The sequence below is a fragment of the Macaca nemestrina genome, chromosome 2 (assembly GCF_043159975.1).
Source record: "Macaca nemestrina isolate mMacNem1 chromosome 2, mMacNem.hap1, whole genome shotgun sequence".
NCBI classification, from domain to species: Eukaryota; Metazoa; Chordata; class Mammalia; order Primates; family Cercopithecidae; genus Macaca; species Macaca nemestrina.
The window spans coordinates 37095146-38248578 of NC_092126.1; the positions used below are offsets into that span (position 1 = coordinate 37095146).

Here is a 1153433-nt window from a genome sequence, read left to right on the forward strand (position 1 = left end):
CTGGTTACTTCTTGGAGAGTGGAAAAAAAATCACAGACAAAATTAGTATTTCAAATTATGTGTTATAAAAGCTGCCAATCACAAGGTCTCCCCTGGATTATTCAATATAAATCAGATCCCCTCCAGTCATACTATCCTATACTGCAGTAGCACTGTCAGTACCCATCTCCCCAGCTACTGGGGAGCCGTCAAAGGCTCACAGCTGTAGTATACTCTGCAGAGGCGTGTCGCCTGGCAATGCCTGGGAGGTTACGCTGTCACTGGGGGATTGTGGGAGGGGTCAAGCCAACGACTGACCAATTCATACTCAGTACAAGGGCCTAACCCCTTGCCTCAAGGTGAGAAAACTCTTGGTGTCATCATGGTCCAGAAATCCCATCGAATCAGACTGAAAACTCTTGGTGTCATCATGGTCCAGAAATCTCATCGAATCAGACGGAAGCTACACTTCAGCTCAAACCACATCTTGGCTCAGCTTCTTTCCCTGCCCTATCCTGTTTACCTCACAGGACTCTTCTGAAAGCACCTCAATAAATCACTTGCACAAGAAATCTCTGCCTCAGGCTTCGTTTCTGGGAACCCAACCTAAGTCACATCTTCTATTTCTCCTTCCTAGCATATGCCCCAAATTGAAATTATGTGTTTGTATGGCTAATGGTTTAATGCTTGTCTCCCCAACTAAAGGCTCCACGAAGGGAGAAGCCATACTTACTTTGTTCACTGCTATATTCCCAGTGCCAGCCATGGTGCCTCCCACAGAGAAAAGCAATATGCAGGCTCTAAACTGGAAAGCTGGCAGGAACCAATAGGCCACACAGCCTCTCGGCCTCCCTCTCCAGATACTTCCCTTTTTGGGTGTTTTGGTAGAGACAATTGAAGAAAGCTACCCTGTAACAGCAACTTAGCACTTCTTGTGCCCATCCTCCTCAAGCCAGTCCTAGACAAAGATTTCGAAGCCCTAGTTGACAAAAATCTGACTAGCCCAGATTAGGTCACCTAATTCCTGATACAATGAGTTTATGAACTTGCCCAGAGGCTATTCGTGGGGGTGGGGGCAGTTATCAGATGAGTGTCATAGACACAAACCAATGGCTGTATTCCAGACATCATATTCTGGTTCAGCAGAAATCAAGAATAGCTTTCATATTTTACTGGTCTACTAATATTCCAGGGAAAGGCTAGGCAGCATTCACATGAACATTTGTCAAGTTCTTAGATGTGTCTCAGAGATTACATACCACAAGAAAGCTGTAAAATCCTCATTTAACAAGAATGTGAAAGAACTGTGGCATTCTAGGCACTTTAATTTTTTGAAAAGCTTTTTCTCTTGTATAATTTTTTTGAAATATTGTAATTCTCTTTTGTATTAGGTTGTCTTTCTTTGCTTATTGAAGGGACTGGGGTCTTTATTCTGAAGATCAATGATTTCAAGGTAGAACTACTGATGCAAAGAGAAGAAATCAGCCTGGATGTGTTTGGATTATAGGATAGCTGCTAAAATCATGTTTGTGATTGAAAATCTAAAATAAGCTAATTTGTTTTTTCACATACCTCTTCCTCCTAAAAGCTAAGTAAACAAAAAGACCCAGCATAAAAAGGATGAGAAGAGATTTTAGTTATTCAGTGTTTTCAGAGTTTCAACAAGGGATACAGATACAGGCAGCCAGGGCTGCTTCTTACAGCGTTTACAATCTGGGGAGAGCACACGAAAGACACTGTTTAACAGGCAAATAATTCCAGGAAATATACACAAATGTGTTTTTCAAAATACAGGTTCTTATACAAATGTGTAACTAAATACTGATTCCACAGTGGGGTGGTTATAACTGAAAGGGCTTTGAGAAAATAGGAAATGCCACTACTGAATAAAACTAATGGTCCACCTAGCCAAAGATCCTTTCCAGCAGCACAAAAGGAAGTTGTAGGGAGAACAGAGGTAAGTGTCAGATATCTTTCTAATCTGTAAATTTATCCAAAGTTTGAAAATACCATGAAGAATCTTAGGAATGCCAGTAACCAGGGAATGGAATATTTGCATATCACAACACCTACAGGCTAAATACACTCCGAATGCTTCTCAATGTGGGGAAGTATGAGAAGTTAGTAATTCTCCCAGTATCTGGCTTCCTTTTTCCTTTGCCTTTCCCTCTCATACGTTCAATCCCCTGTGTTACAGGACACACATGAGTAGTTGGAAGGTGTTAAACTTTGACAGTAAAGCAAAATCAGAAGTAAAGGCAAATGTTTAACCAGTCTTGTTCAAATACAAGCTACTCAATGAAGAGTTTTAGGTTTAAAGAGCCAAATATTCACCATTACTGACAAATCTCAGTTTCTCATTCTGGTGAACATTTTCACATCGCACTTTGCTACCACAAACTAAATGGGTATACATTTTTGAGTGCTGATTTATTACTCAAAGATTTGATTTAGGAGACTGAAACAAAACATGCTTTATCTGTGTGCTTTTAGAAAATCCATATACAAGAAAGGAGCCAAGTGTCAGTTTCCAATGGGGGGAACATTCTCATGGAGGTACTGTAAGGCTAAGTCTGTCCACTTCATTTCTTGTTCTTTGACAGATTCTGTGGTGCCACCATTGTCTTGTTCAGGTTCAGGAAGCTCATTCTGAAAAGGTACAATAGAAATTCAGAACAGTAATATATTCTGTATTTTCTTGGAACTCAAGAACACTTAGAATTAAAGCTTGTGAGTTCCTAGGAACAGGCAACATAACTGATATGTGTATTCTAAAAAAGCTAAAATCATACACGTGAGGAAACGATCAGAAGTATCACTCAAACATGGCCTGGGCCTTCTTCAATAGGGAGTGATGGGCATTTTGACTCTGACATTTGTGAAGGAGGCACCGTGGCAGAAGGGTTAAGGGCAGAGGCTTTTGGAAGCCAACTAGGATCCAAGACCACAACTCTCCCATTTGCTGGGTTACTTGGGCAAGGTATGCAAACCCTTGGGGCCTTTGTTTCCTCCTTGGCAAATGGGAGAAAAAAAGAGCCATCACCTCACAAGACTACTGTAAGGATCAGGTGAGGTTAGATCAAGTGCTGAGCACTGTGTGGGGTATCTGGTGCTCAAGGAATATTTGCTATTATTATTAGCGGTTAGGAACACTGAGATGAGCCAATCCTAAATCTTCTTTTGGGGGAGCGTGCTTTAAAAGAATACTAGTTTGCTGGCATATTCCTTAGACACAAGAAATGTATCCAAAAAATGACCTTGGACCAAACAGGTCTTTTTTTTTTTTTTTTTTTTTTTGAGATGGAGTTTCGCTTTTGTTGCCCAGGCTGGAGTGCAATGGCGTGATCTCGGCTCACCACAACCTCTGTCTCCTGGGTTCACGTGATTCTCCTGCCTCAGCCTCCCAAGTAGCTGGGATTACAGGCATGCACCACCACTCCCAGCTAATTTTGTATTTTTTTTTTTTTTTTTAGTAGAGATGGGGTTTCTCCATGTTGGTCAGGCTGCTCTCGAACTCTCGACTTCAGGTGATCCACCCGCCTTGGCCTCCCAAAGTGCTGGGATTACAGGCGCAAGCCACTGCGCCTGGCCCAACATGTCTATATTATAATAAAAATGGAGGTAGGGCAGGAAACACTGAAAATGTAACTAGTAGATGATACCTCCCCCTAGTGGTGGAGCAGGGCAACAAAAACCCCAACAAATGACCACTTCACACCCTACCAGCAATTTTCATAAAACGGTAAGTCATGGGCCACACTTAGTATAGGATCTGGGATCATTTACTTGTATTTCAAATTTAAATGTATTACTACTGAAACTCTGCTTTGTACCAGAGTTCACAGATACCAACATATTTCTTTTCGATTATCTTAATTTATGTTTTGTTTTACGCTTAGCAAACTGTTATGCAATATCCAGACTTAAAATTTTCCACTGGATTCTAATTTGTAGTATGTGAATATGTTTTCCCCTCTAATATTATGCTTATCTATATTTGAATCACATACATCTTGTTCTACAAGACAGATTCAAACATACTTGAACAGATTGAAAAGAGCTATCATTTATTGTAAAGCAATCAGTCCTAATAATTACTTATAGATGACAAAGAATAAATAGTATCCTTAGTTAATGAATTATTTAATTCAGAAGCAGACAACTTTGCTTAATTTCATACTATCTGTGGTATGCTTTCTAAAATAATGTGTCTTTTGTTTGGTATCTATCGTCCCGTTCAATACATGCCAACACATCAAATCGCATATATGCCTGGAAAACAAAAACAAAAGTGTCATAAACCCAGCTATCCATTATGGTGTACTGTAAAATGCCCTTAGTTCTTTGCAGCTACTCTTATCAAAAGGTGAAACTGATTTCCCCAATCTTGGATTTGGATTGGCCCTGGGAGTTATTTTGGCCAACAGAATGAAGCTGTCATGCCAGTGGGCTAGTTCTTGGCCTAAGCTCCACGAAGCTCTGTGGTCTCCTCTCAGGTTGCTCTTGGAACCCTGAGACTGCGAAGTCCGGGCTAGCCTGCTGGATACCAGAGACCATGGCATAGTCACCCCATCACCCAGCGGACAGCTTGTTAACTGCCAGACATGTGAGACAGTCCTTGATTACCCAGCCTCCAGACAGTCTGTTGGCTGGCTGCACAACACAAGCAAGCCTGGCAGGGATCAGCTGAGCTAGCACAGACTAGAAGTCCCTCCCAGCTGAGCTACGAAATCATGAAATATAAACAGTTGCTCTTTTAAGTCACTAATCTTTGGGGTGATTTGTTATGCAGCAAATCCTAACTGGCATACACACTGCCTTAGAATGACAGGACAAGCGAAAGGTATGGATTAGCAGCAGGGCCAAGCCAACTTCGCCTAGAAGTTAGCAGGGAAACTTCCCTCTCCTTCATCTCCTGCCACACAAATGTTCTCCAATCTGAGCCATAACATTCTCCAGAAATGGACGTCTCCTTTATTTTCTTGACTTTGTTCAGGCCCTCCTCCCTTGCCTAGACCACCACAATAGCTTGCCAATTCGTCTCATTTGCCCCTTTTTCCATATCACACCATCTCTAACAATGCTGCTAAACCGATTTTCCAAAAGCCAAATCTGAGCATAGCAGTCTTGCTTTTAAGATCATTCATTCCTGGATCTCCTGAGGATGAGGTCTAAGTGTGGTATCAAATACCTCTCTCAGTCTGATCCAAGCCCAACTTTTCAGCCTACTTACGTGACAAACGTATTCTTCATCCACAGTGAATGACTCACCATGTCCCAAAACCTTTCAAACCTCTGGGCCTTTACACATCTATGCCCCTCTGCAGCAGTACCCTTGTCTATCTCCACTAAACTTCTGGTCCTTCCTTATGACCCAGCTTAAACATGACATTCTCTCAGAAGCCTTTCTGATGCCCACCAGGCAATCAGTCACTTCCTATATGATGTGGCTGTTTATGCCCCCACCTAGAATATTATCACAATTACTTATCTATAAGTGTTGCTTTTCTAGACCCCTCAAGGAGCAGGAACTGTATCTTATGTTCACATAGTCGTATGGCACACAGTAGGCTTCAAAAAATGCTTGTGGAATGAATGAACAAAAGTTCACAAGACAGGATCTGGAACTTCACAGACCTCAGTATATGTTATATGAAGCCCTACTTATCTGCTACCAGACTTTGGGCAAGTTCCCCTTTCTGATCCTATTCTTTTCCTATAAAATGGGACTAAGAGCACCTCCCTCACAAGGTTGTTTAAGAATTAGAGATAATGTATATTTCCAACCTCAGTCCATGGCATAAAACTGGTATTCAATAAATGACATCTATAATTCTTATTATGCTCTTTCTTTTGACTATTTCCCTAAGCTTGAACTAAGCTATGACTTGTTATTTGATATGTATATTATTCACTGAACATATTACTATCTCTTATTCGTAAATGAAAATACAGATGAACTATTTTATTTCTTTGTAAACAGCAGCAGCAGATATTCTAACTATAAATTATATTTTATTTAATACTAACTACTCTTCTCAGGGCAGCTGGCATGCTTTAAAGAAAAACAGTCCCATTTTCCCTTTTTTAGGCCTCTATGACATAAATAGGATTGTAAATAAACATTTATATAAGCAAACCTTTTGGATCACTTATTACATGAGGTTTAACAAACTCCCTGCAGCAGAGTTTTCCAAAGATAGGGAAGAAAAGAGTATTCTAGAAGGCCGCTGGCCTAAACACAAAAGAATGCCCAGGTATATTCTGAATATTTTCCAGGGAACACAAGATAGGTGTATGTTCCAAGAATGTGAGTTTCTAAAAATGCCAAAAGACTGATGAGCCACAGGCAGGGAAGTAAGAAACAGAGCTCATATGCTGCTGCTTCTCGTTCCTCCCCATCTTGTGCATTAAACTCTCATTATTTGGTTTTTCTGGTTTTCATGTGGTGGACAGACAATGGCTCAGAAAATCTGGGCTCTAGTCCTGGCATGACTCCTAACTGACCTGGCCATGCTAGCTCCCTGAACCACATCTTTCTTCACATGAAACATACAACTAGATGCTCTCCAGAGGCTTCTAGAGTTAGAGAATTCCACAGCTTTGATTTCTTTGCCACATTAGTTTATCTTCCATTGATATCCCTCCTCCACTAGTTACTGCCAGATCAATACCTTTAACCCACCCTCAGCTCAAATCATAACCTACCAGTGGTATTGCGACATCTTCATAAGGCAGCTTGTCTTCTCGCCAAGCATCATCAATCAAATCCAAGATCCTTCCATCTCTCTGAACCTCACTGTCCATTTTCCTGCAGCTTTGATCTTATCAAATCTGTAAGCCAAAGAGGTTATTTCTTAAACACAATGACTGAAGCGATGCTATAATCCACTATAGGGATTCTCCAGGCTTTATAGTCTTTATAGTCTGGGGCTACCTTTTGGGAAAAGGTTCATTTTCTCATATGGGCTGGGTGACTACTTTGATCATACTTCCTCTCTACAACCCCAGCTGATACATATTTTATAGTGTATACTGGACAGGCATGGCCAGTTGACAGACCAGTGTCATAGAGTGTGACAGGAGAGAAACACGTTCTTAAATGAGGCCCTCAAATATTAATATGTTGCATCTCAATGTAGCTCTTCTCTTCTAACTTGAACATTCACCTTTTCCTGTTTGTGATGCCTTTGATGAGTCCCTGATTCATAATGGCCTGCTAAGTTTCCTTTCTAGCCCCTGGCTCAAACCTCAGCATTCTTAGGCACAGGAGTCACATGAACATACTGTAAAGGAAATGACTTCCTTCCCTAAAATAGTACCCAGGCTGCGATCTGAACAAAGCACTTCTAGGTGAACACCAGTGGTAGAACCTCATACTGCTGGTTTCTCCAGTTTCTGCTTCCCTTTGGGATAGCTCCTTCCTTGGAGGTTCCTTCCTCTAATTCTTAATGCTGCACTCCCTTTAATTTCTGGCCCAAATGGCCAGGATACTTATTTAGCTCCTTGACCATGGCTGATTCCCCATTTTTCTCTGAAGCTGCAATAAAAACCCCAACAAATGACCAATTCACACCCTACCAGCAATTTTCTTAAAATGGTAAGTCATGGGCCACACTTAGTGTAGGATCTGGGATCATTTACTTGTATTTTAAATTTAAATGTATTACTACTGAACTCTGCTTTGTACCAGAGTTCACAGATACCAATATATTTCTTTTCAATTACCTTAATTTATGTTTTGCTTTATGCTTAGCAAACTGTTATGCAATATCCAGACTTAAAATTTTCCGCTGGATTCTAATTCGTAGTATGTGAACATGTTTTCCCCTCTAAAATTATGCTCAATATATATTAAATGATATTTACTTATCTATATTTGAATCACATACATCTTGTTCTACAAGACAGATTCAAACATACTTGAACAGATTGAAAAGAGCTATCATTTATTGTAAAGCAATAATATATTATCTTAAACTTAAAAAGAAAGTTCAGTCTTAATAATTACTTATAGATAACAAAGAATAAATAGGTCCTTAGTTAATGAATTATTTAATTCAGAAGCAGACAACCTTGCTTAATTTCATCCTATCTGTGGTATGCTTTCTAATCCAAAAGGCTGGCTAGCTTGGAGGATACTTTTGGATTCCCTGTTTCCAAGGTTGGGCCCTGATTCATCATAGGCGTCATCCTATGGGTGCTCCCTGTTACAAAGTCACAATCCAAAAAGCCCAGAAGCCACTGGCATCAAAGGTACTCTCAGTTATTCTCAGTTTCTGAGACTATGGAGACTCACACAATAAGCAATTTTGGCGGGGGCGGGGTGGAACCCACCGTCTTGAGGTGCTTTTTTCAGAGCTCAGCCTGGGTGCTATTTTAAGGAAGGAAGCCTTTTCCTTTACAAGGTCAACTTCAGACATCGTCTTGCCTTGAGGATTTGTGTCAGGTCTGTAGTTGGTCCCTTCCCATAGTCCATTTTAGTGTTATCTCAGTATGTTCATGAGCTCCTGTGCCTAAGAATGCTGAGGTTTGGGCCAAGGCAGGTGGAAGTTTTTGTAAAAATGGCTCACATGGCCGGGCGCGGTGGCTCACGCCTGTAATCCCAGCACTTTGGGAGGCCGAGGTGGGCGGATCACGAGGTCAGGAGATCGAGACTATCCTGGCTAACACGGTGAAACCCCGTCTCTACTAAAAACACAAAAAATTAGCCGGGCGTGGTGGCAGGCACCTGTAGTCCCAGCTATTCGGGAGGCTGAGGCAGGAGAATGGCGTGAACCCGGGAGGCGGAGCTTGCAATGAGCCGAGATCTGGCCACTGCACTCCAGCCTGGGTGACAGAGCAAGACTCCGTCTCAAAAAAAAAAAAAAAAAAAAAAAGACTTGGTCTCAAAAAAAAAAAAAAAAAAAAAAAAGGCTCACAGATGTCCCCCATAGGATAACTGCAAGATATCCCCAACACCTTGGCAAAAATTATACACAGATTGGTGTGTAGGAAAGGGTTTAAAAGATCTGGGCAAAACTTAAGCAAAACGCGCCCTGCTACTTCTGTCACCGGTGAGCCAGGTGAGGGCTTAATTAATCCAGTACTCAATAATTAACCCCCTACTACCCAGTGGATAACTCAAAGCAAGACGAAGTTTTGGTTATACTTTTGAAGTCCCTGTCTTATAAGAGCTCCCCACTTCCCTGCTGCTACTCCTTTGTCCTTGCGCTGTGTCTCCTCGGATACCCTTTTCACTTTCCTCAGCTGATCCAAACCTGACTTTCCCAGGCCCACATAGGTTTTCCACCTTTTAGTAAGGTTTTCTCAGATCACTCGAGCTTCAGTAGGCCTTCTATCCTTGAACTCTTGCTTCTTGTCCTAACTTAAATCTACTAAACAAGCTTTGTGATCAATTGCTCAGGTATTATTGTCTCCAACTGTTATGTGTACATTTTGTACCCAGGATTCCTTAGTAGATCTTTCTACAATTTGGCCTCAATCTTTTTCACCTGTCCCTTCTCCAAACACCTCAAACCCTGTCACATTTTCCAGCCTTGACAGTTAAAACCCCCCTTTCCACATCACTAATGCCACTCTTCCTTTCAAGATCAACGCAGGCGTCAGCTCTTGGAGGTCAACATCCCATTTCCGGGGTTAGGCGTGAAGGTGCCTTCACTCTTAAGGGGCTGGAAGGATGGAAAGCAACAAGATAATCAACGCCCAAGGCACAGCCACCGTCCCAAGTACTCGTCACACAATACGACCACTGTTTCCTGAACAAACTTTTCTTACACGTGACAGTCCCGATGCCTGCAATGCTGTTTGTTTCTTCCTTTTTATTCCAGCGAACCCATAGTCAGTCTAAAAATCTCAGGTCTCAAGTCGCTTCCTGTAGGAGGCCGCCTCCAAACCTCAGGCTGAGCGCGGTCCCAGTACCCACCGGGGATCTCATAGTTCCCTAAGCACAGAGCATGGCACCAACTAGGGAGCCTGTCGAACAGCCCAGATGTATGTCTTTCCAGACACGCAGTGCCTGCGTTTCCCGGGACAGGGACATGTCTTATCCATTTCTATACATTATAGCTTTGTAAACATGTATTTGTAAGGTCAAAGCGGGAAAATATTGTTCCTTGCTAGAAATGAGCCTCGCAGGCCACCACACTGTACGAGAGGCCGCCCCTCAGCCGCGGCTTCCGGCCTGAGGCAGGATGTACCAAACGTGGAAGCGGAGACGGGGAGGTCTGGGGTGCCAAGCAAGTCCCTTTCCTCCCGACACAGCGTGCAGTAAAGAAAATGGTTATGAGCGTAAAGTGACAGCCTCGGCCGATGGAAATAGGGGGAAGTCCGACACTGAGCCACGAACGCATTCCCGCGCCTCCAAAACCTAGGCCGGGGGCGCTGCAAACCCTTACCGTTACGCGGCCCAGCGCGGCAGACGCTTCCTCCTGCCACGCCCCGCATCACGTGTCTGCACGCTCTTTCTCGGATTCCCGGATGTGGGTGAGTCCATTTGCTCGCGTGCAGGGGAAGTCTGGAGAAGACATTGATTCAATTATTAAAAGTGTGGGGGCAGTGGGCGGAACGAACGCTCCGACTGCTGAGGTTGGACTTAAGCTTAGTGGTGGCGCGCGTGCGCAGTGCACGCCCGAGGTAACGGCGGGAAGGCTGAGGGGTGCGCTTGCTGCAGCCGTGTAACCGCCCGTGCGCAAGACGGAAGCGCAAGGGGCGAGCGCGTCCTGGTCTGGAGGCGGCCCAGGCTGCCTTGGTGACTCTGGCTTCGCGGCCTCATGGCTTGCGGCCGGTTCGCGCAACAGTCTGCGAACCACCAGGCGCCTCCCCGCCGGCTCGCGTCCGCCCCGGAGCCCCGTCCCACGGCCTGGCCCGCTATGTCCTGCACACCGGCGTAGTACGGCATGGCGCAGCCCGGCGCGCGGTTCGGCCCCGCCAGGTGGTCACAGCGTTTCCTCGGAGGCCGGGTGGCTGGGGGCGCTTCGGAGAGTGGCCAGGTGGGCGGGCGAGCTGCGCCCAGTAGTCACCTTTCCCGGCGGACCCACCTTTCTTTTCAGCGGAGGGACCCCTGTGCGGCCTCCCGGCCAGGGCTGCTGTTTAGCTAGCGCTGTTAGGACTACTTCATTCACGGCACAAGGGGACCCGCTCATTTAGGGTGGCATGTTAAGGTTGGCAGCTTTTAAAATAGTGAGTTGGTGTAAACGGTTATGTTTAGTACAGCAGGTACGGAAATATGGCAGAAATCGTGGACTGAAATTGGAGAACCCTGAACTAACTGCTCCATGCACACAGATCAGGGATAGAAAGAAACAAGGACGGTTTCTTAGGAACACTTTAATCATGGAGATACTTGAAGACAGTACATTTAGGCTTATAATGCGGTTTTTTTTATGTCGTTTACGACATCAGGAGAGTAAAGATGTGTATGATGTCAGAGACTAGTCATCTTGTATAGTTTAAGCACCGTACACTAATATGCACAAAGTAGTTTTCCCTGAGCTTTATGTCCGGTTAAACTTATTAAAAGAATTTATTCTTTTATAAAGCAGTATTGTAGGGTAGATGCTCTGTATTTATACAGTTCCTCACGTGCTTGCGTTTATTTTTTAGGTAGGAGAAAATCATAAGGATCGTTGATTAGATTTCTGTTAGCTGTAGCTTAATAGTAAAACAAAGTATATATATTTTCTTATTTGGAATGCAGTACCATTTTTAGATTAATTTTTGAGATTGCCTTTTGACTGTGGCATGATCAGTGATCAGGGTAGTAAAAAAGGCTCAAAGTAAAATGGGGTAGAGATTTATAAACAGGCACACTGCCTTTTAAAATGTATGTAGATGCAACTCTAAAAGTTGTTTGTAAAAATTGTATATGTTGATTGTACTGATGCCATTTTCTCTCTTTAAAAGGTGGAATGCCTTTGCTTAGTCCTTTCTGTTCTAATTTACGTTGTGCTGGCAGATGGTGACAGCATCAGTAGTCCACTCTGTCATTGCTTCCTGCTTTCAAAAAATGTCAACTTGATTTGGAATTCAGCTAAAGCCAACATTGACACAAGGTTTCAGGAACTGAATTTCCGATCTTTATGTTATTTTAGTCCCCTGCCCGCCCCCGTCAGGAGCTAGGTTTTTCAGTTTTGCAAAGCCACACTACTGTCATTACACATACACAAATTAATAAAAATTCTCTAATGTCAATGTCCAGTCAGATTACGATTTCTTCAACTCTCTCTTAAATGTCTTTTTTGCAGTTAGCTTGTTTGAACCAAAATCCCACAGGGATCTGCCTGTTGTGTTTGGGTGATGCACATTTGACATCTTTTAATCTATAGCAGTTCCCTCATAGCTATAGCTATGGGATTAGCCCCTGTTTTTCCTTACAGTTCTAAATTTAGCAGATTACATTGCACAGTATCCTTTAACAGGTATCTCTGTTGCCTTTATGGCTTCTAAACCAGGGGCCCCCAAACCCGGGGCTGCAGAGCACTACCAGTCCGTGGCCTGTTAGGAACCAGGTTACAGAGCAGGAGGTGAGTGACAGGCGAGTGAGCATTACCTACCACCTGAGCTCTGCCTCCTGTCAGATAAGCTGTGGGGTTAGATTCTCCTAGGAGCATGAACCCTAATGTGAACTGCGCATGCAAGGGATCTAGGTTGCATGCTTATGAGAATCTGACTAATGACTCATGATCTGAGGTGGAACAGTTTCATCATGAAACCATGCCCCTAACCCTTGCCATGTGTATTATTCATATTACTGAAGAAGTGGTTGGCCGGGTGCGGTGGCTCACGCCTGTAATCCCAGCGCTTTGGGAGGCTGACGCGGGCGGATCACGAGGTCAGGAGTTCGAGACCAGTCTGGCCAACATAGTGAAACACCGTCTCTACTAAAAATGCAAAAAAATTAGCCGGGTGTGGTGGTGTGCGCCTGTAATTCCAGCTACTCGGGAGGCTGAGGCAGGAGAATCACGTGAATCCGGGAGGCGAAGGTTGCAGTGAGCTGAGATCACACCGTTGCTCTCCAGACCAGGCTACAGTGTGAGACTGGATCTCAAAAAAAAGAAAATAAATAAATAAATAAAAAGTGGTTTGGCCATTCCTTCCCCAAAACATTTCATATGAATGTTAACAAAAAGATATTTACAAAATTTTTTATTTCCACCCTGTCCATGTTGAAAAATTTTCTTCCGTGAAACAGGTCCCTGGTGCCAAAAAGGCTGGGAACCACTGCTCTAAACCAGTAGTTAGATGTAGAATTGCACTGTCCAGTATTGTAGCCACCAGCCAGCTGTGGGTAATTAAAGTGAAATAAAATTAAAAATTCAGTTCCTAGGCTGGGCACGGTGGCTCATGCCTGTAATCCCAGCACTTTGGGAAGCCGAGGCGGGCAGATCACGGGGTCAGGAGTTTCGAGACAAGCCTGACCAACATGACGAAACCCCGTATGTACTAAAAATACAAAAATTAGCCGGGCGTGGTGGCAAGCGCCTACAGATTGCCTAGTGGCTACTTTTTGAACAGTGCAGTTATAAAATAGTTTCATAATTGCAGAAAGTTCTATCGAGCACCCTGCTTTAGAAGCCTGATCAGATTTCACCTTTATATTTGTTTTTGTTTTGTTTTTTGGTGGGGTAGTTGGGGGGTTGGGCAGAAAATTTCATAGGTAATGCAATACACTTCCTATTTCATTAATTATCAGGGAAGCAGTGTCTTGAGGTTTTTTTTGTTTTTTTTTTTAATGATGTTAACATTAAACATTATTTTGAGTTTAGGTGTAGTTAGCTCCATCCACCCATAATGAAATTCCCCGAGATTCTTTCACTTAATGGTGAAGTTCTTTTGTGGGGTTATATTGCCTGTATCCGTTACTGCATTAGAGATGCAACGTGGTGATTATCTATTTCTGTTGTTTCTTCAGTATTTGTTAGCTGAGAGTCTTTTATGAAAACTTTCCCTTACCAGCTGTTTGACTACCCTGAAATACAATTTGCACAGGAAAGGCAAGAAAAATGCTTAATTCTTTCCCTCTATTTTCAGACCACAGTAATGAGTTGGTGGCCTAGCAACCTCCAAAGGTAACCATGAGGGTTTTTGCCTTTTTGTAAACCTATCATCATGAACTTACAGACTTTATAATATATTTAAACTGTTTCAACATATGGCAATTGTGTTTTTAATGCTCAAATTGTTTCATCTTTGGCCAGTGGGAGCTCCTTAAAGTTGGCTCCTGTTCCATTTGATATGACCAATAGCTTTGTTAATTTCCTTGCTTTCTGATAAATAATTTTCCTGGCTCATTTATAGATTTCTGGTCTCCAAAGAACCCTGGTTCTTTTGAGTCTGAGATAGTATTTGGAGACCACAGTCTATCTAGGTAGGAGAAGTGTTCTTGCTACTATGTTAATCATTGGTTCTAGGATTTATAGTGGCCAGAGTTAGGAAATATACATTAAAAAAACCACAAATATGCAGAGTTCACATTGTTTCCAACATTTAACATTTAAATTTCCAAAATTTAAATTTAATTTTTCAGTTTTTTCACGTTTGATTTATGTTTGTATCCTTTTTTGCTGAATCTTGGTACCTAGTGCCATTAATAGAATTAGTTTTTTCCCTCATCCTATGTTATATATAATGGTTTCAAGTTAACAGCCTATTTATCAGTATGATTCCTGAACAGTGCTTAGGATTTCTTTGCAATTCTCTTTTATCCTTATTTTATATGTCTCTAGGGAAGGGTATAGTAAAATTATTGTATTTTAAAGGCATATGAAGTAATTTATTGTATAGTTAGCCTGTCAAATTGATATCTAGTTGGTAGTTGATTTATTTTATTTTGTTTCCAATTTTTCAGTACTGCTTTTTTCCCCATTTTGATTTGTTTTATTATATGCAAAACCTAGCATAATTCCCATAAAACAAGTACCCATAAAACAAGAACTCATAAAACAATTTAGCTTTCATCTCTGTTTCTTCCACTCTGGTTATTTTCCTTCCTTACAGATACTGTTTTTACTAGTTTTGGGTCTATCCTTCCATTAAAAAAACACATACCTAGAAGCAAATGTACATGGACAAACACACCTTTCTTTCTTAGGTAAAATGTGTCATTATGTATACTGTTTCCATCTTGGGTTTTTCACCTAGTAATATATGTCCTGTAGATCCCCTCCGTAGGAGTATGTGGAGATTGTTATTCCTTTTTACAGTTTCATAGTACTCCATTGGTGGATGAATATTTAACTTGTCCCCTCTTGATAGACATTTGTGTTATTTTCTGCTATTACAAATAGTCCTGCAGTGAATATCCCTGTGGATATGTTGTTTTGCATTTTTGCCAATGAGCCCATGGGATAGATTCTTAAAGGTAGCATTGTTGGATAAAAGGGTAAATGCCTACATCAGTTGTTAGGTATTACCAAAGTCTCCTCTATAGCAGTTGTATTCATTTTGCATTCTTACCTGTAATGTATATGAGTGCCTGTTGTCCCACAGTCTTGTCATCAGAGTATATTATCAAACATTTAATTTTTGGTTAATCTGGTACAGAAGAAAGGGTAACTTAGTGTAGTTTTAATTTATATTTCTCTTATGAGCAAGGTTGATTACCTTTTCATGTTTTTACTGTCATTTGTATTTTTCTGTGCATTGCTTCTTTATACCTCTTGCCCATGTTTCTGTAGATTTTTTTCCCTAGTCTTTTATAAGCTCCTTATATATTTGGGTAATTAACCTTTTGTGGTAAAACTTTCAGGTACTGTTGTCATTTGTCTGTTAGCTTTGCTTATGGCGTTTTTTCATATAAAAGTTTGTTTTTATGTACTCCTATTTCTCAGACTTTCATTGTTCTTCCTGGATTTTGAACTATAGTTTGGACAATTTTTTAAAAACGTTAATATTTTGATTGGGAGGCCGAGACGGGCAGATCACGAGGTCAGGAGATCGAGACCATCCTGGCTAACACAATGAAACCCCGTCTCTACTAAAAATACAAAAAAATTAGCTGGGCGAGGTGGCGGGCGCCTGTAGTCCCAGCTACTCGGGAGGCTGAGGCAGGAGAATGGCGTAAACCCGGGAGGCGGAGCTTGCAGTGAGCCGAGATAGCGCCACTGCACTCCAGCCTGGGCGACAGAGCGAGACTCCGTCTCAAAAAAAAAAACAAAAAACAAAAAACAAAAAAAAAGTTAATATTTTGAAAAGTTCCTCTAATATCTTTTTACTGGTATCAGTTTAATTAGGACCCTTTCTGGAAAATGCTTAGTAATACTGATTGTTCATTGGGAACAGCCATAGTTTATCGGCCATGGTATATTTGACACAACCACAGAGCTTTGTAATTAAAACGACACTAAGCAGGGAAAGGGACAGAGAGCATTGTTATCCTCCTTTAGACTTGAAGGTTAGGCATATCCCTTCTCTTAGTATGTACACATTTATTCATAATTCTGTCTGGAGTTTTTATTTTCTTCCTGTGTCCCATTTTGTGAATAATTTGGTCTTGGGCATATACTCTGATATTTTTCCTGATCTGTAAAATAAGGTTAAATTAGAGGCCTGAAGTGCTTTCTAGCTCATAAAGTCGATGTTAATGAATTTCAGAGATTTGCCTATAAGACATTCTATTTGTATTCTTTTTCCCTTAAATTTAAAGTGTGTTTTCTTTGCTCCCCAAACTTGATGTAAAAGCTTATATTTCCTTTCACTATCCAATTCCAGGTTTCATTGATTTAAAACAGCCTTCATTCCAAAGGAGAGTTATAATTAATAAGTTTTGTTTGTTGATGTTTTGTTCTAACTGCAGAAATGAATAAGATTGTACCAATGGTAGAGGTATACATTTTCCATTTAATCACATTAGCTTTGCATGTTAGTGGCAAGGAGTAGCAGATTATCAAACATTGTTTTAATTTGTATTTAAAATTTTACAAAGAATATCTAATTTTATGTAATTATATGGCACATGCAAAGAAGAAATCAAAGTGACATAGTGCATAGAGTTGAATGAGGGTCAGGTTGGTTAGGAAAAGAATCGGTGATATAACTATGAGCAACTCAGATGACAAACATCCAGATAAAATCAGCCCTTACTATTTGCCTGATCCTGAGGATTCATGGTGTTTGGCACTAAGGCAGATGGTGAAGGAATTACAGAAACACATTGCACATTAGTAAGTTTATTTATCACAGAGGATATTACTGGTCCACTTCTCTCTCTCTTTTTTTTTTTTTTTTTTTTAACAGGAATCTCTCTTAGACCATTTTGATTTCTAAAATAGCAATATTTGTTATGTGACTATTTCATTATTGTGCTGCTGCCACCTGGTGGCTATAGTAGTGATGTCATACTTCAGTTTAATTTCTTTTTTTATTGCAAAGACACTATTAAGCCAAAAGATACGCTGATATATTTTAAGATATAGAATACTGTAAAATACATAAAGGTTGCACGTTGATTGTGACTCGATAGTCACACTGTCTAGATTGAATCCAGAACTATAATTTGTAGTTTATCATAGTCTAGTTATTTAACTCTCTCAGCCTCAGTTTTCTCAAAGTAATAGTATCTGTCTTTTTTTTTTTTTTTTTTTTTGAGAAGTAGTCTCGCTCTGTCGCCCAGGCTGGAGTGCAGTGGCCGGATCTCAGCTCATTGCAAGCTCCGCCTCTCGGGTTTTACGCCATTCTCCTGCCTCAGCCTCCGGCGTAGCTGAGACTACAGGCGCCCGCCACCTTGCCCGGCTAGTTTTTTGTATTTTTTAGTAGAGATGGGGTTTCACTGTGTTAGCCAGGATGGTCTTGATCTCCTGACCTCATGATCCACCCGTCTCGGCCTCCCAAAGTGCTGGGATTACAGGCTTGAGCCACCGCACCTGGCTAGTATCTGTCTTTTATGAGTGTTGTGAAGATTGATTTAGACAATGTGTACAAGACAGCTATTGAACATTCAGTAACTTCTATTATAAATATATTATTAAATAATAGTCATGTAGAAAATATATTCGTGTATATTACTAAATATACTGTTTGAGAATAACATGACCTAAATAAGTATAATTTTACTAACGATAATTTTGAGTAACTGTGATAGCACTGTCAATAAGAATAGCACTTTCCTACATGTTAATAAGTGTCCATGTATGGTTGTCAGGAGCTTGCTACTTACAGTGGACACTTAATTGGCTATTAGAACCCATGAAAAAGCTGGAAGAAACCTTAGAAAATATTGTTCGTGCCCCTCATTTTACAGATGTTAAAACAAGTCCAAGAATATAAAGCTATTTAGTTGCAGAGTAGGACTGTATCCTGGGTCTCCATCTAGTGCGGTATGGACCATGTACTGCCTCTCAGTTCTCCTAGAGTGGACCAAAACATGGAATCTTGGTTGCATTGTAATTTGACTGTATTGTGATTTGAAAGTGGAGTAAAACATGGGAACCTTTTTCTTTAGGTTTTAATTTTTGCAATTTTGGTGTAATGTGTAGGATAAACCAACTAGAAAAAAAATCCTCCCTGTCATGTTTGTGCACGAATAGTTTAATACTCAGTTTGTTAGTATCTTTAGAAATAGATGCAAATAAGATGCAGTGGTTGTATTTTCCAGTCTTCTTATTCTCCTCTGTGTCTCTGGAACACCCTGGGCATGCCTCTCACTGTATCACACTGGGAAAGCCTTTTTGTCTCATTTTTTTCTGTCCCATACTAGACTATTAATACCTTGAAAAGGGCCATATCGTTCATCACTATATATCTAGTTGTTAGTACAACACTGAATTATGTGTTGAGTAAAATAATCTACTTCTTACAGCAGTATAATTTTTAGATGAGGATTAGCCCAGGGGCAGAATGTCTACACCACAATCTTTGGTTATTGTCTAAAGGTTTAAGGAAAAAGCATTTTGGAATGAAAAGTGGTTTGACATTGAACATTTTGAAGATTTATTATAAAAGACGAGAAGCATACAGCACATATTAATCAACACTTCTGAGTTTAAGGGTCTTCTTTCCTTTCTCACTGTCACCTTTCTTCATGGTATATATTACCCTTTATTTTATTTATTTATTTATATATTTATTTATTTATTTATTTAGTTGAGATGGAATCTCTCTCTGTCGCCCAGGCTGTAGTGCAATGGCATGATCTCGGATCACTGCAACCTCCGCCTCCTGGCTTCAAGCAGTTCTCCTGCCTCAGCCTCCCGATAGCTGGAACTACAGGTGCACACCACCATGCCTGGCTAATTTTTTTTTTTTTTGGTAGAGTTGGGGTTTTACCATGTTGGCCAGGCTGGTCTCAAACTGCTGACCTCAAGTGATCCGCCCACCTCAGCCTCCCAAGTTCTAGGATTGCAGGCATGAGCCACTGCACCTGACTGTATCTTGCCATTTATATGGCAGTCTTCTATCTCCCTTTCCCTCTTTCTCTGCTAGACTCTTCATGTAGTCCCCTAGCTATGACCAGTTTGCATGCGGGAGAGGGTAGGCAAAAGACAGAGGGGAGTTAAGTTCAGCCAAAAGAATCTGCCACGTACCATGTTGAAATGCTACATTGAGCTCTGAAGCTGCAGAGATGAATAAAATTGGGTTTCTGCCCTGGAGGGATGAATAGTCTAGTAAGGAAAAATAGTGTGTAAAAAACTCACTTCCAGTGTGGTGTAACTCCTATGAAAGAACCTGTTAAGCACTGGGAGCAAATCAAGTGCAGAGGCAGGAGGGCCCTGTGGCTGCCTTTCGGTGAAGAGAGGATGTTGCATGCAGGAACCTCTATGCCTTTCTTCAGGGGTGAGTAGGCTTTCCCATGGTAGACTAAAGAGTTTAATCTCGGTGCACTTCACATTTTTTATACTATCTCTTTATTTAAAAAAAAGCTATGCTTTCCCTCTGACATGTGTGAACCCAATTTCTTTCTCATTTTGTAAGGGGGTTTGTGTACTATCCCTCTGCTAGAGAGATCCCAACTCCACCCCCGCCCACCCGACATTAGGAACTAGACAAAGAACAATGAGGTATTTAATAGTTACACGGAGAGAGTATCAACAGCAATTCAGATATTTTTAAGTTATTCTGTTTTAATCTGAAATATGTTTGTTCCTAGTTTTCCTGAAGTGATGTTCTTTGACTGCTTCTATAGTCATCCTAAGAAGTGCTGCATTTTTTCCTTGTTATGTGTGCTTTCATTCACATTCTTAAGTTGTAAGTTAGAATGTTAGAACTGAAGAAATGAATTTTCTCATGACTGATATTTTTTCTTTGTCAGTTTCCAGAACAAAGGGGATTTGGTGATGGAGGCTTTGTTAGAAAGAATGCAAAATCGAGGGCATGGTGGGTAAGTTTGCTTTTATAAAAATTAATTGTTTGGTTAATACATAATAATTATACATATTTATAGGGTCCACGTGATACCTTGATACATACATATAATGCGTAATGATCAAATAAGGGAATTTAATATACCCATCAGCTCAAGCATTTATCATTTTTTGTGTTGGGAACATTTCAATTCTTCTAGCTACTTTGAAATATATAGTAAATTTTTAAAGTTTAAGGGACCTTACTGTGCTAGTCACCCTACTGTGCTAGTTACTTAACTAGTCACATACTAGTTACTTACTAGTCACCTTACTGTGCTATTTAACGCTATAGCTTACTCTTCTACCTAACTGTATGGTTTGTACCCATTAACCAAACATTCTTCACCCCCAACCCCTTCCCAGCCTCTGGTAACCATCGTTCTACTCTCTACGTCTGTGAGGTGAACTTTTTTAGACCCCACACATGAATGAGAACATGAGATATTTGTCTTTCTGTGCCTATTATTTCACTTAATGACCTCCAGTTTTATCCATGTTGCTGCAAATGACAGGGCTTCATTCTGTTTTGTGACTGAATAGTACTCCATGATGGATATATATCTGACATTTTCTTTGTTCATTAATCTGCTGTTGGACACTTAAGTCATTTCCATATCTTGGTTATTGTGAATAATGCTGCAGTAAACATGGGGGTACAAGTATCCCTTTCACATATTGATTTCCTTTCATTTGGATAGATTACCCAATAGTGTGCTTTCTGGATCATATGTGTTATGAGTGGTACAAAGTCAGACATAGCCAGGTCCATACATGTTTGTGTCTTTCTACAAGAGCAAACTTTTAGTGATGCCATTTCGGTCATAAAAACCACAGTCTACATGGAGTTCCCAAGGAGGCAATTCCCCCTAGTACTACCAGTTCACTTGATAGTCAGAGCCATGGGCATACAGGCTCAAGCCTCTCCACAAGTCAGTCAATATTGCAAACCACACATAATAGCGTATTTAATTAATATATGTAAATGTTACAGCGTAAACATTCCACATCAAACAGAGTAACAATTAACAGGAGAAAAGGACAGAAAAAAAAAGGGGGGGTGCTAAAGAACTAGTCCAAAGAGAGCAACTGAACAAAGAACGTATTCTGGCCTGATCTGGACGGTGGTCAACATCTTGCAAGGAAGAGCCTTTGGCGACAGATGCCAGGTGCTGATCACAGATGACAGCAAGACAGAGTCTTATCAAGACAGCTGTTTTGAGCTGGCAAAGTCTTGCTTTTTTTGTGGCCACAGAGTCTTCTGGTGAGAACTGATAGTGAAATATTTTGCCTGTTTATGTCATTATGTGATTGGGTGCAGTCTTTATTGATTAGGTCCCTGTGGGCATGATGTCTTTTGAAATGTGAGATGCAGTCTCTTTCTAAAATGGAGTTACTTATGTTAAGGATGCTATATACAATATGGTAGTTCTATTTTTAGTTTTTTAGAAAACTCTATTTAGTTTTCCATAATGGCTGTACTAATTTTACATTCTCACCAACAGCATGTAAGGAGTTCCCTTTTGTCCACATCCTCCCTAGCATTTGTTATTTTTTGTCTTTTTGATAATCATTCTAACTGGGGTGAGATGATATTGTGGTTTTCACTTGCATTTCCCTGGTGATTTAGTGGTCTCAAGCATTTTTTCATATACCTTTTGGCCATGTGTGTGTCTTCTTTTGAGAAATGTCTATTCAAGTCCTTTGCCCACATTTTAATAGGGTTTTCTGTTTTTTTGCTGTTGAGTTGTTTTTCTTGTATATTCTGGATGTTTAATCCCTTGCTGAATAAATAGTTTGCAAATATTTTCTCCCATTCTACAAGTTGTCTTTGGCTCTGTTGATTGTTTCCTTTGCTATACAAAAACTTCTTAGTTTAACTAAGTCCCAATTGTCAGTTTTTGTTTTTGCTGCCTGTGCTTTTGAAGTCTAAGCCATAAAATCTTTGCCTTGACCAATGTCCTGAAGCATTTCCTCTATATTTTCTTTCTTTCTTTTTTTTTTTTTTGTAGAGACGGGCCTCTCATTCTGTTGCCCAGGATGGAGTACAGCAGCACAGTTGTAGCTCACTGTAGCCTCAAACTCCTAGGTTCAGGTGATCCTCCTGCTTCAGTGTCCCAAGTATCTGGGACCATAGACATGTCATCTGGCTAATTTAAGAACAGTTTTTTTTTTTTTTTTTTTTTTTTTAAGAGATGATACCTCACTGTGTTGCTCAAGCTGGTCTTGAACTCCTGGCCTCAAGTGATCCTCCTGCCTCAGCCTACTGAGTAGTTGGGATCACAGGCATCAGCCACCGTACCCAGTCCGTTTGTTTTCTTCTAGTAGTTTTATAGTTTTGGGTCTTACATGTAAGTCTTTAGTCCATTTTGAGTTGATTTTTTTTTTAATATGGTGAGAGATAGGAGTCTAGTTTCATTTTTCTGCATGTGAATATCCGTTTTTTCCAGCACCATTTATTGAATAGGGCATCCTTTTCCCATTGTATGTTATTGGCACCTTTGTTGGAAATCAGTTGGCTGTAAGCACGTGGATTTATTTCTAGGTTGTTTATTTTGTTCCATTGGTGTATGTGTCTGCCTTTATACCAATACCATGCTGTTTTGGTTATTATAGCTTGGTAGTATATTTTGAAGTCAGGCAGGTAGTGTGATACCTCCAGTTTTGTTCCTTTTGATCAGGATTCCTTTGGCTATTCAGGGCCTTTTATGGTTCAGTGTGAATTTTAGGATTATTTTTTCTATTACTGTGAAGCATGTCATAGGTATTTGATAGAGATTGCATTGAATCTGTAGATAGCTTTGGATATAATCATTTGAATATATTAATTCTTCTGATCCATGGGCATGGATGTCTTTTCATTTGTTTGTATCCTCTTCAATTTCTTTCATCAGTGTTTCATAGTTTTCTTTGTAGAGGTCTTTTATGTCCTTGGTTAAATTTAATCCTAGGTATTATTTTTTTTCTTGTAGCTTTTGTAAATGGGATTGCTGTTTTGATTTCTCTTTCAGCTAGTTCGTTATTGGTGTATTGAAACAATACTGATTTTTGTATGTTGATTTTGTATTCTGCAACTTTACTGAATTTCTTTATCAGTTCTAAGACTTTTTTGGTGGAGTCTTTAGGTTTTTCTGTATGTCAGATTATGTTGTACACAAAGAGTAACAATTTGACTTCCTCCTTTCCAATTTGGGTGCCTGTATTTGTTTTTCTTGCCTGATTGCTCTGACTAGGACTTTCAGTTATGTGTTGAATGGGAGTGGTGGAAGTGGGCATCCTTGTTGTGTTCAAGTTCTTAGAGGAATGGCTTTCAGCTTTTCCCCATCCAGTATAATGATAGCTGGGGGTTTGTCATATATGGCCTTTATTATGTTGAGGTATGTTCTTTCTATGCTTGATTGAGAGTTTTTATCAGGGAGAGATGTTGAATTTTATCGAGTGCTTTTCCTGTATTTGTTGAGATGATGATATGGTTTTTGTCTTTCATTCTGTTGATGTGATGTATTACTTTTATTGATCTGTGTATGTTGAATCATTCTTGCATACCTGGGATAAATCCCACTTGATCATGCTGTATTATCTTTTTGTTTTGTTGTTGGATTTGGTTGGCTAGTATTTTGTTGAGGATTTTTGCATCTGTGTACATCAGGGATATTGGCCTGTAGTTGTCTTCTTTTGTTGTGTCCTTGTCTGCTTTTGTCATCAGAGTAAAGATGGCCTTGTAGAATAAGTTAGGAAAATTTTTCTCTTCTTCAATTTTTTTGGAATACTTTGAGAAGAATTGATGTTCTTCTTTATGAAGTTGGTAGAATTCAGCAGTAACGCCATCAGGTCCTGGGCTTTTCTCTCTTGGGAGACTTTTTATTCCTGGTTCAGTCATGTCACTCATTATTGGTCTTCCTGGTTCAGTCTTGGTAGGTTATGTGTGTCCAGGAGTTTATTTCCTCTAGGTGTTCCAATTTGTTAGCATATAGTTGTTTGTAATAATCTCTAATGTTCCTTTGTATTTTTGTGGTATCAGTTGTCATGTTGCTTTTTCTCTTTCTGATTTTATTTATTTGGGTCTTCTCTTTTTTCTTGGTTAGTCTAGCTAATAGTTTATCGATTTTATCTTTTTAAAAAACCAACTTTTTGTTTCATTGATTCTTTGTATTGTTTTTTAGTCTCTTTTATTTCTGATCTGATCTTTGTTTTTTTTCCTTCTACTAATTGGGTTTTGTTTGTTGTTGCTTTGGTACTTGAAGTGCATCGTTAGGTTCTTTATTTGAAGTCTTTGTACTGTTTTTATTTTTTAGATTCAGGGGTGCATGTGCTGGTTTGTTACATGGATATATTGTGTGATGCTGAAGCTTGGGCTTCTATGTATCCTATCACCCTATGTATTACATCTTTGTAATTCTTTTTGTAGAGATCTTTCACCTCTGTGGTTAGATGTATTCTTAGATTTTTTTTTTTTTTTTTTTTTTAATGTGTGGCTATTGTAAATGGGATTGTGTTCTTGATTCAGTACTCAGTTTGAACATTATTGGTGTGTAGAAATGCTACTGATTTTTGTACCTTGATTTTGCATTCTGAAACTTTACCAAAGCTTGTTTATCAGGTCTAGGAACATTTTGGTAGGATTTTCAGGTTTTCTAGGTAAAGAATCATATCATCAGCAAAGATAGATATTGCTTATTCAGTATGATATTGGCTGTGGGTTTGTCATAGATGGCTCTTACTATTTTGAGGTCGGTTCCTTCGATGCCTAGTTTGTTGAGGGCTTTTAACATGAAGGGATAATATTAGATTTTATTGAATGTTTTTTCTGCATCTATTGAGATTATCATATGGTTTTTGTTTTTAATTCTGTTTATGTGACGAATCACATTTATTGAACATAGTACGCAAAAGGATAGTTTTTCATCCTTTGCCCGCCCTCTGCCGTTGCCTTCTTTTGGAGTCTCCAGTGTCTAATTTTTTTTGTATTTTTGGTAGAGATGAGATTTCGCCGTGTTGGCCAGGCTGGTCTCGAACTTCTGACCTCAGGTGATCCCCCTGCCTCAGCCTCCCAAAGTGCTGGGATTACAAGTGTGAGCCACTGTGCCTGGCTTATTATTCCCATCTTTATGTCTGTGTATAGTCAATGTTTAGCTTCCACTTGTAAATGAAAGCATGCAGTATTTGGTTCTCTGCTTCTGTGTTAATTTGCTTAGGATAATAGCCTGCAGCTGCATCCACATTGCTGCAAATAACATTTTGTTTTTCTTTTATGGCTGTGTAGTATTCCATGGTGTATATGTACCACATTTTCTTTATCCAATCCACCATCAACATAGGTTGGTTCCGTGTCTGCTATTGTGATTGGTGTTGCAATGAACATGTGAGCGCATGTGTCTTTTTGGTAGCATTATTTATTTTCCTTTGAGTACATACCTAGTAATGGGATTGCTGAATCAACTGGTAGTTCTAATTCTAGTTTTAGTTCTTTGAGAAATCTCCAAACTGCTTTCCACAGGGGTTAAACTAACTTACATTCTCACCAACAGTGTTGCCTTTTCTCCAAAGCCTCACCAACATCTGTTATGTTTTGATTTTTTTATAATGGCCATTCTGACTGGTGTGAGGTGGTATCTCATTGTGGTTTGATTTGCATTTCTCTGATGATTAGTGATGTTGAACATTTTTCAAGTTCGTTGTAGTTTATGGATATTAGCCCTTTGTTGGATGCATAGTTTGCAAATATGTTCTCTCATTCTGTAGGTTGTCAGTTCACTCTGTCGGTAGTTTGTTTGTTTGTTTGTTTTTCTGTGCCGAAGCTCTTTAATTAGGTCCCAGTTGTCAATTTTTGTTTTTGTTGCATTTGCTTTTGAGGACATAACTTTTTGAGTCATAAATTCTCTGCTGTGGCCAGTGTCCAGAAGAGTATTTCCTAGATTTTTCTCCTAGGATTCTTACAGTTTGAGATCTTACATTTAAATCTTTAATCCATCTTGAATTAATTTTTGCATATGGTGAGGAGGTGAAGGGGTTGAGTTGCATTCTTCATACAATTAGCCAGTTTTCCCAGCACCATTTATTGAATAGAGTATCCTTTCTGCATTGTTTATTTTTGTCAACTTTGTTGAAGATCAGTTCGTTGTAGGTGTGTAGCTTTATTTCTGGTTCTCTGTTTTGTTCCATTGGTCTGTGTGTCCATTTTTGTACCAGTGTCATGCTGTTTTGGTTACTATAGCATTATAGTATAAAGTAAGGTAATATGGTGCCTCTAGCTTTGTCCTTTTTGGGTAGGATTGCTTTGGCTATTTGGGCTCTTTTTTGGTTCCATATAAATTTTAAAATAGTTTTTTTCTAGTTCTTTGAAGAATGACAATAATTTGATAGGAATTGCATTGAATCCATAGATTGCTTTGGGCAGGATGGCCATTTTAATTGTATAGATTCTTCCAATCCATGAGCATGGAATATTTTTCCATTTGTTTATGTCATCTTTGATTTCTTTCAGCAGTGTTTTGTAATTCTTTTTGTAGAGATCTTTCACCTCTGTGGTTAGATGTATTCTTAGGTTTTTTTTTTTTTTTTTTTTTAATGTGTGGCTATTGTAAATGGGATTGTGTTCTTGATTCAGTACTCAGCTTGAACATTATTGGTGTATGGAAATGCTACTGATTTTTGTACCTTGATTTTGCATTCTGAAACTTTACCAAAGCTTGTTTATCAGGTCTAGGAACATTTTGGTAGAATTTTCAGGGTTTTCTAGGTAAAGAATCATATCATCAGCAAAGATAGATAATTTGCCTTCTTCTTTTCCTATTTGAATGCCTTTTATTTCTTTCTCTTGCCTGGTTGCTCTGGCTAGGACATCAAGTACTAGGTTGAGTAGGAGTGGCAAGAGAGGACATCCTTGTCATGTTCCAGGTCTCGGGGGAATGCTTTTTGACTTTTGCTTATTCAGTATGATATTGGCTGTGGGTTTGTCATAGATGGCTCTTACTATTTTGAGGTCAGTTCCTTCGATGCCTAGTTTGTTGAGGGCTTTTAACATGAAGGGATATTAGATTTTATTGAATGTTTTTTCTGCGTCTATTGAGATTATCATATTGTTTTTGTTTTAAATTCTGTTTATGTGATGAATCACATTTATTGATTTTTGCCTATGTTGAACCATCCTTGCATCCCAGGAATAAAGCCCACTTGATTGTGATGGATTATCTTTTTGATGTGCTGCTGGATTCAGTTGGTATTTTGTTGAGGATTTTTACATCTATGTTTATTAGGGATATTGGTCTGTAGTTTTCTTTTTTTGTTGTTGTATCTTTGCCAGATTTTGGTATCAGGGTGATGTTGGTTTCATAGAATGAGTTAGAGAGGGATCCCTTCTCCTCAATGTTTTGGAATAGTTTCAGTAGAGTTGGTACTACCTCTTCTTTATATGTCTGGTAGAATTTGGCTGTGAATCTGTCTGGTCTGGGGCTTTTTTTGGTTGGTAGGCTTTTTATTACTGATTCAATTTTGTAACTCATTAATCTATTGAGGATTTCCCTTTCTTTCTGGTTCAATTCTGGGAGGTTGTGTTTTCCAGGAATTTTTCCATTTCCTCTAGATTTTCTAGCCTGTGTGCATAGAGATGTTCATAGTAGTCTGTGAGGATCTTTTGTGCTTCTGTGGAATTGGTTGTAGTGTCACCTTTGTCATTTCTGATTGTATTTATTTGGATCTTTTTTTCTGTTAATTTAGCTAGGAATTCATCAATCTTATCAACTGTTTATTTCATTTGTTTTGGTCTCAATTTTGTTTATTTCTGCTCTGATTTTAGTTACTACTTTTTTTCTGCTAGCTTTGGGTTTAGTTCTTATTTTTCTAGTTCCTTTAGATGTGACGTTACATTGTTTTAGGTTGTTGACTTGAGATCTTAATGTAGGTGTTTAGAGCTGTAAACTTCCCTCTTAACACTGTGAAGAATTTTTTGATATCTGCCTTTGTTTACCCAAAAGTCATTCAGGAGCAAGTTATCTAGTTTCCATGTATTTTTGTGGTTTTGAGAATTCCTCTTGGTATTATATTTTTATTCCACTGTGGTCTGAAAAGATGCTTGGTGTGATTTTGATTTTTTTTTTTTTTTTTTTGTCCTTGTACTGTTTTGATGTAGGCATCTATTGCTATAAACATCTCTCTTAGCACTGCCTATGCTGTATCCCATAGGTTTTAGTATGTTGTATTTTCACTTTCATTTGTTTCAAGACATTTTTGCGTTTCTTTTTTAATTTCTTCACTGACCCAGTGGTCATTCAGGAGCATGTTGTTTAATTTCCACGTATTTTTACAATTTCCAAAGTTTCTCTTAATCTTGATTTTTAGCTTTTTTCCATTATGGTTTAAGATACTTGATATGATTTTGATTTTAAAAAATTTGTTGAAACTTGTTTTGTGGCCTACCTATGATCTATCGTGGAGAATGTTCTGTGTGCTAAAGAATGTATATTCTGCAGCTGTTAGATGAAATGTTCTATAAATGTCTTTAGGTCTGTTTGGTCTATAGTGTAGAACAAACTGGATGTTTGTTGATTTTCTGTCTAAATCACTTGTCCGGTGCTCAAAGTGGGGTATTGAAGTCCCCAATTATTATTGTATTGGAGTCTGTCTCTCACTCTTTAGCTCTAATAATATTTGCTTTGTATGTCCGTGTGCTCTGGTGTTGGATGTATGTATATTTATAGCCTGTAATATCTTGTTGCTGAATTGATCCCTTTTCATTATATAATTACCTTCTTTGTCACTTTTTTATGTTTATTTGACTTAAAGTCTATTTTGTCTGATATAGGAATAAGTACTCCTGCATGCTTTTGGTTTTCATTTATGTAGGATATTTTTTCCCATTTCTTCATTTTCAGTTTATGCGTGTCTTTACGGATGAAGTAAGTTTCTTTTAGGTAGCACATAGTTGCGTCTTGCTTTTTATCTATTCAACCATTCTGTATCTTTTAATTGGGGAATTTAAACCATTTACATTCAGGGTTGTTATAGATGGGTAAGGACTTAACTCCTGTAATTTTGTTAACTGCTTTCTGGTGCTCTTGTATATCCTTTATTCCTTTCTTCTTCCTTTATTGTTTACCTGTATAATTTGGTCTCTCTCTGTTTTTTTTTTTTTTTTTTTTTGTGATAATGTTTGATGCCTTTCTCTTTCTCATTTGTGTTTCTGCTTTACCAGTGAGTCTTACACTTTTTGTGTGTTTTCACGACAGCAGATATCATCCTCTTGCCTCATGATGTAGGACTCCCATATGCATTTTTTGTAGAGCTGGTCTAGTGATGATGAATTATCTCAGTTTTTTGCTTGTCTGGGAAAAACTTTATTTTTCCTTCATTTCTGAAGGATGGCTCTGTTGGGTATAGTGTTCTTAGATGCCAGTTTTTTTTGTTTGTTTTTTCTCCTAGCACTTTGAATATATCACCCCATTCTCTCCTGGCCTGTAAGGTTTTTGCTGAGAAATCTGCTGTTAGTCTGATGGCAATATCCTTATATGTGAGGAACTCACAGAACATTTGATATTTTTCTCTTGCTGTTTTTAGAATTCTGTGTCTTTGACTTTTGACAGTTTGACTATAATGTGCCTTAGAGAAGACCTTTTTAGGTTGAATCTATTTGAGGATATTTGAGCTGTCTTTATTTGGATATCTATATCTTTTGCAATAATTGGGAAGTTTTCAGCTATTATTTTGTTAAATTGGTTTTTTGTTCCTATGCCCATCTTTTCTCTTTCTGGATTTGCAAGAATTTGAATATTTGGTCACTTTATGGTCTCCCATATGCCATGTAGGCTTTCTTTATTCTTTTTTATACTTTATTCTTTTGTTGTTGTTGTCTGATGGGGTTATTTCAAAAGGTCCATCTTCAAGTTCAGAAATTCTTCTACTTGTTCTACTCTGTTGTTGAAACTCAATTGTATTTTTAAATTTCATTTGTAGAATTCTTCAGTTTCAGGATTTCTGTTTGGCTCTTTTTAATGATATCCATCTCTTTGTTGAATTTCTTTTTCAGAACATACATTGTTTTCCTGATTTGTTTTTATTATCTGTGTTTTCTTGTATCTCACTGAGTTTATTTAATAACATTGTTTTGAATTATTTTTAGGAATTTCATACATTTCCTTTTCTTTAGGATCTGTTACCAGAGAATTATTGTGTTCCTTTGAGGTGTTATTTTTCTTTCCTTTTTCATTTTTCTTGTGTCCTTATATTGATTTCTGTGTATCTGGTGTAATAGTCACTTCTTCCAGTTATATGGATTGGCTTTCATAGGGAAAATTTTTTTCCTGTAGGTGTATCTATAATGTTGGTCAGGTAGGGTGCTTTGGATTTGATTCTCAGTGGGTGCAGGAGTGTAGTTTATATGATTTTTCCAGCCATAATCAGTATCATTGTTTTCTATGAGTTCTTCAGTGACTTGGACTGTAGTGGTTAGTGGAGGCTATGGCAAGGCTCTGCTGGGGATAGGGACACCAGGCAGACTGGTCATCACGTACCAGTCAGTGATGGCAGTGGCAGGCGGGTTGGGCCTGTCCTCAGGCTTCCCAGATGGCATGCACAGGCACCGGTGGTAGCAGGCAGGGCAGATCAGTCCCCAGGCCCCTGGATGACATGCACAGGCACCAGTGGTGGCAGTAGTGAGTGAGGCAGGCCTCTCCAAGGTCCCTGGATGATGTGCATAGGTGCTGGCAGTGGTCAAGGTGGGTTTTTTTCCAGGGCACCTAGTGGTGGAAGGAGGGGCCAGGCCGATCACCAGTGCCTCGGACAATGTGTGTGGTAGTAGTGGTGGGCCCCTAAGTGGTGTGTGTGGACTCCCAGTGGTAAGTTTTCTTTTGACCTTAAGCTTCTCACTGCAGTTTAAAAAGCTTATCTGAGTTATGTCTCTGACCATATTGTGCTTTGGGTACAGAAGCAAAAGTGTTGAGCAAAAGCTAAGTTGATCCATGTCATGGTCACAGTATTTTGGGGGGACTTTGTTTGGGTTGTTTGCCTCATCACAGCAGTGTGAAGCTAGGTGTTTGCCTACATCCTATCTTGAGTTTTCTACTCTTAAGAAGCAAAAGTACAAAGGTTCTGTCACACTAAGGAAAGGTGGTTTTTGAAAGTATTTAAGCCTTACTGATAGCTGTCTGTGGCCATTTCTGGAAACCTGTTTGAATCTAGTATGTCCGTGTCCAGTTCTGTTTCTCAGCAACATCTGGCATCTCCTGAAATGCCAGGATATCAGTAAGTTTACAATAGTAAGGTAGACTACAATAAGTTTCTGACAAAAAGATGGGCAGAAATGGTTGAAATAAATCTGGCTGAAGGATGAATTTCTTGAAGCAGCTCTTAAAATTGTATTATCACTTTCCTGCATGATAGTCTACTTTCTTCCAAGGCTTTTTCCTTTAGCTAGATGAAAATGTGACATATAGGCTTGTCTGGATCCTTCCTGAAAGCTTCCCTAATATATTACAGAGGCGCTTGTTAGCTGTGGCAGCCTGGCTCCACAAACCAGACTTAAAACATCAGTCTTGTGCCTAACCAAACAACTTGGGCTTTAGGTTGGCTATGAGGGGAAGACAAGATATTCTGTGAAATAAGTAATCATCTTAATATGAGCATTAAAAGTAAAAGCTTAGGCTGGGCACGGTGGCTCACACCTGTAATCCCAGCACTTTGGGAGGCTGAGGCCGGGCGGATCACCTGAGGTCAGGAGTTCAAAACCAGCCTGGCCTACATGGCAAACCCCATTTCTACTAAAAACAAAAATTAGCTGGGCATGGTGGCGCATGCCTGTAATTCCAGCTACTCGGGAGGCTGAGGCAGGAGAATTGCTTGGACCTGAGAGGTGGAGGTTGCAGTGAACCGTGATCGTGCCACTGCACTCCAGCCTGGGCAACAAGAATGAAACTCTGTTTCCAAATAAATAAATAAATAAATAAATAAATAAAAGGCAAAAGCTCAGAAATCCTATTATTTGCTTCTGGTAATTTATTAATTGACATTATTAATGTGATTTATTTACTTCAGGTAGATTTACATCTGCTATATGTTTACAGGAAAAAGATGAAAAGCCACTTGAACATATCTTCTGTTTTCTTAATGATCTGTTCTTCTTTATAGGGGATTTTTGACATCGTGTGAAGCAGAACTACAGGAGCTCATGAAACAGATTGACATAATGGTGGCTCATAAAAAATCTGAATGGGAAGGACGGACACATGCTCTAGAAACTTGCTTGAAAATCCGTGAACAGGAACTTAAGACTCTTAGGGGTCAGTTGGATGTGACACATAAAGAGGTAAAGCTATTTATTTGTTCTTCTTTTTGATATTTTTATGTTGTCTTTTATATTAAACGTGTTTCTTAAATATTTGTTGAAGAAATAATTTGTATACCAAGTTAGTTTCTTTATTGTTTTTTATTATACTTTTGCTGTTTTCTTTTAGAAGAAAAATTCATTGTGAAAATGTGTAAGAATATTAGCATTTATTTCAAGGATCATTTTACCTTGGTTACATGTAATATATACATAACTTCTTTTTTTTTTTTTTTTTTTTTTTTTTGAGACAGAGTCTCGTTATGTCGCCCAGGCTGGAGTGCAGTGGCCGGATCTCAGCTCACTGCAAGCTCCGCCTCCCGGGTTTACGCCATTCTCCTGCCTCAGCCTCCCGAGCAGCTGGGACTACATTAGCTGGGACTACAGGCGCCCTCCACCTCGCCCGGCTAGTTTTTTTTTTTTTTGTATTTTTTAGTAGAGACGGGGTTTCACCGTGTTAGCCAGGATGGTCTTGATCTCCTGACCTTGTGATCCGCCTGTCTCGGCCTCACAAAGTGCTGGGATTACAGGCTTGAGCCACCGCGCCCGGCCCATAACTTCTTTAAGAAAGTGTAAAAGGGTACCACACATTGTTTGTCTAACCTTCATCATATTACATGTTCATATTAACATTCACTGAGTTTCATGAAACTTGCTTTTGGCTTCACTGTGTGGCTAGTATTACACAACAAGTTCCAGATTAAAGAATTTGCCTCTTTTGGTTAGATTTGAAGTAAAATTAAGAGAACCCTTTAAAAAAAAAAAAACCATGTTTACCCATGTTGAAAATTAGGGGAGAAGAAAGAAAAGAAGAAAATAAAAATTACCTGCAGTCCCACCACTCATTGATATTGGTAATTTGGGGGAAAAGTTTAATAATATTTGCTGGTTGCCTTCTCATAAATTTAGCTGGTAAATTAGGAGGAGTACTCAGAATATTGGAAGGGAAGTAGAAAGCATTTATGTGTGAGGGTTGCCTCTTAATTTTTGGTGTGGATGTCAATCTCAGAAGGATTGGAAGAGTTAGAGTTATAGGGGAGCACTGGTCCCATTTCTCACTCTGAAGACCTTTCCTACCAGTAGGATCACCATTCATTAAGGCTGTCATCAGCTTATTCAGGTACACTTCTGTGAATGGTACACACTGAGATTGTGATTTTGTTGAGAAAACTTATTAAGAATACTTTAGAAATGTTTCCCGTAACAAGGAAAGAGTTTGACTTGATAAAAATGTTATTACGCCTACCCAGAAAATTTCTCCTTGGTTGGCCATTTGTACTTTTGGTCAAAGTAGTACATGGTAACGCTGACTGTATCAAAGTTTTCTGCTTATGCTGTTTGCTAAATTGCAATTAATTTAAAATTTGAGTAGACCTTTGAGAATATATTTTTAAATTACACACAATGCAAAAATACAGAAGGTGATGTAAAAGTACAGTGAATAATCATGTTTGATTTTTAAAAAATCATAATTTAGGCAGGGTCAGTGTTCCTTTTATGGTAGGCTACTTAGCTAGCACTTTGTTTCTCCTAGGGCAAAACAAAATTCTGTTTAGCAAGTTGAAATGAAAGTGGTTTTCTGGTTGATAAATAGATTGTTTATTTTGTTAGAAACTCATTAAAGAATTGTGATTATGATAATATTTAGTCACTGTGATGCTAAATTTGAACTTATTCCTGTGGCTTAGTTTTAATGTCATGGGCATTATTGCCATTACTTAATGCCCTCGACATCAAAATTTCTCTTAAAGAGAAATTCAGAGAGATTAAGGGATTAAATGGATAGATTCCATGGTAAGGATTTGAAGATTTTAAGTTTGGCCTGGGGACATACAAGAGATTTAGAATTGCAGCTGTCTGGTCAATTTGCTACTTCATTGATTGGGCTGCTGAAAGTTGATTAAGTTTCTAGAAGTAGGTTTCTGAAGATAATCTAGTAATGGGAATCTATTCCATAGAATTCGTCTGGGAGATTGTGTTGCATTACAACACTTCTTTCTTTCTTTCTTTCTTTCTTTCTTTCTTTCTTTCTTTCTTTCTTTCTTTCTTTCTTTCTTTCTTTCTTTCTTTCTTTCTCTCTCTCTCTCTCTCTCTCTCTCTCTCTCTCTTTCTTTCTTTCTTTCTTTCTTTCTTTCTTCTTTCTTTCTTTCTTTCGGAACAAATGTGTTTATTATAGTGCTGAAAAATTATGACCACCAACAACCAGTGAAGGGCAGGAAGGAACAACACTATGAGATCATGAAAATGTCTTGCTTCTTGTATTAGTCTGTTCACATTGTGATACAGAAATATCTGAGGCTGGGTAATTTATAAAGGAAAGAGGTTTAATTGGCTTATAGTTCTGTAGAAGCATAGTGGCTTCTGAGGAGGCCCCAGGAAACTTTCAATTATGGTGGAAGGCAAAGGGGAAGCAGGCCTGTCTTCACATGGTGGAGCAGGAGAGAGAGAGTGAAGGGGGAGGTGCTACACACTTCTAAACAACCAGATCTCAGGAAAACTCACTATCACGAGAACAGCACCAATGAGGAAATCTGTCCCCATGATCCAGTCACCTCCCACTAGGCCCCACTTCTAACATTGGGGGGTTACAGTTCCACATGTAATTTGGGCAGCGACACAGACCCAAACCATATCACTTGTCAACAAACTTTCTTCTCTTGCTTTAACATTTTTGGGATTCTTTCCCAAACCTATTAAGTAATCATGATGGTTACAAATTTTCCAGTTCTACCACTCTTTCCAGTGCATTATTTTTATATCTTCGTTAAAGGGGCAAAGCAAATCCCCTACTTGTAATAATAAGACAGTATTGGAGACTGCCATTAAAACACAGGACAAGTAAAAAACAGATCTGTTCCAAGACACACAGGACTATCAATTTAGGAAATACACAGAAAATTAAAAGTTAAACTCAGTTGGATACATTAAATATGTGCCGCTTTTTGTATGTCAATCATACCTAAATAAAGTGATTTTAAAAGCAAATGATTCAACCTGTACCACCAACAGGTTTTGAGTGTATATACATTTAATATGTATTTATGAGTGGAGAACAACCTTAAACATTTTAAACAGCAGAGATACACAAAATAATTTTAGGTGGAAGTAATACAAAGTGCCTTGTGTTTCTGTCCTAGAATCAAATCATAGAAGTCTCAGGTTATTAATAAAACAAATATTGTTTTGAATATTAAAAATCATGTGTTTTGGGGAGGGAGAGAATTAACAGCCTTTCTCTGCCTTAAAATACTTTGCATTTTATGAAATTTACAATTGGAATGGAGGTGCTCCTAGAGTTGTTGGTATGCTAGGGAGGGAAATTGAGCACAGGAGCAAACTACTGTTTCTTAGTGCTCAGCTGAAGAAGTTTTCACTTAAAAGAGCTGTTGAAGTCATTTCTATTTTAGAAGTCTAGTATAAATGACTTTTTCTATGTATTAACTAGAATTAATGGTAATTTGTGAAATGTTTTATCATTTTTAAAAATTAGAATCTATATCTCAGCCAGTGAAGCAGCAGACACTGCTGCGTGTCATAATCTAACACCTGTAGTCTACCAGTCTGCATGGACTGTAAGCAGGTGTGGAGAGAACCGGAGTTCACTTATCAGCAACATGACCATGAAATTGACTGTTGAGTCTTTATACTATTAATTACCATATATGTGCCTTTTTTCTGGTATTTTATTCCCACTGGATGCTTTTTATTAAGACCTTATACCTGTGAACACATTTGGAGCACAACTTACTGTCTTTAAGGTGCAGGTGGAAAATTGGGAGGCAGTAAGCAAGAAGAGTGCACTCACTCTCTGTTCTTACTCTTCTGGAGCCCAGGCTTGTCTAGCATGAAACTGGAGGTGAACCCAACCATCGGTATCTACAGGGAGACTTCTCCCATGGTCTTCTCTTGTGGAGATTCCTCTGCCTCTGGTGTCCCACCCTGGCTGCAGTTCTGGCCCTGGAGGCCAGCAAAGCACCTGGGGTAGAAGTTGTCTTACAGCCGTATTAACTTCTTCAAGGAGAGCAGCAGACTCTTCCACGGCAGGCAGCACCCCCCCAGGAGGAAGAGCCACCTCAGGAGGATGTGTCTCCTCAGAACTTTTCAGGGATGTTTACCCCTTGTCCACCTTTGATTTTTTTTTTTTTTTTTTTTGTAATGATTTCCGAATTCTGGCCTCTTTCGCTGTGCTAGGAATGTCCTTTTGTTTTGGGTAGGCGAAGGCACACGGGTGCTTATGTGCATCTAATTTCTGGCCTTTGGTGCTCAGCTTTAATTGTTGGCACCAGGGACACAGAATGTTCTGGCGAATCAGGTTAATGGGTAGCAGTTTAGAGGGTAATGGAGGGATTGGTATCTTCTGAGGTTTTAGGTTGTTGTCACTGAACTCTGCCTTCCTCTTTGGGCAGAGCACTTTGTCACCTTTGACAGGTATTTTCATTTGGTCCCCTTTGCTGATGCTCCTGGCAAAGCAATTGTGCTTGGTTAATTAGAAGTTTGCTGATCTTCTTCCCTTGACTTCTCTGTGGAGTTCTACTCTTTGCCTTTTTGACTTCTCCATACTCAGAAAAGAGGTGGAGATTGATAAAATTTTTCCAGAATCAAAACACTTCTTTCAAGTATGTGTTATAACACATTCATACTCCGATTTGAGCAGTATATGATATAGGAACTAGAAAATAGGGCTTTATGTTTTTGTCATTGTATTAGTTCATTCTCTCATTGCAATAAGGAACTACCTGAGACTGGGTAAGTTATGAAGAAAAGAGGTTTAATTGACTCTCAGTTCCACAGGCTGCACAGGAAACATGGCTGGTGAGGCCTCAGGAAACTTAATCGTGGCCTAAAGTGAAGAGGAAACAGGCACATTTTCACATGTCAGAGGAGGAGACAGAGCAAAGGGGGAAGTGCTACATACCTTTAAACAACCAGATCTCATAAGAACTCACTATCACAAGAACAGCAAGGGGGAAGTCTGCCCCCTGATCCAATCACCTCCCACCAGGCCCCTCCAGCACTGAAGACTACAGTTCAACATGAGATTTGGGTGGGGACATAGTCAAACCACATCAGTCATTCTTATTTGTTTGAAAGGTACAGACCTAGAAGCAGTTAGTCCTACGGTGTAAACCACTGCTAATCAAATGACAGGTCCCTGATGAGATTAAAAGCTTGCACCAGAATGTAAATCAGTGTATATCCATCTTTCGCTGAGAAAATTTTGCTTGTAAGAATGTCAGTTACACTGAACGGTGTGTTTCATGACATACTTGATTTACACTTTGCCTCAGGCTTCTTATGCGGGATTGCTGTCTGTGAATAACTTCAGCCCACCTGCAAATCATACTTGGTGGATCACTAATATAAGCAACTTATTTTGTAAGTTAAGGCTTTCTGTGTTTCTGGTTACAGTGTTGGCACTGGGTTGGTTTTAATGGACATTCCTGCAGTTATTATCTTCTAGCTCCCTACAGGGCAGGTTGACTTTATGAAATGAGTAAGAAATTTGGAGTCCTGGCCCTGCCTCTTTTCAGCTGAATGGCCTTGGACAAGTAGCTTCCATCATTATTAGCATTTAATGTTCCTGAACTTTTCTTCACCTTTAATATTTATACTTGTCACAGTAAATAAAAAGAAAAATAATTCTACAAGGCTCATAAGAAAAAGTAGTAATCTTCCCCACCCCTCTGAACCTAGGATTCTTACTTCTGTGAGGAGTAATTTCAAGCCTTTAACTCTTTCTTTTGGCATTTTCTCTATGTTTCCAAGGAACCTTTTTTACTGCTATATTTTCATTTATAATTTTAGCTGTTTAATGACTTGGTACTATGAAAGATGAGGGGTTTTGCTGTCTTACATACAATTATCATCCCCTCATCCTTCCAGGAGTGTATATCTTAATTTTTTGTTAGATCAGTATTCAGCATTTGTATCATTAAAATGGTAAATATTATTCACAGTTGAGTCAGGTAGTGTAATAAGCAGACTTGTTTTTTGTACTGTTTTTTTTGTTTTCCTGGAAGTTACTAATTGTCTCACTTTCAATTGTTTTTTTAAACATACCTACCATTGATTGTTTCTGAACTCTCTGACACAGGTGTAAATCTTCTGTCGTTGTGTTTAGACATGGCAAGTAATCTGTCCATTTTCTTTTCTTTCATTTCTTTTCCCTGTGAAGACATCTCTCCTGGAGCTTGCCATTCTCCAATGTGGGTAGGTTGCTTTCAAGGATATAGCTGTCATCGTGAGAACTCCCTTCACCATTATTCTGGAAGTTTTCTGTGCTCCTCTATTTGTGTTTCTTTGCATTCTCTGTCACCATATTTATATGTTTACGTTTCCATTTTGATAGAGCATAGTTTTGAGATCTTGTATATCTGAAAATAATCTTTATTCTGTTTTCAGGCCTGATTGGAAGTTTGACTGGCTGTAGAAATCAGCTTTAGAAGTAAATTTCCCTCAGGATGTTTACAGTTAAATATGAATTATTTCAGACTTTAATTTTTGGTAATGGCAGAGTAGGTAATTTGGGCCAGTCCACTCACCGAGGACAAATATTACGTTAGATTTAAAAAAATTTTGGCTTGAAGCAAAATGCTATCAGGATGGTGAACAATTACCAGGCTGGGATCTGGGCTGGGCAAGAGGTTCAGGGAGGTGTGTCCAGGGTTTGGGGCCATTATTAACTGAAAGTAAAGAAAGCAGCCAAGAGGATAAAAGATTGAGTGGTATTTTTGATAACTTTAAGGGGCTAAGGGTCTGTGATGGTTCTGAACGCCTCCTCAGTTTGGCTAAAGACCCTGAAAGGCTGCATCCTAGGAGTAAGGGTGGACCAGAACAGGCCCTCTTGATAAAACCATTCAGCTTCAAACATCTAAATCCCTGAAATCAGTTTAAATTAAACTTAAGAGTGCTACTGTCCCCAGGCATCTCCAAAGTGCTAGGGCTTCCAGGAACCTGGAAGAAGCAAATGTAAATTTTCTCCAAAGGAAAAATCACCATTCTAGGTTTCAGATTATTCAAATAATTTTGCAAATATAATGCTTGGTACTTGCTCAGAAAATAACCTCAGACAACATGGACCAGGAGACAAGACAACACAAATGAAAAATAGTAGAAGTAGCAGAAGATAGAAATAGACCCGTGATAAATCTAGATATTTGTCATTATCATGCACACAGATTACAATTACAATGTTTATTGCGTTCAAGGAGCTGAAAGATAAGCTTGAGCATTTCAAAAAAGAATTAAAAACCGTAAAAATAAATTAGTGGAAATTTTAGAACTGAAAAATAGAATGACTGAAATTAAGGGCTTAAAGATTAAGGGATAATTAGTGAACTAGATGATGTGACAGAAGAAAATGTCTAGAATAAAGCACAGGCAAAATGATAGAAAATATGGATGAAAGGATATGAGAAAGAGGATACAACAAGAAAGTCTAATATACGTGTTTTTGGAATCCCTGAAGGAAAAAAAAGAATGAGAATGGGCACAAGCAATATTTGAAGAGATAACTGGCTGAGATTTTGCCAAAGGTGAGGAAGGCCATGTATTTAAGAAGTCCAAGAATCTCAAGCAAGATAAGTAAAAAGAAACAGTTACCATGGTTGAAAACTAAAGACAAAGGGAAAAATCTGAAAAGCAATCAAAGACAAAAAAGATTATCTACAAATAGCTCTTAACAGTTGACTTGTCAGCCAAAAAAGTGAAAGCCAGAAAACAATAAAATATCTATAAAGAAAGAACATGACTTTTTCCTCTACCGAACGAGAATTCTGTATCTAGAATAACGGTAAAATAAAGACATTTTCAGATGAACAAAAATTGAGAGAATTGGTCACAAGCAGATCTGCACTAAGGAAATATTAAAAAATGTTTTTTAGGAAGAAAGAGAGTGATCCCAGATTGACCCTCAGATCTGCAGGAAGAAATGAAAAGCAGTAGTAAATTTATGGGTGAATCTAAATGGATATTGATTGTACAAAACAACAATAATAAATGGAGTTTTGCTATGTTGCCCAGGCTGGACTCAAGCTCCTGGGCTTAAGCAGTCCTACCTCAACCTCCCAAGTACCTGGGGCTACAGGTGCACGTCACTGTGCCCAGCTAACGGTAATTGCCTTTTGAGTTTAACGTATATATAAAATTATGGTGGCAATGGTATTATATTTAAGTCAGGTTGGGATAAATGGAATTAAAGTATTTCTAAGTCCTTGGGTTGCCTGGAAATTGGTAAAATTACTAATTAACATTAGACCTTGTTAAGTCACAAATCCATGTCTTTATCTTGAAACCATTAAAAATATATATTAGTAGAGAATATCTTACATGCTAATAGAGAAAAATGGAATGATAAAAAAAGTAATCAGTCCCAAAGAAGGCAAGAAAGAAGAGAAAAAGGAACAGAGCTTATTAGTACAAATATTATGTAACAAGATGACAGCTTTAAATCAAAATAGGTTTGTTAAATGTAAATGCAGTAACTGGCTTAATTAAAAGATTAAAAACTGTCGAACTGGATCAGATAAACAAATGCAATTATTATTTAATGTTTATAGAAATACAAAAACATTGAAATTAAAAGGTAAAATATATAACATGCAGTTTGAGTAGAAAGATGGTATAACTATATTCTTATCAGAAAAAGTATAATTGGAGCAGAGGCCAAAATCATTACTCAAGGTGAAAAAAAACACTTCATAATGAGAAAATGTGAAATTTCAGGATATGTAACTTTAGCAGACATTCTTTGTGCCCTGTAGTATGTCCTCTTTGCCTCCTGATTTCATTTTAGCTATTGCATATAGGTCCTTGTGCGCTGCCAGTATGTACTATAACGGGTATCCAATCTTTTAGCTTCCTTGGGCCAGATTGGAAGAAGGATTGTTTTGGGCCACACATAAAATACACTAACACTAATGCTGGCTGATAAGCTAAAAAAAAAAAAAAAAAAATCTTGTGATGCTTTAAAAAAGTTCACAAATTTGTGTAGGGCTACAGTCAAAGCTGTACTGGGCTGCATATGGCCCGTGGGCTATAGGTTGGACAAGCTTGTCGTATATTATGTTTCTCTGGGGCCTTGGAAAGCTGCTCAGATGAAATCTGGAAGTGTCAGGGAGTTTACACTCTTAGGTCTTAGGTGAAGGTTCAAGTAATTGAGGGACTAGATGAATTCTCCAACTTCCCATCCCTCTGAGGGACGATTCTGAAACATACCATCTGGTTCCTTAGTGGGTTCCCAGTGGAATTCATCACCAGCTGCTTACTTCAGTAATATGCTTACTGTGCTCAATAGCATACCCTTTATTAGCTTTCCTTCCTTCTCTGCCTTGCTCTCCCTGTGTCCTCACTGTGCTTCCTGGGGTCACCTTCAGTTACCCTGAAGTCCGTGTCTCAGCCTACACTTTGCGGGGGGGACTCAAACCAAGATGAAAATATCTGAGTATCTAATGTAAATATCTAATTAAATAGTTTTAAAAGAAAATCCTCTTTGTCTTTTATCTGTATGTGAAAAGTGACAGAACTAGGAAAAAACAGATGAAGCCACAATCATAGGGGGGAATTTTAACACATTTTTCTTAGTAACTGATGGAATAAGAGACAAACATAAGAAAGAATATAGATTTGAACAGCATGATCAGCAAACTTGACTTAATTTATTTATATAGAATATAATACAACGGAATTTCAGAGTACACATTCTTAGCTGGCACAAACAAAACCCTTTCCAAAATTGACCATATGCTGGGCCATAAAGTAAATCTTGATACAATTCAAAAGCTTGAAATCACAGGTATGTTCTCTGAACATACTGGAAATAAGTTAGAAAAAGATAACTAGAAAATCTGCATATATTTGGAAATTAGGACATGAAGTTCTGAATAATTCATGGATCAGAGAGGAAATCACAATGGAAATTAGAAAATACTTTGAATTCAAAATGGAAATACAACATCAGACTTACAGAATGCAGATAAAATATCTCGGAGGGACGTTTATAGCCACAAGAGCATATATTAGAAAAGAGGAAGGGCTGAAAATCATTAAGGTAATGATTCATCTCAAGAGATTGGGAAAAGAACTTGCTAAATTTGAAGAATGTAAAAAGAAGGACATTTTAAAAAAATGAAAGTAAAAGCTTGGAAGTGATATGACATGAGAAAACTTCCACAAGAAAACCGATGTAACTGTATTAGCATGAGACAAAGTAAACATCAAAGCCAGAAGCAATACTAAAGATCTAGGGACACTTAAAAATTATGAAAGGATCAATTAACCAGGTTGCTTTATTAATTCAATTCTGTAAATACTTAATAACATGACCTTAAAATATACAAAGAAAAATGGACAGAATTAAGGGAACAATTAAGTACGTGGTAATCATGGAAGACTTAACACATAGCTCTCAATTAATACAACAAGCAGAGAAAACCTCAGTTAAGGTGAAGATTTGATCAAGATTAACAAACTTAACCTAATTAACAAACTTGACCTAATTAACCTAAATAGAACATTGTACCTAATAACTGCTGAATCCACATTCAAGTGAATATGGACCATTTACCACTACTGCCATAAAGCATGTCTCAACATATTTCAGAGGATTGGAGTCATGTTTTTTGACCAAGGTGGATTTAATCTAGAACTCAGAACAATGAAAGACAACCAGAAAATTCCTCAAAAGCTTGGAAATTAAGCAATATGCTTCTAAATAACCCATGAATCAGAAGAAATCACAATGAAAATTAGAAAATATTTTGGACTGAGTGATAATAAATATGGTACGTATCAAAACTTGTGGAATGCATCTAATGTGGTGCCTAGAATGTTAGCTGTGTGTGTATACATATAGCTACATTTTATACATTTTATATATAGCTAAAATTATATATATTAGAAAGGCTGAAAGTGATCTAAGTAGCCATTTCAAGAAAAACAAAAAAGTCCCAGCAAATTAAAACCAAAGAAAAGAGAAAGAAAAGATATAATAAAGATAAGACAGAAACTAATAAAAAACAAATGTATAAGAGGATGAACAAAGCTATTCTCCTTGAAAAAAAGTAATTAAATTGATAACCTTGGAAAGACTAATTAAGAAAAAAGGGGAGAATAACTAATGTTAGCAATTAAAATGAGAAACCATAATAGAGCCTCTGAATAGTAAAGGGGTTATAAAAAGATACTATGACCATGTACCCCCTCCCCGCAGTAAAACATTTAGATGTAATAGAAAAATCCCAAGGAAAGCACAGCATACAAGAAAGGTTGAAACATGTGAACAGTACCCTATTAAATTGATTTTTGATTGTTTTGTTTTGAGATGGAGTCTCACTCTGTCTCCCAGGCAGGAGTGCAGTTGCATAATCTCGGCTCACTGCAACGTCTGCCTCCTGGGTTCAGGCGATTCTCCTGCCTCAGCCTCTCGAGTAGCTGGAACTGCAGGTGCGCACCACCATGCCTGGCTAATTTTTGCATTTTTTTTTTTTTAAGTAGAAGTGGGGTTTCACCATGTTGGTCAGGCTGGTCTCAAACTCCTGACCTCAGGTGATCTGCCTGCCTCAGCCACCCAAAGTGCTGGGATTACAGGCATGAGCCACCATGCCCGGCTAAATTGAATTTGTTATTGAAAAACCTGCTCATAGAGAAATCTCTTGGGCTCAATAGCCTTCATTGGTGAATTCTACCAGATATTTTAAGAAATAAGTAACACCAATTTTTTATAAAATATTCCAGAGAACAGAAGAAAAGATTAGATTTTCCTAACTCCTTTTATGAAGCATCATAATCTTCATTTCAAAACTTAACAAGGACATAGCAGTTAAGGAAAATTACAGGCCAGTCTTATGTGAATGCTAATATAAAACTGTTAAACAAAATATTAAACTAAATCCAGCAATATTTAGAAAAGATATTACATACTAACTTAGGTTTATTCTAGGCATTCTAGGTTGTTTCAGCATTCATAAGTCAATATAATTCATCACATTATCAGAGGAAAAAACACCATAGTTATCTCAATCCAGGAAAAATATTTAATAAAATTCAGTTATCCATTTGTGATAAAAATATTAAAATCCCTTAGAAAATTAGAAATGTAAGGGAATTTCCTTAATCTAGTAAAATGGTATATAAAAAACTTAGCAGGTAGCAATTAATGTAACCCATTAGAAGCTTTCCTTAAGAGACTGTGAATGAGACAAGGATGCCCAGTATCACCACTTTTTTTGTTGTTGTTATGGTAGTGGAGGTGTAGCTAGTGCAATAAAGCAAGAAAAATAAATACAAGATATAAGGATTAGAGAGGATTAGAGATATAAGGATTTAGCATGTGCTTTGTTGGTGTACACAGAAAACCCAAAAAATCTATGTAGACAAACTTAGAATTAACAAATGAAATAGTAGGTTTGCTGAGTTAAAGGTTAATATACAAAAATTTATTGATTCTTTATACCAGCAAAAAGCAATTAAAAATGAAGTTAAAAAAGATACCCTTGACAAGAGTATCAAAAAAACCACCAAATACAGTAAATCCAATGAAAGAGGTACAAGACTTCTATACAGAAACCTCTAAATTATGGAGAGAAATTGAAACTGATATAAATGGAAGAATAGATTATGTTCATGGATAGAAAGACTCAGTATTTTAAAGGTATTGGTTTCTCCAATTTTGATCTATTAATTCAGTATTATTCTAATTAAAACTCCAGTATATTTTAAAGTGAAAATTGACAAGGTTGTTTCTCAAATTTATATGGCAGTAGCCAAAACAATCTTGATGAAGATCAATTAAGGTGGAACACTTAGGGTACTAGAAAACAGGATTTATTAAAAACTATATTAAGACAGTGTGGTATTGCAAGGATAGAAAAACAGACCAGTGGAACAGAGTAAAAGAGTCCCATAACAGAGATCCCACATATATGAACATTTGATTCATGACAAGATGGCACTGCAGGGTGGTGGGGAGTCTTTTCAATACATGGCACTGGACCAGCTGAGTAACAACACGCGGGAAAAAGGAAGATTTTGACTTCTAGTTTTATATCATACACCAAATTCAATTCTAGATGGATTATAAATTTAAATGTGAAATGCTGAAAATTTTCTAGACGACATAAGAGAAAGTGTCTTGGAGTAGGGAAAGATTTCTTAAAAAAATGATAAAAGGTTACTAATTTAGACTAGATTAAAATAATAAACTTTTCATATATTTACAACATGTGACCAACAAAAGATAAAGAACATCTATAAATTATTAAGTTAACTGAGTAGAAAAATGGGCAAAAGACAAATAGTCATTTCACAAAGGAAGATATCAAAATGACCAGTGAGCATGTGAAAAGGTGCTTGGTTTCACAGGTTACTAGGAAAATGCAAATTATTTTATACACCAGAATGGCTAAAAGTTAAAAGACTAATAATACTAAGTTACTATAGGGGTATGAAACAGCTCAATGTTTTATCAAAAAGAGAACTGTAGTTTTCTGTGCAAATATTTACTTTCAATTTATTTTAAAAAGCAACAATCGGTTCCCATTTTGAGTAGTAGAAAATATACATTTTGTGTATTTTTTCCCATGGGTATTCTGGATTGTTCCCCTTTGGACCTGAAAGTTTGGAAATGGTTGAACATGACTTAGCATGTTTGCTTTCTGCTTTAAACACTAAAAGTCCTTGTCTTTTCACATTTATCTTTTTACATTTACACAAAGTGCATTTGTATTTTTATACTTCGCTTATTTCTTTTATATTAATCTATTCTGTTTACATGCATTTTTTTTCCACTTTGTTTTATTCTAGAACTCTTGTAGTAGGAAGTACTAGAAGATCTGTGAATGTCTTAGTTTTGTTACCTTCATTAACAGCTAATATTCTCATTTCTGTTTAATGATCAGTGACTTAGTATTGCATAAGAATCAATAGTCTAACTAACTGTAAATTGAAGCTCTTATTTCTCCCTTTCAGTGTTACTGAAGTTTTATTTTCTGGGAGGGGGATATTGAATTCCATATTATTGTTTTTAGTGTTTTTTCAGAATCATTTTTCCGGAATACTTTTTACCTTTTTGAGGATGGACTTTTTGCAGTTCACTTTAACTATGTAGTGTGTACAAATGACATTTCAGCCAGACTTGGAGGAGCTGTTCTGGCATTTTGATTTGCAAATCAAACATGCACTCTATCTTTTAGTCTCTTTTCATTGTATTTCTTCTCCTTGTTTCTTTTGGATCTGGTACTGTCATCTGCATTTCTTTATTAATTAACAAATTTGCCTGGAGATCATTTTTACTGCTCCTTGTCTTAAAAACATTTTACTTCCTACTTTTCTTCTTATCAATAAACAGGATATATGTAATTTGGGATTTATCTAATCTGTTAGTGATGGATGAAAAGACTCAAAGTGCCAAGAGATCAGGGAAATTCAGATCAATCCAGGAAGGAGGAATCATTAGGTGTGACTCTCAAGAACAGGGATATTCAAGTGGGTCACAGGGTCATTCTGGCAAAGCGTTTTCTTCTGGCTGTGGGTTCTCAAGGGATATAGGTGATTCTAGTGAAAGAAGAGAGCCAAATGAGAGTGATTGTGAAGCGTTGTAGTCAGAAAGGTGATGGTTTTCCTTTTTTTTAAATTTAAATTTTATTTTAAATTCAGGGGTACATGTGTAGGTTTGTTATATAGGTAAACTTGTGTCACGGGGTTTTGTTGTACAGATTATTTCATCACACAGGTAGTAAGCCTAATACCCCTTAGTTATTTTTTCCTGATTCTCTCCTTCTACCCTCCAGTAAGCCTCAGTGTGTGTTGTTCCCCTCTATGTGTCCATGTGTTCTCATCACTTAGCTCCCTTTTGTAAATGAGAATATGCAGTATTTGGTTTTCTGTTCCTGCAAAGGACGTGGTCTTATTCTTTTTTATGGCTGCATAGTATTCCATGGTGTATATGTACCTCATTTTCTTTATCTAGTCTACCATTGATGGACATTTAGGTTGATACTGTGTTTTTGCTCTTGTGAATAGTGCTGTGGTGAACATACATGTTCTTTCCGATGGAACGACTTAGTTTTTTTGGGTATATACCTAGTAATGGGATTGCTGGGTCGAATGATATTTCTGTTTTTATAACTTTAAGGGATCACCATCATCTTCCACAGTGGTTAAACTAATTTACACTCCCACCCACAGTGTATAAGCTTTCTCTTTTCTCTGCAGCCTTGCCAGCATGTTACTTTTGAATAATAGCCTTTTGACTTTTTGACTTTTAAACAATAGCCATTCTGACTAGTGTGAGATGGTATTTCATTGTGGTTTTGATTTGTGTTTCTCTTATGATCAATGATGTTGAGCATGTTGGCTGCCTGTATGCCTTCTTTTGAAAAGTGTCTGTTCATATCCTTTGCCCAATTTTTAGTGGGGTGGTTTGTTTTTTTCTTGCAACTTTAAGTTCCTTATAGATGCTGGATACTAGTCTTTTGTCAGATGCATAGTTTGCAAAAGTTTTCTCCCATTCTATATGTTGTTCATTCTGTTGATAGTTTTGTTTGCTGTAAAGAAGCTCTTTAGTTTAATTAGATCCCGTTTGTCAAATTTTGCTTTTGTTGCAGTTGCTTTTGGTGTCTTTGTCATGAAATTTTTGCCTGTTTCTATGTCCAGAATGGTGTTGCCGAGGTTATCTTCCAGAGTTTTTTATAGTTTTGGGCTTTACATTTAAGTATTTAATCCATCTTGAGTTAATTTTTGTATATGATATAAGGATGGGGTCCAGTTGCAATCTTCTGCATATTACTAGCCAGTTATCCCAGCACCATTTATTTAATGGGGAGTCCTTTCCTTATTGCTTGTTTTTGTCAGTTTTGTTGAAGATCAGATAGTTACAGGTGTGCAGCCTTATTTCTGGGTTCTCTATTCTCTTCCATTGGTCTGTGTATCTGTTTTTGTACCAGTGCCATGCTGTTTTGGTTACTGTTGCCCTGTAGTATAGTTTGAAGTTGGGTAGTGTGATGCATCTAGCTGTGTTCTTTTTGCTTGGGATTGCCTTAGCTATTCAGGCTCTTTTTTGGTTTCATATGAATTTTAAAATAGTTTTTCCTAGTTCTGTGAAGAATGTCATTTGGTAGTTTAATAGGAATAGTGTTGAATCTGTACATTGCTTTGGGCAGTATAGCCATTTTAATGATACTGATTCTTCCTTCCATGAGCATGGAATGTTTTTCCATTTGTTTTTGTCATTTCTGATTTCTTTGAGCAGTGTTTTTTATTTTTTCCGTAGATCTTTCACCTCCCTGATTAGCTATATTCCTAGGTATTTTATTCTTTTTGTGACATTTGTGAATGGGATTGCATTCCTGATTTTACTCTCAGCTTGACTATTGTTGGTGTATAGGAGTGCTAGTGACTTTTGTACATTGATTTTATATCCTGAGACTTTGCTGAAGTTGTTTATCAGCTTAAGGAGCTTTTGGGCCAAAACTATGGGGTTTTCTAGATAGAGGATCATGTTGTCTACAAACAGGAATAGTTTGACTTACTTTCTTCCTATTTGGATGCCCTTTATTTCTTTCTTTTGCCTGATTCCTCTGGCCAGGACTTCTAAAACTATGTTGAGTAGGAGTGGTGAGAGAGGGCATCCTTCTCTTGTGCTGGTTTTCAAGGGTTTCCAGCTTTTGCCCATTCAGTATGATACTGGCTTTGGGTTTGTCATAGATGGCTCTTATTATTTTGAGGTGCATTTTTTCATTACCTAGTTTATTGAGAGTTTTTAACATGGAAGGGTGTTGAATTTTATCAAAAGCCTTTTCTACATCTATTGAGATAATCATGTGGTTTTTGGCTTTAGTTCTGTTTATGTGATGAATCACATTTATTTATTTGCATATGTCAAGCCAACCTTGCATCCTAGGGATGAAGCCTACTTGACTATGGTGGATAAGCTTTTTGATGTGCTGCTGGATTAGGTTTGCCATTATTTTGTTGAGGATTTCTGCATCAGTGTTCATCAATGATATTGGCCTGAAGTTTTCTTTTTTTGTTGTGTCTCTGCCAGGTTTTGGTATCAGGTTGATGCACAACTTATAGAATGAGTTAGAGCGGAGTCCCTTCTCCTCAAGCTTTTGGAATAGTTTTAGCAGGAATGGTACCAGCTCTTCTTTCTACCTCTGGTAGAATTCAGCTGTGAATCCATCTGACCCTGGGCTTTTTTGGGTTGGTAAGCTATTTATTACTGATTCAATTTCAGAACTTGTTATTGGGCTGTTCAGGGGTTCAGTTTCTTCCTGGTTCAGTCTTAGGATGGTGTATGTGTTCAAGAATTTATCCTTTTCTTCTAGATTTTCTAGTTTATGTGCATAGAGTGTTTATAGTATTCTCTGATGGTTGTTTATATTTCTGTGGGATTAGTGGTGATATCTTCCTTATCATTTCTGATTGTGTCTATTTGAATCTTCTCTCTTCTTTATTAGTCTAGCTGGTGGTCTGTTTTAATTTTTTCAAAAAATCAGCTTCTGGATTTGTTGATCTTTTGAATGGTTTTTTGTGTCTCAGTCTCCTTCAGCTTAGCTCTGATTTTGGTTATTTCTCATCTTCTGTTATGTATGTCACTGCATGTGAGATGGGTCTCCTGAAGACAGCATACCAATGGGTCTTGATTCTTTATCCAGCTTGTCATTCTGTGCCTTTTAATTGGGACATTTAGCTCATTTACATTCAAGGTTAGTATTGATATGTATGGATTTGATTCTCTCATCATGATGTTAGCTGGTTATTTTGCAGTTTTTTGTGTGGTTGCTTTATAGTGTCACTTGTCTGTGTACTTTAGTCTGTTTTTGTAGTGGCTGGTAACGGTCTTTCCTTTCCATATATGGTGCTTCCTTCAGGAGCTTAGTTTGGCCAGATAATGAAATTCTGGGTTGAAATTCTTTTCTTTAAGAATGTTGAATATGCCTCCAATCTGTTCTGGCTGGTAGAGTTTCTGCCAAGAGGTCTACCATTAGTCTGATAAGCTTCCCTTTGTAGGTGACCTGATCTTTCTTTCTGGCTGCCCTTAACTTTTTTTTCCTTAATTTTGACCTTGGAGAATTTGATGATTATGTATCCTGGGAATGATCTTGTGAAGTATCTTACTAGGGTTCTCTGCATTTCCTGAATTTGAATGTTAGCCTCTCTATCTAGGTTGGGAAAGTTCTCATGGGTGATATCCTGAAATATGTTTTCCAGGTTGGTTGCATTCTCCCCATCTTTTCAGGGGACACCAGTGAGTTGTAGATTTGGCATCTTTACATAATCCCATATATCTTGGGGATTTTATTCATTCCTTTTCATTCTTTTTTTCTCTATTCTTACCTGTCTTATTTCAGAAAGACAAGCCAGTCTTCAAACTCTGAGATTCTTTCCTCTGCTTGGTCTATTTTGCTGTTAATGCTTGTGATTGCATTATAAAATTCTTCTAGTGTGTTTTTCAGCTCTAACAGGTTGGTTATATTTCTTTCTATACTGTCTATTTTGTCTGTCAGTGACTGTCTTATTTCAGAAAGCCAGTCTTCAAGCTCTGAGATTTCTTTCCTCTGCTTGATCTGTTTTGCTATTGATACTTGTGATTGCATTATGAAATTCTTGTAGTGTGCTTTTCAGCTCTATCAGGTTGCTTTACATTCCTTTCTATACTGCTGATTTTGTCTGTCAGTTCCTGCATTGTTTTATCATGATTCTTAGCTTCCTTGGACTGGGTTTCAATATACTCTTGTAGCTCAATGATCTTTGCTCCTATCCATGCTCTGAATTATATTTCTGTCATTTTAGCCCTCTTAGCCCAGTTCTGAACCCTTACTGGAGAAGTGATATGGTTGTTTGGAGGAAGGAAGATACTCTGGCTTTTTGAGTTCTTGGAGTTCTTGCACTATTTCTTTCTCATCTTTGTGGGCTTACGTTCCTTCAATCTTTGAAGTTACTGACCCTTGGATGAGTTTTTTTTTCTTTTATCATATTTGATGACCTTGAGAATTTGATTGTAGTATAAGGTGGATTCAGCCAACTGGCTTTGTCTCTGGAAGATTTTAGGGGACCATTGCTCAGCTCCCAACTCCTAGACTATGTGGTGTAACACTGAGGAGCTTGTATTGGGCCCTAACTTTTTTCTCTGGCTCCTTGAAGTTAGGAATCCACTGCATTGGGGGTTCAGGGTGCTCCTGGACTGCTGGTCACTACACCCCAATGGGTGGTGTCAGCCAAAGCGTTTCATAGTGTGATGACAGTGGGATTCATCCTTGCTTGCATGTGCCGGCAGCAGTGGTAGCAGCAGTGCAGTGGGGGACACACTGGTCAGCTATGGCAGGGTTCTAGTGGGTGCCAGAGTGCTTGCCTCCCTGAAGGTGTTCACCACAGTGGAGGAGGGAACACAGCTGGAAGGTGAGCGGGGGCCCCTGCTGGCAACTGCACAGTGGCACTGGTGGTGGTGTTGGCTTGGGGGCAGGGCACTGGCGGTTGCAGGTCTGTGTGCCTTCTCTGTGTACTGCACACAGCAGTGGTTGCTCTGTGCAGGGGAGGATCTGCTATTCTCTGTGCCTAGTTTCACTCCTGCGGCAGTGTTGATGCAAGAAAGGGGCACTGGCAGAGGCGAGACTGGCTGGTTTTGTGCCCACCAAGGTTCTGTCTGCAGTGGTGGTCAGTGGGGACATGGGGGATGAACTGCACTCCCGCCACAGCAGTGGCAAGGTGGATACATGTACACTTGCCTGTTGGTGGGGCAAGAAAAGCAAAACCTGCTGGCATAGGCACATGCCAGCAAAGCCATGTGGGGAGTTGCTGTGGGCCCAGAGAAGCTGCAGTATGGGGACAGAATGTACAGGTTGGTGCATAGCCATAGAGGCCACTCCTCTGGAGCTCTCTGCTGGTCAGGCATAGTCTGCTAGCACAGAAGCTATGATGTAGTCCCCCAGGCCACCCAAGGCTGCCCTGTAAGCATGTGTGGCCACGCTGGGGCCCTGGGAGAGGCCGCCAGCAGGCCAAGGGGTGTTCAGGTGAGACTGGCCCCATATGATGGGCAAGACCACTCTGCACAGTTCGGGTCCAACAGTTGCCTTAGAGCTAAAGTCTCCTGTGGGAGCCAGTTAAGCCTAAGGGGATGGCTATCCCTGGCCATGCCCCACCACCCCACCACAGATACTCCCACACCAAACTCTCTGGTCTCCATATCAGCTGGCTTGCTGCTCCTATCATTTCTCTTAAGTGGCTCACCCTGTCAACTTGAGTGTTCATGGTGGTCAAGGGGTCCCCTCCTGCTAGGGTTCCAGAGGCCCGTGGGAAAAGGGGGTTGCTTCTTGCTAGTTCAGCTCATCTGTTTTTCCAGAGTTGTTTGGGCCAGCAATGAGTCCAGGTGCCTAGTAGTCGCCTCGTGTATGATTCCCAGCTTCCTCCCCCTTCATCTCAGCTTCTGTGTCTTCTCTCCATCCACTCTCAGTGACCACCTCTGAAGATCTGTTAGGAGCACACCAGTTGTCTCAGTCCCTCATTGGCAGCTTTTCCTCCTGGCTGTGTCTAGTCAGCCATCTTGTCCTCCCCCTGCTTTTTTTTTTTTTTTTTTTTTCTCCCTCTTTGTCTTCAATTTTTAAAAACCTTGGTCAAAGAACTATTTAGGCTAAGTTTGAGAACTCCCTAGTCAGTTCCCATGCTGTCAGCGGACCTTATGAAATCATTTAAAGTTTTTATGATTCTGCAGGTGTGTCTTGTCTAACATGTGATAGAGGGCCAAAAGGCCACACTACTGAAAATTTAAGGAAGGGTGTGTGTGTGGGTGCGGGTGTGGTGTTTTGAGGGTTGCCTTTTCTCTTGGTTGTGGTATGTTAGGAGTAATGGCTATTACATACTGATGTGCTTGATGTGCTTTGTCTTTACGGGTTATAGCAGTGTAGACACGAGTCTACTTTTGGGATAATCTGTTTTCCTTTTTTCTTCTGTCTTTGCTAAAAGCTATTGCTCATTTCTACTGATCATTGTAGTTACCCCTTCTACCTACCATACTTTCTAATTTTGCATCTTCTGGTGGATTGTGGGCTAGGAAATATGAATAGTTAAGACTGTTCAACTTGTTTTAATCAACTTGTTTTAATCAAATAGATGAGTCCTGATGATCTTTATCAAAGCAAAATAGGTAGACTTAGGGTCAGCCTCTTGTCTTTTCTTTTTTAAAATGTTCTTTTCTTGCTGGTAAAAGCAGTAGCCATTGGAGAAATTTTAGAAAAGACAAACTATGAAGCAAAAAATAATCATAATACCTTGAATCAGAGTTAATCTGTATTAACATTTGGTGTATTTCCTTTAAGCTATGTAAGTAAACTTCAGTAAAAATCCTTCCCAAAATTGGGATTTTAGTATAGTATACTTTTTATATCCATATGTTTTTTAAGTGGTAAGCATTTTGCATGTTAACTGTTTTAATACAGCTTAATGTTTGCGTATTTTATTATGTACTTTCATTCATTATATTCGTTCACAATTTATTTATAAACATTTAGATTTTTTCCAGTTTGTCCAGTTTTTATAAAAGAACAAATCCCTATTGACAATTTCTGTGTTTTTTTTGAGACTGAGTCTCACTCAGGTTGGAGTGCAGTGATGCCGTCTCGGCTCACTGCAACCTCCATCTTCCGGGTTCGAGCGATTCTTGTGCCACAGCCTCCCGAGTGGCTGGGATTTCTGGCACCTGCCACCAGGTCTAGCGAATTTTTGTATTTTTAGTAGAGATGGGGTTTTGCCGTGTTGGCCAGGCTGGTCTCAAACTCCTGACCTCAAGTGATCTGCCTGCCTTGGCCTCCCAAAGTGCTGGGATTACAGGCATGAGCCAACATGCCCAGTCCCGACAAATTCTTAACATCTACATTTATTTTCTTCTTTTCCTTTTTTGTAGAGACAGGGTCTCACCATGTTGCCCAGGCTGGTCTTGAACTCCTGGGCTCAAGTCATCCTTCTGCCTCTGCCTCCCAAAGTACTGAAATTATAGATGGGAGCTGCTCTACCTGGCTCTACATTTATTAATTAATTAATTAATTAATTTATTTATTTATTTAGAGATGGAGTCTCGCTGTGTCTCCCAGGCTGGAGTGCAGTGGCGTGATCTTGGCTCACTGCAAGCTCCGCCTCCCAGGTTCACGCCATTCTCCCGCCTCAGCCTCCCAAGTAGCTGGGACTACAGGCACCCGCCACGACGCCCGGCTAGTTTTTTGTATTTTTAGTAGAGACGGGGTTTCACCATGTTAGCCAGGATAGTCTCGATCTCCTGACCTCGTGATCCACCCACCTCGGCCTCCCAAAGTGCTGGGATTACAGGCTTGAGCCACCGCGCCCGGCCTACATTTATTTTTTTTTTACATGAATTTCTAAAAGTAGTGTTTACTAAGTCAAGGTTAAGAATATTTATGAGTGTTTTAATATACACTCCCACATTGCTTTCTGGAAGTCATGTGCTTTGTATTTCAACACTTTATGGGTCTTTGATTCCAAATAACTTACCCACACAAGTCTTATTTTATAAGATCTTTCCTAATTTGATAGATGTAAAATGCCGTTGGATGTTTTCCTCTGATTACTAGTGAAATTAAGTCTTTTTTCATGTTTATTGGACATTTATATTTTTGTGGGAATCATTCTTGTCCTTGAGTTATTTTTCTGTTGAGAGCTTAATACTTTTTACAAATTTGTAAGAGTTTTTTGTATACTAAAAGTTAAAAGCCCTTTGATTTTTTGTAAATATTTTTCTGTTTATTTACCTTTTAATTTTGTTAATTGGATTTTTTTAAAATAGAAGTTTTACATGGTTAAATGTATCATTTTAAAATTACTTTTTCATTAGTTTTAAGCTCAGAAAGTTTCCTTTCATCCAGAAATTCAGTTACATCATTCACTTACATCTTTTTTTTAAAAACTAGACTTTTCCATTTTATTGCCTGTATTTACCCATTCTTCCAGTTTGAACTTTAGAATGACTTTTTCAAGTTCTCTTACAAAAATAAATTCCACTATAATTTTTTATTGGAATTGCATTAACTCCTCATTCTTTTAAGTAGTTTATTTCTAGTACTTTTAAGAAACTTACTGTTCTAGATGGTGTTTGTTTACTCCCTCCTGTTCCCTGTTTTCCTTCTCCCTTCCTACTTATCAGTCAATGAAATTCTAGCTGGTTATTAAAAGAATTACTTCTGGATACTTGTGGAGGTGAAGGCTTGGCAGAAAATAGATGTCTTTGGTATCAAATCATTGAAAAGTGGGTTAGGATAACTTCCTTACCATGGTTGGTGGAACTTGTTTCTCTGAAGATGGGCAAATGGTAAAGCAGGCACAGGCCTCCTTTTTTTTCCCTGTCTGACATTACTATTCTGTACTTTATTGTAGAGAAATTATTCTTAAAGTCTTCTAGATTTTTAATGAAGTATTGTTGGTTTCCAGGGCTCTCAAAACTTTATATTTCTTATTTTCATGAGATTTTTTTTTTTATGAAAAGGGTTGAGTAGAATAATCAGACAGAGACAGTTTCGGCTGGGTGCGCTGGCTCACACCTGTAATCCCAGCACTTTGGGAGGCCGAGGCAGGTGGATCACGAGGTCAGGAGTTCAAGACCAGCCTGGCCAAGATGGGGAAACCCCGTCTCTACTAAAAATACAAAAATGTGCCAGGTGTGGTGGCATGCACCTGTAATCCCAGCTACTCGGGAGACTGAGACAGAGAATTGTTTAAACTTGGGAGGCAGAGGTTGCAGTGAGCCGAGATTGTGTTACCGCACTCCAGCCTGGGTGACAGAGCGAGACTCCATCTCAAAAAGAACAACAAAAAAAGAAAGAGTTTTCATCTAAACCTAGAAATTCTAAAAACTAGTTGTTTGTTCACTATTTTTTGGCAATGTTAAAAATTATTAAATAACTAGGTATTTGACTTCCTAAGAAGTGGGGTAACCATATATATGCATTTGAGAACATGAATTTACAAATAAATACAGAGATTATTTATATTTTTATACCTCAGGGATGTTGTTTCAATGCTAATGAAAAATACTACCACTTATCTGCTTTTAGGTTGGAATGTTGCATCAGCAGGTAGAAGAACATGAAAAAATCAAGCAAGAGATGACCATGGAGTATAAGCAGGAGTTGAAGAAACTACATGAAGAAGTGAGATTTTAGTTTTGTTAAATGTCGTATATGTAGTTCTCTCTCTTTCACCCTTGAGAACTTTGTTAACGAAAGCCACTTTCTACTTTGTGAAGTGGGAAATATATAGTGCATGGAAGATACAGGAGTGGGAATCCATTTCTCTGTTCTTTAATCCAGGTGAAGAGGTTTGCCTAATTGTAGGTTTGATGCTACCTAGAAGAGATGCTAAAATATGTTTCTTGGTTGAGTACCTGAAAGAAGTTAGGGCTGTTTTTGTGTAATACTGTGAAATACTTGATACCAAAAATTACATTTAATATTTTAATTTTTATCAGTTACTAGATTATAAACAATGGAGGATCCAAAATTTAAGAAGCATTTTGGGATAAATAAGTAAGAAAATTCTGTCCATTAACTCAATTTTATTCTTCAGATTTGGAAAAAACTGCTTTTATTCTGATTTAATTGCAAAGTATTCTTCTCCTGCATCCTAAATATCAGTGCTCTGCAAGAGCATAGCTTTGAGAATCACAGACCTGGAGGAAAGAAAAAGAGTTTTAATTTGCTGCTTTTATTGTGGGGCTAGGTGGTAGGGTCTTTAAGTGCAAGGCTATTGTAATCAAAAACTTTTGTTTAAAATTTTTAAAAAATTTTTTCTTTGAATGTATTTCTTTACTAATGTTTGTTTTACATATTTAATTTTTAGTTTCCTTTTGTGTTTTAGTTTGGAAATCTAACATGTTCTCAGTAATACTGGTTAGCACTGCTCTTGTTTTCATAATACAAATTTTTCTCACCACTACTCTTTTCAAATTCTTAAACTTTAAGTATAGAAATAACTGTTTCTACAGTTAGGCATACTGAAGAGAAGCTACGAAAAGCTTCAGAAAAAGCAAATGAGGGAATTCAGAGGAAATACCAAAAATCACAGGGAAGATCGGTCTGAAATTGAGAGGTTAACTGCAAAAATAGAGGTATGTTCATAGTAATAATTTGTTCATAGTGATTGTCAGCCTTCATGTAGGAAAATGCTGTTTCTAATGGCACTATTTTCTTTTTTTTTTTTTTTTTAATGGCACTATTTTCTGAAACCAATTTTCTACCATCTTTAGGACTGCCACTAAGCTATTTCAAAGGTGAGAGGGTGATCCACCATACATCCTATCATCATCTGGTTCCCTATGGTTAACGGGATTACTGGCCATCAATAATTCTCAACAGGGCACTACCACCCTTGGGGAGCATTTGCAAATGTATGGAGGCCTTTTTTTTTTTTTTGGTTGTCAAAATGACTGAGCATAATAAAACTGGCTTTTAGGGGACAGGGACCAGGGATACTAAATATGCCTAAGATTGTTCCACACAGGAAGGATTATTGTACCTCAAATGCCAATATCTCTCCCATTGGGAAACATTGACCACTAGTTACAGACAGTCCTCTGTGGGCATTGTTCTTGTCTTATATATCATTGTATCTCAAGCACCTAATAAAGTGGGGGCTTAGTAAATGTGGAAAGTACATAGCACTTTTTGTACAAAGTAATCTCTGTATCAGATTATTCTCAATTCCCATTTAGATGTAGTAAGGCGTTCACTTCCTTCTCTGCTGACTTTGTTTTTATTAAGACTGAATAACTCCATGGTTGTTGTATATATTGAGAACTTAAGGGGAGGTGGTGAGCTAATAGTACCAAGAGTAGATGAAGGAGCAGCACAAAGCTGTCACTCTCTTCCTTTGTCCTTGCCATTAGTTTTTCAGTGGACATAAGAATTCCCAGGGTGCTTTTAGGCTCTCAGAAATGCTGATCCAGCAGTATGGCATAGGACCTAGGATGGCATAGGACCTACAATCTGCATTGTATCCAGCTCCCCTAGCTTATTCTGATTTGAGAAACATTGTTCAACATCTTTGTGTGATCACTTATAAGTTTTTACTCTCAGTGACCTGTCACCCACAAATGCCAGTATATTATTGTTACTTAAAATTATAATTTCTGTGTTTAATATTCCTTTATATCTCAATTTTTTTTACATTTGAAGAGCTTAGAATCAGAAGACTGCAGATACTGCTTCCCTTCCACCCTTTTCAGCAATACCTTTTCCCCCAAACCCTATATCCTTCTTGCTTCACATTGCCACTTCCTGACTATTTTCTTTCCTTGCTACCTCAGAAACCCCATCTTTGATTTTCATGTTACCAGCCTATGCTGCCAGCCAATGTACATAACAACCAAAGCAGTCATCTTCTGATCTCTGGGTTATTTCCTTGGCTCATTGATTTCAGCACCCAGCTCACTGTCAGTTCTCTCCAACATTACTCTTACCATAACTTTGAGGATCTCAGGATCTGGAGGGATGATGCTTATAATACTCTGACCTTACAGTTTCTTGTCTTTCTTTCCTCCATAGATGGTTTGATTATGTCTCTGTCTCATCTACTTATTCCCATTGCCATTCCTCAGCTCTTGTCATTACCAATATATGCCACCCCTCTAGAATCTCATTTTCAAGCATTTAATTATCAGACTACCAATCCCTATCTTTTCAGCTAACTCTCTCTAGTCCTTTGACTCTCAGTAATCATTATCCATCCCTTAAAATGATTGAATTCTGCCGCCTTTTTACTGCTCCATTATCTACTTAGTGTTCTCACTTATTGGTCTTTAGCCAGCTTTTGAATTCTGTGATTACATTTTTAACTTTCCCTTTCATCTCGTGTGCTCCTCTCTTGCTTCCTCATATTTGCTTGGCAGAATCACAGATCTGCTTAAGTCCACCTTTCTGCCCACTCTCTACCTGTCATGTATCGCTGAACATGGCTGGAGAAAACCCTAACTATACTGTCTGATCTCACTTTAAATTCATGGTCCCGAAACTCAAATGGGTCCTAACGCTACCTGGAATCGTACTGTATTTCCTCCCATCTCCTACTTTCCACAATGAGTATTTCAGACTTCTGCTTTTCTCCTCAAACTCTCAACACCTATCCCCACATCCTCACCTTTGGGTTATATCTTTATAACCCAAAGATATATAGACTTCCAGCTCTGTGTATAGACTTCCAGCTCTGTGTCCACCCACTTATCTGCATCTGTGCCCATGTACCCTGCCTTCTTTCCTGGAGGAACTACCCACGCCCTCCCCCTTTTCTACCCAAAGCATTACTCTAGTAGTTCAACTTCTCTTTTCTGCACCATTAATTTTTTCTCTCTACTGGATATTTTTTACCAGCATCCAAATTTCCCTCCTCTTACATATCCTCTCTTGACCTGTCTCTTCCTCCTCTGCCCCATTTTATTTCTTTCATTTTATAACTAAAAAATTACCTCCGTTATCTATACTTGTTTCCAGTTCCTCTTGTCTCATTTTTTCTTATACCCACTCAAGGCTTTTGTCCCCTCACACTGCAGAAGCTGTTCACATAGAGGTCACCAGTGACTTACACATTCCCAGAGCCTGTGAGCCGGTCCTCATCTTCCTCATCCTACCTACAGCTTTGTAGGAGAGCTGGTCTCTCCCACCTCCTTACCCACTTTCTTGACTTGGCTTGAGAAAAACCACATTTCTCTCATTTTTCTCCTTGTTCATCACTCCTCAGTCTCCGTTACTCCTTAACCTAGCATCATGTCATTGGACCTTTCCTTTTTTTTTTTCCTGTCTACGCTCACTCCCCTATTGGTCCCATTGAATTTCATAGCTTTAACACTGTGTATATGTTGACAATTCAAAATTTATATATCTAGCCGAGACCTTGCCTCTTCATGACAGAATAACTTTCAACTGCCTGTTTCCTATCTCCACTATGATGTCTGAAATGTGTCAGACTTAACATGTCCAAGCTAAAGGTCCTGTCTTTCTCTTCCTCATCTCCCCAACACTGATTCATGTTTTAGTTGATAGCAACTCAGTTTGCTCGACCTAAAAACCTCGGAGTCATCTTAGACTTCTCTTTTCTCAGCACAATAGCCAGAATGATTCTGCTGTAATGTAAATCAAATTATATCACTTCCTATACAAAAACCTTCCAGCAGCTTCAGGAAGGGGATCATCACACACCGGGTCCTATTGTGGGGAGCGGGGGGAGGAGAGATAGCATTAGGAGATATACCTAATGTAAATGATGAATTAATGGGTGCAGCGCACCAACATGGCACATGTATACATATGTAACAAACCTGCACGTTGTGCACATGTTCCTTAGAACTTAAAGTATTAAAAAGAAAAAAAAACCTAAGTTATCCTAATGGCCTACGTGGTCTCATTCTCATACCTTGTCTTCTCCTGTTTTCCCTTTCATTCACTTTATTCCAGCCACACCAGTCTCCTTTCTCACCCTTAAACACACCAGGATGCTCTTATTTCAAGGCTATTCTTTCCACCCAGAATATTGTAACTTCACCCTCATCTCCCTAAGTGTTTACTTAAATGTTTTTCACTCAGTCTGGCCATCCCTTTTAAAAATTACAACCCCAACTCTGAAGACTTCATGCTCTGTTTTCTCCAAATTGTGTATTACCGTCTGCTATACCATACAAGAAATGTGTCATCTGTTGCCCCCATTTGAGTGGGACTAGGGTTTTTGTTTGTTTTGTTAAGTATTGTATCCCTGACACCTAAAGCAGTACCTGGCATATATAGTAGAATGATTGAATGAATGAATGAATGAATAAATGAATGAATATCAGAAATTTGGTTAACAACAGTTATCTTAAGGAGCCTGAGACTTCTGGAGTTGAGGATCCTGGAAGACAGTGATAGAAAGATTGAGTTTCCTTTCCCTTTGATTTGCCCCATTTTCATAAATATTGAAATCATTTTCTTGATCATGCAATTTGATGTTACTATTGATCCATCATTAATTTTGAACTGTTCGGCTTTGGGTTACAAATATCTGTTAAAATTTAGTACAGATTTTCTTTGTTATTCAAGCCTTTGCAGTTCCTCTTTTGAGATAATAAAAATTTGGACATCAAAGGATATTGTATTGTCTGAATCTACTTGGTTCTTGAGTTTTAGATACTGAGAAGTAAGATTTGGGTTACCAAAGGACTTATCTGAAAATTTAATCTGTTCAATTCCTGGGTCTGGATATCAAGAATTTGGATAGTGAGGGATATCTGTAATCATACTTTAAAATTTTAGTTATCTTAGCGTCAGTTTTCTGAAAATTCACTAGAAAATTATAACAACCCTTAGGTGGCAGCAAATCAATGAAAAACATCTGAATCCAGTGCTTAGCATCTGCGTTTCATACTCCTCACCATTAGGGTGTTAAATTTAGAAAGACAGATATCCAGAGGCACAGTATGTGAGGAATTTAGTGTTACTCTCTAGCTCTGTTAGCTAAGTGAGTAATGGGTCTCCTGCTGTGGAGAAAGGTGCGAGCGTACCCAGGGACATGGGGAGAAATTAAAGTAAAAGGGAGTCTGGGAAGTAGTGACAGTGAGGAGAAGCACTCAGAAATTAAGTACTCTAATTGCTTCCTCAGGAATTCCGTCAGAAATCGCTGGACTGGGAGAAACAACGCTTGATTTATCAGCAACAGGTATCTTCACTGGAGGCACAAAGGAAGGCTCTGGCTGAACAATCAGAGATAATTCAGGTAGGCCTAAGACTTTTTAAAATAATGAGAAGCAGATAGGTTTTGATCAAGTTTGAACTACCTTAATGCAGCGTCCTGGTACCATTTAGCCTCTTTCAGCTTCCCTCCACGAACCCTGCTCTCTTTCTTGTTTAGGTAGCCTCTCCTCCTCAGCATCTAGACCCAGCTCCTCCTTCCCTCCTGCCCTCACACATGCGTATATTCACTCTCCTGTCCAGGCTCATGTCTTTGTGCCGGCTTGCCGCTTTGCCTCCTTGCTTGTTTCTGACTTGCTCACGCACTCTCTGTCATTGTCTTGCTTACTGAGGCTCTATGCTTGCATCCATGTTCACTGTCCTCATCTTGGTCCCTGGCTTTGTCGCCCTCTCTTCCTCTCCTCTCTTTCTTCCTTACCACAATCCCATTCCTCCCTCTGTCTCCTTTTCCATGTCTTTCTGTCTCTTGTTAGGTGCCTCAGCTCTACTATAGTCCGTGCCTTGCACCATCCCTATGGTCACTGGGGTGTCTTGGCCGAGGTGCCTCAGCCGGGGAGCTTCAGTTTGTCTGCCCGTGCGGACAGATGTGGAGAGAGTCACATGGCAATGGTGTGCACGCTAACTAAAAGTGGTGTCTTTGTGGTAACAAAAATACTTATTTTAGAACACTGATAGAAACTTTTCTCTTAATGACTTAAGCAAAACCAAAAACCAGACACCTACTTTAGGAATATGTCTTGTAAGAACCTATTCAGCTCATTCCTTTTTCAGTTAGAATCAAGAACATAAAGGAAACTAAAAAAAAATTGCGATCATCTGTTATGTGCTAGACATTGACCCAGTGCTTCTAGACAATTTTTGTGTGTGTTCTCTGTTTAATATTATGATAATCTGTCAAGGTTGGTAGTTATCTTAGTTTTATAGAATGAGGGAACAGACTGGGTAAGTTGAAATAGCTAGAAGGGAGGTTTTTTTGTTTTTTGCTTTTTTTGGCTTTTTGGATTTTTTAAAATAATCTGCATTTATATGCTGTTTTAAGTCTCAATAATGCATTAACTTTTTGTTCGTCTCTCTGAAATATCAGCTGTCTGATAAACTACCGACAGTGGCTCTGCTGTGAGTAACTTCATTCAAAATGATAGGAAAAGTTCACAACAACTGCAAGGAAGAAATTTATTTTTTAGGCCACAGCAAGCTACGCAGCCAGACAGACCAGTGAAATCATGAGATGTCTAGACCAGTTTTTTTACTTGAATGCCAAAGCACTATACAGACCTAATAACTGTAAGGTATTGTTTTATATATAATATATGTTTTTTTTTTTCTTAACAACAACAAAAAATTTGTTGGTTTTCATGAGATGAGGTCTCGCTACATTGCTCAGGCTGATCTCAAATTCCTGGGCTCCAGCTATCCTCCCACCTTGGCCTCCTAAGTGCTAGGATTACAGGTGTGAGCTACCACACTTGACCAAGATATTGTTATATTCTAGTTGTAGGCTTCAGATTGACAAAAAAACAAATTGAGTCTTAATTTTTACAGTTCTCAATTGTTTATGCATGGAGTATTATTGATTATAGAGTCTCTTTTCACATTACTGTTATTCTATTCCAAATTACTATTGTGATTATTGACTCTACATAATAAAAACTTCATTGTTAGCAAAAATGGGATTTTTACTTACTGTAATTCAGCTACGGCTAGAGTAAGAAGTCTTTCAACAGCCAACATTTGTTTTCCTACTAAGGGTGTTTGAATTCTTCTTCTGATAGTTTTGTTTAACCTAAAAGTATCTGATTGTTTAATAAAAATGTTACCTATAAATGTATTTATCTTTCTCCCTTGGCAAACTAAATAAAATTAAATCTTTCAATGATTCAGTATATACCAGTGCTGTATGATCATCATTTTTTTAAACGTCTAAATAAACTTATCTATATCCATTAACGAGCATTAATAGTTGTCATCTTGTAAATCTTTATTTTAATTGTGGTAAAATACACATAAAATGTTCCACCTTAACCATTTTTAAATGTATAGTATAGTAATGTTAACTATATGTACATTGTACAACAGATCTCTAGAACTTTTTTATCTTGTCAAACTGAAACTCTATACCATTCACTACTTCTTATTTTTGGGTAGAATATTACAGAGCAAATCATAGATATCATCTTATTTCCAAACAGGTAAGGACTTAAAAAATAACTACAATATATCAGTATCACATTAATAGAATAATAACTTCTTAATGTAACTTAATATCCAGTCTGTTCACATTTCCCCAGTTGTCCGAAAAACTATCTTTTTACAATCGGATGTTTGAGTCAGAATCCTGTCAAGGTTGATATATTGCATTTGGTTGAAATGTAGGTCACCATTGAACAATAGCAGTGGAAAACCTGGGAGACTAAGTGGATATTAACCTACCCTTCATTAAAAAAAAATCTTTGTATAATTTTTTTTCTTGTATGTTTTTAACATCTAAAAGTATAATTCAGAAACAACTTCTCATTCTTTGACATATATTTGCTTGAATTCATTTCTTTTAATAAGCTATTAAAATTACATAATACATGCTTATTTTAGAAAAATGAGAAAATGCGGATAAAATGAGAAATAAATAAATCACCCATAATTCTACCATTTAGAGATTTACCATGAATAAAATTTTGGTATAAATTTCTTCTGACTTTGTGTATGCTTACATACAGTGTGCAATACATTCATGTACTTTTGGTAGGAAAAACCTATATGCACTGTGAATGGGAAGGGAGGGGTAGTTGCAAACTTTAAAAAATACTGACAGTAGCAAAGTGTTGATAATTTTTGAAGTTGTGTGATAGGGGTTCATCTTACTCTCTCTATATTTGTGTATGCTTGAAATTTTCCATGAAGTAATAACTTTAAAATATATAGAATGCTTACTATGTGATCAGGTACTATGCTAAGCACTTCACAGCTTTAAAATTTTTCCTTTTTAAATATGATATGTCAACAAATTTGTAGTCATAATGATTACATAGAAGTCCACCCTATCGTCAAATGTATGATGACATTTGTAACCGGTCCCTTACTGTAGAACATTTAGTTTTTTACTTTTCACTTTTGTAAATAGTGCTTAGATTAACATCCTTATATAAACATTTAGGAATATTTATTTTCTTAGGAAATGGACCCTGAATTGGATTTGCTGTATAAGAGTACATTCAAATATTTTAATATACGTTGCCAAAGTTTTCTCCAATGATGGATTGATAGACTTTCTTTAGTAGTATGTGAGAATATCCATTTCCTCATATTTTCCCTACATTAAGCACTATTATTTCTTTTGACTTTCCCCACTTTTAGGCTTGTCTTTGCTAATCTTATAAGTGAAAAAAAATGATATCATTGTTTTAATATATATTGTTGTAATATGAGTGAGGTTGAGCACTTTTTTCCTCTGTTTATGGCCATCTTCATTTTTCATAAATTATTTGTGTCCTTGATTCACCTTTCTTTTAGGATTTTTTTTTTTTAATCTTATTTTATTTTCTTTTTTGAGTCTCTGTTGTCCAGCCTGGAGTGCAGTGGCCTGATCTTGGCTGACTGCAACCTCTGCCTCCCGGGTTCAAGCAGTTCTCCTGCCTCAGACTCCTGAGTAGCTGGGATTACAGGTGCTCGCCACCACGCTCAGCTAATTTTTGTATTTTCAGTAGAGACGGGGTTTCACCTCTTTGACCAGGCTGGTCTTGAACTCCAGACCTCAAGTAATCTGCCCGTCTTGGCCTCCCAAAGTGTTAGCATCACACCCGGCCAGATGTTTATATTTCACTATTCTGAAAGAGCTCTTCATACACTTAAGTATGAAGTATAAGCCCTTTGCTATTATGTTACAGTTGTGTGTGTGTACTCAATTTACCTTAATTTTTTTATGGAAATACAATTGTTTTATAAACAGTTAATTAGAATTACTTAATTCTATCAATTTTTTCTTCAGCGTTTCTATCTTTGATATCATACTATAAAGTCTTACCTAAGTCAAATTTCTTCTAATGCTTTATCATTTCTTTTTAATGCATTTTATCTAAAAATTATTTTAGTATAAAGTATTTGATAGGGATCTAAATTTGTTTTTTAAATGGTTATATAATTTACTGAGTATAACGTTTTCAGGAACAAAATGACTCTAAAATTCATATGGAATGATAAATGAATGATACTAGCCAACTTTTTTTTTTTTTTTTGAGGTGGATTTTCGCTCTTGTTGCCCAGGCTGGAGTGCAATGGCGCAATCTCGGCTCGCTGCAACCTCTGCCTCCCAGATTCAAACAATCCACCTCCTCAGCATCCCAAGTAGCTAGGATTACAGGCATGCACCACCATGCCCAGCTGATTTTGTGTTTTTAGTAGAGACAGGGTTTTACTATCCTAGTCAGGCTTGTCTCGAACTCGTGACCTCAAGTGATCCACCCGCCTCAGCCTCCCAAAGTGCTGGGATTATAGGTGTGAGCCACCGCGCCTGGCCGCCAACATTTTTTAAAAAAGAGTAATGGGGGATGTTTGTTCTATCAAATATTAAAATGTATTTTATTTAAAAGTACAGTTGTTAAACTATAATGCTAGATGTAATAACAGAATGGTGGTTATATAGTATAAGAAAAGGATCAGTACAGTCTAAAACCAAGGTCATTTATGTTTAGAAGGCAATAAATTGCCTGCTACTTTTTCTCTTGCCTACATAATGCAAAGGAAATGTTTAAGGAAAACTTAGTGAACATTAGGAACATTTGAAAAAAATTAAAATATTAAGCCAACATAAAATATAAAATATTTAGCTGATAAACAGTATGTGAAAAAGTAGAGGTTGCTCTATGTTTTCCTTTTGAAATACTTAGATGAGCTGTAAGATATTCTTCAAGTTAATTTTAAATCCACTGTTAATTATATGTATATAAATGTATTTATAAGTATATATGTTATATTTTTAAAAGCATCCTTTTGCTGTCACAACTTTTGAAGAAAAAAATGACCCTAACTCAAATGTTAATCTGTTGTCTTGGTAGAAATATCAGAGTTAATTGAATTGACTTAGACTTACTGTTTAAAAGTTCGTAGTAGCATAGACACAACAGTGATAACAGGATCTTAGTGGGAGCTGTGTTGTTAGCAGGTTCTTTAGGCTGCTCTCTAGTGGAAATGCTGCAAGGCTGTGGCCTGCACTGGCGCATTTGGAGTTGACAGTGATGGGGAGCTTAGTAAGGGATTGATGCTTACAATGGCCATACCTTTATACTGGGATTCTTTGGAAAATAAAAAGCCCTGTTGCTTCATATCACATTGTTCATAGTAATCTCACTATCTGGGAGAGTCCTTTTCTTGAAGCACCAGGAAGTACCTATCACACATCCAGAAGAGGATTTGAATTCAACCCCCAGTCCCCAATTTCTTCTCCACTCTCCTTCACCCTTTAGCTGCCCACACTGGCCATTTGTTTCAGTTTCAATTTCAGTCTCCCTGATGTAAATTGCCTTCTTGATTGCTTCTTTTAACCACCTCTGCTGTGATTTGTATTGTTGAAATAACTCTCTACCCACTCCAATAGAATGCTAAATGTTAGATTAATAAGAGGAATGCCTGTTTCTGGCTCAAAGAATTAGTGGTTACTGCAAAAAAAAAAAAAAAAAAAAAGTTTAAAAATATGCCAACCTTAAAATACCTCTAAAGCCAGATAATTATCAGAAATAATCATTATTTTATAAGTATTTTAAATAATTATTTTTGACTTTCTTAGTATTGATGAGGTATTCTTGAGATTATTGTAATGCTAATATTGGTGAGTCACATGTAATTTAAAATTTTCTAGTCACATTAAAAAGTAAAAAGTTGAAATTAATTTTGATAACTCAATATATCAAATATTACAACAGTTACTTTACATTTTTTTAACTGTGTCTTTGAAATCTTTAACTGAATTTGTGTTTTACAGTTAAGAGCACATCTCAATTCAGATTAGCCACAGTTTAGTTGTGCAGTAGCCGCATGTGGGTGACTGCGATGGTAGTGCAACCCTAGTGTATTCTAGGCAATGAAAATTTAGAGTTTGTACTTGAGTTGATTATGTACTTTTCACTGTGCTTAAAAAAAACTGTATTTTTGTGTGACCAAAATAGTAAATCAGTGGAAGAAGGTTATGTTCTTCATTCTTCAAAACTGAGAAGTTTATTAGTATTTAGCAAATCTAGAATCACTGGTTAAAGTATACCTTGGTTTGACTATTAGTTTATTATATCAATACTGAGTTTAAGATCACAGATTTGAGTTGATAGTATTAGGTAACTCTTGCAGTATTAGGAAGATAGTGTTTTGCAATTATGTATTATCTGAGTGCCCATTTGGGCAGTGGGTTTCTAGCTGTGTTTTGCTAAGACCCAGGGCTGCTGTACAGATTAAGGGTAGGACTAAGGGACATTTCAGCAAGCTGAGCTCTAACCCTTTTCTCCTTCTCACCCTCACCCATTCTCTGCATTTATTTATTCTGCACAGGAAACCTTTCCTCTTTGAAAAAAAAGTTTATATTATATTTAAAAGTTTGGAGACAGTTCCATGCTTAGCAATTGTTCTAGTGAATCTAAACCTAAATGTTGATGTTCTTCCTTTATACCGTTGTAGGAATCTGGTTTTAAAAAAAAGGCTCTGCACTGAAATCTTGATCAGTAATTTATACAAACAGTATTTGTCTGTCTCTTCACCTCTCTTCTACCCTCTCTCTGGCTTATGGGAAGTTTTTAGCATCTACTTTATTTGACTACAGTATACAGTACAGGATTTGGACCTGTACTGCAAATAATAAAATCTTTAAATCTGCAACAGATAGACTTCCCAGAGATATTTCTACTTGTATTTCTAAAATAAAAATTGTGTGCTTTTACCTTTAGAAATATTTAGAATAAGGGAAGTTTACCTCCACAGATTATTTATATTCATCTTCAGTGTGTAGATGAAGTACCAGCCAGGATGCTGGATTAAAACTTGTAAATACTAAAAAGTTTGGAGCTAAAACCCAATATTGCTGGGATGCATAGCCTAAAACATAGTAGTCAGTAGATATATCATTGAGAGAAACCAATTTGAGATGCACTATATTTGTCTACCTCTTTTAACTCAGGAAGTGTCCAAAAACTGATGACAGAACCAATCTCTCCTCCCTTATAAGCACCTTTTCCTCCAATAAACAAAAATCCACAATTTCCCCATTTCTCTGAATTTAAAGAGCATTTTATGGTTACTTTGACTAATCTAAATATGAATGTTTATAATGTTAAAACAGAATAATTACAACATGCTCCAGGTGGCGGGGGTGGGGGGCGGAATTTAAGCTACAAATTTAGTGATTTTGAAATTCTAATTTCTAAACTTCCATCAGAAATATAATAATGCATTATAGCTCCTGTTTCCTATGTTTTAAATAGGAAATAATTCCAGCCAGGTTGCGGTTGAATTTCTGTGTAAGTAGGTAGAATACTGTAGCATCTCTTCTCCTGAGGAATCCCTTTACTTTATCCATTCTTTTCTATTTATTTATTTCTTTGAGACAGGTCCTCACTTTATCACACAGGCTGAAGCGCAGTGGTATGATCTTGGCTCACTGCAACTTCCGCTTCCTGGGTTCAAGTGATCCTCTCATGCCACCATGCTTAGGTAGTTTTTGTATTTTTTGTTTCTTTGTTTTGAGACAGCGTCTCATTCTGTCAACAGGCTGTAGTGCAGTGGCGCAATCTCGGCTCACTGCAACCTCTGACTCCCTGGTTCAAGTGATTCTACTGCCCCAGCCTCCTAAGTAGCTGGGATTACAGCCACGCGCCACCATGCCCAGCTAATTTTTGTATTTTGATGGGGTTTCACCATGTTGGCCAGGATGGTCTCGATCTTCTGACCTCGTGATCCACCTGCCTCAGCGTCCCAAAGTGCTGGGATTACAGGCGTGATCCACTGCACCTGGCCAATTTTTGATAAAGACAGGGTTTCGCCATGTTTCCAGGCTGATCTCCAACTCCTGAGCTCAAACGATCTGCCCGCCTCAGCCTCCCACAGTGTTAGGCTTACAGGCATGAGCCACCACGCCCACCCTCTCAATTCTTTCTTACCCCTTCTCAATGTATATATATTTTAGTGAGCCAGTGCTTTATGCTTCTATGGAAATAATAGTTTCATTTTAGTCTTATTCATTGATTATTTTATAATTTCCCTTTTACCTATTGATTGATAGTCTGTGTTTCTAGGCTCAGCTCGCCAATCGGAAACAGAAATTAGAGTCTGTGGAACTTTCCAGCCAATCAGAAATTCAACACTTAAGCAGTAAACTGGAGCGGGCCAATGACACTATCTGTGCCAATGAGTTGGAAATAGAGCGCCTCACCATGAGGGTCAATGACTTGGTTGGAACCAGTATGACTGTCCTGCAGGAGCAGCAGCAAAAAGAAGAAAAATTGAGGGAATCTGAAAAACTATTAGAGGTCTGTTTTAAAATCACTGTAATTGGGGGAAGCGTGTGTATGTGTGTTTTAAGAGACTGTTATTAAGCTAGAACTAGGTTCTACAATCTATACTTTCTTCCCTGCTTTATAAATGATGGATCAGATATTGATAGTTTTGTTAATATTGTGACTGTTTCATAACTTACAGTCTGACTTCCTGGCTTCTTATGAAATAGAAAAATTGTAATAATAGCTGGCTTAGAAATTTCTGGGTATTTTGCAGGTTCTGCAGGAAGAAAAAAGAATTGAAGGAAAATTACAATAATATTTGACTTTTTCACAGGCTCTGCAGGAAGAAAAGAGAGAATTAAGGGCAGCTCTTCAGTCTCAAGAAAATCTCATCCATGAGGGAAGAATGCAAAAGGAGAAGTTACAAGAAAAAGTAAAGGCAACTGACACTCAACATGCTGCAGAAGCTATAAGGTAAATTTAATCTTAAATATTATTCATCTTAGCCACTTAATGGCTAGGCATTAAGCACTAGGCTTATTTTTATTTTTATTTTATTTTCAGATAATCTCCTTCTCTTGCCCAGACTGGAGTGCAGTGGTACAATCTCAGCTCACTGCAACCTCCACCTCTCAGGTTCAAGCGATTCTCCAGCCTCAGCCTCCCAAGTAGTTGGGACTACAGGTGCACGCCACCATACCTGGCTAGTTTTTTGTATTTTTAGAGATGGCCATTCATCATGTTGGCTAGGCTGGTCTTGAACTCCTGACCTCAGGTGATCTGCCCACCTCGGCCTCGCAAAGTGTTGGGATTACAGGTGTGAGCTGCCACGCCCGTCCAAGCACTGGTTTTAATATTGCATATTCATAATTTTATGTTTGATCGTATTGTGGATTTTCTTAATTGGCTTTAACTTCTGAGTTAGGTTTTTAAAGTGTTATAAAATTTTGTGTGGTTAATTTTCTTCTGCCACCAGTTTGGGTCCCTAACAGAGACTCTCATGTTTAGAAAGTTAGAAGCCAAGGTCAGTTTGCATGCTTTGTGAAAATCCAAACATGCAGGGAATTGTTATTCACGTCTCCTGGAGGCCTCACTTTCTTGGTGGAGTAGGTCGTGATTAGTAGCTGCTTATCAATAATAGCAGCCAGCCATTGGGCTAGCCCTCTTTTTTTTTTTTTTTTTTTTGAGACGGAGTCTCACTGTGTCTCCCAGGCTGGAGTGCAGTGGCGTGATCTCGGCTCACTGCAAGCTCTGCCTCCCGGGTTCACGCCATTCTCCCGCCTCAGCCTCCCAAGTAGCTGAGACTACAGGCGCCCGCCACCACGCCCGGCTAGTTTTTTGTATTTTTAGTAGAGACGGGGTTTCACCATGTTAGCCAGGATAGTCTCGATCTCCTGACCTCGTGATCCACCCGCCTCGGCCTCCCAAAGTGCTGGGATTACAGGCTTGAGCCACCGCGCCCGGCCTGGGCTAGCCCTCTTGAGCTTGATGTAAGTCTGGTGCACATTTTTATTTTTGCCAGAATTCTCCTGTAACTTTTCAGTTTTTTTGGTACAAGGTTTCAAGTGTCACTGAAGTGATTTTGCCGTTTTGTCTTTTTCCCTTGAAAAAATAGGCCAAATCCCAGTTAAGAAGGGAGTAAATTGCTGCTTTTTTAACTTTCAGCATCTCTTGACTGTCTTTCCTCTCCCAATATTCTTTTTATAAAGCAGGAGACAAACTGAAGAGTTCCAAAGAGTTTATCAAAAATGGTTGGGAAACACAAACTAGATGTGCATTGTTTGTGTTTGCAGAGATAAAGGCCTTAACAGTCATCCTATGTCTTTCCATAGGCTACGGGAAGAATCTCTGGCAGAAAAGAAGTACACCTCTCAAGGGCAGGGGGACTTAGACAGTGTGCTCTCGCAGTTGAATTTTACCCATACTAGTGAGGAACTTCTGCAGGCAGAGGTGACTCGTCTTGAAGGCAGGTACATAATTATACACACATTTCAAAAATTTCGAGTTTTTAAAATGAATTTTTGATCATCATATTGATAAAGTAAATGAATATAATAGTCATAGTGAAAAAAATAAGATTTTTTTCTAGCATCCACAAACGGCCTGAGTTCTTATTTCTTTTTTTTTTCTTTTTTTTTTTTTGAGATGGAGTCCCACTCTTTCACCCAGGCTGGAGTGCAATGGCACGATCTCGGCTCACTGCAACCTCTGCCTCCCGGTTCAAGCGATTCTTCCTCCCCAGCCTTCCAAGTAGCTGAGATTACAGGTGTGTGCTACCACGCCTGGCTAATTTTTGTATTTTTGTAGAGACAGGGTTTCACTATGTTGGCCAGGCTGGTCTTGAACTCCTGACCTCAGGTGATCTACCCGCCTCAGCGTCCCAAAGTGCTGGGATTACAGGTGTGAGCCACCACTCCCTGCCCTAAGTTCTTATTTCATTGAGAAGACAGCAGCAATTAAAGGAGAACTTCTTAATCTTTCTGTCATCAAAACTACCAGTCTTCCCACACCTGTGTCTTTCTGCACTTCTAAGACCAACTACTCCACTTGTGTCCTTTTTCTGTAGTTATATCCTTTCTTTTCTACATCTTCAAGTTCTTTCTCTCCGCTGAATTATATCCACTGGTATAAAATATGCTATAACGTCACCCATCTGGGGGAAAAACCATCCCTTAATCCTATATCTCCGTCAAGTTACTTCCACATTTCTGTACTTCTCTTTAAGACCAAATTATTCAAAAGAATTGTCTGTACTGACTCTACTTCTTTACCTTTCACCTGTTTAGCAGCCCTTCACTTAGGTTGTCCTCCCTGCCACCTTGGAAGCAGGGTAGGAAGGGGTAACAGTTGACACATGGTGATCCTCCTTTTTGTTCTGCTGTGGTGTTGTTACTTCCTTGGGTGTTAATTGAATCCTGACTAATGCTATACCATACCCACCTAAACTCTTGTCATTGTCATACTTATAATTTTTTTTTTGGTTTTTCATACCTCTAAACTTTTTGATTGGGAAGAGTGTGATATTTTGTTTTAAACACATGACTCATGATCATTTGTACACTGGCATTTTCTGTATGTAAAAGATAAAATTACTTTTAACATGAACTGTTAACCTTTAGGCAAACAACAAGATAAATATCATTTTACACTTTTTAAGTTATCTTTAAGTAATACATTTTTTGTTTTTATATTTATTTCTGGTTTTGGAAACCAGTAAGTATTTTCTTTTATCTACATGTTAAATACACAAACATACATACACACACATATTTTCTGCTTTATTCCTTTTGGAATACTTGGAGTACTTGAGATAATCTTTGTTATCATTGAAGTATATGTGTACTCTTCCATTTGACTAAAATTAAGTTTATTATTTTTGACATTGGGACAATAATTTACATTTTTATCACAGTTTTTTTATTGATTGGCTTTTTAGTGATATTTAAATGAGTGATGTGATGTTTAAGATATTGGCTGGATATTTTTTGGACATCAAGAATGTAAATTATATAGTCCAATTTATAGGTTTCGGGATTTTGGTTTTGTTTTAAATATGGGACCTTATTTTTGTCATACAGTTTGGAATCTGTGAGTGCAACGTGTAAACAGCTGAGTCAAGAACTAATGGAAAAATACGAAGAATTAAAGAGGATGGAAGCACATAACAATGAATACAGAGCAGAGATTAAGAAGGTAAAAATATGCATACCTAGGATTGCAAAATTGTATGTGTTTATGGACTGAGCTGTGGGTTTGGAGATTATAGGGGTTATTTTTAATGAGAGAAAAATGTAGTTCAAGGGGCCACTTGATATTTAGGAGTGGAAGAGTACGTGGAATGTGCATAGGGAAAGTGCCTTCTTTCTCTGGCATCCCCCCGATGCCCAATAAATATTTTTAAGATAATTGAAGGCTGTTCCCTTTGAACTTAAAAACTTTATTTTAAACATGTTTTAATGAAAAGTTTTCTAGAAGACATACACTTAGTGCTTGCAAAAAAATATGAACTGTCATTTAATATTTTCTTATTGCCTAAACATAGTATTTATGGATTGTCTCCTGTGCTATGATGTGGTTGGTATCCTTGTCAGCTATTGAGATATGCAGAGTTGTTTGTGTCTATATATAGAGTAGCTCCTAACTGTCCTATTTGTTGTTTTGTATTTTTTGTTACTTCTTGAAGATTACTTCTAGCTCGTTTCTTCCTCTTGTTCTTTCTGTTTGTTATCCTGTGGACCAAGACACCATATGAGCAAAACTTTTAGATTCACAACTAAAAAAAAGAATGAAGGTCACAAGTACTGTCCTCTAAATAGTGTGCATGGACCCTTGATTCTGGTCCTCAGCACTTGAATAACCCATCTCTCCCTGTTTTGAGGTATAATAAATGATTGTAGATATAACCACCTGACCTTCAGTACAGATATGCAACTTGGTAAATTGCTAATTTTTCTGCAGATTTAATTCAGGAGAAATTTAATGTCTTGAGATAAGGTAAGCTTTTATTTTATTAGCTGGTAACATATTATTCTATCTAAATGCTTTCTCTTTTGGTGCTTTCTTTTCTGCTTTCTTTATAGTTGAAAGAACAGATTTTACAGGGTGAACAAAGTTACAGTTCTGCACTAGAAGGAATGAAGATGGAAATCTCCCATCTAACTCAGGAGTTACATCAGCGAGATATCTCTATTGCTTCCACCAAAGGTTCTTCCTCAGACATGGAAAAGCGACTCAAAGCAGAGATGCAAAAGGCAGAAGAAAAAGCAGTAGAGCATAAGGTGAAGCCTGAACAAAAACTTTTTTAAATTTGAAATTTGTTTTAAAGATGGAATTGATTAAAGACATAATTTTCATAATATTTAATTCAGTGAATTTTTATTAGATACCTGCTTTGAGCTGAGGGTATGCTGGTTAACAGAGAGTTTAGTGAGGGTAGTGCAGAGGTGAGAGTAGACACAGACAAGTAAAGTGACTGTATCAGTGGTGTATGATGAGAGTCACTAGAGATCACAAGCAGCCTGAATCTAGACCACTCGCTGCAAAGGCCTTCCAGAAGGTGTGATAGCAAAGCTAAGTTAGGAGCGAGCTGGGTAAGGGGAAGGAAAAGTACAGAGGTCTCTAAGAGATAGTAGAACATGCTTGCTGTGGTTGAAACTAGAGTACACGTGGGATAAGTGGAAGGTATGAGACTGGAAAGCAGGGACTGGCTGCTGAAAGGCTCTGTTAGCCACATAAAAGAGTTATACTGTGACCTTGAGGTCAGTAGGGAATGGCCACAAGCAGGAGTAAAATTCAGTGGTCTTTAAATGGAGAATAAGCAGGGAGACAGAGCACCCAGATGCTGTTACAGTGGTAAGATGGTGGCCTGAGCAGTGGGTCAGGGAGGGAGAGAGAAATGGATGAATTCTGGAGATACTGGGCTGGTAAAAATGACTGGGCATTGTATTTGATTGGCAGGGAGGGTGAGGTAGGCAGAGTTAAGGAATGGTATTCCACAGGATTTAAGCTTAGGCAACTGATGGAAAGTGATGCTCTTTAAATAAATAGAGAAAAGACAGGGATCTAGTTTGGCGAAGGATGATGAATTTGTGTGAAAAGTACACAGACTGGGGAAACTGGTGGAGAGGACTTTGGTTTAACACATTTGTTTGGAATAAAGGCTGGAATTTTGTGTGGATAATAGTCATTTCCACAGAAGGCCTGGAGTTAAAGATTAAAATCAGGATTAGGTATTTAGCTGTGGCTGTCCTTTCTTCATGGTGACATTTGAAACCCCCTGAGAGACTTAATGATTATAGTGAGAAAGCATAGCATAAAAAGAGAAGTGACTCAAACCAAACTTAGGATACTTCTCATTTAGCGTACAAAAGATGTTGGAATCAAGCTTAAAAAAAGGGAGCAGTGAGGAGGAAAATCAGATAGTTTTTGCCAAGCCAAGGAAAGAAGGAATGTTTTCTTTTTTTTTTTTTTCTTTAATTTATTATTATTATACTTTAAGTTGTAGGGTACATGTGCATAACGTGCAGGTTTGTTACATATGTATACTTGTGCCATGTTGGTGTGCTGCACCAATCACCTCGTCATTTACATCAGGTATAAATCCCAATGCAATCCCTCTCCCCTCCCCCCTCCCCATGATAGGCCCCGGTGTGTGATGTTCCCCTTCCTGAGTCCAAGTGATCTCATTGTTCAGTTCCCACCTATGAGTGAGAACATGCGGTGTTTGGTTTTCTGTTCTTGTGATAGTTTGCTAAGAATGATGGTTTCCAGCTGCATCCATGTCCCTACAAAGGACACAAACTCATCCTTTTTGATGGCTGCATAGTATTCCATGGTGTATATGTGCCACATTTTCTTAATCCAATCTGTCACTGATGGACATTTGGGTTGATTCCAAGTCTTTGCTATTGTGAATAGTGCCGCAATAAACATACGTGTGCATGTGTCTTTATAGCAGCATAATTTATAATCCTTTGGGTATATACCCAGTAATGGGATGGCTGGGTCATATGGTACATCTAGTTCTAGATCCTTGAGGAATCGCCATACTGTTTTCCATGATGGTTGAACTAGTTTACAATCCCACCAACAGTGTAAAAGTGTTCCTATTTCTCCACATCCTCTCCAGCACCTGTTGTTTCCTGACTTTTTAATGATCGCCATTCTAACTCGTGTGAGATGGTATCTCATTGTGGTTTTGATTTGCATTTCTCTGATGGCCAGTGATGATGAGCATTTTTTCATGTGTCTGTTGGCTGTATGAATGTCTTCTTTTGAGAAATGTCTGTTCATATCCTTTGCCCACTTTTTGATGGGGTTGTTTGTTTTTTTCTTGTAAATTTGTTTGAGTTCTTTGTAGGTTCTGGATATTAGCCCTTTGTCAGATGAGTAGATTGCAAAAATTTTCTCCCATTCTGTAGGTTGCCTGTTCACTCTGATGGTAGTTTCTTTTGCTGTGCAGAAGCTCTTTAGTTTAATTAGATCCCATTTGTCAATTTTGGCTTTTGCTGCTGTTGCTTTTGGTGTTTTAGACATGAAGTCTTTGCCCATGCCTATGTCCTGAATGGTACTACCTAGGTTTTCCTCTAGGATTTTTATGGTATTAGGTCTAACATTTAAGTCTCTAATCCATCTTGAATTAATTTTCGTATAAGGAGTAAGGAAAGGATCCAGTTTCAGCTTTCTACTTATGGCTAGCCAATTTTCCCAGCACCATTTATTAAATAGGGAATCCTTTCCCCATTTCTTGTTTCTCTCAGGTTTGTCAAAGATCAGATGGCTGTGGATGTGTGGTATTATTTCTGAGGACTCTGTTCTGTTCCATTGGTCTATATCTCTGTTTTGGTACCAGTACCATGCTGTTTTGGTTACTGTAGCCTTGTAGTATAGTTTGAAGTCAGGTAGCGTGATGCCTCCAGCTTTGTTCTTTTGACTTAGGATTGTCTTGGAGATGTGGGCTCTTTTTTGGTTCCATATGAACTTTAAAGCAGTTTTTTCCAATTCTGTGAAGAAACTCATTGGTAGCTTGATGGGAATGGCATTGAATCTATAAATTACCTTGGGCAGTATGGCCATTTTAACGATATTAATTCTTCCTATCCATGAGCATGGTATGTTCTTCCATTTGTTTGTGTCCTCTTTTATTTCACTGAGCAGTGGTTTGTAGTTCTCCTTGAAGAGGTCCTTTACATCCCTTGTAAGTTGGATTCCTAGGTATTTTATTCTCTTTGAAGCAATTGTGAATGGAAGTTCATTCCTGATTTGGCTCTCTGTTTGTCTGTTACTGGTGTATAAGAATGCTTGTGATTTTTGCACATTAATTTTGTATACTGAGACTTTGCTGAAGTTGCTTATCAGCTTAAGGAGATTTTGGGCTGAGACAATGGGGTTTTCTAAATATACAATCATGTCATCTGCAAAGAGGGACAATTTGATTTCTTCTTTTCCTAACTGAATACCCTTGATTTCTTTCTCTTGCCTAATTGCCCTAGCCAGAACTTCCAACACTATGTTGAATAGGAGTGGTGAGAGAGGGCATCCCTGTCTTGTGCCAGTTTTCAAAGGGAATTTTTCCAGTTTTTGCCCATTCAGTATGATATTGGCTGTGGGTTTGTCATAAATAGCTCTTATGATTTTGAGGTACGTTCCATCAATACCGAATTTATTGAGCGTTTTTAGCATGAAGGGCTGTTGAATTTTGTCAAAAGCCTTTTCTGCATCAATTGAGATAATCATGTGGTTCTTGTCTTTGGTTCTGTTTATATGCTGGATTATGTTTATTGATTTGCAAATGTTGAACCAACCTTGCATCCCAGGGATGAAGCCCACTTGATCATGGTGGATAAGCTTTTTGATGTGTTGCTGAATCCGGTTTGCCTGTATTTTATTGAGGATTTTTGCATCGATGTTCATCAGGGATATTGGTCTAAAATTCTCTTTTTTTGTTGTGTCTCTGCCAGGCTTTGGTATCAGGATGATGTTGGCCTCATAAAATGAGTTAGGGAGGATTCCCTCTTTTTCTATTGATTGGAATAGTTTCAGAAGGAATGGTACCAACTCCTCCTTGTACCTCTGGTAGAATTCAGCTGTGAATCCATCTGGTCCTGGACTTTTTTTGGTTGGTAGGCTATTAATTATTGCCTCAATTTCAGAGCCTGCTATTGGTCTATTCAGGGATTCAACTTCTTCCTGGTTTAGTCTTGGGAGAGTGTAAGTGTCCAGGAAATTATCCATTTCTTCTAGATTTTCCAGTTTATTTGCATAGAGGTGTTTATAGTATTCTCTGATGGTAGTTTGTATTTCTGTGGGGTCGGTGGTGATATCCCCTTTATCATTTTTAATTGCGTCGATTTGATTCTTCTCTCTTTTCTTCTTTATTAGTCTTGCTAGTGGTCTGTCAATTTTGTTGATCTTTTCAAAAAACCAACTCCTGGATTCATTGATTTTTTGGAGGGTTTTTTGTGTCTCTATCTCCTTCAGTTCTGCTCTGATCTTAGTTATTTCTTGCCTTCTGCTAGCTTTCGAATGTGTTTGCTCTTGCTTCTCTAGTTCTTTTAATTGTGATGTTAGAGTGTCAATTTTAGATCTTTCCTCTTTCTCTTGTGGGCATTTAGTGCTATAAATTTCCCTCTACACACTGCTTTAAATGTGTCCCAGAGATTCTGGTATGTTGTATCTTTGTTCTCATTGGTTTCAAAGAACATCTTTATTTCTGCCTTTGTTTCGTTATGTACCCAGTAGTCATTCAGGAGCAGGTTGTTCAGTTTCCATGTAGTTGAGCGGTTTTGATTGAGTTTCTTAGTCCTGAGTTTTAGTTTGATTGCACTGTGGTCTGAGAGACAGTTTGTTATAATTTCTGTTCTTGTACATTTGCTGAGGAGTGCTTTACTTCCAATTACGTGGTCAATTTTGGAGTAAGTACGATGTGGTGCTGAGAAGAATGTATATTCTGTTGATTTGGGGTGGAGAGTTCTATAGATGTCTATTAGGTCTGCTTGCTGCAGAGATGAGTTCAATTCCTGGATATCCTTGTTAACTTTCTGTCTCGTTGATCTGTCTAATGTTGACAGTGGAGTGTTGAAGTCTCCCATTATTATTGTATGGGAGTCTAAGTCTCTTTGTAAGTCTCTAAGGACTTGCTTTATGAATCTGGGTGCTCCTGTATTGGGTGCATATATATTTAGGATAGTTAGCTCTTCCTGTTGAATTGATCCCTTTACCATTATGTAATGGCCTTCTTTGTCTCTTTTGATCTTTGATGGTTTAAAGTCTGTTTTATCAGAGACAAGTATTGCAACCCCCGCTTTTTTTTGTTCTCCATTTGCTTGGTAAATCTTCCTCCATCCCTTTATTTTGAGCCTATGTATGTCTCTGCGTGTTAGATGGGTCTCCTGAATACAGCAGACTGATGGGTCTTGACTCTTTATCCAGTTTGCCAGTCTGTGTCTTTTAATTGGAGCATTTAGTCCATTTACATTTAAGGTTAAGATTGTTATGTGTGAACTTGATCCTGCCATTATGATATTAACTGGTTATTTTGCTCATTAGTTGATGCAGTTTCTTCCTAGCCTCGATGGTCTTTACATTTTGGCATGTTTTTGCAATGGCTGGTACCGTTTGTTCCTTTCCATGTTGAGTGCTTCCTTCAGGGTCTCTTGTAAGGCAGGCCTAGTGGTGACAAAATCTCTAAGCATTTGCTTATCTGTAAAGGATTTTATTTCTCCTTCACTTATGAAACTTAGTTTGGCTGGATATGAAATTCTGGGTTTAAAATTCTTTTCTTTAAGAACGTTGAATATTGGCCCCCACTCTCTTGTGGCTTGTAGAGTTTCTGCCAAGAGATCTGCTGTTAGTCTGATGGGCTTCCCTTTGTGGGTAACCCGACCTTTCTCTCTGGCTGCCCTTAAGATTTTTTCCTTCATTTCAACTTTGGTGAATCTGGCAATTATGTGTCTTGGAGTTGCTCTTCTCGAGGAGTATCTTTGTGGCGTTCTCTGTATTTCCTGGATTTGAATGTTGGCCTGCCCTACTAGGTTGGGGAAGTTCTCCTGGATGATATCCTGAAGAGTGTTTTCCAACTTGGTTCCATTTTCCCCCTCACTTTCAGGCACCCCAATCAGACGTAGATTTGGTCTTTTTACATAATCCCATACTTCTTGCAGGCTTTGTTCATTTCTTTTTCTTCTTTTTTCTTTTGGTTTCTCTTCTCACTTCATTTCATTCATTTGATCCTCAATCGCTGATACTCTTTCTTCCAGTTGATCGAGTCGGTTACTGAAGCTTGTGCATTTGTCACGTATTTCTCGTGTCATGGTTTTCATCTCTTTCATTTCGTTTAGGACCTTCTCTGCATTAATTACTCTAGCCATCAATTCTTCCACTTTTTTTTCAAGATTTTTAGTTTCTTCGTGCTGGGTACGTAATTCCTCCTTTAGCTCTGAGAAATTTGATGGACTGAAGCCTTCTTCTCTCATCTCGTCAAAGTCATTCTCCGTCCAGCTTTGATCCGTTGCTGGCGATGAGCTGCGCTCCTTTGCCGGGGGAGATGCGCTCTTATTTTTTGAATTTCCAGCTTTTCTGCCCTGCTTTTTCCCCATCTTTGTGGTTTTATCTGCCTCTGGTCTTTGATGATGGTGATGTACTGATGGGGTTTTGGTGTAGGTGTCCTTCCTGTTTGATAGTTTTCCTTCTAACTGTCAGGACCCTCAGCTATAGGTCTGTTGGAGATTGCTTGAGGTCCACTCCAGACCCTGTTTGCCTGGGTGTCAGCAGCAGAGGCTGCAGAAGATAGAATATTTCTGAACAGCGATTGTACCTGTCTGATTCTTGCTTTGGAAGCTTCCTCTCAGGGGTGTACTCCACCCTGTGAGGTGTGGGGTGTCAGACTGCCCCTAGTGGGGGATGTCTCCCAGTTAGGCTACTCAGGGGTCAGGGACCCACTTGAGCAGGGAGTCTGTCCCTTCTCAGATCTCAACCTCCGTGTTGGGAGATCCACTGCTCTCTTCAAAGCTGTCAGACAGAGTCGTTTGCGTCTGCAGAGGTTTCTGCCAAGTTTGTTATTGTTTACTGTGCCCTGTCCCCAGAGGTGGAGTCTACAGAGACAGGCAGGTTTCCTTGAGCTGCTGTGAGCTCCACCCAGTTCGAGCTTCCCAGCGGCTTTGTTTACCTACTTAAGCCTCAGCAATGGCGGGCGCCCCTCCCCCAGCCTCGCTGCTGCCTTGCGGGTAGATCACAGACTGCTGTGCTAGCAATGAGGGAGGCTCCGTGGGTGTGGGACCCTCCCGGCCAGGTGTGGGATATGATCTCCTGGTGTGCCTGTTTGCTTAAAGCGCAGTATTGGGGTGGGAGTTACCCGATTTTCCAGGTGTTGTGTGTCTCAGTTCCCCTGGCTAGGAAAAGGGATTCCCTTCCCCCTTGCGCTTCCCAGGTGAGGCAATGCCTCACCCTGCTTCAGCTCTCGCTGGTCGGGCTGCATCAGCTGACCAGCACCGATCGTCCGGCACTCCCCAGTGAGATGAACCCAGTACCTCGGTTGAAAATGCAGAAATCACTGGTCTTCTGTGTCGCTCGCACTGGGAGTTGGAGACTGGAGCTGTTCCTATTCGGCCATCTTGCTCCGCCCCGGAATATTTTCTTTTTTTGAGACGGAGTCTCGCTCTGTCACCCAGGCTGGAGTGCAGTGGCGTGATCTCGGCTCACTGCGAGCTCCGCCCCCAGGGTTCACGCCATTCTCCTGCCTCAGCCTCCCGAGTAGCTGGTACTACAGGTGCCAGCCACCACTCCCGGCTAATTTTTTTTTTGTATTTTTAGTAGAGACGGAGTTTCACCATATTAGCCAGGATGTTCTCGATCTCCTGACCTCGTGATCCGCCCGTCTTGGCCTCCCAAAGTGCTGGGATTATAGGCGTGAGCCACCGCGCCCGGCCAGAAGGAATGTTTTCAAATGGGAATGGTTAAGCACAAAAGCTAAGGGGAATGAGAACTGAAAATAAGTTATTTTTTTGTGAATAAAGTACAATTCTATGTGATGTTGCAGGTAGAAGCCAAGTTGGAGGAGTCCAACACAGGAGAATGGGTAGGGATTTAAGGGATTTACCAGTGAATTGAAACTTTGCTGCTTTGTCACCTGATTTATCCTATTAGAATGATATCTTCATCCCATTCATGTTCATTCACCTTAATAACACCTTATAAATCTTTCTAGAAAGTCCATATATATATATATATATGTATATTTATATATGTTTATATATAAATGAAGAATATGACTTAGCCTAATGAAAATTCCATGTGGAAAATTTTGTAAGATGCATTTGATTTACATATTATATTTATTTTTTTCTGCTTTCCCCTTTTCAGGAGATTTTGGATCAGCTGGAGTCACTCAAATTAGAAAATCGTCATCTTTCTGAAATGGTGATGAAATTCGAATTGGGTTTACATGAGGTACATAAATAGAAACTTAAGTTTTTCTACTATCCATGCCTTAAAAAAATTACTTTGTAAATATTAACATTTTAAACAGAGTTAAGATCAACTTAGTCCTTTTGCAGAAATTTTCTCAAGGAAAGGAAGGCAAAATGCTGGAAGTGAGCAAAATATGACTCTCCACTCCAGCAGCAGAAAGGGTTTTTGTTTATTTGTTTGTTTTTTTGAGACGGGGTTTTGCTCTTGTTACCCAGGCTGGAGTGCAATGGCGTGATCTTGGCTCAACTTTCACCTTCCGGGTTCAAGCGATGCTCCTGCCTTAGCCTCCTGAGTAACTGGGATTACAGGCAAGCTCCACCACACCCGGCTGATTTTGTATTTTCAGTAGAGACGGGGTTTCTCCATATTGGTCAGGCTGGTCTCGAACTCCCGACCTCAGGTGATCTGCCTGCCTCAGCCTCCCAAAGTGCTGGGATTACAGGCGTGAGCCACCATGCCCGGCCACGAAGGTTTTTTTTATATTATGTATGTGATAAAATATACCTACAGTCTGTGTTCTTAGTTGGAAGAATGTATATGAAGGACTTAGCATAGTACCTGGCACTTAGTAAGTATGTAATACATGCTAGATGGTGGTATTTTTATTATTATTGTTAATGATTATTATGTTTATGTTATCTTTTTAGAAAGTATATTGTCTTTAAAATAATTTAGCTTTAATTTTTTTTCTGCAAGATATTCACATCGTAAAATATTTTAGAATCTTTTATATTCACGGACTTTTAGTAGGTGCTGTAATGAACACAGGATGAATAAGATAGCATTCTTGCCTTTAAGAGAGATTTTGGATCAGCTGCAATCACTCAAATTACTCTAGCCTTTAGGAGACTAGAGTAATCTAGTAGCAAGGGTAAGAAATGCATACAAGCTTCTGTGAAACTGGAGAGAACATGATTAGCCAACAGTGAGTTACAGTATAGATGCTCTTTTAACTGTTTTGTTACAAAGGTCCTATAATTTGTGAAATGACTCATCTATTCTGACCCATCTTTTCTGGGTATAGGTCAGATGTCTGAAAATTGTATAAATGCTTTTTTCCTGCATTTCCAGAGAGTATTCCTCCAAAAAGATATATAATTCAAAGGTGCTCCCTGTTTGCCCTGAAAAGTTCTAATTTCACAATCCAGGATTGTGGATACTGGGGTGGAAGAATGTGCAAAAGACTATTGTAGAGTACCTTATTTCAACTGGAAAAACGGGGGACTATTTTTGTAATCTTTCAGAAGGGTAAGATTCTCCAAACATCATGAAGCCATAGAGGATTTTACAACATAAAAATGTGAAGTTTCTGGAAGGTAAAAGGCCCTATTAAAAAAGGCTAATAGGGAGAAAACAATTTATAATCAGACAAAAGATTAATGTAAATTATTAATACATAAAAATTCCCTACAAAGATAATAAGGAAAAGATAATCCAGTAGAAAAATAGGCAAAGGATATAAATAGATACCTCACAGAATTAATATAAATATCTGGTAAACAAAGAAAACTGTTCAACCTCTCTAATAAAGCAAAATAAATAGACATTCTTTTACTAATTGGTTTGATATTAACCTTTAAAAACTAATATATAGCCAATGTTAGAAAGATGTAAGGAAACAGACTGATTGCACTGTCAATGAGAAAGTGAATTGATATGGCCTTTCTAGAGGACAGCTTAGCAATATCCATCAAATGCGTAAATATGTATAGCCTCTAAATTCCTGGGTCATGTGTGTTTCTGATTTTGATAGTCATTGCTGAATTGTTTTCAGAATGGTGTTATCTTTTTACATTCCCTTAGAAACCATTCTCTAGGAGCAAATGTGCATAAAATGGTCATTGCAGTATTGTTTGCAATGTCCAAAATTTTGAAATAAACTAAATGTTTATTTCAGTGGTTAATTTGTGATTTTATGACTATTACGCTGTCATGGAAGGTGGCAGGTGAAAACACTCATCTGATCTTGCTGTATCCTCAAATCCCTCTAAAACTATCATGAAAGGATTTATTTTTAAAGCACAAATCCACAAGATTGGGAATAATAGGAGAGGAGACAATAGCTAAACATTTTATAAGGGGGAAGATGGGAAGGAAGGAAGGGAGGGAGGGAACTTGATATCCCCTAATAAAGCCAATATTAAGCTCGTAGTGGAGAACTCTTAAGAACTAAACTGATTTACACCACAGAATTCTATAAAGGCTTAGGTTTCGGCAGTACTTGATTGAGAGACTCTTATGCAGTGATTATCTGTTCATATTTAAGAATTGAGAACTCTTGGGGAACTTTAGCCAGACCATGACCAGAGATGCTGTTCAGCTTAATGTCTCCTGAAACTTCCAGCTGTCAATAATAGTGGTAATACTGTTCTTTCTTTACACAGCTAGATGTGTGCTTGCTACTCAGTTTTCATATTACCTTTCATATTCATTTATCTATAGTAATTGTTTATAAAATAATAACAGAAATTTTTAAAACATACCTGAACAAAGGTAAGCATCATCATTTTTTAATAAGTATGTTTAATGACATCAGACATCAAACTGGTGAAAACCGTGTCAGCAGTTTAAGCTTTCTCTAGTTTTGAAATTACATACAGTGTGAATATGTTGTACATATTATGAAGAATAATTATTAGAAAGTGCCCTTTTGCATTTTACCATGTAGAAAGCTGAAGTTACTTGTACAAATGAATGTTTGGGTTAAATGTCTATTTTAATAAATTACCTAATTATCTTAGTAACGAAAGCAACAGCTCTGATAAAATACGTTATTTACCATGTTTTAAAAACTGATAATAGTTTCATTTTAGCTCATATGTCCTGCAGATGTTCTTCTCTGGTATTTTATCTGGCATTTACAACTTGCTGAAAGATTTCGTAGCTCTTAGTCACTACTTGTACACAGATAGTTCACAGATATATTTTAAAGTTTATGTTTTTGTTAGGAAAATTATGTTTGTTAGACCACTCTTGACGAGCTTACTTTCAGAATTTTTTTTTTTTTTTTTTTTTTGCAGAAAAGACCAGGCTAACCATGGTATTAAACTCCAAAGATTACCATAACTTTGCATAATACTAATTAAAATATTTTGTCATCAGAAAAAAAATCACCCAGACTACCATTTTTTCAAGTAGTGTCTTACCAGGAAACACCTCGAATTGAAAAGCAATCAAATATATGATACCAGATCACAGTAGTAATTCCCACTATGTACTTGAATCCTGCCTTATCATGTCCAAATTTATATATGAGTAGATATCAAAGTTGTAGAAAAGTGTTTAATATTAGAGAGTATTTATTTTAAAGTTGTCCCTGCCAGCCAGATTTTTTTCTCAGAACTTTTTGTTCAAATTTCTTTCCTTGAACTAGGTCTGTGTTTTCTTCCACTGGTATTCTCGGGCTATTCAACCTTCACCTTCTTGCAGAAGAAACATGGCCGCTATTTTCCTTCTTTTTCCCTGTTTCTGATTCCCTCTTACAACTTTCCTCCATCCTGGTTCCATCCTTCCTCCACCTCCTTGGAATTCCTTGCCACACAGGGAAGCCCATTGTGCTTCTAGTGTTCCACCAGCATTTACTTGAAGAATTCTTTATCTCTGTTAGTCTTAGAGGCCTAAAAACAAATCTTCACTTTTTCTAAATTAAAGCCATAGATTAACTACTTACAACTCAAAAATACTGAAATTTCCAACCAGCAGTATCACAGATCACAAGTATTCTTGTACAGATTAAGTGACTCTAGTATTCTTTTTTATTAGGCAAAAGAGATTTCACTAGCAGATCTCCAGGAGAATTATATTGAGGCATTAAATAAATTAGTGTCTGAAAATCAACAACTACAGAAAGATTTGATGAATACCAAATCTCAGCTGGAGATTTCTACTCAGATGTGCAAAAAACAAAATGACAGGATCTTTAAACCAACACACAGCAGAACAACTGAGTTCAAGAATACAGAGTTCAAGTAAAATTTCTTAAAAGTTTATTTAAAATGTGTATTGGTACAATATAATTCTCATTTCTTTGAGAATAATTTCTGACTTATAGAAATTAAATCTTCATCAAAGGACTCCATGTTTAATTCTGAAGTATAGTGTACACAAGTAAAGCCATGATCATGTTAAAAAATGGGTGGGGGAGGTGTATAGCATTTTCATTAAAGCTTTTGTTTTGTACACTCTGGATGTCAGTGTAAACAACATGTGTATTACCTGAGACTTTTCATGCTGCCTTCCACCTCTTCAACCCCATTTGCCCATAAGAAGTAGAATATGGCTTTTTATAAACAGCTTCCTTTGTGTTTTTAGTCAGTTTGTTATAGGCTGTTACCATAAGAAATAAGCATTCAGTGAAAAGCCACCTGGCTTCAGCTCATACTATATGGCTTACATGTTTTCCTACCCAAAGCTTTCGCTGACATGCTCACCTCTACTCCTACACCAACCCAACCCTCTAGTGAGGTTAGGTGCCTTCTTAGGTGCACAGCACTTCTCCTGTCCCAGCACTAACCACACTAGATTACCTGGCAGCTTGTTTGTCTTTCTTGCTATACCATAAGTGTGTGAGGGCAGGGACCTGGTAGTGGGGATTGGATATTTGGGACCTGAATGAATGAAAGAACACCTGATCTCAGTAGATTGCTCATTTTGTAAATTCTAGCCTTATTAATTAGGCTGTTGGCTTAAGCAAATTTCCTACATTTCTGTTGGAGAAAGAAAAGTTGCTACAATTTTTTATTTGTTTTGTTTTCTAATCTACCATCCAGGCCAACCCATGGCCAGCACAGACATGATGGAATAAAGACTGAGCACTACAAAACAGGTCTTCATTCTCCAAGAGGACAAGCGTCGGATAGTATAGACCCCATGTCTAGGGTGCTAAGCCCCCTGAGTCCTCAAATCAGCCCTTGCAGCTCCACCAGGTCTTTGACTTCCTACTCTCTGTGTAAAAGTCATTCTTTGCCTTCAGCGCTAGATACAAATGAAGCCAATTTTTCTGACACTGTGTCTGAGAGTATGAATGACCAAGAAGAGTTTATGTCTTCGGTATGGAAACTTTCTGATCTTATTAATTTATTAGTTTTTTAGTTTGATTTTATTTTTTATTTTAAGGGTGAAGAGGGTGATTTTTTTTTTTCCTTACTGGTTCTTTTATCATAAGTACTCTTCATTATTCTCAGGTATATCCCTGTCATACAGTTTTTGCTTGTGAAGAGACTTTCAGCCAAGACTACTTTTCAAAATGTTCTGAAATGTGTTATAGTTATTCATTTGTCTTTAACACTTATTGGAAATTCCCTTCCTGCCCTTTTAAGAGATGCTCAATTTTCTTCTGGAATGGTTAGTTCAAGAAATGTCTCTGGATGCCAACATAGTCCTGAGGCACAGGCAGTGAAGGAAGAAAAGAGAAGCTGCTGGAAAGGAGAAAGGGAGTTGAGAGGTGGAGGAAGTGTGTGCCTCTGATGTGTGCAGAGCATGGCTTGGGTGTCACAGATGGTGGCCCTCAGAGCAGAATGTGCCTTGGACACCATGCTGGTCCCTTGCTCCTTCCATTGCTGTGCAGCCTGCACCATCTTTTTGCCTTCTGCACCAAAGCACTTGCCATGGGCCCTTCATTTCCTATCACCAGCTGCAGCTGTATAGCCATGAAAGTGCAGTATTTTTGACTTATTAATGTGCCACCAAATCCATGGAAAGGTTTTCTTTTATTTTTCAAAATAAGTCCTCACTTCACTTTCTTCCTAAGTTTAGCAGCAAAATTATTTTGGCACCAAAACTTTCCCTGGCCTGAACTGATGTGTTAATTTGTATAGACTTTCTCTGTTCCACTTAGTGTGAATATCCATGTGTTTTGCTTCAGAAATATCAATGTGTTTGGTTATGGGATGTTCCCTCAGACTCCACTGGGGTAATACAGTTGATCCTCATTGTTCACAGATTCTGTATTTGTGAATTTGTCTACTCCCTAAACTTTATAACTCCCAAATCAGTATGTGCAGCACTTCCACAGTCATTCGTGGACATATACAGAGTGGCCAAAAATTTGAGTGACCGACTTACACAATCCCAGCCAAGGTTGAAGTAGGCAGCACTCGGCCTTCTTGTCCCTGCTTATGCAGAGGTGACCAGAGGGTGGAGATGGATGGGGCAGCGCAGTGTAGGGAAGAAGCTCAGCTCCATGCCAGACAGAGGAATGGGTGGAGTCTGAATCCCAGCCTCGGCACCAGTTAGTGGGGCGGCCTCAGGAGAGTTACCACTTCTGATCCTCATGTCTCTCATGTGAAATAAAAAATACAGAATCCACCAGAATGAGTTGTTCTAGGATTTAGGATTGTACTCTCTGTGTGGGGGGTGTGTGTGTGTGTGTGTGTGTGTGTGTGTGTGTGTGTATTGTATGTGTATATTTCCCTGGGCCAAAAATTCTGTGTTTGCTAATTCAGTGTTCTGGGTGACTTTATAGAACACAACGACTGCTGTTGTGAATGAGTATTGACTGCATATGGCATATGTTCTGTACTACCTTTCTAAAAATCAGAATTCTGAAACACCGCTAGCCTCAAGGGTTTCAGATAAGGGACTGTGGACTGAAAATTTGGAGGAGAAAAAATATTGATTTTAGGTGGCATCTAATTTATTTTTGTTAAATTTTCTGTGCTTTAAAATGAAAGTGACATACTCAGGTTTTTAAAGTGAGTTTGAAATAATAGGCATTAACTATGGAAGGATATATAAGTCTAAACTGAAACATTCTTCAGACCAATAACTAATATATGATACTTTACATGATTACAACTTGGGTCAGAAAGGGACAGATCTGTGTTAATTTTTACAGAACTTACTGAGTTTTGTTCTTTTATTGCTCTTATTATTAGGATGAAAACCAAAAAAGTCTCTTCAAAGGAAAACAATCACCTTTTAATATTGCTAGTTAGAAAATGTCATGAACAGTGTGTCTTAGAAATATAATATTCTACTTATTTACACATGTCAAAATTTGTCTCTCTTCCAGTGTTCCTTGCCTGTTTCTCCCCTTGGTTCAATAGCTACTAGATTTTTGGAAGAGGAGGAACTGAGGTCTCATCACATTCTAGAGCGCTTGGATGCCCATATTGAAGAACTAAAAAGAGAGAGTGAAAAGACAGTGAGACAATTCACAGCCTTAAAGTAGCCTCTTAAAAAAATCACAATCTTGGAAATAAAAATAAACACCAAAGAGTTACTGTCATCTGAAGTAGCAGCTCTTTAAAAACATGAAGAGATAAAATTATAAAAATGATACATCTAAAGCAGTGGTGAAGAAAGCTGAAAAACCAATACTTTTGATAGGCGTTTTCTCTGCACTGGTTTGTTTGAAGGACTTCCTCCAGCGATAAGTTGTGAGAATAAACCACTTTGCTAGACTTTTTTCTCATACGAATATGTATTATCATAAAGTGATACTTATCTTGCTGACTTAAATGTGAATAGCTGTGTACTAATTGAAATAAGGATTTTATGATACATGTTGAAAATAAAGTAACTGCAGGAACTTTCTTTAAGAGAAATGTGTAGAAGCATGGATTTAGGGGTCAAACTTACTTGGATTGATAGACTGATTTTGCCACTTACCATCCAACTGGGCTGGTTATTTACTAGGCTGGTAGCCCCTCTTAGCCAAGGGGCTGGTGGTGTGTAAAGTCAGGCTGGCAGTGAATAAGCAGGGTTGGCTAAAGAACCTTAGCAAGCAGTCCTCTCTTGCTCAGCACTCATGCAGAGGAGAGAGGCAGGGAGGGCAAGGGACTGGCTTTCGTGCGTGGTGCCCATGGAATATCCATTGGAAATAAATGTTCAGCGTCTGTACTGCTGAGGACAAGTTTAGATGGGAGATAAAGATCTGGATGTTGATGTGCCAGAAGCATTTGAAATCATGGGAGTTGATAAGATCCACCAGGGAGGCTGTGGGGAGAGAGAGAGGAGCAGGAGGCTGGGTTTGGGGCCCTGAAAGATGCCAGCATCTGAGGATCACAGGAAATAGATCTAGCAAAGGAACTAGAATGTGCAGTTACAGATGAGACAGGTCAGTGTAGTGTACTTGCCAACTTAAGGGTATGGCCCCTGTGAATCCTCTTTCTCTAGTGGATCTTTCCCATTAGCATAAAACATCCTGTTATTTCCCCTTTTTAAAAAACCTCACTTTTTTTTATACCTCTCTATCTACTGCTCTGTATGTTTATTTGCTTCCCTTCACCCAAACACTTCTGAAAAGAGGTGTCTGCAGTGACTCTTTCCAGTTTCTCACCTCGCCCCACCGCAGTTCTCTTCCTAACCCTCTCCACCACCATTTCCATCCCCAGACTGCTTTCTTGCTCTTGAGTTCACCAGTGACCTAATCAGCGTCTGAGTATCATTCAGCACAGCTGGACTCTCTCTTGGCCTCTAAGACGTGGAACTTCTGGTTTCATCTCTACCTCATCCTCCACTCCATCTCATGGCTTTTCCTCTTCTAACCTGTAAGTCAGAGGGCCCCCTAGAGCTCTGTCATGGGTTTTCTCCCTCAGCATTTTCTTCCCTAGAAGTTTCCATTCCAATCTCAAGCTCTTAATGCCACTTATAGGCCAGTGACTCTTACATTTATTACTAATCTTGACCTCTCCTGATGCTGCTGTCTTAGATACTTAGCTGCTTATGCGATGTCTTCACTTGGATGTCTGACAAACATCTTGTTTCCAAGAGAGAACTCTTTATTCTCCCTCTTGCTAAGATTCCATATCAGGACATAGCATTATGTTTGCCTGTTCCTAGGAGTTGCTGATAATTCCTTCCTTACCCACGTCTGCATATCCAGTCATTTGGGAGGTCCTGAATCTTCCCCCAGAATTTTATCTCAGACCCAACCATTTCCCTCCTGCACTTCTACCACCTGATCCAGACTACTACTCTCTCACCCTGATTCTGGCAGTAGCCTAACTGATACTACTCACACCAATAATTCAGGGAACTTCTGGAGTTATCCTTTAGAAATGTAAATGAAACAGTGTCACCACTGCTTCCCTTTAGACTCTTCCAAGGCTTCTCTTTGTTTTGATTGAGATGGAGTTTCACTGTGTCGCCCAGGCTGCAGTACAATGGCAGGATCTCGGCTCACTGCAATCTCTGCCTCCCGGGCTCAAGTGATTCTCCTGCCTTAGCCTTCCGAGTAGCTGGGATTACAGGTGCATGCCACCAGGCCCAGCTAATTTTTGTATTTTTAGTAGGAACAGGGTTTCACGATGTTGGTCAGGCTGGCCTCGAACTCCTGACCTCAAGTGATCCACCTGCCTCAGCTTCCCAAAGTGCTGGGTTATAGGCGTGAGCCACTGTGCCCAGTCCCAAGGCTTCTTACTGCACTCAGAATAAAATCCAAATGAATTAGTATAGCCTACAGGGCCTCAATAATCTGGGCCTAATCTCCCATTGCATCATCCTTTACTGTGCTCCACCCATGCTGTCCTCCTTTCTGTTTTTTGAGTACAACAAGCTTTAACCTCTTAGGGTCTTTGACTTGCAGTTTACCCTGAATATTCCCTTTCTCTTACCTCACCTGTGATTGGCATTTTCCCCTTGCAGGCCTGCACTCTGGCATCCTCTCATGAGCAAGCCTTCTTTGACTGCTGCCTCCCAAACCTGCTTCTCCCCATTTCTCTAGCTCACTGGCCTGCGTTATTTCCTTCATAGTGCCCACCACTATCTGAAATCATTTCATTACTTGATTTATGTTTGTATTGTCTATTTCTGCCGTTAGAATTAAAACTCCTTGAGGGCAAGGACTTTGCTTATCTGGTTCATGGTGGGATCCTCATTACCCGGCACAAGCCCAGCACCTAGGAGAGGCTCAGCTAGTTCGAACCAATGGAAAATGCCATTCCTGAGGTGCACCACATCATTTCTTTCGTGTTGGTGTGCATGCTGTCTTTCAGTTTGCCTCCTCTTCCTACACCCTGTCATGTGCTCTTGAAACTCCCCATTTACTTGGCTACTTTATCTGGCTTGGCAAAGCTTTCCCCTATACCCTGACCCACATCAGGGAACGTTTCTCCTCATTGCTCTCACAGCACCCCGTGTGTGGCCCTGACCAGACTGTGCTATCCTCTTTGATTTCTATCTCTCAGGGGCTAGGTCCTGCCTACATCCTCAGTCAGCATGCTGCCTAACACGTAACATCCTAAGCAAATACTGGGTGGATGAAAATCACTACTATTCAAGTCTTCATTGTATTTATCAGTAAAACCGAAATAATATCTAATGGGGTCGAGAAGATTTACTGAAAATACGTATCTGAAAGGGCTTTGCAGATTTTCTAAAAGTACTGTACTTGTGTGCATTGCTATTATATTCAGGAGATTTTTAGTTTTAGACAGTCCCAAGCTTCAGCTTAAAATCTGTAGACTGCAACCTGTTTCTGAAATGATTGTACTATGTGTTGACTAGGAGGAACAATGACAGACTCTGTAGTCACCGGAAATACTTAAGGAATCATGAGGTACTATGTATTTCCTTAAATTTGTACTGTTTTTTAAAGCTGAAGTATTTAGTAATTAATGGGTTATCCAAATTTGTCAGAAAATTCGACTGTAATTTAATGTCTGATCTTCATTTTTCAAAAAGATATATTAATACCAAATATTAAAATGTGTCAAGACTAAATCTGAGTTAGTGTCTTAACACACATTTTCCAAAATCTCAGAGATCAGGGTACCCAAATGAGATGAAAAGTTTAGGGATCAGTAGTCTACTTTTGGTGTTTACAGATAATGTTTTATTGGGCAAGTCATCTCATTCCTCTTGTCCTGGATTCCCAATGAATTTTCATCTGTATTCCTATGCAGATTTTAGCTGAAGAGGGCAAAGTTGACTTCCCACGTGGGCTGGACGTTACCTTCCCTTGCAGCCTCATTTGATCTCAGCAAGTGTAGAAAAAAATACTACAGCACTCTGTGTTTCTATGACATCTGCTTAAACCCAAACAATTCTTACCTTCTCTGTCTTACATACACATAACACCTGGTAAACTGCAGGTGATGATTTTCTGTTTTCAGAACACTCGAGTCCAGTACCGAAAAGTTACAGATAAGAAAGATAACTATAAAATAAGCTCTATGGCCATGAGAACACAGGTTAAGCAAACAGTTGTCATGAACAGCATTGAAATATAGAAAAAGTTAGAAATGTGTCAGCTTGTCCCAAAACAGCTTGAAATAGTATAAATGCATCAAAAAGAAACAAACAGAATCAGGGCAGAAGAAAAATGAGGGCCGTAAACATTGATTCACTAATGAATCTAGTTACCTGGTTCAGTTGCCAGAGGAAGGCAGCCAAGTTACCTCTGAGCTTTAAATGGGGATAAGCAGAGAAGACAACATTTACCTAAAAGTTTTATGGTACTCATAAGATTAAAAAAAAAAAAATCATAGACTTAAGAAAAGCACAGTTTTTTCTCCGTGTTTGAATAAGCATTTTGTAAAGTGTGTGAGCATCCAGAAGAGAAGTCCAACATTTTCATAACTGGTAATAATAATCTGCACAGCTCCCCCTACAGTGTGCTTCACTGTGGGTTGATGGCATGAGGCTGACTTCCAAATTCAGAGGAAACTGTTCTGAGAGGGCTCCAAACATGATGGTGTAAAGCTCTCATGGCCTGGAAAGGGAAAATTTAGAGGGATGATGGACTGCTTTAAACCAATCTTTTGTAAAAGCTATTTCTCCACGGTGCAATTTTGATAATTCAGACAATACAGTTCGCATCTCTTTTTTTCTCTCTGTGAGGAACTAGAAGTTGGGAATTTTATGTTGCCCATTAAGGCCAGGTTCAATTATTTGACAATCATCCAATCAGAAGAACTTTTGCACTCCTCTTACAAAAAGAACGTAAGGCAGTAGTTGATGGGGGAAGGTCTAGAACTCCTTGGTATTAAATGCAAAACATTTATTAATGTTAATAATATATTAATAATAATATTAAATGCAAAAAATGTGCATGTGTGCATTTTTCTGGGGAGAAGATTCATAATTTTCATTAGAATCTTGAAGGTGTCTGTGAATCAAAAAGAGATTAAAAACCATAGCTTTAGGGACTAGAGTTCTCCCAGAATGGTATCCCGTTTCCTGGGGAGAGACATAAAATGTCTTCCGGGGCTGAATTTTAAAGTGCAGTTGAATAGTCATTCAAAATTTAAGCTTTTCAATAATAAAAAGACAATTCAGTTCAAAAATGGACAAAAGATTGGAATAGACATTTCTCTAAAGATATACAGATGGCTAATAAGCAAATGAAAAGATGTTCAACATCATTAGTCATCAGAGAAATGCAAATCAAAATCAAAATGAGATACCATTACACACCCACTATAATAAAAAAGATGGACAATCACAAGCGTTGAAGACGATGTGGAGAAATTGGAACACTCATATTTGCTGTGGGAATGTAAAATAAAATAGTGCAGTCACTCTGGAAGACAGTTTGGCAGTTCCTCAAAAAGAGTTAACCATATTACCCAGCAATACCAATCCTAAATCTATGACCGAGAAAAATGAAAACATATCCATACAAAAAGTTGTACACAAATGATCTTAGCAACATTATTCACGATAGCACCAAAGTGGAAGCAACCTAAATATCCATCACTGATGAATGGATAAACAAAATGTATATCCATGTAATGGAATGTTATTTGGGAACAGAAAGGAATGAAGTATTATTGTACCACTGATGCCACAGCATGGATGAACCTTGAAGACAGGAAGAAAGCAAAAAAAAAAAAAAATCACATATTGTATGATTCCATTTATATGAATTGCCCAGTATAGACAAATCTATAGAGACAGAAAGTAGATTGGTAGTTGCTAGGGGTTGGCAGAAGGTTGGGGTGGGGAATGGGGATAGGACTGGGAGGTGAAGACTAAAGGGTATGGGGTTTCTTTTTGAGATTATGAAAATGTTCTAAAATTGATTGTAATGGTTGCACAAATCTGAATATAACAACTAAAAACAACTAAATCGTGTACTTTAAATGAGTGAATTATATAGTATGTAAATTATATCTTAATTGTTACCAAAAAAAAAAACAAAACAAAACTCTGATGCATGGCAGCTCCTTAAAAATATCAAGTTTATATTAAGGAAATATCACTTCACATACAACACAAGCTATTCTAAAGTTTTCTATTTTCAACTCTCAGTTCACATTCAGGAGTAACAGTGGTACCTTTGTTGGAGAAAGTGGATGATCAAGCTCTGTCAAGCATCGCTTGTGGTGTGGGGCAGCTCTGCACTGCAATATTGTGGGGCAGAGGGCCAGGGACCTGCACACCGCAGGGGTTCCTGCTCCTCCAGGTGGGAGTTCAGTCTTGGTGCTGCTGCCTGCTAGGTGAGGGTGCAGGCAGCAAAGGCCACTCATCAGCCAGGCAGTGTCTTGGCTGAGTGTATTCTAAGGAGAAGCGGCAGGAATGCTTGGCACTAACCTCAGTGCTTAGAGGAAGACTGTTTACAGAACACTTTAGAGAGGGTTACAGACCACTGATGTGGAAATGTGAGCTTATTGAAGTTTTGCCCTAAGACTGCTTAGCAAGTCCCTCAGTATCTCTACAAGCATGACTGGGCAAAGTAGAGAAAGAAAAGCCAAGTACTTTACCTAAACCTACTTTATTTCTTTGGCTGTGAGAAAGAGATCAGCTAAGATACGCTTTGAAACTAGTCTTTCTGGAGTGGCTATCCCTTTGACAGGCATCCAGTGTGGATGGGCTAATCCCCAGTTCCCAGAGCTGTCCTGATTTCTGTGGCACTGGCTTTGGGAGGCAATGGGGGCCTCTCAGTAGGTCAGCTGTTGGATTTGTCTTGCCGTTGATGTATAGCATAAACCCAAACAGCCCACCAGTCCCTGACTTTTCTGCAATCTAAGACATGTGTTTTAGATCCCCGACTTAAATGAAATACAATAAACAAGACCACAAGTGTTATCTCCCAGTTAGTTTCTTCAGCCACAGGCAAGCACAGCCCTTGGTCCCAGCAGTAGAATGCACTGCAACCCTGCAGGTCCCTGTGTAACCCAATAGGGCAGTGGCTGGGGTAGGAGCTCAGTGCTTCTCCAAGGATCCCCTCTTCTGGAAGACAGGCCCCTCAGCCTAGCATGGAACCCCAGCAGTAGCCGTTCATACTAATAAATTCTGGACCGTGAGCAAAGGACGGGTAAGGTTCCAGATTGCTGATATGTTCAACCTGCCACCTCCTGCATGAGCTATGACTTGTAGACTAAGAAGGCATCACCTGATTTGTTTATTTTGTTCCAAAAAGGTTTAACATTAACACATTGTTTAACAACAACAAGCAATTCCAGACTCTTCCCCAGGCAAAGTCATTCCTTAAATCCACATTTCTCAAGCTCTTTTCCAGAGATTCAAAATATTTGAAGTGTTTTAAGTGCTTTATTGGTCCATTTTCATGCTGCTGATAAAGACATACCTGAGACTGGGTGATTTACGAAAGAAAGAGGTGTAATAGACTTACAGTTCCATGTGGCTCGGGAAACCTCACAATCATGGCAGAAGGCAAGGAGGAGCAAGTCGCATCTTACATGGAGGGCAGCAGGCATAAAGATCCTGTGCAGAGAAACTCCCCTTTTTGAAACCATCAGATCTTGTGAGACTTATTCACCATCACGAGAACAACATGAGAAAGACCTGCCACCATGATTCAACCACCTTCCACCCGATTCCTCCCATAACACGTGGGAATTCAGGTGAAATGTGGGTGGGGACTCAGGCAAACCACATAATTCCACCCCTGGCCTCTCCCATATCTCGTGTCCTCACATTTCAAAACCAATCATGCCTTCCTAACAGTCTCCCAAAGTCTTAACTTATTTCAGCATTAACTCAAAAGTCCATAGGCCAAAGTCTCATCTGAGATAAGGCAAATCTGAGCCTATAAGCCTGTAAAATTGAAAGAGTTATTTCTCAGATACAATAGGGGTATAGGCATTGGGTAACTATACCCATTTCAAATGGGAGAAATTGGCTAAAACAAAGGGTCTACAGGCTGCATGCAAGTCCGAAATCCAGCAGGGCAGTCAAATCTTAAAGCTCCAAAATGATCTATTTTGACCCCATGTCTCACATCCAGGTCACGCTGATATGAAAGGTGGCTTCCCATGGTCTTGCACAGCTCCACTCCTGTGGCTTTGCATGGTACAGCCTCTCTCCCAGCTGCTTTCATGGACTGGCATTGAGAGTCTGGCTTTTCCAGGTGCATGGTGCAAGCTGTTGGTGGATCTACCATTTTGGGGTCTGGAGGACAATGGCCCTCTTAGCACAGTTCCACCAGGCAGTACCCTAGTGGGGACTCGGGGGGGGGGGGCTCTGATCCCACATTTCCCTTTTGCACTGCCCTAGCAGAGGTTCTGCATGAAGACCCCACCTCTGCAGCAAACTTATGCCTGGGCATCTAAGCATTTCTGTACATCCTCTGAAATCTAGGTGGAGGTTCCCAAACCTTAGTTCTTGTCTTCTGCACACCTGCAGGACCAACACAACATGGAATCTGCCAAGGTTTGGGACTTGCACCCTCTGAAGCTATGGCCTGAGCTCTTTGTTGGCCCTTTCTGCCACAACTAGAGTGGCTAGGACACAAGGCACCAAGTTCCTAGGCTGCACACAGCATGGGGACCCTGGGCCCGGCCCAGGAAACCATTTTTTCTTCCTAGGCCTCCAGCCCTGTGATGGGAGAGGCTGCTGTGAAGACCTCTGAAATGCCCTGGAGACATTTTCCCCATTGTCTTGGGAATTAACATTTGGCTTCTCATTACTTATGCAAATTTCTGCAGCTGGCTTGAATTTCTCCTCAGAAAATGGGATTTGCTGTTCTAGTGCATTGTCAGGCTGCAAATTTTGCAAACTTTTATGCTCTGTTTCTCATTTTAAACTGAATGCTTTTAACACACCCAAGTCACCTGTTGAATGCTTTGCTGCTTAGAAATTTCCTCTGCCAGATACCCTAAATCATCTCCCTCAAGTTCAAAGTTCCACAGATCTCTGGGATAAGGGCAAAATGCTTCCAGTCTCTGCTAAAACATAGCAAGAGTCACCTTTGCTTCAGTTCCCAACAAGTTCCTCATCTCCATCTGAGACCAGATCAGCCTGGATTTCATTGTCCATATAGTTACCAGCATTTTGGTCAAAGCCATTCAACAAGTCTCTAGGAAGTTCCAAACTTTCCCACATTTTCCTGTCTTCTTCTGAGCCCTCCAAACTGTTTCAACCTCTGCCTACTACCCAGTTCCAAAGTCGCTTCCACATTTTCAGGTATCTTTTCAGCAACACCCTACTCTACTGGTACCAGTTTACTGTATTAGTCTGTTTTCATGCTGCTGATAAAGACATACCTGAGACTGGGCGATTTACAGAAGAGGTGTAATGGACTTACAATTCTATGTGGCTGGGGAAGCCTCACAATCATGGCAGAAGGCAAGAAGGAGCAAGTCACATCTTACATGGAGGGCAGCAGGCAAAAACAGAAACTGTGCAGAGAAACTCCCCTTGTTAAAATAATCAGATCTCTTGAGACTTATTCACCATCACGAGAACAGCATGAGAAAGACCTGCCCCCATGATTCAACCACCTCTCACTGGGTCCCTCCCACAACATGTGGGAATTTAAGATGAGATTTTGGCAGAGACACAACCAAATCACACCAAGTGTTTTTTAAGAATGTGCCAAAACAGAATGGAAAACGGCAAGTCAAATTCCCCAGAGCCAGGTCAGCCTCTGAATGAGATTAGGAGAGCCCTCTCTCCCTCCCACTGGCAAGGATCTTGCCTCAGCCTCCTCTGTTGCTCCCCAATGGAATGGGAACTGATGGCTTAGGTAATTAGAGGTTCTTTACCTTCTGTGTGTCAGGAACGCCTCTGGCAGAGTTGAGGAGCCTATGGACCCCTCAGAATAATGACTAAGTGCATAAAATAAGATACAAATCATTAAAAGGAAAATAAATTACATCATCATTCAGTTATGAAAACCTAAGAAAAAACAAATTTGTGATGTAGTATTATATGCATTTCTCCGGTTAATGCATTAAATAACAACACTGAGTGGTAGGCATATCACCTATCATGCTTTTGAAGTGGGGACGCATGAAAGTAATGTTTTAAGATGTCCATGACAATTGTAATGAGCTATGAAAATATCTGTGATTTCTATTGGAATAAAGCTATGGGTACTGCTAGCACTGTGGCCTATACTCATAATGGAAGAAAAGTACATTTCAGTCAGAGGTTATTGAAAGTAAGGATGTCAGTTTTTCCCACCCAAGTTCACGGAGCCCTAAATTGTATCCTTGGATCCCTTGGAAAGTGTCTGTGAACTCCAGGTTAAGAATTTAGAGGCTTACTTATGTTTTGTCTCATGCCGGTCATGTTGGTTCCCTGTGAACATTCACTTGTTTACAGGGGGCAGTATTTGTGCTTAATGTCAATCATGACTCTAAGAACTTAGTCTTTTTTAAAAAAATATTTTCAGCTTTTATTTTAAATTCAAGGGGTGCATGTGTAGGTTTGTTACATGGGTGTACTGCATGATGCTGAGGTTTGGGATATGAATGATCCCAATACCCAGGTAGTGAGCATAGTACCCAATAGGTAGTTTTTCAACGCTTTCTCCCCTCCCTTCTTTTTCTTTCTGTCCCCAGTGTCTATTGTTGCCATCTTTATGTCCATTACTATCCAATGTCTAGCTCTCACTTGTAAGAGAGAACATACAGTATTTGGTTTTCTGTTCCTGCCTTATCTTGCTTAGGATGATGGCCTCTAGCTGCATCCATGTTGCTGCAAAGGACATGATTTTGTTCTTTTCTATGGCCATGTAGTATTCCATGGTGTGTATGTAGCACATTTTCTTTATCCAGTCCACTACTGATGGGCACCTGGGTTGATTCTGTGTCTTTGTTATTGTGAATGGTGTAATGCTGAACATATGAGTTTATGTGTCTTTTTGGTAGAATGATTTATTTTCTTTTGTGTATATACCCAGTATTGGAATTGCTGGGTCAAATGGTAGTTCTGTTTTAAGTTCATTGAGAAATCTCCAAACTGTTTTTCACAGTGGCTGTACTAATTTACATTCCCACCAACAGTGTATAAAGCATTCCCTTTTCTCTGCAACCTCACCAGCATCTGTTGTTTTTTGAGTTTTTGATAATAGCCATTCTGACTGATGTGAGATGGTATCTCAGTATGGTTTTGATTTGCATTTCTCTGATGATTAGCGATGTTGAGCATTTTTTCATATGTTTGTTGACTGCTTATATGTCTTCTTTTGAGAAGTGTCTGTTCATCTCTTTTGCTCACTTTTTAATGGGGTTGTTTGTTTTTTGCTTGTTGAGTTGTTTAAGTTCCTTATAGATTCTGGATATTAAATCTTTGTCAGATTGTTTAGCTTGAGAATATGTTCTCCCATTTTGTTTACTCTGTTGATAGTTTCTTTTGCTGTACAGAAGCTCTTTAGTTTAATTAGGTCCCACTTGTCAATTTTTGTTTTTGTTGCAGTTGCTTTTGGGGACTTAGTCATAAATTTTTTGCTCAGGCTGATGTCCAGAATGGTGTTTCCTAGGCTTTCTTCTAGGATTCTTATACTTTGAAATTTTACATTTAACTTTTTAATCCATCTTGAGTTAATTTTCCTATGTGGTGAAAGGTAAGAGTCCAGTTTCAATCTTCTGCATATGGTTAGCCAACTATCCGAGCACCATCTGTTGAATAGGAAGTCCTTTCCCCATGGTTTATTTTTGTTGACTTTGTTGATGATCAGATGGCTGTAGGCATGTGGCTTTACTTCTGAGTTTTCTATTCTATTCCATTGGTCTATGTATCTGTTTTTGCACCCGTACCATGCTGTTTTGGTTACTGTAGCCTCATAGTATAGTTTGAAGTTGGATAGTGTGATGCCTCTGGCTTTGTTCTTTTTGCTTAGGATTGCTTTGGATATTCTGGCTAAGTAAGAGCTTAGCCTTTAAATGGGCTGAGATAATAAATCAACTTACCCAAGCAAGGTAATATTCATTTTTTTAAATTCATGACATACTTTTTGGAATTTTGGAGAACTATTGTTCTGCATCTGACAGATCAGAGCATTCTACCTGTGTTAGGGTTAGGCCCTGAGGTTTTGGAAGCCCTCAGCATTTAGGGCAGTGAGGTCAAGCCTGGGATGGTGAGTGCCCTTCTCCTGGGGCTTCTTGGAAGAAGACCAGGTTTGAACAAGCACACCACAGTCTCTATAGGTCACAATCCCAATGCTTGACATGCAGCCTCATGAACTGGCCGCATATGACCAGGGAGAAGCTGGACCACTCAACCATTTCCTCTGCAAAGTTGCAGAGTATGCTACTGTCCTCTGTGGACAAGAGGCCTATAGCACTATTGGAGGAGCTGGTGCTCTGTGTGCTCCAAGATAATTGCTCACTGCCAAAGTGCAGCCCGTTAGGACTGGGGAGAGAAGAGAGATGGAGGAGGGGCTTCTGCAGGGAGACCAGACAGAGCTCAGGTGGGCACAACTCTAGACCACAGTCCCAAATCTATTTTTACAAAACAATCTAACAGTTTCTGAATCTTTCTGAAGTCTCAAGATACATTTTGGATCCTTGGCCTAAACTTAAACACTACAAACAAGGCCAAAAGTATTATCTAGTGATGTGTCAGACAATTATGTCTGTCTGCTGCTGGCATGCTCTGCTGCCTCTCATGCCAAGCTACAGGGTGCCTGCTCCAACAAGAAATATAATTCTTTAAATTAGGGTTTCTCTTTATTTTTTAACACTGGATCTAAAAATATTTGATTAGATTCAAAATTTATCCATAATATTGCTATGTTTTTTTTTTTGTGGTTTTTTTTTTTTTTTTTTTTTTTTGGTTATAGAGTCCCACTCTGTCACCCAGGCTGGAGTTCAGTGGTGCAGTCATGGCTCACTGCAACCTCCACCTCCTGGGCTCAAGTGATCCACCTCAGTCTCCTGAGTAGCTGGGACTTCAGGCACGTGCCACCACACCTGGCTAATTTTTTGTATTTTTTTTTATAGAGGTGGCGTTTCCATGTTGCCCAGTCTGGTTTTGAACTTTGGGCTTCAAGCAATCCGCCAGCCTCAGCCTCCCAAAGTGCTGGGATTACAGGTGTGAGCTACCACCACTGGCAGTTAAGAATTTTAACAATTTTCCAATGAAAGAAGTAGAATCTCAGTTAGAGTCTTTATATACAATCTGTACTGTTGTAACTTTCAAATAAATATTGTAAAGAAAATTAACAGTATTTTGCCAAAGGTTTTCATCAATATGGACTATGAAGAATTTAAAGACTGTCACTGAAAACATCAGGAATTTTCATGCTAGAAAGCTTAAGATCTTCCTTCCTCCCTCCCTCCCTCCCATTCCCCTTCCTTCCTCCCTCTCTCTCTTCCCTCTCTCTCTTCCCTCTTTCCCTCCCTCTCTCCTTCCCTCCCTCCCTCCCTCTTTTCCTTCCTTCCTTCCTTCCTTCCTTCCTTCCTTCCTTCCTTCCTTCCTTCCTTTCTTCCTTCCTTCCTTCCTTTCTTCCTTCCTTCCCTCCCTCCCTCCCTCCCTTCCTCCCTTTCTTCCTTTCTTCCTTTCTTTCTTTTTTTCTTTCTTTGGAGACAGGGTCTCACTCTGTGGTCCTCTTTCTCCCTCCCTCCTTCCCTCCCTTTCTTCCTTTCTTTCCTTTTTTCTTTCTTTCTTTGGAGACAGGGTCACTCTGTGACCCTCTTCCTCCCTCCCTCCCTCCCTTTCTTCCTTTCTTTCCTTTTTTCTTTCTGTCTTTGGAGACAGGATCTCACTCTGTGGCCCAGGTTGGAGTGCATTGGCACAATCACAGTTCACTGCAGCTTCAGCCTCCTGGCCTCAGGTGATCCTCCCACCTTAGCCTGCTGTGGATTACAGGCATCTGCCACCACATCCGGTTAATTTTTTAATTTTTTGTAGAAATGGGGTTTCCCTATGTTGCCCAGGCTGGTCTCAAACTCCTGGGCTCAAGCAATCCACCCTAGGCCTCCCAAAGTGCTAGGATTACAGGCTTGAGCCACTGTGCCGGGCCATAGGATTTTCATCAAATATTTTTGCAAAGGTTGTATTAGAAGTTTCATATAAATTCAGTGTTTCTTAATACTTGCATTTTATTTTCATCATCATAATTACATATTGCAGAGAAATGCAATGACTTTTACATATAGACCCCCTTAAATTCTCTCCAGTTTACCCCACAGGTGTAAATATAATTGTTTATGCTTTTCACGGGAAGTCGTCTCTTGAATGTTGGGTCTTTGGATGAAAGAGCCTTGGGGTGAAGCCCTGGTATGGTTTCTGGGACATTGCAGGCCAGCCCTTTCTCCTTTTCCTTTATGCTTCCACTAAAGTATTTCTGCAGTTAAAATTTATTTTGATTAATGCTTAAACATACATGGGTTACTCAGAATGACAGTTTATCCATTTATTAATTCATTCATCAAACATTAATCAAGCAAAGCCCTCATCTTAGAAGACTGAGTTCCTGCTATTCCCTGAAGATGCCAGCACAGAAGACACAGATGCCAGCTTCCTTCCTGCTCCAAGAACCTCTGACAAGTGCGCATGGCAGGACTAGTAACACACCTGTGCCCTTAGCAATTTGCATCACCAATGCTTGAAGCCCCAGTGCCCAGGGCAGTGAGACCCAGTGAAATGAGACTGAGAGCAGAGAGGTAGGGCCTCAAAGCCAGCTTACCACTTAGCAGCTGTATGCCCTTGGGCAGTTTCTTCATATGCAGAATGTGGACTATGATCCTAATTCATCAAGGCTGTCACAAGGCCAGGCGATATGCTGAAAAGGGAAGACAATAGAAAACCTGTAGATGGGACTCCCATGTAACATCAGCCACCCAAGCGGGCAGCTGTAGGAAGGCATCAGGGCAGGAAGTTGACCCTGGCCTCGGAATCTGGGAGACAATAGAGGGGCACATGTGGGGTGACTTGGAGAGCCAGCCCATCCAAAGGGAGGAACTAAAATAAAACGTGGCTCCCTGTGTTCAAAGGCTTCTCATGAAAAGCTGGCTACTCAATTTTTTAATGCCGTTTTCCTGGTTTTCAAATGTTAGCACCAATTAAATAAATAAAAAGCAACACTGCACAGGCCGAACAATAAAGTTTGTAACCTCTGCTCACACTGGTGTTGGGGTAATAAAGATAACCTGGGACCATGATGCATCACTGCAGGTGAGACTTCCAGGAAAGGGAGTGGGGGCCCAGCAGGAGGAGAACCATCTTCCCCTGTCTGCAGGGCTCCAAACAAGACTGGAGCCACAGAAACTGGCCACCCATCGCATGTCCTTTCAACCAGAATGGGGCTCATTTTGCAAGAGAGGGCCATCTATAAAGAACCAAAGCCAAAAAACTTCTAGGAAAAAAAAAATAGGAGAAAATTGTGACCCTGGGTTAGGCAAAGCTTCTTTTTAAAAAATAGTAGCATGGATGATTTTTTTCTCTTGGATTTAACAAATGTCAGCGTTTCATCATATATGCTTCACACTTGTGTGGAAGAAAAGCTTACCAAAAACTTTTTTGTGGCCTTTTCTAATCCACTTTTTTTTTTTTTTTTTTTGAGATGGAGTCTGACTTTGTCACCCATGCTGCTGCAATCTTGGCTCACTGCAAGCTCTGCCTCCCAGGTTCAAGCAATTCTTGTGCCTCAGCCTCCCCGAGTAGTTGGGACTACAAGTATGCGCCACCATGCCTATTTATTTTTGACTTTTTTTTTTTCTTACTTTGAGTTCCAGAAACATGTGCAGAATGTGCAGGTTTGTTACACAGGTATACATGTGCCATGGTGGTTTGCCGCACCTATCAACCAGTCATCTACGTTTTAAGCCCCAAATGCATTAGCTGTTTGTCCTAATGCTCTCTCTCCTCTTTCCGTCCACCCCCGCGACAGGCCTCAGTGTGTGTTGTTCCCCTCCCTGTGTCCATGTGTTCTCAATTTTCAACTCCCACTTATGAGTGAGAACCTGCAGTGTTTGGTTTTCTGTTCCTGTGTCAGTTTGCTGAGGATGATGGCTCCAGCTTCATCTATGTCCCTGCAAAGGACATGATCTCATTCCTTTTTATGGCTGCATAGTATTCCATGGTGAATATGTGCCACATTTTCTTAATCCAGTCTATCATTGATGGGCATTTGGGTTGATTCCATGTCTTTGCTATTGTAAATAGTGCTGCAATAAACATGTGTGCATGTGTCTTTATAGTAGAATCATTTAAATTCCTTTGAGTGTATACCTAGTAATGGGATTTCTGGGTCAAAAGGTATTTCTGGTTCTAGATCCTTGAGGAATCACCATGCTGTCTTCCACAATGGTTGAACTAATTTACATTCCCACCAACAGTGTAAAAGCATTCCTATTTCTCCATAGTCTCACCAGCATCTATTGTTTCTTGACTTTTTAATAATCGTCATTCTGACTGTGTTGGTTTTTTTTTTTTTTTTGAGTCAGAGTCTTGCTCTGTTACCCAGGCTGGAGTGCAGTGGTGTGATCTCAGCTCACTGCAACCTCTGCCTCCTGTGTTCAGATGATTCTCCTGCCTCAGCCTCTTGAGTAGCTGGACCTACAGGCACGCACCACCACGCCCGGCCAATTTTTGTATTTTAGTAGAGATGGGGTTTCACCATGTTGACCAGGTTGGTCTCGAATTCCTGACCTCAAGTGATCCACCCGCCTTGGCCTCCCAAAGTGCTGGGGTTACAGGCGTGAGCCACTGTGCCCCGCCCTCATTGTGATTGATTTGCATTTCTTTAATGTTCAGTGATGTTGAGCTTTTTTTCATGTTTGCTGGCTACATAAATGTCTTCTTTTGAGAAGTGTCTGTTCATATTCTTTCACCACTTTTTGATGGGGTTGTTTTTTCTTGTAAATTTGTTTGAGTTCCTTGTAGATTCTGGATATTAGACCTTTGTCAGATGCGTAGATTGCAAAACTTTTCTCACATTCCATAGGTTGCCTGTTCCCTCTGATGATAGTTTCTTTTGTTGTGGAGAAGCCCTTTAGTTTAACACCTGGCTAATTTTTGTATTTTTAGTAGAGACATGGTTTCGCCATGTTGGCTAGGCTGGTCTCGAACTCCTGACCTCACGTGATCCACCTGCCTTGGCCTCCCAAAGTGCTGGATTACAGGTGTGAGCCACTGCACCCGGCCCCCACACCATTTCTTTAGCAGAAACAACTGCTGTCCTGGTGATGGTGTTAACACTTGACAACCGTATTTTTGTATGTATACATATTCACAAACAACACATAGTGTGATTTCATGTATTATAAGAAGTATATAAGGCAATACCATACATAAAATTTGCAACCAGTAAATGAGAACCTTACAGGGTAACTTATGTGTTGTCCTTGGGGTAGGTTTGGCTTATACAGAGTTGGTTTTTGCACTTTCTCGGGAATAATGTGCTTTCCCAGGAATTGCTGGGTTTCTGTTTAACTTTTAAAAATACCAAGCTGTTTTCCAAAGTGGCTAAGCTATTTTACATTCTCATCAGCAACATTTGAGGGTTTCGGTTTAGCCACAACCTCACCAATGCTAGATAGCAATTAGTCTTTTAGATTATAACCATTCTAGTGGGTGTGTACTGATAGCTCATTGTGGTATTAATTTGCATTTCCATAATCACTAAAGATGTTGAGCACCTTTTCATGTGCTTATTAGCCATTCATATATTTTCTTTGGTGAAATGTATATTCAAAACTTCTGCACAGTTTTTAATTGGGTTGTTTATTTTCTTATTTTGAAAGGGTAAGAGTTCTTTGTATATTCAACCCAGTAATTCTACTGCTAGGTACCTAGAAGTGAGAATATATATCCATATATGTAGGTTGGTATGAAGACATCATTTGAATGTCTATAGCAGCATTACTCATAATAGTCAAAATATAAATGTTTATCAACTGGTAAATGAATAAAAAATAGTATATCCATGCAAATAATACTATATAGCAATACAAAGGAATGAAGTACTCATACATGCTACAACATGGATGAAACACTAAAACACACTAAGGGCTAGGTGTGGTGGCTCATGCCTGTAATCCCAGCACTTTGGGAGGCCAAGGTGGACGGATCACCTGAGGTCAGGAGTCTGAGACTAGCCTGGTTAACATGGTGAAACCCCATCTCTAAAAAAATACAAAAATTAGCTGGGCATGATGTTGGGTGCCTGTAATCCCAGCTACTGGGGAGGCTGAGGGGAGAATCGCTTGAACCTGGGAGGCAGAGGTTGCAGTGAGCTGAGATTGCGCCATTGCACTCCAACCTGGGTGACAGAGTGAGACTCCGCCTCAAAACAAAAAACAAAAAACAAAAAAACGACGTAAAAGAAGCCAAAAGATTATATATTGTATGAATCCATTTATATAAAATCAGAAAGGCAAATCTGTTAAGTAGTGGTTGCCTGGGGCTGTGGGTGGCTATATGGAAGCTTTTTGGGGTAATTGAAATGTTCTAAAACTGGATTGTGGTGATGGCTCTACAACTCTAAGAATTTATAAAAATTATTAAGATGTGAACTTATACAGAGTGAACTTTATGATCTAAAATTTACATCCCAGTAAAGCTGTTTAAAAACAAACAGAAGTAATACCAACCATAATTAAATTCATGAAGAAAGTAGAAGAGAATTCCCTTCAACTTTTTCTATTAGGCTGGCAAAACCATGATACCAAAAGCTGACAAAGACATTATTAAAAAGAAATTTATGGACAAATATTCCTCATGAACACAAATGCAAAAGTCATTAACAAAATATTAGCAAATTAAGTCTATTAATAAAGAACAAGCTGAATACATCATAACAATATGGAGTTTATCTCATATGAATTCAAGGTTGATGTAACATTTGAGAAAAAACAGAGTTCACAACATGTGAACGACAGCCCTCCAAAAATGTCTATGCCCTAATAATCCCTGCAACCTGTGATTATCTTACACGTCAAAGGGAAATTAAGGTGCCAGAGGGAAATTGAGGTAGCAAATGTAATTAATCAGCTAACCTTAAAATATGGAGATTATCCTGAATTAACCTAGTTGGGCCTCATGTAATCACAGAGACCCAAGTGTGGAAGAGGGAGGCAGTGATGTGGTATGAGAAAGACTCCACTGGCCATTGGTGGCTACGAAGATGGATGGGGGCCATGAGCCAAAGAATGCAGGCAGCCTCTAGAAGTTGTAAAAAATACAAAAACTAATTCTCCCATAGACCTTCCAGAAAAGGGCACAGTCCTGTTAACACCTTGAGTATAGCCCAGTGAACCTCATTTTGTACTTTTGAATATACAATAAATTTGTGTTAAGTCACTAGCTCTGTGGTAGTTTGTTACAGCAGCAATAAGAAATCAATATACCACATTAATGAAATAAAAAATTATATAGGCCAGATGCGGTGGCTCACACCTGTAATCCAAGCACTTTGGGAGGCCAAGGCAAGTGAATCACCTGAGGTAAGGAGTTCGGGACCAGTCTGGCCAACATGGTGAAACCTGTCTCTACTAAAAAATACAAAAATTAGCTGGGCATGGTGGTGGGCGCCTGTAGTCTTAGCTACTCAGGAGGCTGAGGCAGGAGAATTGCTTAAACCCAGGAGGCAGAGGTTGCAGTGAGCCGAGATCGCTCCATTGCACTCCAGCCTGGGCAACAAGAGCAAAACTCTGTCTCAAAACACAAACAAGCAAACAAGCAAACAAAAATTATATAATCACTTTAATAGATGCAGAAAAAGCATTTGACAGAACTCAATACACATTCATGGTGAAAACATTTTTTTAAACCAGAAGTAGAAATAGCAGACTTTGTGATAAAAACATGATCAAATAAAAAAGGAGAGATTTAATGATGATAAAGTGTCCATCTGTCAGAAGATATCAAATTCTAAATTATATGCCACTAATAATACAGCCTCAGGGAAAAAAAACCTGGAAGAAATAGAAGGAAAAGGAAATTATAACTACAGTGGATGGTTTTTTTTTTTTTTCAATTATACTTTAAGTTCTAGGGTATGCACAATGTGCAGGTCTGCCACATAGGTACACATATGCCATGTTGGTTTGCTGCACCCATCGACTTCTCATTTACATTAGGTATTTCTCCTAATGCTATCCCTCCCCCAGCCCCCCATCCCCCTATAGGTTCCAGTGTGTGATGTTCCCTGCCCTGTGTCCAAGTGTTCCCTCTGATCAACTCCCACCCATGAGTGAGAACATGTGGTGTTTGGTTCTCTGTCCTTGTGATAGTTTGCTGAGAATGATGGTTTCCAGCTTCATCCATGTCCCTGCAAAGGATATGAACTCATCGTTTTTTATGGCTGCATAGTATTCCATGGTGTACATGTCCCACATTTTCTTAATCCAGTCCATCGTTGATGGACATTGGGTTGGTTCCAAGTCTTTGCTATTGTGAATAGTGCCACAATAAACATATGTGTGCATGAGTCTTTATAGTAGCATGACTTATAATCCTTTGGGTATATACCCAGTAATGGGATCGCTGGGTCAATTGGTATTTCTAGTTCTAGATCCTTGAGGAATCGCCACACTGTCTTCCACAATGGTTGAACTAATTTACACCCCCACCAACAATGTAAAAGCATTCCTATTTCTCCACATCCTCTCCAGCATCTGTTGTTTCCTGACCTTTTAATGATTGCCATTCTAACTGGCATGAGATGATATCTCACTGTGGTTTTGATTGCATTTCTCTGATGACCAGTGATGATGAGCATTTTTTCATCTGTCTGTTGGCTGCATAAATGTTTTCTTTTGCGAAGTGTCTGTTCATATCCTTTGCCCACTTTTTGATGGGTTGTTTGTTTTTCCTTGTAAATTTGTTTAAGTTCTTTGTAGATTCTGGATATTAGCCCTTTGTCAGATGGGTAGATTGCAAAAATTTTCTCCCACTCTGAAGGTTGCCTGTTCACTCTGATGGTAGTTTCTTTTGCTGTGCAGAAGCTCTTTAGTTTAATTAGATCCCATTTGTCTATTTTGGTTTTTGTTGCCATTGCTTTTGGTGTTTTAGTCATGAAGTCTTTGCCCATGCCTATGTCCTGAATGGTATTGCCTAGGTTTTCTTCTAGGGTTTTTATGGTTTTAGGTCTAACATTTAAGTCTTTAATCCATCTTGAATTAATTTTTGTATAAGATGTAAGGAAGGGATCCAGTTTCAGCTTTCTACATATGGCTAGCCAGTTTTCCCAGCACCATTTATTAAATAGGGAATCGTTTCCCCATTTCTTGTTTTTGTCAGGTTTGTCAAAGATCAGATGGTTATAGATGTGTGGTGTTATTTCTGAGGCCTCTGTTCTGTTCCATTGGTCTATATATCTGTTTTGGTACCAGTACCATGCTGTTTGGTTACTGTAGCCTTGTAGTATAGTTTGAAGTCAGGTAGCATGATGCCTCCAGCTTTGTTCTTTTTGCTCAGGATTGTCTTGGCCATGCAGGCTCTTTTTTGGTTCCATACGAACTTTAAAGTAGTTTTTTCCAATTCTGTGAAGAAAGTCATTGGTAGCTTGATGGGGAGGGCATCAAATCTATAAATTACCTTAGGCAGTGTGGTTATTTTCATGATATTTATTCCTCCTATCCATGAGCATGGAATGTTCTTCCATTTGTTTGTGTCTTCTTTTATTTCGTTGAGCAGTGGTTTGTAGTTCTCCTCGAAGAGGTCCTTCACATCCCTTGTAAGTTGGATTCCTAGGTATTTTATTCTCTTTGTAGCAGTTGTGAATGGGAGTTCACTCATGATTTGGCTCTCTTTTTGCCTGTTATTGGTGTATAGGAATGCTTGTGATTTTTTTTTTTTTTTTTTTTTTTGAGATGGAGTTTTGCTCTTGTTGCCCAGGCTGGAGTGCAATGGCACGATCTCGGCTCACAGCAACTCCACTTCCTGGGTTCAAGCAATTCTCCTGCTTCAGCCTCCCAAGTAGCTGGGATTACAGGCGTATGCCACTGTGTCTGGCTAATTTTTTTTGTATTTTAATAGAGATGAGGTTTCTCCATGTTGGTCAGGCTGGTCTCAAACCCCCAACCTCAGGTGATCTGCCCACCTCGGCCTCCCAAAGTGCTGGGATTACCAGCATGAGCCACCATGCCCAGCCTAGTAATGCTTGTGATTTTTGCACATTGATTTTGTATCCTGAGACTTTGCTGAAGTTGCTTATCAGCTTAAGGAGTTTTTGGGTTGAGACCATGGGGTTTTCTAAATATACAATCATGTCATCTGCAAACAGGGACAATTTGACTTCCTCTTTTCCTAACTGAATACCTTTATTTCTTTCTCTTGCCTGATTGCTCTGACCAGAACTTCCAACACTATGTTGAAGAGGAGTGGTGAGAAAGGACATCCTTGTCTTGTGCCAGTTTTCAAAGGGAATGCTTCCAGTTTTTGCCCATTCAGTATATCAGCTGTGGGTTTGTCATAAATAGCTCTTATTATTTTGAGATACATTCCATCAATACCCAGTTTATTGAGAGTTTTTAGCATGAAGGGCTGTTGAATTTTGTCGAAGGCCTTTTCTGCATCTATTGAGATAATCATGTGGTTTTTGTCATTGGTTCTGTTTATATGATGGATTACGTTTATTGATTTGCATATGTTGAACCAGCCTTGCATACCAGGGATGAAGCCAACTTGATCGTGGTGGCTAAAACTTTTCATGTGCTGCTAGATTTGGTTTTCCAGTATTTTATTGAGGATTTTTGCATCAATGTTCATCAGGGATATTGGTCTAAAATTCTCTCTTTTTTATTGTGTCTCTGCCAGGCTTTGGTATCAGGATGATGCTGGCCTCATAAAATGAGTTAGGGAGGATTCCCTCTTTTTCTGTTGATTGGAATAGTTTTAGAAGGAAAGGTACTAGCTCCTCTTTGTACCTCTGGTAGAATTTGACTGTGGGTCAGTCTGGTCCTGGACATTTTTTGTTGGTAGGCTATTAATTATTGCCTCAATTTCAGAGCCTGTTATTGGCCTATTCAGAGATTCAACTTCTTCCTGGTTTAGTCTTGGGAGGGTATATGTGTGCAGGAATTTATCTATTTCTTCTAGATTTTCTAGTTTTTTTTTTTTGCATAGAGGTGTTTATAGTATTCTCTGATGGTAGTTTGTACTTCTGTGGGATCGGTGTTGATATCCCCCTTACCATTTTTTATTGCGTCTATTTGATTCCTCTCTCTTTTCTTCTTTATTAGTCTTGCTAGTGGTCTATCAATTTTGTTGATCTTTTCAAAAAACGAGCTCTTGGATTCATTGATTTTTTTGAAGGGTTTTTTGTGTCTTTATCTCCTTCAGTTTTGCTCTGATCTTAGTTATTTCTTGCCTTCTGCTAGCTTTTGAATGTATTTGCTCTTGCTTCTCTAGTTCTTTTAATTGTGATGTTAGGGTGTCGATTTTAGATCTTTCCTGCTTTCTCTTGTGGGCATTTAGTGCTATAAGTTTCCCTCTACACACTGCTTTAAATGTGTCCCAGATATTCTGGTACATTTTGTCTTTGTTCTTATTGGTTTCAAAGAACATCTTTATTTCTACCTTTATTTTGTTATTTACCCAGTAGTCATTCAGGAGCAGGTTGTTCAGTTTCCATGTAGTTGTGTGGTTTTGAGTGAGTTCTTTAATCCTGAGTTCTCATTTGATTGCACTGTGGTCTGAGAGACAGTTTGTTGTGATTTCTGTTCTACTTCCAATTATGTTGTCAATTTTAGAACAAGTGTGATGTAGTGCTGAGAAGAATGTATATTCTGTTGATTTGGGGTGGAGAGTTCTGTAGATGTCTATTAGGTCCGCCTGGTGCAGAGCTGAGTTCAAGTCCTGGATATCCTTGTAAACTTTCTGTCTCATTGATCTGTCTAATATTGACAGTGGGGTGTTAAAGTCCCATTATTATTGTATGGGAGTCTAAGTCTCTTTGTAGGTCTCTAAGGACTTGCTTTATGAATCTGGGTGCTCCTGTATTAGGTGCATATATATTTAGGACAGTTAGCTCTTCTTGTTGAATTGATCCCTTTAATATTATGTAATGGCCTTCTTTGTCTCTTTAGATCTTTGTTGGTTTGAAGTCTGTTTTATCAGAGACTAGGATTGCAACCCCTGCTTTTTTTCTTTCCATTTGGTTGGTAGATCTTCCTCCATCCCTTTATTTTGAGCCTATGTGTGTCTCTGCACGTGAGATGGGTCTCCTGAATACAGCACACTTATGGATCTTGATTCTTTATCCAATTTGCCAGTCTGTGTCTTTTACTTGGGGCATTTAGCCTATTTACATTTAAGGTTAATATTGTTATATGTGAATTTGATCCTGTCATTATAATGTTAGCTGGTTATTTTGCCTGTTAATTGATGTAGTTTCTTCATAGCATCAATGGTCTTTACAATTTGGCATGCTTTTGCAGTGGCTGTTCCTTTCCATGTTTAGTGCTTCCTTCAGGAGCTCTTATAGGGCAGGCCTGGTGGTGACAAAATCTCTCAGCGTTTGCTTGTCTGTAAAGGATTTTATTTATCCTTCACTTAGGAAGCTTGGTTTGGCTGAATATGAAATTCTGGGTTGAAAATTCTTTTCTTTAAGAATGTTGAATATTGGCCCCCACTGTCTTCTGGCTTGTGGGGTTTCTGCTGAGAGATCTGCTGTTAGTCTGATGGGCTTCTCTTTGTGGGTAATCCGACCTTTCTCTCTGGCTGCACTTAACATTTTTTCCTTCATTTCGACCTTGGTGAATCTGACAATTATTGGTCTGGTGGTTGTTCTTCTCAAGGAATATCTTTGTGGCATTCTCTGTATTTCCTGAATTTGAATGTTGGCCTGCCTTGCTAGGTTGGGGAAGTTCTCCTGTATAATATCCTGAAGAGTGTTTTCCAACTTGGTTCCATTCTCCCTGTCACTTTCAGTTACACCAATCAAATGTAGATTTGGTCTTTTCACATAGTCCCGTATTTCTTGGAGGCTTTGTTTATTTCTTTTTATTCTTTTTTCTCTAATCTTGTCTTCTTGCTTTATTTCATTAGTTTGATCTTCAATCACTGATATCCTTTCTTCCACTTGATCAAATTGGCTATTGAAGCTTGTGCATGCATCACGAAGTTCCCGTGCCATGGTTTTCAGCTCCATCAGGTCATTTAAGGTCGTCTCTGCACTGTTTATTCTAGTTAGTCATTCCTCTAACTTTTTTTCAAGGTTTTTAGCTTCCTTGCGATGGGCAAATTAAACCTCAAGAAAATAGAAGAAAGGAAGCTATGAAGAGTAGCAATTAATAAATTAGAAAATGAATGTACAATAGAGAAAACAACAAAATTAAAAGTTAGTTCTTTAAAAAGACTAATAAGATTGACTGAACCTCTGACTAGATTTATTGAGAAAAAAGTAAGGATACAAATTACAAATATCAGGAATAAAAATAATAAAAAGCAAACAAGTGCAGATCTTACAGACACTAACAAAAAGGCATAAACAACTCTGGCAACAACTGTAAACATTTAAGCACAATGGATACTTTCTTTTAAAAACTCATCATACCAAAATGGACACAAGAAGAAATAGAAAATCTGAAGAGTCATATATAATTTTAAAACTGATCCTTAATTGAAAAACTTCCTACAACAAAAATATCAGGCTTCACCAGTAAATGCTTCCAAATATTTAAGGAAGAAATAAGCCTACACAACAAACTCTTTCAGAGAATGACAAAAGGGGAAATGATTCTCTTCTCATTTTATAAGACCAGCATAACCTTGAAACCAAATCTGACAAAGACATTTCAAAAAAAGAAAAGTACAGATTCTCTTATGAATATAGATGTTAAAACCCTAAACAAATTATGACCAAATCAAATGATTTATAAGAAGTGATATATAAAAAGAATAATCTATTATGACCAAGCTGAGTTTATTCCAAGCATGCAAGTTTTGTTTAACATCATCTGGAATAGCGAAATACTGAGCACTTTCACCCTGAGATTGGGAACAAGAAAATAATACCTACTACCATCATTACTTCTACCCAGCACAATCGTATCAGGAAAAGAAATAAAAGGTAGAATGACAGAGAAGAAAAAAATACTTATTCATCACCTCATACCAGTCAGAATGGCTATTATTAAAACGTCAAAAAATAACCGATATTGGCAAGGATGTGGAAGAAAGGGAATGCTTATACACTGCTGGTGGGAATATAAATTATTTCAGCCATTATAGAAAGCAATTTGATGATTTCTCAAAGAACTTAAAACAGAAATACCATTTGTCCCAGCAATCTCATTGGTGGGTATATCCCCAAAGGGATATTAACTGTTCTACCATAAAGACACATGTATGCATATGTTCATTATAGCACTATTCACAATAGCAAAGACATAGAATCAACCTAAATACTCATCAATGGTAGACTGAATAAAGAAAATGTGGTGCGTATACACCACGGAATACTATGAAGCCATAAAAAAGCATCAAATCATGTCTTTTCAGAAACATGGATGGAACTGGAGGCTGTTATCCTAAGTGAACTAACATAGGAACAGAAAACCAAATATCACATGTTATCACTTATATGTGGGAGCTAAAGATCGAGCACAAAGAAAGCAACAACAGACATTGGGGCCTACTTGAGGATGGAGGGTGGGAGGAGAGTGAGGATCGAAATACCTGTTGGGTACTATGCTTATCACCTGGGTGACAAAATAATCTGTACACCAAACCATCATGACACTCAATTTACCTATATAACAAACCTGTACATATACCTCTTAACCTAAGACAAAAGTTGAAAAAAATAATTTTTCACAGGCAACATGATTCTGTGTGCAGAAAATCCAAAAGGACCTCCCTATGAATGATTAGAATTAATTAGTAAATTTAGTAAGATAATTGGATACTAGGTCAATGCATGACAATAGTTCTATTTCTACTCATTAGAAATAAGCAATTAGAAAATGAACTTAAAAATTTATACCATTTACCACATTATCAAAAATACACCTGCAAATACCCAGAAACATATCTAATAAAAGATATGCAAGACTCCACAAAAATCTACCAAGCATTATTAAGAGAAAGTGGGAATTTGCTCACTCTAGAGTAGAAGACGGGAAAGGGAGAATGGGGCTGGAATGGCTCTCAGACGTCCACACACAGTGCCTAACACATCAATACTTGGCATTTACATTATTATGGCCATGTAAATGTCAACATATAGTACACTACAATTACATTTACTTTCTTTGTACAACTTTTCCCCATGGAGCTTGCATTTGCTTAGTTTTCTGCATACCTTTCACCAAATGGTCCTCTAAAGTCCTTAATGGCACTATACAATTCCCTCAATAATGTCAACTACATCAGGTAACCACTTTATCAGTCCCATTTTATTTTTCCCTATGACATGCCTCCTGGACGGGTCTGCCCTGCTCCTGTCTGGACTGTGTTCATCCTGTTCACTGCACAGCTGTTCTCCAGACACATCCTATTACTATCCTCTTAGGAATTTCCTTTGTCTCTTCTGTGTGAAGGAGCTTCCTGGTTCCAAGCAGACCTCTTTCTTGGTCTCTGTCCCTCACTGGGTGGAGCACTCCACCAGAGAAATGGCTCATGAGAGGCAGATTTTCTTTGAGATCTTGAATGTTTCTAAATGTTCTTATTCTACTCTCACCCTTGATTGAGATTTTAACTGAGGATAGAACTCTAGGTTGGAAATTATTCTGCAGAATGTTGAAGGTATGGTGCCACTGTTTCCTCACTTCCAGCATTGCTAGTGTGAAGTCATTCTGATTCCTGATCTGTTGCAAGTTACTTGCTTTATTTCTTCTCTGGAGGACCTGTTTGTCTCTAGTGATCTGAAATTCGTAATCACAAGCCTTAGAGTGGGTCTGTTTTCATTCACTGCTCTGAGTGTCTCACAATCCTGGGAAATTCATTGAATTATGTCTTTAATAATTTAATTCTCAGCGGATTCTGGCACAAACTAGGCATGGTGACAGTGTTTGCTGGTGTTATCATTCTCTTTGTGGAGCTCCTGTATGTCAGACATTTTCCTCAGGTCTGGGGATCTTTGGAGGTCCTCTCAAAGTCCTTTTTAATATTGAGATACAGGACAGGCACAATGGCTCATGCCTATAATCCCAGCACTTTGGGAGGCCGAAGTGGGCGAAGTGCTTGAGCTCAGTAGTTCGAGACCAGCCTGGGCAACAGAGTGAGACACCATCTCTACAAAAAAACAAAAACAAAAACAAACAAACAAAAAACCCCTCCCACACACACAAAAAACATTAGTCGGGTGTGGTGGTACATGCCTATAGTTCCAGCTACTTGGGAGGCTGAGGTGGGAAGGTGGCTTAGGCCTGGGAGGCAGAGGTGTCAGTGAGCTGAGATCATGCCACTACACTCTGCCTAGGCAAGAGAGCCACAGCCAGCCCCTGTCTCAAAAAAAAAAAAAAAAAAAAAAGACTGAGTGAGATATTAAAATGCTCTATTAGCTGTCTATGGCTGTGTAACAATTATCCCCAAATTTAGCAGCTTCGAATAATAAGTTTTTTATGACCTCACAATTTTTTGGGGTCAGGAATTTAGGAATGGCTAAAGTGGGTGGTTCTGGCTCTGGGTCTTTCATGAGGTTCCAGTCACGAAGCTGGCCAGGGCCGCAAAAATCCTCACAGGAGCTGCTTCCAAGATAGCTCACTCACATGGCTGTTGGCAGGAGGACTCAGTTCCTCACAATGTGGGCCTCTCCAGAGGCTGCTCGAGCATCTTTACAACATAGCAGCTGGATTTGCTGAGAGCAAGTGATCCGGAGAGAATAAAGAGGAGGCTATAATGCCTTTTATATCCTATTCTTGAGTGTCACACACCATCATTCATTTCTGCCACATTCTATTTGTCAGAAGAGAATCACTAAGTATGGTCTCCACTTAAGAGCATGGGAATTAGGCTCTACCTTTTGAATGTAGGAGCACCAAAGAATCCATGGACATTTTTTCAAACAACTACAAATTCTATCTGCAAACTGTGGGGGGTGTGTGTGTGTGTGTGTGTGTGTGTGTGTGTGTGTGTGTGTATGGAAGAATTGACTGACTGGCTTCCCAAAGATGGGAAAATGGGGTGCTGGTCTTTTCACTGGGGTGGTGGTCACCGATGGTACCTGTAGGCCTTTTTTCTTGGGTTGATCTGTTTTCTCAGAGTGATACCCTCCAGTTTTTGCTTTGAGGACCAAAGTCAGACAGCCAGGTTTGGGGAGTTAAGTAACGTCAGGGTTTGAGGTGGTCTCACAATTCAGTATGCAGATTGTATTTTTGAAAAACCATTCATTAATTTTTTTAACCATTAATTTTCTTCATGTGGTTTCATATGTTGATTTACAGCTGTCTCGAGTGGGAGGTTTTATTTTTCTTTTTGTCTGCTCTTTGGGCTCCCTTCATTGTCTGAGTATATTGCAGTTGCTCCTACCCAGTCCCCGGAACCCTCAGACTAGAGCCAGGCTTTGTACTGGTGACTTGGGGCTCCCGCTACACGGTTGTCCCAGCATATAATAGACAACTCACTGAGCCTAGTGGGTGGGTTGGCTCAGCTGCCCTAATTTAAGGCAGTTTTGTATAGGTAAGGCCTTAACATAGGTGTCCAGTAATGGACGGCTGCCTCATGGAGTGGAGAACTCCTGGTCCCTGGAAGGATTCTAGGAAAGACTGGGTGGTTGCATATTGGATATGGATTTCTGCATTGAAATCAGTGATTGCTACAATTTTATGAGGGGCTTGAGACTTTTGGATTCCTTAGGGAGCAGCACATCAATGTCATCCTCATCATGCTGACAGTGACTGATGTGTCGTGATGGTAGCCAAAAGTTACTGAGTACTTACTATGTGCCAGGGACTTTTCTAGTCATTGTACCATATGTTAGCTCATTTAATCCCTATAAGAAGTGTACACAGTAGGTGCTATGAGTATCCCTATTTTACTGATGAGGAAACAAAAACAGGGAGGTTCAGTAATTTGCACAAATCAGTTGGGAGGGGGCAGAGCTGGGGTTAGGAATCAGGCGGTCAGCTCCAAGTGTGTGCTCTTAGCTGGCACACTCTCCTACCAGCTGTCAAACTGGGGCTGAGCCACAGGCCTCCCCACCCTCATGACAGCCAACACTGAGGAGGAGGAGGGGTCCACAGAGCTTCTCCAAGTGAAATCAATGTGTATAGAGGAAAACTCAAGGCTTCAATCATACATTAATGGCTCCTGACCACACAAGACAGATTTCAGTCAAACAGGGGACCAGTGGCTAAGAGGCCATCTTCCCAGAAAGAAGCCCATTTTCTTCTTTTAAAGATAGACTTTAACACTCTTGTTGAGCTTTAAAAATGTCAAGTGAAGCTTTTACTGCCAGAGTGGATGCCCTCCCACAATCAGGTTAACGTGTTCTCTCCACTGTGTGGCTCCTGGGAGATGGAGAAGGGGATCTGATACTCATGAAATGAATACCAAAAGGTTCATGGTGCCCATGCTTGCCCAGTCCCTAGGGTGGGGCTATCCCAAAGGGCATAGGAGGAGGAGACAGCCTTCAAGTGCTGCCAGTATCTTGGCTTCATTTAACTTTTTAAATATAATAAAATGATGGATGTTAATTTCCAGATCTCCTTGGTGTTCATATACATTCAAATACAAATATAAGTATGAGCAAAGTGTTCACTAGGCAATCTGTAATCCCGCTGTCATTTTGTTTTAAATAAACGCTTCCTCATTTTTCCTCACCACCATCCTTTCCCCAGATGGGAGCTGCCAGGGGCTCCCCACTCCTAATATCTGCAGTTCATCAGTCATGCAGCCCAGCTGTTCTTGTGTACTCACAGTTGTGGCTGCCCCTCTGCCCTCATGCCACCAGCCTCTCCATAGCTGCCCCTGCTACCATAAAGGGGGACGTCACTGCCTTGGTCCCTGCACAGCTGGGGCGAAATGATGGCTGATTCCTTGTGTCACAGAGGCAGTCAGCCATTCCCCCTGCTAGAAACAAAGCAATCTCGGCACATGCTTAGGGCGGGTGGATTCCCTCGAGAAGAACGCCACTCCTCCCATCGATTGGTTGCCTATGCCCTGATTGTTTCCCAGAGGCAAACACCATGAGCACTCCCAGTCAGGTGGCAATTTTTCTCTTTCTGTAAATATACATTTCCCACAGGGGCAACGGAGCACACTGCTGTGCATATGCTTTCCTAGTTGAGCAAAAGAAGGAAATGACTATTTAGGATGTTGTAACTCAACAGCTGTTTTGGTCAACAGCCATGTAAACAACCCAGAGATCTATCATTTTGTTTTTGAAATGACAAGGCAATGTTCACTTCAAAAATTTACTGATCACTTATTCTAAATGCAAGGCACTGTTTAATCATGGAGATAAAAGAGCAAACACACTCAGCCTGGGCTCCTTCTCCCTGGAGTTGATATGCCTGTGCGCATTTGTGTCCTCTGAGCTGGGTGGCATGCATATTGAGTGGAATCCTCCTGGAGCTCAAGGGAGGTCAGGAGGCCCCCAGCACATCCTGAGACCTTTGGTTTGAAAGCTGACTGGTTGTCAGTCCATGGGCTAGCTTATGGGAAGCCAGTGCTCCCCACTGGTCTGAATAGCCTCTGATATGGTTTGGCTGTGTCCCCAACCAAATGTCATCTTGAATTGTAGTTTCCATAATCTCCACGTGTCATGGAAGGGACCCAGTGGGAGGTAATTTAATCATGGGGTGGTTACCGTCATGCTGTTCTCATGATAGTGAGTGAGTTCTCACAAGATCTGATGGTTTTCTAAGGGGCTTTTCCCCCTTTTGCTCAGCACTTTTCCTTGCTGCTGCCATGAGAAGAAGTATGTGTTTACTTCCCCTTCTGCCATGATTGTAAGTTTCCCCAGCCATGGTGAACTGTGAGTCAATTAAACCTTTTTCCTTTATAAATTGCCCAGTCTTTGGTATGTCTTTATTAGCAGTGCGAGAACGGACTGAACAGTCTCCTTCATTATTTTGGTCTGAGCCCCGATTTTCATTGTCTGTGGATCACTAGCTAGTCATGACCCTCTTTCCTACTGAGCCCAGATGTGGCCTCAGAATCTGTCTAAACCCAGTACCCCAGGCAATGGTGACTAAACGTCTAGAGTGCTGGTTTAATTGGAGAGAGGGAATCTCTTGGTGGGCCCTGTCTAGGTGGCCTTCTCATTCTCAAACCTTCATGGCTTGGCGTTGCCACTGGATACACCAAGCACTTCGTGGTTCTTTGTCTTTTTTATACCTCGTCCTGCAGGGGCTCCTCTTCAGAGGACCAGCCTTGAGGATAACTGTGCTCAAAGAAACCACGAGTTCGAGTGTTCCCTGGAGCATTAGTTTCCAGCGTATCAACGGGCTTCAAGACAGTCCCACATACTTAGGCTTTGCTATAGAAAATGTTTATGCCTTTAGACCCTAAATAGCTGTATTTGCTATTTTGCAGCTCTTTCCTGAGAAAACAGGTTCTTCTGGGCTTTAGAAGCTTTCCCGTTGTTTGTTGGTCTCTGTTTGGGTGGGAGTGGGATCAGCAGGTGCCCTCAGCTAAATGTTTATGTCACTCTGGGTTAAACAGAAGCATCAAGCTTAGGTGATATAATCTTCAAACAGGGCCATGGGGGAAATTTGGAGCAGGAACAAATCTAGATAAAGGAAAGAAAATTCCATTAAAACTGTTCACAGCCAAAGAATCCCTGACCACCCTCTGCTACCCACCTTTACAGACAGGATGGCCATCCTTCTCTAGTCAAGACCAAGTCCTACTTTCAGGATTTGTTCTATCTTCCAAATAGTCAGTACGTGTCCTCTTTTAGATATTGGACTTGGTAAAGGGCCTCTTCCTTTGAAGACCACCATTAGCTGCATCCTCAGCCTCCTCCAGGGTGGTTACTCCACCCCACATTCCCAGCCCTCCCCAGGATGTGGCCCTCCTCTGAGAGAATCTTGAGTTTACTTCCTCAATGTCCAGGATGTGGCATCCAGAGTTGGGCAAAAAGCACACAGGCCAGCCCTGGTGAAATGGGAACACGTGTTGACAAATGCTCAGTGGATAGTTATGGACTGCTGGGCCATAGTACTTCTCTGGCCCTGTCTTCCTAACCTCTCTTAGTTTTCCCAGTGAAACACTTGCCAAGCATTTACCAAGCACCTACTGTGTGCCAAGGGGCAGAACCAAAGCATGTGTATTCAAGGAATTCACATCCAAGGGGCAGAACCTCCAAGTATTTCCTCAATCCCAGAATCTTGTAGAAGGTTCTGGCTTAACAGATGAGTAACAAAGTGTGACATGAACGTGGAAGATGGGCAGATAATTTCCCATGGCTTGGGCAGTGGGAGGACTAGGAAGGTCTGACAGAGTGGTGGGCTGGCCTGAGCCACGAAAGCCAGGCAGGGCTTCCTCAGGCAGGAAAAGGCGTCCTGGCTAGAAGGGACAGCACATATAAAGCACGCTGGTGGGAGGTACATGGCCTGCCTGGTGTCACATGGTTGATGATTCTAAGGGGCTCTCAGGGAGAGTCATAGGAGACAAAGTGAAGAAAGCAGTATGAGGCCAGAGTTAGGGTCTAGTCTCATCCCTGAGCAATGGGGAACCATTGGTCGGTTTTAAGTAAGAGTGGAGCGTGGAACAATCCTCTTGGCTGTTGTGTTGAGGTTTTCCTGGATGGCAGGGGTAGGAGGGAGAGAAGGAGAAATAAGAAAGAAGCTGCCTTTCATCAAATTAGTCCACAGCACCTTGCAGGTGGCCCTTGGAGTACATGTTTATCCTATGTCGAAGCCCCTGTCCCTTCCACAAACCATCTTGTGAAGCCCCTTCAGTGACTGCCGGATCCCAGACGGCTTTGGGTGTGCTGACTCCACACATAGAACCCTCACCCAGTCTTTCCTGAACCCTCCATAGCATAGGCAAGTTAACTTGTGTGTGCTGCACAGGTCTCCCTTCTGGAAGAAGTTGCTGATTCTCTGCAAGGAGTGTAGGTAGCGGAGAGTCTCCAGCTGTCAACACCTTCAGGGTCTGCCTGAGCTTTTGAACTGAGACCAAGCTCTTGCTAGGCAGCCCCTGCAAATGACTGAGCATGATGGTTTCTCTAGGGCTTGGCCATTTCTGTACAGCTTCAGACACCTCTAATAAAAATCTTTGTTTTGGAACTCCCTGTTGGGTTGGCTGGGACTTGGTCAGACTTGCACCATTGTCTGAGCTGTCTGCCTCCTCCTGCTTGCCCCCTCCCTTTTGCCTTCCACAGGTATTGCCTCCAGCACACTGTTTGCATTCCTACTGTGTCTCAGCATCTGTTTTCCTGGGAATACAGCTGGCCCACCTGAACATATGATCTGTGCTGCTGTTGGTGCAAGAGGACAGGAGGGAAATAAACTGGAAGCCATGGATGTGAAGAGTCTGGCTTCGAGATGGAGCTTGTTTACCTGCAGGTGGGGCTCCACTCCTGCACCCTGTTGAGTCCCCCGCCTGGCTGTGGTACGAAGAGCTACCCTGCATACCCTCACCCAGTAGTGGAGTAGGCCGAGGCAGCCAGTATGGGGTCCGGCGAGTGACATGCATCATCGAAGGTGCTTATTATTTTGATGAAACACAACACATTTCTTTCAGCCCGTAAAATCAAAGATGTGCAAAAAGGCTGTTTTCAGGGTGTAAAACGCCCCTTGTTTCCCTGTGGTAGTGCATAGCTATTATGCCTCTGGAGCCTTTGTGCATTTTTCAGGTGTGAGTGACACGAGGCTGACTGGGTGGCCTTGGCATCTTGTTTCTTTAGAGAAAAAGGAGGAGACAGGGCTTCTTCCCGATTCCCTATAGAAACCAGTTTTTCTTTGAAGACCTACCTTTCCCACTAGTACCTAATACCAATTATGTCTTTCCAGAGATGGTGAGCTGCTTCTGGTAGGATTTCTTGGAAACCTTGTCTTAATAACCTGATCATCCTGGTGTGATAAGAATATACGAATGGGAGGCCAGTGTGGACAGTAATAGGGCCGAGAGGCTTCATCTCCCCATAGAAAGTATAAGACACAGACAGTATAGCTGAGATGATGAGGATCTGGGCTGTAGCGGGTCGTGGGAAAGGAGAGAAGGTGGAGGTGGGAGAGCAGGTGGAAGGTGGGACACATCCAGAGGGGACTGGGTTTTATCACCAGTAACTGCCATGAGTCTAACTTAGTTATCTGGTTGGATAGGGATGCATTTACTGAACTGGGGACCCAGGAGGAGTTGGGAGTAATTTGAGGGAGAGAAGTAACTCCAGTTTAGCATCTTTTGACTCGGAGATGCCTGAGATGTCCCAAAGAGGACATCCCAGTTAACTTTCAGTTTCCTTTAGTTCTGCTTGCAAAATCAGACAGAAGCAACATCCTGTCAGAGGCTGTTCTTCCCCTTTGGTCCCTCTGCTGGGCTTTCTCCAGCCCCTTGCCCTCAGGCAAGAGAGGAGCCAGCAGTGCAGTCTGCCAGGGGCTCCAGGGGCAGGCTCTTAACACAGCAGGGCCCTTCGGCTGTTCCACAGCAGGGCCCTTCAGATGTTCTGTAACTGACAACCCCAGGCCCACTGCCTGCCAGCATCTGTTCACAGAGACACGGCATCACAAACTCTCCGGACTGGAAGGGACGTTGGAGGTCATCCACTCCAGCTTTGGGGATGGCATTTTCAGACTGTTCTAATAACTCAAGAGTTACTCCTTCTTTTGTGCGGAAGACTGTTTCTTCTGACTTCCTCTTAATATGCTGTCAGGTCTCCTTCCTAAGGAGAAGCATGCTGGGCCTCGTTTTTGTGGATCTAGCAGCGAGAGACATGACGAAGCCAGATTTGGGAACACAAGTTCTTTTTGTCCTTCACACTACAGCTACGAGAATGGTCTCCATGGTTACAGCAGCTTCTCAGAAATGTCTGGATTTTTCATTTTCTGTATTTCTCTAAATATCTAATTTATGAATAATCTGCTTAGGTGAACCCTGGAAAGTTTCTGCATGTATATGAATATCAAGAAATACATATTTATATACATTCAAAATAAAAGAAAAGTAGGCTGATAGGCATTTTTGGTAAATTTTTTTCTCCCACTATAAAAATAAATTAGGATTGACTTTAAAATTTTCAGGTTAAACAAGATTCAATGAAAGAAACAGTGTCTTCATGTTCTTCAAAGGCATGTGAGCCATAGAGTGGCTGAAGCTAACCTAATTATGTTTTCTTTAATGTGAAATAGCTATTTACCCGACATTCCATTTGCATCTCACCGTCACATTCAACTGGCTGGGACATTGATTTTTTTCTAAGGCTTCCTTTGAACCTGAAAGTGTTTTTCCTGTTTCTCTCCACTCCCCACCTTGTGAGATCCATGATAAGAATGAATCAATAATTACATCATTGGATAAAAATGAATATAAATTTTATTGAAAAACAACACCAGCAACAACGTGGGGAAAGCATACTTAACAGCCACCGGCCCACACAACTCAATGCACACATTATGAGAAGTAATCACCTCTTTCAATTGCTGAATGAAAAGAAATTATAGACCTAAGATAAACCGAGGTGGGCTATAGAGGCACACCATCTTTGAAAACTCTGCCAATAGCAAATGATGTAGTGATGCTGTTAACTCTCTGTTTGCTGCAGACAGACCAGGATATCTCAGGAATTAATTGGTTTCGAGAAGAGAAAACCCACTCCTTCTAGTGAACATGGCATCTAAAACCTCAGACCACTGGGAAAACTTTTCTCCTTTTCAAGTCCTTTGAGAAGAGGATTTCACAAACTTTCTTGGCAACTCGTTCCTCCCGCTTAACAACAGGAAATAGTTCTTTATGTCTAGCCGAAATCCTTCATGCTTCAGTTAGTCTATTTATTTCCTTTTAATCTCAGCAGGCAGTGAGGAGGCTGTCCTGGTAGGACAATGTAACATATGGGGAACTCACAATGATCATAATCGGATTGAAAATGGAGTCCGGCTGAGCTGGTGGCACTTCTGAAACAAGCTGGAGAGAAGTGAACTGCAGTCATGGTGGTAGTGCCTCTGCCCACCACTCCTCCACCCTCGGTTCCCTTCTGCCCTGTGGCCTGGGGGCTGCCATCCCGAGAACTGCAAGCAGATACCCTCTGAGTTTTATCGGTTCCAATCCTTCATTGGTATAGTAATGAGTGTAGTCACAGCTGTTCCATCCAGTCCTACGTCCAGTGCTTCTGTTTCAAGAAGTGATTTCCAGGCAAAACCGTCCCATCACATCCCTTGTCTTTTCAACACACCAGGTTGCCCCCCAGGATGCCTTCACAGCTTGTGCGTGACAAAGATGTCCTCCGTGTACCCATGAGGAAGCGCTGAGAAGCCACGAGAAAGCACCTAGTGATTTTAACATAAACATTTCCACAGCATTTTCAAGTTCTGCGTAAAAAGCCGGGTGATAGAGCGACCTCGCGGCGTATAGAGCCGGCAGCTCCGCACTTCGGACACCTGGGGGCGCCCGTGCCATTCCGCCGGCTACTGGGACTCGTCGCCCGGGAAACAAAGATGGGGATTTGAAGAAAAGCCTTCAAAATGCAACTCCGAATGTCTACCCTGAGCAGCATGCGTGTAAAAATTCATGAAGATTAGATTTCATTTCATGTATTTTTACTTCAGTGGAAAGAAATGCAGGTGATTTTCTGACTGCGCCTATAGCTGTCTTTACAAAGGGGGTACTTGGTTAAATGAGAGGGAGGGGCTTGCCGATGCCCTGCGGTGCTTTGAGAGGCGGGGCCTCCCTCTCTGGTGCTGGGGACAGCTCCTATTTTGCTGGGTGGCATTCTCTGCATGCTCCAGGATGTATTGATTAATTATATTACATATCGAAAAGGTATGGGGTCTCCAGCAGGACTAGGCGAGGCAGCCAGCGCGGGGTCCAGTGAGTGACATGCGTCATCCAAGGCACTTATTATTTTGATGAAACAAACACATTTCTTTCAGCCCATAAAATCAGAGGTGTGCAAGAAGGCTGTTTTCAGGGTGTAAAACTCCCCTTGTTTCCCTGTGGTGGTGCATAGCTGTTATGCCTCCGGGGCCTTTGTGCATTTTTCAGGTGTAAGTGACACGAGGCTGGCTGAGTGGCCTCGGTGGCAGAGACTGCGGAGGGCGCAGGACCAGCCCAGGACAGTTCAGTCCCCCAGGGGTGACACCCCTTGTGCTCGATGCCCCCGGTCTGTTGGATGATGGGCACCTTTGTGAGCTGGCTCTGGGCTAGGCCACCCTGCTGGGTGGCAGTGGGGACTTTTAGGGGAGGGATCCCGTGGGATAATGAACAGAAGTGTCCAGAGCCTGGATCTTCAGTCAGGACCTGGGCAAGGGAGGCTGCTGCCACCTGGCAGTTTCCTCACCCTGTGCTCTGGATGGCCAGGCCCCCTTTGTTCACCTCTGTAGCCCAAGCATCTGGCACTTACCAAAGCACCCCATGGACATTTGTTGGATACAGGGATGTGAGGGTGAATGCCACGGAGGAAGCTGTGAGGGTCCCAGCTGGCCCTGGCTGTGGCTGAGCCTGGTGGCCTGAGGAGGGGCAGTGGGGAGAGGTACCAGGCAGTGCTGGCTCTCAGGGGTGGGGGGCACTGGGACAGCCAGGGGCCATGGAGCTGGAGAATCCAGGAGTTCGGCAGGGAGTGTGTCTGTGTGCCAGGATGGTTCTGCAGTAGCCATGTGGGGCCTCTCTCGCCTTTCCCTCTCATGTGCCCTCGCTGAAGCCAGCCTTTCCTCCGTTGCCATGGCAACAGCAGCCTGAGGCGCTGCTGAGGGCCAGCTGGGCAGCCGAGGCCTCTCAGTCTGGCCTGAGCAAGCAAGGGGCCGGGCCCTGAGCTGTCCCCATGCAAGGTGAGACTGGAGGTGGGTATCTTCTCAGAGAAGGGATGAAAGGAGATGGGATGGGACGTTTGCTCTGAGACAGGCACAAAAGCTGCTCCCGTGCAGCTGGAAGTCTTCCCAGCCCTGGCTTTGCTGGTAGAGACGCTGGGGGCAGGCAGAGCCCTGTTAAGGTGTGAGTCTCCTCGGCATTGCCGCACTGCACTACTCACCTGATCTGCGGCCAGGTCCTTATTCACGGCTATCTGCAAGGCTCCCCAAGGGCCTGGCCAGCCTCTGGAGGCTCCCTGTGGAGGCGGGGCAGGGGCCTGAGACCCAGGCTCTGCGAGGGCCTGGAGGGCACTCCAGGCCTTAGACTGAACTAACTACCCTGTGCACTCCTCTCAGAGCAGAGCTGGAGGTCTTACACCCTCAGACACAGGCTGCAGCTCTGCCGACAGTGTCCCTCCCACCTGCACAGCCACAGCGGGCATGGGCTGCTCTTTGCTTTGGAGTCTCCTCACAACTTTCTGGTTGTCACATTCCTGACTATACTTAGGGATGGTGGAGATAATCAGCTTCCAGCCAGTTGTGGGTCAGCTAGATTCCTCACCACACCCTTTTACTAGGGGTCTCGAAGAACAAGAAGTAGCTAATGAAGAAGCAGCAGGATGCGGAAGATGATCAGGTCTGGGAGGAGAAGATAGTCCAAGATTCCCTCGGGGCCTGGAGCTGTCGAGAGGCATGGTGATGTTGCTTGAAAGGGGCTCTGTGATTCAAGGACAACTCAGCCTTGCAAATCATGTCCCCTTGGGCACGGAAGAGAATTCTCTAAGCATCATGTGAAAAGCTGTCAACCTGGGCAATATCCCTGCTTTCCCACATCAGCCCTACAACAACAACAACAACAGCAGCACTAACACGAGAAGGGGCATCTGGATGCAGGTGTACAGTTTACAATACCTTAGATTTACATAGCACCTTTTTCTTCTAAAGAGCCACTGCTTCTGTCCCCTCAGTCACAGCCACACCTGAGTGAAGCCTTCGGAACACAAAGATCACAGCTCCTGTTTCAGAGGAGGGACACTGAGGCAGAGGCCTAGAAGGGATTTCATGCAGACTCAGTGGTGTCCAGGGCTCCCTGCACTTCCCTTGAGCCCTCCCTGGGGAGGTCTGGCTTGGCCCTTTGGGAGGGTAAGACCGGGGCACAGGCCTCACTGGGCATTCACCTTGTATTTCAGGATGTAGGAGTAGAAGTTGTGGTTGGCATTCTCCAGCACCATGACATAGACTTCCTGGCAGCCAGCTGTGCTGCAGCTGCCCTCCCAGTAGCCCTCGTGGTTCAGGGTCAGGGGCCATGTGTCCTGCCCCTTTACCAGGACTTTGGCAATACCATGCAGCTTCAATTTGAATGGGATGTTCCGGTTGGCAGGAAGCACACCCGACAGAGGCTCCAGCAGCTCATTGTCCTGCCCCCAGTTGCCAAAGCTCTCAGGGAACATGGGCCAGTTCACCTTGGTGTTGGCACAGCATAGGAGGTAATTAAAGACGAAGATGTAGTTTCCTGGTTCCTGCCTCTTCTTGACAAAGATCTTGAGGGCAAACTTGCCGGCATGGGGCAGCTGGACTTTCAGCTCGGTCCGCTTCTCCCAGTGCAGCTGGAAGATGTAGCGCCGCTGTGTCTCCTCAGTGATGGGGCCATCATCCCCATGGAGGGAAGCCAGGACGTTAATGCCCTCCTCTACGCTGAAGCTGATGGAGCAGCGCCCATCGCTGGTGTGGATGATAGGGTCAGGGTGGGAGGGCTTCATGATGCCCATCTGCTCCGAGAACCAGCTGGGGCCCACGGGCTGGTGAAGCTCAGCAGGCAGCCGGACACCCATGTCCACATAATTGCACTTGAGCGTGTACTCCAGCACTGAGCTGTAGATGTCGGAGTTGCCCTTGGCAAAGATCTGCAGCTTGTGAGTGCCCATGGTTGGAGGGTACACCTCCAACTTCATCCCATTCTTCCTGAGGCTCAGCAGCCCATGCTCTTGCTTGCCGTTGAGCATGAACATGAACAGTGTTGGGGCGCAGCTCTCAATGGTGACCGTGGCCTTCCCGTTCACTGTGGAGAGAAAGTCGGGGTCAACAGAGATGGGTCCAGCATGTGCTGATGTGCTGGTAAATGTCTAACAACTGTCTCCCTGGGAGAAAAACGTCTTGACTTATAGTGCTTGCCTATTTCCATGGTGTCAATACTTTCACCACAGTCCATTTCAAGCACCCAATATGACTTCACTGAGCGTGGCAGCAGCCAGTGGCAGCGCACCGCTGGAAGGGTTCCCTACTCCCTTCAGGTAGTTTTCTTTGAGATAAATGAAAGCTAAGGAGCCTCTAGAAAAATTTGTCGCCAGCGGTATGTGTGCATCCTGCCCATTTGATTCACATTAGATGAAGGTTGCCTATGTCCAGAGAGGATCATGGGGCAGGAGGGGCACCTTCTCCCCCAAGTCTCAGGTCTAGCTTTCACCTTACTCCCTCCAGCATCTATCTAAGTGTCAATGCTGTCATGTCAACACATTGTCCTTAAAACTAGTGAGAATGGGTTCACTCCCTGAGACTGTGCACAGGAGGTTGGGGTGGGGCAGTTCCCTGATCCCCAGCTCCCCCACCCCATGCTTCTCACATAGGTGTATCTTAGCCATGTTTCAGGAATGGGTCCCGAAAAGCCAGTGTGTGCACAGGAGGGTCTTTTGCAACCCCCACACTGCCACACGCCACCACCCCCACCGCCGTCTCTCCCTTTGCTCTGCGGTTTCATCTTCATCTGTCCTGGTCATTGATTTTTCAGGGAGAATTGGTCAGTTCTCTAGTCTTTGTAGCCCATGAGGACCCACCTGCCTGGTCCTTCCTGGCTCCCAGGGCCACAGGGAGGGGCAGTGGCTTCTTAGAGCCTGGCCTTACTTCTCTCAGAAACTGGTCATCTGCTCCCAGCCCCAGCAACCTCCCCAGCCCTGTTCACAGTTGAGCGCAAAGGAAGGAGAGAGGCTGTCTGATCCACGTCACCAGGAACGTTCCCCTAGCTTGGGCTCTTGGTGGGGGAGGCAGGACACTGTGCCTGGGCTCTAGGATAACGTCCTGAATACACTTCCCATTGAATGTGCATTCCATGCCAACTCCCACCTCAGGAATGGGAGAAGCCCACACGGGCCAGCATGATGGGGAGGCTGCTTAGACAGCTCCTCTACCTTCTTCACGGCTGTTCTACCTCGAAAGCTGTCCCAGCCTTCTCAGATGCTGCCCACTCTGCACCTGCCCTGCACTCCCACATGTCCCCCCCACTGCCTCCGTTTCCTCTCTGCCCCTCAGCTTTCTGGCACCCCAGTGACTTCCCTCTGCCCCCACCCTCCAGTGACTTCCTAATAATGAGGCTCCTCAGACCTTGGAGGACCTAGGCTGCTGGCCTCCACGCCTTCCTCAGAGTCCTCTCCTCCCTTTGCAACCCCCACTCTTTGAGGCCTGGCCCTCATCCCACTCTCTGAGCACTGCTTAACCCCAATGCCATTGCTTCCCCTTCTGTTACACTGAAATCGTGTGACTCTTGGTGCTTGAGTGCTATTTTATTTGCCTACTTGCTTTCTCTACTGCCTTCAGCCACTGCATGCCACATCTGTCCCGTGGTAACTTCCAAAGGAAAGTGACCAAGATCAACAGACTTGCTATCTCCTCTTGGTGAAAGCCCCCTGTCCCCTCACTTCTGAACTAGCTCAGCGGGCAGAAGCTACCTCAGCTCCTCACTGCGCATGGCCCCTGTCCTGTTCCATCTCACAACTGGCTGTGAGTCCTGCACAGTGAGGCCCAGATCCCCCTGCGATTCACTTTTGATTGTGGAGCACCACCCAGCACCCCACAGAGCAGCCCCAGGGCTCCTTTGAAAATGTTTGCCTGGCTACTCCCGGGCTCATGGCAGAGCCCTGAAGCTGGAGACCCATGCAGAGACCTGTCTCTTCCTGCCTCGCCAGTATCAAGCACTCTGGTAGATCCTCCAAGGCCACACCCTTCATGCCTCAGGGTCCTCCCACCCACTCCTCCCTCCCCACCACTTCCCTCAAACCTGGATAAGGCCTCGTGGTAATGTCCCGATGGCAAAGCAGCCCACCCGGACCCTTCAGCTGAGGCTGAGTTCCCTGGCAAGCTCTCTCCTAGCCCTGGCTCTCCTTCAGAGAATGTTCCACTGCTGTAATTCATCACGTGAGCACTTCTGTGTAGTGTCTGAACTCCTTGCCGGGCTGTGGGCTCGGTGGGGAAGGGGCCAGCCTGCTTCATTTCCTGCCATGTCTTAGTGCCTGGTTGCGGTGTCTCACCCAGAGGGTTCTTGCCAAAGGTGTGTTGAATGACTGGGAAGACTTGAAATAAAGGACTGGTCACCCCTGCAGACCTCTGTGGGAGCCCACGGGCTCTTCCAGTCCCCCCGCCTCCTCCACCTCTCCTTTCCCCTCCGCGGCGCTCTCCTGGAGCCTGGCAGCTTTCCACCCCCTTATCTAGGTGCCCTCTTCCTTCCCTTCCTTTCTGCTCACCTCAGTTTCCCTATTTTGCTTCCTTCCCCTCCCCACTCTTAACTAGCTACCACAAAGAAATACTCTGTAAATATGTATCAGATATATGGAATCATATTTAGGTTTAGATTTCTATAAATTAAGGAATCTGGTGTTTATATTTTTATGTCTCTTAAAAAGGCAAACTCCACTCAATGGCATCAGTTTGGTATTGCTTTGACCTGGTCAGTTCTTTCCGATGGTTCAATGGCCTATGATACATTGAACAAGCCCTCCATCTATTGTAAGTGCAGGAAATGGATTCCCAAAGTGAGCAACTTCAGGCTGTTATTTTAGCCACAGGAGCTGCCAGGTATTTGGAGATGGAAGAGTATGCAAGAGCTCAGCAACCTGGCAAAGGAAGCTCTTGTGTGGTGGAAGGGACAAGTCAGTTGGAACTAACTTGGGGGCACCTGTGCTTCCGGCTGCCCCATTGCCCTGCAGTGTGGGTGGGAGCTCCCCAGGGGCTCTGGGCCACCCACAGGCCCTTTGTGCTAATAGTCAGCATGATCTCAGACCTCCTGTCCTGGGTGGATGGCGTCCCCAGTGGCAGAGACAGTGCCGCCAGGCAGTCCTTTGCTGAGGTGTGGAAGGCTGGGCTGACCTGACTTACAGGGCTCTGCAGTGTGCCCAGGCTGTGTGCCCAGCACTGGATCAGGTGCCAAGGCCTTGGAAAGGCATAAGAGACAATCTTCCAGAGAAGGCCCTGCATTTTTGTGACCAGTTCTGGCCCCCCCAAGGTAACCCCCATATGCCTCAGAGTATGCAAACATACTCAGATGCTATGGCTCCATGGTGAGGGTTGGGGGAACAAATGTCAGCCCAGGCCAGCCATGGGAGATGGCTAAGCTGGGTATCCTATACTGCCCCAGGGGGTGCGCTGGAAACCGCTGGGTCCCGCCTCCAGAAGGGAGGGGTACTGAGCCAGCCAGACAGAGGTCTGGAGCCTGGCCCTCATCTAGGGGTGCCTGAGTTTGGAGGCTGGGGGCTTACTGTGTCCCCTCTTCTCCTCTGCTGCCTAAAACATGTCCATCTCTGTCTAGCTACTATGCCTGTTCTCTTCTCCCAAGACCCAGCTCAGAGGCCACCTCCCTAAGGAAGTCTGCCCCAAGTCTCTGTCTTGGGTGGGACTGCCCCTACCTGTCCTGGGAGACCCCAGCTGCTCCCCACCCTTGCTGGTTGGACCACCAACACCCAGACTGCAGCTCTGCTGAGGCCATGTATTCTCTCCAGCAGGAGTTGGGGAAGAGAACACAACAGGCCAGTAGCTTCTGTTGGGCACCTGAGCCCAGAAGCTATGTGTAGTGGGGGTGATGCAGTCCTTTTCCCTGCTCTGTGAGCTGAGAGAGACTCACCCAGCTAGGAACCACTCAGCCCTGGCTTCTGTGACAGGCCAGGCTGTGTGTCCAGCCCTCAAGTTCTAGGAAACCTTCAGCCTTCAGACACATCCCTTTCTGGGTTTATGCTAGTGTGAGTGAGCTTCTGTCCCTGCTGATGTGGCCTATGGCCCTTCCCTGCCCTGATGGCCTGGGCTGCCTCAGCAGCCCCCACACATCCACATGCACACACAAGCTTTGTGCTAAGCTCACAGGCCATGCTCCTGGAAGGGCATGCCCTGAAAGCACAGTGTCAGGCGGGCTCCTGGAGGACAGTGCGAAACGCTCCATCCCTGCTGCTAGCACACAGGCACCTGCTCCGGGCTCACCTGTTCTGATCATGGAAGTCTCCGGGTGGGCACTCAGCATCCCTTTGTTGTAGAATTCACTCTTGTGATACATGTTGTTCTCAAACTGCCTCAGAGATTGAGGAGGTTTTAGCAGCTGCCAGTTCTTGTTGTCTGGGAAGTGGTCCTCGATGAACAGTGCAGGATGGGTGAGGAAGTAGAACTCATTGTAGCTGGAGCAGAGACAAACTGGTTAGCAGCCAGCTCTGTGTAGAGGAGGCAGGGGCCCAACACACCCACCGGAGCGGTCCTGTGGACACCCTGGATGGGAAGAGGTGCCATCTCCAACTCTAACATGGGCACTGGAGACTCCTCCTCAGTGGATGCTTCCAGAAATTGTAGCCAAGGCAGGGTCTGAGGTCGCTTCTAAGGGAAGCCACAGTGCCCTCAGTGCCCTAGGGTGTCGTGGGGAAAATGGACTCCCTCATGCTCAAAGACAATCCGAAGTTCAAAGGGGGCAAAGGCATAGCCTGTGGAACACGCAGTGGGGTTGTGGGAAGACAGGGAGACAGAGCGCTTGAATTCACTGCCTCCATCTACCACAGCCTGTTTCTGTGCTGTGCAGCTGTGCTGGTGGGGACCTTTTGTGGCTCTCCAGGACCGACTGGAGTGCTGACTCTCCGGGTGTCAGTAATGGGGATCAAGAGAAGAACAGGGAGGCCCTTCCTGAGACGGGGGAGGCTTTGCTCTGCCTAAGAGGAGCAGTGTTGAGAATAACAGTGGTAAAGAGGGCATCTGTGAGTGCGTGAGCCCTGCGTGTAGGATGTGTGTGCACATGGCTTGTATTTGTCCCATGTGTGGGAGTGTCAAGATTTAAGCTGCAAAAATCAGACAGAGCACACTCATGTTTCTGAATAAAAAGGGATCTGAGCTGCTGATAGCATCATGATCCATGAAGAATATTGTATGTAGCCTCAGGTTAAGGCCAGGGTTGGCCAGAGCCCCAGAGGACAGAAATGCTCCAGTCCCCTGCACCCCAGCCGCCCTGCCCCACTGTGCCTCACAGTGACCCTGCACCGCCAATAGCTCCCCTTCCCCCAAAACCACAGCCCTTTCCTCAGAAATGTGATATGGTCTCACGCAGACCAGAGAGGAGAAGGAGCCTGGTGTCTGGGCAAAGTAGTAAGAGAACATTCTGGCATTTGTGCCTGGTAATGCGGTCAATGGCCAAAGTCTGGAAGGGAACCTGCCAACAACTAAAGAAGGCTATTAGCCCTGCCTTTCCTCACATGTGACCTGGGGGCAAACGCTCCAGGCTTTCAGTGCTTTGGTGGAGGGAGTTACAGGGAGTCAGAGGGGGGTGTTTGTCAGTGGAGGGTGAGGTGACAAAAGGGTGTGGGTCCTCACAATTGGCCTGGAGCCAGCCCACTTCAGAGCCGGGGAGGGGTGGGTGTGGGGCCTCCTGGCTCTCCTTCCCCTCCCCCTTGGCCTTCTCTACCTGCTGCTTCATGCAACCCGGCACCTCCTCCACTTCCACCTGCTAGACGCCCAGCAGAACTGAGACAAGTACTTACAGGAAGGTGAATTTGGAGGTGGTGGTATCCACCAGGCCGCTGCCCCAGGTGCTGTCCACCAGGTGCCATCTTCCCTCCAGGTACACAGCATTCCAGGCATGGTCAAACTCCCCCGAGAAACTCTGCCCTGTCTGGTAGCCGAAGCCCTTGGAGTAGCCAGGCACGGTCATACACTGCACTCCAGCGATCCTGGGGGCAGGACAGGGGGTCTGAGAGGAGGATCCTGCTGCGACTTGCCTCCAAGTCTGTCCATGGTCTCAGGTTTCAGGCATGTTTGCTGCCCATCACTCCTCCCTGCCTATCCTTTTTCTTGCTTCCTATACTCACATATAAACAGCCTTGAGGACTTTTATCTCTGGGCATGGGGGACAGGGAGATACAGTGCTGGCTGGTCCTGTCGGTACAGACTGGCTGCAGTCTCCGCTGTCTGCTCCTCCCCTGAGACCAACACCATTCAGATCACTTCTGAAATGTTCATCCCTAGAGCCTGCTCGACACGCTCCTCAAGCAGCTCTTCAGCAGGAAAAAATGGGGGCAAGCGTGAGGTTGGCTTCAAGAAAATAGGAGCTGGGGAAATGACAATGTTCCTGCAACAAAACCTACACGCAAGGGGTGAGCACAGCTGCTGGGAGAACCAGGGCACTCTGGACATGTGACTGAAGAGATGGGTCTCGTGACACGCGTGAGATGTTGGGGGGTTGCTGGTTGTGAGGGTACAGAAGCCAAGCCCTACTTCGCTGCTATTCCTCCCAAGGAAGCCTGCACGGGAACCCAGGGGCAGGCGGTGGGTGTCTCCAGTCCTGGCCCAGGGAGGACTGGCCAGCTGCCAGCTTGCTCAGGTCTTACTGGTGGGCCTGTCCTTTGTGAACATGGTGCAAGAGCCATCATGGTGCATTCAGGTCATCTGCTGACTGCCTGCCCTGGCCACAATTCTGGAGTCTTCTGTGGCCGTCCTGAGGGGAATGGAAACGCTGACCAGTCAACCTGAGCTTTGGGGTCCTTTTGACATTGTGCTCCCCACTGCTTATGGTAGAGATGGCACCGCTTTCTGGGAACCTGGGTGGGAAGATGGGCATGGGTCATCTCTGGGGATGACATAAAACTAGACATTTGGAGCTGAAACCCTGAGGCCCAGGCCTGGGCTGTGGGCACCAGCCCAAGGCCAAAGCAAGACCCCGGGTATCCTTTCATGGCCAGCTAGTCTTGCTCCTCAGCAGCCCTGCTCCCCCGAGGACAGCCAAGGGGGTGGACTGTGCAGACAATTTCACTGGTAGTCTGACCTAGGGACATCCCATGCTAGCCCTTCTAGGGCCTTTGTGTAAATTAGAAAAGGTGCCGCTTCCTCAAGACATTTTCCTTGCACTCATGGAAAATTGGTGTAATAGATACACAACTGTGAAGCCAAGGATGTGCTTGATGCCCCTTTGATGGGGCTCCTTTGAGCACCACGCAAGCTGCTCAGTCCCAACTCAGTGCTGACCCTGTGCTCTACTCTGCTGAGCTGAGTCTGCAGACCAGGATGTTGGTGGGACCTATTTCAGCGAGATGGGCCCATGGGGGCGGTGCCCTTCCACAGACCAGGGCTCCAGCCTCAGTTGCTGTAAGCAAGAGGGCCATGGAGCCTTCCAGGGTAATGGGGTGAAATGGCCATGCATCTACTATAGGAATAGGGGGAATCTTCGCAGTAAAAATGAACATGTAATTTAAAATTAGCAAAATATTACTAATTAATTATTTAATTATTACTAATAATTAAATATTACTAATATATATCACTTGCTGAGAGAGTAATTGGGATCAAATGTGATGTCCTGAGGGTTAACAGATTCTACTTTCCCTGCCCTCGTTGTTTCTTCACATGCATGCAATGAGGACGTGTTACAATGTCTGCCTTAACCTCTGCTCACCTGCGGAAAGTCCGGGTCACTAGTGCTGAGGTTCCTTAGGGGCTTGGAAGTTTTCCAGACCCTGCCCTTTTGCCTGCTGTTTCACAAAAGGAGGTTCAGGCCTCCTAAGCCCTCTAAAGAATCCCGTGAGAACATACCAGCTAGGCTCTGTGAGAAGGCTTCTTGGAGCACCTGGGGGCATGGGGACAGACTGCAAGAGAAACTAGATCCTGGTGTCATGATTTTCTGCTGGCAAAGGCCATAAGCCACTCCAGGGCAGAAGGAGGCAGTAGCTGAGGAGACCATGGAAGGAAGGGGAGCAGGTGCAGCCTGCATACCTGGAGTGCCCTCTCCTCATTTCTCTGCAGTGCAGAGTGGAGGGTGGTGGGGAGTGCTGGGGGATGCAGGGCTGAGGGGGTTGTTCTCAGGATGAGGAAATCTGGATGTGTTTATAGTCTGAGAGGAAACAGCTAGCAGAGAGGGACCAGTGGAAAGCAAGGCCAGGGGAGTGGGTGGAGGTGTAGGGGTGGGATAGACATTCGATAGGAGGTGGGGTCCCATCTACTCAGAGACTGGGTGAGGAAAAGAAATGATGTGAAAAATACTTAGTGAGCTAAACAGTGCCCCTGACACAACATGAACTGACAACAGCATGTCAGTCTCTCCAGTCAGTGCGATGTCATGCCGATGCTGTGTGTGTGTGTGTGTGTGTGTGTGTGTGCGCGCGCTGCCTGCATGCACAGAGAAGGAGGGGCAGGGAGCGAGAGGGGAAAAGATGGCACAAAAGGCACCTGGTCTCTTAGCAATGGGATTATAGGTGATTTTAATTTTTTCTTGAAACTTCTCTATATTTTCTAAATTTTTAATAATGATTATATGTTACTTTGAGAATTGGAAAAAAAACCCATAAATACTACTTAAAATTATATTCTTCAGGAAATTACTTTCCATTGCTGCCTAGAATGTCTGTGCATATCACTTTCTAGGATTATGTGGAGGGATAAGGGGAGTCCTGGGAACAATGGGGCTTGGAGAATGGCTCATTTTGCATTAAGGTGAACTGATTTAGTGGAGCTGTGGGCCTCTGGACACGCTGCCCACTGATGCTTGTCCTCTGCTCAGAGCCACCTGGAGTCAAGGAAGGAAGGAGAGGAATTTAGCATTTGTGCAGCTTCCAGGTGGTGGGGTAAATCAGAGTGGGTATGGAATGTCCTTCTGGGAGAAGCCATGTGTCCAGGGGGACATCCTGCCCTCAAGGGGGTGAAGTGGAGGCAAGATTGGAAGAATGAAGTCAGGGAGCAGCAGCGAGAGTGTGCCCCAGTCCTGGAAAGGAAAGGAGGAGGAAGAAGCGAGGGGCAGGGATGTCCACCTGTACTGCTCTGAGTGGGGGTGGTGGCCCCAGAGCCAGGAAATAAGGTCACCTCTCAGGTCTAATGGTCACCTCATGGGTGGCCTTGCCAGGCTCATCATGGGCAGTGAGAAAGGTTGGCATTAAATGATCTCCAGGGGTTGATTCTTCTCTGGCAGGCTGAGGAGAAGCTGGGAAGGCTGTGGGAAATGCCTGGGGCAGAAAAAAGATGAAAATATAAACTCAGCTATAAGCTTATGCCATGCTTGACTCTGATATGAGGATATTTTATTACCTGGCAGCAATGTGCCAGATGAACTGGACAAAGAAGGTCATAATGTAAAGCATTATTGTAAATATGCCATAATTCTCGTGCAAAATAATCTGTATGTATAAGACAGTGATTGTGGAACTCACAGGAGTTTCGTCTCCAGCCACTCTCGCTAGCCAGGATGAACCACAACTCTTTCATGTCATCAAAAGATCACTGGCCGCACACGCTGTGTATAAAGCATTGTAGCAGGGAATACTATAACATGACGTGGCACCATACAATGTAACACAATGTAACAACATAATAAAATATGATATCCCAAAAATAAGGCTCAGTGGCTGCCCTAGATGTGCTGACAGTTGGAAGGAGCGTGGATAACTGTCACTGGAACTGTCTCCAGAACTTTGCTTATAAAATGCCAGTCTATAAGCAAAGTCCCAGAGAGCCCAAAGGTGGAGAAATTAACTTTGCAGGCAGGAGCTCAGAGAGCATTGAAGGAGGGGCAGAGCACAGAAACATTTCCACCTCCTGAAGAGCTCCGACCAGCCACCCCAGAGCCTAAAATATCACCCAAGGAGATTTATTTAATGACCTCAGACTGCAGAATCTTCGCTTCTACTTTACAGAACTGACAACCTCAATTCCACCTCCATAGTTCATGGCTGATAGGTATCCCAAGCCACAATGAAAACATGGATGTAAGATGCCCTGAACAAGCTTCCAAGGAGCACCCTGGAGGATTTGGAGAAAGCTGCAGCCCCCTCTCCAGCAAACGTCAGGGCTCAGGGACTCAATCAGAGAAGCCCCGAGGGCTGCAAAGAACCACATGGCCACCAAATGTGACCTGATTTGAAGAGACTGAACAGAGGGGCAGCCAAGCAGAAGGCAATGTCATTACCTGGGTACCCTTGATGAACCCTGAAGCTGCTGAGTCTTCTATGAATGCATTATCCTTATTATTTAAAAAGATCTGCGTGTTCCAGTTTGGTGCAGTGTATCCTAGTGTATTAATTTGGTATTATTTTATACTGAGATGGTCCAGGCCCTGCCGTAGGAACTGTGTGATGCTGCTACAGTCAGCACCAATGCCAGGCCCCAGCAGCAGTGTGGCTGAAATATCTGGGTGGGCAGGCGCACCCTCCACCAATGGGCTCTGACCATGGTAGACTCTCCCAAATCTGATCACCTCTCCCAGAATGTCTGAGCCAAGTGGGGGAAAAAGGGAGGGAAGGTGCCTGTAGGAGAGACAATGAAGTATGCTTTTCTTTTGCTCTTTTGTTGAAAATACTGTGGTTTCTATACTGCAGCAGGACAAACAAACCATGGCTTATCTTTCACAATTTATGTACTTGATTTCTTATAATCTGACAGTGTGTTTATATTTCTCCCATGTGCTCTCTTTTCCCTTTTCTTACACATTACCCTTACAGCTAGGTCAATAACAAGTAATCTTGCTAATAATTCTCTCTCCAGGGCCCTGTGCAGAACCTCATGAGACGTGACTTCAGAGGCCTCCTCTCCGACAGGTGAGGGAGGAGTCAGCTATTCAGAGAGAGAGGCTGCCTTGCCTGGGGACACACAGCTAGCCAGTGGCCGAAGCAGCAGTGGATGCAGTTGTCCTGATGCACCTTTGTGTTACACCAGCTCTTTTGTAAATCAAGATTTTGTTTTGGTCTGTACATTTATAGGTGGTACAGAGAGTGAAATGAAAAGATGGTTTGCACTAGTGACATAGCTTATCTTTGTGAGTGCCATCCTTTGGTGTAGCTATAAGAGTGGGGGGCTAAGATGTCCCTTTCAGAGGCCTTATACACCAGCATCAGATTTGGTGATAATTTAAGATTATCCAATGAATCTGCATTTCCCAGAAGAAGGCTTAGATGGCCACTCCCTATCTTCTGGGGCCTTTGGAACCAAGTGATGTTTTAGGATTATAGGGGACATACTGCTAACCAGAAGCAGCCATCTGACTGTACACACTCCTGCCCCTGCTCTTGGTGACAGCTAGAGGATGGGTGGAAAGCCAGCTGACATCTGATTGGTGACAACCAGCTCCCTTAGTGTCAGGGCTCAAACTGGTAATAAGCGCCTGGCTTTATCCAAAGTCTGAAAAACCTGCTAGCTGGTGATGTGAAAGCCATGCTAACGGGAAGAGAATTTACTGGAGGCTGACTCAGGGGCAGCAGTCTGGGGAATTAAGCTAGGCTCCTGCAAGGAAATTAGGCAGAATCAATTAAGGATGCGGGCAATTGAGGCAAAGAGACATTAATATTGGATGATAGAAAGTCAGAAGGAAACTGGACCAGCAGTTACAAGCTATAGCACTAACCAAAAAACCCCACATCAGTGACTTGGGAAAGACAGAGGAAATGAATGAAGTTGTGAAAATATCTGAATTTCCCACCAAATTACTTTATTAAATCAGTCTTTAATGAGGCAATTTCAGGGAGGTAGAATGGACTGGCAAAAAGTAATGATGTCCGTGTGGGTACAACTCTTTCTAAGAAGCCACCCTGACAACCAAGCAGGGATAAATCGGCAAGTGTGGATTACGTGTCCTCAGTTATTAAGGAATTAGCTAATTAATTTACCAAACTTTTGGCAGTTATTTTAAAGGTAAAGAGAGTTAGTAGAGGGATGCATAGATAGGTTACTGATCTTTAAAGAAAAAGTTAAAGGAATTCAGGGGACTGTGAACTATTGTTACGTATCTCAGGCGATGTGAGGAATTTTGCACGTGGTAATCACCATGTTGGAACTAACTTTAAATGATGCAAAATGTTAGCGAGAATTTCAATGATAAGCTGCAGGCCAGAATGGGGCCATTGTTAAGTATCTGGACCTGGGCAAAAAGCTGACAGTTTCACTCAAGGCAAGTGTCAATTTTCTGAATCTATGCAGGCTGGCGGAGTCTGTAGGAAAGTTCCACAGAGCAAAAGAACTCCAATCAATACTCAAGAAAGACAAGACAGGTTAAAAAACACCCACCCCAAAGTTGGGTTGGTAAACCCCAAAACTGCAGTCTCATTGAGTCCTATAGCCCTGCCAGGTATAGATGAGAGCACTGAGGCTGCAAAAGGTTAAGTGCCTTACCCAAAGGAACAAAACGAATAGGTGGTAAATTAAACACTGGGAGCCAGGTCTTTCTGGCTTTAACTTTGGCACTCCTTCTATAGGATGCTAGGATGCTTATACTGGATCAAGGAGGCGATACCACTGTACGTGGTAGACCCAGGTCTTTCTAGCTTTGAATCTGGCATTCCTTCTACAGTATGCTAGAAAGCTTATACTGGATAAAGGGGGATATATCCTGGAACTTGGAAAAAATGCTAAGCATTTTCAAATTTGCAAAATCAGATGAAAATAATCATGTTCTGAAAGATGCTAGGCACAAATGGAGCTAAGACTTGTGGCTATTTCATCAGTTAAAAGAGAATAAGCCCCATTCCACGTAAGTCTGCTAGGAATATCCTGTCATTTCCTGTCATTTCTACATGACAGGGAAGGTTGTGGGCTGTCCTGGAGTGGGGCCTGGGAGGAGCACTGGGGAGAGGGAGCAGGTGTGCATGCAGAGGTGGATGGGAAGGTGGTGTCACACAGTGCAAGGCTGGAAACTTGGCTGAGGTCAGATTTTGGAGGACTTTGCCAGACAGTGTGATCCTTTAGCGGTGTTAGGAACCCAGGACCAGGGGAGCCTGGGTAGAGAGGCCAGTGAGGATCCAGGCTCCTGGAGAGGCCCACAGGCAGCAGGGGGTATGCTTGGGTCTGGAGTAGGGGGTGGGAAGCAGCCAGGGTGGCATCTTCTGTACCCTGACCCACTGTGGCTGCCTCTGGGGCTGTGGTCTCAGGAAATGGCCTTGAAAGTGAGAAAAGGGAAAAACAGGGAGCAGAGCAGGAGGTCGTTAGAGCAACTCAGCAGCCGGGTGGGTGCCTGTTCTTGGCAGTGGTGATGGGGGGCAGGAGGCAGCACAACAGGGGGTTTGGGCCAGGAATAGGTTGCATGCACCCAGTGCCCAGCAGCTGCCACCTCTGCACCGCTGAGGCTATCAAAACTGCCTGCTGTGGACTAAGTGTTACGCTTGTTTTGATGAATTGCCACCTGCAGTTCTGGTGGACTGACATCTGGGTGCCTGAGAAGACTCACTCCCCGAAGCCTACAGAGACAGTGGGCAGCCGTTCATCCACCCCCGGGGAGGGGTTCTTTGATGGCCCCAGGGCTAGCTGACTGTTTTCTGGGGGAACCCAGCAGACCTCAGAGAGTAGGCTCAGGAAGCTGTGGAGGTCAGTGGCCATCCCCTCCCCCCACCCCACATCTTAAGCCTGTTTTGAGTCACTGGGAACCGGCAATGGCCCATTCTCCTGCTCAGGCCAGAGCTGTCTCCCACCCCAGCAACCTGGCCATATGCCCACTCCCAGAGTGCTGAAAATGGAGCCCAGCGACTCCAAGAGAAGCTGCTTCCTAGTGATTCAGCTGTCCAACTGACAAATCTTTTCAGGTGGGAGATCTTTTGTTTCCCCCAAAAGAGGCCCCCTGTGTCAGCCCTGAGGACAGCCTTTCACAGTCCCCTTGGCATCTGCAGCCACTGTCCTCCCGCTCCCAGGCCTGCTATTCTTTTACCCTTCAGCTGCATAGAGATGGGAGAAGGCGGAAAAAAGGCTTTTTATAACCAAATTATCTCTGTGCATTCATCTGCCATTATGTTAATGCATCGCGAAGCCCGGCAGATGGTACAAAGTCAATTATGCTGGTGTTAAAAAGGGAGAAATTGACCTTTCCAGGACTCACTTGGGTTCCAGAGCAGAGTTTGCAAACTCAGGTTTCAGGCCTGGCATGTGGGCAAAGGCACGTGGCACTGTGGAAGAGGGAGAGGGATGGATCTGGTGGTCAGCATGGGGACTCCTGTCTCTCGTACCTGCACATTCTCTCAAAGAGGCCAGCGTAGCCGTCACAGTTGGTCTTCTGGGTCCGCAGGATGTCAGTGGGTTTGAAGGCTTGGCGGTCCTTCTCCTGAGCAGCTGCAATGTCGTACTCTACAGGGCGGGTGAGGGGATCATGAGGAACCTGAGCCTGGGAGGCGAGAAGACTCCACCCCCACCCCTAGCTGTGCTCTGGCCGCCACCAGCCCCAGGAAACCACAGTGGGCTGAATGGAACTACAGCCGCAGCCCACATGGGATCTGTGGAACTGTCACCTCTTTTTGCAAGTGGCGAGAGGAGGAGCAGGCCTTGGCAGAGGGTGCCACCTGGCTCCCCAAACCCCTGAGGAGGGGCTAGGAGGAGAAGGGAGTAGGACAGTGCAGGGGCATGGGGCTCTCTCTGCTAATCCCCACCACACAGCTCTGCACACAGTTCCAGTGAAATCACTGATCCCGTCTTCCTACAGCCCGGAGGCCTCACGCTGACCCATAGGGCACACAGAGCTCGTCCCCAAGTGGAGAAGGCTGCTCTCCCACAGCCTGTCACTTCACTAAGGAGGGGATGAAGACATTGCAAAGAAGCCTGAGGCCTGCGGTGAGGCCCTAAGGCAGAAGTCTCTGTAGCCACTGAGGACCCCAAAGGGACTGTGTATGTGTGTATTGGCATGGGGATAGGAGCGGTAATGAAGTCCTATAAATGTCCTGTTTCTGACCCTGCCTCTTTAAGGCACAGGCACAGCTGGTGGAGTTGGGATGGGAGCTGGGGGTCTCTCAAATCCTCAGTTTGGACCTCCTACCTGTGCCTGGCAAGCTCATTCTCTAAGCTGCATTCCCAACTGTTGTTCCAGAAGAACAAAAGAAAAGCCCAGTGGCAGCAGGCTGAGAAAGACCCAGCTGGTCTTTATGTCAAAGGACTAGGAGTCCACCTCGTGATCTGGCCCTGTCCACTCTCATTTGTGTTTGCAAGGGGGCAAGGGGCAGCATCCCTTAGCCACCACCTCTGCAGTTCTGCTTGACCTGGGAGCTTCCCAAGGCCATCCTGTGGAGAGCTGTGGGCAGCTGCATAGGCCTACGTCCCTCAGGTGGCTCCAAGAACCTTGGAGACTGAGCTGGGACTAGTGGCCAACATTGCTAGTGTAGGAGCAGGAAGTGGAGAACCCACTTTTCCTGGCTCTGGTATTTAATGAACCCTCTGATATTGCAATCACTTTTCAAACAGCTGCAAATTCTCCCCACCAATGATCATCCTTCTTTGAGATGACCTGCTGCTCCGGGCTCTCAACTCTGTGGAGATGAGACAGAGGGAAGGCTGGAACAGAGGGAAGGCTGCTGCTGGATGAAGTTTCCAGCTCTGGGCACTGGCTATGGGCAGAAGGCTGCAAGGGATTCTCCTCCAACTAACTTTCATGGAGACTAATAGCACATGGTAAATTTTATCCTCCTTGGTAACTCTCTGGTTCATCAGTCCAGTCTCCTGGGTCCCTCTCCCCGCCCACCTTTCATGTCACTCTGCACACGTGAATAACCTGATAGGAGCAGAGGCCTGCGGGGAAAGGAAGCAAGGGATTCTAGAGCCAGCAGTGCCACAGGTGGGCCTACCTATGTGATGGCAGATCCAGATCCAGATGGCACGGACCCTTTCCAGGTCAGTATGGGCCTCCTGGAGCAGATCACTCACCAGTTCGTCTAGGCCACTCTTGGCTGTCACCTGGGGAGCAGGAAGGGGATGCTGTATTAGGGCCTCAAGGAGGGGCTGTTGACAGCCCAATACCTTGCACCTATAGCCCGTGCTGCTCTTCCCCCAGGCAGAGAAGCTGGAGGAGAGGCCCTGAGGGGCAAAGGCTGGCTGAGGACCAATTGGGAGGAGGTGGGGGAAGTTGGACAGGGCAGGTGGTGCTGACCAGCTCAATCACAGGCACTAGAGCCACCACAGCTTTTCTCTGCAGATCTGGGGGCTAGCCAGGCAGGCATCTGGACAGCTGTAGCAGCCCCTGGTCATGGTCAATACTAAGGATTTAACATAATCCTTATCAAAATTCCAATAGCTTTTGGTGCTGAAATGGAAAAATCAGTTCTCAAATTCCTATACATTCCAAGTAGCCAAAACAATTTTGAAAAAAGAACACATTTGAAGGACACAAATTTCCCATTTTCAAAACTTACTGTAGAACTACAGTAATCAAAACAGTTTGATACTGCCATAAAGATTATATAGACAAATGGAATATAACTGAGAGTCCAGAAATGGACCCACATATCTATGGTTAGCGGATCTTTGACAAGGGTGTCAAGTCCATTCAGTGGGGAAAGAAGAGTCTCTTTTACAAATGATGCTGGGACAATTGGGTTTCCACATGCAAAAGAATAAAATTGGATCTCTACCTCATGCCATATACAAAAATCAACTCAAAATGGATCAGTGACTCAAATATAAGAGCTTAAACCGTAAAACTCTTAGAAGAAAACACTGGGGTTAATCTTCATGACCTTGGATTTGGCAATGAATTCTTAGATATGGCACCAAAGGCACAAGCAACAAAGAAAAAAACAGATAAAAGGCCATTCGTGAAAATAAAAAATTTCTGTACATTAAACGATATCATTTAGAAAGCAAAAAGATAACTTACAAAATGAGAGAAAACATTGCAAATCATATATCCAATAAGGGCTAAATATTCAGAATATAAAAAGAACTCCTAGAACTCCACAAAAACAAAACCAACCCAATTCAAAAAGGGGCAAAGGACTTGAACAGATATTTCTCTAAAGAAGATATACAAATGGCCAATAAGCACATAAAAATTGCTCAACATCCTTAGTCATGAGAGAAATGTAAATCAAAACCACAATGAGATACCACTGCGGACCTAATGAAATGACTATTGAAAAATGAAACCAGAAAATAATGTGTTGGCATGAATATGGAGGAATTGGAACCCTCGTACGATGCTGGTGGGAAGGTAAAATGGTGCAGCTGCTGTGGACAACATTTTGATAGTTTCTCCGAAAGTTAAATGTAGAATTATCATATGATCTAGCAATTTCAGTCCAAGGTATACACCCCAAAAAACTGAAGGCAGAGACTCAAACAGACATTGTTTCCCCAGTGTTCATTGCAACAAATCCACAATAGACAAAAGGTTAAAAAACATCCATCCATGAATGAAAGGACAAATAAAATAGAGTATATACAGTATGTATACTATATAATGGGAATATTATTCAACTATAAAAAGAAGGAATTTAGTTCTATATATGCTACGACACGGATGAACCTTGAAAACATGATGCTAAGTGACATAAGCCAGACACAAAAGGACAAATATTGTATGATTCCACTCATATGAAATACCTAGAGTAGGAAAGGTCATAGACAGTAAGTAGAGATTACTGGGGGCTGGGGGAGGAGAAATGGGAATTTCATTGCTTAATGGGTACAGAGCTTCTGTTTTGGGTGATGAGTAGACAGCATTGTGAATATAATTAATGCTAGTGAATTGTACATTTAAAAATTATTAAAATGGCACATTTTATGTTATTTTATGATAAAAAAGAACAAATTAGTTTTCTTCCTAGGGGCCCTCAGGGAAACAGGGCTGAGATTGCTGGAAAGGTGGCCCTGACCATGTTTAATCTCTATAGAGAAGCTGGGGCAATGGGTCCTGCAATGGTGCCCACATTCCCTGCAGCCCCCACCTTGAGGGTACTCCAGGACCTTGTTTTCAGCTGGAACCATCTCACTGCTCACAAGGGACTCCAGGACCCACCTGCTGACCACTGGCCCAGCACACTGGCACCCTGACCTCTGGAGACCTCTGGGCCCCTGTTCTACTCTCTCAGCCGCTTTCTGTTTCATTTTCTTCTATGTCCAGCTCCAACGCCACAGACTTTGTCCTTGTCCCTGTCCCAGGGCCCCGAATGGTACTCAGCATTGCTGGCCTGCACTGCAGCCTGGCGTCCTGACTTAGCCTTCTACTTCAGTGCCATGGCTTCTGGTCCTTTGGTCCCCACCTCCTGGCCCCACCTGGGCCTGGCTTGCTCTGGCCACTCCCTGCTCTGTGGCTGGGTCTCTGGCCTCCGCTGGCTTCCTGGCACTGTTTTCTGAGTATGGCTAGCAGCCTGACCCATCCCTTCTGATGGCCATTACAAAAGTCCGGGCACTTTGCAGACTCCTGACCCCACCGACTTCCCTCAGTCACAGGGAATGGCCTGGCCTCCACTTCACAGCAGGCCAGGTGGGACTTCCTCACTAAGAGCCTCATCCTTCCCTCCTGCTTCAACTATCTCTATGTCTCAGATCTTCAGCCTTTGCAGGGACTTCCCCTCTTCAATCAATGGCCTCCTTCTCCTATGCCCTCACCTCCTCCCTTCCTTTCCTGGCTGCCCCATGCCTCCTTGTTCCCCCACCTTAGGATGCCCTCCCAGTCTCCTCAGTTCTGCTCATGTCTAGCCTCCCCTTCTCTGCAGGCTCCTGTGGGATCTTCTCCTCACTCCCCACTACTCACCTCCTGCTTGCTCTTCCACCCACCTGAGGTCTGAGGCCTGAGGCTCCAGCCCCTGTGCACTGCCCCTCTGGAGGTAAGGTGCACTTTGATGCTGCAGTAGCCAACATGAGTCTGCCCTGATCTCACTTGAGCAGATAGCACAGCTCACACTGTTGACCACGCCTGCCCCAGGGAGCCCCTCCCTAGACCTTCCAGAACTCTGACCCTTCCTGGCCTTGCCCCAGCCTCTTTGATGGCTCCACGCCCTATGGGCTTCCTCCGCCCCTGCAATATGATACCCAACCTATGGCTTCAGCTCTTAATGAAATCTGATGACTCCCAATCAGTGTCTCCAGCCCAGACCTTTCCAGGCTTGTATATTCAGCTGCCCAGGGGGCAATTCCCCCGGATGTGCCACAGAGAGTAGGGCCCCTCATATCCCAAACACACTCACCCCCTAAAACCTGCTCCTTCTCCCTTGCTCCTCATGGGGAGGCACTGATCCACCCTCCAGGAGTCAATCCAGCCATCCGGGAGTCCCTCTCCCCCACCTCCCACCCACTCCACACCTACTGGTGATGGAGTTCTTCCCCTCTGCCCCTAGCTCAGGATTGGCCTTTCCACTCCTCTGTTTCCTCAATGTCTCCACTTAATCCAGGTCATGTCTTCTGCCAGGACAGGAGGATGCCCTCAACTCATGTCCTTACTTCTCATCTGGCTTTCTTGATCCATGCACCCACCATCCACTCATTATTTCAACAAACAAGGTTCCTGAGTACCTACAAGGTGGCCTTTCTAAGATCACTTAATGTCCTAACTTCACAAAAGTGTTCAGCACCTTGTTCCTCCTATCAGACTCTCCGTGCTGAAGCTCCTGCCTGGCTCCAATGACTCCCATATGTCCCTAGTGTTTCAGCTTTTCATCTGCCCCTCCCACCTGCACCTGAGACATGCTCAGGCCCAGAGGCGTGAGAGCTTGGCAGCTCATGCACTTCGGAGGTGAGCACGGCTGTGATTATAGTGGTCATGGCCATCTACATCCATGGTCCTCCCATCCTCTCCTCCCTTCCTCCATGGACTGGAGGTGGGCAGAGCTTAGAAGCAGAAATGCCAAAAGGGGCATGGAGAAGGCAGGTCAGGGCTGGCCAGAGGGGCCCGCCAATGAAGCGCTCCAGGGTGTGTGGTATTGGGTGGGAGCAACAGGATCGTGGGTGGGGTGGGGGATGGAAGGGCCTCTGGCCCTGGGCAGGGGCTGCTGCTTTGTGCCTTCTGTCCCCATCCATATGCTATGAAAAGGCATTCCAGGGCCATCCAACCAAGCCACTCAGGTTATGCTCAGGAGGTGTCTGGGGAGAGGCTTTGCTAGAACTCTTGAGCCACCTCGAAGGGGCCCATGGTCAGAGCAGCCAGCTCTCCTACCTGTGAGGCGTGGAGATCCAGTTTCTCAAACTGCCGCAGGTCCAGGGACATGGATTTCAGGCTGGATCGATCCCAAGGGTAGGCTGGAAACACAGGGCAGCTTGGTCAGCAGCTGAGACCCACTGAGGAGGGCTGTCTGGCCTAGGCCTTGCTGTCTCTTTGAGGAGCTGTGGCTGTCCAACTTTTAAGACAATTCTCAAAGCCTGAAACATTGAGCCTAAGAGCTATATGGGAACTTTCCTAGAAGGGTCCCCTGATCAAGTTAGTTTGGGAACTATGGCAACTCCCACAGTCCTCTTAGAGGCCTACAGGGAACATACGCCTACTGCAGACTCTGAGAAGTCAGAAGTAGGAAACAGGCTTAACCTCAGTTAACCCAGCAGTTCCCAGACATATTGATGATGGAATCTCCTTTTTCCCACCGTTTGGTTTTCCGTGGATTCCCTGTTATTTTTCCCGGGAATGAATGCTCTTTGGGGAGTGTCCAGGCAGTGCTGCTCATGCTCACAGGCTCAAGGAGGGAGGTCTGTGCCACAACCACAGCGCTGGGGTGGAGGTGCCAAAGGACACCTGGGTGGAGAAGGAGGGCATGGAAAGGCCGGGCCATCTGGGTCCTGCAGGGTAAGGTGCGTTTGGCACCCAGATAGGCTTCCTCCTTTGCCCTTGGTCAACTGGAGACTTGAGCATCTCAACCATGTGTGATGGCATTCTGGTAACAGGGCCCTGAGAAAGTCTGGGCCTCCAAATCACTCATCTATGCTTAGCCTTACTCACAGGGAGCCTCCTGCCCAGAGACCAAGCCATGAGTCAGGTCTCTGAGACAGAGCTATAGGGAGGGGAGAAAACTCGAGACCAGTGCTGATGCAGGGCCAGCAATCATGCAAGCTTCCCACTGGACACAGGACAGCTATAATCAGCTGCTGCTGGGGGGCTGCTGCAAGGCTGCCTGGCCAATGGTTAGACCAACAGATGCATGGACAGCAGACCGCTGTCCCAGCCCAGAAGAGAGCCTGGGCTCTGGCAGATCCTTTCTTAACCAAGGGTCCCTGAGTCAGGCAGATCAAAATCAGGGAGGCTGGGTGGGAAGACAGGATAGGAGTAGGAAGAAACTGGGACCAAAGAGGAACTCAGCCCCTGACCCAGGTGGACCCACCCACCTTCAGCCTCCATGTCCGGAGCCTCTGGGTGCTGGGCAAGTGAGGTGTGTTGGAGAGGCCCCAGGGTATGGTAGGAAGTCTGGGACGAGTAGGGCCATGTGAGAAAGCACCGGATGGGCCTGCACTTCTACCTTGGTTCCAGTCTGGTTCTGACCTCCACCTTGCTGGGAGGGACTGGACCCAGCTCCCCGGCCTCAGGTACACATCTGTGGGATTCCCGGGAGCATGAATGAGATGGCAAATCATGTGATGTTAGTGACACACTGCTCTCTGGGAGGGTGCAGGGTGTGGGGCTCCTCTGCAAGTACATGCAGGGAAGGACATGCGGCCTCCCTGCCTGGTGGGGGACACTGCAGGTGCATTTGCCCACACATCCTCAGGGCTGCCACTGTCAGTGAGAGTCACTTAATCTGGTGCTATTAGACCTGAAAGATGTGGGGAGGGGTGTGTGTCACCTCTAGACCTTGCCCCAGCCCTTTTGTGACCCTCTTCTGGGCCAGCATGGTTTGAGAGGCAATGCCCACTTACTGGGGAGCTGACCAATATTTGGGCCCAGGGGTTTCTTGCCTGGCCACCATGACTTATGTCATCAACCCCTGCCCTGTGTGGTCCAAATGCAGCCAGAGAAGACGGGATACTCAGGCAGGCCCCTGCTGAGCCTTCCCCCTTCTCAGTGCCCTCTCCCTCTGCAGAATCTGTTCCTATCATTCTCTCACAAGAGCTATCAGGGTGACCTAAGTGCATTCAAAGTGGACTCACACATCCAACAGATTTCCACTCAGTATAGCTCTGCAAATGAGGCCTCCCTGCACTCCTATTTAGAATAAAGATGGCATTTCTAAAATGCTATTAAAAACCCTATTACTAGTTTTCCCCTTTCTTGGTTCCATTTTCCAATATCTGAACATTAAAAATGCCCATGATTTATGCCTCATTAAATCTACCTGTGAGGAGATTATATAAGATCTAAATATGATTCTACATAAATACATTTAATATATCAGTGCCATTAAATTATTCTGATTTTAAAGCAAAACAATAGGAAGAAGTATGGCGCTGCACCCAGCCTTAGATAACATCTGGTCTACTAAGGGGGAAACTGAGGCAAAGGGAAGGCAAATGAGGGGCAAAAGCAGGATTCCAACACAGGCTGTCTATCATGCCTCTCATTCCTCTGCCTCACTCTGCTTATTCACATGCCTCCTACCTTACAGACATTTGGCATTCCATTTAAAGTTAACATAATCCTGAATTATGATTTTAATATGTTTCCTATAATGGTCTGCCTTGTTATTGGCGGAGGTACACTTTAGCTTTAGGATGACATCTGGTGCATGAGCTTTTTCCTTCTCCACCTGTATCCATGGCAGACATTGCTAATCAATCATGACACTCTTCCCCTCCTGAACCCAAAGGTGGCCCCAGCCTCTCAGCATAGTGACCCAGGAAGCAACTGCCAATTGGAGATTAGTCTATGGGCTAACCCCATGTGCTCTCTTGAGAATTCTCCTGGAAGACTCTGGAACTTACCATGGGCATCTTTCCCTCCAGGTTGCCGGGGTCTTGTGTTTCCATTTTTATCACCTTGTAAACCTACAATATTCCAAAGATTAGAAGTATAGATACTTCAGAAGAAACAGAAATGCAAGCACTGATGACTCATCTTCTGGTGGTCCTTGCTTTTGACCCCTCCTCTGTACTCTCCTTTTCATAGCCTCCTTGTTCCCACCCCACTGACCACAGAATTGCTGCTGGAATTGCCAGGAACTTCCTAGTATGGCAGAAGGAAGACTAAGAACCAGGAAGTGGCTGACAAGAAAGGGAGCTGCATTCTGCAACTGGAATTAGTATTTGCTCTGACCTAACACTTTGGATGATTCAGTGGGTCCTCCTGGAACCTGGTGTTCCTGCCCTCTTTTGGATTTTCCTGCTTTCTTGAATCCACTGCCAGATAATGCTGGGATAAGAACTGACCATGGATGGAAACAAAGATGCAGAAAGGGGAAAGCAGTTCTAATGGAGGTCAAAACCTAGAAGGGTCAGGTCATAATTAAATTATTCCTTGGGAGGATTAAAGGCCAACTGAATCCCATAAATCTAAGACTGTAAAGGCAGAATCATAGCCAATAGTTATTAGACTCCCTGGGCAAAAGGAAAGGAACTTTTCCTGCTGATCTGGAATCAGGTCAGGAAGATTTGGGTCCCTGATGGGATCAGGAGGAGTTGAAGGTGGGGATGCCAAAGCAGGTAGTTTTATGCCCCTGAAGGCCACTTTAGGCTATAAATATAACAAAGAAGATTGCAACCACACGCAGGTCATTCTGAGAAACAGTGCTCCATTTATTTCTCACACCTGCATTTTGTATTTCGCACCTACATTTTTTTCCCACCTAAGTTTTTGATAGAATGATAAAGGTTCAAAATGATAGCTAGCATTTGTTACACACTTACTCTGCCTGGTTTGGGCTTTACATTTACTCCCTCATTTAACTCATTATAATCTTATGAGGCAGCTTCACTTATTTTCCTTCTTTTATAGATGAGAAAACTGAGTTTAAAAGAGGGGTTAGGCCACTGGCCGAAGGTCACACAGCTGAAACATGAACCAAGACAGTCGACCCTAGAGCCTGCCCTCTTTACAGTAGACTACTCTCTTGAGATCCTGACTGCTGACAACTACAGGACCAGACAGTTTTGGAGGACTGTGGCTCACTGCATGGACCTAAAAAGGACTTGAGCCTCAGTTGTTCTGCAGCCTCTGTTACTTAACCTGCATTCCTCCTGAGGTCCCTGTTTAGCAATAAGGTGGACAGATGCAGGGAGGGGACTGAGAAGGGAGTTGGGGAGACATCATGGTCCTGGGCCTGGGCCTATGTGCACTGCACTGAGGGCTGAAAAGTATGCTGGTTAAGACCACAGGTTTCAGAGTCATACCTGGGTTCTGACCCACTTCCTAGCTGGGTGACATGGGTAGTCACTTCACCTCTCTAAGCCTCACTTTGCTGATTTAAAAAGTGGGGATAATATTAGTATACATCAAAAGGTTAAAAAGTTAATAAATGTTAAAGTACTTAGCATTTTGCATGCCACTTTTTGGGCAGTAAACAAATGGTATCTAAAAGCCACAGCAACAACACTCTTGTGATGCAATGTGTCTTCAGCTAAATGTCTTGTGTTACCTATGACTAATTCCAGAGATGCAAAATCAGTGGTAGCTGGGTGTGGAGAAAAGAGTCTCCAAGGATGAAGCTGTCATGCTTCTGCCTTTTCCCAGTTTGCAGGCCCATGTCACTCTTCTCCTTCCCTCAGAAGATGCTTGCGCTGGGATCTGGCCCAACCAGCTGCCTTCAATCCTCTCTGCCAGCCCTCCACCATGAGTACCTCTGTCATACATACGTTTAGCCAAGGAGAACTTCTTGAGTAGCTGGGGCATGGCATCTCGAGGGTGGACTTCCACAGTCAGTTGTGTCCCTACAAAGGAAAAAGAGATGACATTCTCAACCAGATGCTGCCAGGAAAGGGTAAATGCCTCATGACTGATGATTGAATAACAAAACAATTAGTTTTAGAACTTTCTTTTGTGTGTACAAATCATCCTTGCTTTTTTCTTTAAATCAAAACAACAACAAACCAAGCAGATAGTTTCCAAATTCAGGCAAGATGGAGTAAAGCAAACTCAGCCCTGTCTCTCCCACTGAATGCAATTATAAACAATGTACTGAATGTAAGGGGCAACTATTAGAGGATTCTGCAAAGTAAATAATAGAATAACTGGCAAAGACTGGGAAGAATTTTTAAAGCATTAGCAAATTGACAGTGAATTTACCATTCTTCTTCCCCCTCTGGTATCATCTAGACTGAACTTAAAGGCATTCTCAAACCCAGAAGGGTGCAGTGGATGCAGAAAAAGAGCACACAAGAGAAATCCTCTCTTTCTGGCCTGCAGAGTGAGAAAGGGAACCCCTAAGAGTCAGAGAGAGCGAAAGAAATCTTTTGTTGGTTTTCCCCCTCTTTATTCTGTTATTTCCCAACTCAGTCCCCAGGCAATTCTGTTGGTAGCAATGGCAGCAGTGATGTTGGTGGCCATGCAGGCACCTACAACTTTGGGGCAAGGATAACTATTTTCTTCTACCAGAGAAGTTACAGTCCCAAGAAAATGAGGGCAAATATTTATTGTTTTTTCTCTCTGTTTTCTGCTGATTTGCCCCAGATGCAGACACAGTTGTGAGGCCCATATGGCAGAGTGAGGAAACTGAAGCTCCAGCTTTTTGGGTAGAGGAATGAGAAATGGGTCATGAAGAGGGGGGAGCTCAAGAAGGCAATTCCATAAAGTTGTAGATGGACTCCTGTGGTCACCTCTGAACTGTGCATGCATGGATCTCATCCTAAACATCATACCACAGTCTTCAGGAAGTAAACTATGGGGTAGATTAATGCCCAGGTCCCAGACTGGCCACTGGGTAGTGCACATGCAGGGCAGATCTGTATAGCATTGCAAAGTCTACAATTCAAAACTACTCAGCTACAAAGACTCAGGAAAATCTTAATTTGAAAAGGAAAAGATAATCAACAGATGCCAACTCCACACAATTCCACACACAAAAAACCAGCCACAATAACATGCTTTAACAAGTAATGGCAAGCAGTTTTGAGATAAATGGAAAGATATAAAGTATCAGCAATAAAAAGAAGATATAAAGGAGAAGTAAGTGAAGATTTTAGACTGAAAAATATGGTTAAAAATCCTCTGGATATACTCAATAGCAGAATGAAAATGACAGAGAACACAGAGTACTTGAAGATAGATCAGCAGGTATTGTCCAGTTTGAACAACAGAAAATGTGAATAGTGCCTCAGGGATCTGTAGGTCCATACCTAAAAGTCTAACATTCATGTCACTGAAGTCTCAGAAGGCAAACAGAAATAATGTGATGCAGAGAAAATATTTGAGGAAATAATGAAAACTTCTGAAATCTGGCAAAAGACATAAAACCTTACTGATTCAAGAAACTCAGTGAATTCTAAACAGGATAAATGTAAGAAAATCCAAGTCCAGATGCATAATCAAACTATTAAAGAAAAAAATATGGAAAGTAGCCAGTGAAAAGTGATGTAAAGCCAAGAGAATTTGGTACCAACACACTTGCTCCAAAAGAAATGCTAACGGAAGTTCTTCAGATGGAAGAGAAATTATACCAGAGGAAAACTTGGAAGAGGGATAGAAATGGTAAATATCTAGATAAATATATTAGTCTGCTCTCCTCTCAAGTTCTTGACAATATGAATAATAATTGAAAGAAATAATTATAACATCTGATAGGTTTTTGATAGATGTGAAATATATGACAACTACAACATGGAGTAGGAGAGTGAATGTACCTATATGGAGGTAAGATTTCCTCATTCTACTTGAAATATTAATATTAACTATAATTAGTCTATGAAAAGTTAAGTACATATAATACATACAAAAATAGGTATATATAGAGATATAGTAAAAAACTTAATAGGCAAATTTAAATGTAATTCTGAAAGGAAAGGAAAGCAGGAAAGAGGAAACAGAGGCACAAACAGAAAACAAATAATAAAGTAGAAAACCTAAATACAAATGTATCAATAATTACATTAAGTGTAAATGGTCTAAACATACTAATTAAAAAAAAGAGATTGTCGGAAAGGGTAAATACATAAGATTAAACTACATTCAGTTTCCAAGGATCCAACTTTAACTACTATGATATAGGTTGGTTAAGTGAAAAGATAATAGAAAGCTGGAGTTGCTATATTAATATCGGACAAAGCAAACTTCAGAGAAAGGAAAATATCGGGGACAGAGGAATATTAGCAAGAATACATAACAACCTTCAATATACCTATGTCAAACAACAACAAAGTTTTAAAATGCATGAAACAAGAACTGATAGGACGAAAAGGAGGAATAGACAAATCTATTTTCTATATATTTGCTGATTTTTCAGTCATTGAAAGAATTAATTGAAAGAAAATCAGCAAATATATAGAAGAAATGAACCACACAATGAATAAAATTTATTTGATGTTTATAAAAGATTCCATCTAATAACGGCACAACACACATTCATGTCAAATGCCCATTGAATAGTCACCAAGATGGACTACATCCTTGGTCACAAAACAAACCTTAAAAAGTTGAAGAGAACTGAAATCATACAAAACTCTTCTCTGACCATAATGAACTAAACTAGAAGTAAAAATCAGAAAGCAACTGGAAAATTTCCAAATATTAAAAATTAACATACTTTCAAATCACACATAGATCAAAGAAGAAGTCTCAAGGAAAATTCAAAAATATTTTGAACTCATTGAAAATGAAAATAAAACACATCAAAATGTGTGAGATGAAGCCAAAGCAGTGCTTCAAGGGGAAATTTGTAGCATTAAATTCTTATTACAGAAAAAAGAAAGGTTTCAAATCAACAATCTAAGCTTCCATTTTAAGAAAGTAGAGAAATGAAGACTAAATCCAAGGCAAGCAGAAGGAAGAAAATCATAAAAATGAGAGAATAAATCACTGAAATTAAAAACAACAGCAGAGAATAATGAATGAAACTAAATGCTGGTTCTTTTTAAAATAATACTGATAAACAGATCAGTAAAAATTTTACTGATCTGACCAAGAAAAAAAAGAGGTAAGACACAAATCAGGGGTAAATACACCAATATCAGGAATGAAATGAGGGCTATCACTGTAGGCCCTCATAAGTATTAAAATAATAATAAAGGAATGATACAAAACCTATGTGTACATAATTTCTACAACTTAGAATAATATTGGGAACAAGTCATAGATGTCCACTTTCACTGATCCTAATAATATTGTACTAGAAGTCCCACCCTGTGTAATAAGACAAGAAAGAGAAATAAAAGGCATACAGATTGGCAAGGAAGAAATAAAACTGTCCTTATTCATAGTTGATATGTCTGTCTACATAGAAAATCCCAAGTAATCTCCAAGAAAAAGCTCCTAGAACTAGTAAGTTAGTTTAGCATGGTCACAGTATACAAGGTTAACATACAAACATCAATTGTATTTCTGTATACTGGCCATAAGCAATTGGAGATGGAATTTAAAAATAACCATTTCCCATAGTTCCAAAATTAAAATATTAGTTCTAAATCTAAAACAAACAAAAATCCCAAACATGGGTAATAATCGCGTACTGAAAACTCCAAAATATGATTAAACACATTAAAGAGGACTTAAATAGATAGGGAGACATACCATGTTTATGGATTGGAAGACTTAGAATTGTCAAGTGGGCAGTTCTCTCAAAATTGATCTATAGATTTAATACAAGTTCAACCAAACACTTTGGGGGAACTGTGCAAATACATAATTATAAAATATAGACATCAAGGCACAGGAACTGGAATAACTAAACTAATTTTGAAAAAAAAGATGGGAGGACTCCCACTCTTTGATTTTAAGATGCATTAATGAAGATGCTGTAATCACAACGGTGTGATATTGGTAAGAGGATAAACAGATCAATAAACAATAATAAAAAATAGACTCACACAAACATGGCAAAATAAATTTTTACAAAAGTGCAAAGGCAATTCAATTGGAAAAAGGGAAAAAGAACAGATATTTTACCATAAAAGAGATTATGGATGGAAAATAAGCACATGAAAAGATGTTCAGCATCATCAGCCATTAGGAAAAGGCAAGTTAAAACCAAAATGAGACATTACATCTATTAGAAGAGCAATAATATACAACTGGCCCTTGAACAACATGGTTTTGAACTGCACAAGTCCACTCATATGTCCTTTTTTTCTACCAGATGCAGATGCAGAGTACTGTTCGTGGAGTGCAAAACTCGCATGTAGAGGACCAACTTTTCCTATATGGGGTTTCTGCAGGGACGACTGTGGGACTTGAGTATGCCCACATTTGGTTATATGTGGGTGGTCCTGGAACCAATCCCCCATGTATACTGAGGGGTGACTGTAATTTAAAAATAGTGATAATATCATATGCTGACAAGGATGCAAAGAAATTGGATCTCATATATTGCTAGTGGGATTGTAAAATAGAACAGTCACTCTGGAAAATTGTTTGGCAGTTTCTTATAAAACAAAACATGTACTTACCATACAACCTAAAAATTGCCCTGTTGGGCATTTATCCCAGAGAAATGAAAACTTATGTTCACACAAAAACCTGTACACAAATGTTTATATAGCAGCTCTATTCATAATCACCCCAAACTGGAAACAACTTAAAAGTCCTTCAGTGAGTGAACTGGATAAACAACCTGTGGTACATCTGTATCAAGAAATAGTTCTCGGCTGGGCATGATGGCTCATGCCTGTAATCCCAGCACTTTGGGAGGCCGAGGTGGTTGGATCACTTGAGGTCAGGAGTTTGAGACCAGCCTGGCCAACATGGTGAAACCCCATCTCTATTAAAAATACAAAGATTAGCTGGGTGTGGTGGCAGGCACCTGTAACCCCAGCTACTTGGGAGGTTGAGGCAGGAGAATCGCTTGGACCTGGGAGGCAGAGGTTGCAGTGAGCCAAGATCGTGCCATTGCACTCCAGCCTGGACAACAGAGCGAGAGTCTGTCTAAAAAAAAAAAAAAAGTACTTTGCAACAACACAAGGGAACTCTTAAGAGTGATGGGAGGATTAGAGTCCATACAAGATAATTTTAAAGAGGGTAATAGAACTGCTGTATATTCTGATGGTGGTGTATTCTGTATATTCTGATGATGGTAACCACCATGGTGGTGGTTACACAAATCTATGCATGTGTTAGCAATCAAAACTGCACACTACAAAAATTCAATTTTACTGTATGTTAATTTAAAATAAAAATAAAAGCAAAAATACCAACCACACACAAAAAAAACCAAGCAGAATTAAAACAAAAACTTGGATGGCACAGAAAGATATAAAGTAGAAAGTGAAACTCCTTTAAGACTTCATTTCTACATTTAAAAATCCAAAGCAGATTACAGTAAACATATTTTTCATAACCTGCTTTCTTCATTTAAATCTTTACATGTCAGTAAGCATAGCCATATGTTATCATTTCAAATGGCTGCATAGTATTCTATTTTGTAGATGGTTTATAATCCATATAAGCAATCCCTATTTGTTGAATATTTAGCTTTTCACAGTTTTGCTATTAGAAACGATGCAATGAACACTCTGGTACATACATCTTTGTATGTATGTAAAGTGATTTGCACACATTGCAAATCAGTTCCTTTGAATAAATTCTTAAGTATGAATCAAATAATATGGATATTTTAAAGGCTTTTGTTAGATATTGGTGAATTTTTCTCATGAATGATTTTATCAGTTTATGAGCTCATCAGTACTATGCAAGAGAATGCCCATTTTGCACATTCTCGCTGTGCTTGATTGCAAAATTGGTCACAAAGTGCAATACTTTGCACTTCCTCCCAATGAGAGGTCTTTTGTTCCACCCCTTGAATCTGGGCTGGGCTTTTGATTTGGTTTGGCCAATTAGCACATGGCAGAAGTGATGTTGCACAAGTTCTGAGTCTAGGCTTCTAGAGACTTTGAGGTTTCCATTCTCATTCTTGGGATCCCAGCCATAACTGCCATGTGAATGAACCAGGTTGTAGATGAGAGCCCACATGGAGCAGAGCATAGCCTCTCGGGTGAGGCTATCCCAGACCAGCTGGTCTCCAGCCAACCCACCAGCTGACAACAAGCACATGAGCAAGCCCACCCAAGATCCAAGATCAGCTGGGTATGGATCCAATGAGAGTTTCTAGCCAAACTGCAGATTGGTGAGCTCGTAAATGCTTATTGTCTAAAGCTGCTAAGTTGTGTGGTGGTTTGTAACGCAAAAGTAGATCACACATACACTCACTGATGTTTGGTTTTATCAACCCTTTAAATTTTTATCAATGAATAATAATACCTGGTTGCTTTGTACATTTAGTTTTATTGTAGTATTCTTTGCATATACTTATTTACCATTTTAAATTCTTATGTTGTGAATTGGCTATTTTCCTATTGAAGTATTATTTTTTCCTCGTTGATTTTGTAAAACCTCCTTTTATAACCCTTTGCCTGCTAAATGCGTTGCAATTATTTTTCGTAGAATAACAATACTGTCTTTTTTGTGTAACTCATAAACTTGTTCTGCATGCCAAAGAGGGTCATTCTCAAACAATTTGAAAAGATACAATGTGGCCTCTGCCAAGCGTAGCTTTGAAGGGGTTAACATTCATTTTGAAGTGTAGTTTCTAGCATATTCCATGTTGAGAGAAAATCAGCTTGTGAGTTTATAATTAAAACATTAAGTATTTCAGAGTTCAAGGCATAATTCAGTTCTGGTCATAGGATCGGGTGCTGTCACCATCAGCAAATACTTCCTGTGTGTCTTCCCATCATGAGTGAGGCATGGGCCTATTCTTCTCCTTTTCACTTTCTCCACCTCAAACCCTCTGAGGCGTCTTTTAAAGCGGGTGCTAAGTGGTACTTGACTTCAAGATGCCTTGTGAAAAATGAATTGAGAAACATGTTCACTCTCTCCCCTCTCATAGGTCACAATACACAATGATCTGAGTAGTCCTGTAGTAAAGAACTCGATTTGACCCAATACTATTTTGTCAAACACAATTTGGAGAATGCTGGACTGGAACAATCTCCATACGCTTAGAGAAACTGCAAAAGTGAACAACTTACCGGCCTAGGGTTCAACAATGAATCTCTTCCCCAAACTTCTCATAATGCCCAGGTACTTTCACACACACACCTGACAGTCTGTTAATTAGTTGCTTCCGGCAGCCACTTCCAATCAGTCAGAGTTAATGAAAAACATGACACCTGTTTGCCACCCTGTGTTAGGTGTCCTGAGCCATGTCTCCATGGGTATTAGCCATGTCCCACTTCTGCCATGTCTCTCTGTGAAAGAGAGATCAAGCTGAAAAACAAACTGCTGTTAAAGTCCCTCCAGGGCGGGGTGTTGAGGTGGGCTCATGTTCGGAGCATGGCCCTGGCCCAGAAGCTCCAGCCATCACTATTTCTAATCCCTTCTCTCCTTTCTGTGATTCCTCTTCCCTCTTGGACAGGCGTCAATGTCCAATATTTTCCTGAATCCCACTTCCTGGTTCTCCCCCAAAGCTGTGCTGCTGCTTAGCATTCCCTCAAGGAAAACAGCCCATTTCTCGGCCTCCCTGATCTTCGTAGGAGTGTGATTCCTGCTCTCACTTACAGGTGTGTGAGGGCACCACTGGGAGGCTTTGCTGGCTCCAGGAACTGGGCCTGGGCTGGACACGCTGTTTCAAGGGGAAGAGCATTCACAATATAGCTTTATGCTTCCTTAGGGCATGGAGTGGAGAGAGTTTGCTGGCTATGACACTCCTGGATCAAATAAAACTCTTAATTTAAGAAACAATATTAACGTGGCCAATCTCTAACAGAGAGTAGATCATTTGGAGCAAAATTTGCAGTCAGATCTAAACCCTAAGTACAGCCTAAGTACAGCACAGTACATTATTCTAATCTTGACTATGAACCATCACAACCAAACCTACAGGAGGCCCTTCCTGGGATTCCAGGCTGCCTGGCTGACCTCTCTCATCCACCCCTCCCCAGCTCCACCAGCTGTCAACAAAGTCACATTTCTGAAGCTGCAGTTTTGACCATCTTAGTTAAGAGCTTGTTAGAGATTATTTTCTGCTAATCCTCAGAAGTGGCTCCCTGGCCCCTTTCCTAGACCCCGCCAGGTCTCCTTGCTTTTCCCCCACCTTCTCAGGAACAGAGCACACAGGCAAGCACGAGAATGTCCACATGCTTACTGCCCTGCACCTGCCTTTCACCCAGTCAGGTTTCTCCTACCTGACAGCTGCTCTCCAGATCTCTTCAGGTTTCAATCAGGATTTATCTAAAGGCCTAATTGGCTCAGAACACCTAACGCAGTATGGCAAACAGGTTTCATGTTTTTCATTAACTCTGACTGATTGGAAGTGGCTGCCTGAAGGGATCAATTAACAAAGACTGTCAGGTGTGTGTGTGTGTGCATGTGCACGGGTGTATATATGTGTGCAGGGGTCATGGGATTTATGTGAAATACTTGCCATCATTGGTTTAAGGTGTTTGTTAACTTTTTCTATAACAGGTTGGCACTTTTACAGCCTTTTTTCTTCTACCTTGGAGTTTTTGTTTTTTTTTTTCCTGCAGTAGCTTAGAGTCAGAAAAACAGCTAAAGCATTGGTAGTTTAAAAAAAAATACCCTTAAATAGTCCCTGGTTAGGTATTCAACAGAGACATGCTGTGATTCCACCCAGGATGCAGTAGTCAGGAAGTGGAGAGCAGTGACATCCCAGGAACGAGCATGCTAGATGGTGACAGGGACCGTCTAGCTCTGTATAACATGCTGGAACACCACCCTTAGGGGGTGCTGCCAGACACAGCATGAAAACCCGGCTCAGCAGCTCTCACTGTGAGATGACAAGCTAGTGTTCCAGAGCTCAGGGCTGCGACTAGGCATCTGCTGGTGTGCGTGATGAAGGTCATCACTGGCAGCCCTGCCCCTGGCTTCCATTAGGAACTGAAAACAAAGGACTGTTCATGATTCCTTCTATGGGCTGGAGCTCCACAGGGAGGTCTGAGGTCTGGAAACTTGGCACTTTGACCCCAGTGCACGCATGATCAAAGAAGGCTACTCTACAAAGTGTTTGCATGGGAATAAGGGCTGATGACCTCGAGGACAGAAGCCCCAACAGAAAACTGACTCCCCAAGAATGTCCTTTGGGGTCAGGCATGGTGGCTTATGCCTGTAATCCCAGCACTTTGGGAAGCTGAGGGAGGGGGGTCACTTGAGCCTAGGGGTTTGAGACCATTCTGGGCAACATAGTGAGACCCCATCTCTACAAAAAAAAAAAAAAACCCAGCCATGTGGTGGCACTCGCCTGTGGCCCCAGCTACTCGGGAGGTTGAGGAAGGAGGATCACTTGAGCCCAGGAGTTTGAGGCTGGAGTGAGCTGTGATCCAGCCTGGGCCACAGAGTGAGACCCTGTCTCAAAAAAAATAAAAAAAAAAAAAAAGTCCTTTGCAGGGGCTCCTTGTGATTACCCACCTTCCATTCATTCAACCCACATACCCACTACAGATCCATCTCCAAAGCCCCTTCCCTGACCCAGGATTCCAATGTTCCTTTGTCACCTGTTGCATAAAGTCTATCATTGAAAGAGAGGCTGAGGAGGAGGGACAATGTTGAAGCATTCCGAGCAACGAGTTCAGACTGAAACCTTAGGCTGCACGTTGAGGGTGGGGGTTGGGTGGGGGTACTGCACCCAGATCAACACCACCAGATTGGTCCCTGCCCTGTATGGAAGGGACAGTATGGTGGAGTAGTTAAGCCCGCCGGTTTCGAGAGCACACAGACATGGGTTCCACTTCTGGGTCTGGAATGTGCTAACTGTGCGACTTCAGGCAAGTTATGTAAATCTCTCTGAGCTTCTCTATCTGTAAAATGAGGATGAGAACCTTCCACAGAAGGTGGGTGTGGAGATTGAATGAGGTGAGCCATGAGAGGGGCTTAGCTTAATATCTGGCACACACCAAGCCTCTGGTCACCGCTATTACTGTGATAGAGCTTCCAAGAAGGCTTCTCTCAGGGCTGGTGTGGTTCTCAGAACAGAGCCCAAAGGTTGGCAAGGCTCATGGGATGAATAAGAAAGTGGCACATGGAGTAACGATTCTCTGGCCACTGCTTTCCAAAATGGCAGGTGCTGGCACCAACCTCCACAAAGCCAAATTTGAATTCATGTTTCTTTCCCAACCTGCTCCTCCTGCATCTCCCTCACCTTCATCCTCCCCATTGCTCAGGTCCCAAGCCTTGACTCCTCTCTTTCTCGTATACCCCAAATTCACACCATGGGGGAACGTCTCCTGCTGGATTATCATGATGCCTCTTAAGGGTTGTCTTGTTTCCAACCTTGCCCCCTCTGTTTATTCTCTACGCATTGGAGGCTGTCATGTTTACAACCATCTAATGGTTTCCAATCGCACTCAGATTAGAAGCCTCCCAGGCCCTGCCAACTCTGCCCTGTGTCCTCTCTGACTCTTCTCCTGCTACCCCCACCTTGCCCATGCCCCTCCCTTCCTCTCCACAGCACAGTTGCCTGCTCCTTGAACACGCAGACACGCTCCTGCCCCGGGGGCCTTCACGCTCACTGCTCCCTCTGCTGGAAGCCCTTCCCCAGATACCCACATCATTTGTTCTTCACTTCTTTCCTTGCTTAGATGTCACTTTCCCAATGAGACCGTTCTCACCTACTCCACTTTAAATTGTCCCCTGGGATAGGCTGAAGAATGACCTTTAGAGATATCCATGCCAGAATCGCTGGAACCTGTGAATGTTACCTTATACGGCAAAGAGGACTATGCGGTTGTGATTAAATTAAGGATCTCGAGATAGAGAGACCATCCTGATTATCTGGCTGGGCCCTGAATACAACCACACATATCCTTATACAAGGGAGCACGGGGAGATTCAGCTATTTATAAGCAGAGAAGGCAATGTGACAATGGAAGCAGAGATTGGAGTGAGGCAGCCACAAGCCATGGTGGGCCTGCAGCCTCTAGCAGCAGGAAGAGGCAAGTAACGAAGGCACCCCTAGAGCCTCTAAAAAAAGCCGGCCCTGCTGACACTTTGACTTTAGCCCTGTAAAACAGATTTTGGACTTCTGGGCTCCAGAAGTGTGAGAGAACAAATCTGTGATATTTTAAGCCACCTCATTTGTGGAAATTTCCTATAGCTGCTATAGAAAATGAATACACACCGCTGCACAGTCCCAGACCCCCATTCCCACATACACTCCTTATCATCCTTCCTGCTTCACTTCCCCTCATGCCTTATCTGGATCAGGGTGTTTGACTTGTCAGGATTGTCTGTGTCTCCTCACTAGGATGTCAGCTCCACAAGGACAGCGGCCTTTGTCTGTCTTCTTCACTAAGTGAGGTAAGTGGTGCTAATCCACTCTCATTAGAGCCAGATATCTCTGAGTCCTTTTTTTTGTGTTGAGCCATGTGTAGTTGAGTTCATTTTCGAGAAGCAACAGCATGTGGGCTTTTCCTTGTGGTTTCTAGGGCTGGTGGCAGGTCCTGCTGGGCCCACAGAGGTCTCTAAGGCCTGTCCTAGAGCTGCACTCTCAGGAATTCTGGCCTAAAGGGACATTGGCCTGCACTGTGAGGAGAGCCAGCTCCCCCATGCTGGTAACCCCAGTTGGCTGGCCTTTCATCACTACCTGCCAGCGCCTTCCTCTAGAGAAGCTGGTCCACCTGTATTTCAGAGAGCAATTCCCTGAGAGGTTCCAATCCTCCAGGGCCTCCAGAGTCCTCCTGCTTCATGTGGGGCATGGGGGAAGTCACTGCCTCTGAATTTGATCAGATAATTTCCTTGCAGGTTAGGACATCAACTCTCAGAGCAAGCGTGATGAACTCTTACGGCTGAGCCTGTGAGAGCACACAGACACCAGGGCCCAGTATTTAATGCAGAGCAGTTAACCACGGTGGGAGTGAGACTCTCTAACCTGGCCTCCCGCCACCACTGCTGTGGGGCCCTCCTGTCTCTATCTTGTCATGTGCTCAGATCCAGTCAACTGTAGAGTCAGTGATGCTCTTGCCTGCCTTCCCCGAGTCCCCAGAGTCTGTCCCCAAAAAGTGAGGACTCCCAACGACGGTGCCTCTCACTCTGCCTTGCTGTGGCAAACTCACTGGATAGGATGCCCTCAGAAGGCTCAGTCTCAGCAGGAGAGGCCGAACAACTGCTATGGGTCAGGACAAGGGAGGGCTTGGATGCCATGAGCCAGCAGGAGGGAGACTGGTTTCCAGGGGAGATGAGGAAGCAGAGATGTGTGAAGGTTAACAGCTGAGACTTGCTGGGGGTCAGGCTGCACAGCTCTGACTCTTGCTGGCCATGTGATCTTGGACACATGACAGCCTTTCCAAGCCTCAGTTTACTCATCTGTAATTTGAGGATGGTAAACAGGATTACTGTGAAGCTTAATTTACATGAGAATAAGTGCACAAGTCTGGCACATGGTTAGCATTCAACAAATGCTGAATGTTGAATGTTGAATAGTGATGACAGTAATAGTGAAGATGATGACAGCAGCGGGCTCTGAGGCCCATGGGCTTTATTTCTTGATCTCATGGTGAGGGGAAGACTCAGACTGTGCGGCCTCTTGCTGCTTCCCGTGAGACACAGGGAGAGGAAAAGGGTTTTCCAAAACCCATGGGCGCAGAGAGGACCCTGCTCCCCATAGTCTGAGCTCCACATCCTGGGCTGTCACTGGCCAGAGCATCAGGTCGGGGCACACGTCTGTAGGGGAGGTCATGGCTAGCAGTGAATCACTTACCTTGGCTGTTGTAGGAAGTGATCACCTGGGGCTGCTGAGGGTGCTGCTTCTCCACCAAGTTTTCTATTTAAGGAAGACAGAGAGGCCTGCAGTGACCACTGGGGAATTGACCCCAGGCAGAGCAAAGGGCTGTATGTGTTTGCAGGAAAGGTGGGCCGGCGAGGGCCAAGCACATCCCCAGGCCTAAATGTGTGTGCACCCTCACAGTGTGCACATGTGCAAACCAGCACAATGACACTGTGCATGGAGACAAATGCCTGGAAGCCCATGTGCACATACCCCTTGTGCCCCTTATCATGTGCCAGCACACGCTGGGTTTCTTCTGGAACAGGCTACCAGTCTTCCACGGTCTTTGTAGCCATAACTCCCAACTTTGGCGTCATTAGGCACAGTTTCAAAAGCACTGTCCATACACAGACGCCTCACTGATCCTCACACCTTTCTGTGGAGCAGGCTGGGAGGTTCTGACCTGGGACTTAAACCCCAGGTCTTCTGACTCCCAGTTGAGCCTTCTGCTTCTTTTTTTTTTTTTTTTTTTTTTTTTTTTTTTTTTTTGAGATAGAGTCTTGCTCTGTCCCCCAGGCTGGAGGGCAGTGGCGTGATCTCCGCTCACTGCAAGCTCTGTCTGCCTCCTGGGTTCATGCCATTCTCCTGCCTCAGCCTCCCGAGTAGCTGGGACTACAGGCGCCCGCCACCACGCCTGGCTAATTTTTTTGTATTTTTAGTACAGATGGGGTTTCACCGTGTTAGCCAGGATAGTCTTGATTTCCTGACCTCGTGATCCATCCGCCTCGGCCTCCCAAAGTGCTGGGATTACAGGCGTCAGCCACTGCGCCCGGCTGAGCCTCCTGCTTCTCCATGAGAAGCAGCAGCCTAGGAGATGGGATGATGTGTAGTTTGGTTCTGTTTCACAAGCATTTGCAGGGCATGCACTCTACGCACATTCTCTCCACATGCTGGGATATTTCTGTCCCTGGGACACAGAGTTGTCCTCAGTGCCTAGTGGAGTCAGGCTGCCATGGAGTGATGCCTAGTTCCTGCCATTGGCCAAGAAGTGGGAGGTCACAGGCTTACTTGCCCTCCTACGGGAAGCATGACCTTTCCTCCCTTCTTTACAGTTGCTGCTGTGGCCTGCTCTTAGTGAGGCTGCCCTTGAACCTCTGCTTCAGAGGGGTGGGGGAAAGGCTGGGCAAGGGGAGGATGGTGGCAGCTGGAGGTTCACCCACCACTACCACCCTGGCCTGCCATCTTCTCTCTATAGCTTCCTGCTGGCTTGCAGTGGGCTTGTCACTGGAGGTGACCACTGGGACCAGTGCCTCAGTGTGGAAACAAGTATGCCTCTGGGGCATTGGCCTGAACAGGTCCATTTAGATGATTCTTCTTGTGCAGATGAGCCACTCAGTGGTTCCCATGCCTGGGCCCACGCAGAAGCCAATCAAGGTAGGGGGTGAGGTACTGAGCCAGGCTGGATTTGTGATCCACCTGACAGGGTCTTGCCCTGGAAAGCCTGCCTGCTCCAGCCTTCTCCTGTGAACAGGCGCAGCTAGGTCCCTGAGCCCCACACTAGTCAGCCGAGGGCCAGGTCCACTGTGTATTCCAATACAGGGTGATGTGGCATGCAGGGCTGGAGCCCCAGACCAGGCGAGGACAGGGAGGCCAGGGCCGCCTCCTGCAGGCACAGCTGGCAGTGCCTCGGCTGGCTGAGGGAGGAAACAAAATCCGGGAAGGGAATCCTCAAGGAGGGTGATTGGCTGGCATAGCTGCTGTGGGGTATTTATAGTCAAGGCTGCACAACTGGTTTCCCTTTAGCTGTGGAGCGTCAGTCCCTGTGCTACTAGGCAGACTTTGTCCAGGACCAAGGAAAGTAGCCAATCACAGCAGGGGAAGCCCGTTGCTGGGCAAGCTATCGGGGTGGGGTGGCGGGGGTGAGGAGGCGGCTGGGCCCAAACACCTGCTGCTTCGAAAAGTTTGGAGCTCTCTAGTCTCAGCACCCTGCCAATGCCCCAGCCCAAGCAGTGCACGGGGTAGCAAGAGGGGGAATATGCGCCCTTCTGGATCAACCCCATGCTCAGCAGCGTCTGTGTGCACTCCACCAGCACATGCCATCAGCCACTTCCTTCTAAGATGGAAGCCATCCAGTTACCAGGGCTGGGCAGCCTGCTGGTTACCAGGGCTGGGTGCCTTGGGCACCAGTAAGACAGGTATGAGAAAAGGTCAGCTTCAATACCTGCACTCAGAATCTCAGCATCAGAAAACACAGAAAGAAACTAATTTTGATTTCTGCATGCATGTAAACGTACCATTTGAAAAATAAATGAAATTTTGCTTTACACATGTTGGTGGAATGGTAGAAGTGTCATTTTTTTTCTGGGCTCAGGGCCTCTGGAGAGCCTCTCTCCAGCCCTGCATGTACCTGAAACTCCCAGTTCTCATGGTGGTTTTGCAAGGACTATTTTAATCATCTTCTATCAGCTGACACATAGTGCTAAGACTCACTTCATGTCTTTTACAAGAGTCTTGTAATGGTCTTGTAATAGTCAATGTGTCACTTTGTGTTTTGTGATATTTTTCCACTAACCTTCTCCTAAATCAGAAACCCAGAAGATGGTAAAAATAGAATGAATTCAGTATATTTCAATCTTCTCCTGATGTAATAACATGCCTGAGAAGCCCTAAGATGAGTGTCAGACAACTCAGGCAAGGTATGAGAGAGCTGCAACCAACAAGGATGCTGTGCTTCTTTGCTTCCACCTGTGGCTTGCTTGCCCGCTCACCCACTCACACATGGGCCGAGCATGCATACCTTCCATGCCCTGCATGGCCATTTCTGTGGCTAACAGGTCTCTGGGGGTCTGATTCTTATCAAAATTCTCAATAGCCCATAGCAGAGTTTTGTTAGCTTTGGTGTCTACTTCAGTAGAGCTAAAGCTGGCATGTCTACCAACTGATGGCCCCTGTAGCAAGGTTACAGGGAAGCCATTGCACCCATGCATGTCTATAGGTTAGGTCACAGAGGGGGTGGTTCCCTGGCAGTGGCAGGGTAGGGGTGGAGGGTGTGTCTTGAGGACTCCTACCAAAGGCAGGGAACATAGGAACACTCTTCACCTCCAGGGTGTCGAGACTCACCTGCAGTGCATTACAATTCCAATCATTTCCACACAGCTCCCCTGAGGGCAGTGTTCTCGGTTGTCTTTTTCACTGTTTCATTTCCAATATTTAGACTCATGCCTGGCACAAAGTAAGCACTCTAGGCATTTGTGGACAGAATGAGTGAATGAATTCACTTTTAGAACTTCATCTTTCCCTTTCATTATTGTCAAAAGGATGGTAGAACATAGCAGTTTAGTCCTATTCATCTGCAATCCTATTTCCACATTTGTGTCATGGAGGGTGGTTCCTTTAGACTGGCATTTGATAAACCAGTCATCTGATCCCAGGGCTCACTTAGCTGGGAGCGGATGGAGTTCTCTACTGGGGTTCTGGGAGTAGAGGTTTGGTCTCTACTAGAACCCTCATGTGCCCACTGTGCAATGTCCCTGATGTTTGTCCCTGGAGGCTGGGCTAATGAACTCTAAAGGGAATAGAATAAAGCCTATTATAGTTGGCCCCTTAGTGTTCCCAAAGAGATCCTGGGCCTGGGGTGGCAGATGCCTGGCACCAGAAAAAAGAGGCTTTGGAAGCTGACTTCTTATTGTATTTTGGGTCCAGGCCAGCAGGAAGCTATAGAACCCTTAAGTGGCATCTTCTCAGGCCTCAAGTCATACCGTCCCAAGGCAGACCACTGTCCTCTCTGCTGGGAAACATTTTCAAAACATAGATGACTGCCTCTCATAGGAGCACACTCAAACCTCACCATCCCAAGGGATGTTAAGTCCTCCCCTACAGCTCAGCCAGCAAACAAATGGGTGCTCAAGTTCCTGTTCTTCAGCCATAGCCTCCAGGAGAGCAGGGGACCTGACACCAGGGACCACTTCCCACAGTCACAGTGGTCCTAGAGGCCTGGCTGGGTCAGGAGCAGCCACTTTCTGTTCAGTGGTTAGATATCTAGGGCCAGTCTTCAAATGAGTGAAACCCAATCCTTCCAGTTATTATTCAATGTATTAAATCCTATAGGTTGAAAGGAAAAAGAGAATTTACCGTGAAGGTCATTTCCTTCTAATTTCTGCCATCTTCGGACTCCATTTCCAATGCCTTGGAATCCTGCAAAATAACAAGTTTCTCTGAGGCGGGAGACCCAGGGCAAAAGAGTGATGTGCCAGTTGCAGACTTATCTGGGTTATGGTAGAGCAGGTGGATCTTGGCTCTCTTGGAATCTGAGAGAGGTTACCCATGAATCAGATGCCCCTGAGGAAATGAATGCAACTCTCAAAATTCAAAACATCTAAAAAGTGTTAAAACAGTTTTCAAGGGCAGTGGGGTTGGTTATCAGGATCATTTGGGGAGAATTTTTGTAGTAGAGATGCCCATTTTCCACTTCCACCTCTCCTCTGCATACACATGAAAGCATTATTTTAGAAGTCATTCGCTATCCATGTTGCCTGCCTATTTCTGTAAGTGGTGAATCACTCACTTTTAGAGTCTTGATATAGAGTGGGAGGAGTGGGCTAAGACCGTCAATCCCAATGGGAACGGAAAATGACAGTTGCCAGTTCTCTTGGCCTCCCTTGCAGCTAGAGGGTAAACACGTATGGCCTAGCCATGGCCAATCTGATGTACCTGTGTTTCACTCTGCCTTGGGACCTGGTGATGCAACAGGGAAGGGAAGGAAAGCTCTCACTCTGGCTGCGGCTGCAAGTGGTAGCCGCAAGGTCGAGTTCCTGGCACAGCACGGGGATACGTTCTGGCAGCGGGTGCTGCTGCAATAAAATTGAGATTCTGGCGCGGAAGGAGTATTCAGGGCTCCTTGGTGGCCGAGGAGGTTTCCTCACTAGACCAGCTCTGTGGTACTGCTGATGGCACTGTTCCTGGAAGTTCAGCCTTGAGTCTTATTCTCCAGCCCTCTCAACCACTCAGGGGCCGCCACTCCCTTCTTAACACCCTTCTTTTCTGCAGAGTCCCCCATAGCCAGGGCCAGTGACTTACCACTTGGAACCCTCATGACACACCTATGGAGTAGAATACACAAATCACATAGATTTTTGGGATAAGGCCTGAAACTTCGAAGCTCATTGGGTCTTGCTGTAGGCAGCTATAGGCTATATCCTCTACTGCCGCAGGAATATATGCACTTTACTTTCTGATAGGAGTTGAGGGCTTTCAGGCACGTTCTGGAGAAGAACTGTTCGAGGGAAATGACTGGGAGGATGACTTACAGAAATGGGAGAGAACATCTGCTGGCTCTGTAGCCCAAATTCCTAGTGATCTAGCCTGTCCACACTCTCCTTGCCTTCTTGTCCCCCTGACTCTTTTCTTCCACAAGGCCACCAGCAGAAGGGCCACCGGTTACAGATTACTCCATCCTCTTCATTGCAACAATAACTGAGCCTTGATCTTTTCTGACATGGAGTCTAGGCCCTCTTTTACATAGCCAAGGAAGATCCACTCTCCAGTGGAGGACCTGGAGTGCGGAGGAGAAAGGAGGAGATACCTGAAAGTGATCATGGGTTTGTTTTAGATCTTTGCACCCATGGGAGGCTTTGGAACAAGCTGATCTTGTTGGGCATTTTCCTCCCTTAGGCTGTTTTTTGAGGAGGGGGTCTGCAGGCTGGCTTACCCTGGGGTCTCCTGAATATCATTGTTGACCACCAGGCATCAAAAGTCATGCACTTTCCCTCCTCTCTGCTCTGGTTGTGAATAAGTGACAGAGATCTCTACACTGTCACTCATAGCATCTGTGAGAAACGGCCATCAGGAAAATATTTGGAGAAAAAGCTCAGCAGAAAGGGCCCAGCCATTAGGGGTCTTTTTTTCTCTGTCACAGTCACAAGTGTGCATCCATTAGTCTGGAGTCATGGCGAGTTTGTGCTGGGTGTTGGGCACCTCTCAGGACAGTCCTGATGCCTGGTATTTCCTGGGCTTCTCTGCATTCTTTGCCCTTTCTAGTGTCAGAGTCTTTAGAAGTGACGTGATCAGAGAGGATCGTGGGACTTGTGGGCTGACCTGGAACTAGGCCTCACCATACACTGGAGAAGACATTCTGGACTGTGGTACATGTATTCAGAGCAGTCTCATTTCTATCAAGAAGTTGATGCCCTCTGCTGATTTTCTAACTACAAATACCCTGGACAGGCCATTTCCCCTTCTCCCAAGAGCAGCTCTGAGAACTAAAGAGCCAATGAATCCAAACAACTCCTGCTTCAGTCAGGAATCAGCCCTGAGACTAGAGTGCCTGTCAACATACTCAGCCCTCCAGATTCTGTTTCTTTCCCCTGCCTGCCTTCCCAGGAAGTCCCCAGGGCTCCGGAGGCAGCTCTAGCCTATGTGGCTGGTAGTGGCAAGGCCATCCACAGCAGCATTACTTTAGCAAGGCAGGTGGAAGGTGGATGTTCAATGTGCACAGAGGCTCTGGGGACAGAAGAACCAAGGGCAGAGCAGCAGCAGGAATTCCAAGGAGCTCCAGAGCTGGAGGGGAGGAGAGAGGCAGAAGTCATTCTCCTGCATGGACTGTCAGGCCTAACTTCTAAAGAACTGGCCCACAGTCCGCCTAGTGCATCCTCACACCAGCCTCGGAGACAGCTTGCCATCCAGGACCCTGAGGTTCTCTGGCTTTTCAGGGGCTTATTTAACCTTCCTTATCATCCATCTGCACTCTATTCACATTGTGTTCTGTCGTCTGGAGAACAGAGAGGCCCGGATCCTGCTTTCCACAATCACTCTGTAAACAGTCACTTTATTTTACCAATCTACAATTTATAAATTTACCCAGAAAATATGTAGGACAAGTAAAATTGATGGATAAGTTCAAGTGGAGACAGCAGGTTTCAAATCTTACCCTATCCAAACCTGCGTTCCTTTTACGCCTTTCATGCCTGCCATCTATAGAAGGCTAGGAGAAAGTCTCAAGAAAGGAGAAACTGAGGCTGTAAACTGTGCAGGGCCACACAGGGCGCTCCCCATCTCAAAGGCTGACTCAGCACAAAGGTTTCCCAGCGTCCCCTGTGCCCTGCAGTGTGCTGTGGGAGGGGAGCAGGCCTCTGCTACCGGTGAGTGAGCTCTGAGGCTCTGGCCGCCTTCCTCCAGGGTATCTTCCAGTCTTGCTCTCCCCGTCAGGGAGTGGCTGGGAGGAAAAAGACTCCCAGGGGTGACGGAAGCACCCACAGGCCTGCACAGGGAGTCAAACTGGGGCAGTCACGGGGCTGCGCGTTGCCACGGGACTGCGCGTTGCCACGGGACGCCGGTGCCACTGCGGGGAAGCGACGGCAGCCATGGGGGAGAGGGTCGGGCTCGCAGACCTCGTTCGGGGGAGCAATGGGCGCCCCCCGGCGGGCGGGCCCTGTGGCAAGGAGGCCGAGGTGCCGGGGGACCCGGGTACCCGGGTCGGGCGCGCGTTACCTCCTCGGCGCTGCAGCAGCGCGCTCGGGTCCGCCTGCTGGTCTGAGTGCATACCCTGTGCGGCGCGCCGCTTCTCCGAGTGCACGATCAGCAGCATGTCGATAGATACGGCGTTGATGTCCTTCTTCAGCTCCATGATGCCGCCTCCCTTCCGACCTGGGCGCCGCGGCCGCACACTAGGCTGCTTGCGCTGCAAATGGCCCCGTGCGCGCAGCTGCCCCACACGGGAGAGGGCGAGGGCACGGGAGAGGGCGCTCCCCCGCCGCTGGAGCTGCAGGGCGCCGCGTTTCGCTGACTCTGCCAAACACGCCATTAGGGCCCTCCTGGGAGGGCGCTACCCTAATGAAGCTGTTCTAAGTCACCTTTGAAAGGAAATCCCCAGGCCCAAGCCTTGACCTGCACCGGGGCCATAGTCGGCAGAGGCGGCCGGTCCAGAGCCTCCCTCCCTGCGCCCCTGCCTCCCGCTCGGTGCACTTGAAGCGCTGGTCCTGGGCTCCAGGACTTCTCTGGCTGAGCGCTGCCTCATCCCCACGGTCTCCGGAGGGTTTCCGAGAGGGCCCGGAGCCCACCTCCCACGAGAAGCCTCTGGCAAATACAGAAATCGCACAGTGCTGTCAACATTGAGAGTAGGTTCAGGAGAAGGAAAGACAGCAAAGGGGCTCCAGATTGAATTGCAAGATGTGCAGGAATTCGCCAAGTTTTGGCCTCGACCTCCCTCGTTCCCCGGGTGGGTTTTGGAGGTTGACAGCTCTCTCCCTAGGAGGGAGTTGGGTGGGGTTTTGGAGTCAGGAGCTCCCCCCAGTTACGGCCCCTCTAGAACTTGGAACATGCCCATTGAGTATCAAGCTAACGATCCTCTTTGATCTGAAAGGAAAGTCTTAAAGTCTCTGTTCCTTCTAGAAGCCTGGCTCCTGCCCTGTAGGGAAGGAGGGAGGGGGAGAGGAGGAGGCTGGGCACAGGGAGCTGGACCTGAGAAGCCTTCTATTTTTAGCCCGGCCTGGCCTGCCCAGCCAACAGCAGCAGGGGTTTGGCTGTAGGTCTCAGGAGTGTTTACATAGGCTTCTGCCCGGTACCCCGGGGCACTAACGGCCCACCCTGCTGGGGGCGTTCCTCTAATTCGAGTTTCTACTGTTAATAAATGCCCCCCACATGGAGGCCTTTGCTCTGGGAGCCCTCCCCACATTGGAGTGTATGGACCCCACCTTGTAGCATGGCCCTGAGAGTTCCCAGATCCTCCTTGGAGGAGCCAGTGTCACATAGACTGCATTCCAGTACCAGTTCCATCACTTCCTGGCTGTGTGACCTTGGACCAGCCATTTCCCCTCCACCTTCTTACCCTTATCACTGGGTTGGTAAAAATTTCTCACATGGCTCTTGTGAGAATGGCATGAATATAAGGCACCTGGTGTACAGAAAGTGGTCTTCACATGGTGGGTAATACCTTCACATGTAGGTAGGAAATACTTCACCCTTACTTCATTTTAAGGATAAGTAAAGGGACAGAGGGAGTGAGAAGTGACTGGTGGAGCAGAGAAGCAGGAGACATGTCACAGCCACACCCTGAGATTCTGAAGGTCTTCCCCCAATAACAGTGGCTCAGAGTTTGGTCGCATGTGGAAAGGCTGTTGTCTCATTGCATTACCAGCGCCCCCTGCCACCCTGCCCCCACCTCACCCACTGGGCATCTGATGAAAGGAGAGGTTATTGGCTTCCAGAAATGTTGAACTGGAGTCCCCAGAGAGCTGAGGCCATAGACAGACAAGTGGAGATGGGTGACTCCCAAGGCAGGTTTCCTTCTGCTAAAGTGAGTCTTGTCCTATCTGTATGTGTGCAGGTACACACACACACACACACACACACACCCCTGGGAGGCTGGCTGACACTTGCTCTCTGTGTGGCTGGGGAAGTAAGAACTGTGAATTACGCAAAGCTCTTGGGGTGTTGGAGATTGCTGAGGCAGATCTCAGGTCCCAGAGTTCCCCCAGCTACCCTGGGCCAGTCAGTGTTGCCTAACTCCTTCAAGTGTCAGGTTGTCTGAAGTGCTGAAACCAACGAGAAGCCCGTGTGCAGCACCCCTGGTTGCTGGATGGGTCTGAGTGGTGGTGATGGTGGGGGGAGCTGAAGTCTCATTTCCTTACACTTGCATTCCCATCTCCCAACCCCTGCTCTCCTGCTGGAAAGTGTCATTGCTAGGAACTCACAAACTCTGGGGCCCCCTCCGAGAACTGCCTCTGGAGAAGGATATTCTGACCTGGGAATGGGCTGCCAGGGGTCTGGGGAGATGGTGTGGAGGCCTCATGTCTCTCTGCTATGTCTGAAGACAGCTTTGGAGCAGGGCCTCTCATCTTTGGTGCTATTGACATTTTGAGCCAGATAATTCTCTTTTGCGGAGCTTTCCCGTACACTGTGGGATGTTTAGCAGCATCCCTGGCCTCTACCCACTAGATGCCAATCACATTCACTTCCCGATTGTGACAACTTAGAATGCCTCCAGACATTGACCAATGTTTCCTTTGGAAAGAATTGCAGTGTGGACACCGCTTTGGAGCAAACTCCTGAAGTTGGAGTCACCTTGACTGCTCTGGGAGATGTTGCTGCCCCTGGATCCTGATGCTGCCTGACACCTAGACCCTCTTCCTAGAGGTTTACCCATGGCCATCAGTCCAACAGCCCAGCTTCTGGGGCCTGCCAGGAGCATAGATGAGATGCTCTTCTTAATGCCAACTCTATTCCCATCCTTGGCCTGGGTTGACCTAGCTGCCTCCCCTCTTCCCCACTATCCATTCTTGGGCGGAGAGGGAGACACCATGGGGAAGGTGATGTGGCTGAAGGCATTTGGATAGATCAGGACAGGAGAAGGAGAGACAAGAGAAGACTGAGGTGGCTGGGATATCGTTCAAGCAGAGGCTCTGTCCCTTCTGCTCAAATCCTCCCTGCAGCTGCTCACATAGTCAATGAGACAAATGACAGAACCCCCAACCTGCAAATCTCCAGACCCATCTCTTCCTTTTTCCCTACCAAACCCACACACGCTTCAGCAAAAACCATGTCCTCTACACCCCAGACACACCATACTAGCCCCTCCATCCTGCCACTATCTTGAATAAAAAAGATGCAAGGCTCTCTGTATTCTGACCTAAATAATTAATCTGCCTCCTTGTCTTAGGATCTGACAAACCAGGGGCCTTCTCCATTCTTGAGCAAAACTTTATTTTAATCAAAATGAGTGGGAAATTCCAGGATCCAAAAAGACAAAGAGCAGTCAAAATAGTTGTATTGTCACCTTCGTCAAATTCAACACTTAGACACATCCAGCTGTCAGCAGCCCTGCATCCACTCCTTTGCTAGAAGGTGAGATTTGTCAGTTGTCTGAATGGTTCTGGGCCCTGAGTTGGTTCTGCTGTTTTGGAGATGAGAAGTGTTCACCAGGGGCAGCTTCAACCTGGCAGTTGAAGCTGTCACCAGAGAGGAGTGTGTTTTGACCCTCACAGTTCCCTCAGAAGTAGTTTTGCAGGGACCATCAGTCATAACTGTTTTTACCACTCTTGGGATTCCAAGAGGCAAGTTTCTCTCTTCCCTATAGAGATAGAGTAAGTAAGCCAATGCAAGAAAGGCTTTTGGCAGGGAATTTTCTCCATTGATGATGTGGGGAAGAGGCATACAGAGAGTGGTGTGGGTTGGTGAAGAGTAACAGACCAAATTCCAGTCTCCTAACTCCCTCAGCCTCCCCTGAGATGAGTGAATCCTTACATGGGATACGGGATACCTTTCCTAGAAACCTTTCCACAGCCAGTGTAGGCTTCCCATGGCCTCTTGGCCGGCCTGGCTTAGCTTGCTTCTGCTTCTGAGCCTTTGCTATTGCTATGATTTCTGCCTGGAAAACCCCTTTGGACTTCCCTGGCAAGTACAGTTTAGGCATCCTTCAGGATCCTGTGGGTAGGGTCTCATGAATGTGGTTTCACAGTTGGAGGGCAGGTATAGAAGGAACTGGAGCCATTTCCTTCCCTCTACTTTGAAGCCTTCCTGGGTACCCCAGACCTTGGAGGTTCTGGGGAATGCCAGTTCTCTGTGGTGCCTCTTTTTACAATCCCAATAGTTAATTTGGAAGCTCACCCCTGCTCTTGTCCCACATCCACCAAATTTGGAAATCATATCAATCCCCTCTGGAACAATTATGCCAGGCAAACCTGTTTCCAGACACTGTCTCCCAGCAGGGTAATAGTGAACAATGTACTTAACCTCTCTGAGCCTCAGTTTTCCTCATCTGTCAAGTGGGTGAGAGTGTTGCTGGGATTAAATGAGATAAGGTACTTAGCTATGGGTCGTTATAGCTATGGCAACTTCCTGTATTCCGGTCAGACCCCGTGCTGGGTCCTGCTCTGGGGAAGGTCTCATGGATGTGGTTTCACAGTTGGAGACGGAGTATAGAAGGAAACAGAGCCATCTCTGACCTCCACGTTGTCTTCCTTCCCATATCACTGCTCTGTGGCCACTGTTCTACAATCACAGAAAAACTCAGTGAGCCACAGAATCCATTCCTTGAAGAACTGACATCAGATCTCTGTGGCTGCAGCCTGTTTGGCAGGAGTTACGGCACAGCACAGTTCTGCTTCTTTCCCACCCCGATGACACTTGTGAACTCTCTGTGTGCATTCAGTAGGATAAACCTTTGCATCATCTCCGTTTTATAGATGAGAAAACAGAGGCTTAGAAACGTAACGTGACCTACCCAAGGTCTCACATGTGTCTTACAGGTAGCAGGGGACACCCAACCCTTGACACCCCACCCAACTCTGTATGCTCCAAAGCTCATGTGCTGAACAACACCTGCCCCCCCCAACCTATATGACCATAACATGCCCATGAGCTGAGGCTGCATAGTGCCCAAGCCAGGGAAAAGATCAGCTGTCAGCCTGTGGGGAAGGTGGTCTTAAGAATCATGATGAACACACCTTGACCCGGGGTTTCAAGACCTCTGTCTTGGAAAAATTCTTTGAGCTCAAGCCCTGAGCTGGGCTTTTGGGGACAGATTTTACAGTCTCTGTGGCATGAGTTGTTTTGGGTGGGGAGAGAACTGGTGGCAGTGGCAGTAGTGAAAAGTTGGTGGCTGGGAGCATTCAGCAGTCTTCAGGAGCAGTGAGGTAGTCCTGCCAGGGATGGAGGGGAAGGCCGAAGACTACGATTTTTGTAGACAGGAAAAGAAATTTTTGTGTTGTGATAGTTCCATACCATTCTGGGGTGAGGATGGTTACACTGTAAAGAGAGCTTTCCACCTCTGCTAGGTTTGCCATGAAGATGTTTCCCAGCACAGATGACGGCTTGTTCTTGAGACCCCACTGTGTGCAATGCCATAGGATGAAATGAAAGAGCAAATACAGGGGAGGGGCACCTGTCCTCCCAGAGAGGAGAGGCCAAGAAAGCTACATTCCCAAACAGTGTCCTTAGGGATGAATGAGTAGGAGAGAGGGACCGGGCTTTCCAGGCAAGGAGGAGCCTGGGCAGGAAACAGGAGGGGCTGGAAGGAGTGCGGGAGGTGAGAGAGAAAACGGCGTGTCTCAGGAAGTGAAACCAGGGCAGTCTGGTTGGTACTATGGTGCAGGGGAAGAGCTCTGAGAGGAGCAGAAGAGCAGCCAGGGCCAGTCTGCTGTGGGTGAAGCTTCAGCTGCCCATCTGAGCGGTGATGCTGGTCCTGGTCAGCAGGGATGGGAGAGCAGGGGCAAGGATATTCACAAGGGCGAGGGTGCAGGTCCCACGGTTGTCCTAGGCATGATCAAAACCACTGTCACCTGAGACTGGCCTTCTGGGGAAGATGCTAGGCAAGGGTGGTGATGGTATGAAGAGACAGTCAAACACCACATACAGATGCTGTGTAAGAAAAGGAGGATCTTTTGGGGTAGTGTGGGGTAGAGTGCTGGGTGAGGTGGGAACTGGGCTCAGATGGAGAGGGCAGGCAGGGGAGACACAGGGCCTCCACCCAAGCTGAAGGGCCAGGCCCAGCTCAGTCCTCAGACTCAGGAGACCCCTCTGGGTGAGCTGGGTCATAAAGTCCCACAGGGCATCAGGAGACAAGAGACTGTGTCAAATTCAGGCTCATTACTAACAATTTAGAAAGTGCAAGAACTATGTAAAGAAGAAAATAAAGCCACCTAAATCCCATCATGCCACCAACTAGAGATAATCACTTTTAAACATTTTGTTATTTACTATTTCCTTTCATTATGACTACCACATAGGGTAAAATAAATGAACATTTATTATATATAGGTGTATTAGTCTGTTTTCATGCTGCTGACAAAGACATACCTGAGACTGGGAAGAAAAAGAGGTTTAATTGGACTTATAGTTCTACATAGTTGGGGAGACCTCAGAATCATGACAGGAGGCAAAAGCCTCTTCTTACATGGTGGCAGCGAGAGAAAATGAGGAAGAAGCAAAAGCAGAAACCCCTGATAGACCCATCAGATCTCGTGAGACTTATTCACTATCGGGAGAATGGCACGGGAAAGACTGGCCCCCATGATTCAATTGCCTCCCCCTGGGCCCCTCCCACAACACATGGGAATTCTGGGAGATACAATTCAAGTTGAGATTTTGGCAGGGATGCAGCCAAACCAAATCAATAGGTGTAAACTAAAAATGAATATTTTTATTTAAAAACTATAATTGGTATTGCACCATATACAGTTTGGTATCATGATTTTTTTTTCACTGAACATGTAATGAATAGTTTACCAAAAACTCTTCAAAAGCTAATTTAAAAGAAGATTGCTTAGTCACTTTTTATACTGACATGCCACAATCCATTTTTCTATTTTCTCATTGTTGGACTCGTAGTTTGTTTTGCATTGTCTACTTTTATAAATAATGTGATAATAAATATCTTTGACTGCATTTCTGGTTATTTCCTTAGAATAGATTCTTGGAAGTGGAATTACTGAGTCAAAGACTATGACTATTTTAAGGATTGAGATATATATATATATATATGAAATGTCAAATTACCTACCAGAAAGATTGTGCCTATTTACACTCACTAGCTGTATATGTCAACCTCTCCATACACTACCACAAGCATTGAAAACTATCGGTACATCAACCTTTGCCATTATGATAATTGATACATGGTAACCTTTTCTTTTTATTTTATTTATTTATTTTTTTGAGATGAAGTCTCGTTCTGTTGCCCAGGCTGGAGTGCAGTGGCGTGATCTCGGCTCACTGCAACCTCCGCCTCCTGGGTTCAAGCCATTCTCCTGCCTCAGCCTCTGGAGTAGCTGGGACTACAGGTGTGCACCACCGTGCCTGGCTAATTTTTTGTATTTTTAGTAGAGATGGGGTTTCACTGTGTTAGCCAGGATAGTCTCGATCTCCTGACCGTGTGATCCACCCGCCTGGGCCTCCCAAAGTGCTGGGATTACAGGCATGAGCCACTGTGCCCGGCCGATACATAGTAACCTTTTCTAATTTTCATTTTTATTACCATGGAGATTGAACAATTTTTAAGCATAAATTTACCTTGTGTGTGTGTAGTGTGTGTGCATGTGTGTGTATTTAAAAAATTCATATCCTTAGTTCTTTTTCCTACTTTAACGGCACAAATATTTAAATATTGGTTGGAAAAAAATACTCTTCCAACCTACCTCAGATCTGTTGTATTGCGTAGCAAAGTCTATGGCAGAGTCGTGCTCATAGTTCTGATTACTTGAAGCTCTTTGAGGGCCAGGGGGCCAGGTCATGGTCTTACTCATTCCTGAATCCCCCAACACAAGTGCTCAACAAATGTTTGAATCAAATTGGACAGAATGAATCCTCCCAGCAAGCTGAGACTTCTTCCTTTAGCCTGGAGCTAGAACTGAGCTTTCCAGAGATGTGTAGCATTTGCTCTTCTGTGTCTCTCGCACAGACCTGCAGGGAACGAAGAAGAAGGTTAAACGAGGACAAGCAGCTCTGAAGGCACCATCCTCCACACTGACAGAACCATCTGGAGCATGAATTTGGGGAGAGCTTGGTTCTGAGACAGCGCCGCTCAGTCCCATGCAGACACCAGCCCTGCCCCCTGCCCCCATCAGAAGTCACAAGCCGTGATTCATGCTGTTAAGAGCAATTTTCATTCTTAACCTTTCTGGTGCGTCTCTTCCTGATCAGTTTGTCAGCCACTCCCTTTCTCAAAGTATTTCTGTTCATGACACCTTAATTTACTTTCCATATTTTTTCGTCCAGAGCTCATTAAAATCTCATCCTCTTGCATATAATAATGTGCAAGTGTGGGAAGCACTGCTTTCCAAATTTCGGGTACTTTGAATTTTGGAGTCTTTACACTCCATGGCATTCTTGGCCCTTTGCTGGGGAGGGAGATGATGAAGATCAATCTGTCTCTCACCACCACTTCCAAAATATCCTGGGCAATGCCAAGAGAGGTATCCAGTGGCACATGAGAGTGCATGGAGAGATTACCTCTTTAACCTAGCCAAGTGTTGATTACCCAGCTATTGAAATGCTCCTTGCATATTCCTTGACCCGCCCCTCTCTCTGACGTAAACAAGGACTCACTCCTCTGCAGGTCAGGCTTCAGAGTCTGCTCAATACCAGTCACCTCCTTCTGTGCAGAATTCTGCATTTCCATTTCCATGAATTCACACAGTCTTCACAATAGCCCGAAGCCGGGCTGATGCCTTTAAGCCCATTTTACTGACAGAGAAAGGATTGAGAAATCGGTTCACACAGTTCCCCAGTAGCTTCCGGATGGGCCCAGTCCTCCCCCAAGCCTAATGTGCTTGCCATTCTGCACGTTTCAGTGAAAAGGCATTTTTCCAGGAGCAGGCTGAAATGTGGGCCAGCCACTCACAGGGCCCAGGCAGTGAGTGCTCCTAGTGGTGGGAGCCCCCTGAGAGAGGACCTCTCCTAGTGGTTCAAGATTGTCTGATCAGGTGGTGAGGAGGAACACAGGAAAGCGCTTTGGCGGATCTCAACAAAACCACGAGATGAGCTAAGAGCGGCCTTTTGATGATTACTGTCCACCCCCAGGGGCCTGGTGGGAGGATGTTGGTGTTCTTCCGCCCCAAGCAGGAGGAGCCCAGTGGCCTGGATCCCAGGGGGCATGCAGGAGCGTTTTCAGTGTCAGTGCAGACTCCAGCTTTGCCCGTCCCTGGGGCAGAGCTTCTAATAGGAGCCGCGGGTATTTTTAGTCTCACGTGTGCAGGCACAGGACAAGGCGAGCTGGACAGGAACAGCTAATAAGCCGTGGTCCTTATTAAATTGGAAAGGATGAAATGAGGGGAAGAGGGGGAGCCTGGTGGAACTTTTCACACGTCTCATTTTCAGAGAACTCTCTTTCCATAATTCACAGAGAAATATTGAGGTCAGGGTGATTATGCGCAGGCCTAGTAGCAGAAGCCTGAAAGTGGGGCATATTCAAGTCCTGTGGCCTGCCGATCCCTTCCCCACAAGGCTCCGCTCTGTCCTCCGGGCAAGGAGGTTGACATGGAGGGATGAACGGCTTTGGGGCTTGGCTGTCAAGGCTCCTGGGGTGGTGGTGGGGGCTTCGAAAAGGACTAGATTAGAAGCCAGTTCCTAATATGATCCTCAAAGCCACAGGGGATAGTTGAGTGGTATCAACTATTATCCTGAGTTCACAGATGAGGAAATAAAGGTTCGGGGAGGTGTGGGGCTTGGTAAGGTCACATAGTTCAGAAGTGGCAGAGCTAGGATTCACACTCAGTGTCCTAGACAAAGGTCTATCACTATTTGCCCCTAACAACAGGCAGTTGTGTGTAAGACTCATTGTTCATTTTACTTAACTCACAAACATCTTTTTTTTTTCTGTGCCAACTCTGTACCAGGAACTCTATCACTGGAATGGGGCAGTGAGGATGATACAACTCCTGCTCCCAGGGAGTTCTTGATTTAGTGAGGGCAACATAGCATCGACTCCCAGCTGAACTTTGGTGCAGTGAGTGTGCAAGCTTGCCCTGTGGGCAAAGCAGACTGGGAAGTGAAATTGGCAGCTTTCCAACCTTTGGTGTTGAGTGTGAGGACAGTCAAGGCTCCACCAGTACAGTCAATTTTCCTTCAGTATAGCCTCTTCTGAGGGTGAGAGTGGAAAGAGGGCTAGGAAGGGGTAAGTCAGTCCTCAGCCCTTTTCTGGGTCCTGTGGCTCTAAGCATTGTGATGCCTGGAGTCTATGGCAGGACTCCCTTAGTGAGGGTATGGGCAAGGCTGGAAGGCAGGTAGCACCCGGGCCCGGCTGTTGTCAACTACCCACTTCCTCACCACCCCCATCTTTGTGGTTTGAGAGCAATGGGAGAGAGAATGAAAATTGTGATTTGGGGATGAAAACATTTTAGTGAGTTTCTTGCAGCCTTCCTGCCCAGCCCAAAGCCAGACATGGCATATGTGCTTCTGTCCATCTGTTTATCCCTCCACTCTAACACATACTTGATTGAGCACTATGCTCTTTCATATCCATCCATCCACTCCATCTATTCCCATCCATCCCACTTAGCTATTCCTTCCATTGCAACCTAGACACCACTGTGCAAACCATCAGCCAACCCCACCCTTCTATACCTTCCATCTAATGTGCTTTGTCCATTCACCCATTCTTTATTCATTCAGATTCCCCCCTCTCCCATTCCCATCCAATTATGATTCCTTCATTCCACCTGTAACCAACATTATGTTCTAAGACTGTGTCTGATGTTGTAGGGACACACAGATGAACGAATCTCTTTCTCGTAGTTGACCTAGAAGAGAGCGTGTAGATCCACTTATGAAGATAACAATGGAATTGAAGAGGGTCCTAAGAGAAGAAACACAAAGAATCTGGATGAAGGAGAAGAGAGAGAGCTGAATGAGGAGCAATTGAAATGCTTGGCACTCTCCTTTCTGGGAAGATATTATGAAAAGAGAGAGAGAGAGAGGATAAAGGGGAAAAAGGGAAGGAAGGCAGGAAAGCTAGGCTGGAAAGCTGGAAGGCAGGAGGCAGGAAGGAAGAGAGGAAGGAAGGAAGGAGTAGGGAAAGAAGGTGCTATGGGCTGAATATTTGTGTCCCCCCCAATTCATATGTTGAGATCCTAACTCCTAAGGTGATAATATCAAGAGGTGGAGCCTTTCGGAATTGATTAAGTCGTAAGGCTGGAGCCCTCATAAATGGAATTAGTGCCCTTGTAAAAGCAGTTCAAAAAACCTCCTTTGCTCCTTCTGCTGTGTGAGAACATAGCAAGAAGGTGCCGGCTGGGCATGGTGGCTCCTGCCTGTAATCCCAGCACTTTGGGGGGCCGAGGCGGGTGGATCACCTGAGGTCAGGAGTTGGAGACCAACCTGGCCAACTTGGCAAAACCCTGTCTCTACTACAAACACAAAAATTAGCTGGGTGTGGTGACGCACACTGGTAATCCCAGCTACCCAGGAGGCTGAGGTAGGAGAATCGCTTGAACTCAGGAGGCGGAGCTTGCAGTGAGCCGAAATCATGACATTGCACTCTAGCCTGGGAGACAGAGTGAGATTTCATCTCAAAAAAAAAAAAAAAAAAAAAAAAAGGTGCCATCTTTGAACCAGGAAGTGTGTGCTCTCAACAGACTCAACAGACACAGAATTTGCTGCCACCTTCATCTTGGATTTCCCAGTGTCTAGAGCTGTAAGAAATAAATTTCTGTTGTCTATAAGCCACTCAGTTAATGGAGTTTTGTAATAGCAGCCCAAACGAATTAAGACAGTGGTAAAGAAGGAGGGAAAAATGTGTATTGGGTACCCACTCTATGCTGGGCCCTGTGCTAGGTGCCTTTGCAATCTTAATCATCCCAACAACCTTTTGAGGTGGTTAGTTGCCTGCATTTTAGAGATGAGGAACTGGGCTCTGAGAAGGCAGCTATTCAGCATGAATAAAACACAAAGAGCAGGGCTAGTTCAAATATGTTTGCTAATACAGAGCATCAGAGTGGAGTTTAAAGCAAACGTGTCTAGGACAATTGAAAAGCATGCTACTTGACAGATAGCTTCTGGGCTGTGCTGCCTGAAGGTGTACGTGGATAGGAACCACAAAGTCTATCACTCAGTGAGAAGGAGGTGGTGGGCATGCACAGCTGTTGGAGTCTGATGCCAGGTTGTGCCTGTTTGACAGGGAACTAAAGCATCCCTTGGCAGCTGTATCGATCCAGGGTCCTACTGGACGATTCCTGACCCTGGGCTCTCTGGCCAGAATTTGCCAGGTAACCTTAGGCCAGATCTGTGGGCATTCACACAGCCAGTTTAATGTCCAGCTTCGCTTTTCTGATCCAGGATCTCCTCTTGGGGATGGGAGTGGAGGTAGAGCAGAGCCCTAGAGAGGAGAGGTCAGCTTTGCCTCCCATTGCTAAAGCTTCAGCCATGGCTCCATGTGCCCCAGATACAGGCCCCTCTGGCACCCAGGATGTGCATGGTTTTCTGCGGGTACATCATTCCTGGCACTTTCTAGGTCCACCCCATGCTCATTGCTTGGTACCACCAAACTGTACCCTGACCATTCTGATGGGCCTCTGAGGACTATTGATTGACAATCGCTGGCCCATGGCTGAAGTATTCACAAATGGTTAGGTAGGTGGCTCAAGTAACCAAGAGCTCTAGTGACATCCCAGGGGGAAGGGCTTGGTTGAGGTGAGGCAGACCAGCAGATCACTAGACAGACGCCTTCTCACTGCTGCAGAGCCTGTGGAGTAAGGATATGGCAGAGGCTAGGGGAGAGTGTCAGTGCTAATTAGATATTCTAGAATCATAGAGATCTCATTCACGTGAGCCCCGCTGCTGCCCACAAACCCTGGGGGTCTGTCCGTCTGCTCAGAAACCTACTTGGCTTTGTCTTTGCCAATTCCAGAGAGCAGCGTTTGGGGGAAAGGGAGTGCAGGTTCTCAAGTCTTGGTGCTGGGTCCAGTGGATCATTCCCTGGCATGCGGGGGCCCAGAGGGGCCAGGAAGGAGGGATATGGGGATGAGGAGAGTGGCTGCACCAGGCCTGAGTTACCTCAGCCGTCCTTCCTCCCCAGCTTTCCTCTTGGCATGGCAGGGCGGCCCACTGGCCAGCTCAGCTGTCCTCCTTGCTCACCATGTAATCCCTGCCAGGAAGAGGGGAGGGAAACCTGAGCCAGGCCTTCTCACACTGCATCCTGCCATCCTGTCCTCCCTACAGCCAGAAGGGAGAGTAGGACGGGGTGGGGACAGGGAAGGGCAGGGCTTGGGGAGAGCTTCTAGGCCTAGCTGCTGCTGGGCCGCTGCAGGGGTGGGCAGACTGTGGGGTGTGTGCGAACCACAAGACTTGGGCCTTCCCTCTGGAGCCTGCGCCTAGGGGCTGCCCTGGCCTCCTCCAGCATCAGGACACCTGTTAGGCTGCTTCAATTTGCCGCTTGCCCTTTGCTTCCCTGTGTCTTGGAGGGCCCCTGCTGGGTATTTTTATTTTCATCCTAAAAAGGCCATCTAGGAACCAGGGAGTTGAAGTCGCAGCATTCCCAAGCGAGTCAGAGCCTCAGCCTCCTTATCTGCAACCCAGCAGCAATCATGCCCTCTGCCCAGGGTGGAAGGCAAAATGAGGCAATGCAGAGTGTGCCCTCAGCACAGAGGCAGGCACACAGTAGCGACTGCTCACAGGCAGCACCAGCCCAAACCTGAACCTAGGACACAAGCGCAGACATGCAGCCCTGTGGCTGATCTCGCACTCAGGGCATCTCTGGCATTTGGGGTGGGAAGAGCAAGGACAGAGACAGCCCCGTGTGCATGCACCTCACTCTAGGATCCCACCTACATCAGGGTGGTGATGTGTGCACAGGCATTTGTGTGCGACAGCTCTCTATGGCAAGGATGGGGCCATTTGTTTGCATTTTCCTAGATCAGCCTACCTCCTGGCACATGACAGGTGTTTCTTTAAGCAGTTCTGTGTGTGTGTGTGTGTGTGTGTGTAACCAGGCCATTTGAACTTTAATACCTACCCTACTAGTGCCATGGGATGTTGGAAGAGTATTTCCCGTTTTGTGGGCCTTGGTTTTCTCATCTGAATAATGGGTATATTGATTCCCACTTGAAGTGGCTGCTCTGAATTCAGCACTGGCCCGCTGCATGGCCTGCAGGAAATAAAGGGCTCCTTGACATCTGTTTCCCCTATCCCCCAGTGCAGAGATTTTTCTCAGGTTGCTCTGGGGTCTGACCCAGGAAAGAAGAGAAGGGAATGGTGGGGGCAACAGGAGCAGGGGAGGGAGTCCTGGCTTCTCAGCAGACGCTTACATGCTCTGTAGACTGAGGTGGGCAGAGCCACCCACAGGACAGGTGCACAAGGCTACTTCTGGTCCCACCCTGTAGGTCTGGGAGAAGTCAGGCAGGGAGCTTCACAGCACTCCGGACTGGCTTATTCTCCCCATCTCCTGGTTTGAAGAGGATTGGGCTGGGGGAATGGGTCCAGGGCATCTACGCTGCAGTGACCACTTCCTCTCAGTGAGAAAGGTCAGGGCTGGCCTGGTGTCCATGAGGGACCTCTACCTCCTGGTGCTGCCCTGGACCTGGGAAAAGGCTACTGCGTGCAAGGCTCCCCCTGCCCCATCCAGTTCCCTGAGGTCAGGCTTCTGGCCCCCTATTGCACAAGCAAGGCGGGAGCCTGGCCTGTCTCCGGGTTACTGGAGGCAGGCGGGCCCAGGGCTGGGCCTGGACCTGGATCACAGTGGTGACAGCGACCTGTTTGTGACAGGACAGTTTGCACTCCCCAGGTGGTCGCTGAAAAGCCACCACTGTGGGAGGGGCCTCCGCGATGAAAAGGGGCCTCTGGCCAAGGCCTGACAGCCATCTGTTCCCGGCCGCCAGCCTGGAATCCTCCAGGAAGGGTGAAGACAGGGGAAGAGAGAAGGGGGGAAACAGGCGACACACACACACACACACACAGACACACACACACACACACACAGAGACACACGCACAGCGAGAGAGAGACATAGGGACAGAGAGAGAGACAGAGACACTGAGAGACAGATAAACAGAGAGACACAGAGACATAAAGACAGGAAGAAAGAACCGCAGACAGGCAGAGAGACAAATATGGAGGAAAGATAGCCAGAGGAAGGGAACAAAGAGACTAAGATTGAGGATGACAGAAGTCGAGGGGCAGAAAGAGACAGACATAGAGACATAGGGAAAGAAATAGAAGGACAGGACAGTCAGAGAGAGAGACAAAGAAAGAGAGAACAACAGAAACGGAACAAAGGGAATCAAAGGGATCAAGAGACAGAGAGAGCGAGACAGGGAGAGATGAGAGAGAGATAGAGAGACAAGGAAATTCCCTGAGACAGATAGAGAGGGTGCTTGTGGTGATGGCTGGCATCAAAGTGAGGGTAGAGAGACAAAAATGTCCTGGGCAAGCTCTCTGATGGAAGGAGGACCCTCATGAGCCAAATCCCTTCCAGCCTCAGCACGTTCAGAGGGAAGAAGCCACACAGGATCACAGCCTCTGGGTCCAGGGTCCTGACAGCAGTTTTCAGACCTTAGTAGTCAGCAGACTCACCTGTGGGGCATGTGCAAATGCAGGTGCCCGGGACCAACCCAGAGTCTGATTCACAGGTCGGGGAGACCAGAAATCTGTATTTCTAACCTGTTCCCAAAAAAAATCTTTCGTAGGGATTGTACCAATCACAATGAGAAATGCTGCACCAGGATATGCCAAGCATTGGTCCCCCATCTCCCTCTCATCTCTCCCCACACTGTGGAGCCCCTGAGTGGACAGGGGGCAGGCAGGAGCCAGGGCACGAGGTGCTCTGAGGGTACTTTCTCCACAGTTGCTGGAGACTTCCTACACCTTTTATTTCACCAGCTAACAATCCCCCAGGAAGGGGTGGAGGCCCTCCATCAACCCCTGGATGGGCAGCCTGGGAGACACCTCAGAGGTCATGACTCAGTCCCAGCCACTCTGCACTGTTGGAGGAGTCTCTGGCCGGGCCAAGGCAAAAAAGACACATGCCACATTCATTTATCCAGCTCCGTTACATGCCAGGCTCTGTCCTATCAGTTCATTTCATTCTCTTAAATAGGTGAGGGATCCTCATTGACGCCACCTTAGGGATGAAGAAATGAGGTCTAGCGATGGCAAGTAACATGCCCAAGGTCACAAAGCTAGTCAGTGGCACAGCCTGCACTAGAATCTGGGTCTGTCTTACCGGAAAGCCCATGCTCACTCCCAACTTCCCCTGTCCCCTGTGTCTATTAATGGCTCTATTGCCTCTCAGGCTAAGATCCCAAACTCAGCTCTGGGCTCCTCCCCACGTCCTCCCCATCCAGTCAGTGTCCGAGGATACCAGTGCCAGCTCCACAACAGCTCTCATTCATCACCATCTTTTTCCATGGTATGCCTCTTCCCAGATTCAACCTTCATACCGCTGGCCCAGACCTTGGCAGTCATCTTGCAGCTCACTCCCCACCGACTAATGTTGTTACATAACAACATTAGTGAGTGAGATGATTTTAAGTGGCTATCTTTCCAGGTACTCTAACAAAACAGAGCCCGAGGTAAATTTCCATGCTAACACTTTACAGGAGAGGAAAGGTCAGGGTGGGATGAAATTTCAGGGCAGCAAACTTGAGGGGAATGCTGTGAGGTGGTGGAAGGAGAGTAAAATTCAGGGGGTGCATTACTGAGTTGGTCACAGTCTTCAGAACAAAGCTTCTTTCTTTGGACACTTGGGTTGTTTCCAGAAAAAGAATCATGTAAACAGTATGTGTGTAGGGGTGAAAGGACAAGGAATTTATCCCCTCCTTCCCATCTCTTAACTGGCACTAGTGAAAGTTCACCTGGGGGGAGACATTAATTTCCCTGCACTTCTGGGTTGTTGCTTGGGCAACCATGAGACACACTGGCTGGGTGTTCAGCTGTGACCACTCCCACGGTGGTGGGCATGATGGTGGCTGTGCCATGCCCAGCCCTCACCCCTTGAGAAGGCGGAGATGGCTGGTCTGTTGGGAGATAAAGTGAGGAAGCCAGTGGCCAGATTCTCTTCTGGGCAGGCAACCAAGGCCCTGGGGCAAAGACAGCCAAGCAGCTCTGCTGGGGATCATCGACTGAGTATGATACAGGAGGGCATCTTTTATCAGTGAGTAAGATGATACAGAGTAAAGTAGGCAACAAATATAAATCAGTTTGGTCAAGTTCAAATTATATTAAAAGATATATAGACTTGATAACAGGAAAACAACAGGGTCAGTGGAACCCTCACAGGTCTGTCTCCAGATGTATCTGCCCTGGTGACACATCCTGGGAGGGGACTCTTGGCTCCAGGTGTGGTGGATGGCATGCCTCATGCTCCAACCAGCATTGGGGTTCTGACTGAGGACAGACTTGCAGGAACTGCCCTACATCAGACCTCAGGTCTCTGCTCAAATCCTACTGATGGAAATACTTGGAACTGGAAGTGTGGACCAATCTGGGTCAGTCTGGGGGTTGCACTGAGATGCTGCCCCGGAAGGAGGAGTTGGGTGCCTATAAAACTGTGTAAACCCAAGTCTATACTTGGAGAACTCTTGAGTCTCTCTGACCTACTGTTTCTTGTGCAACTCTGGCCAGGTTAGGGAGGGAGGAAGCCATGAAGCCTATGGTCATGAGAACTCCTTGTCTGCCAAGCTGTCTACCTTGGCCTGAGGAGGAAGCTGAGGATAGAGAAAGGCTGTCCAGGTGTGAGCTGCTCAGGAGGGGAGCTTGCCGGCAGCCCTTGGCCCCCAGAAATTGAGCCCACCTAGAGTTGAAAGCAGAACTTGGAGGTGGCATTATAAGGTAATCACCTCCTTGACCATCAAGACAAGTCAAGAACATACCATGGAGCTGCTTTTAGCAAAGCAGACTTTCAGTATCTTCCAAGTCACTTTCTGTCTGGGTGGTGTCCAGTTCACCCTCCTGATAAAATCACTTATATTTCTTCTTTTAACTGAACTCTATGGTTCTTCAGGTTGACTCACATCTTGTAGATTTCCACGTTTCCATTTTTCACTTTCCATTTTTCCCTTGGATTGGTTTCTTAGTAAAGTACATCTTATTATCACATTTCCATCAAAAGGCCACCATGTCCACCTCTGCCATCTCCACTACCTCCACCACCTTCACTCTCAACCCCAACCCTCAGAGAACTCGTCTTATATTTCAGAGAGAGATGCTCAATTTTCAAAGTAGCAAGCAATGAAAGGGAAACTGACTGGTGCAGTCTAAGGAGCACAGATGATGGATTTAGGGCAGTATGCTTCCTTCTTCTTCTTCTTCTTCTTCTCTCTCTCTCTTTTTTTTTTTTTGTTTTTGTTTTTGTTTTTTGAGACAGAGTCTTACTCTGTTACCCGGGCCAGGCTGGAATTCAGTGGCATGGTGGTCACGGCTCACGGCTGCCTTGACCTCCTGGGCTCAAATGATCATCTCACCTCAGCCTCTCAAGGAATTTGGACTGCAGGCGTGTGTCACCACATGCGGCTTAATTTTTAAAATTTTTTTTGTAGAGAGAGAGTTTTGCCATGTTGCTGGCTGGTTTTAAACTCCTAGGCTCAAGTGATCCATCCACCTTGGCCTCCAAAGGTGCTGGGATTACAGGTGTGAGCCACCACACCTGGCCCCACTCTTTGTGAGCCAGTTCTTGGGGTTCTGGTCAGATACTGTGTTGATGTGATGTCCTGACTTCATCCTCTACCCACTCACTCTGCCCTGACCCTTGTGGCCCATATAATCCAGAAGTCTGGCAGTGCAGTAATGAGGAGGAAGGTCTTGGGCCCAGGTTGCTCTTCAGCTGGTTGGCATAGTATGGCTGCCCCAGGCTGTTGACGGGTACTATCAGCTCTGATTGATCAGCTTCCACATGGTGTGGATCATTAAATATTTTGCACAACACCAGTGCTACCCCATGAGAACTATGACTCAGTTTATGTTACTTATTGAGGAGGCTAATGGTGATTTCAGTGATGGCAAAGCTCTTTAGCTCCATGGTTTCTGTAGGACTAAAGCGTCTGGTTAATTGAATCCAGATTTTAAGTAAAAATAGAGCCAGTGCATGTTAAAAAGATGGAATCTGGGGTATGACAAATAGTTTCTGTGCACAAGAAAAGGTTTTAATGGTTACCAACTGGATTATTGCTATAGACTGAATGCTTATATCCCCTCAAAATTCATATGTTGAAACCTAATCCCCAATGTGATGATATTTGGAGATGGAGCCTTTGGGAGGTGATTAGGTCATAAGGACAGCCCTTCTGAATGGGATTAGTGCCCTTTTAAAAGAGACCCTGAGAACCCCCTTGCCCTTTCTGCAATGAGAGGATCCAGTGAAAAGTATCCTGCAACCTGGAAGAGGGCCCTTATCAGAATCCCACCATGCTGGGACCCTGATCTCAGACTTTCAGTCTCTAGAACTATGAGAAATAAATTTCTGTTGTTTATATGCCGATCAATGATAATTTACTATAGCAGCCTAAATTAAGATAATAGTCCAAGTCAAATATGATTTTTTAGGCTCTCTGAGCTATTTTCACAGAAAGTTTTACAAGCTGTTTGCCTCCAATATGAACACACTCTTCCCCAAACCACACACAGCCCCTCTGCATATAAAATTTAAATTCTGATTAAAAAAAGAGTTGCTAACTATGGGGGTCCCTGACTTGATGGAAACACTTGAGGAAATGCTCTGGGGGAATCTTAGATGGCCATAATCAGAGCCTCCAGTGTGAGGAGAACAGAGTGGGGATCAATGGAGAAAATAAGGCAGTGTTCCATTATTGCAAGAAGGAAGTTCCTTAGGGAGTCAGCCAGCCATGGAACAAGAGACGGTGCTGCTGAGAATAATGGTAAATTACTAACTCTTATATTAGCAGGACAGTGAAGTCTGATGACACCGTGGTTGGCTGTGGATGAACAGACTACTTATAAACTGAATATAAACTGTTGCCATAATTTTGGAGAGCTATTTGGCAACATCTGATAAAACTGAAAAGTATATACCTCAGGAACCAGGTCAGATCATGTACATGGTTGCTTATCACAGCAGAGTCTATAAAGCTTAAAAACATGGAAATGTCTATGGCAGGAGGTATTGTATAAATCATGGAGTCCTCTCATACTGAATACTGTAGAGCAGTTACCATGCATGCACTAGATCTACATGGAAACGTGTGGATGAACATCTACAATACAAAACTCAATGGATAAACTACAATTAGAAGGATATTATAATATGACATCATTTACCTATAGTTTTAAAACACACAAAACAATATGTATTGTCTACAGATACATACATTTGTGGTAAAAGTCTAAAAAATGAATAGAATGCACCACAACTTCAGAATAGTGATTCCTCTGGGGAAGAACGGAGAAGAAGGCATTGGAGAGGTATTCATAGAGATCATCAATACATGTGTCATATTTACTTTTTTAAAAAGATCTGATTATACAGCCATAAAAGAAAATGAAATCATGTCCTCTGCAGCAACACGGATGCAGCTGGAGTCCATTATCCTACGCAATCTAACTCAGAAACAGAAAAGCAAATACTGCATATTCTCACTTATAAGTGGGAGCTAAACAATGAGCACACATGGACATAAAGATAGGAACAATAGACACTGGGGCCTCCAAAAGAGGGCAGGGTGGGAGCGGGCTGAGGGTTGAATAATCACCTATTGGGTACAATGTTCATTATATGGGTAATGGGTACATTAGAAGTCCAGTCCCCACCAGTACTGCAATATACCCATGTAACAAATGTGCACACGTATGCCTTGAATCTAAAATGAAATAAAATTAAAAGAAAACCTGAAGCAAACATAGAAGAAAAATGTTGACCTCTGTTCACTTCCAGTGGCGGGCATGTGGGTATTTGTGATATTACCAACGGTACTTTTCTGTGTGTTTGAAACATTTCATAAGGAAAATAATAAATGTGCAAAGAAATAGGAAAATCCAGAGTCCTGCTTTTATGGAAGTGTTTAAACAAAAAGCTGTAGGAGTGTCTGCTGGGTGCAGTGAACAAATGCTTTCTACACAAGGGTGGCAGAGTGGTGGGGGTGGCCTGAATGACTGAAAAACCAGAAAGAGGGTTTGAGCCCTTGCCCTGACTCTCATGGCTTGTGGGACATTTTAAGTGGTGGGGATGGGTTGCTGTGAGCCAAGGGAGACAATGTGTGTTGATATGGGCAGGGAACAGTGAGTCACACACAGTGAGGGTGAGGACCTGGGCTGGCCGGAGCTGTCCCCCGGAAGCCTGCAGTGATAGATGGTTGTCAAGTAATACCTTAACAAGTGTGTAGGGTGGAGTGTTGAAATCACTTTCAAAAATGACTCCCCTACCTCTCCAAGGACTGCTAAACCCCCTCTGTAAAAAATGGGGTACACTGATTACATCATTAGCCACCAGAGTCAGACTGAGTTCATACTATCACCCAGTCACTGCCATGTGTTCATGTGTCACCTCTCTGAGTTTTTTCTTGCTGCTAAAAATGAGTAATAATAGTAGCATCTGCCTCGTTAGGTTATTCTGAGGAATAAATGAGATTTCACATATAAAGTGCTTAGCGCAGACCTCAGCACTTAGTAAGTCATCAGAAAATGTTAACTGGTTATTGTGACCATTGTTACTTCTGGGTCTGAGCCTAAAAACAACTACCAAGAAACATTTTGCTAGCTTAGATTCAGTGATATTTATGACTTGAAAATAAGGCCAAGGAGAATATGGTTGCTAAATTCAAAATTGTCATGATTCTGGTTTATTTTCTTCCTAATTAGATATTCTGTCGCTTTTATAATTATGCCTCTGAAAAAGGGGGAAAGGCAAATAATCAGAAATCTGGCAAAAGGCAGCTGATTTTGCACCTCTTTCTTGAACTACTCTCATTTTGGGGGCTCCCAGTTCCATCATAAACAGCTTCTCTTCCCAATCTCTCCCTTGCTTTCTCTCCGTGCTGGCTCTTGTCTTCCTCTTACTGTTGGTCCCTTCTGTTCTGGCTCTCTACCTACTCATTCTGTCTTCTGGCTTCAATTCCAATTAATGTGTTGTATACCTGGCCCCTTGCCCCAGCCCAAGCCTCCATCAACCATTGCCTGGACCACGTAGTAGCTCCCTCCCCACCTCTCTCCACAGCACAGCAGAGTGAGTGTTTAGCAATGCAGCTCTAATCATGTCATGTCCTGGCTTACATTGTTTCAATAGTTTCCCTTTACTTATAGGATGAAGCTCCAATCCTTGGTAGGGCCTGTAAGGCCCTGCATGGATGGTCTTAGCATCAAGCCTGAGCTCTCTCATCCTTCATAGTACTTCCACCCCTCTGTGCAAACTCCCAGGATTAAACTGCCCTGAATGAAGTGGATCACATTCTCCTTTACTCTTCACCAGGTCTTCAGGAGTAAATTTTGTGCTTTTGTTCATACCTGAAACCTGCAATCATTAAGGAAATGCCATCATCCATCAATAACCTCATCCCAGAAACCCTGACCTCTGTTAACTCAGGTGCTTTTTCACTCATCCTGTCCTAGAACTACCTCCTCTCTACGATCTTCTCCAACCACAGTCTGAGATACCCCCTCCAACTGTCTCATGGCCTCACATAGAAGCCATTGGACTTCCTGGAGACCTCCAGTCCGAAGTCCCACCCTTTTCCCTGGCCATCAGCTCCTTTTGGCCTCTCTTCCCTCCCTGCAATGCGTAGTGCCTTCAGTGGTCCATCCAAATGGCTCTCTCACTACCTACCAGGATTCCCTCATATCTCTCCTTCTGCCACACACGCCTGACAAAACATCAATCCTGGCTCAGTGTGGTAGCCAGCCTGGAGAACAGAGCATGGCCTGCCCTGAGGGTCAGGACCTCCAGTAGCAGCTGGGCCCTTGGGGCTGCCCTTTGTCCTTTTGCGTACCCTGGATTGTCTCATCTCCATTCTTCTCTGGAACACCTCAAACCTTCATCCCTTTCCTTCTGAGTCCTCAATTTAACCCCTTCCCCACCCCCTCCACCAGCAGATGACCTCATCTCCTACTACTCCTGCACACCACCTACAGACTTATGCACAGGCACACCATTTTCTCCCTCCTGCAGGACAACCCCCCACCTGGGCTCCTTGGCCCCATTCTGTGGTGAGCACCTGTATTTTTGCTACCTATCATCTATCAATCACTGTTCTGGTAAAACAGAGCCCCAGGGTTTATTTGGGGGCCCACGTTCTCTTACTCTGATCCCAGGTTTTGCTGAGGTTGATCCTATGTCCAGGTGCATGTCTAAACTACTCAGCAAAACTCATTCCATTGGACACTTGTGGTTGTGCATATGACTCAATTTGGATCAATGAGAATCTGGCCCTGACTTTTATTGTACTGTTGGGGTGAGGTGTACTGTCTTTCTTACAGAACACAAACTTCCAGGTGTAGGAAGTCATCTCACAGTGTCAAGAAGTGAGTCTGTCATCAACAAAATACAGGCAAGCCAAATCTAGGAACATATAAAAAGATAATACATCATGAAGAAGTGGGATTTATTCTAGGAATGCAAGGTTGGCTCAACGTAAGAAAAGCAACAAATGTAATATATCATATTAATAGAACAAGGACAAAAACCACATGATCATCTTAATTGTTAGGAAAAAGCATTTGACAAAATCTGACATTATTTCATATTAAAAACACTCAACAAACTAGGAATATAAGGGAACTTTTTCAATTTGATTTTAAAAATCCATGAATATCACACAGCCAACATAAACTTAATGGTAAAAGATTGAAAGCCTTCCCCCTAACATTTGGAACAGGACGTGCATATCTGCTTTTACCATTGCTACTTAAAGAAGGTTCTTTTCAGGGAAATTAAACAAGAAAAAGAAACAAAAGACATCCAAATTGGAAAGCAAGAAGCAGAACTAATTGAAGATGATGTGATCTTATATATGAAAAATCCCAAGGAATCCATGAAAAATCATTAAATCTAATGAGTTTAATAAGGTAGCAGGAAACAAGATCAATATATAAAAATTAATCATTTTCTATACCCTAGCAGTGAACATTCCAAAATTGAAATCAAGAAAATAGTTCCATTCACAAATGGCATCAAAATTAATAAAATACTTAAGAATAAATTCAACAGAAGAAGTACAAGGCTTGATACTGAAAACTTCAAAAGATCTTCAAAAGAAATAAAAGGTCTTTAAATATGAAAAACATCCTATATTCATGGATTGAAAGAATGTATATTAAGATCCCCAAACTGATCTACAGATTAACACAATCCCAGTCAAAACTAGCTGCCTTTTATTGTAGAAACTGGAAAATGCTGAGCATAAAATTCATATGGAAATTCAAGGGACACAGAGCCACCAAAACAATGAAAAAGAACACAATTGGAGAACTCATACTTTACAGTTCAAAACTTATGACAAAACTTCAGTAACTAATATTGTGTAGTCTGGCATACGAATAGACATTTAGATAAATGGAATAGAATTGAGAGTCCAGAAATAAACCCATACATCTATGGTCAATTGATTTTAAACAAGGGTGTCAAGACAAACAGGAAAAGAATAATATTTTCAACATATGATTCTGAGACAACAGGATATCCACATGGAAAAAAAAATGAAGTTGAACAACTGTCTCACACCATAACAAAAATTAACTGAAAATGTATGATAGACCTAAATGTAAAAGTTAAAACTATAAAACTCTTATAAGAAAACATAGGCGTAAATCTTCACGATCTTGGATAAGCAATCATTTCCCAGATATAACACAAAAAAGCATGAGCAATCAAAGAAAAAATAAATGAGTTGGACTTTCTAAAAACAAAATGTGTTTTGTGCTGTGAAGGACGCTATCAAGAAAGTGAAAAGTCAACTCATAGAATGGAAGAAAATATTTTAAAGTCATATATCTCATCAATGACTCATACCTACACTATATAAATAACGAATACAACTCAATACTAAAAGACAATCTCATTAAATAATGGGCAAAGACTTTGAATATACATTTCTCCAAAGATGGTATACTAATGACCAGTAAGTACATGGAAAGATTCTCAGCATCATTAGTCATTAGGAAAATGCAAATTAAAACCACAGTTAGATATCACTTCATGACCACTAAGAAGGTATATGTAATAAAAAAGATAGATGATAACAAGTGTTGGCAAAGATGCAGAGAAATTTGATCCCTCAAACATTGCTGGTGGGAATGTAAAATGATACAGCCACATTGGAGTACTTCTGGCTATTCCTCAAAAATTTAAACAGTTACCAAATGCATTACTCAGCAATTCCGCTCCTAGGTATATACCCAAGAGAACTGAAAATGTATTACTCAGCAATTCCGCTCCTAGGTATATACCCAAGAGAATTGAAAATGTAAGTTCATCCTAAAATATATACTTAAATAGCAGCATTATTCTTAACAGCTTTAAAGTGGAAACAACCTAGATGCCCACCAACTGATGAATGAATAAACAAGCTATGGTATACCCATACAATGGAATATTATTTAGTCATAGAGAAGAATGGAGCAGTGATACATGCCATGATATGGATGAACCTTGAAAAAAATCATGCTGTGTAAAAAGAACCAATCACAAAACATGACATATTGTATGACTCAATTTGTAGGAAATGTACAGGATGGGCACGTTCAAAGAGATAGAAAAATAGATTCTGGTTGCCAGGGGTTCGGGGTGGGGAAAAATGGCAGCGTGACTGCCAATGTGTGCAGGTTTTCTGGGAGGTGACAAAAATGTTCTGGAATTAGACGGTGGTGATAGTTACACAAACTTGTTAATATAATAAATAATGTTTGTAAAGAAAAACAAATTGTAAGGGTGAATTTTATGGTATATGAACCACATCTCAATTTTTAGAAAGAGAATTTTAAAAGTGAGTCTGTCTGAGAATGGGGTCAACAGTGAGGAATTGGGGACAGGAGATGGAGAAGGAGAAACAGGATCCTGTGATATCACTTGAGCCCCTGTAACCAGTTGTGCCAGAAGCCAGACTACCTTGGAATGTATCAGTTATGTGAGCCAACACATTCCCTGCTTCTTAGGTTGGGGTGGGTCAGGTTTTCTATTGCTTACCCCCAAAGGAACCCAACCTGGCAGACATGTCCTGTGTCTTCCTCCAGGCAATGTTGTTTCCTTCTGCATTTCCATCTCCATGTATTAGCTCCTCGCTCATGCTTCTTCCACTAAAACGATAGTTCTCCCAACCAGGTGCGGTGGCTCACGCCTGTAATCCTAGCACTTTGGGAGGCCGAGGCAGGTGGTCACGAAGTCAGGAGTTTGAGACCAGCCTGACCAACACGGTGAAACCCCATCTCTACTAAAAATACAAAAAAATTAGTCGAGTGTGGTGGCGTGTGCCTGTAGTCCCAACTACTCAGGAGGCTGAGGCAGGAGAATCACTTGAACCCAGGAGGCAGAGGTTGCAGTGAGCAGAGGTGGCGCCATTGCACTCCAGCCTGGGTGACAGAGTGAGACTCCATCTCAAAAAAAAAAAAAAAGTTCTCCCCTGACTTTACTTCGCACCCTTTTCTCTTCCTCATTTTACTCAAATCTCCCAAAGAGTAGTGGTCCACATATGCTATTTTTGTTTCCATGTGTTTACCTCTGAACTCTCTCCTTCTAGGTCCTGCCTCACTGCATGGGCACTCTACCGCCCCCCTGTGGCCAAATGCAGCAGGTGCCCCTTCATGGTCCTCTTGGGCTTGTCCCACAGAGTTGGTGCCCACCTACCTCCATCTGGGAGAGCTCTGAGTTCTCTGGGCATCCCTTTGACCTTGCTCCTCAGCTTCCTCGGTGGTCCCTGATTTCTCTGCTCATTCCTGGACATTTGTGCCTCACTGACTTTGGCTAGGGCTAGGGCTAGGGTTAGGGTTCGGGTTAACCATAACTGCTCTCATCTTCTCCTCCCTCTCCCTGGGCTGCTGCCTCCATGCTCAGGACTTTGAGCTCCATTCCTCATAACTGAATCCCTTGCCTGAGATTCAGATTAGCCCTCCCCTGTTCCCCATTTGTTTGGAAGCACCACCATGGACGCAGTCACTCATGCTGGCAACATGCCTCCTCCCTCTCCTTCCCTTCACATAGTCATGCAGTCACCAAGTCACGCCGTGTCCCAAGTATTCCTGGCATGCTTCCTCTCTCTCCATGTCCCTATCACTACCACCCTCTATGCCCGTCTGCTTGCTGGTCTCTTTGTCTCCAGTGTTCTCCCCTCCAGTTCCCCTTCTTGCACTTGATTTTAAAACACAAATCTGAGTATGCCACTCTCTGCTCTGCTCCAACCCATAGGGGTTCAAGTCCAAGCCTTCGGCAGGGCACCTGGGCCACCTGGTGCTGGGCTCCCACCTGCTTCTCAGATGCCTTCCCACTGCCTCTGCTCATGCTGTGCTCCTCCAGCCCAGAGCAGCTTGTTGGTAGCCACAGGGAACATGCTGCCCTGTTTCTCTCTGTGATGTGGTGCTCTCCTACCCTCCGCTCCTTCCTGACACGTTCCTACTTCCCTTATGACTGGGCCAGGTGGCAACTTCTTGGAAATACTTTTCTGGACACCCCACTCCAAGTCCATCCTCTCTGTACCCCCACCCAGGCCAGGTCATGTGCTCTTCCTCTGGTTTCTACAACCCTCTGGACTTGTCTCTATGAATCTATAACATTGTTTAAATAGGCTTCACATCTGTGCTGTGTGCTTCTGGAAGGAAAGGCTGTGCATGTTGCTAGTGCCTAGTATAATGCCCAGCCCTCACCAGCTGCTCAGTGAGTGTTTAATGAATGCAGGAGTGAACCGCAACAGCTAATACTCTCCGGCTACTCACTGTGTTTCAGGTACTGCTCCAAAACCTCTTTATATATTAACTCATTTAAATCCCTCAACACTTATGAAGTGGGTACTATAATTGTCCTCATTTTACAGATGAGGATACCAAGGCACAATGAGGCTAAGCAACTTACCCAAGGTAGTATAGCTAGATTCAAACCCGGCTCTAGGGGCTTGACCCATACCCACCTCATTGTGCTGCTGCTACAGCTCTGCCTGCATCCCACGCTGACTTCTGCTCATGCACCCCCTCCACTTGGAATGTGAGTGGTTGATCACTTTCTCTACTTGGTTCAAGACCCAGCTGAGGCCCTACCTCTGCATGAGCCATGCGGAGGTAGGCACAGTGCTGGCACAGTGCAAATGGGCCCCTAACATATGACATTCATTATAACAAAGAACGGTTCCCCCAGAGCTCATTCAGGTCTCAGCACAAATTGTCTTGCAACCTGACAAAGAAAGCTGGTGATGTATAGACCCATTACATACTGGCTGTTGAGAGACATCACCACTGACATCCATGCTTTTGGAGATGTCATCTTTTTTGTTGGAGGATGGTAGTTTACTCAAAAATGAAAAAATATATATTTTAATATTTTTCATTTATTTGATATAATTATAGTTTATATAATGCTGCCATTTATTTGCTTTATCTTATTTAATCCTGTACATTTTCCTGTGCAGTGCTCAGGACAGGTTAAACCCATTTTATTGAAGAGAAAATTGAATATTAATGACACTAAGTAACTTGCTCAAGGCCCCGTGGCTCATTTGGACCCAGGTTTGTCCACTTCTAATACTTGTGCATATTCCTTGCTTGATGTAAGTATCTGAACAATATCTGGCCACAGAGCGGAGCTGCAGTGGAGCATCGTGCAGGCGGTGGGTGGCAGAAGCAGTCCTTAGGAGTCTCAGGAGCAGTCCAGCAGCACATCTCACTGCAGAACAGCACGAAGGGCTTCTCACCATGCTCTTACTTCACCAAGTTAGTTAGGTTTTTCTCTTTAAGAGCATACATACCATTATGGACTGGCTTGTATCTCCCTGCAATTTAATATGTTGTAGTCCTAACCTCCAGTACCTCAGACTTGACTGTATTTGGAGATAGGGTCTTTCAAGATCTAACTAAGTTAAAATGAGGTGGGCTCTAATCCAACATGACTGGCAATTTTGTTTGTTGTTTTTGAGACAGAGTCTGGCTCTGTCACCCAGGCTGGAGTGCAGTGGTGTGACTTCGGCTCACTGCAACCTCTGCCTCCCAGGCTCAAGCTATCCTCCCAGTGCAGCCTCCAGAATAGCTGGGGCTACAGGCGTGCGCCACCACATCCAGCTAATTTTTGTATTTTTTGTAGACACGAGGTGTCACCGTGTTGCCCAGGATGGTCTTGGAACTCCTGGGCTCATGCTAGCCACGCGCCTTGGCCTCCCAAAGTGCTAGGGATTACAGGTGTGAGCCACCATGCCTGGCCGACTGGTGTTCTTATAATAAAAGGAGACTAAGACACAGACACACACAAAGGGAAGATCATGTGAAGACACAGGGAGAAGACAGCCACGCGCAAGCCAAAGTGAGAGGTCTCCGGGGAAACCCACCCCACCAATGCCTTGATCTTGGACTTTCGGCCTCCAGCTATGAGAAAACAAATTTCCGTTCTTGAAGCCACTCAGCCTGTGATACTGGCAGCCCTAGCAAACTAATGCACACATACATTTTAAACTCAGTTTACTTCTGTGATCATTAATTTATGTTCAGTTTTTTAATAGCCCTAGTCTTATGACCACTGTTAAGTTCACCAAAACAAAGGCCATTGGGGAAAGGAGCCTGTAACTGTTGACTGAAACAGCCATTGAGGAGGCTGTGCACTGTGAAGCACATTGATGAGGCAAAAATTCTGGACAACCATGTGCACATCTAGCTGGGCCCATCACTCCCCGAGGGGTCTGGGGCAATAAGTAGACTTTACCGAGCCTCAGTTTCCTCAACTTCAAGTTGAGACATGTGACTTTGAGGTCTTTTCCAACCATTCTCTGATGGAAGAGGGCGTAAAATTTCTGGCTTAGTGATGCTGTGAAGCATACAGGTTTTAGTTTGGGGAAGTCTAAAGCCCCCACCAACCTTTTCCTATTGAAAAACTTAGATACAAAAGGCTCTTTGGTTCCTTTGCAGGATAGTTCCTTGTCGAGCTAGTGGCTCGATAAGAAAAGAACTCAAAGAGATCTGAAAGAGCCTGGAACTGCCAGCTGATGGAGTGGGTGGCAGTTTTACAAGGACTTCAACGAGGGCCTTTGAAACTTTCTGCTATTCAAGTCTGTTTAGAACTTGCTTCTGAAGCCTGATATCTTTCAACTGTGGTGTCTTAATTCTTGCCTCCTGCCCTGGCAGCTGAGCCCAGAGGAGCTTTGCAGGACAGTGGCACTTGTTAGTGAAGCCACAAGACAGGTGGCACTTGGGAGAGGAGCCTCTGAACACCCCCGGCAGGCCTTGGAACAGGACAAGGTTCACGGGCTGCAGAGAGCCAAGAGGGAGGGGTGGACCCTCACAGGGCCCCATTCCTATAAGAGGCCCTCTGATTTTGAGGAGAGAGCCAGGAAAGCAGACGCCATGAAAAGAGAGCTGGGTGTGGTGTGTGGGTGGGGGCGGGGGGAGGGAGTGGAATTAGCCTTCTGTGGCTATTCAAGTGGGAACATGTCACTTTGCTCAGTGGCATTTTGTAAACTGTGAAGTGAGGGACGGTGGCCTGGCACCTTCAGAGATGACCTGTGAACACGTGACCCACAGGAGCACTGGCCCAAGTACAGATAAGAAGGCCAGGAGCTGCTGAAGGTCAATTAAGGCAGAGAACCATAATCTCAGGGTACATGGTGCTCCAGGAGGCCCATGGGGAGGCATCGTGAAGTCTATGAGGCTCTGACCCCACAAGCAATGTGTGGTCTTGATGACTTAGCATGTTAAGAAGCTGTGATTGGTAGTAAAATACAGTGAAGGTTAAACCAGAGCCTGCTCGACTGTTTGTTAGTGGAAGGACTACTGTGAGACTATGGCAGGAGATGGAGGAGCCTGGAAAAAGGGGTTTAGTATGAAAACTGTTTGGAGTTTATCCATTCCTGCGGAGGCGTGGGGGCGGGAAAGAGCGAGTAGATCCAGGGGCTGGTGCCAGCTCCTAACACAGAAACACTTCCAAGAGGAGGAAAGAGGTTCAAAACAAAACAGATGTTGCCATTTGTTGTTGTGGCAGGCATTTCACGTGGATGATCTCATGCGGTCATCACAACCACTCCATGATGTGAGTATCACTGCCTCATCTTATAATATTTGAAGAAACTGAGGCTCAGATAAGTTAAAAATGTGCCCAAAGTCAACTAGCTAACAAACAAATCTTGCTGGAGTAGCAACTCAGCCCTACTGGCCCCCTTGGCGGCTCTAGTTACACTCTGCAAGCCATCTGGAGAGTTTGTGCCTCTGGATCACCCAGCTCCCCTTATTCTAGTTCTGCAGGCAGAGAGCAACCGTTTGAGAGCTTGGAGGGTGAATTTTCTGAGTGGCTAAGCCTCTGCGAGGAGTTCTCTGAGCAATGCCATGAACTGGGGCTCTGGTCTAATGTATCTTCCATTACACCTGATAAATGGTCTTTCTGAGCCATCAGCTAGTTTCATTTTGCAGCGGGTCAGGAGAATTAGTTCCTAAAGACTGTTACTTCTGAGTACCCTGGAGGATTGACTTCTGGGGTTATCCAGTCACTCTGGGTACCTTTTTAGCTAAAACAAATATAATTGAGAAATGAGTCTGCAATCGTATTGAGAGGTGTTCACATCGGATACCAAGAAGAGTAAATTACTAAGAGCTGCAAATCATTAACTAGACATCCTAGGGCCCTGTAAGCCAATAGTAAAAGCTCTAAAAGAAGGAATTTGTTGGGGACTAGGGAATGGGCAGGAATGCAGGAAGGGGAGCCCGCTGTGTGATTTGTTCTTTCTGAATTGCTACTTCTGTATCTCTGGAACACTATTGTTAATAAGTATAACCTGTGGGATATGAAATATTTTTGAATACTTTTGCTTTAATCCATTTGTTCATCCACCCACGCAAGCAACCATTCAGCCTGCATTGAGGAGTCTGTTAGGAATGCTACTGATGAAGATGAGAGCTGGCGTTTGTCCCATGCTTACTTCATACTGGGCACTATTTTGAGTGCTTTACTCATTCAGTGCTCACAGCACTACTCAGAGGAAGGTACTATTATCCTCACTCAGAGGAAGGTACTATTATCCTCATTTTACTGATAAGGAAACTGAGGCACAAAGAAATTAAGTGATGCACCTATCATGCTCAAGGCAGCAGGAATGGGAGAATGGATGGGAACCTGTGGGCAAGCATCAGACTTGGAGTCTTGAGTGACAGAGCGTCATTAAAGGGCATTTAGTAGTGACCCTAGGTTCTATGAACAAAGCAACCACAGTTCTGCTTTTAAACTTTTTCTGAAGATTATTAAACTGTTATGCCTCCCCTACCTCTGAAAGAGTTTGTGGAAACGATGAGATAGACTAGCTGCAGCTACAACTGGACTTTACTCATTGGAAGTGGGAATGGAAGTTTTTAGGCACCAGAAGAAATTAGCAAATGACGTATCTGCACCATGAATGCTATTATATGCTTTGCTAAAGCAAAGAGGCCTTGCATGGTTTTCATCATCTGACACATGATTAAACTTTGTAAAGTTATATTTTAATGTTTTGAATCCATGCTCTTGAAGAAAATAGTTTTGTATCTAATTCTGTGAGCGTGAAGGTTGCTAAGAGACTATTCATAGAAGTATACAATTTCAGAGCTGGAAGTGACCTGGGAGATTGGGTCCAACATCCTCATTTTACTGAAAAGGACATGGATGTGACTTGTTCAAGGTCAAACAGCATGAATTTGGTGTACATTAGGAATGATTTAAGTATTTTATATAGGGCCAAGAACTAAGTAATAAGAGAAGGAACATCATTCTTTTCTAAGGTTGAGATTTGTTATCAACACAAACTCCATCAGTTACTAGTGATAGGAAAACCATCTACAGTGGTTAAGTCAAAAATCAAGACTATATTCCTCATTCATGTAAATGAAAAGTCCAGGACACTGGTTTCAGACATGGGGCTTGAATGATGTAATCAGGACTCAGTCTGCCTCTCATTCTGCTTGCTTCTTTCCATGTTTGCTTCCTTTTCCAGCATGTTCTCACAAGCCACCAAAATGGCCCTAGCAGCTATGAGATGGTTCCCATCTTTATAGGTTTAGCAGACAAAAGACCCTCCTCCTTCCCACCACTACCAGTTCCATTTCATTAGCGTCGATTGACTGGGTTGGGGTCACTTGCTCACTCTTGAAGTGAGCACTGTTAGTGGTGAGATGTGGTATTCTCGTGGGTTAGAACCCAGCCACATGCTCACTTGTGGATCTGTGAGCATGTGGGGTCAGGCCCACTGCAAATCATATACTCCAGGGAAGAATGGGGGGCATAGTAACAATCCCAGGAGAAGTGGATGCCTGGGAGGTAAAACCACAGATGTGCACTGCAAGGTTTCATGAGAGCAAATGGTCCTAAGATTTTTTTGTTCTTCTTTAGCTTTTGCAATGGAAAGAGATGTAGTGTAGACTGAGGCCGTGATGAAGAGTTAAGAACATCTTTTGGGTTGAGGGTAAAGAACTTTTCCCTGACTAAGGAGGGGACTAAGCTGTTCCGGGCTGAGTGTATGGTTCCAACTGCAGGAAACTATCTCTCTATTTCAACCTTCCTTCTTTTCCCCTGAGAGCATGCAGCCCAGATAAAGTCTTCTTTTCCATCTTTTCCATGGTTCTCTGGCCAAATAATTCCACATGGGGTCATGTCTTTCTTGCTTAAGCACAGGCTCCTTTCTTAATCCTTTGTCTTCTTCCACTATCTCTTTTGACTTTCACCTAGCTATCTTAAGAGAGCCTTTCTCATTCAATTCATCTATGGACATACTTCCTGCCATCACAAGGACGCTTTCCTGCTGCAGATAATAGAAAGCTCCCTCTAATTCAACAAAGGAATTCACCATCCTGCAAAGCAGGAAGTGCAAAGGTAGCGCCGACTGGGCCAGGCACATTGAAGTCAGGCTTGGTTTCCCCATGGTCTTCCTGGCTTTGTGCCCATCTGTTGCAACTTTGTCCCCAGGCAGACCTCAGCTGTGCTTGCAAGGTGGTCTTCTGCAGCAACAGGGACAACGTGCCTTTGGGTTTGTATTTGGCAACACAGCAAGGAAACCTTTTGCTCCCAGTTCACCTTCAGTTCAACTGGACCAATTTAGGCCTCATATCCCTCGTTGGACTCTGACAGTTGTCAGAAGGATCCCTGAACCCAGTGTTGGCATGAGATGTGCTTATTGTGATGGCTTCTCTAATCTGGATCCTTGCTGGGGCTAGGGAGAATTCAGGGTCCCTAGGGTCACATGGCCTGATGGAGGAGGGTAGAAGGATTGGATGGATGCTGGGTAGACATTATATTATGTTTAGTTAGGCTGCACATGTTTCATATGTTCTAACATAAATATGTTTTTCATTAAAAGACAGTATTTCTGACTTTATGGTTTAAACAGAACTTTATGGATTAAACGTATAACCTAAACATCATGTATAAAGTTGTTTGTTTGGAGAAAATACATATCTTCATGCCAAACATCTTATTCATAAGTGTATTTATACCAATTTAAACTACATTGAGATGAAGCAATGATGAAAATAATTAAGACTTTGGGGGAACTCTGGCCACCCAGACCCCTTGCAGAGCTTTGGGCAGCACCCTGTTGACCCATAGCATCCAGGTAAGTGCACACGTGCGCACAAACATACCGAAGGCTTCTCTCTGGGGATGCCCATCTCACCCCTTGTATGGGATTCTTATCTGTTTTTATCTTTTTCTTTTTGTTCCAGAGTCTGGGTATAGGCATATGGCTGGTAGCTCTGTGTGTATGGATTATAGTTAGTGGTTGGAACAAAACAACTTGAGGTTTCATCTCTATGTGCCCATCTTTATCCCTTTCTGAAGAATGTCCTGGTTTGGGGACAGAAGAGCTCGGGCAATAAGAAACCACAGATGATGCCACCCTCATCTTAGCTGGTGCTTTTCACCCTCCTCTGGCTGGTGATTTATGTGATTCTCTGGAAAATGTATGGAGAAACTCTAACTTTAGCTCCTGAACCCAGGAGTTCCCCTCTCCCTAGTCTCTCCACCAGAACAGTTACCAGGGCTGGGAACACAACGCAGGGGTGATGTCATGTACGCAGAGGATGAGAACAGGAGCTCGTCAGATCCACTTTTGGGTCTGGCCAAATGGGCTTCAGTGGCCTCCTGTATAAAGTGGGGGCACCTCTCCCAGGATTTATTTGGCTGCCACGTGTTTAGGGCCTACTCCATGCCAGGTTCTGGGCTACCAATGTTACCTACATTTCCTCCTCTAATTCTCAAACACTGACTTGCTGCAAGTCAATCAGCTTGTGGCAGGGCTGGGGTCCAAGCCCTGGTCTGTCTGACTCCGATGTCTGTGCTGTTAGCAACTCCTCTCCTCACAGGTCTGCACACGGGAAGAAGTGGGAAAGAGCGTGGAAAGAACCTGACGCAGTACCTGGCACTCACTGGGTGATCAACAAATGGTGGTGGCGGCTGCTGCTGCTGCTATGAAAAGCAAAGGTCCTAGATAATCCCCCAAACTGACAGCCGGCTCTGCACAACCTACAGCTGGCCATGGTCTCCCTGAAGACTTGTTTATTGGCCTTGTGGTTGTCCAAAGAAAGAGTTATCTGTCCTCTCTCAATTTCCCAGGCCTTCAGAAGTTAGGCTCAAGTTACTGAGCATGCACACCTGTTTTTCTGGGCCCGGAGGGGCTGAAGAGCTCAGGTGACCAAGCACACTTCTGTCCCGGGCTGGGGTCAGCAGGCTGGGGTACTGGCCAAGAGTCTTCAGCCAGGGGCAGTAGCCAGGATCCCACAGTTAGAAGCCTTGCAGGGGAAGTGGGTGTTGCTCTGGGCCTTAAAACTTCGTTATTTTATCCTGATCCCCCACTGTCCACAGCGGACATAAGCGTGACTCATCCTCATGCCAGCTCCATATCAGCTGTGGTAAGAAGGGCTGCTCCCAACCCAGGGAAAGGTCACAAAGATGCAAGTAACTGCAACTGCAAACACAGTGAATGCTAGTGGGTGCTTCTTCGGCACCAGAAACAGTGCATAAATGCTTTGTTTATAGTCTCATGTGAGCCTCACAAGCAGTCTATGGAGTAAAGTAGTATCAATGACACCATTTTAGGGATGGAGAAACCGAGGCCCAAAGAGATGGGATAACTTGCCTGACTGCACAGAGCATGTACAATATGACTTGCACTAAATACATCTAGCATGGAAGTTTGTTTTCTGCACCATGAGGCAGAAAACTCCCTCCTCCACGCAAAGGCTGAAGGGTCTTCCCCTAGAGCAAAATACTGGGTGAGTACTATTTCATTTCACTTCCTTTCAGTAAACTTTAGAACAATGACAATGCTGGGAAAGGTGGCTGACCATGCTGGTGCTCACTTCATCTCCAAGCCTCACAATGGTCCTACAAACTATAGCTCAGAGAGGTCAAGCAGCCCTCTCCAGGTCACACAGCTCTCTGTGCTTTCATTGCACCAACTTTGGTCACCAGAAAAAACGCACCATGGAGACATTCTTAATACACATCAGAACACACATTTTCTGATACTCAGCAAGGGTGCCTTTATCTTCATCAAATTTCTCAAAGGTTACTACTGCCCCGTCTCACAACTTTATGTGATTCTCTGGAAAATGTACGGAGAAACTCTAACTTTAACTTGACTCAGACTGCAGCAAACACAGAGAGGCGAGCTTCAGCCTGGATGAATGTGCAGCTTATTGCCTAGGTGCCTGAAGAGCTGGGAGATAGCACCATTCTTATTGCTGTGGGATTTTCTCCAGTGGCTACCTCTGTTAAGAACAAATCCTGACCCCCATGGTGCCTGCTGGTGCATCCCTGGTAGGCAATGCTCAGATGAGACCTTGGATGTGTTTGCTCTAGCAGAGGTCAGGAATGGAGGGCTGTGGGAAGTGTGTTACTCAAATGCATGTGGCTGTGACAGAACCCCACTCTGCTTAACCTAAAGTTTTAGAAAACAATTTTACTGGCAGGATGTAGGGTAATCTACAGACCCCACCGAGAGTAGAATAATCAGGCTTCAAAAAAGACAAGAATCCAGGTAGCCCCACACCTGTGGCAGGATGGAGGCAGCCTCCTCAGGGCACTGCCCCCAGGATGGGTCAGCCACAGCTGTGGACTGTCCCTGTGTTACTTGGCTCAGGATTCAAATTTACAACCCACAAATAGCTCAAATGAAACAGGCAGACAATACCAAGTGTTGACAAGGTTGTGGAGCAAATGGATTCCTCACACTGGTGGGGAAGTAAAATAGTACAGGTATTGTGGGAAAACATTTGGTAGTTTCTGAAAAATTAAACATAAATTTACCATGTGATAAAGAAATCCCACTTCTGAGTATCTAAGAGAAATGAAAACCTAAACTTAACATAAAATCTTGTATGAGAACGTTCATAGCCGTATTATTCATGATAGCCACAAGGTGAAAGCAATCCAAATGCCCATCACCTGGTGAATGCAGAAACAAAATGTGGTATATCCATATAATAGATTACTATTTTGCAACAAAAAGGAATGAAGTATGGATCAACATACTATAACATAGATGGAATTTTAAGACATTATGTATATTGTGTGATTCCATCTACATGAAATACCCAGAGAAGGCAAATCTGTAGAGACAGAAAGTAGATTAGTGGTTGCCTTGAGCATAGGGAGTACCTGCAAATGGACACAAGGCTACTTTTTGGGGTGAGAGAAATATTCTAAGATTAGATTGTGGTGATGTTGTACAGTGCCATAAATTTACTAAAAATCATTGAATTGCCTATTTAAAACAAGTGAACTTTATGGTATATAAACTACAGCTCAATAAAGCTATTTTTTAAAAGCATTGAATTTGCAGTAGTGAGTCAGAGTAGACTCGTGTGTTGCCCCTGCTGTGGTGCCTTATTTGACAGGTGCACCAAGTTGATCACAGGGAACTGAGATAATCTGGGCGCTGTTCTATCAGGAGCAAAAGTGGGAAGAAGGGTTTCTGCACAGATAGGTACCTCGTAGACTCCCCCTCCTGCCCCCCCACCAAGCACCAGGATGGCAAGTGGCTGAGACCATCATTTTGGCTTCCTCAAATGTCAGGGTCCCTGGCCACTGGGTGCTCTCCTCTGCAGCTGAAGTCTCAGGCTTTGTGGAAACCTCCCCAGCATCTGGATCCTCATGACAAAGGCCTTCGTCCACCAAGGGTAAGCCCCTGGGGCTGGGATTGGCTTCTGGTATGGAGACCCTGGTGATCTCTTCTAATGATGAGCATTGAGCCATTGATTTCATATAGGTGCGGTTTTGCTCCCAAAAACAATAAAAGGTGTTTAGCGATGGTTGGGCACAACACAGCTATCTCCAGCTTGTGTATGAAAGAGCACATGCAATGATTCCTTTGTAGTCCTCAGCTCTTCAATCTCCTGTTGGCCTCATTTCTCTCTCTCTCTCTCTCTCTCTCTCTCTCTCTCTCTCATTCTTATAAAGCATCTAACACAGTGCTTTATCTTTGGCTTATTATGACTTCTTGTGGCCTCTTTTCTATGCCACAGCCAAACTGATGAAGAAGCCTAAACTAGGAGAAAAGAAAAGAAAAGCTATGAGACAGAAAAAAAAAAATGTACATAGCTGAATACAGATGTCAGCAGGTAGCAAGATGAGAATTGAAGGACTTCCAGAAGGCAATTGAGTCACATCAATGGTGGAGTCTAAAAAAAACAGAGCTTCACAAACTGTGGTTTGTAAATAATGTAAAGGACTTTATTCATTATTATTATTATTTGAGACAGAGTCTTGCTCTGTCACCCAAGCTGGAGTACAGTGGCGTGAGCTCACTCAGCTCACTGCAACCTCTGCCTACTGAGTTCAAGCAATTCTCTCACCTCAGCCTCCCAAATAGCTGGGACTACAGGCACCTGCCACCACACTCAAGTAATTTTTGTTATTTTTTGGTAGAGACAGCATTTTGCCATGTTGGTTAGGCTGGTCTTGAACTCCTGACATCAAGTGATCCACCCACCTCAGCCTCCCAAAGTGCTGGGATTACAGGCTTGAGCCACTGTGCCAAGCCCCATATTATTTATTAATGAACCTGTACTAATGATTTTATTTAATGCATTAATGGAAAAGCCAGTAAGATGTTACAACTAAGTCAATGGAGAATCCAAAATCACGTATAATTATAGATCAGGAACACTGAAAGAGTGAGGAAGTGGGGGCAAACTGGCCCCTTCCACAGTGAGGAAGGGAAGTCAATTGCCTAACAGAATTTTTGCATGTCTACAGGCAGAAATTATTTTTCATTGCTATTATTTACTTACAATTTACAAACTGCAAAATAGCTCAATAAAAGGCTAGAATCAGGTAATCAGGAAAGATGTACTCTAGACAATGCATAGTTTTCCCTTGAAGCACAAATCTTTCTTTGTAATACTTTGTTCTCCTTGGATAACTAGTATTTATCCCTTACATTAATCTCAAGCTTGAAAAGGCCATATTTTAAAAATTTCTAATGCATCATGGAATACTTTTATAAAACACAGTAAAAATAAATTGCTAGAAAAATAAAATGACAGAAGATACACAAAATACAAGCCTAACTTTTAAAGTTTAAAAGTTAAAACTGAACTTTTATTAGTTTCAACAGACATGAAGTTACTCTGTCAAGTTGTTAAGGAAGTTTCTAAAAGCTTCCCGTATTTCCTTACTTTTTCCAACAGTAACTTGTGGTGAAGAGTTTGCAGCCTGGTCCTGGCCCACAAACCACTTTCTAACCTGCGCTGCAATAGAGCGTTTATTCACACACATTGCTGCTGAGGCTCATAGGATTCTGCCTTCTGATGCCGGTTTCCACAGGGTCCAGCCTTCTTCTTGTTCCCATTCTTTAACTGACTGGAGATTTATCTTATAACTCTCCACTCCATATCCTTCCTAGTCTAGTCTGGGACAATAGATCTCAAACTCTTTGGTCTCAGGATCCCTTTAAACTCTTAAAAATTAATGAGGATGCCAAAGAACTTTTAAAAAATGTAGGTTACAGATATCAACATTTATCATATTAGAAAGGAAGACCAAGGTTTTTTTTTGTTTTTGTTTTTTGTTTTAGATAGAGTCTCACTCTGTCGCCTAAACTGGAGTGCAATGGTGCAATCTTGGCCACTGCAACCTCCACCTCCTGGGTTCAAGTGATTCTCCTGCCTCAGCCTCCCAAGTAGCTGGGATTACAGGCTCCCGCTACCATGCCTGGCTAATTTTTGCATTTTTAGTAGAGAAAGGGTTTCGCCACATTGGTCAGGCTGGTCTCGAACTCCTGACCTCAGGTGATCTGCCTGCCTCGGCCTCCCAAAGCGCTGGGATTACAGATGTGAGCCACCGTGCCCGGCCAAGATATTTTTTAAATTATTTATTGGCTAGGCATGTTGGCTCATGCCTGTAATTCCAGCACTCTGGGAAGCTGAGGTGGGCAGAGAGTTTGAGCCCAGGTGTTCGAGACCAGCCTGGGTAACACAACAAAACCCTGTCTCTACAAAAAATACCAAAAAACTTTAGCTGGGTGTGGTGGTGTATGCCTGTAGTCCCAGCTACTCAGGAGGTTGAGCTGGGAGGATCTTTTGAACCCAGGAGGCAGAGGTTGCAGTGAGCTGAGATCATGCCACTGCTCTTCAGCCTGGGTGACAGAGAGAGATCCTGTCTCAAAAATATTATTTTTCAATTCATTAAAAATAGACAAAACAAATCATTACATGCTAATATATTTCATGAAAACAAATTTATTTTCCAAAACAAAAGTAAATAGTAAAGAGAATGGCATTTTTTTTTTCTCTGTTGCCCGGGCTGGAGTGCAGTGGTATGATCTCGGCTCACTGCAACCTCCGCCTCCCGAGTTCAAGCGATTCTCCTGCCTCAGCCTCCTGAGTAACTGGAATTACAGGCATGCGCCACCACATCTGGCTGGCATTCTTTTGCATTTATTGACTATCTCTTTGGTGGTTTGTGCCTCTATTTCGTTTTTCTAACAGAATAGAAGGCAGCTAGATTCTTATATCTGCTTTTGCATCCAATCTGTTGCAATATCACGCCATATAACCTCTGCAAAACTCCTTTGTTTACTCACGAGAGAAAAGAGAGTAAAATAGGCAAATAATACCTTAGTTTATTAGAAAACTAGTCTAACATCACAGGTCCCCTGAAAGGCTCTTGGGGGCCTTCAGGGATCCTTGGACAACAACTTGAGAAGCACCTGTTCAAGATATCTAGTCTCAAAAGACCCCCTTCTTAGGGCGGCCAGCTGTTTGCCTGGGACTGTCCTGGTTCCAACACTGACAGTCCTGTGTCCCTGGCACACTATGGCTGTTGGTCACCCTAACACTCTTTTGGGCACATGCGTTCATTTGGGTTAGCCTGGCATTCCCACTCTGCTTCTCTCCCTTCTCTTCCGCCTCTTTCTTCCTTCTCTTTCTCACTTGAATCCATTTTCCATACCCTTCAACAACTGGTTGAAGCCAGAGCTGTTATACAGGTGCCTGGTGGAGACTGGCAGTTGCCTACCCCATATCTTTTCTCCCCCCTTTCTTAATTAACAGAGACCCTATTTTGTTGGGACAGTGTTCAGGAATAAAAAAAGTGTTTCCAAGCCTCCCTTGCAGATGGGATGGTCATATAACACAGTTCTAGACAATAAGATGTTCAAGAAAACTGTTGGGTGGGGCTCCTAGGAAAGCTCATTTAGAATAGAGTGCATTTATAGCACACACAGTTTGCCCTTTTCGCTTTTCCACTGTCCTGCCTAGAACTCACCTATGATGACTGGAGTTCCAGAGTCATCTTACAGACATGAGGACCAGAGTCATACCTGGAGATAGGACAGCAAAGCTGAGGGCCAGAAAGTCACTGGTTCCCTAATGGCTTTGTGGAGCTGCCAAAAAAGTTTTCGGTTAATTATTTCCAGATTTCTTCTGTAAGCAAAAAAGGAAAAATAAAAAAGCCCATTGTGTTTAAGTCACTGCCTTTCAGATTCCTGTTGCCAAACACAATTGATAATCAATGCAAGATGTTTTTTGTTTTCTTCATTGGATAGAAAGATTCTTTATATAAAATGGAGGGAAACAGAAAAATATGCGCTCATTTATGGCGGATGTTTAGCTGCAATTGGGGCTCAGACGTTCCCAGAAGACAGGATCCTCTGTAGAGAAACTGTACTTCTTGTTTGGGTTGGCTTCGGAGGCTACTGATTTCAGTCCATGGTCACCAAACTCTTAGAAGCCTCATGGCTGAAGAACGTAGAGAACCTGAGCGCAAGGGCTTGCAGGGGCAAGGTTGTCCTTTGGCTGCTCTCCACAGGAGTTTTTTGCCTCACTTGCAATGGACCGATTTCCAGGGGGCCTGGTGTTGAGTTCAGGGTCCATGCCCTCCTGGCAGTGCGTGAGAAGCAGCCCCTACGTGTTACCACTCACTCTTCACGTTCTGGGCTCAGGAATCTGGGTGGAAGGCAATGACATCCTGCAGGAATGTTGGCAGCCATCCCACGGGCATGTGGGCAATGCTCCTGGCCATGGCCCTGATACTAACCTTCTCCACCAGTTCACTGTCCTCTGGCCCCATTTCAGAAAGGAAAGTCTCCAGCCTCCAGGCCCCTGAGCATAGCTGTCATTCACTGTGAAGGGCAGGGGGCTCTCAATAGCCCCTCGAGGTTACTGGGGGTAAGGTGGGCTCCATGCTAATGACAACTCTGCAGACAGGCAGGATTAGGCACTCCCGTGCTCTAGGCTGCAGCTGCATGCCTGCTCCCCTGGTCCAGAATAGGCCTGTGAGCACTGTGGAGCCAGGCACCCTCCCTCCTAGCCCTCAGTCCAGGCTCCTCATCTGGCTGCAGACGATGCCTACTTTCAGTTGACATCCTGCTCAGCGAAGTCACTGTTGTTCCCCAAACCTTTCCCCAAGTTAAGTAGAACAGCAGCCCAGAGTCCCTGAGCAGAACTGATCTACCTTGGTCATCTTCTCTCTTCATTCCAGCGTCAACAAGCATTTCCTGAGTGTTTGTCTGTGTCTGGGCCTGTGTTGGGTGTGAGGGACATGCAAGTGTGTCGCTGTCCTTCAGGGCTCCAGGCTAGGACAAGGGACAGGCTCACAAGCCAGATGCCAGGGGCTGCTGCTTCACTGCACTCTTTCTTACAGAGCATTTTTCAAGGATTCAGTATTGAGTGTGGTCTCATTTTGCTCTTCTTTTGAGCATTCAGCTCCCCCTTCATTTCTTTCACGGAGGCTCCGCTGGGTTCTGACGCCCTGCAACCTAGACAATAAACACGTTTTTCATTCTCAGCAAGTGTGGCAAATTAGCACTTTGCAAGGTTTGGGTGCCACAGATAGAGAACCAAGCATTTGCTCTGTGGGTGTACGCACATGTGTGGGCATGGGTGTTTGCATGTGTGTGTGTGCATGTAAGGGGTTCCAGCACATTGTGGCGTGGAAGAAGGCTGGACAAGACCAGGGTCTCGAGGGAAAGTGATGTGAATAGTGACTGTGAAGCAGGTTCTTGCAGAGATGAGTTAGTCAAGCTCCTGACCAGATAGCACAGGGATCTGAAATACCAAAGAGTTCCAGGCCAGCCGGCCGGGACCTGCCTGAGCTGTGCGGTGTGGGAGGTGGGAGGGACTGGGCTCTCTGTGCTGCGGGTGTCCTTGCAAAGTCAAAAGCCACTAATGGAAATAACCACTGGGGCATGATTTTTCATGTCCTGATTCCAATCACAGACCTGTCATCCAAGAAGAATATTGAAGGGGAAATCCCATTTCCTTTGAAACCAAATGTTCCCCACAGAAGCCAAAGGCTTGTAGAAACAACTCTGATTGGAAAGACTTGAGCATACATTGCCTGGCTTCTCGAGTAAGAGGTGGCAACACTCATCATTTATTGAGAGATGAGTTTACAGAGAGAGGGGGCCTGCCCATACATGGCGATGACCTTTCTTGCTTCCTTGCATCAGACACCCGACTCACAGGAGGACATTGTGGCCCATCTGGTCTCTGTGAGCAGACGGAGATGGATCCTGGCAGTTGATGGCTATGCCACACATGCTGGCTGAGGTGGTGAAGTTGGGCAGAGGCACTGCAGTAGTCTTACAGACTCCTGAAGAGAAAGAAAGGGCTCTGGACCGTACCCAGAGAAAGGCGTAATGGCTGGTGCACATGTCTCTCTACTTCTGTAACTCACCCGCACCTAGGAAATTGATTAGAGGGCAGTGGGCATCATGTTCTGAGCACTGGAGGTAGGGCCAAGCAGCCGAGGTCTCCCTCCTGGTCTGCCTGTGTGGCTTGTGAACGCAGATGGCTGGTAGCTACGGTTCAAAGTGCTTACATGTACTAACTTAGAGAATCCTCACGACAATCTGGGGACACAGTCCTAGTAGTATCTCCATTTTACACTGGTGAACACTGAGGCTGAGAGAGGTTAAGTAGAGCAACTTGCCTAAGGGCACATAGATAGTAAGTGGCCCTGGGCTTTTCGCCACCCTGGTGTACTCCCCACTTGCCCACCAGGCATTGCTTTTCACCTTGCCTGCCTCATATGACAAACAACTGGATAGGCTGTTTTAGAGACACAGAGGAGCCTGTCATGTGGTTGAAGTTAGTCTACCTTGCCACCCTTAATATATGAAAATGGCCTGGTAATGTCTGGTTCCAAGGGGAGTATGTGAAAAGCAGACCTGTTGCTGTGGGCAGTGTTTTACTTACTCTCTAAGCATGATTTACCCTTGAATTGCCGCCTTCATCTTCTGTTGCTTGTGCATTCTCTGCCTGGGACAAGCTCTGTACTATGGCAAAAATCATCACTCACACGGTGTCATCAGCAGAGAGTGCTGGATTAAGGGCAGCTCCTGCGAAATGTCTCAGGGCTGTTGGCTGACAGTGAGTATAAGAGGAGTCAACAGTGCCTGTTGGACTTCTGGACAAGACCACACCCTGTGCTGCTCAGACTACATGGGGCATCCTGCATCTGGTTCTGGGTATCATGTTTTTAAACAATTACTTTTCTTTGTGTGAATTAGAAGTAGTATAGGTTTATTGTGGAATATTCAAGAAATGCAGACAAAATGAGAAAGAATGATCGTCCATAATACCACCAACTAAGCATTGGTGGTATTATGGTGGGAACTATTCACATTTAAGGGCATTTCCTTCCTGTGTGTCTGTGCCCACGTGTGTGTGTGTGTGTGTGTGTATATGAGTAAGTGTGTGCAAGAGGGTATGCATGTGTATAATATTGAGTATTCAAACATGTATATTGCTTCTTTCCTTACTTGTCAAAAATATAGTGTTTTATGGTTGTACAATATTCCATCATAATGTGGATGTGACATACTTTGTGTCCACTTTCCCATTATTGCATATTCTTCCATAATAAATGCTAATAATTCAGGAAGGAATTGTCAGAGCAAAATTTGGCTCTTCCTGATGTTTATGTGATCATTTCCTTAGGATAAATTTCAGGAGGTCAGATCATGGAAGTAAAACTATGAATGTTGTTAAGTTCCTTGACATACATTGCTAAAGCACCAGCCCTTCTTCAAGGAGGTTTGACAAAATAGAACCTGTCCAGGGGTAAGTGATTGGTCTGGTCAAAATACCAACTCCCTTGAGGAATTATTGAGAGTGGGAAAAGGGAGGTGGTGTGAACACAGCAGCTGTCTTCAAATGTTTGAAGGGCTCTCCTGTGAGACAGGGAATGGATTTCTTAAGAATGCCACATATGGTAAAACTAGCATCGAGGATAGATGTGTAGAGAGTAGCATCTCAGCCTAACATAAAGAAGAATTTTTTTAAGAGATAATAAGCTTAGTGTTGGGTGGAGGCTTTGTCATAACACTGTGGGATAAAACTTGACAGGGTGTTTTGAATGGCAAGACATACACACACTGCCCTCTAAAGCAGCGGCAGACCCTCTGACATTTGGTTTTGGCACGTGGCTTTCTGAAAACATGCATGTAGGTCCTATAACAGAAACCCATTTTAGAAAGAGGTATGGGGAGATGGAAGTGTCTGGAGGACTACACCTTCCATGGCATTCCTATGAGACACAGTGTTCAAAGGTGCCGGTGTGTTTCCAGCACTCATGCTTTTTGCTCGGCCCTCTTCCCTCATGATTGTACCTACACATGCACACACACTGCTCACAGGCCTAAGCTAATGGGCCTCAGCTTATGGGAGGCAGATTTGCTTCTTTCAGTAATGCCTACTGATTCCCACGTTCACGTCAACTGTGTTGAGCTTTTGAGGCCTGTTCTTATCATTAGCACTTAGATTTTTCTTCTAATTTCCCAGTCATTTTTAGAAAATGACAAGAGTAACCGACAGTAAACTATTCAGCCACTTGGGAAAATCAAGGGGCATGAAGCTGATGGGCTGGGAGTAGAGCTCCAGCTGGCTGGCAGGCGGGGCCTGGAGCAGAATGTGGGTTGTCCCCTGATGCACACGTGTCCCTCCGTTAGGACAGGGGTGTCAGATGCACAGCATGAACATGCAGGTTGTGCAGACATGGAAGACTGCCTGTACAGGCTTGCATTCTGCTCAGGGTGTGTGCTGGGATGGTGGGGACACGGGCAGATGCCCCGCCAGCCTGACCCCCCACGGCACAGCATGGATGGCACACTTTCCAACTGCTTCACCTTCAGCAGCTCCGATCAGGATTTGTTTTCAAACCAGCAAGTTGTGTATCCGTGCAGAGGTTCCCAAAGCAGCTAGGCTGCAGTGGAGATCAGCTCTAGGGCTCGGTAGGATAGCCAAATATAGGTACCTGGACAGCTGACTCTGGAAAGTTCTACAGAGCTGGCAGAGGGACGTGCCAAGCAGCACTTCAGTAGAGCCAGAGACCAATAAATGGGATCTTTCATCAGATAAGCTAGCTTCTCTGGCTTCTGAGTGAAGGGGGGCGGGATGTGAGCAAAGGCAAAGGCTGCCAGTGAGGGCATGGAGGGGCTGCTGTCTCCATCCTCCACCTCCAGGGCCAATTTCCATAGAGATGGGATTGGGAGGCCAGGAATGACCCGCCAAGAATGCAATCTCTTGCTGGAAGTTTGCAGCTGCTGCCTGTCAGGCAGAGATTATTGAGAGGCGGCTCCAAACTGCTGCTAAAGCCTCATGCTCTGGAGAACAGGGTGCTGGGCCAACTCCAGGGTGGAGTGGGGAGCAGGTACATGACCTCGGGCTGCCCTCGCCCACACCTTGTCTCCAGGTGGTCTGATACTGCTCTCTCCTTTCTCAGGCTACCTCCATCAATGTCTCTCCCATGAAAAGACTTTTTATGTCTTTGTTTTTTGTTTTTGCCAAAGATCATGTGTATTTTAACACAGGGTGAGCACTTCATTCATCCTTCGTTTCACACATCACTGGGATATATACGTATTCCAGGCACTGTATGAGGTTCTGAGCTGGATGGGCACGTCACCAGCTAGCTCTTCTTCGGCACATCCTGAATAGGCCTTTTTCCAAAGTGGATGGTTCTTTGCTCCACTGAGGCTGTACCCATAGGAGAGGAAATACTCAGGCCTCTCGTGACTTGGAGAGGGTCCAGTGGGCTTGCTTGGGGCTCTAGACAGTGGGCTTGGGCCAAATTCAGACTCAGGCAGATGAGGTATTTTATCTATCTAAAGGGCCCCAGAGCAGGAAATGTCTCAGGGGAGTATGGACTGCCCTGGAGAACAATATCTGTCCTAATCACCTCTGTAGCCCCTGTGCCTGGCACCATTTGGATACATTATGTGCTTAATAAACAATTGTTAAATGAATGACTAAAGTCCAGTCCTTAGAAAGCAGCAGGGTCAAACCAGGAGTCACCAAGCTGGATGGATTGGTCCTGGGATGAGAGAAGCTGCAAACTCTAGGGACAGGCTGTGGCCTGGAAGTTGGGAGGGGACAGGATTGACAGAAAGGTGCCACCATAGGTGAAAAGAGAGTGCATTATCCAAGTCCCAGATGAACACACAAGGGGCTAGCCTTGGGCAAGACAGAAGCCGGAAGCATTTTGCTCCTCCTCACAGTACAATTTCTGTCAGGAGAGGCGGGGCTGAAGTACACAGGACAGGCTGTCTCTTGGCAAACACTTTGTTCTTGGCTTCTGAAACATCAGCTTTTCCTGGCCTCCCTATGCTCTGATGGCTGCTCCCTGTCTGTCTGTCTTGTCGTTCTCATGGTTCTATGTGGGAATGTCTCTGACCTGGTCCCTCCTGTACATATCACAATCTCTCTCCAGGCTATCCAATCTTAGCTCATAATTTCAAGCATTCAAGGATAGATTTCTATCTCCAACCTTGACTGTCAGCCTGGGCTGCAGACTCGTCATGCTTGACAACTTCATGTGGATCATTAACAGATGTCTTAATCATGACTTGTCCAGAAGAACACTTTTTCCTTCTTTGTCCTTCCTGGTGAACCCCATGCTTTGCCACTAATTGTTCCCAGCCCTGATGCTCAGTAAATAGCACCAGAACTGACTGAGTCAAGGCTGGGCCCGTGGTGAGGCCATGAGATGCCAAGAGCACATGTCAAGAGGCCCTCACTTTCAGGTGTCCGCCCTGAGCTTGCATGCTGCCAAGAGTGAGCACCTCCTTACGTGTTGTGCCCTTGGTGGCTGGCTTGTGCCACCCTAGTGCTCACCCTGCCTGTACTGAATTCCTCCAGCCCAATGCCTAGAAACTGTACTTTGATTCTTCTGATTTTTTTCACTGCCAATATTCAGTCCTTCAGGAAGTTCTGTTGACTCTGTCTTCCAAACATTGCGAACACATCCTGTCCTCTCCACTTCCATTCCTGCCATGCTGGCCCTGGCCCTCATCAGCTCTCCCCTGAACCACTTAATGGGTTTCCCAGTGCTACCCGTGTCCTCCTCCAATCTATTCTTCACACAGCAGCCAGAAATTCAATTTTTATTTTTATAAAAGTAATACATGGACATAGTTTAAAAAGACAAATAGTCCTATAAGGCTTATAATGAAAAACAGTAGGTTCCCATCCCATCCCTCCTCAGTCACAATTCACACTTCCCAGAGGTGAATGCTTTCAATAATTATACTGTTAGCATTTGATTTTTAGGTTTTTAGTTTTTTTTTTTTTTTTTTAACTGAATTCCAACCACGGAATATGAAGATTTATCTTCCTTATCATCCTCCTCCATCACACAGACATTTCCCAGTAACATCTTTCCAATACAGTCATATCACAGATTAGATCAAGCCCCTAGTCCAGGTGCAGTTGCTTGTTTGTGTGGGATGGGGAGGGAGATGGGGGGCTCACTGTCTCTTGGGTTGATCTTCATCCCACTCCCCTGTTTTCAGCCCCACTTGTCCCCTACCTTCAGAGTCTTCCATTCTTACAGTTCCAGGTTTGCAGAAGAAACCAACTCCTTCTTGGTTCCCTTCCCATCAGAGGTGCGTTGCTCTCCCTTGGCTGGTCTGCCAGTGTGCTTGTCCTTGTCTGCCCGCTTTCCATAGTACATTTCACTCACACATCTTGTTTGCTATCATCTTCCTCCATTCTTTTTCTCCCTATGGGTTAGTTCTGCTTTTATATTTTTTTTGTGTGTGTGTCATTTTGTTGGGGTTTGAAGAGGACACGTGTGTTCAATCCACCATGAGCAACTGGAAGTCCAGGTAAGGCATTTGTGCTTGGCATACAGTGTCCCAAATGTATGTATGTGTGTGTATATATATGTACACACACACATACACAAACACACACACACAAACAAACACATATTTAAAAAACGTCCTTCTTTCTTTCTTAAATGATTGAGCAAAATACTATGGACATCAAGGGTACTTGAGTGACAAGAATAATAAGATCCATATATAACAAACCCATGGCCAGTATCATACTGAATGGGCAAAAGCTGGAAGCATTCTCCTTGAAAAATGGCACAAGACAAGGATGCCCTTTCTCACCACTCCTATTCAACATAGTATTGGAAATCCTGGCCAGGGCAATTAGGCAAGAGAAAGAAATAAAGGGTGTTCAAATAGCAAGAGAGGAAATCAAACTATCTTTGTTTGCAGATGACATAATCCTGTATCTAGAAAACCCCATCGTCTCAGCCCAAAAGCTTCTTAAGCTGATAAGCAACTTCAGCAAATTCTCAGGATAAGAGACAATGAGACCCCACATCCCTCCCCATCCCACAAAAACAAGCTACTGAATCTGGGCTCAGGGTTTGGTCTAATCTGTGATGTGACTGTATTGGAAAGGTGTTATTGGGAAATATCTCTGTGATGGAGGGACAAATCAATGTGCAAAAATTGCTAGCATTCCTATACACCAACAACAGGCAAGCCGAAAGCCAAATCACGAATGAACTTCGAATGAACTTCCATTCACAATTGTCACAAAAAGACTAAAATGCTTAAGAACACAGCTAACAGGGAAGTGAAGGACCTCTTCTGGGAGAACTACAAACCACTGCTCAAAAAAATCAGAGATGACACCAACAAACGGAAAGACATTCCATGCTCATGGATAGGAAGAATCAATATCAGGAAAATAGCCATACTGCTCAAAGCAAGGTATAGATTAAATGCTATTCCCATTAAACTACTGTTAACATTCTTCACAGGATTATAAAAAACTATTTTGAAATTTATATGGAACAACAACAACAAAAACAGCCCGAATAGCCAAGGTAATCCTAAGCAAAAAGAACAAAGCTGGAGGCATCACGCTACCTGACTTCAAACTATACTACAGGGCTACAGTAATCAAAACACCATGGTACTGGTACAAGAACAGACACACAGACTAATGGAACAGATTAGAGAACCCAGAAATCAGACCATACACCTACAATCATCTGACCTACGACCATCTCGTAAATTTGTTTAAGAAAAAAATTTACAAGAAATAAAAAACATAAAAAGTGGGCAAAGGACATGAACAGACCCTTCTCAAAGGAAGATAACATGCAGCCAACAAACATTAAATAAAGCTCAACATCACTGCTTATTAGAGAAATGCAAATCAAAACCACAAAAAAATACACCAGTCAGAATGGCCATTATCAAAAAGTCAAAAAACAATAGATGATGATGAGGTTGTGGGGAAAAAGGAATGCTTTTGCACTGTTGGTGAGACTGTGAATTAGTTCAACCATTGTGGGTGACAGTGTGGCAATTCCTCAAAGACCTAGAGGCAGAACTATCATTTGACCCAGCAATCTCATTAATGGGTATATATACCCAAAGCAATATAAGACATTCTGTTAAAAAGATATATGTGGCCGGGTGCGGTCGCTCATGCCTGTAATCCCAGCACTTTGGGAGGCTGAGGCGGGCTGATTATGGGGTCAGGAGATCAAGATCATCCTGGCTAACACAGTGAAACCTCGTCTCTACTAAAAATACAAAAAAATTAGCCGGGCATGATGGTGGGTGCCTGTAGTCCCAGCTACTTGGGAGGCTGAGGCAGGAGAATGGCGTGAACCCGGAGGGCAGAGTTTGCAGTGAGCTAAGATAGTGCCACTGTACTCCAGCCTGGGTGACAGAGTGAGACTCCATCTCAAAAAAAAAAAAAAAAAAGGTACATGTATGCATATGTTTATTGCAGCACTATTCACAACAGTAAAGACATGGAATTAAACTAAGCGCCCATCAACAATATAGACTGGATAAGGAAAATGTGGTACATATACACCATGGAATATTACACAGCTACAAAAAAGAATGAGATCATGTCCTTTGCAGGGACATGAATGGAGCTGGAGGCCATTATCCTTAGTAAACTCATGCAGGAACAGAAAACCAAATACTGTATATTCTCACTTATAAGTGGGAGGTGAATGATGAGAACATGTGGACACATGGCTGGGGGGAACAACACACACTGGGGCCTGTTAAAGGATCAGGGGTGGGAGGAGGGAGAAGATCAGGAAGAATAGCTAATGGATGCTGGGCTTAATACCTGGGTGATGGGATGATCTGTGCAGCAAACCACCATGGCACATGTTTACCTATGTAACAAATCCACACATCCTGCACATGAACCCCTGAACTTAAAAGTTGGAATAAAATTTAAAAATAGAAAAATATATATATTTTAAATGTATCCATTTACTTCTACATGTTGCAGTAGAAGTATTTGCCTGCCAAAGCCTTCTAAACCCTGCTTGAATGCTGAAGCCTCTCTTAGATAAATTTGGTTACGCTGCTCTCCTGCTCAAATTGTGCTTTCCCATTGGCTTCTGGATTAATCTTACCTTAGCACTCATGGCTCTTTGTGATCTCTATTTGCCTGTGCAGCTTCATCACCTGTTTTTATCCTATAACTGACTCTGGCAATGCCATGTTGCCCATACTTTCCCAACCACTGCTTATTCCCCCAGGCCTGGAAGACTTTGTCTCCTAAAGTGTTTTAGTCTGAAATGCCTTTCCCTGGTTTCACACCTTACAAACATCTATTAATCCTTTAAATTCCAATTCAAATGCTATGTCCTTTGAAACAGGCTTGGGTATCCCATTTCCTGTGCTTCCCTACTGCCATGTACTTCTGTGTATGCAAATTTATGATTTCTCTTTCCAGTCTGTGAGTTCCCTGAGGAAGAATCGGACCTCGTTCATGTATGCATCACCAGCATCCAGGGCCACACCTAACATCCGGTAGACATTTAGTGGGGAAGGGAAAGAGGGAGAGAGAGAATGAAAGCAGGAAGAGAGAAGGAAGAAGAGAAGGCAGACAGAGTCAGATAAAGAAGGAAAAACAGAAAAAGAGGGAGAGAGAAAATGATGGAAGCCATTCTTAGAAGTTTGTTCCACTTACATCCAGAGGTCATCATGATTAGGAATTGTTCCAGCCCCAGCCCTGTCCATGGGGTGACATTTCCAGCAGTCTTTCTCCTCTGGATCCAGGGCTTGCCCATGCCTGCTATTTGCAGAGGGAGTCTGCTCCCAGACACTGGGCAGTGCACCTCTCTTGTGGGCCTGTGAGCCAATCTGCCATCATGGTCCCTATGTGCTTTATTTGGACTAGCTGGACAAGCTGGGACTTGCTCATGGGCTGGGAACTTCTGCAAATAGTGTGTGAATCCCAGAATGGAAGAGCTATGGCTTGCTGAAGAGGTGGGGCCTGGCAGGGGTTTCTGAGCTCTCCTTGAAGAGAGAAACTAGACCTACAGAAGCAGAGCTGAATCAGCTTGATTCTCTTCTAACAACTTAGGTCTTATAACCAGTTTCCAAGAACCATAGGTCCCAAATGGCATCCCCAGGGTCTGCCTTCCTTTTTATATAAAATACTTTAGGAGGAATATCTGCAGTCCTAGAAAAGCAAACAAAATTAAACAAAAATAACCTGCCAGAGGCTATGGGTCCCCAACCCTTTTGGATTCTGTCTTAGTTCATTTTGTGTTGTTATAACAAAATACAAAAGGTTATGTAATTTATAAGGAAAAGAGGTTTCTTAGCTCATGGTTCTGTGGGCTGGGAAGTTCAAGTGGCATGGCACTGGCATCTGCTCAGCTTCTAGTGAGGGTTTTTGTGCTGTGTCATAACATGGTGGAGAAAGTCAAAGGTGAGGCAGACACACGAGGAGGAGCAAAACCTGAGGGGGTTTCTTAGGGGAGACTCCCGTGGGAAATCATCCATTCCCATGAGAACTAATCCAGTCTTAACAGAGCAAGACCTCACTACTCCCAGAATGGCATCATGCCATTCATAACGGACCTGTCCGCATGACCCAAACATCTTCCATCAGGCCTCACCTCCCAACACCGTCCCATTAAGAAACCAATTTCAACATAAGTTTTGGTGGGGATGAACCATCTCCAAACCATAGCAGATCCACTGTGAGATCTAAATGTGCAGGGCCTCAAAACAGCCAGGGTTTATGTTTGAGGTTGATTCTCTTTCTTGTCACCTTGGTGAGTACCTGACCAGACTCCAGTCCTTCTTCTGGGGAGCCGAGTCCTCAGAGCTGGTGGTGGCTGCTCGTATATACTTTGGCCTGAATGCCAATGGGGAGCTCACACTTACCACATTTGGTTGGCTCTCATTGTCCTGGAGGCTGTTGGTGGGACAAGCTCAGGATATAGATGGAAAGAGGTAGGAATTTCTTCTTTTCTTCAATTATGATTTTGATAGTGTTGAAGTCTTCTGATTCAGGACCTTACATAACTTTCTGTGTGTTAAGTGACTTCTTCAGTGAAAAATCCATAGAATTGGTTATCAACCAGGAATATTTGAACTGGAAAAACCAGAGGCCACCAGCACTAACTCACCATTTTACAGAGACTCAGAGAAGTTTGGTGGTGGTGGAGGGGGGCACTAACTCAAAGTCACAAGTTAAGTGGAAGTAGGGCTTAGTGGGTAGAGGGGAGAGGATAGAACTAAGTGGTAGAAATTTTAACATGTTGATTAGAAGTTCCTTAACTTTCCTAACCCATTTCTTTCCACCATGTCATGAAAAATTTGGTGTGGTAGTGGGAGGCCTTAGGCAAGCTATTGACTGTTTTCTCAGGAATTGAGGGGGTGGGAGTTTTGATCTCTAGGGTTCTTGGCAGATCTACAGGCTTAAAATCAGCTTGTAGTCTCGGATCTTCTATTAAATGGTTTCATTACTTAGGGCAAGTCATTTTACTTATACAGGTCTCAGTTTCCTCTCCTACAAAATGGGTATGTCTAGACTTGAAGCCTCTCCAGCTATGAGATGCTAAGATGAGAAAGAACATCTTGGCAGGGGACTGTTAACTCTAGGACTGAGACTAGGAGGATGTACCTGTATGACCCTGAGAATGACTATCTCCTTAAAGGTTGTTCCTAGGGACCTACCCTGCCTCGCCCTATTCAAGTCTCATTAACTCTCCCCTTGATGATTGACATTCTCAAAGTTCACCTCTAAGTCTCTCTATGAGTTTCCTAGGGCTGCCTTAACAAATTATGAAAACATGGTGGCTTAAAACAACAGAAATTAATTTTCTCACAGTTCTGTAGGTTAGAAGTCTGAAATCAAGATATTGGCAGGGTTGGTTCCTGCTGGATGCTCTGAAGGAGAATCTGTTCCAAGCCTCCTTCCCAGCTTCTGGTGGCTCCAGCAATCCATGGTGTTTTTTGGCTCGTAGATGCATCCTCCATTCTCTACCTCTCTCTTCACGTGACATTCCCTTCTGTGTATCTCCGCATGTCAAATCTCTCTCTACTTTCTCTTATAAAGACACCAATCTTTGGATTTAGGGCCCACTCCAAATCTAGGATGATCTCATCCTAAGATCTTTAACTTAGTTTTATCTGCAAAAACCCCATTTCCAAAAAAGTCACAATAACAGGTACTGGGTGTTAGGACTTGAACATATCTTTTTAGGGGACACTATTCAACCACTACAGTCTCAAATTCTGTTATTCATTCAAAAAAAAATTTATTGAATGCTCGCAGTATGCCAGGATCTGCACTAGGTTCTGTCCTAGAGTGGTAAGTCCTACTCAGTCTCTTTCCTATAGAGGATAAAAGGAGACACATACATAGGCAACTACAGAACTCCATGTTAAGTGCAATGGTTGAGAGATACAGAGATTTTTTTTTTTTTCTTTCAGGAGCTCAGATGCAAGACAAATAAGGAAGGCAGATAAACAAGGAAATCCTACATAGCTGAGTAGGATTTAGGCTACCAGGAGTACAAGGTACTGGAGCCAGAGGGCTACACAATCCTAACTGAATGGATAGCACAAGCAGTTGGATGATCAAAAGCAAGAGGAGATAAGGGATCTCTCTGTCTTTCCCCTTGGCTTCAGATGTCTTCCTGTTCCTTGATATTTCACTGGAATCAGCTCTACTCCTAGTTCCACTATTATTGTCCCCTCTTGCTCTTCCCCCGGCAGTGAGAGAGTAGAGTTTGCAACAGCTGTTAGGCACAGACTTGACTTTCAGGTTGTACAACGGTGATGCTGAACAGTGCAGGCTTCTCCTCAGTAGCAGGATAAATGCACCCCTGGTAAAGAAGATGTATTTGTGCACTTTGATTCTTTTCTTTTTTTTGGAGAACATAATTAATGATGCTCATTGAGGTGAACTGGAATTGATGGATGACCAGTCCTCCTCTTACTCTGGGTTGAAGCCCTGTTGAAGGCCCCGGAGACACTGCTGGTAGTTCAAGTCTCCCCAGTGCACGGAAACGGCTGTCCCCAAAAGAGCTGGGAGAGTTCATCTGGCCACAAATATCCTCAAGGGCTCACGGTCTTTCACTGGCTGGGATAAGACCTCCTTCCTCCAAGGACCATGCCAAAATGCACATGTGTATGCAAGGGAGGGACAGGTTAACCTAGGGCAGTCACTAATCCTAGGATGGCAAACAAGCAGCACTTACAATGCCATTGTCCCTGGAGGGCTCAGGGCAGACATTGTGAATCAATCCTGGCACCCTTGCTTGCTGAGCTAAGCTCTGGCCACCGTCCTTCTCAAATGAGCATTCTAAGAAGCCCCTGCCAATCAATCACAGTTGGCAGCAGAAATGAAATCCATTTGCCATCTTTGCAGTAATCTTTTATCAGAGATTAATTTGTTCAATTAGTCAGGGATTTTCAACAACAATAACGCTTTGCCTGGCAGAGACCAGGGTCCCAGGGGAATGGGTTGCAGAGGGGAGTTTTTCATTACCTTGATGGTTCATTGAGGAAACGAGCAAGAAGTCTGGAAACTTACAGGCTGTGGTGATAGAATTGGTCATGAAGGGCCCTGTCAGGCCTCTCCAGGCTTGGAGGGGCCGCCATACTTCCCCTGTTCTGCAGTTCTGTCTAGCTGTTGAAAAGTTTATATAGCTTTTATTCCATCACAGCACAAGCCCAGTTCTGGCATTTTTCTCCATATTGTACTTCGTGTTCCCACACTATGGTGTTTTATGTTCTGTTGCCATCAATTATTAAATACTTGTATCCTTTGAAATTTCAGGGCTTTCTCTGAGATGTAACAAGAGAGGATATGGAGAGAAGCACATGCCTTCCTGCCCACTTTTGTCGCCAAATGATAAGGTTTAAGAGTGCTGGACCTTGATCACGGAGGGATGACCAAGCAAGATGATTCAGGATGTGGTGGGGCCACCATGCGAATGTCTATGTGTGTTGTGGGGGCCAGCCAATCACAGTCGCCCAGCCCTGTGAGTGTGTGTCTGGAAGACTAGTGGGGGTGGGGGAAGACTATTATTATTATTATTGTTATTATTGTTATTTTTTTGAGACGGAGTCGCGCTCTGTCGCCCAGGCTGGAGTGCAGTGGCGCGATCTCGGCTCACTGCAAGCTCCGCCTCCTGGGTTCACGCCATTGTCCTGCCTCAGCCTCCCCAGTAGCTGTGACTACAGGCGCCGCCACCACACCCAGCAAGTCTTTGTCTTTTGTATTTTTAGTAGAGATGGGGTTTCACCGTGTTCGCCAGGATGGTCTCCATCTCCTGACCTCGTGATCCGCCCACCTCAGCCTCCCAAAGTGCTGGGATTACAGGCGTGAGCCACCGCGCTTGGCGGGAAGATTATTTTTATGAGAGATTAAAGAGTTTCCTGGGAAGAGGGAGTCAGGCAGGACTTAGGCTCAGGAACAAAACCACTGTCTTCATATGGGTTGTCACTTGGATTTGCCCACAGCTCAGTGTCCTGTGAACACATATAAGACCCAGGGTACAGATGAAAGGATATTTTTTAATGAAGACCTTAATAGACTTTTGGCGTAGGAACCACCTCATTTTGGCACCAGGTGATAGAGCTTCCCATGAGAGAGGAGGCAGAGGAAGAGGAACATTTCCTCCCTCTAGGCACAGAATGCAGTGTGGCTTCAGTTCTCATGGGCTCCAGATGCTGTAGTCCCAGTTTGGCAACTTCAGGATTCCAGAGCATTGGACATTGCTGTGGGGGTGGAGGTAGGAAATGATGAGGTGATTGCACCTGGATGACACTGTGCTTGGAGATAGTCAAGTTGATAGTCCTAGAAAATAAAGAATAGAAGAGGAGAGGAATGACTGCTGCTATATGATCAGTCATAGGACATGTTCACAAACACATGTGAGACACATCTGAGGACTCCCAGAAATAATTGGCGGGGGGAGGGGGCGGTGGTCAGACACAGTTATCAGGGAGTGACAGTTATTTATTCTGATGTCTTCTTCCCACATTGGACTTGCCCTCTTTGAGGACATAAACTTCACCTACCATAGGTTCTGCATAAACAATTCTTACGTGAATAAATGGACACTTGTGCAGTGCAGCACTTGCTCATAAATATTCTCCCAGTGAAACTTTGCATCCCTTCTGGGAATCAGATATGTCCCTCTCCATTTATAGAGACAGTCTGGAATGGTGGAAAGAATCCAGACTTGGGGCCAACAGAGCTGAGTTAGCAGTTATTATGAGTCACTTGACATCTTGATTAAGAAAGGTAAGATATTTAGAGTGCACCTGGCATTAATAGAGTAGGATGGTGATCTGTTAATGGCAGAAAAATGAACAATCTGTGATTATTCATCTAGTTAGATTGGGCACAGATTTGAACAGAGTCTTTTCACTCTAAATTCAGTTTTGTCTTCTCCCCTGTCCTCCACCCTTCACTGCATTGGCAAGAAGCAGGGGCAATGTGGAAACTGTTGTGGCCACTTGGTGTTCAGAGGTCTGGGGCCAGATGGAGGGGTGGGGACCCACGCTTCAGTTCCCAGCTGGCCTGGAGCCTCAGCCACAGTCAAGTATCTTTCAAGAGAGTCTGAAGGTCTAAGGCTGCCTCTAAATCCTGGGGCTGGCCTCACCAGCTCTCAGACCCAGCACAACGGGCCTGCTGCTGGAGGTGTCAGAGACCAGGGAAGGTCAAGCTGGAAGTTTGAGGCCAACCAGGAAAACGGCTGGCCAGTCCCTCCCTGGGGTTTTCAAAAGCTTCAGTAGTGTCATTTGTTAGAATGAAGAGTTCTGCAGCAAGTGAAGGGAGGCTGTATGCTGTTTGCAATGAGAACACGTCCACCCTGACCCAGCACTCCACAGGCTCACTGCAAGAAGCCCAGGTTCCAGTGGAATCTCTTGGAACAAGCGAAAATCATTTCTATTTTCAAAAACATGTTTTTACAGAAATAACATGAACACAGTTGAACAATTCAAACAGTGTGGCCTGGTTTTGGCTTATGATGAACAACAGCCATCTCCTCCTTCACACCCCAGGCACCATGCCTTAAAGAGCTGCCGCTGCTTTTTCAGTTCATCTTTGTATTTCTAAATTACACAATCGTACTTTGGTTTCTTTATCTTCCAGTTTTAGATTTATCTATTGCCTTCTTTTTTTTGAGACGAAGTCTTGCTCTGTCGCCGGGCTGGAGTGCAGTGGTGCAATCTCAGCTCACTGCAACCTCCGCCTCCCGGGTTCAGGTGATTGCCCTGCCTCAGCCTCCCAAGTAGCTGGCACTACAGGCACACACCACCACGCCAGGCTAATTTTTTGTATTTCACTAGAGACAGAGTTTCACCATGTTGGCCAGGATGGTCTCGATCTCCTGATCTCGTGATCTGCCCACCTCAGCCTCCCAAAGTGCTGGGATTACAGGCGTGAGCCACTGTGCCCGGCCTATCCATTGACTTTTATTTTGAGATTAGGATTTAGCCCCAAATTTTGTATATATACAGGACCCTCCACTCTTCTCTTCCCCCAATCTTTTTATTTCACCAGATTTGATTAAATCAATATTCAATATTTACATTAGTATGACTATAAATATAATTGACAACTAAGCAGATTACTGTTCTATGGTTACATTACTTTTCTCCAAAACTTATTGCCCATTCTTTTCCAGGAGAGTAGGGAAGTGGGGATTATTGTCTCATTTTTAATTTGCTTTATCTTCATGTCTTTATCACTAAATTTACCAAGTCTCCTTCCTAATGTGGCAAGCAATCTATCAGTTTCACAGCTTCCTTGGGAACATCCACCCTGGATTCCTCTATGTTTGTTGGTTTCCCTTCAGGCCTTCTGCATACTTGTGACTGTCATCCTGTGACCTCTCTTCACTGTCGTTCCAAGAGGTCCCTTGTGCCCCGTATTTGATTTATTCCACTTTCTTAGGTTATTCCCTTGTTTGATGACTCATGACCTCCTGTGGCTTCCTGAGAAAGGGGGCACCACTTTGAGACTCTGAATGTTTGAAAATGTCTCTATTGGTAACTGATAATAATTAATAATTTGACTATTTATGGAGTTCCCATTTAAGTATCATATTTCCTTCTTATTTTGAAGGCTTTGCACCATTGTCTTCTAACTAGCTATTAGAAATTTCTGTTTAGAGAGGTCTGATGCCACTCACTATTATTCTTTTCTTTTCCCTTTCCTTTCCTTTCCTTTCCTTTCCTTTCCTTTCCTTTCCTTTCCTTTCCTTTCCTTTCCTTTCCTTTCCTTTCCTTTCCTTTCCTTTCCTTTCCTTTCCTTTCCTTTCCTTTTCTTTCGTTTTGTTTTGTTTTCTTTTTCTTTTTTTTTTTTTTGAGACAGAGTCTTACGCTGTTGCCCAGGCTGGAGTGCAGTGGTGCGATCTCGGCTCACTGCATCCTCTGCCCCCTGCAACCTCTGCCCCCGGGGTTCAAGAGATTCTTCTGCTTCAACCTCCCCGGTAGCTAGGATTACAAGGACGTGCCACCATGCCCGGCTAATTTTTATATTTTTAGTAGAGACGGGGTTTCTCCATGTTGGTCTCAAACTTCTGACCTCAGGTGGTCCACCTTCCTCGGCCTCCCAAAGTGTTGGGATTACAGGTGTGAGCCACCAAGCCCAGCCTGATGACACTCATTCTTGATCATTACGTGTGACTTTTGTTTGTTTCTCTCTGGAAAATTTTGCACCATGTTCTAAAACTTCATGATCATGTGCTTTGGTGAGAGTAGGTTTTTGTTGTCTTTGTTTGTTTTTTTAAGTCCATCCATTGTGTTGGGCAGTGGATAAGCCCTGTTAATCTGGAAACTCTGATTCTCAGTCCTGGGAAATGTCCTTGTATTTTTTATCTGGTAATTTTTCCCCCTCTTTCCTCTGTCCTATCTTTCTGGAACGCCTGCTATTGGATTTTAGAACTCCTGAATTAGTAATTTTATTTCTTAGGGGACCCCCTAAGTTTTTGTCTTTTAAAAAAATTCTACCTCCTGGGAAAATTTCTCAACTTTATCTTCTATTCTTTTCATTACATTTTAAAATTTCAATTATTTTAACAAATTTGGTAAAACTCTTTTTCTCTCTTCTCTTTTCAAAAATAACATCATATTCTTATTTGTGTATGAAACATTTTCTCTCCTTTAAGTATTTATTTAAAAATATTTTTTCTCTCCCTGGATTCTCTGTTTCCTCCAAGTTCTTTTTCTTTTTTCTTTTAGTTTGTTTGTGGTTATTTGATCTGGTCTTGGCTTTTGCCACTCTGGAGATCCTTGACTGGTGCTTCTCTTTGGCTGTGTGTGGCTCGGTGGCTAGAGGACTTTGCTGCAGGGAGGTCAGGCAGGTATTTGATGTTTTCTGGGGGGAACTCAAATTATACAGTGTTTTCTCTTGGGGCAGTTTTCCAGTGAATACTTTTGCAGTTTCTTGCCTGAATATAAACCTGGCTGCCTGAGAACCAAGAGAGGCAAGGAGAGAGCTGGGACTTTCAGTGAGGCCTTATCCCCACTCATTGGTACCCTTGGACTGTTCCAGGCCACAGCATGTCTGATTCCATTTCTCTGCAGTAAAATGCTCCAGTTTTCTGTCTATGCAACATAGGAGCAGGGATTCTATGTCGGTATTACTCAGGACAGGCATCTGTAACAAATAACACTGAATTCTCAAAAACTTAACAAACGTTTGCTTTTCCCTCTTTTGGGCAGTACACTAGGACAGTCTTCTCCTACCCCAAGGTCCTGGCATGGGCTCCAGGGACAGGACTTGGAGCAACCATTCTCCCTCTTTCTTGTTGGCTGAGTCCCAATTTTATTTGTGTCTACACCTCCACCATGGAACCCAGGGGGACATCTGGACTCTGCTAAGCCAATCAAGTCAGTCTCATTTCCCCTTGCCAGCTATTGGTGTAAAGATGGGCATGTCACCCAGTTCCAGCCAATGACACATGTGGGAGGTCTGCTCGGAAAGGATTCCTTGCTCTTAAATAGGCGGAATAACCTCTCTTCTTACTACCTGGACACAATGCCAGGAGTCTTGGTTGACGCATTGTGACCACGAGGGGAGCTGGTCTCTGAGGCAGAAAGGTCTAAGCTGAGAATAGCTGAAAGGAAAGAAGGAAGGAGCCTGGATCCTAGATGGCATCATGGAACCTCTTGTGAACCCATTGCACAGCCACTCTACCTGAGGACCTCTGAACCTTCTTAGGGACTTGAGCTCAGAGGTCCAAGCCAGGTGCAGGCTTGGTCTGGGGCATGAGATTGGTCTTGGGCCACATAGTCAGAGCCAGACAAGGGGCAAGAATGTAAGGTGGTGGTGCCTGCTGATTAGGAATGCTCTGAAATCCTGGCTTCACCACCTACTCACTAGGTGAACTTGGTAAGCTACTTAATGCATCTAAACCCCCCTTGTAATAACTTCCTCGTTTGTAAAATGAAAGTAATCATGATAACTTCCTTCTAAGTTCTTGAGATTATCAAATGAGATAACACCTGTTCAGACCTTAGAACTGTGCCTGGTGCCTAACAAGTGCTCAGACTGTCTGAGGCTGGATCCGCTGGGTACTGAGCCAGAGCAGCCTCAAGTTGTCTGTGTAAGGGATGGTGAGTCCCAGAGCGGGCTGGGGCCAAGTGGACGCTGGCACCCTCTAAGGCAGTGGGGAGAGGGCTCTCAATAATTTGAAATAGCACCAAGCTGTGAAAGTCACGATACTGCATTATGGAGAAAATACATTAGACAAGTGGTTCTCAAACTTGTGCATGCAAATTGGCATTTCTAATGAGTTGTCAGGTAATATCAATACTGCTAGTCTGGGGACCATTTTGTTAGATGAGGTCAAAGAAAACAAGACTCCGAGGGAAAAATCATTTGAGGTTGATGTCTTTTTTAAATATAAGATTTGTTTTATTAAAAATTGTTACTGTGGAAGATACAAAAGGACATAAAAGTAGAGAGGAATATACTGAGCCCTCATGCACCCATCACTCAGCCTCGACATGTGCTAATTCATGTTACATCTCATATCCACTGTGCCTTTTGAATGTGCTCCCTCTTCCTCCCCACAGGCAACAGCACAGGCCCTGGCCCCACCTCAGGCCTGCTCCCAGGGCTCAGAAAGAGGCACATTGCTGGGGTCCAGCTGCATGGAGAAATGACTGAGTCAGTCTGATTCTGAAGAAAGTCAAGGCTGGGCATTTCTTGATACTTATCAGTCACACAAACATTATCCACCCCATCATGTGCGGGTAGCAGATGTAACATCTAGCTATCCCCAGTCAGCCGCTCAGCTGGATGTCTAAGACTACAGGTGGTTGTAACTACCACAGTCTTGGGCTCTGAAGATTAGCTCTCTTCCAAATGAGCCAGTCTCCTGGCCAGCCATTCATTCAATCAGCCACAGTACATTGTCCAGTTCTACATTGAGTGCTGGGGAGACTAAGATGAATATGATCCACTGCAATAGAGAAGACAGGTAGGTAAATGGTGACCATAAGACAACAGGCTAAATGCCCAGGTAAAGCCCATGCATGAAGTGTCATGGGACCACAGAGGAGGGTGTCCCAAACTCAGTTAGGCAGGCAGGCCATCCAGGAAAGACATCCTGACTTGATGCTGGAGCATGGTTTCTGGACTGATGAGAAGCCCTCCACATCTTTGTTGCTGGGCTTCCTTGTCTCTTGCTATTTGTCCCAACTCTTCTGAGCTCATGGTTCCTGTAATTTGCATGCATTCTTCTTGTCCAATTATCAGGATACTACTGTCCATCTCTCCTCCACACAGAGCCCAAATCCAGCTGTGGCCTTCTCTTGTATGAGCCCATGTGGAGTGGGGTGATCAGATAGCATCATTTGGGGTCAGCCAGAGGTTGGAGGTCAGCTACTCCAGGATGAAGCATCACAGCTCTCCATCCTGAATTTCCTCACTTATTACTCTGAGTCACCTAGTGATGAATTGCACACCTTCTCCTGGTTCCTGTATTGACTGGGTGATTCTGGGGTAGTCTGCATTATGCGTGATAGACATGGGGTGGTTCCTGTGCACTTGCACAAGCAGGGATGGCGTTGATGCCAGAAGGGCTGTGCAGCCAGGAAAGGTTTTTTTTTTCTCTCTCTCTCTCTCTGGACTGGGGTGGGAGGCAGATAGGCCTGGGGTCTCACAGTGCATTGCACATCGTGATTTCAATGCAGTCTCCTAAGATTCTGAGAGCAATGCTGGGCTAGGTCTTCCTTTAAAGGGGGCTTTGGCCCCAAAGGGGTCCTGGTACTGGTATCTTACAGGGAGCCTCATGGGGAGGGGTAGAAGGAAGCTCACAATTGATGCAATTCAAATTTCCCCTTTACAAAAATTTCTGTTTACTAGCCCTCTGATCACACCAGAACCCTTTGTTCAAGATCTCTCTTCTCACAACTAGACACAACCCCACAAATTTATCATCATCTTTATATTTAATTAAATTGTTGTCTCCTATTTAATATTTTCAATTAAGCTCCTAAAACCAGATCTTACTTATAGATCTAAGTTTTCCCTTGTAGGTTCTTTCAAAGACTTTTTTTTATTACTATTAATCCCCTATAATAAATAACATCAACTCCAATAATGCTACACCAGATACTTTCCCCGACTCTTGTCTCCCTGCACATTTATTATTGACTCAATTTATGTTCCTTTAAATCAGTTTCAGTCTGGGTGGCAATACTCTCATTTACTGACTGATCAATTTGAATTTGTTTTATAAGATTCCATTAATTATTGTGTCCAATTCTCTTGCAGTGCCTGGAAACAGTGCATCTCTTAGAATTCCCTGTAGCTGCTGTGGCTGTATATTTTCATGGAAATGGTCTTTAGGTTAGGGCTAGTGAGTCCTCAGATGCTCATATTATCAAACGTTTTCAGTCTTATTCTCAGCAAGAAGCAGAGGGCTGAATTGCTCTGTGGTCTGGCTCTTTCTGATAGCATAGTCCTCTAGGTATGACTCCTTCCACAGTGAATCCCCTGGAAGTCTTGCAGGGAAGAGGAAGTAAAATTTGAGAGGGGGTGGTCAATCTCTATATGGTGGATATTTGGGGGCTCATGTGCCCTTCCTGTCATGCATAGTTTGGGTTTTCTAGGGTCTGTCTAGTCTGCCATATATCCAAGCCCCTCCTTGGGCAGAGCACGAATATGTAGACCTGAACCTCCCCTTCTTATTAGCCAGAGGTACAGAGGACACCTGTGTTTTGATACAAAGCCACCAAATCCTTTTTCACAATCCAGACTCCTCTCTTGGCACTGTCTTCGGAGTCATGCACAATAGCCGCCACCCCACCCCAGCCTCCTGTGCTTCTATCATTTGAAAAGACAATAATTTTGTTTTTCTCTGATGGCCAATTACTTTACACTCTTTCAATTGGTTAGTTACTTACAGGGAGAATGCTAGGCAGGACACTCAAATCTTCTCTGCAACACTCAAGTGCAAAAGGACGGATGCAAGTGACAAACTTAGGCTGCTGGTTAGGTGAGCACCACCTTCAAAAGGTGCTGAGCATAAACTTACTGAAGGGAAGGCTGGCTGTCAAATCTGTGCCAGGTGTCATGCCTCCCCTTTTGACCATGGATAATTGGAAAAAAGGCGGAGGCTTAAACTAGGTCTGGCTTATTGTCTGGAGCAACACAGGAGCTGGTCCAATGAGATGCTTCTTTCAGGACATGGGAATGGGACAGTGAAAGCGGGTCAGTTGATACTGAGTATGGAGATTCAGACACGTGAACAATGGCTGAGGAGGGTGAATTATGGCAGAGCACTGGATGAGGCTGTTTAAACTCATATTGTTAAAATCCCATGGCCATCCTGACTGTGGAAACTCAGTTAGTTTTCAGCTTCCTCGAGGTTGGCAGTGATTTCTGCATCAAACTCCTCAAACACTGCATAACTGGATAGTGTTATCCTGCTCCATCCATCCACACATGTGCATGTGTACACTCACACTCACACTCACACACACACACACACACACCACTTTAGTTAGCTTGAGTGATCTTATCTTTTTGCAGAACAAAACGCCTTGTCTCAAATAAGTGGTAATTTACTAGAGTAGTGTAGAAGAGTTGATAATGTTGTGTTGGAGCCTCATTCTAATGTCTCCCAGGAGCGTGTGTCTTTAATGAGGGCGAAGACATAGACAGAGGCCAGTAACGTAGTGTGTGTACATTTAGGCCACAAGGCTGATTCAAGGGGGAAAAACAAAATAAAATAAGTCTGTTTCCACGTAGGGCCTGAAAAATTCTATGCAATATGAATTAGGAGGCTTCTTTATGATAAAAAGTATTTTTGAGGCAGAAGCAATTGCCTGACAGCAAGAATGAAGACAACAGAGACGATAGAGAATCATTGCCCTTAGAAGACGGATGATTTAAGATTTGACTTTCTTTCACCACACCTTGCTGGGCAGAAGTGATGGTGGTCATTCAGCCTCTGCTTGGATGTCTTTGGTGATAGCAGCCCACTCATCCTTCTCTCCGAAAGGAACCTCTTTAATTTACAGATTGTGGAAATCTGTTGGCTTTACTGACAAGTTTCCATTCTGGAATGAACACCCAGGTTACTTTTTCTTTGGAGAATCACCCTCCTCCAGTCTCAGTCTTTGTGGTTTGGTCAGGGCTGATCCCACCTCCCAGCTTTGGTGGAGAGTCTCTTAAATCCAAGCCTGGTAAATCATCATGTTTCACACTATGTTCATATGATTGGTTCAAGAATGGGCATGTAACCCAAGCTGTCCAGTGAAAATCAGTTTTGGGAGTTTTGATGGCATCCTTGGGAAGGAGACATGTTCATTCTCCTGGTTATTATAGTAGGTGCTGCCGGTGGCCCTCTTGCCACCACTGAAGGAGAACATGCCTAATGATGAAGCCAATATGGAGAAAAACAGTATGGAAAGATGAAGTGCTTAAAATCTTTCTCTGGACTTTCATGTTAGGTGAACAAACAAACTTTCCATCTGGCTTAAGCCTATTTGGGCTTGATTTCTGAGTCCTGAGTTATCAGGAAGCTTTAAGTTATTATAATTTTATTGCTTTTTTATTTATCGGAGTGACTTCTCTACAACCTAACCCATTCAATTTTTTTTCTGTCCTCTGCACTAGACAGAAAACATCCACATTCTCTTTTAAAGGATAGTTTTTGTTTAAAGACATGCTTCCTTGCCTGAATTTTTACTTCTTCATTTTAAACTCACCAATCATTAGATTTTGATCTGTTTACCTTATGATAAGATTTCCAGTCTCCTCACCATGCAGGTTACCTTCTTCTAGACAAACCATGGCTTGTCCTTCCAATTCCCCTCTTAATTGTGGCTCCCACATCTGAGCCTTGGATTCCGAAGGCGATTTGATCAGACTGGAGTGCACAAGGCTACACTTTCCTCACTGGGATGGACACTCTAGTAATTCAGTTTAAGATTCCAAGATACCATTCATAGTTTCAGTGGCTGTGATATATTGAGGTTACGGTTATATAAAACCCCTGTTTTTCGTAACAGTTGTAGAGAAGCCAGGTCTACTCTGTCCTTCACTTAACCACTAGGTATGAATTCTGTGGCCACAAGAATTTGAATCCAGGCTTTCTTCATTCACTAACTGTGTAATCCTGAGAAAGCTGCTAAACTACCATAGGGCCTCGCTCTTCAAGGTGTGGTACAAGGACTTGTTTTCATCAAGCAGCATGTTAGAAATGCAAAATCTTTTTTTTTTTTTGAAATAGATATAGAGTCTCTCTATGTTGCCCAGGCTGGTCTTGAACTCCTGGGCTCAAGGGATCCTTCTACCTTGGCCTCCCAAAGTGCTAGGATTACAGATGTGAGCCACCACACCCAGCCCAGAAATGCAGAATATTAAGCTCCATCCCAAACCTATGAATTAGAATCTGCATTTTAACACAATCCTCAGGTGATCCGTGTGGACATTAAACTATAAGAAGCACTTTCCTAGGATACAGATTATTTTCTCACCCATGTAGAAAGTTTATTTTTTAAAGAGCTTTATTGAGGTATGTCATGTGGCACATAATTCACCCATGTAAGTATACAACTTAATGTTTTTTAGTATGTGCGCATGGTTGTGACATCATCACCACAATCTAATTTCAGATTTTTTTTTTGTCCTCCTTAGTAAAAATTCTGTACCTAGTAGCAATCAATTCCCATTTCTTTCCTAACCCTATCCCAGACTTAAATAATCATTAATCTACCTTCTGTCTCTGTGTGTATATACCTGTCTGGACATTTCATAGAAATGGAATCATAATGTATGTGATCTTTTATGCCTGACTTCTTTTATTTAGTATAATGCTTTCAAGGTTCATCACGTTGTAGTATGTGTCAATACTTCATTTCCTTCTTACTGGCAAATAATATTTCATTGCATAGACGTATCACATTTTGTCTATCAATTCATCGACGAATGAACATTTTGGTTGTTCCTACATTTCAGTTATTATAAATAATGCTCTATGAACATGTATGCATAAGAGTTTTTAAGGATATATGTTTTCATTTGTCTTGGGTATATACCTAGGAGTAAAATTGATGGGTGGTATGGTAACCCTACATTTATCGTTTTGAGGAACAAACACTTTTCCAAAGTGGCTGCACCATTTTACTTTCCAACCAGCAATACATGGGGTTCCAATTTCTTCAACTCTTTACAAATGCAATTGTCTGTGTTTTGATTATATTTTCTTAGTGGGTGTAAAGTGGTATCTCATTGTGGTTTTGATTTGCATTTCTCTGATAACCAATGATGTTGAGCATCTTTTCACATTCCTATTGGTCATTATACATACTATTTGGAGAAATGTCTATTCGAACCTTTTTTTCCCCTTAAAAAATAGGTTACTTTTCTTTTTACTGTTGAGTTATAAGGATACATTATTTATTGTAGATTCAAGTTCTATATAAAATATATGATTTGCAAATATTTTCTCCTATTATTTGGTTTGTCTTTTCACTTTCTTAATGATGTCCTTTGAAGCACAAAAGGTTTTAATTTTGACAAAGTCTAATTTATCTATTTTTTCCTTTGCTGCTTGTGCTTTTGGTATCATACGTAAACAATTCAGGGCAAGCATTAGATAATAAAGATTCACCACTATGTTTTCCTCTGAGAGTTTTATGGTTTAAGTGCTTTTATTTCATCCATTTGATCTATTGATCCATTTTGAGTTAATTTTTGTATGTGGTGTGAGGTAGGATCCAACTTCATTCTTTTGCATATGGAAATCCAGTTTTTCCAGCACTATTTGTAAAAGAGGCTATTCTTTCCCCATTGATGGACTTGGCACCCTTGTCAAAAATTGATCAACCATAAATATAAGAGTTTATTTCTGGACTCTCAATTTTATTTCATTGATCAATCTGTCTGTCCTTATGCCAGTACCACACCGTATCGATTACTGTACATCGTAGTAACTACTGAAATCAGGAAGTGTGAGTCTTCCAACTTTGTTTTCCTTTTTCAAGATTGTTTTGGCTATTTTGGGTCTCTAAAATTTCCACATGAATTTAGCTCTCATTTATGCAAAAAAGGGAAGTTGGGATTTTGATAGGTATTGCATTGAATCTGTAGGTTGATTTGGGGAGTATTGCCATCTGAATAATATTAAGTCTTCCAAACTATTAGCATGGTATGTCTTTCCACTTATTTAGCTTTTCCTTAATTTTTTCACCAACACTTTGTAGTTGTCAGCATACAAGTCATACGAGTCTTGCATTTCTTTTGTTAAATGTATAGCTAAGTATGTATTCTTTTTGGTGCTATTGTAAACAGCCTTTTTTAAAAAAAAATCCGATTTTGGAGTGTTTATTACTGGTATAAAATACAGTTGATTTTAATATATTGACCTTGTTTTCTGCCACATTGCTGAACTCATTTATTAGTTCCAGTTGTGTTTTAGTAGATTTCTTAGGATTCCTGTATACAGGATCATGTAATCTACAAGCAGATTTTTACTTCCTCCTTTCTAATCTTGATGCCTTTTTTTCTTTCTCTTACCTAGTGGCCCTTACTAGAGCCTGCAGTACATGTTAAATAGAAGTGGTGAGAACAGATATCCTTAACTTATTCCTGATCTTTGAGGGCACGTTTTCAGTCTTTCACCATGTGGTATAATGCTAGCTGTGGATTTAAAAAGAAATAAATTTCCTTAATCGGATTGAGGAAGTTCCCTTATGTTTCTAGTTTGTTGAATGTTTTCATTATGAAATAATATTGATTTTTGTCAAATGCCTTTTATGCATTTATTGAAATACTCTGATACTTTCTGTCCTTTATTTTATTAGTGTGATGTCTTATATTAGTTGATTTTTGGATGTTAAAACAACCACCATTCGCAGGACAAATCCCACTTGTGCATAGTATATCATTCTTTTAAAATATTGCTGGATTTGGTTTGTTAGTATTTTGTTGAGGGTTTTGCATCTATAGGAGATCTTGTTCTACAAGTTTCTCTTTTCCTTGTGATATCTTTGTCTGGTTTTGGCATTAAGGTAACATTGGCTTTATAGAATGAGTTGAAAAGTGTTTCCATCTCTTCTCATTTTTAAGAGTTTGTAAAGAATTTTGTATTAATTCCCTTTGGAATATTTAATATAATTCACCAGTGAATCCCTCTGGGCTTGGGCTGTTCTTTTGGGAAGTGTTACTATTATATATTTGATGTCTTTACTTGTTACAGGTCTATTCAGATTTTCTATATCTTGCCAAGTCAGTCTTGGAGACGTGCATCTTTATAGAAATTTGTTAATTTCACCCAAGTTATCTAATTTGTTGGCATACAGTTGTTTATAGTATTCTCCTATAATCCCCTTTACTTCTGTAAGGTTGGTAGTGATGTCCTCTCTTTCATTCCCTATTTAATAATTTGAATCTTCTCTCTTTTTTTCTTGATCAATCTAGCTAAAGATTTGTCAATTTGGTTGATCTTGTTAAAGAACCAACTTTGGTTTTGTTGATATTGTTTTTCTAACCTTTCTTTTATTCATTTCCATTCTAATTTTTATTTCCTTTGTTCCGCTTGATTAGGATGTAGTTTGTTATTCTTTTTCTAGGATGTCATTTTTATGTAATCTGAGAAAAGAGAGTAATAATATCTGCTTCAAAGCATCGTAATGATTTTAAAAATGTGTGCCTGGCATGTAGCAGGTATTCAGTAAATGTTAGTTCCTTTCTTTATTTATTCACTCTTGTTGTTTTAGGCCCATATATTCAGCCTGTTGATACCAATTTGAATTTTGATATTGTTATCAGGGCACTAGTCATGCTGCTCAGCTGTGTATCTCTGCAAATTCAATAAAAAATGATTCCAATGCCTACCTCCAAGATGTGGATGAAAACAGTAGAGCAGAGCAAAAGCTGATAGCATGCCACTGCAAGCCTTTTCCAGATGGACAACTATCTATTAGTCAATGTTCTTTGGGCACAGTGAACATTTAGCAATAAGTCCACTCGGCTGTCCACATTTGCCCTTGCCAAATGCCCTGCTAAAGCTGTGTTGTCTGTGGCACTTCCAGTTACCTCATCCTTATGGCTGTTGGCTTCACTCATCTGTCATCTGTTCTTCTTCAGAGGTATGGTAGAATGAATTATTGGCCCCAGTTTTTCACCCCTCCCTGCATCCACACCCTTGCAGTAGTCTCCTTATGAGTGGAGTATACTTTTCACCCTTGACTTTGAAATTGGCCATAAGTTTTGCTTTGAGCAGTGGCATGTGGATGACAGCCATAGTGTGCTAGTTCCAAGCCCTAAGACTTAAGAGATTTCACCTGTTTCTGTTACTGTCTTGTACCCCTGCCATCACTCTGAGACGAACATACTTCTAGTCCTCTGGTACAAAGAAGGGTAAGAAATACATGTAAACAAACTAGGTCCATGATTCTGCAGCACAAAACTAGCCTATCTAGTTCACTCATAGATCCCTGAAAGTAAATTATAATTGTTTCAAGCCAAAGAGTTTGGACTAGTGGGCTACACAACTTTATTAGAGCAATAGCTGACCAATATGCTAGGAAAGACCCATTTGAAGGCTGTGCATGGTGCATGTGGGATTTCAGTGGGTATGAGAAGGAGTCTCACCTTAAAGTTGAGACTCTGCTCTGAACTAGTGGTAAGATCTTTGGGGTAAGGAGGTCTTAGGAGGTATCTAACCCTGGCTCAGCAATCTTGGAGAAGCTCTCACCTCTCTCTCTCTGTAATATAAAGGCCTCCCACAAGCACAGTAGTCCTCTGCCATTTTTCTGGGTGTGGGGCATATCTGGTGGACAATGACTGTATGTAAGATGCATTTCCTCCACAAGACACAGATTTGAACAAAACTCTAAAAGACTATTTTGGAGAACCAAGTCACTACAATAATTGACAACCACTACCACAACTGCAGCACAGTGCTCACACAGGGCTGTGGCTTAGATTCTAAGTGCTGTGGGTGAGGTGAAAATCCAGCATCTCTACAGGTTTTTCCAACTCTTTATTTTCCATTTAAGAAAGCGGTGGGGCGAGATTGCTATTATCCACCAGCAGAGGCTGATTCCATGGGATGCGAGTGAAACTTCAAATTCAGGCCCCTCACTAACCAGGCCACTGTTAAGACCATGGGAGGGACCTTAGATGTGCCTGTGTGATTCGACATTTCTTGTTGAATTTGCAAAGGTAAGAAGTTTTAAATATAATTGTAAGACCCCACTGTCACTGTCCATTCTCTCTTCTGCTCTGTCAAACTTCTCTTTCTGTCAGGTGGCATTAGAATGGCCAAAGGCTTTTCTGGTATCTGCTAAGGGGGTTTGAGTTGGGATGTATTTAGTTTAGGTTTAGTGGGATATATTTCTGTGGTTTGCATCACTCTCAAGGATAAGTCATTGCTGGCCATGTTGGTATAGAAATGGCTTCCAAAAATATTCTCACTGCCCACTCTGCAAACTCTCTCAGCATCGTGACATGAATGTGCCCATTGGCACCCAGCTCTAGAAGTAGGTGGGTAATGCAGTAAAAACAAGCCTTGAAATGTACAGAACCTGCAGCATTCTGTGGGATTATCTTCTGGCTATTAGGTATATAAAATCCTAAGTGATAGCTTCAGCTCCCATGAATGCCTAGTCAAAACAGAAGTTCATTTATAGAGGAGCATATTAAATAAGGCAGAACATAAAGTCATATTTGTACTATAAGTCCTTTTTTCATTTTTGAAGGGAATAATGTAAAAAAGAATTGAGTAGGATTCTTATGTTACAGGTACAGGCCTATTGCAGTTTTTCAAAGCACAAATACAACTGCAATAGCTCATATATGAAAAAAACTTAAAGTTCTCCTAAATTTGACAACAATCCCGAAATGCACATGATTTACCAATAATGAGAGGCAAGGTTTTAAAAAAAGCTTTTCTAAACTCTCAATAATTGAAAACAAGGTTCAGCCAGCTGATTCGGAGGAAATAATACATTTCTATCTACTCTCTATATAATATCTAAAATACTGCAAAATCATTTTCATATGGAAACATTAATCAAAGAGTATGCAACCAAAACCTGTAAGAAAAAAAGCATTCTAGAGGTATGTCAGGCAATGAAATTTTTAAAAAATATATAATTTTTCTGAATTTTGCAACTTATGTGAATGTGTCATCATTCTGTGATTTGTAATTGTCATTGATATTTGTCATCCAATTTGTAATCATCTATAATTTCTTTTGTCTTTCTAAATGAATATTCACTTTGCACCTAATTTGTGATACAATTCTGTATTTTTTTCTTTAAAATGTGCTCCCCAAACTGTATAGGTTTCAGAGCCAAGGAAATTTTCTTCTGCCCCTGCCTAACAGAAGTCTCACCCCAAATACATATGAGTGCTGTGGCTGTTCAGGAACCCACGTGCCTCTTGAAAAGCCCTGCTCCCCACCGAAGGGGCAGGGCCACCCAACCCCCAACAAGAGCTGACATGTGGGAGCACCAGTCCTAAGTTGCCAGGTTTTTACTTTTCCAAAACGAGCTGACAATATGGATTTTTATGTGCATTCTCCTGAGTTTCAAAAGTTAATACATACATATCGTGTGGGCTCCCTTTTTGCACCCTCTCTTCAGATTACTCTACTTTGCTCTAAGTTACTTGGTAAAAATTAACTGACTTGTAAGCACCAGAACTTTATTGCTGATAATAAGAAAGTTCTGCAGCAGAGACAGGCCTCAGACTTGTTAGGGTCTTGTTGGTTTGGTGCTCCAGTGTCTCCCTCCAGCAGGCTTTCTGCTACCTGGCGTTAGTGCAGACAGGGAAAGACCCTCAACAGTGGTGGTCAAGAGGTGCTCACAGGCCCTGGCAGACCAGGGGGCTCAGAGGAGCAAGGGCAGCAGAGGCCACAGCCACCAGAGCCAGGACGGTGTCCTCTGTGGCCCTGAAGGACAGGAGTCTGTGGAAGGACAGGGGGATTGCAAGAGTTAATGTGATAATGTTTGTTGATTATTTTAAGCTACATGGAGGAAAAATATATTATAAATAGCAAGGGCCATAACGGATTCAAAGGGTAAGTGTATTGATAGCCTTTTTCCTCTTCCTAAGATTTCTGATGTTTCAAAACAAGATTATTTCGGGAGTGCATCTATTTTAATTCAAAAGATTCTTCTTTAAACACGTTCCATGGCGAGAGAATCTGTCTCCTTCTTGTTCTCTCCTGGCTTTTTCCACGGAAAGGCAGAGCTCTGGTTTCACACACCTCGTGCCGGCCTCAAGCCTTTCAAAACCTTTCTGGGTGCCACCGGGCCACCATGCACATTAGTAAAGGCCCGGCTTTGGGTCGGGCTTGACATTTTAATCCCCCAGAATCCTCCTTGTTTACCACTTGACAGTAGGCTTTACTTTGAATGAGGTGCTCTGTAACTTCCAGCTCCTGAAGCTGGACACAGGCAAACACAGATACACACACACAAACACACACACACACACACACACACACACACACACAGAGCAAGAATGTACCCGGATATAGGAAGGCTGGGCTGCCTTCCTCCCTCTCTCTCCCTCCTTGCAGCACAACACATCAGCCCAGGAGATGCTAGGGGCTAGTGCAGAGCAGAAGCTTGACCTGAATGCAAGTACTGGTCAATAAAGGGCATTTAGGCTTTTCTGAAGAAGGCTTGGGGTCCCGGTCACGGCTGGTGCTGGACTTTGACAAGCAGGTATTTCTTCACCCACACGACATAACTTCCCCCGATCCACAGTCCCAGCCTTCAGTGCCAGATGCTGAAGTCAGGCAGGCAGCTCAGATTCCTGCGGCTCCTGTTGCTCTCACTGGGATTAGCACAGGGAACTGCCGGCCGGAGCACGGGGCTAGCATGGCCTTCTCCTCTTCCAGCCTGGCTGCAGTTATGTCTTTGCAAGCACTTATTTTTTAAAAACTACTTTTGCTATCTTGCAGACATGTCTTCCTCATGATCTCTCTCTCCCTCCCTCTCCCCTGTCCCATTTCTCCTCCTCCTTCATGCTGCCCTCCCAAAGTCTTCACATTTGAGGCAGCCTGCTAAGATTCTGATTGCCACTGAAACTTGAAATTGCATAAATGGTTCCAGTAGAGGAAATAAAAATATTGCCACCATCTTGGAGTTCTGCTTAGAACACCAAGCCCAGTCTGCAAAGGGGAGGGCAAGGGCTTTCACTGCTTCGAGGATGGCAAAGAAGTCCCCATTTAACAGGGAAAGGAGGAGAATTTTCTCTCTCAGTGTGAACTGTTATTTAATGAAGATGAATTAAGATTTGATAGTGTTAGTGCAATTGAATTATAAGATTGATTAAAGTGGGTGATCAGTTAGCAAAAACACTGGCCTGGGAGACTAGTTGTTTATGTGTTTGGCAAACACAAATAGATGATTCTCCTCTCCTCCAGATCTGGGTGACTTTGACAAGGCCTTGATTATTCATTTGTCCTGACAGCATGGCTGTGATATTTTACCAATAACCATGGAGTACGTGCAAGTGGGCTAAAGAAGGATAAAGGCCACATTTTGTATAAAAAAGAATCAATTAAATGTGGAGGCATGACAGAGGGCAGGATTCTCAAATGTTATAAATAAACTCTTTGTTGAGAAGTCAATCTATAGACTTCTTAAATAGAAATATTCATACGGTAGCTTAAAAATTCCTTGGATATTTATGGGTGAGATGCTATGATGTCTAGGATTTGCCTAAAATACTCTGGGTGAAACAGAAAGTGTCTATATGTATGTATTAGGGAAGAAACAGATAAACAGATAAAACAAGATTGCCCAAGGGTTTAGAATTATTGAAGTTGGGTGATGGGAATATGGGGGTTGGTTGTACCATTTTTTCTACTTTGGGGTCTGTTGGAAATTTTCTATGCTGTAAATCTTCCACGGAAAGGCAGAGCTCTGGTTTCATACCCTCGTAATGGCCTCAAGCCTTTCAAAACCTTTCTGGGCACCACCAGGCCACCATGCAGATCTAAAAAAATCCCCTAGAGACAATTAGGTAACTTATATAAAATGAGAGAAAAACAGAGAGATTCAAAATTTAAAATGATAAGATATAGAAAAAAACATGAAGGCCCAAGTAGATCGATGGACAAAGTATAGGAGCAAACAACTAGCAAAAAAGAAAAAATCGTGTCTAATAAAATTTGAAAACATGTTTAACCTCACTAAAAAATTAAAGAAATTTACCATATGACCCAGCCATCCCATTACTGGGTATATACCCAAAGGATTATAAATCATGCTGCTATAAAGACACATGCACACGTATGTTTATTGCGGCACTATTCACAATAGCAAAGACTTGGAATCAACCCAAATGTCCATCAGTGACAGACTGGATTAAGAAAATGTGGCACATATACACCATGGAATACTATGCAGCCATCAAAAAGGATGAGTTTGTGTCCTTTGTAGGGACATGGATGCAGCTGGAAACCATCATTCTTAGCAAACTATCACAAGAACAGAAAACCAAACACCACATGTTCTCACTCATAGGTAGGAACTGAACAATGAAATCACTTGGACTCGGGAAGGGGAACATCACACACCGGGGCCTATCATGGGGAGGGGGGAGGGGGGAGGGATTGCACTGGGAGTTATACCTGATGTAAATGACGAGTTGATAGGTGCTGACGAGTTGATGGGTGCAGCACACCAACATGGCACAAGTATACATATGTAACAAACCTGCACGTTATGCACACGTACCCTAGAACTTAAAGTATAATAATAATAATAAAAAAATAGAATTATTATAATGGAGTTTAAGTTATAACTGATGTCCGAGTTACAACTATAACTGATATTAAAACTTCCCTTTGGAATTCAGGAAAAACTGACAAGCATTAACATTAAAACAGAGATCTTAGAATGAAAAAAAAAAAAAAAGAAATTTAAATGATGGCAGTTGGATGCACTTTCCTTTCCCATGTGATGAGCAAAAGTTAAAGGAGCAAAGTTCTTAATTTCAGTGAGCATCAGCACCCAGCCTGCCCTAATCAGCTGCTGAGAGTGCATACTGGGACAACTTTTTGGAAGGCAAATTGGAAATGTGATTTCAACAACTTTAATTTTTTTTCCTAACGATTGAGCCAGGAATTTCACTTCTAGAAATTTCACCTATGGAAACAAGTAAAGATATGCTTAGTAATTTGTGATTCGTGTATAGGAATGACTGTGCTAGCATTATTTAGAGGACTAAAAGCAATACGAAATCACCCAAATACTCAACAATCAGAAGCTACCTAGATCATTTTCAGATAATTAATTTGTGCATTTATTCAACAGTCAGTGATCAAGATCTCTCTACATACCAGATACAGGGTACACAAAGATGAATAAGGTATAGCTCCTGTTCTCAAGGAGCTGGCAGGGCAGTGGACACGTGGACAGGAAACAGGTGACAAACGTCATTTATGTGATGGAGTATACTGCAGGTGTTAAAAACAGAAGTTGCAAAGGATGCTTTTGCTTTAAGGTAAACACAGGATAAAAAATTATGTATGTTGCCTTATGTAAACATTACATAAAATATAAAGATTGATAAGCAATATACAAAATATTAACAGATTTATCTTGGAGTGCTGAAATAATAGGTTATTCTTTTTTCCTGAAACTTTTCTTTAACTTGCAAAATTTTCTCTCATAAAAATTATATAAAATATAATTTTATAGCTAGAAAAAACTATATAAAAGAGAAGAATGCTACATTTAATGATTGCTTATTATATTCCATGTACAATTCTGGGTACTACACACAGACACACAAACACACAGGCACACACACATGCACACATACAATAAAAACACACTACACAGTCTCACTTATCTTACAACATTATGTGGGAGGGTTTATTTTTAGTTTTTAAAAATGTTCAACTTTTGATTTTTGTAACTAATGAGTTTTATATTCACATGATTCTAAAATCAAAACAATACAAAATGGTATATAACGAAAAATCTCATTTCCAGACCTGCCCTAAGCCACTATATTTTGCTACCAACAACTCCCATCCTCACACCAGGGATAATCACTTTTATTAAGTTCTTGTGTACTGTTTATGTAAAACAAGCAATTAAAAATACTTTTATATTCTCCCTTTCTTATACAAAAGGTAGCTTGTTATACATACTGTTTCCCATCTTTCTTTTCTCACTAAAATAAAGTCTACCTCTTATAATCACGAGGATTAAGAAACATGCTCATTTTTAATGTCTGCATAGCATTCCACTGCATGCGAGTGCTGTAATTTGTCTTATCAGTCCCTAGTTCTGCTGCAAGAGAAGTTTGTAGCTCAAGCAGACACAATTTTTGTCCTTTAATCTTTATGGCTCTAAAAGGGTAAGATCTGGTTGAAATATGAAGTTTGCATTTTTTCCCCCCATTAGTTTGAATGGTTTCTCGTAGAATAAGGTCTGGTTCAAAGGAATTACTTTTAAAAGTCCCATTTTATAAATGACGCATAGAAGTTTCAGAGAAACTCAGTGAATTGGTTAATGTTACACAGCAGGTAAATGAGAGCTCTAGACCTCAACACCAAGCCAGTCTTTTCGCAGTCAGAGCTGTACTGAGGGGGTAGGGTGGGTTGTGTGACAATGTTGGCAAGGGACCAGGTGGGAGTTCTAGGATGTCAGCTCTATTAGTTTGAAAACCACATGGCAACAGTGCCCTCATTCCCTAGATTAAATGCTGAAAGGGCCCCTGAGAAAGTGCTGGCAAAAATGGGATGATGAGCTGGGTGTCTAAAAGGAGAGCACACATTTCTCACCCTTCTCAGGCACATTCAGCAAGAGAGGTCAGGGGCTTGCAAGGAAGAGCCACCTTGCTTCTCGGCACTCTCCTGTGAAATGAATGGGGTCTTACCCATAGCGTAGGGTCAAATAAAATGCAGGACACCCAGTTATATTTAACTATGTATAACTTGGATAAACAACGTGAAATTTTAAAGTATATTCCATATGATAATTTTATTTGCTAAATCTGGCAACTCTACCATAGAGGCTCAGCTCAGACACTCCTGCCAGCATCCATTCTTGCTTGGCAGCTGTTTGCTCATCACAGGTAACAATATTTAGGGGAGGCAGGTTGGGGATATTCTGCCATGCCCTCAGACCGCTTCCACTGTATGGCTGTTGGTAAGTCCACCTGGTTGTAACAATAACATATAAGCATTATTTATTTGTTCATGTCTATATTAAACTATCTCCAAATAATTTTTAGAATACAGAAGTAAAATATGTTCATTGTAAGAAAAAAAGATATAAATAATGTGTATACATATACATACACACAAGTATTTATCAAAACATTTAATGTTATTTGGATCTGATAGAAGAAAATACTAAAGTGTAATTGATAGAGCAAGTGAACTCTAGATAAATGTTTTTCATAACAAATCAGTTTATTTAAAAAAACTCTAAACTTAAAAAAATGAAAATAGTAAAAGCAAGGTAACTATAAAGCACGTGGTTAATTAGATCTCTATACATTTCAAAGAATCAATGATATAGAGACAACATATTTGATCTCAATGCAATAAAATGAGAAATAAACAAACAAAATAATTATAAAACTACATACATTTTGAAATTTAAAAACACACTTCTAAAAGCACATGGTTAAATGTGCTTTATAATATAAATATCACTGGGGAAATTATTCTATATAAATATCTACAATCACAACATAAAATTACCAAGTTCTAGTTACAAGATAGAATTATCACATTAAATTTTAAAACTTATTATACCTCAATTAAACAGGGAAAAATCAATACATATTCTGCCTACAAGAGCTACATTGAAGTCAAAAGACCTGAAAAGGTAAAAAATAAAAGAATGGAAAAAGATATTTGCCAGGTAAAATAACCATAACCAAACTGGTATAGCTATATTAATATTATATTTTTTAAAAATGAAAATAATCAAGATATAATGGTAAAATCTTCAATTTACTAGAAAGAGATAATCATTATAAACATTAATATACCTAATAATGTAGTCTCAAAACATATAAAGCAAAATTTGACACATCAACAAGGATAAATTGACAAAAACACATCGCACTGGGAAATTTTTGACATCCCTCTCTCAGTAATTAATCGCTCAAGCCAACATGTGTTTTTAAGGATATTTGAATAATACAATAAACTTGATTCAGTGAACATATGCATAGAATTCTATAGCAAGAAATTGGGGCATATACCTTCTTCTCAAGCACACAAGGATCATGTATAAAAACTAACCAAAAAACACTTCATTAATTAGATCTCTATACATTTCAAAGAATCAATGATATAGAGACCACATATTTGATCCCAATGCAATAAAATGAAAAATAAACAAACAAAATAATTATAAAACTACATACATTTTGAAATTTAAAAACACACTTCTAAATAACTCATGGGTCAAAAAAGAATTCAAAATGGACTTTTAAAATACTTAGAGCAAGGGAGAATTTCCAGGTCTGAAAAATAATGGCAGCTGCCTGAATCTGTTTAGTTTTATACCTCATCTCCAAAATCACTGATTTGAGAAGGCAAGCAAATAAAGCCACCCACGATCCACTCCTTCATATTACCAGGAGACAGAGACTACCGAAAACTTTAACTATAAGTTAAAAAACAAGCACCACGTTCCAACAGAGCTCTTGCTGCTGCTGAACATCTGTAGGGTAAAGTGTAAAAAAGAGAAGACAAGATAATCTATGAAAAGGGAAAAAGGGAGAAAAGGGCATAGACAAAACGCTACAAAACCATTGCCAGAAAAAGTTTGACAATAAGTGCAAAATACTGAGCACAGATCTGGAACACAGTAGCTCATAGCATCAGCCAAGGGAAAGGGGCTTAAAAATGATCAAGACTGGAACTGGCAGTTTCAGAGAAGCAGAGCTTATAAAAGGTAATTAGATAATCAGATAAATAGAGATTAATAATGTCTTTTGTAGTTGTGACAATGAGGGAAAAGCTTAAGTTAGAGAAGAAAAATACTGATCCAGCAGAGATAAAAATTGAACAAGATATACCAAGATATTCCATTCCTCTCATCATCTATAAAGAAACTGAACTTCACTAAACTGACAGAAGAGGGTACACTTAAATTATGCACCTGTATACATGATACTTTGGGAAAAATAAAAAATGAAAAATAAATCAAACCAATGCTGTGCAAGACTACTAGCAAATAGAAATTCTCCTCCTGACAAAACCCACCAAGTAGAAGAAACTAATAACAAAATGTTTCCTTCTGAATTAAACACACTTCAAAAGCCATCTGAAGACTCCAAAGTGCTGGAATCAGAAATTCAAAAACTAAAAACAGAAATGAATAAAATGTGAGAAGAAAATGTAATAAGAGTTGATTAAACTGAGGAAAGAAATGGAAGAAAAAGGCAATAGCATTTTATAAATAAAGAATAAATTACTAGTTATGCAAGAAGAAATACATTTGAATGAAAAATTTCTTAAAAACTGAAGGGCAGAAAAAACCCAAAATAATAAAAATGAAATAATGAAAGAAGTAAAATAATTTTGAAAAAAAGTGATAAAAATGGAAGATGGTCAAAGAAAGTTCAGTCTGCATATAATTGGAGTCCCTGGAAAAAGAAAAACAAAGCATAGGAGCAAAACAAAAACTTAAAACAGTTTCCAAGAAAGTTGTCCTGATATAAAAGAAAATGAAATAATTGAAATGGCCCATCATATTGTCGAGAACTGTGAAGGGCCTTATATTTTATTCTACTTATAAGCTAACAAATTAGCTTGCCACGGTTGTGTGGATATCAGCAGAAAAGGAGAGACTCCTAAGTCAGAGAGAAAATAAAATACATTACTCACAGCAATAGCAGTACACAAGTAATGTCATTTTTATACTTTTTTCCCCAAGCCCCAGTGTTCACAGAGCAATGTAAAGAGGGCCAGAGGACATTAGCACAATGTTATAGGAGAGAGCCCTGCACTTAGGGAACCCAAATCTTTTATAATGGGTAGGAAGCATTTCTTCCCTTTGCTCCATTATATTACACAGTAAGCTTGTCTTTCCTTGGTTTTGGACAAGATACCATCTCTATCTTCTGAGGCTGTTTGCTATACAAACTCCCTTGAAAAGACAGACTGAGCAAATAATAATAAGTGCCTCACTCACAATCTGATGGAACCATGAACAATCCATGGAGAATTGTCTGCCAGCACACATACTTGGAAACTTACTCCAGAATTATAAAATCGCAAACCTGAGACATATACTAGTAAAACTACTACTAGACTTTTAAAGACACACACACACACAAATCCTCATGGCTTCTAAGCAAAACTATCAAATTATTCAAATACATGCAAAAAATTTAAGCTTCATGTATCCTTAAGAACAGCATACAAAGGGAGGCAGCAACAGAATGACATTATTTGGAAAGAAGATCAATGCAGATATAATCAGTTAAGATAAGGTTATACTGGGGTAGGGTGGGCCCTTAAGCCAATATGACAGGTGTCATTATAGAAAAAGGAGAGGCACAGAGACACAGACACAAGGAGTGGGGGAGAATGCTATGTGCCAGTGGAGGCAGAGACTGAAGGATGCAGCTTCAAACCAAGGAACATCAAGGATTGCCAGCAAAACACCAGAAGCTAGAAGGAGGTAAGGAAGGATTCACTCCTACAGATTTTAGAGGGATCCTGGCCCTGTTAAGACCTTGATCTCAAGCTTCTAGCCTGCAGAACAAATTCTGTTGCTTGAGGCCACCCAGATTGTGGTACTTTTTTACAAAGCTCAAGAAACGCATACAGATGGATACTTCCCTAACATAATAAACCATATAAAGCTCAAATCCAAAAGCCAGACTCTTACTCAATGGGGAAAAACTAGAGGCATTCTTGCTAAAGCAAAGATGCCCACTAACTTCAATATGATTTAACATGGTCCTTGAGGTATTAGCCAATGTGATTAGATATGAGTAATATTTAAAGGTGTAAGAATTAGAAAATAAGTAAAACTATATTTATACATACTTACTCTAAGACAGCAATCACACTCTAGGACATTTATTACAGAAAAATGAAAACGTGTTAACATGAAAACCTACACATGACATGCATTGCAGCTTTGTTTGTAATAGCCAAAACCTGGAAACAGCCAAAATGTCTTTTAGTAGGTGAATGGTTAAACATACTGTGGTATATTTGTACCTCTTTATACTACTCAGCAAGAAAAATAAGCAAACAATTGATACACGCAACAACTTAGATGAACCTCCAGGGCATTATGTTATGTGAAAATACCAATCTTAAAAGGTTGTAAGATTGGTTCTTCTTATATAGTATTCTTCAGATGACAAAATCAAGCATTGTTCTTTGGAAAGACGACCAAAATAGATAAAATTTAGGTAAGAATGATCAAGAAAAAAGTAAGAGGCACAAATAAACAATATTATTAATTAAAAAGAGAACAATTACAGACTCTGCAGATATTTAAAAGATAATAAGCACATGCTATGAATAACTTTATTCTTATTGATTTGAAAATTTAGACAAAACTGTCAATTTATTGGAAAATGGCACTCACCAATACTGACACAAGAAGAAACAGAAAATCAAAATTGTCTAATAATCATTTAAGTTCAGCTAATTCTAGTTGTCATGGTATTTGTGTTCTATAAAGTTGCCATAAACACTGAAATAGTGAATACTGAACAGGGAAGACAGAGGGTTAGGTTCCTGTGAGCCTTTGGTCCAGCATTCTTGTCAACTAAAACTCCATTTGCAGTATATACATTCATTCACCATTGTCCTTTTTAAACAAGCTGGTCTCATCAACATTGAAAACCTGCTCTGCCAGGTGATCATTTTCCTGTATAACACTTGGCAGGTGTTTTCAAATTTCTTCTACAGGTTCCTGCTCTGCAGAACCTGTCTTATCTGCAACTTTAACATTTTTTACAATGTGTTGTCTTTTGAAATGTGTAATCCAATGGCAAGGGTTTAACATTTTCTTGACATAGATGACATGACTATATTTTCTTTTCCTTTCAGCCTTACAACAATGCTGTAACTAAGCTTTTTTAAAAAATCCATTGTAGTGACATGAATCCACAAATTTAGCTTCTTTCCATCTTTCCTATAACTTCATTAAGCGTTATAGATGTTACTTTAGCACTTTCTGGGGCAGCATCACACACAGATCAATGAATTTCCTCTTCCTTTTTTTTTTTTGGATGTACTATTTTGTTGATTTAGTAACACTGAACTCACAGCCAACAACCTACAACTCATGCCTGAATGAAGCTTATCTAACACATGTATTTTCTCTGTAATGCACATAACAGCTCTCTTGCACTTAGAAACACTAGACAGCACTTTAATGCCATGCTTAGTGGCCATTTTAAACAGCAAAATCAGCAACCAAAAACCCCCAAATGTGAAAAATGTGGTACTAAATTGATTACAGAAAAGGTATTTGTTTATAGTATGACGGTTGAGACAAGAAGGTAGGGCATCACCTTGTTCAACTTCAGCTGGGAGTATGTGTGTTGGGTGACTCAAATTTTTCACCACTTTGAACATGTTTATAAATGACCACAAAAGCACTACAAATATTGATTTGGGGATTACAAATGCATTTTAGCAAGTAGTCAAATTGGCAAATACAGAGTTTGCAAATAATGACCATCGACTGTAATTGAATCAGTAACTTAAAATCTATCAACTAAGAAAACCTAAGAACAAAAAGCCAAACCAAGCTCAGGGGATTTTATAGTAAGTCTATCAAGCTTTTCTGTAACATCAGCTGTTCCAGAGAAAAGGGTGGGGAAAAGGGACTAATCCCCCAACTCATTAATGAGACTGGTATCACCTCAATACTAAACAAGATAAAGACTGTAAAAGAAAGAAAAATTACGAGCCAGTAGCACTCAAGAAAATAGGTTGAAAATTTAAACAAAATACTAGAAATCTGAACCCAAAGGCAAGTAGGAAAAAATACAGCATGATCAAGTTAGTTTTATCCCAAGGATGCGTGACTGACAATGTTGTAAAATTATTTATGAAATTTACTACACTCACAGGTTAAAGGGGTGAAAACATATAATCATCATGCATATATTAAAAATCCTACAAAAATCATACAGAATATGTATATATGTATGTATGTATGTTCAAAACACCTACTGGAAGCATCGTGAAATCTGGTGCAACATTAGAAGCAATACATTTAAAATTAGGAATGGGAAAAGGATGCCCCATCACCACTTTTATTTAACATTTTACAAGAGGTTGTGGTTCACACATGAAGACCAGCAAAAGAAAAGGTAATTGTAACAGAAGAAAAGAAAATTACTATTTGAAAGTTACGTAATTATCTACATAAAAACATTATAATTAATATGATGGATGGCTGTTAGACACAAATGTACAAAAATTAGATGCACTCCTATTTACCAGCAACAAATAGTCAGAAAATGCAATTTAAAAAATACAAATTTCAGTGGGAACAACAACAAAAATGTAAGATATAAAAGAATAAATCTAAGAACAAATGTTTGTGACCTTTCTGAAGAAATTATTAAACTTTATTCAAACACATTGAAAGGTTCCTAAATAAATGGAATGATACATCACATTCGTGGATAGGAAAACTCAATATCATAAATACAAATTATCCTCAAAGTATTCTATAAATCAGATTCTTTATAGGGTTAACTTTGGAATTTGCTGGCTTGATTGTATAATTTACGTGGAAGAACATTCATCCCAGATAATGGGATAAGAATGGGCCAAGAATAGTCAAACTGACTTTGAGGAAGGATAAGTGGTGGCAACTCATCCTAGCACATAACAATAATTCTTAAAAAGTTACAGTAATAGAGACAGTTTGCTATTGGTGTGGGGCGGAGCAAATAGACTGATGGAGCATGCAGCTCAGAAAGAGTCAGACATGTATGGGAAAGTTGCTTTGTGGTAGAGGTGACATTTTTGATCAATGGAAAAAGGAAAGGCTATTCAATTAACAATATGAAGTCAATTGTTATTTATATGGAAATAAAGTGAAATTCAATTCCTACTTGACAATATAACCAAAAACTATTCTAGGTCAATTTAAAACAAAAATTTTAAAAAACACATTCAATATTTTAGAAGGAGATATAGAGAAATTTTTCATGGCTTTAGGGTTGAGAAGGATTCCTGATGCAAAACACAATAAGCACAAAATCTAATAAGAAAGATTGGTGATTTCAATTCAATTGCAATTAAAAACTTGTGATTGTCAAAAGATCATACAAAGGTGAATTGATAAGCCAGAGAAGATATTTGTAATATACCCAAACAATAAAGGATTCAAATCCAGATTATATAAATAACCTCTACGAACAGAAAAGCAAAACACAATCCAAGAAAAAAAGAAGATATAAATAAGTAATTTACAAAAGAGTAAAGCAAAGCAAGTGGTCAATGCATATACAAAAAGGTGCTCCACCATACCAGAGGGCAGATCATTCAGTTATCACTTGTTGTCTAGTGGCTCAAAGAAACCACTCTTTTACTCTTTTTCACTATTCTGTGGGTTAGAAATTTGGAAAGGGCTTAGTGGGGACAGCTTATCTCTGCTCCACACAACATCTGCTGAGTCTGCAGGGGCAATGTGGCTTCTTCTCATGCCTGGCACCTTAGATTGGATGGCTAGCAGCAGGAAGACAGCTGGAATGGCTCAATGCAAGTATCTGGCTGCGGCTGCTGTTAGAGGTTTGGGTTAGGTTCCTCATTTCTCCACGTGGTCTTGGAGCCTCTCCTTCCCCACGTCACCTCTCCAAGTGGCCTCTCACTGTGGTTTTCCCATGCGGTCTCTCAAGGCTTAGACCCAGCTCTTGCCCTGTGTCATTTCTGCCATATTGTACTGGTTAAGGCAGATCACAGAGATCACCTAGGTTTAAGGAGAGGGGTTTAAATGAGAGCAAGAATGCTGGAAAGTGTGATTCCCTGGAGGCCACCAAAGTGACAGTCTACCAAAAACACAAAATGAAATTGTGATCAGATAAAATTTCACACCACCAGGATGGCAAAAATTAAACAGAATTTTAAGAGTTACTGAGTTGCTTCACTTAGAATAATAGTCTCCAATCTCGTCCAGGTCACTGGAAATGCTGTTAATTCATTCCTTTTTATGGCTGCATAGTATTCCATTGTGTGTGTGTGTGTGTGTGTGTGTGTGTGTGTGTGTGTGTGTTCTGTCTCCTCTTCTGCCATTACATTTTGGGAAGTGGGGTAGGTATACACACACACACACACACCACAATTTCTTTATCTACTCGTTGATTGATGGGCATTGGGGTTGGTTCCACGATTTTGCAGTTGTGAATTATGCTGCTATAAACATGCATGTGCAAGTATCTTTTTTAAATAATGACTTCTTAACCAGTAGTGGAATTGCTGGATAAAATGGTAGTCCTACTTTTAGTTCTTTAAGGAATCTCCACACTATTTTCCACAGTGGCTGTTCTAGTTTACACTCCTCAGGAATGGAAAACAAAATATCGTATGTTCTCACTGATATGTGGGAGTTAAGCTATGAGGACACAAAGGCGTAAGAATAATACAACAGACTTTGGGGGCTTGGGGGGAAGAGTGGGAGGGGACAAGGTATAAAAGACCACAAATACTACTCAGGTGATGGGTGCACAAAAATCTCACAAATCACCACTAAAGAACTTACTCAGGTAACCAAACATCACCTGTACCCCAATAACTAATGGAAAAAAAGAATAAAGAACCTATAAACTTAGAAGACATATAACCCAATTTAAAATGGGCAAAAGATCTGAATAGCATTTCTCTAAAGAAGATGTGCAAATGGCCAAAAAGCACATGAAAAGATGCTCAGCATCATTAGTCACTAGGGAAATGAAAATCAAAACCATGTGACATACCATTTTATACCCTCTTGGGTGGCTATAATAAAAAATAACCCAGATAACAGGTGCTGATGAGGCCAGGGAGAGTTTGGAACCCTCATACACTGTTGGTGGGAATGTAAAATGGTGCAGCCACTTTGGAAAACAGTATGAGACTTTCTCAATAGGTTAAATATAATGTTACCATGTGGGCCAGAGATTCTTCTCCTAGGTATATACCCCAAATAATTTAAACAGATGTTCACACAAAATTTATACAAGGATGTTCATAGCAGTATTATTGATAGTGGCCTTAAAGTGGAAACAGCCCAAAGTCCATCAACTGATGAATGTATAAGTAAAGGTGATATCTATAGAAAAAAGAATTATTGAGGATGTGGAGTCATTGGAACACTTACGCGTCATTGCTGTAGGTATGAATTAATTCAGTCACTTTGACAAGTTATTTTAAATTGAAGATGTGTGTACCCTATGGCCCATCAAATTCTTCCACTCAGCAATAAAGAAACTCTTATATATATACCGGGAGATTATAAATGTTCACAGTAGCATATTTATAATAGCAAACACCTGGAAACAATCTGTATGTCCATCAACAGAAAAATTGATAATGCACTATACATACTATAAAATGATAAAAGTTAATGAACTAGTTACACACATTGACAGGGATGACTCTCATAAACATAATGTTGAACAAAGACAGCAATCTATAGAATATTTATGTACAATATGATACCATGTACACGAACTTTAAAAACATGCAAATCAATGCTTTTTTTTTTTTTTTTTTTTGCTAAGGGACACATGCATAGCAAAATTGATTCATGAGAATGACATATACAAAATCCAGGTTGTGGTTATAGGGGTGGAAGCAGACACTCAGGAAGTCACACAAAAATTGTACAAAAACTGCACTAAGTAATTCAGTAGCTGGGTTGTCAAGTGTTTTTCCACAGCACGTTTCAAGTGTTAGACAATGCCCATCACCTCCTATGACAGATGAGGACACTGGTGCACTTGCTCTTTTTCTCCTTCCCTTTCCTTCCAGAAGGAAAAATTAGAGGCACCTCCCAGCTGTCTCATGGATACCCCATCCACTGTCCTCCACTAGCCTGCAGATTGCTGTCTCCTGGGCCAGGACATTGAGCATTTGAGGCTCAGATCCCCAAGTTACTCCCTAGGGATCTCTAACACTCCTGCCTTCCAGGTGCCCAGGGTACACAGTCCAGTGACCCCTTTCAGGGTCTGATATTTATCTTGCTCTTCTGTCTCCTCTTCTGCCATTACATTTTGGAAAGTGGGGTAGGAGCACATGTTCTTATCTTTTCTTTTCTTTTGTTTTTTTTTTTTCTTTTTTGAGATGAAGTCTCTCTTTGTCGCCCAGGCTGGAGTGCAGTGGTGCAATCTCAGCTCACTGCAAGCTCTGCTTCCCCGGTTCACACTATTCTCCTGCCTTAGCCTCTCGAGTAGCAGGGACTACAGGAGCCCACCACTATGCCTGGCTAATTTTTTGTATTTTTAGTAGAGACGGAATTTCACCGTGTTAGCCAGGATGATCTTGATCTCCTGACTTGATGATCCGCCCACCTTGGTCTCCCAAAGTGCTGGGATTACAGATGTGAGCCACCGTGCCCCACCTCTTTCTCTTCTTTCCTGTCCTACATCCGACCTTGGATTCTTACCACTCAGTGTGGTCAGCCAGCCAGCAGCCTGAACATTTCCTGGGAGCTCTTGATCCCCAGGTTGTTCCTTAGCACATTAAAGTTGAGAAACACTGATTTAGAACTCAAAGCCAAGATTTTGTCTTCTTTGCTCACAGGTCCCTCCAAGCTGACTCTCCTAAAGCAACGAGGGCCGACCTCAGGGAAAAGGTTCAAATGAGTACACCTCAGAGGAGAAGGAGTTCAGCAGTGGAGGGGTGTACACATAATTTAATATTTTTCAACATCTTCCATCATATTTTTCTCCTTTCATCTTGTTTCTTGGTGCACTTTTGTCAAGGTCCTGTGCTGGTCCTTGTCTGGAAGTTACTCATCAACCTTCTGTGTTATTTAAGGAAGAATGGTGGTGGAAAGGGTTGGGGAGTGCAAGCTGAGGGCAGCTGCAAATTTCAATTTATATATTGTAACATTCAAAACCCTCTCAACAGATGGGTGGTGGCTGTGTACTCCTATGTCCCCACTCAGTTTTCAGAGGGCTGTTTCTGCCCTTCTCTGCCCTTCTTCATCCCTTCTGCCCCACAGGGCCAAGACAACCAAGACCCATAGTCCAGCCTGAAGACTTGGTTTCTTTGGTCTGCACCTTGTTTTATCTCCTGTGAAAAATATAAGCCAGGAGGTTTTACACTCAGTTCTCGAGCATCTGAAGATCTAACAGCTGATCTGAAGAGCTGAGGCCCCCTCATTCCTTCCTAGCTTTAGTCACAGTTGTTAGGTGTAGAGGGTGAGGCACTATCTCCTTTAGTTGGTGGTGTCCTCCCCCTGGTCAGTCTCCCTCACACACCTGTGCACAGCTCCCTGCTCCTGCTTCCCCCTATGCCTGGCCAGCCCCTGTGGATGCTTGAGTCCTCGCTCTGATCCAATTAATCAAACAGTGCCATGTCCTTTCAAGGAAATGTCTATCAGGTGTGTGTGGTTCTCAACATTCACACTTGCTCCAGCCTTTTTCATTTTTAGCATTGATCTAAACAATCGTTGTCCTTTGAGGTTTATGCCTTTACTGCATGTTTAGAAAGGCTTAACCAACAAGTGATTTTAAAAAGATATATTTACCTCTTTTTTCCAGTCATGGTTTTGCTTTTCCATTAAACACATCTAAATCCTTACGGATGTTTGTGTCCGTTTCTGGGATTGTTTGCTCCCGTCTGCAGTGTACACCTCAGACCCTCAGGGGCTCAGCCTCACCCTAGCCCCTCTGAGGGGATCTGTGTTTCTTTCCAAGGAAGCTCACACTTGGCTGGAGGAAGACTAGCCAGAGACTCCAAAGGGGAGTGGGAAACAGTGAGCAAGTGGCCTGTGGAGAGATCTGAGAGACCTATGTGTGTGTGTGTGTGTGTGTGTGTGTGTGTGTGTGTACGTGCGTGCAGGGGTACAACCATTGCAATGCAGTTTTAACTTGATTCCATGTATTCCTTAATTTAGATAATAGGAGGCCATGCTAGGGAAGTGGCAATTTGGGAAGAAGCATTCTGCTAGGGGCCTAAGCAACTCTGTAGGCTCCACTACTTCTCTCTCTTCAAGACAAAGCATCGGGAAGGAAAGGAAAGGAATGAATATCAGGCTGGAGTACAGTGGCATGGTCACAGCTCACTGCATCCTTGAACTCCTGGACTCATGTGATCCCCCTGCCTCAGTCTCCTGAATAGCTGGTATTACAGGCATGTGCTACCATGCCTGGCTAATTTTTAAAATTATTTTTGTAGAGATGGGGTCTCACCTTCTTGCCCAGGCTGGTCTTGAACTCCTGGGCTCAAGCAATCCTCCCTGCCCTGCCTCCTAAAGTGCTGGAATTAGTGGTGTGAGCCACCGTGCCTGGCCTACTTACATACTCTTTAACGAGTTCTGTGTATTTGTCTAATGCACGTTATCCTCTGTTACCTGGACAGAAATACCAACACCCTCATCTTTTCTAAAAAACCAGCCTTATTGAGGTATGAACACATCCAATAAAATGCATACTGTAAAGCATATAATTTGGGCCGGGCATGGTGGCTCAAGCCTGTAATCCCAGCACTTTGGGAGGCGGAGACGGCAGATCACGAGGTCAGGAGATTGAGACCATCCTGGCTAACATGGTGAAACCCCGTCTCTACTAAAAAATACAAAAAAACTAGCTGGGCGAGGTGGCGGGCGCCTGTAGTCCCAGCTACTCGGGAGGCTGAGGCAGGAGAACGGCGTAAAGCAGTGAGCTGAGATCCGGCCACTGCACTCCAGCCTGGGCGACAGAGCGAGACTCTGTCTCAAAAAAAAAAAAAAAAAAAAAAAAAAGCATATAATTTGATGTTTGATGTTTTGACATATGTATACACCCATGGAATCGTCTCCACAATCAAGATAGTGAACATACCTATCACCCCAAAGAATTTCCTCCTGTCCCTTTGTGATTCTCCCCTCCCCTGCTTCTCTGCTTTTCCTCCTCTCACCAGCTAGCACTTCCCACTGTTGCCTGGAAACTTTCTCCAAGCATTAAACTTGGATGATCATAGGATGGCCAAAGTTGTTTTCGGCCTCTCAGGGATAACCCTTCTTTGTTACCCAGTGCCCAATGTCCCAAGTACCATTGTTTTGTATATGTTGTCTGGACTTTTAGTTGTTTCAGCTCAGAGAGCAAACCTGGTTTCTGGTATTCCATCCTGAATGGAAAAGGAATTCCAACGTGTTCATCTTGTATGATTCTCTGTAATTTCATGAGTAAATGGTGCATTCTCTCCTTCAATTCATAAAGTCTGAACAATGTTGTGGCTGATCATCCTGAGTATCCGTTATGGGAAAGATACTTTTACTCATCCAGTCATCCAACAAAAATCTTTGAGAATGTCTGCATTGCAGAGTTTTCTTTATTATTATTATTATACTTTAAGTTCTAGGGTACATGTGTACAACGTGCAGATTTGTTACATAGGTATACATGTGCTATGTTGGTTTGCCGCACCCATTAGCTAGTCATTTACCTTAGGTATTTCTCTTAATGCTATCCCTCCCCCAGTCCTCCACCCTACAACAGGCCCCGGTGTGTGATGTTTCCCGCCCTGTGTCCAAGTGTTCTCATTGTTCAGTTCCCACCTATGAGTGAGAACATGCGGTGTTTGGTTTTCTGTCCTTGTGAGTTTTCTCAGAATGATGGTTTCCAGTGTCATCCATGTCCCTGCAAAGGACATGAACTCATCCTTTTGGATGGCTGCATAGTATTCCATAGTGTATATGTGTCACATTTTCTTTTCTTTTTTTTTAAATTATACTTTAAATTCTAGGGTACATGTGCACAACATGCAGGTTTGTTACATATGTATACATGTGCCATGTTAGTTTGTTGCACCCATTAACTCATCATTTATATTAGGTATTTCTCCTAATGCTATCAATCCCCCATCCCCCCACCCCACGACAGGCTCCAGTGTGTGATGTTCCCCACCCTGTGTCCAAGTGTTCTCATTGTTCAACTTCCACCTGTGAGTGAGAACATGCAGTGTTTGGTTTTCCGTCCTTGCGATAATTTGCTGAGAATGATGGTTTCCAGCTTCATCCATGTCCCAAAGGACATGAACTCATCTTTTTTTATGGCTGCATAGTATTCCATGGTGTATATGTGCCACATTTTCTTAATCCAGTCTATCATTGATGGACATTTGGGTTGGTTCCAAGTCTTTACTATTGTGACTAGTGCCTCAATAAACATAAGTATGCATGTGTCTTTATAGGACTATGATTTATAATCCTTTGGGTATATACCCAGTAATGGGATCACTGGATCAAATGGCATTTCTAGTTCTAGATCCTTGAGGAATCGCCACACTGTTTTCCACAATGGTTGAACTAGTTTACAGCCCTCCAACAGTGTAAAAGCATTCCCATTTCTCCACATCCTCTCTGGCATCTGTTGTTTCCTGACTTTTTAATGATTGCCATTCTAACTGGTGTGAGATAGTATCTGATTGTGGTTTTGATTTGCATTTCTCTGATGACCAGTGACGATGAGCATTTTTTCATGTGTCTGTTGGCTGCATAAATGTCTTCTTTTGAGAAATATCTGTTCATATCCTTTGCCTACTTTTTGATGGGATTGTTTGCTTTTTTCTTGTAAATTTATTTAAGTTCTTTGTAGATTCTGGATATTAGACCTTTGTCAGATGGGTAGATTGCAAAATTTTTCTCCCATTCTGTAGGTTGCCTGTTCACTCTGATGATAGTTTATTTTGCTGCGCAGAAGCTCTTTAGTTTAATTAGATCCCATTTGTCTATTTTGGCTTTTGTTGTCATTGCTATTTTTAGTCATGAATTCCTTGCCCATGCCTCTGTCCTGAATGGTATTGCTTAGGTTTTCTTCTAGGGTTTTTATGGTTTTAGGTCTAACATTTAAGTATTTAATCCATCTTAAATTACTTTTTGTATAAGACATAAAGAAGAGATCCAGTTTCAGCTTTCTACATATGGCTAGTCAGTTTTCCCAGCACCATTTATTAAACAGGGAATCCTTTCCCCATTTCTTGTTTTTGTCAGGTTTGTCAAAGATCAGATGGTTGTAGATGTGTGGTGTTATTTCTGAGGCCTCTGTTCTGTTCCTTTGCTCGATATCTCTGTTTTGGTACCAGTACCATGCTTTTTTGGTTACTGTAGCCTTGTTAGTATTGGGGATATAGTGATGAGTGAGACAGACATTGTCCCTGCCATCAGGGAAACCACTGCCAAGTAGCAGGCAGTGATCACTAAACAGGCAATCCTAATTCCGAAAAGCACATTATAGGCAATCGCAATGTTCTATGGGAGTGTATGTTCACAGACTGTGGCAGGTGTGTTTAGAGCCCCACTTCACACCCCTTGCCCACCTGATTTTGGTTGCAGCAGTAGTGAAAAGTTCCACGTGAGCTCAGACTCAAGCTGACAGTCCCACCTTTAGTGCACCTTGTACTTTTCTGCTTCTCTGCTTCAGGCCTTCCCTGAAGTTTCAGAAACCCACACACCTGCAAACAAGAGCAACTCTGAAGTGCAGTCTGGAAGAAAGAAGGAGAGAGTTAATGGCCATATCAGCCCTTAACCTATGGGAAGTGGGAACTGTGATAAATGACCTTCCTTCCTTCCTTCCTTCCTTCCTTCCTTCCTTCCTTCCTTCCTTCCTTCCTTCCTTCCTTCCTTCCCTTCCTTCCTTCCTTCCTTCCTTCCTTCCTTCCTTCCTTCCTTCCTTCCTTCCTTCCTTCCTTCCTTCCTTCCTTTTCTTCTTCTTCTTCTTCTTCTTCTTCTTCTTCTTCTTCTTCTTCTTCTTCTTCTTCTTCTTCTTCTTCTTCTTCTTCTTCTTCTTCTTCCTCTCTCTCTCTCTCTCTCTCTCTCTCTGAGTCTCTCTCTGTCACCCAGGCTGGAGTGCAGTGGTGTGAATTCGGCTCGCTGAAACCTCTGCCTCTTGGGTCAAAGCAATTCTCCTGTCTCAGTCTCCTGAGTAGCTGGGACTACAGGTGCCCACCGCCATGCCCAGCTAATTTTTGTCTTTTTAGTAGAGACGGGGTTTCACCATATTGGCCAGGCTGGTCTCAAACTCCTGATCTTGTGATCCTCCCGCTTCAGCCTCCCAAAGTGCAGGGATTACAAGCATGGGCCACCACTCTTGGCCCCCACTTTCTATATTTTGGATGATAGTTCAGTGGGGGTAGGGTGGGAGTTAGGCAGCATTTTGTGTACTTCTCAGAGGTTCCGCAAGACATAGTCCCACTCCTTACAGCAATAGTTATACTGGTGTTTCCTGTTTTCTGTCTTGCCTTTACCAAATCTTCTCTCTCCTACTCCCTAGGATCACTTCCTAAATAAATTTCCTGTACCCAAATCCTTGTCTCAGGCTCTGCTTTCAGGGAGGCTCAAACTAAGACGTATATTTATCTAAATTAGTACAACAATTCCTGGGAGGTTTTCTTAAGAGCCCATTTTACACATGATAAAACTGAGTCTTGGAGTGTTTTTTCTTTTTTTTTAAGATCAAAGGGCTAGAAAGTAGTAGAACTATAATTCAACACAGGTCATCAGACTCCAACTTTACTGTTCTTTCTACATATACTGAATGCTGTGCAGAAGACATGCCATCATGAGCATGGGTCCAGGTGAGCTCAGTGAGCTTGCTATGAGACCTCCAGGGGCCCAGTAATTCCACTGTAGTAACAGTAAACCCAACAGTAAAAAGAAGCCCCCATGCCTGTATGCTGGTGTGTGTCCAGGGATCTTGTGATGACTGATGGGCAGTGCTGAAGTCCTGGCTTTGAATCAGGTGCCACATATATGCAGGGTACTAGGGTTCTGAAGTGCAAACATGTGACCCTGTCCTCAAAGAGCCTGAAGTCTAGAGACAGAGAGCAATAGGCTGACAGCTAAGTACAACGGGGATGTGGGCTAGTCAGGGGGTGATGGGCACCCAGAGAGGGAGTGGCCAGTGGGTTCTGTGGGCAGATGACAAGGGCATCTGGGCATGAGGGAAATGGCACAGTGTCTTAAACCAGCCCCTGTTCTGGGAACCACTTGCAGGTGGGAATAGCTGAAGCAAGGTGTGCTGGGAAGGGGCTGGTGGAAAGGGCAGGGAGGAGGACTCAGGACTCAGGACTCAGAGGACAGGCACGGAGTAGGTCCCAGAGGTCCTGCAGGTTGGCCTAAGGAATCTGGCCCTGGTAGTGGGACTCAGTGAAGACTGTTAACTAGGTCACTGTTTTTTCCATTTTAGCAGGTAACAACCAGTTGGAGAACTTAAGGAAACACAAATTGTTGGGCCTTCCCCCAAAGTTTCTGAATCCATAGGTCTGAGATGTATCTGGAGAATTTGCATTTCTAACCCGTTCCCTGGGGATGCTTATGCTGGTGGCCCAGGAGCCACACTCTGAGTATCACCAGAGCAGGCAAGGGAACTGCTCGGATTTTGGCTGGGGTGGACTGGGGAGGAACCAGCTGCAACAGGGAGGTGGGTTAGAAGGCTGTTGCTTGCTGCAATGATTCAGCGGAGAGTCAAAAGAGCCTGAACCAGGTGTATGGGGTGGGGAGGAGAACGGAAGGAAAAATGTTTAAGAGGAGAATCAATAAGACTTCAATGGTTTGGGAAAACGTAATATAAAAATCTGAGTGGATCTTATCACTATCCCAGAGTCTCCAGATGAAGGGTCTGTGTGTGTGCAATCAGAAGAACTATACAGAGAGAGACGCATAGACCCTCCCCACTGCTTTGCAACTTTCCTTTCCCCTCCCTAGTCAGAATAACAACAGGGATTGTTCAAAAAAAAAAAAAAAAAGGAAAATGCTGCAAAGAAGGTAAAGTGGGATGATAAAATGAAATCAGAGACCAGCAGAGAATCGATCATCATCTAGAACCCAGAGGCTAGGAGAGTTGGGCAGACAGGGGTGGAGCAAGCAGGACAGACAGACCAGAGCTTCCAGCCCCGGGCCTCACTGGTAGAGCAAGTGCCTGAGTCGCTAATGGGTGTGAGCGCCCAGGGTAGAGTCCAGTCTTTTGAAAGTTAATTAATCCCTTGCTACAAGCCCCTATAGTACGTGAGCTTGGCATTGAAAGGAAGGGGCGCTGGTAAGCAAAGGCTCCCTTGAGCTGAAAAACACCTCATTTCACCTGCCTTTCCTGGGCTGCTTTCCCTGGCTTCTGCAACCTGCCGTGCTTTGGGGACTGAATTATCATTAGCATCCCCTGACCAACCTTCCTAATGTGAGCTCTTCAGGGCTTCTTCAGGCAGGGCATTTTTATCTGTGATCAGGCTAGGTGTTGAGTAAGGCTGTCTGGTGTGCTGGGAGGGTCCCTGGCTGTAGTCTCTGGCCTGCTGCTTTGGCCAGAGCCCCTCCCTCCCTGCTAGTGTATGTCCCAGCCCCTGTAGGCACATTCTAGAGGAGTGGCCCCATAGAACCCATTCTTCTGCTCCTAAGTCTGGGAGCTTCTAGAGTCGGACTGCTTCTGGAACTCTGAGTGGAAGCAACTGAGCCCAGGGCAGCAGGGTTCCTCCAACTGTCTCTCTCAGCAGCTCTTAGGATAGGATGGAGTTGCCTCCTGCTTTGAGGATCAGAGAGTGGCAGGGCTGCTCTAAGCCTTTGTGTTGCTGGGGTCAGGCCTCAGTGCTAGTGTCTGTACACATGCAGGGAAAGCCCTCTTTCCTCGGCACCCAACCCAACACAAGCAGAACTGCAGCCTCCCCATGGAGGCAGGTGGGGGCAGCCAGCTCATCTGCGCATGGGTCTGGGGAACAAAGGGACTTCCTACAAGCCATGTATTGATCCTCTGGCCTTATCTTTTCCACTTAGCCTCCATACCATGAGCCTGTCTTGCCTAGAAGTGCTGGGCATTTCTAGGCTGGCAGAAGAGAGGGGTTTATGTTCAAAATCAACAGATTCTCCAGAGAAAGCTGGCATAAAGACAGCTTTTTAAAAAAATTGAGGTGAAATTTCTATAACATAACACTATTTAAAAGTGAGCAATTCAGCGGCATTTATGGATTCCAAATGGATTTCCTATGGATTCAGAATGGAATTCCTATGGATTCACAATATTGTGCAACCACCACCTCTGTCTAGTTCCAAAACATTCCTGTTACTCCAAAGGAAACTCTTTTACCCATTAAATGGTTGCTTCCCATTTCTCCTTCTCCCCAACCCTCAGTAACCACCAATATGATTTCTGTCTGAATAGATTTGCCTATTTCATATAACTAGAATCATACAATAGGTGACATTTCATGTAACTAGAATCATGAAATATGGACATTTCACATAACTAGAATCATACAATATGTGACCTTTTCGATCTAGTTTCTTTGACTTAGTGTAACTATTTAAAAGTCCATCCATGCTGTAGAATGTATCAGTACTTCATTCCTTTTTATGGCTGAATAATATTCCATTGTAGGTACATACCACTTTTCATTTATCCACTCATCCACTGGCTAACCTTTTGGTTATCGTGAATAGGGCTGCTATGAGTATTTGTGCACAAAGATTTGAGTACCTATTTTCAATTATTTTGAGTAAATATCTATGAGTATATGCCTATAGGCTAATTTGATGCTTAAGTTTTTGATGAACCTACATGCTTTTAGTTCAGGGGTTTTCATACCTCAGCCTGACCCCGCTAGAGTTCCCAGGGCACTATAACTGCTTAGGTGGGGGTGAGAGATGGCTCCGAGGTTCTAGCTCAGGCAACTGGAGCCATGGGTGAATGGCAGTGCTATCACTGTGGGGAGCACTCGTAGATGGTGGGAGACAAGTTCCACTGGGACCTGTAGGATTTGAGGTGCCAGCTGGATTCCCACATGGACGTGGCTGGGGGACGAGGTAGGTACGTTCATCTACAACCACAGGGAAAGGTCTGGGCTAGAGACCGAAGAGGCTGAGGATATTATATTCACGTGTCTTTCTTCACTGAGCCCTCACCATTTTCCCAGGCACCGTTCTAAGCACTTTCCATTATTCAATAATCCCAACAACTCTATAAGGCTCTACGAAAATCCTCATTTTCCAGAAAAGGAAAAAAAGTTTGATCTCCCTCAGCATTTCTTATAGTCCACAAAGACAGAGCTCATTGGTTTTATTGCTGTTGTGTTTCTGGCTGCATTCCTAGAAGACGGAGCTCCTTGTGGGCAGGGACGGGGCTTTCCTCACTGCTCCTCTGAGCCTGACTCAAGCCAGCAGGCTTGCCCAACATGTGTTGAGGGTGGATGGACTTCCTGAACTAGTGCTTTACAGTGAGCAGAGAAGAGGGCCAAGAGGGACATCTGGAGAACCCCAGCACTTAAAGGGCAAGAGTGAAAAAGCATAATCAGTAAAAGAGACCAAGAAAAACTACTCGAAAGGGCAAAAGGGAACCAGAGAGAACCCAAGAGGAGATGTTTTTGGGTGAGTTAACCCATCTCCAGAACACTTTGCATATGGACATTTGGGAGCAATTCCCAGGATGATGGAGGCATTACCACATGTGGCCATTACCACAACCAGCCCTGTGCCTGAGGAAAGTGTCCAACACATACCAGCTGCGTGCATGAGACATGACTGACCTCCCTGCCAAGGAGAGGGAAGCCCGAGGAGGGTCGGCTGCACTGGGCATGCTCCAGCCTCATTTCTCCCGCTTTGCCCTCTCTCTGTGGCACCCTCATTTTGCAGTGGTGGACAGCAGCCAACTCCTCCTGCAGGAAATTACCAATGGGATGTCAGATGATTACATACATAGACAGCACACTCATTTATCCCCCTTGCAAAGAATTAATTACAATCATAAAAAGAAGGCAGAAAAGATGTCAGCTGTGCTCCCCTTCCCTGACACCGAGTGGGCAAAGCCAGGACAAGGGAGAGGTACAGGTGCACAGGACCAGCAATCATAGAAGAAAAGCACCTTATCCGGGGAGAAAATTGCATGAGGTCTCATTAATACCATTAAAATTCAGGGCTGACAAGTGAAGGCTCCTTGGTAATTGCCTGTGGCCACACTGGACCCTGAACTGTTTGAAGCTGCTGTGTCTCCTCCTCCCCCTGCTTCAGCTTGCTGGTGACCTGCTCTGCCCCACTCTCTGCCTACTCCTTCCAGGCTCTACTGCTGCCCGGGCACGATGTGGGTCTGGTGGCCAGCAGCCTGGCAGAAACACAGCTGCTGAGAAGAAAGGGCCTCTGGGGAGTTCAGGCACGAAGTGGACACGAAGGTCATAGGCGGACGGGGATCTGTGTTTTCATCTTTTTTTCCTCTGTCCTCAAGTGTGGGTGTCTGTGCATGAGCAATTACTCGAGCCCATGATCCTGGAGAATGGTCTTTCTCACTATGTGTCTGTCTGTCCGTCAGTGGGTCTCTGGCTGTCTGCCTCTGTATGGTCTTCCTAAGCTGAGCTCTATATACAGACCATGTCTACTCGTTCTCTTTGCATCTGTCACCACTCTATTTAGAGTTTCTCCTCTATATTTATCCTAGCTCTCTTTCCCTCTTATTGTCTCCCTGCGGTCAGGGCCTGCCTCCATGGGGATTTGTCATTGACTCCTGGGCCTCCCAGCAAGCAGTATATGGGCTGAAAGTGCCCCAACGCTATCCCTCTGATGGCCCACGTGCTGCAGGTCTTGGGACACATAGTGAGCTAAGGATCCTTGTTCTCCATAGACTTCTGGAGTTGCAAAACTGGCATAAAGACAGCAACAGCCACCAGGGCCAGGGCCCTCACCTAGAGCATAAGACAAGCAAGCACCTCCTGGTTTACCAGAGTCTTTCCTCCCCGGCTTAGCCTATCATGCTGGGAAAACACACACAGTCACATTCCAGTGGTCAGGCACTAATCTCAGGCTGAGAGTTTGCAGGTAAGTTTTTCAGCCCATCCTCATAATGCACCTTGGAGGTAGATAATTCTGATGTATGCGTTTTTTCAAATGAGGAAACAAAAGTTCAGAGAGGTGGGGTAACTTATCTGAGGACACACAGCTAGACAGAACAGAGTTCTCTAGGCTCAGCATCCACACTCCTGACCGTTTTGCAATACTGCCTCAGTGTATTGAAGTGTGGGACACAAACATGTGTAAGCCACACTAGTGCGCATCTTGTATCTGTGAGGTTTGTGCATGAACATGGGGGTTCTATGCATGTGTGTTGCTCTTGTGTTTTAAGATCTGGCTCTTCTTTTCAAGAAGTTCCTGTGGACAATTACAATGTCCCTTTATACATTGTTCAGTCTTTGCCAAAAATATGACGAAATGGCATCCCTGAGCCCGAAGGACCTTCCTGGTGAATGGCCCCTGCTGGGGTGGAGCACATGCCCTCCTGCCTTGGCTTGGCTGCATCACACACACGGTGATGGCGCTACACACCACCAGCAGGCGAGGTGGTGCTATGCCTCAAGGACTCTCTTCCTTGTCCTCCAATGCCCTGAGGCTGCCTGACTAGGCCAAGCAGCCATGGGAGCAGTGGGGCTCATGCTTAGAGCCCTGGGCTGCCCATATTCACCTGCCAGGAATCTACTCAGAAGGCCAGTGTTTTCTTCTGGGGTTTTGGAGGATGATGCAGCTCATCTCGTCAACAGAATGGCTGCCCAGTGTGAGGAGGGTCTCCTCTTGCTTCACAACTCCCTTCCGTTATCAGATAGGAACACACGCATTGAGCGGGGGCTGCCTGGGCTTACGGTGATGCCCAAGGCTTCGGGATGCCTCGCCTGATGATTTTCAAACTGTACCTGAGACTCTTGGCTTCTCCAAGAGGTGCCTCAGTGGCTGCTCAAAGCTGGGGTCAGGAGGGTGGGTGTCTGCGGGACACTCAGAGGTTGGGAGTCTGTCTACCCTCCTCTAACTAGGGCAGCTCTAATTTTCTGTGTTCTACAAAGTGAGCTTTCTTGTAAGAGCTCAGTTAGTCCACCACCCAAATGTGTGTCACACTTTGTCTTTTTAAAAAGGGCTCCAGATGCCACGCGCCCATCAGCTCCACTCCTAACCATGACTCTTAGATAGGGACAGGCAAGCATTTAGGTCCTCCCTCCTAGCCCAGTGAGTAAAGGGGAAACAGACCTCCAGAGGGCTATGAGGGACATTTGGGGGTTGCATGGACAAGTCTAATAGGACTTTCCCTATCTCAGCTGCACCCTGGGCTCCCTCTTCACTGCAGGTATCTTGGCCAAGACATGTGGGTCCCTGGGTAGCTGGGCTTCATGTCTTGGGGTTCCTCACTAAAGGTAGTGGTGCTAAAGCCACAGGAGTCATTAGGTCATTCTGAATTCAGAGGAAGGGTGCTAGACCATGTTGCCTCTGAGAGCTGATTTATGGAGGACAGAGCAGGTACAAAGAAGGGAGATGGGAGCACTTCAGACTTCACCTATCTCGTAGCCCCTTCCAGAGGCCAGAGGCCTGAACCCTGAGCCCTGAGCCCCTTGGAGGCCCTGCAGCTCCCAGCCAGGAGAAGGGGCAGAGCCCTGCGTTCACCCAGAGCTGACCTCTAGTGGAGAGTCTGTGGATGGTGCCACAGCTCTCGGGTGATCAGCATCTCAGATCCCAGAAAGCATCTCCAGGGGTCTCAGCTGGAGATAAGGGGTGAGTCTACCACATTATATGCACAGGGCACTTTGGCTCTAGGGTGACTGCAAGGCTCCTCCTTGGCTGATTTGGCCTCTGAGCAGGAGAAATCACCCTACTCTGTTCGTTCATCGTGCCAGCTGTTGAGGCTGTGGCATCTCCACGCCAGAGGGTTTTCTCCAGCCTTGCTCAGGGTGCATCTTCTGGACTGGGGCTCAGTCTCAGCTTCTCTCCCCATCCCTCCTTCAGCCTGGCTCCTTTCTGTGGAGAAGATTCTGAGAGGAACCACAGCTTGGTAAGTCCCCTGCATAGCCCGGATACCTGTTGCTAAGCAATGATCTCTACACAAAGGCGATAGGGAATTGTCTCCAATCTTGACCTGAACTCAGGGAGGCTACAACATAGAAGTTCAGAAGTTCTGTTTTAAGATGCCATTTAGACCCAAAATACTGAGTATTTAACTTATAATTAAGTTAAATCACCTGGTCCTCTGAGTGATGGCAGAAAGAGCTGTGAGAACTGACTGGTGCTTTGAGTTTTCCAAAAGCAATGCTTAGGTAACCAGTGACTGATGAAACAACACAAAATAATACTCATACTTTGCTCCCGAGGGATAGTGTCAGAGGGGTTTCCACCTGGTTTGGAGAAAGGCGCTCACACAGGTCCATAGCAAGACCTGAGCCCCATCCAGGGGACAGGGGAAGCTTTATTTAGACCCTGCTGGGAAGCTGCAGCCAGAGGGGCTGGAGGCAGGTTGGGTAGAGCAGCTTCTGGCAGTCATCGAGCCCTTTGTGCTGGGAACTTGCCCAGCCTGAGCAGGGCACTCTCCATGTAGCACCCCAGGAACACTTCAGTATTTTGGGTCTAAGTGACATCTTATAACAGAACTTCTGAACTTCTATGTTGTAGCCTTCCTGAGTTCAGGCTAAGATTGGAGACAATTCCCTATGGCCTTTGTGTAGAGATCATTCCCAAAGGGACTCTCCATAGACAGCTGGGAAACTTTCATCTCAGCACTGTACCTTTGGCGAAGTGTTGGGGGAGGCCCTTACATTGTTATGAAGAGTCTCCTTTTTTTTTTTTTTTTTTTGAGACAGGGTCTCACTCTGTTGCCCAGGCAGGAGTGCAGTGATACGATTACAGCTCAATGAAACCTCGACCTCCTGGGCTCAAGTGATTCTCCCACTTCAACCTCCCAAATAACTGGGGGTATCTAAGACTACAGGTGTGTGTCAACACATCTGGCTAGTTTTTGTATTTTTGTAGATATGGGGTTTTGCCATGTTGCCCAGGCTGGTCTCAAACTCCTGGGCTCAAGTGATCTGCCCACCTCGGCCTCCCAAAGTGCTGGGATTACAGGCCTGAGCCATTGCACCCAGCCCCAAAGTATCCTTATTGACAGCCTCATGAGGGGAGTCTAGTCCTAGGTGTGCAGGGATGGAGGGTTGCTATCTAATACATTTGAGAAACCGGTACAGTGTGGGGTCTGGAAACCAGTCCTGCCCTGACAGGCTGAAGGTCCAGCTGAACCTGAAGAAGAGGAGACTCCAGGGACAGGGGCACCTGTCATATCTGAAGGTCTGTCACACATCTTATTCTTCCAGCTCCAAAAGGGAGACCAGGGCTAGTAGGGCCCAGAGTGTGTTCAACGGCAGAGAATCTTGTAGCAATCATAGACCCTGCACGTGTTTGGGTCTCTGAGCCAGACAGAAATAGGGACCCAGTGGACCCCAATGTCTGTCCTGCTCTCAGGTTCTGAGCCTCTAGGCACAGACCACCATGTTCCCATGGAGACATCAAGCAAGCAGATGCCTTCCTTTTTCATCTTTTGCATGAAGAACCAGCTACTTACCCACAGTCAGTGATGATTCTGTGACCAGGAGGACACACAGGATGCAGCAAATGCCATCCTTAGGGTAAAACTGGATGCTAGGGAGCACCAGGGTTTGTGGCTGAGCATATCACTTCCCAGGAAAGAATCAGGGTTTTGTTAAGGAATGAAAGGAGAGTGGATAATGGGTAGACAACCAGCAATGTTTGCCAGAGTCCTTAAAGCTCATCTAGCTCAAACTCCCATTTCACACACAAGCAAAATGAGTTACATAAATAATTTCATAGTCAAACAGTTAGCCTCTGGGCTGAAACTCAGAACTGTGGACTCTCAGGACAAGGTTGTTTTATCAGTACTGCAATTCAATAATATTTATTAAACATGCACAGGATTTGATGACTGGCAGAATACTGGAGATAGGAGTAGAAAAAGAGGAATCAAGAATTACTCCAAAATTTTCCATCCTAAAGAGAGAAAAAAAGTACAAAGTTAGGAAAGAGATGAGAGGTAACTGAGTTTAAGTCAGATGCGCACATGCATGTATAGGAGATTGTGGGGAGACACACTGGGAGTGAGGAGCTAGGGGCCCTGGGTGGGGAGGTGCATGGCACAGAATTGTAACCGACAAGTCTGGTTGGAATACAAACCTTGGGGGTCCCCACCAAAGGTAGTGGTGCTAAAGCCACAGGAGTCATTAGGTCTTCAGGAGTCAGTGTTAGAGAGGAGCAAAGTTCTGGGCACTTCCATGTGCCTCTCCGTGGAGGGGAATTTGGGGGGAATGGGAAGCAGAGAAGGTGCAGCCAGGTGAGAGGAGGGGCATCAGGATGGCAGAGACGATCTAGTGGAGAATACAGTGAAAGCACCTTGGAAACCACAACGTGTTCATCAGAATCTGCTTGTTACCTCTCCTGAAAATCATCACGATGATGTATGTAAGGCGCCCATCCTGCTTCCGATAGAACTGATAATTATTATGCCTGTTACAGGCTTCTATCACATATAACTATGTATTTGAAGCCTGGCTTGTAAACCGCACAATTGTAAACTGCAAATGTAAATTCTAGGACTGTTAACAACTCTGACTGTAAGTGCCATGAGGTCAGGGACGGGGTCTCTTTTTCTCGGCTCATACAGTACATATGCAGTAAATATTCATTGAATACATGAACGATTCATCTTGCAATTACTTTTAGCCTCTGGACTTCTCAATGGCAGGGACTCATGTCTTGATTCATCAGTAGCCAACACAATGCCTGGCACAAGGCAGCCCTTAGGGTGTTGTAGTCGTTTCCTGTGGCTGTTGTAACAAACTCCCAAAAACTGGACGGCTTACAGCAACATTTGCTCTCTCACTGTTCTGGAGACTAGATAGTCTCAACAGCCCAGAAGGTACCTAGGGTGGGTGTTCTTCAATTCACACATGCGAAACCTAAGTAAGGCCGAAGGAGCGACGCCAAGGCCACTTAGCCATTTAACATTTTGCGGGTATTTATTGATCATCTCCTGATCTAGGGCTGCTGAATTTTTGTTCAGGGATGCTTAAACTCCCCTCAGATTGGCCCTGATCTAAGATAGTCACTTCAAGTCCACATCTCAGGACCTTTCGGAGGGTTCACTTCCTATGAGAACTGCCCTTGGCAACTTGAGTTGAGATCTGTGGGTGTCCAGAATTAATCTCTGTGGTACACTAAATAATGGCCCTGCCAAAGATGTCCATATCCTAATCCCTGGAACCTGTGCATGTGTTACCTCCCATGGTAAAAGGGACTCTTCAGGTGTGATTAAATGAATGACTGTGAGATGGTGAGATTACTCTGAATTACCTAGGTGGTCTGATGTAATCACAAGGGTCCTTATAAAAGGGAAACAGGAAGGTCAGACAGAAAAGACGTTGACTTGTTGGCTTTGAAAGCAGAAGAAGGGACCACAGGCCAGGAATGCAGGTGGCCTGTAGTCGCTGGAGAGAGCAAGGAAACAGATTCTCCCTTAGAGCCTTCAGAAGGAATACAGCTCTGCTTACACCTTGATTTTAGACTTCTGACTCTAGAACTATTCAGGAACAAATCTGTGTCATTTTAAGCCACTAAGTGTGTGGTAATTTGTTCCTGTGGCAATAGGAGACGAATACAGTCTCTGACCCTATGCCTCATTATAAGATTAGAACTTTGAGGCTGGACCTGTGACTTCTTAGGAATCAGGGCCTTCATTTGCCAGTTCATTGGCATTTCTGCATAAACTGGTCCTGTCTTACCTTTATCTCTGGTATCATCACCCATTGGATTTTCCTGGCAAGAGAAACCGTGTTCTTGTCTTTGGCCACCTACAGAAGACTAATCTAGCATCCCAACAATGGGAAACTCATCCAGGTGAGCAGGAAATAGGCAGGCCTTGACTTTGACCTGTAGCACCTGGATTTTGAAACTCAAAACCAGCAAAGCCTGGCTTGTAGAGCTATGGCATGGAAAGAACCTGGCCGAAGTGGTGGCTGCTATGGGAGAAAGGAAAAACCAGGTGTTTCTTCTAAGGGGCAGGGGTCTCTGGCAGCGATGTGTAAGCATGAGGGACTTCTGGGACTAGCAATGCTTAAAGAGGAAATATGACCACAATTATTGCATATACTGCTATTGATAGCAATGACGACAATAACTGTAATCATGAAAGAAGGAAAAGAGTAACAAATATTATTTATTGTGTTTGCAATGTGCCTGGAACTCTTCTAAGCATTTTGCACATACTTTTAAATCTTCACAATAGCCTATAAGATGTTTGCTTTTCTTATCCCTGTTTTGCAGGTGAAAAACCAGAGCATAGAGAGGTTAAGTAATTGCCTAAAAAACAGAATTAGAACCCGTGATTAGATTAGTCTGATTCTAAGGAGTGTACTCTCGAATCAAATGTAAAAATATGAATCTGTGTCATCACAGATACCAGAGCACTTTCTTATTTGTGGTTTCACTTTGGTACACAGCGCAGCAGGAAGGGACCCTTATCTCCATTCTTCAGACAAGGAAAAGGAGGCCAAGTGATAAGGTCCAGGGAAAAGTCAGCACCATCATCCCTGTTAAATGTCTGTGTGGTGTATCCACAGACAGCATGGTCCCAAGCTACTGTTATGGGGAAGTAAATGTGGTAGAAGAAAGGGTTACCATTTATTGAGCAATTCCTATGTGTCCCCCAGGGTTGGTGTTAATGCACTATCTCTTGTGTACTCAATCCTCACGACAATGTCATGATGTTGAGACCAGAGAAGTTAAGGAACTTGTTTCAGGTCACATAGCTATAATAGTTGGTGGCCACACCAAAGCTAGAAACATTCACGTGCTCTTGGCTTGAGAGAAGCTTCATTATAGCTCAATGCAAATAGCTTTCTCACCACTACTTGCAGATGTCAGTGAGGCTGTGCTGTCCTGGGGCACCTCTGGAGTTGGAGGGCACCTCTGCATGTCCTAAGGGCTCAGAGTTGTTTAGTACCTCAGTGCCCACCAAGCACTTCCCCTGACCTCCCCACTCAATTGTCACACCAGGACTCTTTCAGGTATTCGGGTTTAATCCTCTGTAATGACTAAAACATGTTTCTCAAAAGACATTTGTTTAAAAAAAAAAAAGAAAGAAAGAAAGAAAGAAAGAAAGAAAGAAAGAAAGAAAGGCTGAAGAATCATTTTTGCTGTTAGATGATATATTCTAGGACAAAAGCACTTCAGCTTTATGTCTGAGGAAGAACCTGGAAGCAATTTCCATTGTCACTGGGGTGATTCCTCTGCACATTCACTGTTCTATTTCATTTAAATGCTCAGATGCCCCTACTCCCTGAGCCTGCAAGCTTCCCTTGGCCAGCTACCAAGCTCTGCCCATTTGTTCTCCCAACATGGTCCCCTAATTAAATCTTCAGGGTTTTTAATTTTCATGCACATGAATATGTAAAATGAAGGAGGCTGGGAGAGAACCTGGTGTGGAACAAGGCCTGGTGCAGCTCAGAGGGCAAGGTCAGGATGTGGACTCCCTCCAGGAGAAAGGCACGCGTGGAGCCCCGGACACCGCCTTGGCATTGTGCAGTCCTTGGTTTGAGCATTCAGGGAGGATGTCTCTGAGCAGATGTCCCCTGGCCTCGTCTGAAAGCCGAGGGAAGAAAAAATCATTTTATCCAGGAGAGTAAGGAGGAAACTTACTGTTTTCACGGACATGGCCATCAGCAAAGGCACTGCCTCCACTCCCCACCCTGGGCAATGAGGAGTGAGAGTGCCCTGGGATAGCGCTAGGACAGCTTTTTTGGCACTCTGTCCACCTGGCCCTGACACGGTACTTCAAATTTGTCTAGGAAATTCACAACAGAATTTGTAAATATGTCTCTCTCTCTCTTTCTCTCCTGAATGTTAATCTCAAGAGAGGAGAGCCCTTCACTTCTTTTCCTCCTCTGTCTCCCAGGTGGAGAGGCTGCTGGGGAGGTTTGTCTGACACGTCCAGCCACTAAACCTGAAAGCAAGCAGAACCTTAAGGATTTTCTTTCCACATTTTACCCACAACACTGGACTTCATTTACTTTACCTGCTCCTTCTTCTTCCTGCAGGAGCAAAAACTTCCAGCAGTTCTTATCCTGAGATCTAACAGAGTCACCACATTTGGTAGCTTCTTGGGCAGAATGAGAGGTGGGAAACCTTGACATCAATCCCTCAGCTATATATAGTATCTGATGTGTGAGACCAGAAGACACATCAATGCCAGCGCAGTGAAGGTCTTTGCCAGCATGATGATTAATATGGCCATGAAGATAGGCCTAGACTATAGGTTCAGACTCTAAAATACCAGTCAACCGAAAGGTAGTCAGCCTGAGGGAGGAAAAGCGCATGCCTTCCTAGTGGGCCACCCTGGAATGGACTTCGCTGAGGGTGAATAGTGTAGCAAGAGTGGGAATTTCTCCCCTTCGCTGTGGAAATGTGCTATTTTCCGGGGCGGTGTATCAGGTTACATTGCACTGTCATCCTCCAGATGCCAATAGTGCGTGTGAGTGGGGCTGGGGGACATTATGGATTGAATTGTATCCCCTAAAATTCATATGTTGAAGTCCTCACACCTAGTACTTCGGAATGTGACCGCATTTCAGGATAGGTCTTTACAAAGGTATTCAAGTGAAAATGAGTTCACTAGGAGAGCCTTACTCCCATCTGACTGCTGTCCTCATAAGAAGGGGAAATTTGGACACACACAGCTGCCCAGAGGGAAGACTACACAAGGGTGTAGGGAGGAGACGGCCATTTGCAAGTCAAGGAGAGAGGCCTGAAACAGATCCTTTCCTCGAGGGAGAAACCAGCGCCACTGACACCTTGATTTCAGATGTCTAGCCTCCAGAACTGCCAGACAAATTTCTGTTGGTTAAGCCACCCTCTTTGCGGCACTTTGTTACAGCAGTTCTGGCAAATGAATACCAGGGACTCCTTTAGCCAAAAGCCCCCACAGAACAAAAAATAACAAAACAAATGAACGAACAACCAAACACACCTCTAGCAAAATTTCACGACTTGGTGGATAAGTAGAGATAAAAAGTTTCTTCCAGGGGACCCAGAAGCTCACCATTCAACTTCTAGGGCCTGCAATGGTGACACTTCTAACTGTGAATAAGAAGGAAGAGACCGTTTGCCAAACCAAATCAGAGGGCGGGAGTAGTGGCATCATTATTTTTTAAAAGTAATCAGCAAAGCTCATGAAAAACTGTGGCTTGTCTGTGGTTCAGGGCTATGTTATGGAATGCCAAATCTGCTTTTCTCTTATGAAATAGGATTCAGGACAGGCCAGCCCTATGTGATCTAAGAGGTAGGAGAAGATCGGTACATCTCACATTTATTAGGTGTCTGTAAGGGATAAATACTTTTTTATCTTGTTTAATTCCCCAGGCAACCCTGCCAAGTACGTTTTCATCCTTGATTTAAGATATCATGGAGAATCAGAGGGCTTGAGTAACTCACCCAAGTTCACCCAGTTAGCTGTGTTTTGGAGGAGTATTCCTCCAATGCACGTATTCTTTCCGGAACCATAAATTTCCTTCATATCAAGGGTCTTCATTAGATATCTGAGATGTTGACCTTGGTGTCCCCCACCCTGACCTTCGGCCTGATTTAAGATAAGTACTTATTTTAAATAACACTTAGTTCTTAGTGATTCAGTGAATGCTCTTCAGGCTCCATGTGGCAATTCTGCTTTTAGTGGAGCCTCTTACCCACTCGCTGCTCATTTCCCAGCATACCACCTCAAGGGGCAGAAGGAGGAGCAGCAAGTACTGTGGATTGATGCCTCCCCTTTATACTCCCTGGGTCATAAGGATAGCCCAAACCTAGCTTCGTTTACTGGGTAGAATATATTCTGTTGGCATGAAGAATTTCTAAGAGCAAACTGTACAAGACATGGGCAATTTAGAAGCATATGGTAGAACTATAGGCTGTAGCTTGTCATGGTTTAGAAAACAAGTTTAGTTTTGTATTTCCAGTTTGCCTCAATGCCAAGTAGCTGCATGAGTCCTCACATTCCTAGTCTTTAAAGAAAATGAGTACTTTATGGTGGGATTTCGGGGACCAGCTCCCAAGTTCAGGTTGGGCTTGCCCTTTCCAAAGCCTTCTGAGGCATTCTTGTTCTGCTCCCAGTGGACTCCAGCCCCAGGATCCTTTTATCCTGGCTTTATAGAGAAGATGTGACAACAGACAGTTTCTTGCCTCACAGTGTAGCACTAACTTGTGTTTTTCTTCCAGGTTTAATTTTTTTTTTTTTTAATAATTCTGATCCTTGTTAATTCTGATTGTGGGTTCCAATCCTGTCCTAGCCCCTCCCCTGAAGACCTGAGACACCTGTATTCAGTCAGTCATCAGTTCTGCTGCATTTGCCTCTCACACCCAGATGATGTTTCATTGATCACAATGGGACAGTACATAGACTTTGGAAAGAGCTTGCTCACTGGACCCTGCCAGTAAATTGACACCTTCCCCATCACAATGCTTCTTATGCTAGTCACCAAATTAACTTTTAGCTCGTCTGGTTTTCCCTATTGTCGCTTTTCAATTTTGTCTTCAAATTATTCACCTGACAGAGTAATTGTCTCTCCTCCAAACTGTCGTCTGCAGTGACACCTTCATCCTTGGAGCTCTGTTTTATAAATATCCATAATTTTGAGAATAAACTCAGCTTAACTACTTTGAGGTTACAGCCCCCAGGAGAGTAAACCATCCCCAAGACCTCTGTTAGCATACTCCGAGCAGTTTTCACGTATCATTGACTTCACCAATACCAGAGAGTCCTATTACCTTCAGAATCCTTTAGCATTTTCACTCCTTTGAGGTCTCATTATATGATAGTACAGTGGTTCTCAAACTTGGAGGAGCATCAGAACCACCTGGAGGGTTTATTAAAACCTGATAGCTGGGCCCCACCCCCAAAGTTTCTGATACTGCAGGTCAGGGTGGGGCCTGATAATTTGCATTTCTAAGAGGTTCCCAGATGATGTCGATGTTGCTGGTTGGAGAATCATACTTTGAGAATGACCATGATAGTGTATGTATAAGGTATTCATATTCTGCCTATTTTAGAATGTAGGCTAATGTCCCAATAAGACAAATGATCAAATTCGTGTAGTTCATTCATTCATTTGGTAAATATATACTCATTACCTGCTGATCACTGACCAGGCCTTGGGGATGAGGTGGTAAACAGATGGACTTGATTGCTGTCCTTACAGAGGAGGAGACAGAGCAGCTACGAGGATACAACGGACCAAGAGGCACCCCGGGGGAAGCACAGGCTGCTCCTGAAGCCCAGGGCAGGGACCCCAACACATCTGTGAATGAGTGAATAAGGGGGAAGGGAGGAGGCATGCAGGGTCTCCTGGAGGAAGTGCATCTATGCTAGATATTGAGACAGAGTAGAAGAGAACCAGAGGAAGTGAGGGAGAAGCGTATTCCAGGTAAAGGGGACGGCATGTATACAGATCTGGGAGGGCTTTGGTATGGTGTCATATGGAAACTGGAAGGAGTTCAGTACTTAGTGGGGAGAGAGTCTGTGTGAGAGAGGAGTGGGGGGGCGTAACGAGATACTGGAGGCTGGGGTTGGCCATGACAGCTGGTGAGGCTAGGCAGTGGTTCTCCAAGTTGTCCTTTGGCCAGCAGCATCAGCATCACCTGAGAACGAGTTGGAAATGTAACTCTGGGGGTGAGGCCCAATCCGTGTTTTAACAAGCTCTCTAGGTAGGGCCAGGAAAGACATACTAGGGCATCTGGATTTGATCCTACAGTGCCCACAGCACAGAATCAGTTCCCAGTAAACACAGGGAGCGTTGTTTCTTCATTGAAGGCGTTGTATTTACAGGGATCAGAGATAAAGGCATTAGCTGAACCTGGTTCCTCATGATTTCCAAATATATTTATCAACACAACAGAATAAACTCAATCAACTTGTGTGGGAAGAAGGAGGGTGCTCTGGTAGTGAAAAGTTCTGGACAGCTGAGGTGGGGCTTGAACATGCTCATACCGTGAATGTATTTGGGCGCAGGGCCTTGCCATTTACTTTAATGTTAGGATCTACCTCTCCCCACGGCTTTCATCTTCTGATAGCTCTGATGGTAGAGGGTCAATGCTGCAGATGTGTGTAACCCTCCAGGATTCAGCAGTCTCTGTGGCTGTGAGTCAGGTATTGCTCTGCCTTTTTCTGTGCCCAATTCTGGTGCCTGCTTTCTGATTTGGGAACCTTCCTCAGATTCTTAGGACTCTGCTTTACCCCTGGCACTACTTCCCTGCATCCTCCAACATGAGCCCCAGCCCATTGCCTGGGACAGCAGCTCATGGCCAGGCCTCCCTGGCCTGCCTGTCTGCCTGGATCTTTGGTCAGGGCTACCTTGTAGGGACTTGTACTATTCTTGTAGTAGAAAGGTTCCTAACCATCTGCCTGCCCACTTTCTCCTAGCGGAGGACTGACAGAAAGAATTGGGCTGTGAACATAGGAACTGGAGAAGCAGAGCCATGGTGTAAGGAGAGTGAGGCCAGAACAGTCACAAGGTTTGTGCAGTCCACACCAAGGGCAGATGGAAATCACATGCAAGTGGAGAGTGCTGGTCAGAGGAGAGGGGAGGGCAGATGGAGCAGGCTCCAGGGAAAAGAGGAGCAATGAAGGAGAAAGCCGTACTCATTGTTTCTTTGCTCCTGATAGCCTTTAAATTTCAGTTTGCCCATGACCTGGCACCCACATTTCACTCCAAGAGCTCTGAAACCCCCTGACTAACTCTATTTTTAACAACTGGCTTGAGAGGTCCCTGTAGCTCCTCAGTGGGACTCTCTCTGTCACTTGTGTGCTTGGGATTGATTAAATTTGTCCAGAGGCTACAGAGCCCCTTGGATACTCACCCTACCCACATAGACCAGGCTTTGCTCTGAAAGGGGATCTGGTTTGCACTCCAGCCCTCCCACTTGGCTTCATCTTGCTACCTGGTACTCCCTGGGCCGAGCTGTGGAGAGAGGCTGGCTGTTGGCCTGTGCACATTGGAGTGATGTGGCCTTTCAAACCAATGTATTAAAAAATGGGCCACAAGGTGCCCAGGTCCAAGGCTGTTGACATAGACACGCTTTGTACAATGTGGCTAGCATTTTAATGTAGGCGGTTACCTTCCTCTTTTCCAAAGAAAGAGGCCTCATTTGGAGGCTGAATTGCCTTCTCCCTTCAACTGAAAGACTGTTTCAATAGGTTAATATCATAGACATTTACAATCAGGCTGGAGGGTTTTGGGGAAATGGAAAGGAAGTGTTCTGGCCTTCCAGGCTCCACACTTTAGCCCATATCAAGATTCCAGACTAGCAGGTCTCACTTTATGGGCATGGGACCTGGAAAGTCACATAGGGCTCTGCACTTATGCTCTGCCATTTAAAAATTCTGAATAGCTGTTTTGCAAGGAGGCCTACATTTTCATTTTGCAATGGGACTTGTAGGTGAAGTAGCAAGTCCTGCAGATGGAGTCCTAGTCTGGCCTTTTCCTGACTCCCACACTGATTATTCCAAGGTAACTTCAGATGCACAAATCTGGGTCTGGTTACTCTAAGTTCTTGCTGAAGGCTTTGTTGTTTGAAAGGAAACATTTTTGAGTGTCTATGCTGTGCCAGGTGCCATGCTCTGTTCAGGGAGCTCTTCCTTTAAGGGAGGAGATAGTTGCAGAACTGGATTATCAAAATTCAGGAGCAGCTATTCTGACCTAGCTACAGAGAGATAAGAGCCTTCCTGAAGGTGAAGACACTGAGTTGAGTGATAGATGATTATTGATCAGTCAAATAAAACTAGGGGAAAGTATTGTAGGCAGAGAGACAGCCAGAACAAAAAGCTGGGGACGCAGAGTGTCAGAGTGTGCTCCAGGAGCTTCACACACGTGGGGAGGACATAGCATGAGACCAGGAGTTACCGGAGATGAGGCTAGAGGGACCAATGGGGTCCAGATCACAGGGCCTTTTATACACTCAAGGAAAGTGGAATCAGTAGCATCAAATGGGGAGCCACAAAAGGCTCAGAAACAGGCAGGGACATGATCAGATTTGTGTACTGGATAGATTCCTCGAGTGGCTGTGTATGGGCATGGACTAAAGGCAGTGTGCCTGGGGGTGTCTGTAACATGTGACTCCATTATTGGGATTATCTTTAGTCAGGCAGGCCCGAATTTTTCAGGAACAAGGACATCATTTGTCCTGCTGCAGACTTTGCCTACAGATTTGAATGTCCCAATCTCCATTTTAAAGTTACTGGAGCTCTAATTAAGGCCATGAAAGGCTTTCACTGTGACCAGAGGCATTTTTACCTTTCTTCCTCTTCAAGATGCCAGAAGCACTGAGAACCCTTCTACCTTCTCAGTCAGCACTGGCATACCTTCTCAAGTCCGGGCTGGTCCAGGCATGGGAAACACTGGGATTTCAGATGTCCAAGTACCAACTACTTGTATGGCTGACTCTAAAATGGAATGTCTTCTCCAAGTGCCTGCTCACTGGAAAGCACGACTAAACAAGTAGGGTGGTGTGGAAGGTGGAAGTCTAAAGATGTCTTTTAACATTCTATCCCCTGGTTATCCAATGAAACATTAATCTAGACACTGCTGTCAAGGAACTTTGAAGATGCAATTAAGATTGTTAATCACTGGGCTGTAAGATAGGGAGACTATCCAGACTTGGCCCAGTGGGCCCAATATAATCACGTGAGCTCCTCCATAGCAGAAGAGGGGTCAAAAGAGCTTCAAGCATGAGAAGGCTTTGATGTGCTGTTGCTGGTTCTAAGATAGAAGGGACTAGAGAGAAGTTTCTAGGAGCTAAGAGGAGCACTCCAGCGGACATCTAGCAAGGAAACAGGGGACTTGGTCCTACAACCTGAAGGAACTGGTCAGGCCAGGGAGCTCAGACTTTGAGACTCACAAAGTAGAATCACTTTGGGTGGCTCTGTAGTGAAGGAAGTGTGATTTTTTTGTGGGCTCCAAATAGGCAAGAGAACACATTCCTAATTGACTGCATGTCTCAAAAGACGCAGTACCGAGTTGCTCGGTGATTCTGAATATGGTCCGGGACCATCAGGATCAGCATTACCTGGGAATCTGTAAAACAGCAAATTCTTGGGTCCTACTTCAGACCACTGAATCAGAAAGTGTGGTGGAGGCAGAATTGTGTTTAAACAAGGTCCCCCAACCCCAGGTAATTCTGGTGGTCACTCCTGTTTGAGGGTCACTGCTTTAACTCTAGCACGGTGAGTCTCAACCTTGGCCACACATTCAGGTCACCTGGGAAGTTCTCAGAATAACAGCTGCCTAAGACTGTATGTGAAACCAATTTACTTACAATTTCTGGGGCGAGGCTTGGATATTTGTAATTTTTAAACAGTTCCACAGGGACTCCAATATCCACTGAGAATTACTGGCCAGGTGCCTGGCACATAATTGAAGCTTGATAAATATTTCCTGTCTGGATGGACAGTTAATAATTACTCTGAAACTCCTTGATGTTAGTGATTGTTCTCCCATTGGAGTAACCCTAAGGCCTAACCCTAAGAGGCCCCAAGAAGCTGTATGCATTATGGGAGGGACCAGCCTTTTGGAAGATTACAACCTTAGTCCTGGTTGTCATCTTACCTCTAAGCCTTATTCTGATCTCTAATCTGGCCTACTTATGCTTACCCTGAAAGGGCAGAAATGACATACAGGTGTATGTCAAGGGCTTATGGTTATTTCTCTTCCCTCTCATATCATGTGCTAGGCCTAAGGGCAAGGAAGGTAAATAGGCTCATTTCTTAGACCTGGGGGATCTCTACCAGGCCAGCTCCTGTATCATGCCCAGAGCTTTCTCTCTGTCATTGTGTTGGTGTGCAGCACTGGCACATCAAGTCTACTTTTCTTCTCTTGGGATGCTTCCTCCATTAAGCTAAGCTGCCAGCAAGTGCGTGGTGGGTCTTTGTCTTTGTAGTCCAAATGTCCAGGGTTCTCCAGAGGGTGGATAACAGAGGCCCAGATTATGGGACTGAGATCTGGCTGCCCACTGAAATCTCTTGGGAAGAGGGTAACAATTCCTACTACTGTTTCCCATCCAGACTGTAACTCAGGACATTCAATAGCAGGAATCTCAAATCTATGTTTTTTTTTTTTTTTTTTTTTTTTTTTTGAGACGGAGTCTCACTTTGTCGCCCAGGCTGGAATGCAGTGGCGCAATCTCGGCTCACTGCAAGCTCCGCCTCCCGGGTTCACGCCATTCTCCTGCCTCAGCCTCCGAGTAGCTGGGACTACAGGCGCCCGCCACCTCGCCAGGCTAATTTTTTGTATTTTTAGTAGAGACGGGGTTTCACCACGTTAGCCAGGATGGTCTCGATCTCTCGACCTCGTGATCCACCCGCCTCGGCCTCCCAAAGTGCTGGGATTACAGGCGTGAGCCACCGCACCCGGCCAAATCTATGTTTTTTTTTTTTTTTTTTTTTGAGACGGAGTCTCGCTCTGTGGCCCAGGCTGGAGTGCAGTGGCGCGATCTCGGCTCACTGCAAGCTCCGCCTCCCGGGTTCACGCCATTCTCCTGCCTCAGCCTCCTGAGTAGCTGGGACTACAGGCGCCCACAACCGCGCCCGGCTAATTTTTTGTATTTTTAGTAGAGACGGGGTTTCACCGTGGTCTCGATCTCCTGACCTTGTGATCCGCCCGCCTCGGCCTCCCAAAGTGCTGGGATTACAGGCGTGAGCCACCGCGCCCGGCCAAATCTATGTTTTTAATAGAACCCCAGGTGATTCTGAGGTAGCCAGTCCATGAGAGTCTGGGCATCACTGAATCCTAACATACTTTTTCCACAGTTATGCTTTTTCTAGGAAAAGAAGTCTTGAGGTTGTTAAGCTGTCATTAGCAAAAGGACTGCACAAATAATTTAAGTAAAAATTAAAGAAATTTTTAAATAAACACTTTGGAAGGGCAATTCTCTCTATTTCTGGTTTTTTTTCCCCCCACTCACTTGATTCAATTCTCAGGATTTGGTGGTGTTTCTTAAATGAGTCTCTGATTTCACAATTTATCTTGTTTCTCCTTGTGATTTTGAAACATTAAGCTAGTTTATTGTCAAATACCATTCAAATTGCTTTTACTTTTTTTTACTCCCTCGCCGCAATCATCGCTTCTCTGTGTTATAGTTGATGAGGGGTGAGATAGCTTGATCTCCCTACTCACAGTATTTTTGCCATTCCCCCTCTGAGATTCCACCTTCTTCTTGTCAAGTGGCAAAGGAAAAATATAAATGGTTAACTAACAGTATCATCAGGCCCACTCCTGAGTTCTCTTGCGTCTGTTTTGACTTAATCACTAGTACATATGCTGACTAGCTTCAAAGTCTTTCAGAGTTACAGCTTGTGTTGATGCTAATTTGGAAAACAATGATAAGATTTATACAACAAATACTTTTCTCCCGATTCCCTTAGCAACCATCTCCAAATTTGACAGGAAATTTCAATCCATGTTGTCAGGAAGGTAACCTTAAGAATACATTTGAACGATGCCAAGGAGGGTAATTGATGTCCTTACTTCCATTCAGGGGCGCCGAGACCTTACCTCACTGGAATGAGGTTCTCAGCGCAGGGCAACTCAGATTCCTGTTTTCTCTGCATCCACTTTGCTAGCTTCCTGAATACAGTGAAGAGAGTCTTTTCTGTCCTTTCTCTAGGCTGAGTGGAGGTAGAAGGACTGAAAGGACTAGCAAAAACCATGAAATGCTACGCAGCCATAAAAAACGATGAGTTCATATCCTTTGCAGGGACATGGATGAAGCTGGAAACCATCATTCTCATCAAACTAACACAAGAACAACAGAAAACCAAACACTACATGTTCTCACTCATAAGTGGAAGTTGAACAATGAGAACACATGGACGCAGGGAGGGGAACATCACACACTGGGGCCTGTCAGCGGGTTGGGAGCTAGGAGAGGGATAGCATTAGGAGAAATCCCTAATGCAGATGACAGGTTGATGGGTGCAGCAAACCACTATGGCACACTTATATCTATGTAACAAACCCAAACCTGCATGTTCTGCACATGTACCCCAGAACTTAAAGTATCATTTTTTTAAAAAAGGAGAAAACACCCCCATAGAAAAACAAAATGTAAAATAAAAAAGGAGTCCCTGCCCATCTTTACCCTCAGAAGGTACTAACTAGATCACGACTTTCTAGCTGCTGTCCACTGACCCTTGAGAAATAACCAGATTATTCTTAAGAGATATTCCTAAAGCCATATATGTATTCTGTATCTCCGGCTTGGGGTAGAAATTGCCATGGGTGAGGGGTTAGTTACAAACAAGCAGGTAAGATCAAGTTGCAGACATCTTCACGCTGGAAACTAGATCTTGCCGCCCAGAGTGGGTGGGGTTACAGCAGACACAGGCAGGCTGAGCAGCAGTATCCCAGCCAGGCCTGTCTGAAACGTCAGTCTTGGCTGCCCCATTGCCCTCTCCCTTGGAGGCACCATGAGCATTATCTTCTTTTCGTGCCAGGAGAGGAGGTGGGTGGGAGAAACCTGACCCTTTAATGCCAGACGCCCCGTGCAGCTGACGCAGGGCTGGATTCTCTTGCCAGACTTGGCTGGCCTCCCTCTGTGTTCGAAGCAGCATGAAGAAGATTGATTTCTGTTAGCCGGCCATAATGGGAGACTATAATGGCTGCGAGGGAGACATTTGGCTTGTGGACACCTTGTACAGGTGCCAGTCGCTTTGGGGGTGAGCCAGGCAAGGTTTCTAGATGTTTGGTTTGATCTTCTCACCTCCTCTCCTCTCTTCTCCTCCATTTTCTTTTCCCTTTCTCGTCCTCATTATCTTCCTGTTGGTCTAGAAAGGCTCCATGTATCTAGGACTCAGACCCCCTTGGCTTTGGACCCAGTGTGTTCTCTCATTAGATATTTCCATTTGTCTCTGCCAACTGCACAAAGGCGAGGAGTCTCTGCCACACCCCAGAGTAGCGGCCTCCCCACACATTCCCAATGATATTCCAAGATGGCCTTCAGGCTTGCAGGACAGTGCAAGCTTTTCCTTATGGAGTTTGACTGCTCCCAAGAGGAAGCAGAGAGCTTGGCTGCCACAGGAGCTGAAGGGGGGTTCCCGGGAGCTCAACTTGCCTGTGATTCAGTTTATGCCACTTGTAGACCTCTGGGGCAAGGAGAAGGGAATTTGGCTTCTGGTAGGTTGGGAGAGCTATTTGGGCTGGTGTTACCAAGGCACTGCGGTCAGTTAACACCTCCTGGGAGGGGTTCTACAAATTCCAAAGCATGGGAACCCATGACCTCTTCTGTCAGAGACCCCTGATCTGCCGAGGGTGCCTGCAGCGTTATTTGCTAGTCTCAGCCTCCCATCAGCTGCCCTGTGCTTGTAGAGGCAGCAGGGCAGAGATCACCGGCTGGCCAGGTGGAGAGTAATACATCTCCTTCCTGGTTTTCCTCCCTGATCCAAGGCTGCAAGATCCTGCTTCTGTTTGCTGCCACCAGCACTCAAACATGGGACCAAGGCCTCAGAAAGATGGTACGCTTACCCTCAGTTATGGGTGGGCACTATGTTGGACTTCTTTCCTGGAGGAGCCGGAGCCAGACTCCTTTGGAGCAGGCAGAGTCTTCTATTATAGCATGGCTGGGAAGGACCTTTGGAGGCCACTCAAGCTATCCACTTAGTACAGGCAAAATGGCACGCATAGAAATGAAGTCTATTCTAAGCATTAAGTTCCAGACACAGCTATTACTAGTGGGAAGGAGTGAGGAAAAATTCAAGTGTACCCTGCTATGTTACCTCTGACCCAGGTTCTCTCTCAGAGCAAACCATTTCCGTGAACATCATTCTTAAATCACAACTCAGAATAAAGAGGACACAGAAATGAGCCTTGCCATTTCTCCAACCTCATGTCTTACATTTTCAGCAATTTGCTCTTCTAGGAAGCTAGACTTCAGCCCCACAGCCCACCCCCTCCAACCTTCTCTGACATTTCTGTTTACATCCCCTGATTAAATGTTGCCTCCTCAGCAATGCCATCCCAAATGGCTCTGGATGAAGATGTATCCCTCACTCCTCCAACAGTCATCCTTCCTGTCACCAGGTGTTTTCGTTTCTTCTACATAGCCTTACTGGAATCATCTGAAATGATCTTACTCATCGTATTTCTGTGCTTGTTTTTATGGGGAAGGTCTGTCTCTCTCACTAGAGTTTAACATTCCTGAGAACAGGGACCTTGGCTGTCTTGCATGTCCCCTTTTTCCCAGTGTCCATCAAGCAACAGGTATTCAGTAGATATATGCTGAATACAATTGAGTAACAGCAATAATAGCCCTGCCTTACTGATGCAGAGGCTTTCCTGGGGGTGGGAAGCACATCCCTCTGGGGCCAGAGAGAAGGAAAGGGGGTCCCATTGACATGCCCTGGGGCATTATTTTTTAACTGACTCTTTGTCCCCTATGTGGCTCCCCTCCTCACCTTCCTCTTATTTCCTCCTGTGGGGTCTCTCTGGGTGATGCTGATATCTGCATTCATGTTCCTTCTACTATGCTCAGTCACACAGCCAGGAAACAACATAATGAACACTTTACTCCTCAATTTAGCATACAAACTTAACTCTTAACTCAAGGCAATACAATGGCATACCGTGATACTAATGTAACAAAGAGTAAAATTGCCTATTGATCCACAAATACCTTCTAAGGAGAATCTTGTAAAACAAAAGACCCTTTTGTTCCACTGAATGCCTTGATGGGCTCTTATCCACATGGGAAGCCTGGAGATGAGGCAGCCAGACAGGGTTCCCCAGGTGGTGCAGCTGGAAGACTTTTAGGAATAGAAACGTGCAATGTTATCTTTGAAGATATGTGTATCTCAGCAAAGTAAATATCTCGATCACCTGAACCCTCAGTGAAGCCAACCTCATATATAAATGCTGTGTGAGAGAGTGTGTGTGTGAACAGAGAGGGGGTTCAAGCCCATTTGCGTCAGCATGGCATCTAATAGAGATGTTTTAGCGGTCCGTGCATTGAACTCATTAAGCAGACACAGAAATTTGGGGCTAGAATTGAGAATTCATATACCCTGCCCATATTACCTCCCCCTTCAATCCCAGTTATCTGACTTCCAACTGCCAGCTTTGGAGCCCAAGGGCTTTCTCTGAAACCTAGGAGGGCTTCTCTGTCCACCTTGGGCAGGCTGGAGTGCTGCGGGGTTGATGTAGTCTGGCAGCTTTTGACCAATGTCTGGTGAGAACTGATGTATAAATACCCCAGCCCATTGGATAGGATAACTCAGAGATCTGTGTTCTACATTGGCCTCCAGTTTTGCCACAGGATTAATTTCCAGTCACCTCTGGTGGTGACTGTCTTAATAACATACCTTTATTATCTTCTTCCTTATCTCACTTCCCCACTCACCTACCTATGTTTCCCTCACCTCTGGTCACAGCGAGGTCCCCATAAACAGAGCCTGAGACAAGGGTCTTGTTCACGTGATTTAGTGGAGGAGTGTCCTCAGGGAAGAGGAGAGAGGGCTGTAAGATGGGGCAGGGAAAGGAGCTGAACAAGGATGCAGTCCTGGCTGGGGCCTGGCTTCAGCCCAATCCTTTGGGGGAACTTCCAGAGCAAAAATTGTAACAGTTAGTGTCCCCTTCAGGTAAGGGGGCCAGCCTTTGGAACCCCTACTTCAGTTGGACATTTTCTGAGGCTTTTCCCTGAAGTGAAGTAGCATATAGCCTCCAAGCTGAGGCAGCGCCCGTCTGGCCAAAGGCAATTCTCCAGAAAAGAGGTCAACTGTGAAGTGTTGGCGGCCAATACTCACAGCTGGAGGATGGATATACCTGCCAGTATAGGGGATCCCAAGGAGCCTCACAGAGTTCAATATGCTCCCCACTAAACTTGCACCTTAATCTCTGTCTCAGGGTCTGATTCTGGGATAGAGAATGGGAGACAGGTTTATCCAGATATTCAGGAGAAGGGAAACCTCAGATTTCTTGACATTATATTCAAGTTCCTGTTTGTCCATCTGATTCCAGGGGTTATTTTGGACAACTCGGGGAGTTACCCAGTCAGTGACCCTTCTCTCTCCATCATTCATTTGGTGTGGAATGGTGCCTCTTCTTTTCAGCCGTCTCATTCTCATTGTCAATCAGCTGTGGATGTGGGGCTTTCTGCTTTCTGCCTGCATGCACCCCTCCTGGTCACTGCATCAGGTCTACACACTGAACACTAATAGCAGAAATGACAAAAATTGCCAGGTATTACCAATATAGCCAGCTGCTTTCTCAGAAAGCCACCTCCCCACCCGTTAGTCTGTGGGAAGAGATATCTGTGGTGTTGTAGGACTGTGTCTCTGACTTATATTTTCTTCCTGTAGCCTAGCCCCTCTGGGATACCATGCACCACAACCCATCTCTATGGGGCCTTGACATCCACCTAATTTTTGCTAGTCCCTGGCCGCAGACAGCCAGATTCTGTTTCCAGTAGTTCCAGTCAGCAGCTGGTTCTGGGGAAATTCTGCTCAATAGAAATATAATGCAAGCCACATATTTTCTAGTAAGCACATTAAAAAGGTAAGACAAACAGGTGAAATTCATTTCAATATTAGTTAACTCAATGTATTAAAAACCACCATTTCAACATGTCAATACGAAAATTATCAACAAGATACTTAATTTTTTTCGTATTAAGTCCTTGGGATCTGGTGTGTATTACACTGATAGTACCTTTCAATTTGGACTCGCTACATATCAAGTGCCTAATAGGCACATGGGGCTAATGGCTGCTGCATTGTGTGTGTGAACAGAGAGGGGTTCTAGTCTCTGGTAGTAACTTGGTTTTGTTGACGTGGCCTACCCAGAGGGTCTAGGCTGGACTAGAAATCATGTGAAGCCAGAGTACCTGCTCTTCTTGGTTCGGGGCAGCTGGCTGAGGCTGAGGTCATGATGATGCTGAGGTATAGTGATGGGTACAGGTGCTGGAGGCCTGGAAGTCCTGTCCAATGGGGATTCTCCAGAGTTGGAGGTCCTGGGAGCCAAGCAGTTTCTGATGCTGGTGGCATTCAAGAGGTGGTGAAGATATGACACTTACCTGAGGTGCTAGAGGAACTTTCAGACCAGTGTTTTTAACACTTTTGAAACCATCCCAAGATACTAGCAGGGGTTGGGAGAGATGGACAAACTATTAGGCTGAGGCTGATGCTTTTTGGGGATCCAGGACTGCCTCATTCATGTGAAGCCAGATTACAGCAAATGTTGCTGATCTGTGGCTTGTCTATTAAATATTAGGAAAGCCAACCATTCTTAATTCTAATTTTTTAAAAGGAAGATTTCAAAAGGGAAGAAGTGACAAACACACATTTAACCGGCATGCTTTCTATTGCATTAGTGAAGTCCTCAGTGAAGGTGTTAAAAAAGGCACACGTTTGGTATTGACCTCTTTGAAAAGCACTTCTGGATTTTACCATTAATAAGTCGCCTTTGGTTCTCACTCTCCAATTAGTTATGTGATCACCTAACAGTGTTTTGATCTGGACTGTATTTCTTGTTTTAATGATTAGCATTTCATACTTTAGACTCTTTGTGAAAAGGAAGATAAATTGCCCTTATTTCTTCTTTTGATCAGCCACACATACTGCTCCATAAAGAAAATGATCATATTTTTTTTACTCTCAAATGCCTATTACCTGACTTTTGAGCAAAATATATACTCACCTCATTTTTCAGAGGGGCCTTCAGCAATTACTGGACTTGTCTAATTGACTCACTTAAAAATACACGGAAATGGTGAGTATTGTGGTTTCTAACTTTCACTTTTGGTTGACTTCAACATTTGAAAGAATAGATTTTTTTTTTTTTTTTTTTTGAGACAGAGTTTCACTCTGTCACCCAGGCTGGAGTGCAGTGGCGCGATCTTGGCTCACTGCAACCTCCGCCTCCTGGGTTCAAGCAATTCTCCTGCCTCAGCCTCCCAAGTAGCTGGGATTACAGGCGCATGCCACCAAGCCCAGCTAATTTTTGAATTTTTTTTAGTAGAGATGGGGTTTCAACATGTTGGCCAGGTTGGTCTTGAACCCTTGACTTTGTGATCCGCCCACCTCAGTCTCCCAAAGTGCTGGGATTACAGGCGTGAGCCACCGTACACGGCCTTAGGCTTTTAAAAACCACAAATTATTTTTCTGGAGGAAATTCAGAATAAATAAAACACACACACACACACACACACACCCCAATCACTATAGGAACTATTACAGTCTTCTCTCATTTGTTCTGCAAGTTGCCTTTTCACAGAATGCTGTATTGAAGACCCACTTATGTTAAGCACAAATAGTTCCATGTCACTCTTTTTTTTTTTTTTTTTTTTTTTGAGACGGAGTTTTCCTCCTGTCATCCAGGCTGGAGTGCAGTGGCGTGATCTCGGCTTACTGCAACCTCTGTCTCCTGGGTTCAAGCAATTCCCCTGCTTCAGCTTCCCAAGTAGCTAATATTACAGGTGCACACCACCGCACCCGGCTAATTTTGTATTTTTAGTAGAGACGGGGTTCCACCATGTTGGCCAGGCTGGTCTCCAACTCCTGACCTCAGGTGATCTGCCCACCTCGCCCTCCCAAAGTGCTGGAATTACAGGTGTGAGCCACCACACCTGGCCCACATCACTCTTTTTGACTATTTCATGATATTTGGTAGTATGGCTGAATCATAGTTCAGTCACTGCCTTAGTGTCAATGACTAAAGGTTAGTTAGTCAGTGGCTTAAGTAGCATCTAGGTTATTCTCAATGTTTTTGCTGTTTTAAGATTTGCTAGACTGAACACCTTTGCACATTGGCTTCTTAGTGGCTCCATGGTTGTTTTTCTAAGTTGGTGCTGAGCAGCAAAATTGTAATTTATAGACGTGCCCAGTTTAAGCTTTTGAAGATACTTCCAAAATGCCCTACATAGTAAAAATTTATTCTACTACAATTCATACTTTTGCTATCCATATCTTTGTCTACATTTAATATTAGTGAACATTTGCTTTTACCAGCCTGTTGTGTGAAAAATTATATCTATTTTATACTGGTAAGGTAATTTTTCTATGGTAAATATGTGCAAAATAATAAATATAGTATACATATATATGAATACACAATTCAAATATTAATAATAAAACAGGCATCCAAGTCCCTACCACTCAGCTGAATATTGTGATCCTTTCCAATTGTGCAGCAATAATTCACTCATTTTTGCTCCAGTATAAGAATACACAATGATTTATTTTTCTGTTTTACAATGATGGACATTTGGGTTATTTCCTGTTTTTTCCTGTTATGGATTGTGAGCCTATAAGCTTTCTTATGTCTGTCTCCTGGCATACATGTGCTAAGGTATTCCCAGTCATGAAATTGCTGACTTCTAGGTGTAGTGGAGACTGACAAAAATGAATTTTGTCCACCCAAAATCATTTTCCCCATCTTACACATGGGTGTTCATCTAGACTGCATTTCCCAGTCTCCCTTTTAGTTGGATATGGCTATGTGACTAAGTCCTCACTAGTGGAATCTAAGCAGCTTTCTATTCTGCTACATTAGGATCAGAGCCTTAAGGTGGTGGGCGTACCTCCTCCATGCTTTCTTCTCTTTCTCACTAGACAAAACCAAAATGTGGTGGTGAGCCAACTTCAATTTTGCAGAAACTGACTTGGAAAGAACTGATTACCTGAATGACTGTGAGAATCAAAGTTGTCTCACTGACCAGGCTGTAAACTTTGGAACTGATAAGTGAGAGAGATAAGGTAAACTTCTTTACCTTTAAGCCATTTATTGTTAGTGTCTTTATTATGTCTAATTAATACATAAAGAAGCACATGTTAAACTTCACTGAGTGATGCCATACTTCTACCCAAAACCTTTGAAGCAATTTACACTCCTACCGGCATTTTATGACAGCTCTTGTTGCTCTATATTCTACCAACCCTAGCTATTGTCTGACTTTATTATGTTTACCTATGGGGGTGAGAAGCATTATCTCAGTGTTGTTTTCATTATCAAATGAGGTTGCACACTTTTTCAGATATTGTTAGCTTATTCAGAGTTACTTATATCTGAAATGTCTTTTGTCCTCTTTTTAACACTTTTTAACACTGGGTGTTTTTTTGTAGTCAAAATATATAATATATAAATATATATATTTCTATAATATAAAATTTTCATGTTAGCCATTTTAACTGTATAATTCACAATGCTATGCAATCATCACCACTATTTATTTCCAAAGCCCTTTTATCATTTCAAACAGAAACTCTGTACTCTTTAAGCAATAACTCCCAATTCCTCTTCCCCTGTCCCCTGGTAACCACTAATCTACTTGCTATCTCTGTGAATTCACCTACTCTAGATATTTCATGTAAGTGGAGACATACAGCCTTTGTCCTTTTGTATGTGGTATAAAAATATGGAGTGCTTCACAAATTTGCATGTTACCTTTGCAGAGGAGCCATGTTAATCTGTATCATTCCAATTTTAGTATATATGCTATCAAAGCGAGCACTTGGGTGCTTTTGACACATTTATTTCATATTGATTTGTAGAAATTCTTCATATAGTCTAGATACTAATACTTTTTAAATTAAGTTGCAGATATTGTCTCTCAGTGTGTGGCTTAACTATGTTTATGGTGTCTTTTTGCATCAAAGTTTTCATTTTATTAGTCAAGTGTATCTGTATTTTCCTTTGTAGTTTGTGCTTTTTGTGTCCTGTTTATGACATTCTCCTCCTTACAGCCCAGTTCATTTAGCTATTCTCCTATGTTATATTCAAAAAGATTATGAAGTCTTCCTTTTAGTATTGGTCTTCAGTCCACCTGGAATTGATACTTGTGTGAGAAAGGAATCTAATTTTATTTTTCAGATTGTCTTGGCAACGCTTATTGAATAGTTTATCCTTTCTCACCATTTTGTAATGTTTCCCTTGACATCTATTTTTCATTATACATTGGTCCTAAATCTCTATATCAATTCCATATTGTTTTAATTATGGTAGCTTTATAATAAGTTTTGATAGCTGATAAGGCAAGGCCTTCCATTCTCTTTGTCTTCAAAATTGTCTTCGTTATTCTTGCCTTTGCCTTTGAACTTTAGGGTCAAATTGTCAGCCTTCAAAAATGTTATGGGCATTTTTTTGTATTTGTATTGAATCTATAGGAAAAATTGGGGAAAATAGTCATGAGATTTCTCACCCATAAACATAGTATATCTCTCCAGTTATTTAAATGTTGTTTAATAAATTTTTATATGTTTTTTATAAGTCCTTTAAAAACTTCCTTAAGATTTGTTCCAAGATATATTAGAGTTTGTATTGCCATTAAAAATGCTGTATTATTCACATGGACACAAAAATGGGAACAACAGACACTGGGGACAGCTTGAGCGAGAAAGGCGGACGCAGTGGTGGGTTGCAAGGCTACCCATCAGGGTACTATGCTCACTACCTGGGTGATGGATCATTTGTACACCAAGCCTCGTTTACCTATGTAACAAACCTGCACATGTACTTCTGGAACCTAAAGTAAAAGTAGTAGGAGAAAAAATGCTGTATTGTTAAAAAATTACTTATTCTTATTTGTTGCTGATGTTTAAGAAAGCAACAGATTGTTATATATTGACTTTGTAACTAGCAAAGTTGCTCATGATTTATGTTTGGTCTAATGATTTGCCTGTATAGTCTCTTGAGTTTTCTACAAAATTTTGCTGTCTGTGGCCTAATGTAGTTTTCTTTCTTTCTGTCCTCTCCTTATATTTTTCATGTCTCTTTTATGTCTTACAGTGCTAGCTCGGGCCAGCAGTGAAACGTTGACTAGAAACGAGGAGAGTAGGCATCCTTTCTTCTTCCCAGCTTTAAAGAGAATGCTTCCGATGTTTTGCCATGAAATGTCATGTTTTCTCTGGGCTTTGGATAGATACCGTGTCTTAAGTCCATTTCTATTATTTTATTAAATAGTTTTAAGTTGTGAAAATGTTCTGATTTTTAATCAAATATTCTGTCTGTGCCTATTGAGATGATCATATATATGTTTTGTCCTTTAATCAGTAAATGAGACAATAGATTTCTCTAAAATTAGACAACTTTTTCAATCCTGGGACAAGGATTATGTCAGCTTCCTAATATCATTCAGGAAATACATCCTTGAGTGTCTGGAGTAGAAACCATTAACAAAACTGTTTAGAGTTAATGTTGTTTCTTTTTTTGGTGGGTAGTTTTTTAATTACCAATTCAAATTCTTTCATGATAATCAGTTTACTCAAATATTCTATTTTTTATTGTGAATCAGGTTTGATATATTGTATTTTCTTCTCAAGAAAAATTGCTATTTCATTCAAATGGCTCACAGTATTTTCTACTGTTTTAAAGTTTTACTCTAGCCATATGCCCTCTTTTCCACCCATAATATTATTTATTTTTGTTTTGTCCCATTATACACTCCACCCCACCTCTTGCAAACTAGCACAGTCTTGTCAGAAGCTTTTTTGTACTTTATTAATTTATTTTTTTCAGTGAGTAAGCTTTGAGATGTGGGGGCCTTGTTGATAATTTCTTTATTTTTCATTCCCGTGTTTACATATTTATCTTATCAATTTTCTTCTATTCTAATATTCTTTCTAATATTCCAAGGTAAGGTACAGATTTCCTGTAGATACCACTTTAGCTGCATGCCAAGGTTTTGAATGGTAGTGTTTTAATTATCATTAAATTTTAAATACTTTTCCATATGCATTATGATTCCTTACTTAAAGTTTATTTAAGTGCATTTTTCAAAGTTTGTTTGGTTATTGATTTCTGATTAAATTGTGTTGAGGTCAGAGAATATGATCTGTATGACAAATTATTTAGTCTTTATTGAGCCTTGCTGTTTGGCTGGTAAGTCGTCACGTTTTGCAATTGTTCTACATCTACTGGAGAAGAAAGCATAATTGCTAGCGGTTGGATAGGGCTCTATAAACCCACTAAATTAAATTAAGTTGTTGCTTTCTTCCATTTACTTACCAATTTTCATCTGCCTGATTTATGAATAACAAAATGAATTATGTTAAAATCACTTTCTGATGATAGATTTGTCCATTTTTTCTTGAGATTCTGCCTTTTTATTCTTTACATAATTTGAGGCTGTGTCTTAGGTACATAGAAACTCAGAATTTATTGTGTTCCTAAAAGAATTATTCCATTTACTATTATGTAATGATCCTTTTTATTATTAATAATGCTTTTATCTTAATATTTATTTTGCTTGGCATTAGTCTAGTTATCCCAGTTTTAAAAAACAATATTTGCCTGTTTTCTTTTTCCTATCTGTTTACTTTGAACACATGTGAGTCATTATGTTTTTGGATGTGTTTCTTCCAACAGTATACAACTGGATTTATTCTTAACCAATCTGATGTTTGCTTCTAAATGATGAGTTTATTTCTGTTTTTATTTATTCTGATTGCTAGTAATTTTAGATTTATTTCCATTATCTCTGTTTGTGCTTTATATATACTATGCTTTTTTATTCCTATTTCCTATTGTACTGATTAATTTTCGTTAATCCTCTTTTTTTCTTCTGCTTATCTAGCAGTGGCCACTTTTAACAGTTTAAAGCATGGTTGATTTGACAACATCTAAAATTATTCAATGTTTCTGCTTGCTTTCAGAATGGTACCAGGGTATTAGAAAACTTTCAGCTTTCCAACTCCCATCTTAAACACTGTTATTCAACATTTTAGTGTTATCTTGTTTTTAGAAACGCTAATGATTTACCCACATGTTTACCATTGGGCAAACAAGTAAACTTTCCTCTAACTTTGCTCTTCTGAATTATTTCCTTCATTCCTGAAATAGTTCCTTTAGTAGATCTCTTAGAGATAGTATCTTGGTGGTAAATTCCCTCAGTCTTCCTTTAAAGTGTCTTTACAACCTTTTTTTTTTTTTTTTTTTTTTTTTTTTCGCTCTTAGTCTTGAATACAAATTTATCTGGATATAGAAATTTAGGTATATACAATTTTAGAATTTAAAATTTTATATATAATTTTATTTTCTTTCTATATATACATCTTGCTGCTGAGAAGTCTAACTGTCATTTCATGTGAGCAACTTCTCATTTCTCTCTGATAGCTTTAAAGTTTTTTTTCTCTATCTTTGATGTCCTTTAGTTTCATTATGATTTGTCTAGTTAGGAATTTTTTTTTTGTTGTTTATTCTGCTCAGAACTTCTTAAATCTGCTTCTTGAATCTGAATAATTCATTTGTTTGTCAGTTCAAAAATTTATCTGCCATTGTTTCTTTAAGTATTCCTTATCCTCCCATTCCTTCCATTATTTTCTCCTAAGTATTAAATAAATTAAACATCACCCATATTTCTCAATGGTTTTTAAGATTACATCTCTTTGTTTTTCTGCCTTACATTATAGTTAATTTGGAAAAATTAATTCAAAGTTCAGTAGACCACTCTTCAAGCATATTTAATCTCTTGAACCTATTCATTTAGTTTTTAATTTCAATGTCTATTTAAAATTTTTCCTGTTCTATGTGGTTCTCTCCCAAATCTATAGATTCTTTTTATAGTGTCTTCCTTTATTATTTAAAATACTGATATCTAAAAGTCTTTCTTTGATAGTTTTATAATAGGGGTCTAATCTTGTTTTGGGAATTCTGTGGATGTTGTGTGCCTCTTGCATTTTCTTCCCCTTAATGTTCCCAGGGTATTATCTACTTATAAGTGCTTTTTTCAGCTGAGTTCTTGGCTTGGGAGATCTGAGATTATTCAAGTAGCATAAATTTGAATTTGAAATCCATATGAGTGAAGGCATATGACAAGAATTCTGAGCGGAGATTATTTTATCTTACCCACTCCACCCAAGCCAAGAGTGGCAAGCATCCTTGTTCTCGTTTAGGACAGTGAGTAAACTTTTCCTTTCCTCCATTCTTTCAGTGAAGGTGTTGCAATTTAAAGCTTCAGATTTATGCAGTTGTCTCAGTTCCAACTTTCTGCCTTGTATTCATTCAAAACCTTGTATCTATTAAAATTTAAGTCATTATGTTTCCCAGATTGGGGATCAATCCCTGCAGCGTAAGCTCCCAGATTCGTCATTCTAGCTTTTTGTACCTCTTTGTTTCTGTGCTCTTGGGGATACTTCTTATGGCTCTGCAATACATTCACAAGAAGCTATTTCACATGTTATTGAATTTTTCTAGATGTTTTTATTAAGAGTTGTGTGGGTTATTTTGTCTATAATATTAGCACAAATGCAAGGGTTTTTTGTTTTTTTGTTTTTTACTATTTATTTTTCCTTTGAGGTATGATACATAATGACATTATTTTTTAGCCAAAAATTGCTTATCTTTTAATCAAGATTCAATTCATTCATATTTCTTTTTTTATTTTCTTTTTCTTCTTTTTTAAAATTTATTATTATTTTTTAATAGAGTCTTGCTCTGTTGCCCAGGCTGGAATGCAGTGGCATCATCTCAGTTCACTACAACCTCTACCTCCCAAGTTGAAGCGATTCTCCTGCCTCTATCTCCCGAGTCACTGGGATTATGGACGTGTGCCCCCAGGACCAGCTAATTTTTGTATTTTTAGTAGAGATGGGGTTACACCATCTTGCTCAGGCTGGTCTCGAACTCCTGACTTCAGGTGATCCGCCCACCTCAGCCTCCCAAAGTGCTGGGGTTACAGGCATGAGCCACTGCACCTGACCCAATTCATTCATATTTCTTATTGGAAGTGATTCTGTAATTTCTTATAAATTTTAATTGCATAAATAGTAACTTTCCTTCTATTTGTGTTTTTTAAATTTCTTTCATTCCTTCTTTTCTTTTTTTAATAGGGGTTGGGGTTGGGCTCTGTCTGGTGGCAGTAGTCATCCCTACAGCCTGGCTTCTAAAAACAATAAATAAATAAAATAATTTTAAAAATAGGAGTTATATTTTGCTTTTATTTTCTCTAGTATTTTCAAAGGTATATATATAATTCTTCAGAGTATATTTGTAAAAGCCTTTAAGTATTTCAAGCCACTTTTAAACCAAGTTTAGCTATTTTAAATCAGTATTTCTAAGAGTCTCAATTCCTCCTAAGTAAACAAGGAATGTCAGATAGCTTTCCTCTTCTTTTCCTTCTCCCCATATTCCTCTTCTCTTTGGTCCTAATTAATGTAATTTAAAGCACTGGATCTAGGCTTTAGTAATTAGAATTTTAACAATATGAGTATTCTTTATTGAGATTACTTTTTACATTTTATTTTAATTTAAAGGGACACAAAACTAACATGCAAAAATCAGTTGTATATATTCACACCAGTAACAACCTATCTGGAAAAGAAATCAAGAAAATCCCATTTACGATAGTAAAAAAAAAAAATGAATAAAATACTTAGGAATAAGTTTAACTGAGAATGTGAAAAATCTGTACACTAAAAGCTATAAAACATCCATGAAAGAATCTGAAAAAGACAAATAAATGCTAAGATATCTCATCTTCACTGGATGGAAGAATTAATATTGTTAAAGTGTCCATACTACCCAAAGTAATATATAGATTCAACACAATTCCTATCAAAATTCCAATGGCGTTCATCACATAAATAGAAAACACAATTCTAAAATTCATATAAAACCATGAAAGACCCTGAAGAGCCAAAGCAATCTTAAGAATGGAGAACAAAGTTGGAGACATCACATCTCCTGATTTCAAATGATATTACAAAGCTATAGTAATCAAAACGGTCTTGCACTGGCATAAGAACAGACACACAGACTAATGGAACAACATGGAAAGCCTGGAAATAAACCCAAGCATATACGGTCAACCAGTTTTTGACAGAGCATCAAGAAGATACAAAGGGAAAAAGGGAGTATTTTCAACAAGTGGTATTGGGAAAACTGGATATCCACATGCAAACAAACTAATTTGGACACTTACACCACACACAGAAATCAACTCAAAACGGTTTAAGGACCTAAACATAGACCTGAAACTGTGAAACTCCTAGAAGAAAACAGAGAACAAGGTCCCTGATATTAGCGTTGGCAGTGATTTTTTGGACATCACACAAAAACTTTTGGCAACAAAAGTAAAAATAAACAACTGAGACTACATCAAACTAAAAAGTTTTTGCACAGCAAAAGAAACAATCAATAAAATAGAAAGGCAGCATACAGACCAGGAGAACATATTCATGAACCATATATCTGATAAGGGGTTAATATCCAAAATATGTGAGGAACTCACACAATTCAATATTTAAAAAACTTCCAAAAACCAAAAAACAAATAACCCAACTAAAAATGGGCAAATAACCTGAACAGACATTTCTCCAAGGAAGACATAAACGTGGCCAGCAGATACATGAAAAGGTATTCAACTAATCAACAGGAAAATTGAAATAAAAGTTGTGAGATATCACCTCGCACCTGTTAGAATGGCTATTACCAAACAAAATAAGGGGGAAGTGTTCATGAGAGAAAAAGATACACCGTTGGTTGGAAGGTAAATTGGTGTAGCCATTATGGAAAAATGGTTGCTCAAAAAATTAAAAATAAAACTACCACATGAACCAGAAATCCCTCTTCTTGGTTTATACTCAAAGGAATGTAATCAGAACCTTGTAGAGGTATCTGCACTCCCATGTTCACTGCAGCATTATTCACAATAGCCAAGATATGGAAACAACCTGTGTCCATCAATGGATGAGTGGATCCATTGACAAGAAATTGTGATACACACACACACACACACACAACACACACTCACAGAAATATTATTCAGCCCTAAAAAAGAAGATCCTGCCATACGTAACAACATGACTGAACCTGAAGGACATTGTGCTAAGTGAAAAAAAGCAGACACAAAAAGAAAAATACTGCATCATCTCAGTCATATTTTTTTTTTGAAACAGTGTCGCTCTTGTCCCCCAGGCTGGAGTGTAGTGGCATGATCTTGGCTCACTGCAACCTCCGCCTCCTGGCTTCAGGTGATTCTCCTGCCTCAGCCTCCTGAGTTGCTGGGATTACAGGTGCCCACCACCAAGTCCAGCTAATTTTTGTATTTTTAGTAGAGATGAGGTTTCACCGTGTTGGCCAGGCTGGTCTTGAACTCCTGACTTCAGGTGATCCACTCGCCTTGGCCTCCCAAATTGCTGGGATTACAGGTGTGAGCCACTGCGCCCGGCAGTAGAATCTATTTTTAAAAGTCAAATATGTAGAAACAGAGAGTAGATCAGTGGTTACCAGATAGAGGGGGGAGAAAATAAGAGATATAGGTCAAATGGTACAAAGTTGCAGTTATGCAGGATGAATTAAAAGAAAATTAAAAAGCAATCTGCAAATATTTAGACATCTCTTTTAATTGATTTTATTGCTTGACACCAAATTTCATCTCTTTATCAACTGGAATATATTTTTAAGTAATTTTTTTCTAAAGTGTTGCAAATTTTCTGAGACCTGAAAATGTTTGTTGTTTTCAAATTGCTGGATTTATATGTATTTTGTGCTACAAATTTTCCCTCTTAAAAACTTTATTGCTAAAAAACCAAACTAAACCAACAAAACCAAGAAAAACCCAAACTCTATAGCTCTTGCTTCATTTTTTCCCTAGAATTTAGTTTTCTGAAATTAATATTTATTCCACTATAGATATCCTGTTTTTCTATGTGGTCATGAATGTGTCTGTGTGTGTTCTTGAATAGATGTAAAATTTCTTTTAAAAAATCCATATGGTTCAAAAACGTTATCTAGATGAGACTATCACGTCTTTATTCAGCTAAGAAAAATGTTATGCTTTCATGGCTTTGTCTTCACTTTCACAGCATTTGTACTGGTTTCTTTTTAAAGAACTCTGAACTCTTCTTGGAACTCTTTTGGGGACCCTTTAAGGTCCCCAGCACCTTGCAAGCAACTAGCACAATTTTATATAAGTTGGTTCCCCATTTTCTATCTTGTTTGTTTTGTATTCTCTGTTTCCAGTTTTCTTTTCTGTTTATGTTGTATGCATTTTTGGAAAGCTTCTCCAGTTTATCTTTTATATCATCCATTTAATGTTCAGCAGCAACAAATGTAGTCTTGACTGACACACCAATGCGGAATTGAATTCAGACACTGCATTTTTGCTTCCTTAAAACACTTCCTATCCCTTTCTCCTCCCCTCTTCTTTTATTCTGTTGTCTTTTCTGTTTAACTTGTTTTCTCATAAGTTTGTTTCTCTATATTCAAATTTACATCTTCATGTGTGCCAAGAAGTTTTCTGAAAATGTCTCTAGATTCTGCAGAACGTCATTTTCAAAAGGACGCTTCTCATCTGGGTCTTGAAGGTGCTGCGCCTGGTTTTGCAGTGTTCTAATAGGTCCCTGAAGTGTCCTGACTTCTCTTCACTCCTCCTTGAGAAGGCAAAGACTCATTAATTCTCAGTGTATTTTGGTAGGCAGGATGAGTGGGTTGGCCTTCGATCCTCTAGCTGTCTACTTGCTTAATCACTGAATCGCCTTTATAAACCTACGGCAATGCTTAATTGCCAGTTGCCAGCAAGCTTCATCTAGTGTATGTCTTCTCTACTGAAGTAGCATCTTTCTCCAACCACCATCCCAATTCTCTGGTGCTCTGACCTGCTGTATCCCAGGAAAAACTCTAGTCAGCAGGCTGTACTGTCACAGTACAGTCATTACTGTGACTGTTCCAGCCTCTTGACTGTTTTTTACCTGAAGAATGCATTGTGTCTTCATCAGCCCATCCATCTATCCAGTTGTGTATTTCATTTTTAAGCTCTTCTAGATGTAGAAGACACTAAGGAAGGGAAGAGGAAGACCAGGGAAACTGTTCTTTGTTTGGCTTGAAACTGAACAACAATGGTGATGACAGATATTTACTCCATTCTCTGGTTAGTAGAGATCCTGAGTGTCTGAGTCAAGTATCGACAGAGAGGGAATGACAATATGCCTTCCTAGCTATGTCTTTAAAGCAGTTTCTCTTTTAAAAAAGAGAACTTGGCATATGTCATACATATGCTTGATAGATTTTTCTCAATCCAGCTTGATGTACCTTTTAAGTATTGTTAGTTTCTTCCACATCCTGGCAATTAGGTTGTCTATCAGTGTTTGTTCACCTTGTTTTATAATTCTTCATATTTGTCTGCATTTGCTGGGGTATTTTCCTGAGAAGCAAGGAGAGGCTTGTTGGAGGCCTCTAGTTAGAGACCATTTATGGATGACAAGTCCCATAATACCTTTCACTTTTTAACCCAACTCCACTGGGAGACCATGAGATCTTTAAAGGGAGAGACTGGGTCCCAGCCATCACTGGGTCCCTAGCACTTTGCCGACAACTGGCACAGAATTGCTGCTGAATAAATGTTGGAAGAAAGAACAAAAGATGGAAAGGAAGCTTTTTGTTATTTGCCTATTATCCATATTAAAGTGTTTCAAATAAATCTTAAAGGATTCACCTGCCTCTCAAAAAATAACTACACTTGATCTTAGCCAAAAGGCTGAGAAGTGATAAAAAAATAACTGATGAAAATATGTTTTGCAGCTTAAGAATCTAATTAAAGGTCACCTGGGTCATGGAATGTGTAACTGAACCTTTTATTTATGCAGTAAAGCAATATGTCAAAAGGAAAGGATAGGACGGGGCAACAAAGTCTTTTCATGTACAAGATATGCATGTGATCATATTCAGGATGGATGCTGTTTGTGTACCCTTTTCACTAATAAGTAGTGAATGAAAAAAGGTTATATATATATATACATATATACACATATATACACACATGGACATATATATATACACACATACATATGATTTGGGTTATAAGTGAGCAGGAACATTCTAATAGAATAGCTTTATATTGAGTAGAATTATCAGGGGGAAATTGTGCAATTGTTTTCACTAGAAATGCTTTCCAAACATTTAGATACAAAACTGTTTAGAGGTAGGGAGTGAACTGGTTGACTGCCCCAAAGCCTTCTAGTCAGATGGGCCTCTGAGTCTTAGCAAAAGAGTTCAGTCACCCTTGGGTGCCTGAGAGCCCTCAGCTGCTGGCCTTAGCAGCAAGCATCTGTCGCTTTGAAGGAGTGATTTAGTGATATCAAATAGCTGAGTGATTAATCAAGAAAATAAGCGAGCATTTGACATCAGACACAAAAAAAATTGCCAAGGAGATGCTCTAGGGGAAAAGAGGCACCCGGGCTTGGAATCCCAAACCAATGGTGCCTTCAGGGATATTTACAAATCATAACCCATTGCTAGAGAAAGATCAATCTTCTGCAAAGCTAAATTAATATTTAACTTGCTCAAGAAAAGTCAATCCCTTGAGTTATTACGGAAATTAGCAAGCAGCCCTAAACTGACACTATTCTTGCCTGAGCCATCAGCATGTTCTAGAAGTCATCAATGAGTTAATGTTCCCTACCCCACCCCAATCAAATCCTCTCCTTGAATTCCTTTTACTCTTCCCCTCCCTCCTTCTTTTCCTGCTAAAGAACACTTCCTTCAAAACAAACAAACAAAACCTGATATAGATGCCCAGTAAAAAAGATAAAAAAGCTACTGGAGTAGAGGTGAGGTCTGAAGCCCCAATTCCTTGGCCACTTTCATGAGTATCCCCTGAGGAGGCCTCAGGGCAGTTGTAAGCTCCTGGACCAAGAACAGCAGCTTCCAAGCCTCATCATGCAGCAGAGTCAATTGGGGAGGGGAGGATATGAAATCACATTCATGGGCTGTATGAGTCTGTTCTCACGCTGCTAATAAAGACATACCCGGGACTGGGTAATTTATAAAGGAAAGAGGTTTAATTGACTCACAGTTCCACATGGCTGGGGAGGCCTCACAATCATAATGGAAAGCAAAGGGGAAGCAAGACACGTCTTACACGGCAGCAGGCAAGAGAGAGCGTGTGTGTGTGTGTGTGTGTGTGTGTGTGTGAACTTCCCTTTATCAAACTATCAGATCTCATGAGACTTACTATCACAAAAACAGCATGGGAACTCCCCCTCCCCTGTGATTCAATTACCTTCCACCAGGTCCCTCCCAAGACATGTGGGAATTATGGAAGCTATAATTCAAGATGAGATTTGGGTGGGGACACAGCCAAACCATATCACGGGCCTACCTCATCCCTACTGATTTAAAATCTTTACTGAAAGGCCTAGGGATCAGTATTTTTAGAGGGCCTAGTTGGTGACGTTCTTGTAATTATCCTGGCACAAGTTCAAAGTTCCTAGCAGGGTTGTACTTGAAATCCCTGTACTTGGTGGGCTCCAAGCACCCCCCACCCAGGTGTGACATTCTGCGGTTAGTTGGATAATGGTCAGTTCTATCTTCAGCCATGTCTGAGAAAGGCATTCAGTACCCACAGAAATATAACATGAGGGTATCAGGGAGAGGGACAGAAGAAAAGGCTTCCTAGGAGAGGTGGGATTTGGGTCAGGAAATTCAGTTCAACTCATTTCAGTTGTGCAAGTAAACATCCAGTACAGCGCTTGTGGCAGAAGGTGCTCAGTAAACAGAAGGTCTTCCCAGCATGTCTAACTAGCCACTGTCACTCTCTCGCTGCTTCCTGCTTTGTGATTCTCCAGAGCTCTCCTCAGCACCTGACATACCACTGCCTATTTGCTTATTATTGCCATCCCTCCACCACACGGTAAGACCCCTCAGAGAAGGTCTGTCCACTGTGTTCCCATAGCTAGAACAGGGCCTGCCTGAATACATGGGTGGGCACATGACTGACCTGGGTGTGGCTGTGGAGATGACAAGAGAATATCCTAGGCCCAGAGAAAGACTAGCAGAGTCTGGGCTGAGAAGGCAGGTTTCAGGGAGCTTACAGAGCAGTCTGAATGTCATGCTAGAGTGGTCAGTCTCTCTTCAGCAGACAGTGAGGAGCCACTAGGTTGCTATGCAGGGAAGAGATAAGATCAAACTTGGCTTGGGAAGGATGAGTTTGGCAGCAGAGTGGAGGGATTAAGGGGAGGGAGGGAAGCTGGACCATCGTTCAGAGACCCTCCAGTTGTCCAGGGGAAGGTAGCATGGGCTCACACTGGGTCAGATGCACAGGCATAGGACAAGGGCATAAGAAGGAGGACGTCGCAGAGTGGGGACTTTGCTAGACATGCCTGCCAAGTGACTGTGATGTAGTGAAAGGGGGAGGGAAGAGTGTGAAACTCACCCATCCATCCATTCCCCTGTCCATTCGTGAGAGGATGGCTGGGGGTAAAACAGCAAGTGAAGCTGCCAAGGAGTTGCCCATGTATCCCAGGAGGATGAACTCCAAGGATGGAGTTTGGGGGATACCTCTCTTGGGAGCTGAAGAGGTAACAGAGGGAACAGAAAGAAGAGACAAGATGGGTAGGAGGAGAAGCAGGAACATGGAAACTGGGGCCAGAGCCCCAGAAGAACTACTGGACACCAGTGTCAGTGGGTGCTGACGGTGCAGGAGGATGATGGCTAACTAGGAGCAGGTTGTTGCCCAGAGTGACATCAAGTGGCTCCAGGGACATCAGGACACAGTTGGTGGTGTGGAGGCGCAGAGGGCAGCTAACCTGGCATTAAGGTGGATGATGAGGAGGTGGAGGTTGGTGACATCTTCCCTTCAGGCACAGAGGTGGGGTGGAAGGGAGGGGAGGGGAGGAGGAAGGCAGCCTGAGTCAGAGCCAGGGAAGGAAAGAATTGTCAGGATTGGGGGACTTGAGTCTGGCTGTGGTGGAGAGGAAGCAGTCCCAGCAAAGGAGAGACTAGACACGCAGAGGCGGGGGTGGGGGGGTGGGGAACTGATTTAGAAATGCCCAGAAAGGAGAGTCATCCCAAAGAGAACCATCACATCTGCCCGCTGTTAACTCATTAACAGACCGGGGAAAGGCTTGGTGCCTCCAAGGTGAGAGGCCTAGGAGGAGGAGGGGGGTACCTAACGGGTCATCCCTGACCCTGTAGGACCAGACTATCATCAGGTCTGTAGGGGGGCGGGGGAGGAAGGAAGGGCACATCTCCAGTATAACATATAACAGCCTCAAGGTGAGTTTCTGATTTAGAATCCTTGACCATCTCCAGAAACAGGAAGATAAAGTGCAGCTGTGAGAGCTGAGCCTGGGAAAATTGCTCCTATCTCCAAGGCTGCATCCCGGGTTGCTGCCTAAGTCTTTCCCAGCCACACTGAAGGCCTGGCCCAAAGCAACAGTACACCTCGCCCTGCGCAGGCCTGGGAGAGCCCTCTTGCCGGCTCTGCTGTTTTAGAGCTGTGTGACTCCTGGTCTCCCCCCGCTGAGCTGTCCTCTGGGGTCAGGGCCCTCTGTGGAAGTTCACAATGCATTGGTAAGTGAACACTAAAGGAAACCAGAGGTTTCTGCAGAAAAAGAACTGCGAAATGTTGGACAGGAAGCAAGTTCGGTTCCCTGTGGACCCTGGAGCAAGGGCCCACAGGTTATCTGAACAGTATTCATTCTTTCAACGGACATGTACTGTGCCTCCCACAGGCTAGGCACTGTTCTGTGAACTGGGGATTTTGTAGTGAACAAAATAGGCAAGAATCCGAAAACGGTGACCCCATTTTAATAAGGGGGAGACCCAGCGATAAACAAAATTGATTAGTAAATACCAACCCGTGCTAGACAGTTAAGAGCTCTGCAGGACAGGCACTGGTGCGTCCCTGGAGTTGCTATAAACAGGGTAGGCAGGGTGCTTTTGTCACAGAGAAAAGGAAAGACGGCTCATTTGATTGTTTAAAGCGCATTCGGTCCTGGGTGGGATGTAAGGGCACGAGGCCTCCACAGCTCTTTCGCTGGGCCCCCTAGGTGGGGACAGAGCGAGCTGGGCGGGCCGCTGCGGTTCTCCGAGAGCACCACGAGGGGGAGCCCGGACCCCTCCTAGCGCCTTCCGAGCCCTCCCGCACAGCCTCGCAAGCAAAAGTTTTTCTTAAACTAACAATGCCAGTGTAAGGAGGTGCTCGCGCCTGATTGGCCGGGGGAATTTTGCAGGTTTGATTCTTTGATTGGACAGGAGGTGTTAGGGGTGGGGAGAAAGCTGATGGTGGGGGATCCCGCTCCCTCCCGCGTCAGTCTGGCCGGCTCCGTCCTCCCGTAGGCTCCGCTGTAGCTCGCAATGTGACACCAGGACGCACTCGCTCTCGCAGGCTCGTTCTCCCTCGCCCTCTCTCACACACGCACGCACACACCCACCTCTCCCATAAACACACACACACACATGCACACCCACACCCACGCGCGCCCGCACCGCCCCACGCGCGCACACTCCTGCCCACGCCCACGCAGCGCTCCGGGGAGTCCGGTCCCGGCGAGAGCGCGAAAGGATACCGAAAAACCACCCGCGGGGAGCGCAGCGGCGCCCCGGGACGCGGCGCTCTCCCGGCGCTGCTGCCTCAGCTCGGGCTCGGCCTGGGGGCCGCCGGCCAGCGATGGCCCTGGATTGTCTGCTACTGCTCCTCCTGGCTTCCGCAGTGGCCGCGATGGAAGGTAACGTACCCTCCACGGAGCAAGTTGGCTGCTGGTACCTGCCGCCTCAGGACTGCTGTGCTCCGCGCCTGGCGGGGTTTCTCTAATTGCTTTGCAGTGCCGGACCCGAGGGCAAGGAGGTGTGGGAGCCTCGGCCGCTGCCGAGCGCGGGGCTTGGGCGGCACCCACCAGCGCGCCCCCGGCTGGCTCTTAGCGCCCGAAACTGACTCGCTGAGTCTCCCGGTTTCCTCGCCCCAGCACTCGCTGGCAGCGAGTCTCGGTCTCCCGCAGCCCCCGCTCGGAGAGCGCGGAGCCCGCTGCATTGCGGTGCATGCTCCTTAGCTCTGGGCAGAGCCGGAGCTAGGCGTTGGGGAGAAAGGGGTGCCTCTTGCCATCCGGCTCCTGGAGTACTGGCGCCCGTCTGCTCCCAGGCACGGATGCGCTTCTGAGCAGCCGCGCGCCACCTCCCTTTCCCCGGCTCGCGGTCCACGGGCTCGTGGACTCTGCTCGGCGTGCAAGCACTGCGCGCGGGGGCCAGAGAAGCTCTGCCCTGGTACCCCGCAAGTGGCCGCCGAAGGAGAGGGGTCGAGTTCGTTGGCCGTACCCTTGGGGACCAGTCTGGAGGTCCGGGCGCCTGCGGGACTGCGCGTTTCCAGGGTCACTCGGGGAGAGGTGGACAGCCTTTTCGCCTCTTGAGCCTTGGAACAGGAGTGGGTTGGGGTGAGTGGTCGGTCCTACCTAAAGTCTCCCAGCCTCTCCACCACGCCGGAGAGGAGGCTTGGCGGCCGGGAGTCGTCGGGCAGCCTCACTCTCTGCCAGCTCAGACTTGGCGGTGCCTCCGGCCGGTGGTGGAAAGCGCGCTCCAAAGACACCGTGCCCAGCGCAGCGGGGAGCCTGGGCGCTCGGTAGCGCTCGCGAATCCCTGTGGGAAATCCCGGCCCAGCTCCCCGCCTACCGCCCCTTCCCCCGCCCCCATTCTTCGCAGCCTAGCAGCGGCCGCGGCAGTCTCCTGGGAACACAGCTCCGTGGGAGAGCGGAGTTGGAGTTGTCGGGAGAAAACCAACTCTAGGGGTGATGCGCTGCCGCAGTCCGGCTAGCAGCCCCACTTCCCGGTGTCCTGCGCCGGGTGGAACTCCTCTGGGGGACTCCAAACCGGGGACACGCAGCTCCTGGCGCCCGTACAGCGTTCCTATCTGGTAGCTCGCTCCGCTTGTTACCCGTTCCTCGCAAAACTATGACCGGTTGCCCAGTGTAAACTCCCCCAAACACGATGGTTTGGTGCCCTCCGCCATTCCGGAAAGCGCTGCCCTTCTGGAAGGGAAGCTGGAGGGGCATTCCGGGCCCCGAGGCGCGGCTAAGATTCCCTACCCTTTTGGCGAAGACCACCGCATCCCACGTTTGTTCTGGTGGCAGCGTGGGGGTGCGGGGATTAATGCCTAGAAAGCTCTCGCTGGCTTTTCCGAGGGTGGCTTTTTGTCTGCCCTCCGTCTCCTGCTGCCCTCAGGGACTGCTGGGCTTTGTAGGGAGGGGAGCAAGGAGGGGTTTGCTTTTTGGAACGTGCAGGAGGAGACTGGAGCCGTGTGGAGCGCCGTCAACACCCTGGCGCAGGGATGCCTGGGTTTGACTTATTGAGAGACACGTGTGGGAGCAGTTGAAATTGGAAATTCAAGGGGATATATACCCCCAAACCGGGCAGGAAAGCCCGGTGAGCGCATTTGCAAGGCCAATTCCAGACTGGACTTACAGCGTTGGGGCGGCGTCATGCCGGTCCGAGGCTGGGTCCGGCCCGCTGCTCTTTGCGCCCCCAGAGGTTCAGTGGCCGGGTCTCTGAGAGGAGATGGGTGCCCACTTTGGGGAGCGTGCTGTCGGCATTGGGTTCCTGTGCATGCAAGCGAAATAGTTTGGAGAGCAAACGTATGGAAGCACAGCAGGCATCAGAACGTGGGCAGTTTCCTCCCTGTCCCTCTTCTTGGCTAGCCAGAGATCCCTGTCTGTTTGCCGGAAGCTGCCCACGGGTGCCATTGTGTCGGATCCCAACCAGGTATGCAGGGCCCTGACGCCCAGGCCTTCCGGAGCCACTTACCCCTGGTGCTGTGGCTTCTCTTGCTGCAGCCGGGAAACTTTGCCAGTGGCCTGACAGTAAGGAGCCTGACTCTGTGGGCTGAAAATATCTCCAGCAAGGGTTAAAAGAAACGCCACATTCAGCAGAATATTAAAGCAGCCCCCTGGTCCCTACTCAGTACGCAGGGATATTACGTACCATTCACTCCCTCCTCTCCTAGAATGAACACAGGCAGGCTCATTTTCTACTCTCTACACACGGAGCCGCCTTCCCGCCTGCCTGGCTGGGCTGGGGCCAGCGTTATTTGGTTCGTGATGAGTGAGGAATAGTGATTAGAAAGTGGATCAATGAGCTGCCTACGCACAGCAGATCCTTCCCAAACTCGGCTGTGGTCAGGGGGCGCCTCTCCCGGCAGATTTCAGACACTCATGTGTCTGTCTGCTTTCTCCTGGGGTCTGCGGTGGAATTTCAGTGAGGCCTTGGCACCCAGGGCAAATTGCTCTGAAGTCTGGCGGGTCCTCAGCCCAGGCCAGGGCAGGGACAAAGGGACAGTGACAGTCATGGGCCAGGTGAGGAGATGTGGCCAGAGGAAGGCAGGGCCTTAAGACACCCCCTGCCTGGGTGGAAGGCAGGAGGACAGGGTCTGGTTGTTTCTTGGCCAGAGGGCCAGAGGAGGGGAGGGGAGGGGGCTCAAATTCCCATCATCAGGCAGGAGGACTGTTGGTTTAGGGTGTAGGAAACGCAGACTGAAAGAAAGCTCCTCTTCCCTCCTTTCCCCCCACACTCCCGCATTTCCAGCCAGTTCTGCTCTGTGAGGAGGGAGATGCCACTACAGGGAAAAGGTTCGCTGGGGCTAAGTCTGTCTTCAGAAGGGAGTAAGGCAGGCTGTGCTGGCAAGAATGCTGACATCCTTCTGCCTCCTGGACACAAAGCTAGGCCTCTTTGCTCAGCGTCCTGACAAACAATTGCCTCTTCAAGCCCACTGGTGCCTTTTCCCACCTGCTCTGAGAGCTTGTTGAGAATGGGCTGCTGGTGTCTGAAGTGAAGGCAACGGCTTGCATTCTCTGAGCTGCCCCTTGTCTTGTGCCCTTTGGGATAGGATCTGGAAACATGGGCTTCTCTGGAGGCTCTGCTACAGCAGCAGAGGACACCCATCTTCAGAGAGAGGCCTCCCTGGACTAAGCACATTGTCCGTCTTGGGAGGCAGCAACCTGGAATTGCTAACTGCTTGAAGCAGTCTCCCAGTCCCTCTCCCTGTGTCCAGGGAGTACCCGTGCACCTGCAGAAGGCCTCAGAGTGCGGCACACTGGCTGATGGGAATACTCCCAGGAGACCTGCTCTTTTGTGTAGCCTAGAGTGAAGGCCTGGCCCTGGCACCCTTGGATGTTCACATGTATTTGGGTAGTAGATTTCTCAAGGTTTGACAAGTAGTGGGTTCCCAGTAGGCATTGTTGATGCATGAGTGCATGACTAAATTACTGTGCCCCTTTGTGGCATGCCCCAGTGTGAAATGCTAGGGCACTGAATTTCACTGCACACATTTTGGACACAGTTACATTTCCATTACCTGTTTGTGGTGGAAAACCCCAAACTAAGCCCACGTGTCTTCAACAGGCCACAAGGCTAGACAGTGATTGGCTGTTTCTGCATTTTCTGTTAATATTTGTTTGCTGTGTATGCATCTGTTTTGGGTGTCCATGAACGTGCTTGAGCCTGTAAGCATTAGCAGGCACCAAAGATTTTTTAAAATGTCTGAGAAAGAAAAGTAAATTTGAGAAAATTCCATGTATTAGCTGATTTTATTTTCTGTGCAACGTGGAATGATCACCATTACTCAGTATTTGTGGAGCTGCCTCCTCAAGCCACGCATGGAATGCTGGCGAGGGAAGGCAATGCAGCTCTGGGCAATGGCTTGGGAAAAGTCTTGGCAATGTAAACAACTGCAGAGGCCCAGACTCAGTCCCAGCTCAAACCTTCTGGGTTGGTGGAAGCCAGCAGCTTGTGATGCTCCCGAGCATGGGGAGGGCCTGCTACGTCACACAGTGTCCGGCTCCAGCCCCTTCTGCATTCTGTTGACTTGTGCAACTCAGATCCAGATCTCAGAGCCCTTACTTTGTTTACTTACAAGAATGGGTACCGATGACCAAGATGTGCTTTAAGAAAAGCCCATGAGGCAGAGGCATGGTATGGCTCTCATTTAATTTTACCCATTGAGAAGTAATCTTTGATAAAGCAAATAGGACCAAAGAAGAAGGGCGATGCTAGGGGACACAGAACAGCACCATGACCCCCTCCTCTGGATCTAGCATGTGTACTTCCTATTTAGTAGAAACTACATGTTCTTTAGTTGCTTGAATAAATTTTGTGATCTCGGGGCAATGAAAGGAATATATGGGTCAGGAGGGAGGTCTGGCCATGAGGATAGAGATGGAATCAACATGGGTGGTGACAGATAGTAGGATCAGGAAGCCAGAGTACTCCACTTGCCTTTTCATCTCCCAGCTCTATTGCTTGGAAAAATTACCCAGTCCACCTGGCCACAGTGTCTTTCTGTGTTGAGTGGGTCATGACACCCACTTATTCTAACTATAGGGGTAGGGACAAGTAATAACCAATATAAGGACACACTCTGTACTAGATTAAAAAGAAAGTAAGTTGCTATTAAAATAAAAAATACATGTATATTACTAAATTTAAAATAATATATAGTTAATCTTTAAATGTTCTTAGTATCACTAAGGCTTAGATGCATAGTGCTTTTCTAGCATGGGCAAAAGGTAGGGGCAATTTTGGAAGCCCAAAGAGGGGAATACCAGCTCAAGTAGTGTTTCCCAGAATTCAGGTAGTATGTTACCTGGGCAGTTTGCTACAGACTCTTGGGTCCTAACCCTAAAAGCTCAGCAGGTTTGGATGGATCTTAAAAATCAGCATTTTAAGTGGGCTTTCCTGAAGATCCTGATGTGCTTCCTGGAAACACTGCCAAGGGGAATGTTTCTAAACCAAGTTGCAGTCAGAAGTCCTGGTAGGTCTTGCCCAACTCGGCACTTGCTGAATCAGAACGGCCTGGGGATCTGCATTTTACCGAAGGGCCCCAATGATTCACATGCAGACAGCCTGGCACCAATATATTTGGAAACTGCTAATGAGATCTAATTCACTTAAGCCTTACCAAACCTATCAGGTGGGTATTATTATAATCAACTCCTCTCCCATTTTTCAGGTGAGAAGACTGAGATATAGAGTAGTTAAGTAATTTGATAAGGTCACACAGCTAGTAAGTGGCCAAGCCTGGATCTGAACCCAGGCAGTCAGGCTCTGTAGTCTATATTTTTAGTCACCTTCCTCCACCACTTTTGAAGGCTTTGCATGAAGGAAGACTCATATCAGCTGGAATCCAGGGGTGGGAAGGGTTCTAGCGCTGACTCTGCCATTGGGCACTGGGGACTTCATTGGCTACTGGGGGCTTAGGTTTCCATGATCGTGCAAGAAGAGATGAGCAAAATGTTCAGACAATCTCAACAATTCAGATCAAGCTCCAGTTTCTATATAGCTCTCTCTCTGCACCTTCCTCCTACCCCACTATTCCCACCCCTATTGCAGCCCTATACGTTCTTAGATACAGGGCTGGAGACTTGTCCTGCAGCACACTTTCTAATAACGACTGGTATATTTGTTCCTCTCTCTGCCCTGACCAGCCCTCCCAAAGAAGAAATGATCGTCAGAGAAGTGTCCCCAAAGGAGATGAACCTGGGACCCCATGTGTTCTGGGGGCGGTGGAGGGGGCACACCAAACACTTACCTATCCTCCATTGACTGTCGAGAGCGTCTTCCTCCACCTGGATTCCAGGAGTCTGCATTCCTTGGAAGAGCTCTTTTTATGTCTCCCTCTTCTGCACTAGCCACTTAAGCAACTTGAATATTTCTGTCAGATTTCGATGTCTCCAAAGATGGTGGAGAAACAGAGCATTGGATGTCTGCCCCTCTGAGGAAATTACTGTAATAATAAAGTAATGCCTTGGGAAAGATTTCATATTTAAAAGCAAAATTTTGCATGAGAAATTCCTCAACTTCTGCAGATTCCATTTCAAGCGGTATCTGTAGGTGGGGCCCTCATGTCAATATGCTTAACTATGCTTGGGTGGGGGGCATTGAGGGGTGAGATCGGACCATCTGCTCCATCAGAGGTCCCTGATATCTGATGTATTAGAGCCACTTTGCTGGCTTTTGTTGATCATTCCCCTGGGGGTTAGAAAGTTGATAACACTTTCCAGGGAGGCCTGGAGGGCGATGGGTTGGTTCTTCTTTGTTGATGGAAAACCACTTTCTATCTGACTTAAAGTACAGGAAGCAAACAAGTGCAGGGTTAGCTCTGTCCCTCCTTATGCGTCGCTTTTCTCGTTGTTGAATAGACTGGAGGAAGGATCGTTATGGTAGAGAGAGTAGCAGGGACTTGGAGTGGATGCACACCCCAGGATAGAAGCAGTTGTAGAAGCAGGGGCTGACAATTGTAGATAAAGTCCAATCTGAGGCATGGTGACCCTTTGGCAAATCATGGGTGGGGCATGGATCTTCCTAGCCTGTCAGGGGTTCTGTAGGAGGCAGCTCAGCATCTGATTTTCAAGTATCAGAGATAGGAAAGAGTGAGCTTAGCCAACATCAAGAAGGCTAAGTGCCCTCCATGAGAAAGCCTAGTGCCCTCCGTGGGGAAGACTGTACTCTAGGGACCTCCCACTGGCCGGCAGCAGGCCCAGGATTGTGCAGGTGGTGCAGACAGGATTGGGGTCATGGTCCCCACTGGTACCATGTAGCATTATCTGCCAGATGCCTCTCACTGTAACTGACTTGTATGTTTACTTCCAACTTTGTGAGTGAGAGGATTTCATTTCGACAGCCTAGCAAATGGTTCATTATGCTCTCAGCCTTCTAGGGCAGGAAAAGCATCTTATTCGTCTGCTCACTCACTCTCCAGCAAGCATGGAGTGTTAGCTCTGTGGGAGGATGCCCAAAGCTAAAGACCCGGGGGGCCCTTCACTACACTACAGTGACCCTGCTGGTGATTCGAGTTTCAAGATGATCTACTTGTGAAAACAGGGAAAAGGGGATAAAGAAGGTCCTGTTTCCCACCCCTCATCACCAGTACAGATGTTTCTCCAGATCAGGCAAAATCCCAGCACCTGCAGACAACACCACTAGCAGCTGCTTAAGGAGGGTGCTCATGGACGGTTCCCCCAGAGTTCTCTGTAGCAGAACTGGGCCAATGTAGAAACACATAGGAGACTTTCTGAGAATTACCAGGACTCATTTCTGCCCACAGATTGCACCTGAGGCCTTGCGCCTCTCATCTCTCCCCTCCCACTTCCTGGCGGCAAGTGACAAAATGACCGATTTGAATTTAACCTCCTTGCTCTGCTTCTCCATTTCCCTGTGAAGGTGATAATGAACAGAGAAATGGGCAGAGGCAGGTGGTCAGAAAGGGAGGGGACAAGCGAGGGGAGCAGGGGCCCAAGGCTGTAGCTTGGCAGTGGCTTCTAAGGTCCCTGGGACTGATTACAGGGGCCGTGTAAGCCTGAGGGAGCCAGCAAGGGGTCAGGCTTGTCTGCACAGTTTTGACATGTCAGAAGCAGGACTGGAGGTCAGTTTCAGGGAAGGGAAGAAACTTTCCAGGAGCCCTACAGGCTGGCAATGCAGGATCCAGGATTAGATTATGCTCCCAACCACTCACTGAGCACTGTCGTATGCTGGTCCCTTTATACGTATTGGTCCCCATACCCTTCGCATCTAAGCATTCTTTCTCCCATTTTACAGATGAGGTAGCTGAGGCTTTGAGAAGTTAACTGGCTCAAGAGTGAAGTTTCAAACTAAAGTTTGCAGAACTCCCTGGGCCTCTCTGCCTCCCAGTTCAGTCACCTTTTCCATTTAACTTTGCTTATTTGTGAATTAAATCAGTGAGCATGTGTTAACCAGGAGCTGTCTATCCTTGTCCTGCCAGGTGCCATCAAAGGTACAGACAGTCCTGCTCTGGTGTCAATGCTTGGACCCTGTGGCCAGACTCTCTTCTCACTCTTTGGAGTTGTCCCACCTATTCCACAGCTGGAAGAAAACTTTTTCCTCCTGTTGCACATTGCCTTTCCCATGTGCCCCTGCCAGTCAGACCCCCACTGTGGTCATTATTGCCTTTTTTTTTTTTTTTTTAACTGCATGTCTGTATTAGTCCATTTTCATGCTGTTGCTAAAGACATACCTGAGACTGGGAAGAAAAAGAGGTTTGATTGGACTTACGGCTCCACATGGCTGGGGAGGCCTCAGAATCGTGGTGGGAGGTGAAAAGCATTTCTTATATGGCGGTTGTAAGAGAAAAATGAGCAAGAAGCAAAAGTGGAAACCCCTGAAAAATGCATCAGATCTCATGAGACTTATTCATTAGCACCAGAATAGCACGGGAAAGACCGGCCCCAATGATTCATTCAATTCCCTTGGCCTAGGTCCCTCCCACAACACATGGGAAATCTGGGAGATACAACACAAATTAAGATTTGGGTGGGGACACAGCTAAACCATATCAATGTCCATCTAGATATTGTCTTTGATAAGCTGTGTTGCTTAGATGGCTGCAGTTGGCATCTGTGCCTGAATGTTGGTGGGTGTGTGTTGGCGGGGGGAATCAGGGCACAGTGCAGGTCTTCTGGTACTCCCTTCCATAGGCTCACCTTTCAGAGGAAGGACCAGCTGCTGCTGTTTGTCTTTGGGCACTTCTGCGACTTCTTCTTTGTGGACTCTGTCCTGCTTACCCTTGACCTGGGGCCATGTTGTTTCTTGAGCTCTGACTGCTTTTTTTCCGTCTGGCCAGGTGCAGACTTATGACATTAGAGGAGGACACTAGGATTTAGCATCAGCTTTGAGCATGGAAGAACATGTTGGGGGATGTTGAGGAGAGAAATCCCTTAGTATCCTAGTCCCACTGGACAGTGGCCAGGCCCCCTTGGAGCCGTGGCAGTGGAAAGGGCTGAGCAGAAGGATGAGGAATAATTGCAGGTGGCTTCATTGACGGTGGCAGCAGAGAGAATGCCTTATCTGTGAAAGGCAGCTGGGCCCTGCAGTTAATTGTTCTGTTGTTTTCCTCTTGGTATTTTTCCAGCACATCAACATAGGACCTTTACCCTTGGCTTTCTCATTGATGCTGAGGCTGGAGCCGGGAGGTGAGCTGGGGTGGGGGATTGGGAAGGGGCCTCATTCCAGGTGGTTTCACATGAATTCTTGCTCCTGAACTATCTGTGCAGGTTCCTCCAGGGCTGTCTGCTCCTGGGGCCATTGTCACAGGACCAGAAAGTCCATCCGGGGATGCTCTCAGCTCCTTTGACAATGCCTCCAAATGGTCTGGGATGGTGGAATGCAGGCTGTAAACTAGATGGCAAGGAACAAGGTGTTAGTATCAGAAAATCCACCACATTTTGGACAGGTGCTCAGAGACCTGGGGTAGGCACTGGTCAGAACACACTTTGGGTGTTGGACGATAGTGTAGTATTTGGTTTAATCCCGGTCACACCACAGGTGTGAATCTGTTGCTGGCTCCCTAGCACCTTCAGGGCCAATCATCACAAGACCCTACATCACCTGGGTCCTCCTTGCCTCCTGCCCTCCTGCCCAGCAGCACCTCCTTTCCCAGCTCCACACAGGTACATGTGTACACACACATGTCCACAGGTGCACATGCTGCACAGATACACATGCCCTGGGCATCTCCTTCCCTTCATCCACACAGAGGCCATTCTGACTCATCTGCCCCATGGGCCTCTGGGTCTGCACCTGCTTGCTCTGCTTGTGTTGCAAGTCTTACTGTTCTTTTCTGGCTAACCCTAAATCATTCTTCAGAATTCACCACAGTGATCACTTCTTCCTGGCAGGCTTTCTCTCCTGCCCCACGCTGGATTGGGTTGCCCTCTGCGTGCCCCCACAGCCGCCTCTGCTTCCCTCTATAGGATCACATTCCACACTGGTCTCCAGTTGTGTGTTTATTTTGCTGGATACCCTACAGCTCCATGAACCTCTGAAGCATGAGTTCTATCCTGATTGTCATGGCATCCCCCGCACATAGCACCCCCAGCACGTGGCACATAGGAGGTGTCAATAAGTGTGACATAATGAATGAACAACAAGAAGGAAAAGATCAGCAAACACTTAAAAACCTGAGATCATGTCCTATGTAGTCATTTAAAACATATCTGCAATTTTTTTATACTTTTCCTATCAAAATGTGGAGCCTCATTCCTTTCCGCCTTGAGTATGGGTTGGCATTAGGACTCACTGTAATGAATGGAATATGGCAGAAGTATTTCTGCATAACTTTGAAGTGAAGTCATAGAAGACAACACAGTTTCCACCTAACTCTCTCTGTTTCTCCTGAAATACTTGCCCTTGTCACCCAGCTACCATATTGTCAGGAGACCCAGGTAACATGAAGGGGTCATGTAGAATTTCTAGCGCCAGCTTCAGCTCAAGTCCCAGCCCACAGCCAGCATGAGAGGCCAAGTGTGAATGAAAGAGTCTTCAGTTTGTTGCAACCCCATCCTTCCAGGCACCCCTGCTAACTCTGAGTAGGGAGAGACAAGCTTTCCTCACAGAACACTGTCCAAACTGCAGATTCCTGAACAAAATAAATGTAGTAATTGTGGAAAACCACTAAGTTTGGGGTTGGAACAATTAATAACTGAAATATTTTAGGAGAGGTAGGAGAACAATGATTTAGATAAACCTAGAAAGGGACTTAGGGGAAGGGTGGGAAGGGGGTGGAGATATGATACCTCATTCATTCAATACTTAATAACAAATATTGTTTATCTCCTACTATGTACCAGGCAGTATGCAAAAAACCAGAAATGTTACAGCCCTTGGGAGCATACATCCTATTGGGGGAACCGACAGGCATGAAAAAGACAAATAATGTATATATAATTTCAGGAAAGAGCTATAAAGGGAGTAAACAAATGATGTGACTGAGAGTGATGGGTGCAGGCTTGGACAACTTAAAATAGGGGAAGGGAGGACCTCTTTGTGAATACTCGAAGTGCATTCTTAGCAAGTGGCTTAGGTTTTATTCTGCATGGGAGATAGATTTTGGCTTGATTACAAAATTCTTTTCAGTCAAACTGAACCAAGATGGAATAGGCTGCCTTGAGAGATGATGTATCCCCATCTCTGGGGTGTCCAAGTAAGGCCAGAGCCACTTTTAGACTTGAGAGCTCACATTTTACAGAGGCAAATGGGGAGTGAGGGCAGAGAGACAGAACTGTCAGCACTGCCTAGGAGCCACCAGTGTCACAAGTACTCACTCAGAACACATTTATTGAGCATCTACATGAGAAGCGTACTCAGAACGGAAAACACCAAGGTAAAGAAGACACAGACTTTCCTTCAGGGAGCTCACTGATGAGTAGACTGGTGGGGGAGACAGAGCCACGCAGACTACAGGCTGTAATAGGGCATATGATAGACTCTGATGGATGTGGTATAGCGGTTACACATCAGCTGCTTGGGGAAACCAAATGAGTGGGTCAGACTTAGAGTGGGAAGGATTTGGGGAAGAAGTGTGTGTGCGTGCGTGTGTGTGTGTGTGTGTGTGTGTGAGAGAGAGAGAGAGAGAGAGAGAGAGACAGAGACAGAGACAGAGAGAGAGAGAAAAAAAAGTTTAGGACTTTGGTTATGATTATATCCAGGGCACCAGTGCTGTCTCAAGACTGACTCCCTGTTTTCATTCCTTAGTTCTGTGTCTGCATCTGCCAAGGTCCCGGCAGAAAACAGCACTCTCACAGGGTTTACTGAAGAGGTTTTAATGAAGAGACTCTGCAGAGGTGTGAACAACATTAAGGGAACCAATAAGGATGGGGATGTACCCAGGGACTGACAATAGTGGGAAGCTGATACTCCCCAGTGCTCTCAGGACCCAGCAAGAGCCACAGTATGAGAGAGCAGCTCCCTGACAGGAGTGAGACATAGAGGAATGCAGCTGCTGCCCAGATCATGCATGGAGGGTGAAGGAGGAGGGTTTGTATTCCTTGAACCCTTTCTCCTCCTCTTAAACATCATCTCCTGCCAACACCTCACATGATGAATTCAACAAGAAGGCAGAGGGCATGAAAGTCTGGTTGATGTGGTTCATAGAGGTCAGAGGCATAGAAAATGGCAAAAAAAAAAAAAAAAAAAAGTAGAGAATGGATCTGTAGGGATGAATGGAGACTAATCAGCACAGTCATTTATGTTCACTTCATCCTCAGACAGGCTTTCCCACGGGATGGTCATGTGGCTGCTGGCAGCCTCAAACTCATATTCTCTTGAAACTTCAGCAGAAAGATAAATTCTCACTCCTTGTAGCTCTAGCAAACGCTGAAGAAGTTTTGCCTCCTGGGCTTCCCTTGGGTCCTGAGCCTCTCCATGAACCAAGCTCCTTTACCAGGGTGATTGAAATACACTCATTGGCCAGACTTGGGTCATGTGTCTATGCAATTCTATAGCGGAGGGGGAAGGGCTAGCTCAGACCCATCAAGCTGCCTGGCCTGAGATAGGGGAGAGCTGGTCACAAAACTGTCAGGGTGCTTGTCCAGGAGAAGCAAGAATGGGTGCTGGGAAGGCATTCTTGTGATTGATAGGCCACACCTATCAATCTTCCTGGGACAACTAAATTATGCAACCAAGTAAGAGAGATGGTATGTCCAATAAAGGAAAGTATATGGATTCTGGACAGAAGAAGGAAGTTATCTGTGGCTGTGATGGTCCTGAAGATGAAAAGGCAGGGAAACAGAAAGTGATGGGAAAGTTAAAAATCCAGGAAGAGAGGTCTGGAGACAGCTGGACAAACAGGTTCCTTCTTGATGGGATGTCCTCTATCTTCCTGAGCATCATGATCAAATTTAAAGTGATGAATAGGCCGATAGCAGGGGTGTTTGGTTAAAGGTAAAGTGATCTTTAGATTAGGGCATCTCAACTAGACTGAAAGAGGAGGGTTCCTATTTAGGGGCAAGATGAGAAAAACGATGGGTGAAGAGCCGTAATTTCTCACTGTAATCCCCTGATTCCAATGTAGATACCAGAGCATCTGAATTTAACCACTGCATTTAAATTGGATATCCACTGGAGAGCAAGAATGAAAGAAATGCATACTCATAGGTACAACGAGCTGGCTCATTTCCCTTCTTTTTCACTATTGTCAATCATGGCCTAGTCTCACCTGGAATTTCCATTTTGCATCAGTAGAATATTTGTTCACAGTTTTTGATGTACTTTTTCCGCTAGGTTTTAAGTCTTGTATAAGATGGTAGATCTTCAAAGTCATTTGCAGACTATCTTTTTCATACCTCAGGTATCTCTTTCTCATTTGAGAGAGAGAGAGTGATCTGAAATGTACTTAGAGTTTATCAGAAGAAGGCTCCATTTGCCCTTCCAACTTCCCTGCTCTTGGCTCCAACTTTCTTCTACTCCCAGCTAAGCAGAAAAAGAACAGATTTTTTTTAAAAAACCAGTAGCACAATGCTGCTGAGCTGCATGAAAACCCTTGGCTTTCTTTTCCCAATCAGGAGAAAGTAATTTTCCTTTCACTCACCTGACTAACTTGTTCAGAGCATCTCCTCCCCACCCTTTTCTGATATCTTGCTGCTAAGTATTTGCCAGTTCATTTGCATTTCAATGGTTCCTTAGCAACTATCATGCCCTCAGGATTAGGTACAAAGCTACTCTCTGACACAGACTGCCAGGGCTACATCGCCCTCTTTTATGGTGCCTGAGTTACCAAACCAAGCCCTGCCTAGACATGAAGCACATTCACTAACAGCATCACACAGGTTCTGAATTATAATGCCATTACTCCCTGCCTTATCTGAGCATGCAGACTTCTGAGCAACCCTCACACTGAAATGCCCCAGATAATCCAATGGTTCCTGAAAGCTGCCCTCTGATATGTTTTCAGAAAGAGTCACAGATCTTAGCATTGGAAGAGAGTCCTGTCTTCAGACAGGCAGCGAATTAGGTCCATTTAATGGATGTGGCAGCTGAGGTTCACTGAGGAGGAATGACTACCACAAGATCAGGCAGGCCATTGGAACATGCCAAGGAGAGATGAGAGCTCAGGGCACTGCTGCTTCCTAGTCCTTGCTCACATACTGCATCCTGCTAAGACAGACCCATTTGTCAACTATTGTGAGCTTTCAACATAAAGAAGGTTTTAACATAGGTATGTGACTCTGTTGATCTGAGGTCCTAGGAAATAAATCTTCTCACCTAACCAAGCACAAGAGTAACTGACCAAGTGAGTATGCAAATATGTATATCACCTGGTTTCTTTGGTTTTGGCAGTTAACATTCTTTCCATTCATGGGTTTGAAGCCTGGGTAGCACAGGAGGAGTGTGTGTGTATGTGTGTGTGTGTGTATGTGTGTATTTATGCAGATGATATAGAAAGACAGTGACACTGGACCATTTAGCAAACTAGAATATTCTGCCCTGAGTAGGTGGTGCTGCTTCTTTAACAGCACCAGGCCTCCACCAGCAGGGCTCACTGGTATAGAACAGGCTGGCAAACGGAAGATGCTATTCAGGAAAGGACAATGAGAAGAATGCTCATTCTACAGGAGGACTGACCTTTGCAACTCCCACTTCACGTTGTTATTAAATATCTGGGAAAAGACTGAGAGAACAATTATAGTATTGTCATAATGTATCAGCGTACAAAGCAAGTGTTTCCAAGGAGGCTCTGGTTCAGCTGAGCTTGACAAAGCCAGGGAATCAACTACAGCACTTAATTTCTTCTAATTTAGAAGTTGTCTTCATTACTTACACCAGCTGAAAACTCCAAATGTTTTGGGTACAGTTCTGCCATCATGAACTCCAGATAGGAACAGAAAGATAAGATGTTGGGAGCAAAGGGTAGGAGCCCTTGGGTTTCTATGTGTCTCTCTGCCAGACTTGAGTGTGCCGTCCTAGTTGCAACCATCTCTCTCTATATATTTAGCCTAAGCTTCGCAGGGTACTGGTCCTCAGGGGTCCTCCTGAGCATTTGCTGAGTTGAGTTAGGTTAAAGGCTTTCATAGGAGGGAGAGTGAACAACTGCTTTTCCCCGGAAGGGGAGTCCCATAAAGGACTGCGAGGGCTCGTGTGGCCCCTCCCCCTTTCCCACATTCCCAACTGACCTCCTACTTCCCACCTAGACATGCCCACAACACCCTCTGCACAGGTTAGCCTCCCAGGTGGGAATTCTACCCTCAGGTCTGGGGGCTGGGGCTGTGGTGTCCAGGTTCTCACTATCACAGAGTTCTTGAAGCTAAACCAGCATTTCTCAACCTGATTCCTTATTCTCATAGTTGCTGCTACTAAGGAGGTGTTTGTTTGTTTTTTTTTTTTTTTTTTTTTTTTTTTTTTTTTTGGGTCTCGCTCTGTCACCAGGCTGGAGTGCAATGGTGCGATCTCAGCTCACTACAACCTCCGCCTCCCAGGTTCAAGCAATCCTCCTGCTTCAGCCTCCCGAATAGCTGGGATTACAGGCGAGCACCATCATGCCTGGCTAATTTTTATATTTTTGGTAGAGACAGGGTTTCACCATGTTGGCCAGGCTGGTCTTGAACTCCTGACCTCAGGCGATCCACCTGCCTCTGCCTCCCAAAGTGTTGGGATTACAGGCATGAGCCAATGCGCCTGGCCTAAGGAGCCTTTTTAAGACACTTTTTTCCTGACCACCCCACACCCTGTGAATGTTAATAGCGCAGATTTTGTGGACATCTGTTGATGTACTGAGATCCTTTGGTGGGCCACAAACCGTTATAAGATCTAAGACTTTTTAGTCTTCTTCCTTGCCAAGAATCAGTTTTCACCTTGCTGAGAATGCATGATCTAAACACAATAAGCCTGGCAATGACTTAGTGGGCCCTCAGCCGAGTTAGAGCTCAACTCTGCACCATCTATTTTTTCCCAAATCAGTTTTACCCGGTATGGCCCTAAACAGTCAGAAAGGATGTCCACCTTAGCTGGTCCAGGAGGCTCCCTATTGAGCAGGTATTAGCCCTGCTGTTGGATCTCCTAGGGAGATCCAGGAGAACCCAGAGAAGGACTAGAGCACAGGAGTAACTCAGAAGCCTCGGGCAGGAATGACTTGCCAGTAGGTGTGGAAGCATTTCAGGATTTTAACAAGTATGGCTATGCCAGTGCCTGCTCGCTGAATGTCTGCCCTGACTTCAAGGGATGTGAAAATAGTTACTTGAGTTGGGGTCCATTTTTGGAAAAAATAAGCTTTCTTGAAGCATAATTTACATATAATACAATTCCATGAGGGTTCACAAATGAGTGCGGTCGTGTAGCCACCCTGCACACCTGATATAGATTGTTCTCATCACCCTCGTGTCCCTTCCCTGTCATGTGCCTCCCTTCGCTGCTCACCCTTGGCAACCACTGATAGAATTTCTGGTTCGATTGTTTTGCTTTTCTAAAAGCTCATAGAAAAGGAATCATAGAGCATGTACTCTTTATTTGTTTGACTTTCACTTAGCATAAGTATTTGAGATTCATCCATTTTGTGGCGTGTTATACTTCCTTTTTATTGCTGAGTAGTATTCTGTTGCATAGATATATCCCAATTGGTTTATCCATTTCACAGTTGGTGGACATTTGCTTATAGTTTTTGGCCTTTATAATTAAAGCTACTGTGAATATTTGAGTACGTGTCTTTATGTGAACACAGAATGAAAAATAGGTGTTCATTTTGTTTGGGGAAATAACTGGATAATACGGTAAGTGTAAGTTTATTTTGTAAGAGACTGCTAGTCTGTCTTCAAAAGTGGCTGAAGCGTCTTGCATTTCTGCCAGCAGTGTATGAGACCCCCAGTTGTTCCACATCCTCACCAGCAGTTGGTGTTGTCAGTCTTAAATTTTAACTACCCTGGTGGGTGTGTCATGGCATCTCATTGTTTATTTTCATTTTCATTTCCCTAATGTGCTTTTCATGTGTTTATTAGCCACTCATATATATTCTCCAATGAAATGGATGTTTAGATATTTTGTCCATATTTTTTTGCTGGGTTTTCTGTTTTGGGTATGCTTTCAACGTGGATGGTTGTCTGGAGGTGACAGAGTGACCTCACTCGCACTACTTCCAGACAATTTGGGTTGCCCTGTTGTGCTGAGAAGACCATAATTGGTAGCTGTGCTGGGTGGGTCTCATTCCTGGAAGCGGGGTAGGGATGGGCCATGATCATCTCAGCATGGATGGTGGTTTATGATCAGGGAAGAAATGTGCCCCAAAACAGGAGCCAGGACCTCAGAAAGTGGGCTTTTGTTAGGGCAGTGTGTGAGCCTCAGCAGGAAGCCGTAATTCACATGACCTGAGATTGTGCTACTCTGTGTTTATTTCCCATACTTCCCCTCCAGTTCCAATCTCATCTCCATCACACTCCTCAGTAGGAAGGAAGGGCATGCTCCTGCCTCTCCCTGGCATTGCAGGAGCAGTTGTACCTCCGTGGTAGTGGCAGCAGAAATCAGCTAGAAATTCCCAAGGGTCCTGCTTCTCCAGGAACAGGTATCTTTTGGTTTTGGGCTTTCTTTTACAGGAGAAAAGTGTAAGTTTTCTGTGCAGGATGTCCTGTGAATGGTGGTCTGAAATCATGCACAGGAAACACCCCCAAGCCCAGCCCTGGACTCTCAGGGCTGGGCCCATTTGATAGGACACTGAGTGTCCCAGGCTGTTCATCACCTTTTTCTCAGCTGCTCTGACTCCCAGGAGATTTCTAGCTTTTCTGGTTCTTGTTGCAATCAAGCCATAGAGAATGCCTTTGGCTCATTTCTTAGCTTTCAATGACAGGCTCAGGATTGTACAGGCTTTCCAACACTGAGGATGATGTAGGCACTTCAGCCATGTTTGCTGTTATTTGCATGATGACAGTCAGTGATCACAGTAATCATGGGGGAGGTGACAAATGACAAGGATGCAAAGGCTGCAGTGGTGCCATCAAGGCCCATCAGCTGGGCCCTGTGTCACTTCTCACAAGCACCTTTTGTGCTCAAAAGCAACGATGCAGCTGATGCTAACGCTGCATCACATCTGGCTCTGAGAAAAGCAGGCACCCCCACTGTCTGTGACTCCCTGAGGGCCCCTAGAGTCTACCGCAGGGCCTGGCACAGAGTAGGCACTTAGTAAATGACGGATGGATGGACTGAACTACTGTCACACTGCCCAGGATCACTCAGGGAGAGGCCGATGCACATGCCACTGTGGCAAGAAAACCAGGGACTTGTAGCAAATGAAAGCAATGGAAGCGTAGGAAACCTGAATGTCTGGTTGTGGAGATCAGACTGATACATCTGCTGCTGGATGGAGATACTTGAAGATGGTTCAGGCAAGGAATCTGCCATTGAAGAGACTTTTTGCTGGGGTACACTTATGGGTAAGCTGGGCCTTGAACATATAGAGGGGAGAGTAATGAGGATGCATATCATGAGTGAGAAGTAGCAGAAGCAGAAGCATGGAGAAGGGAAAGAAAAGGTACCTGGAATAGCAATTACATTCAAGTAAGTGCTCGGTGATATAGCCAGGGGCTCGGTGTTGTAGGAGGTCTGAGGACAGAGAGTTTAGAGTGGGTATGGTAACCAGGATGGCTTTCTGGAGGAGGAGGAGGTACCTATTGAAGATATAGTGGATTGGTGCTGATAGAGAAGGCAGGACGTAGGAATTCTCTTCTCAACAGGCTTCCCGGCCCTGGGCCAGAATCATCTGAAATGGGGAGTCCGCAGAAAAGCCTTCCTCAGTGACTTGTGTCTCTCTGTCTTGGACTTCCTGGCTCCAGAAAGCCCAGGAGGTGTTCCTGTGAGGGAAGGCTCTGTGTCATGTTGTGTCCCAAGTCCCAGGGTCCAGTTGCCGTTGCAGACAAAGCTTCATTCAGAGGAAAGCAAGATGCATCTTGTGATTATCTGGACCACCTTTTCACAGACGGTCTTCTTTGGTGTCATCACTCAGTGTGGGGCCTTTGGGCCAGGGCTTGGGTTCCCATGGGAGCTTGTTAGAAATGCAGACCCTCAGGCTTCGCCTCAAAACAACTAAATTCGGCTGTGCCTGGATCGAGAGTCCAAGTCTGTAAATTTCTGCATCAGGGAAGCAGCCTCTTTAAATAAATTAACAAACTTATTTTGAGTATTTTTAAAAAAGAACTATCTTAGATTAAAGAATACTTAAGAATCATGACAAGTTAATGTAACAAATCCTATACTAAGAAATTGCTTTAAAGGATATGATTTGGACAATAGACAAAATTGTAATATAGCCTTCTGAAACTCAGGGAGTGAGTCTCCTTAGATGAAAGTATTATAACAAAATGTTAATATTTCCAAATTTCTAACTGCACTGTGGTCAAATAAGAGAATATTCTTGTTCTTAGGAAACAAATATTGAGGAATTAAGGAGTAAATGGACATGAAGTATGCAACATGCCCTCAGCGGGCTCAGGGAGGAAAATAAATAAATGTGTGTATATGATATAATAAATGTGTATATAATAAAAATATATATGTAATATCATATTATGATATATCCTATTTTACCATAAAATATATGTGGTGGGGAGAGAGAATATGAAGAAGCAAATGTGGCAAAATGTTAAAAATTGGAGAATCAGGGTAAAAGGAACATGGAGGTCTCCGGTTCCATTCATGCAACTTCCTTGTGTGACTGCTATTTCTTTAAAATAAAAAGTTTAAGAGAACAGTGTGCCTTGTTTCAAAGTTTGATGGATGTTGCAAGTTGCCCTCTAAAAAGGCTGGACCAATTTATATTGCCACAATGCTGTGGAGGATTGGTGCAGCTGTTTAATGTAGCTATTTTTATTCAGCTATTTTGATGCCAGGGACTTTCTTTGATGGGGTCATATATCAGTTTTGACCTGGGGACATTTTGTTTTTTTACCTATTTATTATGAATATTTCCAAAAGTACAGAAAAGTCAAAAGTATGCTGCAGTGAACACCCATGCCATACCCCCCGCCCCTAGTTTCAAGAGTTGTTGTTATTGTGCCGTATTTATTTATCAGTGAACATTTGTTTTTTGGGGGACGTGGAAATTGGGACACAGAAAGATTAAGTAACCGCCAAAGGTAAATGCTGGGGCCACACGCCGTGTCCTCAGCACGTTGTCCTTCTGCCTCTGAGGTGTTTCTGAATGGCTTCCTGAACAGATAGAACGGCTTTTTTTTTTTTTTTTTTTTTTTTTGACAGAGTCTCGCTCTGTCGCAGGCTGGAGTGCAGTGGTATGATCTCGGCTCACAGCAATCTCCACCTCTTGGGTTCAAGCGATTCTCATGCCCCAGCCTCCTGAGTAGCTGGGATTACATGTACACACCACCATAACCAGCTAATTTTTTTTGTACTTTTAGTAGGAACAGGGTTTCACCATGTTGCCCAGGCTGGTTTCGAACTTCTGACCTCAAATGCTCCACCCACCTCGCCTCCCAAAGTACTGGGGTTACTGGCGTGAGCCACCACGCCTGGCTGGATTTTTTTTTTCCTGAAGCAGTTGAGTGTTGGATTCAGACAGGTCTGGATTTGAATTCCAACTCTGACACTGAACAGACTACATAACCTCCCAGTTCTAGCCTCCGTGTGTTCATCCCGTAAGCGGGGATGGTGGTACTCACCTCACATGATCGTTACGAGATAAATGAGATAAGGTGTTTAAAACCTGTGGTAGTTATTAGTGTTATCATTTCTTCTGTATCTCTCTTTTCATTTAAAACAGATTCCCAGGCCCCCTCCTCTGGGAAAACTGATCCCTAAATCATTCCCCTGCTTGCCAATGCCTTGTCTGGCCCATCTATTGCCGGTGTGTAGTCCTTGCCTACTCCCATAGGCTTGGAGGGCCAGTGTTCAAGCAGCTTGGAAAAGCTGATATTCAGGCATGTGTGCTGGGGCGATGTTCAGTAACCTGACATGACGCATCATGGCCAAGAGTCGCAGGAGTCCCAGTGGTTAGGCAGCAGGGCCTCCCAGGGCACTCACCCTCAGAGTGAGCAGGTCTGGACGAATTCCCAGCTGACCCAGCAGAGCAAGGAAAGGGCCTGTGGACCACTGCTGCCGTCTCCAGGACTTCCTCCCATTTCACTGGGATTCCAGTTTGTGGGGAAAGGGAGGAACAGGGACTAGGGTAAGGTGAAGGAGGCAGTCACTTGGAGCAAAGTTTAAGGGGGCACCAAAGATTAATAATATTTGAATGTAGTATTTTTTAAAAAAATCAAATTCTGTAAACCATGTACTATGGGCTGCCTATTTTTGTAAATAAAAATAAAGTTTAAAAATAAAGTTTGAAGGCCTCAGTCAGCCCATTCCCCTCTCTGTGGCCCCAGGAATTGGGGAGCACTGGACAGTGTACCCGCTGACATTTTCTTTCCTCAGTAGAACAATGTAGTATTGCCTGCAATTCTAGTCGGCACAGCTCTTTCACCCTTTAAAGGGCCGGGTGCCATGGCTCTCCCAGCACCTGGTTCCCAGGCTTCTGGCCAGCATGGCAGAGCTGAGGCCATGTGGAGGGCCGGAAGTGGGTGGCACGCTTTCCTGTCCTGGCAGAGAAGTGCACATGGAGCTCTGTAGTTTCTGGCCTCACCATGGCCTTAGAACTGAAGGTATGAATCCATGCAAGAGGCTGCTACTGGGAGTCAGAGAACTGGCTCACATTTACCAGCTGTGTGACCTTGGAAAGCTACCTAATCTCTCTGAGGCTCGGTTTCATTACCTGTCCATTGGGGATGATGTGGTCCAGCCCCTTCCCCTTTGAGCTCATCAGTAAGAGGTTGTTGAGTAGGAATTGGAGCCCATGTATGGGAAATGCTTTGTACACTGGGAAGTGCTCTGGAAACATAAGCTGTTCTTATAATGGTGGTTACCATTGATTCTGGTGGACAGCTCCTGGCCCAAGCCTGGTGGAATGGTCATCCATAGAGGGAAATCAGATTCAATACCCCAAGCCCCTGCCCAGAGGGGGAAAGTGCAATGACCAGCGGTCGGGGGGAACTGTCCGCCTCATGCAGCCAGGTTCACAGAACCTCTTGAGGTCCTGTGCCTATGTTCCTACCCACTCTTCAAACAGGTGGCTTCTTAATGTTTTTTCCCCACCCCATTCCTGGCTCAGCTTGTGGAGTTCTCCATTCCACTGACTTTCCTAAGAGCCATGTGGAGAGGAAAGATGTGAAGAGGGAAGGCATGTCCAGGTACCAGGATAGGCCCCTTAGGTGACCATCTCACACTTCTAGGTGATTGTAAGGCAATGATTGGGGAATTCACTTTCTCTACCCCACTTTCATTTGACCCTTCACTCAACAAGAAGAGAAACCTACAGCCAGCTCTTGGATAATGAGGTTGAAAGTCCTTGGAACCCTGTTTAAGAGGCCGACAGGCAGGCAGCCTCCTTGGCTTAGGATGTGCGACCTTATGGTATGTCCATGCTGCTGGGGACAGTCATAGTGTCTCTTTTTAAAATTTTGTTTGTCCACAAGTAATTGGGGTACTGGTGGCATTTGGTTACATGGGTAAGTTCTTCAGTGGTGATTTGTGAGATTTTGGTGTAACTATCACCCAAGCAGTACACACTGTACTGTATTTATAGTCTTTTATCCCTTGCCCCCTCCCACTCTCCCCTCCAAGTCCCCGAAGTCCATTGTATCATTCTTAGGCCTTTGCATCCTCATAGCTTAGCTATGATATATATATATATAATATATGATATATATACTGTGATATATATATATACTGTTTTATATATATGTATATATTATATATATATATATCTCACAGTTTCTTTATCCACTCCTTGATTGATGGACATTTGGGTTGGTTCCACGATTTTGGAATTCTGAATTGTGCCGCTATAAACTTGCACGTGCAAATATTTCTTTCAAATAATGACTTTTCCCTCTGGGTCTCTTGAGAGCCCTCCAAGCATCCGGCCCCTCCCCTTTCAGGACTGAGTTTTGGGGTGAGCAAGGGAGACACAGAGGCTGAGGGCAGCCTGGCTGGAAACAGGAGGTGGAGGTAGGAGGTGGGAGCTGATGCAATCTTCAGACTACAATGAGAAGCTTAGTAGCCAGTTTATGAGTGAAGGGGGCCATTTAAGCAGCGTAGAAAGGGGTCTAAACATGAGTTATAAAACAAGAGAATGCTTTGGCAGGTGGGATTTTTGCTGTATGCAGAGGTGAACTTCTGAGCATAGAGAAGTGGATGTTAGGCAGGCGTAAACGTACCTCTGTCTCATCACTTTAATCAGTTGGAGCCCCCGTTTGATGTGTGTCCTCCCTCTCCCTATGACTTGGGGGATGGCAGGCTCCCATTTGTGCACAGGTGTCTTTCACAGGGCCAGCAGGCAGTATGGGGTCCCTGCTAGTGAATTCCCGTTTCCTACGAGGGAGGCAGAGAGGTGCCCCTGTGGTGATCTCCCAGACCAGGTTCCCATCTCCACTTGACCAGTCTGTAGGTATATGCCTTGGAAGGAGCTCCTGCTCTATAAAGTGGGAATAAATCATATACCATTATAGGGGCTCGGGAATAAGTAATTGAGATGACGTAGATGGATTGCCTGGTACAGACAAAGCTTGGTATGTAGCAGACACTCAATAAATATTTCCTCCCTTCTCTGTGCCTCTTCTTTCCCTTCTCAATGCAGTAGTGTGGGGTTCTGCTCAGAGCAGCCGAGTCCCTACCCTGCACATGCCTGTGCTTCCCCAGGCTGCTCAGACACTGCCCTTGCAGCTTCTTTTTGTGGGAAAGGTAGTTGCCCTTGGATCTTATGTTCCCACAGCCAAAGCTTCTCTCACTTTTGTCTGCCTGGGGGGCCTCTGTTGCCTTCTTTTCTAGCCCGGGCTTGCCTACAGATACCCCATCCCATACTTCCTGCTCTGCTGCCTTGCTGGGGTGGGCCCAGCTCAGGGGACACATGGACACCCGTCATGCCAATTTATTATTTAGTCAGTAACAGCTAATTGCTGTAACAACTGATTCCAAATTTTTTAGCCCACAAGATAAAAGTTTATTTCTCACTCCTATTATAGTCTGCTGAGGCCCGTGGTGGGGTTCTGCCCCCTTTGCCTCCCTCACCCACCGCTCCCGTCATTCAGGGACCTGTGCTGGTAGACCCTGTTGACGGATGCTGACAGAGGAAAAGGCACATTTACTCCTACCTTCCTACCTACCTCAGCCTGGGAGAGAAACATCACTCCCTCTTTCTTCCATTCCATTGGCAAAGACTACTGTCATGGTGCCACCTGGACACAAGCTGAAAAATGGAGTGAGCCTCCATGTCTGGGAAAAGCAGATTTAGAGAGCACTTAGCAGTATCCCTGCAGGAAAACCACAGCCTCTCCATAGTCTAGGCATGGAGGCACATGCTTCTCTGCCCCTAAGGGAGGCCTCTACCAGAGGGCTCAGAAAATTCCTTCCTCCCTCCTTTCTTCCCTCCCTTCCTTCTGGTGTTTACAGAATGCCCCCTTGGACCAGAAACTGGCTGCCTTTATGAAGAGAAGAATCGGGGGGAAGAGATTCTTAAAGGTAACTTTGTAGCCCCCAGAGGCTGGGCCCTCTCATCGCAGGCATGAAACTATTAATATTATTCCTTGCAGAGACAAGCAACCAGAGTAATTAGAGCTCAAGTGATTCTTTCATAGCAAGTTCTCCATATTTTATTTTATTTTATTTTGTATTTATCTGGGTTAGTCTGGATTGCCTACAGTGCACACTCCCACCACTCGGCCCCAAGCTGCCTTCTCTTTTCTTGAAACTGTCCATGCTTGCTCCTGCTCCAGAATGTTTGCACCTGCTGTTCCCACTGCTGGTCAAAAGAAACAAAAACCAGATAAGCTTTAAAAGGGAGAAAGGATTTGTATTAGTCAGAGTTTTCCAGAGAAAGAGAACCAGTGGGATATTTATTTATTTGTTGAAGATTTGTTATAAAGAATTGGCTTACATAATTTTGGAGGCAGGCAAGTCTCAGGATCTGCAGGGTGAATTGGCAAGCTGGAGACCCAGGACAGCTGATGAGTAGTTCCAGTCCATGTCTGAAGGCCTGAGAATCACGAGTGCTAATGGTGTATTCCTGTCTGAATGAAGGCAGACTAAAGACCCAGGAAGAGCCAGTGTTTCAGTTTGAGTCCAAAGGTGGGAAGAAAGCTGACGTCCCAGCCCAAAGGCATATTCTGGGGAAGGTCAGCCTTTTTGTTCTATTCAGGTCTTCAACTGATTGGACGTGGCCCACCCACATTAAGAAGAAACAATTGGCTTTGCTCAGTCCACTCATTGAAATGTTAATCTCATCCAAAAACACCCTCATGGAAGCACACAAAGTAATGTTTGGCAGTTACTTGAACAACCATGTTCCAGTCATGTTGACACATAAAATTAACCATCACAGGATTTTTAAAGTTAAGGGAAAAAACATTAAAATTAAGAATCTGTAAAAATAAAAATGATAATAAAATGGTAAAACAAAAACAAAAACAAAACATATCCAGGCAATTAATTGTTTAAAGGAATTAGCCAGTAAAGTGAAAAAGTTAGGGTAAAGATAAAAGGTGGATGGGGAGGGGAGACAGAATTAGTGGTGAAAAAAGGATAAACCCCTATGGAACAGGTAAAACCTGAAATCCAGAAACCTAAAATACTCAAAGGCTAGATTGTATAATAAAGAAGAAAAATTCAGAAGAAAACACTCCCAAACCATAGGCGATGAAGGGCAGAAGCCTGGCTCTGATGTTCGAGGAGGTCTCCTATGTCTTTCTCTGCTGATTCTTGGGTGTGAAAAGATCTAATACAAATAGAAACGTGTTTGGGAATGGCGACACTGGGAGGCTGGGGGAGCCTGTGCTGTTGTGATGCCTTTGGGATACAGCCCTTCTCAGTCTCCCTTTTTTCCAGCCTGGGTTTGGTCCAGCTGGTGAGGGGGAAGAGACTGGGGAGGTTAGAGCTTGAGGCCACACACCAAGTGGGTTAACAGCAAAGTGGCCCTTCCCTGGATAACTTTGGTTAAACACAAAGTGAAAGACAATGTTGAAATGGAGGAGGAGGAAGGGAGCCCCCCATAAGTCCTTCTGCTGCCTGAGATGAGTATAGGAGGTAGCAGATATCCCTGCTTCATATCTAATGCTGGCGATGTGTTCCAGCTGTAATGGAGTGCCTCAACTGGCAAAGACATCCTCTTCCCTCTGCCTGCCCACTGCCTGGGACCCAGCTTTAGCCTCTACAGCTCTTGGCCATGCTGCTACACTGACTGTGCCCTGTGTTGCTGTGTCTGAGCGGTGACTCAGCAGAGTAGCTGCTGTCCAGGCATGGTCAAACTCCACACACCACACCCCAGCCTAGGCTTCCCAGGCCCCTGGCCTCTCTCAACTCCCGTGCTCAACCACCCTTCACTGAGATTTGGCCGTAAGTGAGCAGAGCTGGTATAGGCTGATGTGGTATGCAGGGTGGTGGGGGCACGAACCAACATATGTTTATTTATTTTTCATTCCCATTGCAAAAAGGACTCACTTCCTAAAGTCAGGAAGTTGCCTACACATTTTTGAGGAATGCCCACAATTCTCATTTAACATATTGCTTGAAGTTGTGGAATATAGTTCTGTTCTATTGGTGAGCAAAGACCGCTCCGAGCCCTCCCTGGAGAGGCTTGCTCTGTGCACCATCCTGCCCCAAAGTGCTTTCTGTTTGCCCTTTGCCTCATTTTGCAAAGATGACAGATCTAAGTTACATTAGAGACTCTTCTATTTTAAAATAGCATTCTTTTGCAGTTCAATTTAAATTTTCTTCTGGTCACCTTGGAAGAGATTTGTGTCTGTCTCAGAAATGCTGGGATTGCTTGTGGGAGTTGGGGTAGCAGATTGTAGCTTTGGCTTGGCATAACCCAGGCAGTTCACACAGGGATCAGGCGTGGGTGACTGGCAAGACCTGCACCCTTGCCTCAGATCTGGTGGAAAGGGAAGCAGAAGTGATTTTCCTATCTGGAAAATGGAAATGATAATGCTGAGCCTTTGGAGTTGTTGCGAGGGGTACATGACCCCTCAGGACCACAGGACCACCCAGCCTACTCATTCCCTGCACATTCCAAGCGCCCAGACCCTGGTTTAAAAACTCCACTGGCTTTCCAATGGGCCTGAGGCCTCTCAGATAATTGCTTTTGCTTAAAAGCCATTAAATCACTCAGGAGAAGGTGTGAAAATGACTCACCTGCCTCCTTATTGGAGGCAGTCAGTTCAGAGAGAAGCCCTTTCTAGATAGAACTAGCTTAGCTGACAGATCGCAGGAGCAGTGGACAGTGAAGACAGAAGGACAGGAGAAAGAGGGAGGTGACAATGAGGGGAGCAGAGTCCATGTCGTCGTGGTCCTCTCTGTTGCTCTCATCCCCCCTAATGTCTGCCAGGATTCATGCTGAAACAGGTCACACAAACTCTCCAAGTTTAAAGTCTGGGGGTCTTGGGGAAGGAAGACCTGCCTGGTGAGCACCTGCCTTGCCTCAGGCTCCATAACAGGAAACTCTCATGTACCCCTCACAACAACTCCAAAGGTTAGGCACTAGCATTTCCATTTTACAGATAGGAAAACCAAGGCCCAGCTTGGCAGAGTAACACCAGAGTCTCTTGTAGGTCCAGCCAGGTTTCTTTCTACTCTTCCCATGAGGCAATTAGCCATGCGGATCTCAGTCAATATTCAGGAAGCTGTAAGTTTTCCACTCTCATTCATACACGTGAAGATCCGTGCTGATGTCCTCTCAGGAAATTGTCAATACAAAGAAATTTTATTGCCTAAAGTTAGAAGTCTGTGATAACATCAGTTTCCATGGCAACAGGCTATGATGTCACAGATGCCTGCAACAGCAGAGTGAGAAGAAAGCAGGGAAATGGGGAGCCAAGGTGGGGAGGCTGTAAGACATGATCTATTAGCACAGATGCGGAAGGCCTTCCATCAGCCCTCCCCCTGCCCAGCATCTGCTGCTGCACAAAGGGAAGCACACTGACATTTGGAACAAATACATGGGTTCTGTGAGCCGTGAATGCCTCAGCTTGCAAACTCAGAGTAATCAAAAACAAATGCGATTTCTCTGAGTTTTCTCTGAATGTTTACAAAAAGGATAATGCCTTTTGTTTTTTGGTAATCCTAGCTCTTGCAATTGACTAAGTGGTAGTTCCTTGTGTGCCCAGCATGGTGAGGCTGTTAATTCCCATTGATATGGCATGTCAGGGTGGAGATGACAGTGGGGCGGAACCTGTTGGGGGTCAAGTACTGGGAGGCATGTGGGTCCCTGGAAGGAGAATAGGAGACAGAAACTCGATGTTGACTGTGCTGGGCACAGTGCCAGTTGGTCCACACTGGGTTTGAAGGGCCTAGGCCTGCGTTCCTAGGGTGTGACGCACAACAGCACATCACTAACTGATGACAATACTTTTGCTAATTGGAATCCTTCTCATCACATTGCTCCCTGTTGTCAGAAGCAGAGGCCAGTTATATTTTTCTTTTTTTTTTTTTTTTTTTTTTTTTGAGACGGAGTCTCACGCTGTTGCCCAGGCTGGAGTGCAGTGGCGCGATCTCGGCTCACTGCAAGCTCCGCCTCCTGGGTTCACGCCATTCTCCTGCCTCAGCCTCCTGAGTAGCTGGGACTACAGGCGCCCGCCACCGCGCCCGGCTAATTTTTTGTATTTTTAGTAGAGACGGGGTTTCACTGTGGTCTCGATCTCCTGACCTTGTGATCCGCCCGCCTCGGCCTCCCAAAGTGCTGGGATTACAGGCTTGAGCCACCGCGCCCGGCCTATTTTTCAAAGATGCTACAGCAGGTACCTCCCATCCAACAAGCTCTTTGGCGATGGGAACTTGCCAACCTAGAGTCTAACTTTCCTCCCCTTAAATATGGATTGGACCTGATGACTTGCCTGACCAGTAAAATGTGGCAGAGGTGACAGTCTGGGACTTTTAAAGCTAGCTCAGAAGCCGCTTCACAGCTTTTACCTGGATCTCTAGGGATTCCAGCTGTTGGAACGCTCACTCTGGGAACCTAGTTGCTATGTTGTAAGATGCATGGAGACACCATGTATGTGTACTTCAATTGACAGCCCAAGGTGAGCTTCCCGCTGACCGCCAGCACCAACTGCCAGCCATGTGAGTGGACCATTTTGGCATCAAGCAGTAGTGCAGGCTTTGGATGACTGCAGCCCCTGCCAACATCTGACTGCAACCTCCTGAGCCACCAAAGTGAGAACTCTCCAGCTGGGCCCAGCCAACCTGCAGGACTGTAAGAGCTAATAAAACATTACTGTCTCAAGCCAGTAAATTTTGCTGGTGATTTGTTACACTCAATAGATAACGGGAACACAAGCAGTCCCTTGAATTTGCTATGTAAGATAAAACCCAGACAGGTCCAGGGTCAGCAGTCACAGTCCTGGCATGTGACTGAAGACCTCTATAATGGGAAGGGGTTGGCCAGTGCAGGCCTACCTCTTGGCGAATCCTGCTCTAAAGAAGGCAGGCTGGAGATGTTACAATCATCTGTCTGTCAGTTTTAGAAGCTTGGCCAACCTTCGGTTTGGCGACATAAATGTCAGTCAGGCCAGATCTATTGTAGCTCTGATGGGATGGTTTTGAACCTAAGTGTGCAGAACTGTTCATTTCATCTGGTTGGTTTTAGCCAAGCATCCCAGCAATTGAGAATGAATGAGTGTCCCTTGCAGGGTTTCATCCAAGCCTGATAAAAATGCCAGAGAGGACAGAAGTAATATCCCACAGGGGATGCTCCTTCTGTTGGACCCTCTTTGGGTACCATTTTTCTGCCAGCTGTGAATTCACCGGTTTGTACTTGCCCTGGCCTGCAGTTCTTCATCAAGTACTTTGCTGAAATCTAGGTACACCATGATCTTGTGTCCTAGGGAAATTTTCAAGAAGGAAAGGGAGTACGTTTGGTGGGGCTTGTTCTTACTCAACCCATGATGCCTCCAGAGCTCTCTATGCTTTCTCTGCATATTGGTATACTCCAGTCTCCTTCATCCACCATGGTTTGGCTCATGGCATCCTTTCACGATCCTTTTCTTCCTGAAAGAAGGATTAAATTTCCCCCTCCCAGTTTTCTACTGTCTTTCTCATCTTTTATCATTCCTTGAAGATCCCTTTCTTGTATCATATCTGCATTGTCTTTCTACATTTTATTTTACTTCAGCTATCATCTATAAAAGGCAACTGAGGCTGGGTGTGGTGGCTCACACCTGTAATCTCAGCACTTTGGGAGGCTGAGGCAGGTGGATCACAAGGTCGGGAGTTTGAGACCAGCCTGGTCAATATAGTGAAACCATGTCTCTACTAAAAAAAAAAAAAAAAAAAAAATCAGCCAAGTGTGGTGGTACATACCTGTAATCCCAGCTACTCGGGAGGCTGAGGCAGGAGAATTTCTTGAATTCGGGAGGTGGAGGTTGCAGTGAGCCAAGATTGCACCACTGCACTCCAGCTTGGACGACAGAGCGAGACTCCATCTCAGTAAATAAATAAATAAATAAATAAATAATACATAAATAAAAAGGCAATCGAAAACATGTTTTAGATGCTGAGCTAAGAGTCAGTATACAATTAGGAAGTTCTTCCTGTTATCTGCTTGATATCTAGCCTACACCAGTCCAGATGCATTGCTGTCTTTTCCCGTTTCTCTTTCCAGTCATCATATGGGGGAAGATATGAGGCTCTCCTTAGCAGTTCTGCTTTGCATATAATCAATGGATCTTGCTGTGTCCTTCATTTGCCTTCTCTGGTTGTGAATAAATAACCCTCAGTTCCTTGTACATTTCTTCACCATTCCTGTTTTTCAGGGCCCTAATCAGTTTTATTTCATTCTCCACTATAAATGATTTTTAAAGCCCCTTGAAAATATAAAGGTTGTCTAAATAATAAATCATCATTTTGGCAAATGATACTGAGACATTTAGAGAGATAAAATTAATCACCCCCTTGTAGCGATATAGCAGCTTTTCCACAGGGAGTACAAAGTAGTTTGTAGAGCTCATAGTTAATTCTTGCCCTGTTCCCGAGGGAAGAGGGTAAGAGTCATCTTTCTATTTTGTAGGGGGAAAGGCCAGGGCAACATAGGTGACTTCTTATTCGGCACCCCCTGGTGAGCACGGTACACAGTGTGAAAGATGCTACAGCTCTCTTCTCTGAACATCTGATGCAGCATCCATGGGGTATGTTACCGCTTTTCAGCCTGGATAGCATAGCACACGCAATGGGTTCCCTGGGTGGCAGGGACCATTGGCCCCATCCTGCCTGTACAGGGCCTGGAGTAATCTTCTCTCCAGTGAGTTCTCTGCTTAGAATGCTGCAGCATCTCCTGCATCAAGTACAAACACCACAGATTCCAATATTCAAGGAGCTTGCACTTTCATGTGGGTCAACTCCTGAATTATTATGCCCATTTTATAGATGAGGAGACGGAGGTTTGTGGAACCTAAGTGGATTACTTCACAAACACACAATTACTATATTGTAATGCTGGAATCTGGCCAGGCTTCTCTAACACCTTAGTCTAGTGCTTCTTCTCTATAACCTAAGCTTCCCATTACAATTATTTTGGTTTTGAGTGATAGGAAACAAAATCAACAGATGCACATGCGTGTGCCCACACACACACACACACATACATACACACTTCTTATGGGTTCCTGTGATTGAAAGTACTGTGCAATACTAGTTTCGGGCATGACTGCATTTAAGATGCTGTTGGGACTGTTCCTCTGTCTTCAGCCCCACTTCCTCTGGGTTAGCCTAAAGCTCTCCCATCATGGTCATCAGGTTTATGTTCTGACTACAGCAGAAACAGGGAGACTTAATTTCTTGGTAGTTCCTGCACAAGTCCTGAGGGTTATTGTGATTGATCCCAGTTTCAGTGTGTAGCATGTTTAGTTCTCAACCAGTCAACATGTGTAGGGGCAAGAATTCACTGATTGGCCTATATTGCTCCTTCCCCTGGGGAGGTGGGGTGGAGGCGGCACTTTAAAGGTAGAGACTGAGAATGGGGAGGGGTGAAATTGCAAATCAAGAATACACAGACAGTTAGGAAAAGGAGGGTGAGTGGGTATTGGCTGGCAGAAACCGACCTGCAAAGCCTTTCATTCACACCCCCTGCATTGCCCGCCTCTCTGCCTGGCATCCTCATTGTCTTGCTGGGCTGCTCCTCAGATGGGCAATCCTCTCTCCTCACCAGCATCTCTTTGCTTATGCTTTTTTTCCTGCCCTCATTTTTCACCCTTTCCATCTGAACCGTTCCGTACCCTTTGGCCTATTTCAAACCTTCCTGAACTGAGGTAGCCATCCAGACCGCCTGGTCCACGGGTGGCTTCCTTCTTTGAGATCCTGTGCTATAGATTCCTGCCTTCTCTTTTGTGGTGCCCCATTGGATAGTTTCCACGAAGTTGGAATAAATGTGCAAAATTCACATGTTAGTGGCATTTGGGGCTTTTCGTGAAGGGTTGGTGAAGATCACTGCAGCAAAGGTTGTAGCTAAAACCAACAATGTGTGAGTAGGAGCCAAAAAAGATCATGGAGTCTTAATAGACCCATGATGAATATGACTTTGAATATAGTGTAACGAGAAGTTTGGCATGGTTCTCTCAGCTTCCCAAGTGGAATGAGAAAAAAATGGAGCATTTTAGGCTAAGAGACTGTCCTTTTGCTCTTTTCCTGGTTAGTTACAACTTTCTTGGAGCCTAGTCCCTAGTTGAGCCGTTACACTCGAAAAATATGTGTTAATTCCTAGCATCTGCCTCTATCTATCATTTTATAGATCAGGAACCTGAGATCCCAAGTGGCTGAATTACTGCCCCAGGGTCAGGCAGTGAGTTTGGGGCACATATAGAAGTGAAGACCCTACCTGATGCTCTGCCTACTGCTATTTCCATTCTCTGCAGTTGACCAGCAGTGACTGGCAAGGATGGAGGATGGAGAATGGCCCTTTGAGGGACACTTGGGGATTGCAGGGCATCCCCAACCAGAAGGAGGCGGCAGGCCAGGGAAGGGGTCTAATGGTGCTTCCTGGAGATGCTCAGTGCAGTCCTGGGCATGTATGGGCACCAAATCAGGGCATAGACACCTGGATTGGTTTGGTGATGCTTCTCAAGTATGAGAAGTTCCTAGTTAAAAAGATGCCACCCCAAGATTTCCTGTATCTGCAGGGACCCGTCCCTGGACATGATAAAGGAGGATGTCTGAGTGACTGAGACATGAGCTGCAGGAGGCTGGCGGGGTTGGGGCCCTCTGATCACCCAGGTCATGCCCTGTTTTGGGGAATGCTTACCAATTCCTGGGGCTCCTTCCTCCGCTGAGTAGATGAAGTACTGCTGTATAAATGCACTCTTTCTCAGACATGATTTGAATAAAAGGAAAACTCTCATATGGAGTGTGCTATTTTTAAGAGATACAAGTTAAGGAATAAAATTCTGTGAGACACACAATTATTTAGCTGTCTTTGTTTAGCAACATTCTTTTAATTAACCACTACTAGCATCTATTGAGATGCTGGGCAAGTGTGCTCTGCTCCAAGCTTGTTTTGGAGGGAAAAAGTAAATTCATGTTTTCAACCCAAATCGTGAGAGTTTCCTCTCCAAGGTAAGACCTTGGGGGTGGGAGTGGTTGAGCAGAGGACTCTCTCTGTCCTGGGGCCGTGAGGACCTATCAGGAGAAGGCAACTTGGTACCTCTCAAAAACTGTCTTGCTGGTAGGCTTTTAGAACCATGCATCTCTGAAAAGGCATCCCTTCAATAATGCTTTCCTCCCCTGCACACCTTCCCTTCCAACCTTCTTAGAGCTTCTTTCTGTTTATCTTTGCAAAAACTTTTAATTTTGAAATAATTTCAGACCTACAGAAAAGTTTTAAGTATATTACAAATAACTCCAGTATATTCTTTTTAAAGATTGAATTGTGTCCCCCTAAAAAGGTATGTTAAAATCTTAATCCCCAGAACTTCAGAATGTGCCCTTATTTGGAAATAGGGTCCGTGCAGAATAAGCAGTTAAATTAAGATGAGGCCATACTGGAATAGGATAGGTCCCTATTCCAGCATGACTGAGATCCTTATAAAAAGGGGAAATTTGGACACAGACATACACACAGGGAGCGTGCCATGAGAACATGACAGCAGAGATCAGAGTGATGTGTCTGTGAGCCAAGGAGCACCAAAGATTGCCAGCAAACCGTCGGAAGCTAGGAGAGAGACCTGGAACAGATTCTGCTTCACAGCCCTCAGAAGGAACCAACCCTGCCAACACCATGATTTCAGATTTCTGCCTCCAGAACTGAGAGATGATAAGTCTCTGTTGTGAAAGTCACCAGTTGGTGGTACTTTGTTACAGCAGCCCCGGGAAGCTAATACAGCCCTTCACCTGCATTTCTCCAGCGTTAGCATTTTAACACATTGCACTCATTCCTCCCCTGCACACATATGTGCCATATACATGTAATTGTTCTTTTCAGAATCGATTGACAATAAGTCGCAGACATATGCCCATTTACTCCTAATTACTTCAGTGTCTGTTTCCTAAAAGCAATGAAATCTCTTACCTAGCCACAGTACAATAATCAAAGTCAGGGAATTAACACACATCCAGTACTCTAATAGTGCTATCTCACCTATAGCATGTCACATTTCGCTAGTTTTCCTACTATTGCCTTTATTGCAGAATGATATTTCTTCTGATCTCTTTTATCTTTAAAAACATTTTAAATTAAGATTTTAATTTTTTTTAACATACATGCACATTGTCCTGAGGATGGCGGGGGAGTTTTCCAAGGAACTTTGGGGAATTTTGATCCGAAGATGGGAATCTGGGCTGACGAGCATGACAGGTGAGGGAAGCGCTCAGAGATAGGCAGCATGGTTGAAGCCACTAGCAAAAAGCATGGGCTTTTCTGGGAAGGGGATGCTTATTATTATTTTTCCCTCTCAAAAAGGAAACATGTGTAGGAGAGTGTTCTGGGATTCCTTGGCAGGCTGATGGGCTAGATCGTGTTCAAGGGTTCCCTTCTGGCCTGACCTCTGCCTGGCCTTGGGCCACAGATGCAACCTTGCCCTCCCAGCTGGTGTCTGGTGGGCCACAGAATGCTGAAATGCCTTCTGCCCTGGAGAGTCTGACACCTTTGTCCTCACTAGGAGGGTGCTACAGACCGAGTAAAGAAAGGGTAGAAGCCCTGGATGATGAGTGCCAAGTGGAAACCTCAGCAAGGGCCTCGAGGAAGGGATTTTAAACTCCTCCTACCCTCCATCAGCTTTCTCTCTGTTCTTGAAATGGACAATGACTTCCTACTCTCATGCAAACTTCCAGGAATATGTAGCTTCTAGCATCTTCCATGTAACCAGAGTGCTTCCCCTAAACCCTTCCAATAAAGAAATTCCAGAGTAGTCTCTGGTTAGAAGATGGATCAGAAGGGGGCCATTCATGGGTATAACTGGGACCCAGTGTCCTGCCCCCGGCATATTGCTTCCCACATTTATGAAAACACTTGCAAGTGTGGCCTCTAACCTGCCCTGGAGCAGGGGAGGGCAACTGGGAGGCCAAGAGTGGGTCCACAGCATTACAGATTCCCACAAGGGGAGCTATGGCCTGTTGAGCAGGACTCTGATCCCTCAGTTCTAGAACAGCTGCCCAATCCCACAGCTGGGCAGACTTAGATACTCTTGGGCCATGGCCTTTCACCCTTTCTCATCCTCACTTTCCCCAGCTTTCCTTCCTCAAGTTCACAAAATTTAGGGACCTTTCTGCCCTATCTGATTCCAAAAACATAATAGAAGTTTGCTTCTGCCTATCCCACCCCTCTGATGCCTCCTCCTTCCTTTCAAACATCTCCACAGAAGTTCCCACAAGCTGCCGCCATGTCCTCAAAGACCCTTTTCCCCCTGTGGTTAGGCTGACTCTCCATCCCTTCACTTTCCTAAACATTGCTTCTCTACACATGGAAGGACAGCTACTTTCCCTGCCTTCAGGCCATTGTGGCTTGGCCTGGTAGCTTTTTGTCCCCTGTTTTATAGCAAACTGTGATTACAGAAGCAATACATGCTTCTGAGAATTTCTGATTTCTCAAAGAGGAGATTCTATATTCTTCCTTGGTTCAACCCTATTGAGGGAGAACTGAACCTGTTTGGATGTTTCTATGATGTGCTTGAGAGAATGTGGGGCTGCTACTCTGAAAAAGAAAAATATCAACGATGCTTTCAGAAATTGTCCAGTTGTGCTAACGTCTTGTGAGAGCAGCGTTGTTCAGAATCATGGCAGGGTGGGGTTGCTGGATAAAATACAGGATGCCCAGTAAATCTGAATTCCAAGTAAGCAATAGATACTTTTTAGTTTTAGGTATTTTAAGCACAGAATATTGTGTGGGACACACATTGACATATTGCATGCGATATTTGAGGCACACTTATTCTAAGAAAATTATTCACTGTTTATCAGGAATTCACATCTAACTGGGTGTTCTGTTGCTTGTTGGCTTGCTGAATCTGACAACCCAATGTCAACATGCAAGACAGAGCTGGGAAGGCTGTAGAGGGCCTTCAACAGGGGTGCACAAGGGCATTTGTGAAAGTAACCAAAGGCCTCACAGAATGGAGCCAAAGCCAGGCTGGGAGCAAGGCAATGGCAAACAGAACTGAGAAGAAATCTGGGACAGGTCATGAGGTAACGAAACTTCCAAACTTTCAAGTGAGGTGTCTGAGTCCTTGCATCACCCTGAGACCTGTTCATGGTTCGTCTTCTCTCTTCCGGCTTCAGTCACCCAAGTATCACTGCTATGAGTTCCCCCTTACCCACATACAAACTGTACCATTATTATGTAATATTTTTCCTTAATTCACTGAAAATCTTAAATACAGGTATTTTTGGAAGGAAACTTGATTCCATCATTGTCAGTGGAAAACAATCTCACTTATCACAAATTGAAAGTGACAGTAAACACGTGGACAATGAAGTTGATGTCATCGAACTCTAACTTTCGACTGAGTCTGAAACCGGCTCTCAATTCCTAAAAATGAAATTAGCGAGTGGTAGAGAAGAGCTAATGATATACAAGTCTCTGGCTGAAACTTTCTTCTGTCATAATCAGAGAACCACAAAGAATTGAAAAGGAGACAACTTCATAACCTTGCAATTCAGCATATTTAATGTTGTGTTCAGTCACTCATGGTTTATGTGATTCTCACTTTTAGAAGGTACTGGTATTGTTTAGGTCTTAGCCATGGCCAGTAACGCTGTTTTTTAAAAAGCGCTTTATAAATGAATTTTTTTCTGGTTGGAGAAGAAGAGTCTTGAATATTTGCAGGTGGAAGTCTGAGTTTCAGGAGTGCATGCCCTTGGTGACCTGATCCCAGCCCTGTGTGCTCAACTTCAGGGATAATGTCCTAGAGACCGTGAGTCAACATCAGGCAAAAGCCATCCTGGGGTGGCATGGGACCCTCAGCGCCCCCATGAGTGAGGCCTTAGGGACAAATCCACCTAGACTCCTTAGCTTTGGTCTGCTGGGGGTGCAAAACTGACCCTGTGACCCTGTGACCCTGCCCCCCTGCCCCCCTGCCCCCCTGTCCCCAGGCTCTCTGCTTTGATGGGAAAGACTTCCCGGAATAGAATGTGCTGAATGAACTCATATTCTTGTCATTAGGACTGTGAGTGGGTGAGCTGTGTCCCCGTCAGGCCAGGCAGAACTTGGAACACAATTTTCCCATGGAAACAATGTACTAAAGGGTGGTTAGTTTTTATGGCATGATTGGTTCAGGATAGTAAACTTTCATTGAGCACCTAATATGTTCCAGACACTGTGCTGGGACTACAAAATGTGTAAAGCATTGTTTCAGGCTAAATGGAGTTCAGTCTCTTGGGAGATGTGAGCAGCGAGCAAATGAGCAGGTGATGACAATTCGGTGTGATGGGTGCCAGGACTGAAGGAGGTAGAGTATGCTGTGGGGTCCCAGAGTGGGGCCTGGCCAGGCCTGAGGGTGTCTGGAGGAGCTTCCTATGAGGCTGAGTCTCCAGGCATGAGGAGGTGAAGAGCAGGGATGAGGGAAAAAGGGCGTGCCTGGCAAATGAACAGCTAACAGAAGGGCAGAGGGTCACCCAGCACGGAGTGTGCCAAGATTCTACTGTCTGCCCTGTATTTCTGGAGCACCATTTTCTGTAAGGGGAGTTGGCTGAGTTTAGTCTATAGGAATAAGTAGAGATAGTTATGGAGGCCCCAGAGCATTATAAGAGGATGGATTCTCAACCTTAGGCAGAGAAGCCACTGAAGGATTTTAGGCAAATTTACCTTTAAGAAAGCTGCCCTGACACTTGGATGGTGGAGGGGAGGCACCTAAGATGGGGTGTGGTGGAGAAAAAGACTAACTAGACCAGCTAGAGAGCAGGGAGGAAGACTAGGCAGGAGATGAGAAGCTCCAGGGACCAGGGGGCTTTTAAAACTCCCTGGAATGCAAGCCCATAGCAAGGACCTTGATCTGTTTTGTTCAGATGTATCCCAAATGCCTAGAACAGAGCCTGGTAAATAGTAAGTGATAAATACATTTTTGTTGCAGGAGAGGTCAGACTGAGGGGAGATTTCAGGAGTGCAGCAGTGTGGAGATCAAACGCACATGTGATCTTCCGATCTGGATTCCTAACTCTCCTCTCTAGTAGATCTCCAGAGTTAAGAAAAATTGTTTCCCCTCACACAAAACAAACTCCTGACTCCTGATAGGCTTTTGGAATGTGACAGCTGGCTGTTTGGGCTTGTCTGCAGTGTGACATCACAACTGGGTGTCATCCCTAGGGGCCACCCTTGGGTCTTTTGTGGGACTCATGTTGGCCAGGCCAAGTTCCTGTTGCTTGGTCCTTAGCAAAGACAGAACAATGCTTTGACATCTTTTTATGTTCAGGACATGGCTCCCTCCAGCTACTTCTTGGATGACCCTATGATCCTTTGGCTCATACTCCTCATTGGAGGTTGGCTTGTAATCCGTAAGTTGAGGACATCCAGGTGAAGGTCTCCTGGCCATCAGAAGATTGTTGGATGTCACCCGGCGGATGAATATGAGCAGTTATGCCATCAGAATCTGTGATTAATAGACATAATCTCCACCAGAGCATTAATTTTGGGCATAATCAAAACCTGCTGAATTATTTCAGTGTCAGACCTTGACAGAGAAGTCAGCCTGGGATTAGTATTTTGATTTAAAGTTCAATTGGTAGTATTTATCTTTATTTCTGTCACCTAGGAGTGATTGACTGTCTGTCCTGGAAAATAAAAACAAATGCTACTTCCTCAGTCAAGTGAACAGGGGGTAATTTAGAGGCGCACTCTCACGGTTGGCTGGACCTGTGGTGTAATGGGTTGGCAGTCTCTCTCTCTTGGCTTCCACAAGGTGTCTGGGAATCAGGTTCTTGATTCTCTCAGAGGCCAGGTAACTGCAGGAGTAGCTGTGTTAACATCTGAGCAGGTGTGTCACTCCTAATCATAGTGCTTTAGCAGAGCTGTTGCCTGAGGCGAGAAATGCTGGCATGCAGCGTTGGAGGTGGTGGAAACTCCAGAGAAACAAGCTCCATCCCAGTGGGACTGGAGTCAGAACACTGGAGACCCCTTTCCTGCCCTGAACTGGACAGTGTTTAATGGTGGTAGATTCTGTATTCCAGCCCATGTGATTGCTACTTTCAGCCCTGTGGAGGGGTTGGTAGTGAGGAACACAGGCATATGCACATGTGAACATGACATTTACTGATGCAGATGGTGCATCCAGGCATGGTGCCAGTGCCTTTACTTCCATTGTTTTGAATCTTGACCACAACCCTTCCCCCGCCACCCTCCCCTCCCCATTATAGATAAGGACCTGGAAGACCAGAGAGGTGAAGTGATTTGCTCAAGGCAAGTAAAAAAAAACAGGAGCCAAGATTCCAGCCCAGAGCGGTCTGGCTCCAAAGTCTATTCCAGCACCTGGTTTATCAAGCCAGGTGGGACATATATTGGAGTTGGCAGTGAGAGGAAAGACCCCTGATCCTTGAGGGTGTCTCTGTGAAGGGAATAGCCTGAGTGGGGAGGAGGAGGTCTGGGAAAGTGAGCAGAAAAAGGGTGTCAAGGTTTCCGGGGTTCCCAGGGCTCTATTCATTCTTGACGCCACATTGTCATTTCCTTCACCCCAGGGCTCCTGTCTCCCTGCCCTGTGGGCTCCTTTGGTCACAGATTGGAGGCTTCAGGCGTGGGAGCTCTTTTGGTCCAAACATAGAAATGATTGGCACACTACCAAGAGTCAGCAAGCTTCTTCATAAATAAGGTTTTAGTGAAAGGCTGTATCACAGTCAGTCGTTTGTGCCTTCTGTGGACCCTCCATCTGACGGCAGAAGTGAAGGCAAAGGGTATCTGAAGAGAGGGAGAGGATGGGCCCTCCCTCGTGGAGAGCTGTCCACGGGGCATCTGGCTGGACACAGCCATCCAGTCCCATGTGGCCACAGTGGACACACTGAGCATCCCTCCAAGGCACAATTAGATTCCATTATTCTCAGACTGATTTGACAGCAACGGTCAATGCAAGGCATGATTTAAACACCTATTATACTCAGTTTTCTCAATTAAAAAATAATTTTAATAATGGATTTAAACTCCTTGTTTTCCATAAATAAGATGCAGTTTTTGCTTTAAAAGGTGCATTTAAAGAATTGCTTAATTTTCTAGTTTTAATTTTGCACCTGAAAATATAGTAATCTTTTAGGAATTTAATATGTTAGCACAAATTGAAGCAGATATTTATAAAATTAAGAGGCCAAACCATCTTCAATGTAACAAGTATACATGATGTGATATATAATTTGGTGAAGTTTTAAAAACCATACTTCATTAAGTAAATAACAGGTAACAGAAATAATAGACGTTTAAATTATTGTATTTGGTTAAAATCACATATTCATATATTATGAACATTTACATTCAACAGAAGCACATTTTAACAAATGCACTGTTAGTATTTTAGTTATAGATGTGATACACAGGTTCTATAAATTAACAACAAATACAAATCAGCTTAAACATAATCAAGATAGGAAACTTAAGGTCTTTCATTATGCAGCTACTTTGACATTTACTTTCTCCTTCCTGTTAATCCATTGACCGGAAAAGAAATAGGAGCTCCCCTGTTTTTTTAATTCCCTAGTGATTAATCTGGAATAAGTTTGTCTAAAGAAAGGAGGTATTGTTTTTCTGTCAATAGAATATACTACTACTATTGGTTTTCATTTTAATATTCTGATAAGTTTAGATAAGTGGCTTTAGTTGACTTGGATGACATTTTAAAATTACGCATCAGGAAATATCCATGTCTTAACATGTTCACTCTCAGCTTTGACACATGGAGTTGATATTGCAAAAGGATGATAGCTAGTCGTTCATGCGGCTGGATGCCAAGATGTCCCCTGCAGTTAAATACTGATCCTTGCCCAGCTCTGGAGAATACAAGCAACCAGTGCGTCAGGTGCATATTGGGACCTATTTGTAAAATGTCTCTTTAAAATATTAAAATAATCTAATCTTTTAAGCACTACATAACTAAAAGGTATACCCTCTATTCCATGATTTTATCTTGAAACTTCAGCTTATCTATTTGGTTACAAAAAAAAAAGTTAATATTTTTTAAGTTGAAATTAATTTTAAACATGGATGTCCTAAAATCCAGTTTATTGTCAAAGAATCCTTGATTGTCATCCTGCTGGGTTCACATGGATTCAGAAATTGTTTCTAGAAACTCTAGGATGACCATCAGATGGTTCCCATTGAGTCCAGGATGCTTTGCAGAATGCCCTTGTCTGTCCTGGGAGATGGCGGGGAGGGGGCAACTACACCTTGTTGGTGCAGGGAAGGGTAGGGCTGGTGAGACTGGGTGTCCTCTGGGCTGCACCCTAGTAGGGAGAAGAAAGGAATTCTTAGCTGGGGACTTCTTTAGGCCTTGCTTTCTTGCTCATATCTAGAAAGGCATGGTTTGCCAAAAGAACGAACTCCAAAAGAATGCTCTGCTCTGGCCCCCAGACATTGGAAATTAGCCAATATGAGAGAGCTAGGTGTTTGGGGGGCTATTTCGTGGAATTTTTAACAGTTTCTATGCAAGGAAAATTTAAAAAGAAGATGAGGAGCATGAGTGGCCTCATTCATGCAATTTCTTTCAAGATGCACTCTAGATGCTGTCATACCTCCTATCTCTGACCCCAGAGCAGGCACTGGACATTACATAGCCATAGAGAAAGAAGAGACAGTACCTGGATGGACCTTATGAATAGGCAGGGGGTGAGGGCAGGAGTATGAGGAGTACAGAACAGGAGTGCTGCCTGGTTGGGCTCAGCTCCAGGATTATGTGGGAGGCTGTAGGGAATCGTGGGTCTTGGGCCATGCATCTGCCCTGCTCTTGCCCCCAACACACTCATGCCCCATGGATGGTCAGGCTTCTCATTGCATGGGAATGTAACAAGCCTTCTGAGATTCTGGTCTGGGTGCAGTTGTCATCACCACAGAGGATCAGGGAGATGCAACAGAAAAAGGTGTAAGATTCATGTTAGCTGAAGTCATGGGGGCCCTAAGAAATCATTTAATCTGTCATCCTCTTCTACAGGAGTAGAAGGAACACTGAGGCACAGGAAAATTTGCTGATCTGGTCAAAGTCTCACGGTGTATTAGAAGCAGAGCCAAGAGGAAACCTTGGCTTCCTGATTTCCTGTTCTAGCATTTTCTCCCCTCACAGTTTCCTTGGGCTTATTTTGGCTCTTAGGACATCTCCCAAATGTCTTCCCCATGGATTCTCCTAACAGTTTATACTAAAATTTTATCATCCTGTGGGTCAGTCAGTCCTTTCTAGTATCTGTCATCTATTATGCTCAAATTTGAAACCACATCCTCTCATGCTATGCTTAAAATCATGGGAGAATAATTGCTTAGCACCCTCCTCTTAAAAAATCCTTCACTTAATAGAATACTGTAATCAATCACATGTAGCCTTTATTGCTCTTTGAAAATTAATATCTGGAAAATTCATGGGTGTATCTGGATCTATTAATAAGACAAATCATGTCTTTTAATTTGGTGATGAGCTCAAAGCAGCCATCGCCACCTGGTGGCAGTGTACCCTAATTACAAGAGAAGTAAATAAAAAGACACTGCTTTCCAGAATGCAACTTTGGAGCTAGAAAATGGAGGCAAATGTTCTACCCCTAGGCAGATCCAAATGAAAGCATCAAGAACAAAATAATTAGAACACATGTTCAAGTAAATTATTTCTTTTCTACTATATATTTATTCATTAATTCATGAATTAATATTCAGGTAAAAGAACAAATATTTGTACATGACTGCCTACTATGTGCTAGGCATTGTATCAAGTGTTTTACATATGTTACCTCATTTGATTCTCAATATACAACCCAAAATATTGTTTCTATTTTACATATGCAGGGAAGTTAACAGGGAAATCCACACGGTCAGCATGTGAAAGCAACTCTTCAGGTCAAGGACTAGACTTGTCGTTCTTCCTTCACTGCCTCCTGATTCTGCAGAGGCCTAAGTGCTCATAGTAACTGTGCTCAGCAGACACATCCCTGCCCCTCACCATGCTTGTTACTGGCTGCTGCTTATTTCCATGTAATTGTTAGATGACTAATCTAAGCTTCACCTGGACTTTTAGAGTCTGTTCCTTTGTTCCTTTGTCCTTGGCAGTTCCAGCTATGTTATCCTTCACTGCTGTGAGATGGGCATGGAAGAAAGCAAATCCTGGGGATGGAAATTTGACAATTCGACAGGAGCTAAGCTGTCTCAGGTTAAAAGGCAGAAGGGCAGGCATGTCCTGAAAACGCCTCTGCCCTTGGGCACCGAGAAGGCCCTGCTGTGCCATGCCTCAGGCACAGGACCTAGAGCACCCAATTCTGTGCTCCAGACTGAGTCGTGACTTCCTGCCAGGCTGCCTTTGACTAGAATGAGAGAGGGGCAGTGCCCTGGGATATGGTCTGGCATAAGACAGGACAGTGGTGAGTAATGGGGGATGGATCTCAGACATATGCTGAGTGTTTTCCAGGCCCCCTATTAGGGAACCCAACTGCATAGATGATGGTACCTTTTTGGGTGGGGAGTGGAAAAGTTTCTAGGTGATTCTGCTGCATGCCCCAGAGGTACCATTTGTTTAATACACAAGTGAAAGGCTGAATGTGCCTTGTTGAGGATTTGCTCGGGATGGGCTATGACTGAGAGACCTCCTAAAGGAGTCCCTGAGACCCTGAGGCATCCCACAATGAAGTCCTGGGACAGGAGCAGGGAGGTTGTATTGAGTTATGGGACCACGTTATTCCACTGCCTCCTGGTAAGAAATCTCTTTTTTCTACACTCCCTTCCACTTGGCACCTCCGTTAGTGCCCAACTTGCATTCCTCCTTGAATCAGCTATTTCTATGCATCCGTCTGTCTCCCCAGGCAGCACACATCACTATGGCACAGGGCCCAGGGCTTACTTCCTTGTTCTCCATAGTGCCTGGTCCCGGGCTTTGCCTCTAGTAGACAATGTTAATGTTTGTGGTTGACCTAAAGGAGGTGTTCTAGACCCAGATGCCTACTGGGGGCCCATAGGTTTCATAACCAGGTGAGGTTCCCTGGTGGGGACTCTGTGAATAGGTGAACTCCTGCCCGATCTAGCTGTATGGGCATTGCCTCATCTTCTGGATTTTCACTGGATAAAAATCCCCAAGTTTTACATGTTGACAAAAATGCATTTTTTTTTCTTTTACAGCTCTGTATCGGCCAAATAAAATCAATCTGGCTCTCAGATGCATTAGAGACTTCACATTAAAGCAGCACAAATAGCCTAAGTATGCCCTAATCCTTTAAAAATAGTTTCTTAGTGCCCATACCTAATTATATAGCTCTTGGCAATTGAACTGTCTTTCAAAGAAGTGAGTATGTAAGAGCACCCACTTCATAAGAAAGAAAATTTTATGAAGTTGTTTGAGTCAGAATCACAATCCTAATAAAATGTATTTTATGAAGTTGGTGAGAACATTGCAATCTGGGTGCCGTTTTACAGAGCATAGAACTAGTACACATTGTAAATATGAGGTCTCTGACCAGCCCTCAGCCTCTCTTTTGGTGACAGGTATGACAACTCTTCCCTTTAAGAGTCTCCTGGGAAGCTTCCAGCACAGGGTGGGATTTAGTGACCCTGGCTGCGATCCCCCTCCAGCTCATTTTTGGATTGGCTCATTACTGTAACAGCAGTCTCCAGCCAGTCACTTAACAATGCAGGTGTTATCAGGAAGGGTGGGTTTTGCACTGCAATGCCTGTGCTATCTTGGGGCTTCTTCTGGGGTGTGGGCCCCTTCCCTGGTTTCCCTCCCTCTCAGAGCCCCCTTCTTCAACTACATCTCCCCTCATTCCACCAGGAGAGGCTGTGTATATCAAGAAGTGGGCACTGAGTGATGCTGCTTGAGGACTGGTGGCTTCTCCCACTTCCAGAGAGTTTTCATGGTTTCCAGGAAAAGCTCTGATGTGGGTGGCAGGCAGTAGCCAGGACATCTCTAGAACATAGGTTAGATGCTCTGCCTGTCCCAGCCAAGTTCAGACCCAGCCAGGAAGCCTTAGAGGAGCAAGGCTTCCTGTACCAGGGCGCTTGTTCAACCTGCTGCTCATGCTGCTGGTGTCACTGCTGCCCCTCAAAGGCTTATGTCCTGTCACTCTGTAGGTGGGACGGGGGGAGGTATCAAGGTTGCTCACCGCTGAACACTGCTGAGCTCAGGTATTTTGCTTTCTAGGGAGGCTTCACAAGGATGGGGGCAGTAGGATGAGAGATTCCTGAAAGGAGGCAGGGGTGACTACATCATAAAAAGATTTCCTCTACTTATTTCACTGGTGTATTTGATTTAAAAGCTGACTCTTTGGAGTGAACACCCTCTCACTCAGAAGAGCTGACTGAAACCGTGAGAAGAGTGTAAATGTTGAATCAGGCTCACAATCATTTGAATCCTGCTTTGGCTTACTCTCTGCATGACCCTAAGGAAATGTGTCCTCAGTTCCCCGCCCCCCCACTGACCTGTAAAATGGGTTTAATAAAATATCCCTTTCCTCTTAAATGGGGGAACTTGGGGTGATTGGTATAGTGTCTGGCGTAGTCTGGATTTAAATTCTCTTATTTCTTTATTCATATGGGTTGTTCGCCACTTAACGATATTCCCCTTTGTTTTTTCTTGTCTGAACTCATTTCCAAAGAGTTTAAGAGCTGGGGAAAGGATAAAAGTAAGGGGACATCGTAGACATCCCCACACATTGTCAGAGTGGTGCTGTAGTCTGGTTGCGATCCCCCGAAATTCATATGCTTATGACCTAACCTCAAAGGTGATGGTAGTAATAGCTGGGGCCTTTGGGAGGTAGTTAGGTCAGTCATTACAGCGGCCCCTTCATGAATGGGTTTAGTGCCTTATAAAAGAGACCCCAGAGAGCTAACTTGCTGCTTCCACCATATGAGGACACATGGAGAGGTTGCTGTCTATGAATCAGAAAGTGGGTCCTCACCAGACTCCAAACCTGCTGGTGCCTTGATTTTGGACTTCTCAGCCTCTAGAGTTGTGAGATATAAATTTCTGTTGTTTATAAGCTACCTATTCTATAGTATTTTGTTATAGCAGCCCAAACAGATAAAGACAGTTGGGCTCCTAGGAGACCTCCCTTACACCAGCCTCATCCCAGTTCACTCTTCTGTGCTAGTGCCATCAGAGCCCTGTTCATCCAGTACCTACTCCATCCTGGGCCTGTGCCATTCCAATGCCTGCAGTCAGAAGATCCTTCCTGAGGCACCCATTAGAAAAACTAATTCTTCGAATTAAAAACAAAACCCAAAATTCCTCTAGGTTCCATTTAATTGGGTAAAACTCAGTCCTATTTCCTTAGGTTGGCTTTCCATGGGCCTCCTTAATTACCTACAACCGACTTTTCTAACCTTCTCTATCACCAAGGCTCTAAAATAAGACAACTTGCTTTTCTTCAAACATGTCTTTCCTATCTCCACACCTTTGATTGTTCAAAGCTCTTTGCCTGGAGTACTTTTCCCACTGTTTCCATCCTTTAATATCCCACGCATCTTTAATGGAGTGGTTCAAGTGGCTTCTCCTCCATGAAGCATGTCCTCACCCCTCCTTTGTGCTATTAATGATGGATTCATTACACTGATATATGATATAAAATCATACAGTGTTATTAGTTTATGTAATTGTATTACTTTTAAGGAAGTTAGAGAAGACATAGACTCTTTATATTAACCCACATATTTACCGTTTCCAATGCTTTTCATTTTTTTCCTCTGTTTTCAAATTACCTTCTGATGTCATTTCTTTTAATCTTGAAAAACATTCTTTAGTATTTGTTTGTATTTTATGCAGATTTGCTGGTGACAAATTCTCTGGCTTTGGTTGTCTAGGAATGTTTTCATTTTGTCTTTATTTTTATAGGATAGTTTCACTTCTTGGATATAGAATTCTACGTCCAATTCTAGGACATAGAATTCTTGGTTGATAGTTTGTTTCTTTTAGCACTTTGAATATCATTCCTTTACCTTTGGGCCTCCATTGTTTCAGAAAAGAAGTCATATTGATCACATTGATGTTTCTCTGTATGTTATTTTCTTTTCTTTTGTGGCACTGAAAATGTTGTCTTTGTCCTAAACGGTTTGACTATGATGTATCTAGTTGTGGATCTCCTTGTATTACCCTAGTTGGAGTTCATTGGAATTTTTGGATGTGTGCAGATTGATGTTTCTCATTAAATTTGAACTGTTTTAAACCATTATTTTTCAAATGTTTTTATTTCCCCCTTTCTCTTTCCTATCTGGAAATTTTTTTTATCACATGTATGCTGATGTGCTTGATGTTTATCAATGGATTTCTGAGGTTCTGTTGCCTTTTACTTAATCATCTTCTCTGTTTTTTGGACATGATAATTTCCATTGATCTATGTTCAGATTCATTGATTTTTTTTTTTGTCTTTCGATCTTGAATTTTCTGTTGAGCTCCTCTAGTGAATTTTTCATTTCAGTTATTCTCTTGAACTCCATAATTTATGTTTAGTTTTTAAAATAATTTCTGTCTTTTAAGAGATGATCTCTATTTTTCTGTTCCTTATTGTTATACTTTCTCCAGTTATTTAAAAATGGTTTTATTTAGGTTTTTGAGCATATTTATAAGAGCTACTTTGAAGTTTTCATCTGCTGTATCTAATATCTGAGGACTCATAGATAGTTTCTATTGATTTCTTGAGTATGAATTATGCTTTCTTGTTTCTTTGGATGTGTCATAATTTTCTGTTGAAAATGGGACATTTAAGATAACGTATTGTAGCACCTCTGGGTCTTATTTTTCCTCCTGAATGATGATGATGTTACTGGTTTCTTTGTTTGTTTGCTGAGTAACTTGCTTGGGCTAATCTGTGAAATATGTCTTCTCTATGGTATGTGACCACTTTTGTGTTGGTTCAGATTTTAGCTTTAATTTTTGTTTTTATTTTTATGTCTTGCTTCTTAGAGGTCTGTGTAGGTTAATGGTCTGCCAATGATTAGACAGAGGTTGTGCTCAAGCACCTTGAGCCTCAAGACTTGCATTCTCTGCTGTTGGATCTGTGTGTAGGTAGGAAAGCACATTCAAAATTCAGGTCATTTTGAAGTCTGCTCTGGCTTTGACTTTCCAGTGAGATCTTTCACCTATTCTACAAGCAAGCATAGCCTTAGGGCTGGCCAGGAGTATGTGGCTATATTAGCTCCTCTCTGGCCTTCATTGAGTATGTGCACATCCTCAGCCAAGTATTTGCTTGCCCCAATCACGCCGTGGTCTCACCTGCTGAGTGCGTCACTTGTACTGATGCTACTACTGGATGTGGCATAACCAACCACTCCAAATCAAGTGAGTCCCCTTTGACCCACAGCTTTGATGATCTTCAAGCTGTTTCCTTCCCTAGCAGAACCTTCGTATCAACAGAGCTCAGGGGAGGGTGAGGAGGAGGGTGCATTTCTAGGCAAGAATGCCACAGGTGCGCACTATTCTTACTCAAACTCCAGTCTTCGATACATAAATACTTCTCAGATTGTTGAACACCTTTAGTTAATTTCCAGGATACTGAGATGGTTGTTTTTGTCACTTTTGCTCATTTTTTCTTTTTTCAAAGAGGGTTTGCTTGCCTCCTCCCTCTGCTCTAGCCACAAGCCTCTACCAGTTTACATGTGTTTTGATGTGACAGACTTTTCCCGGCTGTGGAGTCCCTGGAGAGCCTGAGTTTCCGCCCCTACTTACCAAAGAGTTCCACCTGTATCCACTTCAGATTTGTCTGTGAATCTTCAGTGCATGGCATGATGCCTGGCACCAATCAGGTGCCCAGCAAATGTTTATTGCCCTCATAATCTGAAAGATGACAGACAGAGAGTGTTATGCATTTGGATACTGGATGTGGAGTATTCTACAGACCTGGCTTTGGGTCAGTAGAATGCTATTGATCCTTAGTTTCTCATTTGTAAAATGTCAAAAATAAAACTTAATTCTTGGAGTAGTTGTGTGAATGAAAGAAGATGTAGAAACCATCTAGAACAATACTTGTCATGGAGTAGTTTTTTGTGACTATTAATTTCATTTCTTTTTTTTTTTTTTTTTTTTTGAGACGGAGTCTCACGCTGTTGCCCAGGCTGGAGTGCAGTGGCGCGATCTCGGCTCACTGCAAGCTCCGCCTCCTGGGTTCACGCCATTCTCCTGCCTCAGCCTCCTGAGTAGCTAGGACTACAGGCGCCCGCCACCGCGCCCGGCTAATTTTTTGTATTTTTAGTAGAGACGGGGTTTCACTGTGGTCTCGATCTCCTGACCTTGTGATCCGCCCGCCTCGGCCTCCCAAAGTGCTGGGATTACAGGCTTGAGCCACCGCGCCCGGCCAATTTCATTTCTTTCCATAAGATGTGGGATTGATGAAGATAATATGCCTTGGGTGATCTGGCTTATCCATCCATTCAACCAGCCATCCATCTACCCATCCATCTTGCTGCAGATGCAGTGATAAATGAAATAAGATTGTATTCTGGAGAAACACATCTAGTGGCAAAGACAGGCATGAAAAATAACTTGCAAAGCTGTGGTCAATAGCTACAACTGGCATGAGTGAAGAAGTGCATGCTCCGTGGCCACAGGAGTGACATTTGGTATAGGGATCTGGTGTCCATGCCCCTTTGCTGTGGCTTCGAGGTCTCTGGTCCAGGGTGGAGAGTCAGGGGTGCAGAGAGATCAGACCACCCAGCCACTTTCTGCTTCCCACAGAATTCTTGTGTGAGGAGATATCCCAGCAGACCTTAAGCAGTAACAGTCATATACATGCTCACATTGCCTCTCTAGGAGGTAGAATTTTATTTTTCCTGCCACGATCATTTTATCCACTGTTTTGTTCCAAAGCACTCACATGTCACAGTATTTCTGTGGAGTTGAGGAGCATCTAGCAAGCTCTCATTCCATTTTGTTCATGGAGGATGCACCCTGCCCTCTCTTAGGGAAGTGGAACTACCCACACAATACCCCTCTGGCCCCTCTGCCTACTCACACAGACACGTGCTTTGGAGGTGGAGGTTTTTTGTGCCCAGATCAAAGAGGTCTCATGATCATTTCTCTTCACACCTGCAGAGGGTCTTCTGATGTGGGCCACACCTTTGGGGAAGTGGGGCTGCCAGCCTGTGCTTGGGAGTTGTATCTCCTCTGATCAGTATGGTGTTTCATCCTTCAGGCACTGCCTCTCCTTGGAGGCCCAGGGGGCAGGAGAGCAAGTTTTCCCTATGTCTGTTCACCAGGCAGTAGGGCTCCTAGCTGTGTGTTAAGCCAGCAGCAATTTTTCTTTGCAAATACACACCCATTTTAGAAGTTGAGTGCTCGGTGTTGTGGCCGAACAGAAGCCCATTATGAAGTGGTTCATTGCTTGCACGTTGCGATCTGCTAGGGCAGGGCTCTGAGGCCCCATTTGGAGGAATGTTAGTGCAGTCCAGTGGAACCCAGGTTGCCCATAATACTGCCTTTGCGATACCTTCCAAGCCTTGCATTGTTCCCTCCACGCACATCAGCAAGAGCGTTGCATGGGTGCTCCTTTGCTTGCCCTGGGAACTTTATAGCCCATATTTACTATTCATTATTGTTTCCAAAGTACATCTTGTGTGATGCCTGTTCAGTGGTAAAATGGCTTTTCCCCCTTCTTCTCCATGGAGTTCTTCAAAATCTGCTCCTGCCTGAGGGTGGGGGAATGATCCTCTTCATGAAAGTCTTTGCAGAGGGGATGGAAACCTTGCTCACCTTTGCAGGAGGTGTTTGGGAAGGAAAGGCGTGGGGGCAAGGCAGAGCAGGCAGACTGAATGTTCTGGTGGGACGCTCTGGTGGGATGGACCCTGGTCCATTATTGAGGTTGAAACTGAAACCTCTGGGTATTTACCCGGCAAAGTCACCCGGATAAGGAATGGGCCGGGAGGGTCATGTGATGGGAGTCAAGGCAAAAACAAAAGAATCCATTTATTATCCTGGCAGGAAATTTGTTCCTTTGGATTCTGTAGCTGCAGACATAATGATTTCATTTCCTTCGGTGGCGGGAGATTAATAGCCCTTACCCCTGGGCCTCTGTGGATTGCTGTTTCCTCCATTTCCCTAAGTGTCGTCAACTCTGGTAAGCATTCCTTTCTGAGGGGTCAGAGGGTACGCGCCGTTTCACGCTGATTAACAGAATGTGGCCCTCCCTGTGGAAGGGTCCAGGATACCCGGAGGTGACTCAGTTTAAAACACACACATCATGGGGAAAAAAAAAAAAACAACACAAAGAGAGGCTGTTCATAGAGCCAAGGACTTGGACAGTAGCAGGGCAAGGCTGAGCTCCACCTCCTGCTTCAGATGCAGTCACTCACCCTGAGGCTGGAGCATGTGCTAGAGCAGGGAGCCCCAGGAAGACAGCTGGGACTAGGACAGCCATCAGCCTATTAGTTGTGTGCTTGGATATTCAACCTTTCTGAGCCTCAGTATTCTCCTCTGTAAAATGTGGAGACTCCACCTACTTTACCAGGCCATGGGGAGGATTAAATGAGATGCTGTGTCTAAGTGCTTTTAAACCAAAGTCCTCTGTGGGAGTGAGAGCCACACACAACAGACCTTCTGGTGGCCGCAGGGAAGAAGACAATTCCTGATTCCTAATCAGCCTTGTTTGAAGAACACAGTAAGGTAGTGACTGAGTCTGTTGGTCTGTCCTGAGATGAGGACAAGAAGAAGGCAGGGAATGGGAACCAGAAGGCTTTGGCCAGGGTGCACCCTTGGGAGTATCACAGGGTCACCTGCGAGGGAGCTGTTTCCACCTGGCTTCAGTGTTCCGTATTTTGTGGAGCAGAAATTGCGTGTGGGGAGTCAGATTCCATGTTTGGATAAGGATAAGTGTTGTGTTTTAAAAAATCCAACCTAAACAAATTTCCCGTTGTGGCTCAAGATATTCTGTGCCCTGATACCCTGCTTGGAGACAGTGTTTAGGTTGTGTGGTGCTGTGGTTTCTACCCACGGAGTCTTGCAGATACTTGGTGCTTAGTGTATCTGTGTTCATTAGGAACCTTTAATTAATGAACCTTTGCATTCCAGAGAGATGCAAAATTGACTGATTTAGGGGCATTTTTGTATTTTCGGTGTCTCAGTTTCCCATCTATGTCTCATCTCCACCCCAGCCCACATTCGTAATGGAGACTAATGAGTCTCTTATGATCTGCATAAAGAGACGTCAGATTGAATGAAATGAAATGAAACTGGATTAAATTGCAGGGTTGTTGAACACAGGAATGTATGACTGGGACCAGGGGTTGTCTGCTCCCTGGGGGCCCTGGAACAGGAAGAGGTTATCCAGAGAGGTTGGTTCTGGGAAGTCTTCCTGGAGGCAAGGGTATGTCTCCATGAAGCATTGCTAAAAAATAAGTTAAATATGGATAACGGAGCAATTTTAATAAACATTTTACTTTTAATATGTTTATAGTGTTGTTAATTATCTCTCTAAGTGGAGAAAATAGAAATTGTAGCACATTGAACAAAGATTGCTGATTAGGATAATAAAATGGAAATTTTAATCAAGACGATAACTTTAAGTCAAAGAAGGTTTTCTCTGAGGCTGCTGGAGCTTTCATCTTTATTAAACACCCCATTTATCATCACTACTTCATTCATCGCAAGCATTAGATTAATATTGACAATTTAAAATAGAAATAACTTTTTCTTGCCATTATGGTGCTGGTATGATAATGGTACCAGAGACTTTGCGGGAGCCATTGCAGGCCGTCATGCATTCTCGCTGCTGTAGTTGGCAGGCAGTCTCTAGCCCAAACCTCAAGGCACCAGCCACTCAGGGAGGGGATCTGGTAGGGGGAGGGTTTTCCTGTCATCAAGCTTCTTCATGACATGCAGCCCATTAAATCTTGTATGCTCTTTATTGAGAAAGCAAAAGGCTTTTGATGGCTTGAAGTTGTTCTCTTCAGTGGTAGAACCATGCCCAAAGGTCAGGGGCCTCTATTTTTCAATCCAATACAAGAACTATATTTTGAGTATCTGCAGGGTAATGTGGAGATGCCAAAAGGCAGACAAGACTCAGCCTTGTCCTGTGAAGATCACACCTACGCACAAGTCAGGAGCCTGAGTTTCAGATGAAGAGGAGGGACAGAAGTGCTCCAGAGGTTTAGGCTTCTCAAAGTGTGGTGCTCGGGCCAGCAGCATCAGCACACACACGGGTCATGGAGTTCCACGGCTTTAACCAGTGGTTCTCAGACTTCAGCATCGAATCACGTAGAGGGCTTGTTGAAACAGATTGTTCCTCCCCTACCTTGAGTTTCCAATTGAGTAGCTTTTGAATGGGGCCTAAAGAACAGCATTCTGCACAAGTTCCCAGGTGATGATGATGATGCTGGTCTGGATACCACACTTTGAGAACCATTAATTTAGAGTGAGGAGAGACTACTAAGAGCAAAGCCAAGAGGAATTCATGGAGAAGAGTCCTTTTGGCTTTTCCAAGGGAAACAGAATCTCATCAGGCAGAGAGGAGAAATGGGAAATTTGGAGGTCAACTGGCTCTGGGAAGAGGGTGTTTGGCTTACGAACATTTGCAGTTGAGATGGAGGTGGACTGGCATGTGGAGCCTGTAGTTGGAGATGGCGATCTGTGTTGCCAACTGTGGAGGGGGTATTGGCACATGAAAATGCAGCAAGCGTCCAAGGACAGAGCTAGGAGATCATGGGTCTGTCCCTAGCATGGGTTCTGTTTCTGGATCAGAAACCATTTGTGCCAACTAGACAGTGGCACCAGCCCTCGCACGGCTGCCTCTTGAGATGCACTCCAGGCTGGGTCACCCCAGAAAGATCTGTGGGTCGGGGCCTATTACCCCATTCTTACTATCTGGGTTAATTGTTTTTCTCTACGTATCTGCCTTTGCTGGGCTGGGCTGGGGGGATATGCCTCCTTTAACTCTGCTTCAAGAAGCCTCTTATTGTGGGGAAAAGGACCACCATCCTGGGAAGAGGACCACCACCTGCCCATGTTATGTCTGCTGGATCTAGCTTTGGGGGTCAGCAGCAGTGGGTGGCCTTGACCTTTGGGGTTCCTCTTCCAGGAGTTCCTCAACTGCTTCTGAGGGGCTGTGTTCTGGGGCTCCAGGGAAGACAGGGCTGCAGACACTCAGAGCTGCCTCATCTTTGGAGCCACTTCATTCTTCTACCTTCTCCAATCCTCTAGGGCTCCTTAAATGTGCTACATTCCTTTCTTAAAAGGCCTCTTTCTCTTCCTTGATCATAAAATTGCCAAGGAACAATGGCTGTCATTTAAAACAGCAGCTTTAAAGCTCCTTCCCCACCAGTTACTGCCATTGTCATCTCTGTCCCACATCAAAGCAGCAGGAGCTCCCCAGAGAGAAAGGAAAGGTGGCCTCAGTTCTTCTCTGTGCTGTGGGATGAGCTAGTCTACTGGCGCTTCTCCATACCTGACCTCTGGCTGGGTGAGACCTTCTCTGAGGAAAAGGGGTGTTTCCAATCTTGCCCCCTGGGAATTCTCTCCTGGCCTGAAGGAAATGGGGCTCCAAGGCCCACAGGGTTGGGAACTTGATCTCACTGACTGTTCACTGTGGGGTGGGGCGGGGGATGGGGAAGTGTGGGGCAGGAAGAGGCCTGTGTCCCAGGCATGTGGTGAGAAGGGGCTGTGGGTGAGTCTGGGGGCTAACTTAGGAGTCTTGGTGCGGGCAGTTCATGCCAGCTCCAGAAGGCTTTGGAAATGTGTGCCTGAGCAAGGAGGAGCAGCAGGCATTGCCTGCTCCCGTGCTGGCTGTGAGTCTTCATTCCCTGTCATTATCTGCTCCACTCTCCATTCCCACAGCTCCATTCTTGTAGCTACTCTGAGGGCACAAGGTGGGTGCAGACAGTGTCCCCATGGAGCAGGGTCAGCTGGAGCAGATCCTTCTAGCCTGTTGGTGCAGAGCCAGGAGGGCGTTCATCTGCTTCCCCACGGGGGCAGCAGATGCAGCTGGAAGGGAAATTGCATCACAATGGAAGGATGGGCCTTGGCCAGGGCCTGGACCAGGAAAGGCCTTTTTCCCCTCTTCCTGGTTGGACCACTGCCTTCTTTCCTCCTGGGCTGAAGATCTGAGTGTGTTTGAGAGGAAAGGTGCTGGTCCTGTGTCCCTCCAGTGTCTGACTGGCTCCAGCGAAGGGAAAGAGAGGCTGGGGTCCTCAGGGCCAGCAGACCTTGTCTGGAGGGAGGAATTCAGGCTGCAGAAAGGCAGAGCCCAGCAGGGCACACCTGCCTCCTTTATGCGGTGCAAGCTTCTCAGGGACAGGTTTCCCAAAGTGACTAGGTCTCTGGAGAAACTCATTTCCAGGCCTCCTTTGGGGTCCTACTGTCAAATCCTCATAGCCTTTCCTCCCTGATCCCCAGTGCCCTTTGACCCGGATCCCCATCTCCCCTCTCCTCTTTGCACTTCTCCTTCTGGTTTGTCTCCCACTGCCCCTTTGCTCCCCTGGGCTTTCCTCCCTCCCTCCCTCCCCTGCAACTCCTCTTGCAGCTTCCCTTCCTTCTGTAGCCACCCATATATACTTTGGACTTTGTATGCATTGGTTTGCATGGGAAGAACACCTGGGCTCTCTTGGTCTCGGCAGTCTTGTTCCTTGGGCTACTGCCAGTTCCTCATGGGGGCAAAACCATGCTTACTTGCCTTGGGTGCCCTGACCCATGGACACTGTGGCCATTTTTCACTGCCTGACAAAGGAGAGTTTTTTCCTATCTCTGAGTTTTGTTCACATGTTAAGTCTTATAAAAGAAGGTATAGCTATTAAATCCTCTTTGTTACACATTTAATGAGTTATGTTGGCTGAAAACCATAAAATGGTGCAAAATCATGATAGCCTGGAAAAATACTGTAATCTTCTTACCGTATTGTAGCTTTGTCCGTGCTCAGAGCTCTGCTATTGTCTTTTCCCGGGCCCTGGAGGCCTGGTGTGTTTCCCTGGGCCTTAGGATGAACCTGAGATCTTAATGCATCCTTCTTTGCTAAATGTCTGTTTTGAAACTCTGCCCAAGGGTGGATTTTCAGTAGAATCCTAGGGCTACAAGCGTTTAAGTTCAGATTAGGTGCCCCACGCCCCTCCTGGCAATTGGCTGTGCACTTTACCCACCTCGGGGATGTATTTCTACCTATTTTAAGTGGTCACAACAGGAGAGTTCATGGCCATCTGGTTCCATCCACATGCCCCCACCCCTCACCACTGTCTGTCTCAATGTCCCCTCCTTTTGGTTGCCCCACCCCTCTGGCAGTCTGCCTCGACCCTAAATCTATAGCCACAGCACACCCTGCCACTCCCACCCTGGCAAACAGCTTTTCACAGATGGCTCTGTCAAATCTGGATGGGTTCCGAAGATGTTACTGGATTTGTGTAGCCCTCTTGTGCCAAGACCATATGGGGCTGCAGGAGAGAAGGGCACAGGGTCAGGCACTTATTCCTCCCTCTGCCCCGTATCTCCTTCGGGCACCTCCTTCATGGTATTTTAGTAATTCCTTGGTGGTGAAGTGATGGGATTTTGAAGAGGGTTTTTGTAGGTACATCCAACTGCATCAGAACACATCAGCCTCATCAGAAGGAGAACTGAAGTCCTGAGAACGCACAAAAGGAACATTTGGAGAGGGTGAAGTCACATTCCTCTGACACTTTGGGTGCAGGTGTCCGTGTCTGGGCAGTAAATGTGGTGTGTGTGTGTGTGTGTGTGTCTGCATGTTTGTGTGAGAGAAAGATAGATACACACTTATGCACCCTAATTATCTATTGGTATTGTGCAAAGAATGACTAGGCCTGTCTTCAGCACCAGGCCACTCATGGGATAAGGGACAGGGGACAAGAAAAAGCAGCAAAACAGTGAGGTATAAGTGGAGAAGAGTGCTGGACCAAGTTGGGGTATCTGAACCCTAGGACTGACTGTGCTGCCCCCTGCTGTGAGCATGTGGGTGAGTTGCTTTCTTTCTCTGAGCCTCACAGTCTCCTTCCATACTGTCAGAGGGCAGGTGGGGTCACTGCCAACTCTGACTTTCTATGACTGTCACATCTGAAGAAGAGGAAGCAAGTGGAGCCAGGGTCGGGAAGGAGAGAAAGAAAGAGACCAGAAATAGACAAAGCTAAGGAGAAGTGGAAGAGAAAGAAGTAGAAAAGAAGATGAAAGCAGAAGTGAGAGAAGTGGAAAGAAAAGGGGAGACAAAGGGAAAGGCGAAAGCTTACTTGGGGTAATGTTGTCAGCAAAGGCAGGAGAGGGAAGCACTTGTGAGGTGGCGAGTGCTGCTGCCCCAGTGTGACTCACAGGGCCTAGCCCTCCCTGGGTCACCCAGAGAAAGCCAGAGGAGGCCGTGGGTGCCCCTGGAGACTCCTCAGGACATGTAGGGGGTGGTGTGAGCTGCCTCTCACAGTGGAGCTGGAAATGGAGAGAAGTGGCAGACATGCTCTGGGGGTAAAATATACAAATTTTAGTGGTGGGTTGGTTGCAGGAAGAAGGAGAGAAAGAGAGTTGCCAAAGATGGCATTCAGGTTTCTGACTTTTACAGTCAGTGGATGGTGGTGTCACTTGTTGAAATGGGAAAGATTTGAAGATTACCTCTTTGGGTTGACTTTGAAATGGCTATGAGACTTGCGAGTGACTATTGAGAAGGAGATTGGATATGTGGATCTGGAGCTCGGAGGAGAGGTGTGTGTGTGAGTTCAAGATGGAAGGTGGTGGCCACATTATACAGATGATGAACCTGCCTGCAGAAGCACCATAGCCCAGCAATCTTCTTGACCCCCTCTTGTATGGATGGAGAAAAGAGAAGGCTTTGGGGAGGAAGAGAAGGCTTTGGTCTTCCCTGCTCAGGGCCAAAGCAGGGGTGGAAAACAGAGACAAGGGTTCCATATAGGAGCAACTTCACATCTCCTGCAGTGCATTGTCCTCAACCAGGACCGAGAGCCCATCCATCATGGAGTCCCTCCTGGGAACCCATACTCAAGCCTCCAGATCCTTTGCTGCAACCACCCAATACCAAAAGTGAACCTTTTTGGTGTGTGAGCAGGTACACACGTTCCTCTCCTGCCTTGGAGATTCACTCAGGGCTCCCATGCCAAAAAATGGTGGTGTCCTCGCTGCAAGCCCTGAGGTGATGTTGGGCTGGGCTAGGTTGAAGCTCCAGGCATATGACGGGTCTGGGATTACTGGGAGTAATTGTGCGATAGGAGGGCACAGGGCCTGGCTCATGGTAGGTGCTCCATGAATATGTGTGGACTGAACAAATGTCTGCCTGAGTCGGTTTGACTGCAGTCCCTCTTGAGTGGAGGAGTAAGATTCTGCTTGATGATTTAGGGGCTGAGCCAAGCCTAAGAGGAGCCGTTTGGGAGGAGGAGATGATCTGTGTCCTGGTCTTGATCCTCTAAAGTCTCCCTCTAGATTAAGTCAGACCCACCATGAACCCGGCTGCATGGTTTCCACTCTTCAAGGATTTGCTTTTATTGCACTGCATTTTAGTGAGATGCCATCAGCCTGCACTGAGGAGCTTTAGAACAGCCTGTGAAACTTGGTGGTGTTTACTGTGAGGGTGTCGCTGACAGCATTCATTGCATCACAGAGTGTCCTCTCCGTGGGGCCCCATGGGAGGTATTTGCCTCAGGCTTCCATATCAGGGACAGCCAGGCTTCTCTGAGTAATCACTTTGTATGTCCCGTGGACCCCGTGACCCGTGTAACTGATCAGGTTTTCCTCATCCATTGACTGCTATAAGATTGAGCTCCAAATGCATGGCTTGGCCATAGAAATTGAGTTGTTTTAGCCTCATCATGGGCGTCAATTTATGTCTTTACTCTTGGCTTGGCTTTCTCCTTCTCACCTATTTTTCTTTAGAGATATTTTTGTTGCCTTTTTTTGTATTGTAAAACAAATATAGATTCTCTATAAAAAGTAAAGAAAGTATAGAAAAGTATAAAGAAAAAAATGAAGTGAATTATAATCCCCTGCCCACTCCTTGTGACAATCTGTTAAATTTTGTGTTCAGCTTACCTGTCTCTCCTATACATGAGTGCACAACACACATATGTGTGCACATACACATGTACACATGCACATTCACGATAGTCAGAAATTTGATCTTATTATCCGTGAGGTTTAGCAACTCTTTAAAACTTTAGTAATACATATATATTTTACCTGTTTGCTTATATATCTTTTAGTATTTTACATAATCCTTGTAAGCCACCTTAAGTCTTCTAAAATAGAATAGGTTATAAATATAAAATGTAAGATTTAAGCCAGAGACTTCCAGGCAGGCTTTGAAACCCAGATGGAGGAAAAGGCTGCAGAAATAATCTGGAGAAGAGTCTGGAGAGGCTCCCCAGAGGCCAGAGACTTTGGACTGGGGTGATGTAGCTGCCCTGCATGGGCTGCCTCTAGTCTTTGAGGGGGTTTCAGACACACTGGAGAGAAGCTCAAAGGTGTCCTTTGGGTTGCACAGACACACTGGAAGAAACTCACCTGCTGGACCTCTAGGCAGAGCCTCGGGGTAACTACATGGTGATAAAGATGCAGAAGTATGCACCCTCTGATGCTCACCAGTCATCTGCACGGAGATATCAGAAGTCGCCGCAAAGCAGCAAGATGGCTCCTGGTGCAGACTGAGCCATAACCTGATTGAGTACTAACTATAATGGGGATAATGTCTTAGAAATTCCTTCTGATACATTTTTTTTTTCAATATCTATAGGCTGTTTTCTTTCCCACAGTCCTTCCACCAATGATGTCATAGGAGGGGGGAGGAAATATACCCTAGAACAGGGAAAAAGAAAGCTAGGACCTAGAGAAGCTTCTGTTGCACTGCAATAACTCATGCTATTGAGCACTCACATGGTGCCTGGCACTCAATTGAGTGTTTTGTGTTTTCATCATTTAATCCACGAGGCAACCCTATGGGGTGGCAATATTATACCCATTTTATGGATGATCACATGGAGGAAGAGAGGACTCAGATAACTTATTCAAGGTCATGTGGCTACTAAAGGGTGGAGTCAGGATCCCAAGTCAGGTGTCCTGACTATAGGTAGCACCCTTAATCCGCGAGGCTCCAGGTCCCACAAAGGAATACAAATAAGGAAGCCCTTCTGGTTCCTAAAAAAAGGTGGAAAGCAGGAGAGGAAGGCAAGGGTGGAACTGAGTGCTAGTGTCCCAGCACCCTACCTTGGGATTGGGAAAGGTGGTGGGGTGTCATGGGCTTTGAGACCTCTAGACAAGTTTATGGGCGTGGGAGTGTGGAGAACACCAGCAGACAGGAGCAGGCCTGGAGAGGGACTTCATGGGGAGCAAGGTGGCAGTGTATAGGCACCCCATGGCCCAGTGAACTAGGCACCCCAGCCTCCCCTCAGTGTGGGTGGAGGCAGCAGCTGACTGCCACATCTCATGTTCCCCACCATGAGGATAGCTAGACTTTCCTGCACCCCACTCCTTGAGGTTGTAGAAGAGAGTGCAAATGATCCTGAGTACATCTGCAAAGAGATTCTTTTTCATGGGAAGGCATGGAATTTTTTTAAACTTTACAGTATATTTCTCTCTGCCATCAATAGAGCTGGAGGCTGATGAACAAGAAATCAAATTGTAGAACTGTTTTATTCCATATGGTAGCCACCAGCCACGTGTGGCTGCCAAGCAGCTGAAATGTGGCTAGTCCCAACTGAGAGGTGCTGTCAATGTAAAATGCACCCTTGCTTCTGAAGACTTAGTATGAAAAAAAACAAGAAATGTCTTGATAATTTTTAGTCTGATTACATCTTTAAGTGGTAACACTTTGGACATAATGGAATAAGTAAACTAAATCATTAAAACTAATTTCACCTGTTTTTACTTTTATTGATGTGGTGACTAAAAATTTAAATTACCTATGTGATTTGCATTATGTTTCTATTGGACAGCACTGTTTTAGACAAGGAGGAAGGTTGTAAAAAATAAAAAGAAGGAAGGTGAGCTGTTTGCACATCTCACTGAGCTGTGTGAATTTGTATTGCATAAAATGCATCTAAAGAAGGAATGTATCCTTCCAGAGGCAGTGTTTAGGCAGGTTCTTTTGGTTGTGGGAATTGAGACCTTCTCAGGCAACTGGGGTGGGGTGTTGTGGAAAGGGCCTGATGCCAGGAAACCAGGGGAAGCCAAGTGAGCCGTTCTTGGAGGGCAGGGAGGTGGAGAGCTCGACTAGGGCGGGCTCCTGGGCCCCACAGCCAGCATGCGCCTGAGTTGCCTTGTGCTCAGCCCCTGTCCGCTTCCCACTGGCATCGGCACTCCTCTCAGTATCTTTTCCTCCCTCTGAGTTCCTTCCTCTTCTCTGCTTGTCCCAGTTCTGTCTTGTGTCTTCCCTGAGCCTGGGCTTCTCCTGCTAGCTGCCTCATACTTGCAGGTCTTGGTTCCTACTTTAGATACAGGCAGTCTGGTTAGTGTGATTCACCTTTTCACCAGGATGCGTATGCGCCACTGACTGGCTGAGGATGTCAGCCCTGGGGTCCGTGCCCACTCCAGTCCACTCAGTAGCTCCTCCTGTGCAGATTCCAGCTTGGCATGTGCGTCTGAGCAGGGTAAAGGAAGTTGGGCCTGGTGGGTACTGTGGTTGATTGGGGGTAAGGACGGTTACTCATGGGAATAGAAATAAAGACTGTGTCTACCCCAGGACCATTCTGGGAGGCAGTGCTCACCCCAAGCACCTGTCCTGAGTGACACTAAGTACATCCCAAGGGTGCAGATGAAGGCACAGCCCACTGGAACCTGGGCCACTAAATCTTTAAATTTTATACTTTATTCCCCTCCTCTCTGTTGGATAATGTGAACCTCCATGCAGGTGGTCTACAGGGAGAGGGATGTGCTAGTGAGTCTAAGTAGGTATTCTGGCTACCTGGATAAGTAGTAATTTTGTTCAAAAGCAATACATTGGCATCTTGGTTTACACATCAGTCTTTGTGAATGTTATTAGCATGAGTCAACACCCCTGTTACCACAAGCTGTGGGTCTGACCTGGTTGGGATTATTTCATGAAGCATGGCACCACCTTAGCAGGCCTTCCTGGAAGCCCTCCAGGGCATCTTAGCTTGTGATACTCTCCACCTAAGATTCAAGAACTCCTTCAGGCTGAGGACTCTTTCTGTTGCTCTCAATGGCAAGCTTTATTGTTCTATCATCATTGTCATCGTTGTCGTCGTCATCATCATCATCATCATCATCATCATCGCTGTTATCTCCAGAATGCTCCTGTAGGTTGGGGTGATATGCACTCCTTGCTTGGGGCCCCAGAAACCTGTTCTATTACCATTCTGAATGCTCATTTTGTCCCCTATGTGGTAAGACTTGATGCCGATGCTTTGTATGTGTGTCTGTGAGCACTGGCAATGGCACGTGGAAAGGCGTGTGGGGCTGCCATAGCTGAGTAAACAGGGAGAATGTATCTGATGTCCAGGTAATTACTGCTGAACATCTGTTAAATATGGGGTCTCATTGATGGCTGGCATGTTAGGCAGGGAAGTGATGGTGTGTTTGCACTCAACATGGCAAGGGATGATTTAAAATCTGTTTCCATCAGCAGCCCACAGAGCAGCGCCAGTGTAAGTTATGGAGCCTGGAGCTTATGTAACCTGAGTGCCAAATCACCTCCAGAAAGGGCCACAGGAAAGCATCTCTGCTCTGGAAAGGCTGCTAGAAATCACAGTATGGAATGACAGACCCCTTGGAGCTGGTCGAATCCACTCATCCTACTGTTGAGGACACTAAGGTGGAGTAGGGAGGGAAATGACCACAGAGTCAATGACAGAGCTGGAACCAAGGCCAGCTGGCCAGACTTTCCAGCCAGGAGAGCCCCACAGTGGGTCCCCAGAACCCAGTCTGTCTTGGCAGAGTCCCGCAGGGGCACTTGCTGAAGATACTGGGCCTCTTCCCACTGGGTGAGTGAGAGTCCCTGGGGTGGGGCTTCAGCTGATTCTGCCACACCACCACATATGGGGAAAACTGCTTATATCACAGCCACCCTGCCCTCACGGTGAGTGAAGTGAGCTGAGATAGCGGGACCAAGGGAAGCAGGAATTAAGGGAGATTTATTCTCCAGTTTATAGGGCTTTTTCTTTTTCCTGTCTACTTCCGAGAGGTGGAAAAACACCTTGGACTTCTCCGTGGTTTCTTGAGTCCTTCTCATCAGGATCTCTCAGTTAACTGGTTTAGATTCCGACACAGAGACATGCGATATGGTATTTCTCTGCTCCTTGTATCTTTAATTGCACCTCCTTCAATCTCATTGTTTGATGGTGACCAACCAGCAGAGAAGAATTCCTTGCAAACATGGTCTCGAGGGAGTTAACCAGGAGGATTAAGGGAAACTCACCTTGGGCAGCAGCCCTCACCCCACAGCCATCCTACTCGATGTTAACCTGGGAGTAGTGGGAGATTTCTAGCTTGTTCAAGGCCATTCTGGCCAAGGTGTATAGCAGATCTGGATCCTGATCTGGGTCCAGTGGTCTCAGACTTGGGATCTCTAGAGGGTTCGTCCCAGGGTGTTGCTCTATGAAACCTGGAGTCCCCAACCCCCTGGCTGAGACCCAACTGAGCCTTCTACTGGAACCTGCAGTGGCTAGTCACAGGGCTTCATAGCATCTTCCCTCTGAGTTTCAAGACCCTGGCTTCCGTCCTCATGGAGACTGCCAGCTGCCCCATTAGGACTTTGAATTTCTCCTACCCAAGAGCAATCCTTCATCCAATTAACAAGCAGTTATTTTTGTTTCCCCTTTTTAGGTAATGATTTTGGTTAGAAAATCTCTAAATTCATTTTTGACTCCTCTTCTATAAATTGTATAAATTTCTATGCACATACAAATTTATACGGTTGCAATCATAATTTGGTATCTTGCTTTTATTCTCTTCATCATTTTGTTGTTAATCTTCTCTTTGCTTTACATAGCCTCTATAATTTCCTTTTTTTGATGTCTTTGTAATAGCCCATCAAGTGGCTGTATAATATTTTAACTATTCCCCAGTTTTGTGAAACTGGAAATAAATATGTATTTTGCCTTTTTTCATATGGCTTTTTCTTTTGATAAACACTGAAGATTGTATATTTTCTGAACACTTTTTAGCTGTTGAAAGTGCAGAGCTGTGTCATATTCAGCTGTAACAAAAGAGAAGGGGTGGACACACACACACACACACACAGACACACACACTCTCTGGGAAAGGGGCACAGGGATCGGCTGACCCCTCAGTCAGTCTCCTGTTCTGGAAGCATCTCTGCCACACTCAGTGTTAAGGACTTTTGTGTTAAAGATGCATGGTTTTCGTGTTCTCTGGCACCTAAGTGTAGACCAACTGCTTCATCTGGTACCCAGCCAAAGAAAGGGCCCATCTGTTCCTAGGCTGGTTGGAGACACGGAAAGACAACACATTGTCTCCAGCACAGTGCCCTCCTTAGGGATTTTCAAGGGCGGTTTTGACTATATGCACCTTCCACCCTAACACTGGCATAAGAAGCAACTCCACTTTATGCTTTGAAAAAAGATTTCTTGGCCGAGCGTGATGGCTCACGCCTGTAATGCTGGCACTTTGGGAGGCCTTGGAGGGTGGATCACTAGGTCAGGAGATCGAGACCATCCTGACATGGTGAAACCCTGTCTCTACTAAAAATACAAAAATTAGCCGGGCTTGGTGGCAGGCGCCTGTAGTCCCAGCTACTCGGGAGGCTGAGGCAGGAGAATGGCATGAACCCGCGAGGCAGAGCTTGCAGTGAGCCAAGATCATGCCACTGCACTCCAGCCTGGGCGACAGAGCCAGACTCCGTCTCAAAAAAAAAAAAAAAAAAAAGATTTCTGTGAGTGACATGAGAGCATCTCATGAGTCATTGCAACCCCCAGTACACCCTGGCTCATCCCCAGATTTAATAGGTGAAAGTAGTACTACAAGGTTCAGTGTTTCATTTGCATGTGTTTGCTGCATGTTTTGTTTTACTATGTGTGTTTCTCTAAGAAGCACTTAGTAATTGCCTGGATATGGAAGATGCAGTGAGTGGAGGAGTGCAGGGAAGAACAGGGTCCCAGGAGGAAACCGGTGCATTGGAACGCGAGTTAGAGGGCAGGGCTAGGTCTACAGATGTTGGAATCATAGTGCTAAGGGTGTGAGTGTGGTGAGGAATGGGGCAGGGCATAGGCACATATGTACAGAATGACATTAGTGTTGGGGGGGCAGGAAAAATGAAGAGATGTCAAGTAGAAAGATGATAATGCCATTCAAGAGTTGTCAAGGGCCAGGACATTTAAGCAGAAAGCAGCTGAGGACATTACAACAGATGTGGCCAAGACAACCAGGGGCAGAGAGAGCAACCGCCAGGAGACAACCTTGGCAGACCTGTTTCCTGGCATAGTGGTATGGACTCCACATTTTGGGGGATGAGGAGGGAATGTGAATGGATAAGGAGACAGTGAACCTCCAAGTGTAGACTTGAGACTTTCAGCAACCATACTTAGAGAATTTGCAGTACCAGCTAGAGGAGGCAGACAGATTTCAGAATAAGGAAAAGTCATGTCAGCTTCCAGAAAAGAAACTTAAGCTGAGGAAAAAGTGTGTGAAAGAGTTAGGGAAGGGATGTGGTGGAGAGTATGAGGGAGTGAGAGGGAATATAAGGAAGTGGGAGGAGAAATCAGACCCCACAGAGGTGGGAAAATGTGTTTAGTGCTGTTAGGCTAAAAGAATAGCTTGTTTGGGGTGGGGGGAGGGAGAGCATCAGGATAAGCAGCTAATGCATGCGGGGCTTAATAAGTAGGTGATGGGTTGATAGGTGCAGCAAACCACCATGACACACGTTGACCTATGTAGCAAACGTGCACGTCCTTCACATGTATCCTGGAATTTAGAATAAAATAAAATTTAAATTGAAAAAAAAGAATAGCTTGTGTGTTATATGGTCCTCAAGCTTCTGCCCACAGTCAAGCTTGGGTATTCATTTTGGAGGGGTGAAGAGAAGCCCTGAAACACATGAACTTAGTAGCCTCCCATGAAGGCCTTCAGGTGGGGCTTTGCTGCACAGGGATTCCCGAGAACATTGATCTTGGCCTTCCTCTGCCCCTGTACTCAGCTCTCAGATCCCCAGATCTTCCCAAGCATCATAGGTGAGGGAAGGGGGATGGAGAGGCCCATGGGCAAAGCCCCCTGGGTATCTAGCGCTGGGCTCAGGGCTGGGAGAAGCACCTGGCTTGCTGGGCGGCTCTTTGGAGGCAGGAACAGTTGGTGCAGGTTTGGGGCTGGTAGGGGATGATGGAGAGGGACAGGGAGACAGGAAGAGCAGTTTGAACTGGGTTCAAAGAGGGTAGTGTACTCCATGGGTGCATGGGTGTCCTTAGCCTGTCTTCATGGTGCCCTGAAACAGACTTTCTTTTTTTTTTGAGATGGAGTCTCGCTCTGTCGCCCAGGCTGGAGTGCAGTGACCAGATCTCAGCTCACTGCAAGCTCCGCCTCCCGGGTTTATGCGATTCTCCTGCCTCAGCCTCCCGAGTAGCTGGGACTACAGGCGCCTGCCACCTCGCCCAGCTAGTTTTTTGTATTTTTTTAGTAGAGATGGGGTTTCACCGTGTTAGCCAGGATGGTCTCGATCTCCTGACCTCATGATCTGCCCGTCTCGGCCTCCTCAAGTGCTGGGATTACAGGCGTGAGCCACCGCGCCTGGCCCTGAAGCAGACTTTCATATGTCTTAACCACAACTCTTTCCCTGGGGGTACAAACCTGCTTGGTCATGGATTTATTTTTCTGAACAAGCTATGATTCCTTATTTTGTTCAAATCTTGTAAGCTCAAAAAAAAAAAAAAAAAAAAAAAAAAGAAAAACACCCAATTAGAGTAAAACTTTAATTAAATCGAAACACTAATTAAAATATATCGTCAATTAAAATAAAGCACTAATTAAAGTGCTGCTAACAAGCAGCAGCCAATACTGCCCAGGGGTGGAAGCTCCAGCCTTGGTCGCTGTGTGGCTCAGAGGATCTGGTTGGACACGTTGCTGTGGCTGTTGGGGTTTGGGGATCAAGAAGCTGAAGGCTGGCCTTGGGCCCTAGAAACAAGACATCCATTTTGCTGTGTCCTCCAACCCCACGGCACTGTTGACGACCCTCCCGTTCCTCCTCCTGGAGCCCACAGGGCTGTCCTTGTTGGGCCCAGTGTAAGAAAGACTGTGTGTCACACACAGGGCTTCTTGTGTGCCACACCTGGCAGTCACCTTGACTCAAAGCCACACAGGCATATGTGGGTGCTGGTTTTTCTTCCCTTTGGCCCAGTGGAATATGGGGCCAGCCTCAGTGGTATGGCTTTTCTGAAAACAACTCTGTGTGTGTGGCTTTGCTACAGGGCTTCCTGGACAGAAGCTGGGGTGGATCGTGGGTTCCCTTGACCTGGCACTCATGGCCTCATGCCACCTGGGTTTTCCTACGTGTCTTCTCTCATCTTCGCCCATGCCTGGGCATACACTGCGCACGCTGCCTCTGTGTTCTGCCACAGCGGTTTCCTGGCTAACTGGTAAGTTACTGGAAGGAATAAAGACGTTTCTTTAAAGCTGGCCCTGGCAACAGTGCTCCCCAAGGCCCTGTTAGGTGCATCTTCTCATTGTTCTTGTATATCTGCTGGCCTGGACTGACCTGTTTCGCATCATACTGCAATTGCTTATGTACGTAACCAATGAAATTTTTTTGTAGAAGTCAGAGTTTAAGTTAAGAAATAGGATTAACTGGCCGGGTGTGGTGGCTTACACCTGTAATCCCAGCACTTTGGGAGGCTGAGGCGGGCGGATCACAAGGTCGGAGGTCGAGACCATCCTGGCTAACACAGTGAAACCCCTAAAAATACAAAAAAATTAGCTGGGCATGGTGGCGGGCGCCTGTAGTCCCAGCTACTCGGGAGGCTGAGGCAGGAGAATGGCGTGAACCTGGGAGGCGGAGCTTGCAGTGAGCCGAGATTGCGCCATTGCGCTCCAGCCTGGGTGACAGAGCGAGATTCTGTCTCAAAAAAAAAAAAAAAAAAAAGAGATCAAGACCATCCTGGCCAACATGGTGAAACCCCATCTCTACTAAAAATACAAAAATTAACTGGGCGTGGTGGTGCATGCCTGTAGTCACAGCTACTCGGGAGGCTGAGGCAGGAGAACGGCTTGAACCCAGGAGGTGGAGGTTGCAGTGAGCCAAGACTGCGTCACTGCACTCCCGCCTGGTGACAGAGCGATGCTCCGTCTCAAAAAAAAAAAAAAAAAAAAAAAAGAAAAAAAGAAATAGGATTAACTTGCATTTTTCTTGTGTTGTAGACTGCATACTTTTAAGGATAGCAATTGACCTTTGCTGTTACATTTTTATAATTAGTCATCAACTCAATCTTTTAGAATATTTTACCCTTCTAAGAAAGAGCTCTATTTCAACAGGAAAAATGTGTGAAAAGAGACCCTCTTGTCTGTGCCTAGCAGTTCCCACCTGGGGGGTTGCGGGGAGGCTGGGATCATGAGGCTATGACCTGGGCTCCTGCCTACCTGGTACAAGCTCACTTCATGAGCAGAAAGTTCTTAGGAGTAAATCAATAGCCTCATGTGCACTTTCTTTTAAACCCAGTCCCCTTAAGTGGCAGCAAGCACCACCTGGAACAAAAGAAGGAAGAAATTAGGTAAAAGCAGAATCAATATTGGTGCTAGGTTTTTAAAGACTTAACAGTCTTTTAGGATACTTGGTTTGGGGGAATGGTAGCTATTACTTCAGGGCTCTTGGAACAAGTTTTTAGAAAGAAACTCAGCATTTTTTCATTTGCTCTTTCACCACAAAGCCTGGAAATAGAAGAGGTGGTATAGCCTGCAAAGCACGGCTCCTTCTTTCTTGCTGGTGTTGCATCGTCATACCCAGTTTCATGTACAAAGTGGAGCTCAGGAAGGCCAGGCCTGCCGTGCTGGCATCCTGTTCTGTCCAGCTTCCTATGCCCCAGACTGCTTTCTAGCCCTGGCTCCTGGGGAGTTAAAGCAGATAATAAAACTGGGAAACTTGGCTACATCCTCTTCACAGCCACACAGTAATTTTCATCAGGTAGGCTGGTGATGGTGGGGTTCAGGGACAGAGGGGTGGGACAGAGGGGTGGGAAATCTACAGCATCCCTGCTGGTGTCAGGATGATGGCTCTCTCATTGGAAAAATGCTCTCAGGAAAGTAGCGCATCCTGTCCTCTGTCATCTAAGAACAACAGAGACGATGGTTCAGCCACAGCCCTGCTCCCTAGCACGGGGCCTTTGTATGTTTTATGTGCCTCCACCAGCCTCTCTTCCGAGTCACCACTGCAGTTCATGGCTTTTGTGTGGGGTTCTATTCACCTCCTTTCTTTTCATCCCCTGTTTTATGGGTTCTGAAACATGCTCAGCCATCCTAATGTCAGGAGAAGGTTCCCAAAGGCCAGGGATCTCATTCCAGGCCATTTGGAAGTGTCTTGACTTTGGAAAGAGGCTGGCCTGTTTTCTTCCCTCAAGAGGCAGCTTGCCTTCTGTCTGTCTGGATACCTGTGCACACACATTCCTGCCTCTGCAAGCCCCCTCTGCTCTCCTGCTGTCCTTGGCCTTTTCTAAACCTTGTCTCAGGCCTGACTGACAATTCCCTCTCATTCTGTTTTTGCCCTCTCCCCCTGCCTCCCCTTTTCTCTCTTTCTCTTAATAGTTCTGTTTCTCTACTAAGCCACAGACTCAGAGTAAAAAGGCATCAGTGAACCTGAAGGAGGGAAATGAATTATTTTATCTCTCTGAAACATTTTCCTGCTTTTGCTTTTCTGAAACCCTTTTCTACTTGCTTTCCATAAGAACAAAATATTGCGGCAAGGGGGAGACAATCTCATCATGGCTGTGAAAAAGAGGGAGGCAATATGTCAGGGGGTAGCATGGTTTGTTTCTTCAGCAGAGCAGATGTTTTTGCAATACCCATCCCCTGCCATCCTGGGTTGACCATAGGGGAGGTGAATACAGTCCATGGGTCTGTTCCGGCGTGGCTCACATCCACCTCCTAGTGCATCCTCCAGACCTGGAGTCCCTGAATGGACCTCCAAGAGGTCAGGGAACTGAGATGCTATGTGTGTCAGTGAATGTTCCATGAAGAATTTCAACAGTTTTCCTCAGATTCTCAAAAAGGTTCAAGATCTAAGACTGGTTTTCAAAAATTTTTGACTGTGACCTATAGTAAAACATAGGTATCTTGATCCTGTCTCACACACGTTTGTATGTGTGTGTGCGCATATGTGTGTGTGTGTGAGAGAGTGAGTGTGTGTGTGTGTTTTCTGGATAGATATCTATATATCTGAAACAAAATTCCCAAAACAATGCTTACCCTTTCTACATGTAAATCAATGTTATATTTTCTATTTTGTTCTCCTTTGATTCTATTAGAAACTATCTTATTTTATTTCATTGAAAAGTACTAATTGCAACCCATGAAACTGATTTCATGTCTCAGTAATGAACCACAACCTGCACATTGAAATATACTGATCTAAAGGAAAATGTTAGGAATCACTGATTTGGGGACTGTCATACATCACTAGTGGGAGTGTAAATTAGCACAGTTCTTAATGAGGACCTTTTGTCAATATCTATCAAATTTACAAATACATATACCCGTTAACCCATTTCTAGGAATATATCTTACAGATATTCTTATACTTGTACAAAATTATGTTCAAGATAATTCTTTGCAGCATTATTTATAATGGCAAAAGATTGGAAACAGCCCAAATGTCTATCATTATAGAACTGGTTAAATAAAACGGAACGTCCACACAATGGAAGAAATCTGCAGCTGTTTAAAAAAAAAAAAAAGGAAACTCTCAATGACCTGACTGGAAAGATTGCCAAGATGAATTAAGTCAAACAAGCAAGATGCAAAACGGAGTGTTTCATACGTTACCTTTTGGATGAAAAAGCAAGTAATTAAGACTGCTTATTCATATTTGCTTGTATTATTAGGTTCAACCATTTGAAATTGCCATTTTTAAAGGTTAAAACGGTTGGATATTGGGAAATTCATATGGTTCAACATCATATATGCATTCAGGAAGGGGAATTTAAGAAGCTAATTTATCTGGAGAAAGGTGGGAGGAGACTTCTCATTGGGACTTGTTTAAAATAAGGAATCTCTGAGCAGATGGTTAATGGTAAAGGACTGGGGGTCACCCTAAGCTAAGGCAGAACGAAAGGCAGCCCCATGCCAGAGTGAAGGGTGAGCAGAGGCTGCCTGCCCCTGTCCTGATGCCCCTGTCCTGATGCCTGAGTCCTAGGGAAGGTCAGCCTTGGACAGTGAGCAAGAGGCTGGGAAAGCTGGACCGGCAGCTGACGTCTGCTTCTGTTTACCTCCTTTGTCATTTCCTCTTTCTAGATGTATGTGGAAGATATGGTGAAAATGATTTAGAAGTTTAACTTTTTCAAAATTTGAAATTTCGAATGCAGTTGTACGTGACAAAGAGTCACTCAAGGAGTACTGACTGCTGTTGGCTGGAACTGGTGTGGCTGTTTACTTCTCAGAGGTGGGCTTAAGAGGGTTCAAGACTCCAGAAAGCTGTCCACGGGCCGTGCCCACTTCTTTCATGCCCAGTACCTGCTGCCTGCTGCCTGTTCCTGATGGTTAAGCTCTGTGAGATTCCTAAGGTTCTAGGATCATCTGGGAAGGTGTCTTCAGTCATTGGCCACTGCTGGAGTGGGGGTACAGGGAGAACTGGGAATAGGGCCTGGTCTGTCCACTCCAAAGCCCTTGCTGATGTTTTTTTCAGGTTTCCAATGCCAAGGAGGAACTCTGGGCAGCTGGCAGGATGTTTATCTAGGTTTTTGCAGGACATGTAGTAATATTTACCAAGGCACTTCACTTTGATGAAACAAATTTGTTTTCATCAGCATGCGGAAGACAGATCCATCTCTCCAGGGGCAGAGACACATACCCTAGGCTCCCAGAGATTCACATATGGGCCTGGCCCCGTTCGTTCCTCACCCTGGGAGCAGAACTGCTAAAGGGAGCAGATAACCCTCTTGCCCACACATCTCTTCGAAAACTCCACAAGGGCAGAAAATCAACCTCAGAAGGCCTTTGGTAAGTAGGAATCTGGGCTACATGGGCCAGCCTGTGGCTGTTGAACACATTGAGCAGCCCATTGTGTCACTAGATACCTGGGGGCTAATCTCCTCCACTGAGAACGGGCAATATATGTTTGTATAGATGGGAGGGGGTGGCAGTGTTGGGAGGGCCACAGCCTAATTGCCTCTGAGAAGCTTCTTTTTATACTCTAGGTGTGGGCCAATCCCTCTTGTGGGGCACATTCCTCCTTGGAGCCTTAGGAATGCCTTTAATTCAGTTACAGTTGATTTTAGTGGACAGAGATCCTTATTATCTCTTCAAAAACACCATGTGTGGATGTCTTTCTAAGTTATTCATTTAGGGGAGGTTTTACTCTCCCTCTCATTTTCTGCCTATGTCGTACCTAACACCCCACTGCTCAGGTGATGGAACCAGCATTTGGACTGTGCTCAGTAAAGGGGTTGGTGCTGTCCCAGTGGGTCTCTGTGCAGTTAGTCAGGACATGCTGGGCAGACGGAGTGGAGCGTGTAGGAGCTGGGCAGGGGCCGAGTAGGAGGCTGCTCCAGTGAGCAGCCCGAGGGCCTAGGTGAGAGGAGCAAGCAGGTGACAGGGAGTGAGAGGTGCACTTGGCCTGGGGAAGGAGGAAGCAACAGGCTTCAGCAGTAGACTGGCTATTAGAAGTAAGAAGACAGACATGACTCCACCTTCAACTTAGTGATGGAAAGTGGGATGGGGAGGAATCTTGGAGAAAAAACACTGAATGAGTTCAAGATTGTATTCCAATTTGACTTATGATGTGGATGGAGGTTCCCATTCTCCATCTCCCTCAGCCCCTATTAGCCGCCCTTGGCAGTTCACTTCAAGTTTGGAATTGGAGAGTAGATTGGTCTCCCAGGTCATTGAGGGAGATGCTGTGGGAGTTGTGTGCTGTGGTTCTCACCTCCTGGGCTCTGGAACCAACAGTTTCTTCAGTCTGTAATGGAAAAGGAACTGGGAGAATTGGGATAGAATTGGAAGCAGCAGAGGGTATACTCTGAGGACAGTAAGTAAAGCCCTCTAAGCATGAAGTTCAGGGAGATTTGAAGAAGGGACTCTGATTCCACCGCCGCCACAGAGAAGACTAGGGTTAGAGGAGTCACTGATGGATGAGTTAAGGTTTAATGAAAAGATACCCAATTGTCCTTAAGTGCTTATCTTTCTTTGCCTCTTGTTCTTAAATTATGAATCAGATTTTTAAATGTGGACATGATTAATGCTACTTAAGATCTCTGGTTGGCTGCTCTATCAAAGAGTTATATTTTAGCTTAAAATGCATAACTGAGAGGAGGCTCTTACCATTTTTTATCAGTTAATCACTTGTGCGTAAAGCTCAGCTGTTTGGACCCTAAGGCCATAGACGGGGGCACCACTGCCCTGTGGGTGGTAATTTACCCTCATGACCACAGAGTAGTTTGGAGAAAATGAACTACCCCCTAAGTGTTGCTGCTGTAATACGCAATGAAGGTTACAAGGAATACAGAGGATCTTATGTTTTTCCAAGAAGGAAAATTGATTTGGAAGGTGAGATGGGAGAGAGGAAGTAAGGTGCTTATGCCAGGGGAGGGGGTGATCTTAATCTCCAGGCACATCAGGGAGAGGCCATGGAGAAACTGATCTTTGAAGAGGGAAAGGATCTTGGAGGCCTTGAGAAATGGAATAATGAGTATGAGACTGACTCAGTTCAGTTCAGTAGACATTTATTGAGACCTACTATGTATCAGGTTCTGGAGATACAGACAGGAAAAAAATATGACATCCTGGCTTCAAGTTGTGCACCACATAATGGGAAAAAAGGCTGACAAACAGTGGATATGATACACTTGTGGCTTATGCAATAATAGACATTTGCACAAGGCACAATAGGGACCTCCTGATGGGAAAATAATGAATCCATGCAGTGGGCCTTGCTGTCGTGCTGTGCCCACTGCCATCCTGTACCATTGCCGCTTGGTGCATTTGAGGCTCTAGGCCTGAAGGGCCTGATAAGCTCTTACCTGAGACAAGAGTAATTGGATTCAAATCTTATCTCTGCCTCTTACAAGTTTTGTGGCCTTGGGCAAGCCACTTAACATTTCTGTGCCTCAGTTTCCTCACAGTGATACTTCACAGGGTTATTGAGAGGATTACATGGTGTTACATAGTGTTAGCTTTGATGATGATGATGATTTTGATGTGGAGGAGGAAGAGGAGTGGAAAGAGAAATAATCTAGGAAGTAAAACCGGAAGGGAGTTTTTAGAGGAGAAAAAGCCAGGCAGGTGATAGAAAGCCCAACCCACTTGACTTAAGCAAATAGAGAATTTATTAACAGCATACCAGGAGAATTAAACAGTGCCGTGGATCTGGTTTCTTGTTGTGCCTCATGTTGGTTGCTGTCTCTGGGCTGATGCCATTCTCAATAGACTCTGCATGACCTCACCATAATGGCTGCTTCCTGGGACTACACCTTCCAGGGGGAATTCAGTGGGAAATAATAGCAAGAGTTTTTGTTCATGCACTCCCAGGAAGAGCCCTTGGATGGACCCTGGGAGGGTTAAGCCTGTGTCCATTGCTGAACCACTCGCTGAGGTCAAGGGGATGTGATGCCTTGGTTGGCTGAGTGATTGGAGGCCATTCAACTCTGGTGATCTGAAACACACCCTCTGCAATTTCCGTCTCTAGCTTCTTTTAATGGAGTGAGAACTTCAAGACTCTAAAGCAATTTGAGTGCAACTCTACTAGATTTTTAATGACATTTTGTTTCTGATCTTTTAGCTTTGTCTTACCGTATACAAAAGTATACTTTTTTTTTTTTTTTTTTAGCAACTTGCATTTGTTGGGTTTTTCCAAAGCATTCAATTTATTGTCATAGAAGCCGCAGCTCTTTCTTTTTACATGCATACTTTATTGGTTTATTAATATTTAATTAAATTACGTTTTATAATGACAAATACAGCTGGCAAACAGGTGTGGGGACAAGCGCAGCAGATCTTGGGTAAGCATTCTATTTAACTCATGGGACACACATGCAAGGCTATCCTGAAGCCATTCTAGGGCTGTGAGCACTGGGTCTGTGCGTTTTACAGAGCACAAAGAAAGAGCATATAGGCAGGCAAATCAGTTAACGTTATTTAAGAGAGTTATTAGTGCTTGGGTCTGCTTTTGGATGGTTGGCATAGATGGATCAGTTGCAGTGGATGTTGAGAGAGTGAGCTGGGTCTATGTGGGAGATAAGGTGAGCTCAGGCCTTCCTGAGGGGAACCAACAGTCCAGAGGGAGGCATGAGAACTTCGGCCCACATCTAGACCTAATGATCATGGCCTTTGGCCATCTAATCTGAGCAAGGAAGACACCCCAGGCAGAGTTCATAAGGTCAGGGTGGGGTTGTTAGGAAGGCATAGACCCCAGCCTCCCCACTCTGAGTATATTTAATCAGGGCACGAACAAAGGGAGAGGATACCATCCTCTAGCCCTAGATAGCAGAGCAAAGCAGGAAGTAGCCCTAGTTCCCAAAGGGGAGTTTCCCTGGCACCAACTGGGGAATATTCAGAAGCCCACTTAGAAAGGCCAGGACAGCACTGATTCTTTTCCCAGGGACCCAGCCAGACACAACAAATTCTGAATCCTCCTGGACCCTGGACAGGGACCAGTACCATGAATCCCGGCATTATCTAATGCTGCCCCAGATTGGCAGCACAGCCTGATTATCAACTGTGACATGCTTGGACAACCCAGCCTCTGAAAACCCAGCCACAGGCTGAATAGACTCAGAAGTTCTGTCAATACAACAGGGACAAAATACCTACTGCACATAGTGTTGTGAGGGTTAAATGAAGTACAAATCACCAAGTTTCCAGTACAGAGTAAGTACTTAGTATCTGCTCCCTCTTAGCCATGCCTGCCTGTTTTTATACTGTATGTGAAAATTGAGGCTCACAGAAGTTGAGCAGCTTGCCTTGTTTATATGGCATAAGAAGTACAGTGGAGTCCCAAAGCTTCCTCTTGTCTTTCTAGCCCTTGCTTGGTCCCTTATACCAGGCTGGCTACTGTCTCTCTAATACCTTGGGTGCCCCTCAGGACCCTGGAGTGGGTAGCCTGTGAGCCCTTCACCATGGGTTACCACATCCTGAGAAAGGTCTCGGCTTCATAATGTAGTAGAGATTAGAAAAGCGTAGGCTAGAGGGAAGCCATAAGAATACCTTGTCACTAAAACAATATCGGATAATGACCTTTTAAGCCAGCTGCAGCTCAGGGAACCTGAGTGCAGTCGGGTAATGATTACAGCTCAGGACCTAACGAAGAGATCATCACTTATTTATAGGATTGCTGCTTTCTTGCTTTTATTGCATGTGTGCCCCTGTGTCTAGGCAGGGGGGTACCTTTCATAATCTGAGCAATAGATGAGTCAATTTGGCTGATGCTCTAGGCAGGGAGGGCACCTGGGGTGAGGGAGTGAGGTGTTGGGCAGGTGAGGTCCCCAGCCACTGGAGTGAGGGAAAGAACAGCAGGCTCTGGAACTCCCAGCACCTGGCTCGAAGTGGATTCAGTTTCCAGAGACAAACCAAGTAGATGTGAGGCTGTTGTTCTCCTTCTTCACCATTATAACAATAATGACCATATTCATTATTTGTCATTTACTATCATTATTATTGCTTTTATTTATTGAGTGTATTGCACTTCATGTTCCAGGGATCCCTGGGTGATCTCAGCCAATCTTGGGACTCTAAATACTATCTAGACACTGATGACTCCTAAACTTGCTTCCAGCCTAGTCTCTTCACTCACTGCAAACACGTAGCTTCCCTTTGTCCTTAGATCTCTCTGCTGGGATATCCAAGAGTCTCCTCTACCATGTTATGTCCAAACGGGCGCTGCTCTTCCCTCAGTCTTTCTAACACTGTAAATGGCATTATGTTCTACTGGGTTGTTCTAGCCCCCAAACAAGGGCCATTTTTAATCTCTCCCTCATCCAGAGGCTCTCAAATGGAGCCATGTGGTAGCCAGATAGCTTCATAGGAAGCACAGGATGCCGTGTTTTCATGTGGTGACACGGGGGTGGTCAAATTGCCCTTCCCTCTGCCCCTGTTACTTGCATCTGCTCTTGCTCCCCGGTGGAGGTGATCCTTTTTGCTGTACATTTCTTGACTTTCTGGTCCTACCTCTTTGTTTTCCCTCTGGTACATTCTGTTTGTTCTGAGCCTCACCTGATGCCTGAGAATAAGGGACAACCTCTCACAACAAATTGACAAAGGATGCCTGTGTTCCGGGTAACTGTTTTGCCTCTCCAGGAGGAAGCTGATTATGTGTCTGCTCAGGGGTCTCCAGGACACCTCATGGAGCAGCAGCCTCAGCGTGGTTAACCCAGACTCTCGTAAGCACATTTGAAAGATAATTCCCATTCGAGGGAGAGGCCCTTTGTGAACAGTCTTAATTCTCCCTCCCATTGCCTCTTCTATTTCTTGTAATTTGAATCTAGCACAATTAATCAGACTGTAAAGGAGTCCAGGAACATTAAGCAGAATTTGCCATTTTCATGCAAAGCTGAAAGACATGGCTATTTCACATGTAGTGATTAGACATTTTTATGACCAACCTGTCACATTACACATCACAGATTTCCAATAAATAAAGCAAAGCTAGAATGGGGGCTGCCAGTTGAATGACAATCCAACTAACAATATCGTGGACAGAACAGTGCTTTCTTGACATCCAATTTACTCAATTACATGAGTGATCATGTCACTCTCTGCTTAAGCTCCTTCAATGTCTTTCCATAAATTATAATGAAGGGTGAATACCTTAGTACTTCCCCCTCCCCACATCATGCACTTATCACAGAACACTGTAAGAGAATATTCCTGTATGCCTCCCCCACCAGACTGGGCATCCCACGAGGCAGGGAATACACCTTATTTTTCCTGGTATCCTTTGTCTAGCACAGAGCCTGGCATCCCAAGAAAACCCAGTAGAGGTTTGCCAAGTGAATGAATGACTGAATGATCAATTTGAGATACTGTAGACAGGGACAGGGATGGACTGGGGAATATCTCATGAACCAGGCATGGCTCATGTTTTAGCCACAATTCACACAGTGACATTTCTAGATGTTTGATACATCACCTGAAATTTTCTATCTCAGCATAAACTCTTAAACTAGAGCCATTAAGTTAGAATTATGCCATTTTAACTACCTGTGCTGTGACAGAGATTGAGAGATCATGCACAAGAGAGAAAAAGGAGGGAGGGAGGGAAGAGAGCAAGAGTGAGAGTATATGGGAGCAGGCTTCAGAGTGAGTAGGGGCAGGCAACGATTCCTCTGTGTGCTGATTCCCTTGCGCTCTTTGTGGCCTGAACATCTTGCTGCTCTGAGTGCTATTAAGGATTTGTAATTTAGACTGGCCTTTGAACTGAATTCACCCCACCCTTTCCCCAAGTAAGAGAAAACTCTTCTAGTGTGTATCTGACAAATATGTATGACCCAGATGGTTTGGGGATTCCTGCTGGATTCATCAGCATTCTAATAGCTGACAACAGTAATTGTCTTTTTACCTAGTCTGCATCTCAGCAGTAATAGTGTATATATTTATTGGGGAAATACGGCTGTGGGGACTTGTTACATGCTGTTGCTAATTTACAAGTGTCTTTGAGCTGTCTGTCCTGCACCTAGTTGATGGTCTTCTCCTTAGTTTGATTTAACCCCAAACCTTGCTGCCATTCTAGAGAAGCAGGGTTTGTACAGTAGTGCCATGAGCCAGAGGGCCCTGGCCATGCATCTGTGTTAGCAGGTGGGGTCAGATGGCATGTCCTGTGATGGCTTTAAGAAGGGAAGTGGGTGTGGGGTTTAGGGCAATGGAGGGATCTCCAGTGTGGGTTGGAGAACAAAAAAATAAATGTGAACAAGACGTGGTCTCTCTTCCACTCAACTTCAGGTTCTAGTTTTGGTGGAGTAATCCTATTATGAGGTCATGGGGCAGTAGTTTGTCACTCAGGTTGGCAAGGAGAGACTGAGAAAGGAGAATGGGGAATCCTCGTCTCCACAAAAGTGTTGACATAAGCAGAAATTCAACTGCTTCCTTGGGTTGGTTCTTGGTGGAAACTTAAACATCAGCAGAGTTGGACAGACTGTGTTCACCAGGGTGGCTGGGTGGGCCTGCAGCCACAGGATGATTGCAGGAGCAAACAGACAGATCTTTGGATATTCTTTAACGTAATCTCAAAATTTGGGTTTTTCGTGGAATACTATGCAGCCATAAAAAGGAATGAGATCATGTCCTTTGTGGGGACATGGATGAAGCTGAAAGCCAACATCCTTAGCAAACTAACATAGGGACAGAAAGCCAAACACTGCATGTTCTCACTTATAAGTGGCAATTGAACGTTGAGAACACATGGACACAGCGAGGGTAAAGCAAACACCAGGGACTATTAGGGGGTGGAGGGTGAGAGGAGAGAACTTAGAGGATGGGTCAATAGGTGCAGCAAACCACCATGACACACGTATACCTATGGAACAAACCTACACGATGTGCACATGTATCCCCCCTTTTTAAATAGAAGACATAATGGAAAACAAATTTTGGGTTTTGAAATAAAATATTCACTTGAAATATTGGCAACAGATTCTAAAAACATTATCCACTACTCTGCCATCCCCCAACCCCCTCAAAGTCTGTGAGCAGCATTGGGATGGTGGGTCCTTTGGCTCCTGGAGGCAGCAGGCTGGCCTGGATGACCGGCAAGACTCCTGCATTGACAGCCTCGTGGGTGGGCAGTGACTCTCCACTTCTTACCAGGAAGCACAGAGATCACTGCTAATGGGGAGACACGTGCCTCTTTCTTCTTGAGAATTATCAGGAGGAGCATTCCCAATGTGTGGGCCATGTTCATGATTGTAGTTACCCGATGGGCTATTTATAGAGTGTGGGCCTCTATCTCTGCAGTCATTGCTAAGCCCTCCCTCTGCCTTCATACCAGGCGGAGCTGGCATTGCTGTCTGCCCCTCTTAAGCTCAGAGCCCCTGATTCCGTTTGAGGGAGACAGTCACTTTGTTAGCTTTTCTCTTGGTTGTCTGACTTGGGTAGCCAGTGGGTAAGGCTTTTGCATCACTTCTGGGGTGCTTTCCAGAGCTCAGCTCCTGGCATACTTAGGAACTCATCTCTGAAGAAACTGGCCTCTCGTGGTGCTTGCTGGCACCCAGACAGAATCTCCAGGGGTGGAGGGCCCTGCCTTGTTGTGCATGGCAAGGAAGCCCGGCAGCTCAGCTCAGACTCCAGGGCATGTGGCTCTGCGGCCTGGAGAGAAGCCAAGTGTTGTTCGTGATCTCTTTCTATTTGAATCAGCCAGAAACAGCTGACCTGCCCACCTGGTGTCTCACCAGGGCTTTGTGTTGGTGGGCAGAGGGGAGCAGAAGGCCAGCTGGGAGGGAGAGATTGGGCAGATGGAGGCACTACCGGCAATGGAGACAGGGGCACGCGGGCAGTGTGAGAGGTCTCAGCCCCCAGGTCCCCCGCGGAAGGCCGGAGCACTTACGGAACTGCAGGGAGTGAGGAGTGGTTGATGGCCTTTAGAAGCCACCAGGGAAACCCGGATGGCATGATACTATAGAACTGTTCTGCCCCAAGCCTCCATATTAATGGTGCCACGGTCACAGGCAAGTTCCTCAGCACTTCTGAACTTTGGTTTCCACATCTCTAAAATGTGGATAATAACTGCCTCTCAAGGTGGTGATGAGCTAATGTTTGTGAGCGGGCTGGAAACACCATAGATCGCTGTACCTGAAATGATGATTATGTTTAGCTATTTTTTATTCCACTTCTCGAGTACTTATTTTCCTTCCAAGTTTTTAGAGCAAAAATTTTAAAGACATCCCAAATGGAACAGGTCAGGGAAGTGGCCACAGGGCCTCTTTTGGGCCTTTGTCATCTCCTCTACCCTCTCAGTAGCCTCCCGGCATCCCGCCTGACCTCCCCTGAGCCAGCCTCCACTCAGCTGCCAGAGAGAGCTTTCTAAACTGCACATCTGGTCTTGTCCTCATGCTGCTTTGCAACTTTCCGTTCATAATTCAGCTTTTGCATAGGAAATATGCACTGAGTAGTGTGCTAGGTAGGGAACTTGGAATGAGAAGATGATGGGGTATAGTCCCATCCTCCAGCATGTGGTCTAGGGCTCCTCAGCCCCTGTGGGATGAGAGTCATGACTCCCATGTCCCCTGCCCACTTCCCCAGCCTTATCCGTCTCCACCCCTTCCTCACCCACAATCAGGTTAAACTCACCAGTGATGACTGGACAGTGTGCTGTTCTCCAACCATGCTCAGGCTGATGCTGGCCTCCCCATCTTTACCTGCACATCTTCAAGATGTCCTTTCTTCCTCCTTCCTCCCTCTTCATTTGTCAGTTTCTTGCCCAGCCTGTAGGGCTCAGTCTTTATAGAGTTGCAAGTGATGGAAATTCAACCCAAAACAGCTTAAAGGAAAAGGAAATTTATTACTTCACAAAACTGAAAAAGTACATACTTTCTGACACTGCTGGATCCAAGTGCTCAGGCAACACGAGGACCTGGACTCTCCCCTCCCTTGGCTCTGCTGTCTTCTCAATAAGGCTCATGCTTAGGCAGGCCCCTAAGGTGGTGGCCAAGACAGCTACCCAGATGTTGAGATTTGAAATGCAGACAGTACACGTCTTCACAGTGCCAGCAAAAGGCTGCAGGGAGAGGCTCAGTAGGCTGGTTTGGGTCATGTGGCTAATGGTTATGACTGGGGTGATAGGTTGGGATGGGGCCAAGTGTTTGAGGTAGAATGGGAAGGGTATGAGCCTCACTGAGTCGCGAGAACTGAAAGTGGGAGAGAGTATACTACTAGAGTAGAATCAGGCACTCCTTCTAAAGAAAGGGGCTGTCAATCCAGGGCTGGCAAGCACATTTGGTTCTAGCACACCTTCTTTGACTGCTCCCACCTCCACCTGGAGGTCTGCATGCTTCCCACATGCCTTACTGCTGTGGGAATGAATTCCCAGTGGAATGAATTTTTCCTCATGCACGTGTGTTGCATTGAACTCTGAATGCTACCACATGACCCAGGTCCTACACCCTATGGGGGCTTGGTACCTGTAAGTCCACTGAATGCATGCCCAGTCTCAGGCTCATGCATAGAGCCAGCTGAGCAGAGTCTGGAGTTAGATGGCAGACCTGGGGTCATGGTCCTGGCAGTAGGCGTAGACACTTGACGGACACACTAGTCCAAATCCTGTGGTCCTAGGATCTAGTAAGATTCACCATTTGGGGTCACTCCTTTGTGGACCAAGAAAGTCATGTCAGAGACAGGACAGCTGGAGAGCTTTAGCTTCAGATGGGAATGCAGTGCAACAAGGATAGTGATCCAATAGCACAGTATCGTAGGTGCTGGGCCATTCCCTGTGATATTAGGAAGGAAGAGAGTCAACCCTGTTGCCAAGCCCCTTGACCTCCACAGCAGGGTCAGCCCTGAAGCTGTGTCTCTTTGTTTTGGAGCACCTGTCCTTCTTTTCCTATGACCCTCAGGCCTCCACATTCAACCAGTCCCCGCTTGGTGATTTGCTGAACATGCCCATGACACCAACTTTCCCAAAGACACTAACTCTAGAAACAGAGTCATCATCGGTCAGGAGGTAAGCCACAAGAAAATTGTTGCTGACAACAAAGAAACTAGGTTTGTGAATAATTTACTTCTCTTACAAATGGTAAGGGTTCAAAATTGTTTCCTGTAACACCTTCCCCCTCTCACTGCACGTGCTTTCCTGGTTGGGAAAGAAGAGGGTGTTTCTGCTATAGAAAGCTAGAGGCTGTGTGTTGCCTGCAGCCTGTCATACCCGTGGTTTCGGCCCTATAACCTGGAGGGCCTGGAGATGCTGCGCTAGGCTTGTCATTGTCACCCCGAGGCAGTGAGTCAGGCAAGATCCGCTCTCTAGACCTTTAGCAAGAGGAGTCCTCCCCGGCTGAGCCCCCAGAGCCTCCAGTGCTATCTGGCTGGCTTCCAGGTGAAGTCGAAGTGAATCCCACACAGTCCCTGGGAGTGGTGGCTTAGGGAAGGGTGGCTCCTCCTGCTCTGCCTCCTGGCCTGGGCTCCCTCTGCGTGGAGATTACCCCAGCCTTTCCCCAGAGGGCAGGCACTGAGTGTGTCAGGTCTTCCATCCCCAGTCGAGGTTGGCCTTGGGTGCTGAGGCTGGAACTTCCTGGGAGAACCTTCCAGCCCCATCTCCATGGAGGCTTCTGAGGGATATTTGTATGTCATGAATTAAGAACAAGTTTTAGGCTCTTCTTTAAGCAATTTCTTAAGAAAATGGCTCAGGTGAAATTAGCTATTCTGAATAATTGATTTTCTTTATTCCAAATTTAAACTTACTCTACTCTTAATGGAGAATTAGCCAGATGTGGGGCAGGGATAGTTGGCAGCTCATATTAACATTATTAAAGAACAAAAACGACTGGAAACCCTTTGAATTAGAAACACTGCTGACTATTGATAGAGGAGACTGGTTGAAGAGGTCAGCATCATCATCCCCTGCGAGAGAGAAGACAGCTTGTTTCCGAAGGCTGGATGAGTCCTCAGTGCTAAGGACTGGGCTCCTGGGGATAGAGCTGTCTCTGCTGTGGCTTCCTTGGCTTCCAGGGAGCTGATGGAAAGGGAAGATTTGGCCCCTTTGTGACAACTGTGATTATAAAGATAGACAATTTTATCAATCAGGAGTTTAGATGCTTAGAACTGGGAGGGACCTTTGGTGCCGCACAGCCCAGTGTTTTCTGAACTTCTGCTGTTCACACACCAACCACCTTGACGAATTTTTGCCATATGGGTTTATTATCTGTACTATTATTGATTCACTTTTTTAAAACCTTCAGCGTGTTCATTTGTAAAACAATCAGTACGATACATGGGAAATTGGATATATGCAATGAATAGAGGACAACTTTTGATGAAAAAAATAACACTCACTCTTGCTAAAATCTAAAGCCTGCTTTCTTGTTTTTGGATAATAAGTGTTTGAGAGGTGTTAAAGAAACACCATACCCATGCCAAGACTTTCTCCATTAGGATGATCAGAGGGATGGAAAAGGAAGTTGAAAGGGGCATGTCACTCCATGTGTCCTTGTCTGGTGCACCGTAAAATCACTTTGTAAGTCGCTAGTGGTGCCTGACTCCCTTCCCGCACCCAGGAAACTCTCCTCCCCTTTTGCAGGAGGTGTGACTAAGGCTCATACATGGAGTAGCATATCCAAGGTGCTCAGAGCTGGCTAGAGGCAGCACAGAATAGAGCCCAGCTCTTAGGATTGTCTAAAGAACTGAAATCGTTGAATCACTACTCAGCCTGTAAAACCAAAATCTGATCCAAATCCCAAGCCAAAACCACTTGCCAAGCACAGATCCCATCAATAAATGAAGAGAATGAAGGCAGGGCACAGTGGCTCATGCTTGTAATCCTAGCATTTTGAGAGGCCGAGGTGAGTGGATCACTTGAGCTCAGGAGTTTGAGATCAGCCTGGGCAACATGGTGAGACCCTGTCTCTACTAAAAATACACACACACACACACACACACACACACACACACACACACACAAAATAGCTGAATGTAGTGGGGCACACCTGTAGTCCCAACTACTCGGGAGGCTGAGGTGGGAGGATCACTTGAGTCTGGGATGTGGAGGTTGCAGTGAGCCCAGATTGTGCCAGTGCACTTCAGCCTGGGTGACAGAGTGAGATCTTGTCTCCAAATAAATAAATAAATAGAATGGAGATTCGATGGAGGAAATTGGTCCTGGCATTAGAGGAAGGGAATCTAGTTTGCACAAAGTTCTGGTAGAGATAAGCCAGGCCTACAGTGTTTCAGAAAGGTTTATATCTAAACCTAGCCTGATGTCATCAACATGAGAAAAACCAAATCCAAAAAAAAAAAAAGAAAAAAAAGTGCGGGTTGTTGAGGTCTAAGTCTTAAAGAAATTTCTACAAAGATAAAGAAGGTCAGAGAAGTAAAATAAATGAGGCCAGGGGAAAAAAATCAACATACCCTAGAGGATGTATCAGACTTAAAGAACAAATAATAAAAGCATTCTTTGAGAACCCTGGGCTCCAGTTGTTTTATTATCAATGCCAAATGCTGGAGTTCAGTGGCCTTCCTTGATGCTGCACTTTCCTCTTCTTTCTCAGCAACTGTGCCTTTTGCTCAGAGGCTGGAAGAACCCTCTGGGAAGAAGCACTCTGCTCCAGGCTGAACTGGCCCAAGGGCAGCTGGTCAAACATTACCCATGGAGCAAAAGGGAGACAAGAATGGTGCTGTTCTCCAGCTGTTGAACAGCTGACTGGAAAGTGTGAGGATATAATGTGACAGACCCGGGCTGCTTTGCCCTGGGAGTTCTGTGGAAGAGTGTTCCTTTAAGACACTTCATGACAGCTTAGGATTATAAAAAAGCTCCTGGGTCAACAAAGGGGCTTTGGTGAGGATACCTTCAGGGCTGGTTTGGCAACTCTGCACAGGGTACTTGCTGGGCACTGCCCATAGGAGGTAAAGGCTAGTTCTGCTCTTTCCTCATTTGTCCATTCCTCTTGTCACTGGCCTGAAATGTTCCTCAGGGAAGGCACTCTGTGGCGGCTGCCTGTTGTCATCCTAACAAGGAGTCCCTTCATGGAGACTGCTGTAGCCCCCCCCACACAGCCAAGAGATGGCTCCAACCACTCCCAAGGGTGTGGCATTGAGGGCCCATCACCAGAGGCCACAAGGCCAGACAGCTGGGCCCATACCACTGCTCAGCCAAGATTCATATTGTTGGACCACCCTCTCAGCACCCAATCAGTGCTTGGGCAGAGCAGTAGATGAGCATCTGGGCCTTAGAGCCAAGCTGTGAGACTGAGGGACAGCCGCCCTTCCAGGCACACTCAAAACTGATGAGAATCCCAAGTGTGTCTTCACACACAGATTAAGCAGTCAGGAATTGGGTTTCTGGGTCTTCCTTTTAAGAGGGATGGAATATTATTGCTTTATCTGTGAGAGGAAGAGATGATGTGAGAATTACATGGCCAAGGGTTCTGGGAGTTGGGATGCAGTTAAAGTGAGTAAAATTGTTTCTCACTAGAGCGGCACCATTTCCATGCTCACCTTGGCAGATCAAGGATAGTAGAGGGAACTTGGTCAAAAAAGTCTGAGCACTCTGTTCTACTGGAGGATTTGGGGTAGCCAAGCCTTTGTTAGTTGTGGGAGGATCTTTTGTTAGCAATGGCCCAGAACCCTTGTATGGATGTCCCTAAAGCAGGAAACAGCATCTCCTGGGAGGCAGAGGCTCCAGAGGCTCTGTGGGAAGTGTAGGTGTGTGTTTCATGTGTGGACAGGTGGGCTGGGGTGTAACATGTATGTAGCAGTATGTTGTATGTAGATGTGTGCTTGGCAGGACAGGGCATGCAGGTATGTGCAAGCAGAGGGAGGCATGGAATTGTCAGAAAGAAGAACCTGAGAAGCAAAACGCAGACCCCAGGCTGACCTGAGCGAAGGTACCTTAGCTGGTGCTGGATGAGAGAAACCTCCATTCTAAAGCAACCTCACCTGGGGCCCCACCTGCTATCTCAGACTGATGCAGTTATTGGAAAGACCTACTAGTGGAGACTGATGGCTAAACAGCTGTAGACCTGGGTCAAAAGGGGTGCTATTCTGAAGGGATCTCTCTTTAAAACAGGCAAGACTTTCAAGAGAAAGAGGCCTGACAAAAGGGTACTAATCGGTTAATGGCCTTCAGCAGATACCCACTTTAGAGTGATAAATAGATGAACAATTGAAAGGGAGGAAGAACCTCTTAGACTGCATCAGTCCCTCAACACAGGCATGGATTTTATTTTTAATCCCCAGAATTCTGACTTTTTAAAAAGAAGTTGACTTGGCAGGCAGTAGAAGAAAATGTGTGAGTGACTGTCATGGCATTTGACCATGGTCTGGTGCAGTTTCCAATCAAAGATGACTGAGCAAATGGAAATAAGGGTTCACAGAGGATTAACAAAGCTTTATTGCAAAAAAAAAAAAAAAAAAAAAATTCATGGAATGAAATGATAATGGGAGCTGTCCAACAATATTCTTTGGGATGCATCCAAGACTGTAATCAGAGGCAAGCTAATTCAGTACTAATTTCAGGAAAAAAGATGGGGAAAAAATTGATAATGAGAAAAGAAAATGGAAACACTAGCAGAATCATATACACATAAATTAGGTCCCAAAATACTGGCACAATTAATCATAGCTGGGGTGAATCAAACCTCATCCTGTCAGGAAGAACTGAATATTTCATAAGGTAGACAAAAGAGGAATGAACTGAGAGGAACATTACCAGCCATAACTAAAAGAAAAACTTGTCAGAAATTAACAACCAAAATGTGAGAGAGAAATAACATCTTCATTAACCAGTGGGGATGAAAAATGGACTCAGAAAATACAACAAATGCTCATATTCCTCAAAGCCCCATCTCCTTCTATTGAAATTACAGCCATAACTTTCAAAAATCTTTTTATCTTTTCTCTCAGGACCAGAATGATTCATTGTATATAAAAAAGAAAAGAGAACAGAGGAAATAATTAAAGCTATAAAAAATTCCCAATTATGAAGCATCAGCATCCAGATGGCCATAACACAGTTTAACCACGAGGAATCAACTTGTGGGGAGGGGGAGTCTACTCTGAAATGATAGACTTGAAGACCTGAACATGTCTTTCTCTTGCAATTATGCTTTCCTTCTTTTGTTCTTTCCTTCTTTCTTCCTTCTTTCTTTTTGAGATGGAGTCTCACTCTGTCGCCAGGCTGGAGTGCATGGAGTGCAGTGGCGCGATCTTGGCTCACTGCAACCTCCGCCTCTTGGTTTCAAGCGATTCTCCTGCCTCAGCCTCCTGAATAGCTGGGACTACAGGTGTGTGCCACCATGTCCGGCTAATTTTTTGTGTTTTTAGTAGAGATGGAGTTTCACCGTGTTAGCCAGGATGGTCTCAATCTCCTGACCTTGTGATCCACCTGCCTTGGCCTCCCAAAGTGCTGGGATTACAAGCATGAGCCACCATGCCCAGCTCTGCAATTAAGCTTTCTTAGGATTGAATAGGAATATGAAAGGTCCCTTGCTTTGCTCATTCCAACATGTTGGCACTCCACTTTGAAGAAGGCAAAAGAAACCATTGTCTGTTTAGAGAAGCAGAAACTGAAAACATATCCAAACATAACACGAATAAATGAGGACCGTCTGAGACAAAAGATCCACAGGCAGACATGAGTGGCCATAAGGAAGAGGGGACCCTCATTCAGAGTTTGTGCCAAGTCCCTGATTTAAACCCAAGCTGACCAAAATTAAATGTTCTGCCATGGAGGGTGGTGAGCATTCCGTCCCACAGAGAGATGGCACAGTCTCTTGGCAGAAACCTTGAGGAAGATTTGAGAACTGGATTCAAAGGTCCTATTTAATCCTTTGTGCTTTATAATTCTGAGAATGCAAGTCTGACCAAATTTAAACCCTCCCAGAAAGTTTAAGTGATTTAAGTTGTGGTTTTTTTGGAGGAAGAGAGGGTTCCTGGGCTAGGTTTTAACAACTGGCCCTCAAAGTATGAGCCCTGAGTTAGCCATCAGAAATCAAAGTACACTGCTTCATTCAGAATGTATTTGTGTAGACAAGGGGATCCCTTCTGTTCTGAGATTAGACCTTCCTGAGTAAGCTGTGGTTATCATGGAGCCTCTGTAGCAGTTCCCAGTGAGGCCAGAGACTTAGAGGGCAGATACTGCCCTGCCTTAGATGCAAGAGGTGGGTGAGTGGTCAGGGTAAATACTCTTAGGTACCTTCTTGGTGCTGAGCATTGTACTAAATTCACTTCATACATCATCTCATGACAACTCTATGAGTCATGATCCATTTCCCCCAGTTTAGGAGGTGAAGAAATGCAGCCACCATGAATTTAAATGACATAAGCCAGGCCACGGCAAGGTGGCAAGCGGGATGGGATTTGAACCCAGGTCCATCCGTATTAGAGCTGTGTGCACTGCCCTGTGCCACCATTCGTTCTGGCCTCCATCCCTCAGCCCCTGTGACTCTAGTCAGACTTCCAAGCCAGTGATGTCAAAATGTCCAGGCAACACTCCAGTGTGAGTCACCACTGGCTGAGTCGCATGTGCTAAGCCTGCAGGAAAGCTGAGGTACCACCTTGGAGCATGTGCAGAGAGCAGGGATGGTGTGGAGAGGCCAGGAGTTTGAATGCTTCTTGTTGGGTAGTGCACTGCTGGAAGAATTCTGGGTATGAGTGATCACAATTCTATTACTTTATTCAGCCTCCAAGAAGCCTTTTTGTATGCATATGCTTATTGTAAATAAATGAGTACAACTTTCTTTTAACTCTGACAATATCTGCTTGAAGCCAAAGCTGCTCAGATGCCATTCCTGGGGACTGAGAAATTTGTTTGATCAGAAGGTGATCTCTTCTTGCTAGAGAGCATGGTGGCTTATAATTAGTTGGGATTCAAAGACTGAGTGAGCATCAGACACATTTCTGTTAAGTAGAATATCAAAAATTGGCATAGATAAGCAAGAGGAGTTTAATAATACTGTTTCCTTTGAAAAGACTGGAATGACCCAGACCACATTTCCTTTGGCTATTCTGAATCCTTGCATTTTAAGAGAACAAGGTATGGGGCACAGTGGAATAGTGGTGTCTCAGTTTCCTCTCTTGTGTGGATTGAGCTGTGCTGCTGTGTGTGGGCACCAGGGAGGCACCCACCTGATGAACCACAATTGAACAATCTACCTATTTAAACCTGATCTTAAGACCTACAGTCAGTCAATCAGCAGACTTTTATTGAGTATGTGTGTACATACAGGCGTGCTGGAGTTGACAGTGCCTGAGCGGAAACACGGAATGGATGTAATGACACCTTTACTGCAGGTCTTAAAGGGTGATTTTGTTTGGAATTCCCCAAGTAATTGAAGTAAAGTGTTTTGGATTCTAATGGTGCAAAGAATTTCTTCTGCTTTTCAGAAAGGTAGAAGAAAGCATGAGCCATGGTAAGGAGAGACATAGCAGATATTTTTAAAAAGTCCAAATAGAACATCTAGAGATGAGCATCTGAGATGAGGAATGTACTGGATGGGATTGATGGAAGATGAGGCCTTGCAGGAGAAAGGATTAGTGAGTTTGACATCACAACAGAAACAATCCAAAATGAAACACGGAAAGATAAAAGTTGAAGAACAATGAACAGAGCATCCATGAACTGTTGACATTAAACAACAATGACAACAAAATAGTATGTGTATAATGTTAGGAAACTCAAACAGTAGACACCACTGCAGAATGAAAAGTGATGAATGGGCTCTCTCCCCAGTCTTCAGCCCCATTCTTTCCCCAGTGATTACCATTATTCCCAGTGCCTTGCAATTTCTTGCAGAAAACTGAATATGCCCATGTCCATGTGTTTGAGAGGCAGTCCACCCCAGGTTTGAGGAGAGTTGACCAAGAGGCAACAGTCAGATAGTTTTCTCCAGTTCTGTAGCTATATAACTCTCTAAACCAATTTCCTTCTATAGCATCCAAGGAGTTTTGTGGAACATAATTGTGAGGACAAAGGGTTCCATAGCTGAGAACGTTTGGAAAACTTATGGGTTAACAGAACCCAGCGGGCTTAGTTACTGTTGTCTCGGTAGAGCTCCGGTCTCTGATGGAGGAGAGAGCAAGCAGTATTTCCCAGTCTTCTTTGACCGAGGAACCCCTTCAAGGAAGGCTGTGCCCTCTCATGACCACCTTTTGGAGAATGAGTGGCATCTACAGTGTGGTGCGTGTGAGCCTGAAGATGGGCAACATGAGAGAGAGAGCACAGGTGCCCAGACCAGTTGAAAGCTGGCCAACAAAGAACCCAGACTGAGCGGTGTTGGAGGCTAAATCCACATACCGAGTGATGCCTCGTGGAACTGAGCATCGGTGTAAAAGTTAATTAAAAACAAAAAGTCTCCTTGGGGGAAGGTGGTGACTCAGCAGCAGTTGAAGTTAGTTACAGAAAAAGGAAAGGTGAAGTGTAAAGAGGCAGGCTCTGCCCCTTGTGGTTAAGTGGAAGCAGGAGGGTGTGGGGGCCCATTTCCACAATGACAGTAGCAAGAACAGAAGGCGTGCTTGTTACCTGCGTGGTCCTGTTCACTTGTCTTATGTTTTCTGAGTCCCAGCACCATCATCTGCCCCAGGGGGATTATAACCTGTTACTAATATCTTTTGAACACTTACTCTGGCCAGTCATTCTCTACAGGCTTGACAGGAAGTAACTGATTTCTTCTCACAACAAACCCGGAAGTACGCTTTTTGAGAAAACAGAGACACAGAGATGTTAAGTTATTTAGCCAAGGTCACCCAGCTTATAAATGGCAGTGATGAGAATCAAACTCAGAGATTATTTTCTGCCATACCCACATGGGATGTTGTAAAGGTAAAAAAACAAACAAAGATCTATCGGATCTATGGCACAGATAAAGTGATCCCTCAAATGTTAGGGCTTTCCTTCCTGTACATAATAATTTTATGGAGCACTTAATAAAGGTATTACTTGAATAAATGTTTTACAGCTCTAATAGCATGTAATATTTCTTGAGCACTCACTATGTGCTGGGAAGTGTGCAAACCTTTTGCATGTTATATCTTAAGCTCACAGCAACCCTAGGCTGGCACATTAATTATCCTCTTTTTTTTAAATAGGTGAGGAAATTCAGGCAGAGGGTGATTTTGAGTTTCATATACATAGTCATACAATTAGTGACTGGTGGAGCTGAGGAGGCATCATGACTTCTGTCAAAGACCGGAAACTGTTAAAAAGTGATTAAAATTCTGAATCACACATCTTCCCAAAGAGTGAATTCATCGGGGAGGAAATAGGGAAATAGGAAAAAAAATTGGAGATATAGAATCATGGAGCAACAGATATGGGGCAGTGGTTCTCCATTGCTGGGTAACCATCTGCAGATTTAGTGGCTTCAAACAATAGCAGTTTATTCCTCATTATTCTGTGGGTTGGCCAGGTTGTTCCTCTTCTGGTTTTACTTGGCTCATTCATGTAGCTGCATTTAGTTGTAGGGTTGGAAGCTCCAAACTGGCCTCACTCTCGGGTCTGGCAGTTGGTGCTGGCTGTTGGCTGGGGCTTGTGTTCTCCCCATGTGACCATCATCTTCTAGTAGACTCCACTGGACTTCTTCATAGCATGGTGAGCTCAGGGTCCAAGAAGACAAGACTGGAAGCTGTCTGGTCTCGTAAGCTCCCAAATTCACACCTCACTTTCACCTATGCTATTGGTCAAAGCAAGTCACAAGGACAGCCTGGCATCAGGAAGATGGAGAAATCTCATTTATGGAGGGAAGTATTGGGAAAGTCACATTCCTAAGACACATAGACATTGGGAGCCATTATTATAACCATCTACCATGCTAGGTTGAGGACAAAAGGCAGCCAGGAAGAGAATGGCATTTGCATAGAAAGAACAGGAAGTATTTGTTTCCATTTATATCTTTTAATTCTAACTCAAAGGATACCAAAAATCTCATTATAAATCTGAATAATGAAAAAGAGTTGTTTGGGGAGTGATGATAAAGGAAACTCAAGCTTTTGTTGTTTTATCACTGTAGGATGATTCATTTTATAAGTTAAGAAAAAGTTGACGATTAATGAGAACATATCCATGAAGTATTTAGAGCTTCTTGTAAGGAGAGAACTACATCAATATTAGAGTAATCATCAAACAGCTATCAAAATGCCATTTAAGAGAAGACAGGTACTATTTCCCACCTGGAAGAATTATCTTCTGATTTTCAGGGGCCTTCCAGCCTGGATTTGTGTTGATTCATTTTGCCTACTTCCCTTGACAAGGAGTAGAGTGAGAGCTTTTGCAAGTTTAGCATTTACAGGTGACTTTGTACTAAGGAAGGACTTGACCCCTCTTCCCAAGGAGCAAGGGGTCAGTGTGTATGGAAGGTTCTACCTCTGGTGCAGCCCCTCTCCCTGTCCTTGAAAAGAGGGGCAGAGAGGCAAGCTGAGCAGAGGAAATCCCTTCTGAGGGTGAGGAAGGACCTCTGACAAGCGGTAGCTGCCCTTTCATCACAGGGACAGCCAGCCAAAGCACTGGGGGCCTTCCTTGACTGAGTCGGACTTGGAGAAATGCACATTTTACTGGAATTGAAACCCACACAGATCTCAGTTCCACACTTACCTGGAAGATCTCCTCTGTGCACTCCAAGCCATGAGGGAGGGGGATTCCCGTAGGGCAGCTGAGGACCTGTGGTGAGAGCTGTTTTGTGATCTGATGTGGCCTATATCCCTAGTCCCTTCTAGAGAAAGATACCTTTTTCTGGGCCGGGCGCGGTGTCTCAAGCCTGTAATCCCAGCACTTTGGGAGGCTGAGGCAGGCAGATCACGAGGTCAGGAGATTGAGACCATCCTGGCCAACATGGTGAAACCCCGACTCTACTAAACAATACAAAAATTAGCTGTGCATGGTGGCACTTGCCTGTAATCCCAGCTACTAGGGAGGCTGAGGCCGGAGAATCGCTTGAACTAGGGAGTTGGAGGTTGCAGTGAGCTGAAATCGTGCCACTGCACTCCAGCCTGGCGACAGAGCGAGACTCTATCTCAAAAGAAAGAGAGAAAGAGAGAGAGAGAGAGGGAGAGAAAAAACTTTTCTTAAGGCATATCTTCGCAGAGGGCCAGTGTAATGTGTGTATTCATTAAATATTTGAGTGGCACCATGTGCTGGACACTGTTCTGGGAATGGAGGCTCAGCCATGGGCAAGGTGGACACAATCTCTGCTCTCCTGGAGCTTCAAAGAGTGCTCCGGAAGGGGAGGGGGCCCCTGCAAAAGTTCTGAGCCTAGAGGAATTTGGCAGATTACAGTAGCAGAGGGATGGTAACTTAGCAGGGACTGAGGGCTTGGAGGTGGGCTGAAGTAGACCCATTAGCATCCACTTATAAGTGCTGGTAAGAAATTTAGATTTTCTGCTCAGTGTGATGGAGGCTGTTAAAGAGTTTAAGGGTGAGCAGATATGATTCACATGTTTAAAAAGTCCTTCTAAGCTGTTGGGAAGGGAGGCAAGAGAAGAATCTGGTAGTGAAGACACTTTTGGGTGGAGATAAGGAGGGAAGGAAGAGATGCAGGAGGCTCAGCCTGGTGAGATGGTGGCTTGGGCTAGGGTGATTACAAACCAAGAATGTGTGTATGTGTATATATATTTAGTAGATTGCAAATTCTGCACTCATTTCAACAGCAATGCTTGAATCTTCAAAGAAACTTGACCCTCATGATGGGCCACTTTGGGCTGTGGCTCCAGCCCACGTCCTGCCACCTTATGGTAAGGGAGACAAGGTGAAGACTGAGAAGCACTATCATGCAGAAACTATTGTGTTAGGACAAGTAGATATCCCTCTGGAAAAAGAAATAATGGGGGTGTTTCTAAACTTTATATTTTATTATATCAATCAGTCTCTTTTTATACCACTACCACACTCTTTATACTAGCTATGGCGTGATAATATGTTTTAATATCTGCTAGGACTAGTTGCCTCTTAAGGCTCCTTTTTTTAAAAAAGTTTTCCTGGTTATTCTTGCTTATTTATTTATTTAGAGACAGAGTCTCCCTCTGTTGCCCAGGATGGAGTGCAGTGGCGTGATCTCCGCTCACTGCAAGCTCTCCCTCCCGGGTTCACGCCATTCTCCTGCCTCAGCCTCCTGAGTAGCTGGGACTACAGGCACCCACCACCACACTGGGCTAATTTTTTTGTATTTTTAGTAGAGACGGGGTTTCACTGTGTTAGCCAGGATGGTCTCAATCTCCTGACCTCATGATTTGCCCGCCTCGGCCTCCCAAAGCTTATTTATTTTATATTAAAATGATTTAAAAGTGTTTCAGACCGACAAAAAGGATATGCAACACTTCAAGAAAGGAAAGAGAGATGTGTTGTAAACAGCTACCTACCTACCATCCAGCTTCTGAAATATCCCCAATATACTCTACAAATGCAGGGGAAGCCCCCATCCACCTCTCCACAGTCACTGCCCGTCCTTCCACCAGGGGTACCCACTGACTTTGACGTTTTGTATTTCCATGCATTTTATTCATGTTTAATGCCTGTGCATATGAACCTAAGCAAAACAGCAATCTAGATGTTTCTAGATTTTATATAAATGGTATTATGCAATATATGTTTTTCTGAATCATGTCCCCTTTGTTCTCCACTAAATATTATGTTTGAGAGATTCATCCATGTTGAGACAAGTTGCTCTAGTCCATTACTGCCAAAGCTCTATGGTATTTTGTTGTATGGAAATACCTCGATTTATTAATTTTCCTCTAGATGGGCATTTCCTGTTGAAAATTGATGTATGCAATTTTTCACACTAACACTCTTGCGTATGTCTCATTTGTATGTTTCTGAGAATTTCTCTTGGCTCTTTTGGGTATATTGCTGGGAATGGAATTGCTTGTTCATGGGATATGGAATTGTTCAGCCCTCATAGATAGAGCCAGACTGTTCTTTGGAATAAGTGCACTTGTTTGTTTTTGTTTGAACTTTAAAATTAGCTTGACTATTTCCTAATGAATGTATAAATAAATAATACTTTTATTGGGTTAAGTTTATGGATTAATTTAGGAAGAAATAAAATCTTTGTGATGTTTAGAATTCTTAACCAAAAACGTGGACCTTATCCTTTTTCTTCTTAAGTATATTTTCAAGTATTTTGTCTCTTTTGTTGCTATTATAAGTGGGTTTTTTCTCTTTCAATTTATCTTGTTTGTAATGATAAAAAACCATTGCTTTCTATATATGACTTTAATAGACTGCCTTTTTACTATCTAAAACAGATTGCCAGTTAATTGTCTTGGCTTTGTCACATATATGATCATATTACCTACTAATGTTGACCATGCTTTCCTCCTTTGCAATTTATACATCTAATATCCTAGGCTAATTGTTTGCCTACTGTTCCCACAACAATGCTAAGCAATCACAGTAAATGTGACATTTTAATCTTGTTCTATTTTTTATTTTTTAAGACAGGGTCTTACTCCCTCACCCAGGCTGGAGTGCAGTGACATGATCTTGGCTTACTGCAACTTGCGCCTGCCTCCTAGGCCCAAGCAATCTTCCCACCTCAGTCTCCAGAGTAGCTGGGACTATAGGCATGTGCCACCATGCCCGGATAATTTTTGTATTTTTTATAGAGACAGGGTTTCACCATGTTGCCCAGTCTCATCTCGAACTCCAGAGCTCAAAAGATCCACCTGCCTTGGCCTCCCAAAGTGCTGGGATTACAAGCATGAGCCACTGCTCCTGGCCTATTGCTAATTTTTATGGGAAAATTTCTGATGTTTTTCATTAAGCATTTTGAGTTTGAAGAAGATATATTTCACCAAAACAGAAAGTATCCATCTATTGTTTTAAAAAAATCAAGAATGGGTGTTAAATACTATTAGTTGCCTTTTCGATGTTCATTGAGACACTTAGATAGTATTTTGGATCTATAAATATGGTTAATTATATAATAGATTCTCTATTGTCAAACTATCCTTGCCTTATAACAAATTTTACTTTGTCCTTCAGTGTGTTGTTAGATTCTCCACCAATGACTTATTTAGGACTTTTGCATTGATATTCATAAGCAAGATGGATCCAAAACTCTGTCTGAGGGTTGGGAAACTGCGTATGAACCATCCTGGTAGGACCTGGGTGTTAGAGCCCTCCTTACAGCCTCAGCATTTACAGTAGGAACCAGTTTTCTTCTCTATAGTTGCATCACACTATGCCATCTTAGATAGGAGGGAGTTTACTCAGATTCCTTGGGAATGACCATAGACTGCAGCCTCCTACTGTAGCTCATACCATTCTCTCTTTAGCTAGGCTTCTGTTCTTATAAGTGAGTTTTGGATTACTGTGATGTAACTGTCTCAGCAGATCCTCTCCAAACTTGTGCTGCTCCCATAAAAGTACTTTGCAGTTTTAAAGCCGGTTCTTTTTCAGAGTTGTATTTATCAAGGAGCTACTTGGATGTGAGAATGTACTTTTCCACAGAAAGGATGTTCTAAGTGGTAGTCGAGCTACATCCTCAACATGGCCTTGGAGCCTATTTATTGCTTAATGTCTTGCCAGGGGTGTGGGCATGACAATACCAACCACAGCTACCCACTAGTTGTCACAGTTCTTGAGATAGGAACATGGGCTTAGTTCCATGCTGAGACCCCGGAAATTCATCTTTCCTGACTTTGGCCCAGCAAGAGGGCCTTCACCAATGGGCAGTTGTTTCTGGAGGATTCCCAGGCTGGGATGCATACTTGCAGTAGGGGTACCAACAACAGGTTAACTCTGTATTAAGAAGAGGTTCCCAACTCTATTTGCATGAGAAAAGAGAACTATGAACATTTGCACAGGAGAAAGTAACTGCCCATCAATCACTCCCTAGGTGACCCCTCAGGAGAACAAAGAGCAGTTGGTTTTTAAAGTCAAGTGTTTGTAAGTTAGGGGTTTCCAACAAATGGGATCTCTCTTGGTAGGAGTCTTTTCTTTTTCTTTTTCTTCCTAATGGACAAATTAGGCTCCATTTTTATTTCTTTCTGACTCTAGACATCTCTGTAGGTCTCTATTCTCTGGCTTTCCTTAGGCCCTTCCTTTTTACTCTCACTTTTCCCAATTGGCCACTACTCTGCCCTCCCCTCCCTCCCTCCCTCCCTCTATCCTAACTCTTGGTGTGTAATTTGTTTGCAGTCAGGTTGTCTCTTTGATTTACTGGGCCTCTTCTCAGCAGAATTATAATAAATGGATTGCTTTGCTGAGCCCCAGCTAGTTCAACACCATTTGCTCGGACTGGGTCAAGCCCCTTGCAAACAGAGGATGCATCCTGCACAGAGGCACATGCTCACACACACACACGGTATCAGCCCCCTGCATCTTTCTCTAGCTAGATATAATGAAAAATCTCCTCATCCATCTGAGAACCAATTCAGTTACAAGAATGTAAGAAGAGATACCCCCAGTACGGTCCACCTCCCTGTAATGTGGCCCTGGGTGCTGATGGTCCCAGGGGGTGTAGAGATTGTTCTGATTACAGACTTAATTAGTTGCATAATTAGCAAGTGTAAGCCTATAAAACCTTTCTTTTGTTGTTGTTTGTTTGCATCTGGAATGCTCATAAAGACTGTAAACCTAAACTATGTTAACTGAAATGAAGAATGAATAAATCTGTTCACAGGCCGCTCTGCCTGGAACACTTCAGTGGTTTCCCTTTGCTCTGAGAATGAAGTGGAAAAAACAAGGAAACAAATCATAAATCCAAACAAAGAACAACCTTAACGTGGCCTGCAAAGTCCAGCCTGCCTGATCTTCCACTCCTCTCTCCAGTGCAAGCGCATACTCTCCCTCCCACACCCCCCACACTCACATGCCCACTTCAAGAGCCTTGCACTTGCTTGGAAGTGAGGGATCACAGGGCTGTCTCAAGGGCTCTGGACTTGTCCTTGCCTCTGCCCGACAAGTCCTACCCAGCACCAGCCTCCTCGCCATCATCAGGCTCCTTCTTCTCATCCCTCTAGTCCCAGCCTTGAGGCTGCTGCTTCTAGGAAATATTTTCATCCTTATGTCGAACCAGGGCCTCCGTTATCTGTTCCACACACATGCTGTCATACTGTGTCACCTAAGGCATTTGGGTAACTCCTTACAGCATACCTGTCTGTCTGTCCCTCCAGATCATGAACTGTGTGGGGGTTGGGGTCCTATTATGTTCTGAATTTCATCCACAGGCCTAGCAGAGTGCCTCACAGAGCAGGAGCCTGTGGCCAAACTGTGGACCCAACTGAGCAAATGAAGTCAGGAATGAATGCCAAGGACAACAGTATCTTTCTTCCCTAAGGTGTTAGGAGCTCTCTTAAATTTGCTTCCTCTGTTTTTCATCCTTATTCCACATCTCTTTTATTTCAGTGTGCATGGCAGTTCTTCCTCCCTGCTTACCAAGCTGAGCCTGTTTGGCTTCTTTCTACCAAAGGAGGGATCCTAAACTGAAAAGAGCACTGTCCCGTCTTCCAAGGATCTCTGCATCTCAGCACATGTGGAACTCTCCTAATATTCCGGAAACTGAGTTGGTGACTTCATCTTGAGGTGCCTTGGGACACAGAGACACTTCCCTGGATGTCCCCTTTTCACCACTTCGGAGTTCAGCATGGTGTGGCTTGTGGAAAGAGGACTTGGACTGGCTGTGAGACTCAGGTCACTCCTCTCTTGGGCCTCACTTTTCTTATCTAAGGCTCCTTGTAATCCTATGATTTGAACTTTCGGGAGGAAAAATGCAAAGATGAAAGCTTCCTAGCCTAGAAACCTTCTAAGAGGCTGTTTAACTTTGCCTCAGCCTCCAGGACAGGTTGCGCCTCATGTGCCCATTTCTTCTCTGAAAGCCTATGTTCTCTGTATCGTCCTTCTCCCTGTCTAAACACTGTTCATAAAGCCCAGATTGTTGGTTTGATTTTCTTGGGTTCTGATAAGTGAAAGAAGGCTCTGGAAGAACAATGGGGAGGTTCAGTTCAGAGACAGCGCTCTGATATAGCAGACCAGCCAGACTCAGTACCCAAACTCTCTGCTGTGCGCTTTTCAACCCTCACTCCTTAGTTGGGCGTTTCATGAATACACCTGCCATAGAAGGTAGGATTTTCTCTGCGTCCTCCTTGTGGTCACCTCTGATCTGCAGAAACACGTTGAAGAGCCAAGTGCTTTGTTCCGGGAAAACATCTCCTTCTGTTGGTTTTATTCCCCTAACTGGTGTTTTTCTCTGGTTTCTCTTTTCTCTTCTTTCCTGGGAATGAAGTGCTGTGGCTGTTATGCCAGAGCCTCTTCTTTTCTTGTTTGAGTTCAACAAATCTCCAGCGTGTGAAAGGAGTGGCAGCCTCCAGCCTTGGACTTCTACATTGAAACAGGCTTTTCACTCTCTCACGCACAACCAGATCTTCTACTTTAATAATTGTTTTCCTCTCTTCTGGGGATTTGCAGTTTAAAAGATGTGATTTAAACAAAATTAATGCAAAATAGGAGTCTACATTAGGAGAACCCCAGCGCCCTCTGCTTTTCCCTGCTTCCTTTCCACTGCATTGAGGGCCACCTTGCTCTTTCCAGCTCAGCTTGGCCCCAGCAGTTGACACCCACAGAGATCCATACCGCCTTGATCTTGTCTTCTCATTCTTTATTTGCTGGCTCACCAGATACTCTGTGAATGTAACATTTTGCCCAGTCACAGAGAGTCAGGGTCCAGATGGACACAGCGGTAGTCTTGGTGTCCTGTGCAGAAGGAGTGTGTAGGAGAGTGAGTGGCTATCCTTCCAACATCATGCAGAGAGACGATAAGCTGGGAGAGAATCATCTCTGTTACCAATGCATTTTTTCCGCAAGGAAAATAAGAAAGCCACAGCTTTGAAGTGGAAATTTTCCAGGCTTGGATGAAGCTGAAAATTAAAATATGGTGCTAAGACCTTTTATGTGCAGATACAGAATCTGAGAACATGCACTTTTTCAGTTCAGAATGCTCAGATATCTTCCCAGCACTCATGTAAGCAAAAGTGAATTCGGTGTTTATAAGCTCTAAGAGGAAAAGCCACCCGAATGTTAAGCAGGGCAGCTTAAGTTTCTATTCAAGTTTAAACTGCTAGAGAAAGTGGGCTGATACCAGAGGAGCGAGCCAGGTTTACTTCTGCATTTTGAAAAGGACGGACAGGGTGAAGGAGTTTGTACGATTCAAATCCAAATCAAAATGAGCATGGGTCCCTTCATAAGGCTGTCCTCTACTTTTCCCTTTAGTTATAGCAAAATGTCCCAATTTCTGCAGCCTTTGCCAACCCATCTCTGGAGCCAGCAAACAGGCTTGAAGATGAGGTAGGGCCTGGGGAGAAGCTAGGAGCTACAATATTCCCTTTGACTCCTTCTTTAGTTTTCTTCACATATCTGCCAGCAGGGAGGTGTAGTCTTCCTAGGATCACTGGGGAGGTGAAGAAATAGAAGTATTTTACGGGTACACCAGGACATATATTGTGGCATGTTGAGACCAGGGGCTAAGCTCTAACTAAGATGCCACCTAGACCACCGAGACCTCCAGCTGCTCACAGGCCCATAAGCTCCTTCGTATCCTCCCTGCAGAGGTCATCTCAGACCTGTTGAGCTGTGTTTGACTTGAGTCTTCTGGCTGCTGAGCTTGTTCTTTACCAGTTTTCCTTGGCCTTGGCTGCCCTCTTCCATGACCTGGTGCTTTGGATGTGGGTTGCCTCATCAGTACAGGGTGGACAATCTCATAAGCTTATTGAGCATTAACAGAAGCACTGAGACCATGCCTGGCACATGGTGAGCACCCAATAATAGTTGCTCTTGTTGTCATGAATATTACTGTTGTTATTCAGACAATGATTATTCCCACCCCCAACGATGTGTTGTTGCTGACCATTCTCTCTGATGAGTGACCTTATGATTTCCTCTGTCAAGGGCCTGCTCCTTCATCGATGGCCCCACTAAGCATGCTGGTCTTCACTGTAGATCCCAATGCCATTAACCTTCTCCACACCCTGCTCTCTACTCTGAAGCCTTGGCTCATCAGAGATAATTCCCTGAGGTGCCAGGCTCAGGGGGAACCCCCGCTTGGGCAGATTTGCTGGAAACCGCCACAGGTTTGGTAGTGGTGACAGAAACCGCAATCTGTATGCCGACTGCTGCTATTGTCGTCAGGTCCCGCCCAAGAGCCCTTGGCTGCCCAAAGGAGTAGAGGTTGGTGAATGGCCAGCCTGGTGGCTCTGCCTCCTAATGGGGAGCAAGGGAGCTGGATGGGGGTCCCTCCTGGTGAGTGTCATGCTCCTTGCATAGTGTCTGCCTGTCACCAGGGGGCTGTGTGGAGTGTGGACCTGGACCACAAAGGGCCCTGCGATGAGATGACTGTTTCTGGGAGGGTTTTTCTGAAAAGCAGAGGGCAAAGGTACTCCATGATTCTCTGCCACAATCAGAGTTAAGTCAGGGAACCTGGGGCCCAGCCCAGCCCAGCCCCCTATCATATTTGTTCTTGAAGGATTTTCTTGGTCAGCACATCATCTGTAGGGTTCTGGAAGAGCCCAACCTCATTTTGGCCTGGGGGGCCTTGAGCGGCCACAGCATCTGTAAGGAAGGGATACCCCAATCCCAGCTCCTTTCTAACCCTCTGGACTCAGACCTGAGTCTCCTGGCAATGTCTTTCCTGGGTCGAGGGTGAGGGAGGGTGGGGAGAGGAGCAACTGCTGGTGGGCAGAGAAAGGGCCAGTGAAGCAGCAGCCCTGCAGGGACCCTCAGTGCAGGCCAGCAAAGCAAGGGGCGGTTGCATCACACGTGGGCCTCTTAAGGCACGCCTCACATCACAGGTGTGTTTGATCTTCTGGCACCATCCTTTCTTCTGCCCAGGATATTTTCTCCATGGGTCTTTTCAGGCCCACAGCTCATCCACAACTCAAGGTGGCATTTCCTCTGGGCAGCCTCCCCTGACCACCCACTTTGAAGTGGCCAGCCCCCATCATTCCCTTGCAGTCTTGATTGGCACATTGAATGGATGATGGATGAATGGCCACTTCTCCCTTTGGGGCCTTTATTCCTCCTCACACACCCTCCTTCATGTTGGCTTGAAAACCCTGGGATTGTCTGTGAAAGAAAGACCGTGCCTGGTTGTGGATGTCAGCCTGAGTGGGCTGTGTCTGCGCTCCCTCCACGGGGAGAAATATCTTTCTGCTCAGACAGCTGGGGCTCTCAGTGCTGCGACAAAGGGCGGAGGTTAAAGCCCTTCCATGGTAGCTCTTCTTCCTATTGGGAGCCCAAGCTGTATATGGAGTGTAGCATTCCCCATATTCTACCACTAAGTAATCCTTAGGTTCCATGATGACTCGGGGCCTCTCTGATTAATCCCAGGAAGGCAAATAAATCAGTGTTATCTCTTGTGCCAGCTGAGATCGATTCGGGAGTCTGTGGGGTGGGCTGTGGTCAGAGGGACCGTACCTTGGTGGATGAATGTGCCTGGGAAGGCAGTGGGGAGTGACTGCACATGGGCCAAGAGCTTTGTGATCTCAGCTGATCAACTTCATGGCCAACCTCCTGTAAGTTACACTTTTATATTTATCTCATCACTCCAAATATTGTTCCTGTAAATGGATGTCATTAACAGTCCCCTTTTCGGATGAAAAAAATCACTTGATCATGATGACACCAAGTTCTGCTCGAGGCAGGATGGCGCTGAGAACTTGAGTGTGTAGGATTTCCAGCCCAGTCTCCACTGACTCCTCTTCCTGCTGACCCCGTCATCTAAAATCCAAGCCCCATCGAATGGCACTGATTCAGCTTCTGTCTGTACTTGGTGGCAGGCCAATCCCCATGCTCCTGACTCCCTGGAGACTCCAGACAAGTGACGGTAGAGTCTGCACACTAACAGGTGATACAGGGCTTCGGCACAATCTGTAGTTTGGAAGCGATTTTGTGTTTTCTAGGCACCCATCTGTGAGAGGAGAGCAGTGTCTGTACGGGGTGTGTTTGCTTATGGAGGAAACAACTGCTGCTCAGGAGTGGGAATGTCTGCCCTTTCACGTGTGTCATTTCGTTTTCAAGCAGAGGAGTTCCAGGGATCCTCAGGACGTGGATCTAGCCTTCAGAGGAGCTCAGCTTTCAGGCCTTGGGAAGCACCTTGACATTTTTCTTCCACATTGGAATGAAGTTTGTGCCGCGCTGGGTGTGCTGTGGACCAGCCTGGAGCTCAGGCGTAGCCCGGAACTCTGATTCTAGGCGGTCTCCAGAAGACCTCTGCAGCCTCTGCTGTGGAGGGCAGGGAGTGGACGTGGAGGGTACTGCCGGCGAGGCGTGGTCTGGAGGATGTCCTGTGTCAGTTCTGATAGTCTCCCAGTAGATGAGGAAGACACCCCTACTTATCACTTTCTATTTTCTTATTTTCCCAATGTGCTGGACTGTGGGGTGGAGGAGGAGATAATGGAGTCACGGGCTCTTCACACCATTTGACAGTTGACAGGGCACTTCCCACGAGTAGTTAGGAGCAGAAAAGACGCCTTAGACCCCTGATGCATGAAGTTCATCATCATCATCGTCTTTACCATCATTCTCAGCTGCAGGGCCTCAGGGATTGTGGAGTGTTTTTGCTAGCTCTTCTAAGTAAAGAGTGAGATTAGTCCTGAGATTGGCCTGCGATGTTCCTTTACTCTCCTCGTTGCCCCAAGATCCTACACTGGGCAGCTTGTTGACCCCCAAAACCCCCAGATCTTGCATGCTTCAGGGCCTTTGCCCTGCTGTTTTTTCTGCCTAGAATGCCCTTCCATACTTCTTTGACTAGCACATTCCTACTCATGTGCTAAGCCTCAGCTCGAGCTCCCTCATTTCCCCTTCACTTCCCCAAAGGCAGAATAAATATCTTTCTAAATATAGTGTTTATCACATCCTAAAGTTGATATCTTCCTTATTTTCAGACATTCAAAGCACACTCTTTTTTTTGTTGTTGTTGAGACGGAGTCTCGCACTGTCGCCCAAGCTGGAGTGCAGTGGCCAGATCTCAGCTCACTGCAAGCTCCGCCTCCCGGGTTTATGCCATTCTCCTGCCTCAGCCTCCTGAGTAGCTGGGACTACAGGTGCCCACCACTTCGCCCGGCTAGTTTTTTTTGTGTGTGTGTATTTTTTAGTAGAGACAGGGTTTCACCGTGTTAGCTAGGATGGTCTCGATCTCCTGACCTCGTGATCCGCCCGTCTCGGCCTCCCAAAGTGCTGGGATTACAGGCTTGAGCCACCGCGCCCGGCCAAAACACACTCTTAGACTTGAAGCTTCCGTTTTTTTTTTTTGTTTTTTGTTTTTTGTTTTGGTTCATTTTATTTTGAAGAGACAGGGTCTCATTCTGTCACCCAGGCTTGAGTGCAGTGGCACGATCATAGCTGACTGCAGCCTTGAACTCCTGGGCTCAAGCCATCCTCCTGCCCCAACCTCCCAAATATCTGGGACTACAGGCACATGCCACCATGCCTGGTGGAGCTTCTCCAGGAAAAGGGCTTTCCAGGTGGAGGCACAGCAACGGTATAACAGAGAGTCATGACTATACCTGGTGAGTTTGCAAGGTAGTAGACAGATGGACCCAGAGATTTGTTCCAGGCTGGGAGTTGTAGGCCATGGACTATGGAGGTCATTGTGTCTAAGGTGATGAAACCACTGTAGGAGAATGGACTTTGGGACTAGACAAGACTCCGGTTAGAAGCGGGCTCTGGTTGCAGTATATACTGAGGCTTTGGATTCTTGAGCCTTGGTTTCTCCTTCTATAGAAATGTGACAATAGAGCCTGTCTCATAGGCTGCTGGGAAGTCATGGCAGGTAAAGGCCACAGTTGGTGCTTGGACATGGTGACTGTCATGGAGATAGTCCTGGCTGAGAAGCCACGGCCCTTGGAAGCAGGAATCTTACTTTTACATCTTTAGGTCTCCTAGTGGTCCCAGCATAGTGCCTGTGCTTGCTGGCTGCTGCTTATTATTATTTTTTTGTAGTAGTAGCTGAATAGAGATATCCTAAAAAGGATTTGGAACCTGGAAGAAATAGAATAAAATGGTAGTCAAGGAATGAGACTGGTGGTGTGTGGGTAGGACAGCTTAGGGGGTGGGTGGAGGGGCAGAATCTTGGGCTTGAGAAATCAGGATATTTTCAGTACACATCTAAAATAACATGGACTTCAGGCCTGCAGGATATCATGCTGCCTCTTCCTCCTGCCCTCCCGCCTGGGTTAACGGGGCCTAGTGAGGAGGTAGACCTGGCAGAGACATGAGAAAAAACATGTGGGAACATGAAAGCAAGTGTGTGTGGTGTGCATTTGTGTGTGGGCATGGGTGTATGTAGGTGCGAGGAGGACATGGGTGCATGTGTGTGGGTGTGTGTGTGAGCACAGGTGTATGTAGGTGTGAGGGGGCATGGGTGTGTGCATGGTGTACATTTGTATGTCGGTACAGGTGTGTATAGTCATGAGGGGCCCATGGGTGTGTGTTGGGGGGTGTTGTGTGTGTACATTGTGTTGGCAGGTCTCAGTGGACCGATAGACACATTTATGTCCTCACGTAGCATACAGTTACGTGGGGAAGAATGATGTTAATGAAATGATGTTAATGAAATGTTAATGTTAATGTTAATGTTAATGAAATGATGTTAGTTGAAAGTGTGGTGATTGGCCTGATGAAAAATTAGGGGACTCTGAGAATTCATACAGTACCTAATTTAATTCACACTTGGGGCTTGGGATGTACAACTTTAAAAAAAAAAACTTTTATTTTTTCATCTTATTTATTATAATTTTATTGAACATAGTTTAAATATTTTACACAAATATGTACCGTATTTTCTTTCTTTAACAACCACAATATCATTATCACATCCAAAATAATTAACAATAATTCTTTAGTGCTATCAAATACCCAGTCAGTATTCAGATTTTCCTCTGTGTCTCATAAAAGTTTTACAGTTGGTTTATTTAAATCAGGATCTAAACAAAATCTACACGTAACACTTGGTTGATTTGTCTCTTAAAAGACTCCTTAGGCTCCTTCACCCTTCTTATTTTTTCATGTAATTTCTTTGTTGGATAAACCAGGCTACATGTCCTGTAGCATTTCCCAGAGTCTGGTTTTTGCTGATTGTATCCCCATGGTGTCTGATAGCATGTTCCTCAGTTCCCTGGACATCCTGCAAACTGAGAGTTACACCTGGAGGCTTGCGCAGGTTTGGGTGCAATTTGGTTTCCCCACAGGCTTCTTACCTGCTGGTTTGACAGCCACTGGTGGCCCATATGGGAAAGGCATCTCACTGAGTACAGCCTCTAAGCTACAGCCAGCAGGGCAAGAAGAGTCATCCAGGGGAAAGGAATGGTGGTGTTCAAGGCAAAGGAAGACACGGGTGCAGCTTGGGCATGAGAAAGGATGGGGGTGGAACTGAGGGCAATTCTGGGGAGCTGTGTAGGTGGCCAGGGAGAACTGCAGGAGGCAGAGACAGAAAAAAGCTGCAGAAATGTGGACTGCTCCCTCAGCCTCTGTATCTTCGTCTGTAAAGTGACCGCAATACCTGTAACTACCCCTTAAAGGGGTTGTGGATGTTAAAAGAGTGGATGCGACATATTCAGCACCAGTGTCTGGCCAATAGGAACAGAGCAATACTTGTTATTTGTGATGCTGATGACAGTGACAGTGTGGAGGAGGAGGGAAAGGGATCTTGGACTTTTCTCTGAGATCCATGGGCAGCTATTGAAAACTTTGGCATAAGGGACACATATAATCAAATTTGCATTTATAGAAGGCTGACCGGTCTGTGAGATGAAGAGTGAATTTGGGAGGTTCAAGAAAAGGGTCGAGACAGTAGTTAGGGGCTGATGCAGGTGCCTAGGAGAGAGGGGGCTGTGGCTGTATGGGGGCAATGTCAGTGGGTATGGAGATAGACGGAATTATTGGGAGGTATTCAGAGAGGAAGCGCAGAGAAGAAGCGATAGACAAAGCAGATGAGAGAGGGGAGCCAGGAGTCCAGGAGGGTGTACAGGTTTTTGGCTTGAGTCATTGGCAGGAGGAAGGTGCCACCCACTGAGATGGGAAGTGGTCTCCAAAACTCCAGGATCCCAGACCAAGCATCAGCCCCAAGACTCTTATATTTATGTATGTAGTGAATGTGTGCATGTGCTACTGTGCTAATGTATTTTGTACATTTTAATATATGCAATAAAAGGAAAGTATTTAAAAATCAGATAAAGATGAAATAAACAGTATTTTAAAAGATCTTGCTATGATTAAAATGGCTTCTTAATCTCATTAGCTGGCACAGCAAGACAGAATAGACATTCAGGGTAAGATTCATCATTAACAATAGTGGATGTATAACTATTTAATATAGCCTTTTTGGTTATTTGATGTTTTTGCCAATTTCTTGTCATATTAGATTATCCTAGTTTTTAGCTCTTCATGTGGCTGATGAAGAGCTACTACTGGGAGCAGGGTGAGGTCAGCAGCCTCAGGCTCTTGGGCTTTATTTCTGCTTTATGGTTTCAGAGTGGTTCGACCTGAGTATCTTTTGCAGGAATCTCTGAAAGCCACTTATTCCATCTCTGTAAGGGTTCGTTTAGTCTAAACCAGATAATGTGGCCCGGAAATGCTCTTCACCAGGCATCTGTAAATTGCAATATTCCACGCTGATAATGAACATAGAGTTAGGGCACCCTGGCCACCCTTCCGCAGGTTGCCCTTGCAGGCTTTTCAGGACACATGGGCCTGACTATGGCCCAAGTTGAGGGTACTAGGACCCATTTGTATATTTGATATTACTAAAACTTATGTTTCTCTCATCTTACTTGATGTATTAAAAATAAATAGAAATAAAAGTGCGGACACTCCGCTTGGAGCTCTGGGTGGCTCCGTGCCAAGCTGGGGACAACAAAGAGCTTATTTGGAGGTCATGGGAAGGAGCGGGGCTCTGAGAGCCTGCTCAGGGCTCCAGTCTGGGCTCCTGTACTCCAGGCATCCCCTGAAGCTTTAGGGTAGCTCCTACTGGTGCTGGCAAGACAAGGGTGAGTATGTGAAATGAGAGAGGCTGACTCTTCACATCCAGCCGCTCTGGTCTCTTCAGCAGCGTGCCCAGGAGAGAAGCCTCAGCTTGCCTCAAGGCCTGGGATGCGCTGACGTGCACAGTGAGCACCGGCGCCTTTAGCAGCATCACTTGTCATTAAAATGAATTTACATGGGATCGCTACTGCCCTTTCTGAGAATCTCCTTCTCAGAAGATCCTTGGGGCTGGAAGTTTGGGGTTCTTTCACTTTCCACTCATGTACACTTCCCTTCCACCCAGCCTGGACTGTGTGCACCTGGACCAGGTTTTATTTTAGGGATGGGAATGATGGAGCCATGGTAAATGGAGGGACCAAAGGTAAGAAATCTACCAAAGGTGAGAATTAGATAATAGATTAACCAGGCAGAGTTGGAAGGAAAGATTTGTGAAGTTATCAAAAATTGCTTGGTGTTCTAAAGCTGGTTATTATTCCATTGCTGCTAATTCTGGGTCCCAATGAATCCACAGGAGAGGAGTTTCACTGTGACCCCACTGCAGCCAGATGTGCCTATGAAGGAAAAAGCCTGAAGGCATTTTGGGCCCTAATTGGTTGTTTCTGTAATGTTTTTCATTGATCATGCAGTGGCAGTGCAAGCAGCTGCCCAGGGAGCAGAGCAGGCAAGTACCGGGGGCCTTTTCAGGAGGGTGTGTCTACCTGTCATGGGGCTGTCTGCTGCTGGCCTAGGAGATCTCCAAGCCCTTTTGGATCCCCCAGCCCTGGAAAGGAGGCTGGCTCCAGATGGGACAAGAGGTAGCACTCTTGCCCAATTAGGAGCCTGTAGCTCCCGGGCTTTCCTCCTCTGAGTGATCATTTCTTTCCGAGGCTGGATTCTGCCCTCTGATTATCGCAACACATCGCCTGTTTGGTTTTTCTCGGTTTAACTCCCACACTAATTTTGTGCATGAATGAGTACAGTGAAACCAGTTTAATTTGCTGTTAATTCTCTGTTCAAAATATTCTCTTCTGTTGAAGGGACATAGTCGCTTTCATCTCTGAGGCAGCGTGTGAAAGCAGGCAGCTGCTAGGGTGGTGGAGGGGTGCCTGCGAGTGAGTGTCAGCCTGGGCCAGCACGTCTGTGGTCTGTGGTCTGTGGTCTGTGTTGGGGGATGGCAGGGAAGCACCACGGGGGTGGACATGTCTCAGAAGCAACAGCCCACAGTTGTTGGGGCTTTACACTTGCTGAGCCAGCGGATGGTTTAATTCTGCATAGGAAAAAGTTCATAGCTGGGAGAAATACCTCCTCACCAAGGGGCTATGACTGAGAGATTCTGGCGCACACACTGAGTAGCTAGTCTCTTGGAGATCCCAAGTATGGGATGGGGAAGTGAATTCTACAGCTGATCACAGAGAGTCGGGGAAGACATCTGACTGTCATTTAGGAAACACACACTTTAAATATTCCTTCAAAGTGTCTAAATATAGTGTTTATACAATTTGCTCAAGCTTAGTTGGTGAAAGAGATCTGTTTTTGACAAAATGCTCTTGTTTGGGTCTGCTATGCCTAGCTCTTTTCCTTCTCTGCTTTAACCAGGGGCCTTTTGGGGAAGAGGGCTTTGCACCAGGTGGCAGAGTGCCCAGTCACAGGACTGCACTTGGAGAGACAAATGATCTCTACGGGAGCTGAAACTGTAAAACAAAAGTAATTCCACAGCATTGGTCACCATGAGTCAGCCCCTGAGGCCATGTGGGAGTGGTGGTGGCTGTGGGTGAGGGTCCTGCTCCACTCCCCAATAGCTGCATCAGGGTTTCTTTAGAATACTCTTGTAAGTTGCAGATAGAGAAGGTTGGACAGACACTGGGGATCAGCCTTCCTCCACTTTCCTCTTTGGAGCTATCCAAAGTGCTGGCTGAGGGGTGCCCAGGAGCCTCTCTCTGAAGCTGACACATCTCTGTGAGTTTGCACATGCTGCTGGCCTACCAAACTGATCATGGAGTCTGCCCACTTCAGCCACTCCCTGCCACACCTTCCATACACTTCTCTTGTCACTTTCCACAATGTCAGGCATTTCTCTTGTTATTCCAGGCATTATTGACTGCCCAGCATTGCCAACCAGGGGGCAGGGCAAGCATTCTGCTTTGGGAAGCACATGTGGTTTATTCATCAGCCCAGCACACCTGTAGGGACCACCTGCTGGGAAAAGGTGCAATGGTGTGGAAGCCTAAGGAAAAGAGGAAGAGCAAAGGCAGCAGGTGGTGAGGTGGTTTTACAGGGGCCAGTCAGTGTGGCCTGTGGAGTACACCACACTTCTGGCTTCCTCTTTTCCTGTGCTGAGGTCTGGCCAAACCTGGACTGACTCTTGACTTATGTTTCCTCTTGGTGGTGACCAGGGACCTTGCTGTGGACATTTCCTCCCAACTGCCCTCTAAGCTGTGAAGCCAGACAGAGCCTTGCCGTTTCCCCATGATTCCCAGGCAGTCCTTGGCCTGTTTTGATTGAGCATCTTGCTGTTGGCTTCCCTTCTGAAGCCCCCTTTGCCCATCTGCTAGCTTCACTCCTCTGCCACCTGGTTTTGCAGTATTGCATTTTCTCTTGACTAATCTCCTTTATCATGCCTCTGATTGGTGGTTTCCATAAGATCAGAGGAGACTCTTCCGAGAGCCCAGGGTCCATCCCCCTTCTGAGCACTCCCATGGTGATACGATCCCATTGATGTGCCAAGTCTACAGAACCCCAGCTGACAAACACACTAATTATACTCGTTCCTCTGCAAATTCATTAGCGGCAAATGAGGCCTGTGTTCCCCATGTTTATTCTGTTTCCCTTTATACCCTTTTGGAAGGACTCAGATTCCCTTTTGAATTTTGTTGAAACCATTCAGCCCAAGGGGATAGCATCATAGATCAGAATTAGGCCAGTTATCTTCTGTAGTTACACTTTATTTAGATGACTTAATATAAATTTTATTACACTGTATTTACACTTTATTTTTTTATGTATTTATGTATTTATGTATTTATGTATTTACACTGTATTTATTACACTGTAGTTACACTTTATTTAGATGACGTAATATAAATTTTATTTAATTTCATTTTTTTGTTCAGTGAGTATCCTCTGGGTCCCAGCTGGGGATTTTCTGGTATTCTAGAGGTCACACAAACTTTGTGGAAGTTTATAGGTATGCTGATAGCTGTAAGAGTTTTTTCTTTTAATTGTACAGTAAAATAATGAATGAATTGATCAAACATGAAAAGACAAATTTTAAATATCACTGATCAAATTCTTCTAGCATCTTTGTCCAGGCCACAGCCCTTCACTATCTAGTGGTGGGAAAATTATATATTATGGGCCAAATACAACCTATAGTTTGCTTACATGAGGTAATGGCAATGGCAGAATTGAGAATTGAGTAGTTGCAACAGAGACCTAATGGCTCACAAAGCCTAAAATATTAAGTTTTCCAGACGCCAGAGTAGACCATCATAACACTCATCAGAGCAGTCAGTGGGTCAGTGGTAAACCAAGGCCCTCTTGGAGAATGTGCTGGACTAGAGGACTTTACCTAGACCTGGGCTGCTTTGACCTGTGCTGCTTTGCAGCCCAGATGCTATCACTCCAGAGGTCTAGGGAATGCAAGTTGAGCCCCTGTTCAACTGATGGTGTTGTGTTCAGTTTGTGTAATGAGATCTCAAACAGTAGGGCCAATACCTGTCTCTTAATGGTCTTCTAAGATAAGATAATGCCTGAAAAAATGCACTTGTCTAGCCATTAGAGTTTATAAACTATAAAAGGCATATATCTGAATCCAACTGTTTAGGAATAATAATAATTAGCATTGACAAGTGATTATTATGGGCAAGGTACAGTGCTAGACAGTTCACAAAAAGCATTTCATTTGATCTTCAAATTAACTTGGGAAACAGGTATATTGTACCCATGCTACCGATGAGAAATCTGGGTCTCGGAGAGGTTGTGTGGGTTACCCAGTGCCACACTGCCATTATCCACACAGCTTAGACTGGAACCTTTGTCTTTTGACTTCAACTCCAGTGCTGTCTTAGCTGCGCTGTGGCTGGCTAGGTAGGGGTCCACTAAAGGAAGTAGATGTGTGTTTTCTTCTTCTGGTAGACAAAGCTTTGCATCATTTTTCTAAAGGATGGGCAGGTGGGCCCAAAGTGCTTGGTGAAACATAAAGAAAACACAGCTCAGTTGTCTCTGGCCATTACCAGATTTAACACTGAGATTTGAATGTTGTAGAGTGAAGTTCCATGCCATTTTGCTGAGATGTGAATTTGACCCACGGGCACTAAGGTACCAGTCAGGAGGGATGCAAGTGCTTTGCTGTTTGCCAGTTATCATCTTTATATTACATACATTAGATTAACTCCCATGAAGTGGGGGAAAAGTGACTAAACCCCCCCCATTGGCAGTATTACTCAATTTTAAAATTCAGTAAAGTCTTGGGCCATGCCCACAGTAGATGTCATTGACTGATTGCATTTCGGAAGTGAAGAATAATTGTCTATGCCTGTGTTTGCCCCACATGTACTCTCCTCTCCAGCCTGCTAGAATGTGGCCTCCCCTCTCCAGGCCTCCAACATGCTCCTGCTCTTATATCCAGAGTCCTCCTGGTGCAGGGTTAGAGACCAGAAATTTCTAAGCTTCCTCCTTTGAGGTGCTGCACACCACAGCTGGTAGCCAGGCTAGGGTCCCACTTCCATCTTCTCTCACTGATGCAGTCACTGATGGGCTTGTGCTTCGTGTCCAGCCCTTGCCTGGGAATAGTTCCTGCCCTTAGAAAGCCCACGCTTTAGTGCAGTAAGCTGTGTATCTCATCTTCCTTTTTGCAAACCCTCTTCTCTCAGACCCCAAACACATGGTGTGGGGCCTTCTGAGTATGCATCTAGAGGCTTCAGTGTGTCAACATGGAGGTGCTAACATTCCCAACAAACGCGAGGATTGGGGCCATGCCAAGCCTCTGTGACTCTGCAGCTCTGTGAGTTCTGAGTGATAGAGGGGCTGGCCCTCTCCATAGGCTGTCTTGGGCCCAGAGCCCAGGGCCCAGGACTCCAGCCATGCTTCCAGAGGCCCTGTGCCCCCATAGTATCCTACCCTGGCAGCCTGCAGGGAAGGGGATTTGTTCCCTGTGCCTGCCACTCTTTGCTGTGTGGAGGGCAATGGGGCTTTTGTGAGTTCCCAAGTGAACCCACTGGCCCATTGTCTGGCCCAACTCTCCACAGAGCTCCACCAGCATGGTGAGGGCAGGGGCAGGACTGGGAAAGACCTGATATATTCCTGGCCAGAGCTGAAAACACTATTCATCCCAGAAGCACCCTGTTAAGCAGCAATAACAGCACAAAGAGGGAGGAGAGAGGAGAGAGTTGGAAACAAGGAGGGAGAAGGCGTGAGGAGGGAGAAGGAAAGAGAGGTGAGGAGGGGGAGGAGGAGGAAGGTGACGGCAATGAGGAAGGGCACCTACAGCATGGAAGAGGAGCTTCTTGTCAGAGTCCTTTAGGTCCTGCATGTGGATTCTGCAGAGCCACATTTCTCCTGGAGAGCTGGTAGGATGTTCAGTGGAATTCATAAGGGAACAGATAGAGAGATGAAGTGAGCCTGATGGTGCCGTGGGGCTCCTCAGACAGTTGTTGTGGTCCTGGAATCCATCAACAGAGGTAGGATGTGCCCACCAGGAACGTGACAGCCCCCTTTTTCCCCGGGCTGATCAGACCCCGTGGAGCATATGGAGCTCAGCAATGGGTGATGGCCCATCAGAGAACAGTACACATAAGGTAGTGGGGGCTGGAAGAAAAGCTGATGCACCCAAGAGTGTGGTTGCTAGGAAACAGAATGCTCAGGAGGTCCTGGCCTCTCATAATTCGAAGGGCTGCCATGGAGAAAGGGGAGCAGTTGATTCTGTGGGGGGCCTTTGAGGAATACAACAAGGACCAAGGAAAGGGAATCCCAAGGAGACAGCCTTCTGAAAGTTGGAACCAGCTAAAGAGAAAATGTCTACCTGGGAAGGTAGTAAGTGCCTCATCTTTGGAAGTGAGCAAGTGGAGACTGCATGACCACCTGGGGAGGGTGCTGTGGCCAAGGCTCAAGCTTGGAGTGGAGGAGTGCCCCATGCTTCCGGAGCTTTTCAAACCTTGAGAGCTTCTGAAATGAGAGCCAGGCCCAGACTTAGGGCCCATCTCCCATTGCATTTGGATAGCAGGCAGTGCTGTGAATGAGCAGATGAAATCTGGACCCCATCATATCCAAACTGAAAGACACAGAACAAACCTCCAGATCCTGAAGCTACTGACCCTGATCTTTTCTCAGTTCAGAAGAAAGAGAACAACTGGTGTCGTTTTTCCTGAAGTCTGCTCTTTTGGCCTCAGGAAAAGGATGGGGAGTCTTGAGGCCACAGCCCCTCAAGGAAACATTCGCCCCCACCTCCACAGGGAGAATTCAAAGCCGAATCGACAAATGACTCTCTCCTTGAGCTTCCAGCATTACAAGAGGAAGAGGTGACTTCCAGATTGCCCGACTGCCCAGTGTTAGGAGACCTGGATCAGCACTTAAATTTCCACTCAGGTACAAGCCTCAGACTTCAGTCCAAAAGGGCCTAGAGTGACCAGCCAGCCCCAGGAAGACTGAGCAGAGAGAGGTCCAGCCCCACACAGTGTGGTCAGCTGCCTCCTAGTCCATTCCCTCTGACAAGCTAATATGTAAGGCCTTTCTTCTTCAATCTCAGTTTAGCTGCTAAGGGAATGATTCCATAAAATGTCTGCAGTGTAGCTAAGAGTGTCATCCTTAGGCCTGAGGCATCTGGGTTGTGATGTGGAAGTTATCTAGTCCCCAAGGCTGCAAGTAGCATTGTGAGTGTGACAGCTCTGGCCTTGGGAGGTTTGAGGCCCAGGACTTGCCCCTGCCCTGCTTTCCTGCTACAGTGGGTAGACCCAATGCTCACAGCAGAGTAGGAGGGCAGGAGGACTCTAAGGCCTTCATGCCTGTTTGCCCCCCACTGTGGAAAACCAGGACACCTCTAAGATCAGCATAGGAGCTCTACCTGGACCTTCAAATTCCTCCAAAGACATTTATGCACAGAGGCATTCACTGCAAGAGCTCTGGGAGGCTTGTAAGGAGGACATTTATGGCATTGTGAATATTTGGGATCTCAGGACATGCTGGATGCCAGGAGCCAGTCAATGCTATTGATTGGGAAACACAAATAGAAGTCTTCCCAGAGTACTCTCCAGATATCCTGGTGATAACAGAGGACTGAGGAGCATGAGTGACAGGCAGGGCTGAACATGCATTCCCTAACAAGAAGGGGTGGAACGGCAAAAGGTTCATTCCTGCAGGTGGGAGCATCTGTGGAGTCAGAAGGGTAGCACTGGAGGGGCCTTGGGCATCTTCCCATTGACCCCTGGCAACTGCACAGCTAGAGGAGGTCAGAACTATGATCTCACAGCCAAGAGTGTGCTGTACTCTCATTAGGCTTCTCTCATGGGTTGGCTCTTGGTGGTCCATTGATTCCAGCACCACCCTCCCCTTGACCTGCTAGGCAGTTGACAGTGGTCATGTAGTACAACAGGACAGGGTGAGAACTGGGACAGAAAAGCTGTTGCAAGCACTTCACAATCAATCCCGTGGAACATGGAGAGATTGATAAAAACTGGAGTGATTGAGACCTGCACTGAATGGTGAGACTGTACAGAGTTCAGGGATGGGACAGACTCAGTGGCTTAAGTTATTTGGCGGGGGGGGGGGGGGGGGCACCTGGAGGAAAAGGGACCAGGCCTCCACCTTGCATCCTGCAGCCTTTGAACTCCTGGGCCTGAATCATGCAGCAGGAAAGGCTCATTGGCCATCAGTAGATGCAGTGGACAGGGCATATCTAGCGCAGGGTAATCTGCGAGGTGTGGCAGCCCATAGGTGAGAGTGAAGATCCTGGCACTGTTCTCTCAGAGCCTGCAGGGAAATGGAGCAGGAAACCACAGAAAAGGCAGCACAGAATGTAAGTCATGAAGAGTTGGGCTAGGGCTGTTTGTGCAAGGTGGGCTACATCTTCCGGGGAGGAGGAGGGCCAAGGCTGGGCAGTTAGGCAAACTTCCCAGAGGGGCCGAGAGGGATGATGGTGTGGTTTTAGAGGGCTGGAGGGATTTGGTGGGGTGGAGTCAGAGTATGATGTGGTCAGCTTCTGTCTGAAGGAAGACGCTGGGTAGGAGTCTGGGGGCTGCAGTAGGTCAGCCTGGCTCTCTGAAGAGGGGTGGCTGAGGTCTTGAGCTGGAGAGGTGGCAGTGAAGTAGGCCATGAAGACTGTATGTGAGGGGAGTGGTACCCATGGGGCAGCAGCCGCTGAACGACAACACTGAGAATGGTGAATACTTGGAAGAAGATGGCAGCAGCCGGTGTCAGCCGCCCGGTGGGAGTAGCTGCATGGTGATGCAGCCTTTGGAGTCTCAGCAGCACCATTCTGGTCTGGGATGTGTCCAGGAGAACTTGAGAGACTTCTGGGCCAGCCCCCACTCTTTCCTTCCCTGACTGATTGCCCCTCACTGGCACATCCCCAAGCCCCCCCACAGCCATCCCACCCAGGGCTCCTGGCTCTCCAGAGCTGCTGCCAGTGCATGCAGGGACCCTAAGGGTACAGCTCAGTGCCTGTGCCATCTGAGAATTACTGTGCCACAGATCAATCAGGACTGAGGGCCCAGGAGGGCCTGGCAGGGAGAGGCAGACGGCAGCGTATTCCTTCTGATTAACGAGCGTGGGCCACCATCCATCGCCGGCCTTCATTAGGGCTGCAGAGAGTCATTTTGCATGGGCGTGCAGGCTCTCCTCCCCGCTCTTCTCCAGGGTGATTGATGCCCCCTGGGTGCCTGCATCCCCATGAAGTGAGAGGCCTTCTCTCATCACACCCAGAAAGAGCAGGAGGCAGCAGGTTTATTATGCACGGTTCTTACCCGTGTGCCATTGGCGCAAACTCATTGGTCTGTCAGAATGGCTGGGGCAAACAGATTTAATCTCCCTTAGAATTCATGGTGCTGGAAGACTAGAAAATGCCAGGCTCCTAAATTTTAATAGGTCTTTGACTCTCACTACAAAAATGCAAATAGGTGTAGCACTGAGTAGCAGTGGGCTTCTGGCCAGGCCTGCACCATCAGCATGCTGGGACATTGATTTAAAGGCTGTTTCTGGACCCCGGCATGCCTATGTGGCTCTTTCCTCCCCTGGCCTCTGCCTCTCTCTCTTTGCTGCTGGATTGGGAGAAGGATATGCTCTGTGTCAGGAAGGAATCTGAGTCAGGAGAAGGTAAGGCTTGGAAAGAAGCCTGCCTACAGGTCTGATTAAATGCCTCCTGAGGCCTGATGGCCTGGGAGTGGGTGGGGCTGCCCAGCACCATGCCTGAGCCAGAGAGCAGCCTCTGAGGCCTGCCCTATATGTGCCCACTGACATGGTTTGGCCAGTTTGGCTCCTGCCTACAGATGTTTGATGCTGGAGAGGTCTTGGGGTCCCCAGCCATGGTGGTAAGACCCAGTTTTCTTCTTGGTTCTCTGGCTGTGGCATATGTTCAGACATAGGAAAGGGCACATGTGGGCATGAAAGGGTGTCTGGCCATCTTTTAGGATTTAGGGGAATCTGACATTTCCTGATATCAGAATGGAAAAAGGAGCTAAGATAGGAGGAAAATAAGGCAAAAGGACTGTGGCTATTTGGGACTTTGGTATCCCAAATGAAAGGCTTTTTGGCCTTCCATTTTCCTTGTTCCCATGTTTGTCTCACTGGCTCAGGACTTCACCTTTGTTGGAGAGCAGCACCAGTCCTTGCATCCACAGTTGCCCCTGTCCATCAGTGAATCATGTGGAGATGCAGGCTGTGCTAAGGGTGGGGAGGCCAAAGCGAGGGAGGCCCAGGAACACCCTCAGTGGTGGGGAGCACACAGAGGTAGTGGAGGCTGCAGGGGCATGGGAGGGGTGAGAGGGGAGCTCAGAGTCCTGGGCACCAGCCTTTCATGAGAACAGTCTCCTGAGAGCAGGCCCAGCGCTGAGCTTTCATCTGACATCAGGCAAGAATACCATCAGAATCATTTTACTGTAAACCTGCGAGGTCCGACACATCAGGGAGATAAGCAGCATGTTTTCTGGGAGGTTGCTGCTGCCCCTGTTCTGAAGCACCATCCCTGACTTTGGGAAAACTCAAAGGGATAATAGAGCTGCTTTCTCACCCCCTTCCCAAGTGCTGTGGATGTGAGGAAAGACTATCGTCTTAAGTTTTAGATTGCTTCCCGAGAGGAAACACCTATGGCAGGGAACCCTAACCCCCAAGCCACCAACCAGTGCCAGGGCTGGAGAGCCCACTTCCATCTAGGGGTCGAGGGCAGGGTGCGAGGAGGGCAATGCTGGGAGCACTGTGTTTGGAATGTGGCCCTCTTCATCCAGAGCAGAGTCAGTGGCTAAAGCCCCTTCAATGCCAGTCTCCTGTGCTCTGCATATGCGCCAGGCATGGAGAGAAAGGCTCTTCAAAAATGCCCAGTGCAGTTCCATGTCTCAGTGTATATTGGTGACGGTCGATGGTGGTGTAGCTATTTGGGCTCCTTGGTGACCTACATTGCGTTAGACCCAGTTGGGGCCACACAGGGTAACCTCTAGCTAGAGAGAAGCCCATCCCAGATGCCCCCATGCAGGGTGTATGTGGGAAGGTGGAGGCTGCACCAAGTGCCCACATCTGTGGTTGCGCAGGAGTTGGCTGTGGAGAATGTGACTGAATGGCTAAGATGAGTTTCTCAATGAACTGAAGCTGAAGGATGGGTTTGGAGCCAGGGCTTCCAGGGCCCAAAGGAACCAAGGTCCACCCTTCAGAGTGAACAGTAGGATTGGAGACTCAGTGGCCAGCCCAGTCTCAAAGGATGTAGCTAAGAGACTTGGGTTTGTGAGCGGTTCTTCCCACATCAGGACCAAACATGGAAACATAACAATGACTGCTCTTTGCAGACCAACTACCACTTGTCAGAGGCTGCAATAGGTGCTTGGTAAATAATATTTTACTGACTTCCCACAAATGCCTTATGAAGTGGACATTATTATCCTCATTTAGCGGATGGCTGAACATGAGCCTTAGATGTCTGAGTAATTTGCTCAAGGTCGCACAACCAGACAGCAATAAAGCTGAAACTCACACCCAAGTCTGTCAGATCAATGTCCAGTGTGGTCAGGACTTGGCCACACTGGCGTGTAGCTGCCTCCTTGTGTGGGGCACTGCAGGACTCTGTGGGGAGGGTGGTTGGAGACTTTGGGGCTACCTTCCATGGGCTACTAATTTAAGCCCTGAGCATCATCAGGCGTCTGGCAGAAACAGATGGCACAGTAGAAAGAGGTGATTGAGGGGAGATTAATGAAGGTCTGTTTACAAAGGTTGCACAGAGTTAAAGACAGGCAACAAGAATGACAAAGCACTCAGGGACTAGCAGCAGCAGGGGGCTTTTACCACACTTACGTTTGAAGGATGTGGGGAGGGAGCCATCTTCCCAGAACTAGGCAAGAGCTGCAGCTACAGGAGGGGCCACCAGCCTCTCCCTGTCAGCAGGCAGGACCATCTCACTTCCCATGTCCTATGGCTCCTGCTGGTGAAGGGGCCCAGTGGATGCCTCTCTCTGCCCAGGGCAGGGAAGAGAAGGGTAGAGAGTGGGCCTTGAGGAGCAAATAGAAACCATCACTCACCTGCTAGAATGGATATCTTTGGAGGAAGCGCCTGGCCTTCCTTGTGTCTGTGTCCTCCAAGCTCCCAGCGCAGCCCCTAGTATTTGTTGGAGGAAATCCAACGGCCCTATTTCCCAGTGTCCTAACCCTCTTGTAATGGGTTGAACTGTGTCCCTCACAAAAAAGATATGTTGGAGTCCTGACCCTGAGTACCTCACAATGCAGCCTTATTTGGAAACAGGGTTACTGCAGATGTAAACAGTTAAGACGAAGTCATACTACAGTATGACAGACCCCTCATCCAATATGACTGGCATCCTTATAAAATAGTCATGCCACGTAAAGGCAGAGACAGGGAGAGCAGCATGCGATGAGGTAGGCAGATTGGAGTTGGCAGCTGCAAGCCAAGGAACACCAGAGATCCCAGGCAAACCACCAGAAGCAAGAAGTGGTCAGGAAAGATCCTCCCCGACAGGTTCAGAGGAAGTATGGCCCTGATACCATCTTGATTTGGGATTTTTAGCCTCCTGGACACCTCTGTTGTTTTAAGCCACTGAGGTTGTGGTGCTGTTACAGCAGTCCTAAGAAACTAATACAGCTTCTGAAGTAAGTTCCATATTTTATTAGTGAAAAGCACTCACATAGTACAAGCATACACACTACTAAGCCACTGTAAGACCATGCCAGACCTGGGGATTCCAGAGACAGAAAGTCCATCGTAGATCCAGAGGTCCCCTCTAGTTTCTTGTCACGTTTCTCAGATACCAACCTAAGAACTAAGAGCCAGAAGAAACCCTCTGAACCAGAGAGGAGAACAACCATCAAAAGCCATGTACCAAGCGCTGAGCTGGGCTGGGCAGGTAGGGCAGCCCTTCCGAAGCCGATTCCCAGCCTTACACAGCTCTGTACATTGAGCAGACCTTCCCATGTCCCCATGCTCTGGTCTGCTTCTCTGGAAGTCTACCTTGGAAGAGTCCTGGAGGGAGAGAAATGGCTCTGGGCCTTCCCGCTTGTTCGTGGGCTATGCCACGTGTGAACCAGTACCTAATCTAGGGCCTGTCCCAACTTCTTCAGGCACATTTCTATGCTGTGACCCATCTAAGCTGCGGCTTCTTTCTAGTTACCATAACTAATTGCACCTTGGAATATAAAAGAAACAGAAGGAGGAGGACGTAGTGGGTAGGACTGTGCTGATCTGTACATCCTTTAAAAGAGCAAATTTCACAGTTTGTTCTACAATTTAAATGCCTTTTCAGACTCATTCAGTCAGTCAGTCAGTAGATGGGTTGGGTTGGCACCTTCAGTTTCCTCAGGCTTGTTTCTTATCTTTCTCACTGGCCTTTGCCACACATCAACCAGTGGAGACTTATACAATAAGAGCTTCCGTTTGCCTAGCATTTTACACTGGCAAGGACAGTAAATAAATGTTAGTCAAATGAGTGTTCTTAAGAAAACACAGAACATCTTTATGGGCATGGCTCTGTTGACTCAGGGCAGAAAGCAAGAGGGAAAGCCTCTTCCCGTGTTGTACATTAGGATTTTGACACTCAGCCTGGCTTGATTTGCTCATCAGTTGTGGAGCTGGGGTTTGAACCTAGATCTTCAGGGTTTATTGAACATTTATATTGTATGAGGGCATCTGACCAAGCTCTGTGGGACAGAAGTCACAGCTCTGCTCTGTGAACGTACTTCAGATATACTCAGGTATATAAAGTGATAATGAAAACTAACCATTCAAACAGTACGAGTTCTGTGGAGGAAGGAAGACCTCCATGGGTAGGACTAGGTCGAGTCTTTCAGGTATGCAGGGGGAGTAGGAAGACAGTCCAGGCAGGAGTGACACCATGAGCAGAAATGGGGCACTGGAAGAAGGGCTTCCTTTAGGGAACTGAAGATCAATTTGGAAGAGATGGGTTTAGATCAGAAAGCTCTTAAAGGCCAGGCATTTGTGGCGTATCTCGGAGTTAGTGGAGAGACTTTGAAAATCATAAAGTAGAGGAATGAGATGTGATGAAAGAGTCATTTTCTGAAAATTGGTTAAATTTTTATTTCTGAATTTGTGTCGTGTAAAATAGCACAGTAATAATTAGGAAGCTCATCTGTAAACCAACATCCCCCACCTAGCAGCTGTTCCATCTCGCTACCTACTCTTTTTGGGTAGTTGCTATTTCACTCGGTTGAAACACTGTCTTCTGAGTTGCATCTGTTGGCTCACACAGTTCTGCTTCCTGCTTTCTGTTTCACTGCTCACATTCTGCTCACTGCTACATTGTCTTCATAACACTCCAGGCGTGTGAATGTGCTATCCTGCACATCTTCCTTCCCCTATGGATGGGCTGGTTCCAGCTTTTCTCATAGTCTAGATAATGATGCAATGATCAGCTTCATGATATAGGGCTTTTTGTTTTCTTCTGAAATTATTTTCTTTGAACAAATTCTTGGGAGTGAAATTATTAGGTGGTCAGAGGGCTGGAGACTCTATAAGCCTTTCTTTAGTGTGGCCATATTACTTTTTAAAAAGCTGAACTATTTACATTGTCAGACAATGAAGTCACCAGCTGCATAAAGAGCAACTCAGATGAGGCCTCCTGAATGAGACACCAGTTACGAGGTGGACGCTGTGGTCCTCATGTGCAGGAATGAATACACAGCTGAAATAGATGCTGTAAAGGAAGAAAGAACCATTGGAATATGTTGAATGATTGGGTAAAAGACTGAAGTAGAGGAAGGAATCAAAACTAAATGCTGCTGAAGTTTCACAACTGGGCTCCAGGAAGTTTGGAAGGGTTTGATGTGAAGAAGAAGAGAATTGCTGGAGGGAGAAGATTTAGATGGGGTAGACACATGGGAGATGAGTTGTGGAAAGTTTGCTTGGAACACGTTGTCTTTGAACTTCTGTGGCTGTGCTGGGCCCAGGCAGTGGTCATGATAGAACACAGACTGGTGCCCTTGACAGTTTACAGTCAACCAAGCCGATCCCAAAATCCAAAGCCAGCAGGCAACGTGAGGCCAATTCGGACCAATAGGGACGAGATTACAGGGAGACCAGCCTGTACAGGCAGCAGGAGGTCCGGACATGGTGTGAAGTTGGGGTTTAAACACCTTTAGTGCTGGCCCCTGTTGCAGGGGCTGAGGGTCAAGGGCAGCAGACACCCTGAGGAGCCATATGGGCATCATACAGGAGTTCCATGCCAATAGGGCTGGCCTGCCCAGCCAGAAGACCATGTGCAGACCAGGTCCAGAGGGCAGCCCAAAGAGCCCTAGGGAAGGCAGAGGACCTGGCCACGCACACCCTCGGCATCTAATGCAGTCTGGATTTGGGACTGGCGGTTATTATTTAATATGTCCCACTCTTGCCAGTATGGACTGTCTTAGGTCAGGGGCGTGTGTGTGTGTGTGTGTGTGTGTGTGTGTGTGTGTGTGTGTATGTATGCATGCGCCTGTGTGTGTGCTCATACACAAATATGTGAAGGGGATGGGGGTGGTCTCTGTTCTTTCAACAGCCAGGGGCTGGGAAAAAGAAAGAGGAGGTTCCAGCTGCCTGCTAGGCTCCATACACTTGTCATTTTGTTCCGTGCTCACATTGTTCCTATGAGTCTGTCTTCTACCATTCACTGAGGCTGCCATTGCAGATCTATTTGCACGGCTATTGGAATAATTTCTGTTTTCTGTGTGGCTGCAAGCTCCCTGAGGGCTGGAATGTCTATCTATTCCCTGTTCATCTCTGCTTGCACAGCACTCCCTTCCCCACATCTCCATGGAAGTTACTAAAAATTCTTTGTTGAATGCATACCTGAACCCCTTTTCACCACCTTACAGCTCTCTTACAAGGATCCTCTGTGGAGGTAGATGGAAGGAGTTGGGGCTGCCGTGTGTCCTTTGTGCAGTGGGACCAACTCTCGGCTGCTTGCATTTACATCATAGCAGCTTTGTTCTTGAGCTTTTCCATGGTGTGGCTTTCAGGCTTAAAGAGTTCTGTGGGCTGTGGAGAATAACACAGGGAAATGACTGCATGGTGGCACTAGCCCTGTCCTGCTTGAAAGGTCTGTGGACTTGCCTTATCAAATACACATAAGGCACTGCTCAGAAAAGGCCTGGAAGCTGCTATTCCATCTGTCAGTATATGTTGTATTTTGTTATCATGATGGAAGGACACTGTAAATATTTCAACTGAATATCTGATTAATGTCTCTCCAAAAAGCATGGCAGAGCTGTAAAAAGAGGGTTTATTTATTTCCTTTTCAACATGATGGGTGTCTAATTTTTCCCAAATGTCAGTATATCCAAAGGTGCCAATCCAGACAGAAACAGAAACTGCCTGCAGGGCCAGGCAGTAGCTGCCTCTTCTTCCTCCTGGGAGGCTCAGACCTGGCCCCATCATCTGGACCCCCAGCCGGTGGCCCCACTGGTTGGTGGGAATGCCCTGAGGGTTTCCATACTGAAGCTTCTACAGGGAAGTGTTCCCTGGGAATATGGGATCTCTGTCAGGTTTTTTGTTTGTTTGTTTGTTGTTTGTTCTTCCAACAAACAAAAACATATTTTTTGAGATGGGCTCTTGCTATGTTGCTAAGGTTGGTCTCAAACTCTAGGTTCAAGAGATGTCCCACCTCAGTCTCCCCTGAATAGCTGGGATTACAGGTGCACACCACAGTACCTGGCTCTATGTCAGGTTTCTTATGCATCCCATCCTCCCCAGGTTCCTGCAAGTCAAGCCAACCTTTGCCAGAGATCCCTTCTATCTCCCTTCTTAGCCTCCCTTCTCCTTTTGCTCACTGTTTTTCTCACTCTCCCATCTGCTTGGGATGACTCCTACTTCATTCCCTTCAACCGGTCCTTGCCCCTCCCACTGTTGCTTTTAGGAGTCACTCTCCCATCTCTGTCCCAAGAAGCAGGGGGAGATACTCCATTCTTTCCTCCTTACCATTGCCCACCCCTTTCCAGGAAACCTCAAGCATTTCCCATTGCCTACACACAGGGCGAGACTCCCTGATGCTCGCTGTTGGGACAGGCACACCTGTTCCCCACATACAGAAGAATATTTCCGGTTCTTTTTTCCAGTGTTTTTCTCATAGGCTTAGCCAGAATAGGGCGCCAGTTATGACTTTGCTTCTTGTCCTTTCCTCAACTAAACCATTAATTTCTCTAGGGCACACATCAATTTATATGCATTGTTATAGCCCCAACATGTGTTATTCCCTTGGTCTTTACAACAATACAAAGAAGAAAGGAGATGAAATATCATTAGATGTGTAACATAATTAGATTCTTAAAGATACTTTATTGATATCATTTAGGATATACCATCTCGGATTCTTGTTGTAGCTAAAGAGACTGAAGCTTGGAGTGATTAAGTTATAGTAATAGCAATACCGCATGTTCCAGTGTTTTATTTCACTCAGCCTCACATTCTCCCCCCATAATCCTGGCTGCTAGTTAGCACTAGACCCATCCTGAAGTTGAGGGGTGCAGACGGAGAGAGAAATGGAGAGAGACACAGGGAGGGCGGAGGGACAGGGGAGGTTGTATGACACGAGCAAAGTCATATCTCTTCTAGGTAGTGAAGATGGGACTTGCAATCTGGTCTGCCCACACCAGCACTCTCTCTACCCTGCATGTGCCCTTCCCGGCAATCTCCCCTTGGGCACTGAGTATGTGCTCCCAGAGGGTGGTGGGCATGGGTCCCAGAGTCGTGTCCTCTGCAGGAATCCCCAGATCTGACAGCACCACATGCACTTCCAGCTGGGTTGGTCCCCATGCCACTGTTTGAGAGCAGAAGTGATGGTAAATATTTAATTGTGCTTCCACCATAACTTTCTGCCAGAACTCTCAATATGCTTTATAAATGCAAATGAGCGTGCTCTTCCTCTCCAGGGAGATGTAAACCTGCTCAAATCACTTTTATTCAGCCCCCACCAGAGTGTAGTGCCATCATCAGGAGCTCTCTGTGCCAGAAAAGAAACTGCCCTTAATCATATCGAGTGGATGGTTTATGGTTTTGTGGTCTTCTGTCTCCACAATGGGCAGATATAAAGAAATGGATTTCTCTTGCTGCAAATTCTGTCCCACAGAGTGTGTGGAAAACATTATTTAGAAGCAGATTTAATTACAGCCCTAGAGCAGGTGATCATGACTAATATGAAGTCCTGGGCTGTATTTATGGGGTTAAAAAAACAAATGAGTCCTTGGACGACAAAGAAGTAAAGTTGATTCTTTTATTTGCTTCTGGACTGTTTTCCTTGCCACCATCCTCTGCCTGCTCCCTGCTCCTCCAGCATGATCTTGCTACTGGGTTGGGGGATGCATTATTCTGGGAGCTTTTGTGGCTTCTTGGCTTTATGAGTGAGGATCCCACTCCTGCCCAACCCCAGAGCTTCTTCAGAGCCCTTCAAAAGCCCAAGTCGGCCTTGTGGTTCATGTGCTGAGATTTCAGGCTGTTGGTGTCAGGGTGGGAAACTGTGTGACTTGGCAGAAAGCACTGCAGCTTTCTGTACCCCGATTCCTAGCTCTGCCGCAGGGACTCAGTTGCCCCTGTTTCAGGCCCTCCTGGCAGAGACATTTTAATAATCATGGAGATGAGTTTCTACAGAGCCTCATGGAGTGTCTTCTGAGAAGTGTATTATGTAAATTTGGTGTGTCATGATGATCATTATTAGTGCGGCGAAGTGGAGATGGGAGGAGGGAGGGAGAGCTGCTCCAAGCAGAGACCAGCCTCCCCAGCTGTCAGAAGAACTGGAGACGAAAACAAACTTAAGAAACCTGCTCCAGTGCTTATGTTCCTTCAAATATGCATGGGGCACGACTCAATCCAAACACAAACTCACATGGGTAGGAAAATGCAGCTTTCTTTATTTCATTTTATGCCTGTTCATTTCCAGTTTGAGCCCCTGTTTCGCTGGGGTAGCAGAAGTGCTATCTGGGTTACAAGTAGGCCCATCATGTTAAACTTTGGAGGAAGGCGCTCCCTGGCTCTGTTGGCTCCTGTCCACACGGGCACCTGCTGAGATACCCTGTACCCCACCTGAACCCTGCTCATATCCCATGCAGGTCACCACTGGATGCTCCCAGGTCCCCCTCATTAGACCCACTCAGGCCCTTTGGCCCGCCTGCTGTCCCTGAGTGCCATGTTAGTCTGGCGGGGCCTTTGGCCACTCCCTCACCTCCCTAGGATGCTGAATATCCAAGCCCGTGTCCTAGAGAGGCTCTCAGCATTTCTCCTGTGGAGTGGGTAGCTCTTTGGGATTGAGTGAGCAATGAGAGCATAGGAAGACCCTTTCTTCCACACAGCTCCCCATTTATCACTTCTGTTTTAATTCCCTTAGTCCTGCCCCTTAGGGTGGGTTTCTCTGCAAACTTTTGGTTTATGACAGGGTTCTTCTATTTCATAATGGGCCCAAGATTTTGTGACTCTGCATTGACATCTCCTCCCTGATGCGGTAAGCAAGGAGTAGCTGTTCTCATGGTGATGGGAAGGAGAGGCAGTGGGAAGGACAAGAGGAGAAAAAAACCCCAAACGATGCATCATTTATATTGTACCCTTCCCTGTTTGTTGAGTAGCTATGCAGCTGGGAGGTGCTGTGTCTGTTCCCTTGATACATATCCTGGGAACGCAGGTGGCTAGGACACCATCACCTGCCCATATAGCACCATTGTGTAAATTTTTAAAAGTGCCCCTCTGCAACAATTGGATATCCACATCAAGAAAAAAGTGCATTGATCCTATACCTTCCACCTTATGCAAAAATTAACTTGAATCATAGACCTAGGTAGGAGAAAAAAATATTTGCGACCTTGGGTTAGGCAAAGATTTTTCAGACGCAGCACTAAAGTGTAAAAGAAAACAAAATGATAAATTGTACTTCATCAAAATTAAAAACTTCTGATTTTTGAAAGACACTGTTACGAAAATGAAAACATAAGCCACAGACCGGGAGAAAATATTTGCAAAGCATGTATCTGAAAAAGGAGTTGTATTCAGAATATATAAAGACCTCTCAAACTCAATAATAAGAAAATAATCCATTTAAAAAGGAGAAAAAGATTTGAATAGACACTTCAAAGAAGATTTATGGATGACAAATAAGTATGTGACAAGATGTTTAATACCATTCGCCAGCAAGGAAATGAACATTAGGACCATAATGATATAGCACTACACACTGATTAAAATGGCTAAAGTTAAAAACAAATGACCATGCCAAGTGTCAATGAAAATATGGAGGAACTGGAATTCCCATAGACTCTCACAATAATAACCCCAAACTGGGAACAACAGGTGAATGAATAAACAAATGGTGGCACATCACACAAGAGAGTATTACTCAACGATAAAAAGAAATTAGCTATTGGTATACACAACAATATGAATAAGTCTTAAAATAATTATGCTGAGTGAGAGAAGCCAGATTTGTAAAAAATGGCGTATACTATATGGTTCCATTTATATGAAATGTGAGAAAATGCCATTTAATCTACAGTGACAGAAACATATGAGTCATTGCCTGGGACAGGGACATGGTGGGTTAGGAGTAGGAGGAAGGAAAGTATTACAAAGGGACTAAAGAAACTTTTGGGTATGATGAATATGTTTATTAATTTGTAGTGATGGTTTCACTGGTGTACATATATATCAAAATGTGTCAAATGATACATTTTAAATATGTGCAGTTTATCCCTGATGGCTCCTAGGAGCTCACAGCAGCATCCAGCTGTCTATCTTTCCTTTCCTGTGGCCAGAGGAAGGAAGGTAACCAGCTGGCTGCTGTGGCCACCCTTGCAACTTCATCACCTGCATGGTAGGCTGCTGGGATATAAGATGTGTGTTTGTGTTCTATGTGAAACCTTTGCCAAAGCTATGTGAGCCCTTTGGAGTTGATGGGAAGTCACCCAAGGGTGTCAATATAGATGCCTGATGGGGAGGCAGAGGAGAATGTGTGGAGAGGAAGGAGGGCAGACAGATGAGGCCAGAGAAACCTCACAATGGGGAGGAAGAAGGCAGAAAGAGGTGGCCTAGAAAGGCCCGAGGAAGGAATTAAATTTGGCTACTTGGTCAACACGGCCCTGGTAGAATCTCTGGGAAGAAGCTGGGTCTTGGGGGTAAAGTGGTGGGTGCACAGATGACTTCATCCAACACAGGAGCCTTGGGGTCACTGGGGAGACAGCACTGGACTTAGCGTCAGACCTGAGGTCTGTATCAAACTTTGCCATAAGCTGCATAATCTTAGCAGGCTTCTTTTGCTATCTGAGCCTTGGGCTTCACAGAGGGGCCTGGGCTTAAAAGTGCACAAAGCTCCTTGTACTACTGTCATTTACTATCACAAACAACTTCATGATCTTGAGGACTACTGCATAGCAATCCTTCTGACTCATCGTTTATTCTTTTTTCTTTTTAATCTACAGAAACGTTAATGGACACCAGAACGGCTACTGCAGAGCTGGGCTGGACGGCCAATCCTGCATCAGGGGTGAGTATCACACCATTCGTCTTTCAGTCTTGCTGTGAGTTCCTGGACCCATGTGATATCTAGGAGAGTAGAGACTACCCAGAGCAGTACCTGTGGGGAATGGAATACAGGTGTGAATGGGTGTGTCCACTGCCCATCCTGATGTAAGGACAGCACTGGGCGTCTCAGACCTGAGCTGCTGCCTCGTGTGGTGATGTAGACCATCTCTTGACACAGTCGTTTCTGAAAGCTGATACCTAGACAACTGGGGCCATGGCTATGTGGGGATGGGGGCAGGGTGGTGACACTGAGGCAGATCAGAGATCTGTGATGCCCAAAGGGCTGCAGCAAAGGCAAAGACATGAGGGAGGAGGTAGAGTTCAGAATGGCCAAGGCTCTCTTTCACCTAGACCTTGCCTTGGAGAGACAGTCATGATTTATTTGTATAGTGTTCATGTACCTGGTCAACTACCAAGATAGATTATCCTTGAGGAGCTCATGGCCTCCTGTGGGAACCAGTGTGTGGCAGTGGAGATCAATAGGCAGGTGTGGGCACAGAGTTGGGAATGGGAAGCCATGAGGTTAGACAAGAAGCCTTTATAGACAAGGTGCAAGCAAGCTGGGTTTTAGAGCATGGGTAGGAGATAGACAGATGTTGTACCGAGAGCCTGGAAAGATGTTCTAAGTAGGAGGAATGCTGGTTGAAAGGGATGATGAGATTATGAAAACACATAAGAGGGAAGAGTCTGTGTGTATGGAACAGAGCATGGTGTGAGTGCTGCTGAGATGGGGCTGGAGGGTAAGTTGGAACCTGGAATGGTGGCGATGGACTGTGACTGCCATGCTGAGCAGGGAACTTGGATTTTATCCCATAGGTAATGGCGAGATCCTGAGCAGGAGAAGGAAATGGTCACATTTGTTGACAGAATTGTAGAGAACAGTTAAGAGAAAAGCATTTAAGAGGCTCTTTAAGCAGTCTTGGATGTGACAAAAGAATCAAGTTAAAATAGGATATGCAGAGGCTAGTTTGAGAAAAGTTAAGGAGGACGAATTGGCAATGGATGGACTATGGCAGGAAGGAGAGAAAGATAGGGGAGGTGGAGATGATGTTCATTTCCCTGGCTTGGGCAGTTGGCTAATTTCAGAGCTTAATCATGAAGGGAGAAGGCAAGAGGAGGTGAGAGTGGGCTCTTCATCCCAGCCAGTGGGTGATGTCTGGCTGGGACAGGGTGACCCTAGGCCTCCTCATCTGTCCCAGACCTTCTCTCTGCATCCTGTCCCTGTAATCTCTATACCCCGTGAAGGATCTCCAGCATAGCACTTCATCACCATGCCCTGGTTCTGCTGCAGGGATGGTTCTATTTGGGACATTCGGGTCACAGGGCAGACAGTTATCTCACCTGTGCATTCTCCACTGGGTTCTCACTGTTACCCTATCCCAGCATTTGAAGAACTGCATTGCTCGAGGCATAAGCATCATGCCTTGGAACAGGGAAGCAAGGTCCAGAATGAGCTGGCATTCCCTAAAGCAGGGAGCGGGCACAGGGGCAGAGCCTGACCACACTGAACAAGTCCAAATCATGCCAGAAACACTGTGGGCAACCAGGAAAACCTTCCCACTTTTACTTGGGACTTTATGTAAAGCTGATGAGGCAGCAGTTCTTCCATATCACCTGGATATTAGGAACTTGCCGTCTTTTACAAATTATGTTATTGTTTGAAGGCTTGTGTGTTTTTACAAGGCCCTGACAGGATTTATGGTTAATTTTTCCCTTGGTTTTTATACACAACACCTGTTTTCTTTATACTTCTGATATCCTTTCCCAAGGAAGATTCTCCTTGAGGGAAACATTCAAAGTCAAGGCATGCCCTTTAGAGACAGCAGCTGCCTGGGCTCTCCCTGTTTGCCCTCCCCACTTGCTACCAGCATGCTCAGCTGCCTTTCCCCAGCACTCATTGTGAGGCAACACACAGCCAGGTCGTTCTTCTCCTGGTGCCCCGAGTAGCTTCTGAGTTTGTCTAGTTTACAGCAACCAGGGGAGGGTCAACGTGGCCCTTGGTCTGGGTGGAAAAGGAGGACTCAAGGACTATGCTTCCATCCCAGGCCTGCTTGTCTGTTTCCTCCGTGCTCTTCCGGGACAGTACCCTCCAATTCTGTGAACACACCAGTATCTGGCTCAGACTCACATGTCTAACTGCCACTTCTTTCACTGGATGCTCATGGGCATATCAGTCTCACTTCTTTCACTGGATGCTCATGGGCATATCAGTCTCAACGTGGCCCAAGCAGATCTCACCCCCTTTTCCTTTCCCCACCCACACATGTGCATTCTCTATCCAAATCTTAGCACATTTATAAAGGCCAGAAACCAGAAGTGATTCTTGACTTCGCCTTTTATCATCTTCAGATCTCTGCTCGTGTCCATCCTCAGGGACATGCTCTCTGCATCCCAGTCATGTTAGAGTCCCCATCACAGGTCTTCTCAGTGCCAGGGAGCTTTACTGATAGCACAATACACAGTCCCAAAGTTTACATCTCTCTGTGTTAGAATTTGATTCACTTCTAGCCCCCCTTCAGCCATATTATAACCTCCAGGGTGGCCAGGACTCTGTGCATTTGTTCATCATTGGCAGCTTACACCTAGTTCACTACCTAACTCAATGTTTCCCTGTTGAAAGTTTCTGACTTGAGCAAGTGGGTGGATGATGGTGCCATCCTTGAAGTCAGAGGACACAGGAGGAGGAGTATGCTTGGGTGGGAAGAGGATGAGTCAATCTGGGACCTGTCAAGCTTGAAGCGTCTCTGAGGCACCCACGGGAAGGTGTGCCGTCAGCATTTGACTTTGGGGCAATGGAATCAGAAGGCGGCCACATGTCAGTGAGATGGGAGCCTGGGGCGTGGCTGCAGTCTCCCAGGGGTGTGTCCACAGGGGAAAGAGTTGAGAGCTTTGGATGGATAACCTGCACTGAAGTGCCAAATAGAACCTGACATGGAGACTGGGAAAGAGTGGGCTGGGAGCAGGAGAAAACCAAGAGGAGGTCCAGTTTTAGAAGCCAGGAGAAGAGTGTGTCAGGGAGGAGGGCACAAAAGTGGCAAATGCCTCTAGGTGTTAAACATTTCCACTGGGTTTAGCTGCCGGAAACCCTGAGGTTAAGTATACAGATGGTTTCAGAGGGGCCCAGGGCGGGAAGCCAGAAAGCAGAGAGGTGAAGAGTCAGTAGGAGGTGGGGCAGTGGAGACAGCAATTGGTAAGGGGAGGGAGGACAGAGCTTGGTAGATGGAGGGAACAAGGGGCTGTGGGCGCATTTGCCTTTCCCAGGGAAACGGCTCTTTTCCTGTTGAAATAGCAAGACACAGATAAAGGCGCCTACGGAGAGCTGAGAGTGCTCAGTTTTGACATGACAGAGCCATGGAATAGAAAATTCCTCTCAGCTTCGTATCTTCTCTCTGGGTTGGAAGTGAGGTTTGGAGGGTGAGGCATGTGGAGTCCGGGTAGCAGGTGTTGAGAGGGCACAAAAGGAACTGCTACTGAGAGCTGCAGAGAGGCTGGCCATGTTTTGGAGGAATATGGCAAGGAGTAAGAGCTGGATTGTGGCTGACAACTGTGCACGCATGAGGATCCTGATCTATAGGCCTCCTTCAGCTGCCTGACTGCCTGGAAGAGCTGTGGCAGTGGGATCATCAGAGTTCTGGTTGCACAGGAAAAAATGGCGGGACTGAAGGGGCCAGGGACTGAGGACGCTGGCACCTTATTTCATGACATCTATCCCACAGGAAGGAGAGTGAGGCCAGGAGGACTGGTGTGACCAGCCCAGGGGCCCCAGATGTAGGTCTCAGTGAGGCTAAAGAACAGATGTGATGGCATGGCTGGGACTGGAGGAAGACCTGGCACCTTGACATCAGATTTAAGACACACAGAGCTCTTCCAGGTGATGAAGAGGCTCTGAGTGGATCACCGTGTGAGCTGCTGGAGCAGAGGAGGATGAACTTCATGGCACTGAGGAGCTCAGGTGTTTGAGAAGCCAGGAGGCTTGGGAGAGCAGGGGTTCACCTTTTTCTGAGACCTAGTGTGGAGAAGATTGGGGAGGGAGATGGACTGTCAGGCCAAACAGGAGGGAATGTCCTCAGATTGTTTCTCTGCAGTCAGGACACCACGTGTGGATGCTTAAGGTGGAGATGGTGGGTGGCATTGTTCTGGAGGCCTCAAAGGAACTGGGTTTGCCTCATCCAGAGGAGTCACACAATGCTGCCAGGGGCCCAGCTGGCATTGCAATGGGCCCCATCCACAGTGCATAGCCTGTGTGGCAGGCTTCCCAGACCCAGAGAGAGGCCAAGGGACTCTTCCTTTTATGGGGCTTTGTGTGTGCCTTTGCTGCTGTACTTGAGAACTACTAGATATAAGAAGGGGTTGGACCACTCACCTACACAAAGCCCACAGATCATTCCCAGTTTTATTGTTGGAAAGCAATATTACATGGCAAAACCAGAAAGTGTTCCCAGATTAAAATTGCTGCTTTATAATCTATTGTAGCACCCTGCCTTTCATTGAAGGCCTTTAGGTTTAATCTAAATCAGGGGCTACCTGGTGAACAGAGGAAAAAGGTAACAAACACATTTACAAAGTAACAAATGCCAGGGAGAGGCTGAGCTCCCACTAACGAGCTATCCCAGGGACTTTTACCACAACCCCTGGTGACCTTTTTGGGATGGCTTCTAGCCCTGCCCTGAAAGATTCCCTAACCTTTACATTTCTGGACCTCTAGGCAGTGGGGAGTTCAGAGAGGTCCCGTGGATAAACAGTCAGTGCCGTGCCCAGCCATGGGTAGTGCTTTGTAAACAGTAGTCTTTCTGGTTGCACCTCCAGTTCTGCTGCAGTTCCTAGATGCTCCCTGGCCTCCCTACTCTGTTCCTTCTCCCCGACACTCTGTCTCTCAGGTGTCAGCTTTGTTCTCAGCCCCTCTGGGACGCTCCTGGATGCTCCTCCCACCATGGCTGGGGTGGGTCCCCCATTTATTTAAGCCTGGGGGTCTTGGTACCAACCTCTAACATACTGTCCTTCACTCTGTAAGTTAAATATCTGTTGATGTGTCAGTCTTTTGCACTGGTCAGAGAATGAGTCAGCTCCCTCTCTGTGTCCCTGGTGCCCAGCACCAGCCTGGCATAGGACAGGATCAGATTAATGTTTTGTTGACTGACTGAATAAATGAATTACGATCATTCTTGATACTTGTCTGCATCTCCAACCCAGACCCCTAAACTTAGGAGACACTCAATTTAGGTGTACTGTAACTCAAATACACTGTAACATGTTTGTTGTAGGCCTCGTAACACCCAATTGGTGGTCAATATCTTTTTAAAGAGCATAATTAGTGATGCACATGGAGCCACTTCTCCTGAGATAAGCACGATAAAGGGGACCAGGACAGGCAGAAGAAAGTCCCCCGTTGCTTTCGGCCCCCGGCTGTGATGGATTAGAAAGGTAAACCTAGTCCCTCTGATCAAGAGGCTTATTTAACTTGCTTGTTGGAAATCTCAGTCCAGAGTTCTTTTACTTTTGAAGTGGTTGGCCAGGGCTCACTGGCCATTTGTACCTGGGCCACCATTGGCCTCTGTGTGTGTAAGTTTCTGTGTTGGTGAGATGTGTGGCTTATGTGTAAACATCTACCTGAGTTCTTACTTTCAAAAAAGTGCCGTGAGGGCTTCCAGTCTCCACCTCCTTCTGTGCTGTGCTGTGGAACCACCTTCAGGGCCCATGGCGTGCTCTGTTGACTACTGTAACACTGGCAGATCTTCACCATAGGAAGGGGGATGTGATAGAGGAAAAACAGGAAGGAAGTCCAAAGCCAAGCCTCGTGAACCTTCAGGATGAGTGAGCTGGGCTCATGTGTGCTCCGTGTGTGTGTGTGTGCATATATATATCTGTAGAAATGTAAGTATGTGTGTGTGCATGTATATATTGTGTATATATATTTGTGTGTATACGTATACATGTGTCTATATGTCTGTATATATGGGTCTATATATGTTTGTATATATGTATATATGTGCTATGTGTCTGCATGTATGTATACATATACATGTGTATATAGTGTGTATATATGTGTATCTGTATATATGTGTATAAATGTATATATGTATGTGTATATATGTGTGTGTCTGTGTACATATGCTTGTGTGTGTGTGTGTGTGTGTATGTGTTTGTATATATGTATGAAGTTAAATTAGCTGATCTCACCCTGTGCTTCTGTAAGCAGTTCTAGAGTTCTGGAAACACTTTCAATAATGGGAGGATTATTAGACTGAATGGAGAGCTTCAGAGCAGGCTACCGTGAAGGGAACAACATGTATTTGAATGTCCGTGTTTGGTAATTAACTCCTGATACGAAATGCATGCCCATGAGTACCGGCGCGCAGGCCGAATGCACAGCTGCTGCTTGGTTGTTTATGTGTGCACTGTCTAGGCCATTTGGCAGTCCCTGGCTGTCTCCTCAGTCCCTGTCAGATCCCCCACCAGCTGCCCACCTCAAGTGACTCAGGAAAGTACACTCTGAAGAGAAACCCACTCTAATAACACCTCATCCATTCCAAGGCCAAGCAAAATCAATTACAATTTATCTGGTCTGATGGGTAAGACCTTTATGGAGGAGCAGTTAAGGCCTCAGGTCCTGGCATCAAATAAACTGGCTATTTTTCTGGGTCTGCACTCCCTGCCTGTGTGATCTTGGGCCTGTTATTTAGACTCCTTCGGTCTCAGGTTTCACTTCTGCTCAATGGGGTAAGGATGATAACTCTGTCATATATGAAACAATATCAGTAAAAAGTTTTTCTTGGTAAACACTTAGGAAATGCTAGCACATCACTAACCCTCTGGAGGGCTGAATTTTCTCTTTTCTTCCTTTAATGATTCAATCATGCTTATTAAGACAGAAAAGCCCGAGCTAGATTAGAAAAATCCAAGAGAAATTTAGCTCTGGGCAAAATGGTTTTGTGCATAGAAGTTCACCACATTTGAATTTCAGGACATGCCAGAGGCAGAAGGTCAAAAGAAGGTAATGGGGCTGGCCATGATTTCTCAGACAGGCACCACTGAATGGGGACCTGGGAGCTTTGGACCTGAGCGCTGATTGCTGGAAGCTATTCTCATTCTATGCTTTAGTATCTGTCAGGGCTTTTTGATGGCCAATGACAGAAAAGCAAAACCCAGCCTCGAAGGATAGGTTGGCTCATGAAACTGAATGGTCCAGGGGCTGGTGTGGCTTCAAGTTTGGGTGGTCATCAATTGATCCCTCCTCCCCACCCTCTTGTTTTATCTCTTTTCTCTCTGTCTTCCCATCCTTTTTTCTCCTCTCTCTACTCCCACAGTGTAAGTTCCATACTGGAGTTCTTCTTGGTCATAAGATGTCTGCCTGCAGTAGCTCTAGCCCTTATAGCCTCTTTCATCTGTATGCCCTGGAGAAGAGCAGACATCCCGTCCTGGGTCCCCCAGCAAAAGCACTGGAATTAGCTCTGAGTGGGCCTGGCTGGCTTGGCGTGAATCCTTCTCATGCTCACTCTGGACCATCCCCTGGGGAGGAAATTGACACTGAGGTCCTGTGTCCATTCCTGTGTTGTGGAGAGCCTACTGGAAGGCCAGGGAGAAAGGCAGGAGAGAGTAACAGAGGGAATCAGGATATAGGTAACAGAAAGATGGACTAGGTAGGAAAAAAAAAATCTATCACTGTATGACAGACCCTAAGTGCCTTATAGCCAGGCACACATTAATCCTCACAATAGCCCCATTTTACAGATGAGGAAACTAAAGCACGGAGCAGCTTGTAAATTGCCTAAGGTCTCATGGTGAAAAAGTGCCAATGCTGACCTTTAACTTCCTGGAGGCTGGCTCTCCTGCCAACAATTATGCTCCACTGTCTTTCCCAATGAAATGCTACCCACCGTGGTATCTTCAGAGGCTGAGTTCCAGAAGGAACTCCCAGACTAAGCCTCCTTAAATTTAGGCTCAGTCAGTCTGCAAAAGGTTTTTTTGTTTTTTTTTTTCTCACAGTAAGATACATGGGTGGTATTCTTTCTCTGAGCTGTTCCCTGGGAATTAGTACCACTTTCTCAACAGAGAGGCCCAGCCTCCCCTGCTGTTGGGCCTCTGACCTCCCTGTTCCCTCCCTCATTCCCTCCCCTCCTATTTCCTCTTCAGGTAAACCACTGAGATAAGTCAGAGCTCCCCACCCTAGGCCTCCCACCCACTCTTTATCTTTTTCTCTCTCTACCAAAAGGCCTGTAATTAGGAAACATTAGCAGGCTCAAAACAGCTTTCATACCTGAAACATCCTCCATAATTGCACTCAGCAGAGCTCTTCCCTGGCTATTAATGTCACTTCTATGAAGCAATGAGGAACAAAACACCCGAGGCACTTAAAACATTTTTTATATAATATGCATCTTTTAGGAATGGAAGTTTAAAATCACCTGCCTGACAGAGACAGTGATAGACAAAGGCTTGAGGGGCTCGGGTGAGAGCCAGGAAGCAGGTCCTCCTCCAGGAGACGGAAGGCGGCGGCCACGAGATTCAGATGCTGCTCTGGGAAGAGACTCCAGGGCCGTGCATGGGTGGACCTACCTCAATGGATCCCCAGGGGAGGAGAATTGGGCCAGATGAACAGTGAGGTCACTATTCTGCCTGGCTTCATCGCTTGTGGTTGCCCTCATGGGGCTTTCCTATGAGACTGTTTTTGTGGACATGTGTATGCATTTAACAGAAAGGTGAATAGGATGCCACAGATGACCCGTGTTGTAGAGTAGAATGTCAATCATTACACTGATTGCAGAAATATATTGGATATGACTTTGTGTGTGTGCGGTATGGGTGGGGGGAGGGGAGTGGACGGCGGGGGGGAGAGAGAGAGAGAGAGACAGAAGCTTCTCTAGCTTGCTGTATTAAACAACTTTGGGAGTTGTGGTGGTTCACCAGAACCTTACTGTCTGGCAGATTTATTTTCTTGCTCTTGGAAATGGCTCATAGACTCATTCATCAACACAGCAGAGACATTTCTGTCCACAGACTCTGGGAGGGAATTCCAGAGGTTACCCAAGCCCACCTTCCCCCTCTTGGAGGAATGCTTAACCCTTGTTGGTCCAGACAGGTGTCTTTCCACTTCTCTAAAACCTTCCCCAAGAGGACAGTTGCCCCACTACGCCCTTTGTCCCAATCTTGGAAACCTTTATGCAACTAGCATGTGAGCCTGAGGACTGACCCTTTGATGACAGCACTTATCAAATTGAAGGACAAGTGGCTCTCCAGGGCAGGAGAGGACACAGGGCTCCTGACGCAGGCACTGGGTTGGAACTGAGGAGGGTCAGCATTGCCCTGACAGCCTGAACTCACAGCACTCCCACTGGTGACCTTGGTGAAGGAAAGAAACGTATTATTGGGAAAGACAAAGCATTAGAAGGAGAGTGAGGATAAGACGAACAGGAGGAAAACAGGTGAAGAAGGGAGGATCAGGGTTGTCAGAAGATGAGCCTGGTTCCCGGAAGGAGGAATTTATAGCCTCTGCAGGAACAGGGCAGCCTTGGGATGTTGGCTTTGGCCTTACTTCCAGTTATGTGCAAAAGCGTTAGAATAAGTTGGCCAAAATCCCACTATACTTTCAGTAGTATGAAGGATCATGTCCAGGATTTGGGATCTGATGTCCTGGACTTATTTGCATTTTCTGTTAAGTTCTTCAACCTCTTTAAGTACATATGCTGCCTTTATAACATGGGTAATATAAGATCTTATCTATAGAGTGATTGGGATTACATTGTGTTTACCTTTGTTTGTAAACTGTAAGGCTCAGTGCAGTACCACTTACCCTGACTAGTACTAGTGGTAACAACGGACTCTTGTTCGAAAGACCTAACTTGCATGGGATGAGGGTGGGAAGTGATGAAGGAGGGCCCCTGGAGACACAAGATCAGCATGGTAGGTTGTGATTCTCACGTGAACAATGTCAGAGAGCACACCCTGTTATTAATATCAGTGTTATTATTAATAATCATAACTGTTACACTAATCGTCAACATTAATTATATACCAACGGTGTGCCAGGCATCAAGCTTTACTTGTATGACCTCACTTCTCACCGGGACACTGCAAGGAAGGAAGGTGGCATCTCTCCCATTTCCAAAGTTCTGTTTCCAAAGAGCCATTATCCAAAGTTCCAGGACTGGGTGGGGGTGCCTCTGAGACTGACCCTAGGCTTGTCTGACCACAAAGCTCACTTTTGTATCTTTGCCCCTCAAGGAGTGTGAGGAGACGAACTCAGACTCACAGACTGTTGAGAAACCAGAGAATGGAGCTGCGGTGGGGAGGAGTGGGAATAAGGAGGGGCAAATGTTCAAAAAGAAAAAGTGTAGCTTTTTAAAGTAGCAAACCAGTGAGTTGTGCATGTGATAAGCACCTGATAAATCATTTTTTAAAGTAAGCTCTATGGGGGGAGGTAGAGGAGGTGGTTTGGGGAAGTGTGGGGTTGGGGGACCAAACAGCAGCAAGTCCAAGAGGAACCTGGAGCAGGTGAGCCCTGGCCAGGGATCCTCAAGAGATACAGGTGGTCCATGTGTATGTCCGGGTCCAGGCAGTGATAGAGGAGCCCAAGAGGATTCCCTCCCACCCCCTAGGTCCTGACAAGTGTTCAGGAAGTGAGAATTGCTGGGAAGGGAAGGGAGAGCTGTGAGGGGCTCCAGAGATCTCCTTTGTCTCATCCATTGTCCTCGGTGCCAGTGGGGCTGAACGCACCCCTCCACCATTTGAGACGCTGCTCTGCCAATAGAATGGGGCTGGGGTCCCATCGTGGCACATCCTCATCTCCATGCATGCTGTCCCACTTGTTGCTCTTTCTAGTGGAGATAGGCATGTCCAATACATTTCCCAGTGTCGCGAAGGACAGCCTACATGACAAATGTAGGAGTCAAGATTCTGACTTATTTGCTGATCAAGAGCTTTGCCTTTAAACCAATGTGGCAAATGGTAATGGTCCACGTTTGCATTTAGGTGCAAGCAGTTCATTATGTAACAAGGCAGGGGTGACCCAGGTGAGTGGTGCCTCAAGTGATGGGCACCTGTGTATGGTTGGCCATATCTTCACAGGGCTGACTGTGGGATGCAAATGCAGGGAAGGCCAGACTGATCTCTGCCATTTGGAACAGTCCTGGTCCCAGATGAAAGTAATGGTGGCCCCACTGTGTGCATTGCTGGCCTGAGCATAGCTGTCATGAGAGGCTTAATATGGGAGCTGAATTTTAAAGGACACATTGGAAAAATCAGAGTGTGTCTATTGGGGTTAACCAGGGGTCGTGTCATTTGAAGAATATTCTTGCACCTGGGAAACCAAGTCCAGGAGGCAAAGGAGTGGAATACTTTTTCTCAATGGAGGCAGAGTTCTCTGCAGGCTTCTTAGGGCCAAGCTTCAGCATCTAAAGTCCCAGGAAAAAGCAGTCCCCGTAAGTGGATCACACATGGTGGCCACATTCCCACCCAATTGGGAGAACACACAGGATGTGGTGGGGGTGTCCTCTCTTGAGGCCAGATGTGGCTTTTTTTTCACCCAGAGACTGGGAATTGCCTCCATCCTGAGAATGGGAATGAAGCCAAGAGCTCCTGCCAGAGGCCCCGCCCCTTCCTTCTCCCATGGCTGGCTCTCTTGTCTCCAAGGCAGCTTTGGCTGGCCCCAGCCAGCATGGCTCATGCTCAGTCAAAACTTCCCGAGCTCATGGAATGAGGAGCCCATTTCCCTAGCCTATAACCCAGCACGATGGGCCAGCTTGAGGCTGGCCTCTGCTATACGTTCTGAGCAGAAATCCCTCCAAGCTGAAGGGAAATGCCATCAGTCTCTCCCAGGGGTGACTCTCTGCTCCTCTATCAATGGAGTCCAGGCCTGGGCATAGCAGTATTAAGCAGCTGGGGCCTGGGGCCTGGGGCCTCCAGCTCCCACCCCCAAGGCCGTGTTGGGCAGCAGTGAGAACCACATTCAATCGACAGCTTAAGATAATCACATGTGTGAGGCACTGCAATAATGGCAGCTGAATACCCTGCCGCCGTTGCCATAGTGACCAGCCAAGCACTGGTTCCCTCCTTTTTTTTTTTTCCTTTCTTGTTTTCTGGACCTCCTTGTTATAGGGCTGGCTGGTGGGGTGGGTGATGAGTTGGGGAAATGGGAAAGGAGGAAAGGGGGAGGAGAGACCCAGGAGGGGCAGCCCATTATACTCTCTTTAAATACCCCAGCTGGAGGTGTTTTAAATCTCAACAGAGACAGAGAGAAACAGTGTCTTAATCCCTAGCTCCCTGTGAATTATTTAAAGGGATCTTGTCAGAAGGATGAATTTGTCACTGTTGCAGTGTCAACAGCAGCAGCAGCTGTCATAATGGCTGAGGACCCCACTCCAGGCAGGGCCTGGTACGCAATGCTGCTGCCTGCTGGAGGTTACAGTGGCCCAGGGGCCTATAGATAGGGAGCCCCTGCCCAGACCCAAGCCTGCAGTATTTTCCCTAGCATGCTGGTAGAAACCTGGGTGTGAAATATGCCAGAATGTAAAGGGGTGTGCACCCTTCAGACCTCGTGCCCTGCTGGCCTTGCCCTCTAGTAGTGTGGTTCTATAGTCACAGGGTCTTTAAGCAGTGGACAGAGCTGACCAGCGCTCACACGGCTTTCCGATGGTATGCATACCCAAGGGAGGGCCACGGCCAACACCTCAGCTGCCTGCACTTGCACTTGCACACACGTACACACACGCGCGCACATATCAGTGATAGATGCACAGGTGCTGATGGACAGACAGAAGAGTCTTAGATCATACACATCACGGAGGGAGAGAGGACTTCCAAGAAAAAAATAACTGATGTGCACTCAGAGAGAGGCTGTGTGTGTGTCCCCAGAGGGCAGATATTCATGATAACTGGCTCACAAGGGGCTCTCACTGGGGTTTAATTACTTTGCAAGCTTAAGTCACATTTGATCCTCACAATTGCCTTATGAGATAGGTACTATTAGGTACTATCCCTGTATTGCAGAGGAGGAAGTCGAGGCTCAGAGTAATTTAAAGACTTGCCCATGGTCACACAGCTGGGTCTGGTGGACTCCAGATCCTGTGAACTTACCCCCAGCTAAGATGGGGATCCCCATGATTCTGGGTTGGGCAAGGTTAGAGCAGTGCTGTTTTTAAACCCCCATCCCTTTTTTGATCATCACAAAAACCTCCTTCCTAGCAATCTGAATATACTCTGCTTGGGGACATTTCCTCCTCCTTGACCTTGTTGCAATATTGTCTGCATTTCTCTACCATCCAAGATTCTGTGGAGCTCTGCTCTTAAATATTGCATTGGGAAACAATATGTATATGTTTGTGATGTTCCAGTTATGTCCCTCACCCCCATCCCCTTGCTGTGATGCATTTCCAGGAGGGCATCTTTGCTGTGAGTTCACAGTTTAGGGATTTCATTGCTTTGTACTGCTACAACATGGAAGCCCTTCCAAGGCACTGGGCTTTCAAAAGAGTCCCCAACCCTGAGCCGGTCACCTTTCTCAATGGAATACCACATCAGGCCATGGTAATGAATGGGGGATGGGGGAGGGGAATTCCTGTCTTCTCAGCCCAGCACGTCTGGGAGGTAAATCAAGCATATTGGAAGGTAAGCTGGTGCTTGCAGCCCTCAGGGGAGCCTTTGAGTAAATCCCTGCCTTGGTTGGTTGGTGTACTAAATGGTAGATCCCTCTGGGCTTGTAGGAATTTATGCCCCACGGACCACATTTTACATTTTAATTAGCCCTCTAGCTTGTCTAATATCCAAGCTCTTTCAGGCTTAGTCTACTGTCTACGCAGGAGCTTTGTCCTTGGGGTCCAGGCTGATTGGTGGGGAAGGTTTGGTAGTGGTGGCTCCAGCCCAGCCCTGAGCATCTGCTGCCCTGAAGAATCTTTGGTCTCCTGTGGGCTCTGTGAAGTTGTGTGCTGCCCGGGCTCCAGGGGACTTCTTGTTCAGAGGGGCAGACATCTCCCCAGATTGGGCAATGCCCAGAAAGCTCCATTATGGTCCCACAGGGCACGGTGGCAGCAACTGTTTGCAAAACAGCAGCTTCCCCTAACAGCAGTTTGTACCCAAAAACAGACTGCTGAATGGGACCAGAGCCTGTAAGATGTGTCCAATTTTGTCTCCTTGTGGTCTGAGCTGGTGACTGACAGTGGTCCTGAGATTGCTGGCTTGAGAGAAGAGAGGCTCTGATGAAACAGCTCAGAGGAAGCCCTGGAGATTCCCAGAGGGAAAGGGAAGGGGACTGCTAGTTGTTTCTCTGTGACTGTAAGGAGAGGGAGTTTAGCATTTTAGTTCCTGCATTCTGCTGACCAAAGGGTAGGATTATTTATATAGGATCTAGATGATTTCCACACCCTGGTGACTCAGCTAGAGGTGGATCCTGAGGTTAACATAATCATGATGATGATCATCATAATAATAATGGCAATAATTGGTACTCAGTGAATGGTAGTTATGTGCAGGCACAGCACTAGATGAGCTCCTTCCGCATCCATGATCTTTCAGTCTTCGTATTACCCTGAAAAGTAAATAGTATTTTGCAGGTGAGGAAACTGAAGCTCAGAAAGTTGTCTGTGATCACAGAGCTGTAACTGGCAGAGGTGGGGTCTGCCTGCCCTGGCAACCTCTACAGCTTCCTCTCTTTCAGTGTTTCTCTTGCTGTTTAATCTTCTGTAGCCATGCTGGCATCCTGGCTTTCTCAGCAGTGGGCCAGGCACCTTCTTGCCCTGGGAAACTTGTTCTGGTTGTCCTCTGTGCCTGGGATGCTCCTCCCTGGTGTACCCTCCAGGCTAGCTCCTGTGTTTCATTCAGATCTCAGCTCAAAGGGAGATCTTCCCTGATTACCCCACTGCCAGCTGTCACTCTATTTCCTTTCCTGCTTCTTTGTAGTTGTTAATGCTACCTGACTTTATATTATTCATTTGTTTGTTCATCCTTTGGTTAACTCTATTGGAATATAAGGTCCATGGGGGCAGGGACTTTTTCTCTTATTTACTCCTGTTTCACCAACTCCTAAAATGTTGCTTGGGCTGCTGTAGTAGATGTTTGACTCTTTATTAAATAAATGAGATAAATGAGTTGGGTTTGAAACAAATCAGAATAGCTGGGATCTTATTAGGCCAACAGAGGCCAAAAAGCCTATTTCAATTATTTCTATTCCTGTCTTAAATAAAGGTATCCCGAGGAAGTGCCCCTTTCCAGCCGGGCCCTGTAGAATTGGTTTATTCGTGGAGGTTATAATGACGCAGCATCATGATAGTCATAGGGCATTCTTAGAGGGGTGAGCCTGTGTGGGATGGGGGACATTGCAGCAGTCCAGGGAGGGGCCAGTAATCAAAAATCTTTCCAGAATTTTATGCTTGGAACTGTCTTCAGAGGCACAGAGTGGAATCAGCTCCAATCTCTCACCTTCATTTTATAGTGGCTCTTCCTTTTGACCAGTAATATTACTTCTTAATTTGCTTATCCATCTCATTAATCAGATTTGGTTCCAAATGACCTTTGCCTGTTTCTGAAATTCAAATCCACTCTTGGGGCATAAAGAATGTGTCAGAGTTTCTGAAGGTTGTTCTGGAAGGTAGTGTAGATGGACCAATGGGTAGAGCCCCTGACAATGATTTTAAAAGGGGAACAGTTTATACAGATAAATGAGTTTTGATAGCATGCTTTACATATGCACACAGACACACATGCACATGCATGTGCACACACACACACAATCAGACAGACTGCAAATAGTCAATATGCACTGTCCCAATGTCAACAGGCACTCTAGCAATAGATCTGCAAGCTCTGACTTCCAATAAGCAAGCCTAACAAACCTAGATCTTGGAGAGACCCGAAAGTGTCTTACTCATACATCAAAGTCATGGTCTGAAAGCCCGAACAAGTACTTTCTAATGGATGTCATTGTTTCCTTTATTATGCTTATCTCAAGGACAGGTGGTCCATTTGTGTCAATAATAGTGCTCTTTCAAAGGCTGTTAATAATCTGTTGGTTGTGCAAGGTTGATTTGTTTCTTCCTTTCACAAAGACAGGTTAGCCTGGTGGCACCTGCAGTAAAGAAGGGAGAGAAGTTAAAGAACAGGCCAGGGCCCTGCTCATTGCCTCAGTCTTCCAGGATATTTTGAGGGCTTGGCACTGGGAATATGGAGCGATACCCAACACAGTCCCAACCTGTAGGATTGGGTTCATGTGGGAGATGGGTTTGTATTTTAGAAAACTCATATGAGCAAGGGAATTAAGGAGAATGACTGGAAGAGTTACTTGGAGAGTAAAGAGAGTTCAATGATGAAACAGAAGGGGAGACTGAATAGAAGAGCTATGAAGGAGATAGGAGACGAATTTGAGGGTTAACCTCCTATGATGAGGAGCAAAACAAAACAAAATGGAGAGGGCAGAGTCTAGATTGCTTCCTAGGCATCTGGTACTGGGTGATCAAGGTGTCATTCTCAGATGGAGGTGAGACTGCATCAGGGCTGCAAAGGTCAAGGTGGTGCATCCCAGGTATTTATCAGGAGGCATCCAGCAGGCAGCAGAATGTACAAGTCTGGGGTGCTGGGGAGAGGTCAAGCTGGTGATGCACTCCGTGATGGTTGAAGCCTCGTATGTGGATGAGATCACCTAGGATAAAAAGTGAGATGAAAATGAAGTGGATTTCACTGGTGGTCCCAGATGTTACTGAATAAAATAGTGTTCCATAATTCCAGTGTTGTGAAGCTAAATGCATGGAATTATTTTTCTTGTTGAAATGAACTAATAAATAAGTCAAAATTTAATTTCCTGTCCTCAAGGAGCTCACAGCCTGGTAGCAGAAACCAAAGTCACACACATGAAGCAATTAAATAATATTTCAAAACAGTATATTATCAAATGCTAAATTGTGTGGAATAAACTCAATCATACTTTATGCATTCAGAAAAATGGTAGATAAATCTAAGCCAGGGAAAGAATTATGGAGGAAATAAGACCGTAGCCACCTTGAAGGAAGGAGCTGCAAAGAGAATCCAGCCCTGCCATGTATCCACCACCTGACTTTGGTCCTGGTATTGAATGTCTCTGGGCCTCACTTTGCCCATTTGTCAATAAAACATCATGACCAACATGGTCTAGAATGGCTTCCAAGCCACATCTGCCTTTCTCTGGCTTAGTTCAGATGGGATGTGGGCGAGGTAAAAGAAGGACATCAGGGTCAGTCAGAACGTCAGCAACAACATCGAGGGGCAGAAATGGGTATGGGCTCTGTTGTCCAGCTATGAGAAGATATGGCCCTGCTTTGGGCCCTTGACATCTCTTGCCCTGTCTGTTGTCTCCATGTTCTGTCCAGGCCGTGAGGTAATGCCAGCCCTAGTGCATTGGTCATGGGAATGCAACAGACAGGCCAGATGGGGAGATATGGATTGTTCTGGAACAAATGGCACATTGTGGTGATGACATGGGTGTGTTGAACTTGGGGAGCGCTTTTGGCCTTTTGACTACCCAACTGACCTCCAGGTTGGAAAATCTAGTGGTCCTGGAATGGGGTCCTGAGCCCAAGATTCTAATACTGTCTTTGGACCACACCCCGATACTCCCCAGGCCCTCATTATCAGTCATAGGGATGCTTCCTTGGCCACCTAGCCCCTCTAGATGCCACCTTTGCCTCAACTTAGGCATCATTCATACACGTTTGATTGAATGAATGATTGGCACTTGGGATACAGGGATAAAGGGATAAGAAGGTCATCCAAGGTACAGAGGATAGAATGAGCAGGGGCATGAAGTCACCATTAACAAGCTACGTGTGGATAATGGAGACCGTGCCAGCATTGTTGGGATATTGAGGTGGGGGTTGGACCAAATAACAGAGGGGTTTTATTTTAAAGCCATATTAAGGTATTATTTACCTGCAATAAATTCACTCACTTTAAGTGTATTAAAATTTTAATCAATTCAGTAATTTTTTTGTAAACATACAGAATTTATAACCCATCACCACAATCTCATTTTAGAACATTTTTTAGCACTTCTAAAAATATTCTTTATGCCAGTTTGTAGTCACTCCCCATTTCCCTCTCTGGCCCCAGGCAAATGCTAACCTACCTCTCTGTCTGTAGATTTGCCTCTTCTGAACATTTCATGTGTATATAATCACACAGTATGTGGTCTTTTGAGACATACAGTTTTCTTCACTTAACATAATGCTTTAGAGGTTCATCATGTTGCCGTACATACTAGTACTTCATTCATTTTTATTTTGGAATAGTGTTCCATTGTATGGGCACATCAGATTTTGTTTATGCACTCACCACTTGACAGCAAAGGGTCTAAGGTGACATATTGAAGAGTCCAGCTGAGTCCAGTTCAAGAAAGGAGGACAGCAGTCAGATTAGCATGAGGCAAGTATAAAGCTTACTCCTCATATAAAGATGTACGAGAAATGTCCTATACCTTATTTTCTTTTAGTCTAATTATTTCGGATTCTTCTGAGTCCCCTATACCACTGGTTGGTGAGAAGTTCAAGTTCAATTAACGGTTTCTCTTTCCACTAGGACTATGCTCCCACAGGTCTTACTCAGCAAATTCTGGGAAGGCTGCTGTATTGTCCAAAGGCTAGTGGTCCACCTGTAGGTTTTCTGGATGTGAATAAAGTTCTGGAGGTGGCGGTGGCTGCAGTTGATAACTTTGTGTGTACCTAATTTCATGTAGATAAAAGTTTATCTGATAAATTATCCTTGAAGTGGAATTGCTGGGTCAAAGGGTGTATGTAGTCATAATTTTTATAAATAAAACCAAAATTTCCATAGAAGTTGTACAGATTTGCTACTCTTCCATTTGTGTGTCAGAATTCTTATCTTCCATGTCCCCTCCAACACAGTGTGCTATCACATTTTTGTTCTTTGACATCCCCCGAAAAGTATCATAATGTGGCTAATTAACAACTCACACTTTATGAAGAGTGAGATTCAGCATCTTTTCAAATATTTAAGAGCTATATTTGTGTATTTTTTAATGAACAGTTTGTTGATACCCTTTGCACAATTTTCTATCTTGTTATTGACATATGGATTGTCTTTATATATTAGGGGATATTAACACTCTATCTGTGATAAGTGACAAATAATTTTTTTTTCTATCAGGTTTTCTTTCCCCCCCACTTTTAAATTTGCTTATGGCTATTTCTGTCATGCCAGTTTTTAAAATTGTATAGAGATGAATTTATCAATATGTTTGTTTATGGCTTCTGAGTTTCATATCACAATTAGTATACAAAAATTTTCTCCATGGTTTCTTTTAGTATCTTTGTAGTTTCATTTTTAATGTTTAAATCTTGGATTCACCAGAAATTTATTCTGGAGTAAGGTATAAGTATGGAACAAAAGTTATGTTTTTTCTACCCCCAGATAGATACCTAATTATCACTACAATTTTTAAAATGATTTACCTTCTTCATATTGATTTCAGTTCTGGCCCACACTTGAAGTACTGAGAGAAGCTGCTGAACTGATTTCTAAAAGATTTCACCAGTTTATACTTCCATCAATAGGCTTGGTCAGTGCCCTTTTTCCCACTTTCTTACCAAGACTTGACATTTTATCTTTTAAATTTTTTGCAAATCTGATAAGCAAATCATGGTGTTTTGCTGTTGTTTTAATGGGAGGAGATAATTACAGGAAGGAATACAAGAAGCAATATGTCAAATGCCTAGAAGTGGAGGCTAAGAAGCAGCCATTGAATGGAGATCTTTAGGAAATTGACTTTGGGGCAGGCAGTGCGAATACATTACCAGAACTAGGACCAGCACAGGCTTTGGGTAAAAGAAATTTGGCCCTGAATAGGAAATTGGGCGTCTACAGTGTAGTACATGCAAGACTGGTAAAATTCCCCCTTTTTTTAAGTAAAGAGAGAGGGAAGAGGTGAGGAATCATCATTCCTAAGGATCTGGGAAGCCCAAAGCCTGGATGGCGAGGCAGGACTGATGCCTGAGTGTTCAGGGGACACATGGCCCCTTGAGTCTGTGGCTCAGTGAAGGTCTAGGGATTCTCCCGTAAAGCATCTTTCCAGTTTTTGCTGGTGTGTTCCAACCTACCATCTCTTGCCTGGATACCCACAATGACCTCCAGTTGTCCTGCCCATACACTCAGACTGCCCTTCAAACCAGTCTCTATAGTGCATCAGAGAGAGCTTTTAAAAGCTCAGCTCTGATCGCCTGTGTTTTTTCTCCCTAACTCAGCAGCGACTTCTAGTTACACTCAGGATGAAACTCAAAATTCTCAACTGCATTCCTCTTCCTCTCAGTCCTGTTCCTGCCACCCCCAACTTCTTATGGCTGTCTGTCACACAGCCTTCATTCCTCAATGGCACCAGGCCACTTTTCCTACCATGAGGCCTTTGTACCTGCCTTTGCTGGGCCCGGAGGCTCTGCTCCTACTTTGCTCCCAGAAGGTGCACACTTGTCCTGGCTAACTTCTATCTACCTGTCCCTCTCAGCTTGGAGGGTAATGTTTGGATGTTTGTTCCCTCCTAATCTCATATTAAAGCATGATCTCCAATGTTGGAGGTGTCGCCTAGCAGGAGGTATTTGGATCATGTTAGGGGATCCCTCATCAATGGCTTGATGCCCTCCTTATGGTAATGAGTGAGTCTCACTCTATTAGTTCACACAGGAGCTGGTGGTTTAAAAGAACCTGGCATCTCTCTTGCTGCCTCTCTCACCATGTGACACGCCTGCTTCTCCTTTACCTTCTTCCATGATTGGAAACTTTCTGAGGCCTCACCAGAAGTAGATCATGGTGCCATGCTTCTTGTACAGGCTGCAGAACTATAAGCCAGATAAACCTCTTTTCGTTATAAATTACCCAGCTTCAGGTATTCCTTTATAGCAACAGAAAATGGACTCATACAGAGGGTCTTTCCTGACAATCTTCTGTATATCCGTTGCACCCCCTTGCATGGCTTCCTGTAATTTTCCTTCACAGCAGTTAACACAAATGTAATTATTGCTTATTTTAATAACCATTTTCTAATTTCTGCTTCTCTCACTAGATTATAAGCTTCTTATTGTTATATCCCCAGTGGCTAATGGGATGCCTGGCACAAACCTAACATTCAGTAGACATTTTTTTCATTGATGAATGAATGAGGAATAAATATAAAGCAATGAGACTGATTCCAAATGTTGTAAACGAATGATGTTTGTCTCTCTCTGTTGGGAATGGCATTCTACCCTTATCCCTATTAACCAAAATCTCCTCTTTCTTTGATGCCCCCAGTTCTAATTACCACTTGCTGTGGAAAGTATGTGTACCTCCTGAAGCCCACTCTGATCACTTATTTCTTCAACCCCTGCAGAGCTTTCGTTGACAGAAGAAGAATGAAAGAGACAAAGAAATTAATGGGAAGCTCTATGATGGCCTTTTCCCAACAACAGGGAGTTATCTTCCTTTCTCTCAATTTCTTTCTACTCTTTCCCTTTGAATATGCAGCTGAATTTCCTCTAATTTGCTTTGATCACTCCCCTAGGAGCTATCATGGAATCAATCAGATCTGTAGAATTTTACAACTCGGGGTCATCCAGTATGATTTCTCATTTTACAGATAAGAAAACTGAGGCCCAGAGAGGTTAATGTTTGAAACAATTACTTCTGCTGGGTCATATAATACCAATCAGTGTCATTTTCTAAGATACATTTTCTCAATATCCCAGCTCCATGAGAGTAGAAATCCTCATGCTGCTTGTTTTATTTTATTTCTTTTTTTGAGACAAAGTCTTGCTCGGTCACCCAGTCTAGAGTACAGTGGTGCGAGCATGGCTTACTGCAGCCTTGACCTCCTGGGCTCAAGCGATCCTCTCACTTCAGCCTCCTGAATAGCTGGTTCTACAAGCACAAGCCACCAATCTTGGTTAATTTTTTCATTTTTATTTTTGTAGAGATGGGGGTCTCTCTGTGTTGCTGGCCTTGAGTCCTGAGCTCAAGCCATCCTCCCACCTCACCCTTCCAAAGTGCTAGAATTGTAGGCATAAGCCACTGTACCTGGCCTCATTTTGCTTATTTAAATACCTCCTGGTGGTGATTGTCTCAGTGGTAAGGTGAAGCCCATAGGATGGGCTTCCATCCTACTCCCACAGCAGAGCTCCATTAATCTTGGGTGGGTCAAGAACTCTGGCTGTGACCAGACCCCCACTCTAAATGGGGCCACATGCTTCACATTGACAGAGGGGCCCCATGTGTGTACTGAGACCCAACAGGAATAATGGGTCATGAGACCTGTTGTGTTTCAACAATTGCAGAAGAGTTAAAAAAAAAAAAAAAAAAAAGAAAAGAAAATTCCTTTCCTCAAAAGTCATGTAGGGTCAACTGAGAAAATGTTGTTTTATAACAGCCATGGAAAGAGAGGGAGGTCTAAAAATTTGATCTGAAACATTGTCAGTGACTTCTCCCTGGCTGAAAAAAAATAGACAAGCAGAGCATAACTTTAATAAACACATTTGATAGAACAAAACACAGTGTTCAAGAAGACAGAAAAAGTGGTTCTTTTACATCTAGAGAATCAATAACAAATTAAGCAAAGTCCAGGTGAGCCTCGACAGTGTGAATTTATACTCCATGCAGGCCACAAAGGTGAGATCTCTCTTCCAGGTTGGCCACATGGTGGGACCTGGGCACAGGGAGGTCCATGTGCTGGGCACAAGGCAGGCTGTGAAGTAGCTATGTGGACTGTGGATGCACCACTCCAGGGATGCCCTGCAGCCCCCTCAGGTCTCACTGACTCCTGGGGGAGGTAGGTGCACCAGGGTCAGTGTGCACAGGTTCTTACCTGTTGTGTGGAGGATGTACTAATATGCTATAATATGCTATCTAATTCAGCCAGGGGATTTTCCAGAGCTGGAGTAACTCAGGTAAAGAAGAACAAAAAGTCATCCTAGGTAGAAAGCACAGCATAAGAACAGGCTTGGAACTGGGAAACAGATTTGTGAGTTTGGGGATATTAGTTCTTGGCATTGCAGAAGGTGGAGTGGAGTGGGGGGAGATGCTGGTGGGTTATGAATGGTGTGATTGGAGGTCAAGTGAAAGGTAGAGTGCTGGGTGATATTTGGCCTGGAGCTGAGACTATCCAGGGTAGCGAATCATGATGGCCTGTGTGTCCCAGAACTGCTGCAAGGATACTGGCAGGAGCTGATCTGTTGGTGAGGGACTGGCAGGACTTCAAGTTGGTGAGGGAATTGGCACTCTAGGAGTCCTGGGAGAGACTGGGGGCCAGGAGGACCCTGGATTGACTGCAGTTTAGGTGCCTTGGTGGCAGAGGCCCAGACAGCGAGAGTGACCATGAATGAGGTCACTTTACAGACCTGGGCATGCAGGGCCAGCTCTGAACGTGCCCATTTCCCCACCTCTCCACACTATGCCTGTTTTTTGGTTTCCTTCACACAAGTTTAGAGGACAGCCTTGCTTCTATCCACCTGCTATCCACAGGGGGCTTTACTCTTTTCAAGGAGCAATTGCAGTATATTTTCCATGCACACATAATGGCTTTTAGCTCCGTTAATGAAGAATTCTAGTCTATATATTTAAAGTCCACCACTGTAAATAATAAGCAATTAGCACAGTATTCAAAGATACTGGTATGATTTGGTTACCTTGATCACCACTGCTAAATAGTCAAGGATCCTAATTCATTTTCACTTTAGAAAGTTTAATTTCTTTTCTCTATTTTTTTTTATTCTAGGCAAACAGAATGTAAGTTTAAATTTATTCCTGGAAATATTCTCAGTTCTTGAGACCAGGATCTGGGGAGCTACCAGATGTGGGCAGATTCTTCCTTAACTCCTTTTCTCCAAGCACAAGGAAGAAGGAACGATCCAGCAACTCTTCTTTGACCCCTGCCCTAGACCCCTCCTGACTCCCCTCCAACCCTCACTGCCTGTTATTGAAGTAATCTTCTAGAAGTTCTTAGGTGATTTTATTTGACCATTCAAAGTATTTTCTACTAGCTTCTCTTGTAATTTCTTTTAGCCATATAAGTATGGGTGAGTTGCATGATGTCTTTTCATCTGTAAATTGGGGATAATAATACCTAGTTCTGAAAGTTGTTGGGAATAGTGAAAGACATCACTTAACACATGTGTTGTTCTTCTCTTTTATTCCAATCTACAAGACTGTTATAAATGGGAGCTCACTTTTCTAATGTGAATCATGATTGTCTTTCCCTTAAGAAAGTTTCATTATTCACTAAAGTAACACCCTCCAACATTTTCCTCCATCATAGCCTTCCTTGAAATTTGCACACAATAGAGCTTCATTTGCTACATTAGGGGTTCTTCTTAGCAGCCTTCACTTTTACCAGTTTTATAGTCTAGGTCTTTGTGTTAGTCCACTCTTGCATTGCTGTGAAGAAACACCTGAGCTGAGTAATTTATAAAGAAAAGAGGTTTAACTTGTTCATAGTTCTGCAGACTGAACATGAAACATAGTGCCAGCATCTACTTCTGCTGAGGGCCTCAGGAAGCTTCCACTCATGGCAGGCCAGGGGAGCCAGCATGTCACATGGTGAGAGATGAAGCAAGAGAGAGAGAAGGGGAGCTCCCAGATTCTTTTAAACAGCCAGATGTCACTCATCACCAAAGGGATGGTGCTAAACCATTCATGAGGGATCTGCCTCCATGATCAAATCACCTCCCACCAGGCCCCACCTCCAACACTGGGAATCACATTTCACATGAGATTTGGAGGGGAGAAACATCCAAACCATATCAGTCTTTCAGAGATAGATGTTATTGAAAAAAAGTTTATGAGAATCTAAGTTTGTTGAGAAACCCTGAAAAGCTTTAAATTCGTGTGCTTTACAGAGACATAAAGGAATTTCACCACAATAAAGAAATTAGGTTCAAAGATGGGGATTTCCAAAGTGTGGGTGTCAAGTAATTGGACCTCTAATCCACAGATTGGCTTTCAGAGCAGGGACTGTGGGAGTGAGGAAGAAAGTCCCTGCCACCACATGGGCTGAAAGCTGCATGTTGTCCCCATGGATGTAATAAGCCAGTCACAGAATGAGCATTATGGGTTAGGCAAGGGACAGCTTTCTTGAATGAAGTGTGTTATATTTTGGGATGGGCTGCAAAGAAATATGAAGTTTTCTTATAAGATTTTTAAAATCAAGTTGCGCTTAGATGTCTTCATTTCTCAAGTCAATGTGCTGAACTGGTGAGCTCTTAAGGCCCCTTAGCCCCAGGATTCTCCTCTGCTATGCCTATTTTTGTATTCTCACTCTCTATTTTGTGTTTTTGCATGTGTGTACCTGTGGCCTGCTATGTACAGTGGGAAGAAGTCAGTGGCTATGATGAAAACCTGAACACCATCCGCACCTACCAGGTGTGCAATGTCTTCGAGCCCAACCAGAACAATTGGCTGCTCACCACCTTCATCAACCGGCGGGGGGCCCATCGCATCTACACAGAGATGCGCTTCACTGTGAGAGACTGCAGCAGCCTCCCTAATGTCCCAGGATCCTGCAAGGAGACCTTCAACTTGTATTACTATGAGACTGACTCTGTCATTGCCACCAAGAAGTCGGCCTTCTGGTCTGAGGCCCCCTACCTCAAAGTAGACACCATTGCTGCAGATGAGAGCTTCTCCCAGGTGGACTTTGGGGGAAGGCTGATGAAGGTAAACACAGAAGTCAGGAGCTTTGGGCCTCTTACTCGGAATGGTTTTTACCTCGCTTTTCAGGATTATGGAGCCTGTATGTCTCTTCTTTCTGTCCGTGTCTTCTTCAAAAAGTGTCCCAGCATTGTGCAAAATTTTGCAGTGTTTCCAGAGACCATGACGGGGGCAGAGAGCACATCTCTGGTGATTGCTCGGGGCACATGCATCCCCAACGCAGAGGAAGTGGACGTGCCCATCAAACTCTACTGCAACGGGGATGGGGAATGGATGGTGCCCATTGGGCGATGCACCTGCAAGCCTGGCTATGAGCCTGAGAACAGCGTGGCATGCAAGGGTAAGCTCTGGAGCCTCTGCTTCCTGCCCACTTATGGCAGGGCCAGATCTGCAAGGTTTCTCCACTAATAATTCTGGGTCATATAGGAACAGAAAAGAGTCTAATGGCTTATTATAAAGTTCTGAGGACTCCTATTCCTAGTGCTAGGCCTGATGATTTTCCAATCATGTCCAACCAGATTGTCCATATTTATTATTCGTGGTGAGAGGAAGAGATGGGGAGAATTTCAAACAGTGGAAAATAACTTAATAACCAGTGCATAATATTTAGTGTTGAAGTGTTGGATTTATATCTCTTTCTCCTCTCTCTCTCTGTCTCTCTCTCTCTCTCACACACACACACACACACACACCCACACACACCCCTGTATCCTGCATCCAGCCCTAAGCTCTGTGGCTGGAGACTTCGGAATTTGGGTTGCCATGGACAATTCACTCAAGGGTAATTGAGAAGTGACTGAATTTGGAAAATATTTTAGTTCATTTCAGTCCAGCTCCCACAGCACTCAACTTGGTACTGAACCCATGTAGCTCATTAACTCAAAGCCCTCTGGCTTGGCTGTCTTTCTCTAGGGGCTCATTGCCAGGCCCTGGAAGGAGATGAAACTATTGGAATGGGAGTGGGGCTGTATCATGTATTGTATTAACTTTTGCTTCTAAATGACACAGAGTGATGCAAACTTTGCAGTTTGAGAGTGTCAGGATACTATGTGCTCATATTAGCCATCACTAGCACTAACCCTAGAAAGCCCATATTCAACATGTGGCAATAAATGTGCTGAACTGGCTGCAGGCTCAGTCTGCTCTGGGAGTGAATAGAAGGATCTGGAGGCCCCACAGCTTATGCATTGTCTAAGTGCATGGAAGCTGAACGTGGGGGGAATCCAGGGTTGGGGAAGAGAAGACTGCTTTCCCTTATTAAATTTTGCTTGGAACCTTCAAAGGTCCTGATTCTTTTACAACGAAGCCTTCCTATATGGACCTCAGAAATGACCACCTTAACCTTAATGAACCCCCAAGGTTGCCCTTAGTCCTTTGGGGCTTGAAGGCTGCATTAGCAACTTATTCTCTATTGTGAGCCTCCTGTCCGCTTCCCTCTCTGATGTCACCCCCACCCTGCCTGAGCACCAGACCAGCCTATGCCAGTTTACTTCCCCTCTTACCTTGCTTCCCTGACACCTGCGGGTGAAGTGCCAAGCACAGGCTTGTTAGTACCATCAGCTCTGCAATCCTTTGGACTCAGCTAATTGCCTGGGCCAGAACACTCACACAGCCTTTCTGAGGCCTGCTGAGAGTAGGGAGCTGCACCTTTGTGTCTTTATTGGATTTCTTGGTCCTGGTACCCATGATGGATGGTGTGGAAACAGAGGAGAGAGAGTGCCAGATCCCAGATCCAGTGATGAATCAACGTTGACAGTTTTAAAACCATCCCAGCCTGGTCCCACAGTCCTCCTCTTTGTGCCGTTGGTTGGGATGGGTCACTATCTTTGCCATTTGTCTGGATCTAAGTGGGGACCAAGGCACCAGGCCGAGTTATTAAAGGCACAGGTGCAGCAGCTATGTGGCATGCTCGCAGCAGTGCATGGTGGGTGATTTCTCTGGTTTTCAGAGGGCTGCCACACCACACTTGCTGGCTGGGGCACTCTCATTTTTCTCATTACATCCTGAGCAGAATGGCAGGAACCAGAGCTAGCATTATTGGTTCTGATTTAATTGGGTCTCTGGGAACAGGCTTTCATTTCTTTGGGCTAATTGGAACTTTTCTTTTTTAGAGGGTTTTGCTGTCCATGTAGCTTGTCAGCTACCTCCTGTGGCTGTCCTGAGAGGGCCTGTGAGGACAAATATGTAAATCCAAATTGTTTCTTTCCATTTCTCCTTCCCAGTCTCAATCCCCTCCTGAGTTTTGTTGGACATTTCTAATCTCTAGCTATTGTGAACATGGCTTGACTTTACAAACTACTTATTGCAAACTCATTGGAGGGTAGAGGAAATGGGGAACCCATGGCACCATCACTTGGCCACTTCAGAGGCACAGGAAGCCACATTTCTGAGAGTGGAGAGTGGCATCATGGGTCTTGTGGCCCAGCATCCTGGCCAAGGTCAGTGCCCTGGAAGGGAAGAGAAGGGCCTCTTACCCTTGTCTCAAGAAATTTCAGTTGAATCCTCTGAAATCTTTGCCCTTAACTCTGCTGGTAACTGGACTCTGACGGCTGGCAAGGGGACCTTCAGTCAAAAATGGTGATCTTGGGAAGACTCTGCACTCTTTGGTGGGGGTTGGGAAGTACATGTGGAGGTACTTGTTACTGGTCTCCATGGAAAGCCTTCAGGGAAAGGCTTTCCACTCATTTTTGGTGCTCACGGAGTGCTGCCAGATGGACACGGTGGCCATTCACAATGGTTTTGGTGTAGCCCACTTAGCACAATCATCATGAGGGCAGAAGCAGGCAGAATGGTGGATAACAGAGAATTGCAATTGAGACACAGTGAGCCTTCAACAGCTAGTTCTCTCCCAACACAGCCCTGAGAATTGGTGTCCTCTGAGCCTGGCTGGGCCAAATGCTGATGGTTCTATGATTCATACAGCTGTGCTGATTTGATACATCTTTTCTGCGTATGTGAAACTGGGACTTTATAGGGTGGCAGAAAGAATAATCCATCTCCTTCTGGTTCCATGCTATTTTTCCTGGAAGAACAGACTTTCATTATGGCCAGGGAACCGTATTTTCTTGGCTTTCACTTTGCTTCTGCGAAACCGTCGCCTGTCAAAATCATGGTGACCAGTCGCTTGGCTGTGCAGAGGCACCTGGAGACCAATTAGACAGCACAGCCAGCAAAGAGTGGTCCTGGCCTAGAGCTGTTTCTGTTGTGAAGAGCGTGGGTGGTGAGAAGAGAACAGGTGAGAGGGGAGTAGAGGAAGCCATGGGGAGAACTTGTGCATTAGAATGTATGGCAAGCGGCTCATGCATTTTTCAGAGGGTTCCTTGGCCTAAGGCCTGTTCCTGACATCCTTTCTGTACACACAGGCTGGTCCCATCAGGCAGAGTCACATCGGCCTTTTGACCTCATCTCACTAGTGACTCTGACCTCATCATGCATTTGTCTTTATAAAATTGTTAATTACTAGGAAAATGGCCCATCTACCCCAATTTCAAGTTGTGCTCATAGTGTAGCGGATTAATGAGAAATCATAGCTTTGTCTTCACTTCTCCCCTCTTCCCTGCTGAGGTTGGTGGCTAAGTCTGTTCTCTGTGTAGGTCCCAGGCAGCCTGGTCCTTCCTGTGCCAGGGAGGCCGAGTTGACTCTCAGCAGACCCTCTCTCTCTCTCTGTGCTGTGTAGCCTAAAATATTGCCTTAGCTGAAGTTGGACTGCAGGGAGGATGGGGAGGAGACTGGGGCTGTTAGAAGGAACCTGGCAGGGGCAGGCTCCTTATCTATGTGCTAGAAGCTTGGGGCCTGCAGTATCCCATAAGGATGTCCATGGAGGTGTCTCAGAAATAAGGCAGAGAAGATATGACTGTTATATCTTCTGTGACAGCCCCTGAGTGGCCAGATTCTAGCTGGAGCACTGTGCCTGTGTGCCCATGGATCTGTTCTTCCCCTGAGTGCTGCCTGAGGGCTTGGCTTTCCTTCCCAGGGCATAGTCCTTGGAGTTTCCAGAAGAAGCTGCTTCATTAGGCTGCCTCTTTAGCCACACTGGGGAAAAATGACAATGCTATGCATAATTCTCCCTGCCATCCTCTCTTGCCTCTGCCTCTGCCCCAGGTTGACCTTAGCTTGCTATTACAGAGGGCACACGCCAACTTATGGTGCCTAGGCCTTCATTGTCTGGGGCTGTCATGCACAGGAGGTGCAGGTGAATGAAAGAGGAAGGGGGTATGCTTGGGTGGAAGAGACCTAACCTAGAGATAGGGGCTGGTTTTAGTCTTGGCTCTGCTGAGAACTTGCTGTGTGGTTTTAGGTAAGTCCCTTTCTGTTGACAGTCATATCTTCTCTGCCTATTTCTCAGAGTGTGCGAAAACGGGTATGAGAATATTTTCTAAGCCGTGTCATGCTACATATTGCTAGGTGTCATTGTGCTTAAGCTCTGAATCATCCTTATTAAGAAAGTAAGATTCTGGGATGAAGATGGCATGGGACTCCCCCGTCCAGAGACACAGGTCAGCAGGAATCCTGAATTCCTAGTCATCACCTTCCTGCACCTGCCCAGGCCCAGCTCCATGACCGCCAAGCAGTGACAAGTGAAAACAGCAAAAAGGAATAAGCCACTGTTCCTCAACTGATCAAAGGGCCAGTTAACACATGTTTGAATGCTGTGGCTCACATGGCCTGCCATGAGGCAGGTGGTCTAGGCAGGTGGTCTTTGTGAAATGAAGGACCAAGTGGAGAGAGAAGACTCTCCAAGCCCAGGAGAGCCATGGTCTTCAGAACCAGCAGTTTTTGACCCCAGGGCAGGCAAGAGAACCCTCAGAAAGGTTTTACAAAGTGGCATCCCCAGTTGCCTCCTTCTGAGATGGTGATAAGTCTTGTATATGGCCCAAACATGGGAATTTTAAAAAATCCAAGAACCCCAGCTCTAAGCAGCAGACAGGACCATCTATGTGGCTAGTGTCCAGAAGAAAGGGACCCCAGGGTAGGTCACTGAAGATATTCTTGGGTTTCTGGGATTTGTAGACAGGATGAACCTGGGTGCCTGAGGGGATGAAGAAGGAGTCTGGGAGAGAGGACTGCAGGAGCAGGCTGACAGCTGGGTAAACCAAAAGCAAGGCCTACAGGCCACCACGAGGAAGGTATCCAGAGCATCACTACCCCTTGAGTAAAGGCTGGGGGCTGGGGAAAGCCATACAGGGCAGCCCTGAACAACCCAGAGTATCAACATGATGGCACAGCTAATAAAGCCCAAAAGGGGCTCTTGGCAGGGAAAAGAGGGGCAGATGCTGAGAACTGACTGTCTGGGTGTTATAGAAACAAATTTCCCTGAAGCTAGCCAGCACTAGCTGGGTCCCTAGGTACTGTCTTAAGAATGCCAGGGGTGCCACTACTGGTCCCAGCAGCATGGTCAAACCTGCAGGACTCCTATTTTCTGCTCAGTCCTACAGATTAGGGCTGGCAATGAGGATGCGTGACTTCAACTTGGAATCTGTGTGGGTTTTCTAGAGGGCTCTCAGATCGCCTATGACCATTCTGACTCTGGACATTGGTGGGGCCTTTACAACTCTAACAGAAGAACAGAACAGCTCTCGATGTGCCTGTCTTCCCATTTAGTGTCTCTCCGCAAGTTATGGCTGGTGATCCCACCTGCACTGCCTTAGGTTCTCCTCTTGTCAGACACTTGCTTGCCCTCTCCCTGAAGGTCTCCCCTCCTTCCTAGCTGCTTCTTCACTCCTCCCCCCCCTCCAAGTGGGGACTTTTTTCTTTAGTAAAAAAACCTACATGTAAATTCCTTCATGCCTGGAAACCCAAGGGACGTTTTGAACCTTTCAACAGTTTCTGCACCTTTGTCAGCTTGAGCAGCTGAGATGAGCCACTTTATAAGCCTGGGGGAGTTGAGATGAAAAATTTGCAGGATTTGAAAGTGGAAAAAATACTTCTAATTTAGCTCTTCTTGGAAAAAGAGGTTTTCAGGGCCTGCTTCCATCTCCCTTAGGGTTGCTGATCCCAGCTCCGGGCTCCCTCTGCCTCCTAATGCTGAGCTGCTGAAAGAGAAGGTGAAGAACACGAAGGAGTGTGTGTGTGTGTGTGTGTGTGTGTGTGTGTGTGTGTGTGTGGTGTGTGTGAGGCCTCAGTGCTGGAAGCCACATTCGAGGGCACCTCTGCTCTCTCGGTCTCATCAGCGGTTGGCTGGTGAGTGAGGGGGAAACCACAGCCCAGACAGCCTCCTCTCAAGCCCCAGGGAGACTGGCTCTGTTCAGGGCCAGGGGAGGCCAGGGTCATTAACACCGCAGCCCTGTAACATGAGCTTCATAATAGGATTTCCCAACAGGCTATTTCATTTAGAACCTCTCGGGCCTCCTCTGCTCCCCGTGGTGGCCCTACCCAGCGACCCCCAGAGAGGAATCAGATGTAACTGGCTGTCTGTAATCGACTGTGACACCGGCATGAGCAACAGCACAGGGAGCTGGAAGGATGCCCCTCTGCAGCATGGACTCCAGGATGCCAGGTTCTGGAGATGGCAGAGGATGCCAGGCGGGAGTTTCAGTTCCAAACCCCCTTGTACTCTGCAGCATCACCCTTTCTGCCTTTGAGACACAGGGCTAGAAGCATCCAAATTCCACTGGTGTTGAGCAAATAATCGTGAATCTTCCAGGCCATTGTTAGAGCTCCTGATCACGATTTGGCAGCGTCCCATGCATGAGAGCTGCCCTAGGTGGATTTTGTTTGAACTTGGTCATCCATGACTTAATATTTATGTATTATCAAAGATGATGACAGAGACATCATATGGTTATTACTGAGGTGGGGTGGGTAGTGGGAACATCGCCACATCAGGAGTCCAATAGGGGCCCTAATGCCACCATTTTCATCACCAACATCTGCCCGTGAAGACCTCTGGGGTCTGAAACTGCTGGAGTGAGTGGTGTGGGGATGCTGAGAGACTGCCTCATTTATCCACAGAGAGGGGTCTGCCAGGGAGCATTTTTGGGCACCAGTCTAGAGAGCCATGGCTAGTTAATGTTAGCATTGGGATTAGAACTCAGGTCTAGAGAGGCCACTGTCTGTCTCCACTTCTGAGACTAGATTTTGCTAAAAATAGCCATCCTTTAAAGCACACCATGTATTTTCATGAATATCTAACTTCTCTCAACTGTCTCTCACAAATGACTCTCTCTCTTGTATTTTTATACCTTATTTCTTCTGGGAATTCTGGTGGTTCTGCGGTTACACATTTCTGCACTGTCCCTCTGCACAGGACTCCATGTCCACTATCACCATCTCCTTTTTAATCCCACTAGGGGCAGCTCCATCTCTTCAGAGAGCTCTGACATGTTAAGCTGCTTATGAACCATCTAGATAGTATACAGCCCCTCAGAGGGCAATCTCAGGCTCACCAGGGAAGAAAAGACTCTGAGGTTTTGTGCTTACAGGAAAGGGCAGAGGGAAGGAAGGGAGCTGCGGACTGAGGGATTGTGTGTCTCTTATTTGTATCAAGGACCCGGCATGGGCCTGTGAGGGCTGTATCCTAGCTCAGTCAGGGCTGTTGTCAGACTTATCCTTTGCTTTTGGTCCCCATCTCTCGCTGTGGCTGGACAGTCCCTTTCTGCAGAATTTGAGCACAAGCATCTGCACAATTTTTTCTTTTTTTTTTTTTGCATGGATGGAGACTCACCACTTTTCAGTTTGAAACATGGAGATGAAAAATTATACTGAATCCAAGCCTGCCTGCAGTGTAGTCTTTTGGTTCTGGGCCCTTAGGAGCTCTGGGAGTCTGAGTTCTGTTTCCACTGCTTTTGGCCATTGATGAGTTGCGTTGACAGGGCCTTAAGACCTGGGTCTCCCTCCGTGCAGTAGGGTGAAGAAGACTGGAAAGAGCCACTTCAGGGCTGTTGCAAATGGAGAAGGAATGCACCTCAAACACTGACAAACCACCCAGGAACAAGCCTTATTTTGCCAACAGGGCTTTGACAGGCATGTTGAGAGAGGTGCAACCTTGCCTTTCCCTAGGAGAAGGGTCTCTGGCTGTAAATGTTCAGTCTAAACAAAGAGCTTGAGTGCTCTGGCAAGGCTGTTGAGCCCCCATTTTTGTTTCAAGGGCCAGTTAATAATACTGAGCAGGCAAAGTCTGGGGAGTTGTGGTTTAATCCAGAAGAGTATGGCTGGGTCTGTTTTGGGTCCCATAAGCCATCCATGAGGCAGAGAGTATCTCATCTTCCTATGTACCCACCTAGCCTGCTGCAGGATGAGTCTGTGAAGCTGCAGGTATGTTGGACTCATCCTCTTGTGTTTGCATGGCCAGGGAGGCCAGGAAGAAATGAGCTTAGCTACAATAGGGCCCTGGAGAGGTTGGTGAGAAGGAGGCATTGTTGAGAGCCTCAGGAAGCCTCCTGGAATCACTGGGCGTACATTTGGGCCAGCAAGGCCAAACCCAGCCCTAATGAGTCTTTTCACTGAGAGTAGGACCTAGTTCATTAGAAAGGCTGCAGAAGGAAACAGGCATTTTGGTTTCTGGCTTTTCCCTGGCCTCTATCTGGAGTAGCCTACTCACCTTCAGGGTCCCTGCGTCAGCCCACATTCCTGGTCAGAGCTGGAGTCCCTGGGTCTTAGGGTGTGGTCCTTGGGGCCCACTCTGATCATCTCCTTGCAGACCTCAGCAGTTCTGACCTTCTCCTTCCTCATTCAAATTGGATTCCACTCTTTAGGTCATGCGGGTTGGATGGTCCCATGTCTTTTCTTTCTTCAGCTACTTATTGGGCACCAACTGGTACTGGGCCCTATATGCTTGTACATGAGATTCAGCAGTTTTTCTTCCAGGAATGTGTTGCATTCTTAGCTCTTAGAAAGTGTTTGCAACGTCCAGAGGATGCTGGGGCTGCAAGTGGTGCTGTTGCCCTGGAGAACCTGATGAAGCATGGCTACATCTGGCTAGATAAAGCCTCAAAGGACAGCGAGTCAAGCACACCCCATGACACTTAACTTTGCTCTTCCACAGTGGTCCTCAGCCTAATTTTAGACACTTCTAGGGATGGAGCACCCGCACTTCCCAAGGAAGCCTGGTTAATTTCTGAACCTTTCTTCCTTGGAGTGGAACTTTTATACAAATCTCCACTCATGCAATTGATCTTTTTTTGTCGTTACTGAAAACATTTTGAATAGGTAATGTATGTGAAAGGTCAGTTTCCCTCCACTGTGGTTGTCACCAGGCTCTCTCATTGTCAGTTTCTAATACTCTCTTGCAGAGAGTTGATGGATTTTGCAACTTTTCCCCCTTGTGTAGGAGCACACTACAGCGGACTTTGCACCTAGTTTCCCCATCTCTCTTCTCAGTTAACACTGAAATTTAACAGTAGTTTGGTTGTATTACATATAGATCTGCCTCATTCTTTCCAATGAGTGTTATTATTTTATTACATGAATATATTTTACTTAATTGGTCATTTATATACATTTAGATTGTTTTCTCTCTTTTGCTATTTCCGAACAATGTTGCAACAGAGATCCTTGTGCATTAATCTTTGCACCTATATGTGAGTATATCTGTGAGAAAAATTAATTAATTTATTCAATGAATATTTATTGAGGATTTTCTATGTGCCAAGCGCTTTCCTAAGCACTAAGAATGCAGTAAATTCTCAGAAGTAAAACTGCTGAATAAGAGTATATAAATTTTTAATTTTGATAGATATTCCCAAACTGTCCTACCCCGAAAGATATTTTCTACCAATTTTTGTTCACACCAGCAGTGTTTGAGAATTCCTGTTCCCTATACCTTTGCCAAGATAATAAAATATCAATCATTTTTATCTTTGCCGATCTGAGAGGTGAAAAATGGCATCCCATTGTTGTTTCCATTTGCATTTGACTTTGCAAAGTTCCATAAAATGCCCTGTTCAAGAACTGAGACTCAAGCATTCCAACAGAATACATTAAGTTGGGTGTGTTTGTGTGCTGCAGGCAGTTTGGGGCCCGGTCTGCCCTTCACTCTCTTCTGTCCCATTCCTTCCAACCCTCCATCATCCTCTGTATGTACTCTTTGTCCATCTCTAGTATCAGGACATTTTGACACATGCCTCCCACCGATTTTGGCACTTCCCAAGCTGTGGTAGGTGAAATGTCTGCAGATGGGACAGGACAAGTGCAGGTGCTTGAGGCTGGAAGACCACCCCATTCTCATAGTCCAGTCTCAGGAAGGCTGACTCTTCCTGGTTTGCTAAGAAACACACCTTGCTTTTCCCATCTGTCTTCTCCTGCCCCTGGGCCTGTTTCGGGGCTTCCTGCCCTGCCCCATGCATCTCTCAGCTCTCACCTTTTGGCCCTTCACCCCGCATCCTTTCCTTTAACTTTCCCAGCTTACCTCTGGGGCCTCTGGCCTCAGCTCACCATGTTGACACCTCCATGGCCACACCTTCCTAGATCACCAGCCCTCTGCCCTCCCCTCCTCCCACCTCCTCTTCATTTCTTCAGCCTTCACCAGACCTGCTGTCCCTTCCCCAGCAGCCCCAAATCAGTCTCATCCCCTTCCCTGATCAGGTGTCTACCCTCTACTGGAGCATACACCTTCCCACTCTGCTACTCTGCTGAAGCCCAGGCCTTGTCTCTGCCAGGGGTGTTGGCTCAGCTCTGGGCTGTTGCTTGCTGCAGCTATGTGTATGCCTGTTTGGTTTTTGTCCCCCTGCTCTGTGGCAGCTCTTTCTGTCTGGGGCCATGCACTCCCTACCTCTCTTACTTACCTCAGTTTCCCTTTCCCCTCCCTTCCCCTCCTTTCCCTTCTTAGACCTTCTCTTGCTCCTTCCTTCCTTCCTTCCTTCTTCAGTACTTTTCTTCTAAAATAAATATATTCACGTTAAAAAGTGAGTTAATTTAAAGAAAAATAATAAATAATAATAATACATTTAAAACTTGCTACATATAAGTATGGCAAAAAGGAATAAAGATAATAGGCAAACGACTGATATTTGAAAAGAATGTTGATGCCCAGTTTACCTGGGCTAGGAGAGCAGCTTATGTACTCTTTAGTATAGCCCCACATTCCACTGCCACACCCTAGTGATGGTTATATGATAGTTATGACCCGGATGTGGAGCACACTTCTGGATTGGCTTCCATCTTGTGTCGAAATGCTGATACCGTGTGGCTGTCATTTATAAAGCACTGACTGTGTGCTAGATGCTCTGCCAAATTCTTGTTCTGCATTATCTCTTAAATCCTCACAGAGCTTTATGAGGTACATGTGATTATTAGCCTCATTTTTCCATTGAAGATACCGAGGCACAGAGAAGCTAAGTAATTTTCTCAAGATCGTATGAGACAGGACTCTGAGGCCCTGCTGGTAACCACTATTCTCTATGCCTCCCAAGCTAAAGAAGAGCCAAGATTCACTTAGGGGTAGATTTCTGATTTTTGATGGGAGTTGGCATCAGTGTTCCATTTGGACTAAGGTGTAAGCCTTTACTAACATGCACAAAGAAAAGTCATCAGAGTTTGATCTACATTTGGGGACTTCATGGATAGTGTTCATTTCCCATTGGTAAGGGATGAACCGGGAAGTTCATGGAGTGATCATATTCACTGGTGAGAGTGAACTGAAGTCACTGTCACTGCACGTGTCACCTGCATCATCATGCCCAGCTCACATTCTCATTCCTCTTCTCCCTAAGCTTCTCAGGGGCAGTGGCCATGCATGATGCATCTCTGAATTCCTGCTTGCTCTGTGCCATCTGTTAAATGAAAACAGAACACAACACATTGAAAACAAAACTTGTGGAAGGAGAATGCTAGCTGAGAAGGGAGAGTCTTTGCATTAGGATGTGTAAGAAAACATCCCAGCAGCATTGAGTAGAGGGAGCTCCAAAGAAACTGGGGAGGAATCAGGCACAAGGCTTGCACTTGTGGAGGTGATGATGGCAGAACCAGATGGAGGCAGTAACCAGTGATGGCAGAGGCCTTGTCTGTCTGTTGTCCAATATAGTGACACATTGTGCACAAACATACAGAACAAAAACAACAGAATGGTCGCAAGCCCATACGTTATGAAACTCTTTCACTAAAAGTTGGTGATAATGTCTCAGTTTGACAGAGGACATAAGGTCAGTGCAACGTGTGTATTTCAAGTGGAAAATGACAATCTGCTCTTTGCACAAGATGGATAGAGCTTCTCATTGAAATTGTATGGAATATGCAAGAACTCTGCCAAATCATGAACTTGGCAAAAATGTGCCTGTTCTGGGAATTAGGCGATTTCAGGGCTTCCATTTGGTTTCTGGGTCTGTCACACACATGCCCACATGGATCTGAATGTGGAGGCCCTTGTGACTTCAGGCTTTGCTTTGCTTTTTCTCACTGGCTCTGTTTGTCTTTTCCCTCTGCATCTTTGGTCAAATTTGTCTGCTCTGTTTTCTCTTCTTTTCCTCCATTTATTCTGTTCTCTTGTCTGTCTTCTCTTTAGACTTGATTCGAAAAGAGGGAAAAGAAACATGTGTTTCTTTGGTAGACTCTTAATAAGTGAATGGCTATTTCCATTCATTGTTTTTATTTTGTCTCTAGCAATTTTAAAAATGAACTCTTTTAATAGTAAAATACAGGAAACCAATGATTATCATTGAATCGATAGCAAATATCACAAGTGATTTTGTCATCAAAATAATTAATAATCACATTTGGACAATAAGATCATTAATTAAAAAGAACAGTAGCTTTAAAAAATTTTAAAGTGTCTTTGTAGGATGCCTTCCTTCTTTCTTCTCATTATTTTTCTGAAGCATTCTTTGCTTGCTTCACCTTCTTCAGCCCCATTCTTGATTACTTTTGGCTTATGAGAATTATTTCAAGCTCCCTTTTCTTCTAACATAGTTTGCATCTTTCATTCCAGATACTCATTAAGAACCAGTAGCCAAAGCTGTTCATTGTTGAATTTTACATACCCGATGAGAGTGACTGCTTCCACCTTGCAGGATGACGTTGCTCCTTCCCCTGCTCTACCTACCCTGCCTATCTCTGCCTACCTACCCTGCCCACTTATCTAAGAATTCCCTCTAGGGCCAGGCGAGGTGGCTCATGCCTGTAGTTCCAGCACTTTGGGAGGCCATGGTAGGAGGACTGCTTCAGCTCCGGAGTTGGAGGCTGAAGTGAGATATGGTAGTGCCACTGCACTGCCGCCTGGCTGACAGAGTGAGACCCTGTCTCTAAAAAAAAAAAAAGAGAATTTCCTCTAATAAAGACAGTTATTTTGGAGAGTGTTTTATTTGTGGAGGTTGCTTTTCTCAATCATTTTTTCTCTGACCCCCATCAAGGGGTCAACTACCTTTCTGCCTGCCTGTAGAGAGAGCCTAAATTCGAGTTAACCATGTCTAAGCAGTGCAGCAGCCCTCCCACCACCACCTCCACGTTGAGCACTTTCTGCAGCCCTGGGGGCTACCGATTGACTACTCAGAGAGCTGATAGCCTCAGTGCACAAGTCACACTGACTTGGACATCCACACAACCACTTCTTTGGGAGGCAGAAGTGCCTGCACCTGTGCATCCCAGAGGTTGGTGGCCTTGACTCTCTGATCTGCTTCCCCAGTGGCCATGCCTCTTCAGGTCTTTTCCCATCTCCTGCCTTCCCTGCCTGTAGCTGTTCACTGGCCCTTCCTTTCAGGCCACAAAGGGCTCTGTAGACAGAAGCTGTGTGCTGTTTGCCAACACCGCGCTGGGTACACAGAGGGGCGAGGGAGAGGCCATCTGCTCGCTCCTTTCACACAGACCTTTGCTTTCTCCTTTTCACTCTCCTCCTTCTCTCTGTCTTTGAATGAGAATACAAAAATTTTTTTAAAGCAGTTGCTAATTAGAGCAAGAGAATGAGAGTGAGCCTGGAAGAGAGACATAACAGAGAGGCCAGCCCCCGTGCAAATCAGCCGGCTTTTAAGAGCCAGTGAGGAAAGAGACAAGGAGGGGGCCTTGACAGGGCTTGGGAAGGATATTTTGACAAAATAAGCAACAAAGCTTCTTCAGAATGGCAAAGAGGGCTTTGTCTTAACCTCCTATCATAAAAGGGGAGGAAACAAGAAATGACAGAGAGTTTCTTGTGAACTCCCACTGCCAGCCTCCACCTACCCTGGCTCTTCTTGTCTTTTTCACTCCCTCAATAGCCCAGTAAACAATAGTCTCTATTTAGGGACATTTAAGTGTATCCTTTTATTGATAATTTTTGTTCTGGCTGATAGAGAGTGAGCAATTGGTGGCTTCTCTTCCCAGGCAGGCCTGGCTTCCCCAGGCAGGGAGCTTGCCCTTGCAGGAACTGCTAAGTCACCAGGAAGTCCAAGCTTGGAAAATATGTCCCAACAAGTCAAAACTTTCTTTCAGGATTTTGTCCCCATCACTCTACCCTATTCTTGGTTCACCTAGTGATTTCTTTTCCCATCTGCATTCCTGCCATTCTGTTTGCCCAGAGCAGCCTTGATATTTGGTGCTGAAGTGCCTGCCCAGTGCAAGGCCGGGGGAATGGCAGTCAGTGTTAGAACAGGGCCCCACTCTGGCCCTGAGTTCTGAAAACCCACTCATGCTCAAGAAGGTTCTGGCCACCACAGCAACCAGGGATGGGGGCACCTGCATGGCAGCTCTGCCATGGCTTAGAATAGAGCCGCCTTGTCCTTTATTCAGCCAGCCTCACTCTAAAGGCTGGGAGGTCCCAGAAGGACCAACTTCAGAGAGTTGTGAGGCAGAGGGAGGGACACATGGTGACAAGACTCCTCTAGAGATGCATTTTCTCCAGGCATGAGATGAATGGACTGATGGCCCAGATATATAAAGACTTTTAAGTAAGTGCTATGCACATTGAAAAACTTAGGTCATTTTCTGATTTCATGTGAGTGTAAAAAAATGAAAATGAGAGTGGTGGAAGCCTCATCACAATACACACTGGTACTAACTAGTCAGGGAGGAAGAAAGGAAAAGGAAATGGAACCTGGGAAGACACGTGCTATGGTTTGAATGTGTCCCCCAAAAGTTTGTGGGTTAGAAACTTGGTCCACAATGCAGCAGTGTTGAGAGGTAGGACCTTTGCAAGGTGATTGGATAATGAGAGCTCAGCACTCATGAATGAATTAATCCATTCATGGATGAATGAGTTATCAAGGGAGTGGGTTAGTTATTACTAGAGTGGATCCTATAATAACTATATTACAGTGGTTATATTGTTACCATTTTGGCCATCTCTCATGAGTCCCTCACCATGTGATGCCCTGCACCACTTCAGGGCTTTGCAGAGTCCCCACCAGCAAGAAGGCCTTCACCAGAAGCAGCACCTTGACCGTGGACCTCCCAGTCTTCAGAACTGTAAGCAATAAATTCCTTTTTCTTTATTAATTACCAAGTCTCTGGTTTTTAGATATAACAACAGACTTTGTCTTTAGTCCTAAGACAAAAGGATGATAATTGATTTATCCTCTTTCATTGGTGACTTTTTAAGGTGATGGATGCATTAGAAGAATATCCCACTGGAGTCTGTTGGAAAAAATCTGCTCATTCTGAGATGAGGTCTCAAAGTGGACTTTTCAGGAGTCCACACTCAGTGGACCTCTCTCTAACACACAATGTGTCTCCCTGAACCCTCAGTGCAGTCTATCTTGGCCCTGTCCAAGGACCTCTCTAGAAAGCAAGGGCGTGAGTCAATGTACCATGCAACTAGCTAGGGGGGAAAAGGCTTTAGAGAAAACAGCCATAGAAGTATAGTTTTTAAGAGCTGGTAGCTTGAGTTGTTGAATCCTGGATCTGTGTTTATTAATGGAGTGACTTGTCTGAGCCTCAGTATATTAAATGATGACATAACAGCACTGAGCTCATGTTTGCTGTGAAGATTTTATGAGAATCTGCATGTGTAGAGCTGAACAAAAATCTTGACACCTTGCAAAGGTTTAAAAATGGATGTTGATGTCAACATTTTTATTATTAAACAAGCCAGGAGGTAATTTTCTGTCTATCTTTGGTTGAACCATATATGAACTGTGGGAAGAACGTAAAAAATTTAAAGAGATCCAGTAAATATCAAGAAGGCTTAGGCAACATGATCTGGTTCATAGATAGATAAAATGTTTTAAAGTAGAGCCCCTGAAGATAGTGGAAGCCATCCATCTAGTCATAAATGCTACGGGTTGTCCAGTTTGTTACTGCAAGATTAACTTGTTTTTTTGTTAACGTTTTTTAATTTTTGTGACTCTAAATTCTATTTTTAAAAGTTATAATACAAAAAATTTGACTTCTTGACTTAAGTAGACAGTTTTATGAATTTTGATACATGCATAGATTTGTGTAATCAGTATCACAATTGGGATACCAAGAGCTCCTTTCTGCTACCCCTTTATAGTCGCCTCTTTTTCCATCCTCCACCCCCAGGGCAACCAGTGATTTGTTTTTCATTATGATTGTATTGTCTTTTTAAATGAAATGATGCATTATGGCAACCTTTTGAGACTGGCTTCTTTCACTCAGCATAATGCCTGTGAGACTCATTTAAATTGTATCATGTAGTAATAGTTTGTTGCTTTTAATTGCTGAGTAGTATTTCATTGTATGAATGTACCATAATTTGTGTATCCATTTGCTTGTCAAAGAGAGTGTGGATTGTTTCCAATTTTTGATTATAACTAGAGGACATACATTTTCATTTCTTTAGGGCAAATACCCAGGCAAGGACTTATTGGGTCATATGGAAATTGCATATTTAACTGCTAGATCATTTTTCAGGGTGCCTATACCATTTTCCATTACCATTAGCGTCAGTGTGAGAGTTTCAGTTGTTCTGCCTCCTTGGCAGCACTTGGTATTATCAGTATTTTTTAATGTTAGCCATTCTACTATGTGCATCATGGTATCTCATGGTGATATTAATTTGCATTTCTCTAGTAAATCATGCTGTTGATGATCTTTCATGTGCTTGTTGCCATCTGTTTATGTTTATCCTCTTTTGTGAAGTGTCTGTTCTAGGTTTTTGCCCAAGTTTCAATTAGGTTGTTTGCGTTGGTGTCTTTCTTTCAAGTTTCAAGAGTTCCTCATATATTTTGGATATAAGTCCTTTTATTGAATATGTGATTTGCAAATATTTTCTTTCAGTCTGTAACTTATCTCTTTATTCTCTTAATAATGTCTTTCACAAAGCAAACATTTTAAAGTTTGATGAAGTCCAGTTAATCCATATGTTCAAGTTTATCTAACCAATTATTTTTCACCTGAGCCAGATCAAATTCAATAATTCTTTGCCTAACCTTGGCACAAAGATTTTCTTCTCTGCTGTCTTCTAAAGTTTTAGTTTTATGTTTTACATTTAGGTCTATAATCAATTTGAGTTAATTTTTGTTGAAGGTATACAGTTCATTTTATCATCATTTTGCCTATGATGTCCAGTTATTTCAACATGGAGAGAGCTGTGTAAGTGGCTCTTTCACTTTTTCCAAGCCTTTACTTGAATATTATGTTCTCAGGAGCCCTCCCCTGACCACTACTCCCAGTGTGAATCACCTTCAGCAGCCTCCCGTCTCCCTCCATGGCTTTGTCTTACTTCATGGCACTTACTATCATGTAAGCTTTACTGATTTATGATGTGTATTATCTGTCTTTCCTCACTAGTATGTAGGCTTTACGAGGGCAGGGGTATTTCAGTGTGTATGTGTGTGTGTATGTAGGGAAGGGGTCTGCTTGTTAACTGATGTATCCTGAGTGATTAGCACGCATTTGAAGAATGAAGAGGCTGGAGTCCCCTAGGCCATACAGTTTCCGAGATCCACAGTGTAGGGACAGTTGCTGAGGCTCCAAGGCCAGCAGCAGCTATCAGATGCGAGCTGGACTCTGTCTCACATGTTCATCAGGCGAAACAGGTTTGTCACAGTTAATACTCTGAAGCTCTTCTCTCACCCACCTGCCTACCATATTGAATGAGGCTAATAAGAACATAAACAGTTAAACCGTTTTCCTCCTCAGTCTTAAATTATTTGTTCCTTGAAATATAAGCTTTATCATTTTTTCACCCCGATACCTCTTGAAAGAAAGGAAGTGCTCTAATGCCCTGGGAAAATAATCTTAAATTCTAATCAGCCCTCAATCCTGGGTGTTAGAAGTGACTCATAGATGAGGTGGTGGGCAGGATGGAGGGGAGAGCTGTTTAGGAGGCAAAGTTGGCTAGAATGGAAGCTTTCAACTGGCTAACAGTGCTTCAACTCCAACAGTGAGGCTTAACTTATCAAGTGTGGGGCCCAGGGAATCTGAGATGCAAACAGCACAAAGATACAGAGAGACCAGAAGAAAATAGGCAGATTAAATGAACTGGGAGTGGGCTTAGTGGATTCTTGTTCCCTGCAAATGGAGCTCCTCCTCTTCATTCTGACCTTACCCTGAGTTCCAATTTACATTCCTCACCAGTGGCATCATTTTGCCCTTGGTCTTTCCAGTAGTAGGTAGAGTGGATGTGTGACATGCCGTCTCCCTGGGGTCTGCTCTGGAATTTGTAGGAGGAGCTTAGGGACAACAGTCTGGATGGAAGGGTGGATGGAGCAAGGGCAGCTGGACTGCCTCTGCACAGCAAGCACACTGTTCTTAATGTCAGTGTTTATTTGTAGTGCAGGGGGCACTGATGGGAATAGGATGAGAGGCAGGCCCTGACTGGTGAGGGCTGGTGTGAAGCATTTGCAGAGGTTGCTGGTCCTTCTCCTTCCTCAATGCAGGGACACTAGTCCCTTTAGATACCATCCCATCTCCCACCCCAGCAGGATGCCCTGCAGGTTCAGCAGATCCTGTCAAACAGCCCTATTCTTTGATTATCTCTGAACAGCTAAGGCTCCTGGTCTGTTTGAAATTGGGTCACATACTATGTTTGTTCTCAGAAAAGCAAACTCATGTTATCTTCTGTTTCCATCTCATTTTCAGCACTGGATTGATCAAGTTGGCTAATATTCTTTTTTGATAAATTTGTTTCAGTTCAATGGGAGGAGCTGCTGATTTTTAGTCATCAGACCTATGAGGGTGAGAGGAACTTAACTTGTAATATTTCTTAAATGATACTTTAATGAAGACTCCCATTAACACTTACAATAATTCACAGAAAAGAAGCCCAAGCAGAGCTGGCTGAAATGTCTTCCTTAAATGAAGGTCTTAATTACAGATCAGAAACAGAAACTAGCGTGTCTGCGAGTTGCCTCTCCCCTGTGTGGACCAGTCCTCATGGCCACACCTGCCTCCCAGGGCTCCCCTAAGAGAAGAGGCAGTCTCTCTTCACCTGTCCTTTTCCCTTCCTTCCCCTTCTTTTCCTTCTCCTTCAGAGCATCCTTGCTATGAGTCAGTGCTGCATGTGGGGCTTCTTAACTGTACAAAGAGCATCTGGATCTTGGGGTCTTTCTCTAAGAGTGTGTGTGTGTGTGTGTGTGTGTGTGTGTGTATATAAATATATATCATATATGTGTTTATAGAAATTTGTATATAAATATATAAGTATATTATATATCTTTTATATAACATATATTAAAGAGGTAATATATATTATATATGTATTATGAATATAAAATATATGTTAAATGTATATAATGTATATATATATATTTTTTTTGAGACGGAGTCTCGCTCTGTCGCCCAGGCTGGAGTGCAGTGGCACAATCTCGGCTCACTGCAAGCTCCGCCTCCCGGGTTCACGCCATTCTCCTGCCTCAGCCTCCCGAGTAGCTGGGACTACAGGCGCCCGCCCCTGCGCCCGGCTAATTTTTTCTATTTTTAGTAGAGACGGGGTTTCACCATGGTCTCGATCTCCTGACCTTGTGATCCGCCCACCTCGGCCTCCCAAAGTGCTGGGATTACAGGCGTGAGCCACCACGCCCGGCTATATAATGTATATTAAAGAGGTAATGTCAAAGCAGGGTTGCAAAAATTGCAGTAGTATTTGTATTCAACAAACAAATACTTTTAACACAAAAATCGCAATACTGTGTGTTATACTGCAAGAAGAGACTTGCCAGTTGTATAAAATGTATACATGCACATGGCCCAAGAGGCAGGCTGGTTGGATAATGGGACACAGTTTGAAGTTGTGGATGGACTTCTCATTTCAGTCCTGTGAGTGTATTTCACTCAGTGTGAATTTGAGGCCTTTCTTGAATGGGAGCAGGTCAAATGGCCTTCCTGCCTTGTTGTGACAACCCTATTTGGCCCCAGAGTCTGGGTGGGTGGGCAGCTCTGACAGAGGTATGTCCGTTGTGCTCCTGCACACCCCAGGTTGGGCCTCAGCTGCCCATCTCTGGCCTAGGGGGTTTGACCTGGCTTCCCTTCTTGCTCCCTCCACAGCCTGGATAGGTGTTGAGCAATAAGGCATTGGAGTCTGGTTCAGACCATAGATAAATCTGGCACAGTTACTTACCTTTCTTGGGTGTGGGGAATGTGTCCTCCTGCAGGAGCTCCAGCTGTGGCACACCGTGTAGCCTCAAGTCTTCAGCCCTTTCCAAGGGCAGACACACAACAACAGGATTGCTTTCTCTGGCTATATTCACTGGCTCCCTTGCCTTCTTCAGGGATGGGGACAGTAGGAACCTGATAGTGAAGGGCAGGGTTGACCAACAAGGTCCAAAGCAAGTTTCTGGCTCAACCTGGAAGAGATGCCCCCTGCTTCTTTATTATGGCAACCAATGGTAGGTCTGGCAGTGGGAGAGGAGCTGAGCGGAAGTGCTCCTTGTCTGTCTTCTAGTCTTTGTTGTTGTTGTTGTTGTTGGAGATGAAGTCTCACTCCCGTCGCTCAGGCTGGAGTGCAGTGGCACGATCTTGGCTCACTGCAACCTCCACCTCCTGGGTTCAAGCGATTCTTTCTCCTTAGCCTCCTAAGTAGCAGGAATTACAGGCATGCACCACCATGCCTGGCCAATTTTTGTATTTTTAGCAGAGACGGGGTTTCGCCATGCTGGCCAGGCTAGTCTTGAACTCCTGACCTCAGGTGATCCACCTGCCTTGGCCTCCAAAAGTGCTAGGATTACAGGCGTGAGCCACCGCGCTTGGCCTGTCTTCTAGTATTAAAAAATAAATTATGTGAGCAGAATTAAAATGCCCAGAGTTGGTAGGAGTGGGATAGGGTAAGGCTTGTCAAAAAGCCTTGGGAGAAAGCATTTCTGGAATACTCAATCCTAGAGAAAGCCTCTGCAGCTGCAGGATTCAAGGCCTGGCCTGGAGAGTGTACCTTATTCCTTTAGGGAAATGCTGAGAAGTTTTGTGTGACCTGGAAAAACAAGAGGAGCATGTCTGCAGGAGAGATGACCCAAAGGCCAGCAGGAAGTTGGTGATTTGCCTGGAAGGCAAGTCTTCAGAGAGTGCTGTGGAGTGATATAGAGCTGCATCTGGGCTGGGGGAATATCCCATTCCTCTGCCTTTAGCCTTTATCCAGTCATAGTGGTCTCTAACCACACCCTGTAACCACAGATACATCTTCCTGAATCCAAGACTGAGTAACAGGTAGGCATTCAAGGATGCATGCGTGCTGCGTGCACACACACACACACACACACAGGCCCCAAACCCAGTTTGTTTAAGAGTGTAGACTCTGGAGCCAGACTGCCTGGGTTGGAACTCTGGTGCTGCCACTTACTGGCTGTATGACCTTGGGTAAGTTACTTTACCTCTATGTGCGTTGGTTTCCTTGTTGTAAAATGGGAATGATAGTAATCTACTTCCTAGGGTGGTATGGGAATTGAGTGAATTAATGCTTGTAAGGTGCCTAAAACACTGCTGGCCCTCAGAGAGCATTCAGTATGTATTAGCTGTTATTATTTTCCATCTTGCATGCATAGCGTGCTGTGTCCCCACCTCCGCCCCACCTCTTCAACGCCAACAGTTTAAATTGTGAATCTCATCAAACCTTCCTCAAGCCTTGCCTAAACTCTACCTCTTCTGTGAAGAGTTTTTGATTTCCTACTCCAGTGCCAGCTGACATCCTAATGGCCTCTTGTTGGCACCTGCCTCGGCATATTGCCTGTTTCTTTCCTCTTTGCCCTTTTGTTTCCCAAGTCCTTGAGTCAGACTGTGAGCTCCCTGAAGCAGTCCGCAGTCCCATGACTTCATCTCTGATCCCTGGCAGCGTTTCCCTGTTTCCTGCAGGGGCGGGGCTCTCAGCACACCCTTCCTGCTTGAGCTGCTCCTGTGCCTTGCACCTCCGTGTCCTTCTTCCTTCTCCTCTCCCCTCCCTGCCACCACCCATCCTCCCTGTGTCTCTCTTTGTTCCTCCCCTCTCTCCATCTCTTCCCTGTTGATTCTCCTTGCTTCTCTGACCTCCCCCACCTCTCTCTTAATGAGAACTTTCACACATCATATTGATTTGGAGTTTTAAAAAGCCGGCATTGATTTTTCTGGGGGACTTTTCATGATCTTATTTTTAAATGTAGGAAGAAGGCTGTTTCCAAAGCTGTTGACTTCGTTCTATTGAGTTAGGGAGTCGATGTTGGAAACTCTTTTCTGGGGAGTCAGAGAGCTCAGGGACCTGAGATGCCATATCTAATGAGCTGAGATCAGGGTTGCCATCCCTTTTGCAGGCCTGGGTTTGGTGTCAGAGAGCCTTGGGCAGGTTGGGGGATGCAGAACTGGGGTGGATTTCTGGGTAAGGCTAAAGAGCATGCACAGAGAGTGAGCAAAGTCAAAACAGAAATGCTAAAGGCTGTTCGGGAGTGAAGGGCAGGCTTGCGGGGAAGAATAGTGGTGGGAATTTGCTGCGGGGGGCCACAGCTCCTGATACTCTGCTACTCTGGCATCAGAGACAGCCTCCCAGGCCTGTCTCCCCTAGCCCCTCATGCAGCACATACTGACCCAACACCCGACACCAATGTACTGCCTGGTCCTGTACTGACGACTTTGCTTACATGATCTCATTTAATCTTACCAATAACCTCAGGAGGCAGGTCACATGATTTACATCTCACTTTATGGATGGGAAGTCATTATAGGAATAGGTTAAAGCTAGTGAAGGACAGTGTTGTTTTTTTTTTTTTTTTAACTCTTCATAAAGATAGAATAATAGAAAGATTTAAGAGGGCAGAGTGGGGGCGAGAAAGACAACATTTTGCTTCCAAAAGGGCGTGTGCAGATGCATACATGTGCACACATGTTGGCCACATTAAATCTTCTGGAGATGGGGCCAGACATGTAAAAACAAAAGAACAGAATCAAGCCACTAGATGAGGATATTGGATGAAAGGGAAATAAAGACAGAGAAATAAGATGATATGTGGCTGCAGGTCCTGACACCCATAGCCAGAGGTGGGTGGATTAACAGAATGCAAGACGGAACAGGCACTTAGGGGGAGTCTGCCATGGCCTGGGCCCTGAATGGAGTATTTCAGGCCCTCTGTATGGGTTAGTTAGTTGTCACCAGGTCAGATCCACACACACACTTCTGCTCTTGCCAGGTTCTGCAGCCATTAACTGGGACTGCCATTCCCCTATATGAATTCAAAGATCTATGGGAGCAGCTAGGAGAGGAGCAGGCACAGATGTCATCTGAAAGATTCCAGGGCAAAAGCAGAGAGGAGGGGCCAAGAGCAGGATGGGATGGATGCAACAGCTCCTTTGCACTGCAGCCTGGCAGCCCCCTGGCAAATGCAGGAGAACAGCTCCTCACCTGACTCTGTACGGGCAGCACCAGGCAGGGTCAATTCACCGGGAAGTTGAAAGGTGATCAAACCAAACTGAGATGACAGGAAACCTTTGGCCTGCTTGCTAACTTTCTAATATCATCAAAGATAAATCTAATTTTGTTGCAGCACAGTTTGTCTTGTTTGGTTTGAAACCTTCTTGCTCCCCTTTTTATCTAGCGAGCTTCTCTGGTGTTGCATCTCAGCTTAGGGCTCACTTTCTCCAGGCGTCGCCCCATCTCCTCCTCTGTGCATCTATAACATCCATCATGGCCCAAACGTTTCTTCTGTGATGCCACATATACTTCCATAAACAACCTTGTATGCAAAACTGCACTCCAAATAGCAGTGCTTATGGGGTTAAAGAAATAAAAAAGGTTAGGGCTTGTCCTTCAACACCTGCAGAACTCTGGATCAAAAGCCCTAAGAAAAACGACCATCCTAATAGAAACAGCAGCTCAGATAAATCTCTTGCACCTAGCCTCCCAGTAGGTGGAGACTTTGTGGCCTTGAACTTTGGGGTTCTGCCTTCTCCTTGGAAATGTAGGTGCTAGAGGGCATTCATTTCTACTTGAAACCCAGTTCATCATTCAAACTCTGACAATTTTTATTTGACAATTTTACCTCAATAAAGCTGAGGAAAAATTCTGAAACTTCCTTGAGGATGTTTTCACACAGGAGGAACGTCTTTGTAGCTTCTCCATCTGCATTTTCACCTTCACAGCTTAGCAGAACGGAGGAGTAGAGGTGCTTGAAGCCTCCAAACCAGCCACAACACACACTAGAGGAGGCACTTGTGTGGACTTCCAGCTTGTGCTTCACACTTCGCAAGGCGCCACCACTGTCGCGAGTGGCCTGGGATGTGAAGGAGAATGCCTTGGAAAATCTAGCTCCAGGCCTGTGGCCTTTCAGCAAAAGTGTGCTCTAGGAGGGGTGGATGGACCTGCAGAAAATCCATCTTCACCAAGAATGGACTCCTGCATCCTGCATTCCTTTGATTCTCCCTCTAGAGCCCATGCCATGGCAGACTACCCCCAAATACCTGTTCCTTCATTTACACACCTTCATTTCAAGAAAGATAGAAAGGCCAAGAATGTATCTGGCAGACTTTCCTTTAGTGGCCAGGACATCCTTGTTTGTCCCTTTTTCTCCACATCCCCTGCCTCCATTTCTCCTGCCATGCTGACCACATTCAGTCTTCTCCAGGGCCAAGTGTCACCTGGGCCCCCTGACTTGCTCCTGGTGAACTGCCTGCTTTGGTTTTCCATCTGTGTGTAGAGGGTGCTCCTTTGTTTTCTGTGACTTTCCTTCAGCGTCCTCCCCTCTGCCTTCCTTCTCAGCTTCTTCTCCCGCCCCCTCCGTCGTTGGGAGGATGGATTCTTCTATTCCCCTAAAACACCCCTAGAGCCCACGGGTTGCTCCACAGAGGGATAGAAGTAGAGGCCTGACCCCAGGAGATGTTGGAAACCACCTTAAGCCCTGTAACAGAGCTGACACCAGAGCCTTCTGCCACCCCAGCCCTGGTTCTACCTGTGAAGGAGAGAATGGAAGGAGGCATTTGCCTGATGCCATACATTCTGTTTTTCTTTCCACAGCATCCAGGCCTTTTTGGAGGATCCTTAGACAGCAGGATTGACATTGGAGGATCCTGGCATTTCTGCCACACTCACACAGCCTCCTCTGCATCCATCCCCTCTGAGGAAGCAGGTGACTTGCTTGTGGAGCCTCAAAAATTGGAGATCCAAGTTTTCCCTTTCTTCCCTCAGAAGCCCTCCACTCCTGCAAGCCACTGAGTTACCAAGTCCTATTCATTCCACTGTAGAAGAGCTCAACCTTCCCTTTCTCTCTGTTGCCCCTACCCTAAGCCACTGTAGTTGGGCCCTCTCTGGTCTTCCTGGATCCTGCCCTGGCCCCTCAGAGCATCTTCCACATGGTTGCTCCAGGGATTTTCCCAAAAAGTAAAGCTGGTCCTGTCCACCTATGGGAGACTCTTCTTTAGACATCTTCATTACTCCCATTAGAAAGTCTGAAAACCCTGCCTTAGCACCAGGGCATTTAGCAATCTGCCCCCACCCCTCCTCTCTAGCTTCATCTCCTGCAGCCCCACTTTAAGTGTCTGGCCACTCAGTGCTAAGGGGTTCCCAGAACTGAGTCTGGTCTTTCATGCTCCAATGTCACCTACACACTCTTTCCTCTTCCTGGATTTCCCTTCTCTTTCCTTTCAGTTGGCACAACTCCGGGTCTGCTGAAACAGTTCAGCCTTACTAAGCCTTCCCTATCTTCCACTCTCAACAGCATGCAGTAGCTCTTGCTTCAGTGTCTTCAGTGCTTTTTGAGCATCTGAATTCAGTGTCATTGGTTGCATTGGACAGGCAGAGTGTTCTTGCCTGGTCCTCCCACGAGACTGTGAGCTGTGGCAGGACGGCCTCCAGGTTGCTCCTGTGGCTCTGGCCCCTAGCATGGTGGGGCTATTATGAGAAACTCACCACAGGTGTGTGGAATGAATGAGAGAACATTGTGGGACCTACCCAGTAAGGTGAGAGGTGGCAACACTACTGCCATCTGGCTTCAGAGGAGTAAAATAGGACCAGCTTTCTTGGGTTTTCTCCTCGATGATGTTGTCCTCATGGAGGGTGGGGCCAGGGGCCTTGGGGTCTGGCATCCCAAAACCAGGCAAACACTTAGGATTTCTGACCTTATAATGTGGCTTATAAAAGCTTCCAAGGAGACAAAATCAAGATGTTGGAAGATTTTTCTTTGGGGAAGGAATTACTCTCACCTTATATTTAGAATGGTACAGTGTCTTCTACCTTGTGATTTGACTGACAGAGAAGTGTACTTGAACTATTTTTAACTTGGAATATTAAGAAGAAGAAATCGAGTGATTAGATCTTTGGAAGCTATTGTGTAATTCTTAAACTTTGGTAAAGGAGCATGTTCAAAGGGGGGAAGAAAAGGCCAACCAGATTGGTACGTTTCAGTTCTTTCTGTAACTTTAGATTTTTATTCCAAAGGAATCCGTCGTCTTTAGAAAAGCAGCCAAGGATGTGCCTGTGTATGTGTTTGAAAGTCATTCCATTCCCCATAAATAGCTTCAGAGTATGGTCTTCACTTCAAGAAGGCATTTTAGAAAGGGCTTCTTTCACTCTATTGACAGCAACAGTGAGCGTTTGTACAGGGCTAAGCAAGTTGCGCATTCCCATTTGCTTTTTAAACAATCTTATAAGGGAGTTACCACAGATGGCCTCCAACTTACAATGGTTCAACTTACGATTTTTCAATTTTATAATGGCGCAAAAGTAATATGTATTTCAGTAGAAACCATATAGACTAAACTATGATGTTAGGTGTGTTAAATGCATTTTCAGCTTATAATGGGTTGATCAGGAGCAACCCATTGTAAGCCGAGGAGCATCTGTACTCTGATGATGATTTTCTTTGTTTTGTAGAAGGAAAGAAAATGGAAACAAGAGTGCTTGAATGACCAACCCATGACCATCTAGTCAGTACATGGTTATAGGTGGTATTTGTGTCTAGACCCTCTCTCCCTTAATCGTATTTTTGTTGTTGTTGTTGTTACTTTGAGGCCAAAATGCAAAAGTTATTTGGGTTATCCCACATTGCACTGCTGGAGACCTTAACTGGAAAGATTGTGTTTTTATTACCAATTGCTGCATAGTAAAACACCTCAGTGGTAGTTTTTGACAGGCATGACAGGAATGAGTTATCTCTGCTTCATTATATCTAGGGCCTCAGCTGCAAAATTTGAATGGCCGGGAGATGGAATCATCCAGAGACTTATCACATGCATGGTACCTGGACTGAGATGACCAGAAGGCAGAACTCAGCTGAGACTGTTGACTGGAGCTCTCACATATGCCCTCTCCATGTGACTTGGGCTTCCTCATAGCATGGTGGTCTCAGTGCAATTGGATTTCTTATGCAGTGCTCCAGGATTCTAAAGGAGACTGTTCCAGTGAAGAAGGAAAAAGCCTTATGGCTTTTATGACTTAGTCTCAGAAGTCACATATGATCACTTCTGCCATACCCCATTGGTTAAAGAAGTCACAAGCCCAGCCAGATCCAAAAGGAAGAGACAGATACCACTTCCCAATGGGAAGGGTGTCAAGAATTTGAAGCCTTTTCTTACACTCACAAGAGACTGTTTCTCTTCGGACTAGATTGCTATATGTACAGTGCTATCTAGAAGAAAGGAAACGAGCAAGGTAATCTCTAGAGATCTAGAGAGCCGTGCTAGCAATGGGCTCTAGATTTCTCCATCCACATGAGAAGAGAGGCCTGACAGATTGTTCCATTTAGTTCTCCTTGGCATACCAGGTCAGAGAAGAGGTGACTCTTGCCATCCTTTGCTGGGGATAAATACTCAATGCTTGTGTGTCTTCATGTAAGATGAGTTACCTGGCACCAGGCTACGCTAGGGGCTTAAGTATTATAAGGCTTGAGGATTCTCTGTTTGCTGCTCATGAGTCATAACATTGTATCACCTTGGAGGGACAATATTTCATCTGCCATAATCCTTCAGAATAAAGGCACTAAGAACCTCTGTGAGTGAGGAGAAGCCAAAGAAACAGATTCCTGGGAATTCAAGGCACTTTATCCATGAGCTCAGCAAGTTCCTCTCCTTCAAGCCTTAATCAGGGGAGATAAGCACAGGGCAAGCAGAGTATCAGACCTTACAGGGTCATATTTGTTGTACCAAACCATTGCTAACACACTGGGGTCTCCTGAAACACAGATTCCCATCTGCTTTATTCTTGGTAGACAAAGGTGGCCCCAAATAACCTTTTATACCTCATTTCCCACATGGTACTCCTCTTACCAGCACTCTGGCCATGCTAGATTTTGTCATTAGATCATCATGATTCACGGTACCTGTACTGGTCAGCGGGGGCTAGGTTGTGTTGCAATAACAAACATTCCCCAACTCTTAATGCCTTAAAACAGCACAAATTTACCTCTCCCTCATCTTGCATGTTCATCAAGGGTAGGCAGGTGTCATTCCATGTCACTGGTAGTCATTTGGCAGAAGGAAAGGGAGCACTAGAGGGTCTTGGATTGGCATTAAATGTCCTGGTTCAGGAGTGACACATACTACTTCTATTTACAACTCACTGTCCAGAGCTAAACTTATGGTCTAATCCCACCTCAAAATGGCCAGAAAGTATAGTTTTACCATATACCTGGAATACAGCTAGAAAAAAATGGCAAATTGCATTGAGTACCACATGACAACCACAAGCTGTCATTCTTTTTTTCTTCTCCACATTTTTATCTCTGCATCCATGCCTGCATGCATCTATGCACACACCCACCCACTTATCAAATGTTTAGTGAGTACCCACCCTGTGCCAGGTATGGCTTTAGGTGCTAAGCATATGGAGATAGAAATGTTCTTTGGAGAAGTTAATAATTTTGCTGAAGTCGTTCAAAATCTGTCCAGTTTTTCCAGGCTATAGCTGGACTCTCCATGAAGACAGCCAGTATTAATGGATTCTTCCTTGACAACATGTCCTTGATGCTGGAGCATAATTATTATTAATATTTAGTTATTATTGAGCTCTTACAATAAGCCAGATAATTTTCTAAGTCTAATTTAACCCACACTGCAGCTTTGAGTGGTAGGCTATATTATGCCATTTACAAATGAGTAAGTTTAACCTCACAGGGGTTAAGTTGCTTGTTCAATGTCATAGAGCTACAAGGTGGCAGAATTGAGATTTAAATTTGGACTTTCCGAGTCCAAGTCCTTACTCTTCAATGGCTACATTACACTTATCTTTAATGCTCACACAATTTTTTTCTCTAAATCATAGACCTGGAAACAACAAACAGACAAAGATTATCCTCTGCAGTTGTACTGTGAGGGCTTAGAAGGCAGAAATCATCCAGTGATTTCTGATCATTGGATTCTTTTTTGATGAATGAATAAGGGAGGGAGAGAAGGAGAGAGGGAAAGAAGAAAGGGAGAATAGAGAAAAGCAAAGAAGGAAAAAGAAGGAGGAGTGAAGGAGGAGAGAGGAGCTGATTCTTTTCACATGGAATGCAAATCTTGCCAGTGAGGTGGTGTGTCCCTGCACGAGAAGGCAGGCAAATGCTCGTATCCTGAAGAAAGGTGTTATGCAAATCGTTGGCATTGCTCTCATAACCTGATCATCAGTTTTGTCCCTCAGTCTACCAGTTCTGTGCCTCAGCACGTCTCATTACCGCTGAAGAGGTTCTTCAGTCTACCACGTCTGAACCAACCACAATTAAATACACAGATGTATTCCTCCTCACTCGGCTGCTAAAAAGGAAATATTTTTGAAAAATATGACAAGTCAGTATCACAGCTCGAAGAAACTGGAGGAAGGAAGAAAGGGCTACAAAGGAGGCATTAAACAGAGTTTTTAAAGGTCACTCTCTGATTTTGTGTGTTACTTTCCAAAGAGATATTTTCAGATTAAAAAAAAATAACTGTGAATATAGCAATTATGACTAGCCTCTGTCCTGTGCAGTTAAATAATGGTTTACATCGGGGATCAACAACAGTCAGTGAGGCCTGAAAGCACTGGCTTTTTCTGCAAACTGACCCTGCGTGCCCAGGTTCAATTTGTTTTCCACGATTACTCTGTCCTTATCAAAAGGACAATCTGCAATCCCATGCTGTTCTTATCTGGTGCTGGAGCCTGAGACTGTGTCCTATATATCGATATAAGGCTTGGAGTAACCTGGATTCATGTAATAACGCAGCTGCTAAACGTCTTAATAAAGAGGCCTCCCTTAGTGTCTTTCAGTCTCCAGCCTCACAGGTCGAATTGCTTTGTCTGTGTTCACTCCTTCATCGGGGAGTGTGTTTGTACCCCTATATATGCATGTGTGTATATGTCTATGTGTGCATGATCATGCATATGCTAGTGACTACTGTGTTGGCAACTTTCATCCTGGAGATAATGTGTAAGTGCTTAATTGCATTTGCTATTTAGCAATTAACCACTTGCAGGTGCAACTAGTTGTGAGCACAGTTCTGCATGTGTGACTAATTACAGGTGTAAAATATTCACCTCTTCAGTTCCCTTCTTGGCTCAGTGGGGCTCAATGCTAATTCTCTCTCACCATCTGGGTTCAGACTCATCCACTGGCCAGAGGATCTCCTCAGGAGAGGGGCCTTGTTGGGGAGGCAGGAGTGCTGTTTTAGAGCAAGAAGGGAAATGGAGGTGAAGGGGAGCAGGACAGAGTGCCTGAGAGACTGCAGGGAGTCAGAAGCTTAGCTATGAGCGTCTTCCCCACCCTGCTGCATGTGCAAAGCAGAGGACTAGCCATGTTTTTGGACCTCCATATCAGGACCTGGGATCTCATTGGTTGGGGCCCCTGTGAGGGGTGTTGGCTTTCTTTTTTTTTTTTTTTTATTATACTTTAAGTTCTAGGGTACATGTGCATAACGTGCAGGTTTGTTACATATGTGTACTTGTGCCATGTTGCTGTGCTGCACCCATCAACTCGTCAGCACCCATCAACTCGTCATTTACATCAGGTATAACTCCCAGTGCAATCCCTCCCCCCTCCCCGTGATAGGCCCCGGTGTGTGATGTTCCCCTTCCCGAGTCCAAGTGATCTCATTGTTCAGTTCCCACTTATGAGTGAGAACATGCGGTGTTTGGTTTTCTGTTCTTGCAATAGTTTGCTGAGAATGATGGTTTCCAGCTGCATCCATGTCCCTACAAAGGACACAAACTCATCCTTTTTTATGGCTGCATAGTATTCCATGGTGTATATGTGCCACATTTTCTTAATCCAGTCTGTCACTGATGGACATTTGGGTTGATTCCAAGTCTTTGCTATTGTGAATAGTGCCGCAATAAACATACGTGTGCATGTGTCTTTATAGCAGCATGATTTATAATCCGGGTGTTGGCTTTCTGAAGGATCTGCAGAGGGCATCTGTGTCTCTCCTTAGACCCTTTGCATAGGCAGTGACCCAAAACCTCATAGACAGGTGGTTGATGGAAGTCTGGACAAGTTTTTAGAAAGTGTTTACTCTCTCAGCAATATTGCCACCTGCTGTGTGATGGCTGCACCTTTCGTCCCCGCAATTCATCTGCAAAGTAGGGGTGGCACCCTCCTCCACCTTCCTGGTGGGACTCCAGGGTTCCTCAAGGGTTAGGTGAATGTGGACTTGCCTAGTGAAGATCAAATGCTCTGTCCTGCAAGGGATCAGGGTGACTCTTGGGTGGTCATAGGGCGTTTCTCCCTTGTAATATTTTCATGGTAAAACTCACTAAAGGGATAAAGAGGATGAAGAAGTAGGAACTAGAGTAGAACTCCTGACCCTGAGTTTCATTCACTGTGTCTGTGCCTCTCCGCATTGCCAGTGGAAAACAGAGGTCTGAGAACAGCCTTGGATGATCCTCTTCTGGGTGAGGATCATCCTCTTGGTGGCCCCACAGCTGCGGGCTCCACTGCAGCTTGGCTGTCTTCCCCTCCCAGCTGATCCCACCACCCATGTGAACAGTGACTCTGAGAGTAGCCTTCTGAGAGCCCGTCTCCGCAGCTTGAAGTCTGGATGGGATGGGGCTTCAGAGAAGGGAGGAGTGGAAGCAGGCAGGGTCCAAAGGAAGAATAAAAGCCAGGATGTGTCTGAGACAACGTTGGAACAAATAGAATATTTAAAACTCTCCAAGAAGCCTTTCTGGAAGGTCTGGGGTCGGGGAATCAGCTATTCTTCCGGGCCTTAGAGAGGGAAGGGCCCTCACCTGGGCCCCGAGGGGGTCAGAACTGAGCCAGCCTTGCCACATTAGAGGGATCACAGCAGATCCAGGTGTGTGCCTCCAGTGTGTGTGTGGTCAGGGGAATAATGGGGGGGGAAACCTTGAAGAGGCCTAGTGAACTGAGTGCGGGGGCTGGGGGTGAGGGGAGAGCATGCTGTAAGAAGCCAAAGAGGAGGGTGTGAGGATGTGGCCCCAGGCAAAAGGAAAAGCAAGGTAGCAGAGGTAGAGTAGTTATGTCACAGTCTGCTTTATGGCTGGAGTTAGATAGCTTGATGGCATCAAAAAAGAGCTGTGGATGAGTGGGAGCAGCTGGACCAGTGTGGACCAGCACCCTGATGTAATGTTTTCTGTTGAGTACTTTTTATTGCACCATGGAACTTGGCTTCCCAGTTCCTGACTCTTGGTTTCTGACTCTTGACCACTTTCAGTAGACTACCCTACAAGACTTGGTTTATTCCCTGGGACCTTGGTGTGTTTTGTTTTGTTTTGTTTTTTGAGTCAGGGTCTGGCTCTGTTGCCCAGGCTGCAGTCCAGTGGCGTGATCTCAGCAAATTGCAACCACCTCCTGGTTTCAAGTGATTCTCCTGCCTCAGTCTCCCGAGTAGCTGGGACTACAGGTGTGTACCACCATGCCTGGCTAATTTTTGTATTTTTAGTAGGGATGGGGTTTCACCGTGTTGGCTAAGCTGGTTTGAACTCCTGACCTCAAGTGATCTGCCCACCTCAGCCTCCCAAAGTGCTGGGATTACAGACAGGAGCCACCACGCCCAGCCGGTGGGCTTTAATGGAGTGCAGCAGAACAATTAAAGACGGTTTTCTTTTGGAATCATTGTGAGCTGGTCCTTTATACTTTATTTCACCAGAGATTCAAAAGCAAGAAGGATGTTTCTGTATCTACCACTGGCTACTTGTGCCTCAGTGTCCTCATCTCTAAAATGAGATCATAATAGAACCTATTTCCTAGGGCTGTAGTGAGGACTAAATGAGATGAGTTACACACCCAGCATATTTGAGGGACAGAGAAAACCCTCACTAAATATTAGCTACTCAAGTTACTCCTGTTTTGTTCTTTTAGTTCACTGAGGCTCCTTTCTTCCAAAAGCATCTGCCTCCACCTAGGTTGATTCGAGAGGGGGTGTCAGTGTTATATGTTGGCTTTAGATAGCAGAAGCCCATAATTCTGAGATTAGTACAGTTTAAGCCTGAATCACTGGCTTATTCATAACAGCAAATGACTTTGGGGCCTGCTGGGAAACCCCTGGTCAGGAGTCACACATGCAGAATTACAGCTAAGCAGAAAACATGTTTGCCTAAGATAGTGGCTGTCAGACACAGATTTCACTCCCAATAACTTGGGAATGAGACACAAATAAGGAAGTCTGGATTCGCATGTCGCCTTAGATTATAAATTCAGGCTTAACACATTAGGTCAGGATGTGATGGCTCAGATGCCAGCTCTTCAGCTTTATTCCACAAGCACAGGGAGTGACTCTTTTCCAGATGATTAAAGAATGTGAGTGCTGGAAGAATCCCTCATGATTATTCCGTGAAACCATCTTTTTCACTTGGGAAATGTGGTGACAGGGTGTTCAGTGAATTTATCAAGGGTGGGCCAAGTAGGGGTGCTTTATCTCTGAGATGGTTCCTTTTAAGTCATTCCTGTCAAATGCAGTGTGGCATAGACAAGGCTTTCTTAATTGCCATTTCTCACAAATGAGCATGTGCATTGACATGTGCATGGCATGGAGCATCCCAGCCAACGTGCTTCTGATTCCAGATGTTAGCTTGAGGGGCCGACTCAGGTTCAGCATCAGCCAAAGCACTTAGAAACACCCAAGTAGTGACATGATCCCACTTACGCAGCTGGAGGATGGAGGCCTGGGACATAAAACTCTTATTTTCCAGTCCATATTGGACCTTAGTCTAGCCTGTGTTCTTCAGACTTTGCAGCCAAAAATGTTCTCTAAAATGTCAGGTTGCTATTATAAACTTTTGATTTAAGAATGTTAACACACACACACACACACACACACACACACGCATCCGGAACAAAAACAAGATAACTATTTTCCATCACTGGTGCATCATTCATTAAAGGAAGGTCAGCTTAACACCAACAAAAATTTTTTAAGTATAATCTCAGAATTTAAACATTTAAGGATTCAATATTTATGAAAATTATTGCAAAAATTCAATCTTTGTGAAAATCTCACCACATTGCATTTAGCCCTCTTGTGTTCATACAGTCTTCTCACCTTTGTCAGATCTGAGTGTGAAAACAGCTGGACTAACCTGAATTTATTAATAGAATGAAGGCCATTCCCTTTCTTACCTTACACAACCCATCAATATACTTATGCAGGGGGGACTTTGACCATGAAATACTGGGCACTCACTATTCCTCAAATGTTAGCCTATCATGCCTCAATAATAATAATAACAGTAACAATGACAATAATAACAATTACTAACATTTATTAAGCATATAATATGTACAGGCATTGTCCTAAGTATATTACTTGCATTAATTTATCTAATCATCACAGCTGTCATAGACTGAATTATGTTCCCTTAAAATTCCTGTGTTGAGGCCCTAATGCCCTATAGGGCCTAATGCCCTAATGTCCTCTGATGGCATTTGGTTATAAAACCTTTAAGGAGATAATTAAGGTTAAATGAGATCATAAAGGTGGGACCTTAAACCAGTGTTTTTATAAAAAGAAGCACCAGAGTGCTGTTTCTGTACATGCACACAGAAAAGACCATGTGAGGCCAGGCACAGTGGCTCACGCCTGTTATCCCAGCACTTTGGGAGGCTGAGGCCAGCGGCTCACGAGGTCAGGAGATCAAGACCATCCTGGCTAACACGATGAAACCCCATCTCTACTAAAAAAAAAAAAAAAAAAATCGGCTGGGTGTGGTGGCACATGCCTGTAGTCCCAGCTACTCTGGAGGCTGAGGCAGGAGAACCACTTGAACCCAGGAGGCGGAGGTTGCAGTGAGCCAAGATCGCATCACTGTGCTCCAGCCTGAGTGACAGTGCGAGACTCTGTCTCAAAAAAAAAAAAAACACAAAAAACGAAAAACCACGTGAGGACATAGCAAGAAGGTGGCATCTGCAAACCAAGGACGGAGGCTTCACCAGAAAACAGCCCTGCTGATACCTTGATCTTGGACTTCCAGCCTCCAGAACTGTAAGACAATGAATTCTGTTGTTTGAGCTACCCAGACTGGTATTTTTTTAATAGCAGCCCAAGCTGACTATACAACAGCCTTATGAGTATGTACTTTTATCAGCTCCGTTATGCTAAAGGGGACCTTGAATCCCAGAGTTGTGACTAGCATGAACAAGGTCAAATAGAAATCATGGAGCTTGGTCTTGTTCAATTCTCAGTTGGCATTCATTAAGAACCAGGCTTTATGTTGAGATGGGAGGAAGGCCCAAGTCCTTGATCTCCAGTCTAAGCCAGTAGTTCTGTCCTTTTGAGCCACTGTACAAGACTCTGTTGTGGAATAACTGCCATGCCAGAGGGGCTTTTATTACAGAAAGGAAAGAATAGAAAGTCCTAAACTCAGGGCTGGGCACAAAGGAGGGAGCTCAAGAGATGCGAATGGAATCTGCTGAACAAATTAACGAGCAGTATCGTCATTGGCATTCCCTTGTCTTCAACTTCATGTGTGCGGTCACAGTCCTAAAAAGACTGTATTTTTTTTCTCAAAAAAGAGCAGTTAGCCTAATCAAATGAGTAAACATAAGCAGAACTAATGACTGTCGGGTTCTATAAATTGTGTCTTGAAATGCTAACTGCCCTAATAAGAGCATCCACAGTAAATGAATGCACCATTAGGCTGAAAACAGGATCATCAATACCAGAATATGCCCACTCCTCCTCCTTCCCCATTTATTAGAGTTGGCTGCCCATGACAGATACATGATACAAGTATTCAGGTAACCCTATCACGCGGTTTTTACTTGTATTACTCACAGTGATTTGTATGTATAGTAGTCAATCCCCAACCACAGATTCTCTTTTTATGAAATTCTGGTATCCTTGGATTTATTTCTGTATACGTGGAGAATTTCTGTTCTAGGATATTCAGGTTTTTGAGTCACTGCTGTTGGGCATAATTTAGAAATAGAGAAACTGGTGGGTGGTAGGAGAAAAGAGTGAGTAGAAGGCAGAACAGGAGACGTTTCACAATGCAGCCTTGGCGGAAGACCTGGGAGTGCCTTCCCCTGTTCACATCTGCTCTGGGAAGGGAATTGAGATGTGCTGACCTGAGCTCAGAACTCTAGGCCAGGGGCTGAAGAGCTCTGCTATCTATCATGCCATGTTTTTAAGGGAGCTGAGAATTGGACCCTTACAGAGCTCTTCTGAGTAAGTTACATAAAGATTCCTGCAAGTGTTTCAAACATCCCGATTACTGTGTGTCTCTGGCACCACAGTGGAAGTGGTGAAGCAGGATCACAGGTGACATAAATCAGAAAGGCTCTGAATATTTGATTGGAGGACAAGATAGGGAGGAAAGTGAATTTACTACACCAACGGGGGAACGTTACAAATGCCTTATTGAAATTGTGGAGAGGGAGATTCTGAAAATTTTTGCATTCAAGGCTAGCAAATGGGAATTAACTAACATGGAAATCATTATTACTATAACTTATACAAAATATTGATATTCTACTTATGTGTGTATCATGTTTTTATATTAGAAAAGACTTTGTTTTTATTAAAGTTACACATTTCTGTTGACATTTCAATACACATACACACACACACACACACACACACACACACACACACACACACGTATATGAATGACTCAAAATAATCCAGAAACTACTATTGTTAAATTTGGGTCAACATCACTTTAGATCTGTATCTATAAGCTGTCTTCGCTATAACTAGAAAGATGGAAGGCAAGTCAAAACTAATTTTAGCAAGATGTGATCATGGTAATCTTTAACACATTAATTGTGTTAAATGTAGAGAAAGAAAAATAAATGAATATAAATGGAAGGAATTGCTACATTTGATAAATGCTTCTTCACCACAAAATATACTATTTCCTGAAAGTTTATTTTAAGATTAAGAAATAATTTTATGGAAACAATGAGTTTTAAATCACTATTTTAAACGTCACACTTCAATTTTAAATAGTACCAATTAACCCCTTGCTGTGAAAGATGAGGAAGTTGGTATACTTGACTATTTCTAATATCTCTTCACCTTTCTCCACCTCCCAATTTTTACTACTTTTAATTTATCTTTTTATTTTAAGGTTTATAACTTGCTTTGGTTTTATTTATGTATTTAAAAGAATGTAACAATTCTTGGCTGCTTTATCACAATTTCTCCTTACCGAATTCATTAATTTATCTCTTGGTTGATTGAATTTTGTTATCAAAAAACTGTCCCCTCTAGAAGGACTCTCCCTTCCCTGAGATTCTAGTACATTCAGGAGAACCTCAGCCTATGAATATAGCCATAGAGAAGTCTGAAGCTAACCTATGTTTTCTTTTGAGGTGATTTATTTATTCTATTTGCTGGCTGAGTAATTCTTTCTTTATCTTTGAAATTCAACAATTTCACCAGGCTGTGCCTTTGACCCTGCTGATTCTTCCTTCATTTTAAGAAAATTTTTTATTATAAGCTCTCTGAATATCTTTTTTGTTTGTTAGTTTTTGTTTTTGGTTAGAGCTTCTAACTTAGGGATGCTAGTAATCCTTCATATACTATTGTGAGCTGTTTCTTTGTTCAGAGCTTATTTTCCATGTATTTTCTCCATGTTAATCGTTTAGTTTTAAACTCTATCAATTCTTTAGCCATTTCTACTTTATTTACTAGTTTTACAATGCACTCATCTCTCAGTATCTGCCGAGGATTGGTACCAGGACTCCTGGGGATGTTGGGGATCTAAGTCCCTTAGATAAAATGGTATAATCTGTGCTCATTCTCCTGTATATTTTAAATCATCTCTTGACTACTTATGGTACCTAGTATACTTTAAATAGCTGTTATACTGTATTATTTTTATTGTTGCATTAAAAAAATGTTTTCGATCCGTGGTATGTTGAATCTGCACATGTGGAACCCGTGGAAGCAGAGGGCCAACTGTATTGTTACTTTGATCCACAATTTGTTTCCTGAACTTGGCAATCTCCCTTTTATATTTTATTCCATTGTATTTGGCTTTTGAGCTTTTGTATTATTGAATTATTTTGGAAGTTAAATCCTTATGGATAACTTTTTTCTGTTTCTTGAGCTGTATTTTCTTCCAGATGGAGTTCTTTTTCTGTCTTTTTCATGCTATGCTGCTATATTTCTTTCTTGTTTTTTCTTATACAATTGATAGTGAATTTGCATATTTGCCCTGCCATTTCCATTTCTTTTCATTTGTGCTCACACTTAAGGGCAGCTCTGTGCAGACCTCTTGTTGGCTCTAATGTGGGCTGGGCTGTTTCTCCTTGACTCTGCCCACTTTGTCTGAGGTTCATTTGTCTTTATACCCACGCCACAGTTTAATTGCCTGGATATTCCTCCCATCCACCTTTCTGTAACTGTGGAGGAGGGCTGGAAAGTTCATTGCATCGGCTTACAGCCTTTGATGCACTATCACTGTCTTCTCTCCCTCTTAGACTTTGTTAAATGCTTGCAACCAGGGCTGGTCTTCCTTGGTTTGAGGTGGTGGTGGGGTAAAGCCTTGGTATTCAAATTCTTTTCCTGCTTCAGAGTAGAGACCTGCAGTTTATGTTTCTATACAGGCATCAGCCCTGAAAAGAAAAATATTTTTAAAAATACCCTCTCAGCATGCTCCTTTCCAGCCCTCCAGATGAAGGAGTCTAGAGGGATTTCTCAGAACTCTAGCTCACTAGTGCAGCTGGCACTGACCCCATAGACCTCACCCCTTGCCCCAGTACAAACACTGTCCCCTGGCTGAGCACCCCTACTGAGGGCATGCTTTTTGGTCCTTGCCTGCCCCATATTTTCTTTCAACTTGAGGCCTTTCCAATATTGATGCCTCTGCCTGGATTGCACCTCCCTTTCTTCCCTCCTCATTCCCCAAGTCAGTCTCACCTGAACGTCATGTCCCCAGGGAGTCTTGCTGACCCCTCCAACAAGGCAGAGCCCCTGTTATTTGCATGCACAGCTCTCTGCTCCCCGTGGTAAATATTTTGCTGCTTCTCCAGGTTGTGGCGTGTGGTTACACTTTTCCAGGACTTCCCTTTGATGGGTAAATCTAGAAGCAGGTCTATTTCCCGGGCTGCTTATTTCCATTATCCTTCTCTCCCTGCGACTCCCTCAGCCCCCATTTTTTTTAAAATGCATTTTAGAAACTTTAATTTCAGGTCATCTGTGAGGAAAAACTGGCTTGCCTTTTTTAGTTTTTTAAAGGTCACACTTTCAATGAGCTTAATGTTGGCACCAAAAAGACAACACGGGGGCCAGGGAAGCCTGTGATTTATGGCACTGGGACACTGGCCCAGCACTCCATGGGGTGATCCAGGGAACAGGCAGGCTGCTCTTGAAGAAGATGATGGCCTGAAGTCTGTTTCCAGGGTCCTGCTCCGTAGGAGTCTCTCATTTCAAACTGTAGGCTGCGGGGCCTGGGCTTTGCCTCTGGGAGAGCCAACCATGCACAGCTCTCTGCGCAAAGGGCACATGCTGCAAGCTTCACTCTGGTCCCAGGACGACATTGCCAAGCCTCCGGTCAATGTGGCAAAGGCAAGTTTGTTTCAGTTCTCGTTTCCTGAGAAAAAGGGGTTTAAGCAAGACAACCATGCCGCGAATACTGACTGAGCATCTACTGCGTGTCAGGCCCTGTCCTGAGCCTTTTGAGCACAAGTACAAGGTGATCCGTGCACAGCAGAAGGGTCTTTCCTCGTGCTTTGACTTCCAAGGTAAATGGCCTCAAAATCCCTGGGGCCCGCAGCCTTCAAGTGCCTGCCTAAAGGAAACAGAGCGTGTAGAATCTGAAAGGGGAAGAGAGGGGCAGCCTTGTGGTCTTGTCTCACCCTCTCCACACTGTGAGTTCCCTGAAGGCAGGGCCTGTGTCATTCACCTCTCCACTCCCAGTGAGGCAGGAAATGGAACAAAATCTCACCCACTTCCTTATTGCCGTATTTGCTTCCCTGGATGCTTGAATTCCATCCTTTCTGACCTAACCCACACTGACCCCATCGTCACAGCCCCTGAATACTGGATTTCTGCCCTTCATTTCCCTCCAGTGTTTGAGGCTGACTGGTGGACTCCCCACTGCCAGCTCTGCCAGCCCTGGCCCATCCTCATGTGTCACCTGCCTTGTGAACCTTTCTGAAAGCTTTTCCTGAGATTGCACTTGCTCCCAACAGGCATCTCAAAGTCCAGAATGATGTCCTGCCTGGTTGGAAGGGGTCCTGTTCCCCAGTAATTCCCCTTAAGAGGTTGCTGGTCTGCAGTTCTTGCTCTGTCTCTTTCTAAGCCAAAACAGCACAGGCAGTTGGCTGCCCTGCTGCCAAAGCACGGCCTGGGAAGCAGTCCAGCCTCATCCTGATGTTAGGTGAGTAAGTCCCGGGGAAACAGATAGATCTCATTCTGGCCTCGGAGGGGACAGCTAAATTGTCAAGCAGCACACTAATAGGGGCTGCTGACTGCACAGGTATCTCTGGGTTATAAATGCCCAGCACCAGAGAGCCTCCTAAGTCACTCAGAGGACAACTTTATGATCCAGAAAGTAAAGAACTGGAACAAGATCAGCTTGTGACAGGGAGCAATTGATCGGGGACTGGAGAGAGCTTGGCCTGGGAATTCAGAACTCCATAAAACTTCGGAGCTCAGCACTTCCTTGGGGGACCTGCACTGGCCCCAGTACAGGGAGCCCAGGAAACTGACTGAGAGCTCTGGAGGGATGTACAGTGTTGGCCTGCAGCACAGATGAGGGCTAGGAAGGAGCTTCCCTGAACTTCCCCAGTTCATTCTGTCACTGCTCTCAGCCCAGTTGATTATGAGCCTCCTTTTTGGAAAAGATTTCAGTGGCTCCCCATCCCCCTTAAGACTCAGACTAGTCTCCTTGGCGTGGCAGTCAGGACTTTGTGAGGTCTTAGGTTGATGAGCTTGCTAGCTTCATTTACATCTTACAGGGTTTCCACCTCTGTGTTCCAGCCACATTTAAAGTCTTGGGTTTCCCCAGTTGTGATGTAAACTCTCACCTCTGGGCTGTCATACAAGCTGTTGATTCCTTTAGCCTTGAAGGCCATTCTTCCCCACTTTCTATTCATTTGAGTTTCTTTCACCGATGCTTCAGGTTTTAGCCCAGATGCCATCTCTTCCATGAAGCCCTCCAGGGTTAGGTACCCCTTGCATGTGCACATAATACATTCTGTCATGGCCCTTGTCACACAATGTATTTGCATTTTCTGTGTACTTGTCTATCTCCCCAGCAAGATCTTTGTGGGGTGGGGTGGGAAAGGATGTTTATCATTTTATTTATCGTTTTATTCTTAGGGCATCATGCTGCATCTGACACATGGAGAATATTTATTGAACAAATAAGTGAATGAATAAATAAATGATATGATAAATACATGAAATATCATGACAGTAGGAAAAAAGTTGGACCAGGGTATCCCCTCTCCCTGTCTGCACTGCTTTTGACCCCTGCGTGGCAGGCATCTGACACTCTTAAGATACAGTCATCACTCACTGATGCCACATCCCCATCTTCTGACATCCCATGCCTGGGAATGTTCTTCTTCCTCACAGTACCTCCAGACTCCTCAAGTCATAGCTTCTTCCACGAAGGACCCTGGAATTTCTTGTCTGGCAAAATACCCACCGTGCCTGCCCCACCCTCAAGGCCTCTCAGTGTTCCTTGCATAGCTGTGTCTTCATTTATTATTTTTTTAGAACTGAGGTCTCACTATGTTGCCCAGGCTAGCATTGAACTCCTAGGCTCAAGTGATCCTCCTGCCTCAGCCTCCCATGTAGCTGGAACTTCAGGCATATGCCACTGTTCCCAGCCTATCTAGCTATATCTTAGCACTTTCTTCGTTGCATTTTCATTGCATGTTTTAATGTTTCATTGTGGTTTTTTTTTTTTAATTTATTTATTATTATTATACTTTAAGTTGTAGGGTACATGTGCATAACGTGCAGGTTTGTTACATATGTATACTTGTGCCATGTTGCTGTGCTGCACCCATCAACTCATCATTTACATCAGGTATAACTCCCAATGCAATCCCTCCCCACTCCCCCCTCCCCATGATAGGCCCCGGTGTGTGATGTTCCCCTTCCTGAGTCCAAGTGATCTCATTGTTCAGTTCCCACCTATGAGTGAGAACATGCGGTGTTTGGTTTTCTGTTCTTGTGATAGTTTGCTAAGAATGATGGTTTCCAGCTGCATCCATGTCCCTACAAAGGACACAAACTCATCGTTTTTGATGGCTGCATAGTATTCCATGGTGTATATGTGCCACATTTTCTTAATCCAATCTGTCACAGATGGACATTTGGGTTGATTCCAAGTCTTTGCTATTGTGAATAGTGCCGCAATAAACATACGTGTGCATGTGTCTTTATAGCAGCATAATTTATAATCCTTTGGGTATATACCCAGTAATGGGATGGCTGGGTCATATGGTACATCTAGTTCTAGATCCTTGAGGAATCGCCATACTGTTTTCCATAATGGTTGAACTAGTTTACAATCCCACCAACAGTGTAAAAGTGTTCCTATTTCTCCACATCCTCTCCAGCACCTGTTGTTTCCTGACTTTTGAATGATCGCCATTCTAACTGGTGTGAGATGGTATCTCATTGTGGTTTTGATTTGCATTTCTCTGATGGCCAGTGATGATGAGCATTTTTTCATGTGTCTGTTGGCTGTATGAATGTCTTCTTTTGAGAAATGTCTGTTCATATCCTTTGCCCACTTTTTGATGGGGTTGTTTGTTTTTTTCTTGTAAATTTGTTTGAGTTCTTTGTAGGTTCTGGATATTAGCCCTTTGTCAGATGAGTAGATTGCAAAAATTTTCTCCCATTCTGTAGGTTGCCTGTTCACTCTGATGGTAGTTTCTTTTGCTGTGCAGAAGCTCTTTAGTTTAATGAGATCCCATTTGTCAATTTTGGCTTTTGCTGCTGTTGCTTTTGGTGTTTTAGATATGAAGTCTTTGCCCATGCCTATGTCCTGAATGGTACTACCTAGGTTTTCCTCTAGGATTTTTATGGTATTAGGTCTAACATTTAAGTCTCTAATCCATCTTGAATTAATTTTCGTATAAGGAGTAAGGAAAGGATCCAGTTTCAGCTTTCTACTTATGGCTAGCCAATTTTCCCAGCACCATTTATTAAATAGGGAATCCTTTCCCCATTTCTTGTTTCTCTCAGGTTTGTCAAAGATCAGATGGCTGTAGATGTGTGGTATTATTTCTGAGGACTCTGTTCTGTTCCATTGGTCTATATCTCTGTTTTGGTACCAGTACCATGCTGTTTTGGTTACTGTAGCCTTGTAGTATAGTTTGAAGTCAGGTAGCGTGATGCCTCCAGCTTTGTTCTTTTGACTTAGGATTGTCTTGGAGATGCGGGCTCTTTTTTGGTTCCATATGAACTTTAAAGCAGTTTTTTCCAATTCTGTGAAGAAACTCATTGGTAGCTTGATGGGGATGGCATTGAATCTATAAATTACCTTGGGCAGTATGGCCATTTTCACGATATTGATTCTTCCTATCCATGAGCATGGTATGTTCTTCCATTTGTTTGTGTCCTCTTTTATTTCACTGAGCAGTGGTTTGTAGTTCTCCTTGAAGAGGTCCTTTACATCCCTTGTAAGTTGGATTCCTAGGTATTTTATTCTCTTTGAAGCAATTGTGAATGGAAGTTCATTCCTGATTTGGCTTTCCAAATCCTGATTTGAATTTCCAGCTTTTCTGCCCTGCTTTTTCCCCATCTTTGTGGTTTTATCTGCCTCTGGTCTTTGATGATGGTGACGTACTGATGGGGTTTTGGTGTAGGTGTCCTTCCTGTTTGATAGTTTTCCTTCTAACAGTCAGGACCTTCAGCTGTAGGTCTGCTGGAGATTGCTTGAGGTCCACTCCAGACCCTGTTTGCCTGGGTATCAGCAGCAGAGGCTGCAGAAGATAGAATATTTCTGAACAGCGATTGTACCTGTCTGATTCTTGCTTTGGAAGCTTCCTCTCAGGGGTGTACTCCACCTTGTGAGGTGTGGGGTGTCAGACTGCCCTTAGTGGGGGATGTCTCCCAGTTAGGCTACTCAGGGGTCAGGGACCCACTTGAGCAGGGAGTCTGTCCCTTCTCAGATCTCAACCTCCGTGTTGGGAGATCCACTGCTCTCTTCAAAGCTGTCAGACAGAGTCGTTTGCGTCTGCAGAGGTTTCTGCCAAGTTTGTTATTATTTACTGTGCCCTGTCCCCAGAGGTGGAGTCTACAGAGACAGGCAGGTTTCCTTGAGCTGCTGTGAGCTCCACCCAGTTCGAGCTTCCCAGCAGCTTTGTTTACCTACTTAAGCCTCAGCAATGGCGGGCGCCCCTCCCCCAGCCTGGCTGCTGCCTTGCTGGTAGATCACAGACTGATGTGCTAGCAATGAGGGAGGCTCCGTCGGTGTGGGACCCTCCCGGCCAGGTGTGGGATATGATCTCCTGGTGTGCCTGTTTGCTTAAAGCGCAGTATTGGGGTGGGAGTTACCCGATTTTCCAGGTGTTGTGTGTCTCAGTTCCCCTGGCTAGGAAAAGGGATTCCCTTCCCCCTTGCACTTCCCAGGTGAGGCAATGCCTCGCCCTGCTTCAGCTCTCGCTGGTCGGGCTGCAGCAGCTGACCAGCACCGATCGTCCGGCACTCCCCAGTGAGATGAACCCAGTACCTCAGTTGAAAATGCAGAAATCACCGGTCTTCTGTGTTGCTCGCGCTGGGAGTTGGAGACTGGAGCTGTTCCTATTCGGCCATCTTCTCATTGTGGTTTTCTAAAGCTTTTTATTTAGATAATTATATATTCTCATGAAGTTGTAAGAAATATTAAGAAAGACACATTCACCCTTCATCCAGTTTATCCTAATGGTAACACCTCATGTAACTATAGTACCAAATCGTGATCAGGAAATTAACTTTGATACAATTGGTTGACTTGAGTCAGATATCACCAGTTTTACATACACGTGTGTGTGCGTGTATGTGTGTGTATTTAGATCTGTTCAGTTTTATCACATGTAGAGTTGTATGACTACTGCCATAGTTAAGACACAGAACAGTTTCATCACAAGCTTCCCTGGTGATACCCTTTTATAGCCATGGCCAACACCTTTCCTCCTTCTTCTCCCTGATCACTGATAACCAATCTGTTCTTCATCTCTATAATTTTGTCATTTCAAGGTGCTGTATAACTGGAATCATATAGTGTGCAACCTTTAGGGATGGGCTTTTTTTCACTCAACATAATCTCAACCTGGGTGGATCTCACTTCCTTGAGATCCATGCAAGTTGTTGTGAATGTTAATGGACCATTCCTTTTACTGCTGAGTAGCATTCCGTGGTATGGATGTACTACAGATTGTTTAACCATTCATCCATTGAGGGACATTTGGGTTGTTTCCAGTTTTTGGCAATTAAGAATGAAGCTGCTATAACTTTCATGTACATGTTTTTTTATGTGAACGTGTATTTTGTTTTCATTTTTCTAGAGATGACCAATAAGCATATGAAAAGAAGTTTAACATCATTAGCCATTAGAAGATTACAAATTAAGACAAATGCAAATTAAGACCACAATGATATGTCACTACCCCCAATCAGAATGGCTAAAATAAAAAAAAGATTACAACAAATGCTGGTGAGAATGTGGAAAAACTGGATTACATCCATTGCTAGTGGGAATATAAAATGGTACAACCACTTTAAAAAAGAATATCACTGTTTCTTACAAACCTAAACATGTGCATATCATGTGACCCAGCAAATGAACTCTTGAGAATTTTAATTGTATTTTAAAACAAGTTTTAAAAAATGTATACATAATTCATATTCATGGTAGAAGTAGTAGAAATACAAATAAACATAAAGAAAATATCTCCTGTAACACTGCTATGTAGACATAACTACCGCCAATATTTTGGTATAATGGCGTGTATTATTATGATAAAAAATTATGCCATAATGCTTTATGACTTTTTTTTTTTTTTACAATATATTATGTCTCTCCTTCTTGTTAATGGATGCCCATACTATCATGTTAACATTTGCCTTGGCCGGGCGCGGTGGCTCAAGCCTGTAATCCCAGCACTTTGGGAGGCCGAGACGGGCGGATCACAAGGTCAGGAGATCAAGACCATCCTGGCTAACACGGTGAAACTCCGTCTCTACTAAAAAGTACAAAATACTAGCCGGGCGAGGTGGCGGGCGCCTGTAGTCCCAGCTACTCGGGAGGCTGAGGCAGGAGAATGGCGGGAACCTGGGAGGCAGAGCTTGTAGTGAGCTGAGATCCGGCCACTGCACTCCAGCCTAGGCGACAGAGCGAGACTCCGTCTCAAAAAAAAAAACAAAAAACAAAAAACAAAAAAAAAACATTTGCCTTATATTAAATTTAGCAACTTATTTCACTAAACTTAGACATCTAGGTAATTTCAATTTCCTAATAATAATGAACCTAATAAATTAGGTTCCTTATTTACATATTTTTGGTAACTTAATGAATAATATTCTTTTATTTATTTATTTATTTGAAGACAGGATATCACTCTGCCACCCAGGTGGGAGTGCAGTGGTGCAATCATGACTCACTGCAGCCTCATCCTTCCAGGCTCAGGCAGTCCTCCAACTTCAGCCTCCCAAGTAGCTGGGACTACAGGCACACAACACCACACCCAGCCAATTTTTTGAAGAGATGGGTTTTTGACATGTTGCCAAGGCTAGTCTTGACCAGTTAGGCTCAAGTGATCTGTCCACTTTAGCTTCCCAAAGTGCTGGGATTTACAGCTGTGCACCACCATGCTGGGCCATAATGGATAATATTCTTAAGATAAATCCATCATGTAGAAGTTTTGGATTAAAGTTTTTCTCATTTTTAAGGCTTTTAATAAAAATTGTAAATGGCTGTTTAGAAATGCTATACTGATGAACCCTTCATATCCCAGTTGCCCATGAGAGTGACTGCTTTTCCCTAGTATTTCCAACAATGATCATTGTAATTCTTTTGATTATTTGTTAGTCTGATAGCTGAAAAATGTTAAATCTTAGGTATGTTAATTGGGATCTTAAAAACTGATTGCCAGTTGGACTAAAAAACTTATTTGTATTTCTTCTATCTTGAATGCCTGTTCATATTCTTTACCCATTTTTCATTTAGTTGCATGAATAAACCTTTGTCATGTATATTTCATTTCTTTCGAGTTTCATAATTTGTTTTAGACCTGTAGTTTTTGTTTTTAGCAAAATTTAACATTTTTAATGTAGTTTGGTCTATCAGTCTTTTTCCTTATGTGCTTTTCCCTTTGGTTCCTTCTTTGGAAGTTCCTCCTCACTCTAAAGTTGTATAAATGGTCATCTGTGTTTTATCATACTACTTTTATGGCCCAATTTTTCTTTTAAATATTTAATCCAGCAGGGATTCATTTAGGGATTGGGTATACAGTAGGGATTTAGCTTGTTTCCCAGTAGCTAACTTGTGTCTCAGCCTCATTCCCTGGGAAATTTATCCTTCACCACTGATTGAAAAGGTCTGCTTTGTCATTGTCTGTGTTTCCTAACTTCTCAGGTCTGCCGTCTCACAGAAATGTCTAAAGCCACCTTATTCAGCTTGTGAATAGCCCACTTTCTCTCTGTGACATTATCTTAATTTTCCGCGATGTGTCTGGGGTCTTCTTCTGCTGATTTTTCCTGGTGAGCCCATCTGTCTGTAGGCAGAAACCTTTATCTTTAATTCAGTAACATTTTACTACACTATATCTTTCGTTTCTCTTCTTTATTGGTGGTGCGTTCTATTTTAGGAATCTTTATTGTCTACCTGTGGTCTTCATTATCTCTGTTTTCCAGATCTTTCACCTTCTGCCCAAATGTTTTAATTTCTTTCACATTTGCTTTTGACATTACTAACTTAATATTCTGAAGCTTCAGTACTACTCTTTCCTCCCTGCAAAGTGGCTTTGTTTCTGCTATAACGCTTTTAGTTTCCTTACTATTCTTCCATTTTGGATAAACCGTTCTTTTCATCTAAACTTGTTTATTTTCCTCTCTTGTGACTTTCTCTCCCTCTGACTTAGAGGTCATGCCTTCTTGTGTACTCCTGAAAAAGCAAACAGTTTCCTGAATTTTTCTTCTCAATTCTGCAGTATCTCATTTTTAGAGGGGTGCTCTTCCTTTCACACAATAGAATAGTGTTCCCATTCCTGCAGTAGCTGGTATTTTCCCTATTCTATTTTAAGCAAAATGGACTTTGCTGAGACCCAGTGAGGTTTTACAGTCAGGGTTCATAGCTTCTCCTAGGACTCCATTTCTGTTCTCTTTCAGGGTGATTTAATTATCTTCTCAGTTTGCACCAGCTGTGGAGGAGATCAATGTGTGTAGGTCTTAGTTCAATTTCTCATATCTAAAATGCTTTCTCTTGATGTGTCTCTGCTCTGCTCAGGTGGCACGGCAGATCTAAAGCATCTGGTTCTTTAGTTCTTCTGGTCTGATGCAATATGTGAAAAATACAGTTTCCTGCATGCACCACTTCTGGGGCATGACTGTCTTTTCCCCCTCTCACAGAGTGCTTTTCCCCTAGGACCACTTCTAGGTTCTCAGAAGGCATTGCACCATTTCTGGTCCTTGGGTAGCTATGCTATGTATAGATGCTTTCTGGGCAAGGAAAATAATGTAAGTAATGAAGTGAAAACTTTCTTGATTCACAACGTAGCCCATTTCCTCATTGGTAGTAGCCCTGGGTCTCTAAGGCAGGGCGGAAGGTGGACTTTATTACCTTTTTCTGCATGCAATCTCTGTTTTAGGCAGTAGAGTTAGGATGAGCAAGTACTATGCCTGGGGAGCTTTTCTCAAACCATCTGTGATGCAGATACCACCCATTCTGACACTGGGTTATTTGTCAGTATTAAAGAGAGGTTGTTGTGAAGTTTCAACATTTTTCCGACACTATGATAAATTTGCTAAAAATTGTGTGAGTGCTTTGGGGATACCGTTCCCATTTTGAGACAGAAGCTTGTTAATATATTATGTTAAATCATTTATTCATTTAACTGTCTTTTCCATCACCATTTGTCTGTGAGACTTTGAAAGAATTATAATTTACCACTACATCAACAGTGCCTAACACAGTGTCTCATTCATAGTATTTGATAGATTTTTAAAATGTATCCTGGGATGAGACTGCCAAGGGAGAGACTGTAGAGATGGAGAAAAGGGATCAAGGATAGGCCCTGGGCTATCCTTGACTGACATGAGGGCGATAGGAGGAAGAAGATAAGCCAGGAAGGAAACAAAGAAGTCACAGTCAGAGAAGCAGGAAGAGAGCAGAGCCGGAAGCACAAGGCTGCACAGGCTGACTGGGCTGGGAAGACAGGTCCATGGCATCAGTGTCAGCCAGATGGCTATGCAAGGTAGTGATTCAGGTAAACCCAATGCCTGGTCAGTCACTGGTGATGGTTAATTTCAGAACCATAATGGAGACAACCCCTTCCCTAGTTGGAAGGCTGAGTGGGTTGAGAAAGTGGAAGCAGTTAGGCACAGATTTAAAAAGAAAGGGGAAAGAAGAAAAGAGAACTTGAGGGAAAATCAGCATGCCAGAAGGTTTTGTGTATGAGTTACTGTTGTTGGAATGGGGAAGATTTGATCAGCTTCATATCCTAAGGGAAGGACATTGTGACTAGAAAGAGCAATCTGCAAGACAGAGAAGGGATGTTTGAAAAAAACATTCTGAGTCTAATCTGAAGAGGATAAAATCAGATATGAGGAGAGAAGGAATGATCTGAGAGTTCCTTGAGGACAAGGGCTGCTTCTTACCAGAATTGGTGAGGTCCCCAAGTAAGGAAAGTGTAGGTGACTTGGATGCAGAAATACTATGGACTGTGGTAAAAATATCTTGGGGTGAGAAGGAAAGACGGTCAGCTGCTCACTCCTCATCTCCTGCATCTTAGTAAAGGAAGAAGAATCATCTTCAGAGGAGAAGAAGGGTAGGGCACAGCCCAGGCCTTATGAAGAAGAAAAAAGAAGGATAAAAAGATTGCCTGGCAGCTCCCAGGCCCAGGGTAGGAGCAGAAGAAGCTTGTAGACATGTTATGGGGTAGTACCACCAGAGAGCCTATAAAGTGTCTTGCCTCAGGTGGCCTTGTGACTCTGTGGTAACATTGACTGGCTTTCTGGGAGGCTAAGGAAAACTTTTAAAAGTGGCCTTGATTAAGCCAGGAAGGAAGATCTCCCTTGGACCAAGGTCTGCTCTTTCTCACTTTTCTTGCAGAGTATTGCTCCATAATTCTGTCTCCAAAGATGTTAAGTACATAGGCTACAGGCACACAATGCACTCTGCGGAGGTGCTGCTTGTCCTGGGTCTTCTGGTCCCCAGGCTGGTACTTACCAGACATGGAAAGCAGTTCTCTCACCCCTATGCATCCTGCCCACCTTCTCACTGGAAATTTAATTCTCCAGGAACTAACTTGAATATTTCAACGAGACTGGCTTAGCACTACCAGCTGGATAAGAAAGCTGCCTATGAAAAACCTAGCTTTGAAATAGAAAGATAGCCTTCTGTTGAAAAATGAGGTCTCTCTTAATTAGAGAATTAATCAATTAATAATACAGCATCTTTTGACAGCCTTCTGTGTGTCAGTTATTGACACCATAGAGGTGATCTCTGCCCATGAAAAGGGTACATATAGCTCAGTACAGGAAACTGACATAAAGACCTTTAAGGGGGGAAAAAAATCATTCAATGGGGAAATAGTCCATTTAAGTGAGAGGCAGAGGGATAGATTAAGTGACCTCTGAAGCCCTGTCCCAAGCAAGTCATTTTGTTATAAAGCAGGACCTGCAAATTGGTTTTTCCTTTTAGTATTCTTCCTCACCTTTTCAAACAAATAATTAATCATGCAAAAATAACGCAACACATTCTAGAACTCAATTCCTAGTACTACTCTCCAGAGTACTTGAACTGTGTCCTGGGGTTGGCATTGTTACAAAAACTCTTGATGAGAATAATGCCTGATATTGTGCAATTGTGTGCAGTTGGCCCGCCTTGCATGGTTCTGTGTATGCACATCAATTACACGCATTTGGTATAATTTGTCTTTTTAAAATCACACCTCCTATTTCACCCCAAGAAGATAAATGGATCCTGCCTCAGTCCCAGTTCCATTGATTTTTTGTGGTCCTATGGTGAAGCTATTATCAACACTAATCTCAAAGCCTGCCAGGAGCCAGGAAGGCCTTAGAATACAGAACACCAATTTCTGCAACTTCCACCTTATTTTTCTTTTCATAGGCTTTTGTTCTGACTCCCCTCCTCATCTCATTTTCAAATATGATTTGATTATCATCATGTGAGGTCTGTTCATCTGGCTCGGAGCAGACACCTTTTCCATGTATCTGACCTGGAGGAGGGTGCCACAGGCCTTTCCTGATTGAGCGCTGACCCTCCTTGGGGCAAGGTGTTCTTGCAACTTTGAAGCCTCGCTCCATGGCCTCTCTCTCCAGCAGTGTGAAGCATGAGCAGCCAGGCAGGGGAGCCTGCACCTTTCATCTTGCAGCTTTCCAAATTACTTTTCCAGGGAGGAGAGGAAGAAAAGAAGAAGTGGGGGATTGGAATCAAGAGGCTATAAGGCATCTGGGAGGCTGTTAACAGTGAGCTCTGTGTTTGAAGATGGGGTGGCAGTGGTGATGTGTCCAGGGCTTGCAGGGATAAATGTCGGCTGGTCCTCTGCCTCCATCTCCCAGGGCTGCTCTGTAGCCTCGTGGCTGTCAAACACTCCCACCTGCTGCTGGACCCATGACCACACTCAGGACTTTAAAAGATCATATGCCAATTTAAAGCATTGACAAATTTCGAGAAGGTAAAACGTTCAGTTCATTAAAATATTTCCAAAGGTTAAAGGTTAAATAGCAAAGCCTTTCCTCACGCTAACCCCAGGTCCAATGGCCTCCCAGAGCACCACTCTTTTGTGGAGGCTTCCAGGGACAGCCTAGGTGTTGGGCATGCACTTAGTTCCTCCCTTTGCTGCTGCTGCTGCTGCTTCCTTCTTGCCTCCTCTGCGTCATCCTTCTCTTCCTCCTTCTTCTTTCCTGATAATGTATCTTATAGGTGATTCCATACCAAGACTCATAAACCTGCCTCATTATAAAGAGTTGCATAGTATTCTCATGTATGGATGCACCATAACTTATTTAACTAGTCTCCTATTAATAGTTGTTGTGGTTGTTTTCAATCTTTTTGTTATCAAAAAGAATGCTGCCCAAAAGAGCTGAAAGCAGAGACTTGAACATATCATTTATACAGCAACATTCATAGCAGCATTATTCACAATAGGCAAAAGGTGGGAACAAACCAAGTGTTCATCAAGAGACGAATCGATAAACAAAATGTGGTGTATACATTCAATGGCATACTATCCAGCCATAAAAACGAATGAAATATTGATGTATGCTGCAATATGGATGGACCTTGAAAACAACATACAGTACTGACATGTTTTGGGTCTATGTCACCACCCAAATCTCATCTCAAATTGTAATCATGTGTCGAGGGAGAGAGGTGATTGGATTATAGGGGCGGTTTCCACCATGCTGTTCTTGTAATAGTGAGTAAGTCCTCACGACATCTGATGGTCTTATAAGCGTCTGGTATTTCTCCTGCTCACTCTTCTTTCTCCTGCCACCCTGTGAAGAAGGTCTTTGCTTCCCCTTCACCTTCCACCGTGATTGTAAGTGTCCTGAGGCCTCCCTAGCCGTGCTGAACTGTGAGTCAATTAAACCTCCTTCCTTTATAAATTAACCAGTCTTAGGTGTTTCTGTACAGCAGTGAAAGAATGGACTAATACAAGTACTGAGTGAAAGAAGCCAGACGCAGAAGGACAAATATTGTATGATTCCACTTACATAGGGAAGAAGAGGCAAATTCATAGAGACAGAAAGTAGAATATAGGTTACCACGGGCAAATGGGGAGTTATTGTTTAATGAGTACAAAATTTCATGTTGGGGATGATGAAAATGTTCTGAATATAGATAGTAGTGGTGGTTATACAATATTGTGAATGGATTTAATGCAACTAAGTTATATTCTTACAAATGGTTAAAATGGTAAATATTTAGTTACATGTATTTTACACCATAAAAATGACAATAAAAGATAGAAAGGTTTTGCCAAAGCCTAAGAAAGAGAATGATGCACATATCTGTAATCCTAGCTACTTGGGAGGCTGAGAGAGGAGGATTGCTTAACTCCAAGAATTCAATTCCAGTCTGGGCAACATAGTGAGACCCTGTTTCTAAAAAGAGAGAGAGAGAAAGAGAGAGAGAGAGAGAGAGGAGAATGCTGCAGTGAACATCCTTGTACAATAGAGTGCTCTGTAGGAATCCAAGTATATCTATATGATACATTCCCAGAAATGGGGTTGCAAAGTGGGAAAGTGTATGCGTTTTAAATTTTGATATGTGATGTCAAGTTTTTTTTTTTTCAAAATATTGTGCTTGATAATGCTCGAACCCACGAAGTATGAAGGCCGACCACCAGCTAGTATCAAATATTTTGATCTTTGCCAACCCGACATCTGAAATATGGTACCCTTGTAGATTTAACTTGCATTTCTCTTCTGGGTTTATGCTGTGTGAATGGAGGTTAGACTCAATGGATCAGGAGTCACTTTGGTTCCAGATCAAAGCAGAAGCAGGTCAGGAGAAGCCTAGAGACAAAAGGAAGGCTGGCTGCCTGGGATATGAAAGAAGGACTTCTGGTTTAATCTACCTCCTTTTCAGTTTCCCACTGCCTGCCTCAACTTTATCATGTGATTCGTAGGACCATGGAATAGCACCTTGAAAGAGGACCTGAGGTTCCCAGCTGCCTAACGCAGTAGCGATTCTCTAGACACTCCCTTACCTCCCTTGCAGAGCCTGGGTACACAGCAAATGCCAGGAAGTTCACTTTTTTTCTGATTGTTGGAAAGATTATGCTTCATCAAATGCACCTTCTAGTGGTCTCCAGCCCCTAATCTTAGACTTTCTGAAGAACCAGACATTCTTCTTTTAGTAGTTCTTAGGCCAATTACTTGCAAAAATAAAACCTGAAATAAATAATAGTGAGTGGATTCGTGAATAAATGAATTATGTGCAAACTCTAGTCACTGATGTTCTTATTATCTTTGGCTTCCATAACAATACAGAACTCGTTGGAAGGGATGTCCTTAATTCAGAGGATAGTGAGTGGGCCCTTTCTGGGATGCAGACTCACCCTAGGTCATTGCAGGAAGTGCATATTCACCTGCACACCTCCATCTCCTTCACATATTGTACTGCAAAGCCAAGGCTCCCCGATTTATGATTTACATTTGTACTGTATAAAGAGCACCTTCTCTTGGCTTCAATCCAGAATTTCAATCCCCATGTGATCAATCTGAATCTTAACGCACTCCCCAGCATTTTAGTCATTTTTCCAGCTTTCTGTCACTTCCTGATTTGATATACAACTCGTTAAATACTTTTCCTCTACTTCATGGATTAAGCTGTTGGTCAGGTCAGGACCAAGGGCAGCGCCAGGTGATGACATCCCATTTCTCAGGGCTGATGGGATACAGTTATTTAACAGAATTATTACTAAGGGGATGGCCGAGGCCCCAGGAAGCCTTCATATCCATGACAAAATCATGAGGGCAGGCTCAAATGCTCTGCTGAAATCAGGTCAACCGGGATTGTGGGAGGAGGCAGGGGACAAAACTAGAAAGCTACCATTGCTGCCTGAGCTCTAACTACCAAGGAAGAACTAGATGGTGAACTAGATGGGGGCACGCAGGGCACAGCATCAGCTTGGTACATGGAACTGAAAGAAGAGAGGAGGCTGGTTCCACTCAGACACGTAGGTAGAATTAGGGAATAGTCATAACAAACATATACATAGTGCTTACTATGTGTCCTGTGCACACTTACAATGTGAACTCATTTAATTCCCAAGCACTCCTATAAAGCAAATATCATTATTATCCCCATTTTACAGATGAGGACACTGAAGCACAGAGAAAGGTTAAATAGTTTCCCTGAGTCATGCCACTGGGGTTTGAACCTAAACAGGCTGGCTACAGAGTGTGTTCTTAAGCATTTCACTCTATGGCCTTGAAAAGCTCAACAGAGTCCCAGGGCCATGGGCTGCCTGGAAGAAGAGGAACAGCATAAACCCCCATCCCTCCTTGTCTGACTGGGAGGAATACAGATCCAGGAGCAGATGTGAGGGTAGGGATTTGCAACTCTGGCTGCAATGAAAGCCACCAGGAAAGGTTTGAGGCCCTCTGATGCCCTGGCCCATCTCCAGAGTTGGATTCAGTTCCCTCTGACTCACCTGACAGCGGCTGAAGATGACAGGCCCCAGAGCCATGAGGAGGACAGGGCCTGGGCTTTAATATTTTTACTAACGTTCTCTGGTGATTCTGATAACCATCAAAATTTAAGAACCACTGGTCTGGGGTATGGCTCAGAAAGTCATATATTAAAGGGCCTAGGTGTCTTATTGTGCAGCTCAGCTACTATAATTTGGGGGCTTTCCTGTATCTGGATATGATTTATCCCGTGTCTTTGAGATGCAGAAAGCAGAAAAGGACAGAGAAAGAAAGGCAGGCCTTGGTGAGCCCAAGTAGGGCCAGAAAATACCAAGCTTTTCCCACTGCCAAAGCTGCAGGCACTGAGCTTGAGGGTCCCCCGGCCCGGGAGAGACAGAGGGTTTGCAAATACCTGAGAAGCTTCCTAACAGAAGGTATTGCTAAGGTTTTCTAACATCCTAATGAAGAAGCAGTGTTTAGTGATGGGGAGCAGGTCAGGTTTTAGGCAGCTTATCACCCACTTTGGCTTCTTTTAACCTAATTTTAATTACCTTGTCCTTCAAATTTATAGAATCTAAGTACTGCTTAGAGCGTTATTTACATCTGTTCTGTTATTTAAAATAAAAACCTTTCTGATTACTCTTTTAAATAAATTTTTGTGTGAAAATAGTATATGCTATTATTTGCTTTTTAAATCAAGTAATATACAAAAGTACAAATTTTAAAATGACAAAGAAACAATTACTTTAAATTCCACCATCCAGAGGAAATCATTAACATTTGGTGCACAGCTATCTCTCTGATAGAATGATAGCTAATTAGGTAAATTCGAACACATTTATAAAAATAGAAACTTACTGTACATCTTTTTTAAAATTAAAAGCAATATGTTTGATTTGAATTTAATGGATTGAAAAATCAAAATGAAATTGCAAAAATTGCTGAAGTTCAAAAATGTTTTTCTTCATTAGAAGTTATTTCAATTTCTGTAAAGTTTTTTGGGCAGAGTGAAGATGAGATTTATTCACATTTTAAAAATTTTACAGTATCTCTTGATTTCCTACTTCCTCTCCTTCCCTCATTCCCCTACTCTGGATTTCTTATGTTACTACTTTTACATTGATGAGGTGTGTAGCTGTTACATTCTGTTCTCTGCCATAATGCACAGACTGCCATTGCCTGTTCTTCTACTATGGTTTCTTTGTCCTAGAAAAGTGGTTCTGAAGGTTTAAAGAGTATACTAACTGCTTGGGTATTTTGTTAGAATAAGAATTCTGGTGCAGTGAGTCTGAGGTGGGCCCTAAGGGTCTGTTTTTTTTTTTTGTTTTTGTTTTTGTTTTTGTTTTTTTTTACACGGTGTTTCACTCTTGTCACCCAGGCTGCAGTGCAATGGCACAATCTTGGCTCACTGCAACCTCTGACTCCCGGGTTCAAGTGAATCTCCTGCCTCAGCCTCCCAGGTAGCTGGGACTGTAGGCGTGCGCCACCACGCCCAGGTAATTTTTGTATTTTTAGTAGAGATGGGGTTTCACCATCTTGGCCAGGTGAACTTCTGACCTTGTGATCCACCCACCTTGCCCTCCCAAAGTGCTGGGATTACAGATGTGAATCACCTGGCCGAGGGTCTGTATTTTTAATGCCTGCCCCCAGTCTCCATGATGTCAGTACTGCGGCTGCAAGAGCCACACTTGGATAGACAAGTTCTAACATTTTTGGTTTATGTTACTTTTTGTTTAACCAGATATCCCAATTCCATTTTCAGGTCATTCACCACCCACCTCCCACCCTCCATAGCTCATTGATGCTCTGTTCCCTGAAGTTTTGAGAATGCTTGAATTTTCTTGTCTATTCATGTACAAGGGGTTGTGGGAGCAACCTGCCTGGTTTATATGCATGGGCCACATAAATTCCTTTGCTCAGGATTCATGGACGTTGCTTCAGTGTCTTCTGACATTGAACGTGGTCAGCTGAACGTGACATTGCTGTGGTCAGTTTAGGGCAGGCCTCATTTTTACTTCTTTTAGGTCATTTGATTTTTTCTACCTGGATATCCAGAGGATTCCTTCTTTATCCTGGAGATTTAGTAATTTCACCAGGATGTGTCTTGATTTTACCTTAGGATGTATTTTGACTTTTTCAAATGGCAGTTCCAAGACTTTAATTCAAGAAGCCTTTCTTCTGTGTGTCTTTGAATAGTTTTCTGTTATATTTGTTGGTGTTCTCCTCTCCAGAGTACAAATGAAGCTCATGTCGTGGGACGCCCAGGAGTGTGCCTTCTACTGAGGGTGCTGGGGGTCGTGGCTACTGAGGCTGCTGCTGTGCCTCCTTCACACTCTTTTCTGGAAGTTTCTTTCAGCCAGGAGGCAGCGAAGATGGGAGTGGGGGAAACAGAAACAGAAAGAACACCTTCTGAGCTATCCCACAGGTCCCCAAACTTCCGCTACATTATGTGGCTCTCTTATTACTGCAGGGCCTCTTAGGATGCAACATTTGCCTTTAGAGAAACCCAAGTCTTGGCCAAAGTCTGAGGAGGTGTGAGTCTGCTTTCATTATTCTTCCAAATTCCACTGCATTTTCTACTAGGTGGTTTGTAATGCCACTGTTTCTTTGTTTTCTTGAAGACTGATTTTTCTTCTCTTTTTTCCTATCCCCTGTTTTGAAGGATGTCAAGAGAACAGGGTATGGAAAAATTGTATCTGGACAATGCAGTCCAGATTTCTTTTTAGTGAATAAAGCAATACTAACTAACTTGATTTTCATATTCTTTCCTTTTAGCTATTCCATGCCAGGTAGAGTCCACCAGAGTCTTCTATATACTTAATGAGGGACCACTTGATCTGGTGGCAGTGATTCAAACCGAAGGTGCCTTGTCCAGAAGGAATCAATCATCTCTGAATAATACAATGTATAAATTCAGGACCACCAAGCAATGACTGGGCAATCAGGACCGTTGTTGCTCCAGGACAGAGTAGCGCTCAGCTGAGCACTACACCGGGGCACTCTTTGCTCCCAAGGCATCAACATAGTAGCTTGGTTTGTGCTTGGTGTGCATTTGGCTGCCATGTGGCAGTGGGCTGGTGTGTGCTCAGTAAGCACGGCCAGTCCTCAAGGCTGACTTCCTGGAATAGCACATGGCGGCAGTCCGTGAAGCAGCCGCTCACTCATGGCTGGCTTGTACACACACACTTAGAACATCCTCCGTCAGTTGCCTTGTTCTGGAATGTTCATGAAGGTGTGTCGCTTATTAAAACAAGAAAAATACCCTTCATTTATACATTTACCTAGAGACATGACAGAGGACATAGAGAGCTTCAGAAAAACTTCATTTTCCCCTACTTTTCTGTCTTGGCCAAGGCCAGATTGTGGTTCAAATTTGTTGGATTTAGTTGTCACATTTCTTCTCTCGTTTCCCCAATTAACATGGCTAATAGAGGGACACATTCCAGGAGGTGCCTGGCTCTCTGTCCCCACTGCCCTGTCTCCTGCAGCTGTAGGAGGTCAGGCCTGTGAGGATCCCAAGCCAACTCCCTCAGAGGGGAAATGAACATCAGCTCAAGCTTCTCAGCTTATTCTCTGCAAAGGCCATTTTATTGGCAAATGGTGAACTCACAGAAACTCTCACCCCACTGAACTCACTGATCCAGATCCTTGAGTAAAAGCCACATACACCCAGCATTTCTGTAATACATTTGCATGTCCATATTTTACTGAAAACCAGGGACTTCGCTGGAAGTATTTCAAGGTGACCAAAATCTGCCTTTTCCAGTACATTTTCAAGCTGAGACATCATAATAGATGTGGCACCTGATGATTTCAGAATGAAAGCCTTTCAACCTCCAAAATCATCCCCACCTTTACACTACTTCTGAATGGGCCAAAAAGGATGGGGGGTCATTTCCGTTTGTCAGAAGAAAAACTGACAGCACAGGAATGCAATCGCTCGCCTACCTTGTCTATACCCCAAATGTGAAAAATGACAACAGTCCCACCCTCTCAGGACCTTAGTAACAGCAATCTAGGGATTGAGTGAGTAGCAGAGGTTTGCCCCTGCACCATCATTGTGTGGCCTACCCCTGCAGTGCCAACTCTGCAGTGCTCACACCTCTCATCAGGACAGCTGTAGAATCAGTGCCTGCCTGTCAGGGGGAGTGGGAAATGAGCAGATTGCAAACTATGGAAGGTAGCAGCCTGACCTGCTGTATCACCACCGCATAGTGAGGAATCCATATGTCGGAAGACACATCTGGGAGAGCTAGTGGGTGATTTAGACAGACAATCTTAGGGTGAGAGCAGACAGACAGAAAAGGAGGCATCAACCATTGGGTTGAGAATCCTGGGCCCAAGTTGCCTTAGGAAAGGCGACCAGTTTCAGTGGTTTATAGTCCATATTGCAACCACTCCTTCCCCCACACCCAGCCTACCCAGCTTGGAACAACTTAGCTCTATAAGGGGGCTAATCTTCTTTCCAAATACGTTCCCAAAGAGAATGTCCACAACCTCCCTTGGTAACCAGAGGCTCAAGTTACAACTTTAACAGTATTTTCTCTTGGCTGTGGATTTTAGCACATTGTAAACACTTGAATATACGACTGACTCAATTGCACATCAAGCAAGAGAGCTTATTTCTGCTTAAATTCAGGTACTTTAAAAAGGCCTGATGGAAAAAGTGATTCTGAAGGTTGAAGATGAGATTCTATGCTGTGATGGCCCTATGTCTAATGGCGGTGGTGGAAACACTACCCAGAATCCAAATGTTCATTCCTGCTTGAGTCAGGAGCCATGGGGGATGGGATTCTTGGGGTGGGAAAGGTGGAGGTGGGCTAATGAGAGGGGGAGGTCTGTCCTGTGAGAGTGCCAGGAAATCCAAAGGACCCAGGTGGTCTTCCCTCCTACTTCTGGGGAGCTAGGGTGTGGGCATCTGATCTCAAACCAGCTACCTCGATGCTCCTGACTCAGGCTTTGATTGTTAATGGAAGGACTTGAAGATTCAGGGAGAACTGAGACATCTGCATCTGCAGCAAGTGTTTGGAGGGTAGGCAGGGGCAGAAGTGCCATCCAGAATGTCCAGCCAGGTCACTCAATCACTGTGGTATGGCCCAGGCTCTGTGGCCCAGCCTGACTTGATTCTGAGAACTGCTTCAAAGTTTTCCAAAAGGGAGCCTTCCTTTTCTGTTTCTTTTACTCACAGTTCATTTCTGTTGCTTACAGTCAGAAATCCTAACTGATACAAGAGTGGCGCTGAGCTTTGAGTTATCCAGGTATCTATTTAGTAGGGGAAGACTCCTTTTAGCAGGAAGACCATACATATTGAGTAGACTGATAAATGTTTAATGTTAATGCAGCAAATTGGCTATTGAGTATGTACTGGTGGCTGTGCTAAACATTGGGAAAACGTGTCCTTGTGGGGCTGCAGACCAGTGGAGGAGACATGCCTGCCCAGCTTCCAGGTCACCCTTCCAAATGGATCACATTTTGAAGCCTGCCTTGCCTGATGAGAGCATGTGTCATTCACGAAGCAGGTTCCCTGCAGGCCTTAGTGGAGTCACACAGAGCAAGGCCCTGGCATTCCACAGTGATGGCCCACCTGGAGCTGGCTTTCATGCAGGCATAAATCACCCTCTCTTTGTGAGTTGTTACAGTTGTTTCTTCCAGTTTTTGCTTTCTGGTTTTCCTTTCCTTTCTTCTTATTTAATAGACCTCAAGAGGGAGAGAATTTCTGGTCACAGCCAATCACAGATTAACCCCCTGTCTTTAGGAGCAAAAGGACCCCGGGCTGTAGGTGTGTGTGGAGGGGAGGGGGGTGTGTTAGAGACTCCCATGTATGGCACCCCAGCCTCACAGGACCTCACATCCACCTTTGGTCCTGACTCCCCCTGTGCGTGACCATTCTAGCAACTGCCCTCTTGCCTTTTGCTCATGGAGTCTGACCATATCCTTCTGTGGTCCAGACTGCCGCTTTCATCTCCCAGTGTCAGTGCTTTTCTCAGTGCTGTCCAGTTGTCCAGTGCCTGTTTTTCTTTTTGTTCTGTTTTGTTTTGTGTTTTGTTTTATTTAGATGGAGTTTTGCTCTGTTGCCCAGACTGGAGTGCAGTGGCATGATCTCGGCTCACTACAACCTCCACCTCCTGGATTCAAGAGATTCTCCTGCCTCAGCCTCCCAAGTAGCTGGGATTACAGTCACATGCCACCACACCCAACTAATTTTTAGTATTCTTAGTAGAGATGGGGTTTCACCATGTTGACCAGGCTTGTCTCCAACTCCTGACCTCAGGTGATCCGCCCACCTCTGCCTCCCAAAGTGCTGGGATTACAGGCGTGAGCCACCATGCCCAGCTTGTTTTGCCATTCCTAATGTCACTGGGCATCTAGGTCACTGGGAGCCTCAGACTCCTTGGCTGCTTACCAATGACCAAGTGGCCTTTTGCATGTCCCTGAGAGCAGAGAGAGATCTGCCGATTATGAAAAGGTGGGACAGATCCAGAAAGTGCTGATCTTTTAACCTGGGTGAACTTGAAAATGGCCTGGGGAGGTTTTAAATAAAGATGGGAGAGTGTCTGTGACTGGGACTGCTTTAGCTGGATAGTCTGGGAAGGCCTCTCTGAAGAGGTGACACCTGAACTAAGGCCAGAAAAACGAGGAGCCAACTGCACATAGAGAAGTGGGAAAGGCATTCCAGGCAGAGGATCCAGACAGGACAAAGGCCCCAAGGTGGGAAGATCTTGGCGGTGTCAAGGATCAGATAGGACCATGGGCTGGAAGTAGCACAGTGCCAGGAGGAGAGTGGTTGAGATGAGGCCTGGGAAGTAGCCAGGAGCTACTGGCAGCAGCATAGGCGTTCCTTCAGCATAAGCTTATGCAGCTTCATAAGCAGCATAGCCCCCTTATAGAGCTAAGTTGTCCCAAGCTGGGCAGGCTGGGTGTGGGGGAAGGAGTGGTTGTAATATGGACTATAAACCACTGAAACTGGTCTCCTTTCCTAAGGCAACTTGGCCCTAGGATTCTCAACCCAATGGTTGATGCCTTCTTTTCTGTCTGTCTGCTCTCACCCTAACTCTCACCTCAACTTTCCTTCCTGACAAGTGGAGAAAGCTAGCCCTCCTGGTTGGTGCAATCATAAATGGGTAAAGGTGGGGATGATTGTGGAGACTGAAGGGCCTTCATTCTGAAGTGATCAGCTTCCACGTCTACTTTGATGTCATAGTTTGAGAGAATACTAAAGAAGCAAGCTTTGGGTCACCTTAAAGTACTTCCAGCAACAACCTCTGTTTTCCAATAAAATGCAGATATGCGATAATAGCATATGAAATGATAGGGGTATGTGGTTTCATCTAGGATCTGGGTCAGTGGGATTGGTGGTTTCAGATTTTCTCCTGATTCACCATTTGCCAATAATATACTCTTTGCAGAGAAACAAGCTCGGGCTGAAGTTTATTCCCTCTGTAAGTGGGAAGGAAGCTGTTGGAGAGATTGGAGGAGGGGAACAAGTGATCCAACCTAAGTGAAACAATAATTCTAATAACTACAACTACCACCACTCTGGACAATGTGTGCACAGAGCTGGTTGCAGTGCAGCCAGTGTGGAAGAGCGGACTTTGAGGGGCTGAGGGCGAGAAATGTTGGTTGCCTCTCCCATGGCCACTCAGTGCATCAGTCATAGGCAGGATCAGGCCTGAAGACCCACCCTGGCCAGGGCCTGGCAGGCCAGGTGAGCCCAGGCTCCCCTACATGGCAGCACCCTCCCTCCTGGGGTGCCAGTGCCTTCCTCTTGCCTGGGAAAATTAATAGGTTTTTTTCCTTCTTTCATGATCAAAATAAAAATTTCACTGATGTAGCATTGCTTCCATCCCATCCATGTGATGTCTTTTCCTTAAGAGATCCCATCAGGCTCCTTTGTCAGGACTCTGGCGAGGAATGTTTGCCCGCTGCAGAGATTCCCAGAGTTCTCCTGCTTATATGGGCTGTAGCTCACCCCAGACAGCTCCCTTCCCTCCTCTGCAGGCATCCCTGAAGCTTGAAGGGAAGAAGGAGGCAGAACCGGAGGACTTCTTCCTTAGGCAGGCTGGGGACATATTGTTCAAATTTAGTCCTTACCCTCCCAGAATGAAAATACGTGATGCTTATGTGAATAAGTATTTGTGATTGAATTAAATGTAAGTACAGGGCACTTCTCCTAATTCACAGCTCTGTATGCAAGGGCAGGGTCTGTGTCACCAAGCACTGCCTTCACTGTCAGGCTGGCACTCCTGCATCTCCCACCCTCCCTGCTCATCTGTCTTGTTTGCCTCTCCCGACTTTGTCAAATGTAACGTGAAAGAAAGGGAAATTAAAAGAAAACAAAAGAGAGATTTTCCAAGAGGGGAAATCGGATTTATCCTAACGTAATTAAATGTGTAGGAAACTGAGAACAAAGGATTGCAAATAGTGTGCGTGTGTGAATGAGAGAGAATAAATCATTATTTCACTGGCAGCCGGAGCCCTCCAATGAATCTTAAATTCAGGTGCCTGTGAGGTAGAGTAGGCAGGGGTATCGGACCATGGCTGTGGCTCTGGTGTCCCGGCACCTGCTTCCCGTAGCTCCCACAGCTCTTCTGCTGGGCTTGGGGCTGGGGGACTGGGGTAGGCCCTCCCAGTCATGGTTGGTGGAGCTTCTGTTCACTCCTTTTCTATGCTGCCTCCTATGCTCCCCTCTCTGTGGGACTGGCCATCCCTGTGTTCAGTACTTGGGAGTCTTGACAGGCTCCTGTCGCCCAAGCACCTGGTGGCACTGGGCTTGTCTTTTTCCTTTGTCTCATTACTTAGAGGCTGAGTATGTTGGGGTCAAGGACTGTGTCTTTTCACTGGGGCATGCCCAAGTGTCCATGCAGAGCCTGGACTGCTGTGGTCACTCAGTCTGTGTTTGTTGAATTAATGATGGGGCCGTTATACATTCAGAGACATTGAGGTTGTCCCACTGTGACCTTTCACTGCAGCTGCCGTTGTGGCTGGGGAGGCAGGCACATGCACCGTGCCTGGGCTGTGAGGTGGGGCATGATGAGAGCTCCAGTGAGGGCAGAAGAGGTAGGAGAAGCAGTCAGGTAGGAGATAATGTTTAACCTGGGCCTCAAAATGTGGACAGGTCTTTGATGTAAAGGGGAAAAACATCTTCTTCTCCAGAAGGTCGATGTGAAGCCCCCCAAATGAGGGGTGCTTGTACTTCCAAGCAGGCCCAGCGATCATCCCATCTTCCCCATGTTCTGACTAACTTAGACCCATTGAGCAGAGGTACTTTGAGATAATGTGCTGACAAGTGGCTAACAAGGCCTTTTGGCTACTAAGATCTGACTTCCTGGCGGCTTCCTAAGTCTACACAGCCCATCTGATGTTCCTTCCACCTCCAGGAATTTGCTGACGCTGTCACTTCATTCTATAATGGCCTTTCTCCCCAACACTGCCCTCCCTTTCTTCAAAGACCAGCTCAGATGTCACCTTCCTCCCTTCCTCAGCCCACTGTAATCCCACTCTTCCTTAAAGCACCCACCAATCTCCTCCATGAAATCTTCCCAGATCCCTACAGCTTCCCAGCAACCTTTGTTGTGAACATATTTAGTAGATTCTTTTGAACAAATTTAGCAGATACTTTTGAACAAATTTAGCAGATTCTTGAAACCTCTGCTTACACCAGCGATCACAATCCACCCACCTTTTCCTATGACAGACCCATCTGTGGGCCTCGCAGGACACAAACAGCGTCTCATTCTTCTTGGGGACACGTAGCCTAGCATTGTGACTGCTGAGTGAATGCCGGCCTCATTTCCTCCGCAGACCAATCTACTAACATGTTTTCAGTGACTACGATGTGACAGGGATTGCATATGGGCTTTGTGTGATGGTCTCATTTACTCCTCAATGCTGAACAGGAATGAGCCTCGCCAGCTGATAGGGACTGAGATAGGAATTCTGAGCTGAGGCTGTGCCTTGGAGAGGCCTGAGGCAGAGAGGACAGGGGACAGAGGGAGCATCAGGGAAGTCTGTCTGTGAGCACCACGTGTTCAGTGGCATTTCCTACTGGGGATTTAACCATCACAGCCACCAAAGGGAGCTCTGCGTGCCCTACTCCACAATACCTGGAGGCCCCACACCCCACACCTCAGACCCCAAGTTTTTAGCGCCAGCACAGGAGGTGGCTGCCCCCACAGCAGTAGGCTTGTTGGCTGAGCAAGAGTCTTTCCTACCTCTTCCAAAGGCCTGAAATCCCATCAGGAGGCACTCTTATCCCCCAGGGATAAGAATGGAACATGTACCTGAAGTCCTTTAGGCTGGTCAAGCAGCGTGGGGCTTTAAAACGGCTTCCACCCCAGGACTCTGGAGGCCAAAGGGGAGTCACGTGTATGCAAAGCAGACACAAGCCTTTAAAGGAATAGCAATGCAGTTATTCATCTCTTCTGTCCAAAGACTTGCCTGTAGATGAATATTTCAGAAAAACGGTATTTTCTTTTCTAATCACAGAAATAAAATATGCCTATCGTAGAAACATGGAAGATATGGGAGATACAAAGAAAAAATGACAATCACTCAGAATGACACCATCTGGATAGTTTCTACCGGCCCGTTGACATCTTTTATTTTAGCATTGTGTGTGTATGGGATCACATTGTAAGCATTTTTATATCCTTCGTCCATTGAACATTACATTGTGATCATTTTCCCTATCATTAAATTTATTGGAAAACATTATTTTTAATGGCTTCATAATATTCAATCTTGTGGCTGATCCATAATTTATTTAACCATCTCCTCCTTTTTGAGCATTTAAGTTATTTCTAATTTGTGAATATTAACAATATCCACAAATAATAATGCGGTGAACAACTTCATCGTAAATCTATAGGCACTTTCGTGCTTATTTCTTTAGAATAGGTTCCTAGAACTGGAATCAAAGGCTGTGTACTTGGCAATGAGTCTGAATACCTACCGCCAAGCTCCTGGTCTCCAGATGCAGGCTTTGCCTCAACAGCTGAGAATGCCCTTGTCCCAGCACCTTCATCCGCATTGAGCATTACTGCTTCTCAAACCTCTGCTAACTTGGTACAGCAAACGGTGTTCATTAGTTTATCTGTTCATTGATTTTTTTCCCAGTTTTCCAATGGTGTGTCAGTGTTTTACTTATTATTTTAAGTGTTCCTTATATGTCAAGTTTATTACTATTTCCCCAGACATGTTACAATATTTCTTCCCATTGGTTATTTGCCATTAATTTTTTTATAATAGCTGTGTTGAGCTATAATTCACATACCATACTGTTCACCCAATTAAAGTGTACAATCCAGTGGTTTTTAGTATATTCATAGAGTTGTGCAACCATCACCACAATCAATTTTAGAACAGTTTCATCTTCCCAAAAGGAAACCCTTGCCCAATAGCAGCCCCTCTCCATTTCACTTCAACTCCTCCTTCCCCAGCCCTAGGCATCCACCAATCCACTTGCCGTCTCTATGGATTTGCCTATTGTGGACATTTCACATAAATGGAATCATGCACTATATGGCCTTTTATAATTGGCTTCTTTTGCCTAGCAAAATGTTTTCAAGTTTGTAGCATGTCTCAATACCTCAATTTGCCATTAGACTTTCTTAGGATTTTTAATAACAGCAGTTTTAAATTTTTATGTATTGAATGTTTCAAGCTTTCCCTTTGTGATCTACCCCTCCTCTTCTCAGAGGTTAGGTGTCCGCCAGTTAAATTTACAACTATATTTTCTGCTAATTTTTTTAAAATTGCTTTGTTAAAACATTAAAATAATTAAATCTCAAGGTAATATATGGATATAGTCTTGTTGTAAGTGACTTTAGTTTTTACATTAATTCTTCAATCTACCTGGAATGTATTTTCGTAAATAGTAATAGGGTGAGAGTCTAATTTAATTTTTTTTCCCAATAGTCAATTGTCCTAGTGCATTTCTACCCCATTTGCTGGTACTTTACTGCTTCCTTCATAATTTATTAAGTTCTTAAATGTACTTGGGTCTATTTCAAGGCCTCTCTGTTACAGTGCCTTGTTTATCTATGATTGTACCAGTGCTGTATTTTCTAATTGTAACAGTTGTAAACTAAGCTACAGCCTGGTTACACAAGTCACCTCTTCTATTCTTTTTACAGTCTTAATTCCTTTGCCTATTCATTTTACCAGAAGATCTTAGAATTATTTTATCACATCTATCTCTCTTCTTTTTAGCCATGCATTTTCCCCACCAGTAAATAGCTGCCAGTAATTTTATTGGTTGTGTTTTTAAAATAATACATTAATTTGAGAATTGATTGTATTCAGTCTCCCATCTGGTAACATATCTTTCATATTGTCAAATCTTATTTTATATATTTTATTATGTTTTTAATTTTTTCTATTTCTGTGCCACAATTTAGGGCCTTCTCGATGTCTTGATTGCTTTTTTTTTTTTTTTATTGCTATTGTGAGTGGATTTTTAAAACTGGTTATTTCTGGTATTAAAGAAATCTATCTCTGCCCCCTCCACCACCGCCCCCACTGCCGGTTTACTTTTCTCAACACTCTTAGAAAATTTTAAGATATTTTCCAGTTGTTTCCTTTGCAATTTCTATGTCTCTAATCATACTGTATGAAGCAATGATTATTTTTTTCTTCCTTTTTAACAGTTACATCTCTAATTTCTGTTTCATTTCTTATTGCCCTGGCCTGATCTTTGAAAAGTGTAAAGCATCAGTGAAGGGGAATAAGCTTATTTCTCTCTAATTTTAATGGGACTCCCTTTACTTGTTTCATCAGTAAAAATTGTGTAGGTTTAAAGTAGAATATTAGGAAGAAAATAACATATATTAACTAGAAAGAATAGTAAAGAAGAATATATGTGTTTGGAAATAAGCGTATTGTTTTCCTTGTTGACCAACTGACATGAAATTTTGATTACTATTAATGAAAACATATGAAACTTATTTTCGATTTTAGGATCAACCTTAGTCATGCTGAATGTTGTGTTTGTTTTTTGTTTGTTTGTTTGTTTTAGACGGAGTCTCACTCTGTCGCCCAGGCTGGAGTGCAGTGGCACCATCTTGGCTCACTGCAAGCTCCACCTCCCAGGTTCACGCCATTCTCCTGCCTCAGCCTCCCAAGTAGCTGGGACTACAGGCGCCTGCCACCACGCCCAGCTAATGTTTTGTATTGATGGGGTTTCACCGTGTTAGCCAGGATGGTCTCGATCTCCTGATCTTGTGATCCACCTGCCTATCCTTGCAAAGTGCTGGGATTACAGGCATGAGCTACCGTGCCTGGCCTGCTGTGTTTGTTTTACAGTACTCTTTGTTTAATGCTCACATCTGTATTAATATGTAAATTTCTCTCTCTTTTTTTTAGTTACATTGCCACATTTTGGTATAAGATTTTTACTAACTTCATAAAATGAACTAGACAGAATTTTATATTTTTTAATTCATGAGGCAGTTAATATAGCATGGAATTGTTTCTTAAAAGTTTGAAGGAACCCGCTTGTAAAACTACTCGGTCTTGGAATCTTTCTCAGATGTAAACTTTGGTAGTTTGGAAAAATTCTCTCCTCATAATCAATCTCTTAAGTTTTTATTTGTTCTTGTGTCACAATTTGATAATTTACATTTTGCAGAAAAAATATTCAATTTGCTGGGATTTTTCAATTCATGAGCACGGAGCTATATAGAAAGATTTTTAAACAGAAGACAACACTGTCTGTTGTTGTATCCACTTTCTTATTACTTGTATTATTTATTTTCTCTCATTCTCATTATTTACAACAATAATATAAAGAACTTTGCATTTAAATGGGTTTTATCACTCACCTCCAGCTTCCTCATTCTCAAATTCTTCATTTGGATTCGTTACTCAACAGGGTGGAGTGTGTTTTCAAGTATGATGTTTTTTCTAAAATGATATGTGTTATAATTTTAGAGTTCATGTGTGTCTTGAAGTGTGTTTGTTGCTCCACATTTAGACGGTGTGTTGGTTAAGTATAAAATGTCTGGCCACAATCATTTTCTGCAAAACTCAGTATTGTCCAGCGTGTTCTGTTCTTGCCCTTGTGAGATGATGGGAGGCTAGTCTTTCATTGGTTACCTGGTTTCTTCTTTTACTTTTTCTCCTGTCTGAATACTTGTTGATTTTTAAAAGACCTTTTGGATAAATATGAGGGCCTTCAAACATAATGTATTAAGATGTATTAAGTTGTTTCTGTGTGTGTGTTTGTATGTGTGTGTGTTAACAAGAGTGAGAGATTAATACGTTCAGTATGATGAGAAACAGACGTTCTTACTGCCTTAAAATACATCTTCCATGGAGTACAGCAGTTTTTCTCATCCTCTGCATTACTGAAATTTTGGTCTGAATAATTCTTTGTTGTGGGGAGCTGTCCTGTGCATTGTAGAACATTTAGCAGCATCCTTGGCTGTTCATTAGATGCCAGTAGCACCCCCTCTCCTCAAGTTGTGACAGCCAGAATACCTCCAGAAATTGTTAAATGTTTCCTGAGGTTGGGGGTTGGTGTCAAAATCGTCCCCTGTTGAGAATCAACAGAAGGTAGCCTGACTTGTATTTTTTTATGTTTAGAACTTAGGGATAGAAATAGATCATTGCCACTATTTTATTTCAAGTTTGCTCTGTTTCAGGCAAAAATCCATTTGTGTGCCTCAGTTTATGTTTTTAAATTTCACTTTCATGGCCTAATAATTGATGCAAATCCCTGAAGGTTCTAGGACTGTGTCCTAGAATTTGTAGTGTATGCAGGCTTTAAGTTTTTACTTCTAGTTTTTACTGGTATTTTAGTGGGAATCTGGGAGAAACTGCGTCAGGCATTGCTGTCTGGCCACTATTTTATACCATTCTCCTTTTTATGTGAATTTTCTCACCCTGTGCATGTTTATACTTTAAACTCTTTAAAAAATAATTCCTGTTTCTTAGGGGAATTGTTTTGAATATATATTTTGGTGTTTTAGGTGAATCTATCACCGGGTTAAGATTATAATTTGTGATGACCAATGAAGTAGTTTATTTTGGGCCAAACTGGAAAGGGGCCCCACGGCAACTTTAAATACATGTGATCAGCTCTTCCAGACACCACCGACTCTTGGTTCAGGCCACACATGGTAATGATGGCTGAGCTGAGCTATCAGCTTGCAGTTTCTACCTAGTCAATTCTGAAACCAGGCAGTGATGAAAATCCCCTCTAAATGCAAAGAAGTGTGAGACTCAGTTGAGGCATGGTGTGAAAACAGTTTGGCTGCATACCCTTTGCCCAACTTCATCTCAAGAGACTCGGGAAAAATATAGAAACACCTCCTTTCCATATTGTTTATTTTCATGTCACAAACTGTTGGGTGGAATGAAAACAGGGCTCTAGTGTTGCTCTAGTTGTGAAAATACGACTTTTACTTCTTCTGTTTTAATCCCAGAGAGGGAAAGTTCCAACTAATCTGCTAAAGCCACCTTCTTTAAAACCTTTCAACTATGTGGTTTAGAAACACGGATGGACGTCGCCAGAATTTAAAAGTGTGCTAGTTCCCAGCCAGAGCAGAGCGCGTGTCTGGGGGCTCCCTTTTCGTCTGGTCTCCCTCCATCCTACACCAGGAGGTTGTCTAGCACCTTCTTCCTTCCTGTGGTAGTGGACCCACTTGCGGAAATGGCAGCTTTTCATTTCTTAAATTAATTTCTATTTTTACTAAAGTAGTGGATTAAACAATTCCATGAGTACTAAACGGAAAAATCAGTCTCCTCTCATCTCCCCTACCCCATTCTTTTCCCTAACACTTTTTACCTGTTTCGTAGATATACTCCCATTTTTTGAATTGTATGCTTAATGTGTTTTATTGATGTCAATTTAGATATTGCCTTTTGACTTCCCTTTATCAATGCTGAGGATTTGGATCTCTTGCCCCTTTCTATATTTTTCCTCTTCTGTTATTTTGCTAATATCTTTCACTCTATGTATTATATATCTCTGTGTTAATTTTATACATATGATTTTTGATATCTACATATATATAATACAGAATGTATATTCATTCACTTTAACATATATTTACAACTTTTAAAAAAAATCTAGCATGTTTAGATTCTTATAGCTATAGAACCTTCCTTCGTCCCTCCCTCCTCCCTCCCTCCCTCCCTCCCTCCCTCCCTCCCTCCCTCCCTCCCTCCCTCCTTCCTTCCTTCCTTCCTTCCTTCCTTCCTTCCTTCCTTCCTTCCTTCCTTCCTTCTCTCTTTCTCTCTTTCTTTTCTTCCTTCTCTCTCTCCCTTTCTCTCTTTCTCTGTTTCTTGATGGGGTCTCACTCTGTTGCCCTATCTGGACTGCAGTGGCCTAGTCCCAGCTCACTGCAACTTCTGCCGCCTGGACTCAAATAATCCTCCTGCCTCAGCCTCCAGAGTAGCTGGGACTACAGGTGTGCGCCACCATGCCTGGCTAAATTTTGTATTTGTTGTAGAGACAGGGTTTCTCCATGTTGTCCATGCTGGTCTTGAACTCTTGGGCTCAAGTGATCTGACTGCGTGGACTTCCCAAAGTGCTGGGATTATAGGCATGAGCCACTGCATCCAGCTGCAACTATTTTTCAATGCTTAGCCAAGTAGAGTTAAACATTATTATTTTCTTTCTCTTGTACTTTTTTCCACAAAGTCAATCAAATTTGTATTATAATAACAAATATTATTTTCCAAATGCTCAGATGGTTCAGTTGATCTCCCAGCTCCTTCCTGAAGCCTCTGTTCAAAAGTATGCTTGAAAGGTAAATGTTTTATATCCTCACCTCTCTGAAAATACGATTATTCTACCCTTATCTTTTGTTGATTGGCTGGGTATGATGTCTAAGTTAAAAATCATTTTTCCTCCAAAATTTGAATATATTGATTTGGCTTCTTCTGCTTGTCAGTGCTTGTTGGGATAGTCAGTGACATTTCGATTTTCCTTATTTTGTTTTTGGGTTTGGTTTGATTTTCTTTGCTGGAAGCATTTAAGTTCTTCTCTTTTATTCCTGAAATTCTGAAATTTCATGCTGCTTCTGCTTCTGCTTCTGCTGCTTCTGCTGCTTCTGCTCCTTCTTCTTCTTCTTCTTCTTCTTCTTCTTCTTCTTCTTCTTCTTCTTCTTCTTCTTCTTCTTCTTCTTCTTCTTCTTCTTCTTCCTCTTCTTCCTCTTCCTCTTCCTCTTCCTCTTCCTCTCCTTCTCTTTCTCCTTCTCCTTCTCCTTCTCCTTCTCCTTCTCCTCCTCCTCCTCCTCCTCCTCCTCCTCCTCCTCCTCCTCCTCCTCGCCTGGGTACTGCACAAGTATTTCAGTCTGGAGTTTGGTGTCCTTTTATCTGATAAAATTTATTTTAGTGCTTTTTGGATAACTGCTATCCCTTTTACCAGTTATCTTTCTCAAACTCTTGTTAGTAAGATATGAGACTTCCCGTATGGATTCTTTTATTTATTTATTTTTAAATATCTTTTTTCTATCACTGATATTTTTGTTCTTTTTTTAGGTCATTTCTCCAACTTCATCATACAACTATTTTATTGATTTGTTTTTATATTAGCTTTTATTTTTATTTTCTAAGACATTTATTTTCATGGCATCCTGTTTTTCTTTCATGAGTGCAATATTGTTCCATCTCTCTGACGATATTTATTCTAGTTTTAGACATTTTCTTCAATTATCTGCTTTGCTTCTTTTTCTTCTGAATCCTCTGTTTGTAGGTTTTGTTATCTCAGACTGCGGGCTTAAAAAAGTGTATCTGAGCACCCAGGCCATCTCTTCATATTTTAGTGTGAGGCACTGAAAGGTGATCAGCGGCTCTATGTGAGTGGCAGGGGCTGATTGATGAATGGGTGCCATTGTTGGGTGGTCAGATGGCAAGATGATCACTTCTCTCAAGTTAGTATCCAGAGATCTTTTCTCAGATGCCGTACAGTTTTTAAGGAGAAGATTTCTCTAATCACTGAATTTTATTTATTCATTTGTTTGGGGCGTGCTCCATCCCCTGCTTCCCAGAACTGTGCCTTTGAGGAGTTCCAGTGACAAAGAAGCTCATATAGCCCCTCCAGAGACATGAAAATTGTGGCCATTTCTCAAAGTCAGTGTCTACTCCTCTCTTCGAAAATGTATACAGACCTCTTGTGTGCTGAGTCTTCCTCCCAGTGCTCTTTGTCCAGGGGTAGTTTACACCTTTCCTATTCTTTATTGTCATTGCAATGGGATTCCAAAAAGCAGCAAAGAGAAGCATGTTTGAGTCAGAGCTTTGAATGCAGATGACATTAGTGATAAAAGTCTGTCTGCCTGAAGAATGACTAGCACTATGAGCAGTGACCACCACAATAGCTGATGGACTTCAGTGAAGGATTCAGTTTGTGTTGGGATAGAGCAGCATGGGGAAATTCCTTTCCTGCCAATGTGACAGTCAGGGTAGATTCTGGAATTGTTTACGGTGGGTTCGCCTTAAAGACAGAGAGACAGTCTCAGAGAGCCCAGGCCATGGCCATCCTGAAGAAAGGGTAGCATGCACCTTGTGTGGAAGGTCAGCTCCTTTTGGGGACCCATGCCTTGCCTTTACAGCTAATAGAGTCTCCAGAATCAACCAGTCAACCCACACCTGTAGGAAGCACATAGGCAACTGTTCTCTCTGATATGTGTATTCACTGGTTCTCAATCCTCCTGGCTCTAAAGCGGGGAAATGTTTCAGCATTCTGGGGCCTGTGGCTGTGAAAAACAATGTGCACATGCATTTGGAGAGTCTAGGAAAGTTACCACTATTCATCGAGGACCTACTGTGCACAGGCATAGCATTAGGGATTCCACAGAGGTAAATTCTTCATAATGGATTTTGATGCCCTCCTAGGAAGATGGGAGATAACAAGAGCCATCCTTAAGGATATCCAGGGTAGTATCTTAAAAAATGAGAAACTGCAGTTTCTGAATAAATTGTTTGCAAATAGGTTGAGAGACAGAACCAGGAAATGAAGACTAATAAGTTAACTCTTTCCTATTGCATGGAGAAGGCACCATCCAAGTCCAATGTACCCCTGCCCTGGCCTCTGAAAGCTGAATAATGTGTCACAGATTCAGAGAATTTTGTTGCTGGAAGGGGCCCCAGAGGTTCTAGCAAAATGCCTCCCTTTGTAGATCCTGCTGCAGAGGAGCTATCGTGCTGCACGCTCTCCCTCACACCATTAGTGTCAAACCTTCGTCAATATTTAAACATTCATTATTCAGAATTTCATTTCTCTGCTTCTCTTTTTTTTTAAACTCTGAGAAGGAAAGAAAAACAAGGTTAGCAACTGTATCCTGTATTTCTTCAGGAAAGAAATGAGCCACTTCAAAGCTGAGCTGATTTACTGGATAAATATATATTTAGGCATTTGGGGACTTTAAATGTATATGATTTACCAGAGAAATAGGGGGCATCCTTCAGAATCCACTATGCAAAGATATATTGACACAATTTCGACTGTATGGTTATGTCTCTGATAAATCAGCCTGCCTCCCTCAGACCTTCATGGTCCACTGGAGATAAAATATGCACCTCCCGTTCAGGGAGTGCAAGGGGCAGGCGGACTTCAAAGTATAGCCAAGTCTGCCTGGGAGGATCTCACAGGAAAAGGTCCTGTGCAGCACCAGAGGCTAGATCTGGGAATCACGTGTGAGGGCTGCAGGCTCTTGACTGTGCATCTGTAAACAGTTTCTGACTGCTGTGAGAGGCAGGTGCTGTCTACCTGGGGGAGGATTAGAGGCTAAAAGCCATGCAGGAAACTGGACAGGTGGATTGTGACCAATTGATAGCTAAATCTTGCACTTTAGTGTCTAGACAAGATTCAGTCTCAAGTCACAGCCGCAGGGACTCTGGACAAGTCCTGCCATGTGGCTCTGCCTGGGGGGCTCTGCCAAGGCAGCTGTCATGGCTCCCAGAGGCAGGCACTTTCTAAGGTTCCCACCTGGGACCCTGTGAATGCTCAAGTAGGTGGGGACCCCAGCCTGTAGCTGACTTGTAAGTGCAGCACTTTATTGCCTGGAAGCCTTTTGAAACCTTTCTGGGTGTAGATCCTACAGGATAGCCTCTGCCTGTAGGACCCAAATAGGATGCACAGCCAGAGGAAGGAGGACAACGGACAAGGAGGCTGTCATCTGGAGCTGAAGAAAGATACAGAGTATGAAAGGCTGAGAAGAAAGCTGAGTGCTCACATGCTACCCAGGCTGGAGAAATCTTCTTGCGGTGCACTCCTTCCTTCTGCCAGCTCATAGCCATTTCTAGGGCCAGCTTCCTCCGTTGCTACATTCCAAACTCATGCTTCTAACTCAGTGGGATTTTGGAGTCACATGGCCTTAGCCTAGGGTTCTGCTGCCCACACAAAGTGGGCATGGGTTGTGCCGAACAACTCCCCTGCTTCCCTCTCCTGTCTTGTATCCATTGCTCCTTAGAGAGGCTGCACCAAAACCTGCCATCACCCCTGCTTAGGGGTCTTGTTTCCCTTGTCCGCAGGGCTTCACCTTCAGCCTTTTTCCACTGAAAGAAACTGGCTTCTACCCACAGAGTTGAGATTTTGCTGCCTACTTCCACAGAAGGAGAAGGTAGACTTGCACGGGGGAAAAAAGAACATTCTCTTATTCCAAGCCAGTATTTACAATAATTACGTGCAATGGTAAATAGAATTGGGAAAAGTGAATTACCTTTAATTAGGGAGTCTTTTATACTTAAAGTACATCCTAGGGAGCACATCCCTGGGTAATTAGAGGAGGAGGCTGAAATCCAGCGTGTTCTGTTTTGGGGCTTGGAATCCCACCAGGACCCTTCTGCTCATCAGCACAGTCCCTCTCGTACTCATTTGCATGGGTCTGGCTTCTGTTTCTGGGAAAGGCTGGACAGCTGGAGACCTACTGTCCACTGGCCTTGAGATACTACTCCAGCACCTCTTGCCACTGCACATATCCTTACATGATGCATTTGTCATAGACCATTCCACAACATATGAGCTTGTGGCAGGGTCAGGTGACTGGCCCATGTGGAGGCCTGTCTGTAACATGCCAGCACTGCTATACCACCAAAAAGACAAGTTTGGTCCCTAGGGTGGTTGGCTGATGGGATTTGCCAAAGTATCTGGTCCTACCTGGTCCCCAGGTTTGAGGAAAAGAGGGGTGTAAGTGTATGGAAATCCTCTTTGGAGCGAACATTCATTTATCTACCTCTCCATTCATTTTTCCTTCCATCCACTCGTCTCTCCATCCTTTCACTATTTCCACATGCATCCACTTAGTACTTTCCAGTGGCTGCCAGGCTTTGGTCTAAATACTGAGGACAGAGAGGTAAGAAGCCGCTTCTGACCCCAGGAGCCTATGGTTGGGTGAGAAGACAGAGGAGGCTGTCGGCATAGGTAGCACAGCAAGGCCCGTGAGGTGCTATCTCTGGAGAACTAGAGCCTCAGGCCCATATCGTAACTACTGGGGGAGGGTGATGCCACAGAGGACTGAGGCCAGTGCAACCAAGCAGCTGGGGCCTGCTTGAATTGGACAGGGAGAAAATTAATCAGGGAAGTGGTGGAATTGGCATATACGCATTCAAACTGGTCAGGATGGAGGAGGCAGGTCTGCATGGCCTGTGAGGTCAGCTGACCCCTCACTGTTTTCCCATTCTGTGCTGTCTTCACCATGTGGGTGCTCTGCAGTGTACAGGCTACTATACCCTGAGACTGAGAGAGATGGGCACCTGCAGGCCTGCACAGTTCAAGTGTTGCTGTCTTCTACGTTAACTTCACCCTTCAGACCTGTGGAGGGCCTTCCTAGCTCAGTCACCATGAAAGCATGACTGATGGGTGTTCTGGCCTTCACCTTCTTCTGAACTGTTGTATAAGCGTGGGATAGGTTCCTTAACCTCTGTGATCAGTCGGGTCCTATGTCTATTTAGGATATTTCTAGAATATCTAGCAGCTAGATCAGCTGGGTCAACAGGGAGCTAGGTCAGGAAACCCAAATGTGGAAACCGTATCTCAGATCTGTGGATGGTGGCAGTGGACTGATGTGTCTGGCTTCCAGGGTTGCAGAGGTTTACAAAAGTGAGCAGTGGGGCTTGACGAGCAGTCCTGATGTGGCTATTAGGACAGCTTTCTGCTCTCCTGATTGATTGATTCAGGCAGCCGAATACCAGGCCAAGTGGGCAGGACCAGAGCAATGGGATGGTAACTAGACTACAGAGAAGATAGATGGATTGTTGTTCTTTAATCAGGCATTCTTTCAAGGCACAGGGAACATCTTGACCTGGGATATCGCCACCCTCACCCCAGGCCCAGTAATGAGAGAATTAGCACATGCTGAGGAGCTAGAGTAACTGCTCAGGCTTGGAAGCAAAATAGAGGGTTTTCTGTGCAGCAAATCACTTTGAAACTGAATCTCCTTACTCCAGATGCACACTGAAAATGAAAAGTCTGTTTTTTGTTTCAAATCTCCAAGAGACAGGAAGAATACTGGGATCAGACTCTGGCCTCTGGGGAGGATTTGATAGAATGCTCCCTGGTCTTGGCCTTGAAAACTGGAGGAGGTTCAAATCCTCAGGGAGACATCCCTTGAGGACAAATGCTTTGTACAGGAAAGCACTCGTTAGATATGTACTGGAGAAAATGACTGGTTTTGCATGAATTTAGCTTTTAAAGGTCACTAGCATTAGCTCCCAACATAAAAATGTTGGAAGGGATTTAGAAATCACATAGACCAAGTCCATTTGACAGAAGGGGAGACTGGGGTCCAGAGAGTTTAGGTGACTTGCCTATGACCAGGGACACCATTGATTTACCATCTATCTCCCCACCTCCCATCAGTGATGCTTTCTGTATAATGGTAGAAAAGGAGTAAATGGCATTAGGAGATACCTAATGTAAATTATGAGTTAATGGGTGCAGCACACCAACATGGCACATGTATACATATGTAACAAACCTGCACGTTGTGCACATGTACTCTAGAACTTAAAGTATAATAATAAAAAAAAGTAAATAAATAAATAAATAAAATTAAAAAAAGAAAAGGAGTAAATGAACCAGCTAAAAGTTTGCATTGTATCTTAGATCCACTTTGGATAAAAGTCTTATTACTGAACAAGCCAAGAGGTACAAGATTAAAATGGAGGTTTCATGATTTCTGCGTTGAGTGGGTACTAATTAATCTATGTTCTTTGAGTGGTGAATTTTATTAAACCAGGTTTTCTCTGCCTCCTCAGACATTGATTGGTTAAATGACTTACCAAAGAAATTTGCAGGAAATCTGCAGTTAGTGTTAGAATTGGTGTGCCCCATATTAGGCTCTACCCTTTTCTTATCCCAGTCATTGTTTACCTACCAGATCTCCCACAGGAATGTGTGGGCTTATCACAGAGCTCAGGTGTGACCCCTTCCTGCAAGTTTGCTTCTCCCTATCCTCACTGAAGTAAGGTGTGAGGGACAAGTTAGCCATCTGTAGCTCCAGTGAATAGTGTAAACTCCACTGGGGTAGCCTCCCTAAGTCCTGCTGATATAACATGTGTGAGTTTACTTTTCACCGGTGGTGGGGTAGGGATGACAGAAAATTGTTTGACACATATCCAAAGGAGAGATGGTGCCCACTTCTCCTCCCTTTGAATCTGGGCTGGCCTGTAATTATTTTGACCAATGGACTGTGGCAAAATAGCACTTTACCAGTTCCAAGTCTTGCCTTTAACAGCATGTGCTGCTTCCTCTTTGGTCAGTTCTTGCCCCGAGTAAACATGTATATCCTGCTCCTCTGCAAGAGGGGAGTACATAGAGAATCCCTGAAACTTCAGGAAGAGAGAGAGAGGCCCGGTCTGGCAGCTGACCCTGTCAAGGTGCCAGGTTGCTGAGTTGGGCCATTTTGGCTCCTGCAGACCCCCCCCAGCCACCAACTGAGTACATTGAGGGACCCTAGTCCATGCCACATGGAACAGAAGAGTTCCGCTACCAATTACCAACCTCTGTCTGAGTTCCTGACCTGCAAAATCTTTGTAACAGAAATTTTGAGTTTGGAGTCAAGTTTCTTGGGTTTGAATCCAAACTCTGCCACTTACTTGCTGTGTGTTCTCAGGCAAATGCTGTTCATCTCTGAACCTGGGTTCCACCATCCGTATCTGGGGTAATACTACTTTCCTTTCAGGAGATTCTAGATGCATACACCATAGTGTGGTATAAAGGGCATGGCACATAGTAGGTGTGCAATAAGCCCAAGCTGATCTTTGGAATTTTCTCAGCCACCCAGAATTCTGTCAGGCAGGAATAGCTCCCCACATGCAGTGTGACATCCTCAGAGCAGCCCCTGGCTTGTCCTCTTGGGGACCTGCAGCGTTGGGAAGGATGGGCCATGCAGAGACACAGAGCCCTGGGGTTGGGGGGCATTTGGTAAAACAGGCCCAACCCTGACCTGCAGGAGTGCAGGACTGACACTGGATTTGTAGGCGAGACACACCTGCATCCACATGCGTGTTTGTGTGCCCTTGCACAGACATGTGCACACATCAAAGGGAAGGAGAAGGGGCTGCTGTTGAGGATGTTCAGCTCAATAAACATGGCTGTGAGGGGTCCTGAAGCCAGGAGCTGTGAGAACTCAGGGAATCATGTCACAGCCCTGGCGGGTCACTGCTCTGCCCGGCCTCAAAGATATCGCAAGAGAAAGCTCTTTCTAAACTGTAAAGCATTCTATGTGTGCAAGGCATTATTCTTAATAGCATGACAAGGAGGAGGAGGAGATAGAGGAAGTGGATGAGGAGAAATCCGCCTGAATCCGCCTGATAACAATTTTACATCTATAATTCCTTCCCCTTCCTACCACATCGGAATTTTATGGGGGATTAGTGAGCGTCCAGCTGCAGAAGGCCTGGAGCCCCTTAGGAAAGGCTCAGCTAGGACTTTATTTAATGAATCCCCTTAGAGGGGATTTTCTTTTGTGGTGAAAAGTTCCCTGCTGGTAAGGGATATATTCCACCACCTGGGGCCTCTTCCCTGGACTCCTGTAAACCAGAAGAGCAGGGATGCATCCGCTCTGCAGTGTGTAGTGGTGGGCGTGCTAGCCAACATCCTGAGAACTTTCAGCCTGCTATTCTATTTTCTCTCTTCTTGTTTTTGCCTCAGAGAGAATAGCTCCCAGAGCTTTCAATCCCCCAGCCCTCCCCCAGACCATAATGTGGTATTCCCTGGAGTTCATTTGTCTGGCTCAGTACCAGTGGGATGCTGGGAGGCACAGTGTCTGGGGGGCCTTCTGTGACCCGTGGAAGTGTGAGCTGTGATGCTGGTGTTCATGGCCTTCCTATAAAGATACCTCCTCACATGGGGTTCCTCAAATGCAGGTATTCCAACTACATTTGTGCAAAGAACCCCAAGGTCTCACTCTCTCCTGACAGCCCTGGGCAGGTTCACCCCTACGAAAAGGAAAAGGAAGGTCCAAACTGCTGAGTACTATGGGCCAGAAGGTAGAGACTTGAAGCCTGAGATTTGAGACCCCAAATAGGCTAGGGTTGCTAGCTAAAATATAGGATGCCAAGTTAGATTTGAATTTTAGAGAAACAATGAATTTTTTTTAGTATAAGTACATCCCTGTTTTAGTCATTTTGTGCTGCTATAAAGGAATACCACAGACTGTGTAATTTATAATAAACACAAATTTGTTGACTCATGTTTCTGAAGGCTGGGAAGTTTAAGACTGAGGGGCCACATCTGGGGAGGGCCTTCTTGCTGCATCATCCCATAGTGGAAAGCAGATGGGCAAAGAGAGGGCACCTGCACACGAGAGAGAGAGAGGGAGAGCGCGCACACAGGAAGGGACTGAACTTGTGCTTTCATTTATTTATTTTTTGAGACAGAGTTTCACTCTTTAACCCAGGGTGGAGTACAGTGGCATGAACATGGCTCACTGCAGCCCCGACCTCCTGGGCTCAAGCAGTCCTCCCACCTCGGCCTCCCAAGTAGCTGAGACTACAGGCCTGCACCACCATGCCAGCTAACTTGTTTGTATCTGTTTGTAGAGACGAAGTTTTGCCGTGTTGTCCAGGCTGGGCTCAAACTCCTGGACTCAAATGATCCAACTGCCTCAGCTTCCTAAAGTGCTGGTACTATGGTATGAGCCACCATACCCGGCTTCATCTTTTTATAGGGAACCCACTTCTGTGATAATATCCTTAATCTGTTCATGAGGGCAGAGCCCTTATAGCCTAATCACCTCTCATTTGGCCCCACTTCTCAACACTGTTACATTGGGAATTACATTTCCAAAATATGCTTTTCGGGAGAAACATGCAAACCTTAACAGTCTCAAATGGAGTTTTCACAAAGAATAGCATTTTAGCATAAGTATGACCCATGAAATATTTAGGACATGCATGTATGAGTATATGAAAAAAAATTCACTGTTTGTCTGAAATTCCAACTCAACTGAGTGTCCTGTATTTTTATTTGCTAAATCCAGCAACCACCCTGCCGAGGAGGGCTGCCTCTCCTGCAGTGCTGGTGGTCTGGGTCTTGCTTATTGAGCTGAGTTTGTCGAGTTTGCAGGGCAGCCTTCACTGGGCTGATTGTTTCCTCTTGAAAAATCCACTTGCACTGAGGTTGGTGACTCTAGGTAGGTAAGGTGCTGCCTTATTATCTGGTCTGTCCAAACAACAAGCTCATTCTTTAACTGATCACAAGAAAATTCTCATGACTCATCCTCTAAGACCCCTTTCTAAAGCGTGTATTTATTTATTTTTATTTTTTATTTTTTTGAGACAGTCTCCATCTGTCGCCCAGGCTGGAGTGCAGTGGCATGATCTTGGCTCACTGCAACCTCCACCTCCCAGGTTCAAGCAACTCTTGTGCCTCAGTCTCCCAAGTAGCTGAGACTACAGGCGTACGCCACCATGCCTGGCTAATTTTTTGTATTTTGGGTAGAGACAAGTTTTGCCATGTTGCTGAGGCTAGTCTTGAACTCCTGAGCTCAAGCAATCCACCTGCCTCGGATTCCCAAAGTGCTGGGATTACAGGTGTGAGCCATTGTGCCCAGCTCTTAAAGTATTTAAACAGCTCCCTATATCAAACTGCAAATGCCAGACTATTGAATTTAAAGAAGTCCATTCCTAGGATTTTATTTTCTTGTGGATATCTTACACACATATCAAAATAATTATAATAATAATAATGTGGGCTATCTGAGCCCCTAAATAGTTTGGTACTTTTCTCTGTAATCTTCTGTTAGAAAGCCAGGTTCAGGCTTAATCAACGCTGTAGTTGGGGTCTCCATCATTCCCAAATCTCAATTTCAGAGTGAGAAGCCCTCCATGAAAAATGTCTGTGGGTTCGATGCCTTCCTGGGGTGGAAGTCTGGAGTGAAGTCTCTCGCCAGCTTGAGCTCTTCTGTCTTCCTCCCTATTCCTTTCCATACCATCTTCTCTGCTTCGATTATCAAGGAGAAGGCCTCACTGACCTCCCTGTCAGGGAATCACCTGTTTCTGTGTCTTGTTTGTGACTCCCTGAGGATTCCCTGCACCTGGTGCTCCCTCCTCTCCTCCACGTAAGGTCCTGCTCCATCCTGATACAGACATTCCTAAGATGTGTTCCTTTAGCGGAAGACTCTTGCATCCATAGAAATGCAGCTGCCTCTTCCATGGATGACACCTTCACAAATTATTTCCCATGCTAATGCTTGGGAAGGAAGAAGCAGGACAGAAGCTGACCTGCCTATTCCCTGAGTCCTGGAGGTAAGAGGTCAATGAAGGAGAGGCACTGAGGTCAGGCCATGTTGGCCTCTCAATGATCTTCACACAGCCCTGCCATGGAGCCTCCTGAAGCCTCCACTCTTGGCAGGGGTCTGAATGTCAGGGCTGGGCTAATGAGAGAACAAATAGGACAGGCACTGATTAGCAGGCAGAGTTTGTATAATCAATGTCCCGAACCGTACATTTATCAGAAAATAGATTCTAATTAAAACTAAATTTGACTCACTTACAAATGACTAACTTAAGGGGAATAAAAAGATTTGCCTCTATTTATTGCAGCTCCCCAGGATGTGAAGGGGCAGACGTTTCTGTATATGTCACAAGCGTAGTGGGAGGATCCTGATGCTTTGTGGGGAGTATGGTGGCTGCATTGTTAGTGTAGCAGATAAAGGGAATGGAAGTCATCAGAAGGCAAGACCATCTCCTGAGGGTTTGCAAGTGTGGCCAAGCCATGCTTTCCTGGCAGAGAGTGGCTCTGCCTACATCTGCCCTAAGGGACCAGTCCATGTGGTAAAGGCCAGTATCCAGTCCTCAGCAAGCAGAGCAATTTCAGCTCTTCTTTGCAGCACTCTGGGTGCTGCTGACTAGCATGCTGCAAAGAAGAGAGGTTAAGAACACCAGCTTCATGGTCAGACAGAACCAGTTCATAATCCCAATTCTGCTTACTTATTTTTGGCTGTTTAATATGGAGCCCTCTGCTTCACCTCTCTAGGTCTTAGTTTCCTGGCCTCAAATGGAGGCAAAATTACAACTTGTTTCATAGGGTTGTTGGAAAGATTAAACAAGCACAATGTCTATTCTTGAGCAAATGCTTAATAAATGACACTGATTGTTCTTAGAAAACATATTAACTAGGTCTGTAATATCCTAACATATTTGGTTGTTTTTAAAGGGATGTCTTTAAAGCTAAAATAAACTGCCTACTCATTTTGACTGTATGTGAGTACTCTTAGCTGATGCATTATAGCATAGAAATGTTTTTTCTACATTTTTTTCTTCCGTAGTTTCACCTTTTGTATTTTCTTTGTTTGAGGCTTTTAATGTTTTCAGGCATCTAAGAATCAAGGCTGAATATGAACAAGATAGGTTCAGGAGATGCCTGAGAAGTGCCAAGGAATTTAATGCTGCTATAGCATGGTGGTCAAAGTGTGCCCACAGACCCCTGGGAGATCCTGTCAGGGTGATCTACAAGGTCAAAACTGTTTTCACAATAACACTTAGAGATGCCATTGCCTGTTTCGGTGCATTGACATTTGTGTGGAAGGTGTGAAAGCATTGATAGGTAAAGTTTTGTTCTGTCTGGCTATGAAACCAGTATTGCAATGACACCAAAATGCACGAGTAGTCATTGCTATCCTTCACACCAGTCACTGAAAAAAAAAAGAAAAGAAAAGAAAAAAGAAAAAGAAAGCAAATTTTGCTTAAGGATGTCTTTGTCATTGATGAACTAGTAAGGTTAGTGTGTGATTAAATTTTTATCCTTGAATCCTTTTGACATTCTGTGTGATAAAATGGTAAGTTCAAATAAAATACTTTTGCTACATACTGTGGTATCATAGTTGTTGCAAGGAAAAGCACCCATGTGATTGAGTTGCAAGCTGAACTAGCCAATTATTTTCATGTAATATTATTTTTCCTGAAATAACAATGAACATACATAAGCTGTGGGTATTCAGACTTGGATATTTGGAGGATATTTTTGTGAAAATAAAGGGAGTGAGTTTATCACTCCAAAGCAGACAACTGAAAGTGTTTGTTGCAAATGATTAAATTTGAGTTTTCAAGTGAAAATTGGAGCTTTGGGAAACTTGACAGCTTCCCACTATCTAACAGCTGATATTAATGAATATGGGTTTTCCATACTTCATGTGTCCACATTCAGAAGAGCTACATAATTAGGTGTACTGATATTTGCCAAATGACCAATGTATGATGTGACCAAATCAAGCCAGAGGTAAAAGTTCTATTGGAAGTTCAAAATAGATAAATGTATTTTAATGCAATATTAATGCAAAACTTTCATTGACTAGGTTTAAGATTCCACATTGCAACTTAACTTACTGAGTTTTGGTGTAGTGGCAAAGAATATTCCCAATTATCTGAAAGAGCTATTACAGTTCATTTCCATTTTTCAACTACACATATATGTAAAATGGATTTTCTTCATGTAATTTAACAAAAATAATAACATATTACATCAGGCTCAGTCTGGAAGCAAAAGTGAGACTATAGCTCTCTTCTACTGGACCAGGCATGAAGAGATTTGCAACGCTGTAAAACAGTCCCAGTTTTCTCGCTGTTTTTTGAAAAGAGTTATTTTTCATAAAAATATGTTCTCCGAGTTAATATGTAATGATTTTATTATTGGAGTCTGATAATTTTCAAGAGTGAGAAGAGGCCATGAAACCAAAAAAGTTTGAGAACTGTTGCTCTAGCAAATGCTTTGTTCTTTCTAAACTATAGCTCTTGCTACGTTGTATTGTCATTATTGCCTGTGAACTTCTGTTACTAGCTGGTCACGCAAGCTCCTTGAGGATCTCTTCTTTTTGTTTGTATCCATATCAGCTAGCACAGGGCAGTATATGTTTGGTAAATATTTAATGAATGGGATAATGCATGTTTGATCATCTTTCCATCTATAAAAGTTCCTCTTGGCCTGAAATAATATCAGGTTTTGATGGAGACTCTACCATACAAGAAACCTGGTTCCCATTTATATCTACCCCTTGGTGTCTGTGTATTTGGTCAAGTTATACAATTTCAGGTCTAAGATACTAATCCTTCAATTGAGAAATACAAATTCCCCAGTCCCAGGCAAGACTAATTAAGTCAGAAATTCTGGGGGTGGGGCCGAGCAATCTGTGGCTTAACAAGCCCTCCAGGTGATTCTGATGTCCCCTAAAGTTTGAGAACTGCTATGTATCTTTTATTCTCCTCTAACATGGGAAATATAACTCTTACTCTGTGAAGTTACTTGCAGATTACATGAGATAATACACATAAAACACTTAGTGACAGTGCCTGAACACTCAATAAACAGTACCTATTCTTATTGTAAAAGACAAGGAAATATAGACTATTTTTTATTTGACTGAACTATTTCCTTGCCCACAGCCACAGCCCCTTGTTCGCATTCTGTGGCCCTGAGCTTGATGTAGTGAGTCTGACTGAGTTGGAGAGAAAAGTGGAGGGACCCAGGAAGCTGAGGAGGATAGTGTGTGGCCAAGGCCCCAAGGCTTATGTTTTCTTCTCTCCTCCTTGATGAAAACTTGTTGACCATTAGCCTGGCAGGTTCACTTCTCCTACATAGTGAGGGACAGCACACAACAGTCCAATGAACTCAAAAAAGGCCCTGATGGAGGGAGAGAGAGGAAAAGAAGTGACAGCTTAGAGAGAGGTCGACAGAGGAGAAATGCTGGGCAAATTAGAGCAAGTAACCTTTTCAGATGGCAGCTGGGGAAACAGAAGGTGAGAAACTGTCATTCCAAATTGCAACTTTCACAAAGAGAATGAATCAGTACCTTGGCAGACAGGTGCCTGAGTTTCCCAGTGTCACACTCTCCAGCCTGGCTTATTAGAGGACCCCTTTCCGTGACCCTATTAAAGGTCCATTGGCATCTGCAAGTCTTCTTGCTAATTGGAAAAGCATGGAACTGCACAGCCAGCAAAAGCCCGTTGAGGATTCAGGGCCTCTGCAGGACTGACTGACCTATTAACTGCTTCCCTGCCTGCAGCTCTCAGCTTTATGTACTCAGAGGTTCCCGAGGCAGTATGCTTTCTCTGTAGTGCATTGATTCACTCATTCATCTACTCCGTTTATTCATTCACTCATTCGTTTCTGTTTATTTGTTTCTTCCCTTAACAAACATTTACTTACACCCTTGTGACAGTTTCTTTTTACTGTAGGCCAGTACTTCCAAAACAGAAGCAGTTTCCCACCCTTCCCTCCTGGGATATTTGGCCATGTCTGGAAACATTTTGGTTGTCAAAACTGGAGAGTATATTGAAAAATAGTGGGTGGAGATGATGCTGTTACACATCCTAAATGCACAGGACAGCCACCCCCCCAACAACAAATAGTTATTTGACCCCAAATGTCAACAGTGTCAAGGTTGAGAAACCTTGCCATAGATGAGAGATGGACATTTGTGGGTTACAAAGGGACTGAATAGGCAATGGAGAGAGCAGATACTGACCACATTGGCGAGATGGGCAGTGAAGAGCTAAAAACAATGGAGTGATGGCTCAAAAAAGAAACGTAGGGAAACTGAAGGGTGCTCTAAGAGTCAGTGGAGGGCAAGGGTGGAGGTGCTAGGGAAGGAGGAGGGAAGGGAATCCTTCCTTAGTCTCTTTTCTGTCTGAATCTCTTTCAAGTCTTAAAAAAAATACTTTTCTTCTCTCTCTCTCTCTCTTTTTTTTTTTTTTTTTTTTTTTTTTTTGAGATAGGGTCTCACTCTGTGGCCCAGGCTGGAGTGTAGTGGCACCATCACCACCATCATGGCTCACTGCAGCCTCGACCTCCTGGGCTCAGGTGATTCTCCCACCTCAGCCTCCCCAGTAGCTGGGACTATGGGTGTGTGCCACCATGCCTGGCTGTTTTTTGTAATTTTAATAGACATGGGGTTTCAGCATGTTGCCCAGGCTGGTCTTGAACTTCTGGCCTCAAGCAGTCTGCCTGCCTAGGCCTCCCAAACTGTGGGAATTACAGGCCTGAGCCACTGCACCCTGCCAAAAATACTCCCCTCTTGCCAAGGTCCCATAAATTAGATTTGAAGCAGATGTCATGAAGCATTAGGGAGTAGAGTAGCCAAGTCGTCACCACACCTGCCAGTCATGCATGCACATGCTGGCATCTAGCCATGTCTGGCATGCAGTGGGCACCATGTTCCTGGACCTAACTCCTCCATACTAGGGCTGAGTGACCTTTGCTAAAGGGCCACTGTGGCTTATGCTTCTTCCAGCTTTGTGCCTCATCCTATGAGTGTCTGTTTCAGGAGATGCTGAAACAACTCAAATGCCCAACTGATAGTCAGTTAATTCCTGCTTGCTTCATCTGTGGGCTTTGTTGCTAAGCACACATTGCTGGTGTGTGTGAGGATCTGTAGAGCTGGGAGTTCTAGCCCCTGTGGATGCTTCCTTACAGACTCAGAAGTGGGCTATCTATAGAAGGTGCCTTTGGCCACTACGGTCCACTGGCTTTTTTGGGATCTAAGTGGAGCTGCCTATTCTGCAAACACTGCCTTCTGCTTCCTTTTTCCCCACCACTGGGCTGCATCCATCATTGAACAGGTGAGCTAGAGAGATGCATAGCCATTGAGATTTTTTGCTGTCTTTAAAAGCACCTCTTTGCCTGAATCTTTGAATCAATCAGATTACATCTTTAAGCCACTTAATGTGTTCTGATAATCTATTGTGTAACAAATGCATTGGGTAAAAACAACGCCAATCATGTCATTATTTCTCACAGTTCTGGGAATTTGCTGGGCTCAGCTAGGCACTTCTTGCTCACCTTCTTTTGTGCAATTGCAGTCAGATGATGGCTGGGGCTGGGGTCATCACAAAGGCTTCTTCACTCACAGATCCGGTGGTTGATGGTGGCATCAACTGAGAACTCAGCTGGGGCTATCTTTCAGAATACCTACACCTGTCCTCTCCCTGTGACCTGGGCTCCCTCGCAGCATGGTGGCTAGCTTTCAAAAGGGAGCATCCCAAGAGACAGGAATTGAATGCCACCAGTTTCTTAAGACCTTGGCCTAGAAACTGGCATACCATAGCTTTCATTGTATTAGGTTGGTTAACCATTTACAGAGTCCAGATTTAAGGGAGGAGACATAGACCCCACTTCTGGAAAGAAGGAGTATCAGGTACTTTGGGGACCCAGTTTTGATACCTGTTTATAACATGTGATCAGAGAAGAGTGAATGGATGTGTATTCATCCATCAAAAACTCCTGAGCACCAAATTTGTGTCAGTTTCTATGTGAGGACACAGGTGACAAAGCCAGGCCTCCTGCCCGTGAGGAATGCACAGCTTGTGGACTAACTTCTGGACCTTTGAATTCCGTGCTCTGAGTGTTTTTCCTGTTGGAAACATGAGATAGGGCAAAAGCTGGTTGGTCCCTGATGTTGCTCTCCTTTGTGCTTCCAGTGGTACCCCAGGACCCTGAGGAGCGCCATCCTGGGCGTGGAGCCTGCCTCCTCTTACCCTTTTTCTCCATAGCCAAGGCATTTTCTTTGAAGTTTAAGGTCATGTGCAGTTCGTCTTCTGTTGCTGGGATCCAAATTGATATAAATCATTGACTAAAGGCAAGTTAGAGGAAATGATATAGAGATACATTCAAGACATCATGTATACATGACTAATGTGGATGGCTGATTGAGGGGATTTTCTAGGATTAGATTATGCATGATTTTGCTTTATTTGATGACTTTAGATCCTAACCTTTGAGTTAGATGTGACTCTCTTGAAAATGTAATGACCACCTACAGCCACTGTTATTCTGTAAAAGAAAAGCCACCTTGATCCCCATGCCCCAAATGGCAAGGACATAATGATACAGCATAGTTCTTTAAATTAAAATGAACTTATATATTTTAAAAATATGTTGCATTTGTCATATTTTTACCATCATATTGCAAACACCGATGAGTGTTATGGGCATTGTCTTCCTGGTGCCCATCCTCTTCATGTGGGAAGGTGAGTGGCTTTGGATTAGTAAGGCCTGGTTTCTGCTTCTTGCTGCTTTGGGCATGATATGGTTTGGATGTTTTGTCCCCTCCAAATCTCATGTTGAAAAGTGACTTCCAGTGTTGGAGGTGGGCCTAATAGGAGGTGTAATTTGGGTAACGGGGTTAGCTCCCTTATGAATGGCCTGGTGCTGTCCCCATGTAATAAGTGAGTCCTCACTCTGAGTTCAGGTGAGCTCTGGTTGTTTAAAAGAATGTGGCACCTCTCCCATGCTCTCTTGCTTCCTCTCTTGCCATATGACACGCCTGCTCCCCCTTCACCTTCTGCCAGGATTTTGTAAGCTTCCTGAGGCCTCACCAGAAGCAGACTGCAGTACCATGCTTCCTGTACAGCCTGCAGAAACGTGAGCCAACTAAACCCTGTGTGTGTGTGTGTGTGTGTGCACGTGTGTGTTTGTGTGTGTATGTGTGTTTGTGAGTTTAAGAACGGAGGTTTAATAGGCAAAAGAAAGAGAAAGGAGAATAGCTCCTTCTGCTGCAGAGACAGAAGGGCACCCAAGTGGGTCTTCCATAAACCTCCTTTTTAAAAATATAAATTACCCAGCATTAGGTATTTCTTTATGGCAACACAAACAAACCAACACAGGACCTTACCTCATTTCATAAGTATTTGCCTCAGATCCACTGGTAGGAGCTAATAGAATAATTCAAATGTCCAGTCAGCTATCATAGCTAAGAGTCCATCTATCCCTTAGTTTCTGGGGCTCTGTTATCTTAACTTTGAGAATTGCTACAAGGAAGGGAAATAAGAAGTCCCACAAGCTAGATTGGCAGGGTCATTTCATTCTAACCCACCTTTACTCTGGGCCTGGGTACTAACCACCTTCCAAAGTTTATTTATTTTTTCTTTGAAAACTTAAAGCAAGACAAAGGCACCAAGGTGATTATTTGCTAATAATAAATCCCCCAAATTCCTTCCTATCACTGTATTAATAACTTAGTTCCTTGGAGGTTTCCTCTCTGAAATTTAGGAATGGCTCAAACAAGCTGTCATCCTTCTAAATGGTTTCTGATCATAGCTTCAAGATTGATTAGTACCTGCTCTCCTATTTCTCCCCACCTGGAGGCATCTTTGAGAGCAACATGCTGAAAAGATGACAACAGCAGGACCTAAGGAATTCATAAATGGCTTTGACTGCATGGGTTTTGATGAGGCAATATGGAAAATGATTGCATTAAGTATTGCTATTTATTTACTTGACTTTGTACAGGACAATCAATTTTTTCACGTTCCATGCCTCCTGTCAGGAAGTTAAACGGCAGAGAAGGCAGACTGGAGGCATTACCTCATTTTTCTAAGAGATGCTGTCACTCCTCAAATCACTTTAGAATGTTTTTAATAACAGCATCTTTCATTCCCATCCACTGAGGGAGTCGAGATTCTTCCTTCACAAAGAAAGGACACTGAGGAAAACGAGATATGACCAGGAAAAGATGAGCTAATTTTTTCGTGAACTATATGAAAAGCTACTTCTGTAGGTCAATTATTGGCAATTTTATATAGGTAACCCAATAATGTAACACATGACTTTGTCAGTATAATGTTAATCTGTCCTGGGAAAGCAAGATTTGGCTCTATTTGAGCATTTAGAGAAAAATTCCAGATCCTTGTAGAGAAAGCTGGTCAATATTCAGCCCTGGTCAGAGCAGATATCAAACTGGAGTTATATAAAGAGATACAGGTCAAAGGCTGAACTGGACACATTGAATGAACTTGATGGAACAGTGAATGCATTTCTGGTGTGTGTTGACTGAATATTTTGGAGAATTCTAGAAAATTGATCAGCATGGTTGATGACTCCTTTAAGATTGTCTCTTGAGTTTGAATAACAAGCTCTGGAAATCGGGCTCCTGGGTTAGAAGAAAATGCTGGTTAGAGAAAAAGAAAAAGGAAACAATGTTTGCTTTTTATTTAAGAGGTGAAGTGTGGAAAAGGGAAGTTGCTTAGTCATGGGGTTTGAATTTGAGTTTAGGCTCTGACAACACTGTGGCCAAGTCATGGTGTCTCCAAGGATCAGCTTTCTTTCTCATAAAGAAACCTTATAAAAATATAAAGTAGGTGTGATGGTTAATGTTACGTTCAACTTGGGAGTCCATGGTATCCAGGTATTTGTTCAAACATTTTGTTAGATGTTTAGATTTTAGATGTTTCTATGAAGGTATTTTTTAGATAGGATTAACATTTTAAAAAATGTCCCAACATGTAGAAATGATAAATACTCAAGGAGATGGATACCCCCAAATACCCTGACTTGATCATTACACACACTATGCGTCTAACAAAATATCATATGGAGCCCATAAATATGTAACATATTATATATATATATTCTATAAAAAGGAAGGAGAAGAAAACAGTTTGGCAGTTACTCAACAAGTTAAATATATAGTCACCATAAGAAAAGTTGGAAACTTTATGAGACCTTTTGGGAACTGGTTTAAGGTGAGATTTTTAGTGTGGGGGTTTAATTAGAATGGTAAGGATCATGATGTAACAGTGTAGGACTGGCAACACAGCAAGATGAAGATTTTAAGATGAGGTCTTTGAGGGGAGTCTTAGCATATCAATAGTTTGATGCTCTCTGTATATGCACCTTTTATTTTCCTGGGCAATTGTTTCCTGAAATAGCATTCATGTTGATGAAAATATAGTGGTAAGTGAAGAGATGCTATATGAAGATGGTCAAACAGTAAAGTTAAGCTGGGCATGGTGGCTCACGCCTGTAATCCCCGCACTTTGGGGGGCCGAGGTGGCAAGACCACTTGAGGTTGGAAGTTTGAGAACAGCCCAAGCAACATAGTGAGACCAGTCCCTGCAAAAAAGAGTTTTTTCAAAAATAGCTGGGTGTGGTGGCACGTGCCTGTTGTCTTAGCTACTTGGGAGGCTAAGGCGGGAGGATAGTTTGAGCCTACGAGTTCAAGGCTGCAGTAAACTATGATTGCTTCACTGCACTCTAGCTTGGGTGACAGAATGAGACCCTGTCTCTAAATATATATACATGTGCATATGTGTGTATGCATATATGTATATATATACACACACGCATATAGCATTATTTATATGACAAATTTATGTCATATAATTAACAAAATATTGACATTTAAATTAGATTTTGAAGCAGATTATCCCCCATTATGTGAATGGGCCTCATCCAATCAGTTGAAAGCCTCAAATTAAGTTACCAAAAAAACCCCTAAAAACAAAGCTTACCTCCTCCAAGTAAGAGGAATTCTGCCAGCAGACTTCCTTTGGACTTGAACTGTAACTCTTCCCTGGGTCTTCAGCCTGCCAGCCTATTCTGTAGATTTTGGACTTGCCAGTCCCCACACTTGCATGAGCCAATTCTCTCTCTCTCTCTCTCTCTCTCTCTCTCTGTGTGTGTGTGTGTGTGTGTGTGTGTGTGTGTGTATTTATATATATATTCCTTCATCCAACTGTATTTTTCAGGAGATATATATATATGTGTGTGTGTGTGTGTGTGTGTGTGTGTGTGTGTGTATATAAGTTCAGAGAACTCTAAGTAGATGCTTAGAAAGGGGTGCTGTACACTGAATATCTCACTTCACTCTGCTTTTGTAGACCTCCAATAGCATCACTCAGGGGTGAAGGAAGCAACTGCCCAGAGAACGGAGCACAGCCAACTAATCCCCCCCATTACTGTTGTATCAGTAGCCGCACTTACCTGCAGGGCACCTCAGACTTCTTGCAGCGCCAGCTAGCATGGATGTTAGCTCACAGGATCTTCACAGATTTATTATAAAAGATTTATATTGTATACATATTTATTGTTATTTTTTCCAGACACAACACAATTTCCACAAACATTACATATTCATTCTTTATAAACTCAAATTTATTATGGACTTAGCTTTTTTGCCTCTGCATGGGTTTTATCCCTTTCCTTTCTGTATGTTTTCCTGACCTTCTAAGTGCTTCCTCTGAAGGCCTGCATTTGTCCTTATGCTTCCTTCCCTTATACCGCCTATGCTTTCATTTTTGTTCAAATTTTTTAAAATTTAGTATGAAATTAACAGATGCCTACTGCCAAACATTTGAAAAGTGAGACATAATAAAGAAGTAGGCAAAATAGTACCCATAATTCTGTTAATATTTTGGTCTATTTAACTTGTAGCCTCTTTATCCAGTTTACTATCATTTTGTACCCACCAATCTAGTCTAAGCATTTTGATATAAAAAAGTCAAGAACCTTATTTTTAATGTCTGCCCATTTGGCAGTCTACCTTTGGGTATAATATCATTTGCTAAACAGTTTCTGTAATGTTGGACATTTGGTTTGTATCTGTTTTTCAAAAAATGATTATGCATAACACTTCAAAGAACATATTGCCCTTAAATCTCAGTCTGCCTTTTGGGTTATGTGTTTAGGAAAGATACTTGATCATAACACCAGCTCACGTCTCTCAGGCCCTCCCGTGGGCCAGCCTCTGTCTGTGCTGAGAGCTTTGCCTGTGCTTGCCCAGGTGTTCCTCACAGTTATCTTACAGAACTCATACCACGATCCCCATTTTTTCAGACGAGAATACCAAGGTACAGGAAGATAAGGTGGCTGGCCCTTGTCCACAATGGCCATCAGCTAAAAAGTGGCAGAGCTCTTTGAACCTAGGCAGTCTGCTCCTGACACACGTCAGCACTCACTAGGTTGAGGGCCTGGGCATCTTCCAAGGCTTCCCATACAGATCACCAGGTTGCTTTCTAAAAGATAGTCCTGGTAAGTCCCTGTCCTGAGCGAACCTGTCTTGTCATCCTTGTTCACGCCCAGGGTTGTTGTGGGAGGATGAACGGGGTCACACATGTCAAGTCGCAACACAAGCCTGGCACTTGGTAGGTGCTCACAAAAGACAGCTGCTGTCATTTCTAGGGTGAAAACTGTCACCACAGAGGTCTGAGGATGGGCTCATCTTCCTGACCTTTAGGAAGACTCTCTCCTACTCTCTGTATCTGTGCACCTTCCTGTCCTGTGACCAAAGGACAGGGAAGCAGGAAACACAACAGTGTTTACCTGGGCTCTCTTCCACTTGGGGGCTTCCCTCACACCACCGTCTGTTCTGGCCTGGAACTCTTCCTGACTTCCTCCATCTTAGCACTGATGGCCCACCTCTCAGACCACTGACTCACAGGAGAAGAAAGACTGTCCATTTCTGAGTCCGGGCTGTCAGTTTCCAAGTTACTGTGCTGCCAGTAAGCCTGCACACCAGTGTGGAACATCAGGCTTCTCTTAGCAGATCCTTCTGCACTTCTGCCTGCAAAGCCCCCATAGGGCTGGTGGCTGCCAGTGTGCATGAAAAAGGTAGCGCTCCCTTCTGTGGAGCTGGTGCTCTGGGAACCTGCTCACCCTCTGTGGCCTCCTCTGCCTGCCAGGCTGCATCATCTCTCCATGTGCTTGACACACCCTTCCCCCGTTCAGGCAGAGAAGCCGTGCCGGGCTCTCTTGGGATACCCTCTTCTCAGCAGGTGTTTGAACTCTCTAGAGCCTCTGGAAGGGCTTGTCACAGGCAAAGCTGATGTGATGTTCTCTGTTTTACCCTTGAAGCAACAGATTCCCCAGAAGGGCCAGCACTGGCATGGAGACTCACTCAGGTGGTGCTGACTGTGCCCTAGGGCACTTCTGAGCAAAGGCAGGCCCACAACCAGGCAAATGTTAGATAGCAACATCAAATCCAGAACTCGGAGAAAGAAGTTAAATTCATCTCTCTATTCTACTGCAGTCTCATTAGATTTCCAATAGATTTCATGCTTCCAAATGTATTTGCCACACAAACATGCTTGGGGTTTCTTGGAGCCCTCGCAGATGAGGGAGTAGTGGCTCTGTGGTAAGAGGGTGGGCTCTGGCAGCAGGGACACTTGTAAGCAGAGCCTGAGGAGTAGGGGAGGCATCCAGGAGGTGAGCCCCCAAGGACTGCCATGCTGGGAGAAGATTCCTACCCAAGCGCTTGTTACTCAGGGCACCTGCTCCTCCCCGGCTCAGCTCAGCACCCACCCATGTAGAATGAAAGGACATCTGTTATGCAGAGTGGCAGTATGGGGAGTCCCCTCTGGACCTGCTCAGTGAACCCCCCCTAATAAATTGGTTGCTGGATTCAGACCTCAAGCACATCACAGCCACATTCTTCCTGCTGCCGCTGCTCCCAGAATCTGGTGAGGAAGGGGCTGGAGAAGGAGCAAGGCTTCATGGTTGCAAAGATGAGCTCCACATGCCATGTTCAGCCCAGGATATCTTTAGAGAGTGTCTTTCCCAGCAGGAGTCCCCAGATGATGAAGGCTTGTAGGAGAAAGAGAAGAGGTCACAGACCAGATGAAAGGGATGGAGAGGAGACTCCATGGGAGGGGACCTGTGATTCCTTAGTGTCCACGGCTGAGGCCAGCTGGCTCATTCCGTATTCTGCTCTCTGGACAGCAGCACTTGCTTCTCTTCTCTTCTTTTTCCTTTGCCACTTTCTTTCCTCTCATTATTCTCTTCTCCTTTGAGGAGGTTCTGGCACGCCCTGACAATAAGTTTGGGTTATCAAGTCCCCTGAGTCCCCAGCTCCACTCCTTAAACCCGTGGCAACCCCAGTAGAAGGGCCAGGGTCTCTGCTGGGTCCTTCCCATCTGTGATGCTCACTGATGTCCACTTGTCCTGCCTTCTTCCTTCTCTACAGAGTCAGGCAGTCTGGATTCTGGCTCCCTTGCCCCGCTCTTCATAGGGGTCCTGTCCCTTTTATCTCCAGGGCTTTGGCTACTCTCACTTTTTTGTAGGTTCTCTGAGTATGGTGGCCATATTTTCCAATCTCAATGTCAGATTCCTTGACCTATGTGCACATATGTCATATGTATGTATATGCAGTATATAAGGTACATATACTGCCTACATATGTGTACATATATCTGTATGATACATGAAAGCGTGTCCTATGTTGCATTTACTGAAAGTCTCAGAAAACCTAACCTGAAGGACTGAGCCTCCACCTGCTCAGGCCGTTGTGGGAGCCTTTGTCTTTTAGGTTGGCTTCATTTTAGCTCCCTTATTTTAAAGCGAGTTTATTTTTCTCTCTCAACTGGAAAATCACATTTGATCGGCTGTAGACAGCAATCAGATACTGAAACACTGGGATTTTGCCCAGGAGGCAGCCCCTGTAAAGCTGGTGTGGGTTCTCTGAGGCAAGATGGGACCGACAGGGAGACACATACAGACTGAGGGGGCTGCAAGTCGGGGACAGATACAGATGGGGAGACAGAAGAATGAGACTGGAAAAAAGGCAGACTGTGCTGAGCCCTGGAGCCACGAGCTTCTGCGTTTGGGCTGGTGCATTCTGTCTGCCTCACCGTCTCCCTCATTCCTCTGCTCTAATCACACCTGATGAATGTGGCAGAGGGTGAATGAAGTGCCCCCATCATAGCGCTAATATTCGACCCCTGTGCTATGGGATGTGCTGTGAATGGGAATGGTGGCCCACCTGGCAGCAGGTGGTGAGCTGTACCCACCTCTCCTCTCCAGTCCCTTCCCTGCTGTGAATGGGCCCCTGTGCATCCTGGAGAGGAGGAGGGCCAGGTCACGTCTTTACCACCATTCCAGATCTCAAGGTTACTGCTCTCCTGCTGCCGTATAAAAGGTCTCCACAGTGTCGTTGGGTTTCTGTCTACATAAACTTCTTGAGTACACACATCAGTCCACAATCCTGAGGGTGCTCCCATTCAACCTTTTCATCCTATCTTCATGGGTAAGTTCAAAGCCTTTAAAAACACTTCACTTGCTAACATCGCCAGCATTGGAAGCTTTACCTGCTCCTTCAACATCGACTATTCCCCGCAGTACAGCTGGGGCCCAGTCAGAGCATCCTCTGCTCCACAGAGCTCTTGTGCCTTCGGCTACATGGGGATTCTGCAGGGAAGGGATTCATGTTCATACAGATGAGGGCTTGTAGGTGGGTTTCTTCCCTGCAGGGCTCCTCCAACATTTTCATATTACAGTGTACTTTTTAAGTCTCCAATGGAGGGTTTAGTATGAACCTTTTCCTAACCTTAATTTGCCATAGGAAGATTTTATTCTCAGAACACTCAATGACACCTCACAGAATACAATTTGGGGAAGGGGTTTGGGATAAAGCAACTCTTTTTTAAAATGTACTTGTCACTCAAGTTTGTGAAAATCAAGTGTGACAGATATTATCAAACAAATCATATCAGCAAATATTTCTCATGTGTCGTCTATGTACAGCATATCAAGTTGATCCCCAATGTGCAGCAGATTCTTCTGTACAGATTCTATTCTGTGGTAAAACTGGGGAACTTATGTTTCTCTTCTCCACAAGTTTACTTCTGAAGTAGAAAAAATTTTATTACAGAAGGAGCCCTCTCTGGGTGAAACACAATTATTTACTGCTTCACAGCTACTAAGCTGGCATTTGGAATTCAGGTGTCACTGAGTATGCCTGAGTACCATGTTGTCTGGAATATTATGACATGGGTCACTTTTCTCCTGGAGGGTTGGTCCCTGGCAGCTCACCCCATTACAGGAAGGTCTTTCAATTTGCCATTACTTGAGGAGTGAACTCCCACTTGTTTGAAACAACTCAAGAAGGGGTGAGAGAAAGAGGGGAGGGAGACGGAGAGGGAAAGGCAGGAGAATGATTAAATGGAGGGTGGAATGTGAGGCACAAGCATTGCCTGGCACCCAGTGGGAGCTTTGGGAAGCAATTGTTGCTGAGTCTCCTACCTTGACTGTTGGAGTTTGTTGACCGTGACGGGTGCAGGGTTTTTACCTGTTTTAGGTGTGGTGGATATTTGCTTAATAATGGGATTTGATGCAGGTGGTGATTATTTGGACACAACAAACTATCTATTTCACTACAAATAGCATCCCAGGGTCTTAAACTCCTGGGGAAGCTGAACAGGCCTTGAGACACCCAGAGGTTGGAGATATGGGCTCTGACTCCAGTTCTGCCACCACTAACGCGTGACCTTTGCCCCGTTTCTGTGGCCTGTTTGGGCCTCAGCGTGCTGATGTAAGAGATGAGAATCCATCTGGGTCACTGGTACTCAGATGCAGTGCCTGCAGAGCCCAGCAAGCACTGTAGATTAGCAAAGGGAACCCAGAGGCAAAGCCAGGGAAGGAATGAGTGCACCAGTGTGTTCATCATCTATTTCTGAAAGAAAAGACAATATTGAAATATATTTAACATACTGCAAAATTCACTCTTTAAGATGGTTTTTAGTATATCCACAAAGCTGTGCGATCATTACCATGATCTTATTAAAAACCATTTCATCAACCCCAAAAGAAAGCCATACTTATTAACAATCACACAACATTTCCAACTCCCCTCCGCCCCTGGTGACCATTAATCCACTTTCTGTCCCTATGGATTTGTTTACTCTGGACATTTTATATAAATGGAATCACACAGTATGTGATCTTTTGTGATTGGCCTTGTTCACTTAGCATAATGTGTTTAAGATTGTCTATGTTGTAGCATGTGTCAGTATTTTATTCCTTTCTGTGACCGAATAATATTTGATTGTATGGATATACCACATTTCATTTATGCATTAATCAGTAGATGGACTTTCGGGTTATTTCCATTTTTTTAGCTATTACAAATAATGCTACTATAATTATTTATGTCTAACTTTTTGTATGGACATATGTTTTTAATTTTGTTTGGTATATACCTAGGATTGGAATTTCTGGGTCACATGCAAACTCAATGTTTGAGTCTGTGAAGCATTATCAGTGTTTTTTATGGTAGTATTATTTTTAAAACTTTTTTATTTTTAGTTTCTGTGGGTACATAGTAGGTGTATTATTTACGGGACACATGAGATGTTTGATATAGGCATGCCATGGAGAAGGGGTTATCCATTCCCTCAAGCATTTCATTTATCCTTTGCATTATAAACAATCCAATTATACTGTTTTAGTTATTTTTAAATATACAATTAAGTTGTTATTGACTATAGTCACCCTGTCTTGCTATCAAACAGTCGGTCTTATTCATTCTTTCTATTTTTCTTTTTTGTACCCATTCGCCATCCCTACCTCCTCTCAACACCCTCACTACCCTTCCCAGCCTCTGGTAACCATCCTTCTACTCTCTATGTCCATGAGTTCAGTTGTTTTGATTTTTAGATCCCCAAATAAATGAGAATATGTAATGTTTGTCTTTCTGTTCCTGGCTTATTTCACTTACCATAATGATCTCCAGTTCCCTCCATGTTGTTGCAAATGATTGGATCTCATTTAAAAAAAAATTTCCATAGGTTATTGGAGTACAGGTGGTGTTTGGTTACATGAGAAAGTTCTTCAGTGGTGATTTGTGAGATTTTGGTGCACCCATCACCTGAGCAGTATACACTGCACACTATTTGTAGCCTTTTATCTCTTGCCCCCTCCCACCTTTCCCCCAAGTCCCCAAAGTCCATTGTATCGTTCCTATGCTTTTGCATCCTCATAGCTTAGCTCCCGCTTATGGATGAGCACCCCCAACCCAAGTCCCCAAAGTCCACTGTATCATTCTTATGCTTTTGCATCCTCGTGGCTTAGCTCCCACTTATGAGTGAGAACGTATGATGTTTGGTTTTCTATTCCCGAGTTACTTCACATAGAATAATAGTCTCCAATCTCATCTAGGTCACTGCAAATGCTGTTAATTCATTCCTTTTTTATGGCTGAGTAGTATTCCATCGTATATATTTGCTACAGTTTCTTTGTCCACTCGTTGATTGTTGGGCATTTGGGCTGGTTCCATATCTTTGCAATTGTTAATTGTGCTGCTATAAACATGCATGTGCAAGTATCTTTTTCATATAATGACTTCCTTTCCTCTGGGTAGATATCCTGTAGTGGGATTGCTGGATCAAATGGTAGTTCCACTTTTAGTTCTTTAAGAGATCTCCACACTATTTTTCATAGTGGCTGTACTAGTTTACATTCCCACCAGCATTGTAGAAGTGTTCCCCGATCACTGCATCCACACCAACATCTACTGTTTTTATTGAAATATATTTTTTGATTATGGCTATTCTTGCAGGAGTAAAGTGGTGTTGCATCGTGGTTTGGATTTGCATTTCCCTGATCATTAGTGATGTTGAGCATTTTTTCATATGTCTATTGGCCATTTGTATATCTTCTTTTGAGAATTGTCTATTCATGTCCTTAGCCCACTTTATGATGGGATTATTATTTTTTTTCTTGCTGATTTGTTTGAGTTTGTTGTAGATTCTGGATGTTAGTCCTTTGTCGGATGTATAGATTGTGAAGACTTTTTCCCACTCTGTGGGTTGTCTGTTTACTCTGCTGACTGTTTCTTTTGCTGTGCAAAGCTCTTCAGTTTAATTAAGTCCCAGCTATTTATCTTTGTTTTCATTTCATTTGCTTTTGGGTTCTTGGTCATGAACTTCTTGCCTAAGCCAATGTCTAGAAGGTTTTTTCCAATGTTATCTTCCAGGATTTTTATAGTTTCAGGTCTTGGATTTAAGTATTTAATTCATCTTGAGTTGATTTTTGTATAAAGTGACAGATGAGGATCCAGCTTCATTCTCCACACAACACGTGGTTAGCCAAATTATCCCAGGATGATTTGTTGAAAAGGGTGTCCTTTCCTCGCTTTATGTTTTTGTTTGCTTTGTTGAAGATCAGTTGGCTCTAAGTATTTCGGTTTATTTCTGGGTTCTCTTTTGTATTCCATTGGTCTATGTGCCTATTTTTATAACAGTACCAGGCTGTTTTGGTGACTGTAACCTTATAGTATAGTTTGAAATCAGGTAGTGTGATGCCTCCAGATTTGTTCTTTTTGCTTAGTCTTGCTTTGGCTATGTGGGCTCTTTTTTGGATCCATATGAGTTTTAAAATTGTTTTTTTCTGATTCTGTGAAGAATAGTGGTGGTATTTTGATGGGGATCGTGTTGAATTTGTGGATTGCCTTTGGCAGTATGGTCATTTTGACAATATTGATTCTTCCCATCCATGAGCATGGGATGTGTTTCCATTTGATTATGTCATCTGTGGTTTCTTTCAACAATGTTCTGTTGTTTTCCTTGTAGAGGTCTTTCACCTCCTTGGTTATGTATATTCCTAAGTACTTTATTTTATTTTTTGCAGCTATTGTAAAAGGGGTTGAATTCTTGATTTGATTCTCTGCTTGGTTGCGGTTGGTGTAGAGAAGAGCTACTGATTTTTGTACATTAATCTTGTATCCAGAAGCTTTGCTGAATTCTTTTATCAGTTCTAGAGGCTTTCTAGAGAAGTCTTCAGGGTTTTTGAGGTAAATAATCATATCATCAGTGAACAGTGACAGTTTCACTTTTTCTTTACCAATTTGGATGCTCTTTATTTCTTGTGTGATTGCTCTGGCTAGAACTTCCAGTACTGTGCTGAAGAGGAGTGGTGAGAGTGGGCATCCTTGTCTTGTTCCAATTCTCAGAAGAAATGCTTTCAGTTTTCCCCATTCACTATTATGTTGGCTGTGGGTTTGTCGTAGATGGCTTTTATCACATTGAGATGTGTTCCTTGTATGCTGATTTTGCTGAGCGTTTTAATCATAAAGAGATGCTTGATTTTGTTGAATGCATTTTCCGCATCTATTGAGATGATTATGTGGTTTTTGTTTTTAATTCTGTTTATGTGGTATATCACATTTATTGACTTGCATATGTTAAACTATCCCTGTGTTCCTGGTGTGAAACCCACTTAATCATGGTTGATTATCTTTTTCATATGTTGTTGGATTCAGTTAGCTAGTATTTTGTTAAGAATTTTAGAATGTGTGTTCATCAGGGATATTAGTCTGTAGTTTTCTTATTTGGTTATGTCCTTTCCTGGCTTTGGTATTAGGGTGATGCTGGTTTCATAGAACGAACTAGGGAGGGTTCCACCTTTTTCTATCTTGTGGAATAGTGTCAGATGTATTGGTACCAATCCTTGTTTGAATGGCTTGTAGAATTCTGCTGTGAATCTGTCTGGTCCTGGGCTTTTTTGTTGTTGGTAATTTTTAAATTACCATTTCAGTATCGCTACTTCTTATTGGCCTGTTCAGTATATCTAATTCTTCCTGATTTAAGCTAGGAGGGTTGTGTTTTTCCAGGACTTTATCCATGTCTTCTAGGTTTTCAAATATATGTGCATAAAGGTGTTCATAGTAGCCTTGAATGATCTTTTGTATTTCTGTGATGTCAGTTGTAACATCTCTTGTTTCATTTCTTATTGAGATTATTTGGATTTTCCCTCTCCTTGTCATGGTTAATCTTGCTAATGGTCTATCAATTTTATTTATCTTTTCAAAAAACCACTTTTTGTTTCATTTATCTTTTGTACTATTTTTTTAACTGTTGTTTCAATTTCATTTAATTCTGCTCTGTTCTTGGTTATTTCCTTTCTTCTGCTGGCTTTGGGTTTAGTTTGTTCTTATTTCTCTAGTTCTTTGAGGTGTGACCTTAGAATGTCAGTTTGTGCTCTTTTAGTCTTTTTGATGTAGGTATTTAGGGCTATGAACTTTCCTCTTAGCACTGCCTTTGCTGTATCCCAGAGGTTTTGATAGGTTGCATCACTATTGTCCTTCAGTTTGAAGAATTTTTAAATTTCCATCTTGATTTTGTTTTTGACCTAATGCTCATTCAGGACAGGTTATTTAATTTCCATGTATTTGCATGGTTTTGAAGGTTCCTTTTGGAGTTGATTTCATTTTATTCTACTGTGGTCTGAGAGAGTGCCTGATATAATTTCAATTTTTTTTTAATGCATTGAGGCTCGTTTTGTGGCCTGTCATATGGTCTATTTTGGAGAAAGTTTCATGCACAGTTGAATAGAATGTGTATTATGCAGTTGTTGGATGGAATCTTCTGTATATATTTATTAAGTCCATTTGTTCCAAGTGGATAGTTTAAATCGGTTGTTTCTTTGTTGGTTTTCTGTCTTGATGACCTGTTTAGTGCTGTCAGTGGAGTATTGAAGTCCCACACTATTATTGTGTTGCTCTCTGTCTCATTTCTTAGGTCTATTAGTAATTGTTTTATAAATTTGGGAGCTCTAGTGTTAGGTGCATATATGTTTAGGATTGTGATATTTTCCTGTTGGACAAGGCCTTTTACCATTATATAATATCCTTCTTCATCTTTTTAAAGTTTATTTTGTCTGATATTAGAATAGCTTACCCTGCTTGCTTTTGGTGTCAATTTGCATGAAATGCCTTTTTCCACCATTTAAGTTTCAGTTATGTGAGTCCTTCTGTGTTAGATGAGTCTCTTGAAGGCAGCAGATAGTTGGTTGATGAGTTCTTATCCATTCTGCAGTTTTGTATCTTTTAAGTGGAGTGTTTAGACCATTTACATTCAATGTTAGTATTGAGATGTGAGGTACCATTCCATTTATCATGCTATTTGTTGCCTGTGTACCTTGTTGTTTTTGCTTTTTAAATTGTACTTTTGTTTTATAGGTTCTGTGAGATTTATGTTTAAAGAGGTTCTGTTTTGATGTGTTTCCAGCATTTGTTTCAAGATTTAGAGCTCCTTTTAGCAGTTCTTATAGTGGTGGCTTGGTAGTGGCAAATTCTCTCAGCATTTGTTTGTCTGAAAAAGACTGTATATTTCCTTCATATATGATGCTTAGTTTCACTGGATACAAAATTCTTGAGTGATAATTGTTTTGCTTGAGGAGGCTAAAGATAGGGTCCAAGTCACTTCTAATTTGTAGGGTTTCTGCTGAGAAATCTGCTGTTAATCGGACAGGTTTTCCTTGATAGCTTACCTGGTGCTTTTGTCTCACAACTCTTAAGATTCTTTCCTTTGTCTTAACTTTAGATAACCTGATGGCAATGTGCCTAGGCAATGATCTTTTTGCAATGAATTTCCCAGGTGTTTTCTGAGCTTCTTGTAGTTGGATATCTAGGTCTCTGGCAAGGCTGGGAAAGCTTTCCTCAATTATTTCCCCAAATATGTTTTCCAAACATTTAGATTTCTCTTCTTCCTCAGGAACACCAATTATTCTCAGGTTTTGTCGTTTAACAAAATCCCAAAATTCTTGGAGGCTTTTTTCACGTTTTCTTATTCTTTTTTCTTTGTCTTTGTTGGACTGGATTAATTCAAAGACCTTGTCTTCAAGCTCTGACTTTCTTTCTTCTACTCATTCAGTTCTATTGCTGAGACTTTCCAGAGCATTATGCATTTCTATAAGTGTGTCCAGTGTTTCCTGAAGTTTTGATTGTTTTTTCTTTATGCTATGTATTTCCTTGAATATTTCTCCCTTCACTTCTTATATCATTTTTTGGATTTTATTGCACTGGGCCTCGCCTTTCTCTGGTGCCTCTTGGATTAGCATAATAAGTAACCTCCTGAATTCTTTTTCAGGTAAATCAGGGATTTCTTCTTGGTTTGGATCCATTGTTGGTGAGATAGAGTGATTTTTTTTGGAGGTGTTAAAGGATCTTGTTTTGTCATATTACCAGAGTTGGTTTTCTGTTTCCTTCTCATTGAGTAGGCTCTGTCAGAGGGAAAGGGCTGAAGGCTGCTATTCAGATTCTTTTGTCCCACAGTATGTTCCCTTGATGTAGAACTCTCCCCCTTTTCCTATGGATGTGACTTCCTGAGAGCCAGGCTGCAGTGATTGTTACCTCTCTTCTGGGTCTAGCCACCCAGCAAATCTACCAGGCTCTGGGCTGGTACTGGGGGTTGTCTGCACAGAGTCCTGTGATGTGAACTGTCTGTGAATCTCTCAGCTGTGGATACCAGCACATTCTGGTGGAGGTGGCAGAGGGGTGAAATAGACTCTGTGAGGGTTCTTAGCTTTGGTGGCTTGATGTTCTGTTTTTGTGCTGGTTGGCCTACTGCCAGGAGGTGGTGCTTTCAAGAGAGCATCAGCTGTGGTAGTACGGAGAGGCACTAGTGTGAGGAATGGGGGGCCTAGAACTCCCAAGAGTACATGCTCTTTGTCTTCAGCTACCAGAGTGGGTAGGGAAGGGCCATCAGGTGGGGGCAGGGCTAGGCATGTCTGAGCTCAGACCCTCCTTGGGTGTGTCTTGCTGTGGCTGCTGTGGGGGATGGGGGTGAGGTTTTCAGGTTAATGGAGTTGTGTACTTAGGAGGATTATGGCTGCCTCTGCTGAGTCATGCAGGCTGTCAGGGAAGTGGAGGAAAGCTGGCAGTCTCACCTAGCTCCTAGCTCCCATGCAATCTGAAGGGCCTGTCTCACTCCCACCATCCCCGCTCCAACAGCACAGAGTCTGTTTCCAGGCAGTGGGCAAGGAGGGCTGAGAACTTGCCACAGGTTACCTGCCTCCCAGCTGGGAAAGAAAAGGGCTTTAGTTCTTCCCCTGCCTGTGGAGTCTGCATGCCAGATTCGTGCCCTCCCCTGAGTTCTGGCCAGAAGGCTTCCCAAGTTCATATTGTTACAAAGTTCATATTGTTACATACAAGTTCATATTGTTACACAGTTCAGCTAGAGACTACCTTCTCCCTATGGCGTTTTCCCAGTGTCTCTGGCCGCCCTCCTGAAGGATCCCTGTGGTACCAGGCAGGAATTGCCTGCTTGGGGAACCCAGTGAGCTCCCAGAGCCTTTCTCGCAGCTTCCTCTGCCCCTGTATTTCGCTCAGCTCTCTAAATTGACTCTGCTCCAGGTAAGGTCTGAATCTTCTCCCATAAACTAGACCTTCGGTTTCCCCAGTCGGGGTGGTGTGTTCAGGGTCAGAGGATCTGCCTTTCCCACTTCCGCAGTTTGGACACTCACAGTATTTGGGGTGTCTCTCAGGTCTTGCAGGAGCAGGTCACTTCCTTCAGAGGGTCTGTGGGTCCTCTCGGGATTCCTGGTTTATTCCTGCAGTCATTCTGGAGCTAAAATGCATGATGTGAGCCTCCGTCCTCTGCTCTGTCTGTCCAAGACAGAGCTGCAATCTAGCCCTGCCTCCCATCTGCCATGATGATCGAGAACCAATCCAAACTGTTTTTCAAAGTGGCTATTCCATTTTACATTCCCACCAGCAATGTATGAAGATTTAATTCTCTACATCCTCACCAATACTTGTTAATATCTGTCATTTTTATTATAGCCTTCCTAGTAGGTATGAAGTGATATTGTGGTTTCAATTTGCATTTCCTTAGTTGTTAATGATGTTGAGCATCTTTTCATGTGTTTAGTGGGGCTGTTGGGCTTATCTGTTCTATTTCTTTACCCATTTTTAAATTGGTTTGTCTTTTTATTGTTGTTGTGAGTGTTGTGTATTCTGGATACTATTGTCTTGTCAGATATATGATTTACAAATATTTTCTACCATTTTGTGAGTTGTATTTTTACTTTATTGATAGGGATTTTTGAGGCACAAAAGTTTTTAATTTTGATGAAACCCGGTTTACCTCTTATTCCTTTGTATTGCTTGTGCTTTGGTGTCATATCTAAGAAGCCCCATTACCTGATCCAAGGTCACAAACATTTATGCTTATGATTTAAAAAATTTTTTTTATAGTTTTAGCTTTTTTCATTTAGCTCTTTTATCCATTTTGAGTTAATTTTTGTATTGCACTTTGTTAAGCCATCAATTCAATTAAAAACAAAACAAAACCTCTGAGTTGGGCCAAGTCAAATAGGCATATGGGTCACCAGTTTTGCAAGTTCTGAGCAGGGGATTTCGTAGTTCTCTCTGCTGCTCTTCTGTCAGACTCACAGTCTTTTCTGACTTAATGGGGAGTAACCCAGACCCCAAGGAAGACAGTTTGGAACAAGACTTACAGTAGCAGTAGGCACTGATGGGAGCTGTCCTAGGGCCGGGAAATGTGCTGGCTACCCTGATGAGAAAGGGCGTATGAACATGAATGTACTCGCAAGCCGGCTCCACAGCTGGGTGAGGCCTTACCACGTGGGATTGAAACGGATCCCAGGTTCTGTGGGCTTCAGGCCTGGCATGCTCACCTATACATGTCCTTCCAGAGCCCAAGTGCTGGCATGGTTTCTGGAGATCTGGATCCTCTTGCTAGTTTACTATAACCAGCTATGTGATCCCAGGCCAGTCACTGAACCACTTTGAGCTTTCAGTACTTGCCCTGAAGCTCGACACCAATAACCTTGTGTTCAAATTTTGATGATCACTTGAGTCCCACTAATACATGATTTTTTTTTAAAGCTAGAATGATTTGATTATGGCAGCATCAAGTAGTGTTTCCCCAGATGTTTGCCATCTGGGGAAATGAGAGAAAAAGTACTTGTTTGGTCAAATGACTGACACTCACTAAATCAAATACAAACATGTTTTTACTGCAAGACTTTTCAGAGCCTTTCTCAGAACACGTAGCCTGAATCTATAGAAGGGGGATGTGCTATGCAGCTTCCACAGTGTTTAACTGGGGAAGAGTTATTGCAAAATGGAATCCTTTCCAGTTCAAACAGTGCAAATGAAACCACCGTCATTGAGTGGAGCTGGACTTTCATCTGTGTGTGATGTTGTGTGGGTCACAAGCCACGTTATCCAACCTGATACACAGAGTTATGCCTCCCAGAACTTCACACTCTGTTGCTGCCTAAAAAAAGTCCATGAAGCTGGCCTAGGTTATGGAAAGGGACTCTGGTCCTGTAAGGCCTTCCAATCTTCCCACCAGGTTGGTCTGACATTCAGGGCTGCCTGCATTCCTCTTTTGGGCAGCAATGAAACTCTACGAAACCCTAGAGTTTACTTGACCTGCTTTAGACTATTGGGCTTGATCACGTCACAGGTAGAAAGCCAGAGTGTCTCCGGACTTATGCACCAGCATTCCTTGCAGTACTGACCACTATAAACTGGCCAGAACTGTGAAACTGAGCCCTGGTGTTTGGGAATGAGTCCCAGGTTCAAAGAAGTAAGAAAGGGACTTACAAGGCCACTGTGCAAAATGACCTTTCTCTTTTCATCAGTCCAGGGCATTTCCTTATTATTATGAGCAGTTTGGGATGGAGTAGGTAATAATAATAATGAAGGAAAAAAATAATGCACAGTAACAATTTAATTTATACTTCATTAATAATTTTATAATATATCCTTTTTGCATTCTATTTAACTCCTTGGTTTTAGACATTTTAAGACAAATGTTTCCATTGTTTTGCATTCCTAAAGTAAGTATTGAGAGTTGTGTGATGGATGGTGGGGTCAGAATGAGTATTGGGCATAGGAGAGAAAGCTCTGTAACTGCAACAAGTAGATGCAAAGGGAGATCAGATCATAGGCTCTTATTCTGCACATAGTAAAAAATGATGTGCATGGTCAAGCGTTCATTATACTACAGCGTCACTCTGGCCAGGGAGGGTCAGATGGGTGGTCTCTCTGGTCTATGCTCCTCCTCCTCAACCTGGAAGCTTTCATGGAATGAGCAATGTATCCTCAAATACTGTCCCCTTCAAGGACTAAGGAGATCCATCCAGCTAGTCTTCCTTTGCTGATCTGTTTTGACTCTGCTATGGCACAAGGCTTTTAAGCCAACAATGTAGAAGGCTTTGCTAGTAGAACCACTAAGGAGACCCAGATTCCACACATTGATTCCCTTTGTGTTGGGATGCAAAGGTGAAACCATACAATCTCTACTCCTGGGAATATCAGGGGTGACTGGATCCAGGTAATTTTAGGTTTAGGCTGAGAGCGGTAAGATCTCAGAAAAAGACAGGTACAGATTTGGGAGCTCAAAAGAGGCAAAGATCATTTCCAGCTAATCTGAGAGGTAGAAAGTCTTTGTAAGACTAAAACAAATGTAGGAGTTGAATATGCTGCACTGGGGAAAGGATTTAGGTGGCTTCTTCTGAGAGCTCCAGAAGGCAAGCTGCAGTTATGTGATGAGATTAAGTGCTGGACCAGAATGTGTAGAGTCTCACATTGTGGACTCTGGGGATAGAAAATTTAAAGCAGTTTGACACTCTTTCTGCTCCAGCACCATTTCCTTTGACGTTCTGGGAGACCTCCCCTTAGTGCTTTATTTTGATGATGAGTGAAAAAACTCATGGCTCTAAATGCCATCTGTACGCTAATGACTCCAAAATTTACATCTCATCCCAGACCTGAGCTCCAGACACATACTCACCTGCTGATTTGACATCTCTCCCTGGATGGCTAATAGGCATTTCAAACTGAGTGCATCCCACACTGAACTCTTGATTTCCTTTTTCACTTTGGTTGCTCCCCACTTTTCACCATCTAAATAAATAACACTACCACAGATCCAGTTGCTGAATGAAGAAAAGTCAGGCCATTCTTGATTTCTCTGCTCAACATCTTTCCCAGCCCTGCCCCCAGTCCCCCAGCACATTATGTCAGCTCTTTCTCCAGAATAAGTTCCAGCTGCCATGTCTGTTCTTGCCTTCTACAGACCACTCCACACAGCAGGCAGATGAATGGCTTTAAAAACACAAGTAGGGTCAGGTGTGATGGCTCACACCTGTAGTCCCAGCTCTTTGGGAGACTGAGTCAGGTGGGTCACCTGAGGCCTGAGGTCAGGAGCTCAAGACCAGCCTGGCCAATATGATGAAACACCATCTCTACTAAAAATATAAAAAAATTAACTGAGTGTGCTGGCATGCACACCTGTAATCCCAGCTATTCAGGAGGCTGAGACAGGAGAAATGCTTGAACCTAGGAGGGGGAGGCTGCAGTGAGCCAAGATCATGCCACTGCACTCCAGCCTGGGTGACAGAGTGAGACTCCATTTCAAAAACAAACAAACAAACAAACAAACAAACAAACACTCAAGTAGATCAGCCACTTTCCTCTTTAAACACCCCCAGTGACTTAATTCACTTATAATGAAATCAAATTTTTTACCAGCCCTCTGGAAACTGACTCCGTTCTGCTCTCCAACTGCGGCTCCCTCCACTCTGCCTGGTCTCCGAGCTGCAGCCACACAAGACTTCCCGCCGATCCCCACCACCAGCCTCACTCCTGCCTGGGGCCCTTGGCACATGTCACTGCCTCTGCCTCAGAAGCTATTTCCCGATTCTTTGTGTGGCTGGCTCTGACCTTGCAGTCTAACATGCCCTCTCTTCTCCATCTTTGTTACCACATTTTATCCTGTTTTACTTTCTATAAAGTGAATCCATATATGAAACCTTCTTGTGCAGTTGTTTATTTATTGTCTCATCTTTCTTCTTTTCTCACTGGAATGGAAGCTCCACGAGAGTGTTGCTCTTTTTTCTTCTTGATCTGTTTTGCTTGATTTGAGTTGGTCCGTACATTCTCCAGTTGATCGGAGGGGCTATTTATTCTAAGTCTCATCATGAGTTCATAGATGTAAACATACTTCATGCATTTCAACCAATAGATATTTGTTTAATGAATGGGACATTGAATGAATGCAAGTTAAGAACTTTCTATAGGCTCTCAGGTTTTTTTTTTTCTTTCTTTTCAGAGTTTATAGTCCCAGATTTTATATGAAAAATCATTGTATGATTTTTTTCTAGGGTTAATTCTACTATTTGAGTATTTTCTTAGTACTCTGGGGATTTATTGAATAAACAACATAGGCCCTGCTTTTATGGAGACTTTTATCCATCTGCTACTGAACACAAGAGTTTTAATTAGATCTTGAATTATTTTATTATCAAAACCTGCTGTTGCATCCTCTGCACCTGTCACCTAGTAGGAGTTCACAAAAGTATTTTTAACATATTTATAATGGAAAATTTTAAGCACATGCAAAAGTAGAGAGAGTAGTATAACAAACTAACTTTTACCCATCATTCAGCTTCAACAATTGTCAAACCAAGACCAATCTGACTTTAACTAATTCTTTATGTTGAAGCAGATTCAAGACATCATGTCATTTTATCAGTAAATATTTCAGAGCATATCTCTAAGACATAAGAATTATTTAGAGTAAATAACCACAATACCATTATCACATCTAAGCAAATTTATAATAATCTCTGAATATCATCAAATATGCAGAGAGTGTTCAAAATTTCCTAAGTGTTCTCTCTCTTTCTCTCTCTCTCTCTTTTTTTTAAAATTTATTTGAATCAGGCTAAGAAGTTCCTTAAATTGCAGTGGGTTTATTATCTCTTTTTAGTCTCTTTTAATCTATAGTTTTCTCCCTTTCTTTTTTCTTTCTTGAAATCTGTTTGTTTAAGAAACCAGGTTGTTTGTCCTGTGGAGTGTTCCATAGTCTGAGTTTACTCATTGCATTCCAGTGGTGGTGTTTAGCATGTTCCTCCATCCTCTGCAATTTCTGTAAATGGGAATTAAAAAGTTTGATAAGATTTAGGCATATTTATTTGGAAAGAATACTTCAACTTCATATTCATCCATGGAGGCACATCATGTCTGATTTTCTCTCGGTGGTGGTAGGGATGTTGATTCTCGTTGTCCAGATCCAGTCTTTCATTAGGGTTTGCAAAATGTTACTATTCCAATTCTATCACTCTTTCTGCATATATTAACTGAAATATTTTATAAGAAGAAAATTGCCCTTATTTAGGTATAGTTTGTATAAGAAAGGCATATAAATGCTTGATTCTCTCCCTTGATCAGTTTTCAAGATAATGAGTTGGTCTCTACATTGTCCAGTTGATCAGTGGAGTGTTTAAATATCATCATGAGCTCATAGATTTAAACATACTTGATGCATTTCAATCAATCGATATTTGTTGAATGAATGAGAAACTGAATAAAAGCAAGTTTAGAATTGTCTCTATGCTTTCAGGTTTTTTTTCTCCACTCCAGACTTTGTAGTCCCAGATTTTGTAAGTAAAACTGTTGTATGATTTTGTTCTAGGGTTAATTCTACTGCTTGAGTATGTCCTTAGTACCCTAGGATTTTTACTGAATGAACAACATAAGCCTTACTTTTATGGATACCTTTATCCATCTGCTACTAATCACACCATTTTAAATTAGATGTTAAATATTTTCTTGAAACCTGCTGAAGTGTTTCCCACCTGGGAAGGTGTTGGTCACTGATCAATTGCACTTACCTAGTCTTGGCCCCAGCTCCTATACTGTGGCTTTGGGCCATCCCCTCCCCCTCTGGGCCTCAGTTTCCCCATATGAACATGTAGGGATGGCACTATGTCATTATGAAGGCTCTTTCCTATCCTTACATTTTGGGGAGCTCTCCTTCCTGCATACTACATGTGACCTCTAAGTAAAGGCCGTGTAAGCAGCATCAGAGGGGCAAGCAAGGTTTCAGGATGGTAGGGTGGGAATGAGGAGTGAGACCCACAGGCCACGGTGAGAGCCTACCCTGCATAATCCAACAAGCAGCTCAAAAGGACCCCTCGCTATAATACACCTACCATTGCCTGTGTGGTTTTGTTTAATAACTTCCTGGAGTTTGGTGGGAGCAGGAGGTGCCAACTAGGTTAGGAAAGATTTCTGAGATTCTTTGGTAGTCTCCAAAGGAGGAAAGACTAGGTGCTGGATACAAGAAGCAGTTTCAAAGTATGAGCCTTTAAGCATGTTGATTGGATGTCTGAACTGTCCCCCACCAGCCCTGGGCTTCCTGTTCAGTCATCTCTACCACCTGTCACTGTTGCCCTTTTTGGAGGCTGAGACAACCTTGCCAACTGCCCTGCCCATATGAGAATTCAGACATCTGGAGTGCCAGAGTCTGCTGACTCTCCCTTTTGTCAACTGCAGGGTTAGATTGCCTGGTAATCGGTAGCCAGAATCCATGAGCCATTTGATGAGCAGACCTGCTGCTGAGCTGTTGTCTGCTTTTCACCCTCCAATTGCAGGGCCCCCATTTCCCTGTCCATTTCATCATGCAACCCAAGCACCCAGGTAGAAGGCCTGTTGACCTGATGCTCCCATGGACCTGCTGAGGTATCTTAAGATGATGAAATGTCTCTTTCTTCTGCCTCCCACACTAGCTACCAACAGCTAGCAGCTGATGGGCTTTGTGCTCCTTCAGGAATAAGGGCTTGGCTGATGATAGGGTGTGGTGGCTTATATGGCATCATCCACAGCTCTTCTCAGTCCCTAGGTGGTAGAAAGAGAGAAGCAGCTGGCAGGAGGCTACTATCCTGCCTCCAGTCCATCAGACTCACAGTTCTTCTTAATCACTGCCATTGCTAATTCTTACTGAGTGTGGACAGTGGGTAGGTCACTCTATGAAGGAGGAGAGATGCTCTTTACCTGCAAGGGGCTTGCATGATGGAGAGCACCTGTAGGTAATGTTAGCCCTTTCTCCCATTTGATGCGGTTAGGGATGGATGAGTAGATGGTCAGTCACATCAGTGGTTGGAAACCATCCCAAGAGATGGCCTCCTGGTGTTTATTTGGAAGTGCTGAAACAATTGGATATCCACAAGCAGGAAAAACAAGATTACCTCACACCATATACAAATATTAACTCCAAGTAGATCATAGACCTGAAAAGAAAAGCAAAAACCGTAAAACTTCTATGAAAATGTTTTGACCTTAGGGCAAAGATTTCTTAGATATGACTCCAAAAGCACAATCCATAGGTGAAACATTGATAAATTGGATTTGGGAAAAATATTTGTACATCATATATCTGATAAGGGACTTATATTCTCTATATATGTATATAGAACCCTTAAATACATTAGTAAAAAGTCAAACAACTCAATTTAAAAATGAGCAAAAATATGCATGGGGATTTCAGCAAAGAAGATACACAAATGGTTTTTATACACATGAAAATATGCCCAACATCATTAGTCAGTAGGGAAATGCAAATTAAAAACACAATGATATACTACTTTACACTCACTAGAATGGATATAATTTTAAATTCAAAAATGGAAGTCTTATACAATACTGCTGGGAATGTAAAATTGTACAGCTGCTTTGGAAAACAGTTTGACAGTTTCTTAAGTTAATTATAAGTTTACCATATGACCCAGCAATTCCACTCCTAAGTTTTTTACTCAAGAGAATGAAAACATATGTCCATGAAATGACTTGCATGCAGATATTCACAGCAGCATTATTCATAATAGCCAAAAGGTGGAAACCATCCAAATGTTTATCAGCTGGTGAATGGATAAACAAAATGTGGTATATCCATACAATGGAATATTGTTCATCAATAAAAAGGAATGAAATACTGACACACATTACAATATGGATGAATGCCAAAACATTGTGCTAGGTTATTGAGGCCAGATTTTAAAAATGTTGAATGAATCCTAGAAATGTCCAGAAATGACAAATCTACAGAAACAGAAAGTAGATCAGTGGCTGCCTAGAATTAGGGGTAAGAGGAGTTACGGCGCCTGAGGGACATTTACGGGGTGGTAGACATGCTCTAAAATTCGATTGTGGTAAGAACTCTATGAATTTACCAAGAATCACTGAACTTTATAAATTTACTCAAATTCATTGAATAATTTACAATGAATTTTATGATATGTTAATTATACCTCCATAAAACTGCTTAAGATAAAAAAGAAAGAAAGACAGGTAGACTCCAGAATGCATTTTGCCAAAGGAACCGCCTAGGACAAGGAGAGAAGGGGAGAGTGGGCTTAGGACCCCATGGGACAAGTCTCAGTCTCCAGGGAAGGCTTCAGGCCACTGGTGTGAGGACGTGCCATTCCCCTCTGCAGAAGTGGCAGTCTTGGACAGCATCAGCTTACAGTACCCTGCTCCCAGGCTTGTTCTCTCTCTCACCCACATATCTGGGACCATTCCTGTTCTCTGAACCCCTCAGCCACCATGCCTTTGACTTGCAGTCACAGACTTGCCCCTCTCCCTGCTCTGATGTCACCATCCCTCTTGCCCACTCCATTGTTCTGAAGCCTAGGTCCTCTGATGAGCATGCCCTGCTTTCTAGTGTACATCACTGGGCCATGGATGGCTAGGCTTAGAGTTGTTGGGAGATGGTCTCAAACCTAGGTAGGAGGAAGATACGGTAGAGGAGCTTACTGGACAGAGAAGGGTGGGGTAGCAGGAGCTGAAGGAACAGAGTGTGGGACATGGGTGGAGGGGAAACATAAAGACCCTGAGATGCATACATGGTGCATCCTGGTGCTACAGGAGGAACTAGAGCAGACCCAGGAAGGCCCATTCCAGGGCCACAACCTAGTGACTGGAAGTAGGAAGCTCAGAAGCTGCAAAGGAGTTTGTGGTTGACTTTGCTGGATTTTGAGAAACAAGATACACTTTGCTCCCCTCACATCCCCCATACCAGAAGGTTGATCTTTGCCATTGGTTTAGTTTACTTCCATGTATAAAGCAGCCCTAATTTTGGAGCCCTTATTATGTGGAAGACTCTATAGAAAGCATGTGATAGCACTGATTTGTTTAATCTTCACAAAATCCTTTGAAGTAGGTGCTATTATTACCACTCCATTTTGCAGATGATGGAACGACGGTCCAGAGAGTAAAGTAAGTTATTCAAAGTATGAGAATCGATCACAGTTATCTCAGTTCCTGCATTCCCCCAGGTTCTTGCTCAAGGATAGATTTGGTGGGGTAAGATACCAGACTCCTAAAGGCCCAGTGTGGGAAGACTTCAGACCTTCAGACAAGTGTATCCACTGTGCCTGGCAGGGGAAGAGTATGGAAAAGACTAAGAGAAGAAGCTGATGTCTCCTCCCTCAGAAGAGAGGGACAGGTCTTCCCAAGGAGGTGTTCTGAGACCCCAAGGGGCCTGAGGCTGCCTGTCTCCTGGTGGGAGAGGAACCATGCTGGGCAGGGCACCCCACGCCCAAACCTCAACCCCAGATGGCAAGAAAGACCAGCTGCACACCCAGCTACATTAGTAATGTGCAGATAGGTAGAAGCCTGGACCAGCAGGTCTGTCCACCCTCTTGCGCCCTCAGCCCTGAACACTGCAAAACTACCACCTTCTCTGGCCACAGCCAGATGCTTGGGATCTTTTGAAAGAATGGTCTGTAAGACCTGTGTGCTGATGGACAAATGGACAGAGAAAGGCATTGCCAGCACAATCTATGAAAGAGAGAGGAAGAGGGAGTTTGGGAGCTGGCACAGGCTGTGCCCAGAGAAACCTAGTCATGTATCTTTCTTAGGGATCATAGCAAAGAGAGGCCCGGGCCTAAAAACATTCCAGTGACAAAGGAATCTTAAAATTCCACAGAAATTTTAACATCTCTCATATGCCTTGATATTCAACCTGCACTTTTTGAGCACGTACTATGTGCCTAGCTTCCTGGACAGAGAACTGTGCATAGAACTTGGCAGGCTCAGGCCGGGCGCGGTGGCTCAAGCCTGTAATCCCAGCACTTTGGGAGGCCGAGGTGGGCGGATCACGAGGTCAGGAGATCGAGACCATCCTGGTTAACACGGTGAAACCCCGTCTCTACTAAAAATACAAGAAAATTAGCCGGGCGAGGTGGTGGGCGCCTGTAGTCCCAGCTACTCGGGAGGCTGAGGCAGGAGAATGGCGTGAACCCGGGGGGGCGGAGCTTGCAGTGAGCCGAGATCGCGCCACTGCACTCCAGCCTGGGGCATAGAGCAAGACTCCATCTCAAAAAAGAAAAAAAAAAAAAAAAAAAGAACTTGGCAGGCTCACGCCCTTTGCTGAGTCCTCTTTCCTTTTCTCTGGTTTCTATAACTGCAGTAACCTCATTGGGAGGTCACTGGCCTAAGAGTTCTTGTGAGCAGACAGCACAGTGCTCCAATATCTAGCAACCAGCATCACAGTGTTAAGCCCAAATAGTTCTGGGTTAGGAATGTATCAGAAATCATGGACATAAGTAAAAACAAGCAAAAAAACCAAACAAACAAACAAAAAAAAACCCCAAACCAAAGAAACACTAAACAGTTACCCATGATTGCATCTTCTCAGAGGATTAATGCCTCTCTTGGGCTTAGACAGTAATAACCCGGAAGGCTAGAATGAGTTGATAATGGAGTGTTGAGCCTACAGAGTGATGGTGACATATTTCTGGGCCCATGCCTACGTCCAAATGGATACCCATGCCTGCATTCAGTTGGTGCCACATGAGGAGACTTCTGCCTTCATTCAAACAAAATATATGCCCCTTTATCCAATTGAGACCCATAGCCTTCCTCAAAAAGGGGCTTATGCCTCAGTTTAAATGGAACCCATGCCTCCATCCAACTGGTTCATGTGGAGACTTCTGCGTGCTGTTGCTGCCACAGATCCCCTGACCCCATTAGTGCAAACACTCTGAAAGGCTCTGCTCTAAATCCTGGTTTGGGAGTAGGCCTCCATCAGCACCTCACCTCCTAGAACCCAGCCATCATCACATAGATGGTGATAGTGGAGCGCTGGGTAGGAGACCATGGCAGTGGAGTCCTGCAGTCCTGAGCTCCCTTGTGGCAGCTCTCCTTCTCTTTCCCCTCAGCTTGATTGTTATTCCAAAGGCCTCGTTATGGAAATTACAAAATAATGGTTCTGCATTTTGTTAGTGTGTGGTTGTATGTACGCTAATTATCATTCCTGGGTACCCTCTCTCAGAGGCACTGCAGAGGAATCCAGAGACATGGCTCTCTCTTCATTGTAGCTTTGCTGTTCTCCCCTTTGCTGCCTCCCTTCACCCCAGCTGGAGCGTTGAGTAGACATGGCCATCCCAAGCCAATTTCCTGTGTCCGGCGAGGTACCTGGAACTTAAGGGTGCCCCTGGCTGGATAAACTTAGGACAATGCATCTGTGTAGCAAGTGCACTGTTTTAACAGAGATCCTGTTTGTTTGAGGTGGCTTTAGTGGATAATGAGGGATGGGCAAATGTTCCACTGTACTTCATGGGATTGTCATTGTGTGGCAACGCTGCCTCCCTGGCCTGCGCACTTCTCCCTAGCTGTTATTTGTAAGGTTGAGAAAGAGAAAGGGGAGAGAGGAATCTCCTGGGGAAGCGAGGTATTCCTGCAAAGCCTGGTCCAGGTGTGATGCTCTCTGCAGGGCAAAACCATGGGCTCAGAGGGAGGCTTCACAGAGGAGGTAGAGTGCCCAAGGGCAAGATTTCAGAAGGGAAAAAGTGGGCCCAGAGAGAAGGGGGAGGGGTGCAGGAGGAGAAATTCTGCCCAAAACCAAAACTCCTATGGCTAAGGACAAAGTTAATCAGATTCTTTTGAAAGGAAATTGTTTCTGGGGTAAGTGAAGCCTTCTTAATAATAAAGGGTGAATTGCTCCAGTCTAATTACCCCTGGGGACACTTGGGGGTGGGGCACAGGTAGCACCATCAGAGATCCAAGATTGAATAGTCTGAGGAGAGAGTGGTCCTGGAGGAAGGGAGGGGCAGCAGGTGTGAAAAGGGTTCAGAGACTGGGGTGGTGGCAGTGGGACAATTTGGCATCTTTAGGATTTCAGTGCTGGTGAGAATGGCTGGAAGTCACAGTCAGAAGCTTCAAACCACACCTTCCTTGTACTTTGATCAGGCTTGAGTGAGCTACTTAACCTCTCTGTAGCTTAGTTCCTGCATCTGTGAAATGGTGTAATAATAGCACCTACTTCATAGTCTAGTGGGAGAATCCCACATGACAATATAGCTAAGCCCTTAGCACAATGCCCACCCAGAGCAAGTCCTTGCCCATGATGGTTATTCACTGTCATTATTGTGCATTGCTATTGTGTTGTTTTGAGAATTGAGTGATATAATTCCTGTACAGCATCTAGCACAGTGCTTGGAACTTAACTACTGAATATTCACCATTGACTGTTGCTTTTACATCCAGCGTCTTCCAATTCAGACAGGCATCCTCCATTGCAGATATCCATCCTATCTCCATCTAGAGACTTGAGGAGAATCAGGTGAAGGAGGGGAGGGGAGGAGGAAGGAGGAGGTTAGCTCAGGGTTCTACCTTACCTTCTCCTCTATCATCACCAGAGCATGTGGAGTCTGAGGAATTTCATAGTCTTGGTGCTTTTGAATATGTTGCTCAGAAGTTCTCAGAATGTGCAGCTTAAGTGTTTGGGGAGAATTGTTTTAACCTATTTTAGAACAAAAAGCTGTGTATTAACCATGTGTATGGAGGGTGGAGGGAGATTATGTAAAAATATTCTGGGGTTTTCGAGTAGAATCAGATTTGCTAAAGGGGCTTACAAAATTCTCACAAGGATGGAGAGACAAAGGTTAGCATAGGCCACTGAGCACTTTTAGGTTGGCCACTAATTATTAGGGAACCAATAGCCAGAAGACCCTGGCAGGGATGGTCACTGCTTCTAGCACCGAGGCAGGTAGGGCATAGAAAACACCTGGAGGTTACTGCAAAACGTCATGTCTGCCAAAACGCGTGGGCTGCTCTCCACCACTGCCCAAGGAGCTTCTGTTCTCTTCACTTCCTGTGTCTGGTAGGAGAGCTTCTCATTGATGGACTCTAACCCAGACCCCTAGAGGCTGGTGTTCTGAGAAATATGGCTTACATGTTTCCAGCCCCTCTGAGCCTGAGAGGAGTATAATGGGGGCTGATTTGCCAGCAGACAATCCACTGATGTGAATGTGACTTCTTCAATACCTAAATGGCAGTGATCATGGATGCAGAGGCAGGGCCAACACCAGGGCAGCAAGAGGGCACAGAATGCTCACCAATTTGCTGTAGGCAGAAGACACAGAGCTGCGTAACTTCTGCGGGGAAAGAGGAGAAGAAGAGGAGGAGGGCTGTGTGTGCTTCCCTGTCAGGCAGATGGAACAGCAGCAGGAGTGGGGAGATCCAAGCAGAAGGCCCAGGCTGGGAGGCATGAAATGCAGGCTCTTCCCAGCATGGGTGATTGGCAGGAGAGGCAGGACTCAGAGGCTTACAGAAAATGTGCCTTGTCCCCAAAGGACCCTAAAACTGGGTCAGGACTGATAGAAGAGACTGGGGAAGCATGTTCCATGGGAGAACTGCAGGGGCACTGTGGACAGACATGAGAGCCAAAGAACCATTGCAGATATACAGTCTTATAATTAACTCAATTCAACAAGTACTTGAAACAGCCACGTGGTCTGGGCAGGACCTTGGACACAGAAGTGTGCAAAGATAAGCTGGTTACAGGCTGTGCTCTCAGAAGAGTTTCTCGAGAGACCAAATGATGATGATGATGATGATGATGATGATGATGAACTAACTCTTCTAAGTGCTTGCCATGCAAATCACTGTACATGCATTATCACATTCCTAATTTACAGATGGGGATCCTGAGGCTTAGAGAAGTTAGTGACTTGCCTGTGGTCACCACATAGCTTTTGAAAGGATCTATTCCTCGGATCCCAGACTCCACATCCCGTAGGGACAGTGGTAAGGAGATTCTGGAAGGAGACATTCATGCCAACTGGAAATGAGGGATACTTTCATGGATAGGGTGGAATGTGAGCTAAGCCATAGAGAATAGGACACATTTCAGGTTTAGAGATGGGAGAGAAGGACACTCAAGATAGTGGGATTCATGTGAGCAAAATAGTGGAGGAGCATAAGTCACATAGTAGAGAAAAGTACAAAAGAGCTCTTAAAAGTCTCACCTGTCTATCCCCAAATTTCTGCTTATTTAATACAAGTCCATGAGTACTGTCTAGGTACTGGCAGGCTGATTCATAGGGTACTGGGGGAGCAGGGAGCAGCTTGGCAGGGGAGGCAAGCAGGTGAGCAGACAGTCATACCCAGCGTGGGACGTTCTGCAGTTGAGGCATGTGGAAGTCAAGAGCTGGCACAAAGCAAGAAGTGCTTCTGCACAAGGGGCCTGAGCAATTCTGCATGTGGGTGGGAGTTTCTCAGGCAGCCAGGCAGAGGAAGCCAGAAAGCCATATCCAGCTGTGTTCACCGGGGGCCAGTCTTCCATTTGCCTGGAATTCTAGATGGTATTTGGGAGGCTGGGACAGGGAGAGGCTGGAAAAGCGAGCAGGGCCAGATGATCCCATCAGAGCAGCTGTAGAAAAGTCATGTCAGGGCACTGGGCTCCATTGTGAAGGCTGGGGAGCCCTCAGGGTTTTAGACAGGAAAGGGCATTGTCAGATCTGGGTTATGGGATCTCTGGCAGGTGTAGAGAGAAGAAAGCAGCAGGAGGGAAATTAGGAAGCTAGTGACGAGAGGAAGGCCAGGCCAAGGCAGGGGTAGAAAGAGGGAGATTTAACAATAGCTCAGAATGTCAACATGACAGGACCTGGTGACAGTTGGATGTGGGAAGGGAGGGAACGTTAGGAAAGCAATAGGCTTTGAGACATTTGCCTTGGGCTGTCCACAGGAAAAGTCCAATAGACAGGTTGAAAATACAGAAGAGAGGATGAAGCCATTAGGGCAAGGCTCGGATCCCAGAAGAAATGGCATGAAATGAGACTGAGGATGAGAGTAAGGAGGGTGGATGGTGGGGGAATTAATTTCTGTCACCAGGAACACCTCCCAAGCTGAGGAGGTGCAGGTGGGAGGAGGTGGTGATACTCCCACCTGCTGTTCTCCTATTTTTCTAACTGGAGCTTTTAGTTATGTGCGTAGTATGTAGAAGTTAATGCTACACATGTTAATTAAGGCCCGCATATTAAAAATAATAGAGGCCAAACGAATCCATTGTATGCTTTGTCCCTCTCACTCCATCCCCAAGCTGCCCAGAAGACACAGAACTAGTTCTTGAGCCCCTGGTCTACATGAGGCTCCAGTCCCACCTTGGGGCGCCCTCCCTTCCTTTGGGCAGGTGATGATGACAGTTCAGTAGGTGTGTTTGTGGTGGCAGGATGGTGAAATCGCTACCGAGGCAGTGGGTAGAATCTTTGTTGGAGATGGCTCTCCCTCTGCCTGCCTTTTCGAGAATAGATATTTTTTTTCTTTTCTTTAGCTCAGGGATATGCCAAGAAAAAATGAAATAAAAGTAAAGGAAAGAAAGACCAAAGTATGTTTAATTGGAATAGCTTTTTGCCATGTGAAAAAGCAACAGTTTATTGCAAAATATTTATCTTCATTATGGGTGGTATCATTATTGATGGAGATGCCCTGCAGACTAATGGGAAAATCTCTCCAGGAGGCCCAAATCCTGATGAGCTGAGTCTCCACCTTGCTTCTGACACGCTGGGTGAGCACATCCTTTAATTCCTGGGTTCCTCAGCTCACCCACCCGTACAGCCTAGAAAAGACAGTGCCCATGGTTAGATTAGCCTCGTGGAGCTGGAAGAAGTCTTCGAGGTCGGGGCATGAGCAGCTCCTTGTGGCAAGGACTGCACCTTGCTGGCTGTTGTGTCATATAGGACCCTTGCTTAACGAAGGTGTGTGCTGACTGGCTGCATGGTGAATGAACGACAGAGAGCAAGCCTGTGTTAAAGGAATGGCAGGTCTATGCATCTAATCTAACCATTCATTTCACAGAGAAGGCAATTGCAGTCCAGAGAGGGTGAGTCACACTCGTTTGCTGCAGAGCTGGCTGAGGTTCAGCTCCCTCATTCCCAGGGGCCTCCCCATGGTTCTACCCAGCAGCTCCATGGTCCTTCTATTGCGAGATGTTGTAGAACACGAATGAGAATGTACACTTGCAGTTATTTTTGCTATTCACAATATAAGAAGCTTACAAAAGTCAAAGTATCACTTATCATGATGGATGTTTGGTAGGCCCAGATAAGCAGACATAGGAGCTATAATAAACACTAAAATCAAGCCTTGTATATGTTCACCGATAAACAGCAAAGGTGAGGGAATGACTCTTATTTACCCTCCTTATCCCCATTTTGCGGATGAGTTCGCTGTGGCTCAGAGAGGCTACAACAGAACTTGCCCAAACCTCACAGGTAGCAAGGGTTTAGGAACTGGTTCTAGAACCCGGATATTCAGGGTGAATTTCATTGACCCATTACTGTCTTCTGCAACATTCTGAGCCACCGACTTTAATAATAATGACCCCTTATCTGTGCAGCCACAAGCAGACCTGGCCTAGGGCTCACCTGTGTTCTCCAGTGGCTGAGTTAGTTGATTAACACAAAGAGGCAACCAGAGCAACCCTGACTTTGAGAAATTCCTAAAGGGAAGCTAAGTGTGTCTTCCCAAGTTCATTACCTGGTCTCAGAACTTTATAGCCACACCTCATAAACTGGTGTGGTGAGACATTTGGCTGCTCTCTTGGAAGAGACATCAAGAGTGATTTAGAACTCCTGCATGCAGGTTTCCGGTCAGTGTCAACACATGGAAAGCTTCTGGAGGGCTGAAGCCTTTATGAATGGTTGCTTCCTTCTCCCAACTGGAATCACTCACCTTGGAGCCCAGGTTTACTGCTCCGAGATTGTAAAGATGCCAAGGAATGGAGACAGCCTGGTTTTTTATTGTGCCTGCCTCAAATGGAATCTGCCTGTCTGGACAAAGGTAGCATCACGAATGTTTGATGCGGGTGTCTCGTCTTGTCCTGAGGACCCCAAGCCTCTCAGCATTGCCCAGTGCTCCTCAGCACACACACATAGCTCATAGCAATGAGGCAGCTGGGCCTTGCCCTCCCTGCCTCTGTCTTCCCCAGTTGACTGGCATCCCCTGCCACATGTCCATCTCAGCCTATTATTAACACCTCCTTCTGTCTCAGATCGCTTCCTTTCCCCCAGGGAGTGCTGTGGGTTTGAAATGATGGTCTTTAATCATTTCTTAAGTGACCAGCCCTGAAATCATTTCTTAGTGCCATACACACAAATTAAATCATAAATCCGCAGTGGGCTCTGCAAAGAACTGAAGTGCAGCCCCTGATTAAGAGCTGAGGGGAGGCCTCCCCAGGAGAAAGGCATCAATGTGTGCCTAGAGGAAAGGCCAGGGCCCTGGAGAGAAGAAAGAAGCTTCTTACTAACTCCCTTTGCACAGAAGGGCCTCTTTGCATTTCTGTTGTTATACTCTGCACAAAAGACATATGAGAGGATGCAGACAGATACGTGGGGAGTGGTAGGAGAGCATCTATGTTAGGGTTAGGAAGTCCAGGCAGCCCCTTCCAGGACCGAGCTGCCTACACTCAGCCGTCCAGAATCAGCCAGGCCCAACAGGATCCTTAATGACCTCTGACGGTGGGAGAGAGGAGGACCAGAAGAGTGAGGAATCGCAGGCACGCCTCGAGAGAAACTCAGTAGTGGGGGTGGGAGAGGGTGTTCCTGAAACATATCCATGCTCCCTACTTATTTCAAGACTCAGCTTGACATCATGCCCCTCTTTAAGACTTCCCAGTTTATTTGGAACACTCAGTCTCTCTCCCTACAAAGACAAAGTCTTCTGCTTGATTAGGTTGGTGATGGGTATATGGCAATGACACTAGCAAGCTGCTAAACATCCTTGACTCTTTCCACCACCATGCCTTTGTGCATGACATTTTCCTTGCCCTGGAGTGCCTACCTTCATTTTACCTACCTAGTAAACTCCTATGAATGCTTCAAGGCCCATATCAGTTGTCATCTCCGCCAGGAGCCTCACTCTCCCAACTAATATAGAGAGGAGACTTCTTTCTCCACCCCTCTGTATGCTTCTCTTTTCACATTCACATGCTGTTGTATAATTATTGTTAACATTTCGTTCTTTCACTGAGTTTTCTGTTCCTTGAGAATGGGGACTCTAGCGTACTCCTCTCTGTAAAGTCAAAGTAGCCAGCTCAGGGCTTGAATTCAAGGAGTGATGTTGCTGAAACTGTGTAGTCAAGTGGTTGGAGCCTCACAGTGAAAGAGCTCTTCGCTATTTTTTGCCTCCGGCATGCTTTGCTTATGTAAGTCACTCGACTTTTGAGTTGAGAATCTGAGTTTCTTCTGCAAAATGAGAAAAATAAAACCAGTACCTTTACTATTGCAATAGCCTGCAAAGAAGATAAATCTGAGAGTGGGTTGTTGGGGGAATGTGTCAAAACCCTTTAGCTCCTGAAAAATTCCATTAGAAAGTCAAGGTGTTGGTATTGCAATTATTATTTGATTCCCAAATGGTGAGAGTGCTTCTAGAAATGTGCTTTGCTTGATGAACCAATACATTTTTAGCCCCCACTGATGAATTTGGGAATCGAATACCTGTCATCTTGAAATAATTGACACATCTTGGTGAGGCACTTAGATTCCTCTGATGAAAGTCTGGTTTCTTACTGAGAATGAGGAGGAAGCCGTGTTACATGGGAGCAATATTGTTTTATGGACCTTTATCTTGGTTATTAACAAATGAGCGTTACATGTGGAAATGGTAAAGGGGGAATTCAATAATGAAGTTTCATAGGATTATAATGATTATTAGCCTAATGATGATGAAATCCAGGCTTCGATGCATGTGGTTTCCTTGGCATTCTCTGTTCTGTGCCCTTTATGCTGATGGGCAGCAGCCTGGCTGCATCTGTCCCTAACATCCCATCCTGAAGTTATATGGGAAGTAGGCATAAATGTAGTTGGCTCCTCTAGCAAATCTGGATTGGGATATCCATGCACAATAATAATTATAGGTGCCCATATGTTATGCAAATAGCAAAAAACTTATATTCTAGGGAGCCGACATCCACTAGAGGTAGGAACAGTTCACATCAGTGAATGCTCACTGCCCGCCCTGCTGCTGAGCTTGCCAAGGGTCCTCTGGAAAAAGCAGCCCATCTCACCAGCATTCACACTCTATTCATTTCTCTGTGTGCACCAGAAGCCACTGTAAGGATGAATTTGCCTTTCAGAGCAGGCCTCTGTAGAATACCCAGCAGACACATCCATGCATCACGTTTTCACATCTGGTCAGGAATTCAGGCAGGCAGGAACTCAGAGGGACTCAGAGCCAGCATATGACATAGACCATACTTATTTTTTTTTTCTCTTCCTTTAGAGGCAGGAAAAGTAGGACAAGATGCCCTAAGTGAGCAGAAAAGATATTCATCTTGTCCCTTTCGTAAGCCTCTCATCTGAACTCATGTTGACTTGAACATGTGACTTTTTGAGCCTGAGTGCATATACCCATGAATACAGAATGTCCCCACCCCCATAGATAACTTACCATAGTAAATAGCTGGAAAGGAAATCAGCTATGAAGCCAGACAGACCTGGTGGTGAATTATACCTCCATGACAGACTAGCTGGGAAATATTGGGCAAATTGTTTTATCTCTGAGCCTCAGTATCACTGTCAGTGAAATGGAAATGCTACTATCTTTCTCATATAGTTTCATCGAAAAGAAATGTTAAGATTACATTTGTCTATAAGAAACATGAAAATGAAAGATAATTGTGGTTTTAAAAATACTGGTTTTTTTGTCATGTAAAATAAATCCAGGTTGGATGGCACTCCATGATGTGATGTTGGAAACCCAGGTGCATTCTACTTTGTTGCTTTGAAATTCAGAGCACACAGTTTCCATCTCCTAGTTGAAGATGGCTGCTTGAGTTCCAACTATCATGTCTACTTTTCAGCCAGCAAAAATGAGGAAGGATGGAAGAAGAGCTAACTTTCTCTCAGAAGTCACATAGGGTACTACTTCTCCTTGTATCCCTAGATCTTAGTGATTCAAGCCAATACGCATGCATTATCAAAGCTTGATGGGAATGTCCCATATAGTGGGGGAAAATGTTGACTCTGAAAAATAGAAAACATTAGCAAGGTGATGACACATTGTCTATACTGAACATATTAGCATTTTATAATAGAAAATATTAACTGCTATTAATACTTTGAATTGAGCAGTTATTTCATGCCAGATATTGTACCAAACATTTATATTTTCTATCTCATTCAATCATCAAAACAGCTCTATGAGACAGGGACTAATTTTTACACATGAGGAAACTGAGGCTCAAAAATGTTATAGAACTTGCTTCGCATGACTCTAAGTAGTAGAGTCTGTAACTGAAGCTGGTACTCCTTTCTCCAGGAAGTTATGTTGGCATAGTTGATGTTTAACATAAGTAGTTATACACAGTAGTTTTTGTTTATTCCAGGTAAATTTACTTGGTATAAAAATATTCCAATGAGCTATCAAGTCTCTGGAGTCAGCAGCCTGCATTCAATTCCTATCTGTACCACCAGCTGTGGGATTTTGAACAAGCTGCTGGACTTATTTGAGCCTCAGTTTTTTAATGTGCAAAATGGGAGTAATTGTAGCACTTATCTCTTGGGGCTGTTGTGAGGATAACATGGGATTATTCTGAGTAACATACCTGGCCTGTGATGAATGCTTAATTCTTGTTGTTATTATTAATGAAACAATTGTAATTAATACCAACACAACTTTATAACCAATTTTAACACGTCGGGGGTAGCTTGGCACACAGACCTTGCCTTGGAAGGGTGAAGTGAGACACATCAGGTGCTGAGGGTAGGAGGGCAATTAAGAGGCCTTTGCTGGTCTGATCCCAAAGGTTGAAAGGTGAGATTGGGCACAGGAGAGCCGGCCCCTTCCTGGGCGGGAGAGGGAGCAATGTCGTGTTCACCTGTCCAGCTAGACTCCTGTCATTCCTCCAGCTCTGGGCTCATGTCCTGCTGTTTGCTTTGGGGGAGTCTTTTCTCAAGTTGCTCAGCAGTGCCTGCTGCTCCCTCACTCCATTCCTCCCTCTGGGCCTTCCCTGAAATCCTCACCTGCTGTTCCTTCCCTAGGTTCTTCCTGATGTGCTGAGCCCAGTTGAATGGCTTCCCTAAGTGTGCATTGAAATCTAAGTGCTAAGTGTATCCTTAACACCTCTAATCTCTGCTGCAAGCTTCTGCTCTAATTGTGTTTCACTGACAAACCTGAAGGCAGTTGGTGATACTAATGTTCATCCAGGAAACTGCAAATAAGGAGGACACAGGGCACTCTGGAAATTACTTCTCAGCACCTAGGAATAAATGGTCACAGGAAAGAATGTGACTATCCAACCGTTTGCTGTCTCTGTCGCAGTGGGAGGCCTCACCCAGCTGATCTGATTCGCAATACCCACCGGTCCATTCACATGATCTCCAGGGATCCAGCGCCTAAGGCTGGCTCTGCCTGGGTACTCAAAAGGAGAGTGTCCTCCCTATTCCAGAACTTGCAAGCCCCACTTCTCTTTTCAAAGGCTGCTTCAGAGTTGATGAGGTCCTAAGCAAAAGTTGCAGGTCAGACAAAATGAATACTGCCAAATCTCTCTGCCTTCAGCCTTTTGGATAAATCTCATGCATATATTCTGCCTTGTCATAGTAACTCTTACTTGGAGAATCTTTTGGGATGACTATAACCTTATTTCAATATTGATTATTACTCATGGTTACTTCACTTTTTAAGAATTGACTCGACTTGCAAAGTGCTACATCCACTATCACTGCAATTTAGGAGCTGAGATCTGGCTGAACAACCCCCCCTGGCAACATTGTGGCAGAGCCAGTTAGACCTGACTGATTCCTTCGTGACCTTGGACAGGCCACTTTCCTCTAAATAATCTGCTTAGGGAGGTCCATGCCCATGTCTGCAGTGCCACACTGTTTGGGCAGACAGGCAAGGACAGGGCAGTGTAGGGGGAAGGGTTTCTGCCCCTTATCTGTCAAGACAGCTCTGATAATTTAGCCTGAGAATTTCAGCCTCAAAGCTTTTGCTTTGCCATTAAAAGAAGTAAAAATTATTTCTTTTGCTTACTTGTCCCACTTGAATGCCGTGTAATATCATTATAGATTTACGTGTTTATGACTTTGTGACCTGGGGAGAAGCTGGAAATTCCACTTCTCTCCATTTCTACTCCTGGGTTTCTGTAAAGGTCACAGCAAAATTATTTTATCAAGTACACCACAGAAGGGGAAAATCTTAATCTTATATTATACATATGCAGCACTTGACCTTCTCTTGAGATGCAGCACCTCTTAGCTACACTTGCTTAAACAGAATGCAGCTCTTCCCTGATGCATACAGAGAGAATAATTAGATGCCCTTGCATCCAAGTTGGAGAGGAGGCTGTGCAGTGGGACCAGCTTCAAAGCTGAGAAGGAGAAAGAGTTGAGGCAGTTGGGGTGGGGGCGGGGGTGAGCTCCACAGAGCTGCAGCAGGCTCATGCTTATGATGGGGCCATCTGGGCAGGTGGAGCAGACACTGGCACCGTGACTTGTTTTGGTTCTCCTGCACCTCTGGCCAAGTCATTGCCTTCTCTGGGCCTCATTTTTGCCATCATAAGTCTGTGATGTGGCAATTCAATCACAGGTAGTTTCTGCGTGGAACATTGTGTTAAAGGGTCAGCACTCTGCTGTGGGTTGAGTAGGAATGAGTGCCAAGATTGATTAGCAATGTCTGCCACGGCAGGCATGGAGAGGTGGTGACAGTATCTGTGCTGGGTATCGGCAGCCCCTATTCTAAAAGGTATTTCTAAGGTCTTTTCCAGCCCTGTCTGTCTGTGATTTGTGGGCTCACCAAACTCTGGGGTGAGGAAGCCAGGAAAGGAAGGAACAAGAGCAACCTTCCCTAAGAGAAGAGTTGTATTTACCTGGTCAGAGTTTGGAGAGTAAATGAGATTTGTGTGATACATCTAAACACAGTTGCTTGTGTGTGTGTGTTTCCTATTCGCTCTGTGAAAAGCAGAGAGAGCAAATGAAAGCAGTGTCTGTCCTGGGTGTGACCATCCAGCAGACCTGGCTGACCTGTGTGTGCCCTGGTGGCGAGCCTGTGCCTCTGGGGCTCTGGAAAAAGTGAGAAACTCTGTGTGGCTTCTTGTCATTGTCCAGCCTTTAGATAGAAATACAGTGAGAAATCATCTTCATTTATCTTAAGAACTTGGTTATAAATTTTTTTTTAAGGGAATCCATTAAGGTCCGTGTCAGGGAAAGTGCTTAAAAAATGAGGTTTTTCTCAAAAGGAAAACACTTCAGTTTGAAAACATGGGAAGCAGCCTGACTGCCAGCATATGTCCTGCTCATCCCCTGCCTGGAGCTACCAGATTGATGGTGTTTTTAGAACACTGGCAGCTGGGCACTGATGAGGGTGGAGACTGGGCCTCAGGAGGGGACAATTGGGGGTTCCCCTGTCCTTGCTGATGCAGCAGAGACCTAGGCCTAGCACCCAAGAAGGATAAATGACCTGGGGCTCTCAGAGTGACCAAAGTGATGGGACCCTCCCTTCTGTTGGGTCCCAGGGGCCCCTTGAAGCGTCTCCCTCATGGTTGAGAGTGAGGTGTCAAGGGGATACCTATCTCCCTTTAAAGAGTCCATCCTGGCTGCTGGCAGGGTGCTTCTGCTGTCTTCTAAAGCACAGGTTCCTCTCCACTGCCCTCCAGCATGGGCTTACCACTTCGTTTACCTCCCTGCTCTGCCCTCTGGGAACTGACACTGTTTCCCTGTCTCCTGCTTAGCTGTGACATCAGATCTTCTCAAGGAGGGCACGGTCCTGCCTCTGGAGTCCAACATCCTTCCTTCCTCCCTCCCTCCCTCTCCCCTCTCTCTCTCCCTCCCTCCCTCTCCTCTCTCTCTCTCTCTCTTTCTCTCTTTCTCTCTCTCTCTCTCTCTTTCTCTCTTTCTTTCTTGAGACAGAGTGTCTGTCGCCCTGGCTGGAGTGCAGTGGTGCAATCTCAGCTCACTGAAACCTCCACTTCCCAGGTTCAAGCGATTCTCCTGCCTCAGCCTCCTGAGTAGCTGGGACTACAGACATGCGCCACTACTCCCGGCTAATTTTTTCTATTTTTAGTGGAAACGAGGTTTTGCCATGTTGACCAGGCTGATCTCGAACTCCTGGGCTCAAGTGATCCACCGGCCTTAGCCTCCTAAAGTGCTGGGATTACAGGCGGGAGCCACTACGCCTAGCCTGGAGTTCAACATCTTAAGAATTCCACCCCCATTTAGCTGCATGCTGCCTCTGCATTGGGGGCTCCTCCAGACCCCCTTACCCTTCTGATTCCTGCATATCTGGAATTCCTCACTCCTTGACAATGGCCCTCTTCTTACCCAATGTAAAGGCAGTGACTATCTGATATCTATCTCAGGGCACACAGAAAGTGCTCCCCAGATGTGTGTTGAGTGAACGAGAGAATGCCTATAAAAGGAAAACAGCTCATCCTTCAAAAGAGATTTTTTAGGGGACGCTAACGTGAGTGAAGAGGTGGAGTTGGGGACACAGAGACATGATGGCTCACAGAAAGGCTAGGCTTGAGTGGGGGCCTTCTGTGCCAACTCCCAGGCCACTCCCCACACTCCACCGCCTTCTCTGCCTTGTCCTGCTGCCAGTGGGGCCTCACTTCTTGCCTTCTTCCCACACCAGTCACACTACTCCTGCCTAGCACTGCCCTCTGATCTTCCACTGTTTGAAAAAATCTTTTTTAGCTAGGCATGGTGGCCCACGCCTGTAATCCCAGCACTTTCAGAGATCAAGATGGGCAGATCACTTGAGGTCAGGAGTTCAAGACCAGCGTGGCCAACATGATGAAACCCTGTCTCTGCTAAAAAATACAAAAATAATTAGCCAGGCATGGTGGCACGTGCCTGTAGTCCCAGGTATTCAGGAGGCTGTGGTGGGAGAATCTCTTGAACCCTCAAGGCAGAGGTTGCAGCAAGCTAAGATCACACCACTACACTCCAACCTGGGTAACAGAGTGAGACCCTGTCTCAAATAAAGAAATCTTTTGCAATTCAAAAAACTAATATAAGTTCACTGCATAAAAATTGGAAAATATAGATCATAAAAGATGTTTTAAATGTGTATAATCTCATCTTTATAAAAGAGTGACATATTTGAGAACAATATTTGTTCCCACTATTTGCCAATGTTTTTAGATGTCACTAACCACAGGTTTTCACCATCTTCCTTGATTGGGTATGATTTTCCATTTATGGATGCACTATAATTTATTGATCTGACATCTTATTTTAGGGCTTTTAAGCTGTTATTAGTTTTTTCATGCTATAAACAATATTGTCATGAATACCCGCATAGTTAAATCTTTGAGCTACCTGTGATTATTTCATTAATATAAATTCCATAGAGAGAGGAGCTTGAGCACCATTAGGCCATTTGCCTCTCTGGGTCCCAGTTCTCCACCAAGCCCTGGAAAAGAGGGCAGGCCAGCACACAGCAGCATCAGCCTCGCTGGTGTCTGGCTGTTGTGACCCTGCTCTGTCCCACTCCCCTCCATGCTGATCATTTCAAGGTTGTAAGAGCCTGGGAGAGTGAAGGACCAGGCCCTGCCCCTTCCCAGTCTCTGCCCAGTGGTCCCTTACTTCCCAGTTAGCTGCATTATTGCCTCCTTCCCCAGGGATCCCCCATGTCCAGGGTGTAGGCTTTAGAATGTCGGGTGTCTGTGGGGGCAGACCAAGATATTCGTGCTGTTTCTTCTGGGGCTGGGCTGTGGACAGGAGGGGCCTCTCAGCTGCCTCCTCCACAACTCCTCCTGTGTCCTTCCCTTTTCCTTCTATTCTGAGGCAGGCAGGGCCAAGGAATAAGTTCAGCTGAGTCCCTGCTTCTTGGGTGACCTGAGAAAGTCAAGTGCCTTCTCTGGCCTCAGTTTCCCTCTGTGTAAGGAAGCGCAATTGTTCCCAGCTAAACCTTCTCCCTCCTGCTTTCCCTCTTCCCTGCTGTCTCTGTCTTACTTGGTGCTGCAGCATCGTACCCCTTCCTGTCCCCTCTGTTGGCCTAAAGCTAAGGAACCAGCCCATGGGACGCTCAGCAGTTACTGGCTGTCCAGTTGGCCTGCTGTGGAGGAGATACAGGTAATGCTGCAGCTTCAGGGACAGGAATCTCTGGTCAGAGGTCTGTTCCCTGTACCATTCCAAAGTCCAGAAGGCTCTTCTGGCCACTCTGCAGATTCCTGAGTCTGAAGATTGGGTTCTCTCCCACATAGACACACACATTGTTTCTCTGACTTTGTCTGCAGGCCAGTGGTCAAGGGACAGACTTGGGGCACAGATGCAGCAGCTGCAGGAAGAGCCAAATCAGTCCTAGTCTCTGAGTGAGACTCTCACCTTCTCTGCTCTGGACCTTTCATACTGCCACTCCCCAATATTCCCCCCAAAGTTATAGGGACAGTGAGCCTACTGCTAAAGTATTGGATTTCTAAAAGAGGACTCCAAGAAGAGGAAAATGCCTAGCCCTAGAGGATGAAATGTAGAGGGCAGGCTTTCTGGGGTCAGCAGGATAGCAGGGACACAAGCAGACAACAGGTTGCAGTCTTTGACTCCTCACACCCAACCCAGTGCCTGGCATCTAGTAGGGGCTCAGTGCCTATCTGTTGAATGAAGGAGCAATCCCCAATCAATTGCCAGACCCTTCTCTTCTAGATAGCTCTTGAATCCATCTACTTCTCTCTGTTCCCACTACGCTAGTCCATTATCACTTTTTATGGGCTACTGAATCTTCCTGTAAGTGTCCCCACTCCTCCAGTCCATTCATTTCCCAGCAGCCAGTGTGATCCTTTAGAAACAAAATCTGATTCTGTTTCTTCCCAATTTCAAGCCCATCAAGTGGTTCCATGGACCTCAGGATAAAGTCATGGGCTGAGTGGGTGACATGAGCTCAGGCTGCCCCTCCAAGCGCTCAGCCGCCTCACTTGCCTACGGATCCCACCCACCCCACGCAGGCTCTCTGCCGAGCCTGAGCACTCAGGGCCCCTGCAGGCACTGTACTCAGGTCCTTGATGGAGTCATTTTCATTCTCCAGGGCCTTTTCACAGGCTGCTCTCTCCACCTGGAAGCTTCTCTATCTCCTCTCACTAACCCACCTTGCCTCTGCCTATCATAGGAGGCTTATATCTTCTTTATGCCTTAACTTAGATGTCGCTTTCCCAAGACCCTCCCAGACAGGGTTAGGTCGCTACTATAGCGCTTCTATGCCACATTAATCCCATCCACTGGAATTTCCAGCTTAAAGTCTGTCTTCCTCCACCACGATGTCAATTCCACATGGGAAATATCTTTGCGTTTTTCCTCCATTGATGTATCACAGTGCCTAGCATACCTCCAAGTATGTTAATAAATACTTTCAAATGAATTGTTGATGAAAACATTCATCCTGGCTTCTTGTGGAAAACATCTTGAAGATATTTATTGAGGAGATACTATATTCCAGGAATTTTACATGTATTACACTGATCTTCACAATAGCTATGGGAAGGAAGTCACCTTAGCACCCCTTTTTACAAATGGGTGGGCTGAGGGTCAAAGTTTAAATAACTTGCTTAAGATCACACAGCCAGCACATGGAAGTTTTTCAGACCCCATGTGTGCATTCTTCCAGAAGACCTAGAGCAGTGGTCCTCAAACTAGAGCCATATCAGAATCGCCTGGTGGGCTTGATAAAATTTGGATTAGTGAGTCATGCCTCCAGATTTTCTGGTTCAGTAGGCCTGGAGGAGGGTCTGAGATTCTGCATTTCTGTCCGTTCCCAGGTGACACTGATGCTGCTTGTCTTCGTTCAAGTTGCTGTAACAAATACTGGGTGGCTTAAACAATAAACATTTATTTCTCACAGTTCTGAATACTAGGAAGTCCAAGATCAAGGTGCCAGAAGATCCAGGGTCTGGTGAGGGCCCACTTCCTGGTTTGCAGGTGACCATCTGTTCATTATATCCTTACATGGCAGAAAGAAAGAAAGCTCTCTCGTATTTCTTCTTATTAGGCCATTAATCCCATTTATGAGGGCTCCACCCTCGTGATTTAATTACTCCACAGAGCCCTCACCTTCAAATAGTATCACATTCGGGGGTGGGCACGATGGCTCATGCCTGTAGTGCCAGCACTTTGGGAGGCCGAGAGGGGCAGAGATCAAGACCATCCTGGCTAACATGGTGAAACCCCAACTCTACTAAAAATACAAAGTTAGGCGTGGTGGCACATGCCTGTAGTCCCAGCTGCATTAGAGGCTGAGGCAGGAGAAGCGCTTGAACCCTGGAGGCGGAGGTTGCAGTGAGCTGAGGTCACGCCACTGCACTCCAGCCTGGGTGACAGAGTGAGACTCTGTCTTAAAAAAAAAAAAAAAAAGAAAAAAAATTGCATTCAGAATTAGGCTTCAACGTATGAATTTTTTTTTTTTTTTTTTTTTTTTTTTTTTTTTTTGAGGGGCAACTTTTAGTCCATAGCACTGCTGATTTGGAGACCAATTTGAGAACCTGGCCTAGATCATTACAAAACACCTGGGCTTGCTTTATGGCGATCCTCACACCCTAATCACTGACCTTGGACCAGAATTGTAGGATCCAGGCCTGGACTCTCTTCTGAGAGAAACTGATGCCCAGCACAGCCTCCTACAACCGAACAGGACCCTGGCTCTGAAGGCCCTGGCTACACTCTGGGAACAGGCTGCCATCAGGACCTGAGTGTCTGTCCCTCTCGCTTGAGACACTGCTCTTCTGTTTGTCACACTTCAGTCCTGACCAGTGATCGCCCCATTTCATCAAGGCAAAGCACCCCCACCCTGGCCCACCTCTTTAACAACTTCCATGCGGATGCATTCTAGGCTTGCTACTCCTACTGCTGTCTGAACAACTTAATAGCACAGTAAGTTACAGTCTCTTCTGTGTCATGGTGCCTGCAGCATTCATCAATTTCAGCAAGTGTCACCATGAGTGATACAAGTGTATGACACAGCTAAGTGTCCCCTCTGCACAGGCCATTACAGCTGGCAGCAGGCCCAGGGAGGCAAGAACTGGAGACTCATTTGGCTCCAAGTGCCCAGGTTGATGTAGAAGTAAATGCGCTCCAGCCCTCCTCCCACCATGGCCCCCATAAATGCTTTGTATTTTTGGCACCTTCTACAACTACTCTCAAAGTTTCCCCAGGTGAGCTAGGGATCCTGCTGTCTCTGAGTCTTGGTGCAATCTTTTCCCTTTGCCTCATACTCCCATCCTCCCTCGGTGCCAACTTTTACCCATACTTTGAGGCCCTATGCATGAAACACCTCCTCTAGACAGCCTTCCAATGGCAACCCACTCTCCCCTTCCTCTAAAGACCTCTGGCACACAGCCTCTCCACCTCTGCCGTAGAAATTTGATTGGTAAACACTTCACCCTGACCTGCTATGCTCAGCTCAGCTCCTTGGCTGTGCAATATTCCATTGTATGAATGATATGAATGTTGCATAATTTATTTAGCCAATACCTTATTATCAGACTTTTAAGTTCTTCCCTCCCTCTTCTTCTCTTTTTTCTTTCTTCCCTATTATAAACAACACTGTGATGAACATCAATGAACATAGATCTTTTCCTACACCTGCTTGCTTTTTTTTCTAGAATAAGTTTTTAGAAATAAGTTTGTTGAATCAAAGCTTTCAACATTTTGAAGCTCTTAATACACATCAAATAACTCTCCCAGGAAACAATAAGAGTCCACACTTTGGCTGGGCACATTGACTTACTCCAGTAATTCCAGCACTTTGGGAAGCCGAGGCAGATGGATCATTTGAGGTCAGGTGCTCAGGACCAGCCTAGCCAACTCGGTAAATCACATCTGTACTAAAAACACAAAACTTAGGTGGTAGTGGTGCATGCCTGTAATCCCAGTTACTCAGGAGGCTGAGGCAGGAGAATCGCTTGACCCTGGGAGGCGGAGGTTGCGGTGAGCTGAGATCACGCCACTGCACTCCAGTCTGGGCAACAGAGTGAGACCCTGTCTCAAAAAAAAAAAAAAGAATTCACACTTTGTGTGGGACTGCTCATTATCTTACATTCTCTAATATTAATACCCTATTTGTTGTTATTATTATTATCATCACAGCTTTTATCTTTTGGGTCTTATCACAGCAGTCCTTCAGCAAACACTCATTCGACTAGCCATAGAATGTGTATGCCTATGTGTAAAGTTTGTGCTAAGTGCTGGGGAAAGGGAAATACAAAGATGATGAAAACACCTAGTGTCAGCCTTCAGAGAACTTTCAAACTAGTACATTCGATGGATGGATGGATGGATGGATGGATGGATGGATGGATGGATGGATGAATGGATGGGTGCTTGGGAAATATTTATTTGCCGTCAGTTTTCTCAACACATTGCCATAAATATAAGGGGAATTGGGAGTTTCCATAAAGCTTTGAGTCCCAGTGGAATGTCCTGGGGCTATTCAGGAAAACCCATTCTGGGAAAGCAAAGATTGCTTTTGAGAATAGACAGAGGAATCCCAGTGCAGAGACCTCATGCCACCTCCTTCCAGGGAGTTTCACCAGGCCTGAAATTTCAGAGCTGGGAACCTATTTGGTCAGCCACCAGTAATGTGAAGGTGATGGAGACATTTGGCCACAGAAGTGACTTTAAATGGTGGCCCAATCACAAGACCTATGGAAGGAGCTATGTAGAGCTGTTTGCATGACCCACAGGAATTTCTTGCCCGCCAACACCACACCTATCGCACAATTCTTAGCAGCTGCTGAGAGAGGCTCTTCTGCCTCTCTTACAGAATGAGAGCAAAGCGTAAGACAAAGGAAGGGGAGGTTGTAGGAGCAATGAACTGTGGACTGTGAACCTCCTTCTTCCTGGCCAGAAGCATGTGCCTTGCCTCTCTCCCAGTTGCCCCATGAGGCAGACTGACTTCCCTGAGCCAGCTGCTGAGCTGCACCTGCCTTGAGAAAGGCACCCGGTTCTTAAGCAGGGGATGAATATTCATTGGCATGAACCTTTGCAAACTCATTTGGGGAAAAAAAAATAGATCAGAAGAAGTAATCAGATTATTAAAAAGAAAGAGCAAGGACAGAAGGTGGCGGTGGAGGGAAGAATCACATTTAAAATGCAAGGAGAGATTTCCTCCCTGCGGTGTAGCTCTGACCCCCTCGACCATGCACTGAGAATAGTTAAGCTCTCCCACATTTATGCTGCATAAAAATGTCGTTTTTGAGGCCTCATTTGAGAGGGGGAGGGGCAGCGGTAACACGCACCCTCTACATCTGAAAATTATAAAACAATATTTTGAGGTCTTCATTTTATCTTCCTTTGATATGAAGAAAAATTGTGAGAGCTAAAGAGGCTCTGGTGAGTGCTGAGTGACAGGTTAAAGGGCTCCAATAAAGATTAGATGGTCCACTATCTCCTGAGGAAATTGCATAAAAGTGGTTATTCCCTCTTGCTTCTATTAATTTCCTCTTCCTGGCTGCTTGGAAATGCTTCATAACCTGATGCTGCAGATGGGTACGAGAAGCGCTTTCCATTATCTCAATCACTGTACTGTTTATGAGACACTTAATCTGTTTCTTTATAAAGTAACAGTACTGTAGGTGATGGACTCAGTGCCACTGGAAGTCTGCGTGCATGGACAGGCGGAGAGGGGTGTCTCGAGAGTATTGTAAGCAGAAGGTCATTTGTTACATTGCTGAGGTGCTGAGAAGTTCGGTGGACGTTTCAAGGTGACCTTCTGGATACCAGCCAGAGGAGACGTGCAGCCAACCCTTGGCACTTGAACAGGGAGGCAAATGTGTGTTTTGTCTGTTGAATGGAAAATATACACATGTTTAGGCATGGGGTGCTCAGATCTTGTCTCCTCTCCTTTTCTGAAGTTGGGGGTGGGGAAAGAGATGTGTGGTGAGGTCAGGGGGAGGAGTGCCACCCAAAAGCCTTGGCTATGCAAGTTTCTAGGCCTTCTGTCTGAACTGAGATCACTTACAATGGAGGAAAGCAAACCCCCTTCTCTTAAGGAAACGAGGCAGTTGTAGGCTGCACTGGTGTTAGAAATGTCCAGTCCTCCAAGTTATGTTGTCCCATTGTATTAATACGAATACACAGCAAGGTGCAGGTGGCTCTTCTCTTTCTACCCACCTCCTGGAAACGTAATGGAACTCTCCCCCATGAAGTTCGAAGCTGACCACTTTCTGACCTAATTTCCCTTCCCACTTCTCCTGTTCTTCCACCTCTTTTCTTCTCCCTTTGTCTTTTCCTCTCCTTCTGAATTTCATCTCCTAACCATCACAATAAGCTTTTTAATCACCATTGCCAACTACCAAGAAATGGCACTTTTTTTTTTTTTTTTTTTTTTTTTTTTTTTTTTTTTTTTTTATGAGACAGAGTCTCACTCTGTCACCCAGGCTGGAGTGGAGTGGCGCAATCTCGGCTCACTGCAACCTCCACCTCCTGGGTTCAAGCGATTCTCCTGCGTCAGCATCCTGAGTAGCTGGGATTACAGGCACATGCCACAATGCCCAGCTAATTTTTTTTTCTTTTTTGTATTTTTAGTAGAGACAGTGTTTTGCCATGTTTGTCAGGCTGGTCTCAAACTTCTGATCCCAGGTGATCCACCCGCCTCGGCCTCCCAAAGTATTGGGATTACAAGCGTGAGCCATCACACCTGGCCTGAAGTGACACTTTTAACCATTGTTTAAAGCACGAATTCTATGAGAAAGTATAGCACAAGTGTGGTTACAAGTTACAATCTAAAAGGTTAATAAATGAACTCAGGAATACTGCTTCTCTTATAAAGTTTCTTATGACTCTCATCTTATAAGGAGACTCTGCAAAAGGTGTATATCCAGCCACCTGGTCCCCTGTGTGCATACAAGCATAGCACAGATCCTGCTGTATCAGAAGCAGCATTCTATCATCCACCTCTCTCACCAGGAAGGAGCTTCCTAATGTCATCTACCCCATCTGTGCTCTGTTCTATTCCTATAGTCTGGTGTCTGGCTAGGAGTCAATTAAATTTCTGTTGAACAAGGGGCTCCCAACTGTAGCAATAGTGCTGACCATAATTCTGCAAAGGAACTCCGGAGTTTTGAAATGATATGAAAGCAGAGAACTCTGTTATTTACCTCAGATTGCCTGAAAGTGCTGAGATGTGTTTGGTTAGGCTACTGCCGTATTTAATTATTATTGTTTGAAATCGTAGAGTCTTTATGCAGGTGAGCAGTCTCCAGGCTGCCGGAGTCTCCGTCACTCTGCACTGTGTGACTCGCGGCTGCTTTATATTCTTAAGTGACTGACCTGGCTCCAAAGGCCATTTGCTTTTGCTTCTCTTGACCTGAATATCCTCCATCAGAATCCACCCAGAAGCTCTATTTATCAACCCAAGTTAAAGCTACTTTTTCTCAAGGGGCAGCATAGTTTTCTTATTTATATTTCTATGTTAAATTTCTAGTGAAACAACAATATTGTTAACTTTTGTTTCTGATTAATGGCACCCCATACAAGGTAAGTTAAAAAGGCTTTGTGGATTAGCCTGGCACTTTAACCCTTGTTTAAAGCATGAATTCTATGAGAATGTATAGCACAACCATTTAAAAGTTTTATAAATTACTGGGCATATACCCAAAAGATTGTAAATCATACTATGATAAAGACACATGCACACGTATATTTATTGTAGCACTGTTTACAATAGCAAAGACTTGGAACCAACCCAAATGCCCATCAATGATAGACTGGATAAAGAAAAAGTGACATACATACACCATGGAATACTATGCAGCCATAAAAAAGAATGAGTTCATGCCCTTTGCAGGGACATGGATGAAGCTGGAAACCATCATTCTCAGCAAAGTAACACAGGAACAGAAAACCAAACACCACATGTTCTCACTCGTAAGTAGGAGTTGAACAATGAGAACCCATAGACACAGGGAGGGGAAGATCACACATTGGGGCCTGTTGGGGGGTGGGGGGCAAGGGGAAGGAGAGCATTAGGACAAATAGCTAATGCGTGTGGGGCTTAAAACCTAGATGATGGGTTGATAGGTGCAGCAAGCTACAGTGGCACATGTATTGCTATGTAATAAACCTGCACATTCTGCTCATGTGTCCCATAACTTAAAGTTTAAAAAAAATTTTTAATAAATGAATTTAGGAATACTGCTTCTTTTATAAATTAAGGCATGCCTAGATAGATTTTATGAAAGTACTAAGTTATAAAGTCTGAGTATTAAGGAGATTCATACATTTTGTAATTATATGTAAAATATATTTTGTAGATATGATTCACCCATTATACATAACAGAAATCATATATGTAGAAACACAGTCTTCCATTGGGTTCCGGGATTTATTTTCCCACTTTGGGACTTGAAATTTGTATTCTGACCCTGAATTCTAAACGTCCCTGGAAAGAAACCTTGTTTTTTTGTTTGTTTGTTTGTTTGTTTTGGGTTTTTTTTGGGAGTGGGTAAGTTGGGATGGAGAGGAGTTAGCATTATTCAGCACACATTGATGCTAGCGACATTTCATATTTGAGTTTATTATTAATGTATTATGATTTGTGGGAGTTATTGTGAGAAAGTTACAGTTCTTTTTCATAGACCTTTTATACAGATGAGCAAATTGAGGCTCTGAGGGATGATATAACTTGCCAGTGGTCACCAAGCTAGGAGCTGGCAGAGCCAAGAATTGACCTCAGGACTGTCTGACCATTGCCAAATGCTTTTTTCTCTGGGGAGAATGGAGTCAGACCCCATCCTGGAAACTCTCTCCGCAACCACTCCCCAAGCTTCTCTCCCTAATGGCCAGCTTGGACCTCCTCCCCTCCACTTGCTCCTCTTGTGTACACCTTGGAATTCAGAGACTCAGTCACCCAGAGCCTACCGTCCTCCATCAGAAACCTCAGAAGAGGCACTTTCCATTTCCCCTGCCACTTGTGGATATCAGGACAATTGTTTATGCTCTTAACTTATTAAATGTAAAGTGAGGAGGCATTTATGTGCTAGAAACACCTTGTTCTTCTTGGACTGGTACATTAAGAAAATTACGGCATGGCAGGGGCCAAATATGAATGCTTGAGTCGTCACCACTACGCCTCCCCCACTCTCCAGAGACAGAGCTCCTGCCAAGTCCAGGCAGCACAGGCCTGGGATTCGTTTGTATTCACTGGCTGCAGAACCAAACAGGGCCAGGAAGGCTGGGGATTTATTAGGAAAAGAGCCAAGCGTTTCTCACAGGAGATGAGGAGAGATATGGAAAGAAGAAAAGGAAAGAGGGAGAAAAACAGAGGGAGGGACCGTACTGAGTGGGCTGGGAAAGATGGATTAGTAAGTCAAAGTCTCGCATACTTTTGCCATTCAGAGCTTCTCCCTTTCATGTTTTATTTGTTAGATCTGTAGTAAAGACTCAGATGTACTTTTTTTCTTTCTACAGAGAAGTTTCTTCTGAATGTGCTGAGATGAGTCAGGAAGTGGTCCCTTTTTACGTGGGTCACAACTGGCATTGTTTCCCCAAAACTGGGAAACAACATTCGCTCCAGTGTCTTCCCTGATCCCAAGGGATGCTCTGCAAAGTAAGGCTTCTTGGTGAAAAAACATAGCATTTTTAAAAGTTCTGAGAAATTCTCAACAAAGAATAAGATGAACTTTTAAAATTAGCATTTGTAAATATCTGGCCACAGTACCCTTTTGTCATAGGTGTTAACAATCCAAAGAACGTGGATCCCATGGAACACATTTGGGTCGTGCCATTCCAGAACACTGTGTTTCAGAGATTCCTTCCTGTCCAAAATGGGACCCCACCCAGCACACGATTGGAGAAACTGAAACCTTTTCCTCACCTTAAGTGAGCAATGGAGTGAGATAACTTTCACAGCATAGAAAACAATTCTTTCTTCTAGTCTTAGCAGAAAAGCAGTGGATATTTTTCAAAGAGCTATGTGTATGTCGTCACTATCATTTCTCCCACTGTGTGATCCTTGGTAAGTTTTGTAACCTCTCCGTGTCCCAGTTTCCTCATTAGCAAAATGGGGATAATAATGTCTACCGCATAGAGTAATGCATGTAAAGCACTTAACAAGACAAGTTAACAGATGGTGGCTACTGCTGTTATTAAAGAATATTCTGCACTTTACAGGAGGGAACAATACATTTGAGAAGATTAACTTTCTATAAGTAGAAACCATTATAATGGCTCTTCCATTATACAACGATCACATTGTATTAGATTTATATGACTTCATTGGATCAAGAGCTCCTTGAAGGCAGGCTCTATTCTTGAATTCCCTATGCCATGTTTTCAGCAGGAACACAGTAAATGTTTGTTGAATGAAGTAATGAGGTGTGTAAGAAAGCCAAACAAGTTGACCAGTCAGTAAGTTTTACCCAGTCTCAAAGGAGGATGAGCCAGAGTAGGTTTCACGGGGACAGGAAGAGTGAGGGCTGAGATAATAAGGGAGGGCCTTGGGGAACTAGGGTAGGCAGGATCAATCTTGGGAGGGATCAGCAAGGAAGAGACCAGATGTCTGGGCTCAAAAGTCTCTACAGATGAGACAAAGTTAAGACCCAAGGGACAGCTTGGAGCCAGACTTTTCAGGGAATGACTCATTATAAGCTGATCCCACAGGAAATTAAGAGGATGTGCTGTACATGTGAGCACCCCTCCAGTGGAGATCAGGTTGTAGCAGGTGTTCCCAACCTTCCCCACTGCCATGTGCATGATAGATGACACCAAGTGCATGACATATTCCCTGGTGCGCTGTCTGCAAAGTCATCCTTTCCTTGCCCCGCCCCTGAAAGCATATCAAAATGCAGTTAAAGGAGAATGATGTTGTTAAGGCAGTAACCTTGAAATCACTCTAGTTTTAAAGAATCACTTATGAATTTCAGCCCTTTACCATCATTCATAACAAGAGCTTGTTAATACATCTCATAGTGTTCCTCATGTGTGCTACAACATGGCATTGAAAAACCGTAGGTCCAACATGTCATTGAAAAACCTCGGACCCCTTTCTATCTGAGGCCATAAGATGAGATGTCTTTAGTGAGTGTCTCAGAGAAAGGCCATGGATGTTAACCAGGTAGACAGAGGAGGAAGTAACCATTTATAGAGCACTTATGTCCCAGGAACTGAGCTACACATTAGATTTGTTTTCTCAATTCAATCTCTTGACACACCTGGAAGGGAAGAATTATTATGCATTTTGTTCAAGTGAGAGAGGTCATTGGTACCAGGAATGTATATTTCACAAGGGATTTCTGAAGAACTGGAAGTGTTAAATATGGGTTTCCCGTTCTCTTTAAAGAGGAAGACACTCCTTTTCCAGTTGTAGGGCAGAGTTTCTGGCTGCCACACTTCCATTAATTATCACATGGTCTCTTTGTGTTCTAGCCTGCCCTGCAGGGACATTCAAGGCCAGCCAGGAAGCTGAGGGCTGCTCCCACTGCCCCTCCAACAGCCGCTCCCCTGCAGAGGCGTCTCCCATCTGCACCTGTCGGACTGGTTATTACCGAGCGGACTTTGACCCTCCAGAAGTGGCATGCACTAGTAAGTGTCTAGTAACGGCTTTGGGCTGGAGAGTTTGGTTCCCTGATGGTGCAAGTGGTGGGTCTGGGGCAGGGAAGAGAAGACATCATCCTTTGATCCCAGAGCAAAGCAGAATTGCTGGCCGTGGTGCTGAAACATACATCTCCTGTGCTCGGAGTTCAGGGGCCTTGTCCCTACTTATCACTGGGTGAAGATTACGGTTTTTTCCTTCACCCTTCCTCCCATATAACAGGGCCTTTCTCCCACCCCAGAAAGATAATTTCTGTTCATCAGATGCCAGACTGGAGAGTTCTTTGGATGCAAAATCATAATCTATTATCACCTCCTCCAAGAAGTCCCTCCTGGTGCCTGTAGCTGAGAATCTCCTACCTCTTTGCTGGGTTTCCTGTATATTTGTAACCAGACTCCCCTCAGAGTGCTCATCATTTTATTAATTGTCCAGTTATTCTGTACTTATCTCAGTTATCAAATGAAGACTATTGTGTGTCAGGACCATATATTCATCTTGTGTGCCTTCCAATGCCCAGCCTGATGTAGCACTTGTGCTCCTGTCAAATGACAAGACCAGTGGCCTGACCACAGAGTGCATCTCCAAGGCAGAAATTCTATGGACTGGAGCTAATGCATTGGCTACATCACTGTCCCATTATATAATACAGAGGGAAGAGCAGTCTCCCTGCCAAAAATGGAGAAAGGCAGCTACACTCTCTGGATAGGGATGTGAGAAGGGGTGCATTTCTCCCAATATTCTCCCCCATAATTGTGGGAGGAGACAATCACTACTGTCCCTGCACAGTACTTTGGATAATTTGCTCCCACTCCTCTGAGCATTTTAGCCCTGAAATGGGGATGACCTCTCTTTTCAGTATTCCCATTGTATTTGGGAGTCAGTGCTCCAGGTTAGCCTCTAATATGTTAGAATTTTCTTCTCATTGGATAATGTTGCCTGCCTCCCTGTGAGCAGGGACCTTTCCTTACACCTCCCTGGACCAAATCCCTTCCATCCATCCCCAGCACAGAAGAATGTTTCATATATACTTTCTGTTTGATGAACAGAAAAAGTGACTGGACTCCGAGTGGAAGAACTTCTTAATTCTAGCCTTGTAGTGTATGTAACCTTTACTGAGTAAAGAGGGCGAATAAAAGTATCTTCTAGATCAAGTTCCTCAGTTCAATCAATGTGTATAGATTTGAATTGATTTTCTACAGACCTCTCTCTCTGGTGAGTTAATATTAACAAAAATTATTGTATCTGCTGACCAGAGGTCTTGTTTTTCTGTCGTGCTGTCTCCTCCACTGACTTCTGAGGTTGCCCTGGGGGTCTTCCATGAGCCCAAAAAGCATTGTTTAATGTACTTCTTTAGAAACCACTTAAGGATGCTGAATCACTGCTCCCTGGATGTTCAGACCAAAGACTAGTCTCCATGATTGCCAAAGTATATGCCCAGGGTCTCACACTATTCCTCCTGAAAACACTCCTTTCCATTCTTTCTCATTAACCCCTCTCACTAGCCGGCCTCCTTCTACAGATCAACCATGCAAATAGAAGGCTCGGCGTCCAAGCTTCCCACTTCAGCAGACACACCCTGTAAATTCATCCAGTCCCTGGGTACGGTCACCTAGAGGAAAGGTAGACCAATGACTAAATGCTCAGAATGTTGATGTGCTGCTGCCCTCCTTGCTATAGCATCTCTCTCTTCTCTCTCTCAAGGCCTATTTTCCAGCCATCTGATCTGATGTACTTGAACCAGGAGGACTAATGCCTGGTTAATAGCTGGGCTGGGACTGGGGGGTGGGAAGCAGGAATTGCCCAAAGCCTCCAGTATGTACTTTCTAGATCCTCACTCCACTGGACCTACTCATATCCTGAGTCTACCCTCCTTAAAATCAGACCTGAACCAGGCATGGTGGCATGCACCAGTAGTCCCTGCTACTTGAGAGGCTGAAGAAGGGTGATCACTTTAGCTTAGGAGTTCAATTCCAGTGTGGGTGACATAACAAGACTCCCATCTCTAAACTAATGATAATAATTTAATAATAATAATTATTAATAAATCATACCGTATAGGCATCTTCCTCCTGTCTCTGGTCCAGTTAGCTCTGGGGTTACATATACCCCCTATAGTCCCACCACAGTGTCCCCATCTTACCCAGAATGGAGGTGATTATTAGACATGCCTATATGTGTGACTACAGCCACCACACCCTTTGCATGCCTCTACTCTCCAGATATAGCAGGCTTTAGCATGCTTGGGTCAGACCAGAAATCGCTGAATCAAAGCCACATGTGGCTGTGGTGGCCAGGCCTGAGAGAAGCTCATAGATGCACTGTCCAGCTCTCTGCCTTGGTATGCAGGGACAAGCACTCATTGAAGGGACCCATAGGGCAGGGCTGAGGTGCAACGCCATGCTAGGCAAAACACGTATAAATAAATCTATTATTTTATTGAAACTCATTAGATATTTGATTTATTGTGTGCCAGGAAAGTATTGTATGAAAAAGTCAATTTGTTGGCTTTTATAATCTCATTAGGGTTTCCTTTTAAGGCATTCTAATTGGAGGTGCCATCTGTTCTCTTATAAAGGCATTGTACATCACCACAGTAAATAATTTTTCAGATACAAGGAACATATCTGGAGTTGTTGAGGCAAGGCACAGCCCTGTACTGTGGCCTTGGGGCTCCTGCTGGTTCAGCGGGTTGAGCAGGGCAGGAGTGCAAGGGCCCAGCCCAGCCTGAGATACACTGGTTGGGGTGAAGAAGGCACGGGTGCTGGTTCACTTTGCACATTCACTCTTCCATCGATTCCATCGAGAGACAAACACAACCTGACTGGGCACTATGGGTACCCAGGTAAAGAAGGAGAGCTTTGTCTTTCTGAAATGTACAGGGCAGTGGACATCTATAGTGTTCAGGTCCTGTGGACATGAGGGAGGGAGGAAGTGTCAGGAGAGATCAAGAGCCCAGGTCTGGAAGTCTGGAGGGGCCTCAGGTTTAGTGTGCAGCTGTTGACTTTAAATGGATTATATCAGCAGTCACACGCATTCACTGGCAGTATTGGAAAGTTTATAAAGAGTTTTAGAACTTTAAAATGTGTCATTTGACAAGGCCATAAAACCTATAGTGCACTAAGAATTAATATTTTTAATGAATCCTGTTGATCCCTTCGGGCTGGCACACATATAGTCATTGTATTTTTGTAGTGCTACAAGTGTTAAATTTATTTCATGTAACCATTTGGAATGCATGGTACCTTTGGAGCCCTGTTTAGGCATTTGTTTGTTTTCTTTTTAATCTACTGGGAGACCCAGGGACACCCCGCCCCTTGACCTCTGAGGTGCCTGTGTGTCCAGCCTTGTCCTTGAATTTTGTCAGTGGACTGCGCAGAGATGCAGGTGCACCTCAAGACAGTGTCAAAGGGGCTGGTGTGGGCTCCAGATGACGTCAGAGAAGGGTGGCTTAGAGAGCTCTGTGTTTTGAGTCTGCAGTCACATCACTGCTGCTGGTCTCTGGATGACTAGCTCCCTTCTTCCTTCTTCTCTCTCCTCCCTTCACCTCTACCCAGGCCTGCAGCTCTGGATCTTCCCAGTACTTGCTCATATCCAAGAGGATGCCTCTTCGCTCAAACCTAGGTCATGTATGGAATGAGGTGGGAGCTTGGGGGATAGCTAGAGGCAGGTGACAAGTGACTCCACCACTCCCTGCTCATGAAACTCCCTGAATAAAGCCAGACTACCTGAACAGTGGGGCTCACCTTCAGTGAGAAGTCACTGAAGGGCTACTGATAGTAAGGGGAGGGGTCATATGAAAAGACAATGGGAGGGGACAAGGGGATGGTGCAGCCCCACCAGCAGGGAGGGGTTGCTAAGGTTATGGACTGAGGAACCAGCTGTGAGCTTTGGGCTTGCTGTGCTTCCGCTGAAAAAACTGCTGCCTTCCTCCCTGTACTGCTTACTGAGGCACTGCCCAGAGGCCCTCAGTTTCCCTGTTGAGTTCTGGCATCCCCAAACTGCCTCAGTCTTGAGTGGGTTCTGGGACAGCTCATAGAATCTTTGATTTCATGTAGTGGGTAGAAGATGGGCTTTGGCACTTCAGAGACAAAAGTTTGAAGCTTGATTCTGTCTCTTGCCTTCTCTGTGACTTTGGTCTAAATTCTTAGCTTTCTTACATTCTGTCATTTTATTCTCACAACTTCATAATAATGCATGCTTTTCTGAGTTATTATGAGGATTCAGCCAAATAGTATTGTAGAGTCCTTGGCACAGTGCCTGGTTCATAGTAAACTCTCAATTGATGTTAGAACTTGCTTTGGTTACATCCTTGGAAAGTGTGAAGATTGCAGCAGATATTGAAGCTTCCAGCATGAGAGGATGTTGGATATCTGAAAATAAAAGTGATGTTGTAGGGGGAGCCCAGGCTTGACGCCATCACTGAGCATCACAGCAGAATCCATGGTATGGTCCCAAACCACACAGTCATCTTGGCCTAAAGATCCTGCTGAAAACAAACGAGAAGGTGACTGCCCTACCCTGTGACCTGGTGTGCGGTGGGAGAAGGAAGGAGGCACAGGAAGAGCTTTTGAGAAGCTGGCGAGCTCGCTCCTCCTGGATGAGAGGTGCCAAGAAGCTGGGCAAGAGCAATGGCTCACAATACTGGCTTTCCATTCCCAGGCAGCAGAGGCCTAGCAGCTCCTCACACTGAGACACACGTCCTTCCACAGGAGGACCAGATGGCAAGGGAGACATGGTGGGGTCAGCTGGGCAGGGGGGCAGCCAGGAACGCACTCAGAGGTGCACAGCAATGTGAAACCCAGCACCACGATGCAGGGCTTGGCTTCTGTTTTAAATAATTTCTAGTTTACTGGGGGACGAAATGGAAAGGAGGAATTTATGAAGCAGGTGAAAATAGATAATTATGCCTTATAAAATTGCTGTCTGTGAAAAACTATACAGAAGGATTGGTGTGAAAATAATTACCTTTTTACATTGCTGACCACAAAAACCCCTTTTCTGTCACTCACATGGAATAAATTTTGATGGATCACAGTGGCAAGCTAGTGCTTGCATTGTTTCTTTTATTTCTTCTTCAAACGCAATGGACTTCTCTCTGCAGTTTTGATCATTTGAAATGGAATGAAAAAGGAGCTTCAGAGGTCATTGTGTCCCCTGAGCCCACCTACCAACCCCTTAGATGAGGGACTCAGTGCCTGCCAGTCTTTCAAGGTTCCCCTGGAGGCCATCCCTGTCCTCCCTCCTGACTGACACTGAGAGACAGGGAAGATTAGTGGCAAGGGCAGGGATTTTGAGTTTGTCTCCTGACGGTAAGACCTGGGGCAAGTTACTTAGCCTTTTGGAACATGAGCTTCCTCCTGGATAAAATTGGGTATGCTGGAACTCGAATTAGGAGGTTGTGAGAATTAAAAGCCAGAAAGCAAATGAAGCTCCGGGATGAAAAGTCAGGTCTGTCTGACTCCAATGCCATGACCTCAGTGGCAGCTAAAATTTGGGAGCTCTGAGAATGATGTTGCAAACCATTGTGGCAATGATGGTGATTGGCTGTTATTCTCACTCGTGAATCTACCTTGCATAGAGAAGGATAAGAATCTGCTCTTCCCTGTCCCATTTCTGCATAGTCTGGTTTCTCTCCTTTAAGTTCATGTTTCATTTTTAAGGTGCTGGCAGTTGTTTCCCTCTTTTATCCCAGGCATGACAGGGCAGTGGTGGGGTGGGGGTGGGAGGTGGTGTCCCTGTGGCATAAGGGTCATGTCCCTTGGACAGACTGCTCAGGAGTGGGACATTCCCAGGGCCTAGACCCTGATCTTTCCAGGGAAGCAGGGTGGATGGAGAAGAGTGCATAGGGCTTAGAGGGTAGAAATGGCCTTGGGGTGACAGGAACAGAAGGATGTCCTCTGCAAGTGGCCTCTGCAGCCAGGTTTGGTGGCCATAGAGCATTGTGGGTCTGTAAGGACATCAGCTTATAAGCCCTCTGGTCTTGGGCACAGGATCTGCTGCTTCGTGCTCAATAAGATCCCCACTGATGGTTTCCTTTAGGTCAGCGGTTTTAAAATGCAGTCCCTGGACAAGCAGCCTCTGTGTCACCTAAGAACTTACTAAAAATAAAAATTCTCAGCCCCACCCCAGAGCCACTGAATGAGATGCTCTGGAGGTGGAGCCCAGTGATCAGAGTTTTAACAAGCCTTGGGAGTAACTCTGAAGGCTGTGAAAGTTTGGGAACATTGCTTGAGAGTTGGGTCATGTTCCTCTGTCCTTTGCTTTATGACTTCTGGGGAGAAAGGCCATTGGGTGAATTCTCACAGACTGGAACCACAGGGCCTTCCCCTCCTCATCAATGTCCTATGTGCCAGACTGGAAGGCTGTAGGGAGTGGGGCTGTGAATATGTATATGAGAGAGAGGAGGGATGGGGTGTGTTGTGAGTGTGAATGTGAGTGCATCTGTGTTTATTTGAGTGGTTCAAAGGAGGGTCTCACTATTTCTCAGAATAATCCCTACCTGTTCTGGCTCAGTTTCTATTTCATTTTCACTCTTTTTTTTTTTTTTTTTTTTTTTTGAGATAGAGTCTTACTCTATCACCCAGGCTGGAGTGCAGTGGTGTGATCTCAGCTTGCTGCAACCTCTATCTCCCAGGTTCAAGCGATTTCTCCTTCCTCAGCCTCCCAAGTAGCTGGGATTACAGGCGCTTGCCACCACACCCAGCTAATTTTTGTATTTTTAGTAGAGGTGGGGTTTCACCATGTTGGTCAGGCTGGTCTCGAACTGATCTCATGATCCACCCGCCTCAGCCTCCGTAAGTGCTGGGATTATACGCGTGAGACACTGCGCCTGGCCCATTTTCACTCTTGAGTGGTCAGAGCAGTGTGAAGACCTGCAAAGGACATTGTTAGCTGGGGCTGGGAGCAGTAATGGGGGAGAGAAGCAAATGGAAGCCAGGAAGCACAACGTGGCTAGAGTGAGCTCAGGGAGGGGGCTGAAGGAGAAACTGAAACAGAAGGAAAGTGACTGATGGACACCATTTCCCTGAATTCAGAGGGAGGATACAGAGGGTATCCAGTGTAAATGGGTGATGGGCCCCAGCTCACCTGGGAGGAAATCAGGCCAAGAGGAAACCTCTGAGGCTGCTGCTGCAGGGAGGAGCTCTTCAGGCCAATAGGGCAATAAGCACTCCACATGAGACAGGAATCTAGTGTCGTAAATCGGGGACTGCTTGCTTGTCTCCATGTCTACACAATGAGGGTGATTTTAAATACTTTTGAAAAGTCGACCTTTTTACAAGTGTTTACTTGGGTTAATCTAGGGCTTGCAAAATAGTAAAAGAAGGCTGCTTTGCTCCAGCTGAGCTCTACCCATCGCTGACCAGGGCTTTAGTGTAAGTTGCCCTGTGTGTTCTATTCGGTAGGTAAAGAGACTGTTTGATATTACCCTGATGTGTAATCCATGTTGCCTATAAAAAATACATTTGTGTTTTTGAAAGGGAGGTAGTTTGTGTTCTCCTTGAGGTGAACTTCAGGCAAAGGTCAAAGATCAATAAGAGTCAGAGGACAAGCCTAGATTTGGGCCCCTGCCCCATGCTGGACAGTAGATGGTTTATACACCTGGATGCAAAAGGAGGGAGTGTGACTGCAAACCGGAAGCTGTTTATAACTGTCACTGCCACATCAGGAAGGGTCCGCGCTGCCTGTGTAAATGTGCTTTCATACTTCTGTAATCTACAATTTCTTTTCATAGTTGTTTGACCCAAGTGAGTGTAACCTTTTTGAGGAATTGTATAGCTCTAAGTTTTAAGCTAAAAACCAGGCACACTAGCTAACACATCTGTTTCAGAATTTCATAAGAGCATTTGGAGTCACAGATTGTTGACACTCTGAGCACTGCCACCCCAAATCTTCCCAATGTTAGCCTTCTCCCTCCAGTAACCCAGAGAGGCAGAGGCGTTCATGCCACTTTTATTTTTCTGAGCATTTGTGATGACAGCTCATGTCTTGTGTGGGGCAGCATCACTCCATTGCCAACAGCAGTAACCCATTGCTGGGAGAGAGGCCTTCTGGACTTCAGACTGGGCACTCCTTCCTCACTCCTGTCCATTGGTCAGTCCTGGAGGACCAATGCTTAGCAGGCTGGTGATTTTAATGCTTAAGAACAATGTTCTCATCTTTTTAAAATTATCTCCTTGAGGCTAAACACTTGTTGCTTTAACTGTTGCCCAAATTTCCTGACCCACGCCCCTGCCCCTCTGCCATACATCCAGGCTCCTGGCTGGCCTTTTCTGAATCTCTCACATTTATCGATAAAGCTGTCAAAATATGGCAGCCAGAATGAGACTTGTGATCCTCACTCCAGAGCAAGGTTCAGTAGAAAAGTCATGGATTTTCCTTGTGATTGGGAGATTGCAACCGTGTGTTCACTTTGGTTGCAGTCAGTGAAACTGTGAGCTCCCACCAGATGTGGCAGCCACTAAACAGCCAGTGCTTTTGTTTGTCTCCTAGGAAATGCTGTCCGTTTAGGTCTCCCCTATGTGCATTTATTTATCAGTATGATTTCAGACATTCTGCCTTGTGGATTTAGGCACAGTGCACTTTCACATACAGATCATTTTAAATACTGATTTTTATCATCTTTCAGATAATCAGTGTTAGCATAATTGCTAAGATTGTGGGCTCTGGAGCCTGTGCCCAGGTTCAAGTCCTGCTCTACTACTGAACAGCGACATGGGACAAGTGACAAAGCTTTTCTGTCTCTATTTCCTAATCCATAAAATGGGGACAATATTAGAATCTGCCTCACTGCACTATTATGGGAATTAAATGCAGTATACGATTTAGGCTGGGCACAGTGGCTCATGCCTGTAATCCCAGCACTTTGGGAGGCCGAGGCAGGCAAATCATGAGGTCAGGAGTTCGAGACCAGCCTGGCCAATATGGTGAAACTCTGTCTCTACTAAAAAGAAAATAGAAAAATTAGCCAGGCGTGGTGACACATGCCTGTAGCCCCAGCTACTCGGAGGCTGAGGCAGAAGAATCGCTTGAACCTGGGAGGCAGAGGTTACAGTGAGCTGAGATCACACCACTGCATTCCAACCTGGGAGACAGAGTGAGATTCTATCTCAATAAATAAATAAATAAATAAATAAAAACAATATTTGGCATACAGGAAGAATTCAATAAAAGTAAGCGATTTTATTTTATTACTATTATCAGAGTTGTCTACCCTACTTTGATGTAATTTTCAAAGCAGCTAAAATACAAGCACTGGCACTATTATTTAGTTAACATTTCTTCCTTCAATATACAAGTATTTGTATACTTTTAGAAGTTACTCTTGTGGAAATCTAGGTTTACTGTATACTCTATACTCTTTTTCTTTGCAGGCTAATGCATTTTTAGAGAAAGAAAGAATATTGACTGGCCTGACTTACCCATAGAGAACACACACAATTTCTTGTTGGTCTTTCCTTGAGGATTACAAAGCACCAATTTACTTGTGAAGTTCCAGAAGGAAGGGATTAAGATGAAGTGCATCCATGTAATCTACTCCCTTCTCTATTTTAAAAATCAGAACAAAGCTGTCCTCTCCATGACTTTAGGGTTCCGTCTTGCCATGAATGCTCCTTTGTGGTTTCAGGCAATTGTCTTGATGTCAAATGTATAGGTTCTGGTACAAGGCAGAACTGGACTGGAATGGATGCTGGAACTTAATGGTTGCCACAGCTCAGCTTCTTCAATATTCTCTGCTCTAATTGTTCACCTCTAAGGCGAAGACAGTCAGGAGTGAGCAGCTCTGCATCCTCTGTTCTCTACCAGCCTCTCACCTCCTCCCCAGGTGGGAGGAGACCTTGCTTTGCACACCCTGAGCATTCTCAGCTATTCAGAGCTATTCTGGCACCAGAATCATGCCTGTTCACTGGACTGGAAGCTCTTTGACATGCTGATTTGATTTTTTTTTTTTTTTATTTGCTTCATGACCTTACAGAGCAGGTGTGTCCAACGCAGTCAAGTGGTAAGAGTCCTACTGTGGAATCAGGTAAACCAGGGTTGACTCTCAGCTCCACTCCTTCCTCACAGTGTGGCCTTGGGTAGGTTACCCAACTTACCTGATTTTATCTCTATTTTATGTCCCCCAGAATGAGGATATTGTTTATTATTGTGTCCATTGTGAATGGTATGTAAAATGCCTAACTCAGTGTTAGACACATGCACAGTGCTCAATAAATTGTTGTCTTTCTTTGGGTTTTTATGAATAATGTTTAAGAAGTGGGTTTTGAGTCTCTAAGGTATGCAATTAAAAATAAGAAAACATGGCCAGGTGCAGTGGCTCACGCCTGTAATCCCAGCACTTTAGGAGGCCGAGGCGGGTGGATCACGAGGTCAAGAGATTGAGACCATCCTGGCCAACATGGTGAAACCCCATCTCTACTAAAAATAGAAAAATTAGCTGGACATGGTAGCACACACCTGTAGACCCAGCTACTCAGGAGGCTGAGGCAGGATAATCACTGGAATCCAGCAGGAGGAGGTTGCAGTGAGCTGAGATCGTGCCACTGCACTCCAGCCTGGGTAACAGAGCGAGACTCTGTCTCAAAGAGAAAAAAAAAGAAGAAAAAGAATAAAAGAAAACATTAAAAGTATAGGTGCAAAGGCTTTTAGATCAAATCTCCTGGAGAGTCATCCTAGGTTGGCTAAATTCTGACTCCATCACTCCCCTGTCTCCACCTCATCACAATGTGATTACAAATCTGTGTGCGACCTGTGCTACCATGTTGATCCCTTGCTTCTCACAGGTGGTCCCCAGATGGCCTTTTGGTCCCCTTTGTCTCCCATCTCCCATCCATGAGCACCGGATCCTGATTTCATATGGCCAGAAACCAAGCCCAAATTTCACAGTGGGATCTGAGCTGTGGCTCATTCCTAGACCTCTTGCCAGTGTCCTTTTGGTGGTCACTTTTCAGAGTCACCACTGCTGGTCAGTCCTGGAACCTGTGTTGATCCACTGCACCCCCTGTTGCTGACCACTCACTTTGTCCCGAAGTCAGGTTCAGAATCTACTCTGAATCCCATTACACTGGGTGGGCCCTTGGCTGTACACTCACCTTTCATCAGTATGCTTCTCAAAGTCTGTCCCTACATCTGAGCTTGCAGGCTTCTCCCCTCTCCAAGGACCAGTATATTTCCTGACATTTCCTGGAGACCACCTATACTCTTCTTCATTCTCCAAGTCTCCAGCTGCCATGTTGGAAATCTGGTACCAGCCAACCTTTCCCAAACCAGGACTGTGACTTTCCAGATTCCCTGGTTTGGTAATACATGTGGATGTCGCATGGACGCTAAAGCCAGAAACCCCCACACATCACTGATAGCTTCACTTAGGTGTGACAGGGATCCCAATGTCTTTGACTGTCATCAGGTATTTAGAGGGAAGCCACTTTCCACTTGGCATAAAGGTAGATTCTGAATGATATCCACAAAGAGCAGAGGCTGCCTGCCTAGTGATCTCTCCATAACTGGAAGTGTACAAAAAGGTTCTGGTGATACCTGCCAAGAGGGTTTCTGAATAATATATGAAGTTAGGCAAAGTAGACAGGAATGGGTCTTATAGTCAGTATGAGCAAGTCCATGCTTTCTGGATTATATGTGCCATAGGATGTGAAAGCCAGCATTTTGTAGTGATTTATTTTGAAACTGTGTGTTTGCTTTTTCTGAGAAGCTTTCCCCACAATTGGCTGGAAAATGCCAAGTCTGAGCCAGACACCTGAGAACTGCTATGATATGGGATTGGCTGTGGGCTTAAAATCTGGACTTTCCAATCTATAAATAATCACTGATGATTTTGAAGACCCAGAGCAGGCTGCAGTCTGAAGTCAACCTACAGAAGGCTTATGATTCCCTCCACCCTGTGCCAGAGACTGCCTCCACCCCATTAAATAAAAAGTGTTCTGGCTCTGAAGCCACATCAAGAAGGGTGGCTTGTCTTCAAGAGGCTGAAGGATAGATAACTAGAGGCTAGTTGAACACTAAGGTCAATCTGTCCCCCCTCCCCATTCTGGAGACTAGGAGGTTATGGCAATGGTACTAATCAGAATGGTGTGCTGGCCCCTCCTTGGCTGTGGCTTAGACTTGCAGGAGATGCCCAAGGTGGCCTTTTAAGCAGCTCTTCTGAGTCACCTCAGAGGTTTACTTTTCCAGGCTTACCTTGGAAATGGCAATGAAGGGTGCTCCGTTGTGCAGTTGGAGTGAACCTGCATGACAGCTGTGTAGTGAGATGAAGCCAGGTGCAGGCTGGCTCTTCTGGGACAGAGGTGCCCAGAAGGTGGGGGCTGGGGTGGGGTGGGGGGCAATGGTCAGTGAGAACCCATAGTCACTGCCCTGCCCTGCCAGTACTCCGTGAGCAATAATGGAAAGCTACTCAGTTCTCACAAAGAGATTGTCATCTGCCGGCCAGCAAAGAGGAATTGAGCACCAGGTGAGAATTGGCTCTCCCTTTAAGTGAAAGGCAGGCTTTGTGCCCACGCCCAGGGACAGGGTCTGCATGAGGCTCTATGAGGTTAGCCATGTCCACACCCACACCTGTCTGCACAGGTCAGACTGTGAAGCACCAAGGATTTGGAGACAGAGACCATACACCATTACCGTGCTGTGTGCCATGGTGCTCCACTATGCAGTGATAACTGATTGGAATAAGAACACACGTGCATACCCCTAATACTAATAACTGGCATTTATTAAAGTGTTGCTGCAGTTTAAGCCCTGTGCTAAGCCTCTGACATGGTTTTTCTCAATTAACCTCAGAGATTATAAGACAAGTACTACAACTAGTTCCAATTTATAGATGAAGGAATTGAGGCCCAGAAGGGCTAAATGACTTGCCCAAGTTTCCACCTTAGTGAGCAGCAAAGCCCATATTTCCTTCCAGGCCTGACAAGGTTCAGGTCTCCAGCTCTTCACCCTCAGTGCTATCTACTTCCCTCAGGAAAGAGGAGGACTATTGCCTCTGATATGACCTGGCACCAAATTCATAGAATCCCAGGTAAGATGAGGAAGGATCACATTTTGTTGATTAGAACTAGTTATGTGTGTTCCATGCAAGGTGGCTGGGAAAGGTGTCTTCTGTGAGACTTGAGAAGAGAACAGAATTGGACAGGGAGGCCCGAGAAACTCCTACCAAGTATGCAGTTCCCCATGGGTGGGTGTTTGGGCCCATTCAGTGTTTCATTAACATAAACAATAATACTACCACAAAAATGCATATCCCTATATTTGTAGAGGAAATTCACCTAGAAATAGAATTGCTGGGCTACGGGGTGCATGCACTTAGAACCAATCAATATTACAAAGTGCTTTTCCAGAGGCGTTGGCCAGTATACACTCCTCACAGCAGTGTGCCTCAGGCTTCTCCACACACTGGCCTGATAATGTTATCAAGACTTTTATTTTTTGCCAAGTTGGCTGACCTTCTAGCCATTTTGATTAGTATTTCTCTGATTATAAATGAGTGTGTATTTTTTATATGTTTATTGACCAATTTATTTTGTCTTCTGGGAATTGTCTGTTTATAACCCTTGCCATTTTCTATATTTAAAAATTGATTTCTAGATGACAATTAATTATATGTGACATCCTGCCCTCCAGCCCTCCACTTATTTTTAACTCTGTGGATACTTGTTTTGTCATATTGAGGTTTTAAATTTTTGAACTCAAATCTGACCATCTTTTTCTTTCTGGTTTGGAGATTGGTGTCTTGAGCTTTTGACTACATTTTATGTATGTCCTTCCCACTCTAAGGCATGAAAACACTCTATATTATACTTTCTTTCTTTTTTCTTTTCTTTTTTTTTTTTTTTTCAACTTCTGCCTCCCGGGTTCAAGCAATTCTCCCACCTCAGCCTCCTGAGTAGCTGGGCTACAAGTACGCACCACCATGCCTGGCTAATTTTTGTATTTTTAGTAGAGGCGGGGTTTTGCCATGCTGGCCAGACCAGTCTCAAACCCGTGGACTCAAGTGATCCCCCTGTCTCGGCCTCCCAAAGTGCTGGAATTATGTGCATGAGCCACCAAGATTGGCCTTGGTGCTTTCTTTTAATTCTCTGTATGGTGTTTATGTTTAATTCTTTCTTCCATCTGGAACTTTATTTTGCATAGGATGTGATATCAGTATTCTTTTTTATCTTATTAAAAATAACATCCCAAGAACTCCACCTGAATTGTCCACATTTTGGTGAGATGTTTCTTTTGTTATATGCTAACTGTTTGTGTATGTTTGTCTTTATTCTTTCTCATTGGTGGTTCTGTCTGTTCTGGCACCAGTTCTAAACTGTTCTAAAGATGGTAGCTTTCTGATATGTCTCAATGACTGGTGAACTAAGTCTCTGTTTATGATTCCTTCTCAAAAATGGCTATCCCATTCTTAAACATTTTTTTTCTTCAAGATGAATCTTACAACCAGCTTAACAAATTTCATTAAACAATCCTGTTTAATCAGGGGTGGAATTGCATTGGATATATAGATTACTTTGGGGATGATTCTGTTCTTTATGGTATTCTTTATTCCGTCCAGGCATGAGGTATTCAAGTCTTCTTTCACGTTCTTCAGTAAAGTTTTGTAGTCATCTTCATAGAGGTCTTGTGAGATTTAATCCTAGGTATTTTATGGTTTTGTGGCTATCGTGAATAAATACTTTTTTATTATATTTTCAAACAGGTTATGATTATTAATAGATTACACTGTAATGATGGGAGTAGTGAGCTTTCCTCCACTGGGCATCTTCTGTTAGTGGGCATCTAACAGAGGCTGGCCAACAGGGAGGGACTGTAGAGGGCGTTCGTTACCAGAGACACACTGACCACCAAGGTTTCATTGCATGCCATGAATTACTGTGTCTATGAAATGTCAGAATCAGGACTTTCTCTTGGGGGACCTATAACACCCTGGAAAGTATACTTACCTTTTTCAATTTCTTTTTTGTTCTCTTGACCTTGAATTGTTGTCTCAGGAACCAGGGCCTTTTCTGGATACCTGGAGAGAGGCAGCACGTGTCTCTTTTACAGCTGCATAAGCCAGTGCCTGGAAGAGTCTTCTGTGTATTCCCAAGGAAAATGGAATGAGTAATCCATGAATATTTAACCCATAGTCACTTCCCAGCTGTTATCTTGATGCCAGTCTGAGCTGCAGTCTCTAGAAAAAGATGGAAAGTTATAACAACTAGAAAAATATTCTGTCATCTAGGAAGGGGGCCCTTAATCATTTTTGATGGACTGTGGAGATGCAGGACTCCTCCACGGGCATCCCTGTCTCTCAGGAATGGTGGGGAGATAGGACTTCTGACCATAGAGTAGCCCAGAGGTTCCATCCTACCTGCATGAAGCAGGGACTCCCCAAGTATGGTCCAGATGGTTGTCTTCTTGTAAAAGAAGCACTTTAGAAGTCCCTTACCCTTCCCTCATCAGTGCCTAGTATCCAAAAGTTCAGTAAGGTATGTGTTGTATGGAACTAGCCAGGTTCTGCACTCCTGAGAGTAGCTTGCGAGGAGCTGAGATCCTTCACCTGCAAGGCTTTCATCGTATGTGACCTCCATGCCCAATGGACTTTGGCCAGATCTCTAGATGCATAGCAAATTCCTATCCAGATCTGAGTCTCCACACTTGCATCTGCATGGAGAGAATTACTGAGCTCCGGGCTGCATCAAGATATGCTAAATCAAACCAGTAGTTTTGGGTGGTTCAGGGCCTGAGTGCATCAATTAGAAATAATGTCCAGAACAAGGAACTCTGTACAAGTTCTGTCCAGTAAGACCTATTCCTCTGTTGTGCCAAAAACTGAAGTGTGTCTCAATGTCTTTTCACTTCAAGAAGACTCTCACCGGCTTGCTTGGACTGTTGCCTCCAGTGACAGCAAATGCCTTGGAGCCTGTCCTGGCAGTACGTGGCCTAGTGTAGTGATCTTTCAGCAGGAAGTGCTCTGGGGATTCTTTCTCTGAGACTGACTAGGTCAGAGGTGCTGTGAGCAGGGCTTGGCACAAGGACCCTACCTGAAGGCCTGGGAGAACCTATACAGGAGGTCTGCTTGGGGGTCTCAGGGGCCCTAGGCAGGGAGATGTTTTTCCTGCTTCACAGGGCCTTCAGGTCAAGTGTTCTGCACTAAGTCTTTTTTTTTTTAATTGTACAGGTGTGCACTTGCTCCCTGTTTCCCTTCCAGAAAGTGAAGAGATGGAAAGGGACTCCTGGGTAACTATACCAGGCAGTCCCTTATGCATATAAAGTACACTAAGGATCACGGAATGCTTTAACCTCTGTTATGCCTTTTGATTCTCCCATAAAGAGGGCAGTGTTCCCTCCAAGTTCCCATAGCACAATGCCTGGCCGTCTCCAGGCTCAGGGGGCGAGATCTCCGCTAGCTTTGTCAGTCAGTGGTTTGTGTAGCTGTTGCACAGGTGCCAGTCTCCTTTGCAGACCTTCAGCTTCTCAGGGTAGACATCAGTGAACTTTTCATAACCCCACATACACAGCACAGCACACAGGAGGGTCTCAGTAAACACAGATGGATTGATCTGTCAAGGATCAGTGAATGATTAGGCTGAGAGAAGATAAGTGACTGCTTAAGGTCACACTTTGGCAAGGCTAAGACTCAGCCCCGGTTTTTTTCTTTGAGTCCAGTGCATCTTTCCTCACTGTAGAAAGCTTTTGAAGCTGCATTTCAGGGGTACGAAAGGGATCTTGAAGGCCGTGTTTTTATGACATGACCTATAGTTCTTGATTTGGAGCATTTCCAGGGGATTTTCAGGGGTAGGAGCATATTGTAGCTTTCCTCTCTTTGGCCTCACCTTGGGCCACAGCTAGAAGATTCAACCTTCTATCCCTCTCCCACATGGACAGTAACCTGAGACTGGTCACAGATACCTCCCTACTGAGGTGCACTGCCTCCCAGGATCCAGGGTCCTCAGCCATCCTCTAAGGGCTTCTGCAGCCCCAAGGAAACTTAGACTCTCAGACTTGAGCTCAGGCTAGGTAGAGGGGCTGTCTCTTTTCCCAGAATGTATAACCTACTTTCTTTCTCCCAGACAATTGGCTCCATTGAAGCAGGAGAAACAAGAAGTACTTTCTACAAACATTGGTTTTGGTGAAATGTGTAACACTAGGCTCTTTGATGCTTCTGAAATCCCTCTCAGCAGGGTCCCTCCTTGTTTTGACTAATCATTTCTTCTTATTACTAACTGTTATGATTAGGAGAATTGCCTGAGTACAGGCCCAGTGTTTCCAAGACCCTAATGAGCAACACGTGCAGACTCGCTTAGCATAGTCCTGGAATCATGGTTGTTCTGTTGCCTCAGGGAAGCTGCTGAGATGCCTCAGGGACAGGAGCTTCTTCCTGCCTCCATGAAATCTTCCCCCAGCCCCCAGAAAATGCTTTGCATCACAGCTGTGCTGTACACCATTAGGTGCCTCTACCCCAGGTGGAAGAGTTGTTAAGGATGAGATTTGGAACCTGCCAGCCCTGCACTCAAGTCTTGGTTCCACCAGTGCATGAGTTGGGCAAGTTTCTTTATGCTCTGAGCTAGAGTTTTCTCATAAATAAACAGTAGACAGTAGTTCTTACTTCAAAGAGTGTTGGAAAGATAAGATTACATTAAGTAATCCACAAGATACCTAAGACAGTACTTTGCATACAGTATTTATCAATAAAAGAAAATTCAAATTTCCATGTTGACCTCTACTCCTCTTTCAGATGCATGTAGTATCCAAAAGTTCAATTTATCTTTCTTGGTTCCAAAGACAATTCAAGGTCAGGTAGAAATCTGCTCCAGGGAAAGGACCCAAAACTGGTTATTTAGGCAGTGATATGAACAAGTTTCATCAAGTCAGAGCCAGGTCCACAGGAAGGCAATGGGACAGGGAGCCCTTTTGGTCACTTAGAAGGCAAGCACCATGCCCAGCACCAGTGCTGGGCATGCACACCTGTGTGACAAATATGCCTCCGCTAGTGACTGTGTGACCAGAGACAAGACATTCTGCCACTCTGGGCCTTTGTTTTCTTATTTTTAAGATGGGGATAATAATGCCTCATAGAGTTTTCGAGAGAAAATAGTGATATAGTATCTGTAAAAAGACTATCTGTGCTATTTAGAGATGTTACAAAGTATTCAGAATCTGCCTCTTCTCATCTCCTCTGCTGATGTCACTCTGGCCCAAGCCACCATCACCTCTCCCCTAGATGACTGCTGTGGCCTCCTGATTGCTCTGCCTTCTTCCACCTTTATCCTCTTCTAGCCTGTCCTCCCCAAGGCAGCATAAGTCTAAGCATGCCATTTCTTGCTCAGAGCCCTCTTTACAGTAAAACCTCAGTTACAGTAAAATTCCTGGCAGGCTGAAACCAGGACTTATGAGTCTGCCTCCCCCACTACCTTTCTAATCTTTGTTATGACCCCTCTCCTTCTTGATTATTATATGTCCACCATGCTGCTTCCTTGATCTTCCTCAAAGAAGGAACCAAGTATATTCCCACCTCACGGCCTTTGCACATGCCAGTACTTTGGGCTGGGGAACACTCCCTCTAGATATTTGCATTGCTTCTGTCTCATCACACTCAGGTCTCTGTCCAGATGGCCTCTGCTCTGAGAGAGCTCCCCACACCACGCTGGCATGCTGTCTCCCCTCCTCCTTCTCTATGTATCACCAAAGCCCTGTTACTGCTGATACTATTCATTTATCTACTTATTGAAATGTTACCTGACTCCTTCACTAGACAATATACTCCATGAGGGCAGTGCCTGCGACATTGTCTTCACATTCATCATTACCATATAACAATGAGTTAAAAATTACAGCTGCCAATAGAGAAGCCATCCTAAGTGACAGGCACTGTTCTAACCCTTCACTTACACTGCTCATTTGGTAGTCCATTACAACACTTCTACAGGTTGCTGTGATCATCATGCAGATTTTACCAGTGAGTACGCTGAGGTTTAGACAGGTTATGCCAAAATCCAGAATTCAACTCAGTTCTGTCTGTGTCTGAAGATCTGTGACTTCCCATCCTTAGTAATTTGCTGCTGGGGTTCATTTAAAACTGATTTCAAAGGTAGTATAAAATTTTCTCTGATAAGGTTGTGCTCACATGGCTGTTAGAAAAAGTAAACCAACATGATTTTCCTGAACTTTAATGCCCTCTCCTCCTTGACCCAGAGAGATATCCTGTACTTTGAGGAGAGGAGCCTCAAAGGATGCCTGAGCTTGCGGTGGGACGGGCATCAACCAACCTTCTAGCCAGCCCCTGCTGCCTTGGACCCTCAGCACAATTCTCTCTCTTGGAGGGACACCTCAGAATTTCAGACACCACTTATTCCATATGGAGCAAAACAATGTCCCATATGTCTGATATTCATTGTCAGCAGACTGCAGACAATTCTTGGTCTATTTTTTTCTAAAGATCCTGAGCCCGTCCAAGCTTCTGGTATTGAGAGGGGGATGTCTTTGGCATCCTTTAAATGACTTACTAGTCTGTCCATTTTGGGGCCACTACTTTCCACAGATCCCTGGTAACTTATTCCTGGTTTCCCATATTGCCTCAATAACCTCCTTCCCATGGTAAAACAGGGCAACCCTTGTACCACTGGCCTCTGTTATCGGGGTCTTATTATGATGCCTGACATAGAATCTTTAGAAGCACCCCCACTGTTGGCGAGAGAACTCAGTGAAAGGGACCGGGAACACACAGGCTTATGTCACTCTCCAAGGTCCTGAACCAACATGCAGCACCACATCACAGCCCTTTCCTCTAGGACGCTGGTCATTCTTGTTTGATGTGCTCCTGTTGAGGGAATGATGGAAAAGGAATTACTATCATACTTAGGATGGGCAAGAGAAGGAGAGTAAGAGCTGAACTTAGGCTAGAGAGCATCATAGCCACAAATGGCACTTAGAAAGAATAAAGGTTTGGTGTTGTTTCCTTTTGTTTTGGCATTGTTTTCAAATAACCATTTATCAAGAAGAAAAGACCACTGCATATGAAGTTGAATTCATGTTTATTTGATAATGGTACTACATCGCTGACAGTTGAAACTTTCCCTCTTTTGGCTTATGTTATCCTCCAACCTATCCTGCTTTTAGCCCTGTGTGCCATACTTTGGGCTAGGTATAATAACCAGCCTGAGTTGGTTCCCTGCATATTTTGCTCCCATAGAAGACCTCTTCAAACTTCTACAGCCCCCATTTCCCTGTCTGCTTCTGTTTCTTGAATTCTACTTCCCCATAAAATCTCAAAGATCCTTTTACCTTCTCCAGGAAGCCTTCCAGTCACTCAGACATGGTTCATTTAAGTAGCTGTGTCACAATAACCAACAGAGAAAGAAACACTCTGGTAGAATCCTTATTTTGAAAAGTGAATTCTGGACCATGCTACCTTCCCAGCCACTCACACCACACTCCCACCATCCATATGCTTGATATCATTTTCTGGTCACCCTCTCTACCACCTCTTCACCTTCATTTCATATTGAAGAGTGCTAAAGTCGATATTGAAGTACATATTCAATATTGAAGTTCATATTGAAGTACTTTTTCCAAACTACAATCTTGAATCTTCTCAGCCATGGAGAACATTACATTTGTTGCTCTCCTGATAATACCTAGGAGTCTTGAGTATCAAGTGTCCTTCCTGGCTCATTCCCGGACCCCACTGCAATTCTTTCACCTAAAGGGAGAATGAAAAGAGGGCACAGTTTGCTGTGGGAGTAAAGGAAAAGTTTATTTTCCCATAGGTCAGGGGAGGACAATGAATACCAGATACCAAGTTAAAGTCAGGCTACCGCTAGGGAGGCCAGGAAGCAGAGACACAGGTGTGGACAGAAGCCACAAGCCCAGTACCTAATAAGAACTGGACCTATTCTAGAAACACAGCCCCATGCTCAAGGTTAAGGTTCTACCCCTTGGTAGAAGTGCTTGCTGGGGCTATGTGGCCTGGAAGGTGCAGATTGTGGCAGGCAGACTCCAAGGTGTTTCTTTGGACAGGTGCCAGAGATCATCTCTGAATCTATTGATTTGCACTGGTCATGTCTTTTCCCAAACATCTGTAACCCTTTGCATCTGTATCACTTTGATCCTTTACTGTGTGTGTTCACAGTTTCCAGTACTCCTTAGGTATGGACTCCTACGTCAGGTTTCCCCAACATAGATTCCACGACCTCATGGCTTTCACAGTCTTTAGCATAATTCTGAATGAGGGGTCTCTGCTCAAGAAAGGGTGGCTGAATTAGGTCAGTCTTAATTACATGAGCAGGTGAAGGTTCCAGATAATCCAATAATGACAATACAAATACTACTACTACTAATAGCCTGAGATGTTACTCAGTTTCTCTGTGGACCAGCTACAGCTAAACTCTTTAGGCATGTCATCTCATTAAATTCTCTGACTTACCATTTTTCAGATAAGGAGACTGAGACTTAGAAGTTCACTTTCTCAAGGTCAACCAACTAGAGAATATATTTTAACTTGGTCACCGTGAACACTTAGGAGGTTCATCAGTTGGTTTCAGGGGACTAAGAACCCACTCGGAGTCTGAAAACTCATGTGTTCCAACACATGTTCACTTTTCTGGGGGAAAAGCTTTGTTTTATCAGATTCTCTAAGTGGTCATGCACAGAGTAGGGAGGGCCCCACCTCTGGCCTGATGCAGAGGAGCATGATCCCAGCCTGAAGGTGGGGTTTTCCAGGGGAGCGTTTCTCTCAGGTTATAGTTCCAACCTTGTGGACAACCACTATGGTTGCAACCTTCACCAGCACCCAATGGGGATGGATCCCAGGACACAGACCCTGGCTTCAGCAGTGCACAATGAGCTATACCCTGCCTGCTTGGCACCTTATACCAGCCTGAAATTTACTACTAAATTCCTGATAAAAGAATTGGCTTTGGGGGCCTACCTGTCTTCAGCAGATTTTCCCTTTGATTACTCAGGAGTGCTCTTATTTCCAGTTTAATGCCTTCAAATAAAATCACCCACTCCCTCCCACACACCCTGTCTCACCATTCTTTAAGAAATTATCTGGCCCAAATCACATTAAGAAGCAGGAGATTCTATCTTAATATGACAACACTTGGGCTGGCCCTGTGGGTCTAGAAGGATCCTGTTTAACCCTTTCTGATCCCAGTGACAACCATCCTCCATGCAGTCTGAGCCAACCTCTCAGGCACATCCTGGAGGACATTGGAGACCCATCTTCATAACTCATGACCCACCACACTCCCTCCTCACCCAAACAGAAAATCACAGCTCAACACTTCTCCCACCCTTTAAAAGGACTGAATTTCCTTAGCCCTTTAAACAGAATGCATTCATCAGAAGTAACCCTGGTAACAGATCAGAGAGGCTTCAAAAAGCCTGTCTGTATGTAATTAAGAAAAATGAGGAAGAGCAGGGAGCTCAGACGGGGAGACCACGGTGCTGAGCCCTGCCACTGCATTCATCGAGGGCTTTTGCTGAAGGAGATGGCAGATTTTCTTTCGCTGTTCTGGCTTCCCTCTCTGCTTCCCCTTGTAATGTTTTTGTTTAGTGGTCTCAATTGGCCTCCTTCCTAGAGATGTTGCTGGGGACCCAGATTCTGGATGAATACTCCCTGCAAGAGTAGGGCTCCAAGCCAAGGAGGCAGTGCCTGGATGGGTAGGGAAGTGGCTTAGCACCTTCCTCCAGGGAGATTTATGCAGGGGCCAAATCTACCCTGGTCAGACTTTCATTTAGGCATGAGGGAGACTGAGCAGTCTACCTGCAGGAATATGCCCATCTCATCAGGATGCTACAGCACAGACATCTGGGGCCATCATCATTTTAACCACCCAGACATGAGACCCTGGTTTGCCAGCCCTGGAGCGGGCCTCATGGGAATAAGAGACAGAGCCCAGCATCGTTAGGAGGCCATCTGAGCCCTGGTGCTTTTTCTTCATAACACTTATTCTTATTTAAAATAATTTCATTTATTTCTCTGTTTCCTTCTAGTCTATTAGTTTTCTCTCACTGGAATATAAGCTCCATAAGAGAAGAAGCTTGCCCATCTTGGTTTTTCTGCCTCTCAAGTGCTGAAAAGAATGCCAGGAGTATTTGTTAAGGGAGTAAATGAGTGAATGAGTAAATAATGAATGGTCATTTTTTTGTGGCCCAGATTCTGGTCACCTCCAGAAATATGCACTGGCACTTGCTTTGTGGGAGGAACAAGACGCACCCCTGCCCTCAAGGAGGCAGGGGAATGATACACTGCAGGGCATGTCTGGCTCTCCTAACCCTCTGAGCCCATTCTCCAGGGAAGGCCCTTAATGTCTGTTTCTGCTCCTTGGAAGGAAAGGATTCAGATTTATGTACTCCTGTACTCAACAACCATGACCCTCACAAGCCCCTATTCATGCCCCACAGATGCATTTGTTCTGAAAAGCACACATGAATGGGAAGGGGGCAGTGGCTGCTTTATATAAAGACTTTTCCTAATCAACATGAAAAATCCCTTCCCTTGGAAAGGGAGTTGGGGGTTGGGGGGAAACTCACTGCATTTCCTCCTGTTCCTCCTGAGCAGCTGGGAGCAAATGAACAGACATGGAGCAGCATCGACCAGGGTGGGTCTTCCTAGCTCTCAGGGAGGCCACTAGATCAGAGACTGGGCAAAATTCTCCATCCAGCTCTTCATTTGCCACCTTTGCCTCACCAAAGCCTCTGCCTCTTAGAGTAACAAGCAGTGGGTCACAACTGATTACTGCTGCTGCTTCAAGGCCTCTCCAAAGCCCCTCCATCCACCTACAGCAGGGCATCCTGTCTTATGCTGGAGAGGGGCATATGTGGGGAACCTTTTTCTATGCACACTGAGCAAAGGTAGAAAACCAGGTTGGAGGGCAAAGTGCTGTCTGGGGATAGGAATCACAGAAACAGACCAGACAGCAGCCCCTGCCTACCAGGAGGCTACAGTGTGGTGAGGATGACAAAGAGAAGGAGACTATCACAATGCAGTGATGGAGCCTCACTTAGGCACCTGGAAATGAGCTATGGAAGCCCAGATGGGGAGAGCATGACTGCTGGACCTCAGGGAAGGGTCCTAGTGGAATGGGTGCTAGACCTTGAAGAGTAGGCAGGAGTTCATCAAGTTGATACAGAGGGAAAAGAACTTGAGACAGAGGGAAGAACATTGTGTTGAGGCTCAGAGGTAAGAAGAGAGTTTAGTGTGCACAGGAAATTTCGGGAACATTTCTACTAGCCAGAATACGAGGGGTGAAGGTCAACTGCCAGGGATGAGATCAAGAACAGCAAGATCCCACGGGGACTTGAATGGCATGGAAAGGAGGGCAAGCATTTTGGATAATCAGGAAGCAGGGGGGGAATTGTGCGGAACGCTATGACTCCATGTGCAATTTAGAACTCACACTCTGGCAGAAGAGACTGTATCAGAGAGATGCAGAAGCAATGTTGGAGAATGAATTAGGAGGCTTTTGCAGTAGGGTAGGAAAAATGATAAGGCCAAGAATTCTGAGGCCATGGGGATAGAGAGGAAGGGACATATCTAAGGAAAAGTAGTGGAAGATGGACAGATTGTGCTAATAGTCCCTATGTTAGGGGATGCAGAACATGTGGCTCCCAGAGCCTGACTGGTGACTACAGAGGTTTTAAGGAAGGTAAGGATTGAATTGTGTTCCATGGATTTGTCACATAGAAAGCCAAAGGAAAAGCAGTCATAGCAGAGAAGTGGGGAAGTAACCAGGCTTCAGTTGGCTGAGCAGGGAGAGAAGAAAGACAGTAAGTGTAGGATCTTGTTTGGAAAAGCTTGGCTCAGCCAAGAGTAAAGAAGAGAGGGTGTGCAGTTTAGAGAGATGCCAGGTGATGATGTTTTGGTTTGAAAATGGCAAAGACTTGTATGAGTTTACATTGAGAAGCTGGAGTCAGTGGGGAGAGTGTAGCCAAAGCTCAAAGGAAAGAGGAGATAATTGAACGAGGAAAGTCTCAATGGGTGAGAGGGATGGATGGTCACTCTCTTGGTCAGTGCCTGCTTCTCCCTTCACCCAAGGCTGCCTTCTGAGTGATAGCCTAGGATGTCCCAAGGATGCATTGAGATAAAAAGATTCACCCCACACCTAGTATAAAGCAAGCACTCAGTGAATGTCTTTATTTTGAGATGAGAAACAGGGGCCCGTGGGTGAGTGTAGGCTCTCTGCTATAAAAGTGAGACTAACAAGAGTGGCGTTGACTGCTGAGAGCTTATGGTCTGTGTCCCTTCAGTCAGAAGCAAACAGACATATCTAAGACAGGCAGTGACCAATGTGGATGGTAATGAATTGTGCACTATGGGGCAAGGTTGGCCCAGCCCCGTAAGAGCCTACGTGGGACAGTACTGACTACCTTCCCAGCACTAGCTATGTGATTATTTGGAAAGAGATAGATGTTTATTCCTGGGCAGATGGGTGGGGAATTCTTGAATGCTGTTTGCAAGACTTCAGTAAAAATGCTTCATGAATTCTGCCCTGTCACAAGCGTGCATGAACGCTGTGCTTTAGTTCAGGCCTAATGGGCTTTATATGGTACAGTACTGATTTTCTTTCATGTTTTAATAGAACCTGATTTAATATTTGCTTTCTGCTGTAGCTGCTTGCTGTTGACTGATTCAACACAGAATCCTTCCCTGGTGCCCCCCGACCTTGTTGTTATTCCCTCATTTTGTGTGTTGGCATTTGATTCCTGTCTCCAGCATGAACCACTTTACACATGTCTTCGTTCAGCTGGTGACAGTCACGTGCATGAATTCTGAATGCATTACTATCCGAAGCGGCTGCTCCAGCAGACCTGCCATTCGAAAGTGGGGCTTCCGGGCAGGATTCATTTTTATCGGTTAGACACTGAGGAGATGCAAGGCTCAGACTTGGGAACCTGAGGCTATGATCTGTTCTGGTTTTGGGCAACAGATTCTCCAACTTAATCTCAAAAATGCCCAGCATTGTGACCATTAATTCAGCAATATTTTGGTCTTCTATGAAGCACCAGGATTTCCACAGTTTTGCAACAGGGCATTTCAATTTTCGCCAGATTGTGTAAAGTGGCCATAAACAGAGCTTTCCAGAGGAAGGAGGCTGCCCTCTGTGAGTCCCAGCGACCCTATCTGGTTTGTAAGAGAAGGTCTGTTCAGAGCAGGGCTATAGTTGAGAACGTGAGCTTTGGAATCAGGCAGGTATGGTCTTTCACACCGGCTTCAGTTCTTACAGACCTATGCAATCTACAGCCAGCCTCCTTTCTAAGTTTTACTTCCCCTTTCTATTAAACTGAGATAATTAGTGTATCTTCCTGGTAGGGGTCTTGTGGGGGAATAAATGAGGTAATGTATATAAAGCAGCAAGCAGAACGTCTAAACACACTCATGTTTTCTTATGTCATGGGGCCCAAAGTGACTACATGGACCTCTCCCACCCAATTCTGCTTCTTGTCTCATGTGTCAAAGTTGGTGCAATGTAAATATGCATTTATTCAGGTGCTCTGGAAGCCTGTCCTACAGAGATGCATCCCTGCTACCACGCACACACCACATAGATCCTAAATTGTGTGAGATTTTGTGCAGAATTTCAGAATATGTTAGGGCTTTTGGAGGGGCCACTCATATCCCTCTACCGTTGAGTTCTGCACCAATTAAGATTAGACAAAGAATCCGGTAAATGTTCAATATATATACATTTTATTAATCCTAAACCTGGTTGGAGGATGCGGCTTGATCCTGAGAACAAAAGGCCTTAAACCCAGGTCCTGGAACCTTCTTTCCCTTGGCACATGTGATTGAAAGAAGAAAAGCCTCAGTGAAGATGATTGAAATGGGAGCTAGGGACACGGTGTCATCTCTGTTCACCTATTATTTTTTCAAAATGAATAGGAGCATAGACATTTGGGGTTGAGGAAGGAGTGGGAGGCGAGCGCACAGATGAGGATGGGAATGCACCAGAGGCAGACAAGAGAGATGCTGGACAAGGAAGCTTATGTCTGGCCTCACTGGACCCTTCTTTGTCTCCCTGCAGGTGTCCCATCAGGTCCCCGCAATGTTATCTCCATCGTCAATGAGACATCCATCATTCTGGAGTGGCACCCTCCAAGGGAGACAGGTGGGCGGGATGATGTGACCTACAACATCATCTGCAAAAAGTGCCGGGCAGACCGCCGGAGCTGCTCCCGCTGTGACGACAATGTGGAGTTTGTGCCCAGGCAGCTGGGCCTGACTGAGTGTCGTGTCTCCATCAGCAGCCTGTGGGCTCACACCCCCTACACCTTTGACATCCAGGCCATCAATGGAGTCTCCAGCAAGAGTCCCTTTCCCCCACAGCATGTCTCTGTCAACATCACCACAAACCAAGCCGGTAAGTCTGGAGGCTTCTGTGCTCCTGTGTGGATGTGTGGCTGGCTCTTTGTCTCTAGGCAGGGACACAGCTGCAGACACACCCATCCTGCCAGTGTGCTGTCAGGCCTCTGTCCAGGAGTGAACGTGTCAGGTGATGGGCATTTGTGATCACATGGAGAAGGCAGGTGTAGTGTTGCGCTTCTGAGAATGAGCTGCAGACTAGGGGATTTTCTTGTGCCCAGCACAAAAGCAAAGAGGTGTATCCAAGCCGGAATAGGACCTAGTGCTCTTCATCCAGCCTGAGCTCAACAAATCCTGTTGGAAAGATGGATGAAGAGATGGACAGACAGGTGTGTGAGTGGACAAACAGAGGATTGTGTAAATGGATGGACAGATGGACAGAGGGGTGGGTAGGTGGACGGATGGACAGACAGATGGTGAGTGAGTGGAGGCACTGAAAGGCTTTGAGAACAGGACCACCAATGATGCTTTATGGAAACCCAATGACAGAAATTTTCCAGAAATCATATGATAAAATCAATATTGCCTTCATTTTCCAATTAAACCTATGTAGTTCAAAAGTGTATTCTCCTTTATAGCTTGCTCTGATTAATGATATGCTGCTATTGAGACCTCAGATAGATGGCAATAGATTGCTTCCAATAACGAGCACATCCTCTGGCACAGCTCAGAACACATTTTCTTTTTCTTTATTTCTGAATCTTGCACTCTTCTGATCTTTTCTCTTCATTACTTTTCACAGCTCTTGCAAGAATCTGTTTATTTTTTTATCAATTTAACCAGTCCATTCATGCACTTATTTATTCATTCATCATTAAGAGATAGTCATTTAGCATGTACTGTGTGCCACGCTGTGGATTAGACACAGTGAAGGATGCAGTGATACTTGGACACTATTGTTCCTCTCATGAAACTCATTAACTGACGAATTTAGAGGATATAGATACAAAGCACAAAGCTGCAAGGTAAAATGCTGTACGCATGCAGTAAATACCAAGGGAGTTAGAGAAAAATGAGCAATCTCCCTCCCGGGGTTACTGTGCAAGGCTGCAGAGGGGAAGTGAACATCACGTGTACAGGCAATGAGGGTCATAGGCAGTGGACCGTGATGTTATTTGGAATTATAGATTTTTTTCTCAATTAACAAATTCTAAAAGGACAGCTTGTTAGTAGAATAGCAGGAGCCAAGCATCTATCTCGGCTCTCTCTTCCTCTGTGTATCTGCGCCTCCCTGACCTTCTCTTTTCTACTCTGTCCTTTCCTACTCACCTCCCCACCCTCAGACTCATTCTGCTTCTTTTAAAACCAGGCATCTTAGGCATCTTTGATGGCAGATGAATCTTGAGTTTAAGCTGTCAGAACTGAGAAGAAAAAAGGTGTCGTAGGAGAGCGTGTCTGTCCAGATGGCTGCGTTGTTGCTCTGTGCGTGTGTGTGTGTGTGTGTGTGTGTGTGTGTGTGTGTGTTCATGTGGTGTGTTTGTATGTATGTGTATGGTCACGTGTTTACATGCATACGCATGTAGTGAGAAAATAAGAGTGGAAGTGTAGAAGCCTCCAGCTGGTGACCACAGTGTTGGTGCCGTGAGACAAAGGTTGTGACATTTTGTCTTACCCAAAGAAAGGAGAATGGTAATTTCTGCATTATGTTAAGCATGTAACATGGGCAGCCTTTGTTAGCAGTATTTCCCTTGAAGAGTTTAGGCAGAAAACTGGCTGAAATATTTTAGTGTCCCAGCTTCTGGGAATGACAATCTTGCCAGGCTGTCATGTTACACTGGGCTTGGCTGTCTTTTCTCTCTCTCTAAGCATGTGCGAACAAACCTGCCACTTATATCGGTTTGCTTTTATTTCTGCCCTCCCTTCTCTTACCCTGCTATTCCCGAACCTGCCCATCTGCTTGTCTTGCCATCTGCACCTTCCTAGACTGCAGTGGAGCTGGGGGACCAAGGCTCTTGCAAGGGGCCCTGCATTACCAACATGTAAAATATTCATTTTTATCCTCACCCTTTTGCTCCTCCATGAGCACACTTCTCGTGTGCTTTGTTCTCCCTCTGGCAGGCCCTTTAATCTTAATTATCCCTGATTTTGTAGTCCTAGCCTCCATTATCACCTTCCAATCTATGATTCCTGTTTGGTCACTCTGGAATTCTGGTGTCAGAGAGTTTACACTCACTGAGAGAAGGATCCAATTGCTTCTTGGGAGCACATGGTTATTGCAAAACAAATATCAAGTTGACCAGTAGTTCCTAATCTATGGGCTGTGGACTGAGGAACAGGCTGCCATTGCACTGATTTGATGAATCTATGTGTAAATACAAATTATTTTCAACCAACAGATAGTATTTTTTTAAAGATGAGAACCATCAAATAAACATTCAAACCTGAACTTCTGTGAGAACAGTTTAGAACCATGAATAGAAGCTATGTATTTTACCAGAGGTGGAAGAGAGACTAAAAAGTAGGCATCATAAAAACTCTAATGACTCAGATCCATGACAGGCTGAGGTGGGTGGACCCATGTGTTACCAATAGGTCCTGACATGTCTAACCTTCCCAGAATACCCCTGAGCTGGTTCACTCTGGGTCAGATCTAGCTCGGTCTTCCTCCCCTGGCTTCATTGTATGGTATGACCCCTCTTTGTACCTGTGGCCACCTGTCCTACTGTTTGGGTCATTAGTAGCTAGATGGAAGGCAAAGAATTTGACCAAGAGGAGTCCTGGGATCAATCATTAAGTCAACCTGTGTTTATTGAATGCATACTCTATGTTTGGAACTGCCCAAACTGTGAAGTGGCTTTGGACTACTGAGTGGGCCCGGATTGAGAAATAGATGAGTAATAATGATTATAGTTGACACCTCCTGTTTGTGTTTCTTTTGAGTTCACGAAGAATTTTGGAATTATGTGGACTCATTTAATCCTCGTAATTACACAATGACTTGGGGATTATTGTTCCTATTTTTCTGATAAGAAAGCAGAGACTTAAAGGGATTTGGAGAGTCTAGGATTAGAAAGAGATCAACAGGATGTCCCTTGTCTGTGTCTACCTTATGGTGTTCTGTCCTCAAAGTGGGCAGTACCTCTGGGCCCCCCATTTCATAGTCTCCAACAATAGGCTCTTCTTGATTCCAAGAGATGAGATCTAAGAAGAGACCTTGGAGATTTTTGCTATCATTTGTTTTTGGTCATTGGGCACATGGTAGATACAGTTTTTCACTCAGAGACAAGCTTGTCTGTTGAGTTCTGAGATTCAGAGAGCCTTCATCTTCTCCCATCATGACCCCAGTTGTGTCTATAGTCATAACTATTCAAGGACCAGGTATCACTTGAAGAGTTTCAGGACTGGATCCTTACCCAGTCCAAAGGCAGTGGCAGAGAACTGACATCTTTGAGCACCTCCAATGTGCCAACCCCTACCACATGTTTTTTTGTTTTTGTTTTTGTTCTTTTTATAGAGAAGGTGGGTCAGATGAAGAAACTTAGGTCAGAGCAGTTTTGAATTTGCTCAGCATCTCACAGCCAACAAATGATTCTGAGAAACATCATTTGCACCTCCCTAGGCTACAGATATTTCTGAGAAACATCATTTCTTGGCTGTGAGATGGTTTGTGGCCGTTTTATCCTCAGACTGATGAAAAATCACATTGTAGTGGACTGTGTAAGTCATAAGCTCTCTCTAAGCTGTTGCCACATTGCTAGGCCACTTTAGCTGTCAAAAAAATGTCCATCATCTTTGGTCAGGATTGGTCATGAATTATGCAAGCTCAAATTTACGTGAGGTCTTCAGGGATACATCCTTGCACTGAATACAGCTGCCATGAGTTTAAAATAGACCAGATCAGGTGCAACTCTCTCTGTTCCAGTGGCCAAGTGATCTGCAGAGAGATTGTTATCACCACTAACTCCTGCAGTCACTCTCTGGCATCTGGCTCCAGATTCAGACTGATGGCCGGATCATCTGGCTGTCAGAGAGAATTAAGTGAATGACAAACTTTACTTCTCTCTTCTGCCAAATAGACTTGGAGTGTCAAAGTTGGAAAAGAAGACCTCAGAGGAAATCTTGGGGGTATAAAAGATGAATCCGACCAGCACATGAACTTGGGACCATCTAAGCCAAAGAGAACAAACTCAAAGACCCCTAAGGCCAGGCAGGTAATGGAGAGGAGCAAAGCAGGGCCAGGTACAAGGCAATAGGGAGTGGTGGGGACTTCAGGGAACTAAAAAACAGAGAGGCAGCCATTGTTCAGCTCCAGCAAGAGTTGCCATGCCCAGCACTGCCTGATTTTATAAGCTGAAAATCCAGATTTAAAATGTTGACAACTGATTAGAAAATTTTAAAGCACTTGAGAGCCAAACAAATCCAATTCTGGATTTAGCCTGTTGGCGATGGTTTGTAACCTCTGATTCAGAGGGTGAATCTGATTAACCCAAGTCTTACTGCCGAGCATGCTCTGTTTTCCATTCTCATTCCACCGTGGGGCAGTCATCTTCCTCACCTCTGGGCTCATGGTGGCAGCGTGCAGTGGGGTATTCCTGGGCTTTCTTTCCCTCTCTGCTCCTCACATGAATCATGCAAGTTCATTGAACTGGCAAGATCCCTCATTTCTCACCTATAAAATATGAGTCATGATACCTGCTTCCTAGTACTATAGTGACAAGCAAATGAGACAGCAGATAGAAAATCACTCTGTAAACTATGCTATGGACTGAGAGATTAGCATCATTTCTGGGAATATGTCTTGAGCTAGAGGGCAATTTGCTGTACTTTTTCTCCCTAGACTGTTTCCTTCCAAGGCTTCACAGTTTCTTTGTTTGGGACTGATGTTATCTGTATCAGATACATAACAGATATTGGTTTCTCCATTCTGTGCTGGGAGGAATAGGCACCAGAAACGAGAGTGACAAAGTCTGTATCCCAATGAGCTAATGATGAGGGAGGAACTGGAGCCCAGAACCTGGATACCTGCCACTGGATGATTCTGATGTTCAGAGGAGCCTGTCTATCTTTTCTCATTGTGTATTTGAAGAAGCAACAATTTCCCCCTTACTTGCATGATCCTATCAGCACAATTTATATTTGACATTTATATTATATGCAGTTCATGTATGGCCTGCATGCCACTTCCATGTGGAATACTATTCATCATGCCCACAACACAGACACAACCCATTACTTACTTTCTTTAAAAAAATGCTACACTATTTCTGTTAATAGTTACAAGCCCATATAGTTTGTCCATTTTTAAGACACTTTTGAAGTTCTTAGACAGTTAAAGTCACTCGAATACACTAATTTTCTTACAAAAGAATTACCTAGCCCATCAACTCCTCTGAATACATCACCTAATTTGCATTATTCCTTGGTTAAATATAGTATTTGCATGCATAAAGAGTAATCTTTGAATATGAAAAGGAATTTTATGATATTGCAATGTATTGAGCTCTTTGGAGGAAAGATATTATGTAAATCTCAAAATTAAATATTAAAACAATATTACACTGCTGCCTGTAAAAATGTAGAGTGTTAAGATCCATATGCTAAAGCCAGTTCATTTTTAAGGGCTGTGCTCATTGGAAATTAGCAGGCAAAATTTGCTCCAATGCAGAGAAAAGATTGAGTGAGAATTTTAAAGACTAGAAGGACTTGAAAGAAAACTTTCATTGAAGTTAATAAAGAAAAGTTAAAAAAAAACTTAAGCAAATAAAATTTTCACTGTTCTTAATTCAATTTCTTAGTTCGTTTCGTTGCTTTCTTCTCATTGTTAATTCTAGAAAAGGTTGTTTTTATTGTTTCTTAAGCTCTGGCATTGAGAAGGAACTTCCAGTTGGCCTCAGAAGGGCCCTGGCCATTTGCAAACAATGATGTGTTCTCCATTGAGCTCAGAGGGTCGGCAGATGGCACTGCCCCTGACCAATGTCCTGGCTTCTATCCTTGGCAACCTTGGGGTCCTCCACCAGATGGTGAGCTGTGTGGAGAATCACACTTTCTCACCTACCACCAGTTTCCTGAGGGAACGGCCGCACAATGCCAGGCACAGAGAGCCTTGATTAATATTTGCCAGATGGCTTCAGTCCCCACAGATGAGCATTAGTATGTAAGTGTTTGGCTGGGGAGTGGTGATGAGAATGTGTCCTGGTGACCCACAGGTAACATCGTAAGATAGCCTCCCAGATGAGTCAGGTAATCTGGAGTCTTCCTCTGCTGTGACTCCTTGCAGCAAGACTTAGGGAATGTTGCTTAGGATGATGCTACAAGCCCTGATCCACTCAGAGGAACACAGAGAGACTCAACCACTCTCAAAGGGATTGGTTTGTTTGGGCACTTTAACTTTGGAAATGTATTCATTCACTTAACACATTCTTTATGACTGCTTACCAAGTACTGCTTGCAAGTACTGGCTCAAGGGTACTGCTTCTTAGGGTCTCTCATTCATTCGCCTACTTGTCGAATATTTTCAAGGCCTTTCTGCATGCCATATACTGCTGTAAACACTGGGAACACAGCAGCACACATAACAGACAAAAACCTGTGCCTTTGTGGAGCTTGCATTCTAGTCAACAGCACTCACTGAGACTGGGATCAGAGGCCCAGAAAAGTCACAAAGTAAGCAGGTGACTGAATTGGGAAGTGACTTGATGGGGTGCAGCTGCACCCTCAGCTGGGATCTTGGTACCACCCTCTTCTGTGGTGCCCACTCTTACATTCCAAAAGTTAGGATGGAACTACATGTTATTGCCAGAGGGCATTTCAGTTGGTGGTGGATGTAGCTATACAGTGACAGTGTGTTGGATGGGATATTTTATTGTTCAACAGACCAATTTGAATGAACTCCTTGTGGGTGGATATCACACGCTGGGCCACACAGTGGTTGGGTATGAGAATTCTTCTTTCCAGGTCATGAGCAGTGACTTGTGATGCTGCTAACAGCTCCAGAACTGCCTTCACTCTGCCAGGATTACCAGAGTGCCCACAGGACTCAGGGACCTATTTGCTTGTTTACTCCATCTTGGGCCAGGCACTCCAAGTATATAGCTTCAGGAGTAAAAATGGCTACTGACAATGAGACTGGAGGAAATTTCTTACTCTGTAAGGATCTTATATCCACATGAGATTGTTATAACCCTTATTGGAGAGGGGACACCAGTTGGATTATGAGATAGTTGTGGTTCACCTTGTGAACTATCTCATAAAGAGGTATCTCATAAAGAGGCAAAGAGGATGGGAAGGAAGAGGATCCAGGGGATCCATCCACTCCATGCTCCTGTGGCAAGTCAACTCCATGAGCTAACTGGCATCTCCAGGAGAGAAAGCCCTGTATCCATCCTGTTGACTATTGTGTCCAGATAGGTGTCTAGTTGGGTGCCTGAAATATAGAAAGCAATCAATAAATGTTCATTGAATGAACTAATAACTTGTTAAATAAATACATGCATGAGTGCTTCAGTCTTTCTTAAAGTAATCTCAGGCATCAGCAAATGGTGCAGCTTTAGCTGTCTCTGTGATCTTTCCTTTATCAGGCATCTTTGGGTGGGGAGCTGTGATTGCAGTTTCCCCCTATATTCTCCTAGATGTTGGTAAGACCTGAGGCTTCCTGTGTGCACTGCATCCCCAAACCATAACCATGGCTCTGTAGGAGCTGCTCTTCTACGACCTGGCCTGTCCCACCTCCCCCACTGGCAGGGTCCCAGCTGCTTGAGCAAATGCAGGGAGGGTGGTTAGGATGGCATCCCAGCACTGTTGTCTGTCCCCCTGCATGCCAGTCCCGCGCCTATCATTTTCACAGTACCATCCATGTTAAACAGGCAGGAGCACCAGGGGTTTCTGAATGCAGCAATTAACAAAACAGTAATCAAGCTAAGTGTTTAATTTCAGAAAATTAACATCTTCTCTGAGCGGATGTGAAAGATGGAGGAAAAAGGCACATTGAATGTTCTGGGTAAATAAAGGCAACGCTGGACCACAATTATTTTTCAGTGCAAGGGAGACTCTTTGCCAATCCCTCAGGCCTCGGGATCAGTTTCCTTCTGACAGCCAAACTGCAGGAAAGCCTTAGCTGTAGAATTGAGCCCTAGGATTTTAAAGTGTGTGTGTTTCTTTCTTTCTTTCTTTTTTTTTTCTTTTTTGACAGTAGAGCAAATGCTTTCACCATTTAGAAGAGCTTGGGGGAACAAGAGCCCAGTCATGCCCCCTAGGAGTGCATCTGCCCTGTACAAACTCCCAATGTGATGTATGTTGCCCTTCTCTGAATTGTACTTGTTAAAGGGACAGTATGGTGATTTCTTGGATGTGCATTAGTTGTTTATGTGCTTAGGCTCTATTTCTCCTGGCAGACTGAGGGCTCCCAAGGGAAAAGGCCATGTCTTTCTCCTCCCAGTAGACCCTGCCCCTCAGCAATGTGTCGTCTGCTATAAGGTGTCCTGGCTGACCTTATACCATGTCACACTCTGGTGCTGCCTCCTAAACCAGTGGGCTGGATTTTGTTTGCAGGAAGAGGCTTGCGTGTAGGGAGGGAAGCTTGCTAGGAGGTGGGTGCGCAGGGGACTGGGTCCCTAGAAGAAGAGTGAGGTCCTGCTACCATCTGTTTCCTCATCTGATGGCCTGGATGGGAGTGAGTGCCTGGGATAGAAGACTGGAAGAGCAAGAAAAGTGGCTTTGCGTGAGGGATGCTATGAAGTTTGAGGCACAGAGAGGCAGTCTTGAGACTATGTGATGAGGTGCCATCAGTAACCATGGAGGGAGGGCTCTCAGAGGGGCACTGAGCCTGGCACTGCCCGAGGAAGCACTGAAAACCACGTTCCCACAGGACCGCAGGTCCTTGGGGGAGGGGGGTGCCTGGCCATCTGGCTTAATAAGCAATGTTCCTTGAGGGGTCTCACAGGCAGCTGACATGGAGAACAAAGAAAGCAAAGCAGGAGAATAAGAGTATAGTTTGGGAGTGCAGAGGAGACATCCCCAGTGTCTCCCAGAAGTATTCAGGGACTGCATCAACAGAAAACAGATTTTGGTTCTGCACATGCATAATTTGTGGAGAGTTTGAGTACTGAAATCAGGATATTACTTATGCAGTTGGATATTCAGGCTTCTATTTTCTCTGGAAGGTGGGAAATAAGATTGGTTGCTGAGAGTGAAGGGGAAAGCATTGGGGTTGAAGGTTTGAGGAGAATGGAAAAAGCTTGGCAGTGCTATTGAAGAGAATGGGAAATGGAGCTATTCAGGTAAATTCAATATTTCTGGAAAGTACTGAGAGCTCATTTGAAGTTGGTGATCACATGTTTAGAAAGCCACCTCTTTTTCCTCTTGTATGGCTTTCTCAGCAGTATATGGCTCCTGGACAGCAGGCCCTACTGGAAACATCACAAATATATCTCTGGTTGAGCTTTGACAGTCATATGCTCTGAAAAGATAAAGGCAACGTATGCCTAAGGGTTTGGGGAGTATTGTGGATTATGTTATTGCAAAGATGGAGCCTAAGATGGATAATAATGGATATGAATAAAGGAGAAGGCTGATGCATTTGGTGGAAGTAAATGCCAAGAGGCCAGATGAGGCCAAAAAGAGTTGCAGTGGGCTCATCTGAGGTGGTGAGGAAGCAGAATATTTAGACTTGTGATTTTGCAAATTGAGTGACTTTAGGCAAAGCAGAGTCTAAGTGTGCCATGGGAATTGGCAGGCATGGAAGAGCTGCAGAGGCCAGGGAACTGAGATTATATTGTTTAAGTGAACATTGAAGTCACACACAGGAGGGCAAGACTCAGGGCAGAGAGGAAGACAAAGACAGAAGCTCATGCCTCCAAGGAATGGGGGTGTGATGGTGGGAGGGAGTATATGGTGGTCCCAAGACCTGGAGAGTGGTGGTCTAGCCAAATGGCATTTTTGCGAAGGGTGCAGGAGATGGCGATTGATGGTGTGAAACAGACAGACAGGAGCAAGGATGACAAACCCCACTTCCTGACCCTGCGGTGTGCTGGATGCAAAATCATAAACTGTCACCAGTTGAGAGGGCTGCAAGGCAAAGGTGTCCTCGAGGGACAGCTGCTCTTCCTTAATGCAGACGTGGAGTGAAGGCTCTGAGGGAAGGTGGTGGGTACAAGGGAGTTTCCTGATTTGTAAATGGAGGGCCCAGGGTAGGGGTGTGCTCAGTCGTCAAAGGAAAGTCAGAATCAAGGAGAAGAGACCCAGAACTCCATGGGGTTGGTGATGTCCAGAAAGGGGCTAGAGTGGGCATGGCAGGATGGAAGCTGGCCTGTGGAGCCTGGTGGGCTGCTCTGAGGAGGAGGGGCTCTGGACCTTCAAGCCAGAAGACTCAGACCTCCAGGCCTGGAGGAGGATGGTCACAGTGACTGCAGGTGCAGCTCCCCTGCCCAGCGTTGGTGGCAGTGATGTCAGCCTTAGGGTGGTAGTGGTAGGTCCTCCAGCTGCATTGGGGATTCAGCTGAATGTGTGAGGGTGAGAGCCAGATGTAACAGGGGCACACAACCTGTGATGGGGTATCTCCTGTGGCCTCTCCACTGGTAGTGTTTGGAGTGGACTGCCGTTCATGACCAATCATTAAACAGACCAAAGCTGCCAGTGCTCTGCTCTTGCCCCACACCTGGGAAAGGCTGGCAGACCTGAGGGGAGGCAGAGCCCTGTGACATGCCCCAGCTGACATGTGAGTACCGATGGTTGTGTCCTCAGCAGCTGTCAACAGTGCTTAGATGCCTGCCTGAAGAGTATCCTGCTCCACACACACCTCCACAGCCTCCCACAGTTGCAGGGTCACAGAGTGCAGGTTTGCTATAGTTTTCACATAAATAGCACCTTCTAAGGCACCTTTTGATTCCCACAGCAGGGAGGAGGAGCTGTGGGAAAATGCCAGGTTGCAGCGACCCAGGAGGCAGAGGCACCACCAGGAACACACTGCAGCCTGCCTCCTCCTCCAGGCACAGGGCTCTGCACACTTCCACCATGGGTGGGGACCCCTGATCTCCCTGAGGGCACAAGGGGTCCCAGAAGGCAGTGCCCATCCATTAGTGATGCTGGTGTAACTCAATGTCCCCCACCCCTATGCCTGGCCTCCTCAAGGCTCTGGAAATGCAGAGTGCATGAGTTGTGAGGAGGGAGCCCTACACTGGTCTCAGGGAAAGGAGTCCCTGCTGTTTCTGGCTCTGCACTAACCTTCTGCGGACTTGGGGATGTCATTTTCCCCTCTCTCATCTTCATTGCTCTAATCTATAAATTGTAAGAGCTGACCAAAACTGAATGGTCTCAGATGCCCCGTCAAAGTTTAACATTCTGATTTCTAGGTTTCTAGACAAGCAGTTCTCAAACTTGAGCATGTGTCAGACTCCTGTGAAAGACTTGTTAAAACACAGATTGCTGGGCCCACACCCAGAGTTTCTGATTCACTGAGTCTAGGATGTTGCTCTGGAGTCTGCCTATCTTACCAGTTCCCAGATGAGGCTGATCTGGGACTACATTTTGAGAACTTACAGAGTCAGATGTATGATCCCAATAAAGAACGGCACCCCGCCCCCAAACACGTACACATCAAAAGCAATATCATAAATGAGGGCCGCTGCTATAAACCCACATTCCCAGATCAGCCACCAACCCTTAACCCCCACCTGTCACTCCCCCATTCCCCTTTGTCATGGAACCGAAAAACCCTCAGTGGATGGACCAGTGAAAGAGGAGCCTGTGGCTCCCTGCCTTGGGGGTGTGAGACTGAAGGCCAGGCCTGAAGCCCTCATTTATTATCCCATTCACATCTCAAATTCAGCCAGAATTCTAGAACAGCACGGAGCAGGGTACACACCTAAGGAAGTCCTCTTTCCCCAGGTGACTCCCGGGGTAGGGAGGAAGATAGGAAGCGAATGTCAGAGACATCTCAAGGCAAAGCCCAGAGTAAAAGCAAACAAGAAACCAATGTCCACAATAGAGGAAAACAATGAGAAGAAGAATTAATTCTGCTTTTGTATTTATACCCAGTCTCCGAGTTAATTGCTTATTTGTTTAATCTACTTTGACCAGAAGTGTTACTGCACCAAAAATATTTAATGAGTCAGGTCTTCTAACGTAAAATTCAAGCATATTTGTGCAATGGAATGAGTTTTCTCTGCAGTGGGAGAACCAGTTATCTAAGCAGGACCTTTTCAGCAAAGTTACCTCCTAGAATAGAAATGTCAGAGCAAACACAGTTCATCTGTATTGCAAATTGTTCTTCTTTGGTCATGAGTACTAGAGGGCCGGAAGTCTTTAGCTGATATTTAAATACGAACTTTGGTTTTTGGATATGGGATGTGTTTCGTATATTTAAAAAAAAAAAAAAAGATGGCCAGCCAGCCCAATCCTTCATTCCCAACCCCGTCACTCATAGCTTCTAGGATCTCACAGAATTCCCTCGAGGGGACATCTGGAGACTGCTCAGCATTGTTTGGGTCTCTCTATAAACCTTACAGAGTCTGGGTTGGGGAGATAGAAAATGGACTGACTTCAAGGCCCTAGCAGCTCTGATTCACCCAGAGCAGCTCTGAATTGTTCTGTTTCACATTTTATGCTTCAGGGAGAACTTTGTTTGGAGAAAGGATTTCACAGCTTTAAAAAATAGAAAACCGCCAATGTTAGGGTCACATTACAATTAAACAATCCCAGTGAGATGGGGATGGACCCAACCTGCTAGGTTTCTTCATCTACACCACAGAGAACTTCTGTCTCTTATCCCTTGTGACTACCATCTTCTATGATCTTTGTGAGGTGCGGGCCGCCAAATCACAACCCTGGCTCCCTTTTCCACCTCATGCTCCTTCAAAGGCCAATGTTCATGTTCGTTACAACAAAGGGATTTTCTGACTCCTTTCACCTCTGAGGTCTTTAGAGAAAAGCCCGCAATCATTGCAATAAGTAAATTTTTGTTGAACATTTATTATGTGCTAGCACACTGTGAAGAGGCTGAAAACATGGTCCTTCCCTAAAGACTTTATTGCAGTGATGGAGAGCACAGGTGAGCACCTCGGAAGGTAGATCACAGTGCACTGTGTCCCAGCGTGGAGATCACACCCCAAGGGGCTTTGGGTTGGGAGGCAGGAAAGGGCACTCTGGTAGGCGTGACCAGGCAAGGATAAGCAGTGTGGGGCAGTGTGTGGCTCCCTCTGTGCCTTCAAAGGCCGGCAGGGTCATGAAAAGAGGTGCCCACAGGGAATGGCCTTCTTGGAAGAGACTCCAAAAGATGAGCTCTTTTTGGATATTATGAATAGAGCAGTTAGATAAGAGTGATAAGTTCCTGAGAGGGAACCGTGGGGAAGAGTCTGGAATGGTGAGTGGCTGTCACATTGCTAAATGTTTAAGAGGGAATTAGGGCTTTTTCCAGTGGGGATCCATTGAAGGTTTTGAGCATTGGAGTAACAAAGGAAAAACTGAGTTTAGAAAGATTAATATGGCTACAGAGTAGTTTGAAGTGAATGAGTTAGAGGTGGACAAGAGAGTTAGGACAGTAAGTACATGAGGCACAATGAGATACAGGTGACGAGACCTGTAGAGAGGCAGTGGCAGGGCCATGGGAGCGTCGGGGGCTCCTGGGCCTGAGCCGTACCATTAGATGGGTAGGCTATGCTTGTCCACTCTCCAGAGTCACTAGGTCTTCTTCTCCTTAGGGACAAGACACCCTATCACTTACTTTCTAGGTTGCTTCAGGTTATCTCAGAATGTTCAGGGGAAACCAGCTCTCTTCTGGAGCGTTTATCACTCCAGCCTCTGGGGAACCCAGCTCTTTGCTAGCTTTCCCTTTCTCCAAGCCCATTTGTATCTATCACATCCACCATGGCTTAGTCGACGTGTATATATCCCCTCAAAGATATTTATCAGATAAATACCTGAGGCTGTCACTGGATCCCACTTTTTACGTTTACCTTGGGGAATGATGCCCAGTGATTGATTTGCCTATGTGAACAGCAGTGGAGCCAGAAGGAGAGTTTGGGGTGGTTGCCAAGTCCCCAGCCTGGCAGGTGGGATCTGGTTGAAAGGAGCAAGAGACCACACAGAGAACATCTTCAGAACATTTGGGAAATTAATAACACAAGAATTAATATTCCTATTTCACAGTTGAAGAACTTGAGGCCCAAAGAAGACAAGGCCTTGGGTTAACCTTCTCCCAAGATCACATAATAAGCAAATGGCAGAGCCAGAATAGGCACACACATCTCTCTGCAACACCTGGAGGGCCCTGACAATAGCCCTTCTTTATTTCTGCTAATTCCTGCTGCTCTGGGCTGGGCCCTAGGCTCCCTACTATTCCTTACCTTACCCGTTTTCTTCACAGCTATGGTCTGTGCTATAGATCACAGGTAGTTAGTCCAAGGATGATTTGGCTGGGAAATGCTGTTCTAGAGAGAATAGAAGAGGTTAGTGTTACCATATGATCCAGCAGTTCCAATCCTAGGTTGATTCCCCAGAGAAATATAAACATATGTCCACACAGAAACTTGTGTATGAATGTTTATAGAAGGATTATTCTTCAACCCACATATTCCTCGACTGAGGAGCATTTCTGCCAGACAAAGCAATGCCCAATGAGGGTAAAAGTGGTTACCAAGCCTTAGGTGCACACTGTGCAGGTTGGGGCAGCAGCATCACTCTGGGGGGTCACTGGGAGGACACCCCCCAAACACACACACTGTATGGAAGGGCCAAGGAAAACTGCTCTACCCTGCCCATCCATGATTTATTGTGCGGGGGAGGCAGATGGCCTCCTCTTTGTATGGGTCTCCTTGGGAATTTTAGATGTGAAAGTACCTGTCACTGGAAACAGCATTTGCCTCCTAGAAGAGTTGCTAGAGCATTTGCCCGAGCTAAGGCAGAGGCAGCTCAGCTGTGACCTGCACCTTCCTAGAGCTGGTGAGAGATGGCCTCAAGCAAGGCTGTCCCTGTCACAGTTTCCACCCACACTCACAACACTGTTTTCCCTTTTAGTTTAGATTTGCTGAACACTGAAATCTGAGTTTCATAATTTTATAACCTCTTTAAACATTTTACTCCAATAGATCAACTGAAGTCTGAGTGTATGTGCATTAATTTTAACACAGTGAACTGTTATATCCTTTGTTAGGTCCCAAAACTGATTATGGTTAAAACTGTTGACAGAATTGTTTCGGCACAAAAATCAACTAAAAGGTTGTGAAGTATTTTTAATAAGCATTGTAATGCATTAAAACTTAGTAATTGTCCTAGAAAAAAGCATCAAGTAAATCTCGTATTTTTGGAATCTGAGACACTTAATTGTTGGAGGAGGATGCTCCTATCAAATAAGGAAAGCAAAATGAGTAAGAAGAAACCTTTGAACATAACTGAGTCAGTAACTAAATTAAAGTGTCAAGGAATGTCATAAACATAAAATGCATGACCCAGGTGAACCTGTGATATGACAGTAAAACTCCTGCACATCAGAACTCTAGGGTCCAGAGTCTGGGTTATTAACTTTTGAGACAGAGTCATGCCACCGTCTCAGACCCAGCCTGAGTCTCCTGGGACTCCACAGTTCCCTTTGGGGCCCTTCGTACAAATGGAGGGCTGTCTGGTGGTCTGCCAGGCCCCATCTTCGATACTACTGGCAGTGGCCAGTGATCAGTGGCCAGTTTGGGCCAATATTTGTTCCACGTCATCTGTGAGCTCTTTCACAACTTGCAGCGAGGGCCATCCTGTCCCTGCAATTTATTCACATCTCCTCTGTCAGTTCAGGCAAGAACAGTCTGTGCTCTTCCTCTGCTGTGTGTGATATACTATCTTGGATCTGTCTGCTTTAAAAGCAATTTGGGAGTAAGTTTTCCCCAGAGTTTTTGGTGGCAAAAACAGAGACAAAGGATTCACTCACTCAGCCTGCCTTTGCTTTTTTCTCCATTCCGGAGCCCCTTGACCAGTGATGTTTTAAGTCTTTCTGCTTCTGACACATTTACAAGGCCGTTTATTATTGGCTATAACTCTCTTCTTCAACACTCTGGTTCTGATTCTGTTTGAACCCTAGTTGATTTTACCTTGTAGTCTGATGACACTCTTCTTTGCTCTTTGCTCTCCTCTTTGGGTCCCTGTTCTCTTTTGGGTCAGCCTCTTCCTTTGCTAAGAAAGGGTGCAGGGCACCTTTGATTCCATTTGGATTTATTGGGCACCACCTCTTTATACCTAACACATCTTTCTTGGACCTTCATCAACTTCTTTCCAAGTAACCCTAAACTAATTCTTTCTCCTTACCTTTTCTGAAGAAGGGTCCATATTTGTTTCTTTGCTAAATTTGAATAATCTTGTGAACTCTTTATTTTCATTTCTTTCTCTCAGTAGAATGTTTAATTTATTCAAAAGCTTTGTGTGTGTTTGCCAAAAAGAGACTCTTTCAGGTGTTCAATCAAACTATCCCTTCATCTGAGGAGTACGGAGAAAAGACAGCTAGCCAGGACTTACTGTGAAAACCGTTGTATTTGGGGGCAAAAGGGGATGCTTCTTTGAATTAATCTTCTCATCCTCTTTAATCTTTAGCTTCAGTTTTGCTAGAAGAAGTTGGTGTTTGAGTGAATACCAGAGTTCATTCTTCTTATTTTCTGTTTTGTCTGAAACTTTCATAGCACATAAAGCAACAGATCAAGAGGTGGCATTTGCCTTTGGAGAGGGAAAAACCAAATTTATCACTGCAGGTGATTTTTGATGGCAGAGCACTGAACATAAGCTGCCCCTGATTTTCAGGCAGGATAAGAAATGCTTTTTTGCTTTCTCCCATGTGCTAAATCCCATCGCAATAAAATGTAAACAATTTAGAATGACCTGTGCGAGAACACACAGTCTTCCACAATGCCTGCAACGCTTAAGTCATTGCCATGAATGTGAGAAATGCAGGCAGGGATGGCCATCACCCTTTGGCAGCTCCTCCCAGACCCATGTGCTGCTGACTGCTAGGGGGTTCGTACCATGTGTAGCGACAGGAGCATTTCTCTCCATGGATTTTGCAGTCAATTGCCTCTGGATCAGTCTGTCCTGTGATTGCCTCTTTACCATCTGACCCCAACTAGACTCCAAGGACCCGAAGTGCAGGGCTGTGACTTTCTTACTTGTTCTTCTGTCCCCAGTGCTTAGAACAGGACTGGCACAGTGGTTGGCAAATATCTTGCGTTTTTAATGATGGCTTTCCAGACAGTAGAGACAAGGAGAAGAACCAAGCCCAGCAAAATCCTCAGGCTGCTAGCATTGATCTTTCCGTTTTTAAATACATGATGTTTCAGCTCTCAAGACAGAGGGACTCTGAAATCCTCTATGAAACTGATGTGATTCACAACATGTAGATTGTGCCTCCACAGAGGTCTGCAAGGGCAGCCTGAGAGTCATGGCGTGCAGTGGAAGGAAAGAGCTCTCAGGAGCTATTTGTTCACTCTGTCTTTGTGGACCCATTGGGATCCTCAAATGATCTGGATTGATTCCAGAAAACTGCCTCGCCTTCCCTGAACTGTCTTTATCCTCCCCCATGACTCTGTCCTGTGATTGCAAGGTGTTGGGAAAGATGATCACAGGCCATTCACGTATTTAACCATCAAGCCTTGTTGATAAGTCCAGGGCTCAGTTCTTAGTTTCATTTTACCTGACTTAGCAGTAGCATTTAATGTATTCTCTCCTCCTGGGAGCACCTTATTTCCACTTGGTTTCTAGGCGATCACACTCTCCTGGTTTTCCTTCTGCTTCATTGGTCTTTCCTTCTCAGGCCTCTTTAGTGTTTTCTCCTCATCTTCTGAATCTTGAATTTTTTCTATCTATCGATTCTCTTGGTGATCTCTGTAAGTTCCACTGATTTCAATATCTGTGAAAGATTGGTGACTCCCAATTGGTCTCCAGCATGGACCTTATGCACCTATCTGGTACTCAGCCTCTGCTCTGGGACACCTTGGACATCTCAAATCTAATAGGTCTGAAGTGGAGCACCTGGTCTCTCCTCTCAAACTGCTTCTAGAAATGTCTCCCTGATCTCAGTTGATGGCAGCCCCATTTCTCCAGATGTTTAGGCCAAAACCCTTGTAGTCACTTGACTCTTCTCTTTCTTCCACATCCCAAATTCCTGGAAATATTCTAAATAGATTCAGAATCTGCCCACTGCACTGCTCAGGCCAGGTCTCAGCAGCCATTGTTTCCCAGGTATATTACTACAGCAGTGCTGTGATCAGCTTCCTGCTTTTACATGGCCCCTGCATTCTATTTGGAACACAGCAGAGAGTGATGACAGTATCATATAAGTCAGGTTACATCACTATGCCTTGTTGACAGTCCTCCTGTGGCTCCCTAGCTTGCTCAGGGTAGAAGCCAAACTCCTTCTAGTGTCCCTCAGGGTCCTGCCCCCACGGATTCCTCTCTTCTGGGTCCCACTGACTCTCTGATGCCCCTAGATCAGCCCTTTTGTCCTGGCTGCTCCAAATATCCTCTTGGCTCCCTCCCTCCCCTCCTTCAACCCTGTGCTCCTGTATCTGCTTCTCAGGCGGCCTTCCCTGACCACACACCTCCCACCTCTGGCATCCTGCGTCCCTTTCCCCGCTCCATTTTTTTTATTGTACTTAATATATTTTAACATAGCTTATGATTCATTTATTACCTCTAGTCTCTGCTGAATCCCCCCACTAGAAAGTAAGCTCTATGAGGGCAAGAAATTTTATTTGTTCACTGTGGTGCCTCTAGAACCTAAAAAGTGACTGGTACATGGCAGATACTCAATAAATATGTTTAATTAATTAATTAACCTGGGTTATAGATATTACTAAGTTGGAGGCAAGAGAAAATACACTTGATGGCCCAATCACGATAAGAAATTATTTCCACTTACTAAACAAATAGGCCAAATTTAACACCATAAAGGTTGAGATACATGTACATTCTCATAGTCAAAGCCAAAAGCCAACTCTACAGACAAAAGATGAGGAGCATACCATGGAGAAACCTAAAGGTATATATGACTGCCATTTCAGGACTGAACAGCAGGGACATGTTTTTCATCCAAAGGCTAATGGTCATATTAATAGATATATAATACACAGGTCATGGTAGATATTAGTTTTATTCTAATCTTTGCTGCTCAAAGAGTGGAAAGAGAATTGGGTTCACCTCCGAGCCTCATGCCTAAAGAGAATTTAGGGAACATGGTCTCATCTGGAAAAGAGCCATCTTGGGTGGCATGTAATGGTCATGGGAAAAATATTTGACTATTTTTTTTTTTCAGCAGGAATAACTCAAGGAAGATCTAACTAGTTTCCTTAGATATTTGACAAGACATTTTGTGGGAGGGGGAACATCCTTTCTTACTTCAGTTGGCAGAATGGAAACCAGTGGGAAGAAGATAACTTTCAAATAAAGATAGGAAGATATGTAAATTGGTGAGACTTACCCAAGTATAGAACAGCAGCTCCTGGAGGCAAGAAGTCTCCCTCTCTGGGGGCACAGCAGGAGCTTGGCAGCAAATTCCCGACAAGGACGTTGAAGGGGGAATCAAAACTACATTAATTCAGACCCTCCATGAAGCAGACACAAAGATGGGATTAGATGTATGAAAGATTTACCGGAGAAATGAGATGCGAGCTGGAGGAGGCTGGGAGAGCCATCAGATCATAAGAAAGGTCTGATCTCTGTAAAGGAGAGAGGGAAGGAAGGAGGATTGGGTAGGGTAGGAAGCGCTATAGCCTGCTGTGTGGGTTATAAGGTAGTGCTGGAAAGGCCACTCTGGAGTCTTTGAGTGGAAATGGCCCATCAGAGTAGTCCCATATGTCGCAGGAATGGGTCTGCCATGGCATCCCTGCTGCTCCCAGTCATTGGCTGGGTGCAGCCTGTGGGAGTCAGGGCCTCTGTGTGAATATGGTGATGGACTGCAGAGTGCAGGAACTGGGGCCGTTAGTTAATTACTCTTCAAGGATTAGGAACTCTGAGAGGTGCATTTCACAGACACCACAAGGTCTCTAATGGGAACCAGGCATACCTGCCTTCAAGGTCCCAGAGGACACTCTGACTCTGAGCCCTTATCACACTTACTACTCTATGGCTTTCCTGGACTAGAAGCATCTTCGGAACAAGTGCTCTGCCTCCTCTCCTCCAGGGGCTGCACATAGTAGGGACTCATTGAGGGTCCAATGAGTAGTGGAGAAAGCAGCAGCCCCCTTGTGACCCCGTAGCTGTGCTGTGTAATTCCAGGTCTTTGAGGGCAATCTGTTAACTTGAATTGAGGATAGTAAATGTCATTCAGCTGTGGTCCCCAGAGAAACCTTTGTAAAGTGGAGTTCGAGTAAGGAAAAGACCTTCATCACTGCAAAAGTGCCAGGACTAAATGGAGCAGCCCCTGAGCAGAGCACAGATTGAAGCCTCATCCATTACCTGCCTCTTCCCCTAGAAAGACAGCCCTCATTTATTATTTCCAGACTGTTTTCATTTTACTTACACCACATGAAAAAATGTTGAATTGGGAAATAAGTAATATTATTTCCAAACAGAGATTTCTGAATCAACTTTACAGATTTGGAATTATCTTGTTTCCAAAGGTTTGATTTGTTTATCATTTCTTCATTTATACTTGTGAATTCCTTACTGGAAATGCCCTCATTTGGAAAACTGACTATACCTCTGTTGTTGGTCTGTGTTCATGTCTTTTTGAGAGATACCTCCTCTCTTCCTTTTAAAGTATAATAAAATCTAACTTGAAGTATTAGGAAGAGATGTTTGCTAGAATGTTCCTTTCTGTTGTACAGTAATTCTGTACCAACTGGTTCTACTCTCTCATTATCATCTCTTGCCCCAGATTCTCATCTCTGCAATAGCTCAGCCCACAAATGCAAGACTGAGGTTCCTTCGACACCTTCTTCTCAAAAACATTACAGTGTTCCTCCTTTCCTCCTGTCTTTTCCTTTGATTCCTCCAACTGTCTCTTGTTTTGGTCAAGCTTTGCTGCCTCTGAAAGTCCTATGTCCATTCCAGTTCCCGTGCACACATGCTTTCCTCTCCTAAATGCTACCTTCTCTCTCCTCTGTTATCCAAACTCCATTGATTCTGCAAAACCCACAAGAAGTTCTGCAGATCCAGTTCAGCTGATAAAGAAGGGGCAGAGTTCAAACTGAATGCCATTTTTCTCCCTGCTTACCTCTGGAAGATGGCCCTTCCCCTATAATTGAGCGTCTGTTCAGCTGCCCTGTTTCTTCCTCTCTCCACAGCCCCCTCCACCGTTCCCATCATGCACCAAGTCAGTGCCACTATGAGGAGCATCACCTTGTCATGGCCACAGCCGGAGCAGCCCAATGGCATCATCCTGGACTATGAGATCCGGTACTATGAGAAGGTGAGCCAGCTCTTCCTACAAGCTTGCAAGACCCAGGGCTAGCCACTGTTCCATGAATGGTTGCTAGCTGAAGGCACAAAGGAGATAGGCTGCTGAGGGAGGGAGGATTCTGGTAACAGAGGCCAGAAGGTCCCTGGGAGAGTTCTCCAGGTCTGCCCTGGCAAAAGTCTTGTTCAAAGCCCAGGCACTTTCTGTGCCAACTAAGGAGAGAAACTTCCAGTCCACCATCCTGCAATCTGGATAGTTCACTGGCTGGGAAGGACCAGTCCCATTCTTCCAGTCATGTGTTTGATATACTGATGCAGATGCCACAAAACTGCCAGGTGTCCCCAGACCTTCAGAGGAGTATGTGGTTTGGTCGATCAGTGTTTTCCAAAGTGTTTGTGTACCTCCAAAATAAGCTTATTTATAAATTATATGCACGTACTACTGCACTAATATATTTGTGGAGGATAAAAAACATGTAAAATTTTTTTTTTCAAAAGCCTATTCAAAAGGATGAGATAAAAATTAACAGAAATAGAAATTTACATATTATTTTCTTTGACTACCCTTTAGCAGCTGCTCCTGGGGATGACAGTGGGGTATGTGCTGCCAAGAAAAGGGAAATGGTGCCTGGTGGAACTGGTCCCTGGCCTCTCTCTTAACCAGGGCGAATTGCAGCCTTTGCAAAAATCTTAGGAAAGTATAGTGCCTTCTGTTTTAACCCAACACATTATTTGTAAAAACACACTATTCATTCACTTATTTGTTCAATAAGTATTGTCAACTATTTGACAGGTACTATTCTAGGATATATTAGTGATCAAGCAGACAAAGATTCCTGCGCTTGAGGAACTTACTTTCTAACAGAGGGAAACAGACAATAAACAGTGAACATAACAAATAAGAAAATCATGTAGTGTGTTAGAAAATGAGCAGCATAGAGGAAAAAAAATTTTTAAAAAGGAGCAGGGTAAATGGGATCAGGAGGGTCTGGCTTGGGGAAGAGCTGGTTGAAGAATTAAATAGAGGGGTAGAGATAGGCCTCTTGGAGAAGGTAAGATCTGAGTAAACGTGAAGAAAGTAAGACTGTTGTGAAGCAGTTATCTGGAGGAGGAAAGGGCAACAGCCTATGCAAAGGTCCTGAGGCAGGATCATGACTGGTGATTCAATGAGCAGGAAGGAAACCAGCATGGCTGGAGTGATGCAAGCAAATGGGGAAGTAATAGACAGATGAGAGAGGTTACCAGAGGAGGTCATCATGTTGGGCCTTAAAGACTAGGTCAGGTACAGTGGCTCACACCTGCAATCCCAGTACTTTGGGAGGCTGAGGCAGGCAGATCACTTGAGCTCAGGAGTCCAAGACCAGCCTGACCAACATAGTGAAACCCTATCTCTACTAAAAATACAAAAAATTCGCCAGGAGTGGTGGCAGGCACCTGTAATCCCAGCTACTCGGGAGGCTGAGGCTGGAGAATGACTTGAACCCAGGAGGTGGAGGTTGCAGTGAGCCTAGATCACACCACTGCACTCCAGCGTGGGTGACAGAGCAAGACTCTGTCAAAAAACAAACAAACAAAACAAAACAAACAAACAAACAAAAAACGCTGGAGCTTTTCCACTGAGTAAGATATGGAGCTACAGCGGGTTGAGGAGCAGAGGAGGGACAAGATCTGACTTACATTTTGGACAGATCATTTAAACCGTTCCACTAAGAACAGGGCCTGGTAGATCTACCATTATTAGCAAGGATGATGGTGACTTGAATCAGGGTAAAAGCAGAGGGCTGTTGAAATGTAGTTGATTTCTAGATATGTCAGCTAAAGGCAGAGCCAACAGGATTTTCAGCAAGTTGGATTTCTGGCATGGGAAAGTTTTGGCCTGAACCACTAGAACAATGTAACCGGCACTGACTGAGTAGGGGATCACTGTGGGTAGAGCATATTTGATGTGAGGACAGGAACACAAGTTCAGCTCAGTGTCTAAAATGCTTGTAAAATGGCCAAGCAGAGATGTGGGGTAGGCAGCAAGAGGTGCACATCTGGAGTTCAAGGGAGGGGACTGGGTGAAGATGATCATCTGGGAGTTGTCAATATGTAGATAAGAAAGTCCTGAGCCTTGGTGAGGTCTTGCGGTGGGTCAGTGGAAATAAGCAGAGGATCAGAAACAGAGACCTGCAGCCCTGCAACAGGGAAGCCGTGCTGAATAGTGGGACATGACTGCACTGGAAGCAGAAGCCCTCATTTCCAGTGCCCTGTGCAGCTAACCAGCCGTGGAGCTGCGGTCCAATGACTTAACCACTCTAGGTCACAGTTTTCACATTTATAGAATGGTAGCAGTTTACCTCCCTGAAAGCGGAGGTCTAGATGGATCACCAATCTAGTCTGTAAGGAGGTATGCCCTTCAGCCATTAGGGCCGAACTTGCAAGCAAGGTGGAGGATTAAGCGGCATTCTATTCTACTTAGAGAATATTGGGTTTTATAAAGAGTTGATTCAGATACTTCAGTGAATTGGAAATAATTTAAACCAGCTGAATTCATAAGCATCTGCTATATCTAATCCATTTTGGATTTAGGGCTCTTACTTGCTAGATATTTTTTGTCAGTTAATGAAGTAAATGTTGACTTTTTAACATGTTTTGGAACAATGTGTTTGGACTAACTGACCACATGGTCTCATTTTGTCATCAGAGTTGACCTAACAAGGGCCCACCCAGTCCCCCTTCCCACACACATAAGCTTGTAGCTCTATTGAAATAACACCTCATCTCAGAAAAAATAGTAATAATTTCTCCCCAGTGTGCACCTATTGTGTGCCAGGGATTTTATAAACATTATCTACTTTCTTCTTCACATGCCAATGTGGTCAATGTTAGTATCATTGCTATGGGTAAAGAAGTTTTTAAAAGGAAAACAAAGAAGTTAATAAAACAAAAGCCTTGTCCAGAGTCCCACAGCTGGGAAGCGAGCCTGGGTCCTTTGCCCTGCAGCAGTTGGTGGTGCTGGGAAGAGGGGAGAATGTATTAGAGACCATTCTTATCTGCTGTGCCCAGAGCAGTCATGTCAGTGGGCAGCCAGGGTAGGGGTCAAAGGCTTAATGACAGGCTGAGCACTGAAGCCACGAGGCTCATGCCTGTGTGCCTTGGCTCCTTCCTCCCAAACCAGCCCAAGCTCCTCCACTGCCTTTCCCCTTACAGCTTTCCCTTGAAAACTGTAATTAACCTCAACTTCTTATACTATAAAAGCAGCTTATTCTCCCATTCAGGCTATCTCCCTGCTCCTTAGTAATTTGTACTAATTATTAACAGACACACATACACAGCAGCCCAGTGCCTGCAGCAGCTTCCACACCTCAGTGAAGCATATTATTGTCCCCACTCCAGAGGAGAGAATGCTTTCCTTGGGAACACAGAAGGTTATTTGCCCAAACATTGGTTACCGTTCAGTATATTACTGTGGAATGCTCCTTCATTTATGGAGTGCGTAGCTACAAAGTCCGTTACATTGCTTTGACTATTCCTAGGATAACCAAAGAAAAAGATGTTAGCCCATGAGGGCCTTTTGAAGCAATGATGATAATTCATCGTATGCTGAGTATCTATTCTGTGCCAGATATACACAGATTTATTAGCTCTGAACCTTAAAGGAAAAAAAAAAGTGTATACTTGAAAACACATATAGCCAATTTATAGATGATGGAGCTATGTCATGGAAACGTTAAATGACTTACCCATAACAACACAGGTCATAGCTAGGGAGTCACAGAAACAGAACTTTACACATTTTTATTATACTTCAGTGGTGGAAACTTCTGAGCTTGATAGGAGCATGGATGCAAGCACCCCTGATGCTGAGGATCTCAAAATTAATGTGGCTCCCAAAATAAGAGATTGTATCTTAATAATAAATCCAAATACTTGCGAACAGAATGATCTGCCTATCTGCTCCGTGTGGCCTTGGAATCCTGGTCTTTAGAAGATGTAAACACAGAATTCAGTGCAGTGGGTGTCTTGGATTTGGTCCAAAGAAGCAAACCCCATTATTTCTTCATCTTGTGCCATCTCCTCTCCCCACAAGGAAGGCCCAGCCCCTTCATCTAAACCAGGAGTCAGCAAGCTTTTCCTGTAAAGAACCAGAAAGTAATTAATTTAGGCTTCTGGGCCATATGGTTTTTGCCCCAACTGCTATAGTGGACTCTGCCTTTGTAGCAGGAAAGTAGCCATAGGCAATATGCAAATCGATGGGCGTGGCTGGGTGCCAGTGGAACTTTATCAAAACAGGTAGCTGGTTCATGAGGGCAGTTTTGTAACCCCTGAAAACCTTCCATGGGTCTTCTGCTCCACATAACCCTTGGTTTGCACTTAGGACCCCTTTCAGTTTCACTCTATGAGTAGAATTGATGAGGCTTTTGCTTCCTCCACCAGCTCATTAATAGAGAGCTCAGATGCCATCGAGCTGATGACATTCCCCGAGCCTTTCCCATGTTCATCTCCTTCCCCATTTTAATACATTTCCATTCATCATTCTCTCTTGTTTACTGTCGTGTAGCACTTTTCACTCCTGGTGTCAGCGCTTGTAGGCAAACCATGGGAGGAGCATCTACATCTGCTCTCAGCTGTCTTAATGATTAAGTGTTTATGGTTACTCGCTCTTCATAATAACTGTATAGGTTAGGACTGGCTGGTTTAGGCCTTGGGAATTCCTACCTTTCAAATTTTAGGATCATTTTCTCATAGAGACTCTTTCAGACCTTGGCAATATCTTGTGCTCAATCAATTGGTTCAAATAACTGGACCGAAGTGTACTGTTTATTTATTCATTTAACATTGAGTTGTTGAGCACCCAGGTGGTATGAGCACTGCGCTGCATGTTGGGGTGGAGAGGAAGAAATGAGGGAAACATGGTCTCTGCCCTCAATAGCTGTCTTCTCCATCCTGCATCCTTTGTCTCCGACATAACTTATAATCAGTCATAAGCAACCAATAGAAAAAAAAAAAGTAACTTGTGGCTGTTACTGATTTGCCTGAAATTGATTAATGATTTTGTGGGGAACAAGAGCTAATATTCATTTTAATCACTGAACTTCTTCAAGAATGTTTGGACTATAAAGTGATTATGGAGTAATGTTTGGTCCTCACAATCCAAATACCAATGATGTATTAAAATAGTTTTTCAATAACAGCTATCCAGTCACTGCTTCACATTTATCAACCAGCGCCTGATTTCAGCAGATTCTAGTAAAACCAGAGAATTCAGGCAGCTGCTTGGATTTTGTAGCAATGGAATTTTATTCTTATTTGCAAGGTGACTTGGTGATTTTCATAGTTTCAGATCTCAGATCTGCACTGTGTCAAAATAGAAATGATCAAAGTTCTGGATGACATCCCTTTTATAGTGGACAGCCTTTCTTCTGAATCCCTGATCGGTGGTGGGGAGGATCCCCTTGTGTTTAAATAGATCAAATAGTGGGTGGGCAGCTCCTCTGCAGGCAGTCTCTCCCAGGGCCCAGTAGACATCCCCTTCATTAGAGTGAGATTGGGCCTCTTTGTAACTTTCAACTGTGTGTTTGAGCTGACCTGGGACCTGTGGTCCCTCACAATTGCTTCTGAATCATTTATGGGCATTTCTATGCCACCCACACTTCAGATATGCCAATTACTTGCAGTCTCCTGAACTCCTCCAGGCCTTGCTTCTGTATATTTAATTCTGTTCTCACTCTCCACATCCATCCATGTGGCTAATTTATTTCATCTTTTGTGACTCAACTCAGGTCACCCTTTCCCTGAGTCACTCTGCATCTCCTCTGAAGTCTGGGCTGGATGGTCCCCTGCTGTGCCCCCACATTCCCCTGAACTGCTCTCTGCCAACTCTCTCAGTCAACACTGCTGTCGCCTTCTGTTTATTTATCAGTCTACCCACAGATGTTACATCCCCAGAGGAAAGGGACCATGCCTTTGTACCTGCAGCCCATGTATAGCACCCAGACATAGTAGTGTGTCATAAACGTAACTGGCTGGCCAAATGAAGGAATGAGTGAGTAAATACACATCAGGTCATCTTTGATTTTGCAAAGTAGGCTTTTATATATTTTAAACAATGGGAATTTCTTATCACTGTACTATATCCTAGCTCAACTCTCTTTCTTCTGTCATTTTACTGAGAATGCAATTTACAATTTGTAAAGCATGCTTCTTGAACCACTGTGCCTAGAACTCATCTCAGTACCCCAGATCTGCACAGAAGACACAAGGACTTGGATCACTCCCTCCTAGTGATCCAAACTCTTCATTTTCACTAGATCCCCATTTTTCTCTGGGATTCATGGTACAGACAAAGACAGGCCCGGGCTTCAAGCTTCTGTTCGTGCATACTTGCAGATAACCCAGAATCTTTGCAAACAAAAGATATGCTCATGTGAAAATGATTAGAGGCCAGGCTGGTATATAAGAAGGTGCTGGGGTGAGGTGTGATTCGTAATGACAGTGGTGTAGAGTCCACAGCCCAGACTGGTGAGAGAAACCTTCCAAGAGAGGAGGCCTTGGGATACATAGGCTTAAGCAATCTGGATGGAGTAGAGGAGCCCTGGAGAGAGACATTTTAGACAAAGAAAACAGCCTAAGCAAATGCCTGCTGGCCAAGATGTGGTCCCCGGATTTAGGGGAATGTGAGCGATTGGAATTGACTTCAGCATGAAGGACCTGTGAATTTATATTTAAGAGTTTTGCCTTTGCATGATGATAGTTTTTAAGAAAAGAAGCGTGGCATTGGGTGGGGTGGATGGGGAACATCAGGAAAGACAAGAGGCTGCAAAAGTCCAGGCACAAATCACGTGTTTAGTAAGATAAGCGGCAAGGAGAAAAAGCCACCTTTAAGGACACTCATGATGGGCGAGTCATGCTTCTGGAAAACAGAAGAACTCTCTGCACATCAGAGGACCCAAGTGTGCAGATGACAGGGACTATAGTGGTCAGCACAGAAAGTGCTGGAGAGAGTGACAGACAGAAGAATGGACCTGATCCTGAGTAGGTGGGGGGATGAGGACACAGGGGCCGCTTTCCAGGAACAAGGTACACGCCCGCTCTGAATGCTGGCAGGAAGTAGCTGGGGGATGCACACCCAGACACAGGGCAAGGTAAGGGCAGAAGTAGGTGTGGAGGGCAGTACAGAGTGGCCTCTACCTCTTCAGCAGAGTGGGCACAAAGCCTTTTGCCTGAGCACTTGAAGGAACTGAAGGGAAGTGATGTAGAACAGCCACTTTGGGGAGTGTCTAGGGAGATCCTGAGTCAGGGGAGAAAACAGGACAACTCAGCAGAAGCAAGACAAAGAGAGGCAGCAGGGGGCAGATGGATGTTGCCTAGTTTGCTTCTGCTGAGGTCAGAGACTTGAGGGGATTTTGCAAAGCTGGATGTGCTATGTTATTTCACCTCTGAACTGTGGGGGAGGAGGACTAGAGAATGACTATAAGCTTCCTTGCCAGTCCCTGAGCACTCAGCCATTTCCCTGGGCCTCTTTCTTCAGAATGTGGCCACCTCATAGTCCAGACCTGACCCTGAATCCCTGCATTCCCTTGGCCCAGATCAGACTTCTTGTCCCCATCCAGAGGAATGGCCTGGAGCTGATGACAACTTCTAGCAGATCTGCAGGACCAAGAACTAATGGGGCCTGCGTACTCCAGGGTGGAATGGGCTGGGGGTGTAGCCTTCAGGAATGAGATGGTGACCCTTTCCCTTGCTTTCTTTTAGGAACACAATGAGTTCAACTCCTCCATGGCCAGGAGTCAGACCAACACAGCAAGGATTGATGGGCTGCGGCCTGGCATGGTATATGTGGTACAGGTGCGCGCCCGCACTGTTGCTGGCTACGGCAAGTTCAGTGGCAAGATGTGCTTCCAAACTCTGACGGATGGTAAGGGTCGGGGAGGGCAGTGGCAAAATCACAGGGCAGGCAGTGTGGGAGAAAAAGTAGCCCCAAAGATGCTGCACTAGCCAAAATGCCAATCTCCAACTGGATTCCAGGGGAATTCCCTTCAAATGGTTTGCCTCCCAGTAGGGCCATGTAGATTTTCCTGAAGTCTGGCTCATTTCTCTCCCAACATCTGATTGGATTTGCCTTTGAAGGGTCTCTTGCCATGTGTGAGCTTGCATTTCAGCAATGAGACTCATTCCTGTCTCATGGAGCCAGTGTGCCCTCTTGCCTCTGTATCCAGGGCCAGATGCCTCTGCTGTTTCACCCTCACGCCCACTTCACTCCTCCGTGCTTATGGTCTGAAAGCTGAGCTAATGGCCCAGTTTCATGAGCCGAGGTCTTCAGGGAGGAAATGGAGAGACAAAATGTGGGATGTGGCAGTCTCAGGCACCTGGGATCTCAGAAATTTGAAGCAACTTCATATGTGACCCCCAGTACATCCTGCTCAGATGTCTCCAGAGAGAACAGCCAAGGTGTCCTCAAGGCCAGAAAGTCTATCACCATAAATATACTTCTACCTTTGGGTTTTATTAGTTCCCTATTATCACTATCTGCCCCGGTCCTCTGAGACCACCCCCCTCAATAGTTCTGAAAAATCTGATTTCCCAGTAGCCTCAGCATTGTGCTCAAGTGTATCCATCCGACTGTGCCCACCACTCTCTCTCTTAGCTAGCCATTTACCATAGTTTATGTACTCATTTGTGTATCTGCCTACCTACCTATATTATCTGTATTTATTATTCACTTATGAGCTGTTTCCTGATAGTTTTCCAAATGTCAGTCTATTCCTGACTCCCCAAATTGAAAGCTTTCAATTTTTTCCTTCATTAATTAAATTATCCATAAAACCGTCTGTCCTTATAGAGCATTTTATTTTAGGCCAATGCTCTTAGTCTGGGTGTTTGATAGGGCTTGAGATTTTATCTTGATGCACATTGTATTTTTTAACAATTTTGAAATTCATTGGAAACATTTAAAATCAGGTGGTTTCTTATACAAATCAGGATGTTGATGTTCTGTGAAAAAATTGTAAGAAAAGCAAATGCTCATGGGCACTCTGGAGTGAGGACCTTGCCTTAAAGTTGAGAGGCAGCTGTCTCCATATGTTACCCACCACTTCCCAATATTTCTAACCTGGATGCTTTGATATGAACCATCTGGCCTCTGTAGGATTGGAGTTTGCAACCTATTTTAAGTTTATTTGAGGTGAACTTTCTCTTATATTTTGAGGATGGTGAGATGGGGTAGAGAGGTAAGCCAGTTAATTCAGGTTAATGAGGCTACTGGTATGAAAAGAACACAGACTGTCTTCTTTTTCCTTAAGGACTCTGTCCCCCACTTTGCACCTCACTTACTGTCTAGATTTATAGGCACTCTGGCATCAGGAGGTACACAGAATTAAAAGCCCAAAACTCAAAATGCTCTGAGTGCTGGTCTCTTGGCAATTCTACTAGACAAATCAAGAAGTAACAAATTTCTCCCAAGAAGGCTATTTCTTTTACATTTGGCAGTTAAGTGTTGCAAACCCAAGAGGGGCTGGAGGTAAGAGTGTTCTGGTAAGTGGCCAAATTCGGGAGTATTTATCTTAACGACTGAGGTTCACACATGGGTACTGATTATGTTCACCGGGAAAGCAGGCCTGTCTGCAGAGCGAAGGTAGTCAAAAGGTTGATTGATGATAGGGTCATTGGGGCAGGGAGGACCTGTGGAATCCCGCCCAGAGTCAATGGCCACACTTTGGGCTGGTGACCTCCACACAGGGCAGACCCACTATGGCCCTGGGCTGCTCTTAGCTACACTGTTCTGATCTTTGACATAGCTGCCTAATTTTTAAAAAATCATTCAAGTTTCATATTATATTATGAAGTTTTTAATTTATAAAGACGTTGTTAAGGAGGCTTCATTGTGGTTCCCTGTGTATTTTTCTATTGCCAAATTTATATTTTAAATACACATATTACAGAAAGCAAATACACATATTACAGAAAGCTCTCAGCTGAGGGCAACTGAAAATTTACCTTCAGTCTTTAAAATTGACTTCCATCTTTAAAATTCTAGAGAGTGGGAGGCTTCAAGAACCAATATCCTTGTTCTTAGAAATCTTTTTCACCAACATGGTTGAAGGATAGTTCTCAAACATTGGGGAACATTAGAATCGCCTGGACTGTTTGTTAAATATGCAGATACCCTCCTCTTCACCCAGAGGTTCTTATTCAGTAGATCTGAGAAGGGGTCTGGAAATAGGCATGTTTAACAGTCAGGCTCGGGTAATTCTGATAGCTCATGGGGAACCTCACTTTAAGAAGTATTGTCGGCTGGGCATGGTGGCTCACACCTGTAATCCCAGCACTTTGGGAGGCTGAGGCGGGTGGATCACTTAAGGTCAGGAGTTCAATACCAGCCTGGCCAACATGGTGAAACCCCACCTCTACTAAAAATACAAAAAGTAGCCAGGTATGGTGGCGTGTGCCTGTAATTCCAGCTACTCGGGAGGCTGAGACACGAGAATTGCTTAAACTAGGGAGGTGAAGGTTACAGTGAGCCAAGTTTGTGCCACTGTGCTCCAGCCTGGACGACAGAGCAAGACTGTCTAAAAAAAAAAAAAAAAAGAAGTATTGTCATTAGGGTTGCTAGATAAAATATAAGATGGACAGTTAAATTTGAATTTCAGACAAACAAAAATAGTGTTTTAGTGTAAGTATCTCCCAAGCAATATTTCAGGCATACTTATACTAAAACCTTATTCATTGTTTATCAGAAATTCAAATGTGATTGGCAGTCCTACATTCGTATTTGCTAGCTGGCAACTCTAATTGTAATAGAACATAAATAGCTTGACTTCCATATGCCTAGGTCCTGAACATTAGATAATAGTTCTTTCAAACACCAGTGAAAGCATAACTAGGACAATACTAATACTAGCCAGCTGGGCGAAATGATTTGTATAGATTAAAGAAAAGAGATGTAGTATTTAGGACACCCATGATAGAGCAGACAGGGTGAAATGTGCTTCATATGATTTGGTTTTTCTCAACAGTCTGAGGGTCAGAAAGACTAAATCACGTGTCCAATATCACAAAGCTTACACATAGTAACACCAGGATTTAGGTGAGCTCTGTCTGCCTCTATGACCCATAGGCTTCCCATTCCACTGCATAATTCAGCATGGTTCTAACATTTGGCAGAAGTCTTGATCATTTTCTTCTTGAGTGGGAACTCAGAGTGCTGGGCCATTCATTTCTCAGGCATTTCTTCATCCTCCACAGTGCCTGGGGGTAGTGCTGGCTGACTGCAGATACTCTTTAAATATCTGCTCAATGAATCTGTTGACTCTGCGCCATTTCATAACTTCATGCTTTAGAAGATATTTCAGCAGTGGTTTTCATTTAGATAAGTCCCCTTCATTGGAATGTCCTTAACATGGCTGACAGTTCTTTGAGAGACCTTCCAATTGAGGGAATGTAGATTGGGAGTCATCTCTGCTCCAGGAATGTCATCAGCTGTAGTTCCCAGATTCTGTCACGGCTGTTTTGTTTTCACTGTCCTTTGTTTACGGTTGTTTTTGTTTATTTATAACTTAAAAATTGCTGTTTGTTTTGGTTAGACTTACAGCTCTGACACATAGACACTGTCCTCTACATATATGTGTATTTAGATCATGTGTTTGGTATCGTGCACTGAGTATCAGCTGTATGCAAAGGGCACATGGGAAGGATTCTAATGCCTCTTTCTCACCTAGATGATTACAAGTCAGAGCTGAGGGAGCAGCTGCCCCTGATTGCTGGCTCGGCAGCGGCCGGCGTCGTGTTCGTTGTGTCCTTGGTGGCCATCTCTATCGTCTGTAGCAGGTAGGTCCTCCACTCTCCCTTGTTCTCCTTGGGTCCAGAGAGCCCCTCTCCATATGCCCTTTCCCGGGCTGTGTGGATCAGATAGGGTGTGACCATTCACGACCACAATCATCACTCCATCTCAATCCAAGAGCAGCCTAGAATTCTTCAGATATTTATTTAGCTGGGAAAAAAAAAAAATTGTATGAGAGCTGGACAAGGCTATGAGTAAACAGTATCCATCCTCAAACCTCATTTTAACGAAGACTTTTAGCCCCCCTTACACACAGTGGCTTTTCAGAGTGACAGTTACAAAATTGCCTTTGACCCACTGGAGCATCAAGCCTGTGCACAGCCCATCCTCCAGTTAGAGAGCTCAGGCTCTCAGCAGCCAGCAAGAGGGAGGCAGACTGGCAGGAGAGAAGATGAAGAGGAAGGGGAAACTCTGAGTTCTGCAGAAGAGCTAGCCCTGAAAGCCTTGTGGTTTTTTTAATACTGCTGCTACTGCCTTCAGTGGTTAGCCCAGATTCTGCCATGCAAACCCCTGTAGTTGGCTCCCTCCCAAGCAGTTCTGCAATGTAGCTTAAGTGCTGACGGGCATCCTCTTTGCCTCTGCCCTCATCAGCTCTGCCCTCTAAATGGGATCCCAGAGCCCCGCTGGGCTTCTGTAACCCTTGACTGGAAAGCAGACCCATCTGCCCACAGGGGTGAGGTGTGATCAACCAGAGCTCTAACTGCAGCAGGAGGGCTGAAGTGAGAGTTGCCCAGTCCCCAATCCTGGGAGATGTCCCGGGTGAGCCCCCATCTGGACTGGGGCCTAGATGGAGGTACCTGGAACAGAGTGGTGGGTGTGTCCTGTGGCTGAGCGAGCACCTCTTTGTATCCGCAGGAAACGGGCTTATAGCAAAGAGGCTGTGTACAGCGATAAGCTCCAGCATTACAGCACAGGCCGAGGTAAGTAGAAAGCAGACACCCAGTGTCTAACCCCCATAGGCCTCTGGGCTAATGCTCAGAGTGCTCTTTATAGCCAGACTGGCTGGTCCCGGTGGCAAGTTCCCTCTCAGCCCCAGTGCCTTGGCCACCTTTCTGCAGGTTCCCAGGGGCAACAGGCTGCCCTCCCATCTACCGTCTACCTGTTGTGGGTACTCACTGGATGCCTGGTGGGTAGATTATTGTCTGTGTTGATAAGCCCATATAGGACACAGAATGCAGGGAAAAGATTGGGTTTAGCAAGTCAATGAATCCTCACATCAGACTCAGTGGGAAAAGATGGAGGGCTCTCTATTAACATCTTCTGCCTTATCTTATCCAATTGAGTGGCTGGGGAATGTGTTAACCAAATTCACAGATAAGCCATAGAACATGAATGTAGGGAATTAAAAAGATAGCAGAGCCCAAGAGGCCAAAGTGCTGGGATATCTCCCAAGTGTTTTCCTTTACGCAGTATCTTTAAAAGTTTTTCTCACTCATTATCCTCCTCCCCTCTCTTTTATAAACCTATATTTATAATATCTTTATAACTAAAATTTCTTTTCACCAATGTGCAACATAAAGTTCTCTATCAGACTCATTTTCTCATCTGTATAATGACGGCATTGCAGGATCTGAGAAAGGTCTCGCTAGGTCAGTTGGGCCACCTTCCTGCCTCCAGAAAACAGAATTCTCAGATCCTTACAGCAGACACATTCTGTTTCTAAATAACTCCTTTTGAATTTGACAGATGCCCTCAGAAATCTGTCCCAGCACTGTGTGCTATGCTCTGTCGAGGCTTCTTCTGTGAGCCTCGTGTCTCCCCTCATCCCCCTTGTTGCGATGTAAGGCCGGTGCTTCCTGTTCTCTCAGCAATAAGCATGGAAAACAGACCTCCCAGGTACCTACATGCCAAGCCTGCTTCCACATGGGGGTTCTTCTGGGGGCGAACATGGACTCCCAGGCCAAAGTTCTCATGGACCAGACTGCTGCTTCTCCAAGGTTACCCAAGGCGGGAAAGTGATGCCAGGATGTTCACAGAAGCAGCTGCACCATGAAGGAGCTTGTGTTCTAATGCAGCCAGTGCTGACTCGGACTGTGCAAAGGGCATTTCGTGGATGTGGCTTTCAATCTAAGATCAAGACCCTGCCAAGGGTTTGCAGAGGCCCAAGCCCCTGGCAGCTGGGCTGCTGCCCAGGGCACTTATTGCTGGAGGGAGCTGTGGGTTCCTCACTGGCTTGAGCACCACTGCTTTCCCACGATATCCCAGGGCGGCCCCCACCATCAGCAGCCCAAATGGGGGGCCCCTCTAGGCCACAGGCACAGCTCCTGCTATATTCAGAGTCCTGCTTATTCCTCTTTCTTTCTCTCCCTGGGCCACCCTAGGCCTCCATTGTCACTGATTTCAGAGGGATCCACCCTACTGTGTTCTCTTTCTTTTCCTATGGCCTGACTGTGTGCCTTGCTGCATAATCTACAGGATGCTTCTATTTATGTTGGCCTGTGCATTAGCCCTTCCAGGCAGGGCCTTACCTTCCTCACCTGGATAACAGGGACTTTGCCTGTACCTGTGATTCTCAAGTGATGGTGTACCCACCAGGGTGCCTCAGTATTTCCTCAAGGGCGACCTTCGTCTCCCTGCTTCCCTGCCTCTGCCTCAGGATCCTGACATTGCTTCCCTGACTCTTGCTCAGGGCTGACTCCTTTTCATCATGAGCCACTGTAAGGTCCATTTCAGATCTGGCATCCTGTGAATGCTGTGGATGAAACATTTAGAGGTGGTCATGTCAGCCTGAAAGCAGAGCCAGGACCATAAAGATACATTAGGTTCAAAAGGAGGACTCTCACTTCGAAGTCTAGAGATAGCCAAAGATGCCTTAGGATGCCTTAGGTGAGAGCTCCCTTTCCAAAAGCGTGCAAGCCAAATCTTGGCTTCACCCCTTGGGTGGGGTACAGAGGGTCTCCAAACATCGAACGGGGTGGAACGTTTTGCCCTTTCAGCTGCTGCAACCTGAGATCTGCCTGTTCTCCTGCTCTCGAGGAGTAGCTATGCCAGGCCATCACATGGTACCCATGTGCACAAAAGTGTGCTTCCAAAATGCTCACAGCCACCTTTTGGGGGACTCTGTCACCTCTCAGACCAACAGAGGAAGATTTTACTGGTTCCTGAGATCCATAGAAAAACCAGTCCTCAGTCTGCAGTAATAGTGGCCTTGCTGGAACAAGAGAGCACAGCTGAAGGAACATTGTTGGCCAGCTGCATAGTCGCCATTCCTGGGACTCAGGATGGATGTAGGGTTTTTTGTGGGTCTGGGTTCACTCCCTTGGCTTCCTTAGAAGTCTGTCCTCTTTTTAATTTGGTTTGCCTTTTATAAATCTTGTCCTTTCCCTCTATTCATAACTATTCTCTTTTGATCCAACCCTGGGCACCTGACTTCTCTTTGCACCCAAGTTATCTGAACTCAGTCTCTTGCGTTGAATTGCATTTGTGCATTTACTCCTGTGAATATCCATCTCCCTGACTAAAGCTATTACTGTTGGAGAATCATGGTCAAAGGAGTGTAGAGCTGGTGGATGGCTCAGCACACATATAACAGAAGGGGAAATGGAAGGCTCTGATGGAGGGAGGGCCTGGCCAAAGAGGGGGTAGGGGTAGAAGTAATGGGTGAGGGAACTCCCAGCATTGGGAGTTTTATTCTGGTAGCTCTCTTAAACTCATTGAACCTTCACAACCACTCTAAGAGAAATGAACTAATCTAGGAAGGTTAAGTGACTTATCTAGGGCACATGACTAAGTAGCAAAGGCAGACTGCACACCCTCTAAGCCTGGCTGCAGAGCCCATGCTCTTTCCACGGCCTGATTATGAGGAACAGCTCCAGGACTAATCCCAGCTGTCCAAGGTGGTGTTTGGTGGCTCCCCACTCTGAATCCCACTGCAGGAGGCAGAAAGATTGATAATGTCTGATCAGAATGTGTGCACATAATTATACCTGGACCATCCACAGGCATGAACTTCTGGGGGATGCAGACAGCAATTTGGAGCTCTGAGATCTTCCCGACTGGGGAGTAACAGAAAACTAGCAGCTCCCCAGCTTGTTCATTAATGTCTGAGCAAGCCCCTGCCTCTCTTGCCTGCAGGTAGAGCACAGGACACTACAGAGAGGCTGGCAGCCCCTCCCCTCCCAGACCTTCCTTTCAAACTGATGCAAAGGCTGAAGAAGAAATGACAGAAATGTTTGCAAACAGAATACCTTCTCTAGCTAGTTGAGACATGGCAGATCTGGTAAACCTGAGAACATAATGTGGCTTCTAGGGCACTGGTTTATGTTCCTCCTCAGAGCCGGGAGCCCAGTGAACAGGAATGTAAAGAGAATTCAGAATTGAGTGGAAAGAGAATAGCTGGAAAGCAGGCTGGAAGAGAAGATGTGCTGGGTGTGGTGCTGGATGCTCTTCCTCTGAGCCTGTCGTGCATGTTTAAGGGTGGGAGGGTGGGGATGTGGCTTTCCGAGTCCTGGAAGAGGCAGAGAGACAGTTTATTTCATTGTTTTAGTGGGCCAGTTCTCAGTAGGTGCTGGCTGACTAACAATTGACTGGGTGGGATGATTTAGGCAGTCCAGGTGGCCACCTGGATGATCTAGGTAGGCAAGATAAGTTTGGGAATCTATCTTGAGAAAAGTTCCAGTTGATTCTACATTTGGGAAATGTAGACTCTAAAAGGTATTTACAAGGATTAGATTACTACATACTTCGTAGAGGTTGACACCTCCCTGATTTCTGAGTTGGGTGGAATGTGTGGGGGTAGGGAGAGTGGAAGATGAGAACTTGTTAAGGGGTTTAGGGTCGAGAGCTTTCAGAAAGCGGCCCTGACAGACTCACATCTGTATGCAGGCAACTGCAAATAACATTACAGCACTACTGTTGGTGAACTTTGGGAAAAGCACAAACAAATGGGGTATGTGCCCAAAGACTTTAGATTGACAGACACCCTAGTTTTCACATAGGGTAAGAGGGCAGAGCACAGAGATTACAGAACAGGAGTCTGAACTTGATCCCTGCCAAACATTTGGAGAGACGATTAAGCAGATGGGTTCTGGGCATTTAAACTTGAATTCAGTGATCACTGGGAACCCCCAAAGGTTCATTAAGAAAAAAGTATGAGGGCCTCATCTAATTTACCAAGGTTATACCTTTAGTAAATTCAAGAGGAATTGCAGATGGAGTGAATTTTTATTTTGGCAAAAATATTTTATGGTCTCCTAAGGGAAAGCATTTTTAAGTGGATACCAAGCTTGTCTTCCTACCCAAAGAAAGTAGGTTAGTGACTCTGTCAGCCAGGAAGGAAGTCCCTTGTGTTATTTTGGTCCTTGTCCTATTCAATCTCTTGTTTGTTTGATTGTTTTTTAAATTCATGACTCAGGTGCAAGCATAGGGAAGCTTATCAAGTGTGTAGGTAACAGTTGGAGAGCATAACTAACACCAGAGAAGATGAATCAAAATTCAGAACTATCCAACAGCTTTGAATGCTAATTTGAAATCTGTAAGACAAAATGTTAGCAGGATAAATCTGGAATCTAGTGTTTAGGTTAAAACAAAAATAAAGCAGTGCAAATAGGAGACCTAACTTGCTGTTTATTTGTGTGAAAAAGATGATTTAGTTGACCACATTCTTAATATCAGTGATATATAGCTGATAAAAATCCAAGCAATGTTACTGATGCAGTATAATACTAATAACCACCAGTATTGCACACTTACTGTGTTAACCACTTTACATATATTAACTAGTTTCATCCTCCTAACAGCCCCATGAGGTTCATTTTGCATATGAAGAAACAAAGCCTCAGAGAGAACAAGTCACCTGTTGAGAGTCTTGGAATTAATGATTTGCAAAACAAGGTTTAAAATTCAGATCTGTCTGACTCTGTGGTCTTGATTAGGGTTCAGATCAGAAAAGGTGATATATAAACAGTATCTTCTGTGTGGGAAGATACTGTGGTAAGAACACATCTAGAGTGATGTTAGTTCTGGGATCCTATTTCAAGAAGGACATTGTCTGCAAAGTGCCTGTCCAGAAGAGAGCAACTTGCTTGTGGAGCAGTGGCAAGTTCTGATCTGCTATCAAAGAGACTTGGAAATGCCATTGTTCAGTGCTGCAGACACCCAGGCAGGGACATGGAAGTCATCATCCAGTGTAATGGCATTATGGCAAAAGAAAGATGTTGTTGGCTTCATGAGATTAAATGGCACCGTCAAGTGAAATATCAAAGTAGGCCAGATTTATTCATTGTAAGTGCACTGCTTCCTCACTAGAGCTGTCCAGCAAAGAGACAGTCTGCCTTGCAGGGAGGTGTGAGTTCTCTGTTCCTATTCAAGCAGAGACTAGAGAGCTGTCAGTAAAGGATGCTAGAGAGAAGATTTCTGCTTTAGACAGGATGTTGGATGAAATTACACCCAGAAACATGTCTAGTTCCAAGATTCCACGCCCAGTTTCTGGATTCTGGGTGGTGCCTGTATTTCAGAATTGCAAGGGACACAGCATCCAGCCCAGAAGAAATCACCTCGGGAACCAAAGTACAGGTCAGGTGTGTCCCTGGAGGAAGGAGACAGACTAGCAATTTTGGCTCCCTCTTCTGGAGGGTAACCAGAGCATTAGTCACTGAGAAGAGTAAATGAAGACTTATTGGGAGAGGAGGGAAGCCTCCTTGGTACTAAAGGTGGCTGAGTTTACAGTGGGGGCTTATTAAATGGCAAATAAATTTTATGAGCTAGATTCACCCATGTGTCTGCTGTTGGCTCTAAGCCAGAGACTCAAGAAACTATGTGAACTCTTTTGGTCCTGAGATCATCAGCTTTTGCCCTCAGCTTCCCAACAACTCCTCAGTGACCCAGAATCAGTGGGCCTTGCTGGGAAGTACCTGCCTGTCCCGGTCATTGATACCCACAAAGCAGAGAGATGTTAAGCTTTTTTTCTGAAATACTTTCCTCAAGAGGAAGCAGCTGTGGTCTACTTTTCTTCTTTGGGAGATAGATGTTCAGCAATAACTGGTTTTTGGAGCAAATCCCAAAAATGTGGTAAAACCCCCAAACACAATGTGTCAGGAAGGTCCTCCTCCCACCCACTGCTTTTCCAGCCTGCCTTGTCTGCCCTGAGGGTCCTCTCCTGGATTCTTCCTCAAGCACTGGCTGGGCACCCATGATCCCTGCTCTCATGGAAAAAGACGACCACCCATTGTCCTGGTCTTAACCCTCAGAGGTAGCTGGGGCAAACTATTTCTAGTGCTCTTCAGCCTTCACTAGTAGGTTTACTCCAAGAAACTGCCCAGTCTCCAGCCTTTCAGCTACGACCCATGTGCCTCCCAAACCCACAACTCCAGTTCCACTCTTCTGACTCTGTTTTCAGTTCGAGTTTTCTGACCAGCTTCTAAGCACCTGCATATTTCATTTGTACATCCAAAGTCTAAAACCATATGTGCCAGCACCTCTTACAATAGGATTTCTTTCCAAAAGTCCTTCACCTGGTTAATAGTGCCATGTGATTCCAGAAGTCTTGGCATTGACTTGGATTCATCTTGTCCCTCCCTAATTCCCCACGTCTGACTGCTCATCAACTGCAGCCACTTCTTCCTTTGAAATTTGTCTTGTCTCTTCTGCTGTTCTTGTTGCAGCACTCCAGTTGAAAACTCTATTATCTTACACCTGAATTAGCATTAAATAACAACCTCATAGCTATTTTTCCAACCTCCAGCCCCTTCCCCACACTACCTGCAAATGCTGCAGCTTGCCAGCAAAATGAGCCCCCCAATGCCCCACTTTCAGTACATCCATCCCCTGCTGATGGAACCATTGTCAGCTCTGTGTGTCCCATGACATCAATCCTAATGCCTCTATTGGTAACCAAGGCCTTCTCATGCTTCTGACTATCACTGATTCCCTCCACATTCAAGCTGGTGTCACTCTTCCCACTCATGCACTCCCAGGGCTCCGTTAGCTGTGGCTCACGACACTCCAGGCTTCGCCTTTTCCAGTACAATGCGATGTGCACTTGTTCTTTCAGGCTCAAGCTGAGTTCTGGTGTTTTCAGGATTCTGACCCTGAAGACTGGCACCCATAGCCTCTGCCTTTTCTGGTCTCTGCAGCACTTGCAACCCATTTCCAGATGTGGGCTCCTGATCTAAGACTATCCAGCACCATTCTCCAGTTATTTCATATCTTGATTGCCTAAAGAACCTTGTGAACTTTGTTTTGCCAATAGCTTCCACAGTTCTTAGCACTGTGCTGGTTTGGAGTCCTAATTAGTGTTGAGGAAAAGGGATGATCAACATACTGAGGCAGAAGATTGGATGAAGTCCCTGTATGTAAAGATCTCCAAACACGTAAAACCCCTTGTGCTTAAATATCTGAACCAAATTTAGGGGAGTCACAAAAATGACATCGTTTGCCTTGAATCCAGAATAAAGAACAAAAAGCCACACTTTCTCATGGGCCTGTTCAAACCTGCTGGGACACAAAAATATTAATGACTAAACACAGCCTAATGCGCTACCTCTGAAACCATACTGTGGAATTCTAGGCATCCTCCACCAGCTTGGAAGTGCCAGGTTTGTCCTGGCAACCCTGGAGCCATGTGGGTATTCGTGGTCTCCACCAAGATGTCTATGGTATTGATTTTGTACTTCCTGAATGCACAGGAGGCCTGGATAGAAGCATTCACTCCTCTCCCTCCAGCTTTCAATCCCCAAATATCACCTACTGTTTAAAATGGCTCTTTCCAGCCCTCTTCTGCTCTTCCCTGAGACCCTGGCACTTGTAAAGGGTCTCCCCCACTTTTCAGATACACTCTACATGTCTGCGACATCCCCAGAGACATGTCCCAGCCTTTTCACTTTTGAGAGCATCCTCATCTACTGATGCGGGTCTTTGACAATGGTCAGAAGTTTCTTCTGCTTCAAGAACTACTCCATTCCATGCAACAAGGTTCTGGACAGTGGCTAAATCATTTCTCCCCAAACCTAATATATTTAAAGGCTTGGTTCATGTTTAAGATTTGGTAATTCTCCTGAGACTATGGTCCTTTAAGGCTGTAGTTTATCTTAACTATAGCATAAGTGAATTTTTAGGTCAAAGAACACAGATGTCTGCAAATCAGATCTTTAATCGAAATTAATAAATTAAAAGAACACAAAATTAAAGATTTTTCTTGAGGTACTAATAATCATCAGTTTAATCCATACATAACATTTTTGTGCCACAGGTATGTAACCTATGATGAAAATAATTGGAAACTATAAAATATAAATACGTTAACAATATTTATATTAGCAATAATGATAATATAAAGCATAGTACAGATTACTATAAAATGCTTTACGTTATAGGGATATATTACATCTGATATTATTATTACCGCCACTAATAATATTTCCCCAACACTCACAAATCTGAGAACGTTTTCTGAGCCCTGTCTCTAAATGTTTGGCTGTGCCCTACTCTGTAGCTGACTTGAATTCCTTGTTCACTGTCTGATGATTCATTGCACTAAACACCATTTTCCTGATAATTAAAAACTGCTCACTGGCAAGTGGGAGCAGGAACAGGCTGATGGAGGATTTATGCAGAAACACAAAATGAGCCAAAAGACAAATGACCTGTTCTGCCTAGCTAAAGACTTTTTTTTCCCTCATCATCTAAGATTTGGAAAGGCTAACTGTACTGTAGGAGAGAGGTCTAGGAAGATATGTCATTCTGAGATGAGGTGGATGCAGGGGGAGCCCTTACGTGCTGGGTTGAGAGTGCTCAACCAAGTCACTCTCCCGATTTAGAACACAGTCTACTGCCTCCCGCAGAGGAGCAACACCAAAGCCACTTTCTCAGCCCACCCTATCAGACCTTAGGGGAAAGTCATTGAGTTTGAACCATTTGTTAGACCAATGATTCACTTTTTCAGTTTCTCTTCTTCAATGTGACAATGCTTTCCTCAATTTCAGAGAAAATGAGTACTGAGTCTAATGGTTGCATAAATGCAGCCATTAAGATGTTCTAAATTGACATTGCATCACTACTCCAGGCAGTCTACTTGGCTTCTGGTGAAAGACCTCAGTGACACCAAAGCCCATGGCCCCAGAACAGCAGCTGCGACATCACATATGTGTGTGCACACACACGCACACACATGCTTCTTAATTCTACAAGCTAGCAAAGCAGCATACCTCTCTTCATCAGTAAAGTGCACCCATCTTCACAGTGCAGACTTTGTTCCATTTGTGTGTACTTATTTGCACCTTCCTGGCCCAAAAGAATCCTGGCATCATTAAGAGATGAGCCCTTTCCCTTCTGGGAATAGCTCCTTCCTTGAACTGACTGGGGCCAATATCTGTAAAACTCATTAACTCAGAATCCTTTCCCATTCATCCTTATGTATGTCTTTACTTGCAAACCATTCATTACCGCATATTCTAGATTGTTTAATTAGTTTCCATGGAAGAGTTCCTGTAGGACAGCTTAGCATACATCGTTCAAAAGCCTTTGATCTAAAATAACAAGGTAGTTATTTTTAAAGTAACTAATATAACCCTAAGCGGCTTACAACCCCCACTGCCCACCCTCCGCTTGCTTCCTCTTCCTACCTCCCCAAACACTTCCTAGAACAATTTACTGATGATATAACAAGTCTATCAGTCAGTGAGTCATCACTGTACATCAGGCACTGTGCTAGGTATGTCATCAGCAATATGTTCTTTAATCTCACAGCCACCTTGGAGGAAACCATGCTAAGAGATGTGTGCCGACTTGTCACATTACACAGGGCTAGTAAAAGGTTTGGGGGTCCTGACCTTACCTTTGGGTCCTAGCATCTGGGCTCTTTACCTCCTCTCATCACAGCACACAATCTGGGAGAAGTCACAGCTTGTTGACACTGACCTGCTGTCCCTTTTGCATTCTGAGTGCATCTGTTGCTGCCAGTCGCACATCAGCTGGCTTCCACCTGCGGCATCAGTGTTGCTTTGCCTGACTGCTTTCCCTGGCCCTGGAGCCTCCCCCGCCCACCCGTACAACAGGCCAAGCAGCCCCTGACCAATTGTGTGGAAATATCACAGCTCCCTCGACCCCAGTGTGGGCCAACTCTGAAGCATGTGCTAACCTAGACATTGTTTAGATGTAAATCTCAGGGGAATTAGGCCTGCTCAATGACCCACATGGTCGGTGGCTTGAGAACCCACCTCTTACAGGCTGCCTTCCTTTCTCTATCTTACTTCCTTTGTACTTCTTGGGATCACCACCCAGATAAGCCACTTACTTTCAAAAATCTTGCCTCTAGGGCTGCTTCTGGGGGAACCCAAGGTAAGATGGGGTGGCCTGGAGATGCTGACCGGGGTTCTCTATATGCTTCCAATCTGGTTTATCTGTTCTTACTCTTCACTTGTTCTTTATAACAAGTGAGGAAAGCCTGGCACCCCCATCTCTGTTTTTCTCTTTGTCCACTGTTATGAAAGCAGAAGTCTCTTCCTACATACACACATCCCTCATATCCCGTCCTAGGGACTAGAATATTCTACATAAAAGTGAGGATCTCTCAATTTGCTCTGTCCGCATTTCAGTCTCTATATTCCCAAGTCAGTGTCCTCTCAAAGCTTTCAAGGAGCCTTCTGGAATGATGTGAACAACCCTAAAACAAGTGACTGGGAATAACTCATCTTTCAGAAAAAAACTGTTCCTCTGGGCAGGACACCCGGCCCTCCTTATCTTAAAAAATAATCCCTTCAGGCCAGGCACGGTGGCTCACGCCTGTAATCCCAGCACTTTAGGAGGCCGAGGCAGGTGGATCACGAGGTCAGGAGTTCAAGACCAGCCTGGCCAAGATAGTGAAACCCCATCTCTACTAGAAATACAAAAATTAGCCAGGTGTGGTGGTGCACGCCTGTAATCCCAGCTACTCAAGAGGCTGAGGCAGAAGAATCGCTTGAACCCAGGAGGCAGAGGTTGCAGTGAGCCGAGATCACACCACTGCACTCCAGCCTGGGTGACAGAGCAAGACTCTGTCTCAAAAAATAAATAAATAAATAAAAATAAAAATAAAAATTTCCCTCAATGATTTGCTGTATCTTCCGTCTTCATTTGGATTACACTCTAGTATTTCCATTCCTTGCCTGAATCGGTGACCAAGCAACACCAGTTTTGGGGGAGCTATAGAGCCATCAGAAGATTTTTGGATGGAAAATGTCAAAACTAGAGCTGGGGGTCACCAGGGAACAAGCTGCAGTGGTGAGGGGTGGGGGACATGAAGAGGAGGGAGGTGCTAAAATGGAGCTCGTGAAACCTGAGGCCTAACCTCAGCCTTGCGCCCCAGTCCCTGCACCCTGCAGGGTGGCTTTTTTAGGCCTGCTTGCCCCTGCTGACCTGACTGTTTCTTGAATGAGACAGCAGTACCTGGCAGGGAAAGCCCCTACTCTTCCCAAGGCCGTGATACCAGACCATGTCATTTGACCTTCGAAGCCTCAGCCTTTCCACCACCCACCACCATGTAAACAATTCCTGTACTTTGCCTAATGACATATCAAACGTGTTGAAAAATTACATTGTGAATGAATGCATTTGTTTCTTGGGTTCCATTTCCTTTTTTTGTTCCCTCTCCTCTACTTTTTGAATGTATTTTTTCTGCAGTGACAATTCTCTACTTTGTCCCCATGCACACCTATTTATCTTGCCACTGTATATATCAGTGACAAGGTCTATATTCCTTTATGTATTTCTCATTCACCATTTTATTTGTTTTTCATACTTCAGTGTGTCCGAAGTCATGAAGATTCAATCACCATTTTTCTTTCATACCACCTCATTTTTTTCTATGTAGACTTTGCTCTTTTCTCTATTAGTGTTTTCTAAGTTTTTCTCTTCACATTTTCTTTTCTGGTATACCGTCTTGGCACTTCCATCTCCAGGTTTTTCTAACAGCAATTTCTTTCTTTGTAAAAAAAATCCATCCTCATCCCTCTTACAGCCCTGCACCACAGCCGTCAGTTATAACCTTAACAGTGGCCTCCACTCAGGAAAGTTGTCAAGTTGATAAATATTGATATCTACCCTACCATTTTATCACCACTTTTCTGCTAATGCATTTGGTTGGCATCAATCAGCTTCCTTGCCTTCTGTGAGCGCCCGGTGTGGAAACTGGTCCTGATCTGTCACTTATAAGTAATCTGCTCCACATTTCATCAAAAGCTCAAAAAAAAAAAAGAAGAAAATATGGAGGAGAAGTAGAGGACAGTGAATCAGTCTAGAATGACCCAGAAGGAAGGGAGATGGGGAAGCCCAGCAAGAGGAGGAGAGGCAGAGAAAGGTTGCAGCCTGGTGTGTAAGAGAGCTCCTCCCAGGAATGCCCTTAGTGTTGAGGACATCAGCAGTGCTGAATGACAGCTGTGTCCTCTTTGGGATGTTAACCCTGCTTATCTCCTCCAACAAGGCTCCCCAGGGATGAAGATCTACATTGACCCCTTCACTTATGAGGATCCCAACGAAGCTGTCCGGGAGTTCGCCAAGGAGATTGATGTATCTTTCGTGAAAATTGAAGAGGTCATCGGAGCAGGTATGGCTCTTCCCTGTCTTATTTCTGTTCTCCTGGTGTCCAAACATCTTCTTTCCACCACCTAGATGGTCTCTTTCAATATGAAAGACCCCATTAGGAGGAGAGCTTCTATCTTCTTTCTCCTCAGAAGATGAGTCTGAACTATCTACTTGTGTATCTAGGACAGAGAGAAAACATCACTTGGGATCTTTGGGGACCTTGACCATGGTGGCCAGGCTTGTCTGTTGTTGCAGAAAAGTCAGCTGCAGTTTTATAGATTCAGAAATAACTCTGGAAATGGACCACCAAATGCAGATAAGGAGAGAGACAGAAGGTACTTAGTTGAGAAGGCTTTGAAAGAAATCTACATTTTTAGTATTCCACTTACTAACAATGATATCTCAATGCCTTAAAGTCAAGATATCTTGCCATACTGTAAGTTCTCCATTTCCTATGTACATGAATTTGAAGACAGACCATGATGAGTAGAAGAGAGACCACTGTTTCCAGAATAAAGTCAACCTATAGCCTTCTTTTTTTTTTTTTTTTTTTTTTTTTTTACAAAAAGTCTACGGTATAGCTGGTAACAACACAAGACAAATTCCATTCTCAAGAAATGTATGTGCCCTCATCCACCTTCCTGCACTGGAATAGAAACCCAGCCCAGCGTGAAACTCACTGCCTGAGATGCTCTCAGGAAATCATACCTAAGACTGATCTAGAATTTTCATCTTCCTTTAATGGGCTAGTAGTTGAGTCAATTTGGTAACGGACCTAGCCTTATTAATGTAAATCAGATAAAACATCTCAAAATATCATTAAAAGAAATCTCATTCCTGTGTCTTATAAACCTTCTTAAAAGATGTGTTAAATTTATTTTCTTCTATAACGTTCTTCTTCTTTTCTTCCTCTTCAGTTCTTGTTAGCCATGGTCCAAGCTCTCTTCACTAATATGCTGTCATCTTTTTTAGGTTCTTGGATCTAGAAGTGCTTTATTCATATCATTATTGGGAAAGCCATAGAATTGCCTCTCTCAGTAATATTTTAACTCAATAAAATATGTTTAGTCAAAGTCTTACAGCTACTTCATATATTATCTTTAGGGGGAATGTCACCATCCTTCTGTTCACTGCTCTCTTAATGTACTCAGGGGTCAAAAAGCCATCTGTGAAATTGGAAGTCACATTTGAGATTCTGCCCCATTAGGCCGCCATCTTCCTGCTCTGGTTTCCCTCTTGAATAACTTTGTCCTCACACTTCTTTCAGCATATGTGTGGTGGGTGCTGGGAAATGACACACCACCTGCTCCTGCCAACCCTTCAGGAGTTTCAGTTGGGTCACCAGACTCAGATCCACATGAGTTTATACATATTTCCCATTGACTTTTACATTAAGAGTGTTACTGAGCCACGACTTTCACTTCTGTGCAAATAATTTTCTCTTCCCGTTTAGATGCTGACATATTTAAGGATCATGCCTTGGAAGGCTGGGTACCAGATGAACTGGATAACTCTTAAGGGCTCAGATTTCTCCAGTAAACATCAAAGAGTGTTTTAGGAGGGACAGGCTTTCAGTCCTGCACTCTGTTTGCTTGCGTTATTAATTGTTGTTATGGCTTGTGGTAATGGTGTTAGTGACTTTAATGTTGTTATTTATGTCATGTGCTTAGAGCGATGTGTTCTGGACTGTATTTCATCCCAGAGAGCACACATCAGCCCCACCCCCGCCTGCCTTTGTCAGAGGAGGAGTAAAGAGCCTTCTCACTTTATGACCCTCCTGGATAGTTACAATTTGGGGTGAGCTCACCAGCTGCTGGATGCCCGTAAAAGGATAATTGATAGTTCTGCCCCATCCTTCACCTCCATTTGTGTGTAGCATTTGCCAGTGCTGCCATGTTTGTGCATTCTGCTCAGAGAAGGTTCAGTCCTCTCCATGACTCACGTGGTATTGGGGAGAAATTATGCATTTAGTAGTTTCTATGATGCCCAGTAGCATGGCATAAAGACCTCTTCCCAGTTACTGCTGACCACTCTCTAGGAGAGACCCATCTCCTTGTAATTCAGGATATCCCAGAGTGAATCCCTGTGGATATTAACTTACTGTGCATAACTTTATGCAATTTTAACAGAATACACTCCTGCAGGGAACCAATTTTTTTCCAGGTCCTTTTCTCCTCTGTCATCATTCTCATTTCCCTCATACCCTGCCCCACTGAGGCTGACTCTTCAGTGCTAAAAGAGCTGGCATGGAGGTCAAATTGTTTCAAAAGTAAGGAATATGTTAAGGTAAGATTTATGCCATGTAACTGGCAATGTTTCTCTTAGTCACTTGAAATACTTGAAGCAGGGCGAAACTTGGGTTACAAAATGGCAACAAAACATGAAAAGAAGAACCAGAAGTTCTTTATTCTTCCTTTATTTTTTTCTCTCCCTCCCTCCTTCCTCTCTCCCTCCTCTTCTTCCCTCAGGCTTTTACTGAATACTTCTTATTTGCTGGATGTGGAGTTCCAGAGGCGAATAAACAGACTCAGAGGTCTGACAGATTTAGTGGGAAAAAATCAGGCCAGTAACGGTTAATTATTCCACACCATCCACACAGGCATGTATTATGCAAAGTGTGGGGCCAGCACAGAGCAGCATCCAGCTTGCTGTTCTAGGAGGGGCTGGGCATGTCAGGAAGGCTCTGCAAAGAATGACCTCTGGCCTGAGTCTTCAAGGATAAACACTAGTAGAAAAAGTAAGTTTTCATGAGGCATGTGAGAGAATGAGATAGTGACAGAGAGGAAAACTAAATGATTTAAGAAGGATAATGAATATGACCTCCCAGCAGTGGACATGCTGTGCTGGACAGCCTGCGGTAGCTTGCAAGAGCCAATTATGCACATCTGTTTCTAGCCCCATGTTCAGTGACATCATTTTAGTAGCTTGACATCGCCATAGTAGAAGTATTTACACCGTGGGAATGGGCAAATGCTACAAATCCTGAGCCTGCCCTCTATTTGTCCCTCTGTTCCTTCCTTCCTTCCTTCTTTCTTTCTCTTTCTTTCTCTCTTTCTCTCTTTTTTTCTCTCTCTTTCTTTCTTTCTCTTTCTCTCTCTCTCTCTCCCTTTCTTTCTCTTTTTTTTTTTTTTTTTTGAGACGGAGTCTCACTCTGTCGCCCAGGCTGGAGTGCAGTGGCGTGATCTCCACTCCCTGCAAGCTCCACCACCTCCCAGGTTCACGCCATTCTCTTGCCTTAGCCTCCTGAGAAGCTGGGACTACAGGCGCCCACCACCATGCCCGGCTAATTTTTTTTTGTATTTTTAGTAGAGATGGGGTTTCACCATGTTTGCCAGGATGGTCTCGATCTCCTGACCTCGTGATCCACCCGCCTCAGCCTCCCAAAGTGCTGGGATTACAGGCGTGAGTCACCACGCCCAGCCCTTTCTTTCTTCTTGACAGCAATCATAATGGGAGTATTTACACTATGGGAATTGGCAAATGCTACAAATCATGAGCCCCTCCCTCCCTCCCTCCCTCCCTCCCTCCCTTCCTTCCTTCCTTCCTCCCTCCCTCCATCCCTCCCTCCCTTCTTTCCTTCCTTCCTTCCTTCTTTTCTTTCTCTCTTTCTCTCTTTCTTTCTTTCTCTCTTTCTTTCTTTCTCTTTCTCTTTCTCTTTCTCTCTTTCTTCCTTTGTTTCTTCTTGACATCAATCATAGTGGGAGTGTTTACACTATGGGAATTGGCAAATGCTACAAATCATGAGCCCCTTCCTTCCTTTCTTCCTTCGTTCCTTCCTTCCTTCCTTCCTCCCTCCCTTCCTTCTTTCCTTCCTCCCTCCCTTCCTTCCTTCTTTCCTTCCTCCCTCCCTCCCTCCCTTCCTTTCCTCCCTGCCTCCCTCCCTTCTTCCTTCCTTCCTGGAGAGCTGGTAGTTGAACACTTATAAGCACACCCCCACCCTCCAGACTGTGTAAAGTTATTTCAAAGAGGTTGCAGAAGAACCACCCTGCACCTACTAAATATAGAGCCAGAGGAGAAGGCTATGTTTGTTGCAGGAGGGATTATGTTTAGAGTTCAGAAAGAACTTTATTCAATAAACTTTGTTTCTGTGTATGTGACTGGAGGGGGCGGGGGATGCTGGAAAAATACACTCAATGCCTAACAAGTCCTGCCATGCAGGGGTTATTGTCTAAAGTGCAGACATTCAGTGCCACTCAGTGAGAGGAAGGCAGTGATTGAGAGCTCAGAGGAGGGCTCTGAGAATGTGTAGCCCTGGAGATGGGAGAGAAGGCTTGATGGCAGGAGAGGACTCAGGGAAGAGGGAACAAAGTGGCCCCTGAGGTTGTGAAGGCTTTGGATGGACTGACATTGTATGTCACATCCTGAGAACAAGGGGAAAGAAAGTTGCTGGGGAGGGATTTCCTGTGGTTAAGTATTGAACACTAAATCTGGAGAATCAGGCCAAGATCTAGAGATCCAGAGGCTGCTATATGAATTTTATCCCATAGAAAATAGGTTTCATAGCAGGGTGGGTGAAAGGACCAACGTTCTAGTGAGCCGAATCCTATAAATGCTCTGCTTGGATTGGACTGGAAGAGGGGGATGGGAAAGAATGGGTAAAACCTTGGAGGTTGTGGGGTTTTGTTTAGATGGTACAGAGAGGCTTTGAGATGGTTGATGCTAGGATCGAGGCTGCATTTAAGTGACTAAACTTATCCAAACTGGGGTATACCCAAATGAATGTGATGAATGGAGTGACCAGTGGGCTTGGTGCCTGGAGTTGATGGGGAGTGGTAGCATGGAGGCTGTGATCAGAAATGAGGGGCCTCAGGTTAAGGGAGAGGAAGGCTGCCTGGCACCCAGGGTGTGGGGAGTGGCAGTTGTGCATGTGAGTGAAGACCCATGGAGGACAATTAAGAAACTGTGAGGCTGAAGAGTTGCATCAACTGCCAAAGTTTCTCCTAAAGTTGTTGCAAATGTTGATCAAAGAAATAAAAATATAATAATTGTGAGCCAGGTGTGATGCCACCCAAGAAGACAATAATAAATCATTAATTATTAAGTAATCATTTGTTTAATGTCCATCTTTCCTCACAAGGCTCAAAGTTCTGTGGGAGCAAAGGAGTGTATGTGTTTTGTTGGTCTGGTACCTGCCTAGTGCATGGCTCAATTAAATATTTGTTATATATGGCAAATGAAAGTAGGTTCTTGGTGGGAGAACATGGCAGTGTTAAAAATCTGGAGAACTAGATAGTGTTTGGGAGAATGAAGAGAGACTGGAGAGGTGGCATGAGATCATGAATCATCTGATGCTCTGAAAGTGGCCCAGTGGAGTGAAGGAAAGCTGACCCTTCCTCTTCTCACTGCAGATAATGAGAGTAATTGAAGTATCTTTACAGAGGGCAGCAGGTTACCTTGATATGTTCAGAGAATATCAGCTTATTGTTACCATGAGTCTGACTATCAGACGTCATCTCATAGGTCAACTCCAATGTATTGGTTAATTCTGGTCAGTTTGATCAGTAGACTTGCCCAGAACATGAGTCAGGGCTCTACAGCTTGAATGGCACTCCTGAGTTGTGCAGTGTGAAACCCGTATAACTGTATGCAACAGCCTAAGCATGACTACGTAGGTAAAGGTGTCACCAGAAGTTGTTGCCAGAAGAAGACATGCCATTTGTATTTTCATTAATAAATACGTTCTCCTCTGACTCTAGCAGCTATTGATTCAACATTTCCAGGAATGGATGATTGTCTGGAAGAAGGAAGCCTGCAGTGAAAGGGCTGTGTGAGAATAGCTGGGATGAGGGAATGTGTGATATGTGTGGATGGGGATGGAGTCATCTGTGAGGCCAACAAAGGCCCAGGTTTCCTTGGAGATGATTTGGCAGAAAGGTCACTAGCAAGTTTGAGAGTCCTGGGGTCGTTCAGCGTGCAGATAGGCAGCATGAGGGTAGCTCCACGTTGAATAGGAGTTACGGCAAGAAGCATTTCTAGGAGAGGAAATCATAGACATGTCTTCAGGAACATAGTCAAAGTAGCTAGCATCTCTTGAACACTCACCATGTGTCTGACAGTACTCTACATCCTTCACAAGCATGTGTCTCATTTAACTCTCTTATTACTCTGTGAGTTAGAGCATATGTATGTGTACACATGTATATTTTCTTGCAACTAGTAAGGAAATCAACATTCAGAGGATAGCTTGCCGAAGGTTGTGCTGCCAGTTAAGTTTATGGTAGAGCTAGAATTTAAACCCAGCTAGAGCTGATCTAGATCCGGAGAATGTAACCCTCACATGAATGTAACCCTTGGGCTGTTGCATATAGTTACAGAGTGGCTAGTTGCTGTGGAAAAGAGCGGCTCAGTATACAGAGGCATTGCTTCTGATGGCAGTTTGGAATACCCATTGCTTCGGTCTAGCAGTTTGGAATACTCAAGCCTCTTTGTTGGGAATTGTGATACTGTGCTAGAATTCATTATTACTCTATTGTGATGCTACAAAGACTGTCCCACATGCCCTGGAGACAGCATGGTCCTCATAGAATACCTTGGTCCTGTCTTGTGGTTCTCTTCTTCTAAGTGTGATCAATTATCAGCATTAGGAAGTACAACAAGGACTGAGACATTTAGCATCTTTAATTATAAGTGCTTGCTTATGAAAATAAGCTAATTACATATAAAATATAGATGTACGTATGTGTGTGAAGATATATACACACATATGTGATATATAGGTATGCAGTTGTCTAACAACTATAAAAACTTACAAGAAAAGAGAAAACCATTTTCCCTCCCTCCCTGGATATTAGGTATTGTGAATACCATGGCTGTCAAGCAGGTTCCATCTCATGTGTCAACTCAGAGGTCTGGTGATGAGTATCTGAGGAGCTCTGGTGAAAGGCTGACGATGGTTGTGATCAACTAATAATGTCTGTCCTCTGTGCAGGGTCAGGAAGTGGTGGAGTGTGTACCATGGTTCTGCTCTCCCTGGTTTAGCCATAACTCATTTATCTTGCACAGGCTAGTGTGTTAAAACTTGCTTGAAATCATGCTTTAAAACCTAGTTTAAATGTATTCTTTAAAAATTCCATTTCTGGTGTAAGCTTGAATTAGTAACTAGTAGCTCCGCTTTCCTTTTTTTTCCCCCAAGGCAGTTTTTGACTTCAGAATGCTGCTTTTTTAAAAAAAGTGCAATTCTGTGTAGATTTGAGCTGTGCACAACCAGCAGCTACTGCTTGAAATATCTGCTGGTAGGTGAATGTTTCGTTTTCAAAAATTGAGAATTCTTTTCTTCTGATTTTACATATAATATTGAGGCATTTAATGCTGCTGAACCACTTTTTCTCTCTTCCTCATTTTGTCAAGGAAGGTAGGAAAGAGGAATTGGCAAGGAGCTGAAACTTGTACGGAATAATTTCAGCAGCTCTCTGGGAGGAAACGCATAGGAACTGGTTAAATTACCCTCAGCTGACAGACTTGAGGGCCAGGTTCTCAAACAGATGAAGCAGGCATTAGAATCACGTGGAGGCTGCTAAAACCCAGGTCACAGGCCCCACCTACTGAGCTTCTGATGCTGTGGGTCTAGGTGGGTTTTGGAAAAGTGCATTTTCTAACAAGTTCCTAGGTGATACTGATGCTACTGGTCAAGAACCACAGTTCGAGAACCACTGCTGAGCCCTTCGGCCACTAGACTGGCCTACAGCTGGATCTGGGTCCTAACCAAATAGATGTTTGGCTATAGGAGAGGACCCAATGTCAGCCACAAAGATATGTGCCAATCAAAGTCCAGTCGGACCAAAATTAGGCTGGCCGCATTTACTGTCAGTAAAGAATGTGTGTGAAAAGAATCAACCACAACCACTCCCCAGCACAATCGTTACCTTTAAGTGTCTGTCTTAAATATAATGTTAATTCTTGAATTGCTAGAAATATTTTCTAGGTATTATGAATTTTTATTAAAAATGAAAACGTTATGGCCATGATTTGGAGCTCATGTAAAAGGAAGCTCTTTAGAGTTCAGATGATGGCGAATCGAAGTAGCATAGACATCAAGTCCTGGCCCTAATTGCAGGAAAATTATCAAAAAGCAAAAATAGTTTCTTGTAGATACTATATTAAACTGAAGTCAAAGATCACAGGCAACAGCAATTTCTTAGATTGTAAGTGACACACAATCTTGATTTCCTGTTTGTTATTAATAATAGCAATACGCCCATTGACTCCCACCTCTTTATAAGGCTGTAGGCTGTGGTGTGCTCAAGGGCCAGAAGCCCAGACTTTAGCATCCTAGGCTTACCTGAAGACACCCTCCATGCTCAGGCACCTGGCAGGGAAACTTCACCATGTCCCCTGGCAGAAAGCTCTGATGTGTCTTAGATCAGTCACCATAAGTCTCAAAAGGCTACCGAAACCTACTTTTCCTCTCTTTTCTCTTCCGGTGAGACCCCCCGCTCTGCACTCTCCCTGCCGACTACCTACTTCTGTTTTGTCTTTTTAAAACAGGACTGGCCTGGTGGCTCATGCCTGTAATCCCAGCACTTTGGGAGGCTGAGGCAGGCAGATCACCCAAGGTCCAGAGTTCAAGACCAGCCTGGTCAACATGGAGAAACCCTGTCTCTACTAAAAATACAAAAATTAGGAGTGGTGGCGCAAGCCTGTAATCCCAGCTACTTGGGAGGCTGAGGCAGGAGAATCACTTGAACCCGGGAAGTGGAGGTGACAGTGAGCCAAGATCACATCACTGTACTCCAGCCTGGGCAACAGAGCGAGACTGTCTAAAAAATAAATAAATAAAGGCCAGGCATGATGGTTCACACCTGTAATCCCAGGATTTTGGGGGCCTGAGGTGGGCAGATCACGAGGTCAGGAGTTCAAGACCAGCCTGGCCAACATCGTGAACCGCCGTCTCTACTAAAAATGTAAAAATTAATCGGGCGTGGTGGTGGGAGGCTGAGGCAGGAGAATTGCTTGAACCTGGAAGGCTGAGATTGCAGTGAGTCGAGATCATGCCACTGCAATCCAGCCTGGGCGACACAGCAAGTCTCTGTCTCAAAAAATAAATAAATAAATAAATAAATAACCACCCACAAGTGTTTCAAACGGTTTGTAGTTTACAAAGCACTTTCTCCTAGACTTCTCCCAACACCCTGTTAGTAAGGCAAGACAGTTGGTCACTTCTTTTTATTGTATAGCAATGAGAAAGCTAAGTTCTGGAGAAATGAAGGGCCTGCCAACATCCAATGTCTCAGGTGTGGTTTGGGTATAGACATGGAGCTTCTTCCTCCACTCACTACCAATTTTCCCCCCAGCTGCACTCAGGGCGCTACTTAATTACAGGGGAGAACATAATCTCCTAGTGAGGATTAGATATTAAGTGACATCCTTTGTAGTTGGTGCTTTGAAAACCTCCCAGCTTGGAGAATATGAAGACATTTCTTTGCCAGACAGAAAAGGAGTTCTTTTTATAGAATTTCCATTCTTTAAGTCACTGCAGAGCAGATTTCTGAGAGCAGTGACACCATGACCACGAAGGTAACCAATCACAGAGTCCACCATGCCCTACCCAAAGAAGGCATGTTTCTATTTTATAATTTTTAAAAACTGTATGAGTTTTTAGACTTGAAGACCAGTCACACAGATTAAAAATTAAATAACATTTCCCAATTAGGAAAGTAGTTTGATTCATACTGTCCTATACATCTTCATTGATTTCTTCCTTCCTTCTTTTCTTCTTTCTCTCCTCTCACATTTATTAAGTCCACACTATGTGCCAGGCCCTGTGCAGTATGAGGCAGCCTATATGTGTGCTTTGCTTTCAAAAGTATTCAGAAGTACAGAGATAAATTTCAGGAATGCCATGGCTTTTGGCAGTTCACTAATTCATTTGAAAAGTGCTTGGATGGTTTAAGCCTATGGTTTTCAGCCTGAGCGGCATGTCAGTATCACTGGGCAGCCAGGCCTGGCTTCATGGACCTGTGACCGGTGCATTGCACAGGGCCTGATGTTCAGAAGGACCTGCACTTGGTTTATTTCTCTGTGGTTGGTCACATTTTTGAACAAGGAGTCCTGCACTTTTACTTGGCACCATGCTCTGCAAATTATGTAGCCAATCCTTTGGGCAGCTTTTAAATATGTCAATGTGCAGGCTGTACCCAGACCAATTCGTCAGAATCTCTGAGGTAAGGCCCAGGCCTCTGGACTCTGTAAGTCTCTTCAGGTGATTCCAGTGGGCAGCCAGCTTTGAGAACCACTGAGGTAGAACAGAACTTCTCAACTGGAGTCTTCTTGTGTGTTGTGGAGGACATCAGATTTACTTGGAGCACTTTTCCAAACTCCACACGTTGATATATAGAAACTGATAAATACACTGACTTCCAAATATTCTGATGCCACCCAGCTCCCAGGCAGGAGGCTTACATAAAGGACATCTGCCTATGAAACAGTATCACTTCTTTTGCTCTCACCTGGATATTGAGTTGCTGTGATAGTCACTCTATATGACTTGTTTGGACCTGCATATTTGGGGCATGATAGTCCCTGAACTATAACTTCATATCTATGTAGCTTTATTCCCCATGGCCCTGCTAACTGAAACATAGCTATCTAGAGGCAGTATGGCAGGAAGAGATGGGTATGGACAACAACCCTGGCTGTGACTCCCACCTGTGTGATTGGGACATGTTTTCCTAGTGCCTCAGTTTCCTTATTATTTAAATGGCCATAGTAATACCTACCTCCCAGGAGTGTTGTGAAGATTGAATAAGTCATACAAAGTGCCTAGCACAGTTCCTGGCACATAGTAGGTGGTTAATAAATACATGTTTGTGTACTGTCTCCTCCACAAAGAAATATTAACACATCTTTACCCTCAACTATCAACTCTGGCTTTTTTCTAAAAGAAAATAGAGCCCATTATTATGGCAACAAGGAAGAAATAGTAACTAATATTCTTCCATTAGTATACTTATCAAATATGTAATTTGTGTTAATTTAGCTCATAGTTATATATATATAGCATACATATATGCTATATATGCTACGAATCTACATGCATACATATATACGTTACATATATACATGCATACATATATCTAGACACATATATACATACATCCACATATATATACACACACTTATATACACACACATGTATGTGACAGGTCTGTATTGTCTAGTACTTTTCTTTAAATTTTACTCATTTTAAATACTAAATAAGCTATTGTAGTGTTTGTCTATGGAAGATGATGCTGCAGTAAATATATTTTTAACATACAAATTTACTGGTACTTCTACTTCTGGATAAAGCAGAGATAAGAATCTTCAGCAGTTCGTAACCCAAGAGTGAGCAAGGCAAAAGCCAAACATATAATAATAAATATGATACAACAACTTTTACTGGCATGTCTGCTATGTGCCAAGCACCACAGTGGAGTGGATGTGCAAGCTACAAACATGCATGAGACTTGGTCTGACCTCCAGCAGTTCACCAAAAGAGCATATGATTCAATGTGAAAACCAGTGTTGCAGCCAGGTGCAGTGGTGCATACCTGTAGTCCCACCTACTCAGGAGGCTGAGGCAAGATGATTGCTTAGCCCAGGAGCTCACATATAGCATGAGCAACATAGTGAGACCCCGTCTCAAAAAAAAAAAAAAAAAATAGAGGAAGGAAGGAAGGAAAGGAGGGAGAGAGGGAGGGAGGGAGATGGGAGGGAGAGAGAGAGGGAGGAAGGATGGGAGGAACGAAAAAGAACAGCCCCCCAAAACAAATAGTGTTATAAATGATATTTATCTGAGTGTTAGGTCCATGTTGAAATCTTCCTAATGGTGCTTAACCAACCTCTACTCCAGCCCCAGTTTCTATCAAGTTCTGTTGACTCTGGAGCAGTTTTTCATAATAGTCCTTTCATACAGCTTCCTTCCAATCTTTTTTTTGCAGCAAGAAAACAAAAGGAACTCTCAAATGAATCACAGGAGCAATGTTAACTTGCCTTTCTAATATGGCGAGTAATTTCTCTGATTGCTCAGTTTGCTCCAACATTTTCTTCCAGAATCGGAAAGTGAGAGAGAAAGTTTTCCCAGCAGAAAGCCATGTTTCTTTTGCTGCTCTTACAAGTAGACACTTAACTGCTTCACATGAAAGAATTGGAAGTTACCAAGCCAAATTAAATAATAAAATAACTTTTGAAAGCATGTTAAACAGGATTCAACAGTTTTTTTTTTTTTAAGGCAGCTATGAAGTAGTGTCACCATAATTGTTTTTACTGTTGGTGACTTTACTGTAAAAATGTTTCAATGTTGTGGCATGCACGGAGGTGTGCAGCTCATGCCTGTTTAGAGAAATAACTTGCTATTCATCTGCCAAAAGTGCAGTTAGCTGATAGCCTCCAGCTGCAGCCCCTTCAGGGTCGACCCCGGCTTTCCTGCAGAGGCCCAGCTCTTCCCAGCAGCCCCCAGCCAGTGACTGAGCATGGCAGGGATGTGAGGGCCGGGCTGCTTCTGCAGTAAGAACTCTGCTCTGGCTCTCCCTTTTGGGTTAGCTGGGATTTCATCAGGTCTGCGTGGTGATCTTGGGCTGTCTGCCCAATCCTGCTTCCTCTCACTTTTGTCTTTCACAAGTGAACCTCTTCCCTTCCTAACTCCTCAGTGTCTGTTTTCTGGGGCACTCAGTAAACACAAATGCTCTCCCAGCAGTGTAGGAACATAAACAGTATACATCTCATTCAGAGGGCCAAGGTATCTGAACATGTCCCCTATCCCCTGAACGTTCTTGCACCAGGATCTGCTCAAAATGAATCATGATCCTGCCAAAGTGAAACTGACTCTTTCATTTCTATTATTCAGCTGGGACACAATGGAAAAATTAAATGTGGGGAGAAACAAACTCATATATATTCTGAAATTCCACTTTAGTTACCCAAACTCTTTCTAAGTATCAAGGTAAGGCATGTACTTTAGTAATCCTTTTGTGTTTGCCATGAACTGGTCACAGCCAAAACAATATAGTTACAATGAGAGAAGACTGTTTCAATTCCCGCCACTTTAATCACAATTCCACTTGGAGCACCATTGTTCTCCATTAGATGCCTTCCCTCTTGGTTCCACAGACTGAGAAGGAAGAGGATATTAATGGCATTTTTGCTGTTGCAGGGGAGTTTGGAGAAGTGTACAAGGGGCGTTTGAAACTGCCAGGCAAGAGGGAAATCTATGTGGCCATCAAGACCCTGAAGGCAGGGTACTCGGAGAAGCAGCGTCGGGACTTCCTGAGTGAGGCAAGCATCATGGGCCAGTTCGACCATCCCAACATCATTCGCCTGGAGGGTGTGGTCACCAAGAGTCGGCCTGTCATGATCATCACAGAGTTCATGGAGAATGGTGCATTGGATTCTTTCCTCAGGGTAAGAGCAACTCAGGGGTTTGATGACGCACTTGGATGCAGGCGAATGGTGGCTGGGGAGAGGGGTTCCATGAGTACAACCTACCATTCAGGAATCGCCTGATCCAGTGTGAATGGGCATTGGAGATGTTAGCAGAGATTTGTTGCTGAAAGAAGAGAACAAAACAGTGCTTGTGGGATCCTCAGGAGGAGGATGGCATGGAGTAGGGCATTGACAAATGCTTGTTGGATGAATAAAATGAATAGAGAGGGGCAAAGAATGGCCATTGGCATCTGCATGAATCACAGAGATTGAAGAGACTTTTGGCTGCTGTATAGCCCTGTGTGATTCATGCAGACAGCCGTGGCCATCTCTGCCTTTCACCAGCACAGCCACCCTCCCAGACTGCTCTGCATTTACAGGTTCATTTACAAGGCTGTGTCACAAGCATCCATGGGTATTTCTGTGGTTGGTGAAGATTCCCAACCAACTTGCAGCAGAAGTAGGGAGTTGCTGAAGGCCTTTGGCTGGGAGACCTGTAAAAGATCATTGTCAGAATATGCCCAAAGTAGAGCCAGGCCCACAGTGAAACCGTTTTCATTTCCATAGGCTATCACTGAGCACCTAGATGAAGGGTGAGTGAGAATGGCCATGATGCTGATATCTGGGGAGTGGAAGCTGATAGCTTCAGCCAGGAAGCAGAAACTGAGAGCAGAGGGTCCAGTGGGCAGCATCAAAGAATGGGCAGAGCCTTCTGAGCAGGAACTTCAGGGTGATACCCAGTAGCTGGCTACATTGCCAAAGCAACCAAACAATAGCTGTGGCTGCAGATTAAATGGTCAGTCATGGACACATTGCTGGGATCACTGCTCTGGCCAGGCCCTATTCTGGATGTTGTGCCTATAGAGATAAAGGAAACCTTGCTCTAATGCTACATAACAAATCATCCCCAAGACCTCAGTGCCTTAGCACAACAACAATTTCTTTAGATCATGAATCTGCAATTTGGGCAAGGTTTGGGAGGGACACCTCTGATCCATGTGGAGTCAGTTGCAGTAGCTCAAGGGCTGAGGCTTAGAATTGTCTGAAGCCTCCTTCATTCATATATTAGGTGATCAATGCTGAGTGTCAGCTGCCACCTTTCTAGGTGGCCTGCTTGGACTGCCTTAGAGCAAGCTGGGTCTCAAGAAAAAGCATCCCAAGAGAAGAATGGGCAATCTGTGTTACTTTTGTGACCCAGGCTAGGAAGCCACATAGTGTCATTTCCAACATAGTGACGGGCCCAGATACAAGGGGAGAAAACAGGCCCCACATTTTGATGAAGGGACATCAACTCAATGTCTTCTTACACATGATAGCTGGGAGCTTTTGTTATGTTCATCTTAGAGAGTACCGCCTGCCACCAATGTAGTCCCTACTCCTGCTAGTACCCAATGCTTCTAGCAATCATTTGCCTATCTTATACTTTTTCCCCCATGAGTTAAGTACAGATGTAGTAAGTGGAGAAGTTCTTAAATCTCCCTGGAGAATCTAGGGGAGGCTTCAAAGAGGGGGAAGAATTTATCTGAGATTAGAGAAGAGGAATTTGTCAGACAAGCAAGAAGCAGGCAGGTAGGCTGATGGAACAGCAAAAATAGTGTATATGAAGGCCAGAGTAAGTGTGGACCTGTTTGGTAATTTATCAACCCCTACATGGTAGCTCCAGCACTCAGAAACAGAGCTTAGGGGCTGTAGTGTGGAAGGGTAGCTGGGGCACTTGTCTAGAAGCACACTGCTGAAGCTACCTTTGTACAACAGGAACATGCTTTTTGCCCAGTCTGGGTCACTAGGCAGTAGTGGCGTTTGTTTTTCTGGGGGTGCAGGGGTGGGGAACAACTGATGTAGATTATTGGGCCCGTGCACCTTCCCTAGGACAGCCTCCTTGAGGGTATGGGGTCATGCTTTGTATTTGGAAACAAACATATACACCTAACACAGTGCACACCTGGTAAATGCTAGTTGACTGAAAAATTATTTCTCAAACAAAAATGCTAGGGAGTGGCATGAGAGCTCCAGTCATCCTGTGTGTACATTATCTCTCACTGTCCTTGCTGCCACACCTCTCATGTCAGTGCAAGGCATTGTCTATGCTTTCCTGGGGACATTCATTTATGATCAGAGATCTCATGAAGACAGTTGAATAAACAAAGTTGAATAAACTTGAATTAAAGGCAATGTGAGAAGGAAAAGCATTTTCTGGAACCACTGTCAAGACCCTTTTGGGAGTCATTTATTTCCTACCAGTCAACTGATTGGACTTCAGAGAGAGCCACTGCTTGATTTGGGGACTGTGATCACACTCCCTCACTGGAGTATGCGGGAGAACAGGGAGATTCATTCTCAGGAGCCGGCAGAAAATCAAAACCCTACACTGCTGTTCTTCCTAGGGTCTGTTTTCATTTGGGGCCCAGGTCACGGAGGCATGTTGGACACCAGCATTTCTCATGTTGATGAGCTGAGCTTGCAGGGGAAGAAAACCTGGGGGCAAGAGAGGAGCAGAGGAAAACAGAGGAGCAGGCATGGTAAGAAAGGAGTGGTGGGATCAGGCAGTGCCAGGAGGAGAGAGGGAAATGAAGCATTTCTGACTCCTCACACTGCATGGAGGCAGGTAATCTATAAATCTAATTTCAGCCTTACTACCGAACCCTGGAGCATAGCAACATTAATTGACGTATCTGCTGCTTGATAAAATCGAAAAATAGGTCATCAGTTCAGTTCTACAGGGTCCATCTTCTGGGAAGTAGGATAATTTTAGGATCCCTACTCAGAGAAGAAAGGAAAAGGATTAGTCCTCAATTTCTGCAACTGTTTCCTCCCCTCCAACTTCTCCTTTCCCCCTGGTCATAGCGTCTTTGGAGAGTGGCTACAGTTCTAGCCCTGAATCAGCATGTGAGAGATACCATTATGCTTCAACCACACATTCAGTAGATGGTTCATTATTACTAATTTTCTAAAAATTATTGTGCTGTGGATTATATAGCATACAAATCCATAATTAAATTTTTCCTTCTTGACACTCAAATTCAAGGGCTTCAACCTGGTGGCTCTTCTCTAATATTAGGAACAATTCCTGAAGCTGTGGCCAGTATCCCATGGTTTAGTTAACATGGTTCTTGACATGCTCCATAAGGCCTTCTTGCCTAAAGCTTGGCTTTGTGGTTGCTGCTGGTTCTTCCACAGATAATCATAACTGGAAGACACTTGAAAGTCACTGAGTAATGTCGAATGGGGACATTTCTCATCAGAGAAGCTCATTCATGGGCTGCAGCTAGAAGATAGCAACCCAGAAATCACGAAGAGAACACCAGATTGGAAGTCCTGAGACCAAGGTTCTGCTTTGGCTTCTGCTGTGAGTCACCCTGTGACCTGGAGCAAACCTGTTAACTCAATTTCCCAATTTATAAACTAAAGGCATTGAGCTAGGTGAGCTCGAAAGGTCCCTTTCAGTTAGGAAAAATCTATGATTCATTTTCTTTGAACAAATCAAATAAGGATTTCATTTCCTGAAGTGGATTCGTCAATGAAAGTTGAAATACCTAAATCCTTCCTGTCTAATATAAGGACCAGCAAGTGGCTTCGGTGCATTTGCAGAAAAGCAATTTCAGCAGAAAGCACTTCATGAAGGGAGGAAGGTTTAAATCACCTCACCTAGACCTGTATTTCTTTTCTGTGCTATGCTTTTACTATGTGCTCAGCATGGAGCCAGGTCCTTTCCCAAAGTCACCAAGAAATCAGTTAGTGTGTGTGTGTGTGTGTGTGTGTGTGTGTGTGTGTGTGTGTGTGTCTTGTTCATCTTTGAATGCTACTGTTCATATCTCTGGAAGTTCTTTTTGGAGAATTATACCAATCAACTGAGCATGTAACAGTTAAACATGCCAGAAAAATCTTAATATGTTTTTATTTTTAAATTTCACCAAGGTTACAAATTCAACAGACATGACCCTACCTATCTTGATATGTGGTTCTCTTGAAGATTCTAAAGAAAATATGTTGCCCGTTGCAGAGTCAGCACATTCCAATGGCAAAAGCACGAGACAGGAGTTAGAAGACCCAGATAAGACTAGCATCACTAATCCATCATGGTTCTTCTCCCTGCGAAGCTGATGCACAGCGTTTTTCTCCACACAGCATTTGAGGCCACCATTACCAGTTGATCAGAGATGGGCTGTCAGTGGAGAAGTGATTTACCATTCTGAACTTTGATTACTGGTATAACTCAAAACCACACCGTGATTTAAGGCTGATCACATACATTTTCTGGACCTCCTTTATGTTGTCTGTGAAAACAATATAATATTGCCTGCCTTGCCTACTGCACAGGACCAATTTTAAGGATCAAAACATATCAAAACATGTAAAGTATTATTTACCATTCAAAAGTCAAGTGACGGATGCTACCCACATTTGTGACTAGTTGATCCGAAGTTTAGGCCTGCATCATTAGGTCCCAACCATCTACTACAATTACAGATGCCTATCTGTTACCTACTGAGCTCAGCATGTGCTGAGTACTGGGCTCCCCAAGAACAATGATCCCAGGATGTTTCCCCCACACACCCAGGAAGCCATGAGAACCAGAGTTCTGGTCCCAGATGTCCTCAGTCTCTCTCACCACGCACATCTGAGGTACACGGAAACTGAATTGTGAGCCGTTACTAAGGCTCTGCTGATATTAGCAGGGATCACTGCTACCATCTTAGGGCCCACAAGGCACTGAGCTAGGACCTTTCATATGTGTTATCTCTTCTAGTCTCACCAGAACCCTATGAAGAATGGACACTATGTTCTTATGTTATAGGTGCGGAAATAACTGCTCTGCAGGTTAAATAACTTGCCTAAGCCCACACAACCACTAAGCTGCAGAGCCTGGATCCAAATCAGGTCTGCTGGTTCCAAAGCCTGGACCTTTAATCATTTCTTGGTCTTTTTTGACCCAAGAAACTATAAGGATGACTAATCTAAATTTTAAAACAAATCGGATAATAAATAAGCTCTAAGAAGACTTAAACATCAAAGCAAAAACGTAAACACATTGCTGTATGCGCTTTCAACATTACTCTTCTCAAAGTTGTTTAAGCCACCCCAGTGCTCTCCCCAAATGCCATCGTTTTTAGGGAGACATTCCATATGTGTAGACACTGTTGCCTACACTTACAGAGAGGAAATAATAGACTGAATTGAAAAAATACAAGCCATGTGACTTGTGGCTGAGATACACCTCTGTAATATACAGAAATTGCATGACAACTTTCTGAAGAGGCAAATCCACAGAGACCTACTTGGAGAAAACACTTGGTGCTAGCAACAGCCTGGCTAACTTCTTGAGAAGGTGTTGATTGAAGTGTATTAGTGAGAAGGAAGATCCGCATCACTCACTGCACATCCAGCTCTCACAGATGGGCAATGTGCTGAAAACCAGTCAGAGTTTCCAAAAAGTAGCTCTATACTTTCTTTTTGAGTTGCTTAGAAGAATATGTTGTGGAGAAAGCATACATCCCTTCTCCTGGGCAGGTTGGGAGGTGGTTAAGGTTAGAGTTAGAAATAGCCTGGAACTTGGAGTGTGTCAAACACAGTGTGTTTGGGGGCCCTTCTACTGGCAGACATCTCCAGGAGGGAAGAAAGTCAATTTGCTCTATTCCTTCAATTGATCAAGGAGCATAACCCCCAGAACATAGATCCAGGCTTGCAATCTTGCATGAGGAACAGAGTTTCCAACAATTCATGCAATCACTGTTAGACTTTTTGATTGCTGTTGTTGTTGCTCATAAGTAGAGTATTTTTATAATAGGTCTTTTATTTTTCCTTGCTTATTTTTGCATAGAAATGCTTTTGCAGTAGCATATGCATGTGAGTGCACTGTGTAACATCTTGCATACAGTAGATACTCAATGATGGGAGCTCTTCTCATTGTCTATGCTTTCTGGATTTCACATAAGGACTCTGGGACGCAGGTCATGGTTGTTTTGCCGAGTACCTGTGTTTAGCAGTAAACACAGAGTAGACCCCAAGTGTCCTACTTCCACCTCTCCTCCAGTCAGAGCATTCTAATGACTAGGCTGTGCTCTACTTGTAGAACATAATTCTCAGCCCTTTGGGGAGCATTTGGGGCTGGACTAGATGGGGAAATATGTTCTTGGCAGTATAGCCTAGGGTCTACTGATTTAACTGGTGTGTACAAAGTCGAGACCCAGGAGCTTTGGGGAGACAGGAGGAAGACACTGTTTTATTCACTGAAGAGTCTGTTGTCTAACAGAGGGAGGGCATCCACCCAAGAAACTCTGAGCCCACAAATGATGGGAGAGAGGGCAGCACTGCAGGTTGCCATGAAGAAGAGCAGCAACAGCTCCCATTCACTAGGAGAGTTCCCTGTGCCAGACGCTGTGCATGAAGTTCTCCTGACCCACGGTCCCTATGAGGAAGGTGTGGTTATACCAGTCTAAAGGCTGAAAGCCCTGGGATTACCCAGAGAAGGTGCTTTACACGCTTGATTTTGGAAAGAGGAAAAGATGTGTTCATCATTCATTCAACTTATGTGTATTAAGATTTTCTATCTACCTTAAAGTTTACAGCACTGATAATACTATGGTGACCAAAGAAGACAGAGTTTTTGTCCTCAAAGAGTATAAAATCAAGCAGCAGAGACAGACAGACAGACAGACAGATACACACATACGATTAAAACTTGTGATATGTGCTAAGAAGAAGACTAAGAGCATGCACTAAACGTTGTCATCAGAAAGTGCTAGTCGTATTTGAGGGAGGGGGCAGTTAAAGGGTTCCCTCTCTAAGAAAGTGATATTTAAGCGGAGAACTGAAGGGCGAGTAGATGTCGATTGTTGGAGGGAAAACAGAGGAAACAGCACATGCTAAGGGCCCTAAGTCAGGAAGAGTTTGTTTTGGAAAAGAAGAAAGGGTGCCAGTCACTGTGGCTTTAGTACATTAGTGATGGATATGGTGGCCTAAGGTAAGGCAGTAGCTGATCCCAAGCGGTCTCGTGGACCATGCTAAGGAGTTTGGAGATTTTTCTTAATGCAATGGGAGGCTATTAGATATTTTTAAGCCAGGGACTGACATGGCCTGATTTATGTCTTAAAAAGATGGCTCTGGCTGGAGAGAATGGATTGGGGGGCGGGCAAGGAGGCTGTTATAGGTGATGGATGGCAGCGACTTGGTTGGACTGGCGGCAGTGGAGATGGAAAGAAGTAGATGAGTTTCAGATGTAATTTGGAGACAAAATTGACAGGGCTTGGCAAGGAGAAGAGAACAAAGCATTCATGGAGAGGGATGGGGGATGGGAGTGGGGGAGGCAGGAGGATGCAGTATGTGGCTCGGCCTGGAGCAGATGGAAGCTGACAAGCAGCAGGGCCGCAGCATCTCTCCCTCTGCTTAACCACTGAAGCCCGTCTTGATCCCAATGCCCTCTATGTCTTATTACAGCAAAATGATGGGCAGTTCACCGTGATCCAGCTTGTGGGTATGCTCAGGGGCATCGCTGCTGGCATGAAGTACCTGGCCGAGATGAATTATGTGCACCGGGACCTGGCTGCTAGGAACATTCTGGTCAACAGTAACCTGGTGTGCAAGGTGTCCGACTTTGGCCTCTCCCGCTACCTCCAGGATGACACCTCAGATCCCACCTACACCAGCTCCTTGGTGAGTCCTTCTTGGCATTCTCAAGTAGAAGCATGGCATGAGTGAAAGGGGACTCTGCGTGGCTGGGAACTGTGGCAGAGCACACTGGGAGGGAATGGGATCTGAACTGAGCTCTCCACTGAGAGACCAAGATGCCAGGAGGACTATCCAGCCGGGAGAAGCCATAGTAGCTGGTTGTTCAAGCAAGAAAGCAAGCATTTGGGCTTGGACTGTGAGGAAGGGACAGTGTCTCTTATGAAGCTATAGTGTTCCTCGGGAAGAGGAAATTTTGGAACAGCTGATTTGAGGGAATCCAAGCAGGTAGACAGTGGCACCAGAGGCATCTGTCAGCAGAGAGCAGACCCCAGGCATGCATGAGGCCTTTGATCTGCAGCTGGATTGGGCGCTGTGTCACCAGGTAGACTCTTGATCCCCTTCTCTCTTCTCTCTGTATTGCTTCCAAATAGCTCTAAGTACCGTCTACACAATGAGTACTCTTAAACTTGTATTTCCTGCTCAGCCTCCCCCTCTACATTCTGAGCAGCACTAATCATCTATATCCAACTGCTTAGTTCACACAATTTCATTTAGAACTTTAACAAGCCCAAAATAGAGCTTGGGATTTACTCTCCAATATCCTCTCCCTAGTCCCTCCATCTCAGTAGTTGGCACCACTTAACTAAAAGATGAAACCTAGGAATGATCTTTGATTTCTTTCTGTGTCCATCTATTTTAAATCCCTCAGCGACCCCCATAGGGTACCAAAAAATCTATCCCTCTGTCTCCATCTCTGCTTCCCCCAATCTGTTCCAAAGCACTATTCCCTTTCACCTGGATTGTTACAGTGGCTTCCTAACTGGTGTCCCTGGTTTCCTTTTGTCTCCTTACATCCATTTCAACAGCACCCAAAGTGACTGATCTACCTACTTACCTGTCTACCTGTCCATCCTCTTTAAACCTGTGAAAGTAATGCATGATTATTACAAAAATCAAAACAATACAGAGAAGTAAAAGGAAATGCCAATTAGAATGGCAATCATTAAAAAGTCAGGAAACAACAGATGCTGGTGAGGCTGTGGAGAAATAGGAATGCTTTTACACTGTTAGTGGGAGTGTAAATTAGTTCAACCATTGTGGAAGACAGTGTTGTGATTCCTCATGGATCTAGAACCAGAATTACCATTTGACCCAGGAATCCTTTACTGGGTATATACCCAAAGGTTTATAAATCATTCTACTATAAAGATACCTGCACATATATGTTTTTTGCAGCACTATTTACAATAGCAAAGACTCAGAACCAACCCAAATGCTCATCAATGATAGACTGGATAAAGACTGTATATGTGGCACATATACACCATGGAATACTATGGAGCCATAAAAAAGAACGAGTTCATGTCCTTTGCAGGGACATGGATGAAACTGGAAACCATCATTCTTAGCAAACTAACACAGGAACGGAAAACCAATCACTACATGTTCTCACTCATAAGTGGGAGTTGAACAACGAGAACACATGGACATAGGGAGAGGAACATCACATACCAGGGCTTGTCAGAGGGTGAGGGGCAAGGGGAGGGAGAGCATTAGGACAAATTCCTAATGCATTCAGGGCTTAAAACCTAGATGATGGGTTGATAGGTACAGCAAACCACCATGGCACACGTATACCTATGTTACACACCTGCATGTTCTGCACATGTATCCCAGAACTTAAAGTAAAATTTTAAAAGAAAAAGAATAAAAAATAAACTAAAATTCCCCTGAGGCAGGGATTGGTAAAGTTTTTCTCAAAGGGTTGTCTAATAAATATTTTAGGCTTTGCTGGCTAAGAGGCAAAATGAAGGATATCATGTAGATAATTATATAACCGTTTAGAATGTAACTAACCCCGTAAGAAGTTATAAATGTCATTCTTAGCTCATGGACTATTAAAAAAGGGACCAGCCAAGTTTAGCTTTCAGACCACAGTTTATCTACACCTGCCAATTTCAACAATTAGGTGTGCCTCCTTGGCATTTTTCTCTTCGGTCAAAAATTTGAACATTTTTATTCTACAAAATTTGGATCATATTATGCCTATTCCTCTGTGATCTGGGGTGTCTTTTGGGCATCGTTGCTGCCAAGATTACTTTTCTGAAAGTTAGCAAACATTCACACTCCATCCACTGGGAATGTATGGCGCTGGGCTTCAGCATCCTCACCAGACCTGGAGGTGATCAGCCCTCACAAAGGGTTGCTGCTCCAACAATGAAAAATGATGCCTCATTTTAAAATTTCACATATGTCTACATTTTTAAAATTTTTAAATTTAATTTTTTGATTTTTAATTTTTGTAGGTACAGAGCAGGTGTATATATGTAAAAGGTTTATGAGATGTTTTGATACGGGCATGCAACGCATAATACATCATGGAAAACGTGGTATTCATTCTCTCAAGCATATATCCTTTGTGTTACATACAATCCCTTTTAGTTATCTTAATTGATTTTTTATTTTTTTTTTAATTTTTGGAGATGGAGTTTCACTCTTGTCATCCAGGTTGGAGTGCAATGGCATGATCTCAGCTCACTGCAACCTCTACCTTCAGAGTTCAAGAGATTCTCCTGCCTCAGCCTCCCAAGTAGGTGGGATTACAGGCACCCACCACCATGCTCAGCTAATGTTTTTGTATTTTTAGTAGAGATGGGTTTTTGCCATGTCGGCCAGGCTGGTCTCGAACTCTTGACCTCAGCTGATCTGGCCACCTTGGCCTCCCAAAGTGCTGGTGGGATTATAGGCATGAGTCACTGCACCTGGCCTATTTATTCATTTTTTGAGACAGTCTTTAGTCTGTCATACAGGCTGGAGTGCAGTGGCGCGATCTCGGCTCATTGCAGCCTCTGCCTCCTGAGTTCAGGCGATTCTCCTGCCTCAGCCTCCCGAGTAGCTGGGACTACAGGTGTGCGCCACCATGCACTGCTAACTTTTTTTTTTTTTTTTGTATTTGTAGTAGAGAAGGGATTTTGCCATGTTGGCCAGGCTGGTCTCGAAATCCTGGCCTCAAGTGATTCACTCGCCTCGGCCTTCCAAAGTGCTGGGATTATAGGCATGAGCCACCATGCCCAGCCTCTTTCAGTTTAAAATGTACAATTGAATTATTATTGACTATAGTTACCCTGTTTTGCTATCAAATAGTAGGTTTTATTCACTTTTCCTGGGTTTTTTTTTTTTTTTGTATTTAACCATACCCCCTATACCACCCACCTCCCCAACCACCCTTCCCAACCTCTGGTAACCATCCTTCTACTCTCTATCTCCATGAGTTCAATTGTTTTAATTTTTAGATCCCACAAATAAGTGAGAACATATGATGTTTATCTTTCTGTGCCTGGCTTATTTCACTTAACATAATGACCTTCAGTTGCATCCGTGTTGTTGCAAATGACAGGATCTCATCCATTTTTATGGCTGAATAGTACTCCATTGTATATAAGTAGCATCATTTTGTTTTAATTTACATTTTCAACTGACTGCTAGTGATATTGATATCTTTTCACATGGTGCAGGGATTTGTGTTTTCTCTTCTATTGTTTGTACATGTCCTTATCTATTTTTCTACTGGGTTGTTTGTTGATTTCTTAGAAACTTATAGAAAGTCTCTTTATATTACAGATATTACTCCTTTGCCTGCTCTGTGTGATATAATTTATCTTTTCCCCCATCTGTTATTCTTTTATATTGTTTATGATATCCTCTGGCTTATAAAGTGGTTAACATTCATGAAATAGCTGTCTTCTTGGGTTACCTGGTTTATTTTAAAAGTTATGTTCACTCCAAGGCTATAAAATATTTCCTAGTGTCCTGGGCTATTTTATTGGGAAGGGTGTTTGTTTTATATTTGAGTATTTAGTACCTGTGAAATGTATTTATTTTTCCCACCATTTTATTTTGAAAAATTTCAAGCACACAGAGAACTTGATAGAATTTGGCAGAGAACAGTCATATACCTACCACCTAGATTCTAGAATTAATATCTTGGTACATTTGCTTTATCATGTAACTATTCGTCTATCCATCCCTCTGCCCATCCATCACACCATCTATTGTTTTGTTGTATTTCCAAGCGACTTGCATACATCATTACATATCACCCCTAGCCACTTTAGCATACATGTCTCTCACATGTATTTGTTTAATGTTCTTTTTTAAGGTAAAATGTGCGTAGAGTGAAACTCACAAGTCTCAAGTGTACATTTATAGAGGTTTTAAAAATGCACACAACTGTGTAACCCAAACTCTCATCAAGATACAGAAAATTGCCATCAAACCAGGAAGCCCCCACAACCTCATCCCTCCCCATTGCATCCTCACCCACATCCATACCCAGAGGCAACCACTGTTCTAATTTTTTTGACCATCAGTTGGTTTTATAACTTCATATAAGTGGAGTCATACAGCATATGCTTTTTTGCATCTGGTTGCTTTCACTTAGCATTATGTTTAAGAGAACCGTTCATGTTGTGTGTGAAGCAGGAGTTTGTTCCTTTTATTGCTGAGTAATATTCCATGGTTTATTTGTCCATTCTCTTTTTGATAGACACCAGAAATATTCTGGAATTCATTTTTGACTATGTATTTGGAGGTATATTCTCACACTGTTTTGTTCAGGTGAACAATTATGCCAACACTACTTATTAAATATATTATTCATTTTTATTGAATCACATGTCATCCTTGACATATTAAGTTCATTATATGAACTATGTTTTGATTCTCAATTCTGCTTTTATAATCTATTTATTCTTATGCTCAACTATGTTGTCATGATTATAATAATGCTAGCTCCTGCCTATATTCTGATTATAGTAATATTATTAAAAATCTTACTGTAGGCTGGGCATGGTGGCTCACGCCTATAATCCCAGCACTTTGGGAGGCCGAGGTGGGTGGATCACATGAGGTCAGGAGTTCGAGACCAGTCTGATCAACATGGTGAAACCCCGACCCTACTAAATACAAAAAATTAGCTGGGTATGGTGACTCATGCCTGTAATCCCAGCTACTTGGGAGGCTGAGGCAGGAGAATTGCTTAAACCTGGGAGGCAGAGGTTGCAGTGAGCCAAGATTGTGCCATTGCACTCCAGCCTGGGCAACAAGAGGGAAACCCCATCTCAAAAAAAAAAAAAAAAAAAGTCTTACTGTGTGGGTAAAGCATGTTATCCTTCATTATCCTTATCCATTATCCATTAAAATAGATTTTGAAAGCTTCCTTGACTGTTCTCAAATATCTTTTCTTTCAAGTGCAATTTAAAATCTTCTGTCCAGTTTCAAAACATGCACACATACATGTACACTCACATGTGGATTTTAACTGAAATTCTACTCTCTCTTTGGGAAGATTAACATTTCAGTGATCCTGAATCACCTAAATGATGATGTGAGCCAAATATACCGTTTACATATACATGACATTAAAAGTTTCTTCAGTAAAAGATTTCCCACATTATTTTTCTGTACACATTATTTAGATTACTTGCTGTGATTTTGTAATTGTCTTTCTAGATGATAGAGCTTATTATACTTTTAGGCCTAAGAGTTTTCAGGATTCTACACAGTCATATGGCCACCTATCTCACTATATTTTAATATCATTTCTTCACACTTTGCCTTTTGTTCAAAATAGAAAAAATTATGTTTGATTATTAAGCAAATATTTTTTCTAAAACTACAAACAATTTATTCACGTGACAAATATTTATTGAGTATCTACTATGTGTCAACATTAGGCCACAAGCTGAGGGGACATAATTATGATCAAAAGGAGACATTGTTACTGCTCTCAGTTAAGTGAGGACTGGGAACGTTAATCAAACACATGCCCAAATTAGTGCATAATTACCAACTGAAATAAGGACCACTATGTTTTGTGAGAGCATGAATAAAACAATAGATAACAGAGTGGCCTAACTGTGTCTAGGAGGGCTTCCAGAGGAAGAGATGGTGCTACAGCAGAGATTTAAAGAATAGTCACTATTTTAGTCAGCCTGGGCTCCCATGGCAAACTGCCACACACCGGATGGCTTAAACAGCGGTCATTTATTTCTTATCATCTGTAGGCTTGGAAGTCCAAGATCAAGATGCTAAGTAGCACGGTTGGATTCTTATTGAGGGCCCTATTCCTGGTTATGTCCTCAGATGGCCTTTTGTTGGCATGTGCACAGAGAGAGATCTTGCCTCTTCCTCTTTTATAAGGACGTCAGTCCCATCTTGGGGCCTCCACCCTCATGACATAAACTAACTGCAATCACCTCCCAGAGGCTCCACCTTCAAATATCATCCAACTGGGGATTAGGACTTAAACATATGAATTTGGGGGACACATAAACATTCAGTCTATAGCATTCTGCCCCAACTAAATGTGGCAAGTTGGACTACAGAGGCAGAGAGGTAGCATATACAAATGCCCTGTGGCAAGAGGGAAGATGGGGTAGAACTCAGAAGGGACCCCTGTTTAGGGCATTTGGAGAATTAGGGAGGAAGTATCCAAGGAGGCCTGTGGCATCCATCATGTAGGATCTTCCCCAAACCCTTGTGATAGGAGTTGCAGCCTTAGAGCGATGGTAAACCTTTCTCTAGTTGTGTGTGTGTGTGTGCGTGTGTGTGTGCTGTGCACACAGAGAGATGCACACGTGTGGTTCGAAAGTGATGGTTTTGAATTTTGGAAAAATAAACTGGCTTTTCTTTAGCCTTTTCCTTCCAATCTCTTTCCTTGCCTTCTTTAGAAATAACTTTCTTGGATTTCTTCCTGTTTTCTTTCACCAAAAAAGCCATTAAGCAGACTCAACCAGGGTAGATGTTCTAAACAAGGGAGGCAAGCCCTAGCAGATATCAGGACCCACATGTGAATGGGCTACTGGCTCAGAAAGATTGAGAGATAAGCTATATACAGGGAGATTTAAAAATAAATTGGAAATAATGGGAACTGTAGGAACAGAGGTATAAATATGGAAAGCATAAAAGGTAGAATGAATTGTATGCTGTGGAATCAAAATTGGAGGTATTAGTGTGAACTGGTGGTTTTAAATATATAGAAATGGAGAAATAAATATAGGGTGAGAGTGGCTTTGAAGCAGTAACATCTACATAGCAAGGAGTACAGCTGGCACTCAGATCTTGGATTCCATATTCTCCCCTAAAACCAACCAGGACTCATTAGAGACGTGGCCCCTTCCAAGGCCTGGACAGGGAAAATGTGAAATGAGACCAACACGTCTTTTTTTGTGCCAGAAAATGAGAAAGTACTCAAAGAATAATGAGCACATATTAAAAAAAACAACATCCAGCTTGAAGGGCCTCCAAATGTCCAAATCTGGATAATTTGAGCCTCACAACATTTAATAATAGTAACAAGTTATAATCTACTGAATAAGATGGGGACTATTGAGTCCACACTAATATGCATATAAATGAACAAATAAATAGAAACCAGAGAAAGCTCTTCCCTGTAGAGGAAAGAATGATGATATTAGAAATTCACTATTTGGCAACCACCAGATTAATAGCTAATTCAGATAAGAAACATCAGTGGATGCTAAAACTTGAGAGGAACATCAGGAGAGAAACAGGATTTTACGTATCTTCAAAGTATCTCCCCCCAAAATATTTATTTATTACAAAGATGGAGGAAGTAGCTTTACAGAGAAGTTTGGCAAATGCCATCTGAATCAAGTGATTAAAGTTAACACCAGCAGTAACAGGACAGGTAGATATTCTGTACAGCTTAGAGGATGCAATGAAAAGAACATAACACTTGCAATACTCTGTTCAAAATTTATAACTTGGGGATCATCATGAGAAAACATCAGACTACCTCAAATTGAGGTACATTCTATTAAATGTGTGGCCTATGTGCTTCAAAAATGTGAAGGTCATGAAAGTCAAGGAGACTGAGAAACTGCTCCAGATTGAGAGGCATGACACTGGGTATGCCATGTGATCCTTACCAGGACATCTCTGGGACAATTGTAGGGTGCCTGAGTGAAGAGTATACAGGCATTAATTGTAGTAGTCTTGCAACTGCAACTTTTGTAGATATTTGAAGTTGTCTCAAATAAAATACATATATTTTTAAATTTACCTTGACTGCAGCGTGGAGGATGGGTGGGAGAGGCACTAGTAGAGACGGGAAGATGCATCAGGAGGCTATAGGGCAATGGGGCTGGGATGCAGCGAATGAAGCCCAGAAGGTCCAATGGGGTGATGCAGAAGGACTTGACAGCAGATGGCACTTACAGGTGAGAGTGGCAGATGGCAGAGGATGACTCCAAGTATCCAGCCTGCGCCTCTGGATGGATGACAGCTCCATTCTCTGAGAGTGAGGATGCTGGAGAGAAATTGGTTGAAGGAGTAGAAGAGTTAGGAATAGATTGTGGATTTGATTCAGAATAGTTATTCTCAAATTCTCAATTTTCAAATTCTCAAATGTCATTGAGTATCAGATTTACCTGGAGAGTTAATACAGAGCACAGAGGCACAGACTCATTGAAGTAGAATAGAATCTGGACTTTTTCACTGTTACTAAAATTTTGCATATGATTTTGATACTTACAAAATTCTGAGAGACACTTGTTTAAACCATTTTGACTTTTATGTGTCTGTGGGATATCTCAGTAGAGCTGCTGAATAGGCAGCTGTATATGTGCGTTTGGTGCATAGAGGAGAAGTCCAAATGAAGATGCACATTTAGGAATCATCATTGGCATACAAACAGAAACAAAACAGTGGGTGCAAATGTACTTCATTTGGGAAAGGATAGAATGGGAAAAGAGCCTGGTTCTGGACATGAAGGAGCCCAGTTTGCCAATACAGATGTACATAAGGTAGGAACAGTAGCTGTCCAATTGTCCCTTTCCTCCTGACAGTCAATTAAGAAATAAGAATTTGCCGTAAACCCAACCTCCTCACTTTTGGATGAGGAATCCATGGCCCAGAGTGGTCAAATGAGTTACTCAAGCCACACAGCGTGCTATTGCAGCGGCAGCTTTGGCCCTTCAGTCTCGTTCTCTAGACTCTGAGTCCAATGCTCAGGACACTGTGAGTCCCTCTCTGGCCCCACAGTGTGCCAGACTCCCTGCTCAACTTTGGTCCTTTGTGATGTTCTAGAAAGCCTGTTTCTCTGGCTTTACTTTTCCCTCTTTTCCTCCCAAAGGCCCAGCAAAGGATTCTCTGTAGAGTCCAAGTCAGCTGTCATCTTTGCCACTGGCTCTATTGGCCCTTGGGTGAGGCACAGAGACAAGGTGGTATTGCATCCCTCCCCACCCCATGTACAGGCAGAGATGGATAGGCACTTAACTTTTACTTATTCTTGATTTTCAGCTTTACTTCTTTGCATTTGCTTTTTTCACAGTTACTCTAGAATTAACATAATAATATATAATATATGCTTATATAATATATATATCTTAATTTTTCCTAGTCTACTTAGGGTTCATATTCCCACTTTACATAAAATATAGAGACCACACATAATCATATCATATAGATCCATTTACCCATCCCTCCCACTATGTTATCATTGTGGGATGTTATCATTGTTATATATGTTCCATCTACATACATTTATAGTCCTAAAGACAATGTTACAATTTTTGCTTTAAACAGCCATGTGTATTTTAAAGAAATCAAGAGGAAAATGTTTTTCATTGACTCAGAATAGTTATCATTTCTCTTGTTCTTCCTTTATTCCTGAAGATCCAAGTTTCCCTCTGGCATCATTCCTTCAGTCTGAAGAAATACCTTTAACATTTTTTGTAGTGCAGGTCTCTGGCAATGCATTCTCCTAGTTTTCCTTTATCAGAGAAATGTCTATATTTTGCATTTATTATGAAATATATTTTTGCTGAATATACAATTCTGGTTTATAGTTTGGTTTTTCTTTCATCACTTTAACATTGTTTCATTGTCTTGTGGTTACCATGGCTTCCCATGAGAAATCCTACAATTACTTGAATCATTGTTCTCTTACAAATATATGTATATACACATACATATATATTCGTATATATACTGTGTCATATTTCTCTGGCTGCTTTCAAGATTTTCTCATTATCTTTAGTTTTTAGCTTGACTATGATATGCCTGAGCATACTTTTTTCCCCAAATTTATCCTGTTTGAGGTTCTCTATGCTTTATAAGATCTATAAATTTCTGTCTTTCTGTATATTTGCAAAGTTTTCAGCCATATTCTTCAAATATTATTTTTGTTCTTTTTTTTCTCCTTCTGGTAGGGCTGCAGTTATTTAGAGGGAGAACTTTTGAAAATGTTCCACAGGTTCCTGAGGTTCTGTTCATTATTTTCCCTGATTTTTCCTTTCTCTTCTTCAGGTCTATCTTCAAACTCATTGATTTTACCATTTGCCATCTTTGTTTTGTTTTTGAGCCCTTCTGGCGATTTTTTTCTAATAATTGTGTTTTTTAGAGCTATATTTTCTAGTTAATCCTTTTTTATAGTTTCAGAATCTCAGCTGAGATATTTTATCCTTTTATCATTCATAAGCATATTTTTCTTTACCTCGTTGACCATAGCTACAATAGCAACTGTAAAATATTTGATAATGTTAACATCTGGGTGGTCCTGGGATTGGCATCTTATTTGCTTTTTTCCCATTAAAATGGGAAACATTTCCCTGGCTCTTTACACATCTAGAAGTTTGGGATTATAAACATGAATGTTATGATGTGGTGATTGGATTCTGCTACACTGAACCAGAGTGTTGGTATTTTTGGTTTAGCAGGAAATTAACTTGGTTAGACTCAACCTGTAAACTCTGTCATGTTTGCAGTGGGCAACAGCTCAGCCCCCAGTTTTTATGGTTTTTAATCTGTCTTATACATGCGTGTTTCAGGGTTCAGCTAGAAAATTGGGAAGACTTTATACACAGAATTTGGTATTACCTTTCCCTTGTTATCTTGTTTCTAGGGATTCTCCCTCAGCTCTCCAGCAGCCCTGATTGTGCTGAACTCCTTCCCTTGGTTCCTCCAGTCAGAAAGGTGGTGGGGTTTTCTGTTGCAGTTTGAGCCACTGAGCAGACCATGGCTGCCCTTAGGGAAAAGCTACAGAAGATAAAACCCTGTGCTGTTCAGTTTCCAGAATCTTCCGTTCATTTTTCCTTTATTTTCTTTTTCCTTCTCTTATGTTTTTCTTCTCTTGTTTGCTAGACAGTCCATTTGTTAGAAACATACTTGACACCAAAAGTGGAACATTCAGCTTATCCCCCTAATCAGCAGTTCTTTAAGACAGTACTTAAGACCTCTCTACTCCATCGTAATTCCCCTATTTTATGCAGTTCTTTCAAGATCTTTTTAACATCACCATCTTCTAATACATCTGGTTTTACTTTGTAAGTGAAGACCTCGTTAATAGCTATTAAAGTTTTCTAGTTTCTCCTACCAGGTCCTCAACCTTCATCTCTCACTCTGATTTAATTCTCCACTGTACTTTCCCCCAGGTGTTCCTTCTCTGTTTTAGACTGCTATTTCTAGCCCCAGGAGCATTTCCTTCCCAAAAAGCTCCTGAAATAATGAACAGATAGAATTTGCTCCTTTGTGCTTTCTTATGATTGGAATAAATCCACTAAACTAAGGAATAGTTCTGAACTGCTGCTGATATTCCTGCTCTTTAAGAGAAACAGATAAATGAGCTGGGCTGGACTCTGAACACTTGCATGGTTTACACAGCTTTGTTTTTGGCAGGTATATTTCTGAATGCCGTTATGTGTGTTCAAATAAACATTCCCATGCTTCTGTTATAGACCAGTTCTTGATGTTTGACCTCACAGGTCACCTTCTCATTATTACTGGTTCTGTCTAATGTTACCAAGAGAAAAGAGGGCATACACATGCGAGGAAAGGTGTCACATCTTTGATTAACTGATTGTATTTGGAGCTCACGTACACACTCACAAACTTGATCTTTACCTTTTATCAGCTGACATTGGTGGGCAGAGCCCCAATAGGATCCCATAAATCTCTGGATAACAGCTTTATGCTGGTTAAATCAAAAGCTCTATTTCAGCATGGCTTTCTTTCTCTTCTGATCAGTAGGAAGAGGCCCATCCGGTCCCTTTGTAAGCATAATTTTCCCTTCTTAGTATTCAGTCAAGTTCCTTCTGCTAAAGTAGTGTCAACTTTCCCATCCTTCAGAGCCCCCAGGTTGTCTCTCTAAGAAGCCTCCAGCCTTGCTCGATCCTTCTGCACAGCCTTGCTCTCTGCAGGCCTCCCTGTTTTATCATGAATTGCATTAAGTCTTCAAGGCGCCTCTGATCTCCCTCAGCCCCTTCCCCTTTGACTCCTCTTGCAGCTCCTTCCTCTTGTCTCAAGCTCCCAGTTCCTCCCACACTCTGTGTTTCTGCCACTTCTGAGATTCACTTTCTTCCAAGCCCACCAGTTCCTCCTCCTCCTTACTTTCTCTCTTCTCATGTCAGCTGATGTCCTCTGCCTTGCTGCTGTTTCCTTCTGGGAATTGCAAACAGAGCCATTCCTTGGCCATCTGCCCCCTCCTCTCAGGCCATTTGCCAGCTGTGCCCTTGTCCTTCCTGGATCGTTTTCCCTTTGTCAGCTCTTCCTCACATTGCCCTGGCTGTTGCTGCCCCTCTTTCCCACATTAACTGCTTGGATCCACTTGGGGACAGCTCAGCTGTTCCACTTCCTCTAGAATCTGCCCCATCTGCATCAGACTCATTTCCTATACTGCTCTAGGGCACCAGGCATGAAGGGTCCAGCCTCCCCTCATGGGGCAAGAGACAGCCTTCCTACAAGGGTAATCTCCGTGAGTACCTGGTGCCACGGCCCATCCTGAACCTGCTGGAGGAAGCCAGGCCTGCCGCTCATGTACGCTCCAGAGGTCTTTGTTCTGTGATGAATTTCAGTCATCCCAGGACATGGTGTGGGCAGCACCCTCATCTCACCACCACCAACCCCACACACACCCATTATCTATTATTCCCATGAATTATTGTCTCAGCTGCAGCCTCTGTCCTCACTGTGCTTCTGGGAGCGAGCATGCATTTCAGCCACAATCGCTTCCATGCTGAAATCTGTAGGGCCTTTCCTTTCACAAAATTTGGCCTTCGTTCATGATATTGTACTGCCCAATTGATCCCTGTGTTCAGCAATGTCACCTGAGAAGGGGGCAAAAAGACCTTTTCTGGAACTTTCCCAGTGTGGTGTGGTGAAATAGTTCTCTGGCATGGTATGAGGAATGCAGGGTTTGGATCACACTATGCCTTCTGAACTTGGGCCTAGGTCTCCTCATCCATAAAATGGGGTTTGTATGATTTTGTTAGATTTGTAAAAACCCATATGGTAAACTGGTAACCATGCTAGGACAAGTCCCGTCCTGGTCACAGCTTATGTAAATGTTATGGATGCTACCGTAAGCGCTTCCCCATCTCTCAGAATCCCTATTCCATGGCAAGAGATATCAGATGTACAGTTTTCTTTTCTTTCTTTCTTTCTTTTTTAGACAGAGTTTTGCTCTTGTTACCCAGGCTGGAGTGCAATGGTGCGATCTTGGCTCACCGCAGCCTCCACCTCCTGGGTTCAAGCGATTCTCCTGCCTCAGCCTCCCGAGTAGCTGGGATTACATGCATGCACCACCACGCCTGGCTAATTTTGTATTTTTAGTAGAGACAGGGTTTCTCCATGTTGGTCAGGCTGGTCTTGAACTCCCGACCTCAGGTAATCCTCCAGCCTTGGCCTCCCAAAGTGCTGGGATTACAGTCATGAGCCACCACGTCCGGCCCAGATGTACATTTTAACGCTAACTAGTGAAAAGGATCCTATAACTTTCTCAATTTCCAGTTACTCTATAACAAAACAATAAGGCAGACAGCCACCAGAAACCCAGAAAAGCTGATATTCACAAAGGAAAATTGAGGACCTCGTGGCAGGATCACCATGGGAAAATTCTGAGGAAACCCTGTCAAGACATAACAGGGGAAAAGAAACTAGTGTCCATTGAAACCTGTGGTTCTCATGCTTCCCTGGGGACCAGAGCTTCCTGGAGGGCTTGTAAAGACACAGACTGCTGGACCCCACCCAAGAGTTTCTGATTCATGGATCCGAAGGGGCCTAGGAATCTGCATGTCACGTGAGTTCCCAGATGGTGCTGATCCTGCTAGTCCTGGAGCACACTTGAAAAACCTGCATTGCAACTGTTTCAGGGAAGATAAATTGTATTTCACAAACTTGCATTGTAAGAAGTGTCAATTACTGTATTTCTCAAAAAGCCAAGTAAATCTCACACCAAATCCCCATCCTGTCAGGCTGGAAAAGAAAGTATATTTTCGGTCATCTTAGAACTTCTCCTTCTCCAAGCCCAGGGAAGCACGAAGGCCCCAGGCCACACTTGGGCTTCAGCCTCTTTTCACGGGGTGGCAACACCTGTACTGTGACCCAGCTTCCCAGATGCCTCCATCACGTTTGTCTGAGACCGAGGAGACAGCGAGGGCACAGGGTCAATAGGTGCCACCAGCACAAAGCTCCACACTGGCATCTGCCTGTAGGTCCTGGAACCCTCATTCTGATCCTGCCATGTCTGCCCCCATAATAACCCATTTCCCAGAGTCTGAACCTGTCCCCCTCATCCGTCCACTTTTTTATGGAAAAGAAAAAGCAAAAACCTGTCAAATCAGCCCTGGAGATCCTGAGGATTGGTATGAAGGAGTTGGAGACAGGCAGATAAAAATTACCCTCAGTCTTGAGCCAGGCACGGTGGTTCATGCCTGTAATACCAGCACTTTGGGAGGCCAAGGTGGGCAGATCTCTTGAGGTCAGGAATTTGAGACCAGCCTGGCCAACATGGTGAAACCTCATCTCTAGACCTGACCTGCACAGGAGAAGTGGGTGCCACAAACAGCCTGAGACCTTCTTGGCTTTGACACAGCCAAGATGAATAGCAGACCTGCCACCACTGTCCCTGGTAGCAGCAGGGCACTGAGGGCAGTGCTGAGGGTAGGCATCACCCTGTCCACACTGCCCAGACATTGCCACTCCACCAGGGACCAGCAGTGCTATGCACAGTCCTCATGGGTAGAAAATGGCTAGGGTTAGGGGAACTCTGTGATGAGGACAAAAAGACTTTGTGAACTTCCCCTAAAGCCTGCAATGAATACCTCCCATCAGTCCATCAGTAGCGCGCGCGCGCACACACACACACACACACACACACACACACACACACACACAGAGAGAGAGAGAGAGAAATGGGCATAGTGTAGTTATGCATACATTGTTACACAAAGCATAGTTAGAGATACACAGTGAAATTCAGAGGGATGTACACACAGAACTACACGCAACCACCCAGAGCTACCCAGAAACGTACAAGTACAGTCACAAACATTCCGAGTAGGCACCAGGTAAAGCTGGGCTTTTTTCTCTCATTACCACTGAGCAGTGAGTTTGACTGCAACAGTACTCTGCTTCAGATTTTTTTTAATAATGCGCTTAATACATTATAAAAGGTGCAAAGAAAGCAGCAAATTATCTCAAAGATAATCCTTTCTGCAAGATTTTCAGGAAAAAGCTCCTTCTGTCTGCACTTTGCTGCACCACTGTAACAAGCTGCTTCTCAGTCGGGTCGATCTCTCTGCCTGATAGATTTTGGCTGAGGCTATGACCTTCATCTGTCAGAAAGGGCAAGGTTTACTGGCTTTCTGTCCAGTGACCCCAGGTCCAGCTTTACTTCTCCCTACACTTCCCAGCAGTATTTACATTTAAATCCTACTTTTCTTCTCTTTCTGATTCATGACCTGCCTCATGAGGCAGTTTTCAAATTATGATTTCTTACTCATCTTTCAATCATTGAGCTTGGGTAGCAGGGCTCTCTCTTGGGTGGGTAGGAAAGTGGAGAGGAATGAAGACAAGCAAAGACAAGACAGGGAGACCCTTTAATTGAAGCCAGGATAAAACTGAGTCCTTATCCCCTGGAAATTCTGCTCTAATATTAATTAAGCTGAGAGTAAAATAATTCAAATGCCACTCTACCCCTTACTCCACCACTCAAATAATTCTTCTTCGGGCAGATTTGGCTCCTCCTTGCTCTGATATCTCTCCCTGGGTCACTCTGTCACCAATGCTCAGTTAGGGAGATCAGGCTCAGACTGAAATTCCCTTTTGAAAAAGACTCAGCATAATTATTCTTAGTAAGGCCTGTATATTATTAGCATGGGTGGGATCAGTATGGAATTTCAGAGCCAGAGCCAGCCTGTACCCCAGGGACCGGAACAAGGAGTGGGTCAGGTTTCTCAGAAAACACATCTCTCCATTCTGGGCCCCACAGGGATGTGATATGCAAAGCCCTCTTCCTCATATGCCTGTCATCATGTGGGAGGGGCCAGCCACCTGGGTGCAGCCCATGCAGTGCCTCTACTGGCTGTTCTCCTAGCCAATACGTATTTTTAAAGCAGCTAATATGTGCATAACACTGCAGTTAACAAAACAGGTAGTTCTCGAGCTCCTCAAGTTTCCTTCCTAGCAGAAAAGACAGACATTAAACAACTAATTATGCAAGTAATTATATAATTGCAATTGTTAGGTGCTATGGTGGAGACGCATATATCAAGCGTGTATCACAAGACCCTGAAGAAGGAACACTTGTGTTGAAGCCCAAGGACGAAAAGGGGTTGATTAGGGGAAGAGCATGACCAGTGCCTCCCTCATGGGAATGATCCCAGAGCTGGACACAGACACTGCTTGCCCAGCAAGGACCGAGTGTGGAGGAAAGGAGGGAGTTGGAGGAGCCTGAGCTCAAACACAGGTAGGGGAGGAGTTGCTCTCCCATAGAAAAGGCCCAAGAGACAATGAAAGAAACGGAGGTAGACGTAAGCCTCATCAGAACAGAGGAGGCTAGAAAGTACTTGATGTGCTTACTGGCTGGTGAACAGGAGACCGACTTGGCCAGTGTTGGGAAGAGAGTGTGAAAGGTGTGTTAGCTCTGGAGGGGCCCTGGGATCAGTTGAATTGTATCCCTCCCAAAAGGGTACATTGGAGTCCTTACGTCTGACTCCTGTGAATGTGACCTTATTTGGAAATAGGGTTTTTGCAGATGTAATCAAGTTAAGAATGAAGTCATACTGCCTTAGGATTAAGTCTACATCCAGTCACTGGAGTCATCAAAGAAGGGGGAAATTAGACAGAGACACACAAGGAGAAGATGGCCATGTGATGGCAGAGGCAGAGGTTGGGTGATGCCTAGGAATGCCAAGGGTTGCTGGCAAACACCAGAAACTAGAAGGAGCAAGTCAGGATTCTCCCCTGGAGGTTTCAGAGAGAGACTGGCCCTGCAAACGCCTTGATTTCAGACTTGCAGTGTGAGAGTTTAGAAAAATGTAAAAAACGAACAAACAAACAATCTTTATAACTCTTGGTTGTTGCATTCACTGAGTTGGCAATGTAACTTTGCAGAAGCATTGCCTTCAAAGAGCTGTGACCACAAGATGTTAAATAATAGGAATTGCTCAGGTTTCAAAAGCCCTGACCAGCCTTGATACTCTAGGAGTCTGCAAATCTCTGTCTAGTTCTGTAAGAGTCCTGTGCAGTGCACTGTTGCAGTAATTGGTAAGGAAGGTGGGGATCTTGTCCCATGGACCCAGACTAATAGGGTTCCAGAATGTTGCAGGGGTTGACTTACGGGCCCTACACAGAGCAGAATTCCCTCACAAAGAAGGCCTCTGGATCTAGCAGATCTGTGTAAGGCAAAATGTTTATCCGGGTAAGGGAAACTTGGCCCTTCAATTCAGCTCTCCAAGAGCACACAGGCAAGATTTTTGTTTCTGAAGACCCTGGTGGCTCAAAACCAGCACTATCAGGGCCAATCACGTTACACTTCCTATGGGAAAGCTGAATTCGGCAATCTGAAGGTAGTCAAGAAAGTCTCATCCAGTATAGGCTAGGGATGTCTAGGAAAATGAGAGAGTGAGTCCAAGTCAAAGCAAGGGGGAAGGAGAGCAGCTGAGTGAGGAAGGGAAAGGCCAGGAGGATGGCTAATCAAAGGCTGCTCTGCGGATGCTCACCCCGCAGGCATTCTAGCTGCAGGGGGAATATGCAGGAATGATTTCAGAAATGAAGATTTTATTTTAATCCTCCCACAAAAGCATTCAAGTAAGCTCTTTCTCTGTGAGAAAGCTAGAGAGTAAGAAACAGGAAAGGAAGGTTCTCAGCGAAAAGATCCATGTCGACTTCTAATATTGCTCACTTAGAGAATACATGCCATCTGGGCGTTTGATGAAAAGAAAAAAGGGCATAGAGAAAAAGCTCAAAGCCATGGATTCTGCTTGTGAGTGCAAGGGCTTGCCTTTCCTCATGGCCAGCTCTTTCCTTTGTTGGAAGCATTTCTTTTTTTTTTTTTTTTTTTTTTTACTGGTCAGCAACGACTTTTTCAAAGTGACCTGTCAAGTCTTCATTCCTTTATTCCCTGTGGCCAAGGCGCCAAGCAGTGGGCAAAGAGGAGAGAAGAGGAGAGGACCCAGGTGACAAGGGCAAGGCTGGTATTCTATTCATTAATTGTCTGAGTGTTATCTATAAAATGCGAAGTCACAGCCCACTTGGGCCTGAGGCTGACCCCAGCATACTCACAACTTGCTACTCCAAGTCAGAGAGGACAAGAATACCTGCCTTGTCTTCATAGATTTTCTTAGATCTCTTTGAGGTGCATGTTTTGGGCACAAATCCAGGGCTTTCCGGCCCATGACTTAGTCAGTAGTGGTCATGGGTCTCTCACTTTAGCCCTGTCATTTTGAAAACCTTTTCCTTTGAAATGGAATTTGACCCATTCCAGGGATTATGGAAGACAACAGAAAACCAAGGAGCTAAGCAATTAAGTTTATGTGCTTCTAAATTGACATCCCCAATAAAATGATGTGAAATGGCTTTGTAGCTGGATATTCTACCCTGAGAAATTAGAAGGGCAAAAGTTTGGCCAAGAAGGGGATGGGGAGTGGGTGGAAAATCTTCTAGTATCACTTTAAGATAGCACGTGTTCTTCCTTATTTTCTTCCAGTTGCATAGGCTATGGTTCTATTATCCAAAAATAATGATTATTTACATTACTATTCTATATTGGTTCTCTGTACTAGAAAATTATTTTAGTAAGTAAATTAGGCACCATCACTTAGACCTCATTATTCATTTTTTGTTGTTGTTTATTTGTTTTGGCTTTTGGTATCCGTTACTGTACTAGCAATCATTATCTTCAATAATAATAAACACAGTGAACTCATTCTTTCCTTGTTCTATTTTTCAGTGTTTTTATCACCTTTCCAATCATTTAGGATAACAAGTCCCAGTAGCTCTAATGACAGACAATCTAATGCACAGGACTTAACAGGAGATAATTCTGAATGGTGGTCCCCTCAGCAGTTATAAAGATGAGGCTGAATTTTGATCCAGAAAACATGATTTTAGTTTTGGGTCCCAGTGGTTAACTTGGAGTCGAGTTACTTTACCCCTCTGAGGCTTCATTCCATTATCTGTCAAAGGGGATACTATATTATGCCTTATCTACATCACATGACTATTGTAACGATGAAAGGAGAAATATTGTTTTGAAATTCTTTTAGTAAACCCCTAATGTCCTAAAAATGCAACAAAATAAAAAATATTACAAAAGCTGATGAATTAGAATCACTAGTAAATGATTCTAGATCTTAGTAAAATACTTTTATTTGATTTAGGGGGAAATTATTTCAAGAATACATGACATTCTAAATACAATTATTAATAGCAATGAGCAGAACTCTTTCTTTTCAGCTAATAATGCAAGTGGTGGGATCCTAATATAAAATTTCACCAATGTGATGCAAAGAGCACAAGCTTGGAAAGCCAAAAATTTAAGACCAAAATTTAAACCCTGGCTCTGCTCCTAACATATTATTGTAGTAACCTAAATGAGGTATTTACTTTGTGAGCCTCAGTTCTCTAATATGTAAAATGGGGATAAGAACTTACATTTTAGTAGAATTGTGAAGATTGGATCATAATAAATATGTACAGTGCCCAGCAGAACAGTTGATGCCTAGCGGATGCTTGAAAAATGTCCATTTGCTCTCATCTCCTCTGAGATGCCCCATAAAGTGGGAATGGGGATCCAGCCTGTTCTGTTCCATGCCTGTTTCTCCAATGCAAACGCAATATGTGATTGGTAAATGAGAGAGTGATGCCAGTATCATGTGGAAGTCCTGCGGTTCTCATATAATCTTTTTCTAGGATATTTATATCTTGAAGCAAATGGGGTAGGCTTTCTTCCAATTAAACAGAAAGCTTTAGCACAATGAGAAGACCTTAAGAAACAAGTTGAACACTGACAGAGGGCCTTTCTTTCATGCAAATAGTGGCCGGCTTTGTGGTTTCCAGAGCCACTGTATTTTTCACTCTGTTTCCTGATGAAATAGGGAGTAAACATGAGGAAACAGAACACATTTTCCTTTATGTTAAATTTTAATTTTATGACAAAAGAGTCTACACATTGGATTGGATTTTTAATTTGGATGAAACTGATCTCTGTGACATGTGAATGCCCTCTAGGACCTACATCTTCAAGAGGAAGCACAAAAATCCAGAGCTTAAGCTTGCAAAGGATCAATGAACCAATACACTGGGTACAAATGCAAGTTATAATTTACCTGTGCTGCTATTTTTATTAAGATTGCTGTGTTTTTTGTTAGATGTTGAATTGTCTCCTCCAAATGCATTTTCTTCCCATAGACTCTGTTATTTTATTGTGCAATTTTGCAGAGTATGAGTTTTTACTAAAATATGTATATGAAATTATAGCAGAAATGCCTGTATTGGGAAATTAGAGTCCAGTCAATCACATTCAGAAATCATGTACTACACTTAGGCATAAGAAATAGTTGAAACATCAGTAAGCCTAATCATGCGAGACCATTTGACATCAAAATTAAGATAATTACATTAGAACATATACTTGAATCAAAGGAAAGGAAAAATGTAGGCTCACCCATTGTATATGAGTCTGTCCACATGTGAGATGTGGCCAGTCCTCTTCTCTCCACATCCTAGAGTTTTATAGGAATGGGCCAGGGCACTGCTGGGTATTGGGGAAACCTTGCAGAGCTCCAGACCACCACCTTGCTTCAACCACAGCAGCTCCTCTCTTACCTACTTTAGATATTATGCTTTTACCAAGGTTTTCTTTCAAACAAGTTTTGCCAATATGAGTTCAGTATTTGAAAAGTATAGGCCGTCATACCTGATGATAATGGGTTGTTTAATGTGGTCAACATTTCTGTCCCCAATCATACTTTTTTAGGCTTAGAAGAGAGTTTACAAACCATGTCCAATACTGGCTTTTAAAGAAGCTTCAGAGACACTTTATTGTATTTTTAGAAGTTCCGAAGCTAGGAGATTGTCCGTATTGCATTTTATTTATCATCTGCATTTGAAGCCGTGATAGAGATGTCTTGGCACACTCCTCATTGGCTTCTGTATAAAAACAACTTCAAAAAGAAATGTCATTGTTTGGTCACATAACTCCTTTAGATACCTGATCAATTAACAAGAGGATTTTAAAAAACTTTTTATTTGAATAAAATTTCAAAAAATTGTTTGATGAATAAGTCTACACCATGGATCAAAATAGTAACATTGTTAAAACCAATCCCTACTAAAATAGATGCTCTCTGGAACCTTCAGTCTAGGATCAAGTATTGCATTTAGTTGTCATGTCTCTTTAATCTCCTTTAATCTAAAATACAGTTATGTGCCATATAATGATGTTTTGGTGACAAACAACATATACAATGCTGATCCCATATTATATTACTGTATTTTTACTATGCCTTTTCTGTGTTTAGATACATTCAGATACACAAATACTTATTATTGTGTCACAATTGCCAACAGTATTCCATGTAGTACTATGCTGTACAGGTTTGTAGCCTAGGTGTGTAGTGAGCTATCCCATTTAGGTTAGAGTACAGACACTCTGAGATATTTGCACAGCAATGAAATCATCTAACAACACATTTCTCAGAATGTATCTCCATCGTTAAGCAATGCATGACTGTATTTCCACTGATTTTCTTTGCCTGTTATGATATTGATTTAAGAATATAAGTCATCTTTTTTCATTAATAAGCATTCCTCATTTGGGGTATTTTCTGACATTTCTCATAATTAGATTCAGATCCTACATTCTTGGCTATAATCCTACATAAATGATGTTGTGTCCTTCCTAGGCTATTATATCTTGAAACACTTGATGTCCATCTGTTCCTCATTGGTATTATTACTTTTGATCACCTGGTCAAGGTTTTTTCCAATTTCTCCAATGTATAGTTATGTACAGTATTTATTACATATTTTTCTCCTGTAACTAATTAGCAATCTATAGGAAAATAATGTTAGGCCATGCAAATATCCTGCTCTTCATAAAAATTCACCTCACTGCCCCCCAATTTCAGCATCCATTGATGAGTCTTTTCTGAGTCATCCATTGATAAGTCTTTATTATCACAACGGCAAAATAATGTTTTTCAGCTCCAGCCACCATATACCAGTCAGCACTTGTCAATGAAAGGAAGATATTTTGGATGGTAGTTCCATAACCCAATCAAATGTTCCTTTGTTCTGCTTAGAAACCCAACCTAATGACATTTTGAACATTGCCTTCTCTTTGATGTTTACCTGAGAAGTTTTGGAATGACCTTTGGCGAAGAACATTAAGATTCTCATGAGTTTCCAGGTTGCTGCTCTCTGTTCTAGGCTAAGGCCTTTCAGGTCTAGATTATTCCATCACTCTCTACTCTGCCTGCACCTTTGATTAAATCTGTCTGGGATTTACTTGAGGGGAGGGGAGAGCACATTAAGGGGGAAAGCAGACAAGCCCCTCTCTGCTCCACTGATGTGCTGGCTGTTTAACTTCTGTTTCTCGGCATGCCTACTCTGCTGCAGAGCTAGGATGCCCTGCCCCCACCCCCACTTGTCCTCATTTCACCCACCCTTTGCCACAGGCAGTAAAATACAGCCCTGAAGGGCCCAGAAAGATGCAAGTCTTATAATCCTTGGGACATACTGAACTATTCCAGTAGGATGCAGAACCTCCAGGGTCAACAAGGCCCGATGGGAAGGTTTTGCTAGCCACTGACAGATGTCACAGAGCTTAGGCCCTTCCCTGGGCTTCTCCTGACTTGTGGTTAAGGATTCTCTTTTGAGCCATCTGAAGTCCTGTGATTCCATGAAAATGAGTAAGTTCTCTAACCTTGGGAGATGGTGGCTTTAGAGAAAATGGAAATTGTTTGGGGGGCTTGCAGTTCATTAGCCTCATATAAAATGAATTTGGAACCCTCTGAAAAGAGGAGTTTGGAGGCTTCAGCGGAAGGTACTGCTATGACTCTCAAGATTCCCTAAAATTCTGGAACTGAAGCCCCACAGTTCTTGGCAGAGCCTTCAGGCTGTGGCAAGTTTAGAAAGGCCACAACTCTGGTGAGTGGGGATGATGATAGAGGTCACTAAGAGCCACAGGGAAATGGTCCAGTCCCAGGTTGGAGGAGGAGAAACTGAGGTGCCTCTTCCTCCCACTCTGAAGAGCCCAGCTGCCCTTGGGACAGCCATACTGTAAACCGTCCCAGGGCTCCCATAGGCCCAAGCAGGACACGCAGGGAGGAAAAGACCAGGGTTCTAGACCCACCAGGCTGGGTGAAAGTTAGGTCTGGGAATGTGGGAGCACCTCCAAGGGCTGGTTTTCTAAGGAATGGGAAAATGGAAAGTAAATCTTAAAGTAGATCAAACAATAAAGAGATTAGTCAGCGGGAAAAGAACAGGTAAGATTCAAGCAGCATTTGCTAAAGCCTAAATCTAGCTGGGGATCCCCAGCATACCCCCAAGTGAGGTTTCTGTAGTGCAGGCCTAGGCAGGCCAACGGGATCAGAGGCCTCAAGAATGAGGATTGGGAACAGCTGTGGGCAGCTTGGCCCATGGTCCAGCCTGTTCTGTGGCCTGCATGCTGCTCTCACAACCTGTGCCCCGTCTCATGGCAGTTTCCTCCCACATCCTGCTCAGTAGCTCTTCAAAGCCTTCACCACACTCCTATGTCCCTGCCCTACCGCGGCACTCTTCTGTCCCAGCAGCTGGCCTGGCTTTCTCTTTTATCACAGTACCTCTGAGCTTTCATGTGCTGCTCAGTAACAGTTTGTGGAATGAATTAAGAAGTTAACAAGTGAGTGACAGACGTGCCCCTGGAGATATGAGATACCAAGGAGAACGGTCAGTGTAGAATGGGGCAGGAGCCCGGGTACCCAGGGAGCAATATGGCGGCCCCCAGGTAGCTGGGTTCTTCACAGCAGGAAGAAGAGACATTTCCGTTTCTGCTCTTCCAACCCTGAATTCGACCCTTTCCATGTGGCTCTGCACGGCTGTGATAACCAGCCCCATTCACCAGACTTTTGGCCTTCAAAACCGTCTACTTTCTTCCCCTACACCTGGGGGAGGAATAATTCCAGAACGTGCAGGAGACGGGGCCTTATTGGTCCAACTTGGAAGGTTGTTGGCCTATCTGAAGAAAGAAACCTCTAGAATGCCATATTTTAAAAATGCTATTATGGCTTTATTTTAAAAACAGTGCATCATTTTCTTAACACAGTCATTAAAAAAAAATGAAATCATGTCCTTTGCAGCGACATAGATGGAGCTGGAGGACATAGTCCTAAGTGAATTAATGTAGGAAAAGAAAACCAAATACCACATGTTCTCGCTTCTAGGTGGGAGCAAAACATTGAGCACGCATGGGCACAAAGATGAGAATAATAGACACTGCAGACTACTAGAGGGTGGGGGATCAGGGGGCGTGGGTTGAAAAATCCACAGTTGTGTACTATGCTCACTATTGGGTCCAATATACCCATGTAGTAATCTTACACATGTACCTCTAAAATAAAATCTAAAATAAAATCTGAATTTAAAAACAAATGAAATGCTTCAAAACATCAAAAAATAAAAATGTGTTTAAAGTAAAAAGTGAATCTTACGCATGTACCCCTAAAATAAAACCATCTAAAATAAAATCTGCAATTTAAAAATAAACAAAATGCTTCATAACATTAAAAAATAAAAATGTGTTTAAAGTAAAAAGTGAAACTGACTTCCCCTTCCCAATTCCCAGAAATTACTATCATTCATAGCTTGGTGTGTTTTCTTCTCCTCTTTACTGTGTATGTGTATGCATATGTGTATTTTTTGTATGTACATTTTTAGTCTCAAAAAATGGTCTCACACCATACATAATGATCTACTCATAGGCTGCTTGCTTTGTTACTTAATGATCTATCCTGAATATTACCTTTCCTCCTCAGCACCTCACTTCATGCCTTTGGAGACAAGATCTTTTTAAATGGTCATCTAGGTGGCATCTGATGTTGTGTTATTTCAAACAACATTTCAGTGAAAATTCTTATATAGACATATCTGTGCACTCATATGGATATTTCTACAAAATAAATTTCGAGAAGATAAATTTCTAGATCAAAGAATTTGCACATTATTTTTTTAAAATAATGTCAAACTTAAAGAAAGTTCCCAGAATAAGAATAATACAGACAACACTCATATAACATTTGCCCAGATTCTTTACCTACTGTTATCATTTGACCCCATTTCTTTATTATGTGCGCTCTTCCTTTCTCTCTTTCTCTCTCTGTAAAATATTTTTTCTGAACTCTTGGAAGATACGTTACATACCTCATCGCTCTTTATTCTTAGACTCTTCCGTGTATATTTCCGTATTTCCTAAGAATAGGGAGGGATATTCTCTTACATAAATATAGTACAGTTATCAACTTTAGCAATTTAACATGGATAAAATACTTTTATCCAGTTTACTATCTATATTCTAATTTTGTTAATTGACTCAAAAAGTATCTTTTGTAGCCCTTTTTTTTGCTCTAGTACAGGATTCAGTCTAGCTTCTGATACTGCATTTTATCATGTTCATTCAATATCTTTTAATCAGGAAAATTTTCACAATACTTTTTTAATTTTTAAAGGATACCTTTCAAATATTGTGTAATAGAATCTTCCTCATTTTGAGTTCGTCTGATGTCCCTTCATACTTAGATTCAGGTTAGTTATGTGTTGCATAAGCGACAGTGTGCCCTTCTTAAGGTATTGCTTCTGGAGGCATGTGATGTTCATCTGTCCTTCGTGGTGATGTTAAGAACTTGTATATTTTAAATTTTGGTAGCTGTTTATTCTCCAAAGCCCTTTTGCCAATTTATAGTCTTGCTGTAGCTTACGAGATTTGCCCATTTTCACATCCTCTTCCTCACACAGAGCATCATCAGTCTTAGTCCCAGTGTCACTGTGCTTATTCATGCTTTATTTAAAAAACAAAGCATGAAATTTTTTCCATTTTACTCTGAGAAAAAATTTACTCTGTAAATTTTTACACTTGAATATTCTTAATATTCTTATCTCTCAACCAATGTTTCTCAACCATCAAAGATGTAGTAAACTGACACGCTCTTTTATATGCCAGAGCTCACTGTGAGTTGGGCAGTCTGAGGGGGTGACAGCTTGGGCAGGGTGGGTCCCTTGGCTGACAGGGACTCCATGCTCTGGGAAAGTAAAACACAAGATAATCCTTTTGTTTTTCCTTTGGGAGATTTTTATCTGCCCTCCATATGCAAGGACACACTTCTCCATGTATCTTCCTCCCTTCTTTCCTGTCATCCAATATGAGGAAAAGGCAGCATGGGATCTGGAATGGGAGGTTTCAAGAGCACCCCCCACACACACTTTTTACCAGGTGTGGACCCCTGGCCACACTCCTCTCCTGTCCAGTTCCCAGTGCCTGTAAAACGAGACTCAGAATACCTGCTTTACATTCCCAGCATAGAAGATACACAGGAAGGAGCTGGCCCCCCAGTACAGCCGTTGGAGCAGACTCTGCCCCTCTTTGGGCATCCCTCACCACCACCAGAGGAGCAGGGCTCATGCAGGGAGGCAGGTGGAGCGGCTCCGTCAGCACCGGCACACTCTGCCAGCATTAGCTAACAGCTCCTCATACGCCCCTCTGAGATAATTAAGTATTATTATCCCTATTGGCAGGTGGAGACGGTAAGACAGAGTGGTTAAGTGACTTAGTTGTAACTGCTGGGATTGTTTGAGGGAGAAACCATGCCAAGAAGGAAGTGCAGTTCAGGAGGCCAAAAGAGCTTAAGCTATTTAATGTGACTGATTATTTTTAAATAGCTGTTGGAGGGTGGAGTCAGGAAGAGAGACTAGAAGCATGGCCAGTGGGCACTGGTAAGGCATCAAACATTGCGATGAAAAGAAGGAATATATCTAGTGTATCTCTTCAAATGGGTTGCCATAGACAGTCTGTCAGCTGCTTATCCCACATGAAGAGGAGAAAAAATAATTGAAGGCCACGATAAGGACAATAGAAAATACCCCCACAGTCTTCCCACAGAGCTGTACAGAGGTCTCCAAGATGGCTAAGCGGGGCCAGTCTCTATCTGAGAGCCCCAACCTTCTCCAGAGACAGAGCATCCACCAGAACCAGCAGCCCCACCTCTAGCCACTTGGTATCAGGAGGACTTGCCAGCTGTATTGCCATAGCAAGTGCAGCCTCACCTCAGAGCAGCAGGAGGCCCGTGTAGCTTCCAGGCACCGGGCAGGGACAGAATGGGAGAAGATTTTGGGTGACCAAGGGTTGTTGGGGAGACACATGGGAAAGGAGGAATGGCATCATGGCCTACTGATGGATGGAAGCCATGGAGACATGCGAAAAGGCCCGGGGGTCACTGGTGTGTCAAACAGACTGGCTGACAAAGAGGAAGCTGTGGTCTCTTAGGATGATCGTGGGGCTGAGGGTGGGCAGCAGTGAGGCATGGATGTAGAGAGGCTCTAGGAGAAAGTACAGTTCCTGCCATTGTCAGAGAAGCAATGGATGAAACCCTGGATGTGGCCTGGGAACAGAAGGGGAGATAGCGGGGTGGCCTCCGAGCCTCCTCCTCAACCCTTCCTGCCCTCTGTTCCATGGTCATCCATGCCAGCCTGTCACCCAGAGGGTCTGGAGGCTCATTGTCCCCTCCCTACCTGCCTTGAAGGAGGGCATTTTTGTTTTCACAGCAGGGCAAGTGCAGCCCTGCTTACCACATTCCTGATGGGATGCTGGCTCTCTCTGTACGTTATCAATAGCCCACCATCTGGGAGAGCAAAGTGTACAGAGAAGCGAAAGCCCTTGGGGGTTAATCCAATTGCTCTTGCTCCAGAGCAGTCACTTCAGGAACACTGATAGCAGGACCCAAGCTTCAGGGACTGCACGAGGAGAGAACACTCCTGCACCGTTATTTTTTTATTCTTATTAGCAAGATCTAAATTAGGGTAATTTAATTTAAATTTTTAAAATAATTTTGGTTTTTACTTTAGATACACGAGGTACATGTGTAGGATTGCTACATGGGTGTATTGGACCCAAGTAGTGAGCATAGAACCCAATAAGTAGTTTTTCAACCCATTCCTCCTTCCCTCCCTCTCACCTCTAGTAGTCTGCAGTGTCTGTTGTTTCCATGTTTATGTCTATGTGTGCTCCATGTTTAGCTCCCATTTATAAGTGAGAACATGTAGTATTTGGTTTTCTGCTCCTGCACTAATTCATTTAGGATTCTGGCCTCCAGCTCCATTCATGTTACTGCAAAGGACATGCTTTCATTCTTTTTTTATGGCTGCATAGGATTCCATGGTGTATATGTACCACATTTTCTTTATTCAGTCCACCGTTGATGAGCACCTACACTGATTCCATATCTTTGCCATTGTGAATAGCGAGGCAATGAACATAGAAGCTGCACCACTAAAGACCTGACTACCACTGCGGGATTCCCTGGACAGTGTCCGCCTCAGGGCAGACGGGATGTTGTTTCTTTGCCCTTTATTGTCCCTGGCCTCGCTCGGAGAGGGGCCTGCTTGTCAAATGAATGAAGGCAGCTAGTTAATTATTTAGCCCTTGTCTTTCCATCCTTTCCTTTCATCATACCATACTCAAGAAGCACTGTGTAATGAAAAGAAATGATAATGCCTATATCCTGGCCATCAGAGGCTGTTTTGGGTGTGGATAGTAAAAGACAGCTGTTTGCCCACTCAGTGTAGTATGGAAAAATGACGTCTGTTTGGTTGAAGATTTTTTTTCCAGTTGGGAAATGTCACCAAGTGGCCTTTCTGTTCTTCACACATGAAATACACACTATCATCCGCATATTTTTAGTTAATTTATGTCCAAATAAGCCTTTCTCTTGCTGCTGGAAAATTATGTTTGGGCTGCAATTACCTTTCGCAGCATTGCACAGAAGGGTTTCAGCGCTCACAAAGCTCAGGGGAGAGGCAACAAGGACCCCACCTGATTGTAAATCTTTCCATTTGTAATTATTCAAATCACATATTTTATTACTAGTACAAAATACATTGTGTCATTCATTTTGGAGGAGCAGCTAATGCTTCAAGAAAAGCTTTGAAAAACATTCTATTTAGAAATAATTTTGTAGGCAGCTAATGCTGTGTGTCTTTTTGGGTTGTCTTTTCTCCCAGCCCTTTTCTCTGTTATGTGTGCCATTTGCATGACAAATGAGACCATCCTCTCCAAAAGCTCACCTGTTCCTGCAGCCTACTTCTCACCTCAAGTTTTCATTCTCTGTATGTTGCATCATAATCCTTAGCACGGTAATAAATTACAGTGTCACCATCAAGATTGTGGCTTCTGGATAGAAATAAGCAGCAGGGCCAGATGAACTCTTTCAGAAGATGAGAGACTGTTTTCATGCAAATTCCTGGCATCCTGGGGAACCGGGAACAGCCTCTTTATTATATAGACTCAGTTGCAATTCAGCAGCCAGAAGCCATTTCCACTAGCTGTTAGAAGCTGGTGACACTCAGAGCAAGATAACCTTTTAGGCAGAAACTTCTTTTCCTTCTTAGCTGATATGAGCCTTATCTGGAAAAATATCACTTTACTCATTAGATTGAGGAAAATGGGTCAGTGTACTTTCAGAGTGCTTTTAAGTTGAGACATTTATTCTAAAATACCTTTCTAATTTGACACAGAAACAATTGCAGCTCACTTTAGAGCAGGGCAGTAGACAGTGACTGTGGAACGGGAGCCGGGGTGTGCCACATGGATGCCCCCTGAGGGCAGGTCCATCTGTGTGTGAACTTGTCTACAGTGGATTGCACAGACCCTCACTCGCAAGCAGGTGCTGTACCCAGGCTGGTCAACCACACAGTCAGGAGGGTTACTGCTCCAAGGCAGAGTGTCCAGCCTGCGAACTCCAGGGTAATTCTTGACATACAATGTAAACTTTATCTCAGTTTGCCCTCCATTTCCTTTGGGCCACAGATATACTTGACAGAAACATTAATGAGGCCAATTTGTTGCTTTTTTTCCCCATTTTCATCATTTTAAGATCTTTTGAGGCTTAGTACAATGATGAAAAATATTTGCTGTGTTAGTCTGTTCTCATGCTGCTAATAAAGACATGCTCAAGACTGGGTAATTTATAAAGAAAGAGGTTTAATTGACTCACAGTTCAGAATGGCTGGGGAGACGTCAGGAAACTTACAATCATGGTGGAAGGGGAAACAAACATGTCTTTCTTCACATGGCGGCAGCAAGAAATGCCAAGCAAAAGGGGGGAAACTCCTTATAAAAATAATCAGATCTTGTGAGAACTCACTCACTATCACAGTACAGCAGAAAGGTAACCACCTCCATGATTAAATTACCTCCCACTGGGTCTCTACTACAACACATAGGGATCATGGGAACTACAATTCAAGATGAGATTTGGGTGGGGATATAGCCAAATCATACCATTCCACTTCTGACTCCTCCCAAATCTCATGTCCTCACATTTCAAAACATAATCATGCCCTTCTGGCAGTCCCCCAAAATCTTAACTCATTCCAGCATTAACCCAAAAATCCAAGTCCAAAGTCTCATCTGTGACAAGGCAGGTGCCTTCCACCTATGAGCCTGTAAAATCAAAAGGAAGTTATTTACTTCCTAGTTACAATGGGGGTACAGGCAATGGATAAATACACCCATTCCAAAGGGAAGAAATAGGTCAAGGGGCTACAGGCCCCATGCAAGTCCAAAATCCAATGGGCTGTTATTAAATCTTAAAGTTCCAAAATGATATCCTTTGATTCCATGTCTCACATCCAGGTCATGCTGATACAAGAGGTGGGCCCCCACAACCTTGGGCAAGTCTGCCTCTGTAGCTTTGTATGGTACAGCTCCCCTCCTGGCTACTTCCACAGGCTGGCCTTGAGTGTCTGCAGCTCTTCCAGGTGTACAGTGCAAGCTGTTGGTGGATCTACCATTCTAGGGTCTGGAGGACGATGGCCCTCTTCTCACAGCTCCACCAGGCGGTGCCCCCATGGGGACTGTGTCGGGACTCCAACCTTACATTTCCCTTCTGCACTGCCCTAGCAGAGGTTCTCCATCAGGGCTCCACCACTGCAGCAAATATCTGCCTGGACATACAGGCATTTCCATACATCCTCTGAAATCTAGGTGGAGGTCCCCCAACCTCAATTCTTGTCTTCCACATACCTGCAGGACCAACAGCATGTGAAAGCTGCCAAGGCTTGGGACTTGCACCCTCTGAAGCAATGGCCTGAGCTGTACCTTCGCCCCTTTTGGCCATGGCTGGAGCAGCTGGGATACAGTTCTGCAGTTCCAAGGCTCCACACAGTAGGGGGAACCTGAACCTGGCTCAGGAAACCATTTTTCCCTCCTAGGCCTCCAGGTCTATGAAGGGAGGGACTGTGGTGAAGGTCTCTGACATGCCCTGGAGACTCTACTCCTTATTAGTTATGCAAATTTCTGCAGCCACTTAAATTTCTCCCCAGAACATGGGCTTTTCTTTCCTATCTCATCATCAGGCTGCAAAGTTTCCAAACTTTTATGTTCTCTTCCTCCTGAATACTTTGCCGCTTAGAAATTTCTTCGGCCAGATTCCCCAAATAATCTCTCTCAAGTTCAAAGTTCCCCAGACCTCTAGGGCAGGGGCAAGCTGCCAGTCTCTTTGCTAAGCATAGCAAAAGTCACCTTCGCTGCAGTTCCCAACAAATTCCTCATCTCTATCTGAGACCACCTTAGCCTGGACTTTGTTCTCCATGTCACTATCAGCATTTTGGTCAAAGCCATTCAGCAAGTCTCTAAGAAGTTCCAAGCTTTCTCACATTTTTGTATTTTCTCCTGAGTCCTCTAAACTGTTCCAACTTCTGCCTGTTACCCAGTTCCAAAGTAACTTCCACATTTCCGGAACATCTCATTCTACTGGTACCAATTTACTGTATTAGTCTGTTCTCGCACTGCTAATAAAGACATACCCAAGACAGGGTAATTTATAAAGGAAAGAGGTTTAATTGACTCACAGTTCAGCATGGCCGGGGAGGCCTCAGGAAACTTACAATCATGGTGGAAGGGGAAGTAAACTTGTCCTTCTTCACATGGTGGCAGAAAGGAGAAGTGCTGAGCAAAAGGGGGAAAAGCCCCTTATAGAACCATCAGATCTTGTGAGAACTCACTCACTATCACAAGAACAACATGAGGGTAACCACTCTCATGATTAAATTACCTCCCACTGGGTCCTTCCTACAAGTAGGGATTAGGAGAACTACAATTCAAGTTGAGAGTAGGGTAGGAACACAGCCAAACCATATCACTTGCCATGCAAACAGCTGCCCACTTCCTCACCTAAGGCAGACATTGCTCATCAACCCTCTTCTCTCCATACCTGGAAGGCCTGGCCCAGTGGTTCTCAAACTTGGTTACCCATTGGAGTCATCTGGGGAAAGTTTTATTTTTTGGTAGTGCGTTGAGTTTTCTAATTTAGAGTCTCTGGGAGTGGTGCCTGAGCATTGATGATTTGAACATGCTTCAGCTAATTCTTACGTGTAGTTATTAGTCACAACCCCTTGTTGAGCCCAGTCATGAAGCCTCAGAATCCTTCTTAAACCAGGCACTAACAATTATTAAAGTTTGTATTCAAGACAATTATTAAAGCAATCCATGACTTATGTCTGATTGATCTATGCCAGCAGTTCTCAAAGTGTGAGAACCACACTGGGAATTTGTTAGGAATGCAAATTCTCAGGCCCTACCCCGGAACTAGTAAATTTAAAAGTCTGGGTTAGAAACAGTTTTATGAGCCCCTCCGGTAGGTTCTGATACACATTCAAATTTGAGAACCACTGCTCCAGTCAGTAACTGTGACTGATGGCCTGACATTCTAATCACCTGAAGCATCACCAAAAACCTACCAATTCTTGGGCACCACTCAGAGAAATTCGAATAAATTAGAATACTCATGGCTTTAAAAACAAGCAAACAAACAAACTTTCCCCAGGTGATTCCTATAGGTAACGAAGCTTGAGAACCACTGGACTAGGCCTTCTAAGTTCTCAAAGAAAAGGTGTATTGGCCTTGCTTTCAGCCAGTGTTGTGCATTTACCTAGGCCTAGAGTGGCCACCTAAGTCTGGGGACACTGATGGTAGAGTGAGGATAGAATCCTCCCTCAGGCATGGTAACAAAGGGCAGTGCTTCAAGGTATGAACTGTGGCCGAGGTCTGACCAACAGCACTGATGAAATGTTAGAGGGGCCCTGTGGTTAATAGAGGGACTTTGATATAAAGTGTTGGAGGTATCCCTCACTCCCAAGCCCCCTGATAGTAGCCCATGATGGTTCTGCCACCTAGGAACTTAACAATGGCATTGTTAAACTAGTATCTGATAAAATTGTATATACTCAGTGTATTAGTTTCCCATGGCTTCCATAATAAATTATCACAAACTGAACAGCTTTAAACATAAATTTATTCTATCGCAGTTCTGGAGGTTGGAAGTCTGAGATCAAGGTGTTGGCAGGCTCATTCTCTCTTTGAAGGCTCTAGGGAGGATCTATTCTATGCCTCTCTCCTAGTTGCCATCAGTTCTTGATGTAACTTGGCTTGTAGATGCATCACCCCAATCTCTGCCTCCATCTTCACATGGTGTTCTCCCTGGTGTGTTGCTGTATTTTCATTCGGCCTTCTTATAAGGATGCCAGCATGAAATTTAGGGCTCATCCTAATCCAGTATGATGTCATCTTAACTTGATTATATTTGCAAAGACCCTGTTTCCAAGTAAGATCACATTCACAGCTATCACAAGTTAGGACTTCAACATGTCTTTTGCAGGGATATAACTCAATACACAACATTCAATAATTTACCATTTAATGATAATAAGAATATATTGTGTGGTTTAAATATCTGTCATATTGGATTTTCACAACAACCTCAATGTATTTTATATATTAGAAACCTTTTGGAATAGCGGGCATTATGAAATTCAGAGCCATTTCATGATACACTCAGCCATGAACCTATCACTTCCAAACATCGAGGGGATTCTCTCATGCTGCACAACTGAAATATTTGGTGAACAAGTCCATGAACACGATACTCAATATTCATGAGTGGCTGGATTTCTGCCATAATCCCATTGAGACTTCGTCTCACACAAGGCGGTGGAGAAAAGTGCTGTAGCAATGACCAGACACATAGAAGTACTACCCTCTGGGATTCTCAACAATAAGTAATTAGCAAAAGGAATCAGTCATATGCCTGGACCTTGGCCTGGAAAACTTCATACTTGGGTGGGCTCTAAAACCAAAGCTATGTGTTGTACTTATGTGACCTCACTCTGGCAAGACAGTGTGCTGGCTGGATGGTGTTAGGTACATCCATTGCCCATTGAGAGTAGGGCTGAGGCTCCTCATTATCATGTCCACAGCAGGGTACTGAGGACAGAATGGGTGCTACATAGATGCTTGCTGCATGCTGTCTGAAGCTGAGGGACTAAAGTGCCTCCACACCAAGAGCTTCTACCTGTTGGCATCACACCTGCTAGCAGGTGTGGATGTGGGTCGGCAGATGACCCTGAGGATAGCTGGGTTAGGATTAATTCACTGCCAGATGTCTTCTCTTAGTTCACCACATTCTACACACACACACACACACAATCTTAAGTTTATCTTATATCTGAGTTAAGACATAATTATTCTGAAGCAGTGATTTTCAAACATTTGAAGAATTCTTGGCAACACCATTCAATACAAAACTCTGTGTGGAAGGTGTGTATGAAGTCTTGAAGGGAACTCAGACCCTGATGATAGTGAGCTGCCTCTTCCTGTTCTTCTCTTCTCCCTCCCCCATGCTCCAACAGCGACCCCTGTGGCAGCCCTAGGGAAACTCGGTCCTTGCAGAAAGCAGACCCATGCCCTTAGCATCCCCCCGGGAAGCAAGCCATCTGGTACCTTGTAGAAACCCCTGCCAGGGACAGTGCTCTCCCCAAGCCCAGTGTCAGCACTTCTGTGTCTGTATGAATGCAGATTCCTTTCCAGTGAACCCCATGCATTCTTCACTGCCCTGAGAATTTTTCCCTGATGTTCCTCACCACCCAGTGGAGCAAGCACTCCTCTTTGCCCCTTCCTCATGGCTGCACTGGGGAGCTGGGGGCTCTTAGGGCACTTTACATTCACGTGACTGTGTTGGCCTTGGTGTCGGGGCCAAGCTCCTCATGCAGCAGCGGCAGGACCGCCTGGCTGGCAGAACCCTGCCTGCTGCAGCATGGTTCCACTTCCTTTTCTTCTGCTTCCCTCCACAGGGCTGGCCACCGTCCTCTAAATTAATAGATTTCCTTTCACGTAATTGAAGACAAGTTATTATCATCACTTGATAATATTAATTATATCAATAATTGATATTGATTATATCAATAATCATCACCCTGATTACTTCTGAGCACCAGAAGGCAACATTGACAATGATGTTTGAAAGATGGAAGAAAGATTTAAAATTCCTAGGAAACAAAGTGCCCACTCTTGTGCCCCCTGACTTGGCATTTCCTGTTGTTCTGCCTCCCAGGTCAGTGTCCCCCTTCTCTTCAGCTGAGCGGGAGAGCCTGCCGTGACAAGCTGTCACCTGCCTGTTCAGGGGCTCTTCTCCAAGGCTCAGCCACCTGCTGGGATGGTGGGGGCGGCGGTGACAGGCCAAGCTCAGTGTTCAGTGAGGCCCAACAGTGCAAGGTGGCAGGAGGGCTGGAGGCTCCTTGCTGTGGGCCAGCACTTCCACTTTCCAGGCAAGAGGGAGCGGCCCCACAGCTGTCACTGACAGCCCCTGGGGTTTGCTCCAGACTTGGCAGAGGAGGACAGTCTCAGACTCCCAAATCACCTCTTTGAAATTCAGAAGAGCCACACTGTCATCTCCCCTCCTCTCTCTGACACAAAAACACACAAAAGATAAGCAAGCCCTAACTCTCTTTTACTCAGAGACCTACACTGCCAAGTTTTCTCTGTCTCCCACTCTCGCACACAGATTGATACATTCTCACACAGAATCTGGTTCTCTGTCTCTCTCTGTCTCTCTCTCTCTCTCTCTCTGTCTCACCCACACATACACACACACACACAGTATACTAATTAAACTCCAACTCTCTCCTACCTCACTTGACCCAGGTATTTTGAGAGAACCAAAGCCCCTGTTTTCTGGGGGGAGCCCAGGCCATCTCGAGGTGTGACAACAGCACCTCCCCTAGTGGCAACACACAACTTGGGGTCTCTGCACTCTCAGACATTGACCTCCAGGTGTTTGGTAGCTGCTGCTGCACTGGATGAGTTCTCCTCCTCTCTTCCCAGCTGTGGGGACCGTGTAGATAAAACCAGTAAATTCACTCATGTTCTGGGGGATGATGAGAACAGAGAGTCCTGCTGCAGCCACAGCCTGAACATGCCCTCCCGGCATTTGTCGTGTAGCTGGCATTTGAGCTGAGGACATCTCCCCCACCACAAAAGCCTGCCCCCATCCTCAGGGGAAATCAGGACTGTCTTCTTTGCAGAAAGTGGGATGTGTGCCTGGGGAGGTCCAGCCTGGTTGCCTTTATTCCTCCCAGGCTCCAGATAGGAAACCAGATAAAAATACACTTTGCTGTTTGCTCCTTTTTTTTTTTTTTCTCCCTAGCTTGGGTTAACCATTTTTACATTTTTACAGTATTTTTGCTAACGTCAACCATGTATCTTTGGTGACTTGAGCAGATTGTAAGAATGGGCAGTATAAAAATATCCTCTTTCAGTGGAAGCATGAGGTAAATGAGGAGGGGAGTGAGGGAGCTGCCGTCCCCGCTCTGTGCTGTCACTACTGCAGCCAGCAGCTTCATGTTCCGTGTATTATGAGTGAGACAATGCCTAAGCATAGAAAAAAGCATGATGGGGTGAAATCCTGGCATTTGGCATAAAGAACTGGAAAGGGGGGCCATATTTGCTATAGGGAGTGATAAGCTTTGGAGGGCAGCCTTGGCGAGCACCCTGTTTAACAGCTGTAATTGGCACTGATACTGGACAGCACAGGCCATGCCAGCTGTCTGCTCTATGCTCACCTCCTATTACTTCTCCTTTAGGAACTCTGTGCTTCAGCCATTGTGGATTGCTTGCATGTCTCAGCCTCTCTCTTATCCCTGGCCGTTGCACAAGCTGCTCTCTGCCTGGACTTCTCTCCTGCAGTCACTTTGCCTGGTTAACGTCTACTTGTTCTCTAGGGCTGAGCATAGTGAAAATAATAGTTAACACTGGGCTGTGTAGGTGCTGATGAGAAACTGAGGCACAGAGAAGTAGGTTACTTGCCCCCGTTGCACAGGTAGAAAGAGGCAGTGCTGGTATCCAAACCCAGCCAAAGGCTCCAGGAGTTCTTAACCACCATCAGAAACTGCTTCTCTAACAGCTCCTGCCTGCCTTCCCTGACCCTTCCCTGGTTGTGGAGTCTCCTCTGGTTTTCAGAATGCCTTGTACCTACTCTCATCTTCACCTTCCTTCGCTTTTCAATGTTTTTAACAATATTTTTTAAGCTTCTGTTTTCTTGTCTGCCTCCCCACTGTCCTGTTCAGTTTGAGGGCAGGGACACTGGCTCATTTCTGGGACACCAGCTTCTCAGCAGGACTTGGCACAAAATGGTGCTTATTGCCTATTTCTTGATGGGATGAATGAATGAGTGGATAGATATGAATCCCTTAGGTAAACAAAACTGGCCAAGGTCTGGCAGACAAGCTGAGGGCCAAGCAGAGAGCCAATTTAGAAAGCTCCATTGTGGGATTGGAGGCAAGAAGGAGAAACAAGCCTAAGGGTGCCCCTGGAGAAAAGGGCATCTCCAGCCTCCGGAATCTTGACCTCCACTGAAGGGCTGGCAGGACAGTCAGCATGTAGAAAGACCACAGCACTGGGACCATTCAGCCCTCGTGAAACCAAGGGCTATCTGCAGGCTACAGAGTTAGGAAAACCTGCCCCCCCAGAGGTGGAATGCAATGAAAATGGGGCAGAGGGCAGCATAGCATGACCTTGTAGTGGCAGGGCTCTCTAGGAGGCATGCTTCATCAGTCTTCTTTCCTTTTGTATCATTGCGATTCCTTCTGACCCAAATGTGTTAGCTTTTACATTGCCAGGGAACAAAGAAAACCATAACTTGTATCTCATGTAGCCAATCTCAGGTAGTTCCAGTAAGTTTATGACAGTTACACTCTCTCCTCCCACCCACCTCCCCTGCAGCAACATTGGAATCAATATATAGGGAACCAGGGCACATGTGGTGTGTCCACATAAGGCTAGAGGCCAGCACAGGCATGCTGGTCACCTTGAGCTTCTCTAACTAGGCACAGCAACATAGCTTGTGCATGAGGCAAGAATAGCCTGTCTGTCATAATTCACAAGATATGGGAGTGAGGGTTTGAAAGGATGTGCATGCCAAGTTTTTTATTGCCTGCCTTCAACCAGAAACCTGATGGTTGGGCTGACCACGCTTTCTCCTTTCAGGGAGGGAAGATCCCCGTGAGATGGACAGCTCCAGAGGCCATCGCCTACCGCAAGTTCACTTCAGCCAGCGACGTTTGGAGCTATGGGATTGTCATGTGGGAAGTCATGTCATTTGGAGAGAGACCCTACTGGGATATGTCCAACCAAGATGTGAGTGTCAGCAGCACTTTGTCACCACAAAACCCTCATCGAAGGGATCCCAAAGGCGGTAGCATACCAGTTCTTCCGGTTTTCAGCTCATGGCCTCATAACCTGAACCTGCAGTGTTCAGGGCAGGGGACACACGGACACCCTTAGCATGGATGTTGGAACTAATCAAAGAGCCCAGCATGGAGGTGTGAAAGTCCCTATGACCACAAAGCCTGTAGAGGTGCCAAGGCCACAGTCCCCAACCCAAGAGACAAAGGGCTGTTTAATTCCAAATGGCTGAGGACCACGAATAGATCAGCCCCAAATTAAGCAGCAAAGTCTACCCTGCTTCTAAGCGTTCATATTCTGTATTTTCCTTCCCCATGCACGACAGAGGGGAAGGAGGCACTGGACTGAGGGCCAGGGCCTGTGTTCCCATCCTGCTCTACCTCTGATGGCTGTGCTCCATTGAGCCAGTTGCAGTTTCTTTGTGGGACTTGTACCTCCTAGCTTTAAAGAGAAGAACTGTAAAGGGCCCTTCTTCCCTGATAATTCACTCTTCTATGATCCCAGATCACCTATCAGTGAAGGAAGAGGTGGAAAGCTTTCCAAAGCTGGTCAGCTTCAGATGGACCACAGGAGAGGGCCTCTGTCTGCGGGGAGGTCAGCACTCCCCCAGGATGCCCTCAAGGGAAAAGGGTGAGAAAGGAAGAGAAGGGTCATCTAACATGCTTTAAATAGAGGCTTTTTGGAATGTTCCACATGAGAGCCTTTGCTCCATACTTACTAAAAGGTGAGGAAGCCTTTTTAGAATGATTTGCTTTGATAAGTCTCCAATGAAAAGTCCTGCCTGAATTTCAACACTGCCTCTCACCCTGAGCTGATCTCCAGGGACCAGGCCTCTTTTGTGCTTTGAATACATACCCTCCCCTTGGTGCTGAGAGGATTACAATTTGCAAAGCTGCATATCTATGTTCTCTGCTTGCCCTTCCCATCACTTTGGGAGAGGGGGCAGTTTTTATCCTTCCCAACTTACAGCTAAAGGAGAAAGAACGGCCCCCAGTTCAGATCTGAGTCCACTGGCAGCCAGCCACACTCTAACCCCCTCTGTGCTGGGGTGAACACTGAGGAACTTGTAAGCTGTGGAGTCAGCAATCTGCTCTCCTGCCACAGGTTTAGTGCCATGGCAGCTGCTCAGAAGATTGAGAAAGGTGGCAATTTCCCAGAGAGACTGTGGAAAGAGGAGCTGGGGTACCTCTATGACAGTACTCCCTGTTGCCATGGGCAGAGTGGCTCCAGCCTGGAGTGGGTGAAATGACTGCATCCTTAACCAGGTCCTGAAGTCAACCATGGCTGGTGTCTACGTCCTCTATTATCTGTGATTAGCAACACTTTGCCTCTGCTCCTGGAGCATGTCAAATCAGTAAGTGGTGGAGTTAGTACAAAGCCTACTTTCATGAAATCAGCTGCACCCTGGTTCTGTCTATACCAGCTGCTAAATGAGTATAACACGTTAGCTAGAAAAAGCAGACCCAGCAGGGCGCAGTGGCTCGCGCTTGTAGTCCCAGCACCTTGGGAGGTGGAGGCGGGTGGATTGCTTGAGGCCAGGAGTTTAAGACCAGCCTGGTCAATACGGTAAAACTTTGTCTCTGCTAAAAATACAAAATTAGCCAGACGTGGTGGCGCATGCCTGTAATCCCAGCTACTCGGGAGGCTGAGGCACAAAAACTGCTTGAGCCTTAGAGGTGGAGATTGCAGTGAGCCAAGATCTCGCCACTGCATTCCAGCCTGGGTGATGGAGTGGGACCCTGTCTCAAAAAAAGAAAAAAAAGAAAAGAAAAGAAAAATCAGACCCATCTTATCCTGCCCAAGACCTTAATCTGATTAAGAACAATTCAGCACATACAGAATGAATTACAAAACTGTCTGACAAGCAGGATTTCACATTTAAGATATTTTCTGTCAATGCTGAAAACAAATAAAATTTCTGATATTAGACTTCCAGAATTCCCAAATTATTCATTTAACACACAGTCAGTGTATGCTAGTTGTGACTAAGCACTGTGCTTGCTGGTTCTATTCTTGAGGGTTTTGTAGTCCAGTGGCATAAACATGGGGCTTTGAGAACATTTGAGTGGAGGAGGTAAGGGAAGACTTCCTGGACATTTGACATTTGAGATGGGTCTCAGAGGGAATAAGAACATCTGTAGAGTAGCAGTTTATTCTAATTTTGCTGTGCTTCTTCAAAATAAAGCCCCTAAGCATTGTCTCAAGTACAATTTTGCTCCCCGTAGGAGGCAAGAGGTGACTTCATGCCCATTCAGAAAGCTTCTTACAACCTGGCCTGGGAGAGAGCCAGGAGGGGCTCCCAGCTGCTGGACTGAAGCCTCACTCATCAGAAACCACCAAGGTGGTGGCAGTAAAGGATTTTACAGATGACAATTGAAAGGTTTTAAGGAAGAGAATTGCAGAGGCAAGTCGGAGTGCTGGTAATTAGGCTTCCAGAGCCCAGGAAGGCCTTTGAACATGTACAGAGAGTTTGTCAGCCAGAGAGAGCAACTTGGAAGTTCTGCTGCTTGGATCTGATTGACAGAGATAATGAGAGTGGCAGTGTCTGTGGAGAGGAACTGCAGTCTTATTGAAACATCAGAGCTTGACTTAACCCGCTCTACCCTGGTTTCTCCACTACTCTGAGCTCCTCCACTTCCCTCTCTCCAGTGCAAGGTCGAGTAGGCACTACCCACAGCCTGACTCACTAATGGGAAATACATGTCTGGGAGCAGCCAGGAGCAGGCCCTGAAAATGCAAGGGCAAGAGGAGGGGCTCTGCCCATTTCCCAGAGGAGTTCTAGTCACTCCATCCAGTCCCAGAGAGCACCTGGGGTCAAACTACCTGCACCTGATCCCTACCGAACCCGCGTACCTACCATTTCTCAGTACAGGTGAATAAAGGCAACCCCTCACCACACATCCTCCCTGCCCCTTTAATTAGATCCCAGGACATTTGCTTACACTGGCCTTTGCAATGGCCAAAAGAGTTGTTGCTGAACTTTCAAAGTGAGACAGCAGAGAGCTCTGGGTAACAGTTGCCTGGACTGGTCTCCTTACCCCCACAGCTTTACTTTTACTTCTCTCTGGAAATGCCATCTGATTTCATTCTAATCTTCAATCTTCTCAATAGCCACTTATCTCATCCTCTTATGGACCAATGAAAGGAGCCCAAAACTCACTTCCATTTTCAGCTCTGCTCAGTAGGACACACTATGCCTCCAACCTTAGGCCATCTCTTTCCATACAATTCAAACCTGGTCACTGGCATTTACAGCCATCATCAGATAGCCAGAATGAAGGTGTTTCTCCACTCCTCCTCCCTGTTCCCCATACCTGCTAGTGAGGCAAGTGTGACAGAGAATGATCTCAAAGTCCTATTAGAAGACCAAAGTTATTTTTTGATATAATGATGTTGTAATTTGACTATAAATTTCATGTGCTCAAAAATTTAGAAAACACACAAATCTTAAAGAATATAATACAAATCTCCAAAGGCATAGTACTTCAATCAAAGACTTGAGTGGATAAATGCTACTCATATACCAATGAAAGACCTCAGTATTTTTTCCTTTCGGCTGAAGGGTAAAGCACACTTTTTTCCCTATGCGCAAGAAGCATTAATGCTCCCAGATTATCAGCTCAAGTAATAACAACAAAATTATTTACAAGAAGTAACAAATGGAGTAAAGTCCCATTTTCTAAACACAAACATGGTAGAGGGTTCCCACGGCTATGCTGTACCCTGCAAAGTGAGAAAAGTCCTTGATGCTTTTAAACACTATCTTCCTGGACCTCCAAAATGAGCAGTAGTAGCTCCCTTCTTTGCCGGGAAGACATCTACTATAATAGACACAGCCGTAATGACACCTTCTGTGTGATAAGGATTCATCCTACTACTCATCTGTGCTGTGCTCAACACACATCACTTCGGTGTCATTTAATCTTTGTAACAATCTCATCTGTGAAGTTTCAGGAAGTCAGGTGACTCTCCCAAGGTTCTATAGCTAAGAAGAAATGGAACTTGGATTTGAAACCAGCCTTCCAAGGTCTATGCACTATGTAGTACTATCACCAACACAGCCAAATGGGCCTTTGCTCCTAGCTGACCTGCCCAGAAAGGAGAAATCAGTGGCTTTTTGATGTCCTCTTAAAAAGAAACTAAACATACCAAACAAAGAGCAAATACAAAACACAAATACCAGAACAGTCTTCAAAAAAAAAGTGACTCGTGCCTGTAATCCCAGCACTTTGGGAGGTCGAAGCGGGCGTATCACAGGGTCAAGAGATGGAGACCATCCTGGCCAACATGGTGAAATCCCGTCTCTACTAAAAATACAAAAGTTAGCAGGGCGTGGTGGCACATGCCTGTAGTCCTAGCTGCTCGGGAGGCTGAAGCAGGAGAATTGTTTGAACCCGGGAGGTGGAGGTTGCAGTGAGCCGATTGTGCCACTACACTCCAGCATGGGCAACAGAGTGAGACACCATCTCAAAAAAAAAAAAAAAAAGCCAGTGGGATGCCATGATGCCATGCTATGGAGGCAACAAGGGAAACAGAATTGAGTTCCATTCAGTCTAGAGCTTACAGGGAGAAGACTCAGCGTGTGTATGGGTACCCATTCTCTTGATCCCTTGCCAGAAGAGTTTGGATCAGCTGGTCACACCATGGAGCTGTGCTCTCACAGAAAGGCCCTGACTCCAGTGCTCTTTCTTGTTCCAGGACAGGGGGTAGAGCTTGTCAGTGAGGAAAATTAGTATCTGGGGCTCTAACATCTAACGACCTGAGCAGAGATGGCATTAGTTTAGGGGACCACCAGGAACGTTAACTGGCCTGCACTGGAAGACTTTGGGGACGCCTAGCACCGTGAGAGGTTGAATTGGACTCTAGCTCCTCCTGCTGGCCCTACCTAACTTGCCCTTATGCAATCCAGAAGGAGCTCCAGAGGCCATTCAATGGGTAATCCCACTTGGAGATTCTGTGACTGGGACCCTCAATCTAGTTATTTGGAAGGAACTGGAAAAGGGTGCGAGGTTTGTGAGCCAGGCTGATGGGAATGATGCCCAGCTGCTCATTCTCATAGATTACTTAGTTTAGCTCCATGCCCTTGTTGCATACCGAGAAGACATCAGACACCTCCAGGGGCTGCTCTCCAGGCTGAGATTACTCTGACAGCCCAACAGAGGCCTAGGAAATGCAGCTTTTGAAGTATTCAAAACTTAAAATCAAGCACCACTGTGATTTATTCCCAGCCCCATCTTTTGCTAGTTGTGTGCCCCTGGGCAAGTTACTTCACTGTTTATGCCTCCATTTTCTCATGGGGAAATGGGGTTAAAATGGTTGTCCTCAGAGGATAGCAGGGGAATTTGATTGACTACAGTTTAGAGGAGAGAAAAGATTGTCAGTGCAACACAGTGTTCAAAAGAGACTATTCCCAGTCACTGGATTTTTAAATATAGTAATAAAATTGATATGGTTTGTATGCTTGATTATTGAATGGAAGAACTAATACACCTTGATTATCTCCAGTGACTTGGTTATCATTTTATCTCATGTCCTGTCTCATGTCCTACATACTGTGCATAGAAATTGTAAAAACTAAACTAACTGAAAATACTCACTTTTTGACCAATTTATAAAGTATATAAAAAAGAAAGAATAATCAGTTGAAATGAATCGGATTATTTATAAGTAGAGGCAAAAACACCAAAAACCCCCTGAAGTCCAAATTATTTCCTTTGTTGTTTAAAATGCTTTAACTATTTATTTTAATATAAAATCAATGCAGGATTATTATAGAAAATAAAAAATTCAAACAAGCAAAGAGAAAAACATTAAAAACATTCAGGTTTCTGCCTATCCAGAGGCAACTGCTATTAACACCATGCTGTATATCCTTCTAAGGTCTTTTCTATGCATGTGTATAATAGTTGGTTTTTATTTTGTTTTTTACAAAAGCAAGATTATACTATACCTGAAGTTATGCAGGCAGCTCTTTTGCCTATTACAATATGAGCATATTTCCATTTCAATAGGTAGATTTTTGTAGTATCACTTTAAGGCCTACATCGTATTTTAGGCCTTCTGTTGCATTATGGGTGTACCATAATAAATTCATATGTTTAGCACTTGGGTCACTTACAATTATTTTTTTAATGTAAAAAGCACAGAGTAGGCATAATTGATTTAAAAGGATTTGAAGTTAAGATGTACTGGATGAAAAAACACAAAGATCTGAAAAACAGACAAAGTACTTAATGTTCCTAAAATCTTTACGAAATTACTGTCTGGAGTTTGTGAAAATTACCAAAATCTGATTGACAGTATTCATTTTGGACCACCTTGTTATTTTGACTGTTGTCATTGATTTGAACAAATTTGTTTAACCAAGTCCATTCATGTTGCTGCCTCATGAGGGTTATGACAAATAATGCAGAGGAGGCATCTAGAGGGTCTCTAGCATGGAGTAAGTGCTCCACCAATGCTAATCCCTTCCCTCCCTTTCTCTTCCCTTCCAAATGAAAGAATGAGTCCACCACAAGTTTTGAGGACATCCTTTATAAATAGTGGGTTCACTGGGTTTCCCATGTCATTGTTTCATCACCCCTGGTGCCACCAGCTTCCAGTAAGGCAGAATTGGGCCCTATGTCTTCTTAAAGAGTGGAGATGCTCAAGCTGTTCACTGGCTCATTCTTCAACAAACATTTACAGAGGTCCATGTGTGTCAGGCCCTGCACCAGGAACTGGGGACATAAAGAAGTACCATGATGTGGCCCCTGCTTTCTAGGAGCCCAAAGTCTAGGGGGATAAACCAAGTGCACAGAAAATCCATTACAGCGGAAGGTGTGCGAGCACAGAGCAAGGGCATCTGAGCCAGCCTGGATATAAAGGGGATGATTTGTGAGTGACTGGCTGGTGGCAGTCACGCAGTCACACCTGTTCCTTGTATGTCACTGCAGGTCATCAATGCCATCGAGCAGGACTACCGGCTGCCCCCACCCATGGACTGTCCAGCTGCTCTACACCAGCTCATGCTGGACTGTTGGCAGAAGGACCGGAACAGCCGGCCCCGCTTTGCAGAGATTGTCAACACCCTAGACAAGATGATCCGGAACCCGGCAAGTCTCAAGACTGTGGCAACCATCACCGCTGTGTGAGTCTAGTGAAATGGTGATCCCTAAATATGGGTGGTTTCATGGTCAGGGGCATAGCCAGCAGCCTCTAACCATGATCATGTTCAAATTTTTTAAACAGTGTCTAGTTACAGTGTGGGCCTTATGTTGAGGAGAGCACGCATGCGTGAAGAAAGACAGGTAGGAGAATATTGCAATGATCGTGATAGAGAAAATGGTGTCTTAAATCAGGATAATGGTTGTGGAAAAAAGTAAATGAGTTTTGGCAATTTGGGAGACAAAATCTTTACGACTTGGTGAAGGATTGGACATGGATGTTGAGGGTGAGGGAGATGTCAAGATAGCACCCGGATTTCTGGTTTGGATACCTGGGTGTCTGCTTTGAAATGTGCCAAAGAAGGTTGGCAGTGGTTCTCATTGCTCCATTTTTTTTTTCAAATAGCTAAGGATGAAACTAGGAAAAAAATGTTACCAATATATCTGGGGAGGTTGTGGTAAAATATGCATATTTTTTAAAGGATCACGTCTTTGAATGGTGAGGCTCCTAAATTTTGGTTTACAAAGGAGTTGGGAGCCTTCTGTTCCCTTCAGACTGAACGCTATGTCAATCTGCCTGTCTGGGTTAACTGACCTGTGACAGTCCCCAGAGGCAGAGACACTGGCCACCTGGATATAGAAGTCATGCTGATTTAGGATTCCATGAGGAAGAAAGGTTCAGCCCAGGGCTCCACTATAATCCTCATTCCATCAGGAATGCTGCCTTCCATGAAGTCAGCTGTCAGGCCAGACTGGGGCACTGTCCATGCATCTCTGCAGTGTGTGGTCATCTGCCCCTCTCTGTCTCACCAGGCCTTCCCAGCCCCTGCTCGACCGCTCCATCCCAGACTTCACGGCCTTTACCACCGTGGATGACTGGCTCAGCGCCATCAAAATGGTCCAGTACAGGGACAGCTTCCTCACTGCTGGCTTCACCTCCCTCCAGCTGGTCACCCAGATGACATCAGAGTAAGTGATGAGAATCTCTCTGTCCGGACCACACCTAGGGGTCAGTGCTCCTTCCCTGCTATTGCAGATGCTGTGAGTCCTATTTCTGGCCTCATCCCTGGAGCTCCGTCTCTGTATAGACCAGGCCTGGACAGGGAGCACCTTGGAAAGATGTAGGGGGATGTGAGGGTGGGGTGGGGAGGTGGAAATCCACTCTGGGCCCCAAATGAGAGTTCTTCAAAGTTATAGCCATATGTCATTTGCCTAATCACCCAGAGTCTCTTCCCCATTTAAGTTTTTAAACTCGACTCATCAAAGAGAGCATCCAGATGGAAAGAACACAGCCAGCCAGTACTTTAAATAACATAGCAGGAAAAGCATTGCACTGATTCAGCAACAGTCTGAGATGTGTGGGGGGCTTGTCCTTATACTTAGATAGCAGTTGTCAATAAGCATGCATTTCCATCCCCCACAATTATTTACCAGTCTGTCTCCCACAGGAGTTTGGAGGAATACACAAAATAAAATTATTCAAATAAGATGAGAGCCAGAAAGAGTTTTAAAGATCCATGTGGTCCAGCATTTCCCCTAAGAATGTTCAGAGAAGCACCGGTTGTGGGAAATGTTAATAGGTTCTCCTTGGAAAAAAGGTCCTGCAGTCAAATAAATTTGGGAAATATTGTGCACTTTATCACCCTCTTGGAGATTCACTGCTCATATTAGCATTATAAAGGCCACGAGAAATCCTGAAATAAAGGAACCCATTTAAAATTATTAAATACCATAGAACCATATTTTTGAGGGGCAGGGTTTTATAGAACTGTAGTCTGGGAAATATTTATCTAGTTCTACCCCTTCCATTCTGCAGATTCTGAACTTATGTGACATTAGTGCTCACAAGTGGCAAAGTTGAGACACAAGCCTGCTTTTCTGGCTGCCAGTTCAATGTTCTGCTACCTGTCCACCCCAGGGTCTCAGTGGTTCCCAGGCTTTGCTGCACACTGGAATCACCCGAGGACCTTTAAAAACTATTGATGCCTGGTTCTCACTCCCATACCTTCTGATTAGTTGTGGTGAGATCTGAGCATCAGAGATTTTTAAAGCTCCTCAGGTGATTCTAATGTGCAGCAAAGTTTGGGAACCACTGGATTAAGGTTGGCAAGGGTCAAATTTCACCTTCTATACTCACAGAAGCTCACATAATCCTACCTGGGAAATTAACTCTACCCTTCAAACACACACACACATGCACACGCACACACACACACAGGGGGACTTCATGGGCTCCGTGGGCTATAACATGTACCAATAGCACATATTATGGAATCTGGCAGCCTGTAATACACATTTCCTATGGTAGAAGATTCATTCATCCATCAGTCTGCAAACACATATTGATCACCTATTATACAATGGGCCCAGTGCAAGGTGCTGGGATTTCCTCCTTGCAACTGGGGCTAACCGGTTGCTGAGTCCCGGTTTGAGGAAAGAGTGGTGATGATCCACCTCGTAGCTGAGCCCCCAGGGACAGCTTCCTGACATTCTGACGGTTTTTCTGTCAGTATTCCTGGAGTCCAGCTCCACCTCTCTGAGGTCTTTTTTTTTTTTTTTTTTTTTTTTCCAGAAATGGTGGAGCCACCACTTTCTCCAGGGAGATGGTTTAAATGTATGTCTAGCTTTGGATCCACTGAACATCAGAATACATTTCTTAAAAACTAGATTCATTTCCTGGTGATGCCATAAAAAGATGGTTCCTGCCATTAAGAATGACTGTCAAATAGACAGCAAAAATTAATAAATAGAAAAGATGCACTCCCCAGTGGAAAACCAACTTCCTCATCTTTTAGAGTGAAAATTGATGCCCCTAGATAATCAGAGGGACTGAGTTCAGAGATAGAATCAGGTGTTTTTGAAGACTGGCTACTCCATTTTCCCACTGTGATTTGCCTGCGTATGGGGGCCATTGTCACATAATCCCCCAGGATCTAAATGAATTCTCTCAGTCTGAGAATAATCACATGAAAAAGATAAGGGGAAGACCAAAAGGAGAGTGAAACTGTAAATTAAGGGATTTCGTTCAAAGTAAAGCATGTCCACACACTATTAGAGCAATTTGATTTGTTTATTGAGAAGTAAAAGAAGGAAAAGGAAAATAAGCACTTAATAAAATAGATTGTGGGACAATCTGTGAATTCAAAATTCAAGCATGCCTCCCTAAAGTATTTGCCAAAAAGACACGAACACTTTGAGCATCTCAACCAGCAGCATCCCTTGGGAGACTGACTACTAACTGAAAGGGGCATGGGGTGGGACAGCCAAGGCATTGTGGACAGAGATCCATCCAACGGTTCACCAGGGTCTGATGTGCAGTGTACAAAGCAATCAGCTGTGCTGGATTTGGGGGGCTTTAGAGGAAATACAGTCAGGACCTTAGAAGAGTTCTGCCAGCATCCCTGCAGGGGTGCTGAGAACCAACTTGTCTTGTATTTGAATACCAGCTCCACCACTGCTCACCTACTCTGTGACCTTGAGCACATTACTTAACTTCTCTGAGCCCTGCTTGCCTTGTTTATAAATAATTTATAAATTATTATAAATAATAATGCCCATCTCATTAGTCTGTGATGGGAGGTTAATGGAATGGCATACGCAAAGTACTTGATCCATTATCTACCCATAGCATGCACACAAAAAATGGTTACTGTTAAATTTTTATCATCATTGATTTTGCAGTGGTTTCTCTAATTTTGTGAAATGCTTTCACATAGGTTTAAATGAGATAGTGTATGGCACGTGGGATGCATTCAAGCAGTGTTATGTATTATTATTAACTGAGAAAGAATGCATGAGTCTAGCACAGGTCAACTATAAGCCATGAACTTGTTCTTATTAATCCGATTCAGTGCTCTATCCTGGACATATTCCTTGGATTCCTGATTGGGCAGATATTTTAGTTATTTTGAGACCACTCTTCTTAAAAATACTTACATTAAAATTCAAACGGAGGCAGAAAATGGAAACTCAGGGGAAAACATCAGAAGACCAGGTGAGCCCCATATCTTTTCAGTCTCAGCGGGTGATCACTAATTTAGGCAGAAAACTCCACAGAATAACTTAAGCCCCATATAGTGTGCACTTGGAGTGTTAAAAAATAGCAGAGGAAAAGTCCAGTCCATCTGAGGGTCAGGAGACAATGAAGGGGCTGCCTTAGAGCCCATACATAAGGAACACACCCCTGGAACAAGGCGCAGCACTCCCAGGATTGTCTAAGCTGAGGGGGTATTAGAGAAGAGGGAGAAACTGAAAGTGAGCAGGAAAATCTCTAATTGCAAGCTGCCAAAAACTTGGGTAAACTTAAGTTAGTTGGATTTTTGTAGCATGGCTACTTCCCAGGAGCATGGCTTTAGTGATGAGTTTTGATCTGCGAACAGCTGACCTAACACTAAAGTGACTTCTTTTCTGGCTCTTTCCTCCTAGAGACCTCCTGAGAATAGGGGTCACCTTAGCAGGCCATCAGAAGAAGATCCTGAACAGCATTCATTCTATGAGGGTCCAGATGAGTCAGTCACCAACAGCAATGGCATGAGAACTCTTGTTTCTTGGGGAAAGAGCGGAGGGAAAAGCACCAAGGTCAAGGGGGACCAGAGGTTGACCACTGTGGAATGTACTGGAGAGACTGGCTTCCCAGCTGAGGAATGCATTTCCATCAGTGAAGAATCAACCGGACCTGTTGCTAATAGGCAACCTTCATTTCTCAGTGACAGAAGCATGTTTGAGATGCCGTGGGAAACCAAATATATAATAATAAAAATCTAAAAAGGTGATGTTCAACAGAAGTGAAGGCAAAACAATATGCATCAGGAGAACAAGAGTAAACCCAGCTCCCATCCTCAGTGGGCTGGAGTTGCCCATCCACAGGAAGAAAGGGAAGGAGGTAGAGGGAAGAAACAGAAGCAGTGTTCCATTTTCTTCCTCACCAATGACATTCTTTTCTTTTCTCCTTTTGTACTCCTCCCTGAGAGTCCCCTCCCTTCTCCCACACTCGTTTCCCTTTGCTCATGACTCCTGTAGGGAAGTTTCTTCAAACAAAACCCAGCTCCTGAGTCTCCAGATGTTGTTCTGTCAGTTGCCAAAGGACTTTGCTGACCACTGCATGGGGATCCAACCAATTCAATTAATGTCTTCATATTGAAGAAGAGATGTACCTTCAATTGAAAACCTCATTTTTCTTTTGTTTGCATTTTCTGCAAAAAGGAAAAAGAAACCACAAATTGGAGAGAAAAAAAAAAAGAAAAACCTGTTTCCGTGTGCCAAAGCACACATATGTATGTCTGCGTTATAAAATGACTGTGCTTGTTCATAACAGATGCAAACAAGAAAGAAGAACTGGGAAGTCTTTGTCCCTAGGAAATCCAAAGGGGCTGGAATATGGTGTTGGTTTGGCTTTCTGGTTGGCCCAATCGGCCTATTGGCTCAATGGGAAGAGAGGAGTGGGAGAAAAATAAAATGAAAGGAAAAAAATAAAAAGCTTGCAAATTCAGACAGGAAACAGGTGAGTGGTTTGAATTGGATGCAGTGTGGGCCATCCTGGAATGATACTGACTGATTAATTATTCCTGATAACATCTGAAGAAAAGGAGAAGGAAAGTGTTTCTGGAGAATGTTCTTTCACATCACTGGAATCTGCAATTCAAGAAATGACAAGGGAGAATTCTTGCTTTACCTATGGACTGGCTTAAGCCGCGTGGCATCCGAGGAATGTTTCAAATGTGTCTGTGTTTCTCTTTACATTCCTTATTGTACCTCATCGTTCAATTCACTTTTGTAAATTCCACCTAACATTTAATTATTTTTAATTTCTCCTTTTACCTTAATCTCCTTGCTAATTTTATCTGTCTAATTAAAATGAGCAGAAGCATGTCTGGGTTTACGTAAAATGGTGTCAGAGTGTGTATACCTGGACCCCAGTGGGTTGTCCCCAAGTTTCAAGAAAATCCTTAAAAACTGTCTTTCTTCTTTCTAATGTGGGAGGGAGGGAACACATCCCTGACCCCATGAATGCCAAGAAACAGAATATATTAAACTCACTGGCACTGATGTGACCCAAAGGAGAAACTGAATAAAAGAGGCTTAAGAAGTCGCTGGCAAATAAACACAAACAATCACCATGAATATACTATCAACCCTGATTTTAGTTTACACACTGCATTTGAGAAGTCCACATCCAGGCCAATTTTGTAAATGTAGACTGCTTGGTTGTGGTTTATCTATGAACATGCAGTTGGGAGTGGAGGGATATGAGGCAGTGAAAGATGTTATGGTTGCCAAGTAGCTCATTTAATACATATTTACATTGATAATAGCCTTTTCCCCTAGTCATTGTTAACTTTGATATGGGGTGGTTCTTGCCTTCTAAAATCACTGGCCAAGATCCCCTGAACAATCAACCCCCTCAGAGCGGCCCACTGGCCTGGGGGTACAGCATTAATTCAGGGGAGCTCATCTTAAATCACCATCCATGTGCTGAACCCCTGGAGAATGGAAGTGGATGGACAGAACTCCTCTCAGCAAGTTTGCCTGAGGCTGCAAAGGACCCCAAACCAACCACACAAGTAGAGGAGAAAATTTCCCTTTATTAATTGCTTACCAATTCCATGCACAATTTACTAATTACCCCAAAGACCCCAATCCATGAGTATCATACAAGTCTAAGCAATTTGGCTAATCTACTCTCAATTTTCCACAGGAATGAATTTTAATCTGTCACTAAATTCCTCTGGCAGAATCTTTAACCCCGAATTCTCACTGCCGCCTCCACCAATGCCAGCTCATCTTCTGGTTGTGGACAAAGCAGGGTCAAGGTGAAAGTCCTGTTAAACCCTTTGGCTTGGTTTCACCATAGATCCCAGAATGGAGAGAGCGAGAACCCAAAGTGCACAAGAGGAAAGCATGAGAGGTCAGCAGAGCCAAGGCCAGGGTGCCTCGAGGCACAGTTTTCAGTGAGGTGGGCACGACCAAGATCTGGACACCCCCAGCCGCCACAGATGCCCTGCACAAGGCCCCACCCCTACACCCCAGATGAACTACAGGAACACATGAAGCCTGAAGGGAAGGAGATGTGTCGCTAGTGAGTGAGACACATTACCTCTGCAGCACGGGGCCAGCCATGAATCTTTCTGAGCCTCCGTTTCCTCATCTGTGTAATAGGAAAATATCACCTACCTTCGATGAAGAGTATCTAACATTCATGAGCAGGTTCTCTATGCCAGGCACTTATCTAAGTGCCTTACATGCATGAAATCTCTTCCTCACCGTAATCTTGTGAAGTAGTAGCAGGTAATTTATTGTTCCCAATTTTGGATGAGGAAACTGAGAGACAAAGGCCCTTCACAGATCACACAAAGGTGGAGTCAGGATTTTGACTCGGGCAACCTGACTCCTTGCTCTTAACCACTTACCCCAGTGGGTCTCACACTTGAGTATGCATTGGTATCACCTAGAAGTATTGTTAAAACAAAGATCATAGGCCCCACCTTTGGGCTCCTGATTCAGCAGGTCTAGAGTGGAACTAGAGAACATGCACTTCTCACAAGTTTCCAGGTGCTGCTGATACTGCTGGTCCAGGGACCATGCTTTGAGAACCACTGTATTACCCCAGCCTACCTTCCTGAGAATTAGTGATAATAGACATAAAGCTCCTGCTTCAGGAAATCATAGTGATCAGGGTTCTTGAGATACCCAGAAAGAAGGGAATGAACCCTCACACTTTTGGCATGAAGTGATGGGAGAGGCTGGTTCCCATCTAGTGTCTCCTCCACTGGCACATTTAGCTTCAGGGGGCTTTACTCACACCTTCAAAGAAGCTCCGTGGGGAGAATACTGTCAGTGAGACCCCCAATGCTCTAAATTTCAGCTACATATGCTGCCTCATCATCTCACAGAAGACTAAATCCAATTTGGACCCTTACTTACACTTACTTACTTACTTACACTTTGCACAATGGTCAGTGGCCCATGGCCCTGAGAGCCAGGTTAAAGAGATGGAACCTGCAGCCATGCTGTGCAGCCCAGAGCGTGAGCTAAAAGGGGACTGCTCAGCCAGCACACCTGCAGCCACTGGGAGTCAGGTGGGCAGAGGTCACATGGGGGCAGGTGGGAGGTGTTTAATTAATGTTCCCAGGTCAAGGGTAATGGAAATGGAGGTGATTTGTGGAGAATTCTTGGAGATTATGCCCCACCTTTCCACACCCTCTCCCTGTCCCTTCCAGCACTCAAAGACATGAATGACTGTAGAGAGGCAGATAAATCGACAGATTGTATGTTTATTGTATCACCTGGGTGATACATTCATACACTACTGAAATTATGTGCTTCTTTCCACCTTCCACCTCTCCATATGTCTCCTTCCCACCACGTTACATGTGGAGCCAGGCCACTGGATTCTTGCCAAGGCCACCTGGGATAATGGAATTAAATGAGAACACAAAGTTTTTCTTAACCGTGCACTTACGCAGAGAGCAGAGAAACCAGTGAGGGTTGAGGAATAGGACTTTAGGAATATCGGAGGGCAGGAAGACTGAGACATACAGCAGGAAGAAGAGAATTTACAAAGTATCAGTTAAAATGAAAGGTTCTAACAGTTCCCTGGCATTCTAAGAAGGCCTTTTGGCCTTTTGGAGGAGCCTGGGAATCCATCATCTTTTCAGAAATATTAGTGACTCTGGCACCAACTGGCTGAGGGCATGGTGAGGTCCCTGTCAGTGAAGCAAGGGGGAAGACACAGCCATGATGGGGATCAGCCACAAAGAGGCACCATCCAGAGCACTCCAAGGACACGCAGTGCTAAAAGAGAGCTTATGATTCCTATCAGTGTGAGTTCTGCATTGGCTGAGACTTGCAGTCCATGTAGAAGTCATAGAGCCATTTCTGAAGTGGCGAGAGGTTTTGTATTGTCCAAGATATCATTGGGACATCGGGCAGGGGCACAGTAGAGGGGAATCCCTGAGGTCACAGAAAGGTGGTCAAAAGAGGAAGGGTATGTCTGGATCACACTGGAAGGTCATTCCAGTTGACTGAGGTCCAATGGCAACTATGTTCACCACCAGGGAGTCTCCTGAGACCAGCCATTTCCAAATGAGAACAGTTATACAGAGGTCTGAGAACAAATTCTCAGTCCCTCTCAGAGAGTGCAAGCCCTGGTAGGGGGTGGGAGGATGTGTTCTGCAGACCTGATGAAGGGTGGATGGGATGGGTGGGCCTCCATCACTCACCGGGGAAAAAGGAGAGCCCTCCCTCCTGCATCCCGCCTGGGCTGGCCCTGTTATCACAGGTCCTTGAGGGGTTCTCATGCCACTGTGAGTCATGACTTAGCACATAGTATCCTAGCAGAACCTTGTGGTAATTCTCCAAATGAAAGTGGCCACAGGGCACATCCTACTCACCTATGTACCCAGCACTCAACACACTGTCTGACACATGGAAGATGCACAATAAATGTGTGGTGATTGAAATAAGTTTGAACTGAGAAAGTTTAACATGTCGTTATTTCACCTACAAAAGTCCATGACCTTAAAGAGCATGCTTTAAAATAAATTAATCCCTGGGTATTTGGTTGGAATCTTTCTCAATTACTCTAACTGCTATCAATCGTAGCCTATTCTAATTTTAGTTTTGTGAAGTTTAAAACGCTCCTTTTAAACCCTGTTTGAATCTTTAAAATAATGTCACAGTTTTCCCCAGAGCCCATGCCTGGGGTGAAGCAGCCTCCCACTGAGTGTCAGTCATTGTGCAAAGGCCTTGAGATGCAGGAATAAATTTGATGTTGTCCCTGGTACAATGGCAGCAAATTCAAAGGGCATTGCAGAGCAGAGCTGAAGGATGGCCCAACCCTCTGAGAGCAGAACCAGGGCTGTGTCCTGCTGGAGGATGTCTGACTGAGCAGAGAGGATGGGCAGCACTTCTCTGGCCAGTGAAACTTCATTGGTGTTTTGTACAACTCCCTCTACACACCTCGACTCTAAGGCTTTCTTCCAAGAGTTGTTTGTCCTTTCTAAAGCAACTATTACTTTAAGAATTCCTGTGGCCTCCCTTTCACCAGAAGAAAAAACATGTTGAAATAAGAAAACAAAACAAAATTTTGGGTAAATGAGCTACTTCTAAGCAACCGAGAAATACTCTTAAATGAGAGAAGTTCTCTTTACCCCAAGAAAACTTTGGTTTTTCTCTTCGGGTCTTATTTAAATTCATAAATGCATGTACATGAGCAACTGCTATACTCTGAAAATGGCTTTCTGACAGAATACAATGACAAGTAAATTTCAACTACAGTTTTTATAGCAGAACTCAATGTTGTAAATAACTCCAATGGGAAAATGAAGAGGGCTATGGAAGCATAGAGGCGGGCACTACCATTGTCCCAGGCAGTTAAAGAAGGCAACCCCAAGGTGGTCTGCTAAACTGGAACCTGAGGAATGGAAGGTGTTATCAAGTTGAGGGAGTGGTGTTAGTGGTGGAACTCAAATTGTAGATAGAAGGAACAGCAAGGGCTGAGGTTCAAAAGCCGGAGAGTACATGACGTGTTTGTGGGCTCACACACTGCTGGAGAGGCCGGAGAATCCCGTGCTCCCTCTGAGCAGCTGGACGGGTAGCAGGGGCTAGAACATGATAAGGAATCCAGGTATTACTCTGAGTGCAAGCTATGGAAAGTAGGTTGAAGCAAGGGAGTTATGTTTTATACAAATCACTCTGACCACAAAATAGAAAAGGGAATGGCAAAAGTCGATTCAGGGAGACTAGTTGAAAGGCTGGTGTAATAATCTCAGCAGATGCTGGCAGCGTGGGTGAAGGTGTAGAAGTAGCAGTGGGGATGGAGAAAGGTGGATTGATTCAAGAAATAAAAAGGAGGCGAGAGCAGAAGGGAAAGGGGGATTGGCTTTCAGGGGTGAGGGAGGGAAGAGTTGAGGATGACACTCCAAGTTTCTGATTTGGGAAAATGGGTGGATTTTGATACCATTCACTGACATAGAGAATACAAAAGGAGGAAGAAACTGTGGGAGAGGGGGACAATACGAATTCCAGTTGCCTGTGAACCATTGGATTTAGGGCTGCATCATTCAGCAAAGAAATTTGGTTTGAAGATACAGATTTGGGAGCCATCCTTTGTCTAGATGGTAATTAAAGCCACAGGGGTAGAGGAGTTTACTGCATGAGAATGTGAGCGGAGAGAAAAGTGAGCCCACATGGGGCCCTGAGAAACAACCATATTTAACCAATGTCCAGGCAAAGGAAGGCTCACAGAGGAGTCTGGACAGAGTCAGTACAGAAAAAGAGAAATCAGGAATGTGTGGTGTCCATAGAGCCAATGGGAAATATCTCAGGGAGGGAATGGTGGTCCCAATTCCCAGTGTTGCCAAAAAGGGTTACTATTAGGTAAGGATTAAAAACTGCCCATGACTTTAACCACAGGAAGGCCTGGGTGACCACGGTAAGAGCAGGTTCAGCAGAGAGGTGTTGGTAGAAGATGCTAGTTGAGTCGAGGAAAGAGAGAACATCACAGTCTTTCAAAAAGGGTGACTTTGAAGAGGAGAAGAAAAGGATGTAGCTGGAGGCGCTTTTCGGTGGTTGTTATTTTGTTATTTTTTAGTGGGAAAGACTTGACCATGTTTAAAAGCTAATGAAAAAGATTCCACAGAGAGAGAAAAAGAGAAAGAGGGTAATTGAGAAGGTCAGACCCCCAAGAAGGCAGGGAGTTCAGGTGGAGGGATGGTATGGCTTAAAGTGAAGCAATTCCAATTCAGTTTGGAGGATGAACAAAGGAAGCATGACATGAGTTCCTAGCAGAACTCAATCTCACCTTCCAATTTCTGTGTCACAGTCTAGGCATTTAGTTCCCACAGCCTCTCGTGATGAAGAGCCATGATTGAACTCACCCGCCTTGCCATGGCAATATGAGAATAATCAGGCAAACACACCCATTTCTAGTGAAATGGGAGAGTGGGCAATGAGAGGATCTAGTGAGAAAGGAAGATGAAAACATCACAGGCTCTTCTCCTGCTCAGAAGCCCTCGGTGGCTACCCAATGCCAGTTTCTGGTCATGCCCACCTCTCCAGGAAATGAAGGCTGCAGAAAGTGCCCCGTGTCTAAACTGTATGGCAAGAATGAACTGCCTCCAGTTCTGGGCAGCTAGTTCTCCTTTTGCTAGATTGCTGTGGCTCTGTGTTGACTCTTGGAGAGCTCCCTCACCCCCATGCTGAAGCAATTGCCTTCCGCCTCCAGCATACACTAGGAAAGGTCTGGATCCAGGAGGCTGAGCACACAAGCACCTAACCCTAAATGCCAGTGGAGTATGGCATGCCAACTGGACTTCTGTGTGATCATAGACACCTCAGGGATCTCTGGCCATAGGACGTTTCCAGAGAAGAAAATGCTGATTAGGACTCCTGTACCAAGTTTGGGTATAAGGCGACACTTAAACCTTACATTTACAAATGTAGACATTTCCAGCTGTCACCCTTATACCCAAACTTGGTACAAGAGCCCTAATCAGCATTGTCTTCCCTGAAAGTAAAGGGAGTCTTCTCTTCTTAGTGGAGTCTTACATTCTTCTTAGAATGTGAAGGGAATCTTTCTACCAGCTAATTAGAAGAGGTGCTCCTGGGTTGGGGGCTGAAATTATGGCCACTTGAGAAGTTCTCAAAAATAATAATCATAAATTAAATAATATAAATGGTAATAGCAATTGCCATTTTTTTTGAGTGCTTACTACAAGCCAGGCAAACTAATTACTTATACAACTGTTATTACACCCATTTTGAAAGTGAATTAACTAATGAGGTTCAGAGAAGTTCAAGTAGCTTGTTCTAGATCACACTGAAAAGCAAGGATTGGAACTGAGCCTATTTGCCTGAAGTGTGTTCTCTGAGTTACCAAGCTATACCCCCACCTGAGCCAGACGCCTTCCGGAAATTCCTACTGGCCACCTCAATCCTGCCGCACAGTGCAGGCAACTTATCTACACTCTGAGGCTTTATGTCTATAAAATGGGAATAATATTCAACACACAACGTTTTGCAAGGGTGAAATGAGGGGCCACACATAAATCACATGGTCTTGGTCCTGGTTGTTGGGAGTACTCAGTAAATGGTGGCTGGTATCAGTTTATTATCCTTCTAGTTATTTGGAAACATGATGTAAAAATAGAAAATGAATGGGTCCCTGAGGTTTGTTGTAAAAAGTCATCTTGCCTTCTGATAAAGGTCAATCCTTAACCTCCGTGGATGTGGGGGTTTTGTGAACTTCATGGTTACGTGTATCTGTCATTGTAATCATTTCTCCCCTTCGCATTGCATGTTTGCAGAGATTGGAGCTGAGCTTTGCCTTGCTCCTGGGTGGATTCCCAGGCTGCTTGCCATATTGGACCAAGGGCTAGATTCTGGAACTTCAATATGTTGTATAGGCACATTGCTTGCTCATTCACACAGGCCCATGGCTTTTCCTCCCTGCTACTAAGTCAAATATCCTCTTCTGATTAAAGTCCAATTTCTGGGCCTATCAGTCCATACGAAGAGATTTTTTCAGTTAAATAACTGTTCAGAGATTTTCTTGTGACTGCAATGTCATCCTTGGGGTCAATCTGTTAGGTTTCCAAAAGTGTGCTGAGTGCACCATCAGTGGGTGAGAGGGTTTCAGGACACATGTATCCACATCCTTTACACATTTATGTTAATATGCACTGGAGAAAAATATAGGTAGCACAAAAACATATACATTATTTCACACTAATTATAATGTTCCTTTAAAAATAAGTTTATGAAAGTAAAACTGGATATTGGTTTTAGGGAAATAATGGTAACTAAAAGATAGTACAATTAATGTGTGGATATGGTAAAATATTATAGAGGGAACTGAAAAATTGAAATGTGGAAACCTATGAATCCTTATCACCTGTGTCCCCATTTCCCACCACCACCCCTCTGGCACCCATCAAGGCTGTCACGGTCCCTGGTGGCCACTGCTCAAGCCCTGCCCTGTCCCACCTCCTCTCACCTGGCTGCTTCCTGGCTGTGCTTCAAGCCTCAGCTCTACTTGAAGGATCCCAGATTCCTCCCACTTGGGTTAGCTGCTTCTCCTCTTTGCCCACTACATTCTCTGTGCTTCTCACCATCACAGTGTTCAGCCCTCTGTATTAGCACGGTCTGTTCATGCATCTTTATCCCTGGGAGCTCCATCAAGCAAAGGAGCATGTCTTATTTGTGGCCGAATCTACTGGCCTGGGGCACTGTCTTCATACAATAAATCTGCTGAATAAATGAACTAATAACTGAATCCAGGCACCTTTGCCATCAGTCACTTCCAACTGAGGAAAGCAAAAGACCAAGCATGCTCATTGATTACATTGATTCTTCTTGAAGTTACTTCACCTCAGGCTCAAGGTTGGGCCACGTATATTTCAACTCTCTAGGACTCCGTGGACATAACCCTGATCACATGATTTCATTTGTGCTCTCTCTAAATGAAAATACAGCAGCTGGGCAGGGCACCTGGTGGTGGGTCTCCCTGTAGAATAGAGCAGATGGCACCAAGCCTTTCATCTATTTTGCTCAGGAAGGGGAGAGCTCCTCTGCCTATTGGTGACCTCTAGCCTTACTCACAGTCTGGTATTTTCCAAACGCAAAGTGCCTACTGCAACTTTGAAAGATATTCTCTCTGACATCCAATTTAACAATTAACAATTTTTTTATTGTTTTTTTCCCACCATGGGGCTCAGCTCCTGCTGAGATGTTTCACAGAGAGGGCAGTTTGCCAAGCATTAACTTGTCTGGCCCAGGGGGCATTACTGTACAGCTGATTTCATTTGAGTGAACATCATTCCTTTGGTCTTATTTGCAAACTGTCATATGCTACTGAGATTTAGTTAACTGTTTATGGTTCTGAAACTCATGGCTAGCCAGAGTACAGGAAAACTGAGCATCTCTTCCAGACTCTAGTGCAATAGATCTAACCCAGGAGATGGCAAAATATTTCCACTGAAGGCCAGATAGTTACTATATTAGGCTTTGTGGACCATATGGTCTGTTTTGCCACTATTCATCTCTGCTATTGTCCCGTGAAAGCAGTCTTTGACAATATTTAAATTGATGGGTGTGGCTGTGCTCCAATAAAACTTTATTTATTAAAACAGGTGGAGGGTGCGGTGGTATACGTGCCATAGTTTGCTGAGTCCTTGTGTAACTTAGTGATTAAGACCTCCTACTCTGTAATTGGGCCAACCCGGACATGACCTGCCTAAGGTGGACTGGAGGGGTTGTGGCTAGATTCAGAGAGCTTGGGGCAGACTTCAGGAACCTAAAATATTTGTAAAAGCCTCACCAGCTAAATCCTGATCCCTGGGGCTATCTAATCAACCTTATTAGGCCGTCCTTACCAGTGGGTCTTGCAGTCATTCTTGAACGCTGATTTCAGGAGAATCTTAGTGTACTGTAACATGGTTTACCACCACAGAAAGGTATAAACAAAGCAAGCCTCCCAGAATATAACATGAGTGGTGAAAAACGGATGGTTTGTGATCAGTGTTAAAAAGCCAGTGTTCCTGGACTAAAGCATCAGGAAAAGGAACCATCAGTAACTGTGGACTCTGATTTCTTGGCAAATGGTGAGACCTTCTCTGGAGAGTCAAGGGGAAAAGTAGAAACACATAAGCAGGTGACTCAGGAGAGTGCAGCCGTAGTGAAAGGCTGGAGGAGAGTCTTCAAAAGGAAATGTTACGTGTTTGTGTATTTGTAAATTATTTATTTGTATATTTGTTCATCCATTCATTCATAAGGCTTCACTAGATCCCTATAAATGCCAGGCACACCTTTACTGTAAGGGAGCTCACAGGCTAAAATTTCCCTAAAATTTTAAGGGAAATTAAAAACAACATGAGAGGTGCCACAATAGTGGCGGAATCCCAAGGGAGGGCTGCGGAGCTGGTTTGTGAGGGTTTGGGCCTTCTGGATTAGCGATCTGAAGGGAGGCAAGGTGGTCATTTCCAGACAACACCCAGCTGTTCGCCACACACAGGCAGCACCAGGTTTGCCCCTAGGAGAGGCTGGCTTGAGAACCTTGGCCCCAAGCTGCCATCACCCCCTTCTGCCCTCACCAGGGCCCATGTTGCTGGCTTTGATGGAAGTGCCTTGATGACCAGAGCCTGCCTGGTCCCCACCCTGGCTCCCAGGCTACCAGCCCACGTCTGTGGCCTCTGAGCCCCCAGAGTTTCCCTGAGCGCTGGGGAGAGATTTACTGCACTCCACACATGATGGGGAAGTCATCCCTTTTCCAGCCCATGATGAGAAGCAAGCATAATCAGCTGCCACACACATGTAATTAGAAGAAATAAGAGCAGTAAGAGGAAATTGGTTAAGTAAGCCCAAAATGACTTTTTTATAATGAAGAAATAAATCTCAGATAAAAGAAGCTAACTGAAGCCAGAGCACACACTATCTTTCCTTTTGCTGCACATCCTATTTTCAGAAGAGAAGCCAAGGTCACCTCACAATGTGGGGTTCCACCTCATCCAGACCATGGGGTTGGTGACTCTGCTACTGGGGCGCAGGTAGAGAGGGTTTTGCATGAATCCCATGTGCCCTAGTGCACTTCTGTAGACCCAGGCAGCTGTTTCTCTGATCCCAGGGTTCCCAATTGCATTCTTATCTCAGTCGTGTTCCCTGTGGCAGAATCTGCTTCCCTGGGCCGGGCCCTGTCTCCTCACCCCCCTTCCTCTAAATGTATTTGATGTAACTGCCCATTGGGCAGCTGCCCCTCATGCATGCTCACCGCCCCTCACTCCTCTCTGACTCCCTCCTCCTTTGCTCTGGGAAATTCTTTTCAGCTGTCAGTCCCACTTCTACGTTTCTATGGCAACCACAACCCCCAGCCTCATTGCCTTTCCCCACCTTGCATTTATCCCCACCCCCCTCATCCTTTTGCAAGTAGGATTTTCTAGGAAAGCTGCTGATAGACTGGGTTTCCAGTAATTTTCTTCATAAAATAAACAGTTAAGCAGAGGGAGTTGGGGGCAGCAGGACCAGCTGAGGGGGCCACTGGGAAACAGAGAGTTGAGAAAGCAAGCAGTACAGTGCAGTGCACATATGAAGCAAGAGTCCTGGGTGCAGCAGTTGACAGCCTCAAATCCACCTGGGCCTGCAGTACCGAGTGAGATGTGGAAGCCTCCCCCCAGGCATGCAGGGACAGAGGGCCAAGTGTTAGCACTGACTGGTGGCCATCACAGCTGCACAGCCAGGAAGGGGCAAGGCGGGCCAGGCCCCAGGGGAGGCATGCCTGCCAGGCTGCTCTGACACAGACCAAAGGGAGCGAGGACACGAGCTGCAACCCGCAGGGGAAATTATCCCAAATATCCTCATTACAAAGGCAAGTGCCTCTGAACCCATCAGCGCTTAACTGCCGGAAGTGCCCTCTCCTTGGGAGACAGGGCCATTTTACCAACTCTAATGGCCATTTACATCCATCCTAGTCCACTGAGAGTCACAGGCTTCTCTGGGTACTGCAGGCCGCCAAGCAGGTGTCAGGGAGAGGGCAGGTGCAGGAAAGTGATGGCCAACAGGAGGGCACATGGCTGGGGGCCAAGGAGGCAGGCCACTTAGCTGGAGGCAGTAAGCATGCAGGAGCTCAAAGAAGAGGGTAAATATTATTACATGCCTTTTTATAAATAAAAGAAATATGTTTTTGGCTGCTAATGACCTTCAAATTAGCAGCTTTTTCAGAAAACACTTATGTATTTTTAATTCCAAACATAGCTGAGTGTCAGTTGCAGCAGCAATGAAAGCAGCAGGGCAGCTGGGTAGTTTTAAATAAGAGGAAACCGAGATCATTATTTTTGAAACTGTCAGCTTTTACGCCTCTTAATGGATTCACTTTCTATCATCTCCCCCCACCCTGCTACGGTCTTTGAAGATTCCCAGGCATTCTCTGTGGGAGAGAGGAACAGAGGCACAGCCTTGTCATGTGGAAGGACCTGGGCTTTAGTTCCCACCTTGTCTATAAGGACATGACAGTAACTGGCAGGGAGACTTAGCACAAGGTGCTTCCAAAGAGCATGGGAGAGAAAAGAATTTCAGCCTGGGATACAGGGACTCCGGGTTTCTTTCTCTAGCCTGCTCCTGATTTTATGTTAGATAAAGAGATCAGTGACCTGAGAACATCTGAAGGAAGAATGGAGAGGACAATGACAAAGACAATGACAAAGACAATGAGGGAGAGAAGGAGACAGGTGGAAAAATGCTGTGAGAGGCTGAGAGGTAGGGAGGCTGAGCAAGCAATAGGGCTGCGCTTCTCAATGTGTGGGTCTCTGGCCAGCCGCAGCAGCAGCAGATTCATCTGAGAGCTCAGAAATGCAACTTCCCATGCCTCAACCCAGATGTACTGGATCAGAAACTCAGGGAGAGGACCCACAATCTGTGTTTTTATAAGCCTTTCAGGTGATTCTTATGCTCACCAAAGTATGAGGACCACTGAGCAGAGGAATCGTGGCAGAGAGAGGAAGAGAGGAGTCAATGGCAATGGAGAAGGAGGAGAACAAGAGAGAAGATAAATGTGGGGATGAGTCAGTGGGGCGCCAGACCTCTAGCCCTCCACACATACACTCCACATTGTTTTGGAACCATCAGCCCTCAGGGATCTGTTCCACTGACACTGGCACTCAGTCTCACCATGTGGAGCCTCTCTTTACCAGTGGGTTCCTAGCAGAGCTGACCTCTAAGTCGCCAGTGACCCCTAGCTATACCAGGCTTCTTCCAACACAGGGAGAGGGTGCAACGTCATTTCACTAGTCTGAAAAAATGGGGTTTGTGCTCCTCTTTTGCTCATGTGGACTGCTGAGCAGCCTTTTTCACTGCGTACTTCACTTTTATTTACAGCTACCAGAAAGATCAGCTGCCAGGTTGAATTTTAGATAAAAGTTGAGCTCTTTTCCAAGCTGTTGGGCCAGTGGACAAACAGCAAAAAATATTGCCTATTTGGTCATGGAGCGCCTAGCACTTAAAGCATGATTGGCCCTAAGTTAACAATGATTGTCAAAGTTAACAAATATATGCCTTCTATAAATCTAGCCAACAGACCTTTATCAAGTTTCTACTTTGTGCAGAGGTAACTCTGGCCTGATGGCTGCCTCCTTGGTGAAGACTGGGGGTAAGGACCCTTGCTGAGAGGCCCCGACATCACCCAGACCTCAGACTGGTACTCACTTTCTCCAAAGACTCTGATCTTCTCAAGTCCCATGACCAAATAGGAAATATTCTTGCTGTTTGTCCACTGGCCTGCTTGTCCACAGCCACTCTGGAAATGTGAAAACATCTTAAGGAGGTTCCTGGGACTATTCTGATCTTAACACGGCTAAGTAAAACGATTCGTTTGACGATATTTATTTATTAGGGACTCTAAGCCACCTGGAAACAGGCACTATTTTCAGGTATTTGGGATTCGTCACTAAACAAAACACAGATCTAGGTCCACAGTAGGATTTAGTAAGGAGCACAGATCACTAATACTAAATGTAATTCATAAATTATCTAGTACCTTTGAAGGTGAAAAGTACAGAGAAAGAAGAAAAGTTGAAGAGTGGGGAAGAGTTGTTTCGAATTAAATTAAGGTGATCGGACAGAACTCACTGAGGAGGTGGGATCTGAGCAATTTGAAGTAAAGGGAGTGAGCCATGATGGAAGAGTCTTTCAGGCAGAAGCTGCTGGAGCTATCACCTGGTGTATTCAAAGAATAGCAAGTCGATTTTCCATTTGCTATCGAATTTAAGCCTCATCATGCCCTAATGTACTAGATATTATTACTAGCATTTTACGAATGTAAAAACTGAGGCTTAGGAAGGCTGCTTGGGTTGGCAAAGGCTGTCCAAATAGTGTGTGGCAGAGTTGATATTCCAATCCTGACTGAACCGATCCTAAAACACATATTATTTTTTTAAAACACACCTTGCTTCCTAGTGTGTGAAGATGGGTGTGGGGATGCTGACAAAAAATAAGACACAGAGACAAGAGAGATGCTACAGTCAGTAGGCACAGGTGCACGGCAAGGGAGTTAGCACCAACTATGGTTTGACCTTCAGACAGTGAAGGAGACATCTCTACCATGAACAGTGGTCTCACACTGGAAAGTATGAAACTCATGCCCAAGAGAAGGTTCAAGTCCTACACAATAACAAACAAATTAAGGAGAAGGCTGCCATTCTAAGAGAATTTAAACCTCCTGTCCCAAATGACTGATGTCACAAGACTCTGCCAGAAGTTGTCTGATAGTAAGGAATTGAGGCAATCTGGGTGAACATTGCTGGGAAAGTCAATAGCCAAAATGTGGTGAACGAACATCACGAAGTCCTACGTGTTCCAGAAAATGGGCTACTAGATTTCCACACAACCAACTGCATAGATTTTTAAATTTTATTTTAATTTATAATACATAATAATTGTACATATTATGAATATGTACATAGTGATGTTTTGATGCATGTAATATACAATGATCAGATCAAGATAATTCCCATATCATCTCAAACATTTATCACTTATTTGTATTGGGAACCATGAGTGTCCTCCTTTTATCTATTTGAAACTTTATAATACGTTATTGTTAACTATAGTCATCCTACAGTGCTATAGAACACGAGAACTTACTCCTATCTAGCTGTAATGTTGTGTCCTTTAACAAATCTCTCCCCTTCCCTTCCTTCCCCTTCCCCTTCCCAGCCTCTAGTATCCTCTGTTCTACCTATTACTTCTATGAGACCTGCTTATTTAAAGATCATAGGTTTGAATAGGCAAAAGAAGAGAAGGATGGGTATATAATATGACAATACACATTTTATAAGAATATACACAACCAAAATATCTGCACTGAACACAATATAATGGCTGTCTATGGTTAGGAAGGATGAAGATAATCCACCCCTTCCTTACTTACTTCATTTGCTGCATATATATATCTTATGTATATATAAACAGATATGTATATATCTGTTTGTGGATATCCACAATGCTTCATTAGTCTGCTAACTTTTGTTCCAGGACAGCGCTATCTTAATTCAAACAGCCTCAGTGCACACTTTAATGAATAATAAGAGTCATCTATCTTTACCTACTTTTATAATTTTTATAGCTATTTTCATCTGTACGTTTTCCAGGTAAATTATGAGATAATTTTGTAAAATTCCAAAACATCAATATGTTTACTGATACAGCTCTAAATATTAAATTGATATGGAAGAGAATGGACATATTTACCAGATATATCTTCTTATTTACAAATACGGCATTTCTCTCCATTTCTTCAAGTAGTCTCCTACAGTCCTCAGCAAAATTTTGTACTTTGCATACATATGCTGTATATTTATTTCTAAAATTTTATATAATTTATATTTTGCTGTAGTAAGGGATCTATTCTTTTTTATTATAATTTCTGTTTAAAAATATATTTTAATAATTGTCCAACATATTGAGCATTATTTTTGTTAAATAGTTACTTAATGGATTCTATTATTTTGTTTTTTTTTTTATTTAGGCACATAATAGTACAGTCTATAATAAAAGAGAGTATTAATTCTAAGTCATCAATTTTTAAATCTAATTTTCCTGCCTTATCACATAGTCTAGAACTTGTACAAAAATATTCAGTAATAGTATTGGCAAACATATTTATCTTTTTTCTTATTCAAATGAAAATGTCTTCATTGTTTCACAATGAGATATAATTTTGGTTGCTGCTATTATATACTTATTGAAATAAGGGCATTTCTATCTGTGTTTTACTAATAATTTTTATTTAGAATGGATATTGTATTTTTTCAAATGCATTTTAGCATTTAGAGAGAAGATAATATATTAAACCAGACTTGAATTCATAAAGTAAACTCTACTTTATCTTGGCATAGTTTGTTTTTAATTTACTAGTGGATCTGATATGTTACAATTTTACATAAAATTCTTGTTCTGTATTAATAACTATGATTACTGGATAGTTTTCTTATTTGTGTATTCATGCTAGCTTTTTCAGCATTTTACTATCAATGGTCCTGATTAATTGTCATTTTAATTAAACTATAAGGGAAACAATGTCCAAATTATGAGTCAACAGCTTGATAAATTCAACAGCTTGGTAAACTCAAGCAAATTCACTCATGTAACCACCACCCAAATCAAGAAATAAAAAAGTCACTGGCATTAAGCTTCCTCCCACTAAGTATGCCTCCAGACTGTTAGGAATTCTTTTGAACCTTATACAAATGGAATAATATAGTATATATTATTCTGTGCTTGATTTGTTCTGCTCAAATCATATTTGTGAAATTCATGTTCTTATAATAGTAATTCATTCATTTTGACAGCTGTATAATATTTATTTGTATGATCATATCATAATTTGTTTCTTTACTCCATTGCTGTACATTTGGACTGTTTTCAGTTTTCTATTTTTATGAATAACTGTACTATGAACATTCTGACATGTGCTCTTTGGTGTACATGTCTTTGATACATGCGTGCATGCACTTCTATTACTACATACCTATAAGTAATATTGCCAGGTCATAGGACATAGGCATACACTGCTTTAGTAGGTACTTTCAAATATTTTCCAAAGTGGTGAAATAAGATGTAAAGTTTCTCCCAAAGGGACAGTTGCCAATTTTTTACTCTAAATCCAAGAAGCTCTTGGGGCCAACTTGGCTGAGTCCTTGAATATACTATTTCCATTTGGTAAGTGAGACTTGTTGAACACTTTCCAACTTGTTAGTCACTGAGTCTGAGCTGACCCACCACAAAATGTCCAGAGAGTAACAAGCACTTCATGGATCAGATGTTCAGTTTTGACAAGTGCAAGCTAACGGATGCTTTTCCAAAGGGGCGTATCTTAGAAGAATGCAAGAGAAGTCAGAGGGGAAGTCATGTGATGACGGAGGTCATAACTGGAATGATGCAATTTGAAGATGGAGGAAGGGGTCAGGAATCAAAGGATACAAGTGACCATTAGAAATAGGCAAGAAAATAGATTTTCCATGCAAAGTCTCAGAAGGAACCATCCCTATCAATTCCAATGGCCCATTGAAAATATCTTTAGACTTCTGACCTCCAGAACCATAAGAGAATATATTTGTGTTGTTTTAAGTCACTAAGTTGTGATAATTTGTTATTGTAGCAATAGGAAACTAGGATGAATAATAAGCAATATTCAACCTCTTTTAAAATTAAACCCTAGACTACTTAAAAATGGGAAAAAAAATGTGTATGGGGGGATGGGGCAGTGTACTTGAGTATTGTGAATGTACCCACATAGTCCCAAGAAGCTTTGTTTGGCGAGCAGGGTTTGTACCCTATGACTGGCTTGGACTTAGCTTACACAGTGGTGACCCTCGAGGAGCCCACATTAATCTGTAGCATCATTTCCCATTACCAAGATAACACCTCCTAAATTCCCATTCAATTTCCACATAAGGAATAGGGGAAGTTTCCAAGGTGGCAGGGCTGACAGCAAACATTTATCACAATTTCTTTAGGACAGTTTCTCATTCTGCAGTGGGTCACTTTGATCATTATTGTAAACCCAATTCAGGGCAGTAAGGCTCTGAATACTAGTCAATGTATCATTTATGGTTTCCCAAAGGAGTTTGTTTTGAGGAAAATGCCCTTATTTTAGCCAGTACCTATAGCAAAAAGCTCTGACCCTGTTACTGTCATCTACAAATGGATCTACAGAGGGCCTGACAGACTGCATGAGGGGTGGAACCATAATATGACCTGCTGTTCCCACTCTTCCTTAACAAACATTATGCATCCCATGCCCCCTTCGTCTCCCAGGTCAATCAGCCAACGGTTTATCAGTCTTCCTGGTTTCTGCACATAGTGGTCACATTTTTCTTTCTTTTCATGCTAAGTACAGCTGTGTGTTTTTGCAAATGTTATTTGATAAAGGTAGATCTTTTGGCTCCCTCCTCCCAGGAATAATAGTAATATTACTTATTACAATGGGGTGAATTTGAAGCTGACACCAGAGTCGTGAGGAAATACCCACAGGAGAGGAGAGTTATAACATCCAAGTCCCTTTTTAGTCAGTTTTCTTTGAATCTATTTCCCAGCACTTGACCTGCAACCACATCTCCAATTCCTTCTCATTAACCCACAACAATGTGGAGGACAATTTATGCCTGGTTGAACATACACTTTGGTCAATATGTGTGCTTTCCCTAAATCCCGTTAGTCAGTTCACCAGGTCCTCCTCCTTTCTCTTCCAGAAAGTCACATCTCTGTCAGCATCCATCTTCACTGCTAAGTGTCAAAACTGTGGAGAGTCAGAGAGTTTACACTACTTGTAAGCTAACCAGTCACCTTGCCACCATTTCATGAATGCCGGTAGAAGACGCGAGACTCTTGGTCAGAGATGAAGAACAATTTATTACTCATAGCAATAGCAGTAACTAAAGTGTCGTTATTTGGGGGCCAGTTCCCTGAGCCTCAATTCCCTTAGGCTAACATGATGAGAGCCAGATGACACCTGCCACAGTGTACTGCTTTACAGAAGAGGACCCCTGAACTTACTCAACAGTTAGTGTTCTCTTTGCTCCAGAAAGAGGCTTTATCTTATTATACTGGATAGTATTTTTTTTTTAATTTATTTATTATTATTATACTTTAAGTTGTAGGGTACATGTGCATAACGTGCAGGTTTGTTACATATGTATACTTGTGCCATGTTGTTGTGCTGCACCCATCAACTCATCATTTACATCAGGTATAACTCCCAATGCAATCCCTCCCACCTCCCCCCTCCCCATGATAGGCCCCTGTGTGTGATGTTCCCCTTCCTGAGTCCAAGTGATCTCATTGTTCAGTTCCCACCTATGAGTGAGAACATGCGGTGTTTGGTTTTCTGTTCTTGTGATAGTTTGCTAAGAATGATGGTTTCCAGCTGCATCCATGTCCCTACAAAGGACACAAACTCATCCTTTTTGATGGCTGCATAGTATTCCATGGTGTATATGTGCCACATTTTCTTTTTTTTTTTTTTTTTTTTTTTTTTTTTTGCTGTGTCGGAGACTGAAGTTTTATTGTTATACAAATCAGTCTCCTGGAAAACTCGGGGACTGAAATTTTTTTTTTAATTTATTTATTATTATTATACTTTAAGTTGTAGGGTACATGTGTATAACGTGCAGGTTTGTTACATATGTATACTTGTGCCTATCATGGGGAGGGGGGAGGGGGGAGGGATTGCATTGGGAGTTATACCTGATGTAAATGACGAGTTGATGGGTGCAGCACAGCAACATGGATAGTATTAATAATTATGCCTGCAACTTCCTCCAGAGGGTGACACTATCTCTGTCCACCAGGGCACAACGCAAACATTCTTGAGAAAATCATCCAGAACAAAGGGCAATCACTGTGTGGCCCACAAGACATGCAGAAAAATCCATGGAGAATTACCTCTTAACCTAAAATTTGTGTAAAGTTCACTGTTTTGAGATATACATTCCTGTGAATGTATACAAATACTAGAGTCATATGACCACTACCAGAATCAATGTAGAATACTTTTTAATCACTGCACAAAGTTTCTATGTGCTCCTTTGTCAAAAAATTATTTCTTTTATCCTCAGCTCCTCCTGGCAACCAATAATCAGACTTTGGTCTCTGTAATTTTGCCTTTTCCAGAATGTCATATAAATGAACTCACAAAGAACACAACCATTTGTGTCTGGATTCTTGTGCTTAGCACAGTGTCTTTGAAATTAATCCATGTAATGTATGTGTCAGTAGTTTATTTGGTTTTTATTCCTAAGTAGCATTCTATTGTATGCATATAAAACAATTTCTTCATCATGCATTCACTGGTTGATGGACATTTGGATTATTTCTAGTTTTTTGCTATTTTGAATAAATATGCTACAAACATCACTATTCAGGTTTTCTCTATACAATTCTTTGTGTGAACATATGTTTTCATTTCTTTCAACTAATCATTTTGGCATAAATTCTTGGGCAATGTAAGAAGTTCATGTTTAACTTTATTAAAAAAACAGACAAACTGCTTTCCTAAGTGGTTGTACCACTTTTCTTCCCTAGGAGCAATCTATGAACATTGTCAGTTACTTCACATTCTTGTACTTGATATGGATTTTTTGGTTTTCTGGCTTTTAAAAATTTCAGTCATTCTAATAGGTATGCAGTGGTATTCCATTGTGCTTTTAATTTGCATTTTCATATTGATTAATGATGTCAAACATCTTTTCATGTGCTTACTTACTATCTTGTGTGTCTTCTTGGTGAAGCATCTGTTCAATTCTTTTTTCCATTTTTAATTGGGCTGTGTTTCTTCTCATTATTCAGTTTTGAGAGTTCTTTTTTTTCAGTTTTCAAAATTACATATCCTTGTGGCTATCATAAGGAGACAGCTCAAGTGTAGATCAATAGCACCCTGAAAATTCCTGAACTTTTTAAAAAAGTTGTATATATTTAAGGTATACAGTATGTTGTGTTGATATACATACATGCAGTGAAATGATTACTACAGTCAAACAAATTGACATATCTATCATCTCACATAGCTTCCACTTTTTGGTAGGTAAAAATATCTAAAACCTACTCTCTTATCAAATTTCCAGGATACAATATTATTAACTACAGTACTCAGGCTATACTTTAGATCACTAGGGTTATTTATACTGCATAACTGAAACTTTGTGCCCTTTGACCTCCATTGCCCCATTTTTCCACCCCCTCACCTCTGGTAACCATCTTTCTTATCTCTATTTCTATGTATTCAAGGTTCGTTTTTGTTTTTGTTTTGTTTGTTTTGTTAGTTTCCACATGTAAGTGAGATCACGTAGTATTTTTCTTCCTGTGTCTGGCTTATTGCACTTACCATAATGTCCTTTAGATTCATCAAAGCTTTTGCAGCAATGGCAGGATCTCCTTTTTTAAGGTTAGAAAATATCCATAAATATACACTACAATGTCTTTATCCATTCATCAACTGATGGACATTTAGGGTGTTTTCATATCTTGACTATTGTGAACAATGCTGCAAGAACCATGGAGCATAGATAGCTTTACTTCATTTCCTTTGGATGGTATACCTAGATGAGAGGTTGCTGGGTCATATGGCAATTCTAATCTTTAATGTCTTCAGGAACCTCCATGTTGCTTTCCATACTGGCAGTACCATTCTGCATTCCCACTAGCAGTATACAATGGTTGCCTTTTCTCCACACCATTGCTAATACTTGTTATTGCTTGTCTTTTTTTTAAAAAAAAAAAAAGTACAAAGAATAAAAGATTAATTGGCTCATGGTTTTGCAGGGTGTGGAGAAAGCATGGCACTGGCATCTGCTTCTGGTGAGGCTTCAGATAACTTACAAACACAGCACAAAGTGAAGGGGAACAGACACATCACAGCGTAGAAGAAGGAGCAAAAGACAGTGGGTGGGGGTCGGAGGGAGGTGCTACACACTTAAACAACCAGATGTTGCAAGAACTCATTCAGTGTCCAGAGGACAGCACTAGTACACGAGGGATCCTCCCCCATGACCCAAACACTTTCCACCAGGCCCCACCTCCAACACTGGGGATTACATTTCAGCATGAGATTTGAGCAAGCACAGATATCGAAATCTTGAATTTGCATATATCATCTTGATTCTGCATGAAACCTGTCCACATGGCTATCTCAGGCTTCCACACATGACAGTTGGGTTTTAAGGAATTGTGAATGGAAGCTACAGGCTTCCTTGAGGGCATCTTTAGAAAATGCAAATCATCTAGTCTATTGGTCCAAGCATGTCACAAGGCTAGATCATATTTAAAAGGGTTCAGCATTTCAAAGGGTACTGAAATAGACTCTACCTCCTGCTAGGAAAATGGTCAGTGTCACATTGCAGAAAAGGCACTGAAAATATATGCTAAGTCGTATTAGAATTATAGGAGTTTTACATAATTTCAGAACATATACGTATATATACATATATATACAACATATACCAATAACATATTTACACAAAAATAGACCAAAGAAAGCCAGATATCATTTCATATTTGACAGTGCTTCTTGTATGATTTTTGTACCATATAACCCAAATGTCATTTTTGAACTTTAGAGGACCTAATATCTAAAATATTAGGTAAGAAAGAGAAAGAATTTATAATTTGATTTTGGAAAATTTGTCAAATATCAAAGGTCTAAAACACAGGATATCACAAAATAGAATCCCGGGTCATCACAAGGAATTTATTTGGCCAAAATGGTAACTCCAAAAATATTTTTAACAAAGAAAAACCTTTACTCTGATAAAAGAGACTTAGCTTTCCAAACAAGACCCAATGAAGATAGCATGAGGCCAACTGAATCTGTCTCTTCTCTCTCTCCTCCTTTTTTTTTCTGCCATTTACCCAAAGGAGAAAACAAAACCCTTTCATTATTTTTAACATTACATAAAAATCTTCTTCAAAAGGGAAAAATAAATTTTATGCTTGCATTAGTGCATCTTTAATGTTAAAGCTAGTTTTTTATATACAATTTTACGTCTCTACCCAGTTTTAATTAGTTTGACTATAAGGTAAGATTTGCATAAACTTTTCAGAATGCTTTACAATTTTCCATCAAACAGCAGATCGGTTTTCTAAGAAAACCCTGTTATTCAGACACACGGGTCCAGATTCTGGTCCCACATCATTATGACTTCAATGTTTTAACCTAAGGAAACAAGTTAAATAATTTCTTTTAAATCTTAGCCAACTTGCTTATACCCACAGAATTTTTTATAAGATCAACCCTTTACAAACCCTTTTCACTTTGCTTAAAACTTCAGTTTTGTTCCATTGCTCTTTTAGGTTGAGACAGTCATGAAAACCCTCTGAACTAGACAAAATTACATTCCCTTTAACAAAAGCCTTACTCCTGTGCCTTCTTACAATCTTTTACCAAAAACACATTCCCTACACACCTTGTATGTAAAACTGTTTCTCCAGTGGTCTCAACTACACATTACAATGTTAACTGTTAGCAACTTTTATTTTTAGTGAAAAATTTGATAAGTAAGAGATTTTAATTACATATTAGGGGTGGAGCCTAGGACATCAAACAGAAATTCAGATAAGGTCTGACTGCTTTTAGCATAGCTAGTGGGCATGGCTCTCCATATGTCCCCAGCCCTTACTTATAATCAAATTCTCCAAAGTAGGTAAATCGAACAATTTTCAAAAGTCAAAGAAACAGTTTGACCTTAAAACATTTTGCAAATCTGATATCTGACCTTAATTTAGACCAAATATCTATATTTTCAAGACATTTTATTTTACCAATAATCTTTAAAACTGTCTTTATTTCCAAAAGATTACTAATGTCACATGAACAAAAAGGCATTAAAGTTTCTATTTTTCTGACAAAATATTTGATTTAAGCACTTATTTTTCTAAACCAACGAATCAGAGCTCTTTTATATATAAACATACAACACATATAAATAGACAGACAGACAGACAGAAGATTCAGCACTTGTAAAGTTTTTCATTTGTCAGTTTCTTAATTGTATGACTATTCTCCATTTGAGAAACCTCCTCAAAATCTTCCTGATTGAGGAGAAGTCTCCTAAACCAGGACTCTTCCTACTAGTTAGAAGGAGCCAACTAAGATCACCCAAGAGCTGAACAAACTCTCTGCAATGAGGCTACAGACACAGACACCCAATGGTGGAGCTACAAACAGACACTCTGCAATGGGGCTACAGACACCCCACCATAGGACTACAGAACCAGTCAGGAGAAGGAACAAGGCATTGGCAGAGCCTAGGATGCTCACCAATATAGACACCCCACCATGGGGCTACAGGCTGATACTCCGTGATAGGGCTACAGTTAAGGGACGTCTCCCCAGGACTATTTCTCTATTGCAACTTAATCTATGCACACTGGGCTGGCAGTGCCCCACCAGTAGGGAGAGTACCAGAGTCAGCACCCAGTCCAAGAGAACCAGGCAGCCACTTGGGCTGGCTTCTGGATCCATCACTGGAGGGGGGCCACTGAACCACAGGCAGGTAGCCACAAGGGCAATCCTGGACAAATCCCCAACTTTGTAACCACCCAAGGGGTTCACCTTGCCTGCTGCCTAGACAGAGCCAATTCAAGACTGGGGAATTGCAGTAGAGAAAGAGTAATTCATGCTGAGTCAGCTGTGCAGGAGACCAGAGTTTTATTATTACTCAAATCAGCCACCTCTTGTCTTTTTTTAAAATAGCCATTCTAACAGGTCTGAGGTGATATCTCATTATGGATTTGGTTTGCATTTCCTGATGATTAGTGGCATTGGGCACCTTTTTTTGGGGGGTTTTGGACATTTTATTTTTTTCTTTGGAGAAATGTCTATTCAAATCCTTTACCCATTTTTTTTTTTATCAGATTACTTGTCTTTTCCTATTAGTTGTGAGAGATTTTAAATATAGTTTTGATTTTAACTTCTTATGTGGGAAAAACTGAAAGCTTTTCCTGTAAGATCTGACATAAGAGAAGGGTGTCTACTCTTACCATTTCTATTTAACACAGTACTAGAAGTACTAGCAAGAGCAATCAGATAAGAAAAAAATTAAAAGGCATTCAAATCAGAAAGGAAGAAGTAAAATCATCCCTGTTTGCAGATGACACAATTCTAGATGTAGAAAACCCTATAGATTCCACTAAAGCACTACTGGAACTAATAAACTCAGTAGAGTTGCAGGATAAAATATTAATGTATAATAATCAGTTATATTTCTGTATACTAATAATGATCTATCTAGAAAAGAAATCAAGAAAACAATCCCATTACAATGGCATCAGAAATAATAAAATAGCAATAAGTTTAGCCAAGGAAGTGAAAGATCTCTACACTGAAAACTATAAAATGTTGATGAAAGAAATTGAGGAAGATAAAAATAAATGGAAAGATACCACATGTCCACGGATTAGAGGAATAAATATTATTAAAATGTTTATAATAACTAAAGCAATATACAGATTCAACACAATCCCTATCAAAATCCCAATGTAATTTTTCACAGAAATGGAAAAACAATTTTCTGTGTAATCACAAAAGACCCTGGGTAGCCAAAACAGCCTTGAGAAGGAAAAACAAAGCTAAAGGCATCACATTTCCCAATTTCAAATTATATTACAAAACAATAGTAATTAAAATAGTATAATACTGACATATATAGACCAATAGAACCGAATAGAGAGCCCATAAGTAAACCCAAGCATATATAGATGTTCTTCGACTTACAATGGTGTTGTGTAACAGTAAACTCATTGTAAGTTTTAAAATATCATTAAGTTAAAAATGCATTTAATACACCTAACCTACCAAATATCATAATTCAGCCTAACCAATCTTAAGCGTACTCAGAACACTTATATTAACCTGCAGTAGGGCAAAGTCATCTAACATAAAGCCTGTTTTGTAATAAAGTATTGAATATCCAGTGTAATGTTTTGCATACTGTACTGAAAGTGAAAAACAAAATGGTTGGATGGGTACCATTATAAAGTTGAAGAATTGTAGGTTGAAACATTATAAGTTAGGAACTGTCTGCACAGTCACTGAATTTTCAACAAGGCCACCAAAAAGACACAATGGGCAAAGGATAGTCTCTTCAATAAATAGTGTTGTAAAAACTGGATATCCACATTCAAAAGAATAACACTGTACCCTTATCTTACACCATATATAAAAGTCAGCTGAAAATGGAGTAAAGGCCTATACCTAAGACCTGAATGCATAAAATTGCTGGCAAAAAAAAAAAAGAGAAAAAACAGAGAAAAAAGCAATTTGATATTGGCTTTGGCAAGAATTTTTGGATAGTTCACCAGAAGCATAGGCAACAAAAGCAAAAAATAAATGGGACTACATCAAACTAAAAAGTTTCTTTAACTTTTAACTTTTCTTTTCTTTTCTTTTCTGTTTTGTTTGTTTGTTTGTTTGTTTTTGGTTTTTGTTTTGTTTTGTTTTGTTTTGTTTTTAGAGACAGGGCCTTGCTCTGTTGCCCAGGCTGAAGTGCAGTGGTACAACCATAGCTCACTGCAGCCTTGAACTCCTGGGCTCAAGCAATCCTCCTGCCTCAGCCTCCCAAGTAGCTAGGACTACAGGTGCAGGCCACCATTCTCAGCTATTTTTTAAAAATTTTTTTGTAGAGAAGGGGTCTTGCTATTTTGCCCAAGCTGGTCTAAAACTCCTGACCTCAATCAATCCTCCTACTTTAGCCTCCCAAAGTGTTGGGATTACAAGTGTGAACCACCATGCTGGGTCCAAGCTAAAAAGTTTCTGCAAAACTGAGATCTTTGTGAATTCTGGAGAGATGTATTTTATCAGACTTTTTTTCTTGCAGACATTTTCTGTCAGTCTATAGCTTCTCTTTTATTTTGTTAAGATTCAAAGAGCCTAAATTTTAAATTTTGATTAAATCAAATTCAGTTTTTAAAATTTTTATTTTATACTTTATGCTTTCGTGTTCCAGTAAATATTTGCCTAACTTAAGGTAAGAATATTTCCTTTTATTATTTTCTTTGATAAGTTTTATGGTTTTGTGCTTTATATTTAGGTTTTTAATCTATTTTGAATTTTTTTCATATATGATACAAGGTATAGATTGAGGTGTGTGTGTGTGTGTGTGTGTCTGTGTCTGTGTGTGTATCCAGCTGTGCGATCAATATTTGCTGAGAAGACTGTTCTTTATCCATTGAACTACATTGGCACCTTTGTACAAAGTCAGTGGAATAAATATTTGGATCTATTTCGCTATCTCTATTCTGTTCTATTTATTAGTATATCTAACCTTTCACACATATTATACTGTCTTAATTATTGTTGCCTTATGGTAAGTCTTGAAATGAGGAAGAAATATTCCTCATTTCATAAGGAATATTATGTTTTTTAAAGAAAAATGTTTAACTGTTTTAAGTCCTTTACCTTTCCATATAGATTTTAGAATCAGCTTTCTGACTTCCACAAAGGCCTGCTGATATTTTCAATGGGTTGCAATGAATTTATAGATTTATAGATATATCACTTCATTTATTTAGGGCTTATTTGTTACCCTTCGATAATGTTTTATAACTACAGCTTACAAATCTTAGAATATATTTTGTTAGTATTTTGTATTTATAATGCTTTCACAAGTGGAATTTTTAAATTTATATTTTCAAGTGTTCATCTCTAACATACAGAAATACAATTTATTTTATATTGATCTTGCTAAATTTACTTATTAATTCTAGTTGCCATTTTATACATCCTTTGAAATTTCTACGTAGACACTCATATATGTGCAAATTAACACAGTTTTATTCCTTTTTTTCCAATCTATATGGCTTTCTTCTTTTTCTTGATTTCTTTTTCTTCTTCCTCTCTTTCTTTTTCTTTTTCTCTTTCTTTCATCCTTTTTTTTTCTACCTTATTTCCCTGGCTGGAACTTCCAGTAAAATGTTTCAAAACATTCAACAACTATAAAACTTACAAAAGATAATACATGATAAAGTCTACATGACCTTGGACTTTGTGATGATTTTTTAAGTACAACATCAAAAGTGTGATCTATTAAAAAATTTGATATATTGGACTTCATTAACACCAAAATTCTGAACTGCTGGAACCACTGTTAAGAGAATGAAGAGACAAGTTACAGACTGGGAGAACATATTTGCAAACACATACCTGATAAAAGGTAAGTATCCAAGTTATACAAAGAACTCTTAAAATTTAACAATAAAAAAATTCAATCTAATTTAAAAATGGGTCAAAGATCTGAACAGACACGTTACCCAAAAGATATGCAGATGGGAAATAAGCAATTGAGAAGATGATAATCATCATTTGTCATTAGAGAAATTTGTTAAAGTATACAAAATTACAGGTAGATAAGAATAATAAGTTCTAGTGTTCTATGCCACTATAGGATGACTATAATTAACAATAAGAGATTACATAGTTTCAAATAGCTACACAGAGGATATTGAATTCTCCCAACACAAAGGAATGATAAATGTTTGAGATGTGTTAATTGCCCTGATCCGATCACTATACATTGTATATATCAAAACATCACTTTGTACCTCAAGAATATGTACAATTATTGTTTGTTAATTATAAAAATAAACTGTAATAAATAGTTAGAAAATACATAAAATAAGGATATAATGCAACACACCTATTAGAGTGACTAAAACCTGAAAGAACTGACAATACCAATTGCTGATAAGGATGTGGAGGAACAGAATCTCTCATTTATTGCTGGTGGAAATGTAAAACAGAACAACCACTTTGGAAAACAGTTTGGCAGTTTCTTACAAAGCCAAACATACTCGTATTATATGATCCAACAATCACACTTTTAGGTATTTACCTACCTGTTTTGAAAACTTATTAATGTGTACACAAAACCTGCACGTGAATATTTATATCCGTTTTATTCATAATTACCCCAAACTAGAAGCAATCAAGATATCCTTTGATAAGTGAATGGATAAACAAACTGTGGCACATCCATAAAATGGAATACCACTTAATAATAAAGTGAAATGAACCATCAAGCTATACTAAAACATGAATTAATTTTAAATGTATATCGCTAAGTAAAAGAAGCCAGTCTGAAAAGGCTACAATACTATGTTATTCCACTTATACGGCATTTTGCAAAGAACAAAACTATAGAGATAGTAAACAGATCAGTGACTGCTAGGGGTTTAGGTCAGGGAGAGAGAGCTGAACAGGTGAAACAGGGATTTTTAGAATGGTGACATTATTCTGTATGATACTGCCATAGTAGCTACATGACACTGTAAATTTGTCAAAACCCATAGAACTTTACATCACAAAGAGTAAACCTTAATGTATGCAAATTGTAAAAGATCATTTAGAAGGTTAAGGATCCCAGGGTGGAAATTAGAATGTGACAAAAGAATAAACTATATTACAAATGCATGGAACAACCACACTGAAGGAGATATGAGAAAAGGTGCTGATCAAAGTACCTTTGGAAATGAAGAGAATCTATAAGACTGAAAACAAAAGCACTTGACCTTAAGTACTGTACTGTAGTTGGTAACGTTGCTTCCCGTGAAGGTACAGGTCAATAATTCTGAAAGCGCTATGCATATATACTGGAATTGAACAATTAGGTAAATGGATGGCAGATGGTAGGACACAGATTTCTCACTGTTAGTGTAGGATTTTGCAGATGAGCATGGAAGGAGGATAAAACAATTCATATGGTACTGAATTATAGTTGAAAACATCAATATGAGTTCATGTCTAGCTTAATATACATTGAAATGTTAAATATAAGAATATTTATAGACATGTATATATTGATAGGTTAGCATACACATATCTATTCCCTGCTCTGTCAGTTGAGAAGGCCTAGAAGCAATGCCATTTCAATAGCAACAAGCATACCAAAAACTCCAGCTTCGGTTTTCATATCATTCTCCAGTAAAAAGAATACGACTCTTCATTTTATTTCATTTGTATTTTTATTTGTTTGGAGAAATAGCTGATTCTAGGACTGGAGCAAGAAATATACAAGATGAGCTTAGAGCATCTTTCAATTGCATAAAGAAATGTTTAAAGAACAAAAAACCCATAATGATGAGGATATGACAAAGGGACAAAGGAGCCAACTGAAAGAATTGTCAGTGGCCAAAGCTGGAACAATTTGAGCAACAAAATAAAGTGGTATTAGATTATAAGCCAAGGTACAAAATAAATATTCAGGAGTTCACACTGACATAAATAAATCATTGAATAAACAAGCAAATACTCAGTCCGTAAATGGGGGAGGAGGAGGGGACAACAGACAAATCAGCCATGCAAAACTCCCAGCAATTCAAGAAGATACTCCGCATAAAGGAAGTGAAGTGTAAGTCCCTACTCCTTAGGTGTGGGTTGCACATAGTGACTTCCTTTCGGAGTCAAGTATGAAATGGGGGAAAAGGGAGGAGCTTTATGGTGGAGAGGCCTGACTTTCTCACCCAGGTCATCAGGGTTAACACCAACAGTGATAAGTCATGCTTACAATGTGTTTACTTTACATGACTTGATGAAAATGGCACTTTACCTCTGATCTTCCTCCCAGTCCAATCATGAGAAAAGCATCAGGCACACCCCAACTAAAGGACTTTCTACAAAATACCTGATCATTATTACTCAAATTGTCAAAGTCATCAAAAATATAGAAAGTCTGAAAAACTGTCATAGGCAAGCAGAGTCTATGAAAACATGGTGACCAAATGTAATGTGACAGGATCCTAGAACTTTTCTAGACATTTGGTAAAAACGAAGGGAATCAGAATAAAGAATGGATTTTAGTTAATAATAATGTACCAATATTGGTCCATGGACTGTTACAATTTAACCATACTAATGTTGATAATAGGAGAAAATGGGGTGGGGTATATGGGAACTCTGTACTGTCTTCACCATTTTTCTTTAAAACTAAAACTATTCTAAATTTCACAAGTTTATTGAAAATTTAGGATGATAAAATTTCATAAGTAGTGTCAAAATAAATGCTTTTAGCACATATGACAACAAAAGACTAATTTCTTTAACACATAAAGAATTCCTATAAAACCTTGAAGATATCAATAACTTAATAGAAAGGTGGTCCAGGTTTAACTAGATAGTTAACAGAAATGAAATTGCAAAACACTTTTCAGCTTATAGAAATTTGATCAATATTACTCATAATAAGAAAAATGCAAAGTAGACTACACTGAGATACCATTTTCACTGATCAGATGGGTCAAGTCTGATAACATACTTTTTTGGGAGGGAGAAATAATTATCTTCACTCTTTGTGAGAACATAAATACGTACAAACTCAATGGATGAGAACTTGACAATACATATCAAAATGAGCAATACGTACACACTTTGACCAACTCTTTTAGCTCTTTTGACATCTAGGAATATATTCTCTTGAAATACTAATCTATATATACAAAGATATTTATACAAGGAGAGTCACTGCAGTACTGTTCATATAACATCAATTACTTTTTTTTTTTTCCTGAGACCTAGTCTTGCTCTGTCGCCAGGCTGGAGTGCAGTGGCACAATCTGGGCTCACTGCAACCTCTGCCTCCTGGGCTCAAATGATTCTCCTGCGTCAGCCTCCTGAGTAGCTGGGACTACAGGGGCATGTCACCACACCCAGCTAATTTTTTTGTATTTTTCATAGAGATCAGGTTTCACCATGTTGGCCAGGATGGTCTCAATCTCTTGACCTCGTGATCCGCCAGCCTCAGCCTCCCAAAGTGCTGGGATTACAGGCATAAGCCACCACGCCCAGCCACATCAATTACTTTTTAAAAGCCAGAAATCTATCATTAGTGGACTTGTCAAAAAATTACACATATGTAAAATAGAGAGTGAAATACAATGTAGCTATTAAGAAAAATTGAAGTACCTCTACCGGTACTGACATGTAACAATTGCCAAGATACAATGAGAGAAGAAAAACAGCAAAGTTCAGAATATTGTGCACCTAAAATTAACTCTTATTAGTATACAAAAACAATCAGAAAGCAAAATGTGTTTTTAGTAATCAAATATGATTGCAAAAATAAAAAAATAAATTCCATCCTGAAATAATAAGAGCCCAGTTGAAGACAAAGCTGGTTCTCTGGCAAATGAAGTTATGATATATGTCTCAAAACACAGAGCAAAATTAAAAGTATTATTGAAAGTTAAGGAGCTGCCAGACAGATACAGCAGTTTCCACACCCTTATAGAAGAGATTTAAAAGGGGTAAACTGAAAAAAGAAAATGGCTAGTGGCAAATTTTCAAGGAAATGTTAGAAGAAAACACTCTGGAGCTAAAGAAAGAGACTCTTTTGACTGAAAGGTCCTACTAAATGCCAACAGAGATTAATGCATAGAAGCTTTTGACAAATTACAGATTTGTAATGTTTTAATAAGACCACTCATCATGAATATCTGGCTTAAAAAATCATTGATGTCATACAAACAATACTACAATGATTCTCCTAGTATAAATATCTTTGTACATATAGATTAGTATTTCAAGATAATATATTCCTATATGTCAAAAGTGCTGGTTAAAGTATATACGTACTGCTCATTTTTATATGTGTTGTTAAATCTGCATCCATTGACTTTGTATATATTTTTATTCCCACCAAGGCTGAAGAGAATTCAGTATCTTTCTCCCAAGAAAATATATTATCAGACTCGACTCACCTGATCAGTGAGAACAATATCTCAGTGTAGTCTTCTTGGCTTTTTCCTTATATGAGTGATATCAAAAGTTCTGAACTCCAAAGAATAAAAGATCCTACAACTTCCTAGAGATAAGAAAACAAGGTTACCTCGAAAGAAGAAGAATCAAATGGGTGCAGACTTTTCAGGTCCAACAACGAAAGAAGACAAAAGTGGAATGCTTTCAAAATTCTGAGGGACAAATTATTTGAACCAAGAATTCTATGCCAGTCTAAATGATCAATCAAATATGAGGGTGAAATGACAATTCAGAAAGGTTAAATTCCATTCACGTACATTTTCTGAAACGGAAATGCTCAAGGATATATTCCAGGATAGCCAAAAAGGAAATAAAAGAAAGAAGAAAACATGGACTTTCACAATGAGGTAACTGCTGTGCAATTCTAGGGCATAGTCCCATAAAAACAGGAGGATGGAGGACTTCCATGAAGAAAGAAAGAACATTTTTGAAGAAATAAGAGGATTTCATTCAATCCATCATATAAAGAGAATACATAAAGGTCTTTTCTTAGTCAAATGCGGAAAGAATCTCCGGATGGTTAGGAAAAATGAGAAACAGAAACATAGTACTGTCATTAAAAACAAATGAAAAATGAGGCATGGCCATGAGCTGGAAGGGTGCTGAGAGCGGTGTAAGAAAAGTGTAAAGTATTTGGCTTTTACTTTCTAAGCAGTCTTCCTTAGTAACAAAGGAGAGAGTGTATTTTTGAAGGGGGGGACGGAAACAGAGGCTTGGGAAGTGCAATGAGTTTTTTTTGTTGTTGTTGTCTGTTTGCTTATTTGTTTGTTTGTTTTGAGACAGGGTCTCACTCTAACACCCAGCCTGGAGTTCAGTGGTGCCATCCTGGCTCAGTGCAGACTTGATCTCCCAGGCTCAATCGATACTCTAATCTCAGTCTCCTGAGTAGCTGGGACTGCAGGCAAGCACCACGAAACCCAGCTAATTTTTTTGTATTTTTTGTATTTTTTCTAGAGACAAGATTTCTCCATGTTGCGCAGGCTGGTCTCAAACTCCTGGGCTCAAGCAATCCACCTGCCTTGGTCTCCTAAAGTGCTGGCGTGAGCCACTGCACCCAGCCTGCAATGAATAATATTTACATAGTCTTAATATTTAAAGTGCTATTTTTTTGGGAATTAACTTATGGGTAGGTTATGGCTAAAATAACTAAACTATACTTACAGAAGAAAAATAAAAGTTACAAACTTCGACCACATAAAAAGTGCAAGGAAGAGACAAATGTTTATTTCTTCCCCATATATTGTGGGGAGTAGATAATGTCTAAAATGTTAAAAAACAGAAGTTTGATTATGTTTAAGAGATAATCATTTAAAAAACTAGAATTAATGTTGTCTGAAGTTAGAACATAAAAGAAGATGAGCATATTATTTAATGGTACCCATCAGAAATGCCAAAGATAAGAGGCGTTGTAAGTGGTTACAGCAGAGAGGAACTTCTGTGTTTGGGCTGAAGTGGGCAACTAGGGTAACATTTTCCATAGTGGTCTATACTGTACAATGTAAAATTGTATTATAATATGCATGTTTGCTTCTATAATAAAAAAAACAAAAAAATTGCTTATATAATAAAAAATAAAATGAAATAGATTACTAAACCAATGATCAGGGAACAATTAGAAAATAAAGCAGCGATGAATTAAAGCCATAATAAATTCCAAAAAAAGACCTTGTTAATGTGGTCTTATGAAAACCGAAGTGGAACACTTGTATTCTGGTCTTGGCTTTGCCAAGAACTCACTTTGGCCAAGTCATTTCCTCTCTTGCTCCTCAGGTTCCTTATCAGTAAAATGGAGGTATGAGCTTGACAGTCTCTAAGTCCTCAGCTATAGCTTTCTAATATTCTAACTTGAACTTTCCTTCACATTTGGATAAAATTACTAGATGAGCAAATTAAGGGCACCCCCATAGATATCTGTGGGGTAGATATGTAGATAGTGTGAAGTGTGTAGATAGTGTGAAGGGGTAGATAGTGTGAAGATATCTACCTCCTATAGATATCTGTGGGGTAGATATGTAGACAGTGTGAAGGGGCAGATAGTGTGAAGATATCTTTCACACTATCAGGGCATTTTCACGTGGTTAGTCTTTTTATGATTACCCATGTGGTTAGATTCAATGATGTGGGCTGGAGGGCAGCCCAGCTCCTGAGTGATCAGTCACTTCTAATGAGTAGGATTGTAGGCTTATGGTAATGTGGAAGGCAGCGTAGTACATAGCTCAGTCTTTATTGACAGGGGCATCAACATATCTACATGGGACCTGCAGAGATGTACTTAGGATTCCTACTGCAGAAAGTCAGCCACCAGAAGCACAATGATGAGATTTGTGAGAATAGACCCTAGACCCCAGGCTTGAGCTCCTTGAATGGCAGGCATAAGGTGGGGTGGATATAACATTCTCTGTGAGGAAAGGACTCATTCTGAAGGAGGAGAAGAAGAAAGGAATATGTCACCTGTCCACTCAACCTCAATAGAAGTGGGTCCAGCTTCTGGAGGGAGGGAGTTGTAGTGACAGAATTGTTCTTCCAAGGGCACTGAAAGGAAGAGAGAGGATAGCTGTACTGTTTGGAGGGCACCTCCATTAGTTTCCTGGGGCTGCTGTAACAAAGTGCCAAAACTAGGTGGCTTAAACAAAAGAAATGTATTGTCTCCCAGTTCTGAAAGCTGGAAGTCTGAAGGCAAGGTGTTGGCAGGGTTGCTTTTTTGTGAGGCCAAGAAAGAATATATTCTGTCTCTCCTCTAGCTTCAAGAGGCTTCCTGGCATTCTTTGGTTTTCCTTGGCTTGTAGAAACATTACCCTAATCTCTGCTTTCATGTTCATGTGGTATTCTCCTAGTGTATGTGTCCCTGTGTCCAAATTTCCACTTTCATAGAATGATACCAGCCATATTGGATTAGGGTCCCACCTACTCCACTAAGACCTCATCCTGACTAATTACATCTGAAATGCCTCTATTTCCAAATATGGTCACATTCTGAGGAACAGGTGGGGTGGTTAGGACATCAACAAATGAATTTTGGAGGGCACATGATTCAATCCATAGCACTTCTTAATTAGGCGAATGTCAGAGCCCTTCTTATTCCACAGTACGGAACTTTTGGAGAAAAGAATATTAGGACCAGCCAGGAAGAATGGCTTCCAGCTCATGAACTGCTGTGCGGTAGGTGACCTAAGGGCAGCATGATTAGGCACAGCTGGTATGGCTGGTGATGGGGGCTCAAACAAGGAGAGGGGAGCTGCAACACCTGCAAGAGGTGGCAACTACTTACGACATACCAGTCGGTTTGGGGGTAGTTGACTCCCCAGTCTAGTCAACTATTACTCTAATGTTGCTGTACACAAACAAAATCAAACTTCCCAAGTTACATGATTTTTCTCACTCAGCATTCTGTGGGTTGATGGGGGGATGGAGCTTTATTCCTCAGGCTAGGAGCCAACTTCAAATCTTCTCCTAGGGCTCTCAATTCCAGGAGCAGTGGCTACCCAGAGCTTGCACTTCCCAAGGTAGGTGGTGTGCAGCAGAAGCATAAGTCACCAAGCCAAATTGCACCAACAAGTTCAGACCTCTGTCCATATCACCCTGGCTAACATCCTATTGGCCAGAGCAAGTCACCTGGCTCAAACCCAGCATCAGTGGATTAGTTGTGTATGTACTGACTACTCTACTGAGAGATGCTACATTTTTGCAGCAAAGGGAATGGATGTATGAAATCTTCCAGGAAGGTAGTGAACAGGCAGAAACAATATCTACTGTCCAAAACTCCAGCTTTTATTTCTCTTTTAAATGATGAAATTAACCCATTTGGAAAATAGTCAAAAGCAAAAGGTAAAAATAAAAGCTCCACCATCTGGAGACAGCCATTGCTAATATGTTTTTTTCTTTTGCTTCACTGTTATAGTGATCCTCATAAACCACCCTGTTCCCCTCCCTGCAGTTATTCCCTCTAGGCATGAAAAATCAGGGCATACTTATCAGAACTGTGAAGGAAAGAGCTTCTATGCTTAAGAATCAAAAGTTAAAAAAAAAAAAAAAAAGAAAAAAGAAAAAGAAAGCATTTAATTCACTGGAATACTAGAACACAGCCAGCTACATGAAACTCAATAAGAAGACATAAAATATACTACATTTAGATGAGAAAAAAAAAATCTGTTCAAGATGGAGAGATGAAAACTTAATAACACTTCATGTGAGAAAGATCTGGGTGTTCCAATTTATCATAAATAAAACAGGAACCAATCACAAAGCTGCTTTAACAGATGTATCCAAGCTAAGAGTAGAAAGTGTGTGTATAATATTATGTATGTATCTGTGTGTGTGTGTGCGTGCATGTGCATGTTCATTATTTTAAATGCAGAACACATTTTTTGAGAGATATACAAGAAACTGCTAACATGGTTATCTCAAAGTGGAGGAGGAGTATTGGGGAGGGAGTTCTATACTTTTCATTTTATTTCCTTTCGTGTATATGAAATTTTTTACCATGAGTGTATATTATTTTTATATTGTAAACATTGTTTAAATTGAAAGAAAATGTAACAGAGATGATAGAAATACTGTTGGGGCTGGATAAAGCTTACTCAGTTTGGGCATGCTGGTTTTTATTATTTTTATTACAATGATATAATATGACAGCATAAGAGAATGTTCAATATATATCCTTATAGTTTCAGTCATAGCACATACACAATTCTGTAACTGTGGTTTTATCATTTGACTGTAGCAGTGGTTAGGCACATAAGCTCTGGAATTAGTCTGCCTGGGCTCTTGCTGTGTGATCGTAAGCAAGTTACCCACCCTGACCAGGCCTCTTTTACCACTTTTAAAATGAGAATACCATTGCTATCTACTTTGTGGGGTTATTGTGATGATTCAAGGAGGCAATCACTATTATGCTTTGAACAAAGCCCAGGGTGTAGTCAGTGCTCTCTTTAAATGCTAGTTATCAGCTAACATTTGGTTCATTATGAGTGCTTCCGCAGCCGTCTATGTCATTTCTATATATTTTCTATGCATAATGCATAATATCTCACAGCCTGGATATGTCATAATTTAATCAATCATTCTATTGTTTGGCATAGAGGTTACATGTAAACATATCCGTGTGCGTGTGAATTGCTATTATACGTGTGTGTGTGTGAATTGCTATGAATGTGCTATAAACACTTCTCAAGCTTTAATATGTGTGAATCCTATTAAAATGCAGATTCTAATTCAGGAGAACCAGGACATGGCCTGAGACTCTGCATTTCTAGCAAGCTTCCAGGTGATGCCAGGACTGTAGGTCATAGACCACACTTTGAGTAACAAGTTATAAACATCTAATGAAAATAGGAGGATTAAGAGGGACTTAGAAACAGTTACTGGAGAAACAAGGGTGATTTGCCTGGCTACGATGAGATGTTGTGTCTCTCGGATACCTTCAAATATTTGGAAGGCTGTCACATAAAAAAGAATCCTGATTATCTGGAACTTCAGAATACAGACTAGTGTATAGAAGTTCTAGGGAGACAAAATTTCTGTCAATATAAGAAAGAACTTTCTTACAGGTCCTATTTACCTCTACAGCTTTAGGAGTCTGTGAAGTAACATCATCAGCTTGGCCAGTTACCACAGTGACAAAGCTAACACCCCTCAGCAAAGCTATGGGAATGTGGAATCAAATGTCCCCAACATGCAGTGGCAGCTTGCAGGGAAGGGACTCTTCCAAGAAAGTGCATCAAGTGGAAAGCCTCCTGAATGTTGTCAAGGAGGAACCCTGGAGTTCCCATGATATTCTTCATGCCCCTATGGAGACTCGCAGCGTCCTCTTCTGCCCTGAGGGGGTGTACTGAGACTTTGTCACATTGCTGGACCATTCTGCCTCTGAGTTCTTCACAGAGCCAGACTCTTCAAATCTGTCTGCAGTCATACTGCTTTCTAACTCCAGTTTCCTGGCTCTTGGTTTCTCCATGAACTTGCAGTCTACAGATTGCCAAAGCAGCAGACTTCAGTGACAGATTTTTGCTCACCACGTGGCCGGGAAGGATCTGGGCATGTCCTTCAATGGGATGTAGACATCTCGTCCTCCTGCTGGCAGAAATCAGTGGCACCTAAATTATCTCTTCTGCATAAGTGGCAGGCCTGGCTCTCCACCCACTGAGCAGGAACAGCTGTGGATCTGTGAGAAAGGAAGAGCACCAGATTTCCCATCCCAGTTTTGCTTGGAAACAGAGTACTACCAGGGTCCTTAGGTGACTTCTGAAGGGCAAAGAAAAGAGGGGAATCACTCAGGAAGTGAGTTGGAGATCTTCAAGGACAGTCCAGGCTCTGAGTGGCGCAGTGCCCATGGAGCCAGCAGGGGAGGAAATATCCTAGATCAAGACAGTCTGGCCTGGGGGCTGGTGAGTGAGACACAGGGGAGACCCTCTCACCAGCAATATCCTACAGCAGGACCACTGTTGTCCTGAGTGACAGCTCTCTCCCAATTCTAGAACCATCTTCCTCCTTCTCAATCCAGCACAAAACCTACCAGGCAGAGCCTTTTCCTCTCCTGTCAGTCATTTTTGCTACAAAAGAAACTGGGTACAAGATTGAACTGTTTTTTTCTCACGACACTTCTGACACTACATGTTAAGGGTGGGGTTATCACACCAACCAATTATCCAACTCTCTGGACACCAACTGAGTGTCCTACAATTCAATTACATTAACACCAACCCCATAGGTAAGGACTCAGTCCCACAAGAATGCGCCTACTTCAGATGTCAGTCTTAAGTCTTAGGTTACCATGTGTACCTCTGGCTATAAATGGGGGAGGGGCATCCCACAAACCCCTGTGTGGGCTTGATAATTTTCTAGAAGAGCTCACAGAATTCAGGAAGGCACTTTATTTACTACTGTCATTTATTATAAAGATTAAAACTCAGAGAAACAGTAAAGTGGAAGAGATGCATGGGGCAAGGCATTGAAGGGGGCACAGCACTTCCATGCCCTCTCTCCAGGCACACCACCCTCTCAGCACCTTGATATGTTGTTCACCAATCCTGAGGCTCTCCAAACCCCATTGTTTATGGCTTGAATGGAGGTTACATTAAGGATTGATTAAATCATTGGCTGTTGGTGATTGACTCATTCTCCAGCCCCTGTTCCTCCCTGGAGATCAGGGAGGTGGGGCTGAAAGTTCCAATCCTCTTATTATGCCTACAGCTGTCTAGGGGCTCCCAGCCAGCAGTCATTTCATCAGCATACGAAAGACACTCTGATCACTCCAAAGATTCCAAGGTTAGCAACTGTGTGCCAAGAAATGGGGACACATATCAAATATTTGTTTTGTATTATATTACATAGGTTAGTGAGATACTTTGCAAAATTAAAACTTGGCTGGGTGTGGTGGCTCATGCCTGTAATCTCAGCACTTTGGGAGGCCAAGGTGGGCTGATCATGAGGTCAGAAGTTCGAGACCAGCCTGGCCAACGTGGTGAAACCCCGTCTCTACTAAAGATACAAAAAATTAGCCAGGCGTGGTGGTGCACACCTGTAATCCCAGCTACTCGGGAGGCTGAGGCAGGAGGCAGAGGTTGCAATGAGCCAAGATCGCACCACTGCACTCCAGCCTGAGTGACAGGGCGAGACTCCATTCAAAAAAAAAAAAAAAAGAAATTATAACTCAAGACTAACCTCCTCTCTGTGTTATCTAAGGAGCTACTATAATAAGACAGACAGCATTAGAAAAGTAAAAGACCACACTGTTAGTTACTCACAGACACTGCTGTGAAGGATGGAGAAAACCCAGAAGGTGGGAAGCACCTCCAACATTCGGCCGGGATGGGGTCAGGTGGCCTTTCTCACATGTCCATCTCCTGACCAGATGATGAGTCTCCAAGGGCCGATACTGTCCATTTGTCTTGTATCCCCAGTGTCGACCTTCATGTATCACACAGAGCTGGTTCTTGATAAACACATGCTGAATTACTGTGTCTTTGGATGAGAGCGAAGGTCCAAGAAAGGACAGAAAGGAGATAGGAGAGTAGCAGCATGGAACTCTCCAGCACAAGTTCTGGCACATCATAAAGATCCACCCCACAAGACAGTAAACCAGCTTACCAGGTGCACTGCCTTTTTCATTACCATCTGAGAAATGGTTATCATTTCTCTCCCGGTCAAAGAATAGGGACATTAAGTGAATCAGCTGAAGGTGTTTCTTGAGTGCACGTTATCACTATTCTTCCCTATGCCAGCATGGTCAAAAGTTACATAACCCTAAACTCCAAGCTACTCACTTTGACATACCCAATATCTTGGAACAGAGCATGTACCTGACAAAATCTGTCTAGTGAATGAATGTGAAGCATGAGAAAACAATGGGGCATAACACGAACACCTTCTCTTCAGTTTATTTCTACAAGGGGAAGGAAGAAGATGTGAAGAAAAAAGAAAAAAAACGAAGGAGAATGATCCCTAGCTGATACCTAATTATTCAGCCTGGAGGAATTCTGAGCTGAGCTTGTGTTGAGTGTGACTGATGCTGGCAGGTGGGACTTTAGCCTGAGCTGTGCTGGTGGACACACACTGATCACCGATGGTGGTGATGGGGGGCTCGTCAACAGCTCATTGTACATTATACTTGTTAGGTTCTGAGTCCCTCTTCTAGCCCTACCTGGCCTTGTACTGATCTCCCTCCCTGATTATCTCACAAACATTTTTATTAGGCAATTAAATGCTTAATTTGGATAAAAGAAGGGAGGGTGTGAAAACAATAGTTCACATGCACGTATAATTAGTATTGAGTGGGTTAGATTGCATAAGACCCAAATTGGATGTATGGAGAAAATGAAGCTGGAGAGGTAAAGTTGAACTTTTGGTTGAGAATGGGGAGGAAGATAGGTGACAGCTTGATCTTACCACTGTCTTAGTGAAACTGTATTTTATTGTATCTCTCCTCTCCACCTCGACACAAAACACTCACTTAAAATTATTTGTTTTCTTGACAGTAAGTCTACAAAGCCCTTTAGATCACATGAATGCTATGGTAGGTTTAAATGCATTATCAAAAGGAGGGGTTTTACATGCTTTGTGTGCATGACCTGGTTTGCAGCATCTTTCAGAGCTGGGGACCAGCGGATGAAGGAGAAGGCCTTGTGCAAACTAACCAATCCACTATTTGGTGGGTTGGCCAGGATCCAAAGATTGATGAGTACTAAGACCCTAGGAAAAAGTACATGTCCAAGCATTAGGCAACTGAAGATTGACCAAGTAGTGTAGTAAGAAGGAATGGTCTCCTTCCAGAATAAAAACAAAGCCCAGTCACCCATGTTTGGAAGTACGTTAAATTTAATAGATACCATTTACTCAGAATTTACTATGTTCTAAGCACGGTTCTGTTTTGCATATATTATCTTAATTATTAGGTTGCTGTAATAATCTTGTGATAAAAGTATTACAGATTTTATTTTGCAAGTGAGAAAACTAAGGAATAGAGATATTTAAGTAATTTACCCAAATCATAAACCTAGTAAGTGATGGAGACAGGTCTGTAACTCAGATCCATCTGCATCCAAAGCCTATGCTTGTAACTACTCCACCACTACCAACCTACTAAGGAGGGTGGGTTTCCATGTGGGGAGAAATAGTAGAACGAATCAGCTCAGATTCTCACTCCCAAGGTTCTGTTCCCTTTGGGATCTCACTAATAGCCACTGCCTCCTTCTCTGGGTTGCTCTCGGTGGTCCAACTTCCTCTTTCACATTCTGCCCAAACAGAATCCTGAACATAGCTGTTATGGCTACAACCACACCATAAGGCTGGAAAAGACTTTACTTGATACTCATGGTGCCCTCATACCATCAGGATTGTCTTGTTTCTTTTTAATAGGGTAGGTGGTCCATAAATGTTTGTAACATGGCTGCCACAGTTTGGTTTTGTTTGTCCTCTCCAAATCTCATGTTCAAATTTGAGCTATAGTTTTGCATGTGGATCTAATGGGAGGTGTTTGGATCATAAAGGTGAATGACTCATGACTGTCTTGATGCTGTGCTAATGGTAATGAGTGAGTTTTTGCTTTATTCGTTTCCATGAAAGCCAGGTATTAAAAAAGAGCCTGGAACCTCCCTGCTCATGCTCTCTCTCTCTCTCATTTCCTCTCTCATCATGTGATCTCTGCACACACTGTCTCCCCTTCACCCTCCATTTAAGTAGAAGCATCCTGAAGCCCTCACCAGCAGCAGATGCTGGTGCCATGCTTTTTATATAGCCTGCAGAACTGGAAGCCAAATAAACCTCTTTTCTTTATAAATCACCCAGTCTGCGGCAGTCCTTTACAGCAACACAAATGGACTAAGATAACGGCATGAGGTAACCAATCACAAAATAGGAACAGCTTTCTAGAGCTCATTGCTGTAGCTCTTTTTACTGGCTGCCCTGCACACTTATGGGGGACATCATCAAAATACCCTTTACAACCCTGGAGCACATGCTTAGGTCTCTTAGCATAAAACAGAGTTCCTCATAGACCTCCAGAAAAGCAAATGGCCTCCTATCCCCAACTGGCCTTTATAAAGTCAGCATCCAGGTGACTGTCCAGAGGGATACCCTTACACTTCAGAGGAGACAGATGCAAGGCACAGTCCAAGCACAGCAGATCATGGGGTCAGTGCAGGCAGAAGTGGGTAGGAGGAGATCTTGCCAATTTCTCCTTGCAGGTAGGACAACAGGAAAAGGCAAAGAGGTAGCACTAAACCTACCCACTAGCAGTTGGGAGCCTAGAGCATGAGGGTAAGGAAGATAACCACAGTTCCAGTGGTTACAACATCCCAAGATATGGTCTGGGAAGACATTTACTATGAGATTATGGCATAGGATTCAAATCTGAAGCAGCAAAGGACCCTGGCAGGTGTGCACAGCATTGAGAGGGCATCGGTGGCTGGGTCCAGGGATGGGATGGAACCTGCAGGTGGAGATCAGAAGGAAGGAGGTGACAAAGACTGAGAACAAGACAAAATCTGAAAGGTATCAGGACCACAACACAGACTCAGGGGAAGGGAAAATATCTGGGAAGCTTCAGGTCAACCAGGCCCTGCCACAGATCAGGAGGAGCTGGAACCCAAATATGAGGTTTTACCAAAGTGAATGAAGCAAGTTTCCACAGGGTCGAAAGAAGATCAAGGCAGAGGACTGATCCCAGAAAAGGGTAAGCACTTTGGTTCTGTAATTCAGGACATTTGAGATGGAACCACAGGGAGACTGATGGAACATGAACCAACATGTCACAGACCCCAAGCTCCTTACAGAGCTCCTGCCTGGTGCTGGATGTGGTCCCTGAACCTGGCAGGGCTGTGCCTGCATGCAAGGGTTAAATAGTCCTGCTACAGTGGAGGGCTGTAAGAGCCACTATCTAACCAGGCAGCCCATCTCATCATTCTCTTTCCATCTAGTGTGATATCAACTGAAGATCAGCCATCTGTGCAAATCCAATAGACATATAACATGGATATGTCAAGTAAATCAATCTCTAATTGACCTGGACCAGCCGTTTCTGTTTCTCACCCTGAGCAAGTGCCACTCAGGAGCTGGCTGACAGTGCACTCCACAATGTCATGACCTTCTAGCAGGCTGTTCCAAGCTCCAATTCACTGTGCCAGGCTCTTCTCCCTGGGGTGCCAGAGCAGCTTTGGGGTATGCGCGTGGTCTGACAGCAGTCTGAGTGTCACCAAGGGAACCTTCATGCCAAAAGCTGTGCAAAGTTATGTCAGTGTCCTCAGCAGGCTCAGGGGACACTAACCTCACTGCCAAGAGCAAGCAGCTCAGCACTTGCCCATGAGGGGTTGAGCCATAGGTCTAGAAATCTCTGGTCTTTTCTCAAGGGTCTCTAATCCCCTGGGCAGGAAGATTAAAGCCTGGGTTCTCAGCACTGGTGTTAAGGCTGCCCTTCCCCAGCTGCCTGGCTCTGGGTTAATCCCAACCCAACCACCAAGAGACAAGAGCTTCATTTCTCCCATGATAGGCTGTGAGTCCTGGCCTGGACATGAGTCCTTATTCCCATTAGTCTCTTCTCAGGGCTGGATCCTGCTACAATAACCTGAAGAAACTGTGATTCTGGAAGGCAAGGCCTACCCACATCATCTCCGTGTAGGGAGGTTCTGGTACTGAGGAGGGGTGTGTCAGATTGAGGGATGAATTAATGAATGAAGAAATGAAGATGGACACAAATGAGAATCATCTCTATCCATGAAAGCTTTTGCTGAGGAGATGTGTCCAGAGGAGGAGGCAATTTCTATTATTTTGCTGCCAGTATCCAGACCTTGGTAGAATATGGTGTGCTCTGATGACAGAAAGGCAGGTTTCTGTAAACCACTATTACAAATCATTAATCAGGGATTTATGTCCTGCTTTCAGAATCAGCCAACAAGAGAGCTCTCCCTCTCTCAGGGCTTGAGGCCTCTTTTCTCCTTGCAGAGGGTAGGGTGAGACAACTGCTTTTGCACCATCATCTCAATTCCCCCTGTTCCTCCTTTTCCTTCTTCCTAACAACCATCAGTCTATACATAAACATACACGCCCATACTCACACACACAGAGCTGCCCACAGTATCCTTAATTGCACCTATCCAAGCATTAAGCATCTCTCCTCTATCATTTCTGTGTTTTCAGATGCCACTGGAATGAAGCTCTCCATTCATTATTTGGGTCACAACCAGTAGTGACCTAAGGCTGACAAACTAGAGGCTAATCAATGGTATTTGGACCCAACACATTTTGATATTTCTCTGCTCCCATCCCTGCATACCACACAACGGCACAATGGGCTGTGACGGTGCGGAAGTGATGTGTGTCCTTTGGGTAGAGTTTTGGGAGGGTCTGTGGGCTCCAGCAGCTCCACCTTTGGGTATAACTCAGGGAAAGCAATGCCCTTGAGACACTGGTGGTGACAGATTTCACAGACTCCATAGCTGTAGAGGAGGCCAGGCCCTTTGTCTCACCACAGTGAGCAGAATGGGTCCTGAACCAGCAGCCTGTAGACTCCCCTTCCTGCCTGAGGCTCTGCCATCTTCTTAAAGGAAGATGAGGCTCAGCTCTGAGTTCCAGTCCTTCCTGCCAACAGCTGTCTCTGGGAACATAGTCAGCTCCTTTTTCCTTTCTCCATTCTCATCTCAGACACACAGAGCCCATTCCCATATTTTTGTCCATTACCACACTCTTCCCACCAGTCCCTCAGAGAAGAGAACTATAGACGAATTGCCTTCATTATTTCTTAGGTGTTTGGTTTCTTGCTGGATGACAGGCCTTGTAAATGTAGCACTTATTCAGACTGACCACAGCATGAGCACAAAAGGGATCACCATCACAGGCCTAGGTCAGCCAAAGAACCATTATTATGTTCTCTAGTGGAAGTATCCCTCCTTTGAACAAGAAAACATCTAGTAGAGCAAAGGGGCAGCGTGGGGGAAATTCGAGATGGTGGAAATATTCTGTATCATGGTTAAGGAGTGGAGAAATGACCATGCATTTGTCAAAACCCATGGAATATGTGTGTATGTGTATATATACATATGTAAGTATACACTTGTGTGTGTGTATATATATGTATGTAAGTATACATGTGTGTGTGCATGTGTGTGTGTGTATGCAGAGAGAGAAAAAGAGAGGGAGAGAGGGCACTTTGAATCATGAGGATAAGAAGCAAAACTAGGGGATTATAAGGAGTGCCATCCTTTTGATTCCTGGAGCTGTATGTTTGTAATCTAAGAGATACAGCATATGACACACATTGTGGGATAATGCCCACCTCTTCCAGGGTGTCATTTCCTAGCTGGTGTCAAGATGGACTCTTCAGCAAGCCACTCCTGCCCTCTATTCTTCTGCTAAGCTATGGAGGGCATAATCCAGGGCCTTCTGGATCAATTTCCTAGGAGTGTAGGTATTTCCAGGCTCTGGACCCAGGTAGTATTCATCCATCCCTGTGTCACAAGCTTCTCGTCTTGCTCCTTCCCAGATTCTAACCATGCATTCAATCTGGCAGTCATGGCTCAGAATTAATGCAGTTCCTCATCTCAGCTCATCTGTCTTTCCAGGTAAAATTGGCCAGTTAGGAAGATTTCCCTTCCCTGTGGCGTTTGACGCCATCTCTAAGTGGGGACATAACTCCCAGCATTCGCTTTTTGGTGGTACTGACATAGGCTATTGGAGCCACCTGAAAACCAAACTCTGAATCTTCCAATTGCTATTTATTTATTTACTTATTATTTTAAAATTTTATTAAGGGATTAAATGCACTTCTTTGTTACCTGAGGATTGCATGTGTACTGGTGAAGATTGGGCTTCTATTGAAACCATCACCCAAATACTGAACATTGTACCCAACAGGTATTATTATTATTATAATTATTCTACCCTAACTGCCTCCCACTCTCCCCACTTTTGGAGTCCCCAGAGTCTATTCTGCTCATATTTATGTCCATATGTACTCAATATTTAGCTCCCACTTATGAGTGAGAAATGTGGTATTTGGTTTTCTGTTTCTGTGTTAGTTCACTTAGGATAATGGCCTCCAACTCCACCCATGTGGCTGCAAAGGACATGATTTTATTCTTTCTTATGGCTGTGTAATATTCCATGGTGTGCGTGTGTGTCTGTGTGTGTATCACATTTATATCCAGTTAACCATTGCTGGACACATAGGTTGGTTCCATGACTTTGCTATTGTAAACAGTGCTGCAATAAACATAGGAGTGCAGGTGTCTTTTTACATCATGATTTATTTTAAAGCCACAGGGAACTTCATGGAGGTGTAGGCGCTATGTGATTTTCAGGAAGATAATGTGGTAATCAGGAATTAGTTTTGTTTCCCATATATTTTCAGTTCTCCACTTTTAAGCACACAGTAGGACTGCACTTCCTGGCCTCCTATTTGTTGAGTGGGAATATGTGACTAGCTCTAACCAATGAGAAATCACTGGTGTTCCTCCCTTGAGGTTGAGTATTTAGTTGATTGTATGAGTCCCTCCAGATCTTTCTTTGGCTGCCTCATCAGCCTGGGCCCTGAATGACTGTGATGATCACAGTCACTCCCACTAGCTCCTCCCCGGCTGACCCTCAGTCAAAGATAGTGTTGAATGAGCTAGATTAGAATATTTGTTATTTTAAGCCACTGAGATTACTACAGCATCTGCAGTATCTGTTACTGCAGCGTAACCTAGCCTGAGTGATACAGATGCTGAGGTGGTCATAGTCTCTGCAGGGCACGTGATTGATTAATTACAGATGGTGATTGTTACAGGTAAGACCATTCACTGAGCCTTGACTACCACAGTTACAAAACTGACTATTGTGAGAGCCAAAATAGCTTTGCTTCCAGCTGTGCCTGGTAAATCTACCTGTCATCTTAGATGATTCCATCCCCAGGGACAAGCAGGGCCCATTTTATAAGGGCGTCTTATCCACAGTATTCTTGGCCCAGTGGGGACTATTAGTAGAGCATTTTTTGAAGATTTTGGCATTTTCCTTATCATTTATTCCTCAAGGCAACAGGGTAGGTCTTTGAATTCCCTTCTCCACATCTCTAAAGAGATTTCTGGCCTTTTGTTTCACCCAGCATGGGTCAGTCTTCAGTAGAGATTTTCATTAACGGAAGAATCAAATTGTTGGAATCCAGCCAACTGCCCAAGCAGGCACAGAGCAGGTACACTTTCTGATGGTAGACCTATAACAATAGATTCTGCCTCATTTATGATTATATTCCATCCCCATTATTTAAGCATTCTCAAAATTTATGCCCCCCAAGATTTCCCAGACAATGGACCTGCAACTTTCTCCAGGCATAACTTTTGCTTCTGTACCCTGATTATTCATTTCTCCCTCCAGGCCATGTTAAGTCCAAATCTTGTTTATTCAGAGAACAACAATGAGATGGAGGCAGAGACTCAGTGCCACTTCTGTAGGCAAGAGAGGGGCAGGGGGAGTATTGCCAAGGGCTTGGAGAGGCAGAGTCCTCCAGTCCTTCAGTGCTCACAGATATCCCCATCCCAGTATCACGAGCTCCACCCAACCACACTGCTGGCTGATAAGGTTACAAATTGACTAGTGTTGTCATTCATAAACCAACAGGCTCAATCCCTGAATTTTTCTAAGAATTATCAGCTCAACAGCCACAAGCAATGAGAGATCCTTTAAGGAGAGAATTTTGATGTTTGAGCTCAGCTTAAGTTATTTACATAAAGCTATCAGATACTTTCAGAAGGACCCATCCTCTCCGTGTCTCTCTCCAGCAGCTGCTGGGCCCCAGCAGTGGCCCCTTATTGGGCTCATGTCATTACAGGTGAGCACAACAGGTAACTAGATTCTCTGCTCATTCTCTGTATACTTATGCATTCCATTTGTGCCATGACCAATTCCACATACCCCGAGGGCCTGTTGCCTACAGCTCTGGAACCAATTGCTATATCTGCCAAAATTCTGCTGCAACAACAGAAACCAATTCTGATTCACTCAAGCATGGGGGTGAGGTGGAAAACAAAACCAAACCTGACAGAGGCAGGGAGTCTGTGTGAATAATTAGTCAGAATTATCTTGAGGTAGCTCAAAGAATTGAGAAATGAAAAACTGTCCTTGGAAATTGGAATCTTGGGGACAGAGATGTTCTATGCATCTCAGCAGCGCAGGAACTAGGAGAGGTTGTCATATGATGCATGCCAAACTTTCCTTCTCCTTTCCCCACAATGTGAAAATTCCCAGGGTAGGCTATGTTATTTGTTCAGCTTGAAACACATGTCCAGTCATGAAAAGAGTCAGGGTCTGTTACTAGATGAAGGGGAAGAAATGGGTGTCGAGGAAGAAATGGGTGTCCACGTAGGAGAGCCTCAACCACTTCACCTAGCCCAAGGCCACATAGCCCTCTTTTTTTCTGAGCAGACCTCTTCCCACCTACCCTGTGATAGGGGAGAGTGGAGAACAAGGCTGTTTGGCAATAAGCACATCATTTGTTTATAGGGGAAATTTGAATCTCTGAGATCCAGGACATGGGGACCCATGGGCCACTGGTCGTGGCTCTGTCCAGAAGGAAATCCTCTGAGACTCTCTTCTTTAATCTCTCAGATTCTCCTACCTTCACTTACAGAGCAGATTTCTCAGGCATTGCAGAAGCTTGAGAATGGGAAACAAACCATGCAGAGATGTGAACTTTCTCTTTTGCTGTGGGAACTTTCTCTGTGCTGGGGGATCTTAGTCAGGAATGATACCGTTCTCTACCTCCTTTGGATGGAATTAACACACCCCTGGATGAACCCTTTGTCTTAGTCCACTTTGTGCCGCCATAAAAGAATACCGTAGACTGGGTAATTTATAACAAACAGAAATGTATTGGCACATGGTTCTTGAGGCTGGAAGTCCAAGATCAAGGTACCAGCATCGGGCAAGAGCCTTCTTTCTGTGCCTCCCATGGCAGGAGGTGGAAGGATAAGAGAGGGTCAAAATCATCCTTTTGTAAGGATCCCACTCCTGTGATAACAGCATTAATCCGTTCATGATGCTAGTGCCCCCCATGACTCATGGGGTGTCCTCATGACCCAAACACCTCCCAATAAGCTTCATCTCCCAACACTGCCACATCGGGGATCAACTTTTTAACACATAAACTTTGGGGGACACATTCAAGCCACAGCGTTCCCTTAGCACACTTGACAAGAGAACAGCTTCACTCAGGAAACTCTTTCAGTGGTTTACCAGCAGCAGCATCATCTCTTGGGAGGACGGATCCCCTCTTGAGTTCATGAATAGTAGCACATTTCCTCCCTGAAAGTATGAAAGCTTACTTCGCCGACAATGTGCATCTCCTCAGACAGCACAGGAAGAACTGGTCTCCAGGGATCACTATACTCTGGATGACAAACTCTCCTAAGGCTCCATATCCCAGCCCGAAAGAGTGTTGGAAAAGTCCCAGGTGGCTGTCCATGACTAACAGTCTGGTAAGTTTCCAGAGATCCTTTGGGGTGACCAACAGTTCTTTCCCAATCACGACAAAATGCCCATCTTACCATACAGACTCTTACCAGGGCTACCATTACTTTCTGGAGGTAATGCTGACTGGTACCCGGTCAGCATTAGGAATCTGGTAAAGCCCTGCAATGTCCCCTGCTGCCTTTCTATCTGCTCCCTGTCTACACCCTAGCCCCCTGGCCTCATTCTTGCCTTCACACCTGGCTTCCATGCCACCAACTATTTATTTTTTAAACTCATCCTCTTTAGATCCTTCTTAATCACATTTTCAGCCCCTCTCCCCAGGAGAGCTGGCCACTTCTTTGTGCCCCAATCATCACGTATTTCTGTTAGAGTACTTTAGCATTTCTTCTGCAATTATTTGCCTAACCACCTGTCTTCTCCAACACATGATGAGCTCCTCCAGGGAAGTGATCATATTGTTCACATCTCTGTATCCTGAGGACCTAGCACCATGCTTCGTGAAAGTCATTCAAAGCATTTATTGAACCAATGGATGGATTGGTAGAGTAGCCCATCCTCTGTGTACTTAGGACAATGCCCTGATCCAGGACCTGGTACAGGAAATAGCACAAGCATGGTCTCACTTCTTTAGCAAAACTTGATCCACACTGTGAGCTTTTCAGAGCCTCCTCATATTGCTCCCTGATACCACTTTGTATATTTTCAAATAGTTTCAAAGCTTTCACTTTCTACCACTAGTATCACCAGGCCTTCTCACACTGTCTCTAGTGGCAGAGAATAGGAAGATGGGAGAAGAGTTATGCAATGCATCTTTCCATTTTTAGTAAATTCCAAATTTGTTAAAGCCAGGTATCAAGATAAGCCAGAAAGCAAAATTGGATGATGAAAAGAGAAGCAGACTGGCTTGGGTCTCAGTGCTTGCTGCACAGCTCCCTTTTCTGATCATGGGTTTCACTATCTATAAAAGAAACAAACCTTCCTCAGAGACTTGCATGCAGTTTAAAGGAGCAAAATAGGTTAAGCACCTAGCATACCAGTTCCTGGCACATGGTAGGCATGTGACTGTCACAAATACCAACAGTCAAGAGGCTGATTACATGATACTTTTCAGGAAACATCTAAAAACAATAAAAATCTAGGAAAATCAGAAACATGAAATCTTAACAGGAGTTTGAGAGAAGATGCCATTAATTCATATACTTTTTATCAGAAACTCTTTCTTCCCCCTGCAAAAGCCAGGGATCCTACCCGTTTCAGAGAAAGGCCTGGCCTTCGGTCCCAGGGATAACAGTGACTTGACTCTGAGAAAGAAGTGGCTTACATCTACTGAAGCTGAACATACACACACTTCAATACACATCAATTTCCCCCGACAGAAATGTGTTCACAAATTCATCAAAAATCACCTATAAGACTATTCACAGTACCACTGTTCATGATAGCCTGAAATGTGAAACTACCCAAATGACCATTAACAGAAGAGTGGAAAACGTAATAGTGGTGTATTCATACAATGGGATATTGTACGTCAGTGAGAATGAATGAACTACAACCTCATGAATTGACATGGCTGAATCCCATCATTGTAATGTTGAGTGAAAGAAGATAGGCACAAAGGGCTACATGCTTTGTAATTCCATTTATATAAATTCCAGAAGCAAGAGAATCACATCCATGCTGTTAAAGGTCAAGATAGTGGTCACCTTGGAGGGGGACAATTGATAGGAAGTGGGGGATCCCAAAGAGCGTGGTTCCTGGGTTACTAGTAATGTTATGCTTCTTGATCTGGGTGCAGGTTACATGCATATGTTCAGATAATTTAAACTCAACACATTGAATATATATATATCTCCACAATCATACACAGAAAATGTGGCTTATGGCAAGACTTCCAAAAGAGTGGCCATGTGGGATGTCTGAGTGAAGTGTAGTTCCTAGATCTGTGGCAATAGGACACCCACTCCATGCCAAATAGAATACAGAATTCTCCCAATGATTGCATGACATCTCATTAACTGCTTGAAGCCAAAGAAAACTTTCGTAATCAATTCTGGTTCTAGGATTTCCTTAAATCTGCCCATGGTTAAGGATCTGGTGCTTGCGAAACATTTTACCTCCAGATAATTGGGCAGGTATGTCCCCTCAACTCTATCTCATGACCTAAATAAGGTAATCCCTGTTTCCCCTAAATTTTAGATCCATCAGATCATTGAAAGTTGATGCCAACTTTATTTGAGATAAACTTCAAGCCTAGGCACTTTAATCTAAAATTTTCCGTGAGGTTCATTTCCCTTAATTTGAAATGCAAGTAAAGATTACCTAAGATCTGGAAGCATGTATTGATCTTGTCATCAACTGTTTCTACCATAGACAGAAATCAAACCTGGCCCAAGTTGTACAACCTCATTATTGACCCAAACCTATTTAACTCTCTTTCAAAGATTTTAATGCAAGTATGAGACTGCAAGTAATGTAATTCTTTCTCACAAAATTACCAATGACATAAAAAAACCTGTGTCCTAGATCTCTCCTGATCGTTTTTAGATGATTTGAATTTGCATTTTTCTGCTAGAGAAGAAAAAGATGGCCAGCATCTACTGTCTGAAAGTAGTGTAATATTCCAAGGAGGAGTCCCACAAAGTAGTTTCTGTTCTGCTAAGAACAGTTAACCACTAGTTATGTTTGCAGCAGGCACTGCTGGTTGGTGGTCCCAATAGCCATCTCCAACCTCCTTATCCCTTGTCACCCTTCACTATGGAAGATGAAGAGTTAAATACTTTTTCATCCTTTGCTACAGCAGAAATGGTCAGACTACACATCTATGACCAATAAGACTTAAGCAGAAGTTTTCTGGAAGCCCTGTTTTATTGATTAATGAAAAAGCCAGCTGGCATTTCCTTTATCATTTCTTCCTGCACTGACTATGAATGATGTCTGGAAGAGCAGCAACCATCTTACCACTGTGCAATATAAGTCAGAGCCTGTGAAGGATGATGAAGAGTAAAAATGAAGGGGCATGGACTGTCTACTTCCAAACAAGAAGGGCTATTATGAAGATAAGTCTCAGAATAGTTAGCAAAACAGTAATATAAACTATCCAGGATGTAACATAACAGTCTACTTGGTGTGGGTGCCAGAATATCTTGCAAAACTATCTGAAAACTAGGCCCCAATGTGTTTTTTTTTTTTGAGGGAATTAATGCTTAATTATTTATAGGGAATTTTCCATGATGAATCTGTATCACCTGCAAATACAACTTACTTGGTCCTGCAAGACCTGCTTGAGCTTGATCATCTATATTTTCACTTAATAATAGATTGCCTCTATACATGCCTAACCTTGTGACATGAAGGGTCTAATTATACTCAATTCATGATGAGCAGCTTAGATCACATGTCCCCTGGAGTTCATGGGCAGACATTCAGGTACTACTAAGGTTAAATAGCAAGCAAGAAGCTATTTCTCAAAAGGAGAATAATTATCTGTAGAAGAGAGATGAGATTTTCTCTGTGATTCTCGCAGAGGACACATAGACCTTCAGAAACTTTCTGTGATGTTGGATCTGCTAGGTCATAAGATCAAGTGGCAGAGCAGCTTTCCCTGAAGACTGGACTTCTATAGAGCCTCCTCTTTCTCTAGGATTCCCCTAAACTTTTTAGTTTGCTTGATAAATGGATCTGAACATTATACCCAAATGTGGTATATATTACCTTTGAAATCTAAGGAAGCTCCTCAAATGTTTCTTCCGCTTAGTAGTAGATGGTGCAAGGTGTAGCAACTTGTCTTTCACATTGAAGGGCATATCTCATACAATCCAGATCACAGAAGCCGTAGACATGTCACTGATGTAGTAAGCTCCTGAATTTTTATGGGATTTATCTCCAATTCTCTGGCACTGATGTCTTGTTTTTTGGGTTTTGTTTTTGTTTTTGTTTTTGTTTTTTTGAGGTGGAGTCTCACTCTTTTGCCCAGGCCGGAGTGCAGTGGCATGATCTCAGCTTACTGCAACTTCCCCCTATCCACTGGATTCAAGAGATTTTCCTGCCTCAGGCTCCGAGTAGCTCGGATTGCAGGTGCATGCCACCATGCCCAGCTGAGTTTTGTATTTTTAGTAGAGATGGGGTTTCGTCATGTTGGCCAGTCTGGTCTCCAACTCCTGACCTTAAGTAATCTTCCTGCCTTGGCCTCCCAAAGTGCTGGGATTACAGGCATGAACCAATGTGCCTGGGTGCATGGATGTATCTTACTAACACATCTAAAGTACTTTGTACTTTTTGGACCAACAGTGACCAGTGTGAGATTTTGTGGAGTGTCAAGATGATAAATATTTCTGCAATGGGCAGGAGAGTTGGAATAGCCTGAGGGAAGCACTGAAAGTATACTGTGGCCCCTTCTAGGTGAAAGAGAACGACTGCTTGTGATCCTTGTAAACTGATACAGTGCTAAAAATCATTTGCTATACAAATAGTTACGTAACAATTTCCAGGGGTTGTTGTGTTGATTTTTTCCAGGAAAGATTCCACATCTAGAACAGCAGCTATGATTGATGTTAGCACCTGATTAAGTTTATAATATTTCATTGTAGTTTGCAATTTACATTTTACATTAATATTTCATTAAGTTTACAATTTTCCAAGATCCACTCATCTTCACACAAATGAAGCAGACCAAATTAAGAGGGACATGGGCAGAATCACCACCCCGGCATCTTTCACATCTTTAGTCTCTGTAGTTTCCCTTGAGATATGATTTTGCTTTGGAATTACTATCCAATTAGTTAGGACAAGTTACAGGGCTTATGCTTGGCCTTTCTATCACAAAAGTCTTTATTTCCTAGATCAGGGAGCCAATGTGAGGGTTCTGTAGTTGCTGAGTAGGTTTATTCTAATTATACATTAAAGAGCTTGGAAAATAAACACAATGAGGATCTGTAGACCCACTGGTATTACTATGGTACAGTTAGGGGCCTAATTTATTTATTATTTTACTTTATTTTATTTTTTGAGACAGAGTCTCACTCTGTCACCCAGACAAGAGTGCAGTGGCATGATCATATCATAGCTCACTGCAGCCCTGATGTCCTGGTCTCAAGCAGCTCTTCCATCTCGGCACCCCAAGTAGCTGGGACTACAGGCATGTGCCTCCATGCCAAACTATTATTTTTTTTTAGTAAAGACAAAGTCTTGCTATGTTGCCCAGGCTGGTCTTGACCTCCTGAGTTCAAGCGATCCTCCCACCTTGGCCTACCAAAGTGCTGGGATTATAGGCATAAGCCACCACACCTGGCCTGGGTCTAATTTATTACCAAACCTCCATAAGCCTTCACTCTGCCAGCAGACTACTACGGCATTTCGAATCCTTAAGGATTAACATTAAGTCAGAACCAGTGTCTAATAATTTCTGCAAGTTCTGGGTACACTTATTCTCCTGTGTGGAATTTTCCTGGTAAATAGCTTCAGATTCCTTTGGAAAAGTTGCAAAGAAATGCATGAAGGTAATGTTGCAAGGACCTTCTCAAGAGAATCCAATCTTTGCTTCAACCAAAGTCTCTGGGCCTGTGAAGTGGCTTAGACCTTAAAACTGGGTAGCAGAGCAGGACTCTCCATTGTGGCATCCCTATCCAGTTTTCTCACCACCAGACTCTAGTTTGTCCTGTTATATAAATTAAGTAACATCTTAATAGGTTGTCCATCTATTTCATTCCTAGGGACACTGTGATTATCCAGCCACTGCCAAAGACTTCTGCAGGCTAAAACCAATTTTTGATGACCATTTCATTGTTGCTGCTCATTGTGGTAATTATGTCCACCTTGTCTCTGGAAGTTTGGTGTTGTCACATGGCTTCTGCTACTTCAGAATTCCATCAACCTTATCAAAATCAGGAAACCTTCTCAGTGGCAGTAGCTCCCAGCCCACAGATGGCCACCGAAGAGCTATGCAAGAATCCTGGTTCTCCCTCACTGATGCTCTTCTCAATACCTTAATTAAGGGATTGCAACCTGGACTCTTCAGTGGATTTAGTGGGGCTGAGTAATGTAAAAGTTGTACAAGATAAATCTACCTCAACATTCTTATATTGCTGAGCATTTTGATTCTTTTCTCTATAATATGCCAGGGAAGTTTGAGCCTCTCAACATCATTGAATTTAAGTTTCAGTCAACTAACCAAGCAACCATATAGATAAATTCAGCCTCGTTCACCTTGTAGAAAATCCTCTTGTTCTGTCACCTTATAAATCACTCCAGGACTATTTTCCAGGCCTATGCTTATATATATTAGCAAAGTCTTACCATTTTTTTTTTTTTTTGGAGTATAAACTATTTCCCTCTGGGACAGACTTTGTACCTGTCCTCTGAAATATATGTAATCTGACTCTAGTTACATGTCTAGAAACAATGAAGGTGAAGAACTGAGGCAATGGCTCAGGTGAGGATGGTGCCAGAAGGGCCAACAGAAGCTGAAGGCTGGAGTCCATCTTCTGCTGCTATTGAAGGGAAGATGAAGGAAACTGGAAAATTGAAAGAAATTCCTCATTTTCCCTTTCCTCTTCTCCAGTCTTCCTCTAATGCCTCCCATTGGAAAAACTTAATGGGAAGCCAGCTCACTAGGGAGCCTAAGAAATACAGTTTGTAGAGTCTTGGCCCTACTGTCACAGAGCAAAGTATGAGAGAGTGCTCTTGGAAGTGAGATGCCATAGATAAATAGCTGATCCTGGCATGGCCCCAGCATTGTTGTATTTATTCATTTTGCCACAGAGCATCCATTCACCTTCTTCCACATAAAAGCAATACCATTGCCTTTTTTGGAAACGACCCTTTCCTCATTTTCAGTCATGCCATTGAGGTACAATGACCTACTCCCAGCTCAAGAGGTGAGCGTTAAATGGCTTAAGCTAATCGGAACCTCGTACCACACTGGTCACAATGAGGAAGGTATACAGAGGCAATATAACAAAATTCAATCAAAGTGAGTGAAATGCATGGAAACGTCTTACAAATTCTGGAACAATGGAAGAAAGAATCTCAAGCCTGATCCTGGAAACTGGTAAACTAGAGCTACTAGTACTGCTATAACTTGAATCTAAGAATAAAGTCAACACATGAAAGAGAGCAGAGCTAAGACAGAGACAGTCAAGTCCCGGTGACATTGTAGGAGCCTCAATCAAGCTAAAGCCAGCATTATCCCAGAACATTTGTATTTCAGTAATCATATACTCTTATTTTTCTGAGCTAATATACACTGTTATCTACAAAACACAATGCTCCAAAGAACTACTACCCAACAGTAGTAAATGTTACAAGAAGAATGTATATTTCTCTAGGGAATCATTCACCATTTCTCCCAACCCCACTATTACATTTATGGCTAAGGCTGAATTTTAAGCTCATAGTCAAAGACCAGGGCAAAGTTCAGTCATCCATAGAAAGATCAAATCCTGGAGCTAGACCTCACTAGCATGGTGTTAATAACCAAACAAAATGTACTTAGTTATGGAGTTATAGTCTGTCAGCTTCAAAAGAGTATTTGAGGTGCTTATGAAACATGAAAACATACACAGTAGAATGATGCAAAATGAAAACAAATAGAAATCTGAAAAAAAGAGCACAAGAATAGATGCTGGCTGCAGCCTGTAGTTAAACCCTGAGTTACCTTTGCTTTGCTTTTTATTTATTTATTTATTTATTTTTTATTATACTTTAAGTTCCAGGGTACATGTGCACAACGTACCTTTGCTCATCTTAATAATGAAAAAAAAAGAGAAATAAACAGATGTATACAGTCCTCACACTCTGAAGAAATGAAGCCTACAAGTTTGTTTGCAGAAGGAAGAAGGCATCAACATTTACTTAGTGCCTACTATGTGCCAAACACTTTCCATGTGTTATTTCATTTATTTCTCTGAGTAGCTTGGTGGGAAAGTGTTTGTTTCGAAGGTTCAAGGAAAAGAAAGCAGAGGGCATAGCAATTAAATACCTTGCCCTGGTCCCAGCTGTAGAAAGTAGTGCAGCTAGGATTGAGCTCTGATGTACCTTGTTCCAAGCCCACCACTTACTATATTTAAAAGTTATACATTGATCAGGAGAAGTAAGCAATATTTATTTAGTGCCTAAGAGGATCCAACGATCTTTACTTATGCAGTTGACCTTCCCAACAGCCCAGAAAGGTAGCCGAGCAACCCCCATTTTACATATAGGAAAGCCATAGTGAACATTTTTCTTGGTGCTGAATAAAACGAAGTTTCATTCTGAGAGACATCTCGAAGAAAAGATATTGGGTACTTGATAAACAATTTCTTTCATCTTAATTTCACAAAAACACAGAGCATTTTTCTGGGTGAATGGTTCTTATGTAAATGAAATATCAGATCCTAGTTTGGCAATGGCATGTCTGTGGGGAACTAAAACAGCCCAGGCCAGGCATTTTGGTTTCTGATGACCTTGCTAAATAAGAGGACAGAGCTTAGGGGATCCAGGAAAATGGGGAACTAGCATGTTCCAACTGTCTCTCTCAAATTGCTCATGTTTTGAACAGACCTGTGGGAAAGGCTGGGTCTCTGTCTATTTGTGCTGGATTCTCTAGACTACAACTAGAATGATCTTTCTAAAATGCAAATCTGAGCATGACATTCTCCTGCTTAAAAACCCTTATTAAAGGCTGCACATTGCCTTCGGGAAAAAGTCCAAGATTTTTAATTTGTTCCTTTATGACTAAGCCCTCACATGCTGGCCTCATCTATTACCTCTCTCTTCTTCTTCCTAAACTCTGTGGTCTAGTCATACTGAGATACTTTTAGCCCCCCAGTGAACCCTCTTCCCACCTACTGACATTTCTTCATGCTGCTTCTTCCTCTAAGGATGTCCTCTCTTTCGCTGCTCCCTCCCCATGCCATCTGAGCATGGTCTACAACTATTCACATTTTGGGAACCAAATCAGACTTTTCCTTCCCCCGGAAAGCCTTCTCTGTGTCAGTCCTGGACTGAGATGACCTCAGCACCTGGGCTCATTTGCATACTGGCACTCCCACTGCCCCATCCTTGGGCATCTTTGTGTCTTTTCACATTGGGCTCATTCATTTCTCTGTCAAAGTCTCAGGGCAGCTACCATGTCTAAGGTGTTTGTTGAATGAACCAGTTGATACAATCAATAAATTAAGCGTATCGAGCATGAAGTGTCTTCATTGAAAGAAATTTCCATAAGTTTCAGTTACTAGATGTACAGGTAGAAAAGATGACAGCTAGTTGTAGAAGTCTGAATTCTGAGTTAAATTTTGCCCACGACATAGGGATTAAGCTATGGACCAAAATAATGTATTGATTCAAAATGGGCTGAAATTCAGTCACTGAAAGATGGTGTCACCAGCCAGGCACCATGGCTCATGCCTGTAATCACAGCACTTTGTGAGGCTGAGGTGAGCAGATCGCTTGAGCTCAGGAGTTCGAGACCAGCCTGGGCAACAAGGTGAAAACCCATCTCCACCAAAAATACAAAAAATTTGCCAGGCGTGGTAGTGCATGCCTGTGGTTCCAGCTACTGGGGAGGATGAGGAACAAGAATCACTTGAGCCCAGGAGGCAGAAGTTGCAGTGAGCCAAGATCACACCACTGCACTCCAGCCTGGGCAACAGAGCGAGATCCTATCTTAAAAATAATAATAATAAAAAAGATAATATCACCTAAACTAGCTGGACCAGCAGCCTCTGAGCCTGGAAGCTGTAATTTCATCCAGGAAGGCAACTGGCCAGGGCACCTATGAGATAGCTCATCTGATGTTTCTGCTCCCAGGACCCGGTATGGACTAAGTCCTGAGGTTGCAGAGAAGAAACCACTGCTACTTGGATTTTGGACATGAGAGCAGGGGGCTAGTTCTGTCAATGCTCACACTTACTTCAAACTTTATTTTGCTCATTGTAGCACAGGAAGTCATCTTGTGGGTCTATTCCTAGCTCAGTCTCCTGAACTACATGCAGAGTGGTCCAGAGAACACATACATCTTGTACACTTTACAGAATGCCAATTACCCCAACTTCTCAGTTCCTGGTCTTCCAAATGCCAGTTGAGTAAGGAGGTACAATTTGATAGACCCCCAAAGTAGCCATCGAAGGCTCAGAATTGCTCTAGTGTCCTCTAGTTTGGGGGTCCTGTCACCTTGGGGCATATCTCCACCTCTCTGAGCCTGAGGTTTCTCATCTGCAAAATGGGGATAAAGATAGCTGCCCTGCATACCTCGAGGGTTGTTGTAAGGATCAAATAAGATAATGGCTGTGAAAGAGCTTTGAACACTATAAAGTGCCATGGAAATTTGAGAGAGTGTGATTAAGAGAGCGGCTGCTCCCACACTTACTTCAAAGGGGAGAAACAGGGTGGAGAAGGCTGACATGCTCTGCTTTTGAAGTGCACAAGAGCAGCTCTCAGCAGAGAAAAAACAGCGTTGCTGCTTAAAAGGCAACTTTCAAAACAACCATTTTCTCTCTGAAGGGAGAATATAGTTCGGAGTACTTCAAAGGCTGGGGAAAATTTCCAGAAAAAAAAAATGATGTTCTCAATCCAACTTTTAGTCAAGTCAGAGCTATTAAAAAAAAAAAAAAAAAAAAAACCTTCAGAACTCTTCACTTATTTAAAAAGAATTTTAATGCATTTAAAAATTAAAAACTGCTAAGAGGGGCAGACAAAGGCACAGTTTCCCGTTCCTTAGGATTGCACTGCGGAGGGTGGACGTGGTGACTCTGCCCGTCGTTCACTGCTTCCTCTGATTAAACATTCTCTCTGAGGCTTTCCTCCCTGCCCTGATAAATTTCATACCAAGAATAAGTCACCAGGAATAGACCCTTATCTTCTATCCATCTCTGACACCTAGCTATCAAGCACAGTGAGATTATTTATTCGGTTTTTCTTTCACCCTCCTTTAAATATGGCAGCCTGCAAAAGATCAACTTCAAGAAGCCAGAGCAGAATTACAACATCCTACTTAAAGGGAAAAAGCAAACCTACCTCCAAGCAAGAGAAACTCCCTTTTAAAACAACCAAATACTGAAATAAATAAAGCTCTAGCCTTCATTCTGGTGAGCAGTGAATAGCAATACAGGAGTACCTGGCCATGATACCTGGGAGGTGAGCCAACTGGAACTTGGCCAAACCTGTACGGAAATGTAGCCACGTCTTCCTTCCAGCCCCCTGTCCCTTTCTGTTACCAGCGTTGTGCTGAGAAAGCAACCTGGAACTAAATTCCCCAAGGTCCCCAGGAACCAGGCTTGCCCCTCAACTCTACTCTTGAGGGACTGTCTAATCCCCTGTGGCCATCTCAGCAATGTAGTTACTGAGACACATGGCTTATTTTCCCCATAGATTATATCTACACTTATAGAACATGATCAAATTGGATCTCTCTTAGGCAACATACAATGCTCAGATGGGTGTTCACAGGTTCTACTCTTATTAAGCATGCATAATCAGACGGGGGAAGGGTTGTGCAGGGGAGGGTCCCAAAAGAATTCACTCTTCCAAAAGAGGTGACCCACAGAGAGGAAGCTCTTTTCTCTCTACACCCCCCACCAGCTCCAGCCTCAGAGTTTATTTTTGCAAAGGGCTTTGAAGGCAGAAGTTAAAGAAATCTCAGTGGTCTGAAGTCAGAGAAAGGCAGCTGCCAAGGGAAGATTAGTCCTGAGGAAGGGAGAAAGAAGGCCCACAAGCAGGGTGATGTCATAGGAGAAGCTGTCTAAGCCCCAGCTCTTCTATCGCAGTTTTAAGCAACCCTGTTTAATTAAAGTTGTGCCTCTCGCTGGCATGAGAGCAGTGGAAGTGTCAGTTTGCTTGTCAGGAGCTCCTTTGCCTGGAGCACAGATCAGAGTACCCCTGGCTGAGTGCCAGGCTTCGTCTCCAGCACAGATGGGAAGGCCAGGGGTAATCACCCCGCCCTGGTCAGTCACCTTCCTGGGTGAAATTACAGAAAAGTAGAAGACAGCACTCCATCTGATTCTTATTCAGCACCACTTCCAGAGAAATAATGAGAACAATTAAGTATAACGTTCTGATTTGGGCATAATGTTCTGATTTGGGCAGGAAGGCTGCCCCAAACCTTCCCACTCCATGGATTGCTTTGTAGGAGAGTAAGCCTGAGGTGGAAGCATGCTGTGAACTAGCCCCACCCCGGTGACCCTCTGGCCTTCAGCTCCACAAACGTAGCCAGGTGATAGAACTGTCTGAGCTCTACAGGGCATACGCAGGAAGGGGTTTTCCCCTAGTCTTTGCCTTCAATTGTGCCTTGTCAAGTCTCCCCTTCTTACTGTCAAGTACATCTTGGGAAATCCTAGGCTCTCTGGTCAATTTGGTCTAGATTGCAAATTTGGATTTCACCTTCCCCATTATGGGCCAGGCTTTGGCCATGGAGACTTGAAGTAGGGAGGAGAGGGCACTGTCTGTGCTCTCACTCATTCCCATATTTCACACCTGGCATTGAGGAGAGTATAGCCTCCCCAGGGTGTGTCATCCAGTGGTCAGTGTGCCCAACACCCTTCCTGATAGTATTACTCTTTCTTGGGGTCCACCTATGCCGCTATAGACCTGATGTCTATCATTCATTCTCTCTGCACTCCAAAGAGACTATTAAAGATCACTTCTGTGTGTCTGGGGACCACTGGCAAATGGAGGGTGCCCCATCAGTTTTTGGGGCAGACTAGTCCACAGTTTCTCCAGTGCAGGTCCCTTGGAAAAGTCCTTTTCTTCAGCCTGGAAAGAGGTTCTATTATATCACCCTCCTATCATGCCTAGCTACCCATTTTGTAGACTAGGAAATTCAGATTCAATCAGTAAGCACAAGATACGAGAGTGTCATAAAGAAATTCACAGGAAAGGCAGATCAGACTGCTTTGCTGAGTGTGCGATTTGTAAGAAGTTGGTATTTTAGAAATCACAGATCGCTATCTGTGTCTCTGAGGTTATTGGGGAAAACATGGCACTGTGGCAACAGTCTGACCAGGACCAGCATGTATCTGGCAAAGAGTGAATGTGACCTTGGGCTTGTATACATTTTGATGATGATAATGATAATAGTAATAAGAAAAATAACAAGGATTTATTGAGCATGATATATTGGACACCTCTTATAACCTTCTTCACATCTTTGTAGCCCTTTTGCTCCAGCGTTCATTGGGACAATCACCTTTTCTAATCTGATGGCACCTTGCTTCAGCTGCACCTTGTCTCTCTTGCTTTGTGTGGGGTAATTTAGGAACTTGCTGACACTTCTGTATGCTATCAGAAGGTATGAGAATGTTAACACACAAGAAGGCCATCCCTCACCAATGGACAATGATAAATGCTCCCCCCTTCATGCCTCAGGTGGACAATTCCAAGATGCATGGCCTTGCATAAGATCCCAGCAGGACTGAGCCCCAGTTGCCAACAGTGGTGACCAACTCAAGACAGTCCCATGTATTGGCCTTCCCTCCTTCCTGCTTCAGTCCTCTCAGAACCAGCATGTGAGTCTCCTGGCTCCCATTTTTGTTTTCTGCCTCATCTTCTCACCAACATTTTCTGCCTGCAAGTCTACCTTAGGCTCCAGAGGGGACCCAGGCTAAATTGATGAACCACATTTATTCGGTGTACTTTATGTGGATTATTTGCTTTAGCCCTCAAGCAAATCCAAGAGGTAGATACTATCTTGTCCCCCTTTGTGGATCAGGAAAGTGAGGTACAGGGAGGGTTGAGTAACAGAAGCAGAATGCCCTAAGGAAGGATTGGTGACTCCAGTAAACTCAAGTGAGAACCCACCCCCAACCTGGAGGGCTGTGTTTGCTTCTGAGCTCTGACGCCATCACAGGGAGAAGACTCAGGAAGACTCAGGAACAATGAGGGAACAAAATCCAAGCCTTAGGAGAGAGAACTGGAGGAAATAAATGGCTGAGCCCAGAAAACATTCAGAGGCACATGACAGCAGTCTTCCCTTCAGGACTCCATGCCAAAGAGGGGATGATTTGTCCTGAGTCAGTCGGGAAGACAGGACAATCACACTACAGAGAGGCAGGTTTTTGCTCAATATAAGACAGAACTTTCTGACAGAGCTGCCCAACCACAGAATGAGTAACGCTGGCAGACTGCACACATGATGCTGCAGGTGAGAGAGCTGAGGGTGTGTGGATGGCCATTTAATGAGAATGCTATAAGGAGAATCATATGGGGGAATTAGATCAGATTAGAGTAGCATTCTAATTTTTACCTCTCTCTATTCGCCAGTCTAAGATAGCCTGCATCATGGCAATCCCTGGTGCTCCTTTGAATTCGTGCTGCTCTTATAGCCACTAAGAGGTGAGATTTCATGGGGTACAGGGGAGCCAAATGTCTTTCTAAACTAGAAATGCCCTGCTGTTTAATGAATGAATAAAAAGGTTTGTTCTGCTAAGTAAAGTGTAAAAGTGGAACCCTTTCTCTAGATTAATTTCTATTCCCAGTAGTACTTCAAACAGGGATGGGTACAAAAAACATTCCTAGAAATGTCCATAGTATGCAACTGGGTTGACATGGTTATCAGACATAAGCCATCCATTAGCTCCAAATTGGCTTGATTTCTCATCTGCAAAAAGCCAGCTCTGCCCCAAGTCCTCCGTGATGGGCTTGTAGCATCTTCCTGACTATAGAAGTCACTTTCCTCAAAACCAAATGGAGACTCTGCAGACGCACAGAAGGAGCCTGGAGTCAGAGACAGGGCAGATACGGAACCAACCCAAGAAATGGGTCAGTGGACCTGCTGAGTAGATTTTTGCTGATCTTTTGGAGGCTGTGAGGGCTGAGTGGATGGATGAAAGACTTTCTGCCGGAAGCTAAGTTGTCAAGACTCACTCCACCCACAGACACAAGAGGTAGAAGGACTGTTGTCACTAACCTTGCCCTTGGTATGCAAATTACACATGCATGGAAAGAGTTGGGCTGGAAGGGAGCCCCTTGCCTCTATTCAGATTCTCAGAGAGAAGTGGTTTAGAAAACAGGCAGTTTATGGGGGGATTTAAGGAAATAAATGAATGAAGGGCCAGGTTGGGAGAAGTCCCAGCCTCACTGTGTACTCTATCCCTCCTCTAAGTCCACTGACTATATACAACCAGAAAGAGTGCCCTCTGGTCCTTGGTGAAATTTGCCTCAATTTCTGGAGGAAGAGGCCCAGACTATGAGGAAGCTCTGAGCAAGGAGCAATACATCAGTGAAGGTTTTAGGGCCACAAGCTGCCTCAGCTCCAGCTCGGCAATGCTCAGGATGGAGGAAAGATCCTCATCAATCAAGAACATGGTCCAGGATAGCGTTGTCCTCAGACTAAACAGATGCCCTGGGAGAGCTGGACCCCTCCCAGCCTAATCATGCCAAGAGGGAAAGGATATGCACCTGGGCTCCTCTTAGTTCTCCTCGTCTCCACTGCAGCTGCCGGCCTGGACGGCTGCAGCAGCTTCCCCAGAATCTCCCTGTTTCCTCACTTGACTCGGGACCCATCCACTCTCCACATGGCAACCAGGAAGAATCTTCCCCACATGGGTGTTTATCAGGCTGTGCCACTTATAATCAAGTCCAGACTCCACACCACAGCCCGGGAGGCCTTGCATCAGCCCCTGCCCTTCTCTCTGGCTTCCCTCACCACACTCCAGCCACACAGCACAGTTCCTGCTTCCTGCCTGTGAGTGCTTGTCCATGCAGTTCTCTCTACCCAGAGCCTGCACTCCCCATTCTTCATGTAGCTGCTCCTTCTCATCCTTCAGGACTCAGGGGTTTTTTTTTTTTTTAATTGAGACAGAGTCTCACTCTGTTGCTGAAGTGCCGTGGCATGATCTAGGCTCACTACAACCTCCACCTCCCAAGTTCAAGCAATTCTACTGCCTCAGCCTCCGGAGTAGCTGGGACTACAGGTGTCCACCACCACATCCGGCTAATTTTTGTATTTTTTTTTTTTTTTTTTTTTGAGACGGAGTCTCACGCTGTTGCCCAGGCTGGAGTGCAGTGGCGCGATCTCGGCTCACTGCAAGCTCCGCCTCTTGGGTTCACGCCATTCTCCTGCCTCAGCCTCCTGAGTAGCTAGGACTACAGGCGCCCGCCACCGCGCCCGGCTAATTTTTTGTATTTTTAGCAGAGACGGGGTTTCACCATATTGGCCAGACTGGTCTCGAACTCCTGACCTTGTGATCCACCTGCCTCAGTCTCCCAAAGTGCTGAGATTATAGGCGTGAGCCACCGCGCCTGCCTCAGGGCTCAGTTTGAAGCCTCCTCCTAAGAGTCCTCCTTTGACCTGTGAAGCTAAAGAGACCCTGGACCTGTTTGTCTTCAGATCCATTCCTTGCCTACCTTGATATTTTGCATCTTGGGGTAGTGGGGGATGGGGAAGGCTGATTACTGCAGGTTGTATTTTCCATGGGCCCTTGTCCACTGGCCTCTGGCAGGTTCAGTCAGTGGGAGGATGGACAGGATATTGGAGGGAAGAGGAAGGAAAAAGCTGGGGGATTCCCCTCCCCTTTCTCATTGCCTCGTATATCTCCAGCAGTTTTTGAGGCAACTGGAAGCCTTTGAAGGGTGTTAAGCAAAAGAGGCATTGTCCAGTTTATTTTTTTAAAAAATCACTATGATTGGCGTGTGGAAAATGTGTTGGGCTTGAGGATATGATTTAGGAGGCATTCCCAGTGAGAAATGATAATAGCTTGGACTAGGGTGATTGCAACTCAGAGGGAGAGAAGTAGACAGATTAAAGCTGTCTTTGAAGGAAGAATTAACAGAACTTGGTGATTGTTTGGATGAGATGCTTGAGGGAGAGGTAAGGTTGGGAACGACTTCCAGGTTTCTGGCAAGAACAACCACGTAGATATAGATGTCATTTATTACCGTGACAAAAACTAGGATGAAACAGATACTGTTCTATTCGTGGAGGAAAAGTTCATATGCCTTTCTGTGGTCTTTCTCCTCTATCCTCTAATACCATTTATCTGTCTAATCTATGATCTAACATCTATATATCTATTTATTATATATTATCTATCTAGCCATCATGCCTTGAAGTTTGGATTATACTGTATATACTATGTTGTGATTTGATTTTCCAGTTGTTTGTTCCTATTACATAGATATCATTTGCATTTTGTGTATTGACTTTATATTCTGTACTGTGTCAAGTTCATAAATCAGATTCTATAGAATGCCTTGGTATATAAATTCCTAAATAATTATTATCAATTATTATTATTAGTCGGCTATCTGCCTCCTTAGCTTACATAATTGTTTATGTAAACAATTACATTGTCTATAAATAGTGAGTTTTACTTCTTTGTTCACAATCTTTGTGGCTTTGCTTCTATATTTTGGCTTATGATGATGACTAGAACCTCGCATACAATGTTGCATACAAGGGGTGAGAGAGAATATTCTTGCCTCAATACCAATCTTAGGGGGAAAGTGTTAAAAACTTCATCATCAAGTACAATGTTAGCTATAGGATTTTTTGTTTGTTTGTTTTGGTAGATATTTTTCATCAGATTGAGGCTATTTCATCCTATTCCTGGTTTCTGAGAGTTTTTACCATGAGTAGTTATTGAATTTTGTCAAACGTTTCTCAATATCTCTTGAAATAACCACTTTTTTCCCTTTATTTTCATTCTTTTAAAAAATTTCCACTTTATTAAGGCATAACCAACATACAAAAAGCTGTAAATTTTTAATGTTTACAACTTGCAAGTTTGGAGGTAAGTGCATACCTGCGAAATCATCACCACAATCTATGCTGTTAACATATCTAGCCCCTTCAAACGTTTCCTCTTGCCCTCTTTATTAATTATTATTATTATTATTTTGTGATGAGAACACTTAACATAGATGTACCCGCTTAGCGAATTTTTAAGTATGTAATACAGCATTATTTAAAACAGGCACTATGCCATATATGCAGTAGCTTTCAGCTAATACCTTTCAACTAATACCTTTCCATTTCCCCCTCTCTCTAGCCCCTGGCAACCACCATTCTACAATCTGCTTCTGGAAATTTGGAGCCACCCCTCCAAGATATTCACCATCCTCTAAGTCAGCTATCTGCCTCCTTAGCTGAGTGAGATGATGGTCTGCCTAGGACCCACCTCTCTGCACCATAGCAGGGAAAGCCAGGCAGAAAAGCAGGTGAACTTGGGACCATTGGTTAAGTGGTGTCACGTAGTATCTGTCCGTGTGTGTCTGGCTTATTTCACTTAGTATAATGCCCTCTTGTTTCATCCATGTTATTGCAAATAGTAGGATTCTCTTCTTCTTAAAGGCTAAATAATATTCCATTAGATGTATATACCTATTTTCTTCATTTATCCAGCAATGGATATTAGATTGCTCTCATATCCATTTTGAGTAATGCTGGGATGAACACGGAAGTGCAGATATTTCTACAAAGTGCTGGTTTCAATTCTGCATTCTTGGGATAAATCTTACTTGGTCAAGTGTTTTACTGTTTTTATATAGTGCTGGATTCAGTTTGCTAATTTTTTTTAAGGATTTTTTGTTTATGTTATTGTCTATCATTTTTTTTCTTATAACGTATGTGGATTTTATACCTAAGATGTGGACTTTTTTGTGGGGTTCTCATTTGAATATTCCAGGGATTCAGCAAGGACTCTTCATCCTGACTAGATCCAAACTCTAAGGTCTGTGAACACTGTGAGACCTTTGATATCCCTGTCCAGCTTGCACCCTGCAGCACCTACTCCCTGCTCGCCACTACAGGTCCTTTCTCTATGCACACGGAGCTATCCCTCCCAGATATTCAGCAGATTCTAAGTCAGCTATCTGCCTCCCTAGCTGAGTGAAATAATGGTCCACCTGGGATCCACCTCTCTGTACCAAGAAGAGAAAGCGTCCCCAGACAGAAAGTAAGGTGAACCTGAGGCCACCTCCTGTTGAGTTTCCTTTTCTCAAGAATTAGAGTTCTGCTTTGCTTATTTTCCAACAGTTATAAACAATTACATGTATTTATTCACTTTTATAGATGATGATGTTAATGATTTTTTTCTTTTAGTTGTTCATTATAAAGGATATTGCAAAGAATACAGATAAAGAGATGTGTAGGGTGAGGCATGGGGGAAGGGATATAGAGCTTCCATGCTCTCCCTGGGAATGCCACCCTCCAGGAGCCTCCACATCCACTGCTGTCCAGTTCTCCAAACCCAGTTCTCTTGAGTTTTGTGAGCGCTTCACGACATCAGCATTACTTCCCCTAGAGTGTAGGGCAGGATCCTCTTTGGGGAGGGTCTTAAGGCCCACAAGACAGTAAAGATTTTAATGATGATTATGTGGCTCTATTTTTTGCTGAGCAGTCAATTGGTCATTTTTTTCAGGAAAGATGCCTTTTAATTCAGGCAAGTTTCCTTAATTTCTTCACTGACGAATGCCTTCTTTCCATTTCTCTGTTCTCTCTCTTGGGAATTTCTATTATTTAGATGTTGGATCTCTGAGACATTAAAATATTCTTTGATTTCTCTTCAACGTTATATCGCTTTCCTTTTTGTACTACTTTCTGGGTGATACCTTCACCTTTATCTTACAATTCTTCTATCAAGCTTTTCACTTTTGTCATCATATTTTTCTTTTTCAAGATAACAGTTTTTGCTGTCTGAATGCTAATTTTTACAGTCTCCTTTTCTTTCATGAAGATAATATATTTTACTAGCCATCAGATAATATTAATGATAGCTTTTAAGTTTTCTTATTCTTGCACTTTCTTTATTCCCTCCAATTTGCTTTATTTCCCCCCTTGTTTTAGACTCTATGTTTTCAGTTACAGAGCATCTTTGACTTTCTGGTGATTCTTGGTTGCCGGCTTATGTTTTTGATTAGGAAACTAAAGGTCTGACTGGCAGTGCTGTGCAAGTGGTTGGGCTTCCCCATCATGGATATCACGTATGGAGTGCTGGCTGATCTGCTTCTTCAGGAATTCTCAATTTCATTATCCTCCAATTTGTCCTCCTAGTCTGGTCAGATTGCCCAGAGAAGATTCTTCTAATCTCCGTCCTGGAAGGTAACATCTAGCTTCTCAGGTTCTGAGACCTGAAAGTGAGAAGAGGCTGGTGGCTTCAACATTCAGTCTATAAACTTGCTTGTAATCCCTCTTCTTCCCTTACGGTAATCTCACCCTCACATGGGCCTGATGCCCCCAAGGCAGAGACCTTCTCGTCAGCCTCTGTTCACTTAGAAAAGTAACTATACTAACCATCAGCTATTTCCAGAAGCCTTGAGGAGAGAGCATTTTTTGAAGACCATCTTTTCTAAGAAAATGAACACCCTTACTACAATCAGCAACCCTTAGAAGGTGAGGAAGGCCTAGTACAAATGGACCATCATATTGCATCAGCACCTCTTGATTTAAAAGGTAGGTCTCCTTCTGGTGCCGGAGCCTGGACACTACAACCTACTACAACCCTATTAGATACTCCAGCCTCCCTGGGACCATTTTCTCAGAGACACAGAAAAGCCTGAAAACCACACCCTGTCTGAAGCAGCCTCCTCTAGAAATTCATGGACTTGGGCTAGTCATCTCCTCAGTCTTTTCCCTTCCCACTCACTCTCAGGGGACACCAGCAGATATAGAAAGGGCTGGAGGGAGGACATTATCAGGTAGAAATTTCTTCTGCTGGTTGAGATATTTCATTTTGATCCTGTCTTCAGAGCTATGTTATGATACAGTAATGTCATGATCACTTCACAGCCATGGAAGGAATTATTTCCACTGGCATCTTTCATTTCTGATCCCCTCATTCCCATGATCCCCTCATCTTCATGTGTCTGCCTGCTGACAAACCAGAGCTGTCAGAGCCACCTGTCACTGCAGGGGGAAAAATACCTTTTTGACAACTGTATCTTCCTCTAGCATACTCTTTGTACCTGATGTCTGCCTTCCAACCTGTGTTTGTGACACTTCTGTTATTTCAAAAGCCCTCATGAAATTCTCCGAAAAGGAATCTCAAATCCAATTAATTTAAATTCATTTTCATTTTGAATGTGCTACATGACATATTTAGGAGGGAGTGTGTGTATCATAAAGCCAAAGCAATAGGAGGGCCTTGTAAAGAAACAGCCTCCCTCATTAAAAGCAAACACAGGAACATCCAAGGATTGTAGCAGGCAAGGGCACCAGAAGGTGACTCTTATTATGGCTGTGGTAGGAGTGGGTAGAGGATGCTTGGTTCTAATTCTGGTGTTAGCCACACATTGGTGGGAGAGATTTTCCTGGGTGGAAAAAAAAAATAGTCTCCCTTTTTTCCTTTAAATAGCACCAACTCCCTGCAATGATAATAACAATTTGCCCTCCCCTTCACCAGCCTCACCTTACCCTTGGATAACATGACAAAGCCACATCTGGGCCCCAGGAGTTCTTAGTGCCTTACTAAACCCAAGCTTGCATATCCCTGGCTCCTGAGTCAGGTTGTGTTTGCTCGTTTTGATTTTTGTTTAACTAAATACCAGCAGAAAAATTTGTAAAAATATTGTTTACAAAGGAAGCAAGTTCTTGTTCTGCAAGTTCAATGGCAATCCTTTGGCTTTAGATTTCGGATGGTGACCTAAGCATATGCATTGCCCCCTCTGCCCTCAGGACCCCACAAAAGTGTCAGTAACATTTGGCAAAAAAGAATAAATTTGTGCCAGCACTTAAACATAAGGAAGAGTATCATCAATGGAACAGAAGTGATAAAAAATTTATGGACAATAGAATACAGATGTGACTGGATTGTCACAACTCAAAACCCACAAGGGAGAAGGCTCTAGCAGCAGTAAGTGCAGTTCCTCCCAGGGGAGCCCCAGAGGGTCTCTCAGCTTGAGTTTGGCTGTGGAGTGATAATCAGGATCATTAGTTGGAGGATTGTCTACAGTAGTGGTTTTCACATTATTTTGAATCAGGTACTCATTATGTTTTTTAAAAAATGCAGCACGCACCTACAATTTATGTAAATTTATTTATAAATGATATAAATGTATACATATTTTATATATAGCAATATACATATTGCTATTCTCATTAGCAAATATCTCAACACAATTTATATTTGGATGAGATTAATCATTAATGATCATGAGTGAAAATTTATCTTCAAAATAAATAGTCTTCATGACAGTTTTGAACTTTATGGGGCCAAATTCTCATAGGATCTTATGCAATCATCAATATTTGCATCATATAATGGGGTGAATAAAGGTTAGAAGTATCAGTTTTGCTATTCTCTAGTTGTTTACCAGTGTTGGCACTTTGAGTTATCCTTGATTCACATTTTCTATGCCAGAAATTTTAATCACTTAACCATTTTGCAAGGATTAGATTCTTTTAATGGAATGTATTATCCATAAATCCCTTTAACCAAGAAGATATAACTGCAATTCATCATAAGACAATCAAACAAGCAAACAAGTGGATTATGGAACTCTTACCTCTTACCTCAGGAATGACAATCCATATATTAAAATTAGTAAGCCTTGATATCTTTCATATTTTAGCTAACATTCAGGTAAGTAAAAGTTCCAAGATTTTCTTTGCACACCCAGTGGATATCAGCTTGAACAACCCTCAGGGAGAGTACCCCACCAGCATTCACTGGGGTGTTATCCCCTGGGCTGGGTGGCACTCTACTTTCCTGAGGTCCAAGGAAGCTGGCGGAAGCATTCAAACCTAGCTGACACCCTGAGGCTTACATGTGGATGTTGAGAAAAGTGGAGAGAAGAGACTGGGAATTCGACCAACCTCCTCAGCAGATGAACTACAATGAGACCTGGCAACAGTGCCACACCAACAAGGGTCAAGTCTAGTGTATTCAGGCAGGGGTGGAAATCGTAAGATGAGCCTACTCATCTGCCGAGCTCAGCATCAGGCCTCCCGCCACGCCTTACCCACAATAGGAAAGGGTTCCTCATGCACTATCCGTACCAAACAGCTGTGCCCTTCACTCATAAATGTGGAAAGTCAGCCAGGGTCTCCAGACCTTTAAGAAAAATCAACAGCATGAAAGTAGAAGGACAAAATAAACCCAAACAACATTAAAGAAATATAAACAACAAGAAGAAAACAATTTTAAAATTGTACTTATTACTTGAATTCTTGGCTTCATTAGAGAAGAAGGAGCAATCATGGGGTGGTGGGGGGAACATGATTAAAAATTTGAAATCTGAAAATGGAAGTGATAAATATCTGGGCAAAAAAATGGAATAAACATAAATAAAAACTAAAGTAGTGAATGAGAAGATAAGAAAATCTTCTGTAGTAAAAAGACAGAGATGGAAAACACAAGAGTAAACATTTTCATAAGTGAAGTAAGAAAACAAAATCCAAAACCCATTTAATAAGCATTCCAATAGGAGAGAGTAAAGTCAATGAAGATAAATCATCAAAAAAAAAAAGTCACTCTAGTTGGACAAGATGACATAGGTCTTATTTTCTCTCCTTATCACTGCTAAACACAGCTATAAACCCTGGAAACAGAGCAAGAGACAACTGAAGAAGAACTCCGAAAAGTGGTAAGAGAAAGATGAACTGGTTTGGAACTTTAAGACTACACCAATAACAAAGAGGTAGTGTCCTGTATTCCCACACCCAAGAGAAGAAAGCTACCCCAACCTCGTATTTTCCAGCCCCAATCTGGCAACAGAAGGCTCATTCTTCCTCTGGATCCAACAAGAGTACTAACAACATGAGGCGTACCCAATACCACTGGCAAGGGGAATTCATTAGGAGCCTTGCCAGAAATAAGCAGCCAGAAGAGGCACTCTTCCCCCCAGCTCCAACTCCCAGGCTTGAGGGTCACCTTTTCCACCAAGAAGTATAAGGGCTGGCAGGTGAAGCCAGCAAGAGACATGCAGTTACAGCAGATGGCCTGATTTGGGAAACCCCTTTGTCCCCATGTGTTGAGACTCTCCTCTCTTGCCCAGAGACCCCAGGCCAGGAGGCAAGGGACCCAGCTCTAGCAAGCAGCCTGGTTCCAGAAGCTTCTTTGTCACCCCCTACCCTAGAATCCCATCTCCCACCCAAGACAACCTGGGGGTATGTGTGAAGATGTAAGGTGGGGCAAGGGATGTCAGGGGATTCTACCACACTCCTCTTTTATTGAGGGATACCTGGTGGCCACACCTGAGGAAGCTCTTTCTGCCCCACTAAGGCCTTATCAGCAAGCATCAGTGGGAACCCCAGGGGTAGCAGACAGACTAAGAAAACCAAAATAATACCATAAAGACTTTGAAAATTAATCTGCTTTTGAAATCACAGCCTACAAAAGAAGGCCAAGACCTTCTTTCTGAACCTAAACAGGTGACTGCCATGCCAGATGTAGAGGAGAAAGAGTAGGGCAGAAAGAGTATTTGAAGAAATTATGGGTGAAAACTTCCCAAATCTGGTAAAAGACACAAATGTATAGAACTAAGGATCTAAGTGAACACCCCTGAAAATAAACCCGAATAAATCCATGCCAAGGCACATCACAATTAAACTTCTGAAAACTAAAGATAAAGAAAACATCTTGAAAATAGCCAGACAATGAGTTACCGGTATGGGAATACTCATTGGAATGATGGTTTCTCATCTGAAACATGGAGGCCAGAAAGAAGTGGCACAATATTTTTTTAATGCTGAAGGAAAATAACTGTAAAAACACAGATTCTATATCCTGTGCAACTATTCTTCAGGAATGAAGGGAAAATGAAAACATTCTCAGACGCAGAAAAACTGAAAAAAATTCATTATTTGCAGACAAATCCTTAAAGATTGGCTAAAGAAAATACTTCAAACAGAAAGAAAATGGAAAAATAATAAAGCTTCAGGAAGGAAGAAGGAACAATGAAAAAAGTAGATATATGGATGGGTACACACAACTAACTACCCTTTTCCTCATGTGTTTTATACACCATATTTGATGACTAACAAAAATTATAACACCATCTGACATCTGAGACAATGATATTTAAAAGTGGAGAAGGTAAAGAGATCTAAATAGAAGTGAAAGTTTCCACACTTCAGTGGAGATTGCAAAATGTTGATACCAGTTGTAGTAGGCTGAACAGTGGCCAAAAGATGCCCATGTCCTGGTCCCCAGACCTGTGAGTAAGTTATCTTACATGATAAAAGGCTGTGTAGATGTGATTAAGTTAAGGGTCTTGAAATGGGGAGATTATCCTGGATTATGCAAGGACTCATTGTAAACACCACGGTCCTTATAAGAGGGAGAGAGGAGGATCAGAATCAGAAAAAGGAGATATAAGAATGGAAGAAGAGATCAGAGAGGAGAGAAAATCCCACTCTTCTGGCTCTGAAGATGAAGGGAGGGACCACAGGCAGAGGAATGTGTAAAGCCTTGACAAGTGAGAAAAGGAAATGAATTCTTTCCTGAAGCCTCCAGAAGGAATGCAGCCCTGCCAATACCTTGATTTTAGACCTCTGACCTCCAGAGCTATCAAAGAATAAATTTATGTTGTTTTAAGTCACTAAATTTGTGATAATTTTTTATAGCAGCAACAGGAAACTAATACACAGTAGACTCTTATAAATCACATATGTATACTATAATGCCAGAGTAACCACTATGAACACTATATCAAACGATATTACACTAGGGAACATAGCAAATAATCAATGTAATAAACCATATTAATCAAATGAAGACAAAAAAGCACATGATAATCTCAATTTCACGCAGAAAAAGCATTTGACAAAATCCAAAACCCTTTTGTAATAAAAAGTCAACAAACTAGGAAGAGAAGTGAATGTCTTCAACCTGCTAAAGGGTATTTATGAAAAACTCACAGCTAAGATAATTCTCAACAGTGAAGACTAAAATTTTCCCCCTAAGATAAGAAATGAAACAAAGATGACTGCTTTTGCTGATTCTATTCAACATTGTACTGGAAGTTCTAGCCTGGACAGTTAGTCAAGGGAAAGGAATAAAAGCCCAAAGATATATAGCATACAACATCAACACACACACAAAAAATGTATTGTGTTTCTATATACTTGCAACAATCTGAAAAGAAAATTTAAAAAACAACTATATTTACAATAGCATCAAAAATAATAAAATATTTAGGAATGAAGTTAACCAAGAAGATGCAAGACTTGAATACTGAAAACTACAAAACATTCTGAAAGAAATTTTAAAAGACCTAATAATGAAATTACATCTGTTCATGGATTGGAAGACTTAATATTGCTAAGATGGCAGTACTCCCCAAAGCAACCTACAGATTGAATGCAAGCCATATCAAAATCCCATGGCCTTTTCTGCAGAAATGAAAATGTCGATCCTAATATTAATATAAAATTGTATGGGAACTTGAATAGCCAAGACAATCTTGAAAAAGAAAAACAAAGTTGAAGGACTTGCATTTCCAGATCTCAAAGTTTATTACAAAGCTACAAGTAATCAGAACAGGGTGGTACTGGCATAAGGATAGAAAAAAAGATTAATGGAACAGAATTGAGAGTCCAGAAATAAAGTCATGCATCTATGGTCAATTCATTTTTTGACAAGGGTACCAAGATCATTCAATGGGAAAAGAATAGTCTCTTTGACATTGGTTCTGGAATAACTGGATACCCACTTGCAAAAGAATGAAGTTAGACCTCTACCCACGCCACATACAAAAATTAACTTAAGATGGGTCAAAGACCTAAATGTAAGAGCTAAAAATATGAAACACTTAGAAGAAAACATAGCGGTAAATCTTCACAATTTTGGACTTGGCAATGGATTCTTAGATATGACACCAAAAGTACAAGTAACAAAATAGAAAAAATAGATAAATTGAAGTTCACCCAAATTAAAAATTTTGTGCTTCAAGAGACACTATCAAGAAAGCGAAAAAACCTACCGAATAGGAGACAATATCTTCAAATCATGTATCTGATAAGTTACTAGTATCTAGAAGATGTCAAGAACTCTTACAATCTACCAATCAAAAGACAACTCATTCAAAAAATGGGCAAAGGACTTGAATGGATGTTTCTCCAGAGAAGATATACAAATGGACAAAAAACACACAAAAAGATGCTGAACATTATTAGTCATTAGGGGAATAGAAATCAAAACCGCAATAAAATATCACCTCATACCCACCAAAACGACTGTGATCAAAAAATGGAAAATAACAAGCGCTTCTTCCTCAAAAAGGGTCGAAATTACCATATGAGCCAGCAATTCCATTCCTACATATATACCCCAAAGAAATGAAAACAGATGTTACATCAAAAACCTATACATGAATGTTCACAGCAGCACTATGCACAATGGCAAAAAGTGGAAGTAACCCAAATGTCCATCAACTGATAAATAAGTAAATGAAAATATGTTACATCCATACAATGGAAATATTATTTAATCATTAAAAGGAACGAACTACTGAATACATGCTACAACATGGATAAACCTTGAAAAGATTATGCTAAGTAAAAAAAAGTCAGATATTAAAGTTCACATATTATATGATTCCATTTATATAAAATACCCAGAGTAGGTAAATCCACAGAGAAAGCAGATTAATGATTGCCAGGGGCTGTGAGGAGGGGGCAATGAGGAGCAACTGCTTAATAGGTACAGGTTTCCTTTTGTGTAATAAAAATATTTTCTAGTAGAAGTGATAAATTACTAAATGTCACCCAATTCTGCACCTTTAAGTAGTTAATTTTATGTTATGTAATGCTACTTTTAAAAGAGCCAATCCCCAAATCACATACTGTATAATTCTGTGTATGTAACGTTTTTGAAATGATAACATTTTAAAACTGGAGAACAGAATAGGGGTTGTAAAGTGGCAGAGTAAGGGATAGAAATGTGTGTGGTTATAAAAGGGTGGCTACGAAAGGGATTCTGATGGTATTGGAATTGTTTAGTATCATGATTGTGATAGTGGATACACAAACCTACACAGGTGATAAAATTATATAGAACTGAATTCATACACACACAAGTACAAGTAAAACCAGGATAACTGAGTAAGGCTAGTGGATTGTATCAATGTTGATATCTTGATACTGCTATACTATAGTTTTGCAAAATATTACCATCCAGGAAAACTGGGCATATATCTTTCTGTAATATTTCTTAAAGCTGCATGTGAATCTACAGATACATCAATTAAACAAAAAATATGGCATAAATGAATCCAAATCAGTAATCACAATTTAAATTAATTAAAATAGCATCTAAATAGGTCAAGGTCATCAAGAGTCAAACCTGAAACAAAACAAAGCATGAAGATTGAAAATGAAGGGACAGAAAATGATTTACCAGTGATAATCAACACATGTCTATTTAGTGCCTCCTACATCCATGGCACAGTTACAGACACTGGGACATAGCCATAAGCAGAAAAACAAAAAATAGATGATGTTTCGGTTTGCTTGGAGCATACATATACCACTAGAAGTGGTGAAGGAAAATAGATAAACAATGTATATATATATATGACGTCAAAGCAAGACATGAAGACTAGAGAGTGACTAGGAATACTATTTTATAGAGGGAATTAGTGAAAGACTATCCAATAACACTTAATCAAATTTTAAACAAAAGAATGCTAATGTAGGGATATTAATTTTACTTGAGATATTATACATGGCAAAATAATTTATAAAAGTAAAGAATGGTTGCCCAAAATGATAAGAGGAACCATTTAGAAATAAATTATAACAATCACAAGTTCTCAACTGAGATTCCATTGCATCAATCATGGAACGTACATCATTTAAAAAGTGTAATCCTTAATGGTTAAATGAAGGTACCTCTGACCTCTGCTAATAAGAAAAAGAACTTTTAAGCAAAACAGCAGCCAGTTTCCAAAATCCTGCCTTTTCCACTAAAGTAGCTCTTAGATATTATAGTATATACCAACACAAATCATGTCTGGAGTCAAGGTAAAGAACCAACAGGTGAAGGAGACCAGCAAACTTGTGGTGTTTTTGTGAAGATTAAATGAAGTCATGTTATTTATTCATGTGTCTTATTTACTGTTTAACACATAGTAGACACTTGGTTTTTCAGTATAGTAAGACAATGCTGCAGTAACAAATAAACTCCTAAGCCTCGTGGTCTTAGTCTGGAAAGGCTTATTTATCACTCACATAAACTGTATTGCAGGCCACATTGCCCCCTTTCATCTGGTAGCTAAGACACATAGGATATGTGATCTCCAGGGTCAGTGCAGTCAGAAAAGAAAGGTTTGAAGGGTTTTTTGAAAATGTTTGTAAATACCAGCCTGGAGCTAGCTCATAACATCAGTTCCACCTACATCCCCATGGCCAGAATTTTGTCATATGATTCCAAACTAACTACAAGGGAAGCTGGGACATGTGGCCTCCCTGTGTGTTCAGAAAGATTAAACCATATGGAGGTCACATATCGCTGTGGTACCATGGTATTCAATAAACGGAAACTTTGCCCTCCTGCTATAGTGTCTGTTTCTTTCGCTATTACTTCTAATGCCATAAAAATAATGATAGTGACACCTAACACTTGTTCAGCTATGTGGCAGGCATCAGCTACTTTTCATTATCTCAGTTTGCACAACAATCCTACCAAATAAGTTTATTACGTATTTCTATAAATCAAGGCTCAGAGATGTTGGAACTGCCTGAAGTTATAAGCGAGTAAATATTTGTATTACTACTAGTACTCCCTCTACTTGAGAGAGAGAGACTGTTTTCTCCAAGGGGCTGGGCAACCCCAACATAGTCTCCCTGGCAGATGCCAGTTTTTCCCAGCTCTAAGTCACCTGCCTAGTACATAACCATTGGAACATCTGTAAAAAGCTTCCCTCCACAGTAATTTTTCTTTGATTTACTGGTTGTGTTAAAATTGTTGTTCTATAATGGTCATGTCTAGAGACTGTTGCACTTAAAGGGAAAATTGCCCTAAATAAAAACGAATGATACTAAAATCCCTTCTCTCCCAATGATACGATTCTCCTGTATTTTGTTCTCCTTGTGTGCACACCGAAAAAGCTTCTTTGGTCTATTATTTCCCAATTACCTCTTCTGGTGTTAGCTGAGAGCAGAGAAGGAGGATGGGATCATGAAGCTCATAACATTTGATCTTTTCCAGGCTTCAGCAAACCTGTGAATCATTTTCATAAGCTAAATCAATATCAGGTGTCACCTGGTGGCAGGTAAGGGCAATCCGATGCTTTTTCTAATACCTTGTGGACATTGATTTTTCCACATATCAAGAGAGGACATGAAATAGGGAATGGATGAGTATGCAAAAGTAAAGTGACCACACAGCTTTGCAGGTTGGTTCGGGGCTTGCATGTTTCCTGACTTCACTCTGATTTCTCAACCTCTCCCAGCCATACCCATTGCCCTTAGAGGATTTCCAGGCCCAAGAGTCAGGAGAATCCTGCATAGCACCCATGTATGAGAGTTAACCTGGATCCTGCATTTACCAGCCGAAATAGGACAATTCCTCTGCTTTCTCTGTTTTTTTATTATTATTAATTATTTTTATTATTATACTTTAGATTCTTGGGCACATATGCACAATGTGCAGGTTTGTTACATAGGTATACAAGTGCCATGTTGGTTTTCTGCACCCACTAAGTCATCATTTACATTGGGTATTTCTCCTAATGCTATCCCTCCCCCGGTGTCCCACGCCATGACAGGCCCTGGTGTGTGATGTTCCCCTCCCTGTGTGCAAGTGCTCTCATTGTTCAATTCCCACCTATGAGTGAGAACATGTGGTGTTTCATTTTCTGTCCTTGTGATAGTTTGCTCAGAATGATGGTTCCCAACTTCATCCATGTCCCTACAAAGGACATAAACTCATCCTTTTTATGGCTACATAAAGGGCTGAACCTCCCAGATGGCATGGCTAAAAACTGCTCTGTCAAAGAATGAAGGTGGAAAACATGGTTTTCAAAGTTTGATCCTCAACCAGCAGAATCAGCATCACCTGGGAACTTGTTAGAGATACAAATTCTCAGGCCCCAGCTAAGACCTACTAAATCAGAATCTCTGGTAGTGAGACCTAGCCATCTGTGTTTAACAAGACCAAGAAGATTTTGATGCAGCATCTAGTTTGAGAATCATTGTACTAAAAGAACCTTAAGAGATCATTAGACTGAGCTCTCTATTTCACAGAAATGAAAACCGAGGCCTAGGGAAAGGGAGAACCATTGCATGCCAGGATGGGGACCCAGTTTCCCAGCCTTGGGACTCGTTTGTTCAGCTCTAGCCTTTGCTGCTTCCTCTGCGCTATAGTTTGGTTTGTTTTCCCTCCAAGTCTCATGTCGAAATTTGATTCCCAATGTTGGGAGTGGGGCTTAGTGGGATGTGTTTGGGTCATGGGGGTAGATCGCTCATGAATAGATTAATGCCTTCCCTGGGATAGGGTGTTACTGAGTGAATTCTTATTCTATTAGCTCCCAAGAAAGTTCCCCTGAGATCTGGTATTAAAAAGAGCCTGGCATTTCCCCAACCTCACCTTGCATCTTCTCTTGACATGTGATCTCCGCACAGGCCAGTTCCCCTTTTCTTTCCATCATAAGTGGAAGCAGCCTGAGGCCTCACCAGAAGCAGATGTTGGCCCCATGCTTCATGCACAGGCTGCAGAACCATGAGCCAAATAAACCTCTTTATAAGTTATCCAGCCTTGGGTATTCCTTTATAACAACACAAATAGACTAAGACACTCTGGGTAGCCAACAAAATAGACGGGGTCTGGACAGGGTGATCTCCCAGGTCTCAGAGTGGCAACTGTGACACACAGGTGAAGTCCAGAGCTTCAGAGCCACACAAGAGTCACTGCTGAGCGACTCTATTGTAAGGACAGTGGGGAGAGCCACAGCATCCTGGCAACTGGGAGGTGCTCCTTGGCCAAGGGTAAGCCACTGTGCAGTAAGTGGACCAAGGGCATTTAAAGTCCCACCAGCTTAGCGTTTGCTAAGGTAACTCCCAACAAACCCACAGATGCATGTGTTTTGGGGAAACATGTCCAGGCTAGACACTAGCAGGCTTGCCATGTAGGTATGCTTCCTCCCTGACAAAGGGCAAAGGCAAAGGATGTGTTCATCCTTCCTCCTAGAAATTCTGATACTGTTCCTGCCTCCCTGACTCAGGCCTGCTCATCTCTCATCTGGTCTAGAACAGGAGCTTCTTAAAGGAGTATCCCATCCAATGTCACTGTTCTCCAGCCATTCCCCACCCAAAGCTGAGAGATATCGCTGATCTGCTCATGCCTCTCCCTACTTAAAATAATTCCCCAGATTCCTTCACTTCAGGATGAAATCTACATTGCCCCACTGGTTGATTCAGTCTTCTCAACTTGACCCTGGTCCTTTCCAGCTTCCCCTCTGCCATGTGCCTTTCTGAGTCACATCCTTCTGGGGAAAGCACTAGCAGTACCAGGAGTGCCACTCTCTCACACTCTTGTCACTTAAGTCCTATTTCCTTCAATGCCCAGATTGGGATCTACTCATCAAAGGAGTCAGAACCCCTTGCCTCATCAGCTCTCTGACAGCAGTTGTATAGGTCTCTAACATAGCCCTGATTATGGTTTTGAAATATACTTGTCTGTCTCTCCTACTAGACAGTGAGCTCCCAATGGCAGAGACTCGGCATAAAGTTAGCATATGACGATGATGCCCTGTAACTCCATTAGCAAGTATATGTGTCCATATTGCATATACCCTAAATATTTTTAATCACTGGGGTATTGAACCAACTTATCTTCTTACAGTGCCACCTCAGACAGGAAACACAAAGACGTTCAAATTCTTCTAGTTCCCTCCCACCCTTTTTTTTTTTTTTTTTGAGACAAAGTCTCGCTCTGTCACCCAGGCTGGAGTGCAGTGGCACAATCTCCACTCACTGCAACCTCCGCCTCCTGGGCTCAAGCGATTCCCCTACCTCAGCCTCCTGAGTAGCTGGGATTACAGGTGCCCGCCACTGCGCCTGGCTAATTTTTGTTATTTGTCGTAGAGACGGGGTTTCACCATGTTGGCCAGGCTGGTCTTGAACTCCTTACCTCAGGTGATCTGCCCACCTTGGCCTCCCAAAGTGCTGGGATTACAGTTGTGAGCCACCATGCCTGGCATAGTTCCCTATTTTTTATCCTAATTATACATTATTCATTCAGGCTGGAAGACCCCTTAAAATGTCATCTCATCCAGTCCCCTGCCTTGTGGGAGGACTGGAGGAGGCTTCTGGGCTCTGTTTTGCAACAATCTGTCAGTACACCTAAGTCAGTGTGGAGAAGACACAGACCAAATGCTGGTGGGTGACGCCTGGTGCTGACACTGCTGCAGACCCATCCTCTGAGCATTCCACTGTCCATGGGCAGAAGGAAAAGCCTACTGGGCTGGACCGAGACTCAGTCTCGAGTATTTACCCAGAGAAACTGTTTGAAATACATTATGTGTCACTTGAAAGTTACCAGGTCTCCTTGCTTTTATCTAAATTTAACCCCATTACTTTTACTCTCTTGATAATAAAGCAGATTGAAGTGTGTGGTAGAAGTGGTTTGAAATACAAAGCCTTCTTCCTCTCTTATTTGCTTTCATTTTTGTTTATGTCCTACCTTGGTTAAACAAAATTGAGGCACTTAAGGAGTATTATAAATCCTCATGAGGCTTCTCATCTTACAAATGGAGCAATGGTCAAAACACTCTTGTTCAAGGGGTTGTTTGAAGCCCAGATCACATTTTCTATAAGGCTTTGTTAATGGTAGTTTGCAGAGACAACTCGAGTAAAGTTGAGGCAGAACCGGGAAAGTATTACCTTGATCTTGCCTTTGAACCTGGGAGTCATCAGAGGATGATTAAGAAAGCAAGCGAGTCTACCATATTGGCAGAGTATTCACCAAGAAACCACAGACTTACACAACCAAGAGGGAGGGAAACAAGCGAGGGCACACTTGATAACCTCGTACCAGATGGAGACATCTGGGTGCCTCCTCCAGCTGTCCTTGGGGCACCCGACGTCTGGGTGCATCCACCAGCTGTCCTTGGGGCACCCAACCACAGCCTGGCCTGACTGCTGCAAAGGACAAGACCAAACTGCAAAGGACAAGGCCTGCCTTGGTCACCAGGGAAGATAAGGCTGCCAGGACTGCCTGGAGACCTTGGGTTCTCCTGAGGTAGCATCAGCCACAGCTTCATTCAGCCTGTTCCTCAACTTTGCATGAGTTGTCCTATCTGTGCCTCTCTGCTCCAGAGTCTGGCTGCTCTTTCTTGCCTAAAATATTCTGAAAGTCTTATGGCTAGCTAATCCTTCTTCCAGAATGAGAGAGAAATACTCCTAAGATGTATAGCAATAGTTCTTCTCTGGTTCGTTTTGATATTGTGGATGCTCCAGCTCAGAGTGGCCCTGTGGGAACTTCCCAGAGAGTGAAGCTGGGCTAGCTCTGGTCACTGGTGGATCAGTCGAGATAGACTAGGTTACGCTGCACCAGCAAAAATTTCAAAATCTCAGTGGCGTAGCACAACAAAAACGTCGTAGGCCCCTATGAGAGTTCTGCTAAGATTAGACATGCAAGAACACAGAGTAATAGAGGCTTCTTTTGGACAGGTGCTTCCATGACTGCCACTGTGTGGGAAGGAAGCCTGGATGTTAAAATATTCTACTTGGAAGGGACACAGTTTATGCCTGCTCATATTTCATTGGCCAGTGTAAATCACACAGCCCCATAGAACCTCAAAAAAGGACAGAAGCATGGTCCGAAGATGTGATCAGAAGGCAAAAGACAAGCTGGAAATATTTAGTAAACAACCACACCAGCATCTTGTGGATCCACAACCCGCCTTCCCAAGTATGGAGAGCCTTCCAGGTCCCTCTCGCACCGTGTGCCAAGAACTACGCAGAACCATGCTGACGCTTCTGGATAGAAACCTGGTCTGTTCAAAGACCACACTCATCTTTCAGCCTTCCTAGGGGAGCTTTAATTATAGCAAGTGGTCCTGTCATCTCTGTCACAGAATCTCAGGATATCGGGCAGAGTAAAAAGAATGTTACCCAGTCTGCTCTGCAGCCTCCTTGAAGAAGTAGACTCACTCTTTTTAAGAAAATTATAAAAAGAAGGAAAATCCTAGAGACTCCTCTCCTCATCTATTCTGGTGCCAAATAATTATGTCCTTTAAGTTCTTCCTTTCCTGATTGTATAAAGCACTTGGAAATCAAAACAAACAACAACAACAACAACAGAACACAAAGCAGTTAACGAACATTAAATATTGAAAAGAGATATCATAGTGTGTGCGTGGGAGAGAGAATAAAATAGATCTCCCCAACCCACGTACCCTCCCTCAGAAAAACTGTCTAAGTTGGGTGGCAGGCTGTGATATAATTAGAACAATATTGCCCAATTGCAAAGACATGTGCCTGTTTCCATTTCATGAGGTGTCCCATCACTAATTAAAAGAGCTTTCATTTATAGAGGATGCACCATATGGGTGCTGTTGATTCTTGGGTTGCTGGATGTGAACGAGCACTGGGGGAGTTGTTGGGGCAGGTGTATGGTGAGAAATATCCGGGAAAAATATGATTTAGCCTTCCAAAAATTCTATTATGCTTACAAGGAGGTGGGGGTGGGAGAGGTGCTGCTGGAAGCTGTTTAAAACATGGAAACCTGACACATCATCCCAGGTTGCCCTCAGTTTCATCTTTGTACACTTATGAGCCTTGCCTCCCAAGCCCCTCTACACTCTTTAACTTGCCAAATTGCTACATTGTCTTCAGGGGACTTTCCAGATAAAGATATCAGTTATAGAACTTGAGAAGCCCTGTGCAAAATGAAACTGTGGGGCTCCTTGCTCCAAAGTTATTAAGAATTTCAAGACCGTGACAGCAGAGCATGAAACCAAGTGCAAGTCTTTTTGAAGAGCCCAGTGCAGCTACACATGTCATGTACCCAAAAACCAGCCCTGCAGGACAAGATCTGCTGGAGAAATGGGGGCTGAGAGGTGGCAAGATTAAAGCAGAGAGCCATGCCAGACAATCGTCACCCCAGCACATTTTAACTACACTCTGCCTTGAAGACCACACAGCACATGCTCTTGGCAGGACAGGCTCATGGCAGAGCTATGATTAAACCCAGATACTGACTTCTGGCCCAACATGCTTTTCTCTACTTTATAACTCAGAAAATTCTGCCCCCTGAAGTCCTACTTTGCATTATTCTCACCCACCACATACATACTCTAGGAGCCCAAGTACATGTGAAGCACCGTGAAGTAGTCCAAATAGGTGTCAGGAAAAAAAAAGTCAATCCCAGCTCAGTTGGAGACAGATGCACATAGGAGACATCAGTAAAGCTGATTCTTATAATTCTCAATAGCTAGAAGAATCATAGCAGATTATTCAAGATGTGTGTTTCCAACTGTGGGGTCAATACCTGAAATGTACTTGAGACAATTATAAAACTCTTTCTTTTAAAAAAGATATTAAGGGCAAGGAAATAGTCAGTGAACTAAGGTCTCAGGTCTGGAGCTAGTGTTTTTTTCTTTGGTTGGTTGGTTGGTTTTTAGTGTTTTTTAAGTTCAAGGGAATAATTTCACTCCAAAAATACTTTGGGGTACAAGACATATCCTCATTTTTCATATTCCAGTTTTTAAAGAATTATCTTAAGGAGGCAAGAGAGCCACAATATCCAATGGATAAAATATCTTTTTAAAAAACAACAATTACAACACATCAAAATTTGCCATGTGCAGGCAAAGCTGTACTTGTAAAGAAAGACCTAAAATCAATTACCTAAAACTTTCAACTTAAGATACTAGAATGGGAAGAGCAAGATAAACCCAAAGTAAGTAGAAGGATGGGGATATTAGAGCTCTGAGCAGAAATTAATGAAATAAAATGCAGGCAAAAAGTATAGAAAATGAGTTTACCTAATTTTCTAGCTCTGGCTATTGGAAAGTTCAACAAAATTGATAAACTCTAGCTAAATAGACCAAGCAAAAAAGAGAAAGAACATACATCAGTAGCACTAGGGAAAAAAAGTGTTTATCACCACCAATCCTACATATATTAAAAGAATAATAAGAGACTACTATGGGTAACTTTAGGCCAAAACATTTGACAGTTTAGGTGAAATGGAGGATTCTTTTTTTTTTTTTTTTGAAAAATACAACTCACCAAAATTGACATAAGAAGAAATTGAAAAACCAACAGTGCTTTATCTATTATGTTTTTAAAAAAATTAAATTTACCTCTCAAAGAAAACTCCAGGGAGATGATGTGGGAAGCAGAATTATGGCTTTCCAAAGACGTCTCCATGTTATCCCTGGAATTCGTGACTATGTTATGGCGAAGAGGAATTACTACAGTGGAAGGAGTTAACGTTGCTTATCAGCTGGCCTTAAAATGGGGAGAGTATTCTGGATTAGCCAGGTGGGCCCCATGTAATCACAAGGGTCCTTAATGTGAAAGAGGGAAGCAGAAGGGTGAGTGTCAGAGTGAGGGCACCTGAGAGAGAGGTTCACCTGGCCGCTGCTGACTTTGAAAATGTAAGGCGCCCTGAGTCAAAGACGGTGGGCAGCCTCTAGAAGCTAGAAAAGGCAAGAAAACAGATTTTTCCTCAGAATCTGAGGAAATTTAGCCCAGCTGATGCCTTGACTTTAACCCAATGAGACCTATTTCAGAGTCTGGGCCTTCAGAACTGTAAGACAATAAGCTTGTGTTACTTTAAACCACTAAGTTTGTGGTAATTTGTTATAGCAGCAGTAGTAAATAGTTTTTCTGGTTATTCCTATCAAACAGTCAAGAAAAAATAGCACCAATGTCACATAAGTTTTTAAAAATAGAGAAAGAAGGATCAATGTCTAATTCACTTTCTGCATATTTTCTTTTTCTTTTTCTTTTTTTTTTGTGGGGGGACGGAGTCGCCCAGGCTGGAGTGCGGTGGCGCAATCTCGGCTCACTGCAAGCTCCGCCTCCCGGGTTCACGCCATTCTCCTGCCTCAGCCTCCGGAGTAGCATTACAGGCGCCTGCCGCTAGCCCAGCTAATTTTTTGTATTTTTAGTAGAGACGGGGTTTCACCATTCACAGGATGGTCTCAATCTCCTGACCTCGTGATCCGCCCGCCTCGGCCTCTCAAAGTGCTGGGATTACAGGCGTGAGCCACCGCGCCCTGCCTTCTGAACATTTTCAATACCAAAACCTAACGAAGACATAGCAAAGGTAAAAAAATTGCGGACCAATATTCCTCGTGACTATAGATGTAAAAATCTTTAACAAAATAATAGTGAGTTGAATTTAACAATATATATATAAAAGATAATGTACCATAATGTACCATAATTAAGACTTATTCCAAGGATGCAAAGTTGGTTTAATATGTAAAAATCAATCAACTTAATTTACCATGCTAACAAAATACAAAAGTAAAAAAACATATAATTATTTCAATAGATGCAGAAAAAGTATTTGACAAAACTAAACAATCATTCATGACGTTAATGTACCCTAGAACTTAAAGTATAATTAAAAAAAAAAAAAAATAGATGAGAACTTTTTCAACCCAGGCTTCTATATCTAAAAACAATGCAAAACAAAACAAAAAAACAGCTAATATCATACTTAACAGTAAGAGACTGAATGCTTTACCCCCTAAGATCAGGAAAATGCCAAGAATGCCCACTCTTACCACATCTATTTAGTATTTTTCTATAGATCCTAGTTATGGTATTAAAGCAAGAAAACATACAAATATAGACTAGAAATGGAGAAAAATGCAAAATCTCCCCTATTTGTAGATGATGTAATCGTTCATATGGAAAATCTCAGGGAAATTACAAAAGCGATTATTAGAATTAATGAATGAATTCAGCAAGGGCATCAATTATAAGATTAATATGAAAAAAAATCAGTTTATGATTATACACCAATAGCAACCAAATAGAAAATGAAATTTTAAAAAATCCTTTTAGGACGGCACCAAAAATATAGTATATGTAGGAATAACTCTAAAAAAGAGGTTTAAGACCTCTATACTGAAATTATAAAACTTTGCTAAGAGAAATTAAGAGAGACCTAAATAAATAGAAAAATAAATTATTTTACTCTTATAGGTTGGAATAGATGGCAGTTTTCTTTATATTCAATGCAGTCTCAATCAAAATTTCAGTAAGCATTTTTATGGAAATTGACAAGCTAAAATGTATATAAAAATTCTAAATTCTGTATAAATTTATATAAATTCTGAAAGTTATATAAAAATGCAGAGTTCTTGGAGAGCAAATTTTAACAAGAACAACATTGGAGAACTTATTTCACCTGGTTTCAGTAATCAAGACAGTTTGATATTGGTAAAAAGATAGACATACAGAAAGAACAAAGGAACAGAATATAGAGCTCAGAAATATACTGCAGGTATTTCAGAAATCAATTGATTTCTGACAAAGATGCTAAGGCAATTCAATAGGGAAAGGAGAATGTTTTTGAAAATGATGTCCAGATAGCTGTGTGGTAAAAAATAATAAGCATTGATCTTTCCCTCACACCAAACAAAACAATTAACTCAAAATGAATCATAGACCTAAATGTAAAACTCAAAAGTATAAAATTCCTAGAAGAAAACATAGGAGAATATCTTTGTGATCTTGAGGTTTGCAAAGATATCTTAGATAGAACATAAAAAAACATAAACCATAAAAGAAAAAATGATAAATCACACTTCATCAAAATCAAAATGTTCTGCTCTTTGAAAGACATCATTAAGAAAGCAAAAGGCATACCACAAACCAGAAGAAAATATTCACAACACAAACATCAGACAGAGAACTTAAATCCTGGTTAGACAAAGAATTCTTGTGACTCAATAATAAGACAAACCAATGGGCAAAATAAATGTGAACAGTCACTTATAAAAGAAGATATCCAAATGGCCAAGAAGCACTTGAAAAGATGCTCTACATTATTAGTCATCAGGAAAATGTGAGATAAAGCCACAATGAAGTACCACTAGATATCATTAAAAAGTCTGAAATTTAAAGACTGGCCACAGCAGTGTTGGAGAGGATGTGGAGGAACTGGAACTGTCATATTCTGCTAGTAAGAATAAAACCATTTGGTAGTTTCTTTAAAAATTAAATATACACCTATCATAGGACCAAGCCATTCTATCTACCCTTAGGTATTTACCCAAGGAAAACACAGAGACTTATATATAAATGTTCAAAGCAGCTTTATTTGAAATAATCAAGTAGCTGTAAACAACCCAAATGTCTATTCACAGATGAGTGGCTAAACAAATGTGGTATATCCACACAATGGAATACTATTCAGCAATGAAAACTAATAAACTGTTGACGCACACAACAACATGAGTGCATATGATAATAATTATGTTGAGTGAAAGTATCCAGATAAAAGCACATAAAGTATGATTCAATGTATATGAAATTAGAATGCAAAATGATCTGTATTGACATAAAACAGATCAGTGGTTGCCTAGGAATAAGGGTGGATAGAGACAAAGATTACAAAGAAGCAGGAGGTAAGTTTTGGGGTTAAGATAAAGTTTGACATTTTAATTGTGGTGATTATGTAGCAGGGGAGACAGTTGGATCTCAGAGAACTGCAGCAGCTTGGAGAGGGTGGCCAGTGCTCCAGAGGCAGGTCTCAACATAGACATGTTTGTCTCCCAGTTCCTAGTCTACAGTCCTTTTTCTACACCACCAGACCTCTAAAAAAAGAGTTCTGTGAAACCCACATGTGCAGTAATCCCTAAGATATATAAACACATTGAAAAACATCTTTGGGAGGCTTGTTAAACAGAGATCTTGAGTGATTTCACAAAAGTAACAGAAAAACTGGTTTCTGGATACTAACAGATTGAATCCCCAATATCCACTGCAAGGGAACCTTCCAGCAATAATTTCTGTTTTTGGAGTTCTCTACCCTCAGCACCATTTTTTTGGTTGCTTACTATGACACAAAGGGAAGTTTAAGAACATTGCCATGCCACTTAGAAAACTGGTGGCAGAATCAGGATTCAAATGCAGGCAGCCTGACCTCAGGGCTTGAGCACTTAACTGGGATCCTACTCAGCCTCTCTTCCTCTGCCCTAGGCAGGCTCTCCCTTGAGCATACAGTTATGTTTCCTTGTTTCCTTGCCACCTGTCCAGATTATGCAAATCAGCTTTCCAAGGTGATAGATGTGTGGAATCCTATCCTCGGTAATCTATTTATAGAAAGACCACAGCAATATAATTGCAGCAAGCAGGTAGTCATATATTTATTTGGCCACAGTGGTTCAAAGTATAGAACCAATCTCCTTGGACTGAATTCCCTTAAATAGGGACCACTTCCCATCAGTGTAAATTTCAATAAACAATTGTCACTGAGAACATGTGAAACACTTCTTTGGGTACCTTGGTGGGAGAGAGCTTCTAAGACCTCAAGGAGTTGTAAGTGGGTTGGGGTCACAACAGCCAGCATGGGAGAGCAGTTGAACATATCTGTCGAGGTTCAGGCAGAATTCAGGTGATGGGCTCTGGGCTGGAGAGGTAACAGAGGTCATGGGAAGAGAAAGATAGAGTCAGAAAACTTGAGGTAACAGAGGTCATGGGAAGAGAAAGATAGAGTCAGAAAACTTCAGGCTTGATGAATAAAGACAACCTCATGGCCCATTTTTAGCTTCTTCCTGGGTCCTTTTGTTTATGTGGGAGAAGGTTTCTGATCATCCTCTCCAGAGGATTTTCCAGAAAGCTCTATCTTGGACTTCTTCAAACTCCTTGGCCCTGAAGTGCTGGAGAGAAAAGAAATAGCACTGTTTCTGTGCCTTGAGTCTGAAAAAGAAGCAAATCAAGCAGCTGGGAGATCCAGATTTTGCTCAATAACCACCTACAAAGAACGGAACAAAGAATCCTATAATTGGTTTACACCCAAGATAGGAAAATGATTGTTTTAACCAAGGTAACTTTGTATATTTCTGAATTAAAATAATTATGTTTCTGCATCAATCAAAATGTCCAATATAAGCAACCTCCTTGCTAAAATTACCGGGACTTCCTATTATTTTTTTAAAATAAGAAGTATTTCCCTCCCTCAAGTTAAAATTATCAGAAATCAATTTCCAATTTGTCCCTGAGGAAGTTTCCAGGTTGGCTCAAACCATTCTGTAGTGCATTAGCATGTTTTGAGGGCCATTCATCTCATCAACAGGTGTGTCAACTTAGACTAGCCAGCATCTGTACTCTCTCCCAATTAGCCCCTTCCTCCTTCTGCCCAAAGAGGGAGCTTAGGAGACAAGATCAAGTGGCAGATGCCAAGAGGGGATTTAGCCATGGGGGCTGTGTTGACTGATTAAGACGTTTGGAGGGGACCAGCCAGGGAGAAGGGCAGACCTAAGTTTGGGAAAGACAAGAACACACAAGAGAAGTTTGTGAGAAAGAATTAACCTCACCGACCAATTATTTACACAGGGAAAGCAAAAGGCAGAGGCAGATGCAGAGTGACCACCAATATTCTTCCTTTAAAAATGGGAGAGGTGACTGTATAACAATTACAGTAGTAAAATTGGGATTAGGGAAAGGACAGTTGAGCAGCCTTGTGGTCCTGTGTTGGTCTGGGGGCCTCAGTGTGGACATCAATGGCACAGCTGATCCCATGGGAAAACCTGTGGGCGAGAGCAGTTGCCTGTCACTGAGGCTGGATGGGGCAGGGATCATTACCTGGCTGTGTCTTTCCATGACAAAGAGAATTTTGTGGACAGCAGACTGTCAGTGGGTCTTCGGAGTCTTTAGAATAAAGCAAAATCTCCCCAGCCTGTGAATGGACAATTGGGATGATTTTCCACTGACCAATCAAAATGGACAGTGGCCATAGTGCTGAAGAACACTGGCCCTCAAGGCCCCCTGTGGTGCTAAGCATTAATCTTTAGCTCTAGACTTTGGAAACTTCTCAGGGCAGAGTGTCAGGGGAAACAATTGTCGTAGGTTGATGACAGCATATGGAGCAGATTTCGGTACTTTAACAATCAGCATGGTCCTGTTTCATTACCCAGCTAACAGCATTATCTGCAGCGGCCCCTTAAGATGAACTGTCTTGCCAGCAAGGTTGGTCTCCTCATAGCCCCCTAACTTCTCACACTAGGCTCTCTGGCTTTGCTTCTGATGTTCTCTTGCCTGGAATGTCCTCACCCCATCTTGGATTCTTGGTTAAAGCAGAGTATGTATCCAGCTCTTGCTCTCTCTTTGCCTAAGCAAAAGTGATGCCAAGTGCCTACAACCAAATAAGCACATACTGCTTAGAAGTGTCCTACTTTCAGATAGAAAGCTCCTTGGAGGTGGGAATGGTGCCCGGTACTTACATCTTGCTCCTCCTTGTGGGTTCCCTATAGAATCTTGCACACTGCCAGGCCCATTGCTAGTCCTTAGTAAGTGCTTTCTGCTAGAAACTGAACTTATACAAGTGATGTCATTAGAAGGGTGGGAGAAATCAAAGGTGAAGAAGCGAGAATTCCCATCCTCTCTTTCCCTATCCCTACCTTTATGGAGCTCCTTTTAGGCTTACTGTACTTGATCTGTGTGTTACCAGTAACATCTTATGAGTATTCAGCATTTACTAGCTTTTAAATACTTCATATGTACATGTATTTAACCTTTACAACAAACTTGTGAATTAGGTATTATAATTATCCCCATTTCATGAATGAGGTATCTGAGGCAGAGCAAAGCAAGGTGACTTGCCCAAGGTGCCTCCAGAATCCATTTACTTAGCCCTTTGTTATACCAGCTGTCTCAGATGAGTGAGGCTCTCTGCAGCATAGCTTGCTTCTTGGGTTTTCTTTACAATGATTTTAGAATCGATCCTCCTGTACCTCCTCCATCCCAATATGATGCTGATTTCTTCTTGGCAACATTACACTAGAAGACAAGCCAACACTCACATAAGATCAATTTGTAAACCAATGGAATTTATCTAAATTTGTTTGGGATCAATGGGAGTCCCTTTCTGCGAGCCCCTGTGGAAAACGGAATCTAGATTGAACCTTTTAGCTGAAACTTGTAGGCCAGTGCCCAAATACTTTGTAGCTGTACTGATAGGGCCACACTGGTTGTGTTGAGAACCCACTGGAAGAAGTAAACCATTTGTTGCAACTTAGTAGTGTTTTAATATTAATTATTATGGATACTTTTTGAACACCTTATATGGAGCAAGTATTGTCCTAAAAGATGTATGTACATTCTCTCATGTAATCCTCCCAAGAATCTGATGAGGTAGGTGTAATTATTATTCCATTTTAAAGTGGAAGAAAAAAAGGCACAGTGAAGTTTACTAAGTTTTAAAAGCTCTCACAGGTAGCTGATAATGGACCCAGGATTCAATTGTTGGCAGGCTTATTTCATGCCCAAGTACCTAATCAGGATTTATGTTTATCTTATTATTTTAAAATTTTCATTGGTACCTGGAGTGATGCTACATACTAGAATATAGTGTGCTAGAAAGCAGGCTCAACCAAGAATCAGGCACCATCCAGAGCCTGAACCAAATCATCAGCTCTTACGGGTCCCCTCATTCAAAGTCTGTAGGATCTTATGATTCTCTATCTCAGTTGATAGCATGTTATGTGGTTTCATATATATAGACATAGATATTAATATATATAAAATACATATCCTTATTCTGCTCTGGGCCCCATCCCAGACATCTTAAACTCATATTTGGTATTAAACCTCACACAAAATCTTAGAGATGAGATATTGCATATTCATTTTACAAATAGGGAAACCGAGATTCAGCAAGGTTGAATAACTTGTTACCCACCTAGGGAGTGGCAGCAGAACCCCTACCCTAGTCTTCAAATTCCTGACCCAATGCTCCGTGGGAATCAGCCATCTTTAGATGGTAGTCAGGAACCACCTGTCAATGGACGTTGTCACAGGCAAATGTCAAGGGGGAATATTAAAAACAGAGAGAACACCAATTGTTTGAGATGACTCAGAGAGAATATTTTCTGCCATCCCATGGCTCATGTTTGCCTCCTTGCATATGCTATAATTCTGTCCTTGTAAAATATCCCTCCCTATGTTCTTTGCCAATCCCATGCCCACTCATTTTTGAAAAGTTGGTCAAATGCCATCGCCTCTGGGAAATTTGGCTAGCTGAGTCTTCCCCTACCTCCTCCAGGCAAAGTGATTCTCTTTCTCCTGGGCAGCCCTACAGCATTGGGCATTCACCTTTATGGGCCTCTCATGGTCTTGTGGCCATTACTTTGGCATCACAAAACAAAGGTTCATGGCTCAAATCCCACGGTGTTATCTCCTTCAACAAAAACAAAATGCTTGAGTTTGATTTCCAGCTCTTGCACTTACTAGTCAAGTAACCTTGGGCAGATTGTTTAACTTCTTTTTGTCTCCACTTTTAAAATCTATAAAATGGAGATAATTGGCTTCTTATGAGGACTGAATGCACAGTGCATGCTAAGTGCTTGATGCACTGCCTGTTCTGTAGTAGTAATATTAATAAGTTCTTCATAAATGGGAACACTTGTTTCATCATCCTGTTGCTGTCTGTACATCTGCCTTCTCCTCCAACCCATGACCCCATCAAGGACAAGGCCCTGTTTTGCTCATCCCTGTCTCTGCAGAGCCTATCAAGGAACCTCCACCTGATAGATGCACAACGGATGTCAGTGAAGTGACAAAATTTTATGCCTCTGATGCTTTGATATCTCTTGGACGCCCCATCTTCCAATGCTCAGCTCCAGAACTGACGGGCTGCCCACCTTCCCCTCATCCCCCTAGTCAGGCCTCATTCTCCTCAGCAGCTCTTTGTCTGGCTCCAGCTTACAAGGCACCTACTCCCGAGCTCTCTAGTTCCCTCTGATTCATCACTCCCAGAGCTCCATGTCCAACATGGCTTTATGTAGCAACAGAAGTGGCAGTTCAGTGGTGTGTGCAAACTTTGTTTTCATTTCGAATCAATGAAACTTTTAAAAATCTTACCTTATTCCTCAAAGGCCCATAAAGCCCTTCATGGGCCTCAGGAGAATTGCTCACTGTAAGATTTTAAAATTGCTTTCAAGTTACTTATCATTCATTCAAGCTCACGCTATTCTTTAAAATTCTTATTGATTTTTGAAACAGTCCTTTAATTGATATCAAAAAGCAATTACATTTTCCAGGCTGTAAATCTGCTTCACTCCCAATATTAAATTCATCATCTCTGTAAATAATTTTCTCTTATTATGCATACATATTAACCAAACTATAAATAGCATCATTAGTGTACCCATGGTTGCCTTAACAATCAGTGACCCTTGAATTTGATTTAGAAAAATTGATTCCTGCTGAAATTTTCCCCTAAGTTAAATTGCCATTCCTGCTGAATGTCTGGGCAAATGAAGGCATTAGAGAGTAGCTACCTTCTATTTCCTCCTGGACTTCAATATAGCAGTTATAAGCAGACATTTGCATAGACTCACCTGTTGATGAGCCACCCTAGTAAAAATCATTGTAGACATACTTGTTCTTATTTGATGCTCCAGTTTGGGGTTTTAGGAACAGAGACTTCTCAGCAATGTGCTCCCTTCTAAACACAAAGAGGGACACAGTGCCTTCATCTTGAAGTCTGATGTCTAGCTGTGGGAGACTGTGGGGAGGCTGAGCAGGGTGAGAGAACAGAGGAATCTTGTGATTCCCAGCAGAACAGGCTACATCCACAGAGCATGGAAACATCAAGAACCATACAACAACATGGGGAAATGCCCATGGTGTAACATCAGGAGAAGGAATCCAGGATGATATCTGGGGTACATCAAAGGAACATAAAATATGAAGGCATGTGGATAAGGACTAAAAGGAGACAGGAAAATCAAAGCAGTTGATTTAGGATAATTGGATTATACATAAAATTTTTTTTCTTTTTTCCCCTTGCCCCCCTTTTCTTTATTATTATACTGTTATTTTCTTAATACAGGTAAAAAGCAGGGGAAAGGAGGAAAATAATATTTGGGTTGGAGTAACCTTACTGTCAGCCTTGGTTAGAATCATTTACCAACTCTGAGACTCTAAGGAACTGTAGTGTGATAGCAACTTGTGAATTTTGTGTTAGACCCAAGGGGGAACCAAGCAGTCAATCAAGTGGCTGGGTAGCTGTGAGCAGGCTGGGGAAGCTCCACCGAACATGTGTCTCCTGATAAGCCAATGTGGTGATGTCTGTAAGGCACCCAGCACACCAGGAGGCATTCAGGCCATCACCTTCCATCTCTATAAAAGAGGAATATTTATTTTTATGCCGTCTAAACACTGAGTTATTTAAAATCTATGGGAAATAACCTTTAAAATTATAAAATTATGTACAAATGCTATTTTTATTAACTGAAATGAGAGTATGTTTCAAAGGAGGAAGGCAAAATGGCTGCCCAAAGGACCAGGAACTATAACATTTTCTACCCAATGGTTCCCTTTCGGAGATCATGGTGTCTAAAAGTCTGCCAATGCATCTGCACCTCTCTGGGTCATGATGCCTTTGGGGTATGAGGACTTATTATGACAATGCAACTTCCCCATGGGACAAGAAGGACAATAAATGGTCAGTTTTTGAGTCTTTACCCTGAAACAAATTTTGACAGTTAGAGTTTTGTTGGCTTGAGAACAAGACCTTTCAGTCCTAGGATGGAGACCTAAAGGTATGTGGGCTCCCCAAAGGCACAGGAAGAATACAGCTGAAAAGGACACTAAGGTAGTGTAGGCTGAGGGAGTCCCCCATGGTCCCCTCCACATTAATATACATATAATTGTGATTTCAAAGGAGGAAAGAAAATTGGATAGAAGAAAGTATTTTAAGGCATAATGATGAAGAGTTTTCAAACATGGTTGCAAACATCAAGCTTTAGATGCAAAAAGTTCTGCGAATCACAGGTAGAATTAACTCCAAAGAAAGCCAAGCCTAGTCACATTATAATAAAATTGCAAACATACACACAAATCATAATTTATCCACAAAATTAGACACATGTATATATCCATTTAGCCAACACCCATAATAAAATAGATGGCATTTCCATCACTCTAGAAAGTTCTTTCATGATCCTTTCTAGTCATTTCTTACCCAGAGTCAACCACTATTCAAGTTCTATTACCGTAGACTAGTTATGCTTATTCTTAAACATGAGATCATATTGTAAGTAGTCACTGTGCCTATCTTCTTTTGCTTGATATGTTTTGAGATTCATCCATGTTTTTGTATGTATTAGTAGTTTATTCTTTTTTGTGGCTCAGTAGTATTCTATTGTGTGGGTGTACCTCAGTTTATTTATTCTTTTTCCTGTTCATGATAAAGACTCTCAGCAAAGTCCCAGAACAGGAGAACTTCTTCAATCTGATAAAACGTATTTATGGAAAATCTTCAACTGTCATTCATTTGCTTCCTCGTGCTGGCCACTGGGTTGTATGTTTCCCAGTTCCTTATGCCCTCATCTCAGTCACCACAGGTTATGCAAAAGATTCAAGTGAACATCAGCAGAAGTCACTTGAAGCAGGCTAGAATCAGTTACCTTTTGGTATAATAAGGTTGTGAAACACAATCTTAAAATCTCAGTGGCTTACAGCAACAACTATTCATACCTTCCTCATGTTGTATGTTAATGGCTGTGGTCATATGCTGTGGCTATCCCACATCTTTCCATTCTAAGACTCTGGTTGAAGAAGCACCTACCTAACCAGAATGAGATGTTCTTAAGGCAAAACAAACAGACCGGCAATCAATCTATAAGCCTCTACTTAGAATTAGCACACTGAAATGTCTGCTCACATTCTGCTAGTCAAACTAGCCACTTGGCAATGGTGGCAGGGGTGGGGGAGGGAAGAGGAAAGGAAATGTATATTATGTGCTAAACGATGATATACTCTATCACCAAGGTGGAGTACATGAGCAGAAGGGCCAGTGAGTGCACAGGTCCCCAATTCCTTGAGCAGCCTGCAAAGGCAAGTGGGGGGTACCAGCTGTAGACACATAGAGGGCTGTTGTCTAGGGGAGGGAGCCTTCCCCTCTACTACTCTACCTTTTATGGTATGTGCCTGAGAGCAGCCTCATCTGAATAATGAACAGTTTAGATTCAAGTTCTAACTCATCTAAGTTTCAGACTGTACAGGGAGTTGTTTGAGAGGCCAGTTTCTAGCACCAACTACCCAGTAGGAAGTTAGACTTCAATGGAAGAGAAAGCAATGGAAAAGCTGTATGGAAACTCTCTATCCCAGTCACATCATTGACAGGAAACAGGAGCTTGCCCAGTAGCCCTCTTGAGTAGGGCCCACAGTGGCTCCCTTCCTCACACCAAAATCTGATGGAGAGAATGTGGACCCTTCCCCGATCACTTGACATGCAGCTCACTCTGAAGAAGCACTCCCTCCCCTAGACAGTCCTCAGCTCTGCTGCCAGACTGCAAGCTCCAGCTAGGTTTTCTGTTCAGCTTCACAGTTCCAATTGCCTTAGCTCCAGAGACACAGGACAGGCTGAGTGGTCCTGTAATGCAACCATCTCTTAGATTAAGAGGAAACACTTCTCTCTTTCTTCCACAGACAGGGGAGAGGACATGCCACTACCCCAGCCATTCTTTACAAAGACATTCTCTCTTCAGACCTCTTCAGCCTCAGCCATTCTATAAGCTGGTGGTGGGTGACCACTTAATGCTATCACCCTGCTTTGGAATATGAAACTACTTGGCACTCACCATATTGATTTTGGACCATAGTCAAAACTGAATTATAAAAATCCTCATTTTAAGCCTTGATAAAGCTGAATGGTGGTAGAGATCTTCACTTTAATATTCACTATAACTTTTTGTTTGTAATATGCCCTAATACAAATTTTTAAGTGATGAGAAGTAGTTAAGTGGTCAAACAAGGCCTTTTTAGAAAGGCAATATTTTAGTTAGCAAAGAACCAACGGAATGCAAGATGGGAAGTTTGTCACAGGCTAAGGTGACAGCAAGGGCAAAGTCCCCGAGTTGGTAATAAGTCCAGCATGTTCTAGAAGATAGGAAGAAGATCTGTAGGGCTAGAGTGAAGTGAGTGAAAGGCAGAGTATAGTAGATAAGATCAAACATAGGTAGGGGACAGATCTTGCAAGTCCTTGCTGGCCATGGCAAAGAGTCTAGATTCTATCATGAGTGTGGAAGAAGATTTAAAGGGTTTTGCACAGGAGCATAATATAACACAGTACACACTTTTAAAAGATTCCTCTGGCTACTATGTGGAGATAACCTATCCTGGGGTGGCAGTGAGTGCAAGGAGACCATTTGCAGTGTTCTGAGGGAGAAATGGTGCGTGGCAGAGACCACCACCTATACCTTCTCCCTTGACTCACAAGGAGACTGCATTTCTCAATCTCCTTTGCCATTACCTGTGGACATTGACTTTTTGGGCAATGAAATATACATAGAAGTATTGCATTTCAGTTCTGGGTCAAGGTGGTTAATAAGCAGCATGTCGTCCCTGCCTTCTCTTTGCCTGTCTCCTGCGAACAGGGAACTCTGGAGAATTAGGAGATGGAAGTGGCCTGGGTCCCTGAAGCCCCCATGGAGAAGGCTTCTTGCCAATTGTGAACACTTGCATACACTCTAATATGAGGGGAAAATAAGCTTCTCTTGTGTTACACCATTGAAGTCAAGAGGTTTGTTTGTTGCAGCAGCTAGAATTCATGTAACTAGCAAAGGGTGTTACAGTGAGATTGGTGGGAAGCGATCAAATTTAGAAAACACAACATTCTGAAAGTAGACACTATGCGAAGACTGTGCCAGTGACTGTGTTAGGCAACACGTACATTTTGGCTCTAATTCTCACAATACCTCTGAAAATAAGGTTTTATTATTCCAGTTCTACAGTTGATGAAATGAGCCTCAGAGATATTCAGTAACTCATATAGGGTCACACAGCTAATAAGTGGCTGAGTCAGGATTAGAATTCCAGGACTGTCTCTCTGTCATGCTGCTACACTGTCAGGTATGCTGGGGTAAGGGTTACTTATAAGGAGAAAATGAAATAAAGAGACTAAAGTCCTCTGAATATGCTAGTTATTATTATCATTATGGAAATAGGAATGAGACAGTTGGAGAAGAGAACTTCTTGTCTGAGTCACACCTGGATGATGGGCATATGTCTCTGATTGGGCCTCTGCTGGGATATAAGCTATGGATCATGACTCTATCTGGAACTTCAGAATGTGAGCCCTTCAGATCAGGGCTTGTTCATCTTCATAGCCTTAGAGATGGATGCAGCCCCCAAGAGGCACTTAATATGTCCTCATGGAACAGTGATATTAGGTATGGATAAAAGTTTGTTCAGTGATAACATGTCCAATGATGATGAAGTCTGCTGAAGAGATCATACCATCACACAAAGGTGAGGCTGGTTACAGGATTCTGAACCCTCTGACACTTTATTTCTAACCATTCTTTTAATGTACACCAGCTCAGGCCTCCCTCAGTAACCACAGGTGCTGGGGGTCCCAGTCATGGGGTCCCCTCCTCATCTTGGGAGACTGTGTCCCAGAATGGTGGGCAGGAGAATTCATCCTGACAATATTCTTCTTCCTCTCACTGAAATCTTTTCAAGTTTCTTGCCTCCCTGAACTACACTGGGTTCCTCCATGGGGGTCTTGAATGCTAGTCCCTTTTCTTCTCTTTGTGGTCTCTTACCTTGCAAGCGTCCTTCTTGCCAAAGAGAAGCATGAGTATGTTTGTCCATGCCAAACTGAGTGATAGGCGTGCCAAGAACTCAGAAAAGCTGCTGAGATTTATGGCTACCTCTCCTTGTTTACATTTATATTGCATGGACCCTGAAGGTGAGAGCCTTTCTTCTGAGACATGTGCATTGCTGGAGCAGAAAACAGAAGAGAGGAAGGGTCTGCAAGAAACACTGAGACAGAAATAGCCACAAAAGTGCCAGGGTGGGATTGAAACCACTCAGACTAGAAAACAATCACCCAATCAGACAATGGAGAGTTTGATTTAGCCCCTGGAGTGGAAGCTTATGAGGTCTATAACCATGGACAGTATAATAACACCACTCTGATAAACTGTATTGAGTATTGACAATTATTCACTGCCTCTCCACCCAGCCCATGTTTCCTTGCAGGTGAAGTATAAACTTCCCCACCCTATTGATTTTAGGGTTAGACAAGGAACTTGTTTTGGCAATGAAATGAGAGTATGGATGTGATGTAAGTCATGTCTGAGCAGCAGTTAAAAATATACTTGTGTAATTTGGCTCTGTCCTTTTTGTTCCTACCCTCTACCATAAGAATAGCATGTCTCAGAGAGTAGCTACTCCTTTCTTCTGGACATAGAGCCCAGTTCTGTCCAGCCCAACAGAGTCCAACAAAGCTTCACTAACCTGCAGCTCTCATGAAAGTGAATAAGAAATAAGTGCTTCATGGTTATGAGCCATTGAGGCTGTTTGTTACCATGACAGAAGTTAACTAATGCGATCTTTCACATGCATAATGAGGGTTTTCTCAAACATTACCTTCCTGAGCTAATACTTGGTCGTGTGTGTGTGTGTGTGTGTGTGTGTGTGTGTGTTTACAAGAGGGGCTATCCCAGGCAAGGTAGGCTTCACTTTCCTCATGATCAAATGAAGAGGTTGAGTGTTAGAGGGTGAGTCCAGTGTCAAGTAGAATTCCAAGCCAGACCTCAGCATTGGAAACCCAATGTTCTTCCCACATCTGACAGCTTCCTGGCCACACCAAACGTGTCTTGTCCTCTGGACAAGATACAGTTTCCTGGGGATCCAGCTAACAAGCTAGATTCCCATTCATTCCCCACCCTGTGACCACAAGCCCCATAACCATTGGGGATGAGTCTCAGGCATCCATAATCTTAAGAGATGATAAAAACCTCCAGGAAAGACTCTGGTCTGTCAATCAAAAACATCCATGGCAGCCTCACCTCCAATCCTCATTAGCTGTGACCATAAGGCAAATCACTTAACCTTTTATCAAAAATCACAATAAGAATATTTGAACTCTCTTCTTTTCAGAGCTCTATAAGAACCAAATGAAGTAATTAATAGCTGTGAATCTGCGGAATGCACATTGCCTCTGGCAAAGTACTGTGAAAGGGGAGCGACCCTGTGCATCCTGGGCATTTAGAAGGCTGAGCAGCAGTCACTGATGCCTCTCCCTTTAAGTTCAGTGCCCCAAGGTGACTTGCTTTTCTGGTGTTTGCAGCCACAGTGGCAACCTCACCACCACCTCCAAACAGTCAAGTGCGGGCCTGGTCTCCAGCACAGCTTACCGCCGCTCAGGGGTGAAAATAGGAGGGATGGGCACCATGCCCAGTGAAATCATTTGGAAGACTGGAAAAAGCTGACAAAAAGTCACCCTGAATAATAGGTCTGAAGGTACCAGACCAACTCAGCAGGTTACAAAATCATTAACCAGGAAGGCTGAAACGGATTCATCTATCCATTCACTCATTAATCTTTTCAGCATTTCCTCTGGGTGCCTCAGTGCAGGAGTGTTGGGAGAGCACCTTGATGAAAAAAGATTCTCTTCCTGTTCCTCTGGGACTAGAATCAAATTTAGTATTATGTGGTTCACAGCCCTATTTGCCCAGGTGTGGAAACTGAGGCCTCAATGAGGGGAAGAGCCTGCCTAAAATCACACAATTAACCAAATCATCTCATTATCAGTCAGATCTCCTCTACACTTCACTCTGCTAAAGAAAAATACCCTGTCTTCGGATCACACTTTACAGAAAGTGTTGTATATGCATATATATATAAGTGTGTGAGTGTGTATGAGTGTGCATCTTTGTAAATGAGTGTGAGTGGACGTGAGAGGGTATGAGTGCGTGTGTTTGTGTCTGCATCTGTGTGTGTGAGTGGAGGTTAGGGTATGTCTTGTGTGTATGAAGGGGTGTGAGCATGTGTGTTATGGGGAAAGCATTGATGAACGAGGGTCTAAGTGAAGATCAAGCACAGGGTGTGGAGATCACCCTTCCCAGAGGGGCCACATCTTCTCCATGGACAGCACTAATGAAGCACTACCCAACTCTTCTTTCTCAACACCACTCATCAGCCATCAAAGCTTCTTTCATGCAATATAACCTTAAGTAACACTTCATTTTAGTCCAGGTTTTATATTCCTACCATCTTCCATTAGCTTCGACTTTAGTCCTTTACTAAAATAATGCAGACTGCTGTGAGTTTGTCTTATACACTCTTTACCCTCCAGCGAATGGGCAAGGGGTGACAATCCATGGGAAGAAAAGAAAAATGGCCCAGGAACCAAAAAAATCTACTCCTAGATAATCTGCATTCATGGGCCTATGAGAAAATGTAAAATGTAAAGAAAATGTAAAATTTTGACATATTTTCAAATTATTCTTTCTAATCTTACAAGCCTAAAATGGAAACGTTGGCAGTCCCAGAAAGTTAGTAACTTGGATATAGGAAAACTACTATACAGCTCTGCTTAACACATGCTCTGGCATATTTAATCTATATTCTAAATTTTGGAAAGGCCAAAAGAGTTTGGCTTCTTTAAGAAAAGGGCTGTCAGAAGAAGGCTGCACAATACTGCACACTGCAGGCTCTGAAGCTGAATCTTTAGTGTATCTGAGGAGTCTATTCATCAGAAAAGGCAGGCCAGGGGAGTAGAGTGAGCTGGGCACGAGGCAGAGAGCAGAAACTTCCTCTGCCCGGAACTCAGCCTTCAGGTAACCACGGCCTGATTGGAAGGGAACCAGAGTGTGAACCACAGGAGCTTTTCGTTTTCTTTGTGCTCTGACCACGAAAGGAAAGGAAACAAAAAGTCAATTGTCTTTTAAAGAGACTTGGAGAGAGAGGAAGGAGCAGAGATCCCAGGCAAAAGCCAACCCAGAAGGAATGTGGGCCAGAGGTTCAGGACAGGCAGAAGCTAGGCAGACTGTTAAAAGGATACCTGGAGGATGATAGGAAAATCCTAGGTCAAGCAGCAATTAGTCACAGCTCACATTCACATTCAAAGGCACCAATCTGTGCCTCGCTGTTCTATTTTCTTCTAGACTCCATTGCAACCTTGAACTTATTCACCTCCAAGAGGATAAAGTTAATTAATGCACATTGTTACTCTTTAAAAAGATTTCTTTGTATAGAAGAGTCATGACTGACTGCATTATGAGCTCTATCACGGAGATATCCAGCTATTTAAACCTAGAGAACAGGCAACACAAAACCCACGCAATCCCAGACTGAACCTTTCCTGTGTAGTCCTTGACAATTGCCAGCTCAACAGCAGTGGCTCCTTGTGGTAGGAAAGATGTGGCAGAAATAAAATAGTGAGTGGCAGGCCACGCAAAATTTCTTTCCAAAACTGTAAATCCACCCCCTTCTCTGCCACTGAAAAAAAAAAAAAACATATCCAAATATGAATAAGTGAGAGTTATATTGTTATAAAAATAATTTTGAAACTATTGTTGGAGGAAGACACATGAATTACTTTAGTTATTACAAATGTGGACCACACATCCTTGTGCTTGCTTTGATGTCAAGCCGCAAACCATGGTCTTAGATAAATGAAAGAGAAATGAGGCAAGTGGGAAAGTTTCAGAGACCCAGGTCCTGTTGAGATCTCAGGCTCCATGTCCTAAAGATAGAGAGTACAGGGACGTCTCTGGGATTCCCTTCTCACCAGCAGAGGACACTTTGACAAGTTCCCAAGCGAAACTTTTTAGTTCTCCTGGCCAAAAAGTATAATCACTGTTATATTATTTTGCTTGGATTCTCTTCATTATATAGGTTCTCTTACTCACAAAATATTTCCTCCTACTCATTTGGAATATTTTTTGTCTCAAAACTGCAGCAAAACATATCTCCTTCATATTAACATCAGCACGATTGTTCAGATACCAGGATCTTTTGAAGTCTTCTTTATTTTCAGTAATTTTAAAAAGCACACTACACCTACTCCCCACTCAAATGGCCACTGGTTTGGTTTTTTTTTTTTTTTTTTTTTGGACATTTGTGACAATTGTTTTAGTCTCTCCATATCCTAATTAGAACAAAAATTGTACACAAAGCTAGTTACTTCTGCTATGTTCCACAGCTATTTTGTATAATCCACTATTATGGAATTTATCAAACAGCATTTTAATTATTTGTCCAACTTATCTCTCTCTCCCTTGCCAGATGATGATCTCATTGAAGGATGGGATCATGTCACATTCATCTTTGTATATTCCTCATCAAAAGATCTGCATGTAGAAATTAATCAATCAATGTTTAGTTTTGGATGGATAAATAGATGGACATAAAAGTTTGACATGATCTGCTTTCCAAAATGTATGAATGTGCTCTGCTTCTCATAATGAGGGAGACCTATGATAACCCAGCCTCTATTCTTCTCCCTTCCATGTTGGAATGTTTACAGCCACAGGATCATCAGTCAGCAGCCTAGAAATGGTCTTTAGTGGGACAGATTGAGGTCCCTCTGAGTTGTTCGAGATCTCTGATCTCTGCCCAGATTTCTTTCACACTAGTCCAGTCAAAGAGTTGGAAAGCCTTGGTCCCGTCTCATGGTGCCCTCTGTCTGCTCACAAGTGCTGATGTGAGCCAATGAGACTCCACCTGCCTGATTACAATTTGCTTGGTTCACTGAGCCAATTGCCCTGCCTTGGTTCCTAAGATGACTGTGATGACATTTTCTAGGCTTAGCCATTTCCTCTCACTCCATATGCCTTTTTAGTTCTCCTGGCCAAAAAGCATTCTCCGTAAATGATTGAGAAACTAATTTATACCAAAAAGTAAATGATTCACAAGGCTTTGTGTATTACTTCTCAGGACCTTTGCAACTTAAAGGGGACAATATCTTCAGTCAAAAAAGAAATTTCAAGTTGTGGCATATCAGACATAAGCATGCTCTCAATTCTTTCTGGCTGGGCATACAGTCTCTGCCCAGGGCTATTGGCTGTAGTGCGCTCTTCCCCTCCTCAGTGCTATCCCCTCCCTGCCATCCTCACTCATATACAACCTTGGCCTCTTAATCATAAGACCTCAGGGTCTACATGGATGATCATCCAACACTCTAGCTTCCTCATCCCCTTTTTCTCTATTCCACATTGGTCATTTAGTCCCCAAACCAGCTAAGCCTTATCATTATGATTCATTTTATGCATCGATCTCACTCCTTCTCCAGGTATCTTCTCACTGGAACCTCCAGCCAATTAATTCCTTTCACTCTCTGCCACTCTATCAGCTAGTTTCTTTCCTCATTCCCGTCCTTTTCAAACTTAGATCTCATGGTCCATCACTCCATAACACTTTTTTCAGAACTCTAAATTCTGGCAATCTTTTTGTCACACTCATCTGGCAAAAATCCAACTCAATGAATCTAACTCTCCTCTTGCTCTGAGATAGGGCATGAGCTGCTCAGTTTTATTGAGAAAGTGCCACAACAGGGCAGATCAATTTCAGCATGTATTTAGTGTAACCATTCTCAGATGGGCTCTCAACACTGCCCAGCAAGCATGCCACTTTCATCTCATCAGCTCTGCTACACACTTTCTTCTTGAGCTGGCTTCCTCAAACCTCAGATTCTCCCACCTCTTTCCTTACTCTTGGCTTACAACCCTGCCTCCTATTTCACAGGGAACACTGAGTCCATTTCACAGAATTCTCTTGCCTTCCCACCACCAAGCACACAAGCCCACCCACTTCCCTCCTGTTCCCTGGCCTTTTCTCTCTCCCACCAAACAAGGCTAGTTTGTCCACATGACTTAAGATCCCTTCTCCTGCCTTCTTGGGAAGCACATTGTCCATGATCTCTTCTTTCTCTAGTTTCCTCTCAAGTGAATTTCCCTCAATAGTATTTAAATACCCTTAAGTCTTTTCCATTTAAAAATAGACCTTTTACAACCTTGAATACCCCTCCTTCTATTGTCCCTTAAACCAAACTTTCTGAAAAAGTCCCTCCCTATTTCTTCTTTACAGTTACTCACTCTTCTCACTCCCCAACCTACTCTAGGCTGGCTTCAGATTCCATCACTCCACTGGAACAACTGTTGCTTGAGTCACTGGAGGCCTCCAAATTCAAAGGGCATGTTTCAATCCCAGCTCACTGCCCCTGTCAGTTACACTGGCCCTGCTGGACATGCCTGCTTCTTGATACTCACTCTCTTCCTTTTGTTTTAGTTTTATTGTAAAGAAATTATTGCCATACCACTGCCTTACTCATAGATTTTTCAGCAATCTCTTCTCTAGATCCTTTACAACTTTCTCCTTTTAAAATTGACTACTTAATGTTAGATTTCCTCCAGATTTGGTCTTAGTCTCCTTCATCATCACACTCTAAACTCTCTCTCTTGGAGAGCTCATCAACCTTGTGGCTTTAGATTCCACCTATGCACAGATGAACCCTGGAATCCAACTTCACCTTGGTCTCCTGTTCTTTAACTCTTTCATGCTCTTTATTCTGCCAGACTATCGATCTCTCCTTGAATAATCTGGTCAGAGGTCCCACATCCATCATACCGCACAGCCTCATACAGATGTCTTGAGATCAGAATTTCTGGGAATTCCAAAACCAGTTCACCTAGCATCCAGCAGTTTTTCTGACCCCACACTGCTGGAGAACATCCTGTAACACAGCTCACTCACTTCAACCTCCCTTAGGCCATGGTTTGAATGTGTCCCTAAAGTTCATGTGTTGGAACTTAGTCCCGAACCTAACAGTGTTGAGAGGAAAGACCTTTAAGAAGTGATTAGGTTGTGAGGGCTCAGTCCTCATGAATGGAAATGTCATTACTCAGTGAGTGGCTTCCTTATTGCATGAGTGTGTTTGTTATAAAGTGAGCTTGTCCCCTCTTGCTCTCTCATGCTCTCTTGTCCTTTCTGCTTCTGCCTTGGGATGATGCACAAGGAGGCCCTTGCTAGATGCCAGCACCCTGATTATGGACTTCTCAGACTTCAGAAATGTAAGAAATAAATCTCCGTCCTTTATAAATTACCCAGTCTGTGGTATTCTGTAAAGCAGCATAAAATGAACCAAGACAACTGCTATGTTTCTCTGGTATGGCGAAGGACTTTGGTATCCGGTAGACTCTAGTTAAAACTCTGGCTCTGCGAATTCCTTGTTGCATAACAAAAGGTTTTATTATTTAATGAGGTTATGTTATTTAACTTCTTTAAGCCTCAATTTCCTTAAGAATAAAGTGAAGACAATAATGTCTAGGAAGTAAACTAACTATATAAATCATTAAGTAGTAGGCACAGAACAGTGCCTACCATATAGGATACAATCATAATGGTAACATTATTATTGTCGTACTTTTATTTGATTTTGATGATTCCTTACTGCATTCTTCTCTGTTTTGACCCTAAGACATTTTTATTATTCCCAAGTCCTTTATGGGTAGACATTGACTTCTCTACATACTTTGTAAAGAAGATCAAGGTCATCCACCATGTGCTCCCTCAGTACCCTCCCCTGGACTTCAAGGGTTCCTCTACATGGAGCCTTTCAGTCCTCCCTCCTGCAAGCTCTGAAGGGTGTGCCTGTTTCCTTATAGGACCAGCCCCTCTTCAGTGCATCCTGGCTGCCATAGCTCAGGCACCTCCCTCCATGAGTTATCCACTCTATCTTTTTTAATCAGACTCTCCTACTTCTCCCTGTATGCCAGGACAGAAATTTCATCTCTCCTCGCCCTAAACAAAACACACATATTTTTATAAACTTCTCTTCACTAACAAGCTTCTTGAATGGAGCCTACATCAGTTGCCCTTCCCATTCTCTTCTCAGCCACTTGCCATACACCTTCTATCCTCTCAGTTTTCCCACCCTTTAGAGGACAGTGTCCCTACAGGGTCAATCACTGTCCACCTCTCAGGCCTCCCCTTTCAGAACTTTCTGCTCCATATGACAGAGTTGACCACTTCCTCCTTTTGAGCTGTCTCTTCCCTGGGAGGTTTGGTTTCTTGTCCTCTACATTTAGCTTTTCCAATTCAGTCTTTGTCATGGTCTCTTTTCATTAAGTATATTTGGTATAAATTTCTATCCATAGACTCAAGTGTTTAAGAAATATTTTCTTTTAAAATGTTTAATTAATCAACTTGATTTCAACTCTGAGCTTCCATCTTGCTGGGTTGGTGATAAATTCAGCCTGAGAAATTCACAGGAATTTCTCTTCCATCTCCCCACAAGGAGTTGTGCCATGGTCCTAAGGTAGGACACAGAGCTCAGACATAGGGAGGTCCCTCTAATATTATTATAGAACATTGGTTCACCCTGGATTACCACTGAGAATCCCACTGCCTCAGCCCCTTCTCCTTCCTCACCAAGCTGACTGAAAGGAAGCTTTGGCAAGGATGGCAGCCTAGCACCTTGGGCCACCACTCTGAGGTCCTGCCAATGTTCAGAGTACTGCCAGAGGCAGGGAACATGACCCTGCTGCTCTGCTCCAAAACCACAGATTTTGACTGGGAAGTCTCTCTTCAGTCACTGGGAAATCCTCCTTATCTCTACCATATTCCTCTTCTTCAGACAGCCTTGACCTCATAAACATCCAGAGCCCTCTCTCTTGAGGCACATATGCACAGACTTTGCAACCTGCCTGATTCTGGGAAGGAAAAATAGAAAGCAAAGATGAATCAGTATATAAAAAAAGTATCCTGCCATCCTGAACTCATGAGAGTGGTTGCCAGCAGGTGGGATGGGAGTGGGGGTTGTAATATTTTATTTCTTTTTTTTTCAACGTAGCGGATTTGACCAAATATATTTATGATGATAGGAATGTGAGATTACATTTTTCTTTGCTTGCAACTGCATTTTTAATGTCTCGAAATGAATAACAAAATTTGAAATCTCCAATAAAAATTTATCTTCCAAATAGGCATTTTCCAATTTATGTCTGTACACAATTTTCCTTGATGATTCACCTATTCTAATGGTTTCCAGTTTTCCCACAGCACAAGGGATTCTGAAATTGATCTTGCTGCCTCCAAGCCATCTCCTATATGTCAGAATGTCATATCCAAGTGATCCTGGACACCTATATTTGCATATCTGACAGGCAGCTCAAGCTCCACCTGCCACCCTTGACACAGAGCCTGCTGCAACCCCCCATCCAATCCATCATCAAGCCCCATCAACTTGACCTCAGAACCTCTCAAATCAATCTTCACCCCATCTCTTCTTCCACCCCTAATCCAAGATACCTTTGCCCCTCATCTGAAAAACTGCCACTGTTGTTGAGAATTTATTTACCTACTTTCCAATCTGTGCTCTACACAGCAGCCTAAATGAGATTTTGATGCCCAACCCCCATGTTACATGAGGTCACTTCCTGCCTAAAGCTACCTAATGGCTTTCTTTTAGAATAGGATTCAAACTCTGCAGGTTGGCCTTCAAGTTCTGACCTAGTCTAAATTCTGTTTCCAGTTTGCTCATTCTTTCCCCTCGTTCTCCATACTTCAGCCAACACTCGCCTCTTTCAGCTGCCCCCACACACCAAGCTATTTCCCACCTTCAGGGCTTCTTTCAACCCCACCCCAGCATCCCCCAATAAAAGTTCTTCCCACACTTCCACACTGTCTCTAAAATCCCCTCTTCACACACCAATACTTTGAACTGCTCAGCTGAGCATGGTGAGCCCTTGATTAACACTTCTTAATACTTCCCATTGCTCTTAGAGGGTGGTTCAAAAGGCTTAACATGGCCCACAAGCTTCTGCAGAATCCAGCCCATCTGGGTTTCAGCCACACTGGCCTTCTTTCAACACCTCCAATGTGCCAAGTTCCTTCCTGTTTCCAGGACGTTGCTCATGCTGTTCCTCAGCATGAATCCTTACCCCTCGCTCTTCACCCAGGTAACTCCTACTCATCTAGGTTTTAGCTAAAATCACATGTCCCAGAGATTATTCTCCTGACTTCCTACCTAAATCTTGAGCCTTTCATCTTCCCAGGGCTCTTATTACAACTTGTGATGATGTTTTTATTTTGTGATTGTTGTCTATCTTCTCCACTCAATGAGTACAGCGAACTCTGAACATCCCACCCTGCCTTGTTACCTGGTGGGCTAGTTGATTGTTAGGCATATAATAGGTGCTTAATGAATGTTGACTGACTGACTGACTGACTGAATGAATGAATGAATAGTGAATGCTTAGATTTAATGCCATCTTCTTTTCCCTCCTCACCCCAACCTGATCTACCCTTCTATTGTGCTTCTACCCTCAATCACTGGCACTTGAAACCACCCATCCTCACGCTCAAGATGCTAGTATTACCTTTGACTCCTTGCTCCTCCTCATTCCTTCTACCAAATATGTAGTCAATATATATCAAGTTGACCTCTAAATAGCTCAAACACACATCCCCTCTTTTTCTTCCCCAGTGGTAAGCCCAGGTTACCTCCCATTTGGATTATTAAAATTTCTTCCTAGCTGCCCTCTCTCCCACTGACTCCAGTCTGTTCTCCCTGGAATCAGGAGAATTATTTTCCCGAAGTTCAGATTGACCTCTTCCTCCAGATAGCCTACCATTTCACACAAATCAAATCCGAATGGAACATTATGCAGCAATTAGAAGCAATAGATTAGATTTAAACATAGCAATATGAGTGAATCTTAACAACATATTGTTTAGTGAGAAGAGTAAGAAAAGGAATGAGATTATTATAACACAATATCATTTACATACATTAAAAATACATGCAGCAAACAGTAAACATTTTGTAAATACACAGACAAGCAAAAAGATAGACATCAAATGCAATAATGCAGTTTCCTATGGGGAGGAGGAAAATGGGAAAGTGGTATGGGAGATAAAAGAAAAAATAAATAGAAGAAGAGAAGAGCTTGGCATGCCCATCATTGGCTGGGCCCAATAATAATAAATGGGCAACGAACTGAGAAGGAAAATAAACTCCACTCACTGCAGCCAAAATTCACAAAGGAAAAAGAATCAGCAAAACAACTTGTATCTCAGACAAGTAGTATTCAATTCACTTTTGTATCATTCTTTACAGTGCTTGGGACGATTTTTTGCATATCATTGGGGCAACAGTAGATGTGCAAAAAGTACATTTGTTTTAACCGGGCAAGCCCCATAACATGCCTCAGTGCTGAGAAAAACCACTCATGTCCTCATCTTACCCAACTGGAGACAAACTTCCAGGTACTGGCTTATCTATCTAATCACTTCTCCCTAATCATCACTTCCTCCAAGCACAATAATTCTCTTAACAACTTGAGCTCACTACTTTTTAGAAATTCTGATAAACAATTGTGAGCCTTTGAAGTACATATATTGGAAATATATTAAAAACCGTATCCTAATTTTATCAGGTATAGTCTCCCATAATGTACAGATACATTTTTAAAAAGAATTAGAAATTACATTTTTATCTTTTTTGGTATGCTATGCTTAAGCTCCTACCCACCAGAAATTATGGAATCCAGAATGAAAGTGCAGTCTCAGAAACCACAAGGTCACTAGGAGATCAGCTTTGCGGGCAGAATTCAAGTTTGAAGGAGAAGTAATAAATATTATAGACTGATTGGCCTAGTTATCTCCATTTGTCTCCTTCTATCCAGCACAGAATTGAAAAGGATAAATAGTTGATCGTGGATTCCTGATTCCATTTAGGACTGCAAGACACTGAGAACATCTCCTTTCCTTGGGATGAAGATGCGATGTTTTTGTAAACTTTTATTTAAAATTACAGACAAAATTGATCTTAGTGGGAAAGCCAAGCTTCTCTCAGCCCCTGAATCTAGCTAATGAAAGTGTTAATGGTTTCAATAGACATTGTAAAGCAAATACCCATAAAAGTTTGCACAGCACACCGTTATATGGCCCCATAAAATCCACAAGGCAATTATGGAGTTATGAGCTCCCTGCCCACCTCTACGAGCACCAAGGTTAGCACAAGTGGAGGTGACAGAGGACCCTGGCAGAAGGGAGGAGAAACGTTAGAGTTGCACCGTGTGCTGACCTAGGGGAGACCAGACATCTCCCCAAGCCCTCAGCTTCCTTATCTGTGAAATGAGTTTTGATCTTAAGTCCAAACTCCCTTTGCTACTCTTAATTTCTCTGTACTTCACACCAGAGGAGAATGTTGGTATGCAAAGTACAAGCATTAGCCCTTCTAGTCACACTCAGTGCCAACATTTATTCAGTGTTCATGGTGGACCAGGCATGGTGCTAAGCACCTTATACTCAATATCCCATTTTCTCCTCACATCATGCCTATGAACCATGCATTATCATTATCCCCATTTTACAGATGAAGAAACTGATTCCAGAGCCTGAGCACTTAACCACTGCAACACACTGGCTCATAGTAGTGTAGTGTTCAGGGTGGGGCGCACAGAAAGCATTAGCTCTCTGCCTTCATCTTTGCCATACAACATCCACATTGATTCACAAGAGGAAGGAATCAATATTTCATAATTTTGCAGCTGTAGAGCACAAATGAGGGTAGAAAACTGAGACACAAAGTTATTAGTTGTGATCTAGATGCTGAACACCATATTCAGGGCCCTTGTCTCTCCAACATTCCTCGTTCTCCTCTGCTCCCTCTCAGTCCACCTGCTGCTCCTGGGGATCCCTTGAAACATGACAATCCAGTTCCTGGAATAGTGCCCATTTAGGTAGTTCCCTCATCAGCATGGCCTTCATCATCCCCAAAACTTTAACAATGCCTTCACATTGATTAGGTGCTATGCAGGTTGCAAAACACTTGAGTGGGCTACCATCTTAAAAAATCTTAATAAAAATTATTAAAATGATGTTGAGGAAAACAAACCAGTTACTCTGTAGACTGAAGCTCAGTTTGGCTTCTTCTGATGTTTCCTCATGAGTCAATTCAGGTTGTGCATTTTTGCCGGAATTCTAGGAAGTGATGGTGTGTTCAGCTCAGTGCATTCTATCAAGAGGCATCTGGTGCTGATTTGTTCCATGACTCAGGATATTAAGTCTGATCACTGAGTTCAGGTGGTGCCTACCAGGTTTCTTCACCGTAAAGTTCCTCTTTCCCCCATACAATTGAAGGAATGTGTTTGGAGGTTATGTAAATATCTTATTTCTCATCTTTCTTTCAGTCATTATTTTAACATCCATTGATGAATCTTACCTGAAACAATTACTACTGAAGTAAAGTGGACAGGTAGATAGATAAGCAAAAGAGAGAGAACGATAAAGCAAGTGTGGTAAAATGTTAACATTTTGGAAATCTAAGTGAAAGGTTTATGGGAATTCTTTGTACTATTTTTGCAATATTTTATAAGTACGAAATTCTTCCCAGATAATGATTTTTTAAGGATGTTGATTAGCACATGAATTGGTAGAAGGGCTATAGAGCCAGACTTGGGGCTACCCAGCTAAAAGGAATGTTCCAAATTTGGTCAAAATTGCCCTGCCAAACAGACCTCTGGCGTCCCTTACCTTCCCCAAACCAGAGATGCTGCCAGTATCCCTCCCCTCCCCAGCACTGGGCACCAGGCAAGGTCACCAGCATCATGCTGCCAGAGCAGCTTCCTTGGGGCCCCCACTTGCCTACCACCTGTGGCACCAAACTGGGTGGATATGTGAGCAATGGGGCCTGTGTCACAGGCTTACCAGGCACAGGGCAGCTGGAAAAGTGACCTCCTGCCATTTTCAGCTTCTCCCACCTGGGCTCATAGGATGGGAAAGTCTTCAACATAAATAGGAGGATTCAGTTTGCTGGGCAGCCAAAGAAAAAAAAAAAATAGAAAAGTCCAGGATGTGCCAGAAAACATCTGTGCAATCTAACCTCTCTGAGGCTCTCTCTGTTACTTGGCAATCAGTCCATTTGTTCTCTGTGTACCACATTCAGCTCAGCAGTTATATTTCAGATTTTTTTCAGCATTCCACAAACCCTCTGCCATCTAATCACTGACCTTTCTTACTTGATCATATCCTCATTTCCTTCTTTAAAGAGACTGGAGGCTCCCCATGGGAGAGCTCAGACTACTCCTGTGGTCATAAGGGCAGACTGATGTGGGTTCAAGTCCCGACCCCATTACTTACTGATTGAGGACACTGAGCAAACTACTTACCTTCTCTGAGCCTCAGCTTCCTCTCCTGTAAAGTGAAGCTGATAATAATGACCTTGCAGGGTGTAGCCTGGAAGTAAAGGAATATATGTGAAGTAAAGCATACTGCCAGGTGCATAGTAGGTACTCCATGACATTATTTTCTTCCTTTCTCTTGACCTCTCATAACAGACACCGGTGTGTTGCTCAAATTGGGACTGAAAAACTTCATTTCCAGCTGATGAAAGTGCTTTTGGGGTTGCCAACCCTCATTGGGAATCTTCCTTGACCAAAGAGAGACAGTTGACTCACCCAGGGTCATGCCTCTTCCTGGAGCAGCCTGTACCCAGTGACCAGTTGATGCAAATGTGTAAAGGTCCAGCTCCCTTATCCCAATTCAGGACAATTCTGAAGGGTCATCACAGCCCTAAAGCTCCCTATGGGATTGGCTGAGGCCCTTGTCATGACTGCATCACAGCCCAACACCACACTGTCTACTCTGGATGGCTTCCCTTGTCCTTATATGGAACTATCTGGAGAGCACTCCCTCATTAATGTACTGCATGCCAATATCTGTCTGAGTCTGCTTCCTGAGCAACCCCCTGTGACAGAGCTTTTCGCTGTCTTGCCTTCAGGGAAAGCTATCCCTTTCTAGTCTCACACCCCATGGAATCTGATTCCAAGTCCTACCATCTGAAAACAATCTCTCCTGCCATCTTGGATGTTACCTTCAATTACCGATGTGTGTTAACAGTATCTTTCTATTTCCCACCCCTAGCCTTGTTGATGGGACCCGCTTAATCTTTCAAGGCCCATCTTAGGTGGTGCCTTTTCCAAAAGCCTTCTTTGCCTTCCTCAGTGGAAAGCATCCACTCCCTCCTCTGATTATTTTATCCCCATCTCCTGACCTGGCACCATGTGCAGCCTCCTGAGTTAGTATGTAAGTCATTTGCGAGTTTACCTGTATATCCACTCCTTGCCTCCCACTCCTCTGCTCTGTGGCTCAGAGGCCTGACACAACAAATTGCATTTCCCAGCGATATGTACCCACTGATTTCTGGTTAGGGCTGGTAGGAGGCATGGATGAAAGCCTGGTAGGAAGGAAGAGAAAAGAATCCAGGGAATTTCTTCCCCTTCTCTGCTTTGGGGAGAGACATCTCTGGCAAGGTCTGCGCCCACCTTGGCTCCATCAGGTAGCCCCAGCTCCTGGGCTCCAGTCACTGTCTCTTCCTGTTGCCTGACCAGCTTTGAGGGAAAATGGTTTCTCTTGTTAATATCTGGGTTGCCTCACCGTCCCCTGTGTTCAGTTCTTCCAAACCTGCTGTGACTATTCTCCCATAGAGCAAACTCCTTCAATTGAGCTAGCTGGTTTGGGTTCTGTTTCCCTGATGGTTACAGATGTTATTTCTGTATTTGCCTTACCCTCTTTCACAAGACTGGGAAGACCTCCTGGGCAGGAACAGAGACAAAGCCTGCAGCCAGTAAAAGCAAAATTGGCTCTTGTCCTTGCTGGTAAGTTCGTGGGTGAACACCTGCATTTGAAAAGCTTAAAATGTGTTATTCTTTAAAACAAAGACTCCCACAATTAACTAAGGTTGCCTCCTCTTCCTGCTTTCCAATGCAGTTTAGAAGAATCCAGGAATCCTTGGCCATTTTGTACAGAAAAAGCCTTCAGCAGCTTAACTAACCTTCTCGACTAGGTTAGTCGAGAACCCTAACCCTAACCCTAACCCTCTGCAGTGTCTCCTACTATTATGAAGGCTTAAAAACTTTTTTTTTTTTTTTTTTATGGCAAAGTCCTGCTCTGTCACCCAGGTGGGAGTGATCTTGGTTCACTGCAACCACCACCTCCTGGGCTCAAGCAATCCTCCCACCTCAGCCACTCCGAGTGGCTGTGACTACAGGCATGCGCCACCAAACCAAGCTAATTTTTGTAATATTTCTTTTGAGATGAAGTGTTGCTATGTTGCCCAGGTTGATCTCAAACTCCTGGGCTCAAGCAATCTGCCTGCCTGGGCCTCCCAAAGTGCTGAGATTACAGGAATGAGCCATCATGCCAGGCTGGTTTACAAACTTTTAATGTTGAAACAAAATATGTTTTACCCAGCTGACGTCTCAAAGAATTATCTCCAGATCTTGCTTGTGGTTTTGAAGATAAATGTTAATAGCAAAGCTGTTTGTAAATATCTGAAACAAATGTAGGCCTTTAATTATTTTTTGCATTAAACGTTGACAACAATTGATATTCCCCACTCATGAGCTACAAACATTGTGTATGTGTACATGGGTATATATTTTTCTTAATAGCAATTATTGTTCCATGATGACTGGGGAAATTGCTCTGAGGTTTAAAAGTGTATTTGCATCTACACCCAAGGGATTGTGGATGGTGATGCCTACTGTCTCATCCACCTTATTTAAAATTTGCAATAGGAAACACAATTCAATCTAGCACATTTCTAAAGCCCAGTGGAAAATAGATTGGGCAGCAGAGTCAGAAAATGCAAATCCAACGTTAAACTCCAACCCAAACCCATCTGCCTAGGTTTTATTTCCTTTTTTTCTTCCCCAAGGCCAGCGGTGCTGACTCAGTAGTGCATTAAACACAAATGTGTGAGTTCGGCCCTGACCAGTCATTAATCAATGTGCAGCCACAAAGCAGCATCCAAGGGTTAGCAATCTACTTCAAGGTGCTGGGCCCATGCAGGGAGGAATTAAACCAGGCTTTAGAGGTAGTTAGGGGCACATCCACTTCCTCTGCTTAAAGGACCTAGTTGGTTGAAATAAAAATTTAATGCCAAAACAGAATTATAAATATATGTTATATTTTAAAGGTGTGCATTTAACAAGTTGACTTGTTTAATGGTGGAGAAAGAAAGAAGAATGGGCAGAAGGAAGGAAAGAAGGAAGGTAGGGAGCAAGGAAGGGAGGAAGGAAGGAAAGAAAGAAGGAAGGCATTGATTGTATGCTCAGCCTCACTGAAAATAACAACAAAAAGTTTACACTTGAGACCTCTGGAGATAAGAGGCCTGAGCAAAGGACCTTCTGTCCCTGCTCCTGCCTCTCAGAGGTACTGGGGAAAACTGCGGGTTCAAGACCAGCCATCCCCAACCCGGCTTCAAGTGCAGATATGATCCACCAGAGAGCCTTGGACACTTTGGTTAATAGAAGTGGCTTTAACGTGGAGGAGCCTCATGAGGAGAGGGGCTGGCCTGGGCCTCTTCATCCTCATCTTTCACCTTAGATTAAGGGTCCAGTGCTGCTCAGTCTGGAAAGCAGGTACTTTCCCCTCATATGCTGCCTGTCCTTGGGCAAGGGCAGCCTCCTGCTGTCAGCACGGAACTCCTCCTGGGGCCCTTGGAGGAGGCAGGATGCATGTTCAGTTCTCAGGGAGAATGCAGGGTGGAAGGGAAGGCTCAGAGATGATTTCTCCTGGGGAGTCTCACACGACAGCAACTCCCTCCTTTTGTCCCCTCCCCTTCTCTTTAATCTCACTTGCAGGAGCCACATGATGTGAATCACAGCTTCAGCCCTACCTGGGGAGGGGTGCAAAATGCCCCTGCTAGCACTTGCTTTCTCTCTCTCTCTCAATCTGTCTCTCTCTCTCCCCCCTCTTTCTCCAACAGAAGAGACTCCAGAATATTGTCTTTATTAAGGGGAATCATAAGCCCCAAACTGCAGGTCCCCTGCTCCTAATGCAACAAGGTGGGGGGAGCACTTCAAGCATGGAGGCTGGAGGAGCCTCGAGCAACAGTAACCTAGCAACAGTGTCTCAGGATTTGAATGTAATTATACCCCAAGCGTGATAAATACTCGGAAGGGCTCCTTATGTGCAGATCATACTAAACAAGTCTTTGAAATTACCCTTATCAAATATTGATAGAAGAAAACTTTTTTGAAAAGAAAAATGAAAAACCCTAAAGCACATGGACAACCTTTCCCACCAAGTGCCCTGGCCAGTGGGAGAACACCAGCCAGGGAAGTGCAGAAAGCCTCAAAACCCCTTTCACAGGTGATGTGACAGGTCTGAAAGAGCAACCGGCCCTGGGAACAAGAGCTTCCTTGCAGATGCAGTGCAGCATTGGATACTGAGGTCTGCTGTCTGATCACGAAGTCAGGAGAACTGACCTGGGATTTGGGCCTCAGTTTTCTCATTTCTAGAGTGTGTTGAGCAAGATGACCTCTCAGTTCTGTGCTAGCTGTGCCTTGAAGGAGGAGCGGAAGTGAGAGGTATGAAGTAGGCAGCGCAGGCAAGAGCAGTCCAGACAGCAGGAACAACATGGATACAGGATCCAAATCTTTTGCATCCTCAATACCACGGTTAGTTTGATAGAGTCCAAGACATTGGGGGCTCAGTGTGAGAGCTGAAGCCGAGGTGAATAGTCCCGGGTGCTGAACAGCCTTGCAAGCCTTGTTGAAGAGCCTAGGCTTTATTCCAAACGAAAACAGGAGTCACTTCAGGAGTAGATGCTGCGAAGTATGTATATGAAGGGCAGTGGTGGCACAGTCAGATGTAAATGCTGGAAAAGGTCTCTAACTACTCCATGAGGATGGCTGCTGGGTCATCCAGTCCAGAGGCTGTTGCAATAATTGATTTCACAGAAGGTGGAGAATTTAAGGCAATCATCAGGAGCAGCCCTGTGACATGGAGCTGGCCTTGAGGTGTCTTTATTCAGGTGCTTTGTCAAGACTCCTAGGACAAAACCCAGAGCTTCCACCATCCACCTATGTGCTGCACCAGGTTAATGCAAAAGAAGGCCCTGAACACCCAGTGTGATAAGATCCTGAGATCAGTATAAGGCTGACCAAGACAAGTCTGGAATGAGGAAGTTTGGAGACGGAGAGTCTGCTCTGGAGAAAAGAACAGAGGATTTAACAGTAGAAGAGAGGATATCAGGTCTCTGTCCTAACATCGGTTATCAGTGGTACAGAGCTCTGAAGATGGAGACTAAAATCAGAGAATAGGAAAAGAGAGAAACGTCTTACCCAGAAACTCAGCCTGTGTCATTATTATTTAGGTGTCCCTGCCCAGCCTGACACTATCCTACTGTGGGATCTATGCCAACCTCTTTCTTGTTGGGGCAAAGTGCTGGCCAGGCTCTCCCATCAGGCTGCTAGACTGGGCCTGGGTGACACACAGCAAGCCCAGTGCGTCCAGATCTGCTTCCCCCTTGCTTCATCCCTGAACGCCCTCATCACAGGGGAAAGCCCTCTGCTCTGGTGTCTCTCTCTGAGACTGCTGTGAATGTGTTTCCTGCTTGTTCAAGGAAATCGTCTTCCTTTAGATGCCACATCTTTAAAGGGCCTCAGATCTCATCTGTGAGCTCTCTTCTCTGGGTTGAGCTCCCTTGATGGCACTGCAGGCACCTCCCAAGAAAGTAAGGATAGGAAAGGCAGGTGGATCCTGCTTGAAGGAAGCACTGTTTACAGAAATCTCCTTGAACAAACTAGCTAAAGAAAGACAGATTGTGTGATTTTCATGAGACTTTTCCTCGAGACTTCTGTAAACCCCCACAGCCCCAGAGCACCACCAATAAGTGCATTTAAAGAGTACTGTATGGTGAGCTGAAAGGACAAAGGGTAGAAAAATATGAATACCAAAATGCTAAGGGCCACTTTCTTTTAAAATCAGTGGAAATGGAAGCATGGTTGACCCTAGACAGATAATAGATAGTTACTGGGGGACTAGGGAGGGAGGGAAGACACCAGCATTAGGGCAAAACTTTCTAGGGGTCTCCAGATGAACAGTTAGCAAGATGAGGGTTGGAGAAAAGATCAGATTTGTTACTTGAATTTAATCTTTTGACTTCTGGAAACATTTGTCTTCTGTGTGCTTGTTTTCTGATATGAGGAAGGAATCACTGGATATATACATTCACTAGATACTGCCAGATTGTTCTCTTACTTCTCCAGGATTAAGTTTCTCCCTTGGGAATTAGCAAATTTCTCTCTGCCATTCCACCAAAGCTGAAGCCCCTATATTGTGCCCGGAATAAGACGGACACTTACCCAGCTGTATCAGAAAGCTAGCAGGAGACAGACAGCACATGCGAAAAGAGAATGCGTCAAGGACTAGTTATAAAGATCTGAGCAGGTGTAGGGGAACCACAAGAGACCATGCAAAACCTGGGGCTGGCACCAGCAGAGCCATTACCACCCTATAAGTCAGGAGAGAGAGTTTACCAAAAGGAGCTGAGGGAGAGAGGACTGTATAGACCAAGTCACCTTAAGAGGAACAGTGACTTTCAATCACTGGACACAGCCAGCCCAAGGAACCTCAGAGAGAGAGAGATGGAAAAACTAGTACCTCAATCCCACTGATTTCCTGCCAGAGCTCCCCATTAATAAAACCCAACCAGAAGCCAGAAACCATAAAAGCCCTATCTGTGCTGTTTGCACAGGTCAGAAGTTAAAGAGGTGACCTCTGTGCTGGCTTGGGATCCCAGAGTGGAACTGGAACCAGGGATGCTCACAGAAAGCCCAGGATTATGAACTTTGACATTACAGACCAGTTGCTTCCATTATTTTATCTACAAGGAACCCATGAGGTTGGTGTTCCTGTTACCTGTGAAGCATACTTACCATTGCTGAGGTACTGTGCTAAGCACTTAAGAACATTCACTAATTTAATCATAACAACAAACCCCATGGTGGAATCTGAAGAAAGAAGCGGTGGTTAAGTTACAAGCCAGAGTATGCAACCAGGCTACCTGATCCAAAGCAGCATGATTTATATCAAGCATTATACTTTGAGTTGACATAATCCAGCCTAACACATGAAATGGAAACTCTTAGGCCATGTAGCCTTTTCTTACAGCTAATTTTTCTTGATTTTAGGTCCAGATGCTCAGGGCAATAATCTTTGTTAAAATTCTAAGATATTTTAAACATAAAGAAAAACGGCCGGACATGGTGGCTCACGCCTGTAATCCCAGCACTTTGGGAGGCTGAGGTGGGCAGATCACCGGAGATCAGGAGTTTGAGACCACCCTGGCCAACATGGTGAAACCCTGTCTCTATTAAAAATACAAAAATTAGTCATGCGTGGTGGCAGGTGCCTGTAGTCCCAGCTACTTGGGAGGCTGAGGCAAGAGAATCGCTTAAACCCGGGAGGCGGAGGTTGCAGTGAGCCGAGATTGTGCCACTGCACTCCAGCCTGGGCGACAAGAGCGAGACTCCATCTCAACAAAACAAAAAAAGAAAAACATAGATAATAATATGATGAACACCGAATGTCCAGCAACCAACTTCATCAAATCTTACTCTTTTGAAATATTTGCTTCAGATTTTTTCAAATGAAAAAAGGTATTACAGATAATCTTAAAGACACAATGGACTCCTCCACAATTCTTTTCCTTTCTCACCTTTCCGGAATTAACCAGCACCATAAATTGGGGGTTTTTCATTCCTATCAGTGTTTTAATACTAAATATTTGTGTCCCATAAGTACAAATAAGCTAATGTTATTTGCAGCCTTTTAACATATATATGAATAGTTTTTACATTATATATTAAATTGCCAGTTGCATTTATCATTCAAAATTATATTTTTGAGACTTATTCATGTTCACACATATAGATTTACCTTACTAATCTATAGAGTATTCCATTATATAATATCACAAATTATTTCTCCATTTTCCTGTTAACTTTAAATCTGTTTACATTTTTCTTCATTACAAAAATGTTGCTAGGAACATATGTATACACACACATATGCACATATACATGTGTATATATACACATATATATACCAGAAAACATATATATACATATATACATTTATGTATATATACACATATATATGGATATGTATATATGTATATATATGAACATACATGGATATGTATGTGTATATATGCATATATACATATATGTATATATATGTATATACATATGTGTATATATATGTATATACATATATGTGTATATATATGTTTTCTGGTACGAGAAAGGAATTACTGAACATACATTTTACTAGCTATTGCCAAATTGTTCTTACCAACAATTTTGATAGTTTTTCTTCACATTTTCATAATATTGGTTTTGTCAGATTTAATATTGTCAATCTGAAGCATGTGAAATGGAATCTTATTAGGGTTTTAATTTGCATATTTATGATATTTAGTGAGGCTGAGTATCATTCTGTTTATTGACTATTTGAGTATCTTTTCTATAATTTGCCCAATCAAAAGTTTACCAAATTTCCTATTTTTTTCTTATTAAGTTGGCACTCTCTTTTTTTTTTACTTTTTTTTTTTTTTTTTGAGACAGAGTCTTGCTCTGTCACTCAGGCTGGAGTGCAGTGGCATGATCTCAGTTCACTGCAACCTCTGCTTCCCAGGTTCAAGCTATTTTCCTGCCTCAGCCTCCCAAGTAGCTGGGATTACAGGCACCTGCCATCACACCCAGCTAATTCTTTTTGTATTTTTAGTAGAGACGGGGCTTCGCCATGTTGGCCAGGCTGGTCTCGAACTCCTGACCTCAAGTGATCTACCGTCCTCAGCCTCCCAAAGTGCTGGGATTACAGGCATGAGCCACTGTGCCCAGCCTTTTTAAAATTTTTACTTAAAGTTCCAGGATACAAGTGCAGAACATGTAGGTTTGTTTTGTAGGTATACATGTGCCATGGTGGCTTACTGCACCTATCAACCCATCATCTAGGTTTTAAGCCACACGTGCATTAGCTATTTGTCCTAATTCTTTCCTTCCCCTGACCCCTGACCCCACAACTGGCCCCGGTGTGTGATGTTCCCCTCCCCGTGTCCATGTGTTCTCATTGTTCAACTCCCATGTATGAATGAAAATATGTATTGTTTGGTTTTCTGTTTCTGTGCTACTTTGCTGAGGATAATGGCTTCCAGCTTCATTCATGTCCCTGCAAAGGATATGATCTCATTCCTTTTTATGGCTGGATATACTTCTTGGTGTATGTGTACTGCATTTTCTTTATCCAGTCTGTCATTGATGAGCATTTGGGTTGGTTCCTTGTCTTTGCTACTGTAAAGAGTGCTGCAATAACCATACAAAGACTGTGCATGTATCTTTATAGTAGAATGACTTATATTCCTTTGGGTATATACCCAGTAATGGGATTGCTGGGTCAAATGGTATTTCTGGTTCTAGATCCTTGAGGAATTGCCACACTGTCTTCCATGATGGTTGAACTAACTACATTTCCACCAACAGTATAAAGGCATTCCTGTTTCTACACAGTCTTGCTAGCATCTATTGTTTCTTGACTTTTTAATAATTGTCATTCTGACTGGCGTGAAATGGTATCTCATTGTGGTTTTGATTTGCATTTCTCTAATGATCAGTGATGTTGAGCTTTTTTTCATATGTTTGTTGGCCGCATAAATGGATTAAAGACTTAAATGAAAAACCCCAAACCATAAAAACTCTAGAGGAAAACCTAGGCGTGGACAAATATTTCATGACCAAAATGCTGAAAGCAATTGCAACAAAAGTCAAAATTGGCAAATGGGATCTAATTAAATTAAAGGGCTTCTGCACAGCAAAAGAAGCTATCATCAAAGTGAACAGGCACCCTACAGAATGGGAGAAAAATTTTGCAATCTACCCATCTGACAAAGGTCTCATATCCAGAAACTACACAGAACTTAAACAAATTTACAAGAAAAAAAAAAAAAACCATCAAAAAGTGGGCAAGGGTTATGAGCATACACTTCTCAAAAGCAGACATTTAAGTTGGTATTCTCTGTCTCTGATACTAATTCTTAAACAGCTACATTTTATTACTTTTCTCTTCTTCCATTCTGTCACCTGACTTTCACTATGCTTTGGTGTTTTTCATTGATACATATTTTAATTTTAATACGGTAAGATTTAATTTTTTTTGCACTTTCTGTGTCTTGTTGAAGATAATTATTCTCAATGTCATAAGGTTAATTTATATAGTTCTTCTAAAATGGGCAGCATTTTGCTTTTTTATATTTATGACATGAATTGAGGAAATAATTTTAGTTTTAAACTGTTATACAATTGTACTATTTATTGAATAAGTTTATTTCAGGGCTAGATATTTTTTATTCATTAACTGTCATATAGTTAATAGATAGGAGTTAAAGGATTCCATTTAAAATTGATATGCCAGATAATGAAAGGTTAGGTAAGAAAAAGAGGATTTAGAGTCATACAAAGTATTAATATAAAGGTAACTACTGGAATAAAAATATAACCCTCTATAAACACCAGAAAAAATTGTAAAAGGCCAAAAGAATATACCAAATACAGCAAGAAAAACAATGAGTATGACAAAAATATGACACAGTATACACAGTAATCCTAATATAATATGACTGAATTGAGAACAAACATAATAGTTCTATCAGTCAATGTGAATGAGTTTAACTTCTCTATTAAAAGAAAAAGAGTTTTCAAATAGGCTCATAAAGCAAAATCCAGCTCTATAAAAGAGATACACCTAAAACACAGCGATTCAAAAAAGCTAAAATATAAAGGGATGGACAAATATTTGCCAAACAAATGGAAGCAATAAGAATATAGGAATAGTGCTTGTGCTATCAGCTAAGTAGAATTCAATCCAAAAAGCATTATACAAAACAAAAAGACCACTTTACAAATGAAAAGCCGCATTCTACAATGAAGACATAACAGTTCTTTATATATATACATGAAATAACACAACAATTACCTTTATAAAACATAAATGACAAGAGAAATAGATCGAAATACAATTTTTTTTTTTTTTGAGACAAAGTCTCACTCTGTTGCTCAGGCTGGAGTGCAGTGGCATAATCTCTGCTCACTGGGCTTAAAATATTTTCTGGTATTTATAGAGGTTTATATTTTTATTCCAGTAGTTACCTTTATATTAATCTCTGCCTCTCAGGTTCAAGTGATTCTCCTGCCTCAGCCTCCCAAGTAGCTGGGATTACAGGCATGTACCACCATGCCTGGCTAATTTTTGTATTTTTAGTAGAGACAGGATTTCACCATGTTGGCCAGGCTGGTCTTGAGCCCCTGGCCTCTAGTGATCCGCCCATCTCAGCTTTCCAAAGTGCTGGGATTATAGGCATAAGCCACTGCACCTAGGCTACACTTTTAATAGAAGATTTTAATACAGCACTCTTAGTACAAGGTAAGCTAAGTGCACAAAAGGTATAAAAGAATATAAAAGGTCTAGCAATCTAATTAACAAGGTAATGCTTTAGGGTATATATCTTAAACAGCACATCCTGATAATGGAGAATATACCTTCTAAAGAGCATTTATGGAACATTTATAAAAATTAGTCAATATTCTGTTCCATTTGTTATTTATCTATTCCTGAAAAAAAAAAACACACACACACACACACTGTGTTGTCAGTAAGCCTTGACACCTGGTAAGGCAAATCTTTCCATCTTCTTGTTTCTCAAAATTGTCTGGATTCACAGATCCAAAGTAGTCAATGAAGCCTGAGCACAAGAAATGAAGAAAGTAACACCAAGGCAAACTGTAATCAAATCGTATAAAACCAGTGATAAAGAGAACAACCTTAAAAATGGCTGGAGAAAAAAGACAGCACACACAGAGAACAATGATATGAATAACAGCAGATTTCTAGTTTGAAACAACAATGTAAGCCAGATGAGGACAGAGCAACATCCTAAAACTATCAAAAGCAAAAATACCTGTCAACTTGGAATTACACACCTAGAAAAAAAATACCTTTCAAAAACAAAGGCAAAAAAAGACTTTTTCAGACATTCAGAAGCTGAAAAAATCATCACCAGCAGAGCTGTACTATCAGAAATGTTAAAGGTAGTCCCTCGGGAAGAAGGAAACGATAGTAGATGGAAACCTGGATCCACACGAAGGAAGGAAGAGCAGCACAATGGTAAAGATGTAAAGCCAGTTAGGGGAATGGTAACCCCCAGAAAGATATGGGCATGTCCCGGTTCCCAGAATGTGGGAATGTTAGCTTATTTGGAAAAAAGGGTCTTTGTGATATAATTAAGTTAAGGATCTTGAGATGACATCATCCTGGATTATCTGGGTGTGCCCTAAATCCAATCACAATTGTCCTTATAAGTGTGAGGCAGGGGAAAGTAAGACAGAAGAAAAACAGAAGCAAACACACAGAGAAGAAGGTAATGCAAAGACAGAGGCAGGGATTGGAGAGCTGTGCTACAGGCCGAGGAGAGCCAAGGAGTGCTAGCAGCCACCAAGAGCTGGGAGAGAAGCTTGGAGTGGATTCTCCTGGAGCCTCCAGAGAAAGCCTGATCCACCTGACACATTGATTTCAGGCTTCTGGACCCCAGAACTGTGAAAGAAATTTAATTTGCTGTATGCCACCAAGTTTGTGAGAATTTGTTATGTCAGCCACAGGAAACTAATACAGTAGGTAAATCTAAAATACGTTTTTCTTGTTTTAAAAATTATACTGCAGTGCAGGGTGGCTCAAATCTGTAATCCCAGCATTTTGGGAGGCCAAGGCAGGCAGATTACATGAGGTCAGGAGTTTGAGATCAGCCTGGCCAACATGGTGAAACCCGTCTCTACTAAAAATGCAAAAATTAGCTGGGCATGGTGTTGGAGACCTGTAATCCCAGCTGCTTGAGAGACTGAGGTGGAAGAATCGCTTGAACCCAGGAGGCAGAGGTTGTAGTGAGGTGAGATCGTGCCACTGCACTCCAACCAGGGTAACAGAGCAAGACTGTGTCTCAAATAAAAAAGTTATACTAAGAAGATAATTGACTGTCAAGTAGAAGTAATAACAATGCATTCTGAGGTTTACAACACATGCAGAATTAAATATATAACAATTATGGCACAAAGATCAGGAGAGGATAAGTGGAGAAATACTACTGTCAGGTTCTTACATGCAAGAAATGATATTATTATAATATTATTTTAAAATAATAAAGATAAAGATGGAATTACACAAAATATTTAACATTCATAATTTATAATTAATTATATTTTCATAAAACAAAATTAATCTTTCTAGCTACCCTAATTTAAAAAAAATTTTTAGTATTTACTTTATTTGACCCCTCCATATAGCTTTCTATTATAATTATATATATAAATTTATATATACAATTTATATATAATTATATATATAAATTGACTGTTTATCTGTAGAGCTGATTAGTTTCTGTGCTCTCCATTGTTTCTTTTATTCCATGCCTTCCTTCCTGATTCACTTTCCTTTCTTATATTGAGTCTCTCCCAAGATTTTTGTTTATATTTGCTTGTTTTTTACTTTTAGAGGCAAATGATTGAAAAATTATCTTTTCTTTTTTGATATTTTAAAATGTCTTTTTTTGCCTCCTCTAAAGTGAAGTGTGCATAGATATACAGTTTGTCACTTCAACACTTCAAATACATTATTTTATTTTATTCTAGCATCTACTGTTGCTGAGGAGAAGTCTGCTGTCAATCTGATTGCTTATTTCAAGCTCTGCCTTTGTTCTCCAGTAATGCTAAGGTTGTGTTCTACCCTCGGTGTTCCACAATTTCATGTGACACATCTCAGAGTGAATCAAATTTAATTATTTTTAACTACTCCAAAGAGAGTTTAGCTCTTAAGAACCATGTCTTTATTTGATTCTGAAGGAGTCTTAGCTATTTTCTCTTTAACAAATTTCTCTGCTATGATTTCTATTTTCTCTTGAAGTCCCTATGAATATTTGTTGGATTGCCTTAAACTGTTCTCCATATTTTCTTAACTTCCCTCTTAAAATTCATTATACCTCTTTCCCTTTTTTTATAAATTCTGGACACATTCTTCAGTGTCATCTTCTAATTTACACCATTTCTCTTCAAATATATCTAGTTTAGAATTGATCTAATTCATTGGGTTTTTATTTCAGTGACTATAATTTTTATTTCTAATATTTGTTCATCTGATTTTTATGTATGTATCTGTTCTTGTTTCATTTCACTGGCTTTGCTTCCTAATTTTTATTTTTAATTGAAATTAGCTATTTAATTGTCTCAGATTTTACTTTTCAAATCTTTCTTTCACTCTTAAATGCATTTTGGCTTGAGTAAATATTTATTCTGATAGATATTATTGGTCTTTCTTGGCTTTACATTTCTTCAAGATGTTTAGAATTTGGGATTTTAGGCTCACTTTAAGAGGGTCTAAATGGGTTGCTACACCTATTTTTTTCTCTCTCTCTCTATTCTCAGTACTCACTCACTCTGTCCAGCAATTGTTTGGCTGTCTCTTTTCAGTACTCCCATTGGAGGGTCTCCAGTCTAGAAATTCTTGCACTGGCAGCTCAGAGTCCCTGCCCAGAAGGATGTCAGTTATAGAACTGATCCAGTCACAAGGCTGTGGAAGGCTGGATCCACGTCTTGCCACAGGCTGAGTCTGTGTCTTGAGTCCTTGCCCGCTAGGTTCACAGGTTGCCGGGACCATCACTGTGGCAGGCCACCGATCATTGGGGTTTTTTTCTTTAGGATTTTTCATGAGTTGGGATGTCCTTTCCCAGGCACTAGCATCAAGCATTAGGTTTTTTCTCGCCTCTTATCTTGCACGGAGCCCCTTAGTTCCATTATCAAACAGATTGCTTACTGCTGGCTGTACTCAATCTCTGGACTTTCTGCCAGACACAGAGAGGAGCAGACACATGCCTTCAGCTTTGCTCATTTCCCTGCTTTACTGTTTTGTTTGAGGTATGCAGAGATGTTTATCTTGTGTTTGAGCCTGTTGGTATTCTTTTTTTCTTTTAATTGTTTATCTATCATTGCTATTCATTTGCAGCATTGGGGAGATCAAATCAAATGTCTAAACATACTGATGGTCTTAATAGATGACCCAGAAGTGGCTTTTTAATGTGTATAGTTGATCATTTGACCTTTTGAAACTTGGAAATAACTCTTAGTATCTCAACTTTACATCACTTAGGCTCAAGGATTTGGAGCCATCAGTCTTAGAGCCACTGGCATAAGATATGCAATTTGAGAAATTTAGAATGGTCCTTCTTAAAATATCTTCCCCACAACCTGGGGAAAAAAAAAAAAAAGCACATCAATTTTAGTGTAAATTGAACACACAGTCAACCTGCTGACTGTGTGGAATGTGGAAGGATCTCATTTGAGACCCCAAAACTATCAACCCATTAGCATCTAACAGGAGAGTTTCATTTGCCACTCTGACTTCCAGCACTGGGCAAACAGTGGCATCTGAGGGACAGGGAGCTGTGACAAGATGTCTGAGTCAGCAAAGCTGTCAGTTAGGATACACGAAGGGCCAGTTACAGATTCGTGGTGACAGACTCCAGCACATCTGAGTCCTCTGGACATGGGGAACAACCAAAGAGCAGGTCACGGTGTGTGTTTTCTGCATGTCAGGGGTATAGTCTGGTCTGTATTTCAGTGCACTTGTTCTCTCAATATGCAGCTGATGATTTGTGGTTTTTCAGCTAGATCAAGAAGTCCACCACAGACATAAAATAATGATCTATTTCTTTCCAAAAGATTAAGTTAATGTGTGCAATTTTTTTAAAAGTTGAAATTCTTTTTCCATCGCATTTCCTTAAACTTTGGAGTTGGCTGCACCTCTCAACCACTAGTTGAAGCTAAAGAGGCCAGGTCTCATCCAACATCAGCTTTGTGCAGCCTGCCAGCCTCATCTTCACAGTAGATTTGATAATTAGACTCATGTTTATTACTTTTATTCTGCCAAAATGTGGTTTCTAAAAATGTGTTTTTGATACAGGCAAGACCCACTTTAAAATAGTGTAGTTCTCTGTTTGCAAAATAATTTTCACAGAATGATGATCCTGTTAGCTATTTGTTGGAATTACCCAGAAATTTTCTGTTTTTCAAAAACTGGGGGGAAATACTCGATTTCAAAAAGTTAAACTTTAAAATTTTTACTTTGGAATTGATCAACTCCTATAACACTCGCATGTGTAGTATGATTCCTCGAGATAGGGATTGGGGGTTTCACTTTTCTGGACACATTTGGTCATGGAAACTTATTTTTCAGAGCACTTTCAGGAGCTTCTATTCTGCAGAACCCTCGGTGGGAAATGCCATAAAGTCCTACAAAATGGTTTTATGGTATTATTAAGGAGAATAATATTTCATGATGTTCTGCAGAGAGTAAAGTACTTACTTCCAGGTGCCCTGCAATCCTAAATGTTTTGAGAACCAACTGTTAATTATTAAAATTCCCCTGGTGGCAGTGTGGCTGCAGCAAAGCCACTTGGCAGTAGTTCCAGGAAGGTGGACACTGCTGTAGGAAAATTATACAGTGTGAATTATGAAAGGCTGAAGTGCTCAAGAAGGGGGAATGGGTTTCAGAGAAGAATCGAGAGAAACTGTGTCTGATTGGATGTGAGCAGTTATGGGACGGGGGGCCAAGGATTGGTTCATTCATTCATTCAATAAATGTTTTTTGAGCACCTATCCTGTGCCAGGCATTATTGTTCTAGGTCCTGTGGGTATATCAGTAAACAAGAGATAAAAATTCTTGACCTCTTGGAATTTATATCTTTCTTGTGCTTTAGGGCAACTGGGTGGGGAGCCATTCATGGAGAAAGGACTTCTGAGGAGAAGCAGCCTTAATGGGCAGCATGGGGGAATCTGGCACTCTGGAGGATGCGGAGGCTTTGGACATCCAGGTGAAGATGTTGGTGAGATGTAATCTGGAGCTCAGAGAGAGCTCTGAGCTGGACGTAGAATTCCCACACACGGGTAGGAATTGAAGCCATGAGAACATTTACAGTGCCCAAGAGCAAGTCAGTGAAGTGAAACACGAAAAGAGTCAAAGAACTTGTTTTTAACAAGAGAGGAGTAAAGAAAGGGCCAGGAAGCACAAAGAAGTTTTTCAATAAAAATCTAGTGGATGAAAATAAATAAGTCTCAGCCTGAGAGACAGACAATAAACCAGGAGAGAGTCACGCTAGGAAGACAAAAATAGAAAAGAGTTTCACAAAAGAGAGTGAAGTCAGCCAAACGCAACAGCATTAAATTAGGCCAAGGGCCATGGGAAAAAAATAGGAACATGTCTTTTTATCCTGCTTTAACTACTGACTTCCCTTTAGTTCCCGTGGGGGGGTCCTCCAGAACCCCCAGTTTATTATAAACAAATTTTCCTATAGGCTTAACCTCTTCACAGTCACCCTATTCATTTTCTGACTCATCTAAAATCTGGGTCTCTGCTTTCACCTTCCATGTCTTGCAAGAATACTGTTTCTGGAAGCTTTCTCAAGGGGAGGCAGCTCATTCTCCCACACCCCAGCTCTCCTTGGATCCAGAGGTGATATGGGAGACTTTTTACTTCTCCTTGTGCTGTCTACTGACCCAAAGGTTATGAAAATATTAAAATATTGGCACCTGACTTCCATTTTGAATTTTCACTTCAAGTTTACCTCACTGTGAACCTAGATATCCCTGCTCATAAAACCTCTAGCCTCAAGGTTCCTTCTTGATTACCACGTCTTTCACTCACTCCACTCCTGCAGGCTGCTCTGTGGCCCCGCCCTGGATTTTATGATTGCTGAGCTTTCTCCCATTTGTGATTTCCTGAAACCCCAGCTCTTAATTCAGTCTCCTGCTCTCACAGCCTCTTTCTCCCTCATTCTCCTGCCTCACCATGAGGGTACACCCCAGGGCAGGGGCTTATAGTCCCAGCTCTTGGGATTCAGCATACCCTGCTTGGAATCTGGGCCCTTGCTCTTTTCCCTAGCCTGCTTCCTCACTCTGTGATTCATCTTTCATATTGCTCTCTTCTAAAGCCCACTAAAATTATAATCTGATGATGACACTCTCTGTTAAAATCTATTCAATGGTTCTCCATTCTCTGTAGAGCAAAATGCAAACTTTGCAGCAGGACAAGCACTTCCAGCAGGACATAGAAGATCCTTTATGACTTGATATCCACCCCCTCCTCTGGCCTCACACTTTCCATGCCCTCCCTCCCTCTGTGTCCCCACCCACTCCTCTGGCCTCACACTTTCCATGCCCTCCCTCCCTCTGTGTCCCCAAAACACCTATACTGTATGCCAGCTACACATCTATCCTACATCACTACTACTGCCAGAAAAGCCTCTCCCACCCCCATCTACCATCCATTGTTCTCAACCCTTCCGATACCTACATAACCCTCAAAGCCCAGTTCTGGCTTCACAATCTCTGTACCTGAACTAAGAGCTACAATTCATTGACTATCTCAGTATACCCAGTATACACTGTATCCCAGGCAGGCCTCAGTCACAGATTCTGTGGCGCTACAATGCATTCTGGTGTCTCTTTCTCTGTCTCTGCTTTTTTGAGAACAAATTTGTGTTTACTTCATCCCTTATACCTCAGAACCTGGCCGGTGTAATGATCATCAATAAATATTTGATGAATGAATTAAGATTTAGATAAGTGAGAAATTACAAATTCTGATTAGGTATGTTAGCTAATAAACTTGGAATCAAAAGGCTCAGATTCAAATTCCACTTCTACCATTTGCTATTTTGTGACCTGGGACAAGCCACTGGTAATAACAGTATCATTCACTGAGTCTTATCCCATGTTAGGCACTATCTCATTCCAGCCTGATGGTAGTTCTGCTGTCATCCTCATTTTGTTGAGGATTAAATAGTGGTACTTCATAGTGAGTATTACAGCTGTAATAGGGCAGAGCTGAGACTCAGACCTAAGCTAAAGTCCAAAAACCTATGGGTGTTACCATTCTGTCCTATGGCCTGGATAATTCTAATCTGACTCTAGCAATAGCTTCTGGTCTACTTTACTGGGTTGTTGTGAGGATGAAAACAAGTTAATATGTATCACAGCATAGGGTTATGCAAATGTTACTTATTATTATATATTTTAAGTCATTAATTCACCAGCCCTACCTCTGATCCCTTAAGAAGTTAATCATTTGACCATGTTAATAGCTTAAAAGTATCTGTTAAATAGAATTGAGATTCAACACAGGATTGAAGCCAACTACAGTTTCTGGTAAAGTTAAACGGTTCTAATTTATTATTATTATGAGTTTCATTGTTATTATTAAACAAAAGCCAAAAATTATTTCTGGCTCAGAAATAGAAAAAGCAGACTATTTATTGAGCCCAAGACACAAAGACCATCCCTCCCGAAGGCTCAGAGGTGGCATAATAAAGAGCTCCTGGAGTAATCCTCCCTGCGTTGCATTGTTAAAGCTATCCTACCTCTCCTATGGGACGCTCATGGGCTGTAATTGCTCTAGTTTGACTTGGCCTGTCAAGCTACCTGAATTAAGTAAGTGAATTGAAATTTTTAGTGGAATCATCTGGGAAGTCACCTTTAACCCTCCCCAGCGCTCAGCCTAGCCCACTGCTCATTACAGTGGAGACCCCATCACCTCCACCCACTTCCTTTTAGGAGAGTGCATGCGTCTCTTTCTCTATGCTGGAACCTGGCAGAGCTCTTACTGAATGAGGGTGGAGGAAGGCAGGCAGCCAATGGTATTCTCTGCGCCTGAGTACCAGGGCCTCAAAACCCAGCTTTTAACATCAACCTGCTCAGGGATGGGACCACACTTTGAATTAATCATCCTTGGACTCTAGGTTAGAAGCCCAGAGTTTAATTCCCCTTCTTCCACTTATTAGTTCTGTGGAATTTAGCAAATCATATACACTCTTGGACCCCCAGTTTCTTCACTGTGTCTGAATTACTCATAGCAAAGAAGTCAAAAGGCAGAGGCAGGTGAGGAACGGTAAAGTGTGAGGCTGACTCAGTTCCAATCTCAGGCACAGCACCCCTTTCCTTCATCACTCAACAGACATGTATTACGTGCTGACTGGGTGCCAGGTACTGTGTTAGGTGGAGGGAAGATTAGATTGAAGAAAACATGATTTCATCCCTTGATGCATATTTATACACTTATACAACACATCAAGAGGTATTCTAATAATCTAGAATGAGAGGTGAACAAATGAATGATAATAGAATGTGGTTAGTACAGTGATGGAGATAAGAGTAGAATGTACATGGGCCTAGGGAAGAGGAGCATTTCCTAATTTAGACAGGGAGGGGAATGGAGAGGCTTTCTGGAAGGGTGATGCCTGACTTAGGTTTTAAGAGCTGAATCAGAATTTGGGATGGGAGAAAGATAGTGTCTTTAAGCACGAGTGAGTAGCAAGAAAATTTGGCAAAGGTGCAAAAGGTGTGTGGAGTATGCTGAGGACATGGAAAACTGTGTGCAGGTATAGTGATGTCATTACAAGGTTTGGAATAGGGATGTTCTGCAAAGAGCCCTACAATTTTAAAAAATTACTCTTGAGAATGTAAAGTTAGGGGCGACCACACTTGGAAGCAAGGAGACAAGTCAAATAAGCCTTTGCATTGATTGATGCAAGAGCTGATGAGAAAAGTGACAGTAGAAATGGAGGAGAATAGCCTTCTTTTTAAATTAGCAGAATAAAAATAAGCAGCCAAAATAAAACATTAAAGACAGGAGCAACAGGGAGGAGAGGCCCTAGCTATTTTGGTCTTTGGCCTCATAAGACTGGTCCTATTAGCAGCCTCTTGGAAAGTGTCTTCATGTGGTCCCCTGCTCTCCAATGGTTAACTTCTGGGCAACATACACACACACACACACACACAAATGCACACACATGCACACAAACATACACATGGATGCATGTGTGTATGTGTGACACATGTATCTTGTGAATGTAGGCACTCACACATACACATAAGAACATACATATATTGAGCAATCCACATACACATACATGAATACACATAAGCACCTGCACAAATACATACAGGCACAGGCACAAACCGATATGCACACACATATGCATCAATCCATTTAAAGAAAATATTCTTATTATTTCTACTTCCCAGATAAGAAAACAGAGGCACGGAGGTTAAGTGACTGCCCACAGTCACACAACTATTACATGACAGAGCCAGGATTTGAACACATGTAATCTTCTTGCTCCAAGCTCTCTGCCTCTAACCTCCATATAAAATCACCTCCAGAAGCAAAACACGGGTTACCTACAAAATAAAAAAATCATACTAGTTGCATTAGTTCATTTTCATGCTGCTGATAAAGACATACCTGAGACTGGGAAGAAATACAGGTTTAATTGGACTTGCAGTTCCTCATGACTGGGGAGGCCTCAGAATCATGGCAGGAGGCAAAAGGCACTTCTTACATGGTGGTGGCAAGAGAAAATGAGGAAGAAGCAAAAACGGAGACCCCTGATAAACCCATCAGATCTCATGTGACTTACTCACTATCGTGAGAATAACATGGGAAAGATCAGCCCCCATGATTCAATTACCTCCCCCTAGGTTCCTCCCACAATACATGGGAATTCTGGGAGATACAATTCACATTGAGATTTGAATGGGGACACAGTCAAACCATATCATTATGCCCCTGACCCCTCCAAATCTCATGTTCTCAGATTTCAAAATCAATCATGCCTTCCCAACAGTCCTCCAAAGTCTTAACTCATTTCAGCATTAACCCAAATGTCCACAGTCCAAAGTTTCATCTGAGACAAGGCAAGTCCCTTCCACCTATGAGCCTGTAAAATCAAAAGCAAGCTAGTTACTTCCTAGATACAATGGGGGTACAGGTATTGGGTAAATACAGCCATTCCAAATGAGAGAAATTGGCCAAAAAAGAGAGTTACAGGGCCCACACAAGTCGGAAATCCAGAGGTGCCATCAAATTTTAAAGCTCCAAAATGATCTCCTTTAACTCCAGCTCTCACATCCAGGTCACGCTGATGCAACAGATGGGTTCCCATGGTCTTGGGCAGCTCTGCCCCTGTGGCTTTGCACGGTACAGCCTCCCTCCTGGCTGCTTTCAAGGGCTGGTGTTGACTGTCTGCGGCTTTTCAAGGCACACAGTGCAAGCTGTTGGTGGATCTACTATTCTGGGGTCTGGAGGATGGTGGTTCTCTTCTCACAGCTCCACTAAGCAGTGCCCCAGTAGAGACTCTCTGTGGGGGTTCCAACCCCACATTTCCCTTCCACACTGCCCTAGCAGAGATTTTCCATGAGGGCCTCACTCCTGCAGCAAACTTTTGCCTGGCATCCAGGTATTTCCATACATCTTCTGAAATCTAGCTGGAGGTTCCCAAACTTGAATTCTTGACTTCTGTGCACCCACAAGCTCAACCCCACATGGAAGCTGCCAAGGCTCGGCGCCTCCACCCTCTGAAGCCACAACCCGAGTTCTATGTTGGCCCCTTTCAGCCATGGCTGGAGCGACTGGGACACAGGGCACCAAGTCCCTAGGCTGCACACAACACGGGGACCTTGGGCCCAGCCCAAGAAACCACTTTTTCCTTCTGGGCCTCCAGGCCTGTGATGGAAGGGCTGCTGTGAAGGTCTCTGACATGGCCTGGAGACATATTCCCACTGGTCTTGGAGATTAACATTAGGGTCCTTGCTACTTATGCAAATTTCTGCAGCCAGCTTGAATTTCTCCCCAGAAAATGGGTTTTTCTTTTCTATCACATTGTCAGGCTGCAAATTTTCTGAACTTTTATGCTCTGCTTCCCTTATAAAACTGAATGCTTTTAACAGTACCCAAGTCTTGAATGCTTTGCTGCTTAGAAATTTCTTCTGCCAGATACTCTAAATCATCTCTCTCAAGTTCAAAGTTCCACAAATCTCTAGGGCAGGGGTAAAATGCCACCATTCTCTTTACTGAAATATAACAAGAGTCACCTTTGCTCCAATACCCAACAAGTTCCTCATCTCCATCTAAGACCACCTCAGCCTGGATCTTATTGTCCATATCACTATCAACATTTTGGGCAAAGCCATTCAACAAGTCTCTAGGAAGTTCCAAACTTTCCCACATTTTCCTGGCTTCTTCTGAGCCCTCCAAACTGTTCCAACCTCTGCCTGTTACCCAGTTCCAAAGTCGCTTCCACATTTTTGGGTAGCTGTTCAGCAGTGCCCCACTCTACTGGTACCAATTTACTGTATTAGTTTGTTTTCACACTGCTGATAAAGACCTACCCAAGACTGGGAAGAAATACAGTTTAATTGAACTTTCAGTTCCACATGGCTGAGGAGGCCTTAGAATCATGGCGGGAGGCAAAAAGCACTTCTTACATGGTGGCAGCAAGAGAAAATGAGGAAACAGCAAAAGTGGAAACCCCTGATAAACCCAGCAGATCTAGTGAGACTTATTCACTATCATGAGAATAGCATGGGACAGACTGGCCCCCATGATTCAATTACCTCTCCCTAGGTCCCTCCCAAAACACATGGGAATTCTGGGAGATACAATTCAAGTTGAGATTTGAATGGGGACACCGTCAAACCATATCACCAGTCTCAATATCCCCTTTGTAATCCACACAATTTGGGAACCCCAAATTTTTAAAAAATTAATGATATCTACAGTTTTGATGAAAAGATGTTTCTAATCCAATAATGTTATACATAACAAATTTGTCTTTCAAGTATAAAAGCAAAAGAAAGTTATCCTAGTTATGCAAGTATCAATCCTGAAAGATTTAGTGGAAGCTATACTTTTACCAGCTAAGGGAAGAAGCAAATTAAGAGTCAAATAATTATAAAATCAAGATATGAGTGGACTGTTGGCTAGTCCTGAAATGAACTATAATGGAGAAAAATCTAAATAATTGCAAATATATGCAAAACTAAATGCCAATTTCAAAAACCATCATTATAAATGCTTTTTGATGTGTTAGAAAAGATAATTCTAACATATCAAATAATAATTAAATTCCATTATTTTAAAACCCCAGATTATATATCTTCAAAAGATAATATTTTATCCTTAAAAATAGATTGAACAGTAAATAGAAAAACTTAATGTTAAATACCAAATGAAGAACCGAGTAAACACTTTTCCAATCTCAGGACAAGATAAAAGTAAAGACATCTTTGCCCTTGTAGTAAAACATCTAAAGCAAAGTAAAAACAAACAGAAAACCTAAGCATAGCTAACCAAGAGCATTACAAAGAATGAGAAAAATTGGAATAAAGGCATCATAGGACTAAATACAAATAGATCAAATTTCCTATTATGAGGAAAGAACACTAGAATTCTGTTACATAAATAAATAATATTTTTTAGTGTCACCCTGAAACAAGTGATACAAAAGGTTGAAAAGCAGAAAAACGGGCAAATATATGTAAGCAAATGTAAATCTTAAATGTGTATTGCAATATTAGTAGTTGAAAAACTAGAAATCAAGGCCAAAAAAGCACTAAAACATATGAATTTAATTTAGGATAAAAATTTAAATCAACTGCTATGAAGAAAGATTTGAATTTAATATTAGTAAGCTAATAATTTGCAATGAAAAGATAATAGTCATCAATCATTGTGTATTGAAAACTATTGCATCAAGATATGTAAGGTGCAAACTATTAGAAATAACTTATAGAAGAATAAATTTACAAAAGCACAATGGTGGTGGGAAGTTTGAACATACCTTTGTAAATACTAGACATATTAAATAAGCTGCAAAGCAAGGATATTGATGATATAAATAATTTATTACAAGGGAATATTAATATATTTTATACATATGTATTTATGCATATGTGTACATCTCTATATAATTTGAAGGCTGTACTCCAAGAGCAAAGATTACACAATTCTTTTCAATGGCCCAGCTACACTTACAATATAGTCATCATATATCATGTATAAGTCCACAAAAAAAGATGAGATAAAAATCATACGAGCTACAGTGAATACACTTAAATTTAATTTCGTAATTTGTTTTGAATGTCCCAAACACTTTGAAAGATTTTAAAATCCACTCTCTAAATAATTCTTAGATCAAAGAAGAAGTAACATTTTCATTTGCATATAATTTTGAAAACAACAGTAATAGTAAGAAGACTCCAGGTTAATACATATTGGATGCATCTAAAACTAATCTCAAGGAAAATCTAATGAATCTCAAATGCTTTCAGCATTAAACACAAATGAATGAAAACAACTGAATCCCCTACTTTTAACTAAATAATTAAATCGAGAAATCCTTAATAAATATAAGGAAAGATGAGAAACTAGTAAACTTAAGCATGTTAGTAAATTATAAAATAAAATCTGTAGAACTGATAAAAAATAAATCTAAAAGCAGATTATATGCCTAGTAAATAAAATAGCTAATCAGGAAATACATAAAATTAAGGGTGAGAAAGGTGCATAATCAAAAATAGAGATTTTTTAAAAATCAGTTTTCAAAAGGCTGGAATTTTAGAAAATAATTTTCTAAAAGAATATAAATCATCAAACTTGACTCAAGATTGAAGAAGACCTAAATTGATAACCTGGCTGGGAGGAGCGGGGTGGTAAGCTGGAAATATTTTCAAAGAATTGAATACCTTCAATGACAGCATCAGACCTAGAGAGTTTTATAGGCAAAGGGAATTCAAACTTTTAAGCGACAGAAAACTTCTATATATATTCACATAAGTCAATATATAACATATATGAAATCATTTGTATATGTATGGAAGTTTTCTGATTCATTTTTTTAAAAGTTAGAACAAGTACCTGCTTTTGAAAAACACATCCTGACAATAGTAACCTTCAAAATAGAGTATAAACCAAGCTCCCTTTTTAATATAGAGGTAAAAGCAATTTTAAGTACAATTGAGAGTACATTTTAGTAATTCAACTGAATTATTTCAAGATTAGAATCTATCATATTATTTCATTAGAGGATAAAATTCACACTTGAGGGAGGATTTAAAAAAGTGTTTTATAAAACTTAACTGGGCATAGGAGAATGTTATTTTAACATGAAAACGAGTGTATCTCTTAGGCAGGGCTTAAACTGCTTACTGAAAATGTAGAGACATGAGCCTCATCCTAACCTCTGCACCTGAAACATGAATTCTCAGGTTCTGTATTGTTAACAAAAATACAATTAATTCTCATAAACGCCAAAGTTTGAGAACCACTAATCTCAATAAAACTAGCTAATGGCATAGTTAACATTGAAATAAGAGCAGCTTTCCCCCATTAAATTCAGGGAAAATATAAGGGTATATGCTCTCAGTCTAGTCAATTATCTCAACTCTGAAAATAAAAGATGTAAATATTTGAAAATAATATCTAACCACTATTATTTGAATTATTATCATTATCACTCCGGTAAGCTCCAATTAATTAAAGATGCTTCATAATGAATAAGAGCATTCAGTAAGTTGGACAAAAACTGAGTATATAAAAATGAGTAACTTTGTTATATACTGGCAATAACTGGCTAGAAAAACAATGGGGAGAAAGTATTCAATTTATAATAGAATAAAATAAATGTGTAAGAATAAACTTATCAAAAATTATTTAGGGCCTTTATAAAGAAGACCTTAAAACTTTACAAAGGCACATAAAAGCATAGTTGAATAAATTGAGAGAAATAACATTTTCTTAGAAAGTAAGACTTAATATCATAAAGGTATCCATTAAATAATAAATCATTTAAAATTTAACCATCAAATTGTTTCAACACAAACACCACTGTCTGAAAGCATATCCAAGGAAAATAAACACAAGAGAATAGCTAGGAAAATTAAAACAAAACTAATGACAGGGGCTTACTTTACCTGATATTAAAATCTATCATAAACCTATAGGAATTAAAATAATTTATTACTGGTGCAGAGATAGTTGGGAAAAGCAGATCCCAAAGACAGTTTACACAAGGGCATGAAGACTACTCCACGTTCTTGGTTCTTTTCTGTGCCCCCTTCACATCTGTAGTTTCTAGGAGCTGGGTGCTCTGCAGTGCCATCTTGAAACTCTTTCCTGCCTGTTATGCTCATGTTTTGATGATCTTATTTCTTTTCATGGCTTTAAATACCTTTTCTGTGCTTTTGAACATGAAATGTTCATTTCTAGCACATATCTCTCTTGCAGATTCTCTGCCCATTTGTGTGTTCGACCTCCCCCTTGGAAGTCCCCACAGCATCACAAATGTCACACATCCAAAACCACATTCTTAATGTGCCCATCCAAATTCCTCTCCTAGGTCCCCAGTCTCAGGCACCATTGCCATCCTCATAGTTGCTCACATCAAAAGCCCCACAGAGACATTTTGATCTCTCTCTTTCCCAAATCCTGTATTTAATTAATCAGGAAAGCCTGTGGACTTACTTACAAACTGTATCTTGAATACAGCCACTTTTCAACGCCGTTTTGCCACTCTTACCCAAGCACTGTCATTCTTGCAAGAGCCTTCTCACGGGTCTTCCTGCTTCCCTTTTGACCTCTTTTAATCCATTTTTTATATGGCAGCCAAAATGATTCTTATAAACTAATAACTGGCCATTTTCTTCCTCTACTCAAAAAACACTTATAGCTTCCAATCATACTTAGAATAAATAGCTAAAATCCTTACTTGGTCCCCAAAAGCCCAATATGTTCTAGTCTTGCCTTTAGTGCTGTGCTGGTTCAACAACCAGTTGTGAAAAAAAGGCATGCCCATATACACATATGTGTGTTTATTATACATTTCACTGATATAAAGGATATGTTGCACACAATTTGCAAAGGGCAATACACTTTACAGTATCGTTCATTGTAAATTCCATATAGTCAATTAATCCTCACAGAATGCTTTCACTGTTTTTTGCCAGACTTGTGTATCCTTAGCAAACCTATGGCTACAATCGATGAGTGAGTATAGTTCCAAAATGAATGTTGCTTGACATAGTTCTTTATATTAATTCGTAAGAAGAAAGTGAAACAATGAAAACACATGCTAGAACTTCACTTGCTCATCAGCAGTGCAAACAATGTTTTGCTGGATTGGATAATCATTTGTAAATACTGGGAGATTATTTCCTCAATTTTTTGTGCTCTTCATAATGTAAGTGCTACAGACACAACACATTTTCAAGCTTAATCTACATTAACATTTTCTCTATCATTTGAAGTCTAGACAATCGACGTAAGAATTTGTAAAAGCCCTGGATTTCTAGAATTTCCTGATTTCCATGGTGTAGATAGTCTCACCATGGCTGATTTCAAGCTACCAACATGTTGTCACTGAGCTCAGAGTAGTAGAGGGACACATGGTAGCACATGGTTGTACAGTGTTTCCACCATGCAGATAAAATAGATGCAGTTAACCTCCAGAGCAGAGCTAATGGTCAATTGTAATAAAACAATTAAGAAGTGAAGAAATTTGAGTGTTTTCTGCCTTCGTTTTTGATACAATGTACTTCATTTTGAGTTTAGATAATTTAACTTTTGATCATGGCTACATTTAACAACTGACTATCAAAATTCCTGAAAATTAGCCAGAGGGCTCTCCCAGACAGGAGAGAGCAGCCTTCAGCATCCTGGCCGGGCCTCCTCAGCTCTCCAAGTCTTCACTTTGCTCCTGCCACACTGGGTTCATTAGAGCCCTTCCGCATGTCAAGTGCCTTCCTACTGCAGGCTTGAGCGGATGCTGTTCCTCCAGAAGGCCCCAGAGCTCACTCCCCTTCACACAAGTCTCTGCTCAAAAGGTGCCACCCGCCCTTGGCTGCTGCAGTCCAAGCAGTCAGGCTGTCTCTTCTCTCTGTGCAGCTTCACCTGGCTTCCTAGTGTTGGTCATTATCTGACATTTTCACACTTTGTTGATTGTGTGACCCCACCACTCTTCACTAGGAAGTAAACCCCATGAGGGAGGTCATTGTCTCTTTTGTCACTGCTATATCCTTATTGCCTAGAACCATGCCTGACATATAATAGGATCTAAATTATTTTTTGTTGAATAAATTTAGGAATGAACTTAATGCTATCAAAATTAGAATTTGGCATGTCAAAAAAATCTATAAAGCAAACCATAGAAATGGACAAAGGATTAACATCATGAATATATAGAAGCTCTTCCAAATCATCTGGTAAGTAAAAAATGAATAAAAATGGCAAAAACAAAGGATATAAATATGCATGACACAAAAGATGAAAAATATCCACCTGAAAAATGTTTTATTATCAAAGAATTACAAATTGAAGCAATACATTTCTAAATAGTTTTCTAGAAAATTATATATATGTGCATATATATAAAGAACATATATCATATGTATACATATTATACACACACACACGAGGATAAGGGTTAATAATCTAACATTGGCACAATGAACTCTTACATACTGCAGGCAGAGATATAAATTAATCTAGCCTTCCTGAAAGACAATATGGTGTTTTTAAAAAACATAGAAGTTTCATGCATGGTGATATAGTTTTATAGGTCCCTGCCAAATCTCATTGTAATCCCCAGTGTTGGAGGCAGGGCCTGGTGGGAGGTGTTTGGGTCCTGGGGGCAGATCCCTCATGGCTTGGTGCTGGCCTCAGGATAGGGAGTGAGTTCTCAGATCTGGTTGTTTCAGTGTTTAGCACTTCCCTCACTCATGTTCCCACTCCGCTATATGAGATGCCTGCTCCCATTTTGACTCTCACCTTGAGTAAAAGCTCCTCGAGGCCTCCCCATAAACCAAGCAGATGCCAGTGCCATGCTTCTTGGACAACCTGCAGAACCGTGGGCCAATTAAACTTCTTTTCTTTATAAATTACCCAGCCTCAGGTATGTCTTTATAGCAATGCAAGATTAGCCTAACACACACTAGGATGAAGGATTTCTACTTCTAAGAATTTATGCTGATAATGGAATCAAGGATTTGTGCAAAAATGGGGTTTCCTCTCTCCCAGTGCTGTTTATAATACTAAAACCAAACAAGAAAAAGAAGAAAAAAGAGAAAAAAGAGGAGGGAGAGAGAGAAGATGAAAACCTTAATATTAAACAGCCAGAAATTAGAAAACCAATTTATGTTATGGCTATGAAATGGAATATGATATACTTATTTTAAAAGCAGTTACAGCGGAATATTTAATAACATGAAAAAAAATGTCCAGGGCATATTGTCAAGTGAAAATCACAAGATACAAAATAGTTTATATAGTAATATTACACACGTAAAAAATCAATATAAACATGGAAAAGCAACTAGAAGGAAATGCATTAAAACATTCACAGTGATTACTATCTCTTTGAATAGTGAGAATAGGGTGATTTTTCTTTCTTTTGTTTTTCATTGTATTTTCTAATTCTCTGCAACAAACATTTATGTTTGTAAGTAGAAAACGTAAGGACAGTGGTTATAACACTTAAGGAAAGAATTAAAGCACTTCCTGGGAATTCCCAAGATGTTTGGGACTGTTCAAAATGGCTACACAGACAAAGCACAGGAAGAAATAAGTGAGGAAAAGACAGGTGAAAGGAGTATAGGTATCTCTTGAGTTCTTCTCCTTTACCTCTGAGGAAGAAACACAAAACCAGAGAAGATAGACACCCAAATTGCTTACACCTGGGTATCCGCAGCAAGGTTCTCAACTTGAAAAAGCTGGGCCTTTGTAAACTCATTAACAGCGTAGGAAGTGTTCAGCAGAGAACTGCATAGACTCAATACCCTGGAGATGCTCTACTAAATCAGTTCCTTTGCAAAGAGGGACAGTCTTGGAGTAGCTCCTCCAGGGCCAATGCCTGTACATTGGAAAAGGACTCTGCTTGCAGGACTGGACAGTAGGAATTGTGCAACCTGAGCCACAGGTGACTGCGGGTTGCCTGTGATGTTATGTCTACATCTCTGGCTGATTCACCCTTGCCTCAGAGCCAGGCCAGCCTTAGAAAATCCCTTTATCCTGCCTGGTCCCTGTTGGCAGGCTCAGCAGAAAAATTAATGCAAGTTTCATTCAATTTTTAATCAAGATGCTAATATAGTGTACTAATGATGAAAAGGGTGGGCAATTCTTTTAAGTGTCAAGAACTTCAAAGACACAGTGGAAAGGATGTCAGAATGTGAGAATCAGGCACAACCATGAGCCAGGAGCAATGACAATGGCTCAAAGGCATAACTGGGCCCTCTACTGCATTGCTCTGCAGAGAGCTGGTGGCCCTGTGGTCCAGGAAGGGCTACCAGAGGAAGAGTTTGATTGGACTGACACTGCCTCTTGAGGGAGGCCCAGAAAGTTTAGGCAGACCCTTCGCCAGAAAAAAACACAGTCCCCCAAGGTAGAGGGAGGGCTTAGGGTGAATTATATGAAGGTTGTCTGTGATTCAGAGGCCTGAGACCCAGGCATATTTTCTACAGCGAGAGTACCTCCCATTCAATGGGCAATTTAACCCCACGGGGGTTGTCAGAGCTCTGAGAGTAAAAGGCATTGAAAGGTTTTCAAAGATGTCCCTGAATTGTGTAGAGAAAAGAAGTGCATTGAAAGGAAGTATATTCAAAGAAAGATCCTCAGCAATTTTAGGAGTGAGATCCAGACCAACCTTGGAGTTCTGAGCCTACAGAAGGTTCCATTGTGGTGACCAGCTTAGGCATGTACCCTCAAAACTCAGAGATCCACAGATAACAGGCTGGGAACCCCACTATGAGATAGCATTCATATTTATCTGGAGACAGCAAAGAGAATGAGCATCTATCCCTGCGGATTTTCTGTTGAAGTTTGAAGAACAGTCTGGTGCTTAGGTCAAAATGGCAAACCCCACAGAACCCCTCAAAAATGGGAGGAGATGTGAATAGAATGGGTTGCTAAATAAAATAAGTAACAATAATAAATTATCATTTAAGCACATGAATTTGCTTCCCTTCTTTCCAAATTCCCATTGGAATGGTCAAGAGAAAGGGGAAAATAAGAAACAAAAATCCCCAAAGAAAACTGGGAAGATCTTTGAGGAAATTTGATAATTTTAATCAAAAATAGAACCAGATGGATGAATCAGTCACTAGTTTTTGTTCCAATACAAATTATGGAAAAGGCTCCCTGGAAAGTGAAGTTAGGCAAAACCTTCAGCAGAATTTCTCGTCTCTGGATCCTCTAAGCTCATAGAAATGGATTCTAGAACTGAGGGTGAGCCATGAAGCAGCAGGAAGCCCTACCCTGCTGAATCACTTGGGGGCAGCCTCAGAGCTTACCCAGAGAAGGTCGTCCTGGAACTGCATGTAAAGTGTCACTGGCACTGGTGCCTATGATGTTATCCTGGGGCCCCGGGGCCAGGACCTCGTTCTAGGAGAGTGATGTGGTGAACAGATCACTTCCACTGGCCAGAGCAACATTTCTTTCATCAGAAGGCATGAAATTGAACCACCAAAATAGTGCTGACATACTGATTTTGGGTGACACTCACATTGGACACAAAATGAGTTCAAGTCTCTTGGACCACCACAGGCCCTTGGGCTTGGGCTACATTGGGGACTGTGGATTGGCACTCACTTAACCATATTCAGACTGCCTGCTGCCTCTGATCTTCAGCACCAGAGAGCAGTAAAACGAAGGCAGTAGTCTTTTACCCTGTGTGCTCACCACCAGGGTGGTGGCGCCATCCCCTCTATGGGGATGTGTCAGGCAGTCCTCTGGGGGTGATGAAGCTCTTCAGAGGGCTTTTGAGACCATTTTTCTACAATGCCAAAGTGCCCTTTCAACTGATGTCCTCTCTTGTCACCAATAGATGTGACATTGTGCTTTCCTGGATCAGTCTTAAACTGTGAGGGAGGAGGGACAGACATTCTTTGGATGAATGAGACCACTCTTTTTGCTCTGCCTGTAGGTCCCTCACCTAGCCTTCCTGCTTGCAGCAAGGGTGCTGTCAACATCAAGAGAATGCATTCAAGCATGCAATGATTATAGCTTAAAGAGTTCCCAAGAAGACATAGTTGGAAGATGTGTCATTCTACATTTATGCTATAAAATTTCAAGGTATGAATTTAGAATTTAACATGACCAGAAAAATGAATTATCATGCACATTTTTCTTCCCTCTCTGAGAAGGAATTTCATTTGTGGGCAACAAAAACAAAGCACGGTAACAGCCTTTGAGAGTCCTTAGAAATCTGTATGCACAGACAGCTTTGGTAATGCAGTGTCGTAAGTAACAATGTAACCAGCATTAAACAAGGGTATTAGAGAACTTCAGAGTCAAGAAAATCTATATTGTTTCAATACAAACAGGTTTAGAAGAGGTGTAGTTTTGTGTCTAACAACATAACCACAACTTTTTCTCCTGGTGAGAGGTATAAAATTAGTCAGGCACTGTGCAAATGACAATAAAGAGAGCACTAATAAAAACCGGAAGATAGTTCCTTGACCTGAACTGGCACAAAGAGTGCCTGGACACCACATAGTCTTCATAGGCATTGACTGGACAATGAACAAAGACATAAGTACCTTTTCTTTACCCATTAGTCTCAATCTTCAACTAAACAATTCACTACACCTATGTCATTAACAACTCACTACACCTCAAATGGGCCCATGAAGTTTGTGATACAGATTTTAGTCAAAGTGTTATATTGACAGTATTTGCTTAGGACCCTGAACACCCTAGGGATAACCCTGGTACTGTAATTCTGAGATGGAGATTTGCATGCAGGTTGGTTTATTGGAAAGTGCTCTTGGAAACAATGTTGGTAAGGGAATCAAGGAAAAAGGCATGAATAGAGGAAACAACTGAACTGAGACATAGTTGCAACAGAGGGCCTAGCCAATCCTATGTAAAACTTTGAAGCCAAGATGATTTTCACAGATGCCTTAATTGGGGCAAGAGGACCAGGACTTTATACCCCTATATCACAGGCTATTCCCGAGAAAAGAGTGCAACCATGGGTGAGGGCAATGCCTGGGGAGGGACTCAGCTGTGAGTTGTCAGTAGGCAAATCTCCTAGCAGCTGAAGGAAGGAACACCTCAGATCTGAAGGAGTCAATCTGGACAGTGGTCCATAGCAGCCCCTATACAAAATATTAAATGGTGATGAGTAGATAAATCCAGTAAAACTTAGAATGGATGTCTAAACAAAGATAATGTAATTACAAAATTTAACGTGAATTTAACATCTAATTCTTTTCTTTTCTTTTTTTGAGATGGAGTCTTGCTCTGTCACCCAGGCTGGAGTGCAGTGGCACAATCTCAGCTCACTGCAAGCTCCGCCTCCTGGGTTCACGCCATTCTCCTGCCTCAGCCTCCCGAGTTGCTGGGACTACAGGTGCCCACCACCATGCCCGGCTAATTTTTTGTATTTTTAGTAGAGGCGGGGTTTCACTGTGTTAGCCAGGATGGTCTCCATCTCCTGAACTCGTCATCCACCCGCCTTGGCCTCCCAAAGTGCTGGGATTACAGGCGTGAGCCACCACGCCTGGCCAACACCTAATTCTTAAAAGAGAAAATACATAATATATACATTTTTAAAAAAGTAAATCTAAAAGGCCAAATTAGTCAATAAAAACAAAGGTATACAAGAATTTAGGGCTGGAGTGTATTATAATCATGCCACTGAACTCCAGACTAGGTGACAGAGTGAGACTCTGCCTCAATAAAACAAAAACAAACAAAAAAAACCCTGAGGAATAGTGGAGGACAGGGAAGTAGTATAGATAAATAGAATACATTTCTTCCCTTATACAGAAAGAGAGTAAATATATTTAGAGAAACGTGCATTATTAAATTAAATGTCAGTAGAATAAAAAAATGTGTGAACTTCCAAAATACATTCCCAGAAAGACCAAGGAAGTCTGAAGCACTATTGCAAAATTTAGCCAAAGAAAAACAAGAAAGTATAAAAATAACAGAAGTATAACAGAATATATCAAATATACATTAAATCTGTCAAGGCTAACCTAGCCTATTAAGGCATCTCAAATATGTTAAGTGAAAAATGCAAATAATGCTATTTAACAAAAGACATACATGAAACAAAATGACAGAAGAAGTTTAAAATAGTGGGATGATTGGACAACTGTTTCTATACGTATTTAAAACTAAATAGGTAGAGAAAAGCTCCTGGCACTTCATATTTAAGCTGTAAGATTTTATATTTTTTTTTAAAAAGCATTTAAATGCATGGCTGAAGAACATTTGTGCATTTGCAATCAAAATATACAAAGCACAAGAGGAAGAATGTTTCCAGGAGCAAAAGCAAAATAAAACAAAATAGGCAGAAAAAAACAAATTGCAGAATAATACCTGCCAAGATAGCAGATATTAAAATTACCAGAAACAGAATAGCAATATATTTTTAATATTTTATGGAAAAAATGAGATATTCAAAGCATTAGGAAGAAACAAAAAATCAACATGCTTGATTTGAAATAATACCAAATAGAACTTCTAGAAATAAAAACTATAATTGAAATTAGAGCTATATAAATATTAAGTTGAAAGCTAAATATAGTTTAAAAAGTCACTATGAACTAGGTAATACACAAAAGTTGTTTCTGAAAATATAGCCCAAAGATAAGGAAAACATAAAAGGTTAAAAAAAATAGGCTAATGAGTGAAAAATTCCACATGTCTAATTGTAATACATGATAGAGCTTATAAAGTTAATGAAGGAAAAGGCATTATTCGAACAATGAATGGTTGAGATTTTCCCCAAATTGATGAAAGACACCAATCCTCAGATGCAGGAAGTCCAACAACTTGCAATGGGATGAAGTAACAGATATCTAGAAAAATTTAGTATACCTTCAGAACAAAGACAAAGACAAGATCGTAAAAGCAGTCAGATAGAAAAGATAGTTTACCTGCAAGAGAATGACATGCTAGGAGAAAATTAGTATAGTATCAGTTAAGTATCATTATACCCAGTAGAATTCTCTTTCAAGCACAAAGGTGAAATTCAGGCACTTTGAGCAAGTACTAATGAAAATGGTTTACTACCAACAGACACTTGAGAGAAGCACATACTTCAGGAAGAAAGAACTTGTTTATTTGTTCTAACAGAGTTTTTTGTTTGGTTGTTTGTTTGTTTTGTTTTATTTTGTTTTGTTTTGTGGATTCCTTAAGAGTTTCTATAGTTTGAATAGAGACAGTTTTACTTCCGTCTAATATGGATCACTTTAATTTTATTTACTTATTTATTTATTTTTTGCCTATTGTCCTGGCTAGAATGTCCTGCACAATGTTAAATAGAAGTGATGAGACTGGGCATAGTGGCTCACACCTGTAATTCCATCACTTTGGGAGGACAAGGTGGGTGGATTCCTTGAGCTCAGGAGCTCAAGATGAGCCTGTGAAACATGGTGAAACCCTGTGTCTACTAAAAACACAAAAATTAGCCAGGCACAGTGGCATGTGCCTGTAGTCCCAACTACTCAGGAGTCTGAGGTGGGAGAGTCACTTGAACCTGGGAGGTGGAGATTGCAGTGAGCGGAGATTGCAGAGAACACAGATCGCACCACTGAACTCCAGCCTGAGTAATAGGCATGAAACCCTGTCTCATAAAAACGATGAGAGTGGGCTTTTCTTGTCTTGTTCCTGGTCTTAGGAAGAAAGCACTCAGTCTTTCACCATTAAATCCATTAAATATGATGTTAGCTGTGGGGTTTTTGTAGATACTATTTATTAGGCGGAGGAAGCTCCCTTCTATTTCTAGTTGAGTGTTGTTTTTTTAAATCATAAAGTTTAATCATAAAATGGTGTTAGAATTTGTCAAATACTTTTACTGCATGTAATGAGATGATGTGTGTTTTTTGTTTTTTATGATTAATATATTACATCAATTTATTTTCAGATGTTGAACCAGTCCTGCATTCCCAGGATAAATCCTGCTTGGTCATAGTTTATGATTCTTTTTATATACAGTCATGCATTGCTTAATGACAGGGATATGTTCTGATAAATGCATTGCTACATCATTTTATTCATTGTGTGAACATCACAGACTGTATTGACACAAACCTAGATGATACAGCCTGCTACACACCTAAGCTGTATGGGATACCATATTGCTCCTGGGCTACAAACCTGTACAGCATATTACTATACTGAATACTGTAGGTAATTGCAACAGAAATGGTATTTGTGTATCTGAACATTTCTGAACATAAAAAAGACACAGTAAAAACAGTATAAAAGATAAACGATAGTACACCTGTATAGGGCACTTACCATGAATAGAACTTGCAAGACTTGAAGTTGCTCTGGGTGAGTCAGTGGTGAGTGAATGTGGAGGTTTAGGACATTACTGTACACTACTCTAGACTTCATAAACACTACACTTAACCTACATTAAATTTACTTTTAGAATTTTCTTTCTGCAATAATCAATTACATTTTGCTTGCTATAACATTTTTACCTTCCAAACCTTTAAAAAAGTTTTAACTTTTTGATAATCTTATCATAACACTTAGCTTAAAACACAAGCACATTGTACAACTGCACAAAAAGATTTTCTTTATTTATATTCTCATTCTATAAGCATTTTTCTATTTTTAATTTCTTTTTTACCTTTAAACATTTTTTCTGAGAAATGAAGACACAAACACACATATTAGCTTAGGCCTCCGCAGGGTCAGGATCATCAGTATCACTGCTTTCCGCCTCCACATCTTGTCCCATTGGAAAGTCTTCAGGGACAATAACATGCGTGGAGCTGTGATTTCCTAAGAAATGACAGAGACAGAATAGAAATGTATTTTTTAATATTTTATGAAAAAAATAAGATATTCAAAGCATGAGAATGAAATGAAAAACCTCCTGAGGGACCTGCCTGAGGCTGTTTTATGGTTAATTTTATATACGTATATATAAAGTTATATAGAAAGAACACAGTTTAAAATAATGATAAAAAGTATGGTATAGTAAATACTGGGCAATAGGAATTTTTCAGCTCCTTTATAATCTTAATACATGAGCAAACATTAATCAAATAAAAAAGAAAAATGCAATAGATAATTTTGATAAACTAAAAAACTGCTTTTTTAAGGCTAATAAAATTGACAAACTTCTGGCAGGATTGATTTCTTCTTAATAGAGAATTTTTTAAAGAAAAAGTTTTTACAACTCATCTCATGATGTTAGTGAGAGCTTGATATTAAGTCCCAATGGAGAGTCTGAGAAAAAAATCTTTGACTGATGCCACTCACAAGCTCAGATGCAAAAACTATCCAAATAATATATTAACAGCACTCTTACAGAAATGCACAGAAAATTTAATTGCATTATGACCAAGTTGAAGTCCATGAATGTGTGTTTCATAAGAAAGTAGAGGAGAGAAAAGGCATATGGTCATTTCATGAAATTCAACAAATTTTAATGGCCAATATTAAATAAATAAATTGTTAGAAATGAGGAATAGAAGGAACATATTTAACTCCAGAAAAGGTATCTTCTAGTTCTAACAATTAACATCATACTTGCTAATGAGCTTTATTGTTCATAACTGGCCTCCCCAAGGGAGATGTACAAACCAGTGATCTTACTGAGAAACTGAGGATCCCCTTAAGGAATTGTAGTAACCATTGATCTTCTTAAGTTTAATGTAATTTAATTTAATTTTAAGTTCTGGGATATATGTGCAGGTTTGTTACATAGGTAAATATGTGCCATGGTGGTTTGCTGCACCTAGCAACCCATCACTTAGATATTCAGCCCCACATGCATTAGCTATTTATCCTGATGCTCTCCCTCCCCTGCACCCCCTAACAGGCCTCAGTTTGTCTTGTTCCCCTCCCTGTGTTCATGTGCTCTCATTGTTCACCTCCCACCTATAAGTGAGAACATGTGGTGTTTGGTTTTCTGTTCCAGTGTTAGTTTGCTGAGGATAATGGCTTTCAGCTCCATCCATGTCCCTGCAAAGGACAGGATCTTGTTCTTTTTTTATGGCTGCATAGTATTCCATGGTGTATATGCACAACATTTCTTTATCCAGTCTATAATTGATGGGCATTTGGGTTGATACCATGTCTTTGCTAATGTGAATAGTGCTGCAGGGAACATATGCACGCATGTATCTTTATAAAAGAATGATTTATATTACTGTGGATAGATACCCAGTAATGGGATTGCTGGGTCAAATGGTATTTCTGTAACCATTGATATTATTGAGAAAACCATTTCAGCTGTGTAGAAGAACAACACTCTGGGATGAGGTCTTTCAGTGGACCTTTTGCTTCACCTGCTGCGTAGGAAACTATGGCTCTAACCAGATCCCGGTAACATTCAAAAATATCACTGACTTGGTCCAGTGTCTGTGGTTGGTGGCCCTGTCCACAATGGGTATTCACCTCAGCAAGATACCTTAAATCTTATATCTGGAACTCTCTGCAACCAGTGTTCATTTGAGGGACCTGATCCTCAGTGTCTCTTCAGATATATACAAGTAGCATGCTTGTCAGCTTGTCGGCAGTAGTCATATTCAGCTTCCTAGGGAAGAGCTCTGGACTATTTTCCATGGGACCTGGACTACCTGGATCATGAGGCCCACCTCCACGCCCACCACTGTCATTGCTCTCAGTTGCTCACAGGTGAGAGAAGAATGTTGGTTTATAGTGAGAGCTGGATATGAATATTGTTCTGATAGGAATAAGAATATAGCTTTCACAGTATCTGTAATCAGACTCAGTTTCTTTTTGATGACGAGAAAGAGTACTTTGTTTTTCTATCAGTGAAATAAGAGGTGAAGACTGGACCACCTCAGAGGAGTCCGAAGTTTTGCAGTGAGGACTTACTAGCGGGATAAATGAATGACCAGAATGTGGAATATCTAACCCTCATCAGCAAAGGATGTTTCAGTGAGTCTCTGTGGCTCCAAATATATATTCCTCAGTAGATATTAATCAATGGATCTTGCCTGCAGCAATTATTAGTGTATTGATTAGGTGATTTTCTATTTCATTCTGAATTAAATTTATTTTTATTAAAGCAACATTATTTTCCAAAGAAAAAAACTAAGGAGAGAAAGTGACTTGATTTTCATTTCTGACAATAGTACAATAGTCTGAAGTAGGAAACTTGAAAACTCTTTACAAATGCCAGCTAACGTATTACAAACATCCTATTGCATGCATAGACATAGCCCAAGAAAATAAATTCCCGGATTTCAAAAACAAGGAGAAAATGAAAAACCAAAGGGCCTGAACTAATCCTGTAGCAGCTCTAGGGGGGTTTCTTGGTCTCAGTAACTCAGGGACATTAGTTTTAATGACCTCATAGGAAATGAAACAAGGTCTTGATCCTGCTTATGATGAGGAATAGAACTGAGACTTCTATATAAAAGCCAGGTTTCTAGAAAGGGTTCACATTCTGTAAAAGGATAGTCTAGAAAACATCAAAACAAAAGCTTAGAGAAAACAAAAGGAAGTTTTCTTGTTCTGGTCTAGCCTCTCAGCATGAAAAAAAAAGTGTCTCATGGGCCTATGCTTACACAATTATAGGTGTGAAATTTAAGCTTTCTGCAGGACCTTCCTACATTACAAATATACATAAAAAACAATTCCAGGATGGTGATATTCTTGGAGCATCTGACAGATGCAAAATAAAAATCAATTTGTAAAGACATACCTTTAATCTAGGCTGTACACATTTCCTACAGATAAAATTATTTAAACATGAGCTCACAATGAAAACTCACAAAATATGTGAAAAAACTTATTTTGCTTCATGAGATCAGCAGACACAATGAAAGAATTTGATGGTCAAGAACATTGGATATAAAGCTATAAGATAGAAATGACATGAATATTATTAAAATGATTAAAATGTAAAAAAAAAAGCAGAAAAAAATAATGCACTATCTAAAAAGAATCAAATGTCAACTAACAACAGAGCTCCAAATACGTGAAGCAAAAACTGACAGAATTGAAAAGACAAACAAACAATTCAAGAATAGTTGGAGACTTCAATGACCGGCTTTCAATAATGGATTGAACAAGTAGGCAGAAGATCAACAAATAAATAGAAGACTTGAAAAATGCTATACATCAACTTGACCTAATAGACATTAACAGAACATTCCACCCAGTAAGAGCAGAATAGACATTCTTCTCAAGTACACATGGAGCACCCATGCATTAGACCATAAAACAAGTTTTGATAAATTTAAAAGAACTGAAACCATGCAAAGTGTGTTCTTCATAATATAATAAATTTTAAAAAAACTACATAAAGAAATTTGTTTTAAACACAAATATGTGGAAATCAAACAACACAGTCCTAAATAACCAAGAAGTGAATGAAGAAATCACAAGGGAAATTATAAAATATCTTGAGATGAATTAAAGCAAAAAACAAACAAACAAACAAAACTTTGAAGATTCTGCTAAAGTAATGTGTAGAAGGAAATGTATAATTATAAATGCCTATATTTAAAAAGATGCAAGATATGAAATCAATAACCTAAATTCCACCACAAGAGGAGAAGTAAATTAAACACAAAGCAAACAGTGTGCTAGCCCATTCTTGCATTGCCAAAAAGGAATGCCCAAGGCTGGGTAATTTATAAAGAAAAGAGTTTTAATTGGCTCACAGTTCTGCAGGCTGTACAAACAGCCAGCAATATCTGCTCAGCTTCTGGTGAGAGCCTCAGGAAACTTACAATCATGACAGAAGGTGAAGATGAGCAGGTGCATCACATGGCAAGAGTGGGAGCACGAAAGGCAGGGAAGGTGTCATACATTTTTAAATAATGTGAACTCACTCATCACTAAGGGGATGACACTAAGCCATTTATGAAGAATCTGCTCCCATGCTCCAAACACCTTCCACTGGCCCACACTTCCAACACTGGGATTACATTTCAACATGAGATTTGAAGGGAACAAATACCCAAACCATATCATTAGGAAAGAATTTAGAGTAGAAATTAATAAAATTGAGAATAGAAAAAAATAGAGAAAATCAACAAAACCAAAAGTTGGTTCTTAGAAACAATCCAATATTGACAAACCTTTAGCTAGACTGACCAAGAAAAATGAAAATAGACTCAACTACTCAAATCAAGAATGAGAGGAAATGACAACCAACCATACAGAAATAAAAAAATCATGATATTGCTATGAACAATAGATAACTTAGATGAAATTGATCAATCACTAGAAAGGCATAAACTACTAAAACTGACCTAATAAGAAATAGATAATCTGAATAGACCTATAACAAGTGGAAAGAATGAATTAATAATTTAAAAACCAGCCACGAGGAAAGCCCAGCCCCAGATGGCTTCAAAGGTAAATGTAACCAAACACTTAATGAAAAAGTAGTACCAATTCTTCACAAATGCTTCCAAAAAACAAAAGAATAGGGCACAATTCTCAGCTCATTCTATGAGACCAATACTACCCTGATACCAAAACCAGACAAATAAATCATGTATAGAAAACGACAGACCAGTATCTTTTAGAAATATACAAGCAAGAAACCCTCAGCAAACTGAATTTAGCCATATATACAAAAGATTACACACCATAAGCAAGTCAAAATTATCCTGGGAATGCAAAGTTGGGTCAACTTATGAAAATCAATCAATATAAAATATCACATTAATAGAATAAAGAAAAAAACACATCACCAAAGCACATAAAAAGATGCTTCACATTATTAGTCATCAAGAAAATGCAAATCGAAACTACAATGAGATACAACTCCATATCCATTAAAATGGCCAGAATAAAAAAAAGTCACATAATAATAAACGCTGGGGAGGATATATACAAATCAAAACCTTTAGGCATTTTAAGTGGGAAGGCAAAATGGTGCAGCACTTGAGAAAAGAGTTTGGCAGTTTTGCAAATTGTCAAACATAGACTTACCATATGATTCAGCAATTTCACTCATAGGTATTTGCCCAAGGGAAATGAAAACACATGCCCACACAAAAGTGTGTGTACAATGTTAATAGTGTTATTCATATTAATTGTAAGGTGAAGCAACCCACATGTTTAGCAACTGATAAATGGATACACATCATGTGCCATATTCATGTAATGATGTAGTATTTAGCAATTAAAAAGAGCAATGTGCTGATACATGCACATTGGATGAACCTTGAAGACATTATGCTAACTGAAGAAGTCAGATAGAAAAACCACATACTGTCTGATTCCATTTATATTAGAATATCAGAATAGGCAAATCTATAGAGACAGAAAGTAAATTTGTGGTTGTCTAGGATTTAGGAAGGAAGCAAAATGGAGAGTGACTGCTAATAGGTGGAGCATTTTGTTTTTTAGATTGTGGTGGTAATTGCACAACTGTATGAGTATACTACAATCCACTGGATTGTGTACCTTAAATGGGTTAATTTTATGGTATGTGAATTTGATATGGTTTGGATCTGTGTCCCCACCAAATCTCATGTTGAGTTGTAATCCCCAACATTGGAGGTGGGGCCTGGTAGGGGCTGATGGGATCATAGGGGTTGATTTCTCATGAATGGTTTAGCACCATCCCCCTTGGTACTCTCCTCATGATACTGAGTTCCCTTGAGATCTGGTCTCTTAAAAGTGTGTGACACCTCCCCCCTCACTCTCTCTTGCACCTGCTCCCACCATATGAGACACCTACTTCTCCTTCACCTTCTGCCATGATTGTAAGTTTCCTGAGGCCTCCCCAGGAGCCAAGCAGATGCCAGCATCATGTCTCCTGTACGACCTGTGGAGCTGTGAGACAATTAAATTATAAATTATCCAGTCACAGGTATTTCTTTACAGCAATGCGAGTACAGGGTAATACAGAATTGTATCTAAACAAAGATGTTTTTAAAAACGACCAACTATAATGAGGCACTGAAAAATAAAGAAATGGTGCTACAGGCTGAATTGTGCCCTCTGTCCAAACTCATATGTGGAAGACCTAACACTAGTTCCACAGAATGTGTCTGTATTTGGAGGTGGGGCCTTTAAAAAGTCAATTAAAGTAAAATTAGGTCATATGGATGGGCACTAATCCAATATGACTGGTGTCCTTATAAGAAGAGAAGATGAGGACACAGAAAACACACAGACTGAAAGGTAATCATGTTAGGACACAGCAAGAAGACAGCCATTTGCAAGCCATGGAAAGAAGCCACAGAAGAAGCCAAACCTACCAATGCCTTGATCTTGAACTTCTAGTCTCCAGGACTGTAAGAAAATAAAATCCTGTTGTTTAAGCTACACCATCTGTGGTTTTGTTAACCCTAGCAAATTACTACAGATGGAAAACACAAAAGAGAAGTAGGAACATGGAGAACAGACCAAAGGGTCTAACATACATCTGATAAGAGCTCCAGAAGAAGAAAATAGAAAGAATAGAGAACAAGCAATACATGGGTATAAAGAAATATCTGAATCTGTCAAAGTAATGAACATTCAGATACAGAAACTGGACAAAGACATTCCAAAAAAGAAAAAAATAAGAACTGCAGACCAATATATCTTATGTCAATAAACGAAAAAAAAAGGCATTTGACAAAATTTGATATCTATTCCTGATAAAGTTCTCATCAAACTAGAAATATATAACGTCTTTAACCTGATAAAAGACAGCTACAAAGAGCATAAAGTTAACATCAGCCTTAATGTTACATAAAGACTGAATGCTTTCTCTCTAACTTGGGAAAAAACAAAGATATACAGTCTCACTACCTCTACTCAATATTGTACAAAAAGTCCTACCCAGTGCAATGAGTCAAGAAAAAACTAAAATGTATACCGGCTGGAAAAAAGGAAATAAAACAATTCCCATTTACAGGTTACTTCATTGGCTATGTAGAAAATTCCATAAATTTTGGATATTTGAATTTTGGAATAAATCTAAACAAAATGTGTAAGGCTTAATTGTGCCTATGTCATAAACCTAAAAATGTAAAAATAATAGCACATACAACAGAAGTTGAGAACTGAAGGGAAGAAGAGATGGAAAAAAAAAAGGAGGGCTACTAATTGCCTTGTTATATAGTCAAGAGTGAAGATGCTGTCTAAATAGATAAATCGAGTAATAAAAATAGAGTTATATTGTTTAGAGAGTTATTATTCTCTGAAACTTTTAAAAGTAGCAGATAGAACTAAACTTAGGACAAACAAAAAATGGAAATTGGAAGGGGATAAAAAGTGAGCAAAATTTCACATTACTGCTGGAGAGCCAGATAATCCAGGCCACAGGGGAGCTCCTTGACCCTACCAAGCTCTGAATCTGACTTGGGGAGCAGTTGGGAGACTGTGAGAAGGAATGGTAATGGGAAGTGCTCCATGTATGAAGGAGGCCATTTCTGATCCTAACTCATAGTGGGATGTTGGGGAACCTGCCAGCCAGCACAGGAGGCAGTCACCGCGGTGTCTGGAGATCTGATTTGCGCTCTTTTTCCCAGAGGAGGAAGAGTCTTCATGGCCAGAATTGAGAAGCAAGTGTGATTTGGGCTCCAGCTGTTGGTGTAGGAGTTGGGTGCCACCCCTTTGCAGGACCAGACAAGGAGGAATTTGGCCTGGGAGCCATGGTTTGTCCTGGGCAGAGTTTTGTGGCCTGGGGGAGTTTCTCAGTCTGAAGAGAAATTGCTTGTGACTTGGCTGACTGCTCAAGCTTGCTGCCAGTGACAGGCCACAGGAGGGATACTAACCAGGTCGGGAGCATGGGAGTGAGGTGGATCCCACTACTACCTACTAGGCCATGGAGCTGAAGCCACCCAGCTTTCCCAGTGATAGCCATTCAGCATAACAGCAGTTGCTCTTCTTCTACCTGGAGCCTTGTTCCAGGAGCCTGAGAACTGCCTTCTGACCTCCACTGGAACTTGCACTTGCGCCCACTAATGGGAGGCCCACGTGCAGGCTTTTCTTCCCCAGACCTCCCCAGCATTGCCCATACTCCCACCCCTGCCTGAGAGTATTGGACCAGGACTGCTGGGAGTTCCACAGCCCAGCACATTGCCTGGGACACTTGAGCACTTCTTCTGGTTGAAAAAGGTCAAGCATAAACCCTACTACAATCTCCACAGCTGGCTCTCACCTGCAAGAGCTGCCTACTAGCTGAAAGTTCAACCTGCACAGTCCATCTGCTGACACAATTGCACAGCACTCAAGAAAGAGACAAGCTTTGTGCTACCTCTATTCCATCATTGCCCACATCACTCTCACTTTTAAGGGGTCTTTGAGCCTGCTCACCCACCTGATACATTGCTACTACAATTGGAATTTGAGAAGGTTACCACACTAATGTTATTTATAGCAAAGGAAATCATACAGTGTCTACACCACTGAATGCACCCAGAAGCAAAGCCAAACAACCCTACTCAACATACATCATAGACACACCCTCAATAAAACATCCCACCCCAAAGAAATTAAATTAATAAACAAGAAGTGAATGTTAGCCCAGATGTGAAGAAATCAGTGTAATAATACTGGAAGTATGAAAAAACAACATGCTATCACATTCAAAAAAAAAAAAAAACACACACACACACACAGTAGTTTTCTAGCAATTAATCCTAACCAAAAAGAAATATTGGAAATCCCAGATTAAAAACAAAATTCAAAATACTGATTTTAAAAAAGTGCAGTGAGATACAAGAGAAACCTGATAACCAATACAAATAAATCAGAACATCATTCAGAATAAGAATGGGAAATTATCAATGAGATAGATATCTTTGTAAAACAAAACAAAACAAACAAACAGAACTTCTGGAAATAAAAAAAAGGAGTTACAAAATACAATTCAAAGCTTCAACAGTAGGCTATATCAAGCAGAAGAAAGAATCTCAGAACTTGAAGACAGGTCTTTTGAATTAATTCAGTCAGACAAAAATAAAGAAAAATAAAAAGACTGAAACAGAATGAACAAAGCCTTTAAGAAGTATGGGATTACATAAAATGACAAAACTTATGAGTCATAGGTATTCCTGAGGGAGAAGAAAAAGTAAAATATTTGTAAAACCTACTAAAGGAAATAATTGAGGAAAAAAACCCTAGTCTAGCAACAGATACAGACATCCAGATAGAAGTTCAGCAAACAAAAGGAAAATACACAGCAAGAAGGATCTCACCATGACTTATAGTCATCAGACTCTCCAAAATCAACATTAAGAAAATGAATAAACAAATAAAATCAGCAAGAGAAAAGCATCGAGTCACCTATAAAAGAAATTCCATCAGATTAACAGTAGAGTTCTTGGCAGAAATCTTACAAGCCAGAAGATATTGGAATTCTATTTTCAACATGCTTAAATTAAACAAAAAACTGTCAATTACAAATTTTGTATACTTCTAGAATAAGCTTTATAAAGGAAGGAAATATAGCCTCTCCCAGATGAGCAAACACTGAGGAAATTGGTCACCTTCAGACTTGACATACAAGAAATGCTCAAAGCAGTTCTAAACATAGAAACAAATAGTTGATACCATCATAAAAACACACAAAAGTATAAAACTCAGAGATCTTATAAAGCAACCATGGAAAGGAAGAAGAGAAAAATACCAAATGGCAATATGACAGAATTTCACCAAACCATAAAGACAAACAGACAAAGAAAAAAACAGCAAAGAATATGCAAGGAAACTAGATAACAATTAAAATTATGAGAGGAACAAAACCTTAAATATTAATATTAACCTTGAACATAAATGGACTAAATTCTCAACTTAAAAGATATAGATTGGCAGAATAGATATAAAACATGAATCAATTATATGCTGCTTACAAGAAACTCACCTTACTGGTAAAGACACATATGGACTGAAGGCAAAGGGGTGGAAAAAGATATCTGACACAAACAAGAACCAAAAACATGTAAGGGTAGCTATTTTGTATAAAACAAAACAGACTTTTAATCAATGACAGTAAAAAACAAGACAAAGAAAGCCATTATGTACTAATAAAGGGGTCAATTCAACAAAAATATTTAACAATTTCAACATATAAGCATCAAACACCAGAGCACTTAGACTCATAAAACAAATATTACTAGATCTAAAGAAAGAATAGACAGCAATGTAGTAATAGTACAGGACTTCAACACAATCTTACTTACAGCACTAAACAGAACATCAAGACAGAAAATCAACAAAGAAACATTGAACATAAATTGGCATTTATGTAAAACCTAACAGACATTTACAGAACATTCTACCCAACAACTGCAGAATATATATTCTTCTCATCAGCAGGTGGCACATTCTCCAATATAGACCATATGTTAGGCCACAAAACAAGTCTCAAGGATTTTTTAAAATGAAAATTAAATCAAGTATCTTCTCAGACTATAGTAGAATAAAACTAGAAATAAATTCCAAGAGGAACTCTTGAAACTATGCAAATACATGGAAATTAAACGACATAATCCTGAGCAATCTTTGGGTCAACAATGACATTAAGACAAAAATTTAAAATTTTTTTGAAATGAATGAAAATGTAAACACAACATACCAAAACCTCTGGGATACAGCAAAAGTGGTGCTAAAATGTAAGTTTATAATATCAAATGCCTACACCAAAAGTCTAGAAAGACCACAATTAACAACCTGATGTTGAACCTCAAAGAACTAGAAAAACAAAAACAAACCAAGCACAAAGCTAGCAGAACAAAAGAAAAACAAAGATTAGAGCAGAACTAAATGAAATTGAGAAAAAAAGAACAATACAAAGAATCAACAAAACAAAATGTTTTATTCTTTGAGAAGATAAACAAAATTGAGAGACCACTAGCTGACCTAATCAAGAAGAGAGATGATTCAAACAAACATACTCAAAAGTGAAATAGGAGACATTACTGCTGATACCACAGAAATACAAAAGATCATCAAAGACTACTATAAATAACTATAAGCCCAGAAACTAGAACACCTAAAGGAAATGGATATATTCCTGAAAATATACAACCTATCAAGATTGAACCAGGAAGAAAGAGAAACCCTGAACTGACCAATAACAAGTAGTGAGATTCAATCAGTAATTTAACAATCTCCTAATAAAAAGCCCTGGACAAAATGGACTCACAGCTGACTTCTACCAAATGTAAAAAGAAAAGCTGGTACCAATTCTTCTGAAGCTCTTCCAAAAAATAGAGCAGAAGGGAATCCCTTTATCACATTCTACAAAGCCTGTATCACCTCGATAACAAAGTCAGAAAAGGACACAAGAAAAGAAAACTGCAGACCAATATACCAATGAATTTAGATGCAAAAATTATTAACAAAATACTAGCAAACCAAATCAAATAGCACATCAATTGAAAAAATACACCACAATCAAGTGAGTTTTATTCCAGGAATATGAGGATGATTCAACATACACAAATCAATAAATGTGATTCACCACATAAACAGAATTAAAAACAAAACCATATAATTATCTCAACAGGTGCAGAACAAAAGGATTCAATAAAATTCAGCATCCCTTCATAATTTTAAAAAACAACCTTCAATAAGCTAGGCATAGAAGGAACATACCTCAAAATAATAAAATTCATATATGACAAACCCACAGCCAACATCATACTAAACAGGAAAATGTTGATAGCATTCACCCTAAGAACTGGAACAAGATAGGATGCCCATGTTCACCCCTACTATTCAACATACTACTGGAAGTCCTAGCCAGAGCAATCAGGCAAGGGATAGAAATCTAAAAAGGGAAAGTAAAATTATCTCTGTTCATTGGCATTATAATCTTATGCCTAGAAGACCCTAAAAACTCCTTCAAAATATTCCTAGATTTGATAAATAAATTCAGCAAATTTTCAGGATAAAAAATCAATGTACAAAAATTAGTAACATATCTATACACCAATAATGATCAAGCTGAGAACCAAATCAAGAAGTCAGTCCCATTTACAATAGCTATTGTAAAGATACTTAGGAAAGTATTTAACCAAGAAATTCAAAGATCTCTACAAGGAAAACTACGAAACACAAATGAAAGAAACTGTAGATGACACAAACAAATGGAAAAACATCCCATGCTCATGGATTAGAACAATCAATATTATTAAACTGACCATATAGTCCAAAGCAATCTACAAGGTCAATGTAATCCCTATCAAAATACCAACATCATTTTCACAGAATTAGGAAAAGCAATCCTGAAGTTTACACAGATTTGAAAAAGAGCCTGAATCACCAAAGCAATTCTAAGCAAAGAGAACAAAGTGGGAGGCATCACATTACCTAACTTAATTGTACTGCAAGGCTATACTAACCAAAATAGCATGGCACTGGTACTAAAATAGGCACATAAATCAATGGAAAAGAATAGAGAACCCAGAAATAAAGCCACATGCTTACAGCCAACTGATCTTTGCAAAGTCAACAAAACATACACTAGGGAAGGGACAACCTACTCAGTAAATGGAACTGGGGAATTTTTACTGCCAAATGCAGAAGAATGGAACTGGACCCCTTATTTCCCATCACATACAAAAATTAACTCAAGATGGATTAAACACTTAAATGTAAGGCCTGAAACTAGAGGAATCCTAGAAGAAAACCTAGGAAAATTTTTTCTGGACTTTGCAAGGCAAAGAATTTATGACTAAGACCTAAGAAGCAAACACAACAAAAGCTAAAATAGACAAATGGAATTTAATTAAACTAAAAAGAAGCAAAAGAAATAATCAACAGCATGAACAAACATGCAAAGTGGGAAAAATACTTGCGAACTATGCATAAAACAAGGAACTAATATTCAGAATCTACAAGGAATTCAACAACAACAGCAAAACACAAATAATCCCATTAAAAAGTGGGCAAAGAACATGAAAAGACATTTTTTAAAAGAAGACATACAAATGGCCCACAAGCATATGAAAATATGCTCAACATCACTAATCATCAGAGAAATGCAAATTAAAACCACAATGAGATATTATCTTATACCAGTCAGAATGGCCATTATTAAAATGTCAAAAACAAAAAACAAAAAACAGATGTTGGTGAGGATACCGAGAAAAGGGAATTCTTATACACTATTGATGGGAATGGAAATTGGTACAACCTCTATGGAAAACAGTATGGAGAATTCTCAAATAACTAAAAATAGAATTTTCATTTTATCCAGCAATTCCACTACTGGGTATATACCTAAAGGAAAAGAAATTATTATATCAAAAAGATACCTGCACTTAGATGTTTATCACAGCACTATTCACAACACAAAGTTATGGAACCAACCTATGTCCATCAACACACGATCAGATGTGGTAGATACATACCGTAGAATACTACTTAGCCATTAAAAGAATGAAATTACGTCTTTTGCAGCAACATGTATGGCACTGGAGGACAATATCCTAAGTGAAATAACTCAGAAACAGAAAGTCCAATACTTTATGTTCTCTCTTATAAGTGGGAACTAAAAAGTGTGCACACATAGGCATAGAGTATGGAATAATAGACATTGGAGACCTGAAATGGTGAGGGAGTGAAAGAAGAGTGAGGGTGCACAATTACCTTAGGGGTACAATGTACACTATTTGGGTGATGGTTACACTATGAACCCAGACTTCAGCTCTATACAGTATATCCATGTAACAAAACTGCATTTGTACCCCTTAAATTTATATCCAAAAAGGGAGTGAAATTTATTATTTTTCATACTGGGCAATTAATAGATACACTTAAAAAACCACTTAGCACTGACAAATCAAGAAATAGATGCAAAAACATTAGCATTATGAAATAAGAACTAAAGAAGTCTTTGAAATGTTACTAGCATCGGAGGTGGGGAAGAAAGCTTTTTTCATTTTATATCCTTTTATACTGTTTACATTTTTATTTCTCGGGTGTTTATTGCAATAAACATAAAAAATAGTGAAGTAAATATTAAATAAAGAGGTGGAAAGAGATTCCGGGAAAATATGAGCAAACCAAAAGCAGAAGGTAATACAGAATCCCAGGAAGAAAACAATTAGTAAAACAAAAGAGTACAGAAGATTTTACCCAAAGTGCTAATAATAGGTGATGGGATCATGGTATTTTTTACCTTTTCTTATCTGCATTTTCTAGTATTTATGCAGTAGTTACTGATTACCTATTTATTATTAGACAGGAAAAATAAACAAGAAAAAGTGAAAATAGCATTATTTGTTTCCACCAAGTTTCACAGTGAACACCCAGCATAGTAAATCTCTCTCCCCTAGGATATCCACCATGCTGACCACCTGGCCTCCTGGCCCTGCTAGGCCTGAAATTCCATCGTTCTACAGCTCTGCACCTACCTGGGAATTATTCCCTCTGTCCTAGAGCTCACTCTACTGTTCCTACATTTCCTAATTCTACCCCTTACATTTTTCTTCTCTATTTAACAGCATTAAAGACATAAACATTGACAAGATCATAGGATTTCTTTTTTTCTTTGTAACTGGACTCATTTGGAGGGTGCTTACACACACACCCACACAGCAGCAGCAGCAGCAGCAGCAGCAGCAAAATAATTAATGAAATCACAGCAAAGGAAATTTAAGATATGAGATGTGGTTGGAATCCAACACACACAACAAGTTCTGTACACTGTACTGAGATGAGCCAAAAATTGTGGATTTGAGCTTTCCAACACTCTCCCATCACCAGAAAAGGGGGAGAAATACTCAGTTAAAAGATTCAGAGAATCCATGAGTTAGGAAACAAACTTCATACTGCTATATGGCTGTTGGTGTTTAAGAGAACCACAGTCTTATTTGACAAGGCAAGCTGAAAGGGGTTTCCCTTGGAAGCCCTGGGTCCACGGTCATAAAGCAGCATTGTGTTCCTTTGAGCTTGAGGCCCTTCTGTTCCTTCCCACTGGACCTGAATGTCTCATTTCCTTAGGGCTCTCGCTTCACAGTGCACTCCTGGTGCCAATTAAAGTTTCATGACTGGCCTGGCCTAAAAAATATTCTACTAGGCTGGATGTGGTGGTTCATGTCTGTAATCCCACCACATTGGGAGGCCAAGGTGGGAGGACTGTTTAAGCCTAGGAGTTTAAGACCAGCCCAGGCAATATAGTGAGACCCTGTCTCTAAAAACAAAATAAAAAATAAAAAAATTCAACAAGTTTATCCTCCCCATCTGACAGACGAATCAGGAAACTGACACCCTAATAGCCTTCTAAGTTATTCCTACATAAACCCACCCTGCCTGTGAACAAGTGGCATTTGTAAAAGTTGAGTAGACATAAGGGAAATAAGAACAAAGAAATGTGAGAATACTACCAGATTTATGCTTTTTAGCTGCACATTTAATTATAAATACCTGCAAGTACTTTTAGAGAAGTACTGTATTTGGCAGACTTTTAAAGAAAAGTTACAAAAGATTTATGTTTACCAAAAGAAGACAAATGATCACCTAAGTACACCAGATATTTAAGCATTCAGTCTAGTCATCTTTAAGATATCAAGCACCTTTATGTCAACTTTAAAAAAGAAAAATCTTAAGACAATGGAAACAATTCAATTGATTCCTAGAACATTTGCTCAAGGAATTATTTAAATACACCAAAAAGACTTCAAAAACTCAAAGAGTAATATGTGTTTTCTGATAAATCCAGGCGACATATGACAAAAGGAGCTTTTCCTGACAGTCCAGTACAACCGCAATTTCAGATCTAAAGGTTATGTCATCAAATCATCAAATACGATTTATTAACCGCTCCCAGGAGCAGGGCACACAGCAGCGCAGTGTCAACCAGCGACAGTGGTGTTCACACTCATCAACACGAATGCGAACAGCCTAATCTCTGCGTGTGGGAGAGAAACAATAAAACGGCAACAGTCTGCACAGAAGTCGTTTAGCAAAATGGAAAAATAATGCCAATTCTTAGCAAAATACAAAATTCAATTTAAGAAATGAAACCAGTTGCATTTAGAGAAATCTGCCCACATGCTTGCCCCAACCCCTGAAAAATCATCCCTCTGTGTTTTATCTATTCATGTATTTAGGTTACACATCTGCGATTTTCATTTTTTTTTTCTTTAAGAGCTGAGACTCATACCCTGTCATAGCTTGTCTAATTGCAGCTGTAACAATGTTGAAATCCTCAAAGGCATAAACGGTAAATATTTATCACTTAATTAATGGTAATATTTTAGGATGTTTATGACATCTCTCGAGATGATTGGCAACATGATAGGGCTACTGCAAACCAGAACTTGAATTTCATGATATGGAGTAGTGGTAAGGATGAAGATTGGATTGAAATTAATCCAGACCTTAAACTAAAGCTCAGTCTCACTTAGTTAATTCATCATAAAATGCTGTCAATCAAGGCTTTTGGTAGGGTATAATATGGCAGTCAACAGGCGAAGATGATCAATTTTAGGATACGCAATGTGGCAGCTTGTTTTTCCCAAGGATGGCCACAATAGCTCCCATCCCACATGCTCTTGACTCTGCCATGCTGCATCAGGAGATGGAGTCTAATTGTCCTCCCCTTGAATCTGTGCTGTCTTGATGACCTACTTATTAATGACCAAATAAAATGAAAGTGATGCTGCTTGAATTTCAAGACAAAGTCAGAAAAGGTCATGAAGCCTCTACCTGGTTCTCATGCAACATTCACTCCAGGAGAAGTCAACTGTCATGTAATGAGTCTAATAATTCTGAGACCACCATGGTAAAGAGGCCACAGATAACTGCTCCTTCAGGTAGTCCCAGCTGAGCCCAGCTTTCATCCATCCTTCCAAGACATCAGACACGTCAGTGGTCTTGGACTCTTCAGAATAACTATCCAGCAGTTGAACCACAGAATGACCTCATCTCATGCTACAAGGAGCCAGAGAGTCACCCAGCCAAGCCCTGCCTGCCTATCAGACCCACCAAATGAGATATAATAAAAACAGTTATTGTTTTAAGCCACTAAATCTTTGGCAAGGTTTTCGACAGCAGAAGGTGACCAGAACATGAAGGCAAAATATTACCAGTGATAGCAGGAAGCGTCCAGAGACCCATCCACAGCCATGGCCCTGCTCTCTCTGCAAAATCCACAGCCATCCACAGCCATGGCCATGCTCTCTCTGCAAAATCCACAACCATCCACAGCCATGGCCATGCTCTCTCTGCAAAATCTCCATGAGATTCCACATAGGCCACTCTCTGGTCATGTGGGGCCACTTCACTCTCTGTGAAAGTGTTTATTTGAATGCCAAAAGACCCTAGTGCATCTAGGTACTTTTTTCACATCATTAACCATTTGACAGGGATGCTCAGAGTGCAGAGGATACTAAGAGATTAAAAGCTTCTACCCACAGAGGAGGAATCAGAAATTAAAATAAGACATTTCTGAAATTGTCATGTGATTGGTGAGTAAATCCATCTTGTTCTACGTGAAACTTTAAAAGTATTTTCACTGATTAAATGAGAAGAACTAAAAACAGCTGTTAACTCTATGTTCTCTGAATGCTTATTTGTATTCAGAATATATTTCTCAAAATGTTTTAAGCATGAGTCCCAATAAAGCTAATCTAATCTATAAGCCCCATAGACAAGGGCCATGAGCTAAGGAAAGAGAAGGATTACAAAAAAAAAAAAAAAAAAATCTGTCTCTTCTCTGGGAGCTGGGCCAATCCTAGAGGAAATTTAAGAATATGTAGTTTTGTCTTTGGTCCTCTGGTACTTTCTCCTAGTTCCTGGAACCCTAAGGTCACTCCCTAGTGTGGAATTACATTCAACCCTACCCTCAACTCCAGCACCTTACACCCTGGTGAGGCATGCTCTAAAATTACTTCTCAAATTTATTCCCCCAACCCCCAGGGAATAAATTCTTACTAAGATAAATGGTTGATTGCCTCCTTCTGCCTTTATTTACATTACTGGGATTTCAGGCTGCTTGGTGAAGTGAAGAGAAAATAATCAGGGGACCAGCCAGCAGACAGAACAGCTCTCCCATGAGCATCTTCTGGTTTTTCACAGTGCCGTTTTCCCTCCCTTTCTGAACCTGTGGATTGTTTCTAGCTCCATGGCCGTAACTGCAATAAGGAAGTCAGTGATTGGGATAAGGGATAGCCTAAGGGTAAACTCACCTAAGTTTGGGTAGTTTGTAAATGGAAAACTTCACACGTAATCTTCATCCAAAAGGTGAAGTCAACAGAGGATAGTTCCAAAACCATGCAATGTTTAACAACTGGTTCTCTGAAGAAAAAGCCCTGATTTGTTGCATTTACCAATTTCCATGATGTAAATGCTCCCACCATGACTGATTTTAAGATAACCAATGTGCCATCACTGAAAATGGACTTAGGTAATTATGTACATAATCACATCTCCTGAACCAGGAAGAGCCAGCTCCAGCCATCATTGCTGGCATCTATGACAATCATGTCTTACTCCCAAGCCCAAACAGATAAGATAAACTAAAGATGGGTTTCTACCAGGAAGCTACTTTTGAGAAGAAATTGTTCATCAAAGTCTAAAACATACAGATCAATTTTTGTCCATTCACAGCACTGCCCACTTCCCTGCCCCTAAAGTCCTTCTCTTTTCACACCTGGAACCACTTGGTTAAAGGAGCCCCCTGAGGACACAGGGGACTCCTTTCTGGTAATCATGTTCCTGGTTTGCTTTGTGTGTCCAAGTCCCTGTCTCCACAACTTGTCCATCCTCCAAGTGACTCTTGGTGCCTCGCCTCTGTCCCTAGGGACTGGTGCCCTGACTTAAGCCATTCCCCACGGCCAGAGCCCTGCTCTCTGTTGACTGGTATCCCCAAGGCTGATCCAGGCTGTGCTGTTTGGAGAAGGAAAAGGACTTCAACAAGTCTTGAGTGTCATGTTGTTTCAGGCTCCCAGCCAATGTGGGAAATGGATTATCTCTGCTTTATAGGTAAAGACTCTGAGGCCTAGACACACTCCCAACATTATACAGCTTTACAAGGGCAGAGCCAAATTTCAAACCAGATTTGTTGAAACCAAAGACCAGCTGTCTGACCTTAATACTCCCCGCGACCCCATCATGCTGTTTGTATTTCGCAGGAACCTAGAGTCCAGAGGAGATGATCTAAGGATTCCACAAATATTTTATGCAAATTTTCTTTTAACATATTTTAATCATTTATGTAGAAATATACAAATTAAAGCAATATGTAAAGTCAATGTATTTTATACCAAATATGGGTAACCCATATTGACAGGTTAGTTCATGCAGACTTCAGAATAAAGCTTCCTTATTATCTTACGAATATGTTAAAGTTTCCTCATTATCTCATTGATGTATTTACACTTGTCATGTATAAAATTGTCATAGGAACAGAAGTGGGGCAAAAGTATTACACCGTGGCAAATGCCAGGATTTTTGGTTTATTTGTCTTACCAAAGTTGGATGTATGCCTCAGGAAGGCAGAGACTGTTCTGTTTATTGCTACATCCGAGGTGCCCAACCGAGTGCCTGGTATAGAAAGTGCTCAAGGAATTTTATCACATGAATAGGTGAGCAAATAAATGAATGAAAAGTGAAAATTAGTTTGATGGTTTTGAAATTTTGAGGGGCTGTATGACAGAGACAGATACTAGAATATATGAGAGTTTTTAATGATATTGTTAAACATCTCATAATGTTACAACATAAATTTGGAAAGTGTTTTCTACCATACAGTTGTGATTTTAAACCGAAGAACCCATTCATCAATTCCCTCCAGCTTGTACATTTACTAGTTAAGGGATGCAGGCCATTCTGAGAGACTCAGAGTAACTCAACTCTGGAACAAAACTATTTTAGCACTTCTCTTTCAAATCTCTGGAGCAGTTTAATGGAAGAGGATACTGAGCTCATGAGACAAGCTTTCAGGAATTAATATGTACAACTATCTAGCTGTGTGAATCAGGACTTTTTCAAAATAATGCAGCTTAACAAAATGCAGACATAAATGGAATACTGAGACTGATCTGAGACTGCCAATATTACCCCCCCCTCCAAAAAAAACTGATCTCAAAGTCTGTGTTCATCTAAACAGCCTCATTTTTCTTACTATCTGGTTACCAATGAATGAATATTATACATTTAAACTTAGAAAATCAATGCATTCCAACCAAACCTTACCTGTTTTATAAGCCAAGGTTCTTTTGTCATTTGAGAGAAATAAAGAATTTCACTGATAACAAAAATTTAAAATTGGATAACAATGGCCCTACACGATAGTGTTTCCATTCTCCTGAACCACAGCCATTGCCTGCTCTAGGATGCTATTTTGTGGTGTTTGGAGGTCATCCCCCATCTGCTGAAACCACCCACAGCACGTCACTCACGCGCAGCTTTGTAGGTGGGATGAGTCCTCAGCCCTTTTCTGTGGACCCTAACCCACGGTGGTCAGGGCAGGGAGGAGAGCACAGGCTTGAAGCCAATGGCCCAGTGTTTACTCCATCTCTGCCACTCACCAGTTGTGGACAAGCAACTTAACTTCTCAAACATCAGTTTCTTGACTTGATGAAATAATCACATTAACCACTTCATTGGGTTGTTGTCAGGATGAAACAGATAATTTGAGCAAAGCATTTGTAACAGAACTGGGCGGTATTATGATGATTATTTCTATTTTTATTATCATTATATTTTAGCTCTTAGGTTTAATCCACATACATAAGTCACCTTGCTTTATGTCTGTTTGATAAATGTGTTCAGAAATATCCAGGAAAATATTAATGAATTATAGCTAAACAGAAAAGTATAAAGGATTACATAATGGATTGCAGTATTGCCGAGTCTTGTCATTTCACGTTTGATTAGTACAATGTTTCAGAAAGATGCTATCCAGCCTCAGTGTTCCAAGTGGCAAGAAAGGGCCCAATCATGCAAACCACTATCACCGATGCACATTTGATCCCCACCATCATTCCTCACTGCTTATCTGTGGATTGTTTGAAAGTAGTAAAAAAAAAAAAAAAAATCCAAATGTTCCTAACTTTAAAATGTATTCATGCGCATCCAGATCCTGAGACAGGAGGGAGCTTGAGAAGTCACAGTGTCCACAACCCTGCCCCAGGGAAGGACACTCAAAAGGTTTCTATGACCTTCCCAGGGAAGGGAAGCTACTGAGGGGAGCCCCTGAGCTGGAGGTAGGAGGAGGCTGAGCCAGGTGGTGCCCTGTGGCAGCTTCCCAGGACATGGAGCTCTGTGATCCAGACCCAAGAAACTAGAAGCAGGGGACCTTCCTGCCAGAGCCAGGCTCACTCCTTCCTGCCACCTACTGCTGAGCTTGAACTGGGATGTGGCACCATTGGATGCGTCTACCCCTCTTCCCCCGTGCAGCCCCTGGTCTCACGCTGTAGTGTGCTGGGACAGGATACCACAGAAAGCCAAAGCCATTTCTTTTTCTTTCTTTCTTTCTTTTTTTTTTTTTTTTTTTTTTTTGAGATGGAGTTTTGCTCTTGTTGCTCAAGCTGGAGTGCCACGGCATGATCTCGGCTCACTGCAACCTCTGCCTCACAGGTTCATGTGATTCTCCTACTTCAGCCTCCTGGGTAGCTGGGATTACAAGCGCGTGCCACCACGCCCGGCTAATTTTTTTGTATTTTTAGTAGAAACGGAGTTTCTCCATGTTAGCCAAGCTGGTCTCGAACTCCTAACCTCAGGTGATCCGCCCCTGTTGACCTCCTAGCCATTGCTTCCTAAGTCAGGCTCCTACTCTGACCCTTCTCAGATCCCTACCATCTGCCAGTATCCTGACCCAAGCTTCTTGCCAACAAAATCACTGCCTCACAGAGGAAAAGAAAGCTAAGAAAGGAGGCTGAGGGGCCTTTAAAAACCACTTGACCGCTCTCACTGGATAGTGACATCCCCTGGGTCTGGGCTACTCATTCACGTGCCCAGCCATCACCTAATGAGTGCCTGCTATGCTCAGGTGCTGTGCTAGAGATCAGACATTTGAACGCGGAGAAAGCAGAGCACCTGAGTCAACCTGCTCATGGTATAGGGAGTGACACAGGGTATAGAGTAAGAGGGAAACATAAGTGCTGTCAAGGGTACCTCACTCACACCAAGAGTTTCCCAGGCTTGGCTCCTCGGAAAGCAGACTGACATGGAGTCAGCAGGCAGGGTTTATTAAGGAGTGTCCTTGGGACTGACCTCTGTGGAAGGGAGGGGACAGAAGCAGGGTTGGGCAGAGGGAGGATTCAATCCGTGATCAGACCCAACAGAAGTCTTGGGCAACACCATGGAGACCTCTGAAGCTAAAACAGCCCAATGCAGTTTTAGGTCTTTCTACTGTTGCATCAACCCATCATTGAATTGAGCCATACTAATAACAGGCATGAGCTTGAGCAGGGTGGCTTTCTGCAGTTGAGGCAATTCCTGAGGAGGCTGACAGCAGAGTGCTACTACTGACCACAAACCCCACAGCTGGGGCCACACATCCTTTGATAAAGGGGGATCTGGGTGGCATCAGTCAGTGTCCACCACAGGAGCCAAGAAAGGTCTAAAAGGAGGTGATTCCTGATATGAGTTAAAGGAGAAGCAGGAGTGAGCCAGGTGAGGAGCAGGGATGGAAGCTCCTGGAAGAGGACACCTGAAGGATAAAGGAGCAGGCTGTTTGGTCCCCACCATGTGTCATCAAAATGGGTGTGAGCTCAATGCCAGACACAAACTGGTTTTGAATTAGCTGTCCCATTTAACTACAGCTAAACAAGCTGCTTTTCAATTCCAGCCACTCTTCCAAATACCATTTTATGAGCCATTCACAGTTCTACACGCTGAGAAGAGTAGATGAACTGCTGGGACTGTCTTGACCCCAAAGAAGAGGCTCCCAGGCTGGGATGGAACTTCAGATGGTAGGATGACAGAGCCAGAGATGTGAGTAGGGCACAAGGGCAGCAAGACGAGCTGGAGCTGCTTGGTGAAAGTGGCCCCAGAGGCTCATTGTGTTCCTTATGGGACAGAGTCCGTTTTCTGGAGTGTGAATCTGACAAAGGGCCAGCAACCTTTTGGACCAAGCTCCCTTGGGGAAGTGTCAACCTACCAGAACCCCTGTTTCTCAGGTCCCACCAGTCTGAGTAGGAAGTGAGTCTCACAATTCTGCACTCAGGAGTGCCACCACCACGTTTCCCCAATTCTAGCTCCTTCCGTGTCTACCAAACATTCTCCAAATCTCTCTAGGAAGTCCTGGGGTGATGCATGGGTGCTGCACTTTAGACATCTTGAGACATGCCCCCCTCCTCCTCCTCCTGCTCCATACTCTTCTCCTCTTCTTTGTTCTCCAGTGCTTGTGCTGCTGTTCATAGATATCCCCTCTCAGTGTCTGCTGATGCCAGAACAGAGGAATCCAATGTTGGGTCACTCTCAGCAAAGGCCAATGTCCACAGTGAAGGCTCTACACAGTCCCTCCTTGCTCAAAGTTGCTCAGCCCCATGTCACTGAAGCTTCAACTCTCAGGGCCCTGTGCCATTGTGGGGAAACAGTCATATTTAAGAGACTGTAGGATCCAGTCAAAACCACCTCTCCCTATTGCCCTGGTTTTTTATATTGACAACAAAATCAGGTGCCTCCATCTTCTCTTGCTTCTCCTGTGAGATAGCTTGGTACCTTGTGAAAAAAGGTCCCTGAGGACAAATCCCTGGAGTAGCGCAGCTTCTATCAAACTGGACCCAAGTTTTGTAAGGAAAAAAAAAAACAATTTTCCAGCCACTAGATAATCTCCCACAGCCCAATATCCCAGAGTGGGAAGCATTACCAAGTGTAAAATGAGGGAACCCAGGTCAGCATTGCCCCAAGGGCGTTCTGGTGATGGTAGAAAAACGGAGGTAAAATATTTGAAAAATAAAAGATACGGCAAGTTAAACAGATTCATTTCCTATTAGACTTCTCAGAACCTTTGACATTTCAATATGCAGCGTGAATCTCCAGGAGGGGTATGTAGACACACTAGCACCCATGCTCCTGTGTATACAACCTCCTTGACTCTAGATCATCTCTGGGGCCACTGCCCTGCAGAACATATTTTAGGTCTCCAGTCAAATGCCCCAATTGCAGAGATCATTCTGTGTCACTTCATGGAGTGGAGAATGATGAGCGAGAAACAGGACGGCTGCCTGGGTGGAGCTGCCACTACGGCCAAGGCATGAGTCACCCAAGGAAGCCAGGTGCCCCAGCTGAGGCTTTGGCTACCCAATAACTGGGATCCCAGCTCTGCTCCCTACTCTTGCTCTGCTACTGCTTCAGAGGTAGGGTTTCCCCAGGAACATTCCTGAACTAGCCAGTATTTTTTCAAGTGAAAAGGACAGAACCTCTACTCAAGCTGGTTCAACAAAAAAGTCAAGGTAAGGCTTTTATTGGCTCATGTAACTAAAAAGTCCAGAGATAAGTCTAACCTCAGGAAAAGCTTGGTCCAGAGCTTTGCTCTCTTTCCATCCCTCAATTTGCTTTCCCCAGTGTTAGCTGCATTCTTATGCACACTTTTTCTTTGCAATGGCTTTTAGAAGCTTCAGGCTTATATTCTGCTATCTTAACAATTCCCATTAGTAAATATAAAGCTTCTACTGTCCCACATTTCCTGTGAAATGCTAGACTTGCACCTCATTGGCTTGGATGGTGTTATATACCCAACACTGAGCCAATAGCTGTGGCCATGGACACGAATTTTCTAGGCTTTTGACATGTGCTGGAGAAGACATGCACTGGCCTGGCAGTGGGGAAAGAAATGGTTCCCCAAAGAAGAAACCAAGGAACAGCTTCAGGATGGGGACATGGATGCTGTACATACAGCAACATCCCACTACAATACCATTTGCTGACACAGCTTGTAGGACCTGTTCTGGACTTTGCCCTCACTCTGTAGCCTGGAAGAAGTAGCAGCAGAGGCCCTACATGAGACCCTTCCTCTCTCCTACATGTCCAGCATGACCAGTTCCCCATGTCCTGGGTCTCCCACTGCCAAGATGGTCACTTGTCCTGCTGCACTGAAGAAATGCCCTAGGTGAAAATGAGCAGGAACTGTCTGCATAATAACCACAGGGATCCTTCTAGCACCTGGATGAGCAATTTGCTCTCAGATATTTGTGGAATGAATTTGGAATTGGGGAAATGGGAGGGGGCCTGGAGGAGGAAGATAAATAAATACAACTAAAACCTAAAACCCTGTGCTAGTCATTAATTTCAACTTCCTCTGCAATCAGTCCTCTCTGACAAGGAGGAAAGCCAGCTGGCTGATGTTTCACAGACTCAGATGATGCAGAGCTGAAAGGGGACCTCAGAAACTTCTAACCCAACCTTCTACTCAGCACAAGGAATCCCCCATGTGAGCTCCCTGGTGGGGGCTTGAATACCCCCAGTGACACTTCTGTCACCATCAAACAAAGAGACCTCTTTCATAGCTAGGTAGCCTATCTTGAGCTAAAATCCACCTACCAGAAACTTTCAGCCACTGATCCTGGTTCTACCTCCAGGCACCATCAGCATGATCTGAGCCACCAGATCATGGCTTGTACTACTGCACCCCACCCAATTCCCATCTGAGACAGGTGCCGCAAGTACAAATAGTGGCAGCCAAGCAGACACTTGTGAATGGCATCAGGCTTTATGGCCACAGCAGTAGGCCTTCCTGAATGATTGACCATAGGCCAGGATCTGAAACAGACTTTTGGCTTTTCGTCACCTTCTATTCACTATTCACCATTTGAATCTTAATTGGCTCCTTGGAATCTGATTTTACTCTGACTCTCCAACTTAACGTCAGCTGCTGTTGACCTCATTCTGGCATCACTGGACCTGATCCTGCCTTATTTTGCAGCTATAGAGGCTCTGGGCAGCTCGTGATCTTTCTCTGCTGCAGTGCTCCGGTGCTGACTATCTGACTTCTCTACTGTCTGACTGTAGGCATGCCCTTCGCCCACTGATGCCTTGTGTGAATCCGAAGTCTTCTGTTCTTCTGCACAGACACAACCAGGCCAGAACATACGGCCCAGTGAGTGGAAAGTGAGCTCTACCTTAGTCCTCCCATGCCTTTTCCTTGGGCAGTGAACAACCTGCACAACTGTAAGCAGCAGCCCTGACTGACACTTCCCTAATAGGTGCTGACCATCCAGAGGCCTACTTGACACTAGCTTTCTCTGCAGGACCTCCTGGAATTCAAGGCTGGCCTCTCCACTGCCTTCTTTTCTTCAATTTGCTGTCTGAGCTGCCCCAGACCCTGGGGATCCTGAGAGCTGGAATCATATTGTAATCCTCACTGTGCTCAACAGATGTTTACATGATGAACATGAGTGACAAAAAGGACAAAAGAAGCCAGCTTTCCACACCCTGGATGGCAGACCCTTGAATGAGTGAGGCTTTGCTGTATTGAATTCAGCCTGGCCTCTCTACCGAGCATTCCTTCACTCATATGTTCCATCAGAACTCATTATTTACGGGCTCCCTGTCCAGCACTCTCTGCTCCTTCCTTGACGGACATTCAATCAGTCAGGGCTGTTGGGGGAGAAGAGAGGCAGAAGAAGATGGAGAAGACACTCTCCTTTGCAGCTTTCCCCTTTCTCCTACTGATCAGAGGCAGCCTTTGGCCTGGACCCCAGCAGACACAGCTCCCAGCCTCTGCCAGGGCTCCTCAAGTAAGAATGAATGGCCACTCTGCAGTGAATTGATGAGCACCCACAGAGGGCCCTGAGAGGTGAACAGGCATTGCAGCACTGTGATGTGGGTGAGACACACCTCACTGCCCACCCTGCCGACGGCCCCTCCTCCTGCCCTTTTCACCTCCTCTTCCCGGCGGGCCCATGGAGGCAGACTGTCCCGGCCTGAGAATGCACCTGGCAGGGTGGGCCGCAGAAGACCCAGCCATGCGGGGCTGGGGTCTGCTTTCCCGTGAACATCACTGTCTGCATGCGGAATTACACTGCTGAGGGGCAAGCAGAATGGATGGTGGAGGCTGACAGGCCGCAAGACCCCAGAGCAATTTCACTTGGTTTTGATTCATGGCTTGTCAGAGCGCTAACCAAATATTCCATTTTCATTTTCGCTCTCCACTCTTTCCCATTGACTGGCATCATAATTGAAAACTCCAGCATGAAGAGCCGGGACCACCTGTCTGCAGGGCCCTCAACTCCGCCTGCTCCGAATGTCTTGCTCCTCAAAGAGGAGGGCAGAGGGAAAAATCAGCAAACAGATGGTGTGAGGATTAGATTCACGTGGACCAGCCTCGGCTGACTCTCAGCTGTCTCAGCTTGAGCAACCTTGGCCTCTCCCACCCTCCGCTCTGCCTTTTGAGCTTATTTCTATTTGTTTGCTCAACTATAAAAAAGAATGCAGGGCCAGAAAGATAGGCTGAGTTTGAAATCACTCTTTTCACTCTCTATTTGAAGGTCTGCCGAGAGTTGAAGCTGGCAAGAGGAGAGTTTTGGAAGATGGAGTCAATCAAACTTGGGGAATTTTTTAAATTTCCTTTTCTCAAATAAATCTCTTAAAGGCTGGCACCAATCACAATAACACCTAACATTTATTGAGCACCTACAACTTGCCAGGTGCTGCTCTAAGAATTTTAAGTAAATTAGCTCATTGTATCTTGGCAAGAACACTATGTGCAAGGTACTATTTTTATCCCCATTCCACAGATGGGGACACTGAGATCAAGAGATGCTGAGGAACTTGCTTAAAGTCAAACAGTGAAGAACTATTCAGGAAGGATTTTGAGTCTTAACGCCTATGCCATGCTTCCCAGCACTCAAAGGAGCAAGATCTAAAATAGACGGGCAATGGGCACATGACATACAAATGATAAATATTTATTTTAAATGGAAGTGAATATAAGAGTTTTTGTCAGTACAGTAAGAGGTGAAAACGGTGCACGAATTTCAGCAGTCCCTGACTGTTGGAGGAAAAATGGTTCAGCTGCCCCAGTTCTGGGGTCCAGTTGGAAAGGGTGGGGAAGGAACAGAAAGAATTAAAAGGTTCTGAGCCAGCATGGGTAGAAACGTGATATATGTAGAAGCAGGAGCTGTCAATACCTCTGGGTTCCACTGGTCATTGTGCTGTGACCTCAGCAGGTCAGCTGCCTGGCAAGGGAATGCAGCTGAGGCTGGGAAGGCCGGGGACAGATAATTGAGCAGACTGGGTGCCTGTGGACCCACACCTGGTCAAGTCAGAATGCCATTCAATGGGGTGCTCTGGCTGGGGTGGGAGTGGATGACTGCCAGGAAGAATGAAAATTTGAGGCAGGGACTCAGCCATAGGCACCCATCCACATGGCTGAGACTAGGAGGGTACAAGATACCATACCTGGTGGAACAAAAGTTACCCAAGACAGTGCCAGTGATTGAGTTCCTCAAGTGCCTCAGGATGGGACCTCAAATCTATACTTTTATCAGGTACCCCAAATAATTCTGTTCGTCAGCCAGGCATGGAAACTATATAGCAGTAGAAAAATGAAGGTCTGAAAGTGTTGCATTTTCCCGTTTGCCAGTCCCCAGTTTGCTTGCCTGGGCCATGCTTCCTCCATTAGCCTATACAGGCTGCCTCCCCACTCCCTGGGTTCAGGGCTGTTAGTAATTGGTTAGCCCTGAACCCTGAATCCAGCAAGTTTTAAATTTAAAACTTCACTAGCTTTCTGCCACAGTTCTACAACCTGACACCCACCCAGTCTTCCCCAGCTCTTAGAGCCTCATGACACATGACTGAACCCCACCTACCCCTGCTGCCTGCCCCTACTGCCTAGATGCTGCAAGCTGATACAGATGCCATGTCCTGCTGGCTCAAAGACAGAAAAGGAGGATTTCCTGTGCGTGTCATGTTGTCCCTGTCCCAAGTTGTACTAGTTCCCTATTGCAGTTCTAACAAATTCCCACAAACATCATGGCTTTGGAGGTCAGAAGTCTGAACTGGGTGGCACTGGATTAAAATCATGGTGTCAGCAGGGGAGTTTTCCTTCTGCCTTCTCCAGCTTCTCAAGGCACCCGCATTCCTTGACTTGTGGCCCCGCATTGTTCTGGCCTCCACTTCTGTTTCACATCAGCTCTCACTCTGGCCCTCCTCCCTCCCTCTTATCATGACCCTTGAGATTACATTTCGCCTACCCAGATAATCCAGGATAATCTCCCCATCTCAAGATCCCTAATTTAATCACAGCTGCAAAGTCCCTGTTGCCATGTAAGATAACATATGCCCAGATGCTGGAGATTAAGATGTGAATGTCTTTGAGGGAATATTATGTTGCCTACCACAAAGTTAACAATGCACACACTCACTTTTGCTCCTGTGCTGGCGAGGGATGTAAAAGCAGGGAATGTAAGGACTGGGCACACAAACTCAGGCAGTTTGAAGGTGGAGGAAAGGCCACCTTGCCCAATAGTGAAGATGACCAGGCTGCTCCTGGACCGAGTCAGGTGAGTGGAGACAACAGCAGAGGGCCCTAGTGTGTTTGGGGGTGGGTGTGACTGTGTGTGCACGTGTGTATACATGTGTTGGGGAAGTGCTTATGTGAGGCACTGAAAGCAATGCTGAAAACACTCCCCCACACTCCCCCGAGAGAGAACAAGAAGATGGCAGCCGGCACCCTTCTTGTTTAAAATGGCATAATAAAAGCATGCATCTCAGACTCCCAGAATTCATTGCTGAATTAATTTCTCCATGGAAGCCCAAGAATTCGGGAAATTCAGCCTTCCTCATCTCAGAAACAGAGGTCTGAAGAAAACAAATTGCTGTTTGTTGTCTCAGGCTTGACTGCTGTTAACTGCCTCTGAGAGGCAGGGCAGCGGTCGGCTGTCAGTCCCTCAGCAGCCTGACACAGGGCCTCTGAGTATGGATTCGCTGATGAGAATGGAAACGCTTGGAGCCTTTTGTAACAAGCTCTTCTGCTCTCTGTGTGAAAACATCCTTCCTTAACTCCTCCTCTTGAGCACACCGGGTGGGAAAGCCCCTGCAGAGGCACTCTGGGCCTGGCTGCGTCTGGCCGGCCCCCATAAATCACGCCTGCACAATAAAGATGCTCTATGGAGGCCATTAGAGGCCTGGGGAGCAACGGCGCAGGAGTGGATGCCCAGCAAACGGGAGGGGAGCAGGAAGCCTCCCAGACAAGGGAGCTGCCCTGTCAGCTCAGGAGGATCCCTGGGAAGGGGGACAGGGCCACCATGTGGCACAACTCCAGGAGGCACCACTGACATTGACAGGGCCCTGGAGGAGCAACGGGAGTGGTTTCTGCAAAGCCGACACAGCACAGCTCTTCCTCCAGAGGTGTCCAGCCAGGCTCCAGAGCAGTTCCCGTGCCCAGACCACTCACTCTGGGAGGGGCGTTGCAGGCGTCTCTGGGTCCAGGAGGCTCTTGGTTAACCCCTACACTTCTAGAGTAAGGATGAAGCCCCCTCCCAGGGATTTCAATAGTTCTTCAGAGAAAGCATCTGAATAACCCAACTGAGGGCTCAAACTCATTTGAGAGCTTGCAAGATGGAGGGGGACAATTTTCATTCTCTTTTAAATGAAGTCAAATTTATATTTTATTTCTGAGGAGTTTTGTTTATTTTCCTACCTATGACTTTAGATTTTTTTCCTCCATGTACCTCCTATTTTGCGATCAATTTTATTTCTTAAATATTCCTCCCCTGTCCTCTTCTTTTCCCTCCTTCATATTCCATAATTTCTTCTCAGCTCCTGAAAACATCTCCTCTCCCGAGAGATTTCCTTTTCCTATTTCCAAACCATCCCCTAAATACATGTTTTAATAAGCTCCCAACACTGATCTCCTTACAAATCATTCTTTGCCAGTCTGCAATTGAACCAATGTCTTGGTTAAAATGAAAATTCCCCAGGGCACACAATAAATAATAAAAAAGAATAACATAATCGAGACGGTTATTATTCTGAGCAGAAGAAAATAATGTGAAGCAGTTGGACTGTACTTCGTGAATCTTATGCTCAAAATGCAAACATGAGAGGAGGTGGTGGGCAGGAGCCTCGCTCCGCAAGCCCTCGCCCTTCTGGGAACTCTAAGCAGCAGCATATGTTGAGGGGACTGATCTTGGGAAATGAAACATCTTTTCTCACAAAGACCTGCCTTTTGCAAGATGTGGGGAGTTACTCTTGGAGAAGGAAGCAACCAATATAAAATAAGACTCATACAACGTTAACAAATATTTAGCACCAGGCACTGCACCACACACTGGGATTACAAGGAGGACAGACACAGCAGTGTGGCACTTGCAGGTCTCAGGGGTGAGAATTAAGGGGAAGCAGAATTTCATGGTGACACAGGCATGATTTAGAGTTAGAGACACAGGATTTCAGCCCTGGCTCTGTCTATGAAACTTTGAACAGATTGCTTACCCTCCCCATGTCTCAGTTTCCTCATCTGTAAAATGGGCATAGTAAGATGATCTACTATTGTTGTGAGGATGAAATGAAATCATTCCTATGAACACCTGAGTATAGTCCATGTCACAGAGTGGGGACTCACTAAATGATCAACCCAATGTAAGTGTCAATAGTCCTCATAACTAATAGTCCTCATAAACTAAAAAGTGAAGCCCTCTGGACCCTGAGGACAAGACTCAGGGACTTCAGGCAGGGTTAAAGTGACGGAACACAGGACAATACACAGGATCCCAGATGCCTGGCTAGAGCAGGACCACAGAACCCCCAACGTGAAGTCTCACCCAGTGCTCCATCCCTGTAGGCTAAAAGGCTTTTCTGCAGCATTGGGCACTTCAAAACATAAATGCCTACAACCCTCCCAGTTGCCAGACAGAGGGGTAGGGGCCCCTCTCATGGTGAGGTCATGACCAGGTACAGCCTTTCAGTTTGTCAGGACACTTCCCAGCATTGCTGCTCCTGGTATTTAATGCTGTTTTATTTCACAGGTGAAACTCTGAGGCACAGAGGAAAGTGGCCCGAGGCAACAAGATAAGGCAGACTTCTGCCCATTGTCTGGATAGATGCAAACACACCTGCTGCAATAGGAGGCGGCAAGAGATTCCTGGATGAACCTGAGGGTCCTGTTGCACAAGTAGCAGGAAGATCTGGCCCCCTTGGCAGGTACAAAGCAACCAAGGACAAGTAAGTGTGCTCTCCCAGTAAAGGAGGTTTTGTCTCTCAGTCCAGTGAGGTTTAGTACAGACTGACTCACCAGCAGGATGCGGGAGAGGCTGGGTCCTGACTGCTCACTAGCCAGGGCTGTGGGTCTAAGACAAGTCACTTCTGCTCTCCAGGCCTGGGTCTACTCGGGATTGGCTTGATTAGAATCAGAGTCTCCGGCTCACAGATCCAGGTGGCAGAGTGGTGCCTGCCTAGCCTCCCTTCTCACCCTGCTCCCTCCCTCTCTTTCTCTCTCCTCTCTTTCTTCCAATGCTTTTGGATACCTTTAATGGACTTTCTTGTCCTCCGTTTCCTCACAGGTTCTGCCATTCCAAATTGTCTTACTCCCATCTCTGTCATTCTTTATTGCCTACCTGGTCCCCAAGACATTTGAATTTGCAACCTTGGACAAGATTTCCTCCAGGACCTTGCTACTCAACATGCGGTCCATGGACCAGCAGCACTCCAGACATCTGCCAGCATACACCAGAGTGTGTTAGAAATGCAGAATACCTGGTCTCACTCCAGATGTGTTGAAGTGGAAGCTGCATTTTAATAGATTTATGTGCACATTAAAGTTTGAGACATGTGGGCCAGTCCAGGAGATTCCCTCTGAGATCCTTCACAATCCAAGCCCATGTTTCCTCTGCTCCTCAGGGCACATAATGCATCTGCCCCGTCCATACCCCCTCCAAAAGCGGATCATCTGGGTACAGAGCATTGATGAGTTTCCACTGAAGTGTAAGAATGCTTTCAGGAATTCTCCCTTATACGGATGTTCTCGCCTTAGCATGGTCTTCAGGAAGATTGCTTTTCAGATTTGGTGCCTCAAAGATGGGCAGTTAAACTTCTACTAAAATCACAGGCTTGGTGCTCTCATGGAAAACTGGTGATGCTGGAGAGAAATGCAGACGTGGCAAATTTTAATCCTGCCGAAACATAATCAGCTTTTGCTTCTGCAGCAATTAGCATAATATTACCGATAATGTTTTACATGGCAATTTTGCTGTAAACATTTGTGCTAATTTGCCATGACCTAATTATTTTATGACATATAATTAGGAAGTATTTTTTCAAGTCGAAATATTTTTGTTTTATGTTTCTATAATCCTTTTCTAGAAAAAAAATTGAAAATCAGCACTCCCACAAGTGGAAACACACAATTCTCTCTTAGCTGTTGTTTGTGACACTTTATTTCCCTAAATAGGAGGAATTCCCTAGTGCTGGCACACTGATGATCATGCATTTCCTTGTGACTAATTTGAATTGGGCGTCATTGAATCCGCCCACTCCATTATTACACCAGGAGATTGTCGAATTCATGCTGCCAGCCTCCTCCCAACACCCACTCATTCCCAAACATACAAACACTCTCAGTCTGGCAGGGGAGGTGGCTAATGCTTGCAATGAGAGTAAGAGGGTTGGGTATCATTTTTAATGAATGTGAAATCTTTGGCTAAGAGAAGAACACGAACGTTGTATTATCCTCCCTTAGACAGATTGTTCCCAATGTGCTCTTAACAGCCTCCTCCCATCCACAGGATGCCGAAGTGAACAGCCTCAGCCATATCTTCCATCCCATCCCCACTCTCTCCCTAGTTAGAGGTCTGCAAGCTTTGTTGTGTGTATTCTCCTGGGGTGTGACAGGTGAGGAGGAGGGTGATGCCTTTCTTCTGCCAGGGTCATCGTGAAGACAGTCCTGTCATCCATCTGGCCTGGCGGCTCCTGCTGTTACCCACTCCAGGGCAGGTCTGCTTAGCAGTGGGTAATGAGATCACAGACCTTCAATGGTAGGCAACACCATCTAACCCCAAGCACCTGGAATAGACTCAGGAAGACAGCCAGGCTGTGAAAGGTTGACTATGCCAACTAGGGTCACCTTTTGAGGCAGGTTGAGGCAAGCCAGAGAATACCCTGAAACTCATACCCCAATTTTTCCATGGAAGAGACAAGGTCTCAAAACACTGGGCCACAGAAGTAAGGGCTAGAGGCTAGAGACCAGGGAGGGTGAGGGCAGTCAGTGCCATGAAAGCAGAAAGCAGGAGGCACCAGGGCGACCATGGCAGGCACTTCCAGGAAGAGGCACAGATATGTGTCCCCAGAGGAACTCCTCTAGGACAAACTTCACAACATGGGTTCATCCTATGCCCAAGTAGAGTGGAGAAGAGCCTAAACCCTGGAATGCATCGTTCCAAATCCTGGCTCCACCACTTACTCGATGTGCCAACTGGGGCAAGTTCTAAACATCTCTGTGCCTCCTTTATTGACTCTTCTGTAAAATGGGAATAACAGTGATATTATCTATCCTCCAGGGCTGTTATGAGGATTACATTAATATTTATAAAGCCCTTACATAACAGACATTATGTAAGTTTTTACGAAGTAAAATAAAATTTCTTACTCTTAAAGATTCCCACCAAGACAGGAACAGAACCTGCAAGGAACAGGCACCCACGAAACTGACACAAGTGAGCAGCAACATATGTCAGATTCTTTAATGATTATTGAGCTAATAATTGTTTAAAATTTGTTGCAATAACTAGTTTTTTGTTGAATGGATAGAACATTTACAGAGCATATACTCTGAGTTAGGCCCTGGTCATGTCCTTGGGGAATACAAAGTTGAATCAACAGGAACTCACAGTGTCGCAGAAGTAGGCACACAAACCAATAGTTGCACATCAAAAGACGAAATTAATATGCACAGAGAGATCACAAAAAAGGAAACAGGGTTAGCACAAAAATCTACAACAGGTTCCATGTTACTATTTTTAACATTTTAAACTATGGATTTTAGCATACTTAAAAGTTTGTATCAACTTTATTAAGGAAAAATTTATGATCCATAAAATTCACAGATATTAAGTGCACAATACAATCAATTTTAACAAATGTATATGGTCACATAAGCACCATCACAATGACAATATAGAATATTTGCATCACCTCACTTAAATCACTTTTAATAACGCTTTGTTGATACTGTGTTAAGTGAAAGAAGCAAAGTACAAAACTTCATGTAAGTTATAGTTATAAATGTGTGTGTGTGTGTGTAAATGGGCATAGGGGAAAAACAGAAGGAAAAAAATTGTAAATAAGAATTACAGCTGATTTATTATTTCTCTCTCTAGTTGCTAAACATGATGACATGAGTAAACAACTCACATGGAAATAAGTGAGTAGCTTCCAGCTATCTGATGTTGTAGAGGTAAGAAACCATGTGACACACACACACACAAAAATGTCACCTGAGTAGGGTCTAGAAGGATGTAGAGTTTTCTAGGTATGTGGCAAGAGGAGTGGGAGAAGGAAATGCCAGTCCGAATAAACAGTATGAGCAAGAGCACAGTGGTGTGAAGGGGCACAGTGTTTTCAGGGAACCCGGTGATTCTGTGCAGCTAGAGCAATGTAGGAGGGAAAGAGAGAGTCTGGGGTCAGATAATAAAGGATCCAGATTATGAAGTTCCCTACATGTGACTACAAGGACTTTGAGTTTTGTTTTCTCAGGTATTGAAGGACCATCAAAGTGCTTTCAACTGAGCAGTGAGCCTACCAGAATTACATCTTAGAATAATCACTTGGTGAGCAGTGAGGAGGAGAAGCTAGAAAGGTTGAGCTCTGTGGCACAGTGACCAGTTACAGGTTCTTGCCGAAATCTAGGTGCAAAATGAGAGGCGCCTGAATTCAGGAAGTGACCCTGGAGATGGAGACAGGTAGACAGACTCTACAGACCTTGCAAATAGACTGGATATGGGGATAAAAGACCAAGTGGATATTTGTGCTATGCACTAAAATAAGACTGGGAGTAAGACAAGGGCAGGTTTAGGAGTCAGATATTCAAGATTATTCAATATTATCTTCTGGTGCCTATTAGACACTCAAAGGCAGATGTCAAGGAGGGAATTGAGTTTTTGAATCTGGAGCTCAGGAGAGAAGTTTAGGCTTAATACATACATGTGGGAGTCCTTTGCATAAAAATTTTATGTATATTCCAGAGACTGGATGGGCTCTGTTTTGTTTACCTAATACTGTGTAGCAAACCACCCACAACTGAGTAGTGTAAAACAAAAGCTATTTTATATGCTTACATATTCTCAAAAATTATGTAGGACAGGAATTGAGGCATGACACAGCAGAAATGCTTGCCTCTATTCTACGATGTCTGGTTCCCTAAATGCAAGGGATGTCTGAAAAGAGGTGAGTATATGGGAGGGTATAATTGCACAGAGAGCGTTTCAGCAGGCACAGAGTAGAACGAGAGATGTGGAGTCTGATTAGTAGATGTACAAAATAGTTTGGAGATGAGACTATAGGAGATTATGGATGCCCAGGGATGATTTGATTTTTGCCAGTTAAACAGGGATGTATGGACTAGTGGAAATGATGGGACTGGTCCTAATAGTTCTTGGAGGACGGTGGATAACAGCAGTTATTGCTGTGGTCCTAAATGCATCCCTCAGTGGTGTAGAAACATAGAGGATGGCAGGTCTCCAAGGCCTGGCCTGAATCATTGTGTATCTGGGAGGAAGAACTCTGTGTGATTCATTGAAGCTAATAATGCTCACAGGGAGAAATTAAATTAAATGTGATTCCTCAGCTATGCATAGGGTATAGGATAGGAATAGGCATAGAATGGAGAAGGAATAGGATGAGAGTGTCCGGTACCTGGGGTTTGGGGGAGAGTTGGGAAAGGTAGGATGGTTCCACCAAAATGGGAATGGAGGTAGACTCTATGGTAGTGAAGGTGAAGATGTAATCCCTTTGTGTATGAATAGGTTCATTAGCAGCTGTGTTTCCTGTGGATGGGGATTGATTAACTGTCCTCAGAGGACTCAGTATGGAAGCCGAGGGATCAAGACGAAATGCTATCTTGTGTACTGATGCTAGTTTACGTCAAAGTTTAGGGTCCATCAAAGAGAAGATACCCTGATAAGCAATGCATGTTTTCAGTCAAGACCTCTAAAATGTTCTGCCTTCGGTTTAAAGGCAGTTGAGAATAAATGAGTCCTCTAAAACAGGAAACCAAACTTTGAAACATTTTTATCCACTATTAGGTAAAGGTGACCTTCCCTTAACTTAATTACTTCACAGAAGAGAAATTTTAATCCTCTGCGGAGGAAGATAATGTCGAACAGAACTTCTATAATTTCTCATATACATTTTCCAGCATTCCATAAAATATAACCAGGCATGACAGGAGTCAGGATGAAATTTTCAAAGCTGAAGAGGGAAAAAAGAGAAAGAAACAAGCCTACAGGTGAATATTTTGGAACTATTAGATTCAGATTTTTTAATAATTAAATTAATAGTCATTAAATTTAATATTTACTATTAAGATGTACAAGAAAATAGATATCAAATGGAGAATTATCAGAATTGATAAAATGAATCAAATATAAATTTTTTCTTTTTTTTTTGAAACTGACAAATACAATGACTGGAATTAGGAATTAAACGTATGAGTTTAAACAGTAGATTAGACACAGCAGAAGTCTAGATTAATAAACTGGAAATATCAGGACAATAAAAATAACCTGAAACATAAAACAACACAAATGGTAAATACAGAAAAAAGTAATGAGGTATACGGAACAAGTAGAAAAACTTAACATATGTGTAGTTGAGATTCCCAAAAGAAAAAGAAGAGAGAATGAGGCAGAAGCAATATTTGAAGAGAAAATGACCAAAACTGACAAAAGATACTGATACGAAGATTCAAGGATCTCCATAAGCCTCAAATAGATGAAATATAAGTAAAAGCATGCATGCAGAAAATAGGAAAACTACTTGCTGTGGTTTGAATTTTTGTGTCTGTCTAAAATTCATGTGGAAAGTTAATCCTCAATGTGATAGTATTAAGAGATGGGGCCTTTGGGAAGTGATCAAGTAGGAAGGGATTTGCCCTCATGAATGGAATTAATGCCCTTATAAAAGAGACTGCAGAGCTCTCTGACTCTTTTATCTCTTCTGTCATGCAAGGATACAGCCAGGATTAATCCCTTTTTGCTCCCTTATACCATGTGTGGATGCAGCAAGAGGATATCATCTTAGAAGCAGAGAGCAAGCTTTACCAGCACCAAATGTACTGGCACCTTGATCTTGGACTTTCCAGCCTCCAGAACTATGAGAAAATTAATTTTTATTTCTAATTACCTAGTCTCAGGCATTTAATTATAGCAGGACAAATGGACTAAGACCCTACAATGAACCCAGGCCAAAAAAAATATCAAAAAAACCTAGAAATGCAACCAGAAAAAAAAAAAAAAAGACCTAATAAGGCTTACATGTTACTTTTAATGGAAATTATGGGAAAAGGAAGACTATAAATGACATATTTAAAGTATGAAAGGAAATGAGTCTTAACTTAGAATTCTACACCCAAAAAATATAACCTTCAAAAATAAAACAAAATAAAGACATTTAAGGCAGGCAAAAATTGAGAATATTTGTTATCAGGAGGCCAACACTAAAATAAATAAATACTAGAAGAAGTTCTCCAGCAAAAGGAAAATGGCCTTATATAGAAACAGGCAAAATGGAAAGGAATAAAGAGGATTCAAGAGAATGAATACATGGATAAGACAAAGTAAATATTGACTTTAAAATAATGTCTTGGATGAGTTTAATATATAAGTAGAACTAAAATGTATTTTTGTGGAAATTGACAGGCTGGATTTAACATTTATATGAAAATGCAAAGTGCCTGAAATAGCCAAGACAATAGAGTTAGAGTACTTTTCCTACTAGATAGCAAGATTTTTATAAAGCTAAGATATTTAAGACTGCAAAGAATGGTGCCAGTATACACAAATGAAGCAATGTCATTAAACAGAGAGTCTAGGAACAGATTTGTTCATATTTAGTCACCTGATTTATGACAAAGATGTGACTGGGATTTCTGTGGGGAAATTATTGTCTTTTCAATTAATATTGCTGGGCCAACTGAATATTTTCATGGGGAATAAAAGAATCTTGACCCCAATCACATCACTTACAAAAATCAATTCCAGATGAATCATGGACCTAAATATGAAAGATAAAACAATAAATCTTCTAGAGGAGATAACATAGGAGAATATATGTATAATCCTGAGCTAGGCAAATACGTCTTAAACAAGATACGAAAAGTGCTAACCTTAAAGGTAAAGATTGATACATTTGGGAGAAGATATTTCCAATATGCATATCTGACCAAGAACTCATGTACGTGTGTATGTGAGGCCAGCATCATCCTGATACCAAAACCTGGCAGAGACACCACATATAAAGAAAATTTCAGGCCAATATGCCTAATGGACATTGATGCGAAAATCCTCAATAAAATACTAGCAAACCGAATCCAGCAGCATGTCAAAAAGCTTATCTGCCATGATCAAGTCGGCTTCATCCCTGGGATGCAAGACTGGTTCAACATACACAAATCAATAAAAGTAATCTATCGCATAAACAGAACCAATGACAAAAACCACATGATTATCTCAATAGATGCAGAAAAGGCCTTCGATAAAGTTTAACACCCCTTCATGCTAAAAACTCTCAATAAACTAGGTATTGATGGAATGCATCTCAAAATAATAAAAGCTATTCATGACAAACCCACAGCCAACATCATACTGAATGGGCAAAAGCTGGAAGCATTCCCTTTGAAAACCGGCACAAGACAAGGATGCCCTCTCTCACTAGTCCTATTCAACATAGTTTTGGAAGTTCTGGCCAGGGCAATCAGTCAAGAGAAAGAAATAAAGGTATTCGAATAGGAAGAGAGGAAGTCAAATTGTCTCTGTTTGCAGGTGACATGATTGTACATTTAGAAAACCCCATCATCTCAGCCCAAAATCTCCCTAAGCTGATAAGCCACTTCGGCAAAGTCCCAGGATACAAAATCAATGTGCAAAAATTACAAGCATTTCTATACACCAACAATAGACAAACAGAGAGCCAAATCATGAGTGAACTCCCATTCATAATTGCTACAAAGAGAGTAAAATACCTAGGAATCCAACTTACAAGGGATGTGAAGGACCTCTTCAAGGAGAACTACAAACCACTGCTCAGGAAATGAGAGCAGACACAAACAAACGGAAAAACATTCCATGCTCATGGATAGGAAGAATCAATATTGTGAAAATGGCCATACTGCCCAAAGTAATGTATAGATTCAATGCTATCCCCATTAAGTTACCATTGACTTTCTTCACAGAACTAGAAAAAACTACTTTAAATTTCATATGGAACCAAAAATGATCCCTTATATCCAAGACAATCCTAAGCAAAAAGAACAAAACTGGAGGCATCATGCTACAAATTAATTTTTTTAAAAAGACAGACAACCTAGGAAAAAGTAAACAACAAACTTGAACAGGATGTCCAGTAACCAAGTGGCCCACAAACACATGGAAAGTTGTCCACCATTAATGGTGGGTAGAAAACTGAAAATTAAAATCACAATGAGGTACTACTACGTATCCGCCAGAATGGCTAAAATGACAAGGACTGACAATACCAAGTACTGACAAGGATGCAGAGGAACTGGAACTCTCACAAACTCCTGTTGGAAAAGTAAATTGATACAATCACTTTGCAAAATTGTCAGTATCTACTGAAGCTAAATATACACATGCCTTATAACCCAGCAATTTCACCTCTATTAATATTACAGAAATGAATGCATACATTCCATAAATGACTAGGAAAGGGCATGACAGAAGCTTCTAGAATGCTGGTAAAGTATATCTTTACCTTAGTAGAGGATATATAAGTGTGTTCACTTTGTAAAAATTGATCATCTATATTCTTATGCTCTTTCCTGTTGTACTTTTGTAAGTTATACTTCAACAAAAATTATTCAGAAAGGTCTGGCACCCTAAACCTTATACCCATTAAAAAAAACAAACAAACAAACAAAATTACAAACCTTTGAAATTCAGATGACTAGAAGCTAGACAGATGGCACAAAATAGAGACTCGAAACAGACATTCATATTTAATCACTTAACTGAAAAAAGTGTAACTGTATTTCTGTGAGGAAATCATGGTATTTTCCATTTAAATTGCAAGGCTGAGGTTTAAGAAAAAGAATGAAATTTGAGGCCAGAGCTTTTCTCAGATCTTGACTAACATTCAGATGCTATGAGTCTCTGAAATCTTAGTCTGTGACTCTTCAGTGGAACAAAAGACTAGGGTTATGAGGGGAAAGGACCATCTAACTTTATCTAATAGATTGTATGCATTGCCTGGCCCACAGTACCGAAAGGTTTGTCATTCCCTGCTGCCTTGTCCTGGTTCCTTGGCTGTAGTTTCTTCACCAATCAGGTCCTTGGTTTAAACCTTCAGAACACTCATCATCTCTGGCAGGCATGAGTTCTGTCCAGGATATGCCCCCTGAGACAGCACCACGGCTTTTGGAGCAGAACAAAAGTAGTGCTATCTATATGAATGATGAAAGCATTATGTGATTTCCAAAGGGAAGATGCAGACCATGAACAGCCTTCACTGTCACCAAAGCAGCTGTAATCAGAAGACCTATAAATATCTACTACACAGCATCTTCATGAGAAGTTTTCCCTCTCCTAACATTGACTCCTGCTAGCAAACAGGGCAGTTTCCAGTTCCCAAAAAAGGGCCTCCTCAGCTGAACAAAGGCTGAACTTAAGCAAGTGTTTCTCTTCATAGCCGGAGCCTGGAGTATCATCACTGTGGGGCTACCTCCAGGGAAGCCAGGCCCAAAGAAGCAGAAGCTGCTGTTGCTGTGGTGACAGAACAGCATACAAAGTGAAAGCATCGGACCGTAAGTTCTCATGTCTGGGGGAGAGTCTCCCTCAGTGGATGCACCTGGGAAGAGCCCTTCAAGATACAGAACATGCAAACTTTCAAACCTGTGCTGTTGCTCTATGGACACATCTGGGGAGTTTCCAGGCTAGTTGTGTCCTAAGAAAGTAGGGATTCTCTGAACACTCACTCTCTTGCTTTCCTGCGTCTGCATATTTCCTCCCATCATTTCTTCCTTTCAGAACACCTTTCACCTCTCCCTCACTAGCTGTAAAAACCCATACCCCACTCCTGGGCCCAACCAACATGGTACCTCATTCCAAAGCTTCCCTCAACCTCTGTCTGACCTAGTCATGTCACTACTTCAGTGCTCTTTGCTGCCTTCAGAATAGAATCTAAGCTCTCCTGACCACCTATAGTGTCATTTGTTACCTGGCGCAGTGCTAATTTTGACTACTTTACTCCATGAGGACAGAAGCCTTTCTGACTCCCTTCTCCTCTTCGCTTGGCTTTGCATAGGGCTTGGCACATAGGAGCCAATATTAATCGACTAAATAAACAAACGGCAAACAAAGTTAAATGTATCCAAACAGAAAACTGCAGAGGACGCATGCATTCATCTCAAATTATTTCTGAGCAATAATACCTGGAAACCAATATTACCTTTCCCTAGAAGCATAACTCTACAAGATCTCCAAGTTAGAAAGAGGCCCCAAAGATCACTGCCTCTAGGCTGACCCTCCAGCCTTCATTAAGACTAAAATTCACACCTTCCTTGGGATATCCAGAGGAGAAAATCATAACCAAGAAGATAGATCTTCAGGGTGGGGAGTGTGGAGCAAATCTCTTTCTCCTCTGGGTGGGTAGGTAGGGGCTTCATTTCTTAGCTCTCAGATAAGAATAAAGAAAGAGCATTCATTTATTCACCATTCTGAAGAATGGTGTGGCCAGTGGGGAAATGGACATAGTCATGTGTGCCAAAAGCTTTGTTCATAACAAAATATATAAATGAAATTTCATGGTGAAAAAGAAAGGCTCTCCCAACATTACCTAGCAAGTCTAGAAGGGGACATTGATGCAAGCACAAGTACAAGGCAGTATGTTAGATGCTATCATCACAATGTGTGCAAAAAGCTATGGAAGTCTGGGGAGGGAGGCGTGACCAAGTTTACCTGGAAGAGGCAAAGGGAGGGAGTAGCTGAGCTGAGTCCTATGGATCAGGAGGGTCAGGTGAAGGGAGCAACACTGCTAAAGCTAGAAAGAGCAAAAGGCATGGTTGAAGAAAAGTAAGGATTCAGTGAGGCTGGAGTATAGAGTACAGGATGAAATTTGGCAAAAATAAGGCAAGATAAGGAGATGGTTGCCAAGTAGGCTTTAAAAATCATGCCAACTTTGAACTTGGTCCTGAAGGCAGTGGGCAGTCTTTAAGCTGGACTAAGGTGATTTGTGGAAGATAACCAGACATCAGAATGGGAAACTGACTGAAATCAGATAGTCACAGAAGCAGGAAGACTGGCCCAAGGCTTTTCACTCAGTTCAGTAGAGGGTGGGAGGCCTGCGCGTGTCTGGGACAGTAGGCTGTATTTGAGAAACGTGAGTTTAGAGAACTTGATAGAGATCCAGGACCTGTTGGTGAGAGGATGAGGGAAAAGAAAAGCAGGATGGCTGACATTTTTGCCTTGAATAATAGTGAAATAGTGGTCTCATTCACAGAGACAGGGAAAACAAAAAGAATAAAAGACACAAGGGAGACAATGAGTTGAGCACTGAACCCGATGAGCGTGACGTGGTGTTCTGCATATGACTAGGTATAGACTTAGGGACCATGGGTAAGTAGTAGCTGGGTCTAGGATCTCCATCTCCTCACCCACATCTCTACCCCTTCCCACCCCTCCTTCTCACTTCCACCCCACCTTTCCGATTTTGGCACTGAGGTGTCCTGTTAACTCATTTTGTCTTGGATTCATCCTGGACACCCCGGGAACACATCACCTTTCCAGTCCCCTTCCTCAAACCTCTACTCTCCTCAGTCACACCGTAGTGACAAAATAATAAACTCCAAATATGTCCATGTGCTAATCCCTGCACCTGTGAATATGTTAACCTATCTAACAAAAGATTACGTGATGTGACTAAAGGTAAGAACCTTGAGATGGCAGAGGAGCCTGGATTATGCAGGTAAGTCCAATCCAATCCCATGAGTCCTTAAAAAACAGGGAACCTTTCCAAGCTGCAGAAAACCAGAGTGATGGCAGCATGAAAAGTACTTAGCTCCCTGTTGCTAGCTTTGAAGATGGAGGCGCCAAAGAATGTAAGAAGCCTCTAAAAGCTGGAAAAGGCAAGGGTACAGATTCTCCCCTAGAGCCTCCCGGAAAGAACACAGGTTTTCAAATGCCTTGATTTTATTTAGTCCCATGAGACTCACATTAGCTTTCTGACCTACAGAACTGTAAGATAATAAATTTGTTTAAAGCCACCAAGCTTGTGATAATGTTACAGCACCAAAGGATAATTTGTTGCAGCAGAAATACCCACCAATATCTACTCCTCTCATTTCACGGATACTCGGCAAATCTAATTCCCTACTGGAATCAATTGACAACTTTGCAAAAACGTCTGTAGGAAAGAGATGCTTAGGGTGCCCTTTTAAGATCAGCAATTCTGGAGTTCCTAGAGGGCCAAGGACTTCATAATAAAAGCAATTCCTGTCTTGGATCTGGATGAGATAACCTGGTGAGAGAGTAAGGATTGAGTTGGGAGACAGCCCTGGGCAAGATGAAGACAGGCCAGTATATGAGGCAGGGGTGTAGGGAGAGGGAAAGGAAGGATCAAGATGACACAATGTCAGCAAAACCAGGAGAGGACAGCATTTAGTAGGTGTTGATCAGAGATGCTCAATGCTACAGAGAGGAGTAAACTGAATCTGACCACAAACAGGTCATTTGTGGTCTTCAAAGAAAGAATTTCAGTGAAAAGACACAGCAAAAGCCAAAATGTGGAGCGTTCGGGAGATACTGGAGGAAAAAGTAAGAAGTAAATAAGCCGTGAAGAGTGAAAAGCTCTTTAGAAAAGACTGGATTATTCATCTTTATATCTGTAGTACTCAGCACAATGCCAGAACACAGTGGGTGCTCATTAAATGTTGAATCAAGAGAAGTACTGGAGTCAGTAGGCATAGACTAGAGTTTCTCAAACTTTACTGTGCATACAAATCACCTGGGGATTCTAATATAGTAAGTCTGGCATGAAATCTGAGATCCTGCTTTTCTAATAAGCTGACAGATGACGCTGTGCTGCTGCTGATCTTCAGACCTCACTTTAAGTATCAAGGAAGTAGACCACCACACCCAACCACCCTGTAATCACAGCTCCCTTTGCTTCCTGGGTACCATTATGATCCCAGAAGTCAGTATGACTTACACAGAACTATAGGATTTGCTGGCCTCATGGTACACATCTGCACAGTGGAGTCAACCCAGGCACCAACCCAATCCCAGCATCTGGGAGTAAACATCCCTAAAAGGCTCCACTCCAAACACTTTCCACATTGCAGGATTTTTTACAATTCCCCCCAACCTCAACACCACTGTCAACTCCTCCTTCACCAGCATAACAATTCATATCCCACCACTGATCATAGAAAGGCTGAGTCTTTGACTTTAAGCTTGGGAAGGGGTGTTCTCATCCGGTGACCTCAGGAATTCCAAATGCATGCACTTTAAAGTCACCATCTGAATCAGGACACTCCCAATACAGATATTGCTCAGAGTGGGAATGGCTCCTGGTGCCTCGCCCTCTTCCCACAGGGTATGGGGAGGACCAGTATGCATATATATATGTGTGTGTGTGTGTATATATATCTCTCCTAAAAGCAAGCCTGGGGAATGTGAAGAATCTCAATCCTCTTTACCTATATCCCAATAAAAAAGAAAAGCTATTAAACACATTTCTATAAATGTTATGCAGGATGTCACTCAATGGCACTCACTGTAGATATAGAAACGCAGAGTGTCAGAAGGCAGTGTTTACCGTTATCAGAGATATTATCAAGAAAACCAAAGGTGAGAGTAATTTGAGCAAAACTGGTGAGATAGGACTTTCCCCTAAGAGTGAGTGCCTGTCACAGTTCACCCTCAAACACATTTTCATAGCTCTGTTTTTATGTTGTTCCAGTCCATACATTAGAGGAATTTGGTTCATGGGGAAAGGAAAATTGAAAAGCAGCTAAAGGTCAATGAGTCAGTCAGCTCTTTCAGTTGAAAGTTACAAAAACTTTATCCTTATTGGTTTAGGCAAGAGAGAATTTATTTGCTCACATAACTGAAACACCCCTGGATATGGCACAATTCAGGACGTACACAACATCCCCTGAGTTCATCTCACAACTCAGCCGCCTCTGGGTTGGCTCCAAGTCCAGGCTCTACACAGGGTCCTCCAGTAGTTTCAATCTTCACATACCACAATTAGCATGTCTAGGACAGTCCATTTCCCTTAGAGAGCAGACCAAAGTCCTGGGTTGGGACTCATTGATAACACCTGGCATGACTTGGGTTGAGTATTCATCCCTAAACTATAGAGGGTGGGCTGGAGGTAAGGTGCCCTCCTCAGTTGGTTTAGTCTGGGTCATGTGCTCCACCCTGGGGTTGCCTTCTTTGTCAGAGCCCTTGGGATAGAGGAAAGAATTAATTCCTCTCAATCAAATCAAGGTCCCGTTGTCACAGTAAGGGATAGTGGTGCTAAGAGGAAAATGCAACAAATATCTACCACACCCAGATCTGTACACACATTTAGGTACAAGTCTGTTACAATGAAAAAAATCCAAACTCATGATGCTACCTCTGTGATGGACACACTCCCTTGCAGGTCTTTTCTGTCTCCATTATAATACATTGGATATCTCTGGGCTCTGCTGTGCAGAGGTTCACACCGGCTTTTGATGACCCATTTAACCTCATGTCTGGGGCCAGCCTCATCTTCTATCCTTATGCCCCGTGCTTAGGGTCAAATGAAGGTGACAGTGCTTCATTTAACACTTAGAACTGAACTGATTCCTTTTCTTCTGCTTACCTCCTCACTGTCAGAGCATTTGGTGGGGGGTGGGGTGGGGGGACTCATGCCAGGCTTAGAATAACAGAAACTGAATAGGCCAAACACCTGACCTTCATGGCAGACTGGAGTCCCGCTTCTGAAAAATCAATGTCTCCATTGTTTTTCTTTTTTATGAACCAGAATTCCAGATTTAGAGAACAGGATACTGTCAATTGCTAGTGTGATGAAAGAGTGGCTTGAAGGTATTGTGTTTTGCAGGAGGGCCAGGAGAGGAGATTTCAGTAACTGTTGCTGTTGGGAATTTAATAGGTTTTTTACTTTGCACTGTGCTCAGTATCTACAGAGTGCTTCCTGCTTCTCAATGATACTTGTGTTGACCTGTCCATTGGCAATCCAAAGAAATCGATCAAGGCAATTTTCTATCTAAATCTATTAGCTCACCAAAAATCTAGGCTAGGTATGCAAAAAGTACTTAATATAGATACTTCTTAAGGGCCTACCATGTGCCGAGTACTCGGCCAGGCTCCAGGCCAAAGGGTTAAGATATAATAAGAAAATACTAAAATGAGATAAGATATTAAAGAATATCTGGCCTATTTCCCTAGTATATCTAAGATCAGGAGGAGGAGGAGGGGACTTACTGAAAGTTGCAGGCTAGCACTGCAGGGCTGGGGTAGAACTCAGGGCCTTGATTCCCTCTTTTTCACCAAGTCAAGTTTCTGTGAAGATGGCTGTAAATGGCTAAGATAAGCAGGCATCTAAAATAGTTTTGTTTTTTAAACTATATATAGATTCCATTTAAGCTTAAATTCTTAAACCCCAGTCCTCAGTTACTGCCTGATAATACGCACACTGCAGCTTCTCTTTACCAGCTTAATATTGGTAGAAAGAGGGCCAGTGGCTCCCTGCCCAGCTGCAAAGTGGTGTCCTGCAGCAGGTGGCTGATGTCCAGGTTCCCTCAGAGAAGGCAGGGTAGATCATAATTGCTGACTAAGTAGGAAGTCAGGAAGGGAGGGGGCTCATGTCCCTGGCACCAGTTCCCATATGTAACAGTACAGAGATCTGTGGATGATAGATCTATCTTATGTCTTACAAATGCCATCCAATCATCTAATCATAATTATATCATGCTCACCCCCATCCTAATCCCTTGGCAAGGCCCTAAGTGCCCCAACTTAGATCCAGGACCACAGCCAACTCTTGATGCCGTCTTTCATTTGTTTTGGCTTCTGTCATTGAATGAGCCACCTTGCAAGTCAAATACAGGGGGTTTTACTTCCAATCCAGATGCGTGCTACCTCTCCAACAGAGGCCTGGCCAGGCACTGACATCGGCGCCCTGGGAGTCAAGCTGACACTATGACCAGGGTCAGACATTTTATACACAGTATGTAGCCCATTGTAGTCTGAGCAGTTTGGATCCCATCTCTTATGTCTCTCCCAAGTCAAAATCAGGTTGCCATGTACCTGTGAGAGCAAAGGTAGCCCAAATTCAGCCTTTAAATCAAATGTAGGTGAGGGATTCAAACACCTGTAAAAGTGAGTCAAATCGATCTCCTTGCCAGAGACAGTATCCCTCCTCCTTTGAAATTTTTCTTCCAGTCACATCTTGAACAGAGTGAACCATTCATTCAATAACTATCTTTGTTTACTATATGTCAGGTCCTTTGCTAGGTAGAGTATGATAAAAGTGCTCAAGAGAACACAGTCTCTGCTCTCCCAAAGTTCACAGACTTGTGCAATACGAATGAACAGAAGTACAGGAACCTACAACCAATCTAAACTCAGAGGTCAGGGAAGGCACCCTTGAAGAAGTGAGGTTTAAACTGAGACCAGACTGTGAGTAAGAACGAGCCGGTGAAAGAGTGGAGTGTGTCCCAGCAAAGGAACAGCAAGAGTGAAGGCTCTGAAGTGGGGCATTATAAAATATTAATGAGGACAATGATCATGGTGGTGTCTATCATTTATTTAGTGCTTATTACATGCTGGTTACTTTATATGGATTGACTGATTTGATCATAACAAAACTTAGTGCCATTATTCCCATTTACAGAGGACAAATTTTGACTTTGGAGATGAGTGAAGTTATATAAACTTGCCCCAGCCCAATAGCCAATGATTGATTTTTTCCAGCTATATTGAGCTTTGAATGACAAATGAAAGTTATTTATATTTAAGGTATACAGTGGGATGATTTGATATATGTATACACTATTAAATGATTACTGTAATCAAGCTAATTAACATATCCATTACCTCACATGGTAACCGTTTTCTGTGTAAGAACACTTAAGATTTACTCTCTCAGAAAATTTCAAATATATAATACATTATTATTAACTGTAGTCACATGCTGTACATTAGATCTATTCATATATATACACACACCCACAAACACATATACAAATACATATATATATATATACAAAAACACACATACCTCACAATTTCTTTCTTCATTCACTTGGCCTTTGTAAATAATGCTGCAATAAATGTAAGATTGTAGTATCTGTTCAAAATAATGATTTCATTTCCTTTGAGTATGTACCCAGAAAAGGAATTTCTGGATCACATGGCAGTTCTATTTTTAACTTTTTAGGAACCTCCATATTGTTTTTCATAATGGTTGTACCAATCTACCTTCCCACCAAATGTGTATAAAGGTTCCTTTTTCTCTAAACCTTCACCAACATTTGTTATCTCTGGTCTTTTTCCTAACTGCCATCCTAACAGTTGTGAAGTAATATCTCATTGTGGTTTTGATTTGCATTTACCTGCTGATTAATGATTTTGGTCACCTTTTCATATATCTGCTGGCCATTTTTGTGTCTTCTTTGGGAAAATGTCTATTCAGGTCCTGTATTAGGGTTCTCTAGAGGGACAGGACTAATAGGATAGATGTATATATGAAGGGGAGTTTATTAAGGAGTACTGATTCACATGATCACAAGGTGAAGTCCCACAACAGGCCATCTGCAAGCTTGGGAGCAAGGAAGCCAGTCTGAGTCCGAAAATCCCCAAAGTTGGGAAGCCAACAGTGCAGCCTTTAGTCTGTGGCTGAAGGCCCAAGAGCCCCTGGCAAACCACTTGTGTAGGTCCAGAAGTCCAAAAGCTGAAGAACTTGGAGTCTGATGTTTAAGGGCAGGAAGCGTTCAGCATGGGAGAAAGAGGAAGGCCATAAGATTCAGCCAGTCTACTCTTTCCTTCTGACTACTTTATTCTAGCCACGCTGGCAGTTGATTAGATGATGCCCACCCAGATTGAGGGTGGGTCTGCCTTTCCCAGCTCACTGACTCACATGTATATATGACTCAAATCATGTCATCTCCCTTGGGAACACCCTCACAGACACACCCAGGAACTTTGCATCCTTCAATCCAATCAAGTTGGCACTCAATATTAACCATTACAGGTCCTTTGCCCATTTTTTAATTAGGTTATTTGGTTGTTTGGGCTTTTGCTTTTGTTGTTGTTAGTGATGTTTTGGTGTTTTGTTTTGTTTTGTTTTTGCTATTTAGCTACATATGAGTCCCTTATATATTTTGGATACTAACCCTTATTGGATATATGATTTGCAAATATTTTCTCTCATTATGTAGGCTGCCTTTTCATTTTGTTGATTACTTTCTTTGCTGGGCAGAAACTTTTTAATTTGATTGTGACATTGTGAAATATATATTTAGCCTTTGTTCCAGTCTCCTGACATATAGCTCCTAAAATCCTTGGAATCTCTAGAGTGATAAAAGTGTCTTCAGTGTACTGAGTTGACTGATGGCTGGGGGCTCCTGGGTAGCCTGAGAGGGTCATGGGAACTCTGATTTATGGCTACTATTCAGAAGTTCCAGAAGCCCAAACTTGCAATTGACATCTGAAGTAGGGGATGAGCCCTTAACCTGTGGGATCTGACAGTATCTTCAGGTAGATAGTGTCAGAATTGAACTGAATTGAGTTAGAGGACACCCAGCTGGTGTCTACTGCAGAATCTGGAGAATTGGTTGATTGCTTAGTATGTGAGGAAATACCTCCACATATACATCTGGTGTCAGAAGTCTTGTGTGACTGTGTAAGAGTACAGCATAAAAAGAGAAACTGAGTTTGCTTTTCCCTATATCTTTACATAAATGCAGTCCCGCTTGTTTATTTTTGCTTTTGTTGTCTGTGCTTTTGCTATCCTATCCAAAAAACTTATTGTCAAGACCAATGTCAACAAGATTTTTCCCCTAAAACTCTTTGAGGAGTTTTATGTTTGGAGTATTACATTTAAGTCTTTAATCCATTTTGAATTGATTTTTGTGTGTGGTAAAAGATAAAGGTCCAATTTCATTCTTTTGCATGTGGGTATCCAGTTTTCCCAACACCATTTATTGAAGAGACTATCCTTTCCCCATTGTGTATGCTTGGAGGCTTTGTGAAAAGTTGGTTGAACGTATACGTATGGGTTTATTTCTCAGCTCTCTATTCTGTTCCATTGGTCTCCATGTCTGTATTTATGCCAGTATCATCCTGTTTCGATTACTGTCTATAGCTTTGTAATATAATTTCAGGAAATGTGATGCCCACAGGTTTGTTTTTCTTCAAGATTCCTCTAACAATTCAGGGTCATTTGTGGTTCCATGCAAATTTTATGATTGTCTTTTCTATTTCTGTGAAAAATGCTTTTGGAATTTTAATAAGGATTGGTTTGAATCTTTAGAGTGCTTTGAGGAATATGGACATTTTAACAATATTTTTCCTTCCAATCCATGAACACAGAATAGCTTTCCATTTGTTTATCTTCTTCTATTTCTTTCATCAATGTTTTATAGATTTCAGTACACAGATTTTTCACCTCCTTGATTAAATTTACTCCTAAGTATTTTATTCTTTTTATACTATTATAAATGGGATTGTCACCTTAATTTCTTTCTCAAATAGTTCATTGTTAATGTATAGAAATACTACTGATTTTTTGTATCTTGATTTCGTGTTCTGCAACTTTAGTGGCATTTGTTGATTAGTTCCAACAGGTTTTTGCTAGAGTCTTTAGGGTTTTTTATGTATAAGATTATGTCATCTGCAAATAGATACCATTTTATTCTTCACTTCTGATTTTTTATGCCTTCTATTTCTTTTCTTGGCCAGTTTCTCTGGCTAGTATTAAGTTTGGTATTATGTTGAATATAACTGGTGATATTGGGGATCCTTGTATTGTTCCTGATTTTAGAGGAAGCATTTTCAGCTTTTCACTGTTTGGTATTGGCTGTATGCTTGCCATACATGGCCTTTATTAAGTTGAGGTACATTTTTTCTATGCCTAACATTTGAGGGTTTTTATCATCAAAAAAATTTAAATTTTGTCTAATGCTTTTTTCCATATCTATGGAGACAATCATATGATTTTATCCTTCATTCTCTTAATGTGGTATATCACACTTATTTATTTGTATTTGTTAAACCACCCTTGCATCCCAGGAGTACATCCCACTTGATCTGGATTGATTTGTATTTGTTAAACCATCCTTGCATCCCAGGAATACATCCCACTTGATCTGGATAAATGATGCTTTTAATGTGCTGTTGAATTCAGTTTGCTGGTATTTTGTTGAGATTATTGCACCAATGTTCATCAAGGATATTGGCCTGTAATCTTTTCTTGTAATGTGCTTGTCTGGTTTTAGTATCAAGATGATGCTGGCTTTGTGAAATGGGTTTGGATGCATTTTCTTTTCTTTGAATTTTTGACAGAATTTGAGAAAGATTGGTATTAATTCTTCTTTAGATGTTTGATGGAACTTACCAGTGAAGCCATTTGGTCCTGGGCTTTTCTTTGCTGGGAGATATTTTTATAACTCATTCAATCTCCTTATTCATTTTTAATCTTTTCAGATTTTCTTACCTCTTCATGATTCACCCTTGGTAGGATGTATGTTTCTAGGAATTTATCCATTTCTTCCAGGTTATCCAATTTGTTGACCTGTAATTGTCCATCGTAGTCTCTTATGATCCTTTGTATTTCTGTGAGCTGTCTTAAAATAATTATTTTGAATTCTTTTCTAGGCAATTCATATATCTTTATTTCCTTCAGGTTAATTGCTAGAAAATTGTTGTGTGCTTTTGGTGGTGTCATGCATCCTTTTTTCTTTCTGTTCCTTGAAGTCTTGTGTTGCTATCTTCACATTTGAAAAAGCAGGCACTTCCTACAGTCTTTAATTGACTGGCTTTGGGAAATAAATAACTTCAGTAGCCATCAAGGGTGAGGATTCTGAGATTTTTTCAGACTTTTTCTATGCATGGGCCTGCTCCATCTTTCTTGTTCCTTTTTTAGTGGAGGGAATTATTAAAATTGTGTGCCTTTTCTCCATCCTGCAAAGCTAGACCGATTGCTGAGAATCTCCCATTTGTTTTCCTTAGGGCAATGCCCTAAAATGCTCAAGTTTGTGTGTCTTCTCTCCATCCCACAGAGTCAAGCCAGTTGACTGCACATGCCTGCAAGCCACCTGCAAAGGCTCACACTTACTGTGTGGAGCACATGCATGGGGAGCCAGTCATCAGGGGGACTGGGAGAGGAGGTGAGGTGCATGGAGCATTGAGGGCATCCACAGGCCAGTTAAGGGGCTTTGCAAGGCATCTCAAGTGGCTCATAGGTAAGCCTCCTGAAGGAGACTGTGAAGTAGTTAGTAGAATACATGGCCATATGTTGAATTTCAAGCCCTGATGCTGTGAGTCCCCACCACTTTTCCCTGCTCCCAGCCTCTCACAGCCACATAGCCATGGCGATTCCCTCAGCATTCTGTGTGTGGTGAGGAAGAGCTGGGCCTCTTGTGTATCATTTCGCACAGCTGGGAAATCCAGCTGCTCATTCACTACTCTTGCTTTCTTCCATGGGAGGACTCATGGGCCACAGGAGCCTCTTGTGGCAGTGAGCTGTGATGCCTTGGGGAAGTGGTGACATGGGTAAAGTGAAATCTATTCAATGTATCTGTTCTTGAATTTTTGGGTTTTTTGGCTATTTTGTTTGTTTTGTTTTTGCTCCAGTGGCATGCTAGAACTTCTCTACTAGACACCCAGTCTCCCACAATGGTACTGTCATCCACAGGTGGTTGTAAAAATCAGTGCACTGTGGGGAGATGATAGTAGAAAACCCTTATTCTGCCATCTTGCTGACATCATTCCATCTTAGACAATTTTCAATCACAGATAACAGTGTGCTGGAGCCAGCTCAGAGGGGCTTACGAGAGCAAATCGTGCACCATGATCCTTTTCCCAACTCCACAATCAGCGGCTTCTTGTTAGTGCTTTGAAATCAGGGCTGGGCACGGTGACCCACACCTGTAATTCTAGCACTTTGGGAGGCAAAGGCAGGCAGATCAGGAGATCAAGAGATTGAGACCATCCTGACCAACATGGTGAAACCCCATCTCTACTAAAAATTAAAAAATTAGCTGACCGTGGTGGTGCATGCCTGTAGTCCCAGCTACTTGGGAGGCTGCGGCAGGAGAATTGCTTGAACCCGGGAGGCATAGGTTGCAGTGAGCTGAGATTGCACCACTGCACTCCAGCCTGGGTGACAGAATGAGACTCCATCTCAGAAAAAAAAAAAAAGAAAGAAAAATAAGTCAGGTATGGTGGGAATATTTACACTATACAAATCAGAAAAATTTTAAAAGAATGGGGTCTTGTTTTGTTTTGTCTTGTGTTTTCTAGAGAGCCGGTTGTTAAACATTTAGCAGCTCACGGCAGTAAAAGATGGGCTGATTCCTGGAACAAATGTCTCATCTTCTATATCTTGCACTCCTTTCTCTCCAACGTTAGTAAAGAACAGGGCTTTCCATACTGTAGTGCTCCTAAGAACCACCTCCATTAATTGAATTTTAACCCAGGCAAGTTTGGCCCTGGAGCTTGCACTCTAGATGACCATCATTCAATCATTCATTGATTCATTTCTTCATTAGCTCATACTGACTACCTGGCTAGCAGTTGGGGATATAAAGAAAAGATAGGTACCTGCCTCCAAAATCTCACAATCTCTCAGGGAAAGCAATTGGGCAGGTTTAAAACCAATCTCTTGTAACGCATCCCCACCCCAAGACTTGTCTACCCAATAGACTAGTATTACTGACTCCTAATATTAGCAGGACTCAGAACAAGGATACAGATAGAAGACTTCTATGTTAGTTTCCCAGGGATATTATAACAAATTACTACAAAATTTGTGGCTTTAAAAGAAAAAGAATTATTATCTCACAGCTCTGGAGGCTAGAAATCTCAAGTCAAGGTGTCAGCAGCATGCCCTCTGAGGGCTGTAGAGGAGAATTCTTCTTCACTTCGTTCAGCCTCCAGTGACTCCAGGTATTCTTGGCTTGGTCCTTCCTGCTCCTCCTTCACAGGCCTTTTTCTCCTATATCTCTGTGTCTGCTCCTTTTCTTATAAGGATACCTGTCGTTGGACTTATGACCCACTCAGTTAATCCAGAATGATCTTATCTTGAGACGCTTCACTTAATTACATCTGCAAAGACCCTTTTTTCAAAATGAGGGCACATTCTTAGGTAGCAGGGATTAGGATTTAGACATATCATTTTGGAGGCCACAATTCAACTTACTAAACACACATACCATGTCTAAATATTTAAAACATATAAATCAAACTGACAAACTGGCAGATAACTTATGTTTCACCTTAATATTTATACCATTATGATGACAAAATTTTAAAATATGTGCAAGCTATAGTTTCATATGGCCAAAAAGAAAATATCAAGATAGACTGAATTTAATCATTATTGCCTATGTGTAGGTGGCCTATTGATAGGCGTATAATATTTGGTTAAGTAATAAATGCATACATAATTCATAAATTATTATGCATTCTATGAACTTTATTTTTCTTTCCATCAGTTAAGTAAAATTACTAAGTATGTTTCTATAATCAAGAGTTTTATGTAATTTTTGTTCAGTTGACAAAAATGAGGATAATAATGGCACTGACTCTACAAGGGAATTGTATTTAAAGTGTACACAATTTGAATAAATTCTAATTTAAAATGTAAATTGATATCAGGCATGGTGGCTTACGCCAGTAATCCCAGCATTTTGGGTGGATCATTTGAGGTGGATGGATCATCTGAAGTCAGGAGTTCGAGACCAGCCTGGCCTTCATGGTGAAATCTCATCTCTACAAAAAATAAAAAGAAATTAGCCGGGTGTGGTGGCATGTGCCTGTAGTACCAGCTACTCGGGAGGCTGAGGCAGTAGAATAGCTTGAATCTAGGAGGTGGAGGTTGCAGTGAGCTGAGATCATGCCATTGCACTCCAGCCTGGGTGACGAGAGTGAAACTCAGTCTCAAAAAAAAATTAATTAATTAAATTAAATGTAAACTGAGTAAAAACATTTGTAAAATTCAATTTATTTCTCAAAGAATCATAAATCTATTTTTCTTCCAAAACATTCAAACTTATTTATTAAATTTAGAGGTAAAATATATATTGTAATCAACAAATATTGCATTTTAAAATAATTACTTAAATCATCTTTAATTTTTCATCCACTATTTTGAAAATTTAATTAAAGCTTAATAAATATGTCATAAAAATAAGATTATTTGCAGTTTGAGCATTCAGTGCCCATACAGTTGACCATGTTAGGAATTGGTGTCACTGTTGGTGGGAATGTAAATTAGTACAGCCGCTATGGAGAACAATATGGAGGTGGGTGTCTCAAAAAACTAGAAATAGAACTACAATATGATCCAGCAATGCCACTGCTGTGTATATATCTAAAAGAAAATATATCGATATATTGAAGAGATATCTACATTCCCATGTTTATTACATCACTAATCACCAAACCAAGATGTGGAATCAACGTAAGTGTCTATCAATAAATAAATGGATAAAGAAAATGTGGTCCATAAGCACAATGGAATATCATTTAGCCATAAAAAAAAGAATAAAACACTGTCATTTGCAACAAAATGGATGGACCTAGAGGACATTATGTTAAGTGAAATAAGCCAGGCACAGCAGGACAAATTTTGCATGTTCTCACTCATATGTGGGAGCTAAGAGTTAAGCAAATTGAACTTATAAAGATAGAGGTAGAATGATAGTTACCATAGGCTAGGAGGGTGGCAGGGAGTGGGGGTAAAGTGGGGCTAGAGAATGGGTGCAAAAATACAGTTAGATAGCATGAATAAGATCTAGTATTCAGTAGCACAATAGGGTGACTATAGTTAACAACAATTTATTGTATATTTTAAAATAACTAAAAGAGTAGAATTGCAATGTTTCTAACATAAAGAAATGATAAATGCTTGAGGTGATGATTACCCTAATTATCCTGATTTGATAATTACACATTGTATGCCTGTATCAAAACATCACAGGTACCCCATAAATATATATAACTATTATGGACCCATAATAATTATTTTAAAAAACAACAAAAAAGAAGCAGTGCCATACTTCACGCATGTTATATTCAGACCTAAACTATTCCTCATCTACCATGAACAACTTTTGTGAATGCCATATTAACTCTAAGCACTACCAAAACCCACAAATTGGAGTGTAAAAGGAAGGGGGAAAAAAAAAAGAATGTGTGACACTACTAAAAAATCTTATTTTATTATGCCAGAACATTTTGCATTCATGTACCTGAGAGGAAGGATTTGATATGCTAATTTGTCTTTTCCCTTACCTAAGTGCTTCCACTGCTTAAGTTTCCCTTGTCTTTTTCTAATAACAACAGCAAACCCACATACCTGAATGAATTGATTTGTGTTGTGGAGCAAGAGATGTGAAGAAGCGTTTCCCTGGGGCCTGAATGGAGATAGCATTGACAGCAAATGTTCCAGGTTGCAGGTTATGATGTGCCAGCAGAAACAGCTGGATCTCAAGCGAGAGGCACTGGTGTGTTTGTGTGTGTGTGTGATCACGATCATGATATATATAATCCCCTAAATTGCAAGGATTAGGACAGAGACCACTCTTGCCTTGGGTATATTCTGGAAAATACCTCCTAGAACTCTGTTATGTCTTTCTGCTGAGTGTAAACCCACCTGGCTCTCCAGAATAGAGCCTGCCGTCCAGTACTGTGGCATCCAGAGAGAGAAGCCTTGAATACTCTGCCTTGGTGCTGTTGTTTAGATCTCTACTCCTGACCATTCCGATGCTAACTACCTTCCCATCTACCTTCTCTATCACCTTCCCACAGTCTCTGAGGCTATGTTTATCTTCCTCTGGAACCAGATGACCTGTGTGTCCCCAGACTCTCCTGGTATTTCATTTGACATAACCCCCAGCTCTGTTGCTACAGACCAGCCTGTCAATCATTGCAGCCACTGTTTTGCTGAAGTCTATTAGCACAGTCCAGCTCTGGCTGTCTTTAGGAGTGCCACCTAAGTTGGGTCCCTGGATGATCTATTTGCTCTCACAGCTTCTGAATGGTATGCTTTTCCCCATCAAGAATTAGTTGAAATTCCAGGCTGGCCTAGCTAAATAACAGCATCCCATCTTAGAAAATATCAGACAAATCCATGTCTCCCACCTCTGGCTGGGTGAAGTGCTTTATTAAAAATAAGAATTGCAAGTGATGATCCAATAGAGAAGACTAGCCTGCAAAAGTTTTGGGAGGAAGTGTAGTTTTTAAGTTTTTAAGTTTGATTCTGAATCTTTAAACAGGGTTTGGAAACTTTTTCCAGTTTTCCTATACCCAGCCCAATTCACACATTTACATTACCAGGCTAGCCCTATAGGTAAACAATAAAGCATTGTTTTTAGAGCCAGATGAAAGCAAATTTGAATCTCTGCTCCACTTCTTACCCGCTGTGTACTCTGAAACAAGTTACATACTCTTTCAGAGCTCAGTTTTCTCATCTCTCAAAAGGGATAACAAAATATACCTAGCAGGTTTGTAATGAAGACTAAAAGAAAATGTGCTTTAGCATAGTGTTCGCACACACTAAATGATTAGTAGTTGTTGGTTCTGTTCCCCTCATTCAGGCTCCACAATTCTCTAGCCACACTCTCAAATCTGCTAATGGATACCTTATAACTTGGCTCTGAGTGGGGCCACTACTTCCTCCTTTTGGATGAGCAATTAAGGACTCAGGGGACAGCCTGTAGCCGGGAACTTAACTAAGTCAACTAAATCCAATAAATGACTTCTTCTATTACGTAGAAATCATGGGTGCTCGTAGATACTAATTGGCTGTCTTCTCTACTTTCCTTTATAGCATTTAAGTAGTTCCTTAACACAATTTTATTTTGGAGCTTCCTAATTATATTACTCCAGGCACCTACTGTCAATGAGCTTGCCCATGGAAAAAAAAAGAAGAGTTAGTTATGCATCTTTATATTCCACAAGTATTTATGGAGTAACTCTGGTGATCTCAGCACTGCAGAGCATGCCAAAGTATAAGACATGGTTCCTGCCCTTGAGGAACTTAAAGACTCACTGGCAAGAAATAATAAATATGTGGGAAATGATTAAATCACAAGTGTATAAAACGGATGATGAATATTTAAGGGGAATGATGTTGTGGAAGAGCCCAATAATAATATTATATCTGTAATTTATTTTTTAACTATTTTCATATATAAAGAAATGCAGTAACTAGAGAATGTACCATGGATCAGGGAAATAGCATGAACAGAGCCTTGGCAACTTGACTGAGCCAGTAGGAGCCTGATCCAGTTGCAGTGACAGCCCCACGTAGAAGGGTTATTTCATTTTCATAAACATAGGCAAGCTGTAAATGATAGCTATAATCCCACAAGTGTTTTTCCTGCCCCTGGCCTTTCTCCTACTTGGGACAATCTGCCATACTGTAGTATAACAAAACATTCTAAGTACCGTGTGATAAGTATCACTCTCCCATTCAAAAACTTACAATGGCCCTCCACTACTGCTGAATCCCACTGCTCACTGAATCCAAACTCCTCTGTGGTATCCTTGTAGATCAGATACAGCCTCAAAGTTTGGATTGTGGTGCAATTAAGTAAAGAGAGGATAGCAAACTAGCAAACTGGATTTGAATCCGTTCAGCCATCACCTAGTTATGTAGACCCCTAAGAAATTCAACTTCCTTGTGCCTCAAATCCATAACTCATCAGTTGCTGATTAAAACTGATAGGGATTACAATAATTTAATACATGTAAAGGGCTTAGAATACTATTTGTCACATAGAAAATGCTCAAGGACTATTGCCTATCAGTAGAGGACTGAACATATTGATTAATGGAACAAGTGAACCTGGAGAAAAGTTTCTACTCCCAGCCCCTACAGCTCAGTTTGTGGGCCAGTGAAGACATAGAAGATATACTTATTCCATTCGTGAAATCATATAAAGTGGATAGGAATAGCAAATATGTTGGATGACAAATAATATTCCAATACTATGCTAACAAGCAACTGAAAGGGACAGATCTAACAAGATACAAGGAACAGGAGTAAACACAGCCCAGTACTTTATGTGCTGGTAAACCAACTCTCTAGAAGATAAAAGCCCGTGATTCACAGTATTTGCTAAATTCTGTGATATAAAGACTCCTACCACAGCTGATGTCAAGTTACCATGTGATTTCCTGAACTCAGATTTGGGAAGAGATGCTAGCTAACATTGGCTCTCGTGAGCTGCTGTGGGCTTGTTCTAGTACACCACTGAAAACAGAAAGTCCTAAACCAGAGTTTAAAACAGAACTCTGTGTTTAGTATGATATAAAACGTGGCATAGTGCCTGGCCCTAAAGAGTTTCCATGAACTGAGCAACTGTAAATTCAGCATGTGAGAGAAGCAGAGAATTGAAATGGCCTGAGAGCTCTGGTTCTGTAGCCAGATATTAATGGATTCAAATTTTACCTTCCCTACTTGCTAGGTGCATGATCTTTGATAAATCACTAAACCTCTAATCGTAGCTCCCTCATCTCTAAAATGGAAACGATTATAATAATTATAATAATGTCTGCCTCGTAAACTTACAAAGTTGAATGAGAAATGTCATGTTAAGAAAGAGTTTAGCAGACTGGGTATGGTGATCCATGCCTGTAATCCCAGCACTTTGGGAAGCCAAGGCAGGCAGATCCCTTGAGCCCAGCAGTTCAAGATCAGGCTGGGCAACATGTTGAAACCCTATCTCTACAAAAAATATAAAAATTAGCTGGGTGTGGCGGCGTGCACCTGTAGTCTCAGCTACTCAGGAGGCTGAGGTGGGAGGATCACTTGAGCCTGGTGGGGGTTTGAGGCTATAGTGAGCCAAGATCGCACCACTGCTCCAGCCTGAGTGATAAAGTGAGGCCCTGTTTCAAAAAAAAAAAAAAAAAAAAAAAAATTAAAAAAAGAAAAGAAACAAAACAAACAAAAAACAGAAGAAATAAAGAGTTTAGCAATATGAAAAGGACAAGCAACCGAAAGGGGAAAAAATGGGCAAAATAAAGTGAATGAGCTATGGCTGCCATAACACACCACCCAGGGCTACTGGCTTAAAACAACAGATATCTATGTGCCCTGATTTCTGTGGGTTGACAGTTTGGGCTGGGCTCAGAAAAAAATGGTTCCTTTCATCCTCGAGAAATTAGCTGGGCCAGTCTCATGTTTGCAGTGAGCTGGCAGTCAATGGCCTCACTCATGTGTTTGACAGTTGGCTGGACTAATGGAGGTCACCAGGCCATGTGTCTCTCATCATTCAGCAGACTACCCCAGGATTTTTCACATGGTGGTGGTTGCAGAGAAGCAAGAAACAGCACCAATGCACAAGAACTTTCCAAGTCTCTTGGGCTTCTTCAAGTCTCACATTTTCTTATCTCCTTAGCCAAAGGAAATCACATGTCTACGCCCAGAACCAGTATGATGGGAATTACCCAAGGATATGGATTCATGAAGGAAAATTATTGTGACCATTTTTGCAAACTAGCACAGTGTAAGAATAGGAAATTGATAAAAGAAAAAATCCAAATGGCAAAAAAAAAAAAAGCATGAAAAGATGTCCAACCTCACGAGTAAAAGGAAAATGCAAATTAATATGAGATATCATTTCATGTTTATTGGCTTGGTAAATAAAAAGCCTTGTTAAACTAAGGACTGGTTGAAAATGGGGAAATGAGAAATCCTATATACAGCCACTGGAGCATAGACAAATTATGACACACTTATGGAATTCAGTAACTAAAATTAGGTTCCTAGGGATCAATATTGAAAACGTAATTCTGAGTTACAGAATATCAAACAAATAAGATTTGATACTTTATATATGATATTTTATAAACATATATGTAATAAAATTATAAAACATGGGTGAGAAGAACATACATCAACTTCAGAAAAATATTTACTTATTGTGATGAAAGAATGAAAAGCAAAGAATGAAAAGTAAAGGAGGCTTTGATTTTATCTGTATATTATTTTTATCCAAACACTTGAAGTAATCATGGTAAAATAGCAGGGTAGTGGAGGGCAAGGAGGGAAGGTGGAGATGGTCAGCAGATACAAAAGCAGTAGAAAGAATGAGTAAGACCTACTATTTGATAGCACAACAGGGTGACTAAAGTCAATAATAACTTACTTGTATATTTTTAAATAATTTAAAGAGTGTAACTGGGTTGTTTGTGACTTAGAAGATAAATGCTTGAGGGAATGAATGCCCCATTCTCCATAGTGTGCTTGTTTCACATTGCATGCCTGCATCAAAACATCGCATGTACCCCCAAAATATATATACCCACGATGTACCAACAAAAATTAAAAATCAAAAGCATAAATCAATAAAAAGGAAAAGTAAAAGAAAAAAGAAAAATATATGAAAGTTAAAATTATGAAAAAAGCAAAAAAGAAAAAAAGAGCATGTGTTAAATTCCAGAGGTAGGTCCATGAGGATTTGCTATGTTCAGAATATTTTAAGAATTGTATGTTTGAAATATTTCATCATTAAAATGACATTGAAAGAAATAATAGCTGACATCTTCTTAAAGAAGAAAAGGCTGGAGGAACAAGTTTTGTAACTGTTTAATTGGCTGCCCCAAAAAATCTGCTTTTAGATTACATTCATGGAAGTATAGATTGTAGAAAGAAGGTGTGTACAATCCTGCTGTACTCCATAGTGTCAGACCATGCCATGCTGGAGCACACTTTAGAAAGGACATACACAAATGTGAGAGTGGCCGTTCATTCTGCCAACCACACTGCTTGAGTCCCTACTTGTGCTGTCAGCATAACAGGCCCTGAGGATAGCACAGAGGACGCAACCTCTTGTGTCCCTGCTCTCCGAGGGGTTTGGATCATAATCATGAAAGACACAATTCCAAACACCATCATCCCAAATATTGAAATCCCTAGAGATCAAAATTCCTAAACAGAAGATGGGAAAGTTTAATAGGAAATGCTCATGTTGTTGTATATCGAATCACAGAAGAATATCAGAAAGAGCAGCACCACATAGAAAATGAATGTGAAAATATTCTTTGAGGAAAGCCATGCCCTAATAGAAAAAAGCAGCCATTTATCATGATGCAAGACACCAAAATATAGTCAATGATAGTGAAAGTTAGCCAGCCTTATGGACGACCTCTGTGTAATTGCCATAATCTATCCGTATAATATACTTTTTCATGTCGAATGTTTTTTCTTTCCTTTTTGTTAGTCATTTTCATTATTTTAAATTGTTAACATTGTATTTTACACTTTGCTAGGCTGTGTATTTCATCTTTACATCATTTTCAATATTGGAGATATAAATTGCATAGAGACTTTAGAGAGTTCTAATTGGTTTTATGTTGTTGTTTTTTTTTTTTTTTTTTTTTTGCAAATTTGACTCCAGAAAATGCATTATCATAACGTTGACTTTGTGTGTAAGCATTGTGCGTGTAAGTAAAAATGTTGAAACTTCCTCAATAAACGAAGAGATCTTCTTTTGGTACATCTGCATTTGTGAGAAATAAAGTGTCTCAAGAACTCGCCTCTTTGGGAGACTGCATATGTGATGGTGACCCACCATGGTTCTTTTTTTTTAATTGATCTCTTTAAAATACTGTTAGGTTGCTCATAACAGTATTTCATAATACTGCAGTTATAAAGCTGCGTATACAACCATAGTGATATGTGTTTATATATTTCCCTTTTTCACCTATTTCTTTATGAATACAGTTCATCTGCTCATAACTTACATCCATGTGACTGTCATTAGCATATCTGAGTGTTCATGCCTCCAAAAATATGTACGTTATTATTGACTATTTTATTGTATAAAGTGGCCTGTGAAGTGTTCTGTTGCATTTTTATGTTTCTCAAATAAATTCCCTTTTAAAATGTCAATAAATATCTTTAAAATACTTTTTTATTGTTTTTCTCAGAATTGTATTTTTAGGATTGTGATCTTTCAGGATTTGCACATTCAGGACGGTGGCACTCAGGATTGTGTCTTTCAGGATTATGATCAGCTCTCCTCTTGGAAGTTTACCTTGCCTCCCAGTCAACATATACAGCAAACTTAAGAGCACACAGGATATAGTGGGTGAGGCAGTGGAGAGCTGATAACATAGCAAGGAGATGAAAAACTGCCCAAGCCAAGTTGTGTGGGGAAGAATGACAAGGCTTCCCGCCCCCACCTCTCTCCCACACTGACTCTTAGTCTACAGGGAATGCTGGGCTTTAGATAGGAGCACTCTGGGTACCTTCCTGCACAGATACACTCAGCATAACCTGGGAGAAATCTGCATATGTGCCCAGGGATCTCACTGGAGCTTTCCCTGAAGCCCAGACTTAGTGTCCCCGTGAGAACTTCGCCCTCAAGCAAAGCAGAGGATCAGGGCAGTGTGCTCCATCCATCAGCTCCTCAGCAGCCTTTATCCCTTCAAGGCTGAACTGCAAAAACAGTTATTTTTTGCTGTACTGTATTTTTATTTCTTTTCAACTCCCTATTTCCTATTCAGTAATTATTGCCAAGAAATATTCACAGAAAACATGCTAGGTTTCTGACAGTCTGTCATGTGGGAGCTCTTCCTGTGCACTGCCTGGAGACTGGAGTCTGGCTGGGTGAGGTGCAGGGAGAGTGGTTCTGGCCACCATAAGGAAAAAGTCTAAGGCTGCTGGGTTCAGACCAACAGCAGGTAGCCTCTTTGGAGGTTCGCCAAGAGAAGACACAGGAACACTGAAGAGCAAATGGCTGGTCGGCCTTAAGAAGTCTATACAATGTCTTCGTTGAATTTTTCTGATTCTAGAATAATTATAAAACTGTTAAAAATTAAAGAAATGTTTAAGACAGTGTGGCTCCATAATTTTATCTTGTAGGGAAAACCACTATTCACACTTTGATCTGTATCTTTTCAGACATTTTTCATTGCATATGCAAACTTTTAGATATGAAAGGGGGATCATGATATATATAGATTGCCTTGCAACTTGCTTTTCCCTCCCGCCATAATGTTATATTTTGGAAGCCTTCCCCATATCTGGATCTGCATGACTATTCATTCTTTTTATGGGTTGCAATATTTATTCCTTCACAAATACCTACCAAATGTGAGCACCCACTTACTGTCAGGCACTCTTCTAGGCACGAAGGAACACAGTGATAAGCAAAAGAGTTGCGTCCTCATAAAACTTCACATTCTAGTAAAGATAAAGAATTATACAAACAAAAAGATATCAAAGAATGTCCAAGAAATACACGCTATGAAATAAAACAAAGCAGGTTAGGGGGTCATTGTGCAACAAAGAACACTGTTATAAATGGCATAGTCACAGAAGACTTCTCCCAGGGATTCTGTATCAGTGATCTATCGCTGTGTTTCAAATTACCCCAAGACTTAGTGTTTAAAACAACGGTATTCATGATCTCACAGTTTCTGTCGAATGGGAATCCAGGAGAGGCTTAGCTGCACCCGCTGCTTCAGGATCTCTCTCAGGCTTCAGCTGAGTTACCAGCCAGGCCTGCAGTCATCTGAAGGTTGTTAGCAGGAATTAGTTTCCTACAGGCTGTGCTCTGGGAGCATCAGTTCCTCATTGGCTGTTGGCTGAAGGTCTCCCTCAGTTCCTTGCCATGCGGACTTCTCCACAGGGCAGCTCACAGCATGGCAGCCTGCTTCCTCACAAGCAAGAATGCCAGGGAGAGGGAGACAGAGGAAGAGAAGAGAGGAAGAGCATGCAAGATGAAGTCATAGTATTTTGTTATCAGAAGTGACATCTCCCCTTTTAAAATATTCTGTTCATTATTAGTAAGTCACTAGGTCCAGCTCACACTAGAAGGGAGGGAATCACACAAGATGTGAATACCAGGAGGGCAGATCATTAAGGGTCACTTTCAAAACTATTCACCACATGTTGATATTTGAACAGAGGTATAAATAGAGTGAGGAGACAGTCATGTTAATATCTGGGGGAGAAAACCTTCAAAGAAGGAGAAACTGCAGGAGCAAAGGCCCTAAGGGTGGAACTGCCTTGGTCAGTGGGACAGCTATAGCCTCTAGGGGCTGGAGCAGGGGGAGAGAAAGAGCAGTGGAAAATTTGGGTGAGAACGGGGAAAGGATCAAATCATGCCAGGCCTTATAGGCCACGGGAAGGGCTTGGGATTTTATTTTAAGAGTAATATGAAGCCACAGTATTCCCTAGTTTGTATTATCGTAATTTACCTGCTTAACCTACTGATGAAGATCATTTTTAATTTTCTGTTTCTAAAAATGCCACACCCTACATATATGTATGTGTGTGCATTTATCCTGCAGGTATGTATGTATCCTCAGGGGACTTTTTCTGGACCAGAAAGTATGTGCATTTAAAATGTAGATACACACCTATTGCCAAACTGCACTCACAAACACTTTCCCAATTGACTCGCCCATCAAAATTGCACAAAAGGAAAGTCCTGGACAGCACTAAGTAGAATTAAGCTTTCAAGTATTCGTTAATCTGATGCAGGAAAGTGGCATTTCATTGTGATTTGTATTTGTTTCCTCTCTTAAGAGGATGAACATTTTTGCATCTATAAGAAGGATGAATTTCTTTGCATCCTTCTGTTTCATCCTCTGCAGGGTCTGGTGGGGTCTAAGGGTCCTCTACTCTGACAGTCTCTAATGGCTGATGGCCCCACAGCACAGGAGCTGGCCGGCTGTCCAGCATTGCTTCCCTTTGTTTCCTGTGGTCTCAGGGGCCACTCTGGTCTTCCTACTGCTGAGCCTTTGCCTGATCTCCTTTCTCCACACACACCTCTATCCACTTGTCAGACTCAGGCGTCTCCTCAGTGTCTGGCATCCAGCTGCCTCTACCATGCTCTCCATCAAATTACAGGTGCTCAGAAGCCCCTCCACAGGATGCCGGGTGGCCCGGTGAAGCCACAATCAGAGAGGTGTACACCGGGCTTCTATCCAGCTCCAGCTCCTGTAATTCTCTGATCTTGGGCAAAGTGCCGAAACAGCATGTGTCTCCATGCTTTCTCTAAATGGAGGTCAGAAATAATAGTCACTTCTTAGTTATGCTGTTATAGGATTAAATGCGAAAGTTAAACAAAATACTAGGAATAGTACCAAGCACTTAGTAGGTAGTCAGTAAATATGAACTCTTACCATCATCCTACCTACCTGAGTGCATTTGAGATGCAGTGAGGGCATCTGAGTTCCTGGAAGGCAGAAACAGTACCTTATTCATTTTTGTAATTCCAGAGGTACTTCATACAGTACCTCTGTATGACAGAGCCTGTACAAGACAGCATTCAATAATTATTTGTATAATTATTTGTGTATGTGTCAAATCAAGGAATTCACACCTGAATAAAGAATGAATGAATTGAATGTGCAGCCCTAACATGGAGGGATTTAACTGCCAACTGTTATCTTGTGTACAGTTGGTAATCCTTGAAGGATCTCGTGAAGATTAAATAACATAAAATAACGTTTTAAGAAGGAATTTAAGAAATAAGTAAATTTACAAATAAGATTTTTTTAAACCTGCAGATTTCCCCAGTTCCCATGAAGGAAAACGGCCAAAACACATTTGGAAACATGTTTTAAGCTGTCTGCTCTTCAGACCATGCATGCATAGGCTCCCCAGTCCTCCCCCTACTTCTGTAGCCCACCCTGCCTCCCAGTGGTGCATTACCAGGCAGAGGCCCTTCTAGAGATGAGCACACAAATGTGCTCACTGTTTTTGCCTCAGGTGCTCTCTCCAGCATGCACAGTGGTTTAAAACAGAGGCAAACAACCACAGCCCGCAGGCCACATTCAGCTCGCAGATATATTTTGCTTCATGCACACAGTATTTTCTAAAAATTAAATTAAAACTCAAGAGATTTAAATTTTTTAAAGTACAGATACCTTGCAAAAACCTGAGGTCTGGCCACAGGGACCAGCACTTCCTCATGGAAGCACCAATCTTTTTCATGAACCCCCGTAGCAGCAGTCCCCTTAGGACAGGCCTGCACTTTATTTTCAGGTCCCCAGGACCCTACATTCTTATCTCATTGTTTATGTTAAATGGATGCCGAGCCACATGAGTTTTCAACCCTTGTTTTACAAGTATCATTCCAAGTAGACATTGGCCTTGCCTTTCACTAATGAAATCCTCACTAATGAGTATTTCAGCCCCAAATAATTCCTCAAACCTACAAAGCAACAGTTCCTTAACCCCTGACGTGGTTTTTGAGAAAACGTCTCTATAATCAGATATATTCAAGCATTGTCTACAATTCTAACCTCTTAGATACTGAGTACTTGTTTGGCTACCACTTTTTTCAAGGTGTGCCTCCATAAACATCCCATGGAAGACATTTTGGGGAACACAGCCTGGGAAGATCCAGAGACCTTCAATACCTGAAGAGAAAACTCTACACTCACAGATACACTCACAAAGACAATCTCTTAGAAATAGGAACAGCACTGCCCATCCGCAGCCCCTCACCAAGGGAGGTGATACAAGAGAGACGACACAAGCCATCCACTGGATAAGTCAACTGTAGAGGAAGCTGGGGAAGAGGAAGACCCACTGCCTTTGCTCAGAATTCTAGAAACAGACTCTGAGATGGAGATGTATGTGCAGGAGTTTTGCTGGGTCAGCCACTGGGGAATGCAGAAGCTTCAGATAATCCTGCGGGAAGCTTGGGAGTTACGGACTGCAGAGTATTCAGAGTTGTCTTCCAAATTGAGGCAAGGGGGCCAGGCCTTTGTAACCTGGGAAGAGAGTATTACCTTGGGAAAGGCAGCTCTCACTAGCCAGATGCAGTTCCCAGAGAGGGATTCATCTATGGCCATCAGTAGCCAATACAGTACGAGCAGATAAGTGTGTCAGTCCTGAAAGGGAATCTGACTGGAATTCACAGATCCACTACATCCACCTTCCTCCTTCAGGGTAAAATAGAACAATCTTCTTTCCAGCCACTGGCAGCAACAATTGCTATATGAAAGCCAGAAGGTAAGACCTGGAGGCAAGGCTCTGGCTTATTGCTTCTAACACTTAACACTGGGAATGGCAGTACTCTTTCTGAAGCACAGTTCTGGATACAATGCTACAATACTCAAAAATTCTCAGTGGCTCCCAGTTTTCTCCAGAATGATGCACAAACTCCTTAGCCTGGAATTCTAGGCCCTTTATCATCTGTCCCAGGCTACCTTTTCAGCTTACTTCTCATTATCTCCTGCAAAGCTCAATACTGACCAGTAGTCTCCAAGCAGTCTCCACAGTTTACCTCCTTCATGTCTTTATTGTTGGTTATTCCCGCTTCCTAGAAAAACCATATCTCCCATCTCCATATATCTAAATCTTATCCAACTTTCTTGATTCAGCCTGAATGCTTCCCCAGTTCTATCTAACTGGAAGCAATCTTTATCTGATCTTGTAATAACATTGTTTTTGTCATGAATTATATTCAATTTCTCCCATATACTTAACCATACACTCCTTGAAGGCAGGACTTAGGTCTCATTAAGTGTCTTGTGTATCACAAATGTTCATTTAATTTTCATGTATGAATAGATAGATTAATGGATATATGGACATATGGGTGGACAGGAATATAGATGGAAGAATGACAGGCTCAGGATAGATTCCTGCTATTGAGATGATGTCTTCACTGTCTTGTCTTCATTCTGTTCCTTAGCTCTGTGTATTCTATTTAATTTATGAATAAGAGGCGAATTGGTTTAAAAAGAACTAGGTTGTATTTTCCATACTGAAATATTCAAATTGCTTACTGAGCACTGGAGGCAGTGGGGAATCACTGAGCCCCCTTTTCAAGCTTGTTACCACATTTGTACATAAGAAGGAAATAGTGCCTGCGTCCCATTTGAGCTTACTACAAAACAGTCCCTGAGCCAGCTGTTATATTTCAAGTGGTACCACTCGGAAGACTTCTTCAACCTCAGATGGTTATTAACAAAACAATATGCTGATCAGTTCCAAGAAACTAAATCAGAGGCAATGAGTTTTGGCAGCTGCTTGGCTCATGAAAGGTGACACCCAATTAGAGAATACGGTCAACCCCAGTGTGTGCTTTCGACTTCCCACGGTATTTATAGCTGCAGTCATGGATCTGACAGCCAAGGATCCCACTTGGAGACACAAACTCTTCCAGAAGCCATACTAATAACCGCTTACTGATGCCTGATGCTGCACTTCATCTGAGTCGTCAAAATGACTCCAAGAGGTAGGGATGGAATGTATTCTCATCTTCTCTTGAAGCCTCAGAGAGAAAAGACTATCCCAGAATGGCATGTCAGTAAAGTTAGTGTAGCAGCAAGGCCACAAGTAAAACCCAGGCTTTGACTCCTTCTCAGCAGCAATCCCCTTGCTATGTGACCTCATCCATACCTTTGCCTCTAGGTCTACAAAGAAAAATTATCAAATATAGAATAATTTATTAATAATTTATGCAAGTGACATCATAGCCATTTTTAGAATTTCAGCACAGTGCCTGGTAATTATTCATAATGCCTGATCTAGATTATTTCTGCAAAGTTTAATTTCAATCTCTTTTGTCCTGTCCTTATCTATTTAATATCTTTTGGGAAGAGGACAGGTTCTAATTTTCAAAAGAGCAAGATGGTCCCTAGAAACTCCTTGAGAAGATTGTGTAACAGAAGAAATGTGAACCCCTATTGGGACAAACATGTTTCCTGGGACCAACTTTGACTCACTAAGAACAATCCCCATTAGATATGCCTGTTGGTGAGAGGACCACAACAGAGAATTAAAAAGATGAAGTAGACACAGTGCTTATTGATTTTAGCAATGTCTTTGATGGAGTTTCCTATAATATTGTTGTGAACAAATTACAGAGATATGGGCCTCATGATAATACCATTCAATGGATTTATAACTGGTTGAATAATTTTGGAGATGATGATTAACTGGTGATATGATGCTATAGGATGCCCTGAACTGTGATATAATGAATTTTGACCTCTGCCTCTTTCAGTTCAAAGTTTTTATCAAGTATTATTAAATGTTTGCCCCCTTGAGCCTGCATACCCACTGACCAGATGGAGAGAGGTTACAGGCAGGAAAAGAAAATGGGAAAAGAACTGAAAACTATATTAATTAAGTTACAAATAAAGACCTTGGAGATATTTAACTGGTTGATGATTCTCTTTAAATGTCTGAAAGACTGTCCCAAGAAAAAGGGAATTTTTTTTTCTTTCTTTCTTTCTTTCTTTCTTTTTTTTTTTTTTTTTTTTTGAGGTGGAGTCTTGCTCTGTCCCCCAGGCTGGAGTACAGTGGCGCCATCTTGGCTCACTGCAAGCTCTGCCTCCCGGGTTCATGCCATTCTCCTGACTCAGCCTCCCAAATAGCTGGGACTACAGGAGCCCCCCACCATGCCTAACTAATTTTTGTATTTTTAGGAGAGACGGGGTTTCACCGTGTTAATCAGGATGGTCTCAATCTCCTGACCTCGTGATCTGCCCACCTCGGCCTCCCTAAGTGCTGAGATTACAGACATGAGCCACCGTGCCCAGTCCAGAATTTTCTTACAGTGTGAACTCTTGGGGCAGGGCTGGAGCCAGTGAGTAAAAGTTAAAAGAAAGCACATTTTTGTTCAGCTGTATAAGAAAAATGCTAAAATTTCAGTTTACCATGAAAGTCTACATGCCAGGAAGAAACTGAATGAATGTTAAACAGACTCAAAATTAAGAGAAGCTATGACGTAGGCCTACCTTATGGGATGTGAGTCCTCCGGGCCAGGACAGACAGCTTAGGCACCAGGGAGGTACTCTGAGGATGTGCCATCACCACAGTCACCACAGACCTGAACTGGCTCTCTGCAGCTTTGTAGTCTGTATTTATGGCCCATCCATGCATCCCTGTGCCTTCCTGCCCCTGACTGGTACCTGCACTAAACACTTAGGTCTTGTATTGTGCTTAAATCCTTCACACCAGGCCTAAGGGTTCGGCCTAAGTAGTTTCAGCCTCTCAAGGGTCTTCTTAACTAACCTTTTCTGCTTCTCTGTGGTCTTGACATTGACCCTCCCCAACCCTGCATGTCCCACAAGCTGTGGAGTTCCCCACTGCACATGGTGCTTTATTAAAGGCTAGAAAATTAAGGATGTGAATGACAATAGGATGGGCAACCAAGAGTGCTCATCAAATCTCCTCCCTGAAGTTATTTAGAAACAAGAGCCTTCTTTGTTAAGATTTTTCAGAGGCCAACTAACCAAGTGAGCCACATGGCATCTGGAAGGGAAGGGGAATGGAGTTGGCAAGGGTTGAACCCCTACTCAGTGACTGTCATTGTGTTAGGGTTTTTGACACACATCACCACATGGAATACTCACAATACTCCCTTGGTTAGGTCTATTAATCTCTTTTAAATGAGAGGTGACAGAGATTCATAGGGTTAAGTAACCTGCCCAAAGTCATAAGGCTGGCAAGTTGCAGAGCCAGGATTTGAATTCAGCATGACCCTCCAGCCTATTTCAACCCTGCTACAGGCCTTTTCCAGCTTGGAAAGTCTAAATCTACCAGGTTTTCATGTGACACAATTATTGAATTACTTGTAGAATTTCATTCTTTTGAACGGTCTGTTTTGCAGCAACACTCAGGAAAAAATTGTCACTTCACATGGCTTTGATTAGCAATATTAATACTCTTTTAGAAAACATAGATTACAGCAATACAGGGAGCTGGCCCTGAAATTAAATTCAGAATGATAACTCCAGAATTTCAGATTTAAGGGCAGAAAGAGGATGGAGGTCAGCTGGTCCTGGCTCCTGAAGAACCATCCCCACTCCCTGTTTTAAATTTTGTCTCAAGAGCTACCTCCCAACTGAAGCACTTATCTCTGCAGTAATACACCAAAGAGTCATTTTCTGCACTTTTGCCTAAAAGCTGACTTTTACAGAAGAATCATAGGTATAATACAATATAGGTTTCCATTTGATATAACCAATTTTCCCTAAAGAAATTCTGCACTAAATTAAAATAGTGAGCACTACAACGTAACTGCATAGTCTCTGGAGCTTAGCTACTAAGGTTCAAACCCAGATTCCATCACCACTTCCTGACCATGACTTTCCTTAGCCTCAATTTTATTCTTTGGAGAGTTTTAAGGATTTAACCAGTGAATATATATAATACAGAGTAAGTGATGTATTGTGATTTTGTTTAGTTTTTTTTTTTTTTTCAAGGACAAGGGGAAACAAGATCATTGTGCAATAAGTTCCCAACTCAAATGTTGGGTACAAAACATTCCCAAAGGACAGTTTTGAGCTTAGACTCTGCATTTCCTGTGTAATCCAGAACATCTCTATAACTTGCCACACCTGACTCACTCTCAACTACTGAAACTTCTCAATGATCAGAGCTGAGCACTTGTGAAAATATGTGATAATAAGAATCCAGCAATTCATTTTCTGGACATTTTGTTTTTTGTTAATTTGACAAAGTCACTTATTAACCTTAGTTTACTATGTTCATTTCTACCTAGCAGTTCCATTGGGGGTGATTCCCCTTGATTGGAGCAGTCTGGGAAAGGAACAAAGAACTTTCCCAACATCCTAGAGGTATCCTCTATTCATTGATTAACTGGTTCACTCATTCATTCAATGAATAATTTCTTGAGAAACCACTGATGCCCAGCTCTGAGCTGAGTTCTAAGGATTCAGTAGCAAGCCAGGCAGACATAGTCTCTGCCCTCATGGTGCCTGTAGTAAGATATATGACAAACAAGTAAACAAAGAATTAAACAATGATATCATAAAAAGCACTACAAAGGAAACAGAAAGGGCTTATGACAGAGAATAATGAGAGGGAATGAAACTACTTAGACAGGATGTTCAGAAAAGGCCTCTTTGAGAAGAAAATGCACTCTCATTTCCTGAACCCAAAAAGTTAGAAGTCAGCTATGACAGACACCACCATTTGCCTACGTAATACATTTCACTTCTCCCTTATTTTGCTTACATGCACAGCACAGTGTACCTAACTAAAGCACGCACATCCCAGCTTTGGCCAGTGAGGTATAAGCTATAATTTCAGAGAAGGTGTTGCTTCCCTAATATAAGGACTGCCCTTTCTTGCTTCTCTTCAGCAACTTATTTTATCTGAAATATGGACAAGATGGCTGGTGCTATGGGAGTCATCTTGCAAATAAAAGGGAAAAGCAAAGAAAAAAAAGTCTTTTCTCTGATATTTTTGAGCCAATGACCCAGGCAACCATTTTTAGACTTCTAATTGAATGAAAAAGAAAAAAAAAAAACCCTGTATATGTGGAAGTACTGTCATCAGAATGTTCTGTAATTCATCATCAAATGAAATCTCTCGCTATTATACCAGCCAAGCACAGCACAGAAGGAAGGGCATTTTGGGAGAAGAAATAACATGTCTGAAGACCTTAAAGCAGGAAAAAGCTTGGCATGTTTAAGGATAGAAAGGCCAGTGTGGCTAGAGTACAGCAGGCATGGAGGAAAGTGAAAAGAGCTAAGGTTGGACATATAAGGGACGGGTCAATTAAGCCCGCAGGCCAGGGTTAGGAGTTTGAATTTTATTAGAGGAGTGAATGACAGCCACTGGATGGCTGATAGATACTCTACAAAGATCCTCTGCCTGCCTTGTGGTGAAGGACTTGGAAGAGGGCAGGAGCAGAAGTGAGGAGACAAGCCAGGGCCATTGCAGTTGTCCTGGGGAAAGAAGACATTGGCGAAAGGGACAAAGGCATTGGTGGTGGAGAAAACTACACTGAAACAGCAGTGTGGCAGCCAGTTTGAGAGTACTTTGGCAAAAAAAAAGATCAGTACAATATGTGAAGAATTTAACCATTGCTTGTTACTCAAGAGGATCAAACCACTTATTGCCACAGGCCAGGTAGGTGAAATAATATTAAATATAGCAGTTAACATTTAAGTGTTATGGTTGACAGACACTGTACCATTAATCCTTATAATGGCACTATAAGGTAGACATTGTGATTATCCCCATATTACAAATGAGCAAACTGAGTCATAATCAAATTAAGTAACTTGCTCAAAGTCAAAATTGTTAATAACCTGGCGGAGGTGAGTTTCAAACCTAAGGCTGTCTGATTCCTTGACTCAAGACACAAAGGGCTTAGAAACTGCTCTTAGATGATTGTTCTTTTCTTTGTACATGCTTAGTATCACAAACAAAAAGTCTCCACATCCTCCATTCATGGACTAGATCCTTATCCTTGAGGGTGATAGAGGGAGGAAAGTCTATATGTTCTGAAGAATAAAACCTGGGCACATTTATTGAGCCTTTATTACATGCCAGGTCCTCTACGTTTATTATAGCCACTTTACAGGTTGGGAAACTAAACTGCAGAGAAGTTATGTAACTTACCCAAAGTCACAAACCTAGTAAGATTCAACCCAGGCTGTCAGACATGTTTAACCATTGCACATAACTGTCTCCTTCAAAGGAGTTTCTTCACGGATTCAAAGTCTGAATCTTGCTCATCCTGCACAAAAGTTAACCTGAATGGTGTAAGGGCCCAAACAGCTGCTGTTCCACTAAGCCAGAAACATCAAGCCAGTCCACACCTTGGGATCAGTGGCGGTGAACACATTGGGACTGACGATTATTTCAGCTAAATGCAAATTCACTGAACTAAAAGCCCAACTAGGACCAAACCAAGCATAAAGATGGCCATAAGACCCCGGATTAATTCTGCCTACTTCTAGTTCTCTTTAGTTATAGCTCAAATGTCACATTCTCAGAGATGTTATCCCTGCTGACCTTAGCTAAAGTAACGCTCCCGTGCTCAGGTCACTGACGACCCCACATCTTATTTATCCTTCCTCTAAGTATTTCTAACTCTAGAATAATATCACTTTATCATTTTCGCGTTTATTGTCTGTCTCCACCCACGAGAATGTAAGCTCAATTTTTCCAGTGCCTAGAATGTCTGGCACATGGTAGGCATTCAATAAATATTTGATGAATGAATGATTGAATAAATTTGTTAATTTGCATTGGCATCTGGGGAAAACACTTCAAGCTTTAGACAAATATACAGGTTTCTCTTCAACTTAAGCACCTGGGACAGTAGAAAGAGGGACAAATAGCTAAACTGATAGGATAGCATTAGAAAATGGCACCTGGATTAATGCAGGTGGTCACTTTTTAAAAGCTCCTTCCTAGGAATGGTAGCCTTCTTCTATTCCCATGGGAGGTGGCATGACCCACTGCAGGGCATTTAAGTAAGCCACTAGAAGTTCAAGTTAGAAGTTCCCACCCTAGTGGAAGCTACAAGAGAGAGAGACAGTGGTGGGAGGGTGCTCTGGGAGAGCGCACTAAGGAGGAGGTGCAGTCCAGGGATGGGCCCCGTGACCCCCAGCAGTGACAGCAGGCAGAGTCCTAGGAGCACAGCGGAGCAGGTGCTTGTGGCCCTCACCTGCTGGTTCATTATTCTCATCAGCAGTAATAGAGGTTTCCCTAAGAGCCACCCTCTCTAGCCTGCCTTTCAGTGTGGGCAGCAGCAGGAGAAATGGTATGCATGGCTAGTGCTTTTTTGGATGTCTGCACCCCACTGAGAATCATTTCTGTTTTGCTTCAAAATTTAAATAAATAAATAACACAAACAAAAAAACAGAGGCTCTCTGATGCAGATGAGAGAGTCATCCCTTGCTCATTTTTGTATTCCTAGAAAGAACATAAACCATACACGATCTTTCCCTGTTTTTTGGTACAGTTATTGCAGGCTGGTTTTCTCGTTCTCTTTTGAATACCTCGAGCAGAACACCCCTCGTGTTGTTAATGACTTCAAAGATACCGGGTCCACTGTGCGGCAAGTGATAAAAATGTACACAGCATGTGTTGGATAAATTAATAAACTCTCCAGAGCCTCCGAGTCCTCTGGCCCAGCAGCACCGTAATGAAATGTTATTCTGAAGTGGAGGAGGTGGGAAGGAGAAGGGGAGCAGTATTTAATATATGCAAATTAACTAGTATGCAAATTGCCACTAAGTTAAAAATAACGGACTGCGAGAGAAGCCCGTTTTTTAAGCAGCTTGTTTATTCATTAGCCTAATTTCCATTATCAATCCTTCTGTTTTCTTCTTTATTAAGTACTCACATTTGGGGAAGTTTGCTTCCTACAAATTGTTTTGCTCCAAAACCCATAACACTGGTATGAACAATCACCACACATTAGCTTTACACGGTCTCATTCTTGATTTTGTTCCTAGCTTTCAATGTCTTTTTCTCTTTCTTTCTTCCTGTCCCTTTCCTTTTGCCGTTTTCTCCTATCACTTTTACTTGCCTTGTTTCTCTGGCACCTTTTGTTTCACCGCTGAATGCGGCTCCACGAAGCGTCGGGCAGGGGCGAAGAGAAGCCTCCTGTCCTATGAGGTCTGACTGCAGGGACCTGTTCTTCCAGCCACCCGCCCCCATAGGTGGACTCGGATGCAAAAGGCATCAAAATCCAGCTCCCCAGCACCTCAGGGCGTGTGCTATCATTATCCCTCACCCAGCAACAGAAAAGCCAGAACAATGCACGCCCTGATTCGGGTCTGTATACGGCCTGCTCTGCCTAGAGACAGACCTTACACAATGTTAAAGACAAATTGGCAGCCAAAATCCCCGTCTTTTGTCTCAAGAAGTATCCACCTTGCTATGAGCGAGCTCTGGTGCCCCCGAGAGGCCGAGAACGGTACTGATTGCTGGGCCGGTTACGGGTACGGTAGGAGGCTGGAGTAGAGCCTACACAAAGCCCTGGGCAGCAGCATGTCCAGAGGGGAGATCCTGAAAGAAGGGGTGCCCTTGAGCAGGTGGGGAGGGGGCTCAAGAGAATAGGCTTTGCCAAAGCTGCACATAGCTTGCAAGGCTGGTTTTTGTTTTAACTGTTGTCATTTTTCACAGGGTTTGTAATCACATAGTTATTATGAAGCATCAAAATTATTTTTTAACAAGAGGTTCTTGGTACATGGTGCTTAGCTGCAGCTGTGCAAAGCTGTCTGTGCCATTCCAGACCCCACGGAATGTGCATCTTAGACACACAGGCACATACTCTGAGGGGTGGTGTCCTAAAGAAGCTGTGGCTGAGACCCACAGTGGAGAATCCCAAGGCTCGCCCTGCCAGGAGCCCTGCTCCACAGCAGGCTGTGCTGCAAGTCAGTTGCAAGGGATTCAACATGAACACAAATTCCCAGAGCAAATAACTCTAACTCCCACTCCCTCCTGAGTTCCCTCAGTTGCTATTGCTTATAACTCTCCTGGGAGACACACTATGTCAGAGTAGGAACCACATTTTTCAGGTTTCAGCTCAAGGTCAGAGCTCTGTTATTCCCCTGCTAAAGTACCTGTTACTCAGGGGCAATGATGTCAAATGTAAAAGGTCACACTTTGGCAGCTGCTAGGGATCGTCCACAGACAGATGGTGGCTGGGGAATGAATTTGCACCAGTTCCTTAAACTCCAGCATGTACTGCAATCTCCCATTGTTCTTAGGGCTAAAAATGGTGTCAAAAGGCCAAAGACCTAAAAAAGGCAGATGACACCAGAAACAGTCACTGACACTAAGCTCAAGATGGAGTCAGAAAGATAAATCATTATTATTTAAGCTCTGCACATTTTAATACATACTCTCTTTGCAATATTTCCATAGAATGAGGAAATAAATCACCCTGCTCTTGACATTTTTAATAACTTTAAGAATGTGGTTAGGGTAATACTTAACTTTATTGACATATTGTATGGTTCATCCGTCTCATCAAACCTCAATGAAACTTCAATGAATATTAACTGAGGACCCATAATGGATTAGGTACTGCCTGAAAAATCCCCCAAACAGTCCCTATCTGCCCTCCAGGAGTTCTAACTTATTGGCTTGACTCCTGTCTGTGGAAATCAATAGCCCACAGGGTAAGGTTTTATGGAGTTGGGGGTAGGGACTGTTCAGATTCTAGCTGGAGGATTTGGTTCACTGGGCATGGGAACACCTCTTCTTAGACTCTGGCTATTTGTCCTCAGGTTTAGATGCCTTTCTTGAGCCACAGACACAGACATGATGAATGGGAAGAAGACAGAACTTAATGCCACTCAACAACTGTGCCTCAAAGATAGTAGATGCAGCCTACTCTCTGATGTGTATATGACACTATTCTTCCTGGTTCCCTGCTTTCACAGAACAGAAAAGACAGGCCTAGAGTGAGACCTTAAACTCACCAAAGTCACATAACTAACTCTTTTATAGCAGAATAAGGAGTAATAACCAAGTGTCTTGATTTTCAGGCCAACTCCCTTTCCATTGGTAAACGATAATGGTGGTGTACTTTACAAAGGGGTAGGGGAATAAAAGGAAAGGGGGTCAAATAATTCAGTACTAATATGATAATATTTGACCCATTTCTCTAGGATTCACTTTTTGGCACCTTGAATTCTCAAAAATACAAGTTTTCTCTCTCACCCTCAGGATTTTTTTGAGCTGGTGCCTTTGCAAGAATACTCTGATCTCCAATCTTCTTCTCCTAGCCATTCTTAGACATTCTCCAGGCCTTTGTTTGGGTATCACTACCTCTAGTAAGCTTTGCCTGGTTCCTCGCATCTGAGCTAGGTACCCTCTATATATTTTCAAGGTCCCCACCCCCTGTCCTGCATCACAGCTCCTACCACACGTCATTGTAATTTTCTTTTACTTCTCTGCCTTCTTCAATATTCTGTGAACCCCTGGAGGACAGAAACTATATCTGTCTTGCTCAATCAAGATAATCTCTACAGACTCTAAAGTTAATAACTCTAAGAACATGGTTATAGTCAACTTTATTGATATAGTGTACAGTTCATCCATCTTATCAAACTTCAATTAAATCTCATTGGTCATTAAACGAGGGCCCAGAATGTACGAGGCAGTGATGCCTGGCACAGAGTAGATGCTCAATAAATATTTTAGAATCCATAAAGGAAGAGTGGAACTTAGAACCTCATCAGGGAGAAAATGTCACTAGCCATTCCTGCCACAGAAGTATCCAATTTCTCCCTCCCCGCTGAATACATCCTTGGCTACTAATCTCAGCATTCCAGAGTGAGACTTACACTGTCTGAGAAAACATGTAATAGGCCATGTAAAGATAAGATAAAGGTATACACATTTGAATATGGTCCTTCTTATTTATAAGTGTAAACCTAACCCTCAGGAAACATATCTTCTGGCTAGCAAAAGCCAAGTAAACAAGCAAATACTGGACAGAGAAATAATTTTGCAGAAAAATTGCAAAAGTTGTTTAATATCTTTGCTACATAAAGAATTCATATAAATTGATTTTTAATAAAAAAAAAAGAATAAAGTCCTCAATAGATAAGTAGGCAAGGGACATAAACAGAAAATTTCTATAAGGAAAGCCTTAACTAGTAAATAAAAATGTATAAAAATATCCAGCCTTGCTCGTTAAAACAATTGTGTGGTGTAGGACCTGGATCCAGAGATGAGAAAAGGTCAGTTGCCCCTCTCACCCCAGGCTTACTCACAGTAGGACCTATTATTGCTGCTGTATTTCAATGGGCAAGGTGAGACATTGTTTGAGTAGAAGCCCTCAGGTCTTTAATAGGCTGGGAGAGATGCAAAGAGCAACACAGTGAACAGCACAAGAATGTGAATTCTGAACTGGCAGCTAATAGAGTGGCAGGAAGCTGGACAACAAGAAGAGGGATACAATGGCACGGAGGTGGCTTTGCTTGTCAGGATGCAGTGCCTAATGTGGCTAGCCCACTGCCTGGCACATGACAAACACTAGAAAACTGTGGGACTAAATATACAATATTGCACATGGAGGAGAAGGAGTCAAAAATATAAATGAATGTTTGAAACAAGGTAATATGTTTAAATAGGACAGAATCCCAGGGGCTTTATGATTTGCTGTGAAAGTGTGTTTTGGGCTTCTTGTTCAAACAGCTGCCATGTAGGGTTCCCTCTGGTGCGCCCACCAGAAGGGAAATGAGACTCATTCATGTATCATATCAGCATGGCTCCCAGGTGCCTCACAAATTCAGAGATGGGTCTGAGAAACAAAACGATAACAAAAATATGATTTACCCTATTAAACTTTCAGAAGTTAAAAATAAAGATAATATTTTATTGGTGCCATATAAATATAAGCACAACAATCTTTTGAAGTTTTTTTGAAAGCAGTCTGGCAATATCTATCAAGCACCATGTATCAATTAGTTATTGTGGCAAGAATGTTGTGTAACAAATACATCAAGAGAGCCTGTAAAATCTGCAAGGAGTCACACATGTGTTTGTCTACCCGGGCAAGGCAGAAAACAGGGTAACGCCAACCCACGAACAGGAGGCAGCTCAGTCACTGAGCTCCTTTCCGGAGCTCAAAGGGCAATGCATAGAGTTCAACTGAATTCTCATAATTGCACATTAAAAACTCATTGAAAGGAACTTCATGGGGTGATAGAAGTGTTCTATATATTTTATTATTATTATTATTATTATTTTAATTTTTTTTAACAAGCCTGCATGTTGTGCACATGTACCCTAGAAGTGTTCTATATCTTGAATGGGGTTAAGCAGGCATGTTCATCTTTCAAAACTCATTAAAATAATCACCTAAAATATGTTAATTTTATTGTATATAGCTTATTCCCCAATAAAGTTGACTTAAAAAATAAAAGCCAGTTGAGAATCACTTTAATTTTAAAATTTGAATTATAGAAAACTGGTTTTAGCTGAAAGCAGGCTTGAAAACTTAAGTTGAATCAAAAAGTATTTATAGTTCTTTCAGTTCTGGCTAAGATGAAATAACAGGGACTGAATTTTGTCCTCCTGTCTGAAATAAACAAGGACAAAAGGACACATGAAAGAATAGTTTTCAAGACATTGGCTATCAGGCAAAACAACAGATATCAGGGCAGCAATGCCTGAGAGATGGAGAACAAGTGAAGGGAGCTGTACAATTGCCCCAGCTTGCTGCCTTTAGAATATTTCCAGACCGTGGAGCAAGAAGGGGGATATCGGGCAGAGACCAGCGAACTTCCCGAGTTTAGGGTACAGAGCTGAAAGTCTTGGGAGACAATGCAGCTAGAGTTCCAAAGACAGAGAGAAGAGAGATGAACAGAGAGAGAACTCTAAAGTCAGCCAAGATCCCCTTGTGTATTCAACAAACTATTGATCAGCACCATGTACTGAGAAAACTACTTAAGTGTAGAAAAAGAACCCCCAGAAAAGATTAGAGAGAATAGTATCTAGTGTTCACACAGGGGCAAGAATACTGCCTGTTCTCACCAGCAAGACTGGAAAACATCATCATTCACCAGCATAGGTAGCGCACGCACAAAGGGCTTGCCTAACTGGTAGGGAATAATTAACTGTAGGCTGAACACAGTTTGGTCTCACCTAAAAATATGAAAAGCAATAACCTAAAAGATCAAACTGTTGCCAAGTAACTTAACTGTATCACAGAACAAGGCTCAAAAATATTTACAGGAATACAAAAATATCCAGCACCCAACAATGGATAAAGAAGTTTAACTCATAGTGATAAAGAGGTAAATACACTGAGGGGGCATGATAATCCTAAATTTTTATGTTCCAGAAAAGAGAACTTCAAAAAACAAGAAGCAAAAACTGATAGAACTTCAAGGAGAAACAGACAAAGCCACAGTTGATTGTGGCAGATTTTAATATCCTCTCTCTAAACAATTGATAGAACAAGGAGACAGAAAATCAGTAAGGGATATACAAAACTTGAACAACACCGTTAACCAACATGATCTAATTGGTATTTATAGAATACACTCCACCTAACAATAGCACAAGACACATTATTTTAAAGTGCAAATGAAATATTTACCAAGATAGATTATATTCTGAGACATAAAATAATTCTCAATAAACTTAAAAGGATTAAGTCCTTAGAAAGTACATCTTCTGGTCAAAATGGAATTAAGTTATAAATCAGTAACAGAAAGATCTCTGAAAAATCACTAAATACTTGAAAAGTGAACAGCATACTTCCAAATAACCCATGGGTCAAAGAAGAAATCAAAAGTGCAATTAGAAAGTATTTGAAGTGTAAGTAAATGAAAACACAACATATCAAAAGCTGTAGATGCTGCTAAAGCTGTACTTAGAGGGAAATTTATAGCACTGAATGCCTGTATTAGAAGAAAAGAAATGTTTCAACTCAGTGAGCTCAGCTTCCACACTAAGAAACTAAAAATGACAAAGAAATTAAGCTAAATATAAGCCAAATAAAGGAAATAACAATTATCCAAGTGAATATCAGTGAAAAAGAAAACAAATGCAACATAGAAAAAAGTGAGTGAAGCTAAAAGCTCATTCTTTGAGCAGACCAATAAACCTCTTGCCAGACCAAAAAAAAAAAAGACAAAAATCTCTTGCCTTTTTCTTCTCAGTAAAAGAGAGAGAGAGAAAAGGAGAGGGAGATACAAATTAGCAATTATAGGAATGAAAGAGGTAAAATCACTACAAATTCTACAGTTGATAAAAATATTATGGAGTATATTATGAACATCTTTATGACAATAGATTTTACAACGTAGGTAAAATAGACAAAATCTTTGAACGACAAAAACTACCAAAACTCACTCAGGAAGAAATAGTCTGAATAGTTCCATACATATTAAAAAATTTAATTTGTAGTTAAAAACTACAAACTACTTGGAGTCGCATAAAGAAACTCCAAGCCCAGATGGCTTCACTAGTGAAAACAGTAAAGAAAGAAATAACAAGAAATGAAGCAAGGAATAAAAACTTACCAACTAATCCCCATGAGTTCCGCATTACCCTAATACTAAAAGCAAGCAAAGATATTACAAGAAAAGGAAACTCCAGACTAATAGATCTCAGTAATATAGATACAAACATTTTAAACAAAATTTTAACTATATCAAAAGAACACAACAGAGAATCCAAAAATAGACTCATATATATATATATATGAACAATTATTTTTGACAAAGGCAGACGAGCAATTCAATGGAGAGAGATTTACTTTTCCAAAATAGTGTTAAAATGATTGGATAACTATACACACACAAAAAAAATGCATTATATGCAAAAATAACCTCAAAATGGATTATAGGCCTAAATTTAAAACCTAAAACTATAAACTTCTAGAACAAAACATAGGAGAAAATCTTTGTGACCTTGGGTGAGGCAATGATTTCTTATATATGACACCAAAATCCCAATCCATAAGAAAATCATAAATTTATATTTCATTAAAATTAAAACACTTATTCTTCAAAGGATACTGTTAAGAGAATCAAAAGACAAGATAGAGACTGCAAGAAAATCTTTGCAAAGCATATATCTGATAAAGGACTTGTCTCCAAAATATATAAAGAACTCTCAAAACTCTGTAATAAGAAAACAACCCAATTTGTTTTTACATGAGCAAAAGGTTTGAAAAGCCATTTCAACAAAGAAGATACACAGATGGCAAGTAAAGTCCTGAAAAGGTGCTCAACATCATTTGTCTTTAGAGAAATGTATATCTAAATTACAATTAGACAGTCCCACATACCTACTAGAATGGCTAATGTTAGAAACACTGACCATAGCAAATATTGATGAGGATGAGCAAGTATTGATGAGGATGCAAAGCCAGTGAAACTCTCATATACTGCAGGTGAGAATGTAAGATGGTGTAACCATTTTGAAAAACAATTTGGGATTTCATAGTTAACATATACCTACTATATGACCCAGCCATTCCTCTCCTAGGGGTTTACCCAAGAGAAATAAAAGCATATGTCCATACAAAGATTTGTAAACATTTGTTTACAACAATTTTATTTTTAAAAGCCCAAAGTGAAAACAACCCAAATGTCCATCAATAGGTAAATGAATCAATAATTTGTTGCTACATCTATACAAGACTACTCAATAAGAAGAAGGAATGAATGATTGACACAACAGTGATAAATATCAAAATAACTATGAGTTAAAGAAGCCAGTCAAAAAAATACATACTGTTTGATTCTATTTATATAAATTTTAGAAAATGCAAACCAATTCATAATGACATAAAGTTTATCAGTGCTTCCCTGTGAACAACAGGAGTGTGTGAGGGCAGGTAGATGAATAGATTACAACCCTTTGGGAAAACTTCTGGAGGTGATGGATATGCTTATTATTTTTATTTGGTTGATGGTTTCACAGGAGTATGCATGCACCCACACTTATCAAATTGTACATGCTAAAAATGTGCAATTTATTGTGTGTCAATTATATTCCATTAAAGCTGTTAAAAACAAAAATTATAAAAGTACAAGGGACCAGCAACATTTTAAAGAGATAGTATACTTTCATTTTTGTTTTATTTTATTTTGTTATGTTGGTGCAGTGGGGAGCTCTTGAATGGGGACTGGAGAAAGAAAACTTATACTTCAAAAGAAAAACTATAGTACACCTGTTGTTAGCTGTTCTTGAGTTTTTTGTTTGTTTTTTTGTTTTGTTTTGTTTCTGTGGTTTGAACTAAATCCTAAATTCTTTGTGGGTTACAAGTCCCCAAACCAATGCTTTCAAATCTTTACTTTTAAAACGGGGAGTTGCACTCCTTACCCTAGTACTCAGTATTTACCTTATAGTACACTGTTCCCTTAAATGTGATGCTGAAACTACAGACGACAATACTGACAGCTTTGCCATACGAGCCTTGGAACCCCAGCCAGGCCTGCATGAGTACACTCAGACAGTTGCAAAGTGGTTTCACTTCTTTCACCTTGGGGTCCACACCTACCCCTACTACACCCCTGATCAGCAGGAAGAAATTAGAGCAGTCTTCACCCTTCTTCCATCTTCATTAGCCAACACCTTAAGATTAAGGTGTTAAAGAACCTAAAAGCAGGGATTGAAACCACTTTTGCAAAATTATGACTGAGGCAGTGAAGGAGACCTAACTTAACCAACTCCATTTTGCTTCTAACCTCTAAGCTGTCCTTGTTCATTCCTGGGCATAAGCTGAACTAACTTCGGGAGGAACTTAGTTTATACTTTAAAACAAACACAATAACAGCCCTTTCCCAAAACAAACCTCCTTCCTGTCTGGGTACTAGACTACTAACATTAGCCACAGGATTAGAAATTATGGTTTAGGAGTCATGCTGCTAGAGGCTAAAGATTCTGACCCTCCCTAAACTCCTAAGATCAAGGCTTGAGATGTTTTGCAGACCTTGCATATGATAGATCAACTGGCACCAACCAGATTGATAAACTGGCTCATCTGATCTTGTGACCCCCTCACCCATCCAGGAAATGACTCAGTGCAAGAAGGCAGTGACACACTATGATTTCATCTCCAACCCAACCAATCAGCACTCCCAGACTCACTGCCCCTCCCCACCCACTAAACTATCTTTAAAAACTCTGATCCCCGAATGGGGGAGACTGATTTGAGTAATAATAAAACTCTGGTCTCCCGCAAATAAATAAACAAGTAAAAAAAGAGTGAGGGAATAATGGAAGTGTCTTCAGAGAGTGAGGGGAAAAAAACAAGTGCCTCAGAGCTAGATGAAAGGAAAACAGGGGTTGGAGGAGATAAGTATAGCCAGGCTCCACACAGTAAAACCCAACTTATTCAATTTCATCTGGAGCCATAGGATGAGATGGCATAAGGAAGTCACAAGCAGTGGGCGTTATCTGATAGCTGTTCAGGGAAAGGGAGAAGATCAGCCAAGTTTCTGCCATTGCTTCTCACAGCTTAAGAAGAGTCCCCATTGTTGTGACAGAGAAAAGCTACCAGGAGCTTAGCAGACCCTGGAGGACTTCATAATCCAACTTCCCCTAAATCTCAGAACTTCAGGAAAACTCCAAGAGGAAACAAAGCTTTACAAATTTTCTGGATGACTTAGATCAGTGGTCTCCAAATAATTTTGATTGCAATCTGCTATTGGTAAAAAAGAATCTGAGCATGTTCCCTCTAAATAGGGTCACTCACTACAAAATTACATCCCCGTATGCTGTTATATCCATACAACATATTGGTTTTTTAAAAAGAGCATCAAAAGTAGAAACTGTACAAATATAAGACAAAAACAAATAAAAAATCAGAGTTATAATATTCTTCCTACCCTCCATATTCCCTTGCTTACTGGGTGACTACATCTCACTTTGGGGACCACTGAGTTAGATAAAGCATTCTAGTCATGTACAGTGGACAAGAATAATCAGACTCAGACCCAGTAGGCTGTGTCAGTATTAGGAAGAATAGAAATACTTGTGATAGCAAAACGTTGGAAACAATTGGTCTATTCAAAGAAGAATAACCAGTCAAATTTATATCCATTTGTCAGATAATTAAGCAACCATTTAAGATAATATTTTCAAAGAATATTCCTTGACACAGAAAAATGTTCATGATGTGGTATTACATGAAAAAAAAAGAACAATGAATAATAGGAAGATTCTAATTTTAACAAATGAAAAACTATCAATGGGTCATAGAAAAAACTGGGCAGAAATGTATTCAGGTGTGGCTGAATTGTGGCTAATATTACTTTTCTATCTGATCTTTTCTGTACTGTCCAAATGCTCTACAATGAACATTTTCCTCTATATAATTATAAAAACACAATAATTTGGTAAAGAAAGCATTGCAAATAACTCCACCAGGCAGTAAAGATCAGTGACTCCGAGGACATCCCATTACCTACAAATCTAGTGAGACATTAAAAGGGTTAGAAAAAAAATTTAAAAACAAAAAATCAAAACTGTAAGCATAATGTAAAGGAATCTGGGCTCGCAGCAATACTCAGGAAATACATTCACTCCGACCCTCTACAGACATGCACCCTGCATGCACTGATCACGCCACAGGCTCTAGGCAAGGCCCTGGGGGTGTAAAGATGATTCCGATGCAAGCGCCCTGCCCTTGAGTATTTCAGTCAGTTGTCTTGTATTCTCATGCTGTGTTATCAGAAACAAAAAGCAAAAATACTTCCTTCCCTTATGCAAAGCAGCTTTTTGTTTTTCTATTAAAGCAGTTAAGAGAAGTTCTTGCCACCACAACCCGGAAAGGTACGACAACTAGAGATTCTGACAAGGACAAATAAAATGGGTATATCAGACAAGGGGAAAGGTTAGACTCTTCAGTCTGAAGGCCAAGAGAAGACATCTGCATCCACAAAACCAAGAACCAGCCAGGCATGGTGGCTCATGACTGTAATCCCAACACTTTGGGAGGCTGAGGTGGGTGGATCACGAGGTCAAGAGATTGAGACCATCCTGGCCAACATGGTGAAATCCCGTCTGTATTAAAAATACAAAAATTAGCTGGGTGTGGTGGTGCATGCCTGTAGTCCCAGGTACTAGGGAGGCTGAGACAACAGGATAATCGCTTGAACCCGGAGGTGGAGGTTGCAGTGAGCCGAGATCCCACCACTGCACTCCAGCCTGGGTGACAGAACGAGACTCTGTCTCAAAAAACAAAACAAAACAAACAAACAAAACAAACAAGAACCTTGAGGATTCATGAGGCACGGATTTACGCACCAGATTCCAAAACTCTGTGACTAGGGGATATCCTGTGAAATGTGATCCAGGTTTAGTTCCAGACATAAAAGGAAGCAATTTCTCTCACGGTGAGTAATAAATGGATTGAAACTTATTGGAATTCATCACCCCCAAGGGGTGGTGCTGGCAGGAAATATAAATGCCTTCCGAAAAGGTTCAGACAAATCTGGGAGTGACAGAATTGTGAATGACCTCCCTTGCTCACTTCCTCTTGCTCTCTGCCTCTAAAGCAGGCATGGTCTTTAGAGGCTGGGCTGGTGTTTGCACTAAAGGATTTCCCCTAGTGGCCAGGCAAGGTCAGGACCCGCATTCCATGCTCCTACAGCATCCTGTATTTAACTCATCATAGCCCTGACCACACTGTATTACAGTTCCTCCTTGATATGCCTGAACCCCTGTGAGGATGTGACAGAGGCAGAGCCAGTACTGACAGGTGCTCAATAAATGTGGGTTGAAAGAAAGAGTGTGTGACTCTACCTGTCCTTTCCCCAAGCCTGGGAGGTGTGCCAAGCACTGCATTTAATCAAGGCCAAATTTTGAGAGCTTCCAACACTGGCAGGAATGCTGATTACTCTCTGGTCCTCACTTGCCACTGCTCCCGACTCCAAAACCATACAATCCTGGAGCATAAAATCTGGTAGAATGGCAGGGAGCACTGGCTGCTTAGGATATGCTCTCAGAGCAAGGGCCCCAAGTGAAGTCACACAAGAATATCTCATCTGAGGAAACGGCTCTTAGAAGCTCCTGAGCGGCTAATGTCTTTTATCCCCCCTCCTCTTATCATCCCCCAGACTTGCTCAACAGACAGCTCTGTTGTCCACTGTTGTGGGCTTCTGAGCTTTCATCTGCAAATCAATTCCCTGGAAATTTCACAATAAAGTACACTGAGCTCTGTTATATCAAGGACACAGTCTCCTATATCTCCTCTAAAACCTTGTTTCATAACATTAATCTTATCCAGAAGTGTGCCAAGATTCTTCAGATTGAGGGCATGTGGATTTTAATTTATTTTTCCATTAATGATCAGCATCCATGCTAAACCTGTAAATATTACTTCTACTAATGCAGTGCAATGCTCATTTTTAATCCAAATACACAGAGTGAGCAATTCAGGGACACACTTTGCCCCAATAGGGCTTTTGCAAATCTGCATTTGGCTTAGGAGACAAGAGAGGGGAATACTTTGTATTCTGGGAAGTTGCAGTGGTCAGCTAGGATTCAGTTTCCTCATTCTTAAGATTTCTCCAGGATATATGGGAAGGAGAGGAAAAATAAATCAAAAGTAGTACAGATCATAACACCACACAGTTGTTAAAGCTGAAAAGGATTTTAAGGACTTTCTACTCAAAAGCCTTTCTTTTTACAGGTATGAAATGTAGTCACAGATGAGGATGTATGGCCCACGAGTAACTGTACAAAGTCCAGAAACAGCAACCTCCTTCAGGTTCTCAGAAACGGGATGGAGTGACCACAGTGGCAAAGCACTCTATTGCTGAGTTCATAATTACCATTCAGGTGCCAGTGCCCACCAGGGTCATCATACACCACAGGCTCTCCCGGTCAGTGCTCATTTGAAATATTCTATTACACAGGTCCCATAAATGGAGTTTAAAAAGTCAGATATTTAGTCTGATTTGGGGTTCCCAAAATACACTCTCTAGAATTACACAAAACCTGTAGAGGTAAAAAGTTAGGTCCTGCTGGGAATCCCGAGAGCCTAGACCTAGACCCTGCCAGGACTCAGATCTAAGGCATGGTGAGCCCAGGCCTGGAGGTGTTCCAGATGTGTTCAGGGCCTCCAACACAAGAAGGAAAAGACACAGAGAAACTAAAGATAAGTGGTTGCCCATAATTATCAGTCTAGAGGCCATGGGAACTGATGCTTCTGGGCAGTCAGGTGGGAGGAGAAATAAAGGTCACAATCACTCCCTAAGCAGTCTCCACAAGGGGCATTTCTCAACAGTTTTCAAGATAACAAGTTGATATGATGGTTATAAAGACTATGATGGGAAAAAGCATTATGGAAAGCAGATGTGAAATACGGGATTGGACTGTCACTAGTCACACTGTGAGTCTCTACGGCAGATGGACTTCAAGTGACAGCTGCTTTCTGTGCTCACCCTCCTACCACCCAGCAATTCCACCTCTGCCCTGTGAGACCTGGGTTATCCTTCTGGAGCTGAGGGAGGAGAAGGGCAGAAAACATGCTGATATGATGGGGGTCTGCATCCCAAAATATCTCTGTTCCCTATTGAGCTAGATAGATAAGGTAAGGGCCAAACCAAGGTACAAAAGTACTCTGCCTTGCAGTCAGGCAGTGATTCCTTCAAGGAAGACTCAAATGACACACTTGCTGAAACTCTGCACATGGTGCTCAATGCCCTGAGAGTCTGGTCTGCTGGGAGAAGACATAAGCCACAATAGGGTTCATAAGCTGATGTTTGTGGATCTGACTTGCAGTCCACTTGTCCCCTTGAGAACAACAGTTCCAAAGTATGGCTGAATGTCCGTTGGCCTGGGATTGCAGACTGCTGAAGGATAATGAGAGGAATAGCAAGATCAGGCAATAGCTGGACAGTGTAAGTCCAGGCCAGAGTCTCAGCCATCCATCACCCTGGACCACAGAGGGCTTTCCTTCCACTGGGCTTAGGCATGCGACACTTAGGTAAATAGTGACACACTTCACAAGGGAGAACAAATACAATTTTTATTAATTATATATTTAAAGTGCAGTTTATTCAGCAATTTACTCCTTTTTTCATTGCATTTAATTTTAGGGGTGTTAGTGGTGGTGGTGGAACCCTTTTGATTACAAACTGAGATCAACCACCTGTCATTAAGATATCTGAGATCTGTTTGTTCTTGCTTGTTTGCAGGAAGCAGCAAGACCTTGAGTACAGGAGCAAGAACTACAGTAGGACCGAGACAGCGATTATGCAACACACTATTTCAGGTGGACACAGAAAGCTCCTCGTTCAGAAAAGGAACTAAGGGAGGAAATGAAAAAGGAAAAACTCATGGAGTCCACCTTTCGTCATATTGTCACACTTTCTGGACTGTACATCAGTTTCCACTTTTTCTGACGCTTCTGTAACTTGAAGAAAATAATCTCATAAGCTCTAAGATCTGTCTCTGGAAGGAAAGGTGGAGAGAAACAGACTAGACTGTGATCAAGTAACCAAGAAATATGTGATTTCTAAGCTCTGTCAGCGTTTTGGACTGTTGCTGTGGGAGGTCAGGGACCCCGAACGGAGGGACTGGCTGAAGCTGCCACAGAAGAACATAAATTGTGAAGATTTCATGGACGTTTATTAGTTCCCCAAATTAATACTTTTATAAGTTCTTACACCTGTCTTTACTGCAATCTCTGAACATAAATTGTGAAGATTTCATGGACACTTATCACTTCCCCAATCAATACCCTTGTGATTTCCTATGCCTGTCTTTATTTTAATCTCTTAATCCCGCCATCTTCTTTATAAGCTGAGGAGGATCTATGTCACCTCAGGACCCTGTGATGATTGCGTTAACTGCACAAATTGTTTGTAGACCATGTGTGTTTGAGCAATATGAAATCTGGGCACCTTGGAAAAAGAACAGCATTAACAGCAATGTTCAGGGAACAAGGGAGGTAACCTTAAACTGACTGCACCAGTGAGCCAGGCGGAACAGAGCCATATTTCTCTTCTTTCAAAAGCAAATAGGAGAAATATCGCTGAATTCTTTTTCTCAACAAGGAACATCCCTGAGAAAGAGAATGTGCCCTGAGGGTAGGTCTATAGACGGCCCCCTTAAGGCGACCGCCTTTTATGGTAGAAGCCGAAGGGATGAAATAAGCCCCCATCTCCTGTAGCACTCCTAGGCTTATTAGGATGAGGAAATTCCCACCTAATAAATTCTGGTCAGACAGGCTATCTGCTCTCAAACCCTATCTCCTGATAAGATGTTATCAATGACAATGCTTGCCGTGCCTGAAACTTCATTAGCAATTTTAATTTCGCCCCATCCTGTGGTCCTGTGATCTTGCCCTGCCTCCACTTGCTTTGTGATATTTTATTACCTTGTGAAGTATCTGATCTCTGTGACCCACACCCTATTCGTGCACTCCCTCCCCTTTTGAAAATCGCTAATAAAAACTTGCTGGTTTTATGGCTTGGGGAGCATCATGGAACCTGCCGACATGTGATGTCTCCCCCCAATACCCAGCTTTAAATTTCTCTGTCTTGTGCTCTTTCCCTTTATTTCTCAAACCAGCCAAGACACCTAGGAAATAGAAAAGAACTCATGATAAATATCAGGGGTGGGACTCCCCCGATAGACTGTGATTGTATGGAGACCTTGAATAGATGATCCTCTGCTTAGAAGACACTTCAATGACTGTTTGGGTATAGGAACCTGGGTCAAGAGCTTGGTTTAGGTTGAAGAGGGGAGATGAACTGCTCTGTTTTAAGAAAGTGATAGGAAGATAAAGATAAATTGAGTCCAAACACAGACTTAACAAGGAATACTGAGCTGCTATAATCCCAGTTTAGGAGAGCTGAGGCCATCCATGCCTACTAGGGAGTCCTCCATATTCCTCCAACTCCACATTCCCAAAAGCTACGATCCTGTTGATCCTGTCTCCCCATACATATGCTTTCTCTCTCTCTTTCTCTCTCTCTCGCCTCTCTTTCTTTCTCTCTACCACCCCCACCCAGGGCTCCTCATGGAAATCAAATGTCCCCTCACTTTGGGTAGCAGCCAGAGTATCCAAGCTACTAACCCCCCACCCTAGACACCCACTACTTCCTACTCCCCTCCATACTCACCACAGACAAGTCTTCTGTGAATTTCTAGGTTTCTGGAATGCAGGGCCAGGACTGGAAGAGAAGATGAAGATGAGGATGGAGAAAGCTTATAGACACACAAGCCAGCAATCATCCCTCTTCTTTCTACACCAATTATGGGTCTGTGCTTTCCTGTTTAAAGATCTCATCAGCCTGGCTCTGTATCCCAAATTTGATGCCTTAATGTGCTATTGTGTGAGGCAAATAACTCTATTGCCCAAGCCTAAGACTCTCCCTATTACTTGGGCCTAACCAGTGAGGAAAAATGGAAAAAGGCCACTGTGGGCTAGTAAGATTGCCCTCTCAATTTTCAACCTAACCAGGTTCAGAAGGACAGCAACTATGGAAAATGAGGAACACTTGGAGCTAAATGTAAAATATAAATTTAAGATTAATAAAATATGATATTTCCTTGTATTTACAATAGTGGTAGTTGAGGTAAAAAAGGCATATGAAGAATGTTGCTCCATTTTTAAAAATGGTAGCTTAGTAGAGGGTTTTGGGAGTGGGGAAACTATTTTCCCAACAGGGCCTTGCATTGCTTAGACTTACTACAGAGTCTGCTGGGAAATGGAGTCCATTTGTCTAATAACGGTATGCCTGCCCTATCTGCATTCCTCAAGTCATTATGATGTATCAGGTACTACTTTCTTCTCCAGATGCTAATCCCAACAAAGCTATTTCTTCTGGGGAAAAAATAAATGAATAACTGGGAGTTTGTGGTTTGTGACTTGGGAGCCAGAAAATGTAATAGAAGTCTCAGAAGGAAGAAAGAAGGCAGCAGGGCAGGCCTATTGGGGATTACAGCTAATTTTAGAATCGTAGCATTAGTTATAATGCCTCTTATTCAATTTTAAGTGATTGCCTATAAGCTCTACCCACTACCCACAGACAGTCCTTAAGTAAAAGTCTCTGGTGCACATAAAATGTGTTAGTGCTAACTAGGAGTAGATTTAAGGAATTGGGGAGGTCTTCAGCTTGAAGCAAAGATGTGTGGCAAATTAATGGTGGTCAAAGTAGGAAAGTCACAGGCAAAAATCCAAAATTCAGGAAAGCAAATTACTAAATTAAAAGCTACGTAGGAGAAACAACAGCTTCCAGGTAAACTTTAATATGAAGTTACTGGTTGTTATAGACTGAATGTCCTTCTAAAATTCATTTGTTGAAATCCTAACCCCTAATGTGATGGTATTAGGAAAAATCAGCGTTCACATTTCTGTGTTGTCTTTCTTCTGATCTTTTACAGTTTGATTCAATTCAGATACAAAAAAGGGCCACATATTATAACTGTTGATATCTAGCTTGAGTATCTTTTAACCTAAAGGTTCCCCTTTCCTCTCTCTCTCTCTCTCTCTCTCTCTCTCTCTCTCATCTTTTCTTTATAATTTAGTTGATAAGTAAACTGGATTGCTTTTCCTAAAGGGTTTTCCACTGTCTGAATTTTGCTAATTAGATCCCATGGTTTCACTTGATGAATATCTCTGTTCCTCTAAATTGCTAGTGCTAAGGACTTGATATAGATTCAAGTTTGTTTGTTTTCTTATTTCTGTTCTTTTTTTTTTTTTTGGCAAAACCACTTCACTGGTGGAGTTGTGTACTTTCATCAGGAGATCCATAATGCTCACGTGTCTCTGTGTTGTTAGCAGTATTGATGATCAATGCCTAGATCCAACAATTCATTCGTGATTACCAAATATTAATGCTCTAATTATATCATTTCTTCTTCACTTAGCATTATCTGTATAATAATATAAAAAAGAACTTTCCCTTATCATTAATTTGTTTACTCTGAGGTATAGCTCTTGTAGAAAGGAAAGATAATTCCTGGATAATTTCCTTATATTTACCAGTTTTCAGAATAATAAATTAGTTTCCTAATTTTCTATCAGTTATTACTGAGTTTCTTCTTTACTGTTATTTTTTAGCCACCTCATAAATTTATGAATTCAAATATATTTGATACGATATGAATCCATTAAACTGTATCTGTATCAGTGGCCAAATCATTCCATTTTTGGATAGTGGTAGCCTTTTCAATTTGGAATCTGAGTCTTTGACAAAACCTTAGTAGTCTTTCATTAATTATCTCCTTGATTTTTAGTATAATATGATATTTAAGGCTTGCCTTGTTCATTCCCTGTTTCAGAATGGGAATAAGCTTTTTTTGTTAAGAACAGTCCTTTTCAGGGAAATATTTAGAGACCATAGCGTGGATACTAGGGGTGCTCATTGCTTCTGGGTTGGCCATTACTTCTAGCAGCACATCAAAATATTAATCTACCACAATCAAGTAGGCTTCATCCCCAGGATATAAGGTTGGTTGAACATTTGCAAAACAATAAATGTGATTCACCACTTGAATGGAACTAAAGACAAAAACCACTTGATTATCTCAATAGATGCAGAAAAGGCTTTTCATAAAATTCAATACCACTTCATGTTTAAAACTCTATATAAACTAGATATTAAAGAAACGTACCTCAAACTAATAAGAGCCATCTATGACAGATCCACAACCAACATTATACTTAATGGGCAAAAGCTGGAAGCATTCACCTTGAAAACCAGCGCAAGACAAGGAAGGCCTTTTTCATCACTCCTGTTCAACATGGTATTGAAAGTCCTAGCACGAGCAAGAGAAAGAAATAAAGGGCATCCAAATAGGAATAGAGGAAGTCAAACTATGCCTGTTTTCATGATATGATTCTACATCTAGAAAACCTGATAGGCTCAGCCCAAAAGCTTCTTTAGCTGATGAACAACTTCAGCAAAATTTCAGGATAGAAAATCAATGTGCAAAAATCACTAGCGTTCCTGTATACCATCCACAGTCAAGCTGAGAGCCAAATCAGGATGGCAATCCCATTCACAACTGCCAAAAAAGAATAAAATACCTAGGAATACAGCTAACCAGAGAAGTGAAAGATCTCTATAGTGAGAATTGTAAAACACTGCTCAAAGCAATCAGAGAAGACACAAACAAATGGAAAAACATTTCATGCTCATAGATAGGAAGAATCAATTTCATTAAAATGGCCACCCTGCCCAAAGCAATATATAGATTCAATGCTATTCCTATCAAACTGCTAACATAATTATTAGTAGAATAATGAAAAACTATATTAAAATTCATACGAAACCAAAAAAGAGCCCAAATAGTCAAGGTAAACCTAAGCAAAGGAACAAAAGCTGGAGGCATCACGTTATCCAACTTCAAACTATACTACAAGGCTACAGTAACCAAAACAGCATGGCACTGGTACAAAAACAGGTACATAGACCAATGGAACAAAATAGAGATCCCAGAAATAAAGCTGCACACTTATGACCATCTGATCTTCAACAAAGCTGACAAAAACAAGCAATAAGGGAAAGACTCCCAACTCAATAAATGCTGCTGGGGTAACTGCCTAGTCATATGCAGAAGATCAAAGCTGGACTCCTTCCTTACACCATATATAAAAATCAACTCAAGATGGAGTAAAAACTTAAATGTAAAACCCAAAACTATAAAAACCCTGGAAGACAACCTAGGCAATACCATCCTGGTAATAGGAACCAGCAAATATTTCACGACAAAGACACCAAAGGCAATTGCAACAGAAGCAAAAATTGACAAGTGGGATATAATTAAGCTTAAGAGCTTCTGCACAGCAAAAGGAACTATCAACACAGTAAACGGACAACCTACAGAATTGGAGAAAATATTTGCAAACTATGTATCTGACAAAGGTCTAATATCCAGCATCCATAAGGGACTTAAACAAATTTACAAGAGAAAAACAAACAACCCCTTTAGAAAAGTAAGCAAAGGGTATGAATGGACACTTTCCAAAAGAAGACATACATGTGGCCAACAACCATATGAAAAAAAGTTCAATATCCCTGATCATTAGAGAAATGCAAGTTAAAACCACAATGCGATATTATCTCACCCCAGTCTGAATGGCCATTATGAAAAAGTTAAGAAAATAACAGATGCTGGCAAGGTTGCAAAGAAAAGGGAACACTTACACACTGTTGGTGGGAGTGTAAATTAGTTCATTGTGGAAAGCAGTATGGTGATTCCTCAAAGAGCTAAAAGCAGAACTACCATTCAACCCAGCAATATATCCATTACTGGGCATAAACCCAGAGGAATATAGATCATTCTATCATAAAGACACATGCATGCAAATGTTCACTGCAGCACAATTCACAACAGCAAAGACATGGAATCAACCTAAATGCCCATCAATGACAGATTGGATAAAGAAAATGTGGTACATAAACACCATGGAACACATGCAGTCATCAAAAAGAACAAGATCACGTGTTTTGTGGGAATATAGGTGGAGCTGGAGGCTATTATCCTTAGCAAACTAACACAGAAGCAGAAAACCAATACCACATATTTTTACTTATAAGTGGGAGCTAAGTGATGAGAAATCATGAACACAAAGAAGGGAACAACAGACACTGGGGTCTACTTGAGGGTGGAGGTTGGAAGGAGGTAGAGGTGCACAAAAGGTAACTATTGGGTGCTGGGCTTAATACCTTTTTACAGAAACAGTTTGTACAACAAACCCCCAAGCCATGAGTTTACCCATGTAAGAAACCTTCATATGTACCCCCAAACCTAAAATAAAAGTTTAAAAAGTAAAAAGAAAACCACATATACCATGATTTTCTATACCCATCCTCAAAAAATTAAAAATAGGATTACCATATGCTCCAGCAAGTCCACTTACGTGTATATACCCAAAATAAATGTGTATATACCCAAAATAAATGAAAACAGGGTCTTGAAGAGATATTTGTAACCCATCTTCATAACAGCATTGTTCACAATAGCTAATACATGGAAGCAACTCAAGCATTCATCAATAGATGAATGGATAAACAAAATGTGATACGTACATATAATGAAATATTACTCAGCCTTATAAAGGAAGAAAATTCTGCAATGTGCTACAACATGGGTGAACGTTGAGGAGATTATGCTAAGTGAAAGAAGCCAGTCACAAAAAGACAAATACTGTGTGATTCCACTTATGGGAAGTACTCAGAGTAATCAAAATAATAAAGACAGAAAATAGAATGGTGGTTGCCAGGGGCTGTGAGGAAAGAGGAATGGGGAGTTACTGTTTAACAGGCACAGAGTTTCAATTTTATAAGATGAAAGGAATATGGACATGGATGGTTGTGATGGTTACTCAGTATTATGCCACTGAGCAGCCTGGAATTGACTAAGTTTCACATGAGATTAACTTGGACTCTGCTCTTAGTTACAATCTGAGATGATCCAGGAATACCTTTACACTATCAATGGTAAGTTTTATTTTGTGTGTATCTTACCATAATAAAAAAATAGAAAAAACTTATACCACCTCTCTCACATACTGACATTACCTGCCTGGCCCTGGAAAGTTGGGAACTCCTGACCCAGACCCTAAATTCTAAGAGAATCCTAACCCAAAGTTTTAGAGATTCTCTGTATTCTGTGGCATTTTGAAACACTTTCCACCACAAATCCTTTTGCTAGTTTGCAGTTCAGTCAAACTCAGTAAGTATTTTTTCACCCATTCTGTCTCTATCTTTAAATCTTGAATCCAAAATATTTGTATTAATATCGATTAACAAAAATATCTTCTTATAGCTCAGTGAAATATTTCACTTTATCCTGTTTTTTAAACAAAAATATTTGTAGATTCTTAAAAATCATTGGTTTGATTTGACCTAGTGAGAAAAGTGAAGCCAAAGTAGCATATCTAATTTAGATAAAGTAATTGCAGTGGCATGAGTAACTTTATGTTAGTCCTCCTTGATTAACTTTAAGATGAATCCTGACATTAGTTCATGGAAATTATTCTATTATCATAATAGAATATTTCTGCTGAGGAAACCTTGCCTCTGAGGAGCAAATGATTGGCCTCTTTCAAACTGCTTTAGAGGACTACAGTTTGGAACAGTAAAACAATCTGGGGGTAGTGGAATGAACTATACCTAGAATTAGTTTACAAGAGTTTGAAGACTGACTCTGTCAGTACTTTGCCTTGTGCAAGTCATCCTACCTTTCTGAGCCTCAGTTTCTCAGATTTCTCTATGAAATAGAGAAATAGAATAGGAATAATTTTATCCACTTTACAGGGATGTTGGAGGTTTAAACAAGATCATGAATGGAGAAAGAGAGACTGGCAGATAAATGTTTACTTATTGCTTCCTCCTTGTTATTTAAAGGTGGAGTGAAACCGTATCTTAGCAAAAAAAAAAAAAAAAAAAAAACATGGTATGTTCTTCCAAAATTCACAGAAGTACTTCAGAAAAAAAATCTTAGTAGACATTTTCCAGTCAGAACCATCATAAAGTGAGGAGACAATGACTCTGAAGAGATACTGCACTGTTGATTCAGAGGAAAAGGTAAGTTGACATTTGGAAGAACATAAACATGTGGAATTGAAGACAACATATTTCTTACAAATTTCTAGACTTCTCAATGGTTCTTGCTCCTGAACTGGATAATTTATAGAAAACTATAAGCTGTGTCCAAAATGGATATATATTATACCCACAGTATTTGCCCTAACCAATGTATTAGAACTGATAAGATTGTTTTATCTATAGGTTTATGTGATGGTCCCTGGCAAATAGCCATGGAGGAGGTATCTCTATAGCAACATTTATAACACCAATTGGGATGTTGGATTTTAATGAGTTCAATTTGAACCAAGAGCTGTTTATCTCTTTACAAAGGTTGGTCAATGAAATATGCAAAGGGCTGAGCACTTTTACCATGGCCTGTGCTCATAAAATTGCTCTATTCATCGATAGTGTAAAGGTATTCCTGGGTCATCTCAGATTGCAACTCAGAGCAGAGTCCAAGTTAATCTTATTTGAAACATAGTCAATACCAGGCTGACTTCCAGGACCCAAAGGTGGCAAAAAGATAGAATGCAAGAGTCTCATCTTGTTATTTTTTGGCCAAATTACACCTGGAATATTGTGTGTTCAAATTATGTTTCCCACACTTACAAAGGGACTTTAGCAAATTGTAGCATGTTCCAAGAAAAGCAAAATTTCTGGAAACCATTATGGATGAGGTCTTGTTCAAAGACTGAATAAAAAATGAAGATTTATTGAGAGCCAAAGCCTGTTCTTAAATGCTCCACAGTCTGCCAAAGCATTGGGATTATTTTCTGTGGTCCCTGAGGACAGAATGAATGGGTAGAGGTTACACATGGCAAATCTCAAATCACAACCAAAATAGTGGTATTTTGCTTATGTATGACTGAATATACATTATGGGCTATCCAAAGAGATGGTGCATTCTCTGGCACTAAAAGTAAGCATGCAGAATCTAGACAACCACTTTCCAGCAGTGCTGTAGAGGAGCTTTACACACCAGCAGCAGAGTTGCTTGGAGGACCCCTAAAGTCACTGTTATTGTCTGAATGTTTGTGTCCTCCTAAAACTCATATGTTAAAATCCTAACCCCCAAAATCATAGTATTAAGAAATGGGTCTAATGGGAGGTAGTTAGGTCATGTGGATGAAGTCCTCATGAGTGGGATTCATGCTCTTAATAAAGAGGCTCTAGAAAGTTGCCTTGCTCCTTCCACCATGTAAGGTTACAGCAAAAAGTTGCCATCTATAAGCTAGGAAACGGGCCCTCATGAGACATCAAATCTGCTGGCCCCTTGATCTTGGACATCCCAGACTCTGGAACCATGAGAAATAAACTTGTTTTGTTTATAGACTACTCAGTGTATGCTATTTTGTTATAGCAGCCTGAACAGACTAAGACTGTCACCCAGCCCTGACATTCTGCACCTTCCCAAAAATTGTAGTTCATGAGAAGCAGTGTGGCATAGTGGTGCCCTTGACCTCATGACTTGGGCAAGATATACACCCAGGTTGTAATTCTAACTCTGCCAATTTGGTCAAATGTTTTAACATCTCTAAAGTTCAGTTTCCATTATAAAATAAGAATCATAATAGGAACAACCTCCTACTGCGTTCCAAGAGTTCAGCCAAGTCATCTTGAGCTCAGCATCCCCAGGAAAGACAAAACAGGTCTTCCTCACCAGTTTGACAACACTGGGCTTTTTATAGGTGTATCTAATGATGGATTAGATGCTGTGTTCTGTTTCCTTTTGACTTGTTTCTATAAGAAGATGAGAACTTTAAGCAGGCTGTGAATTCTTTCAATACAAAGCAATCTCCAAGGGGAAACATTGGCAGTGGATTTGGTGTCTGTATATTTTGAGTCAGGAGCTTATCCTATGGACAGATCATCAGCAGAGCTCCTAATGCCCTGCCACATGGGGTGTGAGGATATCAGTCTTCCAGTTAAGCACTCAGACTGCTGGGGATGAAAACAGCTGGCAGACGAGCTTTCTTGACTATAAAAAGGGAACTGGCCTAAAGTCGTTCTCAGACTTAGCCTCAGGAATGGTGCACCCTAACCTTGGCCTAAGATGGCAGAAAAAGAGAGGGGTTGCCTGGGGGCATCTAGTGAGGGTCGCAGGGATTGTAGAGTAGGTAAAAAGGAATTATTCCACAGTTAAACAAGGAGAGGTGAGATGAGAGGTGGATTTCCAGCCACACTGCCAAGCCAACCTCACTGAGCTGACCTCAGTCATGTTCAGGCTCAGCTTTCTTCCTTGTCCAAGAATGAGAAACCCAGAGCCTGTTCTTCCCATCAACTTCCTGCTGGTGCATAAAGAAAGCTCACATCTCCTGGCTGAGAAAAAGCAGCCCCACAAGGCTTGTGAATAAATGAATATGCACTCCAACCTACTGATGCATCTGTGAACTTTGATTTCATTTCTCAGGAGCACAATTTTATTACAACCAAGTGCTCCATTCTGCAAAAAAAAAAAAAAAAAAAAAAAAATGCCACAGAGGGAAACAATGAAATTATACCTGCTTTGTTTGGACTTCAATGGCATCACAAACCACAGAAACTTTCCATGATATCACCTTCCCTTAATGGGAATATTTACTGCTTCGGTCCCTTGAGTAATATCTTCTTTCTTTCACACTCTGTTCAATTTCAGGTTTCAATTTCAGTAATTTTATTGACATGACAACGTACACAAATGCTGCTGGAGTTAATCCAGCAATGCTCCATGGCTGGGGCCCATTTTATATCATCACTGTCTTTTCTATTATTCTCCATCTCTCATTTGGTGATAGGCTGTCACAGAACAGGAGAATTCTCTGCTTGTCCTTATTTTCCCTGAAAGTTATAGACAATTTTTCCTTCCATCTTAGAAGAAGCCAGTCTATTGCACTTTTGGGCAATTTGAGGGAAAAAAACATTATCCATTTTCTTTATATTTTACACACAGGAGGCTCCTCTTCCATTTCCCCAACTCCCCTGATTTAAAAGTCTGTTTCATGTAAGTTTCAAATCATCTCTGGTTGTTGTTGCTTTTTTACATTTCTATTTTGAAGTTGGAATTATGTATCTTAAACCTGTTAAAGGTTTGGGACATGTTCATTTATTGGGCTGTGGCAAGAAATTGCCACAAACTTGGTGGCTTTAAACAACAGAAATGTATTGCCTTCCAGTTCTGGAGGCAGAAGTTCAAAATCAAGGTGTTGGCCAGGCTATCTCTAAATCCTCTAGGGGAGAATCTTTCCTTATCTCTTCCTAACTTATAACCTTGATGTTCCTTGACTCGTAAGTGCATCACTCCAGTCGCAGATCCCATAGTCATATGATGTTCTCTCTGTTCTGCCTGCATCTGCATCCACATTTCCCGCTTCTTACACAGACAACAGTCATGGGATTAGGGCTGACCCTAATCAAGCTTGACCTCATTTTAACTTGATTATATTTGCAAACATCCTATCTCCAAACAAGGTCACATTCACAGACACTGGGGTTAGGACTTGAATATCTCTTCTGGGGGACAAAATTCAACCCATGACAGGACATTTTAAGGAAATACAATGATCTGTTAATATGACTCTCAGGAACCCCATTCTGGAACAATCGAGCAGCACAGTCACATTCAGTGGCTTACAGCCTGAATTTTGGAACATTTCTACAAGAGATGTTTAAGTCTCTAAACCAACCAATAACTGAAGTATTCGACACTCCCTATGCCCCCCAAAAGTTCTCATACTTACCTAGCTGCATTGTTTGCTGGAAATCAAATACACAGAGGCTGAGACCATGAAGTACTATTAGCTAAGTTACTCACCTCACCCCATCACCTATTGCATACAAATGCAGGTACCAGGAAGATAATAAAATAATTGGAATCCAAACAGAAATCCCATACCACAGCATTCCCTAGAATGTGCTGTGCATACACACACATACGCTTTACATATTCTTTTCATTAGCACTACTGGTTTTGAGATGTTTCCTCTGTCTGGAATAATCACTCATCTTTGTGAAGTAGTTCTGATGACTCAGAAAGAGCTCTTGCTTCCTCACTGTGAAGGTCAAGGGGAAGACATAGCTAATGAGCACATGGATGTTAAGGTACACTGGAGAATGTACCCCTCCCTATTAGCTGGCCTGACCATACTGGGCCATTTCACTGTAACCTCAGTCACAGCAGCAAATGTCCCCTGACCCTCACCTTCCAAATCCAGCTGGCCTCAAAGTCTGCCAAAAAATTTTCACCTCTCACCCCTGTGTTCTTCTCCCCAGTTCCTCTGTTTCTGCCCTGCCTAGATCTTGGTCATTTCTCAACTGGACTGTTGGAGCACTCTTCCAACTGGTGACTCTGTCACAGGGCTTGCCCCTTCCAATCCTGCTTCCACATTGCTGTAAGAGAGATCTTTTTAAACTATGTGCTTCCCAATGCTCAGAACGTGCTGTGGCTCCTCGACCCCTAAAGCAGAGGTTCTAACAACTGTGTGCATCAGAATCACTCGGAGATCTTGTTAAAATTAAGATTTCCAACTATATCCCCAGAGTCTCTCCTTCAGCTGCTGGAGGAGGGGTGGAGAATCTACACTTCTAACAAGTTCTCAGGTGATGCTGATGCTGCTGATCCAGGAACCACATTTTGAAAACCACTGGCCAAGAGAATAAAGGCTGTGCTTCTAGGTGTATAAGACAATCTGTGACTTGGTCCTGCCTATTTCTCCAGCTTCATTTCCTTTCACCCTTCCCACTGATATTTTAAACCCCACCAAAACTATCTACCTGTGTTTCTCAACGGACATCATGCTGTTGCCTGTGGTTGTCATATCCCATTCTTCCTGCTAGTTGATTTTATCCACTTTACAGGGTTGTTGGAGGTTTAAACAAGATCATGAATGGAGAGAGAGAGATTGGCAGATAAATGTTTACTTATTGCTTCCTCCTTGTTATTTGAAGGTGGAGTGAAACCGTATCTTAGCAAAAAAAGCAAATTAGCTTTCCCACTTTATCTGTCTTCAAAATCTTGCTCAAGCATCCCTGCCTCAAAGATGTCTTCATTTGTCCCCATTAGGTACCTGATACACAGTTCTATTATTTTTCTATTTGTATACTCCCTCAGTCCTTCCCTAGCTAAACTATGGAATCCTGAAGGGTTAGAATGATACCTTTGACTTGCTTCCCAGAATTCTCAAGAGATGATCAACCAGCACTTATATTTCTGCACTTAACCAGGAAAATTGGTCAAAGAAGGCCGGGCGCGGTGGCTCAAGTCTGTAATCCCAGCACTTTGGGAGGCCGAGACGGGCGGATCACGAGGTCAGGAGATCGAGACCATCCTGGCTAACCCGGTGAAACCCCGTCTCTACTAAAAAATACAAAAAACTAGCCGGGTGAGGTGGCGGGCACCTGTAGTCCCAGCTACTCGGGAGGCTGAGGCAGGAGAATGGCGTAAACCCGGGAGGCGGAACTTGCAGTGAGCTGAGATCCGGCCACTACACTCCAGCCTGGGCGACAGAGCGAGACTCTGTCTCAAAAAAAAAAAAAAAAAAAAAAAAAAAAAAAAAAAAAGAAAATTGGTCAAAGAAGTCTGCACAGTGAGGTATCTACTCTGCTCTTATAAATCCTCAGTTTCATCTGTATATAGGATATCTCTTAAAATTGTGTTTGTGATCATCCAAACTTGGTGGATGAGGAAATGTACAGCAAGGTCTGTCTGTGTATAGGACTTTTCCTTCATAATACTTTCATCGATGAAGAATAAAAGGAAATACACAAATATGTCTGAAAATACTTTAGCTATAAGCAAACATAAACTGGAAAAAAACAGGCTCTGCCACAGAATGAAAAGTACAAGGACAGTGAAAAACGATATATGCTGGTTTAATATCAACTGGGGTGAAAGAACTGCCATAGGGAGGAGATTTCTAGATCACAGAAGTCCATTACGGTCTGCACACATCTCAAGGAAAATCAGCCAGGGTCATCACTGCAGAAGATCATCACTGCAGAGTACGAAGGACAGCAAGTACTAAGTACTAAGTACTAAGGACAGCACCTCCACGTAATGATAACGTGAAAGCTGAGCAGAGCCAATATGGAGACCTTAGTGGGGAGTGGCTTGGGTTTTCTGATGTTTACAAATCCAAGCGAGCCTGATTGGGAGCTGCTGGGATACTATACACCTGCCACTTTACATGCTTGTCCTGATGAGCTCAGTGTAGGTAATAATCATGAAAAAGCCATATTACTTTGGCTTCCTGCCAACCAGTCCTCATTGCTAGGGGTGGCAAAACTGAGTGTTCCCTCTCCTAATGCCCAGGGCTATGGGCCTGGGACTGGACCTTCCAGAAAAACTGTTGCCTGGGTAGCTTTCCTTGTCCTTGTCCTAACCTCTGAGACCTGCCATAAGGAAAGAATAACAGCGAATGGGCAATTACTATTTTCTATCTTTGGAGAAAAGAGCAGCAGAAGTCACACTTAAGTGTAATGTTGAGAATAACATAACTTTGTGCTGATCAGCCCAAACCTGTCAAAGAGAGACTTTGACTTCTAACATTATTGAACTCTGTCTCACCTAAGTGAGATAAAGTAGGTGACTTAGTAATCAATTTAGACCCTCTTATGGGCAGGCATGAGGAAGATATAAACTAGCTGAAACAGTGCATCATTTTTTTTGGTAGTGGTCTTGGGGAATATGGGCCGGGAAATGGGGAGAAGATCTAACTGTAAGGAAGCTGAGACTGATTAGGGATGGGGCTGCTGTGGTGAACATTTTCTAGGTTCAAAGACCATGATGATGCAGGTACCCCTGGCATCAGCATCAGCTCCGACTCCAGAGCTAATCTCGTATTCCCCTTTTTAAAGCATGCAGTTAACCTGGCAAATGACCGCAGGTCACTGTGGAGAAGGGTCTGTGAGATACTTACCATACATACATGCAATTATACCACAAAGTTTTTGCTGAGTGGATGTGGCCTTCTATTCACAGAGCAGACTCTGGGATTGTGAACTAGAACAGGTGAAGGACTGGCTTTCCACCGTGGCAGCTGAGATGGCCTTTTATCTTATTTTACAAATGGAGCAACACTCTCATCTGCTGTCCCTCTATCACTGCACACTGCCCTTCCCCACCACTGCCATGATCTGTTTAGTCATTTCTACAAACCCCTGTAAGTCAACGCACCCCGGTTACCACTTGCCTATTATAGCAACCTTGACCCTAAGTGCTGCCACCTGCCTCCATCATCCTATAACCTTATCATCCCATTGGCATTAGGAAACCAGGTTCATGAGAGCATCTCCCATCGTTAACCCCATCCCACAGATGACAGCCACCACCAAGTTTTAAAAAGGTTCTAGTGTTCCCCTCGCCTGTGCCTTCTGTATTGCCTTAAGGAAAGGGTGCACTTAGAACCCCCCAAGGGAACATATCCAACATGGTTCTTGTGTCTTACTTAATAAACCCATTCTAACAGTTCCATCTCCCTGAGCCCCCGACTCTTTCCTTAAATACTGTGCAAAAGTAATTCTGGTTTCTCCACCTTATTATTATAGGCCAGTGGTTTTCAAAATTTAGTGAGCATCCAAATCACCTGGAGGGCTTATTAAAACATAGATTGTAGGAGTCCACTCCAGCGTTTCTGATTCAGTAGAGGAATTGCATGTCCCCAGGTGATGCTAAATCTGCTGGTCTGGGACCACACTTCAAAAATCTCTATGAACTGTAATCCATTGTCATATATAAGCTTCAAAGGGCCATCCCAACAAACTATTGTGATCATTTCAAATGCAAGTGTCCCTGTCAAACCATTGAATCCTAATTCATGGGCAAGTGCCCCAACAATAAATTTCTATCTCATCACATTCTTCTATGGTTCAACACCCATAAGATCCATGGACACATGTGTTCTAGCCCCTGCTAGTACGTATGAAGTAAGGACTTTTTTCACACTATAAGCTATTCTGTCCTGTAAAAGAGCTGTACTTCTCTACTTAGGATGTGTTGACATCTGGCCTTTGTTAATGGCCTAAATGAATTGGGGTTGGAGGAGTGAGAGAAAATCTTGTGAAAAACAAGCAGAACTTTGTGAGGTGCCTACCTCAGGTGAGGTCATCGCACAATCTGCAGGAAAGAGGAGTCTTCTGTCCTCTAACAAAGGATGGAAATCCTTTGCCATTCCAGAAAGTTCAAAGCAATCTGAGAATTCAAGATCCTCTGGCTCATCTACCAAATTGCCTTCTTCCAAGTCTCAGGATTCCACTATTTTTTCATACAAGACATGACCATGACATGGGAGACTTGTCCAGCTACACATTCTGTTCCCTTTGCAGCCCCAATGCCCTTACAATTAAATGCTGGGCCTGATCTCATCACAGCCTGCCCTGTGGCTACAGAGATGAACATCTCTTTGAAAGCTTCCATAGGAATTTCTGATTTCCACAACATAATTTATCAGTTGGCTGTTCTGAGATTGTCATTTTTAAGGCTCTAATGAGGTTTTTTAAACCACTACATTATACAATTCCTATAATTATCATTGCCTCATTGCCCCCGTACTGTTCAAAAGCCATAGCCACCATATATTATAACACTTCACTTTGTGTCTGCACTTCATCCCAAGGAAACCTAAGTGAAAACTTTAGTTGTTATAATGCCACTGCCTTTCAGAAGTCACCACTATCCCACTTATTACTGGCATAAACATTTTTATTCTCATCCAATGCATGGATAGCATGGCTCCAAAATGCCATCCAGGAGTTGACTCCCTTGAACCACTGCTAGTGCCAGCTCTTAAAGCAAGGGGCTTATGTGCTTTACTTACTTAAGGAGTTCAATCTCAGGTGGTAGGAATGAGGGTCAAAGAGAGTAAAGCTGGAAAGGTAAGGAAGTGAATACAGGAGCATTATATTTGCCACCACTAAGTGAGGCTGATTGCTCAATCCTGCAGGACCATCCCTGAGAAGTAATGTAAGGTCCATCCATTAGGAAGTGATGAGAGAAAATGTATCCCCTGAATCCCATCTCCCACTAAAATGGTTCATCCCATGAAGGAAACCTGCACTTCAAAGTAATACATGTTACTTGAATGGGTGTCTTGCAGCAGCAACAACAATAAAACACTAGAGCATGAGGCAAGAGCCACCAGATGCAAGCATGAGGCAAAACTCCAATGATTTTATAGGAGACAAGTTGTGTCTCTGTAAAACCACTGGAGTTTATGCATATTTGGTCACCAAAGTGCCAGCTGGGACAAGAGGGAAAGAGGTATGGACAGAGATAAATATTTAAGAAATATTCAATATAAATAATGTACTAAGCACAATTCCTGTTCTTTTTCTGTTGGCCAGGGGGTGGGAAGATTGACATTTAACAAATTAATATATTTGCAGTATGTCAGATGGTGGTCAGTAGATGTATATTAGAGAGGGTCCATCAACAAATGCTCACTGTCGATTATAGATATGTTTTAAATGCAATCCTTTCAGAAAGTATGATCAAGGGATGTTAGCTTTCATGTTGCCATCCAATGTCACTAAAAGGCATAAAGAATTGAGAATCCTGGTCACTGTCTGATAAACTATTTGGTTTTAGGTAAGTCAACTAACTTCCCAGGATATCAATTTCCTCATCTTTAAATATATATGATAACACCTTCTAATGCCTTTAAAAGTTTTTAGTTTTATTGAGGTATAATTAACATATAGTAATTAAACTTCAAACATTTAAAGTGTACAATTTGTTAAGTTTTGATATACGTATACACCCATGAAGTTATCATCAAAATCAAGAGAATAAACACAAACGTTACTTCCAAAAGCTTTATCCTCCACTTTGTAACCCTCTCCCACCTTTTCTTGTCCTCCACATCTGCAGGCTTCTTTTGCATTTTCCAGAATTTTATGAGTGGAATCATACTCTCTGTGTGTGTGTGTGTGTGTGTGTGTGTGTGATTTATTTCACTTGGCATAATTATTTTAGGATTCATCATGTTGTATTGTAAATGGATAATGTTATCAGTAGTCTCTGTTTCATTTTAGATCATTTCTGGATCTTTCATTCGGCAATGTCTAATCTTCTCTTAATTCCATCTGGCGTATTTTTTATCTCGCACACTGTAATTTTCGTCTTTAGCTCAGTTTTGACCTTTTCAGTATTTTCTGTCTTTCCTTAACTTTTTGAACACATGAAATACATTTACAACTCTTTTAATGCCCTTGTCTGTATTAGTTCTGAACTGATTTCAGTTGACAAATTTTTCTCCTCATTCTGGTTTGTATTTTCCTTCTTTGCACGTCTGATAAATTTTTATTGGATGTCAGACATTGTCACTTTACCTTGTTGGGTGCTGGATATTTCTGTATTCCTATAAGTATTCTTGAGATTTGTTTTAGGATGCAGCTAAGTTACTTAGAAACTGTTTGACCCTTTCAGGTGTCATTTTAAAGATTTGGTAAGTGGGACCACAGCTATCTAGAGCTAATTATTCTTATTAAAGGAGATTTCTTCTGAAATCTACCTAACACCTTTCAAATCATTATATTTTCCAGTCTGACTATTGCGAACAGGCATATTCCCAGCCATGTGTGAACAGTGGGCACTGTAACCTCTAATCCTTTTGGGTGATTCTTTTACTGGCCTTAGTTGTTAACCTCATACACATGTACTGATCAGTACTCAGCTAAGCAATTGAGAGAGACCCTCTGCAGGCATCTGGATGTCTCTCTATGTGCAGCTTTTTCCTTGTTGGGGCACTGTTCCATACACTCTAATTGTTCTGATCTTCTCAGACTTGCAGCCTCCTTAACTCAGGTTGTCTGCTGGGCTCTACCCGAGTTCCCCTTCCCTGTCCCATGGCCAGAAAGCTGGGGCAATCACTGTATTACCTTGTTTTTTTCTCATTTTTCAGGTATTACTCTCCTCTGTTGAAATATATGAAATAATGGTATTGAAAACCATTATACATGTATCAAAAACCATTATTTCATGTATTTTGTCCATTTTTTTGGTTATTTCAGATAGAAAGATAATCTGGTTCCATCTGGGTGGAAAGAACAAGTCTTCTGTAATCTTTCTAAGGATTATGCGTTAATATACTTACTGATCATGGCTCAGTTCCTAGCCCCTGGCAAGCATTCATTAATAGCAATAATTACGGCGGTTGTGACACTAGTAGTAGAGGGTAATTTTGTGTAGATTTTCTCATTATATGTATTATAATTCAGTTGTCCCACAGCTCAACAGTTTGTAAGTGTGTGTGAAGTTATATTAGCAGCAAAAATCAAAAACAAGAAAACACACTCCTGTCCTGCAAAATCTCTCCAGTGCCTCTGGGTAGTTTCAGGGAATCTCACAAATATACTCACAATGAAGCATTTTCCTTCTATGACTGTTGCTCCTCCAGCACTCATCCCAGTTCTTTACCACTACTCCTCAGGGTACTGCAGACCCTGCGTCTTCCACATTACCACTCTGCTGGGCCTATGTTTTCACCTGCACGTCTGCCAAGCGTTGTGCTCTTTGTCACTGACCCAGCAGGTGCTATGGTCTCCTTTTATGCTCTCCTAGAGCCAGAGATGTCTGCTTTGCCGGATATTATCTCCTCTTGCTTTACCAGAAAGTACCAACAATACCTCAGAGTCCTTATGGTGCTGAAGGGCCAAAGTGGTCAGCTATGGGTTATGGGGTGACCATTCTCCATTCAACACCTGGTTTTAGAGAAGGCAAACTACTTACGCTCCAGTATCTGCCAGACTGTTCAGAACACCAGCTCTTTCAGATTTTACTCTCAGCCTCCCTAATGTCCACAGAATACAAATACTCGTTGTCTCTATCCTGTTCACTGTTGCAATTATACACATAACACAGTGACTGCTACCTATTAATGCCTCAGTAAAAGTGTTTTAAATGAATGGATGAGTGAAATGGGAACTGGGCTAGGAGAAAACATAAGGACTCTCAGCCAACAACTAAGGCTTTTGTTCTAGACACATGAACTAGCCTGGCTCCTTCTCCCATTGGGGTGAGTTCACACAGGAGTCTCGTCAGTCTCCATTAAACACAGCAATCTGGCAGAAGAGCCCCTCCAATTTTCCATTCATGCCAAGATATATCTGGAACCTCAACAACACCATTTGAGGCAGTAGGCCAAGAAGTCACTGCTGTCCTATTTCCCATCTTAAATAATGCCCAGCCATGTTGTCCAATCAAGCTCGCCAGACAGTGTTAAACAATATGCAGCAGATGATCACAACATAGTCCAAAGAACACAACACCTACATAATAAAATGTCCCAAACTGGCCCATAAAATTGAACATTGTATTCCTTCTCCTTCTTCCAAGTCCTTCCCTTGTTGATGCAGAAGAATCCAAATTCTAAAGAAATCAATTTTCTATCCCCTGTTGCCATGTGTAAAATTCCAAAATATATGCAAATTTTTTCCTTCCACCACTTGCTTTCATTTCAGCTCACCCCAGCCAGAGGGGTCGCACTCAAGGCAAAAGCACCTTTGTACTCCTTCTTCAGCATCTGTGGCCTGCTCCACCTTCCCCTGGCAGTGAGGACACCACCTTCCCACCTAGTCTCTCATGTGTTCCATTTTCGCAAAAAGCCAGGGAATTAACAGGCTACATAAGAATACCACTTCACCAATTCCAACCCACAAAATTTTAAAAATACAAGCATATCCCCATATTAAATGTGGCTATTGCCACAGCTTACAATTTAAGCCCCAACACTGTTATGCAACAGCATTTCCCAAGGAAGAGCGATAATGTCTCTAGGATATAATGTATCTGCTGCAAACTGAAATTACATTGCCATTACCACACAGCAGGGTCACAGCATAAGACTAACCCTTTGCTCAACACAATCTTGGAAGTAGCTCACTGATATTTTGGAAAATGTTAGTGGAAAGCATCCTGGCGTATCACTGCCAGAGTTAACTAATCCCCAATGTTTTGGCTGTGTTGAGGACGGTGATGTTTGCTGAAGAATTTTCTCCTGGGTCCTCTGTCTAGGATTAAAGCCCTAGCTGTCTTCTGAAGCCTGCTTCAGGCACACAGGTACAGAATATCCTAGGCATCATTCCCATGAGCTTTGAGTCCTTGGCTTTCAATTTTTTTTCTTTTGAGATGGAGTTTCATTCTTGTTGCCCAGGCTGGAGTGCAGTGCAACTCACTGCAACCTCCGCCTGCTGGGTTCAAGTGATTCTCCTGCCTCAGCATCCCAAGTAGCTGGGATTACAGGCACCTGCCACCATACCTGGCAAATTTTTTGTATTTTTAGTAAATACGGGGTTTCACCATGTTGGCCAGGCTGGTCTTGAACTCCTGACCTCACGTGATCCACCCTCCTCGACCTCCTGAAGTGCTGGAATTACAGGTATGAGCCACCACGCCCAGCCCTTGGCTTTCTTTATGTGTATTGAATCTGCTTCCTGCATCCTACATTGCCAAGCAATGCAGGCTGTAGGACTCAGCAGCTCAAATATGATTGGCAGATCTTAAATGGCCTGCAGTGTCTGCAGAGCTAGGAGCTCACCTGTTTATCAGAGGCCATTTGATAGTCGTTTTCACCCCGCGTGTCATAGACATCATTTTCACTGCAGGCCACACTCCAGGCATCTGAAGCCACAGTAAAATGTACAATTTGATTATGTTGAGATGTTGCTAAAGGACTTTATCTAAAGATCCATTCCAGAGGTCTGCAGATGGTAGTTGAGGAAATTGCTGCTCCTTTGCTGAGCTGAAGCAGGAGAGTGCCTGGGTGTTCACTGTAGCAATGCTCTCAGCAGGCTGGCCTTCCAGAGTGAAACATAGATCTCCATACAAAGAGAGATGAGAATAGTGAGCAGGGCTTAATGGTCATTTGGTCCTTCTAGTCAACCCTAGCGTTAGAGGAAGTAGTTCCGAGGCAGACCTGATAGGCCATACTTCACTCAGGGGAAACCATACACCACTCAGGGAAAACCTCCAGTCACCACAATGGAAAGTGATACAGGCTAGTGGTTTAACATTTGAGTTTTGGAAATCAAAGAACCTGTATTTGAATATCTGCACCACCATGTCCTGTCTATGGGACTTTGAAGAACTTGTAGATAAGCTTTCAGAGAGTCTTTCGTCATCTGTAAAATGGGGATCATGATAGAACCTACAACCCAAATCAGGAATTTTATGTGAAAATGTATTTAAAGCATTTGCCATGGGGCCTGGATGATAGTTTATGTGCTCAGTAAATGGAAGCTCTTAAGCAGTATGAGGAACTTGGATTTAGACAGAGCTGGGCTCCAACTCCAGTCAGTCTCTGCTGTAGCCTTCAAGACATACATCTTTCTGGAGCTTCTATTCTACACAAAGAGTAGAAGAGTAATTGCTTCACATAGTTGTTGAGGGAGTCAATAAGAAAATATCTATAAAGTGCCTGGCACTAAGTAGACATAACTAAATAGACCATAAAAGTCTCACTGAACTCCTTCTGGCTGGTTTCCAGGGCAATGCCTTTGGATTCATACTCAGTTTTACAAAGATTCCTTGGAACTGACCCATTTCTGACAGGCAGATCTCTGCTTTTGGGGTCCCTTTCACATCTGTGCTTCAACATCTGACTAGCTTCTCCTATAGGGTGGAACATCTCTAAATGTTTGCCTTCCTTCCCTTCCCCTCCACAACCTTTTTAAAAAAGTTATCTTTTTTTAGTAAACTTTTAATTTTATTATAGTTTTCTATTTGCAGAAAATTTGCATGGATAGTACAGGTAGTTCTCTCACCCTTCATGCCCAGTTTCTACTGCTAACATCTTACATTAATATACTTGTCACAACTAATAAACCAATATTAATACATTATTATCAACTAAAGTCCACACTTTATTCAGACATCTTAAGCTTTTACCTAAGGTCATTTTTCTGTGACAGGATATTATCCAGGACACAACATTGCATTCAGTCATCATGTCTCCTTACGTTCCTCTAGATAGTGGCAGTTTCTCAGACTTTCCTGGGTTTTGATGGCCTTAACATTAAAACCTGAGAACTCCTGGTCGCGTATCTCGTAGAAATTCTTCAATTTAGATTTGTTCAATATTTTTCTCATGGTTATACTAGAGTTATGATTTTCCTGGCAGGAAGATTTTTATAGAGGCAAAGTGCCATTCTTGCCACATCAGATCCAGAGTACAAGCTATGAACATGACTTATCACTATTGATGTTAATCTTGATCATCTGACAGAGGTAGTGTTTCCTCCACAGCAAAGTAACTTTTCTCCCCTTTTCACACTGTATTCTTTAGAAGGAAGTCTATTCACAGCCCACATGTAAGAGCTGGGGAAGAATGTTTCACCTCCTTAAGGGTGAAGTATTTATATATATTATTTGGGGTTCTTTCACAGGGGAGATGTATCTATTCTATACTGTTCATGTATTCACTCAATCATTTATTTATGTCTCATAGATATTTTTACTTTATATTTTGGGTTAAAATGCAATATCACCTAATTTATTTTCTTGCTCAATTTGTTCCTGCTTTGGCCATTAGGAGTTCTTTCAGCTGGTTCCTATGTCCCTCTGACATACTTCCATCATTGTGTGTTTTTGAACACTTTCTTCCTTTCTGGGACTATGAAGATGCACCAGGCTCACCTTGTATATTTCCTGCCCCAGCCTTACAATAAATTACTTCTCCAGGATCCCTGGTTCCTTTTATTAAAGAATAGCATTAGAAACCGAGGTTGGGCTGCAGGTATGCTCATTGCTACCAGAGTGTCGTATATTACATATATATGTGTATATATACACATACACATATATATACACAAATACATGTAATATGTGACATATATAAATGTATATATAATTTATATTTTATATATATACATTCCATCTGTTTCTATATTAAGCTGAACATTAAGTTCATAGACCAATGTCTTCTACTCTAATCAAGTACTACATGGATTATTCCTCCTCTTGCTTGTCTATAACCTTACACTCCATGAGTGAGAAATCTGATTCTTATCATCCACCATCCATATACCTAATTCTCCAGTTTCAGTATACATGTACTGTGGTTTCAGAATTGTTCACCTGCACTCCAATGGGAAACAACATCACTAGCTGCATTACAGTCTTTATGTACAGATCCTTTCATCTTTACAGTCTTCATCCATTTCCAAAGCTACTTAGGTCAGAATCTTTTTCCCCTATCTCTTCAATTAAGTTGTATCATACATTTGTAATACAGTTGTATTCATTTGCCCCAGTCTGCATTCCATCTTGGAATGTCCTTACCTCTTAAATGAATTTTTAAATTTGTATACATTAAGGTTCACCCTTTGTGCTATGAAGTTCTATGGGTTTTAGCAAATGCATAATGTCATGTACCCACCATTATATTATGATACAGAATGGTTTTATCACCCTAAGATAATTTCATGTGCATCATATATTCAACCTTCCTCCCTTTGCATCCCTGACAACCATAGAGTCTGTTTAATGACTTCATAGCTTAGTCTCTTACAAAACATTATATACCTTAAATTATATAGTATGCCTTTAGACTGGCTTCTTTTACTTAACAATATTCATTTAAGATTCATTCATGTCTTTTTGTGGCTTGATAGCTCACTCCTGCTTAATCATTGAATAATAATCTGTTGTGTGGATATACCACAGTTTGTTAATCCTTTCACTTATTAAAAATCATTTTGGTTGCTTCCAGCTTTTGGCAATTATGAATTAAGCTGCAATAAATATTCATATGCATGTTTTGTATGAATATAAGTTTTCATATTAGTTGGGTAAACATCTAGAAGTACAATTGCCAGACTATATGGCAAGATTATGTTTAACTTTATTAAAAACCTGCTGAATTGTCTTGCAAAATGTTTGTACCATTTTGCATTCCCCCAGTGATAAATAAGAGTTTCTGTTCCTCCACATCCTCACCAACGATTGTTATTGTCAGTTGTTTGGATTCCGGCCATTCCAAGAGACGTGCAGGTGTACTTCACTGTCGTTTTAATTTAAAAGTCCCTAGTGACAAATGATGTTAAGCATTTTTTAATTGTTTATTTGCCATCTGTATATCTTCTTTGGTGAGATGTGTGTTCAGATCTTCTGCCCATGTTTCAACTAGGTTATTTTCTTATTGCTAAATTCTAAGAACTCGTTACATGTTTTGCATACAAGTTCTTTATCAGATATGTCTTTTGTAACTATTTGCTCCCACTCTGTGACTTGTCTTTTCATTCTCCTAACAGTGTTTTTTGCAGGGCAGAAATTTCTAATTTTAATAAAGTCCAACTTATCCACTTTCTCTTTCATGGATTATGCTTTTAGTGTCACACCTACAAATATATTGTCCAATCCAAAGTCACCTGGATTTTCTACTATGTTTTTATTAGAAGTTTTATTGTTTTGTATTTTAAATTTGTTTGTAATCCATCTTCAGTTAAATTTTGTGCAAATTGTAAGGACTGTGTCTATGTTCACCATTTGTTGAAAAAACAACTATCATCCTTTATTTAATGACCTTTGCTCCTTTGTCAAAGATAAGTTGATTATTTTTGTAGGGGTCTATTTCTGGGCTCTCTATTCTGTCCCATTGATCTATGTGTCTGCTCATTCATCAATACCATGCTGTCATACTGTAGCTATTTAGTAAGTCTTGAAAGTAGGTAGTGTGTGTTCTCCACCTTTGTTATTTTTCTTCAATATTGTGTTGGCTATTCTAGGTCTTTTGTCTTTCCATATAAACTTTAGAATTAGTTTCCTAATATCTACAAAATAACTTGTTGGGATAGCAACTGAAATTGTGTTGAATCTATATGTCGATTTGGGAAGAACTGATATCTTAACAATATGGAGTCTTCCAATCCATGAATATGGACTGTCTATCCACTTATTTGAATCATCTTTGATTTCTTTCATCAGAGTTGTGCAGTTTATTTGCATGTAGATCCTGTACATATTGTGTTATATTTACAGCTATGTATTTCCTTTATTTTGGAGGTCCACCATTAAGAAAGATAATTTTTCTATTTCAAATTCCAGTTGTTCACTGGGAATATAATAGGAAAAATTGTCTTTTGTATATTACCTTGTATCCCGTGACCTCACTATAATCACTTATTCATTGCAGGAGGTTATTCTTTTGGATGTTTCATGTAGGCAGTAATGTCATCTGCAAACAAACTGTAATGTCTTCTTTCTCCATCTATATACCTTTTATTTCTTTTTCTTATCTTACCACACTAGGCAGGACTTCCAACATCATGTTGAATAGGAGTAGTCACAGAGAACATCTAAGAGAAAAGAGTCCAGTTCCTCTCTATTAGGAATGATGTCAGTTGCAGGATTTTTGTAGATATTCTTTGTCAAGTTGAGGAAGTTAATGGTGTCTATTTCTAGGTTGCTGAAAGTTGTTGCTATGAATGGGTGCTGGATTTTATCAGATGCTTTTCTGCATCAGTTGATATGATCATATGGTTTTTTCTTCTTCACCCTGTTGATGTGGTTGACTTCACTGATTTTTGTGTTGAATGAGCCTTGCATACTGGGAATAAATTCTGCTTGGTCATGGAGTATAATTTTTTTTATACATTGTTAGATTGAATTTGCTCATATTTGTTGAACATTTTTCCATCTGTATTTGTGAGAAATCTTGATCTGCTTTTCTCTTTATTATAATTATTTACCTCATTTTAGCATTAAGGTAATTCTTGCCACATAAAATGAGTTAGAAAATGTTCCCTCTGCTTCCATTTCCTCAGAGATATGGTGGAGAATTGGTACCATTTCTCCCTTAAATAGTTGGTAATATTCACCAGTGAAATTATTTGTGCTTGGCACTTTCTTTTTTGGAAAGTTAGTAATTATTGAGTCAATTTCCTTTATAAGAGGTAGAACTATTCGAATTATCCATCTCTCTCCATGTGTGTTTTGATAATTTGTGTTTCAAGTACACTATGATTTGAATATGTCCCACAACATTGATGTGTTGAAAACTGAATCTCCAATGCAACAGTGTTGGGAGGTGGAGCCTAACGGGAAATGTTTAGGTCGTGAGGGCAGACCCCTCATGAATGGAATAATGACACTATGAGAAGGGTTTTGGGAATGGGTTCTCTCTCTTCTGCTCTTCCCCTATGTGAGGATGCAGCATTTGTGTCTTTTTGGCCCTTGCATCTTCTGTAGTGTGAGGATTCAGTACGAAGGCCCTTACTAGATGCCAGTACCTTGATCCTGGACTTTCCAGCCTCCAGAACTATGAGAAATAAATTTCTGTTGTTATAAATTAGCCAGTATTAGGTATTCTATCCTTATGAATTACCCAGTATTAGGTATTCTGTTTTAGCAAAACAAAACAGACTAAGACAAAGAAATTGGTTCATTTTATCTAAATTTTCAAATTTGTAGGCATAGGACTGTTCATAGTATTCCTTTATTATATATTCATGCTCATGGTATTAGTAGTAATGACTCCTTTGCCTTCACTTTTGAAAGATAATTTCATAGGCTGTAGAATTCTCTATTGGTAGAGTTTTTCTTTCTCTTTCAACATTTTGAGTATTTCACTGCATTGTCCTTTTCCTTATATCGTTTCAGACAGGAAGTCCACTATAATTTTTATTCTCGTTTCTCCATAAACAAAGTGATTTTTTTTTCCCCTTGCTTCCTTCAAGACTTTATCTTTGTCTTTTGTTTTCTGAAGACTGAATATGATAGTCTTTAGGCTTACTGGATCTATGGTTTGGTCTTGTGTCTATCATTAATTTTGGAAAGTTCATTGCCATTATTACTTCAAATGTTTCTTTTTCTTCCTAGCATTCCAATTTTGCATATGTTACACTTTTGATATTGTCCCACAGTTCTTGAATGTTCTGTTCTGTTTTTGGTTTGGGGGAAGTTTCATTAATCTATTTCAAGTACACTGATTCTTTCCTTGGCCATTTTGAGTCTATCGATAAGCCTATCAAAGTGTCATTTCTGTTACTCTGTTTTTGATTTCTAAGATTTGCTTTTGATTTTCTCTTAGAGTTTCCATTTCTCTGCTTAGATTACTCATTCATTCCTGTACTTTCTCTACTTTTTACACTAGAGCCCTTTACATATTAATCATACTTATCTTAAATTCCCTATCTGATATTTCCAACATCTGTACTGTATTGGAGTCTATGCTGATGATTGCTGTGTCTCTTCAAACTGTGCTTTTCTTGATTTTTGGCATGCCTTGTAATTTTTTGCTGAAAGTTAGATCTGATTTATTGGGTAATAGAAATGAAGGTAAATAGGCCTCTAGTGTAAAGATTTATGTTAATCTGGCTAGGAGTTTTACTGTGTTTAATGTTTGTTGTAGTTATAGGTACCAAGGGCTTCAAATTCCACTGTGTCCTTGTTTTTGTCTCCCTTCTTGTCTTAGGGGCTTCCCTATGTATTACTCCTCAGAAAGAGTCTGTTTCTTGCTGCCCATTAAGTTGTAACCCACTGATATTATACTGGGGTCTTGTGGTGGTAGTAAGGTGTTGGAGTAGGAAGAGCATTCTATCATCTTTCCATTAAGTCTGAGTCTTCTACAGGACTTGTGTCTCAGTGCTGTGGACTTCATGAGGGCTTCTGACACTCTTCCAGTAGCATACTTTTCCCCCTCCTCTTGCACCTTTCCCTGACTACATTATTGTGAATCTATTTTCTTGAGGCTCTGTCCCCAGTTGACTTTGTGGGTTTTTTTCTCCCTTGGGTGAGTTAGGAAGGATGGAGAAAACAATCCTTTTCCTCCACTGGCATAAAGTTTCAGTATTGTGCTCCAGCAAAACCCCTTCTCCTGAGTAGTGGACCTTTGCTATGGAGGAGGCTCTGGGCATGTTTCATAATGATCACTCTTCCCCTTCCCTTGCCAGAGCCACAGGGGGATCTTTCCAGCATCCTCACTGTGAGAATATGGTGGGGCTGCTAGAGGGAAAGCTTATAAATGGGATTCCCCTAAGACTGTGGCTCTCATGGGTCTCTCCCTCTCACTCTGATACACATTCAGCCTCCAGCAACTCACCCAATTAATGTTTCCAAAAGTTTATAGCTCAAGAATGTCTCTGATAAGCAAATATTAGTTGCAATCTCTTTCTGGATGTTATGTCTCTCCAGATTTGAGGGTATTAGTTTGCCCTGTGGCCACAGTTTTATGATATGCTCAAGAAAAGTTGTTGATTTTCAGCTTGTCTAGCTTTTCCTTGCCCCATAAGACTGGGAGTGATGACTTCTAAGTTCTTTGCATATCAGGGTTGAAACTGGAGGTCCCTCCCTTTTCATCACAATACTGCCTTTCCTTACCCTCTCACCTTACCAGGGTCTCCCCACCTGAAAGCACTACCTCACCTATTCCCTCCATCAAACCTTGTCAGACCAAGCCAGCCCACAGGGCCTTCTACCTGCTCTCAAACCTTATTTTATCATCTACTCACTGGGTATTTACTCATCAGCTCGTTTGACTTAAACTATTAATTATTATTAAACTATTATTATAATGCTATTATTTTCTCACATATCTAGGTAGCCTGAATTTCCTGTAGGTTCAACCTTTGCAAATCCTAGCTTAGGTCGCTGTAACACTGGGACCTATAGTCTGCCAAATCAATGACCCCACTCACTGAATGATAGCCTTCTCATCCCTTCCACTATCCTATCTCTCTTTGGAAGGCCCTGGTGGATGGGGAAATAGGTGACTCACATAGAGTTCAGAATGCTTCCTCCTCCTCTGTACTTCATCCTTCTTGGCCCTTTTGATGCTCTGACCGACAATGTGCTGCCCACCATTCACTTAGACCACCTGCCATTTACTTAGACAGCCTGCCATTCACTTAGACCGCTCTCCATTCACTTAGACTACCCAGCTTGCAGCTGTGCTGCAACCACTACCACCTACAAAACCTTATACTGGCCTCATGACTTCCTGGACTCATACTTTTCCAATGGAGAAAACTCTTCCTCTAGGGTACCAAGCACTGGTTTGGGTTCGGGTACCACAGCAAGGGGGATACCTGCTTGGGCCCCAAAGGCCAATTTTTCTTTCCCCCTCCCTCCTCATAGAGAATTTTCTTATTAATTTAATATGTTTGCACAATAGATAAATAAGAAAACTAAGAAGTATGCATCATTTGCCCATTTAAAAATATAATTATATGTTCAATAATTCTATACTGGTAGACAAATATCTCTCTTTTTTCTCTTATGCTGTATGAAAGCTAAATGCAAATTTCTGATGTCAATTTTCTTTTTTCCATGAACTCAAGCTGGTCAACTGTGGTGCTGAATTTATGAGGTGAAAATATACATACCCAGGTAAATGTGCATGCTGTTCACTTCCCTGGCACCTTTTTTATACATTAGCTTCATATGCACATTAGAAACTCCCATAAGTTTCTTTGGGAACAATGTGTACCTGACATGTATCAGGTAGTGAATCAACTCTCCTTTTTTCACTAATCTATTTCACCTCTCTTGCCTTGCTGAAATTATTGGTTGCCAAGCACATTATGTATATTTGTCCATCTCCAAATTTTTAGCTTACACATCATTTACATCACCTACGATGTGATTTAATTCGGTAATGAGAATACAACAGCTCTCAGTTTTGCTGCACAGTCCCTCCTCACAGCACTACCCAGCAGGGTACCCACTACTACATCGGATTACATTAAAATACAGCCTCACCTGTACCTGAGCAATTGACCACCTTCCACACTCAGGCTCTTACTTGTGCTGATCACTCTCCTTGCGTAGGGGGCTTGTTGTCCCCACATGGTATCCACTGGGGCGCAAATGAGCGTGTACTTGTATTTGAACCATAGCTGTGGACAAGATTCAAACTCTGTGCTCCTAGTCATACTCCAGTTAGAGGGGAGGGCTTGATTGCAAAAGATTCCTCAAACCCTTGGGCTGGCACATCTAAGCTTTGGCATGGATCCTGCTGGGACCTCTCATGGTTTTTGTGTTTACTGTTGTTTTGTTTCGTTTTTCAGTAAACTCTGAGCTTCTTTAACACAGGGACTGGACCTGTTTTCTCTCTAAATTCTCGTTACCTAGCACAGGCCTGGCACCTACACAGGGTGTTATGTGAATTGACTTCATTATATTTACACCAGCTTCATTAGATTTGCATGGTATGATGAAATAGAACTTTATTATGTACTCCCCACACTCCCATCCAGGAATTAGGGGGAGGCAAATTTGGGCTCTCGGTTCTTTCTTGTCAAGTTAATACAGAACTCTTTGTGACATAATCCAGACAAAGAAGGGGTGGACACTATTAGCATAATAAGGCCAGGGTATTAGTTGGCAAAAAGTAGAACAAAATTTAAGTTAATGTGCAGAATATGAATTTCTTTTATAAACCCAGGAAGGTCAGGGAGAGATTTCAGAAAGAAATGAATCCCCACACTGGCCTGGCAGCATCTATTTTTACCTTAGATATGAGTGGTGGCTGAGGGGGTACAGGAAGAAACTAGTCCCGGCTCAGAATTTCAGTCCTTACCTCTCTCCCACCAGGGGAGCGGTCTCAGTAAGACTGAGCTCACCCACTCCCACTGTGTCATCTCATTTGGATGACACTGAGAAGGGTCAGTAGGGAGGGGGAGGAGCTGGAGAAGTGCAGAGAACTGGAAAGGAGGGAGACCTCAAAAGAAGACTAGAAAGAAGGACAGAGGGAAGCAAGGAAGAGAGAAGTCACAAAGCCTGCCCACACCCAGGATCCCTACCCCACCACTACCTCCCCAGGAAACCCAGGTGCCGTCAAAGTTAGTGAAGATGTCATAGACACCTGGGCTGCCTAGGACTTGTCCTTGTGAGTCAAAAAATGCTCACTCATAATGACAGCAAACATGTAATTTTCTGCTAAAAAAAAAAAAGTAAGGCTGTATTTCTGAGACAAGTAGACTTAATAAGCCAAGAATAAAGAACTATATGAGTTAAGAGTCTAAATGTACACATTAAGTGACCTCAAATCAGAAATAAGACAGCTGGCTGAATCCTTAGCTTTAATTGAATGGGGCCAAAAAAGCCTAGAAAAGACTTAGTAAAGCTGCCTTTGAAAAAAGCATCAAACCACAACAAATCAAAGTTCCGGAAAGATTTTTTTAAAGAGCTCCAAGAAGAGATAAAAGAACTTAAGGATGATCTTAAGCAAACATGAGCTATAATGAGGAACAGTCTAAGCCAGAAAATGAGGGAGGCAAGAGGCAGACAGGCTGGGAGGAGTGAGTACAACTTACAGATGAAACCCAAAACAGTAGGATGGGACATCTGAGAGCTTGGTCAGCTAAGGTGGAGCAGGAAATTCAGGTCCAAATTAGACAAAATTAAATATCTGCTCATGTGTGTGATGTTGTCAACTTGAGGAGGGGCTGCACATTTTGGAGAAATCGTGTGGACAGGGCCCTAAACTGCTTGTGTTTAAAGCTGATGACGTGGGGCTTTGATGGGCCTATGTTGGAGAGGTCAGGAACAGGAAAGCCTGGTTCTAGTTTCTGTTCTCCCATGATCTTGGGAGGTGATGTGGTGTAGAAAGTTAAGACAAACTGCAGTCAGCAACTTCTGGATTCAAATCCTAAATCCCCTGCTTATCAGCAGTACAACTTGGGCACTGGCCTCAATTTTCAGAGCCTTAGTTTCCTGATTGGAGAAACTGTTAGGGTTCTTGAAGAACTACATGAGAAATTTACATTTTGCTCCCAGCACAGGGATAACAGTTAGTCAATAAGCATAAATTCTTTCCATCTCTGGGGTTAGTTTCTTCATTTAAAAAATGGGAGAAGACTAGAACATTTCTAAATTCCCTTCCAATCCTAGACTTCCCCAATTACGCAACAGAAGACTATGGAAAAGACTTGTGAAATGGGGAGGAAGATATAGAGCAAGACACTGAGCCTCTCTGAGCCTGTTTCCTTCTTCATACAATTGGGATAACATAATAACAATAGCAACCTGACAGGATTGTTGTGAGGATTAAATGAACTAATGCATGTGTATATGTTGCATATACATAAACCCTCCTGAGCATTTGTAAAGATGAAAAGTATGATGATGAAGTGGATGCAGAAGAAACAGTTGTTAGGAAGGCCATATTGCAGGTCACCATGTTGCAAGATCCCACGATGTTCGAAGTCCTCATCTCCTTTGGCTTTTCAGTAACATTTGGCACTCTTGATGCTCTCTCCTTCTTGAAACAACCCCGTCCCTCTAATTCCACAGCAGACTGCTCCTCTGGTTAACCTTCTGCCTCTCTGGATGCTGCTTCTCAATCTCCTGTGCCAACTCCTCTTTTTCTACCAAAGCTCTAAGTGTCAGAGCCCCTCAAATCTTGGCTCTACTCCCTCCTTTCTCCTTACTCTACTCTCTTGTCACTGAGGATCTCATCTGTTCCTCTGACTTTACATACAATCTACAATCAACCCAGATGTTTCCTTACAATTCCAGACTTACAAATTAAATTGCATGCTTGACATCTATACTCAGAAATTTCTCAGGAACCTCAAAATCCCCATCCCCCAAACTGAATTCGAAACTTTCCATTCTCAAACCCATTTCTTCTCTAGTAGTCCCAATCTAAGTCATCACCTGAGCTTTAATTCTTCACTCATCCTTCACCCTCAGCACCCTACCTCACCAACCCACAAACAAGTTCTGATGACTCTACCTCCAAAACCCACCTATATCCCACTCGTTTATATCCATCTCTACAGCCAGTCCTGCTTCTGGCTTAAGCTACTGCCATAGCTTCCTGGCTGGCTCCTGGCTTCCCCTTCTGACCCTATTAGGCAATTCTGCATACAGTTAGAGTTAAACCAAATTACATTACTCCTTTCTGTTAAATCTTCCAATTTTTTTCCATCGTTCTTAGTATACATCTATAATTTTTTTATGGCCCAAAGTTCTGCATTACCTGAATCCATCTACTTACCATAGCTCTTCAGCTAACTCACTATGCTTCAACCACACTAGCCTCTTTCAGTTCCTTAAACCTTTCTATCTTAAGTCCGTTGCATCAGCTGTCACTCCCTCTTTCTGGAATAGTCTTCCTCTATCTCTTTGCAAAATGGGTTCTTCCCTATTTCACATCCCTATTCAAGGCTCCAGTGTAAGGCAACCCTCCTCATCATTCCCTCTCACAATTGCCTGTTCTTTGCCTTTCCAGCACTTACCACAATCTCTAATTGTGCAGATGACAATTAAGTCTTCTGTCTGCACACTGGATTATAAGCTATACATAAGCTGGGGACAGCTGTTGTATTGATCATTGTATCCCCAGTTCTTAGCATAGAAAGTATATCACAGTGGTGTTCAAAAATGAATGAAAGAATAAATGACAGTAAGACTGAGACTTAAAAGGAAACATAGGACCCAGGGCTAAGGATGAGTCAAGTAGTGCTTTGGACAAAAGATCTTGGCAAGGCAGCTACAGAGCAATGGGAGACAAGATTGTTAAGGAATTCCAAAGTGACAAGAAGGTATAGGATAGTCAAGACCACAACTGAGTTCCCAGCCAGAGAGAGCATACAGGAGAGGGATACTAGGGTGGGAGGGAACCATTAGGAGGGCAAAAACCAGGCCTGTCTCTGTTGGGACTGGGTGGTGCCTGGGTAAAACTCAGATAGTGGAATACTGACTCCTATCCTAAGCAGAAAATCATGGCTTGGAAAATAACCTGGGTGTAGACTTACAGATTATGAAGACTTTCCTTCCTGGTTATCGGCCAAGTGATGGGGCAGCAGAGATACAGTAGCCCAGGTCCTGAGCTCACATTCTGTTACATTTTACTTGACTTGCCCTCAAAGACCTGGACCACACCCAGGATGCTCTGGACTTCCCTCTGGGAAGATGAACCTGAAGGCAGTTATAGCCATTAGTGGCTCCCCAGATCCCTTCATGTAAGCATAGATAGTGGGTGCCAAGCCCTCACTGCCCTTGCTTTTTTCACTTTTCCTGCTTAAATGTATGTCCAGGGTCCTCACCACTTACCCTATCCACCTACCAGAGCAGCCCACTTACCATTCTCCATGCATCCTCTATTGCTCCCAGAATTAATAAGCTATTTCCACTTATTAAAGGTATCTTTCTGTCCACATTTTTTGTAAAGCTCATGTATTCTCAAAGTGTAATCCTAAATTCTCCCCAAAGCCTTTCTAGGTGCCCCACACTTTGTCTACTTATCCCTCTGTTATAATGTACATTTACATCTCCCGTGGATGAGCATTATGATTGTCAGTCTCCCTACAAAACTGAGCATCACTGAAAGGGTAAGAGTCTTACCTAGCTTGTCTTTGTATTCCCCACAGACTCTAACACTGAGCTCTTCCCACGCCAAGTTCTCTGCTGGGCATTTATTATGAAGGAGTGTACATTAATGCCCTAAGAGTGCTGCAACAAATTATCACAAACTGAGTGTCTCAGAACAACAAAAATTTATTGTCACAAAGTTCTGGAGACTAGAACCCAAAAATCAAGGTGATGGCAGGGCCGTGCCCCTTTTGCAGTCATTAGGGGAGAACCTTCCTTGCCTCTTCCTTCTGGGGGTTATCTGGCAGTCTCTGGTGTTCTTTGGCTTGCAGCTGCAGCACTTCAGTCTCTGCTTCCATCATCACATGACAGTGTCCCGTTGTGTGCCTGTGTCTCTCTGTTTTTTCTTAGAAGGATACCAGTAATACTGGAATAGGACGCACACCAATTGAGAATGACCTCACCTTAACATGACATCTGCAATGACCCTATTTCCAAATAAGGTCACATTTGAAATACAGGGGTTAGGACTCCAACACACCTTTTGGGAGAACACAATTCAATCTACAACAGGATGTATATGAGAAGGGCATTTTGTCCCTGGGGACTAAATGACAGCTACAGATGTCCAAATCTAAAACACATACATAAACCCAGCCACAGCCAGGGAGGAGGGAGAGAAGAAATATGGGGCAGATTCCATTAGTGGAGACTTTGGGGAGATAGCTGATGAGGAAAGGAAGGGGGAGGGGTGGACAGAAGACGATAGAAGAGATGAGAGCCTACGTGGAAGCTTTCCCTCTGTCCCTGGCCAGACATGACGTGGATGCAGGCACAACAAGTATGTGACTGTTAGCAGAATGCAAGGAAAATACAAAGCCCAGGACTTCCTAGGGCAAAGTGAAGGTGACCACAGGCGCCATCCTTGACTTCCTTCAAAGCCACCCCCTTCTCCTTCTTTCCTGGTTCTGATGGCTATAACTTGACTCTCCTAATGGAGAATTTAATGAAACCTTCAGTAAATGGATCCTGGATTCCCTCTCTCCCCCAAGGAATTATGAAGCTCAGTAATTTTTTTCTACTAACTTGCTGCTGATTTCTAATTACTCTTGCTCCAAATAGGACAGTTAGCATTAAAATGAAACCATGCTGAGGTTGTGGGTTCACTCACATCTGCTTTGCTTATTTCCTTAATTTGACAACATGGCTTTATGGACAGAGAGCAACAGGTAATTCCTACATTTTATAATGAGAAGTTTGTGCCCCCAAAACAGAGGAAACCTTCACCAGCATCGAGGTGAAACCCTTCTACAGTATGTCCTCAAGACATAACCACCAGATGGAGTTTAATGAGTCGGAAAAAGAATGCAGCAGCTTTCTCTCTGAAAGGATACCAGGGAGGGTGTTTTCCTTTACTTCCTTCCAATAAAAGTCACATGGTCCCAGCAACTGTGAAATTCTGAACATGAGGGAGATTCCTTTCATCTAAGTGCATATAGTAAACTTGGAATGAAGGGACAGAGGCTGGGGAGGGTGAGGGGAGAGTCCAGGTTAAAAGAATAAGTAGGCAGCAGCAACTAAGCAGAGATAGCTAGAAAATAGCTGGGTTGGTGCACAAAATATTAGCACCTCTGCGTGAGCATGCCTGAAGACATCTTACAGACAAGCTAGGTGAATTTTCCCAATGTTATCTTAGCCTGATAGATAGGTATTTTCCTCTTGCTATTGCAAAATTCTATGACCTCATTTGAAGTAGCAAGAGAAACTTTCCAAGGAGATGTGATTAAAGAACCAGAGACATTTAATCGGAAAGGAATCCTCATTGTAAAGTCCTCTATCCATACATTTAATTTAAAAACATCCTGTGGCAAATCAACCTCATTTCTTCTTGCCTTCATCTAAGTGGAAACTGCTCACCTCCCACTTAGTACCAAAGCTCACAGGCACATTTTTCCTCTCTCTGCCTTCTCATGTTCTCCCATGTCCATCGACACCCCAACAGTCAGTTAGGAAACAGGAAGAGACTCTAGATTCCGATAGCAAAGGGAGAGGAAATTTGGGTTCTATTTTCCTATTCTATAGTCATGAGTTCTAGATTTTTCCCCCCTCCATGTTCTTTTCATGCTCCACTTCTTTTTTAGAAGTAAAATGAGTACCTGGACTCAGGATTCTAGAGGTGAAGGAAAATAATTGTGGACTTGAGACCTAAACACTCCTGGGGTCAAATCCTGGCAGCACCATTGATGAGTCGTGTGTCCTTAGTAAGGTTCATTTCTTAACAGTCTTATCTTCCTGCTTTGTGAGGCTGGAACAAGCAACATTCTTCTTCAAGTTACTGTGAGAACCCAAGGGGTATGCTGACATATAATTGGTGTCCAGTAAACATCAGTTCTTTTCTTCTGGAGGGAACTTGATCATTAATTCAGTAGGCATTTCTTCAGTGCCTCAGCTAGAAAAGGTCATCGGATGATATGGTTGCTCTCTGCACAATGCATGTGGCTCCACGTTTGTGCAACGGCATCCTCACTATCCTTGCTGCTACACTGGAATCATCTCTGTTTCTTTCTTCTCCGTATCCTTCACAGTTCTCAGAAGCAGTGCAGGACCAAGCTGGCATGGCTCGAGGGCTCAGTTCATCTTGTTTTCATACCAACTGGCCTATGACCCATCATTAATCCTTTTATGGCTTCTGTCTAAAAAATGTCTTGTGTTTTGCCTACGGAAGATGGTTCCCTAATGAATGTCAAATAACAATAAAGCTTAAGTGTCTTCATCAGACACTTGAGCAGGCATCTGTCCTCCCAGCAGTAAAATATGCTGTGGCTTTGGAAACAGCTAAGAAATTTGAAACTAGGTTTCAACTACTTAGATGAGAGCTGTGAGTAATTTCAGTCACTGACTCAGTTAAAGGAGAAGCCTTCCTGAACCTATAACTAAGCTGTGTTGGCTATGAGCGCCCCCATCCCCATGGAAGACGAAAGAAGAATCTACCAAGGAGAACCAGGTGATTGAAAGATGGGCAGGTCCCTGGAGTCCACAACACTAACTGCGTAGGGCTTGGCAGGCTCCTGTGGGAACACAGTCTTCCCTCTGCCACTGCTGCAGTCTTAGGCCCAGCCTCTGTGGACACTGGTCCCGAGGACAGCACCTCCCACAGAAGCAGCATGCATAAGCAGGCCTGGTCTGCCCCAGAGCATGTGCTTAATGGTCAAGAATGCCCCAAAGTCACAAACAGAGAAAGACATGCTCAGATAGCACTGACCCTATCATATAAGTTCAGATGTCCAGAAGCCAATGAATCACACCCAAAGTCCCTGAAGAGACTTGCAGAAGCTGTCCTTAAGATTGGGTAAGCACAGAAAACAGAAGGCCCTGTGGCATTTGGTACCTGATGGTCCTCAGTTCAAACCATGGTATGGACACTGGTCAATTGTGTGGTTTGCGGAAAGCCACTGAACCACTCAGAGCCCCAGTTTCTTAGTATGGAGAGCTGGGTGAAAGGACAGGGATAGAAGTAGAAGGACACTTAGTATTTTCCTTTTGGAGTTGATGGAAACATAAGAGATAAGGTGTGTCAAATGTCTAGTATGCAGCTGGTACTCAGAAAACAATAGCCAGAAAACAATAGCCAGAAAACAATACCCAAAAGGCTAAGGGATTGAATGGTCACCATTCTCCAGGGGAAAAAAACAAAGACTGATGATGATCCCCAGTGAGAATTATCAAGGCAGTGGTCACTAGTGGCTCACCAAGAACAACAAAACTAAGCAAAGTTCAACAACCAATTCCATTTTGATAGGTCATCATATTTCTTATCAAGGAAATAAAATAAACCCGATGCACTTTGTTTTCTTCAAGAAGTCTGAAAAATATTTTTGTAATAAATATGGAGAAATTAAGGCTGAATATTAATTTGTGTGAAATTATCCCTGAGATGGATCCATTCTCCCATGAAGGAAGGCCTCCCTGGATCCTGCTGTAAGGATCTTCAACTGTGTCTGGTATTAATTCTTTATCAAATGATTCCTATGAAGCAAGAGTGAGAATAATTACCACATTTTTGGATGACATAAAACTAGGAGGGCTATGTGGTAAATGGATTATAGAATTAAGATTCAAAAATATCTCTGTAGCCTTAAATTATGAACTTCCAGGAAATAAGCAGAAGCTTAATCACAATATCCTTCACTGCAGTTCAAAATGGTTGCTAGACATGGTGTCCTCCTGCTAAATGCAATGGTGTTATTGGCTGAAGCCTAAGATAAAATCCAGAAGTGTAATTAAAAAAAACTCATCAAAGTCCTTTTTTTCATGAGGAGAAATAATACTATTTGGAATTTAAATATTCAGCCCACCTATAGAAGTTGGATTCCAGATACAGTGGTGTATGTGGCAGACTCATAGAAGAGAGGGGTTGTGGGGGCAGCAGGAAGACAAAAAGAGAGAGACAGATTATGAAGAATTGACTCACACGATTGTGCAGGCCGAGAAGTTCCACAATCTGCCATCTGCAAGCTGGAGATCCAGGAAAGTACAATTCCAGTCCAGTTCTAAAGATCTGGGAACAAGGGAGACAATGGTATAAATCCCAGACCAAGGGTGGGAGAAGACTAAAGTCTCAGCTCACACTGGCAGGCAGGAAGGGAATTAATCCTCCCTTCCTCCACTTTTTGCTCTATTCAGGCCCTCAACAGATTGGATGATGCCCATCCACACTGGGGACAGCAATCTACTTTACTGAGTCTACCAGTTCAAATGCTAACCTCATAAGGAAACACTCACCCACACACACCCAGAAATCATGTTTAATCTGGGCACCCTGTGACCCAGTCAAGTTGACACATAAAACTAACCATCACAAGTAGTCGGCAGGGGTTGTTTTAAGACTTGATAGCTTCAGATGCGTTAGGCAGCTCCTACACCTTCTTCTGGGTACTTTAAAGGGTGCTCAAAACCTTATCTGACCCTCTGAATTTTTACGTGAAAGCAGATTCTGCTGTCTGTTTAGAACTAGGCAACCACCTCAGCAAAACTGAAGCTAACACTGGAGCTCAACTGAACCAGAGACAGGATCAGCTGGAGCCCTGGCCTCGCATTAGAGCTGTCTTCTGTGTCGAAAAGGTCTTACATTTACTTCTCTTACATGATCCATTTACTTCATTTCTGCTGGCAGGAAAAAATAAAGAACACAGTGGGCATCTCTCATCATGGTCTCTTTCCAGCGTATTTTTGCTAATCAGATCCACTTTTCATGCTTCATCTTCTCCCTTTTGAAGCCATATTGACAAAATAGCTAAGGTACATCAATTCTATTTTACTGTGTTCCCCACTTTCTGCTTCTTTATATCCTGTAATTTATTATACAGTTGCTGCTAATTCTTAAATGAACTGGACCTTTTTCTTGGCCAAACATTTGACATGCAATTAAATGGAAATGGACATAGTTGAAGCTAGTAGCTTCTCGCTTCTATTCTAATGTCAAGGCAGCAGAAATGTAGTGACCTACCCATCCCCTTGAGAACCTTTCTATTTGTAGGAAAGGTTTATTCTGTCTCCCAGGGCTGATTCCATGTGAGAACATGAAGAATTAGGGAATTGTGCAGGCAACTTTTATGACATCATGATATAGGCTTCAGAACAGAGAGAGATTTAAAACATTTCCTTTTTGTGGTTTTGACCCCAAACCAGAACAGCAAGGAGGATTTTTATAGGTTACCAAGGGAGCATTTGAGAATAATTTTATTTTTTTACAGAAATAAAATGATTTTCAAGAAATTCTACCAGTGTTTATGAGTCAAGCCCATGCTTGTCCCCAAAAGCATTGCTTTAAACCCTGTCATATGCTTTTGCTTTTCTGTCTTGTAGAATATTTATCTTCAGAGAATCTTCAAGTGATGATAAATATTAGAACTTTAGAAGTCAGAAATGAGGCTCTGGCACAATAAAATAATTTCTTAAATCCCAGTCCCATGTTCTCCCCACTCTTAGTTCTTTAATAATTTATTTCAGATTATAAGCAATCCTCTGCATTATTCAGCGTAAATTCATAATTTACTTTTAAAATAAAAGTTTATTTTCATATGGGGTTCTAAGGAGTTGGCATACTATGAGTTTTTAGGATTGTGTTTTAGAGCTAAAAGCATTTGAAGAACCATATTTACTTATCTTTTGCCAATGACAGGGAGGCACATTTTATTAGCACTCAAAGTGTGTCCATTTTCATTTGTTACACGTCTTGGAAGACAGGTGTCACCAAAAGCAACTATTGACCCAAGGCCCAGGTTCACCCTCTCAGACCACGGAATTGATCTATTTATTCCCAGTGCTGAATGCAAACTGGACCTCCAGAACTATTCTCTGTCCATGGAAGTTCTCGGAGACCCAAAAGAAGGACCATGAGGGTACCACAGGGATCCAGCCTCTTGTCTTTGGTCCCTGCTCATCCTTATCACTTCCAGGTGTGCTGACTGTGCAGCCCTGACCACTCCCCTTAGACCAGGGGCACAGTGCTCCCAGACTCACAGACCTGCTGGCATCCTGCTAGCAGCTTGTCTGCCTGATGAGAGGACTGGCATTTCATATCAAAGCTGTGCTTGCCAGTTACTGTCACTCATTAGGTCTTCAGTATCTGCCAGCCTTTCCCTTGACCCTGGACCCCTGCCATTCACTAATACCAGGCACTGATACCAGGCATGGTGACCATGAAGCCCAATTCATCCAACATAGTTTTGTTTTAATGAACTTTCTTATTTAAAACCACTTTCATTCTCATTCCTCTCTATATACACCCCATCCTACTCCAATTAAAACTACTCAAGGAGAAATATCAATAGCTTTTGACACTCCCTTGGCTTCGTTTTTATCATCAACATTCATTCTAAAGAATTGAGTATTTATTTTTATTTTATTTTGTAATTGAAATATAACTTACAGACTAAGTAAAGTACACAGATTTTAAGTGTCAACTCAATCAATTTTAATGGATTTATACACCGCTTTAACTACTACCCAGATCACCCTACAGAATATTTCCAGCACTTCAGACGGCTTCCTCATGCCTCCTCCCATCAGACTCCCCAGAGGTAACTATTGTTCGGAACTCTGTCACCATAGATTAATTCTGCCTATTTTTAGACATTATATAAAGGAATAATACAATTTATTATCTTTGTGTCTGGCTTCTTTATCTCATCCTTATGTCTGTCAGATTTATCCACATTACTTCAAACAACAATAATTTGTTCTTCTATAATTCTGTGTAGTATTCCATTGAGTGAATACAGCATAATTTATCTATTTATCCTACTATTGATAGACATTTGGATTCTTTCCAGTACTACTATAAAGAATGCTGCCATAAACTTCTCATATCTATCTTTCAGTGGGCTTAAGAGTCATTTTTCTTGTGTATACCTCCAGGAGTATAACTGCTAGGTCACAGAGTAAATGTGTTCAGCTTGCACAGCACTTCCAAACAGTGTGTTAAAGTGGCAGTGCCCATTTACACTCCCAGCTGCCGTGTCTGAGAGCTCCAATTGCTCCACATCCTTGTCGGCACTTGAACTGTCGGTCTTTTTAATTGTATCCACTCAGGAAGTTGTGTGGCAGTATCTAGTTATAGTGTTAGCTTGAATTTCCCTGATATGTAATAACGTTGAGGAATTGCTGTGGTCTGAATGTTTGTGTCCACCCCAAGTTCATATGCTGAAATCATAACCCCCAAGGTGATGGTATTAGAAGGTGAGGTTTTGGGGAGATGATTAGGCCATGGAGACAGAGCCTTATGAATAGGATTAGTGCCTTATAAAAGAGGCCTAAGAAATGCCCTTCACCATTTCCACCACGTGAAGACACAGTGAAAAGATGACCAGGTCTGAGGAAGCTGGCCTTTACCAGCTACCAAATCCACCAGCACCTTAATCTCGGACTTCTCAGCCTCCAGAACTGCAACAAATGTTTCTGTTGTTTATAAGTCACCTAGTTGTGGTGATTTTGTTATAACAGCCAAAGAGATGACCGGGCACGGTGGCTCATGCCTGCAATCCCAGCACTTTGGGAGGCCAGGTGGCTGGATTGCCTGAGTTCAGGAGTTTGAGACCAGCCTGGGCAACACGGTGAAACCCCATCTTTACTGAAATACAAAAAATTAGCCGGGCATGGCAGTATGTGCCTGTAATCCCAGCTACTCGGGAGGCTGAGACAGGAGAATTGCTTGAACCCAGGAGGTGGAGGTTGCAGTGAGCCGAGATCATGCCGTTGCACTCCAGCCTAGGCGACAGAGCAAGACTCCATTTCCAGAAAAAAAAAAAAAAAAAAAAAAAAAAAAACCAGCCAAAGAGAATTAAGACAGGAAATTTTCACATGTTTATGGGCCATTTGTAAAACTTCTTTTGTGATGGGCCAATTCAAGTCCTTTGATCATTTTCAAGTGGAGGTGTTTGTCCCTTACATATTACTTTTAAGAGTTCTTTATACATTCTGAGTTTGAGTCCTTGGTTAGATATTTGTATTGCAAATATCTTCTCCAAGTATGTGGATTTCCTTTTCACTCTCTTACTGGTAGCTTTTGGTGAATATGCATTGTTAATTTTTTTTAATTCTATGGCTGGTGCTTTTCATGTCTTTTTAAAGAAATGTAAGATCATAAAGGTGTTCATGTATGCTTACTCTGGGAGGTTTACAGTTTTACCTTTCATGTTTAGCTCTATTATCGAACTTGAATTAATTTATGTATGGTGTGAGGTAGATTTCAAAGTCCATTGTTTTCCATCTGGATATCCAACTAATACAGCACTATTTGCTGAAAAAGATCATCCTCTTCCCCTATTGAGCTGCAATCACACATTTGCTATAAATTAGGTCTCCCTATTCTGTTCCTCTGGTCTGTTTGTCTATCCTTACACCAATATACCACTGTCTTAATTACTGAGCATGGATATTAATACAGCCACTAGGACCCTTAAACGTATTCCAGTGACCTGTCTTTTCTGTGAAATCTGCACGAAACCTATTTTCTGCCTTTCTAGGCATCTCTTGCTTTGGAAACAACAATACTCACTGCTGCTGCTGCTCTCTCTCCCTTCTCTCTACCTGATACAGATGATTAATTTCCCATGTTCTAACAATGAGAAATCTAATACAGGGAGGAAGAGTGGGTTTTGCAGGGTTGGGCATATCTGAGGGAGATTTACAATTACCCAGAGCTCAGGAAAGAGATTGAGTTTAGAGATAAGGTCCATACATGGTAGTAGACCTCATGGACATAGATGAGATCAGTAGGGAGACTGGAGAGAAGAGATGAAGAAACGGAGTCTTGGGATGACCAATTTTTCACATCCAAAGAGTGAAATTGTTGCTTATATGGGAGAATGAAAAGATGGCACCATAAAAGGAGGAACATAAAGAGAGGCTGATATCACAAAAGCCAGGAAAAAAAGAGCAATCAGTGTCATCCATCACAACTCAGAGGTGAAGTAAGATGAGGAATGAAAGAGTCCATGGGGTTTGACATTCTAGAGGTAACTGAAAAAAACGGTTTCATGTCAGGACAGGGACAAAAGACAGGTGGCAACTGGCCCATAAGTAAATGGGAAATAAGGATGTTCAGATTCCTCTTTTTATTTTATTTTATTTTGCTTGAGACAGGGCTTTGTTCTGTTGCCCAGGCTGGGGTGCAGTGGCATGACCTCAGCTCACTGCAACTCCTACCTCCCAGGTTCAAGTGATCTTCCCACTTCAGTCTCCCCAGTAGCTGGGACTACAGGTGCATGTCAGGATGCTAGGCTAAGTTTTATTTTTATTTTTTATTTTTTGGTAGAGATGGAGTTTCAGCATGTTGTCCAGGCTGGTCTTGAAGTCCTAGGCTCAAGCAATTCACCCACTTCAGCCTCCTAAAGTGCTGGGATTACAGATATGAGCCACCACACCTGGCCCAGATTCCTCTTTCTAGAAACGTGAATGAGAACAGAAGATGGGCAAAAGCAGAAAATAAGATTAAAAGTGTATTTCTTGTTACACTGATTTTGTTTACATTGTTGCTCTTGTTGTCCCAAACCTTATTTTGGAACAATAAAAATAAGTGTTCTTCCGTTTCTTTTTGCTTTCACTTTCTCCCCTCCCTCTTCAACCACCTGTACCTTGGCAACTCATTCCCTCTACCATCAACCCTCTCAGCTGTGGATCAGGTTCATTTCTTGGGAGTGCCAATTCAAAAAGAAGTTAGTTTATGCCTTTATGCCTTCCCTGTTTTGCCCCTTCCTACCCTGGCCCTGGCCTTCATCCTGTCTCTTCCCCCTTACACAGCCTGGCTGACCTGAGGTCCTGTCATCTCAGGTGAACCCAGTACAGAGGTATGGAGGGAGATTTTTCCAACCTACGAGAACCTTCTATTCTCTTCAGTTTTCTTCTCTGTACTCAGTGTAGAAGCCCCTTGGGAGTTGGTGTGGGCATTGAGTTCTAAAGGGCAGTGCAGATGTTGGAAGCTACTTCTGGTGACTGCGCAGGGAAACAAGAACCCAAGCACTGAGCCCAGTCTCACTGGAGAGAGGAGGGTCAAACTCCAAATCTGGAGGACCAAGAGCCTGAGAAAAATAAGCCTTTGATCATTGAGCCCAGAGTTCAAAACAGAAAAAAGGATTTAATCTAGGTTAGAATGGTTTGGGAGCAGGGGAAGAAGACCCCAAGGGATGGCTGGAATACCACACTGAGTTCATAAGCTGCTTTCCAGGCCTAGGGGAGACCAAGGTGAGGCAGTCAAGCTGTGCTCAACGCCAGAGAAGGCAGTCATTGGTGCTTTTATCACATGGCCCCTCACTGAACAATCTGATACACCAGAATCCATATTGACCTCAGCAACACTGAAAAATTTTATTGATATTTTATTGAATACTGAAATCTTTCACTTTAATTAGATTAATTTCTCCAAGATCACTACATTTTTAATGTGTTTTTATTATGCCTTGGGGTCATTTCCCCTATAAGAACTATTCTAATTTTATAATTAAAAAGGGAATTATTCTGAATTTAAAATATGGATTTTTCAAATTTAACTTTTCTGGATCAAAGTTATACTACAAAAAGGCAACCACTTAGAGATTTAGAGTGTGGATTATGTATGCTACATAGTAATATTTGTCCTTTCACCTGAATTAAATATAACTAACTTTAACTGACCAGTGCTGGGAAACGTCTCAGCCTGTGGATTCCTGGTCAGGATTCCAGTGTCTCTCGTGGCAAACGTGAGCAGGTTGCCTCGGATCTGGCTGCAGAGCAGGTGAAGTGGTTGCCTTTCCTGGCAGTCGGGAGGTGAAAGCTGTCGCTGAATTCTGCTACCTCAGCCCCATGCTGACAAACAACACACTAATAGGCAAAGAACTAGACAACTCTATCTAGGAACCCAGCACGCGTCCTGGCAGAGTGGCAGAAAGCTTCAGTTTCCAAATAACAAAGTTTTGTCAGAGCCAGAAGCCCAACATCCCCCTGCCTAAATGGACACTCACGGTTTCCTAGCTCCTCTCACCCAGTCAGCCTTCCCCTCCATGAGCAGCCTGAATGCCACGTGTGACCTGGGCCTGGACTTGGCAGTTCTAGAAGAAATCCCTGTTGTGATCCAGTTCTGCTGCCAAAGGCTGGGTCTTTTATGGAGTTTCCACTACGTGCTGGGTGCTGTGCTAGCCATTGGTGGAAGACACTGGATTCTCACTTTAGAGTCAAAGACACTGAACTGGTACTCCAAAAGATGAAGTGACTTTGCCCCAAACAAACCACACCACTGGAGAACCAGAATCGGATTCGAACCCAGATTTGTCCAGCTTCAAATTCCACACACTTTCCACTCCAGCAAGCAGCTTCCTTCCCAGAAGCTACAGGGCGTCTGTGTGAGTGGAGACTCTGCGTGCTGTCACTTTGTCAGGAGCAGAGGTCCTCTGCAGGCCCTTGTCCTTGTATCTTGGTTCCACATTTGTAAAACATAAGCTAAGGCTTCTTGCATCCAGCACAATGGAAAGAAAAAAAAACAAGATCCAGAACAATTGCCTCCTCCTGAGAATCAGAGCTCAGTCTTCATCTCTAGCACCACCCAGCCCCCAGGCTCTGCACCCTGCCCACCCCTGGCCAGTGAATCCAAAAGAACATCATTAAAAACTCTGCCTTGCCACTCATACAAATTGTGTTTACATGAATGTGTGGTCATTTGCCTTCCTCACTCATCTTGAATGTGTTCGAAGAGCCACAAACATCTCGATGCTTATGAAAATGAGATTATCCAGATACATTTGCAGATCTTACAAATGGCCAGTGCTGTGCAGCATAAATGGAAAGAAAATCTCCTTTCCCCACTTGGGACTGAATGTTTGCAAATGGAGCCAGGAAAAATGGCCAAATGCACACTGATTCCTGTTAAAGATGGCTTTATCTCTGTGGTTAAAATTTTTATTTTTAAAAATATTTGACATTTAACATTTAATTTTTTCATTGATGATCAAAGACTGATGTTTGGTGCTGTACATATTGTAATTAATTTGGGCAAAAAAACAAGGGGGTGTAGTCAACTATAGAAGAGATGAAGGGTAGAAGATGATCAGTTTTGTATTCCTTTGGGGTCAGGGAAGAGAAGCAGCTTCTTCTTGTACACTTAAGGCAGGAGCTGGGAGAGATGAGGTGAGAAGGAGAACAGGAAGGCAGATGGACACAAAGAGCTTCATGGAAGAAATGAAACTGCAACTTATCTCCAAGATGAGAAACAATTGCTTTGGTGGAGATGGAGGAAGGCAGCAGTTGGAAATGCCTTGACCAAGAACACAGGGTCAGGAATGGGGAGGGCACACGGGGAACTGACTCATACATCATTTCAACAGGAGTTGGAGGCTGAAAAACAGTCATGGTGGGAAAGGAGGCAGGAACCCTGGAGATCCTTGAATACCAACCAGGCTGAGGAAACCTGAACTTTCATCTTTGAAGCAACAGGAAGCATCAGAATTATTATTATTACTATTTTTTTTTTTTTCTGAGACAGAGTCTTGCTCTGTCACCCAGGCTGGAGTGCAGTGGCATAATCTCAGCTCACTGCAACCTCTACTTCTGAGGTTCAAGCAATTCTCCTGCCTCAACCTCCCAAGTAACTGAGATTATAGGCATGCACCACCACACTCAGCTAATTTTTGTATTTTTAGTAGAGGCTGGGTTTCACCATGTTAGCCAGGCCAGTCTCGAACTCCTGAGCTCATCATCTGCCCACCTCTGCCTCCCAAAGTGCTGGGATTAGATGCATGAGCCATCATGTCTGGCCGCATCAGAATTATTTAAGCAAAGTGTGACACAATGAAAGTAGAGAAAAATAGAAGATTATCTGCATGGTAGAAAGAAGGATAAATTGGAAGACAAATTATTCATGTATTCAGCTATCATATTTTGACCCCATCTTCTTTCATAGAAAAGTTAAGGGTTCCAATCTGCTGCTCTGGTCCAGGGTTTAGCAGATGAACATAAGCCCTCCATCCCTTCTGTAACCAGATGTTTTCTGCCTGTGGTTGGAGGAATGACAGAGCCAATGAAAGCCTGGCCAGGGCCTCGAATCCTTCCTGCCCATGGTTGATTCATCTCCACTCTCCTCTGGCCAACCTACAAGACCTGCTAAAGCTGCTTCCTATCCAGCCCATACTCTACCCTCCCATCTCTGCTCCTGGCTGCCTGCCGCTACCTCTGATTCCTGAATACAGTCACATCGCTTCAGGTCTTGCTGTTGCGTCCTTGAGTCTCTGGCAGCTCTGGTTTTGGCATGCCTGTTCTCAATCTGCCACAGTATAAACCAGCATCCCAGCAGCAGCCATTTCTACCACAGGCCCCACAGCCCAGCAGGGGGCGGGGCCTCTCCTGGGCCAGCTGTGGGGATTTGGAGCTGCTTGGGAAGGACCTGTAGAGTGCCGTGTGAGGGACAGCATGTGTCCCACATGGGAAAGACGGGAGTTTTTGGTCTTGAGAATCTTCCTGGCTCTTCAGGTACAGCCTCTCACCCTTCAGATGATGTTACCTGGACTGGGTGCAAATCTCAGGCCACATGCTTACATGGGCAAGAAATTTAGTCTCATAATCTCCTTTATTTTTGCAAAACAGAACATCATTACTAATTTATTCCTGGGGGATAGAAACAATCTTAGTTAATATGGGTCTATTCCAACCTTACCCCAGCAAGGTTGTGAAGTTTTCTTACACAGTGCTAGGGTAATAGAAAGAGTTGGAGAGAAATATTCCTGTATTCCTGCCGGCATCTGCTAAGGTGTTCTCACGTCCATCTGGTCTTTGGTCATTTGTCCAATCAGGTTGCTTCAGGTCAGCCCTGATTCCTGACCATAAGGCCTCTTCAGGTCCATCTATGTCTCAGCTACTGCCATACCTGTCTCCATACTAGACCACGTGAGGCTGAGACACTCATAAAGCTAGGCCCCGAAGTGCCATAATATATCTGGAGCCATTTCCTCTCTGGGATTCAGTTGCCTCAGCAGGGTTCTTCCCAGGTGTGGGTAAAAGCTCCCTCTGCCCTGGATTCCCAAACATATTTTTCCCTCTTTGGGCCACAGCTTTCTCAGCAGCCGTGCCCATTGATCCTTTTGGAAGCAGACACTGAAATGAAGTTAGGAGTATAAGAGGTTTAGTGATGGGGAGGGAGGACATGTGTAAAGATAAAGGGAGAGGAAGGAGGATTGGGCAGGAAAGCGTCAGTCTGCCAGGAAGAGCTAATAAAGTCTCCACCAACACAGTAAGGAGCACCAGAGCAAAGACCACTCACTGCATTGGGCACAATGGCCAGGCCCTAGTATGCCAGCCTTGCGGTATCATCCTTGGCTGGAGCTTCCCATTAAAAGTGTAGGCTTGGCCCAAATGCTGCAGCAAATCCTGGAGGCACTGCATCTACAGGCTGTGAACCAACTGCACTCCTCCCAGCCGAAGGACAGGTTCTTTCTGGAAAGGAGAACCCAACAGCACACCTTCATGGCTTCACAGGAGCCTCCCACACCTGCACACTCTTCACGTTCTCTCCAGCCCCCAGCCCAGACCGGGATGAGGAATCTTAGTCCGCTCTTGGTGGTGGAGGGCGCTTGTTATAAATCACTTCTTACCTCCTAGAGCTCTTTCTGGGCCCCCCAAGGACTATGGCTTTGAAAGCCAGGCACCGAAAGTGGATCTTGTTTTCTCTACGTTATGAAACCTCTCCCATTAAGAAATAAACTCAGAATAACCTAGGTTTACTGGAGAAAGCCATGGGAAAGGGGACACAGTAAGGCTAGAGAACAGCCATTCATTTTTGAAATATTATGTCTCCACTTAGTGAATCGTTGTGTCTTTACAACAGAAATTCACTTCTCATTCTTCCAAACGCCTCCCTCCCCTTCAACAAGATAGGAACTCTTTCTCCATTTCAGCACCTGGTTAGGCAAACCATGTTCTGGCGATGGAGGTAACACAGCCCCTAGGATCTCGAAGGACTATCAGGCAAGATGAAGTACAGATTGGACTCTCTCCAACCACCATGTTGGGGGCTTTTCCGGGAGCCTTTCTATTCCCCCAGCACTACTTCCTTCCTTAAGTGACTGATAAAGAATAAATCACAAAGGTTTATCTCGCACTTACACATGGAGGGCACTGTTCTATAAACACTGTAATAACTCACTTAAGCTCCACAGAAACGCTATGAGACAGGTGCTGATATTATTCCCATTATACAGATGAAGAGAACGAAGCACAGTGAGGTCAAGTAACTTCCTTGAGGCCACACAGCCACTGACGGGCAGGACCCAGATTCAAACCCAGCTAGTCTTCCCAGTCCCGGGGCTGGAGTGCCAGATTTCTACAGTGAGCACATTGCTATCAGGAGCTTAACTTAAAAGGGAGCGGTAACTTGGGGTAAAAGGAGCTGATCCAGACACACAGATCCCAGACAGGCAGAAGACTGCAGCACAGAGCCACAGCCCTCTGGACCCTGGGAGACACACTTCCCTCAACTTACAAGTGGAGAAATGGGGGCCTAGAGACACCAAATAATGAAGCTGGTGCTGAGTAAGTCCTAGATGCAAACCCATCTTTTCTGACCTTATTGCTAACAACCTGTCATCATCACCAGGGGAAAATAATTGCTCATGGCTTGTGCCCCAGAGCGGAGGGCTAGCCTCGTCCTTAGTGGCATTTGTCATAGTCATATTTGTGATGCTTGAAGTAGCAGAGAGAGACATTTAATGGGTCACAGAGAACAGTAAAGAAGCAGCATCACTATGAATGAGGCAGTCTCACATCTTTCCAGGAAAAAGCTAAGCCCCTACTCGGTGTTTATGATGATAAGTAATCTACGGAATCTATTTTATATGTAGAACATCCTATAGTTGAAGATGTTACCTTTCAAAGAAAATGATTTATTCCTTCCATAAATACTTATTGAGTACCTACTATACACAAGGTACTGGAAAAAACTTCCAGGGATGAAAAAGACAGGATGTCATTCAAGGGGCTTGCAGTCTAACACAGGGAATCATCACAATAAAGTAGAGACAGATGTTATCTCTTCTCTCACCTAATGATCATAGTAACAAACATTTGCAAGTTTACAGAGCACTTACACATTGATACCTGGAACACCGTTCCATTCCTCACCTCCCTCTCCAGCAGAAAACTCCTGTTCACCCTGCAAAACACTGCTCAAATGTCGAATCCTTTGTGTAGCCTTCTTTGCCTGCCTACTTCGTACCCCCAAGCAGATTCCTTTTCTCCTTCCTTCCTCCTATCTTTACTCCTGTCCTCCTTTCCTCCATTCTTTTTTCCTTCCCTACTTTCCTAATAACAGTGAATTTTCTTTAGCAGTTTCCATGAGCTAAGCATTAGTGTTAACACTTTACGGGTCTTAACATATTTTAGTCCTCACCACAGCCCTGTGGGACGGATAGGGACACTCCACCATATTGTAGTACATGTGTCCATGAAATTGAACGGTACACAATATTTTCCAACCAGACAGCACTGTCACCAAAGTCTGCATGTAAGGATGGAGAGCTGTCTGCTGGATGCATGTGCTCTCACAGGACTGAGAGGGCCCTAACAGTCACACATGGGCCAATTTGACCTGCCATGGACCCACGAGGCAGTGGCCCTTGCCTGGACTCTCCACTCCTCCCCACCTGAATTCTTGCCCACTCTTGGGGACCCCTCTGCCAAATGAACCACTTAGCAGTCTTCCTCTAGCACCTCCCTAGGCCCCTCAGATGACCCAGCTAGGACTGGCTCTGAATGGAGACTCACCCTCTGCCATCTTCCCTGCAGGTCCAAGCTGTCTGCAGCTTTGTTCATCCATAGACTGAGTCCCCACCACTCTCCTCCACTGCTCAGCCCAGCTGCAGAGAGTAGACGCACAGGCCCAAGTAGAAAAGGTCCAGGGTGAGGGCTCACGGAGACTTCAGAGGCTGCCCAGCCAAGCACACCTGGATTTGAAACCAACCACCTGGGCTAAACCCCAGGTCCAACTCCTACTGGTTTGTGCCCTGGGCAAGTGACTGAACAACTCTAAGACTCATCCTCCTCTCCAAAACATGGGTTTGCAATAATAGCTCTTACCTCACAAAGCTCTTGAGGAAAAAAAGAGATACTACAACTGCTTTGTAAACCAGGAAGTGCCATTGTATACATATTTGAGATACTCACATAGCTATTATTGTGACATACAATAGTATATATTGAGGTGTTAGAGCTTAAAGGTTAAAATATAAATTCTAGAGCCAAGATGGCCAGGGTTCAAATCCTAGCTTTGCCACTTACTAGCTATGTGACCTTGGGCAGGTTAATTAGCCTTTCTGAGCTTCAACTTAGTTTCTTCTTCTGTAGTTTTTCAGGAGGACGAAATAGGTTTATCCATTTGAAGCAATTAAACAGTGCCAAGCACAGAGTCAGCATTCATACATGCCAGTTATGACTAGTGTAGGGTTCAAAAGATTAATGTGTTATGATTATATTAACTATTATTTGGGAATTTACAGAGCATTTACACATTTGTTTTCTGAAAGCACAAAGCAAGTAATCACTTCTCATCCAGGGAAATGAATGGAGGAGGTGACACTGAGGCTGGGCCTTGAAAGAGGGTTAAGATTTGGACTGGTTGGATGGAAGGTAGAGCCAAGGGTGAGTGGGGAGTGAAGACAAGGAGGAATCCTACCCACAGGATGTGTCCCGGGAACCTCCAGCTGCTGGGTTGGGCTTCAGGAAAGGCTCGTCATCTTAACTGTCGAACAAAATCACCTGAGAGCTTTGAAAAAATGTGGGTACCCAGGATCCATTCTGAGAGATTCTAAATCAATTGGTCTTAGATAGAACGTGGGCATTAATGATTTTTAAGTTTCTCAGTGTGGCCAGGTTTGAAGACCTCTGTGCTAGAGCAGCAGGTCTCAAACTTAAGCCACATCAGAATTGCCTGGAAGGCTTATTAAAACACAGACCTTTGGGCCCCATCCCCAGAGTTTCTGACTCAGTAGTTGTGGGGTAGGGACCAAGAATATACCTGTCCAACAAGTTTTCGGGTGTTTCAGTCCGTTTTCAGGCGTTGCAGCCCGTTTCAGTCCGTTTTCACACTCCTATAATGGTGTTTCAGTCCGTTTTCACACTCCTATAAAGAACTACCTGATACTGGGTAATTTGTGAAGAAAAAAGTTTTAATTTACTCACAGTTTCACAGGCTTAACAGAAAGCATGGCTGGAAGGCCTCAGGAAACTTACAATCGTGGCAGAAGGCAAAGCGGAAGCAGGCACCTTCTTCACAATGAAAGCAGGAGAGAGAGAGAGAGGGAGAGAGCAAAAGGAGAAGCATTACACTTTTAAACAGTCAGATCTCATGAGAATTCCATTATGAGACAGCACTAGGGGGATGGTGCTAAACCATTAGAAACCACCCCTATAATCCAATCACCTCCCACCAGGCCCCTCCTTCAACACATGGGGATTGCATTTCAGCATGAGATTTGGGTGGGGACACAGAGAAGAACCATATCACTAGGTGCTGCTGGTGCTGCTGGTTGGGTACCACACTTTGAGAACCCCTGAACTGGGGCATAGGATGCATGAGGAACAGATTGAGATGAGGTTTATTCCGTTGGCTCCTGAGTGTCTGTCATGCCAGTCTATGAAGTTTTAGGCTTTACTCTGTTGGCACTGGGATGTTGAGGGAATATACACTCGTAGTTGTGTATTAGGAAAATAAACCTGGCAGCAAGATGATGGAGGGATTGGGAGGGAGAAGAATGAAGCCTGACAATCCAGTTGGAAGGCTTGTAACAGCCAACAGCCTGGATTCGGGAAAGTACAGACTGAAGCAGAGCAGCCACACTGACAGTGAAGAAACAGAGGTGAGGAAGAGGAAGCAAAATGGGGGCAGAATTTCTGAGGTCAAATTCAGAAGCCAGAGTGGGGAAGAGGAGAGAGAAGAACTCTATGGTGCCCAGGTCCCAGGCCTGAAAAATAAGCACTGGGGTCAGGGACAGGCCCATGGCAAGCAGTGACAGTGTGGTTTCTGATGGCTGCATTTGAGGACAGAGACGGCCCATAGGCTGTTCAAACCCAGAGTTTAGTCTGGAATTCAAGACACTGTTACAAGGAAGGAATCATGTAAGCAACGGTGAGAATGAAGACACTAGGTCCAAGGACAGATCCTAGGGTCACCCAGCTCAGCCACCAGGGAAAAAAGGGACAAAATAAAAGCCAAGAACCAAAGGAAAAGAAGATTAAGGGGAACAAAGCATCAAATGCTACAAGGCATTACAATGATAACTGGAAAAGATTTTTCAATGAAAAACAATATAGTGAAAGTAAACTGTCAGGGAGAAAGGGCCTGTTCCAGCGTCAGCGCCTGCCTGTGCTGACTGAGGGGACAGCATTTGACCCTGCATTGAGAGCCTTATGTGGGGTTCTTGCTTCCCCACTCAGCCTGTGAGCCAATAGCAGGGCCAGTGCAAGCCCTGTCCTCGCTCTCTAGCAACCTGTCTGCCATCCTGTAAGGGACTCAGAGTGTGTTGAGAACAAGGCCCCCGGGCCTGGCATTCATGGTTTTTGTCATCACGAAGCTCAGACGTTGGCAGCTGCTCATCTCACCAAACGCCTGTGCACTAAGGAACGTGTTTTCCATAAAATCCCAGATAGGGTAGAGAATAGCCGAAAACAGACTGCTTGTGGTTTAAAGCTTGCCTGTGATCACAGGTCTCACACAAGCCTCTGTGAAAGGAAACGAGGAAACACACAAGAGAGCGTTGGAGGGACCGTGTTCTCCCCGACATCTGCAGCCCACTCAAGCCCAAATCACTCAGGCAGGAGCTGCAGGACAATGAGCAGTGGGTGCTGGAGCATGGAAAAGGGGCTTTGATGAGGGCCATACAAATAACATCAGAAGTCTCATGAACCACCACAGGCCACTAAGATTAGTTGAAACTGCAAGGACAGCCAAGAAAGACCCATAGAATTCTCCATCCCTTCTACCCCGAAACACAAGCACTTACATGTCCTACATGCAGCACTTACATGTCCTACAAGGTGTTATTATGCAAGCCCCTGCCCCCCTCCCCTCCCCCCACCGCTGCCCTTCAAATAGCCCCTGAGAGGTTGAGAAGATAAAGCACCACCAGGAAGAACTAAATGACGGGCCCAGAAGCTGCTATGGGTACTTCGGTAGTAGGTACCTGTCTGTATAGCCCACCCAGCTGCAGGGAGTTCAAGGGCAGACTCTGAGCTGGCAGAGGAAAGGGGAGGCCAGGCCAGAGAAGCCAGCATCTCTCCTTTATGCATTTCTAGCATCCTTTCCCCTTCTTATGGTAACAGCACCCTATCACATCTTAACCCAGATGGTTTGGAGTGAGCTGCCCTTCACTCCAGCTGGCAGTAGACCCAGGAATATCCAGACCGTTTCATACCCCTTGCTACAGTGATTGGTGCTGAGTTGGGCATAGGACCCATCCCCGACCAGTGGGCATCAGACACTGACTTTTGCAGGAATTGGGGGGAGATCTCTTTTTCTACTGGAATTATGAGCAGGGAGAGAGCCCAAGCTGCTGGTGGCTCTTGCCCATCCAAGAGGAAAAACAGAGTGAAAAAGGTAGGGACACACATTCCTAATTTGGAGGAAAACTAGCAAATCTACCCATGCTTAAAACAAACTCCACCTGTAAACTCTTTAGTTACATGATCCAGGAAATTCCCTTCGGTTAATGAAAGTTGATAACATTTCTGGCACTTGTACAAAAAAAAAAATCTGACCATTACACCGGGAAAACGTATAAGCTCAGGCTTAAAAGCTCAAGCACTCCTCAGCTCAAACTAAAGCACCCCTAAGTCATTGTGAGAGTAAAATGCAATGACTTTTGTATATGCCCAGTGCAGTCTCTGCCACACTCAAGAAATTCTGGACACCACCCCTGTCCTCTGACACCACCACAGTCCCACAGGGCAGACAGACAAAAAAATGAGGCATCATGTGATAGGAGCACTAATAGAGATGTGAACAGGATACCAGGGGAGCCTGGAGGAGGTGAAGGAGAACATTGTGGCCAAGTGCAGAGAATGTCTGCTTAATTAAATTGAATTTAATGGAACGGCATTTTGCCTGTCTATACCCATGAAATCATGACATGTTTAAAGCCCCCATCAGCTGGCAAGGTAGGAGAGGAGTGAGCAGAGACCACCATTTATTGAATATCCACTATGCAGCATGTACTATGTGCTAGATTTTTGCATCCAATCCTCACAACAACCTAACGAAGTAACTGTGAGCACTGCTATTTTATACATGAGGAAATCAGGGCTCAGAAGGGTTCATATTCCCCAAACAGGAAAATCCAGGGGAAAGTCTAGCTTCAGGAATGGCTTGGTTCACAGACTCACACAATGTTGTGAGACCCTGGTTTCTTTCCGTCACTCACTTTTGCCTTCCACAGTGGCTTTGGAACCTTCACTTTGGGGGTTCATAAAATTGCCTCTACAGCTTCAGGCTTCCTTTATCCTTTCTGCCTGAAATAACTAGCAAGAGCATACCCCTACCCCATGGTCCCAAAAGATGCATTCTAGTGCCTTATCATCTCTGACTGGATCACATGCTCAATCCTGAACCAATTGCTGTGGCCAGAGAATATGATGCTTTCAGTGCCCAGGATGAGTCAAAACTTGAGTTTTCGGAGCTGAGAGTTGGCTCAACTCTCTCAAGTGCGTATAGATAGAGTGGAGTTGACAGTAGTAGCTCCTCAGAAGGAAATTGGATAAATAGATACTGGATGATACATACAGTGAAGTTCAAGACAAGTCTTTCCCTCCTTTCTTCTGCAATATACTTTACTTTATGACTATAAGTCATCCAAATAGGTAGCCCTGGAAATGGTTGAAAAATCACAATTTTAAGTATTAAAGTAGCAATTATACTGGCTTTGGGTTCTCTGGTAGTCCTGAAAAAGAATATGGATGTAGTGGTACATGAAGCACAGGGCTATAACTGCATCTCTATTTAGTTCCAGTCTCCTAACCTCCTATTTAGCATCCCCGTCTATCAACCTTAAAATTTACACATACGGTGGAGCCTAGGGCAGCAGTCCTCAACCTAGCTGTACATCAGAATCACTACTAGGGCTTATATAAACACACGAACACCAGACCCTATCTTCTGAAGATCCAGAATCAATATATCTATTCCAAGAACTCCTGGCCTACAGTTTGCTAAACCTGGCAGGAGCATCGAGGTTTACATGCTATTTGCTAAATCTGCAAATGACTGATTAGCTCCCATTTACTCTAGACAAAGGCTGAGAAGCAAAGGATATTGAAAGGATATTGACATAGGTTACAAATGAAGCCAACACATTCGGTCAGAGCAGTCACTATTAGGTAGCGTTAGGGGCTGCCTGTCTCAGGCTTCACTCCTCTTCCCATCCTGAAATTCTTTCTGTATGTTGTTCTTCTACAAACATGATCTTTGATCTTAGCATCTATACAAAAAGCTTCTGCTCACCAACCCCCAACCATTTAGTTTGAAAACAAATAAAACTAGACTGTGGGTAGTTCAGATGCTCCCAGCACACCTGACCCTGCCTCGTTTACCTGGGGAAACCAGTCCAAAAACAAAATTGCTGTTGAAGGAATGTCACCAACAGCAACAAGATCACCAAATGTGTGACTATTGTGCGTATTTTAGAAAATACTTTTTGCTAAATAATATTATTTATTTTATAACAACTTCGTGGAATGAAGATAATGGGGAAATTATCCCCTCATTATCTTTTCCAGACTTTGAGATCAGAAAATAATTTCTCTCTCCTCCCAATCTGGCATGTATCTCTTCATTAGATGGTGAATATCAGACCTCCTGGGTATTTTCATTTATGCCTTAGCTTAATTTCCAAGTACCCAAGACTAACTGAACACTTAGCTTTTGTAGCCCACTTGGCTGGGGTTTGGGTATTATTTCTCCCCATCCTCAGTGTAATATCTGATCTTTTGTCTCAATAGTCTTATTTCTTATGTACCCTCTGTTACAACCTATAAAAGTCTTCTTTGGAAATGAATAATGTAAACATTATCGATAAATAGAGGTATGTGGTGTTTATTTTTCATTTATTCATCAGCCAGAAAAGACTTCTGCTTTAACTTGGTTCCAGACCCTCCCCGGTGCCTTGGCTAACTGTTCATATCATGTGAGCCCTCAGCCCTGTACCGCGCCCAACAAGGCTTTCATTGACTTCCCTTCCCCCTTTTTCTCCAACTCCGATTTTCCTTTCCCCCTTTTCCAACTTGTGAAGTAAACTTTGCTCCAGAGGAAAACCCTGACCAAACACCTAATTTCCCTCTGCATCCTAAAAGAGCCTCAGATCAAACAGAACAATTAACTCAGCAAACAATACCATTAGTCAAGCTCCCTCTGTACCCACCAGCCTGAAACTGAAGAAATGCCGAACAAACACCTCTTGGAGCATATGGCGGCAGGGAATTGCAGGCAGAGATTTTATGGGCCTCTCAGCGCGCCTGCTCCAGCTCTTTGGGAACCAGACTATTTAGCATATGTCACTGTTCCCAGCTGCCTTGGGGCCTTGGCTGGGGACCACAGCCTTGTGTACTTGTGTACACAAGTGACAGCATTCAAAGTCAGGTACGGATGAGACCGGCTTCCACAGCACTGCAAACCCGGAAGGTGCCCTGGTCAGGACTCGGGCTCCTCGGGCCTGTCCAGCGGAACCCAAAAGAGGAATACACACACAAGGGTAAGCTTCCCCCAGTTATCCGAGAGCCTGACGCCTCACTTACTTTCAGCCCAGTCTGGGAAACTTCTTGGGTACTTACGCAGAAATGGAAATTCATTGAAAATCTCAATGTACCATAAGAAAAGTCGTCTTTACAGAAATCAGAAACTAAAATGACCGATTAAGGTATCTTGTCCACCCCCTATCAGCACGAGATTGGTCCCTGAAGAGCTTCAATAGTTCATTTTTAAATAACTCCAACAATGCATTTTTCTATCACAGAACTGCCTGGGAGACTGTTCTAATAGATTTCATTCTTAGAAAGTATACCCAAGATCCATCCTAATTTCTCCATTTCATAAGCTGCTCCTTGTACCATCCGAAATGATTCCAACAGCTCTTGCTGCATTCTCTCTGTGAGGCACTTGGCCGTAGCAGCCTTGTCATCATGTAGTTTGTAATTCTTTCTTATTTTGAAGAGGGACTGATTGATAGATTTGAAATTTGCTAAGTGCCTGTATGGTTAAAATATACACAGTCTCATAAAGCTGTGTTCTGTGGTGAAACAATCAGAAATCAAAGGGTTAAACTGAAGCAAGCATGATGTAAATTAAAGCAGATAGAGGTGCAAAGCATGGGATCTGACCAGCCTGGGTTCAAATCCCGACTCCACCACCTGCTTAATGGTGTGTGTCCTTGATATGTTATAGCTCTCTGGGCTTCTGTTTCCATATGTACAAAATGGGAAAAAATATTGCCTATCTCAGAGCATTTTTGAAAAGATTAGGTAAAAGATCAAGGATCTGTCATAGAGTAACAATGATTAAGTAGTATCATCATTATTTTTTATTCTTTAAGTGGCTTAGATGCTAAAAGGATATACTAAGAGCAAGAAGTTAGGGCAACTCATTCACACCCAGAGTAGAAAGCCACAAACATTCCTGTTTCCTGAACCAGCTGCATACATTTGCAACACTAGGCTGAACCTCTCAGGAGGAATTAGTTAGGGAGATAAGATGTCCTCATATTAAGAGTTAAACAACATGGCCAGGTGTGATGACTCACACCTGTAAATCCCAATACTTTGGGAGGCTGAGGCGAGAGGATTGCTTGAGGCCAGGAGTTCAAGACCAGCCTAGGCAATATAACAAGACCCTGCCTCTACAAAAAAAAAAAAAAAAATTTAAATTAAGCTAGCATGGTGGCATATGCCTGTAGTCCCAGTACTCAGGAGGCTGAAGCAGGAGGATCACTCGAGCCCATGAGTTTGAGGCTGTAGTGAGCTATGATCGCATGACCACACTCCAGCCTGGGTAAGAGAGTAAAACCCTGTCTCAAAAAAATAAAAATAAAAAGAGTTAACATGACAATGAGATGGTAAGGTAGAGTCAACTAAATGCCAGGTAAGTGAGGAAAGGAAGGATGCAGGTCATGAACTGAGCCCAGAGAGACTTCATCTGGACTTGTCAGGGAAAAGCCAATGGCCTCCAAGCCAGAGGTCTACTCAGAGCCCTTAGTGCTCACTTCTAGGGATATAGTCTCTAGTGCAGCATTGGGGTATTTATCTGTAGGAAAAGAGCAAAGTGGTATTAGATTGTTTATTTAATCAGATGGTCAGCCCAGCTAACCCTGTGTATTCGTTTAGGGTTCTTCAGTTTATAAGTGATATATTAAAAAAAAAAAAAAAAAAAAAAAAAAAACCTCTAAACCAGCTTAAGCAAAAAGATGAATTTATAGAATTGTTACTGGGTAGCTCCCAGATTGACCAAGCCTAAAAGAGCCCAGACGTAAGAGTAATGTTCAGGAACACTGGAACCCGGGAGATGGACTTCTTCAGGACTTGCTCTGTCTCTCAGAGCTGGAAAGCTGGAGAAAAATACATGAGATGTTTTAAGAAGGCTTGAATGTATGCCAGCATCAAAGAAAGTTGACAAGCAGCTGATTTGACTACAAAATCACAGATAGACTCAGAAATTGGAAGCATCAGCTGCTTCTGAAGGTGGGGACGAAACAGAAAACACTGGACTAAATATCTTTATAAGAAGCATTTTGACACTCCCACATGCCCAACTTCATCATAACACAAAGCTGAACATTTACTCTGTGCTGAGGTCTGGAAAAGTTGTGGGCAGGGCTGCCATGGTAAAAACGGGGAAATTAAATACCAGGTGACATACTGAATCGGGAGCCTCCTTTTCATACCTGGCTCCCAGAAATCGGGCAACCCTGATTATGCCTCCTGAGCAATAGGTTGGCACTTGCCTCACTGACAAAATAACCAGTCCAGCAGACATACAGACCCTGATACAGTGACGTCTACCATCAACACATACAGCCCAGGCAAACACTGCTTCTGACCAGTGGCCCATTCTTAAATACCAACTGAAAAACAAAGATCACTGGACATTTGAGAAGGCTTCTGTTGTCCAAAACACAATGTGAACTAAACAGAAAGAACGTAGAAGGGGAAATTAAATAATTGAGACTCTCAAAGTGAAAAAAGAGAAGATACTGTAGGCCCTAATTTTAAAAAAATACACAGACCAAAAAATTAGCTCATGGAAATTATAAATATGATTGCAAAAATGAAAAAATTCAGTAGAGTAGAATATACAGTAAGGACATCACTAAGGAAGTAAAAGCTAAAATTAAAAATAAATAGTCACAGAGGAAAAAGAGGAGATTCTAAAAACTTACATAGGCCGGGCACGGTGGCTCACACCTGTAATCCCAGCACTTTGGGAGGCTGAGGCAGGCGGATCATGAAGTCAGGAGTTCAAGACCAGTCTGGCCAACACAGTGAAACTCTGTCTCTACTAAAAATACAAAAAAAAAAAAAAAAAAAAAATTAGCCAGGCGTGATGGCAGACGCCTGTAATCCCAGCTACTCAGGGGGCTGAGGCAGGAGTATCGCTTGAACCCAGGAGGTGGAGGTTGCAATGAGTGGACATCGCACCATTGCACTCTAGCCCAGGCAACAGTGTGAGACTCCATCTCAAAAACAAACAAACAAACAAACAAAAGGCGACAGTGCGAGACTTCATCTCAAAAACAAACAAACAAACAAACAAACAAAAAACTTTCATAAAGGAAAAAAAGAGTCAGGTATTTAAATGGCAATCAATTGCTCAAGGCTAGAGTGTAACAGGATAATGTATTCAGAATCCTCCAGGGAAGTGATTTCCAACCAAGAAATCTATACACAGCCCTACTATTAATTATGTATATCTATGCAATTTTGGTTAAGACAATTTTTGTTCCATTCTCAAAAACATCTGGATTTGTATCTAAGTTTAAAATTTCTTAGCTGTGTGACCTTAGGCAAATAGCATCCCCTCTCTGGGCCTCATGTTGCTCATCTATGTCACAGGGCTGTGAAAATTGAAAGAGACGTTGTCAAAATGGCAAGGAGTGCAAGACTTGCAGCATCTCAGGTAATTCCTTTTCCCCACCCCATTTACCTCTGTCATTATCATCCTCATTTTCTCTGTCATCCATTATCTCTAACATCTCTGCTATTACTCCCAAGCATTCACAACAAGAATTTGGAAAGAGATTACAATTCGGAGACTAGAAACTCACCTAATAGCTAAAATGGGAGGACTGGCTGAGCATAGGAAGGTCCTGAGGCAGTAGTGGAGAATTTGTTCAAGGAGATTGCTTTCTTCCCTTGGAAACCTTTACCTGAAATGTACAAGGCTTACAGGACAGGGGTTTTGTTTGAAACCTGAGGTCAAGAAATGACTGAGGAAGAGATTGCTTTATTTTCAGGATTTTTGTGAGCCAGTTGTTAAACATAGCCATTATTTAAAAATTAAATTATAAAACTTACAATGAAATAAATTATATTAAAAACAAAAGTAATTGATACTACAAGCTCATTATTTCCTAATTATTTGACTATACTTTATAATTATCTATGTTCTTGGGCTTACTTATCATATCTGTTATTATCTGCATGTACATTAAGTGATATCATGTTGAGAGCTGACAATCAGCCCTGATAAGAGATTTACATCACAAAAATCAACAAATGCTACAAATCAGGACTTTTCTCAGAAAGACAGTTTTTAAACGTTCACCAGCACATCACTGGCTGGGGATTCAGAGTACCAGATTCCAAATGTGTCTGGTTTTCCAAGGGTTCAATGAAAATATATGTTTTGGCAACCTCCTCAGAAAACTTTCATCCCCTTAAATATGATGATTTCTACTAACCAACAAACATTGGAATGAATAAAGTGTAGGGAAGGAAAAGCTTTTTCTCTACTCTCTTACGTTCCATAAATGGAGCCTGTGAATTAAACTGACAAAAGACAGACTAACACAAGAAAAGCATACAAATTTTATTTAATGTTAATATTTTATGTGCATGGAGTCTTCACAGAAAAGAAGTAAAAAAACAAAAGAAGTGGCTAGACTTGGGGGCTTATATCCCATTTTAACAAAGGATGATAAATTATGGAGAAGTGACTAGTCAAAGGAGAGGGAGTTTGGGCTTCTAGGAGCAGTAAATTGTGGGAATGTAAATATATGGAGGAAACTAATGGTAGATAAGAATTATTCAGTAAGGTTTGTTAATGCAGAGTCATCTAGGTGTGGGCCCTCTGTCTCCAGTGATAAGAGTTGCTTTTCTCATACTAGTACAGGAGAGGGGGGCAAATTTATGCCACCATCACAAAGGGAAATTTATGTTCTGCTTTTAGGAAGATAAGGGGAGGGTAGAGAGCTCTTCCTGTGTCTACTTTTTCTCAGTTGCCTTCAGTTCAAAATAATCCTTATGCCGAAGTGGCATGTTTTGGGGTGACATGTCCTGATCTCCTTTAGAATGAATGAATAAATATCCAGAAAGCTGCTCTTAATATGCAGAGCTTTCTTTAACACATGAAACAGACTTCTAAAACCATATAATTCAAAACATCATCCATGAACCAGCAGCATTGGCATCACCTGGGAATTTGTTAGAAAAGCAAAATTTTAGGCCCTTTCATAAGACTACTAACTAGGAATCTGCATTTCAACAAAAAGTTTGAGAAGCCTTACTGTAAATGTCAGCCCTGGCCAGATAGTCAGAATGCTTTCCCTTCCTGCCTGAAACTCTACCAATAAGAAATCCATTGCAATTAACAGCCTTTAAAAAGCCAAATACCTCTGGGTGGTTTAATGACCCAGCCCTAAGAACAATTTGTTAGAAGAGATTTCTTTCTGCCCTTTGAACCTTTACCTGAGATATACAGTGCTTACCGGACCAAGGTTTATTTGGAAAAGACAGAGGAAAGCTAAAGGGAAGATAATGCAGTCACTCTTGGAATCACTGCCATAACCTAATGCAGTTTCTTCCTTCTTTTCCCCCCTACAGTCTATTCTCCCCTTAGCAGCTAGACCAGCTTTCTAACATGCAGATCAGATTGTGGAATCTCTTCCCATTGCATTGAGAATAAAACCCATACTGCTTACCTGGACTAAAATACCCAGAAGAATATGCCCTTGTGTTCTGTCAAGCCTCAGTTGTGCTGGCCTGTCTCCTGTCTGGGTGCCAGTGGCTTTCTCTGCCTTTAGGCTCTATACTTGCACTTCCCTCTCCCTGAACTCTCTGAACCTGGCTGTCCCGGCCAGTTCTTCCCTGACTAGCTCCTTCTCACTCACTTGGTCTACGTTTAAATATCTCCTTTCAGTGAGGCCACTGCTGACCACCTAGCCTCCGCTGTCACTCTGTCACATCACGTGCTTGATTTTCTTTATAGCACTCATCACCATTAGAATGTGTCAGACTCATTTGTTTGCTTTTTAATTTCCTGTGTACCTCAAAACACATAAACTCATGCACAGTCACAAACTGAGTATAAGCTCCACGAGAACAGGGACTTTGTTGACACTCAGGGACTCTGTTGACAGGGACTTTGTTGCCTGGCACAAAGTGCTCAATCAACACTGTAGAGCAGATGCATGTGTGAACTATCGATTGCAGGACAAAGTGCTCCACCGTCCACCACCACCAAGGCCAGCCCTGCACCACCCTGAACAGGAAAGCAAACTGTTTTGCTCTACCTTTTTCTGCTTCTTACACTCTGTGGCTGGTCTCCTACTCCCAGAACACCCCTGATATTGGTATTATGGGTATTCTACTGTGACAAAGTTTGAAGAGGGTTCCATGAGGCAAGCTAGTTTGAGAGCTTAGAAATCTCAATGATGGCAGGTCCTAGAGTGGTTCTGACTCAGGATGCCAGACCTGTCTCCAGAGACTCATGGAGATGCCAGAAGTCAATTTTTTAAACCATTAGATGCTCATGAATACCTGATTATGGCAGGGTCTTTTGTGGGAGGTCACATTACTGAAAGTTTGCTTGCTAAGTGAGAAGTCCAAGAAAGAAGGCTTTAAGGGTGTGATGCCCACCCCTACACACACACACACACACACACACACACACACACACACACAGAGACACACACACATTTGTGCATAACTATTAAAAAGATGGGATGACTGTGCAGGAAGACACAGCACCAGCCCCCAAGGCACTGCTCAGGGCTGAATGGTCCCCCTGGGTGGGCCTCTGTGACCCTCTTCATCTGGGATTGCATTGCTGAGCAGGTGTCTCCTAACTGCTGGGTCATTTCTAGACACAGGTTCAATATGTTCAATACAGCCACCAGGACAGGGTACTTTTTTGCCTCTTTTGTTTCCTGTCCAGGCATCAGGCCTCTCTCCGAGGACAGCCTACGTGCCTCCATTTCTAGGGCTTTGGGGATCTCTTGCTGTAGCTCCCAAGTACCAGCTACTTGCAGCATGGTGGGATCACTAGGCTTTTGTAGTCTGCCCTGGGAACCCATCTTGCACTTAACCTATTACTTATATAGGAACAGGTACTCTGGGTTCATAAGAATCACTGACATAAATTAAAAGGCACTGTATTCTCTATATACCTGTTAACACTGTATCTCAGAGGTGAAAATCCCATGGGGCTTTAGCATCCTTCGTGTCTTCTATCTTCATATTTTAACATTGTCATAAACAGTGTAGACAATTCTCTTCTTCCTTCCTTCCTTCCTTCTAAGGAAGTCTTCCTTGTTTCTCCATTTCAGGCTTTTGCCTTATGAAGTACATACTTTTAGGGTATCTGCTTAGCCCCTGTCTCTCCCCACTTTCTTTAGGATTGTCTCTCATCTATTGACACGTCCACTAGAGTAACAGGAGAAAGTGAAGGCTACAGAAAGAGAAGATGCACAAAACAACGTGAGAACATATCATCCTGTACCCTGTGGGCTTCCAGCTCATCCTTAGAGCTTGCCTTCCTTGAGGGCCACACACCACCACACATCCATTAGTAACAGCTCCTGTGTGAAAGGGCTTTCCTCACTGGTAAACAGAATCAATCTGGGAGACTACTTCTTCATCCTCCGTCCCTCTCTGCTTCAACTGGCTTTTCATTCCTTCCTCATTTTCCTCTTTTGGGCCCTTCCTCGGTCTTTTTGCAGCCATCATAAGGCCCCTGGGATGAGCAGTCAGCCCCTGGCCATCCTTACCTCAGGGATCCTAGCTGCCCGTGGGCTTGAAGCAAGGGTCTCAGAGAGAGGGGTCAGGAAGAAGAGAGTACCGAGGGGTTCCCCAGATCTTCTGCTGCTGGAGATGTGCACAACTGATTCTGTGGGAGAAATCATATGCCCACTACCCACCCTCAAATCAGGAACATTTGGATCTTTGGGAAAGGGGCTAAGAAGAGGTGGGCATGGGGTCTTAGACACAATCTTGAGGGAGGTCTTTGCCCATTTGGTAATGATGGCAGATCTGGAGAACTTAATGTACTCCACTTGGGGGAAGGGGCCGGAGCCAAACCCCTCCTTCTCAGGCCTGACTCCTCCTCATTCCTGCTCCCTTCCCACCTCAGCCACCCCTTTCAGCAGCTCTGGCCTCCAGCATCTCCTCCCTACAGGTCACCCCCCTTCTCCTCCCCAATCCCAACTCCATTTAAACACAACAGAAGCAAATTATTTATGAATAGCCCTAATTTACAATGCATCCATAATGGCTGGGAAGACACCGATAATTTATTTAATGAGCAAAGACATATGATTCACAAACAATGATTCCAGTCAGAAATTGGCGTCATTAATTTTCTGTAAGCCCTCTGTTACGATTCAGCACCCAGGGAGTGCCTCAGACCCACAAATCTCCTGAGCACTTCTATTACTCCAGCCTGAGCCCAGCTCAGGTGCAGGTCCAGCACCATCACCCTGCTCATGGGCCTTGCCACCTAGCCATGCTTAGCAGTTGCCCCCACACAGCCTGCTCTCCAGAAACCTTGCCAACCTGCCATGCAATTGATCTACCTGTGTCTGTTAATGGGAGATCATGCCAGGCCAGACATTCCTGAGGGCCTTGACCCACAGATTCCCAACCCACCCACAAGTATGGGCCATAATGTGGTCTGTGCCAGCCACCAGAGCTCTACTAACAGGTCACAGACCAGGAAACTGCCAACATGAGCCTGGCATTAAGACATTATGGATGTTTTCTGCATAAGGCTAGCCAATTTTCCCAGAACCATTTATTAAATAGGGAATCCTTTCTCCATTGCTTATTTTTGTCAGGTTTGTTGAAGATCAGATGGTTGTAGATGTATGGTATTATTTCCGAGGACTCTGTTCCATTGGTCTATATGTCTGTTTTGTTACCAGTACTCGACCTTTTCCTTACACCTTATACAAAAATTAACTCAAGATGGATTAAAGACTTACTTAAATGTAAAACCCAAAACCATAAAAACCCTAGAAGAAAATCTAGGCAATACCATTCGGGAAATAGGCATGGGCAAAGACTTCATGATGAAAATGCTAAAAGCAATTGCAACAAAAGCCAAATTTGACAAATGGGATCTAATCAAAACTAAAGAGCTTCTACACAGCAAAAGAAACTATCATCAGAGTGAACAGGCAACCTATAGAATGGGAGAAAATGTTTGCAATCTACCTATCTGACAAAGGTCTAATATCCAGAATCTAAAAGGAACTTAAACAAATTTACAAGAAAAAACCAAACAACTCCATCAAAAAGTGGGCAAAGGACATGAACAGACACTTCTAAAAAGAAGACATTTATGCAATCAACAAACATATGAAAAAAACCTCAACATCACTGATCATCAGAGAAATGCAAATCAAAACCACAATGAGATACCATCTCATGCCAGTCAGAATGGCGATTATTAGAAAGCCAAGAAACAATAGATGCTGGAGAGGCTATGGAGAAATAGGAACGCTTTTATACTATTGGTGGAAGTGTAAATTAGTTCAACCATTGTGGAAGACAGTGTGACTGTTCCTCAAGGATCTAAAACCAGAAATACCATTTGACCCTTTGAGTATATACACAAAGGAATATAAATCATTCTACTATAAAGACATGCACACATACATTTATTGCAGCACTATTTACAATAGCAAAGACATGGAACCAATCCAAATGCCCATCAATGATAGACTAGATAAAGAAAATGCAGTACATATACACCATGGAATACTATACAGCCATAACAAGGAATGAGATCCATGTCCTTTGCAGGGACATGGGTAGAGCTGGAAGCCATCATCTTCAGCAAACTAACACAGGAACAGGAAATCAAACACCACATGTTCTCACTCATAAGTGGGAGTTGAACAAGGAGAACACATGGACACAGAGAGGGAAGCAACACACACTCAGCCCAGTTGGGAGGTTGGGGGCAAGAGGAGGAAGAGCATTAGGACAAATAGCTAATGCATGCGGGGCTTCAAACCTAGATGATGGGTTGATAGGTGCAGCAAACCACCATGGCACAAGTATACCTATGTAACAAACCTACACATTCTGCACTTGTATCCCAGAACTTAAAATAAAATAAAAACTAAAAATTAAAAAAAAAGACATGACAGGTGTCGATATTTTCAACTGCTAGACACCTAACCTTGAAAAACAGACATGCGTCCTGTCCATGTGCCCCAGGGTCTTCACCTTGGGATGGGGAGGGGGAGACAGAGATCATGAAAACTCTGCCTGAGCTTCAGTGTCCTAATTCCCCCTTCTCACAGAACACTCAGCGTGGCCTCATCTTTCTTAATCACCTAAACATATGTGGACTACAGTTTGTTGCCCACATGAATTTTAATATTTTTAATTTCGTTATTTTATTCAATTTATACAAGCATATGGTTAAAGAAAGAAACAGTTCTACCAAACTCATATTCATACAACAAAGAGAAGTCTCCCACTACCACCATCCCCATTTTCATTAAGTATTCATCTCCGTATCTTCAAAAATTAGGCTTAGATTACTACTTTGTTGTTGTTGTTGTTGTTGTTGTTGTTGTTGTTGTTGTTTTCAATCTCATTCACTCTTGTCTTCCCTCTATAAAATACAAAGGCTTAGTTCTCTTTCACCTCACCTCTTTCTCTACACACATATTTCTTGCCTGGGGGTCAGCAAACAAGGGCCACCTGTTTTTGTAAATAAGATATAACTGAAATACAGTCATGTCCATTTGTTTATACTTGTCTCTGGCTGTTTTAGTGCCAGGACAGCAGAGTTGAGTAGTTGTGACAGAATCCATGTTGCCCACAAAGCCTAAAATATTTATTATTTGACTCTTTACAAAAATGTTTGTCAACTTCTGGCAGTCCCTGCAGTCTATGAATAAGCTGAGTTATAGATCAATATTCAGTGATTCCATTACCATAACTATCTAAATGCCATTCTCAACTGAGTTGAGTAATGTACTATGTGTACTTTTCCTTTCCTGTACCTTTTGTTTATACTCACAATTGTAAATGCCCTTTATGTTTATTTGTTTGCTTTGAAGTACTTGTACTTAATACTAACTTTAACAAATTCTCCCCCAGTTGTGCAAATCTGTTTAAATGCATTAAGGTATCAATTTTATCTACTTGAAGATAATTTCTTTATGAGCTTACTGGCCTGCACCAATATAAACTGGTAGTGCTCCATCCTGAAGCACAGCCATCATCCTGGAATCTGCTTTCCTCATTATGCAGGAGGGTCCTGTTGCCTCTATTCTATACTCAGTCTCCTATTTCCAGAATCTATGTCATTCACTTTCTTGATTTACTCTAATTTTGAAGGAGCACATATTCCACTATCATCCCTACCCACCTCCACCACCAAAAAAAAAAAAAAAAAAAAAAAAAAAAAGAGGAGGTACATTTTTTGAGACTTTAAATGTCTGAAAATGTCTTTATTCCATCCTCAGATTAATTTATTGTTAGATTGAATGTCTTAGTTAGCTCAGGCTGCTATAACAAAACACCATAGATGGGGTGGCTAAATAATAGACACTGATTTCTCAGTTCTAAAGGTTAGAAGTCTGAGATGAAGGTACCAGTATGGTCAGATTCTGGTGAAGGCTCTCTTCCTGGCTGACAGGTGGCTGTTTCTTTCTATATCCTCACATGCAGAGAGAGTGAGAGTGAGAGTTCTTTAGTCTCTTCCTCTTCCTACAAGGACACTAATTCCATCATGGTGACTCCACCCTCATTACCTCATCTAAACTTAATTACCTTCCAAAGGCCCCATCATGTAATACCATCACATTAGGGGTTATGGTTTCAACATGTGGATTTGGGGAAGGGACACAGCCATACAGTTCATAACAATGGGTATAGAATTAACTGATGAAAACTATTTTTGCTTGGAAATCTGAGGACATTTCCCACTGTTTTCTATCCGTGTTGCTGTTGAAAAGACACCACTCTGATTCCTGATCATCACTGGGTTTTGTACGTTTTTATGTTGATAGTGTAAATGATCTATTTTCCCCAGTGTTTTAAAGTTTCACAATGTGCCTTGACCTCAGTAAATTGCTATTGTGTAGGTGGGGCACAAGTGGGCCCTTTTAGTCTAGAAGCTCACTTCCTTCCATTTCGGGACATTTTTGAATTATTTATTTGATGATTTCCCTTCTGCCAAATCTCTATTGTTTTCTGGAACTCCAGTTATTTGAAAGTTACGTCTTATGAATTATCCTCTAATTTTGTTTATCTTTTTTCTCATTTTCCATCTTGTGGTTTTGACTCATGTTCTGGAAATGGTTTCAACTTCATCTTCTAATCGTTTTGTTAATTTCTTAGTATTGCTGTCATTGTACTGTCACTGTATTCTCTAAATGTCACTTTTCCTTAGCCTCCTATTCTTTTCTGATCTCTGTGAGAATATTAATAATTATTTTCCCAGGTTTTATTTTCTCTACTATTCTGCTTCCTCCCAGTAGTGCTAAGTTTATGTGTTTTGGCCCCAGTCCGTCACATTAGATACTTCCTCAATTGACTGATTATTTCCTAGCTGTCCATTCATGTTTAAAAATGGAACACTGAGAAACCAAATAAAATCTTTTTGGGGGCCTACTCAGTCATGGGTTATAGGATAGTATGGCTGGACCATTTCTCCAAGTATCTTTAATGTTGCTATCTTTCATCTTTCCTCTTAGAAAGAGTCGAATCTGCAGAGAAGGCAGGCATAAATCTGGCTGCCAGTAGGATGGTAGACTTGGATCTCAGTATCTGACATGTAACTGCCACTTAATCACCCTGCTTTCACAATGATACCCCCACTTTCAACTGTGCCTGGTGTTACATCAGTTCAGAGACTCTCTGCTTTTAATATTTCCAGAAAACAAATCTGTAAACCTTTTGTCTACTGATTGGCAGTGTGCAGTGGAGAAGATGAGGGGTGAGGGAGCTGTGCAGCTTCTAATTTCATCATAAAGTAGACCTTGACCCAGTTCTATTTTAACTCTACCTTCAACCCCACTTCCAGGGGTACCTGGTAACACTAGTTATAAAGACTTTTGAGAGTTCTGGAACAGAAACTGGGTTGCTTCTTGACTTTTCCTATCACTGACAGTATTTTGCTTTATTTTGGCAGCTGAGTCACTTATCACTCATACAGTCTTCCCCACTGCCGTATTATTGTAGATGTCATATCCTCTCCTGCTCTTCTTGTCCTTATAAGGGTATTTTTCTCCTTTTGTGGATCCCTTACTGTCTCTTACATGATGTTTCAGAGTAGATAAAAACTAAGTAGTCAATCTGCCACCTTTCAAAGAAGTCTCTCCATATAAAACCAGTGAACATCACCCCTTTCTCTGTATCATTAACCTTCCCTACCAGACCTTACTCCACACAATGCTCATAGCAGTTACTCAGTAAATAGTAGACTGGCCCCACATCAGCACTATCTGAACGTTCGTGGAATGGCTGATACGTCTCCTCGCAATGTCATCACTTAAAGCCTCACCCATATTTACCTTCTTTGTCTTTCTTTCTCCAGACCAGGTGCCGTGCACGCTGAACCTGTGATCTCCAGATAGAGCCCTGCTCTCTCCCACATCTGAGTCTCTACATATGCTCTTCCCTGTAACTAGAACGTGAGCTTTCTTCTTTGTTAACTCTCAGTTTGAGATTAAGGTCTGTTCTATAAATCACTAACCCTTACCACGAAATTTTGGGTTATTTGGCCTTTGTGCACTCAGATAACTACGTATTCACCCTTTTGTAGCACTTGAAGTGGATATATACATATATATGTTTACTTACTTTTTCTGCCACTAGAATATCAGTTTGTCTAGAACAGAGTTTGTATTATTAACCTCAGGCATCCTCAAGCCCTAACTCAGTGCCTATAATTGGATACACTTTGGGAAGTAAAAAAGGGAGGGAACGCTTGTGTGAAAAGTAGAAAGAGAGAAAGAGAGAGAGAGGAGGAATATAGGAAGAGAGGGAGGGATTAATCCTGGCATTCAGTTCCATTTGACCTGTTTCTTCATTCAACCCATTTTCAGTTCACATTTGACTATTTTCCATTAACTTGTATGGTACATTTTATTATTGCTCTCAAGCACGTGCTGCCCATCCTTATAGGAAGATTTTAGTCCCTACACCATTGGCAGCAGATTTAGCCATATGACAAGTCTTGCCCATTGAAATGTGAGTGGAAGTGATGTGCCACTTTAGAACAGAAGCTTTAAAACTATTGTGTGGTTCATCCATATTTCCTTGTTTTTACCACAAGACCAACAATGTCCCAGATTAGGATTGATTACTTTTTCTGGAGCCCGAAAAGAAGATGATGTGGAGCAGAGCTACAGTTGATCTGCAGTGAAGCTGACCTCCATGCAGATAGAGAAATAAACCTTTGTTATTGTAAGCCACAGATTGCACAATAACTTAGCCTAAGCTGAATTACAGGTACAGCTGGTGACATTGCCATGGGTATTCAATACAAGAAGTGTCATAAAATTTGAGAACTTAACAGTTAAAGAAGGTCGTCTTATTAGCCTCGCATCCAATAGAACAATCTTCTGCCCAGTTCCCTGGGCCTTTTAAATTCTGCTCAAATTCCTTTGATATCAGGGAAGGAAGTTGATCAGATTGTAGTTCAGTTCATTTCATTACTGGAATTCAACTTGTTCAAATATTCCAGTTGGTTTTCCCCAACTGGTTCTAGTTCTGCTACCTGGAGCCACCCAGAACAATTCACTCTGTATTCCATTGCACAGAACTTCTTCAGTTTTTAGAAGTTTAGTCATGTCCAAACTAAACGTTTCCTGTCCTTATTTTGTTAAAGGACTTAGAAGATGAGACTGAAGCTCTTCTGACTCTTTAGGATGAATAAAAATGTTCTTTCTAGTTCAAGTGTCCTCTGATTCCTTGCATATTCCACAAATGGAAAGAGTCCTTTACAAATAAATTTTCCTCAGTTTTACAATTTTAAAATTCACAGAAACATGCAATCAATTAGCTTGACTTTTAGCAAAATAAATTACAAATATTTTACCAATGTGCTTTCAAAAAAGCCTTTTTTAAATGCACATGATTTGGTTAACATGTCTTAAACTAAGGCACATTTTAAATGCTTCCAGTCAAGAGGAATACAGCCCTATGTAGATATCACTGCATTCTTAGGAAACCCATAATGACTTTATTCTAATGAGCTTTTCACTGAGTTATGCATTGTGTTGCTTTTGAATACCCAAAGAGGCAATTGTTAGAAAAAACAGACTGATCAACTCCAGAAGGTAGAAGAAAGCCATGGTCAAGTAACAGCAAAAAAGAAATTTACCTTTGAATAAACAGCTTCCTTTCTCTCATTGATCCTTTCTATTTAATTACAAAAGTAAATCATGGATGTATACTTATCACGACAAATTCAAACACTGTTGAACTCTACCAAGTACACTGTCCAATAAAGCTTTCTGTGATGATGGAATGTTCTGTATCTGCACAGTTCAGTACAGTGGCCATCAGCCACCTGTGGCTATTGAGTGTATTTGAAATGGAACCACTGAAGCAGAGGACCTGATTTTCATTTTTATTTAATTTTAATTAGCTTAAATTGAAATACCCATAGGTGACTAGTGGCTACCATATTTTACAGCATGAATACAGAATAAAAAGTAAAATCACATTGATCTTCAATGTCAACAAGAAGCCACCAGCACTTTGGGAGGCCGAGGTAGGCGGATCACCTGAGGCCAGGAGTTTGAGACCAGCCTGGCCAACATTTGGTGAAACCCCATCTCTACTAAAAACACAAAAATTAGCCGGGCGTAGTGGCAAACGCCTGTAGTCCCAGCTACTTGGGAAACTGAGGCAGGAAAATCGCTTGAACTGGGGAGGCAGAGGTTGCAGTGAGCTGATATCGTGCCACTGCACTCCAGCCTGGGCAACACAAGACTCCGTCTCTTTAAAAAAAAAAAAAAAAAAAAAAAAAAAAAACCACGAAGTCACTGATAATAGTTTGGTATATTCCTTGGTCAATTTTGGGGGTAGTATGCTATCTGTTATGTCTAAGCAATACAGTGTCTTACTGCATGTGCTCTTTTTTTTTTTTTCTTTTTTTTTTGAGACGGAGTCTGGCTCTGTCACCCAGGCTGGAGTGCAGTGGCCCGGATCTCAGCTCACTGCAAGCTCTGCCTCTCTGGTTCACGCCATTCTCCTGCCTCAGCCTCCCGAGTAGCTGGGACTACAGGCGCCCGCCACCTCGCCCCGCTAGTTTTTTGTATTTTTTAGTAGAGACGGGGTTTCACTGTGTTAACCAGGATGGTCTCGATCTTCTGACCTCGTGATCCACCCGTCTCAGCCTCCCAAAGTGCTGGGATTACAGGCTTGAGCCACCGCGCCCGGCCTGCATATGCTCTTGAGGGCCGTAGCCTATATTTCAATTCTGTGTCTATTACATATTAGATATGTGACCCTGAGCAAGTTCATTAACCTCTCTGTCCTCAGTTTCCTCATCTACAACATGAGGCTAATAACAGTAGCTACCTCTTAGGGATCTTATGAGAAGTAAATTATTCAATACGTTCAAAGACCTTAGAACAGTTTCTGGTACATAATAAGCACTAAATCTTATTGAATATTAGTATTAATATTATTGTATACACATTATTCTTTGGCATATTTTGCATTTTCTGCTTCAGAAAGCTTTCCATGTGAGAACACATATATCTACCTTATTTTTTTAATGTGAGCTTTGCTTTTAATTATAGAAGTAACATATGCACATGATTTTAAAAACCAGAATAGTAAAAATCTCCTGACTTTGATTTTCAGAAATAGTAGAGTAGGTAATTCAGATCGATTGTCCTCTAAGATACTGGAAGAATCATATCAAACATTTTTTAACTGTTTAGAAGAACTTAAAAGTTAACAAAACTGGAGAATTAGCAAGCTAGTATTTGGGGGAGAACAGAGGTACAGGGAGAAGAGCCCAGTCTTTGGCACTGATGTTTCCCTGACAGACTAACAAGGGATCCAAATGTTGGGATTATCAATTATCAGTGAAATAACTGTGCTTATGCTCAAGGAAATAAAAGGCAAGATTCAGAATTTCAGAAGAGAACTAGAAACTATAGAAAAGAATCAAGTGGAAATCCTAACACTGAAAAATACAACAAAATAACAAAGATAAATTACTCACTAGATGAATTCAAATGCAGATTGGAAACATCTGAAAAGCAAATTAGTGGCTTAGAAGTAAAGTTAGGAGAAAATATTCAGCATAGAGCATGGGGAGATAAAAGGATAGGAGAAAAAAAAGCAGAAGCAAGGGTATGCATCAATCAGGTTCTCCAAAGAAACAACCAATAGCATATACAGAGTTATATATAAGGGGAGATTGGTCTCACATGATTATATAGGCTAAGTCCCGAAATGTGCCACCCGCAGTCTGGAGAACTAGGAAAGAGACAGGTGTAATTCAGTCCCAGCCCAGAGGGCTAAGAGCCGTGGGTTAGGGTGGGGGTGGGGGCTGGTGTAGGTCTTAGAGTCTGAACAAAAAACATCCAGGAGAAGATGGATGGTTTTTGTTTTTTTGTATTGTTTTGTTTCCCTTTTTCTTACTTCTTATTTCATCTGAGCCCTCCACAGATGGGATGATGCTGGCCCACACTGGTGAAGGTAGATCATCTTTATTAAATCTACCAATTTACATATTAATCTCTTCTGGAAATACCCTCACAGGCACACTCAGAAGTAATGTTATACCAGCTATCTGGGCATTCCTTAATCTAGTCAAGTTGACCCATAAAATTAACCAGCACAGGGCAAAAGATATTCAGGATTCTGTGAAGTCTAACGTGTTTAAATGAAATCTTAGAAGGAGTCAAGATAAACTATAAAAAGACAGTAGTATTTGAAGAGAGAATGGTTGAGAACTTTCCAAAACATATGCAAGACATCAGCCAATAAGTCAATAAGCCCAATGAACCACAAACAGAAGGAGCCTAAATTAAAAACAAACGAACAAAAACATCCTGTGCATATAAAAACTACAGCAATGCAAAGACAACAAGAAAATCAGCTGAAGAAAAATGTTAGCTAAACCTTCTAAGGAGTAACAATAAAACTGAAAGTTAATTTCTCAACAGAAACAATAGAAGCCAAAATCAGCTGAATGGCCTCTTAAAAGTGCTGTAAGAGAAATAAAAACACCGTAAACCTAGAATTTCAGTGAAAACATCTTTTAAAAACAAAGGTTAAAAAAAAAGGCTTGCAGAAAAAATCTGACAGAATTCATCACCAGTGGACTCTCACCAATGGCAATACTAAGGGCTCTCTAGAGGCAGAAGAAAAATTATCTCTGTGGAAGGCTAACACGATAGGGCAGAATGAAGATCAATAAAAATAGGGATAAGTCTATATAAATATTGAGTTATGAAACTGGAATAATAAAGTCTCAAGAGGTTTAAAGTATCTTTGAATTAAAATACACAGAGAGAGTAAATGAAAATTAATGTGTGCTAAGGTCCTCGCATTATTTTGGAGGGGGAAATTTCCAATTAATATTAAACTTTTATAAATTAATGATGCAAGTTGAAATATCTAGGGAGATCATTCTATTTCTAATTCATAGAGTTTTTATGATAAATAGATTTTGAAGCCTTTCAAATGGTTTTTCCAAATCTTTTAAGACTATCATCTAATTTCCCTCCGCTTAAAATATTAATGTGGTAAATTCATTAATGAAATTTTCAACATTAAACCAATCATGAGTCCCTACAATATAACAATTTTGACATCACCTACTATATTTTTATGTATATTGTCCTGATTAAATCTGCCAATATTTTGGGGATTTTGTAATATATTTGCACCTAGGTTTATAAGTTAATTGACTCACAATTTACTGTTCTTTTACTATCTCTGCCAACTTTTGCAGCCAGGGTGATTTTAATACTATAAGTTGAACTGGGAAGTGTTCCATTGTTTTCAGTTGTCTAAATGACTTTGAAAAAAATTGATCTTATCCTTTACTTTAACATTTTAAAAAATTATCTGTAAAACTACCTGAAGCTATTTGTTTTATTTTGTTTTGTTTTGTCATGGAAGGATTACTTTCTGTTTTCATTATACCAGTTTTGTTCAATTATATTTTGTGCATGTGTGTGCTTTATCATTTGGGGGTCCCGTTTCAAAGAACTAACTTTTGGTTATGATGATCTTATTTATTATGTATTTGTTTTCTGTTTCTTTACCTTTAGCTCTTACCTTTTATTATCTCATTACTTCTCTTTTTCTTGTAAATAACTCTTTTGTTCTTTTTTGAAGTTCTTAGCTTTGACACTTAGCTCATTAAATTTCAGCCTGTTCTAATAAAAGTTGTGAAAAATACTTATAAAGGCTGAGTGTGGTGGCTCATGCCTGTAATCCCAGCACTTTGGGTGGCCAAGGCAGGCAGATGTCTTGAGGCCAGGAGTTTGAGACCAGCCTGGCCAAAATGGTGAAACCCTGTCTCTACTGGAAAAAAAAAAAAGAGCTGGGCATGGTGGTGCATGCCTGTAATCCCAGTTACTGGGGAGGCTGAGGCCGGAGAATCGCTCAAACCCAGGAGGCAGAGGTTGCAGTGAGTGGAGATCACGCCACTGTACTCCAGCCTGGGCGACAGAGTGAGACTCTGTCTCAAAACAAAAGAATAAAGAAGACTGATATAATTTTTTCTTAAGTATTGTGTGAACTTTGTCACAAGTTTTGATATATAGTATTTTCATTATTATTTAATTCTGAGTATTTTTTTTTCTCCTTATGATCGATTCAGAGATGCCTTACATTTTCCAAAAGAACTACTTTTTTTATCCCAAGTTTCTTTTTCTTTTTGTAAATGTCCTTATAGACATACAGTGTGGTGTGTATGATATAGATTCTTTGGTATTTCGGAGCTGTTTTGTAACCTAAAGCATGGTCAATATTTGTAGAAGCTCCACGTGTGCTTAACAAAAATATGCTTGCTTTAATTAATTGGTAAATGTTTCTAAATGCATCTGTATTAAATCAATCCCATTAATTGTGTTGTTTAGAAAACAATTTACAAAATCAATTGCATTTCTGCACACCAAAAATAAACAGTTAGAAACTGGAATTTTTAAAAGATACCAACCATTTACAATGGTATTTAAAAAATTGAGTACCTGACAAAGCATGTTAAGACTTCTGTGAAGAAAATTATAAAGCGTTATTGAAAGGCAGTAAATAAGATTTAAATAACTGAAGAGAGACACTTTGCTCATAGTTTGGAAGACTCAATATTATAGAAAAGTCAGTTTTCCCCATTATGTTTGTGTGTGTGTGCAAATTGACAAATGACTCGAAGTACAAATAACCAAGAATATTTAAGACAGGCTTAGGGAAGAATGAAATCTCAATATTTATTATAAAACTGTGATAATTATAACAGTATGGAATTGATGCAGGGAGAGACAAATAGATAAATAAGGCATTTTGGTCCTATAGAAATAGAGAAAAAAGAAAAAAAGATAAATAAGGCAGTGTGGAAACCCAGAAACAGATGCAATATGAGTGTGTACTTTATGACAGAGGTGATGCTACAAATCAGTGGGGAAAGTTTTCTCAATAAATACAGCTGGAGCAATAGGTTATCCTTATTCAAAAAGAAAATAAATTTAACACCTACTTCTCACTATATACAAAACTTATTTCCAGGTAAATTACAATTCTAACTATGAAAGTTAAAACTAAAACTTTACTTTTTAAAAATAAGTTTGGGGTATAAGGTGCAGATTTCTTACGTGCATATATTGCATAGTGGTGAAGCCTGTGATAAAAGTGTACCCAAAAACCAAATGGTGAGCATTGTACCCAATAGGCAATTTCTCAACCTTCACCCATTCCCACCGTTCTACCTTTTGGAGTCTCCAGCGTCTATTATTCCACTGTGTATGTTCATGTGTACCCATTGTTTAGCTCCTGCTTTTAAGTAAAGACATGCGATATTTGACTTTCTGTTTCTGAGCTATGCCACTTAGGATAATGCCCTCCAGTCCCATCCATGTTGCTGCATAAAATATTATTTCATTATTTTTTAGAGCTGAATGGCATTCCACAGTGTGTGTGTGTGTGTGTGTGTGTGTGTATACCACATTGTCTTTATCCAATCGTTTGTTGATAAACACTTAGGTTGGTTCCATATTGAAATGGTTTTCCTGTGTCCCCACCCAAACCTCATCTTGAATTTTAGTTCTCATAATCCCCACGTGTTATGGGAGGGGCGCAGTGGGAGGCAACTGAATCATGGGGGTGCTTACTCCCATGTTGTTCTCGTGATAGTGAGTGAGTTCTTATGAAATCTGATGGTTTTATAAGGGGCTTTTCTCCCTTTGCTCAGCACTTCTTCCTGCTGCCATGCAAAGAAGGGCGTGTTTGTTTCCCCTTCCACCATGACTTAAGTTTCCTGAGGCTTCCCCAGCCCTGTGGACCTGTGAGTCAATTAAACCTCTTTCCTTTATAAATTACCCAGTCTCAGGCAGTTCTTTACAGCAGCATGAGAACAGACTAATACACATATCTTTGCTATTGTGAATAGTACTGCAATAAACATATGAGTGCAGACATCTTTTTGAGATAATGATTTGTTTCCCCTTGAGTATATACCCAGTAGTGGGACTGCTGAATTGAATACTATTTCTATCTTTAGTTCTTTGAGAAATCTCCATACCATTTTCCATAGAGGTTGTACTCATGTACATTCATACCAACAGTGTATCAGTGTTACTTTTTCTCCATATCCTTGCCAACATCTGTTGTTTTTTGACTTTTTAATAGTAGTCACTCTGACTGGCATAAGATGGCATCTCATTTAGTTTTAATTTGCATTTCTCTGATGATTAGTGATGTTGAGCATTTTTTCATATGTTTGTTGGCTGCTTGTAAGTCTTCTTTTGAAAAATGTCTGTTCACGTCCTTACCCACTATTTAATGAGATTATTTGTTTTGTTCATGTTGAGTTGTTTGAGTTCCTTGCTGATATGGTTTGGCTGTGTCCTCACCCAAATCTCATCTTGAATTGTAGCTCCCATAATTCCCACATGTCATGGGAGGCACCCAGTGGGAGGTAACTGAATCATGGGGGCAGGTCTTTCCCATACTGTTCTCATGATAGTGAATAAGTCTCATGAGCTCTGATGGTTTTATAAAGGGGAGTTCCCCTGCACATGCTCTCTTGCCTGCCACCATGTAAGATGTGACTTTGCTTTTCATTTGCCTTCTGTCATGATTATGAGGCCTCCCCAGCCATGTGGAAAGGTGTGTCAATTAAACCTCTTTCCTTTATAAATTACCCAGTCTCAAGTATGTCTTTATTAGCAGTGTGAGAACAGACTAATACAGTAAATTGGTACTGGTAGAGTAGGATGCTGCTATAAAGATACCTGCAAATGTGGGAGCGACTTTGGAACAGGCAGTGGTGGAACACTTTGGAGGGCTTAGAAGACAGGAAGATCTGGGAAAGTTTGGAACTTCCTAGGGACTTGTTGAATGACTTTGACCAAAATGCTGATAGTGATATGGACAGTAAGGTCCAGGCTGAGGCAGTCTCAGATGGAGATGAGGAACTTGTTGGGAACTGGAATAAAGGTCATTCCTGCTATGCAAGGCAACTGGAGGTGTTTCACCCCTGCTCTAAAGATCTGTGGAACTTTGAATTTGATAGAGATGATTTAGGGTATCTGGCAGAAGAAATTTCTAAGTGGCAAAGTGTTCGAGAGGAAGCAGAGCATAAAAGTTTGGAAAATTTGCAGTCTGATAATGCAACAGAAAAGAAAAAAAAAATTTTTTTCTGGGGAAAAATTCAAGCTTGCTGCAGAAATTTGCATAAGTAACAAGGAGCCAAACGTTAATCACCAAGACAATAGGGAAAATGTCTCCAGGGCATGTCAGAGACCCTTGTGGCAGTCGTCCCATCATAGGTCCAGAGGCACAGGAGGAAAAAATGGTTTCATGGTCCAGGCCCTGGGCCTTACTGCTGTGTGCAGCATAGGGACTTTGGGCCCTGTACCCTAGCCACTACAGTGTGGCTAAAAGAGGCCACGGTACAGCTCCAGTCATGGCTTCAGAGGATGCAAGTCCCAAGCCTTGGCAGTTTCCAAGTGATATTGAGCTTGTAGGTGCACAGAAGTCAAGAATCGAGCTTTGGAAACCCTGCCTGGATTTCAGAGGATGTACGGAAATGCCTGGATGCCCAGATAGAAGTTGGCTGCAGACGCAGGGCCCTCACAAAAAACCTCTGTTAGGGCAGTGTGGAAGGGAAATATGGGGTTGAAGCCTGCACACAGAGTCCCCACTGGGACACTGCCTAGTGGAGCTGTGAGAAGAGGGCCACCATCCTCCAGACCCCAGAATGGTAGATCCACCAACAACTTGCACTGTGCACCTGAAAAAGCCACAGACACTCAACACCAGCCCATGAAAGCAGCCAGGAGAGGAGCTGTATCCTGCAAAGTCACAGGGGCAGAGCTTCCCAAGGCCATGGGAGCCCCCCTCTTGCATCAGCATGACCTGGATGCGAGGCATGGAGTTAAAGGAGATCATTTCAGAGGTTTAAAATTTGACTGCCTTTTTGGATTTTGGGCTTGCATGGAGCCTGTAACCCCTTCATTTTGGTCAATTTCTCCCATTTGGAATGGCTGTATTTACCCAATACCTGTACCCACATTGTATCTAGGAAGTAACTAACTAGCTTTTGATTTTACAGGCTGATAGACAGAAGGGACTCGCCTCGTCTCAGATAAGACTTCGAACTGTGGACTGTTGAGTTAATGCTGAAATGAGTTAAGACTTTGGGGGACTACTGAGAAGGCATGATTGGTTTTGAAATGAGAGGATGAGATTTGGGAGGGGCCAGGGGTGGAATTATATGGTTTGGCTGTGTCTCCACCCAAATCTCATCTTGAATTGTAGCTCCCATAATTCCTACATGTCATGAGAGGCACCCAGTGGGAGGTCATTGAATCATGGGGCAAATCTTTCCATGCTTTTCTTGTGATAGTGAATAAGTCTCATGAGATCTGATAGTTTTATAAAGGGGAGTTCCCCTGCACATGCTCTCTTGCCTGCCACCACGTAAGATAGGACTTTGCTCTTCATTTGCCTTCTGTCATGATGTGAGGCCTCCCCAGCCATGTGGAACGGAGGGTCCATTAAATCTCTTTCTTTTATAAATTACCCAGTCTTGGGTATGTCTTTATTTGCAGCATGAGAACAGACTAATACACTTGTAGAATTAGGATATTAGCCCTTTGTCAGATAATAGGACAATATAGGAAAATGTCATTATGACATGCAGTTAGTAATAGATTCATCAAGACACCAAAAGAAAACAAAATTTGAAGTAACATAAATTATAATACATTAAATTCTGTTAATCAAAAAATAGCATTAAGAAAGAGAAAAAGACAAGTCACAAATGGAAGCAGATACTTGTAATATATACATAACCAAAAAAGGACTTGTGTATTTAACATATAAAGTACTCTTACAAATAAATAAGGAAAAGGCAAACACTCAATAGAAAAATGAGCAAAAGATGTATAAGGCACTTCACTAAGAGTGAATTCTGAAAAGCCAAAAAACACATGGAAGGATACACAACCTCATTAATAACCAGAGAAATAAAACTTTTACCTATGACGATATACAAATATTCACTCAACAGATTGAAAATAATTTAAAGTCTAATGGCACTAAATGCTGGGAGGATGTGGAGCAAAGGGAATTTTCATATGCTGTCAGTAGACATAAAAAATTGGTTTAGTCGTCTTTGACTAGGTTTATGAGAAAACTAGGTCTTTTTATAAAGCTAAACATGTGCATACTTCATGACCAAGCATCTCTACCCCAGGTCTATACTCTTGCACATGTGCACCAAAAGAATATATGCAATAACATTTATAAAAGGGTATGTTCAACCCAAGTGTCCACCAACATGAGAATGGATGAATGATATATAATACAGATCAATAATACCTTATCCAAAACACTCAAAATGAGCTTTTTTAAATTTTAGAAAGACAATAGAATGTTGTCTAAAATGTCTAAAATTTTTAAATTTTAGAAAGACACATATGTATACATATACATAAGTATAAACCCATACATATATGCATGTAAGCATACCTCAGAAATATTAGTTCAGTTTCCAGACCACCACAATAAAGCAAGTACAACAATAAAGTGAGTCATATAAATTTTTAGGGTTCCCACTGCATATAAAAGTTATGTTCATACGATACTGTAGTCTAATAAGTGTACAATAACATTATGTCTAAAAATGTACATACCTTAATGGAAAATATGTTATTGCTAACATACGCTAATAATTGTCTGAGCCTTCAGCAAGTTGTAATCTTTTTGCTTGTTAAGGTCTTGTCTGTGTTGATGGTTGCTGACTGACCAGGATGGTGGTTGCTGAAGGTTAGGGTGGCTGTGGCAATTTGTTAAAATAAGACAACACTGAAATTTGCTGCATCAATTGACACTTCCTTTCATGAAAGATTTTCTGTAACATAAGATGCTTTTTGATAGCATTTTCCTCAGATTAGAATTTCTTTCAAAAGTGAAGTCAGGGCCGGGCACAGTGGCTCACGCCTGTAATCCCAGCACTTTGGGAGGCTGAGACGGGTGGATCACGAGGTTGGGAGATTGAGACTATCCTGGCTAACACGGTGAAACCCCGTCTCTACTAAAAATACAAAAAAAAAAAAATTAGCCAGGCATGGTGGTGGGTGCCTGTAGTCCCAGCTACTCGGGAGGCTGAGGCAGGAGAACAGTGTGAACCTGGGAGGTGGAGCTTGCAGTGAGCCGAGATCATGCCACTGCACTCCAGCCTGGTGGACAGAATGAGACTCCGTCTCAAAATAAATAAATAAATAAATAAATGTGAAGTCAATTCTCTCAAACGGTGTCACTCCTTTATCAATTAAGTTTATGTAATAGTCTAAATTCTTTATTGTCAATTCAACATTCATAGCATCTTCACCAGGAGTAGAATCCATCTCACGAAACCGCTTTCTTTGCTCATCCACAAGAAGCCACTCCTTATCTGTTCAAGTTTTATCATTAGATAGCAGCGATTCAGCCACATCATCAGGCTCCACTTCTAATTCTAGTTTTCTTTCTATTTCCACCACATCTGCAGTTATTTCCTCCAGTGAAGTCTTTAACCCTTTAAAGTCATCTTGAGGGTTGAAATCGACTTCTTCCAAACTCCTGTTAATGTTGATATTTTGACCACCTCCCATGAATCACAAATGTTCTTAACGACATCTAAAATGGTGATTCTTTTCCAGAAGGCTCTCAATTTTCTTTGGCCAGATCTATAAGAGGAAGCTCTATTTATGGTAGTTTATATTTACTTATAGCCTTACAAAATGTATTTCTTAAATAATAAGGCTTGAAAGTCAAAATTACTCCTGGATCTATGGGCTGCAGAAGGGATGTTGTGTTGGCAGGCATGAAAGCAACATCAATCACCTCATGTACCTCCATCAGAGACCTTGGGTGACTGTGCGTTGTCAGTGAGTGGTAACATTTTGAAAGGAATCTTTTTATAGAAGTAGGTCTCAATGGTGGGCTTAAAATATTTGGTAAACCAAGCTATAAACATATGTGCTGTCATCCAGGCTCTGTTGTTCTGATTGTAGAACACAAGCAGAGTAGATTTAGCAATCTTAAAAGCCGTGGGCTTCAACTTAAAGTTATCAGCTACATTAGCCCCTAACAAGAGTGTCAGCCTGTCCTTTCAAGCTTTGAAGTCAGGCATTGACTTCTCTCTAGCTATGAACCTCTGAGATGACATTTTCTTCCAATCAAAGGACATTTTGTCTATAGTAAAAACCTGTTGTTCAGTGTAGTCACATTCATCATTATCTTAGTTAGATCTTCTGGGTAACTGCTGCGGCTTCTACATGAGCATTTGCTGCTCCACCTCACATTTTTATATTACAGAGACGGCTTTGTTTCTTAAACCTCATGAACCGACCTCTGCTAGCTTACAATTTTTCTTCTGCAGCTTCCTCCCATCCCTCAGCCTTCATAGAACTAAAGAGAGTCAGGGCCTTGCTCTAGATTAGACTTTGGCTTAAGGGAATGTTTGGCTGGCTGGTTTGATCTTCTACACAGCCTACTAAAACTTTCTCCAGACCAGCAATAAGGCTGTTTTGCTTTCTCATTATTCACGTGTTCTCTCAAGGAGCACTCTTAATTTCCTTCAATAACTTTTCCTTTGCATTCACAACATGGCTAACTGTTTGATACAAGAGGCCTAGCTTTCAGCCTGTTTCAGCATTCAACATGCCTTCCTCACTAAGCTTAATCATTTCTAGCTTTTGATTGAAAGTGAGAGTAATTCAACTCTTCCTTTCACTTGAACACTTAGAGACCATTAATAGGGTTATTAATTGAATGAATTTTAATATTGTCATATCACAAGGAATAAGGAGTACGAAGAAGAGGGAGAGAGAGAGGAAGGAATAGCTGGTTGATGGAGCAATCAGAACACACATATTTATAGACTAAATTTTCTGTCTTATATGGGCATGGTTCATGGTGCCCCAAAATAATAAAATAGTAATTTTATTTTTACAATTACTATTACAATACGATAGTAACATCAAAGATCACTGATCACAGACAACCATAACAGATATAATAATTTAAAAGTTAGTAATATTGTGAGAAATTACAACATTTAAGTATCTGTGACACAAAGACATGTGTCACAAAGATATGAAGTGAGTACATGGTGTTGGAAAACTTGTTTGACACAGGGTTGCCACAAGCTTTCAATTTTTACAAAATGTAATATCTACGAGGCACAATAAGTGAAGTAAAATAAAATGAGTATAATATATACATAGATAGATAATGTATATGCATATACTTATTCAAAATACAAATATAATTTGTATAATAAAAATGCATACTCAGAATTTACACTTACAAAATTTCTATAGTATAAACATACATTTTCACGCTAAATATCACTAAGGATTAATAAATACCTTTATAGTTCAAGTCAAGTTCTTTACTTTTAGAATTTTAGAGCTGGAATAGTGTCAGTCACGTGATGATATACTTTAGAGCAAAGAAAATGAATAAACTATAGCCATGTGATCAACATCAATGATTCAGAATCATAAAAACTGAAAGAAGCAAATCAAAAATAGCAAAATGAGCAGTATTTTAATTGAAATACGTGTAATTGTGGCAACATTGTAAAGCAAATAAAGCAAGGCAATGATTCAGAAATGGATATTTCTGGAGGGAAGAAGAGGTGATCAGGGAGCATTGGTTACTCTCTTCAATTTAATTATAAATATATTTTTAAATTATATATAAAAACATATGCTTTTATACTATGATATATTTCATAACAGAAATTAAAGATAAAAAGCTATTGATTTTTACATATTGATTTTATAATGAGCCACCTCATTATTCTTTTATTGTTTCTAATAATTTTTATGTCAATTCTCTTGGTTTATATGTGATAGCATCAACTGCATATAATAGTTTTGTTTTCTCCTTTCTAATATTAATGCTTATTTCTTTTTCTTATCATTGCATTGGTTGTTGCTTCTAGATCAATGCTAAAATAGCAGCGATAATCCTTTTTTTCTGGCACCCTTAATGAATTAATTGCCTTTTGTAGTATCTCACTATTATATATATAAAGAATTTCTGCATGATAGAACTCTCTCAAGATGAAACAGGTCACCACTTGGAAAGACAGGCAGCAAGTCTATGTGAACTAGTATTTTTTTTTATTGTTTGCTTATTGATGCACATTATGTGGGGACCACTGACATTATCCCATAGCCCCCATGGGGCCAAGTAGAAGGGGCTAAAATGGAGCAAGCAATGTTTGTACTCTGGAAGGCAGACACTGTTGCTCATGAGCTCACTCAAAGGCCCGGCTGAGTGGCATTCTCCTCAGAGGCAGGAGGACTGAGGTCAGGCTCACCTTCAATTACAATATTGGCTAGCTCACAAACAGGCTGGAGGGAGTCCTCCGTCTTAAACCAGACATCTGCATGCCTGTGACAGATCTGTCCCCACAGGCCATTCTCTGAACAGAACACAGCTGAATCCAGAACAAACACCTCTCTCAAAGGGCCTGTGTTTCATTTAACAGAGTTCAAATTGAGTGTCTAGAAACCTCGATGCTTTTTTATTTCTAACTGCAGGGACTCCCGGGCTCCCTTTTTGCCCACATCTCAGGACTTCTCACCTTAGAAGTCTGCTGCTACAGGGGCTCATCAATTGTTCTACAACAGTGCCCAAGATGAGTGTTGAAGCCTGGTTGAAAATGTCAGGGCCTGTGTGTATGACACACCTGCAGAACTTCCAGGTGGGTGGCGGGTTGATAATTGCTTCCAGAACCTATATGGGCAACAACATTGAAACTTCTTAAGAATACAGATTCAGAAGTCCTTCCCCAGGGTAGTAGAATTAGAATCTCAGATGATGAGGCCAGGGAATCAGTTTTTAGTTAGCTATTACTACATAACAAACCACCCCAAAACTCAGTGGCTTAAAGCAGTAAACATTTATTATTTTTCATGAATTGATTGGTCAACTGAGTAGCCCTTCTGGTCCCACTGCTTTTACCATCCACCCCATTCTATTGGCCAAAGGAAGCCATGAGGCTAGCCCAGATTTGTGGGGGAAAGGGAATAGACATTATGTCTTCATAGGAGGAGCTACAAAGTCCCTTTGCCTGAGGCATGGGTGTTTGGAGGGGTGAAGAATTGGAGACATTTTTGCACTCAATCTGCCCCATATCGGCCCTGGGAGCCTAATGCAGGCAGCCTGGCATCATTCTACAGACCATCGATGTATCCCAGGAATAATGGCACCCTCTCAAGATGTCCACAGAGCAGACTGCTCCAGGCTGCCATCATGTCCCTCACTGTGGGCCTTAGTGAATTTCTTCACATCCCAGAGTCTGTGCCTTGTTGCTAGAATAAGAATCTCAATCTTGTCAGCACTGCAAATGCAATCTTGGACCTGGCTGACATCAACCAACTCAGAAAGGCCCTGGTTTGCCATCCAAAGGCCGAGCAACTCATTTACATAGAACATGGAACCAACTCTCCAGACTGGGTCAGCATTCTTCCTCTATGAGCAAAGAAACAGGAGAAGACAAATCAGAACCTCAAGGTTGCTCTATGTATCAAGTAGGACTTTTTCAGTTACCTCTGATGGAAACACAGCTCAAACTGACTGAAGCAAAGAGAGAACGCATTGGTTCACACAATACATTTGTGTATGTCTGGCTTTAGGCCCATCTTGACCCAGGAACTCAAATGTGCCTTCAGTAGTTGCTCCTCTCCACCTTTTGGCTCTGCCTTGTGCTGTCTGGACTTCATTCCCAAGCTGCATTGGGATACCCAGCAAAACCAGGCTTGTATCTTCACAGACTCAAGACCAACAGAAAAAGAGAACATGCTTGTCTCTCAATGTTCCAGAAAAATCTCATTTTTTCTTATTGACCCTGACTGGGCCACATGGCTATCCCTAAACCAATCACTGTGATCATCCATATTCTAATGAGGACATATTGACTATAAATAAGATGAATAAAAACTGTAGTGTGTTAGCAGTGATAGGTATTACAGGAAGAAATAGAGCAGAGAAGAATAGGGAATGTCACGGAGCGGACTCAATTTTACGTGAAGTGGCCAGGGGAGATATCACTGAGAAGAGAAGGTGGTCTACAATGCCCCTCAACTTTAGCTTTGTCTGATGTTTCCTCATTGTCAGATCCGAGTTATGCATTTTGAGCAGAAATACCACAGAAGGATGGTGTATCCTGCTCAGTGTGTCTTATCAGGAGGCACATGATGTCAATTAGTCCCTGTGGTATAACAAGAAATATATTTGGTCTTTGCCTCGATTTCCTGACACAGTCCTCATAAAACCCTTGGAATTTTCTGAGTGATAGGAGCATCTCTTGTTATTCATAGGAAGCCACTGTTTTAATCATACCTGAATTTATGCTAACAAGGTTACTTAAGGTGGGGCCTCCTAGCTGCCTGGTCACCAGAATGACCAAATGATTAAAGGGTTGGACTGTAGAGCCCATCCCAACCTCCAGAAAGGGGGAGTGGGGGAGCTGAAGATTAAGCTGTATAAAGTCTCTTGAAGGAGATATGAGGAGCTTCCAGGTTGGTGAATGCATCCAAATGCTAACCCCAACTCCATGGGACAGAAGCTCCTGCATTTGGGACCTTTCCAGACCTTGCCCTATATACCTCTTCATCTAGTTATTCACGTCTACCCCTTATAATAGCTTTTATACTAAGCCAGTAAGGGTAAGTGAAGTGATTTCCTGAGTTCTGTTAACCATTCTAGCAAACTGTGGAACCAGACGAGAGGCTGTAGAAACCCCCTGAATTTAGAGTCAGTGAGAAGTATCAGTAGTCCACGACTTTTGACTGGCATCTGAAGTGGGGTCCTCTTGTGAGCCTGAGCCCTTCATTTGTGGGATCTGCTCTAACTTCAGGTAATTAACATCAGAATTGAATTAAATTGTAGGACACTCAGCTGGTGTCCAGTAATCGGTTGGTATTGGGGAAAAATAAACCCACACATTTGGTGTCAGAAATGTTCTGTGGATAGAAACAGATCACAAGAGTCCCATTCCAAGATATTAACTGTGATCACTTGATTAAGGTAGTGTCTACCAGGCTTCTCCACTATAATATTTCTATTTTTCTCTTTATAATCCTCTAAGTATCTTGTGGAGAGATACTTAAAAATTACGTTAACATCCTGTTTCTTATCAAACTTTCACCCACTGGTTTTAACTTTTTAAAGTTCCTAGAGGATTCAAATTGTATAGCCCGGTACAGGCTGAGAACAATCACCAGGGCATCCCTCGCCCTCAGTCACGCTTTTAAAACTAGGGGAGAGAAATACTGCACAGACTCCACATGGAATTCACCTGATGGTGTGGGCCACAGAGGAAAACAGACTGTTACAACATGGCCTCCTGTGCCTAAGCTCTGTGGGGGTTGCAGGGAGCAAGACCTCGCTGCCCTCCGGCTGCAGCAGAGGCAGCAGGACAGAGTAGCCAGGAGGCAGATCTCACATAGGGTGACCAACTGTCCCAGTTCACCCAGGACCAATGAGGTGTCTGAGATGCTGGACTTTCGGTACTAAAACCAAGGAAGTCCCAGGCAAACCAGGATGAAGTGGTCACCCTACACTTAGACATACTTAGTTCTCAGCAACCAAGGTCTATGCCCAGAGGTAACCCCGAAAGCCAGGCTGAAGATAATTGACTTAAAACACTGATCTTTAACAAATTGATAGGCCTAGAAAGTACACACCCAGTTTGCTAGGGGCAGCAGGAATCTGTGTTGCAGACAACTGGGATACTGGCCACATGGAATTGAAAGAAATTCATAAACTCAGTTGACCCTTGACTGACGTTCACCAGAAAATGGAGATGAGGTACCCTCCCTCCTCTAAGCTCCCAGACATTCCCCACCATCAGAGCTCTGACAGCCATCAGAGGACACAGGCACCAAAATGGTGGTACTTACCTCTCCACCCTCCTCTGCACTTGTATACACACAATATACAATTATATAAAGTGTGAGGAATTCTAATAACATTCTCATTTCCTCCACTTTTCTCACATTGTTGGTGGCCCCATATGCAGGTGCTCTAAAGGTGTGTCTGGCCTGCCTGTAGGCTCACTCAGCCCTGCTCCTCACACTGCAATGGTTGCTGACCTGTCCAGTTTCTGCTCAACATTAGAACTTGCCAGAGGAGATACATTCTGCCTAAGTCACCTCCATATTCCCACCCAGTACTGGGCACATGGCATGAAACAGATAACATTTTCAAATTTGGTAATTTAAAGAGAATTTAATAAAGGGCTATTTATAAAGATGTGAGCAGGGTTTAAGACAGTGGTTCTCAATCTTCCTACATATTAAATGTAATATCCTCAGGAGTCTTAAAAATTACTACTGCCTGGGTCCCATCCCCAGGAACCTGACCAAATTAATTTAGACCTGTGCTGTCTGATAAGGTAGCCAGTAGCCCCCATGTAGCCACTGAGCATTTGCAATGTGGCTAGTCCAAATCAAGATATGTTGTAAATATAAAGTATTCACCAGATTTTGAAGACTTGGTACAAAGAGAAATAAAGAATACAAAATATCTCCATCATTTTTAAAAATAATTTCTTGTTGAAATGATAATGTTTGGATTGTGCTGAGTTAGAAAAAATAATTTCAAAAATTAATTTGACCTATTTCTTCTTACTTTTAATAATATGGCTACTAGAATCTTTAAGATTACTATGTGGCTCAAATTATATTCTGATGGACTTCACTGGTCCAGAGTATAGCCTGGGCATGAGATTGAAATTTTTTAAAAGTTCCTCAGGTGATTCTAATGTGCAACCAAGAAGCACTGGTTCAGAGAAATCACAGAAGATAATGCAGTAGCCTGTGACTGACAGCAGCAGGTAGCTGTTAGGCCTTCCAAGCCTGAAAGGGCAATGGGAGGGAGTAGTTACAGGAACATAATTCCTCCAGTGGGTAGCTCTATGAAGGAAGCTGACCGACAGGAGCTATGGTCTTTAGTAGAGGGATGAAGTAGGCTCAAAGTCAGTAGGGGAGAATCTGAGGAAGTAAACATGCTGATCTCTTTGTCCTCCTGCCTTTGATCCCCTACTGGAAAAAACAAGGTTGGAAAGGGTGGGAAGAACGGATTTGAAGAAGCAAATGGAATATTCCCAGTATAGGCACTTAAAGAATATTCTGGAAATAAAGGAAGAGCCCATGAATAAAACATGTAAGTGCTTACAGGAGTAGCACTGAGGATAGGTAGGCTGTAACTCTGAACCTCTCTTGTCCTGAGTCCTGGAATAACGTCCAGTGAGAAATGCAATCAGCAGCATTTGAGTTGCCCAGAATAGTTTTCAAAGCTAGGAAACTCCTAGGCATTCTCTTTACTCACAAACAGTAATTTTAAAGTCCTTGAGTAATTTTGTTCCTGTAGAAAAGATGTCAACTAATAATACCAGTAACCCACAATAAATTGCTTTTTGTTGAGTGCTTATCATGTGCCAGGCACTGTGCAAAATGTTTCACTTAGATTATAACACAGTGTGGCTCTATACTTTTTCCCAATTCCACAGAAGAAAATATATATTATCCATCAAGATGTAAAAACGTAAAATTGTCTCAATTCCTCCTGAGTTCCCAAAGGTGAAAAAGAAAACATTTGATGCGAATTATCCTCACATTCCAGAGGATGGCAATCAATGCTTTTCAGGTTGTGCTAAGCTATAGTTAAACCAGGTCTGCCTGCATTCTGGCTGAAGGGACAGTGGCTACCTGAGGCATGTCCTTCTCACGCTGATCACAGGAGTGCAGGAGAGCAAGCCAAAGCACTCAGGCACTTAGTAAGCTCTGCCTGCATCATAACTACTCTCACTCCATTGGCCAAGTTCAAGAATCAATGAGGTGGTAAAGTACACCCTGTCGATTGTACTGAAAGAGCACATGGCAGAGGGAGGGAGTAAAGAATGAGATCAATAATCCAATCCAAATGATAATAATAACAATCCAGTAATCCAAGGAGATGAAAAAACAGTTGACTTCCCCTCCCTGCTCCAGGCTTCCCAGTCCAAAGCAGCCTGAGTTTGCTCAGAGAAGGGAGATGTTTTAACCTTGACAAGGGCGTGGAGTTAGACGATTATGACACTGGATAGAATAGTCTCATTATTTGAAGTGGGACATTTTTGACACTAGAACTGGTCAGAGAGAAATTTGTCATCTGAGAATGACCTAAAAAATTATGGAATTTGCCCCAAATTCCACCTAAGGAGCAGGCAAGAACAAATCTACACATCATGCTGAAATGAGCTGTGGATAAAAGGACAGGTTGCCTGCTGATGGAACCCCCGTTGAGTCCAGATCATGCAGCAAACCAACCACATATGCTTTTTTCCAACCTCCTACTTGACAATTTTAATTTGACATTATTCAGATAGCACTCCAACATCTGTGTCTTTAGAATGTTTATTTAGTTTAATATGCTGTAAACACAATTTGAGAAAAACTATTTCCAAGAGCAGCATTTAAAGACCATCTTTACCCACCTTCAAAATATTTTCAGGAAAAATGAAAATCAGAATGTTTTCAACCATACCCAAAAGAAATCTGTTGTGTTCTAGTTAACATTCACAGAAGGGGAAAGAAAAAGTCTGTCACAAATACAAAGCAAAAAACACACTGTTCTGAAGCCAGCAACCACGAAGTTTATCCCTCAGAGACTTGGAAAAACCTCCCTTCCTCAGGAAAGCTTTCTTGAGGTAAGAGGAACTGCGACGGTGATTAAAGGTATCAAAAGGACTCATTTTCCCTTCTGTGACTGGTCTAATAAGACATAAACTAGATAAAATCAAGTGTATTGAACCAGTTCTCTGTGCAGACCTATGACATAAAATGACTCTCCCTCACTCTCCTACCTCCCTTGTGAGGACAAGCACCTGTGGCAGAGGCCACATCGAGGAAGTCACTTTCTGTTGTGCTACAAATGTAGTCATACTGCTAGGAGTCAAGATGTTCATTCCAGTGAGTTCTAGGAAGTTCTAGGAAGTCTAGCCCATTTCTCAATCAGATTTCACCTCCCTCTGATGGTCCTATAGTCCTGACCTGTTAAGATCAATTTCCTTTCTCTGCCCATCCAAAACCACTGATAAATAAAGATGGGTTTACTTACTAAGCGATATGGCCTTCCTATGTGATCTCCCTCACTGAAAAATGACAAGCTGATGCCAAAGTACTGGATTTATACTTTATTCCCTCTATTTGAAAATGACAACTCACATTCCCCGACCTCATGTGGAATTCTTCTCTTCCATTTCTCAGATAAGAATAGTCAAGTTCTCTCATCACCAGATTGAGCTTCTCAAAGACTAATACTGTGTCTTGTTCACCTCTGTACCTTCAGTCCCTGGCACACTGCCTGGCACTGTATACATTCAATGTTTGAGAATATGGAAATAAGTAAAGGATCCTGGGTCAAAGAGGAGGTGCCTGCATTTTTAGCTGATTAAAGGGCAAGCAAGAAGGAAGGGCATGACCAGCTCTGCTAACAAAAAAGGGCATGGTGTGATTTCTGCATAGGATTTCCCCCTCTTTTCCCCTACACCCAACCTTTTTGGTGCCCAAGGGCCAGTAGAAACAAGTAAAAGGAGTAAAGAGGTCTATTGGAGGGCAACCCTGAGCCATTACGCTCCCTGCTTCTGCATTTATAGTCAGGGCATGCGACCTGTAATATCTCACAGGACCTAGCACTTAGAGGAGCCCTACACTTGGTTTAATGCTTTGTGTTGCCTCCTGCAAACTCTTAACAATTTTTCAATAAAGGGCCCTGCCCGGCATTTTTATTTGGGGGGCCTTGTAAAATGATGTAACCGGTTCTGTTTACAGTACAGCACGGGGAAGTAGGGAAGGTTGGGAAAGTAATGCTAAGGTTTCTCCTAACAAGGACATTCCAGGTGTCTGTTGCTTTCACTGGAATCCTTAGAACAAATATAAAGCATCCTCTGGGGGCCTCCTCAACTGATCACCACCTCCCTCCAGTATTTGTGAACCTGAATCCTAGAGTGCTTTTCAGTATCTGACTCCTATACTCATAGGTTTAAATGGAGAAGAAAGAAGTTGACTTATCTTACTTTCAACTTTGCTGCTCATATTTATTCATTATAATTATTTTCTCTGCTACATAAGAATGTTTTATTGGAATTTTCAGTTATAATATTTCCCTAAAGAAATGCATATCTAATATACACAAAAGCCTTTACTTTTGTGTTAGACATTGCAAACAATCCCACTTCTCCTGTATCTATTTTGAGTTTGTTTGCCTCAGAATTGTCTGTCATAAACAATTCTAAAATAGAACTTGTTCATCCTCAGTAATTCCTTGTTCTTTAACTGTTGCTTCAGATAATCATATTTCCAGGGCAGCGTCTAATGTGGTCACACTTGCTATGATGTAATCAATCAAATGAAGACTCACAGAAAAATTCATTAACTCAGCAGAGAAAAGCCTCCTTCCAGGTGCTTAGCTGAGTTATTAATATTGGAAGTAAGTACTGAATTGATGATCAGTAGAAAAACTTCTAACTAGACATTGTTTTTAAAATTTGATTTCCCCATCCCTAATGAAAGAACTGCTTATTCTATATTTCACTGTATAAAAGTATGTTGAAGCTGTACTTTCATTCTAATATCTGTTTTAATGAAAGCCTGCTATATCTTTATTAGCTCTGGGGTATTTGAGCACTGCTTTTCCAATATACCAGTCTGAAATCAGAAACTACATGTTTAATATTTGTTCAAAAATTATTGTTCCCTTTACTTGTGCTTTCATTTGGCTTAATGTCCAAAAGAAATTATTGATATCCACAATAGTCAATAATACTGACTTCAGTTAGTTTTCCTCAACTATTTTCTGGCTGGTGTTGTGAAGATCAGTCATCCCTCTGTTGCTAGGTCTCATCTGGCAGGAAATTCTGGCCACCTCCTGCCTAATCTTTGTCCCTAAGAAGCAGCCAGAGTCTGAGTCCAGGCAGAGCACTGTGGGGCAAGGCCAGCAAGGTCACCTGCCTGGAGGAGCTCGGCACCTTGAGAGGAGGCACTCCCTGAGAAAGGAGGAAGGACAATGCTCTCCTCCAAGTTCATTGACCTCACAGCAGTCCAGGCCTAAGGGTGGACACATGGAACTGGACAGACAATGTGACAGCTCCCTCCCAGCATTTTCCCCACCTCATCCCTTGTCTCAGTCTCAGATCCATTCAGCTTCCAAATCCAAAAGCCCATCTGTAACCAAGGAGGTGGGAGGTTGGGGGGGTGTAGTCAGTGTCTCACGGGGAAAAGTTTGGGGAATGTTTATCCATCTTTGTTAATATTAAGACGTTATTCCCGCCTCACCTGCAGTTACAAAACTCACATATGTGGGTCTCACTGCCCCAGTTTTCCTAGCATAGTTTGATTCCTAGGAATATTTTCATATCTGTCAACTAGCCGAAGGCTCTAAGTTTCCTCTTAGCCCTAAAATGCAATAATGATTCTGTGATTTGACGGTCACATGAAGAGGTTTCTATGTTATTTTCTGCCTCTCAGGGAAGAGGACATACAGTGAGCAGGCTGTGGCTGAGGCATGCAGGGGACCCGGCCGTGGCAGCGGTGGGATAGTAGCAAGCAGTGAGGATTTCTGCGCTCAGCATGCGCTTTAATACATCATGTATGCTCATCATACCAAACTGCACCCCATGCCTCTGCAGATCTGTTCAGAAGATCTGTTTTCTAAGTCTGACAACTCTCCAAAAGTTTATGACAAACTAGCAGAATTCCTTTTTTTCTTCTTCTTTCGTTCTCTTTCTTTTTTTCTTTTAGCAAGAGCACTTAAGCAGCATCACTTTTATCAACAAAAGTAATAAAAACAACATTAACGAAGAATTTGTTTTCCACAGAATTTTTTAAGATTTTTGTCTTTTGTCTGTGAATCTAAAGATTCTAGAACCCTTTTGTTTTGCAACATCTTCTCTCTCCCTCTCTGTCTTCCTCTCTCTCTCTCTCCTTGCATTCTGAGGAAAGGGAGAAAGACAGAGTTGTTTAGAATGGGCAGCCAACATTTGTAAGCTATTTGCTCTCTTTCTATAGCAGCTGAGATGAGGCTCAGAGAATATTCCCTGAAAAAGCAATTTGTCCGACACCCTCACTTTACAAAGAAACTAAGGTTCAGAGAGTTTATTCTTCCTTCAGCACCTTTGCCATCAGCCTTCCTCGCCCACATTTCCTACTCTCTGAAATACAAATGTGAGCCGCACATTGGGGGCTCTCTGAGCTTCAGCTCTGCCTACCTTTCCAGCCCATCATATACCTTCTGTTGCCCAGGTTAAATTTATTTCTATTTCTCAGGTACCCAGCATATTTTTCTCTTTTCATGCCATTTCTTAGGGAGGTCCCTTTTCTGAAACTGTCCTTCCTCCTTCCCCACTTCCTCAAGTTTTAACTTCCTTCATCCCTCAAGGTCCAAGCCAAATGTCATGGCTTCCATGGAACTTCTGTGACCCCTCACAGACCCCCCAAGAAAATGTTTCATCCCTCAACCCACGCCAGGCCGGATGCTGGGATAGTGGATTCTGAGTTAAATGGCATACTGTCCTCACATGTGACATGTTGGCATTTTTGTGACGTGTTCCAAAAATTACCAGCTGGGCTGTCTGGGGGTTCTCAGGAACGCAGAAACTCTCTGGGGGAAAACATGTCTGCTCTAGTAATCCTGGAGCAGGCTCCTTTGGGCTGCCCATGTATGAAACAGCTTGACTTTAAAGTAAAACTTACTCAGTTTCTGCCTTTTGGCTTTCAATTTAGGCTAATATTTGAATCATTTCTCTTGGTCCACAATCACTGAATACATATATCTTGTCTCTCACAGTCAGCGGTTACAGAGGCTTCCTTGGAACCTCAATTATAACTTATCTGGAGGATGGCTACCCATTTATTTGAAGTGTCCACAGGTCTTCCCAAAGTGCTCTTTGCATATATTGTGTAGCCTATATTTTAAGTCAGGCCATCCCAAACATGCCCTGTAGCATCATAAATTTTGAGCCACCAAGCAGAACGCTGGAGAATGCCTCTTGCCCAGGATGAATTGTAAAACAAATGCTCTCCAGTGCAGCAGGCCTCCATGGCACACATACCATCCTGGCACCAGGACACCTGACAGAGCCTCTGCAGCAAAAGCACATCCAGGTTGTAGCCAAGAAATGGGCTCTTGTTTCTTCACAAGCCACCCAGTATTCTATGTTTGGCTTTCTCACCTGAGGCTTCAGATGTCCTTAGCCCCAGGATGTTGTTGCTAGGGGTTTTAAGTGATAAACCAAATTATTCACCACAGCCACAGCCTGCTTTCTTTCTGGTGAGTCTTTTTGTTGTTTGTTGTTTCTTTTTTTCTTGTGCTTCGAAAAAGAGAGAACATAGAATTGATGTTACTCCTTTTACATACTCAGAAAGACCACAACTAGCTTTCCTCATCTGTGTTCCATTTTGCAAAAGAGGAATATGAAGGAGAAGACTTTGGAGTAAATACATACTCTTCTGAAATTTGTAAAACATCGGTGATGTTCATGATTTTTAACCAAAAGATAAGAAAATGGGATAAGGTGATAAATAGTGCAAGTGGTACTATAACTGTTAAATAATAAAAAGAAAGAAATGAAAAGAAAAAAATAACCCATCACTAGGAATCTTAAATTCTGAAGGAGTTTTTAAAAATCTAATAGGAGACGAGTACCTTCCAACTGTTGTCATCCTGCTAGTGTAACCTGAGCCCTCCCAAGTTTTCAGACTCCAAAATCAGATCTAATTAAAAGAAAATGGGAAAGGACTCAGAGCCTTTTCAGCTCTGGAGAACATGCAGACAAATAAATTAAAAAGTGGGAGAAGTGGAACTAACCCAATAATCCGTGAAAAGCTCATTTCCCTCCCCACCGCCACGGATGCAACAGTGTCCTTCCTCCCTCCCCGTTCTCTGGTTCAGGGGCAGTGAGTGAAGAAATTGGCTAACAAGATCAGAAAATTTAATTACATTTCTGCCGTCCCCACCAAGAAGTTGGCTGTCGCACTTCCCTTTTGCTGATCTTCAGAATGTGCTGTCTCTGATGAGTTTCCCGTCGGCTTCCATTCCCACTCATCTCCCTACATCAGCTCAGGACAGTAGACACAGACACTTCAATTTGGGGGTTTAGGAGGATTAGATACAAAGATTAAAGAGGGCAGTAAGAAAAGAGAATGTCATTATCCCCTCATTTCCTTTTGTCTGCCCAAGCCACTTTTGCCTTGGTCTTATCCCATGAGAAGAATTGTGCCATCCCAAAGGCTTAGTATCCTTGCATTCCACACCTAAAGAAGCCCCGAGGCCCTTTAGAAGCAAGTGAAACCTCCGTCAAACTGTCCACTTTGCATATGCCGACCCAAAGATATGAAAATGGCTCCCTTGAATACTGTTTCCAGGAAGATTCTAAAATGCTTTGGGCTCAAAATTAACAAACACACAAAATAGTATGATCGAGTAGTGATCTCCACTGGGGAACAGCTAGCATGCAGAATGGTGTCAAAAGAACCAGGTAGTTGCCATTCCTGTCCTAAGACAACCAGAGATTTATGGCCAAACCCAGTATGCAAACCATTTGGGATGCAGAACAGGTGTTTCCAAAATTCAAAATTTAGCTAGTTAAAAACGACTCCTTTGTTTGCTTTTCCACTGCTGGGTAAGGTGAGGTAGGAGGATGAACTTTGTCGAGGTCCCTGGGGTCCATGTGACTGAGCAGCTATTTCCCTTCACTGAATGTAGTCATCCCCTACATACACGAACCACCACACACACACACACACACACACACAAAATCCCACAGTAGGGCAACACATACAAGCCCAAAGAAGTGACTGTGTAACTGCCTGCGGGGGCCTCTGGGACACCATAACTTGGCCCGGTCAATGCTGGTGGGCAGAGAGTGCAGAAGGAAGAAAAGAAGCCAGCCAAGGACAGACAAGCAAGGATTTAATCATTATGAACAGGCAAGATGAAAGTTTTAAGAAAGAAGTTGTATCTGCTTGGATTCCATTTGGCTGCAGGGAATAGAACTCTGCTCTCGCCACCAAGGAATCCAGCAGCAGGCAGTCTAATGCTGCTGTGACTGCCTTGGGGATGCTTTCAAGGACTCAGGCTGTGTCCAACTCCTTCAGCTTCAGTCTGTGATTTTCATCCTCATGGCTACAAGAAGCAGGTCAGCCTCTGTATTCTAGGCAAAAAGAAGGGGAAGGGCAAAAGGGAAAGGTGAATTGTTTGTTCCCATTGATCAGGAGTAAAAGAGCTTTCCTGGAAGCCCCAGCCAGCAGTTGCTGCTTACATCTCATTAACCAGATCTGAGACCCATCACCACCTCTGACCAGGGGACATGTCTAATAGGACAAATTGCTGCCCCTCACTAATTGGGAATGTGTGGATGTGGAGCAGATGACTAGCAGCGTGTGCCAGAGAGTGAGTAGTCTAGGGTGTCAAAGGAAATGAGGGATAAGGAAAACAACAGAAGATGTTGGTCAGGTCAGTGGTAGGCTTCTAGTGCAATCACATACTGGAAGTTAGGAGTGAGAAATGAGGGAACCAAGGCTGCAATATGAACTTCGCATTCTCGAAGCTTGGACCTATACATCTGGACATGTAGGACTGCCCTGACCATGTACAGCATAGGGCATATCCTGAATGGCAGAACCAAAAGTCTTCTCTGTTCTGTACCTAGTCATATTAGGACAGAGAGGAATTTCCCATCCACTGAGAGAAAGCAGGAATGACGAAGAATGGAGCTGAGCTGAGTATCACAGCCACACACTATGTCTCGAGGAGGACAGATCCAGGAAAAAACTCCAGAAGTTTCCCCTTTCCCCAGAGAGAGTGTCCTTGTGGCTGGGCTGCTGGCCTGGAAGGCTTCACCTTGAAAGATACGAATGATAGTAAAAAGCAGAAGGGGAAACCAAAGCAGAATCATTAAACAGAGGTCTTCAAATTCCCCTCAGCCTCCTTGGCCTTCTTAGGCTCTTGTATCAAAAGCATTCATTTGGGCCAGGCACAGTGGCTCACGCCTGTAATCCCAGCACTTTGGAAGGCCGAGGCAGGTGGATCACCTGAGGTCAGGAGTTCAAGATCAGCCTGGACAACATGGTGAAACCCTGTGTCTACTGAAAATACAAAAATCAGCCAGGCATGGTGGTGGGTACCTGTAATCCCAGATAATCAGGAGGCTGAGGCAGGAGGATCACTTGAACCCGGGAGGCAGGGGTTGCAGTGAGCCGAGAATACACCAATGCATTCTCCAGCCTGGGTGACAGAGCAAGACTCTGTCAAAAAAAAAAAAAAAAAAGCACTCTTTTGGCCAGAATGACGTCTGAAGTTGAGAGTCTGCCAACCCAGGAATGTGCTCCACATGGCAAAGTTGGAGCTGTAAGGGTCACTGTGAGAGGCCTTCTCAAGGAAAGCAGATCTCTTACCTCCTGTCTTGTTGCTGGGGCTGACTGCACAGTCACACAGTCTCATGCCCAGCAACTCAAACAGCACTTGGACCTCCTGTCACCGGGGAGATGTGCTGCCTTAACTATCTCAAGTGTTTGTGCCTAGAAAAAAGAAAGTGCAGGTAGTGCTTTATTTTTCAAGAAATTGATGAAGGAACATGAACAAGTAAATATGAACTGCTGGAGATGTTCTTCTGATTCTTTTCACAGAGAAGGACAAAGGCTGGCTTCTATCCACACTCACCAGGAGAATAGATTCAAAACTGAGATCTCATCAAGTAGTGCTTTGTTTGCACATCCTTGATTCATTCTGTTGCCCCAGTGTTCACTGCACATCAGCTAAGTTTACTGTGTACTTGACAATGTGCTAGGGACTTTCAGATGGAATTCAGTTATGAGACTTCATCCCAAGGGTTGCTTATGGAAGCGCTCAAGAGACAAATCATTAATAGTAATGCTACCTTAGAGCCATGTAAGTCTTTAGTGTCCACAGAGTATTTGCAGATCCATTACCCCATTCGCTCTCCACCACAACCCTGTGAGATAGTCTGGAGAAACCACATTGTGTGGTGGTTAAGAGCTCAGACTCTGGATCCGGGATGCCTGTGTCCAAAGTCTGGCTCTACCACTGACTAGTTGTGTGACCTTGAGTTGTTAACTTAAACTCTCTGTGCTTCCATTCCCTCATCTATTAAAATGGGGTTAGGAACAGCTGCTATCTAATAAGATTGCTGGGAAGATTAAGTTAGTTATTTCACATAAGTTATGTCAAACAATGCCTACTGGCACACAGTCAACCTTTGATATGTGTTAGTTACTACTACTCTCATTATATATAGATACAGGACTACCTGATGCTCGCGTGTGGAATGTTAGAGCTAAAGGAAACTTAGTTACCACCATTTATGGACAATGAGATTGGGGCACACCATTAATCAACAAAACAGTCCAGGCCAGTGCCACAAGGGTTACAAGCAATAGGCCTAGAATCTTTCTGCCAGCCGTGATCAGGTGTCCTGAAGTTCTGTTCAAGCCAAAAGGAAGCCACAGGACACCTTCAAGTAGTAGGAGGGCTCTCAAAAGTACTTGTGATGGTTAATCTTATACATCAACTTGGTTAGGTAGGCTGTGAAGTCCAGTTGTTAGGTAAAACACCAGTCTGGGTGTTCCTGTGAAGATTCTTTTATAGATGTGGTTAACATTCAAATCAGTAGACTTTGAATAAAGCAGATTACCCTCTATAATATGGGTAAGTCCTGTGCAATCAGTTGAAGGCTGTAACAACAAAGACTGAGTTTTCCCAAAGATGAAGGAGATTTCCTCAAGATTGAACCATAGACATCCTGCTTGAGTTTTCAATGGGCTGCCCTGAGGAATTTGGGCTCAAAACTGAAACATTAACTCTTGCCTCCATTTCCAGCTTTTAGGTCTACCCTACAGATTTCAGACTTGCCAGCCCCCACAATCACATTAGCCTATTCCTTAAAATAAAGAAATAAATCTCATACATATCCATGTATATACAAAATATTATATGTATATATACTATATATGTAATACCACAGACATGTGCTATTGTATATATGTGTGTGTGTGTATTATATATATAGTGTGTGGGATGTGTGTGTGTGTGTGTGTGTGTGTGTGTGTAGTGTTGGTTCTATTTCTCTGGAGAAATCTGACTAATAAATACCCTTCTTAGGGGAACAGAGCAGTTACCTTGTATGGCTATTTCTTATGCCTAGAATGATATGCCAGTGATGTCTGCTATTTATTTGGCAGCTCTTGCCACTGTTTTTAAGTACAATTGCCACCTAAAAAGACAGTCAACCTCAAAACATGTACAGGATACCCAAGATGTTCCTATCCTGGCTAGATCTCACAGGAGATGTGAAAGACTTGCAGAACATTAATTCACGCCCCAGGTAAGAAGCAGTGGCAGAGAGCACCACAGTGAGAGTGGACACGCCCTGCTGTGCAGTGAGGCTATACTGCTGGGGAAGGTCAGGGAAGGAACAACAGCCAGATGAGGCCCTCAAGGGAAAGGGATTTACAGTGTGCTTTGAAGGTCTAAGATTTGGACAAAAACAGGGGTCTTATTTCAGTCTGGACCAGAGAGGCCACGTGGAGATTCAGACGATGTGACTCCTAGACCAGGACAAGCCAAACATGAAGTTTGCACTTTGTTCCACAGGCAAAAGGAAGACATTGTACATTTTGAAGAAATATTATGAAAGAGATTTCAACCAAGATGAGTGTAGCAGCCACATGCTACAAGTCTAGAAATAAGAGGCTCATCTCAGGAGGGGCAGACGTGGTGTGAAGCAGTCAGACCTGCAACCAAGTCCTAATGAAAAATGGAGAGGAAGAAGGGCAAACAGTGGGTTGAGTTTAGGCACATCGTCATTGAAAGGATAGAAGGATGTGCACAAGGAAGTGTCACCTGGAAATGCAGGTACTGGCAAGAAGTCAAGGCTAGAAATGTAAATTAAACTGTAAAGAAGTCATGTCTTAAGCCTTGAGAATGAATGGGAACAGAGAGTGCATTCAGAAAAGAGCAGACAACCTTGTTCAGACCCTTGAGTGACACTCAGACAGGATGAGAAAAGGAAAAGAAGACATAAAATATGCCTCAAGGGGAGACAAAATAGGGCATTGCTGTGCTTCTGAAGCCGAGCAAGAGGAAGGGTGCATGAAGGACAGATGGTAGACAGTGTTACACATACACAATTGTGACTATGACCACTGATCATTCATGAAGCACATTTGCATATTAATGGATGTGAGTGAAGCAGACACTTGTTTCTTCTGGTTTAGCACTACTTTTCCCAAGATCACTGGACACAGTAGTCCTCTTTCAGGACACTCAGAGCACACTCAGAACACAGTCTAGCCCAACCTCAAATACCTGGTAGACCCCAGGTTCCAGGATGATGTCCCAGATTTCCCAACAATTAATGCAGCATTTTCCCAATGCATCACACCGAATGCCTTGAACTCTGCAGGGGAACAGCATTATATAAATCTAAACGTCAGGAATGTTAAACATCCTCGACAGCTGCAGCTAGAAATGGCCATGAGGTCAACCCACATCTGGTCTGTCTCAGAGCCTCCCCAAGCAGGCTGCCCACCACCCCCATCTACCCCCACCTACCCCCACTCCCACCCCAGCCCTCTCAGGAAGAAGAGCAAAGAGATAAATAACTCCTTGAGAGCACTCTTCCTTTCTCCACTTTTGCTGTCTTTTTGCCTCTTCTCTCACAGGGTTTTCCCTGATGAATCCACCATGTGCCTCAAATTATTTATTTCTCTTTCCAGAATTTCAACAATGGATGGATCAAAGTACCACATTTTTTCACAGCAGACTCTTGAAATGCCAGAGGTCAGAATCATTATGTGCTGGGACAAAAGACAGGGTGAGGGGCTGGAGAGAAAGCCTTGGCCTGGAGGAGCTGTTTACCAGGGAACCCAGGCAAGCCCTGGGCGTGGGCTGTGGCCCTGCGCTTTGCTGGCTGGCTGCGTCTGGGTGGCCTGCAAACATTCGCCCCCTGTCTCACCCTACCACCACCCAAGATGAAGCCATCTTTTCTGGCTCCTCCTTCTTTTTAGTAGAAATTGTGCCAGGTTGTATGGTCGGAAGGAAAGGACCTAAGGGTATAAACCTCTCAGCAACCATGATCCTTATAGGACTTAGTGAGCTATTTAGAGGTATGAGGGAATCAGAGCCTTGAGAACCCAGTAGAAACATCACTGTTTATTGACTACTCAAAAAGTCATGATTTAGAGCAGGGTTCACAAACTATGACCTGTGGGCCAAATCTAGCTGGCCAACTGTTTCTGTAAATAAAGTTTTATTGGAACACAATGTGCCCATTTGTTTCTATATTGTCTATGATTGCTTTTGCCCTACAACAGCGAAGTTGAGTAGTTGCAACAGAAAATACATGATTCATGAAGCCTAACATATTTACTCTCTGGCCCTTTCCGGAAAAAGTTTAATGGCCTCGATTTAAAAGGTATGGCTTAGAATATGCCAGCTCTTCCTCTCCCTGCCCCCATTCCCATCACACACACGCGCACACACACACACACACACACACTCACTCCTGTCCTCCCATCTATGTGTGATGACTTATCTTTGCTTCTAGTCTTGAGTCTCTCTCTGTACCTTCCACACCTTGTGTGTCCCTGTCAGTCTTTACTTTTTCATCTCTGGCCCTTCTTGGGTTGATTTGTCTTTACTCCTCCCTGCCTCATCCATTTCCATTAATAACTGATTATATATAAAAAAGGGGTGTTGTTTTCTCATTTGTTGAACTTATTTAGAGACCTGTTCTAATTATGAAAGTGAATGAATAGGAGCTTTGTATTCTCTGAGGGGAAAAAAGAAAGAAAATATAATTGTGCTTTAGTTCTGTAGTCCTCAATTTTTTCCCATTGTGGTTCAATGGTCCATGGTAGAAAAGGTTCCTCTTACACACATATCTCTATATTTTTAAAAACATCCTTAAAGAATGTCATTGTGCATACTCTTTAGTTCCAGTTACCTGAGAAACCGTAGACAGTGACCCTGAGAAATTCTAGCCCACATTTGTAATCCAAGTTAGGAGACATTAATTGGAAGCATGATTCTGTAATATCTTTGTCTGGGAGGGTTTCGGTCACTTGAGAGGTTTTCCACAACTGAGCAATTATGGGGTCACAAGAGAAATTCAGCAACAGTGGTTTCACTTATTTCAGCACTCATCACGGTCTAACTTATATGATAATTGCGAAGTTATGAGCAAATTGAGAACTGAGAGCATATCTTACTCATTTTCGTAACCATCACTCTCCCAACCTATCCAAGGACCTTGCTAAGTAGCTGGCGCATAGTAATAATGAGCTACCATTAACGAAAGTTGCTTCTTTGTGCCACAAATGTGTTCAGTGATTTATGTTCATTTTTCATTCTAACAACTACTTTGCCAAGTAGAAGTTATTAGTCTCATCTTACATACAAGGAGACTGAGGCTCAGAGAAATTAAGTGGCTTTCCCAAGCCCTTGTCCTGCTATGGCAACAGTCTCAGTACCTGTTTTCCAGTTCCTAGGTCTGGATCTAACCTTGATGGCCTGACATTGACCCTCTACCCTGACTTTTACCTTCCAGTCTCTGGCCCAGCATTAGGCTTCCCTGCACTTCTCTCCCTCCTCACCCACTTGTTGCTCCCAGTCCTGGTTCCTAGGAGAGATGAATTCCTCTGGGTCAGCCAAGAAGAACGAGGAGAGTCTATCAGTCAATCCATAGACAGGCAGTAGGACCACAGTCCTCTTTCGACATTTCTAGGAAAAAGGAAAGGAGGAGCCAGAGTCTCAGCCCCTGCAAACTCATCAAGAGGTGCAGCCTTATGAGGATTTTTCTAGCCCAGCTGATAACAACCTGGCAAGTTGGGAGCCAGAGGCTCCATTCTAACTGACCCATCCTTCTCTGTCTACCTCATTAGTTACCATGCATGCTCAACCGCTAAGCTCTCCATGCCCTATATGAACACAGCCAAAATGATAAGGGCTCTGCAAATGCCCTAGTTATCTTCCTACTCCTATCCTAGTAGCTTTGCCCAAGCAAGGTCAGATGGAGTCCCAGGATGTCTACTGTTAGGAGCACACCATGCAGGGACCACACCAGCCCCCAGATGTGAGCAGCAGGTATTATACCTGGAGGCACTAAGTCTCTCCACTGCTACAGCCAACACTGGTACATGCCCAGTCTCCACGGTGTTCTTCCTCCCAAATTGGCAGAGAATGCTGACTGCTCTGCACACCTGCCATCCCCATGCCCAGAGAATCTGAAAATGGTTTACTGCTCTCATCAATCTGAATTCTTACATCCCAGTAGCTCATCTGAAGGTGGGGCTGCTGCCAGGGACAAGCACTCAGGGTACTGGCTGCAGACACTGGCTTCCATCATCAAGTGGATCTAACCCCACCCCCAGCAACCACCAGCCCCCTGTCCTTCATCCTGCCCACTCTTTCTCTCCAGGAGAATCAGAGAAGCTGAAATTTGTAAGGAATTTATGTATCACCTAATTATAGGATCTTAAAAATAAGGGTCATGAATGGATTTCCAAGAATGGAAATGGATTCTTTTTCATGAATCTCCTAAAATTATATGAAAAAAGCCTACACACACACACACACACACACAGAGAGAGAGAGAGAGAGAGAGAGAGAGAGAGAGAGAATTGTGTACTGTTGTTGGGTGTGTTCACAGTTTTTAAAACGTTTTCAGAGGGGTTTATAGCAAAAAAAAAAAAAAAAGAAAAAAAGAATTAAAAAGTTAAGAACTAGTGATTAGTTTTGGAGATGCAAAAACAAGACACCCTCCCCACTTGCACCACCAAATAAAAACATCTCAGGACTTACGCTTCACCAAAGTTCCTTAACTGTCTTTCCTCTCCCTTTTTATTCCTCCCTTTGATGTCAAAAAGAGATGCAACAGGGAGTATAATCTAATTAGAATATGGACAAAAGTTGTCCCTTTCTGACAGGAAGTTTCTGATTCCTAAAATATGCTCCCTTAGCCCATAGAAAGGCCTTTGTAATTTGGGGGTCAACTGGGAAGGACACCTTGTCCATCAGACCTGACTGGCCAGCATATTTTGTCCTCACTGTCCATCTCTCTTCTCCACATAATGATACCACCATTGGGAATCAGCAGTGGGATGAGGGACGGCATGAGAAAATAGAAAAAAGAGGGGAGAAGACTCTCCTCCCTCAAAGGAAAACAAGGCCAGAACACTGGGCTTCCATCTCAGAATGTCGATTCTGTCTTCCATTGCCCTTGAGTCAGAGAAGCCCTGCAATCACTCCTTTGGGCTGCAGCATCCCTGCTGGTACTCCCCTGGGCCAGACCAGGTCTTCTTCTCCTAGTACTGCCCTGGGCTGAAGCAGTTCCACAATCGCATCTCGGGCTGCAGTGGTCCTGCTAGTGCTTCCCTGGGCAGAAACAGCTCTTTGAGTTTTTCCCTGGTATGCAAGTGTCCTGAAAATGCCCCCCTGGGCCGCAGCAGTCCTTCTGGTGCTCCTATGAGGCAGACCGGTTCTTCTGGAGCTTCCTGGACAACAGCAGTCCTCTTGATGTTCCTATGGAATGCAGCACTCTTGCTGATGCTCCCCCAAGCAATCCAATTTTGAGGGTGCTCTCCAGGATGCAGTAGCTCTGCTAGTACACCCTGAAGTACAGGCCCTGCTGGTGCCCCCATGGGCCAGATATTTTTCTGGTGCTATCCTGGACTGCAGTGGTCCTACAATTCCTTTCTGAGCTGCAGTAGTCCAGCTGGTGCTTCCCTGGTTCATAGTTTCACCACCACCCTTAGCTCATGGCCCATTGATGGTGCTTTTATTTATTTATTTATTTATTTATTTTATTGAGACAAGGTCTTTCTCACCATCCAGACTGGAGTGAAGTAGCACGATCCTAACCCAGTGCAGCCTCAAACTCCTGGACTCAAGGGATCCTTCTGGCCTCAAGATTCTGAGTAGTTTGGACTATAGGTGCATGCCATCATGCCAGGCTAATTTTTTACAAAATGCAGAGACAGGATCTTGCTATGCTTTCTAGGTTGGTCTGGAACTCCTGGCCTAAAGGAATCCTCCAGCCTTGTCCTCTCAAAGCACTGGGATTAAAGGTGTGAGCCACCACACCTGCCGTAATGGTGCCTTTGGAATTCACAGAGATGTAAAAAAAATTTCTTCAGAAAGTATACAATTTGGGAATCAGGAATTCTAAGCATCAAGTGGAATGCTAAGGATTAATTAGATAAAATTCCCATTTTAGAGATTCTCAGAGAATCTCTAAATTTACTTGCCCTGGGCAGTACAGTAATATCTGCAAGAAAAGACAAATAGATGAAATAAATAAATATAGATAAAGATGATAGATGATAGATAGATAGATAGATAGATAGATAGATAGATAGATAGACAGATAGACAGATAATGGATGGATCGATGAGAGAGAGAGAGAGAGAGAGAACAATAAGAAAGTGAAATAGATAAAGGAGAAGTAACCATGATTTTTACTGGCTTTATCTATCTGGCATCACAATGGGTGTTGCTGTTGTTGCTGTTGTTTTTGATACTTTTAATTTTTTTAAATTACATATCCAAATGTGTTCTTTGGAGAAAAGCAGCATACCTGTAAAGATAGGAAGAACATCGTATTGATAGGACAAGATGGAAAGGAGAACACATTTACTTCTATTGAGCAACCATTCTGTGCCAGGCATGCTACAAGGCACTTTACCTATGTCCTAAATGCCACTTATCAGTGGATCAGTGTCATAGCTGGTTCCTGATCCACTTGTTTATTGGACCCCTTTGCCAAATAACAGAAACTCAGCCCTCCTCTCTTCGGTTTCATGGACGACCTCCAAGTGTGGAAAGGGGATTATTCTCAAATATGATTTACACTGCTGTCTATGCACCTCCCTGCCCTTTACTCCACTCCAGCCACTACCCCAAACCTCCTTCTTGGCCATCATTGTGTCACTCTTCTCTTTGCTTTGATTCTGCCTACATTTACTCACTGCACCATCAACACTCCATTTGACCAATAAAACTCTTGGGCCAGCTCTCCTTTTCACAGATGCCTCCTGGGTATCCCTCTCCACATGCTCTGGATCCCCATCACTCTTACACCTCCAGGACCAGTCCACCATCACTGTTTCACTGTTCTATTTAGGTGGCCACCCTTGACTGCTTAGGGCTCTCCATGCCCACACTCCATGTTCAATGCGGTTGCCAAAAAGCATGACCAATTTTCCCAGTTTGCCCGGGACTAAAGGGCTTCCTGGGTCATGAGACTTTCAGTGCTAACCCTGGAAAAGTCCCAGGCAAACCAAGATGGTTGATTACCCTGTGAGGTCAACCAGTAAGTGGTAGAGCTTGGATACAAACCCAAGTGTATTCAGCCTCCAATCCTTTGTTCTTTCAAAGCATCAGTCTGCAAAATGCTGTATATGTGTTTAACATATAGAGCAGAAACATGCAGGACAGTGACTATCAAATGAGACCTGCTTTTCTCTGAAGAATGTGACATGTGGGCTGAACCTATTCCATATGCTGCAAATAATTAATTGATAAAGTTAATATATTACCTTAGGGTAACCATATGTCCTGGTTTGCCTGGGACAGTCCTGATTTGCATCTGTTCTGCCAACAAAATTATTAATAGCACTCTTTTTTTCAGTCTCAAAAGTATCCTAGATTGGACAATAAATTATACGGTCACCCTCACCATCATATCCCAGAACCAGCTGATTAGGCTCTTGATTAATAGGGTCCTTCCCCAAGACTATAACTAAAACCCAGCATGGTCTCCCCTGCTATCGACAGGGCATGTTTGCCCTGCAGACCAGTCACCCAGAAAAAGCAGCATTTCTCCAGGCCCATCTCTCTCAGTTGATTGGAGCTCACATAGCCAAAGGAGCAAGCCCTCCCCTGGCTTCCAAGCAGAAGCCAGCCCAAGGAATCAGTCCTCACATCACTTCAAAGAAGCAGACCTGGCATTAATTGGCACTCTGCAAAGATTTATGCACTATACATCATTATCTCCTGCAGAGAAACTAGACAGATATAGGGTATACAGCAGGTCCTTTAGAAAAAGGTGTCTTGACAGATCTTTGAACCTAAAATACATTAAGTAATTGGGACACCCACTCAGGGACATGCAAGATAAATGACCCGGTTTATAGAGTACCCACACCCTTGGCTGCCTGTCCCTCCCCCTCCTCCATTTTCTCCTCTTCCTTTTCCCAGTCTTCCTTAAGAGCCTCCTATGGCTTCTCCTTGCTCATTAGTAGCTCCACAAAAAGACAAATTGGGGCAGAGAGAGAAGAAGAGCATATTAGTCACCGAGAGTAGGTTAGATGGGAGAGGAGGTGGAGTTGAATGGTTTGAATGAAGTTTGACCCAGCTGGTAAATTTCATTTATTTAGGCTCTACCAGTAATCCTAGTCTTCTAATTAACAGGAGCTAGAGCTTTAGAGTTAACATATGTGTAAACTTCCTAGGATGTGGCCTGGAGCACAGTAGGTACTCAATACATGGTGGACAGCAGTAGTGTTGAGACCTGTCAGTAGTTAAAGCAACCAATGTGGCTACTGTGAAACTCTAACATCAGAAGAGTTCATGCACCAAGCACTGAAAGTCACTTGGTGCCCAGTCCAGTCCCCCTGTCTTATCAGAGTACCTCACCTATCTTATCAGAGCATTCAGAGTGAAGTCATAAACTAATCTATGCTCCTTCCCTTCCTCTCTTCCTGCCTCCTCCCTTCTCCCTTTCTCTCTCTCCCTCTCTCTCTCATACATATCCCCTCCTCCCCCCCCGCCTTCCCCCCAACACACACACTTCTGCACCAGGGGCTGTGAATTCAAGAGATAGGTTGGGATGGGAATGGAAAGATCACTATACCAGAATGTCCTGATTCTGCTCCCATTGCAGTTCAATGAATATTTTCACCATCTGACATTGTGCACAGGATATGAAGATGATGAGGACACTGTTGCCATCCTTTGGAGTCTCACAATGAAGCAGGAAACATTCAAGTAAATAGCCCATCTCAATCATAACAAATATAAGTACAATGATAAAAACAAGCTCAGGATGCTGTGGGAATGCAGAGGTAGGCCCCTCGGCCTCCTGGGACGGAGATCAGGGAAAACTTCCTGGAGAAATCATGCCCTTGGTGAGCTTAAAGTCATTTAAAAATGAGCCAGGAAAGAGGGAGGAAGCCAAACTCCTCAGACCCAGAAGTGGGAAGTATCATGAGATTATAGAGAAACAAGACTATGTATGTTTTAAAAAATTGACCTATCAGACATTCTTATTTTTAACTTGTAAGATAATGGTTTCAAAGAGAAAAGCCCTTAGGAGCATTCCTGATTCTAAGAGAATCTTTTATACTGGTTGAGTTCATTATAATTTGATCAATAAGGTCATGGTCACAGGTTATCATAAGTTTGGTAAAAAAAAAAAAAATCAACTTCCTGTAGCAATCTTAAATTACAACTTTAAAGAAACAAATTTAAAGTTTTACAGTAAATGTTCTAACATTCTAAATGAAATTTTTTTTTTCAAGGTTACCAGTTACAAGTTAGCAGGACTTGAAACTATTGAAGAAATCTTTTAATATGATAGGAAATCTATCTTTGCCTCTTTCAGTAAACTTACTTTAAAACTCAATTTTTCACAAGATACAGAATAAGGACATGTTAACTAAAAATTTTGGTCACTGGTATATAAATATTCACTAAGTTTCTTACCTTTTTTTCTGAATGAAGAGTTGTAGTTTATCCATTGACTCGCATTTTCAAAAACACTTGTATCAAGAGCTTCTCATGTTTTCAAAGTTCCTGCTAAAAAATTCTGCCCATTGGCAAAACTTAATTCTTTTTGAAATAAGTGATTATTTATTGACCTCATTATTTGGGGAAGAACTTCTTAAGATAAAAACAAGACAAAAATCACAAAAGGTCAAAGATTTTATCACATACATATTTCAAAATTTGTATTTAAAAATAAAATCTCACAATTAAAAATCCAACAACAAATTAGGAATATTATTTGCAATAAATATCACTGACAAAGAGGAGGTATTATATATCTATGGTAAACTTATGTAAACGAATAAACTAAACAGTAAGTCTCAAACAGGTAAACGGTCAAATGTCTTGATAATTTGCAAAATAAGAAATGACTAGTAAACATGCAAAAGAAGTATATTCTTCCTTAATAACCTATTAACAGAAATCACAGCTGTTAAATATTATTTACCTGCCAAATGTGACCTTTTTATGGAGAATGTGGTAAAATGGTGTTTGCTGTTGTTGTTGTTGTTTGTTGTTGGAGACAAGCTTTCACTCTGTTGTTCGGGCTGGAGTGCAGTGGCCCGATCTTGGCTCACAGCAGCCTCAGCCTCCTGAGTAACTAGGACCACAGTCGCATGCCACCAGTCCCAGCTAATTTTTAAAAAACTTTTATTTTAAGTTCAGGGACGCACGTGCAGGTTTGTTATATGGTTAAACTTGTGTCATGGGGGTTCATTGTACAGATTTTTTCATCACCCAGGTATTAAGCCTGGTGTCCATTAGTTATTTTTCCTGATCCTCTTCCTCCTCCCACCCTCCGATAGGCCCTAGTGTATGTTATTCCCCTCTATATGTCCATGTGTTTTCATCATTTAGCTCCCACTTATAAGTGAGAACATGAAGTATTTGGTTTTCTGTTCCTGCCTGAGTTTGCTAAAGATAATGGCCTCTAGCTCCATCCATGTTCCTGAAAAGGACATGATCTCATTCTTCTTTTCATGGCTGCACAGTATTCCATGGTGTATATGTACCACATTTTCTCTATACAGTCTATCATTGATGGGCATTTAGGTTGATTCCATGTCTTTGCTATTGTGAGTAGTGCTGCAGTGAACACTCGCAGGCATGTGTCTTTATGATAGAATAACTTATATTCCTTTGGGTATATACCCAGTAATGGGATTGCTGGAACAATTGGTATTTCTGCTTCTAGATCTTTGAGGAATCATCACACCGTCTTCCACAATGGTTGAACATTCTCACCAACAGTGTATAAGCATTTCTCTTTCTCTGCAACCTCACCAGCATCTGTTACTTTTTAATTTTTCATAACAGCCATTCTGACTGGTGTGACATGGTATCTTACTGCGATTTTGATTTGCATTTATCTAATGATTAGTGAGTGATGTTGAGCTTTTTTTCATATACATGTTGGCTGCATGTATATCTCCTTTTGAAAATTGTCTGTTCATGTCCTTTGCCCACTTTTTAAGGAGGCTGTTTGTTTTTTCTTATAAATTTACATTCTTTATAGATGCTGGATGTTAGATCTTTGTCAGATACATAGTTTGCAAATATTTTCTTCCATGTCAAAAGGCTTTTCTGCATCTATTAAGAAAATCATGTGGTTTTTATCTTTATTTCTGTGTATGTAATGAATCACATTTATTGATTTGTGCATGTTGAGCCAACCTTGCACCCCAGGGATAAAACCTACTTGATCATGGTGGATAAGCTTTTTGGTGTGCTGTTGGATTCAGTTTGCCAGTGTTTTGTTGAGGATTTTTGCATCAATATTCAAAGATATTGACCTGAAGTTTTCTTTTTTTGTTGTATCTCTGCTGGGTTTTGGTATCAGGATGATGCTGGTTTCATAGAATGAGTTAGGGAGAAGTCCCTCCTCCTCAATTTTGGAATAGTTTCAGCAGGAATGGTGCCAGCATGTCTTTGTACATCTGACATAATTTGGCTATGAATCCATCTTGGTCTTGGACTGTTTTTGGTTGGTAGGCTATTTATTACTGACTCCATTTTGGAGCTCATTATTGGTCTGTTTAGGGATTCAATTTCTTTCCAGTTCAGTCTTAGGAGGGTGTATGTGTCAAGGAATTTATCCATTTCTTCTAGATTTTCTAGTTTTTATGTATATCGGTGTTTACAATATTCTGATGGTTATTTGTATTTCTGTGGGGTCAGGGGTAATACCTCCTTTGTCATTTCTGATTGTGTTTATTTGGATCTTCTCTCTTTTCTTCTTTATTAGTCTAGCTAATGGTCTGTTTTATTAATTTTTTTCAAAAAAAAGTCCTGGATTCATTGATCTTGTGAATGGTTTTTCCTGTCTCAATCTCCTTCAGTTCAGCTCTGATTTTGGTTATTCCTTGTCTTCTGCTAGCTTTGGGATTGGTTTGCTCTTGGTTCTCTAGTTCTTTTAGTTGTAATTTTGGGTTGTTAAATTGAGATCTTTTTAACTTTTGATGTAGGCATTCATTGCTATAAATTTCCCATTTAACACTGCCTTAGCTGTGTCCCAGAAATTCTGGTATGTTGTATCTTTGTTCTTATTCATTTCAAAGAACGTCTTGATTTCTGCCTTAATTTCATTATTTACCCAAAAAACATTCAGGAGCAGGTTATTCAATTTCCACGTAACTGTACAGTTTTCTGTGAGTTTCTTAGTCTTGATTTCTAATTTTATTGCACTGTGATCCAAGAGATTGGTTGTTCAGATTTCAGTTCTTTTGCACTTGCTAAGGAGTGTTTTATGTTCGACTATGTGATCAATTTTAGAGTATGTGCCATATGGCAATGAGAAGAATGTATATTTTGTTGTTTTGGGATGGAGAGTTCTATAGATGTCTGTCAGGTCCATTTGATTCAGTACTGAGTTCAGGTCCTGAATATATGTTAATTTTCTGCCTCAATGATCTGTCTAATACTGTCAGTGGGGTGTTAAAGTCTCTCACTGTTTTTGTGTGGGAGTCTAAGTCACTTTGTAGGTATCTAAGAACTTGCTTTATGAATCTGGGTGCTCTTGTGTTGAGTGCACATATATTTCGGAGGGTTAAGTCTTCTTGTTGAATTGAACCCTTTACCATTATGTAATGCTTTTCTTTGCCTTTTCTGATGTTTTTTGGTTTAAAGTCTGTTTTGTCTGAAATTAGGATTGCACCCTGCTTTTTCTGTTTTCCATTTGCTTGGTAGATTTTTCTCCATCCCTTTATTTTGAGCTTGTGGGTTTCATTGCATGCAAGATGGGTCTCTGGAAGACGGCATACCAATGGGTATTGGTTCTTTATCCAGTTTGCCACTCTGTCCCTTTTAATTGTGCCGTTTAGCTCATTTACATTCAAGATTCATATTGATATGTGTGGATTTGATCCTGTCATCATGATGTTAGCTGGTTATTAAGTATACATGTTTATGTGGTTGCTTTATAGTGTCAGTGAGTCTTTGTAGTGACTGAACAATCTTTACATATTTAGTGCTTCCTTTGAGAGCTCTTGTAAGGCAGGTCTGGTAGTAATAAATTCCCTCAGCATTTGCTTGTCTGAAAAGGATCTTATTTCTTTTTTGCTTATGAAGCTTAGTTTGGCCAAATATGAAATTCTGGGTTAGAATTTCTTTACTTTAGGAATGTTGAATATTGGCCCCCAATCTCTCCAGGTAGGGTTTCTGCTGAGAGGTCCACTGTTAGTCTGATGTGTTTCCTTTTGTAAGTGACCTGACCTTTCTCTCTAGCTAGCTTTAACATTTTTTTCTCTCATTCCAACCTCAGAGAATCTGATGGTTATGTCTCTTGGGGATTATCTTCTTGTGAAGTATCTTACTGGGGTCATCTACATTTCCTAAATTTGAATGTTGGCCTCTCTAATGTTGGGGAAGTTCTCATGGTTGATATCCTGAAATATTAAGTTTGGTGCAAAGGTAATGGCAAATTTTGTCATTGAAAGTAAGGCAAAAGACACAATTACTTTTGCACCAACCTAATATGTTTTCCAAGTTGCTTACACTCTCCCCATCTCTTTCAGGGACACCCATGAGTCATAGATTTGGTCTCTTTACATAATCCCATATTTCTCAGAGGTTTGTTCATTCCTTTTCATTCTTTTTTCTCTATTCTTGTCTGATTGTCTTATTTCAGAAAGCCAGTCTTCAAACTCTGAGATTCTTTCTTCTGCTTGGTTTATTCTGCAATTAATACTTTGATTGCATTATAAAATTTTTGTAGTGTGTTTTCCAGCTCTATCAGGTCTATTACATTCTTTTCTATACTGGCTATTTTGTCTGTCAACTCCTGCATTGTTTTATTATGATTCTTAGCTTCCTTGGATTGGGTTTCACATAGTCCTGCATCTCAATGATCTGTGTTCCTATCCATATTTGGAATTCAATTTCTGTCATTTCAGTTATCTCAGCCCAATTCAAAATCCTTGCTGGGGAGATGGTGTAGTCATTTGGAGAAAAGAAGGTTGGCTTTTGCTGCCAAGGTTTTTGCACTGGTTCTTTCTCATCTTTGTGGGCTTATGTTCCTTCAATCTTTGAAGTTGCTGACCTTCAAATGAGTTCTTTTTTCTTTTAACCTATTTGATGACCTCAAGGTTTGATTGTGGTATAAGGTGGATTCAGCCTACTGGCTTTACTTTTGGAAGATTTTAGGGGGCCAGTGCTCAGCTCCCAACTCCTGGACTGTGTGCTCTAACTCTGGGGTCTTATATGGGGCCCCAATATGTTTTCCAGCTCCTTGAGGTTAGGAATCCACTGCACTGGTAGAACTATGATGCTCCTGGACTGCTGGTCACTGCACTCTGATGGATGGTGTTTAAGTGTTTTGTAGTGCAGTGACATCAGGATCTATCCTTGTTTGCACATGCACATAGCAGTGGCAGTGGCCACATGGCAAGTTGCACACTCATTGGCTGCAGTAGGGTGCTAGCAGGTGCCAGAGTGCCTGCCTCCATGTGGGTGTTCACCACAGTGGCAGAAGCAACACAGCTCAGGAGGGCAGGGGGGCCCTGCTGGCAACTCTGTGTGTAGTCGTGCTGGTAATGGTGTTGGCATGGAGGTGAGCCACTGGCAGACACAGGTCTGTGTGCCTTCTCTGTGAGCTGAAGGCAGAATTGGTCTCACTCAGGGTGAGGGAGGGTCTGTGTTCTCCTTGCCTAGTTTCACTTTTGCAGCAGTGTTGGCACAAGGGCAGGGCACTGGCGTGGGCAGGGTTGGTTGACTCTGTGCCCACCAAGGCTCCAATTGCAATGGCAGTGGTGAGGGGAGGAAGGTGGGCTGCACTCCCACTGCAGCACTATCAGGGCAGGGTGCATGACACATGCATGCTGGCAAGACAAGGAAAGCAAAACTCACCTGTTCACATATGTTCCAGCAAGGCAATGTGGAGGGTTGCCATTGGCCCAGGGGAAGCTGCAGTGTGAGGAAGGAGTGGGCGGGCTGATGCATGGCCATGGTGGCCACCCCACTGGAGCTCTATGCTGGCTAGGCAAGGTCCACCAACATAGAAGCTATGATGTGGACCACTGAGGCACCCAAGGCTGCCTTGCAAGTAGGCACAGCCTGGCAGAGGCCAGTAAACAAATGGGGTGCTCAGTTTGGACTGGTCCCATCTGATGGGCAAGACTGCCCTGCAGAGTTCAGGTCCAACGGTTCCCCTAGGACTAAAGTTGAGCCTAGGGGATGGGCATCTCTGGCCATGCTCCACTACAGAAACTCCCACACCAAACCCTCTGGGCTCTACATCAGCTGGCTTGCTGCCCCTACCACTTCTCTAACCAGCTCTCCCTGCCAACTTGAGTGTCCATGGTGGTCTAGGGGCCTCCTCCTGCCAGGATTCCAGTGGCCTGTGGTGAGAGTAAGTTGCTCCTTACCAGTTCAACTCCCCTGTTCCCCGAGAGTCACTGGGGGCCAGGGATGAGTTCCCATGCATGATAGCCCTGTGCAGGATTCCCAGCATGCTCCCACTTCAGCCCAGCTTCTGTGTCTTCTCTCTGTCCACTCTTAGTGCCTTCTTTCAGAAGATCTTTAGTAGTACACCAGTCTTCTTTGTTCCTCAGTGCCAGCTGTTCCACCTGGCTATATCTAGTCAACCATCTTACTCTCTCTCTAAAAACTTAAGTTTAATCAAAACTAAATCAAAGATTTTAGGGACTCACACTAACTTATTTTGACAAGCCAAGACACACTTCCTCTCCTGTGAGTTGGGGATAATTGCCTGCACCCTCCATCCTTTGAGAGGAGTTTGTGATGATACAATATGAAAGGAACTTTGCAAATCATGATGCATGAACATAAGCCATGGTTATCTCCCTGCCCTGATTATCTCTTCTTTATGCTGGGGGTGGTAAAAATACCCTGGGCAAAAATAAAGGCCTTCATTGGGAAAGGTGAGACAGTTCTATGAGCAGTCAGAATTCCAGAAAGGCATCCTCTTGACTAGCAGTGGAAAGCCACTAAGCAACCCTCGGTGAATTCCTGTCCCCAGGCCCAGATTCTTCTCTTCCCTCCGATGTCCTGATCTCTTTCCTCTGCTCCTCATCCTTGTCTGCTCTAGTAGCTGAGGCCCTTCAATAAACCCTCTTTCCTACTGAGTATGTCCCACCTTCAGAGCCCTTCCACACTTTTTCACCAGTCCTGTTGTTCTCAGCTGCCTTCAAGAACTTACCAAACCACTTGCCCCAACTCTTGTTTCCCCAGGTATGTGAGCTCAGTTCCACCCAGTGCCCACATGTTGGGGCCCTGAGCCCTTAGAATTTGGGGGGCACAGGTCTCCGGTATATTCTGAATGCCATCCTCACCGCTGGCATCTGTGTGGATCTGGCAGCCTATGCCAAGGCTTGATTTGTTTCCATAGTCCAGAGCCTGAAAGAGTCTGCAAGCCTGAAGAAACCTCCAGGTAAGAGAAGATTTGTTGCTCTGCACCTCCTCCACAGAGTTTACTCCCTTGACTGGTGAAATCCATCCAGGACCACTGAAGTCATTTCCTAACCTGAAAATCCATCTGCCTCAGAGATAAGTATGCCACCAACCAGCTTTAGTTCTAAATAGCAAGAATATGTGTGTGTGCGTGTGTGTGTGTGTGTGTGTGTGTGTGTGTGTCACCCAGTCACAGGCTGTCACGTTGTTTACTCAAACTTATCTAAATCTTTGACCAGAATATACCCTTGATATCAGTGGGTTCACCTCCCTGAGAAGTTTGGAGCAGGACACAGGAGCTCAGGAAACATTTTAGAAATGAAAAATAAAAGGACAATTGATAAAATGGAGGAGAAACGGGTTGACACAAAATTGATATTAAGTGGGCATGGTGACACACACTGGTAGGACCAGCTACTCAGGAGGCCAGGGTGGGAGGATCACTTAAGCCTGGCAGGTTGAGGCTGCAGTGAGCTGTGATTATGCCACTGCACTCCAACTGGGGTGACAGACCAAGATCCTCTCTCAAATTTATATATATATATATATATATATATATATATATATATATATATATATAAAAAATATATAAATATGTATACATAGCAATGGTAGAAGTGAGATCTGAAGATACAAGTTATGAAAATGATGAGGAAAGAAACCACAATGATAACAGTGTAGAGGGTTGGAGGTCTTAAGAAGGAAGGCCAAGCTGACACCCTCTTACTGCCTGCAGGGCAGGTCAGGGACACAGTGAAGACTGGGCACCAGCTACTATGCTATCAGGTTCAGAAGCTGACTATAGAGATAGAAAATGTTTTTATCAAGATCAGAAAGAAAACATTACAATGGACTCTGGCTTTGGAAAAACTTAGAGTTCTCTATGGATAATTTAATTGGCTATCCTGAGCAGTCCATGCAAAGAGTTCTGTCACTGGAGGGACTCAAAAGTGCCTAGTGGGTGACTAACCATATGTTCTCTAAGAAATCTATCTTGTTTGGAGGAGACCATCAAGTGTTGGAGACAGGATTGTACATTGAAAAGAGATACAGCCTGATCATGTCGTATTTTCTGGACAAGAAAGGATGAAAGCTAAAAGAACAATTTGTAAATCATCTAGGCAATTGGAGCTACATGCAAGGAGCAGGCTATTTAGAAAAGCAACGAGAGCAGGAAAGCAAAGATCTTCCCTGTGCCAGGGCAAACAAACGGGACTCTCATGCCTCCTGGAAACAGAGCCCCTTGGAGAGCTGGAGCCAACAAGGCAAGGCAGAAGAATGAGCCTGAACACAAAGCGAAGCTAGCATGTGGCCAGAAGTTGGTGCTTTACCTGCTTAGACAACAAACATATAGCCCTTTACCAGATCTACAGGATGTGACCCCCCTTCCCCTTCTTCACTCTCCCACAGAGCTATCCCTCTTCGTCTCTTCTTTAAGGTAATGGCTCTCACATTGTGTCACCATTTGCCAGTAGGCACTATTAGTTATAAGAGAAGTAGAAAGTATTTTGTAGCTAATATTAAAATATCTAAGCATTAAAATATATATTTTCTTAACTCAAAAGAGGCCAAGGTTATTTCCACGGTAACATCATTTTCACTCCCCTGCTCTATTAATCAGATCTTGTCGGTTGGAAAAGACAAAAATTTCACTCACACTAGCTTAAGCCAAAAAGAGGATTTATTTGAAGGTTATTGAGTAGCCCAATTACCAATACTGTGTAACATATTATCCCTTATTGAATAGTCCAATTACCATTACTGTGTAACATATTATCCCCAAACCTGGTAGGTTAAAGCGACCACTGTATCAACCATTTTATCATGCTTATGAATTACATGGGTTGGGAATTTGCATAGGACACAATGGGAATGGCTCTGCTCCATGATGTCTGGGGTCTCATCTGAGAAGATTCAATGGCTGACGGTGACTCACTGGTTGGGGGCTGGAACGATCTAAAGATTTATTTACTTACATGCCTGGGTGGCTGATGTTAACTGTCATCTGGGACCTCAGCTGGGGCTGTCAACCAGACCATCTACACATGGCCTCTACATATGGCCTGAACTTCCTCACAGCATGCGAGTCTCACAATAATGCAGCATCTTACATTACTATCTTACATGGTGGATCAGGGCTCCATGCAATTTTTCCAGCTAACAAAGTTAAAGTTGTATCACCTTTTATGACTTGTTATTGGAAGACTCATAATGTTCCATCAGCTGTAGTGTTTGGTTACAAGCAAAACAAAGTCTACTCAGATAAAATGAGAAAGGAAATGTACCCTACCTCTCAGAGGGAAGGGCATCAAAATAATTTTCAGACATGTTTTTAAACCATCACACTGGGCTCTCTTGTGTAACTGTGGGAACTAGGGACTCAAACTGACAGCACCATCTCCTTCTCTTTGCATGCTGACTTCTTTGGCTTCCTTCTTTCTTACTGCAGACTGGCTTCAACCAGAGAGCAGAGAGAAGACATCTAGAAATACATAGCACAAACATGACCCCTGGAGATCCCTCTTTATTTTCTCAGGCCATTGTCAGAAGGGAGATAGCCTTTATGAGATAAGCCGCATCCCCAAATAGCCTCTGCAACATTTGTTATCCAGTATGCTCTCTTGAGTCCAAGAGCAATGGTAGACTGACAGTCAGACACAGTGGAGTTACCAGTATCTTATATTTTATCATATATATGTTCAAGTCAAATTCCAATGGTTGGGAAGAGGAAAATAGTTGAAAGTTCTGCTTTTGGGCACCAACTGAATTTTACCGTGAATTATAATATGGATATACTTCCTTCTCTCAACTTTGAATGCCTTGAGGAGCACATGATACTAATGTTCAATATATATTTGATTGAATTGATGCATAAATGAATATTCTAAGTGGATATAAATGCATTACTATTTAACATGATAGGAAATCCCAAGTTATATGAACCGTGACTATGTTTAAGATTAAATAAAAATACATCAGTGTATACTGAAATATTTAGTATATTTCTTTGTATCTTATTTAAGTGGTATTTTCTTCATTAATAAATACATTAAATGCACAAGTTTGATTAAAATACTTATTTAAGTTCACTTTTAGTAGCAAACACTAGCAACTTAGTAGTGACTCGGCACAGTCCCTGATTTTATTAAGGTAATCAGCCACCACTTTATGTTCAATTGAAAGGAGATAAATTCTCTTTGGAGAAAGATAATGTCAACATACATTCATCAAAATATTGTAACATGTTAGGAAGAATTGAAAAGAAATTAATGCTAGAATTAAAAATGTAAAATCTCAAAATTCAGAACACACTGGATGAATTCACAAAGGTGAACTCAAAGAGCAGTAGAAAATATGACTAAAGTTCAAAGAGAAAAAAAAAACACAGCTTTAGGAAACAAAAATATAAGCCAATAGAAAATCCAAATTAAAGTACATAAAGAAAAAAGAAGATAGAAAAACACAGAAAATATTGTGAAAGAAATGTGGGAAATGGTGAGAATGCCCCCACATACATGTAGCTGGAGAGCAAAAAAGAGGATGAGACAGAAGCAATATGAGAAAAGATAACAGTCAAAATGTTTTCAAAGTGATGAAAGACAGACCCACAAATTCTACGTGCACTACTAATACTTAAAAGAAACAAAGTCAAAGGAAAGTACACTTAGACACATCACAGTAAGACCCTTGGCAGGAGAGAGAGAGAGAGGGAGAGAGAGAAAAAAAAATTAAGATATTAAGAATGCCTAGAAGGTAAAGATACATTACCTTCAAAGGATAAACAATAAGATGGCATTTGATTTTGCAACAGAAATGATAGAAGTTTGAGGACAATGGAACGATTTTCAATTATGCCAGGAAAAAAAGCAAATAAATAATGGCCAACCTAGAATTCTGAACCTTGAGAAAATATTCTTCAAAAATTAGTATGAAATAAAAGTGGTTTGGGGCAAACTAAAAGTAGGAGGGATAGACATCAATCCTGTGTTTAAAGAAATAGAGAAAAGAGGCAGAGCCAAACAGAAACCTTAATTGATTGCCTTCCCCACAGCAACACCAAATTGAACAACTATCCAAACAAAAAAGCACCTTCATAAGAACCAAAAATGAACTTAGGTACCAGTTTGGCCACAGTGAGATAGAGCATCAAACAAGCTCTTGGGGTTGCAAATTCTTAGCTTGGCTCTTAAACAGCATTTCTAAAGCTGTTCTGGGCCAGAGAGGAGTCTACTGCCATGAAGGGTGAGTCCCAGACCTGGCAACCTTCACCATAAACTGACTGAAGAGACCCTGGGCCTGGGATGAACATCAGCAGTAGCCAGGCAGTACTTGCCATTGGTCTAGGGTGGTGGTGGCCATGGGGAGAAACTCCTCTGTTTGTGGAAAGGGGAAGGAAAAGTCAGAAGGACTTTGTCTTGTGGCTTGGATGCCAGCTTAACTCAGCCACAATAGAATACAGCATCAGGTAGATTTCTAAGGTTTCTGACTCCAAGCCCTGGTTCCCAGACAGCATCTCTGGGCCTGCTGAAGACCAAGGGGAAATCACCACCTTGAAGGGAGGGACACAAGCCTGGCTGGCTTCACCACGTACTGACGGTAGAGCCCTAGACCCTTGAATGAACATTGGTGGCAGCCAGCCAGTGTTTACCATGATCCTAGGATAAGATCGATTGCTATGCTGGCTTCACATCTCATGCAGCACAGTTCCATTGAGGATGGCCACAGGAGTGCTTATGTCATCCCTCCTGCAGCTCCAGGCAGCTCAGCACAGAGAGACTCTGTTTGGGAGAAAGTAAGGAAAGAGAACAAGAGGTTCTGCCTGGTGATCCGCATAATTTTTCTGAGTCTCATCCAAGGCCACCAAGGTGGTCCCTCTAGGAGGCTGAAAGAGCCATAGCATTGCTGGTCTTGGGATGGCCCCTAAAGCAGATAAACTGCAGTGACCAAAAACTTAGGTCACAACACCAAAGTCTCTTTAATACCTGGAAAGCCTTCCAAATAAGAATGGGTACAAACAAGCACAGACTGAAAAGACCTCAGTAAATATCTAACTCTTCAATTCCCCAACACTGACAAACATCCACAACCATCAAGACCATGTAGGAAAATATGACCTCACAAAATGAACTAAGGAAAGCACCAGTGACCTTTCAGACAGAGAATATGAAATAGCTGTTTTGAGAAAACTCAACAAAATTCAAGATATCACAGAGAAAGTATTCAAAATTCTATCAGATAAATTTAACAAAAATATTCAAATAATTAAAAAGAATCAAGCATAAATTCTGGATCTGAAAAATGTAATTTGACACAATGAAGAATACAGCAGAACCTCATAATAGCAGACTTGATAATGCAGAAAAAAGAATTAGTGAGCTTGAAGACAGCCTATTTGAAAATACACAGTCAGATAAAACAAAATGAAAAAAAAAAAAACAAAAAAAAAGCATGAACTAAGCCTACAAGATCTAAAAACTATCCCCAAAAGGGCAAATCTAAGAGTTACTGGCTTAAGCAGGAGGTAGAGAGAAATAGGGGTAGAAAGTTTATTCAAAGAGATAGTAACAGATAATTTCTCAAACCTAGAGAAAGATGTCAATATTCAAGTACAAAAAGGTTACAGAACACGAAGCAGATTTAACTGAAAGACTATCTCATGACATTTAATAATCAAACTCCCAAATATCAAGGATAAAGAAATGATCCTAAAAGCAGCAAGAGAAAAAGAAACAACATACAATGAAGCTTCAAAACATCTGGCAGCAGACTTTTCAGTGGAAATCTTACAGGCCAGGAAAGAGTGGCATGATATATTCAAAGTGCTGAAGGAAAAAAAACTTTTATCCTAGAATAGTATATCCAGTGAAACTATCCTCCAAACATAAAGGAGAAATAAAGACTTTCCCAGGCAAACAAAAGCTAAGGGATTTCATCAACACCACACCTATCCTGTAAGAAATGCTAAAGAGAACACTTCAATCAGAAAGAAAAGAACATTAATGAGCAATAAATAATCACCTGAAGGTACAAAACTCACTATTTACAGCAAGCTCAAAGAAAAACACAGAATATTATGACACTGTAATTGTGGTATGTACACTACTTTTATCCAAAGTAGAGAGACTAAACAACGAACCAATGAAAAATAATAACTACAACAACTTTTCAAGGCATGGTAGTATAGTAAGATACAAAGAGAAACAACAAAAAGTTTTAAAACTGGGGGATGAAGTTAAGGCATAGAGTTTTTATTAGTTGTGGGGGATAAAGTTAAGGCATAGAGTTTTTAGTTATTTTCTCTTTGCTTATTTGTTTGTTTGTTTATGCAAATAATGTTGTTATCAATCTAAAATAATGGGTTTAAGATAGTATTTACAAGCCTCGTGGTAACCTCAAACTGGAAAACATAACAACGGATACACAAAAAATAAAAAGTGAGACACTAAATCATCACCAGAGAAAATCACCTTCACTAGAGGAAGATAAGGAAGAAGGAAAGAAAGAAGGAAGAGAATACCATGAAACATCCAGAAAATAAATTACAAAATGGCAGGAGTAAGTATTCAGTTATTAATAATAATATTGAATGTAAATAGATCAAGTTCTCCAATCAAAAGACATAGACGGGCTGAATGAAAAAAAAAAAAAAAAAAGACAAAACCCATTGATATGTTGCTTACAAGAAACACATTTCACCTATAAAGACACACATGGACTAAAAATAAAGGGATGGAAAAAGATATTCCATACCAATGGAAACCAAAAAAGAGCAGGGGTCAGCCAGGCACAGTGCCTCATGCCTGTAGTCCCAGCACTTTGGGAGGTCAAGGCAAGTGGATGATTTGAGCCCAGGAGTTCAAGACCAGCCTGGGCAACATATCAAAACCCCATTTCTACAAAAAACACAAAAGTTTGCTAAGTTTGATTGTGCACACCTGTAGTCCTAGCTACTTGGGAGGCCGAGGTGGGAGGATCACTTGAGCCTGAAAGATCGAGGCTGCAGTGAGCCAAGCTCTCATCACCACCCTACAGCTTGGGTAACAGAGTGAGACCCTGTCTTAAAAAATTAAGTAAATAAATAAAAGATCAGGAGTCACTATACTTACATCAGTCAAATCAATTTCAAGACAAAAACCATAAGAAGAGACAAAGAAAGTATTTTATAATAATAAAAGGGCCAATTCAGCAAAAGGATAGAACAATTTCAAATATATATACACCCAACACTGAAGCACCCAGATATATAAAGGAAATATTATTAGAGCTAAAGAGACAGGCCCCAGTACAAAATAGCTGGACACTTCAGTGCCCCATTTTCAGCATATTTAAGAGAGAAAATCAATAAAGAAACATCAGATTTAATCTGCACTATAGATCAATTGGATCTAATAGATACTTACAAAACATTTCATCCAAGAGCTGCAGAATACACATTCTTTTCCTCAGCACATAGATCATTCTTAAGGACAGGCCATATGTTAGGTCACAAAACAAGTCTTAAAACATTTTTAAAAATTGAAATAATGTCAAACGTCTTCTCTGACCACAGTGGAGTAAATCTAGAAATCAATAAGAGGAATTTTGGAAACTACACAAATACATGGAAATTAAACAATGTGCTCCTGAATGACCAGTGGGTCAATGAATAAATTAAGAAAAAAAAACCGAGAATTTTATTGAAACAATTGACAATGGAAACACAACATACCAAAACTTAGGGGATATAGCAAAAGAAGTACTCAGAAAGAAGTTTATAGTTATAAGTGCCTACATTTAAAAAGAGGAAAAACTTCAAATAAACCATATAATGATACGTCTTAAAGAACTTAGAAAAGCAAGAGCAAACCAAACTCAAAATGAGCAGAAGAAAAAGCATAAAGACCAGAGCAGAAATAAATGAAATTGAAATTAAAACAAAATACAAATGATCAATGAAATAAAAAGGTGGTTTTTGAAATATGAAACAATATTGATGAACCTTTAACCAGACTAGCTAAGAAAAAAAGACAAAATATCCAAATAAATAAAGTCAGAGATGAAAAGGGAGACATTACAACCAATATTGCAGAAATTCAAAAGATCATTAGAGGCTAGTCAGAGCAACTATCTGCCAATAAATTGGAAAATCTAGAAGAAATAGATAAACTCCTAGACACATACAACCTCCCAAGACTGAACCAGAAAGAAATCCAAAACCTGAACAGACCAATAACAAGTAACAAGTTCAAAGACGTAATTAAAATTTTCCCACTAAAGAAAAGCCAGGGACCTGATGGCTTCACTGCTGAATTTTGCTAAACATTTGAAGAACTAATACCAATCCTACTCAAACTGTTCCAAAAAGTAGAGGCAAAGGGAATACTTCCAAACTCATTCCATGAGTCCAGTATTACCCTGATACCAAAACCAGACAGACACATCAAAAAAAAAAAAACATACTATAAGCCAATATCCCTGACAAACATTGATGCAAAAATCTTCAACAAAATACTAGCAAACCAAGTTCAACAACACATTAGAAAGATCATTCATTGTGACCCAGTGGTATTTATTCCTGGGATGCAAGGATGGTTCGACATACACAAATCCAACAACATCATACATTATATCAAAAGAGTGAAAGAGAAAAACCATATGATCATTTCAACTGATGCTGAAAAAGCATTTGATAAAATTCAACACCCCTTCATGATAAAAACCTCAAAAAACTGGTATTGAAGTATTATTCCTCAACATAATAAATGCAATATATGACAGACCCACAGCTAGTATCATACTGAATGGGGAAAAACTGAAAGCCTTTACTGTAAGATATGAAACACAAGTAGGATGCCTGCTTTCACCACTGTTATTCAACATAGCACTGGAAGTTCCAGCTACAGCAACCAGGCAAAAGAAAGAAATAATTAGAAAAGGAAGAAGTCAAAGTATCCTTGCTTGCAGATAATATGATTTCGTATTTGGAAAAACCTGAAGACTCCACCAAAACAATATTAGAACTGGTAAGTTCAGTAAAGTCGCAGAGTACAACATCAACATCCAACAATCAGTAGCATTTCTATATGCCAACAGTGAACAATGTGAAGAAGAAATCAAAAAAGTAATCCCATTTACAATAGCTACAAATAAAATATTTCTGAATTAATTTACCATAGAAGCCAAAGATCTCTACAATGAAAACCACTAAACATTGATAAAAGAGATTGAAGAGGACACCAAAAAAATATAAATATATCCCATATTCATGGATTGGAAGAATCAATATTGGTAAAATGTCCATACTACCCAAAGCAATCTGCAGATTCCATGCAATCCCTATCAAAATACCAACAACATTCTTTACAGAAATAGAAAAAACAATCATAAAATTTGTGTGGAACCACCAAAGACCCAACCAAAGCTATCCTGAGCAAAGAAATAAAAACTAGAGGAATCACGTTATCTGACTTCAAATTATACAACAGAGCTATAGTAATAGAAATGGCATGGTACTGGCATAAAAACAGACACATAGACCAGTGGAGCACAATAGAGAACCCAGAAACAAATCCATACATCTACAGTTAACTCATTTTTGACACAGGTGCCAAAAACATACATTAAGAAAGGGACAGTCTCTTCAATAAATGGTGTTGGGAAAACTGGATAGCCATATGCAGAAGAATGAAACTACACCCCTCTCTTTCACCATCTAAAAAAAAAAAACAAACAAAACTGTTAAAGACTTAAATATAAGACCTTAAACTATGAAACTACTAAAAGAAAGCATTGGGGAAATGCTAATATCAAGTTTAAAAGCTTCTACACAGCAAAGGAAACAATCAACGAAGTGAAGGAAAAATGCACAGAGTGGGAGAAAACATTTGCAAACTATCCATCTGACAAGGAATTGCTAACCAGAATATGAGAAGAGCTCAAACAACTCAATAGGAAAAAATCTAATAGACCAATGAATAAATGGACAAAGATCTCAATAGACATTTCTCAAAAGAAGACATACAAATGCCAAACAGGAACATGAAAAGGTGCTCAACATTATGGATTATCTGAGAAATGCATGCATGTCAATCCCAATCCAGTCATTTCTTTAAGTTTGCAACTTTGTTTGATGTTTGTAACAGTCATTAAGTCGTCAAGAGAAAATCTTGAATGATGTTTATAAAAACTGTTTACTAACAAAGTGTGTCAATTCAGATTCCCTGTGAAGGAGACACCAAGATGAAATTAGACATGTCAAAGATTTACTAAGGGATGTACTTGTGAAGGATAAAAGGGAAGAAGAGCAGAAGAAGGCATGAGAAGTTTCAGACCATGATATAGGTCTAGCACCTGCGTAAGGAAAGAAGTAAGGAAGTACTCGGTTAGAAAAGTCACAGACCACAGCACACTTCTGAGAAAATTTCTAGCAGACTAACAGGGAGTCTCCAAGCAAAGCTGTCCTTCAGAGGAATCTCACGTTGCACAGGAGTGAGCTGGCACTATTGTACAATTCCATGTTGGACACGAGGGAGTCTGCCAAGCTCACTTGTTGGCTAGGAGCTGTGCAGAGGAAGCATCAACTCAGCGTTCATGGGGGCAGCAGCTGGAGGCTGTCAATCAACTGTGCCCCCTGTAGTAAGTTCACTTGAAAAAAATCTGAATGGTGTGTCCCATGGCCACCACAGTTCAACCCCCACACAGATTCACTTCTCCACTCATTTTCAAGGAGCAGTTACTCTATGGTCCCCTTGGATTTCTCTTTATATGAGAAAACTTAAAAGGATGAGGTTAGTGGGATGAACCATAGGCCCCAGTGCTGCAGTTGATCTCAAGGCCGTAACTAGTACTCATCCTCTCCCTCGTACACTATGCATTCTAAAATCCCCTTATCCTCAACTATTGCCTTGGCAAGACTTGGTGGCTTACCTGATAGTATGACACAAATCATCATTCTGAAGAAATCTGAATCACTGGGAGTCATTCCCTTGTCAAGCTAGAGTTGCTTCATGTCCACTCACAGTTACAACTGGACAAGGGAGTACAAATCAGGAAACACCTAAGTGAGTCGCCTTGGTTCCACAAGCGTTCCTCCTTGCCCCAGTTTTGTAAAAGCAGCCTTCCTGCCAATCAGGGTCAATTGCTCCTGCCAATGTACTTCTTTTCCTGCCTGCTGGTCCCTGGGTACATAGAGTTCAAGGTGCCCTAGCTACAGCATAACTCGTTTAATGAGATCATTACCCTGTCCCCTGACAAGAGGGCACTTTCATTGGGAAAAAAGGCCTCCAATCCTACAGTGCCCATAGTTTCAGGGACAGAAAGCACAAAATTCCCAAGTGGGTTGTTGAGAGTGGTGATAAGTGGGACTACTCCTGCTTTTGAGTCTTGTTTCCTGGACATATATATATCCTTCCTATTTAGGACACAGAACCAAATAGAGGTCTGACTGAATACACAAACTACATGTTGAAGGCAGACACCCCATCTATCCAGACTGCTGCCACTGCATTCATGAGGGCAGCAGCTGGGGGCTGTCAGTCAATTCTCCTCCCCTCCAGCAGGTATTCTTGAAAGGGATCCAAGTGGTGCACCTCCATAACCACCACCATAGCCAAGAAAGGGCCAAAAGTGTTGTAGAATGGTTTCTAGGCAAACAGCTCAACTTTAACTATTTCCACAGTTGTTCCATAACGAATTACTCCAAATTGTAGTGGCTTAAAACAAACACCATTTTATTATATCTAATTATTTTGAAGGGTAGGGATTTGGGCAGGATTTGCTGGGTAACCCTTCTGCTACACAAAGTATTGACATACCACTTAATGCTATCAGCTAGTGGATGGACTGGTCTGGAGGGTCTAAGACATTTTCACTCACAGGCCTGGCACCATGCTTGGTGTGCATGGGAGGAAAGCTGGGCTCAGTTAGAACTACTGATCTCAGGGTCTACACATGGATAGTCCAACACAGCAGCTCCAGAGTAGCAAGACTTCTTACGTGGTAGCTCACGACTCCAGGGAACAAGGCAGAGGCTGCACGGCCTTTTCTGAGCTAGCCTCAAAAGTCACAGAACATCTCTGCCACTGCACTCTATACGTCAAAGTAGTCAGCCTAAAAAGGGGGCAACCCAGAACTATGTAGAACGGAAGCAGGGCCAAAAATGGGTGCCCATATTTTAAACACATCAAAAGGCTAACATTTTAGTTAATTAAAAGAACTGCTTACTCGAAGCACCTCAATTGCCAACACTGCCAGTAATACATTGTGTCACCATAATCTAAAATACCTATAATTACACAAGGGAATAACAAAATAATCTGTTCAATTAATGTATGAATAAATGTTTATTACAATCAGAAGACAAGGGAATGAACCAGTTTGTCTTCCGACACTGATGCCTGCCTCTTTCATGACAAGAAACCCTCTTCTACCATTCCCCTGGTCCCTTGAGTGAAGGAAAGACTGTCACAGCTGCCATGCTCTCCCTCCTCCCACTCCCAGCCTCACCATATGGATCGCTTTGTGAGGCAGAGCTGCAGGGTTTGCTCACGGGTGTGGCCCCTCTGGTCTGGCCGTACACTGAGCCTCAGTGCTTCTGTTAACTGCGAGCAGTCCCCAGTGTGTGCACAGCCCAGACACACCTGAGGTCACATGCCCTGGAATACAGCTTGAGGCTCTGATTCCCAGTCCTCCTCAAGACAGGATACAGTCCTCAGTTCTTCCAACTATTGTTTTTGAATTGTTGTTCTTGGTCCCAAGGCTTATTTTCCTTATTGCCCCCTGAGGACAAATGTCACACAGCAGACCTCACCCACATTAATCCTTTCATTTGTTTAGTGAATACTGATTGATCATCTGCTACATATCAAGCCCTCTGCTATATCCTGGGGACACAAGGGTAAACAAATCATCACCCGTACTCTGAAGAAACTTGCCTTGTAGTCACTGTTTAACATATAAACAGTAATTACAAAATGTTAGTTAATACCCAGAGAGCATGTATGAGCATAATACCCAGATACCCTGAGTGGTTTGGCACCTTAAGAGCCAAAAGAAGAAACGATGAACACCCTGTCATCTGTTTGCTCAACTCCACCTCCAGGGTTAGAGGCCAGTCTCCACATCAGCTCAGTACCCAACAAGTGGGACTCCCATGCAGACCACGCCTGGGCTTCCCTCCCTATTCAGGGTGGGATAATAGCCCAACATGCTGTCTGCCTCAGTCTCTGAGTCAGGCCATGCTCTAGCCACCATGACATGCACACTGGCCTTTGCAGGTTCTCCACCCTCACCACCCCTTGTTGTGATACTGGGGCATCCTCCCAAGTATGCCCCAGACTTATGAAGCTACAAAGGTGGCCCAGTGTTGAGGCAGAGCACATACACATGGTTTTGTTTGGTTTTGTTTTGTTTGTTGTTTGTTTTTCAGAGGCAGATTCTTACTCTGTCACCCAGGCTGGAGTGCAGTGGCATGATCTTGGCTCACTGCAACTTCCACCTCCTGGGTTCACATGATTTGACTCTAGCTCTCAAATTTCATGGTGTGCAGTGCTGAGCAGTTTCCTTAACCTGTGTCTTAGTTTCGACATCTGTGAAGACAGAACTAACGTTTACTTGCAGGATGTTAGGTTTAAATTAGATTAGTGCTGTGGCACACATGGACCCCAACAAAAGGTAAATATTGTTTATTTTGCATCAATGACTAGGATGGTCAAATTTAGCAAATAAAAATATAGGTGGCCCAGTTAAATTTAAATTTCAAATGAACAACTAATTTTTTAATGTATGTTTCATGCAATATTTAGGACACATTTATACTAAAGTATTATTTGATTTTCAATTGAAATTTAATGTTTTTATTAAGGTATAGTTGACAAATAAAATTGTGTATATTTATATTGTACACTGTGATGTTTTGATTGATGACAGATAGATAGATAAATAGATTGCAAAGTGGTTAAATCAAACTAATTAATATCCATCATCTCACATACTAATCCTTTTTTGTGATGAGAACATTTAAGATCCACTCTTTTAGCAATTTTCAAGTATACAATACATTGTTGCTAACTAGAGTCACCATGCTGTACAATAGATCTCCTGAATTTTTTCCTCTTGTCTAACTGAAACTTTGTAGTCTTTTACCAATATCTCCCCAGACCCCCTCCCCAAGAGTCCCTGGTAACCACCCTCTCTACTTTCTGCTTCAATTAGTTCAATATTTTCAGACTCCATATACAATTGAGATCATGCAATATTTGTCTTTCTGTGCTGGCCTATTTCACAAAGCATAATGTCTTTTAGGTTCATCCATGTTATCACAAATGACAGAATTTCCTTCATTTGTAGGGCTGAATAGCATTGCACGTATATACATACACACTTGTGTGTGTATACATATATGTGTGTGTATACATATACATATATGTATATATACGTAAATACCATTGTGGTTTTGGTAATGAATTCTTTTATATACCATAGTTTCTTCATAAATTCTTCCATTGACAGACACCTAGGTTGATTCCACATCTTGGCTATTATGATGAACATGGGAGTGCAGCTACGTCCTTGAGGAACTGCCTTAATTTCCTTTGGATGTATTCCCAGAAGAGGAACTGCCAGGTCATATGGTAGCTCCATTTTTAATTTTTTGAGGAACCTCCATAATGTTTTCCATAGTGGCTGTACTAATTTACATTCCCACCAACAGTGTGCAAGGGTTTTATTTTCTCCATACTCTCACCACCACTTCTCTTTCATCTTTTTGAGAGAAAATCGAATTTTAACTAGGAATCCTATATTTTATCTAGTAACCCTATTTCACGATAATCTTGCTTTAGCTTAGCTACACGGTAACCTATGTGGAGTATTTAAAATCATTTTACTGATAGAGAAACTGAGATTCAGTGGCATTTAATAACTTGTCCAAAATCACACTGGTAATGAAGGGTAGAGCAGGATTCAGAATTGAGCCTCATGAATACCTCTTGTCCCTGCACTACCAGTGAGCCTCAGTTTCCCTTCTGGCCCAGGAAACCTCACAGAAAATCAGCTTTAGTGTGCTGTAACAGGCCTTTTCTCTGTGGAACCAGGATGGCTGTAAAGTGTTACTGGGAAAGCAGCCCAGAAGTGGAGACTAATAGACTTCCCACCAGGGCAGCTTCCTCATGGATGCCACAGAATGTTACAGGTGAAAGCCAAGGTTAATGCAGCCAGGGCAGATGGGCCTTTGCTGGTGCCTCTACCCCAGCCACATCCACACAGAGAGCTCATGGCGTGCAGGCCACAGAGGCCGCCTTGGAAAGAAGCACCAGAAAATTCATAGCCCAGGCCTTTCTGGATCTGTCTGCCAGGAACTATACTGAATCTGCCTCCCTCCCGCCCCTGCAACGTCTTCCGGCAGAATTCAGAGGGCCCTGGAGAAGCCAATGGTACCTGCTGAAGGGGTTGACAATTGATTCTGGGTAGAAGGGAAACCCCACATGGGAATATGAGAAAGTGACCTGTGGGATCCCAAGTGTACCACTTCCTGGTGAGAGGCTATAGGATACAAGACATGAAAAACAAACACCAGACTTCCTTCTCACTGGTGTATAAAGGAATGCATTTGTCCTCTTTTCTCTCTCTAGATTCTGACCTTCAAGAAGTCTGCCTCTCTCATAGATCTTCTCTCTCTGGCTTTACTGGAGTCACCTTCCTTACATGGAAGTCATGAGTGTGAGTCTTCTACAAGGAAAGGTGGTCAGAGTAGGCCGGAGAGTTCAGGGCAGATGCACATGCTTGGTCCTGGGGCCTGTGTCTGCTTCAGGACACAGCGGGGATGAGGAGAGGAGAAAGCACCAGAGGGAGGCTCATAGCGAGAATGTTTGTGCGGAGGTGGCAGGAGGAAAAACATCTGGCTCCAGGGGAGCAGTCAAACACCAGCTGCAGACAGGCTGCGGGGACTCAGGAGGTTAGGCTGAGGGTAGGTCCTGGAGTCCACTCCTTCAGGCAACCCTGCCCTCCCTGGACCCTCTCCAGGAACACACAGCGGGTATCTTCCACATACACCTCAGGTCAGCTTCATTCACCACTTAGTCAAACAGGCCAGGGAGCAGGTTGTGCTGGGGACCCAGGTGTGCATCGTTCCCCAGAGGTAAGAACATTGACATTCCTGATCCTCTGTCTCAGTCTATTTTGTGCTGGGTAATGTGTAAAAAAACAGAAATTTATGTTTCACAGTCTGAAGGCTAGGAAATTCAAGATCGAGGTGTCAGCATCTGGTGAGGGCCTTCTTTCTGCATCCTGACATAGCAGAAGGCAGAAGGGAAAGCAGGGGACCAACCCTGTGTGCTCACAAGGCAGAAGAGCAGAAGGGAGATAACCCACTCCCACAAGCGCTTTTGGAGCAGCATGAATCCATTCATGCTCTCATCACCTAAACTCCTCCCATTAGGCCCCACCTCCAACACTTGAGGATTAAATTTCCAACACATGAATTTTGGGGACACACTCAGACCATAGCATCCCCCTTTTCTTGATAACAACTTTAATCCCATGCCTGTAGTAATCATCACCTCTGCATTGTATAATGTTTGTCAAGCACTCAGTCAATAGTATTTAGTAGAGGGTATTGGAAACTCAGCCTACCCGGGGAGATGACAAAAATGAGTATAGATGAATCACAAATCTACGTACATTTTATTCATATTTTAAAGACATCTAACCTTTGTATTTCCTTTACTGGTAGCTTTTGGAGGTCCTCCGGGGTAGTTGGCGTTCTAGTTGTCACAATGCCTGGGAGGTGCCACCAGCATTCAGTGCCGGAGGCTGGGAATACTAAATGTCCTGCAGTTCCTGGAACAGTCCCGCACAAGGAAGAACTGCATGGCCCAAAGGCTGATAGCATCTTCTTGGAGAAACACTTGCTAATCTCCTACAAGTTCTCCTCACTGTGGGGTAGTGGGAGCTATTGTGGGAGAGGCGAGGAGAAACCAAACTCAAAATTTGCCAATTCACAGGTTTTTTTCACCTTCTGTTCCACTTTACAGTCTCTTTTGGATGATTCAGTGTTTTGGGAGTACATGTTCCATTTTTAACATTTCTTCCCCTCCCTTTCTCTTCTCCAAAATGGTGTTAGTGTATATGAGGGCAGGGCGTATTCACTCTGTGGATGTGGGAGAGAAGAGATAGTCTGCCTAAATATGTGTGAAGAGACTCAGCGTCCTTGCATGTCTGAACATGTCTTACTTGAATTGCTCTTACACTTGAATGTAGCTAAGTTGCATATGTCTGTATTTGCGTATGTCCCCCAAAAGCCTACCCTGAGACAAGGATGTGAGTGGAGGTAGTTTATTTGTGAGGCTATCCCAGGAAACAGGAATGAGGATGGGGCGTACTCAGACAGAAAAGAAGCAAAGTCAATCTAAGAGTGTTATTAAGGAAGCTCCCACAAGTTGGAGGCTCCATTCTTCTAGGACCACCTGAAAAGTATGTGGAATGTCCTTCTCCGATTGTCCTCCTGAAGGACACAAGCCTAGGGTGGTTGTCCACCAGCTCCTGTCACCAATTGGATGAGAGTTAGAGGGTTTCTCAAGGGCATTAACTAACCCCCCTCTTCAGGTTGGTCATCCAAAAAGATAAGGAGGGAGGATGTTACATGGAGATGAGTGAGCTCCTGTGGAAATGTCCACAGAGGTGGGCCAAGGGATGACATGGGTACCATCTGCACAATGTAGAGTTGAAACTTCCAAATGATTTCCCTTTAGAAACTAGAAGATATGATTCGTTCACTTTGAGCTTCCAGGATTAGCAAAGAACTCTAATGCCCATTGATTCCTATTCCTTTATAGGTAAACTGTTGTTTTTCTCTCTGGAAGATTTTAGTATTTTCTTCCATTCTTGAGGTTCTGCAATTTCACCAGTATGTATCCAATTATGATTTTTGGCCATTCATTTTGTGTGTCTCTCTGTGACCCTTTTCAATTTAAAAACCTGTGAGGTTTTTTCAGGTCTACATTTTCTCATGTTTTCCTATTTCCCCTCTTCCATGCTCTCAGCGCTCTCCGTTTTTTCTTTCCTTTTCTTTTCTTTTCTTTTTTCTCTCCTGTTCATGAGTTCATTTTTTATCATGTAAGTCAAAAATAAAATACTACATTCCCCACCCCCCAACCATCTAAATGGACTTTCTCCTCAGCCGGGGTGCCTTTTTAAAATTTAACCTGAGAGACTGGTTCAGGTCATGACGGGAAGTGGGGGTCGGATGTGCCTCATTATACCTCTCCAGCATTAACCTCCACACAGACTTTAAGTTTCACAAGAAGCACTTTACAGCCTGTTCTCTCTGACGCCTATTACCTGAAGGCTTCCTCTGCTAATAAGAACTTTGGTCTCCACAACCTCTTGTCTTAACCCAGACATACCCTTCTATTTCTCCCAGGTCTTTAGATAAACTCAATCAATTGTCAACCAGAAAATTTTTAAATCTACCTGTATGCTAGAAGCACCCCCCCATCTTCCACTTCAAGTTGTCCCATCTTTCTGGACCACACCAATGTATTCCTTAAATGTAATTGATTGAAGTCTCCCTAAAATGTGTAAAACCAAGCTGCACCTCAACCACCTTGGGCTCATGTTCTCAGGCCCTCCTGAGGGCTGTGTCACAGGCCATGGTTACGCATATTTGGCTCAGAATAAATCTCTTCAAATATTTTACAGAGGTTGACTCTTTTTATCGACAATCCATATCCATTCTGCTATTCAGCATATCTATTTAATGTTCAAAAACATTTGGTGTTCCTGGAATCCTAACTGACCCTTTCACACCACTTGTCTTAACTGATGGTGTGCCAGCCCCTCATATCTGAATTTTAAACTGATCTTAAAGTTATTTTTCCCTTTCCATGAAC

General features: G+C 43.0%; 4 protein-coding genes, 6 long non-coding RNA genes, 1 other non-coding gene and 1 pseudogene across 54 annotated transcripts; 3 read left to right on the forward strand and 9 right to left on the reverse strand.

Moving 5' to 3' along the window:
- Nucleotides 1–1593: 1593 nt before the first annotated feature.
- On the reverse strand, nt 1594–10498 carry LOC105469896 (anaphase promoting complex subunit 13). 3 transcript variants are annotated; one of them, XM_011721492.2, is made up of 3 exons: nt 10377–10498; nt 6688–6813; nt 1594–2628 (listed from the first exon to the last, which is right to left on the reverse strand). In XM_011721492.2, exons 2-3 carry the CDS (start codon nt 6784–6786, stop codon nt 2503–2505), a joined length of 225 nt encoding a protein of 74 aa, XP_011719794.1. In that variant the 5' UTR covers nt 6787–6813; nt 10377–10498; the 3' UTR covers nt 1594–2502. The 3 variants fall into 3 exon arrangements, with proteins under 3 accessions (XP_011719794.1, XP_011719793.1, XP_070947045.1); XM_011721491.3 differs by lacking the exon at nt 10377–10498 and adding an exon at nt 9757–10046; XM_071090944.1 differs by lacking the exon at nt 10377–10498 and adding an exon at nt 9272–9290.
- Nucleotides 10150–145879, forward strand: LOC105469894 (centrosomal protein 63). 31 transcript variants are annotated; one of them, XM_011721474.3, is made up of 16 exons: nt 10675–10970; nt 14011–14048; nt 20225–20293; nt 32433–32610; nt 56682–56777; nt 57611–57733; nt 62248–62361; nt 70601–70834; nt 71139–71278; nt 72637–72774; nt 74383–74497; nt 75385–75582; nt 83663–83749; nt 87533–87738; nt 88540–88819; nt 90783–91186. In XM_011721474.3, the coding sequence occupies exons 1-16, from the start codon at nt 10878–10880 to the stop codon at nt 90939–90941; spliced, it is 2268 nt and encodes a 755-aa protein (XP_011719776.2). In that variant the 5' UTR covers nt 10675–10877; the 3' UTR covers nt 90942–91186. The 31 variants fall into 31 exon arrangements, 30 of the variants coding, with proteins under 30 accessions (XP_024644927.2, XP_024644919.2, XP_011719780.3 ...); XM_011721478.3 differs by lacking the exons at nt 10675–10970; nt 14011–14048 and adding an exon at nt 10169–10464 and having other exon boundaries at nt 20225–20289; XM_011721483.3 differs by lacking the exons at nt 10675–10970; nt 14011–14048 and adding an exon at nt 10335–10464.
- LOC139360784 (developmental pluripotency-associated protein 4 pseudogene) lies at nt 36312–38807 on the reverse strand (annotated as a pseudogene).
- LOC105469892 (kyphoscoliosis peptidase) lies at nt 127200–177735 on the reverse strand. 4 transcript variants are annotated; one of them, XM_011721470.2, is made up of 11 exons: nt 176823–177735; nt 173469–173531; nt 169332–169394; nt 156334–156408; nt 154468–154530; nt 151781–151863; nt 147477–147585; nt 145875–145992; nt 137454–137642; nt 135922–136112; nt 127200–131746 (listed from the first exon to the last, which is right to left on the reverse strand). In XM_011721470.2, exons 1-11 carry the CDS (start codon nt 177133–177135, stop codon nt 130851–130853), a joined length of 2163 nt encoding a protein of 720 aa, XP_011719772.2. In that variant the 5' UTR covers nt 177136–177735; the 3' UTR covers nt 127200–130850. The 4 variants fall into 4 exon arrangements, with proteins under 4 accessions (XP_011719772.2, XP_011719774.2, XP_011719773.1 ...); XM_011721471.2 differs by having other exon boundaries at nt 127339–131746; nt 176877–177735; XM_011721472.2 differs by lacking the exon at nt 169332–169394.
- Nucleotides 177736–261431: 83696 nt separating this feature from the next.
- Nucleotides 261432–282051, reverse strand: LOC105469897 (uncharacterized). The gene is made up of 3 exons (XR_011619714.1): nt 281856–282051; nt 271846–272010; nt 261432–264313 (listed from the first exon to the last, which is right to left on the reverse strand). It is a non-coding gene; the product is annotated as an uncharacterized lncRNA (long non-coding RNA).
- A 164-nt stretch (nt 282052–282215) lies between these two features.
- Nucleotides 282216–320463, reverse strand: LOC139361878 (uncharacterized). Of its 2 annotated transcripts, XR_011619716.1 has the most exons (4): nt 320353–320463; nt 285779–285943; nt 282482–282742; nt 282218–282298 (listed from the first exon to the last, which is right to left on the reverse strand). It is a non-coding gene; the product is annotated as an uncharacterized lncRNA (long non-coding RNA). The 2 variants fall into 2 exon arrangements; XR_011619717.1 differs by lacking the exon at nt 282482–282742 and having other exon boundaries at nt 282216–282298.
- Nucleotides 299466–306247, forward strand: LOC139361877 (uncharacterized). Its single transcript, XR_011619715.1, has 3 exons — nt 299466–299560; nt 303939–304082; nt 306112–306247. It is a non-coding gene; the product is annotated as an uncharacterized lncRNA (long non-coding RNA).
- On the reverse strand, nt 304736–304837 carry LOC112424675 (U6 spliceosomal RNA). Its single transcript, XR_011620443.1, has one exon. It is a non-coding gene; the product is annotated as a U6 spliceosomal RNA (small nuclear RNA).
- LOC105469899 (EPH receptor B1) lies at nt 319354–768090 on the forward strand. 7 transcript variants are annotated; one of them, XM_011721495.3, is made up of 16 exons: nt 319354–319769; nt 450114–450178; nt 475510–476191; nt 620810–620965; nt 647984–648319; nt 669504–669628; nt 677353–677515; nt 681315–681423; nt 682292–682356; nt 694830–694952; nt 708060–708307; nt 715763–715978; nt 754863–755012; nt 761996–762189; nt 763019–763174; nt 766631–768090. In XM_011721495.3, exons 1-16 carry the CDS (start codon nt 319712–319714, stop codon nt 766737–766739), a joined length of 2955 nt encoding a protein of 984 aa, XP_011719797.1. In that variant the 5' UTR covers nt 319354–319711; the 3' UTR covers nt 766740–768090. The 7 variants fall into 7 exon arrangements, with proteins under 7 accessions (XP_011719797.1, XP_070947050.1, XP_070947049.1 ...); XM_071090948.1 differs by lacking the exon at nt 319354–319769 and adding an exon at nt 320391–320468; XM_071090947.1 differs by lacking the exon at nt 319354–319769 and adding an exon at nt 371427–371496.
- Nucleotides 635536–640522, reverse strand: LOC105469898 (uncharacterized). Its single transcript, XR_980118.3, has 3 exons — nt 640460–640522; nt 635915–636144; nt 635536–635630 (listed from the first exon to the last, which is right to left on the reverse strand). It is a non-coding gene; the product is annotated as an uncharacterized lncRNA (long non-coding RNA).
- A 346179-nt stretch (nt 768091–1114269) lies between the features above and the next one.
- Nucleotides 1114270–1117387, reverse strand: LOC105469904 (uncharacterized). The gene is made up of 3 exons (XR_980122.2): nt 1116273–1117387; nt 1115524–1115718; nt 1114270–1115029 (listed from the first exon to the last, which is right to left on the reverse strand). It is a non-coding gene; the product is annotated as an uncharacterized lncRNA (long non-coding RNA).
- A 4108-nt stretch (nt 1117388–1121495) lies between these two features.
- LOC139361747 (uncharacterized) lies at nt 1121496–1127711 on the reverse strand. Of its 2 annotated transcripts, none has more exons than XR_011619340.1 (3): nt 1127599–1127711; nt 1126748–1126855; nt 1121496–1121616 (listed from the first exon to the last, which is right to left on the reverse strand). It is a non-coding gene; the product is annotated as an uncharacterized lncRNA (long non-coding RNA). The 2 variants fall into 2 exon arrangements; XR_011619339.1 differs by lacking the exon at nt 1121496–1121616 and adding an exon at nt 1124381–1124470.
- Nucleotides 1127712–1153433: the final 25722 nt, after the last annotated feature.

Bases quoted from the DNA above. Each gene is read 5' to 3' on its own strand.
- LOC105469892 (XM_011721470.2), bottom strand. From the start codon at position 177,135: ATGGCGTGTTTGGCAGAGTCAGCGAAACGCGGCGCCCTGCAGCTCCAG. The intron at 145,993-147,476 runs GTAGGCCCACCT...CCCGCCCTGTAG, and splicing joins CTGGATCTGCCATCACATAG to AGTACGACATTGCAGCTGCT. The intron at 131,747-135,921 runs GTGAGCCCGGAG...TTCTCTCCACAG, and splicing joins GACTTCCATGATCAGAACAG to TGAACGGGAAGGCCACGGTC.
- LOC105469896 (XM_011721492.2), bottom strand. From the start codon at position 6,786: ATGGACAGTGAGGTTCAGAGAGATGGAAGGATCTTGGATTTGATTGAT. The intron at 2,629-6,687 runs GTAGGTTATGAT...GTACCTTTTCAG, and splicing joins AAGATGTCGCAATACCACTG to AATGAGCTTCCTGAACCTGA.
- LOC105469894 (XM_011721478.3), top strand. From the start codon at position 10,291: ATGGAAATAGGGGGAAGTCCGACACTGAGCCACGAACGCATTCCCGCG. The intron at 10,465-20,224 runs GTGAGTCCATTT...TTTCTTTGTCAG, and splicing joins TCTCGGATTCCCGGATGTGG to TTTCCAGAACAAAGGGGATT. The intron at 83,750-87,532 runs GTACATAAATAG...CTTTTTTATTAG, and splicing joins TCGAATTGGGTTTACATGAG to GCAAAAGAGATTTCACTAGC.
- LOC105469899 (XM_011721495.3), top strand. From the start codon at position 319,712: ATGGCCCTGGATTGTCTGCTACTGCTCCTCCTGGCTTCCGCAGTGGCC. The intron at 476,192-620,809 runs GTAAGCTCTGGA...TTTGTGTTCTAG, and splicing joins GAACAGCGTGGCATGCAAGG to CCTGCCCTGCAGGGACATTC. The intron at 677,516-681,314 runs GTAAGGGTCGGG...TTTCTCACCTAG, and splicing joins CTTCCAAACTCTGACGGATG to ATGATTACAAGTCAGAGCTG.